The sequence below is a fragment of the Ptiloglossa arizonensis genome, chromosome 9 (assembly GCF_051014685.1).
Source record: "Ptiloglossa arizonensis isolate GNS036 chromosome 9, iyPtiAriz1_principal, whole genome shotgun sequence".
Lineage (NCBI taxonomy): Eukaryota > Metazoa > Arthropoda > Insecta > Hymenoptera > Colletidae > Ptiloglossa > Ptiloglossa arizonensis.
The window spans coordinates 2,657,718-3,603,844 of record NC_135056.1 but is presented as its reverse complement, the minus strand read 5'-3'; the positions used below and the strand labels follow the sequence as shown (position 1 = coordinate 3,603,844).

General features: G+C 32.6%; 18 protein-coding genes, 5 long non-coding RNA genes, 1 other non-coding gene and 1 pseudogene across 67 annotated transcripts; 11 read left to right on the top strand and 14 right to left on the bottom strand.

Moving 5' to 3' along the window:
* Positions 1 to 7,053: 7,053 nt before the first annotated feature.
* Positions 7,054 to 99,293, bottom strand: LOC143151727 (uncharacterized). 5 transcript variants are annotated; one of them, XM_076321142.1, is made up of 19 exons: positions 99,260 to 99,293; positions 99,105 to 99,190; positions 98,783 to 98,987; positions 98,593 to 98,710; positions 85,148 to 85,479; positions 83,852 to 84,157; positions 80,438 to 80,626; positions 79,769 to 80,279; positions 79,380 to 79,610; positions 78,542 to 78,844; positions 77,589 to 77,723; positions 76,606 to 77,363; positions 70,555 to 70,744; positions 68,702 to 69,034; positions 66,854 to 66,890; positions 54,335 to 54,477; positions 15,878 to 16,312; positions 15,189 to 15,662; positions 7,054 to 7,927 (listed from the first exon to the last, which is right to left on the bottom strand). In XM_076321142.1, exons 5-19 carry the CDS (start codon positions 85,438 to 85,440, stop codon positions 7,856 to 7,858), a joined length of 4,410 nt encoding a protein of 1,469 aa, XP_076177257.1. In that variant the 5' UTR covers positions 85,441 to 85,479; positions 98,593 to 98,710; positions 98,783 to 98,987; positions 99,105 to 99,190; positions 99,260 to 99,293; the 3' UTR covers positions 7,054 to 7,855. The 5 variants fall into 5 exon arrangements, with proteins under 5 accessions (XP_076177257.1, XP_076177256.1, XP_076177259.1 ...); XM_076321141.1 differs by having other exon boundaries at positions 99,105 to 99,274; XM_076321144.1 differs by having other exon boundaries at positions 70,555 to 70,729; positions 99,105 to 99,274.
* On the top strand, positions 21,286 to 21,907 carry LOC143151728 (uncharacterized). Its single transcript, XR_012993415.1, has 2 exons — positions 21,286 to 21,357; positions 21,665 to 21,907. It is a non-coding gene; the product is annotated as an uncharacterized LOC143151728 (long non-coding RNA).
* A 770-nt stretch (positions 99,294 to 100,063) lies between the features above and the next one.
* LOC143150953 (cysteine-rich PDZ-binding protein) lies at positions 100,064 to 105,213 on the top strand. 4 transcript variants are annotated; one of them, XM_076319578.1, is made up of 4 exons: positions 100,115 to 100,228; positions 100,615 to 101,045; positions 101,868 to 102,249; positions 104,467 to 105,213. In XM_076319578.1, the coding sequence occupies exon 2, from the start codon at positions 100,641 to 100,643 to the stop codon at positions 100,941 to 100,943; it is 303 nt and encodes a 100-aa protein (XP_076175693.1). In that variant the 5' UTR covers positions 100,115 to 100,228; positions 100,615 to 100,640; the 3' UTR covers positions 100,944 to 101,045; positions 101,868 to 102,249; positions 104,467 to 105,213. The 4 variants fall into 4 exon arrangements, with proteins under 4 accessions (XP_076175696.1, XP_076175693.1, XP_076175692.1 ...); XM_076319581.1 differs by lacking the exon at positions 104,467 to 105,213 and having other exon boundaries at positions 100,064 to 100,182; positions 101,868 to 103,054; XM_076319577.1 differs by lacking the exon at positions 104,467 to 105,213 and having other exon boundaries at positions 101,868 to 103,054.
* On the bottom strand, positions 104,255 to 116,309 carry Ppo (phenoloxidase subunit A3). Its single transcript, XM_076319576.1, has 8 exons — positions 116,210 to 116,309; positions 113,769 to 113,992; positions 111,754 to 111,956; positions 110,402 to 110,819; positions 107,494 to 107,622; positions 106,483 to 106,807; positions 105,879 to 106,111; positions 104,255 to 104,611 (listed from the first exon to the last, which is right to left on the bottom strand). Exons 1-8 carry the CDS (start codon positions 116,292 to 116,294, stop codon positions 104,366 to 104,368), a joined length of 1,863 nt encoding a protein of 620 aa, XP_076175691.1. The 5' UTR covers positions 116,295 to 116,309; the 3' UTR covers positions 104,255 to 104,365.
* A 1,661-nt stretch (positions 116,310 to 117,970) lies between these two features.
* Positions 117,971 to 123,974, bottom strand: LOC143151330 (uncharacterized). Its single transcript, XR_012993289.1, has 2 exons — positions 122,178 to 123,974; positions 117,971 to 118,653 (listed from the first exon to the last, which is right to left on the bottom strand). It is a non-coding gene; the product is annotated as an uncharacterized LOC143151330 (long non-coding RNA).
* On the top strand, positions 119,181 to 133,800 carry LOC143151328 (tRNA pseudouridine(38/39) synthase). 2 transcript variants are annotated; one of them, XM_076320364.1, is made up of 7 exons: positions 119,181 to 119,571; positions 119,830 to 119,960; positions 120,066 to 120,249; positions 120,325 to 120,631; positions 131,419 to 131,710; positions 132,811 to 132,947; positions 133,035 to 133,800. In XM_076320364.1, the coding sequence occupies exons 1-7, from the start codon at positions 119,497 to 119,499 to the stop codon at positions 133,097 to 133,099; spliced, it is 1,191 nt and encodes a 396-aa protein (XP_076176479.1). In that variant the 5' UTR covers positions 119,181 to 119,496; the 3' UTR covers positions 133,100 to 133,800. The 2 variants fall into 2 exon arrangements, with proteins under 2 accessions (XP_076176479.1, XP_076176478.1); XM_076320363.1 differs by having other exon boundaries at positions 119,185 to 119,571; positions 120,066 to 120,631.
* Positions 130,302 to 130,734, top strand: LOC143151329 (uncharacterized). Its single transcript, XR_012993288.1, has 2 exons — positions 130,302 to 130,386; positions 130,491 to 130,734. It is a non-coding gene; the product is annotated as an uncharacterized LOC143151329 (long non-coding RNA).
* Positions 133,801 to 137,067: 3,267 nt separating the features above from the next.
* Positions 137,068 to 346,511, bottom strand: LOC143151497 (unconventional myosin-XVIIIa). 3 transcript variants are annotated; one of them, XM_076320673.1, is made up of 26 exons: positions 344,818 to 346,511; positions 300,246 to 300,926; positions 286,763 to 287,230; positions 278,155 to 278,286; positions 271,397 to 271,597; positions 270,981 to 271,157; positions 270,624 to 270,824; positions 270,248 to 270,400; positions 255,682 to 256,265; positions 255,430 to 255,612; positions 244,497 to 244,759; positions 244,251 to 244,413; positions 243,970 to 244,144; positions 243,419 to 243,577; positions 241,869 to 242,084; positions 174,792 to 174,920; positions 173,985 to 174,128; positions 173,399 to 173,488; positions 170,106 to 170,465; positions 169,776 to 169,930; positions 155,902 to 156,025; positions 155,309 to 155,763; positions 152,137 to 152,449; positions 151,584 to 151,847; positions 146,017 to 146,354; positions 137,068 to 138,127 (listed from the first exon to the last, which is right to left on the bottom strand). In XM_076320673.1, exons 1-26 carry the CDS (start codon positions 344,950 to 344,952, stop codon positions 138,121 to 138,123), a joined length of 6,270 nt encoding a protein of 2,089 aa, XP_076176788.1. In that variant the 5' UTR covers positions 344,953 to 346,511; the 3' UTR covers positions 137,068 to 138,120. The 3 variants fall into 3 exon arrangements, with proteins under 3 accessions (XP_076176788.1, XP_076176790.1, XP_076176789.1); XM_076320675.1 differs by lacking the exons at positions 243,419 to 243,577; positions 243,970 to 244,144; positions 244,251 to 244,413; ... (9 more) ...; positions 300,246 to 300,926; positions 344,818 to 346,511 and having other exon boundaries at positions 241,869 to 241,956; positions 242,015 to 242,029; XM_076320674.1 differs by lacking the exons at positions 241,869 to 242,084; positions 243,419 to 243,577; positions 243,970 to 244,144; ... (10 more) ...; positions 300,246 to 300,926; positions 344,818 to 346,511 and adding an exon at positions 176,201 to 176,663.
* LOC143151499 (uncharacterized) lies at positions 318,376 to 321,689 on the bottom strand. Its single transcript, XR_012993352.1, has 4 exons — positions 321,555 to 321,689; positions 321,180 to 321,469; positions 319,445 to 320,421; positions 318,376 to 318,861 (listed from the first exon to the last, which is right to left on the bottom strand). It is a non-coding gene; the product is annotated as an uncharacterized LOC143151499 (long non-coding RNA).
* Positions 330,355 to 331,197, bottom strand: LOC143151408 (uncharacterized; annotated as a pseudogene).
* On the top strand, positions 346,277 to 347,148 carry LOC143151638 (uncharacterized). The gene is made up of 3 exons (XM_076320986.1): positions 346,277 to 346,499; positions 346,845 to 346,980; positions 347,071 to 347,148. Exons 1-3 carry the CDS (start codon positions 346,303 to 346,305, stop codon positions 347,146 to 347,148), a joined length of 411 nt encoding a protein of 136 aa, XP_076177101.1. The 5' UTR covers positions 346,277 to 346,302.
* On the top strand, positions 346,841 to 350,676 carry Hemk1 (HemK methyltransferase 1). 2 transcript variants are annotated; one of them, XM_076320677.1, is made up of 6 exons: positions 346,841 to 346,932; positions 348,939 to 349,098; positions 349,418 to 349,506; positions 349,578 to 349,791; positions 349,926 to 350,179; positions 350,334 to 350,676. In XM_076320677.1, exons 2-6 carry the CDS (start codon positions 348,952 to 348,954, stop codon positions 350,575 to 350,577), a joined length of 948 nt encoding a protein of 315 aa, XP_076176792.1. In that variant the 5' UTR covers positions 346,841 to 346,932; positions 348,939 to 348,951; the 3' UTR covers positions 350,578 to 350,676. The 2 variants fall into 2 exon arrangements, with proteins under 2 accessions (XP_076176792.1, XP_076176791.1); XM_076320676.1 differs by lacking the exon at positions 346,841 to 346,932 and having other exon boundaries at positions 348,759 to 349,098.
* Positions 350,677 to 352,258: 1,582 nt separating this feature from the next.
* On the bottom strand, positions 352,259 to 397,332 carry LOC143151238 (uncharacterized). Of its 7 annotated transcripts, none has more exons than XM_076320180.1 (12): positions 396,639 to 396,779; positions 383,743 to 384,193; positions 381,040 to 381,127; positions 380,818 to 380,965; positions 380,301 to 380,478; positions 373,583 to 373,874; positions 371,911 to 372,170; positions 366,821 to 366,996; positions 366,340 to 366,583; positions 365,036 to 365,210; positions 364,478 to 364,706; positions 352,259 to 352,701 (listed from the first exon to the last, which is right to left on the bottom strand). In XM_076320180.1, the coding sequence occupies exons 3-12, from the start codon at positions 381,056 to 381,058 to the stop codon at positions 352,425 to 352,427; spliced, it is 1,998 nt and encodes a 665-aa protein (XP_076176295.1). In that variant the 5' UTR covers positions 381,059 to 381,127; positions 383,743 to 384,193; positions 396,639 to 396,779; the 3' UTR covers positions 352,259 to 352,424. The 7 variants fall into 7 exon arrangements, with proteins under 7 accessions (XP_076176295.1, XP_076176294.1, XP_076176293.1 ...); XM_076320179.1 differs by having other exon boundaries at positions 383,747 to 384,193; XM_076320178.1 differs by lacking the exon at positions 383,743 to 384,193 and adding an exon at positions 395,797 to 396,138 and having other exon boundaries at positions 396,639 to 396,771.
* Positions 397,333 to 398,023: 691 nt separating this feature from the next.
* Kibra (WW and C2 domain containing protein kibra) lies at positions 398,024 to 608,115 on the bottom strand. 7 transcript variants are annotated; one of them, XM_076320171.1, is made up of 13 exons: positions 606,976 to 608,114; positions 606,363 to 606,591; positions 493,387 to 493,496; positions 492,956 to 493,050; positions 410,196 to 410,304; positions 409,622 to 409,781; positions 407,866 to 409,395; positions 407,668 to 407,754; positions 406,063 to 406,252; positions 402,669 to 403,130; positions 402,298 to 402,513; positions 401,748 to 402,226; positions 398,024 to 400,945 (listed from the first exon to the last, which is right to left on the bottom strand). In XM_076320171.1, the coding sequence occupies exons 2-13, from the start codon at positions 606,488 to 606,490 to the stop codon at positions 400,483 to 400,485; spliced, it is 4,029 nt and encodes a 1,342-aa protein (XP_076176286.1). In that variant the 5' UTR covers positions 606,491 to 606,591; positions 606,976 to 608,114; the 3' UTR covers positions 398,024 to 400,482. The 7 variants fall into 7 exon arrangements, with proteins under 7 accessions (XP_076176286.1, XP_076176285.1, XP_076176288.1 ...); XM_076320170.1 differs by having other exon boundaries at positions 606,363 to 606,503; XM_076320173.1 differs by lacking the exon at positions 493,387 to 493,496 and having other exon boundaries at positions 606,976 to 608,115.
* A 17-nt stretch (positions 608,116 to 608,132) lies between these two features.
* LOC143151239 (protein FAM114A2) lies at positions 608,133 to 624,306 on the top strand. Of its 6 annotated transcripts, XM_076320189.1 has the most exons (7): positions 608,137 to 608,425; positions 608,888 to 609,069; positions 609,170 to 609,795; positions 609,865 to 610,245; positions 610,432 to 611,024; positions 623,604 to 623,921; positions 623,999 to 624,306. In XM_076320189.1, exons 3-7 carry the CDS (start codon positions 609,204 to 609,206, stop codon positions 624,071 to 624,073), a joined length of 1,959 nt encoding a protein of 652 aa, XP_076176304.1. In that variant the 5' UTR covers positions 608,137 to 608,425; positions 608,888 to 609,069; positions 609,170 to 609,203; the 3' UTR covers positions 624,074 to 624,306. The 6 variants fall into 6 exon arrangements, with proteins under 6 accessions (XP_076176303.1, XP_076176302.1, XP_076176301.1 ...); XM_076320188.1 differs by having other exon boundaries at positions 608,133 to 608,425; positions 608,888 to 609,080; positions 609,156 to 610,245; XM_076320187.1 differs by having other exon boundaries at positions 608,134 to 608,425; positions 608,888 to 609,080; positions 609,170 to 610,245.
* Positions 615,412 to 619,472, bottom strand: LOC143151240 (histone-lysine N-methyltransferase SETMAR-like). 2 transcript variants are annotated; one of them, XM_076320191.1, is made up of 2 exons: positions 618,823 to 619,032; positions 615,412 to 618,739 (listed from the first exon to the last, which is right to left on the bottom strand). In XM_076320191.1, the coding sequence occupies exons 1-2, from the start codon at positions 618,913 to 618,915 to the stop codon at positions 618,572 to 618,574; spliced, it is 261 nt and encodes an 86-aa protein (XP_076176306.1). In that variant the 5' UTR covers positions 618,916 to 619,032; the 3' UTR covers positions 615,412 to 618,571. The 2 variants fall into 2 exon arrangements, with proteins under 2 accessions (XP_076176306.1, XP_076176305.1); XM_076320190.1 differs by having other exon boundaries at positions 615,412 to 619,472.
* Positions 624,307 to 625,417: 1,111 nt separating the features above from the next.
* Nup58 (nuclear pore complex protein Nup58) lies at positions 625,418 to 630,073 on the bottom strand. Of its 5 annotated transcripts, none has more exons than XM_076320478.1 (8): positions 629,638 to 630,068; positions 629,191 to 629,504; positions 627,573 to 627,783; positions 627,120 to 627,493; positions 626,837 to 627,061; positions 626,678 to 626,752; positions 626,380 to 626,412; positions 625,707 to 625,845 (listed from the first exon to the last, which is right to left on the bottom strand). In XM_076320478.1, the coding sequence occupies exons 1-7, from the start codon at positions 629,709 to 629,711 to the stop codon at positions 626,402 to 626,404; spliced, it is 1,284 nt and encodes a 427-aa protein (XP_076176593.1). In that variant the 5' UTR covers positions 629,712 to 630,068; the 3' UTR covers positions 625,707 to 625,845; positions 626,380 to 626,401. The 5 variants fall into 5 exon arrangements, with proteins under 5 accessions (XP_076176589.1, XP_076176593.1, XP_076176590.1 ...); XM_076320475.1 differs by lacking the exon at positions 626,380 to 626,412 and adding an exon at positions 626,537 to 626,559 and having other exon boundaries at positions 625,755 to 625,845; positions 629,638 to 630,069; XM_076320476.1 differs by lacking the exon at positions 625,707 to 625,845 and adding an exon at positions 626,537 to 626,559 and having other exon boundaries at positions 626,237 to 626,412; positions 629,638 to 630,069.
* A 14,082-nt stretch (positions 630,074 to 644,155) lies between these two features.
* On the bottom strand, positions 644,156 to 644,228 carry Trnar-ucu (transfer RNA arginine (anticodon UCU)). Its single transcript has one exon. It is a non-coding gene; the product is annotated as a tRNA-Arg (tRNA).
* Positions 644,229 to 644,797: 569 nt separating this feature from the next.
* LOC143151092 (calpain-D) lies at positions 644,798 to 653,299 on the top strand. Of its 5 annotated transcripts, none has more exons than XR_012993229.1 (11): positions 644,798 to 645,648; positions 646,288 to 648,100; positions 648,229 to 648,462; positions 649,558 to 649,950; positions 650,059 to 650,360; positions 650,433 to 650,469; positions 650,657 to 650,982; positions 651,089 to 651,431; positions 651,503 to 651,681; positions 651,765 to 652,008; positions 652,253 to 653,299. XR_012993229.1 is itself a non-coding variant. In XM_076319890.1 (11 exons), exons 1-11 carry the CDS (start codon positions 645,338 to 645,340, stop codon positions 651,943 to 651,945), a joined length of 4,035 nt encoding a protein of 1,344 aa, XP_076176005.1. In that variant the 5' UTR covers positions 644,798 to 645,337; the 3' UTR covers positions 651,946 to 653,299. The 5 variants fall into 5 exon arrangements, 3 of the variants coding, with proteins under 3 accessions (XP_076176005.1, XP_076176004.1, XP_076176003.1); XR_012993230.1 differs by lacking the exons at positions 651,765 to 652,008; positions 652,253 to 653,299 and having other exon boundaries at positions 646,288 to 646,655; positions 646,734 to 648,100; positions 651,089 to 651,200; positions 651,286 to 651,431; positions 651,503 to 651,643; XM_076319890.1 differs by having other exon boundaries at positions 646,288 to 646,649; positions 646,734 to 648,100; positions 651,765 to 653,299.
* LOC143151093 (uncharacterized) lies at positions 650,994 to 663,176 on the bottom strand. 2 transcript variants are annotated; one of them, XR_012993231.1, is made up of 5 exons: positions 662,803 to 663,176; positions 657,761 to 658,076; positions 657,435 to 657,682; positions 657,150 to 657,294; positions 650,994 to 651,230 (listed from the first exon to the last, which is right to left on the bottom strand). It is a non-coding gene; the product is annotated as an uncharacterized LOC143151093 (long non-coding RNA). The 2 variants fall into 2 exon arrangements; XR_012993232.1 differs by lacking the exon at positions 662,803 to 663,176 and adding an exon at positions 660,397 to 661,222.
* Positions 663,177 to 674,309: 11,133 nt separating this feature from the next.
* On the top strand, positions 674,310 to 677,312 carry Stas (Transmembrane protein stas). Its single transcript, XM_076320020.1, has 4 exons — positions 674,310 to 674,572; positions 674,974 to 675,085; positions 675,150 to 675,278; positions 675,899 to 677,312. Exons 1-4 carry the CDS (start codon positions 674,539 to 674,541, stop codon positions 676,404 to 676,406), a joined length of 783 nt encoding a protein of 260 aa, XP_076176135.1. The 5' UTR covers positions 674,310 to 674,538; the 3' UTR covers positions 676,407 to 677,312.
* On the bottom strand, positions 676,844 to 691,066 carry LOC143151155 (uncharacterized). The gene is made up of 7 exons (XM_076320018.1): positions 690,859 to 691,066; positions 690,661 to 690,797; positions 682,721 to 684,085; positions 682,053 to 682,314; positions 681,760 to 681,967; positions 681,468 to 681,597; positions 676,844 to 677,144 (listed from the first exon to the last, which is right to left on the bottom strand). The coding sequence occupies exons 3-7, from the start codon at positions 683,043 to 683,045 to the stop codon at positions 677,053 to 677,055; spliced, it is 1,017 nt and encodes a 338-aa protein (XP_076176133.1). The 5' UTR covers positions 683,046 to 684,085; positions 690,661 to 690,797; positions 690,859 to 691,066; the 3' UTR covers positions 676,844 to 677,052.
* A 1,685-nt stretch (positions 691,067 to 692,751) lies between these two features.
* Positions 692,752 to 805,459, top strand: Wgn (Tumor necrosis factor receptor superfamily member wengen). 4 transcript variants are annotated; one of them, XR_012993249.1, is made up of 7 exons: positions 692,752 to 693,029; positions 738,660 to 739,088; positions 740,249 to 740,429; positions 758,047 to 758,175; positions 760,044 to 760,151; positions 804,445 to 804,759; positions 804,842 to 805,459. XR_012993249.1 is itself a non-coding variant. In XM_076320026.1 (6 exons), the coding sequence occupies exons 2-6, from the start codon at positions 738,663 to 738,665 to the stop codon at positions 804,609 to 804,611; spliced, it is 1,011 nt and encodes a 336-aa protein (XP_076176141.1). In that variant the 5' UTR covers positions 692,752 to 693,029; positions 738,660 to 738,662; the 3' UTR covers positions 804,612 to 805,459. The 4 variants fall into 4 exon arrangements, 2 of the variants coding, with proteins under 2 accessions (XP_076176141.1, XP_076176142.1); XR_012993250.1 differs by lacking the exons at positions 760,044 to 760,151; positions 804,842 to 805,459 and adding an exon at positions 792,417 to 792,585 and having other exon boundaries at positions 804,445 to 804,562; XM_076320026.1 differs by having other exon boundaries at positions 804,445 to 805,459.
* On the bottom strand, positions 804,418 to 872,706 carry Lcch3 (Ligand-gated chloride channel homolog 3). Of its 3 annotated transcripts, XM_076320023.1 has the most exons (11): positions 872,567 to 872,682; positions 867,285 to 867,821; positions 865,440 to 865,582; positions 862,764 to 862,870; positions 853,141 to 853,208; positions 852,851 to 852,996; positions 830,196 to 830,353; positions 829,404 to 829,688; positions 823,225 to 823,455; positions 820,649 to 820,905; positions 804,419 to 806,637 (listed from the first exon to the last, which is right to left on the bottom strand). In XM_076320023.1, the coding sequence occupies exons 3-11, from the start codon at positions 865,502 to 865,504 to the stop codon at positions 806,485 to 806,487; spliced, it is 1,470 nt and encodes a 489-aa protein (XP_076176138.1). In that variant the 5' UTR covers positions 865,505 to 865,582; positions 867,285 to 867,821; positions 872,567 to 872,682; the 3' UTR covers positions 804,419 to 806,484. The 3 variants fall into 3 exon arrangements, with proteins under 3 accessions (XP_076176140.1, XP_076176139.1, XP_076176138.1); XM_076320025.1 differs by lacking the exon at positions 867,285 to 867,821 and having other exon boundaries at positions 804,418 to 806,637; positions 872,567 to 872,706; XM_076320024.1 differs by lacking the exons at positions 867,285 to 867,821; positions 872,567 to 872,682 and adding an exon at positions 866,468 to 867,134 and having other exon boundaries at positions 804,418 to 806,637.
* Positions 872,707 to 885,852: 13,146 nt separating this feature from the next.
* On the top strand, positions 885,853 to 942,207 carry LOC143151153 (gamma-aminobutyric acid receptor subunit alpha-2). Its single transcript, XM_076320015.1, has 10 exons — positions 885,853 to 885,944; positions 900,791 to 900,858; positions 910,957 to 911,177; positions 915,535 to 915,617; positions 921,858 to 922,057; positions 923,318 to 923,405; positions 925,365 to 925,525; positions 927,847 to 928,023; positions 929,339 to 929,475; positions 941,584 to 942,207. Exons 1-10 carry the CDS (start codon positions 885,884 to 885,886, stop codon positions 941,792 to 941,794), a joined length of 1,407 nt encoding a protein of 468 aa, XP_076176130.1. The 5' UTR covers positions 885,853 to 885,883; the 3' UTR covers positions 941,795 to 942,207.
* Positions 942,208 to 946,127: the final 3,920 nt, after the last annotated feature.

Here is a 946,127-nt window from a genome sequence, read left to right as displayed (position 1 = left end):
CATGTTTACTGTTAATTGTTCCTTTAAATTATTATCGTAATCAGTCGATTACTATTGACGTAATTTATTCAATTAAAGTTATGCAAGTCTCGTATAGAGTATAAAAGAATTACTTATCATGATATTCATAGATAAATCTATGCACTTTCAATCGATTGAAATTAAAAAAAAAAAAAAATCTTTTCAAAAGAAACTATATGTTCAAACGAAGGTTCAAAAGGAACTATATATTATAAACGAACTAATGCAATTTAAAAATACAAAATTTCATTGCCATCAGAATATTAACATCTTCCGAGAAACCGGTTCATTTGCAGCAAATGGTTTTTTTTTTGAACATTTTCATCTCTTAGCGAGCAAGATACGTACAAATAATACAATATTTCGACTTTGTTTTTAAACAAATCTTCATCGATGTAAAACTTGGATATATTTGTGAGAGCTGTGGTGAATAATATTTTTACACTCTGCATATTCCGCTCAAAACATTATACAATCAAATTGCAAAATGTCACCAGAAAGGAACATATTGTACTTAATGAACATATTCTAGTCTCGCATACAATATACTCTACTCCTGTGCAAATAAATGAAATATCTAATATTTTAATAAAAATAGGTAGAGATGAGATTTTTATCATGTTTGTATCTTTATTCAATCTGTTTTGAAGGATTGTATATTTTATTATGCAAAGAAATAGGACGCAGCAAATATAGCAAAGGTATCCAAAAGTGTGCAGTGGAGGCGATTGTGAAAACTATATTACGTTGTACGTAAATAGAAATGTACATAGATATGCGTATTTATAAAGAAATTAAATTATAAAGCAGAAACAAGAAATGTGTAAGAAAAAAACATTCCATGTATATATTGTTGTGGCCAACAATCTTTCATAAAATAGAAACAGATTCAAGAAACGCAAAATCAAGTTTCCTTATTATTTTTCCTAAATTAATTCGAATAAATATATTATACCTTATTTGAAACAGCGATTGTCAATTTGGCTCAATAACCAACGCTTAAATTTTGTACTGGTACTTACAGACGCACAACAATATATATCGTGTGTATATGGTGGTGATATATTATTAATTACAGTTACGCACACTCACACGCGCGCGGTTTCAACGCTTTCACTCCGTGTCTGTGTGTGTGTGTTTTCAAATCACAAAGCGTTTAACGTGTGAACAAAATAAAAATAACGCATTCTGGTGTTTTCTCTAATTCCTTTCCTATATCTTTAATTCTTTTTTTTGTTATGTACATATATACTATATTTAAAGTCGCAAAAAAGTAACACTTGTTGGAGAACGCATCGAGTGGATATCTCTTTGTATTATTTTCAAGTGTTTTCAAATTTCTTTCAACATTAAAAAGAAAATGAAAAACAAATCAACCATGGTAATCCGTTAACATTACTATTGTTACATTTTTAATAAATGTTTGAAGGCATACGAACTTTTAACTCAAATATAAACCGAAAAACGGAGAAATTGAGCGTGTAACAATTTGATATTACGGTGACGCTTACTCGGTTTAACTACGAGTGAGCTCGACACTTTTTGCATAGATTTTCGTGACTACTTTTGATCCTTGAATCGTGAAAAGTCAAGTTACAAAAATGTTTCGATAACAACAGTCACAACGTGTAATATTCTCTACTCCTGTGCAAATAAAAATATATTTACATAGATAAACATGAATGATAAATTATGATACAAAAGTAATTTTTCAAAAAGTCATTTGAGGATCAACATATCATACTATATGATTAGATTCGTCCTCCTATTAAATACTATATTACAGTAATGGAAATACATTATTTTGTGGTTGAAAATGTCAATGACTTTCAAATGTCCGGAAATATGACCTTGAGAAAATATCTTCGTCACAATACTTGTCCCTTCGAAACAAAAACGATTATTCTTTAGATATTTTTTATATTAGAAATATTTTAGATTCTAGCCTTAGACGACTCAGTTAGAATATACTGATACAATCATTTCAGTATACTGATCCTTATATTTCTTTAATTTATTTTCTTCAACTTTTCAATTTAACAGGAAATAAAAATAATGTATAGAAAAGAATTTCATACTTTTTTAAATAAAAAATTATTTTTATACCGTCTAAAATTTAAAAAAATAATACAAGTGCTGTAAACATTCATAGTGAAAGTGATAACTGAAGTGAAAGAAATTTTATATACAAGCAAGTAATGCAGAACAAAATAATATTTTGTATCGCTCTAGATTTTGTGAGCATCTTTCTTTTATAAACATAAACATAAATTGAAATCAATTTTAGTGCATTTAATCTTTACTTTATAGGCATATAAGTCTTTATTTACTCTGATAAATGTTAAATCTTTATTTGTTGCAAAGCATAATTAGTTAGATTGATGCAGTATTCTTATTAATGTACTTTGTATACAATATACATTATATTTCTGCTTATACATTATAACATTTAAACAATATCCAGAGTAAGAAATTGTTTACAGTTAGTGAAATAACTTAAACAGCACTTTTTGAATTACTCACTTGAATTTAAAACAATAAAATTTTCCACTTCGACACGTTACACAGGTATACACGTAAATATAGTGTTTATATTTCATAAGGCGAAACATATAAAAGCTTAATTCCAAAATATCATAAATGACACTAACTAAATTTAGATCAAATTTGACAAAATTAGTATAAAATGTTTCTTATGCATGTATCACTCGATATCATAAAAAAGCGCCTACTTGGGTAGGGTTTGTAGAGCTTTTTCTATGATTAATATTATATAATGTTTTAAGCGGTTTTACCCAAATTTTTTAACTATTTGGCCTGGCAGTAACTTTTTTTCTAATTTCTCTTGATATACCTGTCGTTTCACTCTCTTAACTTATAAAATGTCTATACACTTAATGATATTGTGGGTAAGGTTCGATGCAAAGTTAGAAGTAATCTTTGACATAGGTATTTCAAGGTTCACCGTTTGTAAAGAAAATATTTATAATTTCTTATGCACAACGTGTATATATTTTTCGATAATACGATAAATATCCGATTTTAATTTCAAATAAAGATATAGATTAATTGTGTAATGACTTCAATGTACAATGCTTGAACGAGATCGTAAATTTTTATATTTTTAGTAAAGAATCACATTTCTTTGATAATTTGTCATATTTTAGCTTAACGATAAATGATCTAGTACCAAACTGCATTAATAGTAATTTTCGGATTGTCATCCATTCAGGTTTAATTTCCCATTTTCGGTTTTTGGTTATATTTCCGGATATGTAATATAAATTAATGTCCGAATAGACTGTTGTGCATTATACACACTTTTCTTCAAATTAATGATTCTTCAAATTGTTCATTTTCTTTCTTATAATTTGGACGAAATAAAATACATAAGACAACGAAATCAGATGGAAGAAAAAACAGAACTAGGAGATAGTCGTATGCGTGTAAAAAGAACGGAACTGAAATTTCTCTGGAAAAAATACGAATTTCGTTAGAATTTTTTCTACTCCTTTTGACCACGTAATTACATAGAGAACTATTTACATGTTAAATGACCGGTTTTTCTTGCACATTAATATCTACAGTTGGATCAAAATTAATTGGTTACTCAAGGTGACTAAGGATCTCAAATAAAGAAGTAAACCGACACGACTCAAAGGGCAGAAAGCTTTTGTTCCGAGTATAGTAGTAACGATAACTAGAATTACACGGTTCGTACTTATATTGAAGTTTCAACATCGATATACAATGTAGAACGTTAATTCTTATCCTTGAGATGAAAGTTAACAGCCACGACATCAATCAATAGCTGTTGATTTCTTACTCTTCTAATGTTCTTCAGTGTTCATCGATGTTATAACTTCGGCGTAATTTCGGATCGTGGAAATGTAGTCATTGTTATATAAACTTGTATTTAACAAGCGAAATTGAAAAGTAGATTTGTGATATAATGATAGATTATGGTATACAGAAAAAGTGATTACAATTTTTGACACTCTTTCGAAGTAACATATTTACGCAATGTAATACTACTGCTCACTGTATCATTGATAACAATTAGCGATTATTATAAGAAAATTATCTTAATTTTGTATAATTTCATATTTGTGACGAGGTGATTCGGTAATTATATTTGCTATTATGGGATTTTGAACGATGAAGCAATAATTCTAATTTTTTTTAATCTTTCTTATACGTATATACGTAGATATTTATTTGTAAACACTTTTAAGTCACCATATTTTGTATAGTGCTTAGAATAATTTCTTTTTATATGTTAAGAACATCGTTTTTAGAATATACAATTGAAAGCAAATATTATATTCAAGTTAACCTTGAATTACCTACGTATGTTTAAGACACATTTTTAATTTTTTGCGAATACTGCTCAATGAAAGAATTCAAATGATAAATGATAAAGTTAGGTGCATACTATTCTAAGCCGAAAAATTTTCGGGCGGTAGAAAGTTGGTGGTGAATATATGCATCCGGCTGAAATTGACTTGAAATTTACATTAAAATACAAAAAAAAAAAGAAAAGATAAACTTGTATCAACTTCTATAAAAGGAAATGTTGCTTATTTGAAACAGATGAAAATACAAATAAAAAAGCAGTTAAAACGGATCATTCTTACGTACGTACTATCTACTCTTATTTACGTAAAGAATGTGAAGGGCATAAATATATATCTTCATTTCGATATTTCACTATTCAGCCATAAGTTTTACTTTTATACACAATGAATCGCCCTCATTGTCTTAATATACACGATTAAACTTAACGATCTAAAAAAGTTTATGCTTAAGATGAAAATCATCTTATACCGAAGTGAAATGCACAAAGAAGAAATAAAATAATTATTTCATGCGCTATTACCTCATACAGTTGGGAAATCAAACGATTCGACGTATCGTCGTACTTAAGTTTTTACTTAATGTACTTTGGCATTGAAATTTTATCAAACTCCCGTTAGGTATTTTAAGATTCGCAAATCGCGTATTTCTCGACAGTCGAAGCAAATGTGAAAAATGTTCAGCACAAAATAGATGAAACTTAGAGTTAATAAAATGCGCGGTATTTACATAGAAGAGAACTCTCTGCACTAATTTTATGTTGTTATAATTTGTAAATTTTAATAATTTTTCAGTCGCAATATTACATAAAGTCAAGATTAATACTTCCTCTTTTTAATTTGATTCATATTCGATACGTAGAGAGTATTTTCTAAATAGTTGAATAAGAGCATATTAATTGCGATAATTGTAAATGCATGTATAATTATTTAGTGTGATTACTCTCACTTGATTACATTGATGAAAGAATGATGTAGTAATATTGCACCAAAAAAGTTACTTTTTAAGACTGACAGACGATCCTAATACATCATTGTTCATCAGTAATAAAAATAAGTGCGTTTAATTTTACGCACTATATTACATAGAGATGTTGCTTTGTAGATCATAGAATTACTCCAGCGGTTATTCATAGAGTATTTGTTATCAGTAACGGCAAAAGGTAATATCATTTTTAAGATGATATTCGAAAACGGAATTCTTGAAAATATAATTATCTCATTGTCTTACGAAGTCATTCTAAAAAGAACAAATAATGTGCAGTGTTTTTTTTTTTTTTAGTCTATAATTTTCCGTTTTAATTGATTATGAATGAAACCGAACTCTTTTTAATAGAGTCGTTGGCGATATTATGTCGAGAATAATGACAGTAATAGAAGTTATGTAACAAGATAAAAAAATAAAAACATTAAGTTCTTAATAATAAATTCAAGTATGTATTGAACTTCTTTATACTTTTAATTGGTGTGTAACCCGATTTAGTCGAAGATACAATAACTGCAAAAAGCATATTGTTTTATCGGAAGAAGTTATCTTAAAACGGAAATTATAGTAAACAGATTATCGTCAAAATGAAATATTACGGAGTACTCTTCCGTATAACTACCGTGATATTTATCACGAGGCGACGCATTCAAGTAAGTAGTGGACAATAGATCTTAATTTTAGTAAAAATTATGATACTAGGACATTGCGACCTGATGGTAAAAAAAAGATTAAACAAACGATATAATTTTCACGGAGCCAAAAAAATATACGAAGGCCCTTGTAGAAATATACTACGTTATTAACTACGTAATGTATAGTTGGTGAAAGAAATACTTATAGCGAAGTATTCGAGGCACACTCGAGTGAGTGGTTTGCTAAGTGGCATCCTTCCTGTTAGATACAATCTGTCAAATGTAGTTCCTTTTGGTATTGAAAATTGTATCGGTTACAAGTTCGTACTCAATTAATTTGAACGATGTTAACGATTAATTTTTCTTCTGAAACTTTAGTTTTGCGTACTTTTCGGAGAACATTTTTTCTTAAATAAATTATATGGTTTTTCAGGGAACATTGAAAGATCTTTTTCAAGGAAATGGAAATAAAAATGTTTCTTAAGAAAGATAAATTTGATATCGAGTAGTCGTTTAAAATTGGATTGCATTTTTCTCATTGTTCGATACAAATAAAAAAACAAAAATATTTTCGAAAGAAGTGTTTGCAGTTTCGAGTTGAAAATTTGTATTTTTTAATACGCTTAAAAAAGATCACTCCAGGTTATTCGTAAACTGTTGACAATTTAAACTTAATACCATTATCGTCTTTGTTCCGTACAGCCCTTACAACCTCGCTATATCTCTTCCACCAACATACAAAGAGTTCCAGCCCTGTTCTAACGTTAGTAAAGAGCTTTGTGCTATGTATAATCGTGTGCATTGCATACTTTGCTTCTCTTACCCGATATGGAATGCGATTCTCAATGCTGATTTCATAAAATATAAATTCCCCAACATTCCCGATCTTTGAATAAATATAATTCAATTATATTTATAATCTATCTAAACGAGCTTTTATCTTCTTTCTGTATTTATTTCGCAGAACAAGTATTTTTGTTCGTATCTTTTCTATTTATTAATTTGTCCCTGCAATAAACCAAAACCAAGAAATTACGTTATATAGAATCAAATAGAAACTCCATAAAAAATATATATATTAAATGTACATAAACGTACAATACAGCTGATAAAAAAAGATCGTATTTTACTTAAAAAATACATAACTTAACATTAAGTTGTACACTATTGATAACAATTTTTTAATTGAAAATAAAATCTTTGCAAGACTAACATACCGAAATCTTTTCGATACATTTTCTTTTTGTTCGAGAAAAATAAGCTCCTTGAAATCGCTTATCGTATTATGACAGCACATAAATATAAAAGGAAGATTTAAGAAAAGTTCATTAAAATCTTTCTCTGCAGTAATTAGTGTTGGAATTGCAGCGAAGACGATCAGTAGTTGTAGATTCACTTTGTAGATTATTCGACTAGTTAACTGGAAAACAGACATAGAGAATCCCATTCATAAATAAAATGTTTATGTATATATTATCCATATATATATATACATATAGATATATATATATGTATATATATGTATATACATGTATATATATATACATATATACATATATATATATATACACCCATATATATACACACATACATACATAATATATAATATATATTTATTTTTTGTTTGCTTTATGTAAATATTCAATATATTAATGTTTGTCGCAACGCGTTTATGTAAGTTTTGTTGCTTTGCTAAGCAGGAGCTGGTGAGAGTATACGAATAGAATTCCACAAGAATCGAAACAGAAAGCAATTTGCGTCGGATAAGTCTGTACAGAGAGTAAAGTAGTGAATAGTTTAGTAGTGGATGGCGAATGTATTGTCTGTTCACTACGCATATCAGCCAGGTAACCAAACGCTTATATGTACACTGGAGACTCCTGGCCAGTTAACAGCCTAAACATCGACGTGGGCATCGTCTTCATTAATATCTGAAATGAAACATGATTTGTATAAAATATCTGTGTTCATAAATGTACGCGCTGAGATAAATATTGGTTTCTCTTGTGAAACACACTAATCGGATCCATTTCCTCGGTTGAGTATCGTTTGTAAATTGTGTACTTTAACACTCGAACGGTAGGTGGCGGTGTTTAGGTTCGGGTTTTGGCAATTGTTGTTTATAAACAATTTTGAGGAAGATATTTCTGTCTTTTTTAGCACTGTTCTTAATAGTATTTGATACATGACTATGGTTGAAAGGATCCACGCACCGCCACGCTTAACGAGGCTTAAATAATGAAAACATAACTCATTTCAAGGTATTTCTTTTGATTTAGAAAATTAATAGAAAAATAATCACAAAATACTGTGATAGATACATATATGTAATTTTAAGTTATTATTATTATTGATGTTGTTGTTGTTGTTGTTGTTGTTGTTGTTAGTAGTAGTAGTAGTAGTTCGTGTTATTATATACTTGTCATGGTTGTATTGGATTACAATATGTGTTACCATAAAATTTAACCTACTGCAAATTTGATGAACGATGGAATGATGAAATGAATATAGTCGTTTGCCTGTTAACTGTTCAGAATCCTACATAATACGTGACGGAAAAATTCTGAATATTCAAGACAGTACTCTTCATTCCAAGTAATTAGGGACATTTATGTTTACTTTCTTTAGAGCTACCAGTTTTCGGAAGAACAATTATTTACGTACATAGTAGTGGCAGAAGTAGAGATATCAACGTTGTAAACAACTTTTGTCATTATCTGTCGAACAATTGAAATAGGTAGAAGTATACACTAAGTATACACTGTAAATACACTAGTAAATACCACCAGAAAAATGTCCTCAGGAAAAATTTCTTTGTAAAACTGGAGAAACGTATATGGAGATTTCCAAGTAGTTGGGGATATCTGCTATGATTTGTTACCAAGATAATTCATGGAGTATATTAAGCATCATAGGATGATAGACGACGTTCCTTAAACAATAGGATCTCGAAAAACAGACACCAAAATCAATTGTTAGATACACTGATTATTTGAGGTAAATAAATTCAAAACATTGGTCAGAAATCGTGTTGGAGAAGAATATCGATGAAATGATATAAAACCAACGGTAAAAGGAGATGGTGATTCAGTGATAATCTGAGGTGGAATGTCTGAAAATAGTGTTGATCCAATTCACCGTAATCAAAGGATTATGGATTGATGTGTTGACCTAAATATTCTGAGGAAGATATAACTGCTGTATGCAGAAACATACATGCCAAATGGCTGGATTTAACAGGTAGATATCAACCTAAGACATATTGTAGGTGTCATTAAGACATTTCTATTTGATAAAAAAATTAATATAGGCAAATAATCGGCACAATCTTTTAACCTAAATTCCATTGAGATGTTGTAGGTCGATGCAGAAAAGTATATATGCAATTTCTTACAAGAAACCGGAAATCAACACACACACACACATGTGGAAGACTAATTGATTTCTTGCCGCAGAGATGTATGTACCGCTATTTTACAGCAAAAAGGCTTAATAACAAAATATTAAACATTCCAATTATTATATAATATAAAAACAATAACAAATAAATTGTTTAAATGTATTTAAGTAACTGTCGGCCTCAAAAACTACTCATTAATATAAAGTGTTCATAAATTAGTTAAATTCTTGGAATAAATAAAAGCTTCATTGTTACGTAATGGAAGAAGGTTTAAATTTTGCGAAAACGCGACTAAAACTGTTTTGAAAATTTTTCAGGAAAATTTACAAAATTTAAAAGTTAAAATACAATTTGTACGTGAGTAAATGGTCGCCACTCTATGTACTTCTTACCGCTGACTTGAAGTCTCGCGAGAAGGCACAGGGGCAAAGAGGGATCGGACCGCCCATCCCCACACGAGCCGCTCATTCTGAGTCTTAGCCACGGTCTCTGCCATAGTAGTAGGAATAGATTGTAATTGCGTCCCTATTTCAACATATATATGAATATAAAGCTTGGAGACTATAAACTACTGAGGTTTCGTTTATGCTTATACTTAATGCATAAAATGTCTGTTTCATCTCATAAGAGTTATTTAATATAAAAAGGAATATTAACAGTTTTTCTATAGGTGGAGTAATGAAGATGATTTTGAAGTATAATTAATTTTCCTTAATGGAATCAAATATTTTGTATGACACAATCCGATTTAATTCTAGTCACAAGAAATACAGAGCGAACAGAATAATAAAAATCAGAAAATTAAGTCTTTTTTTAAAGAAAAGTGTGCATCTTTTTAAGAAAGCAATGGATACATTTTGTCCTTACATCAACACATAAAAGCTATTATAATATTTACCAAGAAAAATTTTTTAGACAATTTTGTTTGAAACATTTTTTCGTCAGACTATTGGAAGTGTATGCCAACATGTAACAGTTGTATGCCACACACTATATATAACTTCTGAAATGAATGAAAATTCATTTTTACTCGTTTCTAAATTATATTCTTATTAAATTATTTTTGTTCCTGAAAAGAATTTTATTTACTTCTACTGGTAATTATATAACCAATGATTTCCTAGCATATTAAAAAAAAAAAAAAAACAGAAAATATTGTTGTCCTGTATTAGGCATAGCTAATGTATAATAGTAATATGTTAAAATTACGCCAATGGAGCTCTATCTGCCGCCTGTTTCCTGATATCTCTCTCTATCTCGCTACCTTCTTCGTCACTCAGTCTACACGTATCTGTAACTACCGTGACGAATAGCGAACTAGAATTGAATGTATGCGTGAGATTAGGTGCACCCTTTCCATTTTCTTCGCATTCCTGCCACGGACTTTTAAGTCAGCGGTAAAGAATACTGCTTGAAGCCAGTTAAGTCACAATTGGGCGATATACAATACCCCACCACAGTATATCCCCACACTGGACAACGACGAAGCCTTCACCCCGTTCCAGCAGAGAGTACCGTGGGAACCTTGTCGTCGCCTTTCTATATTATTGCCACCGAGTCCCCCACATTATTCATCTAGTGTGGGCGGTGGAAGACGTGGTACGACTCGGTTGCAATTATCAGGTCAACCATTCACTTTGCGAGGACTTGGGACATTAGGTCCTGTGTCCCGCGGCAGTGATTGAGATTGGCCTGAGGGAGGAGCCAGGAAGTCATTATTTAATAGTCACGCCTCCTCAAGGCACCTCCCCATCTCATAGCGTAGTGACGCCCCTAACCGGAGTCACACTGATCGGGGTCAGCCCGGGTCCTGACGCTTGTTTCTACCGTTCGATAAGGGGGGGGGGGGGGGTACACTTTACAGGTCTCCCAAGTATGCACAAAGCGGACACATGAGGACCACCACGCACTGACTCGCCCAGTGATTGCAGCATCGTTACACACATATATACACGCGCGCTCGTATACATATAATTCTAAATAAATTTTAGAAAGAATTAAATGTATTTTAATAAGTACTAATTGCAATGTATTACACATTTTTTTATCATAAGTGATAGAGAATTAATAGATAAGTGACAAACTGAAAAGAAGTTATGTAGTGAAATTGCACAATTGTTAGAAAGAAACAAATTTATCACCTACACTATTGTAGAAAAAATGAAAAACTGAAGGATTTTTTTTACGACAAATAGTCTCATTCTAATCAGTCAAAAGAACTAACAAAAAGAGAAGAAACTATAGTTTTCTGCAGAAAAATAAAAAATTTAGGAATTTCAGTTCCAAAAATTACTGGAATTATGTTTAATAGTTTTGGGAAATAATTTTCAAAAGAAAAGACAAAATTATATAAGTTTGGAATGATATAAAGAAAACTACTACTAAAAAATGTGTACACCGAATACAACAATGTATACAAATGTGATAGGATTTGTATATCCTATTTTATAGATTTTACGTATATAAATTCAGGAAGTGGACTTTAATTAACAAGAGTTTTAACGAATGTCTGGTGACTGAGTGAACAAATTTGAATAGTTTAAAATAAAGTATTGGTTACGATAAGAGGTCCTACAATAGTCTTCTTTATACCATTTTGAATGGTGAACTTTCTACTTTCACACCCCTAAGTTTAACTTCTTCGAAGAGACTTCTGCACTATAAAGCGAGCGGAAGTTTTTCTCTAAAAAATTAGATATATAGTAATTCAAACGATTGCAGAAAGTTTAATAAATTTTTTTCACGATTCAAATCACCCTGAATTATAAAATTAATGCCTCTCCTTTTCTTATCAGTTAGAATCATTGTTTGACTCACCGTGTATCGGCAGGATCGAATTTCGTTCTCTAACCAAAATAAAAATTTGGCATGTTTGACATTATAATGTTAATTCACTCATTAAAATATTATTTTAATAAGAGAATGTAAGTCCAAACGACATTATTCGGATTATTTTTAAGTATATGTAATTGAATGTTTTTCAGATCATGGTTTATACAAGTAAAATCAGTTCGAGTACGGTCGTGTTTGATCTCATTATCATCGAGAAAATCACACCAATCCATTACTAGTATTTCCATGAATATTAAATGAGAATAATAAAAGTTTGTAGATTATAGATTGCATTAGAGGCTGCTGCACTCATACACGTACGGTGTCGTTTTGAAACTCAGCGTCCAAGCACTTATAATATGTACAAGTGTCTTTCGCTCGATTTCAGCTCAAAATAAGAAAGATCGATTTCTGGAATGAATTCGCGACCAAACCTGAGTATATGCAAATGTATGGTCTTGAGTTTTCACATATAGTCAGACTTCTGTACAACTGTCGCTATATCTCGTCGTGTCTATTTATCTTGTACTATATGTTCTTGTAACAAGAAAAATAAACTTTTTATATATTTTACTTTATTATCGTAAGATTACTTTAATCCATGCGATAAAACTGATACCAAACATGATCATATTTGATCGATGATTTTGATTATTTTTATTAATATTGTTTTTTCAAAAATAATCTATTAAAATTTGTGCGTTTGACAAATGCGAGTTCTGTAGCTATAGAACAGGTGTGGTCAACTTGTCCCATCAAATAGTTTTTGGCACGTTTGGGCAGGTATTTATGTCGTTTCCCCAAAGTCCTATAATGGGACATTATGTATGAGTTAGAGGTTTCAATATTGATAAACTGATTCAGATTTACATCAATATTAATTGAAAGTTTTATCGAATTACCGGTACTTGAAAAACCTCTTTACACTTGGATAATTAGTAGCAAGAGTTGCAAAAGTTTACACGATGAAATACAAGTTTTAAATTGATCAAACAAGCTTATCAAATTATGTTATCATATTTAATAATACTCAGAGAACATAAGACTCGGATACATAAACTACAGACCATTCATTTAATAGCTAAATTTGAGTAATATGTAGCAATGAACATACTTTTTGTACGCCTTTTACTTTTTTAAAATTATTTCTTTTCTACATTTGCGTTACTTACAATTATATTATTACACGAAAGAATAAAGAAAAAATTAGTTTTAAGGAGTCCTGTGCTTGAAGAAAGGACTGATTGCATCAACCATTTCCTCTCTAGATATTTGAAGAACTATTCCTACCGTTGCAAACATGTAGATTATAAAAGCAAAAGTCAAGTTCTTTGTATCAAATATAAAATGCATTTATGCTTATCCAAAAAAATTGTTTTCTTCTATACCATAAATTGTAGTAATTAATCAAATTAGTGTTCATTATTTCTCTGCAAAAAGAAAATTTTTCAAAAGTTTTTGGATAGTGGTTTCTTCTATCATTTGTTCATAATGTTCAAAATTTAGCATGAATCATAGCTGTCAAATGGGAAAACGGAAAAATTTGAATACAACGTTAAAAAATTTGAAACAATTGAGTGTACTTAGCCAAATGTAAAATTTTTATCTTAGGAAATAAAAGATTATAAGTGAAAAGGTTAATATTTCGGCTTAATGCACTTTACTACCTATTCAGTCCAAACTTTCGATAATTAATAAGGCATTATTGTACATTTTGGTGGATCTTATTCTTTTCGCGCGGCCCCTAGGATTTGTTCAATTTGGTAAAAAATAATTTTCGTAAAAGCCAGTTGAACTACAAGAAGCTATGTCAAATTTTTCAAGTTTTAGTAATTTCACTTTCATTTTAAAAATAACTTTATTCTAGAATTTTTATCAAACGAAACATTATATGTATACAAAGTATCCAATGCCACTCATCCACCCCTTCAGTGTACAATTGTATGCATTTTCGTAAGAAGCAGACTTCTTCTAAAATAAAATCAAAAGGGTTCAAACAGTTGACGATGGACTGAAAGTGAAATTGAATTAAGGGCTCGGAAAAATTAATTTCACTTTCTAGCTATTGATGATAATCAATAATCAATTTAACAGCTAAAAACTGTTTTATTATTGGTCTAGTGGTTTTGTGAAGATGATCGAGGTTTATCTTTTTGGAAATGTATAAAGTAGAACTGTCGCGTCAACGGTTTCCCTTAAAGCAAAATATGAAACCATGATCAGTTGGGATTATCGACTTAAGAAGAATTTACAAAGGAGGATGGAATTTGGAGAAAGCTTGAACTGACAAAAAATAGTCATCCAAGGATCGTACGTTATTACATGATAATTGTATATATTGTCCTCGCGAAAATGATGAACTTCTAACTCTTAATTTACAAATGATACCACAGCTGCGTCAATGATTGAAAACGTTTGATTCGACGAGAAGACAAAAGTTGCGTTTGAGGTCCATAACAGTGTTTTAAAATTTTAATTATATATATAATGGAACATGTTTGAATTTCGCATTTATGCCAACCTTTAGTAAAATCATGTTTGAATACAGTTTCATCTGGGAAAATCTCTCCCATCCAATGATAATACCCTCATAAAGATGTAATAAATTGTAATGCATTGCTTTGAAGTTTTGGCCACTCGCTCATTGCAGCTTTATTTTGCTCACACTTGGTGTCATATTTAATTTACTGTCCTCTTCGAGCGACCCGTTTGAGTCCAATCTGTTTCGAGAACGAACTGGTGGATCTGATTTTTGATCTCGAAACCGAGGACTACTTTATTCAGTTATTAAATGAAATCAACAAATTTTGTTGAAATATTGAGTATTATTTGAAAATGTTACCCACAGTCCTTAAATCCATTTATGAAGAGACGATGTATCTTTTGGTAGGTGGACCAATTGCAAGTGTGTTGCACCGAACTATACAACAGTAGCTAAAGTTAAAGGAAATGATACATACCTCTCCAACGGATGTCGCAAGAAGGTTGACGATCTTCTCATGCGGCACAGCTACAACACTCTGATTGTTGATCTCAATAATTCTATGACCCACTCGAACACCTCCTCTTTCGGCGATCCCACCTCTCAATAGACTACATATAACTCCGTTCTGTACACTAAATCCTAATTGATACTTAGTGTCAGGTCTCTTGATTTTGACCTCGACTACTGGCGCACACGGTACGACAGTTAATTTGACAACTGTCTGATTTTTGGAATTCTTGATGTACGTTTGACAAGTTGAGAGAGGCAAACCGACTAACGATACGCCATTGATAGCTATTATTTGATCACCAATGTTTAATTGTCCACACCGAGCAGCCGCACCAACTGATGCTAAATTTGCAATTACAACCGTTGGTAACATGGAACCCCATCCAGATTCAACAATCACCACGCCCAAAATTTCACCTTTCGCCTTTGGTACCACTACCTGAAAATATTCAATCGCGAATTTTTTTCAATTTCAGCTTAAACAACGTAAAAGCAAAACAAATATAAAAATTGAATTCTGAAATTTCTTATTCTATTTTATACTGACATTTTATTATTATTTAGCATAATTTGGACAAAAAGTATATTACGTTTATGTGGTAGTTGATTGTAAAAAATATACTGGAGTGTAAACGAAAATGTAAAATAAATTACCTCTTTCTGCATTTCCTTTTTGGCAAACATTTGTAGTTCGTCACCAAATATTTCTTGAGAATTGAGTACCTCTTGATAATCCATTTCTTTCACAAAACTATGATCTTCTATCCCGTTTGCCTTAAGGAACTCCATATAAGCTACTTGAAATGCTTGCCCAATACTTTGTGCAATGAATCGAGCCTCTTCACTTTCAAACACGTGACAAATCATTTTTGGAGTTCTGTTTATTTTAGGTACCTCCTCCATTTCGTGCGGCACAAATCGTCTTCGTGCCATTAGCACCACTACATCACCAATATCTGCTATATAAGATATTGTTCTTAACGCATGATCCATCATGATTTCCTTCAGGTCCGTATTCAAAACCATGATTTTTTCTGTTGAGATGAAGAGGTCAACTTCTGTGCTCGGTTGTGTTTCCCCATCCGGTGCCTGCAGGTACGTATTACTATTTATTTGAAGTGTGCAGGTACCCGACAATTTCGGGTTGGATAGTGTTGACTATATGGATCAAAATGAAGTCGGTGTCTCAAAAGATTCTTGCTAAAAAATATTGCTCGAGTACTCGTTATATTCGGATACCAGCACACTTTTACTATTTATACAAGTTCAAGTCACTTTTATGCCATAGAAATACAAGTTCTAATGTAATGATGTATCTTAATTCGTGCAATAATAATAATGAATCATAATTCATAAGTCGAACTAGCAGTTACCATTAATATACCGTGAATCCTAAATGTTATTTATATTTCGAGCTATATTTTCTTATTATACGCTAGTTAAGTGGTTAAGTGACAATTATTTACATTCCCAGACAAAGCATAGAACATGGTTAAATAACAATGACTAAATTTATCAAAGTATTTATCGTATGTATTATCCCTTGTCGAGGTTTCAGCGAGTTAAAATTGTTTTGTTCTAATAAATTTGAGTAGAAGAAATTTGAAACATTGGTAGCAATATTTATCTTTCTGAAATAGTTGATAAAAAGTGATATAATAATTTTGTAACTTTTATCTTAATATTGCTTAATTAATGAAATACATTTTTCAAATTATTAAAAATATCCTACAATAATTCAGGTCCTTTTAAAATTTCTAAATATAGCAAGTCTTAAAAGTATTTCTTATGTATTGTATAAACAATGTGAAATACAGCAAAACCTCCATTTTCCAAATTTTCCGTTATGAGAAACTTTTTTTTATCGAATAGTATGCTTCTGTTTATAACATTGTTTTTTCCTCTATTGAAACAGATAGACACGCAGAATATCTGACAATGATACTCTCTAAAACATTTTAATTCTATTTAATATATTTAAGCCCAATTAAGGAACGCATATCAATTCCGAAGTATTCACGACACAGGAATATGACAAATCCTATTAATTTGGATAATAGAGGTTCTAAAGTACAACTTTTAAAGATAACATGTTTTATATTTTGTACTTTAAAGTTTTTCTTTCGTTTTTTCTTTTTTTTTTTTTTTAACAGATATGCGAAATAGTTTTGCGAGGAAACTGATACAAAAGTTGTATCAAAAAATCTACAGTTTAATTTATAGGTGTAGTTTTCAAAAATTGGTTACTAAATAACGTTATTAATTATATCTAATATTTTTCTCAGAAATGAAAGAGGAAAAAGGTTTACTATTCCTTGGGAGAATAATGGTTTATTTCAATTTTCTAAATTTGTAATAAATTTCAAATTATAAAGATGGCCTTTATCGTTTTATATGAAAGTCTATCATTTTTTTATGTTACATGAAAGCGGCTGCTAGGATGAATTCAGCAATGTATGGAGCAATAATGCCCAAGGTTACACGAGGTCGGAAATGAAGGACAATAAAGAGAGTCTAGCAAATATTGAAAGCATAGTTTCAATGTAAATTTTAACTTTATCCGTTTCTGTAGAAGATAATGCGGTGTGACACTTTGAAAACATCGACTTTTTGTTTGGTATTTTTTCATATTTTACGATGGAGAGGAGAGGCGGGACAGGTGAGAAAACTCTTAACGTAGTTAAACCGTGTAACTTCACACAGATTACTTGCAACGTTGTACACTTCATTTACAATAAATTTAAGGAAATATTCACCAAAATATAAATTCATTTCTTTTTATATACCAATAATTAAGCAGACGATTTTTCAATTTACGGTTTATTTTCTGTATTTTGTTCACAGACCGAGTAAGAAAAAAGAACAATACGTCTATCGAAGAATAATGGATAAATCGATATAAGCGGTTAACTTGTGCTTTAAAAATAATAATTTTTCAATCTTAATTAATTACAATATACGCCGTTTGTGAACGTATACTCTACAAACGAAGAAGATGCACAACTGGCAGACCTGCGAAGAGGTCACATCGTATACTTTAAAATGTTGCAGATCATGTATCCCTGTTTGAAGATTTTGAAAATATACTTTTCAAGGATTTCATTAAATATTTGTAGAGATCACAGAACAACAAGCGTTCTATCGGATAGTTGACAAATATTATGTATTTCCCGCTTTGAAGTGACCAAATCATGACCGCCAGTTTACTTGAAAACGTGATAGATAACGATTTTTAGTTCCAGCCGAGACCCTGTCTTCCGTTTACAATCTGACGAAGAAAGTGAAAAGAATACACCGAGAACGAGCGAGTCTAACATTATGTGCGCTTGATGGCCAAAACTTCAAAGCGATGCCATACGCGTATCGGCGTGACAAACACCAAAGCAACATATTAATTTTTATATTTATTATTATATCTCGTGCGAGTTTAAACGCGACCTTAGTCACAGGCACATGTATACGCGGAAATCACGGATGATTTGTTTTACGCATATTTAACAATAATCTGAAACAGTCCATGCCTGAACTTTGTCTCATTGGAAAATCCTTGTTAATCCATTAATATTACCACGAAGATGTAATGAAAAATATAAAAACTTTAATTTTCATTGATCACCACACGAAGAGATGGGTCGCTCACTCTGTATATATAAATAATGTGTGCAGGGGAAGGGAGGGTAATTCTATTACTTTAATTCACTGAAAAAGTTATCAGAAGAAAAAGGGTACGATTATACTGCGAATAATTCAACAAGTTTAATAAGATCTTTAGTTTTGTGACCTGAACGTAGAGGGGTGAATGGAAAGAACGAGACTAGGCAATAAAATTAACAAGGACAATGATACGTTTCTTTTTTACGCTTCGATAATTCTAGTATAGAAGATGAAATATCACCCTCAAAAATTCGATCCTGAAAAAACTAACCTGGAAACAATTAGGACAAAACACTTTATTAAAAAACAATTCTATGATTTTCGACGTCTTGAAATATAATGTCACTTTTGACAAAAAAGGTTCGATAATGTTTAAAAAAACATACATTGGCTGTATTTATTTACAGAGATGTAGCAATTGTTCGTGTGACAAAAGATTGTATTTTTTATTCCGAAAACAACGGTGTGCGGTACCGATTATATTCTATTTTAAACAAACATTTCTGTCCTTCACATTCTTGTCTATTATTACAAAATTTATGTTTCAATTGTCTAATACCGCCTAGAAGAAGTTAGAGACTATAGAAGAATAACAGAAACAGATGTCGAATTGAATCCATATGGACGGTTGATGGGAAAAGCGATCGAGTTAGCGTTTCAAATTGCAGGGGTCTTATTTAACATTTGAAATTATAGATTACAGAAGAAGACAATAAGATGTTTCAATCATTGTCGAAGGTGAGCTTTATGTTAAAGACATTGTTATTACGAAAAAGGAGTAGGTAGGATCAAAGTTCCGAAATACGGAAAAATAATTATTAGAAGAAAAATCATAAAATCTATTTATGAAGATCTCTTTTGCGACCATTCATTAAAAAGATGTCTTGATGCACATATGCGAAATAAGGAACATTTAGAGATATGATAATTTTGACGAAGAAAATACATTGGTATCACTAATTAAGAATAAGTATCACAAAAGATTCGGTAAATGTTATATTATTATATTCGAGGGTGAGTCAATAATCCGTAATTCGATGCTAACATTATTTTTTAACGCGATCCCCTTGATTTTCAGTGCACTTTTTAGTATCTTCGAAGATACTAAAAATTGAATCGCTAAACGTTGATGCAAACAGAAAGCGGAGCAGCCCTAAATAATGGCAAACTATACAGGCGAAATCTGGTTTCTTTATAACTTTCGGTAAACTTTCTGGAAACTCGTCCTATTTTATTTGATAAAAATTTAATATTTTGCGAATAAAGGGACGAATGGTCCCTTCAGCAATTTTTTTTCTTCTAACACGCCTGTCACCAAGAATCAGTTTATCGATGCGAGTTTCTAGAATTGGTGTCGATATTTAAATTCGTCCTTTCGCATGATGCATGTCTGTAACATCCGCACGATCATTTTTGAACTGATTCACCAGACGTTAAAATTAGCTCGATTCGTACAACTCGTAGTATATTATTTAATCATTTTTAGTAAATTTCAGGTAATTTAACGCTCTCCAAAACTATAAATCTTATAACAAAACGTCACTTTTACAAATTGCACTTTTCGAGTGGATTTGTCATTCCTGAACGAGTGGTAACGGTTATGTATATTGAAATAATAGATAAATAATCGACCGAGATTAATGATAAAAATGGCAACTATCGATTTTGAAAGTGTCATACTTATTGTTTCGATGGTATTTAAATTGTAACGTTTGTCTGTTTATTTATCGATTAGCTTTCGTATTACAATCCTCCGATGTATACGAAAAAGTGTATTTTTTAATGTGAAATTTTATGACATTAACCATTTTTCCTACTACAAATTGAAAAATTAGAATATGATTGTTATGAGTGATTTGAGATGCATTTGGATCAGTACTGTCAGTAGTAGGACGCATGTGCATCGATGCAAGTTTCTCGTATTGAATACGTGCATATATATCCACGCGCTCAGTTGACTGGGACTCAATGAGCACGTGTTAAAATTACACCTGCAAATTTGAAGCACTTATATCCTGATAATGAAGCATCAGCTCGCAACATGGTAAAGGAATTTTCGATTTATACTGACACGTGAAATTGGTTGTAAAAAAAGATCCCTCGGTAACACTCTGTGTATTATATTGAATATATTATATTATATTGGGGTGATATTTAGGTTAAATATAGCTACAGACGTTCCAAAATATAACTACAAACATTCTGTATCATTATTTGAACTTGATTATATGCTTGATTTTACCAATTTGTTAGAACCAGATATTGCAAGGTTGTAAAGTACATTACGCCTTCGGTTGATGAAAAAGACAATTAAACCTGCATCATTTATTGTTTACAGCGAAGATGGAACTGTCAACTTAATTTGTAAGAGAAAAAATGTGGAATTTTGGAAAAGCAGAAAAGCGAAACAACGCACGTCAACCACTTACTAGTGTACAAAGAAATTTTCGCCATGTTCAATCCTTGCAACAGCTATACAGGTGAAAAACGAATGTAGTAAAAAGTGGATAAACTGTAGAAAAAATATATTCATTGTAGACTATACACTGCAAAAGTTTGAAGAAACTCATAACAAATAATCTATTTTTTATGGCGTAAATTCAAGATCATTGGTTCTGGTGACAAAGAACCAGGTAGATCTAGTTGAGGGTGAATTTTGGAAATTTAAGTGTGCATAGAATTGCGTTCTGCAATATAACAACATTCAGGATGTGATTTACGCTTCAAAATTTACGTTTATAAATAATGGAAATTGAATGCAAAATAAAATTAAAAATTTAATTCCAGCTATCGGAAATGAAGAAATTTGTAATGCAGACGAGAATGCAGACTTGAACCTTGAAATACATTCTTGGCAAATCTGGCGAAATCGGAAGAAAAACAGTAGAAGCTACAATACAATTGATATTTTCTACGTTGCAAAGCTACTCTATAAAGCCTATTATTTGGTTAATTCGACAAGCAGACGTCTTCTTTTACCACTATAAAACGTTTTGGAGGAGTCTACAAGAATATCTGGAGCAAGGATGCAAGAGAGACTATTTTGTCTAGCTAATATTTACGTTCAAGCTTGAAAATTAGGAAAACTCGCGACTGAACATTTCAAAATTTGGTTCAGCCAAGTATATCTACCGATTACTGGTTGTAAAAGTATACTTCTGTACGGTTCATGAACGAAACACTGTTTGAATAAATGATACACTAATTGAATAAATTACAACATATAATTACAGCACTCCAAAAAAAGACGACGCACATTATTCAGCCTTTAAATATGTTTAAATTTTGGACTGGGAAATTTTAGTGCCAACATTTTTGGATAACGCAATTTTTCAATAATTAAACCATAATCAGCTTTCATTTCTCAGAATCAGAAATTTTTTCCAATATGCTTGATTTAAAAGTGGATAGGTATCTACAAATATTTCCCAACGTTTGCTTTAAAAATTCAGTAGAGTTTTGTTTCTTCAGGAATGAGAAACACATAATCCAAATGTATACTTGTGCGACATCCACTGTTACGCGCTGTGCGTGGTATGGCAAACAATTCCATTTTAAATATTGCTATGAAGAATATCATGTATATTGTACCACTTACAAGACGTAATTTTCAGTGTATTTGCCGTTTTCTGATAGTATAATTCTTCCAATGTGTAATTAAATAATAAAGTATGTATAAAAGAGACTGTAAACGTTTTATGTATTAGTGTTACAGTGTTTATTCGTTACGACTTGGGTTTGGCCCTAACAATGAGCTTGTCGTTCTCCTCACCATTTATAATTTACTTCTGTACTACAAAGGAGGGAGAGAGAGAGATGTGCCCAGAGTTGGGCATATTTTATTCGAACTACGAACAACGAATAACGATTTTATTTAAAGAAAAATGATTCGTTATTTACAAATAACGATTCTTTAAAGAAAAATTATTCGTTATTTACGAATAACGATTTTATTAAAGAAAAATTATTCGTTATTTACGAATAACGATTTTATTAAAGAAAAATTATTCGTTATTTACGAATAACGATTTCATTCGAATATGATTTTATTCGTTGCACAGAGTTCAATAATGGGTAAATGTAGCCGTATACTGAATTGATTATTTTAAGGTTTCGCAAGCAACGGTTTTTTATTAAAACGGTAAATTTATTAAATAAATCAAAATTGTGAAAAAAGGACTCCTGACTCTTTTTTTTATATTCTTTCAATAAATATTTGGAATAAAATTTTATTTGAAGAATTTATTCAAAATGTTATACGAATAATGCCCAATTGTGGATGGAATGAAAGCAAGTCAGTTGGTCTCCCAGCGCAATACACCTATCCCCTCCTTCTGGGCGGATGAGCAACGTGTCCTGGTGGGGGAAATTGGGAGGGACCTCTGGCTATTTGGTATGAATACTATACTCGGTGGTGAGTAAAAATGGAGTGATCTTCTCCTGTAAACGAGTCATGTTGCAGAAGAAAGCATAAGCGTGTGGTGGGATGCCAGGCTTCTAATCGTTCGCCACGTGGACAACAAAATACTATCATGCTGCGAAAAGAAGGCACGAGTTGTTTAGATCGATGCTCCGCCCATAGTCCGTTGCCGCTCGTACGATCGCAAGAAAGAATCGCTATTGGCTGAAGACGGCGAAAAAGACCGACGGTGACCGTAGTGAGACCGAGTGAGAGAGAATCCTGCATCATTGACGTAGCTTTCTAATCAAATGTTAACTATTAAGAAACGGAATGATTTTGTTCCTGTTTAAATACTATCCCTGATTCGATAAGTTTCTCGTAATGAAAAAGTGAATACAATTTAATATGGGTAATAATCATTATTATTTTGAAAATTACTTATAGCGAAAAGAACTAATTTGTATTTAATAAAAATAATATAATTCCGCTTATACTCATTTCTATCTAGATAAATTCTATATAATTACAAATTGCACAAAAACAAGTCATACTAAAATTAAAACAAACATAATCTTTACATCGAACCACTATGCGACGTAGCCAGCGTCGCGATTATTGTATCATATTCATTAATAAATCAACTGATCTTGCTAGTAGCGTTTGGCGTTTATTAAATATCTTATTTCATTTTATATCGACTACAATACGAATATAAGCGGATTTATATTATTTTTAATAAATACAATTTGGTTCTTTTCACTATAAATAATTTTCAAAATATTAGTAATTATTACGCATACTAAAATGTATTCATTTTTTCATTACGAGCAACGTATCAAATCAGCGCTAATACCTAAATCGTGAGCAAATTGCTCTGTTTATGAATACTTGACGCTCTTATTAAATGTCTACGCCGATGCACCTTGCCATGAATTCATTCTCGCTCGAATTTGAAGACGTCGCCGATGTAAACAATTTGTACCTTCTTTTCGCAGCATGATAATACTTGAATTCAAAAGGCTGAAAGTGTTTTAGTTCCTTCCAAAGTGATCTCGCTAACCGGAGAGCTGGTTGTTTTTATGTCACCCTGTGTGTGTGTGTGTAGCCACCAATGTGGCCAGATTTCATTCCCTAAATCGAGGACTGGGAGGAGTGGGAAAAGATAGTACGATAAAGGCCATCCTCCTCCTTCACACATCATGCGTTGAAATAATTAGCATCGCACCTTTTCCCACTCTAATGCCTTCAACGTATGATACTTGAAGGAGGAGGACGGCCCCCACCGTATTATCTCCGCCCAGTGAAGGAGGACGGTCCCCACCGTACTATCTCCGCCCAGTGAAGGAGGAGGACGGTCCTCACTGTACTATCTCCGCCCACTCCTTTCAGTCAGTGATTTACGGAATGAAATTTAGCCACAAAATCTAATTTTTTCACTGTTGATCCTCGATATCTCTTTTTGATCATGTGAGGATGATTACTGTTGGGGTTTTAGTAGAATCTCACCTGCCTTCTGAGTTCACCTCAAGAAGTCGGGGAAGTTTTAAGAAGATTCTCCCCACGAATAAAGAAAGAAAGTCAGCTGGTCTGAAAACGAGTGAATAGCGGTACGCGATAGACGAAGTATTGATACCAAGGATTGAAAACAGTTATACTATCGGTTTCGATCCTTGAAACAGTAACGGAAATCGAAATAATGTTGTAACTATTTTAGATATTCGGTTTCAGTTTCGGTTCAGTTCTACATAATATTAGCATAGTAGAACTCTATTTATTGGAACGAAACATTTATCAGACTTCTATTATTTAAACTAGTGCCGAGCGTCACTCCAGTTACATAAATATCTGCTATGAACGAAAATGAAAACAAAATATATTTATGCTCTGTTGTCGTTGTTGTCGAAATCGAATTGCGTTGCATATACGTCTCAGGCACAAAGCAATATTTCGAAAAACAGTATTTCGATTACATTCTATAAAAATTGAATTAAGTTGCTACATAAATACTATCTACCGCGCTGTTCGTACAAAGAAACTATTGTTTTTCTAAAAGAAGCATAACATAAATGAGAAAGGTACGAATAAATTTCCACGTAGATGGAAACTTTAATAAGTAATGATGGAGAATACATAATTTAAGATAAGCATGAGTTCTTTTTAAACATCGAATCTACAGAAAATGTACATTAAACTAATAGTAATTCTAAACGTAAGAAAAATGTGTTTGATATTTTAGACGAAATTGAAATCCTGAAAAAATTGAAAAATGGCGAGATAATAATTCTTTTACCTATAATGTTCAATCTTGGAAAAGCAATAATATTTAGCATTAAGAAAAACAAGTTTAAAACAATAAAGTATGAAACTGAGGTGGCAATAAATGGAAAAAGTTTTCACAAAGATTGAAATATTGCTATAATTCGAAGAACGAGCTAAATGTACGATTGAATTCATTTATCTGAACGAAAATCTCCGATTATTTGCATGTAAAGTTAATAATCAGTAGACTCCTATTATATGAGCCTACCCGGTTATGTGAACTACTGTATAATGCTGGTAAGTTGGAGCTTGAAAAGAATGCGTGTCAGATCGGTCATAGTGAAGTAAGCCAACCTACGCGCACAGACATAGTATAGAGTAGGATCATGTGTATTTCCATTATTATATACCGCTAGCACACTAGAAGTTAGCTGCTGCCCTAAAAGCTAAAAATTCAACAAACAAGAGAAAGGAGAATCGTCTATTCAAATCAGTCGTGACGCAATGACGATGCCTCAATGAACTAATATATATTTTACTATTCTTAAACGACGATATATTAATTTTGAGATTAAACTATGATAAAATTATAAACAATTAAAATGCCTGAAAATAATTTGTAAAAGTAAATTTAATGATAAAGAAAATTTTTCAAAGTAAATTCTTAAAATATTTAATATATTATTTAAAACATTTTATACATATTAACATTTTCACAAAATTAATAAGAAAATCAATAAGAACCAAAATGAAATCGATGTAAAAATAGATGTACCAGTATTATGTAGAATCGAATTATAATTGATACAGAATCGAAGAATACTAGTATAGAACTGTGATAATACTAATTTTGAAGTGTATCGTATCTTCTTGTCCTGCAGTGTATATTGATTCTGAAGAATCGAAACCGAAACCGATATGAGTGAGAACAATTACATTTATAACAGTTATAACATGTTTTCGATTTTTATAACCGTTTCAACATAACCGATATGTAACAGTTTGAAACAGTTATTTTTAGAATCGTTTCAACACCTGATTGATACTTATCTCGATTCTTCTTTTGGACGTCTGATACTTCATCCTTCACATGTAATAATGATTCATCTGTCTTGTACCAATCTTCGCTCGTTTTCAATCCCTTTGACTCGCTCACATTCCATTTCACTCTCGCCTTCAACAAGAGAGAAGCAAGAATCGACCATGCGGTAATCATGTCTTCTCTACGTTACAGACTTCTTGCTGGTCCTAAGCTGCAAGCTGCTAACCAATAAATACTGTAATCAGGATTGTCACCTACATCACATTGTTACTGATTATCTCACCAATATATTGGTATAATTTTATATCTCTGTAATCTGCACAGATTGTATGACATATTTAAAATAGTATTTTTTCTTATTTAATAAATAAATAAGCACATTACCGGAAAAGTACATCCGATAAAGAGCTTTTCGGGTTCATTTCTTACTATCGTGGCCTTACAAAGACCTTGTACGGGAATACCGATATAAAACAGGAGACGAGTGGATTTTCTAAAAGAAGATTTGTGCGAGGATTGTGGAAAAACCCGAGAAACAGAATCCGAGATGAAAATAGAATTAGAAAGTGGAGAAGGAAAGTAAAGTATCGTAGGAAAAAATTGGAGACAAACAGGGAAATGTGTTATAAGAAAAGGAGTGTGTGAGGTTAGGAAAAGAAGAAATGGCGAAAGGAGCGATATCAAGTAGAAACAAAATAAAAGAAAAGGAAGAGTGTGGAAGGATAAAAAGGTTCATGGCGGAAATAAGAGGTAATAAGGCAGTGACATTTGGTGGAGAGGGTGAGGAAAAATAGTTAAGGAAGGAAACTGTAGAAGATATCGAGAGAATGATGGAAAAAAGTTTAAAAACTACACTTTGGGAATCTAAAAATGGAAGAAATAATGATGTAAGAGAGGAAAATATGGCTGGAAGACAGAGAGAAAAATATAGTAATAAAAAGATCGCATTGGAAAGAAGAGAGGAAAGAGAGAGTAGACAATTCTATGGAAGAGAATCTGCAGGTGAACGTGATGGTGAAGGAGTCATGGAAGGTGAAAAAGGACGGAGGAAATAATAGTAACGAAGTTGAGCAAATGGGAAAATAAAAAGGACGTGAATTAATTTTCATTGAACAGTGATCCAATGTGCGCTTTAGTAACAGAAACAAATTTGATGAAAATCAATGAGTTCATTGGTAAACGGTTAAGAAATTTAATGTTCAGTACCAATTTCCAACAGTAAAACGTAAGGGAGGAAGCATTACGATCAGGGAGTGCATCTCTCGGGTATTGACCTATTACAAAAAATAAAAGGCATAATGAATAAAGAAACATACTAGAAAGAAAAATATAGACTAGATATAATATATTAGAAAAAAACATTTTACTACATAGAGTGTCAAACATGAATAATAATTGTGTGTTTCAACAAGATAGCGACCCCAAGCATATCTCCCGTGTCGTCAAAATTGGCTAATTCGTAATGAAATAGATGTTGTTGAATGACCACCACAAAGTCCAGATTTGAATCCTATAGCACCACCTCTGGGATTATGTTTAAAAAAAGTGTAAAATCGAAAAATTTGGAAATGCTAGCAAATTATTTGAAATATTCCACCAAATGACAAAATATTCGGCCTGCAAACATTTGCAAACCTTCGTAGTCTATACTTGAAAGGTTGCAAATAATTAGTGATTTTAAAGGATATTAAGCAAAACATTAATGTGAAATTGTATTGTTTTATTAATACTTATGGATTGCCCGAATGTTTTCAGCACTAACATTTTTATTCACCATCGAAAAATATATATATTATTAACAAATTTGGTAAATTATCTACACAGTGTTGTAGATATACATATTATGAAAAAGATCTAAATTTGATTGAAACTATTTTTCGATATCAGTCACCATTGTGGAGATATTCTACAAGAAAAAAAATCTGCCTTTTTACAAAGGGTGCTTCTTACGTTACGGATAAACTACTCAATTTGTAGATAATTTTTAAAAATTTTCTGAATTCCCGAATTTGTAAACTTGGTTTGCGAGCAATAAGTACTCGATGTGGTCTACATAATCCGAGGTAACTTTGTTTTTACGAGAACAGTGCACGAGAAAAAAGGTAGAGAAAATAAATGCAGTACATGAAAAGTGAAGAAAATAATTGGTCAATACTTTTGTGAAAATAGGGTTCACTCGCTACTTATGATTCCTTCTGAATTATTTATCTTTTTGTCAACTAATATAAGAATCCTATAGAAAGGAAAAAAATCTAACATTAAATTTCAAACTACATTCACAGTAATCCTTACTTTCAAGGTGAAAAATTAGGTCTTTTAACTGAATTTGGAGTTGATAGCAAATTCCAAAATTTTGTTTCGAGCTGGGACCCTGCCAATTGTTGAAGAAACATAAACAATGGTGTGGGGATAATTTCGTATCTTAAGCCCGAGAAAAAAATCTCGCTTTGAAAGCGAAGATTACTGTACATCGATCCAAGAACATAGATTCATGTATGAAGACCTCGATAAATACAATTAGGATTCGCTGATTGTTTACTTTCGTTGTTTACAGAATCTATTCGAGGTTAAATTACGAATGAGAATAACAGAAAACGATAATGATTAAAAGAGGAAAGTTACTGGGAACCTGTGCACGTGATCACTGATAGTAACGATGTCGTCACTTTAAAATAGACAATTTTATTCACAAATTCCAAATTATTATTAGATTGATTTTATCATATTAGATTGTTATTAGATTATTTCTGTTATATTTTACTAATAGAGAAAATTTACGGTTACATCTGCTGAAAATACTGACCGTTACACATTGTACCTCTGAATCTACAGACAATTTAGAGAAGCAAATGAAACAGATTCTTCTTAACAATAGAATAATGAAGATAAATACAATCAATCAATCTGCAAATAGCAGATTAAGTAATCTCGCATCTGTCAATAAAGTCTTCCCTGATAAGAATAGTGACACCAACTTTTTTCTTCATAAATCCATTTTTGTTTACAAACCTCTTACAATGCGAATGTCATATGGAAAGCATTGAGACCGTGAAGTAAATCCATTAACACTAGATTTACCAACCAGTCAAAATGACTGGTTGCAACTGCTTTTGCAAAGAAATTTACATTAAATTCCATAGCATATTTTCAAAAAACGTTACGATGTTTTCTATTCTACACATACAATCAATTTCATAAGTTCCTCCTTTTTCTCGATCATCGATTTTCCTGGAAGACAGACAAAGAACACCTTAATACACTGGAATCTGTCGGTAATTCTAGTGTTAAAAGCCCTCGCATTCGAATAACATAAATATTAAAAACAATCTCTTTTTCCTATATTGAAGTAATGACTGATTCATCATCCGTCAGGTCTAAGGATTGAATACAGATGACACGAAGAGTCGGTTGCTTCGAGCAATTCCCAAGTGTAGCGGATGTAATTCTCGAACAAATAATGAATCCATGGGATGTGAAACTAACTAATTTTTTTATACCACATACAAGATACCCACAGTAACCTTAATTGGGCAGTTACCTTAATTGGGCAGTCGATTTAGGAAAAATTCGTCTTGCTTGAGGTAGCAACACAGATTGCTCAAGGTAAGTAGATGACGAAACTACTTAAATCGTTCCAGCATTATTTGCAGTTGGGAATTAGTTACAGCATTAAATTAACAAACAATTAAATATTTAAACAGCAGATCGAAAGATCCATAGCCATTTTGTTGTATGTAATAAATAACATTGTCTCCTTAGAACAGGCATGTCCAAGTTAAGCTTCGAAACTTAAGCACCTTTCTTCCCACACTCTGTCCAGTTAGCATGGTATAGTAATTTCTCGTTCAAAGATAAAATTTTTACTAGCAATTTGAGATCAGAAATCATCCTCACAACTATTTATGTTTCTTCAGCTCGTGCAATCCATTGACTCGAGCGGCTGGCAACTGTGAATTTAAAAACTGACTAGTCGAATTTCGAAACAGTGTCACGCGAGTATCGATAGAACAGTCACTATGCAAATTAAGAATTTTTGTATTTCTCATTGTATCCTCATCAATGGGTTGATAGGTTTTTCCCATAAAAATATGAAGTCCGAATACGATCTTATGTCTTGCTTGGATTTACTTTTATTGAAAAAACCTTGTGAATGAATTAATATTACTCTGATAAAAATATGTATGAAGGATACAAAAGATTTTAATTTGCGTCAGTATTGGCAGACCGATATACAGTTACTCGATTAATTTTTGGACACCGTGGTACTTGCATAATTATTGCTCTGTGTATTTATTTAGAAAAGTTTTCTCGAAATTTTTAGTGTGTTTATTAATTTAAACTATATATTTTAGTTCACAAATATGTACAATTAATTACTTTACTTTCTATTATGTTATATGTAATCAAATATAAACAAAATTGGACACAATTTTGATATATAAGATTTATTCCTCTATATACAAATACATTTGAACAGAATTGCAATAATTTTAATATTTTGTTCGATATTCTTTTTATTTCATAACACGCTTTAAACGTGTCGGCATGTTTAAAATGATTCTAACTAAATAATATTCAGCGATAAATTTCCACAATTCTGTTAATCGTAACTTTAATTCTTACTACGATCTAATAAGTCTTGCAAATTGTCTATGGAGTTTAAGTCTGTTAACTAAGGTGGAGGTTAGAGCACTTTCGAACAATTGTAAAATAGAAATTCTTGAACAATTCTCAACTTATGTTTCGGATTATTATCTTGACAGACTTTGCAACTGTCTCCTATATCCATACTCGTTGCACTTTTTATTAAATTTTATTTTAATATATCTAAGTACTTGTACTTAACTAAAATTCCATCAATGAACATTGACTCTCCTACTCCGGCGTTTAAAATACTGCCCCATACCATCGGTTTCTACAACTTTGCGTTTCTTTGTATCAGAAACATGAAATTGATTCTCATCCACAAAGATCGCATCATTCCATCATGATTTTGCTTTAGAAATAAATTCTTTAGCGAAAGTTAAACGGTTCTTGCGATTGATTTCGTTTATGTATGGCTTTTTCCCATCCAATGTAACCTGCTTCTTTTAAACCTGTATTCTGTGACATTCGTTCAGTCGACACACAACATTCATTTTGTAATACACTTGTATAGAATCCAGAAGTCCGTTTCAACCGTTCGAGTGTGACTACATATACCCTTACAACCAATACAGTTATTCACGTGTATCTTTTTTCAAATTTTTCTACAATTGTGCAGTTAAAGTAGGAACACTCGATTCTGGATTAATTTTTTCCGAATCATTTTTTGCTTATCATGAGCACCAAGTACACGTGGTCATCCTTGTTGAGGAATGAATTTAACGCGATCATCATCTTTATACCATTTTATGATGTCCGAGGAATTTTCCAATTTCTCGATATGATTGTTCTTTTTTCGATAATATATCACAAGTTGCCCGACGTCGAATGATGTATTTTTATTTTTCCTATCCATTTGCACAAATACGTTTAGAAACGATGAAATTCCCTAGCGATTTTTTCACGAGAAATCTACCACCTGATCTTTTAAAGCGAATAAGAAGTAAGATGTACCAGGTGTGCATCTTACTTCTTATATTTCTCACTTCGAAAATATTTTTTCGACATCAAAATTGGGTCTAATTTTGTTTATAAATCATTATGTACAAAATAATCCAAAATAGAGTAATTAATTTTACATATTTGTAAGCTAAAATATGTAGTTTAAATCATTACATACCAGAGATCTCGACGAAGCTATTTTACATAAATATATAGAGCAATAATTAGGCGAATATCACGGTGTTCGAATATTAAATCGAATAATAGTACGTTCGGGTTTGGTTTGAAGTTTCAGTCACAAGCGATTCAGGTACATACAGGATCGAATTTCCAGCTACCTAACGCATATACACCAGAGCCATTTATTCTTGTCATTTCCAGGACAGAGTGGCGAGGTCCTGTACCAACCAATACGTCTGCTTGAAAGAGAAGTGATCTTGGTTGATGTCAGAACTAGTGACTTTCTTCTAGCAATGGCAAGAATTAACGAATGGTTATAAGTACCCAGCTCTCTCGTTCACGGTTGGTGTTGTAGGTATCCTATTTACTGTTGTTTTCAAACAGTACGTTTGAATCAGTTATCAGACAAAATTTTCTACCGATTTTCTATGAAAGGTAACTGGCGGTACTAATTCTTTATTCTTAAGCGGAAAACTACATACTGTACCATAACGACGGCTGATGCTAAGTTATGCGATGCGTGCCCAATACGAACGTCTCCTGTAAAAATTCGTGTATTATCGTTTGTTTTATGAGGGAAATGTCCAATAGAAGTGGAAACGTGCGACTTTGTCGATTTCTTTGTACCTCAGCCACGACACGTAAAAAAGGACAATCCGCGTAGCGGACTCCATCCGTGAGCATGTCTGCTTCGGAGAGTACATTTGTTTAACTACAGAGATGTCATCGTTTTAAAATTCCAGTCTGGAATGAAAGTTGGACCTCGTGTTTTCAATTACTTGGCAAAATTGCTTGGTTTGGACCACAGCCAGTTATATGCATTTATTTTTATTTCATGGAGAATTTGTTTTTATACTAAAACAGATACAAATTTTTGAAACACAAAATAACTACAATATTACTTTTTCTTCGATCAGAATCCAATCAACTATCTCAAATAACTTTCATAAATTACACCTGGAGAAATTTCAAGAAAAGCTTGAAATTAATAAACTAAATATTGTATTTAATTCTGTTCGATTCGTTTTTCATTTACATTTTTCAATATTTTTTTAAGTTTTTTGTAAGACAGAATATCATTGGTCTAATATGGGTAATCGGTTGCTTTGATTGGATATATGTTTTCAATTTATAAATTCTTCCAATATTATGTAAGGTTTTTGAAAAATTGCATTACATTACTCAAAGACATATATAATGATCACTTTATTTTCCTTTTTATTAGTTCATAACCATATTTGATTTACCAAATACGATTTAAAATGTGTGAAGTGGTTCGAATTCGGCAACTTTCCTGTTTCATTTCCTACTTCGTGTGACCTTTCCATTGAATTTGTCACAAGAGCCGCTTTTATATGATTAAAACAAAAAAAACTAGTAACGTTTCGGTAAAATAAAATCAACTTTACTCTTCAGTCACTTATCTATCCGAACAGTGACAATTAAACAAACGTTCTAATCAATAATCAATTTATTATAGTACCTTAATAACTCGACGAAAACTGAAAATTAAATGAAATGTTGAGACTGCTAGAGTACAAACTACGTTATTGCTAATATTTACAAACTTAAATAGAAATAGTAAATTACAGATAAACGTTTTAATCAAGACACAGTTAAATATATGTATGTCTTGCGAACATTCAAATTCGATTTTGTCAAAAACCATGTCTTGTGAAAAAAATTTTATTTCGCAACTTCAACTTTTTTCACGAGGAATCGTCTCTTTTTCAACTATATCACGTATTACGCTCCACAATATATGTACATTACTATAGTCCAGACTATACTCTATGCATGATGACCCCAATTAAAATAACACTAGATTAGGATCTGATAGGAAATACAATCTTGACTAAAAAAGTTCTGGTAATTGTACGTTCGCAAAAGCTTCTTTAAAAAGTTACTATTAAAAAACTTTGAACGTCATACTTTGTCTGCAAAAGGCAAAGAAAATTGTATTATGTAAATTAAATTTATTGTTTATATACACATAGGTTTTCAAAATTACTCAAATTGTTTTCCAACTACATACAAGCATTTTTTATACTGTAATTGAATTAACCATATTACACGCAAAATAAAAAAATTCCGAATGTACGTTTATCAGAATTATTTTACTCAGAATTACATTTCCTATTGAATTCCAAGCTAGTATCTTTTCATTTAGAGACATTGTGTATAGAGAAGCAAATATTAAAATATTAAAATATTAAAATGAAATTTATTCTTCATTTTGATGTATACTTTTAGGCACTAGGTTTAAATATTTCTCTTTGTTTCCTTGTTTGTAATGTTATACATTTCTTATATATATAAGATATATATACATAAAACAATATACATGCACGCACGCACACATTTATATTTATGAAAAGGAAACAATTTTTTCTATATATCGCGAATTTTTAGTCGAAAGACATATTATGTAAACGAAATAGTAATATAGATGTATACATACCAATGCCTATCATGAGGAAGCAGCATGTAGAATAAAATAGAAAACAGAATTAATTAATTAGGTGAGATGATCGATTAAGTATAGAACAGAAATTACTGAAAGAAAAAAACACTGAAAATGATGTAAGTAAATTTAACAAGAAAGAGCTAACGTCCACATGTATTATTTGTGTATTGAAAGGTTTAAAACAGTACTATGTTAATACTGCTAAACAATAAAGAATTCTTCTGTAAACCTGAGAGTTTGTTGAGAACACCTAATCAACTGTACCACGCAATATTATGAAAAGTATCATACATTAAAGTACGCTTTATTTCAGTCATTATGTTTAATGGCACCCATTTCCACTGGCAACGAGTAAATTCACCTGACTTTTGCATAAAGAACATTAGTAATGTATTAATGAATATTCCAAACACGACACGATAAAACGATATTAAATATAATTTTGTTCTTAATGAGTTGATTATTTCGTAATACGAATTGTATGAAATATAATTAGTATCTTCAAGGAACAAAATCTTTGTACGTAAAATTTAACTCTTTATGATCTATTAAAATCATGTTTAAAATTTTAAGAAAGAATGATTATATATGTGTGTGTGTGTATTATATATCGTATTTTGTATACATATATATATATATATAAAATACGAAAATTGAATATAAAGCTTTATCGACATTTATTCTGCTGTTTAAACGCATTCGTATTGAAAAACATACACACATATATATGTACACACGCACACACAAAACAATTTCTTTTTTATTAATTAAAACACGAACAGAAGATCTAAAAACGTGTTTTTCTACAAATTAAATTTTCGTAACTGTTCTTCATTATTATACTTTCCTTTCTTATGGATTAGTAAATAAAAACTGTTACATAGCAACTTGAAATAATTATTTGAAGCACGATATATAGTATTATAAATGAAACTCGTCTATTTTTTTAAAGCTGAAAAAAGTATGAAAGTATTACCATTTCAAATTATTAATGATTAAATGTGATTTCCTATAAATAATATCTATATCGTTACAGGTTTCGATTTAATAAAATTCTCCAAACTTAACTATACCATAAAATTGAATACCACAAGGAAGAAATAATTCAGCATTATATTAATATTATGAAATACGCTGTTGCTACCCTTGCGTCAATTATTTATTTCTGATAGTTTATTATTAGTGTCATATAAATTACGATTTTTCAAAATTATTATATCAGAGATTTCATGTAAGATTGCTCGTTTAAAGCTGTTTTAACACATAAAAATAATTACAACAAACTGATGAAGTGTGACATTTTACATATACATTAATAGCATTTCAATAATATAAATCACTACTTAACTTTTTATATTGCGTTCATAGAAATTTAGTTTGTATTGTGACACCGTATTGCATGCAAAGTTAATGTGGTATAATAAATTTCATAAATATATAAAGTAAATAAAAAGTAAATTATTAATGTATATGTTAAAATGTATGAGTATAATACTGTAGTAGATATAGTAGCAGAGAAAATAAGATACTGCCATCATACAAACGAGAATATTTCACAGAAATTTAATGCCTTAAACATTGATGGAACTATCTAAATATTGTCCATATTATTGAAACTATATTAGGAGATACTTACAGTTAGTCATAAAAGTATTCACAACTATCGATTTCAAACGATCATCGTTTTTCTAAAGGAAACATAACAACATCGGTATTGATAAAAAGAACAATTACAGTTTAATGTAATATAAATGGAAACTTTTAGTAAATTAACGAGAGATTAACATCATATCGGTATCTGTATTGTACGAATTATGTACTGTGCAGAGATGACTTGTTGATTAGAAAACTTGATTGGCTCATGCGTAACGACGACACTTCTATTTTAGGGTGGTCCATATTTGTCAACTTTCTTTTTTTTTTTATTGCAATCCCGTAAATTCACGATCTGCAGCTATTCCAGAAATACAGAACTAAGGCCCAATACTTTTTGTAGCAAGAATTGTATTTTTTTGCTTAAAATAGAGAAGAAGAACGGTAATGAAAAACACGTTTCTTCAATATAAGAAGTAACATAGTTCTTGACTCTTGTAGTTATAGTATTGTGATTTGGACGCTGCTTGTACAGGATGTAAAAAAAGGTTTTGTCATGATTATCATAGATGTATTCTTCACCTTCAGATTGGTGGAGATTTATTAAAAAGTCTTCCCGTAAAAATGATCTTGATAATTTTTTTCAACGCCAATATTTCTTATGATTGTATCGTATTCTACCCATAGAGGGAGACAAACTTGCAAAATAAACCATGAGTCGACGGAACTTAACCGTCCCCCTAGAAAGTAGTAAAATTTATCTTATCCCTTTATTTCTAGTGTTTATCACTTCACATAGCTGCAAATATAATACAAGGAGTGAAAAAAGGAATGCAATAATAAGATGTAAACATCAGTAGTTATTTTTATTTTCATTTTACCTTCTGTTTCTTACTCGAGTCCAAAGAACTTGTTTATATTCCGCAGCAATCGTGCTCCAATTTCAATATGGCCACCATTATTTTACAAGTATATTTGTAGCCTGACTTTTGTGTTGTTACGGATCCTTTAACGAAGACCCGACTTATTTCGTAATTGTACGAAGGCTTCATTTATACGGTGTTTCAATTCCGGTACAGTCCTTATTTGAGTACCCAATTTATGTATTAATGCTTTTACCACAACCCAAAGGAAAAAATCAAGAGATTTAAATCTGGTGATCATGGAGGCCACAAATTCGGTCCAGGTCTTCGATCTATTCAAAGTGATCCGAACATAAAATTTAAAACTAATCCCACCGAAGAATTAAAATATGGAGGTGCATCATCGCCCTATCTTGTGTAAACCCATTATGTTTCACCACCACGAGTGGTAAGTTGCCCAACACTGTGTATTGCAGAGTAAAGGAGTAAGTAAATTGCGCTTGCACGTTCCTATTCACATAATAGCTGGTAGCCTATTCTATAATGGGTTTACGCAGAATAGGGCGATGATGCACCCCCATATTTTAATCCTTCGGTGGGATTATTTTTAAATCGCATGTTCGGATCACGTTGAATAGATCGAAGACCTGGACCGAAATTGTGGCCTCCATGATCACCAGATTGAAATCTCTTGATTTTTTCCTTTGGGTTGCGGTAAAAGCATTAATACATAAATTGGGTACTCAAATAAGGACTGTACACTGAAACACCGTATAAATGAAGCCTTCGTACAATTACGAAATAAGTCGGGTCTTCGTCAAAGGATCCGTAACAACACAAAAGTCAGGCTACACAATGTATTTGTAAAATAATGGTGGCCATATTGAAATTGGAGCACGATTGCTGCGGAATATAAACAAGTTCTTTGGACTCGAGTGAGAAACAAAAGGTAAAATGAAAATAAGAATAACTACTGATGTTTACATCTTATTATTGCATTTCATTTTTCACTTCTTGCATTGCAAATGTATCCAAAAATATTACGAAAATGTTAAAATTTAAAAATTTTGACTCAAATTTGTCACGGATTCCCCTTGTTCTATCATACCGAAATTTGGCATAAATCAATTTCTCACCAAGTATTATAATTTACGGGCGTGCAACAACAAAGTTTCGAAAAAGTTTTGACCCCTATAACAAAAGACTATCCTACTCTAGTCACACACGTTATGTTTATTAGCTGAATCGATTACATCTACATGTCTGTCCCGTAACGAAATATACATATATTGAGCTAGAATGAGATCAAATAATACTGAACGACAAATTTGACGCATTGGCGTAAGTATGTAAGCTAATAGTACTACAATTAAATATAATTTTGATTTTTCCTTACCCTACAAATCTGTTGTACTCCTATTATCTTCATTGTTTTCAGAATTTGTATCTTCAACTCAAGCTGCCAATTGCAGTTTCTAATAAATTATATTTTTTTAAATATTTGTTCAAACTATACTAGATTTAGTTATAATATTATAATAAAAACTAATAAATAAAAATAAATATGAAATGTTAAATTGTAATTTGAAAATTCTATTATATCGTTCAATACTTACTCAAAAATTGTTCTGAAAAACCTAATGCACTGAATATTGCAGGAAGTGATAATCTTAAAGGTGACGTTTATTTATCCTACTGTTTTTCAAACTCTTAAGAAGAGTTTGCTAATTGTTAAAGGTCTGGATTACATCACAAACATTCATGATGTAGACAGCAACTCTTTTGACATTCAATAGGAATATGATTTCAAGAAATAACGTATATATAGATGAAAGAAAATTTAATTTGTATACTCATAATTGTATTATTTATTAAGATCTTGAAAAATAATGACAATATATTTAGAAAAAAGGAGAGCCGTTTTGAAAATATCCTGTTTAAAAAACATCTATTTACATTTTTTTAAATAAAAAGAAAATAAAAATTTCTTACTTTATAGAATATAGATATATAAATAGAATAATGCTACGTTAATGCAGTAAGAAAGTAATGCCTTGTATATGCTTCCCAGATATCGAGGCCCCACTACTATGCAATGGGACTACTAAAATCTTAAGAATGGAATTTCTTGGTGGGAATTAAGTAGAGTGAAAGGAATATATTCCTTGTCCCTGTATCGTTCAATTAGCAAGTGTCCAGCCAATAAATGATCTCTGCACAGTACATACATATAACCAACATAATATTTATGAAACCTCTTTGCATCAATCTTCTTGGTTGAAATGATACATTTTACATCAATACGAATTACTGCATTTCGAGAAACCATAGTTATTAAAATGGAATGAAAACACAGGTAAAGATAGTTTAGTAGAAAGAATGGAATTCGTTTATAATATAACGGGTATAAATAAATCTGTAATTCAATATATAGTTAAGTACATCCAATCAACCGATTATACGTTAATTATCTGTATAGTGTAAAGGAGTGATTGCCATACAGGAGTATAAGCATAACTTTAGTATACAAGAACAATGAAAAAAGTTCGTGTGAATGTTTGTCCTATTTTCGAGTCACAGGCATTTTTATTTTTCAATGAATTTCGTTACAAGCTAACCTAGCCTAATTAGCCCAACTGACCTAGCCTTCTACTGAGCTGTTTAGTACCAATATTTATTTCAGATTTATGTTTGTCAATTAAAATTTTCTACATTCGATAATTATATTAACCCTTTGCGCTCGAGAGGCGCCGATATGGCGCCCTGGCGTTTTATGCGGTAACCCTGATGACGACTAAGAAGGAAAGTGCAAATTTTTCATTGATTTAGTTGAGACTTTGCACATTTATGGATTTAGTCATCCGGTTCAAGAAAATGTAGTATTATAAGGGCAACTACTCAACAGTTATTTTATCGATCTATTTCTTATTTTGTATTCATTTTTCGCCCATGAAGACGTATAATTTTAAATAAATCGTAAATAAAATTTCTTAATAAAAAACTTTTCTTTCCATACTTTATCATACTAGTATGTATTTGTTACAAAATAATAAGAATACTATGCAAGAAGAACAATTTTCCATAGCAATTTCATTTAGTATAAAGAGAGCACGAAAATATAAATTATCATTATATACAGAAAATACGAAACCTATCGCTCATGTAAGTATCAATTACCTATGCTGAAGTATAGTCAGTTTGCAGTTGACTTATGCACGGAGAGAGGAATTTTTGAAAATATTAACCAAGTCTATTTTCCAAAAGATTTATTAACAAAAATCAAATGTTCGTGTAATAATACTCAACTTATTCAATGTGCAAGATGTCGATGTGATCTATGCTTTCCCTAATTATACGGTAAGTACCACTACTGTAATCAATAATAAGTAAATATTTTCTTATATTTATTCTGTGACGAATGGTTTTCTCATTATATTTCAGACTTTGTTGACGAAGGTTTAATACGTTCTTCTTGCATAATATTTCTATTATTTTGTAACAAATATATACTAGTATGAGAAAGCGTAGAAAATAAAGCTTTTTATTAAGAAATTGTATTTACAATTTATTTAAAATTGTATATTTTCATGAACGAAAAATGAATACAAAATAAAAAATAGATTGAAAAGAAAACTATTAATAACAGATAGTGTAGAATCTTAGGATATTGACGCTAAATCACAATGGTACTTGGTAATTACATAAAATAAATCTATAGTTAAGATAATAATACAGCTTTAATCATAAATATCTCAAAAACTATTGAGTAGTTGCCCTTATAATGCTAAATTTTCTTGAATCGAATGACTAAATCTACAAACGTGCAAAGTTTCAACTAAATCAATGATCCTAACAAGCGAAAAGGAATTATTAAACGAAATAAAAAACCAAAATTCTTAAAAAAACATTTCTTTCGGGGCTTGGAAATTTGCTTGATTAATTCATATACACTCTATAAACTAGAGAAAAAGAAAGGAAAGGAAAGACCACTTACTCATTTGCGTTATCTAAAAACACTTGTTCGGCAATTAAGAGGAACCTATCGTCAGGCTCGTGATCGAGTGTCGACGTCAAACATCGATGAACCCCAATTAAATGAAAAGTTCAATGTTGTTCTGTAAGGGATAAAGAGAGGTTGCAAGGTCTGCTCTGACCGAAGTAAACCTGACGATAAATGTGAAATCTTCAATTATTGTAATGCGTGCCCTGACAAACTGAGGATTCATCTCGGGGATTGTTTTGTAAAATATCACACGAAAACCAATTACAGAGTGTAATATCTAACAGATTTTATTCTGTGAAACGTAGAAATAAATTAATTATTAAAATTGTATTATTTGTATACGTTTGTTTGAGTATAAGATCATTTTAAAGTATCTGTAAAGCACTTGCCTAATATAGTCGAAATCGTCTCGAGTTGTTAGTTCGCCCGAATGAAAAAGTCCTCGAGTGCAAAGGGTTAAAGATCGTTGTGCATATTATATTTTCACAATGGGCCATTACGCTATGCCACAAGCAAGGTATTAACATTCATTTAACATTAACGTATAAGCAGAAATAATTAGCGACCATTTAATCGAACCATTTTTTATGACTAAAAAGTTAACCGTGGAATATTGTACGATCTTTTTAAGAAACGAGTTAAACAAATTTAGGTCTATTTGTGCCTACTAACGACGTTCCGAATACGAGCTGATCTCGGAGTAATTGCATTATTAAAACACGAGTCGATAGTGTTTTGTCATTTATTTTCAATTCTTCACTAATATGTATTTTGAGTGGTATAAACACCATATAAGAACTGAATAAATTTGTTGAAAAATCGTTAGTAACGAATCTTAAGCAAATTAAAGACGAAGCTCGTCCAAACGTCGTTTACGGTGTTGCGATAATCGGTTTTTTAAATAAACATGCAGTTCTTTTTAAAATTATATCTTATTATATGTTAGTATAACATCCAGGATGTTTCCTTTTCCTTCTTCTCTTTCCTGATCACGTCTAGTATTTTCAGTAATCCACTGAACTATCATACCTTTTTTTTTTCAATGCTTAGTTTCTATTAAGTCTCTTTTTCCGTTCTTTATTTACATACATATTTCCATAGTTTCTTCTGTTTTCGTAATTTTTATTTTTTATTTTCCCTTTTTTCACAAAGCTTTCTATTTTCTCTAGTCTCTTTTTCTTTTATTGAATTTCTTTTCTAATTTCTCTAACCCCTCTGTAATACTGTTATTATTTCTACACATTTCGTGTTTTATGTCTCATATGACTTTAACTAATCTGATTAAAACTTTCAGGGTTTCCTTGTAGAAGTCACTTCCATCTTACCTTCTTTCCTACTGTATCTACACCTTTTTCTGTGTTTTCAACTTTTAAATTATCCCCCTCCATTTTTAACAATTCCTGTTTCTTTATCGACTTTACTTAAAAAGTCATTTATCACTGGCTTCATTTTCACCAATCTTACGATTTGTTCTGCCTTTGATGTACCCCCCCCCCCCCCAAGTCTTTTCAACTTTTATACTCTTTCCACCATTACCTTTACCTCCCTTACCGACCGATCAGACCCTCAGAAATCTCCTTTTCTGATGCCTACCTGTCGTTATCTATTTTCTAACTTTACCTTAAAACATAATCTCAAACAGCCTTTCTCGCTAATTTTTTTATCGCAAAAACTACTCTTGCCCAATCTTTTCTTGCAACTTTTCCATTCTTTCACACTACGATTAAGTACAATACCCTGATGACTCATCTTTTGCAATTTTCTTCATTACTATTCACTTTTAGTTGCTCACATTTTCACACGATGCACACACCTTCACACCTCCTAAACAAATCAATTTTACTATACTATTTGTGTACAATGTTTGATAATCTAATCGGATCTGTGTTTCTCAAAAGGAAATTAACAAGTCAACTTTATGCCAATTTCTTGAGTAATCGATTGAGTTGTAAGAGGTTTGAACTTAGTGTTGTACATCGTTTGCGGTTTACGAGCAACGACTTGCTTCTTAAACGAGCAATTTTTTAACAAATAGGTCATACAGGATCTATTGTCTGGGCCTCTCATTCCCGAACTGAAATTCATTTTTTGCATTTGAGATCAATTGAAAATAATTGCATATTCCATACCCATTGTTATCATTGAAATACGTTGCCAACAAATATAACAGAACTGTTAAAAAACCTGACGAATATTTGTAATTATTTAAAAATTAAGGAAATTTATGACAATTGCAAACTTGCATTCGGTCCAAAGGTTCCTATTTGGAGTTCTTTCTATAAAGATAGGCAGGTGTACCTGCATTACTGTAATACAAAAATGACTATAACTCGAAAACAAGGTCAGATAGGGAACACATTTACACGGACCATTTTCATTGTTTTTGTGCCCCCCCCCCCCCCCCTATATAGTACCGAAGTGAATCCGTATATTATGAAACGCAGTGTATATTCCTATCGATACCTAAGCCATCGTGTTACCTTTAAAAAAGTATAAATCGTCTGAAATTGATAGCTGCGAAGATGCAAATTAATTTCTGATTCGCGGTAAAATACTTGTCGACGATCATTGTTCAATCCATTAAGTAAAAATTGTTCCTTTAAGGAGAAACAGCCATTGGTATCGGTTTAAAATCCAAATAAAATCGGACGATAGAAATGTGTATGAGATTCAATCACTCGTTGTCAGTGAAAGAAAGTGGGGAGAGTAATGCAGACAGAAACGAGGTTAAAATAAAAATGATCTCTTTAGATAGGAGAATTGAAAACAACAACGACTAGAATAGAATATAATGATACATCTAAGGGTTGGAGGGCGGACCTTGATTTTAGTCACAGCCTCCCGCACTATGTGGTTGTTAAGGCGCTTACGTCTCCCTTCCTCTTCAACTTCAACCGAGCCGAGAAAGTGAAGCCTGAAAACGGTGGTGGACTCCATTGAGCCACTGATCGGGGCCAGTTTTTGTTGAAGGCCCACAGTCTGCGACTCGGACTGGCCCCCACCAGACGCGCTCCCTATAAGTTCTTCGCTCGAGTCGCACTCATCTTCCTCTAGGCTTCCTTGTGAGGCAATGCTGCACCGACCAAACTCATGCTGCCCCCCATAGTTTAACAGCGTAGCCTGCGTACCCGTAGCCACTGGCCCCTCCTTCCGTAACGTAAACAAACAAATGCGCTTACTATAGTCGGGGAAAAAGATTTTGGCCGCTCAAGGTCACTTTTCCGACTGTGAATCACGTTAAGGCACAACCCACACTTCTACGGTCTCGGCTCTTGTTATACACGCATCATAATAATGCAGTTGATTCGATCTTCGACTTTCTTCTTACCGCTATTCACATTTCTCTTTCACTCCTTTCAGGTAGCGAAGAGATGAAAGTGAAGTGGCAGGGTAGCCAAACAGTATGGTTGGGATAGTCGCTCAGTGGCCTTGAATGGCTAAAATCTTTTGCTCTGACTATAGCCACATTACCACGCACCACCGATACCACGAGTATTATTATTGGAGCTCCTTATATACTTCCTTCTATTGTACTTTACGCGACAAACAGCACTATCGTGTAGTATTAGTACCATTTAGAGACAATGGATCCACTATAAAGTCAAATATACATGTAGATTTCTTTTTTTTTTCTCTACCGAACGAACATACTCGTACACGGTCAATATCATGTTCGGGTTGCTCTTATACATTATCAGCGTGTTCGAGATAGCGAGACGTTTGTTACGTGCTACTTTCTAAGTAGTTGTCTGTCGAATATTACAGATTTCATTAAACTCCAGGGAAACCATTTAAAGGAGGCTAACAAAACTGTACAAAACCGTCGAATTATTACAGAAGCTGGTAGTGTATCATGCTTTTCGAAAAGTATCATTTCATACATGAATGTCCTACATTTGTCAAAGTTTGGGATGGTATGCAGAGTTATACAGATGAATAGGCTCTTAAAGAACATTGAACATCAAACATTGCAGTGGTGCTTCACAAAAGAATTTCTAGAATCTAACATATAGAGTTATACACAGCTAAAAATCAAAGATAATATTTACTTTTTTCGTGATTTTCAGTTTTTCTCTTGCAATACGGTAACATGATTTGGAAGTCCCAAAAGGATAGCTTGCGAATTATTTGCAGATTTATTCACTTTACAGCATTTCACGAGTTTTTGCTACTCAATATAGAGTTTTGAACTGATAAATTACATTCAATATTAATATTTAAATTAATTTTATTGGCAAAGCACAAGTATTAAAGCGAGGAGTTTAAGAATTCAAAAATTATACAAATTGGTATGATTTATGATATTTACTTTTAATTTAATATTTTAAATCGTGAATTTTTCTACTAAGGAAAAAAATACATTCGTAATTTTCAGTTGATATTGTACATTTAAAAAATAATGTTTTTAATTATATACGATGAATTTTAATGATATTTTTCAAAAATAATTAAAATAATATTTATTACGTAATTAGCTGTCAACTTTTTTCAAATTGAACCCATTGTCAGTATGATACATTCGTACAGGCCTCTCTAACCTTTTCGTGGATAATTTTATTGTATTACCTTATGCAAGACAGGTAAGGTAAAATTAGATGAATAATTCTATCCATTATATATGGCTCAATGTAACGTGTACAATTCGTACAGTACAATATGCTTCGTAGAATAAATAAATTACAAAACTACAAATTCATAATTAAACTGTGTAAACAATTAAGAATCGCATTAAAAGTGAATTAGACATTTTGTTTACTGCACTTTCATGTAATTCATAATATTAGTTTGAGCTATGTCAACATATCAATAATACACAAGAATTCAGAAATGTAAAATGTATATCAAAATGTTATAAATTGTGGTACGCAAATTGTACTAATCGCACGAATTTTTATCTATCTTGACAAATATCAAACATAAGAGAGTTGTATTAAAATAACGACTAAATGTATTACGTTTTAGAGTACACGAAAAAGATACATGTTAACATGAAATGATCCATTAAGTAAAACAGAGATTTCTACGGCTTATTTATGGCAAAAATTAGTAAACATATAACTCGAACTTATCTATCCTGAAGCACATTTTTGAATTTATTACGAGAAAGTTATATCAAAAAGGATTAAATTGATATGTAATACCAATTGTATTACATACTTCTGTAGCTTAGTAGTTACCAGTATTGTAGTTAAAACCAAGATATAAACATGTATCTGTGCAATAAAATACTGTGTTTTCATCCCATATTATTCAATGATCAATAATCTATAAATCTTTATATAAATATACAAAATGATTTTTTAATCTACGATACAGTTTGCAAAATTTATTTGACAGCCACTAATTACTACTTTTTATACTAAACAATTTAATTAGATACTTTTTAGTATAGATTATATCATATTTTACTATTTTATTCCCGTAATACCTATACATGACAGTTCACGGAAGCATCATTTTTGTAAACAAAGTGAATCAAAATTTGTGAGACCCAGTTCAGTGGTGGTTATGAAATATGTTTATATACATATATGCTCTATTTGGGCATTTCTTATTCCCAAATTATATTTCTTTACTTCAGTAATGTGCAGTTACTTAATAAGAAGTGCTCAAAATAGTACTTAATTATTGAATATAACTGAAGCATCAGTTGTACTATTATATTAACTGCATTGTACTATTTAACGCAGTTTGTAATTAATAATTACCGGAATACAAAAATGGCTATAGTTTGAGAATAAAGTCAAATAGGGCACATATTTATATAGAGTGATTTATAAATGCATGTTTATATTTCAAGGGGTGAATCTACACACCAAAATAAATAAAAAAACATCTTATGAACACATAAGTCCTATATTCTTTACTTTTCGAGTTATGAACATTTTCTTTAATTCTTCGTAACAAGGAAAATAAGGCAAATAGAACATACGTTCATATCATGTTTTTTACTTACTTTAATTTGCAAATTGATCCCCTAAAGATTTTCGAGTTATGAACATTTATAAATCACCCTCTACACATTTTTCTCATTATTGAAAAGAATCCCACGTGTTACGATACACTATATTTTTAATATTTTCAAATATTCCCAATCTTTTAATTACAATATTTATTTCAAAAATTGTTTGCAACGAAACGAAATATTTTCTTTTTTGTATTAAGAATCGTTTAATGCCGTATAGTGATAAATCGTATGGAACATTGTCGAAGAAAAAGAAAAATCTTAATGCAGAACGTTTCATCTTCGTTTATGCATCAGTTCATATGTTTACGTGGAACATAAGAATCTATAAATATAATAATTATAATTGTTCGTTCAGTATGACATATATTACACGAACTTTTTATCATACACGATCGTGCAAAGAAAGGTATTATACAATGCTGCGTACAATCTATGAAGCAAAGAAGAACACACAGCTATATATAAGAAAATAGTATTAAAGGAGCTGAATGAAGATAGTTAACATCATGAAAGAGTATGACAAATTTTAATAATAATTAATATTTAATTCAAAACTTGATTTCATGTTACACAAATTAGCTTCTTAATAATGTACAAACTAGAGAATGATACAATTCATTATTAATGCTTGCATTTTTAACTGTAGTTAAGTATAGAAAGTGGTTGATAATGTAATTATACTGTACTAAACGAAATTTTTCTATTTTTTATTTCTTTTTAATGACCGTTAATTAAATATATATATATATATACGGTTCAACTTTGAAAACTTTTGGTTTCTTAAACTTTATACTATTTTATCCAGCTCCTATTTTCAGACAAACTAACACAGAGAAACATCAAAGTCACATGAAAATATGTGTTCAGTGGTCAAGTGGTGGTGGTAATAGCACAAGGAAGGGGTGACTATAGTAAAACATTCAGACTTCTTTACGCAATGTGATCAATTTTAAAAAATATCCAAATTAATCTTGTACAATCAATTTATTAGTATTCGAATATTTTCCAACAAATATTTTTATTACTAAATCGAAATATTTGTATACAGAGTGAGGCTTTAACAACAGACCATTCGAGTAATTTTTATATTTTTAAAAATAGCAAGTGTATATTTTCAATATTAAGGAGAGTTGACATGACAAATTTTAAGGTCGGTCACATTAATTTTCCTTTTTATATAAAATGCCGTATTTTTATATTTGTATTGCATCGTACGATATTTAAATAATCAAATGATTGTCATACAGAGTGAAAATCATACACAAAAAAAAGTATTGTCTAAAAGTTAATCAGGAAGTATGTAAGAAACGTCACCTGTAGTATGCCATCAAATACTATACATTAAACAAATAATTGTTTCGCAACTGATCTTAAATATCTTTGACTTATTATTAGATATTTTTGTTTTCACTCGTAAAACATTTCAAAATTTTCGATATGAATGTTCGTCAGATTTGCTGTTTTACTACCAAATTCTGTTTGGAATAAGAAAACAGAAAACAACAAGAAATGGAGATTACTGATGATTACAAATTCACCGTATATTTTTTTTATTTTTAAGTGGTGAAAACGTAACAACTACGTCAAAACCAATTACTGGCGTGAGTGTACAATTAATATGAATTGTACAGAAATGATTCAAAAGATGTCATGTCTGTAATCGGAAGTGACCATAATAATGTAGAGAACGAGTAGCATTTTGAACACTGTTGAATGTAACAATAACGCTAATCTTGTAGACGTTGAGTCTAAATTAAGGGTTGTTTGAAATAACACATAAACCGTTGATGTCATGACATAATGGTAGAATTGAACGGAATAAAGACAATATTTTTATTTTTATGTTTCCAAGGTTATTTTAAGAACGACTTGATTTCATTAAATGGCATTATTATACTTGTTTGCTAATATATTGTTTGATAAAAGAAAATTCACAATATATGACACTATGATCGAGGTCATCCAAGCTCAGAAGTGAATCAGAGTATAATTGTGACTCAGTACAATCAGAACATTTCTTATGTTGAAAAGAAGAGCTAATGTGTCAGAACTCCTTTGAAAGTACAATGATGATACTCGTTATATGTTTCATTTAAATATCATAAACTAAAAAGTAGAAAAAATGATCCCTCTACCTGTATCTCATAAAGTCGGTAGTTTAAGCGTTATTTCAAGCGATATTTAGTTTAAGACACTTTGTACATTAGCTGTTACAGGAATTAGAAAAGATATCAAAATTGAAAATGCAGATACCTTCTGAACTATCGAGTGCCAATGGTCAGCAACGTTAAACATTTGCACTTTTTTGTTATCTTGATGTTGTAAGAGTTGTTTTGTAATCGTATCGAAAGGTAGCGTAATGTTGTATGAAAAAATACTTGAAGAGTTGATGATAAGAAAATAAAATCAACGACAAAATAGATTCTCATTAAAATACGCACATCATTTTGGCGTAATGAGTGAATTATTACTCATTTTGAATTGCTGGTTCATCAACTTGGCGCACGAAAGGAGTTGATAAACCACAATGAACATCAGTAAACAAAAGAAAAGGTTCATTCCACTGTAATAACGTACGTAAACAATTCCCTGGAAATTTAAGGAATTTAACTAGTAAATTATACCTATGCCCTTTATGTACAAGATATTGCGGCAAGTGTTTACTATGTTTCACAAACTTATAGACCGTGTTCATGTAATTGTTTAATTTAATTTTAAATATCCTATAAGACAGTAGAACACAGTATTGTTAAATAATTCTTTTAAAAGTAGTCACCTCTTTTTCCCATGTTCTTCCTTTTTCCAAACATTTTATTCGAAATGTTTTTCTCGATTTCCAAAAATATAAAGATTACACAGTTAGTCTGTTATGCATACACGATATTATACTGTATTTTAGGATTTCCTACCTTCTAGTCAATTTACTCTATAAATTACTAGAAATATTTTACAGTCATTTTTTAAATATAATAAACTACGAAATTGCACAATGGAAACATATTTTATGAAATTCTTCATTTATGAAGCCATTGAACTAAATTTACAGCTGTGTGTGGTATAATGTATAACACATTTAATGAAATTTTGTTATAAAGGCTATGAAATGAATACAAAAAAATAATACCGTATTAAATATTATTACATCGATTCCTTTGTTTTTTTAAATATTAACTGTCAAAAAATAAGATTCTACAGGAGAGTAGAAGCAATCTCATTATGAAATATAATTTGAATATTACAGTGTTATCGATATTGTTTGTCCTATACTGCTGTCTTATAAAACGTAGATAATTGTTTACTTCAAAGAAGTATATAACCATGCGACACTAATAAAGAAATATTTCTATACAAAATTTTGATAAAAATTAACGTAACAAAAACATAAGTGATCAATTCCATACGTTTTATTAGAATCTTAGTTAATACTTAGTAACACAAAGAAATTCATTTTAACATTTGAAAATATTACACCTCGTAAGATATGAGAAAATAATTCGAATACTAAGCGTTTAGCGCTTGTCAGAAGTATCTAATAATAGATAAGAAGAGAGTCGTTAAGTCAAATAGAATGTTTTGGAAAGAAATCAATAGAAAAAAAAATGGTTTTCAAAAGAGAAGTTTTTATCTAAGGCGTGTGCGTAGAAAAAGCACAGTCAAGTGCTAATAGTTTAACTATCTTTTTCGTGCTGAGTAATATGATTTACGTACGAAATGGTATATGCGAAATCACCTTACTATAATTTATTTTTTCATAAAAAATACATATATTTATTTTTTTCGCACAGTATATTTTATTCGAGAAGGAAGAGATTTCAATGCCCATAGTAACACAGTCTCTCTTATTTCAGCTGACATTTCGTTATTCTGACTACTCATATTTTTAATTTGCGAACACTATGAATTAGTCATACGATGCATAAGCTTTCTGACACGTTAAGGTAAAAATTTTGAGTCTTATCAATAATTTGTTGTTTCATATATTATGTATTTTTTAACGTGTTACGTGTTTTTCTTATATTTCCTTTTTGTAAAGAAGTTTCGAGTAGTTGTATTTTTTTTTCGTGTAAAACAATCTTGAAAGAATATTTGACTTTCTTTGTTTCTAAATGTGTCGAATGCACTTTGTACACAATCGGTATGCATTAGTTTTTCTTTATCGTAATAATTGTATTAAAGTATTGAGAATCATCTTATTGTTTGCTTAGGAATCACTTATATAGCGAACACTATTCAACGTATATTATTTTCTATATTTTTCTGTTACAAATAGTAACTCACAGGTGTGTAAAAAGAATAAGAAAATCGAGAAGAAGAAACTGTCATTATTACGAATTTATCACCAGGCGCGAGTTTTAAATACCTGTTCTGTACAAAAACAACTCTCAGGTTTAACCGAAGTGGTAAATTTATTTTAATTAGTCATGATTTAATAAGCAGATACGTATAAATTTGTTACAATATAATTATAATAGTACTGTATATTGCTTTTATTTAAATTGCAGTGTTACTTGTGCATGCAAGGACACGTCAGTGCACTATATTATTGTTGTACAAATTACATACATGTTATGGAACCACCCATAAAAGAATTACACTTTTCGAGCGTAATCACATCGGTTCTTTTAAATACCCTTTCTAATAACGAATTTTCATAAATAACCGTAATTTTCAGCTACTACATATACTACATGGACAATACAATAGGTCCATAAACAATGAAAATATATTTGTAAAAAATTATCGAAATCTTATTAACTTTGTTACATGTACACACTTCAGTATTTCAAGGATGAACATATGGCCCTATTGAATTGAATGTGCAATATACCCTTAAGAGTGTCCGTGTCCGATAAATGAGAGATTCGTAAGTCAAAAAATAAGATAGTTCCTCGTACAGTTACATCAATGATATAAGAAAAGTATGTTACCCAAATAATAAACAATAAGATAATAAAACAAAAACAATAAGTAGTTCTGTGGTGTATAATAGTTTTGTACACGTACCCATTGAATCTTAATTTCAGTTTAGTATATCGAATGTCGTAAAATGTTATTCACGTACAGTAAGTTTCCAACTTTTGCAGTCGATTCGTTCTAGAGCTTTTTACTTAAGTCGAATTGTACAACGTTATGGGATGTACTTTTGGTATGCAAACTTAATTTCAAAATGTAGTTGAAGTTAAACAGGACCGTATGTAGTTCTATACGTAAAGACAAATTAAAGAAAAGGAAATTTTATTTAACATAGAAATACATACACTTGTGCAAAATATGTATGTACAAACCCGCATAACTTAAGAACTCACTGTATTTACTTTATATCAAGGTTTTCAAACACCTTTGGACACACTAAACGCTCCACTGTGCACAAATGTAAAATTTGTTAAGCTCTCGATAAAAATGTCATTTAAACAGTCACGTATATATAGTTAAACGTGATGTGTACACCTACGTAATTAACTGAAACTGACAATATACCGGTAGACATATGAAAGTATGAAGAATCATTTTATTTTTGATTGAAAAATTTCTCATTTATCGAATACCACATACCATACGAAACATTCCACAAACTGAAACTTCGTTTTTACCCCTAGAAAGATATTTTTATAACGCAACGTTTATCGCGTTAAACGCCTATATACACAGATATATCTGCTGACAAAATAAAATTATCAAAAGAGAAATATATACGACTGGAGCAAAAGGTTTCCACCTACAAATTTTAAACTAAAAGTCTGTCATGCGTTTACCGAAATGAGTTGTGCAAAGGTTACAAGTGGTATAATAAGTGTCTAAACGTGGACACTATTTTTACTTTGCAGCTGCAATGGCTTCAATGAAAGAAGTATCACGCGATAGAGGTGCGCATTGCGAGGATCATGAAAAGTATATGTGATTTCTACTGCACACACACAGAAAAACAAGTGAGTGCATAGAACGTTTAATTCGACATTATAGATATTCCGGCAACGTTCAATCATGTGGATAATCGTGAATATGTGATCACGATAAAATAACAAATCATCTTATAAATGCTGGAGTACAGAAGGATTTCACTAAAATAAAATATACCGAAGATTCCACATCAAATTACACAGCAAGAAAACATCTTATGGCACGCACTTATTAAAAATGTCATTATACACAAATAAGTTCTAGGTATTCGTTATTTCATTTCTTACAAACATGCGTTGCTCATTCGATACTTTTGAATAGATATTTCTACGAAATTTTTAGTCTAGTAAATATCATAATACATCAAATCAAACTACGATTTTTCGTTTGTAACAAAACACTTGTACGTAAAAAACAAGACAGACTAGACTAAAGTTGGGAAACGTGAATTACGAAATCATGAATTCGTCGTACAAATAACTTTGTTAACGTAAATATAATAGCTAAGTCGAACATGTTTATTAAAAAATTTCAGTAAATGTATTCACTGTGTAATTTCCATTATAGATCACTTTCGAAGATACGGAATTGTATAAACATACATATACGCTCGGCTAAACATGAAATAATAAAGAGCGACATTTAAAAAAAGAAGTATAATAAATGAAAATATTACAAATTTAAAAATGTAATTTGTAAAACCAACAAAGTGTGACATATGATATGTGTATAGAATTATAAATGTGTTACATTATATTTGATTTAGTTTTAGAAATTTGTAATAAATTCATCAGTAAGTCATCAGTAATCTTCAATTTCTTTTGTATTGCAATCAAATTTTAAGAATGGCTCTACAAAAACTTTGTCAATAAGACAAAACTTTATATAAATCGTATTGAAATAGATTTTTATGCATACTTTTAAAAAGCGGTTACCAAAAAAATGTTTGTTTCTGACCGTGAACATTGGTAAAAAAAGCTGATATTTTCATAAATTGTAACTGTATGCAGAATTGTCGTTTAATAATATACAAGTATGTTGAAACGTTTAGTTCCTAAATCTGTTTAATTTAATGTGGAATAATCAGAATAAATAAAAACATATAGCCATGAAGGAGATGAAATAAAAGCGACTCGTAGGGGGGGGGGGGGGGATGCGTATAGTGCAAACGTAAAATAAAATAAAAATGTGCGTACCTTTATCCTAGAGACAGCTTCCTCAGCCTGGCACATGCGAGTCGATTTGGTAGGCTCTCCTTCACAAACGAGCTGAGTAGATCCGAGATATCTTGCTCTGAACAAAACTCCTTCGATTAAAACTGAAGGATCGTCGAGAAGAGCTGAAATAGCCATAGAAACGTACTATGTAGGTTCGTCACGCAATTGATCGATGTTCAAGCAACCGAACGCTGATAAATAATCAAGTCTGATCGAAGATATAGGAACGAAAACGGGAGCAATTTCTAACAGTTTTTCGTCTTTTTTCAGATTATCTTCTAACACAATATCCGTATCTCCCAAATAATAAAATATTTCTAATTTTACGTTATCTTCCAGTTCGAGCACGTCTAATGGATTTTTGCGAGTCTTCTATATTCTCTTTAATGGAATTTTTATATAAAATACATACATAAATACAAACATAGTGTCACATCGATCTTAATCTCAAAAATTTTAATCGACGTGGAATGATTTGTAACAGTTGGTCTGAGTTCATTGTAATCGATGTATTGGTAGTTCGTTGATTAATCAAAATCAATTAATCAATGTTTTTAAAAATCCGATTTTTACGATCAAAATTTAGTTTCATACTACTCGTGTTGATGTCTCCTTCTTTTTTGCATACTCCATATTCCTTGGATCTTTCCTCTTATATTTTCTTTGTTTATCCTTTGAATGGTTTTACACGTAACATTACAATTCCTAAAACATTAGAATTCTCGAATTCATGAATTATCTCGTTCATTTGATAGAAAGAAAAAGAGGAACTGATTGTATATATGCCATTTTAACAATGAAATGTTACTCGTAGTTCAATTAAACGTTGTAAATATTTTTAGTAAATATGTTATTCAGATTCCTTATAGAAATATTACTGGAGATCGTTTCAAGAACACTGACCAACATCGATGAACATACTTGAAAAAATAAACGAGGATACAGACGCAGGTATTCGCTAAGAGATACGGACTTAGTATTACAAACGTTCAGTGGCATTAATGTTTATTAACCAGTCAAGCAGCAAATATATAACTCATCGTGTCCATAACTTTCATAAACTGTAAACTTTTGGTAAGTAAAAAAATATGTGTAACAAATTTATGAACAGAGTACAGCGATGCTAGAAATTAAAAATATTTATACATTTCTTTTAATACTTTCACAATACAGCAACAGTTATCATCGTCTATTATTTAATATTTGTGTGAAATAATGTATTCCGTGACTTATGCAAAACAACGAAAGGCATAAATACTATTTCGTAAATATTAGTTGGGCATGTTATATTTTATAACATCCAATGTATAAAAACAAATATTACAGTAACAATGTATAACAACAAAATATAACAATGTATAGTACATGTATATCCCGAATAATAATAATTTAGTAAAAATACTAAAATATCATAAAAATATACTATAATTTAAGAAAATGAAAGGATCAACTTTTTTTTATATTCCAAAGATACTTCATAAATATATGACATAGTCTTTCATGATTTTGAGAAAGAATTCAAATAGAGTTTATTAACTTTTTAATACGTGGACATTTTCAAGGTAATTTCTACCTTAACTGTTTTTTTTTAAATATAAACTTATACTTCTTATTTTTTTAGCTTTGAAATTTGCAGTACACTTATTCGAGATATTTTAGAAATCCAAGGAATTGAACGAACACTCTCACCTTAATTCTGAGCAATTGCAGCTTCAGAATAAAATAATAATTGTATAAATGTAGTTAACGATACAATATTTCCTACACTACAGTATTTCCTTTGTTTAAATACAAGTTTATTTACACACAATAGGCTTCTGCAACATCAAAACAAATGCGAAATATAAACATTAAATCGAAACTCTTTTGATTCTAGCAGATAAACACTTTATATTATAGTTGCGTCTTTAAATATCCCCCAAAAATTCCAAAAGGATTCCAAAATAAAGAGTATAAGTTTATCATACAAAAAAAAAAAATAGACATAGAAATTACCTCGAAAATGTCTACGTATTAAACAGCTAATAATGCTATTTGAATTCTCTATAAAATATCATAAAAACCATGAAAAGCACGTTGTACCATTTTTTAAATTAGTTTTCTACGAAATATTTCATTTGGGCGACTTACATGAGACACCCTGTATACATGGTGTGCCAAATGAAGTGTTATAAGGTGATTTCTCAAAATCTTATGACGATAACGATTTCATTTTTGCTATAATTATATAATATATCAGGTCTAGTTTTTTAGCGTGCAACAAATTTTTCTGAGGTAACTGCCAGGGACAAAAGAGGGATACTCCAATATTTTTTTAAATAGTAAGTGGTATTAGTTTTTTGTTATTGAGATAGTTTTCTTCAAATTAAATAACAGTTATTTGTAATATATTGTAATATAAATTTTGTAAACCTTTTCTTTATGTGTATTTGAAGAATCAATTTTAATCTTTCACTTTGACTATATAACTACGCAGAATAAAAAAAATGTTACATATAACTGTTATTAAATGCGATAAAAGCTATCTTAATAGAACAAAATTAATATCATTTTCCCATTTAAAAAAATGTCCTCCTCCCCCTTTTCTCAAGCAATCACTTAAAAAAAAATTGTTGCGGACTAAAAGATTAGCTCTTCTGTACCATTTAGCTTGTAGAAAATATACGAGTATGTACAAAGTGTGTATAAATATATGAAGTATAAATATATAAACTTTAGTTTAGTTTACTTAAGGAGCTCTAACAAGAGGAGCCTATTCGCCTTCTTGGCGAGGCTGATGACCGTCTTTTGTTTAAATTTTAGACAAAAATGCGTTTGAAGGGAACTCTCATTGAACACGCATGGAGAGAACACGTGTTACGTTTTATGTTGCGTTTCGACTTTTATGTGCTTATGTAATTATTGTGTTTTTCTGTTCCTAATTATTTTTGATAATCACCCTACTAATGTGTGTGTGTGTACATTAATTTAAATTACACACATCCAAATTCTCTTTTGAATCCTGACTATCGTGGAATCCGTTCATCCATCCCTGACGTCTCACAAACTATAGCAAAAATGAAGTCCAAAATTTTCATCAAATTCTAAGAAATTAAACTGTAACACTTCATTTCGTACACACGTATCCGAAATTTCTGTTGGCATGTGAAAAGTATCGCAGGTATTGGTTCTAAACATAAAAATAAGAAAAAGTTCATATAAACAAATGTCTGATATGACTTTGTTTTCAAGTTACAGCTTATGTTGTGTTGTAATAACCTTTCATCTACCTTCGAATATATTGATCGAAGTGGCCATCACCAGCTTCACACAGGCATGAATACGTCGTATCATAGAGTCACGAATATGTTCAAACAAGTCAGATGTACAGATGTGACAGCAGCCTTCATTAACATATTGATGTAGTGTTTGAATATTATCAATTGGACTACTGATTTTAAATATTTCCATAGGTAAAAATCGACTGGATTTAAATTCGAAGAACGAATTGGTTCAGGAAATTGGATCTCCACAGCCTATTTCCCAGAAAATCAGTAATTTAACTAGTATCTAGCTTGTCGGTTGAACTATATGTATCTTATACTCGGAAAAGATTATTGCAATATGAAATAAACTGTAACTTGGAAACAAAGACATCTTGTGTGTCTTCCGAGTAACTATACTCGGAAAAGATTATTGCAATATGAAATAAGCTGTAACTTAGAAACAAAAACATATCAGACATACGTTTATATGAACTTTTTTTTAAATTTCTATCTCTAAAATCCACACCTATGGTACTTTCCACGTGTCAATAGACACATTGTGTAAAATGGATAAATTCAAATGGGAATATTGAAATATATCCGTTATTTATGGTCTATAAAAAAACTCTTCGGGACGAAGTTGCACTCCCTGAACGAACACGTGTAAAAGTAGCATTGTTTTTTTCCGAGGTCTTTTTGTTAACATGACTTAAGGTCACCGATATTTTTTTAATTGATATACTACATTTTTTTCGATATCCTTGTAGAGTATAAAAAAACTAATCCAATGACCTTATAAACCATATTGTTTCAATTATTCAACTACGAGAAATTTACATTAATATGTCTCAATGTTATCAAACAGTTACTGCTTAATGAATTTGTACTGAAAAGTTGTGTAGTAATGTAGTATTTCTTCGTATGTTAGTCTAAACTTAAGTGGAAAAAAAATAATATGACTTTTATTTATGGTGAAAGCCAACTACAATTGAGACAATCGACGTGTCACTAAAATGATAAATTTCCACTTAGTATTTGCCCACCGTTATACATATTTTTTGTCATAATAAAACAGATTAAGCAACGTAACAGTTTTACAATCTGCAAACACGTATGCGACAATTCGAACGAGAAAGTAATATTAGTAGTAAGATAAATATTTTGCAAATCGAAAGAATTTCTACTCATAGAGATTGTATTATCGGAACAGTATGGTTTACAAGCTATGTTAGATTTGTTGTTTTACGCTCCACAAGAATATTGAGCAAAAAATAAGCTGTTTAAAAAGATATTGACGATCTTAAATTCTTGTAAAACAATGGTCGTGAGAAAAGAATAATGCTATCATTACATGTACTCCTTCAAAGAGTAATTACGAGAAATTTACATTAATATGTCTCAATGTTATCAAACAGTTACTACTTAATGAATCATCTCAAATCAGACTTGTTATTCTTAATCATGTAATTTATCCTGAATGTTTTTACAAAACCATGAATAGTGGAAATATTTAAGTGTTCCTATCGTCTGTCCTGTGTATGGGTTTATAAGGTCGTTAAAACTGTATATATACAGGTTATCTTAGAATGTAACAGTCGACCGGTACCTATGTTCCATGAGTAGAAATAAGAAAAAACATCCTATGAATATAGTCCAGTAAACGCTTCGTTAAAACATCATAAGAAAAATACGAAACTACGATGAATTTTTTTGTAGTACAATCTATCGTATTTACACATCGATGATATTTGTATAATGTGTTTATACGTGTTTACTAGATATTTGGAATCACTGAAAGTAATCCACGTTGCTTCTTTTTTCTCCTTTCTACTTATAGAACATCCTGGTATCGGTTGGTCGTTAAATCCTGGAACACCCTATAAATACATACAGCAAGAAGTCAACAGAGTAAAAGTATAGGGTTAAGATTGAAAACAGTACGAGAAGAGGACAAAGAAGAGAAAGGAAGAGAATGAAAAAGAGAAAAAGGAAAAGGAGAGCTAATAAGAGAGGAGAAAGGTCGAGGGAAAGGAGAGTAGAAAATAATGATGATAGACATATTGCTAGGTGTGAGGAGGTAATCTGATGTAGAACATCGAAAAAATCATTTTTTTTTTTTTGCTTTTTCTTGAAATTTCACACATTAGTATTGTATTGACACAGGGATTGTCAAGATTCGAAAAATGAACAAGATTATGTGTCTTTGAACTGAACTCTTTCTAGAGTCTCTAAAAAGGTATTTCAGATTAACATTCACGATACCTCGAAATGCAGTTAACTAATGGACTTAAAATTTTTCACAGATAAAATACCTACCCCCCGATCTTATGAACTAAGATTATCTTTATATATTAAATATTTCTCTAATTATTGCATAAGTATAGTTTAATTTTCTATACAAAATCGAACTTTTTCAAAATACTTTTTAAAATAATATCTCTAAAATATTAAAATACACAAGGAACGAGGAAGGAGGGAAAACATTGATTGGAGGAGACTTCAATGCAAGAACAAGAGAAAGAGTATAAAGATAGGAGTAGAAAAAATGGAGAATATCTAAGAACAAAGGTACAAAGAACAATAGAAGGAAACTGTTGAAAAATAGGAAAGATATAATGGATGGTATCAAATGAAAATATTATAAAAGTTAAAAAAAGAAGATACTCATACATTGAAAGGAGAGAAAAGACTAAAACATTAGAGTTTTTTTTTACTACAAAACGAGTACACAAGAAAGACAGTCGACTAGATAAAGATTAGGAACAAAATAGACTCGCATCAACGACCGATCGTAATATGGATGAAAGAAAAAGAAGAATATAAAAAAAGGCAATTGTAAGAATTAAACGTGACTGATTCAAGGGTTAGATGAAGAGTGCAGGGGGGGGGGGGGGAGAACTATGAAAATGGAGTAATAGGTGCTTATAGGGAAAAGAAAAGAGAGTATAACAAGATGGACGAAAAAAGTGAAAGATTTTTAAGAAAGGCAGACGATGTCAGCAAAAGAATAAAAGAGTGATTGTACGAATGAGTGAGTAAGTGACAAAGAGCAAGTAGAGCAAGTAAAAACAAAATAAAAAAATGAAAATGTAAGAAAATGAATGATCAAAATTTGTAAAGTAACAGAAGTAAAGGAAAGGTCACCAGCAACGTTTGAACTAACCAACATCTGCCTTTCTTAATAGGTGTTTTAATTAATGCAGGCACTAATGACTTCTCCCTTAAATGAAACGAATTAATACTGCCACGTATTATTTGTAACCCTGAAGGGATCATTAATATATATTTTTCTCTTACTGTAGAATTAGTAAGATCATTTTTTTTCTAAGTAATCTTTATTCTACCATAATATATTTTAAGTATTACTAGAAATAAAAAATTATATCTTAATCCATTCAGCCTAAACTGCAAGTCAGACTTGTGGTGATTGGACTTGAATAAAAACGCGTTACTAAAAAACAGACTTGTAATTATCAATTTAGGACAATTTTAAGTTACAGTTTGTATTTATACGGATCAAGCGGAAAATATTACGGTTATAAATGTAACATTACTCTCATCCTGTGGACATTGAAATAAAATACCATAAAAAATCAGTCAGTGCCATAGTTCGTCTACGCAAAGTGTGGAATACCTGAAGGCTGAATGGGTTAAACTATCGGTGAACTTTATATAAAATAAAATACACAAAAATTTATAATAAAAAAAATAAAATTTCGAATTGACATATGCAATATTTCAACTAATTTAAAAAGAAAATAGCTTGACTGGTTAAATTGTTTATTTATAACTTAGCGAAGGCAATAAAAATATTATTTTAAAACTACCTACCGGGTGTACCCAATGGGAATGCAGCAATTAAAAGAAAATATTAATTATTCGTTCATTAGTACACATTAGGTAAATAAAAAATGCAGAATGCATTAATTTGTAAAATTACGATAATACAAATAGTAATCATAGATTTATATCTATTTATTTTCAGATGGCTAAAATAAATATATCTTCTTTATTTCTGATTAATGATTTACTTTACAAACTGCAATCCCGTACTATACTTGCAAATTATTAATGTAAAAGTTACCTTTTTTTATTTTATATAGATACAGAATGATCGACATCACGTGTTCAAAATTTTTAAACGTGAAATAACACACTAAATACATACCGAAGTAATACGGAAATAAAAAATTACAAAATTGCAATTGAGGCCTCATTATATACGTCCTACAAGGAAGGAACTGTAATCAAAAATTTTGTAGAAGCAAATATCGAAAAAATATAAGATGTAAGATCAGTTGATTGCGTTTTGACTATTAAAGAAAAGTTGACCGAGACGAATATGTCACAAAATCTTCCGACGAAAAAAAGGATGATTTAAGTATGTAACGAATAAGATTCAATTTCAATTTTTTTTTTTTATGGAATAGACAGAGAAAACACTTATTTCGTGTTTTTATGTAAAATTTAATTCTCTTTCAAATTTATTAAAAACGTTTTTTAAATCTTGACAAATAACGAATATACTGGGTGGTCCAATAACTTTGACAACTTTGAATATTTCCGTTAGATTTAGAGATATAAAAAAACTTTATTTACAAAAGTTGTATGATATGAATAGGGATTATAACATAACAGTAATAACTTTTTTTTAGATGAAGAATTTTCGGAGATTTCGAAATTTCCTTTAGTTTATTAAATGATATCTTATACTTTTCTATTCCTAGTAGAATAAAAGATGTGTAAACGATTTCAACGATCTCTAATGCAAGATCATTTAACAATAACTAAAGAAATAGAACGATTCTTACATTATACGAGTTACTCGAATTGGTGTTCTATACTTATCATTTCCAGATTAATTGTAGCACGTGCTGCAATGAATCTTTGTTTTATAAGATGTTTTAGTAGTGTTAATATCTTTCATGTACTATTTACATAAAATCTTTCACCTACAGAAAAGTTATTACCAGCATATTATAATCAAGATTCAAGAAACGTTTAATTTACACGACTACATTTAAAGAACCGATTGGATTTCAATGAAGCTTTGTATTTAAGTTTTATATTCTCAACTCAAGATCTGATTAAACTTTAAGCAAAATTCGTCCATAAATAATAATATATAATATATAATAATAATAGCAATAATAATCTATAATAAGAACAATAACATATATAATAATAATAAATCTTAGAGAGAATTAAATTTGTTATAAAGATATATAAACCTTTTCTTCACTTTCCCTAATTTAAAAAAAATTAAATTAAATCTTGGTTTCTTTGTGCATTTTCAGCAATGAATAACTCAAACACAAAGACCCAAAGGTAATTTTGCCATTCTTAATTTTTGCCTTATTTTGATACGAAGAATCATCCATTAAAATTACCTTAAAACCTGTTGCCGAATAAACAATATATAGAAGGTGTGACACTTAATTTTCGCCACGATTTTTCAGACACTTCCGATTGTGTGACAAAAAATGTTTTGAACAAACATTAATCAGTTTCTAGTTGGCTACGAAGTATAATATAGAAAATTCCGGGAACTATTTTTATTTTATAAATAATCAAGGTCACATTGATTCTTTTAAATGGCACCGTGTATTTTTGACTTCGCAGGATTGTTACGTATGAAAAAACGAATTCAACGACCTGCTACACTATGAACTTCAGAAGTCTTTGACTTTAGAAATTTAGGTTTAATACCTAAATACTTCAGTTTGGACATCCTGTCATTTTGTTTAAAAACTCTTTCACGCCTTGGAAGCACTTCACTCGCTCGCCTATTCCAAACACCTTACATTTTCTCAGAATCACAAGCATTTCGTTACGTTCTCAAGCATTACCACTATATCAAAATTTTCTTAGCAAAATGAACGACTGTAACTCGATAGGTTGAAATTCGTGATAATATTAATGTTATAAAAAAATATCAACATAATTTGTATTTTAGCGTCAAACCGTTAAATCGACAAAAGTATCCAAATAATGTGTAATTGACAAAGACATCGAAGGTCACAGTAATATATAATAGATTGTTGACTTCATTTTTTCATACGTAACAATCCTGCGAAGTCAAAAATACACGGTGTCATTTAAAAAAATCAATGTGACCTTGATTTTTTATAAAATAAAAATAGTTCCGGGAATTTTCTATATTGTATGTAGCCAATTAGGAACTGATTCATTTTTGTTCAAAACATTTTTTTGTCACACAATCGGAAGTATTTAAAGGCACTTCACACGTGTCTGTGGCGACAGTTACGTACCATATCCTATATATTGTATTTATTTATATTCATCTCTTTTAAAAACATCATATCTACGACATTGAAAATTAAATGTTTAAATTTTGATATTATAATCTGTTTTGAATAAATTTGAATTACAGATACGTTGTAAAATATAATAAAATATATTCTTCAGTTCATTTTCATTGAGTAACTCATACACAAATTGAGTATCTTCCCATATAACTATGGAAACAGATGAATTTTAAATATGAAAATATATAATTGAGCAAAATTATTATAACACGTATATGCTAATGGAATCTTCAAATAGTATAAGTACTCTAAGTAATAGTAGAAAAAATGCATGATAGTAAGAGATTACAAATCTGCATATAAATGAAAAGTCTAAGGGAAAAAGAGTTGTAGACCATTCAAATCAAAATTGAGAATTTATCATCACGTATTAAAGCTTAGGAAGATCTGTCAGACTGTAGCATAATTAGAAAATGATACAGACACAATCCAGATATATTATATTAAGGCCATAAAAATTCAAAGTTCAAGAAAGAATGATCCGTGTCAAATTTCTCCAATGAAAAAATTATTGAAGTCCAATTCAAAAAGAAATTACATACAGATCAGGAATACAGTCTAATCATAAATGGTAAAAACAGGAGTCTTTCTCCTACAAGCAATATTCTAAACAAATGCCTGTTACTAATAAAAGTCTATACTCTATTTTTAAAAACAAACTTTACTTTCATAAAATTTATAAACGGGCTTCTACTGTGCATGTATCATTTTAAAAATGGTATATATAAGTGATACATCGTGTAGTACAATTTTTAAAATTGTGTGTAAATGCGTAAAATTAAATATTCTGCACTTAAATCATTTTCTATGTTAACGCCTCAGTTATTAATTTATTTATTAATTTATTAAATGAAAAAAATATATGTTAGTACTGATGCATTTTTAAGTAAAGTCGATGATAGACAGTCATTTTACTCTCGAAAGATTTATAACAGAGTTTAGATCGAATGAAAGTTCTTCAGTCCTTTCGCTACGATAGAAATGATCGAAAGATACAATGTCTATTCAAGAAGGACAAGCTATGAGTCCACACTTGCAAAGAGAGAGAGAGAGTGAGAGAGTTTAGATTCGTTATTTCGACGTATCAGATCATAAAAGAAATTATTTTAAACCAACGATGAAGAAATTGATGGTAACGAAAATTTAAATGTTTGATTATACCATTTATCAGGAAATTATATTTATAATTACGTGTTCTATGGACAAAACATTTACGCTATGAACAAAGTGAAACTTCTTGAATTCAAACATGCAATTATTAACAAAAAGAATAAATTGCATTCAGATGATCAAACAATATAAAATATAACCATTTTACATACGTATATACAAGAGATATACTTTTTGCCGTATCTCCTCGGATTTTGCTGAAATTTGGATATGTTGTAGTCTTCAATAATATTTAAACGTATTTTGAAGTATTTTTCAAAATTCTGAAAATTTTTAAAAGAAATGCGCATCACTGGCACTAAGAAAATCAAATACTTCTTCAATGAACCCTCTTCATAGTATAAAAATATATCTAATTTACCGAATCGTAACTTTCATCTTTAAGAGTTGATGCAGGGTTTTTTTCTCGCAATTTCATATAAAAACAATACATGCGATTGTGTTAGTGGAACTTTAAAACACCTTGCAGTTCGAGATAGTTTGCAAAGATTAGTAGAAAATTAAATAAAGACTAAACACTACATCCATTTGATTCAACGTCTGCAGTTGCGCAATGACATGGTACCAATCTATATAAGGTGTCTCATTCAAGTTAACGCAAAAATATCTCGTAGGCAACTATGTAATTCATAAGAAAAGATGGTTTACCTTTGAACATCGTCGAACACTACAACATATTGAAGTTTTAAAAAAATCTGAGATGATGTTCCAAAAAGTATACCTACAACTTTAACTGGAATGATCGTATAAAAAAAGTAAAGAGAAATACCTAATGTATGATAACTTCAAAACAAGGTTTTACACATATACCAATAAACATTATTCTAGTCAAATACGTTTTCACATTGCACCCTAGTAATTGTTTGTATGTAGCGAAACGACTAAAGAAAGCATATCTGTATGTGTAAGTACCTAAACAATTCTGATATCAGGCAATAATCGAATGTTATTATTTGAACGAATTGTGACAGAGAGATTTAACAAGCAACCGAAGATATTATTAAAAAATTATATTACTTTCTTCCTCGTAACTTCGATATTAAACTAGTGAGATTCGTATTATAAGTGTGACTCAAAATTGTTCAAACGATATGTTTGGTTTCATTTAAAGCAATAAATATTTAGTAAAAAAGATGAAAATTTTTAGTTTATATCAGTTGTAAATCCGAATATAAGCATTCCATACAGGTAGAGATTTACTGAAGCCTTTCCCACAGGTTTAATCAACCGTCTTTCTCGCAAAACGAAAAAAAAATTAGCGCGAAAAACGATCAGCCAAATGTATTGGTAAACCTCCGATAAACCTTCGCGAATCTGATGATACTAAGTGACTACATATTTAGGCATTACATTACACTGATAATACATGCTTTTATCAAAACGATGTACTCATAATGACATCAATGATGACAAAATATTATACCAATATACTAATTTACTGTAATATTCCTCACATTTTTAGCATTTATGCTTTAGTGTATTCAAAGATTTTTAAAATGTTTTTTAATAGATGTTAATTAAAATTTACCTCTAATTATGTGTAAATAATAATTGAAAATAACATTGAGGTTATATCCGACATATTATTCATTTATTATTATCAAATTTCCAGTGTAAAAAATATGTCAAACGATTAAAAAAAGTAATCAAGTAATGTAAATTATTACGATATTAGTTAATGAAAGTACTAATAAATGATAGTCATTTATAATTCTGCTTATACTTACAAAGAAAATAAAAATATTGTTTATTACCTTCTTTATTTCTGCTTTTCTTCTTTTCTTCTTTGTCCTGTAAAATATATAATTATATATATACTATGTATGGCATAAATGAAAATATATTGAACAATCTCACGACTACGTGCTTTTCGCATGTCATATATTTAATACGACCTGTTTAAGCTCTATTCATGCAATAAATATCATAAATTCAGCAGTTTCGATAAACAATATGTTTGAAAAATTTTGTTGGTAATCATAATTAAATTTAAGCAATTTTTTTTGTCGCATTGGCACATTATACAAGCATCTTGATGAGTTTTATTATGAAAAACATTGTTGACATAGACCTAACTATTTTTCTAGTTTAAAGCATTAAATTAAAAAGTAAATAATAATAATAATATATTCCGACTGAGTTTGAAAAATTAAAAACAAATGAACTTTTGATACAATGAAGAAACTATATTTCTGATGAACTATCAGTGATTTTATACTTTCTCTAAAATACATTAATTATCATTGCACACCTGTGTATAAAAATACTTTTAATGCTTTTAAATAATATTCAGTATTCTTTTTTCCCAACAAACGAATAATAATATGTTAATAATTATCGACATATAAGATAGAGTACATTTATTTACAATTTTCATTTCACAATATTATTCCTAAATATAGTTTATAGTTTTATATACATCTTAATTTTTATATTTTGTTTAAATTATCTCTGTATACGTTATACGTGTATAGTATTTTTAAAAGTACAATACACTCGAAAAATATGAGCCCCAGAAACAAAAAATATGTTAATTAACCTTTTTTAAGTAAAGCTGTCATAGGTAATCAGACATTATTAGCTTTAAATTGAAGAAATGTTTACTCACTTTTCGTATTTACTTTTAAGGTGGTAGTTGCTATTAAGGATCTTACATTACAAAAAGTTAAATTATATAAACAGAAATAAGTTATACGAATCATGTGTAACATTTTTTGCTTACTGGAACCAAAAAAATAAAGTGATTCTACTTATTTGATGGTTAAAACAAAAATTCTATTATGCCATTGCAACCGATTACTATTAGCTGAATCTTCTGACTTTATTTGTTATACATTTAGAAAAACAAATAATGTTATTTCTCATAACTGAATATGTATACTGAAGAAGTATTGCAATTTTAGTATGTTAATCTTTTCACTCAAAATTGAAAGCAAATATTCATATTGACATAAAGAGATCAAAGTGTCACTATTGAGCAAAATATTTATAGAAAAATTGTTCTTTCAAGAACAGATTAGCTTTTTTCGAAAAATGAAGTACCCATGACAAATCCAAATTACAAAAATTACCAATGCGAAAACAATAAAAAATATTTATTCTCGTGACAAAAAGTTACAACGAATGATTATTAGGTTTGTAAATTCCTATTGATTTTTGTGACCTTTTGATCACAATTTGGCTTTATAAAAGAATATTTACTCTCACTCGAGTATGTACATACAGTCAGTTACACAAGTCTACATAGATCCACCTAATATGGAACATACGTGTAATATTCTAATTTATATATTGCTAACACTGTGTTTTGCATTTTGTTTTCTTCTAAACAGATTTAATAAACATCACTGTTTTTCGTAAAAATATTTCTAACTTTAACTGATAAATAATTTAAAACGAATATACTTATTGAAATAATTGAACTCTTGTAGTGTCCATAATATTGCAATTTATACAGTGCATGTAATCTTTTGCAACTGACTACACATCACGGTTCTAACAATAAGAGTAACGGAAACAATAGAAGGAGCAGTAGCAGTATGATCAGCAGCAACAGTAGCAGAAGAAGAAGATAGGTTCGTGTAACTTAATTGAAAGGGCACCTTTTTCACCTTGTTGTTGGATTCCTTGAGACTCTGAGGGGACGAGGGAGAATTTTTGGCTGGAGTCTTCTGTGGACTCGATGTGGGTTGCGTAGGAGTGGTAACATCACGATCGGACGGTGGTGATTGTATAACGGAAACTACTGGAGGAGGCGAAATAGAGGCAGAAGCGGAAGTGGAGACACAGGCAGAGGTCGAAGCTAGAGGTTCTGAAGGTGCTAGCGGGCTTTCTACCGGAGCGACACTCAGGCTTTTCGGGGGAGTTTGCTTAGGAGTCGACAGTTTTCCACTCATCGGTGGTAACATTGTCCTAGTCTTAGGCTTCCTCCACCCCTATGTAACACCAATTACATTTATGTTATGTTAGTCGGCTTACCGATAAAATACCTTCGCTCAAGCCGTGCATTAGCTACGGAATTTTTATACATATTTCGCGGTTTCTTTTTTTTGTTCAATTCTCTATTTTATCGAACTATTCTTACACAACGTACTCTTTATGAGTTTAATACGATACGCGGCGTTACAAGCCCTTTTTCCAAAGTAAATCCAAAGTATATCTTTGTGAACCATATTAACTCGTACACACACACAAAATTCGCTCTAAAATTTTATCAACTTTTACAATTATCTTATAAAAAAGGATCTTACGATACTTTAAAAAGAACTATTATTAAAATTTAACAGTCTTGATCGTAATTTTTTTTGTATCAATAATCGTACACTTTTGGCATTATAATTTTTTTAGATCGTAATATAAAGAATAAAAATTTTGAAAATATACATTTGTTACTGCCGAATGAATAGACTTAGATAATGTGACAGTCTTACAACGTGAAAATCGTCGAATTTTTATCGATTAAAAAAGTTTCTTTTTGAAATGTACGTAACTACTTACCAGCATATTATTAATCTTTAGGAATGCCAATTAATGATATTTTAAATGAAAGGTTTAAATGAAAGGTCACGCACATTAATGATTGTAACTATCGGTACAACTATATGTTTTTACTGGGAAATATATTTATTAAGTTTTACTATTTAGCGTTAGAAAGCTCAGTCTGAGCTACAAGCAATAATATATCTTATTAGCAAAGAATTATTTTTCGTATCATCAAAAAGCATCAAAATTAAGCAAGTCTGAAGGAATTTGACCTTAGTATTTAAAACAATCACGCCCAAATAATTATACCATATGAAGTAAAATTATAATTCATTATTGTTCAAAGAATTATTATGAGATACTATATTATAAGTTACACAAGAGATTGTAACTTTTGGTTATATATATATATATCTGTATGTTTGTATGTATGTTTGTACGTATGTTTGTATGTCATATATATTTTTCTAAATTCATATTTTTCATGTAATTTTTGAAAAATCATAAATTATTTAAATTTTATCGAATTAACGACCTCACATTATACATACATAACAATTAATTTGATATCACAGTTCAATTAAAAATTTTAGTTATTTTTTTATTAATTTGATGCTAATTTTCCCAAGAATCCGTACGAAAAGTATCATGCAACACCATCACGTTTCTTCTATTTCGTGTCGGAAAATGTCAACAAACGCTATCGGGCCTCATTTTTTATAACTTTTGTAAAACAGTTGTACAATCTAACTTAAATGAACATAAAAAACATCATCTATTTATTTGAAATATGATACATCAACAGTAAATCTAATGTAACACTTGCTGACAATTTTCGACAACAAGAAAAACCTGATCGCTCTACTTGGTATTCGAACGGTTAAGAAATCCCGTAAATATATTATTTTCAATAAAATATTAAAAATCAATGAAACATATACCAATTTTTATTAGGATAGACTTTAAGCCTTACCTTGTCGTCGTAAAAACCCTGATCGTCTGTTCTTTGCTGGCCAAGTAACCGATCGGTCTCAAGATCAGTATCTGCTTCCTCTTCATCGGGACCTTCTTCGATCTCAACATCTGCATCTTCACCAGTACGTCGAACTTCTGATTCTTCACTGTTATTTTCTACACAAATTCTCCGCCTGCCATCCGATATACTAAATTTTAATTAGATGTACTTAAAAAAGAACAATTGTTTCATAGTGCGGCAAAATCCATGACACAATCAAAAAGAAGAAACGAGTGTCAGTAAAAGTAAATCGAAAATGTCGAACATTTTCTTATACGAGACTTCACTTACAAAAAAATCGAGTTTAAATATTTATTGCGTACACGTGCGATTAAGTACAACGTAGTTAACTTGTCTATCTATTGCTCATTATTGCCACTTGTGTTAGTGTTCGTGTTGGTGTTGATGTTGGTGTTTGTGAATATTGATACTGCTATGTTATTGTCTATTTTAATTAGTTCTAACCAGTAGATAGCAACATACCCATAAAACAAATAATACCAATGTCATTGCTTGCAGACACCAACACAATTGAAAATAATGAGTAATCGACAAACACATTAGCCAAGTTGTATTCAATCGCACACGTAAGAGACAAATTTGAAAAAAAAATTATTTTCTCCAAAACGAAGTATCGTATAAATAAATTTTATTCAACATTTTGGATATACTCGTACATGAACACTCTGTATAAAGATAAATATGTAACTAATTTAATAAGCAAAACTTAACTTTCATTGTTTCAGGGTGTTACAGGAGTATTATAGTTAAAGGGTGATTCTAGTAACAAGACTGGGCTATAGTTCTGTTCTACAAGATGCAAAAAAAATCGAAGAAAAAAATTTTATATGATTCAATTAATTCTGTTATCCTGTGATATGACTCTTTCCCAAAGTGCATCAATGCCCTGTTTTATATGGAATCGTCTAATTTTTTTTGTATAAATCAATTTCATGAACTATTCTACGTATAAAAGGTTTACGGTAAGGTCATCGAAAACAAAATACTTTAGAAGATATTTTACTTTTTTGGAACATTACACCATGTATCCAAAACGTTTCTCCATTGTATTCTAAACGCTTTCTTCTCCGTTTCTTGATATTTTATATTGTGTATTTAAGAAGTTATACCACTTTGACGATTTTAAAAAATCAAAAATTTTTGTTCTGCTAAACGATCAAGTATATGTAGAAACAAATGGAACACTTGTCATTAAAACTAAGAAAAGGAAAGCGTCTCTGCGGTAAAGGTAAACTTATTGACAAATTAATATACACCCTGACTGTGTATTATAAATTGACAAATAGAAACAACTGCCAGATTATTCCTGAGATAAAAAAACATTTTAGGCAACATTTTTCCACAAATAAGTCAGTACATGAGAATTGCCCACCTACAGCATTCACTTAATACGCATGGAAACAAGCGCAAACAAATCGAAAACCATTATTATATGAATATAAATCAACTTTACATACCAATTTTCAACGAGTTATACGACCTATTTACGAAGATCTGAAACCCAAGATAAGTTTCTAAAACGATTTTTAGTAAGATTCATGAAAATAGTAATAAGATTTACGATGCAAGAGTTACAAAATTCTTGTTTATGTATTTTTAACGAAGGCTACAAAGTAGTACTGCAAATAATGTATGTATATATGCCCTAGGTTTGATTATTAGTCATGAAACTCATTCTGCAAATGAAGGCAGTTCATAATATTTCATGATATTTCAGCAGTTAATAAAAGAGGTTAGAATTGCGAAAAGACCTTCGAAACATATAAAACATGATCCATCAACATCTCGGAAAGAACCCTATTACGCGGCTAGCTTAGCCGATGCTAAAATAAAAAAAATTACTAAAATTATAAAAAAAATGAAAATATACAACTTCAAACACGTTTTTCTCAAAGCTACACCCTTCGACCTGATGTCAGTAATAACTCAAAAATCGTTCGACCGAATTTAATGAAATTTGGTTCACACACCCTCAGGAAACTATCCACCGCATAATATACAATTTCTTTTTCTTAATTAATTCTCGAGATGACGAAAAAAATGTTGGCAAAAATGTATTTTTTTTTTCAAAATTTTACTATTTCTAGAATCTTTTTAATCTAAAAATATCCGTAGGTCATGCGATAAAGAGTACCTTTAAAAATGAGAAATCTGATGATTTTTCAATTTTCATTTACTAAAAAAAAAATCGAAATCACTGACACCAACGTACCTTGCACACCACAATCTTGCTGCATGAATAGAAATAACGCCATTTTTTACATTATAAATAAATATAAACATTAAAAAAGAAATTGGTTTTTTCAAACTCAGAAAATGATTTATACGTACATGGTACACCCGTCATTTCAACTGAGCGCACACATTTCATGTAAACAATTTATAAAAATATCGCTTGTTTTAAGTCGGCCAAAGTGGTGTAACCCTTTAAGTCAGGGCTGCACAACTGGCAGCCCAGTGCCACGCTTGGCTATTGCGTTTATTCTACAGCTTTGCTTTAACAAGAAAACACATTCAATTAATGCCAAAATTACACGATTTTTTTATATACGCAAAAGAATTACGGAAACATTAATTTAAAATGTTATTGAGATTTGGTTTGTTCGTGAGAGGCAAACAAAAAGCAAAGAAATGCCTACTTAACGGTAACGGCGGCAAACCATACAGGGTCTGCTTAAGTTTCAGTGGCTTCGATTGATTGCGATACAGAAAAATAAATATCGTTTCTTTTAAAAGAAAGGTTATCTAAATTTTAACAAATTTTAGTAAATTGTACTTGGAAAAAAAAAGATCTTTTCCACTTTAAATCTTCGTGTCTCTTTCAGAAAATACGAAGTTAAACCGATCATTTCTGTAGAAGTTTTCGACGAATACGTCTGTTAGCGCTAGCAGATTTTTAAGAGTCGTCGAGGGCAATTAAACCCAGGCTACTTTTACCGTTTTACGATTTATAACAAGCTAGGTACTGCGTGTGGACAACCGAATGTTCTTACACGAATTGAACCCAAACCGTTCGTCAATAACTAACTGCTTGAACGAAACTAAAAACTCAAAAATACAATAGGCCCAGAAAAACCAGGTCGTGCAACGCAACGTTGCAGTCCCCTGACTCGTGTCTCGAAGGGACTCGAGAATTTGTTCAGTGAAGAATATTGTACTTCTGAAGGCAATATTGAAGAGGATGAAGCAAACATTAGTGTTCTAGAGACACAGAAAAAGAGAGGAGACAAATGTTTCTGAAGAAAAAAAGGCAGCAGAGAAGAAGAAAAACAAAGATTTAGATTTAGCATATGAATTAATAAAACATGTGTTCAATAAATTTATGTTACCTGTAGTGAAATCCGTTACACAGATAATAAGAGAGAACATTCCAAATTTTCAAAAATAAGTAAATCCATACGATTAAATCGGAACGAGTTCCGTCCTTTTAAACCATCAGAGTGAGACAAAATATTATCTGTTAATTTCTAAACACTAAAGCCGCCAACGATTCGAGAGAACTTTATGATTTGTCGCCATCATGTGCTCTCTCTTTCACTCGCAGCCTGTCGCACTCGCCGTGGCAACTACAAAAGCAGTGGAAGGGATAGCGAGAATATTTACAACGAAACACAAAAGACAACTTACAACGAGACGATACTGCAGTCTCTTTATTCCCTCCATTGCTTTTGTAGTTACCGCGGCGTTGAATAGGTCTTCTCTCGGTCTTTGCTTCTCACGAACAAACAAAATCTCAGTGGGATTTTTAAATTACATTTCCGTAATTCTTGTCATTTATGTTTCTCACTTGTATAAAAAAGGCAGTATAATTTTGGCATGAATTGAATTTGTTTCCTTGTAAGTCATCTACCGAAATATTTCGTATTATTACTTATAATACATCTCACTCACAATATTGCGAATTCTTCTGTCTTTCGTATTGATGTCATATTTACTAGTAACGTGTTCAAAATTAGTCGTGATCCTCCTGTTCTTATGTACTGTTTTACACAGTGTGATATTTAATCGTACATTTCATTTCATTTACAAACCGTTCATTATCGGATGAAAGACTTTCACAAATGGCAAAAAAGTTTATATGTTTCTTATGTATATTGATTACAATAAAAAATCGGTAGCTACTCTAAAGATATATTGCAACGAATATCCAATGTATGCAAATCATATCTAATTCAATGTATCCAACTTAAAAAAGTACAACCCATTTGCACAAACTAAATGAGGGTATATAAAATCAGTGATACAGAATAAAAAAATTAGTGTACAACTGTTGATATATGTAAAGCTTAATCCCACTACTTTCATATGAAAAATAACAAACAAGTGTGTTATCAGTTAAAGTTCGTTTGGTTTCTTAGGTTTTGAAATCCCAAAAAGTCTGCTCATAGAGCAGGTTTTGCACACTGATGATCTATTCTAATATTAATTTGATGCTTTGAGAACTAATGGATGCTTTATGAGAACTAAGACTTTGTTGATTTTTTCTATGACAAGAAGAAAGTAACAAAACTCTGCTAGAAAAATTGTATAGACCATATAGTGCTCCTTCGTAAACAATTAAATATTTAATTGACATAACCAGCACGTGCAGTATGTAGAAAATCTTCATTTTAAAAGGAGAACAACTAAACAGTTAAGCTTAACATCAATGTGAATTTGAAATAAAATGTTTATTTGTTGCAACTCGAAACTGTACGTTCCTAATAATATCTAGGAGACGCAATTTTTAAACGATCATTTCTTGTTTCTTTCTTGCTTCTTTCTTGCCGAAAGCGAAAGTAAGAAAATCAAAATAGACGGAAAGCGAGTAAGGATCAGTACAAAACAGACGAAACATTAATACACACGAAGAATGGAGTATGTATTAGATCAAAAAACGAAGCAAGAAAAAGTATCAATGATTCCATCTGTTTTGTAACGTACCTCGTTCGATTTCATTCCCTTTAACTCGCTCTCATTCCATTTTGTTCTTGCCTTTGCAGGACAAAAGTGAATCAAAAATAGTAGGGAAAGCACGTAGTTTTCAACATGTAGGCTAAATCAACTAGCTCTCAACGAATAAACAATGTATGTATCTATAAACAGCAAACAATATCGGCATTTCTTGACATTTATATTGTCCTCTTTGATAGATGCTGTACCGCTAAAAATAAGATATAATTTGAAGTATTATCAACAAGATGAAGCACTGATTCATAATGCTCGCGTTGAAACGAGATATTTATCAGAAACGTACGGATAAAATTCCACGACTTGACTATCTCGTTCACCTGATTTGAATTCGTTCGACTTTTCCAATTAGATTTTCCAAAAAATAAAATGTATTCGCGTCCTTTTATTTCGATAGCTGACTTACAGAAAAGAATATAGATGAATTGTACCATCCTGCAAAAATAGATTAAAATCGAAGGCAGAACATTTTGATCCATCCCTTGTCAGAACAAAGCTATCACCTGATAAAGTTACTATAATCACCCTGTATAACAGGAATCATTTGTAATGAGATATAAAAATGCTTATCACATTCGTCTAAACATCTAGTTGAAGATTTTATAACGACAAATTTTAACAATATAAGTATTAATTAAAAGTATCTAACATCGTATTAATTGAGAAAAGATTGATATAAGATATAAACACATTATAACCAATAGAACACATTTTTATAGAATCATAAATATAAATCAAAATAATTAATAATTTACTAATTAGTAAAAAATTTTCTTTTATCAATTTTATAAATACCATTACATGATATAGTTAAAAAATGAAAATACTTTTATACATTTAAATTAACCATTTAAAATTTACATTATTCATAAATTTCAAAGAAATAAAATCTGACATAATAAAAGACTATATGTAAAAGCAGTGAAAGTTATAAAGATTACTAATATTCGGTATTTGTTTACTTTATGTTTAACACATATAAGGATTTAACAGCTATAAAATATCTTTAAATTTAAAAAGAAAAAGAAAATAAAATACCTTGGTATCCAAATTGGACTGACATTGGGTTCAAGTGGTTCTTCTGTAGAAGACTTTACAGGTAAAGTCTTAGTCCTCTGTAAAGCCATTCTAATATCTTTAATGGCAGCCTCAACTTCTCCACCTATTTCTAAATTGACCGTTTGCCTAGCCTGAGGTGCTGGTGGTGGAGGTGTACCAAGGGGATCCAAACCATCAAGCTGTAACTCATTTGTATCGTATGAGTTCTCTTTTTTAGGAATAAACAGGTCAGGTGACGAAGTTTTTAAAGAATGCAAAATATCTTTGCTAACGCTTAAACCAGAAAGCTCTTTTCCAACTGAATCACTCTCTGTTGCAGTAGGATAACTAGTATCATTAACCCGACTTCTCTGAATAATCTCCTTTTCGATTTCGTTAATTTGTCGTTTCATTAGCATCACAGTTGGATTATTATTATCAGTATCACTGGCATGACCGCTAGACAAACCATCTTCAAGAACCGGCATACTAGTGTATATTCTCAAAGAATCGGAATTATTTCCTAAATCGCCAACTGATCCAAGAAGTCCACTAGCCGGTATTAATTCATTATCCATCATCATTAAAGAAACTTCACTGTCGAGATCTCCACAGTTACTATCGCAATCAGTCGTTTCGGGACTTAAGGTAAAATTACGAGAATGTCCAACTTGTAATCCGACCTCTGTTTCTCCCAGATCTTCACTACTACCAGTACCAACCGAAAGGTCTAAGAAATTGTTTTCATGTTCACCAGACTAAAAGAGAAAGAAATAATTGAACTTAAATAAATTGTTGGGTAAATGACAAAATTATAAATATATTTATTTTCAATAAAAAATTATATAACAATATTGATATAATTAAACAATTTTAAGCTCAAGTAACTGATGTATTTCATAATTACATAAATCTAGAAATTCACTGTATCCCAGTATATAAAAATAAACTCCCATTGTTTTAATTTTCAAAAATACACTTACATTTTGTGGAAAATCAGTTCTTTGTTTCTTGGGAGATTCATGTACTAAAACTTCCTCTGTTGTTGGCGGGCCGCTAGCTAATCGTTGACCAACATAAGCACTTCCCCCTTGTCTTCGCAATTCGTAATCAAGATCCTTAAATAAAAAGTATGATTAAAAACGAAATATAGTTAATAAAATGAAAAACGAATCTCAAAGTTTTCAATTTTCAATAAATTTTAAAACAACAGTTTTAAAATTGTAATATATTATCCATAGTTATACAATTAATGCAATTCTGAAATTAAAATTTAAAATATCATATAATAGTTGTATGTTTTTTGTTTTAAAAGACATAATTAACTTTTTTAAATAATGAATGAATGTACATGATACAAACATCACAGTGTATAAAATACTGTAGTGTTTTCCTATAAACAGAACACTTTTCCTTTATTTCTTAAGAAATAAAGTAAAAAAAGGAAAAAGAATAATCATCATAGCACAAAATATTACAGTGTTCTATTAGAAACAAAAGAGTTCTTTATTCTGAAGATACAAAAAATGTTTTTGCCATTATTTCAAGAATTCTAAAGGGTAAATATGATGAAATATTATTTTCAAGATCACTCTTCATATTTTTCAAGACCAAAAATGAAATATGTTAGTGCATTATATTAGTTTCTTGGCATTGTTCAAATTATCAAGCATCAAAAATAAAACAGATAAATAAGTGTTCTGTTTCTGATGGAACATTTTCCATAATATAATATGAAACATTATTAAAAAATTTAGTAAATTAATAAATACACAAAATATTTGCTATTACATAAATTTGTATGTTTCCAATATTAAAAGAAATTAAAAGTAAATTATAGATATATAAACAAATACGAGATATTTGTTTATACTTCACATTTTTCTGTTATACTATTCAGTTAATAATAAAAATAATAATATAGGAAAGACCATACCTGAAATGGAAAAGATTCAATGCTGTTTTCTTTCTCCTTTGTTGGTGTTGGACAATTAAAAAATTCCTCAAGCACTTTTCGTGTCTCTGAGAATTCGTAAAAATAATCGAATGTGCTACCACTAGATGATACGAGGTTACTTATGTTGTCAGAAGGCAAAGTTGATGGTTTTAAAGAGTCTTCTTCTTCATCTTCAAATTTTGGAGATGGAGGAGAGACATTTACAGTGTGACTATCAGAATAATCCATATTTGTTTCTACCACAGTCTTTTCTACGATGATTTCTGTAGAAGTATCTTCCTTCTTAAAATAAAGAACAAATTACATCCTACTATTAGTCATTAATTCTGGAAATAATATTGACCTTCATATTTTATAATTTCCTTAATCATTTACATTTCTAATTATTCATGATGAATTTCAATCATACAATATGAAAAACCTCTCTACAACAATAGAACACATTCTTACATCGCAAAAGGAATTCTTTGCAATATGTTTGTACCAGTTTTATTTCACTTAGCAAAAATAATTTTTTAAATCGATTTAATATTGATGTGTTTAACTGAAATATATTGTTTATGATACAATATTAGGAAACTAATGTAGAAATATATCATCAATGTAAGATAAACAGAAAAAAGAGAATTAAACAGTAAGTTTCATTTTATTAACAATTGTAGCTTCTACATTTTAACTTACTTTTTATTATTAATAACGAAATAAGATAATTTTTCTTAGAGAATGTATAAAAGAGAGTATATATAAGTATATAAAAGATATACGAATTAATTTCAATACAGATAAACTAATTTATAACTGTTAAATTCAAATATACCTCATTGTGGCTTGGTGTTGTTGGTAATACTCTCTGTGGAAATCCAGGTCTTGGTGTCATGTATACAGATGGTGATGATAAAAGGCAAGGAAGTTGAGTATCACGTACTCCATATCGTCTTGGACTTTCAGAATACTGTGCTATTGGTAATTCACCAATTACTCTTGCTACTTTGTGATTACATTCTGAAGATGGTGAGTCCACTTCCCAATCACTAGCTGGTGTAATTACCTAAAAGTACATTTTATTTAATATACATAAAATGTTTTATTTCAAAATATATCCAATTTAATTTTTCCTTTCTTAGAATATATTGAAGTTATCTTATCTTCAAAATACTTGATACAATCTTTGTTATTTAAAACATGCAAAAGAGAACTGAAAAATACCTTAAAAAATTCTGAAGTATTACGATGAGATGCCGTTGTTGGGCTTGGTGTACTTCCAATACTAGAACTTAGAGGTTCTGGAGGTATACGGCCTCTTTGAGACTCTTCAGATTCAAGATTTAAATTAGTTGACGTAACTTGGTTGGCATTATTAGAAGTTATATCTAGTCTTAGATTTTGCCAGTTATCATCAATGTCATCAAAGACAACAACTTCACCGTCACTAACAATAGCCATACTTCTTGCTGGCGTTGTGTGATTTGACTGATAATCTATGCAACTCTTTGACAATCCATAATCAAGATCCATAATATTTTTGGATACACTGTATTCTACATTATTGCTATTTAAAATTGAGTCATAATTAATAATACGATTACTATGATTGCTCTTAGGGGAATCATAGTCAAGGATAGATTTTGTTGGATTATGTCGCACCGAATGTATTTCTGATGCAAATACAGTTTCTGTTACTTCTCTATTAGAACGCTGCTTTCTTGAATCACCACATCTAAAAATCATTTATATATAACTTTTTTTTTAAACAATATATGAATAATTTATTAAATACAATAAATATTTCAACAAATAAAATTCTCATTTGTGTTAATATGTTATTATAATTTATAATGAGTACAATTTATTTATAACTAAAAGTTTTTTAATTACCGGCTCCTTAATTCCCATATAGTTTGTGTATTTGGAGATTTATTATTTCTTTTAATTGATAGCTTGTTATCTGTTTGAATATCTTCGTTATTTAAAGAATGTGATGCAGCGAGAAAGCGTGATTTTCTAGCTGCTACTTTACCTCTACTTTGAGAAAAAACTTCTCGCCCACCAGCAATTTCGATAATTCTAAACAAAATAAATATTATTCTTTTATGACTTACCAAGTTTTTAGTAATAATTTATATTTTGCTTATAGGTAGCAAAACATTACTTGAGGAATCATTTTCTGTTGAATAAATGCAAATGAGTTATTATCTAGCAACTTTAAGATATGTGCATAAAAATGTAGTAAAAATATAAAGTTATACAAGGAATGGTGTTTTAAAATTACTTATTAGACTTAATATTTCGCAAAAATAAAATATGAAATACATTATTAAGTAATTATTATACAATAAGTATAAAATTGTAGAAATGTATAATTAAATGTAATACTTTTTACAAAAAATGAATGGATTGATTCCAAATACTAACTTTTATGCAGTTCGTAACACTCTTATTGGGTAACATAATAAAAAGCACAGTTACAAAAAAAATATATAAAATATTATCTTAATTTACTTAGGAAACAGATATAAATAAAAAAACGGTATAAATAAAATCATATAACAGAAAAGTATAAATACAAAATTTTTAAGTTTCTTTATTATACCTTAACTTGTCATTTAAATGTGATGAAGTACTATACTACAAATTGATTATTATTAGATTACACTATAATTTACTATAATTGACTCCTGAAAAAATGATTTATTATCATTTTTTTAAATTCTATAATTCAATAAAGTTGTATATCAGAAATAATATTTTTATTAACTATATAGTTAGTTTAGTAAACTATTAATAATATAAATATATTTAAAAAATTACACAAATTCTTTAAAAAAAGAAATAAAATCAAGTAATACAAATTGTATATATAATAAGTTTAATAATTTATATTCCATATGTACAAAATAATTATAATCATAAAGTAATATAGTAAACAAGGTATATAAAATAAACATTACATTTATAATATTCAATCAACAATAATCTCATTTGTAAAAGACAAATAATAATAATAAAAACAAGTAATATATTCTGTATATTATTTTCATTGTTATTGCATATTCATTATTACTGAAATGTATATTTGGAAAATAATAATTATATTGTAACTTTAATGGTTAAAACAAATTATGTATTGCTTACCAAAAATTAATTACTCAATCATCTGAATATTTGCAATTAAACATTTTTACTTATATTTTTAAGGTTATAAACAATTATTAACCCACATTGTTAATAATTTTCACTTCACATTTATTTTTAAATGAATAAAATCGTTAAGCTATTATATATATTTGTTAACAAATCATTTAATTCATAGTTTCATGATATTGTTAGTAATCAAAGTGCAAATTATTACAAACTATGCATTGCATTAATGGTACATATTTAGAAACTTTTGAAAATGTATTGAACTTGTTCATCTATTTAATGCGTTAACATTTGATAAATTATTTTAAACGAAAGACACTAAAGAAACAGTAACTAAAAACATTTATATTACGCTAATATATATATATATATATATATATATATATATATATATATACATTTTTTAATAAATTTGTAGAAAATAAAATTTCATTTTAACAAATAAATTTTTGAAAAATGCATTGGGTTATTATATTTTATCTTTATTAAAATCACCTTTAAATAGCTGTTGATAATACACCCTCAAAATTGTGTAAACAAGAAGTATAGATAAGTTTTGTATGACGCGTGTGGATTATTTACTTCTTGTGTATAACTTACACCTTCATTAAGAAATCTGTTTATTTAGCATTTTATTTTCACTATTATATTCAATTTATATAATATAATTTTCTCAATGAACGCCATAAAGAGAACTCAAGAACATCAGTGATGCACCTAACCTAACATCAATTGCTGTATAATATTTACCGACTATACTTTGATTGTGTCATTGACAAGTTTATCAATTGTTTCTGAATGTGGATAAACAAATTTATAGATATTTAATTTTTTATCGAATTGTATATTCCATATGTAGATATTGAAAAAAAATTATGAAGTATAAGTTTTTCATTTTAGAATCAATATGAAAAAAATGTTCATTTAAAAGAAATTTATACTTAATTAATTTACATTGGGAAAATACGCCTTTAATAAATATGTATTTTAATTAATTACTTTATTGATAAAATTACTGTATACAAAATTAATGAAATAATAGGATGATATTATTTGAAAATTAAATCCACTCGTATCTTATAATTTTACACTTAATTAGAAAAGTAGAATTTATATCATTATTTATCAAATTCTTGCATTTAAGTACAATATTTTAAAACGTTAAGCCTCAAAATATATGTATTTTTAGTATCCTATATGTTATTATTCAAAATCTAGTTATAATAATTTTCAAAATTACTCAATATTTAAACGAATTTATTGTTTAACATATTTTATTATTAAATAATGGTATTATATGAGTTTTATTAATGTTTTTACATGTAGTTACAATTTATATTTCAATTAACTTTCCTCAAAAAATGTTCCTCAAAAGTTTAAGAATATATTCTACTTGTATGAATGAAAAAGAGTCATATGAATATTAATCTAATAATATTTCCATTCCAAATTATAATGTTTTGTTTATGACAATTCTCTATAAAATATTTTATTAAAGACATTAATAAAAATGATTTCTATCACCAAGAATATATATTTTGTATTAAAGTTTTGTGGATTGTTGAAGAAGTTAAAAAATTCACAATATATTTTAAATTATATTATAAAGTGACAATATAATTTCAAAGTATTTTCAACCTAGCAACAAGAATATAAAAACAAGAGCTTTAAGTGTGTCTCCACAAATAAAATTCTAAAGAATTTATATTGAGAATGTAGGCTATAGAATTGAACCTCCTCTACCAATTCATTAATTAATGAACTCATTGATTCAACAAAAATTCTTGAATAGTGCAACTAAAGGTGTTCAATTTACATCATATATAAACCATATTTGATTATGATCTAATGAAATTATGAGCTAATTTTCTAATAAAACATACAATATACACTACTTCCAATGCCAAATTATCAAATCCAATCACAAATACTGTTATTGTTTACTTGTAACAAAAAGAAAATGATAGTACTTGCAACTCTAAACTTGGTAGATATTCTTGACACATTAAATTATAAACATAAAGGGGTGACTTATGTCTATATGACTCTCTTTTATTCTTGTTGTAAACAGAATATGCTTGTGAAGTTTGACTATTTATTTCAGAAGCATCCTATATGCCTATATGATATAAGAATGAAACAACTTACCTGGAATCTCGTAATTTGTAACTGCGGTCACCCTTGGCAGATGTTAAAATGTATACAGGGCTTTCTTCAGGTCCACTATCATCCTGTTGCGAGTGACCTTGATGATCACTACCTGGAAGGCTACCATACTGTGGTGCATCTTCGCTACGCCCAGAAGCAGATGAAGAGCTTGAGGAAAGTGGTTTTGTATTAAGTGTACCAAGTGAACTAAATGTTCCAAGTGGGCCAGTAACACTACCATTGCCCCCACTGACACCAACGGACAGCTGACTCTCCCCTGTGAAACCAGACACCATGTTTGTGGTCCTGTAGAATGAAAACATTTATGATTACTAGAAGTATTACAATTAGTCTTATATGTTAAAAAATATTTATTATATTAATTCAGCCTTTTAATAGATTACAAATTTGAATAAGTGATATACAACATGTACCTATAACTTGTTTAAGATTATGCTTTAATTCTATTAAAAATGAAATTCATATTTTAATAAAGGATTTAACAGTTTTTCCTATGTAGATGTAATATTAGAAAACAATACATAAATTTTCTCCTGTTATTAAAAAGTGTTTTTCTTATTTTTAATTTCTTGAAATTTTTAAATAAAATTATTTGTTTATGCAACTATTTTCTATGAAATTTACCTATTTTTAATGTTTACATTCAACTTCCATTATTTGGTATCTTGCAAAAAGTTTATTTTTTTGTATAAATATTTAAAAGAGTTATAAAAATAAAATTTAGAATCATAAAAGGAGGGAAAATATTTGTATACAATCAATATTTATGAAAAGTTGTAGTTGATAATGAGTTTGTAACTATAATTATAAAATACATATATTATATTATGTACTTGTCTTTCAAATACAGACTTATTAACATAGGATAATACGTTTGGAATATTAAGAAAAGTGAGATAATAGCAATATTCTAATTTTGATAATTTATATATTTATCAAACATTTTATTTACATTGATTTTTTGTTGATAAATGAAGTTAATTGTTATTTAGCATGTAAATAGAGATAATGGGAATTGAATATTTTAGGTGTTTATGAAGTGTTTATGAATTTATAAAATAATTATGCTACACTCAAATAAATATTAAGTTCGTAGCATATTATATTTACGAACAAAACATTTCTTGAAACTTTTATTTCAAAGTTCGTCCTGTAAAATACACAATTTTAATAATAGGAAAAGGGTTTTAATTTGATATTTTAGTTTATATCGATTAATACATTTGATTTGGTATTTGATAAAAAATAATGATCGATAAATCGAAGTAAGCTTACCTATCGGAAATGTCGCGCTCGAGGTCGATCATGTCTTCCGGTATCTCACGTGAGTGGTTCGAATGTGTGTTCTTGGAGGCGAATGCAAGGGTGGTTGTGAGAGTGTTTGCGAACGTAGTCGCGAATGTACTCGTGAGGCTGGTGGTAACAGAAGCGGCCTCCTTCTGGCAGAGGCTTTCATGCGGCTGACTGATCTGCGTAGAGGCCCCCGGACTCGGGGGTGGGCCACCCCTAGGCCGACATTTCGGGAAAAGTCGGTTCAAGTCTGCGTTTTCCAAGATCAGGCTTGTCATCGCCACGCCACGTTCATCTCTTTTAACAGCCTGTCCATTCTAAAATAGTGCAATGTATCAAAATCTGACTATATTCGTTAATATATCAGACAAGACTAATTATCACTGAGCATTGATAATTAAAATGAAAATAATCTTTCAATCTCGTTAATTATAATTATTATTAATTTGGTTAATATTTTATGCGATTACAAATACAAAACAAATTCAAGTATGTCGAATTGGAAAAATTATATATTTTAAACGAATAAGGTACCATAAGTCCTTTATTTTGACTGTATACGACATTATGTTCCACTAGACTCGTTCAATTAAATATTAAAATTGTCAATATAAGAAGCCGAAAAGCCAGAAATATTAGATTTAAGAAGGAATTAAAATAACAAAACTTTTTCGTTTAAGAAACAAATATTATTTTGTATTTTTAACATATAAAACATAAACTATAATAGATACGCAATTGACTTTACCTGCGTTGTTATTTTACTGGATTAAAATTAATAGTTAATAAAACTAGTAAATTGCTTTTTTAAATAATATACAAGTATTCCATATATTTAGTGTTATAGTAGATTGCAAAAAAAAAAAAAAACATTCATGATACTAAAGTAGAGGAAAATATTCAACTTGGAACCATATAGGTGCGTTGCTTGTAATATTCTTGTTAGGATGCAGTAAAATTGATTAGTCCTAAACTAAACATAAACTGGCGACTGGGTTATTGATTAAGTTATTGATAGTAAAATACATGTATTGCATGTGGTATTTTCAATACATAATGTCGCGCAATTAACTTAGTCCTGAATAACATAGAAAGTTGTTCCGTTATTTTTGTTGGGAACATAAAATGTCCATAGAAAAAACATTATTTTTACTGAAATGATAGCCATTGTAAGTTAATACAATGTATGGTAACGTTTGTTTATATCCTTGTAATACGAATGTTAAACTTTTATTGTTCTGTGGTGTCACATATACTTGTGTTACTTACATTTTGTATTTTGCAACCAATGTTATTTTATAATATTACGTACATTCTTACTTATCATAACTAACGTTACAGTCTTTGAGAAGTATGCGCAATGTAGAGTATGAAGTGTTTTGCAGATTTTGCATCATCGTGACCGTGTTTGCGATATAATTTCGTAACAATTACGATAATTTTATTGCTATGTGAAAAATTTATATTAGGAAATATATATTCAATGAAAGCGAAGAGAGGAGGAAAGTGGAAAACAAAATGATGATGAAGCCTGATAAAGAGAAATGAACGAAGTAATAGGGCATGGAAAATAGTACAAAGAAAGGAAAGATCTGGGGAGACAGGAACCAGAAGGGATATATGAGAATGGCGCACTAGGAAAATACGAGTTTGAGTCAAAATAAACGAACAGAACGAGGTACAAGCAAAAAGATGAGAATGCTGCGGATTTGAGGAAAACATGAAGACATTAACAAAAGGAACACAAAGAAAGAAAGATGGAAGGGGGAAGAAAGAAAAGACGAGAAAGTATGTACAGGGCGAGAGAGAGGACGAGGGTTTGGCCTGTGCTTCGTTGAGCGTGGAATCAATAGGAGGTCACTGGCATCAGTAGATACAATCGGCACATTTTAAGTCCGCCTCACTATTGCACAGCTTACTACTGTATTGACCCTGCTTCCTTTTGTGATTAATTCGAGACATGCATATTCGTCTTCCTCCCTTTTTATCTCCCTCTTTACTATTGGTTCCCCTTTCTCATATCAATAACATAATATTCATAAGAAACCTTGATTAAGGTCTGCGGTAAATGATTAAAAGAACGTCTTATAAAATATATATTATCGTTGAATTGCGATTTCCTTAAAACAGTATCTCATCATTTTAAAGGGAAAAAATCAATAGCGTGAATTTTAATAATAACCAGAGTATCTATAGTGAGAAAAATTGATGGGAAGGTAAATTTAATAACTGCTCAATTTAAAGTGTAGTACATTTATGGTAATATTTTCTGGAATAATTAATTGAACTAAATTATTTGAAATCAAATCAATAAATTAATAGATTATCTTTTATGAAAAAAAAGTATATATGAATGTGCATTGTTATGCTTCATTATATTATACTGTAATTATAAATTTAGAAGTTTTAAATATAGTTCTATTGCGCGAAATTTAATGTGTAACATAATATATGAATTCTTTTAAGTAGTCGTGATTAATATCTATTTTAACCAATGAATTAATTGTATACTCTATTTATGAAAGATAATATTTCAATTAATACAACACCAAGTACAAAACTACAAAAAGTTCATTATTACCTGTAATATTAATAAATATTTTTTTCTTGTGCCTTTTATTTTAATTGATTGTTATATTATAAATTCATTAAATTCAGTACTATTAGAAAGATTTTTCTTTCTGTTTGGATATATTAGCAACTGGTTGCCTTTGGTAAAGTGATTGTCATTAAATGTTGTTCCAGTTCGTCACGTCTTGTGTATTAATAATTTCTTCTTTAAAATTGTTAGGTATTTGATGCTGTAGGTGAAGTGTTCTTTAACTTTTATATTTTTATTTTATATCTTCTTTTAAGCAAATTTAAAATGACATCTTACAAGTGAAATTTTATAAAAGTTAAGGACCATTTTTCGTCTTATTCATTAATAATAAATAAGAAAATAATTTCATTTAATTATTCTTAGTAGTAGGAATAGTGATAAACACACGCACACGCGCGCGCGCGTAATTAGCAAACTTCAGTTTATTGAAACATTAGCAAAGTTAGTGTTTCTCAAACGGTGGTTCACAGATGCCTGAGAGTCCGCAAAGATACATATTGATAGGGATGTGTTAGCTTTTAGAAAATACAATAAACATACTACATAATAGAGTAAAGAAATGTTTTCTATAATAAGGCCTTGAAATTCTTTATCATTTTTTAACTAGCCTTCATAAATATCATTAAAGTCTAACAGTACAAGAACAAATTAAATAGAAATCGGATTTGAGACTCTTATTTTTCACAGTTTCAACTATAAACTGCTACTTAGTTTTTGGAAAGTAGCATCATGCATTTTATTAAATTTAGGTTTGTTCAATTTCTTGTATAGTTTTATCAAAGTTGATTTATATTTGGATATTCGTCACTCTTCATTCTGCTTCTGTTAAAAGTAACAGAAGATAAGTTTTATTGGATTTTTTAATTTAAAATGAGACAGTCTATTCAAAAATCAAGTAACGAGGATTCTTTAATAGCATTCAATATAAAAAAATTTAATACGATTTTAAATAATATTAAATAAATTTGATGAAGAAGTATATGAATTTTAATTTTTGTCATATATACTTCTGTGCATTGCTTTAGCAAATATATAAAAAGGTTAAATTACAAAATAGAAAACCGTTTAAGTAAAATAAAAATATTAACAACATAAAGACATTTTTTTGAACAGTTTCAAAATGTATTAAAAAACAAAAATAATTTAATCCTACTTTAGGAGAATTTCCTTTATCCAGCGTGTTCATAGGAAAGTGATGTTTGAGAAACACTGAGCTAAGTATCTATTGCAAGTATAATCATTGTTTTATCAATGTCATTAATTAAATATCAAAATTTAATTTATTAATGTTCGATTATAATTTTAATGAAATATTATGTAGTGTAAAAATTAAAACATTAAAACAATGATTAAATTTAAAAAATTGATTTGGTAAAATATGTTTCGTCTTTTTAATCATACTTTTATCAAAGAAATTTGTATATTTATTACACATTTTTAATATACTTAAAAAGAACAATTAAAATTTGAAAATAGTTGATTATATTTTTCAAACCTATGTAATCCTAAAGGGAACAAATAAATAAATACTACTACTATCTTTCAAATTGTCCTCTAAATAAATTATTTAACTTGATTTAATCTAATTATTTTATTTCATTACGCCTAGATCATGCATAGATCTAACGAGGCTAACTATTCTTATCGTCTTACTACATACCGAATTTTGTACAGGGAAAATATCCGTTTTCAATTAGAACATTTCTCAATCTAAAATAAAATGTTCAACTTCCGTTAAAATGATTATTTTTATCATCTTTAGAAACACAAATAAGTCGACCAAATTTAATATTCAGAACAATCGTAAAATTTAATTAATACAATCAAATTCTACTTTATTTTTAAAATCTGAATAACAAAACAAGAAAAATATCGTCTATTTAGGTTACTGTGTAATAATTAATAGTGGAAATTAATGATATCATTTTCTCTCAATCATATAAGCATGAACAAACATGTAATATTGTATATTTAAATCGGCAGAACGAATTTTGTTCGTGCACATCAAAATTAATATTTATGGCCGTTTGTATAGTTATTCCAAATTATGATCAAACTAAAACAATTTAAGTAATTTCTAATTGTTTTTAAATATTACAGAATTAGATGTGCCACGATAAAAATGAGTATAATTTGTTTAAAATAATACATAAACATTGAATAAATGTTTCGAGAAATGGAATAAGAGAAAGAACAATAAAAGGTAGTTTTAATGAAAGCGAGGCTTTTGAACGCATCCCTCGTTTCATTGAATCTCTTTACATAAGTAACCATATGTGCATATTAGCAGAAGTTTTGTGGACCTGGTATAGCATTGTCTATCTATGATATAACATGTCAAATTCCCCCACTTCTGATTAGCACTATAAGCTTACGCTGTAGGTTGCCATGGATATGCATTTCTCTCACTCGCACGGTGTTCAGCTTTCGATGTGTGAAGAACAAAGTGTACCCGATGTATGCTGCACAGTTTGCAGATATTGTAAATCTATAAATATCATATTTGCTCAGATTATCTCACAATCAGAAAATAATATCACTCGTTACTAAGTATATTATCGAACGTTTAACCTTTTTCAAGAGAATATGGCACAGATTTTTCAATCGTCGAATGCTCTATAATATCCTGATCTTAGCTCTTCCATTTTATACGTCAGAGGTGTTCAAATAAATATGATTGTGATAAATTTAGTTGACACGATTTAAGTACGTAAAAATTGTATAATACCATAAGTAATTTGAGTACTGGAATTAATACAACAATCAGTATAACAACGCATCAATATGATAATGTTAATTTTGTATTACACGTTTTTCTAGTATTTGCTCAAAGAATACATAGTGTTATAATACCGATATATTTTGTTAATAAACATTTTACCAGCAAACCCATTATTTTTTTAAATATCGCACACTAGTATTATTTTCTGACATTGTTTAATTTTTATTTTTATATTAAAAAGTGATTATCAAGCATATGTGTACATATAATGTCAAAATTATAATGTGTTGTTTGACTTTGGTCAGAAATTTCCATAAAAATTACTTCTTTAGAATGCACTTTTAAGAATGTTTAATTTAAAAATGAGTATCTACGTAAGATCAATAATATACGTTCCTTTATAATATTTATTTAAATATTACTGTATTCAGGTGTTAATCCACATAAGTTTCTATTATTTAGATTATGAATTCGTGTTGCAAATGACATTTAAACATGTCGACTGTTTTTTGTAAATTTTATTTTAAACTTGCATCTATATATCTTAATTTGATTAACTTTGTATAATATAAAATAATTAAGTATAGTATATGTCTGTAGATTTTGCACTTTCAATTCGCTGTATCTTGTACAATATTTATATTGAAATCAAAATTACAATTATTAAGATTTTTATATGCAGAATATGAAGAACACATTTAAAAGACATTGGTAGACAAATGTTTCTCTGTTTAAGATGAAATACCGGAAATATTTTTCTGTCTACAAAACAATTTAAAATTTGTTATTTTTAATTTTGATTGTTTACAACACTGCATTTTCGTCGTTGAAAAAATGCTACGATGTTGAAATTATTGTTTAATTTTCTTATAAATTTTTATATGAATCATAGTTATTATTTCTCGCTTCTTAAACGATGTTATAATAAATATTATTTTGTTCATAACATAAAGAGATGTTAATAAAGTAATTGCTTAATAAACGAAATAAAAAAGACATTGACAAATGGAACATGTTTAAGTAAAATAATTATCCACAGATAATATGTGAACAATAACTTATATTAATTCGTAATAAACCACTAATATGAAATTACATTTGTCACGTTTGTGAAGGTTTGAACTATTTCTAGTTTTAATTTATTCACTCATGGATAAAAGTATTTTCGCAATTTGTTTCTCTTCTCAGAAATATTTTATGTACTAATTTTCAAGTTACAGAAAACTTGAGCTGATATTACCGGAATACAATTTTTATAATTATAATTTCTAAATCAGAAATTCTTTTAAATGATAAATTTTGTAAAGTTTTTATGCGCGTGAAACGCTAATACGTTCAATAAATCTAAAATTATATTAACATTTCGAAGATGATGAACCAAAATTTGTGCCTTTATTTCTCATAATAAACGTTGAATTTTAGAAATATCAAATTTTAATGTATACAAGAAAGTTTCTCCGAATCTTAGAGTCTAGCATTTTACTTTTTACAATTATTCGTATGAGAATGTTAAATTAAAATGGAACACACAGATTCTCCTATGTATTTCTACTTAATAACGAGACCACTGTTAATATTACAGTCAGATGTTTCGTATATATAAGTAGAAAATATTGTCTGTCTAAATCTTACGTCACGAGTCAAGATCGAATTTATCTCCTGTAGCATACTAAAAAGTCACAATTAGAAATCGATCGTACGATCTTACTTATATTTGGATTTAAAAAAGAAGAATAGGTCACGAATAGGATTTTTTTTTAAGTAAATGTAATTTAACGAACATTTCATACATAATACTTTTGATCTAAATTCCGAGGAAAAACAGAATAGATGCTTTTGGCTGTAGGCGTTTGTCCATCTAGAGATTTCGAGGGTGAAGTCGACTTCTTTGAATTGTCCATTTTGGAAGAAATATGATGAAAAATGAAAATATGTAAAAACGAAACGCATAATTCGAACACGAAATAAGGCTAGAAGACTCTAATCGGGTCTTCTACCAGAGTCTTCCATCGTATCACTTGCGAGAAAGAGGAATCGATCCAACACGTTAACGCGTGTCTGGCATCGAGGATGGCAGCCACCCGAATAAAGTACATCCATTAGGGAGATTTCAGTTATTGTTGCTAATTACCTTATTGTATCCGTTTTACAGCATACACTCGTCACTTTATTATAACACGACTAGATACACCGAATTAAATTGTCACACAAAATGTCGCAATAATCTAGTAATACGATCGCGAGTACACTGGTCTTCAGAGAATAGTCATGCACTGAACGAGTAGATGGCGCCCGCACTTGTACGCCACCCCTGGCGTCAAATTTTCCTCCAACCCTCTTGCCCCCACTGACATTGCTCACCGCTTTCGACTAGAGGGTTGATCGTGTGATTCACATCAAAGTACCGAAAGTCAGGGCCAGTTTTGAATGTACAAAATTCACTATAACTGAATGTTATGCTATTAATTAATTTTATTCATTAGATATTCAACGAACTAAAAGCAGCTTTGAAAAAACCTACACACGTTTTGGTAATGAGCATAGAATAAATAATATCACGGCAAGTTTTCTTGTTTTGATTTCATGTAATATACATACAGAAGTGTTGGTCGTATAGAAATAAATGTATACTTGCAATAAAATGTAAAAACAAAACTTAGAATAATAAATGAAATGTAGCTTAATGATTTGTCAAAGTATTAAACGAACGACTACAATATTAAAATATACGTTTTGGTAACAAATACAATGTAGTAGTTAAAATAAGTATCTAATGATTTCTTTTTCTTATATTTACATAAATAAGTAAATAGTTATTTCATACAACTAATTTTCTAACACATCAAATTTTGATAAACGATAAAATTAACAAAATATGTATACACTACAGTATATAATATAAGTATATCAAATACTGTGTATGTTTAATTCAATATGTCTAATTGAAGAAAATGTAACATGGATACACGTGTTCTGAAAATTAGAACAATATTCAATATGTAAAATTAATACCGTTATTGGATTATTGTTATGAATATTTTTCCTCTGTTTATTGTATTAAACTCGTCGATGGTTTGAAAAAAGCATTTTCTTTAAATTTGTAGGATTTCAAAACTTAATAAAAAATATACAGAACATTTTTAGAACACATATTATTGAATCATTGATCAAGACATTGTAGCATACATATTTAAATAATAATATTAAATGTATATATTTTTTTAAATTGGTGAATCTTCTCATACAGTACAAAATATAATAGAAAACGATGCATTTATATAATATATATTCAAAATACAATATGATATATTGAACATGAACTAATAAAAATTATATAATGAAGGTATGCAATTTTATTGTATCATTTTTGCGAGTCTATGTTTTACTTACTTCATGTTCTTAAATACGTATATTTGATATTATTTGCAATTAATACTGAAGAAGAAAATTGATCTTTTTGAGTTGAATGAGAATTAATTGCAACATTTACTCAACTTAATGGTAGTTGGTATATTTCTTTTCTGTAGGTCACGAACAAATACTTTAATGAAGCAAGTTAGTCGTTTTAATAATGAGTATTAATAAATCAACATTTTGTAATGTTTCATTTTCTTCAAAAGATATAATAAGTAAACATATAACAACTAAAAACATCTTTAAACATTCTACCATTAAATTATTTCTATTGATGTTGTTTCTATTAAGCTTTTGCTCTTAATTGTAATGTTCATAAAATTTAATAATATAAGTGAACGTTTGTAATAGTTCACATGTATCAATATAATCCAAAGAAATTGTAAAAAAGATTTTGTTTAAATTATAATTTTTTATACTTTATAAAATATTTATTATTGACTAAATTAAAGTACAAACTTTAAAAATACCGATAATTACTATTACTAACAAGGAAACATCGTGAATTGTTAAATATCGATTTTGATTAAACGCTGTCATATGTTGCAAGTTTTCGACTTTACGAGAAATATTATCCTTTATACGAAATTTATTTGTTTTACTTAAATCTAGGTAACTTTTAAATTACGAGATATTAAAAAATGTTTTAAATAAAAGTTGTACTCTTTTTGGAAGCTTGAAAGTTTATAGGAAAAGATATTAGAAAATAGCTTTTTTTCAGTTTCATTAAAATCGCAAAAGCTTTTTGCAAGAATTATGACTAAATCATCCTTATATTATAAAACTAAATTATTATGGTCATAAATACTGCATTATTTGCCCTAAATATAAAAATAATTAAATTACATACTGTATATGAACGATTCATAATTCATAGTATAAATGAAATCAGGGAGATTTCATGAGTCAAAGAAAGATGAAAATCAAGAATAACAAAATTGGGTTAGAGGCATTGTTTTTGAGAAAAAAACATTTGAAAGCAGTTAGGAACACGTGTATCTAACTAATGACTGGCGTTACGAATTCCACTAAAAATATTTAAAGTGTCTTCTGTACACCTTAAGAACACATTAATAGGTAAGTATTGGCAGTAAACAAGTCTTGATATTGTATCGTGTACAAAAATAACTACAGCAGTGATCTGTAATGAAATCCATACCGCTAGTCATTAGTTACAATGCGTACGTACCTGATATTTAAATACATTTTTTTAGAAAACGATGTCTGCAACGCAATTTTATTATTTTTGATTTTCACCTTATTTTGCGCTATAAAATCTCCTTGACCTGGTTTATACCATAAATTATAAACCACCTTATATATACATATATGCATACACGTATACATATGGTAGAGTAGTTATCCTAATAACTGCCACTGACTCAATAACTACCACTTTATTTATTTCAATTAATAAAAATGTAGCGTAAAAATACTGTACAAAGAAAATTTTATTCTTAATTTAGAACTTGAATTTACACAATAATACAGAAACATATATTTTGTGTACTTGGTATTTAAAAAGTAATAAAAAAAAAATTAAACTGCAGTTTCAGCTTAAAAGAAAACGATTGTGTAAGTAGAAAGTGCTGAAAAAGTAGTATGTACTAAAAAAAGGGCAGTAATTTTTCTGTACGATCTATATCTATTACAAAACAAATGTTACGATGTAATATAAGAATCATTTTAAATACATTAATAAAATCAGTGATTATTATTAATTATACTTAATAGTGCCAGTATTAGGAATGCTATTTTTCAGTTTGACCGCTTGAATACCGCCAGAAGTGGAAAAACAGAATGTGTTACTGTAATTGCCACTCAAGTGCTTAACCTATTCAAAATATTAAACACAAAAAAGAACTTTGAAAACAAATTAGATTAGAAAAATTAATAATAAAACAGAAAGTAGATAAATAAAAAAGAATAAACAGAAAATAATTAAACCAAAGTAAGTTCAAATAATGATTATGAACAAGTTAACGACTAAAACAATACAAAATATAGAAAATAATTTTAATATTAAATTGTATGACACAAATATTTAATGCTTTTATTATTTTTTTTATGTATCAGCAGTTTTTTGAGTTTAATTTTATAAGAAAGTCTAAACGTGTAATTTATTGAATATTAATTATTAAAATAGTTTGTTTTCAAAAACATGCAGTTATTAATAAGTATTCATAATATTAATACAGATTTTATTATGCTTTTCAAACATGTTTTTCTTTAAATTCCAATTTCTGATAAGTGATTAAATAGATATATTTTATTTTAATACAGATATATAATTCAATTCAAATTTATAACAATAATTTTTTTTTAACAATAATTGGTACTGTCAGTCATCTAGTCACAGTCAATGACACTGAGTTCCTAAAATTGTTAAGTGACATATGTAGGTGACAGTTATATGAACATGATGATTTTTGAAATGACAGAAATTAGGACATTGGATTCTGTTGCATATTTTCAATTAATTAATTAATTTATGATATTTAACATGTAGAAAAATTGTCTTCAATCAAATAACTGTTAAACAATATTATGCTCCAAACTCAAACGATTTTTATGTTAAACAACTTTGAAAGTAATTAAATGAAGTAATGCAATAAGCTTAAGATTTCAACTATTTTATTTCTCCTTCATGACACATATTTTGGCTTAGACTTGCATGCTAAGGTATATGACCAATCATGACAACTGTTAAATATAATTATATAGAATTCTATACTGTTTTAATTCAGTCATTATACTGAACTGTGCTGTGGTAAGAATAATAATTAAAGATGAAATATGAAAGTAGTTGTGTAAAAATATTAACAGGCAATGTTCTAGACACAGTCTGCAATCATCACATATCTAGCTTGTACTTCTAAAAACACAAATGCTGCTTTTCTTATCTCTTTATTGATAAATTTTTAATATCAACTAAAAGTTTAAAAATGTGAAGCATTAGAACTGTAAGTTATGACCAAAGTAATATGTAAAATCCATTGACATGTAGAGAATATACACATTAGTTATAAATCTTAAAAATATAAATAATATACAGCATATATTGCAATATATAATAAATGTGCATAATATGCAATATCTACAAAATGTTAATTTAGTTAATTATACTGTTTGCCTTATATTCTTTATATTTTAAAGTATTGTAACATACTCTGTCTGTAATTTGCACACTGTAAGCTGCATATTCTCATATGTATTCTACATCGTAATGTATTAAATGTGTCTAATTTATTTATGATTATATCAAAGACTCAATTGAGATGAACAATTTTTTAACATACGATTTTGTCTTTTCTTGTTTTTCCTATCGAAAACAATGAAGACAGATGTATAATTATGTGGAAAAAGTTGTACATCTCGCATTTTTTGTATTTCTGGGAAAGCTTTTAACAATAAAATTCAATGATTCTAAGTATATAAACATAATTGTGAATACATGTTACTGTTACATATGTAAGAAATTATACTTTTATTAAAAAATATTGGTCAATAACTTTAGAATGAGAGAACACAAGTATATCCAAAGTTACTGCAAAATGGTTGAAATTTTAAAATTTCAATTCAAACGCAGTACAGGTTCCCTTTGTTCAATTACATTTAAGTTTGGCATGGATCAGTTTCTCATCAAGTGTATTAATTTATAGTAATGAAATAAAATGAAATTGAAAGTTTATAAATAAGAATCAACCTAGTACACAGTATATAGTAACATGACTAAGATGACAATTGTACGAATACTACATATTATTATGTACATTTTGATCTATTCTAATGTACACTTTTTTATATTTTTAGGTATTGTACTTTAAACTACATGTTTTGTAATGTATGAGATATGTTATGCACATGTTAATGGTTCACTTACATTAGTAAGACATATCACAATGAATAATAAAAATATATGTATGTTATTATATAAAGATGTACTATACTCTTAATTGCATTTATACATTTGTTAATTAAGGGAAAAAGCATAAAAGAGGAATTACAGATTGGTTGTATATAATTACCTATTACTATTTGTACATAACTGTTTGTATATAATGTAATAAAATAATCATTACTTTTACACCAGCCTTGATTCAGAAAATTGACTTAGAAAGTACATTAACATGTTTAAAATTCTATTTAACAACTGTTCCTATATATTATTTGTCAGTTAAAAGTTTTACATATCAAAATTAATTGACAAAACATAATCCAATGTCTTTAATAAGTAATGATCTAATCCTTTAAGAAATAACTTATTTATGATTTATCTTCTACCAATAATTGATTGAGCATTACTATTTTATATCGATTCATTCAACCAAACACACATTAGAAACATGTTTTGGAAGGTAAAAGACACTCCATTAAGCACCAAATTGAACTGTACATCACAAAGGAAAAAAGATAATCAAAACTGGTGACTTATCTCTCTCTTATGGCACAAACCATTGTTTCTTGGTATAATATAGTAGGGCTGAAAAACTATCGATAGTCACTGCTAAGAAGCAGTAAAAACATATAATTTATTAACTTGCACGCTGTATTGTAGGAATTTCCTTTAGAATTACCGAAAATAGAAAGCTATAGAGGTAGAAAAAAAATAAAATATGATTAGTTTTCAAATACTCATTTATTTTTATTTAGCAATAAAATCATATTCATATATTGTTTTTTTTAACTCACTCTCCTATTCGTTATTTTATTTGTTGTGCTAAATATCCTTTTGGACTCAACTGATGATTTGGGAACATAAATATCTTAATGTAATTTCTGGTGGTGTATTAAGATTATTACTAATTATCTAGGAAAAAATTTAATATTAAATTTCAATTATTTACTATCATTATTGTTATTGAAGGAAGACATTACCTACCTTCTAAAACAACAAGGAATCTGTATCTTGTGTTGAATTTTTCTTCTTCAGATATTGTTGCTTTATTATTGTAGAATCTATGATAGCATTTCTATTAATGGAATTTTTGGTGAAACCTATTTTTGGTTTAATCTTTCTTCTAGAAAAAATAGTAGTGAATCTTTATTTGCATTCAAGTTTTCTTTTCGTTCATCATTTGTATTTGCTGGAAGTAAAGAAAATTAATATTAATTGATGATATAATATATATTAAAAATGAAAAATACAAGATGAATTATAAATCAAAGTAGACAAATACATATGAGATGTACAATTTACTTACGATTAATAATTTTTTGAGACAGAAATTGATTCTTTTTTTTTTTAATTTGTTCTGCGTCTATTTTGTATAATATTAGATAATCATATCTACAATATAACATTAGATAAACAAATAGAAATAGAAATTGTAAATAATTCACGTTCACATCTACAAACTCAGTTCAGCGGCAATTTTATCTTCTCTGTCTCCCTCTCTTTCTTCAAGACTCGACTATCAAAGATTATTGATAGTGGATATTGACTATCGATAGTTTCGACAATACTATCGATAATTTCCAGTTCTATAAGAAATAATACTAGGGATGTTCGATTCTTATAAAAATATCGATTCTTAAATCGATTCTGAATCGAATCTATTGGAATTGATTCACCAAAACATCGATTCAAACAATTGAATTTGTAATTTTCAGTATAAACTCGTATAAACTTTAAAATGATTAAATTTACATATTTATAATTTATATTCGAAATAAGGAAAAGGAATAAATTGAATAGAATTTTAGTGATATCTTAATCGTCATTTATTAGTTATTCATTTAGCGACAAAGAATTTTAAAACAACAAATTTTGTTTCGGTGATATTCTGTTGCATTCGTTAACTACTATATTATCAGCCTTTAAGAATAGTTTCTTGGAAGAAACAAACGTTCCTACAACTGCTAAATATCGCAGAATCTCGATACTTTTGTATCACCTGCCGTAATAATATTAAATACATATAGTTTATTTTGATATCAGTTTCCGAATATTATACGGAATGTACGCTTTCAACAAAAATTAATACCGTTGGAAAACGATATAAAAAATCACAACACTGAAGTGTTTTTATTGAATCGAACCGCTGTCTAATGCGTCTTATGTGATAGGTAACAGTTAAATAGCAAAGTCGAAATTGAGGCACAGTTTCGAAATTCCGGACGCCTGAAAGAGCACATTCTACAAATCGAAGATCGATTCATGCTTGAAAAAATCGATTCAGGCCAGAATCGAATATCAAAGAATCGATTCAGAAAATCGAAAATCGTTTTAAAAAGATCGATTCTTCGGAAGATCGATTTTAAATCGCACATTCCTGTATAGTAGGTATATTTGCTGTTGGTGTAGTAAATGGTATTTATTTATAAGGTTAAGTATTTGTTCTTACTTGTTTTTCCCAATTAATGTAGGATTTACGTGTACTTGTTATCTTTAAGGAAAAAATAATGTAACTATTTTTTATTTACACATGGTGGATTAGTTTTGTGGGGAAAATTTTTGTTTAATAAATATCCTTTAATCATTACTTATTTAGTATAAATAAAGATTGCTATCTTTATGCAATAATGAGAAACTGTATGATCTTATACATAGTATAATAATATAAATCAGAGTTTAGTTTAAAATATAAATATTTAGTTTTCTTTACAATTTTATAATACGTACATAATATATTATACTTGTATGTTTAATAATTATAGTCACGTAAAATGATTTATAAAAAAAATATAGCTGTCTTATTATTTTTATTTTAGAATTAAGATTTTAAGTGTGATTCAAAATGGTTTGCGAGAAATGTGAGAAGAAGTTGGGAAGAGTTATAACACCAGATCCATGGAAGAATGGTGCAAGGAATACTGTAGAAAGTGGAGGTCGTAAAGTTGGAGAAAATAAAGCACTGTCTGCAGGAAAAGCAAGATTTAATCCATATACTGCTGCTTTTGTGACATGCAGAATATGCAGACAGAAAGTACATCAAGTTGGATCACATTATTGTCAATCATGTGCATACAAAAAAGCTATATGTGCAATGTGTGGAAAAAAGCTAATGAGTACAAAAAATTACAAACAATCTGCTACCTAAAATGTTTTAAAGATTCGTGGATGAATTTACATTATAATTACATATTATTGTAAAGGAATTAATATTTTATTAAGAAGAATATTGTGTTTATATTAAGAATAAGTAAGTGAATGGTTTTCTTATATAATTTTACAGAAAACAATATAATTACTTCTTTCATTCTAAGACACAAGTTGTAAATGTATCAAATGAAATACCATTTTATAATGCTATACTTCAGTGTCAAATAAAAGATACTTAAGTAAAAATATTTCAATTGTCACAAAAATATTTTTTGTATATGAACTGTAAAATGTGCATTAGGAATGGTCTTTTGATGACATCTTATTTGTAATTAATGTGCAAGTAATTTATCAGGCATAAATATTCTTCAACCATAAATTGAGAGCCTCAAATATTTTTGGAGATGTACAGTGTAATTACTTTGATTGCAAATTAAATTAATTGCTTTTATACATGTATATTTGACAAATATATATTTGCATTGATCTCATATTTAAATATATTCCTTTAGTTTCACATTTCTCCATGCGCATTATTTACTAAATATTTTTTGTTGAATGGAATGTAATTTTTCTGTTTTCTGTACTAAATTTGTTTTATTCGCTAACATTTTATATTTAAAATTACATTCAAATATACATATATGGACATGCAGGTTTTTGGATAGTTAGGTTTTAAGCTGTACTTTAGAGAGAAAAAGCTCAAATGCATTTGAAATAGCAGATATTATGGCCATGTTTATAATATATTCGGGTTTATAAATATCTGTATAAATAAATTATATATTTACTAATTTATCCTTTTTTTGAACGCTTTTAATTTTATGCTACTCAAAATATATTTGAACTTTCTTCTTCTCTCCATATAATAGACTTAAAAATGAATTCATTAGAAATTTTTGTATGCTTTTATATGTACCAGACTGAGACAAGATGTTTGCCCCTGAAGAATATACTTGATGGCAAAAAACTTGTGCATATTGCCCCAAATGTATGGAAGGTGCCAGATTTCTGATTGTTAAAATGACTTTAGTGACATGTATTACATCAAATGGAAGTTGGTATTCCATACCTACATCTGTGGATTGTGATGTGTATACTTCTCAAGGGCAAAAAATATGTAAATTTTCCATGTGAAAAGAAATTGAAAAGTCTTTCATCATTTTGGAATTTGAAGCTTTGTTATCGAGTTATTAGAAGTTGAAGTTTTGATGTGTATAAACACTATTGATATGTGTTTTTTGTGTTAAGTGTATCATGTGCGGTCACATAATCAACTCAGTGGGATATAAATATTGCTTTCTGTGAGTTACACTTTAGTTAAACTTTAATTACTTACATTTAGTTAAAAAATACTATTTTTTTTTAAATATCTTTACACATTGAAGTGATATTTAATACTAAGTATGTTCTTTAGAGTCTTAGCATGTACAAGTAGTATATTTTTTCAAAACACACAAAATTACGAAAATTATGAAGAAGGAATAAAAATTATATAGTCAAAAAAGTAATGGCACAATTAGAATTTAATTAGCATTAAATATATAGAGTGTCCAAAACGGTTGGGATCAAACTTATATCACATGTTACTAAAATCAAATAAATTAAACAAGTTTGTATAAACATGTCCAAAAATGCTGTATTGAAAAGATGTAAGCATTCAAAGATTTATGGATAAAATTTGTCTTACAATTTATTGTATAGAATTGTTTACGTATTGTATTTCTCAATGATAGTTACTGTTCACATGTCCTTACCTATAGTAACAAGATGTCTACTATCAGTTGTTCTAACATCTATTAAACATTTAGTCATACAGTTCGAATATTTGAAAGAGTTTGTCAATCACTAATTCGATGATTGGAAGTTTGTATTCTTGTAGAGAAAGGAATTTTCCAGCATTTCTTATAGCTGTCACAATTAATCATAAATATCTTTAAAAGCTTATATCTTTTTAGTAAAGCATTTTTGGATATAAGTTTATATAAACTTCTTTCTTTTATTTGACCTTAGTAACACGTAGTACAAGTTTTGTTCCAACTTTTTTGGATACCTTGTATAATTATCTGATTTCTTAAATATAAAAGAATTGTCATTAAATTTACAGGTTTTTTAATAGTATAGAGAACAAATTTTTGATGATTGTTTTAATAATGCTGTTTTAAATCATTTTTATTATTTATTTTGTATAAGTTTCCTGATAGGAAAGATTGTTTAGACATGTAATACAGTCACCTTTTTTTAGCAGTGTTTTATACAGTGAAATGCTTCAGTTATACCTAATGTAATTGTATTTTGTAACAAATTGTTATGTAATATATGTATATAACCTCACAGCATTCATTGTTCCATTGATAAATAAAAAATTTCCTCCTGTATTGTACAATACATAGTTCTAAACCATAATGTGTCCATAACTGTATCTCATTATTTGTAGAAGATTATTCAGGTCTAGCTTGGTTTTAGATCTTCTTTAATCAAATTTTTTCTCTCTAGAACTAAAATTTTTAAATTTACTTTCATCAAAGAATATTACAGTTTTTCAGAACTCCATTGAATTATTTATGTATATATTAGCAAAGTGAAACCGCTTCTCTTTATTCTTTTCACTTATAAACAGCCTCTTTTGCGTTGCTCTACTGTAAATTTGAGGCGAATATAATACATTTCTTACTATTTGAGTGTTAACTTTTTTCTTGACAATGGCATAATATCAGCAAACAAACTTTGAGCACTGACAAATTTATACTTGTATGATATTTCATTGATTCTCCACGAATGCTCCCTGTTGCTACCAGTTTTTGCATATTTTTATGCAACATTTCTTATTGTTAAGAAGTGTGAATTAAACATTCTATCGATTTTTCTGTAACATTTGCCATGTTTTTGCAGAAAAATAATTTGATTCTAGATAAACATAAATAATTCGTTTTTCTTTGTAGTCATACATTTTGCACTGATTCATCGAGCGAAAGTTTGTTTATATCTACCTGTTAACAATTGTGTTTAAGATATACAAAAGTCAGCAATTGTGGATCTATTATTACAGTTAATGGTTTGCCAATACTGCTTTGACTATGAAATCTTCGTTTTACTTTTATAACTTTTTTAAACTACATTATTAATACCTGATTTCATATAATCAAAAATAGGTAACTGCAAATCACAACTGCTTCTGTATATTATAATTTTTTTACATATTCTATCAAAACAAAAAAATTAAAATATAATTATTATTTTTTATCGTAAAATTTTAAGTTACAAATTAAGAATATATTAGTAACATAACAAAAAGCATATGTTTTAATTTTCTTTATTGTATACATCTTATATTGGTTTACTTTATATTATTTAATGCTTCCGTTTTCATTGCCTTTTTTAAATCAATGTAGAAATGTACGTATCATTCGCAAACACATTTTAGGAAAATGTTAATGTATTCCCCATGCTTCCAGATCTAGATCTAGGCACAACACTATCTGTAAATCTGATGTTTAATTCTGTAACTGCCATATTTCCAGTCAGAAATTGAGCTAAAGTTTCAACCCCTGCACGGGGTTGGCGGTCGAACGGAAATCCCATGGAACGTGCATCAGGATATTTTCTATCTCTCAATCCACAATAACTCACGGCATCCTTGCAACCAGAGGACTCGTCTTGTTGAACCTAAGCATTAAATTAAATAATAAATGTCTTTATTTGTACACAGTTGTTTAACCGTCTATTAGTTAGGCAATGAAATGACAGAAAAAATTATGTAAGAGAGAAAGAGAAAATTGCCATCCAATTTGAATAAAACACATATAATATGTAGCCATTCATACATGTTAAAATTAATTGATACAAATCTTAAAGAGTGATCAAAAACTCAAACTTAATCATTTGAGAAACGTATATAGTCCACTTCAATAATTTTTCAGTGCAACAGTTACATAGCCAGAAAACCGATACATATTGTTCTATAAAATTCAAATGCGCTTATGCGGTATAAACATGAGCTTGAATAATTGAATATTTGAAAGAAATTCAAATAGCTCTTAGCTCTGAAACCCAATTTTACAAAAAGAAGGTAAAAAGAGACAAAGATCGGATGAAAGGAAGTAATCATCATGAAACACTAATAATGTGTTAAGTTTTAACAACACTGCAAATACATTACTTTTTTGCTGAGAACTCGATTTCACCTATACGATAAGTGGGTGGGAGAGAGAGAGAGACGGGATATGTGAAAGATGAGACGTGAGATACTTACTCAAAAAAAAAAAAAAAAAAAAAAAAAAAAAAAATTGTATGAGACAAAATATAAATGCTTTGTTTGTCTCGTACCATTCCTCGTTCGCTTTCAATATCTCTGACTGACTCTCATTCTATTTTTTTGTCGTCTTCCACAAAAACGATGCAAGAAAACCGCTCAAAAATTGTATCCATTTTACGTTATACATACATACATACATATAATACGTACCGGTCTTAAGCTGCCTACTCTCATTGACTATATACAGTATTTCAATATGAGTTAGTATATATTGTAAAAATATAGCTTTGTAAACTTCTATAAATGATAAGCTGATACGATATTTTCATTAAATATTTCGGATTCACTACTAGTGAAATATGAAAATGGTTATACCAGTATAGCAAGTTCCTATTTATGCACAAAGTGAGAGTGGGGGGGGGGGGGGGAAGTATGTTATACGGAAAAAAGTATAAAAATTTAGATCTTTTATAGAGTGAATTTTAGCATTGAATTGTTTTATTCCTTTGTTCGATAATATTTAATTTCTCAGAAACAAAACAGCGGCACATACCTACATACACATACACACATACTGTCGAATTGAAATATCGTCTGAAAAGCAATTACTGCCTACTAAATTTACAATTTTAAAAGAGGAAGACCGTGAGCTGCTAAATAAACTAGAAATGTACTCACAACATCATTATTGTAGTCAGATATCATAACGAAAAGATCTATTGGGAAGCCTTCCTTATTTCCTTTAGGTACTAACATATGTTGTGGCCATCCACATCCACAGAAATTAAATTGTTCCAAAGCATCGGCTTCAAGCGGTCTGGCCTCATCCAAATTGCGGAAGGTTCTATCAAAAGGTATAGTTACCGAGGAGTCCGTTGACTTACGCTCAATTGTATTTTGTCCTGGACGAACTATAGTAGGATAAACGAACGAATTAAATGTTATTTTCTAATACGAAGTACATCAAAGTATTAAATAAAGGTATTATAATATTAAAGACCAATGCTTTTTTCATGAATAAGTAAACGATTGAAAAGAATAATTTTGAATAATTTTGAATAATTTTGAATAATTTATTTACCTATTCTAAGGAAATCTGCCTCAAGAAATTTATTATATTTAAAAATAAATATAATAAATATGTTTAATGTATAAAATATAAGTATAATATAAATGTAATAAATATAAATATAATTTTGTTATAAATATTAAAATAAATTTAGTACGAGTATATGAATATAAGGTACGATAAATGTAAAAAGTAACATTATTTGAAACATACGTGTCACAGGGAATTTGTCCATTTCGATCATTAAATTCTTTTGTTGCCTAAACATAAATGGTAGTCCACGCTCGTCCTCCCTAGGAGCAATAAAAATGCGCACGGTACCTCGCCGTGGCGTATTGTTGCGGTTGTTGGCAACAATTACATATGTAAACTCGGCATGATTCAAATGAGTAAATCTAGCAAGCACTGAACCACGTGGTGTGAAATCGAGTCCACGAGACAAATCTACGACACTCTGAGTCCAAAAAGTATTCAAAACGTTGCGTTGTTGATTAGTTGTCAATCTAACATCCGCTATTTCAATACCTGGAAAATCCAGCTGTGAACAATGAAAGAAAAATATTACTATTACAAACGAATAATGAAAAGCCGTTTGAATAAAGATGGATAAAAGGGAATGATATTTATTTATAATGTAGTAATCAAATTTATTTTTATACGTTTACAAAGAATTTATCGAACACTATTTTCACTATTCAATCACTTGATAAAACTTTAAGAATAGTTTCGCATAGTGGGAATTAATAAACGTTAATTTGTATACATTTAGTTGTAAACTTGTCCTATACCAAGTTAAATGGTCTACTAGAAGTACTCTGTATGGCAAATAATATGTCTCAAAGAAATTTTAAGAAAGAAAATGTTATCTCTGTTCGTAATAGTTTCTGAATAAACACTTAATACGTTTGTAACACTTAATATGTTAATTGCCGTTGTGAACACTGATGTTAAACACACAATACTTTCTTAAAATGCTTATTATAAATAAACCCTAATATTTTTAAACTCCTAACCAACATTAATGTTATTAAGAATATTGTAAAGTAGTAAGTACATTATTGGTAAATATTTCTAGTTATTGCATAATAATTTTACTAAAGTTAACAGCAATCTAGGCCGTTCTTATAGAAGTACATTTAACGTACTACCATTCTTCTATGAAATAATTTTTTGCTTTCGTTTGTAAAATTTATGTTTCGTAAGTATAATCGAATATATATTAACCTGCTGCATGTTATACTCGGGCAAAGTATTTTTATATTCTTGAAAAACGTCGTCAACAAAAGCATGCCATCTATAGAATATCGGATCTCTCATAGCAGTTGCTGAATCACCCATAATACCAAATCTCTCCTAAAAATAATGTGAAAAAGAATGAAGCATTATGTTACACCCTTTCATATTAGAAAATTATAATATTTCTAGAGATGCTGTTTTTTATTAACGTAGAAGTAAAAAGTAAAACGAATAACTACAATATTGGATCAATGTTTTGGTATTATGTATTATATTTTTTATTGTAGTTGTATATGCTACGTAAAACATTTTTAAGCGAAATATTTTACATTAGAGTAGCATTTAAATAAAATAGTATACATTTTTACCCCCGAAGCTGGGAAGTAAAATATTAATATTTATAATTTTATCATTATAATACTACTATAATCAGATAGGTAATGTTTTTTCAATTAGAAAGATATCAAATATGATTATATTTGAACGATTTTGAAAAATAAAAACCAAATTTAATCCTTCATAGTTAAAGTGAAAGGATTCAATGAAATTTAATATAAGTTTAAGAACAGAATAGTACAATAATTATGTGGATAAAATAATACGTGTTGAATATTTTTGTATTAACTTTTTTGTAAAGAAATTTTATCAAAATATAAAATAAGTTTAAAGTTACCGAATTGTACTATTTTCTGTAAACATATGTTAAAAATCGCCGCAGTTTTCATATATACATATCTGAAACAAATCAAGCAATAAAATACTTTTTCAAGTTAAATAAGGTTGTATGTTCCGTGGTCGAAATCAAATTATTCAATGTTTATTTAAGATTATCATTCTCTTTTGTAAAGTAACAACACTTTAAAGCTTCGAAATCTACGCATATCTACACTTCTTTTAGATAATTTTGCGATTAAATATTGTACTATAGAAGTAAAATTATTAGATTTTAAGCGGAACTAAGTATTTGAATTACTTATTATAATATATCAAAATGTAGGTTTTGTATTATATTTTGGTACAGGTAGGTATATTTCAATTATTTGTATGAATCATAAGCATGTTTTAAATCATATACAAAGAGTGCAAAGTTTTTGACGATTCAAACTTTGAGAAAACTTATAAAAAATGTTGAAAAGTATACAGACTTCTTTTATATTTTATATCCGTCGTATTTTTATCTTTGTTTAGAGATAACAAACTTCTTCTATATAGTCATAAGACTTTTCTTATTTAAAAGCCTCAATTATTGTTAATAAGAGCATCTAAATTTCAAGTATACGTGGATTAGACTCTTCGAATGTATAATTCACATCTTATATAGACTAGAATTCGAAAAATGATTCACATCTTATATAGACTAGAACTCAAAAATATTACTATAGATATAACAAACATGTGGCGTGTCTTACAACAATGTAAATACTTAAGGAAAAGGAAATTACAGAGAATGATAATATTTCTTAATAAAAATTTGTCTTAATAAGTTAGCACAGATGTGCCCGAGTAGCATTTGCAAAAAGATATATTGAGGTGACGACGAGATGGTTTGAGTTAATACAGGCTACGATATCGATATTGTTTTTAGTCTGGTAAAAATAAGTAAGGTGAAGTATATAAATAACATTTACGGATAGCATAAACAAACATGCGACGAGAATTACTGAAAATAATTTTGTATTTTAGTGTTCGTTTGATTTTTAAATATTACTGAGAACTCTTAAGGGCATCTTGCAAAAATCGTTCATGCCAATGAGCAACAATTTGAAGCCATCGATGAATTAAAAAAGTGCATTTAGGTATAATGGAATTAATTACGCTCAAAATCTATTAAAAAATTATATAAATCTTTACCAGAAAGGATGATTTTCTTAATAAAAAGCAAGACAAGGTCTAATAAATCCTAAATGTTAAATAATAAGAATAAGTAAGCATTTCATAGGTTGAACTTTTTTACACTGTGTGCTCTCATTTTGTCCCACTGGTATTCTTCGATATTTATACTTTTTCCGATAAAATTATGTCAAATTCCAATATTTTACTTTTATTGTTGAAATATTATATACAAATAGAGTTTCTCTTTATTACATATTAAAAAATGATTAACAAATAAATATGGCATGCTACTTTTTAATCCCTGACTGTATCATAGTCCGGTTTCGAACCAGTAACGCTTTTACAAAATGTTGAATAGTTGTGTGTGTATAGTTCTCTTCTATAACGAGAACTAGTGAAAAACAGTAATGCTTGCAACGTGATAAATGATTGTAGGAACATCTTACATGATGTGCCTACGTGTGCCGATTCCATCTTTGAAATTATGTTCGTTTGTTTTCATAGACGATAGATACAAAGCGTGGTATTTAACTTCAAATGTGAAGAGAATGTATTAGACTCATTGACAAATATAAAAATATGATGGACATATACGAAGTGTCCCAAAATTATAGGACAAATTGAAGCATTCAAATTCTTTCTGCTGACAGAAGTGAAAAAGTATTACCATTTTGGGATAACTGTATCATCCTGAAATGTTTATGTCCAGAAGAATATGCAAATTAGTAGCTTGCTAGACGGACTGTATGAAAAAAATAGAGAATGAAGATGAAAACTTAAAATATCGTTTTATTTTCATCACAGAATATTTTGTGATAAATAATCTTTCTTTACAATTAAAACTCGATCGATCGATTAGATAGAAAAATCAATTATATGAATGGCTCCCGATTAATTCGAATAATCGTGATTTAATTATATGTACATTTATAATAACAATGCACACCCACGCGCACCTCCCCCCTTTCACCGGGAGAGAGAGAGAGAGAGAGAGAGAGAGAGAGAGAGAGAGAGAGAATTTCCTTTAAAATACGCAATAGTTGTAATAATTGTGCGAACTTACCAAATATCTATGATCAGGATCGTGGCAATAAGATATAGCAACATGACCTAAATTATGAAGATCACCGTAGACGTTTGAATTAGGAGACAGGACACTGGCCTCCATTATATTTCCTAGAATATCGATTCCATCTTTTTCAGTCAACGGTATTCTTTCCCCTCTTGTATTGATTACAGATCCTGTATGAATCGTCTCGTAGATACGATCGCGCCATCTTTCTAGATCCTGAATGTCAAAATCCAATTGATCCACTGGTCGATTGATGTCTTTAAGAATTGCACCGCTAGGACGAGCCGGCCATGTACGGCCAGCAACCATGGAATCTAATTTTGGGAAGTAAGCTTCAGGAATTGGCTCACGCCAATTGATAAAACGTTTTACACGTCCGAGCCGATTACACAAACGTTCACAGTTGTATCTAAAAAATATGACAAAGACCATTTTATATGTACTTTTAAATTAGTTACTAAAATATTACAATACGATATTGAAATGTTTCTTTCATATTACCAATCAAAATTATCTTACGTTCGTAATTATTTTAAATTCAAAGTATTCATCAATTAAATACAGAGACTATTCGGGTATTAATGGCCAGAAAGCTTCTTGCAAATAAACGTTATAACAGAAATCAATTTCCATTTATACAGAAACCAACAGAAAATTTAAAATTAAGTTTCAAGACGTAACTACTTCTAAATATGAAATCCATTCAGGTGTGTCACAGAGAAGCATACTTGGACCTATTTTATGTTTGTCCTTATGTTTTTGATCCTCTAAAATGTCTACCCGTGATTACTGCAGCATTTCGAAAATTAACAATGGACGTTTCAATATTCCATATTCGTAAAATGATTGTAAATTACAAACTTTGAAGCTTTGAATTTTTTATACAATTTCGAAAAGAATAAAACGATGAACCGCATAATATCTCAATTTGAACAAAATTCCTAACAAGTTCAAATGTAATCAATTTGGTTTGGAATGGCCCATATTTGAAAAAATGACACAACTGTAAAAAATATGGTCCTGAAAATATAGTCTATAAACTGTTCATCTTTTTCACAAAGGTAACATTTATTTTTAATTGCAATCACGAAAGAAATACAATATATTTCAGTTTTGCGATCCCTGTACCGTGTATGCACATGTTTTATTTTCTAATTGTCCTAAACGTCGTCCTGTTTGAGCAAATTAAGATAAATTACGTTCATACAATTAAATTTTTACGATACGAAACTTCATGAACGGAATGAATGCTGTCGATGTTTTAAGAAACAGTGTGATCATTTCGGAGGACTTCGGAATTAATTTACATTTACGTGTAAAGATACAGCATCTTTAGTACTCACCGTGCTAAAATTTGCTCGTGCATGAAGTAAAAGAGCTCCCCGCGCCGATCTTTGTTAACAATTCTAGCGTCCGCATCAAACGGGTAAACCAAGTGCCAGTGCCAATGATGCAGATTGATCCCAATATCTTCTCTCCAATAAGCGACACGATGTTCATCATCGAGATCTGATGCAGTATAATCTCGAGGAATCTCAATCGGTATCTATATGTAATAAAGATATTAAAACATCCAAAGTAATGCTAGTATTCTCATCATTTTATTCAATAAACATAATTGCAGGAATTTTTTAAAATTAATTATGGACAGCTTTATGATTGAAAAAAGTGCTTTTTAAAGTATGTTACAATTTATCCGAACGTTCAGTTAAATTATTATAGCAAAATAGACACTATGCAAATTTTAACATAAAAGTATCTCAATTATACCTTGTTTAATGCTCTTTCAGATCACATGTATGTATGGTTGGGAATGGGTTGGTTACAAATTTACAAAAATAGAAATAGAAATAATCTTACAATTAATCTTAATACGGTTTGTAGAGTACTTGTGAGGTTTGGTAACCAAGAAATAACAATCATGCGTTGAAAAGATCTGAAAACAATTACTTTCAGATTCTTATTTTACCGAGTAATATTGCTCACATGTAGATACATATGTGTATATTCCTTACTCGAGACTCTTTTCATTTGATTTTCATGATTTTGAGTGTGAAAAATGTCGATTTAAGAATATTGCAGGTGTGCAATTATCCGAATGTGCCGAATTCTAAGTATTGTATTATGTAAATAAGAGCTAGTAGATACATCAACAGTTATTGGACCATCATGACACCGATAATTGCATAATGTGATGGATTTAGCTGCACATTATGTATTATCTGTTGCAAACAAAATATAATTTGAGTGTTGTGTATGCATGTCTAATCCACAATACAAAACATCTAAGTTACGGTTTTACAGTTCACGGTGGAAAATTATGATGAGTTTTGCTCAGAATTCCAAAATTCTTTATTTTTATAATTAACCTATATTCTTCAACTGTTTTATAGATAGAAGTTGGGATACTAAATTATTTAAAAGTTAAGATTACTACTTAAGAATTTTATCATTAGCATTAAATAAAATCTTTCTGCACACAAAACTTTTTAAAGAAGTTTCAGAAAAATATGAAAGTAACATTACTTGGTAAAGCAAAAATCTGAAGATAATTATGTTTTCAAATGGTTTCATCCCAGAATTCATGCAGGGTTTTATAGGTATTATTCTATAGCTATCGTTCCTAGTTTTTTTCTAGTGTTAAATCTTAATGGATGTTTTTACATGAGTATTCGTACAAACAACAAATACAAGATTAAATCTTGCAAATATCTGTGCTTTGCACTTACGTTTTCTATTTTGAATATTTACTACAAACAAATTTGATTTACAAGTCGAAGCACTAATAAAAGTAACTTTTTTATGATTCATACTTGGTTGTAACTTTTTAGTTATATCGACAATCATACTCTTGAATAATTATTTAAAATAAAAAAAGCTTCAAATTCGAAGCCTTGGACATCCAACTTGCAATTCAGAACGCCACCGAGACGACTACAATTGTAGGTGAAATTTGTTTACATCTTTTCGTTGTTAAGCTGATACTTTGAAAGATTCAATATTTGGAGGAATTTTGTATGAAAGATGGTAATATTCGAAGAATTGGTTATACACATCGTCTCCTTCATTTTAGTTGGTCCGAACACTAGGTTCATCTCGAATATTGTTAATTCTTCACGGTAACACGTAAATACTTAACTCTTCCACTTTATTCAATTAGTAAAGACGTTATAAAATTAATTAGAAATTCCAATTGGAAGATGAATCGAATAGTAATATTATAATTGCATTTCTAAAATACAAGTAAATAATAAAAGTAATAAAGTTATTTACTAAGTTCATTTCAATTATATTTATTGAATATATTTACTTCGTAAATCAGATAAGTTATAAGATGTTTCATAAATTTCTTACATACCCTCGAACCTGGAGGAACAACATTGGCTTCCTCTCTGGCTCTGGAAAAAATTCCACCATCGACATATTTGTCTGGAAATACTTCGGTTAACGGTGGTATTGGTAGATCTTTAGTATCAGGACGATGTAATATTGCTACTGATAGGGCATAAATAAACATGTTTGGATTTAAACGATCACGGCAGTAAACCGCAACAGATAAGAAATCCTCGTATGTTCTCATTCCTGTAATATGAAACATAATAAGTAATTAGTAGTACAGTACATGGTACAATACATGTACATATAATATTTATGAAAATACAGACCGCATAATATTTATATATAATGTTTACATATAATATTAATAATATTATTGAATATAATTACGTGTAATATATTATATTTACAAATTCTACAAATATAATACTATAATATGCATGTAAAACATATACAGTGGCTCAAAAAAATATTCGTACGCTATATTATAAGGGAATTCTTCTTATCTATAAAACTGTTTAATAAAAATTTTAATAAAAGTTTTGCGCGTAGAACAAAGTAGTGCATATATGGAGAACTTTTTTTATCCAGAGGAAATTTCTTTAAGAAGGTGAAATTAACATGCTGTCTCCAACACGTTTGAACACAAACTTTTTATAAGGAAATAATTAATGTTATAAATTTTTAATAAACTTACAAACACAAATTGTTTACATAATTGTTGAAAGCTAACAAAAATTAAAATTATTTTATAATTTTATTATAAACAATTTGTACAATACTTATAAATGTGCAATTATTGCTTACAAATTTGTTGAAAATTGATGTGATTAATTAATTGTTTATATAGTACATATCCGTTGGACACTCTGTATATTTGTAACTTTAAATCAGTATAATTTCATAATTTTAATGTGTCAAAAAGGCTTTTAATATCATTTATTGGAAGCTTTCGAAATATTACATTTTTGGGACGCGGATAGCTACAGTGTAACTAGGTTAAAACGTATTTAATTGAACGGCTAGTTGTTTTGCAATAATTTTATAAAAATAAATAATAGATTAACAAAAACAGTTTCCATTAATAGTCTACTTTATACAGAGGTAATGTGTAAATTAAATAAAAAATTTGGAATAATGTAAAACAATAATCCAATACATTATTTCTAAAACGTTTCGATCTATTTCTTTAAGTTTAGTTTTTGAATATATGAGTGTCATTTATACTCTTCTGTTATCTTTTTCAGTAATATTCTAGACTGTGCTCTTGTATAAATTAATCCTCAAACTCTTGAAAAAATTTGCTTTTTTTCGTAATTAAACATAAATTTTATATTACTTTTACACCACGTCAAATAGACATGTGCTTACAATTTATTAATTAAAGAGCAATGTAATATAAATGAATAAATTTTACATTGTTCTTAACTAGAGATGATTGCTTAACATGATATGAAGTATTTTTTTTCAGTGTATTCATATTTATATACAATTGAAAGTAAAACGGTGTGAAAATATTTCTGTGGTAAATTATATGTTAAATTTGAGGGAGATTCGGTTTATATTTTCTCTAAAAGAAAAGCTTAAAGATGCTCCATTCTTCGAAGCGTTGAAGTGATTTCTCAATTGCGAAAAAATTTTAAATTAACTTGATTAATGCGGCTCATTGTTTTTTCTTTTTTGGGGATATAAATACTATCGAAAAAAAGAGATACACTGTTCCCGCATTAAGAATGCGTTCTTCGAGACCAAAGAGTTGCATTTATCGAAAGGAGACAATGCTCTTTGTTTCTACGACTCGTTTCAAACGTAACAAGAGACAATAATCAAAGAACGATGAGGAATGAGATAGTCGAGATAGTTGACAATATCCGTGTGAGAAAATGTTCTTGTTTACATTCTCATTTATCGTGAAGCAGAAACAAATTCCATAGTCCAAAACAATCGTGACATGAATTGTAAACTATATATAATAAGTTATAAGTTTATTAGAAAAGTAAATATTATTCAAATTATGTTGTGTTTGATCTTATGTGTATTAGAAAGATATCATAAAAATATTAAAAAAATTTTATACAAAAAGACGAAAAATAAAAACGTTTTGCCTTTTCACACACGTATTGCACACACGTATACACTACTCGGCACACTGAACATCGTGCAATCAAGGAGGGTTTCTCAGACCAGTAAATATAAAATTGTCACATTTAACGTAAGGTCCTTTCGCACATTTAAGGCGGGAATACTGTACTCCATTTTTAAAAATGATTTTCATATTCGAAATACCATTTTCGTGTAAAGTTAAGTCACTTTATAATGTTATTCTCGATAACTTTCAACTATTTTTAGTATCATTAAAAATTTCGGTGTTGTTATCATGCATCGATTAAAATAGGACATCCTGTATAATTATATTATAATGTATAAAATTGTTATAATATATATATGTAGTGAAAAACGTACCCATGAAAATATCGATTAGCCGAGCAGCTACTTTTCGATGTGCAGGAATAAAAACTGAAAAAGGTTCACGACGTCCTAACTGCATGGGGATACTAAGATCCGGAAGAGTAATTTGTTTCACTTGCAGTTTTGAATCAGCTTCATCGGCGAAGCGGTTGAATACTTGAGTTGCCACGGAACGATACTTGTCGGGCTAAGCAAACCGTCAGAAATACAACAATTTTATCGAAAAAGGAAAATTAACTTTTCATTTTTCTTTAAGATTATAACCACAAATATTTAATTTTTATATTTTATTCTATTAAATGAATACACACTTGAGTAATGAAATGCAATAATTTGATAGTATTACTTCGAATAACACCTACCCATTTATTCTTTGTTAGAATTATATAAATATTCACACTTAGGCACTAACAGGAATTCACAACCTGAACAGGTAACTTTTAGATAAAAGCAGGCTTAAAAGGGGCTGATGACTATAAACAAACCTTAGAATATTAGCTACTAATAGCTAACTGTTTTATAAGAACTAATATTAAACATTGAAATTGATAAATCTAAGGCCATGTCCAGATATGATGCAAAGCGCGTAACAAACGGACTTGTGACGTATGAGTTTAATATCTCGGCTACACTATATCAGTTTGTCAAGAACGAGGTAAAATCGAGGAGGATCAAACTACAGCACGTCCGAACTGTTAATTTACTAAAATATTAATTCACCAAAACATAAATAAAACTTACCAAATAATCAGGTGGTATATCAAAAGCCACTTTCTTTTCTCCTTTGGGCACGTAAACAGGCTCAGACGGTCGATCGAAGAGATACAAAATACCCGATTTATCATTTGCCATTTTTATTGATATTTTATTCAATAAATGACAAAAAAAGTAAAATCGATAACAATCTCGAATTTATAAAGTGTTTTTTTTTTATATTATAGATGTTTCATAAAGTACAACACATAAATTATAAATATTATTTACTGATAGCGTTCAAGCAAAGTTAATGTTTAGATTCTTACGATCAATGCGTCGATCGATTCACGATCTGGTAATTTTACCAGAGCATGTAGACGACGTCTGATTTATAGAAGAATTTTTCAGGATACAGCGGTTTCTTTATAAACCGCATATCCGTTACAGTGTTTTAGAATAACCACTAAAGAAAACAACTATTATTGCATCACCTACAACCAAAATCTGTTCATTTTTCCTGTTTTTAACGGAAATGGTTTGCGATTAAGTGTTGATAATTATCACTGTCTAACACAATCAAAATTTTATTGTTTTGCAATATCTATTAAATAATTCTTGTAGAGCTCTATGTCTCGAACTCAAATTTGAAAACTTAATTACTCTATCACTTTTAGTTTTTGAAGAACAGTAGTTTTTATAAAAATCCATGACTTTTTACAAGAACGAGGTGGGAGAAAGTTGTCTAAATAGAACCGATTTTTTTGTTATTGGTAAACATAAATGGCACCTAACGTTATGAACATAAAATATACGAGTATCGAAAAGTAGAAGCAAACTGTTTCTCATTGAAATCTTATTTACTACAGGCTACATACATTTAACCAAATTAGGGAGGTCTAATGTACTTTTTAATTCATTTATTTTGGTTGATTACTTTCTAATAATATAATTTTAGACCATATCTTAAAATTTTTCCAAAACTAAGACTATTTTATAGAGAATTTTACATTAATTTTATAAATATATACGTATCCATTGCGTCTCACTAATTCGGTTCACCCGAATACAGTATGGTCTCGTTATAGGTTGTCATTCCTGATTCGTTGTAAGTAGTTCTATTCCCTTCATTGTTTTTGTAGTTGTGGCAACGAGTGCAATAGACTGCGAGTGAACGAGAGAGCACATGATGGCGGCAAATTACAAAATTCGCCCGAATCTTTGGCAGTTTCGATAACTAATCTTATATTGTGACGGTCTTTAAATTTCGTTAACTAGCCCCTACTGGAATTTAATAAAGACAGTATCTCAATTTCATTTTCTATTTTCAATGCTTTTTTCTGTAATAATAAATCCGTGAGTGAATTTCTCATTGTCCGCAGTTCTAAAAACCACGTCTGAAGGCGGTTTTTCAAATCTTCGAAACTGCATGTTCTTTTTTTTATTTTAATTCACCGATTCTTTTAGCTGTATAACTTCTTAATTTATTTTCCTCGCGTTGAATGCGTCGAACTATTTCTATACAAATTTGATACTGCTTTGTTAAATTCGGGATAGTTCCTTCCGCCTAAATAATTGTAATAGTTCAATTTATTAACATTTCTTAAAATTTAAATAACCTTTCATTTTTAAAAAATGATACTGTCATGTCCTGTCTGGTTCACTCATAGTCTGTCGCCGTAACAAAAAACAAAATTACAAAATGTGTTTCATTAGAAGTTGTGCGTGTCCCTTAAATGGACCATCTGTAACGAAACAAAATTGTAATTCATTATTTTTTACTTATTAAAATAAATCTCTTTTCTATTCATACTTATCATAGTTATTCAACGGGAGTGGCGTATTCGGAATCGGTAACATTTTTTTTGCATTTTTCGTTTAATAAATAAGTAAATATGACTTAAATTAGATTGTGTTTGGTACCATTTTAATTAGAAAAATTTAACAAATATAACAATAACATTTTCATTAACAACAAACCAATAATAAAAAAAGTTTATCTTTACATTAGTATTGACGATGAGCATCATGAAATGTCACATTAATCGTTTAACTAGTTTGAAGAGAGATCCCCAATAATGGGAATAAACTTTTCACATTTATCCTGGACCTCAGGTTCACATTTATCGCAACAACATTGTACTGAGTTTTAGAAGAAGTTTCAATTTCATCAAAATCAGTATTGATTTCTAACGTAAATAATTACTCAAATTTAAATTTATATTATTAAAAGAAAATGCTATTCAAAATTTTCTATTACAAAAGCTATCCTAACCACAACAATGCAATGAAATATAACTAATTGGATGCTCGTAATTTTATCCCCCACCACCACTTCACTACGGAATAAATCATGGCATTAACTATGCCACGTTTCTTCATTTTTTGCCTTGTACAATTTTTTCCGGTAACCTGTTAGCTTCTATGGCATTATGATCTGACATTATTGGATCCTTGTTTACAGTTCAAGCTTTGAATGTTTTTGTAAAAAAACTAATATAACAACAATAATAATTACCGCGAAGTGATAAATTATTAATTGTTTTAAGTAAAAAGATAAAATTCAATTTATCGTAAAACATAAAAAGATGTCAATTATTTGTAACGAGATAGAGCAAAAAGTAACCTCAAAGAAAGAAGATCTTGAATTACTTGATAAATCTGTAAATATACTAATTTATTTTTATTACAGCGTAATTTAACTACTATGTAGTGTAACTTTAAAAAGCAAAGTAGAGATGTCCATGTTTAATTTGAGAATGAGAATAAATCAATTTGATTTTATTTTTGCATGCATTATGAGATTCATTTTCAAATAGTGAATACAAGCTTCAGTTCTCATAGATTTAGTTTCTAATAAGAATAGAATATAATACGATTTCAGTCATAATTTCTTCTTCAATAAAATGTCTTTATTATAGGAATTGATTAAAAAGATACTATTGTTGGAAGAGAATAATAAGCAATTGAAAGCAGTAGTTAACAAAGTGAATGAAAAACCAAAGAATATAGGTGTTGTTTCTAAATCACAAAAACCATTTAATTTTTTAAGGTACCTAAACTATTTAATTAGTTTAATGAAATATGTTCAAAAAGAAGAAATAAAATAATATTAATAACTATCTATTAATTTTAATATAAACTGTTTTAATGTTAGATGCAATAAAAGACATATTCTTTTAAAATTTTATTATCTTGGATGGGATAATAATGGTTTTGTCATTCAAGAGAATATTAATAATACAATAGAGCAACATTTATTCATGGCATTGACAAAAAGTTGCTGCATAGAATCGCGTGAAACTTCAAATTACCATAGATGTGGCAGAACAGATAAAGGTGTTAGTTCCTTTTCACAAGTGATCTCGTTGGACATAAGAAGTAAATTAAAACTTGAAGACCAATATAAATTACAGGATGAAATTCCATATTGCAAGATATTAAATAGATTACTACCTCCAAACATAAGATGCATTGCATGGTGTCCAGTACCAAGTGACTTCTCTGCACGATTTAATTGCAAATTTCGAACATATAAATATTTTTTTCCAAGAGGAAAGTTAAATATTGATAGAATGGATAAAGCAGTTAAATACATTATAGGAGAGCACGACTTTCGAAATATTTGTAAAATGGATGTTGCGAATGGTGTTATTAATTACAAGAGAACAATTATTGATGCAAAAGTATCAATATTTCGACAAAATTTTAGAAATATATCAGGTCAGTATGTGTTTTAAATCATTGTTAGTAATAGATCCCACTTGCGTGTGTATTGATCAATATATTCACAGATGTAAACAAAACATTTTTAATGATTTTAATATGCATACATTCTCATATAATTTATTATTTTCATAATATTCTAGTTTATCGTGTATTTTTTTGATACATTATGCAAGGGTGATCAGTACACCTATAGACTTTACTTTTTTACTTTTTCACAAAATGTTGCTGACAAAAGCGTAATCAAAGGATTTTCAATATTGCAAAACTTATATCAGTTAAAAATATATTTACTAATAAGAAAGTGTCTTTCAATTTCCAAAAGATTTCAAATTATAAAATTATTTTTGAATTAAAATGTGATCTGAAAACTGTTGAACAATAAAAGGAGTTTTTCCTTCAATGATACTATTTATGCAAAAATTAGTGGGGAATTCCAATCTACAGATCCAATAATAGTAAATAAATAAATTGACCTAATTTGAGTAGAAATTAGGAATGATTTCAATAATAAAATGATCCATAATGCTTGTAAAATAGAACTTTTTTTATAATATGACATTTGAAAATACATTTCAATTTAATATTTTAACTAGCATGTGAGCTTTGTTAAGTCTGGATAACATTATGATTTAGTATATACCATATATTAAGTCTGGATGACATTTATGTGGTTTTTGCTTAGCAGTTATTGCTAAAGTATAAAATGTATTCATAGAAAATAAATAAAAAATTTACTTGAGAATACTCATATATGCAAATATCACAAAAACTAAGAAAAGAAAACCGTTTATTATCAGAAAATTACCACAGGACAGTGAATGATTAACAAGAAAGTTTATGATGCCATTGGTTACTTTTTGACAATATGTAAGGGACTGAAGTAAGGAGCTGTCCAAAAAGAAATTTTTTTATTGTTATTTCACACTATCAACAAACCAATAAATCAAATGTCTTTACATTCTTAGATTCAAAATTTGTCAAGTATTAGCTTAATGCTACACTAGTTTGGTGTCTGCTTGCATTAGGACATTCATTTTACGATCAATGAACATGGATGTAATTAAAAGTTTAAAATAATTTTATAAAATATTTATAATTCTGTATCTAATAAGTCAAAGAGGATAGAAGTTTAACGAGTTTATACCAATATTGGATCTTATAAATTTATTGAATGATCTGTGAAATAATTTTACTTCAACAATCATATTAACTTGTTTCAAGAAATCAAATAATAGAATCAAAGAAACTAAAAGGGTAACTGGGAAAAAGTTATTCAGTCCTTTACAGTTCTTCATTTTATATTGATACAATATTTTCTTTTGTATACAATATTTTCTAAATCATTTGTCTTATCTTTTGATACCAAACAAGTCTAGTTTTTGGGACACACATACAAATTATCCACAAACACTCTCAAGAACAATTGATTATACCCAATTAATTTCATATTTTTTGGTTTTAACACAAAATCCCGTGTACAATTTTTCTTATGGTTTTGTATTTTCTTCTCCATAGCTTTAGTCCAATCATTTCTGTTTACACTCTGTAATGCTTGTTTAACTGCCTCAGGATCATAATTTTCCCAAGTAAAGCTGAAACTAGCTTTCTCACAACAATCACAGGCATTATACAGTTTCTTGTTTCCTGCAAAACTTCTTATCTCTGGCACTACTGGAGCCACTTGCTCTTCAAGTTGATTCAATCCTTCTTCATTGTTCAACTTCCCCAACGTCATTTTCCTTCAGATTATCATCTCAATCTACTCTCTCATCATCATCACTGCCACCGATATAGGCTCCATTTGAATCATTTACTGTAGGATTGACAACAATTTTCATAAGAAAAATACTTTCTTGAAATTTGACATATCTTGATTGAACAATACATTTTTCATTCAAGTCCCACAGTCTGTAACCCTTCCCATCTTTTGGATAACTGAACATAATGCACTCCATTGATTTTGATTTCATTTTCTCACTTCTCACATTTTTCACATATCTCCTTGCTTAACAATTAAACACTCTCATTCTGTCTAGCTCTATCATATCAAGTTTTCTCCCAAAAAAAAGCAACTTAAAAGGTACGGCATTATCAGTGGATCTGAAGATGGATTAACCATGCTAAAAACCAAATACAGCCTGCCTGGGTTTGTAGCTGCTGACCGAGCCTCTTAGCTACTCTTATTTGTTGATGAGCACCCGCCATGCTGAGTGTACATTTGATTCCATGTCCCGATAGATAATTTGAAAAGTCCTTACTAATGAATTCTTTGCCACCATCTGACTGGAAACTGTTAGTTTAGTTTTATCTCTGTTTGGTGTTCTACTCTGTATTTATAATTCACAAAAGTATTAAAAGCATCACTTTTCTTTCTCAGCATCTCTATTACACTGTATCTGCAAAAGTTACAAATACTCTGCTAATAGTATACTTGATGTACAAATTGATTTGTAGGCTGCGTTTGGTACGTCGATTTGTTATACATTTTCTTCATTAGGTACTCCCTTATCTCACTCTTGTTTTTTTTATTTTCTTTTTTCATCTTTATTTTTACCTCTTCAGGAGTGAAAATTGGGATTAAAATCTTCATTAATAATGTATCGTCTCGAGTCAAGTTCTTTAGATAATTTTCGTAATTTTCGAGTAAACCTATAAATATTACCATGAGAAGGTTATAAGGCCTGTCTTCGACAGTTTTCTGTGAGCAGTCACCACTTTGTTTACATGTTACGTAACCGCCATATTATTTGTTCTTCTTCATCCCCATGAGCGCTTCATTTCGAGATACAAACGCCTCTTTTAGGATTTCCCAAGCTTTCTTAAGTGGGTCTATGTTTTCCAAATGTATGTCTTCGTCTGATTTCTTAATGAAAACAAGGGCTTCTTTATTTTTATGCTTCTCTTCGTCGCAATTTTCAAGCTCCTCTTCGTTCCAATCATCGACTGCTTTCCAAAAATATTTGCTGTCCAAAATAGATTTCACTTGTCATGACCACAAATAATAGTCGAAACTTTTCAGTTTTGTAATCAAATCCTTCATTTTTGCTATTTCTCCCAAGTTTTCTTTGTCTTTCGATTTGTCCGGCACGCACAAAGACACTTCACACAAAGGCACGTAAATGTAATTGATTCGTGCTATTGAATATGATTAACGCCATCACAATGAACGCATTTATAATGACACTGATGTATTTGCAACGCTACTGACAACTTGTTAACTGGTAATCGGTATACAGAAAATGACATTGTAGATTCTGTGCTTCGCTCTAAGTTTACGTGATTCGTCAATTAGACGGGTTTCAGATTTTGTGAATAAAATTACAAAAACTATTACCATTGTTTTCTAGCAATTTTTACTGCCTTTTATTGATTGAATGATACCGATATGTACTTAAACCTATTTCCCCCTTAGCTCAGTAAATTCCAAGATTTTCGATGGTTTGACTCGTCACATTGACGGGTTGGCTAATTTCATAATTAATCATAATAAACTGGTTTTATTCATGAAATTATTTCTTTGGTAACAAATGTAAAAGTTATATTCAATTCGAGGATAGGTTCTGTTGGTTAAGTATCTCACGGGCTTGGGGTGCAAGAGCGGCGTTCCTCACCAGCACATATCCTCTGATTATTTACTATAAAATTAACGCAATTGGTTTGTACAATAAATAACAAACGTCTCCGCGACACCAGTGACTGTGTCAGGAGTCAGGAATGCACATGTATAAGCAAAATACAATGAAATTCTACCAATTTTTTGCTAATATCTGAGAAATTAAGATCAATTGCTGGTTACATATATAGGAAGAAGTTCAAAATGTTGTTTATTGTAACTTATTTTAAAGTCGTTATTGGTGGGGAACCAGTTCATCAAGTTCATTTAAATTAGGTATCAAACCTTATATAAATTTTTAATACATTTTTTATAAATTTATAAATTGTTTATAAATTTACAGATCTACAAATATTCTATAAATTTACACATTTTGTATAAAATTACAAATTGTTTATATATTTTGTATTAGCTAACAAATTTTGTATAAACCTACAAATTATATATAAAATTATTATTTATTTTGACGCAAAAAATTGTGGATATAGTCATTTCTTTAATTATTGCAACGTATAAAGCTATTAGAACGCAAACTCATTCTTACATATAAAAACTAATAAAAGGCTCTGATTACTTAAAAATTCATTTATTTATTTTTGAAGAAATTATTTTTGAATGTAATAATAATCGTTTATAAATCTGAAGTTTATAAAAATGTATAAAATGTTTAAAAAAGTGTTTAAGTTAACTCATTTGCATCATGTGAAAGAATGAAAAATATGCCCTTATCCAATAAACTTTTTTTAATTAAATGTAAGTATAAATATTTCAAAGAGTGTTAAGAACTTAATATATCAGTGATTTTTGAAGAGTGAAAATGAAGAGAGAAGTTCATGTGTACATTACAGTGAACTTTATTTGTCGACAATTTAATTTTTTCCGGAACGCCCCTTAAAATTGTGTCATTCTGTAAAAAAATAATAGGTGTAAAATTTGATGCAAATCGAAAAACGGGAAATGGTGCTACAACGAATAAAAAAAATTTTTGTTTCTATCTTTTATTTTTTCGAGTCTAGTACAAATTTCTATCCAGTTTTATATACCATTGAATTTGATTTTTTACGCTTTATTAAAATTTGAAAAAATTATATGATTTCAGTAAAAAAGAATCATGACCGTAAAATTTTTTAAATCAACTTTGAAAGAAACTTTTTTTTCTTTAGCGTTATATTTATTTCATAAAACAGTACAATCTCTGTTGATAGAATTTTTTCATAAGTTCACAAATAATGGAGATATGTAGATATTTGTATTTAATAAATGTTTTATACCACAATAAAATACTATAGAATAAAATAAAATATAAAAAGCAGCAAATAAAATAATATCAAAAAGTAATTCTAAAATAAGAAAGGAGTATTAAGTGTTGTAAAAAATGAAAATATTCTTATTTAAAATATATTTTTTTAATAAATTATATTGAATATTAGCATACTTCTCATTAAAGAATGTTTTGTTGTCCTAGAAAATTGTTTCCTGTGCTTCGAAATTATTTGTAATATGTACTGTTTTTCCTCCCCATTTCTTGATAATATTGTAGTTGATTGTACTCTTTTATAAGTTTATCACGTTCCACTGTATCGTTGACAACTATTAATTGCCGATCAATATTCAATATTGTATTCGTCATCATCTTTCCATAGGTTTTTTTTTAAAAATCTGCTTGGTATTGGAATTCTTTCAAAAAATTTGTTCGACTCTTGGGAAACGAATATTCCAGTCCTTTATTAGTATAATCTTGTATTACTTGAGGAGCAATTTTCAGTTTTTTGCAAAAAACTTTTATGATTTTCTTTACTTGCTAACCATAACCTGCTATAATACTTCGTATAAAAATAAATAAGGTCTCTGGAGATTCTCCAGAATGTTTTCTTCAATGCTGATGTGGTTCAATTTGCTCCTTTTGAAATTTGGCAAAATGAGTACATAGTGAGTACTTTGTGAATATATACTTATTTTTATTAACGATAACAATATGCTGATTCTAATTTTAGAATGACATTGCATTAATGTGCATTTTTTAGCTGTGACAGTTATGAAAAGTACTTAAACACTGCAAGAATGGTGATTGAGCACCACTCTGCTTGTAAAGAATTTATTAAACAATAATATACGTTGTTAATAATATACCAGTTCCAATCAGAATTTTTATCAAAAGATGGTAGTGAGATAGAAAATAATTTAACGGATACACCTGAAATTGCGAAGTTATTGAATGACGAATGTGATGCTTATTAAAAAACATGGATTAATTAGTGAGAAGCAAGAGGACACAAAATTGTCAAAGAGTTAGTACATGTATTTAATACAATTAATTTGATATCAATTGTCATGTTTTTGTTAAACATATTCCATTTATTTTGATAAAATTCATATTTTAAATTTAGAATCCGTTTAGATTTACAATATGAATCTTCAAAAAACAGAGGGTACCATGTTTTACGTTAACGTAAAAAATTTTTAAATTTTAATTTGCTATGTTGGATTCATTATTAACAATTTTTTAATTGACATCAAATTTGATGGTGATATAATCAACATTCCTAAGAATCCTTGCACGTTCTGTATTTTTATCAATTATGGTGGAGTCTTGATCTATGGTGTCATGGTACAAATTTAGGGGGTGTTTCAGAAAGAATCTCAAAAAGAAAATTCACCAAGCATAACTGAAGTTCATTCTAATGCATTATATATACATATGTACACACTTTTTTGTTCTCTTTTTTATTAGAAGATATGGTCATCGTGTATGATTTATTTTAGCAAAAATGAAACAATTTTTTAAAATATGGACGAAAAATTTAAAAAGTGCAATTAACTATGTTATCCTGTTTTCCTGTATATATATGTACGCTCTGGTGAAAATTGCAGGTACATATACTCTAATTAAAAAATAAGAAAAAGATGTACAATAAAATTTTTTCATTCGACGCTCAGTTTTCGAGAAAATTGAATTTTAAAATCTGTTTCGTATTCACGTATAATGTGTATCATATTTCTAGACAATGCTATACGTTTCTAAGCAATAAATTTTGGTAGATATCAGATCTAGGTTTCTGTTTGCGAGGGCACAGTAAACAAAAAATGTCTAGTCAAGATAACGAAAGTCGGGAACAATTAGTACAAGCAATTAATCATGCATTTGAAAAATTGGAAAACCTAAACTTGTGTATAGGGTTCATCTGTCAGTAAATAGACAGGTACAGCTATGTATCTAATAATGAGGTCAACAATTTCAGCAATTCTGTAATTGATAAAATAATATTTTGTCGATTAAACTTTTTCTTTGTATTATTTCGGAATTTTTAAACGCCGTATAGGTATTGTTTACAAATACAATACGCGTTAAACTCGGTTTTCCCGAAAAATAAGCCTTGAATGAATAAATTTTATTCTATATTTTAAACAGTTTTTTTCAAAAGGAATTACATCGTGTTAGTCTGTACAGAATATTTAATCGAACCTTGTATGACATTGTAATGCAACTTGTAATACAGTATTTTGCGCGTACTATATAACGTAGAAGGATTACAATTTTTTCTTGAGCTTTTTTCTTGTTGAAGCGAGATCGAGCCAGAGGGACTGAACACGAATGAGGAATGGTATTATCCGTTCACGAAAAGAAGGCACAGCCTGTTTTCATCCTCGCTGCTCCTGTAGTCCATTGCCGCTTGTACGATCACAAGCTAGAATCGCCATTGGCCGAAGACGGCGACCTAGATCAACGGCAACCGTAGCGAGACTAAGTAAGACAGAATATTACGTCATTGGCGTAACCTTCTAATCAAATGTTAGCTATTAAGAAACAATAAGTTCGTTCCTGTTTAAATACTATCACTGATTCGATAAGTTCCTCGTAATGAAGAAATGAGTTTAATTTTGTATTTGTAATAATCATTGTAGGGTGGTAAGGAGGGACGTGCGTGTGTGGGTGTGAAAGATAATGTGCCAAGCGAGGGTACGAGCGATTCTCGGGGGGAGGGGGGTCGTGATTGGTCGAGGGTTGTATCGACACGTGCCTAGCCGATGGGACCGCGGAATTTCCCACGATCTGCACATAGTAGAGGCCCGTTGGCTGTTTACCGTCTGGCAATCACCTGAGTCAGGCGATCTGCGCCCTCGACAATCTCAAAATGCGTGACACAAGTCAAGTAGGCCCCAAACTCTGGAATATGAAGAAGACCATTACCCTGGACGCGGGGCAGTAATTGTAATAATGTATCTCTGTACGAGGGGTGGTGTATCGCGTACCTTAGGGTGTGGTTGAGCGTAAGGACATTGTAATAGTGTTTCTCTGAACGAGGACGGTGCGTCGCGGATCTGAGAATAGCGAATAGCGATTACGCTATCAAATCGCTCCAATAATCCCGCATAATTAATATTTTGAAAATTATTTATAGCGAAAAGGACTAATTTGTATTTATTAAAAATAATACAACTCCTCTTATACTCATTTCTATCTAGATAAATTCTATATAATTACAAATTGCACAAAAACAAGTCATACTAAAATTAAAACAAATATAACTTTTAAATTTTTTTACATTACAAATCATAAAAGTTATACTTGTTATAAAAGTTAACATGACTTGTTTTTTCGTAAATTGTAATAATATAGAGTTTATCTTAATAGAAATAAGCATAAGCGGAAAATATTAATGATTATTACGCATATTAAATTATATTAATTTTTTCATTATGGACAACTTATGGAATCAGCGATAGTACTTAAACCGTAAGTAAATTATTCTGTTTATGAATACTTGACGTTTTTATTGGGAGCCTACGCCAATGCACCTTTTCTTTTTTACGTGGGGAAATCTTCAGAAGACTTCCCCGACCCCTTGGAATGGAGCTCAGCGAAGTGTGGGATTCCCCGTATACCGGATCCGGGATCTATCTATCAATCCACCTCGGTGGCTCTTCTCGCATGTTTTCGGGGGGGGGGGGGGGGGGGGGGCACCGGGAACTAAAAACGTCAAAGCTTCCGTGCCCCCGTCCATTACAGTTAGGACGGCCTAATATTGCCTTCTCCGGTTTGCGATCTCCTTCCGCGAAATTACAGTTACGCAGAAAGAGATCACCCCTCGCACGCGGACCTCGCAATGGCTCTCGTAGAAAGTCGCGTGTGAGCCCGCGAGCCCGCGAGCAAATCCAATGAGGACAGTCGAGCTGTGCACGATCGAGCTGTGCCAAGAAGTGACTAGTTCGCCCGGCCATACGGTGCCATCGAATAGACCATGCCCGCGTAGAGGCAGTGAACCCGGTCGCTCGGGCCCCGCAGGTTGGGGAGGAGGAGTCAGCCCAGAGGACCGACTATTCTCTTTAACGGCGGGGTCAAAAACCGGAAATGGCTCTCAAACCGTCAGTGGTTAACGAGAATCAGCTCCAGATATTTCATCTGGATCCTCACCTCAACAATGGCCTCATCCACCCGGATTAGGGGAGGAGGCGGCTCTTCTCAAGGTGTATGGATCGCCAGCACCTCGGTTTTATGGAGAGCCACCTTCAAATCTTTTCCCCTGATTCGGTTGAAGACATGCTGGGCACCGCCCTCGGCCCACTGAATGGTCTTCCTCCAATTCTCTCCGGCAGCTAGCACCATAGCACCAACGTATCGTCCGCATAACACGTTAGGTTGACGTCATCGGGGAGGTCTTCGGCCTGTAAAACAGTGTCGTACCAGAGGTTCCATAACAGGGACCCCAGCACGGACTACTGCAGAACCCCGAAGTAGACCTCTCTTCGCTCTATATTGCATCAGCTCAGATACTCAATCCACCTGTCGCGGAGATAGGCTTCGACTATTGCCTCGACTACTACCTTTAGATAGGCGGGGACTCGATGTTCCTGGAGCCTATGACTGATTGCCCTCCAGAGTAGGATATTAAAGTCTAACGACAACGCCAATATCACACCACTCTAGGAGACGGTCAAGGTCGAGAGGGATCGGACGCGACGAATGGTATTGACCGTCGATCGTCTCCCGGAATCTGAATTGGTACTCGACCAGATGTGGGCTGTCAGTACTTTTTTCAACTTGTCCGCAGCGGTCAAACAGTTGCCGGAGACCGTCACCAAGGATGTCTTGGGCTAGGATACAGACTCGGCTAGGCACACCGTCAGGACCTGGGAGGTATTTTTCGCCCTAAGCCTTCGGATGGCCGTGGCCAGCTTCTCAACAGGAAGCTGCGGCCAGGTTACCGCGAGAGCGACTGTTATCAGAATGTCCTTGTCAAGGTGCGGAAGCCCCCATCTGCACGGTGGTATGTCATCCTTACCTGGATGGTGGTGCTGGGTTGTCACCACAGCGGTATCGGGGTGGAGAGGATCATTTGAATACACCGGTGGTCCGATAATGTTTCCGCCCCCACCACCACGTGCCAACCGGACACCATACGCGCGACGCCGGGGGATCCAAACGTCAAGTTCATTGTGGACCCTCCTTCGCGTCGCATGCACGTCAGTTTCGACCTCTGGTTAGTAAGCCGGAGGTCGAAGTCCGCCATCCAGTCGCCCAAGACTCCACCCCTCCGATTTACCCAGGGGGACCTCCAGGCCACAGACTTGGAGTTGAAATTCCCCAGGACGAGCACCGGTCGTAGTCAAAAAAATAATTAAAATATATATATATATATATATATATATATATATATATATGCATTTTGAGAATATACACTTGTACTTCGATTTAGTATACATTGCAATAAGGATTCATATCAATTGTTTCTGGTCGGCTAAACTGAAAAAATGGATATACATCTTGTAAAATAATGGTAAACCGCAGAAACTATACATATACATATATATATAAAGGAAAATTTAAAAGAAAATTGATAATAGGAATTGATGACAATCTGCAGATCTACAAACGTGAAAAATTTTAAGAAAATTCGTGGGGAAGGGGGGAGGGATGGAATTTCGATGATGTTGAATAAGGTTTTTATTTCTTTTATATTTCAATGTACAGAAATCTTACATGGAGTTCTCTCTGACATCATTAAAGGAAAAACTTTTCTAGATTTTTATATTTTGTATGACTTATGTTCTACATGTATTGAATAAAATATTTTTTGTGATACATTAAGTATTTTGCAATGTTAATTATTATAGATATTATTATACTAACGATACATCTTATTTTTATTAATACATGTAACATTTACAGGGTATGACATATGTGAATTGATTATAACAAGTCAAGCGTTTCTGTGGCATCAGATACGTTGTTTAATGGGTATTTTGCTACTTATTGGTGAAGGAAAGGAAGAGCCAGAAGTTATTTTGCAACTTCTAGATATTGTTAAGTGTCCTCGAAAACCACAGTACAATTTGGCTCATGAAGTACCACTCAATCTTTGGTATTGTGAGTATCAAACTGAAGAGTGGTACATTGATAAGGAAGAATTGTTAAATACAATAAAAATTCTACAAAACGATTGGACCTTCAATACAATAAAGTATGAATAGTTTTATTTATGTCAACATGTAAATCATTCTATTACAATTAATATTTTTTTAATAATTTGGAATAATTATTAATTGGTATTAATCCTTATGGACTGTTGACGTAATTGTTACATTGGAGGTGTTCGGATTAAATTGAGTCGCATCGGAGATATATTATAACATTTTTTAATAAGTTTGATCTTCATTCATGATAACTGATTTATTACAAATTTGGGACAAGGAATTCATGTTATTTGCACACCATGTTTATAGTATAAATAATTTTTTGATTAATATTAGTACAAATATTTTAATATAAATAATTTTTATATTAATATAAAAAATCATAATAATTGATTTCGAATGTTTATAAATGACTTATACTAAATCAAAGTAGTAATAACGTATTTAGAACTAGATTATAATAAATATAAACTAAGATTTATTTATACATTTTTTACAAACAATTATTGAATGTTCTTCGCATATATAATTCGTATATACTGACAAATATGTACTTGTTTTACTGTCGGTGGCGAGAAGACCTACAGAACAATGATATTGTTTACTACTTATTTTTGGTTTTGCAATTACAAACGATGTAGATATAGATGGCACTTATAATACATTATTTTCCTGTATGTTTTGAACTGTTTTCTACAAAATTTGATATTTTGATAGCGCGGTTCTATTACGAACGTAAGGGTTTATTAAATTTTGGCCTAATTCAATTTAGAAATAACCGACGAGTTTATAATTTTGCATTATTTCAATTTGGAATTATCTCTATTTAACAATATATGCATGAAAAGCTAATATATCAGGCCTATGATAAAATAAAGTCATTGGCCAATGATTTGTACGATGATTTAATCCACAAATCAAATATATTTACAGCACCTTTAGTAGAATTATAATGTGTAATAACTTTTGGTTTTTGGTTGATTGTTTAACAATCCTTACTTTTTCAACTTCTTAAGCTATTGCACCAGTTTGGTAGCCTATCTTTAGCACACTAGAAACTCCATGTTATATATTTATAAATCAGTTCCACAATATTCTATTGTAATGTAATACTTAATTGGAAAGTAAATTGCTTTAATATCACTAGATCAGTTATGATTGAGAATATGCTGTCAGATTTGGAAAATTCAATGGACTGTGAAGATTTATCGTTTCAAAATGATTCTCTACTTCTTGGTGTACAGTCTAAAGTATATCAATCATTAATGAAACGAGTAACTTGTGGTTAGTATAAAAATTCATTAATATTATTGTAAATTAATTTTGAAGCACAGAAGGAATATCTGTATTTAACATGAAATTTATTTGCAGAAAGCTTGGAAAATAAAATAAAACATTATGAAAATAAGAAGAAGAGGAAACAGATACCTGATTAAATAGATGTACAGAGCTTTGTGAAATAATTGAATAAAATATGAGATATTTGATACTGTTTCTAAATAACTTTGGAGTTATTAACAATGAATAAATGTATAAATTTTTAGAAGAAGTGTTAACTTTATTAATCGATTACACACGATTATTCTGGATTGTATTTTCATTCGGAGATTGAAAAAATGCTTTTTGCATTTTCTCTTACACTTTAAATAAGGTTAAAACTATATTCCTATCAGAAAATGTTGCAACTCGAACATTTGTCAAAGATACAACCGTTTTAATCTATTGGGACATTTTGGTTGCATTCATCAAATAAAACAACCAAAATATGCTTCGCGTTTTTATTTGTCCCATCCACAGTGAAGAACAATTTTGTGAACATACTTAAAATAATGAAGGAAGTTACAAAATAACACTTTAGCAATTCGTGTAAGACATATATTTTGTGGTACTGAAGTAATGCAAATTGTAACTATATTCCTTGTTTATCCGCTTAACGATGGATTTATACCTCTTCTGTAAATTGCGTAATTTATGAAAATCACAATAGGTCCACACTAAAAAATGTTTGCAGTTTATAACGATAAAAGGCCGATTTTCAAGCAACCAGCGTTAAATCATGCAAGCGACAAAATAGGCAAGTATAGACAAAAAATGTATGAAAATTGCAAAAGACTAATTCTACAAAACTGCAGGGAGTTTGTTATATAACGTGATGTATTTAATTGACTCTAAATACATAAAACTATTTTTAAAATACAAGAAATAGAATTTTTGCCGTGTAGGTAGTACAAGTTTTTCTTCACCATTTTTATCTTTTATTTTTTCTAAAATATGATTTTCCCGGTTAATTTATTGTCTAGATGAAAGCCTAGGTATTTGACATTTGTTAATTGTGGAATGGGTACGTATGTGATTTTTTCTGAACTCGTTTCTCTCATCTTGAATATAATATGATTGCATGTACCACACAAACGCACACACAATACCTATTTTATTTTAATGCTGATATTATCCCAGTTGCCATACGATGTATTTGTTCGATAATAGTTAGGGGCAAGATTGAGTAGTCACGGGTTTGTTATAGAAAAGAATGTAGTTCAGTGATTTTTCCTAATTAATTACTAGTTCTGTAATTCTTTATAATAGTTTATACATTTATAAAGACACTTTGCAAGTAGCTTTATTCAATGTAGTGGTTTATTTTTAATAAGAATATTTACAAGCCTAAGAGGAATAAAACAACGTGGACACAATTGAGTGAATATTGTTTTCCCGACTAATTGTAAGTTGAAGCTTATAGAATTTACATTGCTTCAAATTTCTACATATTTATGCTGAATGTACATCTAATGGAATTCTCTACCCAATGTAATGGATTCTAGTCAGCCTTAAGGTTCTCATTATTTTAAATGCAATCGTTTCTTAGAATATTTCGAGAACGGACAGGGTAAAGTCGAGATCAATGACACCTCAATTTTCTTTAAAGAAATTGTAACTCCGACCTCAGGGTCTTCGTCACGGCGTAACCGTCTAAGCCAGATTGAGATTGTATCATAACTTTGTAACATTCAGATCACAAGACTTTGTACAATTCGCAAAATTATAGTTAAAAGTTATATTTTAATCTGGTTCACATTTTATTAACAATTTGTTGATCCAACACCTCTCCATCCCCATTAGTTTATCGTTGGGGGCGTAGTCTTTGGGTACGCACAAGTGTATTAGCTATGCACACAGGGTATAAGTTTGATTGTAATTCGTATGACCGCAAAACAGTCAGATTCTGCAAGACTTCCCCCTACTCGTGGGACTCGTAGCGGTTGTAATAAATCGCATGCGAACTTATGAGTTGATCTAGCGGGGAAAGCTCGAACAAGATGGCCGCCGCTTCGTAGGGAATCCCATTCAAGCTCACCGAATGGACCGTGTTTGTTTAGGGGGACACCACCTTGAGACGTCAAAGATTAAGTAATGTTAGGGAACGTTTTGATAGGTAAGGGTTGTATGAAAAGTTTAGTATTTTTTGGAAAATATAAATGGTAAATTTCAGCTTTATTATTCCATTTTTTGTTGAATAATAATTTTAACAAATGGTGAAGTTATTCGTTGTTCTCAAAACTTCTTCTAGTAGAAAATTGATTGCTGATCGTCACAGTTGGCAAGGAAGGTCTGAAATAAAAAAATGTTATTGATTCATAAACTATAAATTATTATCTGAAATGTAATGTTCTCGGTAATTATTACATAATGTTGATAATTGTGGAAATGATCACAGTTTGAAGAAAAAGCAGTTGTTTTTACTCCTAAAGACTAATTTCAAACGCTTATAAAAAAATTAAATAATTGAGGTAACAGCAAAATCTTACGCTATGTTATAGAATATTTTATGCAAAATATCTCTACTCTTTTAAGCAAATTGAATATGTAGTGCTGAAGATTATTTGACGATCAAATTGAAAAATGTGTTAAGAAAATTGCAAAAGAACTTTTAAGATATTTTTGCTCTCTGATAAGGTAAGACTTTTTTAACGTTACCTTCAGGTAGCTATTTCAGGTCCATATAGTGATCCTTTTGCCTCGCAAAAACCGTTACTGTCTCTTTTTGACTTGCTCTAACAATAAGGAGTTCTTTTCCATCATATAGCAGTTTTACATGTCACTTGTCCATTGTTCAGCAGTAGTTATGGGTAATTGTTCCGATCGTTAAATTCATTAATTGCATTATTAATAAAATGTTGCTGTAGTCGTCGTTAAAGTTATTTTGTGTGAAACAATCTTCAAATTGTTTTAACAGTTCGTTCAAGTTGTGGTCCTCATAAATTTGACGAATCGCATTTTGAATAATTTATAGTACGGAATTTTTGTGTACATAATATTCTAAAGCTTCCACTGATTTTATCATTCGCCAAGAACTCTAGGAAAATGTGCTGGAATACATATTTAGTGCTGAAGATTTTTATCCGTTAAGACTTTATGAAAAAAGTAGATCGTATTACTTTCCTCATTGCCTCCTTACAATAGGAATTTCTTCTAATATCAAGGTCATAATATACCATTAATTTGTTTATCAATTTATCTGTCAATTTTTCTTTACTTTCCAAACGATTATTCATTTTCTTTACATTTTACGACCGAATTCCCATTCCTTTTTGCACATAGTCTATGCACTTTTTCTTCCGACTTAATTCGTCTCCATAAGGTTTAATATCAACTATAGCTTACACGTCTTGTTGTTACCATATTTTACGTAGTTCGTGTACATTACAGAATACTTTTTTTGTGAACTTGCAAACATTTCCTTTATAGCGTTAACTTCCATGTTCCCTGACGATCCTTTATGGTTGACAGAACACTTTTTACACGAGTCTTTTTTCAAATATATTCAGGCGTTAAAGATACTTTTTTCTCAAATTTTATAGCTTTTACAGTGAGCAGATTTGACAAAATCAACCACTTCTTCATTGTAATGCCCAGTAAGAGTAGAAACTCCAAAGACTGAAGAAAATCCTTGTCTTTTCTAAGTTTCATCGCCGGAGACCGTTAATTCTGGACCATTTTCCTTTCCTTGAAAAATCTTTTTTATTTATTTTAAGAAAATAAAACAAAAATTCGACTTTTTTTTTAACCGTCAGAATGGTACCTTCCTTTAATTTAAAATCGGATCAAATAGTTCGCAAATATTTCTTGTTAATTAAACGTATCCGTATTCGACGAATATTTAAACTCGTTTTTCCGAAAAAGGACTCGTACAAATAACTTTGTATAACATGTTCGATTTATTTTTACACAACATTTTTATATTGAAAACAGAATGAAGCGAATTATTAAACCGTTTCTTCCATTTTGTCAAAATTATTTGTTATTTTTAACTTCTTAATCTTATATTTATTATTCGTTAATTTCTAACATTACGAATTATGTAATAAATTCGATAGGATTTGGGAAAAGAAAGGGACAACTGAAATAATTAAATAAGATATCTGCATTTTACAAAGCAATAAGTTACACGTGTGTCCTTATAAGAAACTGAAGAATTGAGTCGTGGATCGCACTTTGTAATGTAAATTGTAAAGAGTAACCGAAATACTTGGCTGGGTAGCAACGTGTTAAGAATCGTGTTTTTCACTTTTTTATGAAGAAGTAAGGCGGTATTTCGTTTCCGTTTACGTTGTATACATAAACTTGACGCAATTAAACAACGTTATTGGAAAGTCAACGATGTTGGTTACTGAACGCATAAATGTGTTCGCTTCGACGTTACAGCATTCAGAAGTTCGATTTCTTTTGGAAGGTGACTGGGATAATGACATTGTCGACGAAAACTACTGTTGGGCAAAGCAGCACCAAAACGCATATTGAAAAGCAAAATACCAAAAGCCATGATATTGACGTTGCCTGCAAATTATAATTAGCACCTACAAACTTTGTTATCGTTATAAGCTAAAGGGCTTCAAGTGAAATCATTCGAGGATTTATACAAAATGTTGATGACTGCTCGATGCTTCTGTTTGTATTTAAAAATTTCGTATTAATAATCTCAGGCTTCGGTAAATTATACACAGTTCGTACTTTGATTTTCATATTTCATATTTTGATTTACTATTGCGAAAATAATACTTTGATATCGATCCTCAATGGTGACGATATTATCAATGAGAAACTATGTTTGTCTATCCTGAACTAGCATATTTATTTATAACATTTTCATTGTTTATTTTAACTCGCCCCCTTGTCACTTTTTAACTTAATATGTTCACTATCCTTTGTCAGGACGGTTTTTACTCAAGAGTCCCTGAGCCATATACATACGAGTCAAGACAGCTTTGACTTAAGAAGCTTATGACTTTCTGGGACGTGCGAGTGACACCCGTTTTTGTTTATGGTGAGAGTGAACGTGTTAATTGTTGATCGACGCATTGATAAATAATGACTTATTAAGGAGTTCCTCGGCTATGCGTACATTAGTTGGTTCTTCGTTCTTGCTCTCATCGGACTCGAGATCCAACACCGATTCGGATCAATCACTAGAAACAAGCAAAAATGAAACTTATGTAAATAAGATGCGCCATTAAGAAAACGAATTATTACATAAACGTTGTTACATAGTTTCATATTAGTTGTTTCGTCGGCATTGAAACCAAAACTCTATCGCATCGAAAGTATGTTCCATGAGGAAAAACAAAAGGAAAGAGATAAGAAGAGTAATGCGACGTATTGCATAATTTTATAAGTTGTTAGTACATTCTTAGAGTGCGGGATAAAATGACAGTGTTACATCTTCTAACAAAATTACGTGTAATGTACTAAAATTGTTAGTGTACCAGGCGTATTACATTTAAAAGAGCAATATGATTGGCGCCTCTTATTGATAACCGATATTGATTTAGTTCAGTTGCATTTTTACAAGTTCGCAGAACGACATATTAATTAATTATATTTACATTTTTCCTATCTAATTCTGCATATAATCGTAAACAATCGACACATTACAAAATGAATAGTTTATAAAATAAAATTGAGAATTGGTTTGCGATGGAACACCAACACGCAGCGCCTTATATTTTTCAAATTCTGAAATATTATACGTATAAAATACTAGATGAATTTGCTTAAACAAAATGATACTGACGCACTTTGAGCGATTTTGTGTCTTACACTTTCTGTTAGTAACAATCAAACTATTACAATAGTGTTAGATATTAGATTGATTTGGGAAATAACTCAATTACGAATCGAGAAATGTGTCGATATCGAAATGAAATTTTATCATATTTTTTGAGACGAGAAAGGCATTCTTTCGTAAAAAAATGGCAAAATTAGTTAAAACAGAAGCTTTTGAACAGCATGAGACTTATTTAGAAAGTGGAAAATGTGCCACTTTACGTGTAACATTTAATAGAAAAGAATGCTTTATCTTTTGTGCAAAAATATTTTTGCAATGACCTGCCTGTTTATTCGATCTCAATGCAAGTGAAAATGTGTACAATAAAAAGTGACACGTACGCACAGGAAGTTTATTTTATGCTTGTCTCTGGTTGTTTGTCGAACGTTTTTATTCTGACAGTAGGCCAAATCATCGCTTGTATGATTTGCTTCAGAAAATATAGGACTCAAAAATTTGAAATTTCTTTTCCATAAATTCCTAATTTGATATTGTAACAATAATATGTAATTGGTCCCATACTGAAATTCACTGCTGAATTGATTAATATTAACAGTAACATTGTCGTACATTACTGTTTAATCAACATTATCACAGTATAATGGTACCATTTTGTTTGTGGATACATACTAATACATTTTATTATATTCCATTAGTCAAAAAGGTTCTGCCAACAATGTACTAATTGGGTACAATCCCGCGCTGGAAGTGTTGCTTCATAAAATGTTAATAAAATTATAGCTCGTTAATGTAAACGGGACAATCGACAGATTTATATTGTAAAAGTTTATATGCGTTTTTCTCGAAACATTGCAATTACAAAAGAACTTAACCAATTGACTTGAAATTTAATAGAAATACTATTTATAACATTCCACATCGTATTATGAGTGGCTTTTTAAATATTTAATTCTCTTTATTATTTATACTAAAACGAACAATTACTTTCACAAAAAATAAGCTTTGAACTATTAATATACGATTTCCAATAAACAAAAAAAAAAAGGAAATTGTAAAATGCTCTCGTGATACGAAAAAGTTACGTTTTATTGTTTCCAATAATTTTTATCGATTGCAGAATTTTCACTGTGGAGACATGCGCGGAGTGTAGAAGTTTGTTGGAATAACAATAACGACTTCAATTTTTAATATTTTTTGACGTATGATACATGAAAATGTTTTTCAAATCTTATTTTCGATATATATTAGGAATAAATAATATTATTTTGCAATTTATAACTTATCTACACCTTCAAAAACTATCACATTTATCGTCTGACAAATACTTATACGGAGTTAGGCGTGTAAAAGATACTTTAATTCTGTACAAGCATTAGTCGCACCTAAAGGTGTAATGAATGACCGACATACATCGGAAAAGATACTATAATGATTTCTTTGTTGCATAATACATGTGAATAAATTATTACTTTTTTTTAGAGTATGTTATATTTTTGTCCGATCTAGTTTATATAGTGTTACGTTTAAGTGAGATCGATGAAATATCTTTCGCTGAATTGAAGTTGCCAAAAAAATGTTTGTAGAAAAGTTGTTTGCCTTAAAAGAGCACGTTATATAGTATAAATAGTTTTTGTATAGGTGGAACGATGGTTAATATTTTTAAATGGAACTACATATTTTTTTATTTATAATGTGACAGCGTTTGTGGAGACAAATTTAATCCTAGTGCCCAATACAACAGAGAAGTCAGATCAACTATCAGATCATATTAGACCGATTCAATTTTTGACCAGATTTTCCTTATATGGAAATGATACTAATACAGTAACAAATATAAGAAGTTATGAATTATTTTAAGTGATATTAATGATCGATTTTAATTTTTATTTAGCATTATTTAATTTGTAATAACAAAAATTGACTAATCATATTTTCATGTACCTTATTCTTCAAAATGTCCACCAATGTTAATAATTCATGCTTGTATATAGTTTTTTAAAAAATTATGTTTCGACATCTTTTAATATTTCATTATTTACTTTTACGTGTGTAACTGATTCGTGTGCATAAGTCGGCGAAATTTTTGATGAGTGTCTGGAAAACTATTTATTTCATACAATCCTGCAGGAAAATTCGTAAAAAACAAGATGGCGGTCAAATAACTCCAAAGATGTTGGTAAAGTATTAATTTTCATTGAATTTAAGAAAACAATAACTAATACCAACAATTTGGTATAGTGCTGGATATATAATCGACAAATAATCACATTTTATTTTTTTCAGAGAGATCTTAATTTTTAAATAGACACATTGGTTCCAACGTGACGGAGCCCTTGTTCACTACGCTGCACCAGTTTAGAATTAGATTAATGATAATTTTCACGATAAATCAATTGGACATGACAAACCAGATGAAGATATTAAAAGGTGTCATAAAACAATTTTTATAAAAGTTATAAACATGTTTCTTAACAGTGGTGGACATTGGTGGAGGTTTTGAAAGATAAGGTATTTAGAAACATTATTAAACATTTTTTGTCATTACAAGTTAAATAGCGCTAAGTAAAAATTAAAATCTACTATTTATGCCTTTTAGACTAATTTATAATTTTCATATTTGCTACGGTATTGACATTCTTTCCATATCAGGAACATTTGATCAAAAATTTAATCGGTCTGATAGGAGTAGATAGTATAATCACGTATCGTAGAATTTAGCTTGACCGACTATTCATGTGAAGCTGACTTTTCTATTATTACGTTTACTAGGATTGAATTTGTCTCAACAAACGCTATCCCATGAATAAAAAATTACTTAGCTCGATATAAAAAAATCAACTTGACCTAAAAATTTCTCGCACTATTTCAACTATATAGAAACTATTTACACCACATAATGTGCACCTTCAAGTCAAACAACTTTTGCATGAATATTGTTTGGTAATTGCAATCTCGGGTCAGATATATAGTATATTTAAGTAACTTATGCTTAAATTTTCACTTAAACATAACAACTTTTATGATTCTTTGTAATGTCTATAATGATCTGTTCTGTTTGAAGACAGCGTTTTCAGAGTATTTCTCATCTAGTAACAAAATATTTGTCAAACATTGTGCAATCATTACTGCCAATAAAGTTTTAATAAATAAGTGGTTGTCTTTGGAGTTGGTTTTTATTTAGATTAGATTACTACCATCGTAGAGCAAACCCCAGTAGGGGGAAAAACGTTTTCTTTCAAATTTTCGAGTCTAATATTAGCAATCGTGATGAGCAAAGGAGCTCATTTTGAGTCTTTTTTCTCTAAATAGTGAAACGCTGTAAGATCAGGTTCCTATTTTGTGTTAAGCATTCTCTTAACTATGAAGTATGTTAGATTATTGCTAAGCCACATAATACACTCCTGGATAATCCCCGCATATCTCAGTGTGTCAAAACTAAAGTGGCACACACGTATTCCTACAATATTGATCATTATCGTTGAAAATATGCTACTTAACGGATGTTTGTTTCTAGCGCCGCAAAGTGAAGTTGTTATACGTTTATATTGATTTGGAATTTACGACTGTATACTTGGCAGTTTTAAAAGGAACACATGAGGTAAGGTTTTGTAATAATTTCAGTCTTAACAGTATAATGTACTGTGAGTGTAATATAATGGTAAAAAGTAAATAGTTCATTGCAATACGAAACAATCATATGTAACAGTCTCATATTTCTACCACATTAAAAAATTTATTGGTAAAAATAAAACATACACTGCACGATAAACCTATATATGACCACTCCCAATTTTGAGAGTTTCAATATGTTATCAAAAATTATTCTTTTCTTATAAACTGATATTTCCAAGTATTTTAATGCTCCAAAAAATAAGTTTGAGCTTACTCTTTAGTGGTTGTTATTAATAAAAGTCGGTTTTCATACCGTGGCAAAATTATATGACTATTTCTATGAAAGGAATATTTATTAAACAATATTTCACAATTCAAAATTTATGAGTTTTATTAAGCAGTTCATAATAAATAACGGAGACAACATTGATTTCACAATTAAACAATGATCATTTGTTGTTAATGATATCATAAATGCGGTCCTTCGTGGAAATTATTAATTTTTGGTACAATGCGTGTTCAAGACTCTGTAAGGCGACGAAAATTGTGTTTTTTCAGTTGGTCAACTTATTCATATTGCGAATTGTTTACGTAAATATAACGTACTAGTATAGCCCATGAGTTTTTTATTGGGCTAGGCTTTTTTAATAATTGTATACATTATTGATTAAATTAAGCTTTCATAACGTTGCTCCTGTGTAGAGCTGTATTGTTCCGTTAATACACAAGAGTTTTTCGACAAAAAAGTTTCATAAGTAGCATCATTTGATTTAAACTTAATGACTTTGAAAAAGGACAAGATCAAATTATGCAAGTTTGTCAAGGAGCGGTATAAGGCAGATTAAGGGTTCCTGACACCGACTTTAGTCACTATTCAAATAACGAGCTGTAGATCTTAACACTGACTTTAGTCCATTCTCGATACCTTATATTGCATTCGCAGTACAATCACTTGAATACTGTATATAAAATGGACACCTATCCGTACACTGGAACAAAAGAGTTAAATTGACCTATGGATGTAATGACCATCGAGTGAATATTATTCTTTGATCTGGTTTCCTGATCTTGTCGAATTCAATGTTTTTTGAATTACAAAAGAGTTTACCGTATCTACCCCCATTGTCCGAATACCCCAATATCCGAGTATTTTATAAAATTATTCAAATATTCTGTTATAAGAACAGCGTTTCGTACTGACGAATGCTTTCTTACATATACTCTTGTATATATATACTGTGTTTTTAAAAGTGAACAAATTGTAATCATAGCAATTTAGTACGAAGCTAAATAAACTATACCGTACAGATACCGCACGGTATAACTAATCGAAAACGTGTAGCTTTAAGTATTAGGGCAATAAAGTTAACGAGAATACATGGCGTCGAAAACACTGCAATCGCAGATATTAAAAACCAACAACTTGGTATTGAAAACTATATGCAGTATATACATTCTTCAGATGCTGATACTGGTAGGAAAGTAATTAACGAATGTAAAAAGTAAGTGTTGATAAAGTTGCATTATAATGGTTTCTTCAACGAGGAAATGAAGGCATACTAATATCTGAACCTATTAAACGTGAGAAAGCTCTAGAGTCGAATGAAAGAAGACACAAATGTTAAAACAGGTAATGATTGTTTAACAATATTCAAAGCACGTCACGATGTCGCACAACTGGATACCTGCGGAGAAAAACGTTCAACAGATAGTACCGCTACAGAAACCTTTAACAAATTTAGACTTTAATAAATTTAAGCGATGAATATAAGGTATACAATGCTAACGAAACTGGTATAAATTGGACACTACCGCAAAAAACTTTAATTTTTTTTGCGAATGATTAGCACTTGATCGCAAAGTTATTAAGAATCGCATTACTGCAGTTCTTTGTGTGAATGTTACTGTACGTCATCAATTTCTAATTCTGATCATTGGAAAAAATATAAAAATCCATCCGATTTGTTTTAAAAATGCGAATACGAGTCCAATGTCAATTGTATATGAAAATTAGACAAATGCTGGGATGAATAGTAACATTTTCTCTCAATGGTTTGAGAATATTTTTATATCAGTGATTAAATGTCAATTAAAAAATGGTCATAAAAAAACATTCTTGCTGATGGATAAAGCTAGATCGTATTCTACGAATACATGTGAAATTCGTAACGAAAAGATAAATTTACAAATGTAATGTATTTTTTATCTAAAGCGACTTCACTTATGCCGTGATCTAAACCAAGAAGTTATTTTATGGTTCAAACAAATAACTATACAGAAAAAATTTGGTTTGTAAATTTTTATTTACATTTCATTGTAATACTGCTAAGAAAGTAACAGAAATGTTATATTATTGTTGCGTGGTAGCGAATATGTGGTACAGCATTAAAAATGCTGTTATAATATTGAAAATATTGAGAAAAGCTTGAAGAAAACATTTATTGAATGAATCTGAAAAAATTAATGAACAAGAAAAAATAATAGAAAGAGGATTTTGAAAAAAGCCGCTACATTGCGTAGAATACCAGGATGTGATAATTGCGATAACAATGATGTAATGGAATTGCTTCAAATATTATGTCCATTAAGTTAAAATAATAAGCGAAATTAATGATGAGGATCTGAGGAATGATAATGATGCCTTCTCACGTTGGAGCATTTGGAGCATTTAAAAGGGAACTTCAGTGGTTTAAGTGAAGTCTTAGTATATAGTATTTATGCAAATAATAAGCAATATGAGTAAGTTGACCAACTATAATTCCATGAATCATTGCATTTATGAAGTTTTTTAAGAACAATAGATCACCAATTAATTATTTATTAATGTTGTTACTGTTGTTTTTTATGAACTCGTATGTCGAATTGGTTACGTAAACAATCACCACTTCAGATGCTAAGAAAAAAGTTAAAAAGAGACAACAAAGGCCACTAAGGGTGAACTGTTCAGTGTTTCTTATGTCGGATGTAGACACATATGGATTATGTAGGTCAGAGAGCAAAGTATATGTACGTGATTATTGTAAATTATGTAATTTTTTATTTATTGTTATTTAAGTGTCGATTTCAGTTTCATAAATTAGTTTTTTTATAAAGTATTAAACTATATCATATTACTATTTGATTTTGATTTTCTTTAAAAAAACATTGAAAATTAAAAAATTCTGCAAGGTCTACAAGATTTACTTATGCAACACATTTCATATGAAACTGCCTGTAATTTCTCAACTTATTTTCTTAACTATAACTATTCTGTAGCTTTCTAGATACAAACAAAGTGACAATCTAATATTTCTCTCTTCTCTATTCTTCTATATTTTATCTCTAGTACGAGTTAAATTTGTTTTAAGAAAGCTTTTCTTTTGGATAGTTAAGATTAACGAGAACTTAAAAGAATCCACACCAATATACTTTTATCGCTCGAAGTATATTGGGTTAGTAAAAGTTACGAGGCTTACTAACAATCTTAGTGCATCGCGATGTTAGCCAAGTACCGGTTTGTCCACTCACTCTAATTTCTCGTTACTAACAAAACTCCTAAAAATTCAACAATAATCCACGGCTTTAGCCTTGGCTAATAACAAAGTATTATATTATTATTATCAAACTATACATTTGGTCTTAACCGATAATACAGTTTGTGCAGGTCGTAGACACTTTGCATCTAAACTGAAATATTACCTATCGCTGTTTTCGGTCGTTGCTTCTTCGCTACAATCCAAATCAAGTTCACCCTGAATAGCGCTTTGCAAATCGTCGATTCTTTGAAGCGCTAATCTGAGATCATCTCTGGCAACTTTGGTCTCTGCTTCTGTAGCCGCAAGAGATTTTTCCAATTCACGGCGAGCACGTGTAGCTTCTTGTTCACGCGATAGTGCTGCATTAGCTTCTTCTCTTCCTTCACGTAACGATCTTTGCAATCTTCTTGCAGTGTCCTGAGCAGTCTGTTCCTTCGTTCTCAGTAATGCTGATTCGATTTGCAGTTTTTCCAAATTTTCTTTTAATCTTGCTATTTGAGTCTGTAACAAAACAGAATTGATCAAATGATTTAAAGAATTGCATCCTCAACACACTATCAACTGGATGAGGAGGTGTCCTTGTTTCTAAGCGCGAGGTATTGTATTAGGATTATCATGTTTATAGTAGCCTGAAACTAAAAATAATACCGGTAACACTAGATAAGACTTGATTTTAAAAAGACATTTATAGACAGAGTGTTTAATCGGTAAAATATCTCATGAGGGATAAAAGTTATTAAGAAAATGCTTTTCCAAAAGTTGTTTAGTATCGAAGGGGATATTAGTTGGAATAAATTACTTTTTTTAAATATAGTGGTGGGAGTAGTATCAAGGTTACGTTAATTTTTTAAAAATTGGATCCTGTATTTTTTTTATTCATAATATAGCAGCATTTAACGAAACGAATACAATGATCTACTACATATCATTTCATGCAGTAAAACAACAAATCAATTTTATAGAAGTTAATTTAAAATAACTTAATCTTAGTATCATTTTTATATTGTATAAATATCACCATGGAATCTTTTTCCAGACTTCTCCTGGTACTTCGTCTATTCCCACTACTTTGCCATCCTTTATCTTTCCAATTACTTTTACTTCTTCTACTGTTCCTTACACCACTCTCTCTTCCACTCCGCTCAGCAGCTCCATGAAATAATTTTTGCATTGCTTCGCTGTTATTCTCTCTCCTGTCCTTTCTCTTCTCTTCCTATATTTATTTAGCACCTTCCATACCTTCTTTGAACTCCCTCTTCAATCTTTCTCACTCCTTTTTCTTCTTCCTTTTATCAAATATACATTTCTTTATGTTCATATCTTGCCCTTGTGTATTCTTCTCTTTTCGCCTTTCCCTTTCTCCACTTCCTTGCATTGTTCTTCTTCTCCCAATACTCTTTACTCCGCCATCCTCGTTTCTCTTCTTCAGTTTTTTTCTTCCTCTAGCACTCCTCTAATTCTCTTCATGTCCCTTTCCACTTTGTCTTTTGTAATTCTTTCCCCTCTCCTTAATACTCCTATCCGATTTCTAAATCTTTGAATTCTCTCCCACTTCCAACACCCTTTCCTTGATCTTCTATTCTCCGATCCCCTTCTATTTTTTTTCACCCTTTCCCTTCCTCTAATCTTTATTATTAATGGAAAATGATCTAAATCGACTTTGTTTCCTATTTCTGTACTTTCTATTCTTCCTCTTCCTATTATCACATAATCTATCACTGATTTCTCCCTTGCTCCTTCGTATGTGAATTTATTCCTCTCATCTCCCTTAATATTACCATTTACTATCGACAAACCCATTTCCTCTCTTATCCTAATCAGCTTCTTCTCTCCCCTATTTATTTTTCCATCTGTTGAGCTTCTACTTTCCACATCCTCCTCTGTCTTCTCTTCTTCCTATCTAACTCTTCCTCCTAGCTGTCTGGTTTGCTCATTAAAATCTCCTCCGATCAGAACCTTTTTTTCCTCTTCCTTCCCTTCCACCCACTCTCTAATTTGGTTTATCTTTTCTTTCACGTCTCCCTCCACATACAGCCCGGCAATTATCTATTATCACTTCGTTATTACATATATTATCACTTATTTTTATTATCACTTCAGCATAACTTTTATTATCACTAGCATCTCACTCTCATTCATACTATCCTCCTTGATTCCCCCATAGCTCCCTTCCTATTTTTCTTCGCGCGTCTTGTCTTATTCACCTATATCCGTCAGGCAGTCTACTTCTTATTCTTTTCCATTCTTTCTCTTCGATCCATGTTTATGTTAACACCATCATCTTCCATTCTTTCAATTCTTTCCAAAAATTTGTGTCCCTATGTTCCAACCTCGCCACATTTCAAAATGCCAACTTCCATTCTTCAGCCTCTCTTCCCTCCTCTTTCGCGTCCACCTCTGTTCTTCCCCCATTCCACCATTCCTGTTTATAGATATTTTCCCATATCTTACCAGGACCCGTTTTCCTTCTTTCCTTTCTTTTTCTGCTATTTGTCTTAACTCCAGCTCCAATCGATATAATTATACATACAATCTTTACCGATCTTCCAATATTCCGGTGTATAAGGCAGGGTCTGCTACGATGCTTTACTGATGAGTCCACTAGCAGGTTCGGGATGAAACGCTGCTAGCTCCCCCCTTCCTTTTCCTTCATTGATCACCTTAGTTAGCGCCAGAAACTATCATCATAGTTTCTCTTTGTATCTCCAACTCCCAGCACAACATTTCTGCTAATACTTCGGCGTTTGTTGCTTTCATCTTCTCGCCTCTTCTTTTCTCTGCCACACCTTCTTTATCTTCCTTTTGGGGCCCGATTCCCCTCCCTTGTTGCACTATACTTCTGAGCTTTCTTTCCTTCTCTCTCTCATATTACCTCGCGTCCTTCTCTTCTTCTTTTCTTTACTTCTTCCTGCCCGTAGCTTTTCTCCTTCCTTCGTGATCTTTCTTGTTTCTTCGCTCATCGCTCCATGATCACTTCCTATCCTACTCGCCAGATGGCTCCTTCTCCGTTCTTTGTCATCTTTCTACATAACTTCCAAATTTTCACTTTACTTTCCCACTCCTTTTCTTCACTAATCCCTTATATTTTCGCACGCTTTTTTTCCACTCAACTCTTTCCTTAACACACTTCACCCATTAACTTTGTTTTATTCTTCTTTTTTTCTCTTAAATTCCTGCCTAAATCTCTTCCTATCACTTTTACGTGTTACCTCAACCACCTCCGGAAATAAATCTCCCTCATATTCTAGGTAATTGTATTTGTCTGTGCAAACGTTGCTGTATTATGAATAAAAACAATACATAGTCCGATTTATAAAAACTAAAAATTAACTTGACTTTGATATCTCTTTCATCACTACGCCTATAGGAAAATTATTTATACCACCTGATGTTCTCCTCTATACAGAATAACATTTCTAAATATATACTTTTAATGATTTAAATCCGTTTCACCGTTTCTAATTAAATTTACTGTATATATAACTGTATATATAAATTTACACATGCCACTGTTTGGAAGATGTTTTTGTTTTGTTTTAAACCTCAATTAAAGTACAATTTATGAGATTTTCTTGTTGAAATATAGGAAAAACAGTTATTTATAAGGAAATGTAGCGATATTTCTACGACATTTTAGAATCATTGCATTGCAGATGCATCGATTGTTTGAAAAGTGGCTGCTAAAGACAATTATAATGAAATGATTGATGCTATACTCAGTCAATCGTTCTAGAGAGAAAGTAAAGTTTGTTTTATTCCTATTACAGGAGTTACAGAGGTTTACATAAAAGCATATTATTGAGTACGGTCACCAAAAGAATGTGTGGTGTCCAGCTCCTAAATCACAGTAAAGTAGACGTGTCCGGTTAAAAACTTTGATGGAAAAACCTTTGAATCTACCGCATATCCATTATTCCTTTGTCTCGCATTCATTATAAATCGTTCTACCAGTTTGTTTCCTTAAAGACAGGGAGAGGAAAATGGAGAGGGAGGAGTGTTGATGGAAAGGAATAGAGAAAAAGCAAATCAAATCTTTTTACATCACCGAAACAAAGGAGGTAAACGAGAACTGTCTTCACTGCCGGGAAACTGTCCTTTATCAGATCATCTACTCGATTATAAGTTTAGTTAAGCGTAATTTGGGCCTGTCGTACTTAATCTTGATATTGTGGAAAGCAGACACCATTATATCAGGGATAGAATAATATTAGTAACATACTTAACAATAGTAGCAAAAACTGTAACCTAAAAGAATAATACACACACGATAAATGTTATACAGATATTCAATTCTTTTCTTTTGTACTCCTTAGTATTTTATAATACATTAAATATGTTTGCCGTTTCTATTAATTGGCACATTCTTAACACAACCAGTCTCTTTTCAAATCGGTTGTAATATTAGTAATCGCTAATTATAATAATAATTATACATTGGGTTGTCTGGAAAGTTCGTAGCACCGATTTTCGGTAGGTGGCATTAGGACAGATCTGAATATGATTGAAATGATTGAAAACAATTGACGTGTATATTCTAAAATGTGATATTTTAAGCACTTTTAGGAAAAAATTTGGTTAGGCTACATTAATTTTTGTGTTTTATACGTTTTTAAATATGGAAGGAAACAAAGTGCATTGTAGGCATTTCATGCTGTTCTTTTACCAGAAAAGCAAAAATGCCACATAACCGGCCAGAAAGATATGTATTGTTTATGGTGAAGGTGCTATAGCTGAAAGAACTGTGTGAAAGTGGTTTGCTAGGTTTAAAATTGGTAATTTTAACCTTAACGATCAAGAATGCCCGGGTAGACACTTTACCACTGATGAAGATCAGATTGCATCACTGATCGAAAATAATCCACGCCATACGACACGCGAATTATAAAAAATATTAAAAATATCGAGAACCACTATTTGCGAGCATTTTGTGAAGCTTGGATATGTAACCCGTTTTGATGTATGGGCCCCCACAATTTAACGGAAAAAATATGCTGAACCGCATTCCATTTGCAACTCGCTCCATAAACGCAACGTGGAGATATAATTTTCGAAGCAAGTAGTGATGGGAGATAAAAAAATAGATTATCTATAATAATGTCTAGGGCAAAGCAAAATGAACAACCTTTAGCGATCTCAAAAGCTGATCTTCATCCAAAGAAAATCATGCTCTGTGTGTGGTGGAACTAGAAAGGAACCCTATGTTATGAGTTTCAAACGATATATTTGAAAAAATATTGCTCGCAATTAGACGAATTAAAAAAAGACGAATTATTCGAATTAATTCGAATTAATGGCAGCGATTGAACAAAAGTCGTGTTTCATCGGGACAATGCATGGCCTCAAAATTCTCTTAATGGCAAAAACTTTAACTCTTTGGTCGATATACAAAGTCATATTGAAAAGTTTTTCAGCGAAAAACTTGAGAACTTTTGAAAGGATGGAATCTTCAAATTGCGTGAAAGATGAAGAAAGTTTGAGGAACAAAATGGCAACTATATGATTCAATAAATGTATACCGAAATTTCAATGAGTTGTCTTCGATTTTTCCTTAAAATTCAACATGAACTTTCTACACAACCCAATATCTATAATTGTAAAATAGATCCAATTATCCGTACTGAATCGATAAATGAAATTTAAATTATTCAGACATTGTACATACACATATTCAGACCGTTTGAACGCGTTGGCGCGTAAAAATATCGGAATTGCAAATAAAATGTAACTTACTTCCAAGCGTGCTCTTGTCGTTTGTTCCAGTTCAAGTTTGCTTTCAAGCTCTTTGGTACGAAACTCCAGTCGTCTTGTGACGAGACTATTTGCCGTAGGATCGCCAAGTTGCTCAACTGATTCCAGTCGTTGCGTCAATTCTGAGAGTTGATCTTCCAACAAGTTTTTTTCTGTCTCCAGAACCATAATTTGTACCTGCGCCTCTTGTAACTGTCCCTGTTCCGCTGACACTTGTTGAACCGCTGCTCGATACTTCTTCAAGACCTTTTTACACAAATTAATACAAATTACGTTAGCTTATCTATACAGTTGTCTGCGCATTTAAATTTTATACTGTACAGTTACAATTAAATATTTCTTGGAAACAGAATAATTTCAAAGACTCTATCCGATTAACTGCTACAATGCAATGTTCCTTGTTCAAGATTAATCAAGATATTGGAATCGTGTGCTTTTATTGCTGATACTCCTTTCCTTATTTCCATATTACACATATAAAAGAATAATGTGCTGCTCTGAATTGAAACTTTGCGTGACTAAATAAAATGCTTACTTCTGCGAGCTCTTCTTCGTTTTCTTCCAGTTGCGAAAGTAATTCAGTGCGTTCTCGATTGGCTACGTTAGCGCGTTCCTCAGCTTCAGAACGTTGTCGCAGTGCTTCCTCGAGTGATGCTTGTATCTCGTTTAACTCTTGCTCCAATGCCTGCTTTGCTTTTATCGCGACTGCTCTAGCGCATTCAGCATCCTCTAATTGGTTTTTCAATTGTCTCAAAGCTGCCTTGCCCGTTGATTCGCCCTTAGATCTTTCGAGCATTGTTTGAGCATCTCTAAGTAGTGCTTTCGTTCTTTTTAGATCTCTCTTCAATCTGATGCATAAACAAACTGGTCACGTTATCGAAAGACATACAGGGTGAAACACTTACTTAAGTATCTCGACAAATTTTTAAACTATGTATTATATGAGAAATGTTTTATATAAAAGTTGCATGATCTCGAAGGGGATATGAATATGTACGCGCGTTATTCTAGCACTTCTTTCCGAGCTTGTTCTTCTAACGAAAGTTGAAGATTATCTTGAAGCTTTAAGCGGAGTGCTCTCCTTTTTATATAAAAATTCATAAGAACGATAAATTCCAAGTGAAAAAGTATTAAGAATTATCTACGCTAATAAAGAAAGGACCAGAATTGTACGCCTTTGATTTGAATCTATTCTTACAGAATGGTAGATTGCACATGTCAGTTGCTGTGTGCAAAATATTGAAATGATGTAATAATTCCATGATTTTTTCATACCTACATTATGAATATCAATCTTGATCCGTTTACTCTATGGGAGTGACTGTAATACAGATGACAGAAGAAGAAGTTCATATGATCGAAATCGCGTGTTTGATTCTCGTTCACCCGCATACTTCCTTTTCAATTTATTTATTTTGCAGCATATCAAGTGTATTTAAGCATGTTTCTTTGAACAGGCGTTTGCAAATGATTATGAATCGGAATTTTTGCAAGATTTCAGCCAATTGCGAATATCGAATAATTATTCGTTGAATTTGTCACATAAAGTCGAAAAATTCACGGAAATCCGGATTATATATACAAAGTAGCACATTCTTGCTCAATATTCAATAACGGCATAAAAAAACGCATATCAAAAATGTAGGATGGTACATGCGTTTGTATCATGCGTAACGAGCGAATCAACTCAAGTTCCTATGCATTGTACATTTGTGTATGTGTGTTTATAAGTATGGTAACGAGAGGCCCTGACTCGTAACATTACTGCGAATTTGTCACTAATCTCAACAATCGATATATTCGGTGGAACGTTAACGGAATGTAATAAAACATTAGCGCGAATATGTATTATTAACTCGAACAAAAAGTACTATATTTCCCTGTTTGCAAAAAATAAATGTTCTTATGCTTGTAATGAATGTGTAATTATGATTTAGCATTTAACATATTGTTGTGGTTGTAAATGAATCACGAGCCATAAAAAATAGTATTCGATACAGCAGATTCGAAATCGTGACTTTGTGATTATAAAGTCCCACTTTTATTATTTGCGTCACGGTTATCTTGATAAAAGAAATTTGCCAAAGTTGGTATTCACAGTACATATGTAATTTTAATCATTTACATATATCTTTAAAATTATCGATTTGTTATACTTAATATTGTACATACAACAAGTGGTGTGCATCTATTATTCGTTTACGAGAAGAAGACACAACGTGTTTATATCCTCGATCCACCCATAGTTAGTTGCAAGTGCAAGTGGAAGTGAGGACGAATTCGTAGCAAGGTGCAACGGCGTAGACTCTCAATAAAAGTATCAAATATTCATAAACAGAATAATTTGCTTACGGTTTAGGTACTACCGCTGATTCGATAAGTTGTTCGTAATGAAAAAATGAATAGAATTTAATATGCGTAATAATCATTAATATTTTCCATTTATATTTATTTCTATCAAGATAAACTCTATACAATTACAATTTACGAAAAAGCAAGTCACGTTAGTATTAAAACAAGTATAACTTTTATAATTTGCAATGTAAGAAAATTTAAAGGTTGTGCTTCGTTTAATTTTAGTATGACTTGTTTTTATGTAAATTGTAATTATATAGAATTTATCTGGATAGAAATGAGTATAAGCGGCGTTATATTATTTTTAATAAATACAAATTAGTCCTTTTCGCTATAAATAATTTTCGAAATATTAATGACTATTACGCATATTAAATTGTATTCATTTTTTCAATACGAGCAACTAATTATCTAATTAGTGATGGTATAAAAATAGGAACGAAATTATTGTTTCTTAATAGCTATTCCTTAATAGCTGATTAGAAAGCTACACCAATGACGCGGTATTCTCTCTTACTCGATTGCGCTACGGTCGCCATTTATCTTCATCGCTGTCTTCAGCCAATGGCGATTTACAACGGACTACGGGTGGAGCGAAGTTGTAAACACGCTGTGCCTTCTTTTCGTGGACGGATAATACTTGTGTCGTAAAGAACGAAACAAAGTATCGATGGTTCGGTTGGGTCATCATTTCTTGTTTGCTTTTGGTTCCTCTGACTTCATTTCATTTTGCTTTGAGTTTCGACAAGGAAAAGGGGAAAAACAATTGTTTTTGTTTGTAATTGAAATTTTTTTCAGAAATGTTTTCAATAAATTATAATTAAAAATAGTTCGCACGTGGTTATGTTTAAACTCATTTTCATCAAAGAAACTTCATCATTCGATTAATATTACTGCCGTAAAAATATCATGAAAAATATACAAAATTTCTATTTGTATTGGTGTTGACTACTTGTTCGAAAAAATGAGAAAAATTATTAAGTAATATACATACTATTACGTCACCCGTGTGAACATTATTAAAAAATGGGATTTAAAGAGTTACAATAAAAGGATCGCATTATTTTTTGATTTCAATACAATTGAGGCAAAGCAAGCTGCACTTGCAGCCTTTTCAGAAAGTTTAAAATACACTTTAAAAGACTGGTGTCAAAATGGTTAGTATAACGTATGGCCTGCTGAGAATTGTGTGCACCTTTTATATAAACCATTTTTTTTTTTTTACTATGCACGAGAACTTGTACAAGGTAGTTATAATTAATAGCTCACTTCGTATAACGAAGTAAAATATTTTCCATCATTCTATATATTCTACAAATACAAAGAAAATTTAAGAATTAGTTTGAACATACCTGTGCATGGTTTCGGTCTCCATAGCACGCTTAGCTCGATCTTGTTCTTCAGTGGTGACCAAGCGACGTTCTAATTCATGTTTTTCGCGAAGCAGAATTGTTCTTTCTTCGTGTTCGTTTTCTAATTGTGACTCCAGAGCTTTAACTTTTTTAAGCGCAGTACCACGCACATCTTCTAATTCCTCGTCTCGTTGCTGCATTTCTTTACGCATTTCCTTACGTTGTTGCTCGATACTCATTTCAAGCCTAAGTTTCGCTTGTTCGAGAAGTTGTACTTGACCAGCGAGGTCATCGAGTTCTTCTTCTTGATCTTTTACCCTTTTCTCCAATTCGTGCTTAGCCTTCTTTAATTGCGCTACTTCTTCTTCAGTTTTACCACCAAAAGTTAGTTCTTCAAGTTCTTGACTTAACGTTCGCAATCTTTCTTCTTTCAACTCAATTTCTAGTCTCGCGTCCTGCATTCGAAAATAACGAATACGAAAAATGGTATACATGAAATGCGCGGAAGTTGCATAGTTGAAGCATTAAATGTATCATAATAAAGAAGAAAAATTGAAAAATTAATAAAAACGCATGTAAACGGATATACTTACGCTCAGATTTTGTTCTATAGTAAACTTTTCTGCAATTGCAATTTCTTTTTCTCTGGCCACTCTTTCACGTTGTGCTTTCTCTTGTCGAAGATCGTTCATTAAATTTTGAGTCTCCGAATCGAACCTAATTAAATAAATTTATATAACTTATTACAATATTTAAACAATTGTAAGCGTATTATGACTATGAAAATCAGTATTACTAAAAATTCGAAAATTTTTCGAAGTAATGTTGAAAAATCGTTTGAAAGTATTGAAAGAATTGTAGAATTCGGACTGACGTGATTAAACACAATTGTTTGTTGTTTCTTTCATAAGTGAATCGATGATTCAAACAATTTGGCTAGTAAGTAATTATAATTATATATAAAAATTACGTTATTGTATCGTTTATTTATGTAATGTTAGAATTAAAATTTTATTAAATACTTCACAGTATTTTGTGAAAAAATGTATTTTACAAGTGTATTACATGTTCATGAATTCGTAATTAAAGTTTCATTGTAAGAATGAAATGATACTGCTAATATTCCATCATTTCAATGTATAAGGTGAGTTATTATCGAGGTAAGACATTTAAATATCTGTTTCGTTTCAAATAATAAAATATTAAATTGTTACGATAGTCGTATGGCAGTGTCTGACTATTGTTCAACACAATAGTATTGTATTCATCATATGTCGTTCAACATTCCGAACAATCGTATCAATGATAATTGATAATTATAACAAATTATTGCATGGAAAATCGTTACATAATTTTCTAATATTATTAGTATCTTAAAGTTAACATTCGAAGGCTTTAACAGTATTAGATATAAGAATTCAAGTCGTGAAAGTATTAAGTATCTTATAGTTCAAACGGTTTCAAACTTTAAAGGATAAACGAGAACTAGATTTTTTTTCGTACAGTACTTTTTTCAGTGTTATTAAGGTGAATAATGTTTTTCATCACAAAAATTGTAACTAAATACTTGCATTTTTTGTATATAATATTTATTATTAACTCAAAACTAACTGCCTACTGTACGACAATGAAAGGAGTATATTCTTGCCGGTTATTCTACCGAGTCAAAGGCATATAGATTTTGGTGTCTAGGAACTAAAACTGTAATCTAATGCTGTGACGTAAAATTACTAGAAAAGGAACGTTATAACGCAAAACGTCGCGGCATTCTATGCAAAGAACGCAGCAAGAAAATACTGATTGTACCGTTTGGAACAGTAGAGAATTCGGAATTGGATCATCCTCTTGTGGCGGCGCTACTCACGCTTGCCACCAGAGGGAAACTCACCACCAACTGTTTCCCGCAAGTTCCCGTACCTGCTCCGATCGGTATATATACGGTCCCTTACCGATCCCCCAATGTCCTGGCGTATAAAGCAGGGCCTGCTAGGATGCCTTACTGACGAGTCCACTAGCAGGCCCGGGATGAAACGCTCTCCCCACTCCTATTCCTTTCTCATACATTTTCAAACATAGAGCCGCCAAACTCTGATCGAAAACATAAGTGATGCAGATGATGCAAGACAAAGCTCATTAGAAGATAATAACGACGTAGTGGAGATAGAAATAATCTCTGAAAAACCCAGAAAAGGTCGTGGAAGGCCAAGAATCGTAAGAATCGGAATTCGTGGAAGTTCTCGAAAAATCTTTCAGGCAGCACAAGAACATGAGATTGAATTACAAGTGTGGCGGCGCTACCCACGCTTGCCACCAGAGGGAAACTGACCACCGACCATTTCTCGCAAGTTTCCGTACCTGCTTCGATCGGTATATATACGGTCCCTTACCGATCTCCCAATGTCCCGGCGTATAAAGGCAGGGTCTGTTAGGATGCCTTACTGGCGAGTCCACTACCAGACCCGGGATAAAACGCTTTCTTCTTTCCTTTTCCTACCTTCGACCCCTAGGGCCGCTAAAGTGGTGACCCCGTCTACGAACACGCAAGGAATGGACAGCAGCAAAGTGTAAAGGCAGATTTTAGTTAATCCCTCTCTTAGGGTTGACTTCTCGACTTGCCGGAGACGAACGCTACTCGGCACCTTCCAATCAGGGTCAATCCTAGGACAGCAGGCAGCTGTAATCGATATTCACCAACCACAACGGTGCGTTACGGCTAAAACCGGTACGCTCGCCAACGCATCAACATCGGAAAGAACAAACGAGGCTTGTTCTTGTGAGATAAGTTGTGATCAGAAAATTCAACAATGAATTCAGATATATATTGCAATCAGTTGGACAGATTGAAGGAAGCAATAGCTGTAAAATGGCTTGGACTGCTTATTCGAAAGAAGGTGATATTTTACCATGACAATACGACACCACATGTGGCAAAGATAGTAAAAAAGAATTACACGAGTTTGGATGGGGAATTTTGCAACACCCATCGTACTCTCCAGACATTACAGTGTCTGACTATCACCTTTCTCAAGAATGGCAACCCTTTTTAGTGGGCAAAATTTCGACATATTGAATATTGAAAATATTCAAAATTGCTCTCAAGAGTATTTTAATAAAAAATTCGAGAAGTTTTACAAAAATATGGAATAATGGCTTTACCTAAATAGTGAGAAGAAGTGACAAAAAGAGAAGGAGATTATGTTTGTTATATTTAATAGTAAGTTTAAAATATTCACTTTTCAGATAACCTAATATTAGAGTAGCATAGTAGTATAGTTTTCTTATTGTAAATATTATAATAAACAACATTTTTAATGTGTTTCTTTCATACTTATAATTTTACAAAGTTGATTTTATTCCATTAAACCAGCTTATCATTCTGCAGAATATTTGATACCCTATCTTTCCTAAGCATATCCATTTTACATAAGATTACTTTTTTCCACTTCAGCTCAGGAAGTACTCACTAGATTCAACAGTGAGAGAAATTGGATGATCACGAATATGTAATTGGAGGTTTCTAGCAGATAAGTTAAATCCCAAACCGAATAAGTGAGGGAGCTCAGCTAGATGAAGTGGGAGAACGTAACAGATGTTCCTATTGCCATTTGCCAGAAAGGCAAGAAGAAGAGATATACTACAATAGGTACAATCGTTATCTGATTTCGCCAGATAAAGGCTATCCGGTCATCCCCTATGACTGGTCTCGCAATTTGGATAACTTAGGTCGAAAAACCTAGGATGTAAGAAAGGCTATCGTCCTGAACGAGAGTCGTTTCGTAGCTAACATCGAGGGCAGATCTGTGTAGCCAGCGTCGTGGTAGTTATATTGCATGTTTGTGTTTCGTCGTTATATTTCTGTTCATATCTGTAAAACTCTATTCCCCCTCACTTCATAATAATATCTCACAATAGAAATGATTAGAAATTATCCTACTTTATGTTTTATTACACGAAGATTACTAAAACCTAAAGAAAGACAATATATGAATTGATATTGGGAAAGAATTTAATGAATGTGACAAGTAAATGTTCAGTCTCTTTCCTTGTCTATAAGCAACAAAAATGTCATTTTCAAATTTGATCAATTCGCAACGGCAGCGTACTTCAATATGAAGACACGCGCAAAGGAGGATGTTAAAAAATGCCCATTTTTGGTACTACCTGGAAATGAAAAATTCATATAGGATCTTTTAGAGTGTCTTTCAAAGAACAAAACATGTCCTTATTACTATCTCGAGAAATGATGGGAAAGTTGTTACAAATGCGTTCAAATTATGAATACGATGACAATCGAATTTACGCATACTTTACATTTCGTTTTCTTAGGATGTTAAACTGTCCTCCTTACCTAACTGTCTTTTTACCTATGCTTATATGCATGTGGAACATATCAAACGAAGCAAGTGACCAGACATAAATGACAGGGGAAGTTTGGATTCCAAGTTGAAATATCATTACATAATATTGATTTTCAAAAATGCCAAATTGTTGTGGAATCAATTAACACCATTTTATTGAAAACGAAACTGCATGCATGATATTCAAACAGTTTAAAATACTTTGTATATTTATTAATTGTCCAAAGTAAAACCGTATTGGAAGTTATATCTGCACACTCATGTGGGTGCAAAGTTAGAGAACGCGTTGTTGGGTGCTGTTCCCATGTAACAATGATTTTATATGATACTTTGGATTTGCTCAATTTTAAGCTTCGATTCATCTGCACGCTGAATTTCTTGCTAATTATTTTGAAGATAGTTCAATACGCGAAAAAGAAAATGACGAAATGTAAAATATACGTAAGTTCGATTATCATTGTATTTATATTTTGAATGCATTCTTGACAACCTTCCCATCTCGAGGAATTGATAAGGACATTTTTTGTTCCTTGGGAGACACTCGAAAAGATCCTGCATGAATCGAGCATTCTTTTCTAGGCGATCACAAAAATGAGTATTTTTTAACATTCTCCTTTTGTTGCTGATGCGAATATTTTGTTATCGTGGAGCCTAGAAATATTTTTGTGATGATCTGGGTGTTTCTTAACACTATTTCAGACTGGCTGATAGTTGCAAGTATCTGACGCTAGTCACTGGCCTTTTATGGTTATTCACGATATATCTTTGGTAAATTCGATATGAATTTGGAACCAATAGATTTATATATATGAAAATTTTATTATGTGTATATGTAAACAACTCAATAAATTTAAATACACGATTCTACTTTTGGCAGATCTTCTTAATCTACAGTTCTCAAATAATTAACGTATATTATTTACACAACGTTCCTTTTAATTCGTTCTTTTTTGAAGAATATATCATATACCGTCTACTACTCAATCATTTCTGAGATATTGGCAATTGAAGATTCATCATTGCTTAAATTAAGTTCTGTTCAGAATGATTTTAATGTAACGATTTAGCGTACTGGTAACGGATCAGTGTCGTACGTGTTAGAAACGGATTCAACTCTGGGGAGGATGAAAATAATTTCTTCTTTCTCTTTTTTTAAATTCTTTTTTATTTGATATCAATTTTGTACGTATAAACTTATTAGAAAACTTGCAAAAATTTTGCTTGCCATAAAAAAAAAACATAATAAAATAAATTATGGTTAAACGCAAAAAGCTACAGAAAAGATCATTTATACAAATATTTATTACAAAATAATAAGAATCGTGCGTCACGCAAGAAGAACATAAGAAGAGCCTCTTAACTTTCGTTAATATAAACATTTATAATGTAAGCACAAATGTAAGATGAAAAGTACGGTGAAGCCTTTGAGCGACGAATAGAATCGTGAATCAAAAAGGAAGACCAGGTTGTAATAAATATTTGTATAAATTATTCTTATAAATATTATCAATATTTGTTTCTGTAACTTTTCGTGTTCAATCATAATCTATTTTATGTTTTTTTTTATGGCAAACAAATTTTTTGCAAGTTTTCTAGTAAGTAAAGACATTTTATTTCTAATTTATTTAAACTCCATTATGTATCTTTGTATGTACAAAATTTATATCGAATAAAAAAGAATTAAAAAAAAGAGCCACTGCTCAAAAATTATTGAATAGTAGCCCATATAATTATATACCTTCAGCAACAGGAGAACAAAATCTACCATCCTGTAAAATCTGAATTAAATCGGTGACTCCACAGCCTTGCACTCTCCTTGTGAAATCTATTGTGTACACAACGCAAGCGAACAATGTGCAAGGTCTACGAAAAAGGATACAACATGGATTTGCAAGTATTCAAGGAGTACCTGACATTTTTAAGCAAGTGAGAAACTCAATGCTATCTCGAAAAATAAGACACGTAGAACATATGCTCATATAACGTTTTTTACCTAATTTAATGTGTAGAATCATCCCCTGAAGTATGGACATGTATTTATGAATGATTCTGTACAATTTTATTAGTATTATCCGTTTACGAAAAGAAGGCACAGCGAATTTACATCCTCTCTCCGCCAGTAGTCCGTTGTCGCTTGTATGATCGCAAGCAAGAATCGCCATTGGCCGAAGACGGCGACAAAGATCAACAGCGACCGTAGTGAGACCGAGTGAGAGAATACTGCGTCATAGGCGTAGCTTTCTAATAAATGTTAGCTATTAAGAAACACAATAATTTCGTTCCTGTTTAAATACTATCACTGATTCGATAAGTATCTCGTAATCAAGAAATGAGTTTAATTTTATGTTTGTAATAATCAGAAAGTATAAGCAACTATTTATTTTTTTATTACAAACAACTTATTGAATCAGCGGCAGTACCTAAACCGTAAGTAAATTATTCTGTTTATGAATATTTGACACTTTATTGGGAGTCTACGCCGATGCACCTTGCTACGAATTCGTTCTCACTTGCACTTGTGATTACCGACATTGTTGTCTTCGTCACCGTCTTTAGCCAACAGGAATTCTTATTTACGATCGCGGGAGCAGCAACTGACTACGAGTGGAACGAGGATGTAAACACGTTGTGCCTTCTTCTCGTGGACGGATAATAGATACACAACAATTCAGAATAAGTTATCGGCAATATATAATAGAATCAACCAATAAAATAATTATACACACAGCATAGAAATTTGTTATTTTTTTGTTTTTCTGCATAATTAAGTATAGAATGTACATATTTTTTAATTTTATAAAGTTTTTAGTTCCCGGTGCCCTCCCGAGAACGTGCAATAATGGCCACTGTGGTAGGTTTGAGTGGATAGGTCACGCATCCGGCGTTTCCGTCTTTTGAAGATTTTTCCCGTGAAAAAAAAAAGAAGGGGGTACACCTATTCTCACGCACAAATTCAATTCTAGTTCGGCGTTTCTCGCGGCAGTTACAGACATATGCGAACTGACTGATAAAGAAGGTAGCGAGATAGAGAGAAATAATGAGAAACACGCGGCAGGCAGAGCCTCATTGGCGTAGATGCAACATATTACTATTATACAATGATTATATCTAATACAGGACAGCAATGTTTGCTAGGTTTTTACAATATGCTAGGAAAGCATTTGTATTCTACCAGTAGAAGTAAGTAAAATTATTTTGAAGATAATTTATTAAAAATTTAATTTAGAAATAAATAAAACTGAATTTTTATTCGTTTCAAAAGAAGTTATATACAGTGTGTGACATATAACTGTCATCACAATTTTTCAAGCACTTCTAATAGTCTGATGAAAAAATGTTTCAGACAAAAGTTAATCAGTTTCTGATCAGCTACAAAGTGAAGTATAAAAACATTTTTCTTGGTAAATATAATAATAGCTTTCATATGTTGATGTACGGACAAAATGTATCAATTGCTTTCTTAAAAAGATATATTTCTTTTCTCTAAGAAAAAACTTAATTTTCTGATTTTTATTATTCTGTTCGCCTCCTATTTCTTATAAAAGCAATGTTAAATTTTAATACTATTGGAAGATTGTTCTCTTGGGGAAACATGGCTTAATACTTTTTTGTGGAAAACGACTGGAGTTAAGTCGGATTGTGTCATACGAAATATTTGATTCCATTAAGGAATATTAATCATATTTCAAAATTAACTTTATTACTCCATCTATAGAAAAATTGTTAATATTATATAATATTTTTTTTATATTAAATAACTCTCGTGAGATAAAACAGTTGTTTTATTATTAGTACTTTATAATCTTCGAGCTTTACATTCATATACATATTGAGATAGGGACACAATTGAAATTTATTCCTACTACTATGACAGAGTGCATGGCTAAGGTTCAAAACGTGCAGCTCAAATGAGAATGGGCGTTTTGACTCCTATTTGCCCCTGTGCTGACCCTTGAGACTTCAAGTCAGCGATAGAAGGCGATAGAAGCAGAAGCTCTGCTCGAGCATGCTGGGATGTGTCCGTACTGGGACATGCTTAAACTTAGATATAATATAATTCTTAAAGAAATATTTCACAAGTATTTTTTTTATCTACTATTATCCATATCTAGAAGGTGAAATCAATCCTCAAAGTTGGGGGAGAAAACACACTTCCCTCGATATTTCGAAAATGATGAGACCTAAAAAATAATTGCTTAAATAAAAATTGGGTACTTTTGAAAATTGAATTTAAGCTTCCAAACAGTTTTGCGAAATATCAACTTGTTTAAAAAATACGTTAAAAAATTTTCTCTTTTTATACCTTTTTTCTATAATTTATTGTTTCGCATCTTAATAAATTTGTCAATATAAATTATAAATTAACATGGAAAATGCGTATATCTGAAATTTTTTATTTGATCCTTTCAATAAAAGTTAACGTTGGTACAATAAAATCAGCTTCGATGCGGAACGTGAATTTTTGAAACGCATGAGATTATAAAAATCACGTGATTATAGAAATCTTCTCTAAAGTTTCAATCAGAAGCAATACCGCGGGCCGTTTCTACCTGTGGCGACAAGTTTTGACAGTCAAGAAGTAATTAATAATACGTGTCCATGATATAAATAGCTACTGTATCATATATTTTTACAACTGTTCGCGTACGCTCCAAAAATTTACGTTCCGCATTGAACTTAATTTTGTTGTACCTACGCTAATTTTTAACGAAAAGATTAAACCAAAATTTTCAAATATACGCATTTTCCATATTGATCTATAGTTTATATTGGCAAATTTATTAAGATATGAAACAATAAATTGTATAAAAAAAAGTGTAAAAAGTTGAAACTTTTTTAAAATACTGTTTAAACAAATTGATACTTTGCAAAACTGTTTGGAAGCTTAAATTCATTTCTCAATTTTTGTTTAAGCAACTACTTTTTAGGTTTCATCATTTTCGAAATATGGAGGGATGTATGTTTTCTTCCCCAATTTTGAGGGCTAATTTCACCTCCTAGATATGGATAATAGCAGATAAAAAAAAATACGTGTCAATAATTTTTCTGCGAATTATATTATATGTAAGTTGCATTAAAATCAGTAATTTACTTTTAAGTGATGTCCCTTGTGAGACTTATCCTATTACAGTCTCAGGTAAAACGACTGCAAAAACTATTATAATCGTATGGGTTCTTCATTCGAAGAGGTATTAGAAAATTGCCTACAGATAAGGGATCAATCACTTGAATTAAACATCTAAATTATTTCGGTTATTACGAAAGGTGGGAAAACAAGACGAAGTGGTATTTTTGATTGTGACAAAGAATCGTTTTATCAAGATGATTTTAATAATTTTTTTCAAAGTCATCGACATTTTTCGCACATTAACGTTTACTTTTTATATCGTGACGTTATTTGTATCAAGATAAGTTCAATGAGTTATGACATCGTGACGTTGAAATGACCTTGATAATTAAAAAATAAGTTAAAATTTAACGAATACGGAGATGGTGTGAAACTTACCTTATTTTATTGCACGTGCTGAAAGTACCAACCGCTTACATCGATACATTTTTGTACACGATAAGAGAATGTTTGAACTGCATTTCCTATGACATAGAAATGTATTCATATTTCGCGATTCAGAGTATGACATGCATTTCGGATTCTTTCTTTCATATTATCTATCGTGGTGGGGATTTCGTTATGCACAATGAATTTTAAAGCTCACCATAAGAAGTACTCTAGCTGGCCAGATAACATTCATACCATGTTCTATCCATCTGTTTGAAAACATGTTATTTAGTACATCTCGTACTATTCTGGCATAATGAACTGGACATCTGTCACGTTAACACCACATTAAAATTCTATCTTGACATGGATCATCTTCGAATAATTCTAATAATTTATCCGTTAGGAATTTTCTGTATTCTTGACCATTGAAAATGTCATCAATGAAAAACGAATTGAATACTTTATTTTTTAAAAAACCACGCCATACATTAACATTTCAACGATGCTGGTCGTCAACAGTTCTAAGCCAGTGTAGGTTCATAGTGTCCCAGAAATGTATTTTGTCTTGGTTTAATCCTTCATTATTGCTAAATGTTAATTCGTCAGTAAGTATTACACTATTGAAGATATTGGGATTATTTGGTAACTGTTGCAAAGCCTATTTACAGAAATGAATACGGTTTTGGAAATTATCAGCTCGAAGTCTTTGATAGTGAAAAGTAATGTGGATGCAATTTATTTCTTTTTAATATCTACTGAACAAATTATTGTCCTGTTTCACAATGTCTAGCAATATCACGCTAATTTATGGATTATTTCTGACAGATTCCAAGATCGTAGTTTCAATTTCATCGGTTGTAGCAATTTTATATCGGCTCTTTTTGCATGAAGAAACACTTCCTACGTCAAGAAATAAATTTACAATTCTTTTAAATCGAACACGCGAAGAATGGTGTTCCGATAGATAGCATTGTCTAGTTTTGTCTAGCTTTGCTACAAACCAATATCATTAATTTTTTCCTTTTTGCTGTATCGATACATTTCTGACTAAATTTTTAAGCAACCTATTCGAATTTCTAACGCCGTTAGAATGTTTAGAGCGAACTACAATATTATATTGATTGGCTCGAATTGAACTAGAACTCTTTGCAGAATTTAATAAACAAATCGTTTATCTGATTTCGACTTTATAATAGACACGCAGTACCAGAGATACGCATACTTCGTATACTATCGAAATACTACAAAAAGTGGAGTTCAAGCATTCTCTTATCGTGTACAAAAATGCATAGATGTAGCCAGTCAGCACTTTGAGCACTTGCGATAAAATAAGGTAAACCATTAAACTCGTTTTGGTGCAAATAACAACATCGCGCTATAAAAAAATAAATGTCAATGTGCAAAAAAAAAAATATCGATAACTGAAAAAATCATTCAAATGACCTTGATAGGACGATTCTTTATTACAATCAGATGCACGCTTCGAAACCACTTAAGTACCATTTCGTCATTTTTCCTACCTTTCATAATAATAGAAATAACATTTTCTTGTTACTCGAACGAGTTCACGTTTTATTGAAATTATCTTTTATGTATTATAATCATCCTTGGAGTGAAGGGGGAAGGGGAATTTCTCGATAATTTAGAAAATTCCGAGGTCAAAAAAGAAGGACCATTTTGATGTACATATTATTCGTTTACATCAAAATCATAGAAATATGATTAAGTTTGGTATCATTCTTATTATAAAAACCTTATGTATCCGATTAAAGTAATTTTATAACTACAAAGTAAAAAAATATAATAATTTTATTTCTTTAGAATAACTTATTAATAGTCCGTTTCGTGTGAGCAGTTTCAGAAAGTAGAATGGGAATACTTTGTGACAACCTCTAGTTCTATTAAACAATATAGATATAATGTCTATCCTCGTGATAGACATTATCTTCCGATTTTCTCCACAAGAAGAAATCGAGTGAAATACTAGTAAGATCAAATGAACGTGCTGATCATGGTATTGATCTGTTGTGTCCCATCTAACGATTTGGACATTTCATGTTCGAAATTCTGTTGCAGCACGTGAAAAATGTCCGAGATAACCATCGTGCTGAAACTATATCATTTTGCGAATATTCATAGAAATGTGTCTTAAATGTTCATATGTTCGGAAAGATATTTTGTAATAGAGTTACGTGTCTCGTTACGTGTAATATACCGTGGATAAAGTGCAGTTCAATTATTTCATTATTAAGAATTGCACACCAAACATTGACACTCCAGGGTTTTCGTTTATCAAATTATCGTAATCATCGAGGATTATGTCACTCCAATAATGCATATTTTTAAAATTTATTCGACTACAATTTGTAAATGTATAATAACTTTAATGATAAGTAATACTTTACTGGAAAATGTTCTATCGTTTACGAATTATTCCAAATTCGATAGACTGAAATTCTCACGATTTTGAAAATTTCTTCCATGAAGCTCTTGGTGAAGTGACATATCATACAAGTGAAATTATTGAAAATGCAATATTTTTGTAACATTGGTTTGGCGAGTGGCACTTTCTCAAGCGATTTGTCTAGTATTCACACGAGTGTTTGTAGTTATTGTAGCAAGAACATTAATTGCATTTTCTTCATTTATCGTACTTTTCATTTTCACAAGTTTCTTAGACACAACACTATCAGTTTCACGAAGTGTTTTCATTAAATTTGAATAAATAATAAAAGATGGAACCTACGATCAGGAAATTGATCCCTGTATAATTGAACTGCTTGTTTATGACACTAATATTTACGATAAATGAAAATTAAATTGAACCGTTCTTCCTTGGAGTAACGTATGGATAAACGTCGATGTATTAGCGATAAACTAATACATTGTCTCAATAATTCGATAGCAATAACAGATGTATCTACTCATGGGCTATTGATAATCAAGTTGTTGATGATATTATTTATACTAGGTCACATATCGGTTAATAAAATCTAAATTTTTTTAGTCCAAGGTCACTTCAAGGTCATAGTACATTAAGTCGATAAATTCGCATTAACATCGGTTATAGCATATTAAAAGAAAATACACGATTCCATTAAAAAAAAACACTACCAACGACCTTGAAATGGTTTAAAAACAATGACATTGAAGAGAGAGTAATAAGGGACAGAACATAACAGGATGTAACATTTTACGTTTTGGCTCAGGGTATGAGTTTTTGTCTGATGCCCATTCAAAGATTACAATAAAACAAAATAAGATTACCAATTGTCGTTGGCACTCGAGAAAAAATCCCGTTTACTTTCATAATTTTTTTTGCGCGAAAAACTAATGTTAACAATGATAATTCCTTCTTCAATTTACGTGTATGAATTAAGTACATTGAACAGCACAAGACTTATTCCGACGTTTATAGAAAATCAGTGCCACCAGTTGAACATAGACATCACGTGGTGCGTAAATTAGATTCCCGGGAGACTATACGTCATTGATTGCCGTATGATGCGAATCGCAGCGGTGAACGCGTCCGGTGCCAAGCGGCTAAGTTAGCCAAATTTTATTTCGAACAACGAATAAAACTGAACGATTTCTTTGCAAACAACAAATTTGTTCCAAATACTGTTTCAAATAATGAAATTGCTGAAACAAATTTGCTACAGGTTAACAAGGTTAGTTATTTATTTATAAAAAATGTATACACAAGCTGAACTGGATTAATTTGCGGCACTGGTTTTCGTGCGATCTACTGTGCATGATCCATAGAAATAAGTTTATACATCTAAAAAGAATTTATTAATATTATTAATGTTAACATTTGTCGTTATACTTCGATGACCTTATTTCATTTTATTATAAATAACAACTTCGAACGGGTCTTAGAATAACCTGCTTTTTCCCTCATAATCTAATAATAAATTAAACATTTACAAAGAGGACTCACATTCCGAGTCGAAACGTGAAATGTTATATCCGAGTTATTACTACTGTTCTGCATCTATGTTGCCATTAATCGTCTTAAATTTTAATCGAATACTCATCATGCACTTGATTTCTTTCTTTCTATGAGTAATAATATTCTAGTTTCGGGGCAATCTATTTTTGAAATAATCTATCGCAGTTTATGCGACCACCGAACGAACACCCGACTAAACGTTTGTGTCGTCGAACGTGCAATGTTAGCAGCTTGGCAAATTGCCAGAAACACTTGTTGCCTGTGGATGAAATGAGAATAGAGCTCCACTCAATACTGTGGAAATTCGGTAACGATTTTAACAAATAGCAACAATGGTCCCTTGTGTAAAGAATTTTTAATTTTTGATATCGCGTTAAATAAATAAGCAAATTAATACGTCACGAAAAATGAAATTAGAGAATTTCGTAAATGACTCTATAATTATTTCATTATCATCAACAAGCATTATCAAACGATAATATATATTATAGAGAAGTTCAACTTATTTTTGAATATCACAGTGAAAAAAGAGGTTTAGTTAAAACATGAAATTTGTCCAATACAACAGATACAGATATGTTAAAGTAAATGAAAAAAGTAGTGACTGAAATTCGAAATATAAGAAATGTTATCGAAATTTTACAGGCCACGTACTTGCGTTGCTTTTTCTCTAAAAGATTATTTCTGGCTGTTTGTTCTTCTAGCAGAAGTCTCAGATCATGCATTTCACCGTTCAGTTTTTGTACACGTCGTTTCCATTGTCCAACAACTTGTCGTTGTTCTTCAACCTCTTCGTAGGCATCAGCTAACTGAAACATAAAATATGTCGAATTGAACATTCTCGTGCTTCGGTACGACTAATCTCGATACAACTCAAAATTTCCTTTTTCAATTTTATGAAATATTAATCGAAGTTGCAAAATGTTCTTTGCATATAAATTAATTAAATTGAAAGAAGCCTTTTGTTATTTTTCATAGGCCTACCTTCTTCTCTAGTTGTTTCTTAAGTCCTACTAGTTGTTCGAAATCATCTTCGTGCTGTTGTGCCATTTTTCGTTTGGTGAACTCAAGTTCTCTCACAGCATGTTCGTATCTTTGTTTATAAACGCCACCATCCTCACCATCTTCAACATCGGATGCAACTCCATTTAAATCGGCTGCTCTCGCATACAAAAGTTCCATTTCCAGACGTTCAGTTGCTTGTTGAAGATTCTTATTGGCTTCAGTCACATCCTGAAGCTCTCTCTCAAGACGCAAACGTTCAGATGTTTCTGCATTGATTCTCTCTGCTGCCAAAGTTGAAGTCGAATGTTCTTCTGCAAAGTCGGCGGATATTTCGCTTAGCTGGAATACAAAATAAACTAAAAATTATTTCAAAGATCCAAACTACATGTGCTACAATTAATTAGCATAAGTAACCGGATTCGATAGTCAATAGTAAATACAATTACGCGTTTTACTCGATTCTTCTCGATATTGAACTTCTTCGACACTTCGATATTGTTTTGAGTTTATTAATCACATTTTAGTAGTTCGTATATCTGTTAACCAGCGTTGAAGTGATCGTACTAAAATGTCTATACGGTACCTGAAGATACGTTGAAATAACGGTTTCATTTTTATATATGGATTGCATTTGTAGCACGTAGCAATGCGTACTTCCATAAAAAGGAAAACAATATATTACGATTGCTTCAATGTATTTTGCAATGTACTTTACACGTTAAAAACAAACTGTTACGATTATTCGATTTCTATTGACACTTTCAATTATGTACTTAAAGTGCAAATTGTTAACATAGTATTAACGTATGAAAAAAAAAAAAAAATGCACACAAGTACTATCGAATAAATTGTCCGTTGTGATACAAATACCGTGTTTACAAAGTATAGCGAACGAGTGAAGTAAATTTTCTAAATTTAGATAAAATAAAATACAAACGAACGGTTCATACATTTCTTATATTTATATACCTCCTGGCCAATACTATCGGAAATAGTTCTGTCTTCTGAAGCGCGTGACAAAGATCGTCTGGAACAGGAACTTTTTCCAACACTGTTCGATCTACTGTAATATTGAAAACCACGTATCATGATATTTGTAACGCTTTGGCTTCTACCCATAACATTTTTCGGTCTATCCTTCAGACGATCCAACGATTGTAGACTCAGATCGTTATCCAGGACATCCTTGTGTCCTAGACTTTTCCATTCGTCCATTATGTGATCTGTTCTCTTTAGGAACTGTGAAATCTTTGAAGATAAGTACGAAGAGGCAGTCGATGGTTCTAAATGGGAAGCGGTAGGCCTGAAGGATTGCCTAACTCTTTGTTTCTCGCAACCCAAAACGAAATTCAGACTAGCATCAAAAACGACCGGTGCTTGTTCGTTGGTGAATCCTTCGTCCATTGTGTCCGAACGGGGAACAATCTCCATAGGATACATTCTTCTCGGAGGAGTAGAGAAATTTGTGAAAGAATCCTGTCTTGAATGGGGTCTTGATACAAGAGATAAGGACTTAGAGCGGTAAGATAAATTAGACGATAGGCTACAGGGCGATGGACTTCTTGTTGAGCTCGAGCCTACCAGGTACATTCTACTGGTTGGTCTCTTTACGATATACGGTGGTAACGGTGGTCTTTTTATCAAATTATTCGCTTCCATAGATTTCGTTAAGTAGCCAAGACTGGTTTCACTTAGGTCACTGCCTCTATCATCTACTACATTGTGCGACATTGACTCTTCGAAGCTCTGTAAAGTGTCGTTCGACCCGGGAGGCAGTGTGTTTGTATACGTTACTGGCACAGATGGCATTTTGGTTACGCTTTTTGTCTTCTCGATCGTTTAATTTTAATATCCTGAAGCAACTTAATTCCGATCATGTTTTCCCAACAATAAAGTGCAAAAGAAAGGTGGCATCATGTTTTTCCAACGTTCAGTGCACAATTGAAGAAAATGAAAAAAATGAGATTATTATGTTTTTTAATTATTAACAAGAACAATATGACAGTATAACAAATTTTACGTTAAACCTATACGTTTGAAACATTTCGACAAATATGTACGAACAAGATTTTCCATCGAACAAGATTACATACATTTTTCATCACTTGTGAATACATTTCGAAACTCGATCGTATTTCTCTTTACAATTTCTGTCCCATAACGGATACAGTATTCGTTCTTCGCGGCATATTTAAATTTATAATATTAATTCATAATACCTTCGTTTCAACAAGTGTTGATGCAATGTAATAAAAAAATGAACGTCTAACGAGCCGATTTAGAGAATCATTTACGATAATGTTGCAATCAAAGTTAAAATGAACAAATTCGAATGTTTTCGTTTCGAATTAATTAAATCCGATTCTACATAATTAATATCGATCACTTTATGCACGGAATGAGCCGTTTCTTTTAGCACAATGTATACGATCGACGGGATCATGCAAAACAGTGTTCTGTGCCCGATTTGTATATCGTCGTCATTTTAAATGCGTTTTCGGGTTGTACGGATGATCATCGGATGACTCGTCACAAGCATTTAATTGCGTAACATCGAACGGCAACGCCCGTATCGAGAGGGAGTCGCGGAGCAACTGCCTCTCCGTAGGTCAACCGATTGGCGAGCAGGTTGCGTCTGTTGGAGGAGACGACGATCACCTCCGAGTTATTCTAAGTGAAATGGAGAGCGAAGAAGATAGAAGAACGGACCACGAGGAGTGCAAGGGAGAAAGGTGTCTAGCTACAATTTTGGACACGTGCCAAATCTCCTGCAAAGTCCGGGAGAAAAATCTCGCCGCGTAGAAGACAAGAGAAAGAGAGAAAGAAAAGAACGGGAAATGAAACTGAGCGAAATGCAGAAAATTGATAGACGATTTCTTTTCAAAAACGGACCTACACGTCTAGGTCACTGCATCAAAGGGAAAGCGAAACGATAAAGACAACCATTCGATCTGCGATCAAACTCTGCGTACAAAATAATTTACCGTTCAATTTCAAGTTCGTACAAGAAATTTTCGTACAATGAGAAACAGTATTGTCGATCACTGGAAACTTCTACCTACCTATACGACACAGTTCTACCTAACTATAACATAGTTCTACCTAATTATAACATGAAAGTTTTTGTCGATTCGTTGATTAAATTCACAACTTGGCAAAGATCTCCTCGCGTCACACTTCGATAACTATTGTCAATCCAATTATGCCACGAAATGCACGTTGCGAGTAGTTAGACGATGAACAGTGGACGATGGAACAATTTTTTATTGTACCTTGGCTTCCAATATGTGATTGTCATGTTTCAAATGATTGCGCTCCTGCTCCAACCTTTCGACCTTGGCTCTGAGAATCTCGAGTTCCTCCTGTTTGTGAAAACATAACATTAATTTATACCAATTTAGAGAAGTATTTGCAACCACATTTTATTATATTATACGTAACGATTCTAGAGATGGGTACAAGCTGAAGCAAAGCACTTTTGTAAATAAAGGTGCGAAAAATTGGTAGAGGAAAAAGTTAAATACCATGAAAGGGATCCTTTTACGACATTATTTTAACAGGTGTTCAAATTTTCTATTCTTACTGTTTAAACATTTTCATACTTGTTCGATTACGATTTAATTTTTCATTAAAATGGTACGAATACACTATGACCATTAAAAAGCAACATTGTACTAAAAAAAAAAAAGAATTACATTATGAAAAGAAGATAATTTGCTTAGAAAAAAGTTATAGCTTGTCCCACTTTCTAGAATCGCCTCTGTAAGATTGATATTGCACAAGTTTGTACAATACAATATATTATCTTCCCCCTACTTATCGTATTGTTTGCCCGTCCTTTTTAAATTTTTTTCTCACCGTCTTTGCTTTCAACTGATCCTCAGCTCGATGAACGTTCAGTAAAGGTGCAACTTTTACATATAATCTCCACCATGGCCATTCTCTTACGGACATCCACTTCCTGACATTCCTTTGTATACATCTAACCGCAAGATCTTGTAACTAAAACAGTGACAATTCAATTCAAACGACATACCAATTTCCATTATGAGATAAATAAATGTGAATCTTCAATAAAAATCTTTATGCAAAAAAAAAGTATACATATGTACATTAAAACATGAATTGGATACTTGCAGAGTAAGGAAAAAATAAATTCAAGTGGCAGCAAGTAAAATAAAATAAAATGAATACGTGAATCGTAATATCATTGTTTAAAATTAACGATGAATAAAAGCATTTTGCAAAAGTTACTAATACTTACTGCCCGAGTCAAATTATTTTATTTGCTTTAACAGAAAATATATTTTTGTATTCATTAAAGTGCCGAACTAAACTTACTTCTTTTTCAAAGAAGTACTTCCCGAAAATTGACGAATCAGTGAAATTTCAAACAATTGATGTATAGATCTTGATTACTACGATGCTTTACATACGAAACAAGCAAAGTATGAATTCACAATTTTCATGTATATAACTGCTAAGTATACAATAGTAACTAAATTGTAACGTACCGGTATGGTCGTGCGTGTGTGTACGTATATGTGTATATGTATGTATAAATAAAAAAGATATTTAGAAATTTTTTAAAACAAGCGAAGGTTACTGTACTGGCTTAGAAACGGAGGTACACTTTTACAGACTCAGTAAGATGTCATGACATACTTTCAAAGTGTTGAGTTTACGACGTGCCAAATAACCCCTACATCTTGCTTGAAGAAGAATAATGTGTCCGGTTAGCTTCTCGTCCCTTTGACCTTCGAATCGTTCCAGAGTGCCAGATCTGAAAAATATCTGTTAGAAGCAAGCATAGAAGAATTAATATCTTGGAAACGTACATCCGTGTAGTAATTCCGGTAATTGGAATTAATTTTTTTCTTATTGTACCGTAACTACGACATTTTCAAGACAGTGATTCTATCGAAGCGATATTTTTGTAATTCAAATTTTGGTCGATTTTCATTTCATTCACAATACGCAACGACATTATCTTTGAAACAAAATTCAAAAAAGGGATAAAGTATACAATGCTGAAACGAATGTAGATACAAAATTTTATAATATCTCAAATTTACGTTAGTAAATTCATGTTTAGCAGACAATTTGGATGAAACTAAATTCGAGTGTACGCAAACGAAAGAAACGAATTCTATTTGGATTAATTAAAATCATACACGTGTAATGGTCTAAGCTACACAACTGGATAGCTAGTAAGTAGTTATACTTTAATCGAATACAAAGAAAAATGGTAAAAGAGAAAGTTGAATGCCGTCATATGTTCCAACTTCTCATGACCTTGTTTTTCGCACAAGTTCAATGGTTTACTTGTCTTTGATGTTGTTATTACCGTAAATCGTTTCATTGTTATTTGGGTTATCAATATATGTGGTAAGAAAATTTCATTCTTTTAAAAGTTATTTTAATCATACAGCCTTTCTTTGTTGACTAACATGTGCGTCGTGGAAAAAAGTGAGGAAACGTGCGAATAAATTTTCGAAACAAATGACCAAACGAAAAACCAAATATCGTATTAAAATAGCCATAAATTAATTCTCTGCTAATATCCCGAATATATCCAATACTAAACCAAATTAATGTTCTACTTAATATCGAACGGGATTTGGGCGCATCGTTTAATAGATTATCAACGAAATATTTGTAATTTAATTTTTAAGTAAGATTGTAATTACAACGTGAACGTAGCAGTGCCATTTATGGAATATTTTGATAATATTCTATAAATTACAATGTTTTCACCAAGAATGTACTCGTGCGCTCCACTTCCACGTGAATGCACAACCGGACGTGAATTTGCCAAGTCCTGAACTATCGTAGAATCGGTTCGTGAAGTGTTAAATATTAAAAATATTACGGATTTCGAATGAAATCATTGAATAAACAAAAAGTGAACATCCTCCGGACGAGTGAAGGAAAACAGTAACGTTCGAAGGCATAAAAGGTCCTAACGAATACTTATATGGTATACAAGTGTTCACTGTCAACCAGTGTGACGACTATACTATCCGATTAACTTAGCGATCTGTTTCTACAAGAGAAATGATTACGCGACAGACCTGTCGTTCATCGTTGTAGGAACTGGTAGCTTTCCATTGGTCTTTACCGATCTGGTTTTCCACCCGTTTTGTATTCTCTCCTTTGCAACTATCGATACTGCTTGCTCCACTCGAAGTTGATACACTACCCCTAACGAGAACTGTTTTCTTTTCAGGTTCCAGTCTGTCCACGATCGCAGAGTGAAACATGCCGTTAGTATGTAGCTCGGTCTGCTGAAAGAAATGTTCTTTGCCAAATTGTTGAACTTCATTTTGAACGCTCTCCTTCCACTCAACTTCGTTTTCGTTGCTCATGTGACCGCTATCCTCCGAGCAGTTACCATCCGAGGTGTACCCGTTGTAATCGTTGATACTCTTAACGTCCAAATCCTTCTTTAAAGTTGTAACAGTTTCATCTGTCGCGATGTTCGAAGTGGATTGTAACTTACTCCAATGATCCTTTGCCTCTCTGGACGCTTTTGCATTCTTGCAATTAAAGAAATTCACCAGATCCTCGATTTCCTTGGCTATCTTACCTACCGAATGTTTGCTCTTGATTGCTCGTCTAATGTCTTCGTCTCTTTGTCGAGTAACGTTCAAGGCATCCGTATTCGCAGCAGGAGTTGACATATACTCCAATTCGTTCCTTTTTTCCGAATCTCTGATCGATCGTTCGTTCGTTTCTTTCTCCCAATTCTTCCTCAACTCCCGAATATTCGACGTTTCCTGTTTTCGTTTCGATTCCTCGGAACTATTTACATTTCGATCTTCCTCCAATTGATTCCTGTGTTCTCTCGCGTTTGACGAGGTTTTAATCTCATCTAACAGATCACCCGTTTTTTCGTTACTCTCGTTATTCTCCTGGAGCGATTTGAAGTTTTTCCTTTCTGTATTATCCTCAGTTTCGATCACCGGAGGATGATACTCCGTTCGAATTCTACCGTCCGATTTATCGTTCTGTTCAATATCGATATTTCGAATCTCGTAAAGTGAATTCACGTTACAAAGAGAAGCACCGTCCACGCAATCGTTTGATGCGACAGTCACAGTTTCGGTCTGTTTGCCATCGTCGTCGTCGTCCAATTGGGCCATTAATCGTGCAACTCGTTCTTCGATATTGCTGCTGGACAGTCGAACAGTCTGATGACTTTCCGTCGATATACAACTGAACGCTTCGAGACAATTTTCGTAGATACGTTCGTCCATCGAACGGTCAAGATCGATGTCGTTGTCCAATGGCACTGCTTGAATCGTCGCCTCCACTGCTCGATCTACTTGGGATAGATCGGCTAGAGATTGACCCATACGAGTGTTTCGATGTGCCAAAAGCGGGATTTTGCTCGGTCTCGACGATACCGCAACATTCTTCTTAGATGTATTCTCGTTCCTCGAAATAGCTTGGATGCTCCATAGACTGGCCGATCTGTTCATCGCTTTTCTTCGCGGTGAGTCTTGCTTGTTTTCTTTCTCCACGAAGAAAATACCGTTTGTTTTGAACGAGTCACCAGTATTGGCACGAACACCAACGGAAACGCATCCCAGACTCGCCGATCGATCGAGAGCGATCTTCTTTCTCAGCGCTTCTGGTTTCTTCGGTAGCTTCGCCGGGCTGTACGAGAGCCTCTTTTTTAACAATGTCCTATCCTCGAGGATTATGCAAGACGACGATGAACAGATCGTTTTCGAGGCTTGTTTCTTCTCATTCCGTGTAATCATCGATGAACATTTCGTTGTTTCAACGCGACCGTCGGTCGTTGAATGACGAGGTTTACCCAAAGAGGAAGTACGTGTCTTCGTGTAGCTACTGGAAGAACTTGTACGAGCATTATTATCGTCGTTGGAGATAATCTTATTGGACGTTTTCGAAGCAGTTGGAACTTTTGCTGCTCGAAGAGATTTAATTGTAGGCGTCGACCCATTCTGATTAGTTGTGTCTTGTTTCTTCGGCATCGATAAAGGCACTTTGGATACGTTAGGACTACTCCGGGCTTTGACCAGTCGCGAACCAGTATTGGCGGGCCATTTTGTAATATTATCCAACATTGTGGAGCAGATAGGTACGACTAGGTTTGACAAATCTTTTCAAAGTGGAAACAACGACAGAAGAATTATTCTCCGGTTGTTTAATTTTAATTAATGCTCGTCACTGTTAAGATCGATTTAACCGTTCTCATGATTCCTCGAGTATATTATTTGGTAATTCTCGATGCTAACACTCTGCGTTGATTCGCGACTAAATTATTTGTATCAGATTAGTATAACACTTGTTTCGTTCGATGGTATCGAATCCATTGAAATTCTTTTCACGCTCATAGACCAATTGGTTCTCGGTGTACTGTGAAAGCGACACACTTTAAATATATCAACGTACGTTTCTTCCCGGTTGAAACCACTTCTGCGATCGTGAATACTCCGGGAATACTATTTTTTTTTCACTTTTCCATAAAAACGAGAGATATCGATTCAAAAAAAACTCTCCCTCTGTTTCCTGTATTTTTCTTTCAAATTCGCACTATTTTTTCAATTTCGTTCAATTGACAAAGGTCCGTTTCTCGTCTTCTTCCTCCGCACTTATCTGCACCGGCATTTTTCTTGTATCACTGTACGTCTTTCTCACTCATTACCGATAACGTCCACGTTTTAACCATGCGTTTCGTGCACTCACACCTTACGAAAAGTCTTCTTCTTCCACGGAGAACAAGCCACGACTAAGTACCGTAAAAGCTGCGTAAAAGTGGTCGTACGTTTTATGGTCGCGAGAGAAAAGAAGAGAAAAAGTGGAAGAAAGGGGGAAGGGAAACGTCAGGAGCGAAGAGAGGGGGAAACAAAGTAGTGAGAGGAGGGATGCGGGGAGAGGAAGCGAGAGAGAGTAGTTAGAAGAAAAAAATAACGGAGAAAGAAGAAAAGGTCACCACAGCGAGGAAACAAAATAACGAGCAATTAATAATAACGAATAAAAATATTCCACGCGAGCTATTATTATTTTATACTTGAGCTGTAATTCATTGGTTTCATTCGGGGGATTCTCTATCGGTAGAAAATAAAGGACACTCTGTTGACGGCACAATTGTTGTAACCGATGATAAACAATTTTAAACGCGATACAAGATTCGATCGTTGGGTTACAATGTTACAATAAAATTCGTAGACACCAAGGACATCGAAGAGGTATTTCTTTTTTATTGAAAAGTTACTACAATTTATTGGGAAAAATTGAAAATTTGTATAAACGTTCGAATCGTGTTTACAATATTAATGGACGATGTGTGCCAATTAGCGGATTTCTGATTTAATGGTACAGTAGATTTAACGTTGATGATTAAAATTAATTTCATTTCTCTCTTAAAATATCTTTTCTTGAACAATATATAGAAATTATCGAATTTAACTTGCCTATCAAATACCGTTCTACATACCTGTTTAAAATTGTACAACAAAACTGAACTAAAGAAGTAAAGGGTTTTCCTTGATATTTTAATCTATCAATTAGATCGATTCTCCTTTTCATTCGAATAGGTTCATACTAAATTAATAATAATTAGACGAAGATCTATCACGGGCGGTCATTGATACCATCTTCAGGTAGCTTTCAAACAATAATTACAACACTAAGCCAATTTGTATTTATTTAACATCGAACCGCATCAGATCGTGAGCTTTTTATTAAATCGATATATAATACAATAATTCTTGCCTTGGAGAAACTACGATAAATCAATGTAACATTATTTATTTCTTACACGCAGAAAACCTAAATTCTAATTGTGTATAAATATAATAACTTTGTTGGGTTACAGAATATTAAGGTTTAATTTGTCTTATGTTTCAATGGATAACGGTATTATTTTAAAAACACAGGCTTCGCACTGAATACTAAAACGTTAAATTAAAAATTAAAATTCGGAATTTAAAGCTAATCAAGGAAGGGGGCGAGAATATGTTATACACACTTTCGTATAGGAATATAATTATAAATGCGGTTAAGATTTCGAAAAAAAAATTTTCTTCGCGCAGTTAGGAAATCCCGTTAGTATCATCTTTCTATCGATAAAATAAAACCGTCGAGATTTGTCGTTTGCGGATATTGAAACGTTAAGTGAATGGACAATTTCTGCGATAACAGGATCAAAAGTCTTCGTATCCGCTCACAAAAATTTAAGCCGTTTCATACTTAAGTATAACCGAGAATCATCGAAAAAGCACTCGCGTTGTCCGCTATATTACTTCGAGCTCGATCCGTATTTACCGTTATCGAAGGTAACAGGTACCACAGGCCATAGTCTGTTACTCTCTCCTTCTCTCGCGAGTTAATTGAGAAATCGACGAACCTCTCCACTCGTCTCTTTTTCATTCTTTTTTTCTTTCTCTTTGCTTCAACGAAAACGTAAACGAAATATATAACGCAACGTATTATACTTTATTAATCTACATCAAACGATTCTACTTCGTACGAGCCAATACAAGCCAAACATTTTTAACACTCTGGTATTGCGATATACCCATAATATATTGTTACATGTCTATTTGACAACGAAAGTGTATTTTCTACACTCGATACAAAATAATTTAAACCATTATCGAGGAAAATTAATCCTCGTAGTTTAATAACAAATTTTAGAATTTTAATATTTCAAATGTGTTTTGCAGATGTGTGTGTGTGTGCGTGCGCGACTACTGCTTTAAGTATCACTATAATGCTTGCTTTGCATTAAAATATTATCGTTAAATCGGAACGCAAAATAATGAGTGTAATATTATTTGTATAATGAAAGAAAATGTAAATTGAGTGAAACGAAAGTAAAGAGGGGAAATGGGATTCTGGCTAAGGACGATCTAAGAGGATAACTTTTCGCCCTTGAACAGCCGCGAACTAACTGCAGGTGAGTGCAGGGAACTTTGTAAGAGTCAGGTGCAAGTTCCTACTCCCCACTTGACCCCACCAACCGGTCCCCCTATTATCAGAGAGTTTAATAACTTCTAGACATACCATTCCTAAATCTGCGTCGAGACTGTGACCTATATTTCTAATCATTTCTTTTTAGAATAAATATTGCCAATACTTGATTATAGAATTGTAACTAAACATAGCGATTATAATTTTATAAAGAATATGAAAAACTCAAATATTAATACTTTGCAAGATCGTAACAATGCCATTTCTTATACAACTTGAGCATAATGTCCAAACTCAGCATTATAAATGGAAATTCGGGAACAAGTTTAACATCAAAAAGATAAGTTAATGAAACAATATTTTTAAGTCGATAAAAAAATAATCGGACACTTACAACTTTGTATGTATGGTATTCTAATTGGTTCGTATTGCAAAATTTTCGAGTAAATCATAAATATACTATATAGAAAATGAATATGACGAGTAAGGTGTCAGTTTTGTTTTCAGTCTCGAATAATTACAAATCAACGTAAATCCAAAACAACTTATATTAGAAGGATACTATATTAGATGAATACAACTTAGAAGGTATCATTTATTAAATTGTGATAAAGTAGCTTTTAAATGGGAATTAAGATTGCAAGCAGGTCGTGCAGTGCTTGCAGTCTACATCGAATTGTTTTAAAATCGTTTGTAAAATATAAAAACCGTATAGTCAAATTTTAAAAACGTACTCGAAATATCCCTGTAAACATTTCTTAGAAAATGTAAACGAAGAAAAATCGATTGTCTGGACATAAAAAATTGGAAAGTCCCGTTAATTGGAGTATAATTATTTTAAAAGAAGTCACCAATACTTCTGCGAGATGGACATTGTTTCATGTTCGAACAAAGTGATTCGTAAACTTGATTCATAATTATTCGTTTAAATAATTTTATGTATACTATTACTACGATGTTGGCGCGTGGTTTCAACAAACGATTAAAATGAAATCACCAGGATCATGTTTTTGCATAAGAAGTCTTGTATAATAGTACTTATAGAGGGAGATCAATTTAAATCGATCCACTGGTATATCTTTTAAGTTCTTGATGGTATCAAAAAATATTTCAGACAATAGTTAAATGGTTTCAGGGACCGCATAATTTGAGATATGTAAGCTTTTTCTATGGTAGACGCGCAAAGGACACACGAAAGTCAACTTTGTTTTTTTTTAAATGAAATTGTACATTTTACAATACACCAATCGATGCAGCTCATCATTGTCTACGCAAAAGAATTATACTACTTATGGCAAAAAATTATTAATTTAAAAGATATTTTAAATTGAAAAGATATTTTAAAACAGATTTTATAATGCTGTAATATTTTATATTTCCAGCATCAGATTAAAATATAAAGTTGGATTTCACATGTTACCTTAAACAATTACACATAGATTGCAAGAGAAATCGTTGCAATATCATTAATTTTTGATAGCGTTTCTGTTTTCGTTGATTACTGGTGTCACATGTTCGACATTGAATATCGTACTAACAAAAAAATACGGTAAACAGTCCGGCTTCGATTTGGATCAAATCTTGTAAACTTGAAGAATAACCCAAAATAGCAAATACGTATTAGTTTTAGTTGCGGTAACTCAAGTTTAAGGGAAGAAATCGCCTTCTAAATTTCATTATCATTATAGATAATGAAATTCTTTTTATAGATTGTACAGTTTTTAATGTATTCGTACAAAATGTTATTAATTAACAAAAAATATCCAACAATGTTTAAAAAACAATAAGTTGATTATATGATATTATTTAACCGTTTTGTATATTTTTATACATTCTGCACCTTCGAATTCTTGTGTACATTACTCGAATTCTCGAAGGCAAGGTATTTTTAATTTCTGAATTGTACAATCAAGAATGGTTGTATTTTCATCAATAGCACCGATACTGATTTATTGGAAGTTTTCATATTAATTTCCAGACCATTGATGTAGCGAGAATTTTACAATCGTCTAGGCACATTACTGCTTAATCGTTTATAATTAGTACACGTCTTTATTCAAATCGAGATAGTGAATGTTAATCCTGTAAACGTAAAAAATTTATCATCTGCTGCCTTTAGTTCATAAGATCAGCGTTCAATACATATTAATAGTGCAGAGGTAAATACTAATTATTGTATAAGAAAAGTTAAGAATACACTTTCATTGTTAAAGAGAGAAGTCTTTTGGCTAGATGAAGGTGAAGAGGATAGATCATCAAATTCTACTAATATTTACAAAGTCCAATCTGACTTCATAATTTCGTGATTTCGGATTCACTTTCTCTTTTATTAAATTATTTAATTGTTTACCAGTAGCTTTACAATATAGCATCTCATAGTTGATGAAATGTTCATAAAAGCATTACATATTTTTCCATTAATCGTTATAAATATCAAGTTATTGCTTGACAGATATAGACATTATATTCTTCAATTTTTGTCTCTTGAAAACTCTTTACCTTGGTTTGTATACGATTTATTTTTTGATTTATTACATCTTGATTTATTATTTCCTTCGCAAATCTTATTTTCATTGAGGATAACGGTATCGAGTTTTGCCAAATGAATTTTTTATTAGTGGAATGGATTAATTGTAAATGTAATTTACAATTACAAGTGTCGTTCACTCGGGGGACCAACAGGACTTCCAACGAATTAGTCCTCCACACTATTGTCTCGTTATAGGTCACCCACTCAGGGGACAGGCACGACTTACAATAAATCAGTCCTTTATTTTGAAGTTCTGTTCTTCGCCGCAGCGTGCGTAGCAGACTGCTAATGAGCGAGACAGTAAATGACGGCGGCAAACCATAAAGGGTCCGCTCAAGTTTCAGTGGCTTCGATTGACAGGGATACAGAGAAATAAATATCGTTTCTTTCGAAGGAAAGATTTAAATTTAAAAAAATTTTAATAAATTGTACTTAACACCAGAACTACCGACAGATTTCGTAATGGTCAGGTATACCTTATATATATCTAAAAGAAAATCAATCGATGAGAAAAAAGAAGAATTTGTAAAATTGATCACATGTGTAGAGTAGGAAAATCATAACGTCTTCAGAAAACATGCCATGGAATTTAAAGTAAATTTTATTATGAAAGCAGTTGAAACCAGTCATTTTGACTGGTTAGTAAATCTAGTGTTAAAAAAAAAAACAGAAATAAGAGGTAGCAGAGGAGAAGAAATATAAAGATTTAGATTTGGCATATGAATTAATATAACAACACGTGCACGATAAATCTATGTTACGTGTGGTGCAATCCGTTATACAGATGGTAAGGGAGGATACTTAAAATTTTCAAAAATAGTAAGTATCGTGCGTGATAGACAAACTGATATATGGGAGGGCACAGAGGCAAGAGGGGTTCCTCGATCGCTCTATTTATTCCCCACTTCAGAACTCTCGTAGTCACTACATTTTGGCTCCTGGGAGTCACTATTGATATATTCGCAGGATCCCTGTATTTATAGGGGTTTCGTTCGATTGTTTATTGCCGATACATAAAACAGTCCTACTACAGTTTCTTATGTGATTATTTTCTTTATATTTCTATTTATTTATTTATTTATTTATTTGTGTATTTACTGAATGTATACTTTAATAACTTTTCCCTAAGTCAACTTGTTTTTCCTACTTTTCAAACAAATGTTGTATTTTAGGATTAAAAGAAAATATAGATAGTTGGAGCTTGAGAAATTAATGTATTTTTGTTGGTTTTTAGTAAAAATTAGAAAATGTATAAAAACTGAAGAATGAATAATTTTTAACTGAATAATAATTTCCGCTTGGCCTTCATTTTCGAAATAGTTGCACAAACTTTTCGAGCTAAAAGATGACAGTTGGTGATGGGTTTCAAACAGAAATTAAATCATTATAATCATAAAACTTAATACCTTCTGTGAATACAATACAAAAAATTTATAATAGACGTGTTTTTTATATTCCAAAAAAGTTCATATAGCTTCTTTAAACATTTTAAGTAAAAATTTTAATATTGTACTATGTTATACGTAATTACAGTTTTAATTTGCTCTATTGTATTATATTATTTAGATATTTAATATATTTATTTATACATTGTGTAAAATATTTTACATACAGTCGGCCGCATAAGTATTTATCTACCTATCGTAGACGGTATATATACAGAGAAAATAAAGGAAAAATATACGTCAAATTTAAATAAACAATATAGAAATTAATTTTTATTAATACAGGACAAGCTGACATTCTGTGAAATTCATAGTTACTGTACATAATGAACAATTAAACAAAATATTATAATGTATCGGAAAATTTGAATGGAAAAGTTGATTAATGTTTATGTTACATAAAATGCATACAAAATATAAAACAACTGAATAATAAAACAAATGAATGTGATGCGATCTACTGTATTTTGTTAACTTTTAACAGTTTGCTTCAGATAGTCAGAAAGAAAGTATCGAAAATGCTGCATAAGAAAAGCGAAACATCTTTATCCGAATGACAAGTTATTGTAAAATTATGGAAAGAAGAAAATTGCAAATTAAATGGAAAAACTTCGAACTACAATACAATGTGTATTGAAAAAGTTTAAAGAAGGCAAAACTATTATAAATAAACCGCGACAAGGAAAACCAAAAGTACCGACTAATCGTGATGAAACACGCATACTGAGAGTTGTCAAGCAGGATCTTCATATTTCCACACCAGGAATACATAAGAAAGTATTGTCTTCATTAGGAAGAATAGTAAGTCTTGATACAGTTCGACATGTACTTCATTGAGCTGATTTGAAGAGTAGAATTAGCCGTAAGAAGTCATTAATTAATGCAGTGAATCGGAAAAAGAGTTTGGAGTTTGCACGAAACTACGTTTCTAAATCATATGATTTTTGGAATCGCGTTATTTTTACCGACAAATTTAAATTTTATGATTTTGATAGATCTAACAAAAAAGTTTGGAAAAAAATAGAATATCAAAAAGAAAATTCGACATAAACCGTGAAGCAGGATGGGACGGCACTTATTGTATGGGATTGTATGCCACTGGCTGGGGTTGGTAATTATTACATTATAAATGGTATCATGAATCAACGAATGTATTTAAATATATTAAAGCAGCATCTACTACCAAGTGCTGAGAAACTAGGAATAAAGAATCATTTTATGTTTTAACAAGATAACGATCCAAAACGTAAAACCAAAATCGTCAGAGAATGGATATTGTATAATAAATCACATTATTTACTTGCAAACACCATTGAACATTTGTGGGCAGAAGTAAAAAGAAATGTTCGTTAATTATCACCTAAATATTGTAAAGAATTATAGCAATGATTTATACAAGAATGGGAACAAATATCGTCAAATTTTACAAATAAATTAGCGAAGTCAATACCTGAGCGTTTATAAGCTATAATTAGGTCTAAGGAGTATCCCACTAAATATTAAACTAATAACTTCAGTTTTATGCAACAATAACTCAATTAATTTTTAAGTGGATCAATTTTCCGGCGCATTATGTTATTTCCTTTCATTTTTCACTATGTACAGTAATTGCGAATTTCATAAAATGTTAGCTTATCTTGTGTAAATAAAAGTGGGTTTCTATATTTTTTATTTAAATTTTACGTGTATCGTTAATATACGTATACATACGCTGACTGTGATAGGTGGACGAACACTTATGGGGCCGACTGCATTTATGTTCTATTATCGTCTTTCTATTATCTGTATTTCTATTCTCGTTTATATAATAAAAAATACAAAAATTTTATAATGCGTTAATAATAGTATTCCACTTAGATCCAAATCTACTCCAATGTTTTAAGATTCACCACTCGCTTTGCACCCTCTGATTTGCCTCGAAACATCTTATTTCTTTTCTTTGTCAGCACTGTTGTTAGTATGTCCGCCAATCGTGACGCTACGTCGGAAAATGAGTTCCACTCTGCCCGAATTCCTTCCAAATATCATCTAGTTCATCATGCACGATATATACGTATAATGAACACTAGAACTACCGATAGATTTCAGTGTATCGAGGTGTTTCTTAAATGTATAGTATCTCAGGAAAATCGATGATTGAGGAAAAAGAGGGCACTTATGAAATTGATTATATCTGTAGAATAAAAAAAGTTATAGCAGCTTTTGAAGAATGCTATGGAATTTGAAGTAAATTTCTTCGTAAAAGCAATTGAAACCAGTCATTTTGACTGGTTGGTAAATCTAGTGTTAAATTGGAACGAGTTTCGTCTTTCTAAACTATCAGGGTGAGACACAATACTATTTCTTATTTTCTAACTTTATGATCTGCCGTTGTCATGTGCCTTCTCGCTCACTCGTCATTGTAACTACAAAAGCAGTCGAGGGGATAGCGAGACTACTTACAAGGAAACACAAAAGACAACTTATAACGAGACAATATTGTAACATCTTCGCCTCGAATGACCCAAGGTAAAGAGAAGAAAGGAGTTCACTTCGATCCAAATTAACTATAAAATTTAAATCTGGACGAATTTGAAACAAACTTTGTTTGCATTTTAATTATAAATTTTTATTAAATGAAAGATATCGAAGATAATATCGGAACTTACCCTGAAGTATGACAGTATTGTTAACGAAATCTTAGAATCGCAGAATTATTGATTCTTTTTGTTAAGTATTAATATGTATCACAAAACGTTTGATGAGAATATAATAGGATGGTCAATAAGTATTGTCGTTCAATAAGAAATGAAGCTATTAGGTTCGTCGTTTTATTTTTCCAAAGATGGTACTACTGTTTGATGAACACATGTGAAGTTTCGTGTAGATCTATTGACTCATTCGTATATTTACAATTGTTCAAAGTTGAAGTGTCGTAGTATTTTTTTTACAATGGAAAAAACGACAATTGAAAAACCTAGTAAAATCGTTGAAAGTGAAGGAGTTGAAGTAGTTACATAATTACCTAAACAGCAAAAACTAGTAGTAAGAGGAAGATATTTCAACGCATGGGTAAGAATGAAATACGAGCCATAAAGTCGTTTAACGTTCGACGAAGCATCATACTGTTTCGCAAGTAAATACATAAATAAAACAAAAATATTACGGTGCATTACTTGCTATATGCTTATCTTTTCCAGTTTTTTTTTGGTGTGAATACACAATACATTGTGCAGCGGTAAGTTAAAACGATTGAAATTAGACATCGTACGTTTTAAATTCCAAATGATAAAATCTGAAAAAATTCACAGATGGGAATTTTATAATTTGAAAAATTCAATTTATAATTGAATGGTTCACAAAGAGAGAAAATGATACGTATCGCGAAGCAAACATTTAATAAATTCATGAAAATTCAACGATTAAGGGTAATTATAATGTATTCATTGTGGCAGATGCCATGATTTTTACAGTATTTAAGCTAATCCGATAAAAAAATGTTTCGAATAATAGTAACAATAGTGAAAATGTCCAAACAATTTTTCATTGGATAAAAAATATAGGTCACAAACCGCTCTTTTAAGTGTCACTGTATAACTTCATAGCATTATAGCAGATGAAAAAATAAGTTCAATGACTTACTATAAAATTTATTACACAATTTAGATGACCTTGTGATTAGAAATCTATAATAATTTATTAAGAAAACAAATTTACTTATTTACGCGTAAGTGAAACATAAATGTAACTCATTGTGAGTCATACTTTTTGATTGAATGTAAACAATGAACATACTTGTGGCGGCGCTACCCACACTTGCCACCAGAGGGAAACTCACCACCAACCGTTTCCCGCAAGTTCCCGTACCTGCTTCGATCGGTATATATACGATCCCTTACCGATCTTCTAATGTCTCGGCGTATAAGGCAGGGCCTGCTAGCATGACTTACTGATGAGTCCACTAGCAGGCCCAGGATGAAACGCTCTCCCCTCTCTTCTTTCCTACCTTCGACCCCTAGGGCCCGCTAAAAATCCATAAAATGGTATAAAAAGACGCAGCTTGAACGAAAAGTGCTAACTTTATTGAATGTGGCATATTAGGTCTTTCAAAGTGTTTTAAAATTAAAGGTATAATGCCATAAAGTGACTTGGCTTATAGATTTGTAGACATTCGGTACCTCGAAGAAAGAGCTGATATATTATATGCCTGGAATAAATAAAATAATAAAAAAACTGGAAACGCTTTTTCACCCCCTTCCCTTTTCCTACACTTCGACCATATAGCCGCCAAATACTTATCCTAGATGTTATCATTATTGTTATAGCATTGTAACATGTACCATGAACAAAATGTCGAATTTAAAATAAGTGTATAAAAGTGTTACGTTCATGTTTCACTTGAATAAAGAAACTTGTTTTCTTTATAAGTTATTGTAGATTTATCTGCTTAAGATTATTTAAAGGTCGTTGTATAGCGAGTTAAAAACAACACAATCTTATTAAAAAGAAGTAAAGTGACGTCACGCTTTTGTTGAATGAACAATTGTTTGGAAATTTTTACTTTTACGATTTATTATTACCGAAGTACTGAATAACTTTTCGAAACATTTTTTCAACTAATGTAATAGTTGTTTAAGTGGAACTTTCATTTATTCTAATACCAATTTTCAACTTATACTTGTAAGAAATTCTTAGCGTGTTTGTTTTTATTTGAAATATCATTCTTCTTACTGTCTCTTCACAAATCTCCTCATCCGAATATCAGTATATCTATGTTTTCCGAATGTATTATTTAGGAAGAGCGTAATTCTGTAATATTGGGTTGTTCGGAATGTCATTTCGTTTTTTTTTTTTTTTTTTTTTTTTTTGATGAAAATGAAACACGATTTTTTTAGAGTGTACAAACATTTTCTTAAATTATACATTCTCTATTTTGGAAAACGAAATGACTCTCCGAACAACCCAATATAATCTGATTTTTAGTGTAACTTGTTCAACTGTTGATTAAGAAGTTGATACTTTTGTTCTATGATGCTATGAATTGCCTTGGCTATTCAGCGTACTTTTGTAACATGGCAAAATACATTTGATTCTACAGTAGTCAGCTGTTTATGCTTGCCTTCCAAATACAGTATTGTCTCGTTATAAGTTGTCTACTTGGGGACAGACACAATTTATAACGAAACAGTCCTCTATTTTGCAGTCCTTTTGTTCTTTTCCGTGACCAGTGCAACAGACTATGAATGAGCAAGAAGACATACGACGGCGGCAAACCATAAGGTCCGTCGTGAATTAACATGAGTGAAATATGAGTGTGGGTCAGAAGTGACTCCGGTACAGATCTTCATGTAGTGCTGAATATTCCTTTATATAGGTAATTATATAAAATTTCGTTAACCAGCCCTTTACTGACATCGAATGAAGATGGTACTCCAATTTCGTTTCCTATTTCCTATTTTCAATATTCTTTGTAATAATAAACTTTCTCCTGTAATAATAAATCCGTGAGTGGATTTTTCATTGTCCGCTGTTCTAAGAACCACGTCTGATGGAGGTTTTCCTAACCTCAAAACTGCATGTGCTTCTTTTTTTTTTAAATTTTAGTTTACTTGCAGTTTATGCAGTTTAGCTTTCTGCATATTCAATGAAACTTTTGAATGCATTTCACGAATAATGGTGACCATGGACGTAGCGATTGACAAGATTTTGTTCAACAATATCGAGACGAACATCGAATACGTCACACCAAAACACGTGGCGATGTCGCCATAAAAAAAATAGACTTTTGAACGAAGAAAAAGGCTGTAATAAATTTTTCGAACTGACACAGAGGATAACATAATGTAGTACGTTCGTATTATGGACCTGGTATTGATGATTGGTCGTAAATGAAAACAAAATTGAAAAACGGAATATTTCTGATCAAAACGGTGAAATGAAAGAAAATTTGTATAAACTGGTTTACATTAATAATATTACTGACTTTTGTCTGTCAGATTAACAATTTGCTAGAAATGAGTACGATACATCGCATTGAGACCGACTTTACTTCTTACCATGTTTTTAATCGAGAAAAACAATAACAACCAATTGTTTCGGAGAAATAATATACAGTGTTGTACGTCGGAGATTTTTTTCTGACAGATGACTGGCCTTTTAAGGGATGGCACTAATAGCCAAAATAAAGGAAAAATAAATAACGACAAAATTGCTTTGGAGGCTTTGTTTTAAAGTCATAAACTATTCAAAGTTTGGGTAAGATACGACTGACAACCACCAGCAATCTGCGAATCATCGTTATGTACAACAGTTTAAGCATGTAGAACGGTAGTACCGTATAATACTTATTGACATAGTAAGCAGGACGTTTGTGCCAAAATTTATGAAAAAGTACACATGTTACGATATACGACATCGAACCTTTCTATTTATGAAAATCTAGAAGAGCATATCAAAACCTGCCCGACGGAATTTTCAAGTATGCGAGTTACTTTTAATAGATAATACTGTCTTTAAAAATCACACCCACGTATCGCGATTGTCCATCTACGCGTACCTACTAAAATACGTACATGCACTGATTATCTTCCTCGCCATGCGTTCACACATCGTGATGGCCTCGTTCAGAAGTATCAATTCCACATATTTCGAGTTAAATACGAGCGGAACTGATATTACATTTTTAAATAAATTTAAATTACAAAGTGTAAGCTAGATAAGCATATGAGATCCTTAAACACTGATTACGGTTTCATGTTTCATTAAGCCATTGGGGATGTACAGCATGCGACACGCCCAAGACAATTGAATCGTACAGAAAACTCTAGTAATTTGCTACTTTTAACTAAATAAATACAATGAACGATCGAATTAAAATTTGATTCAATTATATTTCTCCAACGAAATTTAAATTTTACATTCTTTTGTCAGCTTAAGTACGATTATTTGGTCAATTGCAATATTTTAGGTATGCATAAACATGCTGGTGGCAAAAATGTCCTAATTACGACTATGTCGGTACGTGTACGTTCTACATGGTAAATTTGTTCTGCATTCACCGCCACTGGATACATTCTGACTGACCTACCTCACGCACATCGGTGTTTCACAGATTGCCAGGAGTTAGGCGCATCTGAGCCGATATTTTGTTTATAAATTTAAAACAAAGCCTCTACAGTCATTTTTTAATTTTTACTTATTTTAACATACATAATCATTCCCTAAAAGAATTATTACATATAGGTAAGTATTCTGTATATATTTTTAAACTAGATTGCATAAAGTATGTCTAATAAGTTTTCATTCTGATTCAAATCCACCTTTTGAGAAAAAAATAATAATACAAAATGTTGAATTTTCAGTAAAAAATACCAGATGCGTAGCAACATTCTTCAACAGAGCATTAAAACTCTTCACACGTCAGTTTCGACTTATTTTCTACTAATCATCCTGAGATTCTTGAACAGTTGTGTATGTCATGTGATACAACCCTAAGCATGACACACTACGTGTCATATGTACAAAACTACTCTGAAATTTCCATTTTTTATATATTCTTAAAATTTGAAGAAACGGAATATGCTAGCCATATTTGACATCGCGTTGGGAATCTATGGTTCCTTAGAAATAGTTGAATTATATTTATTCTAAACAAAATGAAATGAAGAAAATTGATTCGTTACTCTTTTATCATTGTAGAATCGAGCAGTCGAATATTGTTTTACGTCGATATTTCGTCAGCTTTGTTTTGTCCAATGTATAGGAAATGTAATAGCATTGATTATTAGTTAATAATGTCACGTGAATTATTCAAGTGAACAAGAAAAAGGTAAAATTTTAGCTTTTCTTGAAAATAATGTGAAAATACGTGAAATTGTATGTAGTCTCAACCATTCTCATAATGTTGTAATGAATTTTTTTAAAAATCCTGATCAATATGGGTAAGATAGAAAAGGGGGCCAAAAAAAAACCTTTCTTCCAGATTTCAATGTTTAATATTCAATAGAGTGAGTAATTCTCTAATAGTAAAACACTTACTGAAATTAAGTCGAAACTTTAGTTAAATGTGTCTCATTCGTCGTTACATCGAATTATCACAAGCAGTTCTCACATAATAAGACAAAGTTTAATTAAGGCTCTACGACTGTTAACTTGACATAAAATGTTAGACGAGAATTTGCGTACGCAAACATTAATCGCAGTTAGAATAATGTAACCAGCTTTAAACGTATTGACATTACTTATTACAAATATTTCTTTGCATATTTATTTACTTGCTTTGTAGATCCTGATGATTACACTATTCGTATTGGAGTACTTTCTGCTTAAATGGCAAAACTTAAATAGCTACCTTTAGCGTTTCTAATGACAAAAAAGAATAGTAACGAATGTATTGTTATCATTTATAAATGAAAATACAGAAACAAATTTGACTTTTCTATGCTGGTAATAAACAGTTTCAAAACTTATCTGAACTATAAAAAAAAAAAAAAAAAAAAAAAAAAAAAAAAAAAAAAAAAAACAATTACAACAGTGTGTGGCGAGATACAAAGTAAGTACAACACGACAAAATCTGATTAAAAGTATGAAAAATCAACTAATCGAAATTCTTAAAAATAAGGGAGGATCTATAAATTACTAAGTTATTGTTACAACTTAATTCTATTGTATTTTGAGCGCAATATTTCAATAATTTGTTTAATAAGACTATTCTGTTATACCGGTTTCATACTTATGAAACCAGAATAAATCAGTTTTCTGTGATTCTTTTTTTTCCTAGTAAATACAATTTATCCTTCTTTGATAAAATATCGTATCTTAACACGATTTCAAATATGGTGTAATTCGCGTTTTATTATTTTAACAGCAGTGTATAAAAGTTAAAAATTTTAGAGTGATTTTATAGTCAAAACCCACAGTGTAGATTTCAAAGATTACTTTGTGTCTTCCAGGAATCTTAAAACAATATTTACTTAATAAAGGAGAAATATTTTTTGTCGCATGATAGAAATTAGTGTAACAATCATGAACGAATATACTCACTAATTAACAAGCGTAAAATTGACAGGAAGGTACGCAAGATATAATAGTTACTGAGCATCTTGACAATCTCTCAGGAGACTGTTCACTAGACTGTTTATCTAGAACACACACCTTCATTTTCGTATTTCAACTATTTTTGCCTGCTGAGTTGTGCAAAGACTATTTTCACCACTTTCTGGAATAATGTTCAATGAATCACGTTATTCATTAAGTCAAGTTATTAATGAATTGTCAAAGAAGGATAGTAAAGTTGTTATATCGGGTGATTCCTATCCTGTGTGAAATTAAAGACAGTGCCTTCACCTAAACTTCTCAGCGATAATCCCGTATATAAAACTAGCTGGAATGTTTAGACGACGACACTGTCTTTGAGTTCACTGATGAGAGAATTAGATTCACGGAGTTTTCACAATGGAAATAATAACAAACACGAACATATTTGAATAATTTTACGTCAAGGGAACAGGACAGTTTGAAATTTTGAAAAATCGATTTTTCTTTCTTATTCTTTCTTAAAGATCCCGGTCTTTAAAAGAATCTATTTTTGGAGGTACGAAGAGCCTAACAGATTTGTATGCATGAGTGCTGCAACGTCTTGGCCCACATATAGGATAAATATGCCAGTAGTCAGTCCTTGACCAGTAATCAGTCTCTTTGAAAATAAATGTCTGATAATTAAGAAAATAATAAGAAAATCGTATAAAATAAAATATGCTAGTGGTCAATCTATACCTCCACTTTCGGTATATACAGTTTTATCTCTCTAGTGATAACATTGTAAACGACAAATATTCTTGTTCTGACAACGATTGGCTAATTGATAATACGTGGTGATTTCAATGAATTTAGTAACAGAAACAGGAATCTAAAATAGTCTTTAACTTTAATAAACGTAAGTTTTATATACGCAATTAGTAATATTTGTATGAAAATATTAAAATTAAGCGGTTAATGTGTACATTTTTTCAGTAGGGTCGGCTACTAGTATTGAAAATAATATAAGCAAATATAAGCAAAATTAAGACACCCCCTATGACCGACTATTCGGTCATCTATTAGTGTTCAACCAGTAGTCGACCGTCTGAATGTAAAATAGCCGTGGATTGAATTTAATAATACATAGTCGGTCGCTAATAAATTGAACATTTCGAATAAATGCATTGAGATGCATTGAAAGCTGATCATACAATGAAAATGATTCAGAAAATGAGTCGTCGTGCAAATTTAATTGAAAGTCAAGATATTAACAAGAGAGATGAATTTGTAGAAGAAAATAAAGATTCGAATTACGTACGATCTATAATTATAATTAACGAAAGAATGGATGATGATACCGTCGCAGAAATATTATCAGTTCCATCATCGCATGAAGAAATAAAAAAAGAAATTGATAGCGATGCGACGAAGAAAGAAAACTCTCCTTTCACGAAGCATTTATTTTTCCCAAAAATTATTAATAAATCGACTAAAAATAAAACAAAAACGTATTTGTAGCAAAAGGAAGATAAGAAGCATGGAAAGAAAGCTACGAAAACGGGAAGAAAGAAAAAGTAATTGACGATAAATGTGCGAAGGAACAAATAATTAAAAATAAAATAGTTGATGGTAAAAACAAAAAAGTTGCACCGAAGCTGATACCAAAGAGAAATGCAAAATGTGTATTAGCAATTTATATAGTCTTATACCGACATCCAAAAGAAATCATTTATTTGTTTATTGTATTAATTTGCTATAGTACTAAAAGTGTTATTAAAATAAATTCTTTTAGTCTCATTTTCTATTAGGTGCATAGAAAGAAAATGGTTTTGTTTTTGTAAATTAATGCATTAATGCATTGCACAATAAATATAAATAACCAGTTCGGTTCATTTATTTACTAATTAAGTTGTTTTAATTACCTAAATACTTATGCTGGAAAGGCTGAACTTAGAACTTGATAGGCTGACCATTGGCGAAAATGACATTTTTATATATTCTTGCACATTGCGACTATAAATTAATATATTATTAAACGAACTACAAGATATCTTTAAAATACGTACTTTAAAGAATACAGCGATATATAAAATGTTTAGAAAATAATATATTAACGAAAATCACACAGGTTGAATTTTCACGATGGCTTAAATGGCTAAAACTATAAACAATGTGCAAGATACCTCCAGATATTGCTAACCGATTACATTGAAATTTTTCAGATATTTTTACTATAACATTTGTTAGGGAATAACGTAATTGTTCTTTTTAAATTTTAATTATTCCGGAAAATATAAATAAGACACACAAATTTTTTTGTTCAAATTCGACTACTCAAATACAAATAGTCGCCATTTTGACAATTTTAATAAAAATTAAATTGTTCGAACGTCAATCCCTAGAGAATATATTATAGTTTCTAGAACTTTTAAACTTTTTGTCGTATCTAATTCCGTTTAGCGGTTTCTCGAATATAGTGGTATATAATTGATTAATTGTTTTTGTTTCTAAATAGTTATAAACTAACGCTGTAGTTTACAAAAGTGTCGATGTACGTAGTTTCTCTGTACTATTTTTGTACTTTTACGAAAACCTTTTATCTAAGACGAAAACTCTACCCAGAATCGGATTCCATAGACATTTCTAAAGAAGAAATTGCCCGGCAGAAGTGTCGGAACGACTTACATTTCGAGCAAGCTGAGAAAATATTCATCGACAACGTGTGTGCAGCAGTTTGCTACCATGTGCTCCACTGCTCACTTGTCTCGATTAGGCAGAGCTGCTCCTATAAGTAACCAACGCTGCTGGAGGAGTCCATAGTGGCATCCACTTTGTGTAAATAAGGTTTGACTCTTTTTTTAATCAATCAGTGTTCTGTCCTTTTTTTCATGTATATCTAAGGATATCGATCACCAAATTATGATGTACTTCTTAATCAATTTCAATTAACGCAAATTTTTAATTTTTTTTTTCCTTTTTCTTACTTTTTGCCATTAATACTAAATTCTCGACTATACAACGATTTCTAACTGTACAAATTTTTGTGTTATTGATCATGAGAGCGATTGGACACCATATTAATAATAAAGCATCTTAATCTATATTATAAAGAATTTGTGTATTTTTCTTCAACTCAATGTCCTAAATAGTTTTCGAGTTTTCCTGTGCACGCTCTTGTTAGATAAACTATATGATACCTAAAATACGAAGGGAAAGTTCCTCATTTTCAAGCCACATCCGAGGAGATGTTTTGCGGTTATTATTGTATAAACACGGTCAACTTGGAGAAGCTATTTATGTTTCGAAAAGAAAATCTATTCATGTGGTTTATGCAGATTACAGCTGCATTACAAATAGCTACAATAATGAACGACAAGTTAGAAACAACAGAAACATATAATGAATATGAATTGAACAGTGTTATCGGTCATTTTGGATATTTTGGTGATACCTCTTTCCAATGGCAAATATGGAATTTTAAAAAGGAGATAATTGACTATTTTGACGAGATTACCCAGTTAAAATTCTGACATTTTTTAAAGAGAAAAATTTTTCTCTTTAAAAGAAAAATCTTCAAACTTTCGACAAAGTTTAAGGAATTTAACCGCAGGTCAATGTAGTGATACAATATTAAAGAACACTGTTTCTGAACTAGTTGTCCGACAATATTTATAGTGTTTTGACAATCACTGAAGTACCAAATCTAGTGAAACTAGTTCAACAAGCACGGACAAAGTTTTAAAAATGTTCTCTGCAACAGTGTCGTAGTGGACACTGACATTATTGCAGGTTTGTAAAGTCAAGTAGGGAAACTAAAATAATCGTCAAACGAATTGGCTTGTCAAGGCCATTTCCTTCCGGCGAAGACCTCACTCACATTTTATCTCTATTGCGGAATCACTGCAAGCTTCGATTATCTTTAGTTGCATAGGCAGACGCACTGTACTTCTAAGAACGTCGTACAACCGCTGTATTTCCTCGTATCTTCAATTTTTCCAACAAAATGCGTCCAACCTTAATAAAATTTAATCTTAATTATTCAAAGTGCGGCTAATGAAGTTTTACCAAATTTATTTTGTGTTTTTTCTACGTCGTCACAATTGTACGTACGCTTTCATTATAAATTGTTATTTATAAATTCTTTAAATCGTTAAAAGTAAAAAGAAAGGTATTTCAGATTTATTGCTACCCATAACATCTGAAACAGAAAGTAATAATGACAATTGGTCATTTACTTCTACACTGTCTGAAGTACACGATTCACTAAATGCTTTTCAAAATCAAACCAGTATTGAAATACAATTTCCATTACAAAAATGGGCCTTTTTTTCGGAAAGAAAAGCAATGTTAAACCGAGCAATGCTGAATCGAGCAGTGTTGAGGCGAGGAATGTTGAGTGAAGAGTCGTGAAGCGTTGTAGTATGTTGTAACATAATCACCTTCTTTACTGTTATCTAGCTATTGTCAAAGTATTAATTATTTATAATTTAATAAATTATTTCAGAATACTATTAAAGAATGTTATATATAAAACTCTGTAAAGTTACATTTAATATTTAAAGTTTTTAAGTTAAGCTTCCTTTAGGTATCTTCTTTTTTAATATCTCGAAAGTATAGTTAAGAATAGATAAATTTCGTCTTGTACGATTTAGTAGAGTCGAAGAAGATCTACGCTTCTTAACGTATTCCTTACCGCTGACTTGAAAACTCGTGGTAGGAATGCAAGAAAAGTGGAAGGGGTACACACCTATTCTCACGCACACATTCAATTTCAGTCTATTTGTCACGGCCGTTACAGACACATGTTGACTGACTGATGAAGAAGGTAGCGAAATAGAGAGAGATAACGAGAAACACGCGGCAGGCAGAGCCTCATTGATGTAATTTTAACATTTTGCTATTATACATTAGTTATATCCAATGCAGGACAATAATTTTTATTAGTTTTTTTACAATATACTAGGAAAGTATTGGTTATATAATTACTAGTAGAAATGAATAAAATTCTTTTCAGAAACAAAAATAATTTAATAAAAATATAATTTAGAAATAAATAAAAATAAATTTTCATTCATTTCAAAAGAAGTTACTTCTCAAGCACTTTCAGTAGTATGATGAAAAAATGTTTCAGACAAAAGTTAATCAGTTTCTGGTCAGCCATAAGTTTAGATATGAAAGAATTTTTCGTGGTAAATATTATAACAGCTTTTATGTGTTGATGTACAGACAAAATGCATTCACTGCTTTTTTAAAAAGATGTATATTTTTCTTTAAGAAAAAACTTAATTTTCTGATTTTTATTTTTCGCAGCAATATTAAATTTTAATACTTTTCAAAGATTGTTCCCTTGAGAAACATGGCTTAATACTTTTTTACGGAAAATTACTACAGTTAAATCGGATTGTGTCATACAAAATATTCGATTCCATTAAGGAAAATTAATTATTTTAAAATTATCTTTATTAGTCCACCTTTAAAAAAACCGTTAATATTACATGATACTTTTTTTTATATTAAACAACTCTTATGAGATAAAACAGACGTTTTGTGTATTAAATATAAGCATAAACGAAACCTCAGTAGTTTATAGTCTCGAAGGCTGCATATATATGTTGAAATAGGGACGCAATTAAAATCTATTCCTACTGCTATGGCAGAGACTATCGGCCACTTGTATTGGAATGGCTGGGTAGAGGATATAGCTCGTTCACCTACTGTGTGGTGCAGGTGCTGTTCAGGCATGGTTGTTTCGGGCCAGGAGGTGACAGTGCAGTGCTGGAACTGTCCAGTGGACCTGTCCACGGTGCAACACACCCTGGAGGTGTGCCCCGCTTGGGCGGGTGAGTGTCGTGTCCTGGTCAGCACGATTGGGGCGGATCTCTCGCTGCCGGGCGTGGTAAGAGCCATGCTCGACAGCGAGAGAAAGTGGAAGGCCGTGGCCTCCTTCTGCGAAACCGTAATTTTGCAGAAGGAGGCCGCGGGATGGAGGCGAGAGCGGACTCGCGAAGGCTTTAATAGGCCCCCCCTAATAGTGGCGAGCAGAGGCACGTTGACCTCGCGCCTCGTGCCTCTGTCAATACCTCACTCTGGGAGAGTAGAGCTCTGTCATGAGCGAGAGAGAGAGACGATCTCGAGGAGAGGGGCCAGCGCTTCTCTCGAGAGCGAACACAAGATAAACGCCAGGCCGACGATACGGGGATGCCTTGCACACACGGGGGATGTCTGTGTCGTTGGGCGTGGCTACGGAGACCGTGGGCGGTCGTGAGATTGGGGCTCACGACCGCCCTTCGCGCAGCCTCTACGGAATCTGGTGGTAGGGCAGGATGGCCCCGCCCCGTTGTCGAGCGTCCAAGCATTGAGGAAAGTAGAGGGGCCAACTTTTCGCCCCTCCTCCTTAACGAAAATGGAAGTGAGCGTGGCCATCGCCACTGGAAGACTCGATGCGATTCGGTTCTCGGTGGCCCCTCCCCGACAACATGCAAGGATGCCCACCGTGGTAGGTTTTAGTGGGTAGGTCCCGCATTCGGTTCTTCCACATGCGGGGAATCTTACACTCCCCCCAACTCCTCCCCAAGAAGTTAGGGGAATTTTCCTAAGACCCCCCCCCCCCCGCACGCAAAGATAAAAAATGGCAGAGACCGTGGCTAGATCTTAGAATGTGCGGCTCGTGAGGGGATGGGCGGTCCTCCAATCCCTCTTTGCCTCTATGCTGTCTCGCGAAATTTTAAGTCAGTCTTTTGAAATATAAACACTTAACGTTCTTCTCCTCTGCTTCAACACTCAATAAAGTTGAAGACAGATCTTCAAGTGTAAGGCAACTCGAAATTTTCCTTTGCGTAAAAAAATTCGTATACTATGAATTATGTTTTTAATTTATAGTATATAAATTTAGAGTTCTAAGTGTGTGTTTGTGCTGTTAATATTAAACTTTTTACTATACAACAATTTGTAATGAAATTTCTGTTAATTGAAATTGATTAAGAAGTACATCATAGTTTGGTGATTAGTATCTATAGAAATATATGAGAAAAAAGACAGAACACCGATTTCCATAAAAAAAAGCAACCTCTCGGTCACGGAACTTCCGAGCCATAAGCCACGCATATGTTACTTTGTCGTGGTTTTACGATCAAAAGTCTATAAACATGAAAGTACCTTATTAATATATCTTTGATTAATTATATCTTTAAAACTATTAAGTAGGCATCGCTAATACTTAGCAAACATATTTAAAAATATGTACTCTACCCTCCTATAAGAGATCATGGAAGTCGGTATGGTACAGTTAGAGGCTTTCCTTTGTGAGGCAATAGACACCCGTTAGCTTTACTTTAATGATGGTGACTGTAAATAAGTCCACTATGAAATCGTATTTTTCTACCAAAGAAATTTTACATACTCTCGTATTGCCGAAAACAATAACTATTATCGATTGGTGTGTGTGTAAATTTTTACACGTTACAAACAATCAAGAATTGATTATCGAATACTAAGATCCGCCAAAATTATTGAAAATATTTTCAATTATTCAACAACTAAATAAGAAATTTTGATAGATGAATCCTTGACTTAGGGAAGGGACGATTGTTTTTCAAACAATTTATTCCCCTCGAGGCATCAAGTTATGTAAAATGTGTAATGGATACTTGCAAAAATGTTTAGTATTTAGTAGCACTAATTTACCATTGTATTCGTCTCTAACTACGTTAAATTCAAATAAAACTACTGTTATCGCAAGTTATCGCTGTTTATTTTTGACGTCTCTGATCCCGATGAAAATAAATTTTATGCTTGATTCTAATTGTACGAATTGAAGGTCGTTTCAAAAATGGAGCCACTGTTTGACTTGCCTAAGAAATATTTTTTATATGATTACAAGTAAAGGAGATATTTAGGTAGCAATGTTTAGGTGGACTCGGACCTCTTTTAGTTAAGAATCCGTGAGTCGTATGCACGATACAGCTGTCATCGCCTCTGTAACAATACAATTTCCTTTCACACGGTCTAACACCAGCAACGCAATTCGGTTATGTGAAGAAAGAAATTTACGTTGAAATCAGAAACTCCATTCACACGAGAGACGTTGATCATAGCACATGGTGCCTTCTGGCAATTATTATAGATTAACCACAGTTGTACGTTTAGACAGATTCATACAAACACTACATACAATTATATGATAGAAACGAAGTAATTTGTTTTGAAATAAATCGTAAAGAAAGATTGAAAATTATGCGAATGAAATAGTTATACACATGCTCATCGTTTACTTTGCTAATGTTTTTTCGTAGATTAATATATTTTTAAAATACAAAATTTCAAATTAACAATGAAATATCGACGTAGATTTCACCGGTGTCATTATACATGAAAGTAAATACTTAAATTTTAAAACATTCCAACGTCCATATATTAGGAGAAGATTCAAATTTTGTTGATACATGTGTATATTTACGCAAAATTATTATGATTTATTTACTGCGTTAAATTAATCATTATAAATAAATATACAGATCAATAATTTGTTAATTTCTATAGAGATTGGGGCAAGTACAGGCTGAGAGATACGTGTCATTGTCAATTTAAAAATAAAGAAAAAGATGATTTCATTCTGTAATATAGAAAAGTATTTTAGGAAAAAAATTGTTTAATTTGAACAGATACATATTCTGATTGACGGATAATTTTTTTTTTAAATTGTGCCTTTTGAGGTTCCATACAAATTCATTGAACTATCGCAATGAATACGAACATTTGCATTGTCGGAACAGGTTCACTTCGTGATAACAAACTCGAGTCGAACCAGCTTGGTTGAGTACCATCATATTATTATAATTGTGTGTGAGCATGCAACTTGATGGATCTACTCTCCAGTACACTTATTGCCGTCACTGCTTGCGGTGATCAGAGTCTCTCGTGTTATCGTGTGAAAGGAGATTCGGATTTCAACGTAACCTCTTCCCTACTGCGTGCACGCAACCGAGTTGCAATCGCTCGTGGGAGTCCATCTGCAAGAGGTCTTATTTTTTGCAAATACATTTTCTAGATTCGTCCCGTGAATGCCCGTTAGCATCAGTTGATAAGAATAGATGAATGATATTGTGACGGAGCATCTTGTCGTGCGTTATACAGCAACGCAAGTATTGTTTGGAAGAAACTCTAGCCAACACGCAACTGCGCATAGTCGCCGACGCATCAACCATCTTTGATAGTCGCAAGAATGGCTTAAGTGGCATCGACCATTTTACACAGTCGCAATTGTGGAGGAAGAATGTTAGGTATTCGGACAGGCTACGATAATACACTCCTTTTATAACAAAGATGTAAAATATATTTAAAAATGAAACTTTTCACTCTACACTCTATACGTTTTGATTTCTGACCACGACCCATTCACACTTGACAAAGCCTTTTCTTCGATAGCCTAAAATTTCTTTCTGTAGCCTAAACATTCCAGATAGGTACTCTCGAAATCGATTTTACATTAAACACTATAAACATCCGTTCGGTACTGTTCACTCCGTCCCAAACACTTTTCATTCACATCCAGTCATACCGATATTTATCTCATACCTACACAAGTATCACAACGGACTAATAAGTTCCCTGCCACGACTACTGAAGATATCTTGACAGTGGACTGCCAATTACGTGTAATCACAGTTCTGGACACACACACACACACACACACACCTAAATAATAAATCTTTTATGGTTTGATTATATCATTTATCTTTGTCGCATTATCGACTGAGCGAATAATTTTCTGACTCTATGTACTTACTTACTAAAATTGTAAGATGAAGAAAATTAGATATAGAAATCACTTCAATTGAAATTATATATAGGAATCTACCTATTATCTAGTAATTGTTCAATCATCACGACTGATTATAATTGACTGGCGATGGTGACTAACAATACGCGTCAGGAAAGAATGGAATAGGGAAACATTTGACGATCTCGAGAATTGCATCGGGCAAGATCATTTGAAACATAATAACTGACACCAATTGCCGATGTTACAATCGTTGCCGACCATAATTTTCAAGTTAAAATTATAAATTTTCATTAACAGATGCTTAAAAGTGTTAAGTAAGAGTAGTTTTCATCTTCAATGAAAAATCAGTTTCCTTGTCAGTAGTAACTACTTAAGTTGATTTATCAACTATGAACTCTGTAAAGACGATAAATTCTAGTTAATTGTTATACAGTAATTACATCTGTAATATTCATTTTGAAAAAATAACATCGTTATACTACACTGCACTTTCGTAAGAAAGATTATATATGTACCTTTACTATTCGGTTGTTCGAAAAGTCTTCTCGTTTTTTTTGGTGAAAATGAAACACAATTTTTTAAAAGTGTATAACATTTCATTAACTTATATATTTTCCATTTTGGAAAACGAAGTCACTTTCCGAACAATCCAATAGCAAAAAACATTACTACAAAATAAAGATTTTATTACTTTAGTTTCTTTACAATTTCAGTTCTTGCATAATTTACTTAATATTAGATACTACGTTCTTATATTGAACAATATCGCAAAAAAACTATATACAAATGCTATGCACGTAACTGAAAAATCATTAGGGAAGTTTACGAGTTCCACCGAAGCGAAATCAGTTGTTCTATACAGATCGAAGAGCCAAGGTAATCGAAGTACACGTGTGCTCGAATCTTAGCTTATGTCGGTGTGTCTATGACACGTGCCAATTGGTCTGAATGCTTTTCCAACGTTTTGCGTCGATCGATGTTGACGTGTGTTTGCTCGAGAGATACTCTGAAGAAAATTAGAGTCGATTCGGATCAAATTTGCATTTGTTTAAAAGCTTAGGCAGTCACGTGCAAACATTTTCCGAGGTTGTCGTGCCACGAATCGCTTTAGGAGATTGTTCAATTGTAACGCCACGTTTCTACAGGGTGGCCACTGAAAGAGGGAGGATTTGAAAAAGTCATAACTTGTACATTTTCAATCTTTTTTATTTGGTGGTTGTTTGAGGGATATTGTTTTTCACACATAATACTAGAAAAAATCCATAATTATACTTCCAAATCAAATAATAAAGAATTAAAGAAACATGTGTTTGCAAAAATTATTTTTGTTTTGTATCATTTTAAGTCTTTCGGTGGCAACTCTGTACTTTCCGCGCATAATGAATGCATCAGAGCTATCTGTGTGCAAATGTTACAAAAGGCTAAAATTCAGAAGCAACGAGCAACAATTTCTTTTTTTTTCGTCTGAAAGACGAAACTTTTGTACAGTTACGTATATTACCCAGAACACGAACATAGTCGAGCAAAGTCAGAATATCGTAAGTATAGCCCCAAAAGCTGGAAAGTGCTTTTGAAAGTGAACAAAACAATTAAATTGACTACTCAAATATTATACTTTACTATCTGCATAGTACGCGTCAAAAATGTACAATGCATAACATTCACAAATGTGTAGAAAGGAGGGGGGCAGTGTTAAGATAACAAGGGTAGATTGTGACAATGTCTATATTTTCCGTATTAATATTAATAATATCGTCTATATTAAAATCTAGGCTTCCAAAATCTATGTATTTATGATGGTAGTAACTTCTAGTCGATCAGTAGTCCACAATGGAAACTATAAGACATAGTCTTTTCGAAGAAAAGTGACACGTGGACTCATTGGTGTACGTTTGCCTTGACTTTTTGATCTTAAGATCTGTGCACATGTACTATGTAGAGATGAAATATTGACTCATTGACCGCAAACTAATACGACACAGGGGTGAAGGGAATTGTCTATTCTCCCCACTTATCTGAATAGTTGTAACGTTGCAGCGACTCTTCTACCTGTACATTTTCTCATTATTGGTTGAGTTGATCAAGTTTAGAAGTTCATCGTGTGACGAAAAAAACGAACGATTACATATTACATATGTAATTGCAACAAAATGAGATACAATTAACTATTAACGGAACAAAAAAATTCCTCGTACATTCTCTAATATAAGAGAATTAAATAAAATTGTTATGTTTTCTCGTGCTACAAATCTTCTCAAAAGCTACCATCTTGATCTTGTTTTCAATTGGTATTTTCCATACTTGGTATTATGTTAGACAATTACCAATACCATAGCAGTTTCTAATAAATTCGATTTGATTAAATTTCCTCTATATGTTTATAAAAGTTTTCCCATTCAATGGTATTATCCCGTAAAAGATTGTAGTTCGTTAAACATTAGGAATAAAAAAAGAGGGATATTTCTTTTCCTCGTTTTTATTTTTATATGTGTCCAAGGTAATTCAATTGGGTTCAATTCACACATCTGTAACGGTGGTGATGAAACAACTGTTTATGAGATTGTAATATTTGATCTATTTTGTATGTTTTTCTCAGGTACTTTATGTCGACAATTTTCTAAATGGGATACAATGAATATGTTTTTTTTTTAAAGGTCAAACCGAATACCATCGAAAAATGCTCCAAATCGTGTTTAGTTCGTTATTACTCTAATGTAAACAAACAACATTCAACATTGAGTACCGAAGAAGTGTTTTACATTTAAAGTGGAATCCAAACGGACTTCAGCATCACCGTCTGAATATTAAACATTGCCGATAGAAAGTAATTATTCTTTTGACGTTTAGTAGGGACACGATTTCAAGTCACGACACTGAAAACACTCTACACAAAGAGATGGTAATTTTTTTACTTTTTATTTATTTTTTTTAGGATTCCCAGATTTCACAGCGATGGCACCTGCCTCAAGAAATTTAAAGACATGCAGGGAATGTATTGGAAAGCTGTTACCGAGAATGTCTGTTGGCCTACTGACGAGTTGGAGAAAGCAATTGATATAGAATGAGAAATGAGATAGCATAACAGAAAAGCACTGTGACCGAGTTAGGAAATCGCTAAATACTTTTCATATTTCATGACACTTACAACCCGTCCTACGTTACCAATGTATAGTAATAGATTTATTAGTTGACACGTGGATTTATATTTTGCAAATTACTCGAATCGACGACTTTTTTAAAATGTCGATACCAAGAGATTTAAACGTTACCACGATTTGATGAAAATCCACTTTGTAGTAAACATCCGAATTGTTCAGCAGGTATTCTATTTTTCGATAAACAACAAAACAAAATAAAGCTTCTTTAAGTAAGTTTATAAAGTATACTTTATATTTGACATGTTCCTGTCAACTTTTTCATAACACAACGGTTAACTTCGTATTTTATACAATTCGTTATAATTATGTTTTCTCGCTGGTGTTTACAAAGTAAAATAATCAAAGTCAGCGATGAAATTATAAAGTTACAAAAACCATTAGACGATTCGTTTCTCTTTAAACGGTTTTAAATGGGAGTGCGATTGTTAGATCGTGGTATAAAATTAAAATTCACAAGTGGAATTCTTTTTTCTTGTTTCAGTTTATTAATTTATTTTAATACGATTACTTCTAATTATATATCGTGATTATTAGTGTACAATGATAGATTTATGAAAGGATAGAATTATTCGTAAGGAACTATTTAATTAATTAACTACAAAGTGGAACATGAATTATTTATTCTATCTAATACCTTACAAAATACTGATCGTACGTATATCATTAACAAAAAATACTAAACTTTGGAAAAAAGTATGCCTACATCAAGAATTATTCGAATAAAACTGTTTTATTATATTCGAATAATAATTATTCGTAATTTGCAACGTTTGTGAGTAACAAATATATTCGAATAAAAGTTCATTCGCCAAGAGAGTTACATTTTTATCGATCGAAAGATTTCTAAGTATGTCTGTCATTCCCAAAAGTATTTAGTTAATTCAAATACACAGTTATTATTTCTAAAATTATTTCACGAAATAATGTAACATAATTGTATTTAAGAAATTAAATAATTACGAAATAAAATAATACATTATTTAAAATATTATTTCAAAAGTGTCTAGATTTAATTTGAGTGAGACTAAATTTGCGCCTGGGAGAGCTTTTAATCACAGTCAAGGAGTTGCTTTATAAACTCAATACCAAAATTTTAGTAGCAAATCGTGCTCTTCGTTTGATCCTTCGCGGCCTCCTTATAAACTGCCTATAAATCTGGTCGCCAATTTCGAGTCGGTGCACGTGCGCGATGCCTATTCCTATACACATAGGTATTCTCGAGAGGACTTTAAGACAAATGCATTTGATGACGTAAAATATGGCCGTTGACCGTATCTGTCTTCTATTAGCAGAGCAAGGGAGAAGGTTTACCGAAGAGATTCAAATTAGAGTAGCATGGACTAGGAGTGTTGAAGATTTAACAAACTGTAAACTGAAAAACTTCAAACAAATTTAAACGTTGAACTCAGTAAACTTTGCACGTGTTTTAAGTTATAAATATATTATTATGCTTCGAGAGACGATTTTATATATCCGACGTATCAGAGGTATAGTATAAGTTTTTTCTCCGATAACAGAAGGAAACTTGAAAAATATTTTTCCATCAACTCTAGTGGTTCCGGTTCTAAACTTAATTAAGTGATATTTCCCTAATATATTTTACATCAGGGTTTATTGTAATTCCAAATGGTTCTTTCATCCTTCATCCTTTTTGTATAAAACGAATAAGTTCCAAATGCATATACGTGATGAATGGAAGAATATTTTTTTGTCTTATTTAATCGATTAACATCTCCAATAGTATTATTGTAGTCTACTATTTGTGTTTTTCTAATCTTATTTCTATCTTATCAACTTTAGTGGTCGTAACGGTTTCTGTACCAAGGATCGTTGACAAAAGACCAATATTTGTTTTGTCTAATCATTTCATTACCACTATCCTTTTTTTTAAATCTACTATTTCTCCTTTTCATAATTTTTTAACACGTAATCCTATCGGAATGGGTGTCCTTTGTAAACGAAGTATTCTATAAATATCAGGGTTCGGTTTCACAAGAAATTCTGCAAGTACTACTAATGTGTGAAAGTTTTCTGTTACACAATATCCGTTTTGTAATAAAAGTTCAATCAAAGATAAAACTCTTTCCGCAGATATTGGCATATTTCCATGCTCATTATTTACCATTGTTTTTCTTCGAGTATATATAATCAAAGAACATGAATATCCTGTCTTTGACTCGCATAAAAAAACATCCTTTGTACAAGAGAAAAGGAAATTGTTTATAGCTCACAATCGCTATATCGAAATTTGATATTTTTGGATCGGTGGAGATTCGTTAAAAAAACTACCGTAAAATTAACTTTGACCAGTTTTTTCAAGAAAAAAATTATTTCTTGTTCCAACGTATTCTACTCGCCATAAGGTAAAATGTCTCAAAGGAGCCACGAATCAAGAATCAATTGTTCTCTTAAAAAACGATCTTAAAGTTTCAGTAATAGTAATTTTGAAACAGATTTTATTGACGAATAGCCTACTCTTTTTTAGTTAGATACAAAGTAAACAGAGAGTCGTGTCACTGGCAATTTATTGCTACATCTTTTTGCCCACTGGCAAACTTCCTGTCGCAAATGTTGACAATATTAGTTTGGCATAGCACTTGTTTAGTTACCTGGGTAGCGACGAGTCAATTTGTTATTGTCAATCGAACACGATGCTATCGTCGAAACAGGAAATAATTATTCTTCCGCCAAAGAAGCATATTGCAATTCGATAAGAACTAATGGGAGATAGCTACAGTCACAAGAAATTTCAAATCGATGTGATTTTCAAAGGCTAGATCAGCAATTCAGCAATCTAGAATTAATATTGCGTCAACTTCCTACACATTCCTAAATTGGTATGCATTGGTGACGACAGGAATAAAATATCGTCCTTGCTCGAGTATACTAACTAATAAATTTACACAATATACAATGGAAAAAGTATTCGTATACTACATTATAAGGAAATTCCCCTGACCTACAAGTCTGATTTTAATGAAAGTTTGTGTACACGTAAAGCATATTGGGCTGCATATGACGTCTTCTTTTTGTCAACAAAAAATGTTCTCGAGATGATAAAATCAAGACTCGAAAATTCAATATTTCTTAATTCTTTTAATACAATTTTTTGGGGGAATTTGTTTCACAATAGAACGATAACGCACTAAAAATTGAACATTTTTTGTAATAAAATTTTTGTTGTATCTCACACGATTACGATTACGATTATGAAGAAAATGAAAGTTGTTGCAAGCTCTCACGAAGTTCGCATGAAATTTACAGCCACCTTTTCTTCAATTTTACAAATGCAACTTTGTAATAATACGAAATAGAACAAAACTTTCGATATGAAAAATGTGCAACTCTTGGTGTTCTATTATTCTGTTGCAAGAAAGTTGTGTCAAAAGAATAAAAAAAAAACATTAAAACCTTCGAGATTTGATCGCATCTTCTTAATAAAATTTCATGTGGACAAAAAAATTTCTCTAAATATGCAATATTGTGCTATACATACATACAAATTTTTATTAAAATCAGTCTTAAAGATAAGAAAAATTTTCTTGTAGTACAGCGTACAAATACTTTTCGGAGCCACTGTAGCTCGACGTGTAAGAACCTCTCACCGAACAGAGCGACAAATACTTCGTGAAGAAAGCTTGTGACCATGTAGATTCCAACGTGAATTTTGGTTTCTAGAACATGAGCTTTCTACAGATAAGAGCAGTTTTTCGAACAGTAGCAGCATCTTAAATTCACAAAATACCAAACTTTGAAGTTGTAGAAATTTCCATGCAAGATCCAATCAAGGACAATTCAATATCAATGTGTGGACAGGAATAATTGGAGACCACATTATTGGTCCAATTTACTTACAAGTACGTTTGACAAGTGCAACATATTTGCAATTTCCACGGATTTGTTTCTTAACCGAATTATGTTAATACCTCGGTACAAATATCGTACTATTTACTTTACGCACAATGGTACTCCTTTCAATTATGGTCGATTGGTTCGTTAATTTCTTAATGAAATATTTGGCGCTAGGTGGGTAGGACGTAGTCGAAGAAACTAAATAAGTATCTCAATAATACAATATTGTTATTTGAAACATAACCTTGATATAAAAAAGAGATCTAACTCTTACAACAATTGTACAGCATGTTGATATATTTTCACATCAATGAACGAAATAAAATTTGGCTAACTTCCCAATTAGTTAATTAAATATTCTTGAAAGTTATTGGACTCTAAGTTCGTTTTTGAAAAGAACTGTTGGAGTTCTTTAAGACATTTTACCTGAGTAGAATGATACGAGAATAAATTTTGACCTTGAAAAAATTGGTCGAAGTCAATTTTATGACAACTTTTTGAACAGATTTCTACGAATTCAAACGTGTAATAAGCGATCAACTGAAATGTCTCTTTCAACAATCGATAAGCTTGCACACTTTCCATTTATGTAATCATAAATAGATCAAATTTTATTTAACTTAGTATTTGAGTGAGTTTTTGGATTATACTCTTCACTATTATAAAAACGTAAATTTTTTTTAGATTGCAGAGTGTATTGACAATCGTGATACAATTGGACAAGAGATATTTTTATGTGTAAGAAAAGTAAAAAAAGGTTTGAAATTTCATTTTTGAGGAAATTAACCACGAAGTTTCATCAAATATATGTATACTTAAGGGGTAATGGGAGTTGGTTGAATTAATTGCTACGCAATTAGCTATTGTACTCTATTTGTATTTAATAGTAGTTGGTTAATAATATTTAATAGTAGTTAATAGAATAAGGATAAAACATACTTTTTCTTATTTATTTTTGCATGCAGAATCACCCTCTATTCGGTCGTTCCACGATTTCGGTACATCTTGTACATACATAAATATCGCCTCAAAGAAAATAATTTTGGAAAATTTCAAACGTCGTCTAACATATTCTTTCACCCGGTTTTTGTATTACGTCTTAAACTATGATAATGACAAAAAATATGTACATTTCCTCCACAGGAACTGGTCCATTGCTTGTCGAAGACATATTTGGTATTCACCACATCTGTTTGTCTCCATAACAATAAAATGTATAAAAAAATTCGAGAAAATTAATTTCCTTTTTATGAGTTTATGTTGGACGGTAAATTTTTTTATATAAGTTGACAACATTGTAACAAGAAAGTAGGGAGGGAGGGAAGTAGGGAGTGATTTATAAGGAGCACAACTAAAGAACAGTTTTTTAATCAAATTGTTGACTTAACCTTGTTTAAGTGCAAATGTTATTTTTTTTCTTGTTTGAATAAACTGGTAGTATTAAATATAACAATAATCCCTTTTCCTTTTGTTACAATTTATACATATACTAGAATGACTAAACTATTGAATGACAAAACTTATTGAACAACCTATTATATGTATATGTTTATACTTGTTACAACTTCACTTTCTTTGTTGGAAAATATGGACTTTTGTCAGTTGAAAGTAAACAAAAAAAACCTATTTTAAGGTGTAAACATGCAACAAGATCTTTCTGTGAATGGAAATCTCGATGACAGTTTGACTAATCAATATATTCATATATACTTCCAATTTTCATCAAGAGAAAAATGAGTTTCATGTTCAGATTCATGTTCTTCGTCAGTTTCAGTTTTAGTATTAGAGCCACTATTTGATAAATTCATATATTCAAACATATATTAAAATTGCTAGTCACTGTAAGTCATTTAAAATGACTATCTTGATAGTGAAGTTGCCATAAAATTGACTTCGACCAATTTTTTCAAGGTCAAAATTTATTCTTGTAACATTCCACTCAGGTAAAATGTCTTAAAGAAACCATGGGTCGCAGTCCAACAGTTCTTTTCAAAAACGATCTTAGAGTCTAATAACTTTTAAGAATATTTAATTAACTCATTGAGAAGTTAGCCAAATTTTATTTCGATCATTGATGTGAAAAAATATCAACATGCTGGTAAATTTTTGCGAGAGTTAGATCTCTTTTTTATATCAAGGTCATGCTTCAAATAACAATATTGTATTATTTATATTTACTTAAATTCGTCTAAACCTTTTTAATTTCCTTTTAGATTTTTCATAATTTTTATGAAAAATAAAATGTATTTTTAATATATCTGATTATTGACGAGAGTTTTTCTACAATGTGTTGATATATAACGTAATAATTTAACAAGATAACAACAGCAGCAACAACAACAATTATAGTAATAATAAAAAAAAAAGAATGAAAATAATACTATCAACAATAAACAAAATCTAGAACAAATCTGAAAATTATAAAAAGAAAAAAATATTATAAGGAAGATGTTTACCGCACGCTGAAGACTGAAGAAATGTATAAAAGTTGACAAGAAAAGCTGATGATATTATTATTATTCATTCATTCGATACACAATGAAATATACAGGGATAGAAATGTATATGTTTAGTATAGGATACCATGAGTCTGATTCATAAATATCAGTGACTAAACTAAACAAATCGCTATGTGGCAAACGTATCGATTATACCTGTTTACGAACAACAATTCACGTCAATGTCACAGAGCGGTTTTCTCGAACAAAGAGCTGTTTGTGCAACGTCCCTTCACGATCTCTTTGAAGAGCCATTGCATACTTGTAGGTGTTATACGAGATGAAGAAGCTACTTCAAATTTCATTAATCTTAAGATGCTCCACCTAAATATATGTTCCTCTACAGACGATGAGAGGAAACGTGCACTTGATTAGATTGAACTAAGTTTGATGCGAGACACTCAGGATAACCTGAGACTTTAACGAAAACACTACAGTCTACGAACAGCACATTGAACACAACTCATTGTATGTCACATTAAATTTTTAAGTATTTCACATTTCATTGTCATTGTTGAATAAATATTGTTCGAATGCAAATGAAGTTCTATTTGCTAAATAATCGGCTTCAGTAACTCTGTCAGAGAGGACAAGTAAGTTTATACAGTGTGAGTCGCAAGAAGCAGAATAAACCTCCATTATTTATCGTTATATATAAAAAATTCTTAAGTCAAGGTTTCACTGTTTGAAGGGATGCATACAGTTATAGGAAATAAAATTTTCCAATGTCATTTCTTTTTGTACAATTTCAAGGTCATCGGTGGATTTTTCAAATAGATTCATGTATTCTTTATTATAGTATTTTCTAGCCAACGTCAAAACGAATTCATTGAACTAGCATTCTGTAATCTTGAAGTGATTTTAAATTGAGAAACTTAGATTTAATTAACGAAAGTACTGGCTTGTAGAATTATCTTATTTGAATCAAATTAAATGTTCAAAATGGTGGCCTCCAGTATTAATACATGTGTGTAATCGTTATGTAAGACTTTAAAAAGATACAATTATCCGTTATTTCATATTCTTTGGAGTGGTTAGTTCCTCGTGATGGACATCTTTAAATTTTCTCCACAAGAAGAAACCGAGTGAAGTGAAATTAGATGAACGTGATTGTCACACGTGAATGTGTAAGATAGTCATCGTGTTGAAATCACATCGCTTGGTGAAAATTTACAGAAATGTTTCTTGAATGTTCAAGTGTTCGACAAGATATCTTGTAACAAAGTTACATATCTCGTTACTGTTAATATATCGAAAATAAAATGCAGTCCAATTATTTCACTATTAACAATTGCGCGCCAAACATTGATACTTCAAGGTTTTTGTTTATTAATTTGTTGTACCAGCGAGGATTATTATTACTCTAATAATGTACATTTAAAAAATTTATTTTACCACGATTTGCGAAGGTAATTTCAACGATAAATAATACTTCGATGAAAAATGTTCTATCACTTACGACTTATTCTAAATTACTGTTAATATATCGAAAATAAAATGCAGTCCAATTATTTCACTATTAACAATTGCGCGCCAAACATTGATACTTCAAGGTTTTTGTTTATTAATTTGTTGTACCAGCGAGGATTATTATTACTCTAATAATGTACATTTAAAAAATTTATTTTACCACGATTTGCGAAGGTAATTTCAACGATAAATAATACTTCGATGAAAAATGTTCTATCACTTACGACTTATTCTAAATACAATAAATAGAAATTGTCATGATTTTCAAAATCGTGAGGAACTCTTGATGAAATGACATATGATACGAGTGAAGTTTATAAAAATGCAGTATTTGTATAACACTGAAATGACTAATGGTACTTTCTCCAGAGATTTGTCTAGTACTCGTACATTTACACTTATTGTAACAAGAACATTAATTGCATTTTCTTCATTCATCGTACTCTTTATTTTCACAGGTTTCTTAGACTAAATATAACCAATTTCGTGACATTTTTAAATTAAATTTGAATAAATAATAAGAAATGAACCTTCAACTTTTCTCCCTACAGTTTTTTTTGTCTCGTATCAAATTTGAGATATAACTCGCCCTAATTGCATGACACACTATTATGTGTATTTAAAACACAAATATAAAACAGTTTTTATTTATTTATTTATTTATTTTCTTAGTACTTATACATAAAGCAATAAAAAATAAATACAAATGAACAAAGTATGTTACATTATTTACAAGTTCAAGTCATTATTAACGGTGAGAGCGTGTGATTGTGTTAGTTGTTTTCTAAGAGTAGAAATCGGTGGCACATGGTATACCTTTAATATTTTGTTGGCAGCAGCAAACATGTTAAAACATATTAATTGAATACAGTAATATACAGAACAACATCAACTCTTTTAAAAAAAAAAGGAAGTATTATATTATAATACAAAGAAAATTATTACGAGGATATACCAAAATAGTAAATTATTCAAATATTTGGCCTCAAATATTTCAAAATTTTTACATTGACGACTCAAAAATCTACCGATCTGCACATTTGTCTGAACAACCATCCAATTTGCAAAAACCGTTAGAAATTCATTGGAATTCAAGAAAGTACACGATCATGTACTCACAGGCTCCAAATTACAAAAAGGTAGCACGTTAACAATAATTATCTCATTCTTTGACTCTCTTGGATTAGTAGAACTAGAAATAGTAAAAATAAAATTGTCCATTCAGAGATTCTGCAATTAAAAATAGGATGGAATAAACTTCTACCCTAAGACTTCACAACCAAATGACACAATTTCGCAAAACGTTTAGAATGATTCCGATTTGAAAATCGAACGATTTTCAACTATGCACAATGAGTATCTAAACGACCCAACAAATAAGCAAACGTAAAAATCTGAAACTCAATGTTGAGGATGGAAGAAAGAAAGTGCTTATTAAGGAATAAAATTTACTATTATTCAATTTGACACTAGGAAAAATAATTATAGAAATCCAGAGGTATAGAGGCAGTCGTATAGGTGATTAGTATAAAAGTTGCCACTGTTTTCCTCAAGAAATGACTTCGTTACTTGAGCGTAGAGCAGCAAATAATTAAGATCGTTTTTCTTGATTCATTTATTGTTAGTCGTGATTTTTTCTTATCGTTTTTATTCTCGAGATTTATATTCATATACTACTTAATTAATATATAGTGGTAAATATGCAAATTAAATTTAGTCACAGCAATACTCCGTATAACTTTGCGACATAGCTAAATATTCTTCCACGATATACAACAACCCGAGAAATAGAGAAACACTAACGAACACATCACGACAGATGTGCAATAAGACCACACTCGCTACTAGATATAGCATTCGCGAAAGAAAGTGTGCGATCGCGGACAAAAGAGGCCCTCGAGCGTAGTTACTCGCGGACCGTTAGACTTCACACTACTCTCAGACGAAAGAATAGTGAGTGGCGCTAGTAATTAGTACATTGAATATCATCACATCGATGCTATAGTATGGTTAAGTATTGACTATTGCATAGCAGAAATTATAGTATTGACAACGATTGCTCACACACTCGAACACCACAGAGATGTCTGAGTACTGACGGTGTATTCTCCGAAGCTATTATAAAAGAAGTTCGGTTCTTCTTCCCGTTTATGTTTCTCGTGGAGCTTCGAGATGACTGGATACTGACCGACTCTCCTAGCAACGTATCTTTTCTCATGTTCCGCAAAGCTACGGAATGATTACACAATGTCGTTCTCGTTACGACGCATCACTCCCGTTTACCAAAAAGCTACGAAATGGCTGGCTTCTGACCAAATCTTGTAGCAGTGAATCTTTTCTTGTCTAATCACATAACTGCGAAATGGTCGAGTATCGACCAGGTTTCATGGAAATATGTCCGCTCGTTTTCAAATTCTGCACTAGTGTCCTCCGTATGATCGTTATCCAGCTGTTCAGATCCGACTACTCGTGACTCGTGTCCTGCAACGTGACTACCCATCACGATCCCTCTGTCGCAATCCACCTAATGCACGCGCATCGCTATGCAATCTCCACCGTGCAATTCCATGATCTCGTAGAAACTCACTAACAATGCACGACACATCGTCGTGAATACTTCGCGTTTCCCTGCGAAGGATATTAGACGTAAGCCTTGTACAAAAATATTGTGTTAGCTAATAAGTTGTTTGATATACGTTGTTGATGATTGCACTGTTTTCCCCGTAAATGAGAAACAAGTTTTCCATGAAAATAAAAACTTTAATCAATAATGTATATTCCATTTTTTTCGATTACATTTTGCCATCTTCCAGGCAACTTCATGATACCGTGTTCAAAAAATTCTTATCTTTTTCGGTAAAAAAAACTGTTCCAGGAATAATTAGACATCGTTGTCAGTAGTAAAGGTTTCGCCATTTGAAGCGTTTGTAAGGAACGAAATAAGTGGTAATCACATGGTCTGGTGAATATGGTGGATATGGTAACAAATCCCATGACAAGCTGTACCAATTTTTCACGAGTGATCAAACTTGTGGATGATCTGGCGTTATTTTAGTTAAAACGCAACACCTTTGCGGTTCGTCAATTCTGAACTCTTTGATGGCATCGTTTAATTTATCCAGTTGACGACAGAAGACATCAGAATTAATGATTTGATATTACAGAGGTTTGCAGCTGTTGTGTATGGAATATCCTTGTGCTTCGGGTCTATTAGGGAACATTTCAACCGACGACTGACCCTATTGGGTTGATCGTATGTGCAGTAACGAGCATCAAAATTATTTATGGAGTTTATTAACAATATACCGTTTAAAACGATTAATACACAATATTATATAGCAAAATATTTTTTTATAGGCTTTTTTGCGTGCCGCGCGGATTTTTGCGTGCCGCAACACTCATAGTGGCAGTTTGAAGGATTTTCACAAAAGAGTGAAACTTATTTAGAATACACTGATGTATAATATATCAAACTAATGGAACCAAAAAGTTCTCAGAAATGGTTAAACGTACCAGTTGCAACTGGTAAAATGGGAGTCGTAGGCTCGCGAACTATTTCGCTCTCGGTGATAGTGAACAGTTGTAGGTTTGCGTATTATTCCGCGCTCGGTGATGCTGGACAGTCGCCATTCACGGATTATTCCGCGCTTGGATGCAAATGGGTTAAAACTGAAATTTGTCGAGGTCGGTGAAATTTGGTCGCTGTGTCCACGTCGTGACCCCTCCCACCCGGCAGTGCTTTGAACGTAATTGGTCAGTCGCGCGTTGCCTTCCACCCCTAACTTGGAAGGGGTAGGGTGGACCAAGGTGATGTCCGCGCTGATTCGCGAACCTTAGTTTTTCGAGACACCTCGAGTCAGTTTTAGTTGAACTGTTCAAAGCTACCAAGTATTATTAGCGATTCACTTGAGTCAACTTCGCAGAAAAAGACCACGAACCAGCGCGTAAGGGTAACTTTATACAGAACCAATTTCTTGTTAAATATACATTGTTGATCCGATTAGTGCGTTTCGTTCTTCCTTTGGGGGGAAGGTGGTCTTTCGAGTAAACTTATTAGTCGGCACACCAACGTGTAAACACGTACAAAACTCGACAGATCTCAGCGATCTACCACGAGCATTGACAGATTTCTTGGAAGCAATTCAAAGTAAACAATTCCTTTGAAATCTCACCAGACTGACAGCACAATTTTCATTTGGTGTATATCCAAAATTACGCTTTTGATGTGCTTTGAGCAAGTCCATTGTGCTTCCTCCACAATCTTTTCCGTTTAACGTTGTTGTAAACGATTCGTACTTCATCGCCTATTATATACTTCAAAAATGAATCATTTTATTCACGTACCAACAAAGAATCACACACGTTAACACACTTAGTTAGGTAGATTTCTTTCAGCTCATGAGACACGCAAATATCGACATTACTAACGTTTCCAAATCGTCTTAAATTATTCTCAACACTCGATTGTTATATGTTTAGTCTCTCAACAATCTCTCGTGTTATCAAACGTTGATTTCAGTGGATCAATGCCTGTATTTTGAAATTTTGTAAAACAATTCTGACATCATTTCTAACACGTCTTCTCGATACACATGACATAACTTTTTCTGTGTTTGCATAGCATTTTTTTTTCCTTTTTGGAAGCAATAAAGCAAAATATAATGAAAATGCTCTTGGAGTTATCCATATTAAAATCAATACCAAATAAACAATTCTGAACAAAATTGCGGTAGCTCTTTTTAAAAATAAGTTTAAACCATAACTTATCAGGATATACTAATTTGCCGTTTAAAATGAAGTTAGTTACATTGCAACAGCTGTATCGACATCTATTGTAGAAAACCCGCAATTACTTATCGGTCAACTCTGTATATTGTAAACATACATAGTACATTATATAGTTGAAAATTTTTGTCCACGCGTATATAATATTCAAGATCTCGTTCGCAAAACGATGTAATACAATCAGCAAACAAATCAGATGGATTGAGATATTCTTGACAATAAAAGCAATTGTGTATGAGGAAGCCAGAGCAGCTGGGATCGAGTGAATGTTTAAAATATTGGTGGCGAGAAAAGATTGAATGAATTTCAAGAATGCACAGTTCAATACACTTACAATTAGTAGCACGTGGTTTGAGTGTGTGGTGTATGTGAAAAGTTTGCAGAACTAATATAATTAGATATACGTATAATTAAAAATAATGTCGAGCATTATTTTGTATAAAATTTGCAAAATTTTTTACTCAAATTTTACATAAATATATAATACTAATTATCGATAGCCGTGATCAATTTTAGTTCTCTATTACGACTGGCTATCTACATTAAGGAATTCTACAGTAAGAAATTCGTTTTAATAAACGCTTTATAACCCCCAAGAAGTCATCATTGACTGTAACTAAAGATCTTGGCTTTTTGTTTTTTTTATTTCTTATTGCTTTGCGCACTTTTTGGATGTTTTCTTCGGTGATTTCTATTTTTGGACCACCTGAGCAATTATCGTCGTTAATGTTTCTCCAAGCAATCCCAAATCCTTTATACCACTGATAAATTTGAGTATACGATAAACAATTATCACTATACACTTTCTGTAATAATCGATGACTCTCTGAGAAGTTTTTACCGAGTTTAAAAGAGAATATCATATTGACCCTTTGCTCGAAGCTCATTTTTACCACTGATAAATTTGTGTATACGATAAACAATTATCACTATACACTTTCTGTAATAATCGATGACTCTCTGAGAAGTTTTTACCGAGTTTAAAAGAGAATATCATATTGACCCTTTGCTCGAAGCTCATTTTTCAACTGATATACAAAAACAACTCTATGTGTCATATCGTAGCTTCTAACGATTCATCAAACTTTAATAAAATAGCAACGAGGGATGCATTTCTTGATGACATAAATTTTGTATAGATATCGCAGCCACTTTCTTTTATTCTTACATAGTTCGGTTATTTTTGCGACAAACTGTGTACTATGTACAGGTACATATATGTGTTACTCTACGATTAAAGATACTATAGATACCGACGATCGTGATTTCTGGCAGGAGAATATGTTGTAAAATTGTTATCAAAAATGATGTATAATACATAAAACTAAATTGTAAAACTAACATATAACTTACAATGTCAATTAGTAAGTTTCTCTAAATAATTAATAAAGGTTATAATTTATTTATAGTTGGAAAAGTTTATAATTCTTTACATTTTTACTTAAGAAACTATTTAATTAATCTTGATCAAGATCATTATCTTAGACCGCAACGTCGAAAAAGTATATCAATTATACTGTAGATTGCTCTCAGAACCATTACGAAATTTATTTATTTCTGAATTACGTTATTTAAATAGAGTTAAGAAGAGTTTTTTAATTTCTCGAGTAAGAAAATACTTTAGAAGTTTGAATGCACTTCTCGTATGATGTGTCGAAAGGTGCATGATTTGGAGTGTCTAGTGTATACACGTGTATAAAATATTGTAAAAGTGGGTGAATTGTATTTGCCACTGACGATAATAGTAAACGTAATTATAATTATCGACACACTAAAAGATAAACAAGCTCAATTGGTCGTCAGTTGTAAAATGGCAAAGTGAAATTTCTTGATCAGAATAAGCGAAAGAACAAAGAAGATCAGAGTGATGACTTATTATGAAGAATATTTTGCAATAAAAATGTCATAGTCGGGAACTGTAGCGTCTTATGTGTCTAAAGTAACAAAATTGACGAACAAGATAAAAAGTCAGGGTTAACTTCATGATTTAAGAATGTTGAAACAGTGTTGTACAATGTCAAAGGAGGTCGAGATCTCAGCAATCTTGTGTCACGATTTCAGCTGAAAGAGGACCAGCTGAACAAAATCAAAAACAATGCAGAAGCAATGCAACTCGAAGAAAATAGAGAAATGAAAACAAGCTCGAGGATCTCGATTCATTAATTAGAAATGAAACGTGAGATCTAGACCATTCACCAATACAGGTAAGAGATGTAATTTGTTAAAATTTATTCTAAAATATAATTTCCCTCGTTAGTTAACACTGTCGCCGTTCTGCCAGCTTCTCCATTCCCCTGAAAGAAAAGTCCTCGCTTTTTGATGGGAGAAATGTTTTCACTACCATTTTGACACATGGTCAAAGCTTACGTATTCATTTTCATCAAGGAAATTTTGCAGAGATTTGAATAAGTGATAGTCCGATGATATAACATTCACAGAACATGGAGGGCAAGGCAAAATTTTTTAATAAATCTCTGATAGTTTTTGGATAGTCTTCCTACTGTATGTAGTCTAGCTTTGTCACGACGAAAGACGACACTTTTTCTGTTTACCAAAGACGAACGCTTACGTTTAATTTTTGTCTTCAAAAGCTCAAGTTGAGAAGAATAACGATCAGTATTAACAATTACACTTTCTTTCAGTAACTCGTAATAGAGTATTCCTTTACGGTTTCACCACCAACACAACGTAAACTTCTTTTTGATAAATTCCCACTTGTGACGTTAACGGTGGCGTTTCTTCACGGTACACATATGCTCTTTTTCTCTCCACGTTTTTGTAAATTATTTACTTTCCATCTCTAGTAACTAGATGGTCCAAAAATAGCTCCCTTTTTTGACCAACGAGATTTGAAACACATATGGAAATTTGGTCCATCAAATGTTTTTCACTTAATTCATGTAGCACACAAATACTGAGCTTTCAGACAAAACCAAATCTTTTGATGTGATCCAAAGCACTTGTCTGATAAATTCCATGTTTGAAGTTTACATACATGGAAGTTAACGTTAAATTTGTTTGGATCATACAGCGTAGGTCTTCATCGTTCACGTTTGATGGCTTTCTCGACTTTGGCTCATCTTGTAAGGAAAATTTACACGAACGAATTTTCACGAGCCACTTTTGATATGTTCGAACATACTTTGGTATGTTACAGCACCCTCTCCAAACATTTTGCACGAATTTTCTCTGCCTGCACCGCGTTACTATCTTTTTAGAACTCGTAGAGCGTTCAATGTCGCAATGTGTATTATCTTCGGCCATATTATTGATCCAAAGGATTCACTTTAAATAGCCTGGGTTTCTCAAATAATCTGCGAGGATTCTATCTACCCCTCTTACCTGTTTTTATAGAAATCTGAATACCTATCTATAATCCAGAGTACAAAGAAAAGTAGGTTTAAGAAAATTATGAAACTTTCGCTTACACCTGATAAAAGTGGGTCTGGAAAAGAAAAGTAGACATAAGGCAAGATTGATGACAAAAGGGTATGCGCAAACCGAAGGAATTCATTAGATGAAAATATTTGTCCTTGTAACAAAATATGACACAGTTCGAATAATGTTATTAATAGCAGAGGTCGAATTCGGAGATGGTCTGATTCAGCGTAAAGACAACATTTCTAGACGGTACTCTAGAGACGGTACTCTCAACGTGGAGGACAAGTTATTGGTTTGTAAGCTGAATAAAAGCATATATAGTTTAGTTACAACAGTAAGAAAAGTTACAATATTAAACAAAGCGACCTATTGATGGATTTAATTGGTAATTAAAGAAAGTGTATTTGAGTTTACACTGAAGCTTTAAATCGTTTGAATGGATTTACGTTGACGTTGACGAGTGCCAAACGACCTCGAGTAATACTGTGTTAATGAACCGACATTTTAAAAATAATCAACGAACCAAACAGTCTAATTAAAAACATAGAAAGCCCGAAAAGTCCAAATCATACACCATCTTACAATGAGGTAACAATGAGCAACCCATCAAAAAAGAAGCTATCATAACCAACAGTATTAAAGGATCAACCATAACCGATTACACAAGCGCTGTAGAAAATAAAATTTGAAAACAAGCCATTCGTTTCACATTCCAAGTATCTAACAATTTTTTATGCGTATATCTCGATAGCAAACAAACTGTACACTGACACGCTACCATAATTGTTAAAATAATCTGTATCATAATAAAACCATTAATTGACCCGGCATAAAGTATATAATACTTTTCATTGTATCGCCATGCGTACAAATAAACGTAGGCAAATTTTGAATAGGAAACAATATCAAAATAAACTCTAAACTAACGTTTTTAAGAACTGTAATCCAAGAATATAACTTCAGTCACGTAATGAGTTTCAGGAGACAGGTATACGTAAACACTGAAGACGCGCCAAAAATTTTAGACTCTTTTATAATAAATTACGACGTAAAGTAAACAGATATTCGAGTCAACAGAAAAATTTGATGATTTATATGTAAAAAAAGAAGAAAAAAAAATATGTAGCAAAGCAATGCAGCGTGAACGACAAACTCCTAGACATAGTTACCACAAACCCAAAACCAAATGAAACAAATAATACCAGTACCACGAAATTTAACGATCTTCCTCTCATAATAATATGACGATTAGAAACTACACAAAAAATTAATTATATAAATATTGTGGTATCGGATTTTCCGCGTCCACTTGGGCCTGTTTCGAGCGCAGGCTTAAACAAGATAGACTTGAGTTGAGCTAAACATTTGCCGCCAATCGGTCCGCTAGCTTTCCTGGAAGGCACGAGTATCCTTTACAGGGGGTCTTGCTCTTGCGCGACGACCGAGCGTGAGAATGCATGGGGATGAAAGGGAATACATGTGGTTCGGAGAAAGTGAAGAGTGTTTGGGAAAGACGAACGATTAGGATGGCCGAACGTGACCGAATGTCTGAAGTGAGAGAGACTGAGGATTGGAATGAAAGAGAACGAATGGGAATGACTATATAGAGTGCGAGAAGAACGTTAAGGGACACAGTATGACAAAGTATGACGCCGAGAGTATGTCCGGAGAGTGTGTCGCGGACAGTATGACTGAAAAGACGATAAGACGAGACAATTAAAAGACGCACCAAGCGAAACTAACCACCGACACTACGTCTAGTACTATTATCACTGTAACTTATAATAAATAAATATATATATCCATAAATTACGCACGAGTACAACAGTTATTTGGGGGCTGGTACGGGGATCAATCATTCAAGATCTCTTCTCAAGTGATTTGAAGAGAGAGAAAAGCAACAATATTAGTAACAAAAAGGTACATTTCGTACGTACAATTACGTCAAATTCCTACGATCAGGACAAAATTAGAATTTTTTATCCTATTAGAACATACAACCACCCCAACCGACACATACTGACAAATAATCGCGCGCCAAAAACAAAACTAGGAAAAGTGTTGCAGTTGTTTGTCAAACCAACTCACGATAGACAGTCGCTCCGACAATCGACCGAATAGCTCTGTTCAAATAAAGTTCATTACCAAAACTTCGTGCGATACTTTCATTTGTAACCTTTTCAAGGTTATAAATATTTTGTAAACAAATTCGTACACGACGTTTAGCGATCGGGGCAGAGCGTGGAAAAATTGTATATATACTAGGTTAGGTCTGGGTTAGATCATACAAGTCCTAATTAGGTCATATATTATTAAATCTACACCACCTTGAACTTGGAAAACATTTGTGACACTCACCGTGACATTCTTTTCACGAAAAACCTCAGTAGAGAGTACGATGGCAACCTGAACACGATTACAACAAAACGCATCGTAATTAGTTGCAAATTAACATTAACAGAGCACACAGAAACCCATTTCTAAATAATTGAGTCCATATGTTCGGTTTGTGTCAGTGAGCAATACACAAAATGACGACGAAATTTAACATCTTTTGCCGAAGATGTTGAAATTATAATTGAACATGTTGGAAAATACACTGTCTTTAGTAAGGCCGGAAGTAAAGAATTGTAGCGATAGCTACACGTAAATCTCACGCGAGGCATCGATGAAAGTGCACTTCAAAATTGTATGCGCATTTCAAACGCGCAGGATATACTGCCGCCCACCAATTGGGCAGACAATGAGGAAACAGCAGAACTGAATGAGTGAAAGTATTCTTTTAGAATGCTCTGTCTATTCGTGTAACAATGAGTCAACTTCAACCAGAAGGTCCGAATAAATCTGTCATTGTTGATAAATCTATATTTTTAATCGCGTGGTATTATCTCTTCCGTGGAAAGTTCTCAAATTCTTTATAGATTACTGCAAAACACTGATGACGTGATATCGGCCAGATAAAATTGTGGATCCGTAAATAAGAGCAACGTGTCCAGAGACAACTATATACAGCAAGTTCACGGCGACAATAATAAAAGCAAATAAAAAATAAATAGAAATTATATTTAGCTAGGTTAGAAACAAATAAATATGGAGAAAACGAAAGTTCAAAAGGCGGACATAGTCTATCTAACAAAGTGAATTGTTAGCTGAAAAATTCCTATTTGAGCAAGTACCCTGACCCTTTCGCTAAGATACTTTGTACAGAAATGCTCAGTTATCGCCTATCTTTGGTCAGAAAATTACATATTTTACCATAAGTGTCGTATACGCGTCACGTTACGAAACAGTGTTTATGTTCGCATCTGAAAGGATAAAAAATGTCGTACACAACGGCTGCTAAGTAGACGAAGGATTGAAAAACATTTATTAGTTAATGAATGAAACAATATTTCGAGGTAAAAGGCATAGATAATCTGCCAGATTATGGCACTATATCAAAGACGTCGAAAACAGAAGAGAAATTGATACTACGAACATTCGAAAACAATCCTGGTCTATCTTTACTTGATGGGCAAGTAATTCTACGTACTAATGGTCTGAATATATAATATCATATGACACCATAAAAAGCCATTTATTGGCCAATAATGTGAAATTTCATAGGGTATTAAAAAAAACTGTTACTGTGCGACAAACATGTCGAAAAAAAGCTTGTTTGGGCGAAAACAAATTTGAACCGCGATTGGGACAATGTCATTTTTTCAAACGAGGCTTCTTTTTGAACACGTTCTTCACTAACTCATACCTGGTGTACTCATGCAAACAAACTCATGCAACGAACCGTTGAACACTCGGTGAAGGTGTATCTTTGGGGTTGTTCCTCCAAACAGGGATTCGAGACTTTAGATATGTTTACAGTCAACTCGAATGCTGTCAAAATGGTTAGAATCTACTAGAAAACTTCATTACCGTTTGCCCAAAGATAATTTACAAGGAGAAATGAAAATTGGTTATTACAAGAAGACGTTATTACAAGTGTGAAGATCTTTGTTCCAAAATTATGCAACGAAACTAGAAGAAGACAACGAGCCATCGAAGATGACTGTAGACTTCGTGGAAGGAAGAAAATGGTGTCGATGTGCCTGACTGGCCTTCACAATCGTCAGATCCAAATTAGATCGAAAATGTTTGGGCTATTGTAAAATTCAGACTTGGAGGAAAGAAAATCTATACAGTTGAGCAGCTTTTTTCGACAAACTCGATTGATGTGAAGATCTTCATTCAAAATTATACAATGAACCCAGTAGAAAGTATGTCCTGGAGATGTCAATTAATTACACTATCCGACAAATTATCTTTTAACAAAAAAGTTTTTGTAAAAACCAAGAATTTTCTATAATAATGAAGTATTACGTGAAAAATAAAAATGTTAAAAAGTTTTAAGTGGCCTTTACAAATAGAAGAGAATTTCTCGAATATAGTTGCATATAATCTATTGCTTTTATTTCTAAATAGTTAAGATTAACGTCAAAGTTTAAAAAAGTGCTGTTGCACGTAGTTTCTCTGCACTATTTTTGTATTTTTACGAAGTTCTATACTTAGAACGACAGCTCTACCCAGGATCGGATTCTATAGACATTTCTGAAAAAGAAATTGATAAATGGTTTTCGAGTTTCGCTGTACACATTCTTGTTAGATAGATTGTGTAATACCTAAAATACCGAGGGAAAGTTTCTCATCTCCAAGCCACATCCGAGGAAATGTTTTGCGGTTATTATTATGTAAACATGGTCAATTTGGAGAAGCTATTTTCGTTTCGAAAAGAAAATCTATCCATGTGATTTATGCAGATTACAGCTGCATTACAAATAGCTACAATAATAAACGACAAGTTAGGAACAATAGAAACATATAATGAATATGAATTAAACAGTGTTATCGGTCACTTTGGATATTTTGGTGATACCTCTTCCCAATGGCAAATATGGAATTTTAAAAAGGAGATAATCGACTATTTTGACGAGATTACCCAGTTAAAATTCTGACATTTTTTAAAGAGAAAAATTGTTCTCTTCAAAAGAAAAATCTTCAAACTTTCAACAAAGTTTAAGGAATTTAACCGCAGGTCAATGTAGTGATACAATATTAAAGAACACTGTTTTTGAACTAGTTGTCCAACAATATTTATAGTGTTTTGACAATCACTGAAGTACCAAATCTAGTGAAACTAGTTCAACAAGCACGGACAAAGTTTTAAAAATGTTCTCTGCAACAGTGTCGTAGTGGACACTGACATTATTGCAGGTTTGTAAAGTCAAGTAGGGAAACTAAAATAATCGTCAAACGAACTGGCTTGTCAAGGCCATTTCCTTCCGGTGAAGACCTCACTCACATTTTATCTCTATTGCGGAACCACTGCAAGCTTCGATTATGTTTAGTCGCATAAGCAGGCGCACTGTACTTCTAAGAACGTGGTACGGCCGCTGTATTTCCTCGTATCTTCAATTTTTCCGACAAAATGCGTCCAACCTTAATAAAATTTAATCTTAATTATTCTAAGTGCGAATAATGAAGTTTTACCAAATTTATTTTGTTTTTTCTACATTGTCACAAGTGTGCACGCGCAAAAGAACATTCGATATTCAAAAATGTTGTAGGAAAATTTTTTTTAAATAATAAATGTTATTACATTGAGTATACACTTGATCTCTAACTGAAACAAACTCGTAATAAATTTATTTTATATGTAAGATACATAGAAGTGGTTGTGTAATATCGAAATAAATATAAACATGTAAACTAAATGTAATACAAAATAAATGATATTCTAAGGAGAATTCACCCGTTTACACTGTTTGTTAAAAACAAAGGATTGGGCAAATCAAACGCCAAACCAACAATCAGCAAGAGTGGACTACGGAAACAAAAGTAACAGCGTTATAAGCAATGTAGATTTATTTTTCAATAGTCTTGACGGGCAATTCGCTTGGCGATTATTATAACACTCATGGTAGAGACGCTTTCTAAGAAAGTGAACCAACCATTCGTTTCGTCCTTCTCATAAACGATTATAGCATCCTCGCTCACTTGAAAGAACAACATGAAACAATAGGCCAATGACACCAACCAGCATACTCTGTTAGTATTATCGAAGAAAACCCCATAGTATAGGAAAAGTAGAGCCCCCTTCGCAAGTTGAAACGGTAGTGAGGGTCGAGTAATGATAAAACTGTTTAATCATTATAATAGATAATGAAAATAGAATATAATATTTATATGCTGGTACAGATATCTCGATACTATCTAAATAACAGGCTATACAAAGGTTAAACAAAGTAGATTTTATTTTTATCCATATCTGCTACTATGTATGCTGAGGTCCTTCGAGAGAATATGATAAGTTGCTCAATAAGTTTTGTCGTTCGATAGAAAATGGTGCTATTAGGTTCTTTGTTTTATTTTTCTAAAGATGGTACTACTGTTTGATGAACATGTGTGAAGTTTCGGGTAAATCTGTCGACTCATTCGTATATTTACAGTTGTTCAAAGTTGAATTGTCATAGTATTTTTTTACAATGGAAAAAAACAACAAAATTTATTGAACAACCTAGTAGATATCATAAAAACGACAAGAAAAAACTGATTAAGTTTGGTGCGCAGTACCGTATTAGTAAATGAAAACGAACCATCTCTGATTTAATTTTATCAATATATAACAGACTAATTGTTACAATCAATAGGTACAATGTTTTACACGAAATGCAAATGAAAGTTTACACAATATGTTTTGATATAAAAAATATGTGTTCAAAAAATAGTTTCCCTTCGATGCATCTTATTGAAGCTGTGGTTGCAGAAAATGTTAAAGGACGGAACAAAAGATGCACGAATCCAATGAATTCGTTTAAAGTTTTTAAAATAACAAGAGTGAAATCAATGGAATCTAAATGAACGTATTAGCAAGGAAAATAAATATCTTTTTTTTTTTTTTTTTTTTTTTAGGAAAAGTTATTTAAATTTAAAAAAATTTTAATAAATGTTATTTAGAGAAAAAGGAAAACAGAAAACGACATTATTTTCCAGTAAATACTGTCCTTTCTGTAGAAGTTTTCCACGAATAAAGTCTGTTAGCGTTAACACATTTTTAAGAATCGTCGAGGGCAACAATAGAACGGCCCCAAAGAAACCAATGTTGGTTATTAGCAACTACAAATGTAATTTCAACATGGCTCTTCTTTGTGAATGGACATACAGTATTTATTTTCCATTTTACGTCCATTTTTATGTCAAAACATAAAAAATGAAAGAAATTTCATTAAAAAAGTAATAGTATGTATACTATTTACAGATGATCAGTCGATCAAGAAGTGTAAAATTTGAGAGCTTTTTCAGAGGTGCAACTGATTTATAGAAAAATTAGATCGCAATTAATGGATCGTAATTATTGAAAATTGAAAATTGTTTCTGGTGTGCTTATTAAAAAAAATGAACCAATTAAAAAAATAAATAATTGTTCATGTTTTTGAAATAAAAACATTTTTCTTTATTTATTTAATGTACTTTATATTGTTTATGTTTATAAAATTCATTACAGTTTTACTTACAGAATCTTGTTTATTAGTATCAAAACATAAGATAATAAATATATTTAAATTACTATTTTACTTTACCTATTTATCTTCGTAAGAATTTTATTATAGATTATTATTTTTATCTGCATCGTTTAATAGAAAATGATGAAATTATTCCTATTACCTATAACTTCATCATACTACTCCTTTAGTTAGAAATACTTTTCACACGAATCCGTTGTAGGAAATAAATTCAACCGTGGTTCTAAAATAAAATAAAAACACCGATAAAAGAGAGAAAGAATACGTGTAAAACACTTTTACGATGAAAGGGCCCCTCGGAGAATATTGAAGGAAAGACTCTCAAGAGTGCAATGATTTCTATGTAGGCCACGAGAAAGTTACAAGTGCGTCTTGCTCTTTTTGCGAGATACTCGCCCCTTTGTACTTTCACGGTCAAACGATCGTATGCGTCTTGCATTCCTGAAAGTACTGTGAATGGTTCGTACCTGTTGTCGATAATGTCGATACTGTCGACACTAATTTTGAAGACAATATTTCAGGAAGGAACCGAATGAAATTGTAAGCGATGAAAAAGGTCTATAAGCGTTGTAACAAATCTATATAAATTTAGATTTATTTTTAAAGTAGAACGTGTAAGTATACCACGAACTATTTTCCAAGAAGTTACCCAAAGAACTTTTTAGAACATATGGATACTAAAAATTGAAATTGGATCTCGTATAGACCGAGAATACGTACTAGTTAAAACCTAAATGGTGATCTCTGGAAACTCCAAAACAAAATTCACCGATAAGGAAAGTAATAATGTAACTATAATTAAACATGCGCAGAAAAATACATTATAAACTTCGTAACGATCAATGTTGATTTGTATTCTACTCTAGAATACAAGCAACAATATCTGACTATTTCATTATTTCGAATACACGATTATTCGATTGAAAACTATTTCTTAAAGAAAATAGAATTTCAAATAAAATCGCTTAAATAGTATTCAGATTTATTTCAACGTACATATAACGCTTCTTGTGTTTCTACTTGGTACTAAAGGGTTAAGTATGTTCTTTTTGATTTCAATTTTATATATGTAGCAACTGGAACTAACTTGTATACTCATGATCAATATTATGTAGTATCTTCTTGTTAAAGGATATCTTTGTTCCAAAATACGATTTCTAGATTTTCGTCCGGTAAGAGCACAGATTTTGTTATGAAAATATATAGTGTAACGAACTACATCTTACACTGCAGAGGAGAATAAAAGCTTCATGGAAACCTGTATTATTGTTTGCACTTTCTCCTGTGAACCTGACGTTGTGAACGTGTTATTTTGTCATTCAGGAAATGTTCCGCAGAGATCGCATTTTCGCATTTTCTACGGAAAAATCCTTTCAGCACTGTGTACGGTATGCACAGCAATGTAATAGTTATGTTACGTAAGTGCCTTTACGTGAATGGAAATTCACCAAGAATATATCAAATGCGATATTCGTCTTAAAATTAAGCGTGAATTAGTCCAAGATGTTGACTATGTAATATTTGCAACCATGGCACAAAATTAACAAATTAGAGAAAGTTATTGTTTACTTTTTTTCCTCTTACTTTCGAATGCAATCTTTCTAAAGTCAATACACTTGACCTAACAATACTGCAATATCGTTTTGTTCCCTTTGTAATTCGATTCGTTGACATTTGCAAGATTGTTTGCGTTGCATCTATCGATTCTTTACTCATTGAAAATTTATGGCCAGATAAGAACACGCGTAGTGTATGATGTACATCTATTGATATGTGAACAGGTATTCTGTCGTGATGAAAGAACACTTTCTTTTTAGCAGCCCGGGTTTAACTTCCACCGAGTACTAAATAAAGTTCAGTCGATTGATTATTTTAGAGATTAATTTATTTTTATAAAATAATATTTTGTAATGTTATTGAAATGTTATTTTTTGGACAGTGCATAAGAAATTTTTACTATCTGGGGCTTTATTTCAAAAAAAAATTATACTTGAAAATTGCTTTGAATAAGTGTGTACCACTTGGCAAAAACGTAATTTATCATTTCAATATTTAAAAACACTGTATTCTCAAAATATTGACAATATTTACTTTTATTTGGTAATTAGTATCACTTTAGTTAATATTGTACAATACTAGAGAGTAGTTATATTAGTATGATAACAGTTTTGATTATGCCTAATGGAAATACTTATCAGAAATAAACCGTTTGTGTCACATTTTTAAACTCGTGTATCGAAGCAGCTGTCATGCATATTATAAATAATAATTCTATAGTAAGTTGCAAATGTGTTAGATTAACGTTCATATTACGCATGGAAATTTTTAATTTGATACTGGAACAGCATTAATAATAGACCAATGAATTAAGATTTAAAAAAAATGGCGTTTTAAAAGTTTATAACATTTTCACCAATTTCTTCGTCAATAAAATAAATAAATTTTGACCTTTTGTAGCGTTTTCTTTAATATTTATAATATCTTAATCCAAACTGTATCTTTAATAAACAAATTTTCTTCGAAACAAAACTTTGAATGAGAAAAATAAATATTACACTTTTAATTTACTTTCGTCCAAGGACACACCACTTTACCTACATATGCATAGTCTTATTGGTAGTTCAGTTTATCCTAGGTTTATGTATTATACTTCAAGATAGCATTTTCAAAAGTAATTCATCGAATAATCAAATGCTATCAGTAAGTTAGTTATTTATACTAACAAGTGCATGAAATGAAGAACCAGCAGGGATTAAGCAAGGGCTATGCTCAGCTCTTAAGAAATAAGTTGTTTTTATAGTTGGACCAAAGAAAACAGATCTCGCAAACCTTGCATTAACTGAATTTTTATTCGTATTAAACGCGAATAAAACGGTGGTATCATTTTATAATTCACACTAAATTGAATATCGCATTATTTCAACTTGTATTAATCAAAATCTACCTGTAGTCATATATACAGCAGTTTGTGCAGATGTTTTAAGTTTCTATTGGATTTACACCAAAAATCAAATAACTTATGTAATTTCAAATTTGGTGTTTTTTTTTTCCAAACTTTTCTGTTTTTCATCTTTATTATATATTTTTCTTTTTATCTCTTCCGCATAACATTCTGTATTTAAATTTTTTCACTGGATGCAATGGTCAATATAATGAAATTGAAAAACTGCCTCTTTTTTGAACAGTGCTATATTAGATGGTATATTTTTTCTACTGTCCCAGAAGAGTTATCTATTAATAATGCAGTGGTTATACGTAACAAATGTAAGCCTGAGTGTATACAGATGAAAGGACATTTAAATTTTGCACCGAATTTCCTTTCTCATTTGAAAGAACAGCATGGCGATAATGTAGGATTATATGAATACATAGAGTACGTACAAACAAAGAAAACGAAAATATCATGAAAAACACTAATTAGTAGGACTAATACTGTTAAAATAAAATCAATTCGTAACCAAATCAGAATCATGTTAAAAATTGTTATAATTACTTAGCAAAGTATGTTGTTTATTCGATGGTCTCTTTACGAACGATGGATGATATATATTTGCCTAATGTTCATTAAGAAAAAATGGAAAGACGGATATGATTAATTACAAATGTTTATTTTTATCTCCATAATATTGTATTATATGTATACCATAAATTATAATATAAATATGACTAATAAACAAAGTCATAGTCGCCTAATAGAAAATATGTTTCATGTAAATATTATCGATACTAATAATAATTATTAAAAAGCGTCGTTTGTATGTACAACGGTTGATATCCAGTCAAGGAAAAGAAGGAGTTTTCTAGAAGGCAGATCATTGCATTGAAACAAATGAGGGGTATTAGTATCAAAATATTTATAAAATATTTATATATACATAACTATTTATGTGTATTTTTAAAAAATACTGATTGTGACATTTATTGTGATCTGTTTTGTTAGTGACTCTTATTTTGCTATATCAAAGATTATTTTAAAAACTGAATTGAATTTTTGCAAAGTATGAACTCAAAATTAGAATTACTATCAAAAACCGCCAGTTCACACTCGGTTCAATTTTAAAAGTTCACATGTCCATTTCATATCAAAATTTGCCCTATCATAATTTCTCTCGAAGAGTATTGCGCAATGAACGAATTTTTTATCCCCTTGTACGTAATACCAGATATTATTTTCCATAATGAGAGAACAAAATGTGCTATTATGTAAACCTGTATCATGTGAATATGGCAGAAAACGCATAAGACAGGTAAATGCCTAATCTGCTCGCAAACTCGGACGATTTACTATAATAATCACTACGAGACACGTGAGTGAAGGGGAGCTCTTCGCGGAATTAAAGGCAGCAACCCTCAAGCACCAAGCTCGACTGTCTATGCTGTTGCAGTAGCAACAGCGATTGGACCAATCGACGCTTGGAGGCGTTGTTAGTAGTGTCCCGGCGACCAGAACAAGCCACAGCGCACTCTAGAGGTGCGTCCCGAATGGGCGGGGCGAGCGCGGTGTCCTGGTGGGGGAAATTGGGAGGGACTTCTCGCTACCAGGTGTGGTGAGCGCTATGCTCAACAATGAAAGAAAGTGGAGGACTCCTGTGAATTACTATTCAGCCGAGAAAAGAAGGCATAGAGTGTTGACATCCCCACTCTAGTTCCAATCGACTAAAATAGCCAGTTCTACTCGGCTAATTTATATTTCTTAAAAATAATATAAATTCGCTTGTACTTATTTTTACCAAGATAAACTCTATGTGATTAAAATGTACAAAAAAAAAAAAAAACAAGTCGTGTTAGTATTAAAACAAGTATAACTTTTATGTTTTTTTATATTATACATTTTTCAAAGAGTTAATTCATTGGGACGTAACTCTGAGTCGTTTCTCGTCGTCAACTAAAACCAAACAGCCACCCTTTTTGCGTCATATATACCAATTATTCGAACTTGTTTTATAATAAAGTTAACGCTGAATCAAGGAGGCGATACTGAAACTGGAGAGTTAGCTGCATCGGATTCAGACGCCAATAGCTCCTCGGAGAATTTGTAATGTAAGAAAATGTAAAGGTTATGCTTGTTTTAATTTTAATATGACTTGTTTTTCTGTAAATTGTAATTATATAGAATTTATCTAGATAGAAACCAGTATAAGCGGAATTATATTACTTTTATTAAATACAAATTAGTTTGTTTCGCTATAAATAATTTTCAAAATATTAATAAATATTACGCATATTAAATTCTATTCATTTTTTCACAACCATAATTCTTGCTTGCGATCATAGGAACGACAATAGATTACGACAGAAGTGGGGATGGAAATACGCTGTTCTTTCGCGGCCGAATGATAGTCATATCGCAGAAGGAGGCCACGAGAAGGGGGCGTGAGCGCATTGGTGGGAGTAGCGGTAAGGAACCGCCCCCTTAACCGCTCGCTACCTGCTTGCACTTTGGGACGACAGGGAGGGGTAATAAAAATGTAGTTGTCACTATCTTTAACAGTTTATTGCATGTGCAAAAAGTGATTAATTTGCTATAAAAAGACTTAAAAATTATTAATTTCATTCGACCTCTGATTTTAAACGAATGCAACAGATAACAACACTATGTACAATACATCTCACTCATTTTCATTTTTTCAGAAATTTTCATTTTTCTCACTTTTTCTCATTTGCTGTCGTTTTCTTTGGCTGCAGACTGCCGCTGTCGACAAAATACAAATATGATCGAATTGCACGCAGTGTATATAGTCAGTATAAGGCTATCCTGAGTTCTGAGTCCTCAGTAGCGATCATGTAACAAAACATTACTGCATTGTATTTAATATATCTAACACGTTTAGTGTTGTTGAGGGTTTTTGAATAAAAGAGATCAAAATGTTTCACAGGCACAATGTATTTTAGGAACACCAAAAAAGAGAAAGACCACGAATACAGAATAATTACGTGGTCATTACAAAGTACCAAATTGCCAGAAAAGATGTCGCGATTAGTTTCATGATTAGTACTGGGTTTTCTATGTCGGCAAGCTTTTGTGACAAACTTAAAAATTTGGCCGCTAAAACATATTCATCCATCTTACCAAATTCAGTAAAATCGATTTTTAATAACACCCTTATTAAATTAAAAATTCTTAAAATACTCTTATCATTATACATTGTGCTTAATTTTATCTACACATCTTCAGTAGTGGTTACTTCTTTAAAGTGCACAGGGTAAAGAACTGAAAGTGCAGGGTTAAGCATAATCTTGTTAAAGCTTTTTGATTTTTTTTAGATCCAATCGGCTTATATTCGTTACTTATCTATCCAAAATATTGAAAAGGTACAATATTTTATACTAATTATATTAAATTTGTGAATTACACGTGTTTATAAATTGTTTTTACACGTGATCACAATTATTTGCAAAATTGAAAAATATGGAATCAGTACGTAAAAAATAAGTGTTTTCAACTGTGTTAACAAACATTAACGTTTTTAAGTGTTAATAAATACATGTATAACTTCATAATGTTACACTTTACTATATTTATTCTATCTATTTATAACATTCACAAGAAGATGGTCTAGAACTGTGGATTATATCTAATTATATTTTTTAGTCAGCTTATAGTCATTATTTTTTTATCATTTTAATATGTATATAATCTTTATTTATATTTGCACGTATGTATTTGGAATATGAAAGTAACAGTAGGATCTTAATGGATCTGTCTGTTTGATAAGTTCGATCATGAACGAGTTTGGTTGATTTCTTATTGTTGATTGTGATTTGATGGAAATGATTGTTTAGTTTTCCTATTGATTATATTTTTGGTTGATGAGTGTATTGACGAGTTTCCGGTAGTGTAACATTGAAAGTGAAAGTGCGGAAGTGGCAAATATATATCTAGTGGTATTTTGTACAAACGATGACTTGGGTTTTTCTTCATCTTATTGCTAGCTATCCAACTTTTGGTGCATAAGGCACGTATAGGATTATACAACAAAACGAATCTAGTTGACTCTGTATTAATCAGTCACAGAGACTACTGTGAAATCGATTGACGTGGAGTGACGAGATGTATGACATAGTGTTTGCTATTGAGGCAAGAAAAAGACGACAGTAGGAAAGTTAAAAATACATAATGTGCGTTGAATTGCCACCGTCAGGTATCATCTGAGTATTGGTACTCAAATGGCAGAGAAAATTAAATCGAAGTATCAAAAGTAACAATCATTTTCAATCGTGCTGTAAACCATGTCTAACGTTGAATTTTTGCAAATATGTTTCTTAAGATTTGCTCCGGAACCGACACGTTCCACAACTCTCCTTCAAAAAGGATAAATCATATAATCACACTCCTAGTACGCTTCATCCACACTATGCACATTTTCCTTTCTCTATTCTACTTTTTCTTTCATCCACTCCCGACGTTCTTAATCATACGAAACGTACACGTTCTTGCCATGCACCACCATGCATTCAGAATCTACAAATGATTCTAAGAATTGTAGTCTCGCTGTAGACGAAAGTCTATTATATGACATTGTTTGTATGTCATATGATGGTCTACTTAGATCAATGATCTACTTGGAAAAATTACTTATACACGCAATTAATTAAGAGTTCACAGTTAACAAAGTAATAAATTAATTAAATTGGCTCATTTAGTACATGTGAAAATATTTGAGATTGCACATAACAATTATTTAATCAACAAAGTATATTGATGAAATGAGTATATCTCTTCTTTGCGTACGAAGAGGTAGGAAAACATATTTAATTTTTTCAGTTATATACTCCTCGTTCGAAAACTCTTAAAAAATTACACATCGATAATCATGACAAGATATTATAATTATGAAAATATAAAAGTGTAACGATGGGGCTTAGTAATCAACAGATTGTACTAATATGATTTATTAAACTTCGGTTATGGTATAAAATTATATAATGCGTCTACACAAAGATACAATATTTTATACTAATTATATTAAATTTGTGAATTACACGTGTTTATAAATTGTTTTTACACGCGATCACAATTATTTGCAAAATTGAAAAATATGGAATCAGTAGGTAAAAAATATCCAGGAAATACTCGTTGCAATACTATTCTCTGTTTTTTCGGTCGGTCGGTATTTTTATTTTCGCTAGGTTTGCGAAGTGGGGGACTGGATCATTGATCTGTCGACAGTTGATGCCATTAAAAACGTTAAAGGCATCAAACGTTCATTGTCCGAGTTTTGTTATGCTCGTTTATGATACGTTTTACGAAGTATGATTTAAAGCAGATATACTGGTGATTATCTTTTTCTGTCTAGAAATCTTGGACTTTTTTTCTGGGCGGTCCTACCGCTACAAAAGTGGTTACTTAATAATTTAAGCATGAAATCACTGTTTTTAAACTTTCTCGAATTTTTAAAAATATAGTTTTGTAACCGAAAATTCTGAAAAAATACACAAATAGGTACTCAATGGGGTAGAACACTTGATTTTTGAAATAATTTTCTATTTAATCGAACAAAAGAAATGTCAAACGCGCAGTTTAAACTGTAAATTACGTTTTACACTCTAATTACCCTAATAGTAGACGTACCGCGTTGATACTTGTTAAAAATAATTTTCAATAACACGGATTATGTAAAATTGATCCAGAAACATGTTAAAGAAATGTAATTATATTTATTCAACATTTAAGTAACTTTGCAATGACGATGGATTGGGTGGTTCAGAAGATAGTGTAATCATAGTGATAGTGAAACGACTGATAATAAACTCAGTCAATGGTCCTAAGAAGACACGATGTTTTGTTTTTGAATTTCATAGTAGTAATTCCCTTATTAAAGAAGTGGTAGAAATTTAAGTTATGTTATTGCACATGGTTCACAAACTAAATTGCTAATTATAAATCGTACGAGTAGCAAAATGTTACGTTGCTAAGTTACTGAATCACCCTTGTGTATAAATCGAGACTGGGAAGACAAAATGCAAATACCTTTTATTCGAACGATATATTTCTTATTTTTTAATAGATAATGGAATATAAGAAATCAAATATGCGGTTACTCAGCATTTACATGAAACACGAAAAGGCATTTATAAATTAATTTAATAAAACCTATCCTCCACAAAGCAAATGACTAGGCATTACCTGTAAACAGTGTCACACATTGAACACTATTTCGTGTGAAATGCAATACATATTTTACACATGTTATAAGCCAATTTATTTTTGTACGATTGGTGAACAAGGGAAAATAATTTTGCACGTAATGTATAAATTAAATTACTTTTTTAAAAAACGTAATAAAAAATACTTTAAACAATTGCAAAGAAGTACACGGCTGAACAAAAGTATATATTATATAAGTTCACTTATATAATATATCATTCAATGTTCATTCTCGATTTTTTTTATTGTCTGTTAAAACTGTGGATTTTTCCTTTGACATGTTCTCTAGACATTTTCTAGACATTCTATTGAAAATATATGAGGAACACTTGTGAATTGCATTTATTAAAACAATAAAATATATTCATCGGTGTTAAAATTAAAAACGGTGTTCGACGTTATGTTATACGCGCGCGCGCACATGTTTATGTCACAAATTTACTTTTATTATGTCACATACAATTTATTATATTATACACGACTTTTGTAATTAAATACATGAATATGTAATACTAAAGTAACCATGTACTGTATGGAAAATATGCCTTCTTTCAAGAGCAAAATGGTGTGTTCAAAAGTTTTTCCTATCCCACAAGCACAATTGAGTTGTCGTGCAAAAACAAATCTCAGTGACACGTGTATTAAGAATTTATAAGAATTTGTATTATTTTATAAAATACACGGTTCAATTCAAATGTTCGAGGACCATGTATCATTCGTCAGCTAGATCCTTGTTACCCAGTAACAAGACTCCATTCTTCAATAGTACAACATTCGAGTTGTCTACAAACCTTTCAAATTCTTACGTTATAGTGATAACATTTTCAAAGACAAAATAGCACCAGGCTTTCTATGTACCTTCGAAACATCCACAAAATATATTGATGCTAGTACATATGTAACAAAGAACTCCATATGTTGTTAACTCACCTTTCAAATCGTTTCATTCAAACTGTAAAAGAATATCCAAGTCGAGGGATTGTGTAATGTGATTCTGTGTAATAAAATTTGGTAGACTTTAAGGTTTAAATATACAACAATCGTAATTAGAATTATAGTCACGAGTGGCCAATTATTTATGAAAAAAGTAAATGTCAAATTTGGAAAAATTACTTAGATATACTTGGATAAAAGATAGTTTTATCTCTCAAAGATAGTTTTCATTGGCTTGAAATAGAACTGTATTTGAGAGTCATTGTCAGACTCTCAAACACAGTTCTCACTGCTGAGAAATATTCTTGAGATCAAGTCGTGACAGTTTTACTCTCAAATGGACACGGAGTCTAACTGTGATGTAGTGGTATGAGTAACTATGCCACAGTTACTGTTGGTAAGAATGTAGTACTATTTAAATACTTGTTAATAAATATGTAAATAATGTTTCCAAAATTTACATTTATTTTTTTCATAACTGGTTATTCATTTGCGGCTATAATTCCAGTTACGATTGTTATATATGTAAATCTATAAGCTTACCAAATTTCGTTAAAATCGGTGAAGTCACTTCTGACATTCCCCTTGTGAGACCAGCGACTAATACCAGAATTTTTGTGCTCATACTCAGAGACACTGAGCACCTTTGAAGTACAACTGAAGCATCTTTTAAATTATAGTTAAAAAATGCTATTCAACCCATATGTAGGGATTCAATGGTCTTCCAAACTCCCAATTTGTTTCTTTTTTCTCAATTTCGAATGAAGACCATTTTTCCCTATATTTATTCCATAAAATAGAGTATTTAGTTTCGTTTAATTTACATAACACACAATATATTCCTCGTGGTTATGACTGTGGAGGTCTGCTAGACGTCTGCGTCCATATTTAAGGATTATGTGCATTAGCGATGAAATAACTGCTCTTATAGTATAATACAATATGGTATGATGTTAATTTAGATAATACAGTTTTACAACACCTGTATCTTTAATATTACATCAAATTAGTTTCAAAACAATTAATTTATTTGATAAAAGCATTTTAATACTATCTATTTTATTATTATTAATTCAGTATAATTTTTAAGTGACAAAATATACTTGTTATATTTATAAATCTCAAGTATATCTTAAAAATTTATTAAATATCAACAAACAGTACGAACTTTGCCGTACAGCAATGACACAAAATTACATGTCCTCTTAGAAAGAAATTGAATTTCGAAGAAAAGGAAATAAAAAAACAAAATCCGACTTACCTGACTTTGGCCAACTCGATACGTAGCTGGATCAACATCAATGGTGAGCAACATCTCTTCCACGGCACGTCGTTCATCGGCTATAGGACTACCAGGTCGTGGATTAAAGTCAGTTGATAATAAACCGAATCGTCTTCTGAACTCACCTAAGGCCATATGCTTAGGAAATCCGACTTTATGCAGTCGGACAGCATCAATTATTTGACTTCCACGAATCTGTAGAAAGATAACATTACTTTTATGCGTTAAACTAAAAACTAAACTTCACAGTATCAATATGAATAAATAAGGAAGTAGTGTGGCACTTTGGAAAAAACGATTTCTTTTTCTTTGCATTTTCTTATAGGTTTTTGGGTCTTTAAATTTGCTACTAACAGGATTTTATAAACGTTCGTAAAAATAACGAAACTATAATTATTTTACCGTATAAATGTTACGTGTACTATTAGGTCATCTCATAAGTAATGTGGTCTCTATTGGATCATCTCATAAGTAATGTCGCATCCTGGTGATGTGTTTATAGAAACTTTTTCCTATAAACCTCTTAAATAGTGCTTTTTCGACAGTCTACAACTTGCGTTTGAAACAGTTAGATCGATATTTTTCATTCGAATAAATTTTTTTAATTTAAAATTCCCGAAATTTTTCGAAGACGGAGTCAAAAAGTTAATTGATAGATGGGAAAAAATCATAGAAAGCGACAATCGATACAACGATGATTGAAAAGAAACGTAAGTATTAACTTCTTTCAATGAAAATCATCATCAAAAAACGACATTATTTATGGGATGACCTGATACATACATTGGAGATAGTAACAGAAAAATGTTTGAAGCTTTATTGTAAGTGAGGCCATGTGTTGAAGAGATTTAAATCAGGATACAGTTATATAAATCTTGACAAGAATGGAAATGTAAATCGGGCAAAAACAAAAAAAGGTTGTTGGTGCGTGAAATTTTTGAAGCGGTGACTGTGTAATGTGCTAAAAAAAAAACTAATATAGACCAATATAACTTTTAGAAACGAAATTATCCAGCAATATGACAATAATGAGTGAGAGGAAGGTGCATTATATGCATTACTGTTTAAAAATATGAATTGTAGAAATTCTGTTAATATTATCCAAAATTTTAAATATGCTTTCTCAAAAAAACTTTTAAACGAATGTCAGTGACACAATTTCCACAGTAATGGAAATGGTTTTGAGTCTTGAATCCGGGGTAAAAATTGTGTCTCTAAAGTTGAAATTGCTATATCTAAAAAAGAATAAACCAATATTCTCGAGTTAATAGTGCATAACTCCCGAATGAAAAATTATTAATACTTGAAAATATTTACACTATTACTTAAAATATGCACAAAAATCTGTTTAAATTTTAAAAACATAAATATAATACTTTTTTTTTTCAATGATAAGAAAAGCCTAAATTATCGATTTATAAATTAAATTATCTCCTTGATTATGTTATCATTGGATAGTAGTAACGTTTTAAACATAACATTATTAATAATTCTACATGATATTCGTGATATTAAGACAAAACTATTACCTGTGATCGCAAAAGAGGTACATTAATGACGTTGTCTTCGCTTTGGTTTGATTTCACAGATAATAAATTCTTCTTGTCAGTACAACCGGAATTGTGCTGTGGCAGTATACAATGAATGAATTTGACTCGCGTTCTCCGCAAAGTTTCAACGAGCCCATCCTGCAAATATTACATCTTATATTTATTTTCATTTTGCATCAAAAAATCACATCAACTGAGAGAAAAATAGAAAACACGTCTTAGTTTCACTATAAATAAACCATTTTGATTAATCTTTTCCTATCATGTATTAAAACAAAAAGCTGCGGATAGACTTTATCTTTAAAAATACACTAACAAATTAGAATACTAACTTATAACGTGTGGATTGTAACACAATACATATTAGAAATTAACTCAAGAAAATGATTTGCCATACGAACTGCCATACGATTTGCCTTGTTCGACTGACTTGAGTCCAACTGATTAACTTGATGTTATTATATGTTGACTTAACTGATTGTTATTTTTTGATTGGTTTTATTTTTTAAAGACATATATAATAAACTTACTACAGTAAATTTGACTTGCAAGCAAACGTTTTTTCTTCTCACGGTTGAAAATGTTCGTCGAATACTCGAAGCTCGTCTTAAAGATTGGGAACCCTCTAAACCAGGCATTGAACTACATAAAGTTCCAGAAACTCCAGCTCCACGAGCATTTATGAACAGCTTCCTCACATCTTCTCTAATGTTACAATAAAACATTAGGAATGATTTAAACACTGTATTTTCCATATTTGAATTGCAGAAAATATAATTTATGAACTATTTTTATGCAGAATCTAACGTACCTTGTACTTTCTTGAAGAACTGTAATAGCAGTTTTAGTAACGGGATTTTCTCGCGTAGCTTTAAGCCAACCCGTCGCTGTGTAGAGTACAGGATTAGTGCCCAATAAATGTTGCAATATAAATTGATTGTTACCAGGTGCTTTCCTTATGAGCATTTGATAATCTAATAAACAAGAGACAGGGAAAATAATTGTACGTTTCTATTTCTAACATATGTAAAACTATATACTAAAATTATGTAAGTACCTCGATCGCTATAATGAGAAAATAGTCGATCCAGAAATGTCTCATCACTACCTCCGGGAGATACCGATTCCTCATCTAGCAGCCATAAAAGGCCTTTTCGTTCTATTTGCCTACTTCCAGTAAGGTCATTTTGGCTAGTTCGCAAAATTGTGGCGCCTTGGGAACTTCCACGATCTAGCAGCGAAATTAAACCTTGAGGGGATCCAACACCAACTTCATCACAGACATCTTCATAATCTACTTCAATTCCTTCCTGGACGTACCTAAGTTTGAAGTACATTAATTATATTAATGGATCATCTTAATAGAATAATTGCAAATATTGTTAACACACTGTTTACAATTTCTGCCTATTGTGTTGTTTAGGGGAAAAAAAGAAGTCAAGAAAGATCCTTACGAAATCATTTGTCTAGCGAAAACAAAATAAAATGGAATCTGAATTCAATAGTTTCTGATGAGTTCCAATAAAAAGAGATATGTGTCCACATTATGAAGTTAAAGTTTTCTAAACTGTAAACAAATTGTAATACAATGATGGACAAAAACAATGGAAAATACAATATAAAAGTAGATTTTGAATTGGGTCTTCGAGTAAAGGAGACAACATCCTTCAAAACGTATTCGAAAACCTGTAAAGAAAAATGGTGACATAATTGCAAAGCAGCAGCAGAACTTTGAGAATTAGTTTAATGCAGAACTGATTATGTCTTCTTTTTAAATATTTAAATCCTCCACCTCCTTATACTTCTCCAGAACTGTGTAAACAGTACATGACCGGTACCTATTCAGCTTCCGGTATGAATGAGTTGCCACGAAACTAATACACAGCTCTTTTGTGTACACACACACACACAGAGCCGAAATTAGATGATTATTTGCATTCTACTAGACGAATTAAACAAGGAAGAAAATTACTAGTATAGAAAATAGAAGTAAAAGATAGAAATTAGTTAACTAAATAAAACGGATAAATAATAAATAAATGGTATATTGTCAATCTACAACAGTGGCACATCGCTACCTCCGCCTTTCGAATTTTTCGTTTAATATTTATAAGGCAGTCATGGTTCGTTAAAGATTGCGTGATATGAAAGTCCAGTGTAAATTATAAGTAATGGTCAAGCTTGTATAGTTTCTCTTTTGACTTCGTCGATAATCTCTTTCTTTGGCCTCTCCCTTTGTTCTCAATTTTCTTTCCAACTGTCTCCTCACCTGAATATTTAGATCTGCCGAAGTCACTCCGATTTTCGCGCACACAACGTAACTATCGCTTAATTAATTTACGAGATGACTTGTTCCTTAATTCCAAAAATTATATAATAGATCCTTAGAGTACGATAGATTCCCACATACGTAATAGTACAACAATCTTGATTCTATACCTAGCCTCCTTGTGTTCGATAGTTCTCCGAACATTGCACCAATAAATTAATTGGCCCTATCATACATATTTATAACGCGTATCTTACAGTTATGAATATAATCGAAGGCAAGTATATTAATTCTTAAGTTTCGTAATTATTTTTCTAATTAAAAGCATCTTCATTATCTCTGCCACAATATTGAGACATTTCTCTGATATATATCATAGGAGAAAGTTCGAAACACCATCATATACTAAGTTGTTCGATAAGTTTTGTCGTTTTTTCCATTGTAAAAAAATACTACGACACTTATAACGACAATACTTATTGGGCAACCTATTACTGTGAAAAATTCTGTCTCCACCTACAATTCTAATAATACTGCATTCAATATCATACTCCTACTCAAAGGTGACTAGCATAAACACCAAATATCTCTTTCTCGTCTAATTAGTCTTGTGTAATATACTATTGAGCGTAACTACTGTAATTTGTTCTTTTATAAATTTGCACCGATTATACGCAAACCCCTCTTCATTCAAACATTTTACAATTCGCTCTTTGCTGATGTATTATATTTCCACATTTTGATAAAACATTGTTGCACTTATTAGTCAGAACAAGAATTCAAACCTTCGTTCTCCAGTTTTATTTAAAAGCACTAAACGGTGTGACTTTCATTCCACCGATAACTTATCGACAGACAAAATGTCCAAGAAAAATCATCTAATGATTTCTTCCAATATCACGTCCAAATTCACGGCTTTCTTAATTTTAAGGGCTCTTATCGTTGCTAATCTCGAAATTTCCTACTCTTGGAGCTCATCACCGATTGTGATAAATAGTGCCCAACTAATATTCTTAACAATAAAGACGATGGTATTAACTTCGTATTAGCATCCTCTATTAACACTTCCAGTACTTCTATAAACTTTACAAATTCCTCTAGTTTGATATTTGGTGAACAATTGTAGCTACAAATGTTCATTCTTCTCGTGGATCATTCCATAGGAATTCTCGCTAGTGTAGAAATCTGCTACACACGGATTCACCGCCCTATATGGTTCAGAAATCAGCAATACGTTACATACTAATTCTAACACAGATTATGTCACCAGGTCCTGAGCTAACCTCACGTTAACTCTTATTTTGATTTATTTTTTAATTTTTTCTTCACATGCGAATTTTTGAAAAACAAAAGCATTATCCAGTTGCAACTTTGATCGGGTTTCCTTTCAAACTATGCTTTCTGGCTTGATTGTAATGGATTTGATGTATGTAGGGAGAGGTCGAGGAAAACGAACAGGGACATAGAGTGAACGAGAAATAAATGGTAGGCAAGAGTCAGTAGGGATGTTACGGGAAATATCAAAGAGTAAGAATTCAGAAAAAATAGAGTGAGAAGTGAGGATAGGTAGGTGGTTTCGTATTTAGAAAGAAATTAAAGAAAATACGAGAATGTATAAGATAGAAAGGGAAAAGAAAAGGTAGGTAATGTTGAATAGGAAGTGCAGAGGAAACAGTAGGTGACAGATATGAAAAAGACATATGTACGAAACGATATAATTAGGTAAGAAGTAAAACGATGAGTTCGATAGAAGGCAAAAGAAGTAACAAGTCATTAACGAGAACTGAAAGAGAAGACAGGAGCAGGAGATATCTAGAGAAATGATAAGAAATTATAAGTGAAAGATAAATAGAATAGAAAATATAGTTCATGGTTTATCTTTTGGAAAAGATGAGTAGAGAGCGGTTAAAAGGTAATGGAAGAAGGAGGAAGTGATAGAAAAAAGAGAAAAGTGTAGTAGTAGAAAAAGCTATCAGAGAAAAGGGAGAAGGTTTGAGTGATGGAGCTAAGGAGAGAAGGAGTTAGAATCTTTTGAAAGGAGACCATCTTAATGTGAGAGGGAGATAAAGTAACTAAAGGATTACCTAGTCAATTTAAAGATGAAACGAGAAAAGGATTATATGTAGAAGACAAAGGGAAGAGGGTAGAAAATACGGAATAAGATGAGAGAAATAAAAAGGGAAGTGGAGTAAAAACAGATAAGTCGAAATAAACATTGAAATGGATTAGGTGAAAAAGTAAAAGTTACAGGGTCTGTAATCGTGTCCAGAATCACATTCATACTTACATGTATGTACCTACTCTATGCGTGATCAAAACTATTACTATTTAGTGATAACTGTTTATTCGATATCGGCCAATGAATGACTCTCTATGTAGATCTCGCTTAGTTGCCTACCTTGAAGAGGAGGTGTCGCCATTTTGCCCTGCATTTTTTCCAGGTCTCTTTTATTCTCCCATCATTAATAAAATAATTTGAAAAGTCGTGTCTAATTTGTTCCGTCATTAGAGACTTTTTCCGTGTTCTATGTAAAAGTTAAGTTTCAATATATTTGATTGATGTTCTACCTTTCTATTATTTCATTATTGTACAAAGGAAAGTCAGCATGCATACACATCATTGCAATAGCAGAGTCCAACAAACCCCAAATCATAAGTCAATGTCGTTACTTTTACAAAAATCATTGTACATCAGAGATTGTGACAGCTATCTAAGTTTAGACATACCAGCCCTTAATTTGAAACGAGCGAATGGACCATAAGAAGTATTATACCATAAGAAATAAATATTACTTAAAACACTTTCAATATTTGTCCTATTAATCATTGTGTAAGATTTTGACGACTAGTAGTCATAATTTGTAATTAATAAACGAGTACTTTAAATTGAAGTTAGGTAAAAATTACGTATTATTTTTATATACATTGTTTAAAAATGAATATGTTAATAAAATATGATGTATCTAATAATTTATATGGGTGATTTATTCTATTGAAAATATGATATTAAACACATATTTCTTTCGATGCTGTTGACGGTATGTGCGATCAGTAGGGGTGAGTGGATGAATTTCAGTCAATGAGAAATGTCCATCACTCAGAAATCAAGGTTTAAACAATACTCCTTTGTTCAAACCTATTTCGTTTCATGCTTTACTCTACTTCCAATCAAGTAAGGTAGTTTGGAACGATTCGCTATGACAAGCTGATGTATTTAGTTGGTATATACGAGCAAATGTTTTTAACGTTTATGTTGTAACTTTTTCAACGAAATAAAAAATAAAAAATATAAGTATTACTTTGACTCGTCAGATCATTGGTATTTTACCATTAGAACGAAAATAAAGAAAAGGAAACGCAGAAAGCATTTACTTCCTCTATGCCAATATTGTAGAAAATCACAATTCCGTTTAAATAACAAAAGAAATTTAATGTTGTTTCCCCTATCTAAAACCTATGGGGAAAATTCTGACCACAATTATCTACAACGTAAAAAAATCCTGGTCAAAGCTCAGTTTTCTCTTTTCTTTAATATTGCTTTCAAAATGTTAGATATACTGAACATGAAAATAAGATAAATCTTATTTATCTCTTCTATTGTAGAAAATCACAATTCCGTTTAAATAACAAAACAAATGTAATGTTGTTTCCCCTATCTAAAACCTATGGGGAAAATTCTGACCACAATTATCTACAACGTAAACAAATCCTGGTCAAAGCTCAGTTTTCTCTTTTCTTTAATATTGCTTTCAAAATGTTAGATATACTGAACATGAAAATAAGATAAATCTGACAACACAGACTTTTTTCGTGCTATTGGGTTCAAGTAGTCGTGATTCCTCCACTCTCCCCTACTCCGTGCGCGACTCGGTGACCCACAGAACCTCTTAAAACGCAGCTGTTCGTAAAAATCATCTCTTTTTAAACGTTTCAATAATGTGCAATACTGCATGTTCCACATAACTGAACTTGTTTCTCGAAACATCGAAATTACGCTTTACTCACAGATTTCATCATCACTCAGTCCTCTGAAAACGCAGCATGGAGATCTATAGCTTAAACCCTTCGATGAGGAGTGATCAGTCCCAGCCCTGAATGCTACTAAAACACACACATACATCACAATTATTTTACTCGCGAGTATCAATGTGTATTGCCCGCACCGTAACTGTCTCGGTTGCAATTGTTCATTAAAAAATCCTTACAGATGTGCGCCATACTGTGTAATGAAATACACACAAGCATTACGGTCATTTTATTTGTGAGTAAAAACAAGAACAAAAAAACAGACCTAGAGAATGTATACTAAAACTTTAACTGAATTGTAGAAAGCAAATTGTTTACAAAACGTATAACGTTTCCTGTCCATACGCAGCATTATAACATTTTTGTTTGTATTTAAGTTGCAGAATGTAGAGTTAACGCTTGCGAAAGAGATCATTGCGGTGCGTGCACACATGCTAATAAAATCATTGCGGTGTAAATATGTGTTTAAACAGTCTGATATACGACTATGGGAATATTATAGTGGAAATAGTCAATATGGGACAACTGCAATATGTGCAATACATATTAATAGATCCTCGCGATTAAAATAATTGTAGTACATATGTATGTGTATTTCCCTGGACGGTATGGTGTCCATGAGGATTTGTTAGTGGACAATTGCGAATGGAACAATCATAAATCATGTACATGTGTTTCTGTGTGTAGGTGATTTTTTAGGGCAATATTGTATATTGAACGTGACATTCATTCTTCTTTCTATTTGGAACTTTCGTCAGGTTAGTTTTGATACGGTCTTCTGGATTTTCATAAATTATGGCAAGAACGTACTGCTTTCGGTTACGTGGGTAACTTACCCACTTGCATTCTACATAGTAAATTTATCGTGCGCCCACCACCACTCGATGCACTCTGGGAGATCTGTCCCAAGTATTATTGTAGTCTGTACAATCATTCTCCACAAAAGTGCCCATCTGTAGATAAATACCATATCTTCAGTGTTTATTTCTTAGGAACTCACAGCCTGGATCCAATGCGAGCTTTTTAACATAGAGAAGACACGAGTGGTCGTTTCTCGCTTCTTTCTTGGCAAAGACTAGAGTAAGACGAAATAAGAGCGAGTCAGAACGAAACAGACGAAACATTGCACGCGAAGAACGGATTGTCAAGGGTTCGAAAGACAGTGCGACATAAATATTCAGTGTTTTGTTTATCTTGCACTATTTATTGCTAACATTCAGTTTCCTAGCTCGTTCTCATTCCACCTCACTTTCGCCTTAACGTGGCAGGAGTGATTAAGAAATGGTACATTGTGGGTAGAGCGCCGAGCTCAACGTGTAGATCAGACCTAACACTTAACGAAACATACTGTATAATTGTATAAATATAATGTCTATAGCTCATAGAATCATTTTTTAGTTATTAAAAGAATATTTTTATGCGCAAAATCCTGTCTCTCAAATTGTCTTTAGCGATGTTTATCTTCTTATTCGATTTTGCAATATTCTTCTTGTATATATAGTATATATAATACAATATAAAAGTATATACTTCCTCTACAGAAAATCACAAAGCATGTCTTTTACGACTTGTAATAGCGACACCCCTTAAAAGCTGTTGTCACTAGAACCAAGAACTATGGAATATGGTTAGTTACTGGAACTATGGAATCTTAAGAGTTGATTTTTCAATTTTTCTCAAAATCTAATAATTAGAAATTAAAACCGCATGACTTTTTTGAGAAATGTCAAAAAAAGTATAAGATCTCTTCAATGTGCTGAAAACAGAAACGTTTAGAGCAACAGTATCCAAATGAAGTAATCAACTGGAATCCTATGCTGCCACTTACTAAGAAGAAAGCAATAAGGGAACCGGAAGGGGGGAACATTAAAAGGAAAGATGCGGATGAGGGGTGTAAGCGCCAAGACGGAGATCGCAAAACAAAGTGCCCTCCCCCCCTCCCCCACCCGTCCCTCACTTCACTCTTCTACCTATCCAAATCTCCTAACCGCCTCCACCTCTCCACAAGCCCAGATTCGCACTCTGAAGAACTACACCAATGAAGGACGGAAAATAAGCCACCCTCCAGTCCCCAGGCCATTGGGCACAGTCGTGAGCATCACGGGCAATCATGAAATTAGAAATCACGGCCGCCCTTCGTACAGCCCTGGTAAGAATGGCGACGAGACAACGTGTCCGTCTAGATGCCATTACATAGATAACCGCCCAAAAAATCATTTCTTCGGTTTTCTTTTTCTACAATCAAAGCCGAAGAAGTCTCAAGAAAAACTTATAATTTATTGTCATCCGGAATTTACTGTAGAATGGGCTCAACCTGAGTGCCAGTTCGAGATACAAAAGCGACAGTTGACTATCGACATGACTCGTCGCGTTCGATCTTTCTCAATTACAGCCATTTCTTAGGGTGGGATGACTTTAGCAACCTACTTTAGGAGACAATTAATCCGTGTCTATATAAGGGCAGTAATCGAGGACTATCTTCGCGGTAGATGAGATGGAGTATTCAGACCAGTACGGGGCGGAACGGAGAGTGGTGTGTTCTGGGGTTCCTAGCACGAACCCCTGCTATGGAACCTTGGTTACAACACCGTTTTGTGGGTCAAATGTTTCTCCGTTTGTATTAACCTGATGTGTTGTGTTGATGACATGCTATTGCCGGCTGTCAAGGATCACAAGGATGTGTGTATGTGTTACACAGAGCATCGTCGAATGGATCAAGGTAGATCATGTTCTAATCGCCAATTAGAGATGGTTGTACACGCGTATCGGGACCCCCCCCCCCCCCCCCCCCCCAAGTGAGATTAGTGTTGAGGTGAAATCGCAGTTGAAGTATCTGGGACTGATCCTCTACAGCCACCAGTATTTTCAGGAGTATATGAAGGACAATTGTGTCGAGCCAGCTACTCCCCAACCCGTGGAGTCCAAATGACCAGGTTTCGGCAGGCAAGCTAGCTGGGTGCGAGACTAAAGTTCTCAAACGCCAGGCCTCTCAATCTTATCAGTGTCTGGATAGAGATTTCGATGATCTCAGCTACCGAATTGGTGAAAGTACCGTTCGGGTAAGATTGCTTCGGACAATACTATGCAATATAGGAAAAGAAGTAACGATACGCCTGGAATCGTTCTGGTAACCAGGACATGGCACAACACACCTTGGAGGTGTGTCCTGCATGGGCTAATGAGCGCCGTGTAGTAGATTAATCGAGAGCACCTTTTGCTATCAGGCGTGGTAAGGATCATGCTCGGCAGTGAAAGAAACTGTATGGCCGCGGCCTCGTTCTACAACATTACAGGTTCACGTAGCCCGGCCGGTGCAGAAAGAAGGATAGAGAGGTGTATTTCAGGATTTCGTAGGAATCTGTGATAGAATACATCATTCTACGTGACGAAGATCTCCCCGACGGCGCAAGGCTAACGTTGCCCACTGTATCGTCGTACGGATCTGGAGGATTAGCCTGGAGATGGCGCTCCATAAGACCGTGAAACTGAATTTCCACACATCTTGGCGGGAATCCCAAATATCTGAGACTGATCTTTGACAAATCGCTGACATTTTGAAAAGCATTATGGTCACCTAGCACCTCGGTTGAAGAAAGGAGTCGGCGCTCTGGGTCAGCTCCTTCCCAATTGGGAAACTCGAAAGAGGGGTTCCGTCTGTCGCCTGTACACGAGGCCTATTTGATAATTTTATATATGAAGTCTTTGTGTATTCGGACGACCTAGACACCTCCTGGTACAGCATGACACACTGCTGCGTCGAGTCCATAAGCAACTAGAGATAAAGGATTAAATTCTACGAGGTGGCTGTCATCCTGTTAAGGCTTTCCCCGTTAGATCTGTTCGTGGGCTCGCACTCGGTTTATTATAATAGCCGCTGTGAGTCACGCGAGCAGGATAGATTCTGGTAGACGAGAGGTAGAAGTTCTCAAGTGATAGTCCATGCTAGTGTAGTAGCAACAACAGCTGGTTTAGCCAACTGAGGCTGTCCAGTCATTCCTACTAGAATGATTGGACAGAGGTTTTAATGGCCTCACCTAACGAACGACATCGTTGCTTCGAGTGAGGACTGTTTCTTGCCACACTGGTGAGCGCGTGCGGCTATACCAGCAGCAGAAAGGGAGAGAAACGCTCACTCTTTCATCCTTCCCTCGCTGGGACACAAACAAGCAGACAAAACAATGGAGTGCAAGAAACTTGAATAATCATAATGTCGGGACACTATTTTATTAGGTGGTACAGGACGTTGTGGGACATCTCTTGAAGTCATTGTCCAATAATTGCTATACGTTTGGTTTTAATGGATGATGTTATGAAGTAGCTAAATCTAATCGCGATGATGAATCACCAAGTAACAGAAGAAGTTTTCAATTTGTCGTCTTCGAAGAATTGATGAAATTGCTAAGAATTAAGAAAACGCGTATGAATCCTTTATAGCGTTACAAGACTGAACAAGATGAAAACATTGACAAGAACGAGAGAATATGATACCTTTATTTATTATTATTTTGGGTAAAAGTTAGCGCAACTCTTGTCACTAATGATTTTTATGAGTGCTTGTTACGTACACCCTTGGATGAAAATTAATATTTTGTTTCAATAAGAAAAGATAATGAAAATGCATCTGATAATTACTTTTGCATCATTTCATTTCTTTCAAGTGCTAAGATGTAATTTATTTTTATTTATAAAGGAAAATTTTATGTAGTTCCTATAAACGATTTTATGAACTGAAATTAACAAGCTTGACGGTCTTCGTCCAAAAAGAGGATGCTTCTTCGCAGAAGGAGAAAGTGAGATTCTTTATTTGTTGCGATAATTTTCTTTCCTACTTATTAAACAGATTAGGTGTAAATATGTTCTCATACTACGGATGTTACATTCGTCTTCTGACTTAAAAGTTCTGAAAGAGTATGTCTCCAAAAGCCAATATGAAGAAGAGTGGTACACGACAGTACACAATAATAGAGGATAGATATACTTCTTTGATAACTGATGGTGCAACTTGAAAGGGAGAAGGGGTGCCTTTTATTATGATGGGGAATTCGCTATAACAGATGTCAAGAAAGAAGCGTTTAAGGATCAAGAAGCACGACCGAGATCTGAGATAACAAAACTCTTGCAAATGAACATTCTACAGATAAGAAGGAATTTTGCCCCTTTATGCTGAAAGTATCGGCATTTTTCTCAGGATATTTATATGGTTTTCTCAGACGCGACTATAAGACCTTCGCAGGTCAATTAAGGCCATAAAGATATAAGATTTTCGTTTTGTTCGTGTAATACACCTTTCTCAGACAGAGGTATTCGTGTTAGATTTCTTTTAAAAGAGTTAGTTTTTCAAGTAACAACATTGAAAACGCAGTCGAGACTGCGGCAACATTACGAATATTGTGAATAACCTGTTTGCAATCTCTACCTACTATGTTGTTCAAGGAAATAATTAGTCATCGTTGAATGAATTATTGATCCAGCGGAAATAGAATTGAACTAAATTTAAATTTGACAATTTCACTATTAAGTTCCGATAAAAAAGGGATACTTGTAAACAGATGCAGCTCCGAAAGCTGTAAATAAATTGTTTATAAAGTTAATGAAATTAGTAATAATATAGTGTAACGATAATGAAATGATATATGGATAGCGGAAAATGCAATAGTATTACAATTAATTCATATCGTATGATCAAAATGAGCACCTGTCTTTCGGCGCCACCAATGTTGTGTGATGAAAAAGTAGTTGCAAACGTTCGTGTAAATAATTATGACAGAGGTCTTCGAAACACGCTCCAGTTTGTCTTCCACATGTGGCGGGATTCTGAAAACCCGGTGAATCGCAAAGCAGTAAAGTTGCTACTGTGTGGACAGAAGATGATATGGATCTGTGAATACATAAAAGACAATATTACTATTATTACACTTGTTTATTCTATAAATAAAAATGGGCATACCTATTAATAAGAGCCGCAAGACAATGGAATATTTCGGAATAAAGTCCAATAAGAAGACCTTCAAGAGCGTCTAGACCCGTAATGTCTTTACTTGGCTCTGTAGGACTTGGTGTCCAAAGAACAGGTCTTGGAGTATTTGGCGTACCAGCATCACTCCCATTAGAGGAAAAGACTATCCTAATCAGTTCCTCAACGGTAGTACCTAACAGCGTGGCAGCTTTCTCCGCACATTCCACTCTCGCAAATTGCGATCGACTCTGAGAACTGGTACCAACTTTAACAGCACCCGCGCAACTCAGATGATATATACTACTGAGCACGAGCCAAATAACTTTCTCATCAGCTTCAGATATACCGAGAATTCTAAAGGCGGCCACGATCCGATTAAATTTAACCATAGCTCGTTGTTTGTCTTTATGCTTCCGGAGAGGTGTAACGAACGGATTATTTTCCGCGACTAAATTAGTAAGGTGCAATTCTTTCCTCAAAGCACCATCAGCGCCTGCTAGCAAACGATAAATTGCGTGGAAGGTTGGATCACCGTTTGTTCTTTTTCCTATTCTAGACTTCTCCAAAAGTAGTACCTTGTGAATAAGAGAACAAAAATGATATCAATGTCTTAAAAGATTTAAAAGAATGTAAGTTACTGTACAGCACACATTTCTCATTAGATTCAAAGTTACTAAATATATTTAACATATTTTTATTTCATACAATGAAACAATATGAAAAACAGGATTATCAACCAATTATCGTTGTCCTATTTGCAATGTACTGTTACGAGCAATAAAAAAATATTCTAAATATTTACACGTAATTTAAGTAAATGCACTTTTACGATTAAGTATCAATATTGTACTCTAATATTAAATATACGAATTTGAATATAAATATATGAATATATGAACTGAAAGAAACTGAAGCTCTTTTCAAAACGAATATACAAGAAATTCGTTGAGAAAAAGGTTGCACCACTCATGCAGAACCATCTTCTGATAATATATTTGATTGGTGTAACGGTACAAGTAGAAAATGCTAAACTATGCATTTCTTTTTACATAAATTGATTCTTCTTATCATTCTATATATAAATATTTTCACAGGGTTTTTTCTCATTTATAAATGTATATTCGTAATGGTTGTAAGTTGTAATCGATCAGGATATTCAATACGATATATCGTTACAGAATTCTGCCTATTACTATTATACGTTACGAACACGCTGAAAACATCAACTTTCTCGTTCTAACACAGTTAATAAATAAAATCTGGAAAGCAAGTACACTTAAGACGCAAATCTATCATGAATTGAATAAAATATTTGTACACATCGCATATCCAATGCGATGAATGCAATTTTAACATAAAGACTAAACTGTTGAATCCAAACACAAAATATGAAATATCTCATGACATTATAATTATTTTCAATGGTAACATTTAACACTATTATATGTAGAATGGTGAGAAGAGTCGATTTATATAAAAATAAAAATGTACAGTTCAATTTAAAAAAATAAATGCACATTCAATTGCCCGGAATAAGAAAATTATGTAGTTGAAAGATGGCCCTTCATGGGGGGGGGGGGGGGGGGGGCATTCAACTTTTTCGTGTATGAATTTTTTTGTACGTTCGCTTAGAAAAGAACTACAGCTTATCCATTTTTGTTCATTTTTTGTAATCGTCCTTCCTGTGTATATCGTGTGGAGGGCAAATGTTTAGTTCTGAAATACGAGGGCGCTCCGATATGTACTTAGCCTACAAAGAGAAAAAAGAAAATTTTTGAAAAGTAGCGATTTATTTCTCTATATAGTCTCTTTCAGCTCGATACACTTGACCCAGTGATGCTCCAACTTCTTTAACCCGTCTGAAAAATACGTTTTCTGGAGGTCTGCAAAGTAGGCCTCCGTGGCGGCGATAACCTCCTCATTCGACTCAAATTTCTGCCCGGCGAGTGACTTTTTCAAGTTTGGAAACAAAAAGAAGTCGCACGGGGTCAAATCTGGAGAATACGGTGGATGGAACAGCAGTTCGTAGCCTAATTCGACCAATTTGGCCTAGGCGACGGCGGAGGTGTGAGCCGGTGCGTTGTCATGGTGGAAGAGCACTTTTTTCTTCGCCAAGTGGGGCCGTTTTTCCTGCAATTCGGCGTCGAATCGGCCCAATAAACCGGCATAGTAGAACCCTGTGACCTTTTTGCCCTTGTCCAGGTAGTCGATGTAGATCACACCTTTTGAATCCCAAAAAACGGTGGCGCTCAGCTTTCCGGCCGATAGGACAGACTTCGCCTTCTTCGGAGCACGTTCGCCGGGTGAAGTCCACTGTTTCGACTGTTCCTTGGTCTCTGGTGTGTACCAGTGGATCCATGTTTCATCGACGGTCACGAAACGACGCAGAAACTCCTTTGGATTGCGCCTAAACAGCATCAAACACTGCTCCGAAGTGGTCTCACGGTTGTGCATGTTGTCCGGAGTAAGCAAACGCGGCACCCATCGCGCCGACAGCTTTCTCATGCCCAATATTTCATGCAGGATATGACCCACGCGGTCTTTTCAGATGCCTACTGTCTCAGCTATCTCGCGCACCTTCGATCGGCGGTCTGCCAATACCAGATCGTGAATTTTTTTCACGTTATCCTCCGTGGTAGCCGTTTTCGGGGCACCTGGACGTGGCTCATCAAAAACCGACGTGCGACCACGTTAAAACTCGTTAAACCAATTTTTGACGGTCGCCATCGAAGGAGAAGAGTCACCGTACACAGCATCCAAGCGCTCGTTGATTTCGCTGCGCGATTTCCCTTCCAAAAACTAGAATCGAATCACCGACCGATATTGCTCTTTTCCCATTTTTCTAAAATACGCGGACACACCCGCTTCCACACGCGGTCAAAACAAAACTACGAGTCCGATTCGGCTGAAATTTTGACAGTAGCTGTCTACAAGAAGCTTACTACAAGGTAGTAACCTTGTAGGGTAGACAGTAGCTTACTGCAAGGTAGTAAATTTTTCTTGCGATCGTGGTGACCATCGGGTGGTGAAGCTAAGTAATTATCGGATCGCCCTCGTAAATGCGTGACTAATTCATCAGAATTTTTAATACCATCTTAGTAACACCTAGGACTAAACAAAATTACAACTACCTATTGATCGGTGCATAGTGTTTTCAACATAAACACACAAATGGGGCGTTCACAAATATCAGTAGATATCGACTCATTGGTACCTCATAGTACCTCTGAAAACCATACATACATCTGACCAAGGAGTCTAATTTTCATTCGTGTGGGCGTTTCCAAAATCACAAAACTCTCGAGCTTTGGGTAGGCTCAACAAAACTCAGGATCTCGAAAGTATAATATTTGACTCATTGGGATCCCGAAAGTACTTACACATCATTATCAACATACAGCCATATAAATTCAAAGGTTGACAAGTAATTGCGTAAATGTATGGTATAAATACTTAATTTTAAATTACGGTATAAAGACATAATTTTCTTAGATTTTCATGTAATATTTTCTTACATGAAATTAAACATCTAAGTGCATCTATCGCAACTTACAATGACGTATTGGAAAAACTAAAGCCAATATTTTAATTTAACTTTCATTTTTATAATAAGGACCAGAATTGACTAATTACATGAAAAATACATAGACATTTCTATTATTGAACAATGTTATTATTTATTTCAATTTCTATATAATTCTTTACAAAGACAAAAATTCAATAACAACGATGAGAGAGAGAGAGAGGAGTTTATTCAAACATTTTTTTCACTAAAAGAAGCTTATTTATTTTTAATCAGCTTGTCAAAATACCAAACAAATGGGAAAAAATTATATTTAATAACGGATTTTCTTCTCTTTTAAAAGAGAAATAATATTGATACGAAAAAAACTGCAGTTACTTATGATTGAACGCAATACATTCAATAAGGCAAAACCGATTAGTTTATCTTTTGCCATAATTGATCTAAGCCATATTTTCAGTCTTCTTAATATTAAAAACGATTTCTCTATACATACAACACTCAAAGATAGTATAATTAGAATTTTTGAAGAATATGTAATGTAGGATATACATCGGTGTCACAAAATTCGAGTAGTTTAATAACACGATAAGAAAAATCGAATTTTTGTATTTTTCATTTTACATACCACTATTTTAACTCAGACATCAACCTCTCTATCATATCAGTAAGTTCATTAAGTGAAATATTTCTCAGCAGATAAACAATACAAGCACTAATAAATACGATATTAAGAAAGAATAAAAATTTTAAATAGAAATTTAAAGAAGGAAAGCAGATACACTTCTCTTTCTTGATTTTAAATAAACAGTGTGTTCCTTGCAACTTGCAATGCTCAAAAGAACAGATCAAAACTTTCGGAGCAGTTTCTTGAAGAATATTGTTGGACGAATTGAGCTGATTAATTTTCATTTCTCTCTTTAAAGACTTAATACAGTACTGTCTCGTTATAGGTTGTCATTCGTGTTTCGTTGTAAGTAGTCTTTTATATACTTGTAAGTAGTCAAACCATAAAGTTCGTTCGAGTCTTTGACGGCTTTGATAACTAATCTTATATTGTAACGATCTTTGAATTTCGTTAACCAGCCCTTACTAGCATTGAATGAAGATCATTTCCAATTTTTAATGCTTTTTCCTGTAATAATAAATTGGTAAGTGAATTTCTCATTGTCCCCTGTTCTAAACACCATGTCTGAAGACAATTTTCAAAATCCTAAAAACTGCACGTCCTTCTTTTTTTTTTTTTTTAATTTTAATTTACAGATTCCTTTAAGCTTTATAGCTTCTTAATTTACTTTCCTTATATTGATTGTGTCGAACTGTTTTTATACAGATTTGATACTGTTCTATTAAATTGGAGATAGTGCCTCCCTTCGTGTTCAACTTGTTAAGAATGTCAATCTTCCTTTTTATCGTTAATGAGGTTCTTTTCCAGCCCATGATAATTTAACAATAATTTTACTATAATAATACACGCAATTACAATAGTAATTGTAATAGTACAATTTAATGAAATTTTTTTCTTATTTAAATAGCCTTTCCTTAAAAAAAAAAAAAAGGATATTTGTTCTCCTGTATAATAGGTTCATAATAGGTTCTTCAATAAGTTTTGTTGTTGAACAATGGTCTTCAATGTATAGTAGTCTTTCGATAAAACTTATTGGACAGTACTGTTCAATGTAGACGTTCGATAAAACTTACCGAACAGTACTGTTCAATGTAGTACTGTTCTAGTTTTATCGAACGACAAAACTTATTGAACAACCTAGTACAATTAAAGAAGCTGAAGCTCGAGCGACCCTTTATGGTTTACCGGCGTTATATGCCGTCCTGTTCACTCACAGTCTGTCGCACTCGCCATGGCAAAGAACAGAGAACTGCAAAATGGAAGAATGATTCGTTATAAGTTATGCCTGTCACTCAAGTGGACTATCCATAACGTGACAATATTGTAGTGAGCCCAAAAATGTCCATAATACTAAGAAATTTTGTTAAGAAATTTAAAATAAAAAAGCAACGATCAACGCTACATACAAGAGATGTATTCAGAATCAGATTGCAATTTGTTAAAAAAGTTTTCAATATTTATTGAACCAAGTGCATCACATTTTAATATGGATTTCGATTGGTCATATATCGTGTAGCACCTTTCGAATGCCGGTTCTAAATTTATCGATGCTTTTACAAATTAACATTTATTTTTCAATGTTGAAAGTGTTATTATAATTGTAAGTAATCAGACAAAATGATTACCAGAAAATGTCAAACAACTTTTCTTTTTTTTTTCCATATATTAATTTGAAGTAAGTATGCGTATTTTTCTTACGACTCCTAACAAATGGACGATCCAGATGTATCGTATGAAATGATATTGCTACTTTCTCCATGGGATTCAACAAACCAGGCCTTCTATCGCCCAGGGCTTTGTAATACGAGTATCTAAGGTATGATTTGACATACTTTAATACGAATTTCCTCATATCACGGAACTAGTGGTTTTCTCGGATCTTGTCCAGGATTTTATCTAAACCGAAATAACCCTAATCATCTCACCACGCTGAATCGGGACATTTTCAACACGACCCATCTGTCCCCGATAACACTTGACTTGAGAGTGTATTTATCAAAGTATTGCCTCGTGTTCGACTGCACGTCACCCAACTCAAAAATTTGCCAGATTACTTCCAGATTAGAGTCCTGCAGCTGTACGACCTTGACCCATTCCAATTCCGTAATGTCAACAACGCAACAATTTACAGGATTCCTACCCAGGAAATCGACACGAACTATTTCCGTACTTGAACTGTGAACAATATCAAACTGGTAGTCCTGCATGTGTTTCCTGTTAGTAGTTGCTTGAACCGCACTACAGTCTGTTACGATCGTAAATCTAATTCCTAACAGTGTCACCCTAAAAGACTTTAACCCATTTGCATCATCGGTCTGTTTAGGCTGCCGCGTTCAAACATCAACGACATTCAACCGACGACTGACCCGTATCACCGCGAGCGGTTCATCGTATGTGCAGTAACGAGCATCAAAATTATTTATGGAGTTTATTAACAATATACCGTTTAAAACGATTAATACACAATATTATATAGCAAAATATTTTTTTATAGGCTTTTTTGCGTGCCGCAACACTCATAGTGGCAGCTTGAAAGATTTTCACAAAAGAGTAAAACTTATTTAGAATACACTGATGTACATCAAACTAATGGAACCAAAAAGTTCTCAGAAGTGGTTAAACGTAGTCTGTTGCAACTGGTAAAATGGGAGTCGTAGGCTCGCGGACTATTCCGCGCTCGGTGATAGTCGACAATCACAACTCGCGGATTATTCCGCGCTTGGATGCAAATGGGTTAATACCATAAACAGCACTAGTGTTTTCAGGTCGTAAAAATGATATTTTTGCTCCTCGGGTGTGATTTTCCTACTATAATGGACAATTACCCGCTTCTCGTTGATATATTTCTGGAACAAAATTGCTCCTAACCTTATTATACTAGCATCAGTATGCAATTCCGTTTCCAGCGACGCGATCATTATTGTATCATATCTTTATCAGATCAACTGATCCTTCTAACAATGTTAATGGCTATTAAAATCTTACATTTCCATATTATTTATTATTTTATCGACTATAATATAAAATAATCACTTCCATGTGAGTAATCCATATATCAGTGTAAAGTATCGGATCCGTATTAGTGGAATTTAAATGGAAAATAAATTATTTTACTACTTATATTTTCAAATTTCCATAAAGTAAAGATACAATTTATGTATTGCACTTTGTATGAAATGAAAACAAATTATACAGCACAAAGATTAAAGGTATACATACACATGTAAATGGGCACTTAGAGAGAAGTAAAAATCTTATTTGTAACTCATAAAATAAAAACAATTGGAGAAGCAAATTTATTATAAATAACTTTAAATAGTTTTACCTTCTTCGCGTGGAAATTATCTTATTTTAATTTAAACTTCCGCATAAATACGGGTATATTATAAACACGATACGAAACACTCTCGAATCTGCATACGTTTGGGATTCTGATATATTTATATACAGTTGGAAAGTATCGAAATCCCAATGAGTTTCACACTTTCGAGTGTTTTCCCAGTCTTTTCCGATTTTTTCCGACCCGACCGAAACTCAGAATCTCGGAAATCCCCAATATAAGTACAGTTACTCGCAAAATTGAGCGTACACCTATGCTGATGGTGAAAATTGGCGGGAAAATCAATTAAATCATGCATACTTGAGAGTGAAAACACAGTACATATGTATTAGTACCGTTTAATCGACAATTAACGAAAGAAAAACAAAATAACATTAAGAATTTATTTAAATTTAAGTAAAAATGTAAAATTACTGGAGTTTTATCGACCCAAGATTGAGCATACACATATTGAATTTTTTAAATTTCATGGGTCTATATAAGTTTAATGTTGATATTATTGATGTGAAGTCCCACTAAACATTTTTCGATATGCGGTTGTTAAGGAGTTAAAGATAAATAACTGTTAGCTATTGTTTCAATATTAATATCGAAAATAGCTAGCAAAAGGAAAGAAACATATATTGCAATACAAAAACTGATTGGAAAATTGTATTCCAAAGGGAAATCTTTTCATGAAATGGGTAAAATTGTTGGCAGAACACATTATACAATTGTACAATAAATTATAAATAATTATCGATACGGAAGCAAAATCTCTAATAAACCTGGACATGGTAGAAAGAAATTACTATCGTACATCGACGAATGATTTATCTGTAAGCAAGTCAAAATAAATCCAGGAATAAATATGGAAAATTTATCAGAGGTTTCAACTCGAATAAAAAAAAATTGTATATGGGTGGAAACAGTTCGAAGAATTTTACACAAAAGTACACTGGGAGAGTAGCTAGAAAGGAACCTAACATCTCAAAACGAAATAGAAGAAAGCGTTTACAATTCGCTAAAACTTTTGTTAATTATGACGAAAATGTTTGGAAAAATATTACACTGACGCGATGGAAGAAAGCGAGACCTGTCCGACAGTTAAACACGGAGAAGGCTTGGTGATGTGGAACTGTATAGTTAAAAATGGTACCAGGAATATAAAATTCATTGACGATACGATGGACAAAATGAAATACTTAAATATTTGAAAAAAAATTTTCAATCAGTGGCAGAAAAGTTGAACATGACACCTGTATACTATTTCCAGCCATCTGTATACAATTTTTGTTTATTTTGGGACAACGATCCCAAACATGCATCTTATGTAGTGCAAGAATGGTTATTATATAACATATCGAAGGTTTAAAAAACTCCACCCCAGTCACCAGATCTTAATCCGATCAATCATGTTTAGATAGAATTGAAATCAAAATTATCAAATCATAATTTAGAAATTTAAAAGATTTAAAATTGCAATTACGTGAAAAATGGAATAAAATATCGTCTTCTTTTACCAGTAAGGTAATCAAATCTATGTTATGACAGCTAAAGGCTATCATTGATGCCAAAATCATCCACAAAATATTAGGTTTGATTTATTAATGTAATATAGTCTAAATGTACATACATATGTATACTCAAGTTTGTGTAGATAAAAGTCCAATAATTTTGTATTTTCAATTACATATAAACAACTACTTAATATTATTTCGTTTTTCTTTTGTTAATGTTCAATTAAACTGTATTAATAAATATATACTGTGTTTTCACTGTAAAATATGCCTGATTTAATTCATTTTCCTGCCAATTTTCACTATGAACGTAGATGTATGCTCAATTTTAATGAGATCCTTATCAATTTTAAGATGTAGTTAATAGTTTACAAGCTATTTAATGTTAAACTTTTGCTGGCCGCATATTTGTTAAAATATAAACACAACTCCATTCTCTTACTTTTGGTTTTTAATACTACTTCATTATTGACATCATAAACATATTGATATATTAAGAGTAACTCAAAAATTAAAAAGATAAAAGAGAAGTCAACTTCATAAATGTAATTCAAGCAGCATTCCCACCCGAATTAAAAGGACATTCTGATTTGTTGTCTAAAAAGAACCGTTCTTTTCTTCTTGCATTTTTGTAGAATTAGCAGAATGTGTTCCTAAAACGGTTTGTACTAGACATTTTATAGAAGTGATGCGAAGTAGAAATTACGCGTATCATGATTTTGAAAATAACGCCCTACAAATATTGTATATTTACATCTATAAACAAAATTATATTTGTCAATGTAGTACACAAACGAAGGAACACACAAGTTCCAAAAAATAAGGAAAGCAGAGTATAGTTATCATTATGTAATGACAAAACCACAACTAACAAATCTTACGAGGTCACTACTAGTTGAAAATTCTAAATGCGTTTTTCTCTAAAGTATATTTCCTCATCATGTAAAATATCTTGTGATCTACTATTTAGATTGATTTAAAATTTTGACATACACATTTGCCAAAAGATTTTTTATTACTAAAATTTCAAACATATTGTTTACGATCATATTTTGTTATATTGTAAAGAAAGGTCAAAATTTATGGGTAAAAATGAAATTTTATTTGAAAATATTGTTATTTCACAAATTCTCGATATTTTCTTTATTTTAAAAATCTGAGTGATAAAAAAAGTTTATTTCTGATAACTATATTCAATGGAATTATGTCAACGTGACAAGATCAAAACAAAACAAAAATCAAGTATATCAAAATTGTGTTAAAAGTATCTTTTTGAAAAAAAAATGTATTTGAAGGTCAATTGAATACAAGTACATCTAACTAATGACTGACATAGATTTCACACTTGGGCTTGTTTACCATCGAATACTTTAAACAACTGCAGTGGAATCTGAACAGGTAATCATTAATTAACGATTGACTATTGGATTCATTTTTTTTTTCTTCCTGACCTCATTTGTACAGTACCATGCATTACAGATTACCCTATGTATATGAACACAAAATATTCTTACTTGAATCATATATAAATATGCTGTGAAGTTTTATATTTATATACCATTACTTTTTTCCTTTAAAAAGTTTCTTGAAAATTCCATAATTTTTAGTGTTCAAAACTAAAAAAAATACCTCCTTCAAATATGTTTGTCTTGATATATTATAAGAACAATTTTTATTGAGTATTCATAATATTTAAAATTTGGCGTTTAAATTATGCTTTCAATGTTTTTATGATGAATATCACATCAACCAATGTATCGATTACAATAAATACATAGGTAACCAATGAGAATATCTCAGAAATTTTGGGAAATAGAAAAAAAAGTATTATACATGAAATGTTTGATTGAAAGGGGGACATCCCCTGGTGGAAAGTATAACTTCATCAGTGGAGGTGTTAAGGACATTTGACGTATAATTTCTGTTTTTAACAGAATCATATATGTATTTCTTTTGCAGCATAATTATAGAGTATTCGAAAATAAATTTTATAGTTTAAGACAGTCTAGCATTTCAATAGTATAATTCAGAGTTAATTCGATTAATAATGGAAATCACGAACGAATAATGAATTGATACTGATTTATAATAAATGTTCAAAATGTTGATCATTAGCTTATTAACAAAATTGAACTCTGTGCTTGAATTTATTTTCACCTGACTTTACATATCTTGATTACTTCTTATGGAGACATGTAAACAATACGAGTATTAACACATTTCTACAACTATTAAAGATATAACAGTGTAAATTACGGAGACGATGACAAATATTTCAGGTGCAATGTTACAAAATAATTGTAGTATATGTAAATAATTTCAAATGCTGTATTCAAATTTGTCAACAAGTTAATGATCAAAATTTTGAATATTTATTACAAATTTTATAAATAGATACAGTTCAATATAAATTTGTTATTCTTCCTTGATTTTTAATAGTAATCAAATTGACTTTAGATTAGACTATCGAAATGATACATTATCTTGTATCATCGAATTTGTTTTCAAATGTTCTATAATTATGATGCAAAAAGAAATATATGATATTATTTAAAAAAAAAACGTCTCCACCTACGAAGTTATATCTCCCGCCAGAGCATGCATATGCATATACAATACATACATATATATATATATAGAATAAAACATAAACTATTACAAGCTATTTTCTTAGGAAGAATTGGAGATAATGACAAATTTTGATTTAGTATTGTAAGGGTCGATACACCATTTTATATAATGTATAGAATATTGTTAATAGGCACCTAGAAGAGCAGGAGGGAATATCCCCTCCCCCAATTTTGAAATATAAATTTTATATGTCATATATATATTTTACACGTTTGAATAGCGCTTTGACAAGAAATATTACTAGCAGAACTTAAATGCAGGATTTAACCCCTTACCGTACTTTAACGAGTCTGATTCGTAATAAAAATTTTGGTAAAGGTTGATTTCAACCAATTTCAGACAATTAGAAAATTTGTAATGATTTTCGTTTTCTTGGACAAAAGCATTTTTCGTTAACAAAAAGAAGGTCATATGTAACCCAATATGCTTTACATGCACACAAACTTTCATTAAAATCAGGCAAGAAAACAATGAAGCCCAAATGCATCCTGGAATATAATAAGGAAATTATTTACTTTCAGGCACTTCTACATTTCGGCTCGTATTACACTGTTCTCACGTTTCACTCTGGCCCATTTAGCACGATCGTTACCTATCAGTTGGGCCCGATTTTGTCAAGCTAAATGATACGACAAGAGGTTAAATACGTTACGAGGTTGAAGCTCTCAAGTGCCAAGCTCGATAGTTCGTGCTACTGCAGTGGCGACTAGACCAGTTCACCGCTGACAGTAGACTGTTGGGATTGTCACAACTATCACATTCTTTGAAACGTAAACAGAAGTTTTTTAAACACATATTTTATAGGTGATCAAAATATAACTTTCATAAATTCGTCCTTTTGATTATGAATGTCACATATAGAATGCAATCTAGCATTGTCTACCAGCAAAAGAGTTCTTTAACCTTTAGTATAAAAATATTTTTAAACCATTCAACAAAAATGTTACTGTCCATCCAAGCATTTGTCTGATTTTTATAAACAACTGACATTACATTCATATTGACATGTTTAAAGCAGTATGAATGTTTACTTTTTCCAATTATCAGAACTGAAAGTTGATGGCATCTGATAGTATTCGCACAAAGAAGTTGCGAAGAAAACTAACATTTTCTGCGGTAGTACCTTCCAAATTAAACCTGTTTCCTCAGCATTGCATACATTTGCTAATGTATATTCTTTATGGTTTAAAAATTTATTAAAGTCTGTTCTAAAAGTTTCTGCAGTAGTACTATCTGCTGAAAGTTTTTCTCTGCAAATATCCAGCTGTCGAATACCATGACGTACTTTAAATTTTACTAACCAACCATTACTAGCTTTATATACATATAATGGGCCTCCCTTTAATATATTTTTCCTAGTTAATCTATCATTAAACTAGAGCTTTTTCATGTAACATGGGTCCAGATATCGATATGCCTTTGTCTCTTTGTTGACAAAACCATTGGAAGACAACATCATCTACACTTTTATTTTTTAGATTCGTTAAGCTTTTTCTACTGGTACTAGCATCTGTAGAATCTACATTCTGTATATAATTTTCAATGTTGCGTTTCTGTTTCTTAATACCTGTGATTGTAGATTTTCCAACACCATGTACTTTTGCTAATTTTGTTACACCACTTTCAGGATCTTGGATTATTTTATATTTCTCTTCAATAGTTAGAACTACACGTTTTTGTTTACTTGCTATTGTGATTTCGTTCTCTGTCTGTTACAGACTGAATTGATATGAATATATTTAACCAGTCGAATACAGAAAAGTATTTATGTACATCTAAATACATTGTATCATGTATGCAAACATCGCTACGAAATGTTATGCAGATAACAGAATAGCCGGATGATAGAACGTTTGTATATTAAGGTATTCGGGTAATGGGGATACGGATACGGGAATCCCTACTAAATACCATTTTTTCATTCGAGACTTCCTTTTCGAGAAAATCGAATTTAACCGATTTAACCGATAACAATAGAATACTATAGAAAATACTCAGATATTTTGGTGATAGACAGAAATCATAGTTTATCAGACTGCGTGACAGTTCATTTTGTTTCGTTTGTTGCAAATTATCAACTTATGGCAACATATTCTATTCGAGAGACTTATCGATAAATTTTTTGTCATATTTTGTATGAAAAATTCGAAATATAAAAAAATTGTCTACGTAGACGTTTCTTACTATTAAAAATATTCTCAGAAACTGCATAAATTTATGACATTTCCTTTAAAAATTGGGGAGTGATCTTCAGTTGTACCCTCTATATACAATACGATACTAAACAAAATTTTGTCAGTATTAAAAATAATTTCCGAGAAAACAGTTTGTAACAGTTTACATGGTTCACCCTGTAAATATTTTTATTTCCATTATAATTACGTTTGTTTTCCATTTCTTCAATTTTAATTACTCGCGATACGTTATAATATTAATTCTACAAATAAAAATAAAATAATGTAAAAGAATAAAGCAAAAGAATTTAAGTATTTTAAAGTTTAAATATAAATAATAGGAGAATTACATAATAAAAAAGTATGAACAGAAAACATATATCGTCAGGAAAAGCACCAACGAGACTCGAATCTGCTACCAAACGAGTAGCGATATAATAGACAGCTACCTTACTAACTACGGTACACTTTTATTTGCAAATTGTGCACACTGCTAATTTAATAAAATGCCCACCAAACAGTAATCATTAGTTTGTTTTAATACTCTGTCAAATTGTAGAATCCCAATAAGAAATCAGACTTTCACCTAGAAATCTTCCCTTATGAATTCCACTCTGTGCATTACATTACCTAATGCTCGTGGAATTTCTTAAATTAATGGACGAATACAATTTATTATTTTTAGAATAATTAACTTTTAAAATAAACTAGCTTAATTGCTCAATAACATAGATAAATAATAACACCATCGTATTATATTACCTGCAAAGAGGCAGAAGCTATTTGTCCTGATTGATCGAAGTCTAAACTGAAAAGTTGTGTAAAGCGCGTTGCATCTGAGTTCATAGGTGTTTTACTATTTCCAAAAGCTTCTAGAACTGTGAAGACGGCGTTGAGTTTCTCGATAGTCAGGATCTTTAAAAGTACAGTAATTAATATAAATTATGTACAATAAGGATAAAAGTTTTAACGTCTTAAACAATTACTTATTGTTACATCAGAACTAAAAATTGTAACGTACTAAATTTGGAGTAAAAAAATTGTTATGATTAAATATGATTGTGTTTCTAAAAACTCTTGACAAAAAAGAGTATCAGTAATGCATTTAAGTACTAATTTTTACCTTATTTTTATTTACCTTATTAACTGTACCTGCAGCCACTACAAGGTAACGAAGAACGTGCTTAAAATTTGTTGTTTTGCCTGATCCGCTACGGCCAAGGAAAACTAAGGAATGATCTCTCCGTGTTGCCAACATTCCTTTATAAGCTGTTTGCGCCATTGCATAGACATGTGGTGGCATATCTTCGCTCTTACATCCTCTGAACATAAGCGCCACCTTAATAAAACAAATCTGAATAATTCGATCGTAAAATACTGTATATGATTAAAAAAAAAAATACCTGAGTATGTAACTATTTATACAACATTAATTATTAAATAGTTTCGATAGATGATGTCAAAAAGAGTAAACCAAATTAGAAAGATCACTTGCCTTTTCTGAGTAAATCGCCAATGGTACTACTGGATTGATAATGATCATACTATCTCCTGCATAAGAGTGTATTAAATTACTAGCATAACGTTGTCTCAGTGTGTGAAGAACAGAAGATTCGTTCACAAACCATAAACGTGACAGCTCTTCGGCCTTATCAAACTGTGGGGGATTAGCCTGTAAAAAAAATAAACGATTAATCTAATTATTTAATTGCTTACACGAGTACATTTACTACAAAATTATTACACCAATTTCATTTGTGCTTCTTCAACTTAGTTTGCAATTACTTATACAAATTACCAACAAATTAATATGTCATATACATACATATTAAATTGATTTGCCTTTAGACAATATAGTTCTTTACACTAGTAATAAGTTTGTAATAAAACTTTATTAATATTTACAAATACCTCTTCAAAATCTTCGTCGTCGACAAGAAGTTCCTTGCCAGAAGTGATCAAACGAATTTTCAACTTTCCTATGTCCGGATGTACTGACGTATATATCCTATGTTTCTTTGTTGCAAGAGTAAAACCACCTCGATGCAATAACCAAACTGATGGACAAGTTGCACGTGCTAGTTCTTCCTCCAGATGTTCCTCCGATCGCGCCTAATAACAAAACGGATGTGACTTTATTACGTGAGAAACTCTATAATACGAAGTGCTACATGTTATTTCTTCTAAAACAAGTAAGGCTGCGAAGAGGTATAGCCCTCAAAAGGCTACTAGAGTTAGCGAGCAGCCTTTGAGCGTTCCATTTTCAAGGAACTCTGCGAACAAAGAGAAGATAAGGATTGGGTAGATACAGAGCAGGGTGAAAGCGATCCCTGCACTCACCAGGTGCTACATCTGCCATGATTTCGTGTACGTGGCCAACAAATGCCCGAATAACAAAGGTGTGACCGAAATCGATAGGAAATGCGGACAGGACACTATTATTCGAAGTACACCGCACTTGCGCGATGCTCTTTATTCGCGAGGAGGGCTATGGAAGGAAAGCTCGTGCACGTGGATGTATCAATTAGGTGCCACGTGCATAAAGAACGGATCGGGGCAGCGGTCGGGCGCGCGGACGCAAAATGATCTCAATCGTTCGGATCAAACGGCACCTGTGTCACATGCCACACAACCTGCTTAACCGCACGGTCGACACAGAAAGGTCAAACGTTGTTGCCATCAGTGAACGGCTCTATTGCTCCTCCGAATGGTTCGTTGACGAGAACCTGGGGCCTTTTCTGTGATGGTCGATCACGGAAATTTCAGGGATGGCACCAGACTAAAGGATAGTGGCTGGCCGTAGTTACTTCGCGGTGAAAATCGCCGAATCCTCACCAAAGATAGCGCTATGCCAGTTCGAGGGTAAGTTCCGCGAAGTGTAGCACGTCATCCGTGGCTCTTTGAAGAGGTCAATACTTATCAGAGACCTCAACGCCAAGTCCTCTGTCTGGAGGTCATCCGTCCAAGATACAAGGGGCACTTCCATCATGGAGTAGCGCAAGGAAGCCGGCTTTGCTGTAATCAACAGCGAAGGCACCTTCATGTTCGAGAGGGCGACTGATCCAAGATCGATATCTTGCTTTGCCAGCCCACGCTACACAGGACAATGACGGAAAGCAGGGTCCTGAATGATCTAACGGGTTTGGACCACAGATATTTACTGCACAGATTCGTGACGTACTCTGAGACACACAGCAGCAGGGAGAGAAACCGCCACACAGAGAACGAGGCCCTGAGCATCCACCTGTTCAAGGAACTCCTATAAGCGTGAGCCAGAGAAGCCGGAGAATCACTCTTCGGCATTTTGGACTCCTGTTCAAACGAAGCGGAGAAAAACTGCAAGGCGACCATCGACTCCTTCGTAGCCTTTCACCGAAATCTGGTGGCCATGGCCAAGGTTTCCGCAGTTGGCGGACCCTAGAACAATAGGAGGGCTGCCCCGTGATGAAACGCAGAAATAGCCAGGATGACAGACGAAGCACACACAGTGCGGAGGAAGCTCATGAGGGCACACCAAAAGACCCTCCCCGACGCTACCGTGGAAGAGCTGAGGAGGCAACACAAAGCTGCAGGCAAAGCTCTTAAGGTAACCATTGCTAGGGCCAAAGACGAGGCCTAGTCCAGGTCGAAAGCGACATGTGGGGCAAGCCCACCGGATCGTTATAAAACCGCTCAGAGGCCCTAGGAAATCCCCTACCATCATGGATAAGAGCACTCTACTGACAACTATGAACGAGCTGTTCCAACAGAGGAATGCGCAGGTGACCAGCGCTATTACGCACTCAAAATGCTCAGCAACAGATAACCCGAAATCAATGCGGAGAAACTTGGCCGAGCTCTCAAGCAGCTAAAGCCAAAAAAGGCACTCGGTCCCGACGACACCCCGGTGCAGACTATCAGCAGCACGATCGAACAGCATGGAGACTTTGTCCTCGACATGCTGAATACGTGTTACAGGAGCGGGTACTTTCCCAACGGATGGAAGACCGGGCAATTGGTATTAGTACCACAAACGGATAATCTGGAGCAAAGTATAAGATACAGATCGCTTCGCGTCTTGAGTAACTGGGTGAAGCTATTCGAACACGTGGGCGAATAGCGGAAGTCTTGGGGAGGCATGATCTCAGCGACAGCCAGTACGGGTTCAGGAGAAGAAAATCAACGGTGTAAGCCATCAGGAGGCATCTGATGAAGGAAGAAACGAGGGCTAAGTAGTTCCCTCTACGTCTGACTGCGATTATTGATAGTTATCTTAACGATCGAACCATAATCGCCCAGGCGGAGGTCGGGTACATCCCGATACCTACCTATGCTGGAGTTCCGCAGGGTTCGGTGATCGGTCTCACGCTGTAGAACCTGGCCTACGACGGGCTCCTAGTTATTGAGTTGCCGGACAGCGTGACACCTATTGCCTATACCGACGACGTGGCCTATGTCCTCAGTATGGGCATGTGGCGGCACTACCTACGCTTGCCACCAGACGGAAAACTGACCGTTGACTGTTACCCGCAAATTCTCATACCTGCTCCGATCGGTATATAGTATATACGGTCCCTTACCGATTTCCCAATGTCCCGGCGTATAAGACAGGGCCTGCTAGGATGCCTTACTGACGAATTCACTAGCAAGCCCGGGATGAAACGCTATCCCTTCCTTTCTCTTGTTTTCCTTCCCTAATCTTCATTATTTAATTATTAGCGCTCCACGGGCAACGTTGCTGACCTCAAAACCAAAGCAGAGGGCACCATCAAAAAGGCAGCTCGGTGACTCCGAAGAAACGAGCTCACCCTGGCATCACACAAGACCGAGTTAACAGTTTCGATAGCGCGCAAGATTAAAGAGAACATTAACATCCAAGTGGGTGTGACAGCTGCTGGTTGGTAAAGTACTTTGGGCTACGTATACGATTCGAGGTCGCAGCCAGAAAACTGTGCGCCACGCAAAAGACGGCGCTATTGTAACCCTAACAAACCACTGATAACCGAAATTCCTTTTGCACACGTTCCCATAACAACGCATGACATTCCATACGTCAGATCACTGATGACCGAAATTCCTTTTGCATACGTTCCCATAACAACGCATGACACTCTTCCCGTTCCCATAATAACGCACGTATGACACTCCTTGCATAACGCATGACACTCAGAACAAGGGTGTAGAGGCTTGCAGCTGCGTTTTATGGCGTGTCCGTGCTTCGGGTTTGTTAGAGAAATAATCTGTACGGCTACGGCAAGGGCCTGTCGCCGAAGGTCAAGTTTTTGTTGTTTAACCCGAAGCGCGGAGTAAGTATTGGCTATTTCCCGTCATAAAACACTGCAAGCAAATGGACAGGGACTCCCTACACGGCTTGGTACGCGAGGCCCTACGGCCGTGTCGCGGAACTTCCAGATGCTGGGAAATTCCAGCCCAGGTTGGCAAGGGTATGGACACCCTGTCCGCGTCGCGACATCCCCCACCCAAGCCCCATAGCGATGGGCACGTCTTCGATTCGGCGGGACTAGGACCCGCCGTAATTGGTCAATCACTCGTTGCCTCCCACCCTTAATTTGCGGGAGCAGGGCAAACCGAGGTGACGTTTGCACTGACCCGTAAAGTTTAGTGCAGTGTATGGCTAGAGTGTTTGGCCTGAACGTATGGATTGAAGTGTGTAGCTTCTTGCGTTAGTTCTCATTACGAATTTGCACTCCTCGAGGGAATTATCAGCAATTCCTCGAGTATTTCAACGTAACATTGGTCCAGCGAATCGGACAACGATCAACCACAATTAGTCCTTCTAATGGGAAGGTGGTCCTTCGAGAAGTTTATAGTCGGCACACCATCGTGCAAACACATTCAATGTTCGAAAGATCTTCGAGATCTACCACGAGCAATCTACAAAGGTAATGAATGAGACAGTTCAGTCTCGACCTGTGATTACATCCGAACGAATCTATGACCAACAGTACGGTTGTAATTGTAATTATAGTGTAAAACAAGTGAAAATAATAAAGAGTTCGTCTCCTATTGGAGATCAACATTTTTTTTGTATGTCAAATATCGAATTATTACGTGACACTATCATGGTCGCGCGGGCGTACAGGACTGTCGAGATTAACGCATACTTACTGGCATACCACCGACCTCCACGCTGACCGATAAATCTTTCTACGACAAGAAGATCGGAACGGTGGCAGGGGGCAAGGAAGCGATAAGAAGGGGAAAAGGATTAATATGGTCCAGATATGGCAATTTGCATAAGAGGAGATGAAGTTCGGGATTTGGACTAGGAGGCTAATCCCGAACATCAGGAACTGGATCGAGTGGGGATCTAATCGCCTCACCTTCCGTTTGACCTAGGTCCTTACCTGACACGGATGCTTTGGGGCTTACCTCCACCGCATCGGCAAGGTAAGGCCGCCGACTTGTGTCTTTTGCTGTGAAGACGTAAATCACGCTGAACACGTGGTCTTTGAATGTGAGCATTAGAGGCAACAGCTCTAGGCTCTGTCGGAGAAACTGAGGTAGCTCAACGCGACAAACCTGCTGAGTCCTATGAAAAGGAAAGACGGGAACTTCGATCTTGTTCAGACATACATCGAGTTCGTTATGGAAGACCGAAAAGAGGCGAAAAGAGAAAGGGAGAGAACGAGACATGTAAGTACTTAATTCTTCATCCCTAACCCGGACCTGGAGGTCCACTAGACTCTTGGTCTAGACCTTTTTTTAAAATTTCTTTCCTTCTTTTCTTCGTTGTTTTGTCACAAACAACATAACGATCTATTCGTACAACAGTTATTGACATATCTACTTGTTCATGTTTATTTATTTATTCTCTTATTTAATTAATACTACGGCTAGTAGTATAAAAGAGGAGCCGCAACGACAGAATGCTCACGGGCAATTTGCGAGTCTCAGTTTCTGGGAAGATGGTTTCATTCAAACGTGCTGAGAGGATGATGAAGAGTATTTAAAAAACGAAAGGTGCGCGTATATGTGGGTGATTTTTGGGAACATAATATTGTACCGGAAGTGACAATTCACTCTCTCTACTTGAAAATTCTACCGCGAAGAGCTGATATGCCCTTTTAGATTTTCACCAATTGGAAAGTTTAATGTTGTGCAACGTCAGATGCATGTTCTTTCATAAATTATGACAAAAATGTAGCACTTTCGGCTACGTAGATAACATGTATTGTGCGCATTATACATGATAAATTTACTATATGTCTGACGTCACTGAATGGGCTGTAATTGACCTGGTTCGCGTGTGCCGATGTTACGTATGTTACCAGGCATTAGGAGTATCCAATTCGAATTTTAAATTGTTTATAATCTTAAAACGAAACGTTTATTACAATTTCATTATTTTTGATTTTCGTCTTATTTCAGCTGGTATAATCACGCTTTAAAAAATTGTTTGCTTATAGTTATACATCGTATATGCTACACTTCGTCTCATTTTTATTTTAGGGTCTGCTAACTGCCTCATCCTCATAGTATTGAAAATAATAATTGTGTATCTGAGATAATGAAGTTGTTAAATATTCGATAAGTCTACCAGGTTCGTGCCATAGTCAGAAACGTCTGTCTCCAATAAACCAATTATGTATATAGTGTTTCCTGACATGGAAAAACCTGATACTAGATATTTGTACAATTGATGTTTCAAAACAGCTTTCAACTTTAATCTAGTATTATAATAAAGTTAAAATAAATATGTTTATAATACTAATACGTGCTATAAAGAAGTATATGTAGAATATTTGTACAAAATTTAAAATTAACTAATCAAGTAACGCTAAAAAGTCACAGAAGAACTAACAGTGTACAAAATAAAAACTAATTTGCAAATAAATGAAATGGATTTTATTCAGCTATATTATTTAAAATAATTTAAAATTTACGTATTAATACGTTATTACTTATTGTCTAATTTGATTAAGATTTTACAATAATAAACTTTCGTATATTTTTTTCGAAGATCGCGACGGAACTGATTGTACAACCGTCTGTGTAGCTAAAATTAATCACTTTGCAATTATTGTGGTGCTAGAGATTACCAAATAATGCACACGACCGTTTAAGAGTAAACAATTTATTACCAATAGAAGAAGAGATAGTATGTACTCCACAAACTATCAAAGATGAAGTACTAAGGAGAACGGACAAAAGTGCAAGAGCATACGTTGAACTGTCCAAATAATCCATTATATTTCATTCATTTTATATAAATATTTGAAGCTAATAAATCATTCAGTTTCGTTAAATTTTGTTGGTGCTAAACTTCTTATCACTATTGATAGAGTCTCACAATGAACGATATTCGTGGAAGGAGCTACATCTGTTCTGTAAAGAGTTGTGTTGACATATACAGGGTGTTTATGTTACTACTAGCTGCATTTTTTCTTGTAAATAGTAAATGTTAGACAAAAATGGAAAAGGAAAATTTTATACTGTTCCATGACGAATACGATTTCTTATATTTACAATATTTTTCGAGAAACGAAGATGATTTTCAATTTTATACGTAGTAATAATAAGTATAGTATTTTTCATATAAAATTACTTATTCGACAAAATAAACCATGATTAATTGTACATTTATGTAAAAAAAATTCGTGGTACATAAAATGATATAAAAAATCTTCTATTCTAATTAGAAATAAAATAATGAACAAAATACTCACCAAACTGTTATGAAACTGTAAACTTCCGGATTGGCAAAGCGAGTCGCTATGAATATTCGCAGCTGCAAGCTCAGAGTGTCCATCAGTAGCGCAACGTCTCGATAACTCTGAAAGTTCCGCAACAGGTTGTACCTTCAAAAAGAAAAATGGATCGGTGACTTTTATTAAGATCACAGATATGAAATTTTAACAAAATACATTTTATCCATTTCGAACATACCGTGTGATGTATGATTTTATTAGAAAAAACGGGTATTTTTATTATTATCACTGAGTAGATTTTTCATGTTGCAATATCTAATCTACTGGTTTCTCATTTAGAAAGAAAAGAACATGCAATTTGAAAATTTGTGCACATGCTCTCTCAGAGACAACGATGAATGTTTTGCTGCTTAAATTTTTCTGTAAAACTACATAACACATTGCAGAGCTTCATTCCTACTATTCTTTGTCTATACAATTAAAAAACATACATATTTTACTTTTAATAGTTCTACTTTAAACAATTGATAGACCAATTGCTATGCGGTACGTGCGATGTTATTTAAAGTATAACATTATGTAACATTGTATTTCGGATTAGTAAGTGACTAAATTTTGCTGAATTTGTGTTTCATTTTGATAATAACGCTTTACAAATTGCTTTTGATCGCCCGTATAATTACCAGATAGTTATATTCTTCTATACATTTATATACAAATATTCAATATAAATGTTGCATATGATTATTGCACATATTACAAATGTATTGTATCCTGAAGAGGTCCAATCATTGATATAATCGAACAAACAATTTTCCGCTTTCAGTGATTCTACCACGAAAAATATAATACCCCACTTGATCAATATAACAGACTAAAAGAAAAAAAAAAAAATCGCACCTGTGGGGTCGTGAATGTCTTTCAAACTTTTTCTGGAGATATTAGAATAAAAATAAGTAGACATATCTGACCTATTTTGCCATTGGTTATTATTTATAAAGATATTTGATATTAAAATTTTTTAAATTTCATCTTATAAGTGCAATAGTTTCTTAAAAGCATTGTTATAGCTGCAACGGTGAAGATGAATAATACATAGATTCATACCCAAGGTTTCTAGAGTTCGAATCTTGTAAGAGATAAAATACTTTTTTTCTTTATTTGTATTGTTTCCTTTCGGATTACGATACTTTAACCTATTTTTGGACCCTATCTTAATTTACTTATTTTACTACCATTCTTATACTTGACTTCCATGCCACTGTTTATTACATCATCGTTTCATGTCTTGCCTCGCACGTCTCTCTGTCACAAGCGCTGCAGCTACACTATAGTAATCCTTAACTACAGAAGTCAAAATTCTTTTCCAAGATTTTTTTTGTCGTATCACCGTAAATTATGACATTTGGTAAGAAACTGATATGTGCCAAATTTCAGTGTGATTGGACGAATATTTGCGTTGAAATTTTTTAATTTTAATAATTTCACAGTAACTGGATATATTTGTGTCCCCTTATTCTAGAGCTATTGGTCAATATTTTTTAAAAGAAGTATAACTTCTCACATATGTAATAGTATCGTGTATGCACAACTTTGAATATTAAATTAAGAATCGTTGAATTTTACCATTAATTTGATATTTAGTGCAACGATTGAATCACAGTACAGTATTTTCTATGTAGACTATAGAAAAAGACAGAAAAGAGAAAAAGGGATTCAGTGGCAAGGCAGTAGCTGAACTTTAAAGACCACTTGATCGTTCACAACATTAATGCAATTATATGTTTTTAATTTTAATTTTTTTTTTTTTAAGAAACTTTCATCAATATATTTGTAAAATCTTCCTAATTAAAACGAGACCAAACACGTTATAATTTGAACAATATTTACTCATTCAGCAAATAATATTAACTCAATATTTTACACTTATTAAATAAGCCTCTCTTTTATTCATACTTATCGTAGTCACACAATCCAATCAAACCTGGCTCGGAATCGGTAAAACCTGGTCTCTTTTGCATTTATCGTTTAATAAATAAGTAAGTATGATCTAAATTATATCGTGTTTGGTTTCATTTTGGTCAGAAAGATCTGACAAATATGTAACATCGAGGTCGATGCTTCGAAGGGTAGTGATTATTTAATGGATTTGAAAGAAATACAAAATAAATATTCATAGTTGTTACGCCAAATCGTAGTAAAGAAACACTACTGAATATTACGAAAGACAAAATAATAGAAGGAACAACAATTATATCAGATTGTTGGAAACAATCTCTCAAAAAAACTATGAACATTTCACAGTGAATCATAGTTACAATTTTGTGAATCTCGATACGAATGCCCATACACAAACATAGAACGAACTTGGAGAGATGCTTGAGCTAACATACCAAAATATGGGAGATCAGAAAATCATATGGACAGCTATATAGTTGAATTTCTTTTTAAACGAACATTTTCGAACCATGCCCACCGAATCCACGTTATTTTTGATGCCATTCAACAAATGAAGTTACCAAGCTTCACGAAAACATTGAAACCATTCCTTTAAGAAATCAATCGTCTCTTTAGTTTGTCAAATAATGGAACACTCTTGGTTATAACGAATTAAAAAACTAGCCTTAAATCAAACCTATTCGCAGCATTACGACACTACACATATTTAAATTCGTATATCATTGAAATTAGTTAAATTTGATAATTCGTTCTACCCGTTATATGTATACCCATGATTGTCTGGCGGTTTTTATGATATGTTTATAGAAAACTAGTGTAGTGATAACAAATATTTCTGCAAATATTTCGAAAACTAACGCTGAACGACAATTATTGCTACGATAAAAGTTGTTCAGAATCTCATCTTCAATAACATGCTCAAAAATCATCAAACAGTTTATAATTTTTATTTTCAGATAAAAAAAAAAATAGCAAAAGGACATTACTTTTTCAAACTCTCTCTACCTATATTTCTTTTTGCTGTTAAAATATAGCCTATCTGAGAAAAATTGGAAACAAATGAGCCCATTTAGAGCAAAGTTACTAAACTGCAGAATTACTCAAAAAACCAAGCTAACAACGGTACTGTATTAAACATCTCAAACGCACATGTTATCAAACGTGAATATACCCCAACTAGGGACCAAATTATTATACTGCAAGCTGTGGATGATATCAGTATCAAAGACTGTGCAGTAACAATAAAACAAAAAAAATAATAGGCCCTAAATCTATTAAATGTACTCGTATGGAATATATTTACACATAAAAATCATGCGCACAGGTATCTAGATAACAAAAAAACTGTCAATAATATTGTAGGATGTCAGCGAATGGTGTGTGTGTTCGTGTGCGTGCATGCGTGCGAGACAGAGTATGAGAGCGAGCGAAAGTAGGAACGACCCTCTGCGTGGGGTTGTAACCATACCAAAAACCGATAACATTCCTTTTCGCACCCGTTCCCATAACAACGCATGAGACTCTTTCCGCTCCCATAACAACACATGACACTCCGTACGACAGACCGCTGATAACCGAAATTCCTTTTGCATACGTTCCCATAACAACTCATGAGACTCTTTCCGTTCCCATAATGACGCACTCCTTACGTAACGCAGGACACTCGGGACAAGAACAGATATAAAAACCCGACACATAAGAGACAGATCAGTCTTGACCCGTGATTAGATCCGCACGAATCTGTGACCGACGGTACCGCAATTAAAGTGTAATACAAAAGAAAATAATAAAGAGTTCGATCTCCCGTTGGAGATCAACATTTTTTCTATCAAATCCTTAATTATTACGTGACAGGACCGTGGAAGTTTTCGCAACACGGACACAATAAAGGCCGATCGTATGGCAACCACGTGAACTAACCGACCTACGCCTATGGCATCTCCCAAGCGCGTGACATAAGTCACGTAGGTCCCGAATACTGTCGTATAAGAAGGATCGTCGCTCCGAACGAGGACTGTTATTGCAAATGTGCGTTTCCGGAAAGAGAACGTCCAGTTTAGCGTGCGTTTAATTGTGAAGTACCTAGAGAAGTATTGTTTAGATACGGTTTGATCGATTACGTTTTCAAAGCATCTCGAGAAGTTTTGCCTACTCGAGGTAGCGTTGTTGTCGTTTATTACTCGTGCGTTGTATAAATATACAACTGTTCGTATATGTTTAAAAAATTCACGTTCTGCACTGAAGCTGATTTTATTGTACCGATGCTAACTTTTATTGAAAGAATCAAATCGAAATTTTAAAATATACGTATTTTCCATATTGGTCTATCGTTTATATTGACAATTTTATAAGGATGCAAACGAATGAATTGGGTAAAAGAAATGTAAAAAATGAACATTTTTTACCATATTGTTTAAACAAATTAATATTTTGCAAAAAGGGTTTGGGGGCTTAACTTTGTTATTCAAAAGTATGCGACTTTTGTTTAAACAAATTTTTGTAGATCTTATCGTTTTCGAAATATGGAGGAAAATGTGTTTTCCTCCCGTAATTGTGAGAGCTGATTTCACCCCCTAGATATGGATAATAGCAGAGAAAAAAAATAAATATTAAATATTTTCCTAAGAATTATATTATATGTAAGTTTCATTAAAATCGGTGAATTACACTTAAGTGATGTCCCTTATTAATATAACTGTCTGACTTGTTATTTAAACACTCAGACACAAATAAAATCCTAAAAAAATCGCATCAATTATAACTACCAAAAAACAAAATCGTGCTAAATTACCTGCTCCATCTTTAACAAAAATAGAAGAAATGCTCGAAGCTATCAAAAAAATTATTGAAAACCCGAAAAACGATTACATGCTTAATTTCAACCAAATAAAAAAACCTTTTAAAAAACTCTTCCGAAGCACCCAATCCAATAGAAATATCAAAAACATATACAGACGACCATGCAGCTTTGATATACATGCTCAAGAGAATCTACCCTCTAAGGAAGGAACGCAGTATTAAAACTCAGATCAGCAGATTATACAGAAAAATGACTCAAAACTCCCCAATTAACATCCTAGGAATAACAGTTAATCCAAGCAGCGATGTTTCCCAAAATGATATTGATGAGATCCGTTCAAATCCGTAAATATCCATCGATAAGTTCATCAATACCTTTGATACTGAATATGAAAGAAATAATCCAATGAAATATTTGGGTACTATCCCCATTACGAGCAATTGCAAATTATTTTAAAAGAACATGATCTAGTTATACTTTGCTCACAAGGGAGTAACGTTAAAAAACCTTTCCAACCTAATTTAAAAGAATACAACACTATTTCAAAAAATAGAGAGAACTACAATCTCAAACAAATTCACTGTTATTCAAATCTCATTAACGATCCGTGGTGATCAATCTAAAATGTCTGACAGTGATAATGAAGGACATCTGTCTGTTGTGAGTTACCAATGTATTAGCACCAAGTATTAAAATTATCAACGCATGGATACTCGACATCTACAGTATCGACAATCCGAATATCAACCGTTTATGTATCGACGCTTGAGTTACCGACCGTTGGTATGTCTACTCTTCTCACAATCTCTTTATCACCTTGGTCTTGAATCCGCATGATTCAGTAGCAGCTATTTATGCCTACTTTTCTATTACTGATACTGACGGTGATGATGAAAGATTTTGTCGTTTACATAGAAAAAGAAAAAGAGTCCAAGTTTTTTCTAATTCCATAAATGAAAGTGATCAGAATGCTGAAATGTCTGTGATAGATGAGGATACTGAAATATCTATCGATGGCATTATGTGGAAAAAAAAAACAGCAAGATTTAACGTCAGGAAGATTACCATTGCACAACATTTTCAAAGAAATATTTAACAGTATATACGAAACGACATATCATGAAAGATAGTGTAAGAACACCATTTTCTTTGATACTCTGCAATAGTGTTATGAGTTATGATACTCTGCAGTACTTACATCGAAGCAAAGGCCTATCAAATTCTGAATAACGACTGGACTCTATCATTAATAGAGTCGAATATATTTATAAAAATTTTATTTTTTCAAGGTCATCGATACTTATTATCAAGAAACTTATTTATTTTTTTTTTTTATTTCACCTTGTAGCGGCTGAAAAAATACATTTAAATATGCTTCAGTCGTAACCTTCAGATGACCTTGAATACCAAAAATGTGATAAAATTGTAGGATAATATTAGGATTATATTTGAACTTACTGTTTATGTTATAAAGTGCTCAAAGTCATATCCATCGGCAGCGATACGGGCAGCAGCAACAAATGATATGTCAATCAACCGTTATGAACAAGGTCTGTTTTCTAGTTGATTGCGAAGAGCTCGTTAATAATATGTAAATTGCATTACAATGGCTTATTATTCGAAGCAAGAGAGGACTGAACTGATCTTCGTTTATGGTGAAGCTAAACGATGCATAAGAGAAACAATACGATTCAACACAGAACGATTCCTTGATCGTAACTGTCTATCGTGTTTCTCGTATTCTAACAATAATTAAAAAATTCGAACAAAGTGATACAGTAAGTTGAAATGTGATCCTAATATTATCTTACAATTTTATCACATCTTTTGTATTCAAGGTCGCCTGAAGATCATGACTGAAGTATATTCAAATGTACATTTTCAGCCACTATAAGATGGAATAACAAAAAATATAATTTTCCTTGATAAAAAATAACGATGACTTTGAAAAAACTTTGAAAAACTAATCGGACAAAACAAAATTTTCTTCTATGGTATTCCAACTTCGATACCATTTAAATTATATCATAAATATTTTTTGTACAATTAAAAATAAAGCAGATATTTAGGTGGTCTCCTTTAGCTAAGACACTCGGTATATCAAATAAGCCGAATAAATTTGGTATAAAATTCTGATTGGCGTCTGATATAAAAAATAAATGTGTTGTAAGTGCATTTATCTATTTAAGAAAAGACGAAGTGAGATTATCAGTATTTTTAGATAAATTTTGTCGTTCTAAAACTAATGGAACCATACCAGTTGTGGTATATTTTCAGTTCATTAGCAACAAAACTGAGAACTAAAAGAACTTCCTTAGTCGGGACAATTAGACAAAATAGGAGAGAATTACCTAAACTTGCAAAATCAAAAAAGGATAATATGCCTCGCTTCTTAGAAAATTAAAACAGAAAATTACACTCTTACTATATACAAGAGTTAATAAAAAAGTATTATTATTAAATTCAAAACAAATCTGTTAAAATTAAATAAGATGGTAAACTTTTGCCTGAAACTGTGGTAATTTATAGCAACACCAAATTTGGCGTTAATATGACAGATCAAATGGCCAGAAAATATACTGTAAAAACTGAATCCCAAAAATGGCCATTACAAGTATTTTATAATATCTCAAAGCTTGCCAAAATAAATGCTTGGATATTATACAAAGTTTCAACAGCAGAAAATATTTCAAGAAAAGACTTTATTTCAGTTAGTTAAAAAAATTGCAGATGACTGTAAAGATCTAACCGAACGATCCTCTGTAGACACTAAAGAAATATCTTCACGTAGATCATCATAAAACTAGACACATACTTCGATGATACGTAAACGATGTTGAATAGCATATTGTACTAATAATAAAACGAAGAATATTTGTGGTACATATAATAAACGAGTCTGTGGTACATATTCTGCTAAAATAATTATAACTTGTAAAAAATGTCTGAATTCTAAAAATTATTATTGTTGTGATATTATTATTCAGTTTATATAATTTTTGCTAATAAAATATGAAAGTATATAAAAACGCATAAAATGCTGTCTTTTCTTAAATAACTGGTTAATTTAAGCGCCGGCTTTGCACACGCTTTGTTTATCTGGTATCATTCTTTCACAGTCTGCAAGATAAATGATTTCTAGATGACTACGACACTGCCTTTGCCGTGTGTCATCTAATGTCCGCCACTGATAATATACGTATAGTATACTATACAAACCCCCCATATCGAACTTCTTTAATACGTATTTTCAGCAACTAATAATTCAGATACAAAACCTTGAATGTAATTTCATCATCCCTTTAGCAGACCACTATCTTTTATAGAAAAATCATCAATCTTCAAACAAATATAAATATTCTTGTATTTAAAAAATGATGTATATTTATGTAAAGAAATGATAAGATTTTCAAAAAAGTAGTTTCACAGCAATAAATATTCAAAAAAACATAAATAATTGTACATCTTCAATTGGTGCAACCCCTTAAAAATAACTCTACTTTTACTTTTCAGGAACTCGTTAGTTTATTTATATATATATATAGTACTAATATTCAGTATATTGTACTGATATATATAAGTAAACAATTACTTATATAAGAATACAATTAATATAAGAATACAATTATATATATATATCTTTTATATATACATATATATATAGTAATTTAATTTAAATTTGATTTATATCAACAAATGCAACGAAGTTAAGAGAATAAAAGTTAAAATTTAAAAACTAATGAATTTCCAAGTACAGTATCATCACTTTTGAAACATAATTACATATCAGGCAAGGATGTACCAAAGTTTCAGTCGTATAAAAGCAAGTGTATGTTATGCAAATAATCATATTATTTTTTAACTTACCCGTACGGTAATGCTGTTGGTGGAACGCTTGATGAGGTCTATAATTTCTTCGCGCGATTTATCGTCAACATTAATCCCATTAATCTCGATTAATCTATCACCGGGCAACAAACCAGTGTCATTATTGTTTTGTACCAGTGAACCAGGTTCTGCGAAGATTACTGGTTTCATCTGCGTAACACCACTAGGGGCTCGTTCGACAATCGCAGCTCGTCGCAATGAAAATCCAAAATCGTTCCGTGGTGGTGGTTGCCTATGGATTGTCAATTTTCTTGGCTCAGGAAGTTCTAATGGAACGATTTCGGGAAGTTGTAATTCAACGCCCAGTTCTTCGAAGGATGCTGACGATCGCCATCTTGAGAAACCTTGGGACTCCCCTACTGGCGATAGACTGAAAGGTGGTGTGGCGAAACTCGAATTCGTCGTGTCTGTTAGGGAATCTGCCGATGGGCTCGCACTGGTTGCCACCTGAGATAAGAAAAATCAAAGTTAAATTTATTTTAGCTAGAATGTATCGTGTAATTGGTGTCACCAATTTGAAATAAATCTTTCCGACAAATCTATATTTATTTATTTATTATCTAGATCGATCTAGTACATTGATGTTTCGAAAGGATTACTCGATATCTTATTTTATAACCATAACAAACCCGAGTCGAATACAATTATAAATCACACTCGCAAGGAACATCCGTAAAAAGTGTCGCCTTCTTTATTTTTACGTTCGAATATTTTTTATTTTGACTTTGTAGTCTAAAAAGGAAAGTGCAAAAGTTTCAGGTCACCGATTTAGTTGAAATTTTGCAGAATAGTAGATTTGGTTTCATTTTTATGAAAGTATAAAATTACATAAGCAAACACTCAATAGTTTATTAGACATTTACGATTAGAGATACACTATCAACTTAAATAGAGTACTATTTGAGACCAAAGTTCCAGAGTTCTTACTGGATAGACCAGAATTTAATTCTGAACGGAGAGATCATTTTTTTCTCTTCTTTCAATCTTTCTTTTACTTTCTATCAATTTTTTGAACGTAAAAGCAATTAAGATAACGTTAATGATATATAACATAAGTATAGTAACAATTATCATATCATCACGGTTGTATGTTTTGGGCACATTTCAAGTATTATTCGTCCACGAAAAGAAGACACAGCGTGTTGACATCTCCACTCTGGTTCTAGTCCGCTGAACTGTCCGCAGACTATCATATGCGTTGGCCGCTAATAACCAAAGACGATAACTTAATTCCGAATGAAAATGAATTCGTAAGTAAAGTGCATCGGCGTAGACATCTAATAAGAGCGTCAAGTATTCATAAACAATAATTTGCTTACGGTTTAGGTACTACCGCTGATTCGATAAGTTGTTCGTAATGAAAAAATGAATACAATTTAACATGCATAATAATCATTAATATTTTCAAAATTATTTACAGCGGAAAAAACTAATTTGTATTTACTAAAAGTAATATAAATCCGCTTATACTCATTTCTACCAAGATAAACTCTATATAATTACAATTTACACAAAAATAAGTCACGTTGGTATTAAAACCAGTGTAACTTTTATGATTTGTAATGTAAAAAAATGTAAAGGTTATACTTGTTTTAATTTTATTATGACTTGTTCTTTTATAAATTTTAATTATATAGAATTTATGTAGATAGAAATGAGTATAAGCGGAGTTATATTATTTTTAAGAAGTACAAATTACTTCTTTTCGCTATAAATAATTTTCAAAATATTAATGATTATTCTAAATATAAAATTAAACTCATTTTTTCATTACGAAAAATTTCTCGAATCAATACTAGTATCTAAACAGGAACGAAATCACTCTGTTTTTTATTAGCTAACATTTTGATTAGAAGACTACGCCAATGCTGCGGTATTCTCTCTCACTCGTGCCTTCTTTTTGTAGACGAATAATAGATAGGTTAAGAGGGGCACAACTACAACTATTAGCAACGCAAATTATAATCTACTCACACTGTTAGATATTCCTTTATTGTTTCAAAATTGCTTTTTTAATATTATTTCATGTATTTTGTCATGTATAAATCGTTTAGATGGAAATATCTACGAATCTTCGTTATTTGTAAATATATGAACAAATTCTTTCACACCAAAGATAGCACTGTTTTATGAAACAAATGTAATGTTAAAAAAAAGAAGTTTTTCTTTCAAGTTCCATTTCTGAAATTTCGAGGTCATGATTTTTTTGAAGTATTCTTATACAGTGTAAAAAAATTAATTCAACGATATATAAAACAATATAGAAATTTGTACTAGAACTGTGAAAAACGAGATACGCAAAAAAAAATTTTACATTCAATGTGACATAATTTGCCGTTATCCAATTTGCAAGAAAATTTTACACGAATTATTTTTTTCTTATACCGGCACAGTTTTAAATGGAGTCTCGAAGAAAAATCAATTGTTGAAAAATAAGGTCAATCCAAATGTACTGCAGCCATACGAAATGTAAACACTCCATCACTATTAGGGAAACGGAGAAATATACTATTTGAGAAACGAGAAGATGAGACTCTACCAACAAGCTAAACGACGTAAGGGACAAAGAGACAAAAGTCGCTTACTCCACCTAACCCCTTCCACTTTTCAAACTCTTAATTACTATTGGTTTAGTCGAACATATCTTTTGCTCGTCACATAACAAAGAAAGCGAACGAAACTTTTCTTTGCCACAGCAAAGAAGTTCGAGTTTCAGTGGCTGCGATTGCATAGGGATATAGGAAAATAAATATCGTTTTTTTTTTTTTTTTTTTTAAGGAAAGGCTATTTAAATAAGAAAAAATTTTAATAAATTGTACTATTCCAATTATTATTACAATTGTGTGTACTGTTATAATTAAATTATTATTAAATTATCATGGGCCGGAAAAGAATCTCATTAACGATAAAAAGGAAAATTGACATTCTTAAAAGTTGAACACGAAGGGAGGAACTATCCCCAATTTAGTAGAACAGTATCAAATCTGTATAAAAACAGTTCAACACAATCAATATAAGGAAAGTAAATTAAGAAGCTATAGAGCTTAAGGAATCTGCAAATTAAAATTAAAAATAAGAAGGACGTGCAGTTTTTAGAATTTTGAAAATTACCTTCAGACATAGTGTTCAGAACAGGGGACAATGAGAAATTCACTTACCAATTTATTATTACAGGAAAAAGCATTGAAAATAGGAAATGATCTTCATTCAACATCAGTAGGGGCTGGTTAACGAAATTCAAAAATCGTCATAATATAAGATTAGTTATCAAAGCCGTCAAAGACTCGAACGAACTTTATGATTTGACTACTTACAAGTATATAAAAGACTACTTACAACGAAACACGAATGACAACCTATAACGGGACAATACTGTGTTAAGTGTTTAAAGAGAGAAATGAAAATTAATCAGTTCAATTCGTTCAACAATGTTCTTCAAGAAACTGCTCTGAAGGTTTTGATCTGTGCCTTCGAGCATTGCAAGTTGCAAGGAATCATTGTTTATTTATAGTCAAGAAAGAGAAGTGTATCTGCTTTCCTTCTTTAAATTTCAATGAGATAGATCTCTTATCTCCAGGAGTCTAGGGTTACGTGCTATTTTAAACTGTATCGGTACCCAAAGTCAAACACTCTTTCTGCATTCAGAAACAATATAATGCAAATAAGGATATTGGAAATTTTCTAAATAAAAAAATCAGTTTTCATTGTTTAATAATGTTTAATGTTGTGTAATAATCGTGTGATAAATTAAAATATAGTTTAATACCGTTTTATCCGAATCTCTGTATTAAAGATATTTATAATTTTACTGAACATTGTTACATTTCATTAATGCAGTGAGACAATCCTACGTTTATAATATTCTATATATTCTAAATTTCTAAATTATCTTCTGATACCTGGAAGTTTATAATATTCTATATATTCTAAATTTCTAAATTATCTTCTGATACCTGGAAGTTTATAATATTCTATATATTCTAAATTTGTAAATTATCTTCCGATACCTGGAAATCCTACTACTATGCAGTCCGATCGCTAAGAATGTAAAAAGTGGGGAAAATGGGTGGAACAAGCGGTCGATTCCCCTTGCTCCTTGCATCATTTAGCTTATGGGTAGTATTTCATCTTCCCGTTTCCCTATAGTACTTGCATCACTTGTGACGTGATAGCTACGCCCCTACGCAGACACATTGTTATTATTGGCTAAGTCGATTACGTGTAGAAGTTTACCATGTGATGAGGAACACGACAATGCAAGATACAAAATGCATTGTTCAGAGCATCTCAAGTATGAACAGATCTTGAATTTCTGTTTCCAATCATCAAACTAATGAAACTGTCTATTGCCTATGTGCATATATAGCTGTGCGTGTTACGTACATATATGTAATATCATGTAGCATTGGTGCAATGTGTGCATAATAATGTGTACGTACCTATAACGAGACAATACTGTATTAAGTCTTTAAAGAGGGAAATGAAAATTAATCGGTTTAATTCGTTCAACAATGTTCTCTCAAGAAACTACTCTGAAGGTTTTGATCTGTTCCTTTGAGCATTGCAAGTTGCAAGGAATCATTGTTTATTTATAGTCAAGAAAGAGAAGTGTATCTGCTTTCCTTCTTTAAATTTCAATGAGATAGATCTCTTATCTCCAGGAGTTAAAAGATGTTGCTCTTGTGATTGCTTTTGCAGGATTCTCTAGCCAGTGAACTCAAAAAAGCAATGCCGCCGCCTAAATACCTCAACGATAATCCCATGGTTATACGTAATAATGAAACAACCGATATCTTTGTTACATCATCGGCTGGTCTACGACGATAACGACTACTTCAACGGAGACTGTTGTATTTAGGTATTTGTAACATCTATGAACCAGAAATGAGCTTCACATGAGATTATCGCTGGAGCGTTTAGTCGGCGATACTATCTTTGAATCCACTAGCGAGAGAATCACTCTATATTACACAATGCACGATTTAAATTAGTTATCGACCGTTCATTTCGCCTGTTTCAATACCTGAAGACAAAGTTGATAATTCTAAAGAAGCTTCTGCTTCGCTTCTGGAATTTTCGGCGACTTATGGTATATTTCTTTTTCCAATAACCCGACCAAGAATGATGTTTTTGTCGTCGTTTTGTTTTGTCTAGAAGTTTCTATCGCAAGAAATTCCACGAGCCATCAAACATTCCAGAAGCCAGTCACATATTTCGAGTCTAGCCGCTGCGTCTCCAGTCAATTGTGAAGCATCAGACGACTCATCGTTTGAAGAATACTTATCACCAGATGACGCCAGCCGAACCTACCCCTTGCGAGTCACCCAAAAACGAACTATAGTCCAATGACAGTACTTAGATAACATCAGTTAAACTTGTCCTTAGTCGAGAAGTTTAAAACAGTTAAACTAAGATCGACTCGAGTAGTTTCAATGTCACCGAAAAATTAAACTAAAGGCTGAGGATCAGCGCAAGCGTCATCTCGGTCCGCCCCACCCCTTTCGTATTAGGAGTGGGAGGCAACGTGCGACTGACCAATTACAGCGGATCTAAGGTACCGCCGGGCCGACGAAATGCCCACCACGATAGGGCTTGGGTGGGAGGCGTCGCGACGTTGCCAAAACGTCCAAATTTCACCGATCTGGACTGAAATGCTTTATAGCCATCCTAAATGTTCCCTACAGAGCCGAAGCACATGGATACGTCATAAACCACAGCTGCAAGTCTCTACGGTCAGAATGAGAGTTAAAGAAACGTGGGTGTGAACTCCGTGAGTCTCGTGTGAACCAAGTAGTTGCGAATGTTTTCGGATAAATAGCATTTTATTATTTTCTTTGTTTTCTTTCATTGAACAAGCTATTGAAGTTTATCTCTTATCTGTGCAAAATCAAAGACTTTATTCGGTTGATTATATTAAATGTTTGATTTATCTTTCTTAAAAGGAAACAAATTTAAAAAGAATACCATCGTCTAAAACTTAAAAGATTTCCGATTTTCAGTAAAAATAAAGATTGCAGAGATCACGTAAGTGGGGGAGTATTCGTCGTAGTGTCTAGAAAATTAAATCTTATCAAAATCCTGCTAAATACAATAGATTGTAAACATACATAACACATTACATATTTGAAAGTTCACGTCCGTGCGTATATAATATTCGAGATCTCGTTCCCAGAAGAATACGATAGAATCAGCAAACAAATTAGATGGATTTGGACATTCTTGACAATGAGAGTAATTGTCATGAAAGATTGTAGATGCGCGAGGCGTGTATGAAGAACAGAGTAGTTGGGATCGATTGAATGTTTAAAATATTGGTGGCGAGAAAAGAGTGAATGAATTTCACGAATGCATGAAGAGATCAATACACTTACAATTAGTAGCACATGGTACGAGTGTGTGGTGCGTATAAAAAGTTTAAAGAACTAGTATAATTAAATGGATGTATAATTAGATATAACGCCGAGCATGTGGATAAAATTTGTAAAATTTTTCACTTAAATTTCACTTAAATTTCACTTAAATTTCACTTAAATTTCACTTAAATATACAATACATTGTTTTATTAAAAATTGGCATTACCGAAACCTACTCTAACGCTTACCGTCCTTTCCCAAAGTTTTAGCATAATTACTTTAATCGGGAAAAAATGTGCCGTGACCCAATCGCATACTAAGGTTCTTTAATCCGAATTAGCGATAGCCGTGATCACTTTTAATTATCTATTACGATTGACTATGTACAGTGAGGATGTAGACTATGTATTACTACTGTTTCACAATGTACAGGTACACACACGCACGCGCACATATGTATTGAGTTTTAGACCCATCTTTTGAAGTTCGTCTTTGTTTGTTCCGAACGTCGAAAAAGACAGTAAGTGAAGTGGAAAAGAAAAAGTTTGAGATTCAAGGTGAGAAAAAAATATGTATCAACGAGATAAATTAATATGCAATAATAAACTATTTTAGTTTTAATTTTTTTTTTAATGAAGCTTCTACCATCATATTTACGAGAGTTTTCTGATTAAAATAAATAAAAATTACTTATTTAATAAGTAATAATAACTTTCTCGTGTCACTTATTAAACAAGTAAATATAATCCCAATTCTACCGCAGTTGGAACCATTTTAACAAAAAAAAAAAAAGAAACGTTGAACAAAAAATGCCTGTCGCAACATTAGTGTTGTATTATCGATATTCACATGGGGAATCCCTGGATTCATCCTTCTACTCTATGGTGGGAGTAAACAACAGGCAATTATGTTGTAGATCGTTTCGTGCAATTATTCAACATTTACATGAAAATAAAAATTATACTGCATTATTTCTTTGAATATGGTTCTTGAGACAACCTCCTACATATGATGGTGACAAGGAAAATATAATAAATTCCGCCTAACTATTTGTATCAAAATAATGCAACTAACTTGAAATCGCCCCACATTCAAAGATATCGTATTACAGCATATCGCTTGGACTTTACTATTAAATCCCATCTTCTAACAATTGATATATCTTCTTCATTATGACATTTCTTTATTGTTCGAATTTCTAAAAGTTTTTCTCTTTCCCCGTATGTGATAACAATAGGTAATCACTCTACCCTCTGTTAGGTTTGATACTATTATATTTTTGCATCCTAATATACAGTTATAGTTTTTAAAAGATCTTTTTGAAGAACCCCACGTATTGTTATCGTGCGTCATTCACGAAGGCGACATCTAAACTGCCGAATCAAAAATCGGTCAATTATTAAATCCTCAAAACTATGTTGCAATGTTTCGGCAGTTGCAAACACGATACACACAGCATGGCAACCAATTACCTTATATTTATATAAAATGGCAATAATATATTCATAACTTGCTTTTTATAATAAAGCATTCCTCCATTTCGGATTATTTGGACCTGGCTCGTTGAGACAACCGGTTTCGTCAATGATGGAACTTTCGAAATTACAGTTTTTTAATTCACCGTTAGGTGGAGGTGATTGAAGAAGCGTTAGTAGTATAATGCAAGAAAAGGATTTAGTCTATGAATAAGTTAACGCAACAATTTATTTTAAGAATATACACATTCAATTTCCACTAATAGGGTGCGGCCTCGTCCTCCTCCTCCAGGTCAACCTCAACCACTACCGTGCAGCCCAGGACTTGCTGTCACGAAGACTTGGTAGTCGTCGCCGAGCCATACAGCATCCCTGATCATTTACATCCCACCGTACTGGGTGGAAGACGAGAACAGCTCGGTAGCGACCATTTAGACGGTTCTCCGTCATGTTCTCGACCGGAACACAGTAAGTTCATCACCGTTCGATGAGGAGAAATGATCGTGGTAGAGCATATCACACAACCGCAGCTTTGCAATCTTTAACAGGTTAAACGCCATGTCATACTTTCTATACTTTTCGTTCAGGTCGCGTCAGTCATTGCTGACTGACGATATACAATTAACCCTTTGCGGACGAGCGTTTATATATATATATGCGTTTACGCAAATCATCAAATTGGCCGAAGAACTCATATATGCGTTTGGCGAAAACAGTTGATAGAGCCGAGAAACGCATATATGTGTCCCACCTAAATGCATGTCGATGGCCGAGGTTAAGCAGAAATATGCGCTGGCAATTTTAAATGACTATCGCGGCAGGAGCTCGGCACCACGGTACGGTTCACTTTGAACCGTCCCGTCCGCAAAGGGTTAAAAAGATTATATTCTTCTATTGATGCATACCTAAATATTACTTACCAAAAAAATTTTAACAAGTATTATTAAAACATGGTGCACACAAAAACGGTTATCCTTTGCAGGTTTCACAGAATGTTTTAACTTATTTTATCAACTTTTTAACAATATATCGTCCAAATCGTGCACTATTTTCGTAACATTTCGTACAATATCTTTGAACTTTAGACACTTCCAGTTTTTTGTTGCAGTTTGCGACGAGATATTTGAGGTATATTTACCTCATCGAACCGATTCCACAATACAGATTGTGAGAATACATACAAGAAATACATCTAAAGTATTACGTACAGTCTTATCGTAACCTTAGATGAAACTCCGGTCGCCAGCATATCGGTGAAATTGGTTAGCGCGGTCTAAACGCAAAGGAAGACAAAATAGTCTTGGCGTTGAACGTAGTTAAGTAATTCCTGGCCAGGGTGGTAGCATCTGTAGGACGAGTTGCTCCTACGTCGTTTGGGGGACTTCAACGTCAAATTAGTGGCTTGGCTTCCCGTCAGACGAATCCAAAGCGTGAGGCCCTGGGCCACTGGGTAGTGAATTTTAAGCTCTGGCTGAAAAACCAACGGACAGGTCGGTATCTTTCGCATGATGTCCAATTGACACGTGATAGTGAGAGATGGAGACGCTATCAGAGCATCGCTACGTCCAAATAGCCTCTCCTTGTCGCTACCAAGCCACAACACCACAGGTGGTGGTACCCGAACGTGCAAATGGATGCTTCGACGCCTTGACAAGAGCTTTGCTCGGCTTAGAAAAGAGTTAGTCCGGCTTGGGAACATAATCGTGAACATTTGCAACTTGGCGATGTTTTCTGGGTCTGTACTGGAATCCCTGCTGTGGAATTTCGAGTATGATTTCGTTCTGCGGACCAAAGGCCTTCCATGATGATCGTCGGGGGCAATTGGTAGAGGCCGATCCGGCGGATCGAGGATGATCCTCTGAGTGTTGCCGCACGGATACAGGAGTATTGATTTAAAGATGAAGATCGAGATACTGACAACACAAGCATATCGGGGGGAGCCTCCCCCATCCAAGTAGATGAGGCCTGTGTTGAGGTGAAACTCCACATACAGTATCTAGGACTGATCCTCGACAGTCATTAGCGTTTTGAGGGACATTTCAATCGCCTGACCTCTCGATTAAAAAGGATAGTCAACATATTGGACTAGCTCCCAATGTGACTCTCTACCTGTAGGGTTCAAGCGTCCGAATTTGTCACCCTATACGGACATGGTCCATTCGGTGGCCTTGTATAGGGCTGCCATTTGTGCAGGCAGCTTTGTCAGTTCCCAGGGCATTATGAGACTGCTATGCTAGATTCATAAAGGAATAGGATGGACGTCCTGACAGAACGCGAGATTGAATCCCTCAAACGTCAGGCCCGGCAGTCCATTCTGCTGCACACGCATCAGCGGCTGATCCAATCCACCGCTGACCAGCCGACTGTTACAGCTGTATGACCACTTTTGTCAGAATGGCTGGCAAAGGTGTTGGTAGTCTCAGTTTTCAAACGATGTAGATGCTGCCCAGACATAGTGGCACTCAAAGTTGTACGAATGGTGGGCGGTGGATAACTGTGGTTCTCTTCTCGGTCAGCTAATGGGGTTATATGGCTTTTCGGGTTGGAATCCGAATAGCACGAAATGGAACCTAAGTCTGTCCAGGATGACAGCCTGAGAGTAAAATCCTTACTATGTAAGGAACTAGAGGAGCGATACAGAGTCTTTTAACCCTTCTCGATGATACATTTAAAGATGAGAGGATATAAATAGCACGGTTATTCCAATCACATTGTCTTTGTTTTTGATGGAATTGGTGAGAATCTGGAAACACTTTCGAGATGCAGCACGTCTCTTCTTATGAACGGACAGTACCTACACCGTATAGGAAAGAAAGCGACGACACGTTACTGACATTGTCCCGGCGAACAGAACACTCACTGTTGGACATCGTGAACATCATATTCGACACCATGAGGAATTGGAAGGTCGTGACTCCCTTCTGTGAACAAATTATTTCGCAGAAGCCTCAAGAAAAGAGCTTGATCGCCGGAGCAAGGGTCAGCGAAAAGACCATTCCTTTAGTCACTCGCTTCACGCCTCTTTTCAGACGACAGAGAAGGGCCTGGAGTACCTAGCCCCTCCCATGAATTCCGTAATGGGGAAAGAGGCTCCCTCCCCGAGGTCTAGTGTGGATACGAGTATGTGTGGTGTGGTTGTAGCGTGTATGGGTGTGTGTGGAGGAGGAATGACCGTTACCGCTGCATTACACGGGGAGGGACATCGGAGTTATGCTGTCTGCAGTTCCTGGTGTCCTTGCAAAATCGTGCAAGTATGGTTACTATGGTTACTACTACATACCCGGGTGCGGAGAATCCCACACTACCCCCGACATCGCTCCAAGGAGAGTCCTTAAAAGATTTCCCTTGCGAAAAGAAAAAAAGAATAGAAGAGCAGCAAATAAATGTATGAAGTAACAAATAGTGGAATTATTTGATCGCGGAAACTGAAACATGGAATTGTCTTTCCATGGTAACATGGAAATTGTAAGATAGAGAAACTAAAGGGACCGAAGGGAAAGAGAAAGGTATAGAGGAATTAACAAAGGAGAGAGTAAATAAGTGGATAAGAAAAAGAATAGAAGAGAACTAGTATAATGATAGGATTGTTGATGTGGGAAAGCAAGGTTTAGGAAAATTTAGACAAATTTCTGGCGAAAGAAGTAGGTATCAAGAGAGAGATAGGCCAGAAAAAAGTGAAAAGAATTGAAGAAAATAAAGCGGTGATAGCGAAATGAAGGAAGGAAAAGAATAAAAGAGAAATAAGAAGGAATGAGAAAAAATTAGTAGGAAGGAAAATATATATCTTGGGAAGTTGTATAATGAACGAGAAGCGATGGTAAAAGGGTTAAAATAGGATTCTACAAAGTTAGAATTGCTGGAAATTGGATACAATGGCAAACAATTAAGGAAGAGAGAACGCTTTTTTATCAAAGCCTCGTAGAACTAAGAAGACAGAAAACAGAAGGAAACCTATAAAATCAAAAAAGATAACACGAATAGAAAAAAAGGGCAAGGAAAAAACAAAAGAGTGAAGAACCGGGTATAAACAGAAAGATGTGAAATTCTGAAAATTTATGGGAAGATATAATGGTATAGGGTCAACAGAAACGTGGAAGAGAATAAAAGAAAGACTCTCGAAAGATTACGTATGGAAGTGTCAATCTGCGGGAAGAACTAATAAAAGGGGAAGAACAGAGGGTGGCAAAATACATATATAAGGAAGGAGAAATCAATGTAAATGGAGAATGAGGATAAGATAGGGGTGATGATGAGAGGACTAAAAATAGCAAAAGGAAAATGGATTTTGGTGATTGCATATAATGGAGTGAGTATGAGGAAGACATTGGAAAGAATAGAAGAGTTGGTGGAGGAAGGGCATGATCAGATGATTTTAATTTGGGAAGATTTTAATGCTTGAATTGGAAGAAGAGGGTTTCGAATTTCAACTGAAAGTTTACAATGCGAACGAGGAGCACAATCAGATAAAAGTCGAGCGAACATTGACAACAATTTTCCTGGCGATGAAGAAAGAAGTCTATGAACACATAAAAGATGCACAAACTGCTAAAGAAGCGTGGACCAATTTAAAGATAGCTTATGAAAGTAAGAACCTAGAATAGCAATTATATTATACTTATTAATACAACTCTTTAGCCAAAAACTGAATAATTTCTCAAGAATAAATAAGTATATGCACTGCAGAAATTATGTCCATTTCACATCACTGATATCAACTTTTGTAAAGAAACCGAGCTCCTCGAAGTTATCGTGTTAAATGGATTACCCTTGGATTATGGCCTAATGGTGATAGCATTCGAGAATATGAAATTACAAATGGATCAGCATTTGCAGCCAAATAAAAAGGTAGAGAAAAAAAGACTGATCACAATTTAAACCAAGTAAGTAATGTTACATGCTACTATTGTGTAAAGAGCCTAGTCATTTTAAATCCCAGTGTCCTAGACTTGGTAAAAAGAATAAATTAAAGTCACAAAGCATGCATACAAATAAAAAGTGTCTTCTGACAACAGCATACGGTATAGGTGGATTTAGTAAAAACGAATGGTCCATTGCCTCATGCTCAAGCTCACATATGAGCCTGTAAGAAGATTGATTTGAAAACATTGAACTATAAAGAAATGAAGTTTAGTGGACACTTTAGGCTCGTTTTAATAGCACTGACTAGGAATACGACACCTGGTGTCATTATATTAAGTGAATGTAGTTACTATAACGTCTTTAGTGTTTAGTTCAAATATAGATACATGCCGTAAAAGGATCGCTTCTGAGTGATGTCGTTTTGTGTATTATAATATATGCTGGAAATCTATAATCTTCAATTCCAACAAATAGTTTACCATACTTCACTGTGTTTTTCATAATCTTAAAAACTATAATCTTCAATTCCAACAAGTAGTTTACCATACTTCACTCTGTTTTTCATAATCTTAAAAACTATAATTTCAATTATACCACGTATTGTATCAAATTATGGTTAAAAGAGTTATACGCAACAAAATAATTACATTACATGAAATTGTTGGATAATGATTATTTCAAACGACTAATACTTATTCGGAATATAATAAATGAAAAATTGAATTTCCACGAATGAGAAAGGAAAAGAAAATCTAGCACTCAACGTCAACTAACCTGCAGAAGCTTCGTGTCACTCTGGTGATGAAGAGGATGATGAAAGTGACGATATTGTTGTTGCTGATTCTGTTGAGTACTCCGTTGAGGTGAAGCTTCCCACCTCTGACTAGTTTGCATTTCTTCTTCGCTGCAAGTTTCTTCCTCGTTTAGAGCGTTCCCAAATCCCGATAAATGCGTAGGTACGTTTTGATAAGCTATCACTTCGTTTTGCAAAGTATTTCTCACTAATAAATTGCTAGCCTCTTGATAATTAGCTTCGTCGCTGTACGGCATTGTGTTTTCCTCGGAAACCGCGTTCGCTGTACCACTGATGTTCAGTCGCGGTCCCTTGAGAATTCCTCGTTTAGGAGGTTTCGGTGGTAATGGCGGTAAATTCTTTTCTAACTGTCCAGTAACGTTCGTTAAAGCTCCCGCAGACGTTGTAGTCGCAATGGTCAAAGAAGTTAGGGAAGTTTCCGAGGAGTCACTCTGCATTAAACCATCTGGCGTCTTATTCAGTGAATTATTGCCAGTGTGCACACTCTGCCTAGAATTTGCAGAATTTTGCGAATTTTCCAAAAGATCACGGAGATCACGGTCTAAGTACGCGAGAAACGAGGCACTGTAGTCTGCAGTGATACCACTTGGCAATTTTTGTTTCTCCTTCCGACGTCCAGGAATTTTCAACGACCTTCGAACCTGTGATTGTAATAAATAATATGTAATTATTTGATGCGACTTAAAGAGAATCCTAAATAAAAAGAATTAATCGCGAATCAGTTAGGTTTCTAGTTATAAATCAAGAGAAAGTTCATTTTAAAGTAACTCGAGAATTTAGATACGTTTACCATCAAATTTGACATTTAATGCATTTTACTCGTTTTATTCTTCCCTTAAGATTGTAATCGTTCTCTTTATGTAGAATTTGCAACGGTTATAAAAATTATTTACTTTCAACAACACAAAACATTATATAATTTCATTAATTACATTCCCTCGATTAAGATACGTTTAAACCTAGACAACGTATAATTTCATTTAAAATCAGCCTAATACACAAGGTGGACTACCTAACTTGACTAACTCAATTTTTTTCGTAACTAGTGGACAAATCAAAACTCGTAGAATTTCATACGTTTTCGATGGATCTTTAAGATAGTGACATTTGATTCTTTGTATTTTTTTTTTTTATGTAAGTACACAACGTCGCTTTCAACTTTTTCATGGATAATCAATCTTATAATTTTTATAAATAAAAAAGTTCTTGTTTGTTAGATGGTTAAATTCGTTTCAACACCTAATATAGTAGCTGATAGGCAAAACAATACACACACACATAAGGTTGTACATTCAAAAGTTGTAAGTGACCTTAAAAACTTACATAAAAAAAAAAAAGAAACGTACAAAGAATTAAATGTTATTACTTGAAGACCAATTGAAAATGTATCATTCACGATCAAAGAAATTTGTATTTTTCACTAATTATAACAAAAATGGAGTTTACGAAGTTAAATCGTTCCCCCAGCAGAGTGTAAAACCATATAATTTTAGTACTGTTGTGATCTGTAGAAATCAGATATTATCACAGGGTGGATCAGTCGAGTTATTCGGATCAAATTTATAGGAACCTATAATTTATACAAAAAAGATAGTTAAGAAGTTTGTATGTTTTTATAATCGATTCAATGACATAATATTATCGCTTTTGTCACAAAGAACGATATTAATTACTACGTTTCGTTTTAGATCTACTTAGATGGACTCATAAGGCTTAACTAACAGATTCTGCTTCAGTTGTGACCCTATCAATCATTTGAACATTTTGTTCATACTAATTATGTACTTACCAATAATCAACTAACAAGGAACATCACCTAAGTGTAAATCGCTGATTTTAATGAAACTTACCTATAATATAGTTGTTAGAAAAAATATTTGACTATCAAATGTTTACAAACGTACAACACAACAGTCACTTAATGGCATTATACATTTAATTTCGAGACAGTTTGAAAGACCTAATGCCACACTTAATAAAGTTAGTACTTTTCTAAATTAGCACATTTATAGAAATGAATCAAATATAAGGAATATTTAATAAAAGTTGTGGAGAGTTCAGGTAGTTGTATTTTCTGGTGTAGTTTCGGTCACGCGGTTATAAAAATCTTCCCTATCTGTTTCTACAGTTTCTACACTTTCTAAAAAGTTTTGATAGTTGCGACAAGTACTAATTAACAGTACGTGGGCGTAATATAAACAGCTATTATATCATATATTTCTACAACTGTTCGTCTGCACTCCAAAAATACACGTTCCATATTGAAGCTGATTTTATTGTACCAACACTAACTTTGATTGAAAGGACCAAACCAAAATTTTCAAATATACGCATTTTCTATTTTTAGTTTACAGTTTATATTGGCAAATTTGTAAAGATGCAAAACCATGAATTGTATAAAAAAAAGTATAAAAAGTGACGTTTCTTAACGTATTGTTTAAACAAATTGATATTTTGCAAAACTAATATAAATTCATTACTCAAAATTACGCAATTTTTGTTTAAGCCACTTTTTTCTAAGCCTCATCGTTTTCGAAATATCGAGGGAAATGTGTTCTTCTCTCAACTTTGAGAATTAATTTCACCCCCTTCTCCCTATCGACCATTTATACTTAAGTGATGTCCCTTGTAAGTAATTTGAGACTGTCCAAACGATTAACAGTATCACGTCTGTGAAGTATCCGATAAGTCTTACTGATAAGTGCAAATAGCAGATTCAGGACGAAATGCAACAATGTTGTATCAAAAAACATTACTTATTACACGAGAAAGAATTTAAATTCAATATACTGGAAAACCTCTAAAAGGTATCTCAATCTGTAAGAGATTTTGCTAGCATTATATCGATGAGTATATAGATTGTAAACGGAAATGTGGGTCTTTTCATCGAGATCAATTCCTCGTACCACCATCGATAAAAAGAAATCCTTTTCCATTCTGCAATTTGTGACCTCGTTATCGTAATATAGCAGTTCAAGTTTCTACACGTGTGAACGTTACGAACACATATTTCTTGCATGCAAATGTATGCATACGCAACAATTCGGTTAATTAATTGATACGTATATGACTATATATATATATACACATATAATGCATAACGCGCATCAAATAGCAAAGCAATAAATTTTAACTGCTTATATCTCGCTAACAACGTTTAGAATTGAAAACTGATGGACTTTTCGATTTCTTTTCACACAAAGAACTAATCATGGCAACAGGTCCCATATTTTCATTAACTTCACATCTGCCTTACAAGGATGATCAATGTTGATCATCAATTTATAGACAGCTAAATATTATTTATTTATCTTAGAAATATAATACTTCTTGACTTACGACGCTTTAATTTCAAACCACTATTGTTTATTTTCTTTCTGCTACGAATAATTACACGCCCATAGAGAGAATATATAATGCGTGAAAAATTCTTTGAACTTCTTTTATAATAACTTCGGTGTTTTATTTTGAAACCATGAAGAACCTCGGAAAATTTGTTCAACATTTCATCGAGTATTAATATTATACTGCAGAATGTATTAATATTATACATAATGTATTAATATTATATATATTAATATTAATATTATACACAACCCTTATTTGCATAGAAACGCCCTTCCTTCAGAAACTATTTAAATCTACCAATCGCATTTCAGTTCCTCCTAATAAGTAAACAATGCCTGTTCTTGTAACTAATTTTTTTTATCAATAATGTACAAGCTTGTACGTTTCATTATTGCAAACTATATTTTCGAATGTTCTCCTTCTATTGCTATGAAACTTACGACGGAGCTTCGAGCTTCTCATAAATGACAAACTAACGACTCTCTGGACGGAATTGCTCCCTCCTGACGGAGCATCTATTAAAGAGAGCAAGAAGGCTTCTACAGTCCGAGTAGTGTTAGCCTAGTCGTCGTTCCTTCCCAGGGGAGGCATGGATCACGATAGTTGGTCGGAAAATCACAGAACAGTGGCTCAAATAGCCATCACTATCTCAGCTACCGCTTGGGGCTAAAGACCACCGCGATTACACTCCCCGTGTTTGTGTGTGTGTGTGTTCTCCCACGTCATACGCGGACATGCTGCGGACCGAAGATCAACCTGGTCCAGTTGATGTGCGAGGCCTTCACGGGTAAATTCAGGAGGAATTTATCCAGAAGAAGCTACCCGAAAGAGAAGATAAAAGTCAAAGAAATCTGACGAGCTCCTTCGTCAGTTGAGAACGTGGAACCAAGTGCCTGCTCTGTGCTGTCCAAAAGGTGGCAAGAGTTTGGAGCATTCCAATAGGGTGGACTGTAGCGAGGATAAAGATCCTCTCACCGAGCATTCTTTAATGTTATCACTGCCTAAAGATGTTTAAAGTAGCGATAGCACATGCCATTGCCGTTCCATGGATTATTGTGCTATTACGTCTACGATAAATCCCAAAAATGGCGAGTGCGAGAAATGCGTACTACTTGTACTACTCTCGACCCCATTCCGAGGTCAAGGAAGTTTTCGAAAGATTTCTCTCGCGTAAAAAGAGGGGGAGAGGTGGATTGTTGCTGACAGTTGTGGGAGTGTCGTCGTCGTCGTTCAGTGAAGTTATCCAAAACGAATAAAGGTCTGGATGGAAAAATAAAGACCAATAGGATAAGTGAAGAAGTCTCCGGCAGTAGTTCGGCCCAACGAATGTAACTGTTTATAAACCGATGGGATCGGAAATCGTGGCACACACGGACAGGGTGCGATTCTACGTGAAAATATTGAGAAAAGATTTGCTGTAACTTTTTTTCATCTGGTGCTTCGTTTTCGAGATAACCAATATTGAAGTTTGTGTAAATACACAAACGATTAAATTCGATCTTATTAGCGAGTATTCTACTACCAGATGAATCTGTTCGAGGTAGTGTCGATTAACGATAGTGTAGTTGAAGTAATATAAAGAATTTCTACTTATTATTAATCTTGGTAATTTACAAGTATTCCTTGGTAATTTACAAGTATTGTTGTCGCATACGTACGTGTGCTCGACGAATTAATGGTGTTTGAACATCGTATAACGTATTGTCGATTATAAATCATCCGAATTTTTCAATAATTTTTTATTTCAAATTTGTAATATTTGAAATATTCTATTCGTATATTTCTTCTTTCGTATGCCCTAAACACTATCTCGAACAGATACAATCGGTAGTAGAACATACGATAACTATTCTTATTTTTTCACGTAAAAGCACCACCTGCTCGGATGTATTATGATTTTCGACCCACCCTATATAATATACAAATAGACTGTAGTTAACAAAATGGCACAATAATATATTAATAATAAAAGTACAATAATATTTTCAATAGTTTTAATTAAGTTCTCTAATAGGGTTCATCTTAATATAAGCGATTACAGAAGATATGTATCTATAAGGAATTATTATCGTTAAAAATAAAATTTTCTTTTTTTTTTTTATTGGAAATGAAAATGTGAATATTTTGTTCATTATGTAAATCATTACAATTAAAAAAGTAGTGTGGTACAGTTCTAGAAAACGTTTCTTCATTATTATATTTCCACAAAGGCCCCCCATTGAATGAGTGTTTTTAGCCTAACAGTCCCGATTCGAAAGTGTTAAAAGGCCATCAATTTCGAAAAATGGAAATTGTTTAACTTTCTCGGGCAATCCTTACGCAGTTTTATGAAACCTACCCTTTAAAGGGGGAAGGTGGGGGGGCTTAGTGCAGGAAACACTTTTAGTTTCCATAAGATTATTCACTACCTCACTAACTAGGACAACGCTAACGCATTATGTTTGCCTTTGCAGTAGATGCTTTTTGGATGTCGGGCATCAGCTTCGTAACTTACATTAAGAGAGATAAGGATTGGATTAACAGACACTGAATAAACATGGAATAGTACGACTAAATATAGTCAATTGTGTCATTGAGTTAATCGTATGCAACGTCTAAGAAACCGTAATCCGTCAAGGTGTTATCTATTGGTGATGATGTAAATAAAATACGATAATACCCACTTTCACAACCGAATTTTTACCCCGGATTCAAGGCGCGGAGTCATCCCCATCACTGTTTATGTTTCTTCAGCGCGAGAAATCCATTGACTCAAGCAGTCGGCAACTGTGCGACAAAAGCCAGCTGGCTGCCGAAGGCGATCTTTGCCGACAGGGAACCGCATCGTATTTCATCCTGTAATGAAATTTAAAAATTCTTATATTTTTCATTACATCTTCATAGCAGTATTACCAATTAATTCGCGAGGTTTTCCCTATAAAAATGAGCACAAACACAAGTCTAATCGTATCATTTTTAATTGTGTGTAAACCGAAACACTTTTGAACTCTGTAAATACACAAGCCTCGTAATAAGAACGTGTTTGGACTCATTTTCACCAGAAAAGCCTCGCCGATCCATTGGTGATACTTTCATAAAGATACAACGAGAAATATAAAAAAATTCATTTCGCATTAGCGTTGTCACACCGATATGCGCGCGCAATCGCTTTGAAGCATGGCGACTTGATGTCCGTAATACAAGTTACGCTTGTTCTTGGTGTATCTTGTTCACATTCCTTATCCTACAGTTCTCACATCGCTAGCTCGCAATCAGAGATAAAACTCGCTACTTACTCCGAATTCTAATGAGTCAGTGAACCCGATTTATGGCCTTAAGAGGTCCTTCAAAGACTATTGTATTATAAGATTATAATATTTTCAAGTTTAATAATGTTATATAATAATATTTGTAATATTATATAATAATATAGAACGCGAGGTTCCCCACTCCAATGTCTTTAGCGCACGATGCGTGAAGGAGTGGGACGGTCCCCACTGTGCCACCTTCTCTTACTCCTTCCAGTTAGCGATTTAAAGAATAAAATTTACTAGTAGTAGTAGTAGTAGTAGTAGTAGTAGTAGTAGTAGTAGTAGTAGTAGTAGTAGTAGTTTAAACAGTGATTCAAAATAAATTTTGTAACAAAAAATTATTTTGTCTTATTTTATTTATTCTGTTATTATACTATATTTATCTTATATTTCTTTAAAAAGTAATCGTTCGAAAAAATAGTTTCTTTATTATGTGTGTCGTTGATTACACAAATCATTTAATTGGAAGTCAAATAATTTAAATTACAAAAAAGTAACAATGAAGTTTAGAAAAAATGTTCTACTATCATTGGGTCTGAGTATTATGAAGCCGGCTCTGATCTGATCGCGCACTTATCGCGTGCATATCTCGTCCCGTTGAACGAACTATAGTTTTAATACTTTAATTTAGATCTGGAAAACTGGTGGCTCGTGAATCACAAGAACTTTATTTCTCTCCTATTAAACTACCCCCACCTACTTGATTCCAGATACAGTATGTATACATACACTACGTCCCAGTGCAACAACAGTCACTTATTCTCGCATCACGCACCGATTGGCCTAAATCGTATGTTTCGATGTCTTACGTGGCTTGAGAAGTAACGGATATAAATACGTCATACGGTTCACTTACTGAATATGAATAAAAAAAAAAAAAATCATTTTTATTTTTATTTATTTCATCATTAGTAATTATTATTTCTTTATTATTTAATTTAACTTTCTTTGGGAAGATTATTTTCAATAAATAGTGTTCAACTTTACTTCGTCCTTTAGTTCTCGTTTTTCTAATAAGCATCGTATAGAATTTTAATTTACTTTACTTTATCAATGTTCTTCTCTTCTTTTTGTTTTTTATTATTATTATTTATAATTCCTTCTATTCCTGCGCTACGTCAAAAAGAAAAATTCCCAAAGTGAATAATCAGTTTCAAAATGGAATAGAATATAGATTTTTCTGTTTATAGAATTCGATGAACAAGCTTCATGTTTAGTTCATCGCGAAAAATTGTCAGTTGTATATAAATAAAATTAGTATTTTATTAATATTTGTCATTTCTCGGCATTATTAGATGCATCGTGCGAAAATGTGTGAATCATACTCTGTACAATATCGAATAGAATCAGTGCAGAATTTGAAAGTAAAATTTCTAAGTAAAAGACAAAGTAATAATTCTTCTGCCACTACCTTAACATATTAGAAGCACAGTTTTTCGGCTTTGTATTCTGTTGCATGTGCAAAAAATAGCTTTTCGAATGGTGAACTGATTAAAAAATGTGCCATCAAAATGGCTACAACATTCGGAAACGAACGTACCAAAGAATGTTTGCAAAATGTATCGCTATCACGATCTACTATTTTCACACGTGTGATTGAAATTAATAAACATAAGAGAAAAATTAGAAGTATCGTTAGAAAATTGTCGATATTTTTTGTTTCGTTGAGACGAAAGCACCGTTATTACTGACGTAAATGAATTATCAATTTCTGTACACCTGATAAATGAAAACTTTCGATTAACGAAAAAATTTAATATTAGTTCTATTACACTCGACTCAACCATAAAAGGAATATACAATGAATCATATATTTGTTCCCATAACTCTAGATTCTAAAAATTTTAGTATTAGTTTTTATTTATTTATTTTTTAACTCGGATCGTGTAAACTATCCGTATTATGTTTATCATGCGGAACAATCTCTTATTCTCTTATTTAATCGATAGCATGAGAAACCATGGGGTTACCTATGATAATAAACTATTTTTCATGAAACATATTATAACTAATGTGAAAAATACCAACAAATTATTGTGTTTTATTTTCCATTTTTAAAGTATTAATTACTATTTAAGCAACAATTACTGGGCCCCCTTTTTATTTTTACATATTAACAAAATACAGCACTATTAATGAGAAAATATATCGATAAATAAAGACCTGCATCTGTTTTCAGTCAGTCAGTTTTCAAAAACAATGCAATCAAGTCGGTGATTGTACAAAATTATTGCATTTTTTGTATTACTTCAGTACAAGTTAAATACAATCAGTTTTAAGCCAACAGATTATGGATATAATGTTTAAAGGTATACTGAAATAAAATATTAACAAAGTTATAGGGTTTATAGCATTGAAAAATTAACTGATGAAAACTACGAATCATGGTAACGATTACCATATCATACGTAAAGCCGAAGTGAAATTAAAACCGAAAACAATCCTATCCTAGAAACAAAGAAGGAAAATTAATTAGGACACGTGAAGAAAGTCAAGACTTCCAGAGGGGCATGGAAACATTTATAAATCTGCAAGTCTGGTCCACCCTATATAAACAATTATACCTGAGTGCAAAAATATCCGACAGTAACTATAATGTAACATTTTATTAATTTTGAGAACAAGTTCTAGTAACTTACAGAGATATTACGTTACTAGAAGATCTACAGTCGATAATGCTACTCCGCATTTTACCGACAGAGTACGAAAATTTCTGCGTGACGATCGAGTCACGTGATGAAGTTCCAACAGTTGGAATGTGACAACTCGATAACGACCTTCTTTATCGACGCCACCTCCTTTATTGAAGAACAAAAGTACAGTTTTGTTAAATATTACAAAATCTAGATTGGATAAAAAAAACTACTATTAAACGTAAATATAAAACACGAAGAAAAGTCCAAAATGACGACGAATGTCAAATTTGTAAAGAAACACGAAACATTTACAAAACATTGACGACTAATATCAGAGCAAAATCTGTGTCAGAAATGGATACATGAAACATGCGGTATAAAAAATGCCATAAACATTTTTCATTTGTTGTGTCACTAATTTTATGTTATCTTTATGGAGATATTTTTGTTAAACTGCTCTCTTTAAGATTTCTTTTCTAACCCTTTAACACTAGATTTACCAACCAGTCAAGATGACTGGTTCCAACTGCTTCTACAAAGAAATTTACTTTAAACTCCATAGCATATTTTCAAAAGGCGTTATGATTTTTTCTGTACAGTAGATATAATCAATTTCGTACGTTTCTTTTTTCTCAATCATCGATTTTTCTGAGATACATATGAGGGACACCTTAATATACTGGAATCTATCGGTAATTCTAGTGTTAAGTGACGCCCGTGACTGTCCGCGATTATCTCAGAATCGCGTAATACAGTATTGTCTCGTTATAGGTCGTGTTTCGTCGTAAGTAGTCTCTTTATCCCCTCCACTGCTTTTGTAGTTGCTGTGGCGAGTGCGACAGACTGCAAGTAAGCAAGAGGGCACATGATGGCGGCAAACCATAAAGTTCGCGAGTCTTTAGCTGCTTTGATAACTAATCTTAGACTAGATTGTTCGATAAGTTTTGTCGTTCGATAAAACTTATTGAATAGTATAGTGCTAGGTTGCTCGATAAGTTTTATCGAACGACAAAACTTGAATTTAAGTTTTTATATGTCGATCTCTAAATTTCGTTAACCTATTATTGTGTCGATCTTTAAATTTTGTTAACCAGCCACTGCTGGCATTGAATGAAGTCGATATCTTAATTTTATTTTCTATTTCCAATGGTTTCTTCCTATAATAATAAATCCGTGAATAAATTTCTCATTGTCGGCTGTTCTACAAACCACTTCTGAAGATGGTTTACCAAATGCTCAAAACTGCATATTATTTTTTTTCCCATTTTAATTCACGGATTTCTATGATGGCAAAGAAAGAACTTTTTTTCCTTTCCCTAAAATTCAGTCTTGAATCGTTGTGAGTTTGCATTGTTAGAATCTAATAGTAAAATGGTATTTTACTATTTTATAATTTGCTATAGCAGACAGTCGTACATTGCTAACACTAACGATTCAGGTATTTCTTTAAGCGATGACGATTGTGGTTCCACAATAAGTGATAGACAAATTTGGTTTGTCGATGAATCCGAATGCGAAAGAGTATCAAACGAATTGGACGAATTTATTAAAATAAATCCACACTCTGATAATCCAACAGTGTTTAGTTTTTCCTTTACCGAAATACCTACTACAAATACACTGAATGTCAAAACACACAGGAAAGCATTTTAAATATTTTTGAACATTTTTTTCTGTCTCTATAGTAAATCTTACCGTTAATGAGACAAATAAACATGCTCATAAATACAATATTTAACATCTTGTAGATTGCGTCCATTTTCGCGTGAAAAAAATGGGTGGAAATCAATTCAACAAAAATATATTTATTTGCAAGGAATAATACATAAACCCTTACTACAACGGTACTGGTTGAAGAAGAAAAGTATTGAAGCATCATTTTTTTTTTTCCCTAAAATTATGACACTTAGCAGATTTATTTTTTTTTTTTAATTCTTTAATATATATTAAAGATAATAACTTTCAATAGCAGCAATCACACCAATCCAAAATTCTTCAAAATATGGACAAGTTTTGACCATTTAAATAATTTATTCGAGACTTCGCTCATTCTATGTAAATAAACTTTTCAAAAGTAGGCTTTTTTAGAGGCAATACCTAGCACTACGGAGACCTAGATTTGGCATAAAATTATACTTATTATAATATATACAAAAAAAAAGAGAATTTTAGGCGAAAATTTTTAACATATACCGATACCAACACATATATTACTCACGCTTATGAAACTTCTTTTAAGTAAAGATTATTGTATAGGTACAGACAATTTCTACACGTCATCTTAACTTGCTGACATTTCAGTTATAATAAAAACTGAAAATTACGTAACTATGAAACAAAACCGAAAACAAATTCCATAACCCTGGAAAAAGAACCAAAACCAGGTAAAATAATTAATTTTAAAAAAGAAAGATACACATTTTGAAATGGAAGGACAAAAAAATATGAAATTATGCATTCGACAATTTACAATATGGATGTAGTAAAATACAATAAATAGAGAAATACGGGATAATTATCTGAAAGTCTAAAGCTATAATTAATTATAATAATACCCTGGGAGAAGTAGATAAGTGAGATTAGCATTTACGTAATTATGAAATTATAAAAAAACATGGTAAAACGTTTCGTTGTAAGATATTCGCTCATTTTTTAGATCCAGCTGTATGGAATTCGTACGTGTTATATCAAAAACAGGGTGCTCTAATCGATTTATTAATTAAAAAATGTAAAAACGAGAAATTAGACGCAATAAAAAACGACTATGAAAAGAAATGCGACGTTTTTGCAAAGATTGTAATATCGAGTTATGTGTACATTCTTTTCAAATATTATATATATGCGATTAAATTTTTAATAATATATTATTCGTTCTATTTAAGTTAAATGTTTAGTACGCCATATTAAACTTACTTTTTCCTTTTTTACAATAAATATTTATCTATACCATCTTGTTTCTACTTTTCGTACTTTAAACTAACTAACCCAATCATTTGATAAAAGAAAAAAGTTGGGCAATTTTTGGATTACTTTCTCTAATTTCACGGATCACTTGAGGTGTTAAAATTATAATTTTATTTTATTATTTCGAATTTATTAATTGTTTTTTTTTTTTATAGAGTGATAACTTTTAGTTTTAAAGTATATAGTGGTATTACCTGGACATATGATTGACAATTCTATACTTAAAATGTGATACTAGCCAAAAATGTTCAAACGATTATGTTATTTCGGATAAAAATAATAATATAAAAAAACAATAATTATAAGGTTAATACCAATATTATTTTATTTTGTTACATTCATGAATTCGTATGTCTCATTCAATTCAATCAATTTACAAACGAGACGAAATGCACGTTTTTTTTTAAGTAAAAAATAAATCAGATAAACGTAGAAAGAACTGATTAACACTATGCATTCTTATAGTCAAAGAACTGATCTTTCAAATGCTTCGAACTAGAATTAAATAGGTTGTTTAGTTTTTTCCGTTATCTAATCCTAAATAACAGAATGCCCCATTCATGGCACTGCTACCCCATTAAACATTGACGACGAATAAAACTTGGATACCAAATTCACGGCCCGAAAACAAGAAAATGTTAACCAGTATTTAGATTTAAAAGAAGCAAGATGAAAAGGTAGATAAATACAAAACGAGACACATCGTGAAAGGTCACAGAGAAGAAAAGGGAATAGATTACGAAGAGATTTTCTTTCCCATGGTGAGTTATGAAACAATGAGAAAATTTTTGTCGATGACTACGACCAAAGAAATGCACGTCCATCGAGCTGATATCATCCAGCATATGTTTAAGGGAACCTCCACAATGAGGCGTAGATGCATCATCTCGAAATGTTTGCTATCCCCGAAAGAGAAGACCTAGTGTGCAAATTATAAAAACTACATAAGCTAAAACAATCAGATAACGAGTGGTACAATAAAATAAACTCATTTTAACTGTTCACAGGGCTCAACAGTTACGAAATCGATGATCCCAAAGGTAAGTTTAACCCTTTAACAGTTTAGTACGACTGAGACTCAAGCTCAACGACGTGGCAGGATTGTTTAGTCTATCATAGATATCAATGTTTATTATTGTATACCCCACTTTCTTTAGCCATTGTATTCTATCATTTATTTTGCACATTTTTAATATTTTATCATTTCTAAATTGGTAAATTTACTAGCAATAGAAAAGAATAGATATGCAAACTATGAAAGTAATACTAGACAGTTTTAGACTTTATCACGACACAAAAATGGCAAGAAATATATCTTTCTAACATTTCATTTACTGCAACTAATAGTGCAGAAAGCTGTTTCGGAGTGGTGATTAGAAGGACACACTGTGATTGAGAAGACATTTTATCAATTTTATTTCACCAACTGTTAACAAAGAAAAACCAACAAGACAATGTGTAATATGTTGATCGAAACGAACTAATGGAAAGAAAGTTAGAAGAGAAACCAGGTATTATTGTCTGGACTGCATTGCAAGTTTTTGTATCCTGTGCTTCAAAGTTCACCGCACCGAAGTAATTATTAAAAAGAAAGTTACACGTAAAACATAATTTTATACATTTTATATCATAGATAGAATTAATTTAGCCTATACATGTTTCATAAATTTATTAGACTGTTACAGGATTAAACTTTACGAGACGAAGAAAATGCCATACCGCGATTAACAGTGGGCATCATTTATTTAGTCAATACGACGAGAAAGAATTCAGCCTATACTGCCAATGTATCAAATCGTTTCTGCTCAAATTCAAATAAAATACATTGGTTACCTGCTAAGCACATTTTACGATATTTGTAACATACGAGAAACATTAAATATAACTACACCCAAGGGACGAAAGAACTGATCGCATAAAAACGAGTCCTGCACGAATAGAAGCAAACATATCGATTAAGATATCATTACATAAAACAGAAAGTGGAAGCACAGGAAGTAAAAGTACAGTATTTAAGATCGGAATTAATGACAGCGAATATATCCACGAAAGCGTTGCCGACAATTAGGCATGCTTGATGCATCGAATTACTTACGACATAGAATTTAATGTGTAATTGACAGCTAGCCTTAATAGAAGAGGTACGAGAATATATCCGTAAAACAGGACTTGGATCGGCTACAAATGCTTATAGTCGTTCAAGCGACCTCCTCTCCATTATTTATGATTCAACGGCTTGGAATTTTAAGAAATAACGTACTTGGAGTAACGTTGTCAGTCGCTGTGTCCGCATGAAAATACACGAGTCATTGCATTCATTGTATTATTTTCGTATAAGTTAAACATATTTAGTTCTAAGATCAACAATTAAATTGAAATATTTATTCTTTTTAATAAAATTCCATACTCAAGTTAAAACCCAATTAAAAATATTTCTGCTTACACTCTTAAGGAGGTATTCAAGTGTGATATATCGTATTTTCTAACATTTCTTAGGATTTCTGTATACAAAAAATATGAAACATTTTGCAGTAAAAGTATCAGGTTATATTTATACATGTTTTAGTAGTAAATATAATTGTTTTCATCGAAGGAAAGTAAAAATTGACAACACTGTTTGCCCTCGTCTGTAATCGCCTTATATTGTCCGTGATTTTGGATCTCCTGCTTATCTAAATTGGAAATACAAAAGATATTTCTGATTAGTATAAGCGTGGTTATAGCAGGAAGTGAAACAAAAGAAAAGATAACTATTATTAAAAGAATGGTAATTCTTTGAAGTTTGATTATCGATTTTCTTTTTTTTTTTTTTTGTTTTTTAATTTATGAATCTGAAAAGTTTAGAGGAAATATAAATTTTGAAATAATTTTCTACTTCGTGCCAGAGCCCTATGTTCGCATGTAAATTTTAACTTTATACGAAGTCAATTGATCGAGTAATTTTTAAAATATCATGGACACTGTTTAAAACAACACTGTATCAAGACAAATGCGTTAAAAATTTTGTGTCCCTACAGTTATGTTTCGTATAATAAAACCCACATTTACGATTAGCTAATCTGTCAAGCCGGGACCATAAAGAGAACCTTTTCATTCAAAAGACTCCCACAGCGTAATTTTTTCCATTGTGGTTTCCATTCGAACTCTTTCGACAGCTTCTATTAATCGTCGTTCAGAACGATCAATTTTGTACTTATTTCGAGTACTTGTTATCCGTTTGTCATTCAATATTTATTGACATCTCAGATAGAAATTTTAAAATTGTACATTCAAATTCGTAGATATTTCAAAGTTTTATTTCCCACAATGATTATATTTCGGAACAAAAATTTCGATAAAAGAGCTTAGCGATTTATTATTATTTTGTGTTTTCACTCACAAACAATTTTCAAATGAACTTGTTGAAGACAATTCTTCGTAAATAAGTTTGATAACTTTCAAAACTTAGCGATTGAGCGATGGATCACGTTTGAAGGTATCGAGTGTATTATCTGCTCTGTCTTTCGCCACATGTGCAAACTTGATGATTCCAACGGGCAATTTATATGTTGAGAATTTTCATTCGTGGAGCCTTTATGGCAAAAAATGACCCACACAACGCCCATTATCTTTTCGAGAGAATCCGAATGTCTCCGAATTGCCAAACTGTAGTATGTTGTCCTTTACCTACAAAATCATTATTTGCCTTTTTGGCATTTGGTGATTTTCTGCTGTTCCTTTTTTCTTTTTCACACAAGACGTTTATATGAAACCTAATTTCGCACATCGAACTAAAATTTATGCTTTTACTCGCGCGATAAAGTGCTTAGTAGAATTGAATGTTCCACCGATTTTCTAACACGAAGTCCTAAACGACCTGCACAACAGCGATTATTTCATAACAGTCGAAGATAATATCCCCCCTACTATAAAAACAATAACAAAGTGAGTGGAACATAAACAAAATGAATTGGTCGTTATATGAATTAATTGTCTCGAAATCGCTAGCAGGAAAAGAAGAAATCGAAATTTGATCAAACCAAAATAAATCAGATAATAAATGTACTTGGAGCCATCGTCAAATCCGTGACAAAAAGGAAGTGTTTGAAACTCCTTAGCTAAACAAAACCAGGAAAAGTGCACTATTGTGGTGAAACGAAGAATGAAAAATTGCTCTACGAGAAAGTTACCATGCGTCCAACCGTGTCGAGAAAGATCTTAGCACTGAAAATTTAATTGAGTTACAAAAAACTCAGAGTCAAATTTCGCAAAATGATAAAAAACAGTGAGAAGGGATGATGGAAAGCTTATATATCATCGATCACCGCACAAATGAAATCAAAGTTTTAGCTCACCGTGAAGACTCAATTCCGATTTAACTCGAGCAATATTAACTATAGTCAGGGTTCAATAAGTTTTGTCGGTTTTTTCCATTGTAAAAAAATTCTATGACACTTCAACTTTGAACAACTGTAAATATACGAATTGTATATCTACGTAAAACTTCACACACGTTCGTCAAACTGTAGTACCATCTTTAGAAAAATAAAACAACGAACGACGAAACTTATCGAGTAACCTATTACGTATAATTACATATGGATCCACTTTTCCTCGACAACTGGAAGAAAGTAATGGTAGAATACCAATTCTTAAACCTAATACGGACAAAAGCAAACTTGAAAGCTACCGATCAATTGCCCTGACAAATAATATATACATGCTTCTAGAAAAGACTATAAACAAATGACCACGCTGGTACCTAGAAACAAATACCTTCTGACGTCGCTACAATACGGTTTCCGGTAGTATCGTTCCGCAATAGATGTTCTAACAAATATAGAAACATGGATCTGTGGCACTCTTCAGAAAAACGATTACCTAATAACCGTATGCCTCGATATTGAAAAAGCATACAATACGATCTGGAAGCCTAAAATCATCAAAGCTCTCACCGAACTAAATACAAATACCAATATGCTATCGTTTATAATAAACTTCTTCACAGAAAGATCATACAGGTGTAAGTCAATGGGACACTTTCTAAACCCACTAATAAACAAAATGACACCTCTGAAGGCTCTGTCACGAGTGTTAGCCTTTTTCTAATTGGAATAAATGATTGTATAAAAAACCTAAGGATACCAATAAAAGCTCACACATACGCAGACAATATAATATCAATATGCAATGGAATAAACATTAACACTGTATGTGACCTCCTACAAACATCTATAAACGAACTTCAAGAATGGCCAGACAAATCAGGTTTCAAATTCTCAGCCCAAAAAACTCACTGCATCACCTTCGCAGAAAAAAAAACAAATTCCCTGACAGAACCGAAATTAATTATGAGAGTTACAGAATTACAATTCGTCGTTAACATCGAACTTTTGAATCTCATTTTGAATAAGAAACTATCATGGACTGCGCACATGAAATACCTGAGAGATTCTTACATGAAAAGGTTAAACGTCATCAAAACACTGGCTAACAATAGCTGAATTTGTTTTAATCATTTTGCGTGACGTAATTAGTATAGGCTTTAAGTGCCAAATGGTCCCTATTGCATTTCTTATATAATATTTATTTCGTAAAAAAAAGTTTATGCACTGTGATTGGCATTTAATACCAGCCATATAAAATACTATTATACCTGTTATTGACGTTGATAACTCTAAGGATGCAAAAAAAACTTTCTTGCTGTGTTTCCATCATTCGATATTCCTATTCCCTGTTTTACGTAATCGACCAACAGTTCCATTTTGTTTCTGAAATTATTTATAACTTGTTTTCTCCTACTTTTAAACTACAGTTTGTAATGTGAAGATTTAACAGCCCATTTTTTAAAGTCAAGTTTATAAGACACGTACATCCCGTCCCGTTTGCCTGGAATCGTGTATACCATTAGGCCATATCGAAAAATAATCATTGAAAGCGACGACGTTTTTATACAGTCCGTACTATTGTAAATTAAATGACCACGACTTGTATCAACCAAATGTTTACTTTCGTCTTGGTGTGGATTTATAATATGTATTACTTTTTAATACATCAAACCGTCCTTCCCCTCAAAGGTCGGCCGCGGATATAAAAATCGCCCTGTTGAAATTTTCCCCGTTGAATCTGGCTTGCATCCGGTTTATGGCAGGACGCGAGATCGAAACCCTCAAGTATTATCCGTCTACGAGAAGAAGGCACAACTTGTTTACATCCTCGCTCCAACCGTAGTCCGTTGCCACTCCTGCGATCGCAAGCAAGAATCGTTGTTGGCCGAAGACGGTGATCCCAAGTCCGAGTGAGAACGAATTCGTAGTAAGTTGCATCGGCGTAGGCTCCCAATAAAGCGTCAAGTATTTCTAAACAGAATAATTTGCTTGCGGTTTAGGTATTACCGCTGATTTGATACATCGCTCGTAATGAAAAAATAAATACAATTTAATATGCGTAGAAATCAATAATATATTGAAAATTATTTATATCGGAAAAAATTAATTTGTATTTATTAAAAATAATATAAATCCGCTTATACTCATCTCTACCAAGATAAACTCTATATAATTACAATTTACACAAAAATAAGTCACGTTAGTATTAAAACCAGTATAACTTTTCTGATTTGTAATGTAAGAAAATGTTATGCTCGTTTCAATTACAGTATAACTTGTTTTCGTGTAAATTGTAATTATATAGAATTTATCTACATAAAAATGAATATAAGCGGATTTATATTATTTTTAATAAATACAAATTAGTTCTTTTCGCTACGAATAATTTTCAAAATATTACTGATTATTAAGCACATTAAATTGTATTCGTGTCTTCATTATCAGCAACTTATCGAATTAGTGATAGTATTTAAATAGGAACGAAATCATTCTGTTTCTTAATAGCTAACATTCGATTAGAAGGCTACGCCAATGACGCAGTATTGTCTCTCACTCGGTCGCCGTTAATCTTCATGGTCGTCTTCGGCCAATGGTGACTCTTGCTTACGGTCGTACAAGCGACAACGAACTACGGGCGGAGCGAGGATGTAAACACGTTGTGCCTTCTTCTCGTGGACGGATAATACTAGATTCAACGGTAGTCCATGCTGCTGTAGCAGCCAGCAGCATCTGGTCCAACCCACCATTGGCTAGTGAACTGTCAGGACTATCCGGCCACTCCTACCAGAGTTGCACGGTGCAGTACCTGCACCGTATAGAGAAGGAAGTAACGATGCGCTGCTGGCACTATCCTGGCGACCAGGACACGATGCAGCACACCTTGAAAGTGTGCCCTGCATAGGCAGTTGAGCGCCGTGTCCTGGTAAGGATAATCGAGGGGGGTATCTCACAGACGGGCGTGGGGAGGACCATGCACGACAGCGAGAGAAACTGGATGGCCGGGGTCTCCTTCTGCAAACATGTAATGTCGCGGAAGAAAGACGCAAAACGGGAGTATCAGTTTGCTGGCAGTGGTGGCACAAGGCCCTCCTTCGAGCTGGTAGCCTCACGCTTCAGACTCCGCTTATTGGCCCTCTCCCACATGGCGCTAATGTTAGGAGAGGGGTGATTTCTCATCCCTCTCCCCCTAGACGGGGGTGGTGAACCACCTACCCGCCTCCGTGCCACGTGGCCCTCCGAAAAGAAGAACGACAAGACAGTGTGGACTTGCTCCTGTAAACGATACTCTTCTGACGAAGATATGGGACGCGCGCTGTACAGGGGAACGGGACACCGGATATTATACCGTTTCCAGTTCTTAGTAACCTCCCCGAAATCGTGCGAGTATGGCCACCATGGTGGTTGTAGTGGATAGATTCCGCAACCGGAAAGGCCGAGTGCGGGAAATCCCACAATACCCTCGACGCCAAAGGAATGGAAGAGTTTTTAGAAAATTCCCCCACGAAAAGGGAGGGAAATGCATACGGAGTACTAAAAATAAAAATAAAAAAGCACTTCGCAAAAAAAAAAATCATCTGCGAATGGTACAAAGGAGGAATTAACCCACATTCTCTTCATATGCGGAAATTTTATCGAACCACGTTTTAATACTAGGAGAATTCTTTCTTTGATTTAACCATTAAAAAAGTGCAAAAACTCGCATTTAATCTAACAGAAAAGTACAACCTTCCCCGTGTATTTAATACAGAGGAAAAGAAGGCAGGGGAAAAATGATTTGATGCATTTATGCGGCTAGACTCTCGACTATTTTGCAACCAAAGACTACCTCGCTTGCAAGAGTAAAAGAATTCAATAAAGAGAATGTATTTACAATACTTTATTGATTTATTTCACTTTTATGAATGTAGGTTTTCCACCGTGGCGAAAAGGGCATAAAAATAGTAGCAAAAAAGGAAAGCATCGTATAGGTGTTGTTACAAGTGGCAAGCGAGAAAAAAGACTACAATGGTCTGTGCAGTAGAGGTGTACGTACCACCAATGATCATTTTTAAAGCAAGAAAGTGGAATGACGCATATGAGATTGGTGCTTCTACTAGAAGCATTGCAAAAATATAGAATATAGATTACGTCGATACTGGACCGTTTTTAATATGGCTAAAATAATTCAAGCATCACACAAATTGAAATGAAGATAGAAAAACTTTCCTTTTGTCGGATGGGCATATCATGCATAATAAGAACCTAAAAGCCCTGATCTTTTTACGAGAAAACGATATTACTGTAGTTACCCGGGCAAACAACTCGCTGTTTGCAGTTTCTCGACGTAGTATTTTTCAGTCCATTACAAACTTATTCCATTTGAGCATAAGAAAAGTTCCTGAACGCTCGTAAAGGCCATCGGTATAGCAGATTAATATTCCATCCCTCTTGACTGAAGTGTACGGAAGAGCAGCTACTATTGCTAATGCTGACAGTGTTTTCCGTGATACAGGAATTTGGCCACTTAATCGACATATTTTTCAAGCTACTGCACTGCTTCCAACTGACACCCGACAGCGCTCTTCTTCTGTAACTGAAACTTGAGAAACATCCATATCTTTGGAACAAGAATCTGACTCAGAAAACAGTGATGACAGCAAAGATGAAAATTTCAAACCACCTACTAAATGTTTCAAAAAGGCTTTACAACAGATTTCCTCGTTACCAAAACTGGTACCTGATCCGCAGTAGACGCTGTTACGAAGAAGCCAGAGGGAAACGCAAAAGGCAGGTCTTTTAACTGCTAGCTCCTACAGACGGGCTTCAAGACTCTAAACAAAAATGAATGAAGAAAATGTTACGATTGCCCCACTTTTCAGACAAAAAGATAGACGTTGAAAATAAAAGCTGGTATTGCTTCCTATGTAACACAGACAGTGAAGAAAACATAATACAATGTCTTCGATATTGCACCTAGATTTACACACATTATGCAAATGTGAAACCCGCCGAAAAAAAAAACATGCTACTGCACTACATGCACCATAAGACACTTGTTTCTTTCTGTTTTTATTTGTCTCATTATCCTAAACAGTTTTTTTTTTTTTTTTTTTTTTTTTTTTTTTTTTTTTTTTTAGATTGTAAATTTAATTTCATTCATTTCTACAAGCAATCAAAAGTAAGAAACCGGTGGTCCAAATTACCAAAGTCATTAATGTAGTCTTTTTAATTTTTGTCATACATTTTTCAGTACAATAAACATATGAAAAAATGTACATATACTGCTTATTTCTTTCTCGTTTTTCTTTACTTTCTTCAATATTATAGATTTGTATTTTTAGGTTGTATTTCCAAAAGGTTGTACAAGGATGAAATTCAATGATTGCAACAAAGGAGCGAAACAACAAATGACAATAGATATTCGCGTATTAAATTCTACATCTGAATTTGCATATGTCGTAGCAATAGAATTGTAAGAATATCACCATCTGGTGATTAATCCTCAAAAATATTACCACAATGTATAACAACCACACTTACCAGAACACGAGGGACTTTAAGGACTTGAAATCGGAAACAAATTGAACTGTTACGTCATTCTCATAGCTTCGATTATTTTCCATGGATATCGTTTACACCCGTTCTACTATCATCTCCTACGCAAAATAAATATGAAGTGTTATTGCAGCAACTACTCAATGAGACTTGTGAAACCTCAAGAAAACAAAATACTCTATGTAAATGTGGATTTGATGGAAGTTCTGGATGCATCAGTTACAATGAAACATTTAAAACGGAAAAATTTAAAGATGACAATATATTTGTGACTTCTTTTGTTGTTCCTTGTCTAATCGCTTGTAAGGATAAATAATACAGCGTGAAAAAATCCAAAACCATACTCGATGAAATATTTCAGGCTACTTAGAATGCAGGGTATACGAAAATGCTGAAATTTTTAAGAATGAGAAGTATATCGAGAATTAAATAAAATATTTAAACCCATTCTAATCGAAATTGTGCCACACAAATTGTTCGTTATTTTTAAATTGTAATATGCACTACGCAGCAAAATTAAAAGAAAAATTGCCAACATTTGAAATGCTGTAATTTTGTTAGAAAAAAGAGTACAGTAGTGTACTACCTAGACTCATTTTAAAGAGAAAAGTCTCTCTATTGTCTCGACCATAGATTGAATTTTCTCGAAAATGCTGTTATATTCGAGCGTGAGGTTGGAAACTGAAGATACTTCCTTTTTTTTTTAACGACTCGTCGGGGTTCAATACACGTTTTTTTGCAATTTGTTTTAAAATGAATTTGAAGACGAAAGCCTTCTCTTTAGAACGAACTACCAAAAGTTGGTATATGATTTTGTATCATCGATTTATCACACTTTGAGCGAAAAGTGTATCACTGGCATTAAAATGACCCGCAATTGTTATTATAAAGAGAAAATCGGGATTGGTCTGTAAATAATATGCGACATCACTCTCTTTCTATCCATTGTACGTGATTCACTGTGTTAATTAAAAACTGTCATACGATGCAACACGACTTCAAAGGTTCCAAGAACCTTCTGTCCAAGTTGTTTGTTTACGAACAAAATCGCTAAAGTTTCATTTTATAGGGCACAGTTGACTGTGCTCAGTGTTGGGAATAATTCTGTTACAAAATTTGACAGTCATGAATGACAGAGAACGCGAGTGAACGAGCGAGCATGTGTGGATGAGTATGGATCTTTGATCGAGAAACAGAATAAATCTATACAGGTTGCTAAGTGACGAAGTTAAGCGTAGAGACTAGTATTTGTAATGTTTCTAAATTAGATATATAATTTAAATTCGTTATGAATAAACTTAACATTCTCTGAAACAGAGATATTTACTGAGTATTCTTTTCTCGGATAATCTCTCGTATCAAATTTTGATCACACACACACATACACACACACTGAAATTAGAGATTATCTGAGAAAAAACAACACTCAGTATTTGTTTGCAGAGCATCATAACATAGTGAATGCAAAAATTTTGAAACGCTAGGGAGAGCAGTGTCGTAGACAGTAGACATCACAACAGCAGGATAAAACAATAGTGCGATACATATCGCATAATCCAATAGCAGTAACTCGTCGAATCCATGATGAACTTCGTAATGTTATCCTAGTACCTAATGTAAATGTGAACACAATCCATTGAGGGTTTTGAGAATTAATTTCAAGAAGTTGTGCGAAAGTACCAGCACTGACACATAGTCATTGTCAACCGTATTTAACTCTTTGCTCTCGAGAAGTACCTCTCAGGCATCACTTGATTTGATACGGTAACTCGAAGTGTCTCTCAAGCACAACTTGAACAACAAATGTTTGATTACTTTAGAGTATCGCTTCGTGAATAGATTCCTAAGCTATTTACATATAACCTTACGAAACGTAGAACGATACACTTTCAAATGGCTGAGAGATTTTCTAATCTCAAATTGGATCGTCATCGTAAATTGGATTTCATCTCCAGTTATATCCGAGCTTGCAGTCGCGGCAATAGGTTTATTATTTTCAAAGTTTTTCAGCCCTATAAACATGGAATGTGATAATGAAATTAATTCAAGTGAAGATGAGTTTGATTTGTCAAAGATTATACATGGTGCGTTCAAAAATATGAAAATCGCAGCATGTCATCCTCCATTGTTCAGCTATATGCGTGCCAAATTTTGTAACAATCGGTTACATAGTTGTGGAACAATTGATAGTTCAATAAATTCCGATTTTACGTTTCAGCCATTCTTAGAAATGAGTGATTTCCTTGAACCGAGAACATGCATAAAATTCTGTTTCAATTTGAAGAAAAATGCATCGCTAGATGCGGAACGCTAATTAACTTTTAAATAAAATCTCTTTGTACTTATTAAAATGTATAACATATGTAAAAATATGAAAATTTGTTGTTGATGAGCTAGCGAAATTTTCCTCTATTATACAATAACTTAACACTTAACGAACAGGCCACGTAGATTTACGTTTTTGCTTGAATTTTTATTACGCTATGTTAGTTTTTCATTTTTATGCTGGCTTTTTTCTTGTTTAGATTGTATTTCTTAGTAATTTCGTAACCGTGAAAATGGCAAGCACGAGAGTTTCCTGTGGAAGATGCGAAAATTTGTGAGGAAATTTATGCAGATAAATTATTCAATGTAAGAAGTAATAATAAATCAGAGAAATATGACGAAGAAAGTGATATTTCTAGTGATAACAGTAAAATTGTAACTCCCAGGGAAAAAATTGTGCGGACATTACTGTCTTCAAAAAGTGAATTTAAAAGTAGTGACTTGAATACAAGTGAGTGGATACCTCGAGACAAACAAATGTTCTTAGTACCTTTACTTGGTACTTTTGGTATACAAAAAATACTCAATAATACAAACTATAATTTTCAGTACGCTGGATTATTTATACAAGACGAACTCCAAAAATAGATCCAATAGTTAGATTGTCGGGAAGCATGAAGCTGTACACCCTTAGAGCAAATTGTAAGTGAAGGATAGAAAAAATATCCTCAAAAGCCTCTGCAACTCGAAGCAAAAAGAAGCGAAACAAGATATACTGTTCGACTGTTAAAAAAAGGCACGTCATGTTTACATCCTCGCTCCTCCCATTGTCTGTTGCCACTCGTACGATCGCAAGAAAGAATCGCTATTGGCCGAAGACGGCGAAAAAGACCGACGGTGACCGTAGCAAGTCCGAGTGAGAGAGCATAGCAGGAGTGAACCACTATGCACGTGAGCAGTGTTGTAATGGATTTTTTATTAAACCGCGTGATAAGTGGTACTGGAAGATCTAAGCGTGAAGGTAGAGATTTAAACGTATTATCATGCGCGAAAAGAAGGAACAAGTTGTTTACGTCGACGCTCCGCCCACAGTCCGTTGCTACCCATACAATCGTAAACAAGAATCGCCATTGGTCGAAGACGATAACAATACTGCGCCATTGGCGTAGCTTTCTAATCAAATGTTAGCTATTAAGAAACCGAATGATTTCGTTCCTGCTTAAATACTATCGCTAATTCGATAAGTTTCTCGTAATGAAAAAATGAATACAATTTAATATGCGTAATAATCATTATTATTTTGAACATTATTTATAGTGGAAAGAACCAATTTGTATTTAATAAAAGTAATACAATTCCGCTTATACTGGTTTCTATCTAGATAATTCTATATAATTACAATGTACATAAAAACAAGTCGTACAAAAATTAAAACAAACATAACCTTTACAGAACCACTATTTGACGTAGCGAGCGTCGCAATTATTGCATCGTATCATTAAAAGATCAACTGATCTTGGTAGCAACGTTTGGCGTTTATTATATATCTTATTTCATTTTATATCGGATACAAAATGAGTATAAGCGGATTTATATTATTTTTAATAAATACAATTTAGTTCTTTTCGCTCTGAATAACTTTCAAAGTATTAATGATTATTACGCATATTAAATCGTATTCATTGTTTCAATACAAGCAACTTATCGAATTAGCAGTAGTACCTAAACCGTAAGCGAATTATTCTGTTTATGAATACTTGACGTTTTATTGGGAACCTATGCCGGTACACCTTGCTAGAAATTCTTCGTCATCGTCAGTCTTTGTCACCGTCATTCTGCTTGCGATCGCAGAAGCGACAACAGACTACGAGCAGAGAGTCGATGTAAACACATTGTGCCTTCTTTTCAGAACATGGTAATAAGCTTCTACTCGCTAAGGAAAACCTTACCTTCACGCTAGTTCTTTCACAACCACTAGTCACGTGGTTGATTGGAGAATTCATCCCAACACTGCACGTGAGTAAAATAATGTGCACTGTGTTCATTAAAGATATTATTAGGTAGAAATATTGAACGTAGAATTTCATGTAAGAAAATAAAACTAGTTGGTTATAAACAGAAATATTACACCACACGAGAAAGAGATACCCAATTTAAAGATTGGTTAATCGCAAATAAAAAAAAAGGAACGACTACTTCTTTTGCATTGCATGCCAACGCGACTTGTAGTGTTCTGATAAAGAAGAAAAGATGTCGTAAAGCATTCTACAAAGAGTGCATAAACATCTAAGGCTTGTTGGAATAGTTTGCTATCAAGCGTAACAACAAGAGCAAAAATAAAATGAAAATTAATAAATAACAATTCAACGCACTATATGAACAAAATAATTTATAGAATGTATATGATTATTGCATGTTTATCTCTTTCATTATAACATAAAGTAAGACTTTTACTCGTTAGTATATTTTCAAACGATTTAAAAAAATCAGTAAAATCTGGGGATATAAAAATGACGTGTTTTTTAACCGAGCACACATATCATATAATGTAGCAGGTCACTTAACAAGTTTACTTGAGACGTTTATCCGAATTCCAAAATTGAAAACCAACTAACGTTGTAAAAAACAAAGGTAACGTTGGAAGGTCATTGCTACAAATGTAATTGGTAAAGCCATAAAAACAAATTAATTTTATTCCTAACAAAAAAAAAAGAATATGAAAGTAGGTAGTGACAGATCAGTTACAAAACATTTGGCATTAGTTGTGAGAATATCGTTAGAGTTTAATGTAAAAGCTAATTTTCTTTGCTTGTGACCTGTTACTAATGGAAGCGCCATAACAGTACATAAAACAATACCAAAATATTTCAATAAAAACAAAATACCGTACCAAAGAAACACGATTGGATTTGCAGTTGATGGAGCGAATACGATATTCAGACAGCATAATTTCGTATCACAATTATTTGTCGACGTGATTTCATATTTGTTTATAATGAAATGCATATATTATTCATTTCACTTTTGTGCATCCTATGTCTGTGAAAGATTTTCCACGGGATATAGTAGATATAAAACTGTATACAGAATTTACAAAACTCGAAAAGATGAAACAATTTTCAAAACTTTACAAGTGTTAAACCACATAAAATACTACACCCAGCACGAACCATGTGGTTAAAAGATTAATAAAACAATTACCTGCTTTAAAATTATATTTTACAAATGCTGCTTTTACCGATAGATTTTCATCGATCCAAAATATTTTAAACAAATGTTTAAAACTCACCATTGAATTACATTTAAGAATTTTTAAAGTGTGTTTTGCCTTATTTTTAAAATTTAAACGAAGAAATGCAATCACAGCAACCTTAGATTCATTTATTATATGATAAAATTCCTCCAAGAACGTTTGGAACTTTACATTAAAACTACGAAACAAATGCGACAAAAATTCACATTGGAAGAACACGAGCAAATAAAGTGTTTGAGATTTTTTAGCCCAAAGATAATAATCGTTTCTGGGCTTAAAAAGGAGTTTCAAAGTATTTCAAATTTAGGACCGATGTTTCCAAGTATTTTATGTTTATTCTATATTTTATCGATTTCATCTTAATATAATTTACATAAAGGTGTTCTTTCAGGTGTGTGTTCACAAGATTTAACTAGTTTAGACAGAGAATGGAGGTTACTAAGAAATATCGCAAACGGCGCGATAACGCTTTTTTTTATTTAATATCGATAAATCCCAAGCGGCACGATAGTGCTTTTTTTATTTTATGTCGACAAATTCCATCAGCGCGATAGCGCTTCTTTTTTTTATATTCTATGAAATGTACTGGACGGTTTCGACACAAAATCCGAAAAGCGCGATTGCACTGTTTGGCACTCAAACGGTTAAATCCGAGTTTTCAATGAATGCAATGTAAAATCAATATCGATGACAGAACCTACATTTGGAAAGAAGATGCTGACCTAATTGAGACATTTTTTAATACAGAAAAAGGTGGCTACTAACCTATTGCAAGAAAATGAGAAAAAAAAGCATAGAAGAAGTAATTGACACTGCACTTAACAGGAAGTTTGAAGACACGCAATTTTCAATAACTGTCTGGAATGTAAATGGATTTAGTAACCTATATTAGCTATCGGAAGAATAATAGCAGGAAGATCCAGCTAAGAGCATAACAATAGGTATTAGTGAAACCTGACACGCAAGGATCATTGAAAAAATTCTTGACCACCTCAAAGTTTTCGAATGTATAGAAAGTAAGGCAATTAAAACCAAAGAATTGGATAGAACCAATGGCACATTAATGCTATTTTATAACAAAAAGTTCGTTAAATCCAAGAAGAGGATAGATACTAATGAAATGTGAATAGCACGCAACTGTGAAATATTTAATACCAAAGTCATAATTGTAAGTGTTTATTTAAGCAATTCGTACTTTTAAGATAGATTAAAACTACTTATAGAGTTCCTCCACGAGATAGTAAAACTAAATGACAACCCCATATAGAGTTCGAGGGGATTTTAATGCCAGAGAAAGGCCTTGCGATATAGTAAACTCAGAAATAATAGAAAATACGAATTTCCTAGAAGTGAGTAAGTCGTGCAATAAGGTGCTTAACGAGAACAGTGCCATCTTAATTTCTAACTTTGAAAAGTTAGAACTTTGCTTACTTGCTTTTACTTTGCAAAAAAATAATTTCATCTGTATTGGACAAAGAGACCGGAATAATTCGCAGGGCCTAAACGGTTACTATTCCCGATAATGGTAGAAATCTGGAATAAATTTCTGGAGAAGATTTACTCATCACATTTACAACCGATCTCATGCTTCCTCGACTGCAGATACTCCACTTTGGACTCTTCATTAAATGGCTTGATTATATCATTACACTTTTTAACAAAATACTTGAAGAAGAAACGGTACCTGACAACTGGAGTAAATTGGTTATTAACATGATACATAAAAAGAGAGAACCTACAACTCAAGAGAACTAGAATGATTGCACTCATTAACCATATAACAAAGATTTTTACTTCAGTCCTAGAACAAAGGATTAACAAAGTTTTTATTTTTAATCGATTATGTAACCATCCTCGTTATTAACAACCTTCCGCCATCTAGTGTGCAAATTTTCAATACTGGATCGATAAAAATCAATTGGTTTTTGCACGAAATATCTGGAGATGGTATTTCGGATATCATCCAAATTTTCAAATTTTTTCTTACTTAGAGAGTATTGTAGCGATCGAAATAAGTGAAAATCCGATGATGCAACATCAGGTGAGTATAGTGAGTAAAGCAGTATCCACTACCCTAATTCATTAATTTTTTGCAGGGTTTGTCTTGCGCAGTAAGGTCTTGCATTATCGTGTTGCAGAATAACGCCTTTTCTATTGACAATCACTGGACACTTTTTAATTAAAGATCGATTTACTCGATAATTGTTCACGATAAAGGTCTGCATTCACTGTTTGTCCAGTTTTCAGCACCTCAAAATGAACAATTCCGCGAATATTCCACCAAATACACAAAAGCGCATTTTGGGGGTATAAACCTAGCTTAGCAGTACTCCGTTGGGTTTCATTTGGAGATGGCCACTGCTTTTTGCGTTTTGAATTATCATAGAGGACTCATTGTTCATCTCCAATGATCAAGTGATCAGAAAACGCTTCTTTATTATGCCATTGGAGCAGTAAGTTGCACGTGATGGTTCGACTAGCTTTGTTTTTTTCGGACAGATTATACCAGACCCGAACACCTGCTCTGCTCACTTTACCAATCTGCTGCAAATGTTCTTGGACGATCGAGAGATTGGTTAAGAGTATTTGACAATACCTCGATTGTCTGACACGGATTTGCTTCCACTTTCGCCCTTAACACACCATTATCTAAAGTTGTCGATCTTCCTGATCGATAGAAATCAAAAAGATAAAAATTACCGGATCTGAACTTAAAAAACCACCTTTGGCATTCACGTACGCCTAATGCATTTGTGTAAACATCACAAATGTTTTTGGTATCAACTGTTGCGTTACTACCCTTGCGAAACTGGAAAAGCGTACAATGCCGGATATATACCTTTTCTGGTATTCGGTTGGCCATTTCACCCCAAATTAGGAAAAAAATTGAAGATTTAATTATTTAGAAGTGAATAAGTCACTTTAACTTTAAAATGTCTTTGGCACGATTTGGAAGAACACAATGAGCTGATAAATGACAATCAAATATTAACATGCGCAAAAACGACACTACTTTCAGGTTCTCCTAATATTTATACAAAGTCGACAACTGCATTAGGTTCCATCTGATACGTATGATAGCGACGAAATTGAACAACCGAGGGACAAGAATCAGACTGTTTAATGCAATTGCGAGGTCCAGTATCGTACAGCTCGAGCTTGTGGAGATTTAACCACAGCGAGTTAATAGATAAGCTACAGAATAAATTTATCAAATCTATCCTTCAGCTTCTACAATGTACTCTGGTGTACATGATACACATGGAGATGGGAATAGTAAGACTTAGCATCGATACCCTTAAAAGGGCGTTAAATTTCCTGAATAGAATACACCAGACTTACAATGTACAAATTTACATTGGGCATGTTGTACAGAGCGAAATTGAAGTCTTCATAAGTCAATACAACTAGTAAATTCGTATCATTGCTACTTATTAACTCCGAGATTTGAGCGTATGTTTTATGTGCGAATACCTGTAAAAATTTTTATTTTTCAATTACTCTATTCTTTGTAAAAGTCGAATTATAAGAATTTTTAATAGTTGTTATTTTTTATTCTTACGATGTTCAACAACTGTAATTCTGGAGTCTATTCAACAGATGATAGTAACAGATACCCAAGATGTGCTTGAGTGCTTTAATGACCCTCAATCTGTCATCGACTAACAATAAAAAAATAAACTGATATTCTATCCTAAAGAAAGTAGTGCAGAATCTAGGTTTCGAAATGTTAAGTCCTCTGGTAGACAAAATACTCAGGATGAAAGGCAAGGTATTGAAAGATACGGTCCAACATTGTTTTCTTGAGGAAAGATCTGTGATCATGGCTTCTTGATGCAGCAAAGAGTATGAATTTGTAAAAGATATTGATAATAATTGCTACGAAAGTTACCTTAAGCTAAGAATTCCCTTGCCAATCATCAGCATCTATGCACAATTGAAATTAACCAGGAAAAAATTTACTAGAGTAAGTTATAAAAATATTAAATATACACTTAAATTGAACAAGTCTTGCTCTGTATGCAACCTCCAGAAAAGAAATCGTTAGAACGTTTTATGGAGGCTTGTTCCATTTTAAAACAACATAGAGCAGCTTCGACATGCAACAATTTTCTACCTTTTGTTCTGTCGTATTACGATACCAACTACAGAAACAATGTTATTACCATGTATCTAATAATCTAAAATTAAAAGCACTTGTATTGAACGAGTGATGCTAAGTCATGTTAGAGTGAGAGCTACGATAAGACATGCGAGAATAATTTGTAAAAGTCCACCATTAATTTAGCCTCAAATAGCAATCTCATGTAAGATTGAATCGGCTAACCGGCTAATTGTAACCAAAGTATTATCCAAATGATCAATCCAGAATTGATCTGACAAATTATTATAGGCTACACTTTCGATAATAATTCAAATAAATAAATAAATAAATAATAATAACAATAAATAAAAAATAATAACGATAACAACAACAATAATAATATCAATAACAACAACAATAACAATAATAATAATTTATGTATAACACGGTTACAAATGACCTATTTTCTGATTGATACAACCTTCAAAATTTTATTTAAAAAAGAAAAAAAAAACTTGGCCTGACCACCCAGCATCACATGAGCTAAACTTAGCAGACATCGAAATGCTCTATCTTCCACCAAATACAACATCCTTACTTCAACTTTTAAACCAGAGTATCATAAAAACCTCCAAAGCTCGTTATATTTAATGTTCTGTGGATTGGATTATCAAGTCTATAGATAACAAAATCGATACTGAGAGTGTTATGCAAGTTTAGAAAGAATACAATATACTTGTGTTTTCAGTTGTAAAACAAAGAAAGTCACAATTGTGCACAAAAAATTACTCATTTTCATCGAGCTTAAACTCGGACAACTGAAAGAAGGTCTTTAGCCAGTAGGGGCATTTTATACAAACAATGTTCGACATGAGCCGACTTATTCCTTTTCCTTTACTCACAAATGAAAATTGGAAAAGGACATTTGATCCTTGGGCTAATAGAGAGGGTAAAATCAAAAATCTTCTTTCAGTGGTCCAGTCATATACTTCTACTGAACAAGTCTTTCTTGTTGAAGATCATTATGTTCGCGAAATGCACGATTAATACTAGACTTCTCCGTGAATAAAATGAAAGAAAAATATCCGAGACAATAATTTTTGTTTACTGGAATTTGTTCTGGAGGAAATACTTCTTTATCTGGAGCTTTTCACCAAACTAGATGGATGACTAAGTCGTTTATGTATTAAAAATATATTTATTATATTTAAGGGTAATATTTTTAAGTAGTGCACAAATATTGGGAATTAAGGACATATGTATCTTCACAGTTAATTTATATTATACAGGGTGTGTTAAACTATCGATCCACCCTATCGACTATCATCTATCTATAGTGATTTTTATTGAAAATGTAAAAAATTTTAATAACTAATTCAAGTATACTTTATCGCAAAAAAATATGGAAGTTTTGTTTCAAATATTTTTCCTGAAAATACCTCCAACATATGAATTCACATTTTTTAAATTAATTATTTAATTTTTGTTACCAAATTTGAACAAGTTACAGAAGAAAAATAGAAGTTACAACTATCACCGTACAATAGAACATACTTGAATCAATTACAACAAATTTTCAAATTTTCCATAAAAATTACTCCCCTCCATTTTAATAGATGGTCTAAGAGAACGATCAGCAAACTTTTTTTATGAAGGATCAAATACTGCAACACATACTTTTTAGTTTTGAGAACTAAAAGACTGAAATTATATATGTATATATATATGGATAATTACAAAACATAAGTTACGAATTCTTTTATTTAAAGGAAAAGCACTTGCAGTACATATTTTTTAATGAGAAGAATGGAATTCCTTTTTTCTCGATAACATTTCATTTAATTAAGGTTCGAAATTTGTATTTTTTAGCATCAAAATTGTTTACAAATGTTTATTTGTTAATACTAATTTATATTGAGATTTGACGTACTTCATTTTTGAAAATGTCTTTTTGCGCAGATACGTATTACTGAATATTGTTATATTATATCCAAAAGCCAATGACTTTACTTCTGCGTATTAATCACTCGCAAGACATTTACAAAATTCTATTAAATTATCCTCTTAATGTTTTCGTTTTAATGTGTCATTACATTGCAGATTAATTACTTCCAGTTGAAGGTTAGAAACAAAGGAATTTCTTTTGCACTTGTATCGAGGTTTGAAAAACATTGTTGGAACTGCAGTTTTAACGTCGAAAATCTATTCATTGCAAATTCTTATACAAATGAAGATTTTCTTTCGTCCATTAATTTTTGACAGCACAAAAAATATACAAATCAATTTGACGACATTTGTGACTTAAATAACGATAATTGTCGTCAAAATAACTTTACCAAGGTATAAATTTCGCTTATCGATTGTGTGTTCCTTTACAATATTAAATTAAGTGTGTTAAGGTGCACTAACAAATCTATAGCAAAAGTTAAAATAAATCAGAATATTTAGCTTGTATTTCTGACAGGAAATTAAGAAATTGACGGTGGTCAAGTCCACGTGATTGAATAAAATTCACTGTTGATACTACTAGTTCAAATACACGCAATAGATTTAAATATTTTTCGCAAAGCATTCGTTGATGAATAATGACACGAGACATCTTATCGATGCAACATACTAATAAATACAATATCACGAAATGTTAAATTTACAATTATATAATCTGAATGTGATAGTATACCACACGGTTGAACTCGTTTTAATGCATGCTTTCATTTGATGTACAAACATATGTAGTACTCCGTTTTAAAAAATAAGTGTCACCTTCGCTTCTTGAAGAATATTGAAGATACAGACAATTAAAATACGTCATCGTGTTGCTAATAAAATATACTACAACTTTCTTCTCTTTCATTTTTCTTAACACTTGCCGTTTACGAAAAAAGCATTGATACAAATTATCGCGAACACCTATCTATAGTGAATATTCAGTTACCTTAATATTCAGATTTTCAAAGGTTAGACCAACGTTTCCAAGATTTCAAATTCGCCATCAATTCTGGACATCCAAGGACAGAATCTCGTATTAATTAGAAGAAAGAAGAACAACATGTCATTGCACTTGCACGTGCTATCCAATTTTAGGTTTACGCGGCATAGCTCGTCGGTTTGGTATTTTCCACATAACTATGCGACGTATAATACTTGAAGAAGGATTACATTCCAATCGTATTTAGCGAGTACACTTCAGTACGAAGATTGTACTCGGGGACGCAAATTTTGTCGTTGGATGATGAGAAAATGAAAATATAATTCACAATTTCTTAGAAATGTGCTCTTCATCGATGAAAGTCATTTTTCTAATATGAATATTCAAAATTCACAGAGTACCAAAATGTAAACAGACGTGAGATAATGAAAAGGTTCAAACATGGCCGTTTTTCGTTTAATATGTGGAGAAACATCATTGGGGACATTATTATCGGTCCCCTTTATTTACCTAATTTTTGAAACACACAGCACAACATCTTCGTTTCCTTCGTTCACATTTCATAAATCAAGTAAAACAAATTACACTTAGACGCTGCCAAATTTATTTTATACACTATGGTGTACCACCGAATTTAGAAATGTTTGGAAACCAATGGATCAGTCAATTAGGATTAAGCAACAATTAAAATTACGAACCGAAGATGTTTTCCATCGTACTCAATGCATACCACATATTCACGAAAACACTTTGCAAAAATTTGGAACACAAATTAAGATAGACATCTGTTTACGCAATAATGGTGGCCATATCGAAGTTGACCAAACACGATTACTAAGAGCCATAAATCTTGATGGTTATATATTGTAGCACAGAAGAAGAACACAGAAGACATGGAAGAACCCTAAACACATTAATCTTGTTTTACCAGAAAACAGTTGAATTTTGTCCCATAGTTTCTCTCGCAGTTTGATCCTCAACTTAACTTGTACTGTAGTTAAGAAATTGAGCAGTTAGCATTTCAAAAGAATGGAGTTTGGTAATAGTGTCACCTTATGGCAAAAATAAAAGTATACAAGTGACAGCACCGGGTAAGAAAATTTATAAACACTTAAAAAGTACTTCACATATACAAGCTGAAAAAATCTTGTAAACTGCAAATGAGCAACATGTAAAATATCGAATGTATAGTTCAACAATTTCTAGCATCTATAAGGTTCTTAGAACTGTATATTATATTGAGAAACTCGATTGACCACATTCTGACCATTTTGACTTGTTACAACTTCAAGAATTAAATAGTACTGTTATTACTCACGATTTGCGTTGAAAATTTAGTGTTAATAATATAATAAAATCGCAAGACAAATGAAAATAAAATTATACCAACAAATTATAAACATACGTGAAAACATATCAATTCTTATTGATGTATCTATAAGCCTAAGCAAGAAATCTACTCTACTTATATATTTAAAATATATAATCAATCAAATAAAAGATCAAATGAGCAGCTCAAACAACATTTATAATAATAAAGTATCTCATAAAATATTTTGAAAAATATGAATTTGATAACAATTATTTAAAACATTATTTAATTTTTTCTCAAATGAATAAGCAAGTATTATGTTAAGCTGAAAATCTGGAATTGGGAAAAAGTGTTTGGAAAAATATCCAAGTTTGATCGTACGATACTGTTTAAACCATTGGCTTGAGTTATCAATTGAAGATGCAACATCAGAAGTTTGTGGAATTAATCATCCCGAAACATTTATGAACAAACTGCACACTTTGTACTGTCAATCTCAAGAAAAGAGAAATAGAAGCATGTACTTTTAATAACGATGGAATAAAAACAATTAGCCGGTATTTAATGTAAATTTAGTTCAGTTATTTTGGGACCGTATCAGCAGTTTGATCACAGTTTGTGTCTTTATGTCATTATTTTGATAATGCCAGTGAAAATAGCAGCCTAAATAAAACTAAAGTGTAAGAATCTGAAAAAAGATCGAAGAAAAATTTCGAAAGAAGTTTCTAAAGAGAAAATGTGCAAATCTGTATATCCTCCGTTTTATTTTACTTTACAAGCACACTACATAAACTGAACTTAATAAACAACGACTAAAGGATTGTCTGAGTCAAGTTAACTTTAGTCGATTAACAGCAACTAAAAGATTAACTTCGAAGTTTTTCTTGGCTTATGAATTGTTCTATCTTCATTCTGGTATCGTTTTACGATATTCTAAACAGTATTAAGACTTCTATTAATAATTTTCGCAATTTCACGATAATATTTACCATCTTCAAAATTCCTAATAATAATTAGGAATTACTTCTACTATAGTTTGTTCCATCTTTATCATATTTTTATTTCAATTTCAATTTTACATTTCACAACACGACTCGATTGTTTGCCAACGAGCCGAAGAATGTAATTTTTTACATGTTTCAAGATTTTTATTTATTTCTAGGCGTTCTCCGTGATAAATATTAGGTTGTCTCATAAGTTCGTGCCGCAGCGTGTTCATACTTCTTACGTTACGATTTATAAATACACAGAGATAGAAAGACTTGTGTGACTAAATTTTGATGCTTCGGTTCGATCTGTAAAAGGCGTTCGAAAGCCACTGATCGTGAAGTTACGAGAATTTTATATTAAATACCGATAAAATAATGAGTGAAATGCGTGTCCATTTCCGTCATCTCTTGTATGAGTTCCGAGAAGAGAATACGGCAACAAGTGGAGCTGATAACACTTGTGTCGTTTACAGGGAAGGTGTTCTATCGGCTCGTACGTGCAGAAAGTGATTTGGTCGATTTCAGAAGGGAAATTTTCATCTGAAAAATGTGCTACGAGCTGGACGTCCAGTCGAGACGGCCGAAGACAGAATTAATTCATATTCTAGCGAACGAAACGAGAAGTTTGTTAGTGCGAGAAATGTCGCAAATGCTGAACGTGTCAAAATAATATGTACGTAACATTTGAAGAAAATGGAAATTATGTCAAAGCAGGACCTATGGATACCGCATAGGCTCACGAAGCGTAATCATTTTAATCGCACCGCAACTTGCATATCGTTGCTTGCACGTAACGCAACACATACTAACTAGAAATGAAAAAGGAATCATGTACGAAAATTATCAATGAAAACGAACTTAGACCGAAAGAGACAATCCAGCAGAACAAGTTGCAAAACCTAGTTTAACCCCCACAAAGTTTCTGTACGATAGGACTACCAAGGAATTTCATAGTACAAACCAAAGAAATGTTATACTAATGTTATACTTATATTAATGAGATCGTGTCGTTGTCGAAAAAATGGGAAGAGATTTTTGCAAGGTAAGGGCGATTACATTTTTTCGTAAGCTTCATAGGTAAGATGAAGATATAAATTACTTTATATAGTAAAAATATAAACGATACGAGTTTATGAGACGACCTAATAGATATGTACGTGGAACTTGAATAAAAAAAAAAATCGGAAGAAATGATCGTCACATGGAATAGGGTATGAGCGATCCACGATATGATAAATCCCCTATATATGTTATTCAGATGTCGATACATAACTTTACGATAAATTTTTTTTAAATTTTCCGTTTCACAGCGAAAATTCCAAGTGACTTAAACGGAAAGTTCAATGTAGAGTATATGCGCCTCATACGACACCGAATGTGTTAATTGACGAACGTTCTCGTCGAATCGAGTGTTTTGAGCCGTTGACGCACCTGTAGCGTCATTTATAAATCAAGTGTCAAAAGTCTATTGACACCAAAACAGAGCTACACATAATTACACATATTATATAATAAAGTACGGTTTTTAAGTTGTCTAAATACTACCTCGTGTCAGTGCACACTTTCTCCATTTCCCTCCCCCTTTATAAAACAGATTATTTCTAAAATCGATGATCCAGTTAATTACGATTTCACGATTCACACTACTTATATACTAAATTATGCAGAAATAAAAAATAACATAATGTTCGTACGGTCTGTGTATAAATTTTGTATTGTTCTAACTTATTGCACAGTAATGAGACTCTATAATGACAACGATCCTCCAACTTTTTTCAAAAGAAATCGAATTAAAAAGCACACGATGTAAACGTTGTAATATGCGTCGATTAATTGAGAAATTATTGAAACCTAAAGAAACAAATTGAGAACCTATCCTTAATCTATAAATATAGATTTACTAAGTTATTTTACATACATCGTAAAACTTTCCTGTTTGTACGGTTACTCGTGTAAAAGTCATGTTAAATTTACTAAAGTATCCTATTTCATTGAAAAGCTACTGATGTCAGATACTCGCGAAACAGGCCAGTCTGTGTAGTATTTAGATAATTTATTATTTGATGTCGTTATTCATAAGTTACCTTGAAATCACTGACAAAGAGTTCGCTGACAATATATTCATAGATTCATACACTTAATTAACATTGACCTTCGTCGACATTGTTTTCTTGTACTGTATATGACAAATTATTATTATTCGATCAGTATACACTCTGCTTAGGCACGTACCAATTGCTTATTTTCTGTGTAGTAAACTCAATGGCTTCGTCAAGACAGAATACAATAACACCTCGATAAAATGTACACTGTCCTGTCTGTTCAAAACGTTTTAAGAAGGGACGATAGAAAATTTATTTTTGGAATCGATTTTGCGTATCTCAGGCTGAAACCTAACTACGTGCGAACAGTCCACTGAAGAGAGTAAACGAAACATACCAAAAAGTGAGCGCAATAACGAGAGTGGCTCAAATTACAAATGCTTGATCGTCAAGTTTCAAAGCGACGCCACACACGTGGCGATATAAGAGATACTACTAAAATTTTTATATTCCTCCTAAAACCTTTTACATTCCCTATTACAGTATTGTCTCGTTATATAATATAATCATTCGTGTTTCGTTATAGTCTCTTTATCCTCTCCACTGTTTTTGTAGTTACCGACAAGTGCAACAGACTGCGAATGAGCGAGAAGGTACACGAAGGCGGCAAAGCACAAAGTTCGCTCGAGTCTGGCGTCTTTAACACTAGAACTACCGACAGATTTCGAAATATTAAGGTACACCTCATATGTATCTCAAAATAAATCAATAAGTAAGGAAAAAGAAGAATTTAAAAAATGTACGGCATGTGTGAATAAAAAAAGTTATGACATTTTCAAAAAACATGCTATGGAATTTAAGCAAATTTCATTATGAAAGCAGTTAAAACCAGTCATTTTGACTGGTTGGTAAATCTAGTATTAATAACAAATCTTATATTATGACGATCTTTAAATTTCGTTAACCAACCCCTACTGGCATTGAATGAAGACGATATCATTTTGTATTTCCAATGCTTTCTTCTGTTGTAAATTTCTCGATGGCCCTTTTTTTAAAAATCATATCCGAAGGCAATTTTCCAAACCCTCAAAACTGCATGTCCTTCTTTTTTTTAATTTTAATTCACAAATTTCTTTAACTGCATAGCTTCATAATTTATTTTCCTCACGTTGAATGCGTTCAACTGTTTCTATACAGATTCAATACTGCTCTGCTAAATTGGGAATAGTTCCTCCTACCGCGTTCAACTTGTTAAGAATTTCAATCTTCTTTTCAATCGTTAATCAAGTTCTTTTTCAAACCCATAATAATTCAAAAATAATTTAACTTAATAATAATACATACAATTAAAATAATAATTACATTTTTTTTAATTTAAATAACCTTTTCTTTTAAAAAACTACATTTGTTTTCCCGTATCCCTGTACAATCGAAGCCGCTGAAGCTCGAGCGACCCTTTATGGTTTGCCGGCGTTATGTGCCGTCTCGCTCACTTATAGTCTGTCGCACTCGCCGTGGCAAAGAACAGAAGAACTGTAAAATAGAGAACTGTTCCGTTGAAAGTTGTGTTCGTCCCCCAAGTGGACGACCTATAATGAGACAATACTGTACATAGTTACGTTCCTCTCTCTTAACTAACACAAATTTTCTTCCTCGACTGGCACAGTTATTCCCAGCACTTCCTGAAACTGCTCGCACCGAGCGAACCGTGGCGCTATCTCTGATACGCAACCGACGGTGTCTTAGATTACAAATGAGTTACCGAAGCAGAAAATTAAAATTTGTTGATTCTTTATTTTATCTTTACAAGACTGTTAATCGGATCTGTGAGGTTCTCGCGATGAAAATGATACCAAACATAAATATGTTTTAATATTGAGTTAGACAAATAACTTGTAACTAACAGACAAAGAAGGAACATAAAAAAAAGTATATTTTATAAAAAATACAATATTGTTAACCGAAATCCATATAATTTGATTTTGCTCACGAATCACAGAATACATATTTCATATTAAAAAGAAAATTTAAGTTTTATTAGTTGTGAACGAAATTGCAAATAACTGTGGTTTTTTGGAACCCATACTTTCTCCGTGAATGATATCTAGTACAAATAGTAAAATATAAAATATAGCGACCACTACTGTGGTGTACGTATTACTTTCTATTCAAACTTTATATTGATTATTGTATATTTAAACATATTTTTTTTTACCGTGAATTGACAAAAGTGTATGAATTGAAAATTTTCTTTTTTCTTTTTTATATCAGAGGTACAGACATACATAAAAAAGATATTCAAAATTTAGCAATTTGTTTCTAACGTGGACTTAAACTCATGACCTTGGAAAAATTCCTTACAATAATAAATGCCACTAAATTAACTATATACTTGATCACTAATTGAAACATGATAATATGTAACTTGCGATAAATTGATTCAATAAATTATGTTGTGTAAGATAGATCAAAGTGATCGTGTAACATTAAAGCAGATATAAGTAATACGTAAACCAATTAAGTACTTTGGATCTCGCTGAATTACTGGAAATAACAGGAATTGAACGTGTCACCTCGTACAATATTCGATTTATCACTTACAGTCATGTATATGTTTCCGCTTCTCACATATTTACATTTTGACGAATAATCACATCAAACGTAACTAAAATACTACTTCGGAAATAAACAAAAACTTAAAAACTAACATTTACGCTATTAACTGACTATCGGGATGATGAAAGTAAATAACTTCCATTGTATTCTCCTAAGAAGTAGACGCGTGAAAACAGACCGGATTCTAAAGATTGTACTGTATATGTATAAATTAGAGATCCCTATTTCACATGTACTTAAGTACACATGTAATTATCGACTCTGGACTTTAAACTGTATAGTTCTTAATACACAGATACAAGTGTATTTTGTATTACACATAACACATTTGCATACTTAAACTTAGCATGTTTATGCTAATTAATTGATAAGCATCTAAATGTACGCACACGTATGCATATTTAAATATCCACGTACATGTGCATTTACAATCCATGCACAAGTATATTAAGAACACGGATTTTTAATTTCTTAATACACGATATACGAGTCCCATGTATACGTGTAATGTAATACAATAAAACCGTGACCTCTAACCAAATGTATTCAGCACTCGTCGCATAGACTGGACAACTTTGTATCCGTGCCGCCTATAAAACCATGAATAGATTTCCTCCATATTTGAAACAGAAACGACGTGTTATCATCGTACACCCTTTGTCTAAAACAAGGAATTGGGCGAATCAAATCCCAAGCAAACGACAAACGTAAAAACGAAAAAGACAGATGCGTAAAGTAAGTTTATTCCTCAGAGGCCTTAATAGATCAATTTGCTTGGCAATTACTTTAATAAACAGTCTGTGTTCCTGTAAATTGCGGAAGTTCCAACTTATTTTTTTTAAACATTGATGAAAATTTTTTGTTAACTCTAACATTTTATTCTAATATATCAAAAACTATGCAATTCTCAATAAAAAAAAGTTTTTTTTTATCTCTAATCGTTTCTGAGTTAGATCTTAGGGGGTTGAACTTTGCAGAGTGATTTCACCCTTTAAACTTAAATTGTAGCAGCTAAAAGAAAATAAATATCTGTTTGTAGCTGTTCTTCAAGCCTGCAGCTTCATTCCGAACCGTTCGCGACACTCCCTTGTTAATTAATGTATTATTTAAAATTGTAATTAATATTTGAAAACAACATATTATGGTAAAATATATATTCGAACAATTGTTACAAAATAAATTGTCACAAAAGAAGAAAAGAAAAAAGGAAAAAAACGAATACAAAAATACTTGGATATGGATTTCTGAAGGAATTATTCATTTTTCTCAAGCTAAAAATTTGTAATAATTGTAATTTATTACTGAAGGAACTACAAAGTATTTTAATCAATAATTTTGCTTATATAATTATACATCTATAAAGAAGAGATATAAAATTCATTTCACATAAAAAAAAACATTAATATTTAAAAAGTTAGAGATGGAAACATAAACTGTGTTTAAATTTGTACCGCTTTATAGTTATCACGAAAACTCCATTCTGTTGGTCAGAAATAAATAATTCAAAATGATATTTAATCTAAATGCATATAAATTGTCTTTATAGCATATACATGTTTATATATCTGGTAACTGCTACAAAAAGTGTTTATAGAGCAGGTGTGTCAAATTTCAAATCAATTGATCAATTACTTTTTCAAATATCACAAAAGCTATTTTCTAAAATATAGTTCACCGAAAAAATAAACTTATATTATTATCTTGCATGGTTACTCCCAAAGTATTTCTAATCATTCATTTGGTATTAAATTGTCGTATATTTGTTTAATTAAATAAATTTAATAAAATTTAAATAAATCCACTGTGTAGAATATGTATATTCTAAATACTAGATATACCTATTTATAGAAAATGTAAAAAAAAAGAAAATCGATGTTTTTTATACTAAGAGAAAGACGAATACCCCTTAAGAACATTAAAATATAATGTATTTTTGTAATTTCACTTATTATAGTCAATGAAATAGTTTATTAATGGTATAATTTATTTATATCTATTTTTTTTTTAATTATTCATGTACATACCTTATGTTAATTAATAAAGTAAAACTACAAGTGTAACATACTAACTTTTATTATTCGCTTCAATATTTTCTACTTTGTTGTATCATCGGTGATAGCATATGTTGTAAATACAATGTTGGTGAAGCTTATTAAAAGAGTATGGATGAATACAATGTCGCAGAAACCTTTGTCGGTAATTTTAATAAATAGTATCGACAAAAGTGGGTGCAATTGAAATTATGCTGATAAAAATATTATCGGCGAAATGTTTATTGGTGATTTTAAAGTAACACTTCAATAACTCAGTATCAAGCCTATGAATATCATTCGTAATTATTTTCACATTATCAAAAATACATACAAGTGGATGTATGTGGATATTGATAAAGACGAAACATCGATCATAAAATTGTCAGTGATTTAGTGTCATCCTCGCCACGCTGCTTTTACAAGTTCTCTACTACATTTTCCCATCCACTGTATCTATATTCCTTTGTGTCAACCGGTATCATCTACATTCTACTGTGTTCAGTAGCAGAAACGAGGGTTTCATATTTCACTTCACGCGAGATACCCGAGGTATTTGGTAAATATTGTTTTCAACCGAATATGCATTCAAAGTTCAATACTTAATCAATAATTACACTTAAAAATTATTCAGAAGAATTTTATTGATAGATGGAAGAAAGGTAATTAAAAAGAAAAAATGAACAGTATTGTAGCAAAACTCAGGGCAGTGTACTAGACGTAAAATATTGTTTTACGAATAAAATATGATTTGCAGAATACCATAAGCGGCATTTACTAAAAATGACAATAATGTAACGAACCTAATAAACTCATTAATTAACGCTGACGTTAAAAACTAACAGAATAAAAGAAAAGAAAAAAATACATACTTCGTCCAAACGCAGTAATTCTTCAGCAGACATACTACTGCGATCTCGTTTCTTGACATCTTTTCGTTCCTTCTTCTCGCGCTTCCTCTTCTCCTTGTCGTCTTTCTCCGTAGCCTTCTTCATAAAGTTAAACATCTTCTCATTCACGGTAGAAATCTTGAGTCGAATGTGAGAAAGAGATAACACAGGGTATCTCTTCACTTGATTGCTCACGCGTACAAACTTATAACACGACACTATTCATTAAACCGATTATGTAGATATCATTGCATCCCGTGACAACACTAAACAACTGACAAAATCATTCCTACCTAATGTTATTTTAGCAGAGAAGATGGGAAGAGGAATGAGCACGCTTTTGCAAATTGTGTTCCCGCTAAATGACTACAAATCGATAACAGAAAATTCCCTGTCATGAACGAATTTAAAGTAAACAACGATACGTCGCTCTCGATATTCCGTTATTTTACGATGCAAACATGAGCATATTTAGATATTTCCTATTCGATCGATGCCAGTTAAGTACGATGAGAAATAGTACATTATTTATAGAGTTTTCACTATTTTTTAGTATACATTGGATACATATCAAACATCGAATACGTTGTTAAATTTTTTGTTACTCATTACCGATACGGCAAGATATGACGCGTAAAAGGGCGTGAACCTACTGGAGAGAATTTTTTTCATGACTGTTTTCAGCATTTAATCCCGGTGAGATATGAGGAAATGAATTTTTGCTAAATTCTTCTACTATAACTTGCTTATTACCTTTATGTTTACAAAAAGAAGAGTATAATAAGATTATTATAAAAGGACCAAAAATGTGTTCTGAAGATAAAACGTTTTAATAAAATACAATTCTCTGGCCTATCTCTAGATCAATCGTAACAATTTTCATTTTATTAATACAATAGTCTGGTCTGTCTCTAGATCAATCGTACCGATTTTTTGCACTTTATTTCAACAAAAAAAATTATTTTGTGTATGAACAGAATCGAAACAATCACGCGTGACTATAAATTCTTGCCTTGGTAAAACTTTTGTCTCATGTCGCTAAGTCAATATGCTAATAGAAGATAGAAAAAAAGATAAAATACACACGCCTAGAAGAATGCGGAAAAAAAATGAAATAGGAAAGCAGAGGAAGAGCAGGAGTGAAAGAGCACGGAGGGTCTACATGTCACTTTTCACTACACCTTATACTCGCAATTTCGAGTAATCGAGTTCTGCTTGTAAACAAATGTAAAATCTCAGGAATGATTCTTACACGTCGTAACAGCGTACGTAGTTCGTTCTTTATATCAGTATTAAATAAATTGTACACACAGTCGATGATATTACGCGGATGGAGAAACAATGAAATTTTCGATGCACGACGAAACTGACAGACAGCGCAACACGAAATACACGTCACGAACCGTCACCATACCGCCATTCACCAGAACGAAGACGCGTGCTTAGGACGCATGCGATTTGTATACGATGGTACACTATCTTAGAATAGAAATGCCATCATTTATTTGCAAAACAGTCATACACAAGTCTTTGAGGACGTATAGCAGGTTAAACCATGGAATCGTTTCTCTTACTAGAAAGACACAATCAATAATAGATGAAAACTCAACGTCGTACTCGTGTGGCACCGATACCTGTCATGGCAGACTCGTCGCAAGTTGCAAGTAAGACCGGTGGCGACTGCTGGCGTCGTAAACCGAATCATGGTTTGCAAGGTCCGCACCCTCCTTTTTGCTATACGCTGCTGCGCATGCGGCACTAATCGATCATATGTTATCAACTGAATATAAGCTAACAACTTTTCAATTTTTAAAAATCAAAAATATTTAACATTATCGATTCTAAAGTTCTATATTAAGGAGTAATAATACATTACTAGCATATTAATCGTATCTATATCGTTAATGAGAAATATATATTTCATATTTTTTTCTCTTTCGTGATTTGAACAATTGTTATCCTTAAGTGACCATTATATAATATTTTATAATATATCAATTAATTTTCAGAGTTTTCACTTCCAATTTAATACTACTGCACATAGCAGTAGCGCGTGTTTCTTTAAACTATTTTATCCGAGGGATAACTATTGGAAAGGTTAACGTGGCAACGTCGCAAAAAAGTAAAGCTTCGCACAACTTCATTGTGAGCACTTTAAAATATTTGAACGAAAAAATATTATAATTAAAAGAAGAGTATTTGGAATTATAAAATCAATTACTTATTGTAAAAAAGGAATCTAAAAGAATAATTTATAATTTAACCACAGAAAATCTAAATGCAGACCTGGAACTAAATAAATATAAACTATAGAAAGTAACTAAAAACGATAACTTTTAATATTAATACTGACATTTTATTTCTCTTTTTCATTTAACCTAATGTACATATGTATATAATAATGTCATATTACTTTACAAAATAAAGTAGTTACAATTATTACAATTTATATCATGTGAAAAATTTATACTTTTTTATTAAGTATCAATATCATATACCTTGAAGAATACTCAACAATTGTGTAACTTTTACAAATTTTAATTTGTATAACATTAGTTATTTCTTATGTATACTTAATCGCTATTTCTTCATCATCTAATATCTGTATTTCTACTGAAGGTTTTCAATCTTTTTCATCTGCTGCTATATCATATAAAATTGTTGTAGCAACAATGATAATTTGAACAGTTTCTATCCATATTTTCATTCTTGTACTTAAAATAGGAAAACATTGTGTACAATTATAAGATTCATCAGCTGGTGCAATGGATTTCAATATTGGTGTTACTAAATCATTTTTTTAAGAATATGCACTATTACCTACCAGCAATACTTATAAACATTTTCTTAATTCAAATTTTGTACAACTTGCGTAACTAAGATAACAATATACTTTTAGGTTTCAAAAGACTTGTGCATTCTTACCAACTAAAATTTTGTATAGTTAATAAAAACTATAATACGTCGTACAGAATATAATGACCACATTGAATAAAGTTCTAGGTAATAAATAACAAACACATTACAAAGCAATACAAAAATATATATACACTTTCTCACAGCCCTTAATCATTTTTTTCTGTTACATCTTTATTTACCTAAACATTTGAAAATTTATATATTTTATAAAATTTGACTTATACTTTTTATATTTTTCCTTTAGTTTAAAGCATCTTAATATATTGTAATTATGTTAGTACAAGTGCAATTGCTACTTTTAAATTGATTTTAGATACTGTTGTTATGCATACATGAAAGAATCTGAATGTAAAGTACTACCAGCAGTATACAAAAAATACAATGCTAATTGCTGCAGTAACGATAATATAATCATAACTAACATAAATCATAATATAACATAAATCACTCTTAGTTTTCCTAAGATCTTTGGTCGTATAGTTACGACTATTTTGTTCTTCTTTCAAAAATCTGTCATCCCATAATTCAAAATGGTCTTTCCTAAACTTTATAGTGTATGATCATCATCTTCAACGTTTATTTCTTCCAAAATGTATATATTAACGATCATATTAATTTTTCACTTAAATATATAATGTCTTTAAATATTTTTTCATAAAAATTTTATTATTTTGCGTGATTTGCAAACTTGTATCCACAAGTAAGATTTCATTTGAGAGTTACTACTTCACCCACTACCGTAGAAACGCAATATCTAGCACTTATTGAGTGCTACAAGGCTCCAATTAATTTAACTATTGGGTATTGATAAAAAATATAATACAGTTATATTGATATCATTATTGATTTGCCTTGCAAAATATCCAACTCTCTTTTTTATTATTTATTCTCTGTTCTATCGACATCTCATGAGAATGAATGTGAAATGTAATTAAACCTGACTTCCAATAGCTGGCAGCACTTAACAGAATTTATAAAGTAGAGAAATAATTTCAATGGTTTTAACAAAAAATTACTTTCCAATTGTATTGTGTTGCTGTATACAATAGTGTTTAATTATGAATTAATTTAAATATTAATAATAATTTATCATTTATGAATGTTATCACAATGTTGTTTCGAAGTCTTTCAAGTGCCCATATTTTTGTCGGCATTATAAATGTTAAAGTACGTTTACATTGTAGGAAAAGTATATTAATGCGATGTCTGTGCACGGTAGGCAAGCAATATCCTACCGTCGGTGAAATTATTGAACAATGGAGTCATCGATTTAGAAGTGAAGGTATTCCAGAACCTGTAGAATCGATTGAACACATCGTTGCCCACGTCATAAATACTAGCAAGGTATTACAATCAGAAAATAGTAAACATGTTTACACAAGCTAGTTGTTCATCAAAATTAATAATTAATAACTATTAAAATTTTGATTTTATGCTTCTCCTTAATTATTTCTTTCTTAAAGTAGCCATCTATTATTTAAATTTTTTTAATAAGCGACCAAAAAACAAATAATTACTTTATTATTATAAATATGCAATTATAAGACAAAAAATCTATTATAAATTTATTTTAAATGAAATGTAGGAAAACACATTATTGTAGGCAAATAATGTAAAACTTACAGTATTTGCTTTTTGAATATTTTTTTAAAATTGTTTTCAGACAATAGATCTTGTAAATAATCAAAACAATCGACTTACATTAGATCAGTGTAATAAGTTGGAATCATTATGCGAATGCCGGTTATCTAGGTACAAATGTTTACAAATAACAAATTTTGCATGTATTTAATGCCTGTTTATAAAAAAACAGATTTTTACAGAATGCCAGTTCAGTACATAATAGGAGAATGGGACTTCAGAGATATTACTTTAAAATTAGTACCACCTATTTTCATTCCACGGCCAGAAACTGAAATACTAGTTGATTTTGTATTAAAAAGATTAAACTACTTGCAAAAAGAAAAACAGGAGATTTTAGAACTTGGTTGCGGTTCTGGAGCAATATCCCTTGCAATTGCTCATAGTAACAAAAATGTGATTCCTGATAGATTTCACTACTTATTGATTTTGCATACACATATCTGTATACATATATTATTGTTTATATTGAAACTGGTTTTTGGTGATAAATTTACATTTATGCGAGGGGTAATAATGGTTCTTTTTAGGTAAATTGCATAGCAATTGATTCAAATCTACAGGCATGCGAATTAACTAAAGATAATCGAGATCGACTAGGTTTAAAAAACCAGGTCACAGTTGTACATGCAGTTCTGAAAGACGATGGAAGGATTGAATTTTTGACAGTATTAAATGGACCTGCAAATTTCGATTTAAATTCAAAACCTTTTGATTTTGTAGTTAGCAATCCTCCATATGTGCCAACCGAGCAAATACTTACATTATCTCCTGAAATTAAAATGTAACTACTTCTTATATACAGCTTTTTTCTCATCTTTTTATTTACAGTTGTATGTCATTTTATGTGGACAAAATATTTAAGCACTTTATAGTTTTTCATTTTTAATATGATAAATTTATTTATGTGCTATGAATTTCATGCTTCCACTTTTTAGTTATGAAGATTTAAGAGCACTCGATGGAGGACATGATGGCTTAAAAGTTATTAAGCCTTTATTAAAATATGCTTCCGCAATTTTAAAACCTGGTGGACGTTTACTTTTAGAGGTTGATTCTACACATCCTGAATATATACAGTTTTTTACCAAAAAATATTCTACTCTTAAACTTCAATACGAGCATACATACAAAGACTTTTGTAATAATGATCGATTTGTTGAGATATTAAAAATGTCATAAATCTATTTTACACAAAGAGAAAGAAAAACAAGAAAGAGTCATTAATGTGTGAAAATTCAACTGTAGTCTTACAATTACTATTTAATAATAAATTAATAATACAAATATAGCATTATAAAACCTTAAACTCCTTACTTTACACTAATAATCTCTGCACAAATCAAATATAAATTATGCAAAATTAAAGAACCTGGATATAAAAGAATTACTGATAATATACAAGTGGAATTTCTTTATGTGAATATAATTCATAAATCAAATCTGTTGTAACACTTTTGAGCAATTGATACTATTCAGAGTGAATGATTTTAAATAGAAATATCTAAATAACTCAATTGCTTATGGAATTATGAAGAAATTGCTCAAGTTAAGATTAAGCTTTTGAAAGGGGCAGATATAATGTAATTGATGCAACAATAACAACAAACATATGTATGTTTTATGTATCTTTGTAGAGAATGAAAAATAGATTTAATCACTTATAACAACAAATTTAAAAATCAAATACTGATTTTTTTATCCAGACAAAAGTAAATGATAATTGCAGGAAATAAGTGTTCTTTCTTTGATTCTTACATTCTTGTTTCTTAATTTTGTTTATAATTACGACGTTTAGGTTTAAAATAAAGTAAAATAAACCTTTAACAATAATCTGTAAAATAATCTATAAAATAAAATTACATTAATATTTCTAGAAAATTATTAGAAATGTATATGTTTGTACACAATATGTTTGTAAATGTCACATTATGTCACAAGTTGTATTTCTTTAGGAAATATTCTGCTGAATATCAGAGAATACATATAGCTTTAACATGATGAGTGATTAACACATTACTATAGAATTATAAGAGCAATATTGGATATCAATTTTATCCGAGATTGAATCTGATGTCAGAAAAGTGTAGAGTAGTCAACCTACACATGTATTTACTCCTCGGATTTCACTCTATCAGATGTAAATCAGAAAATATTGTTTAACATATAAAACTTATAACACCAGAGAATATGTAGAAATAAATTTCTTAAAAATACAGTATAAAATATTTAAACTAATTTATTTTCTGTTTAATAAATTGTTCAAGAATTTTTAATGTCTTAATTATAAAATTATTCTTATGTCAATGGAATCAGTTGTAAAATGGTATTAATTTTGAATGGAATGATGTGTGAATAAATGAAATGATTCTTCTTGCTTAATAGACTAGCTCTTAGTAATAAAGATGAGTTTATTGCATTCCTTATAAGTAATTCTCTTATATTAAATTATGATACGTACAATGCGAATGAAAGATATAATAATGTCTTGATGAATTGATAAATGACATAAAATATGTAAATCTAATATAATTATTGATTGTTCTGCTCAGCTATTCTTGTTTGTACAAATAAAAACGTATGGCAATATTGATAAACAGTTATTCTCTATCTTGCATTTATCATTGCTGCTATAGTACAAGGAATATTTTTTCCATATAATACTAATATCATTTTGTTGATTTTTGTTTGATTATAAGTCTTTAAACATATGCTGTAATAAATTGATAAAGTGATAATTACAATGGTGCAAATACTGCAAATACATATACATAATGTAGGTAAATATTTCTTACATGACAAATTTACTTTCTCAATGTTTAGGATTTTGGAAAAAACATTGTCTGAATGATTGAATGTTTAAAGCGAATGATTTCCGCACATTTGTTCATATAAAATTAAAATTATACACATACAAATTTTTGTGATATTTACATATTCTTATAAATATGATTTCAAATACTGTTGTATAATATTTCTTTTCTCATAATGTATTATCATTTCTAGTTTTTTGCATGTCTTTATACCAGTTATCGCAGAGAAAATTTTTTAAGTTCTTTTTTAATTGAAGCAATTAATGGTACTGCAGGATCTTCTGGTGGAAGTTGACATTCTAAAAGTATACGTCTTGTATTTATATTTGGTAGATTAGGTCTATGAAATGGACCAGCACTTAATGGTCTAGTACCCCAACTGCTATGAGATTGAATGGGTACTGAATGTTTATTTTCTGCAACACTTTCCTCAAAGTGTTTTTGTGTCATATTAAGTGTTGACTCCATTTCCATTGTTGGTGAAGACACAGAGCTGAAAGCATAAACAGTGATCAAATTTTATAATCAATTATTATAAACCAGGCTATATAAGTTCATCTGTGCAATCACTGATGGACTGGTCAAGTTGTTGACCGGTTTGACAAAAAATAAATTTTGTTTAACAATTCAATCAAATACCTTATAATATTTTTTAAAATCAACGCAATGCGAAACATTATTTTTGAAACAAGTAAACATTGTTAATGTTAAATTAATTTTGGTTTATTTTAACAATATTCGATTTATACTTGAAATATTCTCTTTTATGTATCTTCGGGTTTGTTAATATGACAAATGATAAATGACATCGCGAAAAGAGTTTCACGTCTAAATATTCTAATCGCGAGATCGCTCGTAAAACTAATCATGATTCTTGTGTAAATAATAATTACTTGAGAGATCGTGAAAATTATGTAAAGAACCAAAAAGAAGGTGTAAAAACAATAACCACAGATCAAGAACGACGGTTGATTTTAAGAGAAGTACCTAACTCTTTTCAAACTGCTCGCAGAATTGTCGAAGCGAATTGTAAAGGTATAACTTTTTTTATGAATGAAATTAAAGAAAAAACCTACATTATTATGTCGCAATCAATTAATCAGATTAGAATTTGAATGAATTGAATTGCGAAAAATGTGGTGATAGGTAGTTTTTACAGACGAGACACGTTTTATTTAGATGAACCAGGTGGATTTGCTTAATATTTTCATGATTTTTGCGAAAAATCGAAGTTGCTGATTCGTCGACATAGTAGGTGAGGATCGGTGATGATTTAAGGTACTATCTTTTGCTACGGAATAATCAAATTCGTCATGCTCGCCATCTTTTCCCTGGATAAGTTCAAACAGTTGTCGGAAAGTGTACATGTGTTGAATTACTTTTGACAATGGAAGAGATTCGAATTTTTGAAATAAAAAAAGTTAGTTCGTGTACCTATTGTATTACCGCCAAAAGAAGGCACAAGTTGTTTAGATCGACGCTCCGCCCACTCTGTGAGTGGAGTCTGTTGCCACTCCTGTTATTTCAAGTGACAATCGCCATTGGATGAAAATGGCGACAAAAACCAACGGCGGCGATCTCAAGTTCAAGCGAGAACAAATTCGTAGTAAGGTGCATCGGCGTAGGCTCTCAATAAAGTGTCAAGTATTCGTAAACAGAATAATTTGATTGTGGTTTAGGTATTACTGACCACCACTTAGGTATTTGATACGTTGCTCGTAATGAAAAAATTAATACAATTTAATATGCGTAATAATCATTAATATTTTGAAAATTATTTATAGCGAAAAGAACTAATTTTTATTTATTAAAAATAATATAAATTCGCGTGTGCTTATTTCTATTAAGATAAACTCTATATAATTATAATTTACACAAAAACAAGTTATGTTAGTATTAAAACCAGTATAACTTTTATGATTTGTAATGTAAGAACATGTAAAGTTAGGCTTGTTTTAAGTTTAGTATGATTTGTTTTTGGTTAGATTGTAATTGTAATTGTATCTAGATAGAAATGAGTATAAGCGGATTTATATTATTTTTAATAAATACAAATTAGTTCTTTTCGCTATAAATAATTTTCAAAATATTAGTGATTATTACGCATATTAAATTGTATTAATTTTTTCATTACAAGCAACTTATCGAATCAGTGATAGTAGGAATACGACCTTAAACAAATAAAATAAATAAAAAAAGATCATTGAGACTTATTTATCAAATGACCAAATTAAAAAAAGTTTAATCGAGGAATATTTGGAAATTGCGAGAAATAATGAAATAAGTAAGTTGAAAATTTAGAAGTTAATATAGATGCGGAATCTATAAAACGTAATGCACAAAATGTTTGCAAACATTGTCTTATTCGTTACTATTCCGATTTATACCGATACAATTTATATAACTGTGCTTATCCGAATTTAACTGCAACTTATAACCATTACTATTAATTCTTTCAATAATACAAGTATCTTGTACAAAATCTTTTTCTTTCTTAGAAATATAAAATTGCGCAGTAGTTTAACCCTTGTGCACTTTTAAAATAATTATTACACTAAAGCGTAATAAGTTCGGATCAAATTAACTCGTATTGAAAATATATTAGGTGTAATATTTAAATAAATTTATTCTTCAAGCACGATAAATGATTTATTATAAATATGGAATAAGAAATTCAAATTATTTACACAACATTTTGATATAAAGTAATAAAAGGTTATAATTGATTTTGAGTTCTTTATAAATAACTTAAATTGAATCAAAGTAATAATTTAGAACTAAATTATAATTAATATAAATTAAGTTTTATTTACACATATTTTACAAACAATAATCGAATATTTTTTATATACAGGGTGTACACGTTAAGTTTTGTCACTATTTTGTAGATATTTCCGGTAGTGCAATTAGAAAATATTTCGGGCAAAATTTGTGTAGTATTCTCTACATGTTCTCATATTCTGAAATTTCAAAAACTACTTTTTATGTAAAGAAATCAAGTGACCTTGACTTTTTTAAATGGCACCATATGTTTCTATTATCGTAGGATTGTTGCTGATGTCAAGACGAATTGAACAGTGTATCATACTATAATCTTGAAATGACATTTTGAACTATTTTCAATTAAAATTCATACTTTCATAGTACAGTCATACTACGTGTTTCACTTTTTAAATTCATCTTATTTTATAACATAATACATGCACATCCTATTACGCATCCTCATCCTCTTTCCAAGATTGAAAGGGATGTGTAAACAAATCTTGAGATGAGTGGGATAGGGCTCAGCAAGGATCACGACTGGCAGCAGTGTATCTCCGCGCTGGATCGTGAAGTGTTCGTGCTACCATTGCGGTTCCACGGAACTGAGTGGAGTGGAACTCTTCCCCATGATGGTGTATGTTTCTGAAATCGTTATCCCCGTGATAAGGAAGCAAGGCAGTCATTAATAAATAATGGCCTCCTGACTTTTACTTTGGGCCAACCTCAACCACTGCCGCACGGCCCACGTTCAGGTCGTGGAGTGGGAGTGGGAGTGGGAGTGGGAGTAGGAGTGGGAGTGGGAGTGGGAGTGGGAGTGGGAGTGGGAGTGGGAGTGGGAGTGGGGAGTTAGCTCGGCAGTCGCCACCAAATCGTATCGTATTCCTGATCACCCGCATTGGGCGTGGAACAAGGGCGGTCCCGTGGCGAGGAGGAGGAGCTGTTCCGAATCCAGACAATGTGCTCGGCCAAGTTTGGATCTTGCCTCAGGGTGTCCTTGGAGACAACCTCTGGCCGGGCGATTCTTCTTCATCTGGAAGGTAGCCAGGACCCTCTGTCCGCGTATCGGTCCATTTGTCTTCTTAACGATGCGAGTAAACTTTTCGAAAGTGTGCTGATAACCCGTATCGTCGAATATCTCGAGCACCCCGGTTGTGGGGTGGCCCCAACCTGGCCGAGTGCCAGTTTGGGTTCCAGGAGGGACGGTTGACAATCGATGCGATTCGTTGAGTTCGGTCTCTCTCGGCGTGGTAACAGGATATTGCCAATTGCTTTAGTTCCGTACCCTGGCAGGTAATTAGGCGGAGACTCGAAGACCATAGAGTATGGTTTAACTCTATAGAGGGATCCGTGCTCAGATCCCTGCTATAGAACTTTGAGTAGACCGTTCTACGAGTTGAGGATTGTGCGTTGTGCGTCGTCAAACGGATCAGAGAGATCGGTTTAGAATTGGCACTCTATTCGACCGAAGTGTTGGTGATCCATGTACCTCGACGGAACATATGAAATACAGTATTATCTCGTTATAGGTCGTTCACTTAGAGGACGGACATAACTGCCAACGAGACTGTCCTCTATTTTACAGTTCTTCTGTTCTTTGCCATGATAAGTGCGACAGACTATGAGTTAGCAAGACGGCAAGGGACACCGACAAATCATAAAAGGTTCACTTTAGTTTTTAGCGGCTTCGATTGTATTCCTTACCGCTGATTTAAAGTCACGTGGAAGGAATGCGAGAAATGTGGAAGGAGTACACTTATTCTCATGCACACATTCAATTCTAGTCCGCTATTCGTCGCGGCAGTTACAGACACATGTGGACCGAGTGACGAAGAAGATAGTGAGGTAGCGAGAGATAAAGAGAAACACGCGACAGCAGAGCCCCATTGGCGTAGAAGCAACATATTACTATTATACAATAGTTATATCTAATATAGGACAACAATTTTTACTAGTCTTTTATAATATGCTAGGAAAGCATTGGTTATATAATTATAATAAATAAAACTAAATTTTCATTCATTTCAAAAGAAGTTATATACAGTGTGATATACAATTGTCGCTACGATTTTTCAGGCACTTTCAATAGTCTGATGAAAAAATGTTTCAGATAAAAGTTAATCAGTTTCTGGTCGGCTACAAATTTAAATATAAAAAATGATAAAGAAAATTTTTTTATTCTAAAAAATTAAGGTCAGTTTTATTTTTTTAAATGGCATTGTATATTTTTTGCTTCATATTATTATAAATAGTGTTAAGACGAATTCAATAACATGATATACCATGAGCATTGGATTGATCTTGACTTCAGAATTTTAGGTTTACAGTCTCCAAACTTTATATTCGTATACTAGGTTGTTCGATAAGTTTTGTCATTTTTTCCATTGAAAAAAAATACTATGACACTTCAACTTTGAACAACTGTAAATATACGAACGAGTCGACAGATCTACATGAAACTTCACACATGTTCATTAAACAGCAGTACCATATTTAGAAAAATATAACGACGAACCTAATAGCTCCATTTCTTATCGAATGACAAAACTTATAGAGCAACCTAACCCTAAGGTTATTTAAATGAAAAAAAATTTCAATAAATTGTACTATTACAATTACCATTGTAATTGCGTGTATTATTATAGTCAAATTATTGTTAAATTATCATGGATCCGAAATGAACCTCATCAACGATCGAAAGGGAGATTAAAATTCTCAACAAGTTGAACGCGGTGCGAGGAGCTATTCCCAATTTAGTAGAACAGTATCAAATCTGTATAAAAACAGTTCGAGACAATCAACACGAGGAAAGTAAATTAAGAAGCTATAGAGCTTAAGGTATCTGCAGATTAAAATTAAAAAAAAGAAGGACACGTAGTTTTTAGAATTTTGAAAATTGCCTTCAGACATGGTTTTTAGAACAGGAGACAATGAGAAATTCACTCGCGGATTTATTATTACAGGAAAAAGCATTGAAAATAGGAAATGATCTTCATTCAATGCCAGTAGGGCTGGTTAACGAAATTTAAAGATCGTCACAATATAAAATTAGTTATCAAAGCCACCAAAGACTCGAGCGACCTTTATGATTTGCCACTGTTATGTGTCCTCTCGCTCATTCGCAGTCTGTTGCACTCGTGGCAACTACAAAAACAGTGGAGGGGATTAAGAGACTACTTGTAATGAAACACGAATGACTACTTTTAACGAAACAATACTATATTTGGAACTGATCTTCGACAGTCACTGGTGTTTCGAGGGGGATGTCGGCTGCTTGGTCCTGCGGTTGGAGGTGATAGTCGGTGCCTTGGTGTTGCACGGGCATGACACATCCGGTAGTTTTATATGGGGCCGTATGGTGGGGGACTTAGTCGCCTTTTGGCTTGCTTTAAGCATTACTGGCGCTTATAAAAGACCCATGGTAGATGGGTCATCCCTATGAGACAGTGACTGTTCTGTCGAGGCTTTTGCCGCTGAACTGCTCGCAGGCTCGCATGCAGTTTATTATAATAACCGCTACGAATCCCCCGAGCAGAAGAAGCTCCTGGCAGGATGTGAGATATGATCCTTTTGCCTTTTGATGGGAAGACTGACAATAATTTTATAAAAATTTTTCTCCTCTCATTTATACTTTATTTCATGATTTCTCAGAAAAGAATGAACCCACATACACATTCGCGCAAACAAGTGGGCGTAGCTTTTAGCGTTTGTTTAAATAATCCAATTTATTCATTGTTCTTTATTTTTATGCTTATTTTTATGTCGATAGAATGTTGTTATTTCATAGTAATTCATGATTATTGTTACATATAGGTTAGCGAGATAGAATATTTTGAAAGATTTTATCTGTTGTCATAAAACCGGTAGTATATCTATATACCGGGTGTTTTCAATACCAAAACTAGTATGTAACTTAGTTCTAAGCAAATACAGAACAAAATCGTAAATTGTTTGTAGTTTAATGATTCATATTATTTTATAATAGGATATTTTTCCAAGTTATTTGCGCTAGAGTGCAATTGCCCTTTTCTTTGATGGAACCATTCGATTTTTTGCATAAATCGATTCTTTCGACCAATCTGCAGATAAAAGGTAGGTAAAGTAATCTAAAACTCAATGCTTTAGGGGTATTTTATATTTCGTTCTTTTTGAGATGTTATAACGTGCACTTAAACGTTTTTCCATTATATTCTAAACAATTTTGTATACCTTTTCCGATATTGTTCATCATTATTTAGTTCTTTAGCACCCAAATTTCATCAATTTTTCATAATTCTGTGTCTTAAATTATCATAACATAACAACAGGGACGTGGATGTACCTTATTTTTAGTAAACTCCACAGAAAAATGTTGAGTGTTGGTTCCCGTAACATTATTAAAAGAGTACTCGAGTGTAAGAGGCTTAAAATCGTTTCTTGTGTTTTGCATAAATTAAAAATATGTGGCTAAGATATTAAGGTCTAAACAACAAGTAGACCGAATCAAAGAATTTCGCGATAAAACATCCTTAATATGTATTAGTTCCTGAATGTCTGTTGATTTTAAGAATGAAGAAATTAATAAGATTTAATAAGAATTATAGTTGCAACGAGCATTTAAAGATGAACGTTTTAAAGATAATATTTTTACTGGAAGAAACAGCATTACTTTTTAAAAATACCCTGACAACTTGTTCAATATTTTGTTTTCTTCTTTAATGAGAAGTATTTTTTGGGTTAAATGCGTACGCATTCGACTAAAAATTATTATTCATAATGTATTAAAAATATAATGTTTAATGCAAGAAAGAAAATTTTCAAAATTCTTTACAAGGAGTATCTTTTGATTTCCAAATAGTCCCATATTTTTACAAAATGGAACATTTTCAGTACACTTTCTCCTATTTATACGAGTAAAAATGATTTTCTGCGTCGATCTGTTTTTCAAATCATTAGTATTTAAAATGACTGGCTTTAGGTACTGATACTAGGTTGTTCAATAAGTTTTGTCGTTCGATAAATCTTATTACACAGTACAGTACTAGGTTGCTGAATAAGTTTCATCGAACTACAAAACTTATTAAACAACCTATTAAATTGTTTTAAGTGATTGGTTTTAGGTGCCGATACAATTTAGAATAGCACGTAACTCTACACTTTTAAATATAAGAGATCTGTCTTATTTAGATCGTCCACAATGCAAAGTGACATGCCTATAAAGAAATTTAAAGAAAAAAAGCAGATACACTTCTCTTTCTTGACTTTAAACAAACAAAGATTCCTTGCAATTTGCAATGTTCGAAAGAACAGATCGAAACCTTTAGTGCAGTTTTCTTGAGAACATTGTTGGGCGAATTGGAGCTGTTTCATTTTCATTTTCTTCCTCAAAGACTTAATAATATATACTTTGGTAAAAATTGTAGCAACAACTCTCAGTATAAATTAATGTACAGACGAAATATGTGATAAAAAAGGGAGCAAAAAATCGATAATAAATCCGGTGAGCTCTAGTTGTTTAAACTTTCCCAAATACATTAATCGGGCATCCTAAATACGTTGAGCTCGAGAGCATAACAATAGTTAATATTTCGAGTCTATGTTTATGCCAATGTCATTTATACTGTTGTATCTCACTCTGTCGCAGTTTGTTTCGTTCGCTTTTTTTATTACGTAATGAGCAGAAGATGTGTTCGACTTAACTAATAATAATCAAGAATATGAAACATAAAAGGGGTTAGGTTAAGCAGGCAACCGATTCCCCTTGCCCCTTGAGTCCTTTAGTTTGTGGATAGTGTTTTATCTTCTCGTTTGCCAATAGTACTTCACGAGTCCTCATGATAAATTGTAAAAAAAAAGTGGTTCCCTGTAGTAAAAAAACAGCAAGCGTTTAATTTTAGAGGCATCAGTAGAATTGGGTAGAAAGTCTTAATAAATGTACACGATTGTCTCAAAAGCAGAGAGAGAAAACCAAATACGAATGATTGAGGAAAAAAATGTTAGGACTCGAAGAAATTTTACATAGATGATGAATAATCATGTATTATACTTGTGCGAACAAAATTTTGCCGTAATTGCGACGTGCGAGAACTTTTTCTTTTGCATCCTGTCCTGTAAGACTGTTTAAAGTTCGTGATTTTAAAAATTAAAGTATCCCTTTCAGCGATATATTTAACCTTAAACCGGGTGTACTGGATCATTTTCTGGTATTATTAAAAAATCATAGTTGAAATTAAGAATTCATGATGCTCAATGTGAATTTAACGTCTTAGAAACGAAAAAAGAGCTGGAAATCGTCTTCAAACAAATTCCTTTGAGAACGGTCGCTTGATATTTTCTTCTTCCGGCCGTGGAAAAAATTTGCTAATTACATTATGTTTTTATATTTCTAATTACATTATTTTTATGGCCATCGACATTTCACTCTAACAACGCAATAGTATATTAAAATTCTAGTCATTAATTCATTTTGAACTTTCAGCTCCAAGATATTAGAAAATGATTCAGTATGTCTGATTTAAGGCTAAATATAGAGCTGGAAGGGACAATACCAAACATGAGTTATCTTCGGTTGTTTAAATAGTATCATCGCGGCAATAGTTCCATTATGCTTCTTTCTTACAAATATAGTCATCTCTGTTGCAATACTATCGTCTTTGGAATTTACTGGCGAAAGAATCACTGTGTGTTCTATACGATGTAAATGAAATAAATAATTTAGCTTGTTGTTGATCTTACTCTGACAGTTGTTACAAAAAAGAAAGAACAATAATGTTATCATTTTTTTTACAAAAAGTTCTACATAAACACAAAATCACCAACTCGCTTCGATACAGTCGATAGTTCTCTTAGTCCAAAAGATCTGATAATATGCAACCCAAGATTTCAACACATGGAATGGAAAGCCCTTGATGATTTCTCTTCTAATAGAAGAGACCACCATCTTTCCGTGATTTCTAAGCACTAGTTACCAAATATTTTCAAGTTATATATATTTTCTTTCCGTTATAAATTGATACAATTAACGAAACTCAAATATTTCCTATTGAAAGCTGTTAGAGTGTGCACACTACTGGTCAAAAGTGGATTCTCACTGTATTAAGTTTCACTTTCAGTGTCAAAATACGTATTTTCTATTTACCTCTTTAAGGGTGGGATTATTCAACGCAACAATATTTTCAAATATTTATGGTGTGTGTAATTAATATACTTTAAGTATGCAATGAATAAGATTTCATTTCATTTTATTCGTTGTTGGAGAAGATAGAGAAGACCAAATTTATTTAATGTTTTTATGCAAAATTTAATTTTTTCTAAGGTTTCTTTAAAACATCTCTAAAAAAAATGTACAGGTACTACGTATGCATTGGAGTACCTAACGAAAAAATGACAGGAGGTAATCAGGCATTAAAGTTTCATTGAAATTCACTCAGCTGGTTAGATACAATGGTGTGAATAACATTTAAAAACAAATTCTTTTTCTTTTAATATTTGAAATGTGGTCAGGTGACCTTCAAATGTGTTTTTTCGTGAACAAAATTTTTGATATTTTTCATCGTTACAATACTTTCCTTCGTTACACGAAAATTTATGAGCAATATTTGGTCTTCAAATGCAAAGGGTAATCGTCAGTCAAATTGTTTGTCCAAAAATTGGACTTTGGCTTTTCGATTTTTTGAAGTTGTCCGAAGCTTCACGGACAATCAGCTTCTACATTAGTATAGGTAGTGGTGGGGGAAATTTCACGATTTGCTGATAATGGATTTCTCATTATCCTCAATCTGATCACTATGGCAATGCTTCGTCTGGCATCAGTAGTGATTCACAGTACACTATGCGTATTGGGCTTTAATTAGCTCTTCGATAGTGAGAGAATTTTTATCTAGCTTAACATTAAGGATACAAAGTATTCTAGATTCCGATTACAATAAGCAATATATTTATCGCGCATAATTCTAGTTTTTAAGACCTTTGCAACACTCTTTATTATTCTTTGAATAGACATTATAAAAATAAATACTCACAGATAACTATTAATAAACGAAATTAAGAGGAAAAATCTTAAAGTTTGGAATTTATTTCTTTACCGTTTGTCATACGTACTTCCACGAAAACCGTCCAAAGGAAAGCCGCTCTTCCTGCGGACATTGCAACCTCCAGTCCTCGCCGATAGGGGCGTTACAGAAAAATACGCAACGTTAGAATGAGACACATTTTAAGCAATAATATGAAATATTTCGGTAGATGACTTAAAAAATGAATCAAGATGAATTATTTAAATTTACATTCTGAAAAACTAAACAGTACAATGAAAAGTATCGGTGTAAGAAAATGTTTAGAATAGAATGGAAAAACGTTTGATTACTTGTTACAGTACTCAAAACTAATGAAACGTTTCCTAAAGTATTGAGTTTTAGATGATCCTGCCGTATACCATTTATCGAAGGTTTATTTCAGTTTTTCAAATTGAATACTGCACACTGTTTTTCTATGGTCAATTTATTAATTCATATTGTGCAATTAAAATTCGATCCAAGTTTGACCTTTTGACTAATTTATAATTCTAATCACAGGTCGAAATCTAGATATTATAAATAATAAGTTACATCATTTTACTTCAACGAGTGATAGAATACATAAAAATAAAGAAAGTGAAATTCAATAAAGAAATGAAGGAAAAGTTCATTTTAATACGATACGTTACATTTTTATTTTTAATTTAAAAATTTACCAAATATGATCGACTAAATTGACCAACGAAAAATAATATTCGAAATGTAATAAAACAATACTGGGGTGTTTTGAAGAATATTATTTCGAATTCCTCCATTATATAGCAAATTGCTTTGGATAGGTAAATTATGAAATGATAATAATTACTGTGAAGGGATAAAATCGTATAATCTTATAAAAACCGATATGGATTCGGGTAATTGTGACGGTGTTAGCCGTATATTAAACTACTTTTTCGAAGAATCGTAACCGTATTACTTTTGCATTCGGATATTACTTAGTTGCTCGGTATACCAAGAGCCTACACACTCGTAGCAGTGAAATGCAGTAATACATTATTACTACATTAATTACTTTGTGATATAATATAATGTAATGATTTCACAAAATTTTTTCTACGAAAATTCATTTTTTGTTACAATAATCAAGTTGAACACTCAATATCGTTGAACGCCACTTGGAAGAGCGTATTTACATATTTTATTTTGATTCCCCTGTTTTCGAAATTTGCTTAAAAGTCATGCAAATTATTACGGTACATGCCTTAAATAGTAACTAAGAAATTATTACTCTTCTATTTCGTTTGCATACTTCTCCTCGTCATTTGTTTAAATTAGATATTAAAATTTTTATTAGAAGCAAAAGACTTTTGTAAATTTTTATGCACGTTTTTTATTTATTCCTATTATATCCTATTTACAATTACTTTTGTGTTATTTATTTGTTTTATATATTGCAAACGAATTTAGTATAAAGTAATAAAGTATGAGTAATATAGTATATGGTTAAATAATGTATACCTGATATGGGGAGCTCTTCCCTTGGTTTTGGGAAAAATTGTGAGAACATCCGTCGCACACATAGCTGAAGTTGGTCGCGGTGTACATGCTTGTACTTCCGATTTTTGATCTCTACTTCCGAAGAGACTGAAAGAGTCTTCTAGAAGCTCATTAAGCCTTCTTCTTGCTCGACCAACCGGACTAGCTGATGCCACATAAGTTAGTTCATCAGTTTCCGATGTGCCATTATCTAATGACAATAGATCTTTTTCAGAAGATTCAAGGGAAATTATGTTAAATAAACAATATTAGCAGACTATCAGGTATAGCATTTGTAAGTTCTATTCAAATAGTTTTATCAAAGAAGATGTCTTTCGATCGATTTAAGAAGTCAATCATTTCTTCATCAAGAATTGCTAGATACTGATAATAAATATGGTAGCATATGATATTAGAATAATAAATTATTATCCACCAGTTAATGATTCTCTTTATACAATAAAAATTCGTAAATCGTAATGTTGATTTGTTTTATTGTTACACTTTTTAAATGAAAGAGATTTTGACAAGACATTATACCTTCTGTAGACAGTATCTGTTTCCGAAGATTCCAAACTATAGGGCCAACAACCCCAGGGTCCTTGATAGTACTCGAAGTTCGAGTGAAATTCTTATTATCGACTTCATCGCTATACGCGTTTATGTCATTGTTTCGTCTCACTAATTCTGGAGAGTCTATATCTAAATGTTTGACCTGTGAAAAATATATTTACTTAAACATACAAATAAGGATAAGTAAAATGTTGTACAAAGCGATTTAAAGGGTTGGAATGGTCTATGTTTCTAATTAAGAGTGGATGAGACCAGAGTCAATATATACGGATCAATAAATGTATTAATAATCTTAAAATTTAGCGATTTATGCCAGCTTTTGTGACATAAAATGATTTTAAGAAGAAATATTCTTGACGAATCGTTTTAATTTTTTTTTACAAACATATTGAAAAAAGACGATTAGAAGATGCATTATTGTATCAGATTTAATAGCTATACAAAATTTTATCGTGCTCGCATTGGCAAGCAGACAAAAGATGTTTTTTAAGAATTTTTTGTTAGAGAAAATGAATGCAAATACTTTGAGATTTTAATATAAGGTTGTAGAATACATTTGCTATATTTTGATAAACCTTATATCAAGGGAATCACATTTAAAGTTTACAGTATTATTTCTTTTATGGATTGAAAATAATTTTGAGCACTTAAAGTCAATCATATAATAGATTGTTCAATAAGTTTTGTCGTTCGATAGTACTATTCAATGTAGTACTGTTCAATAAGTTTTATCGAACGACAAAATTTATCGAGCAACCTAATATACTGTTCGATAAGTTTTATCGAACGACAAAACTTAACGAACAACTTAGTGTACTGGTATCGCGTGTAAAACTGATCTGGGTTAACTTTTTATCATTGTGAGTTCTCTTAACGTTTCTCAATTTTCTGCCCATTTTAGGTCTAAAAAAATCTTAGTACAAATCTAAACGCAATACACTGATAAGTTTCTCATTGAGGCAGGGATAAATAAATGTCCAATGCATATTTAACTATTTTGTTTGATAGTGATAGCTAGAAAAAGCAGTACCGTGATTTCTCTTCCATTCTTTAACAGCGCATAGAGTTTGAATCGGTCGTATAGTAGCTATATATGCTAAAAGCGAGTTAACTTTTCAATATTTTTTGCACACTAATCCATTTCATTTTGTAGAATCACTTAACATGTAAAATTGATGATACTTTGATACTTTTCGTTTTTCCGATGAAATGTATTTACACTCTGATTTTCATTAAAATTATTTTTACTAAGAAAAGAAATTGCTACATACCGTAACCGGTTCCAAAACCCTAGACAGAGGTTCAACGCTTTTCAACTTGGGAAATTGTTTACAAGATGGCATAGAGAGGTAAGAATGGGGCGATGCAGTCGCTTCTTCTACATCTTCTTCTCGTTTTGTGTAACTGGTTTCCAAAGATTCAAGGATTTCCAAATTATCAACAATCATGTTCATTGAGTCCGAAGTTCTAGGCACATCGACAGCATTTGTTCGTGACACTCTTCCGTGTGTCAATCTATAATTAAGAATTGTCTAATAACTCGAGCAGATGTACTCGAATATATTGCTTTAATGCAGATTATACTTTATAGTAGAAAACAATAAGATTCGTCTCGTATAAGATTAAAAGACTATTCAGAACTGGAGAAATGAAATTTGTAACCTGACAGTCAATCTTAAAGAAACATCGAACAGAGAATATTATCAAATTTCGACAATTAAATATTTGTATACTTTGATATTACTCTTATACCTTTTCTTCTTCGAAGGATACTCCCAAGAACTCGGTTCTGCTGCCTTTTTGTTCTGTTCTTCATCTTTATCGTCCGAGACATGGCGTATTTCTTCGTCAAGGCTGTCAGAAGTTTCAGGTTTAACCGGAGTCCCTGGCACACTTTCAGAACTCTGTTTCTCACTAGTGCTGTCAGTCTATGAACAAAAATGAAAAACGTGGAGTGTAAAAGGAATCGTTACCCATGATTTTTACGGATAAATTTCGTATTTTGATTGGTGGAGACTCGGCTGAGGGTTAAAATAAGCGAAGATGATGTTCTGAAAAATATTTATTTAAATTGTAAGCGATTTTCAAGTAACCTACATGGCAAGTAACGGTAACTTCGAAAACATACAGTCTAACAAGAGCGTGTACGGCAAAACTCGAAAACTATTTGGGATATTGAGTTGAAAAAAAATACACATATTCTTCATGATATGGACCAAGACGCTTTATTATTAATACGGTGTCCAATCGTCCTCATTATCGATAATTAATTGACATCTCCGAGGCATACTTTCTACCAGTTTCATTGCACAATTTTGGGACAAAGATTTCCACACCAGTCGAATTTGTCGGAACAACTGCTCAATTGTGTAGATTTTCTTTCTCCTAAGCTTGAATTTTATAATAGCCCAAACATTTTCGATCGAATTTGCATCTGGCGATTGTGAAGGCCAATCAAGCCCATCGACACCATTTTCTTCGTTCCACGCAGTGCACAGTTGGCTTCGATGCTTCGGGTCGTTGTCTTCTTGTAATAACCAATTTTCATTTCTCCTTGTAAACCACCTTTGGGCAGACGGTAATAAAGCCCTCTGGTAGATTTTAACCATTTTGGCAGCATTCAGATTGTCTGTAAACATGTGTAAAGTCCCGAATCCCTGTTTCGAGAAACAACCCCAAACGTCCACCTTTACCGAGTATTTAACGGTTCGTTACATGAGTCTGTTTGCAGGAGTACACCAGGTATGAGTTACCGAAGAACGTGCCCAAAAAGAATCCTAATCGGAAAAAATGACGTTGTCCCAATCACGGTCCGAATTTGCTCTCGCCAAAGCGAGTCATTTTTCGACACGTTTGTCGCACAGTAGCGCACAGTTTTTTTAATGTGCTACGAAATTTCACATTATTGGCCAATAAACGTCTTCTTATGGTTTCGTATGATATATTCACACCTTTTTTACGTAAGATTACTTGCCCCCAAAGTAAGGATAGACCAGGATTCTTCTCGAATGTCCGTAGTATCAGTTTGTCTTCCTTTTTCGATGTCTTTGGTGTAATGCCACGATCTGGCAGCTCATCGACGTTTTTTACCTCCAAATATCGATTCACCCACTTACTAACAAATGTTTTCGACTTTCTCGTGTACTTAGCAGCTGCTGAGTATGACATTTTTGGTCCTTTCGGATGCGAACACAGAAACACTGCTTCGTAACCTGATGCGTATGCGACACTCCTGTGTAACTCTCAAAATATGTAATGTTCTGACCAAGAATAGACAATAACTGAGTATTTTTGTACAAAGCATCTTAGAGGAAGGGTCAGGGTACCTGCCCAAGTGGTAATTTCCCAGCTAACAATTCATAGGAAAAAGTGTTGCTATACATGCTCTTGTTAGACAGACTGTAAGATAACTGCACCAGACACAAATACGAATCCTAACGAAGTCAACAGCATAGAGGCGATCTACAGGGAATGATCAACTCGGACAGAGGTGTCACAGTCTGCTAAGAATGCTTTCCTTTATCTGGTTAGAAGGTTTTGAAAAATAGAATGTTATTCCACCAAGATCACCTTCTCCATAAAGTATGAAAATAGTTTGAAGCTCCGAACTCCACGAATACGCTTTGCAGACGAAGAGAGTGCCATTTCAATGTCTTTGTTTTTCTCTGTCAATACTTTAGTTTCTTGCTCTTTTCTTGGTTGATTTGCTATTTTATTTTCTAAATTTTTCTTCAGCTTTTTTAATACCTCAACTTCCTTCCTCTCAGCGGACGTTTTAAAAGGACACAAAGTGGGAATTGCATTTTTCTCTGTTTTTGTTTCCTTCCTTCGGATCATCAGGTACTACGATTCTTCGCAGCATCGGGTGACGGGGATATCTTATAAACAATTAAAAAATATCAGTACCAGAACTAGTGGACGACTGTGCATTATTTAATGATCCTTGATCCATGTCGCTAAGGCCAACTGATGAGGGATTAGGTACAAATGATAGTGGAATCTCAGGAATTCTCAGTTCGTGGAATTGGTTAAATTTGATTTGTTCCTTCTTTCTTCTAATGAATCCGTCATGTTATTGGGCAAGTAATCTAAATCAGTAAAGATGTCATTATCCATGACATTATCCATAAGACTGGACACTGCCAAGAAATGCTTCCCAGACAAGGCTCGCATATTACAATCGATGCAAATGATCCTGCATTTGCTCTCATCCCTAAGTCACATTGCTCGAGATAAGCACTTTTAAATGATGTCACAACATTTCTATCTAACAGCTGCAGTTTGTGGGTACTATGGGGTGGTAAACTAATTAAACTAATATTATTGTCTGAACAGGAGTTTATAGCATTCAATTATTTGTGACTGCTATGACCATCTAAAATGGGAGAGATAGGAGATTCCTTTGACGAATCGGATAATTTTTTAAAGTGTTACAACCATTGTATGACAATTGTTGTTCATCCAACCCTTTGGTTGAGTCACTCCTACCCTGTGTGTTGCAGCGTTGAGCATCAATCTTTCATTCATTCTTTGCCCCGGATAAACGAAGAATTAAATACAGCTAGCAGAGAATTTGATTTTTTTTTTTTCATAAGCTTCTCAAGATTGTTGAAGAGGTGCTCAATTTGAGATTTGTTAAAAGCGACAGTTCTCATTATTCTCGTAGACTCTGGTATTTTTAATGAAACATCTATGCGTCTAGCTTAATAAAAAGGAAGTCTTAATAAAAATGTTATCCAGCTGCCTTTTTCGTTTGATAGAAGCGATGTAGTTTCAATTCAGTTTATAAATTATATGCTACTTTTAAAAATTCTTTAAAAGTTGTTTTTTTTTCGACAGAGACAAGCAACGGTTTGCTAAGTTCTTCATATGATACGTCAATAGTTCTTCGTATTCAGGAGAAAAAGTTTTAAAAAACATACCTAGCTTGTGTTCTAATATATTATAATTTCTTCTCCACATTTCAAAACCTTTCTGTCTTCTTGTGTGCCTTTTGTAATTTCATACTTAAACGATCTTTCTTTCAGGTTTATACTTCTGCCCATAGTTTTATTAAGTGCAATTTTTAATTTGTCTTCATCCCACGTCAATATTGTTCTATTATTCATGTTCTTCTTTCTAGTACACACTATAACTTCTAAATATTAGAATCAAATAATAAAATATCAACATAGATTCAGATGTCAAGTTAAAATGTTCAGATCTGATACAGATGAGGGTCACCAATCCAGTTTGATATTATTGATTAAAAATTATGTTTTTAAAGGAGAAAGTTAATTTACAGGTAATTAAACTTTGCAATATTTTTGGTACGATGTTTAGGATAAAAATTGGTCTAAAATTCTTTACATGTGTGAGATCTGTAGATTCAACAATCGGTTTAATTTTGTAAGCAACCGGGACGAGTGAGGGTTTTTTTTTAAATAATTCATACACCTATCTCCATGGAGTCTGAAGATTCTTATCGCACCAAAGCTAAATAAACTATGGAAACAATAACAATGCAGACCTAAAAACAAATAAAACTTAGGCTGCCTTAATACAATAACAGTAATACATTTCTATTAATATAATAAGAAAACAAATTTCTGAATCCTCAGTACTCTGGTGCAGGACGAAAGAATTTAAATGTAGTTGTATTACATTTATAAACTGTTAATTTTCGAACTTTTTCGTCATCAGTGAAAATGTATCCAATAGTATCAATTAATTCTAAAAAATAACCAGTATCATATGACAAAACGGAGATATTAGGCTTGCTATGCACTAAAGTAGTATTATTAAAAATTTTGGCAGTGCATATAAGAATGCTGCATGGGTAAATATAGAGATTCCTCGATATAAGTCAAAACCAAGTACGATCACAGACCTAATCTAGACCTAACTCAGATCAAAGTCTGTCTACAAAATATAAATATTTACATTCTTGAAATGAACGATGATTTGAAATGAAATGATGAGGATTTATCAATGAACCTGAGTTTAAACACTATCTCCTGCACATTATTTTTAATATTAAGTTATTAGAATCATATCTGTAGAATGTTCAAGTATGTATAATTAAAATTAGTTTGAATAATATTGTGTTTAAACTTCTTTGCATCAGAAAAATATCAACAAATCATCTTGTGTGCGTGTCATCTCGTGTAGAATCGATGATCAGACGAATAGACAAATTGTCCACGTTAAATAAATAAAGAGTGGTGTGAATGATGCTGATACTGTTATCAAAATTAAAATTAGAAATTTTAACCAGGAGTTTCCGTATCCAGTAATAATTATGAGAAATTCTTTTTATATTAAATAAGAAGGTAATTATATTAAATGTTATTTATATTTCAAGAAGAATAACCGTGAGGCACGGTCGCAAAGTAAACTCATTTGTGACTGCTAATTTTTGTTGCAATCGTGTGTTAATATATCAAGATGTATTTATCAAAGAGTAAATTAAAAAAGGAAATATTAAAAAATGTTTCTTTTTGTTACTTTTAAATTCTTAGTTTATTAAGACTTATAGGTATTGCTTTCCATTAGAAACTCATAGATACCTTGCGTCTTTGAGAAGATCAAAAGTGCAAAAGTATTGTACACTTACTGTATGTAATATTAAGTGAAATATCGTGTATAAGGAACAGTTATGTTATTATTAAAAATATTAATCATATTATTTCATTCAAAAACAGATTATTTGGATAAATATATAATTAAAATGTAAAAGAATTTATAATCTTAAATTTCTCTCTAACCTTTAAACATTAGATCGCTAGAACTTCTTTGAACAGTATCTAAATCAGTGTTTTCATTTGAAATAATCGGTATAAACATCAAGTAAATGAGCATACCTTAATTTTCATTTTTGATGTTGAGAAAGCAGCATTGTCAGGAGAAGTAGATGCTGGTGCATAATACTGTTTCTTCTTTAAAGTACTGGGATTTGGTGGCCCATTTACTACTGTACTGTGTAACTTTTTTTTTCTTGCTGTGAAGATTAATCCCACTAGTACGAATGCTAACAAAACGAAGCCGGCACTTGCTGCACCAACCAGTAGCCACGCATCTCTTTTTCTCGAAAGAGCCAATGGTCGAGATTCTCTTAAATATGCTATATGTGTAAAAAATGTACATAATGACATAATGACAGTCTTAAAAATAACCGAAATTCTAAAAACGTGTTGCATTATCTCTGCTTTGAATAAAACTGTAATGGACTCAAATTTTAATAAAATCTGAAATGTCTTACTCTTACATATATATTTCATATATATTTTAATTTGTCCCAGTATAGAGCACTTAAATACTAATATCTACTTGTAAATAGCTCCGTTATTTATAGGTTGAGTGAGAAGCTCTTTAGAAAAAAGTTACATTCTTTTAAAGGTCACATGTAAAGATAGAAAAATTTGTCTTAAAGTCTTTTATTTTAAGTTTCTCGATGTATTTTTTAAACAGAATTATATATTTGTCTTTATATTTTTTTAGTGCAAAGTGACACATTTAATCATCTACAATAGAATGTTTCACTCAACTGATTTAAAGATATTTATATTTTACTCCCATGTTCCAAAGTTACATGTTGCGTCTAAAATAGTGGTCATTCGCGTTACTATATTAATTGTTATAGCAAAATATACCTTCAACAAATTTTAATGAAAAATTATTTATATTTCGATGTAGATAAAGAGATTGAGTAAAACTGTGTGCAAGTAACATAACTCGCACAAGCAAAACCCTGAAGGTAATTAAATTTTTAGATCTCTTCGATCGATGATTTATGCTACTTATTGATTAACAAATTTTAAAGTACTACATAAAATATATTAGAAATAATCGTAACATTATTTTATTTACATAGATACTTGTCAACTTTTTTACTATGAACGTGAATTAAATATTATAACTGGTAACCCAAACATTTCCTACTAATCTGTATTATGTAATTTAAAAGAACATTAAACAAAGTATAATTGAGATTATTTTTTTTTAAATTTGAAGAGTGTATATTTTGTTATAATTATTAATACCCATTTTTTCTATTCGAATAACTTAAGAAAATAGATGTAATTATTATAAAATAATGATACAATTTAAAAGCAGCAATTTGTTACTATTTTTTAACGAAGATCTCATTAAAATGTGTTCAATCGTTCAATAGATATGAATTTATTTTGATCCTTTTTATGGATTTAGGAAATAATTTGCAACTGGAACTGACAATCATATAATAGGTTATTCAATAAGTTTTATTTAACATTCGATAAAACTTATTGAACATCCTAGCACTATACTGTTCGATAAGTTTTGTCGTTCGTAACAACCTAGTAGCTTCACGAATATGTAAAATTTGGAGAATTGTTCAATTCTTTTGAACAACTTATATCTTAAAACTGAAATTTTAAATTGCAAAATGATAGAGCACTTTCGATATTTCTTAACACGAACATATTGCATGTTTCGGTTTTTCCTCTAACTGTACACTGGCAAACACGGAATGTTAGAAAAATTCAAGAAACTTACGTTCGCTCTGAATAAGAACTGGTGCTCCAAGTTCTAGTGCAACTTCCTGAGGTGACAAGAGAGCCATGTCTCTGGCAGCTATTTCAGCAGGTACGGGTTTTCCACCTAGGTGAACAGAGTAAATCAACTTCGTAGTGCCACTTTCGGTCACACTCGTATTTTGCATTCTAACTTGAACAGTCTCCTCTGCAGAAAAATTGAGTAAACGTAATTCAAAATGCTTGCTTGTTCTCTCGCCTCCAATGTCGTTCGATACCTGTTTCCTTGATAATAAATGATTTTCTGAGGAAACCTGAAAGTTATACATCATAGAAATAAATTAAAAGAAGCATCTTGTGAACATTGATTTCAATGATGTAGTGTAGCATTTTCAACGAAACGCCTTAGTTTTATTGTAAACATTTGATAATAACTTTTCTTCTTTGGTTCTCATTATATTTATTTCAATAGAAAAAGTTCTTAATAACGTCAATATTCAAAAATGTGTGCTTACGATGCAATATGTAACGTATGAGCCCCTTACTTGAAAAAGTCTCGTTATAAGCGATCTGTTCGAAAGATAAAAACAACCTCTAACGAAATAGTCCTCCATTTTACGAGTCTTTTGTTGTTTGTTGCGTCGAGTGCAACAGACTGCGAGCGAATGAGAGAGTCATTGCGTATACAGGCCATAAACTTGACTGTAATGTCACATTTTGAAAAAGAAGGCAAAGTCAATGGTTTCTTTCACTGATTGTTTAATTCTACACGTACAATAATAAATATAACAATATTACATGATGCCGTCGTTGCCATGCCGCGACATTATTATCCATGTGCTGACACTTTGTCCTACAAATAGGCACTTTGGTACCTTGATACAGATATCTTAATGGCAATCGCACCCTCTAAACTGACCATAACAGGAGGTTGAGTTGCTTGATTTGGAGAAACAGATGGTCCAGTTTAGCAGCATCGTGGTACACATTTGCAATGAGTCTCAGGCCAGGCGTGGATCTCTGTCGGATGGAGTACTGGTGGGTACCGAGGGTTCTTGGCCCCCAGCTGCTAAAGGATGTTGTCAGCACTCTCTTGTCGCAGCGCAAACAGTATGTCAAGAGTCTATCTTGAGTGACTCAAAACACTTCTGGATATGGTCTTCGACAGCTGTTTAACAGCTATCTAAAGGCTGATGATTCCTCTTCGCTTGAAAGGTAGCTAAGATGGTCCTCTTCTGGAAGGTAGGTAGACTCACGAGCTCTCCGGCCCGTCGTGGAACGGATCAGAGGTATCTGTTTAGAGGTGGTGATCCATAAAACCGAGGTGCTAGCGATATACCCACCTAGACGGGTCATAGAATCGTGTCCTATGAGACGACGACCTATTGGGGCTAACTTCGTTGAATTTGCTCACGAGTCTAACCTGACCATAGCAGTAGGTTGAGTTGCCCGATTTGGAGAAACAGATGGTCCAGTTTAGCAGTATCGTGGTAAACATTTGCAATGAGTCCCAGGCTAGGCGTGGATCTCTGTCGGATGGAGTACTGGTGGGTACCGAGGGTTCTTGGCCCCCAGCTGCTAAAGGATGTTGTCAACACCCTCTTGTTGCAGCGCAAACAGTATGTCGAGAGTCTGTAGAGTAAGAGTATGTCGAGATTTTGGGTCATGACTCAAGACACTTCTGGATATGGTCTTCGACAGCTGTTTAACAGCTATCTAAAGGCTGATGATTCCTCTTCGCTTGAAAGGTAGCTAAGATGGTCCTCTTCTGGAAGGTAGGTAGACTCACGAGCTCTCCGGCCCGTCGTGGAACGGATCAGAGGTATCTGTTTAGAGGTGGTGATCCATAAAACCGAGGTGCTAGCGATATACCCACCTAGACGGGTCATAGAATCGTGTCCTATGAGACGACGACCTATTGGGGCTAACTTCGTTGAATTTGCTCACGAGTTCGCGTGCGGCTTATTACAACAGCTGTTGCGAGTCCCGCGAGCGGAAATAGGTCCTGGCGGAATCTAAGGTTGAAGCCCTCAAGCGTTAGACCTGACAGTTTATGCATCTCCAGTAACAGCAGTGACAATTGCCAGTCTATCAATTGCCAGCGGACTATGGTGCTCAAAATTGTTTTGCCTGCTCTGAATGCTTGCCAACAACATGTGCCAACCTTTTCTCTCTGGTGGAGACTGAGCGGTTGTGGTTTTATTGTTACTTAGCAAACGAGCCATTATGGTTTGATGAATGGAAGACCAAATGAGATAAAGTGGAATCTAAGTCTGTTCAGGGCGACAGCTCAAAAATAAAAGTCCTTAACAATGCAATGGACTAGAGCGACGATGCGGAGTTTTTTGACCCGTCTCGATGATGTGTATCGCAGAGAGGATACATAAATTAGCGCTATTATTCTAGATACGTTGGTCTGTGTGTGTGTGATTATGTTATAAAGTGGTGCCCGATTACTTGGCAACAAGTAGAGAAGCTAATATAGAACTTAGAATCGAAAAGCATGTTTATTCTTTCGAAGAAGAACAAAACCACAAAATTACATGATAGCGGGTTGTAGAGAGTGAGCAGAGGTTATGGTAACCTGACTTACCGGTTATGATTGCTTCGGACAGTACCTGTACCGTAAAGGGAAAAAGGAGATGATGCGCTGATGTCATTGTCCCGGTAACCAAGACAAAGCGCAACACACCTTGAGGATGTGCCCCAATTAAGACCATGCTCATATAGAGATAATGAACCCGATCGTTCAACTCTCCCAAGTTGGGTAAATGCTGGCCTAAAGTACAGACTATCTTCTGCAATCGGAAGCCAGGCGGCCAAAATATTCCTCAGATTCACATCTGGGGTTTTACATCGACAGTAGCCTCACCTATCCGGATCAGGGGTTGTGGCGACTCTTGCCAAGATGCACGAATTGCTAATACATCGATTTTTCGGAAAGCCACCTGCAAATCAATTCCCTGATCTATTCGACGACGCATCAGCCACTATCTTCGGCTCACCGGATAGCTTTTCTTCAGTGGTTTCGATAACCAGTACCAATGTGTCATCTGCCTGACACGTTACGATGTCATCATTAGGGAGATCTTCGACCCGCAGAACGATGTCATAATCAAGGTTCTACAGGAGGCGTCCTAATACGGATTCGTATGAAACCCTGGAGTATACCTCTCTCCGCTCCATTCCGTACCAACTGAGTTACTCTATCTACTTGCTACACACAAATTGTGATCCTAGTCACTACTGAACATGTAGTGTTTTACTCAACTTGAACTCTTCAAACATATATTCACACACGAGGGATACACATCCATGATGTTTACACAGTTAAAATATTTCGAAAGCGAAGCTTTAGATTGCAAAATGGTGATGGATCTTTTGGTGATTTTTTGAAAATAGTCCTCGAACTCAGCCCAAATATGCGTAAATTTTCAGTGCAATTGTTCGTGGAAAAATAACGTATGTATGCATAAAAATATTAGGTGGACCGGAAAGTAATGTCGTTTCTGCGCATGTCACTATTTGATTGTCATTTGTCAGCTCATTGTGTACATTAAAGTCGTAGCAAAGACATTCTGAGGTTATAGTGACTTGTTTAGTTGTAAATAATTAAATTTAAAATTTTTCTTTACAATTTTGGGTGAAATGGCCAGCCAAATACCAGAAGAGATACATATCCGGCATTGCATGCTTTTTGAGTTTCGCAAGGGTAGTAACGCAACAGTTGCTACCAAAAACATTTGCGATGTTTATCCAAATGCATTAGACGTTCGTAAATGCCAAAGGTGGTTTTCCAAGTTCAAATCCGGTAATTTTGATCTTTCCGACTCGTATCGATCAGGAAGACCAACAACGTTAGACAATGACGTGTTAAGTGCGGAAGTGGAAGCAAATCCGTGTCAGACAATCGAGGAATTGTCAAACAGTCTTAACCAACCTTGGTCGACCATCCAAGAACATTTGCAGCAGATTGGGAAAGTAAGCAGAGCAGGTGTTTGGGTCCCGCATAATCTGTCCGAAGAGAACAAGGCTAACCGATCCACCACATGCAACTTATTGCTTCAACGGCACAATACAGAAGCGTTTTTTGATCGCTTGATCACCGGAGATGAAAAGTGGGTTCTTTATGATAATCCAAAACGCAAAAGGCAGTGGCTCTCTCCAAATGAATCGCCACAAAGTACTGCTAAGCCAGGTTTACACCCCAAAAAGGCCCTTTTGTGTGTTTGGTAGAGTATTCGCGGCGTTGTTCATTTTGAAGTGCTGAAACCTGGACAGACTGTGAATGCAGACCTTTACTGTGAACAATTAGATCGTGTAAATAAATCTTTAATTGAAAAGTGGCCAGCGATTGTCAACAGAAAAAGCGTTATTCTGCAAGACGATAATGCAAGACCGCACTGCGCAAGACGAACCTTGGCAAAAATTAATGAATTGGGGTGGGAGGTACTGCCTCACCCACCATACTCGCCCGATGTTGCACCATCGGATTTCCATTTATTCCGATCGCTTCAACACTTTCTAAGTGGCAAAAGATTTGCAAATTTGGATGATATTCAAAATGCCATCTCTGTATATTTTGCTCAAAAACCAATTGATTTTTATCGATCCGGCATTGAAAATTTGCACACTAGATGGCAAAAGGTTGTTGATAATGAGGGTGATTATATCATTGATTAAAAATAAAAACTCGTTAAAAATTTATGTATTTGAATTTAATGTCGGGAAACGACATTACTTTCCGGTCCCCCTAATAGTTACGAAATTTAAAAAGGAATATTTTTATAAGAATATTATTTGATATATAAATCAACACTCTGGTAATGATAATAATAATTGATGACAGTAATAAGTAAATGGACAAAATGCTAACCGTCGATATCAACTATCTCTTACCAAAATAAAATTCTGACCGTTGATAATTTTTATTTCTGACCAAAAACTATTTCCATCAATTATAATGGTTATTCGTAACAGATTAACATTCTTATTGTCAAGAATTGTTATTCGTAACCAAAAACGACTTCTGTCATTTATAATGGTTATTGGTAACTAATCAAAATTTTAATCACTTATAATTATTAGTTAGTAACTAAAATCATTTTAAACAAAGGATATAATTATTCATTAATTTTTCCTCATGTTGGTTATAATAGTTATTTATGATAGGTAAGAACTGGTTAACTTCAGACACTGAGGTGTGTCTATACTTTTGTGTAAAAAGTATAAAACAATCGGTTGTTCTTTTAACGGCAGACACTCATGTAATAATTGTACGATTCATTTTTTGTATTCAATCCTTTCCACTTTTCCATCATTGTTTGAAAATGATTTTTAACCCACTGAAAACACCTTGCAATAATACCTAAACAACTATACCTACAACTGTAGCAGCCTTCAATAACAAATATTTTGTTAAAATACGATCTAAACAAAAGAATTAATTGTCGTTTAAGTAAATTAATAATGTTTCTCGATAGATTTTTTATATTAATTCTTCAAGAAGAATCAAATGTTGTTCATTGGTCATAAAATATATTTGTAGCTACTACATAAAAAGTAATTACCTAATTTGCCTAAATAAATATACATATTCTACACAGTCTACACATCACAAATTAAAATCTTGTTCGATAAATGTCTACCGACATGTATGTATTAATACAAACTAAATGGAAATCAGTTTAGTAGTTCTTAAGTTCTTAATGTTCAGATAAGTAAACGTTGTTACGTTTTATACAGGACATTTAAAAAATATGGGACAAGCTGAAACATGAAAATTCTTTATGCAAAAAGAAAACGAAAAATCCTTCATCATTTTGCAATCTAAGGTTTTGTTTTCAAGATTTACACAGTTAACATTTATCGATGTATCGGTACAAGTTATTTATTATATATTATATTTAGTTAGCTGTTCGCGCGGCCGCGTATGTATATGTAGCAGCTGGCCGAACAATTTTACAAACATGTAGCGTGTAAAAGGCTATCACGGTTCATGACTCGCGCGTCAACGAAAGCTATTTTTGAGGAAGTATATATTTCTGAACTTCATTTTTTAACTTTTCTGAACTCCCCCAAACATGGTTATGTAGCTTTCTCACCGCTGTTTCAATAGCTAATTACGAACGTCACGAATCAAGAATTTCCAGAAGGTTCCTTGTACGAGACTTGGAGGGCTACGATTGATGTGTTACGAGTAGCAGACCTGAAGGAAATCCCACTACGTTACGCAAACTTTCGATTTCCCAACCGTAACGTCTCGCAGTCCCAAGGAAACGTACTAAGGACGCAAGGAGTAAAGAAAGGTGAGGGAAATTTTAAAGAAGAAAGGGAAACTCTCGTGGATATATAGTCGCAACGTTCAGAGAGCTCTTCGTGAGAAAAATATTCGAGACGTTCGACCTAGTGCGACCGTAACAACGACGCGAGTGAAAATCCCCGCAAACAAATTGTGATCCTAGTCACTACCGAACATGTAGTGTTTTACTCAACTTGAACTCTTCAAGCATATATTCACACACGAGACATACACATCCATAATGTTTACACACCTAAAATATTTCGAAAGCGAAGCTTTAGATTGCAAAATGGTGATGGACTTTTTGGTGTAACTCTTATTTGGTATGATGTTTCTTCGCATGAGATATTTGTACACTTCAGCTTGTTTCATCTTTTTGAAACATCCTGTATAGAAATTATAAGAGTAATTATATAATATATTCTTTTAATATGTTCACCTTGTTTTTGATGTGTATTTGATTTCCTGCAGCTCTTTCAAACCGTGTATCCGTCTGTAAAAGACCGAGGTGACGTTTCTGATGTCTTGAAAATGCAATTCGATATAAACGGGCTAATTTTAATTCAATATTAGGTGGCATAGCTTCCCCAGCCCGAAGAACTGTTAGTAACCAGTACCTAAAACATAACATACAAAAACACAGATTTATAATAATTAAACAAATATTTTTAGAGACTAAAAACTGAAAACGTAATCATTTTGACTTTCGAAACAGATTTAAAGAACCGTTATGTTACCTAACAGTTATAGACAATCGAAAATACACCGATTTTAATGACGATATTACCATTGAAAATCTTGGTAAGTGATGGAAAAGTGATACTAAATGAATGACCAGAGTCAAATTGAATGCGAAGAAACAGCTCCAATTTGAAATCTAGCGATTTTTGTGTAAAGTATAAGAATATATTTCAATTTTATAGTTAAAAAGAAATGAAGAAAAAAATAATAAAAACCTTGGTCCAGGATCTTCTCCAATAAGCACGCCAATATTTTGATCTTCACCATCATCTAATGTGGGTGTTGGTTCAATACAACTAATACATTTCGTAGCATGTGGGTCAGAGCCATGGGGAAATATGGGATCATGGTCGTCCTTTTCTTCTGCAGGCAAATAGAGTGTAACTGTGTGATGAATCGTTCTGGTTTCATGAAAAGCTTGATTCAAATCTACCCACGATGGGGCATCCTCTGCATCAGTCCAAAAGAAATCTTGCAGATGTACTCGACGTCCTGGCAGATGCTCAATTACAATAATTTCGTCCTCTAAAATCAGAAATATTTACTTTCTTTATAAACCTCCAGATGTAATTTGCAAGTAGTGAGTAAAATAATATCTTATAAAATTCAAAATGTAATAATTTATATAATTAGAATATAGAATGTATCAAACTTATAATATAAGTCTAACTAATTTCAATAGAAGATATAGTATCCCCGTTTCTATGGAACTAATTTTTCCTACTTAGAAGCAACGTTATTTCCAACAATTTTCGCTTACTAATTAGCGTAAACGATCTGTCGACACACCGCTGGCAAACGTGATCTTTATCGAATTTTTATTTCATCTATTACACATAATAAAATTTGTTATTTTTAACATTACATTTTCATAGGAATATTCTCAATGGATTGGTGAAGTTTACTCAATAAAAATGAATTTAAACATGATTTCATTCATCCGTTTTCAGTAGTGAGTATTTATTCTACACGCGGCTTTAGCATTTTTGGCTACCAGTCAATCACAGAATATCGCCTTCTCAAACGAGTCTATAAGTTGTTTGTATGCATGTATGTGTGCGTGTAAGTGAGGGACGATGCTTAGGTTCGGTCGAGACATTAGAACAACTTATTGTCTTCACAAAACCAGCAGGGTCGTCAAGACGTGACAGTTTAGGTTTTAAAAGAGTCGAGAAATTATAAACAGTTGTGGAGAAGGCGGATGATACGGCTTGGCCCGAAAAGGGTAGACAGTTTCGGTCTCGTCCTTGGCTTCCGCAACTAGTAGGAGAATGAGGAAGAAATGGAGGGCAAAGGAAAATGTGGCCAACTTCGCTGCTCTCTCTTCTCTGAACGAGGAGAAGGATCTCAGGGACGAAGACACTTACGAGGTGTCGGAACGTGTTGCCTCGTCTCTGAGGGCGATGGAGTAGACTGCTTTCTCCTCGCGTAGGTTGAGCGAACCCACGATGAGAGTTTTGTGGGAGGAGGCTGAAGAAGGAGGTGGGGGCAGTAGGTAACGTGCGCTTCGGGAGTCGGAACGAGGAATTCCAGCTGCTTCAGAGCGTACCAATGGTCAGCTGGGGGTGCAATTCGGGGAGGTGCGCGAGGAGTTCTGGCGATCGCAGACGGAGACCCACACTCTGCGGGAGCGAATGTTTCCGCCACCCGTCTCCGTAGCTGCACACTAGCGGCCCCAACAGTGAGCCCTATGAAGGCCATCGTAGAGCCTCCAGTGCTGCAGGGGACGGGTGGTATTTCCGCCGAGTTGTCGTCTATGAGGAGCATTAGACTTTTGATAGATGCTCAGATGGTCACCCTGAAGGTGAAGCTGCGGTCGGAAATTAGGGCAGCTCTATGTCCGTCCTGCGTAGTCCTAGTCAAGGCGGACAGCAAGTGCCCTCAGTCATCGGGACGATAGAAAGCGGCAGCTGCAGTCAGTAAGGGCAGAGGAAAGGATAAAGTGGGAAGGCCAATAGCTCAGCCCCCAACGCGAAGGGTGGTGCCCTAAAGGCCGCAGAAGGAAACAAGTCCCCTGCAACATGGACGAAGGTGGTCCGCCGGAATACCAAAAAGGTGGCCCAGGCTGTCTGTCAGGCTATAGCCGCCACAACCGCCTTAGCCGATGGAGGACATAGCGAAAAAGGACAAGGTCCTACCTGGATGCTCTCCTCGACGAGCAAACTAAACCTACCGGAGGGGAACACCGTGACGAAAGCCTAGGTGATAAGTACAGCTAGATCATTGATCGACTTGGCTGTGTTAGATATCTCCTGGGTGTTTTCGAAGCTATCGAAGACTGAGGGCTTCATTTTCGAGGTACATTCATTTTCGGGCACTGGCTGGGACGATTGACCTGTACATGTCTTACCGAGGGGCGTAGAAAGCTCAGCAGACTCAGCAGGTCCCCATCAAGCGGGCCAAGACTCAAAGCTGGAGGGAGCTCCTACTAACCCTCGGACACGTACTATGAGGACGCCCATACAAGGTAGTGTTGAAGAAACTTCGCTTATGGGCGTCCCCGATTACCTAGAGTTTTGACTCCCGGTTACTAAAGGACATGTTCAGCGCCCTCTTTCGCATAGTGGAGGAAGATGAACCGCTTCCCTTGGCGGAGCCGAATATTTGGTCCGTCAAGCTGGAGATCAGTATGAAAGAGTTAGCCGCGGTTATCCGGAACACCACCCCGCTAGTTCTATTTGCGTGTTTGCACGCGGCTTTCTACGAAAGCCAATTGAGGATCCGCGAGTGGAGGGAGGTTGTAGCTGGGCGTGAGGTGGAGGCCCTCAAATACCATGGAGGTTGCAGTCCATGCTGTTGCAGTAGCAGCAGTGGCTGGCTCAATTCACGAGGGGCCGTCCCTTCCAATGAGAATATAAGCGGGCGCGGTGACTGCGCTGCACGAGATGGGAGGGAGGGAAGGCACTAGAAGCTTTGAGGTTTTTAGTTTACAGTGCCCCCCCTCCCCCCGAGAACGTGCGAGAATGACCATTGTGATGGGTTTTAGTGGGTAAGTCCCGCATCCAGGGTTTTCGGGTGCGAAAAATCTCACACTCCTCCCGGTTCCTCCTCAAGGGGTCGGGGGAGTCTTTCGAAGATTTCACCAAGGTAGAAAAAAAAGAACCTAGATTCTAGCTAGACATAAGCTTTGGTACGCTCACCTACCGCACGGTGTAGATGCTATCCGACCACAGTTGTTTCGGGCCGTACTTGCGCCGTAAAAGGAAGGAGGCGACGCTACGCTGCTGGTACTGTCCCACGGGCGAGGACACGGCGCAGCACGCACTTGAGGTGTGCTCTGTCTGGGCAGGTGAACGCTGTCTTCTGGTCGGGCTGATCGGGGGGAACCTGTTGCTGCCGGGGATGGTACGGGCCATGCTCGATAGCGAGCAGAACTGGATAACTGTGGTTTCTTTCTGCGAACGCGTAATGTAGCAGGAGGCCATGAACTGTTGACGCGAGCGGAAGCGGGCCGCGGAATGTCCGTCTAACCGTGGCAGATGGGGGCGTGCCTGCTCCGCGGTTCCGCCTCCGTGGGAAGGCGGAGGCGGTTGACAGTAGGCGGGTCGTTTACTTTCAGTCCGAAGCTGACCTCGAGGAGAGGGTAGGTCCCTTTTCTCGAGAGCAAAAACATGATTATTGTTGTGACGATGACGGGTGGAAGATTTCCCGTCATTGAGTTGTCGGACGCGGCTATTGGGGCCGCGAGCGGTTATGAGATTTGGGGCTCACGACCAACCTTCATGCGGTCCCTCGAAAACAGGGGCGGCGGAGCAGCATGTTGCTCTGCCCCGCTATCGGTGCTAGTAAGACGGAGATATCGAATGAACGCCACCCTCCCAACAAACATAAAACATACTACAGAGACAGAACAAACACACACTACAAACATATAGACGGACACGAACTCCGTGCAGCACGACGAGTGGTGGGGGCATCAGGAAGTTATGCTGACATGCTGTACCCGTGCCTTCCCCAGGCTCGTGCGAGGATAGTCATCGTGATAGTTTTAGTGGGTAGGCCCTGCATCCGGTATTGCAGAAATCGAGAAATCCCACACTATCCCTAACCCTGCCTCAAAGTGGCGGGGCTGTCCTTTGGAAGATTTCTTAACAATAATAAAAAAAATGCGTACTACGTTGAGTATTTAAAAACATTACCTTCTAAAAAGGGCAGTTCACCGCAATAGCTTCGATAATTCTCTTTAGTAAAATTCTCAAAGCATTCAAACAACACCTTAAGCAAACATGTGGCTAAAGTGACCATCAGAGAAAAAGAGATATATCTGATCATTCACGTGATCCGCCGTCGCTTACGCGAGTCCTGGGAAGAACTCAGGACGGGCATTTTTCTACAAAGAAAAACTTTCTTACCACGGCCCCTCACGCGGCTATTTATAATGGTTATTGCAAGTCTCGCAAGCTGGAGGTGGTTCTCGTGAAGAGGGAAGTTGCGGAACTTTGATGCCAGGCACGACAGCTCATGCTACTACAGTGGAAGTGTCGACTGGCGCAGCCTACCACTGGCCAGCAGAATCCTGTCAGAATGGTTCGACATAAGGTTCGGTAGATTCTCCTACCACGTAGTACAAGTGCTGTCCGGGCACGAATTGTTCAGGCACTAACTCTTCAGCCGCATAGAAAAAGAGTCAAAGGTGTGCTATTGGCACTATCCCATCGACCAGGATATGGTGAAGCATACGCTAGAAGTGTGATCCGTCTGGGCGGAAAAGTGCTGTGTCCTAGCGGAGAAAATTGAAGGGACCTTTTGCTGTCGAGCGTAGTGAGGACCATTCTTGACGGTGAGGGAAAATGGATGGCCATAACCTCTTTCTGCGAGCAGGTAATGTCGTGGAAGGACTACGACAGACCCTATATAGCCGGACGCCTTCCCCTGGGGAGGAGGGCATCCGTAAAGATCGATCTCCTCCCTTATAAGCGGGCGAGATAGGCCCCTCCTTCCACCAGGCAACGAGATGGTTGTGTTAGCAACTGCCGGCGGGGGGGGGGGGGGGGGGGGGGGAGAGCACTACAGGTGTATCCACTTGTCCCTACGCCACTGGGACGGCCATGGAACGGTGAGCAGTCATGAGATTGGGGCTCACGGTCAATCTTCGCACCAACCCCCAGAGAGAAGAGAGCGGTGGGGCAGCTGTAGTATGCCTCACCGTTGAGAGTTCTAACATCATGCCTAGGAGGGAAAAGGAGATTATCAGAGCTCTTTTCTCTCCCGACCAAGAAAATGCGGGACGATCTTGTTCATCGTGCTGCACGAGGAAAGGAAGGGGACACCGCAAATAATACCAATGCAGCTCCCGTTGTTTCTCTGACGAAGTACGAAGATGGTCATTGTCGTGATTTTAGTAAGTAGGTCTAGATTAGGGCAGAAGCCGGCTGCGGAGGATCCCACACAACCCCCGATACCACCTTAATGGTTTGGGAGAGTCTTTAGAAGATTACCCGTAGGAGAAAAACTGCTCATTAAATTTTGGGAAATCAAGGGGACGCTAGAAAAAGTATTGATGTCTATAGAAGGGCATGCATACATATAATTATGTACTGCTCCGATCTAATGACTTTCCAATCTCATTTAGTGGGACTGAAAGGGTGCAGTCTACTATGAGCTTCTTTCTCAAGGTGAAACCATCAATTCTGTCAAATACTACAATCAGCTTGATAAATTGGAAGTAGCCATAGCGAAAAGCGGCCAGAATTGACAAACCGACTAGGTGTCGTTTTGCATCACGACAATGCAAAACCGCATGTTGCATCAGCTGTAAGAGAAAAGCTGTTACAGTTTGTTGTGAGGTTTAAAAATTCTCTTCGTGCTAAACACTTCCAATCCATAAGTGAAATAAAAACGCACTGCGAGAAATATTTTGCAAGTAACACCCAACAACTTTGGAAATAGGGAATAACGACGCTTCCTGAGAGATGGAGGAAAGTGAAAGAGCAGAACAGTTCACATATAACGCAATAAATGAACTTTAAATAACAAATATCGTCTATTCATTTCGTATCAAAAAAAAAGAAAAGAAACTTATGAGTCACCGTAATACTCTAGATTTTTCATTTACAAGCGTAATTCTTGAATTGTTCTATCGTCGGAAAGTAAGTTGACATGTATTATATTTTATTTTTTTACTAGAATATTGACACTTCTCCAAGTGTCACATAACAACATGTTTGGAAAGTTTGCAATTATTATAAATGAAAATATAATTTAGGATAATTAATATATCAAATTAAAATTCTCAGTAATTTAATCCAGAATGATAAACTTTAAAACAAGGATCGATACATAAACCCACATTCAAGTTTTTACATTCACAAGAGACGTGCTGAGAGACTTCTGAGAGACGTGGTCTCCCACCTAACGATGTCACGAAGGCCACATATTTTGCGTCGCAGAATTGAAAACGTAAGTTTGCAGAAGGAGGCCCTGCAAACAGTGGCGGGAGCAGGCTGAAGGAAGTCATGGGAGGACCTCTTAATAGTGGTGGACTTTACCCGGGAGGTAGGTGACCTCGCCAAGAGATGGAGGTGCTCTCAAGAGTAGAACTAGCCTCTCCCCCCATGATCACAACTAAGATAACCACTGCGCCGACGGCAGACAAGGGCGTTGACGTTTCCGGGCCGTTGGGCGTGGTTATGGGGGCCGTAGGAGGTCGTGGGATCGAGGCTCACGTCCGCCCTTCGTGCGGCCCTCTACGGAAAGTAGGGGCAGAGCAGCATAGCCCTGCCCCGAGAACGTGCGAGAATGGCCATTGTAGTAGGTTTTAGTGGATTTCTAGGTGCGGGAAATCTCACACTCCCCCTGACCCCACCCTAAGAGATCAAATGAGTCTTTCGAAAATTTCCTCCACGTAAAAAAAAAGGACCCGCATCTGAAAATATCCACACAACCCCGGACCTCGCCCCAAGGAATCTTTTAGATTTTCCCAAATTATCCCTAGGGATTGCCAACAACTCCAAAAAAATTTCTGTTTGCAAATATGTAAATAAATACTGAAACATTGAGATTCTTTTTATTTTCCTAATTGATCCTATATTTTACGAAAGAATAACACAAATTTTGTTTACACATTATTATTGAGTTTTTGGTCATTCTGGAAACTGGCGACCCCACGGTGTCATTAACATATAAAAATAGTATCTTGGTCACTAACGATATTCAAAACTAATGATGAGTTATTTGTAAAGATTTATTAAAACTTAATTGTAAATATAAAATATTGTAATTTAAAAATAAACATTTTTTTTAATTTTGTACAGATTCGAATGAAATTATTTGAATTTTTGTAAGAATATATTTTATTACATACGTTTCTTTGATATAGATATATCAAATATTTCTTTGATCATAAAATATGATAAAGATGGAACAGACTATAGTAAAAGAGCGATTAATTATTATAGGAATTTTGAAGATGGTAAAAATTATCGTGAAATTGCGAAAATTATTAATAGAAGTCTTAATACTGTTTAGTATATCGTGAAACAAATACCAGAATGAAGATAGAACAATTAATAAGCCAAGAAAAACTTCGAACAAGAAGTTGAACGTGAATGATTTAAAGTGGATAATGCGAAAAGTTAGAGAAAATCCCAAGATTAGTGGGATTAATAGGCCCTAAAATTACTAACAAAATTGAAACAGATTTTTAAAAAATTGCAAATCCGGAAATTATAAAATGAGTATTAAGAAAACACAATTTTCATGATCATATCTCTAGGAATAAAGATATTCGCTCTTATGAGCGCAAAAAATAGAAAAATACGATTAAATTTCGCATGCGTAAAATTACAGTGTGGCGACAACCGAAAGAAGAATACTAAATTAAATATTTAAAGAGCAGTGTGAAAAAATTAGAAATTTTAAACCATTTTAAATTTTGTAGCGACAATGATCCCAAACACACGTCACAGGTAGCTAGAATCTAGTTACTTTATAATTGTGTCAAAGTAATAAATATACCCCCGCAATTACCTGATTTAAACGTAATAGAACACATTTGGCACGAATTGGAAATTAGAATCCAGAAACATGTCATTAAAAATAAGAATGATTTAAAAAGAGCATTAATAGAGGTATAGAATTAAATCAAACCTAATTTTACTCACCTGTGTGAGATAGAATATAAATAAGGGTATCCAACAAAATATTGAAATCTTAATTCGACACCTTGTTAAACAATTTTTTTTTTAATGTACAATTTTAGCTATGAGGGGTTTTTGAACTTGAATTCTACTTTATTCTTTTTTTTATGCAAAAAGTTTCATTTGTTTTTGTATTATTACATAAATCTAGATACACTGATATTACATACTCATTACATTTGTTTCTTCAAATCATCTTTAAATTCTTTCACGAAACGAAACACTTTCTGATATGTGGTGTACTCTATAGTAATGGTGGTCCTCCAAAAAAATATAAATGCTGCTATTATAACAATATAAGAATATGTAAAACTCTTTGGTCTATGTTTGATCACATGTGTGCAGGAACGATTTTCCTATTTTTGTCCTCGTAGATGAAGAAGATAGTGGCGTCGCCACAGTATACTTTCCCTAAAGAAAGTATCGTTACCAGAAAGCCATGCTGACATGTTGTACTCAGTATCCCTCTTAACTTCATGCGAGGATGGTTACCATGGTGGTTTTAGTAGGTAAGTCCCGCATTCGGTATTGCCAGATGTAGGAAATCCCACACAACTCCTGACCCCGCCCCAAGGGGTCGAGCCGTTTTTTAAAAAATTTTCCCACGTTATAAAAAAAAAATAAAGTATCATAATGTAATTTCGTATTAAAAGTGTAGGATGACGAGTGTGCACGTGAATGTATGAAGTATGTTTGTGCGAAAGGGGCCAGTGTGCTAGTGTGTGTTTATTTCTAAGGTTTGAGTGATCTTTTTCTCAAGGTATGAGTGTGGTAGAGGTTGAGTCTACCATTGGTAGACCCATGTCTGGGCATGGGTGTTTAGGGCGGCACCCTGGAGGTGTGCCTCGCATGAGCGGAGGAGTGACGTGTCCTGGTGGGGGAAATTGGGAGGGACCTTTCGCTGCCGGTGTAGTTAGAACTAGAGAATCATAGCCTTCTTTTGTGAACGAGTCATGTTGTAGAAGGCCATAAGAAGGCATGAGCGTGTGCGTTCGCCATGTACCCCATAGTTTTTCGGGATGACAGAAGGAGCCCTAAGATACTTGAGCTCGAAGGGCTTAAGGTGCTTCGGTCCTTCTTAAACCGGTCTCGATAACGCGGGTGCTGGTTGTTTAATACCATCCCGGTGTGCTCACATGTATATGTCTGTAAGTGTGTATGTGTGCCTGATTGCATAGCTGCACTGAATGTAGGAGAGGGGAGAGTTGCTCACTGTTTTGACTCTCACGTGTTTCCGGTGTCGCGACGAGGGTGATGGGACTGAGGGAGTCTTGTACCTACAGACCCTCTTCTGTTGTTGGTCCCGGGTGTCCTTTTCTGGTCGTGCGAAGATGGACTAAACCGTGGGGGGTTTAAGGGGTGGGTTCTGCATCCGGATTGTTGGGTCGGGGAATCCTACACGTCCTCCAATCTCACGTCAAGTAATGGGAGAACTCTTAAGAAGATTTTCCTCATGAAAAAAAGGTATGAGAATATGTGTACGCGTGTGTTTGGGGTTTCAAGGACGAATGCAGTACGGAAGAAGGTAGTCTTAGAACAGATTCGAAAAATGATAGAGCGAACGAAACGTAATGTAGCACGTTCTGGTCTATCTTTAATGAACATAATTTTACATTTTCAACCTACATCCCAACCTCGTATCAATTATCCCTACAAAAGTGACCGTTTCTTTTCTGGTATTTATTTTTTAACGGACTCATTCTGTCTTGTTTTTGTTGTTGAATACTGCTTCCTTGTGGAATCACTGTATTTCCCGAGAGATCTTGTTTTTTCATAAAGGCTGGTTTAATTCAATCAAAACTGTTTTCTGTTATCCTAAATGGCAAATTTCAGATCATCGATTCTTTTTATTATTTGGTATGGTTCCGAATAAAATGGTTTTAAGGATGACTATATTTTGTTGAGTTGGAAGGAGACGTCAGAGCACTTGTAAAGGCGTTTTGAATAAACATTTTTAATTTAATGAGATGTACACCTGATGTTGGATATATTGCACGGATTATCTCTCTGTATTTTCCCATAAAAATTTCTGGATCTGGTTGCATATCCTTACTGACAACAAATTCTCCTGGTATTCGTAAGGTTTTGATTATGACTTCAACCGAAAATGGTTGATATCCTTTTTATATGCCATTTGTGTTCCGACTAATATTGTTGGCACTGCGTTTATCCAGTTGATCCAGTGCGTCTTATGAAGTTGAGTATTACATATTAACGCAGTCTTTAGTATATTATACCACCTCTCAATCATTCCAGTTAACACTGAGTGATATGGAGATGTTTGTTGATGTTGTTTGCTAATGTAAGGCACTTTTCAACAGTAAAGAGCTGAATAATACAGTCTACTATTAGACTGTAGTATTTGTGATAAATGTATCAAACAAATAGATTCGGTTATTGAAAACTGCTGTTGTAACAGAACTCGTTAGTTGTATTAGAAGCTTCTATTATAAGTGCTAGTGATGTTGTTGGAGATATATGAGCAGTGAGGGCTGTGGCTACTATATGGTTTTTACATTTTTTCGAACATCTGTGTTTTCTCTATTGTCCAAACTATCTTAGTTTTGACGGTTTTCGTCAATTTTTTAGATATTTTCTTAACGAAATCTGTGTTTTTACTGATTGCAAACGGTCTATAATAATTCATTATTTCCAAAAAACGTCGGAACTCTGCTATGGTTTCCGAGTTTAGAAAATTTTTAGTTGTATTAACGCATCCCTTCGGGAGGCAATACCTCTCTTTAATTATATAGTATAATATCCCAGGAATTCGATTCAATCTGACCTAAATTAGAATACCTGCTTAAGATGTAGTTGGTGCTGTTCTGGTGATTTGAATATTATAAAAATATCATTGATATAATAAAATATATACCAGAACTCGTAAAATCGAGTCTATGTAGCGTTGTCAAGTTAGAACTGCGTTTCAGAAAACAAAAGGTATTACAATGTAGTCAAACAAAGCGAAAGATGTTGTTATTGCCATCCTTTTTATGTTATCTGAATTCAGCGGTATTTGGTGATATACACGAGAAACGTCCAATTTTGAGAAAATCTTTTTTCCATGTATATATTTCCAAATAGTTCGTATGGGGTTTCCATATAGTAACGTGATGGGTATCTATTGGGAGTCGTCTGTGCATTAAGATTCTTGAAATCGCCACGTATACTCCAACCATCATCTTTCTTTTTTACCAAGTGGATGGATGTGTCCCATAGTGGATTGCTAGATGGAGATGAGTTTTTATACGAATTATTCCCTACTCTAGAAGAAAATCGATCTCAGTTTTCACTGCTGACAGTTTTTCACCTGGTAAGCACAAAGTTACCTTGGCTATTGGTTATCTTGCAGTAAAGAAGCACAAATCGTTGATAAAACTTTTGCAACGTTGTTGTTGTCTCTATTAGAGACAACGTTATTGTAGTGTGCTATTAGACAATCCGTCATTACTCGTAAATAGATTCTCCATTGACTGATTTTTATAAATTCTTTCAGTAAATTGTAGTACTCCGTTTGAGCATTTAAGATGTTTTTTATTTTTAAATTCATCAATAGTCCATAATGGGCTAAAAAATCAGTCGCTATAATTGGTGTAAAAATGTTAGCCACGAAAAACGATGATTTAAATCATGTCGATGTCCTACATCCAAATATGTCATTTTATTGCCAAAAATGTTAATCGTTGAATTATTAGCGATGTATAACTTAAAATCAGTGAGTTTGGCCTTCTTGTCAAACTGAAATTTGTAGCCGTGCAGCAGTTTGGAACCAAAATCGAGGACGGTGGTTGCATATAATACTTATTCGTATATTTTCATCTCGTGCACAAATGTTATCAGGTTTCTTTCAAATTTTCTATCTTTCTCTTTAATGCATTTGTTGTTCCAACTCGTGTATCCACTGCTACTACATACTTATTTTCTGTATTTTTTAACATTTTATCGGCAATTTCTGCCAATAAGTTTAGATCTGATTTTCCTGAAACAGGTAGAATTCTCCTTACGTTACTAGGGAAACTTTTATCTATAAAAAGTATAAAAACTCTCTCGTCTTTTGGTAGTTGTGTAAGTTTTTCGTCTACGAGTTTCAAGTATTTGAATAACCTGTGAAGCTGTTTTTCTCTAGAATCTGAAAGTCATTTAATTAAATTTCTTCTCACGAATTTGTACATATATTTTTCTGGCAGTGCCCACACAATATCAGAAATGTCCAAAGTTTCTGCATTTAAATTGCTCATAACGTTATCATATTTAATTTGGACACTTCTTATTACTTTTGCTCTAAACTTGACTTCCTCTTGTAAAAACTATAAGTCTGATTGACCCTTCCAAAAGGAAGGGGTAACTTGGTATTGTTAACCACTGCTATGGTGCTAGCGCATTCTTCATTTTTTAAATTAAACGTGCTTGTGTTCAATAAATTTGAATAGGATTTTCTCTCAAAGCTTCTCGAGGTAGCGAGTGTATCATATTTTAATTTTTTCTTCTTGTAGCGTTTTGTGTACAAAGTTTCTTTTTAGGTTAATCACTCGAATCCTTTTCGATTATATCGGGATCACTAATATTTGGCTCATTGGCTCGATGTATAGCAACGGTGGTTCTTCAAAAGAAAGTAGCGGCTACTATTATAACAATAATCTTTATTCAATATAAAAATATATAAAACTCTTCGATGTACATGTAACTCGCTTGCGTGCAGGAACAATTCTCCTCTTTTTCTTCTTGTCGATAAAGAAGATGGTGATATTGCCACAACACCGTTGCAGTAACGGGATCTGGCGTTTCAGCCGCGTAACAATTAGAAGTCAGTTAAAAAGCAAAAGAGAATCGTTTAGTGTTCTATATTCCCGACAAATGGTTAAAATTACTATTGCTCAGTGCACATCCACTGAACTTCTATTAAATTCTTAATAAACGATAAGTAAATTCTTAGATAAAAATCTTTGAATTACTAGATGAAATAGTGCAACGACGTTGCACATGGTGAAATTCCCTACGAAAGTAGATTCAATTCTTTACAAAAATTTCAATTTCCGACCATCGCATTACTTTTTCCGTGTTTGCTCGTTTGCGTTGCTGTGTTTTGTTAGGATGAACTGATTTCACGGTCCGTTTGCAGTTCCGGTCTGAAAGTATTGTAGAAGTTTCATATAGTCCTGTCGCCTGCAATTCTATAATTAAACCGTCTGCAGAATCGCGAAATATTTCTAACTATTGTGTATTAGTAATGTAGCAGAAGAATTATACATACATGCAATGTTGATAATATGAACAAAATGTATTCTTTAAACATATTAATTTCAAACCGGTAATTGCAACGTTTCTGTGTTTACAAGTGTGTTATTATTACTCAAATTGTTTATTACGAGGATTTGTCGGTCTAGAAGTTCAAGAAAATCGATTTTTCTTCTTTACATTTTTTCGAAATATTGGATGTTGAAATCCATTTGGAAATGATAAGATTGAAAATTGAAAAGTTGACGGAGTTATTGGAACTGAACGATAATCATATGCAAATTAAAATCTAGGTATTCGTGAGATGTGGAAATACTTTACATTGTTTACAAAAATTCTGTGTTGTGCCACGCCACCTTAGCTTAACCTAAAGGTTCGATACAAAGATGGTATAGTTTTTGGTATTTTTATTTTTTATCGAAGGCCTGATGTAATTGAACTAATCGCTAAATTTCATTAAGGGACATTATTATAGTATACAGGATGGTTTGCATAATTTGTTAGAATAGCGATCGAATTCTTTTTTGGTTTTATAGGATTTTCGGGAGTCCTATTACATAACATATAAGTTATGACAAATCGATTTGGTGAAATCTTAGGTGGCAGGGCACTTTTTGTAATGGAATGATATATGTATATGTAAATCTTTACATTCCTAGATAAAAACTGATTTAAGACATTTTTTTTATGCCTTATACAATTTAACCTTCTTGCAGCTCAATTAATCAGATATAGAAATAACCTTTGCGTTAAATTAATTTCGCCATTTTTTCCCATACTGCGTTGAATTTATCAAAAATTATTTTTATCGAGCTAGTATCCCTAAAAGTATCGACGTTAATAAATTAACAGTCGCTTGTTTTTTTATTTTAAATAGTTTAGCTCTTTTCACAATATTTCGTTACTTTGCCTTGAAGTAACGTCGTTTAAAAAAATGTTAGTATTTATTCTTCAGTGTAGTCTCGCTACAGTCAAAATTGTACCATTTTTTGGCACAAAATGTAAAATGTGTAACATTTATTTTTTCATTCAGAAACTATCCGATATTGGTCTAAATCAATTATAAACTCGTATAAAATTTATTCATATTGCCATATCTATTTTTTCAGTGTTGCATATTCTTTCTTTTACTGCGAATGGAAATTGGATAGATTTTTCATACATTCGTGTAAAGCTAAAACTCCTAATGCATAATACATCGTGGGTAGCTTCAGTTCGTGGTGGCAATAGTGTTAAATCGATAGGAAACTGAGTTTCTATGGTGAAAATAAGATAAATTGATTCTGATTGACTCTCGCAGTCTTTTAACGCTGTTACGCTCTAAATTTGTCTCGCATCAGTATGAATGTATGTACGTATACGCTGTTATATATTTTTACTAATGACATAAGTAAATTCACTTTGTCGATTTAATACGTGTTTCGTGGCTCGGATACACTTGCTCAGAATCGAGCAATTTACAAAAAAGCGTACAATTTTGTGCAATGTTGGAAATTAAATCCAAATTAATCTTAACAATAATTGGATCAACCTTGATACACATATGTACTATAAAGTTAATGTATATTTCCAGTATAATTATTACAAACATTACGAAGTGTGTTTGCGTATATACGAAATGCAAATCTACAACGATTAAAATCAGTTGTTGTTGTCGTTTTTTAAATAAGTAGATCGTGTCAATTTTTTTCAAAGTATTTGCCATTTTTGTCCCAAATATTCATTTTGACAGTGTATAAACGTTTGTAGATACATTGTAGCATGATTTTAACCGGTGTTATATCCTTTGGGAATTACAGAAGAATATAGTTACGTACTTACGTACAACGCGTGAGGTGTACAATGTACGCTGGGAAGCGTAATGCCGATAATACTATCGATTAGTTGACGCGCACCTGCAGCTTATCGTTGAATTATTTAAGCTATCTTCTACAGTTTAGCTAGATCGTCTAATTCACCGTGTGAATTCAATTTGAGTTGTGTGCAACAAGTTTACGTAGCTTTGGACTCTACGTTGTGGAAAATTGTGAATTGAAATGAAATACAGAGTAGGCACGATGGCAACGTCACAAATGGAATATTCCCTTTTGGAAAGTGTACATTCTTATGAGAATGTGGAAAAACAAGAATCGATACGCGCAACTGAAAGTAATGTTCACCAATCTGTAAAAAGAAAAACGTTGTTTCTCTGATTTGAAAATTTAATTCTACGAAACGTCACGATTCTACGGTTATTTAAAAATTAATTTCCTTTATGTTACTGCAGAAACGGTACCTACGGAGATCGACTAACCAGAAGCGATGAAAAAATGAACAATCGTCTAGACCGATTTCAAAAGATTCGCAGCATCGTTTAAAACTTGTTACATTGAAAACAAATTTACGTCTCCGCGTAAGTCAAGTATCAACGTGAAATGAACTGTACTTTCGATGTTCAACGTGCGATGCGATAATATTAAACAAGAAACAAATTAAGTAAATAACAAGTATACGTAAGTGGGTAGTCGTTCGAGGATAATTTGAAACGATCTGTCGCATCTCACGGATCTGTAATATGTTTGCGTTAATCGACCGATTTAGTGAAATTTTTGACGTAATGCAACAGACCTGTCAATTTTGAATGTTGTTATTATTGATATAGAACGAATGAAAGAGAAACTGACCAGCTCCCGGTGGAAGGGAGGCCTGCACTTTCAAGGTGTTCGAATTATGTAGAAAAAAAAGTACGATTTGTACGATAGCACCGAATGAAACTGACAACGCAGAACATAAAACACCGCAAAGCAGCATTGCGGCGAACGCGCTCCGCTCTGACTAAGGAGAGGGAGACGCCGTCAACGAGCATACTAGGTTTACCCAGCTAATCCAAATGATGGTGAATCGTCGCGCCAACGCTGTATTTTGTCATGCGCACATGCACTTCATTCGATTCTCCAACGAGATTTCAAGTCTTTATACTCGTCGAGGATACCACATTTAACACTAGAACTACCGACAGATTCCAGTGTATTAAGGTGTCGAGGATACCACATTTAACACTAGAACTACCGACAGATTCCAATGTATTAAGGTGTCGAGGATACATAATTTAACACTAGAACTACCGACAGATTCCAGTGTATTAAGGTGTCGAGGATACCACATTTAACACTAGAACTACCGACAGATTCCAGTGTATTAAGGTGTCGAGGATACCACATTTAACACTAGAGCTACCGACAGATTCCTGTGTATTAAGATGTCGAGGATACATAATTTAACACTAGAACTACCGACAGATTCCAGTGTATTAAGGTGTCGAGGATACATAATTTAACACTAGAACTACCGACAGATTCCAGTGTATTGAGATGCCGAGGATAGATAATTTAATACTAGAACTACCGACAGATTCCAGTATATTGAAGTATTCCTCGTATGTCTTCCAGGAAAATCGATGATCGAGGAAAAGGAGGAACTTGTGAAATTGTTTATACGTGTAGAATAGAAAAATTCATAACGTCTTTGAAAATATTTAAAAAACGTTAATTTTTAAAATATGCTATGGAATTTAAAGTAAATTTCTTTGTAAAAGCAGTTGCAACCAGTCTCTCTGACTGGTTGGTAAATCTAGTGTTAAGCAGGACACATCTTCGTAATCTATCAGGGATAGGGATTATTCGTCTCCTTTGTTTATAAATGACACATTTTCAAATATCATTATTTTGTAAACACAATGTTACAAAATTTAACCACCCCTATCGATTTATTTATTCTTCTATGGCTGAGGTGTTGTTTCTTGTTTCTTCGGTTCGTGGACAAAACGCGGAGATTACTAAAAGATATTAATTTATATTTATGAAAGCGTCACTTTATTGGCTGTATACGAAGTACGTGAACTTAAAGTTCTCCACGCTTGCTCTATACCGTACTTTTTCTCTTTTCTAGTATTACTCATTATTTCTGATGTGTGATCCCTTAATGCTATTTCAGCGCCATAAAAAGGTTTCGGAATCTAAAGGAACATGTCAATCATTGGAAATCAGAGAAACAAATTCAAAATACAAAATAATATGGCAAGAATATACTGTATTTTTTCTTTTAATCATTATCATACGAATCATTACTATTTAATCATTATCATTACTTGCAAGTCATACTGTGGTTGTCTTTCGGAGGATGTACGTGTTCATGTATGTGTGTATATGTCATTGTGAACTTATTATTACCATTATTATTATTATTCTTAGCGATATCAGTACCATGGTTCACATTTCATATTCTATCGTGTTCATTGTCGCCATTATCATTGTCATCATTGTCGGCATCATCATTGCCCTTATTAGTAGTACTATCATCGTTTTATTGTCATTATTATCCTCGTTACCGTCAATACCGTCGTTATTACATTTGATCCAACACAGTAAAACAACAATACACTGGTACTAACATAATTCGTTAACGTAACCCGTTAATTAAATAGATGCGCGTAAGGGTCTATTTATATTACCGACCAGCCGAGCACGAGCCGTGCTCGGAATGACTATGCCGTTGAAACACGAGTCGTTGGTGTTTTATCATTATTTCTAATCACATGTTTACACCGGAGGAGAGTTAAACGACACTGGAACGAGCTCGGTTGAAAAATCGTTGCTAACGAATCGTACGATGTAAATAAACAATTGGAAATAACGACAAAACACTGTATCTACTTGGGTCTCGATGGTGCAGTCATTCTAAGCTTGGCTCGTGCTCGGTACGTTGGTAATATAAATGAACCTCAATAGGTACACTGCACTTAACGAACAGTGTATTCCTATTACATTAAATCAATTAGCGTTTTTGTTCTACCCGAAGTATAAAAACGTTGCATTTGTTGTACCCGTTTCTTACCATGAAAATTTCCAGAGACTAATTTATTTTGCCTACATACGTGTCGCTCTCACGCACACCTATTTAGATGTAAGTATGTAATTGGTATCTATATATTTATACTATGTAAATGTGTAAACATGATTGTCGATGCATATGTACAAAATTATTTACATCGCTATCTCGAAGATCTTATTACTCCCCCAAAAAACCAATCCCTATCAGGTTCCTCGATATACGTACGAAATAATATTCAGACATTGAAAATTAAATTCTTATATCCTATGGCATGATTGATGTGATATCGTTCCAACATTTTTTGCATTGCAGAAAATCCTAACGATACTTATTCATTTACTACTTTTAAGTTAATCATTAAGAACACACATATTTTACAAATATTACTACAATATAAATTTCGCTCCAACGAAGGAACTTCTTTTATTTTTAACTTGCAACAAACCGTTGGATACGAAACGTTGTTATAAATATTATTCTCAAACATTCAGATTTGCAACCATTTTTTGATACACAGAAAACACACACACTCTCTCTCTCTCTCCCTCTTTCTCTCTCACTTCCTCTCTATGTACACGCACGCACATGCACACGCACATGCACACGCACATGCATTCTAAAAATTGCAATACTAATATAAAATGTCCAATGTACTTCTTTTTATCATTTACAATAGGCACGTTTCAAAATAGAGATGCATCTAAGTTGTCGCTTTATTCACTATTAGCAGTAATTACATCTAATTCTTCTTTCAATAGACAACATTTAATAGCCTTTTATTGCATTACTACACGAAAGAAAGAAATTGGTGCAAACGTATGTGTATTTACATATGTATGAGTTAATATCGCATGTTGTACAATTTAGCAATATTAACACATACTGATACACGGTTTTATTAATTAAGGCGGAATATCCGAACTTGACGTGATACAAGTTCGACAAGGGCACCTCCTAATCATATTTGTCAGTACGGTAGAACGAGAAGCGCACAGAAATTTGAAATTGAATGTAAACATGTTATGAAATGGTAATAATGGAATCAAGGCAGAATTCAGCCAACCAGGGCAACAGCCCTTGTCTGTTTTCTTTACCTTTTTTCGTGTTATACTTTTAAATTGCAGTCCGGCTGCTCGGTGGGTAGTGTGCTCTGATACGCAGAGAAAAGGAGCAAAGCAATACGTAGGATTATCTGGGATGCAAGAGGAACCAGATGGAATTGATTAATTAAATAATTTTTGCATAAATTTCATTTAAATAATTTACGTTCTCGTATGTACAGTGCGCAAGATTTACGCATTTTCGCTATTGCCTCAAATATGTCTACATTTTTTACGGCATCGTGTCATCGCATTCGATAATCAATAATAATAACAATATCGGCAGCAGTTCTTAACAACGTTTACTGTACTAGTCGCACTAGCATTACGTATGTACCATATACCGTTAAAACATATTTCGTTCAATGTTCTCTTTTTATTCTCTTCGATCGTTCTGCATGGCATCTAGAACATCCTTTGTTGTTTTTCCATTTTTTTAATTTAATCTATGGTGCGGTGTTGGTATGATAACTGTTGAATAATTTGAATGATACTTTGTTCATTCATCGAAATAAAAAAAAAGTCTAGAATATGAACATTATACTTCTACACCGAGAACTCTGTCGACGACGTACTCGTACCTTCTCGGTTCTTCGTTATCCTTCTCTTCAGGTGACTTTAGGCTCTCGCCTTGACCATTTTCCGTACATTGTAGCTTCGTCACCGTAGGTCGACCTTTTGCGTTCACGGATTTATTTGTACTGTTAGCCAGAATATCTTCACCTAAATTTGTAACGATACTCGCGTTTTTAGTTGTGGCGTCGTCAATCCTCGCTGTGGATGCGTTCTCGTTAAAAACACTATTTGACCGTATAGCCGCATTCGAAATACCCTGAGCACCAAGTTTAGTGGCTACAGACTCACTAGTAATTGGTTCCGAGGCATATCTTTTGTGTTGGGCAAATAACAGTGGTGGCAATGATGCATTTTCGTACGATGAATCTTCGGGTGGAAGTACAGGAACATTGAGATTAACGCGTGTAAAGAAAGCCATTTTCTCCCTGAAACACAATTAAAATCAACTTAGAATATTTGCAGGGAGAGATATATTAATATTCGTAAAATGTATAATTAATAAATAATACCGCACATTATTTGATATTTAGTTTCGACTTTTTTTGTTTACTATTTTGCGTGCATAAACAAATGCCTATGTATATAAATATACGCAGTATAGCCTTTTCCAATGAATTACAATTGTGATTTTTAAAGTGTCTCCCGCAAGAGTGTTAGAATTATTGGGAAAAAAATTTGAATTATTAATCGCAACATCTTTTGGATTATCTTTTGGAGATCTTTGGATCTATTTAGTTAAATATTAAAAGGCTTTGCAAATATGTGAAACAAAATGATACGTTTAACAAGTAATGCATTTATTGTTACCGTATATTTATCAAAAGTTATCTACCGATAGCATTAAGCGAACTAAACGCATTTGTAAAATTTCTCAAAGTTAGAAATTCTAATACAGTAAATACAGATAGGTAGCCAGTGAACATAACACCTCTTTGAACCTCTGAACAAATTTTTGAGACTCTAAGAGTTCCGGAAATAAAAGAATCTTTCAGATTCTTAATACACTTAAAAACACCATATATTTCGCTTTAGATTTATGCAATGTGTTAGACTATATTTTCCACTGTTTCTATTAAAATATTTCGATATTCGTTTTGACGTAATTATGTTTAACAACTAAATTTTTACTTTGTTATACAAGGTGATGACACGTCAGCAAACATTCAATACAGATTTCAATAATTTAATAACGTATTATATAAATATTTAGTGTGTCGATGTACATACTTGAAAGAAATAATGTCGGGTTTTCCCTTGCCAGCTTTCGTTTTTCTTAGTTTATAGATCTCTTTCGAGGTCCTTTTCAACATTTTCTCCACTCTTTTATCCTCGGCAGTCTTTCCACTTTTACCGCTTTCGGCTTGTGCCATAAAGCTCTGAAACTTGTGATCCTCTAGCAACCAAGTTGCAAAATCAGTATCTCCTTTCTCTCGTGCTTGTTCTAACCTTTGCTTCAATTCTCGCAATCTACTGAGCTCGTCTTGAAGATTGCTCAGTCTCGCATGCTGCGCTTGAAGATCCAATTCAAGATCCAGCGAGGTTCTAGCAGTGGGTGGCAAATTAGTGCACTTTTTCGAGGCAGTTTTACAACTGAGCGCAGACGAAGGACGTCGCCATCGAAGAGATCGTCTCTCGACCGAATTCCGTTGGAAGGGTCCGCCTCTGCGATAAAGTGGCATGCTGCTATCGCTATCGCTCCGATTGAGCTGCAAAACAATATACAAATCAATAGAAGAACTCGAGAGGGCGATAATACCTTTACAAAGACGGTACTCACTCGACAAATGTAATGATTTTTGCTAACTGCGGCACTGGGTGAAAATGTTTGACTCCTTTTAATTACAATAGAATTTCTATCGTCGTATATAGCATTAGGCGCAACACCAGCGGCCGAAAGTTTTCTTTGTTTTCCCTGTTCCGGTATGAAAATACATTCAGTGTTGGTTTCCTTATCCTGCGTCTGCTTTGCTTCCTCGTTTAACTCTTCATCCTCCTATTATTTATAGTTACAAAGTATTATTTCAAGCTTACAATCACTCTATGATAACGAAACGAGACGAATTGCAAGGATTATGGAAGCAAAGAAATTATTTGAATTACAATCTGCCCGAAGTAGAGTCGTAGTAAGTTAATTAGCAGCGATATTACCTCGTGTTCCAAGACATCTTCCAAAACATTATCTTCCATCATGAATTCAACGATAATCCCCTCCTCGTCACTGTCGTCGCTTCCACTTTCGCTGGCAGCATTTTCATCCTCTTCTTCGGGACTTCCCAAACAATTAGCTAGTTCCTCCAGCCTCAACGAGATAGCTGTTTGTAGCTCGTCGCATCCTTGATTTCTTGTCAAGGTAGATGTCTGAGAACTGATAATTGTACTCTCGTCGCTGCTTTCCTCTTTAGTATTTTGTCCACTACGATAGACCGATATGTCTGATTCTTGTTTATCGTGTTTAGCTTGCCTTGCTATACTGATACAGATGCTGTTGCTGTTGCTAGTGCTTGTGCTAGGACTGTCAGGTGGTTGCATGAAGCGGAAGGACAATATGTTGTACCATTTTACGCTCGGCAATTCTGGACTAAAGTCTGCAAGGGATACTTGGGCAGATCCCTAAAACAGAAAATTTGTAACGTAATAAATACAACAGTTGCACAAAATACGCACATCGAATGACAACTTAACTACCTTTTACTCATTATGTATCTGTCTCGGGAGAAATAAACACAATAACATAACCCTACTGAAGATAACTGTATGGAATAATGAAATCTTTTAAATTTAGTTGAGAGACACCAGGGCTGGTCGTGTTGTCAGAAATAACGACGCGAGGAACTCAACGATCCTTCGTAAAGTTACAAAAAAGCAAGACACGACTCTTTCACATTTTTATATACAAGAGTGTTAGAGTTCTTCGGTTTGTACCGATACAGTACCTGTTAAAAATGTTGACTCGTAAGTACGAAAGCGTTTTAACGGTGTAAGTAGAATATTAGAAAACGAGAAATTCGCTTCTCATGTACATTTTTTACATTTAAGTGGATTCGATAAAACACACTACGTAATTTGTTCTCTAAAAATCGCACTCTGTAAAACTTGCTACTTGTAATTGGATTGCAAGAATATAAACACTGTCGACTAAATTTTGAAATAACAAGTTTATTGTAAGTTCATTCTATGGGAAATCGGACACTTTTTCGAGTAATATTTCAAAGTTTACTAAACTTTGGATACGTTGTATTTTTTTAGCGATATTTAATCGTGTTGTATTTCGAAGAATTTTTCACAAACTTTGAAAATTCTTAATTTTAACATTTTGGCAGTAAACTATAACCATCGAATCGAATAAAAATTATCCTAATTTATAAATATTTTCTTTAAGAATTTGTTTGCAATTGTGTTAAACGAATGCGTTTTTAATAGCAATTCTAAAAACGAGAATATAGTCCTATTTATTTTCTTTGCTCACAAATTGTCGAAGAATACTGACACTTTGATAACAAAATAACTGTATCTTTAAAATTGATGTGATTAATTGTGTGCTTTTTGTTAACGAATAATACAGACAAATGAATCTATATTTTCATTTTTTTTTTTCAAACGAGGGATGTAGAATTTGGTCAAATTTTGTATAGTTATAATATTTAAAATTTTAATAAGACATCATATTCATTGATCTTCAGGAATTATAAATCGTTAAAAAAGGAAATAAAGCAGAAAACGCATATAAGAAAAAATTATAATCGTTGACTTCAAATGATTATAATTCCAAAATGATTCACATATTTGAAGAAATTTGTTTATAATTATACTAGAATATCTGCACGTAAAACAAAAAGCAATGTATCAAAGGTAAATAATACAATAATTATTAAAATTTCGATGTCCTCGGCATACATACATGTACCTTCCTGTAATAATATTTTATAATTTTTTCTATAACTTTGCCATCATATTTTCTGCAAATAATTGTATTACTTGATGCCTCGTACCTTGGTGCTCGAACTATCAACAATTTGACCATTATATTATATCAACCTCTTCGTTTAATGCGTCCTCGGACAAAAAATCATACTTTGAAAAGTTCTTTTTAAGTGAAATAATTTGTACTAGTTGCTTACATGTCTTTGCTATACGCGTCTAAAAGCTCATTCTCGTCTGATTTCCAGTTCAACAACCATAATTTATTGAAAGTGATTAAATTGACACTATTTTTCAAACAGTCGTAACAAAATGAACAATTCTCAAAATTTGCAAAATCTTTTGAGAATCTGAAATGTTGCTCCAGAAAGTGTTCAATTTTTCGTAGAATAACTCTATTGGGTTTTCCTTTACAATCCAAGAACACACTCTGATTATGACAAAAATATCCAGCTCAAGGTATACAAATGTAAGATATAAAATGACGGAAAACTCTAAGCAATATTTACACTGTCTGGATGGAGGTGGGATCAAGTTTCAAAAATAAATGCGCAATCGAACGTTTGTACGACGATAGGATAGTATGCGAAAAAAAAAAAAAAAAAATTAACAAGCTAAGTGTGGGTCGACGTATAAAATATAAGGCCTAGGTAACTGTAAAATGTTTGAAAACGTTCGAAAGATACAAAGTACGAATTTTCAGCGGTACCATTAAATTATTGTAAAAGAGAGAAATTGGAACAAAAATTGACAAAGAACGATCAAGACCGCTACTGGAACCAAGTTCGATCAAAGAACGAGTTCCTAAATGTTTTTTACTTGCTCCGTCAAAATGCTTTAATATTTTTAAATTAAATTAATTTCATATATTTAAATAAAGCTCCAAAGCTTTAACATTTCTTTATCTAAAAATGGGACGGTGTCGAGCAAAGTTACTCGCTCCGTCAAAATGCTTTCGTATTTTCAAATGAATGATTGCGTAGCTATTACGCGTTGGTGAAAGCTCCAAAGCTTTAACATTTCTTTGTCTAAAAATGGGACGTTGTCGAGGAAAGTTACTGTGTAACCTTATTATGGTTCGCGTAACAAATATCTATTCATCGGAAAATTTCATCGCAAAAGCTAAGGGAGTACCCGTATAATATCCCTCATTGGTTCTTTCAAGCCTCTCGGTTCTTTTCCGAGAACATCGAATGTAAGTCAGAATCTCACTTCTATCGAGAGCGTTCTTCGAAAGGCACGGTCCTTTCGAGCTGTTCGGAACGAAAATCTCGGTGTGGATAATGAAGATTCTCCAGAAACTACAGGATCTCGGTAAAAGCGAGATTCCGGTTCACATTCTAGTCCAGTCTCGATTTCAAAGACCAAAATTGTCACCTTTCGAATATCAAGATTCTTGAATATTCCGAGATCTCGGATAGCTTTACAAGAGACGCGTTCTGAAAAAGAAATTTAAATACTACTTGGTAGTTTTGAAAGCGATAAGGATACATATTTATAGATACTAATGTAATTCAGTAACTGATTGGTTGCAGTCTACTTGGTTATATAATTTTGCCAATGATTTGTCACTACTAAATCTAACAGTAAACGTAGAAGAAGAAAAACGAGAAGAAGCACATACCAAGCACTCCTCAGACTCACTGCCTGTACACCAAACGTTAACTTGCAGTGTCTTCGTATACAGTTTGTTAAGTGGTACAGCAATCGGGAATGTTTCACCGAAAGTTGGTTTGTGCAAATCCACAACAGGTTTTGTACAACACATGTGATTAATGGGTGGTTGCATCGGAAGTAATGCAGCCTTTATGTACCTAAATAAAACAAAGGGAGGACTGTTACTTTCATAATACCTCTGAAGAAACTTTTAGTATATCTATAGAAATTGATCTCTTTCTTAGGAGTTTTCGTAGAATTTCGTAGACTTATTCGAACGATCTTAAACGGAATTAAAGGTATTATCGTTTACAAGAAAAACGCGAGAGCTTCGTTGCACCGACCTAGACGAGGCTTTGCATATTTGTACGTTTATTTGATAGTTTTCTAATTATTTATAGTTAAAGTTTCACCATTGTGTATAATTACGGAATAATTATAGTATTTTTCAAGTTTTCTTTTCATTTATTTCAATTAATTAGATCGTGATTAAAATAATTTTATTTTTTACGTACAATACGGTACTTATCGTTGTATATACAAAGGTAAATTGTTGCGTATAAATCGTAAGCGTTATTTGTATATTTATTCGAAATCGTGTAATAAACAGTTTTTTCATTAATTGCTTACGGTCAAGCGTAAAAGCAATTGCAAAAGAATATCTTTGACAGTAAGAAGACGAACGTTTACTCTGAACTTGTTTGTTCCACATTTAATTAAAATAAGTTTACTACGAAACGATAATTTCTTTTTTCCCGATATATCATTGCGAGAGAAATTTTTTTAAACGTAAGACGTAAACTTAAACGCTGACGACTTAAATTTCATTATTAATTCAATTTATTTGTACAAATGACTTAATTTCGCTAAAATTATGCGAGAAGAGTAACCGCGACGAAATTTATAGATCCGTAGTTGTATCGTTTCGCTTTTATTCGAAATAAGCATAGTATTTTTAAAATGTCTAATAAACGTTGATCAGAGTAATTCTACTGATTGATATCACAGGACTCGATTGACAAGAATTCGATAAGAAAAATATACTGCAAAATTCACCTTTGTCTTAGATTCAGACGAGATGTGAGATTATATTTATTTCACAAATCACAAATTGTAAAAGATCCGCAGATGTTGGTAATTTAGAAAAAATACATTTCGAAGCTACGTTTCAATATTTCTTCGCGTGTACGATCAGTAGAATAGAATGCCACGGTTCGTTTAAAGTGTTACTTGTTCTCGTACACTGTAACTTTTTCTTCTCGTTTATTAACACTGGAACTACCAATATATTAAAGTGTTCCTTATATGTATCTCGGGAGAATCGATGATTGAAGAAAAAGAAGAATTCATGAAACAGATTCTACGTATAGAAGAGAAAAAGTCATAACTTTGAAAATATGCTACATAATTTAAGGTAAATTTTTTTGTAAAAGCAGTTAGAATTCTGACTGGTTGGTAAATCTAGTGTTAACGAGGAAAAAGAACCTTAATCGCGGAATAATAATAAATGATAAATTTAATATTAATTTATTATTATTAATAATAATAATAATAAATTTAAAGAAATACTCACACTTGCGCGTTGTTCGGAATAAAGAGGGCAGCCAGGTTCCGCGCGCGTTCGATACCAACGTGAAGTAGACCGTCGCTTACGGAATATCTAAAAAAATGAATATTTTCCTCTAACCGTCTCCGTTCACGAAAGTAACCATTTGCATTGCGTTTGAATGTCTAAGGTAAGAAACATAATTACAGATAACGCGAAACGAACCTGAGCTTGATTTGCACTTGCGCGGTTTCCAAGCTCATCTCCCCGAGTGCTAAAGAATCAACGTCTCCGATCACTCCGGAGAGCCTTCTCCGATTGGAGGCTTCGAAGACTCCCGAATCACCTGCGACGCTTTCGTCCGAAACAGCGGCTGAAACGGATCTGGTGTTGGTACCGGAACTACTAGCTCTTGATCGAATTTCAGTGGGTGGTGGTGTCTCGCTGATAGGCGAGAGAGGCGGTGGCTCTTGCGAGGATAACTGATGTTGTATAGCACCTACAACAGGCCTACCCAGACCGCTACCTTGAGACATATTTCCCGACTGCAGTTCGACAGGTGGATGAGGACCACCGACCAGTTTAAGACGATCTTGGGAGGCACTGCACGATTGTTCCTGCGGTGCTGTTTGCTGTTGACTAAACCTGAGTTCCGCTAATCGATCCTCCAATTGGTTTCCATCCAAATGAGCAATGGAGGAAGCCGAGGCTCTCTGGTGCTGTCTCCTTTGCATTTCAACGTGCTCGTATGCTGGCGGTGGCCCCATCGGAGCATTCTCATAGAGCGGTGAGACAGGTGGACTGACGCTAGAAAGGCTCGATCTCGGTGACAGACTTGGCTGAGATCTACCAGGGGATGGTGTACTGACGAGATTATTTTGTTCCGAACCCCTTAACAATCTCTCGACGCGTCGATGTAGATCGACCATATCCACTGGACGTTCTTGCTGCGAACTGACCGGGCCCAGACATTGCGGGCCGCCGTAAATATCGGTGAAACTCAATCCAGAACTCAGAGAACCCTTGCTGCTGGTTGTACTGAGACTTCCAAGGCTAGAACTGCTGCTTACCGAAAGTGTGCTCGCGCTGAGTGTCTTTAATTGACCTTCGAGCATCGCCATCGAACGGAGAGCATCTCTCAATTGCTGCAACAACAATTGCTTTTCTTCGTGAAGCCGTACACGATCGGTAATTGTCTTGTTCGACAATTCGAGCGCGTTGTTCAAATCCTGTTCAAGACGACGAATTTCGCTCTGAATCTTCTTCATGTCTTGCTGGGTTCTGGTACGCGGTGTAATACTCCTCAGCTCTCGGAGCAATTGTTCCTTCTCTTGGAAAAGTAACAGTTTATCTTTGTCGCTCTCTGTCTGGCCAGGTGTCACTTTTTCTTCAAGGTCCGCCAATTGCTGCTGAATGTGCTGTATCCTTTTCCTTGCCTCGTCGTATTGTAACCTCATTCGCGCCATCTCGGCTAAACGGGTACCAATTGGTACCAATTCACCCGACAGATCGGTCTGAGACGCTGTGCTGAGTTTCTCTTGGGGTAAACTGAGCGTGCTTGCCTCAGGACTACCTTCGCAAAGTTGCAATCTCGTCAACTCGTCCTTCAATTGTGCCAGGGACTGCATCAACTCTGCTTTCTCTTTCTCCCCTGAACTCAACGATTTTTGTATATTACGAAGTTCCGTCATGATCGCCTGGGCTTCCGTGATGTTATAACAACCTCCATGGTGTCCGCTCAACTTCTGCTCAACACTGCGCCAAACAAAACAATTGTATTTCTCTACCGTTATCCGAACGCGTTAAGATTTTTGGAAAATTATCCATTACGTAGCGTAACGTTAAGAATATGATCGTAGAGTGAGTCGAAACGACACTAAAAATGTCGGTAATGTTTACAGAGAAGCGAAGAGAATAAACGTTAGCAGAATTGACTCGATTTTGAAAAATAAATTTCAAATGTGAGAAGTGGATACAGTACCTTGCAAGTGTGTCTACTCCTCGCTGCGTACAATTCATTTCGGCTCGGATCTGTTCAAGTTCCCGTTTCAGTCGAGAAACTCGGCTTCTTGCGAGCGCGACGTCCGATTTTAAAAGATCGGGATCGTACTTGGTACTCAATGAACTTGAACTGGAGCACACTGAGAACAAAAGAAAACGAATTGCAATTGTTTCTTTCGATTTACCGTGCACTTAAAGGCTGATACTCGATCGAATGGTAAATTAAACTCTCGAAAGAAGTGTCGATAGTGACTAATTTAATAATACAAAATAACTGGAACTAAAAAATAGATTAATTGCGTATTTAATTACGAGATGGAATATTAATAATTTCACCGTGCAACTTGTTAGGAGTTACTTCAATTTTGGGTCGAAAAATGTCCCATCATACGTATCGGGCTATTAAAAAGGTGGGACATTTCTTAACCAACTGTGCTGCAAAGAGTTAACGTGTCGTAATCTTTGAAGCAATTTAACTGTTTCTACACTATGTTATGTTTCGAGCGCTAGAAAATTCAGGCAAACAAATATTAGCGGTAAGAACTACTACTCACAGCTAGTACGCGATGCACCAAGCGTCGTTAAAGCATTATTGAGGTGATTGTACTCATCCTGTGCCAGGCATAGCCTCTGTTGTTTTACATCGTAGATTTCCTTCTTCGCCTGTAACATAGACACGAAAACTTTACATAAACGACCATGGCTAAAGTATACAGTACTGAAAAATTTATTTATACATCGTAAGTATGGAGAAGTTTTGGAAACACATTTTACCATGAAATATTTCAATCCATAACGTTCGATAGATATCTTACATCGATTGCCAAATTTCTAGATGAATATGTGTTCACGTTCGCGTACTTTTTACATACGTAAAAATACCAATAAAAAATCGTAAAAAATCCAATGCTACGGTGTTGTAGCAATGGAGATTTTTTTTTTATTATAATAGTGACTTTTGAGACAAATTCAGTGATCGGCTATTTGATGCCAACGATTTTAATTAATAACATGTATTTATTAATACTCTTTTTATGTACCCAGGATTGTTATAAATACACATTTGTTTTTTTTTTTTTTAAATCGTTCAAATGTATTTAATATTTTCTCGGTGTAATTTGTTAACATGAGTTTGGAAAATTTGTTTCAAACATCCCCATAAGAAGTATGGTGAAAGATTCGGCGACCTTGAAGGTCACTGAACCGATCCACCTCGGCCAATCCATTTGGTATGGAAACTATTGTTTAATCAGTTTCGAACTTGTACAGTGTAATGTGGAGGTGCACCATTGTATTGAAAAACTATATTTTGTTTTAGTATCAGTGACATGTTGACCCAAATATTTAGGATGTGTGTTTCAGACAATATTTGATTCCGTTGATCGATACACGTTGACATTGAATTCAATCGTTTCAATTTATGAACTACTAAACAGAATATCACGTATTAAGTAGTAGTTCTTTGAATTTGCAATATTGCTAAAAAGATATACGATTTTATTTAAAAATTAAATTAACGTGATTTTGAAATTTCCTCCACTACTTTACCTGAAAACAAAAAACAACCACTGGACGATGTGACCCATCGTATTAAATAATTTTGTAAGAATATTGTTTTCGTAACTTCAACCGCTCGTGAGGTATTACATCGTTTACACTTAAACGGTAGGCACTGTATGAGTTTATGCTCGGAAGTAATGTACTTAGAATAGTATGTTCTTATCCTTTAACCCTGATCACGGTATTAGAGTTCGATAGAAATTACGTAACACTCTAGCAGTTGTCCCGTTTGTGTATAATGCAGAGAAATGTTATCTAAGCACTTACTGTCAGTATATACATATATAATCGACGTACAGTGGCTGAGAAAAGTATTCGTATGCTATATTATAAGGAAATTCTTCTTACCTGTAAGATTTATTTTAAGGAAAGTTTGTGTGCCTGTAGAATGCAATAGTATATATATATATATATATATATATATATATATATATATATATACTAGGTTGTTCAATAAGTTTTGTCGTTCGATAAACTTATTGAACAGTACTGTTCAATGTAGTACTAGAACGACAAAACTTATCGAACAACTTATTGTTGTTAACCTATTGTAAATTCTAGTACTACGTTGAACAACCTATTAGAAAAATTTTGTTGTACACGGAAAATTTTGTTAAGAAGGTGGAATCAAGTCTCGAAGGTTTTAATATTTTTTATATTTTTCGAATGCAACTTTTCTCGAGATCTTTTTGCAACAGAATGATAGAGCTCTAAGAGCACTATTAAAAAGTTGTATTTGAAAAATTGAAGAGAATACGAGCCTGTAAAGGTTCATTTCAACCGATTTCATACAATTGGAGAGCTTGCAACGATTTTCATTTTCTTTATAATTTCGTAATCAAAACATTTTCTTATAAAAAATGTTCAATTTTTGTGATCTACTGTTCTACTGTAAAAAAAAAATTTTTCTCAAAAAATTGTACTAAAAGAATTAAGAAATGTTGAAATTTCGGGTCTTGATTTTATCCTCTCGAGAACTTTTTTTGTTGATAAAAAAATTATGTCACGTGCAGGTCAGTATACTTTGCACGTACACAAGTTTTCATTACAATCAGACTTGTAGGTTAGAGGAGTTTTCTTGTAATATAACGTACGAATACTTTTCTGAGCCACTGTATGTTGCCACAATCACATAAACAACTCGTAAGACTTCGAGTTACGCGATCAGGCATTGTAAAGTGGAAGTATATAGTAAGCCATTCAGAATTCACAATTGACGCACGGTTAGGATCACGACGTGTCTATCCATAGAGGTACCTAAGTATTCTGAGAATTGTCGTATTTTATCACCTCGGGTTCGTTTGCTTCTCAAACTCGACAAATGTCGAGTATAAGTGAAATAAGAAAAACGATTCCTATGTATAGGAATTATTTAACTTAGTTTCGCAAAGATATTTACGTAGATCGTAATCGATATTACGTACTACGTACGTACATTAAATGTTGGAACTTTTACAAATTTTTGTACCTACACAAGTTTTGTTACACGTGAAAAATTATGTCAACTTTTGAACAACGAAAGAAAAATTGAAAATCATTAACAAATTGGAAAATGATACCACTGCAAGTGGTTTAACGAAATGATGGCTATAAAGTTATGGATAAAATTCACTATCGATTCAGAATCTATTAGAAAAACAGCAATTTGCAAAAATAAAAAGGAATCGAGTATCTTCCTACGAAGATGTAAAACGCTTACATTCATAGTTTTTTTAAAGAGAACAAGATGATGTAATAAGTGACAATTTTTACAAAAGAGAACTCTGAAAATTTACAAAAAATTCAACAATTCAAAAAACTTTGCAACAAATGGAGGCTGATTATGGCGTTTCAAAAATAACTCGTATAATACACGGTTTATTTAACAAATAACTGAAATATGTAAAAAAGAAACTGTCGGAGACATTTATACGAAACTGTCATCGAGAAATGCAACCTTTGTTGCTATTTTGTTAAAGTTTTACGACAGTTGAATCGTTAGAAGCCACGTTGTAACACATAGAGTGAAAGTCATTTTCATATACCTCTTGAAAAATGAGTTTCGAACAATGGGCCAATACTAAATTTTGTTTAACCTCGATAAAAGCTTCACCGAAACTCATCGATTGTTACAAAAAGTGTATAATGATAACTGTTTATCGTTTAAGAACAGAAATCACCGAAGAAAATATTCAAATTACACGAAGCAATAAAAAATCAGGCAAAATCTTCGGTACAATTATTAGTACCTGAGTTTATCAAAAAATTCAATTCAATCAAGAACCCAAAGCTTCGAAAAGTTTATGCACGGTTTGTTCCGCACACGTTAACCAATGACCAAGAATTGAACCGTGTTGAACATTGCAAAGATCTTAATAAAACTGTCCGTAAGGATTCGAACTTCCTTAGATCAATTATTACTGGTGATGAAACTTGGTGTTTTCAATACGATCCAGAAACAAAGCACCAAAGTGTCGAATGAAAATCGTCAGAACAAACTTGGAAGAAATGCTGTTTGCAAAAATCGAAAGTAAAGACACTGTTTATATGTTTTTACGATTCAATCGGAATTATTTACAAGGAAAGTGTTCCGTTAGATCACACAGTCAATGATGACTTCTGCTTGGGTGTTTTGAAGCATTTAGTAAAACGAATTCGTCGTATTCGTCCTCAATATCGTGAACCTTGCAGTTGGACCCTGTTGCACGATAATGCCTCGGCTGTAATTGTTTTTAGCACAAAAACAAATTACTATATTGCACAATTCGCCATATTGGACGGATTTATCACCGTGTGATTATTTTTTCTTTCCACGACTGAAAATAACCATGAAAGGAAAACGTTACGATGACATTCCAGACATTGAAAATACTGTGACGAGTATTCTCGAAGACATTTCACAAAATGATATATTTGATGCGTTACTTGACCGTGCAAATCGTTGCATCGCTGCAGAAAGAATGTATTTCGAATAAAATAAAACATCTTTTCTCAAAAGTCGTTCGTATTGTACTATTTTTAACAAGTTCGGTTATTTTTGCGACAAACCATGTACGCGTCATTTAAATATTCATGGAGAGAGGGTGGATGCAGATGAAACGGCCACCAGAGAATTTGTAAGAAGTTTTATAGAATTAATATTGGAAGAAAATATTGATGTGGATTCGCACACGAGTAGTCTAATGTGGAAGACTCTTCCACGGAAAACACTGGTTCGTAAAGGAGAACAATGAGCAGAGAAATAGAAAACGAAGAAAGATAGATTCGCATTTAGAGTACTTGTTAATACTTCTAGGTATAGATATATACGCAAAATTGGGCGTATCGAAGCACTTTGGAAATAATTGATCAGTTTTGTATAAATGACAGAAAATTGTAATTTTAGCGGTAAATAATTTCAGTTTTTAGCGATCTATCGTTCGGACCATAAAATACCCAAAGATGTATGTATACGATAATGAAGATTTTGTGTAACGACAAGTTGTTACTTTTTCCACACAATATCTTAGCCATGTCACAAGCGATGGATTTAAGTGTGGTAACAGAATGTAAAAAACGTTTTCGGTAAACGTTACTCCAACGAGTATGTTTCATACTGATGTTACACTTTATTTTCCATTAAAATACGATAATTATACATAAACTAATCATTTTCTTTCGCTGTATTATTCATTCCAGAAACGTGAAAAAAAAAGGATATTTTTTGAAGAAATTTCGAAAGATCTGTGTCCTTCGTTGGAAGACAATCCTTTTTGCAAAATAAACGAATGAGTTAAACATGAACCACCGTTTGCGCAATTACAAATTCATTGATAGATTATTGCAACCAAAAGTAATATAATCTAATTTTAAGTTTATTATTAGCGCATTTTTTTTTTCATATATTCTTGTCATTATTATCTTTATGTCGATAATTTTTTCTATATAGTATTTTCATTGCAATATTGTCATCTTTCCTCATCTTTATCTGTACACTGTTATTTTTCCTAATTGTAAATAAACACACAAGTATAGCATTTGTTTCAAATTCTTGACTTCCGTTACATATTACCCGTGTAAATGAAAATCATTAAATGATAATCGTGTTCGATATCATTTTCGTCGAGAAAATTCAGACGTTTGTATGAAATAATTTCATAATTGCGAAACGAAAAACATAAAAAGTTTATTATTTATATTTTGATAACACACGAGTAATTGAGTGATTACTGACGACGCGTCTCAAATAACACGAACACCCGCTACGGCAAAGTAGTTCCAGGAAGTGAGGGGATAACTCTTCGTCAATTAAGCGTGAAAAAAGTGCGTCAGTTAAACGTGCACTATTGCACTACTGTCGCTCCGTACCATTCTCTCATTTCATGTTGCAAATGAATTTTTTCTATGCAAATAATACGAACGATCGATTCACTTACTGACGCTTGTCTTTCCATGCACGAACACGGATACGTCTGAAGAAAAATATAAAATAATTAAAATCTCCTTTGCAAACGCTTATAAAATCATATCCTACTCATGCATATTAAGACAGAAATTTCAATTCGTGAATTCGAAAACTGTCAAAGTTGTGAAGTACGTAAGCTGACAATATTGATTTATACGTATACGTATGTATATCGTTTGAAAAGAAACAATGCGTTGAAAAATATTGAAAAGTTCGTAATGGTACTGACTGGTACGAGCTATATACTTTGAAATATTTCAATATTAAAAATATTGAAAAGTTCGTAATGGTACTGCTGGTACGAGCTATATACTTTGAAATATTTCAATATTAAAAATATTGAAAAGTTCGTAATGCTACTGACTGGTACGAGCTATATACTTTGAAATATTCATTCGGAGGACTTCGAAACAGTCGAGCGTAGATATTAATGGCTAGATTATGAAAATCACTCGATCTTTCACCTCACTATTTCCTGGAATTTCACTTGAACAAGTTTCGGAATGAAAATGCACAAAGTACGTAGAAGAAATCCGTAAACCCTTACATATTCACAATAATAATAGGCAGTGGCGTCGGTGTCATCTTGTTTATAGTACTGCTTCCAGTAGAACCTCTGTATCTGCTCGTCGTTCTCATAATCGTTATGATAGCACATTGTTATCCGGCATTGGGAAACGACGTTTTCGTAAAGTTGTTCTTGCCGATAGTGCTGGTCGCACTGACCATATTGCCGCTGAATATATCGCTGCCAATGTTGTTCCAAGTGCTGATAGTAATTGTCAATGTAGGTGCGGTATTGATGCGTTGGTACAAGTACGCAGAGTGTACACTGACGGCCCATACCGAGTACACAGTACACGGTGTCTTCTATTGCTGTCGCCCTTGCCCTCGCCCTTGCTCTCGCCCTTGCCCTCGTCCTCGTCCTCGTCCTCGTCCTCGTCCTCGTCCTCGTCCTCGTCTTCTCGTTTTCACCTTCTTCTTCTTCTTCTTCTCCTTCTTCTTCTTCTTCTTCTAACCCATCGAGTGTGTATCTTCTGTTCTCCTCACCTCATCTTCGCGAAGTCCTCTTCGAGACTGGCTACTCTTCACGAGGCCCGAAATTCCAAACCCCACCTCGGTGAGTTTCAATTTTTAAGGGATCCCACCTTTTTTCCTTGTTTTGCCTTCTCTTCCTTCGTTTCCTGTACCACCGGATCGATCCTCTCTTCTTTTCCTTCTCCTTTCCATTCTGCTTTTACCTATTACCCTTCCCCCACCATATCTGACAACGTTTTTGTTTTTTTTTTTTATTCTTCTATTTCTTTCCTTGTCTCGCTTTATCCGTTCGAGTCTTCGATGTCTATCTCTTTCCCGCTCGAGCACATACGGATTGACTCGATCCTCGTATACGCGTTCCTTCAGCCCTCTCTTTTCGTCTGCTCCTTCCATAGTCTTTTCATTTATCTCGTTTCAACTACGGTGGCCTCAAATGGCTGGCTCTTTCTTACACGGTGTAAAAAGGTGGGCCTCATCTGGACGGCCCGCAGTAACGTCGCAACGAAACCCTTGTGCCCCTACATCTTTTCTTTTTCCTAACATATATTTCTGTTCCCCTTTGAATATCCGTTTTCTTCTCGTCGACGGTTTTAAGCGTTTCCCAAAGAATCTAATCAATGTCAATAAGTAAGTATACGTGCTGTACTCGTTCACGGAGCGATAAATATTTACAATATTGTACGCTGGAACTCTGTTGGACTCCGTTGTTGCTAATGTTCACGTTTTCCCCTTTGAATGCGCGTAAATTTCAATTTCGTTAATATTTATAGAAATTCTACCGATCCAAATGTCTAGCTTTTTCCTTCGAAAATCTCTTCCTCGATCAAAATCATTCTAACCCATACATTCGTCGTTTTGCAATTTTCTAGAACCCGACCGAGCATTTTACCTACTCGTTAAAATTAAAAAAAGAAAATCAATGATAATTAGTCACAGTATCGAAGAGTTGCACTGGAAATATCTGGACGTTGAATGGTAAACGAGCCCACTTGCCAAATTCCATTGTCATATTCGTCATCGTGACCACCCCTGAGCGTGTACAATTTTTCGGTGACGTGGAATGTCGTGGTATGCGGACTTGAATTGCAGGGCGCTGCGGAGCTAACTCACGATCCTGTCGTTGGTGGAGCTCAGCTTGTAAGGAACGAAAAGGGGGGATAGACTAGGAGGTTGTGAAGCGGGAGTAGAGGGGAAAAGGGCCTAGCGAGGTCACGGTACGACCCTGCTGAACGTGGTTCCTTCATGGACTCTGGTCGGTAGTAGAACCGACCTTGAGTCGCGCATTATGCCTCGTCCTTGTTGGAATTTCTGGGACCACTACTGGCCCATCAGCCGTGTCTCTGAACATGTAAGAGCAGGCCCGATGGACCTTCGTATATGTCCCCTCTCCTCCAGAATGTCCGCTCTGTAGCGGTAGCGATGGAGTCAATTCTACTTGCGCATATTATCGATTCTTTGAGAAACATTACCAGTGGAAAACAGTTGTTGTTGTTGTTGTTGTTATTATCATTATTATTATTATTATTAAATTTGATATTGCATTTGATTCTACGTGTTTAAAGATATTGAAATTTATTGTTCAAATTACTTAAAGGGGAATTGTGGTCAATAATTTTACAAAATTCGATTTTTTTTTTTTATTTCATTTTCTTAAAGTGTACGACTTTGAAAATGTATGTGAAAAATTATTTGCTTGGCTTATCATGTGAAATTGATAAGAGAAACTTTAAATGCTTCTTTCTCAAAACGTTACTTTTTGAACTGGCTTCCATGATGTCTCAAGATCTAGTTGATCTTTTGTTTTCATGTTCGAAGAGAATCTTTAACAGATATGTCTTTATTGTCGGAATTAGAGATTCTTAAAAATATTTGGTTCTATCATTTTTCTTTACACGTTAAACTCGAAATAGAATTAAAAAATGTAAATTCAGAATTTAAAATTTCGCCATTTTTTTGTTTATCGAGATTTTGACTTCTTTCTAGTTTCTGCTATAACTATACCCTTCCTAACGAAGATATTTTCTCACCCTTGGAACATCTTTCTTAAAAGAGCCACGAGAAGCTATAACTCCGATAATTTTTAACATTTCTGAATGAAAAAAATACTGTACGTACTTATAAGATGGATAAACAAATTTGAAAAATCTCGTTACAAAATAGCCTGTCTACCATTAAAGAAAAAAGATCACAAAAGGAACCGAAAAAATGACCTTCCGATTCGTTCGGTTCCCCTATTGAATTACCCTGTCGATTAATTAATTAAATTATTCTGCGCAATAGCTTACCACTCGTACGATACGACAATCCAAATTTTATTTACGCGCATTGCTTATTAATAGAAAATAACAAATCTGTCGAGTGTGTTTCAATTATTTAAAGAAGAATTCATCGAAATGTTGTCAAGTTCCTACTCTATGGTCGATATTTATCATTAAAATTAGTTACGTTTCAATAGTCGAACTCGGTAGATGCAAGCACTCGTAGCAACAACATTTCCTATTATCGATATACTATGGGATGTTGCTTCGAGGCAGTAATTTTACAATGACTTTTACGGAATGTGTTATACAATACAGAGTAAGATTCGAAGGTTCGATTGTTCAAAAAGTCCAGCTATTCGATCGATTCCATCGCTATGCACCGGAGAATTTCTTCCCTTCACGGCACTTTCTTCTACCTCCGTGCCACCTCACCATCCACCATCCCAAATCCGCCGAAGGACCCCATCTCCAGGCCCCGCGCGCATATTTCTCGGTCCACACTATTATTGTCGGAGGTTTCGCAGATGCTATCGAGTACGAGCCGGTTCGCTCGCCTTGCGGAAAGAGGCTTTTATTTTTCTACATCGTCCCCGCCCTCCTCTTCTTTCCCTCTCGTACTTCACCTCCACGAGCCAAGCAAGATCTTCTTACCTCCGTCCTATCCTTGTATCTCCCTATGTATCTATCATTCCGTTTTTTCCCGCGAAAGATCGAGTCGCTTCCTTTTCATCCAATAGTATGTACATATGTACATCCTGAAACCTCTTCCGCTTTAGGTGCTTTTATGACACAGCGTTCAATACCTTTGCTAACCGCGCGATTGCATGTCTTTTTCTTTCCGTTTCAAGATCATTTCTACCAATACTAGAACTACCGATAGATTTTGGTACAATTAAGGTATTATTCCTCCTACGTGTCTCAGGAGAATCGATGATCGAGGAAAAAGAGGAATTTATGGGATTCATTGTATATATAGGATATAAAATAAGTTATAATGTTTTTTGAAACAATGCTTTGGAATTTTGAATAAATTTCTTTGTAAATACAGTTGAAACCAGTTGGTAAATCTAGCGTTAATTGAAGTGTGAATTTTTGAAATTACTCGAGATGAAATGTATATTAATTGCAGCAATCTTGTAAGAAATTTATCTATCAATCGCTACGATCCTCGTTACGTTGAGCTGCTTTCTTCGTAACGGTATAAATATTGTTTATCATACGACAGAGGTGTTATTTAACAAAATGTTTCGCTGTAGTAGCATTTTAGATACGATGACGTCTGTTTAACAAACATACGTAAATAATTCATCAATTTTTAATCAAAATACAATTATAACGAAATCATTTTTTAATTTCATATTCTATAATCATTGCGTGTAACGTAAAATAATTAATTTGTCACTAATCGATGGAGTTTTGGAAATAGAAAAAAGAAACCTAGCCTTACTGAATAATTTACGTTATTAAAGGAAGTACAAGTACAAGTACGTGTTACTTTAACGTTACTGTAGCCATTTCATAATGATATTTATGAATCTTAATTTGTTAGAAAATTCGTATATTATCCTTTTTCAATGAAAATGACTGCCACAACTGTTCCATACAAAATTTGAAATTACTACTTTTCATTTAAATGTGAAATAGTTCTCTCACCGTAGATCTCACGGAAGCCATTTTAAAATGTATGTTTACCTCGTGAATTGGTGCATTATCCTAAAGATGAATAAACACATTTTTAGTTAATCGTTTGCACATTTAGTTTTTTAGTTTCTTCCAGAAATTATTAGATTACGGTTACAATTGTTTTTACATCGTGAGATGAAATATATCTCTCGAAATAATTATACTTTGTCGCAAAAATGTCACTATTTGTTTTTCATAAATTTCTGCAATAATAGCGATTTATTTGTTCTTTCTTCACAACACGAATATTTTATTGTGTTTATACTTAATTCTTATTATTGATTTATCTATCCAAAATAATTGAAAGATATTACGATGTACCAGCCTTAATATACGCGCTACTTCTCATTCGATGAAATATTTTTCACAAACTTAAATATTTTTCGCACTTGCAAACACTGTAACCTTCTACGAATCCTTTAGCCTAACCTCGGTATCTTCTACTGAAAATTTCTAAACCATACACTATATATGTAATTATATCACGTCTATTCAACTTTACCTAATTCAACATAAGTGTTCACATATACGTTATAAAAGCATCGGAAGTATATGTAGAAGTTTTGTGTGTGTGTGTATGTGTGCGGTGTGGTGTGACGTTTAGGAGGCTAAGTTTTTATTAAATAATAAGAAGATATTGAAGATAAAAACATTTACGAAGTTATATTATTTTTATTCACATATTTTTATGATGTTTTTTGAAACCATGCACTCGATGCACTCGATGCACTCGATGCACTCGAGGTTACTGAGATAATCGTATATATCAATAACAGAAAATGCGTAAAGAGATAAAGTACACAAAGAAAATCTGTTATAATACTGGACTAGTCTTTCATTGTTTACACTACATAGAAGCATCTTCGATGCGAGCAGATAAAACTTCGTCTACTTCTTTTGTTGAAAATTGAAATTAATCTCCATCACACATTTATAACTCTGGGTTCTATATAGAACTCATAACGTTACACATATGTATGTACGTGATACATGATAGCGAACGTGTTAATCAAAGTACATCGTTATCTATAATTTACATAATGCTATGTATTGGTTTTTATTTCATTTATAATAATGCAGAACAACTTCGAAAGCCTTTCTTATTATTAGCCCTATCTTTAGCCCTGGCTTTGAAATGGAAAATTATACACTGTACAAAAAGTTTCGAATTTTCTGATTTTGAGAGTGATACCAGTGATAATGAGAATTACGTGGGTTATTTAGAAGTTGATAATAGTGGCATAAAAATTCAAGGTAACGATTTCAAATAACTTTTAGAATGGACGAACATAGGTAAAATTATCAAGAACAAAGAGAAGAAATACATAGTCGATACTATCTTCGTGTTTATAGTTTGCATAAAACACTTGATGAAACTAATAATTACAAAAATAAATAAATATGCAGAAGACTTTGTATACTCAAAAAGAGCACGGTTGTCATTTCAGTCTTACATGACTCAGTGGAAATTAGTCACAATGAACAAAATATCCATTGTTCTTAGATTTCTTTTTTACTTATGATTATTATTGTGCTTCGACAAGCAGAGCAATTTCAACTCGGATCTATCACGAGCATTTAACAATTATCTTTTTGTTTTGTACCAAAAAAATGTCATTACATTGTTATTATTGTAATGGAGTATTCGTGTAATAAATGTAAAAAATTAATCTAATACTGTAACAATTTTGTAGGCGTTTCTCTAAATATCTTCAAAAGTAGAGGTTTTATAGCAAAATGTTTCAGATAAAAATTATGGATACGTATTTTTATGTAAAAAGATATAGATTTATGATAAAGAAAAAACAAGTGATCTCGAAATTTCAAGTAGTTTTAATTTTGCTTAATTAGTTGTGAAAATGTATAATGATAGTGTAGAACTGATTTCTCATAATGTTATAAAAACAAATGTGTAAATCATGTGCAAAAATATTTGGACCAAAGTTGCATACGTGCAAAAAAAAAGTTTCAAGGAGAAGTAAAATTAATTAGAAAGTTGATCTACTGCACCCTTCTCCTATATTGCGACATATAGACTACACTAATGCGTTGAATGCAAATTTACAAACACGAGGGTCGATTGTGTCAAAAAGGAGATCATGACAGCAAAGATAATTGCTTGACGAATGCTATGAAACTTACGTATGGCCCAGAAATTGCTGAATAAGACGTGATTTGATCAATTTTAATATTTATTTAAAAAACATCGACCATCGAAACTTTAAAAGCGTTTAATTCAAAACGAATGTTTTTTAACCGCGTTAACATCAAAACGAGAAAACTATGTTCGATTGATACGATATTGCAAATCTGTTTTCTCTTGAAGAAAAAAAACCTGTCTCAGTTACAGGACGTAGTTTTTTTATTATTATTATTAATTGGTTTCTTCCATTTTATTTATTTTTTTTCATAAATAGACCTAACTCTAATTATTTTCCAAAATCCACCATTTTCTTATTTTTCTAAATATTAATTTTTCCCCCTATGTCTTGTAATTGCTACAGACATGTAATTTAAGAATATTCACCGTTCCGTAAGAATATTTCAGATGCAACCTATAGTCAAATTATTGTCAATGTAAACGTAAAAGTAGCCACCAATAGAGTAGCGTCATATGAATGAAATTTTGAGAATAGTTTTTATTTTTTCGAAATAACTAATAAAATGTTTCAAAAATTTGAAAACGATTCATTATGTACCACTTTTGGCCCGTAACTGTATTTTACCTCCTTAAACGTGAAGGTTATAATTGAGGGAATATATTAAGGGAAATAAAACACTCACTGTTGATAAATTAGGATATTTTTGCTTTACTATTTGAAATCATTGAAATTGATTTGGTCCTCGACATCACTACATCTTAGATCTCTTGTGGTGAACAGTAAAAATGATAGTATTTCATTTAAGAGTCAATTTGCGACAAGAATGAATAAAAAGAAGTGATACATTTAATCGATTAAAACAAGTTAAACAAAATATTCATAGTGTGTTAAATTCAATCTTTTATTTGGTGGGAAAACCTCGTCAACCCATTGATTGCTCTCTTAAATATGCAATGACAAATACAAACGTTTAAACCTTCTGTAATGAATGATTCTCGAAATTCATTCTTCATTTTTTTAACGTGAATGACCTGTCGAATCACCTAATTGATAGTCGCAGGCGAGATCGAATTTTTTATCCATAATCGAAAATATAAATTTGTATGTGTTTGAGTATTGGCAATTGATTAACGAGATATTCCAAATGAAAACAAATCTAAGAAACAGTGGCATAAAAACTGCTCCAAAATTATATTCATTGCTTGGGTTAAAATATTTTTAGGGGGTATTCTTAAAATATTTGCAAATAAATATAGATTATTGTTATATGTGGTCAGAAAAATGAAAAAAGTTTATAATTAATATAAACAAAAAAATGTGCCAAAGGGTGACACGAATTTACCGTATAAAAATGTCATAAAGCAAAAGATCGATTTTTAATTTTCTCAACTATAATACACAAGACAAAAAGATGAGCATAAGAGTAACAATAATATTATATATACTATCCATAAAAAGAAAAATCTAGTTTCAGGCCTCCCTCGATAAGAAATCGTCCTTTTTAAGCGTTTTCTTGTTTTTTTTTTTTTTAAATTTTTTAGAACTTGAATTTTCAAATACAAAAGTTTCCTTTGATTTATGTTCAAAATTTGTCACAGTGAAGAAATTGGACAAAAATATAATGTTCAAGTTTTGCTCTTCGTTATTTCTCAAATCAACATACAGAATTTAAATGTCTTTTCTTTTCTTTTTTCATAAGCTATCGAATTACTCATTGCAAATCGAATTTGGTTTAATCGAGTATCGCGTCGAATATTTACAGATCCAGGTGTCTGATTCAAAAATCATCCTGATTCAGTAACATTACCAACACATGTACCAGTACATAGTATAATTGCGATTAGGGGTAAAAATTAGTAATTTACAAAAATTGTTTTTTGTTCGTAGAGAAAAATTATTTCGCACGGCAACGATTTTAATTTACAAGGAAATAGAAACATAAATATTATATTGTAAGAAGTAGACTTAGTCGTTGAATAAAATGTTGTTTTAGTAGAATTGAAAAGTAATTCGAATAACGTATGATTAGAAATAGTTCAATCGTGTTTGTATTTGAATTGATTTTTGATCGGGAAAACTTTACCAATATATTGATAATACTTTCAGGAAGGTACAACAAAAAGTACAAAATTTCAATTGCTGTTAATGGATAATTTGTGTCATGTATTTTACAAAATGTTGCTTTCTTGCTATTCAACACGCTCACTCGCTGTTGACCATTTTAAGGAAAATCAAAAGCAACACATTCAAATTTCGATATACATTTATTGAATTATATACTAGGTTGTTCCATAATCGTTACTTTCTTCATGTATTATGCAACTTGAAGATTCCACCCTTCCAGAAGTTCTCAGATTTTTCGTCGAAAAACTATTCAATGTGATTTTGTATATCGATCGAAGAGTTAAAGTGTTCACTATAAAGGGAATTTTGTAAGGACTTAAATAATTGAAAATCTAAGGAAAACAATATCTAGCGAATACAGCAAGTATTGATAAAACAGGTACTCTTCCGATTTGCTAGTTCTGAACGTTTTTGTTCAGTCACTGGCTTTAATTCGTCTAATTTCGAACAATACTCTTACGAATTTATCGTCTGGTTATTTGGTAAAAGTTCACAATATAGGATTTCGTTTCAGTTCTATCTAACACGAAGCATGATTGTTTTCAGGTGAAGTCCTGGTTCATTTCGCTTTCCTTAGGATCTTCTTCGATCAACATTATTATAAATAATCAATTTTTAATCATCCGTCACTACTTAAAAAATCGTGTCTCCTCGTTGCGTTTCTAGAGCAAGTCACAAATGAAAATAAGGTCCACCAGATTTGTCTCCATTAAATCATAGGGAACCCGTACGTCAAAACGGTTTACCTATCCAAGATTCACAAAATGCTCCTGGATGATGACTATTGATATTTTTAACATTTCTGCTAATTCACGTTCTGTATAGCGTGGATTATTCTCGATCGGTGATTCGGTGCGATCTTCATCAGTGGTGGAGATTCTATCCGGACGTTCTTAACCATCAAAGTTGAAATCACCAGCTTTAAACCTAGCAAACCACTTCCGCACGGTTCTTTCAGCTACAGTGCCTTCATCGTAAACATCATCTATCTTTTTTGCTGCTTGCGCGGCACTTTTGCTTTTCCGGTGAAAGAAAAGCATCAAATGCCACTTTGTTGCCGTTCACATTCAAGAGCGTGTAAAAAACTTACAAAAATTAATGTATCCTGATCAAACTTTTTTCCTAAAGATGCTTTAAGTATCACCTTTTAGAGTATGTACGCAGGTCGGTTGTTTTTAATTATTTTGATGTAATAGGTTGTTCGATAAGTTTTGTCGTTCGATAAAATTTATCGAGCAACCTAGTGCTATGCTGTTCAATAAGTTTTATAGTAATTCACCTACTAAAAATCGGCAACATTTCGGAAAACCTACTACGAGATTCGGTCACTGTTCGAGATAAAACGAAGTCTATACCTGCAACAAAATCGTTACTTTCTCTCCGTAAGTGAACAGAACCAGATCCGATCGGTTCGAGAAGTAATACTGAACTTCGGACCTGCTTTCATGGTGGTAATTCATTGGAAAAGTAGCGACACAACGCAAGGAAGACAGATGAATTCGATCGCGGTTCAGTGTTATAATAAATACATATTTTACATATTTTTATTACGAAGCATTCAATTGATCTTTGTACTTCATATATACTTATAGAAAGAAAAATTATTTCCAGGAAAAATTGTCTCTTATTGTGTTCACCCCTTCGAACAGATAAACTTGATTCTAAACAGTTTTCTCACATATTTACAAACAAGCAATGAAAGTAATAAGGTATTTCCATTTAAGTGTTCTTAAAGGGAAAATTTCGAAGAATGTCGTTTAAAAATATCGTTTTTAAAATTTAAATAAATCAAATATTTACAATAATAACGTTGAAAATGGTTTGGTGTAGCTAAGGATTTAATGACTTCTAGTAAACCTCAGTAGTATTATATATGGACTGCGTATCATCTATTCTGAAATTTTCTTTCTTTCTTTGAATTAGTACAGTTATAATCGACCGATTAAGAAACCATATGCAACAGTAATAATTAAAATTTTATTCAAAGCTTTTGCACTTAATAAAATTGTCCTTTTATATATCTTATATAGGTATAACTTACTATGATTCAATTTTTCCTTTATTTACTCGTAATTGAAACACGAGTTAAGATAAACCGTGAAAATTGTAATCATCCAATGTTGCCATAAATTTTACATCCCCTTCTTTTCGAGATCTTGTATCACAAAGTAGAAATGTAATCAACATTGCCAAGTCCAAATTTGTAACAGCTCGTAGCAATTTTGTTTCTGTTGCGTTACAAAGAAAGGGTACATTTAGTCACAAATTAAACAATAATTCGTTGTTGGATAACTCCAAATTTAATTTCAGTCAGTTACTCTTTCCAACATCTCGAACACTTTCTTTTTCACGTCACGCTAGGGTAACGATCATACTGAAACGTAAGTCCTTGTAGTTATGTTATCAGCCCATTCACTAACAGTACAAATGATATTAAATCTTTTGAAAGAATATTAAATATTAAGAATATATTAATTATATTCTTAATATTATATTAAATATTATATTATGTCATATTATTAATATTAATATTAATATTATATTATATTAAATATTATATTATATTATTAATATTAATACTAATATTATATTATATTATTAATATTAATACTAATATTATATTATATTAAATATTATAAATATAAAGAATATTAAAGATATTAAATCTTTTGCGTGCGCCACCATAAGTGAGTTGACTGTTATTAACTTTTATAATTTTGAATGACTTATTGTCAGTTCAACGTACGTATATTTTCGCCCAAATATTCAACAACATTATAGATTAATAAATGGATACAAAATTTAATAGTCGAACATTGTGGAAAAAATCAAAGGAATTCTTCGATTTCTGTTTCTGTTAAAAAAACAATTAAAATCCTATAACAGCATACGAAAGTCTCGTACATTCAAAAGTGGTAGGGTCAATTTCGTAAAAATTAAAATACTTAAAAATGTTTCGCTTTACTGTCTTGATATATGTGTATTAAATATGCCACTACTTATGCTAAAGTTCGAATTATTAGGTAATTTATTGTAATCTTCAATTGCTACTCGCGTATTTCTGAACAGGATAGAAGAACTAGAAAATGATTTATACAACACGGTACAAATTTAGGGGGATATTGCTATCTAAACTGTCACTTTTTCGATTCCTTTTATGATTTTGTAGTGAGACTTTCTAGATTTGTTTATCCATCTTATAAGTACGTATAGTATTTTTTTCATGGAAAAATATTAAAAATTATTAGAGTTATAGCTTCTTGTTTCATGGCTCTTCTAAAAAAGATGCTTCAATGACTTCCACGATTTCAGACGTTAGGAAGGATATAGGTTGTAACAAAAATTAAAGATAACTCAAAATCTCGATGAATAAACAAATGGCGAAACTTTAAATTCTGAATTTACATTTTTTAGCTTTACTTTGTGTTCAGCTTGTTAGAAAGATAGTAAAACTCAATATTTTAAAAAATCTCTGGCGATAAAGGCACATTTACTAAAGATTCTCTCCACATTTGAAGTCAATCGGTCAACTAGATCTTGAGATATCATGGAAGCGAGTTTAAAAAATAATGATTTGAGAAAAATGCATTTAAAGTTTCTCTTATCAACTTCACACGTAACATGAATGTATATTCAAACCTCTATATCATCGTTATTTTCACGAATCGAAGCAAATCGTTTTCCATACATACTTATGTTCAAAGTCGTACACTTCGATTGCTTTTTTCAAAATTTAAAAAAAAATTTGTTAAACCACGTATAGTATTTTTTTCATAGAAAAATATTAAAAATTATTAGAGTTATAGCTTCTTGTTTCATGGCTCTTCTAAACAAGATGCTTCAATGACTTCCACGATTTCAAACGATTAACTAACCAGAAACTGAGGATGGAATAATCCCAGAAGATTTTTAGAAGAAAAAAAAATTTTTTTTTTTTAATTTTAGACCGCAATACCATCGTAAGTATACTAGGGAAACGTGCAGGGAAAGAGCAGCGATAACCTGGCTAACGATCATGAAGATCATTTCTTTGGTCGAACAGCTGCTGTTGAACAAAGCTCGAAGGATATAAAAGAAGAATTTCTTGAGGCACACGTGGCTCTTGAAAAAAAAGAGAAGAAAAGAAGGAGACTCCATTGCTAACGCCACGAATTTACTACACGCGTGACCCGTTGCAACCTTTCGTCAAATTCTTTTTGTCAAATTCTTTTTTCTTATTCTTAATACATCATATTTTATTCCCTCTGAACTAGTAAATATTCAACCACACTTGTTACATTATTCAAATCGTTATTACAAAATGTAATTGCTATCGCAACTAGAAAAAGTAACGAATAATTATGCAACGAGTAAAACAATTTCAGAAACATTCGTATATAATGTTTCGGTGTACCCAATTGCGTGCATTTTATTGTACCAAGTTTCAATAACTTTATCATGTATAAAACACGATACGAAACAAATGATGCATTGACGTTTTCGTTGCAAAATCCGCTATGTTGATAAATTACGATCCACGTTTCAAACTTCGTTGTTTCGTGTTGAACAAATTGAAACGCGATTCAATAAAAGGCTTTACGTTTTTTCGGATTCTGTTCAGTTATCTTGTGCAAAAAGATCATAAGGCACGTTATTAGATCGAATTATTCGTGTCAAATGAAAATGATAAGTTTTTCATTATCTTTTAATTCATTATTTTTTATTTTCGACAACAGGTGTTCGAAACTTTACGAAGTAATTCTACATTCTTAACCCCTTGACATACAAATAAAATCCATCGTTCGTAGAATACCATTTGATTTGGCTCAATGTACAATAATTAAGTAATACTATAAAAGAATAATTTGGTAGTTCTGTAAATTATGATATACCTCGAAACCTTTTTGAATATGTAGCGAAATTGAACGTATTTTACACTGCCAAGTTGTTTCACTTCTTACATTATGTTTGATCCATACATAGTATCTCTTTGCAGGATGTTGTTTTTTATTTATCGCAGGTATGCGTTTGGGAAAATGTGTCCAATTACAGAGCACATCCTCTGCAATATTCAATCCAAATAATTCACAATCGATCGTTTTTTGCGAAGCAGGCAACTTGGAATGTAAAACATGAAATGTGGACTGTGGAATTATAAATAGCTATATCGAACGTATAAAAGAAAATTTTCTTATATCCTTTTAGGATATAAAAACAGTTGAAGAATTTAATAATATACTGCGCGACGTTCATCGAAGACAGTTCATGACGTCTCGGAGACGTCAAAGTCCACATAGGCACATGAAACGAACAACGTCTACCAGACGTCATTGTGTGTCAAGAGGTTAACGAAGATGAAACGAAAAAACTCAACAATAACGAAATTTCGGTCGAGATTTTGAAAACTTGTTAGTAGCAGACACGTGGCACAGAGACGAAAAGATTTCCAATTGGCGGAGTGACTCATGAGCGATTAGAGTCACTCTAATATCATTCTATCAATTGAAGGCCTTCTCGGCTCTGTGATTAGGTACACCTAGTAATAGCAAATTTTGTACCAATCTGCTGTTTTACGACAAGGATAGTGACTGTCTGTGAAGTAGGCATCTACGAGGACCCACTTGTCTCGTGATCAATAAACTAAATTACATCACGCGATACTGATGTAGTTCTTTCTAAAAAATTAGTGTCGACAAAGTCACGCGGGCGTTATCTTCCTCGAAGTGTACAACTTTGAAAATATTAGTGCAATATTCATCTGCTTCGATTCGTGAATCGATAGAGGTTTGAATACTTTGGCGGCGCGAGGTTTGAAGATGTTTGAGGAAGGAGAGAACGGAAATATAGGAGTGGGGATAAGCGTTTCATCCCGGGCCTGCTAGTGGACTCGTCAGTAAGGCATCCTAGCAGGCCCTGCCTTATACGCCGGGACATTGGAAGATCGGTAAGAGGTCGTATATATAGTGATCGGAGCAGGTACGGGAACTTGCGGGAAACGATTGGTGGTGGTTTCCCTCTGGTGGCAAGCGTGGGTAGCGCCGCCACATAACCCCCTTGCCAGTGGTAAACGATACTTTGAAGTTCCGTCCTGATGTCCCAGTGGCGTAGGTATTTGTTCCGTTGTTCGGTGGCACAACAGGCACAGGAGGAGGTTGTCCAGAGCGGTGGAAGAGAAGAATACTTCTTTTTCGTAGTAAGGCCCAGCTGCTGTCGATTACGGAATACGCGTGGCGAACATCGTTTGCTCAAGCCGCGTTTTGCTTGTTGTCCGACGTTGATGCGTGAGCGTACCGGTATTTCTGAAACGCATCCGTGTGGTCGGTGAATAATGTCGACTAAAGCTGCCTGCTGTCCTCCTGGGGTTGATCCTGATGGTTAGCCGGGAGTATAGCGTTCGTGTCGTCGCTGGCAGGTCGAGGAGTCAACCCTCGGAGAGGGGGATTAACGAAAATCGGCCTTTACGTTGCGCGTTTCTTCCATCGTCTTGTGCTGCACCTCTACTGCTGCTGTGCTGTTGTCCAGAAGGTTGCGTGTTACTAGACGGGGTCACCACTTTGGCGGCGCGAGGTTTGAAGATGTTTGAGGAAGGAGAGAACGGAAATATAGGAGTGGGGAGAAGCGTTTCATCCCGGGCCTGCTAGTGGACTCGTCAGTAGGTGGTGAGTTTCCCTCTGTTGGCAAGCGTGGGTAGCGCCGCCACAAATACGTTAAAATTATCGACAGATTTCGGAATATTGAGGTATCTCTCGTACGTATCTCGAAGAAAAACAATCGACGAGAACAAAGAGGAATTTATAAAATTGATCACACGTGTAGAATAGAAAAATGATACTGTCTCCAGGAAATTGAAAATAAATCCTGCTACGTGTGAAATCGATAAGAGAAACTTTAAACGAGTTTTTCTCAAATCGTTATTCTTCAAACTGGTTTTTAGTAGATATCAATCTTCGATGGGTACGCCTTTATCGACGAAACTAAAGATTCTGAAAAATATCGAGTTTTACTATATATTTTTAACACGATAATATGAAAACATTATATACGAATTGGACATCGCGAACGAAGGTGAAAAAGTTTATCCGTTTATTGTCGATCGTAACGGTTTGATGTAGGTTTGACGGAAATTTATGCAACGGTTCCAACAACAAACCGCAAAATCAGATTCGAGGTTAGTCGATATCTGCGTTCTAAAAATATTTATCGATGGATTATTGAAATAGACAATTCGCAGTCGTGGATAGCAAGCACTGTTCGATAAATGTGACATTAGCTACGATGGAAGGTGACACGAGTATAGAAATACAGGTAGATTAGTATAGAAATAGAAATTCGGTATAGAAATATAACCTTCGTTCCTGCAGTTCATTATTATACCAACGACAACAAACTGGAAAAAATATATCCGAGTTTGAACGAAGAGCAAAGATTATCTCTCGAATTTGAAAAGTTCTCATTAAAGGTGAACCGTGAAAATTGTAATTATCCCGAGATACAATGTTGCTATAAATTTTACATTAAAGGTGACCTCTTCTCCGACGAAATTCACCGAGAAAAGGCCTGTACACGAAGTGAATATTTCTGAAACCGATTTAGAAAGTCAGCTTATCATCACCGAGAACTTTATATCAGAAATACACAGTCGTCTCGGGTTCCATGGAAAGTATTGTCGGATATTAACATTAAAACTATCGACAGATTTCGAAATATTAAGGTATCTCGAAGAAAAACAATCGATGAGAACAAAGAGGAATTTATAAAATTGATCACACGTGTAGAAGAGAAAAATTATGTCTCCAGGAAATTTCAAGTAAATTTCGTTACGAAAGCAGTTGGAACCAGTCATTTTGACTTGTTGGTAAATTTAGTGTTAAAGGGAAAATAACCAAGACGTTTGAAGAGAAACAGTGTGAAATAAAAAGTGAGAAGAGGAAACTGTGTCATTCTCGAGTGGAAAATTCACACACCAGTGATTCCGAGGATCAAGGAAGTATTACTTTGTGCAATGAAAAGATAAAAGACACCCATGAATGAACCAGGTACAACTACCATTCGTAGCAAAATCGATCTAGTTGGATATGTAGGATTTTCTGGAGGAAAGACAGGTTTGAAGGACAAAAGTTTGGAAAAGAAGTGTGTAAAAAGTGGCATCGATGCTTCTGAATTATCCGAAGATGTCGACGAAGATATTGTTCATCGTTGAAAAAGTGATTCATTGACAACAAATTCTCTCGACAGCAGTAACTGCACCAACGTCAGAAAACGATTCGATATATGTACATTCATTTGTATTTCCAACGCGAATAAAGATTGAAGCGATTCTTCTAGACTTAATGAAACAATTCATCTTTCCAAAATTTTATAAAAGACCTACATAACAATAGTTTTTAAAGGGGTATTGCGGTCTAGAATGAAAAGAAATCGTGTTTCTTTTATTTCACTTTCTTAAAATGTATAACTTTGAAAATATCTGTGCAAAATCATTTGTTTCGATTTGTGAATCGATAATTTGTGAAAAAATCGTTATTTTTTAAACTGGTTTCCAGTAGATATCAATCTTTGTTTTCGACGAAACTAAAGATTCTAAAAAATATTGAGTTTTATTATATTTTTTAACACGATTCTACACGTCACAATGAAACTAGAATCGAATTATTAATCGCTGAAAGTACCAGATTGTTCGATAAGTTTCGTCGTTCGATAAATAGAACTTTTATACATAATAAAACACTTTTTATACATAATAGGTTGTTCAATCGTCAAATCGAAATTTTACACATAACAGGTTGCTCAATAAGTTTTATCGTTCGATAAAACGAACACATTTTGTGTTTATTCATCTTATAAGAACGTACAGAATTTTTTTCATCTAGAGATATTAAAAATTGTTGGAGTTATAGCCTTTTTAATGTCTCTTCTACAAAAGATGCTTCATTGACTTCTACGACCCAATCGATCATCTAATCGAAAACAACGGATTAAAAAGTAACGTCATTAGAAACCGTCTCGTATAGTTGTAGCGGAAATTTGTTGCCAAATGTCCTGTATATGCAATTCGAATTATTGAATTCATCTTCCGGTGCACTGCTTAATTGTCAGCTAGCTGAAAGTATTGCATTATACATGGACACGAAACGTCACCGATTTTTGCACAATTGATATCTAGACGTTAAACGAATATGTAAATTCATAGGACGTCATTCAAAAGTAAATCTATCAAAATTTAAAAGAGAAACCGGTACATGTGTCAGTCAATCTTTAAAAAAAAAATAACATCTCTGAGACATTTTTAGCGATGTTGAATTACTTCCATGGTAAGCACCGATGAAAAATGATGCACGAATGCCTCGAACCGTTCCGTGGAAAATGACCAGTTCAGAAATGTGTAAGAACTTTGGAAATATGTGGAAAAAAATCTTCCGTCGATATGTGAGAATCCGACCGAGCCCGGAGCCTGCCGACGATGAACCGGTTCGAACTAGTAAGCATTGAACGAGAGGGTAAAAACGTATGTAAGCCAAACGATATAGGCAGTCTCGCGAGATCTATCATAGTTTTACTATTTCAGAAATTCATCGTTCAAACGTGTGCTTTTACGCTAACGGAATTATTTCCAGTTGCGGTCGTACCCGTAAAAATTATTTGGCGTGGAAAAAGGATCCAACAATGATGGCGATGGGGTATAATCTGGTTAGAGATTAACCTAGTTACTAATCTAGTTATCCCCGTTTGAAGTTTTACCGACAGAGTCACCTATTTCCGCTGTTCCCAAATTCAGACGATCAAAACGCCATCGATACAACACCGCTTTATAAATAAAAGGAATTTATAACGGATGTACAATTCTGAAGCTTCGACTAATTACAAATTATAACCGGTTAATTGCGGTGGTGGGTTAATCGTCGGTGCCAATTAATAAATTATTTTGGGGCCTAATGGTGGTGGAAGTTAGTAGTTCCACGTTTTACCGAAAGAGTGCTCTATTTTGCTCGTCGGAGTTTCACATTTCACAGAAATAGTGTTCTGACCCTTTCCCTCCAGATCTCCCTCCGATATGGTCAAAGGACCAACACAACTGGAAACGAAATTATGCTCTTTCTTTTACCGACAGAGTGTCGAATGTTTAGCTTCACCGATGTAGCACTCTTTTCCCTGCTCCTCGAACACTCCTTGCCCAGATCCCGGCTTTACCAACAGGTTGCAGACTACTCCACCTTACCGACAGAGTACCCCACCTTTCCGTTTCATCGATCTAGAACCTAGAATCGGTATAGTTCTTCTGTTTGAATCAAAAGTTTCGTAACAAAAAATCTCTCGATAGTGTCAATAAACGAAGCAGCTGTGGTCATCTTGAACACCATATTCTGTACATATGTAGTGGCAACAGTGTATTTACAAAGATAGAGTCAATCAACATTACTCATAAGATTTAGCAATGATACATTAGATTCCAAAACATTTGAAATTTTCCAGAAGATAATACATACGAATTAAAGATAAAAATCATACTTTACTGTATCTTATATCGATCATTTAGTCATACCAGGTAGCTCCATTTTATCTTTCTACGAAAGTGAGTACTATTGTGTAAAAATATGATGAATTACTAATACGATTTGATAATTTTAAGAGAACACTCCACAGTATAATGTTTGTAGCATACCAGCGGTTATACATTGCGCTTAGTGGGAAGAGTAATATTTTACTTTTAATACTGTTACGCATTTACGTAAATTAATGCAACCGTGACATTTTATTTAGCAATGAAAACTTCTTTACTATTGAAGAAACTTTCAGTAAACGAAATGATCGTGTCTATAAACGTGCAATAATTAGTTTTTGTGACGCATCAGAGACAGTGTCACGCGTTCAACGTGATCACGAAACTGGAGAGAAAACGTCCATTAATGTCTACCAAAGTAGTGTCCTCGAACCTTTCGTTAAACTGCTGGATAAAAATTATTTATTGATAAACTCCAAATTTTCTCGACTAGTAAGCAATTTTTCTTTTATAATTACTAATAACTTTCTTTAGTAATTACTTACTAATTCGACTTTATGAATTTTTCTTCAATTGGCTGTCTAGAAACACCGATTTTAACTCGCTTGAGGCTATAAAAACATCGCTCAAATTTGAGCGATATCAGTAGCAACGGAGATTTCTCGCAAGTTCGTGAGTAATTAGATCGACGTCTGGTGTTTACGTTTTTATCTACGTAATAAAGATTCGTATTTTGAGTGAACAAATTTTGTGGATCTTTAGTATGTTTTATCTACTTTCAAAATATGTTTACTTTAATATTCTGACCTTTTTTGCATTTTTCATATATCATTGGTGTCAAGACATATGTGCGGACCCAAACTATTTTTCTACACTGTCTTTGCGCCGATACTATAATATGGACTTCGTATTTTATCAATTCGAGTATGTATTTTGTATTTTGTATTTTATATATATAAAAAATATATATAAAATATAAAAAATACATATATATAAAATATTAAAAAAATGTATATATTATATATAATGATATGTAATAGATTTTATTTAATTTATAACACAGGCAGATCTCAGAAATCTTCTCATCTCACTTTTTGGTAATCTTAACTATGAATTCGAAAAGTAAAGTTATACGCAATAAAAAGTGTATAACTTTTTGAATCTTTTGGTACTGAAAATGATATTAGTAATAGTGAAAATTGCCGTTAATGATTCGACGATAGTGACCTGAAACTTCAAGATGACGATTTCAGTCAACCAGTTAAATAGGAGAACGTAAATAATTATCAACCAGAAAAAGAAGAATACGATGAAAATTCTGGAGTAGAAACTGCTACAAGAAATATATAGTGAATTGTATCTTCGTTTTTATTGTATTTTTATGAAATACGCGATAAAATTGATCGTGAAAAGCTTCATCGATTTAAGAAGAGCACGATTACCATTTCGATCTTATATTACTCAGTCTTTTGTTATGTTAAATAGTTACAGCTCCAACTGATAAATACACTGCGTGTGTCTCTCACATTGAGAACATTTGTTAATTGCGCTCCTGTTGTTGTTAAGAGTTACAAAATTGTATTAAATTTTGAGACATTTTTCTAGTAAATCGTCCCGAGATAGATCTTCATAAACAAATTTATATTCCATCCAGTTTGCATCCTAGTCCACAGAAACTTTTATTGTAACAGTTGTCTTCCCTAAAGGGTTTCAATTCAACAGAGTTTGAAACGTATTCCTTAAATATCAAATATATTTGATATTTGCACAATAGAACATTTATATCCACATTTTTTTTATGAATTTTAATCATGCATGCTTTATAAACATGTTTCCTAACTACTAAGCCATAAGAAAATATAAAAGATCTTAAGGGAGTATTGTTGTCTAGAGTGTCATTTTGTGGGTTCCTTTTATGATTTTTTTTAACAGTATATAGGCTGTTTTGTAGCGAAATTTTCCAAATATGTTTATCTATTTTATAAGTACAATGTGTAAGAATTCAAGCAATATGCTCATCAGAGCATACAGTCATCGATGTGTTAACATAATAACTTTTCAATAAAAAATTCAGTAATTTCTTACAAAATGTGTAATATTTTATGTTAAAGACTTATAATAACATCATTTTCAAAGTATTCGCTCATTTATTATCATATTGAAGAAGCAGGAGAGAAGATTACTAAGAGTGATAGAATTATCATAAGTTTTTCGAACTTAAAACAGAGATGTCAATTTTAAAAGGAAAAGTGGTAAAGTTGGAAAGTGTGTGATTATATTATTTAATATAAAGAACTCTACTATCTTGACTACTTAGTTTTTGACATCCGATATATAAACAGCTACAGATATTCTTAGATAAATAAAGCCAGGTGGTGTACAAATAATGAAAATCATCCACATCGGCTCGAGGGATTAAAACCGTTCAAAATCGTTAAAAGTTATGGTCAATTCGAAAGAAGTTCTTTGTATCGAGAAAAACAAATGTAATTATAAATGTCTGCCTGTATTACTAAAAACAAAACAACAAAAGAAAGAGAATACAGACAAAAATTGACTTCGTGAATCAGACTTTTTATCGAATAAAACGATTAAATATAACGATTCAATCTCACAAAAAGTGAGATTAAACTAATTGTCTTTTACATAAATACACTTTTAAGCAGTAAAGCTCGAAGGTTTATAGTTTTTAGTGAAATTTCATCCAGGAAAATAATTACAAGTTCAAGAAATTCCTTGTAATCTTTTCGTGACTGTGTAAAATATTCATCGAAAATTAAATAATTTCTAGAGATGTTATAAATTAATTCGTTTGACGAACGTATATTCTTTTTTAATTCTGAGAATAAAACTTAGTTTGTTAATTTTTGGTCGAATTTCTTGAAATTTTCCATAGAATGGAATATTAGGACCCGAATATTTTGTATTTTGTATTTTTTCGTTGAGTACATTCTGTAGAATAATTTCTGAGATATAATGTTTACAGAGTAAATATGAGATATTTCTTTCTAATTTTTGTTCAAGATGAACGCAAGCTTCTTGGAAATGTTTGTCATCACAGAAAATGTTTAAACTTTCTGCTAATACAAGTCTGTTCACAGAAAATATTCTGCATGATAATTAAGCGTATTAATTAAGAAACTGTAATCTTGACAAAATTAATAGTTCTCTCATTACAATTTGGAAATTTCAATTCCTGGTTTGAGGTACAATGACGCATAAATGACATAATATAAAAACAATAATAATAATAACGATAATAATGATGACGATAATAATAATAATAATAATAATAACAACAATAATATCTAAATATCTTCATTATTTGTGAGTTTATGAAAAACTTCCTTAAACATTGTACTATTTGATTTTTGAAATTTCAAGTTCATAATTTGTTTTTTTTTTTGACGCAATCGTATAATTTTTTTTAATACTCTTATACAGTCGTAAAAAGATGGATTCAAAGGTATACAAAATTATATAGAAATTTATTCTAAAACTAAACCGAACGAGATACAAGAATAAAAAAAATGTTCAAAATCGATGTAGCACCTTGTCCGATTTGCACGATAATTTTTACATATTATCCTTTCTTTACACACAGTTTCAGAAGAAATTTCCCCCCAAAATTTTACCAAGTATAATTAAGATCTAGCCTACTGTAAATGAGTTTTTGTATAGTTGTAAATGAGGTACACGAGTATGTTTTAGTAAAGGATCTTTACAGTTTAAACTATATTGTCACCAGTTTATAGTGTGTGTGTGTGTGTGTGTGTGTATATCTCAGGTCAATGACTCCTCCTACACAAAACTTGCTGTCGAGCTACAATCGATATTTGTTTATCATAACCGAGTGGCACTGACTCAATTTTAACTATGATTGTAATCTTTCCAATACAGCATGGCATAATGATTATATGGAAAATTTGATTTACTCCACTTGCTCAATTCAGAGACAATCATCTATCGTTTACGAATAATTCAGTTTTCTCAGTATACGACAACATAATTCTGTAAATTACCATTTTAGTATTGTTTACTGATCAGGAAGCTCGTGTCGATTATTTGAGTCGAAATCCGATTGAATACTTGGCGATCGATGTTACTGTATTCGAATAAATTCAGGCAGCCTAAGTGCACGATTTGAACATTTGAACATCGAAACCATACTGAAGATACAAAATTCAGGGCAGAGTTCGGTATGTAATTGATTAAAGGGACAGGATTGTTTACGCGATAAGAAGTAATACGTATTACAAATCAACACCAAAGCGAAAGTAAACATTTGTTTGATACATTTTTAGTTTTTTTTCATTTAATTGTATAGTATAAATGATAAAAAAAGCAGCAGTAATTTAAAAAGAACAGATCCTTGCGTTTGTGACATCATCGCTTTCAATGATTATTCTTCGATATGTATAACAAAAATTAAAAAAAATACTAGGAACTATGATATATTCTCTAAGAGTCGACGTTCGAACGATTTGATTTTAATGAAAATTTGTACGTTTTACGTATATATTTTCCGTAATAAGTAAAATTTTAAAAAAGTTGCTACATAACGAATGTTACAGTAAAGATATATGCGAAATTAAAAGTGTTCGGTTAGCTGAATCTCGAGATAACTTGCGTACAGTTTCTGAAAACATGGTTTTGAGAAAAACGAATTTGAATTTTTCAACAGGGCTGAAACGTTGTGCTGTGCATGTATACAAATCTTTGTATACACTCTTTGCACCTCCAAAAATAGATTATTTAAAGACTGGAACCTTTCACATTTTATCCTTAAGACTTCAAACAACCATTTAAGACAAAAGAAAGAAAATCGATCCTTTAAAAATTTCAAACCATCCTGCTCCTTTAATACTACGAATGGTTCACTTCAACGTGGCGAAGTTACGTCACGATGATTGGGGTTATTTTGTATTATAGAAAACTCTCGAAAAGCTCAGTGAAAATGATCGGTTCAAGAGAATCCGAAAATTCGTTAAAAGAATATATTAAAGCATGTCTAAACTGACTGCGTTTGCATAGAAAAGGTAAAAACACCTAAATTATCACAATAATCGATACTCATTGTAAACCCCAATAAGAGATATTTCTGTGAAAAGAGTAACAAAGGCACTTGATCAGTTGTTTGCAATTTTCAAAGTGTCGACTCATATTATAATTGATACGCGAAGTGCATTTACTTCCTACACTTTTAACACTAAAATCACCGACAAATTTCGTAACATTAAGGTATACCTTATATATATATCTAAAAGAAAATCAATCGATGGGGAAAAAGAAGAATTTATCACAATACAATTGATCACATGCGTGGGATAGAAAAATCGTAACGTCTTCAGAAAACATGCCACGGAATTTAAAGTAAATTTTATTACAAAAGCAGTTGAAGTCAGTCATGTTGACTAGTTGGTAAATCTAGCGTTAAAGTAGTTTGCACCGAGCTTGGAATCAAACACATCCTCAACACCGTCGTGGCAACGCCCAGAGCTAATGGATAATACGAGGGTTTAAATTACGTCGTATTATACTCTTTGGTAGCGACATGCGCTAGGCAACCAGAAGATCAATGGGATCGAAACGTGAAAAGAATCGAAAATGCTATAAACAGCACGACTAACAGAACCACCGGAATAAATTACATTCAGTTACTTATGAGATACAACAGCAAATGCTCGATTGTTGTCTGGAATTCAACAGATCAATCCGAAAGGAGCCAAGGGATCAAGTTTAGACTGCTATGATCGACGAATATGAAAAGCAAAAAAATGAAAAAGGTTCAATGATCGTGAGTATAAGGTTTCGCAATATTCGATCGAGGATGTGGCGATGGTTACGAGTAGTCCATCCTCGAATGACGAAAGCAAAAAATTAGCAGCAAAGGCAGAGGGTTCATTTAGAGTGGTAGCTAAATGATTGTAATGTGGCGTAACGATTGTTACGTGGTGCAAGATCTTCGCGACTTAATACTTTAGCGACCGGTAGCTTATTACTCGACTTTTTACCGTCAACGCTTATCGTTGTTTTTATTACCTCGGAATATCTAAAAACGAACAATATACATAGTAGCACCGTTTCAAAGTTTGATTCAGCATTTCTATAGGCATAAGAAAAACCCCACGCATTCCTGTGCGACTCTTTAACACTAAACGTACCGGCATTTTTCTATACCTAATCTTACCATAGGGGGTCATTTGACCCTTTATGAAATAAACGTAGATTTTTCGTAAAAAATTCTTCATTTATTCAAGGAAATAATTTGCAACATCGTTTCTGATTTCGTATAAAATGAAACACATATTTTTATCGTTACAAACAAAACGATCGACCAATTACATTTTTTACACAGGATGGGTTTCTCCTTCGTACATTTCCCGCGAACAAATTTTTTACAAATTATGCAAGTTTGTGTTGTTTTATCGCCCGCGCACAATCTTATTTGACATTCTTTCCTGGATTGAGAATTATTATTGGAGCTGCTCGATACTCCTTCTCGTTCATTTTCCTTTTCTTCTTCGCAAAATTCGAGGTACTCTGTAACAAGCTCGTCTGCTAATCGTAACAGGAAAGATTGCCTCGATAGCTCCAACCCAGTTGTTTCCTGATAGAGTATCCACGAATTGATTCCAGCCAGATAGAAAATATTGAAAAATACCTGTACAGGCCATCTATTGCACTTCGATTTTACGCTATACTTTCCCGCCATTTGGTCAACTATATCGTCGCCAAATTTGGTTTTATTATAGTAACTGATCGTTTCGGGTGTCTTCTTTCCATTGTTCTTGATTTTTACGGTTTTACGTTTGGTACTCGATATCGCTACTTTTTTTCTTGGTTTTCATTTATAAATCGTTAGCGTACAGTCGTTCGATTTGTATGTCATTGTTGAAAGAAGTTTCGAATTATCTTTCGTTGTTTTTGCAAGTGCGGGCAATTCCCTCCTGTTCGCACGCATTGTTCCCACTAACGTTGTCCTTTTCGCCAATAATTTTCCAGCCAAAGATGAAGTCGTAAAAAAATTGTCGGTTGTAATATTTCTTCTACAGTTGGTGAAAGCTTCGACTAATTTCATCGCGACAAATTCGCTGAGTGGTATTGACGTCAGTCTGGTTTCATCGCGTCCTAAGTATGAATTTAGAACCAAGGTTCCAGTTGGAAAACTGCTAAAAAATACGTAAACTTCGTACGGGGTGAAATGACCCCCCGTGGTACGTAAGGTAGGTAAAGAATTTTTGTCGGTAAAAAACAAGCTACGAGAAAAACGGAAAGTGGGAAATTGAATAATCGGATGATATAAGAATTTACAGAAAGTCAAATGACCGACAGAAATAACGATAAATGTACGAATTTAAAGTAAATTTTCAAAAGGGGTCATTTGACCCCGCTTGGTACGTTTAGTGTTAAGACGTAACAGAGTCGATGTCAGAATGTACATTATTTGCGACAAAGTGTTCGGTGACCGGTAAGAAGTGTACAGTATGTTCCAACTATCTGGTCGGTGAAGTGTTTAAAGTGACATTGCAGTCTAGAATTTTCCAAACATCGATTTTCTTTCATTTCATTTTTGTAAAATGTACCACTTTGAAAATGTCACGTGTGCAAAACCATTTGCTTCGATTCGTGAAAATTCCAACGATGTGGAGGTTTGAATATACATTCCTGCTACGTGTGAAATTGTTAAGAGAAACTTTAAACGAGGGTTTCTCAAATCGTTAGTTTTTAAATTAGTTTTCAGTAGATAGGAATCTTAAGTAGATATGCCTTTATCGACGGAACTAACGATTCTAAAAAATATCGAGTTTTATTATATTTTTGAACATTTTGATTTCTCCCTAGTTTCCGCTACAACTATATCTTTCTAACTATATCTACAACTATGTCTTTCTAATGACGATACTTTCTACTGACGAGGCTGTAACTGCAAACATTTTTAATATTTCTGCACGAAAAAAATACTGTATGTACTTATTAGACCAATAAACATATTTGGAAAACCTCGCTGTAAAATAGCTTATCTACCGATAAAAAAAAAAATCATAAAGGGAACCAAAGAAATACTTCTTTAACACTAGACGTACCAACCAGTCAAAATGACTGGTTTCAACTGCTTCAATAATAAAATTTACTTTAAATTCCATGGCATGTTTTCTGAAGACGTTACGATTTTTTTATTCCACGCATGTGATCAATTTTACAAATTCTTCTTTCTCCTCATCGATTGATTTTCTTTTAGACACATATGAGGTATGCCTTAATATTACGAAATAAAATATTAAGTCGATGGTTCTAGCGTTAAGACAGTATTTTTGAAACGCGATTTACACGTGATTTTATTATAAACTGTGCCAATAGTTTTGCTCGGCATTCTGTATATAATATACACAGTGTGATTCTCTCGTCAGTGAACTCAAAGCAATGCCGTCGCCTAAACACCCCAGCGATAATCCCATGTTTGTACATAGTGATGAAGTATCCGATATCCCTGTTACGTAATCGGCTGCCCGTCAACGAAGACTTTTGCATTTGTAATGTGTGTGGACTAATAACAAAACTCACACGGGATTATTACTGCGGTGTTTAGGAGACAGCGTACACATACAGTGGATTAAAAAAGTATTCGTATACTATACAAGGTTGTTCCGTAAGTTTTGTCGTTTTTTCCATTGTAAAAAAATACGACACTTCAACTTTGAACAATTGTAAATATACGAATGAATTTACAGATCTAAATGAAATTTCACATATGTTCATCAAACAGTAGTATCATCTTTAGAAAAATAAAACGAACCTAATAGTGACATTTCGTATCGAACGATACAATTTCTCGTGCAACCTATTATTATAAGAAAATTCATCTAACGTACGAGTCTGAGTTTAATAAAAGTTAGTACGGATGTGAAGCATGCTGGGTCGCAAGTGACGTAATTTTTTGACGACAAAAATATTCTCAAGAGGATGAAATCGAAGCCTGAATATTCGGCATTTCTTCATTTTTTTAATAGAATTTTTTCAGGGGACTTTTTCACAGAAGAACGATAGGGCAACAAAAACTGGACATTTTTTGTACGAAAATTTTCGTGGTATCTCGCACGATTGTAAAATTAGAAACAAAGTGAAAGTTGTTGCAAGCTCGCATTAAGCTCGTATGAAATCAGCCATTTTCTCTTCGATTTTTCAAATACAACTTCGTAAATGGACGAAATAAAGCAAAACTTTTCATATGAAAAATATTCAGCTCTTACTGTTCTATCATTTTATTGCAGAAAAGTCCCAAAGGAAAATTGCATTCAAAAAGTAAACAAGAATTAAAACTTTCGAAACTTGATTTCACCTTTTTAAAGTGAAATCATGGTTTCTTAACGTTTGACGAACAATTTCCACCAAAACCTTTTTTTGCACGAGGACACTTCTGTTGTTAAATCATGCATATTTATTTTAAGATTTATTTTTATTTATCGGCAAATGTACCGCTCATCATTCTTCGTTAACAGTATTTTCCTACTCTGACCCAGTTAAACTTGTTTATAATTTGTTAAATAGTAGTGTCCGTTCTAGCAACTATTCTGCATATCTCATGTAAAGATTTCTCTTGTAAATATAATTTTACAATGAGATTTCGTATCGAAATATTAGTTTGCTTCCTCTTAATTTTCATCTTGCAAATTGTCGTCGATTTACGCATAACAAATTGTCATTTGTTTTTAGTTGCATTGTAACCGCAGTTTGAAAATGTATTGCGGGAGTACCAACATTAGAATTCATATAACGTGAAAATAGATGTGTCTACGCTAAATTATGTGTCATGAAAAGAAATATACTTTAAAATATTTTATTAAAATTAACCAGAGTCCATTTAAAAAAATATTTTACGAATCGTGTTCTCAGATATACGAATAAAATACATATTGCGTCTTTATTTTCAAATATATCTGTTTCTATGTATTTTTACGCTTGTATTATTTAAGTAACTGTATATAATCTACTGAACGACGAGAATTTGAAAATGAGACAGAAATTTCGAGAGAAACAAGACAATTAAACAAATTACAGCCATGGTATACTCTTATGTATATTTCATCGCATATTTCATAACCAGACTGGATATAAATTCGCATAAACATTTGCGATAAAATAATAGATAAAGTTATGGGACCTGCATAGAAATTTTGTTTGTTACTAGAAGATTCTAAAAATATAACTTTTATTTCGCATATTTTCATATTGGACATGTTTTACATAAATGTACATATTCTGCATAATTGCATAGATTTTGCATATTTGCACATATTCGAGTGAAAATTTATCGTTGATTTGATTAAATTATTGAGCAAGTCTAAACAAGATAGACATAGAAACATATTAGATCGAATAGCGACGATCGTTAACAACATGAATTCATTTCGAATTAATCCTCTACTTCTATGAAACAAAATACAAAATAAAGTTGATAACGTTATAGATGGACGTTTGTTTAAATTTTCGTAGTTTCATTCGATTGGCAGCATCATTACGACTTCATATGATTCACATCGATTGATGTTATATATACAGTGTTCATTGCTTACAAAAAGTGAAATTCTAGGAACAAAAATGAAAAATGTTTAAATCAAAAAAAAACAAAAGTGGTGACAAATTGGCTTGCTTTTATGAACGATAGCTACTAGGTTGTACAATAAGTTTTGTCGTTCGATAAAATTTATTGAACTGTATAGTACTAGGTTGCTCAATAAGTTTTATGAAACGACAAAACTTATTGAACGACCTATTATATCAAAATGATTACAAACAACTGACCTGCGTACATATTTTAAAAGGTGATATTTCTTTAGGAAAAAAGTGTGATCAGGGTACATTAATTTTTGTAAGTTTTATACGCTTTTGAATTTCCTTACTATTAAACGTATTGAACAATAAATGAAAGTTATTTTATTCTTACGGAGGGAGAAATGGCATTTTGAAAAGCATGGGATAAGGAAATTAAATGCGACAGAAAATCACCATTAAGACAAAATATACATATAACTGCACAAAAGTAACACAAAAGAGTGTAAGAGGATTACTTTTGCTGCTACAAGCTATGATAGTTTAGTGGGTAAGGTGAAACCAGTTCATCAAGAAAAAATAATTTTCATATCGATATGTGCCAAGCTATGGTGGCTATAAATATGCTCCGGTGATGACTCAATAATAAACTGTAGAGGGATTTCTTAAAAAAATATACGAATCAAGATATTCCAGACAAATCAACATTACGTAAAAACGTTTACGTAAAGAGTCTTACAAAATGCTCGGTTTTATTAGAAGTTGTGCTACAAAATTTAGAAACGTAAATAGTCTTAAGACTTAGTATTTATCTCTCATTCGATCTCGCTTGGAGTATGCTTCTATCTGGTCACCGTGTTTAAGTCTGGATGCCTCACTATAATCACGACTATGAATGGATCACGGGTCTATCGAATATAAAATTTCTTGAATCTCGTTCGATTACTAATAACAAGCTTTTCCTTTTTAAATTAATTAACAACGTATTGTCTTCAGCTGCTTGAGAGAATTAGTGTTCCACGTATGTCTGAATTAAAATTTTATAGTTAATTTTTTTTAGAAACGACAAGAAAATCGAGAGATCAGCGTTTCTCGTTCGTATTCGTTGTTATATTCTAAAAAATTCTCAAATACATTGTTATTTGCTGTGGTACAATTAAGCTTTGCTAATTATATTTTAATAAATATATATAATTATATATATTTTATTATTTGCTAATTATAATTGTGTGTATCACACACATACATACATACACACATACATACATACATACATACATACATACATACATACATACATACATACATACATACATACATACATATACAAAAAATTTAAAAAAACCTATACATATATTTCAAACGATCTGTGAGAAAGAATACGTCACGGGTCTGAGACTATTCAAGAAACACCGGATATTTTTAAGCAAGTGCAAAACTCAATTCTAAGACGTAGAATAACGTGTGTCGAGGCATTTTGAACATTTTCTTTAATTCTTCACAACTCAAAAAGTAAATCTATAGAAGATATGTTCTACGAAGTTTTTTACCTATTTTAGTGTATTGTATATTTTTGTAACAAATACTGCCCGCAATCCGTAATAATAAAAAGAAATTGAGAAAATTTACAATTTAATATATTCATTTTTAACAACGGAAATTTAATAACTATAATACTATTGAAATATCTGAAAACGAAAATTGAATGTTAAATTGTACTTGAAAGTTACAATATATCTTTCGATATTCACTCAAAGCCTACTCTGAAGAAACTGATGCACCAGCGATTACGAAAAATAATAATCTTAAAGGCGACATTTTCATCGTACACATTCATTGTACTATGCATTTCACGAAAACCTTAAGAACAGTTTCCTTATCGTTAAAAGCCTAGGTTACACCTTAAACTTTCACGGTACAGATAGCCGCTCTCCTGACATTCAATAGGGATGTGATTAGAGTAACAACGGATAGAAAAAAAGAAATTCAATTCGAGTAGTTGCGATTGTATTAATTACTAAGATCTTGAAAAATAATGACAATATATTTAGGAAAAAGAAAGCAGTCTTGAAAATATCTTGTAGAAAGAGAAACTAATTTGCATTTTTTGAGTAAAACGAAAATAAAAATATTTAATGCTTTTATTTTATAGAATATAGGTATACATAAACAGTACTACAAAACATTATGCTAATGCTGTACGTAACATTTGTAAGTCCACGGTTTTGCCTCTCATGGATGTGGAGATTCTACCATCTATGTCTCAACATTTCTAGCTAACAAATTATCTCTCTACGATATATGTTTGAGCAATATTTCACGATATTGAGATTGTGCAGAAATTTTTCGTCTATATTTAATCATATATTTAATGTTAAATATAATTTATCGAAGCAACTATATTTTTATGAAAGTCTATATCCATTCTTCAGTCCTTCCTGCTGTACAATTTTCTACATGAAATACTAAGAACCGATTCAAGCAAAATTCGACTATCTATTAATTATAAAGCTACGTTCAAGTATCTTCTCGTATTAATATCTGTCCACTAATCTATCGTGATTGAGAAATTTTTATCTATTTTTAATTTTTCTTTTTTTTGACAGTTGTACTTTAATTTCAACTTTTTCTTTATCACAATAACCCATAACCACATTCACAATTGTGTTTCTTATTAGTATAGTATAGCGACGACAAGTTACATAATTCTATACGTATCGAGTAGTTATTTAAAAATTCGAAAAAGTAATGAAAATGTACTCCTATGTGACTTCATTATAAAGGAATTTTCCTACATTAAAATTGATTTCATGAAAATTAATTCAAATTTATGCTGCACAGAGTTGTCAAACCGAACACGCGATAATCGAATACTCGACGTTTTTAGCGGTTGTATCGAATTTTCTACTCGATACTTATTTTGAACAAAACGAAGTTTAGTTACACTGTGCATAGATTTTTTAAAGTAAGTGTATAATAATGTTTGTGTGTGGGTGTGTGAGGAGCATAGAAAAGAGAAGTTTCACACGTTAATCTATTTTGGCGAAATACACGGATAAGAGTTGTAAAACTATTAAAAATATACATATCTTTATATACATATATACACGCATACCTTTTCGAAAATTATTGCGATTAGAAAAAAATGAGAGAAGAAAAATTTGTATAGATTTTTATAATCAATAGAACAGTGTGTATTAATTTTGCATGTTTACATTATTTTCCAAAAAATAGAGATGACCTTCAATTTTTTTTGACCTTCAAAATGTCATATATTTTTTTGTTATATGAAAGTGTAACAAGACGAGTTCATTCGTTTAAAAAAAAAAAAAAAATGAACACTTTAAAGTGATTAAAATAGTTTAATTTATTAGAAAATTAATAAGTAACATATCTTACATTTTGTACTATTTTTATTTAGAAAGAATTTCTTTATTATTTTACTACACCAAAAAGTTACCAATCTCACTTCAACGTATCCGTTTACAAGAAATACTTTTCGAATCCCAAAAACTATCAATGAGAATCTAATATCATAGCACTGAACGCTCATTGACTAAACAAAAGAATCGCGAGCTGATATGTAAAACAAAAATGGAATATCTTCCAGACAGTCAAAAAGTTTAGGTGAAACGTTGCTTTCGGTTGAATATACTACTTATATTGAAGTATTATCGATAGAAACAAATGCTAAAATTAAACAAAATTTAATTCTCCTTGTTAACATGCGACACATAAACAATGGGTGAGTACAAAATTTATCAGAACATACTTTTGTAGACTTTTGTAGAAATTGGTAAGTGATTTAATAATTTTCGATACCAATATACAGTGCTGGACGAAAGTATTGGCACAGCATCATTGTTCTGATACAAGTGCTTATAACTATGAAACAAATTGATAAAAAGGAGAAATTTTTTAATACATTTATTTATTTATTATTCTAGATTATTATTTAACAGAAACAGTAATATAAATAAAGTGATATGCGAAATAATAACAAAAACATATTTATTGAGCGTTTTAAGCGTGGACAAAAGTATTGGCACATTATACAAAATTTAGTGTAGTTGTATCTCTCGGAAAAAAATCCGATTGTCACTTGATGGTATAGGTAGGGGATTCCCTGATAGTCATTTTTTCTAACAGTCATCCTTAAGTTCAGTCGATTAGCAACATAGGAAATATAACAAGCAACAATGTCAAGAAGAGGGAAAGAAACTACAAGTGAAGAGAGAAAAATAATATTAAATTTGCACAAAATGCGAAAATCTTATAGTGAAATAGCAAAAAGTGTTAATAGAAGTCGATTCACTATTAGAAGTGTCGTAAAACGATTTGAGAATCAATCAGATTTCAAAAGTAGGAATCGAAGTGGACGTCCCTCAAAGTTAACAGTTAGAGAAAAACGGAAAATTGTAAAGGAAGTGAAAATAAATTGTAAATTAAACTCATCGCAACTTAGAGCAAAGTTAAATGAAGAAAATCAAAAAGAAGTAAGTTCGAAAACTATACTGAGAGTGTTAAAAGATGCAGGATATTCTGCGTGTGTCGCAAGAAGGAAACCATACATATCCAAGAAGAATCGGAAGATGAGAAAAGAATTTGCAAAAGAATTTATAAAAAAGGATCCCACATTCTGGAATAACGTATTATTTTCAGATGAAAGTAAATTTAATATATTTAAATCAGATGGCAGAGTATTAGTTTGGAGAAAGCCAAATACGGAAATGGATCCACAACATTTACAAGCCACTGTGAAACATGGAGGAAGTGGAGTCATGGTATGGGGTTCCATTGCAGCGTCTGGGGTTGGCGAATTAGTATTCATAGATGAGATTATGGACAAATATGTATATTTAAGTATATTAAAGGAAAACTTATTTAAAAGTGCTAATAAATTAAATCTCCCGCGTGATTTTTATTTTCAACAAGACCATGATCCAAAACATACTGCCTATATTGTACGACAATGGATCGTTTACAATACCGCACACACGTTAAATACCCCACCCCAGAGTCCAGACATGAATCCCATCGAACATGTTTGGAATGAATTAGAAAAAAGAATTAGAAAATATAATATAACAAACAAAAACCAATTAAAAGCTATTATTTTACAAGAATGGAACAATATAGAGCCGGATTTTACAAAAAAATTGGTAACTTCAATGCCAAAACGATTGAAGGAAGTTATCATGAGGAATGGAAGGCCAACCAAATATTAATTTTTAATTTCTAAGTACTTTCAATCATTTGTGCCAATACTTTTGTCCACGCTTAAAACGCTCAATAAATATGTTTTTGTTATTATTTCGCATATCACTTTATTTATATTACTGTTTCTGTTAAATAATAATCTAGAATAATAAATAAATAAATGTATTAAAAAATTTCTCCTTTTTATCAATTTGTTTCATAGTTATAAGCACTTGTATCAGAACAATGATGCTGTGCCAATACTTTCGTCCAGCACTGTATGTTCTTATGTTTCTCAAAATGTACTTGTAATATACGTAGATCCGTAAAATGTGCTATTTGCAAAAAAAAGAATTTCTGTTTTTCGTTTTTTTTCGTGACCAACAGATACTCATATTATATGAATATAACTACAGTCCCTGTATTTTTCCCTTGTAAGTAGGAAACATAACTAACAGAAATTGCAATACCTCTCGCATTGCATCACTATTAAATTTAAACTAGGACTAAACGTATAACCAAATAATCGTCTCATATGATATTTAAAAATGTCGTAAACATTTCGATTATTTTCAAAAATCCTTTTTGAATTGTAGAAAAAAAAAAAATGGTACGAATACAACATAATTATTATACTTTAAAAAATAAATCTACGATTTGAAAAATTCAAAAGTGATTTGTATAATACGTAATTAAATATAGTCCGAGTGGGGTCTTCGTGTTTGGAACCATTTTCGCTGGGAAATCATATGGATCTCGGTTGCAAGCCATTGAAAACTTAATTCGACACTCATTTGTTAGCGATCTACAATACTTCGCTTGTCGGTGAATCTTCTTCTTTTTCCTCGTCGAGCAACACGTGCGAGATAGAACAGACAAAATCGAAACATTCCTTCGATTTTATTTCGTGTAACTAGAAATTGCCATTTACAACGTAAAATATCGAACAGCGTATTTCACTCGTCTGTTTCAATAATTCCGTAATGTTTTTTTCAGATTTAGTCTACATTCGATACGTAGTGCTGGCACTTGTGTATGTGTGGGAGTGAAGGCGTGGGGAGAAGACAGGAAGAAGGTAGGCTGCGGTGGCGAACGAGCGATGCTGATATAAATGGAATGCGACTCTATTATCGCGGTGTACATACCGATAACTCGATGCACCGTTGCCAACGAAGGTGTCCGCGAACGAAGCAAGAGCTCTTAACTTTCGTGCAATGATATCTCCGTGTACGAAATATCCTACGAGGCTCTTTTCATATTTCAAACGTACAAACAAGACGGAATTAAAGTCGTAAAATCATGAAACCGAAATACAAATTTTGTGGTTTATTATGCATTTCAATTAATAAGCATTTAATTTTGTCACGATACAAAGAGACACATTGCTTGTTCTATTCTCGACAAATATTATGACAAATGTAGTCGAAACAAATATAATTGATTTTTGGTCAAATGTTTCGACTTGTAACATAGGCTGTACATTTTTTAGTATAAATTAAGATATACCCGAGCGGTTATAAATCAAAGGTAAAAACATTTGTGCAAACATGAGTTATGCTTGTTTCAATTACATTTGTTATAACACACATTGATCGTAAAGACACCATGATGATAAAAGGAATGTTTACGTCAATTCTGTATAACGCATTTGTACTTTCTAAAAATAAAACGAGGAAAAGACATCTAAGTATAATACTGGTTTTTTCACGAGTTTTTCACACCGATAGGATTTAATATACTGTAGTTATGTACGTATTATTTCGGTTTGGTATGGTTAATAGTTTACGAGCCGATTTTTGCGAGACCAACATTCCATGTACGCAATAACGACGATCTTTATTCTGTATCCGTATAAATAAATGAAATTCCAAACAAATGAATTTTTCACATTCAATTTATTTTTTCATATAAAATTGAACTCCATCCTTGATGGTACTACACTTTACGGGATATCCTGCATATGTACTGGGCAAGGCTGAGAAGTTGATCGCTATAGGAATGTATTCGTAACGCTTGTAAGAAAGCAAGGTTTAAAAAATCTGCTTATCGATTCGTCGAGGTACCGTCTAGTAAATACAACCGATATTGTACATACTTCATCTTGTCTCTGGACCACGACAAATCGATCATTTTTTACCCTCGATTGCCGAGATTAAAATTCAAATACAAGTTCGTCTGTTTTATTTGCATCGAAAAGGATCGAATAACAGTTACAGCAGCATGAAAATGATAAAAATAGGTTCGTACGAACTGTTCAAAGTGTTTAAAGTGACAAAGTGGCAACACGAAGTGTACAAAACGGCATACGACGCGCACAAAGTGGCAATGCAAAATGAGCAAAGTGACAAAGTGGCAGTACCAAGTAGTTCTATCCACGAATCTGGTCAGAACGACGTAAATTCTAGCAGATTTTACAACAAATAAACACGCTCCTCTCTATAGAGATCTTTGAATCAAACACGATCAGTTATGGTATCGCTGTCACATCACGTTTAGCATCTTGCGTATCGAGACATATCGGAGAGAACTACACGAAATGATTCTCTGTAGCAAATTGTGCCATAGCGAGAGTTTTACGCTGACGATCCTTTTATCGAAATTGACTCAAGAACAGAAACGAGTAAATTGGAATAATGGATTTCTTCAATGGATTAGAATATGGGCGTTGAATGAGTAACGTTCGTATTACAATTAACAAGGTTCGACACAGAACAGAGCCAGACGTGAGCTTAAATCGAAAAATTTTCTTTCAAACACTTTCGAAATGTTTGTGTCGTAAAATGCGTGATGTTATCCGAATCTGTTATCGTTCAAGCCGGAATATCAATGCTCTGTTAGCAGAATATGGGTCGGAAGGAATCTTTCGCAAAAATTACTCAGCAATTTCGTTCTTTCGGGGCGTGTTACAGTGTAGTCGGTGAATGCAAAGTTATATAAATTTTTTGATAGGTCGAATAGGGCACGTGGTACTTGTATTTTTATCGATCAATTGACTCGGACATGAAGTTGAATGGCTGTGCACGAACTCGTGAGTAGCATCGGTAACATTACCGCGCATTGTTTTCTCAAATCATTCTGGAAGTTAAGAGTATGGAACATCGTAAGCATTGAAATTCGTACTGAGAAATTTACTGTCGATATCACGTGTACTTTGAGGGCAACCTAGCTGACATCACGTTACAATATTCCCTCGTTAAAAGTCGATAGTTCGAGGGACAAAAGTAACTTAATATAACGATAAGAGTTTTGTATTTTAAAGGTTTTCTGATTTTTATCGAATTGAGTGCGACATTCACCGAACGAGCAAAAGGTTACAGACCATAAATTTTACTTGAAAATTTGTATAAAATTTGTAACTTCGACTGTAGTATATTATTTTGGAAGAAAAGACAAAGTGATTGGTTTTTTCATTCTGATGCTTTGAATGGAGGAAATTCGTCCCATTTTTAATTCTCTATCGCTGATTGTTTAATTCTGTATATGTAATAGACAGATTTCGTCTATTTAAGGGTTTGTGGTTGGTTTATTTCACTGGCATTTTCACACGATACAACTTGGTTAAGAACATATTGCTACGAGGAAATTGTTTGTCGCGAACTCCACGAATTTTTCCGTATCCATTTTATTTATTATATTCTGTACGTTTCGTGTCAAATCTGATTCTATTTGACTAAATGTGTCTCGGTCAGATTCGATTCGATTGGATTAGATATTTTATGCTTAACGTAATAATTGATACGTGTTTCGTGTTAAATTAATCTTTTGTAATCGATGAATAAGAAGATAAAAATGACATAAAATGTACAATAACATAGCTTATTAAAATTTAATACACTACGAGGTAAATAAAATTTGTAAAGGGAATAACGAAACTAGATGACTATCGTGCAAGTGAATTGGAAGATCTGTAAAGGTAAGTGATTAACGAGGAATTGTCAAGGAAGGACTCTGAAAGTGACCTCATTAGATTGTTTGAAAGTGTCAGAATCTTTAGGAACAAAACATGGGAGTGCTTGGTGCAGGATTTGGTTTAGGAGAATGTGGAGAAATAATATCGACTCCAATCCATGGAGTCGTGGAAAAAATGTAAGGTACACCTAAAAAAAGGTTAGGGAAAGGAAAAAGGTAGTGAATAACGAATAACGAATAACGAATAACGAATAACGAATAACGAATAACGAATGACAGTCTAATAAATTTATGAAATGTAGTAGAAAAAGTGCGTACTTTTTTTATGATTTAAATTCATTCTACCTATGATATAAAATATAAAAAATTATATTTTACATGTACCTTTTCAATAATTACAAAATACAAAAACCTACATCGTAGTCCGAACAACAATACCTGGTTTCTCTTCTAACTTTCTTTTTATCAGTTCGATCATGAACAATACACTACATATTGTCTCGTTGGTTTTTCGTTGTTACCAATTGGTAAAATAAAATCAATAAAATATCTTTCTACTAATCGCAATGGAGAGACAGAGTAGCAGAAGATCGGCCTAATTTGTTAGTTCTTGATGAATCAGTGACGCGATATTTTCTTATCAGTGCGATTACTTGTAGTTGAAATTTTAAACGAGTTCTTCTTTCACCTTCTTTTTTATATAATACAAACGCATTTCACAATGCTTGATTTAAAAGTTCGCCATGTCGTTGCTCCCGAGTCTCACTCGTATCAAACTATTGAAGTGTAAAGGTGAAAGACACAAAATATTGGACGGAAATAGCACGATTTCTTCTACTTTGTGATCATTGACTGATATAAAGATTCTCAAATTCGCAGTATCGTGACGTAGAGTTGATTCTATGGTATTTTATGTGATAACAAATGCTTTCACTCTTTTTAGAAATATAATCGGATGCTACCGATATCTCGAGTGAAATAATAGGTTGCTCGATAAGTTTTGTCGTTCGATAAGAAATGGAGCTATTAGGTTCGTCGTTTTATTTTTCTAAAGATCGTACTACTGTTTGATAAACATGTGTGAAGCTTCGTGTAGATCTGTCGACTCGTTCGTATATTTACAATTGTTCAGAGTTGAAGTGTCATAGTATTTGTCATAGTAGAAATGAAGTCTACATTTTGTGGCCTTGTTTCGAATGACACTAAATGACTTATCAATTAACTATCAGGAGTAACATCTAGCATCCCTTCAATAATGATTTGGTTAAGAGCGAATTTTACATTTGTGATTACTGTAAAACAGTATAAAACTGTACGAAACTACGTTATTGAATAGCATTTGCGATAATAAACCTATTGCTAACACTTTAAAGCAATTTCTTAACGTTTTTCTCATACAAATAATACTCTCTCAAATTTCTATCCCATTTTCTAGATGTTCGAATTTGCATCAATTGAAAGAAACTGAAAAATTAATACGTTCCGTTGGATTTAGGACATTTACACATATGCATTATATTTATTATTAGTTTACCCAAGGATATCCATAAAATCCGTTTGCTTTTAACTATTCTAAAACCATCTAGTCCATGTACTCCATATTCCTACCTTATCCTCTACCTATTAGGGCCGACACATAATTCTTATATCGATTACTCTTCGAATTCGAGTGAATTGAAATCGTTCTGTCTGCAATTTGTCAGAAATACCCCAAAGAAAATGAGAAGTATCAAAAGTAATACACAGAATAGAAATTTTGGTGGGCAGTGGTAAAACTAAACGCTCTAACGTCCAATCGTAGTATTTTTAAATCTGGCGCGCTGTCTTATTTGTATCTGTTTTTAGATGCGATAAGACGTATAAGAGATTGGCTAATACCACATTCTTGTATGATCAACGAGATCTCATGCTTGTTAAATAAAGGCTAATAAAGCTTAGTATGGAACACTCTCGGGTTACTGTATAGCCCGTTATCAGCAGCTACTTAGTATTAACATTGCATGCGCAATATTGGCTTCTGCTTTGCAAAACAGCTGCAAGACACACTTGGTAACTTTATGGTACCTTAATGATACACCTTCGAATTCTAAGTAAAATTCATATTATGTTGAAACTTTGTAAAACGTAAAATAAAGTTTTAACGTAAATCAAAATTCAAAATATTCTGCAATACAGAGATCTCTATAGAGATACGTTTGGTCGAGTACTAGTAGTGCATAAACTAGGTTAGCCTAAGAAAGGCCCTTAGTGTATAAGCATAATAGATTGTTCAATAAGTTTTGTCGTTCGATAACAATACAGAGATCTCTATAGAGATACGTTTGGTCGAGTACTAGTAGTGCATAAACTAGATTAGCCTAAGAAAGGCCCTTAGTGTATAAGCATAATAGATTGTTCGATAAGTTTTATCGAACGACAAAACTTATTGAACAACCTATTATGCTGATACACTGAGGGCCTTCCTTTGTACATACCATAGTATACTAAATCTAGCAATACAGTGTTCTGCTATATTTAACCTTTACATTGTACAAATTACAAAGAACGTGGAACTTCCTTTCAGACTCAATTCTACGAACAACAATCGATCAGGAAGACAATTTTCTTCGTTTTTGTAGAATTAAATGTACAGCGAAATGCGTCAGCATAATAATTTAAATATTTAACGATTAAACGTTACTCGATATTTTTAATGAATTTTTATGTGGTATATAGCACGTTGAGTTTTAGCACGTGGTAAGAAAACTGTGCGCCACCTGTTCTAGGGTAAAGGTGATAGTGATAATTAATAGACAATCGAATTCGTTGCAAATTGAAAAATACACCATAGTACGAATATATTGCCGATATTTTTGGGAAATAGATTCATTTTATGCAAGAAAACGCTATTTTATTGACGCGAGATCGACTCCATTTAACGGAAATTTTAATGTATTATTTTTCATAAATAATACATTGAAGTGTCCTGTAACTTTACCAAATTGAGTTGTCAAAAGCAAAATTTGATTAAACTATTTATTTATTTTATTAAACTATTATTTAAAAGATTTGTACTGAAAAAGTGTTACCTTAAATCCAAATACGATTTTCTCAAATCTACGTTTTCAGAAATTGTAAACGTAAAATATTGAAAACGGCTCCAACGATTTTTCTCAAAAATTGTTGTACTTATACTTTCAAAGATTGCCTAAGATACGTCGAGAGCAAAATTTCAACAAAAATTCCTATCGAAGAAAAGAAGAAAAATAATATTAAAATTGAAAAATGCAAAAGAATTTCGATTCTTTTCAATTAAACGAAGACAAATTCCTTTTTAGACTACTATTTCTGACAACATGGCATATATACATTTTTAAATTATAAATCACAGACACTCACGTAATTGTATCTAACTCCCATGGTGATTATTAATATTTTTTAATGAAAGTTTGAAAAACATTCATCGAATGATAAAGTATAGACTATTATAACAATTTTCTACAAATGTAAGGTTAAAAAATATCGATTTTTTCAATTTTCGGATTTGATAGTCGTTACAATGGTGACAAACGTTACAGTCGTTAATAAATATCAAAAATACAAGTAAAACACAATATGTGGTGAGAATTCGTCCAAATGTATGAAACCGTGTAATTATTCGACGGTCGAAGTCGCTGGTAAATGCAACCATTAATAATGGGGACCAGCCACCTTTCTATTACCGAGAAAAATAGTAAAATAACATACTTAACTATTTTTCCCACTTTGATTTGATTCGGGGGCGCCGGACCAAATAATAATACAGTGATACCTCAATTATCGCGTTTAATCTCATTTCCTGGGGGCAGCAGGTAATTATCTAATGTAATATATTTCGATAACAAATCTCGTAAACATTTGTTGAGTTGAGCTTTCAGGAGAAACATGAATAAGATTATTACAACGATACGATTCATTAACAGCTTAGAAACTTTCATTTCTACTTTTATGTGTGTTCATAAATATAGTATTTATGTACCTGTCCAAGTGTTATTATTAAAAAGATCGTTTTACCATTTGTGACCGATTACCCTAAGTGAGGTTGTTCTGTTGTAGTGACAGGAGATCCGGAAGAAAAGAAATGAACAATTTTTGTACTGCTTCGTATTACTGCTCTGTTTCTTAATCACCAGTCTCTTGAATTCTCTAAATCTGTAGCAATAGACTTCAAAACTGGCCTCATTTATGGAATTCGTAATATCCTTGTTCGATGTCTTCGTTGTCACTTTCCTACGATTGTTGGTCATCAGACTGCTGCATTTCCTCCTTTGTCAGCATCTGGCAGTTTCGATAATCCTCATTGCTAACTAGTCAGTCTTCAACGTCGTCCAACGAAACAGTTGTTTCACCTGTTGTCTCCAATACTCAATGATATTCCTCTGGAAATCTACAATGGTTTCTGTGTCAAGTCACATGTGTCACCAAGTTACCAAGGCGTTCTCAAGTGCTGCTTTTTTTCAAATAACTTCTGCGCTTTAGCTCAGTTAAATATTGTAATCTTTAAACTGCCCATCTTGATATTTCCAAGTGTTAGGTGTTCTCTTGTATCTTCAATTTCATCATCATTTTCTTCAAGTACGATTATTAATTCTTTTAAATATTTTCCATAAAAGTCGTTTAGTTGTCTCAATGACTTCATGGCCTATCAGTTAAATTATAGACGTAATATTCACAGCTAATTCCAGCACCTAAATCTTATCAGCATCTTATCAGCAATCTTTTGCAACTGAGCTGTATTTGAGCCTGTAACATTAGCCTTGTCCTATGTACTTGAGCCATTTGATAAGTTTGGGCTTATATTTTTTGCAAAATTTTGCAAGGTGGACTTCCTTTTACACAAAAAACATGTCAATTTTTCAGCTGGTAAGTACAGGTAATTTTCAGTAACGATACTACTATTGCCTTCTAGGTAGATTTACATTTGTCCGCGGAAGATTAAAATGTAATAGAAATTTGGGTTAGTCATACACGTTCTAATGAACGTCACTGAGACACTAATTTAATGTTCAGTTCTGATTGTTCATTTTCATAGATACCATGTGTAATTATTGGACATTTTCATCAAATGAGATAACCTTTCTAGATTTTGAAATTAACGGTGGAATTTCAAGTGTGTGTACTCTAATGTTCAATTTAACGTGGTTGTCGATGATTTGCAATCCATGGTTTTTTGTTTGTAGAGCGAAAGATGGAGGTAGGTATTCTTGTGATCAGAAACACTTTCTTCCTTTCTTGTTGGATTATTTAGAGAGTTTTTCACCGCGGTATTCGCGATTTCACGTCAAATAACCGTACACAAATCTCACTAGATCTACATATACAGTTGTATGTAAATACTCGTAGACACGAATACGTTTTACCTCGATGACGATTTCGAACCAATTCAAAATTGTTATCATTGAATTGACAAAATTTATATTTTGAGCTGATAGTTTGAAAAAATTGTACTGAAAATTTGAAAAATTTTAAATCTTGTTCGAATCGTAGACCTAGAAATGAAAACAATCCCTTGATTCCTTCAGCCTTTACAACATTTTCACAGTTATCTTCCAAGAAACATCCTACTTTTATACACATTCTCTCCTTTAAAGCTTTTAACAATTTAAAAAAATTCAGCAACATTGTTTCATAAGTAAAACATTTCGTACGAATAACAATTATACTATCTTATATCTTACCATCATTAAATAATTGCATGTAGCACCGTGTGAAGTGCCTTTCAAACAAATTTTCTAATAGTCACGCAAGATTAGTTTAGCGTGTGTCATGTAGTACTGTTGAATTCTAAGGTCTTTATTATACTAGATGATTATATCTAATTTAGAGGGGTGTCTGAAATACAATACGAGTAAGTGAAATATGTAGATAGATAAAAAAATGGAACAGAAAGAACGAAGGAAAAAGAAAACAGTGAAATACTACTCTCTCTGTCTAAAAATAGTATGTTGCAAAAGATAATAACATGGATATGCATATATGTATCTGGTCACTGACAAAGACAATTTTGAAATGCAAAAACTATGTTTCATTTTTTTTTTTGTATTTAGTGTTAATTCTATATGACATTCAATATTAAGACAAAAAACTTACATTTTGAATATAAACAATCAATATTGTATATTATTAATTTTACATTTCATTGTTTCTTACCAACAAGAAGCTTACGTAGCCAAACGACCAAGAAATTGCAACAGTATGAAAAATACAATACGGTTACTCAAAACGAGCAGGTATACGAGTATGGACGTCCTTGTTAGGTATCAATTGTTTGGAATATGTCCGAAAACTATAGCGTCGATGGTGGCAATACGAATGACCAATAGATAATTTAGCTGGTAATGACTAATACGAATGAATAATACGGAAGAATATATGCGACACATATTGTTATTTTACAACTGTATTTACTTCTGTATCTTATATTAAAAATTCAAAGTTTTTTGTCTTGATATTGATGTCATATAGGATTAACATTAAATACAAAAACAAATCGAACATATTTTTGCATTTCAAAATTGCATTAAAAAAGGAAAAAATAACTTACCAAAAATTTTCTCTATTAAAAAGATTTAAGTAAATCGTTTACTACGTGCGTATCAAACTTTAAATCAAAATATGTCGAAAACGAAGACCCACTTTGAAAAAACCTACTAAGGATTTTTGATACTAGGTATCTACTATAACTTGCATTTACTACCGTTTCAAAAGCGATTTCCACTACCGTAAGATCCCCTTGTGAATAAAAGCGTGAGCCTATTTATGTATTGTCCAGTAGAGATGGAATCCTGATCCCTTTGCGTGGTCGTTAACATTGTTTGCCCCTGAAAGAGAGCTGTAGGAATGTGAAAAGCTACGTTGGCAAATAGCGAGGAACAACGCAACCATGAGGCTAGTTGAACTCCTTATTGCACTCTCTCTTTCCATTTTCCTCCGCGGTATTTCCGAGACAAATCCTTTTCAACGTTCGTGTTTGGATTTCACGCAAAATATTCATAATTATCCTCTACGAAGCTACGAAACAACCAAAAATACTCGCACAATAAATATTTAAAATATTTGGTAACATCGGGAGACAGATTTGTACGCAAATCTCTTTTACAATTGATCAAAACCAGACTATTTCCATATGAGACAAGATCGGTACCCAGATTGGTGGTTGGCAATCGATTCTAGGTTCAAAAGAAAGGATTTCGTATTTTATCTAACGCCGTAAAATTAAATGAAAATGAAATAATTCTATTTGCTAAGAAGTATGAAAAGGTTTCTCAAATGTAGAAAAGGACAAAAAGAACGTAAATGAAAATGATGCCACGTTATTCGAATTTTTTAGAAAATAGAAAACGAAACAATTGTTTCAAACGAGAAACAGTTGATGGCAGACAGACAAGCCTGATTGAAAAAGAAAAATATTAATATTCTTCGATTTATGTACAGAAATAAATGGTTATTTGAAAAATAATAATATTTGAAGTTATCGATTCTTTTAATCTTCCACAAATTTAAATAAACAAAATTATCAATAAACTATCGACAGTTTATTCGAAACTATTGGAAATTATCGATGAGGATTACTATCGATAGTTCTCCATCACTAATCTCCACGAGTATCGACAGTCGCACATTTGCTTGTGCACACAATCGTACACACTCGGGAATCCTCGTAACTCTTCGTGGATCGCTTGGGGGCTCTACGAGCGTAACACTGGTAGCCACTAACCACTACGCCAAAAGGGTCGCATGACGCGAGAAGAGAAAAAAGAAAGATAGAAGGACAGATGAATGAGAAAGAGAGAAGGACAGAGTGAAAGAATCTGCCGAGGACGAAAGATCTAAAGCAGACCTACGAGAAAACAGAACCGAGACTCGATGGAGGAACTGGCATCTTTTCTTTAAGTGCATTCAAATTTAAGAGAAGAGTGTGAACCTTAGACCAGCCATAGGCGTAACGATTTTTCGTAAAAGAATTTGTGCATCTGTCATTGGCACGAGTGTTCAAACGGTAATTGTAACGTGTGTTGAAACATACGACTATCGTTGGAACTCGACGTACAGTGACTCACAAAAGTATTCGTGTGCTATATTATAAGAAAATTCTCCTAACCTATAAGTTTGACTTTAATGAACGTTTGTGTGCTTGTAGAGTATAATAGTGCATATGTACATATATGGAGCAATTTTTCTGCCCACAAGAAATTTGTTTAAGAAAATGAAATCAAGTCTCGAAGGTTTCAACAATTTTTTATTTTCTGAATGCAACTTTTCTTGTGACTTTCTTGCAACAGAATAAGAATACTAAGAGCTAAATATTTTTCATATAAAAAGTTTTGTTCTATTACGATAAAAGCTGATTTTAATTAATTTTATACAATTAGGGAGCTTGCAACAACTTTCAAAATGTTTTTGAGAAAATAAAATTGAACCCCCAAAATTCAGTATTTTTTCATTTCTTTAATATAATTTGTTCTGAGACTTCTTTCACAGTGGGCTCATAGAGCACTAGAAACTGAATATTTTTTGTAAGAAAATTTTTATTCCATTTTGCACGTTTACGAAGTTATAAAGAAAATGAAGTGACTGCAAGCTCCCTAATCGTATGAAATCAGTCGAAATCAGCCTTTATGGTGTTATTTTCTTTTCGATTTTTCAAATACAACTTTCTAACAGTGCGAAATAGAGCATGACTTTTCACATGAAATATGTTCAGCTCTTAATGCTTTATCATTCTGTTGTAAAAAAAATATATGAACTATTATACTCTACAAGTATACAAACTTTTATTAAAATCAGACCTACAGGATAGGAGAATCTCCGTATAATACAGTGTACGAATACTTTTGTGATTGACTGTAGGTACATACGACTCATCGTAGAATAAATTGGTAGGTCTATGGCTTTTATTACATATGAAATCAATATTCTCGAGTACTTTAAACAATAGATACAAAAGAAATTAAAGCATAGAATTTTTATATATGAAATTGTCTATGATATGTTTTATCGTTTTATTTTTAATTAAACCCGTCACTACTTTTGATTTAATCTAATTTTTACATTCGTATCAGAAGCACTATATTTATGAATTCGTATTAAAAGCACAATTTTGAATGATGAAATACAATACACGAGGTACCATAAAAAACGTTTTACTTTCTAGTCAATTATTTTAATCACGTTTTGCTGATACCAATATTAGCAGAAATTTAACGATTCAATGTATAACATACATTATAAAAAGTATTAAAACATACAGTAATGCTCCGATTTCAAGGACCTTGGTATATATTATCAGGATTAATAAACAACGATTTTTACTCATACATACATATAACCGCCAAATAGCTTTAGTTTCCGAGATATTCGCACAAAACTATTACAAATATTATATTGAATTCTATTTATATTTACAGGCAAATCGTATTGAAGTGATAAGTGAATATTTTTAACACACACACACACACACACACACACACACACACACACACACACACACACACACACACACACACACACACTAGTGAGTAAATATCTCTCTTTATACATGATATAGTATGATATAGTAAACACGATTCACGTATAGGGAAAAGCTGTGGATTGTATTTCCAATAATTATTAAAATTATAATACAATACACAAGTATTTGATTCTGTTTTGCAAGAACATCCATTTTATTATATAATTTGTAAAGTAAATTTAAATTGTGCTATTAAGAATATTAATCAGAAATTGATATAGACAAATAGTGTTGAAGTGATAAGTAAATTTTGTTGACATCTCTAAACACAAAATTTGTTACCTTGTCACAAAACAATAGAATGTTGTAACTGTACACTACTGAAAACGTATTTAAAAATATGATTTACTAAACTTGTCACGTTTAAGTCCCTCGTGAGCATTGCTTATTAGCGTAAACGCTCGAAGATGTTTTCCTCCATTATTGTTCTAAGTTCACCATATAGTATGTTACTTGTAACGGAGTAAGAAGTACATTATTTCACGTATATTACTGTTCTACGTGTATTTAATTATATGTGTTTTAATGTATCCATATTTTAATTTGTACAATTTTTAGAATATATCAATTTACAGAACGGATATTCTTTTCCAAATTTCGAGGTTGTAAGTAGAGAAATAAATGAAAACACTAAAACACCAAAATCCAAAAGAAAATACAGATCTAAAAAATTCTAAATTCCATCAATAATTAAATTAAAATGCTGAAAATATTTTTACTTGAAAAAATGTCATTTATTGCCAGAAAATATAAACACATTACATGTTTTGTACCGAACCCGAAGATCAATTGAATACATTATGTTAATGAAAATGGTTTTGAAATTTATTTTTATATCTATACTTAAAAAATTTTGCGTAACCGTATTTTCCTTTCGTAAACTAGAAATCGTGTTTTACAAATTATTCGAATTAAAATTCGGGTACGTTAATACACGTGTAGTTACGTATACATGAAATACAACACCTGTATTTAAGTATACGTGAAACAGTACGCGTGTATTTAAATACACGTGATATAGTGATGTTTATGAAGAATGCACACCGCAGTACCGCAAAGTACTGCCCAGACGTAAGAGATAAATTGTGCAATAATTTGATTACAAGTACCGTATCGCTTAAGAATAGTAAAGAAATTTTAAATTAACCCCATCGCTAGCTGAGTTCTTTACAGTTCCCTTCTACTTGCTATATATGCACAGATTTTCTTCTCTCTTTCCAGATTGTCGCTATCTTGAGACCTGAAGAGACGCTGGTATAAGAGGGCTATGCTGGATAAAGGGAAAAACCCAAAAAAAAGGGGAGAAGTCACTGGCAGAAGCCGGCAGTACGGACGACAAAGTGGGGGTGACAAGGGGAAGGGGAACAAGGTTCGAACGGGCGGGAGACATTCCTATCTATCGTGGCAAGCCTGCCGCTTGCCTGTTTTCCTTTGCTCGCTTGTCTGCTTGTTCGTATGCCAAGATATCGTCGTCCTAAAGCCAGCCCACGCTACATCGAATTGCATACAGGCGGACATCGTACCGTGTAATCTAACGACACGATCATCGCAATCAATTTTCATAAATTGAAGAAAAAAAGGCATCTTCGTTTAATAACATCGAGACGGATGTCATATTGATGAAATATCGTATCAACTTATTTTCGAAAAATAGGAAAAATGTACTATTGAGAAACGAGAAGATGAAACACTATACGCAAGCCAAACGACGCAAGGGGTAAGGGGAATCGACCGCTTGTTCCAAACATTCTCCCCACTTTTTAGGGTCTTAGTAATTGGACTGCAGGTATCGGAGGATAATTTAGAAATTTAGAAAATACAGAAAATTGTAGACTTATTGCATTGATAAAATGCAACGTTGTTTAGAAAAATGATAAATATCTTTAATACAGAGATTCGGATAGAACGATATCAAACTTTATTTTAATTTGTAACACGATTATTACACAATATTAAACATTATTAAACAATGGAAACTAATTTTTTTTATTTAGGAATTTTCCAATATCTTTACTTGTATTATATCGTTCCTGAAATCAGAAAGAGCGACTGGCTTTACAGTTTAGAATAGCATATAACCCTACATTCTTAAAGATTTCTCTCATTAAGATCGTTTATGGTACGAAGAGATATGCTCATAAAGAAATTTAGAGAAGGAAAGTAGATACACTTCTCTTTCTTGATTTTAAATAAATAATGATTCTTTGCAATTTGCAATGTTCAAAGAAACAGATCAAAACCTTCAGACCAGTCTTCCTGAGAACAGTGTTAGGCGAATTGAACTGTTTTATTTTCATTTTATTCTTTAAAGACTTAGTAGTGCATGCTTTATGCATGCTACAATTGTAGTACGAATTAATGCCCAAGCAAAATATGTGATAATAAAAGGCAGTAAAAAATCGGTAAATAAATCTGGTAAGCTCCAGTTCATTAAACTTTTCCAAACCCATTAACCTGCCATCATAACAATAGTTAATATTCTAAGTTTATATCTACATCAATGTCATTTACTGTTGTTGTATCTCACTTTATCCTATTTTGCTGTCAAATGTAAACATCCATAGTGCAAACATGTAGAAATTAGACGATCCTCACTATTATGATTTTAACTTGCTTTATCGCAATATCTTATTACTGATCACAAAATAATCTAAACAGAATTATAATCAAACTAATTTTAATACAAAATTCAAGAAATTAATTATACGTTAAGTATAATTGAACTAACTTTAATATAAAATTTAAGAAGTTAATTGCACGAGATGTTTGGACTACATGTATCTATGACAGTGACTACTTGTTCTATTTCGTTCACAATTAGTTACAATGTGTCCCATTCTCTTTGTTCGTCACAAATTACCACAATCGTCGAATGACTATTCGACCAATTAGGGAAATGCATGGCACCTTTCTACGTGTATCTCTGAAGACTGAGCTACTACACTACAACCAACCAATCAAGCCTACAATAGACGTAAGGATGTCCTGGATTTCGAGTGGCGATCATATAACGAGACATTGCTGTACTTTTCCAAGGAAATAGTCTATCGAAGGAATAGTTTATGGTGATATTTCAGAGGGAAAATAAGAATCGGAAGGTGTGCAGAGCAGCCAATAGTCGCTCCTTTGACATTCCATTTAAATCATAACATAGTTTACTAGATTTAAAACTATTTTCTGTGTTCTTCTGAATAATAAAAATCAGAAAATAAATTTTTTCTTAAAGAAAAGTATACATCTTTTTAATAAAGCAATGGATACATTTTACCCGTACATTAACACATAAAAGCTATTATAATATTTACTAAGAAAAGTTTTTATATCTAAATTTGCAGCTAACCAGAAACTGATTAACTTTTGTCTAAAACATTTTTTTATCAAACTATTAAAAGTGCTTGAAAAATCGTGGCCACAGTTATGTATATAACTTCACTGTATATAACTTCTTTTAAAATGAATGAACATTTATTTTTATTTATTTCTAAATTAAATTTTTATTAAATTATTCGTGTTCCTGAAAAGAATTTTACTTGCTTCTACTGATATTTATGTAACCGATGCTTTCTTAGTAGATTGTAAAAAGCTAACAAAAATTGTTGTCCTATATTACATTAGATGTATGGCCACATTTATGTGCCATACACTGTATATAACTTCTTTTAAAATGAATGAACATTTATTTTTATTTATTTCTAAATTAAATTTTTATTAAATTATTCGTGTTCCTGAAAAGAATTTTACTTGCTTCTACTGATATTTATGTAACCGATGCTTTCTTAGCAGATTGTAAAAAGCTAACAAAAATTGTTGTTCTATATTACATTAGATATACCTATTATATAATAGTGATATGTTGCATCTACGCCAATGGGACTCTCTCTGCCTGTCACGTGTTTCTCATTATCTCTTTCTATCTCGCTATCTTCTTCATCACTCAGTCCACATGTGTCTGTAACTGCCGCAACGAATAGCGAACTAGAATTGAATGTGTGCGTCGGAATAGGTGTAACCCTTCCACTTTTCTCGCATTCCTTCCACAGGAATTCAAGTCAGCGGTAACCTATACACGTAAACCTTCCATGTTGTGCAATTTGAACTACATCTTCTTCTTCTTCTTCTTCTTCAGAATCGTCACTCGTTCAATTTTGCGTCAATTGAAGTAAAAAAATCTTTATATTTTATCTTCTTCGCAGTGTTTAACTTTTTATATACTACAAATGAATTGAACAATGCACAATTTAATATCCAAAAGGCCACTTTCTTCGACTACTTGATTGTTTTACAAAGTATTGAATAGTAGGATAAATATTGATCTCCTTTATCCCCTTCCTTCATGAAAGTATTATATTTGTCGATAGAAATAGGTTTTGTTTTTGTAGTACCATTTTGATATGTTTTATCAAATGTTGTAGTATTATAAATTATCGAAATCATATCTACTAATCGGGTATCTTATAGTAGTTAACATTTTTTACAAGATACTGCATGAACGTACGGTCTCCTGTCATCAATGATTGAAAACTGAAAAACACCAATTGACGTCTCCCCTCTTTAATGGGTTAAGCTCGTAAATGTTCGAATTTTCGAGTATTTACTTTGATGAATAAGTTCATTCGTTGTCGAAAAAGGTCCTCTACGATTCTGACGTGTTTCAACAGTGTTATATTTCATATCTTGGTCGTTGATTCAACTTGGTACACAATATTCTTTAAGTAACTTCGTGTAAAAAGATCGAGAATAGTTAGATCCGGAAAAGAAAAGTAGAGATTCAAGTTCAGTTCTGGTAGTTCATTTTGGAGAAATTTATCATAACGAGGAGCTGTCAAATAACGATTAAAGAAGTAAAGATCGGTAACATATCCATTTACTATTCCACACCAAACATTAGACGATTTATTCCGATGAAGTATTTGCCTATGACAGTAGGAGTTTTGATTTGTATAGTAACCGGTTGTTTAATAAGTTTTATCGTTCGATAAAAAAATGGGATCCACTTTTATTTTTCGACAAGCCCACTGGCAAAAATGTAATCTAGATCGATAATCAGCATTAATTGTTGATGCAGTACAATACGGTATGGATGAAATTTGTTACGTTTGAGATAACGCAAGGCTGTTGAGCGTGATACGTTATGAAAATGTTCTACCTGCCTCACACTTATGGTAGAGTTTAAACTAACAATTTCTGTAACACCAGTCTTACGAAAATTTGAACTTTGACGTTGACAATGACGACGACGTTTGAAATGCCCCAATTTCGTTCTTTTTATATAACTCGATGATTTTTCGATCTGAGACTCATCTGCCTGTGTATCGCTGTACATAAAATTGAGCCGCTCTTATAAAGACTCTATTTGCTTCCTGGCACACGGCCATGTTCATAGTTTTCTCCGATAGATAGCCAGACATTATTTGATTAATAAAGATTAATAATGAAAATTCCATCAGAATGAACGAACGAAACGTAAAAACACCTGTCAGGTGTTTCTTCTTTGAAAGAAAGTATTTACAAACATCACAAAAGAGATTATAACTCAGACTTTGTACCATTGGATAATACTGACGTCAACTTTGAAAATTTATATTTTGAAAATAAGTAACAAAGAAGTTGCATTTGAAATGTTTTTGGCCCGATGACAGCTAAAAGAATATGTAATAAAAAGTACAGGTTCCAATTTGAAAATTCCAAGTTCACTTTTATTTAAGTTGACTAGTTAATTTTTAGTTTAATTAGCATTATTAGGACTTTCCAAGATCGATACAAAATCAGATAAACGACAGCACAATTTATCCCTCTCCAAACCATATAACTTTTGCTCGAACCATTTTTTCATATCATTCGTATTTTTCGAGATATTTACCCTATAAATTTAAAATGGGACATCCCTGTATGTATCTCGTAAATGAAAAATTTCCCCCACATTAAACTTCGGTCATTTGATAAAGCATCGAGCAATGCTCGTACAATTGATACAATTTTCTATGAAAATCTTAGAAAAATGATATAATGATAAGAATGATTTCTTTGCGTCGAATGAAATGAAAAATGAAAAAACAAATGTACCTAAACAGTATAAAATAATAGGAAACTGTAGTGACCGTAATATATTGTTGAAAGGCAATTAACTATTTTTAATAGCTTTTAATCGTTCAACAGTTATTTTAATTTTTCGTGTACGACCTTTCAAAATTTGAAACTTTTTCCAAAACGAAATAGAATATAGAATCAGAGTTTGATATTTATAACTTATACGTTCGTTTAACGAAACTTTCATAACTTAAACTCGCCTATATGAACTTTCTGTCGAACGAAAAGAAAACGAAGAAATTTGAAACTTTTTCCAAAACGAAATAGAATATAGAATCAGAGTTTGATATTTATAATTTATACGTTCGTTTAACGAAACTTTCATAACTTAAACTCGCCTATATGAACTTTCTGTCGAACGAAAAGAAAACGAAGAAATTTGAAAATTTTTCCAAAACGAAATAGAATACAGAATCAGAGTTTGATATTTATAATTTATACGTTCGTTTAACGAAACTTTCATAACTTAAACTCGTCTATGTGAACTTTCTGTCGAACGAAAAGAAAACGAAGAAATTTGAAAATTTGTCCAAAACGAAATAGAATATAGAATCAGAGTTTGATATTTATAATTTATACGTTCGTTTAACGAAACTTTCATAACTTAAACTCGCCTATATGAACTTTCTGTCGAACGAAAAGAAAACGAAGAAATTTGAAACTTTTTCCAAAACGAAATAGAATATAGAATCAGAGTTTGATATTTATAATTTATACGTTCGTTTAACGAAACTTTCATAACTTAAACTCGTCTATGTGAACTTTCTGTCGAACGAAAAGAAAACGAAGAAATTTGAAAATTTGTCCAAAACGAAATAGAATATAGAATCAGAGTTTGATATTTATAATTTATACGTTCGTTTAACGAAACTTTCATAACTTAAACTCGCCTATATGAACTTTCTGTCGAACGAAAAGAAAACGAAGAAATTTGAAACTTTTTCCAAAACGAAATAGAATACAGAATCAGAGTTTGATATTTATAATTGATACGTTCGTTTAACGAAACTTTCATAACTTGAACTAGTAATGGAGTTATTCGAATCTATCTGACGTCGTGAATTTATAGGACGAATGAAAAAACCTCTTTCGATCTCGTTAACTTTTATTACACGAGAATCAAAAATTAAGGAAGCACTGTCATTGCAATTAGAATTATCGTGTAGGTAAAATTTCGTATTTGTGCGCGGAGTAATAACAAGATGCGATTACTTACGAACTATCCATTCCACGATACGGAACGAAGATCGCAAAAGAGATATACAAATGGAAAGAAGGAAGAAGACGGACAGAGACAGGGGGGAAGGCATTTGCATCGGAATGTAAGACTGGCTGAGCCAGTGCTTACGAGTGCGCGGCACGTATGAATGTACCAACGCGTGAAGCCTCCAAGGAAGGAAGCTAGCACACGCATTTCCTTGTGGCAAGCCCTCGAATCACGCGACTCGTGTCTTAGCGATGAATTACCTTTCAGTGTATGTAACACGCAAGTTATGCAAGTCAGTCCTTCGAGCGAAATGTACGAACCTTTGTCAAATCAAATTTTATACTTGACAAATAATAGCGTTTCGTAGATATTTATATTCGTCGTTTCAGTTTCACGTTTACAGGTACAAGTTAAAAAAAGAAAAAGAAACAGAAGAGAAACTTAATCGAAGAATTAAACGATTGTTATTCGTACGATTAATTCAAAAGTGGTAGTAAAATGAGTAAAATCGATCGAAGTTAAGAGTGCGTTTAAAAATGATAAGAAGTCAATCGAATAAATTCTCCTCGAAACTGATACCTTGAAGCTGAAAACTGAAAATGAATCAATGACTGGAATTTTAATACACTATTGCGTCGTTGGAGGGAAATATCCATGTCCATAAAGATGATATAATCAGAGATATATACTTTTAGACTAAACATTGTTAATTAACATTGCTGATTTCGACAATGATTTTTGAATAGTGGCAAAAAATAATCCAGTAGACCTGGTTTGGGGCTAAATATATCGCTGAAACGAATAATACGATTTTTGAAATACCACTTTTATTCTACGTAAAAATATTGACGAGTGTTTAAACTGTCTTACCGAACAGGATGCAATTGAAACAATTTTAAACAATTTTCGCGCGTTGCAGATACTGCGAAAATTATTTTTACCTAAATCACTCTTCCATTTCCTCCGATCGATAAAATTATCACGAGTGTAATACACAATTATTCATTATATATGCGAAATTTTTTTCAAACCTTAACATTATTTTTCCCGTATTATTTTACGTTCCTCTTTTCTTACGGAGCAACGATGTACATTTATTGTGTCCGAAGTGAACGGTTGCTCTTTTCTTTACTACCGAACCGATCATTTTTCCTTATTCTTTGAACTGAAAACAACAAAGCAGACACATCGAGACGCATGACACGTGCCGCGGCGTGTTACACAACTAAGCTACCGTTAAACAGGCATTTTCTCGCTTTTCGTTCGCTTCTCGCGGACAAACCAGATCTCAATAGTATTTTTAATTTACGTTTCTGTAATCCTTGTCATCTATGCTTTCGATATGTGTGAAAAAACTCGTGTGATTCTGATACGAATCGAACGTATTTCCTTGTAACGTACCATGTAGCAGTTCACTGTTCGAAGAATTATAGACTGCAATTCTTCAAGTTTCGCAAGGTAGCTTTTCGCTGTTATGCGTCTCTCGATGTCCACATCTTGATGCCTTCCAAATAGGTTTGAAAAGTATTGGATTGGCCAATAAGTCACTGGAATTTGCCCCAATAGATGTTGATGCAGCTTTTGCAATCTAACTAACTTCATTTTAAACAGCAAATTAGCTGTATATCCTGATAGCTTATGGTTTGAATTTATTTTTAAAAAGAGTCTTCTATAATTTTGTTTAAAATTGTTTATTTGGATTGATTTCAATATGGATAACACCAAAGAATATTTTTGTCTTATCTTGCTCTATTAATAAGTTCGATAAGTTTTATCGAACGACGAAACTTATTAAACCACCTAGTACCTCCAAAAAGGAAAAAATGCTGTGCAAGCACATAAACAATTGTGCAATGTGTATGGTGAAGACGTGTTGAAAATACGACGGTGTCAGAATTTGTTTACAAAATTTCGGTTCGGAGATTTTGATATTGGAGATGCTCTACGCTTAAAAAGACCAATTGAAGTTAATGGCAACAAAATACAAGCATTTGCGACGTTTGATAACACGAGAGATTGCTGAGAGACTTAACGTATCAAAATCGAATGTTGAGAACCATTTCAGACGACTTGTACACTTTAGTAGGTTCCATATTTGGGTACCTCGTGAGCTCAAAGAAATCCACCTCGCTAAGTGTGTCGATACGTACGATTCTTTGTTTATGCGTGAACAAACTGATCCATTTTTGAAACGTATGATAGACAAGCGATGAAAAATGAATCGTCTAGGACACCGTTTAACGGACAAAATCAGAAAGCATAATGAACTTGCTCAGGGCACATCAAAAGCGGATGTTTACCAAAAGAAGATTATGCTGTCAGACTGGTGAGATTTCAAAGGAATGCGGTATCATGAAGTTGCTCGAAAGATGACAAAATGTAATCGAACAAAATGGAAAGTACGTCATTGATTAAAGTTTTTGTTTTCGTGGAAAATTTCTCTTCGATTTACAGAGGAGAAATACGCAATAACTTATTGGTCAATCCAATATTATATGGATTAAAAATTTATCATCGAAACTTACAATTGGTGAACTTTTGTACTCTGTACAAAAGTACTGTGCTCATTTTGTCTATTTTTATTAAAATAATTATTCTCGGCAATTTTAACGGTTCCACAGGTAGCAATGAGATAGATCTGTAAGATGATGGTAGACGTAGGTCTTTGTTGAGTTTAGGTATCAAAATGATCCGAGTTATTTTCCAATTAATGGAAATTGAATATTATAATTAACGTTCCGACAGTTTTAGATGAAAGTTCTTTAGTCATTCTTCCATTGATTAGGTCGAGTCCAAGAGTTCTTTTTAATGCAGATACGAACGATAAGATTTGTAACTTCCTTGATAGTGATTCTTCGAATTCTTTAATTGTATTCGATGTTTCTCGGAATTGGGAAAATTGTGTTAAAGGTCACTATGTTGACGTGTATGCCGTTAGGTTGGAAAGTGTGTTGTATAAATGTTCGACGAAGATAGTAATTTTATCAAGAGCATTTTTTATCCAGCTGGTCGGTTTTCTTGATAGCGAATTCTTTTTTACAATGCGAAAGAATTAGCTGTTTTACTTCCTTGGTGATTGCGTTCAGTCTTTTTTTTATTGAGAGTGGTTTGTTGCTTTTACCATGTATATTTTAATTCACTCTTGAGTTTAATTTTTTCTTCGAACTTTGCCATTTTAGTCGAAATTCATCCTGTTTCTTGAATAAAATTAATAAGATTAATAACGACTGCTTCTATTTGTTCGGTGATTTTTAATGGTATGTTACAGGTTGCTTTTTAAATAATTCTCGAAGAATGCCCAATTTATGCTTTCGTACAATTTTAATGTAAATTGTGCGAGTACGAGTTGCTGTAAATAATCGAGTAGAATCAGCGAATGATCTGAACTGAGATCAAAGCAGAAATGTACTTAAAAGTGAGATTTATTGAACCCTTTGATTATACAAAAGTCCGGTAAGTTTGATGATTTGTTGTAAGCAGCAGGCCAATAGATTGGTGTATTGGTTGTTAATGTATCCAAGGATAGTGTTCGTATGATTTGCTTTAGTGTTTTACCTCTAGGTGAGTTTACCTTAGAACTCTATAAACATGCTTGGTTATAATCACCATTGACAATGATAAAGTATCCCAAATTTTGGAAAAACTTTGCAAACTAGTGTAAACAGATTTCCTGCTTTTGAGGAGGTACATGTACGGCCATACTTGTCAAAGTATTAAGAATAATATTGTGTGTTTCTTGGAGGAAAAAGTAGATCAATATTGCAAATATTTCAGCACTAAGATGTGATGGCACAATTACGAATACAGAAAATACTGGATTAATGGAATCATTTCTCTATTTGAAAAAAAGGTATGGAGAGCTTTGCAATGGATAATTTCCCGTTTCCATGGCAACGAGTTTCCTTTTCATTACTTATAAAGATTTTTAGACAACAAAGTCACGAAATCGAGCAGCTATACAGAAGATATAAAAGGAAAAAGACTTAGAAATTGTAAAGAACTTCCAGTCATTAATTTTAAACCAATTCAACGACACCTAGCCGAGATGCTAAAGGCAATAAATAATTTAAGTACCGATCATATGTACATTTTGGAACTCGGATGAATTCTTTCGTTTACAGTGGCTTATAACTGCAAATTCTGTGTCTGGATATTGACAATAAAAATCCTTCAATATGACTGTATACTTTAACTAAATATATAATAAAAGGTTATGCACTCATCTGGTTTAATATTAATCTCAAATCGTTCTGTATTTATGTTTCTAAACATCTATGGAGATTGATCGATTGAACTATCATGACACTTTTCACAGTATCTCTTGAATATTATTAATTCAGTGATTCCAAGAAATTTCTATTTTCCCTACCTGAGAGTCTTCTCTTAGAATTTTTTACATATAAATGAAAAAATATTCGAAAATTCGAACATGATAAAGAGTCGAAAACAAGGTCCATTCGTGAAGAAGAGATGATTCGTAAATTTTAAATTTCAGAAATTGAAATCGATTTAATTCCATGCCGCGATTGTGAAATTCTTGAGTCTCCGATTATAAAACATATTCGAAAAGATAAATTGTGACAACTGATCGAGATAACTTTAGAGGATTGCATTAACACTAGAAACGACTAACAAAACGACCGATTCCAACTGCTTTCATAATGAAATTTACGTTAAATTCCATATCATGTTTTCAAAAGACATTGTGACTTTCTATTCTACACATGTGATCAATTTTATAAATTCCTTGTCGATAGTTTCTTTTTTTTTTTTGTTTGCTTTGAGATACATTGGTAGTTTTAGTATTAAACATTTACCATACAAGTAGTAGAAGCATCATCTGTTATTTTTGGAAAAAATGTAAGGGATTAATTTATATTTGGTAAGATTGAATAGCGACAATGCATTTCTTCTTTTAAAACAAACAAAAAAAAAATTCAAGATAAATAAATTTCAATAGAATTCGTTATACTTAATATTCTAAATACTACATGTATATATGATGCATATATAGTTACTTACGTGATGTTAGTTACATAGATATTACATTTTTTTAACATTTAGTTATTTTAGATTAGTTGCATAGTGACATTTCAGTTGTAATTAATTTTGCTATTCTTATTTTTATTATATTGCTAATTAAAATGTCTATCCTTCGATCTAATATTTTTATAGAAATTTTAGGACGAATATGTAAAATAATGTTCAATATCACAATATATGTATCTACTGAGCAAATGTAGAATTCATACGACATAACACTTTTTATTACTTTATTTATAAATATTTCCTATTTATAAATAGTAATTTCAACAAATTAGCCATTTTATATTATTTTGTGACGTAAACATAAACATAAGCAGTTAAAGACAAAAGTATTACAAGATACTGACAAAATTACAGAATATTCGTAAAATCGATAAAAATAAACTTTCTGGTAGCTTTCGGCAACTCAAAAAATATAACGATCGTATTTAGAGTTTAACAACTCGATTATCGCTGTATAACTTTTATTCACTATTGGAAGTCACGAGTTAAAAATAGAAGTTTTCGTCCGTATATTTTGTTTCACACTAATGTATTCTACGCGTTGCAAAATTGAAAAAATATTGTACTTTCCTTTAAAGCGAGTATAAAATGTTGTTTAGTCTGGGAGGTGATTTCTTGTCGCCTCCGCAAAAGACACTTTTGTAGCTGTCGTCAAGAAAATTCCAGACAATCTTAAAACTAGAATCGAGTAACGAGCCAATCTCGAAAATCGACGATGACATCACGCTAGCAATATTTCGCCCGAAATAAATATACCGTACATCGACATTCCCCCACTCTCTTGTCTCCTACTACATTAAAATCTACCCTCTTCTCTCACTATATGAATTCTTTAGAAATACTATCTATTCCTACTTTTGGAAATTTAAATTTTACCAAAATATAATTATCACATACTTTAAGCACGAATCCATACGTAAGACTAACAATAACATACACGGACATTGTTATTGCCATCGCAAAACTGCGTTCGGTTTTTTGAACAGAATGAGAATATTGGGTAATTTTTATTTAAACAATAGATAACAAATAACAAATAAAAGTAATATTTTAATTGTAACTAATAACTAAATTTCGTATTTAAATAAGAATTTATTCAAATAATTGCACAAATAATTTATTTTTCATTTATTAATTGTAAGTAAAATGTTAGTTCTTATCTGAATTTACATAGACAAAAAAAAAAAAATAATAAATTATCTTTTGTGTTCTCTCATTTATTGTATGATGAATATTTCATGCATTAGTTCTATAAATATGTAGAACTTTTTAAATATAAATTTCGTTTTTTAACCGATAATTTACCGTTCGTGTTTGTTTTCAGTGCTACTCTTTTTTCAAACATACTGTCCAAAAATTTATTTGATTTTGTCATATCGGTCATAGTTGTAAAAGAAAATATTCGTTCTAACCAATCTCATATCCAAGTTTTGAAAATGTTTTGTTAGCAGATGTTTCGTTACAGCCATTTCTAGGTCAGTTTGTACTTTAATTACTACAGAAAATTCAAAAAATTAAAAACGTTATTTTTTCCAAATGTGTAGTACAATATATACTGCAAACATTATTTGTACGATGCAACCTTGTGTAAGTTCGGTCACAGTTTTTTTTAAATAAAAAAATAACAAGCATACAATTCAATGGGAAAAACTATTTATCTCTTATTTGTAGATGTGAAAATGAAGCAATAGCTGCATTCCTTGTTATATCGGAACATTATCAGTATCTGTTTCCTATTACTATCGGATGAATTTTCACTTAAATTCATATCGATAGTAGAATTTGGATCATCGAGTCTCGTCGCAGCAAATATTTGAAATATTATTATAAAATTGTTTTTGTTGTCCATCACTGTAACAACAATTTTATTTCGATCTAAATAAAAGTCATAGTCAATGAGTTTCTAGTATGTTAGCTACTCTATCGAAAGTACATATGCTTGTCTCATAGTTTTCGATAAGCAAGACACGATCCTCTTTGCTCACATGTTGCAAGATCAAGCCAATGAACTGTAACATTGAAAAAGCTTCTTTCTTTTCTTTTTATATCTAAACATCAGCTATTGTGCAAAGATATTGAATTATTTGTAATTATATTTTTAATTTGTTCATTTCACTGTTGGTATAACATATCTATTTCTCTTACAAGGGAAAGACGAATTATGATATTGAATTTTCTTGTTGCGTTAAGATTTGTAATCTTAGCCAAGACACAAAGATCTTCCTTGAGGGAAAAATTAAAAATGTCAGGTCTTTACTCAGTTCTTATCGTGCCTTTGTTGTTACTGTTGACATATTTAATTACTTCCGAGTTTCTTTTAAATGTAAATTAACAATTTTATGTTTCTTGCTTGCTTCATATTTTTTGTATTCTTCCACTACTTTTTCAATGCAGGTTTTCTTTTTAATCGAAAGAAATAATTAGATAAAGTATACATTTTGCTTTTAATTCCTATCGTCTTTGGTTTGCATTTTACATAACACGCAACGACACGTTCACTTGTACATTTTTCAGGAATTATTGTAAAATGTTCTAAATAATATTATTAATTATTTCTCCTGTTGTGATTGAAAACTTAGACTTCTATTCGAATTAGATGGTATTTCTTTAGGGTTACTCGTTATGTCAAGCTCCGAAGAATTCATTATTAAAATATTATTTTACCAACACGAAGTAAATCGAACAAATTCAATTTATTCTATAGTGTACAAAACTTCTATTATCAACGAGTAGAATAAAATTCATGACGAAAATCACCAGTATCGGGACTTCTAAAGCTAGTTTTATTTTTAAACGATAAGTTTTACTCTATCGAGACAAAGGCCAATTAACAGATATCTTAACTTTTAACTTTTCACCATAAGCGGTGGAATGTTTAAAGTAACGGTTGATCAAAACAGCGGCATCGATCTTTGATTTTGCAATTGCAAAAATGTGGCACTATGCATACTACTGTACATAGTACCCTGTCGCCTTTGTCTATGTCGAATTCAAGAATGAAAAACAATGGGAAGAGTGGGATATATTTAATACTTGATCGGTCGACATGGATCATGAGGAGTGTCCCTGATTTAATCGACCAAACGGTGACAGTGTATATGCATGTTCTCTGAATAAAAATAAGATGAAAATGTTATATAAACATTTATGCAAAGCAAACAATGAACTGGCTTGCTGCATTTAAATACATTATACGAGAATAGTTCAGCTATGATTACCTAATCTTTGTTGTCGATCCATAACCGAAAACAATTATTTTCTTGTACTGCGTAGACAGTATGGCACTTATCCAAACGTTTTCAAAAAATCCATTGGACACAGACGCAGTGTGGTGCATAAACTAAATGGCATGCACCATGTCTCCTTTTGAAAATGTTTTGTTAGCATAGGTTTCGTTACAGCCATTTCTAGGTCAGTTTGTATTTTAATTACTACAGAAAATTCAAAAAATTAAAAACGTTATTTTTTCCAAATGTGTAGTACAATATATACTGCAAACATTATTTGTACGATTCAACCTTGTGTAAGTTCGGTCACAGTTTTTTTTAAATAAAAAAATAACAAGCATACAATTCAATGTACCATGTGCATACATGTCTCCATGTATCACGCGACACTAGTTTGTCAATTGATAACAGTGATTGTTTTCATAAAAACAAGTTTTGTGTTGCTGTCAAAAGTTGCTATATCGGTGTATTGTGGTATGAACACATCGGTTACACCGTCCAACAAGAATTTTGCCTTTAAATAACTACTGAGTGATCTTTGTAAAGCCTCGTTTTTCAAACAAGAATCCGGAAATCGAATTGTTGTATCAGCCTCAGCTTTCGAAAAACACGAGCTTTTGTAAAAGTCCAGAATTTTCGACAAAAATTAGACATTGTATAAAAATTAAAAAGGTTTAATTGATATTAAAAGATTGAGGGGAGTTTCCCGAATATTGTACTGCTGTACAATTTACTAATTGTTTTTGGTTCTAAATAGTTATAAATCAATACGCTTGTCTCGATTCGACAGGGCCGTTAAATTTTAGACATAATCAACTAATGTAGAATAACATAATATAACATAAGAAACTAATGTTTAATAGAACACCCACTTTGTGTAAATAACATTTTTTTTTTTTTTTTTAATATTTCAGTGTTCCGTTGTTTTTCTTTTTCTGTGTACTTTTGTGAATACCAATCATCAAACTATAAAGTGCTTCTTAATCAATTTCAATTAACAAAAATTGCATTGAAAATTATATTTAAAATTGATAGTTACTTATAACGTCTGAAATAGAAAACAATAATGACAATTGCTCACCTACTTCTACTATTTTTTGAGTGAATATTAGAAATTAAAAATATATAGATAGTTCATAACTAATATATATATATATTCAAACATGTTATAATCCTTCGATTTCTGAAATGAAACACGATCGAGATTTAGATTTAAAAAACAAAAGACTTCATTCACATCAAAATATTGACGAAAATATAAATCGTATAGGACTTTAAAAATTTTGCAAGCATTTATATAATAGTTTAGTTTATAGTTAGCGAGCTTGATAATTTTCAAGATTACAACGAATAAACAAACGATTTCTACTACTCTCTACATCCAATCCCGCCATTTCTTATTTTCTTATGTTTAGATAACACTAATTTCCGCCCAAAAAATGGGCAATGACAAACTATGTAGAAAATGAGGGATAGAAAAACAAAGAAAGAAAAACTCAATTTTCCTATCTGAAACCGAAACTGAGGAGAGTGTTTCGCAAAACATAAATGTACAGTTGAATCAAGAGTCATTTCTAGTGGATAAGAAATTAATAGAATTTAAAAAAAAAAAAAGATGGTCGATGAACTTGTACGTGAAAGAAAGCAGGTTGGTTAAACATGCCAATGAGTTCACAGAGGAAGTGAAACAAATTGGTAATCTCGATAGGGGGGATACACAGGGGGGTATACACTGTCATTCTTAATTAGGACACTTACTGAATCTATAGTTGGAAATACATTAAAAAACACCGAAGAAATTTTGTCTTATTTTAAACTTTACTTATTCTAGGAAGCACTTATTGCCTGATATCACTGATATCGCTCACCATAGAAATTAAATAAATTATATCTTCTTTTCTCATCGAAAATCCGATGGGTTGTTTAAAGATAGCTTTTCTCATTGTATCAATTGATATTTGGTTCCACATATTTTTTTAAATGTTTCCACATGTCGTTTTTGAATATTGGGTAGGTTTCTCATATTCTACAATTCAGTTTATTCCATTGTTTTTCGACGTCCGACGATTAGAATGGCCAATGCATCATTTTTATTTCATTATTTCCTTTATAGTTGTCCTAAATAGTCTTCACATATTTCGCATGAAGATGAAATTTTGACCAATTAATCTGGTTCCAAAAGATAAGGTTTATTATTTCAGGATGTTTAAATATTGTTCATTTGGTCATACACATGGTTATTCGCGCGCGCAAAATTAATTGTATTGTTGTCACTATGAGACTGTTTCGTATACGAAAGTTTTGCAGCTTTATGGATTTATTTAAAATATTCAGAAAACCAGTATACAATAGTATTATAAAATATATACTTGTTTATCGTATCGCGAAGTATGTATTCTTTGTTACTGTATAAAGTAACTGCCGAAGAAGAATAACAATGATGTGACTTTATATCCTGCCAGGGACTTGTTACGCTTCTTGGATATTATTCTAGGAAAGTATTAGATTGCAACGTAAAATTATTATATTGAAAAATGTGTGAATTTTGGAAAATCAAAAGCGTAAAATATGAATTCAAAGAATGTTTCATAAACCACGAAGAAAGCTTCGATTCTTATATTTGACGGTGTGAGCAAAATGTATGAAACTATCGTTGATTTATAACCATCGTACGATGAAGTTTCTGTAATAAAAAAGAAGTGCGTCGAATATATAGAAAAATATATGGATACTCGGCTGTGGAAACTAAAAAAAGATACAAAAGGACTCAGAGGAAAAGAAAACTTTTCAGCAAAATTAATCGAAGAATTAAAGAAAGAAAGAATTATTAATTAATTAATAATCAAGCCATTACTATGGTTTACCAATAAACAGATATAAAAATTCTAAAGAAGAAATAAAAGAGCAATTTGGGCTACAGTGACGTATAGAAGTTCTACCACAGTTTGGAAAGTATGCACCTGAGCTGGATAGTTGGTGCACTTACCAAATAACGAAGTTTAGAATTATATGAACAAACCAGTGTTAGCTACTGAAAACAACTACGCCTATTTATAAGGGATTGAATGACGATTAATTATTAGAACTCTGTGCAAACAGATTCACGACAAATCTGAAGGAGAATCTGAAAAAAATATTTAGAAACATTACTACGGTGAAGATTGTTGCTTATATTTCCTCCAGTATTTTTAATACTGGCTACTTTGGTGTACTATCAATGATGAACACTACGAATATAACCGTAGGACCAGTAACACTTGTGACGTGCAACTTGCTCGACGAGAAGAGAATAAGAATAGCAAACAAATAAATTTCTCAAGCATCGAAAGAAGATCTGATAAATTTTAACAAATGTTGCAGTTGAAGTTGGGAGTCACTTGTGTGAGATACATTAATGGATAATTAACGATAAATAAAAAAGAGTCTATGAAGCGATTGAAAAATGATATTCGTAAACTTTAAATCTATCTCAAAACTACATTCTTCAAAATGGTGTGCACAATACCTTGAAATTTATCCTACCAATCACCTTGAAATTTTACAGGTACCTTTGTTATAATATTTAGGATCAATTTTTTTGTAAATTTTCTAATTATTTTTAAAATATAAATAAAAAGTAAGTATTTTTAGTAAGTAACAATCTTTTTTATCTTTAATTCAATAATTCAGCTTCAGATATCTAGTATTTTATTTATAAGAGAAAAATTAGAATATTTCATTGTCAATCTTTAGAGGATACGTTACAGTTTATGACATTGTTTGAGTTTTTATTACAGTACACAGTATTGTAAGACTTATTATGAAACGAAACACTTTTTTAAATTTTAAGGCATTTTTTATAGTTTATACTATTATACAATAAACAAGATACAAGAACTAATATCAATTAATTGTTGTTTAGTTTCTTTGTAGTAATTGTTGCTTAAAAATCGCATACATTACAATGATAATTGACTCGTCACTGTATCTAATCCCTTAAACTAGAAGATTTACGTACAGCTTTTAGGCTAATCTTTCAACACACATATAATGGGTATTTCTCGTACTGGCTCAATCAGTTAATCATGAGATCACTGTTTTACCATTTGGATTATGGGTGAAAGTTTAATTATTTTTACAAAGATAATGAAACTTGTAATAAAGAGACTCAGAAATAAGGGTTTCCTTTTCGTGATACACTTAGATGACACAATATGAAAAATGTCAATCTGAAAAAATACAGATAGATTTAAAATGAATATTAGAGAGACTTTTAATTTACAATACTTACTAGATTTCTTTTATAATCAATTTAGAAAACTACGTTACAGAGTTATCGAAAGAGAAAAGAAACAGCTTGATTCAAACAGTGAATCACATATTATACGAACTATAAGAATATTATAAGAATATTATAATATTATAACTATAATGAATATTATAAGAAAGGTTTAATAAAAAATTGGACCAAGTTGATAAGTAGACTGATGGCGACACGTCCAACAGTAGAATGTGGTTTTTATACACGAAAAGATTAAAGATCGAGAAACTATTTGAGTTATTAGTTCATGATTACAACTATGGTAATCACGACAAATGAGCATCCCAGAATATGTCACCATAGACCTAGAATGTTGCAAGGATAACTTGTGTAATAATATTTAGTCACGTTTAAGATAAGATTGCTAAATTCCCTTTCTGACAATTTCATCAATAATTTAAAACGAAATGTCAATTTAAAGAGATAAATTGATTCCAATTATTGATATAAAAGTTACATTGTGAACTTTAAAATCAATTGTTCTCAACGGGTTGATAATATTTTAAATTCAATAATTACAAACATATTTATCTCACATCCGTGAATCTCTGCACTGCGAATGTGTTAAAATGACAAACAAAATATTTCTTTTAAATTAATTTTTTCACCATTCTCTCAATAGTCTTTACAAAGCTTACATAATATACGAAATACACATTAGTTTTTACAGTACAATATAACACATTTCTTCATTTTGTATTTGCTTTTATTATACGACACTTCGACTGCCTTCTTCCGATGATATTATATATTTTTTTGTTATTTTGGCACATCGCGTCATTCCTGAGTTGCATAAAATTCAACTTACGCAAGAAGTTCTGGTACGTATCTCTTACGTAAACCGAAGATTGTCTGTAATTGCTAAGTTTAACAGTTACTGCGTTAAACACACATTCCAATACGTTTTGGATAAAATACAAGGAGAAAATAGAACAAATATGCTACTATAGAGTATGAAAAATATGTTGCTTTAGCGGTAAATAAAGTAAGAACATCGACATTAAATACTTATTGGAAATCACTTTTGCCAAGATGTGCTATAAATGAAATTTGTCTATCTCCAAAATCAAACGAGTGTTTTCAAATTATCACTTCGGCTCGATCAATCGATAGAGAATCCTTTAACGATATGCAAAGTGAGAGTATCGATTAATCGATCATTGACACAATCTTAAGTGAGAAAGATATAATTGAGATTTACACATCAGCTGAAAATTTGTACAGCCAACCTTATTAAGAATTATACGAGAAACTGATCAAACCAACAGTGAAACAGTTGATAATCGATTTCTTAATCGAAGAAAAATCAATAATATTTATTTCCAGAAACTAATGTACCTGCTAATCCCATTTAAGTTAATATTTCATGAATCTCCATTGAATTCAATTTTATTGAATGTCCTAAATATTGTTAGAAATAGTAGTAATTGAAAGCAGTCTTCGCAAACATATGGGCTTATTTGCAAGTTTATTTTTTGTTCGTAATTTTGCAGTGTGTTCTTGATCCTAATTTTATTTTCGTTAGTGAATCGATTTCCGTTTACTCAATATTTCTTTTCTTTTTCAGTTTCGTTTAATTTTACCAAGATATCGAGGTACACAATGCTAGGTGATATTTGTCGTACGTGCATTCGAAACATTAAAAAACACAAGTATACAATGAGAGCCTATTTCTTACACTCACGATCCTTCATTTTTACTTTGCCTGGAAATGCAACAAAGTTTACGTTACAAAATATTTCGCGCGATGAAATTACCTTAGCTGCACCCCATGCATACTTTAACGTGCATATATATAATATTAGGGGGACCGGAAAGTAATGTCGTTTCCCGACATTAAATTCAAATACATAAATTTTTAACGAGTTTTTATTTTTAATCAATGATATAATCACCCTCATTATCAACAACCTTTTGCCATCTAGTGTGCAAATTTTCAATGCCGGATCGATAAAAATCAATTGGTTTTTGAGCAAAATATACAGAGATGGCATTTTGAATATCATCCAAATTTGCAAATCTTTTGCCACTTAGAAAGTGTTGAAGCGATCGGAATAAATGGAAATCCGATGGTGCAACATCGGGCGAGTATGGTGGGTGAGGCAGTACCTCCCACCCCAATTCATTAATTTTTGCCAAGGTTCGTCTTGCGCAGTGCGGTCTTGCATTATCGTTTTGCAGAATAACGCCTTTTCTGTTGACAATCGCTGGCCACTTTTCAATTAAAGATTTATTTACACGATCTAATTGTTCACAGTAAAGGTCTGCATTCACAGTCTGTCCAGGTTTCAGCACTTCAAAATGAACAACGCCGCGAATACTCCACCAAACACACAAAAGGGCCTTTTTGGGGTGTAAACCTGGCTTAGCAGTACTTTGTGGCGATTCATTTGGAGAGAGCCACTGCCTTTTGCGTTTTGGATTATCATAAAGAACCCACTTTTCATCTCCGGTGATCAAGCGATCAAAAAACGCTTCTGTATTGTGCCGTTGAAGCAATAAGTTGCATGTGGTGGATCGGTTAGCCTTGTTCTCTTCGGACAGATTATGCGGGACCCAAACACCTGCTCTGCTTACTTTCCCAATCTGCTGCAAATGTTCTTGGATGGTCGACCAAGGTTGGTTAAGACTGTTTGACAATTCCTCGATTGTCTGACACGGATTTGCTTCCACTTCCGCACTTAACACGTCATTGTCTAACGTTGTTGGTCTTCCTGATCGATACGAGTCGGAAAGATCAAAATTACCGGATTTGAACTTGGAAAACCACCTTTGGCATTTACGAACGTCTAATGCATTTGGATAAACATCGCAAATGTTTTTGGTAGCAACTGTTGCGTTACTACCCTTGCGAAACTCAAAAAGCATGCAATGCCGGATATGTACCTCTTCTGGTATTTGGCTGGCCATTTCACCCAAAATTGTAAAGAAAAATTTTTAATTTAATTATTTACAACTAAACAAGTCACTATAACCTCAGAATGTCTTTGCTACGACTTTAATGTACACAATGAGCTGACAAATGACAATCAAATAGTGACATGCGCAGAAACGACATTACTTTCCGGTCCACCTAATAGATTGGTGTTTGTAGTTAATGTGTGTATAAGTACATGTAATTGAATGCAATCAAATAGTTTTCGTGTTTTGAATGTACAAATATCATGATCGTGTATACCTGCAATGTATCAGCATCCTGTACATCGCAATAAAATTGAACGAAATTAAAAAGCAAATAACTGATATTCAACAAAACAAATACAGTAAAAATTACAGGTATTGATTTTTACACCTGACACCTGGCACAAATTATATAGCTCCATTTTCTTCACAAATGAACATATAATTGAAAAACACTTATACAAGATAATAATAAAGAAGACAAAAGTAAACAAAATTGTCTTTATAAATATTACAAATTAATCCACAATTGTACAATATAATAATGTTTGTAATTACAAATATCTATATTATAGTTACAAAAGTTTATTATGTAAAACTTTAGTTGATGAAGTTCGGATGAAAATATAGTCTACACTAACATTTATTGTCTATTTTAGATTTTAGATTTTCTTGCGTATAACATGTCTAAAACTTCTACAGAAAAAGATTTGGATTATCTTAATGCAATTGTCGAAGGTTAGATAACGTAGAGTTAGAAGATATTAATAAATAATATAAAATGTCTTTATCGGCATTATTACAGGACGACTTTCGTGAAAATTTATTGTGGACAAATTTTAAATCTTTATTTCAGATTTCTTATACCTCCTCTCTTAGTTGACCAATTAGTAGTAATGCGTGAATAATAATTTCAGGATGATGAATGAGTATTATATTTTGTGAATGATCGGAGGCATTAGATACCACAGACACAATGAAACAAAAGCCTTTGGTCGTTTATTACGTAACCATTTGATCTAACTCATTATAACATCAAATCTTCGAATTAGATCAATGTCAATATCAGCAATTTTAGTTGAAACTTCATAATCAAGAAAAAATCTCAGCAAGATCGAGTATCGTCAAAATACAGACCGATGGAAGTGTAATTTCTTAAAAAGGACAAAAAGTTGCAATTTTTTTCTCTTAGTATTAAAATTAAATAAGTTTTCAATATTCTACAAACAAATCTTTCTGAAACGCACTGGGAACGTAACTAAAACCTTAAAAATATATACAAATCTTATTATTCTTTCAAAATAACAAAAAGAGTCCATTATAATTAAATATTACAATATTTTCCAAATACCACAATATGTAATTCTTCATTTATATTTATATATATATTTATAAGTATATATATACTTATTAAAATATTTATTTTTCACTCTGTAACTAAACCGATCTTATCAATGACCAACTTTGAACTCTAATGACACCAATCATACTCGTAGCCCTCCAGTATTATTATTTTTTACCGATTCTACCAGAGCATGTTCTTAATTATAGTTTATTAACAAATAAGCACGAATTCTCGAATTTTCATTTTTCGAGTTCTTGCCAGATTTTCGAGACTCCCACTTTGTATTCTTGAACGTTCGCCTTAGTTTGTGCCAAACGTAGAAGAAGACAAGTAAAAGAGAGGGAAAAACATATAAACGAGACAAATTAATGCAATGATGAAACTTTTTTATTTTTGAGTTTTTTTGAATGAAATTTCTATCGTTGCATTTGTGAAGATTTTCTAATTAAAAAGAAATCAAACACGTTACAATTTGTATTATATTTACGTATTTAATAAATAATAATAACTTTCTCGTATCGCTTATTAAATAAGTAAATATAATACAAATTCTATCGTGTTTGATCTCATTTCAAACAGAAACACCTCACAGGTACGTTGGTAAAAGTTTCATAAAAGAAAAAGAGAAAGCTCATCGTTACATTCGTTTTGTCTTATCAATATTCGAGTTTGTTGAGCTTCAGGATTATCCAAGTTTTCCTGCAGTGCAAAGCAAACTGTGCTATAGTGGGGTTACGAGAATATCAGAGGTAGAGATTAGATGGAATTAACAAGGTATTCCTGTAACGCATAGCAGTAATCGGGAGAATGAAATACCTGAGGGATAAAATGAAGAATGCGAGAAAAATTTATTTTATAATCAAACTTTTTAATCTGAATTTTTCCTTATCCAGAACGTTATAAAATTTTTACGATAATACATGTACATATTCATTCTTTATATTTATATTTTTTGTAGCAAAATTGAAATGTCACTAATTGTCACTGGGTGTTAAAATTGCTATTCAAACTGTTGTAACTTTCTGACGAAAGATTGTACAGAGCACAATTGTGTACCTAGATTCATTTAAAAAACAAAATCTTCAAACAAAGCTACGAAGTTTAATAAGTTCCTTTTTGCGATTCGTTTTACAATAAATGTGAAAAATAAAAAACGAACCATACAAATGTTGTATAACCCTCCTTTACAAAAGTTGATGTACAATTTTTTGTCGCTAATATATCGTACCTTTATTCTCAAGAAAATCAATCCAAAAATAAGAAAATAAAGGTTTTGTTTATTAAAATGGGTCTAGGCACACTGCTATACGATTTTCTTTCACAAAATTACAATTTAAATATCAACAATTTTTCGGTACAAAATAAGTAAACCTTTAATATTGCTGCAAAGTGTATATTTTTTAAACTGCATCTTTTCAATTTTCTGTTTCTTTTTTTTTTTCACAAATAGAACCGTGTATGTTAACCATGAATGAAAAATTTAGAAAACTTAAAATTGAGAACGAAAATCGTTAATTTAATGAAAGATGGAGGTACGACTATTGTTTTGCTTACATAAAAGAGAATATTGTTTGTTTGATATGTCACCTGATCTTAAAAAATACAACATCGAGAGGCATTATGAAACTAATAAACATTCTTCAAAATTTGTCAGTTTACAATGATAATTGCGTCAAGATAAGATGAATTAATTACAAACCTATTTTAAACAATAGTAACGTATTTTTAGAGCTTCTTTATTAATTACAAATGCTTTATTAATTAACCACATGGTTAGTCAAATTTTGGCAAAAAGAATGAAAGCATTTTGCGACGAGTAGAAATATTTAACGAATGTTCATTGCCGATAGAATTTGTTGCTTTCCCCGATAAAAAAGATATAAACGAAAATCAGCTTATCGCGATTTATAATCGCAAAAAGATAATCTCGATAAATAATCTTTTATAAAGTACCGTGGAAAATTTGCAATGACATATCTTTAAATTAGAGTGGATTTCATTATCTTTGAATGAATGTTGCGATGTGAGTGATAAGACACAATTTGCTGTTTTTTTTTTTTTTTTTTTTTTTTTTTTTTTAGAGGAACAAATTCTAGTTTAAACATCGCAAAAAATCAACGTATGCAATTCCATTGAAGACAACTGTTACCGTAGAAAAATGTTGAAAATGTTGAATGTTGTTCCGCCGATTACTGATATTCTAAATTTTGGATATGGAAAGAAAATATGGCAACGTCTTTTTCAATACCACGATAGTTAAGTCGTGACACAATACTTATGCACGTGTACGATTTGAAAAATAAGATTCAATTATTCTTAAAGATGAGAGACGACCTATTTCCAGGACAATGACAAGAACTTGATGCGTGACTTTGCATTTTGTATTGATATTATCCAACTTTTAAACGAATTAAACATACATCTTCAAGCATAGAATAAATTAATTGGAGAAATGTTTGACAAAATAAAAGGATTCGAAAAGAAACAAAAAATTTGGCAACGACGATTAGAATCGAATGATATGATTTATTTTCCAATTTTGAGAAAAGAAAATTCACCTCAAACGAAAAAATATGTAAAGGAATAAGCAATACTAGAAAAAGAATTTAGTTTTCGATTTAATAATTTACGCGTTTAAATTAATGTTGATATTTTGTCACTATCGGTCAATATTGGTGCTAAACGAGTTCCTGAAGAACTTCAAATGGAAATAATTGATTTGCAAAGCCACACCGAACGAAGAAATAAGTTTCAAAATTGCCTCAGTAACGAACGATTAGAATACTGTATTAGAACCATAGTTTCAAATGTACATATCTCCAAACACAGAAAAGTTTGTTGATGAGAAACAAAGCTACATATCTCACTAATTGCACTATAAGTATTTATAGTTTGTAATTGTATCCATAAGAACAATTCTTGTTACACGAACAATCAATTTCTGTATCACTTTAATTAATTATGTAAACGTGAATGACACTGCAATCCATTTTCATCGTTAAAGGAAGAAACTCATTGAATACCTTGAACATTTATTTATCGTATATTTACTGAATGACACTAAACAAATGTGATAGTATTTCTTAAAAGTGTTTATTGAATGTTTAATTCGATTGTTTTGTTTCATTGTAAAATACGCGAGTAAAACCATACACGTTTTTCAACATAGCATGCACAATATTTCAAACACGATTATATGAATCTACTTTACTGTTTGATATTATCGGAAAAGATATTCTATAATTAGTAAATTTGAATACTTGTTTTTCCAAGTAGCGCTATGTTGACGAACAAATGTATTCGGTATCTAAAGAATTTCATACAGATTATAATTCAACTTCAATTGGTGATTTCAAAGTATTTATCGAAATGTGACAATGATCACTGTGAAGGGACGTTTCGATCATCTCGTTCTTAGCAGAAATATCCTGATATCGCCATTCAATGATTTTCTAGCTATAGTTTTGACAAAATCTCGATAAATAATCAAAAAAAAAAAACGTACGTAAACTTTAAAATGAATTAAGTTTACATTTCTGGAAGAAAGATTTTCAAACATAATTTAATTTTCAAAGCGTCAATAAAGAGATCCTTGGTCAAACAGCACTCGTATAAAAATGGGACTTGTAAATTCTACTAACGTTGATACAGCATTAACGTTCAGTTTTGGTAATAAATCTGAATACGAGTATTTGCGAAAGAGAACCGAGTGATTGCAAATAAGAAAAGTCAAAACTTACAATTTCTCGTTTAAAAGTTCATCTCGAAAATAACGAAAAAGTCTTTCGATATTTGTGACCCTAATTTTAAGAGATTCGTAGGCAGGGGAATGTGGAGAAACAGATTTGCATTCTATTTATATTATAAATTACCAAATTACATTGGCATAATATTACCATCATAGAAAACTTTTATTTGTATTATATCATATTTAGTAATTTTAATTTGCAGCGTTATCGCTCACATTGTTACTGTATCACACCGTAAATTAAGTAATTTAAAATATTCAATTATATTTCTCTGTCGAAATTGTTTCAAAAAATGATAATTGGTGTTTATTATACCGTAACGAACGAAGGATATATTTCTAACGTGGATTAAAATAGGTTTCTTTCGTCGTAATGTTTAAATTGTTTCTTTAGAAAATAATTTCTAAACGCGTAATAAAACACCCGGAAGTATTACGTAGCAAAATATGAGCACAATTTGTGGTATAAAAATTGGCTCGATGCTTCTTACCGGTGACATTTGTACCAATTTACTACGAACATTTATTTCTTACTGGTTGTTCGTATGGTTATTTAAAGAGAACAAAACCAATGAAAGCCCTTCTAAAACTTACCTCGAGTACGTCCTGTGCGGTTTGGAGATATTCTCGAAGCATGGCCTCTTGAATGGCACGCCATTCTTGTCTTGGATCTTCAAGTTGCGTCGTTTCTAAAACAAACAATCGAAAAAAAATAACACGTTGCTTTCCTTCCCTTCGTAAATTTATTTATGCGTAATTTGTTTCATATTGTATTGATCGATACTGTGATAAATGTTAACAGACGAAGAGTGTTACGCATAAATGTATTTTACATGATGCTTCAATGATGTATTATGCGATTGCTTGTTGCAAATTTTACACATATATTTCTCTTGTTTAGAGCATACCACGAATGAGATATTCTATTACTTCAGTGAGGGAAGCATTAAGTTCGTAAACAATTAATAATGTACAATAATGTATTATCATTCATGATCGCATGTAAAAAGGAAAATAATACGCACGATTGACGTGATTAATGTAGTATGCACCCACATGCTTGTCATAAGCTTCCTCCCATCCAAGTGGAAGCTCGTTTCCGATACAGTCTGCAAACGTTTGAGGTTTCGTAAACCTGTAATTAGGAAAAAAAAAAACTCTGAGGAAGCTGCCTGACAAAGTATTTGTTAAGAACACAATATTTCCCATACGGGGTATATATTGTACTCGTCGTGCTCCTACAACCAATTTCCTAAGTCGTGTACAACCGAAAGGAACAAATTTATAAGATAAAGATATCAGATATCACGGAAAGCAATTTTTTTGCTTTCAAAATGATTTTCTCTTTTTCCTTTGTTTGAATTGATTTCCAATCAATTCTCGATAAACGGAAGGATATTTAGTTCTCATCGTTTTCATTGTTCTTCGACAAAATCAGGATATATTTGTAACGCTGTAAGAGAATCTTTAATGAAAGCTTGCACTGCGATAACTCAGTACTTAAGAACAATGAAAACGGAATACGAAACATGGCGTGTTTGTTTTCCGGAATTCTCGCACGCATTATACGAACGTAATTACGTATATGTGTAGGTAATACGAGATACATGTAAATGGAAAAATTGCTTCAAAGGAAAGTTATATTGGTAATTATTGAACGAATCGATTATACAAAATTTAATTCAACAATTTATTTAAACGCCTATAATAGTTTAAGGCGTGCTCCAAACAATATTTCACTTACTCTAACATCGAACGAGTATAAGAATTTAGATGCTTCGTTATCAACATTTCGTATAGTAATATTAACAAACATTATACGAACGTAATTACGTATATGTGTAGGTAATACGAGATACATGTAAATGGAAAAATTACTTCAAAGGAAAGTTATATTGGTATTTGGTTATATTGGTAATTATTGAACGAATCGATTATACAAAATTTAATTCAACAATTTATTTAAACGCCTATAATAGTTTAAGGCGTGCTCCAAACAATATTTCACTTACTCTAACATCGAACGAGTATAAGAATTTAGATGCTTTGTTATCAACATTTCGTATAGTAATATTAACAAACATTCTGCATGTTTTATAACACACTATTTTCGTTAATAAATTATCAAAGTAACACGAGTCCTTGTTCGTAATTATAACATTGAATATGTACAACAATAGTAATAACACCGATGATTGACAATTTTCTATTTCAATTATATTTTTGTAGCGTGTGTGCGTAACTCTATTATATATGGATAAATACAATACATACAGTGTGATCCATAAATGTATGTCCATGCTTCAAAGGGTAAATTTACATATTAAAATAAGTAAGAAACGTTTTATAAACGTGTGTTTCGTATTCCTTACTTTTCAACTGTTGAAAAATGAAATCAAATGTTCAAAGTGCTCGTCTCGTGACCTCGACACACGCTACTGCACGCCATAGCATTGAGTTCCGCACTCGTTGAAAAATATCAAATATTTCTTGAATCCCATGTTACATGTTTTCTTGTATATCGTGGTGTAACTGGAAGCTGGAAAGATGGTTCCTGGATTAACACTAGATTTACCAACCAGTTAACGATTTCAACTGGTTTTACAAAGAAATTTTCTTTAAATTCCATAGCATATTTTCAAAAGACTTTTTCTAATCTATACATATGTATAATCAATTTCATAAATTTCTCTTTTTCCTCGTTCATCGATTTTCCTAAGATACGTACGAGGAACACTTTAATATACCGAAATGTATCAGTAGTTCCGGTGTTAAGGGGAATGTGGACAACGATTAGTATTTTTTACTTACAATTTTATAATAATCACAGGCCTTCAAAGACCGACTAAAACGCTAGACAATATATGATTCTCAATTTCTTCCAAAAGTCAACTTCTCAGTTCAGCACAGTACATTGTTGACTTCCGCTGAATACATAATAGTTTTCAAACAGCCCGAAATAAAAATGTTGAAGAACGAGACGGACACTTTGAACATTTTCGTTAATCATTCATAACTCAAAAACCAAGATATACGGTACATATGTTTATATGACATTTTTTACCAATTTTAGTGTATAAATTTACCCCTTTGGAGTATGGACATGCATTTATGAATCACCTTGTACATATAATACGAAGAAACTGTTCAGGACAGAGTTAAACTGCTCAATGGGACAAATTATAATAATAAGATAACACATTTTTACAAAGGTATGTTTTCAAAGAATTTTCAGTCATCCATGTCGTTATTATGTTTTAAGTGGAACCATATATTTTTGTTAGACAAATCAATTCCTTTCATGATTCTATTAAAAGTATTAAAAGTCTTCGAAAAATGCTTACTACTCGAATATGTTGTATTATACAAAAATAAAAGATTGTCAAAAAATGGTTCACCACATGTGTATAATATGGTGATGGAATGTTTGAATATCACTTTGAATGAAATATATGGTTCATTAAGAAATTTGATATACTAGGTTGTTCAATAAGTTTTGTCGTTTTTTCCATTGTAAGAAAATACTATGACACTTTAACTTTGAACTACTGTAAGTGTACAAACGAGTCGACAGAACTACATGAAACTTCACACATGTTCATTAAAGTGTAAAGTAGTACAATTTTTAGAAATATTAAACAACGAAATTAATAGCTCCGTTTCTTATTGAACGACAAAACTTATCGAGCAGTCTATTATTTCGTGAAAGTTATATTGGTATTTGGTTATATTGGTAATTATTGAATAATTACGGTCTAGATTTATCCAACAATTTTCTCTAATACTTCTTATACGATGGCTTCGAAATCTCAAAAAAAAAAAAAAAATGATTCGGGTAAAAATATTTTTCCCATTACTATGTTTGTCGCTTCGAATGTTTTAACTTTGTCCTAAACAGTTTGTTCATACACATATGTATCTACAAGCAATGAAAGTAGTATAGATGTAGTAATGTACCTATTTAAATAGTCGACATTGTATGTATGCGCCAATGAGATTGTATCTTGGATGCAAAATAACCTGACCTCTAGAGGCCAACGACTAACTGAAGTTTATCGCGGTGAAAGTGAAACGTAATCGGTAGTCGGCAGAGAAGAATGCGAATACCAACGAGCATACGTTGAAAAGAAGACTATCGATCCATATTTTTCTCAATTGTTTTTACGATGATGCTCCACCTTTCTGAATCGTTATTTACATCAAAATATCGCAGTTAAAGATCGAGAAAATTTTCGATAAAATATACAATTACTTATCTATAGTTACGCACTAATTAATATGAAATTCGTTGTACTTTTCATCAGTGTAAATTATACCACGTGACGTGATCCATACAAACGTGTAAACCGTAACGTATACCTCGCGCCTGATAAGAGTGCCTTTGGGTATCAGAAGGATTTTGTTTCGTTGAAGTATTTAAAAGTGTATATCGTGTGTGTGTGTGTGTATATATATATATTGTGCAATATACGATATACACTTTTAAATATATATATATATAAATTTTATGATTACCATAAGCTCAACACCGAATTGAGACAACTAAAAAGCTATCGACTCTCTGATTCGTTCGACTTTGAACGCACTGAGGGCGAGAGATGGAATAATAATTGTTACAACTTGGTAGAAAATATTGTGCAATAAATCCTTGTCTTACATAGTTAATGCGTTCCGGTTTTGTATAAATAAAAGGTATTTAGGGAGAAAAGTCAGTCGCAGGTTATAAAAAATTAATTTGTGTTTCAATTATTAATACCACGTTAAATTTACAATTTATTACAATAAACATTTGGTAAAGTTTTTGAGGATTTTGTTTAATTCGTACCTGGTTTTGGTCTATTGCTAGTGTTATTATTGTTTCGGCGTTAAATCAATTGGATGCGTTTTGTGGAATTTTCTTGGTATAACTGTTTCATATAAATTGGTTGCTGAATTATTTTCTAGTTCGATTTTGTATTTTCTTGGGCAGCGTTTTACTTTTTCTTTAACATTAGATTTACCAAGTATGAAATCAAAATAATTGACTTCGACTGCTTTTACAAAGAAATTTACTTTAACTTCCATGGTATATTTTCAAAGGACGTTACGACTTTTCCTATTTTATACATATAATCAATTTCATGAGTTCCTTTTTTTTTCAATCATTGATTTTTCTAAGAGACACGTACAAGGAACACCTTAATATACCGAAATCTATCGATAGTTCTAGTGTTAAGTAATGGAATTTCTAAGCCTTTTTCAAGATCCTCCATAATGCGTTGTACTATTATAGCACGAAGTACAAAGTATTATAGACTGGGTCACTTCTACATTTTTTACGTAGCTGTTAGCTGATGTTCCCCATAACTCGATACCGTATGTCCACATCGGCTTGATAATGGTTTTGTATATTAGTAATTTATTTTTTGGATTTAATTGAGTGTGCCAGTCAACTAATACCTGCATACGTCTTCTTATTTTGATTTACTCTATTTTTTTTGTGAATATGATGTTTCCACGTTAATTTTTTGTTCAGATACATTCATAGGTATTTGACTATTTCTGCTTATGATACGTATTTATTATTTAGAATTACCGGTGGTACTGTCTATTATCTGCTTCTTTAGCGTGAATATTATACGATTAGAGTTTCCTTCGTTAACTTTTACTATCCACTTATTTCAAATAGTCTTGTACTTTAAGAAGGAATATTTTAAATACTTTCGAAGCTTTTGTTGCATCTTCATGACAGGGCAGAATAGCTGTATCGTCTGCAAATGTTGAGAAATGAAAATAGTGTATTATATCGATCCTATTTCGCTACCTTATAGAAATCCTAATTTTTTTACAAGAATATTTGAAGATTTTCTCTTGAGCTTACACAAAGTATGTTCTGTCTATTAAATAATATATGATTTAAATGTATGGTAATAGGATGGAGAAACGTTTTTTGCTATTTGAAACAATAGTCAGTTTGTTGACTTCTGGCTTAGGTCCTATTGTCTGTTGTATGTTGAGTATAAGTCGTGTGTTGTAGACTATTATTTTTGTTGTTGTTCTTCTTCTTTTTTTTTTTACGGATTTCCATAAAGAGTAATCTGTAATTTATATTTTCTAGTTACTATATCTATGTACGATTGTTATTAAAATTTCTAGCATTTTATTAATTTGTGATAAATTTCTTATGTAGAGATTGAAATTATTTTGCAATCTTTTAACAATTATTTTCTGACTTTTGAATGCAGCGTTCAGAAGATTTTTGTTCTTAATTATTTTTCCATTTTGTTACTTGCTTTCAGCTCGCATTTTCTTTTATTTGTTGTATTATAAGTCTGAGATACTTTTGCTTATACGTTCTGTAATGAGTTGAAAATTTGGAAAATCGAGCTGCTTCTTGAATATTTTTATCTAAATAGTTTATTACAAATCCTGTTTCTTTTGATATTTTCAATGGTACATTACGTTGTTATGTTATGTTCCTATCTAACGATTTTCTAAAAGTGTTCCAATCGATAAAACGATTATATAAGTTTGCAGATTTTTGAATTTTTGTTACTTTTAGCAGGTATTGAATTAAAATAGGCGAGTAGTCGAAAGTTAAATTTAAGCGTGATTGTGGTGTTAATTGGTCTCTGTTTATTCCTTTTGTTGTTACAAATCGAGTAAATTTACAACTTTATCGTTAGCTTGCGATCGAACATAAATTGTCCAGTTCAGATGACTGATTTTGTCTCTAGTATTAGTTTTAGATATCTAGAAAGTAATGTATGTTTAGCATTGTAGTCACCACCAATTAGGTACTTTGTACCTAGTGAATTAAAGAAATGTTTGAATTTCAGTGGGTTGTAAACTACAACAAAGTTTATTGTTCGATTATCTATTTTAACTGATAAGCACGTCGCTCGTGTAATTAAATATTTCAATGCGATGCTTAACGATTAGATGCGTTTCGGATAATAATAGTATATCTGTGTCATTTATTTTAAGAAACACTTATAGTTCCTGTAATCTTTATGCTTCGTTTTGAGACTTGTTTGGTACGATTGTTACTAAAATTTCTAACATTTTATTAATTTCTTGTGATTGTTGTTTCATTAATTTTTTTTCTACGTTGAATATGTCTGTGGTGTTTTGAATTTTCATTTATAGTTAATATAGTTTGGTGTGGGTGTTGGAGCGTTAGAGTAACTGCTTACAGAGGAGAGGCATCAGTAGCTGCTTCTGCGTATGTTATATTTTTAGCTTGTGCAATGATAGTATCTGTGGTTTTTGTGTTATTATGATCCGATGCATTTGGTTTTGCTATAAGTGTTCTTTGTCTTAATGTGGAGAACATTCTTTTTTGGAGCTATTCTCTTACGATACAACCATTTTCATTTATTGGACGATTACCCTGGCAATTGAAACATTTAACGTTTATTGTCCTGACTTTATTTGGAGAGTCAGCCGTGAGGTGATTTTTCACACATTTAACATACGCTGATATCTTGTTACAGTAATTTCTTGTGTCCATATTTTTTACACCTAACGCATTGTAGAATTTCGCGTTTAGCTCTCGGTGCTTCCAATAAGACAACTGTGTTCAGTGGTCTGTTAATTTGGAAAATATCTTTGTCCTTATCGTTTGGTTCTAATTCAATAAAACATAACGGAAGTATCATTTTTATTCCACGTTAAACTATATCGTTAATTGACCGTACTTGGTGATTCAGCTTATTAAGTTCATATGTGATTTTCGTTAGTGTTTGTTTTTGGATGTATACCTCTTAGTGCTCTTTTATAAATTTTGTTTCTTTTTTTTAAATTTATAAAAGAGTCTAGTCTTTTTCTTTGAATACATAAGTGACTTTCCTATAAATATTACGAGAATTTGTTTAAATTTTAATTTGATTGCAATTGTTCAATACGTTAAACACCATACAACACTAGTTTTCTATACTTGAGGATGTCTGAGGATACTTAAGTATTGTAAAAAGTTCAAATATTTGACAATTTGTCGATATACTTGTTATTTTATAGTATTACTAATGAAAGTAATGATATTTAAAAATTTACAAATATAATCATTGTTTTAAGGAATCATTGTAACTTTGAAGTCCCAGTCCCCAAGGATCACCGTGGCACTTAATGTATTAATAGTCTAATCATTGTCGACGATTTCTTTTAAAAGTTGCCTCGACGGTTCGTATCATATTTATTGTTATAAATATCGAGGCGTGCAATAGTTTTGGTTGTGCTAATATAGATGATCCGTCTGTTCTTCTTTCGTAAGAATTTCGTGTGCGATTGAAATATCTGTGAGTGATTTGGCGTTAGCAGATTCGCCATATTTACATTTTTTGTATTCAAAGAAAAACATTTTAATATTTAATTTCCAATAGCTACTGTCCTGTTCATTAATGGTGTTTCCGATACACTGCCGCTCAAAAGTATTCGAATACTTACCAATTTTATAGAAACTACGAAATATAACGTGTATTATTATTGTTGAATGATTATTGCTAAATTCTATTGTGAATGTACTAGGTTACTCAATAAGTTTTGCGATTCGATAAAACTTACTGAACAGTATAGTACTAGGTTGCTCGATAAATTTTATCGAACCACAAAATTGATTGAAAAACCTATTATATGTAATGTACCTTGATAACATTAATCTGAACAATTTAAGTATTTAAATCCTTTGAATAAATAAAAGTTTACGCAAGATATGTAACATTGCATTATTCTTTACTACGTGTGGATGGTTTGTATAACTTTCTTCTTTTCCCAGTCTTCCTTAAACTGATCTGAACGTTTTAAAACATGATCCAAAGTAGAGACACTTCAGATAAGAGCGTAAAGACCGTTTTGTTCTTCTTTCGATGTCAATTCGATTTGAATGCTTGCGACTGCACGACGAGTACTAAAAGTAAAACGAATTAAGCGTAGAAATGCGTTCTACAATCCTTAAATTATCCAAAGAAGGATATTCTGTAAGAGAAATTGCAAAAGAAGTGGGTATATCTAAATCTTGTGTTGACTGTATTAAAAGTTACGATACGAGTATAAGAGACATTTTTTCGTCAAGTTAAAAAGGCCTAGAAAAAACACTGAGGCAGAAAAACGGCATATTATAACCATGAGTAAGAAAAATAGAAGACACAGGCCCCGAAATAGAAATTAATAAAATGAGTCGCAGTGAAGAAACTTTTGTCAAAAGTCCAAAACAAAAGGAAAAGGCTTTAATGGGTTAAGAGCCATTAAATCTGGCAGAAGAACACATTAGAAGATTAGGAAAAAGTGTTATGGACGGATAAATATAAATTCGAAGCGTTTGGGTACAAACTCCAAATTTTAATTCGCTGCTAAGCGAACGAAAAATTAATTGATAATTGTGTAGTGCTCGCTGTTAAACAGGGAGGCCGTTCGGTCATGGTATGGGATTCTTTCGATAACAATATGACGGGTGATTTATTGAAAATCAGCGGTATTTTTAAAAAAGACATTTATTTGAACATTTTACGAGAAAACGTCATTCTTCCGGAGCACAGAACAATTGGAAATAATTTCACACTTGTGCACGACAATGAACTCAAAACACACCGTAAAATTAAAAAAGTCTATCACTAGTGGTGATATATGTCAGATTGACTCTGTATCATTACAATAGTAATGATTTGAAGTCAAATCAATTCCCTAGCAATAGTAATAACTTGAAGTCAAATTGACTTCTAACACTAGTGGTGATATATGTCAGATTGACTGTGTATCAGTACAATAGTAATGACTTGAAGTCAAATCAATTCCCTAGCAATAGTAATAACTTGAAGTCAAATTGACTTCTAACACTAGTGGTGATATATGTCAGATTGACTCTGTATCATTACAATAGTAATGATTTGAAGTCAAATCAATTCCCTAGCAATAGTAATAACTTGAAGTCAAATTGACTTTTAACACTAGTGGTGATATGTCAGATTGCCTCTGTATCAGTACAATAGTAATGACTTGAAGTCAAATCAATTCCCTAGCAATAGTAATAACTTGAAGTCAAATTGACTTCTAACACTAGTGGTGATATATGTCAGATTGACTCTGTATCATTACAATAGTAATGACTTGAAGTCAAATCAATTCCCTAGCAATAGTAATAACTTGAAGTCAAATTGACTTCTAACACTAGTGGTGATATATGTCAGATTGACTCCGTATCAGTACAATAGTAATGAAGTCAAATAAATTTCCTAGCAATAGTAATAACTTGAAGTCAAATTGACTTTTAACACTAGTGGTGATATATGTCAGATTGACTTTGTATCGGTACAATAGTAATGATTTGAAGACAAATTGACTCCGTATCAGTTAACGGTGACTTGACGACTTAAAAAATCTTGTATTGGAATGTGTTGTTTCATTAATGTTAAGTATACTGAAATAAAATTTATTATTGTAATTGTATTCACAAAAAATACATTTTGTTTATGAAATATTATATATATAATAAAATTATCTAGAGAATAACGAATAACAGCGTCTAGAAGTAGATTTTACCTCCATTTAAGGATACGTCAAATTGACGTCATGTCACTAGTAGCGATATGGAATCAATTTGACCTCATGGCACCACTAACGATACAGAGTCAATTTGACAACACGTTACCACTAGTGCTATGAAAATAATAGTCACCATTTGAAGGTTAATATCTAATGCTCGTGTATAAAAAATATATAAGTGGATACACAACCGCATATCTACAAATACACGTAACTCGAGAACTCATTGTACTTGCATATTTATGCTTAATATAGAAATTATACGTCTTGTATCGACGTACGAAGTACAGAGTGTAAAATCTTGGAATTTTTAGAAACCTTCCTCGGAAAGTATTTCGGAAATTAAACAGTCTATACGTGCAACAAGAGAGAACGTTGTTACGAATGTTAAGGTTTGAGACGATGGAACAAAATCGTTAGTTTGGAGAAGAAACATATTTGCATATAAATCACTCAAATATAGATTATTTCGTGGATAATAATGAAATGTATCGTTTAACTCAATTACTGCAAAACCATATAATGAATCTTTTACAGTACTTCTCGGGTGACAATTTTGTATTAATGTTGCTTCGCATTTTGATTTATGTCCAATTGGGGCAACTTTAATATTATTCGATGGTTACATAATATATAGCTCCATCATAAAATGATGTCATACGTAAGTAGCAAATGTGATCAGCTCTTAACGTAACATTAAACAATGTTTAAATAAATCTTCTTCGCTCGAGTTTCCGTAGATTGAAATTAAATAATACGTAGATAGATCAATAATCAAGAGGGGGAAAATCGATTTACGGTTTTATCTGTAAAATTATCCAACAACGTCTGCTTTTGGCGAAGTACATAACATAAATGTTTACTTTCAAAACATCGATATATAAAAAATGTACTATACATAACATGGAATAACTTTTGTGAAAGAAAAGTAATAAATTAATAAATATAAAAATATTCTATTATTACGTATTTTTTAAAGACCAGTCATGTTGATTGGTTTTGGTAGAAATAACTTCATCTTAATTGTTTGTGTTGATGGCTTCTTTCCCTATTAAGTATATGTTTAATTTTTTTCTTCACACAGCATTCACTTGACAATACAAATTAGATTCGGCTGTTTTACCATTGAACCATTTATTCTCTATTAACACAATAATATCATTCAGGTTGTTATAAATTTTCTCCGTCAAAATGTTACAATTATTTAACAACGTGTATATCAATTAATTATCGGTATAGAGAGAGCTGTGATCGACAACAACACAGATTACTAATTGATCAGCTGATCCATATTTTCAATGTTGTTAATTATTTACCGGATCACAAGAAAAATGTGTTTGGTTAATTATTTATAAAACGGATGACTTCTTCTTAGAATTTCAACTTTATTGCAATAAATGTTTTTCAAGCGTTCCATAGCACACATTTTACAAATAAGCTGTTTTCTCGAGTTCTTTTTTAATTTATAAATATATATATGTATATATATAGTACATATACATATTTACATATAGTATAATATACTATATACATATAGTACATATAGACAAACTTCACAAACAGATTGAACATATCGATTCTATCATTATAAATAAACTGATTATGGTACGTTTCAAACTGATTCAATGCAATCCAGTTAATAAATAAAATCTGGAAAGCAAAAGCATCCAATATATAATCTATGACAAATTGAACCAAATATGTTTATAAATCGCATTGTTTTTCTAAGGGAGTTATCAATGTTACGTAATCTAGTGCGATAAATAAAATGTCGACACGAAAATTACGCTATTGAATATAAATTATTCAAAACATTGACCTTGACAATATATATAAAGGCTATTGATATCGACGAAGACGTTCATTTTATAAATAATTACCTGAAAACTATTCAGGTATATATAATAAGTTGTTTAATAAGTTTTATCGTTCGATAAGAAATGAAGCTATTAGGTTCGTTGTTTTATTTTTCTAAAAATGGTACTAATGTTTGATGAACATGTGTAAAGTTTCATGTAGATCTGTCGAATCGTTCGTATATTTACAGTTGTTCAAAGTTGAAGTATCATAGTATTTTTTTTTACAATGGAAAAAACGACAAAACTTATTGAACAACCTAATATTACACTTCGTCAAAATAAATCACTTCTTCATATTTTCGCTGTTTATCACTTTCATCCCCAATAAATATAAAGTCATGCACAAAGCTTATGTTCGTTTTGATGTTTCCCTACATTTAACGATGCTCAGTTTCAGAATTAATTCTTCATGTCAATACACAGTGTAAAATTTCAAAAAATCGACTTTTCTTTTATTTCAGTTTCTTACAGTGTATGGCTTTGAAAAAATATGTGTAAAACTATTTTCTTCGATTCGTGAAAATGCCAATGACATAGAGCTTTGAATATACATTACTGCTACGTGTAAAATTGATAAGAGAAACTTTAAATGCGTTTTTCTCAAAACATTTTTTAAACTGGCTTTTATGATGTCTCAAGATCTAATTGGTCGACTGACTTCATATTTGAAGATAATCTTCAGTAGATACGCCTATATCGCCGAAAAATATTGAGTTATATTTATATTATATTCTTAAAAATATTGAGTTTTACTATTTTTTTTTTTTTTTTTAACATGCTAAATACAAAATAAAGCTAAAAATATAAATGCAAAACTTAAAGCTTCGCCATTTTTTATTTATCGAGATTTTGACCTCTCCCTAATTCTTGCTACTATATCCTCCCTAATGAAGATACTTTCTCACCCTCTGTGAACATTTTTCTTAGAAGAACCATTAAAGAAGAAGCTAAAACTCCTATAATTTTTAATATTTGTGGATGAAAAAAATACTGCATATACTTACAAGATGGATAAACATAGCTGGAAAATCTCGTTGCAAAATAGTCTATCTACAACTTTTTAAAAAATCATGGAAGGAACCAAAAATATGGCACTCTAGATAGCAATATCTCTTTAAAAAACAGGGAAACGAAATTGAATTGTTCTTATTTCCTCTTAAAGCGAAATTCTTTACGTTGAAACAAACAATGCAAGCATGTGAGAAACGAAAATTTTCAAAATTGTTGACTTCATAGATTTAAAAATTTTCCCTAACTATGCAAAACCGGTATTTCTTTGTAACAATAGCAAAAAAGGAATGTTAAATATAATTTTTATAAATTGAAATCACTATCGTGCAAATTAATAGTCCTTTATCTTCGGTATAGTATATATAAGTATTGAAAAGTTCATTCTTATTCGATAGCCAGACAATAATTACCTTATCATAATTGATTTGTATTTGAATTCGGATTCACTTGCGAAATGTCATTCTTCTTTGAAAACCATTTGCGTGAAGTTCTTGGTGTAAGGACACGTAATCTGAGTGAAACGTATGAAGGTTTAAAATTTGTTAAAATGATTATAACGCTCGTTTGACATATTTAAATGAATAATTTTTCAAATGAATAAGCAATATTTAGTAAATTAAATAGAATTTTTTGTTACGAGCAAAATATAACTGTCAATACAAATTGTATACTATTGTCAACATTATCTACTTGGGGAATATCCGAGTTTCCTTTGCCTAACGTTTTGCATATAAATACTAGGTTGCTCAATAAGTTTTATCGTTCGATAAAATATTTTCAGTTCGATGATTATTATTATCGTTATATCGTAAACTATATTATCGTTCGAACAATCATTTTCCTTCTCTGTTATACTAAATAGAAGGAAGAGACATAAAATTACTAAAAAATATATGAAAGAGAATTTTACTTTATAGGAAAATGTAATTTTTACGAATGAATAGAAATATAATAGTGAAAACCAAAAACACGACGATGGATATTAAAAATCTCTAATCAACAATGAAATTTGGTGGCAGAAACCAAATGGTGTAGAACTATATATCCACATCTAGCATTAAAAATGTAGTATTTATGTATGGTATAGTGAATAAGAGGATTTATTTAAACAAATTAAAAAAATAATCATAAAACAAGTGCTGAGAAAACGACGATTTTAAAAGTTCTTCAAAGGTTTCTCCAATTTCCTGACGTTAATGTACACTAATAAAGGACTCACTTTTTAAAGTGATATTTTGGATCTTTGGAACCGAAAAGCCGTTTTATCTCATTAATTATAAAGAGCCTAAGGGTCCATTAATGTAAAAACCATTTACAAATAATGTGGCACTTACTACATACTATAGATATTCTACAATATGAGATGAGTATATAGTCTACCATATGAGATTTTATCAATTTTCACTTTTAGTTGTAATAGTCTAACCGATTTAAGTTGTTTAATTCGGTAATTATTAACATTGAAGAAATGAATTCAAAATCATTCTCATTTTTTGCATCTCGAACACCGATTATTTATGATGGGACGTTATACTCGCCATTAAACAGGTATTGCTGCCTGGATTATCATTTTTATGGTTCCTTTATGATTTTATTTTTTTTTTTTTTAATAGTAAGTAGGTTATTTTGTAGAGAAAATTTTCAGCTATGTTTACCCATCTTATAAGTACATACAGTCCTTTTTTCATCCAGAAATATTAAAAACTGTCGGAATTATAGCTTCTAGTTTAATGGCTCTTCTAAAAATGATGTTCCTAGGGGAAAGTAAAAATCTAGTAAAATAAAAAATAGTGAAACTTTAAATTCTGAATTTATATTTTTTAACTTTATTTTGTGTTTAGCATGTTACAAAAGATAGTGAAACTCAATATTGTTTAGAATCTTTAGTTCCAACTGCATTTGGTTTACATCTTTAGTTCCATGCATTCCAAAAATGCATTTAAAGTTTCTCTTAACAATTTCACACGTAGCAGTAATGTATATACAAAGCTCTATATCACCGACATTTTCACGAATCGAAGCAAATGGTATTGCACACATATTTTCAGTGTCGTACACTGTAGAGGCTTGCAGCTGCGGTTTATGGCGGGACCGTGCTTCGAGTTTGTTAGAGAAATTGTCCACATGGCTACGGCACGGGCCTGTCACCGAAGGTCAGTTTATTTGTTGTTCGACTCGAGGCACGGAGCAAGTGATAGCTATTTCCCGTCATAAACCACTGCAGGTACTTAGACAGGGACCCTCCGCATCGCCTGGCACGCGAGGCCCTAGCGCCGTTTGTTGCATCATTCAAGATGCTGGAAAATTCCAGCCCAGGCCTGCGGGGGTTTGGACACCCTGTCTACGTCGCGACGCCCCCACCTAAGCCCCATAGCGATGGGCATGTCCTAGATTCGGCGGGACTAGGACCCGTCGTAATTGGTCAGGCATTCGTCGCCACCCACCCTTAATTCAAGGGAGTAGGGCGAACCGAGGCGACGTTTGCACTGACCCAAGAAATCTTAGATTAGTTGCACAGAATACCACCAAGACAATAGAACCAAGGGTCGACGACGAGTGTACAGAGTATCGCCAAGGGCTTACAACCAAGGCGTACAGAGTACAGCTAAGAGATCACGGTTAGAGTTTTGGCCTGAACGCACGGATTGACGTGTGAAGCTTCCGGCGTTAGTTCCCACAAAGAACTTGCACTCCTCGAGGGAATTACCAGCAATCCCTCGAGCCTCCACGGAATCTTGGACCTTCGAGGAAGTTCGACAGCCGGCTTGTGCATCCAGTGAGGCGCCGTGTGTGAGGACAACGCTCAACACCCCCCTGGACGTGAGAGCAGCAAGCGGCGGAGACCTCGAAGGCAGCATTACAACCTCCATCGGTCCAGCCTAGTGGACAACGATCAACAACAGTTAGTCCTTCCAACGGGAAGGTGGTCCTTCGAGTCATCTATAGTCGGCACCCATCGTGCAAACACATTCAATGCTCGAAAGATCCTCGAGATCTACCACGAGCAAATACATTTTGGTCCGTACGAGCCGGATCTGAACCAGCGACCTATGGTCCCACGAGCTGGATAATCCAGCTACATTTTGGTCCGTACGAGCCGGATCTGAACCAGCGACCTATGGTCCCACGAGCTGGATAATCCAGCTACATTTTGGTCCTTCGAGCCGGATCATCCAGCAACATCGGTCCTTCAGAGAGGACCAGCCAGAAAGCAGCCACTGTGTCCGTACGAGTCGGACAGTCGGCTGGAATCTACAGTCACGAAGCATTTTGGGCTCCGTGCAACGTGCACGTCGGCTTGTACATCCAGTAAGGCGCTGTGCGTGAGGACAACGCTCACCACCCCCCTGGACGTGAAGGCAGCAAGCGACGGGCATCATCGAGGGTTGCTACACCCAAAACTTGGACCACAGCGACGAGGAGACAACCGAAGGGGGCAGCATCCAGGACGGCATCAGCCCTAGGATCCGGACAGCACGAACAACGAGTATTCTGCAGGACGGTCTACGGAAGCCGCCTGAAGCCGCCAATCCACTCCTCTTGTCCGTGAGTCACTTATTGTTTTCAATCTGTGTGTTGATCGTGTAAAGATGGAGTCGGTAAAATCGCTCGTTCTCGAACGAAGGCTTGTGAAGTCTAGGTTGACCAGTTTCGGAAAATTTGTCGAGTCAGCAGACGTCCGCGAAAATTTAGCCGTTTTCGAAAAACGCGTTCAGTCGGGTCAATCCCTTATCGAGAAATTTGAATCTATTCAAGGGCAAATAGACATGGCCGTAATAGACACCCCGCAAGCGGAAGCACAGCTAGACGAGCGCGAGCAGTTTGAGGAGAAATACTACAGTATTATGGTCGCCGCCGAAAAACGAATAATAGAAGTTCGCGGTCAAGCGGCGCCTAGCACGGCGTCGGCCACCTCCGACAGACAGGTACCGTCCGATCCTCATCCGGCGGCGCAGTTACCTGTCGTACAATTGCCAATCTTTACCGGAGATTGTGGGCAATGGATTCGGTTTCGGGACACCTTTCTCTCCTTAGTCCACAGTTCGGACAAGTTGTCTGCTATTGACCGTTTCAACTACCTGACGACTTCGTTATCGGGTGCTGCGGCACGAGCAATTGAGTCATTTAGCGTGTCAGCAGCCAATTATGAATTAGCTTGGGCGCGGCTTAGGGAAAAATACGACGACCCTAGGCTATTAGTGAACCATCATATTCAGTCCCTCCTAGAGATCGAACCGACTAGGCGACAGGATGGTAAATCACTCAGTGAGTTCGCGGATAGGGCAGTTAACAACATGCGTGCTCTCGGGTCACTGTTGGAGCCCGCGGGCCACCTTGATGCTGTTGTTAATGCGGCACTCGCGAAAAGGTTAGATGTAGATTCCCGTGATGAATGGGAGAGGCGAGCCATGGGTTCGAAGACGCTGCCCACGTTTCACGAGTTCGTCGGATTCATTGAGCAACGGTCTCAATACCTTCTTCGTAAGGATGCGAGCAACGTTCCAAGTTCCTTACCAAGCGCGAAGACAGTAATTAGGAAATCGCGTGAAGTAGTGGATAGAACGTTCTCCCCAGTGTCGCACGTCGCTAGTAAGGCTAGAAAATGCGTAGTGTGCACTGGTGATCATTTCTTGAACGATTGTTTAAAGTGGAAAGCCATGCCCGTTTCTGAACGGCATGCAATAGCAAAACAGGCGCGGGTGTGTTACAACTGTTTGGCTCCCGGTCATGGAGTCAAAACGTGCACACGAAGAACGTGCCTAAGGTGTGATAAGAAGCACCACACCTTATTACATAAGGAGGAGTCGGATCCCGAGGAACGCGAGGTAGAATCGGATCCTCCCACCGTGTCATTTCACAGCTCAAGCGCGGCACAACCCAGGACCCAGTACACCGTCCTTTCCACGGCGGTCGTCGTCGTCATAGGGAAAGGAGGGAACAGGTACAAATGTCGCGCTTTGTTAGATTCGGGTTCGCAAGCAAATTTCGTGAGTAGGGAATTTTGCGAGCGGGCCGGCCTGCCGTGTCAGGCATTCGAATATATGGTAGGCGCGTTGGGGCGCGTCAAAGGCACCGTCCGGTCTACTACCCAGGTAAAGATGGAATCCAGTAGTAGAAACTTCAAGGCAAACCTGGAGTGCCTAGTAATAAAATCAATCACGGATAGGCTACCCAACATGCCGTTGGAAAAGGCAAACATTCCCACACCCTACGGAATAAAGCCCGCTGACCCAGAGTTCGGAGTCCCGGGGAACGTAGATCTACTTATAGGCGCCGGCCTATTCTGGGAGCTCCTGTGTGTCGGCCAGATAAGGGTGGGAACCAGCCACCTTCTGTGGCAGAAGACACGACTCGGGTGGGTACTAGGTGGGAGCCTACAGTGGCCCGTTTCGAAAGGTAAAGTCAAGCTTGCTTCCGGATTGCACGCAAGCACCACTGCGAAATTAGAGGCAGCGGTTTCGCGTTCCGGGAAGGTAAAGAAGTTCGACAACGGCGGGCGCGTGAGCGACAGTGGTCGCACCGAGAAACGTTTTAAGGGGAACGCGACGCGCAATAGAAACGGCCGGTTCGTGGCCGCGATACCACGCAATAAACGAATCGAGGAACTCGGTGGGTCTCTCGCTCAGGCAGAACGACGATTTGTGAATCTGCAAAGGCGAACCGTTTCCGAGATGAGATACGGGAAATCTCTGCGTTGCGTGTCCTGCGGCGTGTGCCGTCTTCCAGCCTGGGCGCCGAGTTGCGCGGGTCCTCCGACGTTTCGGAACAGGCATACGGAGCGGCCATCTGCCCGCGTTCGGGAACGCAACAAAGACGTGGGCCTCTCGAATGGTATGCGCGAGGTCGCGGATAACTCTTCTAAAAACAATTAGCTTGTTGATTCGACGCGAGCCTGTGCGACTGTTGCCCGGATGGCAACAGACCCTCGCGTCCCCCACAGAAAAACACTGGCTTACATACGTTAGACGCGCAACTAGGTGTTGCGCGATTGTGTCACGTGCTTCAAAGGCAAATCCCAGCAGCGAACAGGCTCAAATGGGGATTCGGCCTGCCGCACGGGTGACTCCGGTTCGTGTTTCGCTACCTGCGGTGTAGGCAATGCCGGACCCTTTCTGGTCATTGACCGCGGACGTTTCCGCACCTCGATAAAGGCCTACCTGTGCCTATTTATATGATTTGCTGCCAAGGCGACGCACCTGGGTTTATTGTTGACGTCTCGCGCGCATAAGGACTGGGCAACCACAGACTGACCGTTGAGGAATTATACACGATTCTCACGCAGGTTGAAGCATGTCTTAACCCCATCCTTTATCACCCGAGCCGTCGGACTTGCATCCTTTTGACTCCCGGGCACTTCTTGAGTGGAGAGGCACTGACGGCGTTGGCCGAGGTTGATCTGACGCGTGTTCGGCCTAATCGGTTAAATAGATTTCAGCTGTTGCAGCAAGGCTCCGCCATCTTTGGAAGCGATGGCAGCAGGAATATTTAAATGGACTACAGCAGCGGCAGAAATGGCGGCTTGGAACACGCAGTCACCCGAGGGTCGGGACGAGGGTCCCCGATCAAGGAAGACAACCTGCCTCCAAGGAAGTGTGCTCTGAGGCGCAGCTCAGAGCTGCAACCCGGTCAGGATGGCGTTACGCGAGTGGTCTCTCCTCGGACGGCCAGTGGATCATTGACGAGACCACTCACGAGGATTTGCGTGCTGCCTAGGGCGCAGGAAGAAGAGACTTCTGTCGCAGTCAAGTGAAGAAGAGACTTCTGTCGCAGTCAAGTGAAGAAGAGACTTCAGTCGCAGTCAAGCGAAGAAGAGCATGCACAGTACATTGATCGCGATGCGTGTGTTTAAAAACTGTATTTTAGTCGTTTAGCAACAATAACCAATAGGCGATATAGCATAAGTCGCATTAGGTTACTTTGATTTAGTTGAACTCGAGTAGTTCAAGGTGGGCGGTATGTAGAGGCTTGCAGCTGCGGTTTATGGCGGGACCGTGCTTCGAGTTTGTTAGAGAAATTGTCCACATGGCTACGGCACGGGCCTGTCACCGAAGGTCAGTTTATTTGTTGTTCGACTCGAGGCACGGAGCAAGTGATAGCTATTTCCCGTCATAAACCACTGCAGGTACTTAGACAGGGACCCTCCGCATCGCCTGGCACGCGAGGCCCTAGCGCCGTTTGTTGCATCATTCAAGATGCTGGAAAATTCCAGCCCAGGCCTGCGGGGGTTTGGACACCCTGTCTACGTCGCGACGCCCCCACCTAAGCCCCATAGCGATGGGCATGTCCTAGATTCGGCGGGACTAGGACCCGTCGTAATTGGTCAGGCATTCGTCGCCACCCACCCTTAATTCAAGGGAGTAGGGCGAACCGAGGCGACGTTTGCACTGACCCAAGAAATCTTAGATTAGTTGCACAGAATACCACCAAGACAATAGAACCAAGGGTCGACGACGAGTGTACAGAGTATCGCCAAGGGCTTACAACCAAGGCGTACAGAGTACAGCTAAGAGATCACGGTTAGAGTTTGGGCCTGAACGCACGGATTGACGTGTGAAGCTTCCGGCGTTAGTTCCCACAAAGAACTTGCACTCCTCGAGGGAATTACCAGCAATCCCTCGAGCCTCCACGGAATCTTGGACCTTCGAGGAAGTTCGACAGCCGGCTTGTGCATCCAGTGAGGCGCCGTGTGTGAGGACAACGCTCAACACCCCCCTGGACGTGAGAGCAGCAAGCGGCGGAGACCTCGAAGGCAGCATTACAACCTCCATCGGTCCAGCCTAGTGGACAACGATCAACAACAGTTAGTCCTTCCAACGGGAAGGTGGTCCTTCGAGTCATCTATAGTCGGCACCCATCGTGCAAACACATTCAATGCTCGAAAGATCCTCGAGATCTACCACGAGCAAATACATACACTTTGAAAAAAATTGCATTTCAAATTCGTTCTTTCGTATCGTCGGCTATTGTAGGTATTTCATTCTAAACGATACATTTTATCGCACTGCATAAGTAATTATCCATTGATGTTAAGTTAGGCGATCGAGCTGGCCAGGTAATGACCACGTCGTTGTAATGGAACTTCATCCAATAACTTATTCTGATTGTTAATGAGAAAATCTTATTTTTCACCATTTAATGTGCCATCGATAAAGTAAGGTCTGAGAATTTTATCTTTTAAGATTCTGTATCATATATTAACATATCAAGAACGTTAATGAACAATATTTCTAAGTCAATGAGGATTCTCAATGGACCAGTGATGCAGATTACACGTATTTAACTAATCGTGGTTCGTGGACGAAATTCATTGATAAACATAAAGTTATAAAAATAGTTTGAATAATGTTGAATCTGTTGCAAAGTTCACTCACAGAAACGTACACGATTTTGCAAATCATTATCTTCAAGCTCTTGGTGAAGTGATACGCGAAAAGAATGAAATTTACTATGTCTTTTTGGTACCCGCCATACAGACATAAATATAATTCTTTACGAGTGTTCGTACACGAGAAAGAAATTTATTCAATTTAATTTTATTAGTATTCACGTAACCTCTTTTCCGAATATATTTACACATAATTAAAGTACATTCCTTAATCTTCAAAACTGTCCAGGAGGAAATAAAAAAACGAATCTTTTTTCTATATGCAAATAGAGCATATTTATTACATGGTACAAATATTAACATTTATTGAATATTCACGTTACCGAAAATGTATGTTTTTCATGTTGCTACGTTGCATTCCATTCGAGGCATTGTGAGAAATGAATAAAAAATTTAATATGAAAATAAAAGAATATACGAAAATGAAGAAGGAATTGATAAAAATGAAGGGAAAAAATGTTATTTCTTGCTTCGACGGTACAGCTATAACAATGCTTTTAAGAAACTATATATAAGACAAAATTTAAAAAAACTAAATGTTAAATATCTTTATAAATAATGTACAATGGCAAAAAATGCTCGGATGTGTGTTTATTTATTTTTGCTCTGGGATCGCCAAAAAAGTTTGAACAAAATTAAAGATATAACACACGTATAACCTGTGCAGCACACGTCACCTGTTTTCGACTGGTAGCACTAGTCTTTCTTTGATTTCGAATAGTGAGATGAAACAGCAGTTGTGTAAAACAGTGATGCAAAAAACAGTTGCATAAATTTCTACTTCACACATATGCTTTTAAGATTATTAATTTTTATTCTACTAAAGATATTCGAAAAAGTTGATAATTTTGATGCAGAGTGAAATTCCAATAGTTCGATATAGATTGATTTAGAAAATTCTCATATTAAAATTAGACGAAAACTATAGTTGAACCATTTACTACGACAAATGTAAAGTTTAAACTGGATGTCTACGTAATCTCTATCCTATCAAATTATTTCTATACATAAATAAATATATTTCAATTAATTAACACAATTTAGTTAAATTCCAATAATTCCAACTACCAAAAAGTTTTCGATCCAATTTGAATCGTACACTAATACATAGAAGAATGTCTGTAGCTTCGAAAAATGTATAATAAATAACGATGACGATAAAATTTTTTGACTGAATAATGCTCTTCCTTCGACTTGATTTTCTACATAGGTAGAATTTAAATTTATCGAAGAAGAAAATACTAAAATCAAATTTTACATCGATTACATCAGGTAGGAGTTACAACAGTAAGAGTTACATATGTAACTGTAAGAAATAGACGACAATAAGTGGTCTATTATTTAAATTTTATTCTGAATTTTTTGCACCATGTCGTTTACGAAACGATGCAAGTTAAATGTATATTGAAAATCTTGTGGTTCATATTTGTCACAGAAATGGTATTCGCGATAAAAATGTTTCAAACAAAATTATTTTGTACACTAGGAGTGTCCAACTAATTATCGTCATCGTTTAATACTTAATTTTTAAAATACGATCTTTATTTGAATTTTATCAGCCCCTGGTATGACAGTTATAGTTGACCAATTAGGGGCTCCTCAGTCAAGGTAGGTGTCATAAAACCACTAATTTGACAACATAAAATAATTTATATCTAAAGTTTCTTAAGAATTATGCGAATCCTTTTACAGATTTCAAGTCTTTTAAATATGCATTTAATCAATCGGGGTAGTTTATCTCCTGATAAGGGGATAATGACAAGATCATTCATTCAATCAGATATGACGCATATTAAATTTTCACCAAGTTCAATAATAATCTTTCAGCTAACAATGGAGCCTTTCGTGCCACGTTTTATAAAGTTTGAAGAGCGACTTCGCCTTTTAAATATGAAAACAAGTAACTATAAAAAAAATCAGTGTTTTATTTTCGTCTCATATTCAACTTCTATAGACGCTATTATTTGTTATTCTCTAAATAATTTTGTCGCATTCATAATATTTCATAAACAAAATGTATTTTCTGTGAATGCAATTACAATAATGAATTTTATTTCGGTACACTTAACAGTAGGTAATAAAACAATACATTTTAATATAAGATTTTTCAGACGTCAAGTCACCATTAATCGAAACGGTGTCAATTTAGATTTAAGTCACTGCTATTGACAGGGAGTCAATTTGACTTCGAGTCACCTCTATCGATACATTGTCAATTTAAATTCAAATCACTACTATTGTAATGATACGGAGTCAATCTGACGTACATCACCACTAGTGTTAGAAGTCAATTTGACATACGTCACTACTCTGAGGTTAACAATAGTTTGTGGACACTGAAACTGCAATTCAATAATTGTTGAGCGAAGGAATTTTCGTGACGCTGGCTAAAATATGCTTTCATGACGGTTGCACTTCGAATTAACGGAATGTAATCACGTTGAAAAAATTGTTGAATTACGACAGGGTGTTCAATGTTGAATTTTGGTTTATTCACAAAGCGAAAAGAGACGAGTTTTTCTCTCGAATTACTATTGAACTACTGTTCGATAGTTTTGTCGTAATTAACTAGTCTCGCGTCTGTCTCGTTGTTGAAAATTCGGTTGTCTCGAGTATTTGTCGATGATTAGTAGATTCTGTCAGTGAAAGTGTCGAGGGTGGATATTTTCACAGAATTCGTCAATCTATGATGATACGAGTCATGTGTGACTGTATTCGATAGTCAGTTACTCGCCAAATTTTCAAAAAAGTTTACACATTTATGAGAGGCAATGATAATCTTGTCCCTTCGTACAGTGATCACAAAACATCAGTCATTGATCAAAATTAAATAAGTTAGGTAAAAAGTAACAAATTGTCATGAAAATTAATGAAGAAGTAAAAACGATACAAGTTCAAATTAACTTCCAAATTAGGAGATTCCTAATCCTAGACGAGTATTTTCTGTATCATAAAGTAAACTTTACTGAGTTTAAAAAATATTCTTATATATCTAGTTAGCCTCTGTTGGACTACGTAACGCAATTTTAAGTATTCACATATTTCGATGCGTTCAAACAGTGAGAGATGATTCTGTCACGCGCGAAGATAGAAAATCGAACAACAAATTGGTACCACTTAGAGATGTTACAAGCATATTTACAAAGACTGTCAAGAATCTTACGAAGACGTATTACTGCTGTAACGTGGAAGTATATTTAAGAAAATACGGGAAGATTCCAAAGAAGCAGCATGGTCAACGCTTCGTAAAAAAATTAGCGAGTTTCTGGGAAAATTGTGGCAAAAAATAACTTTTTTACAGATTTGAATTTAGAAGAGCAGCTACTCGAAGAAAATATTTATAAATATTTCAATACTATATTATTACGATATTTCAAATACTAACGGATACACGAGACCGAATACAATACTCTATCGAGTTCTTATTTACTAATAAATTAACATTGGTAACATATATTCCAAGACCGCGAAAGTGCGTTGTACTTCTTTCAACGTTACATCTCCGAAATGATATATCGACAGCAAATGACAATTTTAAAATAAAAATGATAGAATATTATAATTCGATAAATATTCGGAGAATATTCTTTTAGACGCTTATATGGCAAAAGAAGCATCCAGAATAGGGAAATAGAAAATATGGATAGGCGGGTGATTTAAATTAAAAAATTTCTAAGTAGAATTCCATAAAAACATTGTCAATGCTATAAAAGCAACAACGAGGAAAATTGTAAAGAAGCAGAAATTAGAAGATCAAAAGTGTGTCAGATGCTGCTTCTGCATAAGCAGTAATAACAAATATTTTTCAATATGCGATTATTGTAGAAGATATATTTGTAAAACACATTTAAGATAAAGACAAATTATTATGTGTAATGCTTGTAATGTGAATGGCTAAATAAATACCATTTTTGTTATAATTCATCATTCTTTTCTAAATGTAAACTCGATTACAAATCTACTAAGAACTCGAGCAACCGCTTAAAAAGCAGTAAATCACTATGAGTGAAATATCGGTGTGAGTCAGAAATGACTCCGGCACCGAACTCCGTGCTTCCTTGTAGTAGTACAAGGGTTTGTCATGCAAAGAACATGAAAATTGTTTTCCAATGTTACAATCCTGTTTTTCGGCACATGAACGCATTATGTGGCGTCAATGTTCAAACGTTTGATGCATTGACTTAAAAGTAATCCAAATGAAATTGTTTTTGAATATATTTCCATCGGGAAAACTTTTACAATCCATTGGTAATAATCGTACGAAGACATACAGAACATTTATTATTCATATAGTGATATCGATTCCATCAATATTGATTCCTAAATGTCCATCGGTTTCGAAAATGTAGAAAGAAATCAAATTTTTGAGAGATATTTAAAGTTGGACATTTTCGAGATAAAATTTATTTTTAGAGACAATTTTGCTTCCACGAAATGTCCTGACGAACGTGTTCAATATTTCGTTTTTGTTCTTTTTCAGAAAGAGAAGAATTTTTCTGTATTAAATAGACACATTCCCCTGTACAGTCTCAAATTATTATTATTTAAAGCTTTGTGTGTTTTGTGTTCAAAACTCGGTGAAAGAATTTGCCACTGAGTAGGAACCCTATAGTAAATTGAACAACACGAGGTCGATGCCACATTTACACGAATCAAAGTAGCACTAATAAACACAACCCTAAATCGTACCCCAAATTTAGTGCTCAATGACCTGTAACTGTAGACGCTTCGTACTGTAAAATCGATGCAGCATTATAACAGTGGAGACACAACACATGTGAAACATTCACGTTTCGTATAAAGATACTTTCATCGACCCAGCGTCGGTACAATACTATCAGACAAATACAGGTGGAAATGCCAATTGGCAGGTAGGATGGGAAATGAAAAGCATTGTAACGAAGAATATACAGAACAGAGAAATGAATATAGGCGAAAGTAAAGCGAGAGAAATTACGTCGTAACGATGAGAATGAAGGATGAAGTGGCAAAGATTTCATGGAAGAGAGAGAACAAGGAGATGTAAGAGAAATGGGAAAATCGAAGAAGGAAAAGAAAGCATATTTAATGGGACATTGAAGGAATAGGAGACAATGATAAAATATCTGGTGGGAGATAGAAGAACTGAAGGTAATGCAAGATATTAGGGTACGTATTCGTAACTTTGTGGTTGTTACAATTTTTTATGGGCTGCGGAAGACGTACAAAATTTCAGTTGTTAAATTCAACGAAAAAAGACACACGAGTGTCTAAATAAGAGAGTGAAAGAGTGAGAGCAAAAGACATATATGTGCGACATTTAATGCACTTACAAATTAAAAGTATATATTTATTGAATATATATTTATTATTATTAAAATATATATTTAGTTGTTTTATTTATTTGTTCTCGTTTAATATAAATTGAGTCGCCACGAAAATTTATTTTATAATTTTGAGTGGTGCACAAACGAGATTGGGTAGAAAAGAAAATTGAAGGAATGGAAATTTACGAACAATTTGACAAGGATGATGAGATTAGTTGAAGGTCGAAATATGGGAAGGTATGGATCAACAATAAAATGGGGACGGCAGAATAATCAGAGAACATTTAAAATGTTACTGAAAGAATTAAGATGGAATAGTTAAACTATGTGAGAAGAAGAAGAGAGTGCAAGATACTGTGATAGTGGAAAGAGGAAGCGAGAAAAACACATATGCAGAAGGCAAACCAGGCAAATACAGAGAAATAGAAGATAAAATGGACAGACAAGGAAATGTAGGAGGTAAATATTAAAATTAAGGCCAAAGCTTCAAAGAAATATTTCATAAGCATTATAAATAGAAAAAATAGAGATAACAGGGAATAAAACAAATGAATGATATATGGAAGGGTAAAGGTTGGTCAGAATGCTGAAAGAAGATAATTGTGCCAATCGTAAAGAAAAGGAAGGGAGCGAGGAGTGTAGTGAACTATAGGACAGAATAATGTCAACACTACAAGATACATGTATGTATGTATCTAATCAGATCATAGTCAATAGGTTAGAAGTAGATAAAAATAAATCAAAAACTTTAACGACTTGTGGTAAGTCTAATATAGGTCCAACGATCAATCTTTGAGGTGTGAAATTAATTTTTGTTATTTACGAACATTCGATACCGTTAGTGAGTAGTGAAATGTATCAGTATTCATACGGTACATTATAAGGAAATGTTTTGTCGAACGACAAAACTTATTAAATAACCTACTACACTGTTCGATAAAACGTTCAATAAAACTTATCGAACAATCTGTTATAAAGCTTGTCGTAATAGATGTTCGATGTGTCTTCCTTCCATTTCAATGTAAATCCCACACCTATGGATTATAAATCGACTACATTTATAAATATCTTTTTTGTACTTTGTATTGCACCATACCCACTCTCTATTAGTTAAACGGTAAACACACCTTGAAATCACCACGATGTGATGTGAAAGAATCAAATTCGCGCAAGCGTAGCTGAAACAATTATTTTTTGAACAATTTAGAGGGTAGAGTTTGGCGATTAAGATATTTCTTTGCATACGTGTACCTGAAAACCCAACAAATGACCGATCGAATCTGCTGTGTATTTTTTATCAAATTTTGTTACACGACGATGCAACGCTTGTCCATCCACATTAATTTGCAAGAGGGATACGATACGAAAATATGTAACAAAACATACCAGGTTTAATTTTCAATTGGGCGAAATAGCAACTCGAGATGATTTTGTGCATGTGTGACAAGTGTCATATGTTCGGTGGTGTTTCGTTCGATTCTTCGCAAGGTGTTCATTCTGAATTATTAGAATTGTGCGAGACATCACTTAATAATTCACTATCCATTATTCTAATTGCTCAATTTCTTACACCTAGTACTATGTCACTATCTCTATCACAGCTATTATTTTCTCGATCACCAATTCCTTCATGAACACAACTGATCACGTTTTTCAACAATTCGAAATCAAATTCATCTTCGTGTGACCTAATTTCACTTCCAAGATCCATTCCTTTAGGGCTTCTAAATTTGCAAAACGATAATATTATACTTTCGCCACGATTGTCGAATCCGAACTAATGTCAAAGACGTTGTCAGAACCATAATTTCGGAGGAATTTGATATCAAATATCTTACCTTCATTTTAAAGTGTAAGGTTTCATACTTCCCAACAAAGAACATAGAGAGCTAAGGAACCCATTCACGAACCAATTCTGCGCTCTTACCAATTGGATATTACGAAATCTAGCATAAACAAAGACTGTTGCCTCTCACTCGAGTTGCCACATGAAACACCGCGGCGACTGAGAGTCGCCTCTGGAGCGCAAAGGGTTAAGATTCGAGACAAGTACCCTAATATGCGCCGGGTTGTTACCGAATAGAATCTCTTTGCACAATGTCTATCCATTAGCTACAATGGCTCCAAAAAGTATTCATACAATACATTACAAGGAAATTCTAACTCATAAGATTGATTTTAATACTAGAACTATCGACAGATTTCGTAATATTAAGGTATACCTTAATGTGGACGTATATAAAAATATTAAAACCTTCGAGACTTGATTTCACCTTCTTAAAGAAATTTCCTGTGGATAAAAAGTTTCTCTGTGTATACACTATTATACTCTACGTGCACACAAACTTTCATTAACACTAGATTTACCAACCAGTCAAAACGACTGGTTCCAACTACTTTCATAATGAAATTTACTTGAAATTCCATGTCATGTTTCCTGAAGACGTTATGATTTTTCTATTCCACGCATGTGATCAATTTTACAAATTCTTCTTTTTCCTCGTCGATTGATTTTCTTTTAAAGTCTTCAGGAAACATGACATGGAATTTCAAGTAAATTTCATTATGAAAGTAGTTGGAACCAGTCGTTTTGACTGGTTGGTAAATCTAGTGTTAATGAAAGTTTGTGTGCACGTGGAGTATAATAGTGTATAAACAAACTTTTTATCCACAGGAAATTTCTTTAAGAAGGTGAAATCAAGTCTCGTAGGTTTTAATATTTTTTTATTTTTTTTAATGCAACTCTGCTTGGGACTTTCTTGTAACAGAATGAGAGAATACTAAAAGCTGAATGTTTTTCATATGAAAAATTTTGCTCTATTTCGTACTATTACGAAGTTGTATTTGAACAATCGAAGAGAAAGTGGCACTGTAATGTTAATTATTTCAGACGATTGGAGAGGTTACGAGAACTTTTATTTTATTTATAACTTCGTACTCGTGCCAGATACAACAAAAATTTTCGTATAGAAATATTCTCATGTTCAGTTTTTAGTGATTTATTCAATTGTGAAACAATTCCCCCAAAAAATTGTATTAAAAGAATTAAGAAACGTTGAATTTTCGGGTCTTGATTTTGTCCTCTCGAGAACATATTTCGTCGACAAAAAAAAGAATTATGTCATACACGGCCCAGTATGCTTTACATGTACGCAAACTTTCATTAAAATTAGATTTGTAGGTTAAGGTAATTTCCTTATAATATGATGTACGAATACTTTTTTGATCCGCTGTATGATGTAGTAGCGAGACCAGTTTGTATTGTAGGAATACCGTGTATGTATTTTATGCGTGTGCATGTTCAACTGATCAAAAAGAGAAAAGATAACGTGGACGAAGAGAAGAATATGCAACGAGTATTATAATAGGTTGTTCGATAAGTTTTATCGTTCGATAAAACTTATTGAACAGTACTACATTGAACAGTACTGAACGACAAAACTCATTGAGCAATCTATTACTATACTGTTCAATAATTTTTATCGAACGACAAAACTTATTGAGCAATCTATTACTATACTGTTCGATAAGTTTTATCGTTCGATAAAACTTATTGAACAATTTAGTATGTATGACTGGGCGGAATCGAGAAAACTAGTTTGTATGAAAATATTCTATAAAAATTGCGAAAACTTAAGAAATCGATGTACATTTTTTAATAATATTTGGTAGAATCCAGGCCTGTTTCATGGAATAAAACGCTCGAGGCATACAAGGCAAAATCTGAACCAAAAATACTTTTGGAGTAGAAATCTGTAATGTTCTAAAGAGTGATTTCGATAGAATAAATAATAAGTAAAAAAAAAAAACAAATTTGGTATGTATTAGTTTTATTAATTTTGAAACAAATAAAGTTTAGAGATTTACAACATATGGTATATTTTATATGGTATGTAATACATTACACGTAAGTATACATCTATGTTATTAGTCGCGTTCGACACACGATAGTCAAAGCTACAAAGAATGCACTCACACGCGCGCTATACTTTTACACACGTAAAAGTAATATATATTATTTTTAAAAACAAAACTTAAGGAACCGTTTTGCTCCCGCCGGAGTACGTCGAAAGTAAAATGCACTTTCAATAAATATATACACTATGGATCAATCGTAAATTGTCAACGAATCAGAATAATCACTCAATTTCCAATTATTCACATTTCTGTGATTGCAATTACTATTTAATTTAACGTGTCAAAAATGAATAAAAGAAATTGCACTGGCTCAACAAATTCTATATTAAACAAGACCTGAAATAATTAAAATGTACCATCGTGGATACCCGTGCAATAATTATCTGAAAATACTCTTATGCAGCCAGTATATGAATTTTATAAAGATTTTGGATACCAGCTTCACCGATAATTAAATAGTCAATCGCTCGTGTCATTGTCTTCGTCGAGCAATAAAGGAGATTCTATAAATTTTATTGAATTATGATATTTATGACAGTTATTCTATATGTATGCTTGTAGTATCTGTTTTCATGGAATTATTTGAAATTACTGTAATATATAATATAAATAATGTAAAGTGTAGATATAGATATAAAACGTTTCTACTTACTTAAGTGTAACAGTCAACATCTATTCAGATGAAGTACAATCTCTCATCGCAGTCTTCTAGTGCTAGAGAGTCGTAGTTTGTTGTTTAATTCATCAATCAGGAAATTAACATACGAAAATAATTGAAAAACTTATCTCCATCTTCTCGTGGGTACCGAAATAAAAAGCATATCGCTTTCGATTGTTCCTTGTTTATATAGATTGGTAACACTCAACTGCTTTCTTTTGTCATGCCGAATTTGACATAAAATTCACAAAACAAAATGTGTTCACGTTCTATGATGAACGTACCAGATGCAATTATTCTTTACATGTATTTTTTCAACAGGTTTAGCACTATGCCAATCACTGATAACTAACGATTCGGAACTTTATATGTTTACGGACATGTTGCTGCGAGAATTGTTAGAATCTACCAGAGGGCTTTATTACATTCTGCCCAAAGATGGTTTACAATGAGAAATGAAACCTGTTTATTAGAAGAAGACAACGACCCGACAACATCGAACCCAAATGTTCACTGCGCAGAAGGAAGAAAATGGTGTTGATGTGTTTGATTGATCTTCACAATCATCAGATGCGAATCAAATCGAAAATGTTTGGGCTATTGTACAATTCAGACTTAGAGGAAAAGAATCTATACAGTGAAGCAGCTTTTTTGACAAATTGATGTGGAGATCTTTGTCCCAAAATGATACAATGAAACTAGTAGAAAGTATGTCTAATTAATTAATTATTAATAACGAGGGCCATTCGACATTATGTTAATAACAAAGTGTCTTAGTCTATACGATGAAGAATGTGTGTATTTTTTCTCAACTCAATGTCTCAAATAATTTTCGAATTTTTCTGTACATGTTCTTGTTAAACAGACTGTATGTGGAAAGGTAAACGAAGTGTTAACGTTTTTCGATATTGTCGACGAATATATCCATCGAATGAAAGTCGTGTCATCGAGATTTTTTCGTTTCCTCGTAAACGGTGTCATCTTCTGCAGATTCGAAGCTATATTCTAACTTTAACGACATCGAAGGGAAGGTTATCACTAGACTACGGATGTTTATTCAAATGAATATCGTAATAAGTAATAGATAAAGGTATCGGACCTAGATATGTGTACGTTTTACGTAAATTTTGCTTGTGATTGGAAGATTTTAAAAATATAATTTTTCTTTTGCACATTTGCATGTTACATGTGTTTTACGTATGAGTACATATCCTGCATAACTGTACAGAGTTTGCATATTTGTGTATACTCAACTGAAAATTTAGATTTAATTAAATTATCGAGCACGAATTCATTTCGAATTAATGCTTTATTTTCAAACAACGAGAGACAAAATAAAAATGATAACGTTACAAATAGACGGTTGAATTTTATTAAATTGGCAGTATCGTTACGACTTCGAATGATTTAAATCGATTAACGTTAAATATACGCGGTGTCCATTACTTAGAAAAAGTGAAATAATTGCGAGAAGAATTAAAAATTCCTAAATTAAAAAGAAGCAAAGTGCATCGGTGACGAAGTGGCTTGTTTCTGTGAACGACAGCTATATTGTTGCGGAGATAGGAATGGAATTTTGTAAAGTATGCGTTAATATTATTTTTACGCGTGTAAAAATGTGACAGGAAATCGTAACTCGGACAAAATGTATTTACATGTACCAGTGCACAAAAGTAAGAAAGAAGAGTGTAAGAAGATTACTTTTGCTAATAAAAACCATGGTGGTCTACAGGGTGCAATCAGTTCATCGAGAAAAAATCATTTTTATATCGATATGTGTCAAGCTATAGTGACTATACATATGCCCTAGCCTCACTAATAAAATGTGGAGGGATGATTTAAAAAAAAAATATACAAATCAATATATTCCAGATAAATCTACATTACGTAATTTTTTTGATTATTATTGAGCATTTGAAACCCCTGAAGAGGTTTATTCTGGCTTACACATGATCTCTATATACATACATACACACAATTGAATTACATTGTTTGATTGACAGAAAATACAGTTTAAAAATGTTTAAGTTGTACTCTTCAAGGAAGGAAAAATACAAACATGAATCTATTTGTCCCTTTAAGTGTCGTAGAGATTACATTACCACGCGATATGATTAATAAAATTTTAATACATCTCCTTCTGACAATTACATTTTGGGTCGCTTATAATATTTATACGAACTATAGAAGTAGCTAGGTTGTAATGATCAGCTCGAATATGATACATCGTGATTATGAATTCTCAAGATTTTTGGACGAGAACCAAAGTTTATTGGAATTTTTATTGAAATAACGTTGAAAATATTTTTTCCCTTACGCGATGCCTTGTTCAATGACCATGTTTACTCTGTTCTGTATAGTTGTCTTTCTCAGAGTTTCGTACATAACGATGATGGAATTCGAATGGAATTTCGGTTATATCGATAGTATCAAGGTTTGTGGCCTCTTTAGCCAGCGTGTCGGCAACTTTTTCACCGATATTCCCATATGGGACGAAGTCCAAAAGAATGGAGCTATTATTTGTACTTTCACGATGGAACCAATTATATATTTTTTATTTCGAGGATACACGATTGATTTTTTCATCTAATACGGTCGAATGAAGACTCTGAAGGGCACTATAAAAATTTCTAAGTATAAGTATGTTGCTTTTTTTATTGCTTAACGGAGTATTGCGGTTTAGAATTTCAAAAATAGAAAGAAAAAAAACTGGATTGGACGTGATGTATAGTACATGGTCATTACCTGGCCAACTCGATCATCTGACTTAACACTATTGGATAATTACTTATGCAGTGCGATAAAATCTATCGTTCAGAATGAAATATCTACAATAGCGGACGATTCGAAAAAACGAATTTGAAATACAATTCTTTTCAAAGTGTATGACTTTGAAAATATGTGTGCAAAACTGTTTACTTCGATTCGTGAAAATGTCGATACAGAGCTTTGAATATACATTACTGCTACGCGTGAAATTGATAAGAGAAACTTTAAATGCGTTTTTCTCAAAACATTTTTTTAATTGGCTTTCATGATATTTCAAGATCTAGTTGACCGATTGACTTTATATTTGGAGAGAATCAATAGTTGATACAAAACTAGAGATTCTTAAAAATATAAATTCAAAATTTAAAGTTTCGCCATTTTTTATTTATCGAAATTTTTCGATCCTTTCTAATGAAAATACTTTCTCACCCTCTGTTTCTGATTAGTCGATCGACTTAAATCATGGAAGCCAATAAAGCATTTTTTTCAAAATAGCTACTGAACAAGAAGCTATAACTTCAACATTTTTTAAATATTTTGGATGAAAAAAATATTGTATATAATTATAAAGTATATAAACATATCTGGAAAATCTCGCTACAAAATAACCTACCCATCGTTTTAAAAAAAGTCATAAAAGGAACCGAAAGAATGAGAGTCTAGACAGCAATGCCCCCTTAAGTCAATATATTAGGTTGTTCGATAAGTTTTATCGTTTGATAAAACTTAGGTTGCTCGATAAATTCTGCCGTTCGATAAACAACCTATTATATAGCATTGTTTGAGATAACGCGTTCCGCAGTAAACACCAGTGCATTTCTGTTTGTGGTTCTACTAACAGATACGTCGAGTTTCAAACAGAAACAAACCAATTCCATGAATCTACCACCAGGCATTTTGCTGCTATGTGCACATATAGTATTACTTACTCTTACATTTAGAGGTTCATTGAACGTTTGGTTAGAGTTTGCTAATAATTCTGTGTATATTCAAAACCTGGTGCTAGTATCATTGTTCATTAGCAAGGATAAAGTTTTTAGCAGGTTGTAATTGTCGATCAGTGTTCTATAAGTCAATTTTTAATTCTACAGATATTTTAGTTTCTTTGCAAGTCTTTTCGTCCGTATTTCAATTATTTCGAATCGTAAGTCAATTATGCTTGACTTTTGAATCTTAATTGAAAACGTTTGAAGAGTTGGCAGAGGACAGAGGTACTTTGCTGTTTATTCGTGAAGGATTGTAAGGATTTGAAAGTTGGATTGCAGAGATAACGTTGAATTTCGTTGTATGTTTATGTTTGAATTTATCGTTCTGTGCATATCTTCGATTTGAAGTGTACCTGTATTATTAATTTATTCTGCTTATTCGTGAAGGATCGTAAGGATTTGAAAGTTGGATTGCAGAGATAACGTTGAATTTCGTTGTATGTTTATGTTTGAATTTATCGTTCCGTGCATATCTTCGATTTGAAGTGTACCTGTATTATTAATTTATTCTGCTTATTCGTGAAGGATCGTAAGGATTTGAAAGTTGAATTGCAGAGATAACGTTGAATTTCGTTGTATGTTTATGTTTGAATTTATCGTTCTGTGCATATCTTCGATTTGAAGTGTACCTGTATTATTAATTTATTCTGCTTATTCGTGAAGGATCGTAAGGATTTGAAAGTTGGATTGCAGAGATAACGTTGAATTTCGTTGTATGTTTATGTTTGAATTTATCGTTCCGTGCATATCTTCGATTTGAAGTGTACCTGTATTATTAATTTATTCTGCTTATTCGTGAAGGATCGTAAGGATTTGAAAGTTGAATTGCAGAGATAACGTTGAATTTCGTTGTATGTTTATGTTTGAATTTATCGTTCTGTGCATATCTTCGATTTGAAGTGTACCTGTATTATTAATTTATTCTGCTTATTCGTGAAGGATCGTAAGGATTTGAAAGTTGAATTGCAGAGATAACGTTGAATTTCGTTGTATGTTTACGTTTGAATTTATCGTTCTGTGCATATCTTCGATTTGAAGTGTACCTGTATTATTAATTTATTCTGCTTATTCGTGAAGGTTTGTAAGGATTTGAAAGTTGGATTGCAGAGATAACGTTGAATTTCGTTGTTTGCTTATGTTTGAATTTAATGTTCTGTGCATATCTTCGATTTGAAGTATACCTGTATTATTAATTTATTCTGCTTATTCGTGAAGGATCGTAAGGATTTGAAAGTTGAATTGCAGAGATAACGTTGAATTTCGGTGTATGCTTATGTTTGAATTTAATGTTCCGTGCATATCTTCGATTTGAAGTATACCTGTATTATTAATTTCTTTTGCGTTGTTCGATGCATCGTGTGTTGAATTTTTCTTAAAATTTCTAACCAGATGATTTTCTCCCTTGTACAAAAAACAGATGAGTTTTTCTGTTGACAGATAAACCCAGTAAGCGGTGTCTTTGTATTTTACATGTAGCGTTTCTAGTACTTTTAGTAGATCTTCGGGTTGAATATACATCTATCTCCGAAAACTGAGTACATGTGTATAGTCAGAATCATTCGTTCCAGCTCCAATGAATGTAATTTGAGAAGTAGGTTGAATATTCAGTTTGGCTAGCTCTTCTTCTATCACGTGGTGCAGTATTGTGCGACACGCGTTAGAAAGTGTGATAAATTTAACTTTTGATATCAACGGTCGTATCCCCAAACTCCACGTTCCCATGTTTACTTTAACGTTTTCGCTCGTTAGTTTGTCCGTCGTTTCCTTTTTGTTAAGATATAAAACCTACCCGAGCGTGAGAAATACGCGAAACGAATCTGATGTCTTTGGAGTCGGTAATTTGACTAATAGCAGTAAGGTACATTTGTACCGAGATTCCTCCCACTGAATCGAGCGGTATAATGTGTTCTTTGGTGAGAAATTGCACCTGTTGTGCCATTTGAGCGTACGAGACTTTAGGTGAATTTTTTTTCCTGTGGTCGAGAGCATGGTTATTTCGAGACAGTAGTGGAAAGTGCTTCTGTGGTCAGAAACACTTACACCACGGTGCTTCGCACTGAAGCTGACCGCTCTGGTGGTTAAATACACTTTATTAAGAACACGTAGAACTTCTCTCTCTTCTGGCAATCACACGCGACTATATGTGTACGTTTACATTCGTCAGCACTTTGTAAACAAGTCCTGCTTCGACAGTGTTTCACGCCGGACTTTCGTACGTTAAGATTATTTGAAAGATCGTTACGATTTGTCTATTCAAAAAATTCGAAGCAATATTGAAGACGATTGCGTCTGGATATTCGTAGACGAGACTATGGATGTTACTGGTCCCTGTATTGCAAATTTAATCGTTGAAAAGTTTTGTGAAACTGAAAATATCGAACCGTATTTGTTAGCTTCAAAGTGATTACCGGAAACAAGCCGTGCAATTATTGTTAGATTTATCGATTCGGGCAGTAAAAATATTATGATCAAGTGGTGGCGAATATGAAAATGTTATTGTTTGTTACGGATGCAGTAGCGTATGTGTTGAAAGTCGGGCAGCACTTTAAAATATTTTAGCCAAATATGTTACATATTACTTGTATCGTACATAAATTGTACAGAATAGTTGAGAAAGTACGGTTGTATAATAAATTAATATCCAGTGTGAAAAAAAGATGTTTTCGACAGCTCCATTTTTAGATTTTCGCATGTTTTAAAGTCCTCCCTTTCATTCGTAAAATACTTCGTATTTCTTTCGAAATCTGATTATTAGTTTAAGTGATATAATTTTTTGTTCGTGTCATATGCCAAAGTATTCGTGACAGGAGTGTACGAAATTTTTTTAGACAATGCAGTTCACATTATCGTACTGCACGCACACTTTTATGGGTTTTATATACAGGGTGAGTCTAGAGATGTACAACAGAATCGAGACAACGAGACAACGAAGATTCCGAAATATTTAACAGGAAAACTGAAGAATAAAAGACACACGATTGCCAGATTTGAATCCAGTTTAAATCTAAGACACATCTGGTGGTAGAATATACAATAACTATATCGTATTTAATCATTCGCGTAGTTACACAACCGTAAAAATCAATTTTATTCGAAAACAAAGCATCGATCGAGAAAATGTTGTTCCAAATTTTATTCTCAGTTTTTCACGTAGAATCATCCTCTGTCTAGGTGTATTAAGATTTCCGATCTACTTTATATACAAAATAAACATAAAACAAACATTAGACTCTTCCATTCGTAGCATTAAATCGTGTTAATTAAATAACAGCCAAGATAACAGGCGATACAGATTCTCGCAGCAAAATTTTTAGAAAGTGAATAAGATGCAATATTATTACAGTCTAGATACGAGACAAACTGTTGAAAATTTAAGAAATATGAAAAGAGTTCTATAAACAATATTTTTCATAAAATTGCTGTAACTTTAAGAAAATAGATTGTAAATATGAGCATGAGAATTCTTTAATTACAACCATATTTGATAAAAGATATTTTGTTAAAACAATGTCTTCGTGGCAAGGCTCAGAATTTAAATAAATATGTAAATTCTGTAATATACATATGTGTACCAAAAGTGGTTTATATTTTATATTTTAATGATGGTGTACGAAGAAAATTAAAAGTTATTAAAATAGGCGAGATACTTACTCCAAATAGATAAAAAGCATCCGAAAAACAGAAATTGTTGACACGAAATGCACTAAAGAAGCCAAACAAAGAAAAAAAGCTTTAAAAAAAAAAAGAAGATAAATATCATTCAGACGATACTCGGTATAGTGCAAGAAAATATTAACTATAAGCACTTCTATTTATTCATAGCGGGAAAAGGTAATGTTTACCTTTAAATTTACTTTTTTTTGAAATTACATCTTCTTACCTTTAGGTACCATTAGTTTTGAAACTAATAAGCCTATAAATGTTTAAATTGGACAATTTATGTGTGATGAGTGATTATGTAACGTTCTCCTGGAAGGTCAAAATCAATGATGACTCTGATCACCACCGAAAGAATAATTTCTAAAAATATTACCTTCAAATTCTGAAACATTTCTTAAGTATACACTTAATGTACCGTCGATGTACACTTGCTATTATTTTCGTGATTTGCACGTTCAGCTGGCATGCTCGCTATACATAGAACATGGAAGCCTAAGGCATTGCGACACGCAAAAAAATGACAAATGCAGATCGCGGTAGAACTTAACCTTGTCCTGAATCGAGACAAATAAATACTTTGATCAGACTGACCATACCCACGATAAAAGTAATAAACTCTTTTTTGTGTTCACGATCGTTCAATGACACAGTCTAATTAGGTGTGTGGAGAAAACACACACCCAAATGGGTTGTGGGAAAAAAGTCATTTCATACAAGCAGTATTCCCATAATGACAAATTTGTTTACCGATAGCCAATTAAACTTACTAACCATGATACAGCGTATCTTTTTTTTTTCGTGGAAAGAAAAAAATAAATGTTTAGTAACGTTACTCTAAGTGTTTACCATGAGTAGACAAGAGAAATATTTTCTCTAATCTAATGCTTTTACATAATAATTTAAAATTAGAATAAAAATAAGGTATTGAACTTTGAAAAATTGATGTCTTTCTTTCTGCATTTAGACCTCAATTTATGTAACGTATTTATACGTATTACATAATGTGTTTATATTTATATTTATAAATATAGTTCGCGAAGATTTCATCAAATTTTTACATCGTCATGATGAAATAAGTGTAGTAAATCTACACGAATAAGATTCTTTTAGAAACTGGAATAACAGGTTCCAATTTAGGAAAAATTGTACTTGACACTTTAATACAATTAAATACAGATTTTAAATACTAAATTTCGTGATGTTGTAGCAGCATTAAAAAAAGAAACAACGATAGCTATATATTTCGCATGTTATAATCGTGTATTTAATGTTTCAATATTTAAGTCTTTGTCAATTCAATCGCATAGAAATGCAATAGGTACAACGAAGGAAATTATAGTATTCTTCATCACTTCATTTAAACGCTCTCACACACTTACAAATACGATGGGACATCAACTTTTTGCATTTTGTAAAACTCGATGGATTGAACGATAATTGGATTCTCCAATTTATGGCGTTGCTTCCATAAATTATTATTGACTCGCTAAATTATGTTACGTCCGTGGAAAGATATTCGAACAGTTGTAAAACCTAGAGCATTCAAATGATCTCTTCGCGATGGTGAATTTTTAGTTACGATCGTTTGTCTTCCTGACTTACATATTCTGTTCTACAGCCCAGTTAAATTATTTTCCCAAAAAGTTTTGACTGATCTTAAACAAAGCGTACAATATGTTTCAAGACACTTTTAAACCTTAACAAAATAAAATGTAATAAATGTGTAGACAAATTTTGTACTGTTTATGAAGGAACTTGTAATATTGCAGAAAAATATTTTACCCTTTAAATAAATCTACTGATACGATAGAGAATATGATCATCCATGAGTTGGAGTTGTGGAATGTAAAATGTAGTAGAGAAAAATTTGAATTTTTTTACAGTATTATTGAATTATTCGAATTCTGGATTGTAATGTCGCGATCTGTATTCTACAGTACGTAACATGTTCTAAAAATTCTAATTACGCTACCTTTAAATGCTGCAAGTGCATAAAATATGGCTCAGATCTTTTATGAAAGACGACTGCATTATTAAACGAACATCACGACATAGAATTGAATGAAATCCGTGTTATTGGAAATCAGAATTTATATTGTCAAGTAATAAAATGGATAAAAACAGAAAATTATTATTTGTAGTAATGTCTTAATATTATTCAATTACACGCATTGTACTTACTTCGAGTTCTTATAATTAATCATTAATTAATATGAATTTAATCGTTGAAGCCACAGTACCAGATAGAAATATTAAAATGTAAATCACGAATAAATTTTAAATTGTTTAACATAAGAATCGATAACACACGACCATTATCGATGTCGGAATTGTAATCTCGCGATATAATTTTATTTATACGTTTTCATCCACTGTGAAATAAATTCCTTTTCACTATCGCTTTGTAAATTTTGTGACGAATATCTATATCACTGCTGCCAGAGTCATTGACAATTTTAAACTTATTCTTCTTCAATGCTGTAATAAAAATGGGCAGAATAAAACGAAGAAATATAAAATTTACTACGTATTCTTTACCGTTACAGAATAAATGCAAACTAAGATATCACGTTCGTCTTTGAGCAGAATGGGTTCGTTAGACTGTTTCAAAATGCAGCGATCTACCGGTGAAACTTTCGGGCGAATATACCGTGGCAGTAAACGTATCGAAGAAGATGGAAGAAAAATGAGAAAGATCGAACGAAAGTAGAGAAGAAGTATCGTAGAAGCGACAGAGTACAAGTACCTAGGTTACGTGTTAATGAGAAATGAGAGCGCGCGTAAACGAGAGAGTGATGAGTGCTGCAATGGTAATGAAGTGTAGAAAGAAAGAAAGGAAAAAAAAAAAGGGAAATAGAATGTGTCTGTTGGTCTTGAATGAAAGTAGGCCGGTGTATATAACGATGGATGAAACAGCGAGAGGAAAAATGAGTACAAGAGTAGGAACAGAAGCGATACAGGTGAAAGAGAGAGGATGAAGCGTGGTGGGTAAGACGTGATAACGATGTGTTAGAAAGAGATAAAGATGAGAGCGTGTAACATCAAAAGTATGGAGGGACAAGATTACTATTGTCCCTCGTAAATGTGCGAACTTTCATTTACGAAAACCTGGCGAGTAGCTGACTGCAGAACGAAGCATCGACTAATTACTGTTTGTGTACCAACACTGCCAAAAACTCGCATAATTTCGGTGAAAATATCCGCCCTCCACTGGACAGAACCTACCAATCACGGACAAATACTCGAGACAACTTTTACACTTTTATAAGCCATGCCTAGAACTCGTAAGAACGATCGTTCAACGAGGCAGACTCGAGACTATTCAATTACGAGAAAACTTTCGATCGGTGAAAAACTCTTCTTTCCGCTTTGCAAATACACCGAATTTTAACATTGAGCAGTTTGTTGTAATTCGAAGACTTTTTCAACGCAATTGCACTCCGTTAATTGAGAGTGCAGTCAACAGAGAGGCGTTACAAAGGTACACTTTCATCCGGTTGTGTGGATCGATTCTACGTTTACTCGTAACGTAGGTAAAGGCATTTCTTTTCACCAGAGAGAAATATAACTATCAAGGCGGATAGAAAGAAACAAGGTTGCAACGATATGAAGATAGAATTGGAACACAGGGATCAGAAGGTTCGATACAGGAGAAGTAGAAGAAAATATAATACAATGTACAAGGGAAATAAAGATTCCATGTCTGGCAAGATATTTAACCATTTGAGCCCAAGTTCCCTTGTTACAGTTTGATTTGGCCGATGATTGCTTTTTAATCTGAACGCAGTTATGCATGTAACGTGCCGTAAATATTTAAAAGCAGAAGTGTTCGCACTGTAGCACTTGTTTTCGCAACAATTCTCGTGACTACCTCTGAGGGTCAGTCAATTGAAAAGAAGAAGGAAGAAAAGGATCGATTAGTATGGTTACAAGGCTTAAAATTAGGAACTGAGAGGAAATATATCTGAATTGTATATAATATATATTTTGGAAATATATATTGAATATCCTACTTCATTGATAGTACTGTGTCCTTTACAAGAACTGTTCTTCTACTCTTCTTGTGCTTTCCGCGTATAATGGAACATCTTGTACGTCACCGTGTACAAAGTTACGAATTCAATTTTTCTAAATACCTGTGGACAAATACATTGTGCGTGCGATAATTTAACGGTCGAAGAAGTTAAATCACAGATACCTATGTGCCAGAGGCTTCCGTAACAATGGCAAATAACCGCAAATCACGCAGACGTGCAACCGTTATTGGTACGACTGTCGCTTTCCTACTCTGTAGTTGATTGCCCAGGGCATACGGCGAGTGCCCTTGCCCGCGAGAACCCCAGTTAGTCATCCCTGTAATAGAGCAACAACAGGGGCAACAACATGCGTTCGGTAACCGAAACTTTAACGCTAAAACTACCAAAGGGATCATTTGTCCATGTTCTTATGAAATCAATTTGAAGAGAGATTGGACCAGGTGATCAATTTCATAATATATTCACTACCAAAGGGATCATTTGTCCATGTTCTTATAAAATCAATTTGAAGAGAGATTGGACCAGGTGATCAATTTCATAATATAATAAAAGTCATTTACTCGAATCGTACTAATTCGAGTAACTGATTTGTCCAAACGTTCGAGCCATTTCTGCATCCCGCGCATGAAAAAGCTTTCTGATTTTCCTTGATCCGCTATGATTCCCGTTCAGTAGCTTAACCTTCAAGTGGTGATCACTATTTTCATAGCACGAATGATCTTCGTATTGCTAGTAGTAACACGACGTCAATTTGACGTATCCTTCGATGGATGTATATTCTACTTGTTGATCATGTTATTCATTATTCTCTGGGTAATTTTATTATATTTTTGATATTTTATAAAAGAAATGTATCTTTTGTGAGAACAGTTACGATAATTGAATCTTATTTCGGTACACTTAACAATAATGAAACAATACATTTCAATAGAAGATTTGTCAATTTGACAGAGTCAATTTCACTTCAAGTCACCACTATTGATAGGGAGTCAATTTCACTTCAAGTCACCACTATTGATAGGAAGTCAATTGGACATCACGTCATCAGTATTGATAAGGAGTTAATTTGACTTCAAGTCACCACTATCGATCGTGAATTGATTTGACTTCAAGTCACCACTATTGATAGGGAATTAATTTGATTTCAAGTCACTACTATTGTAGCGATACAGAGTCAATCTAACATACGTCGTCACTAGTATTAAGAACCAATTTGACGTAAGTCACCATTCCAAGGTTAAACTTCGGCATCCAACGAACCATGGAACCTAAGCTTTTAACCTCTTGACCTTGAGAATAATAGTCGAGAATACTTGCTAATTGTTGCGTTACCAATCTGATGCAAATCTTATGAAAGACACTACTTCTCGACTGTTATCTAGTAGAAGAGTAACAATGGTGAAGTTAAAAGATTCAAAATACAATTGAAATCTACGTAATCCAGCACTGTTTTCTGCACCCTATTGCTACCAGATTTTGAAACTTTTCTCCTAAAAGAACTCTGGAGACGTAATATATTAAACGTTCAGTTGTGAGGTTGATAACTGGTAATAGGTGAAAGCTTGCAAAGTACCGTTAAAGACTCGAAGAAGAAAAGAAAAATGTAAAATTCAGTTAGTGGATTTATTGATCAGATATCCATGGCAGTTAAGAAATTTTTAGAAATCATGGTTTTAAACATATATTAACCCTTTACGATCCAAAGGCGACTCTCAGTCTCCATGGCGTTTCATGCAGCAACTCCAGTGGTCAGTGAGAGGCGAGCGACAGTTTTTGTTTATGCTAGATTTCGTAATCTCCAATTGGTAAGAGTATTGATTCGTAAATAGATTCCTTAGCTCTTTATGTTCTTTATTGAGAAGTGAGAAACGTTGGACCTTAAATTGGAGATAAGATTTTTAATATCAAATTCAACGATCATGGCAAAAGTATTATAATTTCGTAAGTTTAAAAGCCCTAAAAAAAAATGAATTTCGAAAGTGAAGTTAGTTCATACGAAGAGGAATTTGATTTTGAATTGTTGAAAAACGAGATCCATTGTATTCGTAAAAGGAGATTTTCCTATCTAATTTTAATGAAATTTAGGTAAATGTAAAGCTCCATGCGATTTTAACAGAAACAAAAAAGGATTTTAAAGTCTGTTTTTGCCGAAACAAACCAACCTATTATTGCGATACTTGTCTGGATAAACCAAGAATGTATCTTGGAGAATGCTTCATAAATGATCATACAAAAAAAAAATATATAAATTAATATTACAAAATCATATTTTTGAAGATGTAAATATAGATGAATTATTAAAATACAATATTTTTGTAAGTTAATTTATGAATAAAATCATTTTATATTATTTGTAAGACACTCGTCACATAGTTAAATGTAGTCACGTTAAACGTATCCATAGTTACTCTAATCCATGTCATGTTTAGTACAGATATACCCGTTCATTAGTTCACGAGTATTTAAATACATGTGTATTAATTATACATTGTGTTATTAATTTTACAACGTATTATTTTTCGAACATACCAATTTGCGGAACGAGGATGCCAAAATCCGAAAAAATACCTAACTATAATTACATTAGCAACATCGGTTACCCTTGAATACTATTTTTCAACCGCTTAACCCAAAGGAAGTCGTTTATTGCCATCTAATGTAAATACGTTAGATTTTTTGTACTAAACTAGAGAATTGATTTAATAAATTGTACTTAGAGGACATCCAATAGTAATTGTACTTTCGCAAATTTTATTAGTAACCCTGCTCCAAAAACACTAAATATTCCATTTCTCGTTTAAACCAATTCTTTTAATTGTTACTAAATAATTTTTTCTGCTACAACACGCCACAATTGTGCAGATTTTAGTCTAAAATGACTTCTAATGATCAAGTAACAAAACAAAGTCTACCTTTTTTCCCATTTTTAGTAACATTCAATTTTTTTATATAAATAAAGCCGTCGCGATACGTCTTCCTATTATTCAATTGACTTTATTTTTTTCAGAAATTATTTTTTCACACAATGGAACAAATTAGAGGGGTCGCATGAACAAAATTTAAAAAAAAAAAATTGACCAAGAACAACTATAGTTTACTCTACTCGGAAGAAATACACGACAATCAAACGAAAGAGAAATAACATAAAAATAAACAACTCCTCGCTTAAAATAAAACTTAGAAAAATTAACAATTCAAAAAATTCAATCGAGCTAAGCAATAGTTAACAAATTCTCTCTGACGTTTCAAATGCAGAAATCATACTGACTATGGCATTGAAACATAAAACTTACAGGACCGAAGTTACCGCATATATACATACCAGGAATAAAACACTTGGAGGTTATGCTTAAAATCATATAAAAGTTAAGCAATAAGAACTATATTAAACCAGAGTTAAATGAAACTAAACCCAGAGAATAGTAAAACATACATAGACATGAACAAAAATAAGGCATTATGTTTTATGTACTAGCTACAAGGGAAAAAATTCCAATTAACAATAAATGGCAAATTATCAATTTATAAAGCAATAGTGCAACCAGTATAGATTTATGGTGTGTAAATATGGGAGATCTACAAGCGTATCGAATATAGAAACACTGCGAAGATTCTAATCCAAAGTTCTCAGAACAATCGTAAACGCACCATGATACGTCTCAAATGAAATACAATCATGATTTTGCCATATAAACAATGAAATCAAGAAATTTAGCACAAAATACCTCGGCAGACTGGAGACACATTCAAATATACAAGCAACTAACTTACTGAATAATAGTCAGGAGATAAAAAGACATAAAAGACATCGCATACTAGATCTTCCACATCATTTCTCTAATAAACATAAAACAACACTTTTACACAATTACAAAGCGTACCAAAAGTGTGTACAAAGTGTAGAAGAGCATACGCGTGCTCCTCTACCCAAGAAGACACCAGCATACATTATATTTTCTTATAGTCTTCAACGTATAGAAGATTAATTGCAAACCAACTGAACGTCAAAGAAAAAATCCATTCAGCAGCACTATGTTCATCAAATTTAACATTCTTGTCTTAGAAAATATAATTATTGCGATCGAATGTGGTTAGACCAACTCGACATCTTTGGAAACCGGATAAACGATGACTTGAATAGTCAATGATCGCATACGTTTAAATTGAATCACGGTCAGGAATCCTCAGTTTTGAAACAAAAAATTGGCTCCACCACCTGCTTTGAATTCGAGGTGGATTAAAAATTTATTCATAGAACTGGTCCAATTCAAACGGACTGCTTAAAGAGGACAGTAAACGAAAGATAATGTTAGGGATGAGGAAAATAGAGCTTCATTGAACAAATGGACGAAACTTCATTCGATCGAAAAAATAATACTGAAAAAAATACCGTATGTACTTATAAGGTGGATAAACATATCTGTATAATTTCGCTGCAAAATAGCCTATCTACGATTTAAAACAAAATCATAAAAGGAACCGAAACAATGACAGTATAGACAGCAATACCTCCCTAACATTGCACGTGGATGAAGGGTCACTCGAACCAAGTAAAACTAAGAAAGTAAATGTACACTTCAATGTGCCTAAATATTCCCACCCATGTAACTGAACAAACCTGTAAAGGAGATAAGTATGATGTCATTCACCAGCAGAGAAACGATCCTGACCGATCAATGTTTCTGAATCTTACTTTTGAACAAATTGCTTGAAACGTTGGTATTGCACCAACGTCAGGCATGTGATCCCATAAACTGGTCGATTAAGGACACTTTCCCTCTGGTAAAGACAATCCTCTTTTATCTTGTCCCTTCAATACTGTGGTGGACCATGTCACACATAGTTTAGACTCATGACAATGAGTCAACAAACATTAAACTAGAAGTGAACAGGGGAAGAGAAGATTTATCAATCAAAGATTAGTGATCCTTGATCGGCTGATCTACTTGACTACAAATTTACCTTCTCGCAGATTGCAATGAAATTATCCTCACCACTTACTAAAAGTATTCATACAAGGCGAGCCACTGCGTTATCTACGAGTCCCGCTGAACGATGACTCGCGTTAAAGATGAGTCACCGAAGCAACAAAAATGACGTTTTAATATTTTTGACCATATCGTTACTCGACTGCTTTAATCAGATTCGCCAAGTCGGTCATTCAAGATAAGCCTGTATGCATTGTTGAAACCTTCCAGCATATTCGATTCTCCAGATACGAGCAATTTGAACTTGAAGAAGAGTGTGTAGAAAGAATTTTTTAAAAATTCAAAAGCTGAATTTCATTACGATTCCTCGATGCTGACGCACTACCCAAACCAGATATTTCTTAGTTAAATTTCTTAGTTTCTTACGAAAGAAATTTAATTTTTTAATAAAATTATTGATTCTAGACAATTGTTTCACAAGAATTTTCTACTCTTTGAAGATAATCTTTGGATTCAACAATATTGATAGGTATTAGAATATTTAAATCTATTTTTTATTCAAATGGTGGTGTTGCGCCTTGGACGACGGGAGGTGTTGATGTTGGAGCTTCTCGTCGTCCGCGCTTCTCGACAGCTCGTTAGAGGTCTCGAGATGGTTGGTGATTAAAAATGCACTATTGTCGATGTGGTTCAACAATAATATATTTTGTACAATGATGGTGAAGATTGTTGTTCTAACTTGCTGGCACAGTTGTAGTTCAAGTTTGAGTTGGAGTGCCTGACTTGTTGGCGAACTTGTATTTCAAGTCTGACTTGTGTAAGCGAAGTGTAAGAGTGTTACGGTATCAAGTGACTTGTGGCAAACTTGTAAGTCGTGTAAGTGATGGTGACTCGTGGCAAACTTGTAAGAGTCTTGTAACTTGTAATAGTGTAATGATGTAATGACCAAGTGTGTAATGCTCAGTGTGTAATGACTGTAATGACCTTTTCCGCGTCTCTACCCTCCGCTTTATGCACTCGGCTCAGGATGTGATTGGTCGAGGAAATTTGGAGGTGGACAGCGGAGTTGCAGGAGAGGGATCCCAGGAGTGGGATTGTTAGTTTAAAACGTGGGTTCTTGGAAGTCAAAATTACTAAAAATCATAAAACGGCGAAAGTCGCCTTAATTACTTGCAGCTGCTTAGCAGCCTTCCAAGAACCCAGGCAGGGTAGTTAGTTGACGGGGGGTAGCACGTGCGCCGATGACATGCTCGGCACCCGTACTAATCCCGCCATAAAACGTAGGGCTCGACGGACTGCGCCGATTTTTGCGTGCCGCAACAGGTGGGTTAAGTATGGCTAATGCTTTAGAGCTTGTTTGTATTTATCGATCCCTACAATTTGAGCTTGATCTCGAAAAGAAAAAAGAAAAAGAAACACTCGTATGGATCGTAAACTCTTCGTACGTGTTCTGGTATTTCTACGATGCAGTCTGATTGAGTTATAATTTTGCAAGTGCTTCGTGCAATGTTCTAATTCTGTATGTGTGTTGCTTGGCAGTTCGAGATTCAGTAAATTCTGTTCATTGTATGAACACCACTCGGGTTCATAGTCTTACATTTTATACTACGTGAGCGTATCGGTAGCATTTATATTTTTCTCACGACAGTCGGCATTCGGCAATTCAAGAAGAGGACCGCGAGTGAAAGCAAACGAGAAAGAATAGACGGTAGAAAAAAAGGATCACATGCAAGAAAAAGTGAAAACAAACAAGGAAGAAAGAAAAACAAATCCAAGAAAATGAGAGTGTAAAAAATCAATCTCTAACGTGACTCATTCTGTCCGTAACCCATTTTTCATGAACACGCTAACTGCTGTTTTTAGATTGTCGAACCCTTTAAAATAAGGTAAGCACGACGATGTAAAGGAACTGCAGGTTATTTAGAATTTCCCAAAAAATTTACAATACATCATTCGAATCCGTAATTACTTATGAATTAACTGGGTATTGCTGTTTAGACTGTCATTTTTTTGGTTCCTTTTATGATATTTTTTGTTTAATTGTAGATAGGCTATTTTGCAGTGAAATTATCCGGATATGTTTATCCACCTTATAAGTACGAACAATATTTTTTTCGTCCAGAAATATTAAAAATTGTTGGAGTTATAGCTTCTTGTTCAATGGCTCTTCTAAAAAAAATGTTCCATTGGCTTCCACGATTCCAGCCGATCCGCTAATCAGAAACAGAGGGTGAGAATGTATCTTCATTAGGAAGGATATAGTTGTATCAAGAACTAGGGAGAAGTACAAATTTCGATAAATAAAAAATGGCGAAACTTTAAATTCTGAATTTATATTTTTAGCTTTATTTTGTGTTCAGTGTGTTAAAAAAATGTAGTAAACTTCAATACTTTTAAGAATCTCTAGTTCCTGCGATAAAGACAGATCTACTGAAGACTCTCTCCAAATATAAAGTCAATCGGTCGACTAGATCTTGAGATGTCACGAAAGCCATTTAAAGTTTCTCTTATCAATTTCACTCGTAGCAGTAATGTATATTCAAACCTCTACATCATTGACATTTTCACAAATCGAAACAAATGATTTTGCACACATCTTTTCAAAGCTATACACTTTAAGAAAATGAAATAAAAAAAAAAATAATCCAGTTCTTTTAAATTTTAGATCGCAATACCCCCTTAACTTGATAAATCTCCTACATTTACGCAATGGCACAGTAACCGAAAACTATACTGATACTTTTACGATGTTCGACTTTTAAACGATTCTTATATATTAGTTGTTCAAGTGAGGGTGGCAACACAGTTGATAAATGGATACCAAATCCCCTTACGTGGGGTAGTTTTCCCAAAACATCGATTCTCGTCCACCTTGCGAGGCTAATCGGACTGGAATTAGCCCAGTTAATCAATGTAGAGTTGAAAAGTTAACGAGACAGTCTGGAAATTATAACGACTTTTTGAGTATATTAATATCTTTTAAGGGGAATTTCCTTAGAATATAGTGTATCTAGAATCCTTTTTTAAGCCACTGTAACTACTGCTTGTTTACTGCTTCTTGCTACAGCTACAACTTTAGTGTCACTGTTACTATTGTCAGATATTGTTTTATTCAAAATATCCTCAGATAATACGAAACAATCTTCACTAAACAACTACAGATTTGAGAATGTATTAAAGCCCATTGTCGTGTACAATAGCGTACAACATGAACGTGGTGAGAAGTCTGTTTACATCCAATCATTGGAATAACAATAATAACAACGCTACTAGCAATTCGTCTGATTCTCTTGGAACAACCTTAATAGATGCAAATTATGCAATTATATATTTTTAATTATATCCTTTGCATTTACAGAAGAACTATATACTAATTATATACTTTTTGGTTTTGAAGTCTGAAAATTATAACGACTTTTCGAGTATATTAATATCTTTTTCGAATAGAAATGTTTCGTCGACACGTACAGTATGCTTTGAACCATAATTTCCCTGATAAATTCAGTCATTTGACATACACATTTCTGTATACGATAATACCTCTTTATAACATTTACTCGAACATATCGGTCCAGAATTCCTTCTATGCATAATCACTGATCGGTGATCTTCTTTTGCAATTGGATTTATATAATTTCGTTGATATACTCCATATGTTGAACATGGATACTAAAGATAACAAGCATAGATCTGTACACGCAAATAGAAGAAAAGAGAAAGAAGAGAAAGTTTAAGGGAAATCGGTATAATACAAAAACAAATGAATTTGTCATTACGTCTTCCAAAAAAAGAAAACTTAGAGAGGATAAAGAAGTTTTCATGGATAATACTGTCCTTTTTTTTTTACTAACTACATTTGTTATTTGTTGACAGTGTAAGAACAAAAGTCAAGTTCTTCCAAAGATGTATTCGAAGAATTTATTTCCAGATTGAAATGCAATGTCCTTTCATAATAAAATATACTAAATTAGGTCCAAAAATTGACAAGTCATACCAAGTGAATTGTCGAGTAATGCTAAGAATCTGATACCGACGAGTACTGTGCCATGGATGGGTTTGCAATACGTCAATCACTATAAAGATCTTTTCAAAGCTATACAGATACTATAAAGATCGAGATAGCGAAACACTAGAAACGCAGGTGGACACCAAAAGTACCGAAATTTCATGGCAATAAAACAAGTTCTAGATCCTTATTTTCTCAGCTGATTCTCTATATGAATATAATCCCTAGGTTTTGACGATCTTAACACTTACCGTAACTAAAAATTATCCAATCACGTTGCGCTTGTTCTCATTTTCATAAGAAAAACCTCGTTAACGTACTACGAATATTTTCATAAGAATAAAAGTAAAAATTCAAACTTTCCATTTACATTTAAGTCTAATGCCGGCTGGTGAGAATGACTCCGATGAGAATCCTCCACTTGGTGGACATAGCGATGCTCATACAACGAATCAAATTTAGCGATCATACGTTGAGAATTTATTATATTCTCCAGTCACGTGATGAGTTTGTGCGCTACATTAATGATGTTGTTGCTCGATTGATAAATTTAAACGTTATGGAATGTATATGATCTACATATGGACGAGTAGCAAATACTTTTCCTCAGAATCATAAAGAGTGTATTACGTATGTTGTTCCGGGATTAGTATACAGGATGAGACACTTAAAACAGGCCACCTGAATAACTTGCTTGCTCGTAATAATAGTAAAATGTATCAGACGAAATCAGGCTAGATTTAGAGGGGCATAATACGATATCAATGGTGTTTTTATTGCTGGAGGTATAGATGAGATACGAAGGACAAATTTTGTTTGTAAATGGAGTGATATTACTTTTCATTTACATTCCGATAGAGCCTTTCGATACAAATACAATGACCTTTGAATAAAGGTCATTGAAAGATGCAAGATCAAAACTAATGGACAATAAATTATTTCAAATCACTTCTATGTTGGTCACATGTCTTCTCTGCTTGTTAGCGTCTTGTTGATGTCGTTCTTGTAATCGTTCAAGCGTATCATTGAGCGTAAATAAACATTAAATCTCTCGTACCAGTATCTCTGCTTACTAATTAGCTTGAATGTATCTATTGGCCAAAGTACATATGTTGCGATACGCGTTATACGAAAACGGAAAAGGTCGGTATGATTTTGATTTATGGGGAGTATCGTCAATTTACAAGAGAATCAGCATTCTCAAACATAATAAACAATTTTCAAGAAACAGGAACTGTAGACAAAAAAAAAATGTAATCGAGTCAAGAAAGTAACTGATGACGAAACTGCAACAGCAATTTTAGCTGCTATAACCGTAGACCCATATACTATCGGAAAGTATCTGATCATCTTCCTTTTTTCGATTAATGATACACTTTAACACAGCTGAAAATTATAATAATTTCACTTATAAACTTTCTCCTTATTTTGATACCAGTTTGTACCATTGGGGAATTCCACAAACCTTAATTAGTATTATTTTATAGAATAAATACATCTCAGCTATACGAGTGAGAACAAAGTAGTAAACTTTAATGAGCGCTAATGCCTAAATTTCTGTAACTTCTATAGTAAATAATTGAGAGTAATTATTACCTGAGTAGTATGGACCACATTTTATTCAAAAAATTAGTACAAATACCAAGTAACAAGTGACAGCTCAGCACAGTAGAGAAACTTCTTAGAGAACTGTTCCTGCAGAGAAAACGTGAAGAAATCGGAAAATCTAAAGAATGGGATGTTGCAATACGAAGTGCTATATGCACCTTGCATTCCGAAGGTAATGCTAGCTGCCTAATTGTAAATACCAAAAATAACAATACACAATGTGCTGTGCGGTTCCAAACTACTAGGTCCTGTGAATCGAAGAAACGATCTGGCAGACCATGGATTACCACGAAAGCAAAAGATAAGATCATCGTGTCACATATGGTGTCATTGATTACAGTGAAAACACGATTGAGAAATGCAGGCTTATTAGGACGCGGTGAAAAACCCATTGAACTAACTCTACTCATGAATCATGAACATCAGAAGACTGAAGCAAAGTCCTCTGGCCCGATGAATTACAGTTTCAAATATTTGGTTCAAGACGACGTATTTACGTTCGCTTTACTGTTGCAGAAAAAATGTTACCACCGTGTTTAGAACCCATGATAAAGTACAGTGGTGGCTCGATTCAAGTTTGGGGATGTTTTTCAGCTAAAGGAACAGGTAACCTTGTTCTTATAGACGGTACGTTGAAGAAGGAACGTCATAAGGAAATATTAGAACATCGCGCAATTTCATCTGGACTACGTCTAATTGTGCAAGGATTTGTGCTACAGCAGGTTAACGATCCAAAACACACGTCCAAACTTTGCAAAGGATTTGTTAAAAAAAAAAAGTAGAGGAAGGGATATTAAAAAATATGGAATGGCTAGCTCAATCACCGTATCTAAACTCTATTCGGTTGGTTTACGATCACCTGAACAAAAGGATTGGACAACAGTGCTGAAGGTCCAAACGAGAACTTTGGAAAATATTACAGAGTGCTTGAAAACTTATGCGAACAACAGTAATGAAACATGCTCGATAATAAAATTAGTCGATAAAATCCCTAGATTGATCGGAACATTCGAACGATGTACAGACTCATTGTTTGACGAAATGGCTCTTTAACGCTGCTTTTATATTATTGATACCAATAAAGGTATTCTAATCATAACTTTTATAGCGTTTTGTATTGTACTGCTTCTACCTATGATTAAACGTTAAGAAGCGTGCAAGATTGTAGCCTCATTTTCATTAATTCACGAATCATTTGCATATATCGAGATGATCGGAAACTTTCCGCCGGCAGTGTGTATCGGTAGAAGACAAATAGAATATGAGAGTGACGTTAGTCAAGGCAGTGTTTAACGAATACTTAATTCCTAGAAATTTCACTTCTACCATCTGCCACTGCATCGAGAATTGTACAGCAATCTTTTTCTAATTCATGCTCAATTCTGTCAATGGGCACTACGTATACAAGTGGATGATAAGTCTTTTCTCAAAAATCTTATTTCCTGACGAAACTATATTTACAAACCACGAAGAAGTAAATCTTCGCAACATGCACTATTGGTCAATAGAAAATCCACATTAGTTGTGAGAAATGAACAAACAGAGACGGTTGATAAATGTCTGAGGCAGAATTTTTAATAATAAAATAGACCCCCCCGCATTCGTGGGGAGACAAAACTGACCGGATAGTGGAATATTCGAATAATGAAACTATCGCTATCTTTTACATTAAACTTCATTTGTTTAAGTAAAAATGAAACAAATTGACAGTTTCTTTCAATATCTAACCAACCATCAAAGTCCTTTTTGAAATAACTCAAATGTTTCGACATGAGACAGCGCGTCCTCATCGCTACTTTCGTTCGCTATTTCTATTTATGTCAAATTTATGTTATCTTCATAGTTATTCACTTTATCGCACTGAAACCATTGCATTACATCATTGCTGTCACAATAACGTTCTGATATTCTACGCAATGTAGCGACAACTTCTATAATGTCTGCTACTATTGCTCTTTATTGTTCGTTAATTTTTTCAATTTCGTGCATTAAAAATTTTCCCCGTGCTTCTTCCAATGTTGTATTTTTAATATTGCTCAACGCGTTTACCACCGTGTAAAGCAATCTTTTAAATTTAGTTTTTCATGTTGCTTTACCACATCCTCTTCGTTCGATTGAAACGTAAACAGAAGTTTTTCAAGCAAATCTTTTCTACATGATCATTTGAAGCACTCGATTACTTTTTGATCCAGTGGCTGTATAAATGAAGTTACATTTGGTAAAAACATAACTTTTATAAATTCGTCCTTCTGATTAAAATTGTCGCATGTAGAATGCATTATCTACCAGCAAAAGAATTTTTTCTCTATGACCACTTTTCAATCGATGTTTTCTAACCATTGGTACAAAAATATTTTCAAACCGTTCAACAAAAATGTTATTGACCATCGAAGCATATGTCTGATTTTTATAAACAACTGGCATTGTACTCGTTTGGACATGTTTGAAATAGCGTGGACGTTTACTTTCTCCAATGATCGGAATTGGAAATTAATGGCATCCGGTTGCATTCGCACAGAGAAATGCAATAATGCGTTCTTCGCTAACTTTGCAACCGGCAACTGATCTTTCACAACGAGAAACTAACGTTTTCTGTAGCAGTGTCTCCCAAATTAAACCTATCTCATCAACATTGTATATATTCGCTGATCCATATTCTTCATTATTGAAAAATTTATTAAAGTCTGCTCTGAAAGTTTCTACAGCAGTACCATCCACTGAAAGTTTTTCTTCGCAGATATCCAGCTCCCAAATACCATGGTGTGCTTTGAATTTTACTAACCAATCATTACTCTACATTTAAATGCATGTAACGAGTTTCCCTTTAATCGATCTTTTCTATTTAATCTATCGTTGAACTCTAGAGCTTTCTCATGTAACATGGGTCCAGATATCCAGGTACTATATACCTTGTCTCTTTGTTGACAAGACAAAGTTTTTGCAGGACATCATTTACATTTTTATTTTTTAGATTCATTAAGCTTATCTTACTGTTACTATCATCGCATGTAACCTTCAATATTACGTTTCTGTTGTGTGTGTGTGTGTGTGTGTGTGTTTACTGTAATTGTGATATTGTTCTCTGTCTGCTTCAAACTGAATTGATACGGTTACATTTAATCAGTCGAATACAGGAAAGTATTTTTATACATCTAAATAGGTTGTATCATATATGTAAACACCGTTACATTACATTGTGCGGATAACAGAACGTCCGGATGATAGAACATCCGTATATTGGGGTATTCGGATAATAAGAGTGCGGATAGGGATGTCCCTAATGTAAATAGTACTTATTTTATCAATGAAACATGGTGATTAAAATGAGAAAGGGAGCAAAATTTCAGAATAAAAATGTTTATACACCTTTTCTTAACTAACTCTAAATATTTGGAAAATTCAATTTAAAAATATTACGTTTTTTAATTTGTAAGAAATTCAGTCAATTCAAAGCAAATCGGTTCTTATACAAACATTTTGAAACTCAAGGTATTTGTACAAGTAAAAATGGAACAAGATAAGTGAAGAAAGTTGCAGGGTAGTAAGGAAAGAAAGTGTTGAAGAAAATAGCGAAGAATAGGAACTAACAAAGAGAGAATGATAAGTGAGATTAGATAGAAAAAAATAGTGGAAAACATTTCAAAGAAATCAAGCGTAGGGAGTGAGATTAGCGAAAAGGTGGAGTGACATGATCGACGAGATGGAAGAAGAATTGAGAGACATGTAGCAAGAAGCAAAGAAGGAAGTAGAATGAGACGACATCTACATAAAAAGAGAAAACAAATGAAAGAAATCAAAGAGTAGAAAATAAAAGAGTAGGGAGTAATTAGAAGGAAATGAAGGAAGTAAAATGAAACTTGCAGTCGTGAAAAATATGACCACAGAGGAGAAAAAAGAAAGTGTGAGAGGCAACAGATCAGATACAGTGGCGGAGTTTGTATGGGAAAGGAGTGCAAGTTTCAGAAAAAGGGAAGGAATAGCAAATTGGAGAAGTATTTATTTTAAAAAGAGAAGTGTGTCATGTTCTGCGCATAGTCCTCTTGGATCTAAAAATGATCCATCTTCAACCGTCATCCCACTGGCAGGTGATCAGACTCGGAATAACTAGCCCTCTCATCGTATTTGACCTACCAAGATCAGGTATCGAAGACCCTTACGCTATTTCAGCAATGTGGTAATTGATCAGATGATATAGAAACATAAAAACGAGAAAAAGGAAAAAGAAGGAAAAAGAGTTATGATAAATTATTAAAGAACATGAATCGAAGGTGTTTGATAGAAACGGAAGAAGCAGTGAGAAGCAATGAGAAAGAGGTAGGTTAAAAGAAGAGATACGTAGGGGTTCACAAAACGACAAAATAATGGGACGAAGGAAAGAAAACTCGGTAAGAAAAGAGACACTCGCAGTATTCCAGATATTTTCCTCTAGTGTAATAGAGGAGTAATAGAGTAAAGAGTAATAGAGGAATTGAAAATGAAGGGAAGTTCAAATATCAGAAAGAGGAAGAGGAGCATTAAAAGAGACCGAGTGAAGGGATGAAAAGGAGGAGAAGAGAGAACGAGAGAGAGAGATAGACGAGGGTTATGAAAGATCTTGCCCGGCTGCAGGGCAAATTACTGAGTAGCCTGAAAAGGTACGTGACAGCGAAGTTAAGGGCAAACTACGGTGGCGTGGAGCGTTTAGGCTTACAGCTGTATGTTCGCGTGATAAGGAATCATGACATTCATCGTTGTCAAAATTAAAAATCGTTTTGTCACGACGTTCCGATTAGTGTCAGAACTTCAGTGTTGATGTACCCATACATGATACATCCAAGGCAATGCTACGAGTTTGTGCAGTGAAAATTATACGATTCCGTTATTGCGGTATTCACCGAACACTATTCTACTGCCTATATAAGAAATTGTATGCTGTATAATACGTTATAAATGTACTCAGAGGTGGAAAACCCCAATGAAGGATAATTAACTCATTGCAGGCAAAAGGTATATTTGTTTTTTTAAATTTCTATACTTTTGGCGGTTATATATTTTTATAAATTTCACATTTGCTCTCACCAGTAAAAAAAAAACATCATCCCGGAAAGATTCATTATATTTCAGGTGATCTTTGGCATACTGCAACCGTTTCTTCCTATTCACCTCAGAAATCATTCCTCTGTTTCTTTCTTGAGATTACTCGGTTCTTCTGCTATTTTTACTATATCCGAACTGTCTTCAGGAATCATTGGATTCTTCCTCGAAATTCTTCCAAATAACCCTGCTCTATTTAGTGTTCTACCGATTGTACTCGCACTGATCATTTTTTTCTTAAGATTACTCAGTCCTGCTATTTTTACTACACTCGAAAAAGGATTTTGCTTTATTTTGCTACAAATTTATCTCACACAAATCTCGTTGAATTTTTTCAGTCGTCATTTATGATCAATACCAATTGATACCAATCTTAACAATTCGAGATTATTATATTTGTCAATAATTTCTTTGTACAGCCACATGGCTTCTCTTCATTTATCAATTTCTCTTAAGGACCGTTTACTTTTTTGCTTTTTACTTTCATGCATCGATTCGATTATTAGTTGACGCTCTTCAACAGTTGTTTACTTACCCATTTCGAAATTACACAAATAGTAATTAGTATCTCCTTCTATTAACTTTATATGGAAACAAAACTCGGGGATTTTCAAAGATCGTATTTTGGATTGTTCAGAAAGTCATTTCGTGTTTTTTCTTTTTTTTTTTGGTGGAAATAAAACACGATTTTTTTAACAAGTATAGATCTGTACACGCAAATAGAAGAAAAGAGAAAGAAGAGAAAGTTTAAGGGTAATCGGTATAATACAAAAACAAATGAATTTGTCATTACGTCTTCCAAAAAAAGAAAACTTAGAGAAGATAAAGAAGTTTTCATGGATAATACTGTCCTTTTTTTTTACTAACTACATTTCTTATTTGTTGACAGTGTAAGAAAAAAGTGAAGTTCTTCCAAAGATGTATTCAAAGAATTTATTTCCAGATTGAAGTACAATGTCCTTTCATAATAAAATATACTAAATTAGGTCCAAAAATTGACAAGTCATACCAAGTGAATTGTCGAATAATGCTAAGAATGTGATTATTAAAAATCCATGTAAAAGGTATACGGTTATTTTGTAGAATTATGAACATAGGACAAGAATTTTCGAACAAAGTGTTTTACAATAGTTTAAGAAAGATACACTCTGCATCTCTAGCAACTCATGAACGAATAATAAAAAAAAAACCATTGAAGTTAAGAAACGAGAAAAAGTATAAAAAGGAAGGCCATCGTTAGAGTTGACCGTTTCTGAAGACAGACCTTGAAAGAAAAGAGAGTTTTCTTCATTTTGTGACGTTACTATGCTAATTGGGACATACAGCAATAAAATTAATAATCTTCTGCCAAGGATGCAACATCTAGAAACACAAAATAGATACTACAGAATAGAACTAGTTCGAGAACCATAAAGAACAATGTATAGCAAATCATCAAGGTATCGCAGACAAAATAGAAGTGAATGTTGCGAAGGATATGTTTTTCTGATCCAACAAAAATTTGGAGTGAAATATTATATAATATGGTAAAACATTTAAGCAACTTTTAAAAGTAAATTCGTACGGGGAAGAGACAATGGTGTTCAAAAAGCAATGCGTTGGACGTGCTCAACAATGGATGAGCTGATGACGATGATGCTTGACAAAATATTAAAAAATGAAAACTTACAACACAATTATTGCTCTACGAGCTGATGTACTCAGCAGCGTGCAAAGCCAGAAAGTATACTCGCTAAGTATATACAGAAACCACCTTTGAATGAGAAAGTTGCAAAAGTAATACGAACGATACATGAAAACCTAATTTCAATTGATTCGTTAAAAGTTAAAATTTTCGTGATAAAAACACTTGTTTGACATCAGAAGATCACCATTTTGTCAAGCGACACGTGTCAGAAACGTAAAAATGTATAAATAACAGAGAGAGAGAGAGAGAGAGAGAAAGAGAGAGAGAGAGAGAGAGAGAGAGAGAGAAGAGAGAATTTTCAACATAAATTAATTATTTTTGTACAAATGATGATAATAAATATACCGATCAAGAATTTCTTTAATTTCTTTGTTTTAGTCGACCCTGAGAACTACAATCATCTACGCCAGCGAGATGCGGTATTTAAACACGTGTTTATTGCGGGCTTGATAATATCAAGAAAGAATTAATCATATTAAAAAATGATTTTGTAATATGAAGACATACTTAAATAAACTACAGAGGAGAATTACAACCTTAGATGCAATATTCGATTAAAAAGGATTTATGAACGTTGCTGCATTTTACAAAGGAAAATCGGTTCATGGATAATAATGGTTACCGAAGTAATTTAGTTACCACTTATATGATTCTTTGTTCTTTTGTGATATATATATATATATATATATATTCGGCATTTATAATCATTTTAAAAAGCCGTTTAATCTTCGAAAGGGATTAAATATTATACTAAGAACGTTAAATGAATTTTTTCTAGGACGAAGAAAGAGGTAAACAAAATCTGTCCTTTCACGTATTTTCAGGAATTAATCATTCAAACGCAAAGTCAAAAAGGAAATTATATCCTTTTTTTAAATTATTGTTGTTATTATTATTCTTATTCTTATTACTATTTTCGTTTTATTTTTGCATGTAAAAATGTCTCTTATTGTATCGAGTACCTGTTACTGAACCTCGTGAACATATGCATATCAAGTTTTAAACTAAATTAGTCAGCGTACAAATAGTTTTTAGAAAAGAAAAAAATTTCCTTTAACATTGGTTACGAAGTTATTGTGAAAAGAAACCGATCGATTTCATTTTGAACTGACAACTGGGTCTGAATCTAACTAATTACGCTTCACATTTGATAATACAAGAGAGAGTTCTTTAATACATGCCAGTCGTCTAAATAGTATCTTTCGAATTTCTTTATTATTATATAACGGAAGAATCGTTTTACCCTAACTTCAAGTTCATTATACAAGGTTGTTCGATAAGTTGTGTCGTTTTTTCCATTGTAAAAAAATACTATGACACTTCAACTTTGAACAACTGTAAATATACAAACGAGTCGACAGATCTACATAAAACTTCACACATGTTCATCAAATAGTAGTATCATCTTTAGAAAAATAAAACGTCGAACCTGATAACTCCATTTCTTATCGAACGACAAAACTTATTAAGCAACCTATTATGTATTAGGCAGGTTCTCAAGTTTTTATTATTTCGTTTAAATCGATATTTTAAGGTTCATTGTTTCATTGCAATATGGAAAACAGTATTCACTGCCACAAGTACTTAACACGTTATGTGCCAAGTATGTTTTGTCTTCCTTTCCATTTAGGCCGCGCTAACCGACTTCTAAGGTTGCAATAGGACTGCATGTAATACTTCAGATGTATTTCTCGTATGTATTTATCGCAATCTGTACTATGTATTGTGAGATTTGTTCGGTGAGATAAATATACCTGAAATATCTGGTCACAAACTGCAACAAAAAACTGGAAATGTCTAAAATTCAAAGATATTGTAAAAAATGCTACGAAGATAATGCAATACGATTTGGACGAGATATTGGCTGAAAGTTGACATAACAAGTCATAATAATCTGTGAAATCTACAAAGAAGAACCATTTTTGTATGTACCGTGTTTTAATAATAGTTATTAAAATTCTGTTTTCTAAGTAATATTTAAGTATAATACATTCTTTTATGATCTCCAAATTATTTAAAATTTATTAATAGAAGAATATCATTCTTTAAATTGTATATCGTCAGTCAACAGTGACGCGGACTAAACAAAAAGTACGAAAAAACAAAAGTACCTGAACGAAAAGTATAGTGTCAGTCACCGATAACTGATGTAGCCCTTAACGTGTTTAGGACAGTATTCTAGTGTGGACGTTTAAAAAAATCGATTGTTTTTATTGCATTTTCTTAAAGGGTACAATTTAAAAAATATATTTGTAAAACCTTATGCCTCGACTCTTAAAATTAACAAAGTTATGGCTGTTTGAAGGACAAGCAGCGTCATTATTGCTTCGCTCAACCCTTTTCCCCATATTTTCTGAGTCAATTAGAGGGACTAATGGAACCCCTTTATTTTTTACAATAGAAAGGAATATCGGTTTTGTCAATAAGTTAGCATAACCTTTAGTGTACTTATAACCTAGCAATGCGAGTAAACTACATAAGAGTAAACTACATAAGAGTAAACTACATAAGAGTAAACTACATAAAAGTAAACTACATAAGAGTAACCTACATAAGAGTAAACTACATAAGAGTAAACTACATAAGAGTAAACTACATAAGAGTAAACTACATAAGAGTAAACTACATAAAAGTAAACTACATAAGAGTAAACTACATAAGAGTAAACTACATAAGAGTAAAGTAAAATTCAACGTGTGAAAAATTGATTAAAGTAAATTATGAAAAAATGGAGAAGAAGAGAGCAAGTACAGTCTGTCTCCATGCGAACAGACAGAAGAAACGAAAATTTACAGGCAACCGATACACCATTGAAGAAAATATCTACACATTGTGCGAGCACATCGATCGAAGAATGACAAACTAGAGCAAATTATATTGTTCCGATATTAAACAAATTGGGTTACTACATCTTGAATTTGATTGCTGTTTTCTTGGCAATAGAATTATTTATAAGACGTGTAATAATGATATTCAGTTTTATAAGACACGTAAATTTTGATAGCTGCTAAAGAAAAAAAAATACAAAATACAGAAGCAAGACAGATAGAACGTGAAACAAGAGATGTTCAGTTACTTATTCGGAGTTGCTCATAGGAAAATACAATAAGAAAGTCCTCGATACAATTGTAAAATTTAGTTTTGTCAAACTATACTCTTTCATATTTTCAAAGTTTTATTTCAATCTATTCTCTTTTATATTCTTTTTCATATTAATTCTAAAAGATTTGCAATTATGTTTCATTTGTTTCCAATACTGCTCAATAGTTCGCACTGTTTCGAAGAGATATTAAAAAAGAAAAATGGAACACTGCTTCCTTTAAGAAATGATTTCACCTATTTAAATGATTTTTGTTTTGTATGAATGAAAAGTATCTCCTTCTACAGATGCTGATAATTTCTAAAAAAAAATTTGAATTCTTTACCGTTTTATATAAGTATGAAGTTCATATTTTCATAATACCGCGAACAAAGAATTAAAAGAACGATCAGATTAATAACTTAAAGATAATCGATGCAATTTATACATTAAAACTTAACGAACATCGAATATTGTGATCTAAAATTTCAAGATAAATTTTGCTACGTATTATGAACAATATCGATGCCAAATAACACAAGAAAATGAGCAAGAAAAATGAAACGATAAAAGATGATAATGGCTGGTATTTATATTGTCCTTCGGGACAAACAAGCTAGTGTAGGTGGAGAAAGGCTGAAGTAAATAATGCACTTGACTCTTTCAGACATGATACATCTCTCAATGATTATGTTTTAAAAGTTATAAAACGAATTTATGCGGAACTATCATTGAAGAACCTGTTAAAGAGATGTTTGAGACCGAAAACGCAAGAGTAATCGATCGCTCCAGTCCTTAATCTGGACTTTGCTTCGAAACAAATTTATTACGGACAATCGAGTATCAAAATATCAATATTCTTAACCGTAAATATATTTAATGAAGGTTTTTACAGCATTCTAAATTTACTTGCCGAAGTAGCTATAACTATTGAACAATAAAGTAAAACGAGACCAGGATAAAATCGACCATTCAGAACGTCGCTCTATAGAAAAAGCTAAGAGAGCTTGAATCGATAAAAAAAAGGCAATAATCGACGAAACAGGATATATTTGAGCAAGAAGGTCCATTTTGTGGCCCCAAGTTGCCAGATTAACCGGAAGTATGATTTTTATCATTATTAGTATACAAAACTTTAAATGTGTTCTTCTCGAAACTACGTTTTTCAAAACGGTGACTATGATATCTCCAAATCTACGTGATCCATTGCAGTCAAAATTTGGGTGCACATTCACCTAGTAGTAAATATATGAAATAAATATCAAGGAAACATATTCGATTGATGCCAAAATTGTACGGCTATTTTATACAGGTCGAAAGCATAAGTAACAAGAATTACGGAAACGTAGATTAAAAATGTTATTAAAACCTAGTTTGTCCGTGAGAAGCAAACAAAGAGCAAGAAAATGCCTATTTAACGATTACGTAGCAATTCAAAATCAAAAAACTGCGACGTGTGATACGTGTTCCAGCGCTACTTACTATAAACGATCCACAGAAACGAGATACCAATGTTTGCATTAACGCCTGCACGATTAGCTAAATGATCTGCAGCTATTGGTCTATTTCCTTGAGCTCCAGAAATGATTTTTATTCAGTATAGAGGTCTCTTTGAACGAACATTTGAAAGAACACTCAGAATTTACACTGTACACGTTCTCTTTCGAGTTTGATTCCAACCGTTCGATTTCCTTCGAGTTGCTCGACTCACAATCAGTCGAACGATTCGATCTTTTTTAACTCATTTACCTACAACATCGTGTGCGACTCGTGATAAGGAAATCGAAGCAAACGTAAGAACCATGGGTGAGTTTGGTCCACATTCGTACGTTCAAATATATTTTGAAAGATTATTTTCTCGAAAATATTAGAAGGAAACCCTTTCATAATATCTTCGAAAGGAAAATTTAGCTTTTAGTGGTAGTAGAAGTAGTAGTAATAGTAATAGTAGTAGTGGTGGTGGTAAAATAAACTTTCAATAAAAAAACTTACTTTTCTAACTTATTATCGTTATTATCGTATATTTATCTTATATTTCTTTAAAAAGTGTTTGTTCGAAAAAATAGTTTCTTTATTACGTGTGGGGAAGGAATTCAAATTTTTTTTAGAAATTATGTTACGTGTACATTGATTATACAAGTAATTTAATTGTATATCAAATAATTTAAATTGCAAAAAAAATAAAAAATGTAGTTTAGAAAATATGTTCTACGTAGGCATTGGATCCGATTATTGTGCAGTCGAATCTGATCTGATTATGCACTCATCATGTGTAATCATCATTCGGTATCTCGTCTTATTGGACGAACTATAGATATCGATGAGAAGATGGCTAGGCAAAGGAATGCAGGTCTCATTGGTGGCTATAACCCCACTCTACTTTAAAGTCTTGTTGCCTAATCTCCTGACACGATCACATCTGCCAATTCATTGTGTGAGGAAAAAAAAGAACGAGGTATGTCAATTCCAAGATTGAGTGTGAGCGTCGAAATATTCTTTCCTCTTATCTTTCTTTTAATTTCTACCTAGATTAACTGAATAGGATTTATCTCACACATATAAGTTGGCAGTCTTAAGGGAACAGGACAATTCGAAATTTTCAGAAAATCGGTTCTCTTTTTTTTTGTTTTAAACAATAGTTTGTCTTATAAATAGATAATATAATAGATACAAAAGATCCCAGCCTTAGAACAACTTATTTTGGAATATAAACGACGTGAACCCAGTCTACGTATCGTGATGCATCGATCTTTAACCGAGAATCTTTCATTGTTCAAAACGTGTAGGACCAATTCTATGGATTCTAATGGTACAAGGATCGATCATTATGTGTCTCTCACTTTTTGTAAATTTGATTTCAAAGTTCCAACAGTAGAAACTCGAAATTCTTGTAGCCAGACTGATTTTACCAGCAAGACAGTGGACATCGTTTCGATAGAGAGATTTACATTCCGCGAAGAGTGTGGATAATTAATTGTGGATAATGCGAAAGAAATAAATAGAAAAGGTTTACGAGCATCAACTGCTCGTATAAACAGGCCATGGAAAAGTAAACGTTCACAAAATCCTCGTCAACTTAAAGACAAAGCAGCTTCAACAAATGCGTCTACATAAAGAAACTGAGTGGTGATATGATGAAAGGATCCATAAAGTGGTATGATGAAGACAACTATCTCTATTTATGAAGAATTGAGCAATGATCACTTATGAGAACTGTGTAAGTGTATTCACCCAAAATCAAAACAAGAGTTTGAACAATTAATATGCTGCTCAGGTTCGAAAAATTTGCTCAACGACATTGCAATTGTAAAAATTGTCGCTTACATTGCTGCCAGCATTTTCAATACAGGTTTTTCTAGTGTACTATTAATTATGAGCAATATGAATACAACAATAGGGCCAACAGTTACTGCAATGGGCGACATGCTCGACAAAGAGAAAATACAAATAGCTAACAAACGAACATTTGGGAGTTCCAAAGAAGGTCGAATCACCCCTAAATCTCATCGATTGAGCTTGCATAAGACTGAAATTAAAGTAAACGATCATATGTATGAAGCAGAAATGAGTAGTAGTAACCAGATCTTAATAACATATTTAATTTACATTTCCGTAATCCTTGTCTTCGATCTGTATGAAAAAAAAAAAAATATGTAATTTTGACATCAATTGAACGTGTTTCCTTGTGCGGTCGGATTGTTGCTTGGCATATTTGGATCTATCGAATAAAGAGATTATTAAACATAGTTCGATTCTATTTAAAGTTCCTTTGTCTACATATCAGAAGTATATAATTTTCCTGTTAACTATGTATAGAAGTTATAAGGTATAGTACACCGATTAAACTTTTGTACAGATTGATGTTATGGTGAAATCTAACGTCACCTATCGGAAAATGTCGAAAGCTGAATGTCAAGACTAAAGGACTATTTAAGGTCAAGTTAAGGTTAGGTTCAGGCCAAGTTCAGGTCAGGTTCGGGTCGGGTTCGGGTCGGGTTCGGGTCGGGTTCGGGTCGGGTTCGGGTCGGGTTCAGATCAGGTTCAGGTCAGGTTCAGGTCTTACCCAATGACATCTATGAGGTGAAGGATCTCAAAGATACCAAAACAGCAAACAATTGTGATAGTGGTTCAGCTCAGCTTATGGATTATCTTCCACGCTAGAAAGGAGTGGGTAAAACTGTATGTAATTACTGAACATCAACATGTTACTCCAGTCAAAGTCCACGTGAATTCAATTTAAACTAACGATCAATGTCGATATTTATACTCAAGATTCGATGAATGATAGTAATCGAATCTGATGAACGTTAGTAACTAGGAGAGGTTGAACGACAATAGCTTAGAGGTAAACGATAGTAGCCTAACGAGTGTTGCGATTTTAAATATTGCAAGAATTAGTGTACAAGTCATTTATGTATGCTTGTAGCATAATTAGTAATCAGAACATATAAAAATGTAATTATATAAATAAAATAGATGCTATTCCTACAGGCATGAACCAGGCTTTCTACTTAAAACTTCAAAATCTTCAGAAGTATAATGAGGAAACTTTGTGACACGTACACAAATTTACCAACAAGCAATAAAAGAAAAAAGTGTTCCACTTGTTTTGCATCTAAGAAGGCTCGTAGTTCGAAATATTTTTGTAAATGTTATCAGAAATATTTATGTTTACAACATAGTAACAATATTTGTAACGAATATTACACTTGTTTCACCAATCCAATTAAGGATTCTGACTAATATACATTAATCACGTACTCTTTATTGTTAATTGCGTTCATATTGTATTCATATGTATGTTAAACATCGTGTTTCTGTTTAGATTTTGTTAACGTATTACTTTGTATTGCTTATTTATCACCCTTTATTATTCCACAATGTGTATTTATAAGAAACTGTCGTAAGAGAATATTTTGTTTAATAATAGATATATTTTTTTAAATAACAATAAACTAGAATTAGTAGTTATAAATTATATTTATTTAAGTAAAACTGAACATTTCTCGTGCATTCGGGTAGTTTTCTTTACAAAAATTAGACCTGTAGCATTGATTTTGAATTATTGCATCTCTTAGATACACCACTCTCCATAGGGTTAATGACTTCAATCGTTCTTCTTGGTAGTATACTACCGCTGCATAAGTGTTTGTCCATGTACCGCACTCGGCGTATGCATAGGGAAAAGAAGATATACATAAAGTTTAAATAACAAATACAGAAATTAATCTTTATTAATAAAAAATAAGCTGACATTTTGTGAAATTTATCATTGCTGTACATAGTGAAATATTAAATGAAATATCATAATGTATCGGACTATATAATCTATCTGTATATCATGTCATCTCATACTTCGGGCAAGAAAATTCCAATTTAAACTTACTCCAGAAGACAATTGATTAGGTCTTCCCCACTCGTTTTCTTCTCTAAAAACCAAACAAATGGCCGTCCTGTGAGAGTTTAATGTACTATATGAGACACCTTCTCTGAAGCATTTAGTCAGGAACTATATAATAATTTCTATCCTTGGATTGCAAGAGTTTAAGTTCCTTTGAGTAGAGAATTCCTCCTAAAAGCGAGTGGAGGACACATATCTCTCATAGTTGGTCCTATCAGTTAGGCTACGAAAATTTCTGTTGCTTCTTCTAGTATGTCGTTTCTCCAAAACCTTTCGCTGATAATCTCCCTGCTATCGACCACATTTGGTCTGCCCTTAGATGTTGCTCAAGCCTATTTGATAGAGATAGTAAGTTTGGATCTGGCCTAAAGCTATCAAGAAGACTCTTAAAGACAGAGATGGCAAGAACACTCTAAGAAACAGGTACCATGCCTGATTTGGCCAGTCAAGTGCAACTATTTAATCTAATTATTACTAGAGAACATACGAAAGGCGTTGAATTCTAAATCTGATCACGATACTGTGAATGCGCCCATCCCCTCTGCTTTCCTCTCTGGTACACGCGAGAGGAACCGCCTACATTTCCTATTTTGACCTGACGCGAATAGATTTACTTGTGAATCACTAAACATATCGACTATTTCTTTAAAGGCGTACCACACGAGCTCCACTCGCCATCATTCTTTAGTCTGGACAACGCGTCCGCCTTCGCATTTTCCTTAGGGGGTATATATGACACACGCAGGTAAATCTACCTTTCCTCCACCCATTGCCAAATCTTTCTCGCTAGGTTATAGCTAGTTATAGTATTTATCAATTTTTTACATCTTAATTTACGTATGTAAGTTATAGCTGTTATATTATCTATTCTCAATAGGATTCAGCAGTTTCTGATATCTAACTCTTTGAATGAAAAAAAGAACAGTAAACGGTTCAAAATAATTAATAGGTGATTAGGTTCGTGCCTCATTCGCACAGACTGTGAACCTTTTTATTGTCTTTAATAGTTCTCGTAGATTCTTTTAGCCTATTTCTTAAAAATTTTACTACCAGTTTCATTGATTTAATAAACACCCACTAGTGCACAGACTAGTGCACAAGCCAAGTGGTAAGCAGACAAATTCGCAGCGTGTATCTAAAAATGTTAACTTTAGGTATTTGCGACTATCGGTGTGAATGTAAACAAGGTAATACGCATTCTCTAAATCTAAATTCGCTTGAAATATTCTGCATATATAAATTTGTTTAATTCCTTTAAATTCAGTACGAATCTACTGACCCATCTGATTTAGGAACTGTGAAATATGATGATACGAATTGCTCTTTTTCTGACCTGAAAATTTCTATTGCACCTTTTTCCATTAGAGGTAGAACATTAAATATGCACAGTATATTGCCTGCCAATCTTCGAACGTCCTGCTTGACTGGTAAGCAACCTCTTCACCGGTTGACTTTTAAAATTTAAAGACTGTTTTGCTTAGCTCAAAGATACCCTGCCTTTGACAATTTTCTCAAGTTCTTCGACATTTTCTCCAAAGTCATTGATTCTCTGATTTTCTTTGAAAGTGTTTTCCAAATAACCATGTATCTGTTTATGCTCAGTGTTAACTTGATTTGACTAGTAAGCTCCGGTGCAGTAAAGATCTTCCTACATTCCATCTATCTATGGGTAATTTCTTGTATCAGACTAGCCGCATCGTTGACCATCCGCACAAACCATCCAGCTTATTCATTTTCTCTTCGTCTCTCATTACCATAAAAGCCATGGATCCTATTTCCAGCAGTACTAGCGCCATCAAAGCCTGAATCTCCCTCGGGTAACCATTTCTCTTGTTTGTAACAGTCTGCTGAGAGGGTTACTTCCATCTCTGGATATAGCATAGGAGACTCTAGATCGACAGACTTTATATATACGTCATACACGCACGCTGGAAAGTAGCGAGCTATTGAGTTCGCGACTACATAAACATATCCAGATCGGGTGGCACATTGGACCCGGCTTTCAAGAAATGTTTATGCGTTTCATATATTTCGTGTGAACGCGTAGAACACGGTATAAATATATAGAAGTGAAATAATTCGAGATAATTTTACACTCGGTTAAGTTTTCACTTTGAAGTTGAATGGTGAGTGTACATCGTAGCATTCGTAACTACTGATTCTGTTATTTTTATATTTCGTACAAAAGTGCATTTTATCCACAAAAATGAATGGTCCTTCGTGTAGGCATCGAGACAATAATTCGGCAAGTGAATCCGAAAGGTCAAGTCGAGCTGATAGTTTGCCATTATTATCAGTATTGATATTCAACGATGAAGAAGAAAAATATAATTCTAAATCAAATCGTGATTACATTCAAATAGACATGGAGTATGTGCTTAGAAAATCCACAAGATTTACATTCGTTCGTATAAATATTGGTGGTACCTTAAATTATTTCGAATATTTTTTCAATACAAACACAGTTCAGGTTACAGTAAATGAAACGAACAAATAAGTTAACAAAGAACTTGTCGGTTTTTCCACTTTCTCGATGATACCGATATAAATTAAATATGGCTTCATATTGGTGGAAAAGAGAGAGGATCGGTACAGTGTTTTTTCAATAATTGTGAAAGCCTTGGGACCAAAATTCACATTTACAAAAAACTATCCATGAAACTCTACACCTCTGTTGGAATTTCGTCGGCAAGGATTGCCACAGAAAAAGACAGGAAACGAGAGTCGCCGAAGTTTAAACATCACCACTTTTCATCGTATACAATATTAATACAATCACACGACACATTTTTTTTTTCATGAAACATTTATCGACATATTTGATCTTTCTGATTAAAATGAGACTAAACGTGACATAATCTGGATGATATTTACTTATTTATCAAACGATATTGACTCAACATTTTTCACTTGTTAAATAAATCTATCTTTTCAGTTCTGTTTCAGCAACCGACGCGATGTATCGTTTAATAAAAGCTTAATGCTTTATAAAGAAAGATTGAATTGGAAGCTATTTTCACCTATGAAAGATTTGTTGAGATTGTCCGAAATTTAAATTTTACACGATATGCGAGAAAAAGAAACAAAATATATTTATTCGCAAATAGTATATGTATAAAGAAAAAATCACAACTCCGAAGGAGATATATAAAAATTATTCTAAACACAAACAAATAGTATCGTAGCCGCACGAGACGTTGTCTGGGGTCCTATAAGCTAAAACAACACAAGAGAAAGAGAAATCGTCCACTTGCATCACTTATAACGCGACAGCTTCGCCCTTATACAGATGCATTATTACTATTGGTTAAGTTGGGTAAGTGTGGAAGTCCACAGTGTGACGAAGAACGCGAGAAAACGAAACACGACAAAACGCGATGCAATAATAGAATTTATAACGCATTTCAGATACTTTTGTATCTCACTTTGTCGTATTTTGTTCCGTTAGCAATCCTTGTCAAACGCTTGCCTAATTTAAATAATACATAGTGACAATGTATCTTCGTAGATCGATGCGAGTGGATGATTCCTTTCCCCTGTGCAGTCTTAGCTTGTAGGAATCCAAGCAACTTCTTATGCGGCTACGGTACTTACACTCATGGAACCTTTAATGGACAGTGGATACTGCGTAATACCGGAAAATTATTATACTTCACCGAAATTGGCAAGTAATTCAACGGCAGACCGATCTGTGCGGAACAATACGGAAAAATAGAAAACGCCTTTCAGTGGCTATAAAATCGCAAAAATTATTGTTAGAAAATACCATTCCACTCCAACGTGACAAAATTTGTATACAAATGTGGTAAAATAAAAAAGACACGACGATGCTATCCACAATACACAATTTTGATCTTATAAACTGATTCAAAATTAAAATAATTCAATAGGAGGTGTGGCTTGAGCCGATTAAAATTTGTGATAGTACCGTATACACGTAGAACAGAAAAGAAAGAAATATTTCAAAAAAGTATTACTTCATTTATTAAATTAAGCTGTGCGAAATTCCTTTATTCTATATAAAAAGAACGGTGGGTCCACAACACATTTACAGATTCGATTATATTTAATGGACAGGCTGGTATCGAAATATCATTTACATCAAACAATAGACACCATCGAAAAAGAAAGACCTACAAATTTTATAAAAATTGTTCCCTTGACATCGACAAAAAGAAATCTACAGAAACAACGTGTTGTCTGTAGTACTCAACGTATTCAAAGAAACAGAATGCGAAAAGAAACGAGGTACTAATGTCCAGATTGCAACGTATAGTAAAATTATCTATTCGATGTTTTAAAATATACCATACAAGGAGGACATTTTGACCAGTAAGTAAAAAATTATAAGAAAAATTTATGTATAACCACTTTTCCTATAAAATCATTTTAATCGTCAACGAAAGATTTAATAATCATTCGTTCTTTAGTCTCTTTTCCTATTCCTGCTTCGACTCAATGTTTCCACCTGATGATTAGAACTAAGTGTAGACATACATGTATCTAACGTTTGTGATCCGTTATGGTCAATATTCTCCTTCAATTCTCCTAAGTGTTATTCTCTAGTAATTCTAAAATAAAAAAGAGGGGGATGGCAAGAGTTGTTCAATTTAATACCCCTTCTGTGCTAAGACACTGGAGACCTCAACCCTACTATTATCAACCTTTATTATTATAATTATATCTTGTATGGGTTGTCCAAAAAGTAATTGCTGATTTTCAATAGATGGCATAGAATAGATCTGAATATATCAGAATAATTGAAAACAACTGACACGCTTACGTATTCCAAAAGGTGATATTTCAAGCATCTTTAGGACAAAAATTTGATTAGGATACATTAATTTTTCTATGTATTATACGCTTTTGAATACGAAAGGAAACAAAGCGCATAATAGGCATTTGATGCTTTTCTTTTACCGAAAAAATAAAAATGCCATACAAACAGCAAAAAAGATATGTATTGTTTACGGTAAAGGTTCTACCTTTACCAAAGCTGGTGATTTCAATCTTGATGATCAAGAATGTCCGGCTAGACCCTCCACCATTGATGACGATCAGATCGAATCACTGATCGAGATTAATCCACGCTATACGACATGTGAATTAGCAGAAATGTGAAAAACATTAAAAACCATCCACGATCATCTTCCGAAGCTTAGGTATGTAAACCGTTTTAATGTATGAATTCCCCACAATTTCCATTTACGACTCGCTCTGTAAACGCAACGAGAAGACACAACTTTTGAAGCAGCTAGTGACGGAAGATGGAAAATGTATTATGTATAATAATGTTGAGCGGAAAAGATCCTAGGGAAAACGAAACGAACCACCTTTTGCAACCCCAAACGCTGGTCTTCGTGCAAAGAAAATCATGCTTTGTGCCTGGCTGGACTAGAAAGTAATCCTACATTATGAACTTTTACTGAATAACCAGACGATAAATTCGAAAAAGTATTGCTCGCAATTAGAAGAATTAAAGCCAGTGATCGAACAAAAACGTCCAGAACCAGCGAATCGGAAGACAAAACTTGTTAGAACTTGATTGAGAGTCCTACCCCACCCATTATATTATCCAAATATTGCATTCTTGGATTTTCACTTATTTACATCTTTATAAAATTTTCCTAATGGTAACAACTTTAACCCTTTGGTCGATATAAAAAATCTCATTGAAAAGCTCCTCGCCGAAAAACCTGAGAAGTTTTGAAAGAATGGAATCTTCGAGTTGCGTAAGAGATATGAAACAAAAGGGCAACTATATAATTAATGTATTGGTATTCGATAAATGTATGTCGAAATTTGAATGCGTTGCCTTTGAATTTTCCTTAAAAATCGGTACGAACTTTCCGTACAACCATATTTTGCCACGAGTACAAATGCGACAGTAGATCTTTCATCCCATTTTACCATTTTTGTCGTATACCTCTCCAGATTCTCATAAACTAAGGATTTACTTACCGTCATGTCGAAAATTTCCCAAGTGGGATTCTTCTGAATAAACGTTAACCTCTCTGGTCCCTTGTCGGACAATGATATTGACATTGGGTCATTCTGCATTTATTACAATGCCAATTTGTTGGCTAATCTCTCAATGTTCTCTGTTATTTGCCTCTAGCATCTTACAGACACGGGTATTCTTTTAGTTACCAAACACACGTGTAACCTCTAGGACATAATGAATATTTTGGTTTACTCATAAGGTTATGACTTTATCGAGGGACAAGGGAAACTACGTTTGTAACGTTGAGAACCATGTTACCAAAAACCGAAATAAATATGTTATTTCGGTATTTCGATTGTAAAAATGTGGAAATGTTCAATCTGACGAGTTTTCAGACCTTTATTTATTTCTATTCGACATTTATTTGTATCCTCTTTATCGCTGTCTACTGTCTCACTCTAATCTAGACTATATCGACAATCCGTCGATATTATTTTCCTCGTTTCTTTTCTACACGTCACAGTGGCGATTCAGCAAAGTGAGGACCCATGACAGTAAAATTTTTAAAGCACCTCAAGGAAAAGGAAAAACACGTACCCAAGTATAGAGTTTAATTAATTGTGTTTCATTTTGCATGTACGATAATAACGAGAAAACAGCGGTGCCTTGAAAATTAACCGATACTCGGAAACGAACTTGACCAAAGCTAAAGGGAAATAGATCTTCCCTAAATCTTCTAAGGTATCCCGAGTGTCTCTTTTTTCATAGAGTGTGAACGAGATGGAAATACATAACACGGTAAATCGATATCTCATAATAGAATTAAAACCATAAACATACTTGACCGCTGAGACAAGCGTAAGGATAAGTGTACGCGTATATAGAAGATAAGTAAGAAACCAAAGTTTACGATTCGGGCATAATTTTTGGTTACTTTCTAATTACTGCAATTTCACTTATTTATTGCAGAAAAAACTGTCAATTTTAGCTACGAACCTATTTTATTTTTAACGGATCAGAATTTAGCTGCGTAGACAAAGAGCTAGAGAAATAAAAAGCCTTTCAGTCCGGAACATGTAACAAACAACCCCAGTTACTCCTAGGTAGAATAGATTTAGATGTCGTAATTACAAAATTAAGGTCACACCCGAAAAATTATTCATTGATATTCCCAAACCCCCGTTTAGTACTTTAAATTTTGATGGAAGATCTTCATACCGACTTGCTATGTTTTTAGCGATGGTGAGAACAGAATTTCTTTAATGTGCAGCAAGAGTAGTTTAACAGTGCAGCGAAAGAGACATTATAAATGTTATTGAGAAATTAGAAAATGATGCAAACGTTAATGCTATTGCGTGTGAAAGTGACATCGATAAAGAATCCTTGCGAAAATTTCAACATAACGCGAACTCAATTTGTCATTTTGCAGTGAATATAAAACATCTTGCTAAGAAACAACGAAACATCCCCAGCATATATGGAATTAGAGAATGAATCGCACAATTGATTTGCAGAACAAAGGTCATTAGGAAATCATTTAAGAGACAATCTCATTCTTGAGAAAACAAGAATTTTACAAGCAGATTTTGAAAGTACTTCCAACGTCAAGACAAGCAAAAGATGATTGTAAAATTAAGAAAAGGAGGACGATATCATACTCGTGACCATTCACAGGGAAACGTAAGATGCCAATGAAGCTAACGCACGTAATGTCATAACTGATTTTTCAAAACCATTGATAGAAGAAGGCATCAGTGAGGAAGACTAATATGAATGAATTCAGTTTATTCCAGAAATATATTCCGCGACGAAGTTTGATTAAAAAGGATGCAATTATAAGAGGTGGAGAACCAAAAAAAGTGACCATAGTGTGAATGTTACCGGGATGCACAAGTTAACATTAGTGTTCGTACATAAATTTGCACGTCTCAAACTTCTGAAACGCTACAACTATTGGAACGTATTATTTCGACTAATCGCGACCTTTATTGTCATCAGTTAGCAAACTCGATAATTATGTAACTTTGTTTTCATTTCTGTGTTCTCTAACATGCGTGAGTAATTTGTTGACTCATTTTCTTCTTCACCGTCCCAGGTCCAGACAGTGTGCCTCACTGAGTCAGGTTCTTGGCTCAGGACATCCTTGGATACAGCCTCCAGCAGCTGTTCGATCGTTGACTGGAGGTTCGTCGATTCCCCTTCGTGTGAAAGGTAGGCTCCGCGGACTTTCCATCCGCGTATCAACCCATTTGTCTTCTCGGCGATACAGGTAAACTGTTTGATAGGGTGACTGCTGGCAGCCCGCATCGTCAGACACCTAACGCGGGGTAGGCCCAACCTGACCGAGTGCCAGCTTTGGGTTCCACGAGAGACGGTCAACCATCGACGCGATTCATCACGTCTAGTCTCTTTCGACCTCGGCGGTGTCCCAGAGTGAGGTGGTATCGTTAAACATCGCTAATACCTTTAACACCCCACTCTGAGAGACAATTAAGTGAACACTTGAAGACCATGGAGTCCCCGGCTACGTATAGCCGGTGGTCGAAGACCATCTTCGCAGTAGGTGAACAGAGTATCCGAACTGGTACGTAATGGAATAGAAAGAGGTGTACTCCGAAGTTCCACAGGGTGCCGTGCTAGGACCTCTGCTATGGGACCTCGGATACGACACCATTCTACAATTCGAAGGCCTCTCTGACGTGACGGAGTCAGCTCAACGCGTTACATTAACATTTGAAGCGTCCTATCGGTCATCGGTGACTGACACTACTTTTCGTTCAGGCCGCGTCAGTCGCTGTTGACTGACGATACGCAATTGAAAAAATTCTATTTTCCTATTAACAAATTTTAAATAATTTAGAGGTCATAAAAAATGTACCTAAATACTACTTGCCAAAAACAATTTTGATAAGAGTTATTAAAACACGATACACACAAAAATGATTGTTTTTTGCAGGTTTCACAGAATGTTATAACTTGTTTTGTCAACTTTCTGGCAATATCTCGTCCAAATCGTACTGCATTATCTTCGTAGAATTTTTTACAGTATCTTTGAACTTTAGACACTCCTCCAGTTTTCTGTTGTAATTTGTGACGAGATATTTGAGGTGTATTTACCTCACCGAATCAATCCCACAACACATAGAACAGATTGCGATAAATACATATAAGAAATACATCTGAAGTATTACGTGCAGTTTTATATTTTCAATCTTACACAGATCTTCAACCGCCAGCATATCGGTGAAATCGGTTAGCGCGTTCTAAACGGAAAGGAAAACAAAACAGGCTCGACGCTTAACTTGTTAAAGAGACGTTAGTTCTGGTCATTGGGGGTCACTGGAGCAGATTCGTCCGACGAACTGAGAACAATGTCGAGCACGTTGTCAAACAGATCAAAGCAATCGGTTTGCAGGTAGTACTCCATAAGACCAAGGTGATGGAGCGGTCAGGTGAGACCAGTGTCTAGGTAAAGTCTCGGATATTTCATCTGGAACTGAGATTCAACAACCACTGGTGTTTGGGAGACATTTCGGCTGTCAGCCTTCGATCAGCTCCTCCCTAACTTGCAGAGTCGGATTCACTGCCTCTACGAGCATGGTTCATTCTATGGTCCTATATGGAACCCTTTGAACAGACAATCACAGAACATAACACTCCTGCGTTGGATCTATAAGCGACCAACTCTAAGGATAGCCCACGATTATAGGACTGTATTCTATGAAGCGGCAATCGTCCTACTGAGACTTCCTCTACTGAATCTGCTCGCGGACTCACGTGCATCTTATTACAACAGCCGCTACGAGTCCCGCGAAAGAGAGAAGATCCTGGCAGGACGCGAGATTGAAACCCTCAAGCGCCAAGTCTGGCAGTCCATGCTGTTAGAGTAGCAGCAGCAGCTAACCTAACCTACCACTGACCAGCGGACTGTCGGGGCTGTCCGGCCACTGGCAGTATGCTCTGTGAGGATGCGGCTGAACACTACAGTTCGTCCAACGAAACAAGATACCGAATGCGACGAATGCACGTGATGAGCGCGTGATCAAATTAAGGCCGACCTCGCAATACTCAAACCCAATAATACGTAGAACATTTTTTCTAAACTTCATTTTTTTTTTGTAATTTAAATTATTTGATTTACAATTAAATCACTTGTATAATCAACGATATGTCTGATAAAGAAATTATTTTCTTGAACAATCACTTTTTTAAATAATTTAAAAATGTAGGATAATAACGGGATCGATGAAATAAAGTAAAAAAAGAAATTTTGTTTATTAAAAGTTTATTCTGGATCCCTGTTTGAACTACTGTTTCCACTGTTGCTATTGTTACTACTGTTACTACTATTAGTACTGTTACTACTGTTACTACTGTTACTACTGTTACTACTGTTACTACTGTTACTACTGTTACTACTGTTACTACTGTTACTACTGTTACTACTGTTACTACTGTTACTACTGTTACTACTGTTACTACTGTTACTACTGTTACTACTGTTACTACTGTTACTACTGTTACTACTGTTACTACTGTTACTACTATTATTACTATTACTACTACTAATGCTACTACGATCACCACCACCACCACCAACTGAATAATGTTGGGTTCCTTAAAAAAGATCGAACCGTTCGAATAAATCGAGCAACTTGAGGGAAGTCAAACGATTCGAATTGAGCCAAGTGGTTCGAAAGAAAACGTGCAATGTAAATTCCGAATGTTCTTTCAAACCGTTCAAAGAGCCCTCTGTAACCGACTAAGAGTCATTCCTGGAGCTGACGAGAATAGACCAATAGATGCAGATTTAACTGATCAGACAGGAATTAATGTAAACATTGGTGTTTGGTCTCTTTGGATGAACTATAGAATCCACGCGACATCAAAATTTTAACAATTTCAGGAGTACTCGTTTCTTGACTTATGATTATTGACACTTCATTCCTTACATACTGTGACGTCAAGTTCCCACAGATGTTCATGTCTGTTCTACATGCTCTAGCCAGAAGAAACACCCGGTGTAAGGAAAATCATGTGGCCAGTGTCGGCACCAAAGTTAATAGCACCTGCGCCTGCCCCTCGGTGCAACATCTAATTTAAGCAACAATTTAATGCACAAAATTATTGTGCATATAAGCACAATCTTTCTAAAATTCAGCTTTTGTAGATTTTAAACTCAGAATTCCGTCCATTATTTTATCAGTCTCTAATATATCACTTTCTATAGAAAGATACACTCAAATATACTAATCGTGTTTTCTTTATCAATGTCACGTAGATCTGCATACGACGATGCATCCAGCGATTCTAATTCTACAATGACTTTCTCTCGAAAGTTTTCAGCTATCATTTTCGTTCTCTTAGCTAATATTCGAATGCTTTTAGATTGCTTAAGAAGAATCTCTTGTTTCTTTCGTATTACTTACATTATAGTTGATTTCCACTAATGCTCGATGCAAACATGTGACTTTTCACCACACAATCATGTTTTTTTTTTTTTTTTATTGCACCAGTTGAAAACAACGAAGACAAACATACGATCGTACGTCGAAAAGTCGCTCATCTGCATCAAGCCCAATACTCAAGTAATGCGATACTTTCTGATAGAAATCGATTGTGATTATGCATATTCAAAAATGTATCCATCGCATCATTTTTCTGTTCTACGAAAAGAGTTTACAAATGCAATATAGTCAACATCTAATAAATAAATATATAAAATAAATAAATAAAAAGCTAATTCTCAAATGCTGGAGAAAAGGTTTCATTACAAGACGTTTATTATTCAAACCTAATGGACTTGTATTCCATCGTTCGCCATTTATAGATAGAACGAAATTAAATTTTTAAGTTTTTCAATTACTAACTGCTAGTTATGAATCACAACACTGTTCCCGCCTGGAACAATTAATTCGATAAAAATTAGTTTATCGAATATATATATATATATATATATATATATAATAATAGTATATTAGCTGCAGCAATATACAAAACAAGTAATTTGCATCTAAATAGTAAATATATCGAGCAGACATTCTTTCGGTGTAAGTTTGTTTTTTTATCAAAGCAACTGATTGATCATTAAACGCTGTAGTCTGCAAATGGCGACTGATCGAAAAGAGTCTGTGATTATTTGTTTCGCGACTATAGAGATGAAACACACGGCCCTGAATGTACTGTCGACTGCGAGCAAACAAGCACCTATGCGTGGGCATACAAATCGCGTAGGTGTTTCTCTTTGGCTACCTGGCTTTGGCCCAAGGGCATTACTTATGTATTGCAAAACGCGTACATGTCGCCCATATCGTTCACGTTTTCATACTTTTACACGACTGAAGTGTGAGGCCACTTCGGAACTACGGGTTTATTGACAGAAACGAAGATTGACGTGCACCGTGTATTTGTTAAATTAAGTGTTGTCGTTTGTAAGTTAACATTTTCAAATTTCCCTTACGCGTTGTGTATCAAATGCTATTGACCATGAACCCATCGACAAACCTTTAAACAGCATCTAAAGTAATTTCAATTTCATTTGAATCGTGAATAAATAAAACAGTTCTTCGTTAGTCGTAACAACTATTTTATTGTTGTTTAGCACTTTCGACTTTATGTTTCCGATCACCTTCAGAATTAATACAATGACGTTTCGTTAATAACATTTTAATGTACGATATGCATAATGAGGCTAATAGACGACTAGAGTGTTAAAAAAAAGTATTTAAAAAACAAACAAAATTAATACCTATCTCTATTACAAAATAAATTTATTATTTTTAATCTTAACAATATTTTATAACTTTAATATCCATTTTCTTATCGTTGACCAAATTTCGTTACTATTTGGACAAAAACGTCGTTACATCTTACTTTCTTGACGGATAAAAAAATTTTTCATTTCCATATAAATTCTACATAATTACACAAATATTAAGATCTTTTTCTTTTTTCAATCTTTCTACTTATCAAGTCATTTTTCACATTACATTTAAACAAAATTTTATTTACAAATATCGTTTAGATTAATTCTAAAAATTACCTGAAAACTACGAACGAAAGTGTTCAACAAAAATAATATATGTTTGTACGACTAACAAAGAATTTTTATATTGCTTAACATTAGCAACAATGCTAAATCAAACTAAGATGTCGAACCATTCCAAATATCTACAAACATAATATGTATTTCAGTGATTTTCTATGCAAACAATATATGTAGAAAAAAATTTTAAATAATTACAAAGTAACAGCGATTTGCAATCCACTTAACTTAGATTCAAAGTAATATATATATATATATATATATATATATATATATATATAATTATTAAACAAATTGATTTAGAGCAATAATATAAATACATTGGTTCACAAAACAATAACATAATTGTATTTATAGAATATTTTATGAATGGATAAAAGTATTGGTATATGATGCTAAATGTAATACATCCGCCATTTTTTTTTCGAAAAATTTCCTATCGTCATTTTAAGATATAGGTTGAATACTCCCCAATTATCATTTTTAACAACAGTTATCCTAAAAATCAGTCGGCTAGCAACATATATATATATATATATATATGTGAATATATAATTGTGAAGGTGAAAATTAAAAACCTTCTTAACGAAAGCATAACTGTTTACAATAACCAATACAATTAGCTTCTCAAACGTTTAATGTCAGACAGAAAAAATTCCAAGAAAACATTGATGCTGGTCTCGCAGGAATCTTGATTTGCCTTCATTCTCTATTCGTAGCTGTGTCACGGCCTAAGAATGTATCGAACTTCCAAGTTTGGGAGTATTCCTATCTCGTAAATCGTGCCATGGCTTTGATCACATATGTACATACATATGTGCGTAATATCACGCTCCCCCCAGCCCCACTGTTATTCTTTTCTCTATAGTAATAAAGTGTAAAAAAAAATGGACAACCATAAGACTATTTTACCTTCGATATTTACTATCCACTTGAAAAAAGTAATTTCGAAGTTGATAGGGCGCTTTAATAAAATATGACATGTGCAATAGTTATTATTAATGATAATAATAAAATAACAATATTTTAATTTAAACTTTTTGTCTCGGATTCGATTGAATTTTCAATTCTTCTGTAAAATAAACGCGCATCACGATAACGTGAATTTGGGAACATAAAAAACATTTAGTAGATATACAATACTGGACAAAACTATTAGTACAGCAAGATTGATGCAACATAAATGCTTGTAATTATTAAACAAATTGATTTAGAGCAATAATATAAATACATTGGTTTACAAAACAATAACACAATTGTATTTATAGAATATTTTATGAATGGATAAAAGTATTGGTATATGATGCTAAATGTAATACATCCGCCATTTTTTTTTCGAAAAATTTCCGATCGTCATTTTAAGATATAGGTTGAAGACTCCCCAATTATCATTTTTAACAACAGTTATCCTAAAATTCAGTCGGCTAGCAACAGAAAAATAAAAAAAAAGTTAATATTATTGAGAAAACTAAAAGAAACTACAAGTGAAGAGAGAAAAATAATATTAAATTTGCATAAATTGCAAACATCCTATAGTGAAATAGCATAACTTGTTAGTAGAAGTTGTTTCACTCGTCAGAAATATTGTAAAACGATTTGAAAACATCGATCAATTTTTGACAGTGCAAATCGAAGTGGTCGTCCTTCCAAGTTATTCATTAGAGAAAAACGGAAAATTGTAAATGAAGTGAAAAGAAACTTAAATTATGTTCCTTAAAATCCAGCATAATGTTAAATAAAGAATATTAAAAAGAAATAAATTTAAAAACTATTCGAAGGGTATTCAAAGCTGCCAGATATTTTGCGTGTGTTGCATAAAGAAAACAGTAGATATCGAACAAAAATCTAAAAATGAAGAAAGAATTTGGCAAAGAATTTATAACGAAATATTCTACATTTTGGAAGAATGTACTGTTTTCAGATGAAAGCAAATTTAATGTATTTAAATCAGATGGTGGAATATTGGTTTGGAGAAAGTCAAATATTGAACTAAACTTACAAAATTTACAATCGATTGTAAAACATGAAAGTGATGGAGTTATGTTTTTATAGATAATATGGACAAATATATTAAATATATTAAAGCAAAATATACTCAAAAGTGTGAAAAAATTAAATCTTCCACGGAATTTCTATTTTCATCAATATACCGCTTACATCGTACATCATTGGATCATTTATAATACACAAGTACCCTAAATACACCATCCATAATAAGTAAAGCAGAGTTTAAGAATGTTCTTTTCGAAGAATGGAATAAAATCGAGTTGGGCTTTACAAAAAAATTGGTCAATTCAATCCCCAAACGATTAAAACAAGTCATTAAAAAGAAAGGAGGGCCAATTAAATATTAATATTTAATTCCTAGTTATTTTTAAACATTCTCGTTCGAGCGAACCAATACTTTGTCCACTCATAAAATGTTGAATAAATATATTTTTGTTATTCTTTTGTGCTTCTATTTATTTATGTTTGTTTCTGTTATGTAATAAACAAGGATAAATAATAAATGAATATATCAGTTTTCCCTTTAAATCAATTTGTTTAGTAGTTATAAGCATTTGTATCACAACAATCATACTGTGCCAAAACTTTTATTCATCGCTACATACTACATAGGAATGTTCTGTTCCAAGAAAATACGAGTATTTACATACTCGATACTTCCCTTTCAATATCGAGTATTTTTCGTATTCATTCTTTCGACTGATACCAAGTATCGAGAAAATGTACTCGTATCGAATCAAGTGATTATCGATATGAAAGTAAAGGTGGTTATATTCAGGTTGTTATAGTTCAATGCTTTGGCATTTGATTGCGTTATTTGTGGTTAGAAACGAACAGATAAATAAGTGAAGAATGCTCTTCGATATACGATCATTGTTTGTTTTCCATCTCCTACTCCAAAATGTAGGTGGACAAAAAGAAATGATCATTTCGATTTTCATTTAATAGAGCTGATTGAAATTAGAGAAAGCATTCTGTATAAAGCAAGGTTATATTGTATTAACTATTCATAATTTTAATTTGTTACTTATTCACTTTGTAATTCATCTTTAGTTATTCTTATTATTGTTATTTATTACTATTTATTTATTAATATTAAAATATTCATACATAAGCATGTATTCATTAAGGTCCAAAGTGTGGAAATATTTTACAAAGGAAAACAAAACAATAGCAAATTGCAAAAAGTATTTCAAGGAAATTAAATACTATCGAAATATTTTTAATTTACATAAACATATTAAGAACCATATAATTATTATATCAAAGGAGAAGAATCTTTCAGAAAGTTTAGAAATCGACAGTGAGAAAGAAAGCAAGATCCAATACCTATCACTTTGACATCCAAATCAATGGAAATAATCGAAAGAATTGATGATAGAGGAAAATATATCGCAATAACAATTGCTTTTGAATAGATAGCTATGTATAAAAGAAAGGCACAAAATACAAAACAATAACATGCATTTTATTTTTTACCTACAAAGACATATGTCCCTTTCATATCAGTAAAGTAAAATTTTAAAACATTATTGAAAGGGGTGGTTCCTTTCTATAAAATACTTTCTGCTAAGTATATAAAATAAAAGCTTTCTGAAAAGTATGGTACTTTAAAATTATTATATAAAGATAAAACTAAGAATGTGAATGAAACATGCCTTACATTAGACATATGGACAGAAACAATGACAGAACATATTTTAGAACATATAGAAATGATAAATTGCAATATTGCTATCAAAGAACTAAATGAGAAACATACTACTAATTATATTAGTAATGTACATTAGTACAGATATTAATCTGTATTGGATCAACCAAATATAACACTTGCTAAAATAAGATGTGTTCTAACAAATAATAGAACTAATATTATTGCGTTGTAAAGAAGGATGTTTTTGTTAAAAAATACCATGTTTTGTTCATACAATTGATTTAATTATCAAAGCTGCATTTAGAAATAATTCATCAAGAAAGATTATTTCAAAAACAAGAGCAATTATAAAATGAATTAAGAATAGCGTTATTAATTGTGATAAATGAAGAAAAATTCAAATACCGAAAGATGTCCTAAAAGCATCAATCAAGGAATTAATATTAGATATTTCCCCAAAATGGGACTCGATTCATTATATGTTGAAAAGATTTCTTAAAATGTCAGGAATTTGTTCTGAAATCTTTATTGAAGATTCCTCAAGTTCAAGAATTCTAATTGGTATGGAATCAGAAATTATTAAACAATTAACTACATTATTGAAACTATTAGAATTTATTAGTAGAAAAAATTATTTCAATAATAAATGGTTCAAAAACTGAAACCTTTAACATTTCTACAGCAATAGAATCTATAAGAAATGTGCAATGCATAAAAACCAGAGTTAGAGATTAATACCAAATTCAGAAATATTGAACAAAATACACAACTAGCGATGATAGTAATAATCTTGGATCCCCGATTTAAGATTATTCATTTTAAGGATTCTCAGACGTGCGGTAGAGCAATACATAATTAATAGAATTATTGAAAAAAAATACTCCTAATTGTAGTGTTTTTAACCCAGAAATAGAACATTTTTATATAAATTTTGATTTTTGGCAACATCATACAGTTTCAGCAATAAATCAATAGAAAAAGGTAAATACCAAAAGCAATCAATTATCAATGTACTTATTGTCACCAGTTTTTGGGTTACACTCTTTGCTATTAGAGAAATGGAAAAACATGAAAGTCATACACCCATTGCTATTACCAAAGCAAAAAAATTCTTGATGATTGTTGCTTTGTCAGTACCTTGTGAAAGATTATTTTCCAATATGGGAACAATAATCATCAGAAATAGAAATTAATGTTTTGCCAATCATATGAAGGATTTATTTTCTGATAAATTTATATATAAAATGTTAATTCATGTAACATATTTATTAATAAATATCAATAAAATATGTTATATACATATGTGTTAATAAATATTCTTCAATAAACATTTATTTAAAATACACATTCGCTAACAAAAAAAATTAATAAAAGGGAACTTTATTTGCATTCAATAAAGGCAGGTATCAAAACATTCCTAGATATATACTATACAAAATAACCTAAACATCCTTCACCAATTAGAACATGCAAAATTAAGCAACGTTAGGATTATTGCTACTAACAAATAATAACCACTATATTAAGTCAAAAAGTTAAGACATCTTCGTACAATCTTCATAATTTATTTTGAAACTCAGTAATGTTTAATGTATAATCATGAGAGCATATAATAAAAAAAAGAGAAAATAAAAAATATTAGAATAAACTTATATTATTTGTAATCAAAAGTGGTAGTTTGTCTTTTATAGTTACAAAGTTCTTGCATCTTTAACACACCAAGAAGAAAAGATAATTTTGACAGTACAATCTGCAACATTATAGTTATTGTACAATTGCAAATGTTTATAAAATATTAATTTATAACAAAATGACTGTTATTTGAAATGCAAAAGTTTAATTTTTAAAATAAAATATCTTTCTTTTTTCCTTCGTTATTTTTTCAAATTTGAAAGTATATCTTTGTAAATGTATTCTTAAATGATTACATTTTTTTTTTAACACAAAAGAAAATTTTCGTTTTTTTTATCGATCACGTGGATCATTTTTAAGTACCTATATCAATTGAGTATATTTAATTGTTCTCCTGAAACAATTAATTGTCATTGTGAATCGACAAATAGCTTATCTTCTGTGGAATTTCAGACAGAAAACAGTAACAATAATATCGATATTATACCTTTCGTTGTTAACATGAGTGTATATGCATGAAAATATAACGAACAGTTTGAAAATTATTTATGAACTTATAAAACATAATGTAAAATCAAGATTATTTATTTTTCCTTTCTCTTATATTATACAACTAACAAGTATGCATTGAACGTGGAGCTTCGGGTTGTATTACAGTAAAGGATGGTAATTATTGACGAGTAGAAACCAGTTACGCAAGTGGATATAAGAAATAGGACTTGGAGACAACATGCGTGATAAATATAGAGAAATTAATACGTAAATATATATGAAAAGTTTAACGAATGTAGAATAAACATATAGTAACAACAAAAATGTTACAAGAATGGATAATGATAAGTGTTTTAAGAGATTCAACGCTTATGTTATGTTTTAACAATATAATTAAAATTTAATACTGAATATAACAGTCTTTAGTATAGAAATGTCACAGTCTTAGACGCAATACTTTTTACAGTTTTCGATTCGCACTTCTTACAGTTTCGGACAAGAAATAGAAAGCGACGACATAAATTCGATCAGTTTCATCGACTAGTTCTGATCGATTTAAGGCATATCCTCATCATAACTCGGTAGTCTTCTTAAGACAAAATATTTCTATCGACAATTTTTATCAAAACAATGATAATTTCAAATTCAAAGGATATCATTCCTGGATCGACAGATTTAAGGCAAAATAGAAGTTTATTCAATGAAAAATAACCAAACGTGAACATTTGAAGACATTACGAGAAATGTAGAATTATTTCGAAAGCGAACATCAAAAACAATTCCGCAATTTGAACCATAGTTCATAATTAACACGAATCAATCAGATTGCGTTGTTAATAACAGAACATTAATATTCAAAGGAGAAAAAATAACAGAGGATAGTGTATCACAAGTAAATAAAATTACTCATTCGTACACTGTACCTTATACTATCATCTTGCAGGAAAACATTTCCAGAATGTTTATTTATGTATGCAAAAAACAAATGGCTGGTTTGAACCAAGAATTCGAGTAGAAATAAACACATTACAAAATCAATTGGATAACATGTATATTACAGCCTTAAAATTGGGCAAAGAAACAACAGAAATGTAAGAAATGTTTTTAAATAAAATAATAAAACCATATCTAACAAATGGATCTTTTCTTATAGTCCTTGAGTTACGGTCTAGTCAAACTGACATTACTAAATATAATAATATATTTATTCATAAAAATCGAGTTTCTACGTACACGACACACATTATTTCACTAAAATGTACTCCATATTGTATATTATTACTAACTGTGTGACATGTATTTTTATTTCCAAGTAAAAAATTTTCTTCGAAGATTACATTAAAAATTATTCATGTTTAATTGAACAGAACCGGAGCCTCGCAATCGAAACTACGCTGTGAAAATACATTCTTTGATACATAATAAATTGTAGATACCTATATATGAACCAATGATTAAATATGTATGGTTTGCGACGAAACTGATTAATGACAGGGGAGAATTTAACACAGTCAATGACATCAATTTTCCTGCAGACACGTACGTGCTCAATAATAATTGGCATCGTAATGTTCTATTAAATTGTAAGAGTGAGAGAACAAATTTTCAAACAAAAATTATTTGGTATTTACATGGTTATATTGATATTTTTGTAGTTGGAATCGCTTAAGAGATACGCAGGTCATTTCTTTTTTTTTTTTTTTTAATTGTTTTCGGAATCGGGATGGAACCTAAAAAAATTTGAAAATTGCTACGTCAGTCTTCGTTTTATTATATACCATTATGGTTTTTAGAGATAAGCAGAAATCCAAAAATATTGAACTTTAGTGAACACCTCTAGTAAATATGTAAAAATTCGATCGAAGTATAAGGAACATTATTTTTCAGCGTGAAAATTTTTAGCGCCAATTAAAAAAAGTTGTCGATTTTAAAGAATCAAATTCAAATTTATCATTATTATGGGAAAATATATTAAATAAACGGAATGAAATTAATCTTGAACAATCTAAAAAACTAGTGGAAAGTATGCCCAGCAGAATTCAAACCGTTATTGAGGCCAAGGATGAGTACACAAAATCTTAAGGCTATTTGGTGTTAAGTCATATTATTCATCACATTCAACCCGGTGCATATTATTTTATTATTTTTCTAATAAATGCTCCTTTCGATATATTTCATATTTTTTTAAAATATTAGCGAATTCATTTTCCGAAAATAGTAATACATACATATTTAAAAAGTAATCATTTATTCCTTATATTGATACTCTGAATATTAAATGACGCATCTATGTTTTATAACGATTTAAATGCAAAATGTCACGTATAGGTTCTGAGTATCACAGTGACACATATTTAATAAACAATAGTTTCATCCTTTGATGACATACACATATAGAACTTTAAATATCCCGTCGTATACAGGTTATGTTCTAATATGTTGTGCCACTGTCATTCGATCGATGATACGGTAATTCCGAGTTCTAAGATTGCGCTGATGCAGCAACGCCATCTAAAGTTTCAACCGCTCAACAACTAAAAGCTTATTGAGTAGAAGAAGGGAATACATTCGCCAGAAAGTACATATAAAGTACTCGTCTTTATTAATTTGTAATTTTTAGGTCATTTCATACTTTTAAACTAATTGCCTACTATATTTTTATTTCAATATTATTAAAGTACATAAAAAAATACAAGTTCAATATATGTCCTTGAAATGCCTCTATTACCTTATCTTTGCCTTTTACATTTCATGTTTAAAATATCTACCTCTAGTTCTTAAACATGTGCTGCTATAGGAACAAAAACGATAGCATTTGCGATCAACCACTTATTTCGCAACAGGCTATAGGAATGTATGTATATAACCTTGAAGTGAATATCTTCAACATGAAATGTAAAAGACTCAAGCAAAGTACTAAAGACATTGATCTGCATATGTTTCTGCAAAAATAAAACCGTAGCATGACGTCAACAAAATTTTTCTTATAGTGATATTCTAAATAAAATATGATAATAAAAGTCTCGTTACAGTTTTATTCTATCTCTCACTGTTTAGTAGTTATATCAAATTGTCCCACTTTTCGTGGGACACCCTGTATGGAGTATACAACTACTGCAAATTCTCGGACAGGAATTAACAGTTAATCTTTTCAATAAATAATTTGTATAGTACGACAAATAAATATTGGGAATTCACTTTTTGTGAATGACATTTATTGCTTGAGTAAATTATATGCCTCTCTTTTAATAGTTGTAAATATTCGTATCTTTCCACAGAGTTAAATTAAAACTAATTTTTTCGCTTGATCGAAAAATTCCTACATTGTTGGTGTTTGATTTTCGCTCTGACGAACAGTGTGATACTGTGACAAAATTAAATTTTATGTTGAGATGATCAGCGATATTTTGGCAATGTCGCCACCTAGCACGGAAATACTAATTATCGATTGATCCGATAGATTAGCATGTAGTATGGCGCAGTACAGAATGAAAGCTTTTCTTTTGTTTCTCTTCGCGGCTAGTTAGTCGATAATAATCCTTTGCCCTGTGTAAATCTAAAAGTGTTGTAATATAGTATTCCCTTTTCGTTTGTACTAAAATATATTCGGTTAAATAATACACCAAGTTTGAAATTATTCCCATTGACAGTTACAGTATTTAACACTTTCGAAGTGATCCAAATATATGTATGTATCAAATGTTTCGATACATTAATAACAAAAGAAACTCAAAAAATTGCTTTATTCAAGAGTATAATATTCTAATTTCATTGAAGGATAAACGTTTTTTGTTATTTGTTGTAAATATTTCTACGTTAATATGAACATTAAACTGAATATTATATTTTGGATTAGTAAATTCCATTGATGCAATAATTTTGCCCAGCTAGATTGCTGAAATATCACTGTGCAACACAGCTTTACCTTCAATTAACTTCAAATATTTTTCAAACAGCTGCAAAATTAATAATTCTCAAAATTAAGAAGAATCCTTCGAGACACATTAAGATATCGTTAGATACACTGCCACGAGAATGTTTCCGGCCATCTTTCTTTCTTTCGATGATGCAGTTTAACATAGATGAAAGTTATAAATTGGTAACTTATTCATTGTCTACTTATTTTTATGATTGTTCCCCTTGCTTCAATGCCTGTTTATACCGTTTGAAAATTACCTAATTAAAATCATTTTATAGAAGTGAGTCTCTTTAGTAACTAAAATAGTAAGTTCTATTAAATGCTGATATCTAAATTTCAGTACTTGTTGGTGTTGGTAATTACCACATTTTATTTGAAAAACTAATCTAAAAACTGAGTAATCGAGGACAAAGCTCATTGTCAGTACTGTCGAAAAACTTGTCAGAGAACTTTTCCTGCAAGTGAGACATGCAAAATGAGCAAATCTAAATAATTGAATATTGCAATACTACATACTATTTACACTTTGCATTTCGAAAGGAAATTGGAGCGAAATATAATTGCCCAATTGAAACCATCGATGCACGATACCATTGCACGGTTTCAAATTACGGAATCGTATGAATCCAAGAGACGATCTAGGAAACCAAAAATTATCATGGAAACGAAAAATTCAATAATAAAAAATTACAGTTTTGTCATATATATAATATAAAATGTAATTTACCGGTTATTCTTATTTTACACGAGTTATATAATTTCTTCAATCCAACCAACAAAAAACGAATGTATATTAATTGTTATATCAAAATATACATTCTACAAATTTTAACGGAAAACTATTTCAATTATATCTTGTTCAGGACGTCATTTCAGCCCCTATAGGCTCAGAAAAAAATTAAACTGGGAATAAACCTCATTCAGTCGAATTCCTAATATTACATCGAAAGATGTTCAATTTGACATGGAATCCAGTCACTAGAATAGTCTGAATGTTTATTATGAATGTTACTGTTGTTATTGTCATTAACATTATTAAACATGCTTCCTTAAACAACTTCTACGTGTAACTTTTAATTCTTTATACTCTATAAAGTTACTTCCTACGTATTCATATTAATAATGTAATTATTTGAGAAGTATAACAATGTTGCGGTTTTTAAAATTGTATTTCATTTTCAATTTTACATTCAATATATTTTACTTACTTACAAGTTTACTTATGAGAATGCTTAGATTATTAATATCACAAAATTGTGATTATTAAATTATTATTTACTCCACAATATGTTGTTTGTTTATACATTTTAGACAGAATTTCAATTTGGAATATTTTTTACTTTTGTTTATTATTTAATATTATTCAATTATTATATCATATTTCATTATTTAAAATTCTAATGCCACTGCCATATGTAAGATTATATATTTCAGAGATATAATAATGCTTTGAACGAAAACGTAAAACAAACGAAAATTAATTCTTATAAAATGATAAATTTTTTGTAAGTTTTACGAATTCTATTGTAAAATGTAAATTCACAATGCGTTTTTATAGTTTAGAAGGTAATTGAAAACGAACCGTTTGTTCCTTAGTTGTTCATACATTGCAGACTTACATTTTACAATGAAAATCGTAAAAAATTCAAAAAAAATTATTATTTTGTAAGATTTAATTTTCATTTATTACACACACACACGTGCGCGCGCGCGCACACACACACGCACATGAATTTGAAAATATTTAATACATTCGTGACCTTTCGTTGGATCACTGCATAATACAGATACTCCTATCTGTCGACATATCTCACGGACGAGTCACGAAAGTCATGATAAATAAAATGTTTAGAGACAGCCCAGGCAAACGTTGCTTGGTTAACACTGGAAGCCACTGAAGTGGAATAGGTAAATCTCATAACTTTATAACATGATATACATACATACTTCGAGCGCCAAAGTATATCGATGTGAGTCCTTTCAAGCTACCCTTACTGGTAATTTGTTTAAAGAAAAGGATCCTTAAATTATTTCAACTGGTCGTAAGAGTATATTATCGAAATATATTCAGTTAAATCTGTACGTTACAACTGAAAGGTGTAATTACGTCGCGACCTATGCGAAATTAGAGAATGTGAGGTTCGCTCAAGAGTGTTCTATTGCCTAACAGTAAATTATTGTACTATATGGTAATTATAAATACTGAACTGGAACTAAGAATCCGGTCTTGCAGCGTTTGACTCTTTAAAACTGAACTTCAAGTGGAACTGGTGTACTGGCGATAGCTGCCCTTTTTTTACCAAAAAATCTGTACGAAAAGTGGTGGGAAATTTACATTACTCTGACACAGTTTACTGGAAAAATTCCTATGACGTTATACCATATGTGTCCGGCTTGCGCTCCGGAGGTAGCGTCTTAGACTAAACATAAGCGTTCCAACTCCAAGGAGAATAACTTAAATAAAAATATACTCCCCTGTTTAAAATATTGCAATTGCTTTTATAATTATTATTTCGAAAAAAATATCAACGAAACAACTCAAAGATACAGGGTGTTCACCTACAGGTGAACATCGTTTTAAGGAATGATTCTACAACTAAGAGTAACACAAAAATAACGAGTGACGAAATTGCCTTGGTAGATGCTTCGATTTGAAGTTATGAACGATTAAAAAATCAGGTTAGATACACCTGACGCCCAGCTATTTACGAACCATCGGCGCGCGTGAGACAGGTCAGTCTGAACGCTTTCAGTGGCGATAGACGCTTGATGTAATGACCTTCACGGGTTAGATCACTTTGACGCGATGAAAAATTACTTATATTTTAAAATAACGACAGAAGAGAAGTAAACGTTTCATGGATACAAGTTTTTATGGCTTATTTTACAACGATACGAACCGTAAAAAGAAAGGTATTAATTTTATTTTAAATACTGTTTATTTAATTTTTAAACGGATTTCCGAAATCCTTTTTTTTTTTTTTTTTTTTTTTTTTTTAAGATAACTTGACGTTTCCTACCAAACGGGATTATCTGGAACAAAAATTCAAAAAATGCTTAAAACTAGGATACATTCTCTAGGCAGACCGATCAAATTTGTACAAAAAATTTGTACGTTTATATTTTCCGAAACGATTAAAAATTGGAAAAACATGAATCGTTAATGCCTAGTATATATTATACTAAAGATATATACAAAAATTTCAAGGTAATCGATAAATTAGATCTCGAGATATCTTGCACACCGTTTTTAAAAGCAGAGTTTCGAGAAAAACGCGTTTAAAGTTTTCGAACGTAATTTTTCATATGTTTTCTTCACTTACCACTAATCAGCCGTTCCTGCTTCGTACACATGGCCCAGTGCTTTAATTTGAGCCTCCAGTAACGCCGATCGAAGAGATCTACGAGCAACTCGACCTTCTTTCGTGCTTTCAAACGATCGTTTATTGCCTCTTTTAATTTTTTCTTCGTTAAGCGTTTTGCACAGTACAGGAACTATCTATCGGTCCTATTTTTACATCCATACATTGCATATTTAATAAGACACTAAAAAAGCCTCTGTTGACAATATTTGGGGCAATATCAGCAAGAATCTCGACAGTTGCATCGCTGCTGAATCAATTTTTCAGAGCCAAACACCAAATGGTATTATTGAAGCTCTCGTTTTGATTTTATGTGAATCCAGCCACACTGCGTTCTAATAATTGATCGCTGTTCAATTCCTCGTAAATGGGATTAACAGCTTTGAGTACATTTGCACGCAATGCCTATTTGTGGTTGTAATGTTGCAGATCATTGCTGGCTTTCGCCACTTGATAGCTGCACCAACTTCCGGTTCTGGTGAACAATCTTCACGTTGCGGATTCTTGTCCGTAGAACGTTTATGCTTTGGGGTAGCTAAAATTTCTTTTTATAGTTTCTTCATACTTTCCTTGAAATGTTTGCTCCTTCTCATCGCTAAGTCATAATAAGTATTTACATAGCTCGTCGATCAATTTTGCAGTCAACTTTCCTTTTCATCCAAATTCTTTTGTTTCTTTTTTTCTTTTTCTCAATCGAGCACTCGTTCGTTCTTGTACGTGCCCTACACACTCCTTTTTTATAATTAAAACATGATCACGGACGCGAAATTACAAGGGTTGTAACATTATGACACGCAGATGTACGAATCATCTACAGGCTTCTTATTTCTAAAAGTAATTTGTTCCAAAGGCTGGAACCTTTTGCAATTTATGTTTAAGACTTCAAACTACTATTTCGGATAAAAAGAATTCGATTTTTCCAAATTTCAAAATGGCCAATCCCCTTAACCATTTAACAGTCTAATAAATTGATGAAATGTGACAAAGTGCCTGCTTTTTTTTTTTTAGGGTCTAAATTCACTTTACTTATGATATAAAATATAAAAAATCATGTTTTATGCACACCTTTTTAATCATTACTTCGTATGTGGTAAACTTTGAAGTACGGGATTCAAAAACCTACATCGCTGTCCGAACAATTATTATTTATATCTAGTTTCTCTTCTAACATTTTTCTATCGGTTCGTTTTCAACAACATACTACATTGTCTTGATGGTTTTTCTTTGTTAGCAGTTGGTGACATAAAATCAATAAAATATCTTTCTACTGATCACAGTGGAGACAAAGTAACAGAAAGTCTACCTAATTTGTTGATGAATGTGTGATGCGATATTTTGATATCAGTGTTATGATTACTTGTACTTGAAATTGTAAATGAGTTCTTGATCCGCCTTCATTTTTATATAACACGAACGCATTCTACAACGCTTGATCTAAAAGATCGCCACGTCATCGTGCCCGAGTGTTGCTCGGAGTAAACGGTTAAAGGGTTAAACCTAACTTCTCGTGAAAATATAGAAGAAAGGGTGAACAACACTTCCAATAGATAATTTTGTTCTAAAAAATCACTCATACACGCCGTGATTGTCCCGTTCGCGATCGTCTACTAAACACACACTTATAGTACACCGCAATTATTTTACTCGCGAGTGTCCAGGTGTATTGCACACACCACGATTGTCCCGTTCGCGAGTTACCGCTAAGAAATCTTTTCAGCCATACACTATACTGTCCAATTAAATACACATGCACCACAATTATTTGACTAACGAGTGTCTATGTGTACTCGAACCGCGTTGGTCTCGTCCGTGAGTGTTGATTCTATACCCTGCGAGTTAAATGCGAATGAAACTGTTATTCAATTTTCAAGTATACTTCAATTAAAATGTATAAACTAGATCTGGAGACGAACGAATTTCAAACATCTGGAACTGTCGACGTCGTACACCGACACAAGACTAACAGATTCTGCATTCTCAATAAAAGTGATAGAAGTACGATTTTGTATTTCTTTAATCCAGAAATAGACAATGTATAGGAACAATACGATTTAATTCAAGAAAATAAAAAAACTCGAGTAATTTATAATTTTCAAATAAGTAAATATATTGAGGAATAAATTAAATTCGGTCGTATTATTTTCCTTCGAAAGAATTCAAATTTTAAATCCTATTGTAAGATTCTATTTATGCTAAGATTATCCATTTAGCTTTCAGTCTTTTTAAACTCCCGCCAACGGGAACGGAACAAATAGTGTAATCGATGGAAAATGTTATACGTTTTATAAATAGACTGCTTTTTCTATCTTAATTATAGTTTTCATAATAATTATAGTCTTAGTTTTAATTATAGTTTTATTCCAGCTTTCCTGAGTCTTTTTTTCTCTCTTTTTTTTTTTGTATTCTTTTTTTGAGCGTTTATTCTGTACAATGCGATGTACATATTATATACACGTAATATGCATTGCATTGACTTGCATTCTGAATGCATTCGCAGACGGAACAATCGCGGTGGATGTGTGTGCGTGTGTGAACGATGTGTTGCGTTTTGGAAGTGACATTTTTCATCTCTATTTGAAAATTTCGTCAAGTGAATTTGTATATGCCCTTCTAGATTCTCACGTGTAGCCAGATTTAACCCGTTTGCATCATCACATGGAATAATTCGCGTACAATAACTGTTGCTTATCACCAAGAGCGGAATATCCCATGTATAATTACTTATTAGTTGTCTACGTATTACTCGATTGTGTGGGAACATTTAATATTGAAAGGACGGCCAAGTAAATAAAATATAAAATTACTTTTAATCGTCAAGCGTAGAATAGTCCGTACGATCATTGAACAACCAAGAATTTTTGTTTGTCAATTGAAAATGTTCAATAACTTGTCATCTTTCGACTCGAACCTTTCATAAGAACCTGTAAAAGAAACTTGCTGCTGGTCTCCAAACTATTATTGTTTTTACGCAGTTTAATTTCGTTTAATTTCAATGAAAAGCTTGAAAGACTTTCGGTTGAGCATCTTCGATTCGTAAAGCAAGCTTCACATTTAAAACGAAAATGCAAACGGGTTAATGACGTACAACGTGACGCGTGTGCTTTTTCATCAATTGTGGCAAGAACCTAAGTATACTTTCTATATGGTAAATCTGTCGTTTGGTAACAGGTATTGAAAGACATCTTGACATTCCTGACTAACCTATCTCACGTGAGTAGATTGTCGTACGTCATGCACATCTAAACTGAATTTTTAATTTTTTTTTTTTGTAACATTAAAAAGAAATTTTTGTCGCAATTTCGCCATTCAATATCATTGTCTTATTCTGTCCTGTAAATCGTCCCTCAAGAGGTTCCTCATTTAATAGGAACTTAGATAAAACTTATCGAGCAATCTAGTACTATACTGTTCAATAAATTTTATCGAACGATAAAACTTATTGAACAACCTAGTATATGTGTACATCTTGTATGGCAGTTGAAAGACCGTTTTGACAAAATCGAGCCTTTATTTTATTAATTTTTATCCCTCTAGAGGAAAGTCGCCAGCTCCGGTACCAACTAAAAAGTCTGCCTCAAAGATAATTAATGCTTCTCAATGTACACACCAATTTACTTTATTATACAGTTAAAGGGAATAACCACGGTATTGATTTAATCGTTTAAAAATATATTCCTACAGTTTTATTTTGAAATTCGTTAAAATAACTCAGCTACGATAAATTGTCAAGAGCCCGTTAAATAAGTGAAACGTGCCCCTCCGGGAAATTTGAACGCATTTTCGAATTGATTGTCAAAATTTCTCAAACTTTTAATCGACTTCAAACTTTTACAGTGTATTCTTCGATAGACCACTTACCGTACAATCTTAACTTTCTCTCGTATTTTCTATTTGCTTTCATTTTATGTTAAAAATGTAACGAAGTTTTCTGTAGAAAGTGAAAAACTTTTAACTTTATACGACAGTCGTTTTGTTATCAATTATTATTTTACAGAAGGTCACGACAGAGCGATGACTATACTATTTTAGATTATAATGTCGGAAGTTCGGTATAGCCCGCACAACTGAAATGAAATCAGTCTTGCGTTTCCATTTTTCGTATGTTATTAAATCTAATAAAGTCTTTTTAACTCGGATATGTGTATTTTGAATTCATTGAAATTTATACACGTTATCCTCACGTATTCCCCATACACGATATATACGATAATCTTAAAATATTTACTATACTGTACGGTTTGTGTTAATTTCAATTAGGTATATGACATCGTTCGAATACTCTCGTGTGCCTGTGTATCTCAAACTAAAGCCGATTACACAAATTTGGTACCGAATATTCATCAAGCTGCTCCTCTCATTGTCAGATGTAAACTCCGTTCAAATTAACAAATGTTTGTTCACGGACATTGTACACAGACAGTTCGCGTACTATTGGGAAACAAGAAGATGAAACACTACCTACAAGTTAAACGACGCGAGAGACAAGGGAAATCAGACTTTTGGTTATTATTGATTAAGTCGAACGCGTCTTCTGCTCTTCGTCGCGTAACAAAGAAAACGAACGAAACGAAACGTGACAGAGTGAGATACAACAACAGTGAATGACATTGGCGTACACGTAAACTCAAAATATTAACCATTGTTACGTCTTCGAGCTCAACGTATGAATATGGAATGCCTGATTAGTGGGTTTGTAAAAGTTTAACACTAGATTTACCAACCAGTCAAAATGACTGGTTTCAACTGCTTTCATAATGAAATTTGCTTTATATTCCATAGAATGTTTTTCAAAGACGTCATGACTGCTTTATTCTACATATATGGTCAATTTTAAAAATTCCTCTTTTCCTTCAACAATTGGTTTTCTTTTAGATATGCATAAAGTATACCTTAATATTGAAAAATCTGTCGGTGTTAAAGAACTGGAGCTCACCAGATATATTTACCGATTTTTTACTACCTTTTTTGTCACATATTTCACCTGTACATTAATTTATACCGAGAGTTGTTACTACAATTTTTACTAATGTCTCTGAAGGTTTTCATCTGTTCCTTCGAGCATTAATTTCCAAGTTGTAAGGAATTGATTGTTGATTGTTTATTTAGAATCAAGTTAAGTTTTAATGAGAGAGATCTCTTATCTTTAATCGTGTAGGGGTAGATGCTATTAATATTGTGTAATAGTCATGTTACAAGTTTTAATGAGAGAGATCTCTTATCTTTAATCGTGTAGGGGTAGATGCTATTAATATTGTGTAATAGTCGTGTTACAAATTAAAATAAATGTCTATAATATTCTATAATTTGTAAATTTCTAAATTATCCTCTGATATCTGGAAATCGTACTTCTATGCAGCCCGATCGCCAAGAAACTAAAAAATGGGGAGAATGGGTGAAACAAGAGGTAAATTCCTTTTGCCCCTTGCATCGTTTAGCTTGTAGGTAGAGTTTCATCCTCTCGTTTCCCAATAGTACGTTATCCGTGGATAAACTGTGAACGAAGTAAAAATTTGGAGGCAGTCCGCGAATAAATGGTGGCTTGTATTTCGTCTTGCCCTGTCCGAATTGAAAACAAACTATTCGCAGACGTGTGTTCTGACGCAGTTGACCGACAGTTTGGTATACATTACTATAGACGATTTGTAGATAGAAAAGGGCGAAATAAAACGATGAAGAAACTCCGTGGATAAATATTCACCTGTATTTCGTTTTCCTTTGCGATGAAGACTTGTCCGAGGACAAGAGCCGAAGTTAATATTTATCATAGTGCATTCACAAGAGTTTGAAACTTGAGAATATAAACGTTGACGTCATCGTGGGGGAAGAGTCGAAACGTTTAGGGCATTCGGTATCGAGAGATCGTAGAGAGCAGTACGTGGCAATATATTCTATTGCATAATTATCAATATGTAAACCAATGAGAAAACATTGTCATTTATTGAAGACTTACATATAAATGAATATCTCTGGAAGGTTTCGTTTGTTACTAGCAAAGAACCGAAATGAAAAGACGCGAAATTAGAGAAATGAAACAAAAAAATAAACAATTCGCGAAGTCAATTTCATAGTGAACACAAAAAAGTAGTGAATATTAAAAGTGGATCATCGTCGAAAACATCTTCGTGGAACTCAAAGGAAGCTTGTTCAATCAAAAGGTTGAATATTATCAATATTCAATATTATTATATTCAAAATCAAAACCAGTTCAAAATCAGTTGAATATTATTATATTCAAATCAAATGATTTGAATATTATCACAATATCTTGTGAATCAAAATACTGAAGTACTTGTGTATTATTAAGAAGTTTATTTTTTATAAATCAATTTTACTTTAGTTTTACGAAATAAGAAGTATTAATATTGTCGTTGTTTAATTTTGATATATATAATTCTGTCAACCTACAAATGTTAGGAGAAACAAAAAGAGGACAGAAATGAGTATAGAAATGGAAGTTACGAAATGTTTGAAGAAATTAATCGAGTAGTTTTCAAAGAGACGATTTCTCCACAAAAGGAGATAATTGCTATCGCACAATATCATATAGAGAAGAATTAAAATACACACACGTATATAACACATACAACGCTCCAAACACAAACGACTGCTAGTATTTACACCAATGCCATCACCATCGCCATCAAATTTAGAATATTCGTATTGGTAATACAGAAATTCATATTGATAACTCTCTCAAGTGTAAGGATAATTTTGTTTCTAATGCACTTATATGTACACCAAACATGTATAGATAAACCTACGTGTATTTTATCAAAATGTTTCATTTTTTTTTTCTTACCTGAAGAAAATCCTTCAAAACATTAATAAGAGCTTCGCACAGGTATAATTTCTGATATTAAATGTTTCGATACATGAAATGTGTGAGTCTTCTGTAACCAGGTACCTCGGAGTTATAATCAATCATATGAAAGCAGAAATTGTTCCTTCTTCTCTATTAATAACCTCTTTTATTGATAATAAAATTTCAAAATCACTTTTAGATATTCTAACAAAATTTCAAAATCCAGAAGCATCATCAAAGTTTAATTCCCGAAGGAGATTTTCTCCATATTGATGATTCTTTTCTAAGTATGTCTCCACATTGTTTTTCTTTCCTTTTTTCCGCAAGCGTAATAAAACTATGTATGCACCAACTGCAACAGTAACCTCGTCTACGGTCAAAAACATACCGAGATATTGTTCGACTTCTTCGACGATAAACTGTCGCATTCGGTTCGGCAAGGTTTATTGAATTCTCAACTGTGGGACGCAGAGCATGGAAGGAAATGACCGTGGACAGTTTGCAAACAATGTCCTAGATGTGGACGCATGACATTGTCTGTCGACTGTCTGCAAACACTGTCAAGCAATTTCTCAGACAGTTGGCAGACAATGTTCGTGGACAGTCCACCGACAATTGTCTGTCAATCTGGACAGGACTGTACGCACTTAGACGTGCTGTAACGGCTCAGTCATTGTTAGAGCGAGCCGCGACTTTATCTTCGATACGTGAGTAACGGTCTTTCCTCGGATTACTAATTAGTCACCAAAGTAAAAAGATATAATTTTTAGATCCTTCGCTTTATCATTAAGAAATACTTTAATTGTCGAAAATGATACCGAACACGGGTATATTTGTAACAATGATTGTAACATAAGGAGGACTGCATGCTTTCGAGGGCGCATGGTCCTGAGAACCGCACATTATTCGAAATAACGTCGAAATAAATCCGTGGATACTTTGGAAATGATGTTATTATAAATCTTTAACATAAAATGTTACACATTTAAGAAAAAATTACTGAATGTTTTATTGAAAAGTTGTAATGTTAGTACATCGATGACGGTATGCTTTGATAAGCATACAGCCTGAATTCTCACGTATTTTTTAAATTATTTAATAAATGATCGATAACATTCAAAAGAGTGTATAGTATTTAACAAGTAAAATATTTTATTAAAAATCAATGAACATATTTTAAGATACTTCTAGTAATGTTTTTTAATGTAATATGCTTGAAAACAATTTCCCCGATGGACAAGTGCTAAGTAAAAGTCAAATATATTGTACGTTACGATTCCTTTTGTTTGCAGTACATACGCTACAATTGTCCGACTCTTTGGATATTTTTGTTTTTTAGTGCTAACGATTTGTTCTAAAATATGCTGCTGCATATTCTCAGACAATCTTCCTACTGGATCGGCATAAGAAGCACGTTGAATTACATCTTCTTCGTTTGCTTCAGAATCATCCCTTGCTCAATTTTTCGCCAATTAAAGTAAAAAATCTTTATACTTCACTCTCTTCGTAGTGTTCAACTTTTTATATACTATGAATGAATTGAATAATGCACAGTTTATTATCCAAAACACCACTTTCTTCGACCACTTGATTGTTTTAACAGTATTGAATAGCAGGACAAATTGAACTGCTCTATCCACTCCCTCCATGGAAGTATTATATTTGTCGATACAAACATAATGTGTTTTTATAGTACAATTTTGATACGTTTTATCAAATGTGTCAGTATCATGAATTGTCGAAATCGTATGTACTAGTCGGGTATCCTATAGTAGTGCTATGTTAAACTGAAAATGAAACTAAAAAATATCAATTGAGAATTTAAAGTTTCTTTATCTTTTTATTTATTGAGATTTTGACTTCTCCCTGGTTTCTACTATAACTATATCCTTCCTAATGAAAATACTTTCTCACCCTCTATTTCTGATTGGCTGATTGACTGGAATCGTGGAATCTAATGGAGCATCTTTATTATAAGAGCCATTAAAGAAGAAACTGCAACTCCAATAATTCTTAATATTTCTGGATGAAAAAAATACTGTACGTAATTATAAAATGGATAAGCACAACGGTCTAAACAGCAATACTCCTTCAATGTGGAGTCATTTACAGACAACGAGTAGGATATACTCGAAATTCAGCAAACACCGACTCTTAACCGCTCATATAATATATTATATTCGGGGAGTGCCGAATATTTGCTATTTGAGTTGAGAAATTGTAGTTTCTAGAAACATTGTGACATTCGCAAAGCCTAGAGACACCAACGTGCCTTCGTCCGAAACTTCAAAGCAAGTTCGGATTCGTATTGATGTGAAAGTCACTGATACAAACGAAAAGCTTTTATATTGCTGATTATACATATTTTCGTAAGAGAATTATCTATAGGTTGTCGGGATACCCTCAATGAAAATAAATTCAAAGGCGACCTCGTTCGAGCTGTTTTCAATTATATGCAATTAAAAGTTTTTCAGAAATTATTCGAAGAACGTATCATTGAAAATATATCGAATACGGTTGCGGTTTGTTTCATTTTAATCGGTAAAACCCTTGCCAATCCATTAATAATAAAAATATAAGAACTTTTAATCTACGTTAGTGGTAATCACACCGATATGCATAAGGCATCGTATTGAAGTTATGACCGGCTGGTTTGCGTTTTCGCGACTGTTACAGTTATGCGAGATCTTTAATATAAACTATCTTATGTGATAATTGCCAATAAGGCAGTGCAACAACCGTTCTTCTTCCTGTCATTTTTTTTTTTCAGACTTTATTTTCGTTATTCAGAAAAGGAATGTCAGAAATGACTCTTATCGATTTTAATAAAATTTGGCAGGTCCCTTTTTTTTTATATATACAACAATCATAACGCAAATGGTTTAACCAGTTATGAACTAAATAAGTGTAAAGTTTAGGAAAATCGCTTAGCCAAGTATATTTAAATAGTAAAGCATTCCTCACTGCTAATATTTTTTTTTTTTTTTGTTCTTTTTATTGATTCTATGAGGAATTTTACAAAAATTTTGATACAGACACGGAATAAAATTGTTTTGCTTATACCTCAAACTATGTATATCTTTATTACTTTCGCCTATTTATAACTTGCTGACCATTGGCAGCTATAATTCCGGTTACGATTGTTGTATATGTAAACTTATAAGTTTATCAAGTTTCGTTAAAATCGATGAGAATCACTTGACATTCCCCCTATCGGTCATATTTTAGAATTAATTCGCTGCAACCCAAGACTGCTGGTATTTCATGTTGCAAATGCATTGTCGAAACGAGAAATACAAAATTCGAACATTTTTTATTTTATAATTATAAAAATATTTCAATAGAAATATTGAGATTCTTACGAAGAAAATGATAAAAAATATGATTGTACTTGAATGTTATTTTGTAGTGATTAATTTGCAACGTCTATTTAATTGAACAACTAAATTTCTATTTGTTCATTGTCAGATATTTTAATTCGATAGTTCAAATTATTGGTAAGTGTATCTTCAATGGATTGGTAATGTTGTCCCGTCAGAAATAAATTCAAACACAAGCTTAGTTAGACTACTTTTAATTGTGTACAATTAAAAGTTTCTCGGAACGGTTTCGTATCGTTCAACGAAAAATAGTCCGAATACGATCGTATTCCATCGATAATATCACGAAAATATTACAATGAGAAATATAAGTTATTATATCTAATAGCTCGGTGACCGAGCACCTGTAATACGAGATACGCTCGCTTTTGGTATATCTCGTCCACTCTTCTTGTCAGACAGTTTTCACGTAACTGGGTCTCAGCTTGGGACACGAAAGGTTGATTTCAAAAACGAATTCGCTACCACCTACCCTTAAAACGTTTCGAGAGAACCCGAAAGTGTACGTTTTAACACGAACTGAGTGTATTATTATAAAAATTTAAGTATTATATGTAGTTACAATTTAGTTGAGAGTTAAGAGAAAAAAATACGTTGTTTTATCCCAATACATTTCTCGCTTTTTTCTTGTCAAAAGTGCGAGTGAGTCAATGGAACTGAAGGCGGGCAAAAAATGATACGTGACAAACAAAAACATTATTGCACGCAAAGAACAGAGTATCAGGCGTTTGAAAGACGAAGGCAAAGCATTAATGCTGCATCCTTCCGGTATGATTTCCTCTTCCTCTCTCTTTTACAAACCAGAAATGCATAAAAACTTTTATCAAATCAAGTTTTCAACGAACAAATACTATAGTATACATTATTATAAAATTTAGTACATTCGCAATAAACGTGTGTCCGTATTATTCCTTACTTTCTTTTTTATGGAAAAAATAATAATAATAAAATAAATAAAAATATCTGAAAATATTATCCGCAAATAGTTTGTCATTCTAATATGGATCTATTTCTATTTATTCTTTTCTTTTAAAATTTACAAGGATTACACATAACTATTTAAATAATACTATAATGGCAAACAAATGATTACAATTGTTTGGTTCGAATGGATGTCACAGACTGAGAATGAGTTTTCATCGTTACAAAGTTCTTAATGAAAAAATCTAACAAAGAGATAGATGGAGACAAACGAATCTGGAAGAAAATGAAGATAAGTGAAATTTTTATTATAGCAAAGGAATATAAGATTTCAGCACCATAAACGACCGTTCATCGTACGCGAGCGAATGATGCTTCCGGTTGTTAAATAGTATTTTTAATTATGTTTATAATAAAAAGTATTCGTACAATGAATAATTTCAAATGAAACTTTCCCAATAAACTTCTTTAATACATACAATACAATTTGTACATACTTTTATAAATATCTAGAATATATTTCATACAAAAATATCATAGATATTCGAATAATTTTCGAAAAAAGTTAAGAAAATGTAATAGGCAAAAGTAGCTCCATAAAAAGTACTTTTACAACTCTTGAGTAGGAATGTAATTTATGTTGTAAACAAAAAACGATCACCGGTGGGCACTCTAGCAATGACAGTGCATTTGAAACTATTATATTATTTCGATTAGTATTTAAAATTAAACTCTATTAGCAACTACAAGAGCATAATAGATCGAAAAGGCATAGAAAATACCGTGAAAGAAAGGAAAATAATCACAAATTTACAAAATTAATGTAAAAGTCTTATGAAAATATCTCGATTCGTGAATAGATCGCTATACGTATATCAATATACATATAGATCGCGTAAAACAGTGAAAAATAATTTTACAAGAGGACATCCCCGAAAAATTAGCGAAGATAACAAACAAATTCTGATTCACATAGTTAAAACAAAATCCTAAAATAATTGCGTGCAAAATTGTAAATCAATTTAATCATTTTATAAATACTGATATTTCAACTAGTTTTGTAAGAAATTTTCTACGAAAACATAATTGTCATGGGAGAATAGCAGACAGAAAATATTTCATCAATGACCAAATTAGGAAAAAGAGAGATTCGCGAAAGCTTGGGGAAATAAAATCATGAACACTGCTAAAATCACACAATTTTTGAAGATGAATGTTCCTTCGTTATCTTCGGTTCCGATGGACATTGTATTATATGGAAAAAAAAAATCAAGAATATAATGTCCAGTACATTTTATAGATAGGATAACAAACCACTATACGTATATTGACATTTTGAAAACACATCTTCATACCAATGCAGAAAATATGGAACTCAAAAGTAATATAACAATTACTTGCACGGTGCTTACAATACTAGAATGTGAATTCCTTGTAATACACAATTATATTATATGAAAACCTCTCCAGAGTTACCGAACATCAATCCCATTGAGCACTTATAGAATCATTTAGACAAAAATTATTCGAATGCATTGTATTTCTTTAAAAGAAACATAAAAAAATTAAATGCATTAAAAGAAGAATAGTATAGAATTACACCAGATATGACATCCAAATTGGTTAATTCAATGCCGAAGAACTGTGAGATCATTATACAGGCAAAAGGAAATCCTACCAAATATTAATTCCTTTGTTATATTTAAAAATGAGCAATTACTAAATGTGTAAATGCTTTTACGCGGTTATATCTAGCTATTATGGATTTTTTTCGAAAATTAGTCAAATAACTATGATATATTTTTATCAAATTAAATCTAGACAGTTATAAAAGTATAATATGTGCAAATTGATCGTATTAGAAAACTTTATTCGTAAATCGAATTATACAAAGTTTCAATTTGAAATTACTCGCTGTATGAATACTTTTTACACTCACTGTATATCTCCGGTATATAATGTGCTAAAATTTAGTAATTTGAAAATGTGTTTGTAAAATTTTATGCCAAAATTCGACAAAATGACAAAATTACAGTAATTCAAAACAGTACTATAAACACAGATAAGAATCCAGACGCGCGAAATTCACAGCTTGCAAAAATAAATATTACAATATATAAACGAAAAAGTTCTAGAGATTATTCGATCAATATATAAAGATCTCTTAAACAAATTTTTAGATACATATAGGCATGTATATACAATAATAATGAAAGTTTAAATACATTAATTTTGAAAGAAGTACACTTCTTTTAACAATTTGCATATTTAATGATGGATTTTATTTAATTACAGGAACATTATTTTTAATGAAAATTAGAAATCTAAAACACGGACGTGTAACGCATCAAGAGTTGCGAGAATAACTTACAAATTTGAAAAACATTTTACACGAACTTTATGTGAACGAAAGGGATCCTTTGTGGAACAAAAATAGCAGGTTAAAGCTACATATAAATATACTGTTATATATATTGAAAGTAAACGTAAAACTTTAAACGTATTTTTTTCAAAATCCTGTTTTTCAAATTCACTACCACAATATTTTTCAAATAAACTGATAAATGAAGTTAAGTTATGCATACATATAAAGTAAACGCTACTATATATGTATATATGTAGGTCCTACCAGGTTTAAGTTCGTATCAGCAATAGTTTTTTTTATGGTTCCTAAAAATCGAAAAATTTATTAAAAAGTCGATTTTTTTACAAGGCCAAATTTTTATTCTGCCACGAGTTATATCCATGCTTACATATAAGAAGGTTTTTTTTAATTCTTCTATGTCAAGTGAAAAGATTGAGACTAATCGTGGAAGCCATAGAGATAAAATTATTTTGAGAAACTATAAACTTTTTACACAATTATCAATGGATCAGTAATATATATTCTGTACAACTGTTAGTCAGTTTGTATTTAATTATGTCTAGTTTAGATATACCTGTATGAATATTCGGCTTTACATAATAAAGATTTGTTTAGATTGTAACACTGTGGTTTTCTTACAATGTTCTTCGTATCAAAAATATTTAACGTTAAAACAATTTTTTCCCCATTATTATACAAATTATGTTGAACAATTTTACATAGTCCCGCATTTTTACACCTGCCGTATTAATTCCTCCCATTGGACGATGGTATCCTCCAAGGACGCCAAATCGGAAAGAATGTAAGTGCACAAATACAATCACTTGTATTATAATAGAAAAAAATCCGAATTTTAAAATATCTTTATTTCATATTCTAGGAGAATTTATGGGGAAATCCACTAATATTTTAAGAATATTAATAATTTTTAACATATTATTTAGACAAGTGGGTACTTATGAAAATTAATTCTGTAACTATGTAGTTTCATCGTTCAAAAACGCACTTTCATAATTACACATTTAAACTTTTTCTCTAAACTTAGTAAAAATTTTCAATAGATTATGAATTAAATAAATGTTTCGCTTTCGTAGGTATTTCGAAGAACTAAATTTCCGATATTCTAAGAACATCTTGTAGTAGATGACCGAAATGTTGAAACATATTTTTAGGACATTCAGAATTAAATACATAGGGTAGTAATTTTTATAATGGCCATGAGCTATTTATACAAAAGTATAAATTCAACACTCCTGCAAAATGTTTAAAGTTAAAACCCAAATATCGCTGTCTATCATTTATATATTATATTTAATTGATAATAAAAAATAATTGGATTTTTATTATATTCGGTTGATCTTGGGTAAGCTATTCAATTGCAATTTCGTACCGTGCGATTGAATATGATCACTGATATCTTATATGTATGTACTGTACATCGAATAGCGAGTGACAGATTTCCTAACCTCAATCTATCAAAAGAACCGCATACGGTCAAAAAAAATCATACTATTCTATTTTTACATAAAGTTGACATAAGCGTTAATAGGTATTGTGTGAGTGTTTATGATAAGATTCTTTTTTTAAACTCAAATTTGTTAGTTAATTAATGGTCTTTTGTCATAAAATTTTCCATAGGCTTCGATGGCCAAAATAATTTAGTAGCTAGTAGTTTGTTTTTTGTTGTCAGGGAGGTTTTCTCGTGTAGTATAAACGTATACTTATTTATTAGACGTGAATAAGTAATTTTCTTTAATTGTTAATTACTTTTACGCGGTTCTCTTTAAGGTGATGGCACGCATTAGGACGATATCAGGTCAGTTCTCAGTCGTATTATTTTAAATAAATTGTAAATATATGTATCTTTCCTAAATGTATGTAATTTACTGTAAAAATAATAAAATCTGCTACACACTATATCATATGACATCCGAATACACGACTTTAAATGGATAAAAAATGACCTACTTCTCCATCCGACCGTCCCATATAAAACTGTTAAAGCGTTTCATTTCGTAATTTTAAACATTCGAAAAATATTTCTTATATGCCTTTTAAGATATTATCATAGCGTTTTTTAAAACTCTAAACGTTCACAAAAAGTATAAAGAATATTACTATTGGACATGCGGAAAATGTTCCGTGGATGTTGATACAACACATCTTCAGGACGTCTCACTTTGTAAACTGAACCTTCCTACGAAGACATTTAAAGAGCTCAACAAGGACGTACAGAACACATGTAGATCGTTGGGGTTGTCCTCTTAACGTACAACACGTCCGGAACGTACAATAGCGGTGTTTGTGCTATTTGGGTTAATATCTTGATGACCATCCAATCTAAGAAAGTACAGTTTTACACAACTTAGAGTCTCAAAACTACTAACAAATTCTGCGAGTGTGCAAACAATCAATGACTATTGTATCAAATTTTCTACGATTCGGCATTGAATAGTCCATTCATAATAAACTTTATAAAAAAAATTGCCAACTCTCTAAACAACAAACGCTCTTAAGTATTACTAGTAGTCGTAATACTGTTCGTCATAATATTATAAAATTAGTATAAATTAAGTAGTCACAAATCAACATACTTTTTTCGTTCTTTAGAAATTTATTCAAAGTTTTATTCTTATACGTATGGACCATACGCGAGTTAAGAAGAGTTATAATATTGATCTTTTTATATTTTTGAATCAATTGAATTTAATGAATTAAAATTTGCGCAAATGTATTACCTCGTTTTACAAATGCGATAAAAATACAACAAGACATTTGTATTCGTTAAATTTCAATTTGAGGTGTCATGGTATTTCATAATGTATTAAAGTACCTTGCGTATACTTACGAAATTATCAATGGATAATTAAGGTGTTATCTACAAGAAAGATGTGAGAGCAAAAATGCTACTTTTGTGAAAACAACCTTCAGAGAATTGAAAATAATTTATTTAGATATTAGCGAATTATTATTCATCAAATTGTTGTTAATAAAAGAATATAGATCCTAATTTTCATTTGTAAAAAAGAAATATTTATAACAACGTTATAACATTAAAATATCAGTTAAAATTCAAACTGTGCTCCATGTCCCTATTTTTCGTGCAATCTCTTTGATTTTGTTTTTGTTTTTAGAGAAATATATTTTATCTACTTTTGACATTATAAAACTACATTAATATGTTAAATAATGACATTGTATTAATAATACATCTATTGAATTAGTAAAAATACCACAGAATTTACAATAAAGATATTATTAATAATTTATTACAAGTAATTATTAAAACGTGCAAAAACGGTCAGCGTATTGAGTAGATGATAATAATCGAAGCGACCAAAATGTTCTAATTTTCTTTCATTTTAAAGATATTGAAATGAAACTTGGAGAAAATGTCTCTACTTCTTAAAATATAGATTGTATTGAACTGTTGTGCGCAATAATCTTTTTGCAAATAACACCTCAATTTTCTTGATATTTAATAAATAAAATCAACAATCAATACATTTGTGTTATTGAAAATAATCCAATAATTAATATATCCTTTATGAACAAATAAGGAACTATTTATTAATATAACATTACATAATTAATGTAGGATTATGTGATGCGTTGATTTTGATTTAATCGTTAGAAAATATTTGAAAAATAAAAACACATTTAGAAATAAAATAAAAAAATTACGATATTTATATATTACGAATCATCTTCCAAGCATATTATTCAAACTCTCACTTAAATAAAAAACAAATAAGAAGAAAACAAGTTAGAAAGATAAAGTGAAAAAATTTTCTTAAATATAAATGGCGAGCAGATGCCACACATTGCAATGTATATATGTATATAGCTGTAATGGTGAACCTGCTTGAAAGGAGTGCATGTTGTAAATTTAATTTAAATCTCCGAAAAGAAAGCAGAGCAGCAAATGAGACAGGTCAAAAAAACAAAATTTTAAGGTTTCAAGAAAAGAAAATCGGTACGCGGAACAAATATAAGTCTGTAGTTAGCACATGAAATGTGCGAATGAAAGCAGGAATAAATAAGGATTAAGTATTCTACACTCAAATTGTCGAATCATAATTCTATTGAAAAACAAGTATCAATTATATAATGTTTATTCCAAAATGTATATCAATATATAACTCTAAATAGAGTATTTATCAATCCTATTCTCTACTTATCCCATATTTAAAATATTACGTTGGTAAATTATACTAGTATTTGAATTTTTAATTAAATATATTTCAGAAACGTGTTCCTGATTATTTCTGTCTATTTATACAGAAATAATAATTAGTAAAACAAAATTACTGTTTTGTTTCTAAAGAGAATATAAAAAGATATTTATTTTTATATTTTATATTTATACATATTTAAAAAGAGGTCTTAGTAACGACGTCTTAAGGCGACATAAAAATCGAAAGAGTAATACCCTTCTAAGAGACTATTTTTAGGTACCGGTCGTTTGAATGTATGTTACATACCGGTTAGCTCCGTAAGATGGTTCTCACTAACGCTACGGTCCACGGCTACGCATACATGTTAATCTAGGCAACGCGACACGTGGAACGATATCCATGCAAGCAAGTTTTAAAATAAGATTTTATTCTTTTACATAATGAAAATAAACGCCATCTGTCAATCCTACCATAAGGACGACGTATAAATATTTTGGTAATTTTTTCGATAAATGGACGAAAATATTTCGTCGTACTTCCACTTTAAAGATACAATTGCTGTACATTACATTAAACTAATAATGCCATTGTTTGCTATAAATGGTTATTTTGCATTTACTTTTTTAATTGTAAGATTTATTTTTATTTGCTTTTAATTGAAGTTTGTCAGAATTACTAATACATACACTGACCAATTCTAAGAAAAAAGTAACATTTCAATTTTTACACGACTTAATATATTTTGAAATTGAGTTTTCAAGTTACGTAGTTGCGTACACCAATGTAAAATTCATGTGTACATTGATATGTATAAAAATCGTAATATTTACTGTTCAGTATATAAATTATGTCTTTAAATAACTATAATGTTCATTAATATCATTAATTCATTACAATGCTAACGTACAAGCAAAATAAATTTACTTGATTACAACTAAATCAATACTACATTCAAAGTTCAAAATTCGTTTCTTTCATTTAAAATATGTTATCATTAAAACATAACAAAAATATAGTTTTTACATTTAGAATTTAAAAGAATGAATAGTTTTGTTTTCGAATTGACCCTGATCACCAGATATCTTGAGTTTTTCACCGAGAGCGCAGCGGCCCTGGCGACTGGAATGCGGGCGCGGCGAGTCGATGTTGAATGTACGCATGCATACACGTAGTGCATACACACATTTGAGAAACTTAAGGAGCTCTCACACGAGGGTAATGTAACGTCAGAAATATTTCGCGTTCCGGTTTATGCGTGCCTTCAAGTATTCGCTTTATCGCGATAACACGCTGCATTAATTCGCAACAAATAATAATTTTTAAAAACCAAGAATTGCGTGTGGAGAACTCACGTTTCGTTAATTTAACACGCGCACACATGCACAACAAACATATACGTATGAAATGGCATACCTGTCTCTAGGATCAATCCACGTTGTTTTTCTTGTGTTGTGATCGATGAAATACACTTTTCCATCAAAGTCTTGCGCGACGTCCCACCCTTCCGGAAGCGGTATCTCCCCATTCCGTCTCCTTGGCATATTTCACTGCGCTCTAAATCCATCCAAAATTCTCTATCACCGACCAGTCGACAGGCACATATCCGTGCGCGCGAGCACACATTACTCGTGCCATATACACGCTGTATTGATATAAGAGAAAGAAAGATAGCCGGCGTAAGAGAGATACAGAGGATCATTCGAGTGGTAAAAAGAAGGAACGCAATAGCAACACACACTGGCGTACAGTGGAATGGAGATAGAAAGGATGATTGCACATCACACACGCACATATGTGTACACTATATATCTACACATAGAGTGTACATAATTCAGTGAAGAGTGTACATTATACACTATAATATATATATTATATATGCATATATGTATGTATATATATGTACATATGAGTGTATATAAATATATATATATTATATAATATATATATATATGTATATAATATGTATGTATACTCCCTCTCGCTCTCTCTCTTTCTCGCGCGCGCGCTACTCCGCCATCATGAATACCTCATTATCATGAGCGGAGTGACGTCAGAGTCCCCGCCTTCAGATTCCTCTCGAGCGGAATTCCACCGTTAACATAGCTGGCCGTTGAAGAAAAGTCCACTGTTCGTATCTTGCCTTGAGACAGTACCGTGGTCCTACATTTGTAAGAGAGCGCGTATTGATGCCAGTTACATTATTGTAACACTATTTTTTTAAACTTACACTGATCACTTCACAAATGCAAGAAAACATACGAATAACATAGCCTTTAAATTACGTTTTTTACACCACAAAAACTGAATTCAATATAAAATACACTTTCACCCTTTCCGTCGTCTCACTTGCGTATCACTTCAATTTACATTTTTCCTCTGTTTCTGGACTTGATTTTATATCACGTTTAATGACTTATTACAACACCATCCTTTGGTTTCAATCGTTCTTATACATTTATCATTTATTTTGCACTATCCAAAAGTAAATTCTTCCCAAAAAGAAATATTTACAGCACTGTGCCGGCAAATAAACGGGCATCACTTGCAAACGTGGTCTAGGAACACGTTTCATTGATAAATTTTCAAAATAAGAATTTAATGTTTGTTCCAGTCTGTCGTGATCACATCGTTCTTCTCGAGCAGCAGGAACGACGACGAGAGTTTTTCAGAGCAGAGTCGGGACAGTATCTATGTACGTCTGCGACCCGCTTTAAGAAGTGCACGCTAATGCCGGTATTGTCGAACACATTTCATCATGCTCCCTTTTCCTTCTTGCACTAAAATTTCCACTCGTTGTGCAACGAATACCGCATACGAACGCGACGTTTCTTTCGAGAAATGTCAGAATTCGCCTTGCATTCCCCCCGCACGCTATTTCACTGCGCTTTTACTTACACAACAGGACACTGTTACGATTACCGCAAGACACTTTTGCTCATTCGTTGATCGAATTAAACATGGCTTCGTAAAAAGTGCAAACTCTGTCAAGTCTGTTGGTTCAAGTGCCAAAAATATGAACAAACTACTCCTTCGTTTCGACGATACTAAAACCTCGCGCCAAGTACAAGCATGTTGAGTGTTTGTAACATGCCACTGGACGTTCTACCGTGTGCGCTTGGCAATGCTTCTCGCTCACTCTCTCTTCCTCTTCGCTTCAACGCGTATACCGATGAGAACTGAACGTAATCCCCTCTCAACTTTGTACTCTCCTTCTTCCTCTATCTTTCTCTCGAACTGCCCCTTCCATTGGCCAACAGCTTTCGTGTCTCTGACCGCTGTGCACGAAGGGCGACGGGAACAAACGAACGCGATGCTCTTTCGATAGTTTCGCATATTTTCCGTTATATTGCATTGGCGGCACCACCGTACGACTTCTAAACGCAGGTGCACTCGTGACCGTTGGACATCCGGGACGAACGGATAAGCTGATGGTAATCCGTCGGTGCCTCTTCCAGAATGTCTCATAAGCCACTGCGGTATGAGCACAATTACTTTCTTTTTTCTTTGTTATTATTTTAGTTGATGCTCAGCTTCCATGCGCTCTAAAGACTGCATTAAGACCTTTGTTTTTCTATCTATATAAATCGTTTGTTATTCGATTCTATGATTCGCATACGATCAAGAATAAATTTTGATTTTGTACAATATTATCCTCAATAATAACTTTATAATTTATTAGTTAAAGCTAAAGAGTACAAGCAATTTTTAATAGAAAGAAAAAATGTGAGAAACAGAATGGATGAAAACATTTGATTCGTTTGTCATTTTTAAACGGAAATTGATTCTTTTGCTTCAATATTGAAAATGCATTTTTAGCACGTTTTTGTTTAATATTCTAACAAAGAAATGCGTAATAAATTTCTCTTGAAATAATTTTAATTTATAAAATATACAAATATTGTTTATAATTTTTGTTTCACTGTGCTTTGGGAATAAAGGCAATAAAAGTAATTATTAAAGTTAAACGAGGACCCATGACTGTGAACTGTTCTTTCCACATGCATTATCAGTGTTTAAATATCATAAAGCTTTTATGAAGTTTTTAAAGTGCCTAAATTACCTATTCGGAAAAACATATGGTGGATGTATGCATTTAATTGTGCGTGCATATGTGACTTAGGTATGTAATATGTATGTACAAGTGTTCTCTAAATGTTGAAAAACACATAAATTGATGGTGATATTAAAATTTGTTGTTATTGTCAGTATTTTTTAATTAGGAAGAAGTAATCTTAGTGTTAACGAAAAGATAATATGGCAACATCCGAAAGTGATGACTTTGAAAGTGCTGATGAAGAAATGAACCATGATACATCTGCAAGAAGAAGTATTCTAACACAACAACATTATTTGCCATCAACGATAGATTCAGAATCTGACGATGATACAGAATATGTACCTAGAACATTATATACAAATACAATTTATAACAGAAAGCGACAACAATTATCTTTGGAGACAGATATGATAAAAGATGAAAAAAGACCTTATAAAAATATAATCAAGACAAATAAAAATGCTAGTATTAAAAATATGTGTAATTCTGAAAAAGATGAATTGGTAACTAATACTGAGACATCTTCTGAAAGTATTAACAGTCCAGTCACAGTCTCTGATTTACAAAAAGTAGAGTCTGCACAAACAAGTAAAAGTATTGCGACTTCGGAATTGAAGGAAGATGATAATGACACAAGCTTCAGAAAGAATAAACAAGATATATCTTGCAAAACAAATGTTAATACGCAAATTCTTCCTGCAATAGCAACCACATGTACATCTAATGAGGAAGAGACAGACTGCAATCAACAAAAAATAATTGCAGATACATCAACTAACATTATGCAAAGTAATAATTCTACAGATAACCCAGATAACTTACCAATAAATAATTGTAATAAACATTTTTCATCTAAAGGAGCATCGATAACAGATGAGTTGACTGAATTAGAAATGCCAGAAGAAATGAAATCAGATAAAAAATTTAAAGAGGTATTTAAACCTGAAGGTTGGGAAGGACTTGGAAGTGAAATTGAGTTACCAGAGGAATTAACTGAAGAAAAATTGCAACCGATATTAAAGAAACTGTCATTGGCAGGACAAGAAGTACAGAAATCTTCCAAAGGATGGGGTTGGGGTGATTGGGATGTAAGTTCTTTAATCAATACAGCCAGTGCTGGTGTTTCGACATTAACTAGTCATGTATCACATGGACTTACTCTTCTGGAAGAATCTATTGCTGTACCCGAGGAATCTACATCGACTAACATAGAAAGTGAAGAAAATTCTGTTATCAATGGTATTATGTTTTTTACAAATTTCTCATTATTTATAATTATTCAATATTCTGTATGCAATGACATTTATAACTTTAAAGTAAACTAAACAACTTTATATTTATATAATCAAACATAATATAGTATGACAAATATTTTTAAGACCTTATAGTAATTGTCAAATTTGTTATAATTAACTTTATTTGCAGATAATAAAACAGAGCAGTCTGAAGAACATTCTTCTTTTGGATTTGGGAATTTTATATCAGGTGTATCTTCAATAACAAAATTGGTTGAATCAACTGGAAGTAAAGTTATGACTGGTGGATTAGATACATTAGAAGCTATCGGTAAGAAAACAATGGAAGTGTTACAGGAAGGTGATCCAGGTTTAAAAAAAAAACGAGCTTTCTTTTTGAACGAAATGGAAAAACCAATATTGTCACAAGTCCTTCGTGAAGCTAAGGAAAAAGCTGAGACGATAGAAAAAACAATTACAGAAAAGCAAAAGATGAGAAAAATACACTTTGAAAGTCTCTTTGATGATTATCAAGGTCTTGTTCACTTAGAAGCATTAGAAATGTTGTCAAAGCAAAGTAATATTAAAATACAACAGCATTTGAGTGGCTTAAATGTAACTGAATTAAATTCTGTCCAAGAGACATTAGAAGAAATTAAAGAATTATGTGATTTAAATGAAGATGATGAAAAGGAAGACAAAGTAAATAATTTAGAATTTGCTCTACAGCTGGAAGCCTGTAGTGATCTTGGAATTAGTATTACATATGAAAAATTGCATAATGTGAGTAATTCATACAATGTCTATACACGAAAACACATATGTACAGGATCTGGCCGAAAGTGCGGTACAACTGTAAAAATGTAAGGTTTTATTTCCCAAAAAATTAATTTTATATATTCACTAAATATGTGTATACTTAGCTATGACTCGGTTTGTCGAACAACGCTTTAAACAGTTGTAAACATTTTAATTACGATTTAATTACGATTTCGCGATTGCTAAGCTTTGATAAAATACAAGATATTATAAAGCATCTACTGTAAGGCATTTTAAGAGTTAAAGTAATATTACTGTGTTCAAGAGATATTACTAAGAGTCCATGCATCGATAATACGACAACTAAACAGGAGACTAGGCAACATTCAACAATTTCTTACATAATAAATTCATTAGCTTTCAAGCATATCTCATATTTTATTCAAACTATATCAATTATAAAATCTCATGAGGAAACGTTTTCATATACATGTAAATAAACATAACTGTCTAAAGTGGTGGTTGCCAAATCTTATAAGTACAGGCGAATAATCAATCAGCTGACTGAGATATAAACAGTATGTATCGAAAATCTAATCAATAAATTTTAACTGTTTGTATCTCAATAACGAAGCTTCAGATTATAAATCAGATTGATTTCATTTTGACGAGGAAATTGGTTTTGAAGGAAGGTCCCGTGAATATGAAGCTTGTGGTACCAATTGTAAACCAAATACATGAATTTTGTTTAACACAATTATTAATGTATGCATTGTCTCAATGCAACACTTTCTTCCTTACCAGTTTAGGATTTACTTTCACTGATTACAAATAAAATTCAACTGGTGGATCACCAGGTACGTCCGATTTGCGACGAATTAAGCGTTATTTGTATATGAAGTCGCACATTTTTCAATCGTTTAAAAAGTAGCTTTTTGAGAATTATGAAATTAATATAGTAACTCTAATACTTTTCAGTGTTGGTTATCACTGGTCTAAAGTATGATTCAACAAATCGTACTATAGCTAAGTACATACATAAGTATTCACTGACTAATTAAAATTGACTTTGGCGAGAACAAAGCTACGTACGAAAAAAAATGTCTTTCACATTTTTAACTTATTTTTGCACGAACAATTAGGCTTTGTATAGTTGTACTATTATTTCGGCAGGAACCTGAAGATACAGGGTGAGTCACCTAAGATTCTAGTTACAAATAACTTTGTTCGTTTAGGTGATAGAAAAAAAGTCGAAAGAAAAGAATATTATGTTAAATGAATGTGTAGTAAGATAAAAATCGTTTTTCTTCTCAAGGATGGTTTCTTTTTGTTTTGGATTTTAAAATCACTTAATATTTACGCGTTTGAAAACATAGTAGGTTGTCTTTTTGTAAGTTTTTGTAATTGGTAGTTTTTGACATATAATGTCAAATTCTATATCTATTTGACATAGAAATGTCTTTTCGCAAATTGTAGTTGATGACCTATGTTTTTTCTTAATAAGATAATATAAATGCTGTTTTACGTTTAGTAATCCCGTGTTAAAACGTATATTTTTGGGTCCGCTCGGGGCATTTTAAGGAGAGACGGTAGTGAATTTGTTCTTGAAATTGAGTTTTTGTTTCTCGCTCTGAGACATAAGCACGTGTGAATCGTACAATAAGGAGAGTAAAGGAGGTGCACCAAAGATGAACGCAACAACGAGCACGTCTCGTATTACAATTGCTCGGTTGCCGAGATTCACAGTAACACTGCGCACGTATTGGAATAACAATCACTAATGCAACCAAAAAAACTTTTATTATTTTTCATTTTTATCTCCATAAGAGTATCATCGGTGATTTGACGAAATTCTTCTAATGAAAATGAGATTAAATACGACCATATTCGGGCTATTTTTCCTTATACCTTAAACGGTATATCTTAAGCATATTATTTTTTAACATCCATTTTTGGAATGTGAGGTGCCAAAATTACGATTGGGGATATTACAAGTTAGATGTAACACTGAACACATTCCTCCCGCGAAGCAGCGGTATTGTATGTTCTCGTTACGTGTATTTTGAGCCGCAGTTCTCTACAGAACATACGAGCATAGCCGTTAACTTGTGGTATGTATCTCGAAACGCAATTTTGACACTACACAGCTGCGATATGTCCGAAAAACAGATGTATTTGTACCGGCCTTGTATATAACTCAAAATAATCCGAATACGGTTGTGTCTGGACTTATTTTTTACGAGACAACATCACCAATTCATTGATAATACTGTCATGAAAATACAATGATACGTATAAAAGTTTTAATTTACATTAATTATAACAGCTGCGGGCTGCTCAAGTGGGCGGCCCCTCGAACTGAAGAACGTAAATGTGATGAGGATGATTCGGTACGTTTTATCGAGGGGGTACGTACGTTAGCTTGGTTATGTAACAAAAAAGTTTCTTTTAATTTGAACGAGATGAATTCCACCACGGTGTATAATATTATTGAAAACTTATAGGGTGTGGGAAAAATTGTAACCTGTGTATCACAAGTAAACTGCAAAGCATAGAAAACATTGTTAAATCATCATTTCTTGAAGTATGTTTCTCGGAGACTTAGGGCTTTGTGGACCCATTCAGGGGCTTCACAAGGTCAATACTATTTTCTTAATTTGTAGAATTATCAGGTCATCGTACAAGGTATTAGGAAATTATTTATCACGATAATTATAAGGAGATTCTACTCTTTTGGATCGGTGAAGAACTGTTAAAAAATGTTGCCCAAAATTGACCTTGACTAGTTTTTCCAAGGTAGCGTTTTGTTTTTATTGCATCATATTCTATTGATCGAGTAGAAGAAACTTGTAAAAGGAACCATTCATCGCATCTTAACCGTTTTAATATATATTGTGGTAATCCCGGTTCATATAAAAGTTGGATGTTTATTTTATATACAACCAAAATTTCAAGTCGACCATTTGATTAATTTTTAAGATATATTGACCGTTTAAAATTTTGTCTATAATAAAATTTTGTTACGCATTGTTTCTATTTAAACGCCCATATGTTTGTCGATCTTTTTAAATTTGACTTACAAGAAGAGGTCGCACCTGTAGGACTGTCAATTTTTTTTTGGTGGTTCTAGAAACAAAAACAAGAAGATATATATGCGACACTTTTTGCCATTGCTGATTATTTATAAAGATATTTAAAATTTAATTTTTTAAATTTCATCTTGTATGTAGTTTCTTGAAAATATTATTAGCGTAACGACAGCGAAGATAAATAGTATATAGATTTGTATTTCAAGGTTCTGGAATTCGAGTCTCATACGAGATTCAAAATTTTATTTTTCCTTTATTATTATATATTTTTTATATTTTTGTTCAATTTTTCTTTATTTTCATATATTCTTTTATCTTTATATTATATTTTTATTGTTTTTTATTTATGTTTTAGAATGTGATTATTACCTTTTCAAAATCTGGTAAATTAACAAAAGAACATTTTTCCAATTTTGTAGAGACAATAGTAATATTGCGGAAATAATAAATTTGTATTACTATTAGATTCATGGGGTGGGCAAACGGATACTACCTACTTTAATAATGTTTTTACGGATGACGATGGAAATTGCACATCGACTTTAGAACTAATTCCACTCCATTGCACTTCCTTCTGTCAGGCATGTGACGCCTATTTCTTTAGACAAGTAAACATTTTTATTAAAGAAATTCAAAATGCCATAGAAGTTTTGGAAGTCAAACGTGAACTTTCAAGATCCCATAAAAATACATTCCCTAATTGATATTCATGGTATGCTACAAAATTGATAAGTGAAAAATTAATTTCTTTTAATGGCAATCAAGTATGTTTTCTGGGAATAATACGAAAAGCGAAATGTACATATAATGCATTAATATTTATAAAATGTTCACATTGCCGAAAATGTATATGTTTTTCATGTTTACGTTGCATTCCATCCGAGGCATCGTAAAAACAAAAATATGAAAAACAGAATAAAAGTATTATATAAATTCAAAAGAATATATGAAAATAAAGAAAAAATGAGTACAAATATAAAGCATGTGTAAAAATAAAGAAAAACAAATTTTATCTATTACGAGATTTGAACTCGAAAACTTTGTAGTAAAAATTTACACACTATTTACTTTCGTCATTGTTACCGTAACGATAGTTTTAAAAAACTTTTTTCTATATAAAAATTTGCAATATAATAAGAATTATAATATTTTAAAAGGTTATACCACCTTAACTGGCCTAAAACTTTTGACACAAAATATGTATTCAGGGTTAAAATGATGTGAACAACATATTCTGAATTTTTTAAAATAATTTTTTATTAAATATCTGTATTTATATGTATTAGTAAAAATGACACTGTTCTTGTCTATGTAGGGGTGAGCAAAACATATTCATGTCAGTGATTCCGACATCCTCAGTAACTAAGTACTCTTTATCGTATGACGTTAAAATTTTTCGAAATTCAAAAGATTGTAAAAATTATAGCATTTTAACAAAAAATGCATGTTCTGTCAAACTTTTTCTTCAATACCTTAAAAACTGTTTAATAAAAAGAAAAATGTATGTCATACGATATACCGGGTGTCTCAGCTAAAGGAGGCCACCTAAATATCTCTTTACTTTTAATGACATAACAAATATTTATGGCATAATTTAAATGGTACCGAAGGACGAATATTACGGAAGAAAATTTTTTTTGTACAGTTATTTTTTCATTGTTTTTTAAAGTTGTCGATATTTTTCATCTGGAATACTTGTATCTCTATTTATTCCATCTTGTAGCGGTTGAAAAAATACATTTGAATATGTATAAATCACAACCTTCATGTGATATTGAGTACCAAAAATGTGATAGAATTTTAGAATAATATTAGTATTATATTTGAACTTACTATTTACGTTATAAAGTGCTCAAAGTGATATCTATCAACAGCAATAGACTTTTTGACACGATCAATCACAGATCGTGATGCTCTTTCTATTGTTTCCGATGAGATAGCAATACAAATTCTAATTATGCGATTCGTCATGTAGGAATTTTATTTAAGTAAGTAGTGCTGGTGATTATAAAATAAGGGTGAATAAAGTTCTAGGATATACGTGTATTGAATGAGGTAGTAGTAGGAACAAAACATTAACAAATCACACAATTAATGACTACGCTATTCCTTCTTTACGCGACATGACGCTTGATTGCCAAAGACTGCCCTCAACGCTCTTTTCTCAAACCTTATAATCATGTCTTCTGGAGTGGTAGGTTGCTGTTAATAAACTTCTTCTTTTAATTTTCTCTAGAGAAAAAAATCTAATTCGTCAAAATTGACGAATGTGTTGGCTAAAGTGTAGAACCATTACGTCCAGTTCAACTATTTAAGAATTTTTTATTCAATATTTGAGTAATGAGTAATGAGCTGACAACCATCGTGTTGGTAGTACATAATCGTACGAACACTTAATAATCCATCTTTTATCAAGTCAACCAGATCACACAATAAAAATACTGTGTACCTACCTCCGTTTAATTTTCCGTTAATAAAATAAGATCTGATAATTTTGTTATTTAATATTCCACATCAAATATTCACTGTCCACGATCTTTGTCTATTTGTCTCATCTATCGTGAGTGTTCTACGGAATAGTAGTAAATATTTCTAAGATTTACCTGACCGTGATTAGTAAAAGGTGCTTCGTCGGTATATAGAACTTTTTTAAAAAACGTTTCATCATTTTCCAATTATTGTAACGCCCGTCGACAGAAAGAGGCGCGATTTTAAAAATCTCTGCCGAGAAGGTTCTGATGAGACGATAAGTGAAATGGGCGAAATTTTTAATTTTCAGCAGATGTGATGTGCTTGATTTATTAATAATAATCTCCAGCTCCAGTTGCCTAATACTAATATGCAGATTTTGGTTTAGAGTAGCAACAACTCGTTGAACATTTATTTCCTGCATAACAGTTTTAGGTCTCTGACGTTTCTTATTTTGAACAGTGCTACTTTGTTCGAATTTTTTAATTATTTTAGAATATGATGAACGCGATGAACAGTTACAATCAGGAGATCGTTCGGTGTAGAGCTATATAGCTTCTCGATCTTATGCATCGTTTAACTTCGCCATAAATGTAGATCAGTTCAATCCTCTCTTGCTTCGAATAATAATAAGCCATTGTGACGCGTTTACATATTACTAACGAGCTCTTCGTAATCAACTAAGAAACAGACTTTGTTCATAACGATTGATAAACATATCAAAATGCTTCCGCCTGTATCGCTACAATTGAATATGACTTTGAGCACTTTTTAACATGAACAGTAAGTCCAAATGTAATCCTAATATTACCCTACCATTCTATCACATTTTTGGTGCTCAAGGTTACTCGAAGGTCATGACTTAAACATATTCAAATGTATTTTTTTAACCGTTACAAGATGGAGTGGAAAGAAATATAAGTGTTCTTGATAAAAAATAACGATGACCTTAAAAAAAGTATGAAAAAAAAAAAGATTCTTCAATGGTATTTCTCCTTTTAAATTATGCCATAAATGTTTCTTGTGCCACTAAAAATAAAGGAATAGCCTCCTTTAGACGAGACATTGTATAATATTCTAAATTTTAATAAATTCGGTTGAATCATTCTTGATTATATTACCGACATTAATTCGAAAAGTGTGGCTTTGAGAAAAACACATGCAATACTGTACGTGTTACTTTCCTACGACAATTTTAATTATTTTTACTTTTCCACTGATCATTCAATCCAGATTTGTAATAGGGCCTTCCTGAGATATTGAAGTATTTTGTTTTATTCATTTTGACTATCTTTTGACAATTCCGGCTTCTTTTCTTAACCAGTGTGCTCAGAACTCTCTCTTAATAATCTGTAGATATGTGTATATATATATATTAGGTGAAATAAAAAGTTCTGAGCGTTTTTCTCTTTAGTTCGACGATGAAATTAACAGAGTTAGAATTTTCGAATTTAGATCAAATATGCGCCGTTTTGTTCGATAACTTTTGTCCATTTTGAAGGCAATTTCATAATTTCGCAATTGAAGAAGTCCTCGTCCCTATTGATAAAAAACTTGACCAGCTCATTTTCACAAGCCTCTCTTGAGGCCAGTTTTTTACCCTCAAGAAAATTTTGCAAATGCTTGAGAAGGTGATAATCGCTTGGTGCCAGGTCTGGACTATACAGCGGGTGCGATATAACCTCCCATCCAAGCTCTCGGAGCTTCTAGCGCGTCGTTAAAGATGTGTGCGACCTGGCGTTGTCTTGATGGGATACAACACCCTTTCTATTGGCCAATACTGGATGCATCTCGTCGATCGTCTGCTTCAATCTGGTCAGTTGTTGACAGTATAGGTCCGAATTGAGTAATTGGCCCGATGGGAGCAGCTCATAGTGGAGGATTCCCTTCCAATCCCACCAAACACAAGTAAAACCTTCTTGGTCGTTAATCCAGGCTTGGCGATCGTTTGGGTCGGCTCACCGCGCTTGTGTTCTCGTATATGATCCATTTTTCATCCCCAGTCACTATCCGCTACAAAAATGGATCGATTTCGTTACGCTTCAGTAAAGAATCGTAGGCATCAATTCGCTCCAAAAGATTCTTTTGCGTCAATTCGTGTGGCACCCATACATCGAGCTTCTTCTTGAGACTAGCCTTATGCAAATGGTTCCATACGGTTTTCTGGCTAACCTTTAGTTCCTGGGAAATGGAATAAGTACTCGCATGCCGGTCTGATTCGACGATTTCCATGATTTTATCAACATTTTCGACGATTGGCCTACCAGAGCGTGTCTCATCTTCGACGTCCGTATTACTAGAACGGAAGCGTTGGAACCACCGTTTTGCTGTTGCATTCGATACTGTATTGGGTCCATAAACAGCACAAATTTTTTTAGCCGCCTGCTTCGCTTTTTCCTCTTGGTCGGAGTGGTGCTGAAGAATGTATGGAATTTTCTCTTTTTTTACCTCCATTTTGGAACGCTCTAACACACAACTGGATCCACTAAACACAAAATTGTTAGAGAACTTTTTTTAAAGTGTTATGTCGCCTTTAAGTCGTAGTATAGAATGACAAGATGCAACGTATACATCGTGAGATATGGCTCACTATACCATCTAACGAAAAACGCTCAAAACTTTTTACTTCGCCCATAGTGTGTATATATATATATATATATGACAGCTGCAGAATGAGTTTCATGACCGACGATAATTATTTGCAATACGAGCAGCAATGTATAATATGTTGCTATCGATGTAATCCAAATTTTTTCTTTACTACAAAGTTTAGAACGCGTCGTTGTTTTGATTGCCTTTTTTCATAAATTCGAAAAGTTTTTAATTATTGGACAAATGTTTTAAGACGTAATGATTAAGAATTTAATAGTTGGTAATTTAAATTTTAATAAATTGATTACAACTTTTTCCAGAACCAAAGCAAAACAAATTAATTTTTTAAATAATTTATATTTAATTTATGTTTTTATATTTTATATTTTTTTCAATTTTTTGCAAGTATTTGACTTCTAAATATATAATGTATATATATATAAGAATATAGTCGCAAAATGTTTATTTAAAATTATTTTTCTAATTAAGATACTAGACACAGTAAAAAATAAATTTATGATGGAAAGTTCGAGGACGTTTTTCAATCTTTTCACACAAGTCGCCATAATAGCTACGACCGATTCTGATAAGAGCATTGTAACTCTTGTTACCATTGTAGAAATTATAGTGATCATTACCAAGAAAGTATATGTGTAAGGATAATGTGGTTTAATTTAACACTAATTAACAACGCTTATAGACAACTTTTGATAACGACTCTCGACCAGAGACACACTATAGAGCCATTTTGTTCAGCGTTAATGTCCCCTTTATATCCCCCGATTCTGGGCCTACGCGATTTAGGTCACGAGGCCATGATCGTTTTAGGGGATGCGAAAGGCGTAGGCCGGATGCACTTGTCTTCTGGGGTGGTCTCTGGGACGATAAACAGACGGTTTATGGTGGGTCTGTTTCATATCGGTGTCACCAGAAAACTCCACCATTCCAGTGACCAGTCCTCTTTCGTCGGTTACGACCCCCCGCGTAAGGTCGCACGTTCTTACATTTGTTTTCTCTCTCTCTCTCTCTCTCTCAGGCGCACGCCTGACACCCAAGTAATCCATTTATCCCATAATTTGCGATACTACACTACATTTTAAGCAAATCCTCCTGAACATCGTTCCAGAAGTTCGTATTGGCTTTTAGGCTTTGTAAATGAATAGCATAGCTTCTAAAATATTCGAAGTGTAGAGGTAACTTTTGTTGATATTCCAACAATTCGAAAGTTACTATTGGGCATAGACTGCAGTCGAATGTACTATATTTGAAGAACTCAATTTGTTATAGATTTTATATTTTCTCAAGAACTTGGATTTAACTGGAAAACACCAATTTCGTCTAGAAGAACACTTTTAGACATTCGGCCAGAACACCTTCGAACATTTATAGAAAACATATCGGATTTTAGAACTAAAAACTTTTTCGAACTTTGCATTTAGTAAGCTTTTTACAGTTTGGAGAAAATTTAGAAATTTCACATACCAGCGACAAAATCAATCGCAAGTCCTCGGACAGATAATTATTAGTGATATTCTATACTTACTCGTAAATATATAATCATTAATGGTAATTTCATTTACACTGATTAATTATAGCATCTGGGAAGAAACATTGCTTTAAATATGCAACAACGATTGAATATTTAAAAAGAATTGCAAGAGACGTCATTATCTGCTTCTGCAATCTTTGAAAAACATGGTGTGAACAGTAACCGAGAGCAAAGACGACGATGATTAGTAGAACCGATCTATAATGAACTAGATCGCAATTTAAAAACATGGTTCATAGAAAGGAGGACATTTGGTAACAATCTAACAGATGCTTTACTGTTACAAAAAGCTGCAAAAATAAAAGAATGTTTGCCATCGTGTTCGTATTTCAAAGAGAGTTTCATGCACCTGCATAGGTAGTGCTATTGAAAATATGGCGAAAGCATTTATAAATAATTATAATAAACTAATAGAAGCAGAGGATATATATATAGAAAGTATATATAATATGAATGAGTGTAGACTATTTGCTTGGAAAGCTCTTGCAAAAAGAAAAGAAACAAGTATTAATGTCAGTAGATTTCATACCGGATCTCATTCCAGTAGATCTCCTTTTATGGAGTCACATTAAAGGACATGTGTATACTGAAGATTATACAAATCGTGAACATTTCTAAGAAAGAATTATACAAGTACTTGATCAAATACGCACCAAAAATTTATCGCTATTAATTCATGCTTCTATGGTTCGACGAGCAAGAATGTGTTTAACAGCAAAATGGACGACATTTGAGCAATTTTTTTATTACTGAAAATTTAAATTCCGTAGAAAGCATGGCAAGTTTACGTGCACGGAACGAATTTTACTTACTTAATTTTCTCGAAAAGAAAATGGCAAACAAAAAATCGTTACTATATATTTTCAATTTATTCTTTCATAAGTAATTCACTCGTGCCCAATTCCACTACCCGTACTGACATACCCTGTAGATGTTTTCTTTACATCTTGGCAGAATGTAACACTGAATAACAATTAAAATCCGTGGAATAAAATTATTAAAATTATAATACTATGTCACCTCGTACAATACCACAAAATGAAGTAAGATACCCATCTGATTCACAAAAAATAATAAATGTAATACGGAGGAAGAACATGACATTAATTTTTTATCTGCATGTAAAGATGCGAAAAGGGAAGGAAATCAACAATTTATTGATGAAGGAACTGTTCTGGAAAAAGAACTCCAGAATGAACCACATGAAACTATTTATGAAGATCACAATGATGAAACTAGAAAAAATGAATTACATAATATATGTAAAAGTTTAATAGTGCAATACTAACTAGTATTTAACGTATTCAGTGCATGATGCAGAGCCTGAAAATATTTTTCTTGAGTAAGGAGTAACACAAAATAAACATATGTATATTTGCACTAATTACAGATTTAATAGAATAATTTACATAGATATGTATATTATTCGGTATATTTTTGGCAAGACAAACCAGATAGATAAAAATTATCGTCATCATAAATAATGTATTATAGTTATAAATAAGTAATGTAATACTATTATTATTTTAAATGCATCTAACAACCTGTATAATGAAAAAAATATCAATCTACAATACATGAGTAAGTGAATATGGTTCGTATTGTGTTTAGTCTCATTTTAATTGGAAAATTTTCACAAATAAAGAACTCAAATTAAAGAAATTATATTACTGCATTACGACCTAATAGGCTGTCAATTCTCGTCAAAAAAACCGCATCGTGTGGTGCATTACACGCTTCACTGACTTCCATCGAGACAACATAGGCGTAAGAATAATGAACGTAGCGAAGAAAGGACCAATAACCACAATATGAGAAAACTTACTGAACCTTTGGTTGAGACGTCATATAAAATTTGTTCTCAGAACAGATCGAACTCAAACGGCCCGCTTGAAGAGGTCGAACAGTGAATGGGATACAATGCCGAGAATGAGTGAGATGAAGCAACAGAAAGCAAATATGTAACTGTAACTAAAAATTTGATGCCACGCGACTACTGTTCCAAAGCGATGACAAACGCTTATTGGTGTATTAAATTAAAATTAATAGTTTGTACATTCTTCTTTACATCTTCATGAGAGTAATATTAATCGACTGGCAAGGTATTTTCGATAAAAGTAAGACTAAACACGATCTTATTAGTACAATTTTTAATTATAATTTATTCAAATAATTACTGAAAAACTTTTTATTACGTATAGTTATTAGTAGTCTAAATAACGTAATGTATGGACTTATTTTCATCGGGAAAATTTCATCGACCCATTAGTAATATTTTCATGAATATGCACTGAGAAATATAAAAGCTGTTAATTTGTATAATATTAGGAGTTGCTACACGGATACGTGTACAGCATAAATATGAATCTTACAGTAATATACTTATATTATGTGATGATCATATAGATTTACAAATATACCAAATTTGAAGCAATATCATATGGACGGGTTTCGTTGATTCTTACTATAATGGGATTTGAACTTGAATCAAGAAACTAATATGCAAATAGTTACTTCATCAGGATTGCTCTTGCTAGAAGGAAACGGTTAATAACACATAGTAAATGAATTTCTCAAATATTTACCTCCATTTTCTCAAAATTTTGTAACCCTCTTATAAGTACTAAAAATGATGATATTTGAACTCAACATAATGTAAATTACAATTTTGCCATTAAAAAATGTACATAATTTTAAGTAACGAAAAGAAGAAAAAAATTGCCTTCAAATTTCTGAAGCTCCATCACCTACAATGTTTTCATTTTATGTAAGTAATCTTTCTTTTGAAACAAAGTAATTTTTAGTTCATCAATTTTTCTTTAGAAGTAATAACTTTAGGTGTCTCGCCCTGTATATGTATAATATGAATCAAACCTATCATATAAATTTTACTACTGATTTTAGATTTGTGTGGATTCTGAAGTTTACCTCACACCACCCCTGATGCATACTGATCAAGAAATATTTGAGCATGCTATTTCTGTCTTAGCACAATTCACAGCCTTTTCTATAGAAAGATTTCATAAAACTGCAGAATTACTTTTAATTAAAGAGCACAGAAGTACTGTCAACGAAGCTGATGCATTAGTTCATTTAACTCATGTTTTTTCTAATCAAATTGGAATATTAGCCAATTCTTATTGTAGTTCTTTACATGCACTTTCTCAAGTTTCAGACAAACTGGACATTATTAAAACTAATATGACAACAATTTTTATGGAGGTAAGAAAATATTGTGGTATTATATTAATTATATCTGTAAAAAGTCTGTATAAAACTAATTCTCTTGTTTTTAACAGGCTTCAAATGCAAGTTCATATATTCAGGATGCTTTTAAACTGTTAATTCCGATTATACAAGTTGGTGCAATTTAGTTTAACTGCAAAAAAATGTTTGATTTCTTTTATTGACTTATTAATAGTACTTTTTAAGTGTCTTTTTTTTATTTCTACTGGGACCAAATAAATGATACATTTGTTGCACATAACGATACATAAAAATCCCAATAATTTTTAAAATTATAAGTACAATAGTAAAAGATGTACATAACATAAGATAATTTGAATAAGTTTACCAAAATAAAAAATTGCAACTTTGAAATAAAATTCATTTATAACTCTTAGTACACTAAAATCATAAGTTTCTTATACTTACCTCACCAATAATAATTAATAGCAATTATCCATTAGAAAATTGTATCATATATACAGGATATGTTTTAAAATGTATTGGATAAACATATAATTTCAAAGACATATTTGCTTGTGCTATTGACAAATAAAATAATAACCAAAATGATCAGTATGACCATCCTATATTCGTATAATAATAATAATATTGTATAGTTATTATTATATTAAATTTGCACTAATGTTTGTACTATTTTGATTATTAAATATATATATTTTTCAAATTGCTTTTGAATTTTAATCATTCTTATGCTTGTCATTTATTTAACAAATTGAGTATGTGTTATATTTAAATATGATTCTATTTAAATATTTTGTTTACGAACACATAGTATTGTATAAATAATTTGAATTTATTTGAATTAAATAATAATATACATGTATAAATAAATATAAATTATTCCGATTAAAAAATGTTATTTCAAAAAGGACTAATTAAACTTTTAAACTTCTCAAGATGTTTTACTATTTTAAGAGAGTCTTTTGATTTAGAACAGCAAAGAGTCAGTTTATCATGCATTTTTTTATTTATCCTTAACCTTTTTAGTAATAACTTTTTCAAACTTTAAACATTTATTTCTGTATATATTTTAGAAAAACATGTATTTATTTTCATAAAAAAATATACGGTTTTGAAAGAATCATCCTTATATTGGTCATTTCAAATGGCATATGAATTCACAGGACGTTTCAAATTTAGCGATGCACGGTTATATTTCAATTCTCATAACTTTGCCAATTTTTTAAATTTCAATCTAGTACTTTGCAAACATGTTCTTAAGAATTAAAATTTTAAGAAAATCTAACCAAAAAATCGATTTTTTTGAAGTTCTAAACCAAAAGATTCCTTTACAGTTTTAAATTTATTCTTAAACGAAGTCTTAGACATTGGAATACATCTTATATAATCATATATATTCATTACGTAATAGAAGATAATATCCTCTTTAGAAAATCTTTACTAATATAATTAAAATATTAAATATAACAATATATCTTTAAATATTGTTGGGAAATTTATGATTGTAGGTACAAACTATGTTCATAATGTAAAGTACTTAAATCACAATTATAGACACGCATTGAGTAAAATAAAATATGTTGTAAGTAGTTATTGTAAAAACTAATATGCACAAATTTTCTTATCACGGAAGAAACTTGATTTTTATTATACAAACGAATTAATATTACACAACACAATAAAAAATAAAGTAGAAAACAATATTTTAAGCGCAATTCAGAGAAATACAAAAAGAATGCAGCCACAATTTAATATTTCCCTCTTTTATTACCAATAGGAGGTTTTTGAAGTTGAAAACTCGAACTTGATTCACTTGATGGTAAAGGTGCAGTAAGGTTTGTTGAGGTATTAAAAGTGAAACTTGAAGTTGGTGGTTTCAATGATGGACCTAGATTAATGTTAGTAGCAGATGATGTTGATATTGTATGACCCCAAACTGTAACAACATATAATATACACTAAATTATTTGGAATCTATTTAAAATGTTAGCTTGACTTGCATACAATAGCTAAAGCTGTATATGAATACCAATAGATTAACATTATCGATAATAATGTATTATTAGCAATATTAACAACATCGGGAAGTTAACAAAAGGTATGTTACAACTGATACTTAATTGTATCTATGATATATTAAAAGATTTTTATGCATGATACAAATCCCATATGTATTATGAAATATTGTACATTTTAATTGACGCGAACAATTTGATAATCACGAAGACGACAGAAGCAATTTAAGCACATAAAATACACAGCCATTCCTTAATAAGCATAGGTTTAAATTTTTCTTTATACTTTCCTATTATTTAATGTAAAGTACAAAAAGGGAATAAAAACATTTATTTTTCCATTATTACAATAATAGGTATGTTTTCTTATGTAAGTAATATTTGTTAGATACACAAGCTTTGTATCCCTTTCCACAAGTGACAACACAAAAGAAATTGAAGTAAAAATTGAATACCTCACAAACTAAAATAGATCCCTTACTCTTTTCCTGGAAAGGCAAAATCAAAATCAAACCATAAGAATAAAAACGTAAGTCAAAAATATTTACAAACTAAAGAACCGTAAACAATGTCAATATCTACTAAATGGACGTTATATGTTAGTAAATCTACCTCATACTAAATCCACGCAAGACCTGAAGGTAGGAGATATTTATGGGGTAGTTGAAACAACGAAAGTACGTTGTTTGAGGGATATTGTTTGCAACATAAGGATATATTAATATCATTGGGTCACATAACCATTTTATTTACCTAATGGATTTCGAGTTTCATAATTTGCTGGTCTACTAGAATTTAAGGCTGTCGATGAAAGAAAACCTTTATTTCCTGTAAACATAAAATATGTAATATATTGGGCAATAAGTATAATACACAAAATATATTGTAGTCAGCAACTTTTTTATTAGTTACCTGGTCCAAATGGAGTTGGGCCACTTGTAATCTTCCCAATATTATTTCGAGATATTTTTCCATCTGCTTTAATATCTTCAAAAACATTTGTGTTATCTTTTAAGACATACTTTCTAAAATTGAGATATTGCTCCTTATGTTGCTGTACTTTTGAATGCACTCCTTGCAATTTACCAGCAACAGCTACTAGAGACTCATGAAGTTTACTCATTGCCAATGTTAATTCTAAAAATAGTAGTAAACAATTAGTAAAAATTTTTTAAATGCAAAAACCTGTAATTACCTTGTGGTGTTAGAGTTTTTGGAGTCATCATTGCTTGTATATGTTTCTCTGTTGTTTCAATCTGAGATCTAAATAACATTAAATCGTGTTCAAAATTATCAGCTAAGTCCATGAAAAATAATAATGGTGCATTGTTTTCATATTGTAATCCTAATGGAGTGTCATGTGTCCTTTGTGCTATTTCAGCATTTTGTAATGCTTTTGCTGTATCTTGCTTTAATTTATCAGCTGAAGAACGATCTCGTTGGACAGACCCAGCTAATGTAGTTAAAATTTCCATCAATAATGCTGTATCTTCTGCACATCGATTTAATGGTCTCGCAGAACCTCTTGCTATATCTGAAGACAATACCTTCTGCTCTTTGACAAACTGCCTGGTTAAAAATATGTACTGAGTAACTTTTATTCGATTCTAATGCATTTATCTTCTTTAATATTTTATATATCAATTACTTGAATTTATCTATTGTCTGCATTAATTCTGGTGGCCAAATATTATCTTTAGCAGTTACTGGACTACTACTTCCTTGTGAAAGACCTCTATTGCTTACAGACACACCTAAACCTCCTAGTCCTTTATTTGTAGCAGTTGTAGTATTAGTACTAGTAAGTGGTTTTGATCCTAACAAACCACTACCAATAACAGATCCACCAAAAAGTGATGCTATGGATACATAATATTGCATATGTATGGTGAATCAAAGAAGTATTCATACTCCATCAGTGGCTAATTTTAAACAATCAATATTTAATATATAATATACTTTTCGAAGTTTTCAAGCAGGGTGTTATATGTTGCAATAACTAAAATTTTTAAATAATATAAACTTTATTGCAAAAGAACCCTTCAATATAACAAAAGCAGAAATTTCAGTAAACCATATCACAATTAGTTTATTCTGCTTTGAATTGTGATCTTATTTTATATAGTATACATTGTGTTAATTCACAGGATCATATTGTCACAGTAAATTTGTATAAGAAAGTGAGATGAAAAATTTCTTTATCTGATGAAAAATCAATTTATAATTGACATAGCAAAAGAAAATTATATTTACAGATTCCGAAATTAGTAAAAAGTAAGTTAAGTGTATAATACACAATGAAGTATATTCAAGTAAGTGGAAGTGCGGTGAATAAACAATAAGAAGTAATTTCAACAAAACTCACAAAGAAAGAGCAATAATTAAATAAATAAAAGAAAATTTAAAATTACGTGGTCCAAAGTTGTTGGTATTTGTTTTAAAGTGTTTTAATAAATAAATGTCCTCAAAAAACTCTAAAAGAATTTTATGGAGAAAAGATTTTAATGACATTAAAAGTTCTTTATTAATTATAAAAATCATATGAAATTATGTTATGAGACTATATGGTTGCCAATAGTGTTGGTAATTTAGTTTTCATCGATTGCATAATGGACAAGACATTGTAGTTAAACATTTTACAGAGTCACTTGTCATTGACTGTAACTAAATTACAAATAGAAAATAATTATTTTCAGTGCTATAATGACCCTAAGCATACAATTCATACTATAAAGCAATGGATCCTATATAAAACTTCAAATGTCTTGGAAACACTACGTCAAAATTTTTAACGAAAATATGAAAATTTACAACATTATTGAAGAAATATGTACAAAAAAAGTAGTACATAGTATGCTGAATCATTAGAAAAATATAAAATGTAAGGGAGGTCCAACCAAACATTAATGATTAACACAGTAATTATATTTTTCCTATAATTTGGAAGGTGTAACTACTGGAGGCATATTATTATGCCTATATTGTTAGAGTTTATTTACATTTCTATTTTTGTTTCATTGACGTGTACTTTTGTAATGAAATTTATATTATTTTGGTAGTTTAGTTATTCCAACATATAATTTTCTTTATAAGAACTTCAAAAAGTGCATTATAAATAAATATTGATCGTTCAAAATTAATAATCAAGAGATTATAAATATTTCTGTTACTCATTATACATACATACTTTTAACAATAGTATTAAGAAATAAAATGAAGATTATATTTTACATGTACTTGTAATAGTAGGTGCACTAAATTAATACCTCCAGTCGATGATGTATTAGGCGGAGCACCAAATGTTAAACTAGTACTTGCTGTAGGTGTACCAAAAGTAAGATTACTAAATAAAGATGAACAAGTAGTTGGAGCTGGAAACAAACTAGTAGCACTAGTAGTGGTAATTATATTTGATCCTAAAGCCAAACCACTTGATTGTGCTTGTGTTGAGGTTGCGGGTGTGTTGTTGAATCCAAAACTAAGACCAGTAGTTGTCGTTGGTATTGAGGAAGTACCAAAAGTAGATGCAGGTGCAGTTGTACCAAAAGGTGTATTAGTTAAATTAAAACCTGTTGCTGGTCTAACAAATTATAATGAATTATTAATATACTTTTGTTAAGGAAAATTTAAATTTTGTCAGAAAAATTGATATTATCCTGTTTGATTTTGTGATATAAGGATTAATATGAAACTGTAAGATTACATATACTTACTTTTGCCCAAATCCGAAATTTGTGTTGTTCGATGCTGAAGATGTTCCGAATGTAAACGTCGACATATTTTTCATAAAATTGTACAGTAAGAGAATACACTTTTTTGTTTTTATATATGTTTATCACAAGACGTTCATCACAATATATACATACACATATCACAATATGAAATTTTCATATATGTAAAACCGTCTTAAATGACGCGTATATCTGTGCATACATACACGAGCCAACATTAATTTCCAATGGAATGGAATACAACACGCTGAACACATTTCCTTCTTTTCTCGACTAGCTACTAATTGTTGCACAGCTGAAACGCTAGATGGAGTTACTGTAGCGGCAAGATGTACTGTGCATAATCTACTGCTGATCGCATAATACTTTTTAAAATATTTAATTTGCAAGCGATCAACCCATGTATTCCTTACCGCTGACTTGAAGTTCCGTGGCAGGAATGTAAGAAAAGTGGAAGGGGTACATCTATTCTCACGCACACATTCAATTCTAGTTTGCTATTCGACACAGCAGTTATAGACACATGTAGACTGACTGACGAAGAAAGTAGCGAGACAGAGCGAGATAATGAAAAACACGCGGCAGGCAAAGCTCCATTAGCGTAATTTTAACATATTACTATTATACATTAGTTATACCTAATACAAGATAACAAGTTTTACTAGTTTTTGTACAATATGCTAGGAAAGCATTGATTATATAATTACTAGTAGAAGTAAGTAAAATTCCTTTCAAGAACAAAAATAATTTAATAAAAATATAATTTAGAAATAAATAAAAATGAATTTTTTATTCATTTCAAAAGATGTTCTACACAGTGTGTGATACACAACTGTCGCCACGATTTTTCAGGCACTTGCAATAGTCTGATGACAAAATGTTTCAGACAAAAGTTAATCAGTTTCTGGTCGGCTCTAAATTTAAATATAAAAAGTGATAAAACAAATTTTTCTATTATAAAAAATGAACGTCATTTTCATTTTTTTAAATGGTGTTGTATATTTTTTGCTTTATATTATTACAATTCGTGTTAAGACAAATTTAACGATATGATATACTATGACTATTTAACGATATGATACTATTAATATTTTGAATTTTATTATAATATTTAGAGATACTATTCTTAAAATTTTTTGTTTAAAGAAAATACAAACAAAATTTTCCATTTTTTAAAATCAGACAGGTGGTATTCTCCTTTGATATTTTTATTCTTAAAATTTATTTTATTGTTATTCCAAAAAATTGAACTCCTTATTTTAGAAAATGAATTTTACCTTGGAAACTTAAAAAGAAATGTATTATAATCAGTTTGTAGGCCTTCTTGAACTAAAATATCAAGACAAAAATTTAAGTGATTAAGTTATATATTCATTTTGTATATTCCAATATTATGGAAATCTTTCCTTCTTAAACAAGGCATTGAATTAAAAGTCACAATATTATTAATACATTTTTGTCTGGCGTCGACGTCAGTGTTCCTTGACTCTAGTTAATAAGTGACAGAATTTCACATTAGCGCATCAATATTATATATTTATTGTAGTGTAGTAAATTCTAGAGTATATCGACATGTTGAGCGAGCGAGCGAGCGAGGGAGAGAGAGAGAGAGAGAGAGAGAGAGAGAGAGAGAGAGAGAGAGAGAGAGAGAGAGAGAGAGAGAGAGAGAGAGAGAGAGAGAGAGAGAGAGAGTGTAAAGCTTGGAGTCTATAAACATCTGAGGTTTCGTTTATGCTTATATTTAATGCATATTAATAATTATTATGCAATATTAATAATTTTTCTATAAGTAGAGTAATAAAGATGATTTTGAAATATGATTAATTTTCCTTAATGAAATTAAATATTTTGTATGATACAATCTGACTTAACTCTAGTCATTTTCCACAAAAAAGTATTAGACCATGTTTCTTAAGAGAACACACAAGAGAACAGTGTTCCAAAGGTATTGAAATTAAACATTGCTACTACCGCATATAAGAAATACAGGGCGAACAGAATAAAAAACAGAAAATTAATTTTTTTATTAAAGAAAAGTATACATCTTTTTGAGAAAGCAATGGATACATTTCGTCCGTATATTATTGCAAAACATGCAAGTTGTTATATTATTTACCGAGAATAATTTTCTTATATATAAATTTGTAGCTTACAGAAACTGATTAACTTTTATTTGAAACATTTTTTCATCAGACGACTATTGGAAGTGCCTGAAAAATCGTGACGGCAGTTATGTGCCACACACTTTATACAACTTCTTTTGAAATGAATGAAAATTCATTTTTATTTATTTCTAAATTAAATTTTTATTAAATTATTTTTCTTCCTTAAAAGAATTTTACTTACTTCTACTGGTAATTATATAACCAATGCTTTCTTAGCATATTGTAAAAACCAGCAAAAATTGTTGTCCTGTATTAGATATAACTATTGTATAATAATGATATGTTACATCTATGTATGTCAATGGGGCTCTGCTTGCCGCATGTTTCTCATTCTCTTTCTATCTCGTTACCTTCTCCAGTCAGTCCATATCTGTCTGTACTTACCGCAACGAATAGCGAACTAGAATTGAATGTGTGCGCGAGAATAGGTGTATCCCTTCTACTTTCCCCGCATTTCTGCCACGGGACTTCATGTTGGCGGTAAATACACGAGAGGTCGCGAGTCGTGATCGTGAATAACGAAAGAATGACAGAAGAGGGTTAACTGATGGTACAGTGGAGTTTTTCCGGCAATACTGATACGAAGTGGATCCTGTCTTCCTGATTGAAATCGCGTAGGCCCAAAAATGCTTGTGCATAAAAGAGGCCGTCGTTCTGAATAAAAGAGAGCAATGTATCTCTGGACGAGAGTTATTCTAACGAGTCGTTGTCAATAACGTTGCTAGTCTAAATTATATTTAGTCACTTTAACCTCATACATATACTCTTATTATTAATAAACTTCATTTTATTGATAATTTTCCTAGTGTACAGTAATTCTAATTATAAAACTTAATATACATAAATACAAATAGTGCCGAGTCTACTGTCTGCATTTCGCCCAGCTTCACGGTTCGTCTTATCCTCACCAATTCTAGGAACATATTTCGGAAAACATATTTGATTGACATTAAAAAAAAATGGTCTTTTACTTATCAATTTTGTAGCATACCATAATTATCGTATCGTATTCTCAAAAATCAACGCTGATTATTAGTAGTGAATTAGGGAATGTATTTCTAGGAACCCGCCAAAATCAAAAAATACGAAAAGCGAAATGTGCATTAGCATTTATCAAATGTTCATGTTGCTGAAAATCTATGTTTTTCATATTTTTACGTTGCCTTTCATTTGAGGTATTGTACAAAATAAATAAAAACCGGGCTAAAAATATAATATGAAAATAAAAGAATATATAAAAATAAAGAAAAATTGAATAAAAATAAAGAAAAACATTATTATCTCTTACGAGATTCGAGCGTATTATTCATCTTGGCCGTTACAGCCGTGCTGTTAAAAAGTTACATATAAGACGAAATTAAAGAAATGAAATGTTAAATATCTTTGTAAATAATGAGCAATGCCAAAAAAGTTCAGATATGTGTCTACTTATTTTTGCTTCAAAATTACCAGGAAAAATTTGTGAGCTGACAGCTGTCTTCTTTTTTTCTCTCCTAAACCTTCTCTAACCTCTTGGGATGACTTCAAGAGAAGTATGGGATATCCCGCACCCGGCTGTTCTTGGGTGCAGAGCCCACAGTCGCGACCTCACGCTCCCGTTCCTCTTTCTGCGACATTATACGTTTGCAGAGGGATAGATTACCAGAATTGGCGTCTAAGGACTTCAATCTCGCGTCCTGTCAGGACCCTCCTCGCTCGTTGGACCTGCAGCGACTGTACAATAAGCCGCACATAAGTCCACCAACAAATTCAACAGAAGTCCCAACAGGGTGGTCGCCACCTCACAGGACACGGTCCTATAGTGTTCTATAGGAGGCTGTCATGCTACGTCGGGAGGCGCCTAGTCTTATTCCTCTTTCATATAGTTGTTTTGCTTCAGCTGTCGACATACGAAGCTGCCCCGAATTCCAGGTTGAAGATCAGGTTTTCCAGACCTATTAGTTTATTATACCTTTTCAGAAGTTTCTCCTTCGTATCCTTACCAATGTATTTATCGTTTGCTAAGAGCAGAATATTGTACAATTTCTAATGTCCCCGATTCTGTAGAATTTCCTCCTAAAATTTCAATTATTTTCACGTCGATTTTTTCAATATTCGGATCTATATTTTCTTTTTCGAGTCCGTTTCGGAAACAGAATCGATTATTATTTTCTCTAGCGACTATGAAAGAGTAGATAAAATGTATAATGATAAAATGTACCGAAGGTAGTTACCTTTTACAAAAGGTAGTTTCCTATTTATTTCTCAAGCAAAGTAAATTTTCCGGCCTGTCTTCTTATTTGGGGCTCAAAGTTGTCTGATTTGGCTTGCACTAAACGCTTGCCAACATATGCCAATCCCTCTTTCTTGTTGGTGGGTGCTGGGCAGCTGGTGAATTCATTCCCAGTTGACGAATGGGGCAATATGGTTTAACGAGTTGGAAAGCATAAAGGAACAGAATAAAAATGAAGTCTGTCCAGGGCGCCAACTCAAAACACAAAAATCCTTAACAATGCAATGAACTAGAGCTGCGATACGCGGCCTTTCCGATTCTTCTCATCGATACTGACAACCTAACAAAGAGTAAACGAAGCTGAAATAGGGTTTACATCCGGGGTACAGTGCGTCCTTTTTTTTAACAAAGACGGAATTTTGAATTACAAAACTCAATGCTCCACTATTTGTGTAGGAACATCTTTTTTAAACCGGCTCTACTTTCAATCGGAAAGTTCTTTCTAGGCTTTTAACAAGGCTTTGACTTTGTTTTGCCACGTGTGCAAATTCAAATAGCGTTCTTTGCCTTTATTTAACGATTCAATTCGCACTTGTTATTATTTCAATTTTTTTTTTACCATTTTCTTTAGCGATCTCTACAAAGTCATCCGTGCTAACACTCTCCTTTATGCTTTCCTCCTCCGGTGATATCATTCCGTCTTTCTGCATTTTATCTATTTTCTTCTCAATTCTTGCCAATTTCTTGGTTAGTCTCTCAATTTTGTCTATATTTCGTCTTGTAGACATTATCACTGACCACTATAGAAGTTGGTTAATATTAATTTTCACAAACCCGATAATTTGTGCACTCTAGATGTTGCTCTAAAGCACAACGGGAAGAGAATGAGGTCATAGATAGTATCACGGGACGAATTCCTCTGTTTCGCTAACTAAAGAAGAATTCGAACCTCATCCAAGTGCGGAGCCGTCAGAGTTAAAGTAATGATTGGTTGGTGAAAGTCGCAACGATCATCAATCACAACTAATAATTTAACTTTATAAAATGTTCAGAGCCGCAACGTGGTAAAGGAAGATTTCACCAATTTCGATCGTAAGATGGCAAAATAACGGTATGCCAAGAGGTTGATTTCAAGATGCAGACTGCTTTATTCGAGCGTTTGGTAGGCTTACGTTATTTTATTAATTAACGAAGAATGTTCGGACGGTGTTTTGGAAGGTCCATGCTGAAAAGCTTCACACGGTCGAGTTTTGGGTAGCTAGGAGACGTTGATACCATTGCTAGATTCGCTTTGGCCCTTCAAAGCATAAGGTCCGTTGTTCGATGGAGTTGAGCGAGACTTCTGAAGGTAGTTACATCCTTCTGGGTGATGATGAATTGTTATAGGCTGAAATGTCGTCTGTTCTCTTCGATGTGAAGTTGTAGCCTAGTATTGAAACATGCACTCGGTCTGTGCGAGTTCTTGGAATTCACCAATTTATGACAAGATTAGCTTGCGTACAAAACTGTTGAACAATGCTTCTGATCGGCGCACAGTTTTTAATTTTCCAAACTAGTCATTACGGTCGACGATGACCAAACTTGGGATTTTTGGACAGCTGCCAAATATTTGCAAGGCAAATAAGGACCTTTTTCCAAACTTCCAATTTTTATAAACAACGCTTTCTAGAACTCCGTGTCGAAATCGAGAAGGAGAAATTTCTACTCCACATTTTCCCTTCTTTCGACACAAAATCAACCGAATCGTGCACAATCATGTCCACTTCTCCGACAAACGGATTTACCAATAGAAACACACATCAATCCCATATAAATAGCAAGTAAATAAAAAAAAACAACATTCCGTGATCATACATACATTTTCTAACATATACCGTGAACGTAATTCTTTCAGTCAACAATCATTCTGTTTACAACCAAGGAGTCCGCTTCGACAGTCAAGTGTGACCAAATACACATCTACGATCAAACCAATTTGATTATTTATATTTCCAACGATCCTGATAATGCTAATTTGTTCGTCGAGAAACGCTCTCGACGAGATAATCCAACTTCAAATAGATCGAATAAACCTACTTCGTATATTTCCTTACTTCGTGTAAACCTACCAAACCTAAAGAACACCAGTCTATTGTTTATAGTATACTAATAATGGTATCTTTTATTGCCTTGTGATCTATGTTAACTTTTTATATTCGCTAGTTGGGTATCAAGTGTAAGGTATTTGTTCTATTTTTACTTTTTGGATGTTTTCTCCAATCTTCATTATGTTATTATTATATATTAAAGTACAATCAGCTTTCCTCGTAATTATTATTGCCTTGCTAATTTTGAAATTGGAACTATCATTGTGATGGGATTTTTCCGCGTTTAATAGGATTATATGCAGGTCATATAACCATATATCTTATATAACCATATAACTATATATAAACATATATCTTATTGGTTACGGGGAATATTTGGGCAGTGTTTTGGGAGATCTATGCCCAAAAGCTTCATACGGTCGGGTTCTGGATAGTTCATATCGAGAGAACTTCTTAGGCTTTATATCAGGGAGCACCATAGCGAGAGGAACAAAAGAACGGGCGTGTTATATAGGGTGGCTCAACTTTGACAGACTGTTTTTAAAAATTTGCAATTTTTGTAGAGTTTGTTATTATTTTCTTCTTTTTACAGATTATAAAGAATTTCATGAATATTTGTAACGACTACATACCCAGTGCAAGAACGTGTTAATATTTATTTATATGCACTTTACATCAGTCAGTCCAAGTTGATTCACTCTGTAGGTTTTTGTTTTAATGCATCCTTAAGGTTGTGAGTGTTATAACACCTAAAGGACCGATGGAAAACTACATCTGTAATCTTGAAAAGGAGATCCGAAATAAAATTATATATCATAATTAATACTACGTAATTTACATAAATATGTGGTGTAACATATGCAGTTTTGCAAGCTTTTTACAGTCTGTGCTTAAATTTGAAAAACTATCGTGTTTGTTCTTTCGTCATTTCTATTTACCTATATTTAATTGACTTCAGCGTAAACTATTTAGAATATTTGTAATGTTTCGAGTTGCATTTAGTAACAAATACAAATATAAATTCAACCACCTTGATCCCATCCTCTGGAACCGAATTAAAGGGGTATTCTTGTTTAAAATGCGACTTTTTCGACTTTTTTCAGGATTGAAAAAAAAGTAAACTTTGTTATGTATGGGTTATGGCATACATGTTCACCAACATTTAAACTACACAAAATTATTCTTTTAAACCAAAAATAATAAAAATTACATCAACTGTATTTGGTTGAAAAAAATATTATAAAGAAAAGTATATGGCTGGTTGCAAGATTTCGATCGTACCTTCAATCTGAAATAAGAAAAGAAAATGACATCTTGTTTCGTATAAATAGGACTATTGTGTGACCATAAAAAATGAAATCTATAACGTGTCAAAAAAATACGAAAGAATAAACATTTTTTAAAAATCATAGTTCATGCGATAACAACACGTCTGCTGAAACTTGTGTGAAAATTTAAAGTTAATCGGTGAAGTACTATATAACTTGAAATATCGGGCATATCGGTTCAAGAAATGAGGTTTTAAGAAAAACGTATTTAAATTTTTACTTATCGGTCCGTTACAACTGACAATTGTGCTCTTCGTAAATATTATGAATTCAAACAAATCCTGTTGCAGACATATTTTCAACGACATATACTGTAAGAGAGAGCAATAAAAAAAATCGATTTTTTAAAATTCTAGACAGGAATACCCCCTTAAGTTATTAACATACATATGTACATATATATATGCAAATAATTACCACGCATATAATTATAATACGTCTTATATAATTTCAACGATTCCTTAGTTTTAGTATTATGATTTAACTAATAACTATTATCACAGCGTAGATAAGTATCCATTGCGTTGTTCCAGAAGCTGTAACTCGATAAATAAAATATTTACGATAAAAATATTTACGAATTCCTCGTATTTGTAAGATAAACGAAAATCTTACTGTTAACTTGTAAAGTAAGATTAAGATTATTCAAAAACGTAATATCAGAAACTTTCCAATCCTCCGAAGAAAATAGAGCACAGAGTACACACATATATGGTCGCCACTCTACCTCATTAGTAAATAAAATTCTTTTATCTATTCCGAATATATGTTCATATTTTTAACGTGTGACGGTAATAACCAGTAGTCGGATCGATTGTGAGATTTTTTTCCACATTAGAGGTTATTGCACTCTGGTTATAGGGTCATTGTCGATCGATCGATACGATACGTATATATCTAGGAAGGATGAAAAGTCGTTTTTGCAACATAACAATTTTAAACAAATTCTAATTTCGAACATGTCAAATCGGAGATACATACTTATAAATTAGACAATATAACAGTATTTGTTAATGTTTTCCCTACAAAATAAATTATTTCAAGTATGGAAGTTTCGTAATTGACGTTAGTGAGCTATCACACACCATAATGAACACAACTGCTACAGTTTAACAATAAGGTAGATCTTTTTAATATTATTTTACTAATATTTTTACAGTTTAACAATAAAGTAGATCTTTTTAATATTATTTTACTAATATTTTCACAGTTTAACAATAAGGTAGATCTTTTTAATATTATGAAGGATGTCGTACGTCGTTATGGGTTGCGACAAATAACCGCGTGCACAGTATCGTTTTATGATCACGGCGTTTTATTTGGTCGGGCTATACACAGATGAATGTAGATTTGCGAATACTGGACTGACACTGGCGTGAACTTCACTCGATAGAAACTCGTCACAAAAAAGCTTCCTCGAAGACTCGTTTCTTCTTCTTGTATCGAGCCTAGCTTCCCTCACCCTTGCCTATTCCTAGCGCTGATTTTCGCGCTTTTTCGGAAAGGCCAGTGTAGAGGCTTGCAGCTGCGGTTTATGGCAGGCCTATGTGCTTCGGGTTCTTTAGCAAATCGTAGAAATGGCTACGGACCGGGCCTGTCGACGACCATAGAAATTCTCGACGTGCATCCCGGGGCACTGGACAACTGTTGGCTATTGCCCGTCATAAACGCTGCTCCGCGAGGGACACGGGTGCTCCTGGCACGGCCCGGCACGTGGGGTCTTTGTGAGGCCCCGCGGTGGGGTCTCCACGTATTGGGAAATTCCAGCCCGGGTCTGTGTGATTTGGAGACCCTGTTCCGCGTCACAACGCCTCCCACCTTCGAACTCTTGTAACGGGCGTCATCAGCCCCTGTGAGGCCTTGGGCCCGTCGCGATTGGTCAGTGGCGCGTTGCCTCCCACCCTTGACTCGGGAGTAGTAGGGTGTACCGAGGTGACGTCTGCGCTGAGTGACGGCCCTTGAGTTAGTTCCTTCGATCGTTACATCTACGAATCATCAAGGTTTCGTAGTTCTTCATTAACATTGAGAACTCCTCGAATCGGACAGGGTCCTTCGAGTTACATCTTTACTGTCAACTCCATTTGTGTATCGTGTCCTTCCATTGGGGAAGGTGGTCCTTCGAGAAGGGTTATTAGACGCTACATCATTCGTGCAAACACATCCAATGCTCGACCGATCTATGAGATCGATCACGAGCCGTTAACAGCCAGGTCGAGTGGGGAGCGAGGAAGTTTGGTGACGTAGCAGGGCTTCCTTCAGGCTTGCTGCGCGTGACTAACCGTTTGCAGCCCTCTGGGCCTCACATGACTTCCAGAGCCCTTGGTTTGTGACGCCTGCAATTAACTATCGAAGCAGCGACAGGAAAGCTACGTAAAACATGCCTGGTGAAAGTTCCGAAAAATATATTTCCTCACAAATAGGTTTCGTTGACGCGCGAGCCATAAACCATGCTAGTGTCACGTAATAATTAAGGATTTGATAGAAAAAATGTTGATCTCCAACGGGAGATCGAACTCTTTATTATTTTCTTTTGTATTACACTTTAATTGCGGTACCTTTGGTCACAGATTCGTGCGGATCTAATCACGGGTCAAGACTGATCTGTCTCCTATGTGTCGGGTTTTTATATCTGTTCTTGTCCCGAGTGTCCTGCGTTACGTAAGGAGTGCGTCATTATGGGAACGGAAAGAGTCTCATGAGTTGTTATGGGAACGTATGCAAAAGGAATTTCGGTTATCAGCGGTCTGTCGTATGGAGTGTCATGCGTTGTTATGGGAGCGGAAAGAGTCTCATGCGTTGTTATGGGAACGTGTGCGAAAAGGAATGTTATCGGTTTTTGATATGGTTACACTAGCTACTTGCACGCCAGACGTTTCGTCAAAGCGTACGGCTAGCCGCTACAATTATTTTACTAATCTCTCTTGAAAATGAATCTGTAAGATAGTTCATTAGTAATCTTTGAAAAAGATGAATGGCTGCTATATCGTGGTCTAAACTTTCAGAAACTATACCAAAATTAAGGAATGCCTAATTTTTGCGTTCCTTGCTACATATATACGAAAAAGAAGTCAGTACTCGTGACATGAAAGAAATTTGGAAGAAAAAATAACGACTTGAAAATGGATATCGTGCAATATTTCAATTTTATCGAAATCCTTTGCATCGAGCGCAGAAAGTGATCGATGTGACGTGAAATCGTTCTATAGAATTTCTGCAAAAATGTATTTTCCTCTGTGACTCGAACAAAGTTTACCAGAACAGCGATTAATATTAAATTCTGCTCGTTCTTGTATATCGTTCGATATGTCACCGTTGTGGTAAAAGTTTGAATAATAACCATAGTTTATAAAATAAGTCGTTAGCGTACATTTATATTTTCCCGTTTAGCGCAATTATTATAAAAATATATGAATTCGTTTTAGTAATTCGTGTCTGCATTTGCATTTCATATTTCTTCATTTTTTTTACAGTATGTATACAAATTTTGTTTAATTATTTTTACTCGTTTTATAAGTTTTTTCTAGTATCTGTTTTTTAAATTCACGAAATCTAAACTACTCTTACCAATTTGGTAAATAAAATCCATTTAACATTAAACATACCGACGCTGTGTGTATACCTATTTCTACCATAGTGGACCAAAGACCAGTCTTCGAAAAGTCGTATACATATTTTACGATGTATGTATAGTAAAAATTTGTACAAACCTTATTCATGTTCAACGCATGTTTTACAAATTATTGGGTTCTGGAAGACACATTTACCACACACATATTTTTTACACTTGAAACAGATTTTTGCAGTCTTATTTTCTTTGCAATATCTTATTTGGCACTTTTTTCTCACATACGAAACTGAAACAAATTTATTGACTAAATATCTTCTTGTTCTTTCTGTTGCATATCTTGAAAATGTACAGCAACTTTTTTAGCTGATTGAAATAAAAATTACTGCCTAGACATTTTTTTTCCAGGTTGCTTCTTTATATAAAATCCACGAATTGATTTCAGTTAGGTCAAAAATGTTGAAGAAAATCTACTCAAGCCATCTTCGAGATTTCAATTTTACGGAGTATTTTCTCGACATCTGATTCGCACGTCTACATTGAATTTAGTATCATTACAATATCTGATCCTGTCAGGTATACGCTTATCATTTTTTTTCAATTTTTATATATTTATGCTTTCAGCTTAGTAGAAGTATTTCTTTACTTGGCTTACTTTTGTAAACTGTAAGTGTACAATAATTTGATTTATATTTGTAAAATAATTCAATTTATATTTGTACAATAATTCGATTTATATTTGTACAATAATTCGATTTATATTTGTACAATAATTCGATTTATATTTGTACAATAATTCGATTTATATTTGTACAATAATTCGATTTATATTTGTACAATAATTCGATTTATATTTGTACAATAATTCGATTTATATTTGTACAATAATTCGATTTATATTTGTACAATAATTCGATTTATATTTGTACAATAATTCGATTTATATTTGTACAATAATTCGATTTATATTTGTACAATAATTCGATTTATATTTGTACAATAATTCGATTTATATTTGTACAATAATTCGATTTATATTTGTACAATAATTCGATTTATATTTGTACAATAATTCGATTTATATTTGTACAATAATTCGATTTATATTTGTACAATAATTCGATTTATATTTGTACAATAATTCGATTTATATTTGTACAATAATTCGATATTATATTTTATCGAGAGACGTGACACACCATTTTTCGTCTGCTTTGCATATTTTGGTAACTCTCTTTTATTACCACGGATGGTTCCAACGATAGTGGTTTCTTTCATTTAGTAATTTTGCAGTTAACGTTGTACTCGTAAAAAAATTATCAGTGGTGATGGTCCTTCCACAGCCTGTAAACGGTTCCATTAGTTTGAGAACAACGAACCCTCCAAGCGGAATTGAAGATTCTCTGTTTTCATCTTTTCCTAAATATGGAAATCTATTTATAACATATTTAATGCTAACGTCAAATGCTAGTCAGATTTTCATTCCAAACTTATCCGGTTTATTTGGCATATATTAAATAAATCTACATCTCGTTTTGGTTGGGAAACGTTACTCATCCATAGTTACATTTGCACCAGGCTTGTAACAATGTTGGCTATTCTCGATGAATTTGAGCTATACTTTGGAGATTAGAGCAAATTTATCAGTTTGTAAACTGCCTTTGTTGGTCTCTTTCATTAAACGCAAAGTTTAATTAGATAATCGCAAAATTTCAGTAAAGCTATTCCTGCTCATAGTTTTTGAACACAATTGAGGACTCCATTTTTTATTCCACAGATATGAAGTATTCGAATTTTTTGTTTGACACGTCCCACGTGCATATAAAAGAGCAATAAATGCACGAAATTTTGCAATAGTCATATTCCAGTTAGTTCCCAATACTCGAAATGTCTCTGCTTCTGTGCATGTTCTTATGTGCTCCATTATATGGTTGTCAATGAGCAAAGAAAAGGCAATTTTTATTTTCTCTTTCATAATATTTCATTTGGCATGTTCTGTCGAGCGTGCAAGCTCTTTAAAAATATTATGAATTGGTGTTCATCCATGTGTAGATCCTTCTTGCATTTCTTTCCAAATTGTCCCATCAGCTGCAGTTTCGATGCATCGGTCCTCTACGTCACATTCACTTTCGAAACTGACAATCTCGTTCTCTTCTGTCCTCTGTGTCTATTCAAAATATTTTTCTTCTCATCTGTACCAGAGGATTCGCATTCGTCCATACTATCTAATGAGTCATCATGTTGTTTTATGCTATCCACTTCACTTTCAGATAGTTCCTCTTCCCTGGATACCAAACACTCTTCAGCTATGTTATTTCTTTTTTCTAATAATTTGTCTTTTCTTGTTTTTCTCAACATTCTTGGAATAAGAATTATCAACACAATAATGCAATAAGAATTCTTGACTCGCAAAATAGCACTATAACTTGTATGGGATTGAAATCAGGAATGAATATTGGATCTACAATTGGTAATGAATAGTATTATATTACACGCGACGCTTCTCTCTCATTTCTTATCCAGAAACACACTGCCCCATTCGGAACGACGGTTTCTTTTATAGTGATAGTGCACTGCATTACTTTACGATTACCGATATCAGTCGAAATATTTTCCAATAAACAAGTATGATAATATACACCAATAAATCATTCTAAGGATGAAATGACTCGTCGCGGTAAATAGGTCAAGTTGCATTTATTTCTTGGTAAAAAAAAAAACAAGAGAGAAATTAATATTGAAAAATACATTGGATATAAATTATAATAAAAGTCGCAAAGTCAAATGTCTTGCAGTTAAGAAATTCTACTATAAAGTTTAAAAAGGGTCATTTGACCTGTCGCGGTAAGTTTAGTATTAAGCGCAGTTAACTACACATCGTATCATAAATTTTCTAACAGTATAAAATCTCAAACAAAATATTGTAGAATAATAGCAATAATATCTTATTTTTAAACATCGAATTTATGAAAATATACGATGTAATATTGACACAACAGGCGAAAACGATCAAACGAGCAAAGTAAATTTAAAATTAAAGTGTTTAATTTGAAGAAGGTAAAATGTATTATTTTCATGTAGAAATAAAAGAAAATAAAACCGCATGTAAAACAAACTGTAAAATCTGTTTTTTCGGGTCTAACCATCCCTGGTGGGGATCGAACCCACGACCTTTGGATTAGAAGTCCAACGCGCTGTCCTCTGCGCCACAGGGACTCGATAGTATGTGACTGCTTACATTTCAATATATATATAGTAAGACATCATTTCGATAGATGTCGCCAATGTATATGATAGTTGCAAACCAGTAACGTATGCACCTATAAAAAATGGTGAAACGATTGTAACTAAAATCGCAAATATTTACTCGAGTCAAAATATTAAACAAAATTGTTCTTAAATATTTGTTTAACAATAAATATATGATCTATGAATCATAATTATACTTCATACCTATGTTTTATAATTTTTCTGTAGTGTCATATGCATGTATTTATGTATATTTTTTATTACGATAATGTGCACTCAAAAACTTTATGGAGACATGTTTTATTATTTAAAATAGACAAAATAATTGAACTTGAAAAAATGTTAACATTAACTCGAAATTAATTTTTTTTAATCATATATTGCAATATAGTAAACATTAATCACGTTTCGTACGGAATAAAATGTACAAATACGAAGATAATTTTTATATCTGAAAACGTCAATCGTTACATCAAACACAATAATCATACAGCCCTGAGTGGCAACCCATGTAGTCAACACAACCAACTCAGAAACAGTTGCGTGTACGGATGATGTCTAGAGTTAGACCATTTGTGATTGACATTTCATCTTATTAAACTTTGGCTTGACATAAACGATAATGGATTAATAAACTATCGACTGTAGATACATATCTAACGAAAAACTGTCGTTAAAAAAGACAGTAAATAGTGAACAAGAATTATTGTAAAATAAAAGGGTATATAAAAAGTATGGGAGAAGAAAATCATACATACGTTGATTTACAAGTGTGCATTTGTGTTTTTATCGTGTAACCAACTTAAAGAATATGAGAAAGTAGAAAAAGAAAGAAAGAGGCAGAATAAAACATTGGATGAATGAGAAGAAGGGGCTAAAAAAGATGGCCGTCTCGAAACATATGACAACGAACGGCGGGCAATCGCCACAGTCAAAAGGATTTTTCTCGGAACGTGTTTTACAACATCGTTGATCCTCATTCTTGTGTGGAGGTGTGTTGATTTTTTGTATAGAGGGATCGTGGCTACAAAAGTCAGTGATCCTGTGAGCAAAGGAGCCATGACTACGTGTAGAGAATGGGCTCGATTGCATCGGTGCTGCAGTGGCATTGCTCGGAGTGCGCTCTGATAAATCCAACGGAGAGCACGCGATGCGCCAGGTGCGGCCTTGCTCGACTTAGAAGTGATGAGAAGGCAAACCTCAGGCTCAACCTGAGTTTCGAGTGTGGAGAAGTTCTGGATCAAAAAGAGAAGGGAAAAAAAAGTGACGAGAAGAAAGGTGATTCTTTCTCAACAACACCTCCGCCGAGGTTTCATCTAAATAATCCACCAGCGGACGATTCACATTCGAGAACTCATGAACACGTCGAGACCGATCTTATATATCGGTGAGGAAATTGTTACTCATCCCTCTCCACAGTATCCTCCCCCCCCTTCTCAATCCCCTCCCTTTGTTCAGCTTCTCATGTATATAAATAGAGTATCAAAATCACTTTCAAAATTTCTTTATAAAATTTTATTCTTATATTCTATGAGTACAATTAACTTTGTCTGGTGTAATACCATATTTTCTAAGAAAAATATTTTATAGTATGAGTTTTATTTCCTCATCAATACTTTAACTTGTAGTAGTAAATAATTATAATGAGTTCATATAATCTACTAATATCGAATAATATAATACCTACTTTAATAATTTCATTTTATCTATTCTTTGTTTGCCTTCATAAACGTAGATATGACAACTATTATTGCATCTACAACTGCAGGCATTTTAATTGTTCATAATGTAACATATGTAATACAATAGAGAAATTAATATATATTTTTATATGTATCTCTTTTTATGTTTATGTATTTATATTATTTTTGTATACAATAAATTAAACACAAAGACTAATAGGTATTGAATGATATAAAGGAAACATTAGAGTTTTATTGACAGAAACAAAATTTTACATTATTAACTTTATCCTTCTCCTTGATATTATATGTGAATATTATTTATATTTTATGTTAATTTCTAGCTTCGAGGAGAATTTAATTATACCCAATACTCATATAAAGAAATTACATTGTGATTCTTGGAATGGAAGGCTGTGTAAAAAAGAGCCAATTAAACGATCTTCTTCTTTACCTTCCTTAGTAACACAGTGGACTTGTGTCCGTTGCTTATTAAACAACAGTTGCAGTTCTGCTTTAACTTGTGCAGCTTGTGATGCTAACTCTTCAATATTTGAAACTGACAAAAGGCAGATTGGAGCACGTAAAAGTAAAAAACTAAATTTGCGTAAAACAAGTCGTCTTAAAGTTGCATCTGAACTTCTGGCCAATATTTTAAATAGTTCTAATACAACAAGTACTTTTACAAATGGTACAAGGATTATGAGTAAGGGTACATACTATTTAGTCAAAAACATTATAAATAATAGTTACATTACCTGTTGCTTAATATTTAATTTGTACTCTGCAGATATGGCACAGTTAACAAGTATAAGTCGTAGTCAAAGGAGACAAGTTGATAGAGAAAATTGGACATTATCACCAATAGAAACCATGGAATCTAGTACATTTTCTTACACAAATACTAACGATACCTCTCAGCGTTCACCAAAAAGACATAGTCCTTCAATATATGAGCGAGTTAAATCTAAAGTTAGTCGCTCTTTGTCTAATGGATCTGTTGTACATAAATTATCTGAACATGCTATTCAAAGACCAACAAGTCTAGTAGTTTCAGAAGCACGACAAGACGATGCTCTTTGGAGCTGTGACAATTGTACTCTTGACAATGCTCCTGGCCTAGAACAATGTGAGGCATGTGAAGCTCCTAGAAGTCCAGCCCCTTGTAGTGGTGTAGTTATCAGTGTACCTGCTTGGGAACCTCGTGCTTTATCTTCTGCAGGTCCATTGTCTTACAGGCGATCTTTTTCTGATGTTGAGTCTGTTGCAAATGTATCTCAAAAAAAAATTGTCAATCGTAGAAGTCTCAATGAAGATGAGCCACCTGCAGTACCACCACATTCTGTCGGTTTTAATGCAAGACCAAAGTACTCCTACATTGGAATTACTGACCCTGATGTACCACCACCATTGCCAAAAAAACAGAACAATAAATTAGGGCTTGTACCCATAAAAGCCCATAGTGAGGCAGCAAGTCCTGTTGGGGATGTATCAAATGTAAGCTCTCTAAAACGTATGTGGACTTGTCAGAAGTGTTCGTATGCATATAATCCAGTATGGTCGACAGGGTGTGACATATGTGGATCTTTTCGATCACCTCCTTCATTAACGCAACCTAACTTAATAACTATCACTAAGGATTCAACAAGCTGTTCCATGCATACACAGTCTCCAATTGTAGTATCCAGAGATAGTGTAAGATATATCCCACAAAAAACTGCTACATTGGCCACAGCAGAATCTGATTTAGATGATCAAGTTGATCCACCTTCTCTAGTGTGGACTTGTAAAAAATGCACATTATTGAATGCTGCTTCAAGAGCAACGTGTGAAGCATGTGGTGGTTCAAAGCTGAAAAGTATTATGCATTTAGAAGATGCTACACTACGTAAAGGAGAAAGTTGGGTGTGTTCATCGTGTACATTAAGGAATCCGCTGTCAGCACAAACTTGTAATGCTTGTAAGACATTAGCAGATTTTTTAGATGTACCAAAAGATAGTAGAGTTTTTGGATCAAGAAGTCCAAGTCCAAGACTTTGTGCAACTGCTATAAATACAAAAGTTGTAACTCCAAGACATAGAAATTCTGTAAGAAGAAATGGTTCTTCAGTTGGTGATAGAAAACATTCAAGAGTTAAAGATTCTACTCATGGTCAGGTACAATTCTTTCACAATTAACTTATATATTAATAATTTCAATATAAATATTATCGTATCATACTATTAGTTATTTTGAATTTATTTTGTATAAGTGTAATAAATATAATGTGTTTCAATTATTTTAGTGGCAGTGTAAATTGTGCACATACGAAAATAAGAGTACAAATGGAATTTGTGAAATGTGCCAAATCTCAAAAACCTTATCTCAAGTATCAGGTGAAAGGCCTAGGATCATTGAATCTGGCACAAGTACACTCACAATACAAAGACAGGAAAGTGTAGTTATGGAAAATTTAAGACAAATCGAAGAAAGAGAAGCATTGGAGAAATGGGAACGAATTGTTCAGTACTGCAAAGAGGTAATATTGATTAATTAGTAATTATTCAAGCGATTCTTGCTGTGACAGACAACATTCTTTTTTGTGAACAAAAATAATAAAGAGAATAAAGAGAAGTATTATATATTATAGTAAAATCTAATTTTCAATAACTTTATTTTTTTTATAAATACATGGAAAATAACTGCAAGATATAACTGTACTTTATTGGTTTGTTTGATTTTCCACACTAATTAATTTTTCCCATTACATTAAATTTTTATAATCATGAAATGATTTTAATATCTACCTTTATATCATTATGGTATAACAATAAGAAAATTTTACTTTACCTTAGGTATTTTTCTATCAGAAGTCTATTTTAGTCTAACAAATATTCGAACATTATATACTTGAGTATTCTATATCTTTGAATATATTGTTAAGATGGTTGATATTTATGTTTAACTCTTTGAAGCATTGTGAGTTGAAAAATGTTCCATTATTTTACTACCTTGATATGCATGGTGGGATATTATTTATTTCACCATGATAAATTAAAATAATTCAACATAAGTTGCTTAGTGGAACTGTTAACTTCTTAAGCGGGAAGAGCGGATATATCCGATCTATTACTTATTCATTTTGTGGACCAAGCAGATATACACACCTGTTAATTCGTTCAGTGGGGCCACCAAAACTTCTCATCGAGCAAATGACTTGAAAGAATTCTTTCTCAACTCCAGGGGTTAATATTCCAATTTATGATTAGATTACCTAATTAATCTATTTTTTTATTTCGGTTATATTTTGTATCATTTTATATGTTTACTAACTGACTTGAAGAATTAAATAATGTACTAATGTTTATGTATAAGTAAATTTGAATTTGAATTGCAAGCAGTACAAAGATTTTGTGAAGTATTTGTTTTCGATTATTCCATTTTATATAAAGAATAAGAAAAAAAACTAATTTATATAAACATATTGCTATACCTAGAAGAAAGTGTAATTGCTTCTTATAGATGTATTAGTACAATTATAGAAGAAATAAAATCAATAAAGGTTAAACTTTAGTTCGAAACATCACACTGTATATATGAATTTTCGTTATTAAGTTTTTTATTTATTTTATAGACAAACGAACCTTTCGTTGACGACTCATTTCCACCAGCTCCAAAGTCTCTGTATTATAATCCAGCTGAAACAAAAGACAACCATGTTGTTCAGTGGAAAAGGCCTCACCAAATCAACGTTGATTCTACTGTTGATTCCAAACTGCCTTGGGCTGTTTTTAGAACACCCTTACCCTCTGATATCTCACAAGGTGTATTAGGAAATTGTTGGTTACTTTCAGCTTTAGCTGTTTTAGCTGAAAGTGATGAACTTGTGAAGAGAGTTTTAGTAATGAGAGAAACTTGCCCAGAAGGAGCTTATCAAGTAAGATTGTGTAAAGATGGAAAGTGGACCACAGTACTTGTTGATGACTTGCTACCCTGTGATAAAAGAGGCCACCTAGTATATTCTCAGGTTGATGATATTAGCAATACAAATAAAAGATCTGTCTTAATTCAACATATATTCAACACAGAAGAGAAAGCTAATTTTTATTGATAAATTTAATTAAATAAATTATAGGCAAAAAGAAAACAACTTTGGGTACCGTTAATTGAAAAGGCAGTGGCAAAAATTCATGGTTGCTATGAAGCTTTAGTCTCTGGACGTGCTATAGAAGGTTTAGCAACACTTACAGGCGCCCCTTGCGAAAGTGTGCCTTTGCAACCATCTGCTTTGCCAAGTGAAGACGAACTTGATAAGGATTTAATATGGGCACAACTACTATCTTCTAGACAAGCTATGTTTTTAATGGGTGCTAGTTGTGGGGGTGGTAATATGAAGGTCGATGAAGAAGAATATCAACGTAAAGGTTTGAGACCAAGGTAACAGATTCTAGAAATTTGTACTAGATATGTGTAGTTTCTGGTGATACATAATTTAGCGTTTTTTGTTAGGCATGCATACTCGGTTCTCGATGTGCGAGATGTACAGGTAAGAATGAAAAACAAATATTCGGGTATTTGTAGGCAGTCATCATTATTATTATTATGAGACTTCGTGAGAGAAGGATTCGCCGACGGCTGCAGTAGTTTAATTAGTTAAAGCAGTTAGCCAACAAGCGAAATTCTCCTTTTCCAATATATCTAAACAAATACTTTGATTGTAATATGTGTTATAGGGAATACGATTGTTGAGACTACGTAATCCTTGGGGTCATTACAGTTGGAAGGGTGATTGGTCTGATGATAGTCCTATATGGACTCCACAATTACGAGAAATGCTTATGCCACATGGTGCATCTGATGGTGTTTTTTGGATTTCCTTCGACGATGTATTGAAATATTTTGATTGTATTGATATTTGTAAGACTAGAGTTGGATGGAGTGAAGTTAGATTACGCGGAACGCTCCCACCTTTGTCTTCTCTTAGACATTTATCATGCGTACTGCTAACAGTACTAGAACCTACTGAAACGGAATTTACGTTATTTCAAGAAGGACAAAGGTAAATCTTATTGCATTTTGTTTAATAATCCAATATATTTTATTTACATCTTAACACTATTATCAGTTGTAGAATTATGTACTATATTGTCTCTATATATATTTAGGAATTCTGAAAAATCACAACGGTCTCAGTTGGACTTGTGTGTAGTTGTTTTTCGTACACGTTCTCCAGCAGCACCAGAAGTGGGAAGACTAGTAGAACACAGTAAACGACAAGTACGTGGATTTGTTGGATGTCACAAAATGCTAGAAAGAGATTTATATATTGTTGTATGTTTGGCTTTCAATCATTGGCATACAGGAATGGAAGATACTTCTAGTTATCCTGAATATGTTCTTGCCATTCATAGCTCAAAGAGACTTTTAGTTGAACAAATTTCCCCCCCAGCATTTGTATTGGCTGATGCTATTATAAGTTTAACTCTAGCAAAAGGACAGCGGCATGAAGTAAGAATTCTTACATGCTTTTGAATAATTACTGTTTTTGTAATCGTATATTTACAAACATTTGTTTGTAGGGAAGAGAAGGAATGACAGCTTATTATTTAACTAAAGGTTGGGCTGGACTTGTTGTCATGGTAGAAAATCGTCATGTAAATAAGTGGATTCATGTAAAATGTGACTGCCATGAAAGCTATAATGTTGTGTCCACTAGAGGACAGCTCAGAACTGCCGATAGTGTTCCCCCGCTTCACAGGTAAAACTTTAATTTTTTTTCTTTTGCGATTAATATATAAGAATCAGAAATCTATAATGGTTAATGTAACGAATTAATTATAGGCAAGTAATCATAGTCTTAACGCAATTGGAAGGTAGTGGAGGCTTCTCGATAGCACATCGACTTACGCACAGACTAGCTAACAGTGGAAATTTACACGATTGGGGTCCGCCAGATACTCAACATTGCCCTCAAATTGATACTCAAGTCGAAGGTTTACACAGTCCTCGTTTAATCACATGAACAAATGAGTTTTACGTGCAATTGATAACAAATAGGACAATGTGTAAAAGTAATGTTTAACAAGTAAGAGAGTTTATTGTATACTCGTGAGATCCAGAAAATTTACTAAAACCAAAGCAAGCTAGAAAGATTTCAGTATGGCATAATAAATGATGCTGAAAATCATGACACATTGCGCTTTCTAGCTACTCATTGTATGAAACTTTTTAGCATTGTGACGAGCTGACTATTGAACATAATACAATAATTAATATTTATTATACAATAATTCTGAGATCAGTGGTTAGAGATATTTTTTTTTAATTAGGTAATGATGATTCGTTATATCAATGGAAAGGGATATGTACTTTGAAACCTCTGTGCAAATTGAGAATTTCCATGGGAACCATTGATCTATAAACAAGACTTAAAGAAAATTAAATATTTATGAAAGAACAAATTAAACACACTGCTTGTTATATAAAAAAATTATTTTCTCAACTTAACATGTATGTAAGCACCGTAAGAAATAACAAAGCATAAAGGTTATACAGTAATATGTAAAATGAAGTAAGTAATAGCCATTCATAATGTATGAAAAACATATACACTCTTTTTGGAATTGCTTAGAATATGGTATAATTATGGATCAAAATGTTTTCAATTTTGCGACTCATATGTCGATCCTATTTTAGAATACATAAGGCCACATTCGGAACCCACATTTAAAAACAAATATCTAATATGTACACTGTGTATGAAAGTAAATATTATTGGGCGCTTAAATGAGGGTTTTGAATACTGACCACATTATGAGATGTTTATTCATCTAAAGTTTTGTTGTTTCTATCTTGTAACTGGATGGAGTGCTTGTGCTAAAGTGGACGTAGCACATAGCTACAGAACCAAAGATCTCTCTTGAAGGTTTTACAATATATTAACTCGTTCACTGCCATTCTATGCAATATATATTCATTTTATTCGATTGTTGTTATACATTTTTGTAGTAAACTATTAACGAAATTATAATGTCTACTTGTTATATATAGTTTATATTCAGTTAATTTATAATACATATCTTCTTCTTCATATATGTGCAAGCGTGGCAGTTATCGGGTTAGTCAGTTTTATAAGTCTCTTGTACATTTTGTAATCATGACATCGGAACAGCTATCTATGCGACAGTCATTTACGAATAGAGCTCGATTTCGTTTCTATACGCTTAAAAAAATTAATATAATTTTAATTTTAAAAGTTGAAGTTTGATATTACATTCCCCATTTTACACAATTATTAGACATAAATTATGAATACATATTATTTGTACAATTCTTTTTTATTATGAAATGATTTAAGAAATTGTTATTAAAATTATTATATTGGCTTTTTAATTTAATGTTAAGAATTTATGTAAAGAATCAAAACAAATTAAGTATCTTTATCATTATTATTAAATGCTGTTCCAAATAACACTTTTAAATATACTTATTACATATATCGAATGCAACATATAGCTTACATGAGATTTTTGTATATGTACCACACAGAGCGTTAATAAAAATCGGGGAGATTTTTTTAAATGTTAATTTTAAGCCTCATAGTAGTGAGAGAATATTGTATAAACTTGTATCCACGAACATTTTACTTTCATGTCTTAACAATTTTCATTGTATGTATATAAAATGTGCAGAATTTGAATGCATTATGTTTTAAGTGAGAGATAATTTTTTAAATGCACGTGTAAATTACATTCAACTTAATTTTGAATAAAATCGTTTGAAAAAGAATGTATTTAATATTTATTAAGACTCTTTAGATATTATAATGAAAAAAGAAGCACTTAAAGATACAAATTTATACGAACTTTTTTCTTCTTCATTTGTATGGTAACCTAAAAAATATTCCTGATCTTTATTGATACACTGTATATTATCTAAACATTCAGTTTTCTACGAAATTCAGTGCTTTTATTTTAATGTTAAACTGCCATTCCATGTCCTCAGATAATAACAAAATTGGTTCAAAAACATTCTTTTAGTTGTAACTGAATTTGATTGAAAATTTGTTTTATATTTTCTGTATAGGGTGGGTAGGAAAACAAGTTACAATTGAAAGGAGTATGATTCTGCACCTCAGAAAAGTCGAAAACAAAACTATCTTTTTGTACGAAATTTCGTAATAGTAATATTTAACAAAGTCTCTCATCCACCCTATATACATTGAATGTGGTGATGTGACAATATTCAATGCTGTGATCTGCTAATGATGTTTCTTATGATTAAAACGTTAGGTAAGAAATGTCCTGATAAATAAAAAAAAAACAACACAAATATTATTTTATAAGTAGTACGAAATATCTACTCACTATGAATGTACTTATTACATTCAAATGTAAGAAAGACGTTATGTACATAAGCATTGTGAGACTTATTGCCATTAGCTATCTTAATTAGGTCAGTTATGTACATATATTACAAATACAACATTGCTTATACTTATAATTTCTCAATTATTCAATTAGAAACATTTCATATTCATATTAATATATGCTTTTTTATGCTCTGTATATTTTGGTTCTAATATATTCTACTCTGGTTCTAATACACTATACTTTTATATTATATAGATTTAATATATTGTTTTCCTGAAATTTAAGTTTGACTATTGTAAATGCAAATTCCACTTAAATATTTGCTTCCTATACAAAGCACTAAAAGCATATTATTTTTATTTATTGATCTAAAATAAATAGATATAATTATCTGAATGTGGCCTAATGATTAAGAATTATTATTTGTTTCTTTAAGCTATTTTAGTTACAGAAATATTAAAATGTACTATAAATACTTTGTGATATTGTCTAGAACATTTGTTCTTAAAATAGAATATTTAAAATAACAATTTCTGTTAGTTCGAATATACTATTATTAAAATTAAATTGCAAAATTATTTTAACAATATATTATATATAAAATTTGTTTAATATCTGATCTGTAAAAAATCTGTAGATTATTCTTATGAATATTCATAACAAGTGCAATAGATTGTATTGAATGACCTTCATTTACTCAGATGGTCGTACATGATATATAATAAAAATTATTGATCATTATAATTATTTTAATTTTAATTGAAAAATTTTACTGTTATGTGTAAAATCATTTGAAACATCAATTTAGTTACGTAATTGTTCAAAACTCTGTACAAGTCTCATTTGTGCACATGCACAAATGAAAATATAATAGTACTAAAGAAAAGAATCATGCTACTGAATACAATAGAATACCTGACTTTCCCATTCTATATTACACATAACAAGTATCTATATTATATCAATGGAAAACACTTTAAACTAATCTTTAGTATCATATCAAACATATTAAGGGATTATAATTCTACAGTTAATAATGATTTTAGAGAAGTTGAACAAAACAATATGGCTGGTATTTTAGAAAATTATCTTTGCAGATTTTAAGGTTTTAGACAGCGTTTTAATATGTATATAAAATAAATTATTTATTATATTATGGGATGGGTAAATCAGATGAATTTATATGATGCTTGTGGTTCATCGTTGTTTTGCACGTGTTTATACATTTTTGTTGAAACAGTATTTAAGTCAATTAGATGATAAAATATTGCATATAGCAAATTTAGTTATATATTGGGATCAAAGGCGTATTAGTAATCTACAATACATCATTTTGATTGCAATGGCGGTGACTTTCAAAATTTAAGATAAACTATTGAATAAATATTTATACAATTTTATAGGACACGCTATTGTTATGAATTAAATGTAACATTTGAAATCATTTAATTATTTTTCAATTTTTATAAACTGTCATATATTATTTACTATTTAGCAGAACATTATTAATATTTACAATATAAACTAAAGAGAAAATTTTAAATAATTTTATGCCATTGCAAACCTACAAATATATTCTTCATCTGCAAATGAAATATTAAGAATACAATATCTCATTGTATTTTGTAATTATAGAGTATAATACTACAATATAATTTTACAGCAATATAGTGATTTGTATTCTATAAATTTTACTAGATACATACATAATATGTAGATATTAAATGTATTCTGTAGGTGTAAATTTGAAAGCAATTTCTTTTTTTTTTTCATTTTACACAAGATTAAAGTATTTATAGATTCATTAAATCTGTTAATACAACCAATACCTAAAAGTATTAAATCATTAAAGGAAAAAATTTAAGAGGTTCTTGAAAATGTCAAAAATAAAAGTTCATACATATGGAAAATGTTTTATAGCTTTTAATCTTTGCAACTATGATTATTTTAGCAATGAGCTAGCAATCAATTTTGTGATACTAAATGTACCACTACAGCAAACTTTGTTAAATTAATCCTATTTACTGTAGATGAAATATAATTAATAAAATATTGTCACATGCACACAAATAAGATGTATTACTCTATTATATAATACTGTATCAAGTGATAAAGACTTTGTATTGTCTAATAATGTATAACATATAGCAATGTAGGACATTTAATAATAAATTGAAATATTATGTAGACTTCTTTATGTATTATATTTGTTTTATAGTCTTTATCGGGTTAATTTCTATGTTTCAATAATTTTGCCTCTCAAGTGATAAAATAGAGATCATCGATTTGTGAGATCATTTGAAAGTGGGTTAGGTAGCGATTTTTATTTCGAGTTGATGCTTAGCCTTGCTTATACTCCGACAAACTGTTGCCTGTGATTGCCTGCGATTTTAAACACATTGTCGTTACGTTGCGACGATTGGCAACTTTTTTGTTCGTATAGCGGATTAATTTAACGATCAAATTTAATTTTGGCATAGTATCGCAGACGAGAGAAAAGCTACTCCAACTCTTAACCCTTTCATAAAGATTAAGATTATTATACTAACTATCCTATTAAAATCCTGTAGTTAATATTATAAAATGTATTAGTGCTATAGTTTTTATCAAATGGTTTAGGATTGGATTAGTTTTTCTTTCGTTGCTGAGCGGAGAGCCGCTGCGGCCCGTTGCGAGTACAACGCTATGTCAGCTTGAATAATGCGTAAAAAAAAAAAACTTAATCGTTACGTTTACTCATTAAAATATTGTGGGTACTATACAGTTAAATTTTGTTATTTGCAGTCTTTTATTATAAATATATGTAGTGCTGTATTATAATATAAAAATAGAATATGTTACTTTGAAAACGTACTTGAATTGACGTTCTCATTATTGGCATACAAGTATGCTTGAAATTGAATAATTTCTTGAAAAAAGAAATCTATTCTTTCCTGATTCTTAGATTTTCTCTTGAATATGATGGTATATGATGGTAGATCCTCTTCTTGGTTCCATATCTGAAAATGTATTCTTTCTAGGAAAACAATTGCAGAATATATTAAGTATTCTTTAAAAAAGTATGAGAATAATGTTGCGGTAAATGGTTGCTTGTTTTAGGAAGAAATTGTACTTATAGTTGATTGTTAAATATATATACCTTATGTTGCTGAGACAGTCATATGCCTTCCAACAATCAGTTACTATTATTGTTCCATGGAGAATCCACTTTTTAAACACTTAGAAGAGTTTCTATAGTTCTATTTTTTATAGGATCTAGTAAACCTTTTTTTGTAACATATTCATATATACCAAATACCACTTTCCTTTTATTTATCTCATCAATCTTTTCTATTGTGTCATGACCTTCCATTTGCGAAGAATTATCTTTGTACCATTTGTGCATACCTAAATGTTAATGAACAATTTTTTTACAATTTAATCATATGTATTTACATTTTTATGAAGATTCCCTTTTCCACTTACATATTCCAAAATTATTTATTATAATTAATAAATCTTAGTTTTCTCCAAACACTGCTCCAATCCACGAAAGTATTCCAACCAATCTGTAAACTGTCCGTAATTATTTCAAAACGTGGTGGTGGAAACCATCCAATTATAAATGTTATTCTGAAAACGTGGTGATAGTGGTAAACAAACGTTTTCAAAAAACGTTTTCTTCCTAGTAGTTTGAAAGAGTCTGCATTGGAACTTTTGTTTCTTCAACTTATTTTTCATAACAGACGAAGTTGTATGATACCGGCAGTACAGGTTTTTGCGATTAAGAGATATTTTCTTTCTGCAATTAAAAAATTGAATAGCAGTTTTAAAAACATTTTGCCTTATTAAAGAATCTATGCACTTTTCTTCGGTATTTATTTCTTGTAAATATTCTATAAAACAATTCATATTTTTCTGTTCGATATTCAACGTGCGATCTCGTTAAGTATCTTAGAAAGACAGAATTAGCGCAGAAAAATCCAGAGCTAATATAAACTTCAAAAGATTAAGTTTTTGTGTATATGTGATGCCATGGCGCCTTGAATAACCGTGAAAATGTTCCAAAGGTATCTCGCCATTTTACATATCAAACGAATTTTTTGTAAAATCATAGGTTTGTAAGTAAAAATTGATGCAAAATTTATTTTTAATGAATATTTATTAGTTTGTTTCACTGTATTGTACAAGGTTTTTCAAATAATGATACATGAAAGCTTGGTACATATGTATGTGTATATTTCTTGAGTGTTACTGCAGATGGCGGTACCATCCTAGTATTAACACACCTCCTTTTCTATGAAGATAATGAGCATTGGACCTGTTCTGCAAGCTAAAGTTAACGAACATTATGCGTAAATGTAAGGAAAATTGAATATGTATATATGACCTATAGAGCGGTTTACAGATTTGGTGGTGCCCCGTAGAAGCAAGTTCGGGAACTATTTCGGTACAAACTCTACATATCACTTTTCTAGATCATCATATTAGTATAATTAAAGTTAAGCATTAAGCTCTAGAACATTTTATTTCAACGTTATTAATAAGAAAATTATAAAATTTTGTATATTTATATATATATTTTTTATAAAAATAGATATTTCTTTTTATAAAGACATATTAATTCATCAAAGAAACATGTGTCTAGTAAATCACAAAGAGTATTAAAAATCAAGGAAGATACTGAATATGAATGTTTGAAGCGCCTATGTTACCGAGACTATATATGTACTATAAAAAATTATAATGTCCGTGTATGTTGATTTCATCTTGTTACCAGTTTTGTACTGACGCAGCTTCATTACTCGCTTAAATACATATATGAGTAAATAAATAAATTCATCAATATATAAATACATAAATGCATCAATAAATAAAAATAAATAAATAAATAAATGTATTTCGATTTTTTGGGGAATGACATACAATAAAAAAATTGTCCACTTCTTTTCTTCGAGCCTGGGAACTGTGTTTTGATTCATTAATTTTCCTTTTAAAATTAGAATATGAAGTTTACTAACGTCTAATAAAGTTTGAATATTCTCTAATGTTAATTTTATACAATTCGCTATGAAATTTTTCTTAAGTAGTTATTTGTATGCCTGAAGAAAAGATCAAGGATTTACAAAAACTGGGTTAATGATGCTTTGCTTGTCCAATACTGCCGCGGTGTTTATTTATATCAATTTTTTTATATTTCCGATAAGAAGGATTCTAACATGATTATTTGATTAATGTCACTAAATTCACTTTAGTGTAGCTCAAATAATTACGTATTTACTCACGTCAAGCTGTAATTGTTCGCTAAATTTGTTTAAGGTTTGGCTATTAAGAACGTTTCTTATTATATTGGTCTTATTATATTTTTTTGATTTCTATAAATGTGTTAATTCAGAAAAGTGTTAACTTTATTGAATGTGGCATTAGCGTTTTCAAACTGTTTTGAAATTAAAGGTACGATACCATAAAGTGACTGGTATGTTGTACGTTTGTATTTACATTGTCAACGAATATTTCCACATTAATGTAGTCTTTTTTTTTCTAAATATTTAGGGTTCCCTAAAATTCTGTTCGGTACAATTCGGTTCCTACTACATGTAGTCATCTTATCTTCTAACTCATCTCATTGGACGGAGTATAGTCCTCACTGTGACGTGATGAATCTCCTGTCACTTGTTAGCGAAAGATTTGAGCCGTCAAAGTTAAAGGTAGTGATGGGTTGGTGAAAGTCGCGACGATTACCAATCCAAACTAAGAACTTTACTTTATAAAATACTTTGAGTGGCAAAGTAGTAGAGGATTTGGTAATTATTTAGAAAAGGGGAAGGGGAATCGCATCGATTTCGACGATTTTTGACAATTTAACATTTCGAACAACTTTTTCTTATACTTATAACCGCCGCTTAGTTTTCGAGATTTTTGTAAAAAAACTATTGCACTACTACAACGAATATGTATATTCGTGGCAGCGTGTGTGTAAGCGTCGAGTCGCTGATTATTTATAGTTTCTGTAAATTGATCGAGGCGATCGATAATAGACACATGTAACGATAATACTTAAAAACTCGATTTGAGTAGTCGACCACCTCGCGGCGGCCGGAATAAAAGAGAAGTTGACTCACATCAGTGCTGCCCACGAGAGGAGCCCCTCCCGCCGTTTAATCTCCCATCACTGTCATCAGTCGTAAAAAACAGGAATAGTTTATAAAAGAATACCACCACGCGAGCTCGAGCGACGGGTGAGAGGTAACGACAGGTGGTCGGCTGACAATGAGAGTAGCAAGATGGTTGATTGTTTCGATCGATAGAAGCAGAGTGAGAGAAGCTCTTCTAGCTCTGAAGTCAGTTTTGGACAGCACTGACTTAACCCAAACTTTACTTAACACTCGAACTACCGACAGATTTCGTAATATTAAGGTATACCTTATATATGTGGGAATTTATCTACTGGTGGTTATCATGAAATAAAGGTGAATAAAATTTTAGGATATACGTGTATTGAATGAGGTAGTAGTAGGAACAGAACATTAAGAAAGCACACAAATTATAACTACGCTGACTACGCTGACTACGCTGACTACGCTATTTTTATTTCACGCGACACGACACACTTCGACTATTTTCCAATGACTGCCCCAAAACACTCTTCTATCGCACCTTATATTCTCACACGCATTCATTCCCTTTCATTCTAATCCTTAACTTCTCTCACTTCGTGCAACTGATCACGTTCGCTAAAAATTTCCCAGTCTGGCGCCATCTCAATTGCTCGTCTTTCACGCCTCGAAAACACTTCACTCGCTCGTCAATTCCGAACACTTCAGATTTTCTCAATCGATCAAGAAATTAATTATTAGGAAAGAATGTGGTCTTTTAAATAGTACGTTGTATTTACTAAAATGGGCTTTCGATACTCCCGACACTGATGATACTCAATTCTACGAAGATAGTATTCAAACATTAATAAATAAGAAGAAAGAGACAAAAAACTTGCTCAAATCACAAGTTCAAGTAATTAGCAACACCATTAGAAACTTTAATAGCTCGCTGTTAAAGTATACTCCCTTCAAGATCAAGAGAGAGCAATGAATGGAAATGTTGAAAAAATTAACTCTTTCGTTATGAAAATTATTCATACATTTCACCACTTGGAATTAAATATGGAGTAAATCAACAGGTTACTACCTTAAGTATAATGGTAAGTAAATTGCCAATTTTCAAAGTAGGTACATAGAAGCTATCAACCTAGCTGAACATAGCTAGTATACATTGTTTATACATTGTTTCACCGCTCATTGTCAACCATAAAATGCTGTACGAAGAATTAAGGAACTATAAAAATGAATATGAACTAGTTTTGATACCAGTGGTAGACGTCATTCTCACGGTAGACGTCATCCTTCAGAAGAGTGGAATTATACAACTCCAACCTCACTGTAAAGGATGTACCAACCTATTTATGATTGAAACCGTACACGAAGTCAATAAAAATGCAACATATTAATATTCTAAAGGACGACTGCTGCATTTTATCACATCACTTAGAAACAATTGAATCAGTTACCTTAAAACCGATTCATCTCGCAAACATTGAGCTCACGGAACTTAAATATGCCGATAAGAAGTTAAGTGAATTCGACGAAATTATCACAAGGCAAATAAACCAATCATTTATTGTCACGTATACGAAGTGGTACACAATCGTCTTTGAAATAATCATCACCGTCTTAGTATTATCTATACTTGCAAAATTCTGCCAGAACATTTATATTGTTCGACCACGGATCCAAGGCATGGGAATGTCAATTCCCCACTAATAAATCAATTTCTCTAAAATGTATTCGGAAATAAACCAAGTGTTATGGAAAACAACAAAATGTTTTACCTAGTTTATGTGCGATAGTACAATATTTTACTATTTGCCATTCCTTCTCTTCTAAGATTGGAATTATAATGTGATACATCAATTTTCCTTTATACGATGCAAGTTCAAGGGTACTAATATTTAATAATAATTGAAAATTCGCGGTGGTTTTCTTTACATATGATTTTAAGAAATTCGTCTTTACAAAATTTCTGAAAGCATTTAAGAATTATTATAACATCAATATTTAACTGGATCTCTGATGCCTTGTTTCTTTAAAATTTCTCGTAATTGTTCGCTAGTTTCAGCGAAGGTAGATTCTAACAATAAAATTTGGTAAATACATGAAATAATTTTGTCTTCATAAATTTCTTCTTCATGCATTCCAATTGAGTTTCGTATTTTATAAAAGTTTCGCCAATTAGATTTCTAATTAGTGAAATTTGATTGTATACGATATTAGTTAATTCGTTGATTGATTCAAATAATTTGTCAATGTTTTTATTAATAAGTGTGAAGTCTTAATCATCTACGATTCCAAACAAAGCCAAGATTATTTTTACTTCATGATGATATACTAGGTTGTTCAATTAATTTTGTTGTTTAATCAAACTTATTGAGCAACCTAGTATATCACCAGGGAGTTGGTGATATATGAACCAACCTGTATATGGTTCCGTGATGTTGGATGAGGAACCATTGGTAGCTTTCGTAGTCCCTCGCCGAGTTCTGTGAATAAGTGGTTCCAGTTTCCCTCTTCACTAGATCACTTAGTATCCTACCCTAGTCATGGGTCGATCCTGGGTAAATCCGTAACGCGACACAATCAACTAAGAAATTTCGTAGAATATAAGTTTGAAGGTAAAAAATACGAAGGTAAGAAATCGAACAATTCGAATTGAGCCAAATGACTGGAAAGAAGACGTGCAGTGTAAATTCTGAACGTTCTTTCAAAACATTCAAAGAGCCTTCTATAACTGAGTAAGAGTCACTCCTGGAGCTGAAGAAACGCAGACAATAATGTAAACATTGGTATCTCGTCTCTTTGGATGGACTTTAGGTGATGTCATCTCTGGACTATGGGTTTGTTTGGTGCGTTACAAGAGCAAAGTGCGATGATGTCATCTGGGTGTGGATTATCTCTGAATAATGAATCGTTCTGATGTCTCGCATCATTGAAGGCAAGCATCGACCCGCATCCACACACATACAAACAGTTTACAAAGTTAAATTATTTCATGTCTCCGGAGACCTTTCAGACTTCATTTTTGAATGGTTATCATTTATAATTTATTTATACGTTAATTAAATGACAAAGATCTCTTATTTTTGTTGCGTCAACATTTAAGACGATACTTTTGAAGATATTCGAAAGAATTTTTATCCATTCCTACTGTATTTAAAGTTATAATATAGTAGATTAAATCGAACGAGATGTTCCGAGTCTTATTTGATCCACTGTCTGAATGTATGTATCTCCAAGGTAAATAGGTCAAAACAATACGAATTTGCAAAAGCCTTTATAAAGTGTGACGAAAATTTCTTAATAAGACGATATTTTCCGATGAAACTAAAATCAATTTATTTGGATGAGGTAGAAAACAAGTAAATAATATGGAGACGGTCAAATGTCGAATATTATAATATATCAGAAGGAATACGTGTGAACTATGGAGATGTATATGTGATATCTAAGTGAAAATGGTACTGGAAATATTAAATACATAGACGATTTGATCATATCGTTTAATTTCGATTATGTCTTCAATTACCCGATTTCAGCTCATCGTAAATGTTCAAGCAGAAATAATATCCACATTAAGAGATTATAATTTTGAAATATTAAACATTCTTAAGGAAAAATTAGAGGAAATTAGCATTCTATGCTAAAAGTACTAGTATTATTACAGTACTAGTATACTATATTACAAAATACATACTAGTTTGCAAATAGTTGTAAATAGCAGTAACAAATATATTTGTACGTTTAATTTTTTACCATGAAAATAAGTGTACTCTTACATCTTCTGTTAAATGCAAATAAATAGTTTATTTTATATAAACATGTTTTTACTTATTGTATTATCTACTAATGTATATGAATAAAAAAATAAAAACACAATTTTATTTCGTTTTTATTTTTAACTCTGTATGTTTGTATTCATTATTTCGTTAATTTCCATTATCTGTATACGTATACTGTCTGTTACTTATCGTAAGAAAGTAAGAATTTATGGATAATTATCATATTGCAAAAATAATTTCGTACACTTTATGAGTATTTGGAAAACAATTCTAAAACGAAAACTAAAAATACAAGTGGTCTATCTAGTTCTTGATTATAGTTAAATACCGAGAAGATTAGTAGTAATTTTTATAGTAAATTAGTTCGAAATTCATTACATGTTCGTTACAGTAGCTATTAAAGATAAGTACTTTTTCTTATTACGAGATGTAAACTCGACTGCGTAGTCTATTCGTGGTACATTTCGAATAATACTAATGTCAAATGCATTAATTACATTTCATATCAATAGAGACCAAATAGAGGGTTTATTTTTAAATTTCGATACTTATGCGAAATAAAATCGTAGCCTCATAAAACAAGTCATTGACAAGGATCAAACTCCAAAGTTTAATATTTCGTTCGTAAAAGTGGAGAAAAGCATTTTTTAAATTTTAAAACATTTACACTGACACTGCTTGAAAAGTATGTCTTGAGAAGTCGCTTTATAGAATTTGAAAACAGACTATTTCACAATACTTTTGAAACTACCTCTGATTTATTATCCGTTAAACTATGAATGTTTTTATACATCAGAAAATATAGAACTCTAAATACAACTATATTATTAAACAAATAAAGCATTATATATTATTCATTTTGCATTATTACTTAAACATAGTAACCACTATGTATTTTCCTTCAGCATTTTTTAGGAATGATAGGAATACCTCGACGTTATTCAGATTACCCGGATTCCTACTACTGTGAAAATTTATTATCATCTATTGGCTCAATAATTTCATTCAAAAGAATAATTTTACTCTTGTTTATTATATTGGAGAGATTTATAACTAAACGTCTAGCTATATTTAAATTTAATCAATCATCACTAGAATGACCCCAAAACTTTTCCCCAAAAGACCACTCATTCCTCTCTATTCCTCTAATTATTAAAAACAAATCTTAATATGGCAGATTAGTGCATGAATTTAAGATTCATTTATAAAATTTAATATTTTTATTAAAAATGTCCCATTGAAAAATAATTAATTTCCAAGACCCCAATTCGCCATATGCTGATAATTTAAATCTTTTTCACAACTTCACAATAATTATAATAATTATAACCTCTTCATTAACTCTAATAATTATATTAGATATTTTTACTAATAAATTTATCGATCGATTTTTACTTAAAAATCATCATATTGAAATTGTATGAACTTTACTCCCAATAATAATTTTTGGAATAATTGCACTTCCTTCTTTAAAAACCCTATATTTTATTGATGAACTATGAATACCCGTATACTTAACAATCAAATCAATTGGGCATCAATGATATTGATCCTATGAATACCCAGAATTTAATAATTTAAATTTTGACTCCTATATAGATAAAGATTTAAATAATATTTACATTTTTCGTCTCCTAGACGTAGATAATCGAATAATTATTCCATCTAATACACTAATTCGAATATTAACAACATCAAACGACGTAATTCACTCTTGAACTGTGTCGTCTTTAGGCTTAAAAATAGACTCAGTAACAGGGCGAATTAACCAAATAAATTTAATTACTAATCGACCTGGAGTATTTTTCGGACAATGTTCTGAAATCTGCGGAGCTAATCACAGATTTATGCCAATTGTTGTGGAAAGAACTAATTATTCAAACTTTATTAATTGAATTAACAACCAAAATTAAATTTTAACCTACTCATATAATATTTAATTAAATCAAATCATTAGATGTCTGACAAAAGAATTGATTTTTTAAATCAAATTATAGTAATAAATTACTTCACTTTTTATTTTAAAACTTTAAGAATCATCTCTTTACTTCGAAGCTTGATCAAAATTAATTTCTATAAGTTCTTAATCATTTTCAATGCATAATTAGGATGCACATTGTTCGATTAATATTGGGAACATACATAAATGTTAGTAACAATGGCGGAAATGAACAAACATTCACCGAAACCGTTCGCCTTCGCAGATTTCGCAATATCTTGACGTTTATTTATCATAATTATTAACAACCGTCGTTGGACCGTAGATTAAACAATTTTTCACAATGTTCCGGTATAAATAATGGCTATAAAGCCATCAATTTCTTGAAGTATTTGGTTAGATCGAACAAATACAATCGAAGAAACCGTGCGATAAAATAAATGAATATTTCTCTACATATCGGAATTATAGTTTGTATGTATGCAAATATATTCTGAACCCGCAATTACAAATCCCTGTTACGTGGTAATTACATGGGTTGCCATCTATTGGAGAAAGGGTTAAACTATACTTAAGGGGTGAAAACACCTGGCGGAGAAACGCTCAAGTTTGTCGAGGAATTGTTCTAATTTCCACAAATAGATGGCGCGACAAGTACAATTTACCGACATTAGAGATAAGTATTTCCATTTGTATGATATTCCCTACCGTGCGATAAAATAAATAAATACTTTTGTACAAACTTTTGTATGTTTCATCTTTCGAATAAATGTAAAATTAAACCTTCCACGGTATATTCTAGCCTTCCTTTATACATTTAAAAATCTTTAATACCTCGAAATCAAGGCTTCACGTACCGATTATCAACTCACAAGTGTTTATCACGACGATTTTTCTATATAGAAAAGCGATTAATCGAATTTCAGCACTTTTGAGAATAAAATATAACTTCTACGCGTACTGTGTAAAGTATGAAAATTAAATAAATGTTAAATCATTGGACTAATGCACAATTATTACTTTTCATGCTTTTAAACTTTACTAAACAAGTTTTTACATTGAATCTCGATCAAAATCAATTTCTATAAGTATAATTATTTATAATGCATAAATAAGATACACATTGTTCGATTAATATTGGGAACATGCATAAATGTTAACAGAAATCGCGAAAATTAACAAACCTGTTCTCCAATAGAGAACACCCATATAATTACCACGCTACAAATGTTTGGAATTGCGCGTTCAGAATATATTTGCATCCATACAAACAATAATTTCGATATGTAGAGAAATATTCATTTATTTTATCGCACGGTAGGCAATGGCATTCGAAAGGGGATACTCATCTGTAATGTCGGTAGATAATGCTTGTGGAGCCATCTATTGATGAAAGTCAGAACAATTCCTCGACAAACTTGAGCGTTTCTCCGCCAGGTGTTTTCACCCCTTAAGTGTAGTTTAACCCTTTCTCCAATAGATGGCAACCCATGTAATTACCACGTTACAGGGATTTGTAATTGCGGGTTCAGAATATATTTGCATACATACGAACTATAATTCCGATATGTAGAGAAATATTCATTTATTTTATCCCACGGCTTCTTCGATCGTATTTGTTCGATCTAACCAAATATTTCAAGAAATTGATGGCTTTTTATACCGAAACATTGTCAAAAATTGTTTAATCTACGGTCCAACGACGGTTGTTAATAATTATGATAAATAAATGTCAAGATATTGCGAAGTCTGCGAAGGCGAACGGTTTCAGTGAATGTTTGTTCATTTCAGCGATTGTTATTAACATTTACGCATGTTCCCTATATTGATCGAACAATGTGCATCTTATTTATGTATTGCAATTAATTAAGAAACTTATCGAAATTGATTTTGATCGAGACTCCACGTTAAAACGTGTTTCGTAAAGTTTTAAAGCACGGAAAGTAACAATTGTTCATTAGATACATTAATTTAACATTTGTTTAATTCTTATAATTTTCACAATACGCGTAGAAGTGGTATTTTTTACACAAAAGTGCCAAAATTCAATTAATCGCTTTTTTAGATAGAAAAATCACCGCGATAAATACTTGTGAATCGATAATCGATACGTGTAGCCTCGAGAATGTCAGTTGGATCTCAAGGAAAAATTCCTTCGCGAACAAGGAATATTTCAACGAAATGATATTTTAAGCCATTATTTATACTAGGACATTGTTAATAATTGTCTAATGTATGATCCTACGACGGTTGTTAATAAATATGATAAATAAACATCGAGATTTTGCAAAATCTGCGAAGACGAACGGTTTCGGAGAATGTTTGTTCATTTCTGCGATTGTTATTAACATTTATACATGTTCCGAACATTTATCTTACAGTATGCATCTTATTTATGCATTAAATATGATTGGTTCGCCTACAGCAATTAATTTTGACCGAGATTCGAGGTATAAACGTGTTTCTTAATGTTTCAAAGCATGGGAAGTGGCAATTGTTTATTAGATACATTAATTTAACATTTGTTTCGTTCTTATAATTTTCGGAATACGCGTGGAAGCTGTATTCTTTAAGTAAAAGCGTCGAAATTCAATTAATCGCTTTTCTAGATAGAAAAATCATCGTGATGGACGTTTGTGAATCGATAAACATTTCCAGCCTTGACAATGTCGGTTCGATCTCAATAACAACTATTCCATCGCGAAAAAAGAATATTTCAACGAAATGATATTTTAAGCCATGATTTATACTAGGACATTGTTAATAATTGTCTAAAGTATGGTCCTACGACGGTTGTTAATAATTATGACAAACAAACCCCGAGATATTGCGATATCTGGGAAGGCGAACGGTTTCGGTGAATATTTGTCCATTTCCGCGATTGTTACTAACATTTATGCATGTTCCCAATATTGATCGAATAATGTGCATCTTACTTAGGCATCATAAATCATTAGTTAGTTCTCAGAAATTAATTGCGATCGGAAATGAAAGTAAAATATTTGTATTCATATATTTCTCGATTTGCAACCAATATTTATCTTCATAAGGAAATTATTGATTTACAATGCAAAAGAAAATGCATTTTGTAAAATTAATAATCCCAACTTTTACAGTGCAAACCATTAATTAGTTTACAAATATTAATTTTCATAAAAAATCGAGAAATATATGTATACCAAACTATTAGTTAAATTTTCCGATAAAATTTAATTTTCATACTGTAATATAAAAGTTGGGAACTTGCAAAAATGTTTATAACAATCGCCTAGAAACATAAACATTCGCTATAGCAATACGCCTTCGCAGATTTCGCAATATCTTGATGTTTGTTTACATTATTATTAACAACCGTCGTAGGATCATACATTAGACAATTTTTAACAATGTCCTAGTATAAATAATGGCTTAAAATATCATTTCGTTGAAATATTCCTTGTTCGCGAAGGAATTTTTCCTTGAGATCCAACTGACATTCTCAAGGCTACACGTATCGATTATCGATTCACAAGTATTTATCGCGGTGATTTTTCTATCTAAAAAAGCGATTAATTGAATTTTGGCACTTTTGTGTAAAAAATACCACTTCTACGCGTATTGTGTAAATTATAAGAATTAAACAAATGTTAAATTAATGTATCTAATGAACAATTGTTACTTTCCGTGCTTTAAAACTTTACGAAACACGTTTTAACGTGGAGTCTCGATCAAAATCAATTTCGATAAGTTTCTTAATTAATTGCAATACATAAATAAGATGCACATTGTTCGATCAATATAGGGAACATGCGTAAATGTTAATAACAATCGCTGAAATGAACAAACATTCACTGAAACCGTTCGCCTTCGCAGACTTCGCAATATCTTGACATTTATTTATCATAATTATTAACAACCGTCGTTGGACCGTAGATTAAACAATTTTTCACAATGTTCCGGTATAAATAATGGCTATAAAGCCATCAATTTCTTGAAGTATTTGGTTAGATCGAACAAATACGATCGAAGAAGCCGTGGGATAAAATAAATGAATATTTCTCTACATATCGGAATTATAGTTCGTATGTATGCAAATATATTCTGAACCCGCAATTACAAATCCCTGTAACGTGGTAATTACATGGGTTGCCATCTATTGGAGAAAGGGTTAAACCACACTTAAGGGGTGAAAACACCTGGCGGAGAAACGCTCAAGTTTGTCGAGGAATTGTTCTAATTTCCACAAATAGATGGCGCGACAAGTACAATTTACCGACATTAGAGATAAGTATTTCCATTTGTATGATATTCCCTACCGTGCGATAAAATAAATAAATACTTTTGTACAAACTTTTGTATGTTTCATCTTTCGAATAAATGTAAAATTAAACCTTCCACGGTAAATTTTATTCTTGAATTTATTAATGTTTCTAGGACGATTTATTTCAGTATAAAGAGTGCTATAGGTGGGAAATTTGTGTACATAATAATTATTGAGTATAAAATAATTTTTCTTTTATTAGAGGTTAATATATTAAATAAGGAAGAAGAGTTAATCTTTATTATTTTAAATATAAAAATTAAAATTAAAGAAATTATTGAATATAAAATGAAATATGTTAAAAATGTATTTTTGTTAATTATTAATAAAATAACTATAATAGATGACATTTTACTGTGTCATATATACAAAAGAGAATCATATGAACTTAGATGGAACGGTGAAGCTTGTAGAGGCACAGTTTTATAATCGTAGGTTCGTAGGTTCGAGCCTCCGACAAATAATATTCATGTTCCTTTTACTCGACTCTGCGTTCTATTATTTGTTTACGGTTTTATACCACAACCCGAATACTAAAGTTTTCCTCTTGCTTGTCATCATCATCCATCCTGTATTTATACCTACCACCACCCTCCTGGCCAAGTGAAAATAAATCATATTATTATAGTCCCAAGTGTTAATCGTATATTTCTGTTATTTTCTGATACATGATTGTCAATGAGGACTAATATTAACACTTTAAACCACCGAAATCTTTCAAACCTGTATTCGTTGCCGCTTCCATGGTACGAATATTTGACAAATCGGTTGGTTACAATTTTATTATTTTCTAACAATAGAATCACTTTTTTAGCACTTTTTACAAATTTTTATTTTTAATGGAATAAATTGCTAATAAAAATGAAAGTAATAAATTTAATTTATTTTTTATCAATAATATTTTATCAATTATATAAACAATTGTTTACAGTATATAAAAAGCTCCATATCAATGTGTATTATTACTCTTTTATTAAGGATTAATATCTAGGTATTTATAAGGAAGTACGATTTCATAATATTAAAAACTACATCTAATTTGGATAATTAATTATATTATGTTTGCTATTCTACTCACAATTTAGCGAAAAATAAGACCGCATATGAGAGTACAATTAAAAGACTGCCAATATACAAAAATTATACACATTATACAAAAATATGCATTCAAATGATTTTACAATTATATTAAATAAATTCAGCTCAATATTTAATAAAGCAAACCTAATTATTGAATGGCACGATTTGAGCGCTTTAATAGTTTATAAGGCCAATTTGAAAAATGTTTACTTCGTTTAGGAAATCATACTTTTCGGAACGTAATTCACATACGATAGAGTAGAATCGGGCAGAGCAAGACCCTTTAAAACTATCTCAAGTTTAGCACTGTTATGTTTATGCTATCCATAATCAAATGTCGCAATCGAGACATATTTTCACTAATTAATGAAATAAAAACTCCGAATCGCAATTGTTTAGAACCAGAAATGGTTAATGGTGAATTATATCGAGTAAAATTAAAGTTTTTAAATAGTGATACAAGATGTAACAATTTTTCCATAATGGACGACTTTTTACAATATTTTAGCTTAAATTTGTACAAAAAGAAACATTTGCCAGAAGAATTCGAATATATGATGGCACACGAAACTTATGCTGATAGTGATAGCAGTTAAGGTTAATAGAATAATTACATGCATATTTATACCATAATGGTAAATAACTTTATACATATTCTATATAACTGTATATATTTATTAAATAAGTGGTGTATATATTATTTTGTATATACTATTATAGTAGTAGAGTAATATAGTCTTTTTATTGTAAATTTTATAATAAACAATTTTTTAATGTGTTTCTTTCATACTTATAACATTACGAGGTTGATTTTATTTTATTAAATCAGTTTACCATTCTGCACAATAGTTAATATTCTACCTTTTCTAAACGAACCCATCTTACCTAGGAATACATTTCTGTAATGGGCATCTCTTACTTTTCCCCACTCGGGATGATGTAGCATTTACGGGTCACGGTTGATGGCGAGAGCGGAGAGACGAAAGAGGAATCTTGACCGGTAGGAATGCGAAGAAAAGGGAACGGTGGCCTGTCTCGGTGGCCACCCTGAGTAGGGCTAATAAGATTGGCCGCTCTCGTGCGCACATCGTCATCAATACACGACAGCGCTCGCAGGTGTACTAACGTTAAACTCGACACACGCGGACTTTAGGTTTGCAATTTCATCAACTTGTAATGCCATGACATAGCAGCGACAGCATTGCGAGTGGAGAGGACGGACCATGTAAATTTACCGATGGTCCAATAGCGTCGCCACCGCCCACCACTGCGTGTCATCTCGACATCATGCACAACGCTGGGGGTGTCAAACGTCAGGTCCACTATGGACCCACCCTCATCTCGCATACTAACTTCAACCCTTGGTTTATCAGCTAAAGATCGAGGTCTGTCGCCCAGTCACCTAAAATTTCGGTCTTTCGATACCATCATAATTTCGGATTGCTTGAACAAAGAAGTGTACAGTAATCTAACTGTAAAGCATAAAAAGGATTTTATTAATCCGGATAATAATGTACATATAAATTTGACCATGTTTAGCAACAGATACGGGCAAATATACTACGATGTAGAACTCGTATTAAACATTGGTTAGTTATATACAAGGCAAATTTTTATTTCGACGACAGTATAATTATAATAATTAAACAATCGCATTTGTTCCACATTATGGCTGGCAATGAGATAATTCCTGTTTATGATAATGATATTATAAAATAAATTTATACGTGAATAGCAATTGTCTTTTTTATGTGTTTTATTGGTGAAGTTAACGAAGTATCGTTCTCTTTTCGATTTTAATGATTTTTAAATATGAAAATTAAAAATATAAACTTTCAATGATTATGAATTTCATTTTTCTAACCAAAACCTAACACAAATCTAGTCAATTATCATAACTGAAAACTAATTTAATTGATTAGGTTTGGATTACGTTTAATTTAGACAAACTATTTCGTTCATCGTTAAGTGGTTAGCCATACAAGTCAAAATTCACAATCACTGAATTTGGTTAAGTTTGTACTTTAAGCTCACACGTTATATAGCCAGCAGCTTCCGATTACTGTAATGTATTCGTAGAAATAGAAGATAAGTCAAGCGGTAGTGCTACGCTTACACACCCGTTGTCATGGATGCATACGTATAGGCAAAATTCAGTAGACAGTAGTTTTTGTCGAATATCTTGGAAAGTAAGGCTGAGCGGCGGTTGTGCATATAGGAAAAAGTTGTTCAATATATTGATTTCTAGAATATATTTCAAATCATTCATGAGACTTGACTCTTTGCAAATAATTGCCTTATATTATAATTTTTGAAGTTTATGACGGGGAGTGGAGAGTAATTTTATTTTTATATAGTAAAAGTGACTTTTCGAATAAAACACAAGATTGAAATTCGTATATTTAAAAGTTTCAGAGATAATTCGTTTGAGAAGGCAGTTTTTTTAAAAATGGATAGTTGCTAATTTGAAAAATCTTTACCGTTTAAAATTTAGGAAAATAACAAAATAATGACTTATATCAACTCTATTTTCAAATGAACTTACAACATATTTCAATTTAAATAAAATCTCTGATATCGAGTATAAAATTGACCGATTTTGTGTAAAATGATCCATCGTCAGTTGCCTTTGCTGTAACGAATAAAACCCGTTTTCACGTAACATAAAGTCATGATTTTTAATGCTGTCATTTATTACCCTAAAAACTTTAAATGCCGTATTGTCATGCCATTCCGAACACACATGTTGTGTTAAAAGTCAAGACTTTTTATCTTGTAAAAAATCTTCAAGTCCACGTGTGACTTAAAACTTTATCATTTACTGCCAATCTTTGTATCGCGCCATCTAATGGGGTAACATAAGATATCATACACTATGTTGATCAAGTTACAATTATAAGATATAACATTTAGATGAAATATAAAATATTATATGTATCTAGTTTGGATAAAATTAGTTCGTTTCATTTAATATAAAAAAGAATAGCCTTTTCTACTCTTGTGCCATCTTGAATTTTTAAGCAATTGATTCGTGGTAGAACAGTAACAGTGTAAATATGGAAATGGAAAATAGAATAAGACAAAATACTGGTAAGATAATGTTTCAGAATATATTTTTCTGGCAGTAGAATCTGATTTTTTAAAACGAAGCTTTATTTGTCATTTTCTATTAAAATGAATTTCAAAATTTGTTTATTGTTTGTTACATCAACGTGAAAAATGGAAATAATAAATGTAATGAATATTGGTAATTAATTAGATTTAAAAAATTCATATTTGTAATTAAATAATATTTATCTTCTATTTCAAATTCTAACCTATTTCAATTAATTTCAATTAAAGATATTCATTGTCAAAAGGAAATAAAATGTAAATCTTATAGCAATCATAAAGCAAAATTAATTAATGTTGTATTGTTTAAATTTACAATTTTTAATTTTAAGGTTATCAAACTTTTACTTACAATTTTTGAATGAACACTTTGTTTTCAGATTCCTCAAAACAGGGATCGATTAAGCAAGCTATCCTAACAGCTGGAGTAATTTTTATTCTTTCATTATCAGCACTATTTTATGTGTATACTAGTTTTCCAGAACTTGCAGAGTAAGAATAAAAATAAATACACTCTATAAATAAAAACCTTTAAATTTGTTATTTATCTTTTCAGAAATGAACGACAACACTTAAAAATACCGTTACATATTGAAGATGCTAAAAATTTGGGCGAACTCTTAAGTCGATACAAAGATGTCTATTATTTCCAAGTATTAGCTGGATTATTTATTACTTATATTTTGTATCCTTTAGTACTCTCTTTATTCCTTTTTGTGTGTAACATATATATACATAACAGTAGACTCAACAATCGAACACTTGCATTTTTAAAGTACTTAAGATGAAATCTTTGGCTGTATGGGAACCTCAAAAAGGTGGATCAATTTGAATAATTCAAGCATGTACCATACTCAATTGGTTTCTGGTTAATGCATGCCACAGTGCAAGTGAAATTTGAAATGCCATGAATTTAACTTATACAACAAGAAAAGCAAAACTTCGTGTTACTTTGTGAGAACAAACACATAATGGTGAAGACTTTCTTTAGGAATTATTCCAATTTAACAACTAAAGTATAATATAATAGATGCAAGTTTTTTTAAATTTTATTGTATCAGAGTTATTAAATTAACTTTGTGTTTGTTCTCACAACCAATAAGAAGTTTACTTATTTTAGTGTATAAGAATAAATTTTATATTACTTGAGCAAAATAATTATTGCAAATTAGCTATAAATTTAATTTTTATTCAAATTGTAATCATTCAGAATTTTCTAGAATGCATTTGGTTATTGAATGCTGAGTGTAATTGTTTATAAGTGAAATTTATAAGTTAATTTAAAATTCCTTAACATGGATTCAGCTTACAAACTTTTGCCATTCCAGGTTCCATTTTCCTTTCAATCCTCTCTGGCTTTCTCTTTCCCTTCCCTTTAGCTTTATTCCTAGTATGTAGTTGCAGTGCAATAGGAGCATCACTTTGTTATATTCTGTCATCATTTCTGGGACGTAAATTACTGCTCAAGTTTTTCCCAGAAAAAGCACAAGAGTGGATGCAAACAGTAAAAAAACACGAACACCATCTTTTTAATTATATGCTGTTTCTTCGGATAACTCCACTACTACCAAATTGGTTCATCAATCTAGCTAGTCCTGTAATTGGAGTGCCTTTAGCACCTTTTGCTATTGGCACATTTTTTGGAGTAGCCGTACCATCTTTTGTTGCAATACAAGCAGGCCAAACACTGCAAAAATTAACTTCTTCCAGAGATGCATGGTCCTGGAACAGCATTTTAATATTGTGCGTATTTGCAGTTATATCATTAGTACCTGTTATGTTTAAACAAAAACTACAACAAAAGTTAGATTAAGCTTTAGGAAAAATTTGAATAAAGATTTATTTATTCAAAACATACACTTATTTATGTTAAGTGTTTAGGGAATTAAAAATATAATAATAATATTAAAGATTAATTTAATTGTAATTCAATTGATAATATTGAATTAGTTTCAGTACAATTGAAATTTCTATTAATGAAACTGCAAAATCATTTTTGAGCAAAAATTAAAGGTTTTCTTGAAATAACATTTATTTAAATATTACTATGAAATATGTCAAATATTTCATTCTACAGATTTATAAAAATTTCTTTTGATTAATTCTGATTAATTTTATATACTAATTTTCTAATTTTTGTAGTAACCGTTTGTTAAATTTATTAACAAACTTGGAACATATACAATTGTTGTATATCCTAGATGCACAAACTGAATTTGAATTACCATTATATTTATTTTAATGCGCTTTGAACTTTTATTTACATAGTGTTGTACAGATACATATTTTTAAAATTATATTAATTAAATAAAGTAGAGAAATAATAAAAATAAATATGAAAAAGAAGAAAAATTCGTCAATAATATAATTACGGAATTTTAATTAAAAGAAATACAGAAACAATTAAAGTAATACAGTAGCAACATTATGTGATAATAATTTACATGTTACAAAGTAATTTAGCAAAAGGAAGTCATGTAGTTAATGGAGATACTAGTTGAATTTAAAGCTGAAAGGCTGATTGGTCGCCAGTACCACCAATTGTACCACACTGAAAAAAGAATGTAATTTAAATCGTAAATTGACAAACAATATTAAATAGTATATGAACAATTCAAGCAAACTATAATTTAATCTATTGTTTATTAAATAAAATAAATATGAAATAAACTTTTTGTTAAAAATATTTATCAAGAATAAAAATAGATGATTCACATAATTAACTTGAAATTAATTAATTTATTTAATCCCTTAATGTATGAGCTGCAGGCTCACATTTTTGGTAAAAAATGATCTAATTCTCTTTCGCATCAAATTTTATAAACTGAAGACATAATAAATTTTATTTATTTTTGGTAATATGTGAGAATTTGGTTTGGTAATGGAAGTTATCACTTTTATTAATTAAATCAATTTTTAATATTTATCAATCAAAAACAAGTTACATTATTTAACATCACAGTCTTTGTTTAAATACTATATTTCTTTGTGGTACAGGATTTGAATAATTGATACTAACTCGATGGCAATTTTTTTTGATCGTACTAATTAATTTTAAAGTTAATTAAAAAAAAAAACTTTGCGCCTGTCAATCATATTCAATTTTTTACTTGTATGTATATTCTTTGGTATGAAGCCATGCTTTTCATATATATAAGCATCAACAACCAGTATTGTTATTGTTATTGTCTTCATTTTATCAAGTATAAGTTATCAAAATAATATTTTATTTCAATTGCTCGAAATAAATTATTTTCCATCGTAACACTTAACTATAGATCATTATACATATCCTAAAGTACTCTATTAGAAAGTATGTAAAAGATTATTCGTTTAAAAAAACAAAAGCATTTAAAAAACAAAGTTGGTTTTTGCATCTCCTCTACAAGTCCACTTACAAAAGAAATATTAACATCAGATGTAGTTCAGCTTGAAACTGAACAAGATTGGTCAAATATACTTTTTCTATTCTCAAAAATAGACAAGTTATTTGATTAACTTGTTTAAAAAGCACTATTTTGTATGATCAAAGTTGATGCTATACAATACACTTGTTTCCATCACTACTTTCATTATTTCATTGAATACTGTCGAACTTTAAGTAGAGATGCTAGCTCTTGCGAAGTAGCTTCTAGTGTTACCACAGCTTTTGAGCGCGAAACAGTGCGCTATTGAATGTTCTGTGTGGTCAGAAGTTTGTTGCTTTAAATTTAAAATCTACCTATTGGATATGCAATGCATAACTAGATGTATATTTTTAATTTTTTAATTTCGCCAAATTTACTAAAATGTTTGTGTTTTCCTCAATTATACAATCTAATTTATTTATAAGCGCTCATTATTTCATAGATGAATTACAAAGTATTATAGCAGCTTTTGAGACAAGCTGATATATGAAAATTCTTCATGTGATGAGAAATAAAAAATTCTGTTACTGTTTTATAATTTGTAGCTTCAGTTTTAAGATATGAGTAGTTAAAATTTAAAAGTCTCCTTGTAGCGCGCTGTTTCAAATACTAGTCAGTAAAATATGCAGCCAAATATACAAGCATTTAACTATCATACACATCTGTCATACACATTGCAACATTAAAGGCACTGCTTCAAATCTACCCGTGTAAATTTTATCACATTTTTGCACTATGAAACCACACTAAATTACACTCTTGCTGTATTTTATAATTTTAAACATATTTGTTATATAATCCAATAAAACATTCTGAGTGTGATTTTCAGAAACATATATTTATGTTATGTAATTTTACTTTGAAAAATGGACTGTCACCAGTACATAACTTGTAGAATTAAGAATGTATTCTAGTTCAGAATTTAAATAAATTCGATTTGTTTTTAAATTTAATTCAATCAAGTATGTCTGCAAAAACGTCCTTCTCAGGATTTATTTTAATTGGTAAAAGTAATGAAATTAGATATGTATTTGAAAAACACAATTCATGGAGTCAATGTGCAATTGTATTGTAATGGCAGGTCCTTGTTTGACCTTCATTGTCAAAAGATTCTTCTTTAGAAAGAGTGTTCTTTCAAACCTCTTTTGACCATTTGAGGTATATATTCGTATATTTAGCAAGTTTAGTTTAGTTGCGATTGTCAAAGACAGTGGATAATAGATGTGTTTTCAATAGACATATTCCACTTGAAAAATTTGTATATTCATTACATAAAAATGGATAGAAAGGGAATGAAAGCAGAGTACCCATGCAGGGTGACCAAAGCATAGAAAAATTTCATAAAAACCAATATTCTATGAAGAAAGACTTCAATCTTCCAAGTATATTAGCCAACAACTTACAAAACAACAGAGATTTTGACGATTCATTATTTCCAGTACATTTAAATACTGCATTTTAAATTTTTTCTATGTCTTTTTTGTTGCTTCTTCACTGATGATTTGCAGAAAATGCAATAGTAAAATTCAATTTTCGTTTCTAAACACATCGATTTGGAAACCGCTATCATCCAAATGGCTACATTTTTAGTTGTGTGCATAATTAACAACGGTTTTTATAATATATTATATATATTCTGTGTACTGAAAATAACTGTTGACTAAAAAACGGAAATTTATGCGAATTCTTAAAACAAAAGTATTGTAGAATACATTGTTCAGAGCATTGGTAATTCAAAGTAGCAAAGTAGCAAAAATGGCTAGGATCAATTACAGAGAAGAGAAATTGGTAGAGTAAGAATTCTTCAAACAAGAGGAAGATCCATTGTATGGCCCTGAATTAGCAGATTAATTGTAAGTATACATATTTATATATACCTGAGAAGAAAATTTTTGAAAGTATTTTTTTCAAAACGTTTAGACATCTAGTCTAATTGAGTTTAAATTTGAAAAGAATCTTCAGTACACATGCACAATTACCGCATAAACCTTGATTTTTTCTAATTTTATTAACATGGTGTAGATGAAAAAGAGGTGAAAGAATCAAAATCCAAACTTCAAAGAACTACCAGTTTTTAAATTATTGAAATTTTTACTTTATTTTGGTACATACCATAGCCATATTCATACTAAAAAAAATACTATTTTATTCTTTTGTTTCAGATTAGCAGAACAGAACACTTTTTTTAAAGACATTTTATAAAATGAAACAGCTCGTATAATTTTGACTATTTTTTATTGAAAAAGTAATTTATACTTCAAATATTAGTAAATAGATGTTTAACAAATCTATACAAAAGTTTTATAATTTCTTCAAACAAAAAATCCTAAAAACGATATAAAAAATGGATTTCTAGATCAGAATACCCCTTTAAGTATACAGCAGAATATGATACAATTAGTTTAGTTTATTCAGTAACTTATTTCTGAATTTTTGCTCACTTACTAAAGAACTTCAATATACATGAATTTCATTTTACTAACTCCCCATTCAGGATTGAACTATAGACTATATACTAATAATAAGTTGTAAAAAACTTCCATCCAACTTTACAGAGCAATGGTACCAGTTGCAAGGGTACAGTGAAAAAATGAAAAAAAAAAATAACGAAATTGTAGAATATTTTTGAAAGCGTGTTAAATTGTTCAACCGTACTATACGATAGGTTTGAATGTGTTTACCTCAAAATTGTCCGTTTCAAATAAAATTGTAATAATCATTTTCAAATATTTGGTTTACCATCCGATCATAACTTTTTTTTGGTTTTTTATTTATTTTGATTTTATATTAAGAAATCCAAAAATTGTATGGCAAAAATGAGATATTTAACATAAAATGACAACTACGTAATAAACTATCAATTTACAAAAAGCTATGAATGATAACAACGTTATTATACATTATAATGCCAGAAATACATTCTTTAAGATGCTTTAAAAATAACTTATAATAAAATTAATAAAATTGATACTTAATGTTTTTTTTTATTTTACTCTCCAAAAAATATATTTTTAATGTATTAATCAAATAGAATAAAATATTATTGAGCATAAAAATAAAGATGACCTTAATTTTCGACCTGTAAACATAAATATCCCTTTTAAGCTATATGCACCTACAATTAGACTTCTAAATGGAAACTGCTTATGCTTCAAAACCAGGTGAAAGAATGGTAAAGAACTTTTGGACTTTTTTTCACACGTGCAATCTGTATGCTTTGCTTTGTTCAATATTTTTGCCGTAGCATTCTAAGGGCTAAAAATGGCAACACAAAACTCAACAAAATTATTATTGTTTATTTGTTCATATAAAAAGGGAGGTATTAACACTAGAATATAAAAGAAATACTTTTTAGTATAAGAAAAGTTGCTAATAACCTTCAGTAGTTGAAGCGATATAATTAAAAAAAAATTGTATTATTGGCATATACATTACCAAGGTAATTAACTATAAATTAAAGTACATACAAGTTTTTCCAGTAGATAGTAATACTGTGATCGGTTCACAGAATCCAGTACATTCTGGGCTTGATATCATTTTTATCAATCTTGTACCAGTTGTACATCTTATCACAACATTACTGCACTCTGGGTTTGGCTGTCATTTTAAAAATACAATTTATTAATCATAACAATCATTTTTTGCTTAAAATTTAAATTATATTAATAGTTATAAATCAAAATAACTATAATGAATAATAAGTTACACAATACAACAATTTTAACTTATAAAAATATGTAAAAAGTAATAATGTCTTACCAAAGAATAAGATGAAGAGTTTTGTTCATCAAAAAGGATAAATTTCTCGGTACTCTGTTCCCACCAAGATGGAGTACTTTCAGGTTTTGGAAATAATTTTCTCAAAATTCTTCCTGCTGACATGCGATTAATTCTCCATGTAATGTGATTATTGAAATTCTTTGAAGGATTTACATCTACTTTACTTTCCATGAAATCTCGAATATTTCTAGAAAGTCATGTACACTATGCAGAAAATGATGTATTTATTTGTTATTTTAAATAATATTTGGATTTCATTATTTCTATAATACCTGAAAGTCAAGTTGTTAGAAAATACTTTCATAGCATCTTTTTCAAATATTTCTAAATTTTCCCAAAATAATTGTTGTATATTTTCCATACGAATTTCTGACAAACTTTCTGTTTTTGTATAAGGAATTCCAGGATTAAAGGATCTAGATATATGGTGACCAGTTAAATCAGGTACAAAGTGTACAACGTTACAAGGCCAACAATCAATGTCATTTACATAGAAATATGGATTTTCTAATATACACCATTCGTCATAATATTCTACAAAAATATGAGTATAAACATTTGAATTTAATTGCTATAATTAATATAATATGTAAAGTTATATTTTAATATTAATATTTTGCAGTTCAATATTATTTTGTGTTAAATATTCAAATTAAATGAGAAAAAATCTTTGGAATTTATCTTTTAATATGTTTTTATAATGTATAAGTTTTAAGTAACTTTATGCTATATTTTATAGTATATTTGTAGAAAGTTTTATGTTTTGGACGAAAACAAGAGTAAATTATTTATAATTAAATTACAAAAACTTAATATTTTCAAATTTATGTGTAATATGTGTTATAAACTCTTGTTATAATGTTTATGTGTTATAAATTCTTAGTTATTGAAACTTATTATCAATATTATTATTTTTAAGTAAATGATAGCCTAATCATACCAGATAAAGAAGGATAATGTTGAATTATTGGAATGGCTACTTTTCTAAGTAATTTCAAAGTTGGATAAATAGAATTTTGCAAATTTCTCATTACTATAATTGCTAAGAATTTCCAATTAAAAGATACAAAACATACAATAACCATAAACAAAATTAAAATTATGATTTTCAAGCAAGAAAGTACACTACATTTTTGGTTTCTTGTTTTAAGAATACAAAAGGAGTTGTGTAAAGCTTTGTCAATTTCGAACTCTGAAACATTGTTTTCGCGTGCAAACTGACGTATCTCCTCTAGTTTTGTTTTATATACTTCTAAATTAACCATTTTTCAAAAATATAAAATAAAATTGATAAAAATTTAGTTTCAAATTATAATTTTATTCATAGAAATATAAAATATGTATCAAATCAGCAAACGATTGTAATTGTGCAAAATAGGTTATAGGTTTCTAAATTTCGTAATATTTGCATAAATCGCTGATTATTCTAGTATTAACAAATAAAAGGTCCATGTGTCGATGAGTTGTATAATGCAAGATTCTAGATATACAGTCTACTGAGTTTAAATGTGGTGACCTCAACGAACTGTAACTACAGAGCCTTATAAAGTTAAATAGACGTGTGAATTTGTTGGAATTCTGTATCGTAAGATGATTCGTGCCCGCGAAGCACTGAAATCGCGGATAAAGAACGGTGCGGAAAATAGTATTTTTAGTAGAAGGTGTGAAGATAAAAGGGTTAGGAGAAATGGCCGCAGTGACGGCCTTTAGTCATTTTATTTAGATGTACTAAATAAATGCATTTGATTAAAATGCTGCAAAAAATGAAACGCATATCTTCTTTAATATGTTATGAATTGTAGTAAGTTACAATTTTCAACACAGTTTACGTAATATCGTATGTACGAATCTATATTTAAGAACACCAAATAATATAAAAAAGTGAAATAATTTAACAGCAATTAAACAAAATAATTTTATTAAAAAGTGTCGGTCTTTATTTACAAAAAGTCAGGTTTCACCGATTTCAATGATTTTGAAATATGTTGCAGAAATCAACATTTTCAACAATTTTTTCCTATACATGTAGCCGCTAATCGGTCTTAGTTTTGGTAAAAAATTATTGTTTATTGAATTTTACGCTTGAATTGAAATTAAAATTGAATTTAAAAATTATTATAATTTTTATATGTACGCGTCCATGGTAGCATGCGTGAGCATAGAGCTGCGACATGGTTTTTTTTTCCTCGGAGGAATCTTCTTAAAACTTTCTTAATCCCTTGCGATGAAGTTAGAGGGTGTGTGGGATTCCCCACTCCAGCAACCAGGATGCCAAGCCTTTTTCTTTTTATCGTGAAGAAATCTTCTAAAAGACAACTCTGTGTTGATACATTGAGGTGGGACATTAAAACTCACCACGATGGCCATCCTCGCACGTTCTCGGGGGATATCGGGAACTAAAAATATTAAAGCTTCCACTGCCCCCCCCCCCCCCCCCCCGTGCAGCACAGTCACCACGCTCTCTCACATTCTCATTGGGAGAGGATGTGGTAAGAGGGCCCCCTTCCACTTTCTTCAGCGACTACACGCCTGGTAGCGGAGCAGAGCCACGTTACCCTGTCACAACTTTCCGAAGGGCGCTATTCAAGGGGCGGCCACAACGGCTTGGAAATGGTTTTCAACGCCACAATCTGCTGTTAACACGGTTATTTTAGTTATAATCTCCTGAAAGCGGCTCTGTCATCTGGTGGGGTTAACCATCTCCCGGGTGAAGCAGGGGCGGGGGTACGAGGCGTGAGACTAACGTGCCTCTCCTCACCATGATTAGGAGAGCCTCCCACCACCGTCCCTGCCCTGCTCTTGCCGACGACCCACAGCGTCCTTCCGCAAAATTACGATTTGAGAGCGTGACTCTCACCACGCCCGGCAGCGAGCGATTTGCCCCAATTATGCCGATTAAGACACCGCGCTTATCCTAATCAAGACACGGCGCTCTTCCGTCCAGGTTGGCCACACTTCCAGGGTGTGCTGCGCCGTGTCCTGGTCTGTGGACAGTGCCAGCCTCTTTACCTATGTGGCGCAGATATTGCCCAAAACATACATGCCCGGACAGCACCTGCACCATACGGTAGGTGAGGGAGCTGTAAGCTCTACCTAGCCACTCTAACAGGAGTGGCCGGATAGCCTCGACAGTCTACTGGTCGAATGTCGGTTCGACCAGTCGCTACTGCTGCCGCAGCAGCATAGACTGCCGGGCCTGACGTCTGAGGGCTTCCATCTACCGCCCCGTCAGGATCACCTCTTGCCACGACTTTCCACTAAAGCCGCTGCGAGTCCCTTCGCAAGTCCAGCGCGGGTACTCCTGATAAGAGGATTGCAGCCTCATAGGATAAGGGGCGATTCGCAATGCTAGCTGCTTATGGACCCAACAGGGTTTGGCTGCGTCGGGAAATGGCTAGGTCGCCCACCCATACGAGGGTCCCATACAGGGCCACCGAATGGACCATGCCCGCGTAGAGAGCCGATTAACCGACCTCTCCAACCGCGGGGCCAGGGACCGGAAATGCCCCTCAAACCGCCAGTGGCTGTCGAGGATTAGCCTCAAATACCTCATCTGGGACCTCACCTCGGCAATGGCCTCACCCAACCGGATCAGGGGAGAGGAGGCGATTTTCCCCGAGATGCATGAATCACCAGTACTTCGGTTTTATGTATCCCCCTGATCCGGTCCCCCTGATTCGCGCTACCTTCCAGGTGGAGGGCAACTCCCCGGCTGGGCACACCGTCAGGACTGGGGTGGTGTTTTTCGCTCCTAACCTTCAGATAGCTGCGGTTAACTCCTCAACCGTGACCAACAGCTCGGTGGACTAGGTCATCGGGTCCACCGAGGGACGTGGCTCGCCCTCATCCACTATGGGGAAGAGCTAGTTAACCTCAGGAGCTGGGGGTTCAGACCCGGGGACGGCTCGAGCCTCACTGCTCGCCTCTTCTACCGGGAGGGAGGTGTATAGCTTTTGCCTTCATTCTGTGCGGCAAATCTTACCAGATCCACAGATAGCGGTCACTTGGAAGTAGCAGCGCAGCGATAGCAAACATCGCTGCGGTCTACCGCGGAGTGACATGTTCTGTCACCAGGCAGCAGTAGCATTGAAGTGGGCGTTACCCGAAAATTTCTATCTTTTTCGCCACTCACCCCACCACGAGTCTCCCGGTCTCTATCACCTTGCGGGCTGCAGAAAGAGGACACCGGCCCCAAACCGACTCCAGGCCGAAGGAGGACATTTGGATTTCTTCGATGTTTACTCGGGCCAACGACAGGGCTACCTCCTCCCGAGTGACCGAGTCGTCCAGCCCTCTCACGCGGAGCTCCACGTGTTTCGTGGACCGGGCAACCCGGACTCCCTGAACGGCTAAAACCTACTTCATTCGTTGGACGAGAAGCTCGTTTTGAAAAGCTCCGTCTTTATTCTGCCATCGGGATCCTAGGACAAGGGCCCCGGTCACCGCGTGTTTAAATCGCACCGATCGATCTCCATCCTCATCGCATTCTCGTAGGTGATACCACCCGCTTCCCGGATGGTCAGCGTTATTGTTGTCGTCGTTGGGGGGCACCCTAGACGTGGCTTTCGCTTTCCCGTTACGCTCTTTGCTTTCTACTTGATAGTCGTTATTGTGCCAGCTTCCACCGGCAAGGGCAGTGGTACAAGCTGGGCAGTCTGTTTAGTCGTTTTCTTGGCCTTTCGGCGAAGAACCTCTGCCCACGCCTCCCCGAATAAGGGTGGCGGTGGCAACATCACCACGGCTACTGACGGCTTCCTTTTGCCTGTAGTAACAGCAGACTTTGTGGCGCTATTGATGGCCTTAGGAAGGACCACGGTCACTTGGCCTTTTGGCCTCGCCACTATCGCTACCGCCATATCGGCAACGTTCTGCGACGGCCGCTTCATGCGCCCCGACGATTCCGGGATGCCGGTCAATCTCCTGAGCAAGTGCTCCAAAGGTCAGGCATAGGGTCGCCCGTATCTCTCGCTTGAGTGCAGTCATCATGATGTCTATGAGCGTCTTTGGCATTTAGCTCAATGCTACTCACAGGCGACATTGCGGACGAAGGAGCACTGTCGCCCCTGTCGTAACCGCCCCACAAATACACCCCGCGACCGGTCCAGATGGTCATGGGCGTCAGTCAGCCTCGACCGAAGCTGCGCGTTCCTAATCTCCAGCGCAGCTGGGATGAATATGACGTGCCCCATCCGCTGCCAACCTCACAGGCGTCGCTGAGGTGGTTGACACCGGTACAACAGCGGTATCCTCGTCTCCGAGATCTTCCTCCTCATTTAGTATCAGGGGAGCAGTAGACGTGGACGCGACTGCGTCGGTCGCCACATGGAGCCCCCCCCCCCCCCTTAAGTTTCGATATCGGTATCAATAATCTGTCCCATGAGAAGGTCGGAATGTCAGTTGTCCCGAGCAGAGCCACCGTACCTGGAGAGGCCCAGATACTCTGGAGGGTTGACAGGTAATCCAGGGTTGTTATTGGTCGCTTGGAATTACCCCCCCCCCCCAAATCACAAATTCCATCGCCGCGCGCCATAACTTAGAATTAAGGATAATTTATAGAGTTACCATTCTTCTCCGGGTCGTTAAACCAAGACCCCCAACCCCCTTACCGTCACGTACCATTTACAAAACTAAAAAAGGAATTGTGAGTTGGTCATTGCGACGACCAACAGGAGTCCTACGGTATGATTGGCATTATATATAATACCTCGGGTGAGCCAAATCCGTATTGTAGCAAGCAAGGCATGCTACAGCCCGTGAGGGGTCAGTGGATAGGACTGACACTCAAATAGTTTATTTAAAGTTCAATATGTAATGGAGACGACTAATATTACATTGAATTGACGATACTGCTTTTTACGAAACGCGAGAATATCTATTCTGTACGGACTGAAAAATCACGACTTCTGAGTCCGTGCGCGCAAAACAGCTTGCTGGAGTGCAACAAACAAGCACACGAATGCAATTATAAAGGTGCGAGAGAGCTTATCTGACAGATGAGAAGCTGGAGTGTTCACATTATCATGTTTAGTGCCCGGATTGTGTCGCGGATGACTGCTTGCTACTCTTCCGTGCTCAGCCCGGGAATCAGAGAGATTACGATTTTAGACTTTGCAAGACTAGGCTGCTGCCTGTCGAAGTGAATCTTTTAGACGAGACTTCTAAACAAAGACTGATCATTGCTGTTACGACGAGTTCGCTCGATATGCTATTCGTTACTGGTATGAACTTTTTCATCGCGAAACTGAACGTTCGCGGGCTCGTACCGGTACAAATATAAACGCACGAGTATGTAAATACAGGGGTTCAACTTAGGTGTACGAATAATCCGTTGCGCGATAGGAACAATGAGCAAGTAACGATTACAAAGTTACCAGATAGATCTTAAATATTCGGCGGAATATTCTGGTGGTTGATCGTTTCTAGAATGTTCAATGAACACTTGTGCGGTAAGTCATCACGTTTAAGAAACTGTTAGTTGTGCTTTTTGTAGTCGCAGCAGTTGACGACACTTCGACAACGGATTAACGGGAACGCTTATTTAAATTAAACTGGGATTGATCGTTTGATTCCAAACAGAAGCTACAATAGGCTGTTGACATTATCTCGGCAACTAGGACACGGTGCAATACACCTCGGAAGTATGCCCCGACTGGGCAAGTGTCCTGGTAAGAGTCATGTTTAGTTCCGCGAGTTTGCTGGCAGGGGACGTGAGAGGCCTCCCTAGGCCCCCCCCCCCAACCTCAAGGAGATGAGGGGTCACCGGAAGTCATGTTGTATGTACTTTTCGATATCCCTCCGAAATAGTACGAGTATGATCACTATGGGCGTTTTAATGAGTAAGCACTGAACCTGGGGTTCCGGATGTGGGGAATTTGGAATTACTTTCGATACCACTCCAAGAAATTGAGGAAGTCCTGGGAAGTCTCATGAAAAAAAAAAATAATCGGATAGTGGCGGCAAGATAGCAATTTGGTGTTTTACGCGGTTGGTCAGAGTTTGATTGATTCTCGACTTACGAAAATTTTTTTTTAGATTTATCTATTTAAATTTATTAAATTTTATGCATATTAAATATTAAACAAAAATAACTTTACTTTCTAGGAGGTAATTCATAAATTAATTTTATGAAAAATACGAAATGTAATATGTGAAGTTATAAAAAAATGTAAAAAATTCAAAAATACATAAAACGTAAATATAAAATGTAAACATTTTAACAATACTAGTTATAAAAAGATACAAAAAGTCAAAAGAAAAATAATACGAAATAAATAAAAATACAAAAATTCCAAAATGATAAATATTTAACAATACTAGATTTATAATATCAAAGCTGCTAAAATTTTTGTGCAGGAAGGTGAATAAATAAAAATATTGTGTTTTTAGTGAATTGTGCCTAAAAGTAAAATATATATAATGAACAAAAATATTTCTCACATGTTGTGTTTAGTATGCATAAAATTTTACGAATTTGAATAGACGAATTTCAAAAAAATATTTCCATCCACAGGAAATCAATCAAACTCTAGACAACCATGTACAATTTCAAATTGTTACTCTTACATCACTATCTGACTTGGTATGCATTGTGACTAACATTACATTTATCGAATTTGATAAAACTTTAATTATGAAAATCTAAAAAACTATTGAATGTCTACCAATATGATGGTTTATATTCATAAATAGGGGAGCAAATCTATCAAGATGCAAAGTTTCAACTAAATTTGTGACTGAATGGTCTTATACTCTTGTTGTTAGTAAATTAATACTTCAACAAATTATTCTTTAAAACATAAAACAAGCATACCCGTAAAATCTTTTACATATATTCTTATATATGCAGGGTGTCCTAGCATAGGTGGTACAACCAAGGAGGGGGTGATTCTACATGAAAAAACAAATTGAAAGTAAAGAATAACATTTTTTCATTCAAGGCTTTATTGTCAAAAAACCGACTTTGAATATTCAGAGTACATGTGAACTTAGCTAAGACTTAGATGATTGTATCTCGATACAGACTTTTGTTTATGTTTCCATTTCTGTACGTTTGTGGTGACATGACATCCTAAGCACTTATCACAGTCTTATTTGGTAGTATGTTACTATCTTCAGTTTTGACTAACAGTTTCTATCAATTCTTCACAATGAGTAGATATACAAATCAAAGATACATGGATAGGATATGATTTATGCAATGAATGCGTGTAATTGTATCACATCTACCATGACTTGGCGGTAAATAAAGTAAATAAAGTGTTATTTATAAGTGACATATGATTTGTATTGAGATTCAATTATCTAAGCCACAGCTGAGTATATGCATACTCAATGAATATTCAAAGTTGATTTTCTCAACAACAAAATTTCAAATGAAAAAATTTTATTCCTTATTTTTTATTTGTTTTTTTCATATAGAATCACCCTCTCCTCCCTGTTAATTGTACTATTGATGTTGAGGCATCCTGTATATATACTATGTTGTGCAATAAGTTTTGTTGTTTGATAAAATTTATTGAACAACCTATTATATGTAGGTCTTTTAGATGATCTCTCATATCTGTCATTTTGCACATGCTACACATGCACATTTTGATGTATTCTAATGTATGCTATACATTTTTTATATCTTGAAAGTTTGTATTCTTTGCTGTATGATGTTTATATATGAATGTAATGTTGTTTATATTTCTAAGTTTTGCAATGTACACTGTACAGTCTGCAGATGTAATTTTTGCATATTGCTCAGGTTCATTTAAATGCTCTACACAATTTTGAAAATTTATTAACTTACGAAAGGGACAACAAATGTGGCACCTAGATTCCTAAAAGGAATGAGTGGTATGAAATGATGATTGTTAAGTGCCTTTAAAAATTTACCTGTTACAATTTGTACACAATTATTCACAAAGTGAAGTAATTATTATATTTATTTCGATGCGGAATTAATATTTTATGTTTAATCATAACCATTCTTGCGATTTATCACGAACAGGTTACATATATCGAAATTAATTCTGAAAACATACAATATATTTAATAAATAATAATTCAATTGTTAAATTTAACTTTACATACCTCAAAGATATTGCCAGTCTATTTTTTTTAAATAGCGACTATGCATCTTGTCGTATTTAGGTTAGTCATATCGAGGTTAAATATTTCGGAAGATTACAAACGTTCTGCTACGGATTTTTCGCATCTGGCCAATGGTATAATTATAATACTTTTGCGCATCTTGTCGCGCAACATGCGCGAGATCTATCTTTGAAGGAGAAGTTAGCGCTAGTACGTTTCCTCTTATAAAGGAACGAATTAATGCTTATAAGGGTATAATACTTTTGAGAGATTATTATGAGTGTCGTGACAATGCCATCAGGTAATTTCAATGCATACAGGTCATGATATTGTTTTGGAAACAGCACTAAAAGTCAAACTTGGGTTATCAAATTTCGTGACACTGATGTGCCAGTGATTCATTGTGACAATGAAATTTTTAGTTTTTGCGAAGATAAATGTCACATTCACTATCAAAATAATAAAAGTTGTAACTTAATGTCACGTGGACACGCACCTTAACATTATTAGAATTTCCGAAGAACAAAAACCACTTTTTGAAAAATACTAAAGTTATTAGAGAAAGATGCAAAAAATGTTATTAAAATAATGTCTTGTTGAAAGATTTGAATCGGCAGCAAGAAACGTAAAATACATAGATTCAAACTGACTGTCTCAATTGTAAGACTCGATCATTATTGTGCATGCCATGGTTTTATTACAATAAAAGTAATATATTTTATAAAGAATAAAATACAGTTATTTTATCTTTCATTTATAACTTTCCATACATTTTTTTAAACTATGTATTATTTAATTTCTAACACTAATATAACAATGTATATATCGTTTTTGAATGCAACCGTAATTTATGGTTGACATTAATAATGCGACCCATGAAAAGAATGAAGCTTTAAACTTAACTTGACGTAAAAAATTTAAATAGTATAATATTTAGTATATAAACAAAATTTAGTAGTTTTGTTTATACTAACAATTTATAAATGTTAAATTTAAACGTATTGTCTCAACTCTTTATAAGTCCTTATCAAACGATCTAATACATTTTTGTTCCTTTCGCGTTAATTCTACAAAAAATGATACAAAAGTATTTTGTAGAAAAAGGGTTGAAGTGTTTCTGTTTTTAATTTTAATTTTTACGTATAAATTGTCGAGACAACTAAAGTCTCTAAATTTTGTTTATACACTACATTGGTTTGAATACAGTAAGTATAACCTCGCACAACGATGGTTATTATACATATAGATAATTAGTGTTATATATTTTTTAGTTTCTATTCTACCTTGTCAAATTAACTTTATTTTTATTGTGTTAGTTATTTTATTACCAATATAAGTGTTTGTACTGATACAATTTGAAAATTGTAAAATTTTATAGTTGCAAATATCAATAATGCTTAAGAATAATTGTATAATGTGCTTGATGAATTAATTCAAGTGTAATAAAATGAATTGACTTGTTAATATATAACGTGGTTGATTTTTGATTTTTACTTTTAAATACGCAAAACTTGTCCGAAAGTTAATAATGTTAATTATTCTCATATGTTACGTTTTGTGGTAATGTATCAAAAATTATTTCAAAATATGCACAGTTTATTGTAATAATAGAACTACATTAAAGAAGATTAAGCAGGGATATCATTTAATCAAGAATTATTAGTTTTTTATTAGAGTGTCTATTGTCCGCAATAGATAGTGATGTTTAAAGCCGTCACTACCTTTTTCTTATTCCACCGCGTGGCTCCCTCTGTCCTCTTTCATCTCTAAGTTTCTTTCCATATCTCTGTTTCTTCTATATTTCTTCCTTTCTCACAAACTTCTCTTTTTAAGAGAGGATCGTGGGCGGAAATTAGAATAACCAGTCTAGCCAGTCGTGTTGTGGTCGGCACACGGTATACGTCTGTTCTGTCTCTAGTGTAGATTTTTCGAAATATTGACCTTTTATTCTTTATATTAATTCGTTTGTTGTAAAAAAATTCTTTTGGTTCTGATTACAAGATCACGTAACCTGTGGAGTTTTGTTCGTTCAAATATTCAAGATTTCGTTTGAATGGGAAATTCCACAAATTTTGCAAGTTCCAGATATTTTTGGATTCTCTTCCCGTTAATCGATTTTGGATATATCGATAGGATTGCATCATGACAGTTCTGAATTTATCGAAGGCAGCGTACGTATAGTTATACATACATATATGTGTTTTTTATAAATGTACTGCCAGTGTTTTTTTTTCTAGACAGTTATTTAAATCGCCATTTGATGTTTAATTTCAAATGTTGTATTGTTTTAATGAAATTGTTGCTTTTTAAGCTACTGTTTTATTTGATATTTTACATTTTTTGTCGTACCACTTAATAATTAATTTCTGAAAGAGTTTTACCGATTAAAAGTAGTATTCTTAGTTGAATATGTATAATGAAAGTGTAAATTCACATTTACACTTTTGTGATCGTTGAATAATAAGAAATAACCGTAAAAAAATAGAGGAATATAAGTAAAACAATTTCATGACAAATAGTTTTACGGTCAAATCAGTGTATATGTATTCGGAATATTCATTTTCAAGAAAATTTTTATTTCTCTAATATTTAACATAAAGAAATAAAGAATATTGTTAGAAGAAAAAGAAACGGAAAATAGATGGTGCAAGTTAGTGTTACTGTTAGTATAATATCTAAAATATAATAAGACGGTTTTATTTGACTTTTAAATATTCGGTAACATAATAAGTGTATAGAATGCCAATGAAACTTACGAATGGGATATTTACGGTAAAATTAATAAATTTAATATTAGTGAAAGTATTGATAAAACAATTTTTGTTCCATTTCGGAAACGATAGAAAATTTATGTAGAAATTGTCGTTCTTTCTTAATATTTTCCATATAGGATTTTATAAAATTTCAGTTTAAAATGAAATAATGCTTGATTGTTTTTTGATGGCATTATTATAATTAATCATTAATAGTATTAAAAGTATTGTCGATGCCGGTATTTTGTAAAAATAGATTGTATTCAAGTAATTGGTAATTCGTAAATAAATGAGTAATTTAATGGTAGAAGTTTCCTTTGATCATAAGAATAGTAGCTTTTTATACATCGATTGTTAAGATTTGTAACATACAGTTATACTTGCATTTTGATAATTCGATACTAATAAAGACGTATGCCGTAAATCTAAATCAGTGTTAAATAAATCTGCAGCCCTAGAATGTCACGCTTTCTACTTGCACGACATAATTTCTGATTTCCAATCAGTTCTTCATTTATTTTTTTTAATTATCAAACAAAAATTGAATTATTTTTATACAAACAGTATCGTTCAATTTTTAGCGAACACTGTGTATTATTGTTTCTAATCCTTAAGAAAATGTTATAATTATAGATTTACATAACTTATAATATTAGATATCACTAATATTAAAACTGAGCCCGATTAATTAACTTCATTGAAACTTGTAAATTATTGATAAAACATGTTACTACTGAATGTTGTCTTTATTAATAATTACTTACAGTAAAAATTTCGTCAAAATCATGGTGAAATTACAACCGAATTGCGGCCAATTGGTACACATCAAAACTATTCTAATAGCGCATGCGTACGCACATTCATAAAGGTTTGCGCTTTAATCAACTACGGATGTAATTACATTACGAACAAGCCGGAAGTGGAAATGTTCTGCCCGGTTTTGTCGGTTAAATGGTTACTTTATATGCTCGATTATTTCAAAGAATTGACTGAATATTTGATACAAATAATTAATACGATTTAAAAGTGTTATGCTTCACCAATTCAATAATATGCATATACTGGTATGTGTATATTATTCATTCTACAGGGTGTCCTATTTAAGTAGACTCAACGAAGTATCTCGTAGGCAACTAATTAAAAAATAGGTGATACATATCTTTCATGATTTTCAGAGGCGATTCAAATTGAATTATTAGCTTTTTAATACGTGGACGTTTTCAAAGTTATTTCGATATTAATTTGTTTTTCTTTTTATTACCCACTTATATTTTTTATTTTTGAATCCTATTCTACGTAAAAATATATATAATTTTTGTTTGAAAGATTTTTTGGTAAAATCTATATTTTATAAGATATTTAAAGACCTATATTTTATAAGATAACGGGTGACCTCGACAGTCACGGAATTGAAAAAAAAAACTTAATGCTTTGTATTTGATCCTGGGCCCGTTCACAAATTGTCACTCGACTTTGTAAATCATGTCCGTGAAGTTCTTGATGTAAAGAGACTTTGTATAAATGGAGCTTATGACGCTTTAAATTTCGTTGAACACTCATTCGGGATATTTTAGAACTGCGAGAAATTGAACGTACACTCACACCTGAATTGTGAACAACTGCAGTTAGCACACAAATTTCATTATTTTTGCTTGTAGCTGTTTTCCATTTTTAAAACTATTTAACGATACGATAAAATGAAGAATACGATGGACATCTTCCAGAATACTGTAAAATATATAGTACGATCAGTGACAAGCTACCCGTAACTATGTTTACATGCAAGTGAATAGGCTTCCACCAAACCAAAATAAACTCGAAATACGAACATTAGATGGAAGGAAATATCAAAAGTTTTTGAACTCCAGTAGATAATCAATTTGTAGTTGTTTCTCTAAATATCTTAAAAAATAGAGATTCGTCAAAAAAAGGTTTCGGATAAAAGTTATACATATGTTTACGAAAAATAGAATTTTGAAATAAAAATATAGATTTCTAATAAGAAAATCAGGTTGATCTAAAAATGGCCTTGAAAATACCCGTCCATTAAAAAACTATTATGCCATTTGAATTTTTCTCGAAATCAAGAAAGACGTATATTAATCAGCTCGAAAAGTATGATTTTATTTTTATCCCTTTTATTTTTTACTAAATTTAGAGAGTAGCATTATTATTACATTCAGCTTACCAAAGTTGATTAATCTTATAAAACACATAAATACTTTGAAACGTAAATTCTTGAGAAAAACTATAGATTGCAGAATCATTCTTGTAAGACTCCTAAAAAATCGAATTTATTGACAAAAATTAAAGTTTTACGTAAGTTTTATGTAATCATCTCGAACACTGATATAGAATATAAATAATTATAATATCGATACGATACCATATATAAAAATAATATAAATATTACAGAGAATGTATGTGTATATGTGTACATACTGAGTTGTTACTTTTTTAAAACTTCATCTTATATTTTATCGAAATAGTTTAGGTAAGATCGTTTATACTTTTTCTAATGATTCGTTAGCTTCATTACTTTAATTCGGTAAAAATTAAGTATTTTGAAAGCTGGATACTTTTAGAACGCTCTCTTGTAGATTTTTTATTACATTATACTTGACGCATAAGATCTTGCGTTATCTTGAAATAAATTCGAATTTCATATATTCGAAAATTCTTTTTAAAATTTTCATAAGGTTACTGTCTAATGCGAATTTGAAATGAGAAATTCTCCTCTTTGAGAGGAGAAATCCTTCTTCACGAAATATTGTTTGACTATAACTGATTATGAATTGTCATACGTTTAATTCATGCTGATATACGACAGAATTTCATATCTACGTATCAAATGAATAGAAAAACACAATATCGAAAAATTTTTTGAACTAATGTATATATATTTTATTAATACTAATACGCTTTACAACATCTTTGTACAATATATTTTTTAGTATTGTCTATCTTTTAATATTTTTAATCGTTCAATAAATTTTTATAATATATGCGTTATATAACATGAAAGTTGTACGTTTTATTTTCCATTTTGTACGATTACTTTTGTTTGTGTCATTTTCTCAAAAATATCTTTCGTTTGTAATTAACATAACTAAATTGCAAAGCTGACGTTGAATATTTTATTGTATATCAGATACGTTGCATTAAATTAATTTACTTTTAGATTTACAATTCAGACTTGTAGGTTTCTTTTTGAACAGATCTTGCTTTAGAATATTTTTTACTCGTATTACATTTTCTTTATTTCAAACGCGTCAATATTATTCAATATACAGAATGTTAAATAGAATAGTTAAATAACATATAATATGTATCTACTAAACTAACAGCAACAGATGCTTAATTAGAATAGATAAAGAAACTAGTTTTCTCAAAATTAGAAGCCACTTTCGATTTTATAACACCATTGACTTGGTTATTTTTTTAATTGTAATAATACTACACAATAAATAAATGTAATTATCAGTTATATTTAACTAATATTACAATCAATAATTATTATCCATCATAATTTTATAATAATAAAAATAAATGTTAATTTATTGTTTTGGCAAGTAAAATGTGCCTGTTAAGTAATCTGTACAAAATCAAAAACTTTTGGAACAGTATGCAATTTTATAATACAAGGATGTAAAGCATATTATATTCCTTATACTTAAGGCAGACTTTTGTAAGCATATAATTTGTTTATACGCTGTATATCACAAAAACTGTCTAAGGCTACCTGGACTGAGTTTTGCTGAGCTGTTAGTTTTCGCTTTAATTTCGAGGGCGCATTCGTTTTTTTGGGTCATGCAAAAATGCATGACCCAATGCATTTTTATATAATACAAATATATAATGCAAAAATTAATATTTAAAAAGTTACAGACTGGAACGTTAGTCGTGTTTACACTTTCATTGTTCTATTATTGCATCCATCTTATTGATTAGAGATAAGTAAATAAAACTGATTTTAATTTATAAAATTATCTCTATAGCCCATCTCAAAATAATAAAAATGAAATACAACAAAATGGCGGTGTATAATATGACAAATATTAATTTTTCAAGACATTTTTTAACTTTAATCTATCATTGTAAAAATATTATGACAGATATGTTTATAATTTTTGTATGGGATATAAAGAGATGTTTATAGAACATGTATACAATATTTCAAGTCAATTAGTCGTGTACTTTTTCATATATCTCAGAGGCCATGTTGTAAGTCATAACTTCGAGAAAAACACGTTTAATGTATTTTATACAGTGTCTACAGTAATAATTATAATATTTTGTTACTTACATCTAATCAGCGATATTAGAATCATATAAGGGTCGCGTTGTGTTCTTAAAACTTTTGTTAAACAAATTTACAATCAATGAGATTCTATGCTATTTTACGATAACTTCTTTTCGTTCGTGTTTGGCATCAATTGATTCGCTCATAATCTTTATTATTTACGAGTATTGAAGTTGCTTGACCTATATTTGTTTTCCTAATTTTTAACATATTCAAAATCGGGCTAAGTTTTATAAGGAGTATTTTTATGAATTGAAACCATTATGAAGGGCGAGACAACGTTTGAAACACACAATGCGAGTTTCAGCATTCTGACACACTCTCGAAAATATTTTATAAGTTTATGGTATATTTTTCGAATTTCAATGACATTTTTTGTGTTCTGTAATCTGTTACTACAGACATAGCGTAGAATGATACGATTTTGATGATCCACACGTTCTAGGGGAAATTATTTACATAGAGACTGACGAAGTTAACAGAAAATAGAGAAGAAGTATGTGAATATTAAAATGGATTTAATTACTTCGGTTACCGTTTCAGCCTACATTGGAGGCAAGGACGGTGGATTAGAATATTTTCAATACATCGACTAGGCTACTTTCAGCCTCGGTGTGGAATATATTTCCGTTTCTTCCGCTTTTAGACAGATAAGGGGAGAATTAAGTAACAGGAGGCGGCAATTTCAATAAAGTTGGTGTGCAATGATAAGTCCATACTTACGAAACCAGTCGATACAACAATAGCAAAATATGTTTACAAATATGGAATAAAAATTTAAGAAATTTGAGTTGGTCGTTATATAATAAGACCGTGAAAAATTCAGTTTCTTCGTAGTAAAATAAAAATAAAAATTATGCAAATACACAAATTTAAAAAATAAGTTCCAAATATAAGACCTACTCTGTTTGTTCCTGAAACTTATTTTTTTGTATTTTTTATACGTTAAGTATATAAAATCTATTTCTTGGGCATATTAAACTTATAATTAATATTGGGCATATAATTCATTACTTATCATAGGACGGAGTTTAAGAGTTTTTTTTAGAGATAGCAAAATGTTTTATCGTTGTTTTATAACCCATGTGTTATTTTACTGGTTTAACGGCCAATGTCATGTGATCCTTGTTCCATGGTTTCTGGTTTTTAGTAGAATCCATCTAAAACAAAATTGGGTAGCTACTATGAGATTGATCTCACACTAAGAACTTTCAAGGGTTCCATATTCGGAAACAATAATCTGTTGACTATTAAGTAGCTTCAAGCTTTATTTTTTGTTATTTAATGATATATTACTAGCAAATATAAAACTCCATTGAATGCACTATACAACAGTATTGATGAAAATGATTGTACTCTTACCACATTGAAGGTATTTGTAATTCAATAAAAATAAAACTTTTTTGATTTATAATTTAATCGTTTGAGAAAACTTTTTTGTAACGTATTTTACAAATATGCTTGACTATGATGCTGAATTGGTTTGAATACCAACAGGTAAATAAAATAAAGAAATACGCAATTGGATATGAAATAAAGACACATTTGTAATAGAGATAAGCTGGGGTCTCATATTAGGAAAGGTTCTCATAATAGGTGACTTTACCCTAAGTAATATGGTTCTATCCTATACTGTTGCATATAATTGGAAAATTTGTCGTACATACAGTGGAAACATAATATTAATTGAATTTATTTTTTAATCGATTCAGCAATACAAACTATAAAATTGTATAATTAATTGAAATACAAAGTAATTATTTATGGTTTGTCCTTGAAAAGGTGCAATATTTAACGAAACTATTATAAGATAGTGGTAAAATCTGGGAAAGTAACGAAATAAATTTATGAACGATTTTTAAAACGTACAAAGAAACTATTTGTTGAAAATCGGTTATTTTTATCGATTTTTAATTTTTGACTATGAAATTTTTATCGACAAAAATAATATATCTACAAGCAGTTTGTTTCAACTGTGAGAAATTTTATTTTTATCAACAAATTACAGAATTCATTTGACAATTACAAAACTATTAAATTTGTCAAACATTGGAACGTCACGTTTCGCAAAGACGCAATAAAAATATTCATTCTTGGATACACGATCAATTATAAACATTTATATATGAATATTGATAGGATTTGCGTGGTATGTTTTAAAGTTGAGTGCTGACATAGAAATTTATCACAATGTTAATCACATTATCTTGTACCTATGTACAATTATAAATGTTTTAACAAAATTCTTTAAATACCTATATGGCTTCTTTAGCAGCCTCTGACAGTCCCATGTACTTTGCTTCAGTAGAGGACAAAGTTATAGTTTTGTTTCCGAGATGCTCATGCGATTGGTGCCTCACTTAACACTAGAACCACCGACAGATTTCGTAATATTAAGGTATACCTTATATACATCTAAAAGAAAATCAATCGATGAGGAAAGAGAAGAATTTATATAATATAATTGATCACATGCGTAGAATACAAATATTATAACGTCTTCAGAAAACATGCTATGGAATTTAAAGTAAATTTTATTATGAAAGCAGTTGAAACCAGTCATTTTGACTGGTTGGAAAATCTACTGTTGGTACACATACAAAATCAATACGTGATAAAAAAGAAACCAGACTACGTTTATAAAAATGTTATTATTCCACAAACCTAAATTTCCGTCCTCTTCAAAATAGTTCCGTTTTGCATTAGTACAGTGATTTCAACGGTGCTGCCATGCCTCAAATGATTTTTGGTAGTTATTTTCTCCTAAAACGTCTAACACCTATTGCGATTGATTTAGTGTTTCATCCATGATGTCGAAACATTGTCCGTTGAGCTTCGATTTCATTTTTGGAAATAAGAAGTCACAGGGGGCTAAGTCTGGTGAACACGGAGGGTGTGGAATGACCGTCATTTTGTTTTTAAATATTATCGCGTTGCGAAAGCCGTGTGTGCAGAAGCCAGTTATTGTTTTTCCACAGTTCTGGCCTTTTTCGACGAACGTCTTTGCGTAATCGCCTCTGCGATTTCACGAACGTTGATTCGACGGTTAGCACGAATAATTTGGTTAATTTTGCTAAAATTTTCTGAAGTTATGCTGGTGTATGGTCTTCCAGATTTCTCGTCGTCTTCCAGAGATGTTCGATCACTTTTGAATCGCTAGTACCACACAAAACATTGAGCGTGGCCCATGGTATCATTGCCATGGACTTGTTGCAGCATTTTATATGTCACCGTGGCAGATTTTTAAAGTTTTGCACAAAACTTTGCGCGTTTACCCGTTGTTCAAACTTAAGATCCATTTTGATACAGCAGAACAACACAATCACATTTCTACTAAATTGCTCTTAACTCACGTAACTGTGTTCACTGCTCGATGGCACATGGCATATTGATGCACAAGGACATATAGAATTGCGACCCAAAGCCATAAAACGTTATCTGACATCGACGTTGAGATATAAATACAGTCTGGTTTCTTTTTGATCGCACCACGTATATCAATGCTTATCGTTTATGCAGGTACTCCAATCTGCATTTATATAGCCTCTTATCGGTTCGTTATTAGCAGTGATAACTTTTAGCATCCTTTTAGCAGTGATGCAACGACATTTATCATACTTACTATTGTATTGGTTTAAATAACTAGTTTTAAACAATGTGTCGGTCGAGTTTTACAGCCAAGTATATCATGTATTCTAAAAGTTCACGATATGGTAATTTTTCTTTGGTAACAATTTTGGACTCACACTGTCATCGATTTAGAGTCAGTCGTACCATACTTCTTTGCTGATACTTTGATATATTATCTTTGGCACAAAGTATTCTCATAATCATCTTTAAAAAATTATCTTAGCTCAAACTTATTCAATGAACTTCCTTTAATTCTAATAATATTCAACATAAATGACGAATAACGGTAAATCATCTCCCCCGTACATATAATAATTACACGGATTTACTGCAGTAATTAGCATATCTAAATCTTTTAAACTTTTGTCTAATATTATGTTCCATTAACGTCCAGATTGCTTCAGTTCGTAAATAGTTTTTCAAGTAAATATACCATAAGACTGCCCTATTTTTAACATCTCTTTGACCACATTTAGTTTATTAATTCCTTCATTATCCGTCGACACTAATCTTTCCAGTGCTTCCTCAAATTTATTTGGCACTTCTACGAAGATAGGTACCGCTCTTTCGTACCACTCTTTCGTACCGCTGGTGCCACTAATAGCCGAATGGAGCTTAACAGTAGAACTACCAATAGATTGTGGTATACTAAGGTATTTTTCATAAGTGTCTCAGGGAAATCGATGATTGAGGGAAAAGAGGAACTTGTGAAACTGATTACATGCATAGAATAAAATAAGTCGTAACGTCATTTGAAAATATGCTATGGAATTTAAAATAAATTTCTTTGTAAAAACAGTTGAAACCAGTCATTTTGACTGGTTGGTAAATCTTGTGTTAAACGTGCAACTGGAGCAAATGTTTGATTGTAGTCAAAATATAATTTTTTAGTACAACCTTGTGCAACAATACGTACTTGACTTCTCTCGACTGTACCATCTAAATTGAATTAGTCGGAAAGCAAAATCTTGTTTTTAACATTTTTCAATCTCGTAAACATTGTTTTTCAGAAACGGTTTTATTTTTTGTCCTATAGCCTGACACCATTCATCGACAGTATTACCTGGGGTAACTTTGTTCAGAAATATCTCAGCAACCGAAATAACCTCTTCTTCTTTCTGTAGATTACTGATCGCACAGTACATATTTTTAGGTCTTCTTCTTAAACCAGTCTTTAGCTTTTATGATCTGACAGGACCTCTCTTAGGCTATTTAGGATTTAGTTCTGCTTTAGTATCCTGAAACGATTTTTTTACTTCTTCGTACTCCTTTTTCTCTTCTGATTCTCCCATTTCTACTTTTAAACTTTTCACTTCTTCATTAAAATTTGTTGACATTGAATTTAAACTCTGCATTAAATTATTATATAAATAACAATTATTATAGTAAATTATAACTTCTTCAATATTGTTCTCTTCATCGATTTCCACTTTCAATAAGCAATATCTCTTGGAGACTTTAGAGTAACCTGCTAACTTTAATGCTTAGGCTTCAATATTAAGCTCTCTTCGGAGTTTTTTGGGAATATGAGTACAATTTTCAATCTAAATATGTGAATATTCTGAAAGTCGTGTTTGACAACATTTTTAAACTTGATAAAGATGTCATAAATTGCTTTAAAATATAATATATTTTATAGATAATTGGTTTCGCAAATTTTCCTTAACCGAGAAATATTTGTCCATTTTTACAAGCGATTAGTTTTCCTTTTCATCGATGCCGTTTTGCTTCGGTTTATTGTATACTGTATGCTACATCTCGTTGCTTTCAGTTCACAATATTTCCCTGAAGCTTTTCCATCTGTATATTAATATATTCTTTACCTTTCTTAGATCTGAAACATTTTGAATATTTATTACACTTATCTTTTATTATCGCAATGAGATTCATTATCTTTTTAGGCATCTTTGACTTGTTTTGTAAAGAATAAATGTAAGTGTACTTGCTATAATCATCAATTAAAGTTAATACTGTACATAGGGCCATATATGTACATCTGTATGGACTAATTAAAGAATTTCTTTAGTTTTATGACTTATCCTTTTCGGAAAATTTAACCTCTTCATTTTGCTTTTTAAATATAAGACCCTGCTGGTCTCTTTAATTCTACAATCAATAATTTTTAAATATTCAGCTTGATTCTTATTTTCCATTTCTTTTATTATTCGACTGTCCCTATGAATCAGCTTCTGGTGATATGCACGTAGACAATTTTTATTGTGACTGCTTGTTACTGACGAATCTCAATTTTTTGTATGTATTTTGTATAGATTACCAGCTGTGTTAACAATAGCCAGAACTTTATCTTTATTAATTTTTGATCGTGCAGATCTTAGCGTTGAAGATTACTTCCAGACGCTTTCGTCTTAACTTCTTCATTGATATTATTCTCTCGATATTTATCTCGAGAGTAAGAATAAAGAAATCTTCCTTCAGAGACTAATATACTTTCATCTGTACCTTTCATTTTTGTACATTGTCCATTTGCTTTCTTAACTTTATGAATTTATTTTTTCCTTATTGTTTTGAAGAAATTCCTATTAGATATATGACTCGTTACTTCGGAATACAATAAATCATGTTCCTTCTTCTTCATATTTGACTCCATCTTTTTTAAGATTAAAACAATATTGTTCAGATTTTTCATATTCTATTTTTTAGTTTGATTAATTTGTTCTCCATTGAATTTTCATTTCTTATTTTGGATGCAGATTCTCTTCAAACGACCTTGCATTTTATAAAAATGACAAATAATTCCTTTACATACTGTCGGATTAGTAGATTTTGCACGATTAATTTTCAGTGCTACATCCTCCAGACTATCATAATTGTTTTGTTGAGAATTTTTATGTCTTTGATAGTCATCTAATAATTTTCTCTTAGCTAAATCCAAAGTTATTTCGTCTTCAGCCCTGGTCTTTAGTACCACAATGAGTGCCCGGACAGACTGTAAATCATGGCAATTATTAATTGTTTCTTAAATGCTTCTCTCAATGCTGCTAGTTGATCTAAAATATTTAACATTAACATTGGTATTTTTTCATGCACCCACTCTCAATTAGTTTGAAACTGTATATCTACTTTAAGTCATTTCTCATCCGGTTCAATCAGCTGAGTGCTTTATAGTGGATATGTCATAAATCATCATTAGTAATAACTCTAATTTGCATTTTCATATTTGGTCATTTCCGTTATTGAGTTATACAAACTCAAACCTCATATCTATTGTTTAATTTAAAGTAGAAATTCTTTCTTCATTTTCAGTCAGGACCTGGTTCCATAACCTACTAGCAATATGGTTATTACAAGTAGAAACTCTACATTTACAAAGAATTTTACACTTGTTAAATTAATGGATATTATTCACATATAACATTGTATTTTAAATGAATGTGAAGAATAAAAACATTTCATTCTCTCAATATAAACTTCATTTTGAGGTTTATGATATTTCTTACTCAGTAAGGGTTACTGTAAATTGTTAATAACTGAAACCCTTTGTTTAAGCAAATTTTTGTTCTTCTTATAATGCCATTTAGTGGTTCGCTGCTGCATAAAAGCATATACTGCAATTTTTATTTCAACTTTTTAACATATATGTTACCTACTAGTTCTACGTATGTAGTATTGGGAAAACTTATATACTTAAATTGTAAATAAGAACAAATAATATGATGGCTGTCATAGCAGTAAATATAATATGATTTAAAATTAAAGCATATTTAGAATTAAGAGTTAATTTATGATATTACTATACTTATGTACCAAAAAGAAAATTCAATTTTTTATGTAAATAAAATGAGAAATTTTTTATTTTGCAAAGTTCAAGTCAAAATTCATATTGTTAAAAATATTGAAAAATACATTACCCGATTATTTGAAGCTTCCTCTATAAAATAAATCATTTTTAGTGTGTCCTGTTTTAGATAACTAATTCATGTGTTCAGTTGCTGTGGTCTGTAGATTACAGGAGAAAGTGGGGTAATTCTAGCTACCTAAGCAAGAAATACTATAAATTTAAACGAGTTAGATAATTTTGTAACTTTTTTATGTTAAATTATAGCTTTACGTGTTTAGTTTGTATTAGCATGATCGAGATAATATAAAGTTACATTGTAACAAAATTAAATTCTTGAAACTAAAAATCATCATTTGACTACTAGTGGGATAAGTTTGACCATGATTTTTTCTTTATAAAAAAGGTAAAAAAAAAAAACAATTCAATTAATTGAAAATTTTATTATTTTTCATTATAATATGCTTAACTATTAGATGAATCACAAATACAACTTTCAAGTTCATCCTGAACACTTTTTATGTGCTCATTGACCTTTCTTAATTTTTTCTTGATGTGTAGAATAGGCTTTCCAAATAATCGTGCTACCCTATATAGGGACATTTTCTTTTTATTAATTATCTCTATAGCCTTCAATAAATTTTCATAGCTCCGCTTTCTTTATAATTTACATATATGTCTTTGATATTTAAGTCAGAGAAAAACAATGTTAAAAGCTGGATGGAATTACTTCTCCATTTTGACAAGTATTACTCCATGCCATGTTCAGATAATTGAGATAATAGACTGAATTAAAGTTCAATATTACCAAGAACCAAATCTGATTTTTATAGTAGAAATATTCTCTATTTAAAGAGATTAATATTAATAATTTACAACAGTTGAAAGTATTAACTGACCTTTTTGTTTTTGGTCTTTCATGGGAGGAATCTTTTTAAGACTTCCTCGACTTCTTGGGGCGAGAACGAAAGGAGTGTGGAATTCCCCGCTCTGGCACACCGGGTACAGAGCCTACCCACCAAAACGTTCACGGTGATCATCCTTGAAAGATCACAAAGTGTCACCGGGGACTGATAGAGGAAAGATTTTTGGTGCTTCTCCTCGTGTGGCGTAACAACTGCGTTTACGTCCGTGCATGTTGGGAAAGTGAGGGAACTGTACGTCCAAACCCCTCCAAACTTTGTCGCCCCCTTCATAGTGTTAGTAACAAGCAACTGCGGACAGAATCACGCTGCCATATAATTGAGCGGCCGTAAGTCCCAAATTCGCGGCCGTCCACGATCTCCCTGATTACTCTCTGGTGAGGGTGGGACGGAAGAATAAGTGGCTCTCCCCTCCCCTCTGCCGGCACAGCTGCGCGCGCGCGCACGCACAAAACTAGGTTGTAAAAAAAAAACTATTTTAAGTTCTGAATTCAGTTTATTGATAAAATTTAAAGTGACATAAAATTTAACTTGTGTCTGAATCTAAAGTATCAGAATGATTTACATTTACAAAGTATTTTCGATAGTACCATCTAATTCCCAAAATTTATTTTCCACTTTAGTGACAACATGTTTTATACATTTCTTCCAATCATCAACTGCTACTGCATTTACTACCTCGAGAAACAAACTTTTTATATGGGCAAATGTAAAATGAACATTTCTTGTTGCCACATTATTTTTAAATTGCGTTCACATCAATTCTATGGGGTTCAACTCGCAATGATGTGGTTATACTTTTTATTTTCGCAATTTCGTTAACTGCATAAACATTATTTACATCTTGTTGTTTAACGATTTGCTACAATTCTATTTTTAGTATGTCATCTGTGTGTAGAATATTTCTACCTTGTAATTATTGCTATGTCTTCATTTCTTTCTAAAGAATGTTAGAAATTTTGTTTATTTTTTATAAGTGGCATGATGCGTTGTCTATCACAATAACAACATTATTTTTAATTTTATTCAAAACTTTGGAAAACCATTCGTCAAAGTGTGTGGAATCTATTTCTTCGTCGTAATTCACAGCGCCATGCTCGTAGCCATTTTCGTTACGAATATGCGTAATAATTAATCACTTACCTTTATCATTAGGATTTTTTCATTCAGTGGTGAAACCGCTTGCAAAAGTAGCTCGAGATGACGTGATACATATCTTGCTACACTCTATTTATTATGTGATCTGTATGTACCTAGCTCTCATCCAAATAATAAATGAGACGATTAGTTGTCCTATATTCCCTGATTTTCTTCCAATCATTCCTCCGCCATAGAATAATATTTTCTGTTTCAGTTAAACAACTGTTACATCCTCGTTCACAAAATTTAAATTTGAATGTTTTTAATAATTTATGAAATGAGCTCCTTTTGAAGTTAGGCAGAGAAGAATCAGTATTGGCAGTTTCTAATATTTTATTAATAGTGGGTAGTTTTCTTCAACGGAAAAGTTTATGAATAATTTGTCTTATTATCTCTTTATCAAAGTGGTCTACTTTATCCTCAATTTTTGGTACTTTTCTCGACATATTTTACTCTATGTCATCCTATAGATTGATATATATTCGAACAAAAATATTGTAAAAATAAAGTACAAGTATATAATTTTATTTTTTACTTTCGGAAACTCTTGTAATACGAGCAGTTATCTTTATTGTGTCGTCCAGATTCCCATTTTCGTTAATTTTTACTTGTTCTTTAAAAAATACTCAAAACAATATCTTTCTCATTTGCACTGAAATATGTTTGTTTAATACGTTTTTTAATTGGCGACATTTCAATGTTTCTCCGGTCATGTTCAAAGTTCGATAACAGAGTAATAACAGGAGAATAACAAATAAAACAAATAAATAACAAACAAAGTATAATTATCACGCAAAGAAGGCAAAATACGCAATCATACACTTCGAGAGTTGGCCATAATCTGAAATTTTTTTCAGCACTTTTAGCATGCTCCCTTCAAGGAAAGTCCTCTTTTCTTTTCTAATGTCAATGAAAGAAAAGAAGAAAGAAACTTTTCTTGTGACCACGATGTGCGCATTTGGAAGTCATTAAGTACTAAGCATTAGTAGTAACGCTAAAGAATCCAGGTCTACGTTCATTGTTAGGTAGTACTTTGAGGGTTGAAATTCGGTCTTGAGTTGCATGCGAGAGCCGTCAGTTAAAGTCCATTATAAATTCGTCCCTAACCGCCAGTCGTTTAACTATTGCCGCAGGGTCCATCACGTGAACTTTTTGTTCATATTTTCTGCCTTGTCTCATTGAATAGAGTATATTTCACAGAAGGAGGTCACGGCCCTCTACTTTCTCTTACTGTCGAGCATAGCGCTCACCACATCCGACAGCAAGAAGTCCCTCCTCAATTATTTCTACCAGGATGCGGCCTTTTATACACCGAAGCGGGGCATACCTCTAGGGTGTGCTGCGCTATGTTATGATCACCGGGACGATGCTAGCAGCGCGTAGAGTTCACGAGTCTACCTTCTTTTCTTAGGAGAATCCATCCTGGCTAGCTTCCAGGTATTTCGTCTAGTTGTGTTTTACGTGCCTGTGCCTGCCTCGAGGACTCAACAAACACGGCCCCCATGAGCGTGGGATTGAAATACGATCAATCAGCGCGTCGACGTGGAGTTGCTCCACATAGACTACCAATTTGATGCCAGAGTGCAAGCTCCAGTCATCCCTTTTGGTGTAGGCGAAACCTTTCTAAATCTCTACCGGCTCTGCAGGTCGGTATCCGAGTTGATAGTGCAGCTCACCCATCGAGGTATTACCTCTAGCCCGTGATATAGGCTATACCACTGCCCCCGCGAGTCCAACCCATGGTCGGCAACAGTGGGGAATTTCTCCCCCTCTGATCCCCGTGGTACCAGTTTAAACTACTAGTGGAGTTTTCGCACTTATTATGCTCCCCGTTGTGGGTTTTGCACCCCTCGGCACAGGTGGGTCAACTTGGATGCATGGTGGCGTCACTCACCAAAGGATTCCAGTCACAGACTATGTCGGTCGACATGGCTTCCCTAACTTCCAGGTACAGAGAATCCCCCTTGTCTCCAGGCAGCGGTCGAACAGTTGTTGAAGACTGTCTTCGAGAATGCCCTAAGCAAAGAGTCAAACTCGGTCGAGCACATCATCTTAACTCGGGGTGGTGTTTTTCGTCCCGAGCTCTCGGATGGCTGCGGCCAACCTCTCCTCAGTAACTTCTAGCTAAACGGTTCAGATGTTCGAACTTTCCGGGGGATGTGGCTTCCCTTCCCCCACGATGGAAAAGAGAGTATTAACCACGTCCTTGAGTAGCTGAGGGTCAAGACCCTCAATGATCGGGGCGTCTAAGGTTGGAGTTTATTCAACACTACCTATAGGCGCCTGGATCCTGTTTGATGGTGTGGAGGAGATCCTTCTACCTTTGGGACTTGGCTCGTTTGATTGCACAGTGAGGAGATCCACGTTTGGTCGGAGGTGTCGCCGCGTCGCAAATGTTCGCGATGATGCCTCTAGCCGACCTACCACTTCTTCTAAGTTGGGTAACTGGGACTTTTATTGCGATCTTACCAAGGCGCCGAAGCGTTCATCTATGCAGTGACATTGGAAGCAGGTGCGGATATACTGGTAAGCGAATAATGTCTCCGCCTCTAGCATCACATTGAGACCATAGTGCAATGCTGAGGGAGCCAAACGTCAGGTCTACTACGGATTCTCATCCGCGTCGCAGGCAGACTAGCTCCGATCCCCGGTTAATTAGTCGGAGGTCAAAACCCGCAGCTCAGTCACCTAAGGCTACGCCTCTTCGATTCATCTTGGAGGACTCCCAAGCCACCGGCTTGGAGTTAAAGTCCTCCGGGACAAGCATCGGCCGTGACGCGAGCCTTACCAGGCACGCCCCTACCTCAGAAGTCTACGAGCCTGCTTTCACCAGTGAGTTCGCCATCTCACCTGATCATTAGTACATCGTCAATCATCTATACGAGCTTCAAGTCGACTTGCTAACTTCTGAGAAGTGTGATTTATTTCCATTTCTTTGATTGACATAGTGAATGTCTTATAGATCCAGTATGTTATCAATAAAGTGGACCGTAACAGTCGAGTATAAATTCTGAGATCAAAATGTCTAACAGTCTGTCGTTAAAGATATATTTGATTCAACATTAAATTCACTTTGTAACTTCGATTTTGTTAATTATCTAGGGGACAACCAAGCTACAGATCTGGAGTTAAAGTCCCCTAGGACGAGCACTGGCCGGGCTGTGAGTTTTGCTATACACGTCCCACTCCGGCTACGTGCTGATCAAAAGCAAGGAATACATAGTTGTGCGATATGTAGCACCTTACTAAGGCAACTGCCCCCCCCCCCCCATTAGACGGCGACGAATTCTCTATAGCAATTCAGCAGAGAGCACGGTGGAGATCCGTTGCTGCTCCTCCATATGATTGCCACCGAGCTATCCTTAATGGATATTAAGTTACAAAGTGAATTTAATGTTGAATCAAATATATCTTTAATGACATTGGATGGATATCCAATGCAAGTGATTGGGGATGTTCCACGGCTCGGCGTCGTTGTTCCACAACTCCCTCCTTCCTCGCGAGGACTTGGAACATTAGGTTCTATGCCTCGCAGTAGTAGTTAAGATTAATTTGGAGGAGGAGCCGTGGCGTCATTAAATAATGACTGCCCCGTCTCTTTCTGGTATCTCTCCCCTAGTCGTGGCGGTAGTTTCCACGCTGTTTACCTCCATTGTGGATGGTATCCGTATCGTTGCAGCTGATGCAGTCACAGCAACAGGTACAACTGGAGTTGCACTCGCCGGGGTCACTTCGGATTCTGACGTTCACCTTTTTTGCTTGGGAGGGGATATATTTGCTGTCCCTCATTCCGTGCGCGGCAGACCTCCCCAAATTCGCACAAAGTGGACATTTGGAGGATCAGCCCTGACAATTGCTAAGGCCATCTCCCTTAGATGATTGAGTCGTCCAGCCCACTTACACGAAGCTCCGTGTGTTAACATAATTTTGTTTCGGGTGATGTCGTTTCTGAGATTTAAAGGTCATATTTATTTCTTTTTTAGTAACCCATGTTTTCTGTTTAAATCGATTGATTTTTCTGAACATTAATTCTGCGTGTCATTCTACGTATAAAAGTATTAAAAGCAAGATCGTTGAATAGTGCAGTTTTTAAGCGTCTAAACATTATTTGGAATGTCTACAAGAATCAACTTATGTAAAACAAAGCATGTAGTTTTATCTAAAAGAATAAATGCGACTTTGAAATCTCAGAAACGACTTGAACTGGATGAAAACTTTGTTCGCTATGAGATGGTCTCATCGAACTTCTCTAACTTTTCAAAAAGTTTGTTCAATTCAATGTACTTTCTGTAATATACGTATCTGCAGGATGAAATGTTTCACTCTGTATGTAATTCCACACGAATTGGATAGCATTCGTAGCGCCATATTGAATCAGTCGTTTCCTCGACGACACACTTAACTGTGAATCCTCTTGGGGTTCTAAACCGGTGTATTGGCGTCTGATCGCAGAGATTCGCATTCGAGATTCCTTCAATTATTTATCTAACCAATCCAAGTACCAAAATTGAAATACTATTAGGTAGAATCGTTTTATTGTGTAGATAATTAGCAAAAGTTTCATTACGACACCAAATTTTTTCATTCAAATTCCGTTGTAACAATAATCGGTTTGGCCACTGATTAAACGTAGAATCGAATGTGCCGTTCTCGAATGAAACCATATCTGAGTCTTTCTCTTCAGCTTTGTGCTTAACAACATCTTCGTAAAGAGATCATTCAAATCATATGCGATACGAATGTTTTTTCATTCTCTACTTGTACCTCCCAATTTTCAAACGCATCGGCTATAGTCAGACAACAAATCATAAATCTCTTGAATTAGAATGTGTGCTATTCCACTGTTTTTCTCTCGTCTCGTTTGCTCAAATTGTAGTTCTCTTTTTAATAATTCCCTTCGCATGAATTCTGATATGCTTTCAAATTCGTCTATGGGCCTTTTTTTCTCTTTGCCGCATAATCAGAATTGTCAGAAACCGTGTTAATTCTGTTTTCGTGTATTCATACTGATGGTACATTACTGATTGAATCACATACGATGGCAATTAGTTCGTAGTTGTCTTACTATGATTTATCGTTTCTCGTCGTTAATCTTGTTAGCAACTTAGACTTTATGTCTCTTGTCGGAAGGTCTAAACGCATTGAAAAGTTGTTTAGTTAAACCCCGGTGTACGAAGTAATTTTTTCTATGATGTTAATACCTCGCGGCATAGGGACAACACAGAAATATCGTTAACAATCGCGAATAAACAAATATATACTGCAGCACAAAGCACGTAATGAGTTAACTGGTTTCAACATAAGAAATACAATAATCTACATCGAACAACCTAATCCGCGGTGCACGTTTGCTTCCCATACAAAATCTGTATTTTCATTTGATCAGAGAACAAATTTGAGTGCCAAAATTGTTGCTATCCGGATTGATTTGATCTTAAAACTTTCGAATTCTATAGCCAAGGGCATTATTGTAAAAGGTAAAAATAATAAAGTGGGTCCGACTAAAACGATTTATGTTTAACGTGGAAGTACACAAAGAATTTCAATATGAAACGTTTGCTACGGATTGTTTCTATAGAGAGCCTGGTTCATTGTTACGGGTCATTTTTCCAGGCCACTTTTCTTTCTTTATCTCAATTCAATTTTTATTGTCAGAAGTGAGATAATCCAACTCGATGCTAGACAAAATCAGCGAAGACGAATAAAATTAATAATTTTCGGTCGACGCGAGTGATAATTCTAATATTAAATATCGAGTTGGATAATGGAAGATTGAAGATTCAACGAGAGGCAGTATCGCTAGTATGTGTCAGAGTCTCTGGAATCTGTAACACGCGCAGAACCAGTTGTGGCACGAAGTCAAGGACAAACAAGAGCAACTGCACTGTGAGTAACGAATGTTAGATATTCTTCTAATTTTGCAGAAAACCAGCAATGTGTTGATCAATCTAAATCGCCAGTTGTATTTCTAATTTTAAATTATAATTCTAGTTCCCAATTTCTAAATTTTATAGCGTAGCGAAATTGACGCGAATCAGTCTTAATATGTTCATAAATCATGCGCTGGAAAGACCTGGAAATATAATTGTCTTTAAATGTTTGCTTCACTGTATAATGTTACTTTTGTATATAATATTTCTACTCGTCATTTTCTGCACTTGAATTTTTCGTAGACAGTTTTGTACATGAAAAGTGACGATAAAAATTTTGCAGGTGTACAATTATCTAAATATCGCTTGCATTTTAACAATCAGTATTATACATAAGCCAGTACATGTATCAGCACAGCAGTCGATAGTTCTCGTACCATTATGTCACTGATATTAGTGCGATTACTTGCTCTGATTGTTCTTTACTCTCTCTATCCATTTCTTAGACAGTTTAACAGTTTCGTACTCGTTTTGATCGCTTCTCAATTGCTCTTGTTTCGTTCACTCTTTCTCAATACACATATATTATATATGTAAATCGGCGATCAAGTTTCGTATACAGTCTTCTCTTTTATTGCGTCGCTGATTCGTGATCGGACCAGGACACAATGGAAGGGAGTGGATGCGAAATTTGATCGTTCTTATTTTCTCTCGCAGCGAGGTTCTCTCGAACTATGTAAGAGCGACTGGGAAACAATTAGTGCGAGTAGGAAGTTACGAGAACGAATGAGAAACGAATAAAGCGAGTAGAGAACAGTCAAAGCAGATGAGAAATGATGAAAACGAGTCAGATGTAGTTAATATTTAATCGCTAAGTAGGTGTTTCGTTTATGTTATCCCATACCAATTCGATCACTTTTATATTCGATATCATGGATTTTATTTAAATTGAAATATGTTGCAGTCCATGTGAACATAGGGGCGATTTAAGTCACCATTTTGTTGTTTTCGAAATTATTTAAAAAATATAGATCTTCAAAGTTGGCAGTTTCCATTAATTTTAACAAAAACTAGTTTCATTAAAGAATTATTATTTACGTAACTGTGAAACATACAAATTTCGAGCTTCTTTCATTTTAATTGTCGAGTAAATGGTTCTTTTTAACTAATTTTTTGTTTTATTCGTAAAATATTTTTGCAATTTAAAAATATTAAAAGTATATTTATTTTGAAAATTTGACCTCTGCGTCAAGTTTCAAATAATTAAAAAAAAATACTTTTACACTCTACGTTTTTTCCTCTTTCAATTATACTCTTTTTTGTTTTTATAATTGCTTTTATAAAAGCTTCATAGCTCGATGAAAACTGCAATAAGGGTATGGGTTTCATCCATTAAGAAAAGGAAAGAACACATAGTATGGATATAATTATTTTTAACAGAAACTATGGGTAATTTCTAGTATCTTTAATTGTTCTTAGTGTTTTAAATCTCGTGCATAATTTAAGTCAATTCGACTCAAAATTGTACTTTGACATTAAATAACTTTTCGATAAAATACCTGGTTTATAATAATCTTGGGAACTTTTGTCAATACTATTTGGCACAAACAAAGATTTTAATTGCATTCTGAATGAATCAACATCTATCTTTAATTAATTGTGTTATTTACTTGTTTTTTTTTTCGGGAACGTTCTATTTACTTACAAGCGAAGTGTGAAACAGACTTTATTCGAAAATAATTCGAATTAGTTCATATTTATCCACATATTATACTGTAGATTCGGATTAATATTTGAAATAATTTAAGTTAGTTGTGAACTAATAATATTCATAATTTTTAGACAACAAGCAGAAAAGGTGAAAATATAACATAAACAAATTATTTGTTTTCTATATCTATGTATAAGCATAGTGTGTGCATTGTATATAATTACTTGTTCTACATTTATAATACATATTAATAATATCTTTCCGATGTGGATCAATTTGATTATTTCAACAGTCTAAAAAGATTAATAAGGACCATTTAAAAAATTTAAATTGTGGTTTTGTTTTTTAGAGTTCAATCAAGTAATGCTTTCGTGATCGTAATTTAATTTTTATACAGTCTCTGTAAGGTGGAACGTACAACTTACAATAAATAATTGCAAAAAATGACACCATACATTCATATCAAAATCGCTATTGTAATACATTTTTTTAAATTTTTGTAATAATCATCGAATGAAGACTTTGTGATATTTAGAAACGTGTTCTGAGCATAATTATAGAACTTTGTTTCAAGTTTGAAATCACTTTTTTTCAAATCGTTTTAGATTTAGTCTGAAAGTAAAAATGCTCAAAATATAAATATTTTTATTTGTATTATTTAAAAATGACTTTACAAATAACATAGAAAATGAGTTAAAATAAGCAAACCATTTCGATTGAAACAAAAGAAAACTACGAAGTTTGAAGTGGTTAACTATAAAGTAAGGTAAACGTATTTTAAATAATTGCAAAAACATTAATACGATGACTTACACACCCCATGAAATGACCCACATATATATGTGTATGGTGGCAAACATGAAGTTTTAATATGTTTTTACGGATAATAATACAATTCAATAATTTTTATAGTATTTCATTCTTTATGAAACTTTTATATGAAGTAGTTGTTGGAAATATATTTAATGCATATTAATTTTATTGACATAATTTATTTTACTAATCTACTCTTAAATTTATTTCTTTAAATTTTTCCATTGTACCAGCGACCAAAAGATTTTAATTTCTGTTACTCTGTCGAAGACATTGCCAATTTCAAGTATTCGTTATATTGGTTGTTTAACACAAAATCACTCAAATAATTCGTGTTTCATATGATTTTCATTAGAAAAATTTCATTGATCTTATTAAACTAGTTTTATAATGATAAAATAAAAAATATAAAATTTTTCTTTTCTTTTCCGGTACTTTATTAACTAGTAACCTAAAACGTCCTCGATCACATGTTGAAGATAACGTCAAGAGTTGCTTCAAATCAGTAATTTCAAATGGTGGCGTTAAGGGGTTATTGCGGTATAGAATTAAAAAAAATCAATTTTTTTAAATTGCATTTTTTTTAACTGTGTAACTTTGAAAATATGTGTACAAAACTATTTGCTTCTATTCGTGAAAATATCGATGATACAAAAATTTGAATATACATTCTGCTACGTGTGAAACTGATAAGAGAAACTTTAAATGCATTTTTCTCAAAACATTATTTTTTAAATTGGCTTTTATGATATCTCAAGATCTAGTTGATCGATTAACTTCATTTTTAGAGAGAATTTTCAATAGATATGACTTCCTCGCAGGAACCAGAGATTCTTAAAAATATTGAGTTTTATTATTTTTCTTTAAGATGGTAAACCCAAAATAAAGTTAAAAAATATAAATTCAGAATTTAAAGCTTCACCATTTTTTTATTTATCGAGATTTTTACTTTTCTCTAGTTCTTGCTATAACTATATCCTTCGTAATGTCGATACTTTCCCACCTTGTGTTTCTGATCAGCGGATCGGCTGGAATCGTGGAAGCTAATAGAGCATTTTTTTTAGAAAAATAATTAGAAGAAGAAGTTATAACTCCAATAATTTTTAATATTTCTGGATAAAAAAAATATTGTACGTACTTATAAGATGGATAAACATATCTGACAAATCTCGCTACAAAATAGCCTATCTACTATTAAAAAAAAATCATAAACAGAATAAAAAAAAATGACAGTCTAGGCAGCAATACCCTCTGAACTTTGTAATACACAAGAAAAAGAATTTGTGAGACAATGAAAGAAATGATTGTACTTTTCTTTAATTTTGTTACAAACCAGTCCTAAGCTAGTGGCACAATGAAAGAGATCATTGTATTTAATACATATAAACAGTTTCATTCACATAATGTGTAACTGTTGTCACATTTCAAAGGGGGATTGAGAAGCGTTTTCCTTATCTGATGGTACTCAGGAAAGATCTCTTCACTTTAAAACAGAAAAGTTTATTCAATTATCTAAAACAGTTATTTAAATGTTTCCTATAGATTTTAGGGAAACACTTTAATGGGAAATTAATTTTTTCAGGGACGAGTTATTTTGTTTCAAATTAATAAAATTACAAATTAATATTGATCTATCAATCTTTCGAATCTTGTGGTAATATACTATTGTGAAGATTAATTATGAATATTTGGTTACGATTGTAATGGCTTTTTTTATATTACAATGGATAGTTTTCTATCTAAACAATATTCTGAATATTGAGTACTTTTCTGCATTCATTCCCTGAGATTTGTGAAACAACTATATTCTGTACAAAAGAATGTATCGAACAAAACTTGTTTGTTATAAAGGAGAACATACAATACAAAAATTAATTTTTTGCTAGTTGGCTTTTCTATTAAAATATAAAGGACATTTTAAATTATTTAATCGTTATGGTTATGCCGTTTAAAGATAAAATAAAAATTGACGTAGGTATATGAAGTAAGAAATTAATAATTACCGAAATATTCTTTAGTTGATTTTTAACGCAAGAAATGTTCAAAATGTTATCTATTAGAATCAATGGAAGCATTTAGGTAAACAAGCAATGCAAATGAAATAATACATGTGTAAGTTTCGTCGGCTATCTCTTGCATCTTCAATGGTCGTAGGTGGCTCGTAATAAACTTTATTTTTTTAGATAGCCTCAAAGGCAGTAATCTGTAGTGTATTTTAAAGTGTATTTTATCCTCTACGTTGAATTCGTTGCAATACTTGGCGTGCTTGCTTAGCATAATCTGCAGAACACACGTCGTGTGGGAACCATATTGTCGAAATTGTTTGTAACAGAAAATCGGATAATAAGGATGGTGGATGGTGGCGTTTGAATAAAAAAAATGAAATACTTGCATTCTGTTAATGATCCATCAATAAAATTTGGTCCAGTTAGTTTATTATCAATAATATTGCACTAAACGTTCAAACTTTATCGTTGTTAGTGATCGATTTGACGAAGCCAATGTGGTGTTTCTTGAGATCATTAATGTATATTTTTTAAATCGACCTGACCAAAATTGGTAAATGTAGCCTCATCAGTAAATAACATATTTAAAAAAGAAATGTCATTTGTATGTATTCTATTTACAAGTTACTGACAAAATTCTATGTGATTTTAATAGTCTTTTACACTTGTTTGGTTCATTCTTATATTTCACGATATTTGTTGTGTGCTAATATACGGATTCTGATCAATACTTGTTGACATAACTACAGTATTAGCTCTACTTCTAATTTTCATAGTTTGTGGAATTTACGTTTCACGTTAAACTGTCAGTTTCTCCAAGCCTCTTACTAAGAATTAGTTGCTTGATGATTGCTTTCTTTTGGGAAATTTTTTCGCACATAAACGTTTTCCTTAAAAAAAGTATTCTTCACAAATACCATAAACAGAAACCACATCCTGCTTTTCAATATTACTAAATTTCATTGTGTCGTCACTTTTGAGTCTGTTGATGATTTATCAGTATGGAATCGATACATGTAGCAATAACATGGAAAATTTCACACTTTTCACTGAAGAATATTTCAGTAATTATTAATTTTTTACTCCATCTACCTTAATAATTTTTTATTCCGTATTTAATAGACTTTCGAATGGTATGCCTAAATGTTGTATATAATACTAAAAAATTCAAGACAACTTTCGTAGTTTAATAAAAACGGGCACTGGCAAAAAATTAATTATTGCATTGTATGCTTCCATTCATATCAAACAAGTTTCGTTTGAAACATTTTTTTATGCAGCATTTAATTTACAAGTAAATTTGAGTGAAAGAGTTAAATGACTCATTCTGTATATGTATAATAGCATGAAATCGAATTCAATGTGTGCTATGAAGTTCTTTCATCTTTTACAGTTACTTTTACAATTTACATTACAACGGTCGATTTAAGAATGAAAATAACTTGAAATGAATGAACTTATTTGTAATGCAATAACTACCGAAATGATTTGCAACAGTGCAGGTTGAAGCATGTCCGCACGAGAGTCATTCGTAAAAAAAAGCACTACTACTTTAATTTATCTTTCAGAAGTTCATATCTACTGTACGAGAGTTACTCTCGAGAGCGACTCTTGAGAGCGAAACTTTTCAATAGACATCAAGTGTAAAATCTTTTTGTTTATTACCCTATTTTTATATTATTTTTTAAACAAAATATAATTTACGTGATTATTTACTACTGAAAATTCAATGTGTGCATTTAATAAATCTAGTTATTTCATTTTCGATTATATAGTTAAAGGCAGTTTCTTTTATAAAATGATCTTAACTACTTGTGAAGTTTCAGGTACTATAAAGAAACAAATAGGAATTTTTGATAATTATAATGAGTGATTAAAGCTTATAACTTGGTTGTTTTTCTACGAGGTGAGAAATATTTGGTAGATTGTAAGAAGTTAATTTGTTTGCAGGAGGAAAGGGAGAGTAGAGCTGAAAAATTCTGTAAATGCGTACCTTTACGGTATTATGTAATTATTATTGTGTAGACGACGACCTAATTGCCATATTATAACTAAATTAAACGTAGAGCCATTAAGGACAGATATTGACATTTAAATGAAGACCGAATTGTAGTTTACGAAAATTGTTTAAAGTCCCGACAGTATAATGTATGTTAAAACAAATAAATAGTTGTTTCAATCTCATTAAAATTTATAAACAGGGGCGATTCATTGTCTTTGAAATAAAAAGAAAATCCGTGATATTAATCCTATGATATCTATTAATTTTTTATGTCGTTGCTATGTTGTATAATTAGAAAATTTAATTAGATATATTTATTTACAATTTTAGTGGATATTACTCTATTACAATATTTAAAATAACTTAAAAATTAAATGTATATATGTAGGTGTCAATATCTCTATAAAGGTTAACAATTCCTTTTATAAATTGCTGTCGTCAACTTAGTACAATGGAGAATGGGTGTTAGCAATAATTTCGTCAATTAAACCTTTAATTCTGATATTCAATGCGAGTGTCGGGAAACGTTGATAGACTCGATCTTTTATGAAACAACAGGTTCAGTCGTACAATACAGATGTTATATACCCGTAGTATTAAAATAAGAAAAAGTACTACTACTTCAATTTGACCTTTCGAAAAGTTTTATTTAATCTGAATACGACATATACATTTCTGTATTTATATCTACAGCTTCTTAATATTAATATGAACTTCTTATAGATTCATAAATCACGTTCTGTCATTAAACCGTTTTATTATAACTAATATCTTAAATGTGTGTATGTACATAAGCAATCGAAAGAGTATTCTGGTGAAAAAACTTATTGTATTATATGTACAAAACATTTAACTGCGTAGAGAGACGTGTGATATTAATTGTAAACAAATTTCAAGTAAATACTTCCAATATTATTCTTCAATATTCTAGAGACTGCCATCATATTGTGTTTCACAGTTTTTACTTTACTAGTAACATTGATTGTGCTTTTCCACACATTATGAGTATTGCTATTTCCTGAACCAGAATAAGTATGATAGGATGACATTTAACAGAATGGTTTTCCTTTAAAAGTGTAAAATTAGATTTTTAATGTTAACTTTTCAACTTGTAGGAGTCGTAAAAAAAAGTAATGTATGAATTTTTTATCCGTTCATGTAGTTCGACTATGTTACTTGTTGATGAAGAATATAATATACTTTTGACAAATCCTCATGAAAAAATTCAAAAAGATTTAAATGGGATAATAAAAGGGGCAATGAGATTGGTTCACCATTCTTCACCGAAATTTTTATTAAAAAATTGTCGAAAGCCGATTGCAAAATAAGCCGGAGCACCATCGTGCATAAATCACATATTAGTTTATCATCATGAGGTATGTTGTTTAAAAAGCATATCGGTCGAGAAATTATGATATGGGGTGTCTGATAGGCAATTTGGTAAAATAACAGGTTTTAGTAGCTGATCGCTTACAATGCCCATCCAAATGTTCAATAAAAACCGATATCGATGATTTGTATGGTTATTATGAAAACATGATATCGTATCTTGTAAATATAACTCCGTCAGAGTATAAAATATGCGAAAAAATTGTAGATTTTGCTCATGTTTTATGAGAATACACTGCAAAAATTGTTCTTAATGGATAACTTGGTGGAGTGAGAATTTGCACTTTTAAACAACTGATACTGAAGAATTCTCTATATAAAAGTACTTATTTCTACTATGTTGCTAAAATTGTCCTCACACTTGTTCCTCGATTTTCTTCAACCAAAGAAAATCCAAGTTTTCCTGAATCTCAATGTTATGTCGATGAAGTTTCTTAAACTAAATACTATTTTGTATAAAATAGTATTTTTTGGTCCGGATGTTTTTCCAGGTAAATTATTCTTGCAGTTGCAATATTTTGATTGGTAAGATTATACACTACAGCTCTGTGTAATCGTTCACTGATTACGTCGATATGTAAATAACAATTTTCTGCCGAAGTGCGATAATAAGATAATTGCTTTGTTATAAAGCGTGTGCAGAAATGGAAAACGAAACGTTTATTCTTGTAGTTCTTATTACTGTAAACATCAATAGAAGAAATATTAAAGTAATCCATTGTTTTTATTTCACCATTCATTATTAAAATGAAAAAAGTCGCGTACTTTAATTGAAACAGGAAATTGTTTATAATTCCGAAAATATTAATTTTTCAATGCTTGTTTATTAGAAGTGTTTCTCCATTTATCGAAAACTATCTGCCTTGAATGTTTTAAACCTTTTTTTTTTAACACTCTTTATTGGTAAGTTGTATTTACTACGTGGCATTCTAACTATTCACATATACAATGGATTAAATGATTATTGTTTTCTGTTTCCTCATGGTGTACAGATGCAGGCTGTGTAACAAATTTTGCTTTTTCTATAAGGAAAATATATAAAGAAATTTGTCTTTTTATATCATATTATTATAAATTTGTAGAATGTTCCTTACAATGTTTTCAATGTTACTGCAATAAATAAAGCGTCTTCTAATCAGAATTATTGTAATACACTTACCTTAGAGTTACTAATAATTTCTCAGACGTTGAAACATATTTTTTAAAATTATACTTGTTCTGTTCTTTCATCATCAATCTCAGTACCGAACAAATGTATTCGGTACTAAATGATTTCACCGGCACCAAGTCAATGAAACTATGTATTATATATAGTAGGGAATGATAAATAAGTAAATTGCTCTAATAGATTTTAACCGAAACATAGATTTTGTAATAATATGCAAGAATGTAAATTACGAAGATATTTTTTGTCCGAAGACATTTCTCTGATATTGTACGATTAATATACAATTATACATTTTTAAGGACATATGAGAGTATTCATGACATTTTTATTCTGATTACTTAATTCCTCAAACAGTTTGTAATTCACGGTTTCGGAACATATACACCTTTCATTCTTTTTAACTATTGTTATCTTAAATAAAGAATAAATAAAGTACTACAATAATGTTCGCATAACTCTTAGGATTTTATTTTGAAATAACTGAAATGGAATTATTTCTTCCCACTGTTTATATTTCTTCAGCTCGAATGATTCGACCCGAGCGGTTGACAGTTGTCAAAAGAAAATTGTATACGTACCGGTGTGAGAGCACTAATGCGAACGAAAAATTGTTACATTTCTCGTTGTATCATCATAAGAGAAATTAATCGACGAATTGGCCAGATTTTCACGTTAAAAATCGATCTAAGTAGAATTTTATTCTATGTTGACCGGGCCAACTTTTACTGCCACTGCAGCAGTATAGATTGCTCGATCTGGCGCTTGAGGTCTTCAACCACGCGTCTTGCCAGGACCCCTTCCCCCTCCATCTCCGCTTACGGGACTCATAGCGGCTGTTGCAATAAGCCGTATGCGAGTCCACAAGCAGATTGAGCGGGAGAAGCCGTGACAGGACGGTCATCGTCTCATAGAACATAGTTCCATAATTGCGGGCGGTTATAGACTATAGCAAACCCGGACGTTTGGACCTTGTAGATTGGAGAAGGATCGGTTCAGAGTATCGACTTTCCTCTTCAACCACTTGGAGTTGTCGAGGATCAGTCTCAGATATTTCATGTGGGATTTCATCTTGACACTGGTCTCATCTACCCTGATCATGAGGGGGTCGCGATTTCTGTCTAGTTTCGTGTATCGTCAGCATCTCGGTCTTATGGAACCCCATGGCCAAACCGATCCCTTTTATCCGTTTGACGACGCGTTAATTACTGTCCTCAACAAATGTGTGAAACTAACTACACTGGACGACCCTCTCTTAACGATCCTTCGACGACCAGTACTAACGTATCGTCAGAGTAACACGTTAAGCTGAACTCACATTTAAGAAAAGAATCCTAAGATATAATTAGTTATTTTTGCTCTAATATTATTTATGAAAAATTATGATACCTTCAGAATGATAAAACTATCAAGTAGACATTTTAAATTCCGCAATAACAGTTAATCGTCCATTTCTAAATCATTTATACAACCTAGTGTAAATGGTTGAAGCCGATGAGGAGACATTGTCTTTACCTAGAAAACATACTTGAATTGCAAAGATTTAATGTATTGGAAATACATCCTTCGAAAAATGTGTTCGTATCAACAGAATTAAAATTTTCTGTTCCTAAAGTATATCGTTTGACTTTTGCAGGAGAAATTGTGATCTTTTTCACAATATTTTTCAACTCATTGTTAAGAGTTTAATTTACGACCAATCTGTTACTTTTAAGAAAAATTTAATAATTAAAAACACATAATGTCGCATATATGGGCAAATACTATAACTGGTCGCATAATTGTTTTATAGTTGTAGTATTTATAAGTTCATCTATCGTCTTGTATTTATTCAGATCTCGCTGTAATTGCAGACTTTGACGAGGAGAAACAATTTTAGTTACAACTAGTACTTAAGTACTTAAGTACTTACAAGTTGAAACTAACTACAACTGTAGTTTAAATTTACACTAGGTTGTATAAATGATTTAGAAATGGACGATTAGCTGTTATTGCTGAATTTAAAATGTCTACTTGATAGTTTTATCATTCTGAAGGTATCATAATTTTTCATAAATAATATCAGAGCAAAAATAACTAATTATATCTTAGGATTCTTTTCTTAAATGTGAGTTCAACGACAAAGTAGTACCAAAATAGTAACATGGTGTTTATCTATTAGCATAGTACTGTCAATAATTGTAAGAGATACAAAAGCGAGGACTTTCACCTACGAAAATGTGTGACTTTCTTTCATGATCAAGTAGTTTTATTACGTAGCAATCTGAGGTTTTGTTATCAAAATATTACAGGTTCAAATTAAGATTTGCAACTTCCAGCATGCGCTATTTGAATCCCGACCACATACGCGTTGAATCGTTAACAATATTGTTCCGAATGCATCTTCGTGATTTTTAATATATGCTTGCACTGGTTTTAATAATTTTTCATAGTTTGAAGGCACACATTCCTTGTATTTTATAATTTTATACATATTGGTCACGTATTCGTATAACACATTCTAACTTTCAACTTTAGTAAAGAAATTTTTTATATTATAAATTTTCATAGACACGTTTTCCACATATGGTTAAGTTGTAATACTTGCACACATACATACGGTACAAATATTTGTGTGCAGTATACAAGATGACTCAATAACCTACTGAAATTGATGTTCGTTCAACGCAACATTGCAATAGTCGCATTGCTAAAGCACTTACACTTGTCATAGTTTCCAGATTAATCATAGCACATTTTGTAACAAGTCTTTGTTTCATGTATATCAAACATTGGCATTGTGTACCAATACGAGTAGGAATAACCGTGTGTATTTAATTAGGGAAGTGTCATAGGTAAGGACAATGTTTTGTGGAAAGAAACAATACAGCGACTTGGGCCACTTCTTACAGACACTTCACTAAGAAGAAAAAGAAAAAAATTAATACAATTAATAAAGAAAATTGATATTGAGTTTTTTAGTTTTTAAATAGTTTTTAAAACACCTGTGCCAATACTTCGCAGTAATTTGTTTAATAATGTTGTTATGTCACGGAATGTAATTGTACATCGTTCAATTCACATTACTGCAATCTTAAAAATTTAGGTCTTATTTTTTTTTAATTTGTAATATAAGTTAGATTAAAAGTTGTTAGTAACCCTAACGTCGGCAATTATTATAAGGCTCGTACCGTTGGTGTATTTATTTTTTAACATTTCTTCTTTTCGTACTATTTAAGATCGTCTATCTGTCTGAGCCTCTAGTAGACCAGAGTCCACTGTACAATTTAATAGTGATAAAGGCGAAACTCGGGCCTGATTGTACTGGATAATCAGATACCGATAATCGTCCACTCTCAATAAAAACAGTAGTGGACTCGATTGAGGATTAACAATTTCTTCTTAATTGAGATTCATCAAACAGTCTTGGAAAAACTTAACTGTAGCTAAACTTTAATAGAAAAAGAAAATTTGGCCAGAAATTCATGATTCCTTGTAAAGATTCAATCATTGGCGTCAGCGAGTAGTCGATTCATAGAGTATGCGTACGCTTTTTGCATAAACAATCGCTTTTAGCATTTTTGTAATTATTTTTGTTTTACTGTATTTCCTTATTATTTGTGTTACAAAAATTAAAAAATAAGTTACCAAATTGATTGAACAAATTATTATTATTGTGTCGCAAAAAACTATACCTATAATGTACACATACATAAAAATAATTATAGAAATTCCAAAAGTGGTCGTTCATGCAAAAAGTGTACGTACACTTAACCAACTGCACTTTTTAACTTCGCTTATTTTATGTTTTTGCAATTTGGTTTTTAGTTCTGTCCATAAAGAACAATGGTAGAAATTGGCCAATTTTGGACCTCGCCGACAACAAAAGATTTTTGTAGAATGTTTCTGCAAAATTTTAAGGAATCCGAAATGCATCATTATTTATCCGGTAGGAAAGTTATAAAAAATAAAATTAAATTCGAAAATTTCATTGATAAAACTGATTTATTTAATCGTCGTTATCTTCTTCCAATAATGACTCATCTTCAAAATAATTATTTAGAAAATTAGCTGGTAAGTCAATCGTAGATTGGTATCACGCACATTTAAATATTTAATTGTTGTTATACAGGGTGAAGCACCTAAAACAGGTTACTTGAATAACTTGCTTGCTTGTAGTAATACAAAAAGTGTCAGGCAAAAGTTGTTTCATTTTGAGGAACATATAATATGACAACAATAGTTTTTTTGTTGGTGGAAACATAGAGGAGATATGAACTGCCATTTCTATGTTGAAGTCATACATGTCTTTTCTGCTTGTTGGTGTCTTATTGATTAACTTTCCAGCTGATTTCCTAAATAATTATTTTCAAGATGGATCATCATCGGAAGACAATAACGACAATTAAATAGATTAGTTTTACTAATGAGATTTTCGAGTTTACTCTAACTTTTTATAACTTTTCAATTGACTCCCGGATAAATAATTATGCATTTAGGATTCAGACCTTCAGACCTACAGAAATGTATTTTACAAAAAACTTTTGTTGCCAGCGAGGTCCAAAATTGGCTAATTTCTATCATTGTTCTTTTCAATGGGGATTTATATCTGGGCACCTAGGGGGGGGGGGGGGGGTTATTTGGCTTACATCATAGAATTTATCTACCATTCCATGGAAAAACATTAAACTTGCTTTCGTCGGGAGAAATTACTCGTTTCCAAAAATCATATGTCTATTTGGCGTATTCATTTGCAAATTTCTAATATTCTTATTGGCTTGCTTCACTTATGTAGTGTTCCCTTTTAGCAACCCTTTCGTTGAATCTGTATTTTTTGAGGATACGTTGAACCGGTTCATTACCAACTCTTTTTGTTATTGCATTTTCTATCTCGTTGGATAAAATTTTTGGAGCACTAATTTTGGGATTTATTTTTATTTCTTTTAAAATTCTTATTTTAGACTTTATTTGTCAATTTATTTATTGTATTGCAACTTTTTATGATGTACTGTATAGTACATCGATTTTTGTTAACTATATCACTTATATTTTTGAGACTTTTTCCGCCTTTGTAATGATTTCTAATTAATTTTCACAATTCGATTAACGTTTCTGTACCCTTTCTTCCCATTTTGCTTAGTAACTGACTGAATGCTTACTTTTGAACAAAAGATAATTGCGGCTTGTCTTTTCTTGTGTATAATATTCGGGGAATTCTCAATGTAGAGAAAAAATATCCTTAAAGTATTATTATATGTATTATCCTTTATAAATTGATTGTACGAATATGTGTGAGAGGTAGTTGTTGTAGCTAATTACACTCTTTGTGTGTTTTCCGTTTTTTTAAGCAAATAAAAAACAAAACTGTTTCGTAAATACAAGTAGCTTTGTGTAATAAATAATATTTAATAAAGATAAGTAGAAAATATTAGTAAAAAATGTGTTGTTCGTTCATATTAAACGTTTGCATAATGTACGAATACGAGTACGTATACATATATTCCACCATAAATTTTGCATACAAGTGAGTGAAAATATGACGTCTTGCACAATGGATCGAACGGATTTCTGTATTTAACCTTTTGCTAACTAATTTATGGCATTTTGATTTTTTAATATACACATAGTAACCTTACAATAAATAAAGAAATTAAAAGGTATATATGAAAGGTGAATATAAAAGGTATATATGAAAAAGTTTAATCTGCTATCAGAAAGCTACCACAATGACGTATTGTACCAAAAAGTTGAAGATGGAATACAATAAATTCTCATATGATTGTCACTATGAAAAAGTTACAAGGGATAAAAGAAGTTGTCGAATTTTGTTCAATCTGGACATGACAATTCAAAGTGAAATTTACATTTCCAAACTTCAATAGAAATCTTTATAAAGCGATTAGTAGTATCAGGAAACAAGTGAAATAAAATACCAAGTTACTGTCGTTAAACTTTATTTAAAGTTATACAAGATTATAAAAAATAAAAGCAGAATTGCCTAACCTAACTCAATAGAAATTTGCAAATCGTACATTAACGACACGAATACTCTAGTAGAAATACTCCACAAAATCTACCCTAAATCACAAGAACGTAGTAGCATTAAAAACCGATTAGGCAAAAAACTTAAACACTGAACAAATATAATACCCGAATCGATTAGTTAATAGAAAGCAACGTTTCTCAAACAAATAATTAACCACTTTATAACCTCTACCTTATAAAAATTAATTCCATGGAATATAGATGAATACTATAAACACTACGAACAATTACACGTTGTCTTTAGATAACATAGCCTATCGATACTTTGCTTACAAGAAATTAGTTTCAAAAATCAACATCAGTCAACTATAAAAAAGTACTTTATTCCTTGTAAAAAATAGAAAAAACCACAAACCACACTAACGGAGGAACAACTATAGCGATTGCAGAAACATTAAGACTTATAGAAATTCCATTGACCACCAATTTAAAAACGATTGCGGTGGCTGTGTGTCTTCCAAATTTAATAAATATTTGCACTACAAAATTAAAAGGATCAGTTATTTCTTTACCTGCAATATAGAAAGCGGACTCTAGCTGAGCAAGTAAATACTTTTAAGCTTAACAATATGCGCACCTCTTTTGGATATTTTAAACAAATTTTTGAAAAATTCAACCGATACCAATGTCCGAGACATCTCAAGGTGTACGATAAAAGAAATCCTAAAAAGTTTCTGGTGTTGATCTAATCAATGGCTTAATTCTGAAATAATTGACACCTAAGTCACTAAGGCTGCTTACTATTATTTTCAATGCCGTGCTAAGGACCAAACAGTTTTCCGTTAACTGGAAAATTGTACAAGTAGTGATGCTATATAAACTCAATAAAGATCTCCATTTGCTGTCATCTTACAGGCCAATTTCTTTACTTCCTGTAATATCGAAATTATTAGAAAAAATCATTCTAGACAAAATTAAGAAAATAAGTAATGAAAAAAAATTAACCCAATCGTATCAATTTGATCTTAGAAATAAATTTGCCACCATCGATTAAATTCACAAACTGCTGAGTGAAATTATTCTAGCCTCAGAACAAAAGAAATATTGCATTGCTCTCTTTCTTGATATTGAAAAACTCTTTGATAAAGTATGGCACGAGAACCTTCTACGCAAAATTCAATTGTAGTTTTCTGCACCTTATTATCAGCTTTTAAAATTGTACCTCGAAAGTAGAACATTCTTCGTAAAATTTCAGGTTTCCTGTTCAAATATTTATAAAATTCAAGCTAGAGTATCGCAAGGCAGTGTACCAGGGCCCATATTGTATACATTGTTTATTACAGATATTCTCACCGCGCAAGAAACCATATTATATACTTTTGCTGATTCAGCCACTCACGACATTTTAAAACAGCTCATTCTGTGCTACAACAGCATTCATTAGAAATTACAAAATGGTTACATAAATAGAAAATGAAACTGAATGCTGATAAATGTAAGTACATTACGTTTACCTTAAGGAAAGAAATTATCCCGCTTATCATCTTAAACAACACAACTGTTTCCCAGACAAAGATAATTAAATAAATTTGGGTATGCACCTTGATTCAAAACTCACGTGGAAGCTCCACATATGAGACAAGCTCGATCCAATTCGCATTAAAAGGAAAAGCATGTGTTACCTGCTTACCAGTAAGAACTCAAAGCCTAGCGCAGACAAGGAATTACTAATTTATAAAGTAATTATCAAGTCAATCTGGACATACAGTATTGAACTATGGGGTACGGTAGCCAAAAGCCATATAGCTAAATTAGAACTGTTACAATCCATTATTCTTAGAACCGCCGTCAATGCACCATGATATATACGTAACGATGAATTACACAAAGATCTTAGAATTAAGTTAGCATCAGAAGAAATAGAACATCTATACGATAAATACAAAACACGATTGGAAATTGACTCCAGTGATTTAGCCAGGAACTTGTACGCCACAAATTTTGCCTAAAAGATTACAGAGGAAACTTCCAAATGACTTTCTTTGTCAATAATATACTAGTGAGGAAGCATCCACGTGCTATTGACTCAAACCGTTGCAACAATTGATCAAATATCCTTACTTGACAAATTATGAAGTACCATGGAGATTTAAAAAAGAAACAAATAAATATTTGCAACATATACCTTTCTAATTGCTCATCTCTAAATTTACAAAATCTAAAGCATCGTATCAAGCAGGTACCACCACTAATACTATTAACAGGTGATTTTCACTGTCATAATTTCCTTTGGGGCTCACCAAACACCGACACTTGTGGAAAAACAGTGGAGAAACTACTTCATGATCCGAACTTCGTTCTTCTGGAACACTCGGTGAAATAGATTTGTCGATATGCAGTCTCATAATAGCACAAGATATGGAATGGAATACTTTAAAAGATCTATAGGACAGTGACCATTTCCAAATAATAATGAACTAGGACGATTGCACTTTCTCGACTCAAATCCAATAGTTTTCCACGACATTGACCCAACCAACATAATCCACACAATAAAGACTCACGAATCAATCATCAATACATTAGCATAAGAAACATCTCCTCCAAGAAAACTAAATAATAGCAATAAAAAACATTTCACTCTGTGGTAGAATGAAGAATGCCAAGCTGCTCAAAAAGGAAGCCACTATGCTTTTAAGAAAGCAAAGAAACTTCAAGAAATTGAGTGCCAAACTACGAAAATTGATTAAACAGAGTAAAAGACAATAAAAGAATACTTACACTTCTACTATAACTACCGAAATTCTAACTGCTGAAATATGAAAGAAAATTAAGAACATCAACGGTAGAAGAAGTCATGTCTATTCGTCAATTAACAAGAAACACATTTCAAAGATGAGACAATATTTCTAACGCATTTATAAAATATCCTTCCCCTACTGGAATTGAATATATCTTAAAAATATACAACTGTACAACAAGTATTTCCAAATGTGTGGAAAAAAACGATCGTTGTACCAATACCTAAACGAAACAAAAACAAACACATATCGGAAGATTACAGACTAATCGCCTTGACCAACTGTCTGTAAAATTCTAGAGAAAATCATTAACAAACGATTAAGATGGTATCTGAAATCCAATAATATTCTTACATCCATTGAGTATGGATTTAGACAACATTGGCCAACCACGATCGTTTCTATCAACACAGAAACAAATATATGTGCAGCGTTCCTAAACGATAAACCCCTTATTAAAGTATGTTTAGATATTGAAAAAGCATACGATAGTACAAATATGAAAAATCATAATCACTCTGGCTTCACTACGAATAAAAGAACACATGCTCGTCTTTATGAACAAGTTTTTTTAAAACAAATTTATCCAAGTTAGAATCAACACCTCTGAATTTTTATGTACCATTAAAGGACAGCTATAATACATAACGGAGTACTACAGAGATCGATAATCAGCGTCATCTTGTTTTTAATAGGCATCAACGACATAATTACAAGTATAAAATCCCCGGTTCAAGAAAATTTGTTCGCAGACTATCTTATCCCCATATACAGTGAAAGATACGACAATGGAATTACATACAATCAAGTCTAAATGAATTTCTAACATGATCAAAGAAACGAGGTCTTTGATTTTCCTTCATCAAAAAACGTAAATTACTCTAAAGCATATCGAAACTATATATGGAAAATGTCGAGATAAACAAAGTTAATAATATAAAACTACTTGGATTTATCTCCGATTAGAAGCTGACCTGGGTTCCTCATTTAAAATCACTTAAACATGTGTGTTCCCAAAACAAAAATATTATAAAAGCTCTAGCTCACTACAGTTAGAGCACGGACCAAGAAATGTTAATGAAAACATACGAAGCATTAATAAGAAGTAAATTGAATTATGGATCAAGAGTATGCAATTTAGTTACTAAGCCTAATATAGTTAAACTAATCGAACCCATCCAGAACTTAGCACTTAGATTAGCTACAAGAAAGCTACCATACAAGCCCAAAGCGGATGTACTATGAATATAGTAAATCATGTCTAATATAGTAAATCATGACTATGAACATAGTCATCGTTTAATCTATCAACATTAAAAAGAAATGTCCCTTGAACAGAGAAGAAAACTTCTTAGCTTAATATATGCAACAAAATTACCATCGACTACAAACAATCCAGCATTCAACAATACAGTAGATTTACTAATCTATACAACAAAAAACCAAAATTTTCGATACCATTTTACGTTAGAATTAAAAAGTATTCCAGCACAGCCGAAATTATTTAAATACGAATTATCGAACGCAATTATGGAAAAATAGCTCGACGGTCATTAATAACACCAAAAAACAAACACGGTCTTGACTAACTGAAAAAGGATTAAAAAAAGCGACTTGGAACGCAAATTAGACTTTCGGAATTGAAATACCACTAATAAGAATTACGATAAAATTTACACAAAAGCTTCCAAAGGTGCACATGAAAATGATTTGCAATGGTAGAAAGCACCATTAAAATACTATTGCTCTCTAATGACACATTTATCCTAACTGTTGAAATTTATGCAATACTACAAAACCTACGGTACATATAAGAGCAGGATCACCATCTATTGGTAATTTACACAGATTCTGTCTTTGTTTGCTGTGTAGCAAATATCAGAACCAAAGTAAATATGGGTAGAACTCAAATACCGCTTTGACTTCCCAGAAATATAAAATAAATACTATCAGCTATCTAGCGGAAGTCCAAATATTCGACAAAATATAAAGAGAAAAGTCCAGTATGTTATTAAAAACCTCAAAGTCGATGCAACTTTAAACCTTATATTAAAAAAAAAGCAGAATTTATTTACCTTAAGCTATGGAGAAACAAAGTTTTGAGAATAGCAGAAATTAATCTTACTAAAACTCGGACAGTGGAAAATTTTTAAATATATACATATATTTTACATTATTTTTGTACGATTTCAATATTTTGTTGACAGTCCCTTATTTGTTCTTACAGCTTGCAATCGATTCGGCATTGACCGTACTAATATTTCGCAATATAAAGGTTCAATATTTGCCTATTCCTCTTTTAGTGCTTTGTCTAAATGTTTTACATTAGAAATAGTGTGGATTTTTAATTTTTTTTAAAGAAATTTGGCGACTGAGCAGGTGTTTCGATTGCATGTGAACAGTTATAAACTAATCATAAAAAAACATTTTCAGCCCTATATTTTGCATCATTGTCCTGATAAAAACTATAACAATTAGCAATATCCAACTTTTGCACACTATCCCTTGAATTTTCCTTCAAAATCTGCAAATACAATATTTTTTCTGAACCAAGATCTTGTCAATAATGTGAAATTTTCTTGGCTCAGCAGCTCATATGGATCTCCACACCATTATTGAACTACCACCATGCTTAAAAGTAAAGCTTACGTTCAGCTTATTTTTAAATAATTAAGAATTATTTTCCTTATACTCCTCGTTCGATTTTCTTCAAACGTATGTTTGTCTATCGGATCGAGAAACGTTAAATTTATTCTCATCTGCGAATAAGACTGTCTTCAAAAATAAAAAATCTTTGTTGTTGTACAATTTCACAAATCATAACCTTTTCGAACGATTGTTCTTGCTCACAAATGGTTTTTTCCTGGCAACTCTCCCATTGAAATTACTTTTTCTAAATATAATCCTAACCGTTTCTGGGTTTGCTTACTTCCCTAAATGTCTTTTAGTTTTAGTGGCTAACACTGAAGTACTTGATTTCGAATTTTTTAAATTTGACTTGTGATACAACGCTTTTCGGATTCTGTGAATATTTTCCATTTACTGAGTTTTAGTTTATTTTCTAGAGTGTTTTTGGTTTTGAAGCGTTTTTTGATATCGTGAACTATAGAATGACTGCGTTTCATTATTTTCGCGATATTTCGTACTGATAGACAGTCTTTAAAATAATTTATAACAAGTTTTCAAAGTTCTAATGACGTTTGTTCACATTGCCTACCCATACGTGTAAACTTACACGTTATACGTTATACGTTATACGTTATACGTTATACGTTATACGTTATACGTTATACGTTATACGTTATACGTTATACGTTATACGTTATACGTTATACGTTATACGTTATACGTTATACGTTATACGTTATACGTTATACGTTATACGTTATACGTTATACGTTATACGTTATACGTTATACGTTATACGTTATACGTTATACGTTATACGTTATACGTTATACGTTATACGTTATACGTTATACGTTATACGTTATACGTTATACGTTATACGTTATACGTTATACGTTATACGTTATACGTTATACGTTATACGTTATACGTTATACGTTATACGTTATACGTTATACGTTATACGTTATACGTTATACGTTATACGTTATACGTTATACGTTATACGTTATACGTTATACGTATACGTTCCTATTGTTTGGAATTAAAACGAAATTTCACAGAAGCTTATGATTTTCTACAATTTACTTTACGCTTACTTAACATAAAATAAATGTATGAAAAAATGAAGAGTGATTCTCCGCGTTTTGTTTATTTTTTCCGCAGAATTACCAACTGTTCGAGTTTCAGTTGAGGTTAGTTCTCATTACTGTAAAAATTTTTATTTTTTTCTAAAGTAATTAACGTGAGTGAGAGAAATGAGAGGGAGTGAGATGTACGTAGATTTTTCATTTTTACTGCTGTAGGATCAACTGATCATAATAGTGGATCAACCGGCTCACATTTACGGCTTATTTACCATAACTAAAAATTATCCAAATCAAATTGCGTTTAATCATATTTTTATCACAAAATTTTTATCAATATATTGCAAATGTGTTTATAAAATTAAAATACAACATTTTAAAATTTAATTGTTTATTAAGTCTCCGGCCTTTATTTGTTCACCGGCGGCTTTTTATAAAATAAATGTTTCATACATACAGTGGCTCATAAAAATGTTTGTACACGAAAGGGGGACTGAAGAGGTGTGGCTATTACATATGTATGTGGAGAATATTAAATATGAATCATTGTTGAACTAAATAAGACTCGTGTTTGAGGTTGTTATCCCGATCAAAATTCTACACTTCATAATACTGACTATTAAATTATTTTTTAGGATATTTAGATAAACGAATTTGTCTATAATTTCATTAATTATTTGTAAATTGCCTGTTCCCTTAACACTCATACACTCCCACACCATATTTAATATTAGATGTAGTAGATTTTTTCTATTAAAGTCTGTTCCCGTTTTTCGTCATACTTTCTTCTTACAATCGAATCCGAAAACATTATATTTGTTTTCGTTTGTAAATATTGTTTTCTTCCAAAATGAAATTGGTTTATTCGCATAGTAATGTTTTGCGAATTAGTCTTTTCTTCTATTGCTCTCGCTGACGAGTGGTTTGTATTTATCGCTACGTGCATGAAAAATTTTTTGATGCAACTTTCGACGCACAGTTTCTGCATACATATCAGTTCCAATACATTCTTTCAATTCTCTAGCAATGTTTGTCGCACTGATAAAGGGATTAGCTTTTATTTTTTGCGAAATAAAATTTTTGTCTCTTGTTCTATATTTCTTGGGTCGTTTTGTACGCATTTTATTAGTTACACATTTTTCACCTTTCTATCTTTTTGCAATATATTGCGACGTAGAATACGGTTTCTCAACAATATTTCCAATTTTTTTAAGTGATATTTTTTTGTTTAAATATATTAATAAGAATTTGTCGCTCTTCGATGATCGTTCCTCTACGTTCCTTATATATAATGCATTATATATAACGCAGGATATCCTCTACCTAGAAAGAAAGTGATACTCGGTGAAAGTTGAAATAAATTAATAATTTTTGAACGATTGAAAACATTTTAATGAAACATTTTATTCTTATTTTACACGAGTCATATTTATTTCTTTGATTTATGTAAAGAAAAACTGCATTTTAATCGTTGTCACAAAATATACACTCTTCAAATTTTAACGAAAAACTACTGCAATTATACTTCGTTTAATGTCCTTTCAGATGACATATGTCGGATTGAAAGGAAATGCTTAGGTTTCCTTGTTATATCGATTAATTTAAACAGTATTTTATTCTTTCGATAACACGAACTCATGCTCTTAAATAGAAATAATGTGAGTATAACTCGTATGAAAAAATGGTAAGCTATAAAAATTGTATACTATATAAAATTAATAAATTTAATAATTTTTGTTATTATTTATGGAAAATCTCATTAGAATAAATTCAGTTGTTAAAAAGTCTAAAGGCTCCTTATAGACCTAGAGGAAAATTTACAATGGGGACTGATTACAATTACATAAATGTACGAATGTGCAAAATTGAATGCAAATCCAAGGAGGGGGGGGATTCATAATTTTTGTATAAAGTCCTTTAACACTCCTCTGTCTACGATAAGAATTTTCCGCAAATGGAATTTCTAAGGCTGTAGGTATCGAATTGAAATATTAAAATTATGTATATTTGTATTATTGTACAATGGTGCGTTAAACTTTTAATTGAATTTAACAATGGTCGCAAATTACTTGCACAAAGTTACCTCTTCATACTCCTCGTACATAACTGTATTACTGCACAATAAAATAAGAATAATTCCTACTTCGGTCTGGTTCAGTATAGCAATATGTATCGAAATTAATTCTGAAAACATAAGAAGTCATGTTTAACAAATGATAGTTTAATTCTTAAAGTAATAATCCATTGTATACTTTACACATCATGACCTATTGTTAAAGTATTGTCATTCCATAATAATTCATGTGACCTATTGCTTATAGGTTAAATATTTCGGAAGGTTCAAGTCGCTGTATCACGCGATTAGCGGTATAACGATTCTGCGCATCTATGTCGCGCAGCTGTTAAGTACTTGGCGCGCAGACTGAACTGCGTGTTGTGAATGAGAAGTGATACCCGGAACCGGTGACTTTCCCCTTAGCCCCTATGTGCTCGGGTAAAATATTTTCCCACGCTCAATGATGAAGTATAGTTATTCTGTAACAGATAAGGGAAAATTGGCGCCACGATAACGCTGACTGTTCAAGCTGTTGTTAAGTATTTAGAATGTCCGGTTAAAATCTTTGAAGAGTAAACCTTCTCTGCTTCTGTCACATACCCTCTATCGCTCGATTCCGCGTTCACTGCTAAATCACTCCGCTTATCCAATCCTTTAAGGAAAGAGAGTGCAAAATAGCAGACTCTTTTTTCAAACTGCTGGATTTTTGGACATTGTCACTATCATGTTGCAGAAGTTCCCGTCATTCGATATCGGTCGAAAGAAAGGAGGTAAAAGAAAATGGTACTTGTCGGTGTATTAAATGCGCTGGCTCTGAAAGACCCGATCCATGCACGAAAGTGTCAAATGGCAAAAATTTGCCCGACCTGTTGTATCAAAAATGGACTTTCCATGTTTTTCAATCACTTAGAATGCATATAAAATATAGAGTTTAAACGTAAACGCGAGTATCCTGTTAAAGTCATGCAAGATTTGTAACAATCAATGTTATTTTGGCAGTGAGTCGGAACAAAAGTTAAAGCCTGAGTGAAGATTTAGTGAATTGAAACGAACATACTTCAAAGTTCCTTAATGTACGATCGAAAATTTGGAAGACAGCTACTAAATACATTGAACAAATTATTATCGTACAATTTACATTCTACAAGAGCGAAAACAAATATCTATATACATTGTGCGCAAGTATTACAATTCATCGACGTGTAGGAAAAAGTGTGTTCTTTAATGTGAAACATCACGACGTCAGAGAATTTTTCTATCGAAGTTGAGTGGTGGAATGTTTTATGCGATTGCGTAAGAAATATGCTTAAAATTGTAAACTACAAAGAGTGTTGGTTTCAATGTGCGAAGAATTATTAAAGACTACCGAAGTTAGACATGTAAATTTGTACCTCTTAGAAATATTAGATTACAAAATGATACGGGACCTTTTGCTTTAAACCCATACAATGAGTTGATTTTGAAAAAGTGTTTTACATTTTCATTAATATCCTGTATAAAGAATTTACATCCCAGTACTCGTATTATCCATGGTACCCACATCGCTTCGACTTCTTTTACAATTCCAATATTACATGGAAATATATCTAGGATCTGTAGAATGTGTATCAACTGTAACAAATTCCTGTGTTGAGGCAGATTCGACATAGAATAGGTTGGAAATAATACTTGAGTCGGATTTGAGTTGATGAAACAACAGAAAGCTAAGGGTACGTCTTCGAATTGAGACGTTAACGTTAATGCGAGTGCGAAACCTTTTCCAGGTGATGCCTCGGGAGTCTAATTGGGGATATCTGTTGGCCGCGCTGCTGCTATTGGTCAGTCTCGGCAACGCTGGCTGCTCGACATCCGCTCCCCAATATCCGGTCTGTAAACCGGGTTTTGAATTTTGGTCCGCTGAACGTTCCACCTGTTGGCCTTGCACCAGATGCACTCCTGAATTCACTTTAAGTCCCTGTGCAATTTACAAGGATGCTATTTGCGGACCACTGTCAGCCCTTGAGCTCGATTGGTCTTTCCTTTCAACGCGAAAGCGGCCAGACACAGGTCAAAGGAGTTTGGAGGCTGTCACCTCGAAGATGTTATGGAGGTTTCCAGACTTGGAGCAGCAACAAATTAGACAAGAGACAAAGGATTTTGTTAATCGCGTAGAGAATTTGAAGAGGAATATTGAATTAGAAACGAAAGACCAGGTATAAAGAATTTGTCTAGTTAGTTTCTAGTTTCAATTAGTTTCAGTCTTCTCTGATCAATTTTGCACACGACGACATGACATTTTCAATGACCAGAAATTATGTAAGGGTACCGGAAAGTAATGTCGCTTTTCTTTGATAATGTTTATTTAAATTTCTACAATCTTGTTTAAAAAATTCGGCATTGGTCATGCCAGATTCGATTACATCGCTAATTTGAGTATATTAGGAGTACCGGAAAATAGTGTCACTTTTCTTTAATAATATTTATTTAAATTTCTAATTGTATCTAAAATGCTTGATCATTTAAATAATTTCCATCGGTTTTCACAATCTTTTGCCATATGGAAACCAAGTTTTGCATGCCTCTTTCATAAACAGACTGAGGTTTTTCATTAAAAAAATTTATTATTGCAATTTATATGTCTTCGTAATTTGTAAATCTTTGGCCATCTAAATAATGTTGCGGGGAACGGAATAGATGATAATAAGAGGGTGCTATGTCGGGAGAGTACGGTGAGTGAATAAAAGATTCTTAGCCCATCTCTCTGATTTTTTGCTGCGTGATCTTGGTTATGGGAGGTCTCGCATTGTCGTAGTGCATAATGACACCTTTTCCATTCACTATTGTAGGATGTTTCTGTGTCATTGCTCCGCTTAAATGCGTTGACTGTTCACAATAAGTGGCAGTGGTAACCATATTTCCATGTTTTAACAGTTCAAAATGAATCATGAGGTGTATGTTTCAGGATACACACAGTATCACTCTATTTCCATGAATATTCGGCTTCAGTTTGCTCTGGGGATATCATATTCATTTGGTGATAATGATTCAATGATTCGAAACTTCGGAAAACATACTATTAATATTGTTTACGACAATGCTTGCATTGTTGCCTTTACGATATTCGTACAACATACAATGCCTAATATGGCTTCCTATTGCTTTAACTGAGCTTATTCGCTTTAAATGATGACAAGTTCTTCTCCACGACTAAGTGTCTCTTTCAATAAGTTCTAAGTATCTTTTCCAATAAGAAGGTAGCAGCACTAATTGATCGACGAACGTTATATCGACGTGACATTACTTTCCGGTATATCTAGAGTATTTTATGATTTTATTTGCAATCTTGTAAAATTTAATTTCGATGAAATTCTAGAGGACAGCTGAGCCTCATACAAGGAAAACATCTACAGCAGAGGAAAGAATTCTGTGGGATTGGCAAACTGGAGCCCTGATCCTTGCAGTCTGCGCGTGTATCCTCTTCTTCTTGGTTGCAGGATGTTCTGCTTTGGTGTATGCAAAACAGTGGCGTCGAATGAAAAAGAACTTCGAACCTGGTAAGAAATTAGCTTTAAATTCTTTTTCCATTTATTACAAGTTGCTCAAATACAATTTTGATATTATACTAGTTTCAATCGTATCAGCGAGTCCTCAGAATTATAGATTTGTAGAGCTATTTTAGTTTTTGCGAATAACCTATATACGTGCAATTTTCAATTGAATTTGTCTCTTTGAATGTTACATGACACTCGCATGCATAGCAAACGTCGAGTTAAATCTGATCCATAATGGATTAATTTTTTACATTGTATTATTATATTTCTGATTTGTATTTTTAAACAAATATTTTATTCACAAAATTATTTTTTAACAGATTATTTTGTTTCAAAATATTTTATATTTCTCAAACGTAGGTAGTAAATAATGATTAAAAGTGAAAAAAATATAGTAGCGAAGTAAAAATGAAAAATAATATTCTAATTGTAGGCAATGCAAGCATATATTATTTTCAAGTTTTAATTAAGGATTATGAATATCGTTTTTCATTTCTAATGCACAATTTACTTCCAATTCGACATTTTCAAGATGCGAAAAATTATACTTGTTCTTTGTAATTATTTACCCGTATAGTAGTATCTACCTATATGTGTATAGAAAATATTAGACTTTGTTGTTTAAATTTGACGGTGACCTTCCCTGATCACCAATGTGATATAATCTGTAAACAGAATGTATTCTTGGATAAAGAAATGTATCGATTACTCCAAGTATAATGCAATGTAAATACGTGATTTGACTTTAATAAAAGAATGATTTCACACGGTTAACTTCAATTATAATGTACTCTTGCAAGATGATAGCGTATAGAACCTTAATAAAATGGGTAAAATATTAGATGTAATTACTCGATTATTTTAAAGATATAAACATTTAAGGTCGAATAAGATTAATTTTCTTTCACGAAGTATTTTATAACATCGATCAAATAAGTTTTGCAGATAACGCGCAAAAGAAGAAATGTACGTGCAACAAAGAAGTATTTATAGTATATTTGTTGTGCCGAACGTTTTTGTGGTTTCGCTGTATCTACGCTAATTATTGTACAGCATCATATACGTCGTTATTGCAATAAAATTAGAAATTAAAAAAGATATTCCGGTGTCGGTGTGTCAATCGTAGGATTTTCGATTTACTACATAATTATTCTACGATACTAAAGCTACTTCGATGACACAGCTTTGAGAATATGCAACTTGTTTATATCATTAAAATTGTCGAATAATTACATCTAATATTTATTTTACATATTTCATTAGGGACCTATATGTTATTTTTTAAAGGCACACTGTATACGTTATCATCCTTATAATCAACGTTGACCAACAAAAGATTAAATGTTGCATTTAAATATCTCTGTTACTTCTAAATGTATAAAAGTATTCTTTGTAAAAATTATATCTTTTTAAAAAAACTAAACTTAAGGTGCATTTTGAGCGAATGCAAATTTTCTGATTGTTTACACTTATTAAACAGCGAATTTGAGCAATGTGCATGTCTAAATTAGTGGTTATCAACCACTAAGTACAAGAACCGGGTGATTATTTATGCAAAAACAAATCGAGAATCGAATAAAATGTTATTGTATAATTTTTTGTTATCAAGAAAAGTAGCTTTGAAAATCTGTCGAAACGCAGTAAAGAATAAAGAAAGACTTCTATTTGAAAAAGAGTTTTCCCCCCCCCAAAAAGTAATATATTGCAAAATCGTACAAATAATTTGATTTTATTCCATTAAATCTTCAAGATCAAAGCAAAAATTGTATATGCGACTCAATCGGTCATGTAGCCTCAATTAAAATGGTTGCAAAAGCTATTATAATCGAATGCGTTTTTTGTCTAAAAGTGCATTAAAAGATCGTTCACATACCTGTAAATGAGCAAAAGATTTAACAACCATACAACTGGACAATTTCGGTACATAATCTGTAGTAGTGGTTGAACTGTGTGTACATATGTAATTTTACACAAAACTTCAAGGCTCGTAGTGCCCGTTTTCTTGTAACAAATACTTTTATTACCCAAGAATGATCTGTTAAAATATTTGAATCTCTCCGTTTATCGTTGAAATACCGTAGAATTTCAAGTTTCACCCAAAAATAAATAGTTCCATTGTAGATCGTCAACTTCAAACACCCCCTTTTGCATAACAGAAATATTTAGTTTGTAGTACGATCATGAATAATTTTTTCGATGAAAATATTACGTAGTCACAACCCAACAGCTATATTTATTGCATTTAATCACCACATTTATTCATCATCTGGTGAAAAGCTCCATCATTTATTAATCATCATATTTATTGCATTGATTAGGTGCGAGCAAAAGCAGCTATTACAGTTTAGATTTTTCCAACTCTTCTTTGCATATGTAAAAGACAAGATATTATGTATTCATAGTATATGTTTATTTCTATTTGCAGAGGATCGGATATTGTACAGTATATTGAACTTTAGTTTTTTAGATATTCAAAATTTTTTCTCATTCGAAAAATTTTACGGAAAGCAAATTTTTACAACATTCGTCCAAGAATTTCCACAATACAAAACATTGTTTTGAACTTTTACATAAATATTTTTGATATTATCTGATTTTCTTATACATGTTATTATATTTATGGGTTTAACGTACGTGAACAACAGCGAAAATGAAAATTATCATTTTCTAATCGATTATTCGAAAACTGAATTATCGTCTGCAATTTTTCGATCGTCATTTTTTGGAGAGAACTGTTACTCGAATTTTCTGAAAGCTTTTACATCTGTTATGAGTTACTATAAAAAAGAATATACGGTAATCCGAGACCGTGATTGATAACGCTTAATGACCTTGCTGATTATTTCTATAAGTAATCAAAGAAACATTTAAAATACTTTAACAGGTTTATGGTAATGATTTGAACTCAACGGAAGCAACCACAATCACTGAGAATGAAAAAGACACGACGAGTATGAAACTCGACCAAAAGTATATTAATCGTTTCTTCTTTTTTTTTCGATTTCAAAGGAATTGTGTATAGAGAATTTCTTGCTCTTAAGCAAACGACAAGTGCAATATTCGTCGAAAGAGACTGAGACGCTTCTGCATATTTTATTCGCTTAATTTAGCCCCCTTTGGTTTATTTTTATTCCTTAAAATGAAATTAAAGCTTCAGAGATGACGTTTCAATACTGTAGAAAAAATACACAATGAATCGCAATAGTATACAATTTTTTAAAAATTTTATAATCTTAACATGGCGCCATTTCAGGAATCGAAGCATTATACTATGCATGAATATATAATATATAAATTAACTATGAAGATACATATGTCCTTAAATTCTAATATTTGTGCAGTATTTAAAAAATATTGTTCACAAAATATAATAAGTAATAGGTTGTTCGATAAGTTTTATCGAACGACAAAACTTATCGAACAATCTAGTATATTTTTAATATATAAATGGTTTTAGCCATTCATCTAATCTGGTGAAAAGCTCCAGATACACAAAAAGTATTTCACTTCTTTGTATTCATGCCTTGAATGTTTTTCTTTCATTTCACTCAAGAAGTCTAGTTGTTAATTGTAGGCCCTGAGATTTTTCGCGAACATAATATTCTTCAACTGGAAAGACTTGCTGAGTAAGAGTCTAAATTGGGCTGTTGAAAGAAGATTTTTGAGTTTGTTCTCTTTACTAAACTAACGACGAAATGTTCATTTTCAATTCTCATTTGCGAAAAAGGAAGAAAATGTCGCGTCGAAGGTTAAGATTAAGATTAAAAATCTTCTTTCAATGATCCATATTCAGGCTTAATGGAGACGAGTAATTTGTTGACACACGATTGCAAGTTTTTCATTGTTTTTCCAATCGAGAATAAAAAAGATAGATGTATAATTGTAAATTGTAAATTCAGTCGCTGCGTTGTAAAAAAAAATTTAACGATAAAATTCAACGTTTTTGAGTATAATATTGAAGTTGTGAGTACGTGTTAGTATTACACATGTAGGAAATTATACTTTTATTGAAAGATATTGACCAATTACTTTATTTCCAAAATTACTACAAAATCGTTAAAATTTCAATGCAAATGCGGTACTAGTTTCCATTGTCCAATCGGACTGAAATTTGACACAGATCAGTTTCTCACCAAGTGTCATAATTTACGGGTGTTCGACAATTGAAAATCGAAAGTCGAAAAAAAAAAAAAAACCACTCTGCTATACACGCATATTCGTGATGGAGTATGGGTCACTTTGCACAGTCAGGCGACCAACATTTACCATAGCCGTACGAGAAGTTGGCCTACAAGCTAAAATGGTAACAGGGAAAGGGGAATCGTCCACTCGTATCACTCTACGTAGACACATTGTTACTATTCGCTAAATTGAGCAAGTTAGAAGCCTATCGCTTGACTAGGAACGCGAACGAAACGAAATACGACAAAGTATGATGCAAAACGTATCTGAAACACATTCGCGAATTTTATCATTGTAACTCTCTTTATCGTGTGTTGTTTCGTTCACATTTTTCGTCACGCTGTGGACTTCTACACGTGCCTAATTTAACTAATAGTGACAATGGATCATATCTCTTATAATTTGTAGCATATACTGCTTTTGATCTTGGTTTTTTATAATCACTTTATTACAGGTAATCTTCCACCAATTTCATGTTTTTTCTCTTTACCATATAATTAATCATTTTTAGTTTGCTTATATTTTAAAACTATTTTGATAGTTTTAAAACTATTGTTTTTAATCTATTTATTATCTTTTTAAAGCTATTGTGTTTTGGCTATGTTAATCGATTTGTTATACAAAATTTATTATCTAGATTAAAACTATTAGAAAAGGCAGCCTAAGGTGGTTTTTGCAATAAGAGGACGTGACAGCTTCGCTACATACTATAGTAAATTCGAAATTACAATGGCTAAAATTACAATGTTATTAACCTGACCTTCACTTCGATGACTTCTTCCAGAGATTTCTTTGGTTAGATGGGACAGGGATATTTGGACCTATAGTGTGTAGTCCAACTTTCGTCAGTCTTCATACTGCTCTTTACTCTTGTGCTAGGTTGTTTAATAAGATTTGTCGTTCGATAAAACTTATTGAACAACCTATTATATATTTTCTCATTGTTACTCGATTCGAATGCCTTTTGTTCGTATGTTCGTCAGAGTATGATACCATTCTGTTGCAAAAAAGTCCCAAGAAAAGTTGTATTAAAAAAATAAAGAAAACATTAAAATTTTTAAGATTTGATTTCACCTTCTTAGAGAAATTTCCTATGGACAAAAAAAATTTTCTCTGTGTATGCACTATTATGTTCTACATGTACACAAATTTTCATTAAAGTGGTCTTACAGGTAAGAAGAATTTCATTATAATATAGTGAACCAATACTTTTTTGAGCCACTGTATGTAAGTCAAGGCTTGGTATTCGTTAGTCTATCTCGCTCGTATCATATTTGGTGTACTTTATTCTTTGACATCATTGGAGGATCACTGTAGTCGTTCTGTGTCGTCTGATAGTATGATCAGTTACTGCTTTAGTGTAGGTATATTCCTCAATAATCCTAAGTAGCTAATATTTTTTAGTACAACTTTAATGAACGGGGAATACAATAAAATAGACAAATAAATGAACAATTTCTGTACAGAAGATTTCAGTACATTGAAAACTGTTGAAATAATTTTTGAGGAAACTAGAAAGATGGTGCATACGAAACGATGGATGATATGTTGAAGATTAAATTAAATGCAGGAACTATTAAATTATTATTCTTATTTCAAATTAAACATACTGGTGAATGTGAACAATATTCATTAATATCCGAGATTTCACGATGTTAAACGACTTTACGTTACAGGTTCTTGTTTGTCGCATGATAAAATAGCTTTCGATAAGTGAAAAACACGCAGTATGCGTTTATTGATTTGGCTCATTGAAATTTTGAAGTAATTCACGATTTTTCACAACACCGAATGACCTTTACGTTGTACCTTGTTGAATTTGTTTCAACAAACGCTATCTCATTATGAATAGAAAGTTGTAACATTTTATGTAAAACAACTAAGTTGACTCTAAAATATCCTCAAGAATTTCAGTTACGGTAAAAGTGTTTATACTACGTAACGTATTTTATCGCACTAAACAACTTTCGTGGGAACGATTTTTGTTCTATTTTCAAGCATTTACGAAATATTCATTATTCTTCCATTTGAAAAGGGGAATACTGTATATACTGTAGTATTTATTTGTAAAAGAAACATCATTTATTGATTGAAAGTGACACACGAAGCGTTATTGCACATAACAACACACGAAGCATTATTGCACTCAAAGAAGGGTGTTAGACGTTTAAAAGACGAATCGAGATAAAATATCCATGCTTCGTGTCTTTCGTATCGTTTGTTTTCAGTTTCTCTTGCTTTTGTCTTTGCAGAGCATAAATGAATAAAAAATGGTGAGATCAGCTCTCTCAAAGCAAAAACTAAAATTGTTCGCCTTCGATTTTAATGTATTTTTGCAGGATGGTGGATTGTACGTCTCAGTTTCCTATGTATATAATATGAAGTAATTAAAGTTACTATGTACTGTAATGTGTGCTATGAATATTTTTAATTTTTCTCGTGAAAGTGATCGTGGTGCAGACGTTAGAAGCAGAATTTCACATACTCGAGGTATTCGAATCTCACGAATCGAATATTTGTTTTTATATAGGTCCAAGATTCGTTCACAACTGCATTTACAATGTGTCGGACGACAAATTGTAGTCGTGTATGAATTAAAAGTATAAGAACATGAACACATGGTTAGTTCATAGTTTAAATATACAATTTCTCTTTTTCAAACAGAAGGACACCTTCTGAAAGTAGTTTTTCTAATGCATTATTGAATATTGACCAACATGGATTTTTCCTTAGGATGTGATAAGTTCAACGAATAATTACTTGGTATTTGATGAATTCGACTAAATTCTTTTATTTATAATCATCTGCAAATGCCTGTTTATATAATCATGTTCAAATACGCTCGAAAAGCTGCAAAATGAACCTCGTCTTAGAGTGTATTTTTAATGTAAATTCAGTTGCTACCTTGAAAGAAGTAAAAAGTAGAAAGTATGATTGCAGCAAGCATTATGTGTTCGTGATGTCGAAAGTTTCGACACACGGCACCATATATATACATACATCGCTCTTTCATATACAATTCTGTCTAGAAAAGTATCTGCAATTTACAAATATACAAAAACTTACATTAGAGACAAACATTTTACGAAAGTATTTCAACGAATGAAATTTGAACTCACGATCTCGATCGTATTTACGATCTTCTATTTACATTTCAGCTACGATCATATTATCGAATCAAGGTAACAATGTATAATTTATCGTGCTACAAAAGTAAATTAAAATCGAAGACAAACAATTCTGGTTCTTCTCTTGCCAGTACATTGGCCAAATTCAACGCGCGCACACACACAACGTATACATACGCATACGAATACGCATGTATTGTACATTGGTTGTTCACTCGTCGTTTATGGCTATTAGTTTGGTAAACTTTTATACAAAGTGCTCATCGCAACAGTATTCATGATTTTTTTAGACATTTCTAAAACACTTTATCCACACTAAAAAATCCGGGACACTTTCACTTTTTAAATATACATATATATATATATACACGAAAAATCCTGAGCATTGGTGCGTTGTTATATAAAAGTTTACTAAACTTATAGTTATAAAGAACGAATGGACGGCCAATAAATTAAATGAACGCAGATTGTTGATCGACGAACGTTCGACACGATTCGTGCGAAATCAATGTTTAGTGCAAATAAATGTCTTTATGATAAGAAAGAAATGTTCTCTAATGTAAGTTTTTGTGTATTTCTAAGTTGCAGATACTAAGTTCATATATATTTTCCAGACAGAATCGTATATTTTGTTTCGTGCATCCTAATATAGGATAAATAGTTGGATTGTGCATCCTCGTAAGGATAAAGGATAAAAATAGAGCAATCTAGGACAATGTATCAGGTCATTCGGGTTACGTAATTTCAAAACGTATATACGAATATTTCCTAAAGTCTCTCGAAAGATGTATTTATTCATCATACCTACTTAACCATAAATATCATATGATATTATCGTAATTTGTGTTTCATTTTATTTTATTCGAGAAACATTTACAGGAAACAAATATATTGCGTTTTTTCCACAAAATTCTATCGACAATTACAAAAGATATTCCACTTAACAAGCACACATATGTGTGTGTGTGTGTTTTCAACATAATGGTAGCCAATATATTACTCTAGAATAGCAATAGCAATTTCACTTGGCCCTGGAACGAATAGGAAACTGTGGAGTAGCTAGTCTGTTCCCCAAATATTCCTCCCTCAGATAGTTTTCTATAGAGTAACGTACAAAAATTATTTATCACGAAAACATCAATGACTTGAAAATTTCAAGAAAAATCATGTTAAAGAAGATTCGTTTGCTCTTTCAAACAATTCGATTTTGCTCTGTACAAATTTTTACGTCAGTGTATCCATAAGCAACGAAGATATTTAGATTTTCTTGTTTAAATGGCCTTCTGCACTGTAAGGTAAAATTTCTGTGCTGTTTCTACAATTTTTCTCAATGATTCTTCCTAAATTTTCTTTGCTTATTAAAGATTTACGGTAAGGTGGCGAGTAAAAGAAGAAAGTAGTGTTTGATTATTCTTGCGAAGATGGATATGCACTCTTATCAAATGTTTGTCTGTTACATAAATGTACATTTATGTACACAGATTTTTATTTGTGCAAAAGTTATGTTCAATTATGGGGAAACACACCGCATGGAATAAGCTGAAAAGCTGAATCACTGAAAAAGCTGAAACTGAAAAACAAGAAAGGTTTATAATGTGCACACGAGTTGCTATTACCAAACGTAAAAATTTAAACAAATTTTTATTTTTCAAAGTTTTGTATTGTTTTATAGTTTAAGACAAATTTTTTTTATAAAAAAGAATGTGTACGCTTAAGGAGAGCAACATTATATTATAAAACTTTTCTGTTTTTTAACTTCAGCTAATTTTGCGAATAGATATCTTTTCCGCCGGTTCAGACGATTGGCTATAACTTTTACATGAATCAAAATCTTTTAATAAAATTTAGTACATTTATAATTCGATGCATACCCTTTTAAGTTATAAATAAACATTTTATAAAATTTCATAACCATCTCCAAAAAAAAATTTCCAAAATCCCTAACTCCTTAATACAAAACTGATACAAGATTTCATCTTTCTGCGTGATTTAATTCACGTTTATCTTTTGTCTTCTGTTCTATTTATGATAGCGTTCAGTTTTGTTTTACCTGTTGCGCTCTTTAATTTACACAGTATCAAAACATTATCAGCGATACGTATGAAAATCTATTCCACGGATTATGTTTCTCTGACATATGTAACTGTCGAATTGAAGTTCGTTCAGATTGATTTCTACTTAAATTTTGAAGGTTAACAAAACAGAAAGGAGAACGTTACGGTCAATGAAATTGAATGAATGATCAAACATACAAATTGAGTATTTCGTAGTACGAATAAAACGATTCGTCAATAACGTCTTAGGGAGGGAGATATAGGGAACAACCGTTATCAAAAATTCGCGTCCACAAACTTTGTCAAATTCAATTCCGAAGGATTGATACCTGGACCGTGGAGGGGGATAACAAGTCATTTAAAATGCGTGGCAGATTTTCTTCATTAGAGGGCCGCTCACGACCTGTGCTCACCTTGGCTCGATCTATCACGCCCGGATATGACGTCCCGGTGTTCGATGCTTCTCGTCGTTTTCACGATGTTCCGCTTCGCGTTCTCTTTGTACTCATCCACTAACTTATGTCATTTCTAATCATTTATTGTCCATACTATACATACGATACTTTTCTAACGTTGTTATTCACTTGAGGGTGACACTGTAACATTTAAAAGGGTTGAAGAACACGTCAACATTTTTTAAGGAAATTTCGATTTAAAATGATGATCAGTATATCGCACGACATTCTTTCATTTAGTTTATTCGATTAATCATTAAATTATTAAATGTTTAGATTTTCATATATATTATATATGATCATGATGTCGCTTTTGCATTATATCAATTTCAGTATTGCAGAAATCTAGGTAAAAATATGGGGTACAGCTCTATAACTTGCAATCATTTCATTGAACTAATTAAAGTATTTTATTTTCATTTTGTATTTTGCTCCATTCTTAACTAATCGAAGTGTTTCGAATTACTCGATCGCAATTAAGTTTTTGGAACGATTTGAAAAGTTTAGTGCGAAATTCAAATTTTAAAACATTTAACAAATTGAAATGATATCTGATCGGCAATGACTTTTTCTAAGAATCGAAAGTTCAAACAATAAACTAAAATAACGATGAAAAAAGTTACTTCAATAGAATGCTTGATAAATATTTCAAAAGTTGGACGAAGGATTTAGTTACATTTTTGCAATTGTAATTGCACCATTAAAAAAAATAGAAATCCATGTCTTATTTTGTGCTATATGAATTTTACATTACGATAATATGGAAATAAAGTATTGATTTGGATTACTTTCCAAACTAACAGAATTAGTTTCTCGTATCAATCGAGTACCGAAAGATATACAGTATTACTAAAAGCGTTTAACTTTTCCAAAATATTTAAAACGATACTAGACACTTTGTCACGTGTCTCAACTACGTCGAATTCTTTACATTTCGTCCAGTATTTCAAATTTTCGTCACAGTATTCTCATGCTAGACGTTGGCATTTAATATTGATCATTTCAACATGTTCGAGTAATACGCTCACGGAACAACAGAGGGGTAAAAACGGTGTTACGATCTACGATGAATGTTTGTATGGTGTTACTATACGCATTTGCATAACGAGCGTTACACAGAACTCATCTACGCCGGAACCCTCTTTTCCCTCCTACTCTTCCTGATGCCTCGGTTTCCTTTTGTTCCTCATCTCTTCACCACCCACGTTTCCCAAGGAAACGTATTATTCAGTGATGGGATCGATTCGTTTTATGGTAAATGGACAATTCATCTGCGTAAATTGACAAAAATCTGACAAAACATCATGTGGAGGTTTTACGTTAAAATCTTAGAAATTAGTAGTCCTGGAATAGCGGAAAGGTGTCCCAAATTGTTTTAGTTGCGCGATACTCATCTGACGTTATATTTATGGAACACTTGAATGCAGTTGTGGTTATTTGATTCTTATTCCGTAACTGGTAGATTTACAAATAGTTACGCTCAATGTACATTTCAATCTACAGAACCTGTTACAGTTAAAATCATTTTCTCCACATGGACTAAAGAAAATGTTACGACATCGGAAAAATAATTGCAATTCGTTGTTACCGAAATAAAAATACATACACCTTTTTAATTCTTTCCTGAAAGAAGTCATAAAATAAAAATCAAATAAGCATGAACCTAAGAGAAATATCAAAGAAGTGTAATAGTGAGTTTGATACATGCTTTAATATTTCTATAATTAAAGAAACATACTTATTTTTAAATTAAAGAAAAATCATCAATTCCAAGCTTTTTCTTAACATAAACATTTCTGCAATTATCAACTATCATATTAATAGTCATTTTATATCGTATCGGACACTATTTGGAGTAACGTTTCGAATGTTTTTGAAATATTAATGTGTTGCGATCTAAATTTTGAACATTGTTGATGTTACAACTGTTTAAAAAATAGTGGCAACTTTTTCAGATAAAGTGCAACTGCTAAATTGGCAATCGAATGAGCTGATTCGTGCTTCGAGTGAAAACATAGAAGTAATATTAAATAAAAATAATGTCACTTTAAACAAAAATTTCTTTTATTATTCTTTTGCAATTGTTTTAAGAAAATATATTTTTGTGATAGTGAGGATGATAACGAATTTGGAAAAAATGAAAATATATAGTAGTTCTATATATGTATCCTCTTTACCGACAAAGTTTTGATAGTATTCATTCTTTAGTGACAAAATAGCAGATTCTTTAAAATGAATGATGTGGTTAACCATTTAGCATGGAATGTAATGAAAGAAAACATCTACAGAACTATAATAGAATAACTTAAAATAATAAATCAATATAAAAAAGAAATTACACTAATGGTACATCTGGACCCATCGAACCCGAACACTTACTACACACAAACTGAGTGACTTATGCAGACAAGAACACGGGCTCAAAGTTAAGAAAGTGTATTTCATAATAAAAGTTTCAATAATGTGGTTAGACGTATTGTATTAAGTGCTTACAGTATTGTCCTTCGAGTTGTTGCGTATGAGATTTCGAAAAAATTACTTCTATAATTAACTTTGAATTTGAGCAATGGACTCTTCAGAGAGAGAGAGAGAGAAAGAGAGAGAGAGAGAGAGAGAGAGAGAGAGAGAGAGAGAAGCAAACGAGTAAAAGAGCAATCATTGTCCCAATCCTAAATAAGAGTCAGTATATGAGTACAGTAACCAATAGAACACTTTAAATACAAAGTGTTCCACTTATATTAACAATTAATTCAAAAAAAAAGGTAGAATATGTTTTTCATAATTTTGCGAAGGGAGTCAAATACATTACTTTCTTAATGAATCAGTGATTAGACATAATTTTTCAAGTACATTTCGAGGTCAATATATCCTGTTTTTTATTTCTTTAGTTTTTTTTTAAATTATTGAGCTATATTTTTTATTTCGGAATTTTACCCTATGTAAGAATATGCATCATGTTTGTTTGAAGCACTTTTTGGAAAACTTCTATTTTTTACGATACATAGATATTTAGAGAAACTATAAAATTGTTACAGTATTACATTCACTTTTTACATTAATTGTATTAATACATTATTACATTAATAACAATGCAATGTAATGTTCTGATATAAGAACGTCATAATAAATATTCTTTTCTGAAGTGACAAATAAAGCGTGATGTAATAGGTTGTTCAATAAATTTTTAGTCGTTCGATAAGGAATGGAGCTATTAGGTTTATCGTTTTAGTTTTCTAAAGATGGTTCTACTGTTTGAAGATCGACTAGATCTGTCGACTCGTTCGTATAATTACAGTTGTTCAAAGTTGAAGTGTCATAGTATTTTTTTACAATGGAAAAAACGACGAAACTTATTAAACAACCTAGTATCCTTTCTCTGAGGTAACCTCATAAGAAATAATGTGACGATGTTAGATCAGGTGACCTCGGTAATCAAGGAACTGATGAAAAAAATCTTCATTGATTTGTATTTGATCTCAGGCTTACTCACAAAATGTTACTCAATTTTGAGAATCATTTCTATGAAGTTCTTGGTTTAATGACGCTTTATATAGGTGGAACTTATAACACCTTAAATTTCATTGAGTACTCATTCGGGATACTTTAGAACTGGAAGAAATTGAACGAGTGCTTATACTTGGATTATAAACAACTACGGTTAACCCGCAAACTTCATTATTTTCATCTATAGTTGTTATACGGGTGCGTCTTTTCGTTTGTACACCATCATTTTGAGAAAACTGTTTATTAACACGACAAAATGAACGACACGATGGATATCTTCTTTCGGAATACCGTAAAGCATACAAACTAACAGTCTCGTCAGTAATTTATCTTGATTCGTTATAAACAAAAATCGTTTCAAATTTATCCGCAACTGTTAAATATTTTATATTTAACTTACAATAATATAAGTGTATAAATGTGACTAATGGTACAATATCTCACTAGACTACTTCCGTTTCGATCTGTCGCTTTTGAATCAGATACAAGATTTAAGTAACTGTGTTTACATATAAGCGAATAGGCTTCCTCAGTCAAAACGAATGCGAAATACGACCATTAGATAGAGAGAAATATCGAAATTGTTGGATTTTACCAGATAATCATTTTTTATATATTTCTACAAATATCGTAAAAGATAGAAGTTTTACATAAAAATGTTTTGGACAAAAGTTATATATATTTTTACGGAGAATAGAATTCTAAAATAAAAAATATAAGTTTATAAAAAAAGTTGACCACGAAATGACCTTGAAAACGTTCATGCATTAAGAAACTAATACTGCCACTTGAATTCCTTTCAAATATCATGAAAGACATGATTCGTTTTTTTTTTCTAAACGAATTGTCCATGAGGTATTTCACTGTGTCAACTTAAATGGGACACCTTGTACAATATAATTTATGCACATTACTTACACCATCCATAATTTGAAAAATCAAGAGTACAACCTTTTCTGCTAATAAAAAATTTAGATTTGCCTTAAAACAAATAGTCGCCAGTGTATGATTTTAAATATCTTCCAACCCTTCATAGTTTATGGTAAAAAATGTTTAGAATAATGTTTATTCAAACATTTACGATATTTAATTGTTTTAAAATTAGGGCTACTTCTTCAGGCACATAAAATTACCCAGAAATACATGTAGGTATTTCCTTAAGAAAAGATTCATACTCTAATTACACTTCTAATAAGTAAACTCTTGTTTAGATTTTTTATTTAAATTTTTATGTATTGAGGAGTCTTGCACGTCGAAAATTCCTTTTTTAAAAATGCGAACTTGATTAAGAGGAAACGATTTTAATCATATTTGTTGTATATACTTAAAAGTATGAGAAATACATATACAAAATTTTTGTGACTGGTTTCTAAGTTTTCTCAAGAAATAATATCTTGAAGATATTCTTTTTCCGTGCTTTAAATATTAAAGCCAGGGAAGAGAGTCTCCTTAATACGTCGAAATTTTTCTTAGAAACGTTTTTCATATTTTTTAAACAATTTCTATCATGTCGCTACTTCTTAGTTGGATATTAATACTTTTAGTATTTTTATGATCGGACATGTTAAAAACTGTACGAGTAACATTTCCTTTTTGTTTACAAAAGAGTGTCTTTCTGTATAGAAAAACAGGTTTAGAAAAATTCTTGTACACATTTTGTACAATTTTTAAGTGCTACTGCAACGACAGGAAGGATCGGTGGAACAGAGTTTAATGGTCAGTTGACCACATCATTAGTATACATTTCTGGAAAACATTCGATTTGTTAATGAAATCGGTATAAATCGTTACTATTTCTTTTCAATGCTAACACGATAATCCGTCAGTGATCATATGCAGAATGTATTAGGTAACGTATTGTATTGACGTAACCGTTCTATTTTTTCTCATTAGAAAACAAACAAAAGGCTAGATTTTAATTTACACTACAGTCGATTAAGCACAAAATGCTTGAAAAAAAAAAATGAACCGAGTATTTGTAAAATATGTACACAAAATTTGCATTGAAAATTCTGTTTAACGTTTTGACGAAGAAAATCGATCGATTCGAATTAATTCTTCTCAATCGTATCTGATAAAATGAGTAGGTACTTTGTTGTTGATGCTATCTGTAAAAAATGACAGAAATGTAATTTCGATTTTCTTTACGATCAATTTTTTTATCAAAGAAGATTGAAATGTAATAGTAAATACTTTAACATGACAGAGAAAAGTATAATCATGAAAATTTAAGATTATTATGAAATTATTTTTATTTACATCGACATGGATAAAGATAAAGATATTTAATACAAACGAATGAAATAGAAATTAAAATTGATTAATTGAAATTCCTATCTGTTTTACATTCTTAACGGTTGAATATTTGGGAGTGTTTGATTTGATTCTGAATTACAATCAAAAGATACTGCTAACATTCTTTCTAATGGATCGGTAATGCAAACAAATGGTCGTACATTCTGTATCGTTTCACTGCTGAGTGTGCTTATTAAACTTTTAAAAAAAGAAACTCACGAGGATAACTCGCTTCTCCTGTTGAGGCCCATTACCTGATCTTAATACCAATATTGTTGACCTATCACTACAAAGAAACCAACAATGTATTTCAAACCTCAAGCCTATATTTTCATAACGTAACATTATTAGTTAATACGTTAACATTACTAGTTGTAATGTTTTGCTTTTATTTTTCCAAATCTCTGCTTTATAATTATATTGACAAAATAACACATACTTACATTCTTCGGAAGGTACCATTATTGCTGTTGTATTCTTTTTTAACAATAATTTTGATTACGATGAATTATCGTATGCAAATTGATAGTTTTGCATCCAGAAGAAAATGTTAGAAATAGTTTTATTACACCACAAAAGATATACTATAATTCACGAAAATGAGACCGGTCTCTAAAACAATTAAATTTCAAAATCTTCATCATTGAAGTTATCGTGTCATGCGTAAAAGATTTTTATTTTTCTTATGATTATCCAGATCAGTTTCTGTTTATATAGAATCACAAGGAAATGTATATAACCAGTCAAAATGACTGATTCCAACTGCTTTCATAATAAAATTTACTTTACATACCATGGCATATTTTCTGAAGACGTTATGATTTTCCTATTCTATGCATGTGATCAATTTTATAAATTCTTCTTTTTCCTCATCGATTGATTTTCTTTAAGATACATGGAAGGTATACCTTAATATTACGAAATCTGTCGGTAGTTCTAGTGTTAATGAAATTGTAAGAAGTCACAAATCACGAAAGGTACCTATTATAAAAATTACAGTTAATTAGAAACTCAAAATTACGAAAGTTAAGCGTTATTTTTCTAACTGAATACAACTTCTCTGAGAGTGTCCGTCTGTTTTTCTATACATGTAAGTAGTAGGTGGAAAGTTTGACTCTAGACTGGAACGAGGCTGTCGCTAGAATCATTCCATGAAGCCTTGAGAAAGCAGAACCGCATTCCACAGTCGTACAACTTGCTTTTCACCCTTCGTAGACGATATTATCGTTCCATGATCCCTAACTAAACTGTCAATTAAAAATAAGCACCAGCGTCGGCGTTACAATCTTTAAATTTCTGAAATTTCACATTCCTCTGTATCTGGTGGTTGCACACGATAAAATTATAAGCAAATTATATACTTATTTTCATGTTGAAAAAAAACCTTCTCGTTGAGCAAACAACGCTGATTGAAATGATTTGATTGTTAATCTTTTGAACGTGTAAGTTTACCTTGCAATCGTATCATATCTATATTAATACTTTCTTTCCGTAAGATTAATTTATTTTTAAATTGTATTAATTTAATTTATAAAAACATTATGCGCGTTGTTATGTAATTATCGCTTTCGATGATATTCAAATGAATGTTACGTAATTTCTAGAAAATGTAATCGACAGTGAATAGTGAATAGTGTTGCACTGGTAACAATAAACTTTCTCCATTCTTAATAGCATCGTTTAAAGACAATTATTTTGTTTGAATCGAAAAAGTGTAACATATAGTATCGGACAAACAGTTCAAAACAGAATACTTTTGTCATTTGTATTGTTGTTTATTATCAACAAATTCATGTTTTTGTCCAGTCAAACAACAATTTAGAAATATCACACTTTATGCATTTGTTGGTATACATTTGTCCGGTATTGTATGTAATACTTTATTTTATGTATTTTATAAATGTTCAGAGATATAAATAACTGCCTGAAATATTTATACATTTGCAGAAATAGTTTTGATAGCGTTGCTTTGATTAAAACAAGGATTTTTTGGTGGTTGCAGTGGGTCTAGAAGAGATTTCGGCTCGATTGAATTTAATGGTGAAGGCGGAACTAGCCGAACTGGTTGCGGGTGCACCCATGAATTCGGGCGATCCTGAAAGGAGGTGTCAGTATCTAGAAAAACTCTTAGGTAAGACAGTTTCTTCAATCTGAAAGAAAATTTATACTCTGATTTCGGACATGTTTTGTGCGATACGGAAAATAAGAAAGAAAAAAGAAATTAATCGTACATATATTATAAATTAATTATTCAGAAAAAATTGATATGAAAAAGTTGCTTTACTCTGATAATTGGCCTAAAAAATGGAAAATTTTGACATTCATATTTATTAAAGACACTACTGTAATAAATGTATAATTAAAAGTTTAATATACAGTTAAAAGTATATTATTCAAATAATTTGTTCTTTAAACTAATTTTCGTGTAATGACTACATGTTTGATGAGTAAAATTTAACTTGTTTAATATACAGGATGCCGTTGGAAAACAGGTAACTTTGCTTAATGAAACAAATTGGGAATATAGAATGCAATTTTTTCTTTTTTAATCTTTCATGTTGCAAAAAAATAACTTAAAATACCGTGGAATGCAAACTTGTCAAAAGCGGGTAATTCTCTGCATAAAACTGTTGTGTTCAAATGTAACGGTTTTGTGTGATAAGAACTTGTTTAAAGAGTTGTCTGAAACTTTGGTTAATATTAAAAATAGCATTCTTCGTGGACGTGTTCAATGTTCAGCTGAATATTATTGCAATCATATTCAATTACTTTGATGAAGATGAAATAATGTATATTACATCAAAGTATGTTGCTGATCCTCAGAAGGAATTTTAGAGACAATTTATAATTAGTCAAGTATTCATGAACTTAACAGAATTTCAAATTTGGAGTCCTCGTAAAGAAAGCATTGTATTAAATATACTTGTTCGATCATTATTGGGAAATAATCCACAGCTCCGATTTCAATGACCTTGAAATTTGCTTTCACGGCTAATAAACCGAACAATTTTTTCTTATATATATAGCCGTCGAACGACTTTAGTTCCCGAGATATTTACAAAAAATTGACACAAACATTATATTAAATTCTTCTTATATGTATGTATGGACTGTTGTTTTTACAGAGCGTTAATAAAAATGTGGAACCCTTTTGGTGAGTGGATTTTAGAGAATAAAAAACCACATCGGCTGGCGGTTTTCTTTTGTTTGTATAAACATACCACGGCGACTGAGTGCAACAAGCATGCAATAAGTAGCCAAAATATAAACTAACTGATCCAAACCTAATCGTAAAATTGGATTTTTTTACGTAGCAGAAATATTTCTTCTTACTTAATATTTGTAATAATAATATTAACATACAACATTTAAATGTTACATATTGATCACTATGTAATGTATGTATGTGTAATATATATTTTCGATTTGGTTTGGGTAATCCATTCTTTGTATGGAAACGAAAACAAACCTTGAGCAGCTACCAGAGAAGAATGAAGTCATGAGTGTAGATACGTGTCGGTGAAGCACTACACATGTATTAATACAATGATAAAATTTTCTTAATAATAATCAGTTATTTTTCAATGAAAATTTCACTCTTATATTTCTAATACCTCTCTGATTAAAATAAGATCAAACGCAATAATATTATTAAGATTATATTTAATTATTTAATAGCTGCTTTTACTAATTTAACATGTAAACATAGTTCAAATTACGTCGTGCTTGATCTTATTTTATTCGGGAAAATGCCATATGTATATAACATTAATTAATAGTAAAACAGTTTTATAATTGAATTAGTACAAGTTTTACCGATACACTTTTGTTCTTTGCCGGCTATCTCGAACACTCGCTCTCTTTATTTCTTTTCGTTTATTGTTCTTTTCAAAGTTCGACGCTGCCAGCAAAGGACAAAAATGTTGTCTCTTCTCGATATGTAACATTCAAATCTCAAAACTTTGATTTATGAAGAGACTTTACTGTACATGTTTGCAGAAGGAGGCCACGGTCGTTCAGTTTTTCTCGCTGCATGGCCCTCACCACGCCCGGCAGCGAGAGATCCCCCCAATTATCCCCTCCAGGACACGGCGCTCAGCCGTTCAGGTGGGTGGGTCACATTTCTAAGGTCTGTTACACTGTGTCCTGGTCGTCGGGACAATGCCAGCAGCGCGTCTCTGCTTCCTTTCCTACATAATGCAACTACTGTCCGAAACAACCATGCCCAAGCAGCATCTGCACCGTTCGATAGGCGAGGCTATCGAAATCTCTGGCAGCATGGACGATGGCAACTTAACTGTTTCCTGGCGTAACAGTGCCATACTGCACCAGGAGATGATTAGGTCGCTCGTCAAATTAGGATCCCTTATAGGGCCATAGAATGAACCATGCTCGTGTAGAGGCAGCGAATCTGATTGTTCGGCCCCGTAGGTTGGGCTGGAGCCAGTCCAGGACATCGACTATCTTTCCAATTGTGGGGCCAGATAGCTGAAATACCCCTTAAAGCGCCAGTGGCTGTCGAGGATCAGTTTCAGATATTTTATCTGGAATGTCACCTCGAGAGTTGTTTCATCTAACCGACCCCATGGTCTGTTCAACAACGTATCGGGCACCATCTTTGGCCTGTCGAACAGCCCTTTACCAGTGGCTTTCGATGGTAGTACTAACGTGTCATCAGCATAACACGTTAGGCTAATGCCGTTGGGGTGGTCTTTGGTTCGTAGAATGGTGTCGTACCCCAGATCCCTGCGAAATCTCAGGGTACACTTTTCTTCGTTCCAAATATTTGTTCAACCCGAACGACGACTACCCCAGAGTGACTAGTTCTGAGGTATTATCATGACACAACTTTTAGATAAACACTAACCTACATTACCTGAACAAAGGCCAAGCGAACAATTTCAAATTATATGCTCGGCTCTACTAACAATAAGATTGATTCTGTCAACCTAAATAGTCATGCATTTGCAACCATTATTCCGATTGGTAGCCTTGTTTTTTACATGGGAGGAATCTTCCAATAACACTCGCGATTCCTTGGGATAGGATCGAAAGTAGTGTGGGTTTCCCCGCATTCGGCACTACCGGATGGGGAGCCTATCCACTAAAACCCCCACAGTGACCATCCTCGCACGATTTCGGGGGGACACTGGGAATTGCATACAGCATAACTTTTCGTGCCCCCCTTCCCCTTACGCGTCTTCGTTGGGAGGGGACATTCACTAGCACCGTGACGCCAGGTAGTGGCGCAGGGCTACACTGCCCGTATCTTCTCGTTTCGGCAAAATTTAAGTATCAATCTCACGGCCACTCGCGGTCTCCACGATTACTAGCCTTGCCAGAGACATTTACCGACTGAATCAACCAGTTACTTCAACTTTTTTTTTCGTGGGGAAAATTTTCCTAAGAATGAGGTTGGAGGGAATTTCGTCTAGTTGTGTTTTACGTGGCTGTGCCTGCCTCGAGGGCTCAACAAACACGGCTCCCATGGGCGTGGGATTGAAATACGATCAATCAGCGCGTCGACGTGGAATTGCTCCACATAGACTACCAATTTGATGCCAGAGTGCAAGCTCCAGTCATTCCTTTTGGTGTAGGCGAAACTTTTCTAAACCTCTACCGGCTCTGCAGGTCGGTACCCGAGCTGATAGTGCAGCTCACCCACCGAGGTATTACCTCTAGCCCGCAACATAGACTATACCACTGCCCTCGCGAGTTCAACCCATGGTCGGCAACAGTGGGGAATTTCTCCCCCTCTGTGGGCTGCGCCAGACCTCCGCGGTAGCAGTTTAAACTATTGATGGAGTTTTCGCACTTATTATGCTCCTCGTTGTGGGTCTTGCACCCCTCGGCACAGATGGGCCAACTCGGATGCATGGTGGCGTCACTCACCAAAGGATTCCAGTTACAGACTATGTCAGGTTGGAGGGAATGTGGGATTCCTCACTCCGGAAATTCGAATGAGATCAATCTCGTACGAGGAGGTCACGTTTAAACCTTCTCATCTTCCCTTTTCCGCCAACGAATACTATACACTGAGGTGGCAGGGAACAGCCAAGTACCTTAGGTTCTCCTCTGTCGTTGCAGAGGAGGCGTGAGGTGGGTGGTTAGAGGCCACCTATGGCGAATACTGCCCTCACGCTCATGTTCTCATCTTGCACCTTACTTTTGTAACATAATGTATTCACATATGGAGGACCAAACATAGTGTTTACCACGCCCAACCGCCTATGCAGGGACACCTTCAGGGTGTGTTGTGCCGTGTCCTGGTTGCAAGAGAATGCAACTCATCGTCGTCTACTTTACAATATTAGGGGGACCGGAAAGTAATGTCGTTTCCTTACATTAAATTCAAACACATAAATTTTTAACGAGTTTTTATTTTTAATCAATGATATAATCACCCTCATTATCAACAACCTTTTGCCATCTAGTGTGCAAATTTTCAATGCCGGATCGATAAAAATCAATTGGTTTTTGAGCAAAATATACAGAGGTGGCATTTTGAATATCATCCAAATTTGCAAATATTTTGCCACTTAGAAAGTGTTGAAGCGATCGGACTAAATGGAAATCCGATGGTGCAACATCGGGCGAGTATGGTGGGTGAGGCAGTACCTCCCACCCCAATTCATTAATTTTTGCCAAGGTTCGTCTTGCGCAGTGCGGTCTTGCATTATCGTGTTGCAGAATAACGCCTTTTCTGTTGACAATCGCTGGCCACTTTTCAATTAAAGATTTATTTACACGATCTAATTGTTCACAGTAAAGGTCTGCATTCACAGTCTGTCCAGGTTTCAGCACTTCAAAATGAACAACGCCGCGAATACTCCACCAAACACACAAAAGGGCCTTTTTGGGGTGTAAACCTGGCTTAGCAGTAGTTTGTGGCGATTCATTTGGAGAGAGCCACTGCCTTTTGCGTTTTGGATTATCATAAAGAACCCACTTTTCATCTCCGGTGATCAAGCGATCAAAAAACGCTTCTGTATTGTGCCGTTGAAGCAATAAGTTGCATGTGGTGGATCGGTTAGCCTTGTTCTCTTCGGACAGATTATGCGGGACCCAAACACCTGCTCTGCTTACTTTCCCAATCTGCTGCAAATGTTCTTGGATGGTCGACCAAGGCTGGTTAAGACTGTTTGACAATTCCTCGATTGTCTGACACGGATTTGCTTCCACTTCCGCACTTAACACGTCATTGTCTAACGTTGTTGGTCTTCCTGATCGATACGAGTCGGAAAGATCAAAATTACCGGATTTGAACTTGGAAAACTACCTTTGGCATTTACGAACGTCTAATGCATTTGGATAAACATCGCAAATGTTTTTGGTAGCAACTGTTGCGTTACAACCCTTGCGAAACTCAAAAAGCATGCAATGCCGGATATGTACCTCTTCTGGTATTTGGCTGGCCATTTCACGCAAAATTGTAAAGAAAAACTTTAAATTTAATTATTTCCAACTAAACAAGTCACTATAACCTCAGAATGTCTTTGCTATGACTTTAATGTACACAATGAGCTGACAAATGACAATCAAATAGTGACATGCCCAGAAACGACATTACTTTCCGGTCCACCTAATATAATGCAGATACCGCCCAAAGAAATGATTCCCGCTCAGCATCTACACCATTATAGGTAAGACTTTCGAAATCTTTGTTCGACCACTCTAACACGAGTGGCCGGACAGTCCCGACTGACCGCTGCCCAACATTTGGCTGGCTACTGCAACAGCATAAACTGCTGGGCCTAGCACTTAAGACCTATCCTTTGTCTTCCGAAGTGAAAGGATCCGAAGTGTCCCAGACAGAAGTATTAAATGAATCATTCTCGTGTAAAGTCGGCGCACCCGATCTCTCACATCCACTCTCCGTGGCCCCGATTGGAAAGAAACCTGCTCAGTGCGCCGATTATTCTTTCCAATAAGGGGGGCCAAATGGTTGAAGTGCCCTTCGGCTACTTCAGCTTAATAGTAACCTGACTTCGATTATTCTTTGTTCCGAGTGAATGGAAAGCCGACAACAAGTCAATCTTCCCCGTACTCTTGTGGAATAATCAATTTGCCCTGCTTACTGTGTGGGGTTGAATGTGACCCATCTCCGCGAGTTATCAACAACTACCACACTGCGACTCTTTGAGGACTTCTTTGAGTCCCGCAAATCTTGCACGTCATATTCATCGTTGGGTAGCACGACCATTACTTTAAAAGGCTCCTTTGTCATCGACAATAGCTTCCTGCTCCTCACGATTGGCTCTGAACTAGCCGTTGTCATCATAATATTTCCTACCGAGTATTTGACAGGTTTACACATTCGCGTGTTGAATCGCCTTTTTTGTTCATGTATCTCGCTACTCCTGTAAATCTACTTAATCCAAAGTGCTTTTTGCCATTCAGCCATACGAATTTCTTGTCTTTTTTTAATCAGCACTACCAGATGATCGTATAGCGACGTGCTCTTAAAAATTATGCTACTCTGTTTCAACTTTTCTATCATACGAATAACTCTATCTCTATCAGCTTTTGAGAGATAATATGGTCTAGGGAAAACTGGTTGGCGATCTATTAACTCTATATGTATTTCGTCCGAATTTTTTTAGCTCAACTTCGTATAATTAAAGAAAATACAGTTTCTGTATTGGTTCAACAACTATATCAAATAAATTCAACTTCCGTCATCAAAATGAATGGCTCCAATATCCTACTTTACAACAAGTCTCATCTCATTAAAATCTACCATATTTATTTCTAATCTATTATCTATTTTTTCTATTCTATTATGCGTAAATGTAATACTCGAGAAATCGGATATGACTGAAATGCGTGACTTATGCAAAATATCCCTCAGCTCGCCCTACCACTTTTTAGTTATTCTTTGCAATTTAATAATGATAAAGAAGACTTTATCTATATCGATTCAACCAAAAACCTTGATAAATTCGTTAATTTTATTCGGCGATTCTAATACTAACAAACTTATTTCTGGATCAAACTCCGAAATCAATTTCTCAGTAACATAAGCTATCGATCGTCTCGAGTTTGTTTTAACAGCATCTATCGCCAATTTACATCGGTCAGCTACAAATTTTATAGTTCGTAATTCAATCCTTAAAAGAAAGGATGCTCTGTACCTCGGATATAAATCCTATATCAATTTGTCTACTCTTTGTCAAGTGGTCGGGCTTCACCTTATAACGGAAGCACACACAAAGACTGTGTGTCTAGAATAATCGTGCTTATTTATATATCCTCCTCGTACAAGCATCATTGAGAAGGGTTGGAAAGGCCCCATATCGTCGCTGCAGCTCATTGTATTGTTAAGGATTGTATTGTTTTGAGCTGCTGCCCTGGACAGACTTAATTTCCGCTCTGTTCCACTTGGTCTCCAACTCATCAAGCCATATTTCCCCGTTCGCCGATTGAGAATGAGGCCACAGCCGTGGGCGAGGAGGAGAGCTTGGCACATGTTGGAAGACCAAACCAAACAACTTTGAGCCCTGAGCCTGAGCTACAGTGCATACTCTACCGTTGTGAATTTCTAGAACGATGTGAATCACGTTGTCTTGACTCTCTGAATCGTTTTCGTTCCCAATTCTCCGCTATCCTTGAACGATTCCTTCTTCGAGGTGATTGCGATTTCGTCTGTCTACTATCTTGATGTGTTTTCTTCAATTGTCTATTGCGGTCACGTTCACGCGATTCATGTGGCGTTTTGCAATCGTAATCAATGTGACTTGATCTGCACATGAAAAAAAAAAAACAATTTTTTGTACGTACAGGTGTATCTATCCCATCTCTGAATTCTGTTTCAGATATTAATATTAAAATCAAATTAAATCAACAATGACGGTATTAGGGATTTTTACAAAGAAGTCTCTACCCAAGTACATGTAACACTGCGATATCTGCATCATTCGTTACTTCTCTTGTTTAGTCTCTGGAACTTATTTCAATAAACAGTCCCAGCAACTCTACTATCCTTTTGGAACGAGTAGTCTATTCCCCAAAGTTTATGGATAGGTTGTTTATAATGAGGAACGTGCAGTAACGTTGAAATTTCCTCAGAGTACAATTTTTGAATATATCTCAGCAACGGATATTGGCGAATAAGCACGCAAAAGAACCCTTAAACTAAATCGGATTAGTGATACGTTAATCATTAACTCTCCAGAAACCAAATAATTTTCATTAATTTCCAACCCTCTATTTTTATTTTAGGGATGGTAACAATAAAAAACGTGATGTTTAGTTTTAATTTTATTTTTTTCTCCTATTGTTAGTTACTGAGTGACAATCTGTATACTTTTATAGTTACAACAGTTTTTCAAGATTTTTTCTTTAAAGTATCTGAAATATTTCACATTTTTAGAATGCGTTATTGCTAAAGAGAAATTAAGAACCGAAATTTTCGATGTTTTTCGCTGAAGGGAGTAACTTATTTATTTAAGCCACGTACTTTTTTATATTTAATTATTAGATTTAATATCGATTGATATTAATTTGTATTGTTCAACGATGACCGTTATCGTTATTTCATCGTTTCTTTTCCTATCTGTCAGTTGTTCTATTTGTAACGAATATGAATCATTCAAGTTCGTATTTTTTCTTTTCCAAAGTTATTATTAGAGATGTTGTTAACGATCATCTATGGATTGACGAGAATTCAATCTATCACTGTTGATTATACTTCCTTATTTCTTAAATGGAGTTATAGAACAACGGCAAGGACTGTAGGCCTTTATACTTTCTTTACTCATTTTGTGTCCAAATGCTCATTTTTCTACATTCGGTTCTACTTTTACTTGATTTTGATTATTTTATTGCTTTCGCCCGCTTTTCCTACGTGTATTTCCTTTTCTTTTGTATCCAGTTTACTTATCTGTTTCTATTTCCTTCTTCTTCTTTTCTCACCTCAAGGATATGCATTTTTTTCTTCGTAATCAGTTCTCAACTGGTTGTGATCAAATTCATATCTCAATCTCTGCTAATGAGCCAGTGCCACCCTCTTTTACCGCGTTAAACTTTTCAAATTTTGTTCATCTTGCTCTGTGATTTTATCTTTTATGATTTATAATTATACCCAAGCTTCTTTATCTTTGTTATTAAAGTAACATATTCTAAGTATGTGATACCAAAGTATTTCGTTTAAAAAATACATCCAATTGTGTTGTCTCATATGAGAGTTCATTCTAAAGATATTTTTAAGAACTCGAACAACTTGTCGAACGAAGAAAATTTTCAGTATATATGTTTCATTGGTCCGATGAATCAATTTATTTGAGAGTACAGTGGAAAATAAAATAATTACTAAATTGTTTATACACATAATTGTTTATTTGCTATCAATAATCGAGAATATAAAATTTATTAACTTTATTAAATCTTTAAATGACAGATACCAAGCCCCTAATAGGAAAATCATAACATAAAAATATTTATCAGAAATATACAAAATGTAATATAATATTAAGGAACACATTTTTATGTGTTTATGTTTATTCTATTGCAGATTTATGGACAGATGTTCATCGTCAATTGTCATTTTTCGGGACATTTGCCCATTCTTTTCCAAATGGTATATTACGCAGTAATATATTGTAAATTTGATATTTTCCAACGAGCTACGCTGAGATTCTTACTAGCCATTGTACCAATTCGTTATAGAAAGAAATAGATATTGTTATGTAAGCAGATGTGAGTTCTCCTTACTTTGGGTTATGTCAAGACGAAGTGACACAACTGGCTTACCTTTATGGTGGATTCATTTAGTGGAGAGAAAGTTATCAGCTGGTAACTATTGAAAAGGAACCATCTGCATGAAGATGTTTTCAGAAGAAATAACAGAGCTACTACAGAATAAAGGATTCATAGGTATAGGAAGATACACCTTCTGGGTTGAAAAGAGAAACGAAGGAGAGTCGAAAGACAACTAGCGAGTGAATCGAATAAATGAACGAACACATTTTTAGAAACAAGCGAAATTTTATAGAATACCATTTAGTAATTTTCTAACAGTTGTTTGTGTGTTTTCAGCATGTCAAGTGACAAGGAAGAAATATATGAAAAGAAAGCCAGATACGCCAGGTGCCATTAATGTGACATCTACCTGCACAAATCGTCTGGTCAGAAAAAATAGATAAATATAGAAATTGAAGCAGAAAAGTTGTCAAGAACATTGGAAAAAAAATGGTAGGCGTTGGCAAAGTATTATACAATAAGTTGAGAGTTGTCTAGTCGTCGAAGGTGACAGACGTGTTTCGCTTTTGCTCCAATATTTGTTACGGTCAACCGTTACATCTGAAATTTACTATTTTATTTCTCGGGTTTTCTCGTTTAACCAGTGAATTATCACTTAACATAATGGGCAAGAAGATGTACGAAAGGTGCTCTACAATTAAAGTTAATCCAATAATGCGAGATAAATGTGGAGTTACCTCTCATCTTGCATGCATGAATCGAACTGATTATCCTCGCTCGAATGGACAGTTTTCGAATTGCAGTGACGTAACTCCTCCTCTTCGTTTATTTCTTAGCAAGATGATTTGAACGAACATCTACACATTCAATTTTGCATTATCCTTAAACAAGATCAGTTCTTGTTGCGGAATTGAAGAAGCTAGAAGACAAGTTTGTGGCAAAAATGAAAACAATTACTTTCGAACTAAGAATTGAAATATTCAATTTTAAAACTGAAGTCCAGGAACTAGAGCGGGAAATTTAAATCCGTGCATATAATTCTACTGTATCTGAGATGGAAGAGGATATCATAACTGAATTAGCAAAGAGATAAAAGCATGTAAATAATGTCATGATTTTCAATATGGAGGAAATCATCGATAACACAAATACAGTAGGCTCATCTATGTCCTCATTTTCATTGGGACTATCTAGAAATTAACCGGCATTGGACTACTAACTGGAATAGACATTTAAACACATATATCCTGCTGGTATGCAAATTAGCAAGATTTTAAGCATCGAAACGAAATGTTTAAAGGTCTCTCAAAGTAATTTTAAATTCTCAAGCCGACATCCTTGTTATTTTGAAAAACAAGTTTAAATACAAGGGGCTAGTGCAAATATCAGAGAACCATACGGCAAAACAAAGGGACTATTTAATCAAAGTAAGAATTGAGTTAAATCGATTAAAAGAATCTGACGATATATATAAAACAATATGTAAACGATATTCCAAAAATAGTTAATGCTGTTGGCTCACTCGGCCAATCCTAGTGATAGTAAATACTAGAATCTTTCTTTTAGTTTACTTTCAAAACATTAGAGACCTTGGATCTAAATTAAATATTCTACGTCATAGTATTGCAAACAGCAATCGAGATGTATTCGATCATGATACTCGTCAAAATATGGTTATGTGGCAACATCACTGACATGGAGTGAGGTTTGCACAATTACTAAATCTATAGACTTGACAGAAATAGTGCTACCAGTAGCTGTTGTGTGGGTGGTGGTGTATGAGTAGCAATACATGAATCACGATTTAGTCGTCACGACTGTCCAATGAAATTGATCAAATTTTTGTTGAATTTCGTTATCGTCGGAAGTATATAGTTATTGGTTTTGTATATACATACCTCCGGTCAATAACTCACAAATGTATGAAGCACATTGTCATTTAGTTGATGAGATTTGTTTGAAAACACTGACTTATTCTTAGCAGGAAATCTGAAATTATTTCAGATATCTTGGTGAAATGATTATATGGGTAACTTATTTTACGAGTGTTCAACATCTTATTTAATATTTATTTAGATAAACCGGAGTTATCCTTGAATATTTCAATATTTCGATTTTATATTAATCGAATACCGTGAAAGAACTCTTTTGGTAGGATGTAAGATTTCATTTTTTCTACTTTCAATAACTGAATTATTTCTTCAACATCCGGTTATCTTTTCCATCCAGATATCCATCACTCGGTACATATTTATATACAATAGAACCTCGATTAACCGAACCCATACGAATGTTCGATATTATACATTATTACATTATATGTGCATATCCTAAGTATTTTTAATTATATCTACATATGTCACACTTTTTATATATCTGCTATTCAATCAAATTATCATTCTTAGTTTATCGTGCGACATCACTATACCAGTAGAATTGTGTTGTTGTAGAGTTGTGTGTACAGTTGATGATTTAGGGAATAAAATCTGGCCATGCTGGTCAGGACATACAAATGCATTTTGAAATTGATAAATATAAAATAGAAACAACAGTCAAGGATAACAAGAATACAATCTAGAATATATAACACGGCACAATTAACTAATAAGAGAATTACGCAATGAAAAATAGAAATATCTAGACATAGAACAGCATAAATCCATAGAGCATACAACTGTAAAGCACAGATTAAAAGCAGAATTTCAGAGGAGAATGCAAACAATACTCAAAACATCTTTGAACTCAAAAGATGCCAGAAAAGTAATTAAACCACGACAATACCTGTCCTCCTATATTCTTTCGAGATGATCACGAACTTGGAGCAAATATTAGGGGGACCGGAAAGTAATGTCGTTTCCCGACATTAAATTCAAATACATAAATTTTTAACGAGTTTTTATTTTTAATCAATGATATAATCACCCTCATTATCAACAACCTTTTGCCATCTAGTGTGCAAATTTTCAATGCCGGATCGATAAAAATCAATTGGTTTTTGAGCAAAATATACAGAGATGGCATTTTGAATATCATCCAAATTTGCAAATCTTTTGCCACTTAGAAAGTGTTGAAGCGATCGGAATAAATGGAAATCCGATGGTGCAACATCGGGCGAGTATGGTGGGTGAGGCAGTACCTCCCACCCCAATTCATTAATTTTTGCCAAGGTTCGTCTTGCGCAGTGCGGTCTTGCATTATCGTCTTGCAGAATAACGCCTTTTCTGTTGACAATCGCTGGCCACTTTTCAATTAAAGATTTATTTACACGATCTAATTGTTCACAGTAAAGGTCTGCATTCACAGTCTGTCCAGGTTTCAGCACTTCAAAATGAACAACGCCGCGAATACTCCACCAAACACACAAAAGGGCCTTTTTGGGGTGTAAACCTGGCTTAGCAGTACTTTGTGGCGATTCATTTGGAGAGAGCCACTGCCTTTTGCGTTTTGGATTATCATAAAGAATCCACTTTTCATCTCCGGTGATCAAGCGATCAAAAAACGCTTCTGTATTGTGCCGTTGAAGCAATAAGTTGCATGTGGTGGATCGGTTAGCCTTGTTCTCTTCGGACAGATTATGCGGGACCCAAACACCTGCTCTGCTTACTTTCCCAATCTGCTGCAAATGTTCTTGGATGGTCGACCAAGGTTGGTTAAGACTGTTTGACAATTCCTCGATTGTCTGACACGGATTTGCTTCCACTTCCGCACTTAACACGTCATTGTCTAACGTTGTTGGTCTTCCTGATCGATACGAGTCGGAAAGATCAAAATTACCGGATTTGAACTTGGAAAACCACCTTTGGCATTTACGAACGTCTAATGCATTTGGATAAACATCGCAAATGTTTTTGGTAGCAACTGTTGCGTTACTACCCTTGCGAAACTCAAAAAGCATGCAATGCCGGATATGTACCTCTTCTGGTATTTGGCTGGCCATTTCACCCAAAATTGTAAAGAAAAATTTTAAATTTAATTATTTACAACTAAACAAGTCACTATAACCTCAGAATGTCTTTGCTACGACTTTAATGTACACAATGAGCTGACAAATGACAATCAAATAGTGACATGCGCAGAAACGACATTACTTTCCGGTCCACCTAATAGTAAGAAACATAAGGATATCCTTAACAAACGCAAACTATCATCATCCAAAAACAGAACGTGTAATACTACCACGTAGAGACAGATGACGAGGAATAATAGACGTGAAGAGCTTGTATGATAGATAAATAAAAAACCTACCTAAATACAAAACACAATCTGAACTGATAAGAACGATATTCCAATTTGAAAAAAATGACACACCATTAAATCTAGATAATCCCAATAAACTAATTAATATAATCACAACTGAACAAAAGCTAACGCAGTGAAAAGAAAAACCACTGCACTGACAATACCTCAACCATATAGACACAGAACATATAGTACAAACAAAAAACTTATTTTTGTATAGTTTAACAGGAGACTCCTATTTTCCAAAACAGAGTGTTTCATAAACGCCATTCAAGACTAGATGATACCAACACGACGTTGCCTTAAGCACATAATTAAAGATCCGAATATACAAACGAACAAATGCAGGAGATGTAACAAATAATCGGAAATCGTTAAATATACTTGTAGAATGTCCAACACAAGCACAAACTAAATACAAAATCAGGCACGATGAAGTGATAAAAACTATTCATTAGCAGTTAGCAGCAAACAATGGATTAATACAACAACATATTATACATACAAACTAACAGCGATACTATAAAAAAATGACTACATACAAACATGGGATTGAAGTGTCTTAACCGATCATACTATAGCCCACAATTGACCAAACACAATACTGTGGAAGAAAGAGACGAAATACACATATATATAACTGTAATTTTAACTGATTTATAAGAAACATACAGAACTAAAATGGGAAAATATAAATCGTTAGTAGTAGAAATAAAAATAATATATAATAACATGAAATCAATCCAAATACGTCAAATTAGTATATCTGAAACAACAATAGTCCTAAATATACTGAAGAAACACATAAAAGAACTACAACTAAATACACCAAGCACATAATGACCATAATAAAATGCAACATAGCGTCATACTGCAAACATGTAAAATCACCTGCGAATTCTTTCAGTACCTATAAATATTCCCACTATACAAGCTTGGTGTATGTATGTATGTACAGTAAATACCAGTTCACGCTGATAAAAGAACAAATAATAATAATAATGATATTGATAATGATAACGATAATGATAATGGTAATGATCATGGTAATGACAATGACAATAATAATGATATTGATGATAATGATAATGATAATGATAATAATATAAATAAAATAGACTTTCAAAGAAATGCCTAAAGGTATTTAGAGGGTTAAATTGGGAAAACTAATTTTGCTTATATTTTAATACAGTTATCTTGCCTAAATTTCAATGACTCCATCTTTTCTTCATTACTATAATACATTTGTCAGTGAAATGTGATCCTATAAAGAAAGACAGTGAAGAGATGTAGTAAGAGTAAGCAAGAAAGAAATAGTGCACCAAGCAGTGACGATTCAGTTTAAAAAAACGTCGTACAGATTATGATAAATCATTCAATTATACAAATTTTGATTTCTACATTTTTCACTTTATCTGTATAATAATGGTATCAGCAACAAAAATTTAGTTATTTTGTCGGACCAATTGCAAGATTTAAAGAAATATGTGCTGTATATTTTCCGAGAAACCGTGCAGAAAGAAACCTATCAGATACAACAGTGCGAAAAATTATAAGGAGCATTAGATAGAAGAAGCTGAAAATGTCGTGGAAATTCAAAAACTTTTATCAGAAACTTTTATTTTTTTTACTTTACCACCTTACTATACTTTTTTAAAATTTTACTTTTATAAAGTAAAAGAAACCATTACTAACAGAGAGACGATAAAAACTTTTGGGCAAATATTATATGGTTTGACGAAATAAAGATGAATAGAATGAATGCATTGTCAGTTGGCAAGAAGTAGGTTTGAAATTAATTAAATTACAGAAGAGACGTATGTTTTTACTGTTACCTTTGGAGAAGGAAATATAATGATCTGAAGATGCATGAGAGCTAAGTGTGTTGAAAGTTGGAAGCATCCACAGAATACAGGAAAGAATAACTATCAAAGACTAAGTGAATATTTTGGACGCATTTAAAAACAAACATAGAAAGATGGAGAAAGTAAGTTATTAATTTCATTGTCCTGTTGAAAAATGATCCCAAACATCGCAAAGGTAACTATGGTTAAAGGAGTTACAGTTTAATTAATAAATTACGGTTACAAAGAAAAGAAAAACAAATTAAGAGGATCTTCTACTGTAAAGTGTGCTTTTTTGCTTCCTTTAGTATTTTTTTATAAAGGAATTATGCAACTTCTTGCATCGGCGTTTTCCATACGTATTTGTTACTCTTTCAATAATATTTACAAATTTTTACAATGGGAAATAGACATAACTCGTACACACTCCCGCACCGAAAAAGTGTTCTCGTGTTTCCTACGATTTCAGCCGCTCTGTTTGTTTAAAATAAAAAAACGAAAAAGATTCTTAATCAAGATATATTTGCCTATAGCAGATACTAACAAGATAGAACAAAATTGATAATTAAAAAAATGGCAGCATTTTGAAGCTGAAATAACAATATTTTTGGTTATTTTTAACCATTGCTGGCTAAAAAAAAAAATAGAAAAATAATAATTTTGACTTGATTGTGGTATGGGTTATAGTGAAACATACACTGAAGGTATTTAAAGTTTGTCTGTATCATTTCAATTAAAATCATACTTAACAGTTAATCTGCCAGCCAAAGATCGTAGAGAGGACCTTCCTCTTGTTCAAGAAAGTCCTGCTTTGATGATTTTTCAGCTATTTGTGCAATTTGGGCCTTCTTTGCAACATCTGTTATTCGTTGCTCTGATCGATTGATTTGATATTTGTCACGTACAATTCGACCTGTTGATAACAGTTATGTCCATTTCATACATAACTTTCAAAATACTTGAAAAGCCTTGGTCAAAGATGTTAGCAGCCAAAAATGTTATTCCCATTGTTAAGAATCCACAATGAATGTGCTTTAGAACAAACGTCGAAATCAATGAATTGAGCGATTCATTGTTGTTCTGGGTCTCCGCTCTTAGACATCATTGTAATAAATCCTCCGATGATAAATTTTCGTCAATTGGTTTTATAACTTTTACCACTTTATCGCTAAGAGACAGATCGTGTTTAAATGTAGCCGATGCTCTTATTTGTCTTCTTTAGGTTTCGTTTTTTCACATAACTTACGTCCTCATTTTTTTGGACAGTACTTTCTTCATCGTGTGGATTAATATCCGAAATGCTTTTGTATCCCATCTTCAATATAGTTTGTACTGTAGTTAACACCATACAGTTATTTGCCCTAACAAATACTTCCATTTTGTCTGCACTATGGATATGATTTATGGTACAGGTATCCTTGTGATTTTCATACCAGCTGCCGTAATTGTCAATTGCTTTATTTTTCTTTTCCTTCCACGTGCTACGTGTTTGACATAAGCTAGACTACATTATCCATTACGTTTTTGCTCAGATTGATGAGTGTTCTGATACTGAACAACGAACTGAATAGCTTGACTGAGCAATACATATAATTTCGTTAATTTTAGGAGTTTGGTGATATGCTTTTACTATGCATATATTTATAATTTGTAAGACTATATTCTTTAAGAGAATGCAAAAAGAGATTGAATTGTTTGACGGGTTACAATAGAAGAACCCTTTAATGTTCTTATGCAATCACCATCATCTCCGTACAAAATTTATAGGATCTTTAAAAAAAATCACTGGCAGATTGTAATAGTGCTAATAATAATAAAAACGATTTATGGGGAAATATGCAGACAAAATAGACAGATACTGCACCAGATTATTGGAGAATATTAATATGGAGTATGCTAGGGTGAAGCAGTTCTTGAAGCAAGAGGTGAATACACTAAGTATTAATTAATAAATAATTACACTCACATAATTTTTCTTTTAATTTTTTTAAAGAAATTACAATACTTATTCAATCACAACTTTCATTGTTAACCTTTGTTAAAATCTTATATTTTTAATACAAAAGCTTTGACTGTGATTGCAAAAAATAATTCATTGAGAATATGTGAAGAAATATGTGAATCACTACATATTATTACTGTAATCTTTAATTTGTCATAAATTTGTTCTAAATTGTTGATAAATTTATACAATGTATTTAATAATAAATATGTAAAGAAATGGTAAAAATGCAGATTTTGCAAATGATAATTATTTAGAAGTTTGACCTACTCACTGTTTTCGATCATTTATGGATGTTATAGAGTTGTAAGGTTTAGAACAAATTTTTCCTTCCCATGTAAATACAATCGGTTACAGTGAAAATCAGACATAACTCGTTAGCCATTAATTTTTTTAAAAATTACTATATGCCCGTATAAAACAAAGTTAAACTTCACAGTTTATGATTTATACATTATTTATTATTACAAAACATGAAATAAAAAATGATACATACTTCTACATAAATAAAATTATCGTCACTTTGAATACATTTGTGAAAATAACATCACAATAAAAATTATTCATCTACTTAGATTTAAAGACAACAAATAAAAATTGTAAAATATATGTTTAGTACTTTGTGGGATTTCTTTTATTCTGTTATACAGCTTTGAGTCTATTGTTCATCGATTAGGCAATTTTCGTTCACTTCACAAATAGTGTTTTTCAACAACCACTTCCTTACTACTTCTGCCTTATGCTTAGGCTCATTATCTTGATATATGTGAAATATCCAATTTTTCTGCACTCTGTTCTAAATTGTTTTTTGAAATGTTTAAATATTGCTATTTATCCGTACTTCCTTCTATTAATTGTAAACTTTCAACTTCTAATGCTATTACACATCTCCAAACCCATAATTGCATCTCCCCCATGCTTGAACGTTGATTTTACTATTACTTTTCTATCAGAACCATGGACTGTAAATTTATCTTTGTCGGTGAAAAGCCCGTTTTTCCATAAAGAAAAATCTTTGTTCGTATATGCCCTAGTAAATTCCAATCTTTTTGTTTTATTTTTCGTACCGATGAATAACTTCCTGCGGGTTATCCGGCCATGAAAATGATTTTTTCGTAAAATTCTCCTAATATTTCCAAAATGGACTTTTTTATTTAAATATTTTTGAACATTTTCCGCAAGTTTTTGTGGCATTTTTCATGGGATCTTTCTTAACTTCTCAAAGAGTATAATTTTTCTTAATATCATAAACGATCGTTAAGATATTTTTCATATTTCTTTTGTTTTATTTGAAATATGGTCATCTTCATTATATTGTTTAATAATGTACTTTATGTTGCTACAATTTCTGTTCTATATCTTAGAAATTTTCCTCTGAGATTTATCTTACGAATGAAGAAAAATAATTAATTTACGACTCTTTTAATGTTGTATGCTTTTTTCGACCTTTCATTTCATTTACAAAGCTTAAGAATTATATATTTATACTGTAGTTAGATCTTAATCTAATACCTAATAATATGTAACATTTAAAAACAATAAAACTAATATGTTTTAAATCACTATTTTGTAGGTGGACGACTGTTAGTCTGAGACATATTTCACAGATGTCACATTCTAGTTTTTAAGTAATATCTAATAAAGTTTATTGTAGATACAATAATATTATACTGTTTGCAAAAGTATTGCATCTGATATATTGTTATTTATGGACAAAAATAAATCAACAAAGGAGGATTGGACAATTAGTAAATGGACGATTTTCAGTGTGACAGACTGTATATTTCTCTTAGTCTCCGAGATATTTACAAAATTCTATCGGTATTACTACGTTGAACTGTGACTATACACATGCACGTTCGTGGCAGAGTTCATAGCCAGGTGACCGTCACTGTACTATGCATGCAACATCACTTTTCGTTTGCCACTGTTTATAGAAACGACAGGTAAATGGCTGCTTGACACTCTCGCATACACTGTTACGACAACGTATGTACAAGTCAAATTCAATGTAGTACTAACAGAAGCATTGTGGACTAATACTAAACATTCAGGCAGGTTTCTTTTTACGTGGGGGAAATCTTCAAAAAACAGACTCCCCGACATCTTGGAGTGGGACACTAAAACCCACCACGATGACCATCCACGCACATTTTCGGAGGGTACCAGGAACTAAAAACATCAAAGCTTCCGATGCCACGCTCTCCCCCTGCCCCATCTGTGCAATGGATTTTCTGCAACGTGCATATTCTCTATGTCTGGACGTTTGCGTCGCCCTTCCCCCTGTGAGTCCCAATTTCACGACCGTCGGTGGCCCCCATATCTGCGCCCGATGGCATCAGGGATGGTCTTAAATTTCTGCTTCTGAGGGAAGAAGCCAACTTTTTCTCTGAGAGCAGCTCCGTCGATTGGCAGGATTACCCACCTTCCAGGTAAGGTGGGGCGGAGGCACGAAGCGCAAGGCTAGGGTCTTCTACTTTCTCTCGTTGTCGAACATGGCTCTCATCACGCTCGGCAGCGAGAGATTCGCTTCGATTATCGCGACCAGGATACCACACTTACTCGCATAGGCGGAGCACACTTCTAGGGTGTTTTGCGCCATGTTCTGGTTCTCTGGATAGTGCCAGCAGCGCGTCGTCAACTCCTTCCATATACGGCGTAGATACCACCCGAAACAACCATGCCCGGGCAATACCTGCACTATACGGTAGGCAAGTGCGCCAAAGCGTCTGCCCTGTGACTTCAACAGCAGCGGTTGAATAGCCCCGACAGTTTGCTAGCCGAACATTGGTTTGGTTAGCTCCTGTTTCCATTGTAGCAGTATAGTCTGTTGAGCCTGGTATTTGTTGAGTCCTGACCCGTAAAACCAGCTGCTTATGGACCCGGCGCAGCATTGTTCAGTTGCACCGGGAAACGACTAGGTCGTCCCCCCCAATTCAGGCAGGTTACGAAAATACACTCCTTTTACAATGAAAGTGTAAAATATATTTGAAAATGAAACTTTTCACTCTACATACCTCGATTTTTTTACCAAGACTCATTTACTCTTGACAAAGCCCTTCCTTCGACTGCCTCGTTCGTCTTATGCAGTCTAAAATTTCCAGCGCGTTCCTAGGATCCATTTACACTCTTGCAACAGATATCACACTGTAAATTATAAGTATCCGCTCAATACCGTTCACTCTATCCCAAACGCTTTTTATTCACACTCAGTTATATCGATATTTATCTCACATCTACAGTGTTTTACGGATATCTTGGAAACTAAGGCAAGTCGCACGTACATGCAGATAAAAAAGCTATTCCAAATCTTATCCTTTACGACATATGTACAAGTAATTGAAATTGGTGAGTAGGCCAAACTTTTGAAAGATTACTATAAGTTTTTATTTATGATTACATGCTAAATTTTTATTTATAAAGTTCTTTTAAGATTGTTAGATGTTTAACGAAATATCTATTTGATAATGAATACAAATATCTCAGGTCGGTTGAGTATGGCTTAGCTAGACACTATTTAGAACCTATATTTTCTGGGAAATGATAGGCCGTGAAGATCCAGTTTTTGGGTTACGTCACTTTCCAGATTTATTTAAATCCAGTCGATAGTGTACAAAACTGCAGTTGATAGTATTAAAACACTACGTCAATCTATTAATGAAGGCTGCTATCAAATGCGTAAAATATTCGACTTATTCGTTTACATCCGAAAAACGGTGATATGAAAAAATACTCATAGTTTTCTTTTCATGCGGAGGAAACCTTCCAAAGACTTCCAAAGACTTCTTGGAGTGGGGTCGAGGAAAGTGTGGGATGCTTCAGGGGAGCCGGGTGCGAAGCCTACACACTAAAATTTTCATGGTGACCATACATGCATGGTTTTGGAGGAACACTGTAAAAAGCAAATAGCATAATATCCAGTGTCTCCCTCCTCCTCCTTAGTGTAATGCGGTGACTGCTTACACTCCATGTTTCATAGCCAGCCGCTGCTGCCACCGCAGCACATAGACTTCCGGGCCTGGTGTCTGAGGACCTCCATCTCCTGTTCCATCAGGATAACTTTCCGTCCACAGGACTCGCAGCAGTCTTTATAAAAAGCCGCGAGCATATCCTCCGGGACAAATCCTCTTGACAGGAGGGTCGTCGTCTCATAGGACATGGTCCTATACCTGTGGGGGCTCCGTAGAGCCAGTCACTTATGAACCCAAAGTGGCCAAGTCGGGGGCCCCATATAGGGCTATCGAATGGAACATGCGCGCGTAAAAGCGGCAAATCCAGTTTCACGGGCCCCGCAGGTTGGGGAGGTCTTATGTTGGTGGAACTCCATGCTTTGAAATACCTTGCCAATCCAATTTTAATTTATGCAATTTTTGATGTGTCTTTGGATACTATCAATATATCGTCGACGTATACTACAGTTAACATCGAGTCTCTCTCTCCACCCACGATAGTTGACGCACGTGTCATTATTCGTTGAAGTTGCTCCGATATTTCGCAATTCTTTGTCGAGCCTCTCATGCCATTTACAGCCGGCTTGACGAAGTCCATAGAGCGTCTTTTTTAATCGGCATACTTCCAACACCGTTTTAGGCTGCCTTATGACGCTAGAGTCTCATCTCACAGTCTGAATGTTGCGGTTCAACGCTTCGTACGTTATTTTGAGCACTTCCATGTATATATTTTCGTTAAGTGGACAGTTCAGGTATGCTGTCGCCACATCGAGTTGATGTATCGACATACCGTGCTGCGATACAAGGATGGTTATAAGTCGAATCAAATTGAGGTGTGCAAATGGTAAAAAGTTTTTGTCAAAATTGATTCTTGGGTGCTGAGAAAATCCCTTGTTTTACGTTTCTTCAGTATTCCGTCTGGCGCAAACTTTCTTCGCAGCACTATTCGATTTTCTATTATATTCTGATCTATGGAACGATCGATAATATCCCAAGCGTTGTATTTGATAATGCGACTAGCTCTGTCACCATAGCCTTGCTCCACTTGTCCGCATTGTTACCAGTTACAGCCTGTCGAACTGATACTTCGCTAAAAAAGGACTGTTCGGATTCGGATTCGCTATGTTTGCATTGATGAGGTTATATAGGTCTGCTCCGATTCCGCTACGTTTACATTGATAAGGTAATATTCTTTTCAAGGCCAACCTCTCTTCCTTCTCATGACCTTGCGAGACCTCCTTGGATCTCTTTTCAAGGCTTATGAGGCTTTTTCCAATTCTTCAACTTGCAAATTCTCATCGTTGTTAGACTGGTCATTTAGTCAATTATATCATGACCTTGCGAGACCTCCTTGGGCCTCTTTTCAAGGCTTATGAGGCTTTTTCCAATTCTTCAGCTTGCAAATTCTCATCGTTGTTGGACTGGTCATTCAGTCAATTAGACATTTCGTATAATGTATCCTTTGAGTCTTTTAAAGTTAGCGCTGGCTGCAAATTAATCCCGATAGCAGTAGTTTCCAGTGTTGACCTTTTTTTCTCTTGTCAAATCCGTCTCACTGACTTTGCTTTCGCTCAGAAATCACACCCGATAGCCTTTCGCTAGCTCTGAGCAAGCGAGCAGGTTACCTTCTCTCGCCTTGCTCTCCAATTTTCCTTTGTTTGGTGACCGATCCAGTACGAAGATCTTACAGTCAACCTTCTTCAGATGACTCATGTTTGGTTTTCTACCATGCTGAAACTCGAAAGATGTTTGTTGTGGCGTTTGTTGTGGCGTTTGTTGTTGTGTACGCGCCCTATCGTTTATGGCTGGATTAGCGCGGGTACCGAGCACGTCCTCGGCACACGTACAATCCACCAACAAGCCAACAACCCTACTTGGATTACTTGGAGGTCTGCTAAGCAGCTGCGGGGTCATTAAGACAACTTTCGCATCTTTACGATTTTTAACAATTTTAACTTCCAAGAGCCCACGGTTTCCAACTAACAATCCCACTCCGGGTTTCTCTTTCCTCCGACATAGCTGTCCACCTCCCAAATTCCTCGACCAATAACTTTTCGAACCGAACGTATAAAACGGAGGGTTGACACGCGGAGGACACAATTTTGCCAATCAGTTCACACAGTAACAAGCAAACAATTTTGCCAATCAGTTCACACAGTAACAAGCGAACATTTCGCCAATCAGTTTGCCACTCTACTACAAGAAACATTTTTTACCAACAAGTTCGATAGTTACACAAGACACAAGAGCTCAACACAAGTTACAAGAGTTCGACAAACAAACTACAAGAAACCAGAGTTCGGTGGCTAGAGTTCCGTGGCCAGTTCACACGAAATACTCAACTTACCAACTTTCGCCAACACTACGATAAATACACCTATGTTAAGCCATCGACAAGACTTGTTTCTTTAAATTTCCAACGATCTCGACACCTCTAAAAAGCTGTCGAGAAGTGCGGACGACGAGACGCTCCAATTCAACATCTCTCGACGTCCAACGCGCTACAATGTCTTTCCATCCAAAATATGTGTGCGGGCATTGGTTCGTTGGATAATTTGCCGCAGAGACTGCCTCAGTTCAGCAGGATTACAGAAGGCTAGATTTTACGAGCAGGCATCGAGCTATTCCCACCAGTATTCGATTTCTTCGCTTGTCAATACCGTTCTGTTCCGGCTTACTTGCTATTGACAGCTGCCGTTGAATCCTGTATTTGTCGAGCTATTGGTTAACCTTGTGCATTCGAGAGGTAATTTTCGATCATAACATGTTTTGATGCGATAGCTCGAGAAGTGACTCTCGGTCACCACTAGGTTCGATGCGGTAAGTCAAGCGGCAACGATTCTTATTAGGTTTGATTTCTTTAGAACTCGAAGCATCGATGCCAATGTATGTATAATAATATTACAAAGTGTAGAATGATGCATTTTCAAATAGCTATAAGATTTTCTTATTTTAAACTAGACCGTGATCACGGATAAAGCTGCGTTTTCAACGTTAGTCTGAACTTGGCAGTCGTGGTAACAGAAATATTATTTGCAAATTTTTTGAGTCCTATAAGCATGGAACGTGGTAATAAAATCAGCTCAAGTAAAGATGAGTTTGATTTTTCGCTGTTAAACAATGAAATTACATCTATACGTAGAACACTTGGTGGGAGAGGGAAAGAAAATTCCAAAATATCTTCAATTAGTTCGTATATTATTTCTAAAACAGTAAAAAAAAAAAAACAGAGAAAAGAATAGCCACTGTTAGTTACAAGGAATATTCGGTGCTATTATCTGACTGCAGAATTTTAATTTTAGAGCTCTGCTGATTTTCCATTGTTGCCTTAGCCTTCTAAAACTCGGTAAAAACATCTCTTTTATTTTTTATGGAGCGTACTTCGCAACACCTTGGCTTACTATCGATAATCAGCCGTGTTATGTCGTGTTATGTGTTTGTTATATAATATATTATAGGTTGCGTTCTTGCTAATCATTGACTACTATCGGTATTTTACATTTATCAATTCCAAAATGCATTTACATCTCCTGACGAACGTAAACGTATGTTTTTATTCTCTAAATTGCTAACTGGGAGGAGTGGGAGAACTTTTTCTTTTCTTTCTTCCTTCACGCATCATGCGTTGAAGACATTAGGCATTAAATATCCTAGACAATGATGCTAGAGACGCAGTAAATGATTCCCTGATTTAATGGATTCGGCATTGACCTTGCCAGATTCGATTACATGGCTAATTTGAATATACTAGGAGCACCGATAAATAATGTAAATTTTCTTTAATAATATGTATTTAAATTTCTACAATCTTATTTACGATGCCTATTTAAATAATTTCCATCGATTTCCACAATCTTTTGCCATATGGAAACCAAGGTTTGTATGCTTCTTTGTTTTATGTATCCATAAAAGGACTGAGGTTCTTCGTTAAAAAATTTTATTATTGCAATTTGTTTACGTAATTTGTAAATCTTTGACCATCTAAATAATACTCCAGGGAACGGAACAGATGTTAATAAGAGTATTGTTAAGGCACGTAAGGGGTCTGCGTGAACCCGCCAGTTTATGGCCTGATTAGCGCACGTACCGAATGTCAAGTCAAACGACAATAATCATAATCTGGGTTTTTGGGCAGCTGCAAACTATCTGCAAAGTCATTAAAAAAGCCTTTCCAAATTGTACAATTTTCATTAACTTTTGCCTTCAAGAACTTTAGGTCGCCAACTAACAGGAAAATTCCCACTCCAGGTCTCCCTTTCCTTCCACACAAACTATCCACCAATTAGACACCACCTTTTCCACCTTCTTTACAAATAAATTATCCAATAAGATTCAATATCGAATGTATGAAATAGCTGAAATAGCCACGAGCAGAGCGATTCCGTGCTAAGTTATCAAACATAAAAGATTCAAGGGTACCTTCCATCGTAGTCGTCTAATTATTTCAGTACAGTTTCTTTTTATAAACACTAATACTTAACATACGAGTCCATCTTCGTAATACACTCGCACAAATTTAATTAGGCGAGTTGGAACGCGTAGCGGTATGATACCATTTCAAATACTACGCGTCTGTATCATTGCTCCGCTTAAACGTGTTAACTGTTCACAATAAGTGGCAGTAGCAACCATATTTCCATGTTTTAACAGTTCAAAATAAATCATCACGTGTATGTTTCAGGATACACACAGTATCACTCTATTTCCATGAATATTCGGCTTCAGTTTGCTCTGGAGATATCGTATTCATTTGGTGATAATGATTCAATGATTCAAAACTTCGGAAAACATACTATTAATATTGTTTACGACAATGCTTGCATTGTTGCCTTTACGATATTCGTGCAACATACAATGCCTAATATGGCTCCCTATTGCTTTAACTGAGCTTATTCACTTTAAATGATGACAAGTTCTTCTCCACAACTAAGTGTCTCTTTCAATAAGTTCTAAGTATCTTTTACAATAAGAAGGTAGCAGCACTAATTGATCGACGAACGTTATATCGACGTGACATTACTTTCCGGTATATCTAGAGTATTTTATGATTTTATTCGCAATCTTATAAAATTTAATTTCGATGAAATTCTAGAGGACAGCTGAGCCTCGTACAAGAAAAACATCTACAGCAGAGGAAAGAATTCTGTGGGATTGGCAACCATCCCACAGACCATGGGGTGACCATTGTGGTTTCCTTTTCGGATTATGGTGGATAATTCATTTTCGTCACCAGTGACTACGCGATTCGAAAAGAGTTCTGCTTCGAAGTCCAACGAGCAATGAGTTACAAACGGCAACTCTCATTACTTTGTTTTTCGCAGAGTGAACATTCAGAACCCATCTTCCATATTGCCAAATTTTTTCCAATTTTTTTTAAATGTTCTCTCTCTCCAATCGTTAAACATGGATCTTCTTCAATACCGGTCCTTAAATGATCGTCCTCAAGGATAGAAGGCCTTCCTGATCTCTCATTATCCTCCAAATTGAAATCTCCATTTCTAAATTTCTGAAACCACCTCTGACATTTTCGAACATTCAAAACTTCGGAATACATACTATTAATATCTCCCTATTGCTTTAACTGAGCTTATTCGCTTAAATGATGACAAGTTCTTCTCCACAACTAAGTATCTTTTTTAACAAGTATCATATGTTGGTTAATGATCGTTTATTGGTTCTAAAGTATCATACGTTAGTTTAGAACCGATAAACGATCAACATCGTGCAATTGAACGATCTGACATTATTTTCCGAACATTACATTTAGGTTCGTGATCCGTGCAATGTTTTTCTCAAACAAGACACTGCATTCGTCATCCGTGATGCGTCCAACCAACAACAAATCCATGTGCAGATGGCGGTTATACATACAATGTGCCAATATGCATACAATTTTCGCATATGCAGAGCAGTACTTTTTCGCGTGTCTCGATCTGTGTTGTCGAGTGATTCGCGAGATTTAATTTTCCGATTTAATTTAATTCGGAATGAAAATCATTTTGATTCCCACAGAGATGCAACGAACAACCACTGTCCAGGCATTACGCGCCGCCGCTCGAAATGCATCCGCACGGTTTCCGCATCATTATCGTCATTCGGATCAATTTGACCATCACAGGAATGGTTCTCGACGTATCTCGCATCTTGATGTGATTTGCTGTTCGTTTGTCGCCATTTCGACATTCATGACCGAATTTATGACATCGAAAGTATTTAATATACAGTGCGGTCAAAAAGTTTCCGGACTGCAATTGTAGAGTGCGTTTGTAGGGTAGTAGAAATACGAAAATTGCAGCATGTTATCTTCCATTGTTTAACTATATGCGTGGCAAATTTTGTAACAATCGGTTACATAGTCGTGAGGTAATTGATAATTATAAAAATTCTAATTTTACGATTCTTAGAATGAATGATTTTCGCGAACGGAGTATATGCATCAAATTCTGTTTTAATCTGAAGAAAAATGCATCTGAAACGATGCAGGTCCTTCAAAGTGCCGTCAGTAATACATTTATGAGTAGCTCACAGATTTACGAACGGTATGGGAGATTTGAGAATGGAAGACTCTCTGTTGACACTAGAACCACCGATAGATTTCGTAATATATTATTAAGGTATACCTTATATATGTCTAAAAGAAAATCAATCGACGAGGAAAAAGAAGAATTTATATAATTGATCACACGTGTAGAATAGAAGAATCATAATATCTTCAGAAAGCATGTCATGGAATTTAAAGTAAATTTTATTACGAAAGCAGTTGAAACCAGTCATTTTGACTGGTTGGTAAATCTAGTGTTAAAGATGATTCAAGAACGGAAAGGCTACCAACCTCCACTACCGACAAAAAGAAGAAAGAAATTGAATCCTTTCTCTAAGGAAATCGACGAATCTCAATTAAACATCGAAAAAAGTAGAAATATCAATAGGCTCGTGTCAGACCATTGTCGAGAGACTAGAATACACACAAGTGGTCTCAAAGTTCATACTGAGAGTATTAACGGCCAAGTAAAAGCAAAACAAACAAAAAAATTGTGGTGGAATTGTTGCAACAAGCAGAAACAGTTGAAAATTTAAAAAAAGAAGTAATCACGGAAGATATGACTTGGGTTTATGAATATAATGTAGAGACTAAACTGCAACCAAGTCAATAGGTTGAAAAAAATGGGCCCAGGTCGAAGAAAGCATGCACGAGTCGATCAAAAGATAAAATAATGCTTATCGTTTTTTTGACTACAGAGTTTTTGTGCACTATGAGTATGTTTCACATGGTACCATTGTAAACGCAGTATTCTATCGAGAAATTCTAAAGATTGTATCAGATTGTGGAGAGAAAATCGTGGCTGCTGCACCATCGTATCGAGTACAAAAGTACAGAAGATTTTTCAAATGTTTCGCGATAGTCATGTACGGAAGAAAAACAGTGATTAGTTACGAAATTGTATTTTGGGGACTTGAAAAAAAAGTCATATTAAGTGCCCAACGTTTCAATGTATCGTCCATCAGGAGACTTCAAGTGGAAACATATTAATACTTATTGTTAGTTCTGTTGTAATTTTAATTTCTTAATGCACTTTACTTGGAAAGTTCATAACATACGAAAATATAGAATGCATAGAAAGAAATTGACACTGTCTCTAGAGCCATAAAACAGATGAGAAACAGTTTGTTCATAACATGCTGATTGGGTACCGGAACTCTGAAGATTCTTACTAGATAAATTTAGTTTTAATTGTTGTAATCTCAACTACGTCACTTTGTTTAAATTCATTTTATTTTCCAATTTGAGTACACATTATTTCTTTTTACATTACTTAAATTGATATTTTCGCTAACATTCATATAAATCGGGTATTTATAAATTGGATCTCAATAATGAACAAAGGGTAAAACACCAAAAATAATTAAGGTTACTTTAAATTACAATAGCTTTGCGTCGATTACCAAAACTCTACTTTTCGCGAAAATTGTAGATATCGTGATATATACATGCTTTTATCGTTGAAAATACTCCTAATAGGTTGTTCAATAAGTTTTATCGAATGACAAAACTTATTGAGCAACCTACTACTATATTGTTCAATAAGTTTTGTCGTTTTTCCGATTGCAAAAAAACTACTATGACACTTTAACTTTGAACAACTGTAAATATACGAATGAGTCGACAAATCTACACGAAACTTCACACGTGTTCATCAAACAGTAGTATTATTTTTAGAAAAATAAAACGACGAAACTAGTAGTTCCATTTCTTATCAAACGACAAAACTAGTAGTTCCATTTCTTATCAAACGACAAAACTTATTGAGCAACCTATTATACTATCATGATCTTTCCTCTTCCTAATGAGTGAAACCTACCACATCCTGGCAAAGTGTTATTGGCGAAGACTGGGCGCTTAAACTACTATAAACATACAAATCACACTATTGAAACGTTTATGAAAATCTGAGAAAAGTTATGGCTACAATACGCAGTTATTCGATTTAATTAATACTGTTTATAGTACAGAGGACTATTCGAATATTCCAAGTTTTATCGAAGGAGAGCGTTTGACCGACCGATACGGTTGTCTAAATAATTAAACGCAACGTTCATTTCCGGTTTAATCTGACCTCAATTATGATACGAGTTTACGCGCATTAAGGAAATTTACTCGAAAGAGAAAAGAACGCAGAATATGAAAATATCTTCTCTAATTGTGTGTGACTTAATTTGAGGATCAAACTTAAAGAAATGATATAATCAAAATAAAATATTTCTTTTATTATAAACATGACTTTACAAATGAAACAGAAAATTCGATAAAATTGACAGTTGTGGGGATGAATATTTCTTCATGAAGATAGTTCTTGTCGAACTCAATGAAAATTATCAACTTCGAAGTCTGTATTTTTTAAACAATTTCGACAACGGTAAAATGGTGAGTTAAAACTTTCCCATATTCCCCCTTCCAACTTCTACGTAAATTGCAACAGATTTAAATTTGCGCAAAATCCTTAGTAGTAAATACAAAAGCAATCGATTTGGGATGGAATGACATTTTAATTGCTTGGAGTACTGTTTGTTTATCGTTATGATACGGATCTCCGTGAACGGAACAAGTACTGTTAAGATATCGATTCTTTTTTATTGTAAAAACATTACCAATCGATTACATTTTGATAAACATGCAATGAAATCTATATTAAAGGTGTTAAATATGGCAATCATTAAGTGGTAATCATTAAGTAATCAGTAAATGTGGTCATCATTAAAAACCTATTGTAAATATTTTCTTAAGTCTATAGGGAGCAAAAAGGGATGAAACTGCTAATCATCGAAAATGAAAACATATTAATAATTATTGAACGATTAAAGATATTTTAATGAGACTATATTTCACTGTTACTAAAAAATAGAACAAAGTTACTACTTTCGGATTATATAATGTTTTTCCGAGTTATTTTTATTTTATACGAGTCACATTCATTTCTTCGATTTATCCGACTAGAGAAAATGCATACGAATCGTTGCAACAATATATATACTCTCCAGATTTTAGTGTATTCTAAGGAAAATATTTGGTTTGTTGGAAAATGTTAGCGGTAATAAAATCGACGCGAATGCATTCCGAGAAATATGATTAATGTTAAAATTAATCCTAAAATGTTTTGTACAGTACTAACGAGGTTTGTGAAGATCTCTAAATTAATGCAATTATATTCTGATTCATCGACTATAGAAGTGATGTCGTATTTGTCAGATGAAATACAATTTTTCTATTGTCACTCCTTATTTAGAATTTTGCCAGATACTAGTTTCGAACTACTATCCAGAAATTCTTTCGTTATCGTTTTTTGAAGAGAATGTTAGATTTTCTCGATGGAGTGATAGAATTTTACGCAGACTAATACGTAAAGGATCATACACTGAAATTTTGCCTTGTTACACAACACAAGTTCATATTTGTATTTCGCGGAAGAAATGAATAGGAAAGCAAAAGTTAGGAGAAAATGATGGCAATGACTAATACAATATACCACAAGGAAGGCAGTTCTCGAAAAAGAAATTCTTAACTGGTTCTGCACTGGTAATGAAGACGAGTATGATCTAAATAATCTGCAAGGTAATCCATTAACGATCTATCCATTAAACAAGGTTCATAGTCGATGAAGAAACCAGCAAATTATTTAACAGTTTAATTTTGTGGTCGCACAATAGGATGGTATTAATTTTTCAACTTCCAATTTTTTGTTATGCTACTCTTCTAAATTGCGACACTAGATGAGAAAATAATATATGCAAAATTTCAAAGTGATCGGACAACGGGAATAATTGTCGCATTTAAGTCGAATATTAAAATTATAGTAATTTTAAGTTAATGTTTGGTATATGCAAAATTTTAAAGTGACTGGACAACGGGAATTTTTATCGCATTTAAGTTTATGTCAGATATAATTGTATTTCGCTATTTGTTTACGTTAGTTATATAACAGTAAAGTTAATGTAAGGACCGCATTAGACATACAGGGTGTAATGTAAATAGAAATAAATTAAACGAAATGGATTTTTCAAAATAATATTCAGTGATAAGTCACGTATATTCTTTGAAACGGGAGACTATGAAGAGATATTTATTTGGAGAAGAACAAATGAAAACATTAACGAAGATTGTTCAAGTCGCAAAGAAAAGCATCCACAATCGTATATGATATGGAGTTGTATGTCGCAGAAAGGACTAGGGAAATTGTGTATTCTTTATAAAAATGTCAATTCAGAAACATACTATGTTGTTCAATAAGTTTTATCGAACGACAAAATTTATTGAACAACCTATTACATTCATACATTTATATTTTGAAACATTTCTTAATTCCGAATATAGAAGACGTGTTTGGAGATTCTGCAGATTTTATTCTCTAAGACGACAATGCCAATTGTCATCGTAGTACAACGGTAAAAAACTATTTACTGCAAAATAATATTAAAACAATGCAATAAACCGTGAATAGCCTCGATCTGAACCCGAGAGAAAATTTATGAGCAAAATAAAAGAAACTGATTTGAATAAAAAGCCAGGTAATAAATACGAACTTTGGTATTCCATAAGATCATCATTGGAAGAAATTTCACTTATAAATTGTACAAATTTAATATTAATGCCACATCGTATTAAAACTGTTATTCGAACACGAGGTAACGTTAGAAAATATTAATAACATTTTTGATAGGAAACTTTTTTCTATGTAACATTTTAATTTTTGTTTACATTGTCTTTGAAGATAAATGAAAGTTCGTATTATTTTAATTGGTATAGTTATTTCTTGTAAAACTCCCTTACGTTCCTGATCGATTTTCATTCCATGCAATAACATTTTAAACTCTTAAAATATAGCAGTTTTTCATAAAAATTGTTATTAATGTGTACGATCGAAATCTTTCTGCCAGGGTTTGTAATATGCAACTGATGGTTCATCTGCTGACGTCGTATAGTGAGAAAACTTCTGCTCTTTGCACAATTATCGGGATGTCGGGGATTAGGATATCGATCTTTATAATAATTAGCTGTAGCAAAACCATTGTCATCACATGCACTCAAGGCAAGAATCATTTGTGTATATTCTCGATTGCTATATGTAGTCATATTGGCTATATGATAGTAACTAAGAGTTCGATTCGATAAACGTAAGAGAAAAGTAAGAATGATACAAAAAAGCATAACATCGACACTGTTTAGAAACACACCAAGTGACACAGCAATGTTTTTAAAATACGCGATAGTAGAAATAGCATACAGCGAAATACATTGAGTTAAATCTTGATCAAGTGCAAGCGTACTGGATAAACTTCCATAGCTATTTTTCTCGACAACAAATTTTATTCTATATTTTTTATTCAGTTTTTCATGTAAACTTTCTGCTTTTGCCACCAGTTCTATGACACCTTGTGTAATAGTAAGGCACTATTCAGGCTAATTACCTGAGGTAAGAAATCATGTGTTCGACCTTTGCAGGTGTGGGTATTTTACTCGTGATGACACGTCTTTCATAGTCAAGGGAAATATTACCTGACGTATTGTAGATTTATTTAAAACAAATTGCAAATGGAAACGAAGGATAATAACAAAATATATTTAGTTAGACCATAATGAAATTTAAATTGTTGGCTCAAAGATTCTCGGTAATAAACTGGTTTTACGTTTTTAAATTGAATCTTCGATCGAGTGTCACGATAGTAATAAAAGAAATCAAAGTTTTTTAAGAGAAAGCACGCATTCCCAAAAGAAAAACATGTAATAACATTGAAAAATTATTGACATTGCGGAAAACTTGGAGAAATTGATAGTGGTGTTAAACACGTCGAAGCAAATTATAGGAGTGAAGAGAAAAAGAATTTCTAAACTCTTTAAACGACATGATGATAAAAATAGAAGAAGATAAACTGTTTTTCATGCATCGAAGAAAAAAGAAGATAAACTTTTAAAGATGCTTGGTAAAGATAAAAATTTAATGAAAATGGAGTAATGAAAAGTAATCCTAAAAAAAAAAGAACAACAATTTCATGCAATGGCAGAAGTAGAAGGTACACATTTCTCATTCTGAAGTTGTTTTAATGTATTTGTAGATTTGAAGTAAATTTTTTGCTTGCATTACAGAATTTGTACAAATTACGTCAATTTCATCTAGCGATGAAGCAGAAGATTCTATAATATTATAGATGAGCTCGATTTTTTAAACGAATCAAATCCAAACAACCCAAAAAAGCCAAGAGAAAAACAGCGAATCACGAATATGAAGTTCGTCGCCACGTTAGATAAGTGCAAGGTGAGTGATAAAGACTCGCAATGCGTATTTTTATTGCTACTGTTGAAACACTAGGGCATAATATACATGACCTGATGATGATTCGATACGGAGTTATCGCAATCAGCTTCGAACAAACGCTACGATGAGTTTGAGCGAAGCATTCAAAAATAGTCCACTAAAAATTGTAAATATTTATTGAAATGGGAAAATACTATTACTCCTAACGGGTAAAAAATATGTTAAAAGATTATCAGTTATCATAATATGGGAACAAGAAGAAAACTTTTGGGAATTCCTGCGACAGAAAGACGCATCTGTAAAGCATAAGCGTTGGCGATATTGAAATTATTTGAAAACTGGAAATTAGCAGATCGAGTTCAAACCATTTATTGTGACGCAATGTCAATAAATATGGAACGATTTGAAGATGCTTGTATCATTTTAGAACAAATATTTACGAATGATGATTAGTAGTATTTTCCATGTTGTAAAAATTGTTAATTTTTATTAGCGTTGTCACGCCGATAAACGTTCAGTATCGCTTTGAAGTTCAGCCAGCTACAGTTTAAGTCCACGATTCAGCTCTTTAAATCTTTTCAAGGGAAAAGTATCGTTTATGGATTTTGATTTTTGTTAACAAATCTCGTCAGAACTGTACCAAACATTTTAAGATCAATTCGCTATAACCCTGTAACACGTAAACCAAACATTTTTCTTATATTGGATTCATGTCGTTTGAAAGAGCATTGAACAGTGTGTACAAATTTGGAGAGTGCATATTTTACTATAACGATTAGTATGTATTTGCTCCAGTCGGATAAATCGAAGAACTGGATGTGACACGTGTAAAGTAAGAATAAATAAAAAAAACATTACAGCATTTTGTAGCAAACTTCAATTTTGTTCTATTTTTTAGTAAAAATCTTATTAAAATATTGTCAATTGTCTAATAGTTATTAATTTATTTCGAATGTCGCCAAATGGCACTTTTATCTACTCTTACCCTGATATAACAGCCGACATTGATTCCAATTATTTTTTTTAAATTTTGCATTTGGTTTTCTCCAAACATATGGTTTACCCGTCAGAGCGAAAAATATTGAATTTAATCTCATCAGTGAATGAAACTGTCATCCAAAACAAAGAATCTTAATTTTTATGCAGTTTTGACAACTGTAAGCTTTTGAAATGATTCTTTTTGCTCACGATTGGTTTTCTTCGGGCAACTCTTCCATTGAAATTGTTTTTGCTTAATATAATCTCACTGTTTTTGAATTTGCTTTCTTCTCAAAATGGCTTTTGGTTCTATGGCTAATTCTGGACCACTTGATGTTGATTTTTTTTTCATTTTTCTTACGTCCCAACGTTCTTTGGATTCTGTGAATATCTTCTGTTTGTTTGGTTTTGATTTATTTTTCACGGTAGGTGTTTCTGGTTTTAAATTGTTTTATTATATTGTGAACCGTAGAATGACTTCGCCTTATTATTTTAGCAACATTTCGTAGTGTTAATTCATTTTTAAAATGATTTATAACAAGCTCTTGTATTTCCAGCGACATTTATACAGATTGTTTTGCCAATTTCAAGTTTTAAAACGAAATTTCGCAAAAACTAACAAATTTCTACCACCGGTTTTATACTTAACATAAAATAAAAGTAATAGATATTAAATGTAAAGTGAGAGGTGATTCTACACATTGTAAATATTCTCCCCGTATCATTGCCACCTGCCCAAGTTTTAGTTTGAGATTAGTTCTCATTACTTTTGGAATTTTTATGTTTTAGAAATGAGTGTAAATACAATAACTTTTGCTCTTGTTTCTTGTGAATTTTCATGAACTTAAGTATAAGTTACTCAAAATATTTTTAGGTTTGGTTTATTATTTACAATAACAATTCAAACATTTTTTTAAAACCTCTATTTTTTTTCTTATGCTATTAATAGTTTCACTTTGCTATTAATAGATTTTGAGCCATTGCACATATGGGTCACCAGAAGTTGTTGAGTTCTTCAGATAAAGATTTAACATTTCGAACAAAGATTTGATCGAGAAGTAACGTCTATTTGGTAAAGTATGTAAATTTTTACGAAATGAGAATATACAAATATGTATTTCGTCTAAGTTGTATTAAAAATTGTATGAAATATTGAGGTGTCCACTATTGATACAAATATGAATTATTATTAAGAAAAAATTTCTCGTTGAAGTAAAAAAAAATCAATAAATAACAAATGTTTCACAATTTTATTGCATAGTTTAGCATCGCTTGTGGAAGTTCTTGAAAAAGAAAATACTATTGAACATTGATTTTGTCTTTTAGTATTCTCCACATTCTTAAATATTCCTTTTACAAAATTCGTGTTCTAGAATCATATTCTTATTATTACATTTTGATTGGTTTAAAAATTGATTATAGCGACGACTGTTATTGCTAAAGCATATGCTTTCAGCTGACAGAGTAGAAGTGTCATTGAACCCCTATATCACCTTTAGGAACAAAATTTATTACGAACTATAGCATTTTACACAATTCTTGATCACTCCTTTCACGAAAATACTCTCTGGATAGCCCAATTTTTATATCAGCCATAAGATTTAAATGGGTATCTATTGTACGTACGGTACACGGTGTCTAACAATTCCTTTTCATATGTTCTGAGTCTTTTAAGACACTATTAAATACATACAGTGATTCAATAGTTCGTTTACACACTTCCACATGTTTTTATACGAACCTTTTTTGAAATCTGTGTTCAGTTCTGGTATTTCAATTCCTAATTTTTCCATTATATTTTTAATTTTTTCGCTTCGTTATCAGTTCTGTAGCAGGTAAGAAGATTAAATGTACTGAAGTAAATAGTATAAATATTTAAAATTATTATTATTTTTTTTATTGTATAAACATTCATAAAGTAGAATGAAACCATTTCCCCAAAATTTGAGAAAAGAACATTATGAGATGTCTTAAGGAAAGACAAACGCTATTAAATGATTTCATCCGAATACGGTTGATCTGTAAATATAATAGCAAAAATAAAAAAAATCTTCCTATGATCACATCTTAAAAAATAAATTCGAACCAAAAAAATTTATTAAAGACAGCTAAGTGGAATATTTTGAGTAGCATTTGGCTAAGAAAGCAAACAATGCTATAGAAATTCAAAAGTTATTACAAAAAGGCACATAACTATATGGTCAACGTTAATAAAAAAATATAAAAATCGCACTCGAGAAACGAGAAATTACAAAAGAGACGTGTTAAACTGTTAAACCCACTGTTAAATTGAGAGGAGATATTGTGATTTGAGGATTAACGATTATTTAGTGAGATTTGCAAAATAAATGGCAGAATACCTGCACAATGTTATTACAATTTGAAATAAATATTAAAGATGACGTGCTTTAACACGATAAAGAACACCTGCGTCGAGCGAATCGAACACCTGCGGTGTTTATTGAAAACATTAATAGTTGACTTTAACAATCATACTTCAAATTTTAATATGGAAAAAGGTGCAAGTAAAATGAGAAAATATTTTGACAGACTATTGTAAAATGTTCGTAATTAGCACAAAAAGAAGAATAGATGCTGTTCTAAATGCAAAAGTCGATTATACGAAATATTGACTACAAACTAAATTAAGTCGCATATTGTTCACAAGTTTTTGTTTCAGTTTTTGTATTATTTCGGTTGTAAAATAAATGTTATTTTGTAAAACAGAGGAATCGTTTGATTTTCAGATCTAATGTGTATTAAATATAAACTTTTCTAATATTAGAACAAAAAATGTGTTCATAATTCGTGAGTAGAGATTCATCAATGTCGTTTCATTTTATCAATTAGCCGAAGTAATAGATTTTTCTTCACAGTAGTTTATGACACACAAATTTATGGCTCTGGTTTCTTCTGATTTCTCTTGCTGAACAGTACGATATGCTTATCTTCTGTTTTCATGGTAATACTTGGTCTCTCGAATCGTTTCTTGGATTCATACGACCCTGTAATTTGGAATCGTACGAGGGCTGAGTGCCATTGACTCAAATTTCGTATATCATCGTTTAACCGTATCTTCCGTACGACGTCTGTCAAAATTTCAGACAGATTTATCAAATAGTTTTATTTTGGCAACTGTTCAAACTGGACAAGTTTGTATTTGTTTCCAACCATGGAAAAATAGCAATATCGGCCAGTGATTCGATTTCTTTTTTTTGAATGGGAAGACGTGTGAAAAAATCAAAGTGAAGTTACATGCTGTTTATAAGGATCATGCACCTTCGATGACTACAGTCAGATATTGGTTCAATCAATCCAAGAGATATGGTCAACAAGAGAAATTGCTGATGTTGTAAACATATTAATTGTATCTACACAAAATATTCTGTATGAAAAATTGGGCATGAGAAAACTATCGGAGAAATGGGTGTCACGTTTGCTCACAGTGGAGCAAAAATAAAAATAATTTTTTCATTATATTTTTGAAAAAAAAAAAAGAATAAAACCGCACTGATCTGTAATAGCCACAGCAAAACTGGTTGACGTGCGTTACGAATTGCTGTCTCGTCTCCAAATTTGACCTTCTGCGATTCATTTTTGTTCCCAAACTTGAAAAAATGGCTTAACAGAAAGAGGTTCATGTCAAATGAAAACATCATTGCCGAAACAAAAACATATTTTGCAAAATTCGACAAAACTCTGTTTTTAGATGGCTTGAAAGAGTTGGAATTTTACTGGACTAAGTGTATCGAGTTAAAAGGAGAATATATTGAAAAATAGATAAAAAGAATATAAAAAAAAATGCGTTATTTTCTCCTAACACGTATACATATCACACCGGTCTCGTACAATGGTATTGTGTTGTTTTTTGGCAATTTCTATTCAGCAGTTATAGCATTTAGCACTTCATTTTATTAGTTCAGAAACTAATGAATAACCAAAGCTGAAATTTTGTATAGTGCATTGCTCCTTCTCATAATATTCTTTAAATTTTATCTTCATCAGCCACTAGGGCCATTTGAAGATACAGCCAATAATGTTATAGATAATATCGTTCGAGATACACTGCTTGACTATTAAAGAAAGATTGTCGTTCTGAACATTATAAAGATTTTAAAGAAGTCATTTGTTTTTCCCACTTCGTTGCGGAATGATTGCTTGTGATTACAATAATTTTATAAAAATGTTATATATATACCCATATATGTATGTATATACATGTATATGAGACAAAATAAAATGTTTCACAATTGTTTTAGTAAGAAAATATAGAAAATAATATAACTTAATCTTAGTAATTAATATATATACATATATAAATATATATAATATATATAAATATTTCTATATTTTCTTACTAAAACAATTGTGAAACATTTTATTTTGTCTCATATACATGTATATACATACATATGTGGGTGTAAATATCTTTCATGTTTTATATTTTCGCTTGGAAAAGTTTTAATTGAATCTGAATAAATCTGTTTCAAATTTTATATTACATGATTGTAATTGTAATTATGATTAAACAATTACAATTAATAACTTTCATGAATTACAATTTTTATAACATGTGTATCGATAAAGTTGCAAAAATGTATAAATTCATAAATTTGTAAAAATTGGTATATTCATAAATTTCAGAAGCTTATAACTTCAAAGTTAAAATAAGTTGGGCAAAATTTTACTTTCCGGATTAAAAATTATTACGATATTTTGGACGAATAGAATCCAGAAGTCACAATTTTATCTTTAGGAATGCATGAGATCAAAAGTTATACTTTACTTTACGGTTTACATTAACCGCCAGTTCTGTTACTATTTTTACCAACATTATCCAAAGTTTAACCCATAGAAGTTTGTTTGCCCACGCGTTGCAGTTCTAAATATATAAATAATGTCGACTCTCAAGCAGAAGAACATTAGCTAGCTGCAAAACGCATCTAGCAGTCTCTTAAAGATTCAATGAATGTTGAACTTCGATATATATTATTTAATAACGATACGCTGATGAAATATGCGGATGTGAATTACCCTAATGATCCATCAGACAGAAAGAAGAAAAAGTTCTATACCGGCTATGTTTTTACCCTCAGAGGATGCATAATTGTATGGAAATCACGTTAGCAAACAAACAGTGGCAACATCCTTTGCCAAAGCCCGATACGTTGCCTTGACCGAGGCATCAAAACAATCTCTATATTTAACTAATCTTGCGAGATTAGGCGCGTAAAGTTATGTAGTAGTCATCTATAATGATAACAAGAATGTCCAACTTATAGCTATCATCCAACTTTGAACTAACTCTTAGTTCAAAGATGGAGTGTCAAACAGTACCAAACACATTAATCTAAGGTACCATTTTTTGAAAAATTTAGTTACAGGTAAACGTATTAAAATCCAGTACCTACCTACCGATGAAATGGTAGTCGATGGTTTAACTACAGGGCTACCAACAGTCAAACAACCTTGAGGGGAAATGTTGAGAATAGCGTAGTAGCGCCCCCTAGCATGAAATCCTCTGCTACGGGTATTGCTAATCTTGAATCTCTTTGCCTACAATATCATGTGAAATTCGTAGCAAGGAAATCGAGTCGAACGAAAGAACCACGCGTGAGTGTTGTCCATACTCGTACGTTCAAATATATTTTCTTAAAAGTATTGGAAAGAAACCCTTGCATAATGTTTTCAAAAAGAAAATTTAGCATTCATGAGGACAGTGAAAGTTGTGACTGATCTTGCTCCCTATTATAATATGTGTTATCGAAATTTAAATTGTGGGTCAAGGGGTTAAGGAAGTATATTGAAATATGGAATTCGGTGCAATTACGTGTAGTCGTGTTCTAAATCATTATCACATTCTATCTTAAATATATTATAAGAGTTTATTAAAAATAGTGAGCTCATTATGCAGCCCACACGAAACCTATATCCTTAACACACGTCTTTCACGATTTTCAAAGAGAATTCAAATGGCATTATTAGTTTTTCAGTGTGTAGGCCGTTTTAAAGTCATTTCGAGATCAACTTTTTCCACTATAAACTTATATTTTTTTATTAAGGAATCGTATTCTACGTACAAATATACATAACTATTGTCCGAAATGGATTTTTGTGGAATCTTTATTTTTTTAAATATTTAGATAAATATTTACGAAGTTGTTACAGTATTACATTAACTTTTTAAATTTTAACATTATTAGATTAATAACAATGTCATTTTTTGGTCAGGGAATCGAAGAAAACGATCCTCGTTCATTTGTACTTAATCTCGGGCCTAATCACTTGACTGGGAAAATTCATTTCGTGAAGTTCTTGGCGCAAGGACACTTTACACGGATTGAACTTATGACGTTTTAAATACGTCATACGAGATATTTTAGAACTGCGAAAAATTAAACAAATATTCACACCTGGATCAAGTGCAATTGTAGCTAATACATGAACATCATTATTTTCGTTTGTATACTACCGTCTTGAGAAAACTGTTTAATGACACGATCTTTTTCCATGATACCCTAAAATATACAAATTAATAACCTCATCAGTATTTCGTCTCGATTCACCATAAATAAAAACAATTTCAAATTTTTCGGCAACTTTTAAGTATTTCGTACTTAACTTACAATCAAATAATAACTGTATAAATATAGTTAACGGTACAATATCTCCTAGTTTGTTCCCGTTTTTATCTATAGCTCTTCGATCGAATATATATTATTGTAGTAATGCGTGGGAACGTAACGAAATGCTGAAAATTCTCAAAATAGTTTAAGAAAATGTGATGTGTTGAGATAGACGAGCAAGTGAAGTGTTTCCGAGGCGTGAAAGAAGAGCGTTTAAACGAAACGACAAAGTGTCGAATTGAGATGTGAAAGACGAGCAATTGAGATGATTCCAGACTGAAGAATTTTGGGTGAATTTGACAAGTGATAAAGGTTAAGAATTAGAATGAAAGAGAACGAATGCGTGTGAGAATGTAAGGTGCGAGAGAAGCACGATTGAGGCATTATTGATTGGAGATTAGTCGAAGCGAGTCGAGTCGAGTAGAGAGAAAGTTTGCGTAGCCAGTATAGTCATAATTTGTGTGTGTGGCTGTTATTTTATTTCTATTATTTGATGCTAATATACCTATATCTTAAAATTCTATTCACCGTTTATATCATTCGTAGAATAGTTTTCCTACAATATTAGTAACTGCGTTCACATACAAGTGAATAGAGTATCGCATAATCGAAAAAATGCAAAATACGAACACTAGTTGGAGAGAAATATCGAAATTTCTTAGATTCAAGCAGATATAATGATTATTTTGTAGACGGTTCTCTAAATATCTTAAAAAATTGAGATTTTACAAAAAACTCCTTCAAATAAAAATGTTGCATATTTTTACATAGAGTGGGATTCCAAAATAAAACTTATAATACGATATGTTTGTCCTAACTGTGCAAAAGGCCGGCATGTTAAAGGTGATACTTTATCCCTATTATTTACTACGCCGAATAGTCTACAGGGTGTTACTAAATTACGTGTTACAAATACCATAGGTAGATTCTATATCTTTGATTTGATGGACACCATTAACGATGTAAGGAATACGTTGCAAAATTGCCTTTGACCAAGTTTTTCAATGTCAATAAATTTTTTCATTGCATTGTATTCTAGTCAGCACCAAGACAAGAAGTCTCAAAGGAACCATGGATCACAACTCAACAGTTCTCTTGAAAAATTATATTAAAGTTCCATTAATTTATAAACTTACTTTATTCACATTTTTAAGTTAATACAATCAAAATGTCTGTTACTGTTTTTATATTTCCTGGTAAAGCATCGTTACGGTAACTCCTTAACTGACTTTATTTACATTTCAATGTCAGATATAATGTAAATAATGTAATTGTCATAGTGTCAGTGAATTACTGGGTGTTTGAAGCGATAGTTTATCATAATTCGACGACGATAAAAGAACGTGCGTAAAATGCTCCGTTCGTGTGATAAAACAGTTGACAATTATTCTTTAACAAAATGTATTGTGTAAATGCAGGGAATAATAAAAGACTGTTATCTCCAGAAGAGGTTCTCGATCGTCGCGAATGAACCAACAATTCAACGATCCGAAACTAATAAAGTAACTAACTCCTTATTCAGCAAGAGAGAGTAATAAAGAGAGTAATATATAGAGATTGTATACGTCTTTGCAAGATTTGTCACATGCAAAACATTCACAGAAATGATTATGCTTGACAACAATTTTGTCGTTGAATGCTCGAAAATTAAAACGTAATCCAGATTTTCTGAAACATACTTTATTTACGGACGATAGTAGCTTTTCTAGTAGCAATTTCCTGAACCATTAGAACGTTAGGGTTTGGGCATATCGAAATCCAGACATTACGATATAAAGATTTAAACAAGGTCGTTTTACTGTTAACGTGTGAACAAGTATTACACGAAATAATATTACACACTCTATTTACCGACACCGTTAAGAAACCAAAATTATTTACACTTTTACAACATATTATTCTTCGAAATGGACGTAACGCTACTTTTTTCATGCATGATGGTTAGGGTGGTCTTTGATTATAGAGGCCAACATTTTTTTTTTTGAGTTATATTTGGCTTACTCTCTGGATATATTATATTAATTGAGTAAATGATATATGCAAAATTTCAAAGTGTATTTTAGAAGCAATGGTGGATATTTACCAATAAATATGTAATTTCGTAGACGCATAATAATAATATTTGCAATTGTTTAAATGGGACACTCTGTATATCTTTTAAATATACGAAAAGGTGTATAATTTTTATTTTATCCAAATATTAAAAGTGTTTCAAAGTAATATTTGAAAAATCCACCTTGAACGGTGGGACATCTAACTTATCGACTGCAAATCTGAAACAAAAAACTCAAATATATTTTTAAACTGTATGAAACTTCTGAAGCAGAAAGTTTTTTTATCACTTTCCGACGCTTTAAAGTAAAACTACATTTTTTATCATTTTTTCCTGATTAAATGTGTAAAAATGAGTCAATTTTGAAAAACTCAAGATAGAACAGGTTCATTGCCCATGAAAAAGTATATTCTTTAATTTAAAGGAAGATTCATTTAAATCAATCGATCAGATATTGTAATATTCGATCAACCAATTGGAAAAATGATGTTTGAAGAAAAACGTGTTTAAAGTTGTACGTGATGAGAAGTCCAATTAAAAAAATATTTACCTTTGATTTATAATTGTTGGTCCATACGTCAGTCCTTGAAATAAGTTTCCTTTATTGGCCAATTTTTGTTATTGGAACGACGTTAAAGCCTATCATGCTGCGGTGATAATTCACTTCTTGTCCATACTCTCAACAAATGATTTTGTTCGCGGGCTAACAACAATTCTTAATACGTTCATAATTTTGATTGGTAAATATCCATTGTTCAAATTGCACATTGATACAAAGCAGATTTGACCACAATATTGAGTATTGCTCTTTGTCAATTTACGAACTCGCTATGAGCATTAAAGAATCATTTCTTTTTTCCACGATATATCCACGGATTTTACACTACAATGAAGAATTTCAAAAATTGCATAATATGTGATTATTGCCAACTTGTGACAAATGTCTATCAAGGAATAAAAGAAATTTATACAGAAACAATTTAGTAGTTTATTTTGTAAAATTTGTTTCTAGCTTACACTTACCAGTGCATAAACATTTAACATTATCGTGACAAATGTTACACCATACTTTATCGCTGATTAAATTAGAAACAGTTAAAAAATGGATAATACATATCCATGAACAGGATTCCATGCTATAGCTACCTTTTAAAAATCTGTTACTTTAAAGTTATAGTGATCAGTAGTAATTTTTAGAATTTTGAAAATTCCTTTTAGTTGTATATTCTTCAAACGTCAAAGAAATGAAAAATCGAAACAGAGGATCAATTTCTTCAAAAGTCTACATCGAAATCATTTTTTAATTCGACTTACATGTCGGAATAGATAATAGGTTGCTCAATTTTGTCGTTTAATAAGAAATGTCACTATTAGGTTCGCCGTTTTATTTTTCTAAAGATCGTACTACTGTTTAATGAACGTGTGTGAAGTTTCATGTAAATCTGTCGACTCATTCGTATATTTACAGTTGTTCAAAGTTGAAGTGTCATAGTATTTCTTTACGATGAAAAAAATGATAAAATTTATTGAACAACGTAGTACACTTATAGTAATTAAAATCCCGCTTTCAAGTGATAAAACTGAAACACAAATTTACTTAAAGGAGAGATAGGCAATGATTTTTACGACGAGTTGAATCCCAGCGATAAGTGTATAATTTGTTAAGGAATAAAAATGGAATACCTTGAAAATTAACAAAATATAGAAACAGCAAACTAGTCACGTATTATGTACGTTCAGTATTACAAACTTTGTCAGTATGTCAATCACTAATGCTAACTTTAAAATTTTTCATTGTATCTTATGAAAGTTTTTTTAATGGATTGACAAACTCGATCTTAGTTGAACGTTTATGTATTTACTGTACTGAAATATAATTAGTTCCAACCAGAATTAAAAACAATGCGAATAAAATCATGTTTAGATTCATTTTAATCGGACAAATTTTCGCACTAAAGTAAGACAAGTAGTATCGAGTGTGATACTGAATTCGTTGCTTGATTCCGGGGTAAAAATCGGGTTGTCGCTTAAAAGTGCAAATTACTCTATCGATCAAAATGCAATACCATGCATTTGTAACAAAAATATATACATAGGTGAAATACATTAATATTTACTTTTGATATTTTTGTGTCATGTATTTGTAACAAAAGTATACACATGGGTAAAATACACTAATATTTACTTTCTATATGTTTACAGACCGAAGGAGAGAAATTCCTGTAATGATCGGTTGGCAGGATGTCAGTGGGAACCTTTATATAGAGGAGGGTGAACCTCCAAAAGGAAAGAAGGTGCAAATCCCTAGAATTCATCGAAATATGGAGACGATTTTAAATAAAAAGAAAATCCCAGCGATTGATAAATAAAAATATGAATAGTATCAATGCTTTCCCGAAAAGTCCAGTTAAAAATTACCTTGACGGTACATTTTATTTATATTCGTATTTATGAGTCATTCGATACGGTGCGCGGGTAGAGAAAAACGCTGAAAGGTACAAAACATTATCGGCAATCGTACGTGAGATATTTTGTGTTATTTTTAAAAAATTTAATAATAATACTTTGTTTTTGTAATATCTTTCTTTTTTTATTTAAGTAAGTACATGAATAAGGAAGGGGTAGAAAGTCCGGTTCGTAGTCCGATACACGGATAAAATCGAGCAACGATCGACTTGGCCCATCGATTATTTATTTCTTTTTATTAGTTTTAGAAACTGCCATTTTTTTACTATAATTTTGCGATGTATCTGCTAAAAGATCAAATAAAATTATATACACGGTGAACGTAATACCTTAGTTTACCCATTACCGTGTAGAATTCAATCTTGCGAATGAAATGAACAGTCAGGAATTGTTTAAATCGCTAAATTTAATTCCCTTAAAATTACAGTTATGATTTATAATAAAATAATTAACGTTACGACACGCAATCTTTATGGATAGCATTTGAATTTGTCAGAAAAATATTCCCTAGAAAAAGACAATTTTTCCTTTCTCACTCAGGCGTTCTCCCACTCTTAACATTTCCTTTCCTTTCGTTTTTTTCGTTAATTCTAATATTCGAACAATCTTGTAAGCTTGGTCTAACGATACCGAAAATACTGTATTATTTTCTTGTCTTTCATTTTTATCACTACAATATATACTTTGATCTATGGTGGAAAATATCGCTGTATTGTGCACGATGTACAGAAATTAACTGATTTATTATTTTCGAAATTATAGAAGATAATAAATAATAAAATTTAACTCGTTAATATTCGTAAAGTACTTTGTAAAGGATCAAGAAATCAATTTGAATTTTTTTCATATACTAAAGTAATTGACAATCATTTGGTTATATTACATTTGTATACACATTACAAAATTGATCGTTTCGCTTCATGCGTGACATATTATAAAATGTTGCAATTAAAATAAAAAGATTCACTCCGTGATCATGAATCATTCGCATCATGTTGAAAGTAAAATTCTTTTAAAAGAACCAGAAACTCCAGAATGACAAATTTGTGATGCAGTTTGCAGATTAATTCATATCGAAATGTGACAGTAATCCTATATTTGTTAACTATGGTAACGATAATTTTTAATCGGAAACTACTTAGCTAGTTGTGATATATGTTTCTAAATTTTGAATGCTCTCTTCGAATGCTTTTTCCTTTTTTAATAACTTTCGTCGTTTTCGCCGCAAATACTTTCAAATATTGACAATATTTAGCGTCAATGATTTATCGTTTCGAAATAAATTTTAATTTCGGAAAAATTGTTAACTTCGATCTGTTAATTACATACATATAGTATTTTTTTTTATAGATTAAAAAATTGTTAGCAATTCGACTACTAATTAACTGCAACAATTTGTTAACTAATTTCGTTTCTTACAATCGACATAGAAATTTTCAAAGGATTTATGGCAGATTATCCATTCAAATTGGCGAGTTATCAATTAAGAACGTATTTTCTAAAATATCGTTATAGTTCTAGATTAAATCGACACTATTCTCGAAAATATAACCTCATCGATAAATATTGGCAGCTTTCGATTCAGTACTTTCGATACCTGCTCCCTTCGGTCGAGAATGAAGATTTCGATTTAAATTGCAGTTTGAAACTTGGCTCGAATCAGACTCGAATTCGAGCCGATTCTCTTATTAATCGCCGTGCAAATTCTCGATTATCAATTGGTCCTTTTTATCTTTCGTCGCTCGGCAGGTGGCGAGAGAATAGCGATGGTTTCATTCAAAGAAAGTAGAACACCCAGTAGATGGCGTTGAATAGCATAAAACTGACTGGGAATATGATTCTTGAATATTTGTCGATAATATTCACATCCTTGATCTTGGGCATCGATACTCGAAGTACAGATGCTCCTCTCCGTATCGCGTGTAAAACCTGTGAACAGCGTTACGTTATTTACTTAATGCTTTCTTCTTACTTTTAGAAATGTAATAAACATGATTTTATCCATTTTATTTTACACAACAATCATCAATTATAGAATTCAAAAATACGTACTATATTCCTTCTACATATAGATAAACAAATAGCTTAAAATAGCTGTAGATGGGTTTGACGTAGGCATCCTTTCATGTACTTTTACAGGTCAAAATAAAATGAAAATAAGAATGACGAAATTGCGTTTGAAGTTTTGCGTCCAATTATCAATTATTAAGAATACATGTAAAACGGTGCTGTTAAAACGAGGCTTTGTGATATTTCCAGGATTCTCCTAATTCTGTTTGAATACGCCACTAATATAATACTTACGATGGATACACTGATTTGTCATGACTACCTTTCTAACGTGGCACGGTTTCCTTAACCCTTTGTCGTACTTTGACGAGTCTAACTGATCAAAATTTTGGACCAAACATGAATATTACAAGTCAAACTCATGGTGTCAAATGCAAGCCAAACGTGAATATCTCGAGTATGATTCGTGAAGTGAAGATTGGGTCATACACAGTGGCTCATTAAAGTATTCATACACTATATTATAAGGAAATTCCCGTAATCTTTAAGTTTGATTTTAACAAAAGTTTGCGCGTATATAAAACATTGTGGCGGCTTCGTAGAGTGTTGGAGGAAGAGTGAGCGAAAATAGGAAAAGGAAGGGAAAACGTTTCATCCTGGGCCTGCTAGTGGACTCATCGGTTAGACATTCTAGTAAGCTTTTGTTTCATATGCCAGGATATTAGGAGATGGGTAAGGATCGTACGAGGGTAGTCCTAGAAGTACCTGACTTGACATATAGATGGCGCTAGTTGTTTGAAAAGAATGACTAAGGGAGAAAGTATTTCTTACTGACATAAAGTACCGTGGTAGGAATGCAAGAAAAATTGAAGAGCTACACCTATTCTTACACACACATTCAATTCTAGTCCGCTATTCGTCGCGGCAGTTACAGAGGCATGTGGACTAACAATAAGTGACGAAGAAGGTAGCGAAATAGAGAGAGATAATGAGAAACATGCTGCAGGCAGATCCCCATTGACGTAGATTTAACATATTACTATTATACAATAGTAATATTTAATATTGGACAATAATTTACGCTATTTTTTTTACTACATGCTAGGAAAGCATTGGTTATATAATTACCAGCAGAAGTAAGTAAAATTCTTTTCAGGAACAAAAATAATTTAATAAAAATTGAATTTAGGAATAAATAAAAATAAATGTTCATTCATTTCAAAAGAAGTTATATACAGTGTGCGGCACATAAATATCGCCACGATTTTTCAAGCACTTCCAATAGTCTGATGAAAAAATGTTTCAGACTAATGTTAATCAGTTTCTGGTCAGCTACAAATTTAGATATAAACAAATTTTTCTTGGTAAATATTATAATAGCTTTTATGTATTGATATACGATCAAAATGTATCCATTGCTTTCTTAAAAAAATGTATAATTTTCTTGAAGAAAAGACATAATTTTCCGATTTTTATTATTCTGTTCGCTCTGTATTTCTTATATGCGGTAATAGGAATGTCAAATTTCAATACCTTTGGAACATTGTCCTCTTGGAAAACGTGGCTTAATACCTTTTTGTGGAAAATAACTAAAAGAACTGTTAATATTACATAATATTCCTTTTTATATTAAATAACTCTTATGATACAAAACAAACGTTTTATGCATTAAATATAAGCATAAACGAAACCTCAGTAGTTTATAGTCTCCAAGCTTTATATTCATATATATATATATAGGGGTGCAATTAAAATCTACTCCTACTACTATGTCAGGATTGTGGTTAAGGCTCAGAATGTGCGGCTCGTGTGGGAATAGGCGATCCGATTTCTCTTTGTCCCTATACCGTCCAGTGAGACTTCAAGTCAGCGGTAAAGAATACCAACCTTATAAAGCTTAAGTTTGAAGGTTGATGACGCTACATTGTTTAACATTTGTTTGGCAGCCATCAATGGTGAACGCTCTTAGTGAATTTGGAAACATGGAAAAAATTGGTTATCGTTGTGTGATACAATACTTTCATTTTAAAGGCCTCATTCCAATCGATATCAAAGCGGAGCTAGATTCTATTCTGGGGGAGTCTGTTCCTTCGTTTACAATAGTAAAATATTGGGTGGCAGAGTTTAAACGAGACCGTACGAGTTGTTAAGATGAACATCGCAGTAGTCGACCAAATGAGATGACTACGCCTAAAATGGTGACAAAAATCCACAAAATGGTATTGGATGATCGTCGACTGAAAGTGCGCGAGCTAGCAGATATGGTAGGCATGTCGAAAAGTGCTGTACATCGCATATTGGCTGAAAATTTGAACACGAGAAAGTTGGGCGCAAGATAGAACATTACTTGCAATTACTCACAATGGAACAAAAACAGCGTCGTCAGGATGTTTCAATCGAGTGTTCGGCGAGGTTTCACAGCAATAAAGTCGAGTTTTGCATCGATTCATAACCATGGATGAAACATGGGTGTATCGCTTCACACCTGAGACGAAGGAACAGTGAAAACAATGGACTGAAAGGAAAGAAGCGGCTCCAAAGAAAACGAAAATAGTTCCATATGCAGGCAACGTCATGGCGTCAGTTTTTTGAGATGCACGTGGGATAATTTTCATTGCTTATCTTAAGAAAGACAATATAACAAACGGCGAGTATTATGGGAACTTATTGCAGCGTTTGAGTGATGAAATTAAGAAAAAACGGCAGCATTTAATGAAAATGAAAGTTTTGTTTCATCAAGACAATGCACCAGTTCACACATCGCGATGATCAAAATCAATGAGTTAAAGTTCGAATTACTTCCTCAGATTTAGCCCCCTCGGATTATTTTCTGTTTCCAAACTTGAAGAAATGGCTCGGTGGTACAAGATTTGGCAACAATGAAGAAATAGAGTCTGCGGTTGATGACTATATTGCAGAGCTCGATGGTTCTCACTATAAACAGGGTATCGAAGCTGTTGAACATCGTTGGGAAAAGTATATCGATCCAAAAGGAGACTGTGTAGAGAAATAAAGATATTTTTTCCCAAATTTTTTGTGTTTTCTTTGTTAGGTCAGGTACTTCTGGGACTAATCTCGCGCATATATATATATATATATATATGTATTTTCTCACCATTTTCCGCAAGTAAATATATGTATAATTTTTAATAGTAATATATGCAATTAGAATATATATATATATTCTAGTGAAGAGTATGGGAGGTACCGCCACAGTATAATAGTACATATATGGAGTAATTTTTTATCTACAGGAAATTTCTTTAAGAAGATTAAATTAAATTTCGATGGTTTCAACGGTTTCTCATTTTTTAATGTAATTTTTGTTGGAACTTTTTTTGCAACAAAACCATAAAATATTTAGTGTTAAACATTTTTCGTAGGAAAAGTTTTGCTCTATTTCGCAAGATTATGAGGTTATGTTTGAAAAATCGAAAGGAAAATGGTACTCGTAAAGGTTGATTTTAACCGATTTCAGACTTTAGTTTTCTTTCTAACTGTGAACAAATTCTTGGAAAAAATTATATTAAAAGAATGCAAAAGTCCATTGTAGCCCAGTATACTTTACGTGCACAACAACATTCATTAAAATCAGACTTAAAAAAACAATAAATCCCAAATGCATCCTGGAATATAATAAGGGAATTGTTTAATTTTAGACGTCGTATTATTACATTCCTTCTGACGAAGTCACACTTAAAGACGCTCAAACGACTGTAATTTCTATAAAGTATTGTGCATGAATGAATTATAGTTTTAGAAATGTTATTTATTATCTATTATATAGGATTTATGGTATTATTATTTATATTTTAAAGTATGGATTGTTTATATGTTTGCTTTAGTATATTGTATACAAAATTATACATATATTTACTTACAAGCATGCGAATAATTATATTTCCATTGTCCTTTTTAGGTTATAAAAAATGTTTATAATTTAGTTTACTTCATTTCGTATGTGTTAAAATATACACTTCTATTTTTCTTTGTGTTATTTATATAACTTTGTCAATGTAGGCAGTGGGTAAAATTTGTTTTAATTCTGTGATGTTGTTGCGGACACACTTATGGACACTATTAAAAGTTCATGCGTACAACATTTGTTTTAAATTTGTTGAACTTACAGTCAGTTCCTGCTACATTGTCCGTATGCTTAGATGGTGTGTACGTCAAAATTAAAACGACACTCATGAGTTTGGGTAACTCATGTTGGGTAACAAATGCAGCTTCTCAAAAATCAAAGATTAACATATCGAAATATTTTCCAACTATTAGGCATATCTCTCGCGACTTGTCATAAAGCTATGTAACACATTAATATTCAGAAAACTGCAGAAAATATTCCCTGTAAGTCAAAAGCTTGTAAAAGCGACAGTACAAAAGGATTAATTTTATTCGCAAACAGCTATATATTACAGTATACAACTTTTTTTTATATATTAGAAACAATTAATTCCTCAAAATTGTGCGCTTCGTCCTAGATTGCTTCTAGATGAAGTCATTAGTTAGGTTCTTATTTAGCAATCATATATTTAAGGCAATTAGCCGTTTAATAAACGTCGGAATTGTTGATTATATTATAATAAGTATGAATGTATAACTTTCAAAATTTTTTATTAACGTAATCGAACTATTTGCAAAATGCAATTCATTGGGATAATCAAATGGAGAAAGGGAATTTAAACTTACTACATGTAATATGAGTAAAGAACTTGTTTTTGATAAACTTTATATGTTATACATATAAAGAAACAGCTACTACAGTAATTTGCCTTATTGATTTACTTAAATCGTAACATTATATCAAACATAATCATCTTTTTACTTTTTCTCTAACTTAGCTTCATCTCTAACAAAGATAATAAGAGGAAAAAATTTCACTCTGTAAAAAGTCTGTAAAAATAAAAGTTTGCCAATAATGATATAAAACTTTTTCATTATTTCTATTTCCACATCCATATATGAAATGTATAGATGCTACTTCAGTGTTTGAATGAAGATGTTCAAAGATAAAAATGTTATATCTGTTATTTTTATCTGACAAGTATATATTCGATTCGATTAATTTCGCATTTTTTTTAACTGTGTCAAATCGGTGTTTAACATCCGCTCGCAACAGATTCGTCAGAAGACGCGTTAACAATGAATATCCGGACACAAATTTCCGGAAATATCTTGCAAGTTCAAGAAAGCTTTGAATTTTTTTAATATTTTTCGATTCAGGGAACGTTCGCACTGCTTTGAAGGACGCACGCAATCGTCACAAATGACATGATCGAGAAATTCGACAATTATTTGTAGTAGGCAACATTTTCCCTAATTAATTATTAAGCCTGCCTCACTCGCCATCTCCAATACCCTTTTCAAACTTGCAATTCCGCTCTCGATGTTGTCGGATGGAATAATTAAATCGTCCATATAGGTCAACGCAACAAGCTTTCGGATCAAGTCTCAAAACACAGCGTTTACGAAACGCTGAAACACAGCTGAGGAATTGTAAAGTCCAAACGGGTCACGTAGAAATTCGTAGTGGTCATTTGGAACAATAAAGGCCGCGTATTTTCGACTAGCCTGGTTCATCCTCACGTGGAAGAAACCTTTCTTCAGAGTCGAGTGTGCTGAAGACACGCGCACCTTGCTACAAGTCGAGTTGGTCCTCAATTAGAGATAGCGGATATCTATCTTTTATAATCTTTTTGTTTAGACGTTGATAATCTACGCATAGTCTGTACGAATTGTCACGTTTTCGTACAAGTACTACCGGACTCGCGTAGTCGGATCTAGATGGCTGAACGATTTCGTCACTGATCCATTCGTCAATCTGCACATCCACAGTGTCTTTCTCATGACCCGATAGACGTCTCGCAGATTGAAACACGGGTTCATCGTTGCCTGCATCTGTGCGCGACTCCCTATTGTAGGCTTTGTTGGTTCTTTGGTCGCGAAAGGTCACCTCCTCAAAGACTTCCAACAGCTCCTCTATTGACGATAGTCGAACGATGAACCCGTGTTTCAATCTGCGACGTACTAGCTTCATCGTCGTGTCAAATTTGCACGTCTTCTTCGGCTTGTAGTCGTTTGCTCTGGATTGATAATGTGTGAAACGTTTACCACGTTGGTCGCGTTACGTCATACGTCGATTCAGAAATTATCCAGCGCAGTTGCACTATCGCTGCTTTGCAGATCGCGGTTGTCGTTGAAAATGATCGAATTGTAACGACTTTGCCTCGCAGGTTCGCTTCGGTATCCTTTAAAAAGTTTGCCCCAATGAGGAACTCGTGTCACATCGTGACGTCAGGGACATGACGAGCACGGATGAGCACACGAGCACGAAATCTCCTGATGTTGTATTGTTTTTCGAACCAATATCGTCAAAAAATACTTCGCCGAATAAGAACGGTGGACAACCGAGTTTGATGTATTCGCTCGCGCTTATTAGAGTGATGTCGCTCGCTGAGTCGATCGCTGCTTCTGCTTCGCGATCCCTTAGCCCGATCTCTTTTTCACACGCGACTACTGTAACAGAGTACCCCGACTTGTTCGATCTCGCCTTTTTCGGATACTTCGATGCAACATGTCCGCGCTGTTGGCAGTCAAAAACATTTCACACCGCGTTCTTTCGTGGGACAATTCTCACCGATGTGATAATGTTCACTGCAATTACGAAAACGCTTTGCGCTTTTCGCGGTACTCTCGACATCGTTGCCTGTGTCACGGGACCGTATCGGAGCAACGGACAAAAATATAAACAGAAAAGTCTTTTCACTCACGCATTACAACGCACGGGATCGCGAACAGAAATACTTAAGTGAAAATGGCTTAGCTTATCCTTCACTCTGTAGAATAATGAAATAAGTAGCGAAAATCACTGCTTTGGCGAATACCTCCGTAGAGAATATGTCGATTTAACGAAAGTTACTGTTTTTAACGAAATAAAAACAGTATTGTAGGCTCCCTATTGTAGGCTTTGTTGGTTCTTTGGTCGCGAAAGGTCACCTCCTCGAAGACTTCCAACAGTTCCTCTGTTGACGATAGACGCTGGATGCTTGCGCCTGATGGCGCAACATCTCGTCGGGTATCCCGTCGATTAGATATTCGAGCACTTCGTCATAGCGAATTGGTATTCGATTAGCAAAAATGATCTTTTCGTGAAAGTATTCGTGGAACGTCTCACCTCGTTTCCATACGCGCTGTTCAAACTTCTTCCTCGATGTTAACCGGCTCTGTCGACGATGGAAGATAGCTCGCAATTCACCAAAAAGTTCGTCAAACGCCATCGTGATGTACTCCGGCTTAGAAAACAATTCGAAACAATAGAAAACATTCGAGTGCATTGCCCTTTAGCCGCGTTCCCATGAGTACACGTGCGAAATCGTGATCGAGTTGGTACGTGGTTCTGAGCAATCTAATCTGCCTTTTTTACGTCTCAAAGTCGCCTGATTTTCCATCAAATTCGCTGAGTAAATCAGCAATCACGGTGACGTTGACTTTCGGCGGTCGTCGCTGCGTCGAAAGGTTGTCATCGTTGTTGTTTTCCAGGGCAGCACGAACGTCGTCACGGACATTGGTTCTTCGATGATTTGACCGCCATTGTGAATTGTCTCACATTGTAGCCTCAAGCATCCTTCGCATGGTGTCGATCTCGAGACACGCTACTGCCAACTCCTGCTCGGATAATTGTTTCTCCCTTCTACACAGCTCGAGTTCACGTTTTTGTCGATTCAATGCCGATAATGTACACGCTGCACCATCCGCACGCGAGTCTTCAACGTCACCTCCCGTTTCACTACGCTCGTCGATCAGCCATGTTCCCTCTGGATCGGTTTCTTGCACTGGCCCCATAAGTTCTGCTTTCGTGGCCATCGTCAATAGACCGTGTGTCGCCAAAAGTTCTTCTAACGACGCGACCGTGTATTTATTTAAATCTTTCATCTACTCCTTTACGACACGCGCACTCTTTTCACTGTTTCTTTTTTTTGTTTCGTCTAGTCGCTTCTGACACGCTCATAAAGGTCTGCTGAATGTTCTCGAAACACACTAAAGCTGCTTTTAGAATTTTTTCCCTTTCTCGTCGCGATGTCTCGTGATGTCTCGCGCAATCCTGAACGAGACCTCAAAATTGAGGTGAAATTTGTGAAATTAATATGCGTCCCCCTCCCCCTCCTCGGATATAAATATATATTCCCCTTTGTTTAATAACAGGATCAGGTTTGCGCGAGAAAGTCACGACACATAAAAAAGAGCACCCTCATTTGCATCGTGGGACGCAAACGTTTTTGGAAATTTCTTCAACTTTTCGCAATACCGGTCGACATACGTCCGTACCGGTCGCTGGTTAAATTCGAATTGGTTTGTTTATCGATTTACCGAAAACAATCGTTAATTCGCTGTCTGAACTTCACGCGATTTTACTACAATATCGATGAATGGGATGTTCCATTGCACGTGTATGTATAAGAAATATAACAAAACACAAAACAGAAAAGAACATATGTATAATACAGCACACGATAAAAAAATAATATTCTAAGAAGAAAAAGGAAATGTGAAATGAAATTATTAAACGTATTAATTAGTAATATCGAGCTACTAAAGAATGCAAAGCGTACTTCTTCCGTCACTCTAAATTGGATAAGATATCCGAGCGTGCTAAATACTGACGATTCAGAAACAAAAAACAATTTCCCTCTAACATAGTTGCAATCTAGAATATTCCACATTTCGATGCAATTTGACGAAACGATATTCGTAATTGGTACACAAGATATGGTTTCATTTTATCAAAGTAAAAAAGTTAGTGGATTCAACAATTCTTTTCTTAGTCTTGTATTCAATAACTGCAATCGATTTCAAGAACGAACTGATTGAATTACAGCCGATGTTTCGATACAGAGGATTAAATAATGTAATTAAATTACACAGAATCGAACCCAGTTCAGTTACTATACCTATCTAATAACCGGGTATATACTTATAATTTCAATTACTATACCTATCTAATAACCGTGTATATACTTATAATTTCAGTTACTATACCTATCTAATAACCGGGTATATACTTATAATTTCAGTTACTATACCTATCTAATAACCGGGTATATACTTATAATTTCAGTTACTATACCTATCTAATAACCGTGTATATACTTATAATTTCAGTTACTATACCTATCTAATAACCGTGTATATACTTATAATTTCAGTTACTATACCTATCTAATAACCGGGTACTGTAATCTTGTAGTAACCAGGTTACAATTTGGCTTAAGTAACCCATTTTGAGCCTGTTAACACACTTTCTGGGGGTTACTAGAACCCGCCTTGGTTAATTGGATTTCGATTAGAGGTAGAGGATGATTAAAATCACTGCTGGCACATAATAGCAAGCATAAAGTCTTTCTCCATTGCGGTTCTAACAGTAATGTAATTTAATGTAATCCCACAGAGTCCGTGAAAATAAAATTTCATTTGCAATTAAACAGTATGTACTTAACACTAACAAGAAAATGTAAAACAATTAGGAATGCAACGTGACTGATAGAATAAGTTATGAGTGCGGTAAACAGTAGAAGAGTTTTCAAATGTATCGTTCATACTCTATGATATACTTATGTGTTTGAATCTGAGGGTACTCTAAAGTGTGGCGTTCGTTCTTCCCGCCATAAAATTCATACTTTTTAATCGTTTGAAAAATAATGCTTTTTTTTTACATTTGGCAAAGTAGAATTGGCATTTACCACTTCCACAACATTATTAACATTTGGCGGTTGGTTCTGGTAAAAAAAATTATCTACGATACGTCTTAAAGCTTCTTTCTTTTTGGAGATACGATAATACCTGACGCACTTTCTTTACAAACTCGAAATATAGAGCTGAAAATATAATTAAAAAATCATAATGATCATCCTTCCGAAAAATATAACGTAAAATATACAACCAAATATGCACTTACACTGGTGAAACTCCAGCAACAATGTTTGGATTATTTTCCAATGTTTTGTTACAAGTGTTAAGGATAACATTTTTTTCACTTACACCGAGATAATTCCTTTCAAATCGTTTCCTCATTGTCACATTTTCACTATTTTCTGTGCTTCCACGAACTCTGATATTTGTATTTTCATATTTTCTTCCTTATTCGTTTGATTGCGTGTACTCTACTGTGGGCTTTATTATTACTCCAAGACTTTTGAATTACTTCCTTCCTCACGGTTAAAACCTATAAAGGTTGACTCGATAAGGAGGTATTCTCAAATAGGTATTTTTCCGTTTTGGATACTTTTTTTAATGGCCTACGATCTTGAATATAGGTGTTTGCCATCGGCTTGAGTCTGGTGCCTCTTTTTGACTAGTGGATGATCACCTTACCTTCGAGAAATTAGGTGTTGGAAAGTTCGGAAAAGATGAACCGAATGTCAGTTTGAATAGTTAAATTGAACTCGGAAAACATTATAAGGTTTGAAAAAAAATTGAACCGATCAAATAAACACAGCAACTTGAGAGAAATCGAACAGTTTAAATTGAACTGCTCAAAAAAAGACGTACTGTGTGAATTCCGAACCTTTATTCAAACCGTTTGGTTTATTCCGATTTACAAAGAGACTTCAATAACTGAACAAGAGTCGTTCCTCAAGAAAATAGATCAATATTTGTAGACCATTTAATTGATTACATAAGCGTTAATGTAAACACTGATATCTCGTTGCTTTGAATGGACCATAGATCCAATAAATTGATCTAGCAACATTACAAAAAAATTAAATAAATTTAACGAAATTTAATAAAAATGTAAAATGTCTTACCTTTCGGAAACTTTTACAATACTAGTAGTTAATTTGATTATTTCTTGAAGATTTTTGTCCGAATTTACGTCCAATTGTTCTTTGTAAATATTAACAATCATCGTTTTTCCATTTGCATTAATATATTTGCGCTTCCTGGTATGTGACAATCCAATATTTCTTCATTCATGTTCCGAATTTGACCACGACATGACGAATAACAGAGAAATAATAACAAAAATAAAAAATGACAAATAATTATAATACAAAGAAATAAACAAAAACACAAAAAAATCATAATACAAGAAATACAAAAGGACAAACGTATAGTATAATGTTTTCACGATGCTCGAGAAAAATCTTTTTCTTTTTTTATAAATAAAAAATTATATATATCATAAATAAATTATATACATGTGTATAAATATTATCTTCTGTCTAAACTACAGTCATAACACCGATCACGTGAACGTTTTGTTTATATTTCGTGTTGTTTATAGTTCTTAAACGTTTGTTTATAGTTTTTGATGTTTCTTGAAGTTTCAATAATCCGTTGTTAAATATACATATACTTTCTTATCATAAGTATAGGTTTGGAGGAAAGTGTTGCAGCATTTCTGTCAGATTAGTGTTTTAACAACAACCACATGTTATGAATATTGTACAGGATATGTAAACGTGATATATAATATTATGACAATTATACCTATGTAGATCTGTACCTTTGGATAGGTGAAGATTGTTAAAAAAAGTGAACGCGAGATTGACCTGTTTCCCAATGGATAGAAAGATGATATAATACTATTTCTTGATCACTAAACTGTTGATCTAGTCGTTGAAAATTTCACCGATCGAAGTAGTCATCCATTATTCTTCCCTGAACTGCCATATATTTTTTTCAAGCTAAGGAGTAATTTTTTGTTGCTTCGTCGATAGGATACCTCGAACATTTCGGTAGCAAACCATGATTTCAATTTTAATATTGCCAACAAGAGACCAATTCATCATTACTACGGTACCTACGCACGATGGTATTTATTTTAAACATATTCTACGAAAAAAATATCTTTAACACCTGTCTGAAACTTTAATATTTTTCAAGAGAATAGTTGAGTAGCAAACTATAGTTCCTTTGACACTTTTTATCTCTACAACAAGTAGAATACGATGTAAGAAAAAAGTTTCGTCATGCAAAACAATTGATATTGCAATTCCTTTTTAAAAACGTAGCTAAAAATTAAGCATGAAACAACCAAATCAAATAAAGATCATGTATCTAGCAACGATAAGTTTGTTTAAACGCTTTAAATATCTACAAAGATATGCATGTATGCATAGGAGTACTAAAATTATTTCAACGCGGTTCTTGAAGGATTGCGAACAATAGACAAATAATACACTGCAGAAGAAACAAACAAAAGGCGATCAAGCGCGCTCACATAAATAGAAGGCTGTCGATCGCCCGAAACGAAAATCTCCAGAATATTAATAATATAGAAGTTTGTATTCTAATTTTTCTCAGTGTGTATACAATATTCAACATTAATGAAATAAAAACAATTCATGTAAGCCTTCATTTTTCTTACGCAAAACTCAATACGAATGAAACAAAATTATACGTTGTATCTCGTAAATTATCAATTGGTTTGAATTTTTTGTAGTTAAATAAATCGAAACAATCGATATAAATTGTATAAAGTAATGGTATATTGTAAAAATCGTACATCATCTAAAAATGGTGGTATTTTCTGTTTTCTTTCAAATTATCTTTAATCGTTTAAAAGTTATAAAGTTACATCATTTATGTTGTAGATTTAAGGTTAAAAACATGTACAGTTTACACGTACATATGTGGTGAAGTAATAGTAATTTAATTAAGGATAGAAAATGAGAAATACAATTTTAGGTTGTTTAATACGCGTTCCGTCCAATGTCTAGAACGAAACTTTAGGAACTGAAAATTATTACATTTACTTACAAAAATTTGTATTCATTTCATAAAACTCATAGAGAAGTAAGGAAAGATTTCGTTTATTTCAAATAAAATTTTATCTAATTATCAATCAATAGAACTATATTCTCATTCTTTCGAATTTTTCAATTGCTTCCCACTATTGACAAACCCTGTTTGTTTAGAACAATTGCAAAAATTAATGGTTAAACAAACTTTTTTTAACTGAAATAATTTTTATTTCGTACTTTTGTGTCTTTGTTGTTCACACAAGAAGCTTGTTTTTGGATGGTAGTTTAATATGTGGTTATAATCCTTTGAAATATGTATAAATATTGCTGAAGACTAAGTTTCTAAGTTTCATATCTAAGTTTCAGCAAAATCCGAGATCGTACACCAAGTGTTCAACTTGGCGTGAAATAACTCTGTGTGTGTGTGTGTGTGTGAGTGATACTTATATGTGCATATGTAAAATGTTACTTTTACATTGTCAAATAGTACCGATATCAACCGCTAAACGTGCATGGTTTGAGCCAAGTAAAAATGAGAAAGTAAATATGAAAATGAAAGAGATGCTTGGCTCTTACTTTAAGTCCTAAAATATGTGTAGGCCAATTTGATCGCTAGATAGCTACACACATTTTGTCCTCACGATAGTGTTCCATGATTAACCATTAAATGACTGTTTCGCACATGTAGAGATGAAATTTTCACAAATAGTAAGCAATACTCGAGTGTATTACTTCCTTCCTTCTTTTGCCCCCGTAGATCACATAAGAATCTGTACTGTAGAATTTGTGTAATCTATATGAGATCCCAAAATAATAATGAGAACGGTGATCTATTTTATCGTCAGCAGAGTCCCACGGACTTTGGAAGACAGAAATCACCCTTGAGATCTAATAGTTTGAAATTGGCAAAGCACTTCTATTACAACTCAAAGTGACCTTGATATGAACTTTAAACATTGAAAATTCCACATAAATAATAATAATTATGTAATTATATTAAACGCCACATATTTATAGAAACCCTATATATTAATATAATATATCAAAGACAAACATTTTTGCTTCTTTCAATGAGTTTTATTAACCTCCAACCTCTGCATTCAGTTTATTCACATTCTCTGTAATAGATTGCGTAATATTTTCATCTCTGAAACTTAAAAATAATGAATTCTGTATATTTTTACCTTGGGTTTGTGCTGTTTGGGTCCTCTGTACCGAAGTCCAATGTTTCTTCCATGTGTATTGTAAGTCGTTACTCTGGAAATGCGAAAACTAGGGGGAAACTTGGCAGGATCGTGTTCTCGTATGGTTCCAGGAGTTGAACTACCACTAATTAAGCCTGATCTGTTTCTTATGCTCGGCAGAGGAGACATTCGGAGGTCTTGAAGTTCTATTATATCCGCTTCTGTTGAACCAGGAAATGGAGAACTTGCTTTGCTTCCTGCAAAATTATGTTTTCTTTTTTTTTTCTTTCTTTAGCCGCTTAATTTTATGTGTTCAACCGTCTAACGTATAAATGTGTATGAACTTGTAACTTATCAGAAATACTAACTGATCAATACTGTTAGTAGTTTTTAAAATATAGAATTTAATATGGTTTTTATTGTACAATGATACATTGAATCAAAATGGCACGCTACAACGACTTTAGATATATTTATAATATTCCCATTCAGATTGTTACAATCACGAGACCAAACTGAGCTGATCTAAAAAGAAAGTAGCTAAAATTTGATTCTTGTTATAAATATATTTTGTACATATTTCTGACTCGCTCTACTTTGTACACATTGGGAACGAGACTGAGCAATTATAACAATGAATAAGAGACGGTGAGAGGCGTTGAAAATAACTTTACGATAATTTGACGGGACATACTATATTCTTCTTATGTAATTATTGAGACGTTTTAGTTTATCGTTATATTTCATTTGATTGTACATTAATTACAATCGAGTCTATATGTTTACATGTGAGCAATCCTGACGACTCGCGCGATCAACAATCGCAAACGAAGGAAATATGTATACATTAGTCTGAGTTCGAGATACATAAAAGTCGCTACCCATCTCACATTTAAGTTATTTGGTCTCAATTTTGTAATTTGATGGTGGCATTAATGTACTTTGTTGTATTTGAGATACTTCAAAGACAGATACATACATAGTTTGTAACTTGATCGCTAACTGATTAAATTTCATTACTTGATTTCAATTCGATAATAAATTTTTCACATTTCGAATAAATGTATTATTAGAATTATCTATGTATGTGTATAAAGTGTTTTAAAAAGATCAGATAAGACGACACAAGTAAATTCCTCGTGTAAAGAGAAATAAAAGTCTTTTATCATTTTATAAATTAAGCGTTTGCATTAGTAAACTTTAATTGTTTACATCACGGTAAACAAAGATGCAGATTGAAAAATTGAAAGTGATTTTTCGATTTCTCATCGTGTAAAGAATTTGTATATAGAAGTTGTATATATAAAATTTATGGGTTAGTTCACTTTCACTTTCGCATAATATTATATATATACCATTATAAATTTATTCTAATTAATTTAAGGTTCCACAATTGACTTAAACTTTGAAATTTTAATGTCAAATGAATGAAATGACTAGAGAAATGACTATATTAACGTCATTGTATTCTTCTTGATACTATTGACCATTACATCCATGAAATCAATATAAATTTATAAACCTATTAATAATCTTGAAATCATAAGGGGACAATTATGAAATCTTCAAGAATTTGTTTTAAAGAAATAAGTGAAGATATAAACATATCTTCTGCAACTTTGCAGACATGTTTATTCGTATGATTGAAGTAACTACTAATTTTCTTCATGCATGTACATATGTATATTATTCTGTAGCAGGTAAATAAAGCTATACAAGACATCCCAGGAAATACCACCTTGTCATGTTGACATGGTTTCATTGATTGTAATTATTCATTAGGTATAGAATAAAAAGAGAAATTATTAAATTATAAAAGTTGCTCTATTATTGGAACCTCAAATATAAAGAAGGTATCGAAAATTATTAAAAAGAGCAATGTGTTGAAATCATATTTCGCTTTTAATCAAAAAAGTTAATTTGTTTTTCTTCAACATAACAAAATATAATAGTCGTAACGAACATTTATGTGGTTCCAGTTATAAAAATTTGCTGCATGTGTGTGCTAAATTTTCAATAATTGGAAATAATAATTTTACGTATATTCTTCTAATTATGCAAAAAATAGAGTTTTAAAAAAAAGCGTTAAAGTTTTTAGCTTACTTAGGTCGCGCTTCGTTAATTGCCATTGCATAAAGTTAACTGTAGTTTAATTTCCCTAGTTTATGAAACATGTGCGTTCCTTCGTTTATTTAACACACTGATTTATGTAGTTTTGTTTAAGAAAGTAACAATGCAGTATCCACATTATTTTCAGAACTATTTTCGAAATACTTCTGTATTTACTTTATTTTGCAATAATCCTACAGATGGTTTTAAGATCACGAATTATATATTCATATATAATTATAAATGTATATAATATTTCTTAGACTATTAACTTTATGGAAATGCAACAAAGTTATTTTTTTAGGCGATAGACCAGAATGTTTTCTTAAAGAGAATTAAATTTGAAATAAATATTACTTCTACGTTCTATTTGTATCTTGAAACTATCAATCTTTCATTAAAACGGTATTATGGTGATCATATTTAATACACTCTATATGCATAATCATTAACTAATCGAATCTTACCTGACTTGGAAGTAATGACTTTCTTTTCATCGGTTTCCTTCTTTTTTGTCTTTTTCTTGGCCCTAGCACCCCAATAAGTGTAATTAACCGCTGCATACTCCAACAGAGCCGCAAATACGAAAACGAAACACATTACTAAATAAATGTCAATGGCCTTTACGTAGCTGATACGTGGCAGTGAGCTACGAACGCCTGTCGAAATCGTAGTCATTGTAAGGACTGTTGTGATACCTAAAAAATGAATAACGTGCACAATTTAATAGTATCTTATATGTACTAATGTAATTTGAATATTACTTTATAATGAAAATTCTTACTTTGTTAAGTAAATTTTTGAATAGAAACCCAATTAGTAATTAGATTATACAGAACACATTACAATGAACCTTGGTTACACAGTATCAAAATTTTTTCGTTAAATTTTCTTAATCGTACACCCTATTATGGCTATTATGTTTTTTTTTAATCTGATAGGTAGATAATTTTTAAGTACCACTTCAAACAAAGGGCGCATTTATTTACTTTTGCAACTATTTTACTAAAGATTACTTAACTTAGTCTTAAAAAATTATTAGAATAAAATCACATTTTCCTGCATGATTTAAAATTCTAGACTAAATACTTATCAATTAGTTATTTCTCGACCTCGATACTGTTCTAAATTTGTAAACAAATACTGCGTCTGTTTCTCATTTTTTGTAATTACTTTAACTAGTTTATAATTAGTAGTGCCTTCATGAACGTGTTGTTTCTCGATTAGGTTGATGAAGCTGTGTTAAACAATTCGTAAACTACTTTGTAGAAACAACCAGACACAAACTACTAGTACATGAAAGAAACCATAGCACTGTGAGGTAGATGAAGTTTGATATAGAATTTAGAGAAATGGCGAAGACGCATGAATTTTGTCTTATATACATATATATAATATATATTATATATATATGTTATAAATATTATATATGTATATGTATATGTATATGTATATGTATATGTATATGTATATGTATATATGTAATATTTCAAGGGCCGTTAATCGCAATTCCATTGTCCAATTAAGTTCAAATTTTACACAAATTTTCTTTTTCTGAAATGAAATTATTTAAATGGAGACGGGAGATGTGATAATAAAAATGACGATAACCATTTATATAATAGGTTGTTCAATAAGTTTTATTGTTCGATAAAACTTAGTGAGCAACTGTTAGTACTATACTGTTCAATAAGTTTTATCAAACGATAAAACTTATTGAACAACCTAGTATAACTACGGAGTGTATACAGATGTAGCTAGGCAGTTTCATGTAAAACAATTGCAAAAGTTATTGTAATGGAACGCACCGTTTGTTGGTGGGAGCATTAACATTAAAAGATCCTTTACATACCAGTAGACAAAAGGAAATAATAATTAGGTCTGGGTTAGCTTTATATACAAATTCCCAAGAACTATAACACATATTTTCCTGTTCTTCGATTAAACTCATCTTTTACGAAAATTACTTTCTTATGTATTAAAATCATTTTGAAAAGTGATGCCAATGAAAGGCCGAGATCAAAAAATGAGGATCACCTTAGGTACGTATGGATTTGTGTAATTAATTCTAGAAATCCCAAAAATAATTTATTCTATAAGTATTAATGACAAGTAAGTCATATTCATATAAATACAGAACAAAATCGTTTGATTAAAATTATTCTGTTCACGAATCAAAAAATACAGATTGTAATAAATATAATTGCTTTTCGTTTCTTAATATTTTCATTTCCTCCTTAAACTTTTACGATTCTACAAAGTGAAGTAAGTACTCGAACAATGATGTAATATGTATATATATGATTGAAAGATAGAAAAAAATGTGTCAGTCAGAACCAATAAGAAGTTGGTTCCTATGAGGACATCGAATGGTGCCATTATTTTGGTTCCAAGTGAAAACATAAAAATCACCACTTTCTTTTATCTAAAATGACATTATTAAATTTTTTAATTATTTATTACATATATATTATATATATTATATATGTAATTGTAAGTGTTCAAAGTTACGACATTTAGCAGCGATATGTTTTGCGGCTTTCAATACTACACCAGCTTATTGTTTTAATTTTCATATTTCAGAACATAATTGACCTTTTACGACTTTGAGTCAGCTTGAACCATAAAAATAATTGGACTCATCTTAAAAGTTTCTACAGAAAATAAGTAAAGAACATTATTGTAATAGAAAAGAATGATATTCTTGAAGGGTTCTTGACTGGAAACCGAATTAACAGAGACAAATACGTCACAATAATGTCTGATAAAACATAATGGTTTAAGTATACAATGAATAAGATTTCATTTTATTTTCTCTTTATTGATAAAAATAAAGAAAAATTTAATGTTACTTTCAAATGTAAAATTTAATTTTCAATCAAATCTACTCAGCCGTTTTGACGCAATTATTTCAATAAACATAGACACATTATGTATATACGTATAGATGTGCATACATATATAAACTTATATATGCACCGTAGGCGCATGAGAAGTTGACCGGAGTTCTATAAACTAAAATGGCACAGGGAAAAAAGGAATCATTCACTTGCATTACTTGTGTAAAAGTGTAGAAGTCCATCACTTGATGAGAAACGTGAACGAAATAAAATACAACAAAGTGAAATGCAAAATGTATCCGATTGCGAGATGCGTTCCCGAACTCTATTGTTGCATCTCATTTTGTTGTGTTTTGTTTCGTTCATGTTCCCTATCACATGGTGGAAATAACAGTCATGTCATAAGCAATGCGAGTAGATAATTCCCCTTTCCCCTGTGTAGGTTTAGCTTATAAGATCCCGGCCCATTTTCACTTGTCAACAGTAAATAATAGGTTGCTTAATAAGTTTTGTCGTTCGATAAGAAATGAAGCTATTGGATTTGTCGTTTAGTTTTTCTAAAGATGGTGCTACTGTTTGATGAACATGTGCGAAGTTTCATGTAGATCTGTCGACTCGTTCGTATATTTACAGTTCAAAGTTGAAGGGTTACTGTATTTTTTTACAATGGAAAAAACGGCAAAAGTTATTGAACAACCTATTACAGTACCGACCAAAAATTTAGGTACACCAACTGCATTTGTATTCTGCACTTAAATCTAAACTGCGAGGTTAAATATTTTACCATATCTTAATCCTTACACATTGTTTGTATGATTTACATTAGTTTATAAATAAACTATTTTGATAACCAATAGAGTTTATGGTATTACATGACTACGACTATTAGATAACTATTCAGTTTCACACTGGTTTATTTGTTTAGAAAAACATGCCAATAGAAAAACTGTAAAAATTAGTTTCAAGAATGCCCAAATTATGTCAAATATTATATTTCCATAGAAAATATTTCAACTATTGTAATTTACTTTTATAATTTTTTGTATCTATGTATGTATAGAAAGAGTAATAAAACATTCATATTACATTTCTAATCAAAATTAAAAAGTACTTCACATATTAATACATGTGTCCAAATTTTTGGCCGATAGTGTGCATAGAACAAAACTAAATAATGGCACAACTTCTGTCTGGAACAGTTTTCTCTACTTTTAAAAGTAAGAGTATTCAGGTGGACTACTCTTCAAGAAACATTTGGAAAATGCCCCCCATCACCGACAACTTTAACCTTCAAATAGTGACCATTATTTTCATAGCACTAATGGTATCGTGACGTCAAATTGACTCCGTATTACTAGTAGCCATATGACATCAAATTAACGTATCCTTCGATAGAGGTATATTCTACTCGTATAGACACTATTATTTGTTATTCTCTAGATAATTTTATTATATTTATAATATTTCGTATCATAATGAATTTTATTTCGATATACTTAACAACAATGGAACAATACGTTTTAATACAAGATTTTTTAAGACGTCAAGTCACCATTAATTGATACGAAGTCAATTTGACTTCAAGTCACCATTAATTGATACAGAGTCAATTTGACGTACGTCACCACTCTAAGGTTAATGAAAGATTCCATATTTGTGTGAAGTGATTAAAAATAAGAGAATCGTACTTTCTTTTTTAACCGAAACAATTCAAGTATGAAAAACAAACCTATTCCCTAAATGATCAGCCTTTTAATACTATCTTTAAAACTATCGAATGTTCAAATAAATCTTTTAAATAAATTTTGTATGATTTTACACAAGTAATAATATAATCTATGTATGTATGTATGTACATACATCAGTATAAAGAAAATAAGTGTTCGAGTAGTGATTTAAGTACATTTCATTTATCGACGATAAGAGAGATTGCTACAATTACATGTTTCGTGTTTTTCATTGTTAATATATATGCAATATCAGTACAAAATAAAGATACTTGCGGCTAATTACAAATTCAAAATAAAAATAATTTACTATATTATCTTTTCAAAGATGTTAAGAGGATGATAAAAGTGATTTTTTTACTTCTTCATTAATTTGTTTACTGATGTACATTGACATGCGTTTGTCTGTTAAAAACCAAAAAGAATTTATTTAAAAAACTTACTTATATTTTCAATAATTCTCAAGATAATTTAGAAAGAAAACTTCGGACAGTAATTTTACCTCTTTAACTTATGAACATAGATCACAGTAGCTAATACTATATTATTGAATAAGTTTTGTCGTTCGATAAAACTAGGTTGCTCGATAAGTTTTATCGAACAAAATAAGAGATATAGTATACTAGACATTGTATTACAAATATACTTTTATTTCACCTTAATGTACTTTTTTTATGAATTTAACATTAACCTAAACTTTCTGATACGTGTTATAAGAACTGTATGTACAGCTCGTCCACACGATACGGTTCCATTGACCAATCCGGTTACTTTTGCCGCATCCATAATAACCGATGGATGTAACATTCATACAATTTTTGCATTTTTGTCACGTGTCCAACTCTCAAACATATAAATCGACCGATTTAGTATTATGTGTATATACTAGATAATATTGTACTAATATTAACACTACGGCGAATAGGACTACTACTACTACTATTATTACTACTATTATTACAACAACTGCTACTACTACTACTACTATTACAACAACAACAACTACTACTACTACTACTACTACTACTACTACTACTACTACTACTATTACAACAACAACTACTACTACTACTACTACTACTAATACAACAACAACTACTACTACTACTACTATTACAACAACAACTACTACTACTACTACTACTATTACAACAACAACTACTACTACTACTACTATTATTACTACTATTATTACAACTACTACTACTTCTACTATTATTACTACTATTATTACAACTACTACTACTACTACTACTATTATTACTACTATTATTACAACTACTACTACTACTACTACTATTATTACTACTATTATTACAACTACTACTACTACTACTATTATTACTACTATTATTACAACTACTACTACTACTACTACTATTATTATTACTATTATTACAACTACTACTACTACTACTACTACTACTACTACTACTACTACTACTACTACTACTACTACTACTACTACTACTATTACCACTACAACTATTACTACTACTTCTTACTGCGGAATACTGTTAATACCAAAGAGATAAGACTTTTGTAAAAAAATGAATGCCGTTTTTCTTATTATTTATTTCTCAAGTTATAATGTTAATTGTAATTGCAATTGTAAAGTTAAATAATAATGTTAAATGTAAAAATTGTTAATTTAAGAATTAATTTTAATTATCATTGATAAAATCGAATGTCGAAAAATGGCCGGAAGCGGTGATTTCACCGTATACAAATACATATAAAATCGTACAAGATGATAAAACAATTGATTCTGTAAATAACCAATTCGTCGTAATATGAATATTACAACGCACCTCAGTAAATCGATTGATCCATATGTTTGAGAACTGGACACGTGACAAAAATTCAGAAACTGTGTGAATGTTGCCTTTGGTCATTATCGATACTGTAAAAATTGGCTCGTGAAATTTAAAAAAATATGCAACCCAATTTACAATACAACAGTGATGGTGTTCTCATTATTTTATGCGATAGTTACAGTGGTTAGAGCAATCAACTGACAATAAATATTATCCATTCAAGCAGTAACATAATAATATAAGTGTTAGAATAATCCTTTACCAAGAGCTACTCTGGCACTGGTTGCTTCGTGATTGATCCAGAAACTGACCCAGCTCAACATCACGATCAAGATACTAGGTAAATACGTTTGAAAAACGAAGTATCCGATGTTCCTTTGAAGCTTGAAGCTCAACGAAAGCCTTTGGTATATGCCGGTAGCCAGTGTCTCTTTTCGATCGTTCGTTTCGTATCCAATTATTGTAAATTGTGGCAGTTCCGCTTCTTCGACACCACGAACTGGAGTTTCTTTCCAATACATCACTACGTCCAGCACCGTGTATCCGTCTGAGAGAATTGTTCTTTTAAGTTAATTAGTTTCGTAACGTTTCTTTGAATTATTCTGATATCCATCAAATTTAAAGTATATCGCTCAAAGATATTTAAACAATCACAATTTCGTTCGTTGACGGTACGTTGTAATAAGACAAAATTGGATTTGCGAATGTCATAGAATTTGAAACATTTTATTACGATAAGAAAGTTGTTGAATTTCTAGAACGAAGATTTCTCTTGATTTTTATCTCGATAATTTAGCATTGAGAAATTTGATAACGGACTTTTATGTGAAATTTTGAAGCAAAAACTTGATAATAGCGATGATACAAGAGAATTCATTTGCTCGATGTTAATTTTAATACAATTTCTTGTTTTATTCAAATCGAAAGAGTTCCTGAAATCTGATCTATTATTTTGTTAGAGATGCTTGATAAGACACTCCGAGAAAGAAGGAAATACAATAGAAGAGGGTCAATGGAAAGGAACGGAGCCTACAAAAGGTAATATCGATCGTACAGCTTTCAATCTCTACGGTGCAGTTCTGCGAATCGAGCGGATAGTAGTGCAGATCCATCATGCAGGCCAGGGTCGTCGTAAATCTCATGCCATAAGTGACAGATCCGTCTCCGGACAACCGGACGAGTTTATTACGCTCAGTCACGTCGTGCAAGAAACTGCGAACAAACCGAAAACCAACATTTTCTTTCTCAACCACATCCTACCTTCTACTTTTATACCTTTCCCAATTAGTAGAAATTTTGAAAACGTACAACGAGTAACAAAAAGTTTCAGATGGTGGAATACGTTTGGGTCAATTGTTTTATAATTCAATCATTTACACACGAAACGAATCCATTCTTGTTTCTTGTGACGAACTATTATTATTCAATATGTATTCAGTGTACGTATTTATTCATTTTGCTTTCTGTACATTTATAACAAGTACTAAATCTATTTAACTAATTTTTAAATATCACATTATATAGTCGGTCCCTGACTCAAGTAATTTCTTTTTATACAATTGTAAGTATACTTTTTCTATAAATTTAAAATCATGGTAGAAGAAGGGAACAGTAAGTATAAGATTTTATTTCAATTCTCTTAACAGTTTTTATAAACGTATTTTTATGATAAAGAAGTCTTGACACAGCGTTCTAAATACATAAAAATTTCTACAATATAATTAAGGTACGTATTTCTTCATTTTGTATTTTCATTTATATTTATATATTTCATCATTGCCACTACTATCATGTTTATTTAGTATAAGCAATCCTTGTCACACGTGGCATTGAATTTTATCCATAAAGAGAAAAAGAGAAATTTTTATATCGATCATTATATTTTCACAAGTGTGTTATTATCAGATTGGTCATATTTTTTTAGCGATAATAAGTCTAAATACGACCTTTTTCGAAATATTTTTCATTATACATCGTAAATTGAAAGTTTTTCAGAAATAATACAAATAACGTTTAATTAAAAATAGTCCAAGGAAGGTTGTGTATGAGCTCATTTGCATTGAAAAAACTTTACCGATCCATTGGTAATACTTTCGTAAAGATGTAGTGAACAATATAAAAAGTTTTATTTCGTACTTCTACTCGTCAGTCGACATGAACGTGATTGGACTGCAGTCCGAGGTAAAAGAAACTCGATTGCTGAAATGAAAACTCGAACTTTCCTGATAACTGAAATACTGCAAACAAACAATGCTATTCGGTTATCCGAAATACCATTCCAGCTACTTCTTCACTATCTCCAAATAAGGTTTTTAACTTGTATGGCATATAAATATTTCTCTTCTCGTTTTGCAGTTATTATAGTATTCCCTATCAGGTTGCCACAAAGTTATACTCACCACTTCTCATAATATATCATTGAATTTTACTGTATCTCCCTCTCATTTTCAATATATATATATATATAGAGACTTAAATAACTGGGAGAAATAACACCGATCAAATATTATCTTCCATTTAGGTTGTTTCAGGTTGGTCTCAAACTTGTGACAAGCTAACTTTTTGTAATTTTGATATATTATAAATATGGTAACAATATTTTATTAGATCTTTTCGAGTTACATAGAACTCGACTTACATAAAGAGTTCTAAAAAGTATATACAGAAATTCCCGCTTTCAAATATCATCATTTAGGCAACTAGTTTACTTGAAAACATGAAAAGTAACAATTTTTATTTCACTGAATCTCAGTCTCATATGTATTGTCTAACAAAAAAAAAATGAATGGGATACACGAAGAGCGAACAGAATAGAGCAACAACAAGTGAGTGTCACATTACACGCATTGAATTATTGCATTATAAAAACAATTCGTGTAGTAATAACTAATAATGAAAAACAAAAATTTTTGTAGTCTACACTGTATTTTTGTAAAAGAATCATCAACGAATTTGTAGAACTTTCTCTAATGAAAATAAGTTCAAAAAACCACTTTATTCAAAGATGCACATATTTTTGGAATTCAGAATTGATTTAAACATAATTATGAATAATCCAAATAAAGTCATGTTTAGACTCATTTGAGAGAGAATCTAAAGAGAATACATATGAAAATATAATAATAAAATGTACAGTGTGCTGGATTCCATTACTTAAATTTGTTGTAAATATTATCTCTTGAAAATAGAAATTACTGTATTTGTTACGTAAATCGAGGACTAACTGCAATTAACCTTGAATGCAATGATACTGGATTATTATCTAAATAGGATTATTTGTTTCTTAACAATTCGGATTTGCACATGTCTAATTTTTTTTCAATACTTTTGTAAATTCTTCTCTGAAATGTATAAATCTCATCTTGATTTTGTAATCTACATAAAGCTATTGATTATGGAAAAGGGTATAACATTTTTGGAAACTCGTGCAGTAGAAATTGTTAAAGTATTTGTACTTTATTTCAGAGGCATTATCTTAATAGAATTTGAAGCGATACGAATCCTCTTTCTATATTATCAAAAAAATTTTTACAGACGAATAAAAACTTATGAGTGAAATAAAATTGATTATGCTATTAAATATTCAAATTACATACACCTTTTATGCACACTGTATCCAGTCATTTCATTCATCTTCAAATTTTATGTTCAAGTAAATTATATTTAAGAACGTGTACACATATACAAAAAGTATTAAACTTTCACAATATGGCCACTTTCTTGTACAACTTTTTCCCGTTAGTAAAAATTAGTTAGTTTATTTTTTGTCGATATTTTTGTTTTTTAGAAAGATGTTTCATCTTGAAAATAAATGTTACCATAGAGTTTGTTAATATTCACAACAGTCTGAATGTCATGTTCTCTGTATTAAATTCGACAAACAGATTCTGCATAATATAAATTTTGTTATATTAATTATTAACTAAAAATTATCTTGTTCAAACAGATTTCAATAACTATTATATTTAATAGATGAATATAAAGAGCTGATAAACATCAATATATCTTAAGTTGACGAGATTACGTTTTTGTACGCATTATAATATATTGTGATAATTATTCATATTAAGAAATACAGAAAAACTTATAAAATTATGCGATACAAATCATCGTTTTTAAATACTGTCTGAATAGTTTTTAAAACAATAATTTATTAAATACGTTTAAGAACTTGTTATAAGAAACAAGAATTTATTTATTTCATACATAACTAGTTGAATTATAAAATTATGGGTCCGAACAAATTCTAGTATTCGAATATTTTTGTCGCTCACTGTATCAAAAACAGTTATAATACAGGAATCGGTGATTCAAAGATCCTAATTTCATGATTTATATTAGTAGTGTTCTAATTAGAATAAAATAAAACTAAATTTCTCTTATACGAATATTTTACCAATTTGAAGACAAATTAAGAGGAATCAAAAAAATAACTCCGAAATGTTGATAATGTTATCAAAATACTGAACGATGGTAAAAGAATGTATTGTTTATTCATAGTGGATTATTAGAACATGTCTGCGTAGAAGAAAAATAAGAATCCTAGGAAAGAAAATTAAAAATGTAAAACTGACAAGAAGGGATCAAGTAGGAAAGGAAGATAAGGAGGACGAAGATAACGAAGATATAAGGAAATATGATGAACAATATAATGTAGAAAAAGACAGAAGAAAGAATACAAAAAATAAATAATAAGTATGTAGATATACATGGGAGACGTAAACATGAACAAGTAAGGGTACGAAGAGCAAGGTGGAAAGAGCAATGATAATCATGAGGCTGCGAGTACGAAGTAAAAGAGATAGATCGTATAGACGAAGAACGAGGATGGGGATGGGGAGGGTGGTGTTGAGATTCCTGTGTGTGTCTGGCACGGTGTTTATTTGTGTGAGCGAGAGAAACCGTAAATATTAAGGGAATGTGCAGCTGCTTCCGAAATTACTAATTTGTTACCTATTCCGCTTGAAAGGTTATATTACTCAGTACTGTAACGATTACTAACTTCAAGAATTTCAGCTTTGACTGGACATCGCCAATAAACAAGAAATTTATGACTAAAAAGATCATCTGCCAGAAGCCCTCTGGCAGTTGAACAATAAGATGGGACGGCCAAATGGAATGCAAATGATCATCCAGGACATCGGCCAGCTGCACGCAGGTAACGTGACACAATTGCGACCCACACGGGCTTAATGCTAGTGGTAGTTGTAAATACTCCAGGAGAATCTCAGAATTTTCCAGAAGACGATCACTGTTTTCCTCGGAGGTGCGACTAGTCAGTGCAACCAGCCTTCAGATTCGACGCTAGAGAACAAGCTCAATTGAGGAGAAACATGGACGAACTCCCACGCACGCGTTATCCTCGTATTAACATACCGTGAACTATGTTTTCTTGTATACTTTACTTCATACATAGACTGCATCATTTATAAATATTCATTCACATCGTTTAAGAAAATAGTAACTATAATACAGTGTCTCCAATCATATACACACCGAGACACAACATTGGTCTTTCGAACCGGATTCGAAAATAAGAAAGTGAGTGATGTGAACTTAATAAAAACTGAGCTGTGATAATTCAACGAACTTTGAATTGTTAAAACAAGAGACTTTGACAGTGATCAAGAACTTCGATGATCGGTGCAATATTGAAGCAGCGATCTCAACGCTGTATCATTTATAATTGACTTTTGGACCTTTCGAAATTCAACTTTGTGCTAGTTTAGACTTCGCATAATGAGGCTATATTAAGCTTGAACCTCTCACTGAACTAGAGCATGATCCGTACGCAACACATTCACTAAAGAAATTTGCGTAATACATACGGAGTGCATCAATCGAATAATTTATTGAAGGATGTAAGGACGTGTTAACAAAGCGGGTGGCAACTCAACTGCATCAACTCACATCAATTTTTCAACGCAAACAGTGAATTCTTATTTATTCCCATCCTTTCAAATATATTTAATCTGTGCTAAATACAGTGTAAAGTGGATAACTTAAAAAAAAGTAAATATAATAAATGCATTTAATGGGGATTCCGATATCGAGGGAATTCGAATACATTTAGAGAAGACTGAACCTTTATACGATAAATTTAATGAAATACAAACAGAAAATGAAGCGTTAATCTATGATAACCAGGAGAAAATCACGAAGGAGGAACTAGAACATGAACAATTTGATGAAATCTAAATTCGTAAGATTACAACGTAGAAACGATTGATAGCTCAGCAACTGAATCATCTAACACTTGAGGTGGAAGTTAATATTTCTAAAATTAAGCTTCCGACGTTCGTTCGAGCTTTCGGAGAATGGCTAAAATTCCGCAACACCTTTCGTTAATACATGAAAATTCAACATTTACTAACATACAAAAATGTTATTATTTGCAATCGACACTAACGGGCGATGCAGTACGCGTCACAGAAACATTTGACTTTTCAGAAGCTAAGTACGAGTATCGCGGATATCCCTTCCGCCGCAATGGCGTCTATGAGGTATATTGAGCAGGTGTCGGTGCGATGGCAGCGACCCGGCAAGGTATAGCAAAGGGCAAGGCACGAAAAAAAAGCCTAAGCCCCGCCTAGGACACTCTATGTTGGCAGCGATCACGTTAACCATCCCTGAGGCGGATGTAGTGTTGTACAGTAACGCGATGACGACGGCCAGGACGAGCACTGAGGCTCCGTCGGCGTGAGTGTAGCCCCGGTTGCAAGCACTACGACGGAGGAGTTTGTAGCGACAACGATGGTGCAAGCACAGAAAGTACACTCGGAGGAGGCGGAGAAGCCAGCAATGGCTCCCTGGTTCCTCTTCCAGGCCAACCTTGACCACTACTGCGCGACACACGACTTAATGTGCCAAGTCTTCGCTATGAGTGGGAGGTTGATCTGACAGTCGTCGCCGAGGCCTACCGCAATCCTGACCGCGTCGATACTGGATGAGGGACACGGGCGGCTTAGTGGCCATTATATGGAAGAGTGACGATGGCTCTCCTTCGTGCTCCTTGCTGGAGCGTGGTGTGGGATTCATTACCATCGAGTGGTGGAATTTGTCGTGGTGGGATGCTACGTATCGCTTAGCTGTGACCTCGTTGTCTTCGAGCATTTGCGACGCGACGATGCCTCGTGTTGGGTGAGAATATGCTCGCCGGACGGTGTACTGGTGGCCGGTCGAAATCGGTCCCGACGCCAGTACACCCGTACGTACCGTCGCCTTGGTGATAGCGCGCGAGCAAAAATGGCATACTTGCATGAGGGTCCGCCGAACTAGGGCTCGAGCGAACTATTGAGGAGCTGGCCATAGCCATCTGAAGGCTCGAAGCGAAAAACACCGCCCTGGGTCCTGACGATGTGCCCGCCCGAGTCTGGGTCTTGGCTCAGGACATCCTTCGTGACGGCCTCCGACAGTTGTTTGATCTGGAGGACGGGTGATTCCTTTTCATTTCGAAAAGTGGCCCGAATGGTCCTCCTCTGGACGGAAGACAGGCCCGCCGACTCTCCGTCCGCGTACCGGCTTATTTGTCTCCTCAACGATGCGGACAGGTTGTTGGAAAGGGGTACTGGCGGCTTCGACCATCTTCCAAGTACGGTTACGACACGTACGACACGGTACGACACCGTTTTGCGGGCCAAAGATCTCGTGTTCTAAGGACGACACGTTGGTGCTGGCCGTCGGGGAGAATTAGAGCACATCATCAACTGAATCAAAGGAATAGGTTGCCAGGAGATGCTGACGATCTATGCATCTCGAGGAGAGCCGCCGTCCCCTCTGATCTGGGTGGTTGAGACCATTGTCGAAGTGAAGTCCCAGATGAAGTATCTGGGGCTGATCCTCGACAGCCACTGGTGGTTTGAGGGACATTTCCGGTCCCTGGACGCGGTTGGAGAGAATAGTCGGCTCTCTGAGCCGACTCCTCCCCAACCTGCGAGGCTCGAGCGATCGGGTTCGCCGCCTCTAAACGAGCATGATCCATTCGGTGGCTCTATATGGGTCCCCAGTATGGGCGGACGACCTAGCCACTTCCCAGTACAACCCTCAAACACCAGGCCCGGAAGTCTATCCAGTAGACTATCGGGCTAGAGGCTACGGCTCGCTCATCTACCGTATGGTGCAGGTGCGGAATTTATCACCATCAAGTGGGGGAGTCGCCGTGATGGGGTGCTCGGCTCGGGCGTACCATCGCGAGCATTTGCGACGCGATGATGCCTCCTGTCGGTACGGGATTTCATCGTCGGGTTGTATACTGTTGGTAGATGCTACGATTCCCTTACCTACGGTATGGTGCAGGTGATGCCCGAGCATGGATGCTTCGGGCGGTACCTGCCCCGTATAGACAAGAAGGCGACGGCGCGCTACTGACCCTGTCTAGCGGACCAGGACACTGTGCAGGATACCCTGGAAGTGTGCCGAGCCTGGACGGGTGAGCGCCGTGTCCTGGTCGGTGCGATTGGGGCAGATATCTCACTACCGGGCGTGGTAAGAGCCATATTCGACAGCGAGAGAAAGTGCAAGGCCGTGGCCTCCTTCTGCGAAACCATAATTTCGCGGAAGAAAGGTGCTAGCCGGAGGCGGGAACGAGTCAGGGAGGGCAATGTTAGGCCTCTCTAAACGTGGTGGGCGGGGTCACACGTGGTGGGCGGCGTCATGTGCCTCTGCCTCTACTTCACCGGGAGGTAGATAACCTCGCCATAAGAGGAAGACGATCTCGGGGGGAGGGGCTAACGCTCCACCCCAACGGCGGACATAAGATAAACGCCACACCGTTGGGCCCAGCTATGAGGGCCGTGGGCGGTCGTGAAATTGGAGCTCATAACAACCCCTCGTGCGGTCCCTTACGGAAAATGGGGGCGGGGCAGTGTGACCTTGCCGGGTGTTTAGGTGCTGAGGCAAGGGTGGGGACATTTTTCGCTCCCTCCTCCAACGGGAGTGTAAGAGGATGCGACGACCGCGCTGCGCGGCGGGAGGCACCAGAAGCTTTGATGTTTTTAGTTCGTGGTAGGTTTTATTGCGTAGGTCCTGCATCCGGTATTTTCGGGTGCGGGGAATCCCACACTCCCGCCGGCCCTACCCTAAAGGGCTAGTGGAATCTTTCGGAAATTTCTTCATGTAAAAGAAAAACAGTTATGCGTTGGCGTGGAATAAACTGCAAGCGCGATACGAGAATTCGAATGCATTGATTTAGTATCATGTTCAGAACTATTTGAAATATCCACGCTTACTCGGAATTCCTATTTAGAATTAAGTCAACTTATTGGCATTGTAAGTAACCACCTCTTGCCTCTGCAAGGCTTGGAAGAAAATATATAATTCGTTAACTGAGATTCGATGATAATCTACTTACTGGGTTCTAAATTAAATGCATCAGCGAGACGTGAAGGGAAAAAACACTGGTTCATTTATTCCCTAAGTCAACGTTAGAGGCAAGATGAAATGCTTGGAAAAACGCTGGAAAAAAAAAGAAGCAGAATGAGAAAATTATAAACAAAGCGCGTGAGATAAAAAAACAAGAGTCAAGTACGGAAATTAATAAATGGAAAAAAAATAGTGGAAATCAGTCGAAGAAAAAATTACAGATGAAGAATAAACCAATTATTTTAGACTGATGTTAGAGAGTTGGAGATAAATGTAAATATAATTGAGATTAGCTTGAGACGAAGAAAGAGATAGACTCTGTGAGTGGATCAGATACTGAGTGAAATGCAAAAGGGAAAAATGGAAAACTGAGCACGAAGTTTATGCAACCGAGTACACATATAATGTGAATCAAGAATAGCCGCAAATATGGGAAAAAGGTATGCTGGCTTCGATAGTGAAAAATAAAAGTATCGAAATATAACATTTAATATAATTTGATAAAAAATTTGTTTTGAAAATATGCGAAAAGAATAGTGCTTGGAAATGGCCACTTTTTATATTCGTTGTAATGTAACGTACATCTAAACATCCTAAAAAATCAGGAAACAATAGTTATTTAATCGACGTGTAATAAAAAAGTTAAAAATACACTTAAAATTTGAATACCAAAACAAATACACGTCGCCTAAAGAATCCATCGTCAATTTTGTTATACGGCGGTTTGTTTCCAAAGTAACATAATTAATTACGTAGTGATTGGGAAAATCTCAAGACTCTCTAATAAAGTAAACAAATCGTAAAACTGTTGCTATAAGGGAGCAATTTCGTTTGCTTACAAAGAAACACATTAAATTGGTGCCAAAATTGTATCAATTTTTTTATACAACTCGAAAGCATAGGTAACAAGGATCACAGAAACGTAAATTAAAAATGCGTTAGAAGTAAACAAAATATATATTTATTTATTCGTGAGCTCACGTAATTGATTGTAAAAATAAACAATTAGCTCCGCTGTAGTAATAACACGGCAAGCATTTAATTGCAGAAACAATAATAGAATTGAGTACAAAATCTCAATAAACATACATCATTGTTCCACAGCGAAAGAGGAAAATAAAATAAAAATGATAGAGGAAAGAAATATTAAAGTTCGAAAAAATCTCATATAAGTAATGAGTAATTATGCATTACATTTGTGATAACTTTTTCGATTAAAAAAAATGAGAACGTGTCTAAAACAAAAATCATTTTTAGAGTAACTGCAACGTACCATTGGGCAAGATTTAGAATTGCGTTTAATTTATATCTTTAATAGATACGGCCAAATTACATAAATTTATTCAATTCCAGCAGTTAGATTTCCGTTATACAAAACCTAGCCCAGTCCGTCGTTTTTTTAAACATTCCGGAACGTTCAACAGCTCACGGTCGCTTCTTATATCAAAGACACCTTTAAGAAGGGTTTTTGCCTTACCGTTTACATGGATTATAACGTCGGCAAAATATGCTATGTAAGCCTCCACGGGATCCTCGAATCTTTCCCACCTCATATCCAACGTGAATATATAAAATGATGCTCATTAATTCAAACAGAACCTTTTTCTTGATGGTCAAGTGCCCATAGAGAAGGTATTACTTTCCTTTACCTCTTATACTTCTAAGTCTAGCCTAACTGTTTACGGACATTAGAGTGAGTTGGTTTATTTCAATAAAAGTAGCTTATTATAACTCATTATGCATTTATTATAACGCATTACTGTAAAAATTCGGTTCTCAAACATTTTTACGAATTTAAACGTTGTGCGTTGGTGCATCGGAGTTTAAATTTGTAACGTCACAATTTAATCCCGTGACAGGATCCATAAGGGTTTCTTTTTCCAGAAAGTTCGATCACAGCAATCAGTTGAGCCAACGAACGTTCTAAAATCTTTATAATCCGTCTAAAACCAAAATTCTTGCGTTTCACGAATTACATATACAAACACACAATTTTACATGCATAGCCAACACAAACACCGAGATGAGTCATTATCTGCGACGGTTGAGAAATTCGATCTTATCCCAAAGCGTTTGCATCTAGCAAACTAGCTGAGAAGCTGCGTTTTGCTGATCAGCGTGATCTGCACTATCCGAAGAATCGGTTGTATCAAACCTCGTCATCTGAGTTTTAAATAAACTGATTAAATTGGACTCCACTCTTTTCTCATCACTTCCAAGCACCAACGTAGAGTTAGCGGGAATTCGAGCCCCTCAATCTCGAATAAAGATGAACAGACGCTTGTTCCATCCATTCTCCCCACTTTTTAGGTTCTTAACGATCGGACTGCATAGTAGTAGTATTTCCAGATATCAGAGGATAATTTAGAAATTTTAAAAATACAGAAAGTTATAAATATCTTTAATACAGAGATTCGGATAGAACGATATCAAACTTTGTTTTAATTTGTAACATGATTATTACATAATATTAAACATTATTAAACAATGAAAATTAATTTTCTTATTTAGAAAATTTTCAATATAAGACCGACCACGGTGCGAAACGACATGGCCGTAAAGAAATTTAAAGAAGGAAAGCAGATACACTTCTATTTCTCGACTTTAAATAAACAATGATTCCTTGCAACTTGAAATGCTCGAAGGAACAGATCAAAACAATAGAACATAACAGTAGTTAATATTGTGAGTTTATGTCTACGCCAATGTCATTCACTGTTGTTGTATCTCACTCTGTTGCATTTTGTTTCGTTTGCTTTCTTTGTGACGTGATGAGCAAAAGACGTGTTCGACTTAACCAATAATGACCAAGAATCTGAAAAGTGGAAGGAGCTAGGTGGAGCGGACGACCGATTCTCCTTAGTTATCATTTTTGTATGCTTCTATTTTATTATTCTGTTTCTTTTAATACACCTACATCTCAAACTCTATTCACCTTCATTTTAGAACCATCCCTACAAAATTTGGGGGCTCACTCGGGGTTGTTATAACCATAAATGAATAACGCAGTAGATGTACGTAAATGTGTAGTGCCGCGTAGAGATAAATATGTATGTTGATTGTAACTGTGATGCCATTAAATGCAAAAGATCTTGACAAGGTGTCATTGGTAAAACTTAAAGAAAAACTCAAATCGTTTAGTCCGTGTGTGTGCTAGGAAAGAAATTGAACTTGTAGTCCGATTAATAGACACCATGGTACGATATCCTAAAGATATGATATACAGCTTGAAGTGATTTCATTTCTGCTATGTAGTTCTTCGCAGCTGTTTCCCAGAGTTTTATTCCGTATGTCCAAATAGGTTTAATTATTGTTTTGTATACTTTTAATTTATTACTTAAGCTCAACTTGGATTTACGACTAGTTAACCGGTACATATTTCGTCTTTTTAGTCGAATACGCTCTATTATTACTTTTATGTGGTTTTTCCATGTAAGTTTAGAATCTATGCGTAGACCAAGATGTTTGACACAGTTTGTTTGAGGAATCATTGTTTCTCATTTGTTGTTTAAATACTACGTGGTTAAATTTACTAGAATTTATCGTGATTCTCTTTTCGAGCAACCATTCTTCTATTTTTGATAGATGTTCTTGGAGCAGATTGAAATATTGCGACAAATGCAGCGTTTGCCAATGCAATTACCGCAACCAGTGTTGTCGGTGTCAATGAATGCCAAGAAATCCAAATAAAAATGAGTATGTATTACAGCGATTATCGATTTGTTAAATTACTTCGATGAAACGATTTAACTCTTTGAGGCATAATTGCTGAATATGTGATACAAAATAACTAAAACTAAAAAACAGATTAATTAGATATCTAATTATGAGGTGGAATATTAACAGTCTTACCATGTAATTTGTATGGAGTTATTTTAATTTTTCATGGTGAGTTGACAAATATTCCACCATGCATATTAGGATATTAAAAAGGCGGGACATTTTTAACTCACTATGCCCTAAACAGTTAAAGGAAGAACTCTCGAATAGTTTTATTCGAAATACAACTTTATTAATATGTCGATCGACGAATTGTTCAGAGAACTTCGTGCTATGTTTTGCCGCCAGCCAAAAGACAATAAGGAGGAAACAGTTCGAAAACCGAATCTGGAGAAAGGACGAGGCAATCGGCGATTACTTTTACGAGAAAGTAATATTGGCTAATAACGTGCCGATAGAAGAGAATAACGAATTAATAGATTCGGTTCATTTTAGGAATTCCTGATCCTGTTCTTCGAGACCAAGTCTACATCCAAAGGTTTAACACGAAAACAGACCTGCTAGAAGCATTCGAGAAGATACCATGGGGGAGCAGTAACAACTTTTCAGAGAAGAAAATCACAACGAATGGCAACAAACAATACTACTATTTCCCAGGTTAGTAGTATGCCGAGGAGATGTCACAGTTGCGGAGCGAAAAATTATTTGACGGTTGATTATCTCACGAAGGAAAAAGGCACAAAGTGCTTCGAATGTAGAGACTATGGGCATATCTCCATGAATTGCCAGAAGAATGCAAGCGGATGAACCGTATAGTTTTGAGTTCACTTACAACCACGTATGCAGGCGAGCAGCTTTGGGACGACGATGTTAGACGAGTCCAAAGTGTGACTAACTGCTCGATTAGTCGAACCAACCGAAAATTGTCGACTCAACTGTGGTTCGGTTATCAACCGCGTGATATGACGGATGTTAAATCGTTAGAGGTACTTTGAATGAAATAAATTTGCAGGCATCCTAGGACGAGGCAAAAAGTGTCATTAAGGTGGAACAACAGCATCAAAAGAAGAGGTTTGTCACGCGGAGATATAAGCCTTCGAAATACAATATGGGTGACGTAATGGTCACAAGCAGCCCGACGGCGACGAGTGATCAATTTCAGGGTCTGAATTGTATTCCATTAATGTAGTCAGTCTTACACTGGAAAGAAAGTCTGTGCAGAGGCTAGGAGATCAATCAAAGTCGGGTACTACTAGGTTCAAGTAAATGGTCACCTCTTCGACTGGTATGTACAGCTTGGCAAGGTTGGATACCAAGAGTGTTGTTTTCTTTCTACTTCGGATCGCTAGACAAGTGATCTGAGTTATTGATCCCGGACGAGTCCCCCAATAATTGTTGTACTCGTGCGGTGTATTGATGTATATTTAAAAATATTATAAGTAACAGTGTTATTAGTATTAGACGTGGTGTTGGTGATTAGTTTCGCTTTCCACTAAGGTAGATCGACCGCGTATTAAAGCTTATTGTCTTGATGCCCTCGGCACGCGTCTTTATCGTCTTTGTCACTTATGTCTTTTACTGATCTTTCATCTTAGTGCGTCTTTCTAACTATCTCGTCTTATTGCGTATTTTTACTCATACCGTCCGCGACACACTCTCCTGACATACTCTCGGCGTCATACTGTGTGTCATAACGTCTTATACTGTCTGTGACGGACGTACTGTGGACGTACCGTGGACGTACCGTGGACGTACCGTGGACGTACCGTGGACGTACCGTGGACGTACCGTGGACGTACCGTGGACGTACCGTGGACGTACCGTGGACGTACCGTGGACGTACCGTGGACGTACCGTGGACGTACCGTGGACGTACCGTGGACGTACCGTGGACGTACCGTGGACGTACCGTGGACGTACCGTGGACGTACCGTGGACGTACCGTGGACGTACCGTGGACGTACCGTGGACGTACCGTGGACGTACCGTGGACGTACCGTGGACGTACCGTGGACGTACCGTGGACGTACCGTGGACGTACCGTGGACGTACCGTGGACGTACCGTGGACGTACCGTGGACGTACCGTGGACGTACCGTGGACGTACTGTGGACGTACTGTGGACGTACTGTACTGTCCCAAACGTTCCTCTCGCACTCTATATAGGCACGCACATTCATTCTCTTTCATTCTAGTCCTCAGTCTCTCTCACTTCAGACATTTGGTCACGTTCGGTCATCCTAATCGTTCGTCTTTTCCAAACACTCTTCACTTTCTCCGAAAGAACATGTATTCCCTTTCGTCTTCATGCATTCCCACGCTCGCTCGTCTCGCAAGACCCCCTGTAAAGGGATACTCGTGCCTTCCACGAAACCTAGCGAACAGATCGACGCCAAGTGTTTATCCTAACCCAGGTCTGTCCGCACGCGCTATCTCGTTAGGCCTGTGCCCGAAGCAGGCCCAAGCGGACACGGAAAATCCGATACCACAAGAGATTGTAGTAAAAGGGTACAGTGATTGGTATAGTGATTGTGGTACAGTTGTTCTATCGACTTGTTCCATTTATGAAATATGATTAGTATCGATTATAGTGTAATTATTTTGAGTATCTAGGCTGGTGGTTGTTCGAAACTCGTGTCATGATAATGTCTCGTAACTGATCACTTCGAGATGATTATTACTGGAATTGAACAAGCACCCTTGGATTACGAATAATAGCACTAAATCAAGTATTCATTAATCATGTTACAGGAGATATTATAACACGCGTCAAGGGTAACAGTTACATCAGTACTTACCGGGGAAGCTTACCCGGACACGAGGGTGAAGTGACGAGATCATTCACAGAGAAACCATCGAAACTTTGACTTGTTCGTTATTAGCGTATAACTAATGTATCTTATATATCTTAGCGATTTCTTTTAATTCTCTACAGTACTGTATAATAAACGAATTAATTTAATCGTTTATAGAAACAAATTAAATGTCACTAAAAATTGTTAGTAAATGTATCTAGGAAGCAAAACCGTTGGACATAATCGATGGTTGGAACCAGTGTGGTAAAATTTCATTCCCTAAATCACTGACTGGGAGGAATGAGAGAAGATAGTCGGTGGAGACCGTCTCACTCCTTCACGCATCGTGCGTTAAAGGCATTAGAGTTATCTTTTTGTTAGTTGAATGGGCAAAAGATTCTCAAGTAATTGCACCAAGTAAAACCGGCAGGTAACAATGGTTTTCGTTAGATACCTATAAAATGCTTTACCGCAATTTCACTATTGTTGATTTTCATCTTATTTTTGATCGTAGAATCATCGACTACAATATTGACTACTTATAGATGAATACCCTACATGTATATAATATGGCCCTTTCTTCAAAGGAGTATTGAAAGATTTATATACAAGTAGACGAAAAGGAATATATAGTAAACAGATAGATGGACAATATTGTTACTAATATTATTTGAAACATCGGAAGAGCCACGCGCATACAGTTTCACATCAACGCTATCCAAGCTAGGTCTCATGAGCCCTCTAGAGTTTCCCTACAGTCGCCTAAACTTGGCATTAACACATACATATGTCGTATGTAACATCTGTGAGTTTCCTTACGACGAAGATGTTTCTTTGTCTAATTACCTCTTTAGCGTCATACAGTTTTTCTAACAATGTAGGTAAGCCGTGTAAGAATGGAACAGTTCTAATGCATGTGAGAGCCAATACGTTGATTGGAATTGTTTTACATGTCAATTTTTAAAGGAGTATTTTATTGTGAACCCTTGAAAAAGTTAATCTTTTTAAAATTTATGTTTCTTGAAGAATATGCTCTCGAGAATGTACGTATAAGAGCTTATATTCAAATTCCAGAAAATAGTAAAATTATAGCTGTTTAAAGCACATAACCGTCAGCGTCATTGTTACTGCAAGTATGTTTGTCCTACGCTTTGCTCGACCCTTGTTTCTGAAAGATTCACGGTTAAGTGGTTAAATCCATGGATTTTTCCATTCCATGAAAGGACACCTAACCTTCCAGAAAATCAGCGTAACATTCAATATTCAATAAATTGTGCTATACGCTTCATCGTGTAAGTAAAAGTGTAAATTTTAGTTCGAAATGTGAAAATTATATTAGGTCTTATAGATAAATGAGGGAAGCATAATAGCTCACGCCCATCTTGAAAGACGGAAGAAGAGAAAATTCAAAGGCCATCAATGTACTATACAACCAAGAAGGGAACAAATTTTACGAGTACATCGACAGAAAAACTTCAGAATCATCAATTTCAAAATTTCGGAAAGAAAGAGTGTGTTGTAGAAAAAAGAATGGATTGAAAATTGTGAAATACCAAATACTATAAGCAAATAAGAGTATTGGGGGTAATGGTTCCGGAAAATTAACAAACAAAGTCATCTATGATTTGACAATATACTTCGATTTGGCAATTTGAAGACATTCGAATTCTCTCGGAAATGTGAGGGACGCTGTGTGGACTAGTTTTTACCGCAAAAATTCCACGAATAAATATCCTCAACATACGTACTCATCATCAAACTGGTGCAAGTGATAAAATGCAGAGACAGACAATACACTCGATACATTCATCGTTTAGTGAGCGAATTTTGAAAGTTACCAAACCTATTTATGAAGAAATTTATTCGAAAGATATTTAAGAACAAAAACACAAAATAATAATGAATCACTAAGTTCGCTCGTTTGAACTTTTGCTCCGAAAGATATTCAGTCGGATATCAAGGATCGAAATAACTACGAATTTGGCTGTAAGTATTTTTAACGAAGGTTACGCAACAATTTTAAATGTTCTATCTTAGATGTCAATCAATATTGGACAACAAGCAAAAATTTACGCACATATTCGAGACAAACACAGAACTGATAGTTTTGAACGACGATCAACAGAAGCTGCCAAAAGAGTTTGGAATGGAAACCACAATGAACAAACTTACGCTAAAGGGGTTTTTTGAACAATAAGAAGGTCCTCTTTATGGTTCTGGTCTGATATATTATTCATAATTAGGAGTTTTATTATATAAAACACACGTTTTCATGATATCAAAACAAATAAGAGAGGAACGTAAAAAAAATCGATCAACGAACTTTAGAGAATCGCCATTCTTTTAATAATAGCCATTTTTCTTTTGTTTAACTTCCTGCAATAACTACACTTATACTAATCAGAAATATCATTTGTATTTCCAATTCAAATAAGTAAAAGATTCAAAATCACGAATACCATGAGATGACAAGTAAAAAAAATTATATTTACTACTCAAACATGTGTAAATATAACTTAAAACTTTTACTGGAAAATGTTTTATATTTTTTATATAAAAAATTCTAAAGAATGTTAGAAAATGCACTAGAATATCTCCTTAAGTTCCATGATGCACATTTTTCCGTTATTTTATCGAGATCACATTTTAGACAAATTATGTTTTTTATGTACATGAAGCTATTCTGAGGTATGAGACTAAAAACATGTGCAAGAAAAATTTTGGTCATTTATAGCTAAGGCCCATCCTATTATACATATGCATATGTACACATAGATATGGTGGATCTATATGTAACACAAAAGACAGGTTTCGTGATAGAGTTATTACTCGTACAAAATGTAAAAATGTATGTTAATCAGTATGAAAAAAGACACATTGAAGAATTCTTTCTTCAAGCATTTGAATAGAGATCATTTTACGAAAATCACTGTGCAAAAGCACAGATATCTGTATTAAAATATTTAGGAACTGGAAATTCTTATTTATTGCTACACTTGAAACTATACGGTATACAAACATAATTTTTCACCGCGTTAGACCAGCCTCTAGTATTATATTTTTATATATATTAAGTCATCCCATAAGTAACGTTGTTTTTTGACGGTGACTTTCGGTGAAAAAAATTAATACTTACATTTATTTTCAATCATCGATATATTGACCATCAGTTTCGATGACTTTTTCCCATCTATCGGTCAACTTTCTTATTCCATTTTCGAAAAACTTCTGAGATTTTGAATTAAAATACTCATTTAATGCTGATTTTACATCCTCGCTATTGTTGAAATTTTTTCCATTTAAAAAATGTTGCATTAACCGGAATAGATAGTAATTGCTTGGGGCAAGATCCGGAGAGTATGGTGGGTGTGGCAGGAGCTCCCAATTGAAATTTTTTCTTTTTTCTATTCATCTTTGCGATTCACTAATGATGGTCGTTTTTCCACTAACGCTGCTCGAAGACGTTCAAATTGTTGGTTGTAAATCTCAGCTGTTACGGTCTGATTTTGCTTGAAAAGCTCTAAATGAATAATTCCTCTAATATCCCACCACACGCACAACAAAACTTTCCGGGGATGAAGCCCTGGTTTTGGGCACTGTAAAGATGATCGACCAGATGATAGCCATTGACGTTTTCGTTTGGGATTGCAGTATGAGACCCACTTTTCGTCACCAGTAACAATCTGATCGAGAAATGAACGATTATTTTGTCGATCTCGCAGGGAAGCACAAATGTTCATGCGCTGGATACGGTTAGAAATCGTCAGTTCATGCGGTACCCATTTTCCCAGTTTCGATACTTTTCCCAATTGTATTAAATGTCTATGGACAGTACTGCTGCTACTGCCTAATCTCTCAGCAATTTCATCGATAGTTAATCGTGGTTCTAACTCGATTAAAGCTTTCAATGCCTCAGGATTGAACGCTGCTGGTCGACCGGATCTCGGTTCATCGGAAAGGTAAAAATCACCTTTTCGAAATTTGGAAAACCATCTTTGACACTTTCTTAAATTTAAAGCATGTTCACGATACACTTCACAAATGTTTTTAACCGTATCCGTAATTGTACCACCTTTTTTAAATTCATATAGCATACAATGCCGCAAATGAAGTTCGCACACGCTCATTTTAACATTTTTTTTTCAAGTGAAAAATGTCGATCAAACTGCATCGAACTTTCTATAAACATTTTCTTCATCGAAGTTTCTATAAACACATCGCCGAGATGCGATTCAAGCGTTCATTTAAAGTACGATAAAAGACGACATTACTTATAGGATGACCTAATATATAGTGGTTCTTAATTTCAATTTTAATTTTACTTTTCAAAAAAGTATCTAAAATAATTTTCCATCATTGCGTACAGACGCATTTTAGTCGAACCAAATGCTAATTGATGTAACCTATAGTAACTGTTTTATGAGTTGTTTGTTTCACTAAACATTCCTCAGATTTTTTCAACTAATTATTTTCTGATTGATTGTGAGTACTTCAACCATAGTATGAAGAAGTCAAGGATGAAATAAATTAATTAGATAAGTTGTGCTCGCTACGGTAATACGATCTTTAAGTGTGTTTATTACAACTTTATCATCAGATGTCGATTAAATAGCTATTGTTTCTTAATTTTTTGAAATATTTAGGTGCGTATTGTACAAAAATTGTACTCTTCTGACGAGTCCTCGAAATGGCCATTTGCAAACATTATCCTTCCCGTATTCGATCCAGATTCCCTCAGTATAGCTATGTAGTCAACAGATCGTTTTCCACAAAAAAAATAACATTTCATATCTTCTGCTTAACAAGAGGATCACTTGAAAGTCCAATTGAGCTTCGGCTATGTTATTTGCTATTTGTTCTACTAACTATAAACGAACATAAGAAAAATGATGAATAGATAAGTGAAGACAAAAGTATGCGAGGAAATATGCGAGTGAGTAATATAAAGTGAGAGTTACAGTACAAAGGAGAAATGTACATATAAAAACAAATTGTGAAACACAAATTGTGAGTACCAGAAAATAATAAAGAAAATTATAAAAAATATTAAAATTATACTGTTTTATCGAGGTCTCTTTTACGAAATGCTTACGAACAATGTGTTTTCATGTTTATTTATAATCTTTATTGTGCGGTCTTTTTTGTAATATTTACGAACAATAAACTTTCGTCGTTACTTCACAAATTTTTGTATGGTTACGTCATATTGCATAATATATGGACTGATAGGTCGGTAACTGGTAGTACAAGTTGCAACATGATCACTTTACATGAGAATGAATCGAGAATATAAAATAATGTTTATCCATACGTGGATCTGTTTTTAAAAAAAAATGACATTCAATATTTATCGGGTACACTTGCACTGTGTAAAGTTGAGAAATTAGTTAGCTATCTAACTATTAATTAAACGGCATAGGTGCAAGAGAAGTAGCCTATTTACTGCGTCTAATTCTCACCAGAAATTCCCACTTTCAGGGAGACCTTCCTGTATTAACAAAGTATAATTCTGCACAAGTCAAGAAAAAAATAAAAAATCCGTCAACATAAACATGCAATCGACTGCAAACACTCAGACAAAAAGTTATAGGTAGAACAAAATAGATATTATGAATAAGTAAATTTATTAGACGTTGCGTTGAACACTTTAAAATGAAATATTGAAGATATAGATTTAGAAAATGATCAAGATAACAATTCAGCATCGAATTTATAGAGCGAGGAAATATGGAAATTATATTAATGTTAATATTTCTTTTTGACAATTTTTATTACGTAAAATTTATCAAAATTATATTATGAAATTTAAGGGAAATTTTTTATTTCTTTAACAGTTAATATATAAGTTGTTTTATGTATAAAGAACAAAAGGTTTAAACGTTAAACCTTAAACGAAGCATAAACAATTTGTCTGGTGAATACAAAGTGCCTACTGTGCGTTTTTAGTTTAACATATAGTATTTTATTAAGTCAAACTCTTTACTTCTTCTTACATACGACTACGTCAATACTCATTTTTGTCCTCTCGCTCGATTTCGATGTGTCTCATTTGTTTTCTTTGTTATATGGTAGACTTTTAGAAGTAATGGATTGAACCAATTATAATGATGCTTGTGTGTAAAGGTGTCGCCGTTACGCAACAACCAATGAAATTTCTTAGCAAACTTGTTTAAACTCTGCATATTACATATGTACATAACAGTCTCGATTCGACGAATATCACTCTACATTATTTGTATTTCCAATAGTACTAATTCTTGTCGATAACTGAGAATATAGAAGATCAGAACGTTTTTAAATAGTTTATTCAATTAGCTTATTTTTTTTTAAATAAATTATTATTGGCTTAGCAATTTTTAAAAATGATATCCAGTGTGTTGTTTGCATGATCACTTTGATGAACACTTTCGAATATAATGATTTATATTTGTAATTTGTCAAATAGTATAGTAGTTTTTGTTTCCTTTTACACAAATAAAAATCTAATGATAGATCTGGAGATTTCAATCAAGGTATTCGTCCGTAATAGCAAGACTGAAAATTTTCATTAAAACAATTTTTCATTTCAAAACTGAAATACGATAGTGTTCCTCTTACTGAAAAAAAAAAAACAAATTTTTAAGAAGTTTAAGAAAAATATGTTTTGTAGTAATTTGAGCAATATGTTGCGTAATAAATACAAGTATGTTATTGACATTGTATTATCCAAAAAGAAATACAGGTGCACACACTTTGATCTCCTACTAAGCCAAATCAATCGCTCACACTCCATCTTACTTGAATATTTGTAAAATAATATTACACATTCCATTTGACTTTACTTGTTGATAAAATTCTTAATAAAAATTGTGCGTTATTAATACGTTCATTTACTAATATTATACTTTGAGAAAAAAATCAGATTCTTCTGCTACAATTATCGTTTATGTTTTGCAGAACTCTACCACATTTCTTTCGTTTGGTTAAATCTGACTACTGTGTCAAAGAACTGATTTGAAAGAATCATATCTCATGAAAACTTATTCATCATGATATTATGAAAAATAATAATATTGGTACAAAGTAAGTAATGACATTAACAGTTTTTGTAAACGCTTTGAGTAGTATAGCAACGTGTTTTACAAAACTCGAGCAACACTAATTGTAAGTTACAGCAATATCTGTTGAACCGACACAATAACGTACATGTGTATCCGATAAATATTTGAAATAATTTTTCTGGAAAACGAAAACTAGTAAGAACAAATTTTATTTTATACGTTCGATTCATTTTCTCATCTAGAATAGCAACATTATCGTTTCGACCAGTACTGACCGAGCACCCTGTATATAAAAATAGACTATTTTTACAATGATCGTAAACATATTTTATTCATATAAGTATTGTATGGAGATTTATGCATGAGTGTGAACGAATATATATAAAAACTATTTCTACAGGACGAGTATGAAATACGTCAAGTTCGTTTTTTAGTTTGTTCAAAAGTTATAAATAATACGAAACAGTTCATTGTTTTCAATCGCGTTTTCTTGCCTATAATTAACGGCACATGAATCACCGATTTGTATATTGTGAGAAATAACACATGAACTCTCTAGATTTGATGGATTACTTTTTAAATGTTATCATTTTATTGTATAATTCAATGTATCATATAATAGTTAATGCATTGCATTGAATATTATTATAAGATCCTAGAATTTTCAGAAATTATGAAACTCTAATAATTCGCCAATGTTAGCAATTTTTTAAAATTATTATTGAACTATCCATTTTCAAATTCTTTTATTAGCGTTTAGGCAACACGAATTTCTAGACATTTTTCGTGCGCACCTGTTTTTGTCGTTAGCGAAAAACGTATCTGGCACCCAAATCTTTTCCGCAAAATCTCCACTAAGGGTAAGAATCTCTTCATCCTGGGAAAATGCTAGTCTTTCATCTGTCCAATACTGATTTAAGTACATCGTTATCGTATAGTCCTGCCGCAAAAAAAACAATGTCATTTTTTAAACAAAAACATAAAGAGGTGAGGTAATTTTTAATAACACAGACGTTTAATATTGTAATAGAATATCCATTTTAATAATTATTTATTATGTAATAAATAACACAAGTGTATTTACCATGTTCACTTCCGAAATTGCATCAAAACTTGCGATTGTAAGGTCCATACCAACCAACAGAGGTTCGCCTAAAACAATAATTACAAACATGTAAATAAATAAAAATCAAGCACATTATTAGGATCGTTGAGCTGATCAGAACTTCGACATGATCATAGCGATTCGTAAAAAATTTGTAATTGCTCGATTAATTTTTTTGAAACCAATTTCAATAGTTCCACCTTAATATTTTAGTAGTGACATTCAAGGAAGGATAACCAAAGTGTCGAAAAGTGAGATTATATTTGTAATTTATCTTTGAATTTGGTAATCAGCTTTTATTCTAATTTACTAATATACTAAACTAAAAAATGTTTAAAAAATATTAATTTTATTTAAAGTTATACGTTGTTTAAAAAAAAACATTGTTTCATAGTTGACAAATTTGTTGCCGCTTAAAACATGTGGGAGAAAAGAATACTGTCGTATGATAAAAGTAGTATCATTATCGTTCGATAGTGACTTTTTATAAAATAATAATTTATATCGAAATGAAAATAAATCAAAAAATGTGAAAAAGCCACGATCGAATCATAAAAAGTATATCTGAGAATGTACTGTTTAAATTTGAAGTATATACGTTCGTTACAGTTCAATAAATCTTAACAAGCATTCGATTAACGATTTCAAAGTAAACAGTACGTTCAAACATGCCCGTTAATGCGCTTGAGTAATCTGATACATTCTCAAAAATATTTTATAATATTGTTATTTTTAAAAATTCCAGAAAAAAGCTTTACTTATATATATTTAAATCGTTATACTTTTAAATAGTATCAACAAAATTTTCAATTATTTCGATCTTGCACCCTGATTATCTTCCTTAAAGTTTTCAAGTTTCCAAAAAAAAATTTTTCGATTTTCATTAAAATTCTTTTCATTAGCCATGTACTGCATTAATATTTCACATGTCAATTTTTGCAGCTTATTAAGGAAACGCCTGTGCATACTACTCTTATTCTTTAAATTTCATAATAATATAAATTATATACTAATACAATTATTTGTTTCGTTTAAATTACTAACGACTATGAAATATACGTGACGTATAAGAAGTATTATATTAATAATTATACACTACTTTAATACAAATTGGATGTTTTTTCGTTAATTTTTCTCGGGATACTGGACGAATGTTAAGATAATATCTACTTTGGTATTTCCCTACTGAATCTTGAAACTTAAAGGATTTAAAGAGAACTGTTTATATTTATAAAGCTTAGCAAGCAAAGATAAAGATCGTTAGTTTATTATGATGATCCTTTCTCTCTTGGGTGTCAAACAATTTATATAAAGAAGTCACTAATGCCGCTAAGGATCACTTGTGTATCCTCACAAGTGGAAGTCTCCTCATACTGGATAAACTCCATTCTTTTAGGAAGCATACATTATTGCTTCATTATATGTGGACAGGTCGTCCATGTGGAGGACAGAAACAACTTACAGCAAAACAGTCCCCTATTTTGCAGTTCTGTTCTTTGCTAAGGCGAATGCCATAGATCGCGAGTAAGCGAGACTGCATATGACGGCGGCAAACTATAAAGCGTTGCTCGAGTCTTCAGTGGCTTCGATTAAGGTATAAGGATACCCTGTATAAGGATACAGGAAAATAAATATTTTTTTAAGGAAAGGTTATTTAAATTTTGAAAAATGTTGATCAATTGTACTATTATAATTATTATTTCAATTGCATGTATTATTATAGTTAAATTATTATTAAATTATACCAAATTTACAACAGTATCAAATTAAAAACTTATACAGCTAAAGGAATCCGTGAATAAAAATAAAAAAAAAGGAAGGACATGCAGTTTCGAAGATTTGGAAAACCGCCTTCAGACGTGGTTTTTAAAACAACGGATAATAAAAAATCCACTCACGGATTTATTATTACAGGAAAAAGCATTGGAAATAGAAAATGAAATTGAGATATCGTCTTCGTTCAAGGCCAATAGGAGATGGTTAACAAAATTTAAAGATCTTCATAATATAAGATTAGTTATCAATATATGTCTAAGTCTATGTCTAACTTGCAATGCTAAAGTATATATATTAGTTGTATATATTTACTCGTTCCACACTAAACGGATCTCTTGTTGAACTTAATGACAGGGACTGTGATAAAATTGAAATATATAGTTTATATCTACAATTAGAGACGATGGCAGACGAATTAGTTTTAGAAAAGACGGTACGTTGTTACGTTGTGAGATCACTTGGAAGTGACAAAAAACTTGTTTGGTAATGGTTACAAAATAAAATTTTACTGTTATTATAATTAATACTAAAAGACTTCAACAATCAAAATGCACCAACACCAATTTGACAGCATTATCACTCGACAACAGTATTAGCCGACGACGAGGTAAACTTGAAACATAATTACTTATTTATCTGTATGAAAAATATACATGATAATAGTGATTCAGAAATACATATTTATACTTTAAGGAGTGAATCTACACATTAATAAGAAGTCACACCTATGGGGTTACGGATTTCATACAAATTTTTTATGATTCTACAGCAACAATAAACGAACACGTATCCGAACTTTTTTACCATTGCTGATTATTTACAAAGGTAAAAGAGATTTAATTTTTGGATTCGTTGATATATTTAATTTCATCAAAATATTCCAATAGGTTTAGTGTTGGTGAAGGAGAATAGATTTTATATTCGTACCTCTCCATGGGCTTTTCGTGTTCAAATCTCTTACGGACAACATTTTTTTCTCTTGCTCGTTTCTCTGTCTTTTTTTTCTTTTTACAGTTCTCTTTCTAAGTTTATTTGTTTTTTTTTTTTTTTATTTCTACATTTTCTTATTGTTTCCTGTTTTAAATTACTTGACAATGCGTCGAATGATACATTTCATAATTCATTATCAATTAATCGAATTTTAAATATAATACAATATTAATATAAAAAGTCATTTTTTTTTTCAATATTACTCAAGTTTGTTTTCCAGAAATGTATAATGTATAATAATGTGTTAGCTTTTACGAAATGTGTACCGAAAATGTTTTATGTTTTAGATATTTTCACGATGTCTACTATTCAAGAGACTGTCAATTAATTTAAAATAGGAAAAAGTAGAAAAATATAGAAATAAATAAATGAAAGAACAAATAATTTTATGAAAAGAGATATAAAAATAAAAGAAAAAGAAACCAATTTTGTCGTAAGATTAGAACTCAAAAACCTCAGGGTATGAATCTACTACCCATTTACCTTCACTAATACAGCAGCTGTAATAAATATTTTGATGAAATTAAATGTATCAATAAATCTAAAAATTAAATGTCTTTTATGTTTGTATATAACTTGCAATGCTAAAAAAAATTCGTATACGTGTTCGGTTATATTTGCTCCAAAATCGTCAGGAAAAATTTGAATGAAATCCGTGACCCCATAGGTATGATCTCTACTTTAAGATAAGTAAAACATGTCTAATAAACGTATGCTCTATATACCTTAGTTATCGAGTTACGAATAATTGAAGAAAATGTTCAAAGTGTCTCCTTCGTTCTTAAACATTTTTATTCCTGGGTCGTTTCAAATCTATCGTGTATTCACAGAAGTTAACAATATTCTGTGCAGAGCTAAGGTGACATCTGAAATAAATTAAGAATCATATCGGCTTAAACGTTTTAATCAGCCTTCGAAAGCCTGCAGCTTACAATAAGTAAAAATTGTTCGACATTGTCGACATTCCTTTATAACATGGTACTAAATTCCCTTTGAGGGGTCATTCGGGTAATCCGGCTACAAAAAAACAATTTTTTGTTTTCGACACTTTGAACATTTTCTTTAATTATTCATAACTCGAAAACCAAGATATATAGGATATTTTTTACCCATTTTAGTATGTGGATTCACCCTCTGAAGTATAAACGTGTATTTCTAAATTACCCTGTACTGCCACGTTTATACTAAGTTGTTGAATAAGTTTTGTCGTTCGATAAGAAATGGCGCTATTAAGTTCATCGTTTTATTTTTCTAAAGATGTTTAATGACTACTGTTTAATGACTCATTTTTATATTTACAGTTGTTCAAAGTCGAAGGGTCATAATATTTTCTTACCATGGAAAAAATTGAATATCGAGCAGTGATAAAATTTTTATTTTTGGAAGGTGTAGCACCAAAACAAATTCATGAACGATTGTTGAAAGTATGTAAAGACTCTTCACTTTGAATTAGAACAATAGAAAGATGGATTGCTGAATTTAAACGTGGTCGTACAAGTCTTCAAGACGATCCACGTGAAGGACGTTCAAAAAGTGCATCAACACCAGAAATCATAGCAAAAATACAGGATATGGTTTTGGAAGATCGTCGATTAACCGAGAGAGATTTAGTAGAAGCTCTAGGGATCTCATTAGGCAGCGTGAGCAATATTTTGGCTGAAGTTTTGGGTTTCAGAAAACTGTGTGCCCAATGGGTGCCTCACTCGTTAACAATGAAACAAAAACACATTCGAATGCGAATTTCTCAGCAACATTTGGAACGTTTTAGAAAAGATAAGAAGGATTTTATGCATCGTTTTATCACTATGGATGAGACTTGGGTCTACCACCATGATCATGAATCAAAACAAGAGTTAGGGTCCAGAAATCGGCCAAGAAAGTGTTAGCATCAGTTTTTTGGAATGCAAAAGGAATTTTGTTCGTAGATTACCTCCAATCTGATAAAAAAATAAACTCAGATTATTATTGTAACCTTTTGGATTAGCTAGATGTAAAAATTTGTGAGAAAAGACCTGATTTACAGAAGAAAAAAAATCGTTTTTCATAAAGACAACGCACCCTCTCACACAGCTCAAAAAACCATCGCGAAAATCAGTGAATTAAAGTGCAAATTGTTGCAACATTCGCTCTATTCGCCAGATTTAGCTTCTTCTGACTTCTGGCTGTTTTCATATCTCGAAAAATTCATGCATGGGAAACGATTTTCATTGAACGACGAGGTAATAGTAACCGTGGATGTCTTTCGACAGTCTTCCGGATTCTCACTTCCGGAATGAAATCCATAAATTAGAACATGACTGGATCAAATGTACTGAAGTTCATGGAGAGTATATTGAATAATAAAATGTATTTCAAACCATGAAATCGTATTTTTCTTATCGAACGACAAAACTTATCGAACAACCTAGTACATATCTTATTAACAAAAATATATTTGTTTTTCAGTATAAATTTGATTTCATCCATTTCACTGTAGCGCGAAGATTCAGGTGCGCAATTGTGTTTTAATAGATGGTATTTTTAAATTACATGTATTCCATTCGAGTAAAATGTATTATCACTAGCATCATATTCGCAGCTATTGCTTCTCGTTTTACTCTTCTCATACACCCAATAATACTGATTATTTATTTTTCTTGATTATTTACATATGTATCCATCGACGAAGATCTTGGACTTTTTCCGATTAATTAGTACAACTTTCGTAACTACATAATCACTGTTTTCTGCGTTTGCTGAAGACATTTTTAATACAATTAACACAACTTTAATTTTACTGACAATATAATATTAAATATTACAGACGTAATATCACGGGCGAAAATAGAACACAAACTAGTACAATACTGTAAAGAGAAGATTAAATTGTATTAAACATTGTTATTGTCAGTTGCGGACACCATGAAATAGCGGCGAATGTGACATTTATAAGAAATAGTTATTGCGGATTTATTTTTTCTTATGTACAGAGAATGTGCGATTCAGTTATTATCCTTGTAATTAATAAGGCTGTTGATTAATATCAACAATTAATATTTAATATTGATTAATACTGTTATCGATTGGAATAAATGTTAATAAAGTGTGTGTCAATCGCAATAATCAAGAATAATAGATTGCTCGATAAGTTTTGTCGTTCGATAAGAAATGGAACTATTAGGTTCGTCGTTTTATTTTCTAAAGATGTTACTACTGTTTGATGAACATGTGTGAAGTTTCATGTAGATCGACTCATTCGTATATTCACAGTTGTTCAAAGTTGAAGTGTCATAGTATTTTTCTACAATGAAAAAAAAAAAACAAAACTTATTGAACAACTTAGTATATTCCAGATGTTGGTCGAGGAGATTGAAGGGTATTACACTATACTCGCACACTATAGAATATTCTAATTCGTTGTATTACTGGTATATTGTTCGCAAGATGTAAATAATCAATGTTAAATTATTCACGAGATATAGTTGAGATCTGATATGTAAATGTTATCTGATGTGTTCAGAGTATAATTATGATCTACATGAACTATAGTATTAGCTATTGTGCTATGGTCGTCGAAAGGGTCGTGGATGATTACTTTTAATTTTTATAGGGGTGTGTCCCGTCATCAATGAAATATAAAAAGGAAGGAGAACATTGAGTTCCTTAATGTCTCGAAATTTCCAAACGTCCAGATTTCAGTCGTCCAGAAATCCTAAATGTTTCTGTTTCCAAGAAATGTAGGAATCAAGAGAACTTTCGAGATCCTTATCTCCACTTAGTTTTACGGCTCAACGAATAATCAATTGCATATTATTGACCGTTGCCACAACTAACTCTTGCTTAACATATTGTGTCAATTCTTGCGTCTATAGTTTTTATCTTAGAAAAGTGGGCTATATATATTTGCAATAGTGATATGGTAACCAGCTGGGAATGAGTGTCTGGTTGAATGGTAGAGGTTGTATATCACATTCAAGTCCAAGTGCTCAAAGGGTACTAGTGATAAATTAGTATACCTATATAATATATATATAAATTACTGAACCTAGCAGATGATGTTTGTACGTACATATGTATATATATATTTACTTATTTATATAATGCCTTTTATGTGTTTTCCAATGTTATTCACGTGAAGTGAATTATAATTATATACAAGTTTTATATATATATATATATATATATATATATATACCATAATGGTTAGCATCAAATGAAACTCCAGAGCGACTCCAAAGCCATGGGAATAACCTGCCACAGTGTCTATCGTGGATTATACACGGCATAATTCATTTTGAACGGTTAAAACATGAAAATAGAGTTAATGCTACCACTTATTGTAAACAGTTAACACGTTCAAGTAGAAGAATTACACAAAAGCATTCCGCAATAGTGAATAGGAAAGGTGTCATTTTTGCACCACCACAATTCGAGATCTCACGCAGCAAAAAATCAGAGAATCGGATTGAAAAACTTTGATGTACTCGTTGTACTCTCCCGATACAGCACCCTCTGATTACCCTTCCGTTCTCTGCAGGATTATTTAACTGACCAAAGATTTACAAAGACATAAAAAATGTAATAATATAATTTTTTAAATAAAAACCTGTCTTTATATGAATGAGGCATACAGAACTTGGTTTCCAGATGGTAAAAGATGGTGGAAACCGATGGAAATTATTTAAATAATTAGACATTTTAGGCAAGATTGTAGAAATTTGAATAAACATTATTAAAGAAAAGCGACATTACTTTCCGATACCTCTAGCGCTATGTCCATTATCATCGTTATCATTATCGTCATTACCATCGCTATTACCATCATTATCATCATCAATATCGTAATTATTTTCGTTATTATTACTACGTATTATACAGGGTGTTTACAGAAAAGTGTAATGATACAAATGATACAAATCAAAATATTCTATTCTAATTTACAATTTGAATGTGTAATTAGTTTATGGATACATATCTCGTGCGTGTGCGCGTGATCAATTGACTGATATGAGTAAACATAATGCGTATCAAGAGTCACATCAATAAATTTTAACTGCTCGGTAACGAAAATTGGAAATGCTAACTGACTTTTTGATTTTTCTTTCTTCTCAAGAAAAGTTGCATTACATCATTTGAGAGATACGAAATCAATTTCGCAGCATAGGATCGATGCAACGTAAAGAATATGCAGTTACCAAACAATTGGCTTTTCTTTCTTTCTTACCAAAAACGAAAACGAAATGGAATGAAAGCGAGTTAGAATGGCTGAAAATTAGCGAAAAATCGCACAAGGCAAAATATTAATATTTTGTTGTACTGAGCCTTTCAGATACTTGAAACTCCATCCTTTGTGTGGAATGCTTCGTCTTCACAGTGCATTAAGAATTGTGGGGAGACAACTCAAGCTTGCAATGTGTAGACCAAATCACTCAAAGTTCTTAAAGAATAAATATCTACATATGTATTGTAAGAAGTAAAAATCATGGAAGCTCTGAACTCTAGAAATCCTTTTCCTAGTTAAGTCAATTCTTTCATTTATCCGACATTAGATTTTAAATGTTTAACGTGGTACTCAAATTAGTAAACCCCCTGAAATATGCAACCCTCCTGATTCATGATGTATTGTCAACTAGTTCCCCACCATCGATACTACTATTGTAGTCAAATGAGTAAGTAGTAAGAATTAATTAAAATTTACTATAATTTCAAGGTTATAGATCGTGTTCTCTAATTGAGAACAAAAATAGAAATTCTCGTTGAAGAACTTTCAAATTTTTGACAAAGACATGTACTATAAATACAAGACTACAGCCTTACGTTTATTTTCAATAACCCCTTCACTCTATTTGACAGTTAGAATCTGTATTGACCCCCTTAATTAATAATCGCTGTAGGCAATTTTAACGTTTAATTTAATTATTTATAAGTTTACAAGTTAACAGGAAATGATTCAAGAAAAATTACTTGTAAAAGAAGCACATCTTGCTATATATACCTGGTGTATTCTTTTAAACATCGAAAAAACTAGAAAAAAATGAAAAATAAATACTGTATGTCTACAATACAATAAACGAAGATCTCTCTCTCTCTCTCTCTCTCTCTCTCTCTCTCTCTCTCTCATATTGTCTCGTGTATTGTAACTTTAAATATAATTGTTTCCATAAATCTTTTTAAAACTGCTTTTAGAATTTTATCGTTTTTTAATTGCAGTAATTTGAATAAAAGGTATTATCTTTCATACCATATATTAGATTACAAAGAACAAAATGAAATTTGTATTTTCTTAATTAATTCTGTAACTAGACATGTAATTAAAAAACAATTTAAATACAGTATAATTTCATCCACTAATAACAATTAAAATCTTTATATTTTACAGTACATCATTGTAAGGGCACTAGCAATAAATTGATGAGTTGTTATAAACCAATAAAAAACAATCTAAATGATACCATAGTTGGATTTATATTCACTGGCAATAACTTGCCAATCTATTATATAATTTATGGTATCAAAATATTTGTTATTATTTAAATTGTTTTTCATTGGCAACAACTCACCCACTTATTGTTGATGTTCTCAGGATGATATACTAAAAAATATAAAGCTTTTAATTGTTATTAGTGGATGAAATTCGATCCTGCATGCGTGATTTTGTCAGTTTGATTCAATCACCAAGTGTAACTAAAATAGTGGAAATAAAATTCAATCGGTTATTTAAAAAACGATATATTTATTTTAATTACTACACAAATATTTACAAATATTTATAATTTTAGTTAAATTTAGAAGACTATTATAATCGATTTCAATTATTTTAAGTGATTAACTAAAAAAGAGAAGCATAGAGTACTTACCGCCAAAATTTGGTCTCAATCGAATATCGTATCCATCGAGAATTCGCGATATAGTCTGTGTCACATTTTCCAATCTATCAGACATCCCTGTATTTTCAAAACTAGCCCTAAAATTAACCAAAACATAATAAATTATATTCATTAATTTTTCGATATTGATTCAATAATGTAATGGAATTCTTCACAAAAAATTGCTTCAAAATGTGTTTCTAATAATACTGATGCATTTCGTGGAGTTTATTTGTTTTACTATTGTGGAAAGATGATTGTATGCAAAATTTAAACAACGAATCACATTATTGATACATTCTTGCAATGAAAAGCGAATCAGAAAAAGTATATTTTATGTCAACATTCTGAAGAAACTGTATGTATAGAGTGTGTATAAGGTTTTGGGTAAATGATATGGATTGTCGTCTACGTGGCTTAAAAAAGATTGTATAGGGAAAAATTATATGACTTAAATGATCCATAATTACCATTATGTATTTATATGTATATATGCAGTGGCAACGTGCACTTTCAAACGTTTCTTTTAAGCAGAATCTGTACTTTTTATTACATTAATCAATAATGTTTCTTATTTTCTACAAGAAAATATTGAAACGTTTTTACAAAGAAACTATTAGTTTCAGGAATATTTTAAGTTTAAGCTTAAGCATCTGTATTATATTTGTAAATATTAATTAAAAACAAAACACATGTGTTTACATTATATGTAGTAAATACAAATTCAATTGCCTGAAGTTCCAATAGGAAAACAAAGTGCAAAATAATATAACTTTTCAACATTTTTTTGGAGACAAGTATGAAATTTTATCAACTATGTCATCTAACAACTATCATCTAAAAATATATACATTAAGTTACAATGTTACTAAATTTTATTAAAAAATCTTGATTTGTGTAAAAATTATATCTAATCATGTGGAGCCACTTTATCTGAACTGAGAGAAGGTATTTAATTACCAAATCGTGTGTAAAATTTAAAACAAATCTACAGGTTTAAAAACTAAACTTACAGATTTTTTAAAATTTTTTGTACTGTATCAAAATTGAACATTAAATTTTGTACCTTATATTTTTGCATTCATTCGATCACAACCCATCCAATTTGACAAAAAAAGGAAGCGTTATACTTAATAATAGTAATGCAAACACAAATTATAAAGTTTTCATATTTTTTAATGTCAAACAATTTGGTAATTAGACACCTATTCTATTATTCCAGGCATAATAATTTCACATAATTGTACATAACTTTTATACAAATTAAAATTATTTTACAGTTTAATTTATTTACTTTTAGATGATTGATAAACAGTTTATAAAATTACATACTCACCTTCTAAAGAAGTGTTCAAAAATTATTTCACTCTTCAGTCCATCACCTTATTGAAATATCCTATTATCATTTCCCTGAGTTTATACAAATTGCATCATCCACTTCTACTTTTACGCCATACAACCTTTCTTTTTTGTATAAGAGACAGAGAAAGAGTGCTATGCAAAGGTACGAGTAATAAAGCCTTGAGGCAGAATGATATAATGGGAAGAAGAAGAAAAACATAAGGGGACAAAATCAAAATCGAAAAGACAAAAAGAGCAATATAGTATAAAGAAAAAGTATAAAAAAAAAAGGGAGTTTGCAGACAATAGTGCTTATAGGAGATAAAAAAGTGAGAGAACAAAAAGTGAACTAACGATTAGTGGAGAAAAAGAAAGATGGAAGTGAAAGGAAAAGGTAGTGTAAAGACAATAGTGCTTAGAGGAGGGTGAAAAGAGAAAAGGAACTACCAATAAGTGGGAAGCAGGGAGAAAGAAGAGATTTGAAATAGACAGACAGGATGACAGAAGAACTGAAGGAAATGTATAGGTAAATATATAGACAAGAGAAATAAATCAATATAAGAGCTTATTAAAATGTAATAGACAACAAAAAATAGTAGTAACAGTGAGAATAGAATAAAAGGAGGCATATTTAATGTGAGAAGAACAGAAAAAGAAAAATGCAAATTATGGAATGAGAATAATGAACGTATATGAGAGAATATTAAGGAGAATAAGGAACTAAAACTGAATAAAAAAAGGTTGAAACATTATATACAATTTTGGAACTGTAATGTAAAATTAAAATAAATTATTTACAATTAATTAACAGTAGAAACTGTATGACTTGTTATTATGGAATTTATAATAAATAGAATAAAAACCATAATAACTCATAAAAGAAAGCAATAGTTCTTTCCATTAATTTATATTTAGTTTTATCATTTTTATAAATATTGCTTACTTTAATAAACTGTTTAACCTTTTCTTGACTTCAAATATGAAGCAAATTATAAGCTTTAAGTATTTTCACTGCACCTCAGGAATAGAAATGATATAAGTCTAATTAAAAATTACTTGAAATGTAGAATACATACATATACACTTGTATACATTAACTTGTTCGCAAAAATTGTAGTAAAAATTTTCACAAAATAATACCTTAATATTTCAATAAATTTTCAGTATAATATATTTTTGTTGGCCTTTTAATTCTGTATTAAATCCTTATATTTTTACATTACACAAATACACTTGCAATACAAGTGTAAGATTCAAGTATATTTTTATGTTAAACAAAGCAATTGTTACTTGCTTTTGAATCTGATAAAATGGATTAATCGTTACCAGACAACTAGGTAGATCATCTGCAGCAGAAGAGTGATCTGCTGCAGCCTCATTCTGCAAAGCATCCTCTGAAATTACATCAGCAGATAGAAGAGAACGTCATCTCATTAGGTTCTTGCACCTCGACATCGGACTGTCAGAAACTGCAAATAAAATTGATCCGATTTTTATCCTTTATCTTTATTATATTGTAATTACTGTTAAGTATATAATTAAATACTATTAATAAATTACTTAAGACAAAAATTACACTCTAGTATATGATAAAAATAAAATCAATTAAATTTCTTTAATGAGGGTTTTACATCTATTACATTGTATCAAATTATTATAATATAATTCATTGCCCAATCAAATAAAATTAGCAAAAGGAATTCATTTTTACTTTGTACAGAAATATATAAGTTTATTAAAATTATAAGATAGTTTTCATTACATTCTTTATTAAAATAAATTATGAGATAAATTGGTTTATACAATAACAACAGTTTAAGAAAATTGAGAAACTATTTTGAAACTTTATTATAGAAAAATTTATAGTAAGGAATTAATTATATTGGACACTTATATTCTACAATTATAGAAGATTTGAATAGATAAATTTTAGTTTACTCGCATTAAAATTTTGAGAAAATTCTTCAAGAAGGTACATTTCAACACTAAAAATGAAAATGAATGAAATTAAAAAATAATATAAAATTTGTTAAGCTTTAATATTTAGACAGTGAAATGGAAGTATTTTGGTTATATATTATAGATGACTGAAATTATAAGGAAAAGATGTGTTCTTTTATGAATATCATCTATGAAACATTGTGCATTTAAATCTTATTTTCATTTTTCTGTATTTTCTTTTGTTTCGCATCTAAACAAAGATTAAATTGACTTTTCAAAAAAATCGGAGAAAAAGGAAAAAAATCAATAAGTTAAAATTCAATCAACAGTTGAAGAATATATTTACTAAAGTGTTATTTTAAAGGAGAATGTACTCGCGTTCAGTGATTGGATTGACAATAAAATCTACGAACATCGTCGAAGATGTCACCAGGAGTCAATGCTTCTCTCCCTTCCTGACACGGCTATCTTTCAAAGAACCCGACACACTCGCAATCCATGAAAAAGTGGTTCTATGCTTAAGGGCTTCATGTGGAATAATAGTATTTGCAAAATAAATTAAATAATATTGATTCTATTTTCTATAATTTGACATTGAGTAAAGATAGAAATATGTACTGTATGAGTAACGGTGTCGTTTCAAAGATACCCTTGCGCACAGCAACGAGTAGATAAAATAACTTTTCTAAATTAAATGTAGTCGCACAATACATTTTTGAAGTTGGTTTTTCTTGTTTTTGGTGAAATCTAAAATTATTCTTGACATTAGAAACCTTGATTTCTTTCATCACTGATAACTGTGAGTTAGATATTTATCATCTGTAAGATAAAGCTGAGTTAGAGCGCCCACCGCCGCTTAGCGCAAGGATAACTTTGATACAATATCGTTGCTCGTATTTGACACAATTTTATCTTTACTCAGTACCAGTTTGTAGTAAATATAGATAATAAATGTCATTTAATCTATTTTGTAAATCGACCGTGTTATTATTTCCACGATGCATGTGTATAGAACTACTTCTTCATAAGTGACAGAGGTTATGGGTTCCCTAAAAGGGCACACTTTTTCACCACTAAACAGACACGTTGGTTCACGAGCACTATCCGACGTCGACACCGTTGTCGAGGATATTTTCTGATGCTTTGGATGCTGCGCGGTACTCGCCCTCTCTACTATCCACCCTCTTTCCCCTTTCTGTGCCCCATCTGCGGCTATTACACTCTACTAACCTCCTTTTAACTTCCCTCTTAGATTACGTTTATCCGTATTCTTGATAATGAATCTCTTTCTTCAACTTTCACTGTATCTCTCTCGTGTGACTTTCGTATCCGACTTTTATCGTCTCCTTTTTACGTTCTGCTTTCCTACACCTTTCCCTTTTGTTTCACTCTGACCCTTGAATTCGTTCTGTCATTCTTACACTTTCTCTCTTCGCTACTCATTCCTTGTCACTTATTTCGGCTGGAAAGTCTATTCTCCTCTTTCTTATTGAGCTCTGAAAGGAGGCATCCTCTCACCCTTCTTTATTTTCCTGTCTCATACCCTCTTTTTCATTCTTTTTTCTTTCTTCCTCGTTCACACTTGCACTCATCCCTCCCCCTTCCTTCTTTGTCTATCCAACCTCTCACCTATTTATCTTTTGCTTCTGTTTAGACACCGATAACACCAGCCTGTTCCTTTCTGTACTTGCCATTCCTTGACTCCCGAAGCGATCCCGAGGTTAGCGCAAAATGAACCACGCATGTGCAGCCCCGTTTCTTGGCGACCTAGTGACACAGAGGCTCTGCCATCTCTCAATTTTGATGTTGAAATCGAGCTAGGAGCTACCCTTCTTATGCTTCTATAAACTATACACTGACATCGAGAGTCATTAACCTTACAAGATTGCTACTGCATCGATTCTGTCCTTGGAGTACATTCTTTTATTTTCAGGAACATCGATGGATGTAGTTTTGCAAAAATATACTTCCTACTTTTTCTTACATTTAATTATTAAATTCGAGTGCCTTTTACTATTTCTTTTATTGTACGATTTTTCATTATTTTGATCATATCATTATAGTAACTTACGACAACTTATAAAACTTTGAAAATCTTTCCATTTAAAATTTAGACAATGAGTAATGTAACTATTTTTTTTATTAAGAAATTATTTTGAGATAAAATAAATATTAAAATTTGTATCTCATTTGACCGAGTTAAATAATAATTTATAATAAAAACATCGTTAATCCTACTCTTATTTGTATATTCCATTCATATATCGTCTGTCTTTTCATCGCACAAAAATAAAATATTAAAGTTGGAACGTTATATGTACTTTCCTCATTTCGGTATTCAATTTTGAACAGCTATGAATAAAAAAAAGATATAACAACTTCGTAGTCTGGGAAACAAAATCAATCAAAGTTCAATACTTCATTTTACCATTCTAGCTCGAATTGAGAGCCTTTTACAGGAACATATTTTCTAGTCTATATATTTAAATAAATAGTGTTAATGTAGACAGGGTATGATAATATAATATATGTTCCATAAATAAAATTATTGTGGTAGAGAAATCAACTACAAGATGAGTATGTTATTTCTTAACTTTATTCAAACATTTAATTAAATTTTTTTACGAGTAAAAAATAAGACTTTCTGTTAGTTTAAACGTTATAAATTCATGAAATCTCTCTCTTTCTCTTTCTCTCAATATGTAAATTTATTTTTAGTGGCATTCGACCAAATTACAACATTACTACAATTAAAATCTTTTATCGCTTTTTTGTCATTGTATATATGTTTAAAAATGATTCAATTATCGTTAAATAAAGAAAAGAAATTAAAAGCAATGCAACATTTACATAGTAGTTTTCACTTTCATTTAAATTTGTTGTAATTATATATTTAGAACCTATTATATTCACGGGTATTTAATTAGTGTATGTCATGTACGAATTGGATATTTCATACTTTACAAGTAGTATATTACAATTTTTAAAATATTGTAGTAACATTTGTATATCCAGAACTTGTAATAATTCAAAAACATTGTAGTAACATTTTACAATGTTTTTTTAAATTTATCACGAGTTATTATTTGGTATTAATCAACAGGCTCTGATGTGTTTGATGATTCACTAATCGACAACGACATATGAATCATTGCAATGTCAATTTGATGGAAGTTCAATTAAACCATTACCTGTATAAGGATTAATGAGAATACCTTTTTAAAATTATAAGTACTATTTTTGATCAGTTTATTTATACTTAAAGTATATATTAATTTAATTCTTTTTTAATTACATATAATATATCAAATAGATATAAACAGATTGCCCTCTTTATTCAATTTGATGTTAATAGTACATTTTTTAACATCAATATTTGGACGTCCATGTTTACAACGTAAACTGAATATTTTGCTTCAAGGCACTGCAATTGTAGAATTTTTCAATTTCTTCTTTATTCTAATACCAACTGTTACATTTATTGTAAACAAAAATCTATTTGTACATTGTCTTGTAAATTTACCAAATTACTGCAATTTATTACGTAAATGTAGGAAAACATTATTTTTCACTTCTTTGATAAGTGACAGTTAATATAATATTCATTTTTAAGTTTTGTAAGAAATAATTTATATTTAAATAAATTGCATTTTTTTCTGAATAAAAGTTATCCTTTTTTAATGTGACAATTTAGAAGTCCCTCTTAATAGGATTCGATCTTATTGCTCCAATGATTACTATTAATGTTGAGTTTGTTTTTTGTTGAGTTACAAACTACTGATCTGTAGCTTGAAGTTTGATCCAATCAATACTTCGGTTCACTCTCCAATACTTGTGAACTAATACTTTTAAAGTATTGAACTTTGCTTCACATATATCGGTTATTTCCTTTATATGTATAAAATACCTGTGATAATTTTTAAACTAAGAACAGTTCAGTGGTTCTATACAATTAATGAAATTAATTTCCCAGTGGTGTGTTTTTAGAAGGTAAAGATATTTTCCTTTTTTTTCAAAGAACAATATCTATTCAGCTTTATACATTAATAATTAATAATGTAATAATTTTTAGCCCCGATATTTCCAATCGTTCTTGTATTTTGTTCAATGCATTTTCTAGTAATATTTTTATAGTATTCAATTTCTTCCTCTAGGCATTATTATGAAATTATCTGTGAAAAACTGAACTTTGATTGGTGTTATTATAATGCTGTGTTGACATTTGCTTTGATAAAGAATAGCGTTACACTTAGCATAGGTTCACGGAACATATGTACCACTGACTATTTTAATTGCGTCTTGCTTCATTACTTCTGACTTGATGACTTTGTCTTAGATAGTATTTCAGAGCCGACGGAAAATTGGCGCAACATAAGTGCAAAAGGCTGCGTGGTGAACATGGCTGACCGCAAGTACCATAATCTTCGAGCTCTTCCTACGTGGAGAACCCCAAAAACTCAAAATGGAAACGTGCAACAATCGTTGTCCGATTTCAATCGGTACAGGAGTCTCATGATTTCTTCCAGAAATTCTTGGAAAATGGTCGAAAAACAGAAAGCGCGAGGATCGGAATAAAAATCGATGAAATCATGCGCGATGTTGTTCACTCGATACCGTATTTTCTCGTTATAAGTCACCATTTGAGCGAGAAGACACATGACAGCGACAAATCATAAAGTTCTTGAGCTTTGGCGGCTTTTTGTGACTAATCTTATATTGCGACGATCTTTAAATTTCGTTAATCGGTCCCTACTAGCATCGAATGAAGGTGATATCTCAATTTCATTTTTTATTTCCAATGCTTTTTCCTGGAATAATAAATCCGTGAATGGACTTCTCATTGTCCGCTGTTCCAAGAACCACGTCTGAAGGCGGTTTTCCTAATCCTCAAAACTGCATGTCTCTCTTTTTTTTTAACCTATGATAATTTAACAATGATTAACTATATAATACACGCAATTGAAATAATAATTATAATAGTACAATTGATCAAAATTTTTTTAAATTTAAGTAATCTTTCCTTAAAAAAAAACGATATTTATTTTTCTATACTCTATACAATCACAGACGCTGAAGACTTAACCCTTTATGGTTTGCCGCCGTCAGGTGGCGTCTCACTCACTCGTAGTCTATCGCATTCGCTGCGACAAAGAACAGAACTGCAAAATAAAAGACTGTTTTGCTATAAGTTGTGACTGTTCTCCACGTGGACGAAGGTACTCAGACGAAGAGGAGGGTTGAACAGAAGAAATCAATTATACAATTAATACGCTTTTAACTGTTTTGAAAAGAAAAACCGTCTATTTTATATCATACTTATAATATAATATAAAAATAATTCTGCTGGATACCTGGTCTATGGTTTGGGATTCCTGTAACAAAGAATGTCAACGTGATAACACCTGAAGAGTACGAAAATCGTATATCTATGTTCTTAGACAATTTTTGTCTTTTACAAACCAAACGATGGAAACTGTTTTATGGTGTAAAGAGGGAACATGGGATTTCCATATTTTAGAATTTCTGAAGAAACGCTTGGCAGCAGGTGCACAGATCTCTGCGGCGAATACACGCTGTATGGAGTGTCTCGAATGAAACGTTTTGAAATAAAAATTGTAAAGCTCCACTTGGTGTTCCATAAGCGCGGAGAACCTACGACTATTAGGAAAGTAAAATCCTACTATGGAACACTAACAGCAATAGTATCAACAACGTCACTTTAGAAAATTTACGTAATATCACTTTAGAAGGCTAGATAATGCAAGAGCACTGGTTGTAAAACTCATAAGTGTAGTATTATCAGTGTTGCAAGTTATTCTACTCCTTGTTGCAACGGGCGCTAGTATAATGATACTTTTCCTTAGAACCAACTATACCGAGCTTCATTTTTTCACGAGCAGAATGCACATACCAAGGACTGTGATTGTTGTACTGAGTATAGTATTCGTGCTTAAATAATGGCCTGAGGTACAACCTTTCACCAAACGGACTTTTTACGCAGCGTAGAGAAAAAGGATTATAAATCTATCTTTTAGCAGCTACCTTCGTCGAATAATTCAACAATAGTGGCAGATCTATCGACAAACTATGCGTTTAAAAGCGCAATTGCCTTGTAACTATTCGTGCAGTGCACAAGTGTGCTTCTATTTGTCACACTAATAGCTTCAATAGATAAAGCTATAGAGCTGCGTCGATATGAGATATTTTATAATCTAAACGTTGACGACATAATTATCCAAGGAATGGTATCCGGTAGCTCTTGAATCGAATAGCACTCGATCCACAATCGGTTGAACGCACCGATTCTAGAGTGTGGTAATTGCAATAACAAAAGTAAAGGATAGCAGTTTTTAACTATTAAGCAAGGAATGCCATATTTTTCGATCAAGTCAAAAGGAACAAGTCGCGAGAACAGAAATTGGTAAAAAAGCTCAGCGTTATCGTGGGTCAGAAGTAAAATCGATAACCAAAATGCTCCATACAAATATCTGTTATTAACTGACTGTGCTTACTTCTCAACATCGCGGTGTCTGGACATCCGATGGACCGCACGAAGGGCTGCCATGAATTTCAATCTTATGGCCGCTGGCGCGGCATTCATCTTGTATTCTCAAGGGGAGGCCTTTCCTCCGAAATCAGCAGCGTGTTTTAGGGGAAGGGGGCAACCTGGCCGTCTTCATATGCTTCGAACAGTACTTGCACCGTATAGGAAAGGAAGCAACGAAACACGCTGACGTTATCCCGGTAACCAGGATACGGTGCAATACATCCTGAAGGTGTGCCCCGTTTGAGCGAGCGAGTGCCATATCCTGGTAGGGGAAATTGAGGGGGACCTCTCGCTACCGAGTGTCATAAGGGACATGTTCGGTGGCGAGAGAAAATAAATGTCAATTAAACAAATAATTTGTCCACAAGTATAGATTTAGCAAATGATTTACTCAGATAAATAGTATTTATAGACATTCGAAACTATAAGATTGAATGAAAATACTCATAAAATTCATGAAATTGTTCTCGATCTTTCAAGACTAAACTGATCTTTTTAGCATTCTTAATTTTCACGAAGTTTTCACCTCAATTTCGCTTAAAAACATTTCAAAAATTAAGGAGGATAAAGCAATTATTGCGAACGTGCATCGACAGAATTACGCAGACGGTTTCCGCCTCGTCCACCTTCATGGTAGCGCGCCCAAAATTGTATGGTTTGGTTTGCACCAAACATCAACCAGCAACAAGTGCTAAACCTTTCCTCCTTGCTGGTGGGCGCTGGATGATTGTAGTTCTGTTCCAAATCAGTGAACGGGACATTCGTATTGGGTCGAAGTCCAAATGGGACGGAGTGAAATCTAAGTCTGTTTAAGACGACAGCTCGAAGAGAAAAATCCTTTTAACAATGAATTGTGCTAGAGTAACAATACGGGGTCTTCCAATCCTTTTCAATGAAGTGAAAGCTCGAGAAGATACATAAATAGCATGATTATTCTCAACACGTTGGTTTGTGCGCGTGATTGCGTTAAAAAGTGGAGTCTGACCACCTGGCAAAACGTAGACAGTTGATGTAAGATTTAAATCTGATCTACAACGTACCCGTTCTTATTAAAAAGAACTAATGTATACAAATACAAATTTGTGATCCGCATTTGTGCACCGCTGCTGAACACGTCCTGTTTCTAAGTAGAAGTAGCACTGGAGTAGGCGTTGGGCAAGGATCTTAATCCTTGTCGTCACACATGCTACCAGGAGTCTCCCGACTTCTGACAGCAGAGAGAGGCATTGGGTCCAAACCGACTCGAGTCCAAAGGGGGACAGTCGGATCTTCCCAACCTTAACGTCTTCCTTTGTGCAGCCTCCAACACTGGCTAGTGTTAGGGCCCACTTCCTATCGAGTCGTCCAGCCTACTCACGCAGAACTCCGCCTGTTTGATGGACCGGGTGATTGGATCATGCCACCGCCATACGATCCACAACAAACGCGATATCTGGACTAGCCATCGACTTTGCTTCCGATATAGTCCACACCAACGCAATATCTGGACTAGCCAGATCGATTTTCGACCTGGCTGTCCACATTACGTTGGCATACGACCCGACGCTCCTCTCAGGTACGGTCAACGTAATCGCTGTCGTCCTTGGGGGGGGGGGGAGGCTTGGCCTTGGCCTTCCTCATCTCGCCCTTCCCAGTCGCCACCTTGGCCTTCAGGAGTGGAGCGGTGGTTTGGATCGGACAGCCTTTTGGGCTACCCTCTTGGTCTTCCGGTTAACCACAACAGTCTAGGCCTCCCCTTAAGTTTTTCGTTTCTTCCACCCATCGTACAAAGTTGATTATAAACTTTGCCAGTCATTGTGACGCCACGTGTTTATAGAAACAATCGCTTATTTATTATATACACAAGTAGAAAACAACCAATAAATCGTATTCATCACAAATTCGCTTCAGAGCTTGATTATCCGCATCTCTATGGATGACCTTCTCTGTCTTTTTCCTTTGGTCTTATCTTGTAAAATTCTCCGCTTCTTTACACTTTATAATAATCTGGACCTAGCTGACTGATTACATTCAACCCTTAATAATAACAGATTTTTTAGCACGTGGTAATTCAATACTCTTAGCCATGAGATATCCTTTTGAAGTCGACTTTGAAGTCCAGTAATGCTGGACAAAAGTGACGTATTGATGCTAAACAATACATAGTTGCGTTTATTGTCTTACAATACCAAAAAATGATGCATTAATGAGACAAACCGAAAAAACAGAAGCGTTCAACACAAGCGTTCAACAGCTATAACTTCTTCGAAAAGTATCTCTTTTTAATGTGATTTCACTTGTTTTCAAGGGAAATCTTCACATTTTCAGATGTTATATTGTAAAATTTTGAATACTGCTGCTACATTGGTTTTGAAACATGTAGAAATTTAAAAAATTCATCTACTTTGCTTCCTCTTGTAACAAATTTGTTGGGAATGTTAGAAAACTTCGAAATCTTACAATTTTTCTTTAGTAGTTAAGTAATGCAACCATTTGTGCCCATAATATACGTTAAATTTATTATACATTTTTCTGAATTATTTTTGTTTCGAAATGAAGGTAAATCGATTAATAATGCAAATAATCCTTCTGAATTTCAAAGACTAGAGATAGAAACAGAAGACAAAGAAATATATTGGTCCAGTGAAGATTCATGTAGTAGTAACGAAAATTTCATCTTGGAAAAAAGAGATGAAGATTTACTTGATGAAGAAATTTTACAAGAAAGGCTGAATGTGAAAACGAAAACAATTCAAATGAAACACCTAATTGACAATATGTTAGTTCCTGTCATTTGAGAAGAAGACTAGAGAATGTAGTCCGAAAAATCAATCAGTTGACAAATAAAAGTAAAAATATTCAAAGAACAGAAGAAGCATTTTTATTGTTTTGTTCTGAAAGAATGACATTTCTTCGTGTCAATAATTTTGAATCCGCATTTCAAGAAAGGGGATTGACAAGCTTGCTCCAATAAAAGTATTTAGTAATTAGTTGACAGAAAATTGTAAAAATTTCTTTGAATCAAACGAGGTAGCAACTATCGATAAGCAACTTATTCTATCTAGAAGAACTGTTTCCAATTTTTTAATTGGAAAAAATTGTTGTAACATTGCAACAGATAATTTGTCCACAAGTATAGATTTAGCAAATAATTTACTCAAATAAATAGTATTTATAGACACTCGAAACTATAAGATTGAGTTTGAATTATTCTCGATCTTTCAAGACTAAACTGATCTTTTTAGCATTCTTAATTTTCACGTAGTTTTCACCTCATTTTCGCCGAAAAACATTCGTTTTTTCAAAAAACTTTATTTTTCAAAAATTAAGGAGGGTAAAGCAATTATACTTTTGGATTCGTGATTAAGACTACAAACTCTGCAATGATTACCCCGTAGATAATCTAGAACAAACTTCGTGTTCAGTGTAGTTAATTGATCGTTTGGATATTTAAAATTCGAATAATCAGTGTTCGAATAATCAATGTCCTTTCATATATAGAAAGAAAAGGGAAACGAATAAACGATTAAAAAGTTCGTTGCACGTTGTAGAAGGTAAGATTATTGGAGTTTGCGCTGTGAAAAGTTTCGCCTCCCAGGTGGGAGATCCACGAGGATCTGTCACAAGAATCGCATGTAGATCTTCTTCGCAAGTGCCGGTACTCGGTTCGAGGCTCTTCAATTTTTCGATAAAAATTGCTGGTGTATCAACGAGAAGTATCTTTTAAAAAAATCCAGCGCAATGTTCGTGTAAGTAAATTCTTTAATATGTAATATTCGTTTATGTACATTATTGTAAATACTGAAATTTCTGGTGTAATATGTACGACATGTTGAGAATCGATGTAAATATTCAAAACCGTTGTTTCAATTTCTGTGATTCAATCATTTTCTTTTAATCACATTGATGAATAGCAAAAGATAGTAATAAAAGGAACTCCGAAATTTCGAAAACTGAAGATCAGAAGAGATTTAAGATTTCAAGGCATATAACATACGAGTTGTGTATCCGAAATAAATAGTTTTGCATGGACAAATGCATCGCTGTGTAATTCTTATTTTGTTATAATTATAGTTTATTCTTTTCTTGGTACGAGTAAATAGTAGTAGTAAGCACTTTGTATTACAAGTAAAAATTTATACAAGGAAGCAAATACTTTTCGTGGGCGGACTGTAACAGTCTGTATAAAATTTCAAATCGGATCGAAAAATATGTTATAGTAATGAAAATTCTGTCAGAGATTGCTGTCGCGTGTTGATTATTTTAGCCGGTCTTATAAATATGGACAGTATTTATATTGGCCGTTAACGAGTCAAAAACTGAAATTAAAACGACACAAATTTCCACTAAACGTGCATTTGTAACAGTATTGAACAAAAACAACCATCACCTTTTTTCGTTCGTTCGTTTCGCTTTAATTATAGTTCTTTTTTTTAAGCAGAATTTACGATATCTATTTAGAAGTCTTGAGGCATATCTTTTTCATACTTTTGCGTTACGAAATTTGTTTTGGTTCTATATTTCTAAACATACTCAAGAAAAATAATTACTTATTGTTTATTATCGATATTAAGTAGGTTCATCGAAATTTTCAGACAGTCGCAAAATCAAACGTATTACTCATTTATTATAAAACGTGTCTTGACACGTATCTTTTAAATTTGACATTTTGAGCTTGCGTTTGAGACACTTCCGTAAATTTCTTAACAGTACCTCAACAATTTCTATGTTCTTCATAGAAATGTCTTTTTTGCAAAAAGGGCACCGGAAGGACTTAAAGGGCGATTCTGACGTAACGAGGGAGAACGTTTACTTGAAAGATCGAGGGGAACTCTCGTCGGAAGTTGCTGAATCCGCGGCTAAGGAGAGCACTCCATATTCCCCTCTTCTGTGTTCCCCTTTCCTACGGCCTCCCACATTTACCACTGCTTTGCCTGATACATACAGTTTCTTATTTTCGACCAATCGTGTTCTAATTTCTGACCTCTTCCATCGTTTCTAACCTAAAATCGGAGTTCATTCTATTACACTCTTTAATATACTGTGAACGATTAGAGGATCATACATAGATAGTTAATAAAAGTATAAAATCTTAACTCTAAATTTCTACCTTTATTTTTGACATTTGGTCCATCCTCCAGTATCTTCTGAAAATACGTAGTTTTTCGTGACTATGAATAACTTTGAATGTTTCAGGAAAATATAAGTTCGCATATTAAAATAATTAAAAACATACATGAGAGTCGAAATAATTAAAAGATATTAGAAAATAAATTATCACGGAGTATTTTTCAAATTTTAATCCTCTGACTACTAGAAGTCGAGTGTCTTGATAGTTACAATAAAGCGCAACTCTTATAATCATCATTTATTAAAATAGATGGTGCACTATGAAGTGTTTAACATTTTTTACGTTAAAATCTATAATGCAACATTAAGGCCTATGAAAGGAAATGCTCGCACACGCATTAGCTGATTTTCAATTTAAATTTACTACTAGACGTGTAAAAACTCGTTTAAATCGGCATTTAATCAACTGTGTTCTTTCCTTGTTAAATAGTACGCCACTGATCGTGCGATTGCTCACAAAAATTTTGTACACCTTATGAATGAGCTATTTATTTATTACAAGACACTGTTACTTAATATATCCACATATTTATTTATTACTATTGCATTATTCTACAACTTGATGGCTCTTTGAGGACCCTTTCTTTTTCTGAAATGATTTATGAAAGGCAAATTTTATAATTATGAAAATACATATATTTATCCTCCTACTATTCTCCTCTTACTAGTTATGAGATAATGGCCAAAATACGACGATTATGAAGTATTAGACCATAGATATACTTGAGAATACCATTGAGAATACTAGGTATTTAATTCTGAGAATTATAAACTAGATAAAATATTTGAAAAAGTTAGACACTCAATCTGAAAAATTGAATATATATATATATATATATGTATGTAATTATTATAACATAATTTTATAATTTTCTCAATGATCAATAAAAGATGTATTCAAGTGTATAGCAGAATGGCCATTCTTATATTTCATATTTTTAACACATTTCCTTGTTCAATTTTTAATTTGATCTTGATTTCCGCTATCTATTTCTTTAATCCAATCCCTAATCTTCTTTGTCTAAACATTTTAACAATAAAACTTTGTTCAATTTATCGGATGATTCTATTTTATATAGTAATAAGTTCTAGAATTACAGTAACATAATTATTTTTGGTTATAGAGCCTATTAAAATTTTCGTATGAAATTTAATATATTCGGGTTCATTATTAACCCATTTCTCTAAATTATGCAACATATTGTCTAATTTTTCTTCCTCTAGACAACTATCCTCAGAATCTGTCCTCCGTTTCTTCTACTGATTTTACAGTGTTGTGTAAAATATACTGTTCTTCTGTTTCACATTCCTGGATCCATTCTAAATACTTTATCTTGATTTAGATTTTCTTGATCTGCCTGGTCTCTGAATTCGCAATTCTATAGATTCACCTCAAGATTCTCGGGTAAATTTTGACGTTTAAAAAACTTCCTCCACACATTTTTAACATTTTCAGATGTTGTGTCATTTCACGATTTTGCAATGAAATCAATATAGTTTTTAATCTCGTAGTTTGCACAAAATTCTTTAATGCCGCTACGACGTTCGAATATTCAACTCAATAAGTGAAAATAAACTATGAGATGAAGAGAAGAAGAGAAATAAGAAACAATTACAAGTTGGTCACAATTTTAATCAGAAAAATGTTATGAATACGTTACCAAAAATTGCACAAAAAAAGGATCAGAAACAACCATTTTTTTTCACTCCAGTAGTATTACTCCTCACAGATATTCGATTTCGTATTATATTGCAAAATATGTGTATCTAGATCTACAGTACTCGTCTTAGACACCTTATAAATATAGTTTTCAATGCAAGTACGTTACCTAGTATCTTTATTCCGCATTCACATAAATTTAATTAAGCGTGTGAGGACGTGAAATACATTGGGTTAACAGTCTGAATATCATCTGGCTTTACTGTTCATCTTTATTTCTACCAGCTTTAATTGTAAGAGCTGGCTGGCTTCGCAACGTGCACCGCCTCGACATCACCTACCTAACATAAATAAACGTATCCAAGTCAAGTATTACTATTTCATTCGTACTCAATATTTCTCACTCTAACTTTTTACCCATTCTGAGACAAGCAAGAATTCCTGAAACAACTACCTCTTCCGATAACTGTCCACATAGGCATGATCCTGACCCATGGACCGTAAACTCGGTACTATTGTATTTTATTATCGTCTCAAGGATTACGTATCGTACAGATTTAAGGAAAATGGTTATTTGCAATAGAAATTGTAAGTGAATACTTTTATTTCATCAACTGATACAGAATGTTGTAAATAAAATTTGTCTTAAAAACAGTTACTTTAAATTGTACTTTGAATAGTACATTTAAATAGTACACTTAATAGTCAATGTAAAACTTTTACAAATAATATTTGAAATATTATTTCATTTCTGAATTCATGGAAATACTATTTTATACGAAAGAAACTTTTCTAAAATAATTTTGAAATGGAAGTACAGTGGCTCACAAAAGTATTTGCATCTTTTATTACGAGGAAATTCTCCTAACCTGTGAGTCTGATTTTAATGAAAATTTTTATGTGTGTAAAGCACAATAATGCATGTATGGAGGAAACTTTTTGTCCACAGGAAATTTCTTTCAGAAGGTGAAATTGAATCTCGAAGGTTTCAATGATTCATTATTTTTTTAATACAGTCTTTTTGCTCCAGAATGATAGAGTACTGAAAACCAAACGTTTTTCTTATGAAAAGTTTTCCTATATTTCATCCCATTACAAAGCTGTATTTGAAAAATCGAAGAGAAAATGGCACTGTAAAGAGTAATTTCAGCTGATTTCACACGATTATAAAGCTTACAACGATCATTTTCTTTTTAACTTCACAATTGTGCGTGATAGACCAAAAATTTTCGTACAAAAAGTTTCAGATTTTAGTGCTCCACCATTATTGTAAAAAAAGTGCCATAAAAAGTTGTATTAAAAAAATGAAAAAAATGTGAATTTTTCGAGGCCTGATTTCCCTCAAGAATATTTTTTATCGACAAAAAAATTGTGTCATATGCAGTCCAGTATACTTTACATGCACACAAACCTTCATTAAAATCAGACTTATGAGATAGGAGAATTTTGTTATAATAGAACGTACAAATACTTTTGTGAACCACTATATGTAGTGAAATGTTAAGAACAGCGATATGAGGAAGAACGAGAGAGAATACGTAAAATGAACGCACTATTGAAAGAAAAAGATAATGTATGAGAAAAAGTCAGAGCGGATGAGGAAGGAATGAATGCAGCTATCAAAGAACAGGATGACGACCCATGAAATAATTAATCAAAATACAATAGCGATAAATTTACGCTGTAAATAGCGAAACGATCATCTTTTCGTAATGTGTAATGAGCAAAAAATAAGAAATAGAAATAAGAAATATTTATGTATTCATTTGTTTCACAGAATAAATATTTTATTTACAACGGATCTACGTAAAGATACTATGTAACATGTGCCCAGAAAATAGTCAATAACAGAAATAATATTTAAAAATAGGTATTATCTTGTTAAAATATTTCAACTATCACGCCATCAACATACACATTTGTACATGCCTGGAAAATAGTTACTAAAGGGAATAATATTGTGAAATAGTATTTCCTTATAGAAGTTTTTCAATTGTCACTATTTCTTTCAATGTATTTCAGATTTTCTTCAGTTCTAATGTCGTATCATACTCAAAAACTTCTATTGTAAATCCTTGCGACCACAATCGAAAAATTAAATCTGGCATATAACGCTGCAGTTTAGCTATTCTATGAATTTGTCCTGGCACTCAAAAATTGTTCAACATCAATCACATCAATTTTTTAATTTTAAATTAATGAAATACAACTGGGTTAGTGTCGATCTTTGCAAATAAAAGTTAATTCGATTATAAGAGACTTATTGTTAGTTACTTCAATTCACATATCATAAATATTTTACCTACTTAAGAGATTGCAGAAATTTTAGATTTCCACGACAAAATGTTTAAGAAGCTATCTGGAATATTACCGCGTTATGGTATAGTAAATTAATGAGTGTATTGAATTAATACATTACTTTATTACCATTAATTTATAATATGTATGTAATAGCATTTTATTTTTAATTATGTAAAATAATTACGTATTGTATTCATAAATACAACAATTACTCCTAACAATTTTTCCCTACACATGTAAAAGCAGTAATACAATAAACATTTTGTGCATCGAAAGAACTACAATTTGATCGATATAATCAAATAAAGAAACTATAATGTTATTAAAAAAAGTATTCATTACTCTTTTATAATGATGGTATGAAAATATTAAAAATTGATATATAAAATGCTACGAAGATTAGTAGAAATTGATATACGAAATTGATAAAACTTACATAAAATTTTAACCAAAATGCAACACGAGTTCTCAATGATCAATCAATATAACATTTTTTAAGAATCATTTTTTCACCCGATGTCACAATTTTGCGGGGTACCCCAGAACAAACTCAGCAAAAAATTTCGACCCTTATAGTTAAGGGCCATCTTAGTGTACAGTACAAACAATTCGATCACTTTTTTATTTCCAGCAGCGACAATAGGCTGTTGAATAAAAATATGAATGAGAGGAAACGAGAAAGAATGAACGACAATTATTTAGATTAGAAGTGAGCTCACTAATTTTTATAACCTTGAAATATGTTGTCAAGGTCAACATTCCTAACAATTTTCCCTATACATGCGATTTTCCCTATATTGTTCGATTTTAGTTTTCAAAATATTCACGAATATATATTTAATATTATGTAATGAACATTTTGGTGCTTACAGTATGAATGTTATTAATCTGAGACGTCTTAAAGTCAGAGCTGGAGATATTTCAAGAAAAAGATATTGAAATTAGTTATTTATGCTATAGTAAAAGAAATGATTGAGTGAAATAATAGTATTTTAAAATATACTAAAAATAATTATTTGAAATAGAATTTTATATGTCTAAATTTCTATTAATTATTTGAATATTATTTCTTACGATTATTACTTATGAAAGAAAGAATGGAAAAGATACGAAAACACATTTTGTTTTCAATAATCATTTTTTTATACTTTTCCTAATTAATAAATGTAATTGGAACACTTAACATCTATTTAATATCAATCTTTAGCTTCTCAATATAATAAATATTCAACTTCATTGTCGAAATCAAACCTCTGGTTTTTCAAACAATCTGTTTTCTCCATGAAACTAAAGAAATCTTATTCAATTATATTTCTAGAGTTTAAAGATATTTGTTGTTTAGGTATTGATATTCGTGCAATATTCCCCATTGCATTTAATATAATACTCTGAACACTCCGAGTATTTTCGTTTCTGAGTAACTATTATATTATTTGCAGCATTACTCGTGTCTAATATGTCAGCAAATCGAATTTTTATACTTCTCAGGAGAGATTCTTTTAATGATATACAATATTTTAATGGTTCCTTGTTATTGATGATATTTAGATTATGTTCAAATAAAATGAGCCAAGGTAGAGCATCATTCGAATAAGTTTTTTTCGTCATGAATTTGATCTAAGTAATATGCTATTAATTGTAAACATTCAACCTATTCATGCAAAATTCTATACCAAATGGAGATATTTGTATCTTATTATAGATTTTGTATAGTTTATCTTTATCGTCAAGTTTTTTTAAAACAGTGATCCTATCATATAAATACATTGTGAGTTCCAACAAGTTCGACATAGAGCTTTTAGAGCAATATTTCGAAAGGTTTCATTATCTTTGCAATGACAATGATTTATAATACTTTATTTCATATATTAGACCGTCCTATCATAGTTGTCTAGTCATATTAACAATCAAGCAATGCAAATCAAAGAATGATGTAATTTGCGAACCTATTTCTTCTGATACATCATTATCTTCATAACCAATATAAGGGCCATAATAATTGAATTCTTGAAAAGTTTTAATAAAAATACATTATAGGTTACTGTGCATATCACTTTATTCACATCAAAAGTATTGTGCATTTCATATATTTGTTTGCTGTAGTAAGATAATTATGCGATCGGCGGCAAGCTATAGTCTTATAAAATCTTAAAAATTCACTGTCCATGCCGTGTAATGTCGTGCCAAGCTTCGACCATAACGTATTCATATATCGACAGTTAATATTTCGTTTTTTATGTAATGTACCATTTTATTGTATTTATTTTTAATTTTCATGTGTTTTCTAACGACCCTAAGCATTCAGTATATTTATTGCAAAATTGTAAGTTGAGGAAGCAAATGTGAATACAAAACTTTTTTTAAACAAATATGTATTAGATGTGCTTTAAATTTGATTACAGTTTGTAATCTACTCCCCCCTCCCCCCCCCCCCACACACAGTGTTGTAATTTTTCATGTAATTTTCAAGTTCTTCTTATCATAGTTTTCAATATACTTTTTAATTTACATAGACCTGAAGCTACAGTTCCTAGCCATCGAATTAGGACCACTGAAATACTATTGAAAAATGGTCCACTTCAAAGTTCCATAACTTAGTTGATAGTCACTGAAAACTATTTGAATCTTTTATTCCTTCGGCCGTTTTTACTCTGATTGATATCCATGGAATAAAATCACCCCTTAAAGAGGAGGCTGTCAAATTACAAAAATTTCTTGGTGTTTGACACGGTCTTTCATCTATAGAAAATAAAATTGGCAGTTTATTGTTTACAGCATCAGAATGTACGATCATTTTTTTTCAAAATAGACGAAACTCCATTACAAAAGCATGTTTTTTGTCGAAGTTACAGCCATTTAAAGAAGCGTCTGCATTTCCTGGTCATTGAATTATGTAGAATCATTCATAATTTTCAATATGTTTCGCGTATTTAATAAAATCCAAAAGTCTGAGCTATTTTTAAAGAAAAAATGTATTATTTGCAAAGCATATGTAATATATATTAATATTTTGGGTTTTAACATATACATATCAATACTTTGTGTTTTTCCTTTTTACTCTAATAATAGCTCGTACCCTTTTCGGTATGCTACTTATGCACTCTCTTATCATTTTCTTTATGTCATTATTATTTTTAAAATATTCATAATTTATTTTTCAATTTGTTCATCTAGCTTATATGATTTCGTAATGGAACAAAACAGTAACTGGGTAATTAGTAACAGTAACTAATTTATTTTTGTAAATAATATGTTCTCACAAGTCCAAATCAATTTTAGTAATCAAAGTTTACTTTATAAACTCAAATACTACTCATAAAAAATAATATTTCATTTGTTGTATTTGCAAAGTACTCTGTCTATATGAACTAATTTCAAATTCTGCAATTCATGTGTGTGTGTATGTGGGGGGGGGGGAGTAGATTACAAGCTGTAATCAAATTTAAAGCACATGTATATTAATTTTTATACAATTTTTGTATATTAATTTAAAATATTCTAAGTATAAATAGTTGGATCCTATTGTAAGATTCATTTTAAACTAATCTTTTAAAATTGTTACATTTTATTGTAAACTAAGCTAATACATATTTGTTTAAAAAAAGTTTTGTATTCACATTTGCTTCCTCAACTTATAATTTTGCAATAAATGTACTGAATGCTTAGGGTCGTTAGATAATTTTGTGACATCATGCTATCTATAGAAAACTAAAGAATTATTAAACCGATTGTTAGAAATTAACAAATAAGTCAAATTTATATAATATATTTTCCGTAAATTATTTAATAATGCCTCATTTCTAAATTTGCTAGTCAGCATTAATTGTAAAATTTGTAGTATTGATTTTAAGAAATATTTTTAATCTTTTCTGTACCATATCTATTTTTCTTTAGAAATTAAATAGCAGTGAGCTACAAGTGAGTAAACAGTGAGCAGTCATCATACTTTATATATATTTTTGCATTATCCTTTGTTACCTTTTACAAAATATTCAAACAGAATTTGTTGTAAAAATTGTTGTAGTGAAATTACTTCAGTTAATGTAAACAAGTTAATATTCTTTTTTTTTCAGATTTATAGTGCTTATATTATTGGCAACACAGAAGGATCAAAATTTCGCTCTTGATGTTTCTTTGCCATCAATGAAAACTTCTTCAAAGCCTGCATTAAACAGGGGAACTGTCAATGCTATTGTTTCTAAGAATATCACTATGGTTCTTGAGAATCTTCTAATGAATTATGAAAACAATCAGCTACCTACTCATGGAAAAGGTAAAGTAAGAAACAATTTTTTTACGTCATATTTAATTTATTACTAATTACTTTCATAGTCATCTGTTGATGGTTGTGGTTGTAAAAATATAATCATGGTTATGAGGCTAGGATAAGAAAAAAGTAAATAATTTATGTAGTTGAATATGTTTAACGTTTTTAAGTGTAATAGGAGCTGCATATGTAATAACTTATTCTATGGTTAATACTTTAAGTTGCAAGTTTATAATTAGTGGTTATTATTATATGAAAAATTGTTATATCTGTGGTCTCTATATGTCGTACCTTTTTATAAAAGTATTTTAAAATTTCACTAACAATGCAGTTATTTTTATTCGAAATTTTCTAACACAGTGATACTATTGTGTCCCTTATGGTTTTTATTTTTGTAAAGCATTAAATTTTATGTCACAAATTTTTACTATATTGATAATCAATTAAATATTAATTTTAAGAATTTGAGCTCTGAATGCTTTCAATATTTTACAGTATAAAGAGCTCTTTCTAGAATCACATATTTGTAAATAACAAAAAGTGTATACTCCAGACGATATTTGAGAAAAAACATACTTAAAAATATGTTTAAGGAGCTAGTAGCTCATATTTACAAGCAGCTAGGCAAATGTTGCGATATGAAGAAGCACATCATCTTTAGATATGCTTCTATTTCCATGTTTTTTGTGTAAACATAGTCGAATGCCCATATCTTTATGCTTTTATACAGTAAAGGTTGGGAAATCTTGATTCGTGTAAAAAAAGTGTATTATTTCATTTACAAAAGGAGATTCAATTACATCTTGGAAGTGCATTGTTGCACTTATGGAAAAAATAGGGTTATAGGAAATTAAATCTCTTTAAACCATTTACCTTTTTTCTCTACCAAATTTTGTTCAGTTTTTAGAACCGCCTAGTACAAATACTTATGTATTTGCACATAAAATATTATTTACTACTTACTGTTCATTACGGTCGGGAACAAAAAGATAGGTTCACTTGTTTTTTTTATTTCGCTTTAAATAACACTACACAGGCTGTAAATGCAACAGTTGCGTCTTCAGCGAATTAAGCAGTTTGAACCATTAACGCAAATGTAGTATTAATTGTAAATCAAAAGTTAGAAGTTCGTCGGCAACATGGCCGTTACGTATATATACATAATTATTATGTGAGAAAACACAGTCTTTGGATTATTGGAGGATTATCTTATGACAGGTCATATTCTCTTCAAGTCCATCCGCTTTTATAAAACAGACATATCCTAAGTCAATAGTCTTAGCTGCTTACGATTTCATATCTCACGTTAAAAGTATGCAGTCGACATAACAGTTTCACTTCATAAATTTTGTGAAAGATAAATTGTAGTCATCTCCATAAAACTATTCTGCCAATAAAAAAACAATTTTTAATATTGTAGATGGGCAAATGTACTTTCAATAGCTGTAAAAAAAACTGGTACTGCTTTTTCAGATCACTTAAATTTTCATTTTATCGTTAACTATTTGGACACTTAGATTTTACTTTGGGTGCTGTCTACTACAAATAAAAATATATAATTATTTACAAATAAAAATAATATAATATTTTTGTGTTCTGTGTATAATATTTTTACTGGTTGATTATATTAAATTTTTGTTGATGGCTTATGCTAATTTATTGAATACCAATGAAACTCTATAATGATGACAATCCTTCACATTTTTTTTACAATGTTTTAAAAAGTTTTGCATATGACACGTATTATATCCATAAAAATATTATGTAATAAGTGTTCAAATACTTTTGTGAGTCACTGTATGTTTGTAAGACATTTTTATTTATTTTAGTGTGTAGATTCATTTCCTGATATATGGATCATTTATGAATTATTTCTTGTATATTTAAATTTATTAAGTTGTTTTACAAACATTAACAAACTTTTATAATTATATATCGAGTAGTTCAATAGTTGTAGCAAATTTATTTACAGCATAAAAAGAATTGTATTCCTCTGAAAAGGGCTGGTCACTAGCATCATATGTATATTCATGATACCAGGCCTGTATAATGTTAAAATACTATTCTAATTTCAAGGATGTAGTAAGGATGTTATTTAACAGAAATAATTTATTTTCACTGTTTATGTTGTAGAAATAGGTAGTATTACACAAAAGTGAATCGTATTAGTGTGGCAAAAAGATAACTTTGCTTCAAATAATTGATTAAAATATTAATATCAAGTTTGGTTTCATTTTAATCAGGAAAATGTAAGGAATATGTTACAAAAGTTGCAGTACAAAAAAAAATTAAGAAAGTTTGCCATTGCACTACTATTATGTGTTTTATCTCCTCACATAATATTCGATAGCGAATTAGGTTATGCTGCACAGGTTATGCTCAGTGACCGAGCTCAGGAGAATATCTTCCCTAGTGATCGGAATAAAAATTTTACTTGATTTCTTCCTATAATTAACTGTGCCGAATAGCTAATTCATATATTATCAAGTTTCATACCTCTCAAAAAATTATAATTATTCGCACTTTCTATGTTTGCTAATTTTCGTTTTGTTCAGAGATCACAATCACTCGAACGAGGGAAAGGATTATATACAAGAAATCAATGGTACGATTAATAAGCTTTTGACTGCCTTGAAAAGGACACTCGTTTATCGTTTTAATTCGGTTTCCCTTCGGGAGGGCCTGTGTGTAGGGCCTAGCCTTTAAGATCTAGAGTTTTCGTAACAAAAGAACGTCGAAGTGACAACACCGATACAGTACGATAATCATCTGCATCCTTAGACAATGTCTGTCTTCTGCTCACCCAGCAGCGGCAATCGTGCTATTGCGCGAAGAGGGGACGCTAACTTGTACGTTACATAGATAATTTAGTGAACTGTAATACCGACGCTTTGGAAATTCCATAGAAACGTCAGGCAGAGGGCAGACGCGCAAAATCGAATCTAACCTCATCTCTATTGACGAATGCACGTTTTCCTAAGTGTCTCAAATAAAACTTTTACAAACGGAGGTTGTCAATCTCCTCTCGGTATTTTGAGAGTGTGGAGAACCATGGTTACTAACAGAACTAGTTCCGGAGGCTAATAGCAAATACTTAATTTACCATGTAATCTCTCACTCAACGAACTTGTATGTCATGTCGAGAAAAGGGTTGAAAACTCAATCTAAATATCACCTTCCACTGACTTCAAGTATCGCGGGATAGTACAGGAACGAAGAGTGGTTGGACCGCCATCCCTACCTGAACTTAGTCACACACTCTGCCATAGTAGTAGAAATAGATTTTAATTGCGTTTCTATCTCAATATGTATATAAATATAAAACTTGCAGACTATAAACTACCGATGTTTCGTTTATGCATATATTTAATGCATAAAACGCCTGTTTCATCCCATACGAGTTATTTAATATAAAAAAAATATATAATATTAACAGTTTTTCTATAGGTGAAGTAATAAAGTTGATTTTGAAATATAATTTTCCTTAATGGAATGAAATAAACAGAGGACTGGTTGTTGGGCAGTGGAGTTCCCCGAGATCCAGAATGGAAAATATAAAGAGAACCGTATCGTTGAGCGGAAATTAGTGTTGTATAGCGTGTCATTCGAAGAAAATAGTGTGTCTCCAGTCGAGAGTTGTTGCTGATAGTTGTCGATGAACGTTGTAGATTAGTGTTAAATTTAGTCATGGTACCCTTACACATATACTCTAATAATAAATAATAATCATCATCATTCATTTAATCTCTATTTTCAACACTTTTATGAGATAAAACAAAGGTTTTATGCATTAAAGATTTAGTAGTTTATAGTCTTCGAACTTTATATTTATATACATATTAAGATAGAGACGCAATTGAAATCTGTTTCAATTTCTTTGCCCCTGTGCCATCCAGCGAGACTTCAAGTTAGTGGAAGACTATATATGTATTATTCAGCTGCGAAAAGAAGACACAAGTTGTTTACATCGACTCTCAGTCTGTAGTCCGTTGCTGCTCGTACAATCGTAAGCAAGAATCGCCATTAGCCGAAAACGGCGGCAAAGTCCGATACCGACCGTAGCGAAACCGAATTAAAGAGAATACTGCGTCATTGGCGTCGCCTTCTAATCAAATGTTAGCTATTAAAGAACAAAATGATTTCGTTCCTGTTTAAATACTATCATTGATTCAATAAGTTGCTCGTAATGAAAAACTGAATACAATTTAATATGCGTAATAATCATTATTATTTTTATAATTATTTAATCCCTACTATTGAAGCATTAATTGTGACAACAATTAGAAAGAATAATCCTATCACTAAACTTGGAAATTCATGCAGCTGAAACCTTTTTAGATACGTTCTCTAAGATTTATTAAAGAATCAAAATCAAGTATGACATTGACGCTAGTTGTTACAAAAAAGTTACGCCTAATTAAAGTCAATTCAAAATTCACTTTTGTTACATTTGTGTTCTACTGAAAAAAATAATAAAAATGTTGATTTCATGTATGTTACATATTTCCTTTATATATATATAAATTATTACAACTTTTCTTTATTAAATTTTATCAGTTACTTGTCATCTTAATATTATGACTTCTGTTAAAAGTAGCACCTATTCTATACTTCAACTTCAACATTATACTTTTTGCATAAGTTTAAGATGTTTTTCGAAAATTTGTATACGTTTTGATACATCAAGTATCCTACTGTGAAATTTTATTTTAAAAAACTCTTTTCTTTGCAATTAAAAATTGGAATTTTTTTCGACTTTGAAACATTATGCGACCTAACGAGCGTCACGATTATTGTATCATATGATTAATAGATTAATTGATCTTGCCAGCAGCATTTAATGTTTATTAAATATCTTATTTCATTTTATATTTATTACAAAATGAGTATAAGCGAATTTATATTATTTTTAATAAATACAATTTGGTTCTTTTCACTATAAATAATTTTCAAAATATTAATAATTATTTCGCCTACTAAATTCTATTTATTTTTTCATTACGAGTAACGTATCAAATCAGCAGTAATATCTAAACCGTAAACAAATTACACAATTCGTCGATGAAAATTATAGTGATAGATTTCCGTTGAAAATATACCTTCCTTTATTAACACATATATAAGTATAATAGTATTAAATTTATATTCCTTTCATACGTTATATAAATTATAAACACAATACTCATCTACACACCACTCAGTGGTAACCACGCATCCAACATCCACCTACACACCACTCAATGGTAACTTGCATTCAATATCCCAAATAAGCGGGTCACATATATGTATGCATAGACAAAATGCAAGGTAGTGTTGTTAATATAATTTTATTAATATTAATACCATTGTAATCCTTGTAGCACAAGTTTTCAATTAAGACAAATCCCCCTTTTCGTCCTATTGTTGCAATAACTAAAGCGAAATCATTTTACTTTAAAAAATACACGTAAGATTTGAAATAAAATTGATTATCTCTTACTTACTATTTAAAAGAACATTTTACCTAGCTTTGGATGAGTTATTCCTGTTAAATAATATCCTGCAAAGGAGTTTAAGACAGATTAATTAGCCTATCATGAAGTAATAAAAAACAAGTAAATCTATATTTTTGTCGCAAATAGTCTACAGACTTAATGTATATAAATTATGCAGAGATCGTTAATTGGCAAAATCCTAAAAATTGAACGACAGAGAGATAGAAGGACACCAGCGATCTCCACATTTAGGTACTAAGCGGCCACATTGCAAAAAAGTAAATAGAAACCCCATATCCCCAGCAAATATACAAACCCAACCTACGAATACGGAAATTTTATTTCATAATAAAATAAAGGAAAGATGTAGGTAGGACATTAAAGGAGAATAAAAAGTGATCAAAATTTGGTTATTTCCAGCACCTAAAATATTAGTAAGCATTATCTTGCAGGTTTCAAGAAACTGTAAACTCACAATTATTTATCGCAAAAAATAATTATTATATTTTGTTCTTTTCTTCTTTAGATGATAGTTCCATACTGAACAAATTCTTAATGGCCATATATAACCCGAAGTGTGAGACCGGTTTGATATGTTTAGATCTCAAGTGTTGATAAATTTATCTCCAGGTAAAATAAAGCGTTCCAAATGATTAATATATTTTCGAAGTAAATATTTTGGATAGTTAACATCGTGTTGCTAGTGAAATGGACTGGATAGTTTACAACTCTTTTTTTTAAGGCTTTTAAGTTTTATTTATTTTCTTTAAGAAATCTAAACCAAAAATATATGAATCTTTTATAGTCGCAAGAAAGACTTCACGAGCTTTGCATTATAAAATAAAAATTGTACGACACATCTAAAACAAAAATATTTACCGGTCTCTCGTTCTCATAAACCATATCGGGACAAACAAGAATAACGACAAAACCAGAGTTTATGAACATACTACACAATTTTTATCAAAACTGTTTTTACTTTCCATTTATGTGCAAACTATTCGTCATGTCATTACACAAAGTTAGCATTTAAAGAAAGAACGATTGCCAAAAGAAACTCTCTAAGTGTCTTAGAAATTCCTATCCCACTGATAGGAAAAATTATAAACCTTAAACGATATTGCTTTTAAATAAGCTTTAAAATAAAACACATTTTAGGTTAGGAATTTTTTCACATCAATTTTAGAGGAATTGTCGTCATTAGTCAAATTGCTCTTTTGTAAATTGCTTTTTTCTTTTTTTCCCATTACTGACACTTTCGCAACTCCTGTTCCTTAGCATGATTAAACTTAGAATTCCCAAATTTCTTATAGTTTAGAAACTCATGTAATTTAAGACAGTTAATAAAATCATCCCGCTATATTATTGTTATTTTTCTACTATTAATATTCACATTCTTTTACTTGACGTATAAAATGATCGATGTCAGAAACGTAAGTGTTTCATTAATCGAAACTTCCCTTATCCGAATATTCTCGTCTTCGTTGGTATGAATAATAGAGGTTATCCTTGCTATAGTTGAAACCTAACTGGTCGACAAATGATATATCATCTTGACTGCCGACAGTATGAGTTAAAACTTTTGACGACTGTTCTGATAGTTTTACTATTCGACATACAAGGAAGAAAAGTATTGTAAAGAAGAAAAACTTCAAAAGTACTTTTTTAGTACCAAAGAGCACGAGTTAAAAATGTTTGATACGTTTTGCTTATTATCAAGCGTTAAGAGACACGAATATATCACAATATTTCCCGATGTATGACTTTAGCACTGTTTCAATGTTTATTGTATTGAAATTTTTCTTTTCTAGAGAAAGTAGAGAAAGATACTATGTAAATTTTTCACATAAAATTTATTTCTCTTTAAGTTTTATTTAGAACATTTAAATAAATTTTCAAAAGTAACGAGTGTACTATACATACATGTACAGGATATCTCACAAACGAATTCTTAGAGTAGCCATTATCGATTGTAATGAAATTTGACAGAGTGATAAATACCTATAATAAACATAACAGTAATTTTAATCGTAGATCATCAACCAGTTTTGAAAAAAGTAGATATAAAAATTTAAAAAAACTCTATAATCAGGTATGTCTATACAATAAATCAATTCCCATCAGTAGGTGTTGTGGGGTGGCGACTAGTAAGCATGACTACAAATTTTTTGTTTTAGATAGAAATCTGGTCACGAGAATTATTTCATTTTTTTTTTAAAAAGATTAATTATTAATTGCACTAGTCAAAAAATTTTCAGTAACAGTTTGAATTGTTTATAATTGAGCTTTTCCTCGTTTATTTATATATACCAAGACAAGAAATAATAAAGGAAAAAATGATTCGGCTCTAGTTTTAAAAATATGACCACTTTTATTTGATTTAAGTATATAAAGTGGATTAAAGGTTGTGTACATTAAAATAAAATATATTTTTTTCATTTTTTCGATTAAAAATACTACATCTCTGTATATTTAACTTGCTTAACGACATTTACTTTTAGCTTGCCTCTGGGGTATTTCTTGCAGTGTTCCAGCAATAGTTTGCTAAAGTTGCGGAATTCAACTTAGCCTAATATCTCTTCTTTATTTTTTTTCTTCAATTTTCAGGGAAGTAATCCACATAAGAAAGTAGAAAATTAATTATTAATAATATTTTCCACCCCAGTTTTTGGTATCATAAGAGTAATTTAGTTATTAATTCTTTATGATTCTTTGAACTTTTCTTTCCTAAAATATTGTATTTCTACACATCATTCTAAAAGTTTCTCACTCCGCCTTCTTTTCACCTTGTACAATATATTCAAATTCATTAGGTCAAGTCTTTTAAGCATACAGACTATTGGTATTAGTTTACTATGACTTATTGGTTTTTCGAAATAAGCCTCCATTCCACAGTCGTCCGTATATTCTTTCGAACATTTCCCATTTGGCACATGTCCATTAGGAAAACCTGCGGCATGTAGGTATCTTGCCAAACCAGCGTTACAATTAGCAAGATTACACATACATTACGTGCATATTTGAAATCTCTACATTTGCAGAATCTGCAATTATCACTTCAGATAGAAATTGTTACAGAACTATACTGTAAATGTATAAAAATATTATCGAAATAATCGAGCGAGTTGTTTTATAGAACATCAAGAAAATGTTTACAAACAGTCAGATTGCATATAAGGTACGATACGTTGATAATAAATAGCTGAGTGAAATCAATCATCTTGTCTTAGTTTGTTAGGTGAATTATTAAAATACAAAAACACTAGTAATTGAAAAACAAAATCAGACGAACTTATCTCTGAAGCTATATCAATATGTTTTTTACAAGCGAAGTTGATTATAAACCGACATTGCAGTTGATATTCAATAATAATTTCCATAACACTTAACAACATTTGTTTCCAAGCAAGGACCACCATTGGTCGAAGACAGCGACGAAGATCAACAGCGAACGTAGCGAAACCGAATGAGAGTCAATACTGCGTCATTGGCGTAGCCTTCTAATTAAATGTTAGCTATTAAGAAACAGAATGATTTCGTTCCTATTTAAATACTGTCACTGATCCGATAAGTTCAACAGTAATCAACAGTGATCAACAGTGACCGTAACGAGACCCAGTGAGAGACAATATTTTGTCATTGGCGTAGGCTCCCAGTAAAGCGTCAAGTATTCATAAACAGAATGATTTCATTCCTATTTAAATAGTATCACTAATTCGATAAGTTGCTCGTAATGAAAAAATGAATACAACTTAATATGCGTAATAATCACTAATATCTTGAAAATTATTTATAGCGAAAAGAACTAATTTATATTTATTAAAAATATCATAAATCCGCTTATTGCTATCTAGATCAATTCTATATAATTACACTTCACAAGTCATGTTAGAGTTAAAACAAATATAACCTTTACATTTTCTTACATTACAAATCATAAAAGTTATACTTGATTTAATACTAACAAGACTTGTTTTTGGGCAAATTGTAATTATATAGAGTTTATCTTGAGAGAAATAAATGTAAGCGGATTTATGTTATTTTTAATAAATACAAATTAGTTCTTTTTGCTATAAATACACTCGGACTTCGTATCACCGTCTTCGTCACCGTCTTCGGCCAACAGTGATTCTTGCTTGCAATCGTAGGAGCAGCAATGGACGTTGTGCCTTCTTCTCGTGAACGGATAATAAGTAAGAGTAACGCAAATTAATTAATCTCAATCTGAACTGCATTCATATCGTACCTTACTTAACGTATGTAAATCATTATATATATATATTATAACTTTTTAATTTATTAATATAAGATATGTAGATATGTTTGTAAGGTTGTATACATTTGTAGATATGTTATTTAAGAAAAGAATCGACTGATTGAATAGCTGTTTTCTGTAATCATTAAAATATTAAGAACTTTTAGTAATTTTTAATTATTATTAATAATTTCAGTTAATAAAATGTAAAAGAATAAACAGATTATATTATCGATATCAGTATAATGTGTTTAAAAAGGGTTATACAATTTCTTAATACAAAACACATTGTTAGATAAGTTATAATCGTCGCTAAGTGAAAATATTGCACAGAATTGCTTTTTTCGTTCCATTTTTTTTTCGTCGAAATTCGTTTACGCTTGATTTCATCAGAACGAACTATAATAGGATTAATTTAATCTCAGCTATAAAGGGATTTCGGAAATTTCCTCGAATAAAATTTAATTTTCATTTTTTCTTCCATAACGTACGAATTTGATGGAACCTATAAGTTTTTTCCGATAAAGTCATTACAGAACCCATTCGATTTTTTCCACACTTATTTAATTTTCTTGAAAAATGAATACATACAACTTCTAGTTCTCCTGTTAAAGTTATTCTCAATACAAACATTTTATAATCATTTTGACACTATAACTATTGAATATTGATACATAATAATGATAACACAAATTAATAAATGGATTGTGACACGATATCATATCATATTAAACAATAAATATTTTTTGAGTATTTTAGGATGATCTATGCTTTTGTAGTTAGTCTACACATTTCATTTATATATTTCTAAAATTTGATCATTTTTACTTTTCAAATTATAATGCAGGGTTCACAGGTGCATACGTAATCATCGTGTAACCACATGGCGAAGAAAATTGCTAGTGTGGATGAAAGCCGGTAATTACGTCACAAACATTTTAATGTTCGAGGCAGAAATTTATAGCTGTTTCACCATTTGTATGTATTTTGTTTTCACATTGAAAGATTTTGCGAATAATTACACCAATTTACTGCAGGAATTATATAACCGAAATATTAACGAGATTCAGTTCTTAAAGAGCTATCCTCGTTTGGAGAATCTAATAAATTAACTTTATCTTCCGAAGCCCAAACTCATCGCCGCCCACAATCTTCCTGACTGTGCCTTGGTAAACAAGAGACGAAAGAGTGAGCGACTCTCCCTTTCCCCGCAGCCAGCGCAGCCACACACTCACGTATCCACACACTTACACATTCACAGATGCATAAGGATATTTATTATCCGTCTACGAGAAGAAGGCACAGCGTGTTTACATCCTTGCTCCGCCCGTAATCCGTTGCCGCTCCTGCGATCACAAGCAAGAATCACTATTGGCCGAGAGACAATACTGCGTCATTGGCGTAGGCTTCCAATAAAGCGTCAAATATTCATAAACAGAATGATTTCGTTCCTATTTAAATACTATCACTAATCCGATAAGTTGCTCGTAATGAAAAAAAGGAATACAATTTAACATACGTAATAATCACTAATATTTTGAAAATTATTTATAGCGAAAAGAATTAATTTGTATTTATTAAAAATAACATAAATTCGCTTATACTCATTTCTATCTAGATCAATTCTATATAATTACACTTTACCTTACATTTTCTTACATTACAAATCATAAAAGTTATACTTGCATTAATACTAACAAGACTTGTTTTTGCATAAATTGTAATTATATAGAGTTTATCTTGATAGAAATAAGTATAAGCGGATTTATATTATTTTTAATAAATACAAATTAGTTTTTTCGCTATAAATACACTCGAACTTCGGATCACCGTCTTCGGCTAACAGTGATTCTTCCTTGCGATCGCAGGAGCAATAGTAAACTACAGGTGGAGCAAGGATATAAACAAGTTGTGCCTTCTCGTGGATGGATAATAATACAGGAGGGAACTATTTTGAAAGGGACGGAAGTATAGGTTTGTGGAATAATAATACTTTTATAAACACAATCCGGTTTCTTTTTGACCACACCACGTATACTACAAACGAGATAAATGCTACTAAGTATTTTGAAAATTATTATTAAATATCAACTGTAATACGAGTTTACGACCAACTTCGTTTGGAAAAAACAAATAAATACAGCTTCAGGGATAAATTCATACAGATACAAATACCACTCGAAACATTCATGTCCTGACAGCACCTACACAATTTGGTAGGTAAGGCTACCGAAACCTCTGTCCAACGACTCCATGGTCGAACAGTCTCGACATGGAGTACAACATGGACTAGCGGGTCTGACGTATAAAGGTTTGACGTATAAACGTATATTTGTTCTACTAGGATCCTCACCGATCGCGTGCCTCGCAGAGACTATTATAATAAACCACGTGCGAGTGCACAAGTAGGTTTAATGAGGGAAGCTCCCACAGAACGGACACCATCTCATAGGACATCACTTTGTATGCGTGGACGATGTCTGCGAGGTCCACCTCTAGTAACAACAAAGTCACGCAATCGAGAACATCCACCCCCGCCTTACATATCTCCGTCTACCGTCTCGTACTGGCAACACTATCCTCAGATGTCAAGGAGGAAAACAACACTGATCTCATCCATCTCCCTGAATTAGGGGACGTGGCGACTCCCACCGAAATACGTGTATCGTCAATACCTTGGTCTTATGGTTTGCTCACTCTACAAATCTGACGAACTGTTTTCGTGCACTTATTGTTTCATCTACTTTTTTAATAACTGTTTGTGCCTCGGATTAAATAATCGAGACAATGTGTTGTAGTCACTATTTTCTAAGGAATAATGTGGATGAACATTTACAAATGATGTAGTCTATATGGAATGCAAAGTATACGAGAAAGCGTAGTTCACAGACTGTTGATATAAGATTGATCGCGTGCTCTGGCATCGAATCTAAAAATTGATTGTACCTCCGAGCAGACAGTGGTCGTGTTCTAGAAAATTCGGAAATATGTACTTCATTTGGCTGCTCCATCTTATTGCTCAGCCTATGCGTCCGACTTCCTTGTCAAGGGATTCTGGCAGATAACCCTTTTAGTCATAAATTTCTTGTTTATTGGCGACATTCTCTGAGCAATATAATCTTTCAAGCGGAATAGGTGACAAATTAGTAATTTCAGAAGCAACTGCATACTCCCTTAATATTTACGGTTTCTGGTTCCCTTACTCTTACAAATAAATACTTTGTCATTCACACATAGGAATCCCAACAATAACTGTTTTGAAAAACAGTGCCTTATTAGCATTTTAGGTGTCGGAACTATCCAAATATTAATTACTTTTTAACACCCTTCTTCATAATATACTATACTTTTCTTCAGATAAGGAATTTTGTTACGCAAATATACAGGTTCTATATATTTTCTACAATTATGGAGATTCTATTTCTGCGCAATGTAACCTCTCAGCTTCTAAATGTGGGATCTCTGATAGCAAGGGCCTAATCTCATTGCCCGTCTGTCGTTCAATTTGTAGGGATTTGGCCATTTGCGATGTCTGCATAGTTCAGAGTGTAACTGAAATACGCGATCAGACTTAGGAGCTTATTCTGCTCTTCTTAAGAAACGTAGATCACGTAGATCCGCAAATTCTACCTTTTTGAGATATAAACATTTCTGTTTACTTACTTCGTTAAAGTACCCAACCGGTTAAAAAGTTACTGGAGTGTTTTGAAGTTTATTGTTTATTTGTTTGTATTATTGTGAATGACACATGAATGTGCAATCCTTTTCGCATGTCGAATCAATTATTATTCACTAATACAAAAATTAAAATTTGTATATTTTCCATTAAATTACATCTTCGTGTCAGCATTGCCAATAGATTGGTGAAGTTTTCCCAATGAAAAATATCCTAACATAATCTTACTGGGATTTTTATTAATTATATGTAGAACAAATTACTAATTGAATTTCGAAAATACGTGTGCCTACAAAGAAAGTCGTGTTTGCACTCATTTGTATTAGAAAAAATTATATTGACATATCTTTATAAAGATATAATAAAAAATAGACAAATTTGAATTTTACATTAGCAATCGATAAACTGATATCCATGTAGCATCGCTTTAAAAATGCAGCCAGCAAGTGCATGTAATGCGTGGATTTCTCATTGGTGCTTTTTTCGATTACTTTCTGTGACTTTCACTTCCTCATACACTCTCATCGTCAAGCAGAATGTGCGAGATTAAGTCTTAACCAAAGATAAAATTTGCTACTAGCGCCATTTTTTAATATACCGGTATAGCAATACCGATTCACTTGAAAGCGTTACTGTATTACTGATTAATTTTAAGAGAATGAAAAATTTAATAATACTACTAATTATAAACTAGGTAAGCATTTTTGCTTAACTCTACCATAAGCAATAAGTATTTTTGTCTGAGTTTATACTTCTATAGAAGAATTTTCGGATTCATATTTCTCGGACTCTTTTTATTTTTTTAACTTGTGAGTAAGGCAAGTATTACAACAATGATAAATTTTGATAAAAATTTGTTTACGTTTTAAATATTTACGCAAAAAATTATTTTACTTTATAGAAACAGCTACATTGAATCGGATCATACTTTTCAAAATGTTTAACCATAATCCATAAACCATAAATATTAAAAAGTGTTTAGAAGAAATTTTGAAAAGAATTAAATCTTGCGTACAAAATCTAATAATCTTTTTCTCTATCTTTTCTAATAAACAAAACATTTAATGAAATCTTATTGGGTAGTTAAAATACATTTTTTTCAATGGAAAGTATTAAAATGTATTCTTCTATATTAATCGAGTAGAATACGCTCTTAAAGTTTACAATTAGTAAAATGTACTCCTTTTGTAAAATATCACTTGTACAATTTACTTCTACAATTGTTACTGTTTACCTTAATTTATTATTTATTATTAATTATGGATAACTTTCACATGTAATTATACATTGAATCAGTGTGTACTAAATTCTTATTACGAGCTGTGCATTGGAAAGAATGTTATAAAATTTTATGAAACTAGATAATAATAATTGGTCATTTTTTAATTCTTAAACAAGTGTTTATTTTGTAACAGTATAGATATTAATATGAATTTTTTATTACCAGGAATACCAACAGTGGTAAAAACGAATATTTTGATAAGAAGCATGGGCCCTGTGTCCGAACTCGATATGGTATGTCCAAAATATAAAAAAACAGATTAATGTTTTTATAAATAGATAATTATCAATAAATTGCAGTAGAAAAGTTCTTACCTCTAACATGTATTTAGTAATAGCATTTCTTCATATCCTTTTAAAACTTGTATTCTAGTGAAATATGTTAATCTCTCCAGGGTTACTGACATGTATCGTACGTGACTGACTTGATGATATCTGGAAGGAATTCGAGCAGAGTGGGAAGTGCATGACACGTCTCACACACATTTTCTGACGTAGCGTTATGATTGGTGGAAATACTCACACATACTAATAAAAGTGCTGACAAAGAAAAGAAATGAGATGTGTCGAGGCAAATGAGACGGTTCAAAGCGAATGGTAGATCTTAAATCATTGGCGTAGATTCAGATCTGAGTGAAATACTATTATTAACGCATTATAAAATTTCTTTACTTTTTATTAGATATACGATAATAGAAAATAAAACAAGTACTTATTAATTTTATAAAATTTTTTTGACCAGGAACAAATTATTTTGAATTAACATTTTGAGTTTAAAGGCAATAATAGAATATAAATATGTAAAATGTTTTACATAATATATAAATAGATATATATATATATAAATAACATAATATAATAGAACAAATTAAAATTGTAATTATATACATAACGTGATACATTATGAAAATTTTTACTTAAATTGTTTAAAGAAGCTATATCAATTTGTTTGGAATATGAAAAACGCGTCTATTATAAATTATTTGTATTGTATTGGCAATTTAAAATTAATCTAATGCTTTTTTAACAAGAGTTCAAGAGGTATTAAATTTTATGATTATAACGATTTAATTTCTGTTTGGAATCCATCACGAACTGTCATTTCTTAGCTCTACAAATTTTGATAGCTATTTCGAAAATTAAGGCCAAGCGGTAATTGTTCACATAAAAATTATTCATTTTCCAGTATTTATAAATTTTCTGATTTTTACCAAAAACCAGGAAAAACACATTAGTTTCTCAAGCTTCAGCGATCTATATTTCCTTTTAATACTAAAATACAGCATTTGTTTAAAAAACAACAGAAACAAGTTGGTTTAGGGAAAAGTTACTAAAGTAAACTTTCACTAAATATATAAATAAATAAATCGAAATGTAAAGAAAAGAATCACATAAAAAACTGTAATAGGATCCCCGTATTCGCTGTTTTGTGTATAGGCAATAAGCAAGCGAACGAAACCTCTATAAATACAGGGATCCTACTACTATGTCAATAGTGACCGCCAAGAGCCAAAATGTAGAATCATGGTTGTTCTGAAGTAGGGAGTAAGTGGAGCGATCTAGGAACCCCTCTTGCCTTCGTGCCGACCCGCATATCATCTTCTCTGTCACGCACGATAATTCCCATGCAGCAATGATTATATGGTACTTTGGGTTTGTTCGATTTCAAGCCTTAATTAAAATATAAGTGAGTTCGATCAACATCATATCTACATTTTGGACTTATTGTTAACAATTTCCCCACTGCGTTTCAAGGAAATGATAAAGATATTTTTCGTTCTTTGGAAGACGTTCTTGTTCTCCCTAAGATCTATGCATTTTTCATTTCCAGGCAATGCCAAAAATAAGTATTTTTTAACACCCTCCTTTAAATACGTATCATTAAAAAATAACGCCGTTTAAAGTTTTCTATTGTTAAAACCTAACTACCCTAGCCATAGAATAATATAATGAAGTAGAACTTATAGGACACCCGTTACTTTGTTCCTCGCTACCATTCAGCTACAGCATGAGCCACAGCATTAAATATATCAAGTTTCTTCACTATTCTCTTCGTGAGATTATTCTTGGCAACCTTGTTCATAACAATAATGAATCTAGTGTGAGTGCAGAGTGTCAGTCTTTTGAAACTGTACATGGTAAGAGTCCTTGCGATTCGATAGGATCATTAAAAGACTCGTTGAAAGTACCAGCTGACAGAGACCGTATGAAAATCAAATTACTACCACGAAGGAATTATTTGATTAAGCCCTAAATAATATCAATAATAGGGATACATGACATTCAATTTTGTTACTAACGAAGACCAAAGAGACCATCCAATTTTTATGCGAAGTGTCTTCGTGCATTGTTGAAATAATTGCTACGCCGGAGTTGTACGGATCAGAATGCTATACTTAAACATATAAAAAACGAATTATTTTTACATATTATAGATGTGCTTTCTGTATCATGTATTAATCTAAAACTAGGAATAGGAAAATCTTTATTTGAATGAAATAAGCAGCGCCAGTGATTCGTTTGCATTTATATTTTACCAACAGCAACAAATCTGGGTTAGATATAAAGAAGACAAATGCATTCCTTGCTCTAAGTACACAAAATCGAGTATTACAAATTATTATAAATTATCCCGAATGATGATAATGCACAAATGTTAAAGCAGCAATAACAATTAAATGCACTAGTAACTACCACAACTTTGTTCCTCTTTCTAACAGTTAACTTTCTGCGAAAATACTTATGTACCTATTGTGAAACAATTTTGGCTATACTAGTATATATTTTCCTCTTCATGATAGGTGAGACCTATCAACATTTTGTGTTCTTCATAGTGCGATGACACTTTTATTTCCAATGTAAAGTGATGTTGACTAAAACTAGATCCTTATACTACTACAAAGATATAAATGTCAGCCTGCTCCGACCACAGTTATAGTTGCCGCAAATTAAAAACCCGTAATCGAAAAAGGAACAGACGAAAGACGCAAAGAAGTGATGATGCAAATGTTTAAGATAAGTTATCCATTAATGAAAACTAATATGTTTATATTTTTCACCATACTTTCATGAAAGTATTATCAATGGATCGACAGGGCTTTATCGATGAAAATACGTCCAGATAGGAATTTATTCGGACTATTTTTAATTATAAGTTTACGAATGTAAAAAGTAATGTTCTCAAAACCAATTCCATTTAATCTTCTCTCATTTTTTTCTTATTGAATTTAAATTAGCATCCGTACTTTTCAAAAGACGCTAAGACTCATTTCAAACGGAAAAATCATCAGTCTTAATTCATCTATATTTTTGAATATTTGTTTATTATTTGTTCACAATATTGTTAGAAAAAGCGTGTTAAAGAATAAAATATACGCTGCCTACATCTGCTTTCGTTTATTCGTGTAGACACACATCTTCGATAGCTACCTCGAGACTTCTCCTCTTGAACCTCGTGGTAGGCCAAGACCCGTTGCAGTCTTCATCGCTCTTGACGCCATCTACGACAATCCTTTGTTTAAAAGACCAGGTCACGCTGATCCCAAGGGCCACGTATGTCTCAGTGCAACCGCGTTCACTGCATATACATATGTACTACATAGTCTCACAATATATTTTGTACAGTTGACTTTCTTCGTCGAAACAATCGTACGATAATAATTTATTCTATTATACTCGATCATAAGTTTTTTTCGTGCAATAGATTAAGAATAGTCGGAATATCGTGTTTGAACTTATTTTCATCGATAAAATCTCTTTAATCCACGTACAGTGAGTGTCAATATAAAGCTAACACTAGAAATTCTCTCTTGAAAATTAATTACAAATCATAAAAGAAAATAGAAAAAAAAACAACACAATAATAAAAGTTTAATCTGTCTCCTATTAGAAACATATATTTTATTAATAATAAATTAACAATAAACGGACTTATGATGCTGAAAATAAAAAAGTCTTTTTTGTACTCAAGGTAATAAGAATATTTCCTTCTTTTTGTCAAATTAACACTTTGTTGAACATCCCTTGTTTTTTATAATTTCGGTTAATCTTTCGTTGATTTGACCAATGAAGAAATATAACATATAGGAATTTGGTTCCATTCTTCTAAAAGAACTTTCTTAAGAGCTTCTTTCCACGTTATATTCGTTTTCCTTATTCTTCGATCCAAATAACCCCATAGATTTTTTGTGGGATGAAGGTCTGGGGATTGCGGAGAATGTTTTAATTCTGTTGGTGTCCTGCAGAGGAGCCATTCCTTTGCCATACGTGATGTATGTTTTGGGTCCTTATCACTTTGAAAAGTTCACTTCCTCGATAAATTCAATTTATTAATACCAGGCTCGAAATTTCTTCACAATATTTCAACATAGTCTTTTTTCATTGTACTCTCTATGAATACAAGATTTCCAACCCCGAAAGCCGCCATGCATCCCTACACCATAACAGATCCTCCTCCATGTTTAACAGTACAGACCAAGTTCTGTTCTTTTAAAACATTATTCTTGCTTCTTTATTCTAGTAACCTCAGCTATTTTCTATCCTTATAAATTTCAAATTTACTCTTGTCGGTAAAAAGAGTATCTTTCCCGAAAGACTCGTCATATTTTAAGTGGTTTTTGGCAAACTACAACTACTTCTTTCTATTTACTTCAGAAATCAGTGGCTTTTGTTTTGGAACTCTTCCACATAACCCTGCTCTCTTCAGTGTTCTACGAATTATACTTGCACTAATCGTTTCTTCTTACTTCCTACTGCCATTTTCATAGCACTAGAAAAAAGATTTAGTTTAACTTTTTTGCAAATGTGCTCGCATCTTTCTTCCTAAGTTTTTGGGTCATCAATTATTATCAATATTATGTAACAATTCAAGGTTATTTTATTGGTCAATGATTCTTTTATAGCTACATAGCTTAATTTAACAACTTTTGCAATATTTCGATTATTGCTTATTTACCCATTTCGAAATTACAGAAGTATTACCTCCTTTTATTGTTTTGAAATATCAAAATATGCAACGGGAATTTGCTAACATAACATTACTAACACTGATGTCAACGTAACCAAAAATTGTTCCAACAATTATATTTATCCATACGAAAACAAAGGTGTTAACTTTATATTGACTTAAAGAAATAAAACTCCTTTTTTTCTGTTATAACTCCATTGTTTATTAATTTATTATTTAAAAATGTATGATTTTTTTTATACAAGTTTTTTATACAAATATACAAATTTTAATTTTCATTAGTGAATAAAACTCGTTCCTACGTGCGTATCTCATTGCTTTTATACGGGGTCGTCATAATAACTGCTCCAATTGACGAATCATTCGTGCTGAAGAAATATAAACAATGGTAAAAATCATTTCGTTTCAATCACTGGAAAAATACTGCTTGTTATTGCATTTTACTGACATATATCTTAGGAATATATGAAATGTGTTATAATTATTAATATAAAAGTCGTATTATTGTTTTCTCAACGATATTCGAGTTTAAATAGGGTTACATTGATCGGTCGTCGAGCTTCGGAATATGTCAAGGGGAGTCCCCCCAGTGGTGGGAATGAACAGGTAGTTATGCCATACATCATTTCTTGCAATTATCCTTAACTTTTATTGTATATCCTTATATATCTTAACAATTACTATTAGTATATTACCATTTGACTTTTGACTCTGATTTGTATTATACAAATTGTTACCAATGTTGTGTACCTTACCTATTAACTCTAATATAATTTTATATTTATAATACAATTTTATATTCAATTATTAATGTTATTAGTAATGTATATTAGTGGTAGTGCTCAGATTTGAAACCAGACAGGATTTACATTATGGATAAATCATAACTTTCATTTTTACAAAAACTACACGATATGACCATGTATTTAACAGGTATCACTACAATTTAATACATCTGTGAAGAGAAGAAGAAACTCTGAATTTGAAGTTCTTTCGGTCGACTTGGAGCTTTTTCCTGTTCATTAATAGAAATAACCCTATTGTAAATCTAGACCAACAGAACAATTTTTATCAGCGATTCGTGTGACGCTGTTAAATTCATATTGAGCTTACTTACGATCTCTCTCCGTCCACAGTGCGAAGCGACAATTTTTTTTGTTCTCCCCCACCTCTTGGATAGAGGCCACGGGGTACGTGTAGAATTCCCCGCATGCGGAAGGACCGGATGTGGGACCTACCCACTAAAATCTACCACGGTGACCATTCTCCTACGTTATCGGGAGGGTCCACTGGGAAACGAATCGCATCAAGGCTTCCAATGACCTCCGTTCAGCGTGATCGTCGCTGCCACTCCCACTTTCATTAAGTGATGGGGGTGAAAAGTTGGCCCCCTCAACTTTCCTTAGCGCCTGGATGCTCGGCGACAGAGCAGAGACACATTCCGTAGAGGCCGGATGAAGGGCGGCCGTGAGGCCCAATCTCACGACCACGCACAGCCCCCGTAGCTGCACTCAATGGCACAGAGATGCAAGTCGCCCACATGCCATTGGAGTGGTATCTAACTTGTGACTGCTCTCGGGGACAGCGCTGGCCCCTCTCCCCGAGAGCATCTACCTCTCGCTCGTATCAAAGTTCTTCTCTTCTCGGGTGAGACCTTGGTGAAGGCACGAGGCACGAGGTTAACATGCCTCTACCCACTAATATATAGGGGGGGGGGGGGGATCAATCAACCTGCAAAATTACGATTTCGCAGAAGGAAACTACGGCCTTCCATTTTGTCTCGTTATAGAGCATGGCTCTTATTACGCCCGACAGTGAAAGATCCGCCCCAATTGTCCCGACTAGGAAATGGGACTCACTCGTCCAACCTCGGCACACTTCCAGGGTGTGTTGCACCGTGTTCTGGTCCGCTAAACAGGGTCAGCAATGTGCCGTTGCCTTCTTGCCTATACAGCGCAGGTACCGCCCGAAGCATTCATGTCCGAGCAGCACCTGCATTATACCGTAGGTAATGGAGTCGTAACCTCTGCCATCAGTATACAGCCTGACGATGAAATCCCGTACCGACCCGAGGCATCACCACGTTGCAAATGCTCGCGATGGTGCGCCTGAGCCAAGCCATCTCCTCCTTCAAGTCGAGTAACCCGGTCTCCTGCTGCGGCCAGGTTACCACGGAAGGAAGGAGCGCAACTTTTTCCCCCCATTCTGTGGGCGGCGGGTCTCCCCAAGTCCGCCCATAGCGAACTAACCACCACTAATTTCCCGGCCTCTGCCACTTTTCGGACGAGAGGGTACCAGACCCAAACTGTTACGGCTCGTGATCGATCTCACATTGATCGGTCGAGCATTGGATGTGTTTGCACGAATGATGTGCAGTCTAATACCCTTCTCGAAGGACCACCTTCCCCAATGAAAGGACACAATACACAAATGGAGTTGACAGCAAAGATGTAACTCGAAGGACCACTGTCCGATTCGAGAAGTTCTCAATGTTAGTGAAGAACTACGAAACCCTTGATGATTTGTAGATGTAACGATCGAAGAAACTGACTCAAGGGCCGTCACTCAGCGCAGACGTCACCTCGGTACACCCTACTACTCCCGAGTCAAGGGTGGGAGGCAACGCGCCACTGACCAATCGCGACGGACCCAAGGCCTCACAGTGGCTGAGGACGCCGGCTACAAGGGTTCGAAGGTGGGAGGCGTCGCGACGCCGAACAGGGTGTCCAAATCACACAAACCCGGGCTGGAATTTCTTAATACGTGGAGACCCTACCGCGGGGCCGTACGAGGACCCCGCGTGCCGGGCCGTGCCAGGATCACCCGTGTCCCTTGCAGAGCAGCGTTTATGACGGAAAATAGCCAACAGCTGTCCAGTGCCCCGGGATGCACGTTGAGAAATTCTATGGTCGCCGACAGACCCGATCCGTAGTCATTTCTACGAATTGCTAAAGAACCCGAAGCACATGGGCCCGCCATAAACCACAGCTGCTGGCCTGTACACAAACCAACCCCAGATCGGAGGGGAACATTCGGATTTCTCCGACATTTATGTCCTCCTCCATGCAGCCCCCTACTCTGACCAGTACCAGCCCTAGCTCATCCCAGGTGTCCGAGTCGTCCAACCTTCTCACACGGAGTTTCGCATGCTTTGTGGGCCGGGCGACTTGGACTCTCTGAGTCGCCAGAACTTATTCTACCTTTGGGCAAGGCGGTCTGCCTTCGCGCCACTATCGGGACCAGGGAAAGCACCGGTTACCGCGCAATCAGTTGAACCGCCACAATGTCAAGCGGGACCAGAGAAATATTTGACCTGGCCGTCCATTTGGGGCATCTGCCCCGCTGCAGCCGCAGCCGTAACTTTGGCACCGTCCTTGGCCTTCTGAGGGGCTGTAGTGAACTGGCCTTTTGACTGCATCAACCCTGCCGCTCCTATGCCGGCACCGATTGCCGGCATCTGATTCGGGGGCCTGCCATCCACTCGAGCAGGCCCTCCTCTGGTCGAGAATAGGCTCGCCTGGAGCTCGGTCCTGATAGTGTCCACCATGGCTGCCATCGGGGCATTTATGAGGAGTTTAACGTTCCTCATAGACGCCATTGCAGCGGAAGTGACACCAACTGCCGCCGACCCGCAGACTCACCTGACCGCCGGTGTTGGAGGCATACGCCTCCGTCTCCTCCCGTGACCAAAACAGCTCATCTTTAGCGATCAGAAGGCGCGCTCGGAGCTGTGCATTAGTTATCTCCAATGCAGCTGAGACTCGTCGTCCCGGATCCTACAAAGCTCATCACGCCTTCTCTGCCCCAATTCTCACAGCCTTCGCAGAAGTAGCGCTCAAACCTCGTGAGGTGGTCGCCACCTTTTCAATCGACCTCAGAGACGACGCAATACGAGCCAATACGTTGGCTGTATCCTCATCCCTGAGGTCCTTCTCCTTACTCAGTGTCGGGGGAGCAGTGTACATGGACACACTTGCTGACTGGCCACGAACACCAAGGAAGAGACAGATGTCGCCTCGTCCTCTTGCTCCATTAGCACAATACGATGTACCCTTCGGTCACAACACGAGTCTTCTACTCTCCCCCCCCCCCCCCAATACTTGGCGTGATCGGCAGGTACCCCAGAATTGATCGCTCAAGATTGGGGCACCCCTCACCAAAATCGTGAATCCCATCGCCATGCGCCATGACGTAGGATTAGGAGCAATTTATAGAGTTGCCATTTTCGTTGCCCAGACGGTTAAGCTAAAACCTCCGTCCCTCTTGCCGTCACGTTCGACTCACAAAGTCAAAAGAGGAATTAAGAATGGGTTGTTGTGATGATCAACAGGAGTCTTACGGTATGATTGTCATCAGGTATCTCGGGTGCGCGAGATCCATACTGCAGCAAGCATATCAAAACATACCCACAAAGAAATTTCAAGAAGGAAAGTAGATACACTTCTTTTTCTTGACTTTAAATAAACATGATTCCTTGCAACTTGCAATACTCGACGGAACAAGTCAAAACCTTCAAAGCAGTCTTCTTGAGAACATTGTTAGGCAAATTGAACTGTTTCATTTTCATTTTCCTCTTTAAATTAATGGAGAAGCGAGCTTTCCCAAATCCATTAATCAGGCAACCCAAATACGTTGAATTCGAGAGCATAATAATAGTTAGTATTCTAAGTTTATGTCTACGCCAATGTCATTCACTGTTGTTGTATCTCACTCTGTTGCATTTTGTTTCGTTCGCTTTCTTTGTTACTTGACAAACAGAAGACGTGTTCAACTTAACCAATAATAACCAAGAATCTAAAAAGTGGAAGCGGTTAAATAGAGCAGGCAACCGATTCCCCTTGCTTCTTACGTCATTTAGCTTGTTTGCGATAGAAATTAAACGATCTGTAACAGTGCATAAAGCACGTACCATCAACTTTCTGTCGATTACACTGATAAATCAAGTTGGGTACTCTCTACGATTTTTCGGCACTTCAATATCACTTTGATTGTTGTATCGAATTGTGGAGCAATCAACAAATATGCACACTTCTGTACAAACCTATACCTTTTATCAAATTAATTAAATCGTTGTTTGATAGAAAATTGGTAATATGCGTTTATTTTGACAGTTCCTGTAGTTCTACTCTAAACAAACAGACAAAATGATGAAGATCGATCAGTTATCCGGATAGTAGTATATGTATCTCACTTGATAATACATATACTATACTTCTACGCTTTTTTATCTGATAACATGTTTTCTAAGAAACTTACAAAATGATTTTCATTAACTATAGTTTTAATTACATAATTAATTGAGTAACAAATTGTTAATATTAAGCAAACAAGGTTAAGTTTTGTTCTGATTAATTTTATTTTCGTAGGATTATTCAATGGATTGTTACTTTCGTCAATCATGGCGAGATTCACGTTTAAGTTTCTTGGGTCCGATAAAATCGCTCAGTTTAAGCATTAAAATGTTGGAAAGAATCTGGAGACCAGATACGTACTTTTATAATGGAAAACATAGCTACGTGCATACCATCACAGTGCCCAACAAATTGTTAAGAATATCACAGGACGGAGATATCCTTTATTCTATGAGGTATTTATTATTGGCTTCTACTGACACATACTTATTTTTTCTTTTTCAGTCAGTCTTGTATTAGGTTCTCTAGAAATATAAAACTACAGGTTTTCATACTTTTTACTCTCGACATTCATACACATAACAACTACTGCTTTTAATTATTGGAATGTGCTTCTTCCTTAAGAAGGCATTCTGCACAGTTTAATTACTTTAATTGAAACAATTGCTTTGCTTGCTATACGAAACGTAAACAAAGTATAGGGAGAAGTTACAGTAACTAACAAGTAAATGTACAATGGGGGATTGGTTTAGAAAAGTTTGAAAAGATCGTAATTAAAAATGACTCTTGGACAATATTTTGGGAACACACGTTCATAGTTTATACCAAGTGAAAAAATTAATGCATATATTTAGGGGATTCAACACCAATTACCTTGTTCGTAACATATGTTGTCAAGGATATTCTTTCGAGTAATCTACAAAAGGTTTTGGCATTGGCTTATTGTTCATTAAAAAAATATTAACAAAAAATGTTTGCAAAATATGGCATTTATCTTCTGTAGTGTTTCTATGATGAATTATGATTTGTTTCAAAGTTTAACACGTGAACAGAGAAAACCTGTCTACATCTCGACCCCAAAATAATACAATCCGTAATGTAACTTAATCAATGGATTAGATCAGGTTACATCAAATCAATAGCCAATTCGAGCTGAAATACAAGATCAGTGAAATTGGTTGACGCGTACCGTAAACGTGCAGAAGTTTGTCCCTATCCTAATAACTCAAAGGTCATTGGGAAAAGAAGAATCGTTTACTTACATCAATCGTAACGTGACTGCTACACCTCGATGCAATACATTGTTACTATTGGCTAAATGGAGCAAGTGTGGAAGTCCACCGCTTGACAAGAAACGCGAACGAATCAAAACACGATAAAATGAGATGCAATGAACGCAACTCAGATACATTTTGCATCTCATTTTATCGTGTTTGTTTCGTTCGCGTTCCTCATGACTTCTCGAACTTAGCCAATGTAACAATATATCTGCGTAATAGCATAGCAGTCGTATCACGACTGATGTGAGTAAACGATTCCGCTTTCACACACGACTTTTTAGTTTTCAGGACAGTGTATGTATGCGAGTGTGACTTCTCGACCCATCTACAGTACGTAAGTCTTAAACAAAAACAGCGCTTATTTCAAGAGCAACTCTGCTTGCTTTAAATTGCTGCAATTTTTCCTCTGTATTGAAATACACTTCCGGCGGATCCTACATAAAGGGCAAAATTGTTAAAAATAATGACCTTTGCTGAACAACTACTGAAAGTAAGTACTATATTTTTTAAACTTATTTAGTCAATCGTTTTTGTCTAAATATGAATGATGAGTAAAACTGTTTTGGGATTATTCAAAAGGATGTCCTTGACAACATATGATAAAGTCAAAGTCATCAGAGCTGAATCGTTTAAATTATACAATTATCCATGTATTTTTTAGCACTAAGTTGAAACCTCAAGAATGACAAATTTAAAGACTGCGATCCTTTGTAACATCTCCATTTTGTGACAATATAGTTCACGTTTTATGAGTTCGTTCTTTCATTGCAAACATTGTGTTTCTTGATCGCCATTGGTTGTTCCTGAAGGATTCGGCGGAAAACCTGAATTCTCATTCAGCTCGCGCTTGGTCTTTTGGTGGTCCTAAATATATTAAAGGTGAGGAAAGAGAAGGGAGAGCGTTTCATCCCGGGTCTGCTAATGGACTCATCAGTGAGGCATTCTAGCAGGCCCTGCCTTATACGCCGGGATATTGGGAGATCGATAAGGGACTATTGGTGACTATTGAAAATCAGTCTCAGATGTTTCATCGTCCCCACCTATCCGAAAGAGGTCATGACGATGGTAGACGGTCTCTCGCGGAACCCGGACTGGTACTCGATTAAGTCGATACCAGCACTCTTTCAAAAAGTTTGTCCGCATCGTAGAGAGTCCGCGGGCCTGCCTACCTTCTGGAGGAGGGTCCGCGATTTCGTCCGACCACCAGTACATCCGGTGAACACATTTAATAGAAAAGAAAAACAAGTAATTAATAATGAAGACATGATCAATACTAAGGATATTAATCTCAAATTTATACTCGCAATCAGCCAAATTCCGTTATGTTGAAAAAGTAATCTTTATCCGTGAAGCAAAGAGATCTGCGCCCATCTGGGTGCGCTCAGAGAGGCATCGTCATGTCGCAAATGTTCGCGATACCTTTCAGCCGGACTACCTCTTCTTCCAAATCGAACAACTCGACTTCCTGTTGCGATCAGATTACAGCGAAAGTGACTACTATCAAAGTATCCTTGTCAAGGCGCTCAAGAGTTCATCTGTACAGCTGGCTGCCTCTGTCCGAACAGTGGACCACAAGCCTCCTGCCAATCTTATCCTCCTTTTCTTTTTAACATATTTTTGGCTCCATGTTGGTTCTACGAGTGTGGTCGGAAAGTAAATTGATCCAGGCAGAGCCACCATACTTGGACAAGTCTAAATAGTCTGGGGGGTCGGCATGCCCCTAGAGGTGGCCCCTTGGAACCGAGTCTTCCTCTTCAGCTAGGCATTCCACTGCTGGGCACTATAGTTTAGGATTCGGATCAATTTATAGAATTGTCATCCTCGCAACACGATCGATGAAGCCCCCCAGTCCTGCCATCACATACCATTCATAAAACCAAAGAAGGAATTGTGAATGGGTCGTTATGACGATCAATAGGGAGCTTCTGGTATGATTGGCATCAGATTTCTCAGGTTCGCCAAACCCATACTGCAACAAGCATAGGAAGCTATTGCTCCTGAGGGGTGTATGACAACCTTGTAATATTATGACATCAATTGAACAATTTTTGTTTGTAAAAGAAGATGCACAATATTTGCCTTTTTACTCTTTTTGAATGAAAAGGTATTTCTAATAATTTTGAGACTTTATATATTACAATAATCTTTTTTACACTACAAACAGTGTGTATTTAGTATCATTATTAAGTAAAATATTTGGCAAGTGGAAACAAAATCCATAATTAGTTTTAAATTCTGTAAAAGAAATGAATTATTACAAATTTCAACATAACAAAAACCGTATGAATATTTTAGATTGTTTTTTTACTCTACTCCTTCTTGGATTTCGTTATAAATGAAACAAATAATTATACAGAAGAAATTGCATTTCCCGAAACAAAAATATCTTCACGTTTTAAAACATGTCGTTAGAAATCTGTGTCAAGACGAGAACTATAAATGTTTATTCCACATGAAAACAATATCGTGTAATAACGTCCAGGACCATTGGAAATTTAATTAATTATTCGATCTTAAATGTTTTTCAAAATAGATAAGTAGAGGATATTTACTTATTTTTCGTTGTCTACTTTTTATAAAAAATATAGAAAATGACTAAAATGATTGTTTAAACAAGATAAGATTTATTATTAATTATTCAATAAATATATGTCAGATACACATATACTATCCAGCCAAGAAAATGTTTCTTAATGAATCAATGGTGCTGTAGAAGGGTCACTTAATATTTAGGCAGTTTATAAAAAATAAGCGACGTAAATATGATATAAAATTATATATACTATTTGTATCAGATGGTATAGTTTAAAGTGGGTGTATTCAAGAGCTTCAGATAAGCAAAAGGAGGTGTAGAGGGCGGATATTTTTACAAGATTCGTTATTCTATAATTATGCGAGTTTTCTGTGATGGTTGCATACAATTCTATATAATAAATCTTTTGAAGATTCAAAACCTGAGAATTTACTAAAAGAAAGACATTGTATATCTGTAGACACTAGCGAGGAATAAAATTACTAACAAATATATTTATTTTAATAAATATCCATATAAATATATAATAAATTTAATGTACCGACATGTAATGATAAATCTAATACGTAAATATAAAGTAAAGTAGAAATCCAATTTATTTTTGAAAACTATATTTGCTTTTTGTTCTTGGTAACCTATTGTCCCATATAACACAATTTTATGTAACACGACATTGTTTTGGATTATAAATACCATGTTATACGGGGCTTGATTGTATTACAGATATAGCAAATCAGTGCGTAGAAACTACAAAATAATTCAAATGCATACATCTATGAAAAATCTCTAAAGTTAATTTTCTTAAAAATTAAATCATCTATGGAAGCAATAAATCTTGCATTGTTGATTAATATTTACCAATTAAATTATTCTTTAAATTATACCATGAACTATACAACACTCTGTATTAGCTTAAATGTATAATATTATACGTTATATAATACATGCGTATTAAAAATTTTGTATACCTTCCTGATTCTACCTTTAAATTAAAAATAGGTTAACTATAAAAGCAAAATGTCCAATGGAGCTGAGGAATTTTCCAATGGATCGACAGTCTTGTCCACTTATTCTTGGAAGTTGTAAGTAGTTTTCAAACTGCTAAAAATTATATGTAATGTCAAAAATAGTATTAGAAAACTTTATTTAATTTCCTTTGCATAGACTGATCAAAAAGAATCATTTTATATACAATAGATGCAAACTTATCGATGAATTGGTTGGTCCTTTACCGATTTTGACGACTTTGAAGCAGATTGTAAAGAGTAACATTTTGAGCACCTCTTTTTTATACACCTTATCGGCGGTCGGCTTTAGTTTTTAAAATACAATGTAGTGAACTTACACCTGATCCCTCGTAATATTCAATTATTATTTAATCAAACGTTTGTCTCAACCTCAATACTTGAACAGAGGATGGGCTCTACTCTCGAATAGCTCTAATTTAATGTACTGTATTCTTGTGCTAAACCGAGTTATCTTCTTCTTACGAGAAGAAAATCTTCCAACCCCTTGGACTGGAGATAGTGTGGGATTCTCTGCAAACAAATATACCAGATTCGGAATCTATCCGCTAAAACCCCCATAGCGATCATCCTCACACGATTAAAAAGGAAGACACTAAGTACCATCACAAGTATTAGGTCGTCCTATAAACTCGTGCCGTTTATTTTTCTACCACATGAAGTAATATTTTAATCTTACCTATGAGGCTTACAAAAAAATATAACCACCCTCGTTGTCAAATTTCTTGTCAACTAAATAGTGTTGTAACAACAGAAACAAGTATAAATCCGATGGTGCGATAACCGGAGAATAACGTAGATTAGATGAAATTTTCCAACAAAATTCATATTATACTTTTGCACATTTTGTGGAACATGCAATCTGGCGGTGTCGTGATGGAAAATCACATTATCACGATTTATAACTTTTATACACTTTTCTGCAATGTTTCTTTTAATTTTTCAAACTGAACCCAATACAAGTCGGCATTAATTGTCTGATTTTACGAAAGTAACTTTAAGAACAAATTTCGTTAGTAGTATCACCATACAGAAAACAAAATTTTGCAAGGATGTAAACCAGGTTTTGCAATTCGTTCTGCTGGATCTTCTCTTTCGGTCCACGTTCGTTTTCTTTGGAGATTTTCATGCATAATCTATTTTCCATTTCCAGTTGTATTTTCTTCAAATGTCTATATACATATGATTTTGACAAAGTTAATATTTGCGACATTTCTCGTTTTGACAAATTCCTCGTTTCATTCACCAGATTACAAATTCTATCTTCGTCCGTCTCGACTGAATGTCCGGCTCGTGGCTCATCTTCACTATGAAACCACTTTCTGCACATAACCGATAGAACACTTTCCTCATAAACGACATAAATATTATTTGCTGCACTTATTGCTGTATTCTCTTTTCGGAATTGATATAACACGAGATGATGGAAATGGACACGCATTTTACTCATTATTTTATTGGGTATTAAGTATAAACTTCTTATAACTTCACGGTCTATGGCTTTCGAATGCCTTCTACAGACTAAACTAAAGTATAACGGTTTAGTCACACAAATACTTTCAGCTCTGTGTGTTTATAAAATATAACGCGAAAAGTATGAATACACCGCGGCACGAACTTATGGAACGATTTAATATTTATTGATAAGAAGGGGAGAGGCCAACCTTTTCTTCCTAATTGGTAAAAAAAAGCCATGCCGCCATCCAATATAGCGTAATGTTATGAAATAGGGAAAGTTAGAAAGAACACTTAACAATCCCTTGGCACTTTACTGAGGTTTTATTATAATAAACCGACAAAGTGTAACTCTTGAATTAAGCATAACTTTGAGAAATTAAAACAAGTACAACCTTTATATTTTCTTACATTACAAATCGTAAAAGTTATACTTGTTTGAATACTAGCATGACTTGTTTTTGTATGAATTGTAAATATGTAGAGTATATTTTTATCAAAATGAGTATAAGCGGATTTGTATTATTTTTAATAAATACAAATTAGTTCTTTTCACTATAAATAATTTTCAAAATATTAACGATTTTTATGCATATTAAATTGTATTCATCTTTTCATTACGACCAACTTAACGAATCAACGATAGTACCTAAACTGTAAACAAATTATTCTGTTTATGAATACTTGACCCTTTATTGGAATTTAGTGGATTAGAACTAGAGTGGAGATATCAACTGTGCCTTCTTTCCGTGGACGAATAATACTATAATATGTAGATGCATGGTTGCGTATGGTTTGGGTAATTTGTACCAGGATGGTACAATGAGAACAACTATATGTATAAAATTGAATTTAAAGCAAAATGCTGACAAATTTGGGATATTAATTTGTTAATATTTTCAACAAGATAATGATACTAAACACAAATCTCATATAATTAGAAAATGATTATTATAGAACATGTCACATGTCCTGGAAACATCTCTGCAGTCTCCAGATATTAGACCCATAGAGAATATTTGGAAAGGATTAAAACGCCGTGTACAAAAATACACAATTTCAAATAAAAATGATTTAAGAAATGCATTACAAGAAGAATGGAGAAAAATCGATGAAAATGTAACAAATAATTTAATTGCATCCATATCCAGGCGATTACAAGCCGTTATAAACAATAAAGGATATCCTACAAAATATTAATTTATTTGTTAGTTTGTTAATTCTTTGGTTTATTAAAGAAAGAATCTACTATATGAATACTTTTTTCCCCGATGGTCTCTGTACTCGCTAAGAGTTTTGTTTTATATCTTGTACTAAAATGATTAAACCTTAATAAAATACTATATCATTTAAAAGCTCTGTTAATTTCCTACATTTTATTGTATTTCATTGTTAAATGAATGTTCTACAAATAAAATTATCATCGTTCAAGAAGTGCACATAATAGTTTATGAATATTTTTTTTAAATACTGTACACCAAAATATTTTTGCTAATATCTCGAAACTAAACCCGCCCGCCGGTTATATATATAAGAAAAAATTGCTCAAAATGTTGTCCTTTACAAAATATCTCAAGATTATTAAAATTGGTAAGTAACCAGCTCATTAAAAAGATAACTTAAATGATTGATGAAGTTGGATCATAATACAACCAATTTATCTAAATATATTGTTTTTCTATACGCAGACTTAGGAAACGACTGGTATTTCAATAATCATAACTTAATTACTTATTTTGTATAATGATCAGCCACTCTTTTAATAACTAGAATCATACTTGAAATTTGTAATAGCGTTGTAAAAAATGAACGGTGTTTCACTATTTTCATTATATTTTATCTGTATAATAAGTTAACAGATTCAAATATATGTATGTGCAATAGGCTAGAATTTGAAAGAAATTAAATTTCACATGTAATAGACCACTTCTATTATTGTCCGTAAAAATATCGTTATCATAATAGTAGCTAGTACTTTATGATTAGCATAGATTTCTTATTTAATTTCTTTCAAAAAGAAAGAGTATCGTATCTCTTACATACATTTCTCTTTGCTTTTGTCCGTCTCCTTTTAGTAAAATATTTAAATTTTACTTAAAACAGTGAACAAATGATAATGTTGCCTGAGAGTATCTTTAACATAGTAAGTACGTAATCGCCAAACGAAATGGCCTATTAAGACTACTTTCACTAATATCTCGCCTTTTACCTTCTATTTTATGGAAACGTTGAGACTTTTGATTGTCTTTAGACGTATAAGTAATAGATTTTATCTAACGACAAAACTTATTGAACAGTACTGTTCAACAGTCCTATTTATCGAACAACAAAACTTATTGAGCAACCTAGTACTATACTGTTCAATACATTTCAACTTATTGGAACGTAGTACAATCTCCATCAGACGTCTCACTGCCAATGCAGTTTTTCAGTCTGTCTCTTTCACTTTTATCTTTTGTCATTCTCATTCTCTCACATGCATCTAACCTTCAGAGATCGTTATTGAATTCAATAACACGAAGTTACGAAGTTAAAATTTAATTACAATTTTTCCAACGAAAAAAGTTCCACTTTCATACAACTTAATCTCGATTATTCGCAATTAAGAATAAAAATGATTATTGTATATGTAAACATTTATTTCTTACATTTATCAAACTTATTTTCATCGTTTGGATTGCGGATAAACGTGTGTAAACTGAAAATCTTGTTATTTATTTTCTGCATCATCATACTAAATACATATGTAAATATGTATTGTCCGTTCACGAGAAGAAGGCACAACGTGTTTACATTTCCGCTCCGCCCATTATTCGTTGCCACTCCTACAATCGCAAGCAAGAATGACCGTTGGCCGAAGACAGTAACGAAGCCCAATGGCAGCGATCTCAAGTTCAAGTGAGAACGAATTTGTAGCAAGGTGCATTGGCGTAGACTCCCAATAAAACGTCAAGTATTCATAAACAGAATAATTTGCTTTCAGTTTAGGTATTACCGCCGATTCGATATGTTGCTTATGATGAAAAAATGAATACAATTTAATATGCGTAACAATCATTAATATTTTGATAATTATTAATAAAAAGAACTAAATTGCATTTATTGAAAATAATATGAATCCGCTTATACTCGTTTCTATCTGGCTGAATTCTGTATAATTACAATTCACACAAAAACAAGTCATGCCAGTATTCAAACGAGTATAACTTTTACGATTTGTAATGTAAGAAAATATAAAGGTTGTGCTTGTTTTAATTTTAGTATGACTTGTTTTTGTGTAAATTGTAATTATACAGAATTCATCCAGATAGAAACGAGTATAAGCGGATTTGTATTAGTTCTTTTCGCTATAAATAATTTTCAAGGTATTAGTGATTATTACGCATATCAAGTTGTATTTATTTTTTCATTACGAACAACTTATCGAATTAGTGATAGTATTTAAATAGGAACGAAATCATTCTGTTTATGAATACTTAACGTTTTATTGGGAGCCTACGTCAATGATGAGTATTGTCTCTCACTCGGTCTCGTCATAATCGCTGTTGATCTTTGTCGGTGTCTTCAACCAATAGCGGACCTTGCTTATGATCGTACGAGCGACAACGTACTATGGGCGTAGTGAGAATGTAAACACGTTGTGCCTTCTTCTCGTAGATGGATAATATATATACTTTATTCAACTAATAAACTGAAATTACGGTGTATATCCTTCATATTTTGTCTAAAACAAAAAATTAGAGGGATTAAATACTGAGCTGAACGATGGAATAGATTTACCCCTCAGGGACCTTAATAGATCAGTTCGATTAGCAGTTACAGTTTCCCTTTATAAAAAACACATTGTTGAGTCCGTACACTGGTATTTAACAAAGAACTCTAGCGAATTTTTGCTTTGAATCAAACTTTCATATTTTGGACTGACAGTGAAATCCAACCATATGTAAATATCCAATGAAGTTAGTAAACGAAATACTCGAAAAATGAGCTCAATAGTGAACGCTTATCATACTATACATGCTTAGTGAAATTTTAACTAATTTAAATTAACAATTTTTATATTTCTCATTGCGTTTTCATGGTAGTATTATCAACGAATTGGTGAGATTTTTCCGATAAAAATATAATCAAATTAGCCGGATTTTAATTATTTTCACTTATACGTTATATGAATTATTACGAAAGAACTTTCAGCTGCGTATAAATAAAAATGTTCAGATAAAATTAAACCGATGGTGCCATCTTATGTCATTTAAAGTTCAAGTGTTCTGTTTAGTTACCTTCTTATGAAAAATTGTTGTAACACCTTTTCTCTTCTGATTATTAGCTACAGCTTTTTATTGTACTACCAGACTTTCTTTTTATTGTATTAACCTGATTGTATTGTTTAGTTCCTCTTTTTTACTCTTTATCTTTAATTAAACCAATAAATATAGTATTCTTTTTGTTTTATCTAAACGGCTTCATTAATTTCTAAACCATCTAACCTTGACAAAAAATAATCTGAATGTGGTCGTGTTTCATTAACCCATTGATGATACTCTCATGAAGATAGAATGAGAAATATAAAAGTTTCTAATTTGTATTAACAAACGTCTCACCGATACGCGTATTACATTGCTTTAAAGTCCAGCCAACTTGAAGAATCCTCTAAACAATGATGAGGATAAGTCAAGATCATTTATAGAAAGTTGTAAAAGAAAATGTGACTATTTATGAAAGGGTTACTTATAATAAATGTGTATCGATTTCATGCTGTATTTACTATTAGTGAATTGTGTACATAGTTAAAAATTAAGCGACTACGCGTTCAATCTCTCCGATTATTTTATTCATTTTTAGATGCATACACTTCTGAACAATTAATTTATGAATGGCAGGAGGATTCTTCCGTGAATTTTGTACCTGGAATGGCTCTTTCGCAATTTGATTTAATGGGTTCGCCTTACCGAAATTTAACTTTCGTTCGTCGGGAGGGTGAATTTTCGGTTCTCCAGGTTTCCTTTAATTTACAACGAAATACCGGCTATTTTCTCATTCAGGTAAGTCGAATGATCAAATATTTTTTCTTCGATTTAATTACAATTACGGTGGCCAGATTTGATTTCCTAAATTGCTGACTGGGAAGAGTGAGAGAAAGTAGTACAGTAGGGGCTGTCTCCCTCCTTCGTAGATTTTATGTTGAAGACATTGGAGTGGGAGGAGGTCGCGAATTGCATCGCAATTTCAATGCCTTTAACACAGGATCTGCGAAGGAGGGGAACAGCCCCCACTGTACTACCTCCTCCCACTCTTCCTAGTAAGCAATTTAGGAAATCAAATCTGGCTATTGTTACAGTATAACTTAAATTATTTTACCCGTTTCATTCAAATAAATATTTCAAAGTATTTCAAAAATCTTTTCAATGTAAAATATACTTAATGAATATAATAAATTAATTCAAACAAAAATTTATTTTAATTAAAAGAAATGAAATGGATTGGCTTCCAAAAATGAACCTATGTCAATTATATATTTTGAAAATGTTTAATCATGTTGGACCCCTTGGTGACCGAGGCCGTAAAGAGGAAACCTCACTATAGGGGCAAAAACAAATAACTTATCTTGGAAGTGAACTTTTATGAAATAAATTTTAAAGCAGCTGTTTAAATATTGTACAAACTCATAAACTCACAAACACAAAGAGCAATATATTGTGACTATTTTTCTACCATTTTTCATGCACACTTTACGCCTCCTTGGAGAATTTGATTTTATTTCTTTCGAATTAAATTTCTTAATAAAATGTTTTTACATTAAGCGTAAGATATGTGAGAAGCAATTATTCTATTAAACTAATTTTAAATTGCAAGTAATTAATTTGTTTTCCAATACCTCTTAAAGTCTTGACTAAGACTGGAGAATGCTTTGGATCATAATTCCTTTCAAATTATTTATCTATTATTGTAAATAAACAATTTGTAATACGATATATAGGTTTCTCTCTTACAGATGTGGGCAACATGTGAAAAATTTACGATCTGTACGAAATACAGATATGATCGTCAAGAGATTGTCAATTATTATTATTATTTTTAATTCAATTAAAATAATCTGGCCACCGTGATTGTAATATTTTTGATTTCCTAAATTGCTTACTTGTAATAAAATTTTAATTTTAATTACAACTTTACTGATATTACTTTTTATGTGATATATTCTACGCTCTTCATAAATGAAAAGAATGAAATTTATAAAGAGTGTAGTAGTAAACAAACCACAAACTCTCTCCAATACATCATTATCTTTTTGAATTTGTTAGGTTTACGTGCCTTGTGTCTTAATAGTTGTACTCAGTTGGGTATCGTTTTGGATTCATCGTGAAGCTACTAGTGATCGAGTTGGTTTGGGTAAATTATTTTTCATAAATCTACTTTGATGCAAATAACAACTAAGAATCTAAATAATGGATATTGAGGACCGGTTCCAGGCGGGACTAGTCTGCATTAATTCATTGACAATGAAAGTGTTGTAACTTATTCATTACGTACCATTCTAATCACCATTTGAACGTACCAGTGTTAACAATGCGGAATTTTTTTCTATTTGATTCAGTTCTATTTGTTATTAACCTTTATTTCTTTTCGAATGGCCAAAGCATTCGTTTCAAACTAAAACTCCTTCATTTTCTATTTTTATTATCCTCTAAAGCATAGAAATAACTAATTTGAACTACCAATACGTTATCACTTTTCAAGCCTACAAGTATCCACACTAATCAGTGCAATTACTATTGCATTTACTATTTCTGGCTTCCATGATATCTTAGGAATTAGTTGATCGATTGACTTCATATTTGGAGAGAATCTTCAATAGCCATGCCTTTATCGCAGGAACTAGAGATTCTTAAAAATATTCAGTTTTACTATTTTTTTTAACATACTAAACACAAAATAAAGCTAAAAAGTATAAATTCAAAATTTAAAGTTTCGCCATTTTTTTATTTATCGGGATTTTGACTTTTCCCTAGTTTTTGCTATAATTATATCTTTCTTAATGAAGATACTTTTTCACCCTCTATTTCTGATTAGCGGATCGGCTGGAATCATAGAAACCAATGGATCATCTTTTTTAAAAGAACCATTAAACAAGAAGCTATAACTCCAATAATTTTTAATATTTCTGGATGAAAAAAATATTCTATGTACTTTTAAGATAGAGAAACATATCTGGACAATCTCGCTACAAAATAGACTACTTAAGATTAAAAAAAAAATTATGAAAGGAATCGAAAAAATGACAATTTAGACTGCAATACCCCTTAACTCTCGCTGTACCACGCTTGGGTCTTTCAAATCTAGAAAAGTTTTGTATTGCTCAATTATACTATTGATAGAGTTTCTCTTAGAAATTAAGAAAAGTGCGATAAAATAATGGAATCTTCCTTCGAAATATTTATACAAGCAAGATCAAGTAACGGGTCCCAAATGTGATCTTTTCATGGTTGTAAACCGCTAATATCGCGAGGATTAAACCATAATGAAGCCTTCATGTTGCCACATAAAACCGGGATTACCACGTACCGCTTATGTTATTTTTCAGTTTATAATACCGGTGTACCTGCGCTTCAAATACTATACAGAAATTATAAATTGCCAAGCCCTTAAGAACCAAATGACAGAAGGGCAAAGGGACTAGAATCCTGCTCTACTCAATCTCCAAAAGGGATTCTCATATTTGAATGTTAAGAAGTCATATTGTATAGAAATACAATATTTTTATTTACGGGAAATGTACAAAATTGCAGATGCGGGATCTTACTATATTGCATTACAAAATTCCTCGTATATTTAACATATTATCAAACATCATTAAGCTTTTACTTTAAGAACCAAAATCAAGTTATCTTTATCAGTCAAACAACTTCCGCTATCTTCACACTGCACATACTGTACATTCTGTATATATTTGTACATATTGTGAAATAACAATAACTTTCAATTAAACAACATTAGCTGTATTCAGTTAATTTGAAGTGTAACGTATTTTTCAACATCATCGTGTACCTCAATCGGATTTACAAACCAATAGATGCATCAGACTCACGGTGTTACAATACGAGTTTTCTTGTAGATACTTATTGATGCACTTTTTCATATTCTGTAAGATACAAAAGTTTCGTTTAACTGATAAGTCTCAATTTTAGTATAGGCCGGTCCTCAGTGTTAATTAATAAAATATTTGTTATAAATTTAAATTCGTATATCGTATGTAATTATAAATTGTTATTAGAATAGATCATCTATTACTCACATTTTTTTTGAATTAGTAATGACTATATAATTAAGAAAAAACTTTTTTTTTTTTAGGTATCACTACAGTATTGACATTATCAACTATTAGTCTCGATTCCAGAACCGATCTACCAAAAGTGAGATACGCTACAGCTCTCGATTGGTTTTTGCTAATGAGTTTTGGATACTGCATCGCTACACTTTTAGAATTTGCTGGCGTTCATTACTTTACGAAGGTACTTTAGCATTCTAAAAGTAATTCTTATTTTTTAGCTCATTTTTTTCCTGTTAACGGAAAAATTCTTTTATTATTGGTATTTTGTAGGTTTAATAGTTGATTAAATTCGATCAACTATTCCAGTAAATGTTGTGAATATACAATATTGAACACATTGCTTGTACTACTATTCTACAGATTCATATGTTAAAGTCTTATTAAAAATTCAAAATAAATAATTTACTCTATCGTATACTTTTATTGCAGTTAATTGTAATAAATACTAGTTTGTATTTTTTCAAACATCATCGACCTCTTCAATATTATTCGTTTCTACTACAGACATCTATCTACCGTCGTATATGAAGTTCAAAATTTAACTTTTATAAATATTGAAAAAAATTTGTTTCATTAAATTAGTAAATTTTTTTAGAAACGTAAAATCATAGCTATTCGTATATCGCCTTCCGCTGACTTGAAGTCTCGCGGGACGGTACAGGGGCAAAGAGGGTTCGAACCGCCCATCCCCACCTGAGCCGCACGTTCTAAACCTTAGCCACGCACTCTGCCATAGTAGTAGAAATAAATTTCAATTATGTCCCTACCTCAATATGTATATAAGTATAAAGCTTGGAGATTACAAACTACTGAGGTTTCGTTTATGCTTATATTTAATGCATAAAACGTTTGTTTTATCTCATAAAACTTATTTAATATAAAAAAGAATATTATGTAATATTAATAGTCTTTCTATAGGTGGAGTAATAAAGATAATTTTTAAATATAATTAATTTTCCTTAATGAAATCAAACATTTCGTATAATATAATCCGATTTAACTCTAGTTATTTCTACAAAAAAGTATGAAGCAATGTTTCCCAAGAGAACAATGTTCCAAAAGTATTAAAATTTAACATTACTATTACTCCATATAAGAAATACACGGCAAACAGAATAATAAAATCAAAAAAATTTTTTTTTTTTTTAAGAAAAGTATACACCTTTTTAAGAAAGCAATGTTTACATTTTGTCCATACATTAACACATGAAGGCTACTATAATATTTACCATGAAAAATGTTTTATATCTAAATTTGTAGCTGACCAGAAATTGATTAACTTTTGTCTGAAACATTTTTTCATCAGACTATTGAAAGTGCCTGAAACATCATGGCTACAGATATATGCCACGCACTGTATATAACTTCTTTTGAAATAAATGAAAATTCATTTTTATTTATTTGTAAATTAAATTTTCATTAAATTATTTTTGTTCTTGAAAAGAATTTTACTTACTTCTACTGGTAATTATATAACTAATGCTTTCCTAGCATGTAGTAAAAAACTAGCGAAAATTATTGTCCAGTATTAGATATAACTACTGTATAATAGTAATATGTTGAATCTACGCCAATGGGGATCTGCCTGCAACATGTTTCTCACTACTTTCTTCGTCAGTAAGTTTACATGCATCTGTAATGAATTGAATATGTGCATGAGAATAGGTGTACTCCTTCCACTTTTCTCGCATTCCTGCCACGGGACTTCAAGACAGCGATAAAAAGTACTATAACTGCAAATCAACTGTACCTACAACGCATACGCTACTTTACTGACGTGGCGTTACTTGCTCAGCGCTAAGCCTAAACCTAACTTTGCCCTGAAGCACTAGCGAATACCCATAGCCGCAAAAAAGTCAGTTGACTCTCCCTGGTCCAAAAATATACACGAACGAAAGATATATAGAATGGTTAACTAGCCAACAAATATAGTGGAAATAACCTTACAATGATCTTGTCAGTACGCAATTAACTTTGACTATATGTAGAACCAAAATGATACTGCTCACACTTAGAAATTTCATAGTCCTTCAATCTTATATTTGATCTTTATGCAGTCAACTATTAATATTAGTAATGGAATAAATTCCATGTCAACATATATTGTTTCGATCATCCAAAACTTGTAAACAACTATCAATTAGAAAAAACTAAGCGATACATCACTCCACAATAAAAGATATCATCATAGTAGGTACTTGAAACTTTTCCTCGTAAATGTATATTATATTCCCACAGACATAACAACTTCAAGATCAATAAAGATAAAATCGAATGAAAATCGCGAGTATTAAAATTTTACATTTTTTAAGCGTTGTATCATTTTAAGAAAATATATTATACTATCCCCTGATTTTTTTTTTAAATGATTAATAAACATGGCGTCTAAGACATCCTAATAAATCCATATAATTATTAGCCTAAATATATTTGTTTCTTCACCGATTCTAATATTTGTACAATTTTCAAGCATTTTTTAAATTCTGAAAACATTATTATCAGGTTGGCAGTGGAGAAATTCCTTTAGATGAAGAGGACTCGGAGGACGCGAGCGAGGCCACTTATCAAGACGGATTTTGCAGTATTGTAGCGTGTAGTTCCCAAACGGTACATCCAGAGACTATAATCGACGTATCTCATAGAAGAAGTTCCTTAATATGCGACGTTTACAGCGTTAACGTAAGTATCTTGTGATTATGTAGAAAATTATACAATTCATTCATTAACAATCATTAAAAATTTTTAGTTATGATTGAAAGTAAATCCCACCAAACGTCGCTTTGTTAAATCACTTTTCTTACATACTGAATACTTATATTCCCTTGAAAGTACGATAAATTTTTCTATTATCGAAAAATAAATAGTTTTTACCGGTTATGACGCATAAATTATCGCGAATATTGCCCTTTTCAGTTTTCAAATATAATCAAAGTTTAAATATGACTTGAACTATGATCAAACGAAAAGTCTGTTTGGTTCGTAGTCTCCATTATTGACCACGATATTTTTAACAAGTTTAATAAATATTTGACATTTTGTTATTATTAATTTTTAATTATATCTTTTCTATTATTTTAATTGGAAAGTTATTTCTAGTTATATTACTTCAAATACTAAATTATAACTATTTGCAGAAAATTTATATCAGTTATCTCATCTTATCAAAACCTCTCTCTCCTTGTATCATATACTCTTAACCTAGTTAGTAATTTTTTCAGTTATCATTAAAATTAAGCATTATCTATTTTATTTCCAAAGCAATTAAAATAAATAAATAATTGTAATAGAATATTAATTATCAATAAAATTTAAAGTGTCAATATTCGCATATTAACGTAAACTAATTTTTGTGTTTACTTTTATACCTACAGAATTAAAGAATTAGTGATAGAGAATTACAATCGGAGCAGGCTTCATTTAAAGCGTTAAAGTAAGAAAAATTATTTACTCTTTTTTCTTTTCCGAAATATGATGCCACAGACAGTCGTTGTCGTGTGTCCTCTTGTTCACTGGCAGTCTGCCACACTCGTCGCAGAAAATAACAGAAAGCCCGTAAAATAGGGAACTGTTGCATTATACAGGATGATTCTCTCGCCAATAGTTCCATTCTGTTTTTCTCTTAGAAATATAGTATAGCAATTTCTGCTACAATGCTCATCGGCGTCAACTAACCGCTTACATAACAGCGACACCGATCTCTACATCGACAGATCACTATATAATACTAATATGAGACTCTCATCGTGATGGTCGTAATGACAACAGTTCTTAGGAGTCTACTGACAAAAGAATCACCCTGTAGATTGCTCTTGTCCCCTGAACAGAGGACTTATAACGAAATAGTAGTCTGTATACTTATTACCTTGAGTAAAAAATAAAATCGAGTGATCGGTAAAGGGAGCGCTGTTATTAATAGACACATGTAACATAATTATTGTTAAACTCTATTGTTTCATTTTGTTTTATATAATATTCATTTTTATTAACCATTTAGGAATCTGTGGCTTATGGAAAAGAATCTATTTCCGTCTCCTCAAAACCATCAACAATGGAAAGACAAACGCAAACAGAAGTGTGGATACCAAAATGGCGGCAGTTTCTTTATTGTCTCACCGGGGATGAGGCATTTAGGTTATATACATACTTTATTAAAAAATATTTTTCTAATTCTAGTATCTTCAAAATTTGAGATACGACGTTAACAGTTATGCTATTTCAAGAAAACTTTAACAAATTTTTAAAAACTATAAAGAATGCATTAAATTCTTTAACACGTCCTTTTCAATACAGGTAGTTTACAAAAGGGTGTAACATTTCTCAGAATGAATTCCCTATGCCATTGTAAACAAAAAAGTTCGTTTCCATTTTTCAATCTGAGACTATACTATTCTGCTACGAACAATTATAGTTTACAAACGATACTTTGGGCTTGTGTTGTCTAAACACCAATCACCTGAACGTGCGGCGTTACATATACATATTCAAGATATGTTCAGAAAACTCCAAGACTATTTTTATATATATATCTTCTATGTCTAATGTTATTTACAATTTGTCGCCTTCAAAATATGCTCCTGCAGGAATACATTTATCAAATCGTTATTCCCAACTTGTGAATACTACTTTATAAGCTGATTGCGGAAACCTCTTCGGCTATCCTGCGATTTTGCAATTATGTTCTGTCGATTATCGAAACGTCGTCATTCTAATGCCCGTTTAAGATCAAGGAAAGAAAAATATCTGCTGGAGACAAATCTAGCCAATAAGGTGGCTGTAGAACGACAGACATTGAATTTCGAACCAGAAACTCTTGAATGAATAACGCTGTATGAGGCATTGTCACGGTGCAACAGCCATGACTTTTCTCTTGACAAAACTGATCGTTTTTTTCGCACCACTTCTCGCACGAACTTCTCGATAGAACACTGTATTTACAGTGGTGCCATGTGAGACATATTTATAGTGCACAACACGTCAATAGTAAAAAAAAAAACAATAAGTATTATCTTAACGTGCTTTCTTCGATCTGAGCTCATATTTTTTAACCTATTAACTTGATTGCAGTTTAGTCTCTACACTATATTCGTAAACCCAAGTTTCATCTTCCGTGATTATCTCTTTCAAAAAATGTTCATCTGTTTCTGCTTGTTGCAACAATTCCGTCACAATTTGTTTTCTGTTTTGCTTTTGCTGGCCCGTTAATATTCTCGGTATGAACTTTGAGGACGCTTGTATTCTAGTCTCTCGATAATGGTCTGACACGATCCTATTGATATCTCTATTTTTTCTGACATAGTTTTGAGAAACATTTTTCTTTACAAGTTGAAAAATTGACTTTTGGCCACAAATTGCCACTTTCCAGACCAGTGTGCTATGCATAGTGTGCTATCACATTGTTCCTTTACTAACTAATCCACACTGTTATTGAATTAAGACAGCATTTGATTTTTAAATATTTGGATCACTTAATGTGCAATTTTCAAAGAAACTAATTCCAGTACGATAAAATCAGTATAAAAACAACATTACCTCCGTAAACAGCCAAAAGGCGATTTGCTTTAGAAATATGAAAACTAGCAAAGATATCGATCTACTTTACAATAAAGGAAAACTAATGCCAAAAAATAGTCCAAGCAATACTTTTTGGAAATAAATATTTTTAAAATCATTAGTAATTGCATTTTGCAGTTATTTAATGTTCTTTGTTAATAAACTTTTCTAATAACAAAGAAAACAGTATAATGTCCAGATGAAGAAGTAGCCATATAAAAATCACACACAAAAACAAACCCCCCACACTGCAGCTTTTACAAAAATAAATTATTCACAACGAATTACATCGTCGTACCTGTATATGTGCAGACAAATTGATCGACAAACATAAAATTATTACCACGATATTAAACCAAATACGGCTCTTGAGGTTTGGAATACCTCAAAGCTACCAACCTATGACATAAAATCTAACATAAACTATTACATAAAATAACAGCTCTGTACAACCGTTGCTAATAATCGAGATGTCGATGCGATGTAAAACTCAGAAGAAGAAGAAAAAGATAATCTGTAGATGCTAGATCCAGTAAGTAAGGAGGGTGAGGTAACCCAGACTATCTTAATTCCAAACATTTTTCTTGGATGATTCTTGCATGTAGTGTAACGTTGTTATACGACGTCCTTAAAATTGACGAGTGCTGTTCTTTCCTCCTGAAATTTTTCTTGGACTCTAGTTAAATGTTTAATGTATAATACAAGACTGTCATAATTGTCAAGCTTCGGCAATTCATAATTAATTATTCCTCTTCAATCTCATCACACGCAACAAAAAATTTTCTCTCCATGAAGGGTAACGTTGAGTTATATTCTCATATGTTATGCACTTTTCATCTCTCGTAATCAGTTTATCCAAAAATGATTCGTTTTTATCCATAGACAGGAACGAAGTGACAATTGTTATTCTGTTTACCTTTTATATTCTGTTACTACACATTCACCGATAATGCATATTTTTTTGCAGTAGCTGCTGCACTATTACCATTTTGAAACTCCCATAACATAATTCCCCAAAAATGTACAATACTTATGACTCAAACTAAAAAATGCGCAAGATATAAGTTACTATCGATTATTGTACTATGCAAATTGCTGTAGTGTAGAAATACACTATAATACAAAATGTTATAATGAATATGCGCAAATTGTTATACAAATTAAAAAATGTAATGGAAAATATTGGTATAAAAACGAGAGAGATAAAAACCTTTTTATTCTTATGATTATTAACTATTACATTAATACTACTTTTCCGTAGTATAAAGTATAAAACAAACCTTTCCTTCTTTGTTGCTATTACTAAAATATATAAATTGTTGCAAGTTGTAGATAAATGTGCATCGATGTGTGTTTCTCCTATAAGTACATGTAAGTGCAGTCACACATTTAGCTAATTCGAATTTAAACAACACGTATAGAAAATTACACCCATAAATTGTAACTGCTTATATTTTAATAACGAAGATTGCAAAATAATAAAGAATTTCTTGATTTACATATAATGGCACGAGGAATTGATCCTGGAGAAATGTCCTTCTATACTCGCTCTATATTTTATATAAAGCAGGAGTGGCCAAATTCTTGCTCGATTAGGCAGCTTTCAACGTTCTTGGATAGATAGTTTTCTTTGGGTAAGAAACAACGCCTCTGTGAAACTATAAGTTTTCTATCGCTAATAACACGATTTAGAAAAGTATATATAAGGCGCGATGAAAATTCAAACAGTTTTAAAAATTGTCCCACCATTTTACGAAAATTTACATATTCGCAAAGCTAATATTATAATAAAAAAAGATCCAGGTACATAAAGTACGAGTATAAGAATTTTAGTTCAATTTTAACAATACGCAACACTGAGCACACTATATACAGAGTATCCTATTTAAATCTTTAAATGTATGTACTTCGATAAGTACATTGCATCAGAAGAACAACTTTTGGTAGGTTAAGACTCCCAAGAGAGAAATCCCTGGATGGAGGCATCGATATTATTTCAATATCACTTTCTTTTCTTTAAATGACATAGAGTAAATTTTTTCTGCAGATTGATAGAGCATAACAATACGAATTCAACCATATCATATATTGTATAGTTTTATTGGATAATTTTTAAATACGACGAAGAAACTTTACTGAACTACCGTTTGATGTTAACTATTGTTAATATCTTGCTGATTACATACGACAGATTCTAAGGTCAAATATATTGCACTGAACATCAATGTATTTTTTAAATTTTTACTTAAAATTACCTTCAACAGCCATACAAAATTCAGTCATAATTCATTTTTTTCATGTCTTTATTAACTGGTTACAGAAACCAATAAAACAAAGAAAGGATTGGTGTGTGCCGATTCAGTTGAGTACCAAATTGACCTCCATTCGAGTTCGATCGAATGAATGATATGTGATCAGTTGAGTATAAACATCATTGATTTCGTTTATTTTATAGTACATACTAGCTTAGTTTAAGACAATGATTTTACCAACGTGTTTCCTTATGCTAACTTAATTTTAGAATGTAGAACAACTTTAGTCCTGGTACTGATATTGAAATTTGGGAATTAACACATGCACATGGTCCTGAGAGCTGCACACTGTTCGAAATAATAAATACGTGAATACTTTGGAAATAATGTTATTACAAGTCTTTAACCAAAAATATTACACATTTTATACAAAATTATTAAATTTCTTATTGAAAAGTTATAATGTTAACACATTTATGACGGTATACTTTGATAAGCATATAGCCTGAATTCTCACGTATTTTTTTAAATTATATTCAATAAATAATTAATAAGATTCAAAAGAGTATAGTATTTAACCAGTAAAATATTTTATTAAAAATCAATAAGCATATTTGTAGATATTTCTAATAACGTTTTCTTCTCCGATGGAGAAGTACTAACAATAAGGAAAATTTATAAATATATCATGTGTCGCCCCTCTTTTGTTTGCAGTACAAACACGGCATTTACTCCTTGGATATTTTTTAGTGCTAACAATTTTTTCTAAAATATTATGCCGTATGTTTCCAGACAATCTTCTAGCTGAATCTCCATAAGGAGCACGAATACATGTAGACGTTCCATGTTGTGCAATTTGAACTACATCTCCTTCTTCTGCTTCAGAATTGTCACTTGTCCAATATTTTCCCAATTGAAGTAAAAAGTCTTTATAATTTAATTTCTTCGTCACGTTTAACTTTTTATATACTACGAATGAATTGTACAATGCACAATTTATTATCCAAAATACCATTTTCTTTGACCACTTGATTGTTTTAATAGTATTGTATAATAGAACAAATATTGGTCGGTCCTATCCAGCCCCTTCATGAAATATTTGTCGATACAAGTAGGCTTTGTTTTTATAGTATTGTTGTTCTTTTCTCTCCTCCTATCACTTGGATCTCTGGAGAAGAGGTCTTTGAATGATTTATCCCCGTACGAGCCCCCAAATAACTATTGCTCTGACGTGGTATATTAAAGTATATTTAATAATATTATATATTACAATGATGATAGTGTTAGATGTAGTGTCAGTGGTTAGTTTCGCTGGATACGTCTTTTAGTTGTCTCGTCTTATCGTCTTTTTAGTCATACTGTCCGCGACACACTCTTCGGACATACTCTCGTCGTCATACTTTGTCATACTATGTTCCTACGTTCTTCTCGCGCTCTATATAGTCATTCCCATTCATTCTCTTTCATTCCAATCCTCAGTCTCTCTCACTTCAGACATTCGGCCACGTTCGGCCATCCCAATCACCCGTCTTTTCTAAACACTCTTCACCTTCTCCGAACCACATGTATTTCCTTTCATCCCCATGCATTCTCACGCTCGGTCGTCGCACAAGACCCCCTGTAAAGGATACTCGTGCCTTCCAGGAAAGCTAGCGGGCCGATCGGCGCTAAATGTTTACTTTAACTCGAGTCCAACCGCGCACGTTATCTTGCTTAGGCCTACGCTCGAAGCAGGCCTAAGCGGACGCCGAAAATCCGATACTACAGTATTATTTTCATATGTTTTATCAAATGTGCTAACATCACAAATTGTCGAAATTATATGTACTAGTCGGGTATCATATAGTTAACATTTTTTACAGGGTACCATATGACCGTATGATCTCCTATCACCAATGGTTACAAAATAAAAGACACCGATTGGTGTCTCCCGTCCTCAATACGTTAAGTCTCTTGTTAAACCGACACTGCTTTCGCGTTGAGAAACTACAATAAGGTATAAAGTGTTGGACTATATTTCTTTGACAAAAGTAAACACGTAATATAATTTTCTTGAAACTTCGTTACCGTAGCTTCTCGAAAATATAAATTTGTCAAAAGAATTTAGTCACTGACAGTAACAATGTGTCACCTCTCATTAGTATAGCATGCCAGCTGAAAGTTGTCCCCCTGCCGGAATATAGCGAGGAGGAAACAGATCTACATCCAGAAAACCCATCCATGTTGTGCAATTTGAACTACATCTTCTTCTTCTGCTTCAGAATCGTCACTTGTCCAGTATTTTCCCAATTGAAGTAAAAAGTCTTTATACTAGCGTCGATCTAGAAGCGCTGGAGGAAAGCTTGCCCAAGATTAGCCGAGAACGCAATCGTTCGGCCAATTAAAGCTAGTAAACCGGTGACGATCATGGCTAGGGTCTGCCGATTATGTTCACACTGCGTCGCAGCTTGTTACCCAACACGATGCATTTCGACAGAGAGTGTGAGATCCGGACAAAGGAGGAGAAGGGTGGTGTGACTGTCATATCTTCAAAATTTCTTGGCTGACAGTTAAAAATTTCATTTGTAATATATCCTCATCAAAGAAATTCAGTAATGTTAAGTCTGATGATCTGGGAAACCATTCCATGAAACCTTCACGAATCATCCAACAATACAAAAAATGTTATACTTGACCCTTATGATGGCTTTCATGTAGCCAAATTTACATTTTCAAGAAGTTGTGGTAAGGAAGTTTCAAGAGAATTGCATTACGTATTTACTTTTTTCGTTTGGTCGAAGAAATATAGTATATAAATATAAATATATATCCACGGAGAATACCAACCCAAATAATTAATGATCATTGGACGTTAAAATGCTACAAAAAAGAGTTTACGGTCGACCAATAACGATAATGGTGTCGATTTAATCCTGCTGTGATTTTTAAACATGACTCATAAAATGAGACATAGGAGAAGAAATATAGATGAATCGCATAATATCGATCTCTATCACAAGGCAGAAATGTAATCAACGATTGGAATCATACAATATATAATATGGTTGTCTTGATGTCATTACATTTTAATAGAATGTGTGTTTTGAAATTGTCTGTCGCCACCAACCAATGATCATTCTTTTTTTAACATTCAAAACATTTATTTCTCTACATATGCGTGTTGCATGGACCGCCACAGATTCTTTTTTCACAAATTCGCAAGAGTGAATTTACGTTTTTAGTTAAAAAAAATGTGTTGCCATCGTTATTGTCATCGGCCGATTTATAATAACTGACAAACTCATTTTTTTATATTTTTGACTTAAACTAAATACTTTTATAATTATGGGCATAATTAAGAAGGCCATAGTCTCAGCAAAGTATGTTTCTTCCGCGCTTTACTTAATTAAATAAAATCATTGTTTCTTATTTACTTAGCATATTTTATATTGTTTACGTTTAGAATAAAATGAAATTTATTTATATATGTTTGCAATGCTTAATTACATTTGGAAACAATTTTTGTTTTTAATTTTTACTATTTTTAGATTCAATACATATTGCCAATAAATTACCAATAAACTGATACTTCTTTAATTAAAAAATTTCTACACAAATTTGACTTGCAGTCGGCCATCCGACATTATAAAAAAAAAACATTTGTACTACGTATCAACTCTAAGTTTCGACTTTTATCTAAGGTCAAAAATTGAAAATCGTGTTACTGCACAATTTCTTCTATTCCGTTACATGAAAAATTCTAAAAATAATCAAATATATTTCAATTATGGCGGCATATATTACAGAATATTTCAGACTTTATAATTAAAAATCAAAGTTACGACCTATATCGTACCAAAATATTATTTTTATTTCGTATATGTTTCTCCTACTTTTCTACAACCTGAAAATTCGGAATTGTTTGAAACTTTACATATGTTTGTAGAAAACTTCAAGAGATGTTTCGGGCATGTTTTTATCAGTCTCAATTTGATTGCACAAGGTGAGAACGCTCTTTCAATGTAAATATGTAGGTGTTTCCCTCTCCCCTCCATATGTATTTTCAAAGCTATATAGTAGATATAAAAAAATGTTTGAAGTCAAAATTTAACTTTGGTACTTCAGTTTTATGATACTGTAAATTGTTTCGACTATCCCGTATACTTTTATAACATGGCGCGATCTATTAAAATTCTATAGTAATCAGTTGATTTCGCTTCCCTTTAGCCTTCAAGTGATGACCACTATTTTCATAGCACTTGTTAAGAATAGGTCAACAATACTATACGCGTATGTAGTAAATAGTGAATTTAATAAAAGTGAATTTTCATATGAGACACAATGTAGATACATACATACATATCTATGCGTTGCATGCGATGTTTGTGACAGGACTGTGACAAAGGAATCACGATGTGGCTCGTTGCAGTTTTCAGATGTTTTTACAGCTCACTTATTGCTTCCAATATGGTAATATGATGTCAAATTAACTCCCTATCAATAATAGTGACTTGACGTCAAATTGACTCCATATCTCCACTATCGCTAATGATGACGTGACGTCAATTTGACATATCCCTAGATGGAGGTACATTCTACTTGTTGACTCTATTGTTTGTTATTCTCTAGATAATTTTATTATATTTGCAATATTTCATAAAAAAAAATGTATTTTTTGTGAATACAAATTACAATAATGAATTTTATTTCGATACACTTAACAGTAATGAAATAATACATTTTAATACGAGATACAAGATTTTTTAAAACTTCAAGTCACCATTAATTGACACGAAGTCAATTTGACTTCAAGTCACCACTATTAATAGGAAGTCAATTTAACTTCAAGTCACCTCTATTGATACAAAGTCAATTTGACGTCAAGTCACTAGTATTGTAGTGATACAGAGTCAATCTGACGTACATCACCAGTAGTGTTAGGAGTCAATTTAACATACATACGTCACCACTCTAAGGTTAACGCAGGTATGACAATGATCTGTCCGCGTTCTTCCAAACAACATTTTACATCGTGAAAATATCGATCGACAATACAAATATCCCTAAAGTTCAAAAGATTTTGAAAACCATTTGGATCTTGCACGACAATTTTCAATGATTTCTACATCATTCTAGTTTACATATAAAGAGCTAAGCATTTCAACGACATAAACATTTATTATACAAATTGTTGAAGGTCAACACCGCGATACCTTCTTCTGACCCAAATATAGTTTTCGGTGATATTCATTATGAGAACTTTTTTTATACCGAATAAATGTTTCATCGGGAATCAGTGCTAACTTATCTGCTATTTCGTACAAGTTTTTGACAACAAAAAGAATGTTTCAATTTCTTGTAGACATTTCTAGGAAAGTAGATTCATTAAACTTACAAAAACCTAAGAGGTTGTAATAACAACACATACCATTAAAATATAATCATAATTCCGCGAATTATGTTTCAATAAAAAACCGGCATTTTTCACAATTTTTTTTCCATTTTATATAATTTGAATTTTCGTTTAAAAATTTGAAAAAGTTCCCTCATATATGGTTTCGTAATTGAAATACTTCTGGATATTTTCACAATTTGTTAATCAATAAAATAAAAAAATTAGAGCAATAAGGGGCGTCGCGTCGTCCAAAGGGTCTTGCCGTACTATCTTTGAACGAATAAGAAAACACCTATATACGCCGTGTCATAGTAAAACCGTATCTACTGCGCGAGGGTTAATCACATAATGGGAATACAATGTGCCAAATGTATCTTCTTCTCATTTTAGGCAAACTTTTAGTTGTGTATACACATAGATACTGTGGGTGACAGACAAAATAATATGTGGAACGATATTACACTTCAGAACTCTTGTAGTCACTACGTTTTGGCTCCTGGCCGTCACTATTGACATAGTAGTAGGATCCCTGTATTTGTAGGGGTTTCGTTCGCTTGCTTATTGCCGATACACAAAACAGCGAATACGGGGATCCTATTACAGTTTTTTATGTGATTCTTTTCTTTACATTTCGATTTATTTATTTATATATTTAGTGAAAGTTTACTTTAGTAACTTTTCCCTAAACCAACTTGTTTCTATTGTTTTTTAAACAAATGCTGTATTTTAGTATTAAAAGGAAATATAGATCGCTGAAGCTTGAGAAACTAATGTGTTTTTCCTGATTTTTGATAAAAATCAGAAAATTTATGAAAACTAGAAAATGAATAATTTTTATGTGAACAATAATTACCGCTTGGCCTTAATTTTCGAAATAGCTATCAAAATTTTTAGAGCTGAGAAACGACAGTTAGTGATGTATTCCAAACAGAAATTAAATCATTATAATAATAAATTTTAATACCTCTTGAACTCTTGTTAAAAAAAGCATTAGATTAATTTTAAATTGTCAATACAATACAAATAATTTATAATAGACGTGTTTTTCATATTCCAAAAAAATTCATATAGCTTCTTTAAACAATTTAAGTAAAAGTTTTGATAATGTATCATGTTATGTATATAATTACAGTTTTAATTTGTTTTATTATATTATGTTATTTGTATAATTATTTACTTATATATTATGTAAAATATTTTACATATTTAATTATTATTGCCTTTAAACTCAAAATGTTACATTATTGTATATGTAATAAAAAGTACAAAAATTTTATAATACGTTAATAATAGTATTCCTAGATCCGAATCTACGCCAATGTTTTAAGATCCACCGCTTGCTTTGCACCGTCTCACTTGCCTCGACGTATCTCATTTCTTTTCTTCATTAACACTCTTATTAGTATTATATGTATGAGTACTTCCGCCAATCGTAACGCTACGTTGAAAAATGCATGTGAGGTGAGGCGTGCACTTCCCACTCTGCTCGAATTCCTTCCAAATACCATCAAGTCAGTCACGCACAGTATATTATTCTTTTTCGAGAATTAATTCCGATGTATTTAGGCTAACCACGATTTCCTATAAAATAAGAAAAATAAAGTTATTAACAACTCTACAACATGTAAAATCTATAATAGATTATGAATCCAACCGTTAAACTATTATAATTTTCTTTTATGAATGAAAAATAAATTTAGCCTGACTGATCACTACTGAACGTTCTCGAATACGATTCGAACATTCTAAGACATCCTTATTAAAAGACTTAGAGATTATTATTGTGAAAGAACAGAATTAATTACTGTGAAAGCTGTACAGTCAAGAAGAAGAAGTGAACATAATATTTATTTATGATGAAGACGAAGGAAATACAATTCAAGCGTTTAAATTTTACGTTGACAAATCTTTGGAAAAAAATCACTATTCTCGTACTACATTTATGTACATTGTGAACTTTTCTACGAAATACACAATTAGACACTAACCAATCATTCATTTAGAAATGATAAATGCAGCATGTATTAATTTTAATCAAGAATCAAGATATGATTCAGTATTGTTTTTCTCGCACGGTAAAAAACATATGTTGTTATATAAAACAATATTAGTAACCTTGAAATGACTTTGAAGGCAATATTTCTTCTTTCATTATATTCGTCTCCCTGAACTATGTAACTATCCCTTAACTATTTCTTGATATTTTCAGTAGCAATGAAGATATTTAAGACGATCATCATAAATCAAATAATAATTATTTTAATATTATATGAAATATTTTTAAATCTACTCTAAAGTAATATTTAAGTTAGTTACCTGAAGTAATGTTTGAGGTAAATTAACCTTTAATTTAATTTTACCCTTCCTTCGATTAAAATTAATAAAAACGTATAAGTATACTCCTATATTGATATGGAAAATGAGCTCGTGATTCGAAAGAATTAGAAACATCATTCAAAATGTACCGTTTTCTTGAAAAAGTAGAACACAGTAGTTCCGTTCTCAGATAACAAAATCGGGACTGCGGGAATGAGGTAAATGCAACCAGCTGCACAAATTAATCAGTCACTCACATTACATAAATATTAACGATAAGGGTTATGATTTCGTTACTCCGAAATTATGTAAAAATTATCACTTTAATTCGCGAATTATTGTACACCTTTATACTTTACTGTATCATTCGCATTTTTGTAAATCTTATCTTTTCACAATCATTCGTCTCATCGAATAAATGGAAATAATTAATTTGCTCATATGCCAAAACGTTGGGCGATTTTTCACACACATAATTCTTAGCATCGACCCGGGTAATCAGCACATGCAGATCGCAGCAGCGAACGTTGCCTTCTCTTGCGAACATGCAATCGCAAAGGCTTTTGAGCAATTAACTAATTGAGGATGATTATGATTTCGATCAGTGGCCGGCGACCAGTCACATATCCCACACTAATAAAATATTTCAAGAATTTCTATAAAATAATTATTCGCCATTATTTGCACCATTTTCAGCAATTGCAAGTTTTTTTTATATATGTGGTATTTCCTTCTTTCCAATCGCAGGAGGCGGAGACAAAAGGAAGCGGCTAGAAATTGTAAAAAGCATGGAGAAAAAATTGCAAGGCATATAAATAGCGTTTCCAAGATCGACAAAGTGGCACGAATAGTGTTTCCAGCCTCTTTTGGATTGCTTAATATTTGTTACTGGGTTATTTATGTCACTTATCAAGAAGAATTCAAATGGCAAGATCCGCCGATCGGATCAATTTCATAAGAATTAAAAGATTAATAAAAAATGTAGTCTTAACTGGCAAATTAGAACGAATTTTATGTTTCGATCCCAGGTTTTGGGTTCATATCAAAGATTTAAATCTATTAGTTATATAAACATGTAATATACGACAATATAATAATATTATACATATTGATGGTTTACTAATACTCTACCGAGTATGTCAATAAGTGGAAATGGGCTATTAATTGTTAATTGTCAGCAAGGCAACTAATGATCTGTTTGAAAGTTGGTCTCGAAATTTCAACAGGTACAATAATGTATTCTTTGTCCACGAATTTATATACCCGATAATAGTGTGTTATAACCAAAGTAACGTGCGTCGTGTGGTTACAATATTATGGCCATTAGTACATTATCTGTAAAACAGTATCATAAAAGCTATGTATACAAGAATAAAGAAATATTATTTTAAACTAATATTTATGGTGAGAATGCTATTTTTTATATAATTCTTTAATAATTTGAGTAGAAGATCAATCAAAATAGAAAAAATATTAATAATATTTAGATGACCGGTTATATTAAGAATCTGATCGCTGTACTTAATAAGTACTTAATATAAAAGTGGCAAGACAGAGTGAAAGATCTACTACCGTATTTGCACATATGGAAAAATATAGGGAATAATAATTATAATTAAGAGAAAAATGAAATCTCCGATACAACAATGTATTCACACCTGCGGTGAGGCAAATTGAGAATTTTCCTGTTGTCTTAACAAAAAAGGAATATCAAATTAAACAATTTTCATCGTTCCCTCCTTTTCTATTTCTACAATTACCAAACAAAATTAATGAAGTGGTTAAAAATACAGTGTCAGTAAAGAAAAGTATTATTTACCAGATTTACCTTATTAACCAGAAAGTTTAGATAGTAAATATCTCGTAATCAATATGTCTCTTAATAAATCAGAAGCATTGGACATTAATCTACACCCAGCCTTCGTCGTCAGGTGAAAATATTGAACAGAAATACGAGCTACACCACTCTACCGAAAGTACGGGGTACACATTTTTTTTGAATTTTCTTATAGTTTCAAGTGTCGAATATAATGTGCAAAAACGATTTATCAAAATTGCAATTCCTAACGAAGTTTTAGCAATGAATATGAGAACGGGTTGTATAATACAAAATGGTTTTAAAAGGAGCGTTTGGAATGAAGACATTACTTGAAGAAAATTCTTGGTTTCTTAAAAGAAAAAAACAGTTTTATTGAATGTAATTTAAATTTCTCATATCATATACAGTATATGATGAAGTATGAATGTGGCTTAGCAAGAGTCAAAAACTGTAGTTGAAGAATCTGTGAGTGAAGTGTGAATGACAAGTGTTTTGGCACCGAATAAGAAAGGTAGGTAAAGTGTTTATATGAGAATATAAGTGTTTATGTGAGTTTGAACATTTTCAGTGACGACTATAATAATATCTTATTAACGATGCAAATAATAGAGTTAAGTATTGGAAGAATGTGTTATAATGAATGTAAATAACTATACGAGAAACGACTATCTGACGCTAAAGCAAAATCGGAGGAGCAGAGCAAAAGAAATCGACAACTATTAACAAGAACTCGAAAAGAGGCAGCAAATAGTTTTTTTCAGAAAAAGACTTGCTGAATGGACCCAGAATAACTGATTAAAGGTAAAATTTACAAATATTTATTAATCGGATAAAAACATTATCTTAAAACTTCTCTTACGTTTTTCTCAAATGAATCTTCTTTGACTTGGCCGCTACAAAATCTCTGAAATTACACTTGCAATTTTTTTGTCGACTTTCTACAGACTATTCTGTACAAAGTATTCTACAATGTAAAGTAGCATTTTTGTTTATATCTCACTTATTTAATTTTATAGAAACATTTAAAGTTGACTTTTTGGGGTAAAAAGAAATATTTGTTCTAACTGCTATTTTTTTTACAATTATTCAAATTTTTTAAAAATCGTACTCTACATTTAAGTTAGTAGATTCTAGTTTATAAATTTACTTATGTGTCTGTGATTTTCTGTACATTTTTGTTGTTATTGGTGAGTCTATGTGTCTTATTATATTTCTTGATTTATTTCCTTTGTTGTATTGTGTCAAACGACTTAGATCTTTTCATAGTTGGTCAATTTTTTCTCTATCCTTATCTGCCATTTTGGTTTCTTGTCCCTTATGATGTATTGATTATTATTATTATCTGCAGCTTATAGTATTTGTTGTTCGTTGCAGATTAGAATTATTGCGGTGATTATATATATTATTAGATGTAATTCTTCTGTTGTGCTTTGATTATCGATATAATGTGTAATAATATGTTGGTTGGTAATATCTACGAGAGCGGTCCGATAAGTACTTAACCTACAAAAGAAAAACGAAAATTTTGGAAAAGTAGCGATTTATTTCTCTATATAGTCTCCTTTCAGCTCGATACACTTGACCCAGTGATGCTCCAACTTCTTTAACTCGTCTGAGAAATACGTTTTTTGGAGGTCTGCAAAGTAGGCCCCCGTGGCGGTGATAACCTCCTCGTTCGACTCAAATTTCTGCCCGGCGAGTGACTTTTTCAAGTTTGGAAACAAAAACAAGTCACACGAGGCCAAATCTGGAGAATACGGTGGATGGAGCAGCAGTTCGTAGCCTAATTCGACCAATTTGGCCTAGGCGACGGCGAAGGTGTGAGCCGGTGCGTTGTCATGGTGGAAGAGCACTTTTTTCTTCGCCAAGTGGGGCCGTTTTTCCTGCAATTCGGCGTCGAATCGGCCCAATAAACCGGCATAGTAGAGCCCTGTGACCGTTTTGCCCTTGTCCAGGTAGTCGATGTAGATCACACCTTTTGAATCCCAAAAAACGGTGGCCATCAGCTTTCCGGCCGATAGGACAGACTTTGCCTTCTTCGGAGCGCGTTCGCCGGGTGAAGTCCACTGTTTCGACTATTCCTTGGTCTTTGGTGTGTACCAGTGGATCCATGTTTCATCGACGGTCACGGAACGACGCAGAAACTCCTTCGGATTACGCCTAAACATTATCAAACACTGTTCCGAAGTGGTTTCTTCTGGCTGGTTGTGACCATCATCACATCGCCCACATTGTATTTCGGAAGCTTGTATCTCCGCACGTCGAAATTCGTCTTTTGATGCTGTTGTTCCATTCCAATGGCCCCTTTTTGCCTCGTCCCGGGATGCTTGCAAATCTATTTGATCTAAAGTATCTTGGATTTGAGCTAACAATTCAGCATCCGTCATACCACGCGGCTAATAGCCGAATAACAATTGAATCGGCGATTTCTGTGTGGTCCGATCAACCGAACAGTTAATTGCGCTTTAGATCTGTTTAATGGCATCGTCTCAAAACTCCTCCGCCTTACTTACACATGTGGCTGCAAGTGAACTCAAAACTGTACGGTTCATCCGCTCGCATTGACCATTCGCTCGCGATATAGCCACTACGTTCAATAAATGCTTGATGCTGTGCTCGGTACAGAAAGTTTTAAGCGTGTGTGTCATAAACGCCGAACCTCTGTCGGTCATGATGCAAAATGGTACTCCAAAAATTGTTATCAGCTGACTCACCGACTTTACGCCCTCCTTCACCGAAGTGTTCTCGATAATACAAAACTTGGTTCGAAAATACAAAACTTGGTAAATGCATCGACAACAACCAGAATTTGAGTATTCTTACGATAACTGCGATTGAATAGCCCAACATGATCCAAGTGAATCGTATGAAATGGAACTGTAACCTTCTCTATATAATGTAACAGCCCCGGCATTCGTTCACTCGTAGTCTTATAATACAAACAGTTAAAATACGGTCGTATTATACGTATAAATACGAACATATTTCAAAGTAAACTTTCGCATACCCTAAAATCAATAATTTTCCCGTAATATATTTAGCGTATTTTCCAACCCGAAATGTCCTCCGTCGGTGTAATTGGAGCTGATCTCTCGCTGCCGGGTGTAGTAAGGGCCATGCTCGGTGGCGAGAGAAAGTGGAAGGCGGTTGCCTCCTTCTGCAAAGTCGTAATTTCGCAGAAGAAGGCGGCGGGGCGGGCGAGAGAAAGGGGGCGGGCACGAGAGGTAGCCACTGGGCCACCCTAATAGTGGCGGGCGGGGACGCATCGGTGACGCGTCTCCGCCCGTATCCCCCCACGCGTGCCTCACGGAGGTTGCGGCGCTCTCGAGGGGAGGAGCCAGTCCTTCCTCCCGAGAGAGTAACCAAGATAAATGCCGCGCCAACAGTGCAGGAGTGTCTGTTATTTCCGTACCACTGGGCGCGGCTACAGGGGCTGCGAGCGGTCGTGAATTGGGGTCCACGACCGCCCATT

Bases quoted from the DNA above. Each gene is read 5' to 3' on its own strand.
- Wgn (XM_076320026.1), top strand. From the start codon at position 738,663: ATGCCTCGGGAGTCTAATTGGGGATATCTGTTGGCCGCGCTGCTGCTA. The intron at 739,089-740,248 runs GTATAAAGAATT...ATGAAATTCTAG, and splicing joins AATTAGAAACGAAAGACCAG to AGGACAGCTGAGCCTCATAC. The intron at 760,152-804,444 runs GTGGGTGGGTCA...ATATGTTTACAG, and splicing joins CACGGCGCTCAGCCGTTCAG to ACCGAAGGAGAGAAATTCCT.
- Lcch3 (XM_076320025.1), bottom strand. From the start codon at position 865,504: ATGCTTTGCAGAATGAGGCTGCAGCAGATCACTCTTCTGCTGCAGATG. The intron at 862,871-865,439 runs GTAACGATTAAT...GGTTAATTTTAG, and splicing joins ATGATCTACCTAGTTGTCTG to GGCTAGTTTTGAAAATACAG. The intron at 830,354-852,850 runs GTGCGCACGAAA...GTTTGTTCGCAG, and splicing joins TTCGCTAACGACAAAAACAG to TTTCTTGCACGACGTGACTG.
- LOC143151092 (XM_076319888.1), top strand. From the start codon at position 645,338: ATGGGCTCGATTGCATCGGTGCTGCAGTGGCATTGCTCGGAGTGCGCT. The intron at 648,463-649,557 runs GTAATATTGATT...TTTATTTTATAG, and splicing joins TTGTTCAGTACTGCAAAGAG to ACAAACGAACCTTTCGTTGA. The intron at 650,470-650,656 runs GTAAGAATGAAA...TATGTGTTATAG, and splicing joins TCGATGTGCGAGATGTACAG to GGAATACGATTGTTGAGACT.
- LOC143151328 (XM_076320363.1), top strand. From the start codon at position 119,497: ATGTCAATTATTTGTAACGAGATAGAGCAAAAAGTAACCTCAAAGAAA. The intron at 119,572-119,829 runs GTAAATATACTA...TCTTTATTATAG, and splicing joins TTGAATTACTTGATAAATCT to GAATTGATTAAAAAGATACT. The intron at 120,632-131,418 runs GTCAGTATGTGT...TAACATTTACAG, and splicing joins AAATTTTAGAAATATATCAG to GGTATGACATATGTGAATTG.
- Nup58 (XM_076320474.1), bottom strand. From the start codon at position 629,711: ATGAAAAATATGTCGACGTTTACATTCGGAACATCTTCAGCATCGAAC. The intron at 627,062-627,119 runs GTAATTACAGGT...TACTATTTTTAG, and splicing joins AAAAACTCTAACACCACAAG to AATTAACATTGGCAATGAGT. The intron at 625,846-626,677 runs GTAAATAAAATG...ATGTTGTTACAG, and splicing joins TGAAACTCGAAATCCATTAG to TTTGGGGTCATACAATATCA.
- Kibra (XM_076320168.1), bottom strand. From the start codon at position 606,741: ATGTGCGTGTGTGATGTGCAATCATCCTTTCTATCTCCATTCCACTGT. The intron at 410,305-492,955 runs GTAAGTTTTAGA...TCTATGTTACAG, and splicing joins CCGCACAGGACGTACTCGAG to GCGAAGAAGGAAATCTACGA. The intron at 400,946-401,747 runs GTATGTACATCG...ATTGTGTTTCAG, and splicing joins CCCGACATTATTTCTTTCAA to GGAGAAAATGGCTTTCTTTA.
- Ppo (XM_076319576.1), bottom strand. From the start codon at position 116,294: ATGCAGTTAGGACGTCGTGAACCTTTTTCAGTTTTTATTCCTGCACAT. The intron at 113,993-116,209 runs GTACGTTTTTCA...TTCATATTACAG, and splicing joins GCTAATCGATATTTTCATGG to GAATGAGAACATACGAGGAT. The intron at 106,808-107,493 runs GTTAATATATAT...CATTGTTCACAG, and splicing joins CCGAGTATAACATGCAGCAG to CTGGATTTTCCAGGTATTGA.
- LOC143151153 (XM_076320015.1), top strand. From the start codon at position 885,884: ATGGTTCTTGAGAATCTTCTAATGAATTATGAAAACAATCAGCTACCT. The intron at 885,945-900,790 runs GTAAAGTAAGAA...TTTTATTACCAG, and splicing joins GCTACCTACTCATGGAAAAG to GAATACCAACAGTGGTAAAA. The intron at 929,476-941,583 runs GTTATATACATA...TTCCAATCGCAG, and splicing joins ACCGGGGATGAGGCATTTAG to GAGGCGGAGACAAAAGGAAG.
- LOC143151727 (XM_076321142.1), bottom strand. From the start codon at position 85,440: ATGACAAGCCTGATCTTGGAAAACGCAGACTTGAACCGACTTTTCCCG. The intron at 78,845-79,379 runs GTATATTTGAAT...CTTTATTTTAAG, and splicing joins CAACACCAAGCCACAATGAG to AAGGAAGATACTTCTACAGA. The intron at 70,745-76,605 runs GTATTTTATTTT...ATTAAAATTTAG, and splicing joins AGTCCAATTTGGATACCAAG to TATATCGGATGGCAGGCGGA.
- Stas (XM_076320020.1), top strand. From the start codon at position 674,539: ATGGAAATGGAAAATAGAATAAGACAAAATACTG. The intron at 675,086-675,149 runs GTAAGAATAAAA...TTATCTTTTCAG, and splicing joins AGTTTTCCAGAACTTGCAGA to AAATGAACGACAACACTTAA. The intron at 675,279-675,898 runs GTATCCTTTAGT...ACATGGATTCAG, and splicing joins TTATTTATTACTTATATTTT to CTTACAAACTTTTGCCATTC.
- LOC143151240 (XM_076320190.1), bottom strand. From the start codon at position 619,012: ATGGAGGTAAAAAAAGAGAAAATTCCATACATTCTTCAGCACCACTCC.
- LOC143151497 (XM_076320673.1), bottom strand. From the start codon at position 344,952: ATGTTTAACTTTATGAAGAAGGCTACGGAGAAAGACGACAAGGAGAAG. The intron at 244,760-255,429 runs GTGCTCATTTTG...CTTCAAACTTAG, and splicing joins TTGGTGGCGCCGAAAGACAG to GTACGTCCAGGAAGGAATTG. The intron at 173,489-173,984 runs GTGAGAAAAAAA...TTTCACAAACAG, and splicing joins ATCAGTTGAAAGCAAAGACG to GAGGAACTCGAGATTCTCAG.
- Hemk1 (XM_076320676.1), top strand. From the start codon at position 348,850: ATGAATGTTATCACAATGTTGTTTCGAAGTCTTTCAAGTGCCCATATT. The intron at 349,099-349,417 runs GTATTACAATCA...AATTGTTTTCAG, and splicing joins ACGTCATAAATACTAGCAAG to ACAATAGATCTTGTAAATAA. The intron at 350,180-350,333 runs GTAACTACTTCT...TCCACTTTTTAG, and splicing joins TTATCTCCTGAAATTAAAAT to TTATGAAGATTTAAGAGCAC.
- LOC143151155 (XM_076320018.1), bottom strand. From the start codon at position 683,045: ATGGTTAATTTAGAAGTATATAAAACAAAACTAGAGGAGATACGTCAG. The intron at 681,598-681,759 runs GTAAGACATTAT...TTAAAATGACAG, and splicing joins ACTCTTCATCTTATTCTTTG to CCAAACCCAGAGTGCAGTAA. The intron at 677,145-681,467 runs GTATGTACTTTA...TTCTTTTTTCAG, and splicing joins ACTATCTACTGGAAAAACTT to TGTGGTACAATTGGTGGTAC.
- LOC143151239 (XM_076320188.1), top strand. From the start codon at position 609,204: ATGGCAACATCCGAAAGTGATGACTTTGAAAGTGCTGATGAAGAAATG. The intron at 610,246-610,431 runs GTATTATGTTTT...CTTTATTTGCAG, and splicing joins AGAAAATTCTGTTATCAATG to ATAATAAAACAGAGCAGTCT. The intron at 623,922-623,998 runs GTAAGAAAATAT...TGTTTTTAACAG, and splicing joins TGACAACAATTTTTATGGAG to GCTTCAAATGCAAGTTCATA.
- LOC143150953 (XM_076319578.1), top strand. From the start codon at position 100,641: ATGGTTTGCGAGAAATGTGAGAAGAAGTTGGGAAGAGTTATAACACCA.
- LOC143151238 (XM_076320176.1), bottom strand. From the start codon at position 396,765: ATGCTGCTTTGCGGTGTTTTATGTTCTGCGTTGTCAGTTTCATTCGGT. The intron at 372,171-373,582 runs GTAAGTTTCTTG...TTACACATATAG, and splicing joins AGTTCTTATTCAGAGCGAAC to CATATTTAAGAGAATCTCGA. The intron at 365,211-366,339 runs GTATGTAGCAAT...TATTTTTCACAG, and splicing joins GGGTTTTGGAACCGGTTACG to GTCAAACATTTAGATATAGA.
- LOC143151638 (XM_076320986.1), top strand. From the start codon at position 346,303: ATGGTACACTATCTTAGAATAGAAATGCCATCATTTATTTGCAAAACA. The intron at 346,500-346,844 runs GTAAGACCGGTG...ATTAATTTTCAG, and splicing joins AGACTCGTCGCAAGTTGCAA to AGTTTTCACTTCCAATTTAA. The intron at 346,981-347,070 runs GTGAGCACTTTA...ATTGTAAAAAAG, and splicing joins AAGCTTCGCACAACTTCATT to GAATCTAAAAGAATAATTTA.